This window comes from Lissotriton vulgaris, chromosome 8 (genome assembly GCF_964263255.1).
Source record: "Lissotriton vulgaris chromosome 8, aLisVul1.2, whole genome shotgun sequence".
In the NCBI taxonomy this organism is placed as follows: Eukaryota; Metazoa; Chordata; class Amphibia; order Caudata; family Salamandridae; genus Lissotriton; species Lissotriton vulgaris.
In genome coordinates, this window is record NC_141696.1 from 652,105,914 (window position 1) to 653,259,346 (window position 1,153,433).

At 44.6% G+C, this 1,153,433-nt stretch overlaps 1 protein-coding gene across 1 annotated transcript; it reads right to left on the reverse strand.

Moving 5' to 3' along the window:
• Positions 1-16,419: 16,419 nt before the first annotated feature.
• On the reverse strand, positions 16,420-758,332 carry GUCA1C (guanylate cyclase activator 1C). Its single transcript, XM_086933363.1, has 4 exons — positions 758,070-758,332; positions 466,906-467,055; positions 333,283-333,370; positions 16,420-17,080 (listed from the first exon to the last, which is right to left on the reverse strand). The coding sequence occupies exons 1-4, from the start codon at positions 758,262-758,264 to the stop codon at positions 16,950-16,952; spliced, it is 564 nt and encodes a 187-aa protein (XP_086789489.1). The 5' UTR covers positions 758,265-758,332; the 3' UTR covers positions 16,420-16,949.
• Between the last annotated feature and the right edge of the window lie 395,101 nt (positions 758,333-1,153,433).

Sequence of the window (1,153,433 nt, forward strand, 5' to 3'; positions counted from 1 at the left end):
AGTACCCGCGACATTTTTTGTGTTGCTAGCTTTCTGGTGGCTGCTGTACGGAATAATACCAAAAGATTAACTGCATATAATGTCCCTGTCTGACTTTTATCTGTTTTTAAAAATTGGATTTTTGGGTATATTGCATAATGATTGTAATTATTGATTCATTGTGTATATATGATATGAAATGTTTTTATACTGTCTTTTATGATTTTAAGTAATCGAAAAAAGTGTTTTGACTGACTGACTGACTGACTAGTGAGCTGTGGTGTATGCACTACCTACACTATTTGTTTACCTACTAAACCTCTATTGAGTTGTAGAAAGGGTGTGCTTAAGCCCTTGAAACACAACTCTAAGGGGCATATTACCAAGCCTGGAGATTTTAGATTATCGCCGCTTTACAGCAGTTTTCGGCCGCTAAGCGGCGATAATTATATCGCCCTATTAGCAAGCTGTCGCTAACTGATGTTAGCCACAGCTTTGAGGCGATAGCGAGCGATTTGGGGCCCGCTTTGCATGTCAGCGATATTTATTGCTAATGACATGCAAAGTGGGCGTACCAAACCTGTTAGCGACTAAAAACAGTCGCTAACATCGCTATCACCTATTATCAACGCAGGCGTAGCGATGGAAATATTTGTGCTATGCGCGAATATCACCAAAAGCTAACGCCTGCTCAGACCAGTTCTTAGCCATTATATCCAATGGGAGGTGGATATTATGGCTAAGACCCTATTGGCGTTAATGCGTGAAAATCGCTGTATTCTCAACGATATTAACGCATTTCGGCGCTATCGCCGGATATTTTATCACTTTAGAGATAAACGTTGCTAATAGCATGTTATCTGTACGATATTATCCGGCGATGCTTGGCGATAAAAAAAATATCGCTAGTTGTTGGTAAAATGCCCCCAAGTTCAGTAGAACTTACTGTATTTAAGCTTGGATTATATGTACCACTGGTACCTTTAGTGGTCTTCAAATGATCAAACACTTGAGATTATCTGATAAAACAATGGCAAGCTGGTATCCCACAAGCTGCACACCAATGTGAGTAGTTGGCCTGACATATGCTGTCCACTATTCTAGTGGGCACCTTGCACCAGTCCTAACGACCCTTATTTATGGTAGGTTTAAAGACAACCTATATAGAAAGCTATACTAGCGGTAGCTGTGGAAAGCAGCCTTCAGACTAAGTCTTGAAGGAATGTAAAGCAGCTTGTTTCACCAGTCCATAATCTCATAAATGACAAAATGAAAGGAGAACCACACCAGGTATTGTCTTGTGTATTGGTTTCACCTTTGCACTGTGTTAAGTTGGCATGTGCTAGTTAGAATTTTAAACACCATTTTTCCTTTCCTGCTGCCTCTGCACACAACACATTTTGTTATTAATGCTATTCGCCTAGTTAGGTATTTTGCTTTACACGAGAATAACATGTTTGCTTATAATATCAGTCTTGCTTGGTAAGCTATGTCTGTACAGTGAGTGCCGAGGCCTTCAAGGGTATCTCAACACAGCATTTATTGTTTGGATGGATCAGCGCACAGAGTAGACATAATATGTATGCAGCTGTGGCCAACTTTGGGTCTAGGCGCGAATGATACTGCACTGCGCAAAGCAGGAGACACACACTTGATGAATATCCGAATGCAGAGTGTTGGTGTAGGAGATGATATGATCCATTTCCACTGAACCTAAAGGTATGGGCCAGCCCTTCTAAACCCAAAGAGACCTTCTGTAGATATAATATAATATACTAGCTAGGGAGGGTAAACTGAGGTTCTATTTAGACCTGTTTCCTTTAGCATTTTAACATGCTTTCACCCTTTGTATTTTGTGGATTAGTAACTATGCTTTTATCCTTGATCTTTATAATATATTTGCTTGTATTAGCTAAGATACTGCGTTTGAGAACACTGCATTAGAAATAAACATTTCAAACTCGCACGTGTCCTCATTGACTCCTCGTTTTGGATTGATATGTTAGTATAACGAAAGAATGTTCATGTGTTCCACGTTTCCTGAGATGTTCTGAGTCCATGTTCTGGGTTGTCTAAATCATTGGGGTTTTGTAAGTACCAATGAGACACTGATTGCTAGTCTGGTAGGGAATTTTGGATATTAATGTGAGTTTTGGCACACCCTAATTTACTGAGGTTCTAAGTTTCTATGCACAGTTCTGTATAGGAGCAGAAATCCCTGCTACATGGCGCCCGATCGTTGGTGGTCTTATTACATGACACTTGACTAGTACTTATATCGGTCCTTAACACCCTTCGCTATTGTTTCCAGAAAACAGTGGTGTCGGACAAACCTACCTATATTAATATAGGTCCTTTCAAGCTTGATTCTATCTAAACGGTTTCCTTGAATTACTACCCAGTTGTGCTACGTACTTTTTGTTGTACCTTTCTCTTTCTGTGTCACTATGGCCGCGGTGGACATTCCGCAACATAGTCGCATTGCGGTGCGCAATCACTTGCAGAATTATCATGTCCCCATGGATGGCATGGGCGTGATTATGGTGGGTGAGTGCAGAGGTGGGTTACCCGTACAAGATTTTTTACTACTGGGTGACCTTCCCACTGAGAGCGCTAATAGCACTGTGTTCGGCACGTACACTCCCGCTGCTGTGCCGCAGGAATATGCTCCGTATAGGACACAGGAAGTTTCGATTGATGCTTGGCAGCACCGAGTTTGGTTTAATGGCGCCCTACCCCACTCCTTGACGGCACCGAGGTTAGGTCCTTTGTCCATTCCAGGTGCTACATGGCCTGTTTTGGCTGGATTTACACCGCATCCTCGACATGGAGCGGTTGCCGTTGCTGATTTGCGCAGTTACATACTGTCGCAATTAATGTAATTAGGTCGTTAGTGCAGTACATTACCCGCAATCTCCCGGGCGGGGCACCAGGAGGTGCGACGCTTCCTGCTGGACAGGACGAAATGAAACTTAGCCCTGTAATGGCCAACACAGTGGTGGGCAAGCGCCCCCAGGATAAGGATAAATTTCCTTTCTGGCTTGCCGAGAAGTTCGACCACCTAGAAGGAGTATTTCCTAACATTATTCCTGGTGAAAAATACAGGATTCTGATAATTAGCATGCCTAAGGACTTGACCCCAGAAATTGGTGACTGTGAGTCGTGGGGGAAGATCTTTGCGGCAGTTTATGTGAGGTGCTTTGGCACTCCGTCCATGACTGTCCTTCCGACGGTCATTAAGCGTGTTTAGGATAAGCACGGACCTGAGGCAGCGGTTGAATTGGGTATGCGCCTATGCAGCTCCTTCGACATAGTTTCCGATCTCATACTTGTGAATGTCAAGGGGGATAAGGTGAACTTTCAGGTGTCCAATGCATTGCAGGAGGTTCCTGATGCCGACAAACCCCGACAGTTACAGAGGATTATTGTGGCGGCTTATAAGACTGTGGGCCGCAATAGCGTGGTGTCAAGCATTTTTTCACTAAGGAGAAAAAGCAGCCCCAAGGGCCGAAGTCAGAGAATGACGATCAGCCCAAGACAAAAAACAGAATTTGCCAAAAAAACAAAAACATGGTAAACAACAACAACAGAAACAGGAGTCTCGTCCTGCATCACCAGTGCCTGCGCCTACGGAATGTATTTATGACTTGCACGATCGCGCGATGATAAAATAACCTGATAGTTTTCAGGTTTCTGAACAACGCTCTCCTCGTTCTTTTCAGGACTCATCGGCCTCATAGACCGGTGGTGGAGGTGGCGGCAGAGGTCGGGGTGGCCAGCAGGGACGCGACCAGCCCTGCCCGAAAGACGGTAAAGGCAAGCAGGACGATTCAACACCGAAGAGACCCCAGTTTCAGAAAAAGAAAGTTGCCGCTTTAACAGCGAGATATGCCACAGATAGTGAGAACGCAGCTTCAGAATCAGACATGGGCTCTGACCTTGCTGGACTGCGTGGCGGAAATGACCATAGTGCGAGAGGCCCTGCGTCCGCTACTGAAGGTGACAGCGACTGATCGATATGTTGTTGTGGAGACAGCTGATACTAGAGTAACTCCCCCAGAGACTTTATGAAATAGTCCTTTTAATTGAAGGTGACATACAACGTAAGATCAAAGGGGTATTTTTGGAGAATCTTACGACTACATATCACATTTTCTACAGAATTCTGAAGGCTTTTAATCAGTTGCGCTATGGGTGCACTGCCTGTTTATACGCACACCAGTAAGGAATAATATTTGAACAGGTGCAAAAACGGCAAGTGGAGAAACCTTAAACCACTCAATAGAGTAGACAGAAAGCTACCCCTACATGAACAAATTCGGTTGCCGATGCACTCAAGACGGTGTATACACTGTTAAGTAACAATACACAGAAAAAGACGATAGTGAACAAAATGACAGAAGTATCATAACAAAGGCTCTCATGAAGAGTAAATCTTGGAGTCTTTAATGTAGCAAACAGCCAGCCGACACGTGTTTCATCGCACTCGCGATTCCTCAGAGCTAGATGGCTGCGTTCCGATCAGGAAGGTCGCTCAGCTGGTGATAATTCCAACCCAGCCGGGCCCTTGACCGCCGATACTTCGTATAAGTCTGTATTGAGAAGTCAATTAATTGCCGGTTAGTTTTCAAAGTATCTGGCTGGAGATCAATCGTGTTTTTAATTCCCATATATTGTCCACGGCGAACAAGGTATTGTTCTATTGCTGCCGTAATCTTACTGACGCCGTGTATGGCTCAGCTGTAAGTGGGGCTTCAATCTGGATACAGCATAGACGCGGCGTGTAGCGCGTCCGACCCCAGGCAGTGTTCCTGTTTGGAATTATCACCAGCTGAGCGACCTTCCTGATCGGAACGCAGCCATCTAGCCCTGAGAGCCTTTGTTATGATACTTCTGTCATTTTGTTCACTATCGTCTTTTTCTGTATATTGTTACTTAACAGTGTATACACCGTCTTGAGTGCATCGGCAACCGAATTTGTACATATCACATTTTGTTAGCGGAGGCTGACTGGCCCCCGCCTTTTGTGCTCGCAGCTCCGAGAGGGGAGGAGGTGATCATCCCTAGTTTCGCGCACACTGTCTCGAAAGAGCATGCGCTGAATTTTGCAGAAGAGTTTGCTAAGGCTCTTGCGCCGGCTTTGTACCGTACACAGTGTGGTTGGGATACATTTTCCCACACCACGAGATTCCTTTATGGTCTATGCCACAGCATCAACCTCAATATCCCATCCGAAGTGAAGCTAAGGCTCCCGTCACGGAAATCCTTGAACAATTGGAATATCAAGGTGTGATTGAAACTTGTGTGTCACCGATGAATAACCCTCTTTTTACTGTGACCAAGCCTGACGATTCGTACCATTTGGTATTGGATTACCGGCATTTGAACTCGCATTGCCATACCTGTGCAGTACAGAATACTCATGGCTCTGCTCTTGTAGATGGTCTCGTGCGTAAACGTTTTAAAACTACACTTGACATCTCCAACGTTTTTTTTGCCCACTATTTGGATGGACTGAGTTTCCAGTGGACCAGTTTTACCTGTGGCAGCAAACAACGCCACTATACTCATTTACCTATGGGCTATAAGAATAGTCCAGGCGTGTTTGCTGCTGGTATTGTCTCTCTTTTAGAGAGGACAGACACTGATGCGTGTTCGTATGTGGATGACATATATCTCACAGACTATGAACTTTGGGCGCATCTTTGTCGCGTTGACCGCATAATTTGTAACTTTGCGGACTTCGGTTACAAATTTTACTTTACAAAGTCCCACAATAAAGAGTACACAGTGTTGTTCCTGGGCTATGAGCGCAGCAATGAAGGTCGAGGATTGGCCCCTCACTCCTTGGAGAAATGCGCACAACTGCGCACTCCTACAACTCTGAAAAAACTACAGTCCTTGCTGGGATTTTTGAATTTCGGGCGTACTTATATTCCCGAATATGCCCAGCGTATAAAGCCTTTGTATGCTTAGTTATACCAAATCTTGCTGGCTGCCGGAACATTCAGCTATTTTGCAATCTTTGCAAGCTGATCTTCTAGAATCTAAATTCTTACTGACTCGTGATAACCACACCAACCTGGTGATAAGAATCATCCCTGGGGTGGTGGGTTTCACGTACCTTACTTTTAACGAAGGAGACAAAGTACCTATTGCTTACAAGTCACACTTGTACACTTTGGCTGAAATGCGGTTTTCCTCTGTGGAAAAAGTTTTGACAGCAGTGCAAATGGCGATTCTCAAGGAATGTGCGATGTCACAGGGAGAACGCATGTTGGTTGTTACCCCATTTCCTGCGTTAGAAGCAGTGACGAAAGGCAGTGTATCAAATTCTTAAGCTTTGCACCCTCGGTGGATACAATGGGCAGCATCTTTGACATGTCTGGATGTCACGTTTATTTTTGATGCCTCCTTACAGTCGCAGGAGTTTTTGCAGTATGAATTTGTTCATCCTGCCCCTTTGGCTATGCAGCCCTTGGAGGACTTCCATTGCATCATATACACTGATGGTTCTGCGCAGGTTGCGCATGGGTCTAAACACGCATACGTTTCTGCTTGCGCTATTGTGGTAGGTGCCATGGTGAATGACGAGTTCAAGTCCAGAGTCGTGCACACGCAGACTCTAGGGGACTGCACCGCACAATTGGCAGAGCTTCGTGCTCTGATGCTTGCATTGGAGTACGCTGATCCTGGTGTGTCAACTCTTATTGTGAGTGATTCTTAATACTGTGTCCAGTCTTACAATGAAAACCTTTTCTTTTGGATTCAGAATGATTTTCGTGATTCCAAAGGTAGCACAAGAAAACATAAAATGATCTGGGTCCGAGTGGCTGAGCTTAAAGAGAAGTTGCCACTCGTGTTTGTGATTCATACTCTCGGTCATCAGCGCGTGGGAATCCACGCTGTTGGCAATTCGCTTGCGGATGAGGCAGCAAAATCAGCGGTATCGACATATTTGGTTGCAGCAGTTACACGTTCCAGAAGTAAGATTCATGATGATATCTTGGCAGCAGTTGCTACAACTGAGAAGGGAGGTAAATATCCAAAAAGATTCCCTTCGAAGTATTCATACCACTTAAGTCCCGATACATTTCCTTATATGAAAATTCCTGACGTTGGTGAGAGATTGCTTCCCAACGTGGACAGCAGGCCTACTATGATTACAGCAGCCCATGAAGGTGTTGCGTCTGCGCATGCGGGCGCTTCGGCTACTGTAGCTCAGTTACAACAATGTTTCTGGTGGCGGGGACTGTACAAACAGACGCGTGATTATGTCCTTCAATGTGACATTTGCCAGCAGATTAAGCCTTCAACTGCTGCGCGTCCGCATCAGTCTCAGTTGTACATTTCTAATAAACCCCTTGGGTGTGTTTATTTAAATCACTGGGGTCCCTTTTTTTCTGATACTGCGTATAAGTACATCTTAGTAGCAGTTGATTCATGCACAAGCTATGTGTGGGTCTGGCCTCACCGCAGCACTGATTCACGGACTGTCATAGGAGACTTGCGTATCTTTGTAGGGATTTTTGCCTGTGGTACCTTCCATTCGGATCAGGGTCCGGCTTTCGCCTCTAAGGCGTATAAGGATGCCATGACTTTGTTGGGGGTCCTAGTCAAGTTTTCGTCTCCATACCGCCCTGAGGGTAATAGTGTTGTGGAACGAATGAACCGAGATTTAAAGCAGTCTTTGACGGCTCGAGTTATAGGCACTGGCAGGAACTGGCTGGCAAATCTCAATGGCGTGCAGCGTGCTCTTAATAATCTCCCTAGAAGGACTCTGGGTGGGCGGACCCCATACGAGATGCTCTTTGGTATCAAGATGTATGTACCGGACCTTGACGGTCTAGACTCGGTGGCTCAAGCCGCCTCCTTTGACGTAGATGAACATTGCAATGTTTTACAGGATCTATAAAGGACAAGAGACAGTCTTGCAAAGAAACATTTGCCCTCCACCTCGGATGATGCGTTGCAGATCCAGGTAGTTGGCTGTCTACTCCAAGTTGGAGAGCTAGTTTGTGAGAAGTTCAATAACAAGAAATAATTTGGTCCCTATTATCGAGGTCTAGTTCCAGTGCTTGGAGTGAAAGGCACAAGAAAAGTCATAGTACCACCACTTCCAGGTCGTAAGGAGAACACGTATATCTCTATTGACAATGTCTAGATACACAGAGTGGCCGATTCTTCTTAGTATGACACTGGCAGTCTTATGTCCTTCGATTTTGAGAAATTCTGTTTTGGTCCCGGTTACCAATCCGGTGTCTGATGTTGCTCTCGAGTTGCCTGCAATTTCCAGTCCTTTATTGAGTCTACTGCCTGGTACTCAAAATGATGAAACTGACTATACTTATCCTACTGACTTATCGATGCCTGATCTGCAAACTCGCTTGGCTACAGAATCCAGATTTTCATTTGACACTGTTTCCCACACACCTAAAAAGTCCTCGAAGATTTCTAATTCGGCTAGACTGTTTAAAAAACATTTTTTGATTCCCCCTTGGACCTATATTTGGATGGTGCTTTTTTCGATTTACCTTTTTTATGACAATTGGTTTTGTATTTTATTTTTTCCGTCTCTTCAATGGACATTATGTCGAGGAGAGAACTGACATTCGACATATCAATGGAACTTTGGCTCCCCATTCCTCATCGCACAGAGTGCAGAGAGATTTAGCTTTTGTTAACATCCCAGCTTGGCCTGTCCTAGATGGGATTGTATGGGATGCGGTTCGATTTCAAATTCATGGGCCCACTGAGGTTATAAATGTCCCCAATGTGCTTAGAGTGTTAATGGGGGATGTGGTTAAACAAAATATACGTTCTGATGATTGGGATGTTCAGGCCGTTGAATCATTGTTTTCTGATTTGAAATATTATGCTGCCTTTGATGCTGAAGATTTGTACTTGGAGTCTGCTAATTACGGTGATTTGTATTGTTATCAACATTTGGCAATCACTACCTGCATAAAGCTAATACCAGGAGACTCACTGTAAATTACACCCAGTGGGAACACTGTCCTGCTCCTATACAAGGCAGTTCTGGTACCTTTTTGAAACGGTTCACTTATTTTACGGATTTTAATCAATCTAATCCTAATGCCTTTTGTTTTAAAATGGGTGATAAATCCATATCCAAAGTTAGACTTACCAATACTAAATTATTGTATTCGAAGTCCTTTCTTGACCAGTTGGCTGTTGGGGGCTACGAGTTGTGGAAGGATACAATTGACCTTAAATCAGTTTGGGGTATTAAAAGCTGGCAAGGCACTGAGGCTTTGCACCGTGCATGCCTCATCCCGAACCATATGTTGTTTTTGAATTCTACTGTTTCACAAACAACATGCTTTGGATTGGCTACTCCTAAAAAATTGAATACTTCTTCCTTTCCTGATTTAGAGGAATATTCCGGATGGGGTAATTTTACTAAATATTCCAATGGAGAGTTGCAAACTTTATTATTGAATTCCTCCTTTAACATATCCAGTTTGGATCCCGAAGGCTGGTTGCTCCGGCACAGAAGTGCTGATTCATGCCAGCATTGTTTTCTGGGTTTAGGTCATGGCTTTACATATGTCAGGGTAGATTCCCGTTTCGAAAGTGGCCATTCTGTGACTACCTATTCTGTAGGAAAATTGTGTCAGAACTGGCTCAGCCATTCTACCTTGGCGTCAGTTAAACTGCATTTATCTAGACTGACTGATGATGTTGATCTGAATGAATTTATTAAATGCCCGGCTAAAGGTAGATCAATAAGATGGATATATGCTGTTTATACTGAAATCTGGAAAGCTTCCCAGATTGAGGCGGCTACCCGCCTTAGGGCTATAGATCAGGCTAATTTAGAAAAAGTGCTAGCAGTTGTAGATAACAGCATTAACATCCTCTCTTCTCGCATTTACACGTTAGATAATATTGTGTCATCTGTTGTAGATATTGTGCAAGATGAGGTGTCTGCCCTGTACCACAGTCAAAATCAGTTGCGTTCCATTATGCAGTTTGCATGGACATTGCAGACCCTTCAGGCCTCTTAAGTGCCATGGCATAACTTGAACATGTCTTCCTTGTTTGCCCCCTTTAATTTGACTGACAAGCAACACTTACTATCAATGAAGGATGCTTCTTTTTCCATGTTGCACATTGAGAAGTTAGAGCCTTTACCGTTTTCTGTGGCGGAAGCCAATGCTGCTACATGGCTTATTCATGGTTTGATTACTATTCCATTTCCTTTATTTGCATTTATGAATTGTGTGAAGTACTTTGCCATTGGCAGATACGAGCATCTAGGGAGTTCCCTATCTCCATGAAGCCTGGTCGCTTCCTTTTACATACAGATGTCTTAGGGAGGGAAGAGAAGTTTATTTAAATGGTGAAGAATGCACTGAAACACCGGATCATTCCTTAATGTGTCGACATATCCAATTACATGGCTCTTGCAACCAAAACGAGCCTAATTTAGCCTGTGTTTTGAAAGGTACACCCGTGCCTGCAATAGTTCCCACATTCACGTTGCTGGCTAACGGGAGTCATTTACTTTTGAACAATGAGGATTGTTGTGGGTTAATTAAAGGGATTGCTTATGTTGTTACAGTCAGTGAACGTGTAGTTTATAGCAAGAATTTAATGTATCCACCCCGCATGGGAAACTTGATGTTTCCATCTGGCCTACAATTCTGACCTTGAAAGCAGAGTTCAATAAGATGAGTCGCATAAGAGCTCTATTGTCCCAGAAAGAAGTTGCCCTCACATCTGCTCGTGAAACATTTGTCCTTCACGTGGCTAACACCCGCACAGAAGTACATGACTTGTTAAATACTGATTTGCCCTTACACTTCAGTGAATTAATTCATACAATCTTTAATGCAACCTCCACTTCGGGGCTGGCTCACTTTTTTAAAGTTGTAAGCAGTGACTCAGTGACTTCCTTCCAAAATATTTTCAGAGTGATTCCGGCATTCTTCCATTCTATTTTCTCCAGCCTGTTTGGTGGATTTCCCTTGCTACTGACTCTTGCTGCTGGCGTGCTATTGCTGTTCTGTCTATTCCAAAATGGATGCACATTGTGTGTTGCAAGACGGGCTGTCTCGGCTAGGGCTCCTTCACGCCCGGATGCTTGAGTACTAGGGTGCGCTGCCGCTTGCTACACTGAGTGCAGCATATGGATTATTGTTTCGATTTTCCTACTTTACATGCGTTCAGCCTGTTTTCCATTGCCTGAGTTGCGACTTCGAATGGGCCCTGGATTTGTGTCTCTGCAATACAGTATCTCCCGATGCGCATTATAATCAACTTATGAGTCCCTTAGTTGCTCATGAATTGCTTTGTTTTGATGGAGGGATTATGGCCTTTGCAGCGATGCATGGTATTCTGGGTTGTTGGAATGTGTTCGCAGCGGCGCAAGATTTCTTGGCTCGCAGTTTCCTCGAGAACCCACCGAGTTGTCCTCTGATGGTGCAAGAGGCTCCGGTAATCGAATTTCAAATGAAGACAGTGACTTCCTGTTGGAGGCTGTTGCTGCTTATTTTGCCTATTCATTATTAGGATGAACTTGGTTTGCAGTCTCAATTTTTTAAACCTACACATCTCGTTGGATTTGAAACATTTTTTGGACTCTCAAAAGTTTTTGGGAAGGATTGCCTATTGACTTTATCAATGTCCAAAGCTGAGTTTTTTTCACGACTATTGCATTTTTTTCTCCTTTCTTCGAATTTTACAGTGCTAAATTGGAGACTTGTGTTTGAGCTATCGAACTTGAACTCTGCGTTCCTAAATTGTCCCTTTATATTTGTCCTATCAGTGCTTGGATCAAAGGGAGGGTGTCTTGTGTATTGGTTTCACCTTTGCACTGTGTTAAGTTGGCATGTGCTAGTTAGAATTTAAATGCCATTTTCCTTTCCTGCTGCCTCTGCACACGACACATTTTGTTATTAATGCTTTTCGCCTAGTTAGGTATTTTGCTTTACACGAGAATAACATGTTTTCTTATAACATCAGTCTTGCTTGGTAAGCTATGTCTGTACAGTGAGTGCCGAGGCCTTCAAGCTTATCTCAACACAGCATTTATTGTTTGGATTGATCAGCGCACAGAGTAGAAATAATATGTATGCAGCTGTGGCCAACTTTGGGTTTAGGCACGAATGATACTGCACTGCGCAAAGCAGGAGACACACACTTGATGAATATCCGTATGCAGAGTGTTGGTGTAGGAGATGATGTGATCCATTTCCACTGAACCTAAAGGTATGGGCCCGCCATTCTAAACCCAAAGAGACCTTCTGTAGATATAATATAATATACTAGCTAGGGAGGGTAAACTGAGGTTCTATTTAGACCTGTTTCCTTTAGCATTTTAACATGCTTCACCCCTTGTATTTTATGGAATAGTAACTTTGGGCCAGATGTAGGTAAATGGCATTTACCGATTCGTAAATACCGAATTTTACCGATTTGTTATTTACAAATCGGTAAATGCCATGTAGGTAAATATTCGGTAACATTTATCGAATCGTTAAGATTCGATAATTACCGAATCGGTATTTACCGATTCGGTAATTGCCATTGATTCCTATGGGACTTGATACCGATTCGGTGAAATTACCGAATTGTCAAGGGGGACAGGGTGTCACTTTGACACCCTGTTGCACCCCTGATTCTGGCTTGTGTGCGATGTGACACACATACATGCCCTTAGGGCATGTATGTGTGCCACATGGCACAGGTCTACATGCACAGATGTGCATGTACACTGGAATTCATTATTTACCACAAAATAATATTTTGTGGTAAATAACGAATTCTTAAAGGCCTGTGGCACTGTTTTCAGTGCCACCTACATCTAGATTTACTGATTCGGTAAATTTACCGATTCGGTATTTTACACAATCGGTAAATTTACCAATTTACCGAATGGGTAAATCACCTACATCTGGCCTTATGCTTTTAACCTTGATCTTTATAATATGTTTGCTTGTATTAGCTAGGATACTGCGTCTGAGAACACTGCATCAGAAATAAACATTTCAAACTTGCACGTGTCCTCATTGACTCCTCGTTCTGGATTGATATGTTAGTATAACGAAAGAGTGTTCATGTGTTCCACATTTCCTGAGGTGTTCTAAGTCCATGTTCTGGGTTGTCTAAATCATTGGGGTTTTGTAAGTACCAATGAGACACTGATTGCTAGTCTGGTAGGGGATTTTGGATACTAATGTGAGTTTTGACACACCTTAATTCACTGAGGTTCTAAGTCTCTATGCACAGTTCTGTATAGGAGCATACATCCCTGCTACAGTATATATATAAAACATATGTATTTAATCTAAACACATCCCTCTAGCCTCTTTATGAGACTAGAGGCAAAAGTACATACAGTAAACTTATTTAGCACACAGTAAATTAGCACAGTACTCGTTTCACCCTAGGGGCATCACAAACCATATACTAAGAAAGTGGTATAAGTACCGCTACAGAGATAGAGACAAGGCCTAGAGTATGAGAACCGCTGGGGCAACCAGGACCCACCCAAGGTAGGGATGCGTGCAGTGTCTAAACACAGCCGTGAATCACCATTGACTTCTATCGAGAAAGTTGCGGTTAGATTTTTAAAGATTAGGGACACTTAGGAGTGGACTAGGAACAAACCCCTTCAGTACTGGACAGTTCGAGAGTCAAGACCCCCGGGAGCACTGAAGTACTCGCGTTACCTCACCCAGGGAAGCTGGGTATATAGGTGTCTTTTCGTGTCAGGTTTTGTCGTCATTTCCAATGGAGAGCTGCAAAGAAGTGCTGCAGGCGACCAGATGAAAAGTGTCCGGATAGATCCAAGGGTGTATTAAAGATCTGAAGAACCTGAAAGCAGAGGGGACAGAATCTGGGTCACCTGCCAGTGACCAGGGAGGCAATAAGAAGATTCCCACCGATGTCGGGTGATTTCAGGAGCAGAAAGTGAAGCTTGGCTCTTTAGTCACGAGGACCAGGAGGCGCTGACGACTACCAGGATCTGGGTTCAAGCTGTCCCATGTCAGATGTCGAGTGCTGCGGTGTCGGTATCCGGATTGGACCCAACAAGCCTTGGCAACAGCAACCATGCAGGATGCAAAGATTGGCTTCGGAGCAGATCAGAAAGGTCTGAGGGACTCACCTTTTGGAGGGGTGTCAGGGCACGTCTGGAGCAACCAGGGAAGTCCAAGAAACAAAAGAGTTACCTTTGTGGGGACCCACCAGTCGACGGACCAGGGTTCGCAAAGGGGCCTCAAGCAGAAATGCTAGAAGCGGGCCCACGGAACACTCCTAGAGTGTAGGTCTACAATTTTCGGTGCAGATGGTGCTCAGTGCTTTGACTACAAATAGCCTAATGCACAACTTCAGGAACACTCGGGAAGTAGGTGCACTTTCAAGCATGCACGTGTCCAGGAGTTCCGACCCCACATCTCTTGTGATGGCTGTTGTAAGCTGCTTTGCTGGGATCTTGTGTTGGCCTTGGAGATGTCTGGAAGTCCATGCTCTGTGTCATAAATCCCTCGGGATCTGGCGGGAGCCTTGGAATTGCAGACCGGCAAGATGCTTCTTTGGTGCCTGTTTGAACAGGGGAGTCACTCCTTGACCCTAAGGGAGATCCTTCCGTCTTCTAGTCGAAAAAGAATGTTGAAGTTCCAGGATATATGTTGCAGAGTTTCGTTCAGGGTAATCTAAAGTCTTAGGGAGTGGGTTCCTACACTTATACTAATTTTAGGGGTTGAACTAACTCTAAGGTCCCACCTATGGGAGGAACTGGGGAGGGGGTGGTTACACCCCTTCCCCTTTGTCCAATTTCACACCAGATCTGGGGCTGAGGGACCCATCAAATGGTTTGAACTGGGGTATGCACAGGGACACCAGGTGTGCCCCCAGCACTGTTTGAAAAGCATTTTATGAATGTTCCCACCCTGCCCCAATACACTAAAGCCTGTCTGGGGAAGTGGTCACACCTCCCTGTGACAGGAAACCTATTGTCCAGGCCTCCCGTGCCAGTGTTTTGTCCAGTAGCAGGAGGTCAGACTCGTGTCTGAGGCAGCAGCATCCATTTTGTGATGCGGGAGCTCTTTTAAACTATTACCGGTTGGGTAAGCGTGTACATGCCTTCTCCCTCTAGAAGGGTGGAATTCTACCTGCGCCACAAGGACTAGCGGGGGTAGGATTCCAAAGTATTTAACACCAAACACAACATGTTTTGATGCAGACATTCCAAAGTTAGCATTTACCACGAGGTTATAATGCACTTAAGAGTATATGGTATGACTGTATTACAGAACAGCTGCAGAGAAGTGATTCTGAAAGCTACAGAGAGGCTCAGCTCATGCTTGGGAACCCTCTCACACAAAACCAAGCACTCTGTCTTCAGGATTGTCAAGGCCTGCCATAGGAGTGACTTATATGTTTATATCTGTCTGTTTTTAAAGGTAGATATAGGTAACCTATATCTTAGTAAGGGGTGCTTATACCACCTTACCCAGGCTGCAGTAGCAGACCTGTGGTGCCATTTTGGAAGGCTTCTCAGGGGTGGCATAATACATGCTTCTGCCTCTGGTAGGCCTCTAGGGTATCTATGCCCTTGGTACCTAAGGTACCATATACTTGGGACTCACAAGGGTAACCCAGTAACCAATCTAGAGTGTACCTAATGTACATGCAATCAATTTAGAGAGGAATGCAGATAGGCTGGGACCTGGGTTAGCAGGATCTCAGCCAAACTAAGTAAAAAAACATCAAAACACCAGGAAAAAAAGTGGGGGTAACCATACAGTCAGATTCCACCTTCCTGCACCTAGCACAAATGCAGGCAGCCTTGCACCAACACAGGTACCCTTGCAACATGGTGCAAGGGTGCCTGCGTTGTAAGCAGGATGGTTTTTGTGCAAGAAGGGTCACCTTACCTTGGGAGTTGTAGCATTTTGACACATTCCCAGTTCTAACAGTAATTGTAAATCTCTGAATGAGCGAACATCCATGGGTGGAGGCATGATAACACCCACGCTCCAGTGGAGCTAGGGCGCGCCAACTTTTTAGTAAATACGACTCTAATATTTTAGGAACCAAAATTCAGTTTTTTCTTGGTGTATTTGCATGTGAGTGAGAGTTGTAATGCAAAGGCCTCACTCCACAATGTAAACTTAAGCTAGTTCTGGTAACCTAGAATTTTTGTTAATTTCAAGTGCTGGGACAAGTAGAGATAAAAATGTACAAGTAGTGCACAATTACTTCAAAGGCATATTCACATACAGCCAAATGGAGTCACATTTGATCATGAATTTTTATTTTTTTGTTGTTGCAAGAATTATAATATCTGTTTGTTACTATGAACGGATAATTGGTATTTACGTATTGAAGTGTGTGCATGTTTGTGCTACTTGAAAGAATATTCTGCTGTGCTCAGTGTTTTTGTCCCTTGTAATACCAATTTGTCAATAGAATAAAATCAAATCATTGTTTAATTTAATTTCATATGAATATATTTTATTAGTAAAAGACATTTCTCTGTTAGGCTATCCATAATGTTTAGTTACTATTGCAGATTTCTCAGATTTAAACATAAATTGCCATATAAAGTCCATGCATTGTCATTCAAATAATTCTTTTAATAGCATCATACGTCCTGAAAACCTAGAACCCTACGATACAATTGATGTGTGCTTAATTGGCAGTGATGTCGCATTGCAAAACACAACTAAAATATTCTTATATTATGTTAAATATTAAATTCTATGTTATTTTTGAAAACGTGACAGTAAAAAAATAATGTTATAATACAACAACAGTGTGCTTTCTCTGCATTGCTGAATGTTTGATTGTTACTCAAGGCCACATGTATTGTACGTTAGTTCTGTAACATGACAGGAAACATCTTCCCCTGAAGGAAATATTTCTGTTGAAGTTTCTTCTTGGAAATTATGATGTCAGACAAATGTTCATTTCCTCAGGGGAAACCGTTGAAAATCTCAAACGCTTCGCCTCCTACCATTTTGTATTATTTTGAGTACATTGGAAAGGTCAAAACTTTGTGAAATGACTTCAAAAAGGCTGGAATCGTTTTCTATGCCAGTCACAAATTCATCCAAAGTTAGTTCACCTAAAAAGTAAAAAAGGATTGTTGAGTCAAAATAAAAATCCATTCCTTTTTCTACATTTTTTTTACAATTTAAGTAAATTAACAATAAAACATGCCATCACAACATACTTTTAACTGAAATGATTGCTTTACTTTCCTTCCTAAACATTTTAAAAGCAACTGCTATAGTCATTAATCAAATATTTTTTCTTTGCTACTGAATCAGGATTTGTGGCCCAGTTAATAAGAAAGTCGCCCTAAATAATTTCTTGCATGGTGATCATCAAAACGTGCACAATCTGTTGTCTCCATAATGAAAGATGTTGTGCTGGAACGGGATTTAAAGTGGCTGCCCCTTTGTGGCTCACATTTCCGCCCTCTCCAACAATTAGCCAAACACTCTCATCCCAGTCTCCCAGCAGTGCATTAACTGGACACTGATTCAAAGAAGACAGAAAGCAGGTTGAGATTGAAAGGGCAGGTATAGATTCACTCTATATTACAGACCATTTATTTTGGCCAATGGAAGGGTAGCACCAATCAGGATAAAACTGTAAATGTGTAGTACTCGTTCAGAATTGTAAACAATTTTACATTCTTGATGACTAAACCATTAGGAAAAAACATCAGGCAAAGCAGGCAGTTTGGAATATAGAGCCCATGTGCCACTCAACCCGCCCCACCCATATGTTACCTGTAGTAACATGCCAAAAGCAGCAACGGATACAGCCCGGGTGAATATATGCTCTTGGAATAGCTGGCACAAGTAAAATACCACCATAGGTTGACCAGCAAGTCACAGATCATTCAACTGGTCACTAGGCAGATGCCCTAATAACTAATGATCAGGATCATCCTCTATGGAAGGGGTAGTCATAGCTCGCCCTACGTGTATATAGTACTATTTCTTCAGAGCTCGATTGTCTTGTATTGCTGCGAAAAAAACACCTCTCCTCTCCCCTTCTAAGTAAAATAGAAACAGCTGGGTATGTAATAAATAAATATGTATAGATCCGTAAAGCACTGGTGGTTGCAGATCCGCAAACCTGATCACCTGGGTTGCCGTAGTCTGGCGTCTCCACTCCGATGCCTCTGAATCCAAGGAGCTCCACAATGTAAAGTAAAGATTGGAACCAACACTCAGGGCCCGATTCTGATGTCCGACGGACCTGAGTCCGTCCGACATTGGTCAGTAACTGTAACCGACTGACCTCCTGTCGTTGGCTACAGAACTGCAAGTAGGATGCAACCTAACCTTGTTTCATTGCAATCCTATACTTAACAATGGGAACATGTATTCCAAATGGAATGCATGCTCGCATTGTTAACTGCATATGTGCAGTTCATCCCTGCACCCTGTGACAGGCCCCTCACACCCATGGGGGCCCTACTGGGAGTCCCCAAAAACAGTTTCCCACTGCCTTTTTGTGCCGGTTAGACCGGCAAAAAAAGGCAGTTGAAACTGCCATCATACTCCCTTGGCCAGAAAGAGGCAGCCGGGGGAGAACTGAAGGGTTTCTGGATAGCCGATGGCTCTCCGAGACCGTAGAAAGCCATCCGGAAAACCGAGTTGGATTCCTTTCTGACCGAGCCCATCAGCAGGGCTCGGTCGGAAAGGAATCTGAACGACACGTTCCGGTGCAAGCAGGAAGGCTTCTACAGATGGTTGTATCCCTTCCTGCCCGCAACGGAATTGGGCCCTCAGTGTCGGTGAAGTTTTTTTACAACAAACAGCAAGAGTCTCAAATCTATGTGTTTTGGATGGCAACCAGCCTTGAACATGATGTCAGATACCATCTTGTGTCAACAATTATAATCATTTGAAATGTGCAAAAACGAAAAATATAGAAGACATATTATAATAGTCACCATGTTGTACAATAGCAAACCAATATATTGTGGCAACATTTTCTGAGAAAAATCAGTTCTACCCTTGGGGAAGCAAATCACCAATAAATCTTCAGAGAGTTTATCTGCAATCTTTAAGTATTAATTTCTTCATAATTTTGACGCAGGAGTTTCAAAAATGTCATGTACATCATTGTACAGTAACAACTCCAAATGTCATTCTATTATTATAAAAGAAACAACATTTCCACCCAGAAAAGGCTCCACAGCATTACATTTACACTGTGCATAAATTGACCCCCTCCCACAATACAACTCAAGCATTTAATAACAATAAAAAAAAATTGTTTCTAAAACACAAACAATTTCAAGAGAGGACACAATATAAGACATATTGAACTGCACATAGACCTATTTTAGTGGTGCTGGACCACCATGATCAAAACACACACAAACATATATATATATATATATTACCTACTGGCGGTCGCCAGTAGGTATATATAGTTAGGATTTTTTCTCTATGGGATTTTTGAAAATTCTATGTCTAATAACTTTGGCGTTTGTGGACGGAATTGGCTGAAATTTTCAGGAAAATGGAACATTTTGTTTCTGAGCAGCCCCTGACAATTTGGGGAGGTTTCATCAAGGTGGGGCCGAGAAAAAAGGCGGTCCCAAAACGCGTTTTTCCCATGTTAATTTCCATAGGGCGGTTGGCCTCACTTTTAGCTCGAACGGCTGAATGGATTTGCACGAAACTTGGCAAAATTGTAGGGACTGTTAGCCCGATGTGCCTTTGCTAGGTCTCAATATATGTGCTCCAGTGGATTTTGAGTAATTTAGGTTCAAAAAAAGATATATATCTGGGTGGAGCCTAACCACACATCTGATCTGATTGGCTGTCAGCACTTCATCCAAGAAGTGTTGGCAGCCATCTTGGGACCAAAATACATGATAGCACCTCATTAAAAAGCATTGTAGTTAATAGAGGGTTTTAGGACTTTAGTTACATTATAAATCATTTGTTGATGGTACCATACTCGTTTTAGGAATTGTGGTGGGTTCTAAGGTGATTTTACCATGTGAAAAAACCTTCTGCTGTGATATCATGAATATTGTTTGAAAGGAAACTAATATCTCATGATTTTCCCACAGTGGTTTGGAAGGGGATCTATAAGCTAAACTGAAAACATATTTTCGGTAAATTCACATTATCTTTCTCAGTCATGTGAAAATGAAGTCTGACATTCTCAGTAAAACATGTACATCCAACAAGGACAGAGACTGTCAGTTGATTCCTTTGTGTTCTACTGCAGCCTCCTAGAGTGTTCTAAAGAACAACTAGAGCGCTAACAGTCCTACTTATTACAAAGGTATGGCACACCTGAAGCCATCTTGATTGGAATAAAGTGGTAACTCTTAAAACATTTAATTTAAAAAGAAACAACATGAGGGGGTATATTTTGCCATAGAAAGTATGATTAGTGCTGCAGAATGAAAAATTAGGGCACATTTTGAGTGACTTCTCAAATCCTTTTCTATTTCATTAAAACATTCTGACATGCAGTCTCCCAAAATGGCCACCAGAGACAAAAGAGCCCAAATGTAGCCCAAATATCACCCAGATGTAGCCCAAGTATAGCCCAATGACAGAATGTCCCAGAGTGTTCTAAAGAACAACTAGAGCGCTAACAGTCCTACTTATTACAAAGGTATGGCACACCTGAAGCCATCTTGATTGGAATAAAGTGGTAACTCTTAAAACATTTAATTTAAAAAGAAACAACATGAGGGGGTATATTTTGCCATAGAAAGTATGATTAGTGCTGCAGAATTAAAAATTAGGGCACATTTTGAGTGACTTCTCAAATCCTTTTCTATTTCATTAAAACATTCTGACATGCAGTCTCCCAAAATGGCCACCAGAGACAAAAGAGCCCAAATGTAGCCCAAATATCACCCAGATGTAGCCCAAGTACAGCCCAATGACAGAATGTCCCAGAGTGTTCTAAAGAACAACTAGAGCGCTAACAGTCCTACTTATTACAAAGGTATAGAACACCTGGAGCCATCGTGATGGGAATAAAGTGGTAACTCTTAAAACATTTAATTTAAAAAGGAACAAAATGAGGGGGTATATTATGCAATAGAAGGTATTATTAGTGCTGCAGAAAGAAAAATTAGGGCACATTTTGAGTGACTTTTCAAATCCTCTTCTATTTCATTAAAAAATTCTGACATGCAGTCTCCCAAAATGGCCACCAGAGACAAAAGAGCCCAAATGTAGCCCAAATATCACCCAGATGTAGCCCAAGTATAGCCCAATGACAGAATGTCCCAGAGTGTTCTAAAGAACAACTAGAGCGCTAACAGTCCTACTTATGACAAAAGTATGGCACACCAGAAGCCATCTTGATTGGAATGAAGTGGTAAGTCTGAAAACACTCAATTTAAAAAGGAACAACATGAGGGGGTTAATTTTGCCATAGAAAGTATGATTAGTGCTTCAGAAAGAAAAATTAGGGATCATTTTGAGTGACTTCTCAAATCCTCTTCTATTTCATTAAAAAAATTCTGACATGCAGACTGAAACATGCACTTTGAATACCAGCAGCAGACGTCCCTGGTGAGCAGTAGCTTTACTACAGTGATCTAATGTGCAACTAGAGTGCTAACATTCAGAATTTATGGCAAATGTGTGACACATCCGAATGCCTTCTTGATGGAACCAAAGTAAACAAGCATTGAAAATGCAATAGATCTCACACTCGTTTAAGTTAAAGCCATTCTGTTTGTAATGAGGTGGCTTTTTAGCTTTGCTTTTATTAGTGTTTTTTCAACTTTCATGTAAATAACATGCATCTGTATGCATATAAGTATATGTATGCATGCATTTATGTTTGTATTTATATAGATATACAGATGATATATGTTTATATATGTATGTATATATATATATATTTACTGAAAAAACCATAGGTTATAGACCATATATAGTTAGGAATTGGCATTTACAAAACCTTGAAAATTCACTGAAAAAACCATAGGTTATAGACCATATATAGTTAGGAATTAGCATTTACAAAACCTTGAAAATTCACTGAAAAAACTATAGGTTATAGACCATATATAGTTAGGAATTCGCATTTACAAAACCTTATTTTACTCACACAAAACCATTGAAATTCCATATATAGTTAGTTGCACTAACTATATATCGCGCACCCGCAATCCACTGCTGATGATGTCACATATTACATCATTCATGACATGGTCAGTGACATCACTGATGACATCACTGATGACATCTCAAATGACATAACTGATGACATCACTGATGACAACATCCAGTGACTGTATGTTTCTGTAAAGTTAAAATATGTCTTACATATTGAAGAATGAGTGGATGTATAAGTGTCTGGATGAAGGATTTAGTAGGTGCATGACTGACTGTATGAGTGAGTGATTAAATGTGTCTCACTGAGTGCATGGGTTAGTGACTAAACTGTCTTAATTTGTGCATCATTATGTCTGTTGTTCTGTAAACTGTTGCATGTGTTGATAAGTAGCTATATGAGTAACTATATGGGTTATTGATTGGTTGCCCAAGTATTTGTATGGGAGACTGAGTGTGTGTGTGGGTGGCTGGGAGGTGTATGACTCTGTGCATAGATGTGTGAGCAGTTGATTCACTAGATGTATGGTTTCAAAAGTGCATGTGGAAACATCTGTATGGGCGGTTGACTGTGTGCATGAGTGTATTGGTGAGTGAATGGATATCTCAGTGCTACATGTCAAAGTAAGTACATATGTAAAACACAGTACATGTGAGAGTTGACATATATAAATAACTGTGCATAAGAGCCAGTGAATGTGTGAGAGGCTGTATGGATCATTGTGAACTTGTATCAGGGATTGTATAAGAGAGTAAATATGTGTTAGTATATGTTTGAATAAGTAACGTTTGTATAACTGTATAGTTGAGGAAATGGAGGTGTGATTGATTCTTTGCATGACTGACTAGGTGTGTGAGTAACTCCATGGATGAGTGACAGTCTCTGAGTGTCTGTTTACACTGATTGTATCTAAGGTTATATTAGAGTCTGAAGAGGTTCATCGTATTATCACATGAATGATATCATCAGTGATGTGATCAGTAATGTCAAATGAGATGTCATCAGTGATGTCATCAGTGATGTCATTTGAAATGTCACCAGTGATGTCATTTGAGATGTCATCAGTGATGTCATCAGTGATGTCACTGACCATGTCATGAATGATGTAATATGTGACATCATCAGCAGTGGATTGCGGGTGCGCGATATATAGTTAGTGCAACTAACTATATATGGAATTTCAATGGTTTTGTGTGAGTAAAATAAGGTTTTGTAAATGCGAATTCCTAACTATATATGGTCTATAACCTATGGTTTTTTCAGTGAATATATATATATATATTCACTGAAAAAACCATAGGTTATAGACCATATATAGTTAGGAATTAGCATTTACAAAACCTTGAAAATTCACTGAAAAAAACATTGGTTATAGACCATATATAGTTAGGGATTAGCATTTACAAAACCTTAATTTACTCGCACAAAACCATTGAAATTCGCATATATAGTTAGTTGCAATAACTATATATCGCGCACCCGCAATCCACTGCTGATGATGTCACATATTACATCATTCATGACATGGTCAGTGACATCACTGATGACATCATTGATGACAACATCCAGTGACTGTATGTTTCTGTAGAGTTAAAATATGTCTTACATATTGAAGAATGAGTGGATGTATAAGTGTCTGGATGAAGGATTTAGTAGGTGCATGACTGACTGTATGAGAGAGTGATTAAATGTGTCTCACTGAGTGCATGGGTTAGTGACTAAACTGTCTTAATTTGTGCATTATTATGTCTGTTGTTCTGTAAACTGCTGCATGTGTTAATCAGTAGCTATATGAGTAACTATATGGGTTATTGATTGGTTGACCAAGTATTTGTATGGGAGACTGAGTATGTTTGTGGGTGGCTGGGAGGTGTATGACTCTGTGCATTGATGTGTGAGCAGTTGATTCACTAGATGTATGGGTTCAAAAGTGCATGTGGAAACAGCTGCATGAGCAGTTGACTGTGTGCATGAGTGTATTGGTGAGTGAATGGATATCTCAGTGCTACATGTCAAAGTAAGTACATATGTAAAACACAGTACATGTGAGAGTTGAATATATAAATAACCGTGCATAAGAGCCAGTGAATGTGTGAGTGGCTGTATGGATCATTGTGAAATTGTATTAGGGATCGTATAGGAAATTAAATATGTGTTAGAATATGTTTGAATTAGTAAGGTGTGTATAACTGTATAGTTGAGGAAATGGAGGAGTGATTGATTCTTTTCATGACTGACTAGATGTATGAGTAACTCCATGGATGAGTGACAATCTGTGAGTGTCTGTTTACACTGATTGTATCTAAGGTTATATTAGAGTCTGAAGAGGTTCATCGTATTATCACATGAATGATATTATCAGTGATGTGATCAGTAATATCAAATGAGATGTCATCAGTGATGTCATCAGTGATGTCATTTGAGATGTCATCAGTGATGTCATCAGTGATGTCATTTGAGATGTCATCAGTGATGTCATTTGAGATGTCATCAGTGATGTCATCAGTGATGTCACTGACCATGTCATGAATGATGTAATATGTGACATCATCAGCAGTGGATTGCGGGTGCGCGATATATAGTTATTGCAACTAACTATATATGCGAATTTCAATGGTTTTGTGCGAGTAAATTAAGGTTTTGTAAATGCTAATCCCTAGCTATATATGGTCTATAACCAATGGTTTTTTCAGTGAATTTTCAAGGTTTTGTAAATGCTAATTCCTAACTATATATGGTCTATAACCTATGTTTTTTTCAGTGAATTTCAATGGTTTTTTAATAGCAAATATGAAAAGCTTTAAAATGTCAAGTATGTGATAGATAAAAACATTTTGTGTTTATGCACGCTGATGTGCTTTGAACACTGCCCCCCCCTCCTCTTTTCTTTAAGGAGTATTCTCTCTTTGCAGATAGTGAAGGGTAGGTAACGCAGGCCTTTGCCCCCGTTGTAATCCGTCGTGCCTGCTTCTCTCTCCATTTCATTGACTATTATCCAAGCATTTACTGTTTTAGAATTGGTTCTCTTTGTTCATTCTCTATTTACAAATAAGCACAGAGTCGCAATACTCTGTTTAGTCTTTGCAGATAGTGAAAAATCGTTTAAAAAAACAAAAGGAATCAAGCAAAATCAGTAGGCAACTAATGGGATCTCTTTTTGACCTCGCTAAAATAGAAACATTAGGAACAACCCCTCATGAGAAATACGAAACTAGTGACATGAACTGACCTCGACACCATGATGGCTGCAAGACAGCTCGGCTCCGCCACCCACCCCGCCCAAAATAACGACAAACCCTATGCAAATATTATAAATATATACAACACACCAGCAAAGTAACAGGGTAAAACGTTTTATTAAATAATTATTTACATGGCAGCCTGCTGCAACATCCATCACTATTCCTGTCGAGGTAGCATAGCTGGCGGCCTAGGGGTGGAGAACCGTTGTGCAAATTGCCCGGGGACGACACCATGAGCCAAGACTCGTCCCCAGTACATCCAGAGCTGATGTCCGACAAGTTGTGTGTGAGGATGCCTTGCTGATGCCGCCACCCCCACCACCACCTTTTTGTTGCCTGATCCGGCTAGCTCAATCGATCGAGCATGAGACTCATGCACTCTGATCTCCTTGGCCTCAGTCAAGCATCAATAGTAACATTTTCATAGGTGAGTGTAGGTTCATGGTTTTCCATCCACAGACTAAAAGCCTGGAGTGGGAGTGAAAGAACCATAACTAGGTAACAAGGAAGGCAGACGCTGTGGGAAGGACTCTGGATATGGTATGTTCCTTGGTCCCTGAGTTACTTCGATGTCACTGCCTTGCACAAATGGCATAAGTCCTGGATGTTGGGTGCCATAGTTGAGGGTTCCGAGCAGCGCTTGTAACACTGTCTGAAGTTTATTTGCACCTGCTGCAGCTTCACTATTCTCAAAGTAAGTGGGGGCTGTTTGTGGACCTGACTGCATTGGAAAACAATGTGATGCGGTGCCTTTCTGAACCGCTTGACGGAGGTCCCCGAGGGGCGGTGTGATGGCGCCGACCCCCTCCCCAAGTCTTGTTGCCCTGGTGTGGCCTGAGATCGCCCCCGACATAGGCGGCCGGCTCCCGGGGTCAAGCAGAACTTTTTGCCTTTTGGTGACTCTTCTATTCTGAACATTGTCCCACAATCCGTTTGACCTGAAGACACGTCCTGCGGTGCCCTAGTCTGACCATCACATATTCCTGCGCCAGGAGACGGCGTAGGATGCACTACAAGGGAGAGGCGGCGCGAACGAGCCTCCCCCACCTCCCCAGGTGGAGGTTTCTCAGGTACACCCCAGCGCTTCACGCAACCAGCTGAGTTGCGCCCGCTCTTGCGGCTGCAGCGTCTCGCCCACCATCCACTTGAATTGCGCCCACTCTTGCGGTGCAGCGATAGGCGGCTGCAACAGGACTCTCAAAATGGTGGCCGGCTCTTCGGATTTAGGCCTGGTCCACTAAAATGGCCCTGAGACACCTTGGAACTCGGACGCTTGACTGCTAGGGCATGGACCCCATTCCTAAAAGCGTCCCCTCAGCCTTGAAGATTTTACAAAAGTCACCGGGGCCCCCCACTCCCGCAGACTTCCGGTGGCGAGCGACTGCCATGATTGCTTGCGGAATGGCCACGACGTAGCCACGGGGTGCTTTCATGCTGACGCCAGCTTCAATCTGAAACATCCAGAAACACTGTATACTACCAATTCGATCAGTTCCGGTGGAGCCCCAACGTGACCCGGTAGAGAAGAACTTGCCCTCCCGTCTTTGACTGATTGTTCTTGTTGCCTGTCCCTTCTTTTGTCATTTAACAGAACTTTTTGGACTGCTGAAAGGGGTTGTGTGCCGACCGCTGGTTGGTGGAGACATTTTGACTATATTCTGGACCTGCGTTGTCGCGTAATGCGTCATATGACGCGCCGTGTTAGCGCACCCGGAAGTGCTCCGGTGCGCAAGGCGCAGCTTCCCGGAAACGATCCAGAGCGCGGCACGAAGCGCGTAACGTAAGCATAACAGGTCATGTGACTTGTTAATAAAACTTTTCATTGGTTCATTTTACTTTTGTTATTCTAATGATGAAAGGCTTGGTCATATGACCTAAAAATAACGCTTTTCATTGCTTTCGAACATTTTTTTTTTCCCAAATGATGAAAGCCCCACCTTTTTTTTTCTCACTCTGACTTGTAAAGCAAAGGACCCAGATGCATTTACAGTTTATCACTAACAATGTTCCAGGCTAATGTATTTTCCCGGGAAATTTACAACTGTCCTGCAAGTAAAATATTCCTTTTTCGAGAAAAAGGGCGTTTCTTCGTCCCATGAGGGAGCCGTTGAGCAAAAGAGGCTCGGCCTGCTGTCTTAGTCGCTGATAGGCATGAATATCAGATTCTTATCGATCACTTTATGTTGAAGGAGTAGAAAACACAACAGCCCTTGACCATTTATCTTTACTGCGTTCCTGCGTATTATACCTTTTAACAGTCATGTAATTGGACTGCTTTATTTCACTTGCCTTTTACTGATTCGAAAACAGTGGCTATTATTCAAAACTTTACCAATGTAGGTACTACTACCATGTTTTTTTTAAAAAACCTTTATTGTGAAAATGTCAGTATACAAATACGGGCCTATAACCACGTGGGCCGGCCACGGAGCAAACTGGAATCGTATATGATGAGGGAACATTTACACTGTAGAAGAACGTAACGGGCGACCCATTAGATTGCAAGAACTAAGGTGTCTAACAATAGCGGAATCGGTGGACGTACATTTTATAATTAAAGTATGACAGGGCCAGTTACAATAAAATTATCTAGATATACATTTGCGGGCAAGTACCATGGGTGACGTTAATTCGAACTTTCAATAGTACAGTAATCAATAACACATCAGAACTTAATATCAATAGGGATGTCAAAATGTTCAATCAATTCTCGTCCCCGCCCGCCATGTGCTTCAAAACTGCATACGTATCTCGTGATATCAAGGTTGGGCAACCAGTACACAACAAGGAGTTACGAGTCCCATTTATACCGGCGCCATTTTGGGCGAGGCCGGGCAGGTCCAGGATATAGTCAAAATGTCTCCACCAACCAGCGGTCGGACCAGAACCATTTTCGGCAGTCCAAAAATGTTCCGTTAAATGACAACAGAAGAAATAGGCAACAAGAACAATCAGTCAAAAGAGGGGACGCTTTCATGAATGGGGCCCATGCCCTAGCAGGCAAGCGTCCGAGTTCCAAGGTGTCCCAGAGCCATTTTAGTGGACCAGGCCCAAATCCAAAGAGCTGGCCGCCATTTTGAGAGTCTTGTTGCAGCCGGCTATCGCTGCACCACAAGAATAGCCGCAATTCAGCTAGATGGCGGGTGAGTCACTGTACCGCAAAAGCGGGCGGAACTCAGCTGAAAGGCGAGTGAAACGCTAAGAGGCACCCCACTGCAACTGAGGTGCCTCCACCTGGGGAGGAGGGAGAGGCCCGTTTGCGCTGCCTCCCCCTCCCCCCCCCCGGCACCCCATGCCGTCTTTCGGCGCAGCATTGTAGGATGGCCACACCAGTGAAACTTGCTGGACACCACCTCGGTGCCATCCGGATCTCGGCGCGTTCGGGTCACTGTACCGCAAGAGCGGGAGAAACTCAGCTGGACACGCCGTCTTTCGGCGCAGCATTGTAGGATGGCCACACCAGTGCGGCAACTTGCTGGACACCACCTCGGTGCCATCCGGATCTCGGCGCGTTGTGCTGCCTTCGGCGAACTGTAGCAGCAAGAGTGACTGCAACTCAGCTGGACACGCCGTCTTTCGGCGCAGCATTGTAGGATGGCCACACCAGTGCGGCAACTTGCTGGACACCACCTCGGTGCCATCCGGATCTCGGCGCGTTCGAGTCACTGTACCGCAAGAGCGGGAGAAACTCAGCTGGACACGCCGTCTTTCGGCGCAGCATTGTAGGATGGCCACACCAGTGCGGCAACTTGCTGGACACCACCTCGGTGCCATCCGGATCTTGGCGCGTTGTGCTGCCTTCGGCGTACTGTAGCAGCAAGAGTGACCGCAACTCAGCTGGACACGCCGTCTTTCGGCGCAGCATTGTAGGATGGCCACACCAGTGCAGCAACTTGCTGGACACCACCTCGGTGCCATCCGGATCTCGGCGCGTTCGAGTCACTGTACCGCAAGAGCGGGAGAAACTCAGCTGGACACGCCGTCTTTCGGCGCAGCATTGTAGGATGGCCACACCAGTGCGGCAACTTGCTGGACACCACCTCGGTGCCATCCGGATCTTGGCGCGTTGTGCTGCCTTCGGCGTACTGTAGCAGCAAGAGTGACCGCAACTCAGCTGGACACGCCGTCTTTCGGCGCAGCATTGTAGGATGGCCACACCAGTGCGGCAACTTGCTGGACACCACCTCGGTGCCATCCGGATCTCGGCGCGTTATGCTGCCTTCGGCCTATTCGCACATCGGTCCGCTACTGACGCCGCCTCACAGGCCAACTGATTTTGTAGGCTTTTTATAGCCCAAAGCCGCATAACAGGTCATGTGACTTGTTTATAAAACTTTTCATTGGTTCATTTTACTTTTGGTTTCCTAATGATGAAATGCTTGATCATATGACCTAAAAATAACACTTTTCATTGGATTAAAACATTTTTTTTTCCCAAACGATGAAAGCCCCACCTTTTTTTTTCTCACTCGGCAATCCAAAAAGGTTCCATTAGATGACAACAGAGGGGACAGGCAACAAGAACCATCACTCAAAAAAGGGGAGGGCAAGTTCTTCCCTACCGGGTCATGTTGGGGCTCCACTGGAACTCATCGAATTGACAGTCTACAGTGTTTCTGGATGTTTCAGACTGAAGCTGGCATCAGCATGAGAGCACCACCATCTTGTAGCTCCGTCGTGGCCATTCCGCAAGCAATCATGGCAGCCGCTCCCCACCGGAAGCCTGCGGGAGTCGGGGGCCCCCAAGACTTTTGTAGAATCTTCAAGGCTGAGGGGACGCTTTAGAGAATGGGGCCCAAGCCCTAGCAGACAAGCGTCCGAGTTCCAAGGTGTCCCAGGGCCATTTTAGTGGACCAGGCCCAAATCCGAAGAGCCGGCCGCCATTTTAAGAGTCCTGTGGCAGCCGCCTATCGCTGCACCGCAAGAGTGGGCGCAACTCAACTAGATGGTGAGCGAGACGCTGTAGCCGCAAGAGCGGGCGGTAAACAGCTGAATGGCGGATGAGGCACAGTGTAGCAAAAGCGGGCGGAAAGGCAACAGAAACGGCAAAGTGGCGCCCCACTACAGCAGACGAGCCTCCACCTGGGGAGGCCCGTTCACACCGCCTCCCCCCCCCCCCCGGGGTGCCCCACGCTGTTTTTCGGAGCAGCATTGTAGGATGCCAAAACCAGTGCGGCAAGTAAAGAACATCACCTGGGTGCCGTCCAGATCTCAGCGCGTTCTGCTGCCTTGGGACTATTCGCACAACAGACCGCTACTGACGAGGCACAGTGCAGCAAAAGCGGGCGGAAAACCGCTGAATGGCAAGTGAAAAGCTAAAGGGGCGCCCCACTACAGCAGACGAGCCTCCACCTGGGGAGGCCCGTTCACGCCGCCTCCCCCCCCCCCCCCCGGGGCGCCCCACGCCATTTTTCGGAGCAGCATTGTAGGATACCAAAACCAGTGCGGCACTCAGGTGACATCACCTGGGTGCCGTCCAGAACTCAGCACTTTGTGCTGCCTTCGGACTATTCGCACAACAGACCGCTATTGACCATTGTTGCTTCTGCTTAAATAAAAAAAATTTAACGTGTTTACTGTTTTTGTTGCGTTGTATATATTTATACGTTATTAAAGTGTTATAATCCTACTACTTTGTTGGAGTGCTATATATTTTTAATGTGACACATAATTAATGCATGAGAGAGAGAGCGGGGGTGACCAGTGCGTGGGGGAGATGCTTGCGAGAGTGAGGAGCCATGCTGAGGATCGGCGGCGTGCAGAGAGTGGGTCTGGTCAAGGCATCTAAAATGGCTGCCGTGCACGACAAAAGTGTGGCATTGGAAAAAAAGCAAGATGGCGCAGACAATGTTTATCAATACGAATTAATTTATAACAATTATTTTTAACAATATATTTACTCGCAGTGTCAAAATGGCGGTCAACACTTCCTGATTTCCTTTGAATCGAACGTTAACAGACGTGACGATCGCCGGCGTGCAGAGAGTGGGTCTGGTCAAGGCATCTAAAATGGCTGCCGTGCACGACAAAAGGGTGCCATTGGAAAAAAAGCAAGATGGCGCAGACAATGTTTATCAATACGGATTAATTTATAACAATTATTTTTAACAATATATTTACTCGCAGTGTCAAAACGGCGGTCAACACTTCCTGATCTCCTTTGAATCGAACGTTAACAGACGTCACGCAGCAAAAAAAAAAACGCTCACACGTATGTATTGATAAACATTGTCTGCGCCATCTTGCTTTTTTTCCAATGGCACACTTTTGTCGTGCACGGCAGCCATTTTAGATGCCTTGACCAGACCCACTCTCTGCACGCCGCCGATCGTGACGTCTGTTAACGTTCGATTCGAAGGAAATCAGGAAGTGTTGACCGCCATTTTGACACTGCGAGTAAATATATTGTTAAAAATAATTGTTATAAATTAATTCGTATTGATAAACATTGTCTGCGCCATCTTGCTTTTTTCCAATGCCACACTTTTGTCGTGCACGGCAGCCATTTTAGATGCCTTGACCAGACCCACTCTCTGCACGCCGCCGATCCTCAGCATGGCTCCCCACCCTCGCAAGCATCTCCCCCACACACTGGTCACCCCGCTCTCTGTCTTATGCATGGGCCATAAACCTCCCCCCATCTGCGCTGCTCTTCCCTGAGAATCACACCCTGTGCCCGCCCGACACCACCCTTTCACCCTATTCACTACCGCACCCTCTGACATTCCTCTTCCTCTGTGTCCGATTGTCCAGGCCGGTCCCAGGCTATCACCTAGCCCTGCGGATGTAGTTTATGGCCTCAACTGTAAAGAATCACCCCTCTTCAAAGGAGTTACAGTAGATCAAGGCCCCCACCCGATGAGATCCGTCACACCACACGTGTCCCTACTATCTGATAACCATCCTGTATTGTGATTGGGGAGGGGATTCTCACTGTGAGGGTGTGTGGGACCGAGCCTGAAGCGGAAGATTCCAGGGATGCGTTTTTGTACATCAAAGCCTTCACAATTATGTGTCACATTAAAAATATATAGCACTCCAACAAAGTAGTAGGATTATAACACTTTAATAACTTATAAATATATACAACGCAACAAAAACAGTAAACACGTTAAAAAATAATTTTTAAAACAGAAGCAACAATGGTCAGTAGCTGTCTTTTGTGCGAATAGTCCCAAGGCAGCACAACGTGCTGAGTTCTGGACGGCACCCAGGTGATGTCACCTGGGTCCCGCACTGGTTTTGGTATCCTACAATGCTGCTCCGAAAAACGGCGTGGGGCTCCCCGGGGGGGGGGGGGGGGGGAGGCGGCGTGAACGGGCCTCCCCAGGTGGAGGCTCGTCTGATGTAGTGGGCCCCTCTTTAGCGTTTCACTTGCCATTCAGCGGTTTTCCGCCCGCTTTTGCTGCACTGTGCCTCGTCAGTAGCGGTCTGTTGTGCGAATAGTCCCAAGGCAGCAGAACGCGCCGAGATCTGGACGGCACCCAGGTGATGTCCAGTAAGTTGCCGCACTGGTTTTGGCATCCTACAATGCTGCTCCGAAAAACGGTGTGGGGCGCCCTGGGGGGGGGGGGGGGGGAGGCGGCGTGAACGGGCCTCCCCAGGTGGAGGCTTGTCTGCTGTAGTGGGGCGCCCCTTTACCGTTTCAGTTGCCATTCCGCCCGCTTTTGCTACACTGTGCCTCATCCGCCATTCAGCTGTTTACCGCCCGCTCTTGTGGCTACAGCGTCTCGCTCACCATGTAGTTGAGTTGCGCCCACTCTTGCGGTGCAGCGATAGGCGGCTGCCACAGGACTCTTAAAATGGCGGCAGGCTCTTTGGATTTGGGCCTGGTCCACTAAAATGGCCCTGGGACACCTTGGAACTCGGACGCTTGTCTGCTAGGGCTTGGGCCCCATTCACGAAAGCGTCCCCTCTTTTGACTGATTGTTCTTGTTGCCTATTTCTTCTGTTGTCATTTAACGGAACATTTTTGGACTGCCGAAAATGGTTCTGGTTCGACCGCTGGTTGGTGGAGACTTTTTTTTTTTTTTTTTTAATTTTTTAAAACCTTTATTATATACAAGCACACAGCTATTCAGCCTTACACCCCGGAGGCAAGGCAGCATAGTATCAGGAGGACGAATGTGTGAAACAAATTACAGCAGGACCTTGCAGGTTGTTTTTATTATTTTATAAAGATAACCAAACCAGGAAAGAAACGCCAAAGGGCGCATTAGAAAGGCAATGGAGTAAAGAGACGTGTATGAGTCAGTCGGGGGCATCGGAGGTCAGGTAGTAGTACAGAAAGAACGGATAGTAGGATGTAGGGGGGGGGGAAGGAAAACAGGAGAATTACAATAAGTATGAAGCAGCTGGTGTCTACGGTCATGGTGACAGATGTTGGTGGAGACTTTTTGACTATATCCTGGACCTGCCCGGCCTCGCTCAAAATAGCGCCGGTATAAATGGGACTCGTAACTCCTTGTTGTGTACTGGTTGCCCAACCTTGATATCACGAGATACGTATGCAGTTTTGAAGCACATGGCGGGCGGGGACGAGAATTGATTGAACTTTTTGACATCCTTATTGATATTAAGTTCTGATGTGTTATTGATTACTGTACTATTGAAAGTTCGAATTAACGTCACCCATGGTACTTGCCCGCAAATGTATATCTAGATAATTTTATTGTAACTGGCCCTGTCGTACTTTAATTATAAAATGTACGTCCACCGATTCCGCAAATGTTAGACACCTTAGTTCTTGCAATCTAATGGGTCGCCCGTTACGTTCTTTTACAGTGTAAATGTGCCCTCATCATATACGATTCCAGTTTGCTCCGTGGCCGGCCCACGTGGTTATAGGCCCGTATTTGTATACTAACATTTTCACAATAAAGGTTTTTTTAAAAAAACATGGTAGTAGTACCTACATTGGTAAAGTTTTGAATAATAGCCACTGTTTTCGAATCAGTAAAAGGCAAGTGAAATAAAGCAGTCCAATTACATGACTGTTAAAAGGTATAATACGCAGGAACGCAGTAAAGATAAATGGTCAAGGGCTGTTGTGTTTTCTACTCCTGCAACATAAAGTGATCGATAAGAATCTGATATTCATGCCTATCAGCGACTAAGACAGCAGGCCGAGCCTCTTTTACTCAACGGCTCCCTCATGGGACGAAGAAACGCCCTTTTTCTCGAAAAAGGAATATTTTACTTGCAGGACAGTTGTAAATTTCCCGGGAAAATACATTAGCCTGCAACATTGTTAGTGATAAACTGTAAATGCATCTGGGTCCTTTGCTTTACAAGTCAGAGTGAGAAAAAAAAAGGTGGGGCTTTCATCATTTGGGAAAAAAAAAAATGTTCGAAAGCAATGAAAAGCGTTATTCTTAGGTCAGATGACCAAGCCTTTCATCATTAGAATAACAAAAGTAAAATGAACCAATGAAAAGTTTTATTAACAAGTCACATGACCTGTTATGCTTACGTAACATGCTGCGCGCCGCGCTCTGGATCGTTTCCGGGAAGCTGCGCCTAGCGCACCGGAGCACTTCCGGGTGCGCTAACCCGGCGCGTCATATGACGCATTACGCGACAACGCAGGTCCAGAATATAGTCAAAATGTCTCCACCAACCAGCGGTCGGAATACAACCCCTTTCAGCAGTCCAACAAGTTCTGTTAAATGACAAGAGAAGGGACAGGCAACAAGAACAATCAGTCAAAGAGGGGAGGGCAAGTTCTTCTCTACCGGCTGCCATGTAAATAGTTATTTAATAAAACGTTTTACCCTGTTACTTTGCTGGTGTGTTGTATATATTTATAATATTTGCATAGGCTTAGTCGTTATTTGAGGCGGGGTGGCCGGCGGAGCCGAGCTGTCTTGCAGCCATCATGGTGTTGAGCTCAGTTCATCTCACTAGTTTCGTATTTCTCATGAGGGGTTGTTCCTAATGTTTCTATTTTAGCGAGGTCAAAAAGAGATCCCATTAGTGGCCTACTGATTTTGCTCGATTCCTTTTGTTTTTTTAAATGATTTTTCACTATCTGCAAAGACTAAACAGAGTATTGCGACTCTGTGCTTGTTTGTAAATAGAGAATGAACCAAAGAGAACCAATTCTAAAACAGTAAATGCTTGGATAACAATCAATCAAATGGAGAGGGAAGCAGGCACGACGGGTTACAACGGGGGCAAAGGCTTACGTTACCTACCCTTCACTATCTGCAAAGAGAGAATACTCCTAAAAGAAAAGAGGAGGGGGGGTAGCGTTCAAAGCACATCAGCGTGCATAAATACGAAAATGTTTTTACCTACCACGTACTTGACATTTTACAGCTTTTGATATTTGCTATTAAAAAACCATTGAAATTCACTGAAAAAACCATAGGTTATAGACCATATATAGTTAGGAATTAGCATTTAAAAAACCTTGAAAATTCACTGAAAAAAACCATAGGTTATAGACCATATATAGTTAGGGATTAGCATTTACAAAACCTTAATTTACTCGCACAAAACCATAGAAATTCGCATATATAGTTAGTTGCAATACCTATATATCGCGCACCCACAATCCACTGCTGATGATGTCACATATTACATCATTCATGACATGGTCAGTGACATCACTGATGACATCACTGATGACATCTCAAATGACATCACTGATGACATCTCAAATGACATCACTGATGACATCACTGATGACATCTCAAATTACATCACTGATGACATCACTGATGACATCTCATTTGACATTACTGATCACATCACTGATAATATCATTCATGTGATAATACGATGAACCTCTTCAGACTCTAATATAACCTTAGATACAATCAGTGTAAACAGACACTCACAGATTGTCACTCATCCATGGAGTTACTCATACATCTAGTCAGTCATGAAAAGAATCAATCACTCCTCCATTTCCTCAACTATACAGTTATACACACCTTACAAATTCAAACATATTCTAACACATATTTACTCTCTTATACAATCCCTGATACAAGTTCACAATGATCCATACAGCCACTTACACATTCACTGGCTCTTATGCACAGTTATTTATATATTCAACTCTCACATGTACTGTGTTTTACATATGTACTTAGTTTGACATGTAGCACTGAGATATCCATTCACTCACCAATACACTCATGCACACAGTCAACTGCCCATGCAGCTGTTTCCACATGCACTTTTGAACCCATACATCTAGTGAATCAACTGCTCACACATCTATGCACAGAGTCACACACCTCCCAGCCACCCACACACATACTCAGTCTCCCATACAAATACTTGGGCAACCAATCAATAACCCATATAGTTACTCATATAGCTACTGATTAACACATGCAGCAGTTTACAGAACAAAAGACATAATAATGCACAAATTAAGACAGTTTAGTCACTAACCCATGCACTCAGTGAGACACATTTAATCACTCACTCATACAGTCAGTCATGCACCTACTAAATCCTTCATCCAGACACTTATACATCCACTCATTCTTCAATATGTAAGACATATTTTAACTTTACAGAAACATACAGTCACTGGGTGTTGTCATCAGTGATGTCATTTGAGATGTCATCAGTGATGTCATCAGTGATGTCACTGACCATGTCATGAATGATGTAATATGTGACATCATCAGCAGTGGATTGCGGGTGTGCGATATATAGTTATTGCAACTAACTATATATGCGAATTTCTATGGTTTTGTGCGAGTAAATTAAGGTTTTGTAAATGCTAATCCCTAACTATATATGGTCTATAACCTATGTTTTTTTCAGTGAATATATATATATATATATATATATATATATTACCTACTGGCGGTCGCCAGTAGGTATATATAGTTAGGATTTTTTCCCTATGGGATTTCTGAAAATTCTATGCCTAATAACTTTTGCGTTTGTGGACGGAATTGGCTGAAATTTTCAGGAAAATGGCACATTTTGTTTCTGAGCAGCCCTTGAAAATTTGGGGGGGTTTTGTGGAGGGGGGGCCGAGAAAAAAGGGGGGTCCCAAAACGCCTTTTTCCCATGTTAATTTCCATAGGGCGGTTGGACTCACTTTTAGCCCGAACGGCTGAATGGATTTTCACGAAACTTGGCAAAATTGTAGGGACTGTTAGCCCGATGTGCCTTTGCTAGGTCTCAATATATGTGCTTCAGTGGATTTTGAGAAATTAACGTTTAAATCAAGATATATATCTGTAACAGCGCTCCGGGCAGCGATCCGGTTAGCGAACCTTTCGCGTATCGGAACTTTGCGATGCGAAGCTGATTGGCCCTCCGGTGTCTGTCAACATTCTAAACAGTCCGGAGCGGCCGCCATCTTGTCTCTCGGTAGGATCGAGAGACAAGAGGAGGCCAAAACAAAGGGGGAAATTACCATAAGGGGGCATAGTAGATCCTCGTTGACCCCCTAGGTTAGATGTGGAGGATTTAAAAGGGCCTAGGAGGGTCCAAAAAAAAAAAAAAAATTTTTTTTTTGCGTGGTAAGCGCCAAGTTCGCGAACCGGAAAGCGTTCTGGGCAGCGAACTTTATGGATAAAAGAATGAAAGACTTTTCTAATACTGTATGTTAATTGTTTGTTGTTTTTCTTGTTTTTTTTTGTTTTCTTTTTTTTAAAGTGTTTTTTTTATTTTGATTCTTTTTCATAATTTATTAAACTTTCTAACATTTCAGTGTCTGAAATGTCATTATTTTCTTGAAATATTGTTTGCAATCTGTGAGGTTGCAAAATGTCCTCATTTGCAAGGAGGACATCTACTGCTTGGACACATTGCAGCAGTTCATTATCCAAGCTTTCATCCATAAATTCCATGTCAATTTGTTCAATTAATTCCTGGCTGCTCTCTTGCAGGTCCATCTCAAAAGAAACTTGCTGCTCGCCTTCCATTTTGCCTGAAATTTGGATTAAAAAAATATATATTAGTAGAGATAGGGCACTGTTGGGATTAATTTTAGATAGGCAGTTTTTATCAGTGAATTTATCTTTTGGCAGTGTATAGTATGAGAGTGGAAATAGGACTATAAAAAAGTGTATGTGATTTAACCAAGACAAGCCTTACTCCATTCATAACTATAACAGAGAAGTCTATCTAAATACATTACTACTACAGAGGGATAGTGTATATCTAGCAGAAAAAGTCTACTATATTAAGTTATAGTGCACAATATATTAAATTATAACTTACCTTCACAAAGAAGTTGAAGTTTTTTGAAGCTATTGAAATAGGAGGTACAACAAGAAGTAGTAGTCAAAATGGCTGTGTTTCCTTCTCTCCCTTTATATATATACAGATATATAACCAATCAAATGTCAGGTAATAAAAGTAGAAAATGAAAGTAACATTTTCATTGGTTGTCAATTCCAACAATTCAGATGTGTTTTGTGAAGTAATTTACCTCACGGTACTTGGAGAGGTCTACAGGCTAAATGGCTAAATGAAATTTCAATGAAATTTGTGAGAATGGAAGGGATTGTTATGTAGTATGAGCTAATCTATATTTGGTGAGAGTGTCTCTAGTCGTTTTTCTGTAAATTACTTTCCCACCTTTTTTTAGGACCGCTTTCCGGAAAGCGGCCCGGTTAGCGAACCTTAAGCGTCACGGGAGTCCACCATTTTGTGTTTCGGTCGCATTAAGATACAAGATGGAGGGCAAATAATGTTTAGAATGGGTAGAAGGGGTCATGGTAGACTTATCTTGACCCCCTAGGTTTTCTGAGCGTGGCTGAGGAGGCTTATATGTGCGGAAAAAAAACATTTTTTTAAAAAATCCGCGAGGTTAGCTTTCGGTTAGCGAACCGGGTAGCGCTCCGGGGAGCGAATTTTGTGGAAATTAGTGAAAAAAGTTAGAGAAAAATAATAATTGTGAGTGATCAGATGTAGGGTAGCTCTGAGAAGAGCTTTTGGGTTTATGGTACATTTAGGTACTTATAAGTAGGTACCAATGCACAGTCTTAAATTCAGAATGAAAATTCTGTTGCCCTCATCTGAGAAGTGAACTCCATCTCCTCTGTAGATATCTTGCATGTAGTAACGCAAGTTATTGTTGTACAGAGAGCCCATTCCATGGTCTCTCATGTAAGCTGAAACAGATTTGTTTACATGCTTCCTCGCTTTCTCAATTTGTGGAGAAAATTGGTTGGACCACCTCCATTTCTGTCTTTGGCATATATTGGAATATACCAAGGCAGTTTGAGGAAAAAGTGCCATTAATTGCTCAAAGGTGTCCTTTAAAAGCATTTCCAGACCTACCCCTGTCAAAGTGCCCAAATCATTACCTCCACAGTGCACTATTAACAGGTCAGGTTTTGGCAAATGCATAAAGGTTTTCACCAATGGTATCAATTGGTGACATTTTAATCATCTTTGGCCCAACCACTTAATTTCCACATCTTGTAAATTGAGGTTAGGTAAATTTCTGTTCTCAGCATACCTTTGAGCCCAGTGGATGTAACTATGTCCAACAATCCAGACCTTAAACATGGTGGGAGAAGGTTGTTCTGCAGTCAGATGAAGTGTGGTAATGAAAGGGCAGTTGAAACAGTAGGAGTTTCTAAAGAAAAAAAACTGTGGATTTACAATGCTAATGATTCATTAGCAGTGATTGGTGCATTTCCATTTCTGAAAACAGAAAGTTAGGGTGCATGGATGTGTTCTTTGAAACATGTAATTTGAATGGTCAAGGAAGAAACATTTAATGAAAGATTGCTCTGGATACGCAGGTGCACTGAGAGTTCAGAGTTCAATTGAAACATTGTTGTGTGAATTTGCAAACATGAGAGGTCTTCCAGGAGGTGGTTGCTATGGAAACAAGGCAGAGAGGGCAGAGGGGGGAAGGGTTTTGATTTGAAAAAAGTGAGGGAAGAGGTATGATTGGCTAATATGAGAGATATGTGAAATGAATATCTGTATTTCTGTGCTTTCAATAGCTGCAGCCTTTGGAGTGCATCCTTTTTCTTCTGCTGAAGACAATTTGGTGTATTTCTGAGACTGTTTTCAAAACTCAAAAAATATTTGCTAAGGTGAGAAAAGATTTATTTAATTTAGATAGAGAATAGTATGATTTAAGGAGAAAATGATGAAGAAAGCTGTGTTTTTAAAATGTGGTTTTGTCTCTAGTGATATACTAATAGAATTAGTTTCATAGAGAAATTGTAATTGCATATTTGGTGTAACATTCTGGCATGCAGTAACACAAGTTATTGTGGTACATGGAGCCCATTCCATGGTCTGTTATGTAAGCTGAAACAGATATGTTGTTTTTAAAAACGATTTAAGAAATCAATTACATTTCTGGATATGTACTGCTAGAGCTTCATAGGTTGTTTTGAGCCATATTTATAAGGTATTTGAGTGTCTAAGATGTTATGTTTTCCTTTTAAAATGTAAAGTGTTCCTCATGGGGCCCTGAGCAGTTCTTAGCCATGTTATTTAATAGGAAGTGGATAACATGGCTAAGAGCATTTGCTGGAAAATGCATGAATATCGCTGACTTTTCTGCGATATTCATGCATTGCGGCCGTTTTTTTTCGCATTTGCGAGCAGTTCTTAGCCATGTTATCCAATGGGAGGTGGATAACATGGCTAAGAGCATTTGCTGGATAATGCATGAATATCGTTGACTTTTCAGCGATATTCATGCATTGCGGCTGTTTTTAATCGCATTTGTGATAAACAATTACATTTCTTGATATGTACTTTTAGAGCTTCATAGGTTGTTTGGGGTCATATTTAGAAGGCATTTTAGTGTCTTTGATGTTATTTTTCCCTTTTTAAATGGAAAGCGTTCCTCATGGGGCCCTGAGCAGTTCTTAGCCATGTTATTTAATAGGAAGTGGATAACATGGCTAAGAGCATTTGCTGGAAAATGCATGAATATCGCTGATTTTTCAGCGATATTCATGCATTGCGGCCGTTTTTTTTCACATTTGCAAGCACTTCTTAGCCATGTTATCCAATGGGAGGTGGATAACATGGCTAAGAGCATTTGCTTCAAAGGTTGTTTGGGGTTATACACCATTTTTGGGAAATTATTAACATGCCTATCTAACTCCCATAATCAAAATCTAAATTTGCCAACCGCAGGTGGGAGCGTATTTACAATAAATTTGCACCATGAAGAACGTAAAATAGCATACTAGACACTCAAATGCCTTATAAATATGACCCAAAACATCTTATGAAGCACTAGTAGTGCATATTTCCAGAAATGTATTGGTTTTCATTTAATGATTTACTTCATTGGTAGGCCTTCACATGTTTTTTTACCTTGGTTTTTTTCAGTGAAAATGTTATCTGCAACCATGTGTTGGCCTCACCTCAAATAAACAAAACAGGTGATGGACTGAATGTGGATCAATGACACACATTCACCCCAGTCTAAAGATCTGGGCCTAAACAAATCTTTCGATAGGCTACATCTTATCGTCATCCTGAATTAATGATTTAAAATATTAGGGAGTGATTTATGAGTGTTGTATGCCTGTTTTGTACCATTGAGTGTCATTTTTGTGATGCAGTGCTGGTGGAAAACATTTGCTATGTTAAATAATTAGTACGGCATTAAGTTTTAGATGACTGTTATTTATTTACTGTTTGGTAATAGTGGTTAATAACATTTTATATTATATTTTTCCACAGATTCAACTGCAGATTCTTTCATAGTTTGGAAAATGCCTACAAAAAGTAGAATAAGAAAGGCTAGAAAACGTCAAAGACAGCAGGATGATGTTTTATTGCAGCAGTCCTCTTCTCCAAATACTTGTCAAAACAGCAAGAAAGGTCCGGGTAAGAGCACGAAATCATTCTTAAGAAATATTTGTAGTAAAAAAAGTTTTGCTCAAAAAAATGTTTCAGTTCACAAAAAGAAAAGTAATTTAAATGGAAAGGAGAGACCCATCACAAATGTTACTGGTAGAGGAAGAGATAACTCTGTGCATGATAGTAGAAGGAAACAACAGTTTAGGGACATTCGAAATCGAATGTTCCGTAATAGGATATTAGTTAATTTATTGAAAAATATTAAAAAGAAAGGCCAACAGAAAGCGGCATTTTATAAGAAGAAGAAAAATGTAGAGAAAATTATTGATCATGCTTTTGAAATTAAGCGAAAGTTGTTTATTTTGGTAATCAATAGAATTAGGAAACTAAGCAAGGTAATTTCTGATTTCAAAACAAAAAGTAGATGGAAGAGAGTAGTAAATCGTACTAACTTTTGTGAAGTTTTTTCCGGAGAATGGATGCATAGTTCAAGTTCTGAGGCATTTTTTAATGAGGAGACTTATTTTCAGGATAATGATTTGGTGCATGCAGTTGACATCAGTGGTCGAGCTTATGAAGTGAAGGATGGTTGTCCAGTTGAAAAAGAACAACTTGTGACAACAGAGACAGAAGAGGCGCTAAGTGATGAGGTTTTAGGAAGACGTCCTAAGGGTCCTGTGTACATTTGGAAGTGTAGTTCTATTTGCAGTGTGCGACAGGTTTCCATCAATTTGCTTTGTGATTTTATACGGACATTTAATAAGAAAAGTTTGAAGCAGAAAATGAAGTTGTTGCAAGATTTAGATCCTTGCAGAGTGAGACAAATGACAGGTTTGCGTGGTCATTCACTGGCTTGTCTTTCCAGGAGAGTATGCCAGAGTGTTTTTCATCATTTCAGGATGCTAGCAGTGCATCATAATAAAGTGAGAAAATTAGTGAGAATGTTGTATTATGCTAAGAGTCCAGCAATTATGCTTAAACAATTATGTGCTGCTCTTTTGCATGGTTCTGAAATAGATGTGAAGAATATTTGTGAAGAAATTGAGTTTTGTTACTTTGGTAGTAAAGATGAGAATGTTCAAATTGACCCTGAAGTAGAGGGTAATGTGGAAGATAATGTACAGGTTTCCAGTACAGATAATTTTCAGAAGGAAATTGCCACGTTTCAGATGAAATCAAGTGAGAGGCCTAATTTCACTTGTGTATGTTGTCGACGCACTTATTATAAGAATCAGACTAAGGTAGTGGATTTATATGCAAAAAGTGAAAGGGAAAATAATAGTGAATGGAAGGATTTTGCCACATACTTGATGGTAGAAAATTATTTTGATTTGGGATCGGATCAACGTGTGTGTACTTATTGTTGTAATAAATTAAACCAAAACCAGATGCCTGCTAGGGCAGTTCATAATAATCTGGAATTGGTTGAGATTCCTTCTGAATTGAAGGATTTAAATACTTATGAATCTATTTTGATTCAAAGTATCCATCCCTTTCAGGCTATTGTAAGAATGGAGCCAAAGACAGGGAAGTTGCCTCCAGCAGATTTACAGAGAGGATTAAAGGGAAGAGTTGTTTATTTGCCTCTAGATTTGAACAAAAACATTAACACAATTGGAATAGAAAAAGTGGAAGAGGAACCTCTGGTTATCTTGGTTAATGGGGTTCCGACAAAGAATAAGAAAATATGGCAAGATTTAGTGGCTGTTAGGAAAGTCAAAAAGGCAACAGTGTATTTGAAGAAAAATAATAAGTACTATAAGAATGTATATGTTGCAGAAGAGGAAGTAAGTGATGAAGAGGATAGCGATTTGTGTGCTGGCCAAATTGAGAAAGTAGAGGCCTCTAAAAGTGAAGAAATATATGAACATTATAGTGTTCATCCTTTGCATTCCAAGGAAGTCATGGGGAATGCTATTGAGTTGTTTCAAATGAAACAAGCCAAAGGGAGTCCCATTAGTGTTTGGGAGGAAAGTTTGGAAGCTCGGTGTTTCCCACAGCTATTTCCCACAGGTCAAGGAGGAAGATATGATGAGCGACCTCATCAAATTCCTGCGTCTGAATACCGGACTTTACGATTGTATGCAGAAGATCCTAGGTTTCGGCAATGCATTCCCTATTTGTTTCATCTCCTGTTTGAAAGCGATCTGTCTGGACTGTCATATGCAGTGAACCACATCTTAAAAAGTGGTATACAGATGCGAAACATCTCGGCAAGTGAGTTTTTGCATAAAGTCAATGTCCAAGACAGTATTTTGGATTCTCACTTAATTAATCTCATGGCGTGTCAGCGTGGTACTAATGAGTACTGGTACCGTCGTCATGGTGATTTAAAATGTATGCTGAGGAACTTAGGAACTCCAACATGGTTCCTCACTCTGAGCTGTGCCGAGTATGGCTGGGAAGACTTACTTGAATTTCTACGAGAGGCAAATGGAAATATTGAAAACATTGAATTCAAGACACCTGGAGAACTGTGTTCTTTGGATCCAGTGAATGTATGCAGGTACTTCAATCATAGATTTGAAGCTATGATGTCTTTCATCACAAATAAAAAGAATCCACCTCTTGGAGAGGTGTTGGATTTCTTCTGGAGAAAGGAGTACCAAGCAAGAGGTGCCCCTCATATACATATGTTGTTGTGGATCAAGGATGCACCTAAATTTGGAACAGATCCGGATGACTTAGTGATGAATTTCATCGAACAGTATTCTACGTGTGCTGTTCCAAATGCAACGGAGAAGAAAAGTCTAAGAGAACAAGTTCTACGTTTCCAAAGCCATCGTTGTGGAAAGTACTGTCGTCGTAAATTCAGAAACAAGGACAAGTTCTACACCAAATGTCGTTTCAACTTTCCACGACCGGTGATTTCTAAAGGAAGAGTGAACAGTTCGATGTCTTCGCTGCGACATAATGTGACGAGGAAATCACCCAAGAATACATACCATTTGAAAAGGAACGAAGAGTCCAAGTACATCAATGACTACAACCCAGTGATTTTGTCCATGTGGAATGCTAACATGGATATACAGTTTGTGGCTGACAACTGTATGGCTGTGGCTCGGTATGTGACATCTTACATCACCAAAAAAGAAAAGACCGAACTGAAGGATATGTGGGAGGACATTTCCCATGAAAAGAGCCTCAGCAAGAAGTTGTACAGTTTCAGTCTGAAGATGTTGTCGCATCGAGAAATCGGAGCTTACGAATGTTCTGATCGATTGTCTTCAGCAAGTCTCTATGCCAAATCCAGGAGTCTCGTTTGGGCGAGTCTTGGTCTTGCTGCAACGCGAAATCGAGTTCTAAAACCTGTCCGGGAAATTGAGTATTTGGCAGAAAAGGAACCAAACAGTACCGACATTTTGAAGACCAACATGTTGGATACATATTATCCAAATCGAAGCAGTCACCTTGAGAATGTTTGTCTATATGAGGTTCTCCAAAATTATATATTCAAGAGGAACATCAAAGAAGATATTGAGAAAGGAGTGTATGCTGTAATTGGAAGTGAGGGATGCCTGGTCAAGCAAAGAAAATGCCAATTAGTAAACCATCGAAAATTGAGTGGTGAATCTCCAGAAAAAAAGGAGTTTTTTTATTTAGCACTTTTGCAACTTTTCAAGCCTTGGCGTGCAGAAGAGGAACTGCTTGGAGATTTCCTCTGTTACGAAGACTCTTTCAATGCAGCCAAGGAGTCCATAGAATGTCCTGCTTTTTCTAAATATCAAGAAATGCTAACTTTGGAAATTGAGCAGGAAGCAACGATTGCAGCCGAGATTGCCAGAGACAGTTCTCAGGACAGTCAGAGTTCTGTTTCATTGAGTCAAGATCCACTTGGAGGACCTATTATCGAAAATGAAGCTGCCACTGCTATGAATGAAGTAGAAAGAGCCATGGCACATGCTCAGGAGGATTCAGTTAACTTAGAAGACTTGGAAAAACAACTCAACGTTGAGCAGAGGAAAATATATGATGAAGTTACCAAGGAAATTGAGCACGGATTAAGTCATGAGAAGAACAAGTGCTCATGTACATCGTTGAAGCCTGTCCGACTGTACGTGAGTGGAGAAGCGGGAACTGGAAAAAGTTTCCTCATTAAAGCAATCTCTTGTTATTTGCAGGAAAGGAGTGAGTCATCGCTGTCTTGTGTTGTCACCGCTCCTACTGGACTGGCAGCACATAACATTAAAGGTATTACTTTGCATCGTCTACTGATGCTGCCGGTGGAGCATGACAACAAATTACAATACAACAAGTTATCTGGAGATGCTTGCTGTGAAGTTTCAAGAGTCTTGAGGAAAATGAAACTACTTATCATTGACGAAGTAAGCATGGTTTCCAATGTCATGCTTGCCTTTGTGCATTTGAGAATGCAAGAAGTACTTAAAACTGAATATGATGTGTTATTTGGTGGGAAACACATCATTGTTTTCGGAAATCTTCTGCAGCTGACACCAGTAAAAGGTCAACCTGTGTTCAAAATACTCACGCATGAAGATACCAGGAAGTGCCTAGGGAGCATTGGCAACGTCAATATATGGTTAAACTTCAATTATGCAGAACTGCATCAAAATATGCGTCAGGCAAAGGATGAAGATTACAAGAATATTCTACAAGATATTAGAATTGGAAAAGTGACTGAGCATGGGAAAGAAGCTTTAAATGCACGATTACTGTCAAATTTATATCCCAAACAAGAGATTGTGCCTGAGAATATTTTTCAGAAAATTACTGAGAAGAAATCCGGGATATGTCTCATGCCAACTCTTGCAGAATGTGCCATCTTCAACAACAAAATGTTGAATTTAGAAAAGTAAGAGATTGTGAAACTTGAAGCTATCGACAAATTAGAGCATATGGGATCAACAATTATTTTGTCAGACAATTTGAAATCAAAATTGGATTCATTAGAGAAGACTATATCTAAAACAGCGGGTTTTGAAAAGACTTTGAATGTGTGTTTAAATTGCCGAATCATTTTGAGAAGGAATTTACATGTAGAAAGAGGTCTGGTAAATGGATCAATGGGTAATGTTGTTGATTTTGAGAAATACAGAAATAGAGATGGAATAGAATTTTTAAGAATTAAATTTGATGGCATTGAGGAAGTACAGCAAATTGGTCGTTGTTCTGCTAGGTTTTTGCTTGTTAAAGACTTATATGTTCGCCGTAAACAGTTTCCTGTTTGCTTGGCATATGCGGTGACAATCCATAAATCGCAAGGTTTAAGTGTAGACTGTGCATTGGTGAATATTGGCAGTTCTGTGTTCAAGGAGGGTATGGCATATGTGGCATTGTCACGAGTTAGAACTTTATCGGGATTGTACTTAATTGACTGTGATGTCACAAACATTTGTGCGGATCTAGATTGTGTTAAGGAATACAATAGGTTAAGAAGAGAGTATGCGCCACATTTGCCTCAATATCCTTTGTTTGAGAAACGTGTGGTAGGCCGCAAACGTAGAAATAGCAGTAATAGTAGGGAGGTTGTTGCAAAAAGACTAAAAGTCAATGAACCAAAAATTGTTAGCAGAAAGAAAGTGGATTCTGTTGAAGATGTTGTCGGTTTTCAATTTGAAAACAGTTCTGGTGTCAACTGCTATGCAAATGTAGTGGTTAATGTTCTCTTTTCACTAGAGAGTTTAAAAGAACAGATTCTGTTGAATTCAGAACAAATTTTATGCTGTTTGTTGAATTCTGTTTTCGAGAAATGTAGCACTGATCGAACAAAAGTAGAAAGTGTGTCTGAAGTTCGTTATCTGTTAGATGAATGTTCAGGTCAAACAGACTTCTCTGAAAATAATCAGCAAGATTGTCAGGAGTTTTTAATGTATATGCTTGATATATTGCAAGATGAGGGTGTAGATGTAGATCAACTGTTTGGGCTTTCTTATCAATGGCAGCATGACTGCGAGAATTGTAGGGTATCAAGTACTACTAGTGTAGACTCAGAAAGATTTATATATTTAACTTTGCCAGACAGTAAATCAGTCTCCTTTAATAAGCTAGTAAATGCAGCGGATCACAACATGGAGTGTAGCCAATGTAAATCTGAAATGATGTCAACATTACTTATACGTAGATATGGACAGTATGTCATTTTAATGATGCAAAGATGTAGGCCTGATGGATCAAAATTGTCAACTTTAATAAAAAATTTTGTGGCTTCTCAGCTTTCAATATCAGGAAGGACTCTTGTAACTGTAGCAATTATCTATCACGATGGTCCTTCAACAACTTCAGGACATTATACAGCTTATTTAAAGTCTCGAAACGGCTGGTCATTCTGCAATGATTCCGTTGTAAGTTTCAAAAAAAAATTGCCGTTTGACCTTAAAAATTCTTACCTGGTGTTTTTAAAACCAAAATTTTAAAGAAAGAATCTCGAGATTTCCTGTGAAGAATTGGAAAAGGTTCATCAAGTTGAGGGAATGTAAGTCTGCAATGCTGTCTAGATTATTGGTCCAAAACTTTTAATTATAATGTTATTTTGTCAAATCCGACTATATAAACCTGATGCAAGTAAGTCTGCTTCATAGTAAGCAGTATCAGTGTCATAGGAAAAGGAGAACATGAGTGACAAAGAAGGGTAAGATATTAGTAGTCCAGGATTGTGAAAATTATCTTAAATGTTTTCTTTTTTTGAAAGTTGCGAATATAGAAAATGACGGGATTTGATTGGAAGAATTACAAGACTTGTGAATAGCTGCAACATGATTTGGCCAAGTGGAAACATGTGGTAGAATGTGAGAAGTCTTTTCTTGTATGTAGCATATTTTTCGAATCGTTGGAGGTTTTCTTTCAGAAAGTGGCGGGCTGACAATATTTATAGCACAACACAGTGGACGCTGTTCATAGGACATCCTTCGACGTCATTGAAAGTAAGTTAATTTTAAGGAGTTTTGAATTCAGATTTCTTATGTTGAATGGGTTTTTTAAACACAATCATTTTGATTGTGTTTTTTTTTCCCCGCTGTTACATGATGAATACCTTCAAGTCACTGATTTAAGTGAAATTTGATACATTCTGAGAACAGCAAAAATAAACCATTTAACATGTATAATTAATGTTTTGCTTTTTGTACTTATGATATACATTTAGAAATGTGAAGTAGATATGGAGAAACTGAGTCTTCTGTAAGTGTCAATTTTAATGCTTACAGTGCTGTACTTCTGGGTACTGTTTTAAAAAAAAAAAATGAATAGGCCTCACCTCAAAGAAAGCTCTTGAAAGCACACATCTTATTTGCATCCTGAAACAATCATTTAAAATGTTAGACACAATTTTATGATGGCTTTACATCTTTTTTGCGCTGCAATTGCATCACTATTGTGAGACATTAGCAGTGCAAAAAAAGCACCATGTTCCAAAATAGGCCTCAGTTCATCAACATCAAGATACAGTTTCTTTAAAATATATATCTTTAGGATTGTGTAGGGGACGTAGAGAAGCAGAGACTTCTGTAAATGTCAAAGTTGTTGAAAAACTGTTTGTTCTTGAACCTTTTCCCTTGTCTTTTCTAATTTTTAAATACATGTTTTAATATTTTTGGAAATGTTTGTTCTCTGTTTTACAGATTGAAAGTATGAAAAAATATTTTAAAAAGGTAACAAGAATTATAAGGTAAATGTTTTCTACTCTTTTTACCCGCAATGCACTGCTGATGATGTCACTGACACTATCTCTCATTTACTCTCTATAGCTGTCTTTCTTTTTACATTATTCTCTGTTTACTTCCCTTATACTAACTCTTCTTTTTTTTAAAAAAATATTTTTTTTGGTTCGCTTCTAGTTCGCGAACCGGTCAGCGAACTTGAAGCGAACCAAAAGAAATAGAGCTTGCCAGAGTGATAAACATTCTAGCAATTTTATTTGAAAGGGGAGGTAGTTCTGAAAATAACTTTTTTTTTTTGTTTTTGTTGTTTTTTTTTTTTTTTTTTTTTTCTGAACATTTTTTGATTTTTTTGTATTTTTAGAACAGTTTTATGTTTTTTTTGTGTTTTTTATGGAGGGGAAACAACAAAAAAACAGGCATTGAAAAGGGCTCAACAGGAGCAAAAAAAAAATTACTGCTTGGGTGCATTAGGGCACTTATGGTTTTCGAACACCATATTAATCAAGTTGACGCTCATGTTCCCATACGACAGCATAGCACCACAATATATACAGGTAAACCTCATATGTTTAAAATTTGGCTGAATGTTTGGCACAGTTTCCTGTGCCTCTCTTCCTGTCAAAGACATTGTTGAGGTAGATCTGGCCACAGGAGTTGTCGGGGGATTGTCTTGTAGGTCCCTTAACTCAGCCCGGCTGTAGTTTAAGGGATGCCACCTGGTCATATGTCGATGCATAGTATAGTTGCCCATACTATATTTTTTCTCTGTGCCTCTAGACAATCTGTAATCACAGATGAGGCAGGTGGCATATTTAGCATTCACCTTCTTCTCCCCTGGAGGGATGGAAAAAAACTGCCAGATGAAACTTGTTTTTCTCTTAGAAACACGGGGCAACTCCGGGATAAATTCTGGTTGATCTCTATCCTCTTCTTCTTCTTCCTCCTCTTCCTCCTCTCTGTTGGAGGTAAATTGACTTGGTGGTCCTCTCTTCTTATGAGGAGGTGGAGGTGGTGGTGGGGGTGCACCAGCTGCAGCAAGTATGGAAGCCATTGCTGAACTCCAGGAAAATGGTCTTTCTCTCACCAAGATGAAAGTCAGAGTGAGGAAAGAAGGAGGGGTTTACATGATTTGGGAAAAGCAAAAGTTCTGAACCAATGAAAAGTGTTATTTTTAGGTCACATGACCTAGTCATACATCATTTGGAAACCAAAAGTGAAATGAACCAATGAAAAGTTTGATAAACAAGTCACATGACCTGTTCCGCTTACGTTACGCGGTGCGCGCCGCGTCCCGGATCGTTGCCGGTTCGCGGTCCGGAGCACTTCCGGGAGCGCTAACGCAGCGCGTCATTAGACGCATTACGCGACAACGTGATACGTCGCGCTTCCGCGACGCGTCACAGTTCCGCTAACGTAACGTTGACCGGTTCGCGGACTAGGTCGCGGCATCAAGATGAGCTAACGGAAAGCTTCCCGGTTCGCGAACTAGAAGCGAAGAAAAAAAATATTAAAAAAAAAATTATTAATAAACATCTAAAATATATTTTAAGATTTAAAGAAGAATACATTTTACAGCTACAGATGTTAGCTTTTAAAAAACCAATGAAATTCACAGAAAAAAACCATAGGTTATAGACCATATATAGTTAGGAATTTGCATTTACAAAACCTTGAAAATTCACTGAAAAAACCATAGGTTATAGACCATATATAGTTAGGGATTTGCATTTACAAAACCTTATTTTACTCGCATAAAACCATTGAAATTCCATATATAGTTAGTTGCGCTAACTATATATCGCGCACCCGCAATCCACTGCTGATGATGTCACATATTACATCATTCATGACATGGTCAGTGACATCACTGATGACATCACTGATGACATCTCAAATGACATCACTGATGACATCTCAAATGACATCACTGATGACATCACTGATGACATCTCATTTGACATTACTGATCACATCACTGATGATATCATTCATGTGATAATACGATGAACCTCTTCAGACTCTAATATAACCTTAGATACAATCAGTGTAAACAGACACTCACAGACTGTCACTCATCCATGCAGTTACTCACACACCTAGTCAGTCATGCAAAGAATCAATCACACCTCCATTTCCTCAACTATACAGTTATACAAACTTTACTTATTCAAACATATACTAACACATATTTACTCTCTTATACAATCCCTGATACAAGTTCACAATGATCCATACAGCCACTCACACATTCACTGGCTCTTATGCACAGTTATTTATATATGTCAACTCTCACATGTACTGTGTTTTACATATGTACTTACTTTGACATGTAGCACTGAGATATCCATTCACTCACCAATACACTCATGCACACAGTCAACCGCCCATACAGCTGTTTCCACATGCACTTTTGAAACCATACATCTAGTGAATGAACTGCTCACACATCTATGCATAGAGTCATACACCTCCCGGCCACCCACACACACACTCAGTCTCCCATACAACCAATCAATAACCCATATAGTTATTCATATAGCTACTGATCAACACATGCAGCAGTTTACAGAACAACAAACATAATGATGCACAAATTAAAACAGTTTAGTCACTAACCCATGCACTCACTCATACAGTCAGTCATGCACCTACTAAATCCTTCATCCAGACACTTATACATCCACTCATTCTTCAATATGTAAGACATATTTTAACTTTACAGAAACATACAGTCACTGGATGTTGTCATCAGTGATGTCATCAGTGATGTCACTGACCATGTCATGAATGATGTAATATGTGACATCATCAGCAGTGGATTGCGGGTGCGCGATATATAGTTAGCGCAACTAACTATATATGGAATTTCAATGGTTTTATGCGAGTAAAATGAGGTTTTGTAAATGCAAATCCCTAACTATATATGGTCTATAACCTATGGTTTTTTCAGTGAATATATATATATATATATATATATATATATATATATATATATATATATATATATATATATATATATATATATATATATATATATATATATATATATATATATATATATATATATTCACTGAAAAAAACATAGGTTTCAGGCCTTATATAGTTAGGAATTAGCTTTTAAAAAGCCTTGAAATTCACTCAAAAAACTATAAGTTTTAGGGGTGTTATAGTTGGCTGGACATTTCACTCATACAAAACCATTGAAATTGCTCCTATATAGTTAGTTGTACTAACTATATTTCATGCACCCGCAATCCAATGCTGATGATGTCACATATTGTCTGAACTGGGGTGGCAGAGTGGGCTAAAGAACAGTGATGGATTAAACCCAGATCTTTTGACTGGGTGTGAGTGTTTGATTGATTCAGATACTCCGTCCATACTAGTCTCTACCTCTCTACCTCTACCTCTCTACCTCTACCTCTCTACCTCTCTCTACACGCACACATATACACATATATATATGCATATGCATTTATATATATGTATGTGTATATTACCTACTGGCGGTCGCCAGTAGGTATATATAGTTAGGATTTTTTCTCTATGGGACTTTTGAAAATTCTATGTCTCATAACTTTGGCGTTTGTGGACGGAATTGGCTGAAATTTTCAGGAAAATGGCACATTTTGTTTCTGGGCAGCCCCTGAAAATTTGGGGGGGTTTCGTCAAGGGGGGCTGAGAAAAAAGGGGGGTCCCAAAACGCGTTTTTCCCATTCATTTTTCCATAGGGCGTTTGGCCTCACTTTTAGCTCGAACGGCTGAATGGATTTGCACGAAACTTGGCAAAATTGTAGGGACTGTTAGCCCGATGTGCCTTTGCTAGGTCTCAATATATGTGCTCCAGTGGATTTTGAGAAATTAACGTTTTAAAAAACAGATATATCTGTGACAGCGTCCCGGGTAGCGCTCCGGTTCGCGTACTTTTCGCGTAACGGAACTTTGCGAAGCGAAGCTGATTGCCTCTCCGGTGTCTGTCAACATTCAAAACAGTCCGGAGCGGCCGCCATCTTGTCTCTCGGTAGGATCGAGAGACAAGAGGAGGCCAAAACGAAGGGGGAAATGACCATAAGGGGGCATAGTAGATCCTCCCTGACCCCCTAGGTTTGATGTGGAGGCTTTAAAAGGGCCCCGCGGGAAAAAAAAAAAATATTCTTTTTTTGCGTGGGGTGCGCCCGGTACGCCCACCGGAAAGCAGTCCGGTGAGCGTACTATGAGGAAACAAGAATGATAGACTTTTTAAATATTGTATGTTTATTGATTGTTCGTTTTGTTGGTTTTTTTTTTGTTTTTTTTATTTACGTAGCAACATGTAGGTACCAATGCAGAGTCTAAAAATAAATAAACGCCGTCTCCTTTGTAGATATCTTGCAAGTTGTTTCAGAAGTTATTGTGGTATATGGAATTCATACAATAGTCTGTCTGGAAAGCAGAAACAATATGGAGTCAGGAGATGATAAAGAGATATTAAATACACATTGGAGATAATATAGTTGGAGAAAGGAAGTAACTATGTGCAAACTTACTATGTAACACAAAAAAGTTGTACAGTATATTTTAAGTCTCACTTTATATTATATCTATTTTGGTACTATTTCATAATTTACATATAAAAAAGAATAATGTCTCAAACTATTTTTAATTTTAAAATTTTAATTTATTGTTCGGATTTTTCAAAATCTAAAAGAATTTGTAACATCAATTCATCAGGTATGTCCTCCTTTTCATTCCATGATTCATATTCTTCTACACATTCAATTAATTCTTCGTCTAATGTGTCATCCAAAAAGTCATTTTCATCCTTTTCTTCATTTGGATTGTTTTCAATATTTATTTGAAAGGAAATATTATTTTCTTTCTGTTGTGCTTCCATTTTCTTGCTGTAAATTGCATAAAAAATAAAAATATCAGTAGAGATAGGTTACTGTTGGGTTAAAGTTCAGGCAGGTACTTGTGAGTTTTTAACAGTGAAGTTATCTTGGGCACTGTATGGATTCAGGCAGGAAGTAGAACTATTAAAAAGTGCCTGTGATGAAGACTAAGTAAATTCATAATTATACCAGAGAAGCCTAACTCAATCCATAATTATAACAGAGAAGCCTATCTCAATCTCTAACTCTTACAGCGGGACAGTATATAACTATCTGAAAAGGTTTTCACAAATTACCATAACATAGTTCTCATTTCAAATTTTTAAAATAACTTCTTACCTTTCAAAAACAAGTTTAAGTTGTCAATGAAAATGTTCTTGCAATGTACTTCAGGAAGTAGTAGTCAAAATGGCTGTGTTTTTCTCTCTTTCTTTATATATATATATATTCAGGTAATAATCAATCAAATGTTAGGTTAAAAAAGTAGAAAATGAAAGTAACATTTTAATTGGTTGTCAATTCCAACACTTCCGATGTGTTTTGTGAAGTAATTTACCTCAGGGAATTTAGAGATGTCTACATGCTAAATGGCTAAATGGAATTCCAACCAAATTTGTGAAAATGGTAGGGATTGGTATGTAGTATGAGCTAATGTATATTTGGTGAAAGTGTCTCCAGTGGTTTTTCTGTAAATTACTTTCCCACCTTTTTTAAGCGAGTGTTTGTCAGTGCGTGTCCCGGTACGCGAACCTGCAGCGTTACGGGAGTCCTCCATTTTGTGTTTCGGTAGAATTGAGATACAAGATGGAGGGTAAATAATGTTCAGAATGGGTAGAAGGGGGCACGGTAGACGTATTCTGACCCCCTAGGTTTTCTGAGGGTGGCTGAGGAGGCTCATATATGTCGGGAAAAAAAAATTGAATTTTTTGCGCGGTTAGCTGCCGGTACGCGAACCGGGTAGCGAACCGGGAAGCGAACATAAGTGAAAATTAGTGAAAAAAGGTACATTCGAAATTTTTAAAGAGTAATTAAACTTAAGGTAGCTCTGAAAAGAGCTGTTGGGTTCTCTGTAAGTTCTAGGATAAGTAGGTACCACTACACAGTCTTAAATTTTGTATGAAAACTCTGTTCCCCTCATCTGAGAAGTGCACGCCATCTCCTCTGTAGATATCTTGCATGTAGTAATGCAAGTTATTGTTGTAGATGCAGCCCATTCCATGGTCTCTCATGTAAGCTGAAACAGACTTATTTACATGCTTCCTCGATTTTTCAATTTGTGGACAAAATTGATACGACCACCTCCATTTTTGTCTTTGACATATATTGGAATATACCAAGGCAGTTTGAGGAAAAAGTGCCATCAATTGCTCAAAGGTGTCCTTTAAGAGCATTTCCAGACCTACCCCAGTCAAAGTGCCCAAATCATTTCCTCCACAGTGCACTATTATGAGGTCAGGGTTTGGCAAATGCAAAAAAAATTTCGCCAATGGTATCAATTGGTGACATCTCAATCCTCTTTGCCCAATCCATTTGATTTCCACATTTTGTAAAATTGAGGTTGTGTAAATTTCTGTTATCAGTATACCTGTGAGCCCAGTGGATGTAGCTATGTCCTAGAATCCAGACAGAAAACATGGCGAGAGGAGCTTCTGCTGCAGTCAGATGAAGTGTGGGAATGAAATGGCAGTTGAAATAGTGGAGTTTGTAAAGAAAAATACTGTGGAGTTTGAGTGCTAATGATTCATTAGCAGTGATTGGTGAATTTTCATTGCTGAAAACAGAAAGTTAGGGTGCATGGATGTGTTCTTTGAAAGATGTAATTTGAATGGTTAATAAAAAATTATTTTATGAAAGATTGCAGTGGATTAGCAGGTGTACTGAGAGTTCAGAGTTCATTTGAAACATTGTTGTGTGAACTTGTAAACATGAGAGGTCTGGCAGGAGGCAGTTGCTATGGAAAAATGGCAGAAAGGGCAGAGGGGGGAAGGGTGTTGATTTGAAAAAAGTGAGGGAAGAGTTTTGATTGGCTGACATGAGAGTTATGTGTGATGAATATCAGCATTTATGTGCCTTTCTTGGTTGCAGCCTCCGGAGTGCATACCTTTTGTTCTGCTAAAGAAAAATTGGTGTGTTTCTGAGACTGTTTTGAAATTCAAAAAGCATTTGTTAAGGTGAGATATCGTTTCTTTATTTTAGATAGAGACTAGTATGTTTTTTTGAGAAAATAAGAAAGCCAGCTGTGCATTTAAAATGATGTTTTGAGTCAAGTGTTTGCATTATGTTTTCAAAGAAGATTTTGCATTCTTTTACAAATTGTAATTGCAGATAATGTAAAGTATTAGTACTGACAAGGTGTGGTTGTACATAGGAGCTGTGCTGTGTTTTCAAATTATGATTAGAAAATCGTTTTTAAGGAAAAGGAATGCTTTAAAAATTTATGAGAATTTATTTACTTGCGATGTGACTCCTGCAATGCGTCGCTTTTGCGGAACAGATGCATGATGCATCTGTGTTGTTTTTGCCCCATGGTGCTCCACAGTGTACATGTTAAAAGTGATGCATAAGTGGTGCAAGGGCCTTGTAAATACCCCCCTATGTGTGCTTGGTCATTTTAAGTCACTTCCCCCTGGTGCAAGGTCCTTGTAAATACGTCCCCATGTGTGCTTGGCCATTTCAAGTCACTTCCCCCTGGTGCAAGGTCCTTGTAAATACGTCCCCATGTGTGCTTGGCCATTTCAAGTCACTTCCCCCTGGTTCAAGGGCCTTGTAAATACGTCCCCATGTGTGTTTGGTCATTTGTAGTCACTTTCCCCGTGGTGCAAGGTCCTTGTAAATACGCCCCCATGTGTGCTTGGCAAATTTTGATTTTGATTGTTTGAGTTACATAGCCATGTTAAAAGTGATGGAAAAAAAGGTGCAAGTGCCTTAAAAACGTTTTCATGTGTATTAGGGCATTTTAAGTCAGTTCCCCATGAATGTAGGTATATAATTGTTTTGCATAAAAGGTTTAAAAACGTTTTTTTAAATCAATTAGGTTTCTTGATATGTACTGCTAGTGTTTCATAGGTTGTTTGGGGCATATTTACAAGGCCTTTGAGTCCCTTTGATGTAATTTTTCCCATTTTAATTTAAGACATTTCCCCTGGAGCAAGGTCCTTGTAAATACGCTCCCATGTGTGCTTGGGTAATTTAAGTATTGATAGGGTGTGCTTCTAAATAGGACGTAGACTACATCTGCACAATGAGATAACTAAGCTGAAGAAATACAGGTGATGTGATTGTTAAATGTGCAAAAATATTTGCACAATTTTCAATTATATCACTTGTGTTTCCTAACATTACGAATCATATTGTGCAGATGAGGTTTAGTCGTGTTCAGGGAGATAGAGGAGGTCTGACCTTTGTTCAAGAGTGCAGTGGACATGATTCACTTCATTGGTAGGCTTGTACATGTATTATCACCTCTGTACTCTTCAACAAGCCTAAATTTCATCTGCAACCCTGGGTAGGCCTCACCTCAAACAAACTTCTAGATAGTCCACACCTTATCGTCATCCTGAATCAATCATTTAAAGTGTTAGGGGCAGATTTATGATGGCTGTGCGCCTCTTTTGTGCTGCTGTTGCGTCACTTTTATAATGCAGCAGTGATTTACAAGATGTACCATGTTGCAAGATAGCAGCCGCGGGTCGTGGAGGGAGTTACGGTGGGGCAGGGAGGCGGGAACGGGGAGGGGCAGGGTGGAGGGACCTAAACACTGGCATATGGATTATTGCAGGTAAGTACACAATTTAATGTGCGTCAAGTTTCATGTGGGCTTTTTGTTGCAGGGTGGGCAGTCATTTGCATGAAAGCCCTGTAAAACTATCACAGTAAAATTAAGAAGATTTCACTGAATCATCTTTATGGCATTGCTGAATCAAATCCTTACTGTTATTGATTTACTGTTTGGTAATAGTGGTTAATAAAATGTTTTATTATATTTTACCACAGATTCAACTGCAGATTATTTAGAAATTAGACAATGCCGTCTAAGGATAGAATCCGAAAGGCTACGAAACGTCAAAGACAGCAGATTACTAAATGCTTGCAGCAGTCCTCTACATTAAAATCTCGTTAACGCACGAAGAAAGCTCCGGTTAAGAGAACGAAATCATTCCTTAGAAACATTTGTAGAAACAAAAGTATAACTATAGAACAAGTTTTAGTCCTGAAAAAGAGAGCCAATTTAAATGGAAAGGAAAGGCCCGTCAAAAAAGTTTCTGCTAGAGCAGGAGATAACTCTGTGCATGGCAGTAGAAGGGAAAATACATTCAGGGACATTCGTAGGCGAATGTTCCGCAACAGGATAATTGTCAATTTGCTAAAACAATTTAAGAAAGGCCAACAGAAAGTGGCATTTTATAAGAAAAAGAAAAATGTAGAGAAAATTATTGATCAGGCTTTCGAAATTAAGCGAAAGTTATTTATTTTGGTAATTAATAGAATTAGGAAACTAAACAAGGTAATTTATGTTTTCAAATCAAATAGTAGATGGAAGAGAGTAGTTAATCAAAGTAATTTTTGTGAAGTTTTCTCAGGAGAATGGATGCATAGTTCAAGTTGTGAGGCATTTTTTAATGAGGAGAGTTATTTTCAGGACAATGATTTGGTGCCTGCAGTTGACAGCAGTGGTCGAGCATATGAGGTAAAAGATGGTCATCCGGTTGAAAAAGAAAAACTTGTGTCTGCAGATGCAGAAGAGGTGTTAAGTGATGAGGTTTTAGGGAGACGTCCTAAGGGACCAGTGTACACCTGGAAGTGTAGTTCTATTTGCAGCCTGCGACAGGATTCCATCAATTTGCTTTGTGATTTTGTACGGACATTTAATAAGAAAAGTTTAAAACAAAAAATAAAGTTGTTGCAAGAATTAGATCCTTGCAGAGTGAGACAAGTGACAGGTTTGCATGGTCATTCACTGGCTTGTCTTTCCAGGAGAGTTTGCCAGAGTGTTTTTCATCATTTCAGGATGCTAGCAGTGCATCATAATAAAGTGAGGAAATTAGTTAGAATGTTGTATTATGCTAAGAGTCCAGCAATTATGCTTAAACAATTAAGCAGTGCTCTTTTGCATGGTTCTGAAGTAGATGTGAAGAATATTTGTCAAGAAATTGAGTTCTGTTACTTTGCTGGTAAAGAGAACAATGTTGAAATTGACCCACTAGAAGAAGGTAATGTGGAAGAGAGTGTACAGATTTTCAGTACAGATAAGTTTCACAAGGAAATTTCCACGTTTATGGTGAAATCAAGTGAGAGGCCTAATTTCACTTGTGTGTGTTGTCGACAGACTTATTATAAGAATCAGACTAAGTTAGTGGATTTATATGCGAAAAATTAATATGGAAAACAATAGTGAATGGAAGGATTTTGCCACATACTCGATGGTAGAAAATTGTTTTGATTTGGGAGCGGACCAACGTATGTGTACTTATTGTTTTAACAAATTAAACCAAAACCAGATGCCTGCTAGAGCGGTTTATAATAATCTGGAATTGGTTGACATTCCTTCTGAATTGAAGGATTTAAATACTTATGAATCTATTTTGATTCAAAGTGTCCATCCCTTCCAGGCTATTGTACGAATGGAGCCAAAGACAGGGAAATTGCCTCCATCAGATTTACAGAGAGGATTAAAGGGAAGAGTTGTTTATTTGCCTTTAGATTTGAAGAAAAACATTAATACAATTGGAGTAGAGAAAGTGGAAGAGGAACCTCTGGTTATCATAGTTAATGGGGTTCCGACAACGAGTAAGAAAATCTGGCAAGATTTAGTGGATGTTAGGAAAGTCAAAAAGGCAACATTGTATTTGATAAAAAACAATGAGTACTACAAGAATGTATGTGTTGCAGAAGAGGAAGTAAGTGAAGAAGAGGACAGCGATTTGTGTGCTGGACAAATTGAGAAAGTAGAAGCCTCTAAAAATGAAGAAATATATGAACATTATAGTGTTCATCCTTTGCATTCCAAGGAAGTTATGGGGAATGCTATTGAGTTGTTTCAAATGAAACAAGCCAAAGGGAGTCCCATTAGTGTTTGGGAGGAAAGTTTGGAAGCTCGATGTTTCCCACAGTTATTTCCCACAGGTCAAGGAGGAAGATATGATGAGCGACCTGTTCAAATTCCTGCTTCAGAATACCGGACTTTACGATTGTATGCAGAAGATCCTAGGTTTCGTCAATGCATTCCCTATTTGTTTCATCTACTGTTTGAAAGTGATCTCTCTGGATTGTCTTATGCAGTGAACCACATCTTGAAAAGTGGTGTACAACTGCGAAATATCTCGGCAAGGGACTTTATGGATAAAGTCAATGTGCAAGACAGTATTTTGGATTCTCACCTGATTAATCTCATGGCTTGTCAGCGTGGTACTAATGAGTATTGGTACCGCCGTCATGGTGACTTAAAATGTATGCTGAGGAACTTAGGAACTCCCACATGGTTCCTCACTCTCAGCTGTGCTGAGTATGGCTGGGAAGACTTACTTGAATTTCTACGAGAGGCAAATGGAAGCATTGAAAATATCGAATTTAAGACACCCGGAGAACTGTGCTCTTTGGATCCAGTAAATGTATGCAGATACTTCAATCATAGATTTGAAGCTATGATGTCTTTCATCACGAACAAGAAAAATCCACCTCTTGGAGAGGTGTTGGATTTCTTCTGGAGAAAGGAGTATCAAGCAAGAGGTGCTCCTCATATACATATGCTGCTATGGATCAAAGATGCACCCAAATTTGGAACAGATCCGGATGACTTAGTGATGAGTTTCATAGAACAGTATTTTACATGTGCTGTTCCAAAGACAAAGGAAGATAAAAGTCTAAGAGAACAAGTTTTACGGTTTCAAAGCCATCGTTGTGGAAAGTACTGTCGTCGTAAATTCAGAAACAAGGACAAGTACTACACCAAATGTCGTTTTGCATTTCCACGATCGGTGATATCTAAAGGAAGAGTGAACAATTTGATGTCTTCGCTGTGACATAATGTGACGAGGAAATCACCCAAAAACAGATACAATTTGAAAAGAAACGAAGAGTCCAAGTACATTAACGACTACAACCCAGTGATTTTGTCCATGTGGAATGCTAACATGGATATACAGTTTGTGGCTGACAACTGTATGGCTGTGGCTCGGTATGTGACGTCTTACATCACCAAAAAAGAAAAGACAGAACTGAAGGATATGTGGGAGGATATTTCCCATGAAAAGAGCCTCAGTAAGAAGTTGTACAGTTTCAGTCTGAAGATGTTGTCGCATCGAGAAATCGGAGCTTACGAATGTTCTGACCGGTTATCTTCAGCAAGTCTCTATGCCAAATCTAGGAGTATCATTTGGGCGAGTCTTGGTCTTGCTGCAACGCGTAATCGAGTTCTGAAACCTGTACGGGAAATTGAGTATTTGGCAGAGAAGGAGCCAAGCAGTACAGATATTTTGAAGACCAACATGTTGGATACATATTATCCAAATAGAAGCAGTCACCTGGAGAATGTTTGTCTGTATGAGGTTCTACAAAATTACATTTTCAAGAGGAACATCAAAGAAGATATTGATAAAGGAGTGTATGCTGTAATTGGAAGTGAGGGATGTCTGGTCAAGCAAAGAAAATGTCATTTGGTAAATCATCGAAAATTGAATTGCGAATCTCCAGAAAGAAAATAGTTTTTCTATTTAGCTCTTTTGCAACTTTTCAAGCCTTGGCGTGCAGAAGAGGAACTGCTTGGAGACTTTCTCTGTTAGGAAGACTCTTTTAATGCAGCCAAGGAGTCCATAGAATGTCCTGTTTTTCCAAAATATCTAGAAATGTTGAATGCAGAAATCGAGCAGGAAGCAACAACTGCAGCTGAGATTGCTAGAGACAGTTCTCAGGGCAGTCAGAGTTCTGTTTCATTGAGTCAGGATCCACTAGGAGAACCAGTTATCGAAAATGAAGCTGCCACTGCTATGATTGAAGTGGAAAGAGCCATGGTACATGCTCAGAAGGATGCGGTTAACTTAGAAGATTTGGAAAGACAACTCAACGTTGAGCAGAGGAAAATATATGACGAAGTTACCAACCAAATTGATCATGGATTAAGTCATGAGAAGAAAGAGTGCTCATGTACGTCGTTGAAGCCTGTCCGACGGTACGTGAGTGGAGAAGCAGGAACTGGAAAAAGTTTCCTCATGAAAGCAATTTCATGTTATCTGCAGAAAAGAACTGAGTCATCGCTGTCTTGTGTTGTCACCGCTCCAACTGGACTGGCAGCACATAACATTAAAGGTATTACTTTGCATCGGCTACTGATGCTGCCAGTGGAGCATGATAACAAGTTACAATACCACAAGTTATCTGGGGATGCTTGTTGTGAAGTATCTAGAGTCCTGAAGAAGATGAAACTTCTTATCATTGACGAAGTAAGCATGGTTTCCAATGTCATGCTTGCCTTTGTGCATTTGAGAATGCAGGAAGTTCTTAAAACAGAGTATGATGTGTTATTCGGTGGCAAACACATCATTGTTTTCGGTGATCTTCTGCAGCTGACACCAGTGAAAGGACAACCAGTGTTTAAACTGCTTACGCATGAAGATACCAGGAAGTGCCTAGGGAGCATTGGCAACGTTAACATATGGTTAAACTTCAATTATGCTGAGCTGCTTGAAAATATGCATCAGGCGAAGGACGCAGATTACACGAATATTCTACAAGATATTAGAATCGGGAAAGTGACTGAGCGTGGGAAAGAAGCTTTACATGCACGATTACTGTCAAATTTGTATCCAGAAGAAGACGTTCTGCCAGAGGATATTTTTCAGAAAATTACTGAGAAGAAATCGGGAATATGTTTGATGCCAACTCTTGCAGAATGTTCCATCTTCAACAACAAAATGTTGAATTTAGAAAACCAAGAGATTGTGAAACTGGAAGCTATTGACAGAATAGAGCATATGGGAGCAACAATTATTTTGTCTGAGAATTTGAAATCTAAATTGGATTCATTAGAGAAGACTATATCTAAAACTGCGGGTTTTGAAAAGTCTCTGAATGTGTGCTTAAATTGCCGTATTATTTTGAGAAGGAATTTACATGTTGAAAGAGGTCTGGTAAATGGATCAATGGGTAATTTTGTTGATTTTGAGAAATACAGAAGTAGAGATGGAATTGAATTTTTAAAAATGTAATTTGATGGTATTGAGGAAGTACAGCTAATTGGTCATTGCACAGCTAGGTTTTTGCTTGTAAAAGACTTATTTGTTCGCCGTAAGCAGTTTCCTGTTTGCTTGGAATATGCGGTGACAATTCATAAATCGCAAGGTTTAAGTGTAGACACTGCTTTAGTGAATATTGGCAGTTCTGTGTTCAAAGAGGGTATGGCTTATGTAGCATTGTCACGAGTCAGAACTTTATCGGGATTGTACTTGATTGACTGTGATGTCAAAAACATTTGTGCAGATCTAGATTGTGTTAAGGAATACAATAGGTTAAGAAGAGAGTATGCGCCACATTTGGCTCAATATCCTTTGTTTGAGAAACGTGTGGTAGGCCGGAAACGAAGAAATATCAGTAATAGTAGGGAGGTTGTAGCAAAAAGACCAAAAGTCGATGAACCGAAAATTGTAAGCAGAAATAAAATGAATTCTGTTGAAGATGTTGTTGGTTTTCAATTTGAAAATAGTTCTGGTGTCAACTGCTATGCTAATGTAGTGGTTAATGTTGTCTTTTCACTAGAGACTTTAAAAGAACAGATTGTGATCAATTCGGAACAAAGTTTATGCTGTTTGTTGAATTCTGTGTTAGAGAAATGTAGCGCTGATAGAACAAGAGTAGAAAGTGTGTCTGAAATTCGTTATCTGTTAGACGAATGTTCAGGTCAAACACAATTCTCTCAAAATATTCAGCAGGATTGTCAGGAGTTTTTAATGTATATGCTTGATGTATTGCAAGATGAAGGTGTAGATGTAGATTATCTGTTTGGCCTTTCTTATCAATGGCAGAATGATTGCGAGAACTGTAGGCTATCAAGTACTACTAGTGTAGACTCAGAAAGATTTATATATTTAACTTTGCCTGACAGTAAATCAGTATCCTTCAATAAGCTAGTAAAGGCAGCCGATCAAAACATGGAGTGTAGCCAATGTAAGTCTGCAAAGCTGTCCACGTTAATTATACGAAGTTATGGCCAGTATGTCATTTTAATGTTCCAACGATGTAGGCCTGATGGAACTAAATTGACAACTTTAATTAATAATTTTGTGGCTTCGCAGTTGTCAATATCAGGAAGGACTTTTGTAACTACAGCAATTCTATATCATGACGGTCCTTCAACTACTTCAGGACATTACACAGCTTATTTAAAATCTGGAAACGGCTGGTCATTCTGCAATGATTCTGTTTTAACTTTCAAAAAAAGATTGCCTTTCCACCTTCAAAATTCTTACCTGGTGTTCTTACAACCAAAATTTTAGGAAAGGAATCTTGGGATTTGTTCTGAGGAATTTCAAGAGGTTCTAATGGCTCCTACTCTATCTGGCCTTGTGGATAAGTGTAGTACAGAGCGAAAACTGTTTGTGTTTATAAGCTAATTCAAGCAGCAGATCAAAACAAGGAGTAGAGGAAATGTAAGTCTGCAATGCTGTCCATATTATTTATGGAAACTTATGGGTGAAATGTCATTTTACAATTTCAACTACATAAACTGGATGAAAAAAAGTTGTTAAGTCTAATTAAAAATGTTTTGGCTACACAGTCATCGATTTCAGGAAGAACATTTGCAACTGCAGCTATTATATATTAAGATGGTCCTTTGACAACATCCGGATATTACACAGCTTATTTGAAATATAAAAAAGGCTAGTCTTTCAGCAAACATTACTAATTGAGTATGAAGCAATGTTGCCTTTTGACTTGTTTTCTGAAATGAGAATTTAGGGTAGGTAACTGGACTATAATGATTGTAGGTGTTGCTGTAATTAGGGTGCTGTTTTAAATTGCTTTGTATGTCTCATTTTTCTTAAAACGATGGAGTTTATCTTTCAGAAAGTGGCAGGCAGAAAATAGTAACAGCACAACAGAGTATAAGCTGTTCATAGGACATCCTTTGACGTCATAGAAAGTAAGTTACTTTTGAGGAGTTCTTATTTCTGATTGATTATATTTTAAGGGTTTTTTAAACACAATCATTTTGATTGTGTTTTTTTTTCCCCGCTGTTATATGATGAATACCTTCAACTCACTGTTTTCAGTGAAATTTGATATATTCTGAGAACAGCAAAAATAAACCATTAAATATGTATAATTAATTTTGTACTTTGAATTGTGATTTATAATATGTATTCATCTTGTCTCATGCTGACTCTTTTTTTACTACCTTCTATTAATTTAAATTTTTTTGTTCTTTCTTACACAGATTAAAAGTATAAAAATTACAATTGACTAATTAACGACAATTATAAGGTAAGTGTTTAGTACTCTTTACGTTACATCTCTATCAAATTTAACTTTTATTAGTTCCACTGCTTCATTTCTTTAACCTTCAGTTTCCTGCCTTTGCTACTTCCCTCATTTCTTTTTCTATTACTTACTTATACTACTCTTTCCACTCCTTTTCTCAGTCCCTCTTTCAACAGTAACTGTGTGTTACTCCCTCTATTTGTCTTTCTATTAACATTACTCTCTGTTTACTTACTCTTCTTTTTTTTTTAAAAAAAAATTTTTTTAGTTCGCTTCCGGTTCGCGTACCAGAGCGCGAACCGGGAAGCGAATCAAAAGAAATAGAGGTTGCTAGAGTGCTAAACATTCTAGCAATTTTTATAAAAGGAAGGTAGTTCTGAAAAGAACTTTTTTTATTATTTTTGTTGTTTTATATTTTTTTTGTTTTTTTGGGGGGGGGGAACAAAAATGATTCATTAGAAAGGGCTCAACAGGAGCAACAAAAAAAAAAGAAAATTTATTTTCCGGGACGTTTTGTACATTGATGATGTTCAAAAGCTCTATTGATTAGAGTTACACTCCTCTCTCCACAGGAAATTAATTTGCCGCAAGTTAAACAGGTTAATTTCATTTGGCCAAAGTTCATCTGTAGATTTGGGACCGTCTCACTTGCCTCTGATCCCGTCACTGCCTCTTCATTGGTGGATGTACTGGCAGGTCGGGGTTATCCACCAGATCACGTATTTGGGCAGCACTGTAATTTATCGGGTGCCACCTCTCCATATAGCGATGCATGGTATAATTACCATAACTGTATTTTTTTTCTGTTCCTCTGGACAGTTCATTGTGGCAGATCAGGCAGGTAACGTACCGGGCATTTACCTTTTTTTGATGTGGGGTAAATGAAAAAAATTGCCAAATAAAATTTTCTTTTATATGGGATCTCCTTGGCTGTTCCTTTAAAAACCTCCTTGTGCCTTGCTCCTCTTCCTCTTCTTCCTCCTCTTGTTGGAGGATGACCTGAGGAGATGGTCCTCGCTTCCTAGGAGGTTGTGGTGGTGGTGGGGGTCCACTAGCTGCAGCAATCATTGAAGCCATTTGTAAGGTCGTCAATGTAGGTCTTTCTCTCATAAAAATGAAAGTCAGAGTGAGGAAAAAAGGTGGGACTTTCATCATTTGGGAAAAAAAAATGTTCTAAACCAATGAAAAGTGTTAATTTTAAGTCATATGACCAAGCCTTCCATCATTAGGAAACTAAAAAGTAAAATGAACCAATGAAAAGTTTTATAAACAAGTCACATGACCTGTTATGCTTACGTTACGTGTTCTGCGCTGCGCCTCGGATCGCTTCCGGGGCGCTGCGTTTCGCGCCTTGGTTCGCGTTCCGGAGCGCTTCCGGGTGCGCTAACGCGGCGCGTCATAAGACGCAATACGCAGTAACGCGATACGTCGCGCTTACGCGACGCGTCACGATGTTGCTTTCTAACGCGGTACTTGCGCTAACGGAACGTTTACCGGTTTGCGGACCGGGTCTCGGAACAAATTGAAGCTAACGGGAAGCTGCCTGGTTCGCGGACCGGCAGCGAAACAAAAAAAAATAATTAAATAAATATTTAAATTAAAAAAATATAATACAAAAATATAAAAAATATATTTTTGAATTAGAATAAGAATACATTTTACAGCTTTTGATATTTGCTATTAAAAAAACATTGAAATTCACTGAAAAAACCATAGGTTATAGACCATATATAGTTAGGAATTAGCATTTACAAAACCTTGAAAATTCACTGAAAAAACCATAGGTTATAGACCATATATAGTTAGGGATTAGCATTTACTAAACCTTATTTTACTCACACAAAACCATTGAAATTCGCATATATAGTTAGTTGCACTAACTATATATCGCGCACCCGCAATCCACTGCTGATGATGTCACATATTACATCATTCATGACATGGTCAGTGACATCACTGATGACATCACTGATGACATCTCAAATGGCATCACTGATGACATCACTGGTGACACCTCAAATGACATCACTGATGACATCACTGATGACATCTCAAATGACATCACTGATGACATCACTAATAACATCTCATTTGACATTACTGATCACATCACTGATGACATCTCAAATGACATCACTGATGACATCTCATTTGACATTACTCATCACATCACTGATGATATCATTCATGTGATAATACGATGAACCTCTTCAGATTCTAATATAACCTTAGATACAATCAGTGTAAACAGACACTCACAGATTGTCACTCATCCATGGAGTTACTCACACACCTAGTCACTCATGCAGAAAATCAATCACACCTCCATTTCCTCAACTATACAGTTATACACACCTTACTTAATCAAACATATACTAACACATATTTACTCTCTTATACAATCCCTGATACAAGTTTACAATGATCCGTACAGCCACTCACACATTCACTGGCTCATATGCCTAGTAATTTATATATGACAACTCTCACATGTACTGTGTTTTACATATGTACTTACTTTGACATGTAGCACTGAGATATACATTCACTCACCAATACACCCATGCACACAGTCAACAACCTATACAGTTGTTTCCACATGCAGTTTTGAATCCATACATCTAGTGAATCAACTGTTGACACATCTATGCACAAAGTCACACACCTCCAAGCCACCCCCACACACACACACTCTCCCATACAAATACTTGGGCAACCAATCAATAACCCATATAGTTACTCATATAGCTACTGATCAACACATGCAGCAGTTTACAGAACAACAGATATAATGATGCACAAATTAAGACAGCTTAGTCACTAACCCATGCACTCAGTGAGACTCATTTAATCACTCTCTCATACAGTCAGTCATGCACCTACTAAATCCTTCATCCAGACACTTATACATCCACTCATTCTTCAATATGTAAGACATATTTTAACTTTACAGAAACATACAGTCACTGGATGTTGTCATCAGTGATGTCATCGGTGATGTCATTTGAGATGTCATCAGTGATGTCATCAGTGATGTCACTGACCATGTCATGAATGATGTAATATGTGACATCATCAGCAGTGGATTGCGGGTGCGCGATATATAGTTAGTGCAACTAACTATATATGCGAATTTCAATGGTTTTGTGTGAGTAAAATAAGGTTTAGTAAATGCTAATCCCTAACTATATATGGTCTATAACCTATGGTTTTTTCAGTGAACATATATATATATATATATACATACATATATACATATATAATCTGCATATCTATATAAATACAAATATAAATGCATGCATACATATACATATATGCATACATATGCATGTTATTTACATGAAAGTTTGAAAAACACTAATAAAAGCAAAGCTAAAAAGCCACTTCATTACAAACAGAATGGCTTTATCTTAAACGAGGGCGAGATCTATTGCATTTTCAATGCTTGTTTACTTTGGTTCCATCAAGAAGGCATTCAGATGTGTCACACATTTGCCATAAATTCTGAATGTTAGCACTCTAGTTGCTCATTAGATCACTGTAGTAAAGCTACTACTCACCAGGGAAGTCTGCTGCTGGTATTCAAAGTGCATGTTTCAGTCTGCATGTCAGAATTTTTTTAATGAAATAGAAGAGGATTTGAGAAGTCACTCAAAATGTGCCTTATTTTTTCTTTCTGAAGCACTAATCATACTTTCTATGGCAAAATGAACCCCCTCATTTTGTTCCTTTTTAAATTAAATGTTTTCAGACTTACCACTTCATTCCAATCAAGATGGCTTCTGGTGTGCCATACTTTTGTCATAAGTAAGACTGTTAGCGCTGTAGTTGTTCTTTAGAACACTCTGGGACATTCTGTCATTGGGCTATACTTGGGCTACATCTGGGTGATATTTGGGCTACATTTGGGCTCTTTTGTCTCTGGTGGCCATCTTGGGAGACTGCATGTCAGAATTTTTTAATTAAATAGAAGAGGATTTGAGAAGTCACTCAAAATGTCCCCTAATTTTTCTTTCTGCAGCACTAATCATACTTTCTATGGCAAAATATACCCCCTCATTTTGTTCCTTTTTAAATTAAATGTTTTAAGAGTTACCACTTTATTCCAATCAAGATGGCTTCAGGTGTGCCATACCTTTGTAATAAGTAGGACTGTTAGCGCTCTAGTTGTTCTTTAGAACACTCTAGGAGGCTGCAGTAGAACACAAAGGAATCAACTGACAGTCACTGTCCTTGTTGGATGTAGACTTCATTCTCACATGACTGAGAAAGATAATGTGAATTTACAGAAAATATGCTTTCAGCTTAGCTTATAGATCCCCTTCCAAACCACTGCGGGAAAAGCATGAGATAATAGTTTTCTTTCAGACATGATTCATGATATCCCAGCAGAAGGCTTTTTCACATGGTAAAATCACCTTAAAACACACCACAATTCCTAAAATGAGTATGGTACCATCAACAAATGATTTAAAATGTAACTAAAGTCTTAAAACCTTCTATTAACTGCACTGCTTTTTAATGAGGTGCTAGCATGTATATTGGTCCCAAGATGGCTGCCAACACTTCTTGGATGAAGTGCTGAGAGCCAATCAGATCTCACGATGAGATGTGTGGTTAGGCTCCGCCCAGATATATATATGTTTTTCCTTTTGATTTTCTCAGGAACTACTGGAGGGATGTACACCATTTAAACAAAAGGCACTACTGCGTACCAGTCCCTACCATTTTGCCAGGTTTGGTGTAATTCCATTCAGCGGTTCGGGCTGTAGCCGTGTCTGAACGTCCTATGGAAATTAACATGGGGAAAACACGTTTTCGGACCCCCTTTTTTTGTCGCCCCCCCTTGACGAATCCCCCGACACTTTCAGGGAAGGAGCGGAGCTGGCCTAAATTTTGGAAAATTACACGCAAATTCCTCAACCGGCACCAAAGTTATTCCCAATAGAATGTTGCGGATTTCCTATGGAAACTGAGTACCTTATACCGACATCGCGGTCACGTTGCTGGCGTCTCTGACCTGTTGTGAGGTTTGAGCAGGAGACCCTGTTTCATCATATAGCGGATTTGAGCGGCTTTGCTGCGGCTTGTTGCAGACCAGTCCCCAGACGGATGCTGCAACTTCGGCTGATTGAGAGCCGAGTGCGGATCTTGCTTCACTTCGTTCGATTACCACGTCTGACCCCTGAGGCTACGAGGGGCTGGTCGGCGATTAGCTCGTTTGGCCTGAAGGTTTATCGGCGGTTTTCCCCATCGACAACGGCAGCAGGTCACTTTGAGATGGCGCTGAAACCTCAAGCGCGAAACACCCGGACTACGGCTACAACTGTGAAGCAAACGCCGACGCTGTTAATGACCGGCACTCCTATCGACCCGGCTCCTGTGGGGAAGGCTGCCAGCACCACATCGGAGTCGGTTTGGACACAAACAAACAACTCACGGGTAGGCAAGAGAAACTGGGGGAAAGAGTGGGCGGCTCTAAGACTAACGCTGATGATACTCTGTTACAGAATATGGGAGCTCATTCAATACTGCCCGAGACTGTGGGCAACATTGTAAATGTAGATAAAGGAGAGAACCAGAGCATTGCTGCAGTTACAGGGGATAAAGTGGCCCATGATAAAATTAATGATAAAATTAATGCTGAGATTACATTACAAAGCGTTCCCTCTTCAAATGTAAATGAAATTGAACCTGATGTCAATATCGGTTCAGTTACAGGTTCTCTTGCCCCGATTACCCAAGCAGCAATATCAGTAATTAATCTCAGTATAAGCCCTATCCAATCTGAGACTCTTCTTGCGGAGAATACATCAACTAATCAAGTGCTAACTGTTATCCCAGACGAAAGCTCAGCTGAAGTGGGAGTGGTAGGGGCTGAGGGATTGGATAATGTTGATGGTGCCGAGACGGATGAGGAGTACTGTGACCTTTATGATCTGGGTAATAATACACCATCAGCATTAATCAAAGACAAAGATAAAGCTATCAGCATCAAAAACCTAAAAGGCAAATCTAAGAATAAAGCTAAGAATACTATAAGCAAACCTAAGCCTAGTACTATGAAAGCAAAAGCAGAAAATAGCCCTATCAGACAATGGGTGCAAGCCAAGGGAGGCGTTAAATCAATGGCTATGAGACTCTCAGGAAATAGTCCTACTAAACTGAACTGGGCGTTCTAGCGGGCGATGCAAGTGCTTCTAATGCTGTGATACATACATCTGGATCAGCGGGGCCCAACCAACGGCCATTTGAAGTACTCATTGTAGCTCAGAATGCAGAATCTACTTTGGCTTTAATGGAAGGACAAGATTTATCTGGCTCTGGTATGGAATCTTTAGTGGAAGCCTCCTCTTCTTCATTAACAACTCTGCAACCATCTACTCAAGTACCAACAACATCTATTGGTGATTCCCCTACACTCTCTTCTAATATTACTACTACGTTACAAAGTACAGTCAGTATTGTAAAATTAGCAATGGGTGGCACCGAGACAGTATCAAACGCAGGGCCAACAAAAGAAATTGCTTCAGAGGGGCTGGAGAATTCCTCTCTCTTATCAGCGGATTGGACCCTTCAAGGTGAGGTGTCTGCATAATTTCAGACGCTATTACAGCTATTAAATGAACAGAAACAAGAATCCAAGCTTCATTGTCAGCAGATGAGGGAAGACAGTAGTAAGACTCAAGCTTCTCTGCAAGAGCTGTCGTGCAAACTGGCGGCTGTCTCCCAAGATATGGAGGAATTACAGCAAAGAGTGGTTTTAACAGAGGAAAAGTCACATCGCTCTGAAATTGCTGTGAATAAACATGCTGCTCAACTACTTCAGATGCAAGCTAAACTTGAAGACTTAGAAAACAGACAACAGAGACAGAATCTACGCTTTTTTGGCATTGCGGAGGGAGCAGAGGGAGCTGACCCTAGGGCATTTATTGCCCAATTGTTTCAAAAAGCTTTTCCTGACTTATCAGATTGGGATTGGGACTCGCAGATACAACGTGCCCATCGGCTACCCCTATTTCAAAGAAATAAGGGTGGTAAATATCCCCGTCAAATCTTGATATGTATAGGTATCTATCTGCTCCCCCAAGCTATTTCAATAAAAGCACTGCCAAATACTCCAGTTACCATTGATTCAGTTATATTTTTCGTTAGATCTGACCTAAGTAAACTTTCTCTGGAACGACGCTGGAAATTGAAGCAATTTATTGGTATGTAACACTTACAATGCAACTTTTACGTCGTAATGCTGTTACAACGCAGCTATTACAACGCAGGATCCATTACATCGGATGCCATTACAACGCATGGCATTACATAGCAGATGGTATTACAACGCATACCATTACATCGTAAGTATTGGTAAGTATATAATTTTTTTTATTTTATTTAATATTATATAATTGATTTAATTATTATTAATTATAAATAAAAATATTTATTTATGTTTTTAAATATTATAAATTTAAGTAATTTTTTAAATAAGTATGAGTACAGGGGTATTTTTAGGTTTTAGGGCAGGGTTTGGGTTTTGGGGTACAGGGGTGTTTTTAGGTTTTAGGGCAGAGTTTGGGTTTTGGGGTACAGGGGTGTTTTTAGGTTTTAGGGCAGGGTTTGGGTTTTAGGGTACAGGGGTGTTTTTAGGTTTTAGGGCAGTGTTTGGGTTTTGGGGTACAGGGGTGTTTTTAGGTTTTAGGGTAGGGTCTGGGTTTTGGGGTACAGGGGTGTTTTTAGGTTTTAGGGTAGGGTTTGGGTTTTGGGGTACAGGGGTGTTTTTAGGTTTTAGGGTAGGGTTTGGGTTTTGGGGTACAGGGGTGTTTTTAGGTTTTAGGGCAGGGTTTGGGTTTTGGGGTACAGGGGTGTTTTTAGGTTTTAGGGCAGGGTTTGGGTTTTGGGGTACAGGGGTGTTTTTAGGTTTTAGGGCAGGGTTTGGGTTTTGGGGTACAGGGGTGTTTTTAGGTTTTAGGGTAGGGTTTGGGTTTTGGGGTACAGGGGTGTTTTTAGGTTTTAGGGCAGGGTTTGTGTTTTGGGGTATAGGGGTGTTTTTAGGTTTTAGGGTAGGGTTTGGGTTTTGGGGTACAGGGGTGTTTTTAGGTTTTAGGGCAGGGTTTGGGTTTTGGGGTACAGGGGTGTTTTTAGGTTTTAGGGCAGGGTTTGGGTTTTGGGGTACAGGGGTGTTTTTAGGTTTTAGGGCAGGGTTTGGGTTTTGGGGTACAGGGGTGTTTTTAGGTTTTAGGGCAGTGTTTGGGTTTTGGGGTACAGGGGTGTTTTTAGGTTTTAGGGTAGGGTTTGGGTTTTGGGGTACAGGGGTGTTTTTAGGTTTTAGGGCAGGGTTTGGGTTTTGGGGTACAGGGGTGTTTTTAGGTTTTAGGGCAGGGTTTGGGTTTTGGGGTACAGGGGTATTGTAGGGTTCAGGGGTAGGTTTGTGTTTTGGGATAATTAAATTATATTTACCATTTTTAAATTAATTAAAATATATTTAATAAATTAAATTAATTTTATTACATTAATTACATTTTTAAATCAAATTAATTAAATTAACTAAATTATTTCAATTAATTTAATTTCAATTTTAAAAATATGTACATTAAATTATTTTCATTATTTTAATTAAATTAAATTATTTCCTTTTTTTATTAAAATTACATTCATTAAATAGATATTATTTTATTAAAATAAATTAATGGCTATTTTAAAATGTATTTTAATTAAATTAATTAAATTAAATTAATTAAATTAACTTAATAACATTTTTTTAAAAAAGGTATACTTACCTATACTTACGATGTAATGGTATGCGTTGTAATACCATCTGCTATGTAATGCCATGCAATTTTGGATTTGGCAGCTATTCATTTCCTTAAAGGTGCCTGGAGATGTCTATACCCTAAATTGGCCGGCTATACATATTATTTTGCTGCACATAAACTATGCTCACGCATAGACATGGTTTGGGTCTCAGACCTTATTCTTGGAACTTGCTCAATGGCTATATGCCCAAGGGTAACCTCGGACCACAACCCGATCTCCTTAACTTTTGAGGTTACAACTGAAGAGTCTTCTCCTCGCCCTTTCTCATTTCCAAGATATTTGTTCACCGACCTCGGGTTTGTGAATCAACTTAAAGAACACATAAAGGAATTCATTGACATAAATATACACTCTACGCAATCTTTGATAGTTTGGGATGCTTGCAAAGCTAGCATACGTGGATTCACACATCAATATATTTGGCGACAAAATAAAGAACGTCGATGTTTAAATGAGAAAAGGCTTGGTGAAATTCTTGATATTGAACATCAAATGTCAGAAGCTCTTTCTAGTGGGGTAACAAACTTGGATGTATTAAGCTTCAAACTAATTGAACTCAAAGCTGCATTAAAAGATCTTCTTAGGGCTAAGAGCATTAGTAAATTAAAGAAATATCAACTTGATCAATATGAAAGTGGTGATAAGATCGGTAAACTTCTGGCCTATAAAGTTGCTGAAGATCGATCTCAGAATATGGTTAAAGAAATTAAAGGGGATAACAACCAATTATTCTGTGACTCTAAATCAATTTTACAACAATTTGCATCATTTTATCAAGCTCTCTATACACCAGAAACTGCAGCCTCAGATAACAATATTAAAAATTATATAGAGTTAAATATGGTCAAAACTTTAGAGCCGGAACAATCTGTACAATTAGCGGTAGACATTACAGCGACAGAAATTAGGGGTGCCATCAACTCCTTAGCAACGGGTAAAGCTGTAGGGGAGGATTCTATTCCTTTGGAATTATTTAAATGCTGCACAGAGGAATTGATACCATTATTAACTGATGTGATCCGCGCTATAGGCAATGGGCAACAAGCACCCAAATCCTGGAATCCAACCCAAATTATTTTCTTTTTAAAAAAGGGTAAAATACCTCAAGAGAGAGGTTTGTACAGACCAATTTAACTTATCAATAGCGATGCCAAAATTTTTGCCAAAATATCGGCTACTAGGCTTGCGCCAGTAATGTCTCAGCTCGTTTCTTCCCAGCACCAGAGATTTATTCCAAAGCGAGACACCACAGCGCATATTAATATGGCTATCTCTGCTTTTGATACTGCTCGGACTCAGTCCGCCCCACTCGGTATGATCTTATTAGATGCAGAAAAGGCATTTGACTGAGTGGCGTGGGGCTTTTTATGGGCGGCATTACAGGCATTTGACATTAAAGGTCAGCTCTTGAGATGGATTCAATCGCTTTATGATAACCCTATGGGCAAGGTATCTTATATGGGAAAAAGCTCTCCTATGTTCCCAATTAATAGAGGGACAAGGCAGGGGTGTCCTTTACCACCCCTGCTTTTGGCTTTAGGTATGGAACCTTTCTTAGTTGCACTTCAACGTCAGGCTTTAATTAGTCCTTTTTTTAATGGCTCAAATAAACTTGATACCACTGTGTATGCAGATGACGTTGCAGTTTTCTCTTCTGATGTGCCCCAAGCCCTGAAGGGTATTCTAATAGAAGCAGGTATATATGGCTCAGTTTCTGGCTATAGATTTAGACTTAACAACACTAAAACTCAAATTGTTATGAATTATCAATCGCCTGCTCCCGTTCCAGGCATTTGTTGTGTTGCAACTTATTTGGGGGTTAAAATCTCTTCGGATATTGATTTAATTGTGGCATTAAATTATGAATCATTACTAAAAGAGACTGCTATGCAATTTAAGAAATGGCATAAATTGCCGCTTAGTAATATTGGCTGAATGAACTTAGTTAAGTTAAGATGAAATATTTATATCTATTTCGAGCAATTCCCCAACTGGTAAATAATTCTTACTTTCTCAGATTAGAGGGAAATATTAGTAGCTTTATATGGGGATATAAAAAAGCCCGGCGGGCTGTCTCCTCACTCAAACTTCCTTTCAATCAAGGCAGACTGGCCCTCCCGGATTTTAAACTCTATTATTGGTCGGCTTTTTTGACTCGTTTTCGTAGCCTAATGGTCTCCGATAAATGTTTGTACTTCCATAGATTCTTACTTGGACAGGATGCTAATATGTTCCTTTACAGGCTAAACGACCCTAACTATTTTAAAAGGGTTAAATTTAAGACTGTACGAGATACAGTTATTATCTGGCGTACCATTATGGCTAAGTGTAATGTTTCTCTTCTACATTATAAAACACCTTTGTGGTTCAGTATTGGGTTAGTTCTTTGGGGGTGTCTGTTTGCTGTTAGAAGCGCTATTGTGTTTAGACCTCCCAGAGTGTCCTTTTCCACCTCTAACCAAACTGGTTTTTAGGTTTGGGTGTCATCTAGCCAGGAGATTCCTTGCCTTGGTAGGCAGGCTGTTTGGTAGGTTTTGAAATTCGCTAGGTTGAGTCCTCCAAGGTCTTTCGTTAGTCTCAGTTTCTGTAGGTTGATTCTTGGTTTTTTGTTTTTCCATATGAAGATGTTCATGAGTTTATCTAGTTTTTTGTGGAAAGCATCTGTCATCGGGAGTGGCAGCATGCTTAGCGTGTAGTTGATCGCTGGCGTTATCATCTTCTTGATAGTTTCTATCCTGCCCCACCAGCTTATGTCTTTTGGAAACCATAGTTCTAGTCTTTCCTTTATTTTTTTCAGGGTTGAGTCTTCGTTATGTTGTAACGTGGATGTGAGGTCTTTCCCAAACAGCAGACCTAGGTACTTGAGTGGTTTTGTCTGCCATGTCAGTCCAGAGTCACCGAGAACCTCTCTTGTGATGTGGATGTTCATTGGTTTACACTCCGATTTGTCTCTGTTGAGCTTGTATCCTGAGGCTTCCGCATATTCTCCTATTGTGTCCATGAGTGCTGCTATTGACGTTGATGGGTTTGTGGTCGTGATGAGGATGTCATCTGCGTACGCTGCAAGTTTGATCATCTTCTCTTTGACTTTGACGCCCGTTATTTCAGCATTGTCTCTAATTCTGGCTAGTAGTGGTTCCAGTGCCAGCAGGAAAAGGCTTGGTGAGAGGGGGCATCCTTGCCTGGTGCCTCTGCCCAGTGTGAGCATTTCCGATGTGCTACCATTCATCACCACTTTCGCTTTCGGCCTGTTATATAGGGCCATCACCATGGATCTGTATTTGACCCCTAGCCCAAATCTGCTCATACAGTTGCTTAGGAAGGGCCAGGAGACTCTATCGAAAGCCTTCTCTGCATCTAGTGCTATCATGACTGCCTGCTCATTGCTCTGTGTCGTGTGGTTGATTAGATGGCACAATAAGCGTGTATTGTCTTGCGATAGCCTGTTCTTGATGTACCCTACTTGTGAGCTATGGATGATATTTGGCAGGACCTTGTTCAGTCTGTTGGCCAATATCTTCGCGTAGATCTTACAGTCAACATTTATGAGCGAGATTGGTCTGTAGTTATGCGGGTGTTGTGGGTCTTTCCCTTCCTTGGGGATTATTGTGATGTTTGCTTCGCTCATGGACTCTGTCATCTTGCCTCTCTGTATGCAGTGAGTGTATGTCTCCGCCAGCAGCGTTTTTATTTGCAGGCAGAAGGTCTTGTAGAACATCGCCGTGTATCCGTCTGGGCCTGGCGCTTTGTTCTGTTTTAGCTGGCTGATTGCTGCTTCAATTTCTGTGTCTGTTATGTCAGCTTCCAGCGAATCTCTTTCGTCTCCGTTTAGTACTGAAACACCCCAGGGAGGCTCTGATGAAAATAGACAGGCGTATGGCACAGAAACTGAAAGGCACGACCTGGGAATCGATCTGGTTCAACACAAAGATAACCTATCAAGGGGCAACAATGCACAATGATACATGGATCGAGAAAGGAATTAGCCTTCCAAACCAGCTAGAAACTAAACAACTACCACTAACTTTCCAAAACCTGCAGCAACTACACAAACTCCCCATCCGAGAACTCTACAATTTCCTAAAAATAAAGACAGCCATAACCAAAGCAAACCTACGCAGGGAAGAACCCACCATTATCAAGTATATGCAAACGCTCAACTCAGCCGGCCACCAAACAGCAAAGATATACAGGTTCCTCAGCCCCTCCACATCGTCACTGAACAAGAAAACAACAAATACATGGGAACAACTCCTAGGCAGGCAGTTAAATGACAAAGAACACTGCAAAATGTGGTGCTCAGCAACAACAAACAAAATAACCCCACAACTAGCGCAGACAAAATTCTGGCACCTCCACAGGGCCTACTGGACTCCATCAAGGCTTCACAAAATCGGCATCACAGAGTCTGGCAACTGCTGGAACTGCCAGACAGAGGAGGGGACTCTGGAGCACCTCATCTTCAAATGCGCGAAGGTCAAGAAGTTTTGGATGCAGATCAACACATTCCTGAACGACACTTTTAACGCAGACCTAACAATCAGCTTTGTAAGCCTGGCAACAGAGCACGTGACAGCAAGCCTAAACAGCACAGAAGAGAGAGACCTACTAGACCTTCTTCTCACAGCTGCCCTAAAAATAATCCTGACGAACTGGAAAAACACCACCAAAGAAAACTTTAAAACATGGATGAACTGGGTCACCTTCCTAAGAGGGGCAGACAACATCACAGGAAAATCCTCAAAGGAGCACAACTCAAAAGAAGGCATGTGGGAGCCACTGGATGCACCGCTGAAGAGAGCCCAGTAAAAAGACTCGGGACCAAAGCGCCCCCCCCCCCACCTTCTTTCTTCTCTCTCTCTCTCTTTCTCTTCCTCCCTTGGGAAAGATAAAGGCGAAGCGTATAACACACTATACTGTATATAAGAGTTGCCAAATGTATAATCCACTTCTTTTATATTTTTTAATAAAAACTTTAAAAAAAAAAAATAAAAAAAAATAAAACACCTTTGTGGGGTAATCCGGGCTTTCCTGTAATTTTTCATGATTCAGCTTGCCGCTTACTTTTAGATCCGGTATTAGATTTTTGGGTGATTTATATTGAGGAAATATAAATTTTATGGTCAAGTGATGTTCCCTAGCGTGTACCCCACCGTCTCCATGTACCAGCTTAAAGTGCATGTAACTTCCCTCCTGTGCCAGCTATGAAGACGCAAATACATTTGCGTCCAACGTTAACATGTCCTCTTTCAGATCCACCCTGAATGGGTTGAATATTCCGTTTCTAAGTATGCTATGCCAACGTCTTTTTGTAGTGTACTTTACACGTTTTTCAGCTCTGGCGAAGTAGGCCCTGAATTCTGCCATCAAGCCTTTTTCCTGGCTTCTGACTCTGAAAGCCTCAGCCCAGGCTGTCTCTGTACCCGTGACTTCTGCCTTACTCCCTGTGCGGCTCATGGCGCTTAGCTCAGCCTGCTGCCTGCCAAGACTGACTTCAACCTTCGAATTATCTGTTCCGCTCCTCGAAAATGCATTCCTGCCTACTAGTTTAAGTAAACATTCCCCCAGCTGCAGAGCAAAGGGCCCGGCCTCACTGTCTCCATGCAAGTGATTCATAGCCTCTGTTACCATGGTAGGCCCATGCCCCTCGCATTCTCATGTAGACACTTAGGCTCTTATACACGCACTCACAGTCAGTATAGAATAGCTTCTGCCCCAGAGACCTTTTCCGTTTAGATAATATGGTTCCCAAACATCAGATATCAGATATGATAGAAGTACGAGTTGATCTGACATGCCAGACTTCTGTCTCTTTCCGCCAGTGTAAATGTCAAGTCCCCTGCACCCTCCAGTTTCCACGTCAATCACATGTCATGCAGCTGCGCGCGCATCCAGGCCTCAGCTTTCTGCTGACATTACAAGATTCTGCTTTGTTGCCACCCACTTGTGACACCTATCTGTGACGTTTCTAGCACACACCTCTATGTTCACGCCTAGTTCACGCCTAGTTCACGCCTTCTAATTACGTTTCACTTCCACGTGGATGCTGTTATCTTGTTTCTCTCAGCTGTTACGCCTACTGTATTGGTTTCTATAATATGAATTAAGTATATAAGTTATGTATTGTCAATAAAATATTGCTCTATCCCTTCCTGAACCCCTGTGGTTGCAGGAACATGATATCCAGTTCTAGAACCATTCCTTTTTAAGGAATAAAACCCCAAAGAACTCTAACACCACGGACTCTGCCTTTTTCTTTCCGATTGAGTTATTATTGATTAAGTACTTACCTGCATAGAAATTAGGACGGTAAATCAAATATTTACCACAATATTTTGGCGCCCGAATAGGGACCCCTCCCCCACCCCACGCGCCGGTTGGTGCGTTGCAAGCTCTGTCCCCTGCCATCAGTTAGACGGAAACTACGCGTACTGGCAGGATTTCCTGTATCTCCCTCTGGCCCACGGAGGTGACGAAGACTGCGATCAGCACCCAGATGAGGCGGTGAGGAGTGCGGAGGATCCCGACCAGAGCCTAGCCGAAAGAAGCAAGGTCCGAGGTGTCAAGAGGCCCACCAGTTTCCGAAATATCCACGTGTCGAGTCGAAGTCGAGTCCAGTCCGGTCCAGTCGAGTTTTTCCGAGGCCTTCTGTTTCCGTGCTTCCCGGTGAGTACCATTGCTGGGACGTATCAAGACGGGTTTGGGTACACAAATTCGGTCTGCACTGTTTTAGACAGTGTATCTGTACTGTTTAGCAGTATATCAGTTATTTCAAGTTCTTGCACTGTTTTAGACAGTGTATCTGTACTGTTTAGCAGTATATCCAGTATAGGGGGGTAGTCATATATGTCTCAAATGTCTTTCATGTGATTAATGTCGTGGTATGAGTGTGACTGTTTTTAATGTGCATTATTGTGTTCTTGTGTAACTAGCTGTATTCAGTATTAAGTAGCAAGGATTGAGCATTCAGTACTAAGTAAACAAGATGCCGTTTTTCAACAAGTTAAAGCAGATAGGAACTAGGAAAGGGATACTAGAGGAAGAAATTCCTATCCCCCCTAGGGACACTCCTGGAAATTTTATGTATCACAAGCATGGCTTAGATGCCATATTGTATCTAGATTTATGGGCCGATTATACTAAGCATCTAGACGAAAGACATAGATGGCCTGTCACCGGAACATGGGATGCCGAGTGCATCATGAAGGTAGAGGAAGCACTATGGAAAAAGAAAGCCAGACAATCTCAGAAAGACGCCATAGAGTTTTGGCGTAAGGAATCACATAAGCGTGCTGAAAAAGCACTCCGTAGAGAAGACAGACTTAAAGAATCAGATAAAGCCCAAGAAAACGAATTAGTTACTGAAGGGATCCGAGTAAAATCAGAGCAAATAGACCGCGCACGAAACAATCTCGTAAATGGCATGTATCTCGTGGCCGAGGGTTCGCCTGAGGCCACTTCAGAAATACCGAAAAATCTGCCGCCACCATTGGTTCCAACTAAAGTAACTCACAGGACCACTAAAGACATATTTCTGAATTCCTATCTAGAGGATGTAGCACCCGCTTACACTAATCTGCCTGTCCGCGTCCCACCTACTGACGGTGACGGGGGTGGCAACCCGCCTCCAGACCATATCCCGCCATTACCGCAACCAGGTTTCCCCATTCGACAGCCCATCGTTCCTCCACCTCCACCACTTCCCGCACCTAAAATTGATATACCAAAACCGCTTCTACCTGATCCTACTAAAAGACAAGTTCAAGTACAGATACAGACTCCACAGAGAGATAATGTCCAAGCTTCCGCCTCAGGAGGTGCGACCGGGGGTTACCGGACCCCGCCACCAACACACAGATTACACCTTAGGGATATGCAGAACCCTTTTACGCTCCAATCACCCCGTCTCGACATGCTCAAAGAACCGCTTTCAGTTTGCAGATATGATCCAGTACCCGGCAAAGACGATTGAATGATGATAGCATCACTACGCTTACGACATGCTACAGATTATCTACTGTTTTTCTCAGGAATGAAAGAGCACCTAGATAGAATATATCATTTTGTCCAGACTGGGGAAGACCCCGAAAGTATTAAGGATGCCATGGCGCATCAGAAAGTTGACACTCAAGCATATATACTACGCTTTTTTATAAATTGCCTAATAAGAGAACGAGACAGGCCTGAGACAGAACAGGATGAAATGGAGGCACTAAACAAGTGGGGCCAAAATATATCCGAAGGAAAACATGATAAAGGGGGTTGCATAGCCAGTATGTACAAGAGAATAAGAAAAGCAGTGATAGAAATACACGAAAAAGAGAAAGAAAAAGCTTCCTCCGAGGAGGAGGAAGAACCTGAAGAACAAGAAAATACTACAGACACGATAGCGTATGTAGGTAAGGGAACTTACCTTAGGAAAGGCATTCGTCCAGAAAGCAAGAGAGTTTTTCTCTCTGGCATAACAAAACCGAATTCTCCTGAACATCAGTTCCAAGAGACTGATAAAAGGCTTCGAGAACGAATGGGGTACCATGTACTCAATTCTATGGATGAACAAGAACTAGCCCGGTCAGCAGTAATATGGGCTGACAATCCGAACATATACAATGATGACACAGTAGCGCAGACATTTCTGAACCTTTCCCCAGACGAGCAGAAATTAGCAGGTGTATACATGATTCAGCACCTCCTCACGTTATACAGAAACCAACATTCTGATCCAGGTCCCTTACACGATACATTAGAAGCACTACTCATGGATAGATGGAAAGGTCTAAGTACCAAGTTAATACAAATAATTCTAGAACAACGACATAGATACAACACTTTCTTAAGTGCCGAATATGTACCCGCTCCGCCCCCAGAAAGAAAAATGTATCATATGGAGCGTCTGCATGGCATTGAAAGTCAGAACCCCTTACGAGAAGTGCATCCAGTTATGGGTACCGATCATAACTTGAAACGTGTGTATGTACACACGCCTCTGACCAAGTTAGAACTGTTAGAAATGAAGAAACTAGTACCGTGTCATGATAAAGACCCTGCAGGTTTTCACAGAGAACTTAAAGACATGTTACTGATGGGGGATTACACATATGAAGATATCATGAAAATGTTAAAGGTACTGCTGCCCACGGGCATCTACGAGAAACTCAAAGAAAAAGAATGGGAGGTGGGAGACAAAAAGGTTGTATGGGCAGAAATAGAAGACGAGGAGGAAAAACGTACCCCAGGGCTAGGCCTTGGGGAGAAAACTAAAGCATTACCAGGTTTGATAGTACAGGTTCTGCCAAGATTACTGACAACTAGAAAGGAAGATTGGGACGCAATTTCGGCCTGTAAACAGAAGCAAGATGAAGATACTAGTGACTTCTATTCAAGATTCGAGAAATGTTTTATTATTAATAGTGGTCTTAAACCAAGTAGCGAGTCGTACCCGCATCTTTTTGTATCGAAGTTAGTGGAGAATTCCCTGTTAGCAGTTAAAAACCGTGTATACAAGGTTGAGAGTACATGGCAAGCAAATACGCCATCACAGATGTTACAGATGTTACAATACCATCAGAACAGAATTAGAGAAGAACAGGATCATGAACAGAAACGCATGAAAGACACGAAAATGAAAATGTTAGTGGCCCAATCAGTTCCAGCCGACAGCCAGAGAAAGGGTACGACCCAGACAGGTCACGCCGCAGCTCCCGTTAAAGGGACATGCAACTATTGCAAGCAGCCAGGTCACTACGTACATGAATGTCCAGTTCTGAAACATAACATAGCAACAGGTAAAACTAAAGAAAGACCGCATCCACCAAGACAAGACCAGGCCCAGCAACAGACTTCACAGAATGTACAGCCCATGCAGAATACGCAGCCTATGCATGCTTCATCTCATACAGCACAGACGGTAGCGGTACCACAGCCACAGCCCATTGCCGCGACTCAGCAAGTTTCACAACAGATGTACCAGTATGCCCAATCTGCTTACCCCGATTACCCACGATACACATGAAACAGCCTAGAGAGGGAGTTGGGCTTGCCTCTTATTGAAATTCCTGTAGATCAAGAGGGTCCTTATGTACACAGTCAAGTATTGGGAAAAGACAGAAAGTTTTTGATTGACACAGGGGCAAGCCGCACAACAATCAGCCATGACGAAGTCCCAGGGGCACCCCTCTCAGGCTCACAGAATGTTTCCCTTGGTTTTTCAGGACAGTCTATTGTAAATGAGGTATCAGAACCAGTCCCCCTGGCTGTGGGCCCATTATCACGAGTTACAGACCTGTTACTGACGAAATCATGTCCAGAAAATCTGTTAGGAATAAAGACATTGAAGGCTCTAGGAGCCGTAATATGTTGTTCTCCGGAGGGAGTTAGACTCTTTCTGCGAGATTTCAAGGGTCACTATGTATTACGAGAGTTTGATGTCAGATTGAAAAATGTACCAGATCACTTGTGGGCACAAGGCCAAACTGATGTAGGCTGTATGCATATCACACCATACCGTGTTACACTCAAGCCAGGAGTTGTTTTACCCCGAATCAGACAATACAAGTTACCACCCGATGCTGTAGTGGCTTTACTGGAAATCATTGAAGAGCTCATTGCCCAAGGAGTGGTCGTAGAGACCGACTCCAATATCTGTAATTCCCCTATCATTCCGATTCTTAAACGTACTGATCCCAATGCACCGCCAGTATATCGGCTGGTGATTGACTTACGAGAACTGAATAAATGCATTGTACCACAGTACCCTGTGGTCCCCGATATCTCTTCCCTATTGACTGCTATTGATTCTGAAGCAACGTTCTTTACCGTAATTGACCTCAAGAACGCCTTCTTTAGTGTACCCATTGATCCAGAGAGCCAATACCTCTTCGGATTCAGTTTAAATGGACGAAGTTTCAAATTTTCCCGCGCACCTCAAGGATTCACAGAAAGCCCCAGCATCTATAGTCAAGCATTGAAAAGACAAGTAGATTGTATCCAAATGCCAGTTAATACCGCCTTACTGCAATACGTCGATGATCTGCTGATCACCGCACGAAGTGAGCCCGAATGTGAACAAGCATCACTGACAGTGTTACATTTTCTGGCCGACAAGGGACACAAGGTGTCTCCTTCGAAGCTACAATTCTGTGTTCAGCAAGTTGTGTACTTGGGTCACTTGCTGTCCAAAGTGGGGAGACAGCTCACTCCTGATCGCATTCAGTTAATTGTAAATATGTCACAACCCAAGACACAAAAGGAAGTGCGGGCCTTTATAGGCCTCACCTCGTACTGCAGACAATGGATCCCTCAGTATGCATTTCTAGCTAAACCACTCATTCAGTTGACAACACAGGAGGCAGCGACTTCGACTGTCCTCCCTTGGACTCAGGAACACACACAAGCCTTTGAAGAATTAAAGAAAGCCTTATGCCAAGCACCAGTTTTAGCGACACCATGTTACAGCGAACCTTTTACACTTTTTGTTACAGAACGGGATGGTACAGCATTGTCTGTCCTCACTCAAGACCAAGCAGGTTCACATAAGCCTTGCGTTTATTTTTCAAGTACATTGGATTCTGTAGCCCAGGCACTCCCTGCATGCTTAAAGTCAGTAGCAGCAACAGCCTTAGCAATCAGACAGAGCGATTCAATTGTATTAGGACATCAATTAACAGTACAAGTTCCACATTCTGTAAAGGTTCTTTTAAACCGAACTCAGACTCAACACTTGACTATAGCACGACTGACAGGTTATGAATTAACACTATTCCAGCCACACATAGAAATCAGACGCTGCAGCATTCTAAACCCCGCAACATTGTTACCTTCAATTATGACAGATCCAGCTCCGCATGATTGTATAGAGATCATTAATGCAGTAACAAAGCCCCGACGAGACTTAACTGATGTTCCATTGACAAATCCAGACCTGACACTTTACGTGGATGGTTCATGTATGAGAACAAGTACAGGAGAATTAGTGGCCGCGTATGCAGTGACCACTGAAACCGAAGTTAAAGAAACACATCGTATTGACACACTGTCCGCTCAAGCGGCAGAGCTTATTGCTCTGACCCGAGCCTGTATACTGGCCAAGAACAGAAATGTTAACATATACACTGATTCCCGTTATGCGTTCGGAGTTGTACACGACTTCGGAATGTTATGGCAAGAACGAGGTTTCTTGACCTCTCACGGTGCCAAGATCCAACACGGTCCCCTCATTCAAGCACTGCTAGAAGCAATACATCTGCCTTCAGGCATATCCGTCATGAAGTGTAAAGCACATACTAAAGTTACAGATTCTGTTTCCCAGGGTAACGACCTGGCAGACCAGACAGCAAAACATACAGCACTGACTCACACCCAGACAACTGACGTGACAAAGACAATAGTACCGACACATTGTATGACAGTCAGGGATCCCACACTAGATGTAATCGATATTCAGACACATGCTACTCCAGATGAAATAAAGAAATGGACTGAACTAGGAGGGATCCAGACAGATCAAGGTTGGATGACGAAGGGAAAATCTACATGGTTTCTCCCTGACTCTATGGTTCAAGTCATAATCAATACAGCACATAGTCCAGCACATCTAGGAGAGAAAGCGATGTTAGACAGTTTACAGAATCTCTGGTGCAATAAACACTTACGAGCAGCAGCAAAACAGAAAGTGCGTACTTGCATGATCTGTTGTCAGTTCAATCCAGGTAAAAGCGTCCCTGTAGAGCAAGGTGGATTCCATTCTCCCGATCACCCTTTTGAAGTCCTCCAGATGGATTATATCCAGATGGACCGTTGTCGAGGATTCAAATATGTCCTCGTAATTGTTTGTGCACTTTCCCGTTGGACCGAAGCATATCCAGTCCCAGACTACACTGCTCCGACCACTGCCAGACAGCTGGTTCGAGAATTCTTCCCACGATACGGCTTGCCTCGTGTCGTGTACTCAGATAACGGACAGCCATTCTCATCCGAATTAATGAAACAAGTTTCCTTGCTGCTAGGATATCAGTGGAAATTCCATTGTGTCCGACATCCCGAAGCCGCTGGCCTTGTAGAGAGGCATAATCAGACACTAAAGACCCGCCTTGCTAAAATATGTAAAGAGAAAGGGGTCGACTGGATAGTCGCCCTGCCAGTTGCATTGTTCTATATGAGGATGGTCGCCCACTCGAGATCAGGACTATCCCCGTATGAAGTGGTCTTTGGCAGACCACCGAATATGTGGGGGACGCCCATACCTAAGAAAATTACCGATGTTGATTGTAATATGCTGACAGATTACCTTGCCTCCTTGATGTCTGCACTCCAATCATGTCGTTCACAGGTTGCCGCAGCCTTCCCTGACAACACTGATGTAAAGCCGCATGATGTCCGTCCCGGAGATCTGGTCCTAATTAGGAACTTCGACAGGAAAAGTCCGCTGGAGCCCCGCTGGAAAGAGCCGAAGACCGTCCTTCTTACAACGAGGACCGCTATCAAAATAGAAGGCAGAAAGGGGTGGATCCATACAAGCCATATAAAGAAGTGTAACGAACTGATGCCAGAAAAGGACTCGTCCACCCCTTCCAAAGACTGTATCGAACCTAGTGACTTTAAAGTTCCGAAACAAGAGAAAACTCCCCAAGAAGAATACCGCATGAAACTCCGATCTAGCAAGTCAGACAGTTTAATTGTTTAAGTCCTCCCCTAGGTGAATCGGTTAAATAGTTTCTGACATGTATCCCCTAGATCGAGATAGAGAGAGAGAGAGACAACTCAAGAAACGTACATATTGCAAATCACTCCGAAGTCACTGTATAGTGACATTATTGATTATGTTTTTTCTGAGTCTTCTGATTATTGTTGCTAGTATATTGCTTCCCATATACTACCCTATTTTCAAGCGTGAACAATCTGCTTACAATGTTTCTGCTGAACATTCTTTTAGTGAATTACCTCCCCACAAACTTTCTTACAGACTTGCGCTGCGCAACAACACATTCATTAGTATGTTACATCATTCCCATCAGACTAACAATGCTACAAACTGCTGGATATGTGGCCGACTCCCTCCCTACCAGAAATACAAGGGAGTTCTGCCCCTCTTTCCGTACCCGTTCACTCACAATGGCTCCTGTGGTGCATGGTTTAGAATAATTAATTCCTTAGATCCTGATATCGCTGTTTTCAAAGGGAGCTGGGTTTGGGGAAACTTGAACTTAGTTCTGCTTAATGTCTGTTACCCTGACAAGAAGGGACTCCCCACTAGAATAGGAACTGATCTAGAAAATGAAGTATATGGATTAGGTAATTATACAATTAACCTTATGATTCTTACTGTCGAATCCGAAGCTGCACCAGTTCTCCCCGCTATGTCAGTATTACCAGTCACTGGTGATTTATGTGTTAGTAAGAAAGGTTCAGTACACTTAGGTCATAGTAAATGTACTACTGTGGTCGAATTCAGTGACCAAGGCAAATCTTCCTTTAGAGCTACCCGTCATTCCTACTTTGTTTGCGGCCATACCGCATACATACGCTTGCCTCCAGATTGGGATGGTACCTGTTATATTGCATTCCTTCTGCCCCCTGTTTTTCTAGCTCCTCCTGATTATCACAGAAATACAAATCTAGTAAAGAATAGACTCCGAAGAGATCTCCCGATTGTCGACTACACAGAAACGGCATGGGAGCAATACACAGATTTTAATAAAGGATTCTTTTTCTTCACAGGCCCCGTCCAAAATAGTAAACTAATACGCAGATTAACTAGAACACTTGAAGCAGTAGTGAATGAAACTGCCTCCGCCTTAGGTAACTTAACAGAGGAGCAGTCTGCTATGCGGATTGTTGTCCTTCAAAATCGTCTTGTTATTGACGTCATCTTGGCAGATAGAGGTGGAGCCTGTAAGGTCATCGGGTCAAGTTGCTGTGTTTTCATTCCAGAAAACGCGCCAACCGTATACAAAGCTATTACACGTCTTCATAAGATTGCAAGTTTGATACATCAGAATCCAGGCACCTGGACTTGGTCCGGTTGGTTCTGGACAACGTTAACCGCTTGGGGATGGAAGATCCTATCCTTCCTAGGCATTGCCCTTGTCATAGTATTCAGTTGCTGCCTGTGCCTACAGTGTGGGCCAGCGATTTGTGGACTGTGTGCCACATCGTGCATTGAACATTCCAGTTTTCTCTCAAAACGTCAAAGAAAGAAAGAAGAACAAATGATGTTACAAGAACAGACTGATCGATTTATGAGGATCGATATATCATGAAGGGTCCGTAGGGAACAAGGAGGGAATGAGGAAATATAAATTTTATGGTCAAGTGATGTTCCCTAGCGTGTACCCCACCGTCTCCATGTACCAGCTTAAAGTGCATGTAACTTCCCTCCTGTGCCAGCTATGAAGACGCAAATACATTTGCGTCCAACGTTAACATGTCCTCTTTCAGATCCACCCTGAATGGGTTGAATATTCCGTTTCTAAGTATGCTATGCCAACCTCTTTTTGTAGTGTACTTTACACGTTTTTCAGCTCTGGCGAAGTAGGCCCTGAATTCTGCCATCGAGCCTTTTTCCTGGCTTCTGACTCTGAAAGCCTCAGCCCAGGCTGTCTCTGTACCCGTGACTTCTGCCTTACTCCCTGTGCGGCTCATGGCGCTTAGCTCAGCCTGCTGCCTGCCAAGACTGACTTCAACCTTCGAATTATCTGTTCCGCTCCTCGAAAATGCATTCCTGCCTACTAGTTTAAGTAAACATTCCCCCAGCTGCAGAGCAAAGGGCCCGGCCTCACTGTCTCCATGCAAGTGATTCATAGCCTCTGTTACCATGGTAGGCCCATGCCCCTCGCATTCTCATGTAGACACTTAGGCGCTTATACACGCACTCACAGTCAGTATAGAATAGCTTCTGCCCCAGAGACCTTTTCCGTTTAGATAATATGGTTCCCAAACATCAGATATCAGATATGATAGAAGTACGAGTTGATCTGACATGCCAGACTTCTGTCTCTTTCCGCCAGTGTAAATGTCAAGTCCCCTGCACCCTCCAGTTTCCACGTCAATCACACGTCATGCAGCTGCGCGCGCATCCAGGCCTCAGATTTCTGCTGACATTACAAGATTCTGCTTTGTTGCCACCCACTTGTGACACCTATCTGTGACGTTTCTAGCACACACCTCTATGTTCACGCCTAGTTCACGCCTAGTTCACGCCTTCTAATTACGTTTCACTACCACGTGGATGCTGTTATCTTGTTTCTCTCAGCTGTTACGCCTACTGTATTGGTTTCTATAATATGAATTAAGTATATAAGTTATGTATTGTCAATAAAATATTGCTCTATCCCTTCCTGAACCCCTGTGGTTGCAGGAACATAATATCCAGTTCTAGAACCATTCCTTTTTAAGGAATAAAACCCCAAAGAACTCTAACACCACGGACTCTGCCTTTTTCTTTCCGATTGAGTTATTATTGATTAAGTACTTACCTGCATAGAAATTAGGACGGTAAATCAAATATTTACCACAATATGATCACAAGGGATTTATGGCATATGAACAGCTGAAGTTGTGCTATAATTTACCTGAATTGGCTAGGTTCAAATGCTATCAGGTCAAAGATTATCTAATGAAGAAATTAGACCTTACCACGGTATTAGATTCTGAGGTCTGGGATTGCATCTATAGAGAAGCAGATAAAGCCATGATTAGCACAGGATATAAGATCTTTTCTGGCTTTAATACTAGCGATATTACAAAATTGACTGAGAAATGGAATAGAAAACTGGCATTGAATGTACCATCTGATTTAATCACTCTATCTCTTAAAAGCCTAAATGTATCAGTTCAATCTTCTAATCTTAAATTGCAAATGTTTAAAACTGTATGTCAATTATATCATACCCCGAGAGAATTCTTAAATGGGCAACGAATAATAATTTTAGTGAGCGCACGAAATGCACGAAATGCCCAAAATGCGATCTAAGTGGTGCTGATATTGTCCACATGTTTTTTTTTGCCCTCATCTTAGTGAATTATGGGATGGAATAACTAAGGTGGTTTCTGATAGACTTGCTCATCCTATTTCATTTTCATCAATTGATGTGCTGGTGGGTATATGCGGGGGTACTAGTGTATTTAGTGATTTGTTGAATATTTTAGTTACTTGTGCAAGACTTGTTATTGCTAGAGCTTAGATTTAAAAAAATCCACCAACGGTTATGGAATGGTGGAGCCTGGTTAAGGAAACATACAATATGGAGCTTGCCCTTGCTGCTACAAGGGGCCTGCAGGCTAAACGAAAAATTGACAGAATCTGGGGGTTAATCATGTCTCAATAACAGTATACTTTCCTTTCTTGCTTTTTTTTTCTGTATGATCTCTACATTGCTTATGATTTACGGAATTTACAATGTTAATTTACTGCTCTTGCTGAAACTTCTGCAGACAAATCTTGTTTATTATGGTTTTCTCTTGTTTGCCCTCCTTGATGCAAATAAAAAAAATGTTAAAATAAAATATATTATATATTACCTACTGGCGGTCGCCAGTAGGTAGTTATAGTTAGGACCTAGTTTCCATAGGAAATCCGCAACATTCTATTTGTATTAACTTTGGCGCCGGTGGACACATCTTTGCGAATTTCTCAAAGAAGATGGCTCGATCCGCTGCTCTCCTTCCCTGAAAGTTTTGGGGGGATTCGTCAAGTGGGGGCTGAGATAAAAGGGGGGTCCCAAAACGTGTTTTCCCCATGTCATTTTCCATAGGACGTTTAGACATGGCTACAGCTCGAACGGCCAAATGGATTTATTAGATATATGGTAAAAAGGTAGAGTCCGGCTCGCAGATTACGCTTTTGTTTGAATGGTGTAAATCCGTTTAGTAGTTGCTGAGAAAATTAAAGTTGAAATCAATTATATATCTATAAGCGCGCACGGGTGCGCGCACTAGTGCGGCTGTGCGCGAGCGGAATTCTGATTTGTTGTTTGACGTCTGTCAACATTCGATTCAGAGGAAATCAGGAAGTGTTGACCGCCATTTTGTTAGTGCGAGTGAATGTATTGTACAGAACAAAGGGTTAGAACATGGAAAGGGGTGTAAAAAAGCAGTGGAAAGTGGAAAGGGTGAAAAAATTAGTGATTGTAAAATTAGGTGAGCTGGGTAGAAATCAAGAATTTATTAGTGTCTCCCAGTCCCTAAGGTTAAAAACAAGTGTAAATGCGGGTTAGAAATAATATCCGCAGTCAGTAGTGGTCACTCATTTTTTCACCCTTTCCACTTTCCACTGCTTTTTTTCAGTCGCCACTAAATCATGTGAAACTCTCCTCTCACATTTCCATTTCGGTCACGGTAACATCTGACCGGCCGTCTTGTTTTGTCTCCTGGGCAAGGAGATCCCAAATGATGCAAAAGAGGGCAGTACAGTGTGGCTTCTGATGGGAATTTTTCCAAACGTCCTTGAGCCCTTACTTGGCCAATTTCACATTTAAAACGTGCATGGTGTGTTCCCACGGGTGTTATTTGTATTGTACTTGCGTTGTGATTCCAGGTGATTAACTCACTTTCTTGACTACTAGGTACCATTTGGTGTTTAAATATTGAGTTTGGGGCATGTACCTGTGTAGTCGTTAAACTTGCCCTTGGGCCCTCTTCTAAAATGTTGTTGTGTATATATTGGAATACACCAAGACAGTTCGAGAAAAAAGTGTAATCAATTGCCGAAAGGTGTCCTTTAGAAGCATTTCCAGACCTACCCCAGTCAATGTGCCTAGATCATTTCCACCACAGTGCACAATTATAAAGTCAGGTTCTGGGAGATGCATAAAAGTTTTCACCAATGGTATCAATTGGTGACATCTCAATCCTCTCTGGCCAATCCACGTAATGTCCACATTTGGTAAATCAAGGTTGGAAATTTGTCTGTTTGCTGCATATTTTTCACTCCAGTGAATATAGCTGTGTCCTAAAAGCCAAACCTTCATTTTCAAGGCAGATGCAGTAGTACTCCGATGGGTTCTGGAAGTGGAATGGCAGTTAGCAGCTGAAAGTTAGGATAAAAAAGTGGATGAGGTTTGGTGTGCTTGAAAAACTAAAAATGATTGGTTGATTCTTATACCTCAAGATTGAAGACTAGGTTGCATGTTAATGTTTTTTTTAAAATGGAAAATGCTATTGGTTGTGAAAAAAAATGAAATGTAACAAAGCAGTGGATAAGCAGGTGTGTTTGGAGGGAAATCAGCCTTGTTACTTTGATTTGGAACATTGAGATATGAACTTTTGACCTGAGCCTTCAGCCAGGTGCAGAATGAGGTGTTACCATGGTAACAGCCAGAGAAGGCAGAGGGTGAAGGGTGACCTTTATGTGACTTTGAAAATATTGAAAGCGACAACCAACTGAAATGTTAATTTGATTTTAAAATTGTGCGGGAACAAATATGATTGGTTGAACAGACATATATGAGTCTATATTGAGAGGAAATCTGTGCCATTAATCTTTGGTTCAGTGATAGAAGCATTATTGAGAGTTCCTTCAAACGAATATCTGTTTTGTGACTGTCACTGTTCTACATCTTATAAAGCATTGGTAAAGGTGAGTCTCTAACTGTTTCTATTGTGATTCACCGTAAAATGTGGTTTAGTCACTATAATTGTTTGTTTCCCTCACAGTCTCTGACTAACCTCATTTTTGACTTTGGCACTGTTTTCTATTTTTTCAACTACTCTTCCATTTCGTTTCATCACTCTTTATATACATTATGTGTTCACAATTACTAGTTTTAAATATCGATTAATAAATTTGATTAAGCTCAGTGATCTTCAGTCATGTTCTTATGTAATCCCTTACTGTTAGTTCTTTTTATTCACTGTCAGTCAGTGACGGAACTGGAGCGAAATTTCAGGGGGGGGCTAACAAAATTCTTTTGTTAGGGGGCCTGAACGTTTAATCAGTAGGCAGAGTGAAGCTTCAGGGGCTCTTAGAAGGGGTGAAACAACTGCAAGGCCTAATTAACATTCAAATGGTTCTTTACAGACATGTGAAACGTTCAGGTGCGGCTCTGTGTGTACCTGGGATCTATCTTATCTCGGGCTGCCACACCCGACGGGAGGGGCTGAAGTCGTGTGAATTTAATGGGGGTTGCGCACCTGCTGTCAGTTCATTTTCCTTAATCTCTTTCTTCAGTTTGTTTCTTTCAACTGTCAATTATAGTTTTGCAACTATTTTTGGTATACTGAATAAATGGTATATAAAATGTGTTTAAAACAGACAGTAATTATTTGAGTTATTTGGAAGCGTTTCTATGTAATCTGTAAAGTTGGTTTGGAGATCGAGAAATGGTATTAGCAGAGACACAGATAATGCAGGTAGAGAGAGAAATGGTAGATTACATGTGATACCGTCGTCATTTGTCTACAATTATATAGTGAATTAAGTTTATTTTTCAATGAATGTGGATGAAAAATTATGTCAGTTGATGTGTTACGAAGTCATTTTTTCAATTAAGTTACTCTTCTAGAAATGTACTGGTACAGAATGCTAGGTAGCATGTCTGTTAGGTCTGTTACTTGCGAAAAAGAGGAAGGGTGTGGTGTTGAAATGAGAAAGGAATGTTTTTTCTTGCATACATATATATGGTGCATTTTTTGCTAGTAAAGGTACTGAGAGGGTATGAGTAGAGATACATATAGTGTAGATACACAGAGACATGGTAGATTGCATGTAACATGGTCATGTGTGTTAGATGAAACTGTGAGTGACGTTTCATTTTAAATGAATCTGGGTGAATAGTTTGCTTAGTTGATGTGTTAAAAAAACAATTGTTGAAGTTAGTTAGGCAAGATGGTATGCACTGATTCAGAATCTTAGGCAGGATGTTTCTTAGGCCTCGTCGTTGTGAAAAGATACATGGTAATTCTTTTAAGCAAGTAAGAGGTCTAACAGACTGTCGCAGGGATTCCGTGCTTAGACAGAACTGTGCATAGAGGTATGGAACCTCAGTGAATTACGATGTCGCAAAACTCACCTTAGTACCCAAAAATCCTCTACCAGTCTAGCATTCAGTCACTTATTGGTCATCATAAACTGCCAATGCTTACGGTATTCATAAACTTTCTGTCGGAGGATAACATTACAGTGTGGTTTGTGGCCGAGGGCTGCACTGGTGGGGGTGGGGTGAGAGGGGGAGGGGGCAGAGTAAAGTAAAATGAAAACTTGTGACCATGAGGTTGTAGACAGGTCCGTGGAGTAGATGTCTTCATACATTGAGGTAGCAGACCGAGTTTATATAGATCTCTCTCCCTCCTGCCGTCTGTCTCCATCTTTATCTCCCTCCTGCTTTCCGTCTCCGTCCCCCTGTGTTATCTTAGTGTGTGTGTGTCTGTCTGTGTCTGCCTTCAGTCCGGGATGAGACAGTTTGGTCTGCAGGCACACACAGATAGTCGCATCAAAGTACTTGGCAGGTGTTCAAAAGACCATTTATATAATTGAGATGCTTTGTTGAAGCGCCAGTGAATCTCCACTTTCACAATTACCACTCGCTCGGCTCCACAGAGCAGAGGGTTTGTCGTATTTCACTTCTTAGTGCCTCTGCTTTTCCACTCTGTTCTGTGGTGGCTGGGGGAGAAGTGATTGTTAGAGTGCAGATGAAAGAGCGATAAGAAGTGAAATACGACAAAGCCTCTGCTCTGTAGAAGCGGGGGAGCAGTGATTATCAGTCTGCTTGAAGCGCAACTGCGGCCGCGCTTGGTATCACTAATAAATTATTTTTTAGCAGAGGTACGATTGTTTGCATGGTCCGCGAGCCGCCAAGAAAGGCTTGACGGGCCGTCACAGGCCCGCGGGTTGTAGTATGAGTAACTCAGGTCGACAAAGTACAACATGAACTTAGTACAGCTGAGGTTACGTGGAAGACAAGAATACTCTTTCAGTATACAATAATTTCAGTTCAGAATATGGATTAAAAGAGGGAACGTGTATATTTGAAATGTTTATTCACTAATGCAGTGCTTTCAAGCGAAGTATCTCATCTAATACGAGTAAACATATTATAAGAAACAAAGTAATCGGCATAGTTACTAGTCCATAGAACACAAACGGTGCAAGCATAGTATGATGCCAAATGAATAGGGTTTAACAAAACTTATTCCACACCCTCCCAAGCAAGTATATTATATTATATTATATCTAAGAAGGTGTCTTTTGACTTTAAGTAGAGCAACCATATATGAAAATTCTAGTGGTTAGAGATCACATCATTAACAATCAGCTCTCTGCATGCGAAGCACCATCAAGTTTGTGTTATGCTCTTGTGTAAGGTAATAAAAAACGTGCCAAAAGCGAGAACTTGGCTACAGCTGCATGTACGTTATCTGTAGGGACGTTCGAAAATCAGTGTTGAAAACAACTACTGTATTGAGATATCTTTTGAAGGTTTCAGTAGTCGCTGTACAGATACAGCTCGACAAGCATGGCTAATATCAGTGTAACAACATATTATTCTCGTATGAATCGAAAACATTTCACTAGGCAGAAAAGTAAAGCAGCAGATGTGTGTCAGGCGCAAAAAAGCAGCAGAAAGGAAAAATGGCGTTTAAACTTATAAAAAACTCATGCTAACTTTACACATTAATCAGGGCACATTTAACCATATATTACCCTGCCTTGCTCCGAGTATGTATCAAATAAGATAAGATAAGATAAGCAACTGAATTGTTGAAATCAGAGTTCAATGAAATGTTTAGTTCGAAATCGAGTAGGTGAAGTAAAAAAATGTAGTCCACATAAAAAACTAAAATCTCACCAGCACGAAATTGTAATGTCCACTGTTAGTAAAGCCAATAGGTCTGTTTATATAAAAAAAGAAGTTCAAAAAAGGTCAGAAAGATAGGGAGAGAAAAAAAAATTAAGACGTCAATGGCTTCCATAAGAGTCATCCTAAAACTGAGTAGGCGACATAAGCAGCAACCGCTTCTAAAAGGAAGTCACTGCTATCATCCAAAAACAACTCACCCATCCAATTGAAAAGAGGAAAAGAACATACATGCTCTTCAAATATCGGAGCCTCTAGTACCATCAGAGGACAACTCGGTGGGTTTTTAATGTAGCTGTGTGCCAAGAAATCTTGCGCCGCTGCGAATATATTCCAATGACCCAGAACTCCATGTATCGCTGCAAAGGCCATAATCCCTCCGTCGGAACAAAGCTGTTCATGATCAATTAACGGATTCATGAGATGATTGTAATTCACTTCAGGAGATACCAAGTTGCAGAGGCATAAGTCCAGGGCCCACATGAAATCACAGCTCAGGCAATGAAATACAGGCTGCACACAGGTGAAATAGGAAAATCGAAATGATAATCCATATGATGCACTCAAAGTCGCGAGTGGCAGGATGCCATAGTACTCAAGCATCCCGTGGCGAAACAGTCCTAAGTGCTCCGGCTCCTTTGCGAAGACAGGACGGACATCCATTTTGTAATAAACAAAATAGGAACACCAAACCAGCAGCCACGGGTAGTAGAACAGGAAGTCCACAAAATAGACCGGAGAATATGGAGTGAAGAGTAGCAGGAATGACTTCAAATATTTTTGGCAAAGAAGTCACTAAATCTTTGCTCAGTACTTATAAAAAAAATGGGCCAGCCCTGAAGTGGAGGATGCGTTAAAGATTATGGGAGTCACCTCAGCAAATTGTAAAGGAAGGTCACTATTTAATAAGGCATGCACTTCTCTGCAAGTGTTAGCTAAGTGAAGGAGAAATGTTTGCGAACAGATGCTAGGGTAACTTGTTTTTGTGACAATAAGGCTCTTGTTCATCTCATGTGATTGAACTTTGAATTCAAGACCAGAATTCGTGGCCAGATGGAAATATCAAGGTTCCCATGCGGGGGTGGATAAAGTACATTCTTACAGGGAAGCATATTACAACGTAAGCTGTGTCATTTAATAACTCATAGCAATTCTCATTGCTTGAAAATAAATAACCCCCGTTGACCAATAAGGTAAAAGTCGGCATTATAGCAGGCACCGGTGTACCTTTGAAAACACATGCTACATTACAGCGGTTCTGGTTACATAACTCATGCAATTGGAAGTGCCTAGACATCAATGACTGATCCCGTGTTTCTGTACACTCATCTCTATACAGATATACTTTTTTGCCGTCTCTAAGGCATTTATAAGTGAAAGGGAGCGACTTGGGTTCATGCCAGTAGGAGGTACTGAGCCGCTCGTATCTACTTATGTGAAAATAATTTATGGAATTTGAAAACTGAAAAAATGCGAAAGTAATTAATCCGTGGATTAGCCACGTTGCAGCTGCGGCTTCTGATACTAAAAAGGGCAAAGTCTCTAGGCGTTGAATGTGGAACATCGAAAAAGAAGTGTGTGTCATGGAAAGCAAACGTGGTTTGAAAGTCAAATTTAAGGGTGCAAAGAGAGAGGAGACATTAACATAGTTTCAGGGCTTTAAGTTGGCCGGGTCTCTTCGGGTCTGAGCACCGGCAGTTTTTTAAAGGCAAGCTCGAAATTGGTGTCTATCGGGCTCTACTTTTGAACCCTGGCATAGGCAGACTGTTTTTTTTGGCGGCCTGTAGTGACAGCCTGCTGTTGCAGCAGTTCAAGAAAAAGTGCGAGGGCAAAAAACAGAGCCCGATACAGACACGTTCAGAAACTGCAGGTAGATTATGTGCGCTATTGATGCTGCTGACACTGCCTACTTGAGACTAGTGGAGAAGTGACGGCATAAGGTCATGCTAGGTGAGCGTAGTAAAGGAAGGGAAATTCTTTAAAGAGAGTCATTTTCTGTGTGGATTTCCCTTCTTTTTCTGAAACTCAGGTACAGCAATATTGTTGTGGCGTCACCAGGACTGTAAGTGGAAGTTTTCTGAAAATTATTGAGAGGCCAAAACTTCTGTTTATTTAACTTGTGCAGCTATGAATCTGTGTCAAAGGCAATACTCCTCAGTTGCTGTAGGTATGATGTTACCTGTTGTATCATAATTAAATGCGATGATATGGGGGCAAAATTTACAGTGTGGTTTGTGGCCGAGGGCTGCGTGGTGGGTGAGGGGTCAGAGAGGAAAGGGGTAGGGCTAAAGGGAAACAAAGAGTTGTGACTATGAGGTTATACAGAAGTCCCTGCAGCAGATGCCTTCATGCACTGAGTTAGTAGACTCAGCATACATACATCTGTGTTCCTCCTTCCCTTTCTCAACATCTCTGTCTTTGTGCTGCTCCCTTCATATATTTCTGTCTCTCCGGCTCGCCCTCTGTATCTCTGTCTATTGTGCAGTTCCTCTCCATGTTGCCTACCCTCTGCTTTCTACCCTTCCTGTCCCTCATGCATTTTCTCTCTATCCTGTTCTTGTTCTCCCTCACTCTTTGTCCTACTCTTTCTGTTTCTCCTGCTCTCCCTCTCCCTGTTGTCCTTTTTTCTACTCTTTTTTTCCCTTCTGTTCTTCTTCTCCTTTCTGGCCTGTCTCATCCTCTTGCCCTCCCTCTCCCTTGTGATCTCTCTCTCCTTCCCGCGTTCGTTTTGTATCTCTCTCTGCCTCCTGCTCTCAGTCTTTCTCCTGCAGTGTCTCCATGGTGGTCTATCTCTCTCTCCCTCCTATTCCCCCTCCTTCTCTCCATCTCTCTCTCCCTTCTGCTCTGCTTGTACATCTCTGCGTCCCTTCTGCTCTCCCTCTGCTCTCTCTCTCCCTGTTGTCCTGTTTGCCTGCTGTCCTCTGTCTCCCTGTGTCTCCTGTCGTTTGTCTCCCTCCTGCCCTGTCTGTTCCTCCTACTCTGTGACTCCCTTTCCATGTTCATCTTTCTCTTTTTTGTGCCTTCCCTCTCTCTCTTGACCTCTCTCTGCCTCCCGTCATTTTCCTCTCTCTCCATTTGTGTCTTTCAATGCTGCTCTCTCTCTGCATCTTCCTCTCCCTCCTACCCTCTCTCTCTCCTGCGGCCTGTGTCTCTTTCCTACTCTCGGTCTCCCTCCATCTCTGTCATTAGTTTTGTGCAACTAGTGATTGTCAAAATGTAGGAAAGAAAACAAATCACTATAATTAGCAGAATCTAAAATAAATCTAGTAAGCAAATTATTCACCCAAAATCATGTAAAAAGAAGCTTAAATCACAGTGTGATCTTGGTGTTCCATGGTGATTTCTTTTGGCAAGTAAGATGGGTAACAGATATGCTACGTAAGATTCTCTAGCAGTATATATCATAAAGATTGCATGTAGTATCCTGGAAATGTGTGGAGATTACACTGTAAATGAAGTTTGATTTTAAATAAATCTGGGTGAAAAATTTGGTTATCTGATGTGTTTAAAAAACATTTCTTGAAATTAGTTAGGCTTTAGGATATCTAATGGTAGAGAATCTTAGGGAATATATCTGTTAGGCTTGTTATTTGCCACAAAGGGTGTATGTTGTGTAATAAATATGCGTGTAATATGTTAATAAAATTTGAGTATTTTTCTTTTTTATAGTGTTTGCTGCTGAAAAGCAAGAATCTGCATTGTACTCAATAGAGTTTTCAACGTTCAAAACCATTTTTAAAGGTGAGTTGGTATTTTTTAAAGGGAATTTATTTTTGTGCAGATTAAAATAATAAGCAACATTTTTCAGAATATTTGCACTGTTTCTCTTCTGCTGGAGGATTTTATCTTCTATTTTTACCATGTCTGTATCTGCTTGCACTACATATGTATTTTGACATTCTTTTTTACTGTCTGTTGGCTCTATCTTTTTATGGGCCTGGTCTATGTGTTCTTTTCTTTGCAGTTCTGCTTCATCTATCCTTTGACTGTAACAGTTTACTGTCTGTGTGCATTAATTCTTGCTAAGTCTTCATTATCTCTCTAACTCATGCTGTACCATCTGTGTGCACTCGTTCTTCTGCATTTACAGAGGTGTATTATGATATGGCTGTTGGTGTGTTGGGCATCTTCTCTGCATATCTGTGGCAGTACCATCTGTCTGCACCCTTTTATATGCATTTGCAGAGGTCTATTATGATATAGTTGCTCATGGTTAGCATGAAATTTTGTAGATGCTGTGAAATTCAGATGCTGAGTATGCTGTTGAAAGGTAGAAAACAACTGTCTCTGTGGCAAGTATTAATCTGTTTAGTGAATTTTTGGATGTGTACATTGTGGCCCCCTCCTTCAGACTGTATACAGTTTGAATAGCAGTTTATAGTGGTGAACTCAGAAAATAGATCCCTAAAAATAAATTATAACGTCTTTCAACAGTTCTACAGTCCAGAAAACCTAAAAACAAATTTCACAGTAAGGTTTCTTTTCACTGCAGTAATTATTTAAAAAAAATTAAAAGGGATAGTGTTAATGTCTAGGATCACAGTGTCAGTTTGTTTTCAAAGAAGAGGAAGGTGCTATCTTAATCTATGTAGTTAATGTGTTACAAAGTATGATAATGTATGTACTTTAAAAATTAGTAAAGGTACTTTTTAGTTATCTATTCATGAAAAAGATATAATTTTGTCTTTATGTTTTTTTAAAAGGATAAAGAGGAAACAAAAAGATTCCTAAAATGGAAAATTATTCAGACGGCATTGATTTGCATTTTGAAATTGCCAATGACTTGATAGAGGAATTAATAGATGGATTTTTTCAAGAGGATATTGACTCTGAAAATGAGGATTTTATGGACAACACTTTGGACAGTGCATATTTAGAAATGGTGAAAGAATTGGAAGGGGAAAAAGAGATTTTGGAAGATCAGAATTTTGATTATGTAGAAGAAGTACCTGATGAAATTATGTTACAAGTATTACTAGAATATGAATTTTTAAATGAATACAATTATTTTTGATATAAAAACATTCTTGAAGTCAGTTTTCTTCTACTATTCATTGTTGATCTGCTTTATGAGAATGAGAATAAATGTTTTCATGAAGTGTGTTCAGACATTATAGTCAAACATATTAATTGCACTATGATCACCTACAGTGCTTGAAAATCAGTGTACTGTTCTTATGCCTGAAAAATTATTATCAGAAAATACGTCTATAATGTTGACACAGCTATGGACTGTCATAAACTTAGAAACAACATTCACTACATGATTTCCTACTCTGTTCAGAGACTGTTGGTTTGTCTTTATTCTACTTCTAAAGTAAACCAGTGGTTATAATTTCTATTTTATATGCTAGTAGAGGTCTATAACATTTTTTTACTTTTTTCTTAACAGATTGTCATTTTTATCACAAACATAAATCAGTATGCCGACCAGAAATGAAAAAAGAAAGCTGTATAAACGGACACACCATTTGAAGAGAAGAGAATTAGAAGAATTACCTAATCAACAAAGGACGGATAAAAACAAGATTGCTACTGGTAAGAGAAGCAAGGATTTTATAAAAAAGTTGTCTCAAAGGAAAAATAATTTGGATAATGTTCAAAAGGAAAAACAGTTGTCAGTATCTACAAGGAGAAATCAGAGAAAAAAGAAAAATGTTTCTCAACTCTGCGGTGAGGAAAATATGTACAGTAAAAGACGTACTAATCAGTTTGCGGAAATCAGGAAGCGCATGTTTTATAACAGAGTAGTTTCGAATTTATTAAAAAAGGAAAAACTTTCTAAAAGGAAATCAGCTTTTTATAAGAAAAAAATATATATAGAGGATGTTGTTGAGCGCGCGTTTGAGACAATTTTTTTAAAATTTATTTTAGTAATTAATAGAATAAATACACTGAATAAGGCAATCAGAGTTTTAAAAGCTAAGAGTAAATGGAAGAGACACATAAATAGAAGTAATTTTTGTAAAGTTTTTTCTGGGAAATGGATGCATACTTCAAGTTCTGAGCCATTTTTTAATGAAGAGAGTTACATTCAAAGTAACGATTTGTTGCATGCAGTTGACACCAGTGGTCGAGCATATGAGGTGAAGGATGGTTGTCCTATTGAGAAAGAGAAAATTGGGCTTAGAAATGCAGAAGAGGTGATAGCTGAAGTAGTTTTAGAGGCACGTCCTAACGTTCCTGTTTACAGTTGGAATTGTAGTAGTATTTGCAGTGTACGACAGGATTCAATTGATTTCTTTCACAATTTCCTACGTAAGTATACTAAGGAAAGTCTAAAAAAAAAGATTGTAATGTTGCAAGAATTACACCGTTGCAGAGTGAGAGAAAAAACAGGTCTGCAAGGCCATTCTTTGGCTTGTCTTTCTAAAAAAATATGCCTGAGTGTTTTTCATCACTTCAGGATGTTAGCAGTGCATCATAACAAAATTAGAAAATTTGTGAGAAAGTTGTATTATGCAAAAAGTCCAGCACCTAAACTTAAACAGTTAAATAGTGCTCTTTTGCATGGATGTGAATTAGATGTTAAGAAGATTTGTGCAGAAATTGAGGTTAGTTACTTTGGTCCAGAAGAAGACAATGCAGAAACTGATACAGTTATAGAAGGAAATGTGTTAAAAAATGTCGGAAATTTTAATACTGAAGATTTTGAACAGGAAATAACAAAGTTTAAGGTCAATGCAGGTGAAAAACCAAATTTTCCTTGCATTCATTACAAAAGTCAAACTAGGTTAGTTGATTTATATTTAAAAAGTGAAGATGGAAATAATAGTCAGTGGAAAGATTTTGCGACTTATTTGTTGGTAGAAAACTGTTTTGATTTGGGTTTTGAGCAACGTATTTGTAAATATTGTTATAATAAATTAAATGAAAATAGAATGCCTGCTAAAGCTGTACATAATAATCTTGAGTTGATAAATATTCCATCGGAACTGAAGGATTTAAATACTTATGAGACTATTCTGATTCAATGTGTACATCCTTTTCAGGTTATTGTTCGTATGGAGCCTAAGACTGGGAAATTAAATCCTTCAGATTTACAAAGAGGATTAAAGGGTAGAGTTGTATATTTGCCACTTGATTTAAAAAAAAATATTGAGACAATTGGTGTTGAAAATGTAGAAGAGGAACCTCTAGTTATTCTAGTTAATGGTGTACCTACAAAGAGTAAGAAAATCTGGCAAGATTTAGTGGATGTTAGAAAAGTCAAAATGGCAACGTTGTATTTAGTCAAAAACAATAAATACTATAAAAATGTATACGTAGAAGAAGAGGAAGTAAGTGAAGAAGAGGATAACGATTTGTCTATTGGACAAATTGAAAAAGTCGACCTGTCCAGAAGCGAAGAAATGTATGAACATTAAGGTGTTCATCCACTGCATTCCAAAGAAGCAATGGGGAATGCTATTGAATTATTTCAGATGAAAAAAGCAAAAGGAAGTCCTATTAGTGTATGGGAAGAAAGTTTGGACGGTCATTGTTTCCCACAGTTATTTCCAACAGGTCAAGGTGCACGATATGATGATCGACCTATGCAGATTCCTGCATCTGAGTACCGGACAACAAGATTAAATGCAGAAGATCCGAGATTTCGTCAATGTATTCCATATTTGTTTCATCTTCTGTTTGAGAGTGACTTATCTGGACTTTCTTATGCAGTAAACCATATCTTAAAAAGTGGAGTGCATCTGCAAAATGTTTCAGCAAAGGAATTTATGGATAAAGTGCAACAGAAAAACAGTGTTTTGGATTCTCACCTAATTAATTTAATGGCATGTCAGCGTGGTACTATTGAGTACTGGTAAAATCGTCATGGAGAATTGAAATGCATGTTAAGAAACTTAGGAGCACCTACATGGTTTTTAACTCTAAGTTGTGCTGAGTATGCTTGGGAAGGTTTACTTGAATTTCTTCAGGAGGCAAATGCAAATATAAAAAATATAAACTACAAGACACCTGGAGAACTATGTTCGTTTGATCCGGTTAATGTTTGCAGATATTTTAATCATAGATTTGAAGCTATGATCTCTTTTATTACAAACAAGAAAAATCCACCTCTTGGCGAAGTTCTGGATTTCTTTTGGAGAAAAGAGTATCAAGCGAGAGGTGCTCCTCATACTCATATGCTATTATCGATCAAGGATGCTCCCAAATTTGGAACAGACTCAGATGACACTGTACTGTCTTTCATTGAAGAATATGCAACTTGTGAGATACCTAAAAGTACAACTGATATGGACTTAAGAGGAAAAGTGTTACGATTTCAAAGCCTGGGTTGTGGAAAATATTGTCAGGGAAAATTCAAATCAAAGGATAAATTCTATACCAAATGTCGTTTTGGATTTCCACGACCGGTACTTTCAAAAGGAAGAGTCAACAATTTTATGTCATCTTTGCGACATAATATCACAAGAAGATCACCCAAAAATACCTACAATTTAAGAAGAGGTGAAGAGTCCAAATATGTAAATGACTATAACCCAGTCATTTTGTCCATGTGGAATGCTAACATGGATATTCAATATGTTGCAGATAACTCTATTGCTGTGGCTCGATATGTAACGTCTTACATCACCAAATCTGAAAAGACGGAACTGAAGGAGATGTGGGAAGACATTTCTCATGAAAAGAGCCTAAGCAAGAAATTGCATACGTACAGTTTGAAGATGTTATCTCATCGAGAAATTGGAGCATATGAATGTTGTGATCGATTATCATCAGCAAGTCTTTATGCAAAATCTAGAACTATCCTGTGGGTGAGTTTAGGTCTTGCAGGAACACGAAACCGTGTTTTGAAACCTGTTCAAGAAATTGAATATTTAGCATAGAAAGAAACAAACAGTACAGACATTCTGAAGACAAATATGTTGGATACATACTATCCAAATAGAAGTACTCTGCTTGAAAACATTTGTCTGTATGAAATACTTCATAACTACACTTTTAAAAGGAATATTACCGAGAATATTGATAAAGGTGTATACGCTGTGATTGGACATGAAGGATGTCTGGTCAAACAAAGAAAAGGACACTTGATTAATCACCGAAAACTGAGTTGCGAAACTCCTGACAAAAGAGAATTTTACTATTTAGCTCTTTTGCAACTCTTTAAACCATGGCGTACAGAAGAGGAACTACTTGGTGAGTTTGATAGTTATGAAGATTCATTCAACGCATCTAAAAATAGTATCAAATGTCCTGTTTTTAGTAATTATCTCCAAATGTTGAACAACGAAATAGAGCAAGAAGCAACAATTGCAGCGGAGATGGCTAGAGACAGTTCTCAAGATAGTCAAAGTTCTGCTTCGTTGAGTCAAGATCCACTGGGACAACCAATTATCCAAAATGAAGCAGCCAATGCCATGGAGGAGGTGGAAAGAGCAATGGAGCAAGCTCAAGAGGATGTAATAAACTTAGAAGAATTGGAGAAGCAACTTAATCTTGAGCAAAAATAGATATATGATGAAGTGACAGAGCAGATTGAGCATGGTTTTCGTCATGAGAAAAAAGAATGCTCATGTATGTCATTTGAACCTGTACGTCTATATGTAAGTGGAGAAGCTGGAACTGGTAAAAGTTTTCTAATTAAAGGAATTACTACATATCTACAGCAAAGAACTCAGTCAACACTGTCTTGTGTTGTTACTGCTCCAACTGGATTGGCAGCACATAATATTAAAGGTATTACTTTACATCGTTTATTGATGCTGCCAGTTGAACATGAAAATAAATTACAATATCACAAGCTATCTGGAGAAGCTTGTTGTGAAGTTTCTAGAGTCCTTAAAAAAATGAACCTTCTCATTATTGATGAGGTAAGCATGGTATCAAATTTAATGCTTGCTTTTGTGCATTTAAGAATGCAACAGATTCTTACAACAGAGTATGATGTGTTATTTGGAGGCAAACATGTCATAGTTTTTGGAGATCTACTGCAGCTAACTCCTGTAAAAGGGCAACCTGTATTTGAAACTGTTACACATGAAGACACCAGAAAGTGCCTGTTCAGTATTGGAAATTGTAATATATGGTCACATTTCAAATATACTGAACTCATTCAAAATATGCGACAGGCAAAGGATACTAAATATGGAAATGTTCTTCAAGATATAAGAATTGGAAAACAAACTGAAGATGCGAAAGAAACTTTACAAACACGATTACTTTACAAGTTGTTTCCCAATGAAGATAATGTAGCTGAGAAAATATATACTAAAGAGGTAGAAGATAAGTCCGTTTAACACGAAAGAAAGGCTAATGGGGTCTCTGCAAAAGACTGATCTCAAAAAGTAGAAGAGAAGGATGCATAAGAGCTAGAAAAGAGTGTGCGGAACAATGGAAATGAATCCCATCAGCCCACCCATGTGGCGGAGCCTCATCATCTGGGATTAGTTGTGGGGTCCCGGTTCAGATAAGGAGACACACCTGATAAATAGTGTGTTTCAATCATCCAGGACCACCCAGGCGGATCCGACCTCCAATGTGCAGTGGGTAAGATGGTGTGAGGGCTCAAACAAAAATAATTTGCAGTGTACCAAAAGATATGAGAAAAATAGTGAAGTAAAATTGACTACCATGTTCTAAGGAAACTTTATTGGGGAATGAACCATGGGGTCAAGATTAAAACTAAAGTGTAAGACAGTGCAATGAAATAACTGCCCTAAGAAGATGATAAAGTGGTCGACATGTTTCTGCTGTAATCAAGGGCAACTCCCCTGCTTAGCTTTCATCAGGACCAGATCTTAGTATTACACTACTGCAAAATGAAAAAGTGATTCAAACTTGAAACATCATCTATTAGGTACTAAGTGTTACCCAGTATTTAACCTGGCAAGAGTTCTGCAGGCAAAAATTACTTACAGTCCAATTGTGCCAAATATTCTCAAGGGATTCTTTCCCCAGTAATCTAAGGAGTAAGCCTCACCTCTCCTGGCACCGGCTCAGGGATGGGAGGCCCCGCTCTGTCCGTCGGTACCTCTGGCCTCGTCCTGAGGCTAGGGCGAGGCCAGAGGTACCGACGGACAGAGCGGGGCCTCCCATCCCTGAGCCGGTGCCAGGAGAGGTGAGGCTTACTCCCTAGATTACTGGGGAAAGAATCCCATGAGAATATTTGATGTTTCAAGTTTGAATCACTTTTTCATTTTGCAGTAGTGTAATACTAAGATCTGGTCCTGATGAAAGCTAAGCAGGGGAGTTGCCCCTGATTACAGCAGAAACATGTCGACCACTTTATCATCTTCTTAGGGCAGTTATTTCATTGCACTGTCTTACACTTTAGTTTTAATCTTGACCCCATGGTTCATTCCCCAATAAAGTTTCCTTAGAACATGGTAGTCAATTTTACTTCACTATTTTTCTTCTCATATCTTTTGGTACACTGCAAATTATTTTTCTTTGAGCCCTCACACCATCTTACCCACTGCACATTGGAGGTCGGATCCGCCTGGGTGGTCCTGGATGATTGAAACACACTATTTATCAGGTGTGTCTCCTTATCTGAACCGGGACCCCACAACTAATCCCAGATGATGAGGCTCCGCCACATGGGTGGGCTGATGGGATTCATTTCCATTGTTCCGCACACTCTTTTCTAGCTCTTATGCATCCTTCTCTTCTACTTTTTGAGATCAGTCTTTTGCAGAGACCCCATTAGCCTTTCTTTCGTGTTAAACTGTCTAGACTGGGGGTTTAGGCTATGAGTGGTCTTTAAATATTCTCACCCCTTGGACCCTTCCCCAACCTTTTGTATTATATGTAGAAGATAAGTCAGTCATATGCTTGATGCCAACTCTACAAGAATGTTCAGTGTTCAATGAAAAAATGTTGAAGTTAGAAAATCAACAAATTAAGAAACTGGAAGCTAAAGATAGAATAGAGCATGAAGGAAGTACTATTGGTTTGTCCCAAAGGTTGAAGTTAAAATTGGATTCTCTACAGAAATCTATATTTAAAACTGCTGGCTTAGAAAAGAATCTGTATGTATGTTTAAATTGTCAGATTATTTTACGGAGAAATTTACATGTAGAAAGAGGTTTGGTGAATGGAGCAATGGGTAATGTTGTTGGTTTTGTGAATTACCCAAATAGAGATGAGATTGAATTTTTAAGAATCAAATTTGATGGAATTGAGGAAGTTCAACAATTCAGTCGTTGTTCAACTCGTTTTTTGCTTGTGAAAGACTTATATGTCCGTCGGAATCAATTTCCTATTTGTTTGGCATTTGCAGTGACTATTCACAAATCTCAAGGTTTAAGTGTAGATTGTGCATTGGTAAATATTGGAAGCACTGTATTCAAAGAGGGTATGGCCTATGTTGCTTTATCTCGAGTTAGAACTTTATCTGGACTTTATCTAATTGATTTTGATGAGACAAAGATTAGTGCAGATCTAAATTGTGTGAAGGAGTATAATAGGTTAAGAAGAAAATATGCTCCAAGTTTACCTCAATATCCTTTAATTCAAAAGTGTATGGTAGGACAAAAAAGGAGATATGAGGAAAAATGTAGTGAAGTAGTAGAAAAACTAAGCAAAAAAGATGAAGCTGTCCTTGGTAGCAGAAAGAAAAAGGTTACTATTGAAGAGATTGTTAGATTTAAATTTGAAAACAGTTCTGGTGTCAACTGCTATGCAAATGTAGTGGTTAATGTTGTTTTTTTTCTTAAAACTTTACAGAAACAGATTGTACAAAATCGGGAGCAAACATTTTGTTGGTATTTAAATTCTGTCTTTGAAAAATGTAGCAGTGATAATAGTGAAGTAGCAAGTGTTTCAGAACTACGGAATGCTTTAGACATATGTGCTGGACTAAATCAATTTTCTCAGAATATTCAGCAAGATTGTCAGGAATTTATTATGTATATGCTTACAGTTTTGGAAGATGAAGGTGTAGATATTGATAGTCTTTTTGGCCTTTCTTATAAATGGGAACATAATTGCGATAATTGTTCATTTTCAAGTAGTACTGACATACACACAGAAAGATTTATATGTTTAACATTACCAGACTGTAAAGCAGTGTCCTTTTATAAACTAGTTAAAGATGTGCATCAAAACATGGTCTGCTCTCAATGTAACTCAGAAATGTTATCAACATTATTTATCCACAGATATGGACAGTATGTAATTTTAATGTTTCAACGATGCAGAGCTGATGGAAGTAAATTGTCAACTTTAATTAAAATTTTTGTGGCTTCTCAAATATCTATTACTAGAAGAACATTTGTAACTGTAGCAATTATCTTTCATGAAGGTCCTTCAACATCATCAGGACATTTCACAGCTTATTTGAAGTCTCCAACAGGCTGGACGCTCTGCAATGATAGTCAATTGACTTTTAAGAAACGTTTGCCTTTTGACTTTACAAATTCTTATCTGCTATTTTTGCAACCCAAATTTCAGTAAAATTACTTGGTGTAGGAAGATTAATACTGTAAAGATAAGAAACTCTGTTGTTTAGAAATATCGTGTGACTGAGGGTGTGCAAATTTAGAAATGTTAACTTGTATTTGGCATAGTGATAGTATCAGGTACGGGTTTACTTAATTTTTGATGGTACAGAACACGTTGGAATTTTCACTCGAAAGGTCGAGAAAAGAATGGATAAGAGTACAATTAAGTAATTTGGGAAAATAAGGAGTTAACTCATGCTATTTGGCCACGCGGAAAAGTATGAGACAACAAAATGTGTACTTGAGATAAATGTTTTTAGAACATACTTGCACGGAAGTTTGTTGAGAGGTATTTAAAAGTAAGTGTAACTGTGGAAGATGTAGTGTCCTTACTCAAGAAATTGCAAATTAGAGAAAAACATTTAAGACATGTTTTTTTCAGGTAATTACATTATGTATAGAGATGTTGTACGGGTCTTTTAAACACAATCATTTTGATTGTGTTTTTTTTTTGCCCGCTGTCATATGATGAGTACTATTGAAATCACTGCTTATAGTGAAAATCAATATATTCTGAGGACAGCAAAAAAAAACATGTAATATGTTGTCTAAGTTATTTTGTTAGATTGGATTTAGAAATATTTATTATAACAGATTTGTTTATTGTCTTCCACAGATATTACATTTATAAGGTAAGTACGACTAATAAGAAAAAAAAATTCATTAGTTTCTTATTTATATTTCTCCCTATAGTTTTCTCTCTGCCTCTCTCTTATCCTTACTCCTTTCATCCCCTTCCTTTGTCAGTGCCGTTCTCTCACGCGCACTCCCTTTAACTCATCCACATTTTGGGTTGTTTAATTTTCTTTCCTGCTTCTCTTACATCTTTTCTGTCACTATTTCCTTCACTCTGTCTATCTCTTCAGTTTGTTACTCCCGTTGTCTCATGGTGACTCACCTTTATCGACTCTCTACCACCTTTGTTTCCTGAATCCTAATTCCTTTGTCTTACCGTACCTTAATATTTGTTCCCTTACTCTACTTTCACCACTTATGCTCATTTCCCAAACTTAAATCTATACTTCAGTTCCCTTACCCTACTTCATTTCTATTTATCTGTATCTTACAGTCCTTGTCTGTTTCTGCCCCGTTCATCTTCTGTTACTCACCCTTTTTCACTCTGTTTCTCTTAGTTTTCTTCCTTTATTTTATCTATCTCCTTAAGATATTCCCGTACTCTTAGTCTGTTTCTTTTAGAGACTGTTTGTTTCGTGTACTATCACTCATCATACTCTCATTTTCTCTCTCACTATACCTTCCTTTACACAGTCATTCCTTCAGTGCCATTATCTCTTTCAATTAATTATCTTAGTCATTGATTTATATACTTCACATTCTGTCTCTGTCTCTCTCTCTCCCTCACTCTTCCTTTCTTTCACGTTCTGTTTCATTCACTCCTACTTTGTTTTGTTTTATGAAATGTACATTATACCCTTATTTTTACTTTTCTTCCACAGATACTATGTTTTTTAAAGAACTTTACTATTACTTTGTTACTATTTCTTAGGTAAGTATAAAAATAAAAATACTTTTCCATCACTGTCTTACTTCTTTTTCTATCCTGGTCAAACCAGTGTCATGTTTTATGTGAGCACTTCCACGCAGGACTGGCTGTTCTGTCACAAGAAGCCCCTTAAAAAGTGATTTTATGAAATCACCAACATTTTACTGAGTCAGTTCACCAACGCTGATGTGTGAAAACATTGGAGCTATTGACGTAACTGTAAAGGTTGATGTACCACGTTACAGATAGAACAAGTTTGAAAAGTGCTGGAGTTGCGTCGTACATGGAACACAATTTAAACACTGTATCAACTTTCAGCTCTCGATCTGATACGCATCTGTTTATTCCTCCGACATGATAAAACTGATTTGGAAATGCGGTCCATCATGACTGGTGCAAAGATTAATTTGTATGTCGCGTTTTTACTAGCGTATCTATGCTATTTTTCATAGATGTGTTGGGTAATATAAATCTGTGTCTCTGTTGTATTCCGTCTCTACGGTTTACAAAGTCCCTTCATTCCATTAATCAATTTTTAAATTAGTTATTTCCACCTCTTCACTTTCACTTACCTCCTTTTTATTATCCTCAAATCTCCTTCCTTCAACATCTTTCTATGTGTTTTACTTTCATTACCCTAACCCTACTCTATATATCTCTCTTTCTACCTTAGTTTTCTTCCATATGTGCATACTCAGTCCCCTTTTCTGACTACTTCACTTTTCCTTTCTTTTCAATACTGATTTTTCCTAATTCTTAATTTCCCTTAATTCACTACTCTATCTTTAGACATCTTGGGGCACATTTAAAAGTCCTTTATGTCTCTTTTGCGCCGCTATTGCGTCACTTTTGTGATGCAGCAACGGTGCAAAAGATGCATCATGGTGTGGAATATATACAACTTGATATATCTGTGAGATGTGTTATGTTGTAAAGAACTGTGCCTTAAGATGGCATTCTGGTACAGGGGGGGACGTTCCTGCGCCGGAACGTCTGCTAAGAGTGGGTGAGTGAAATCTACAAGATTTTACTCAATCACTTTTAAACCAATGCTATGTGGAAACTCTGCACGTGCTTGAAGCAGGCGAAAGGCTTGAAGCAGTATTAGTTGAATGGGCCCGCCAGGAGCATTGCTGATGCTACATTGCTCATGTGATGCAACTCCAACAATGTAACACCTTTACGGCACAGATGCGTCACACATGTGTTCTGTTTTTCCCCATGGTGTGCCACATTTTAAATGAGATGCATCAATGGTGGTGCACGTTTTTTTTTTTTTTCCGTAGGTCAATGGTGCATCCTTGATGATTTGCAGAGATGTGCCATGTAACATACATTAGCCCCCTTGCTTTAGTCACTCTTTTATTTCACTTTCTTCAATCACTACACTTCTTTTACCTTACTCATTTCGTCAGTCCCTTAGTGTATTTTTTCTCATTAATTTCATTTAGTTATTTAAACACTACACATTCATTGATTAGAAAGATGACACAGGGGTATATTATCAAGATGTGTGTTAAAGAACGAACATCACACATTTGACTATCGCCGGCTATCGCCAGATTTTTTCGCAGTGTTAGTGCGTTATTATCAATGCGAACACATATGCGATAGTAAATCCTGTAACAGCCGGCGGCAGTTAATATTACCGTGCGAAAACAAGCGTTGCTTTCACGCGCTAATGTGTGCTTTCTAATAAGGGGAGGGAGGTGGAATCAGTTTTATGACCCATGTTAACGATGCCGAACCCTTGATCAGAGCAGGCCTTGGCAGACCTACGATAAATAATTTTATTCCAGCTCTTTTTCTCTCAACGCCTGTCTTCGTGATAGGGTCTTTTCACCTCCAACCACATTTTGCATGTGGTTGGACATATGCCCACTTTGCATGTCATTACCTATCTGTGCGAAAATTGCAAAAAACACAGTTGATGGACAGAATGTAGAACAATGTCATACATTTACCCCAGTACAAGGATCTGGGCCTAAATCCATTGTTTTTTTGCACTACACAGCACCCTGGGTTAGACACTGGCTATATGCAAATCAGCTCTGACCCAATGCCTCATGGGAACAGTCCAGTCCAAACTACCAAGCCATGTTTTTCCCAGACCGGAATCAAGCATCCAAGGACCGGTTTCTGGCTATCTGCCTTCATCAGCCTGGATAGCTTGACTCCAGTGGTGTGGAGAGCCTGGGACTCACGTCTGAGTATACCCAGCAAACTCGGGGTGAAAATTGCAAAAAACACAGTTGATGGACAGAATGTAGAACAATGTCATATATTCGTCCCAGTACAAGGATCTGGGCCTAAATCCATCACTTTTTTGCACTCCACACCACCCTGGGTTAGACACTGGCTATATGCAAATCAGCTCTGACCCTGTGCCTCATGGGAACAGTCCAGTCCGAACTACCAAGCCGTGTCTTTCCCAGACCGGAATCAAGCATCCAAGGACCGGTTTCTGGCTATCAGCCTTCATCAGCCTGGATAGCTTGACTCCAGTGGTGTGGAGAGCCTGGGACTCACGTCTGAGTATACCCAGCACACTCTGGGTGAAAATTGCAAAAAACACAGTTGATGCACAGGGTCAGAGCTGATTTGCATATAGCCAGTGTCTAACCCAGGGTAATGTGGAGTGCAAAAAAAACGATGGATTTAGGGCCAACCCCTTGTACTGGGTTGAATGTATGACATTGTTCTACATTCTTTCCATCAACTGTGTTTTTTGCAATTTTCACCCCGAGTGTGCTGGGTATACTCAGACGTGAGTCCCAGGCTCTCCACACCACTGGAGTCAAGCTATCCAAGCTGATGAAGGCTGATAGCCAGAAACCGGTCCTTGGATGCTTGATTCCGGTCTGGGAAAGACATGGCTTGGTAGTTCGGACTGGACTGTTCCCATGAGGCACAGGGTCAGAGCTGATTTGCATATAGCCAGTGTCTAACCCAGGGTGGTGTGGAGTGCAAACAAACTATGGATTTAGGCCCAGATCCTTGTACTGGGTTGAATGTATGACATTGTTCTACATTCTGTCCATCAACTGTGTTTTTTGCAATTTTCACCCGAGTGTGCTGGGTATACTCAGATGTAAGTCCCAGGCTCTCCACACCACTGGAGTCAAGCTATCCAGGCTGATGAAGGCTGATAGCCAGAAACCGGTCCTTGGATGCTTGATTCCGGTCTGGGAAAGACATGGCTTGGTACTTCGGACTGGACTGTTCCCATGAGGCACAGGGTCAGAGCTGATTTGCATATAGCCAGTGTCTAACCCAGGGTGGTGTGGAGTGCAAAAAAACGATGGATTTAGGCCCAGATCCTTGTACTGGGTTGAATGAATGACATTGTTCTACATTCTGTCCATCAACTGTGTTTTTTGCAATTTTCACCCCGAGTGTGCTGGGTATACTCAGACGTGAGTCCCAGGCTCTCCACACCACTGGAGTCAAGCTATCCAGGCTGATGAAGGCTGATAGCCAGAAACCGGTCCTTGGATGCTTGATTCCGGTCTGGGAAAGACATGGCTTGGTAGTTCGGACTGGACTGTTCCCATGAGGCACAGGGTCAGAGCTGATTTGCATATAGCCAGTGTATACCCCAGGGTAGTGTGGAGTGCAAAAAAACGATGGATTTAGTCCCAGAAACTTGTACTGGGTTGAATGTATGACATTGTTCTACATTCTGTCCATCAACTGTGTTTTTTGCAATTTTCACCCCGAGTGTGCTGGGTATACTCAGACTTGAGTCCCAGGCTCTCCACACCACTGGAGTCAAGCTAGCCAGGCTGATGAAGGCTGATAGCCAGAAACCGGTCCTTGGATGCTTGATTCAGGTCTGGGAAAGACATGGCTTGGTAGTTCGGACTGGACTGTTCCCATGAGGCACAGGATCAGAGCTGATTTGCATATAGCCAGTGTCTAACCCTGGGTGGTGTGGAGTGCAAAAAAACGATGGATTTAGGCCCAGATCCTTGTACTGGGTTGAATGTATGACATTGTTCTACATTCTGTCCATCGACTGTGTTTTTTGCAATTTTCACCCCGAGTGTGCTGGGTATACACAGACGTGAGTCCCAGGCTCTCCACACCACTGGAGTCAATCTATCCAGGCTGATGAAGGCTGATAGCCAGAAACCGGTCCTTGGATGCTTGATTCCGGTCTGGGAAAGACATGGCTTGGTAGTTCGGACTGGACTGTTCCCATGAGGCACAGGGTCAGAGCTGATTTGCATATAGCCAGTGTCTAACCCAGGGTGGTGTGGAGTGCAAAACTTCGATGGATTTAGGCCCAGATCCTTGTACTGGGTTGAATGTATGACATTGTTCTACATTCTGTCCATCAACTGTGTTTTTTGCAATTTTCACCCCCGAGTGTGCTGGGTATACACAGACGTGAGTCCCAGGCTCCCCACACCACTGGAGTCAATCTATCCAGGCTGATGAAGGCTGATAGCCAGAAACCGGTCCTTGGATGCTTGATTCCGGTCTGGGAAAGACATGGCTTGGTAGTTCTGACTGGACTGTTCCCATGAGGCACAGGGTCAGAGCTGATTTGCATATAGCCAGTGTCTAACCCACGGTGGTGTGGAGTGCAAAAAAACGATTGATTTAGGCCCAGATCCTTGTACTGGGTTGAATGTATGACATTGTTCTACATTCTGTCCATTAACTGTGTTTTTTGCAATTTTCACCCCAAGTGTGCTGGGTATACACAGACGTGAGTCCCAGGCTCTCCACACCACTGGAGTCAATCTATCCAGGCTGATGAAGGCTGATAGCCAGAAACCGGTCCTTGGATGCTTGATTCCGGTCTGGGAAAGACATGGCTTGGTAGTTCGGACTGGACTGTTCCCATGAGGCACAGGATCAGAGCTGATTTGCATATAGCCAGTGTCTAACCCTGGGTGGTGTGGAGTGCAAAAAAACGATGGATTTAGGCCCAGATCCTTGTACTGGGTTGAATGTATGACATTGTTCTACATTCTGTCCATCGACTGTGTTTTTTGCAATTTTCACCCCGAGTGTGCTGGGTATACACAGACGTGAGTCCCAGGCTCTCCACACCACTGGAGTCAATCTATCCAGGCTGATGAAGGCTGATAGCCAGAAACCGGTCCTTGGATGCTTGATTCCGGTCTGGGAAAGACATGGCTTGGTAGTTCGGACTGGACTGTTCCCATGAGGCACAGGGTCAGAGCTGATTTGCATATAGCCAGTGTCTAACCCAGGGTGGTGTGGAGTGCAAAACTTCGATGGATTTAGGCCCAGATCCTTGTACTGGGTTGAATGTATGACATTGTTCTACATTCTGTCCATCAACTGTGTTTTTTGCAATTTTCACCCCGAGTGTGCTGGGTATACACAGACGTGAGTCCCAGGCTCCCCACACCACTGGAGTCAATCTATCCAGGCTGATGAAGGCTGATAGCCAGAAACCGGTCCTTGGATGCTTGATTCCGGTCTGGGAAAGACATGGCTTGGTAGTTCTGACTGGACTGTTCCCATGAGGCACAGGGTCAGAGCTGATTTGCATATAGCCAGTGTCTAACCCACGGTGGTGTGGAGTGCAAAAAAACGATTGATTTAGGCCCAGATCCTTGTACTGGGTTGAATGTATGACATTGTTCTACATTCTGTCCATTAACTGTGTTTTTTGCAATTTTCACCCCAAGTGTGCTGGGCATACTCAGACGTGAGTCCCAGGCTCTCCACACCACTGGAGTCAAGCTATCCAGGCTGATGACGGCTGATAGCCAGAAACTGGGCCTTGGATGCTTGATTCCGGTCTGGGAAAGACATGGCTTGGTAGTTCGGACTGGACTGTTCCCATGAGGCACAGGGTCAGAGCTGATTTGCATATAGCCAGTGTCTAACCCAGGGTAGTGTGGAGTGCAAAAAAACGATGGATTTAGGCCCAGATCCTTGTACTGGGTTGAATGTATGACATTGTTCTACATTCTGTCCATCAACTGTGTTTTTTGCAATATTCACCCCGAGTGTGCTGGGTATACTCAGACGAGAGTCCCAGGCTCTCCACACCACTGGAGTCAAGCTATCCAGGCTGATGAAGGCTGATAGCCAGAAACCGGTCCTTGGATGCTTGATTCCAGTCTGGGAAAGACATGGCTTGGTAGTTCGGACTGGACTGTTCCCATGAGGCACAGGGTCAGAGCTGATTTGCATATAGCCAGTGTCTAACCCAGGGTGGTGTGGAGTGCAAACAAACTATGGATTTAGGCCCAGATCCTTGTACTGGGTTGAATGTATGACATTGTTCTACATTCTGTCCATCAACTGTGTTTTTTGCAATTTTCACCCGAGTGTGCTGGGTATACTCAGATGTAAGTCCCAGGCTCTCCACACCACTGGAGTCAAGCTATCCAGGCTGATGAAGGCTGATAGCCAGAAACCGGTCCTTGGATGCTTGATTCCGGTCTGGGAAAGACATGGCTTGGTACTTCGGACTGGACTGTTCCCATGAGGCACAGGGTCAGAGCTGATTTGCATATAGCCAGTGTCTAACCCAGGGTGGTGTGGAGTGCAAAAAAACGATGGATTTAGGCCCAGATCCTTGTACTGGGTTGAATGTATGACATTGTTCTACATTCTGTCCATCAACTGTGTTTTTTGCAATTTTCACCCCGAGTGTGCTGGGTATACACAGACGTGAGTCCCAGGCTCTCCACACCACTGGAGTCAATCTATCCAGGCTGATGAAGGCTGATAGCCAGAAACCGGTCCTTGGATGCTTGATTCCGGTCTGGGAAAGACATGGCTTGGTAGTTCGGACTGGACTGTTCCCATGAGGCACAGGGTCAGAGCTGATTTGCATATAGCCAGTGTCTAACCCAGGGTGGTGTGGAGTGCAAAACTTCGATGGATTTAGGCCCAGATCCTTGTACTGGGTTGAATGTATGACATTGTTCTACATTCTGTCCATCAACTGTGTTTTTTGCAATTTTCACCCCGAGTGTGCTGGGTATACACAGACGTGAGTCCCAGGCTCCCCACACCACTGGAGTCAATCTATCCAGGCTGATGAAGGCTGATAGCCAGAAACGGGTCCTTGGATGCTTGATTCCGGTCTGGGAAAGACATGGCTTGGTAGTTCTGACTGGACTGTTCCCATGAGGCACAGGGTCAGAGATGATTTGCATATAGCCAGTGTCTAACCCACGGTGGTGTGGAGTGCAAACAAACGATTGATTTAGGCCCAGATCCTTGTACTGGGTTGAATGTATGACATTGTTCTACATTCTGTCCATTAACTGTGTTTTTTTAAATTTTCACCCCATGTGTGCTGGGCATACTCAGACGTGAGTCCCAGGCTCTCCACACCACTGGAGTCAAGCTATCCAGGCTGATGACGGCTGATAGCCAGAAACTGGGCCTTGGATGCTTGATTCCGGTCTGGGAAAGACATGGCTTGGTAGTTCGGACTGGACTGTTCCCATGAGGCACAGGGTCAGAGCTGATTTGCATATAGCCAGTGTCTAACCCAGGGTAGTGTGGAGTGCAAAAAAACGATGGATTTAGGCCCAGATCCTTGTACTGGGTTGAATGTATGACATTGTTCTACATTCTGTCCATCAACTGTGTTTTTTGCAATATTCACCCCGAGTGTGCTGGGTATACTCAGACGAGAGTCCCAGGCTATCCACACCACTGGAGTCAAGCTATCCAGGCTGATGAAGGCTGATAGCCAGAAACCGGTCCTTGGATGCTTGATTCCAGTCTGGGAAAGACATGGCTTGGTAGTTCGGACTGGACTGTTCCCATGAGGCACAGGGTTAGAGCTGATTTGCATATAGCCAGTGTCTAACCCACGGTGGTGTGGAGTGCAAAAAAACGATGGATTTAGGCCCAGATCCTTGTACTGGGTTGAATGTATGACATTGTTCTACATTCTGTCCATCAACTGTGTTTTTTGCAATTTTCACCCAGAGTGTGCTGGGTATACTCAGACATGAGTCCCAGGCTCTCCACACCACTGGAGTCAAGCTATCCAGGCTGATGAAGGCTGATAGCCAGAAACCGGTCCTTGGATGCTTGATTCCGGTCTGGGAAAGACATGGCTTGGTAGTTCGGACTGGACTGTTCCCATGAGGCACAGGGTCAGAGCTGATTTGCATATAGCCAGTGTCTAACCCAGGGTAGTGTGGAGTGCAAACAAACGATGGATTTAGGCCCAGATCCTTGTACTGGGTTGAATGTATGACATTGTTCAACATTCTGTCCATCAACTGTGTTTTTGGCAATTTTCACCCCGAGTGTGCTGGGTATACTCAGACGTGAGTCCCAGGCTCTCCACACAACTGGAGTCAAGCTATCCAGGCTGATGAAGGCTGATAGCCAGAAACCGGTCCTTGGATGCTTGATTCCGGTCTGGGAAAGACATGGCTTGGTAGTTCGGACTGGACTGTTCCCATGAGTCACAGGGTCAGAGCTTATTTGCATATAGCCAGTGTCTAACCCAGGGTGGTGTGGAGTGCAAAAAAACGATGGATTTAGGCCCAGATCCTTGTACTGGGTTGAATGTATGACATTTTTCTACATTCTGTCCATCAACTGTGATTTTTTGCAATATTCACCCCAAGTGTGCTGGGTATACTCAGACGTGAGTCCCAGGCTCTCCACACCACTGGAGTCAAGCTATCCAGGCTGATGAAGGCTGATAGCCAGAAACCGGTCCTTGGATGCTTGATTCCGGTCTGGGAAAGACATGGCTTGGTAGTTCGGACTGGACTGTTCCCATGAGGCACAGGATCAGAGCTGATTTGCATACAGCCAGTGTCTAACCCAGGGTGGTGTGGAGTGCAAAAAAACGATGGATTTAGGCCCAGATCCTTGTACTGGGTTGAATGTATGACATTGTTCTACATTCTGTCCATCAACTGTGTTTTTTGCAATTTTCAACCCGAGTGTGCTGGGAATACTCAGACGTGAGTCCCAGGCTCACCACACCACTGGAGTCAAGCTATCCAGGCTGATGAAGGCTGATAGCCAGAAACCGGTCCTTGGATGCTTGATTCCGGTCTGGGAAAGACATGGCTTGGTAGTTCGGACTGGACTGTTCCCATGAGGCACAGGATCAGAGCTGATTTGCATACAGCCAGTGTCTAACCCAGGGTGGTGTGGAGTGCAAAAAAACGATGGATTTAGGCCCAGATCCTTGTACTGGGTTGAATGTATGACATTGTTCTACATTCTGTCCATCAACTGTGTTTTTTGCAATTTTCAACCCGAGTGTGCTGGGAATACTCAGACGTGAGTCCCAGGCTCACCACACCACTGGAGTCAAGCTATCCAGGCTGATGAAGGCTGATAGCCAGAAACCGGTCCTTGGATGCTTGATTCCGGTCTGGGAAAGACATGGCTTGGTAGTTCGGACTGGACTGTTCCCATGAGGCACAGGGTCAGAGCTGATTTGCATATAGCCAGTGTCTAACCCAGGGTGGTGTGGAGTGCAAAACAACGATGGATTTAGGCCCAGATCCTTGTACTGGGTTGAATGTATGACATTCTTCTACATTCTGTCCATCAACTGTGTTTTTTGCAATTTTCACCCCGAGTGTGCTGGGTATACACAGACGTGAGTCCCAGGCTCTCCACACCACTGGAGTCAAGCTATCCAGGCTGATGAAGGCTGATAGCCAGAAACCGGTCCTTGGATGCTTGATTCCGGTCTGGGAAAGACATGGCTTGGTAGTTCGGACTGGACTGTTCCCATGAGGCACAGGGTCAGAGCTGATTTGCATATAGCCAGTGTCTAACCCAGGGTAGTGTGGAGTGCAAACAAACGATGGATTTAGGCCCAGATCCTTGTACTGGGTTGAATGTATGACATTGTTCAACATTCTGTCCATCAACTGTGTTTTTGGCAATTTTCACCCCGAGTGTGCTGGGTATACTCAGACGTGAGTCCCAGGCTCTCCACACAACTGGAGTCAAGCTATCCAGGCTTATGAAGGCTGATAGCCAGAAACCAGTCCTTGGATGCTTGATTCCGGTCTGGGAAAGACATGGCTTGGTAGTTCGGACTGGACTGTTCCCATGAGTCACAGGGTCAGAGCTTATTTGCATATAGCCAGTGTCTAACCCAGGGTGGTGTGGAGTGCAAAAAAACGATGGATTTAGGCCCAGATCCTTGTACTGGGTTGAATGTATGACATTTTTCTACATTCTGTCCATCAACTGTGATTTTTTGCAATATTCACCCCAAGTGTGCTGGGTATACTCAGACGTGAGTCCCAGGCTCTCCACACCACTGGAGTCAAGCTATCCAGGCTGATGAAGGCTGATAGCCAGAAACCGGTCCTTGGATGCTTGATTCCGGTCTGGGAAAGACATGGCTTGGTAGTTCGGACTGGACTGTTCCCATGAGGCACAGGATCAGAGCTGATTTGCATACAGCCAGTGTCTAACCCAGGGTGGTGTGGAGTGCAAAAAAACGATGGATTTAGGCCCAGATCCTTGTACTGGGTTGAATGTATGACATTGTTCTACATTCTGTCCATCAACTGTGTTTTTTGCAATTTTCAACCCGAGTGTGCTGGGAATACTCAGACGTGAGTCCCAGGCTCACCACACCACTGGAGTCAAGCTATCCAGGCTGATGAAGGCTGATAGCCAGAAACCGGTCCTTGGATGCTTGATTCCGGTCTGGGAAAGACATGGCTTGGTAGTTCGGACTGGACTGTTCCCATGAGGCACAGGGTCAGAGCTGATTTGCATATAGCCAGTGTCTAACCCAGGGTGGTGTGGAGTGCAAAACAACGATGGATTGAGGCCCAGATCCTTGTACTGGGTTGAATGTATGACATTCTTCTACATTCTGTCCATCAACTGTGTTTTTTGCAATTTTCACCCCGAGTGTGCTGGGTATACACAGACGTGAGTCCCAGGCTCTCCACACCTCTGGAGTCAATCTATCCAGGCTGATGAAGGCTGATAGCCAGACACTGGTCCTTGGATGCTTGATTCCGGTCTGGAAAAAGACATGGCTTGGTAGTTCGGACTGGACTGTTCCCAAGAGGCACAGGGTCAGATCTGATTTGCATATAGCCAGTGTCTAACCCAGGGTGGTGTGGAGTGCAAAACAACGATGGATTTAGGCCCAGATCCTTGTACTGGGTTGAATGTATGACATTCTTCTACATTCTGTCAATCAACTGTGTTTTTTGCAATTTTCACCGCGAGTGTGCTGGGTATACTCAGACGTGAGTCCCAGGCTCTCCACACCACTGGAGTCAAGCTATCCAGGCTGATGAAGGCTGATAGCCAGAAACCGGTCCTTGGATGCTTGATTCGGGTCTGGGAAAGACATGGCTTGGTAGTTCGGACTGGACTGTTCCCATGAGGCACAGGGTCAGAGCTGATTTGCATATAGCCAGTGTCTAACCCAGGGTGGTGTGGAGTGCAAAACTTCGATGGATTTAGGCCCAGATCCTTGTACTGGGTTGAATGTATGACATTGTTCTACATTCTGTCCATCAACTGTGTTTTTTGCAATTTTCACCCCGAGTGTGCTGGGTATACACAGACGTGAGTCCCAGGCTCCCCACACCACTGGAGTCAATCTATCCAGGCTGATGAAGGCTGATAGCCAGAAACCGGTCCTTGGATGCTTGATTCCGGTCTGGGAAAGACATGGCTTGGTAGTTCTGACTGGACTGTTCCCATGAGGCACAGGGTCAGAGCTGATTTGCATATAGCCAGTGTCTAACCCACGGTGGTGTGGAGTGCAAAAAAACGATTGATTTAGGCCCAGATCCTTGTACTGGGTTGAATGTATGACATTGTTCTACATTCTGTCCATTAACTGTGTTTTTTGCAATTTTCACCCCAAGTGTGCTGGGCATACTCAGACGTGAGTCCCAGGCTCTCCACACCACTGGAGTCAAGCTATCCAGGCTGATGACGGCTGATAGCCAGAAACTGGGCCTTGGATGCTTGATTCCGGTCTGGGAAAGACATGGCTTGGTAGTTCGGACTGGACTGTTCCCATGAGGCACAGGGTCAGAGCTGATTTGCATATAGCCAGTGTCTAACCCAGGGTAGTGTGGAGTGCAAAAAAACGATGGATTTAGGCCCAGATCCTTGTACTGGGTTGAATGTATGACATTGTTCTACATTCTGTCCATCAACTGTGTTTTTTGCAATATTCACCCCGAGTGTGCTGGGTATACTCAGACGAGAGTCCCAGGCTCTCCACACCACTGGAGTCAAGCTATCCAGGCTGATGAAGGCTGATAGCCAGAAACCGGTCCTTGGATGCTTGATTCCAGTCTGGGAAAGACATGGCTTGGTAGTTCGGACTGGACTGTTCCCATGAGGCACAGGGTCAGAGCTGATTTGCATATAGCCAGTGTCTAACCCAGGGTGGTGTGGAGTGCAAACAAACTATGGATTTAGGCCCAGATCCTTGTACTGGGTTGAATGTATGACATTGTTCTACATTCTGTCCATCAACTGTGTTTTTTGCAATTTTCACCCGAGTGTGCTGGGTATACTCAGATGTAAGTCCCAGGCTCTCCACACCACTGGAGTCAAGCTATCCAGGCTGATGAAGGCTGATAGCCAGAAACCGGTCCTTGGATGCTTGATTCCGGTCTGGGAAAGACATGGCTTGGTACTTCGGACTGGACTGTTCCCATGAGGCACAGGGTCAGAGCTGATTTGCATATAGCCAGTGTCTAACCCAGGGTGGTGTGGAGTGCAAAAAAACGATGGATTTAGGCCCAGATCCTTGTACTGGGTTGAATGTATGACATTGTTCTACATTCTGTCCATCAACTGTGTTTTTTGCAATTTTCACCCCGAGTGTGCTGGGTATACACAGACGTGAGTCCCAGGCTCTCCACACCACTGGAGTCAATCTATCCAGGCTGATGAAGGCTGATAGCCAGAAACCGGTCCTTGGATGCTTGATTCCGGTCTGGGAAAGACATGGCTTGGTAGTTCTGACTGGACTGTTCCCATGAGGCACAGGGTCAGAGCTGATTTGCATATAGCCAGTGTCTAACCCACGGTGGTGTGGAGTGCAAAAAAACGATTGATTTAGGCCCAGATCCTTGTACTGGGTTGAATGTATGACATTGTTCTACATTCTGTCCATTAACTGTGTTTTTTGCAATTTTCACCCCAAGTGTGCTGGGCATACTCAGACGTGAGTCCCAGGCTCTCCACACCACTGGAGTCAAGCTATCCAGGCTGATGACGGCTGATAGCCAGAAACTGGGCCTTGGATGCTTGATTCCGGTCTGGGAAAGACATGGCTTGGTAGTTCGGACTGGACTGTTCCCATGAGGCACAGGGTCAGAGCTGATTTGCATATAGCCAGTGTCTAACCCAGGGTAGTGTGGAGTGCAAAAAAACGATGGATTTAGGCCCAGATCCTTGTACTGGGTTGAATGTATGACATTGTTCTACATTCTGTCCATCAACTGTGTTTTTTGCAATATTCACCCCGAGTGTGCTGGGTATACTCAGACGAGAGTCCCAGGCTCTCCACACCACTGGAGTCAAGCTATCCAGGCTGATGAAGGCTGATAGCCAGAAACCGGTCCTTGGATGCTTGATTCCAGTCTGGGAAAGACATGGCTTGGTAGTTCGGACTGGACTGTTCCCATGAGGCACAGGGTCAGAGCTGATTTGCATATAGCCAGTGTCTAACCCAGGGTGGTGTGGAGTGCAAACAAACTATGGATTTAGGCCCAGATCCTTGTACTGGGTTGAATGTATGACATTGTTCTACATTCTGTCCATCAACTGTGTTTTTTGCAATTTTCACCCGAGTGTGCTGGGTATACTCAGATGTAAGTCCCAGGCTCTCCACACCACTGGAGTCAAGCTATCCAGGCTGATGAAGGCTGATAGCCAGAAACCGGTCCTTGGATGCTTGATTCCGGTCTGGGAAAGACATGGCTTGGTACTTCGGACTGGACTGTTCCCATGAGGCACAGGGTCAGAGCTGATTTGCATATAGCCAGTGTCTAACCCAGGGTGGTGTGGAGTGCAAAAAAACGATGGATTTAGGCCCAGATCCTTGTACTGGGTTGAATGTATGACATTGTTCTACATTCTGTCCATCAACTGTGTTTTTTGCAATTTTCACCCCGAGTGTGCTGGGTATACACAGACGTGAGTCCCAGGCTCTCCACACCACTGGAGTCAATCTATCCAGGCTGATGAAGGCTGATAGCCAGAAACCGGTCCTTGGATGCTTGATTCCGGTCTGGGAAAGACATGGCTTGGTAGTTCGGACTGGACTGTTCCCATGAGGCACAGGGTCAGAGCTGATTTGCATATAGCCAGTGTCTAACCCAGGGTGGTGTGGAGTGCAAAAAAACGATGGATTTAGGCCCAGATCCTTGTACTGGGTTGAATGTATGACATTTTTCTACATTCTGTCCATCAACTGTGATTTTTTGCAATATTCACCCCAAGTGTGCTGGGTATACTCAGACGTGAGTCCCAGGCTCTCCACACCACTGGAGTCAAGCTATCCAGGCTGATGAAGGCTGATAGCCAGAAACCGGTCCTTGGATGCTTGATTCCGGTCTGGGAAAGACATGGCTTGGTAGTTCGGACTGGACTGTTCCCATGAGGCACAGGATCAGAGCTGATTTGCATACAGCCAGTGTCTAACCCAGGGTGGTGTGGAGTGCAAAAAAACGATGGATTTAGGCCCAGATCCTTGTACTGGGTTGAATGTATGACATTGTTCTACATTCTGTCCATCAACTGTGTTTTTTGCAATTTTCAACCCGAGTGTGCTGGGAATACTCAGACGTGAGTCCCAGGCTCACCACACCACTGGAGTCAAGCTATCCAGGCTGATGAAGGCTGATAGCCAGAAACCGGTCCTTGGATGCTTGATTCCGGTCTGGGAAAGACATGGCTTGGTAGTTCGGACTGGACTGTTCCCATGAGGCACAGGATCAGAGCTGATTTGCATACAGCCAGTGTCTAACCCAGGGTGGTGTGGAGTACAAAAAAACGATGGATTTAGGCCCAGATCCTTGTACTGGGTTGAATGTATGACATTGTTCTACATTCTGTCCATCAACTGTGTTTTTTGCAATTTTCAACCCGAGTGTGCTGGGAATACTCAGACGTGAGTCCCAGGCTCACCACACCACTGGAGTCAAGCTATCCAGGCTGATGAAGGCTGATAGCCAGAAACCGGTCCTTGGATGCTTGATTCCGGTCTGGGAAAGACATGGCTTGGTAGTTCGGACTGGACTGTTCCCATGAGGCACAGGGTCAGAGCTGATTTGCATATAGCCAGTGTCTAACCCAGGGTGGTGTGGAGTGCAAAACAACGATGGATTTAGGCCCAGATCCTTGTACTGGGTTGAATGTATGACATTCTTCTACATTCTGTCCATCAACTGTGTTTTTTGCAATTTTCACCCCGAGTGTGCTGGGTATACACAGACGTGAGTCCCAGGCTCTCCACACCACTGGAGTCAAGCTATCCAGGCTGATGAAGGCTGATAGCCAGAAACCGGTCCTTGGATGCTTGATTCCGGTCTGGGAAAGACATGGCTTGGTAGTTCGGACTGGACTGTTCCCATGAGGCACAGGGTCAGAGCTGATTTGCATATAGCCAGTGTCTAACCCAGGGTAGTGTGGAGTGCAAACAAACGATGGATTTAGGCCCAGATCCTTGTACTGGGTTGAATGTATGACATTGTTCAACATTCTGTCCATCAACTGTGTTTTTGGCAATTTTCACCCCGAGTGTGCTGGGTATACTCAGACGTGAGTCCCAGGCTCTCCACACAACTGGAGTCAAGCTATCCAGGCTTATGAAGGCTGATAGCCAGAAACCAGTCCTTGGATGCTTGATTCCGGTCTGGGAAAGACATGGCTTGGTAGTTCGGACTGGACTGTTCCCATGAGTCACAGGGTCAGAGCTTATTTGCATATAGCCAGTGTCTAACCCAGGGTGGTGTGGAGTGCAAAAAAACGATGGATTTAGGCCCAGATCCTTGTACTGGGTTGAATGTATGACATTTTTCTACATTCTGTCCATCAACTGTGATTTTTTGCAATATTCACCCCAAGTGTGCTGGGTATACTCAGACGTGAGTCCCAGGCTCTCCACACCACTGGAGTCAAGCTATCCAGGCTGATGAAGGCTGATAGCCAGAAACCGGTCCTTGGATGCTTGATTCCGGTCTGGGAAAGACATGGCTTGGTAGTTCGGACTGGACTGTTCCCATGAGGCACAGGATCAGAGCTGATTTGCATACAGCCAGTGTCTAACCCAGGGTGGTGTGGAGTGCAAAAAAACGATGGATTTAGGCCCAGATCCTTGTACTGGGTTGAATGTATGACATTGTTCTACATTCTGTCCATCAACTGTGTTTTTTGCAATTTTCAACCCGAGTGTGCTGGGAATACTCAGACGTGAGTCCCAGGCTCACCACACCACTGGAGTCAAGCTATCCAGGCTGATGAAGGCTGATAGCCAGAAACCGGTCCTTGGATGCTTGATTCCGGTCTGGGAAAGACATGGCTTGGTAGTTCGGACTGGACTGTTCCCATGAGGCACAGGGTCAGAGCTGATTTGCATATAGCCAGTGTCTAACCCAGGGTGGTGTGGAGTGCAAAACAACGATGGATTGAGGCCCAGATCCTTGTACTGGGTTGAATGTATGACATTCTTCTACATTCTGTCCATCAACTGTGTTTTTTGCAATTTTCACCCCGAGTGTGCTGGGTATACACAGACGTGAGTCCCAGGCTCTCCACACCTCTGGAGTCAATCTATCCAGGCTGATGAAGGCTGATAGCCAGACACTGGTCCTTGGATGCTTGATTCCGGTCTGGAAAAAGACATGGCTTGGTAGTTCGGACTGGACTGTTCCCAAGAGGCACAGGGTCAGATCTGATTTGCATATAGCCAGTGTCTAACCCAGGGTGGTGTGGAGTGCAAAACAACGATGGATTTAGGCCCAGATCCTTGTACTGGGTTGAATGTATGACATTCTTCTACATTCTGTCAATCAACTGTGTTTTTTGCAATTTTCACCGCGAGTGTGCTGGGTATACTCAGACGTGAGTCCCAGGCTCTCCACACCACTGGAGTCAAGCTATCCAGGCTGATGAAGGCTGATAGCCAGAAACCGGTCCTTGGATGCTTGATTCGGGTCTGGGAAAGACATGGCTTGGTAGTTCGGACTGGACTGTTCCCATGAGGCACAGGGTCAGAGCTGATTTGCATATAGCCAGTGTCTAACCCAGGGTGGTGTGGAGTGCAAAACTTCGATGGATTTAGGCCCAGATCCTTGTACTGGGTTGAATGTATGACATTGTTCTACATTCTGTCCATCAACTGTGTTTTTTGCAATTTTCACCCCGAGTGTGCTGGGTATACACAGACGTGAGTCCCAGGCTCCCCACACCACTGGAGTCAATCTATCCAGGCTGATGAAGGCTGATAGCCAGAAACCGGTCCTTGGATGCTTGATTCCGGTCTGGGAAAGACATGGCTTGGTAGTTCTGACTGGACTGTTCCCATGAGGCACAGGGTCAGAGCTGATTTGCATATAGCCAGTGTCTAACCCACGGTGGTGTGGAGTGCAAAAAAACGATTGATTTAGGCCCAGATCCTTGTACTGGGTTGAATGTATGACATTGTTCTACATTCTGTCCATTAACTGTGTTTTTTGCAATTTTCACCCCAAGTGTGCTGGGCATACTCAGACGTGAGTCCCAGGCTCTCCACACCACTGGAGTCAAGCTATCCAGGCTGATGACGGCTGATAGCCAGAAACTGGGCCTTGGATGCTTGATTCCGGTCTGGGAAAGACATGGCTTGGTAGTTCGGACTGGACTGTTCCCATGAGGCACAGGGTCAGAGCTGATTTGCATATAGCCAGTGTCTAACCCAGGGTAGTGTGGAGTGCAAAAAAACGATGGATTTAGGCCCAGATCCTTGTACTGGGTTGAATGTATGACATTGTTCTACATTCTGTCCATCAACTGTGTTTTTTGCAATATTCACCCCGAGTGTGCTGGGTATACTCAGACGAGAGTCCCAGGCTCTCCACACCACTGGAGTCAAGCTATCCAGGCTGATGAAGGCTGATAGCCAGAAACCGGTCCTTGGATGCTTGATTCCAGTCTGGGAAAGACATGGCTTGGTAGTTCGGACTGGACTGTTCCCATGAGGCACAGGGTCAGAGCTGATTTGCATATAGCCAGTGTCTAACCCAGGGTGGTGTGGAGTGCAAACAAACTATGGATTTAGGCCCAGATCCTTGTACTGGGTTGAATGTATGACATTGTTCTACATTCTGTCCATCAACTGTGTTTTTTGCAATTTTCACCCGAGTGTGCTGGGTATACTCAGATGTAAGTCCCAGGCTCTCCACACCACTGGAGTCAAGCTATCCAGGCTGATGAAGGCTGATAGCCAGAAACCGGTCCTTGGATGCTTGATTCCGGTCTGGGAAAGACATGGCTTGGTACTTCGGACTGGACTGTTCCCATGAGGCACAGGGTCAGAGCTGATTTGCATATAGCCAGTGTCTAACCCAGGGTGGTGTGGAGTGCAAAAAAACGATGGATTTAGGCCCAGATCCTTGTACTGGGTTGAATGTATGACATTGTTCTACATTCTGTCCATCAACTGTGTTTTTTGCAATTTTCACCCCGAGTGTGCTGGGTATACACAGACGTGAGTCCCAGGCTCTCCACACCACTGGAGTCAATCTATCCAGGCTGATGAAGGCTGATAGCCAGAAACCGGTCCTTGGATGCTTGATTCCGGTCTGGGAAAGACATGGCTTGGTAGTTCGGACTGGACTGTTCCCATGAGGCACAGGGTCAGAGCTGATTTGCATATAGCCAGTGTCTAACCCAGGGTGGTGTGGAGTGCAAAACTTCGATGGATTTAGGCCCAGATCCTTGTACTGGGTTGAATGTATGACATTGTTCTACATTCTGTCCATCAACTGTGTTTTTTGCAATTTTCACCCCGAGTGTGCTGGGTATACACAGACGTGAGTCCCAGGCTCCCCACACCACTGGAGTCAATCTATCCAGGCTGATGAAGGCTGATAGCCAGAAACCGGTCCTTGGATGCTTGATTCCGGTCTGGGAAAGACATGGCTTGGTAGTTCTGACTGGACTGTTCCCATGAGGCACAGGGTCAGAGATGATTTGCATATAGCCAGTGTCTAACCCACGGTGGTGTGGAGTGCAAACAAACGATTGATTTCGGCCCAGATCCTTGTACTGGGTTGAATGTATGACATTGTTCTACATTCTGTCCATTAACTGTGTTTTTTGAAATTTTCACCCCATGTGTGCTGGGCATACTCAGACGTGAGTCCCAGGCTCTCCACACCACTGGAGTCAAGCTATCCAGGCTGATGACGGCTGATAGCCAGAAACTGGGCCTTGGATGCTTGATTCCGGTCTGGGAAAGACATGGCTTGGTAGTTCGGACTGGACTGTTCCCATGAGGCACAGGGTCAGAGCTGATTTGCATATAGCCGGTGTCTAACCCAGGGTAGTGTGGAGTGCAAAAAAACGATGGATTTAGGCCCAGATCCTTGTACTGGGTTGAATGTATGACATTGTTCTACATTCTGTCCATCAACTGTGTTTTTTGCAATATTCACCCCGAGTGTGCTGGGTATACTCAGACGAGAGTCCCAGGCTATCCACACCACTGGAGTCAAGCTATCCAGGCTGATGAAGGCTGATAGCCAGAAACCGGTCCTTGGATGCTTGATTCCAGTCTGGGAAAGACATGGCTTGGTAGTTCGGACTGGACTGTTCCCATGAGGCACAGGGTTAGAGCTGATTTGCATATAGCCAGTGTCTAACCCACGGTGGTGTGGAGTGCAAAAAAACGATGGATTTAGGCCCAGATCCTTGTACTGGGTTGAATGTATGACATTGTTCTACATTCTGTCCATCAACTGTGTTTTTTGCAATTTTCACCCAGAGTGTGCTGGGTATACTCAGACATGAGTCCCAGGCTCTCCACACCACTGGAGTCAAGCTATCCAGGCTGATGAAGGCTGATAGCCAGAAACCGGTCCTTGGATGCTTGATTCCGGTCTGGGAAAGACATGGCTTGGTAGTTCGGACTGGACTGTTCCCATGAGGCACAGGGTCAGAGCTGATTTGCATATAGCCAGTGTCTAACCCAGGGTAGTGTGGAGTGCAAACAAACGATGGATTTAGGCCCAGATCCTTGTACTGGGTTGAATGTATGACATTGTTCAACATTCTGTCCATCAACTGTGTTTTTGGCAATTTTCACCCCGAGTGTGCTGGGTATACTCAGACGTGAGTCCCAGGCTCTCCACACAACTGGAGTCAAGCTATCCAGGCTGATGAAGGCTGATAGCCAGAAACCGGTCCTTGGATGCTTGATTCCGGTCTGGGAAAGACATGGCTTGGTAGTTCGGACTGGACTGTTCCCATGAGTCACAGGGTCAGAGCTTATTTGCATATAGCCAGTGTCTAACCCAGGGTGGTGTGGAGTGCAAAAAAACGATGGATTTAGGCCCAGATCCTTGTACTGGGTTGAATGTATGACATTTTTCTACATTCTGTCCATCAACTGTGATTTTTTGCAATATTCACCCCAAGTGTGCTGGGTATACTCAGACGTGAGTCCCAGGCTCTCCACACCACTGGAGTCAAGCTATCCAGGCTGATGAAGGCTGATAGCCAGAAACCGGTCCTTGGATGCTTGATTCCGGTCTGGGAAAGACATGGCTTGGTAGTTCGGACTGGACTGTTCCCATGAGGCACAGGATCAGAGCTGATTTGCATACAGCCAGTGTCTAACCCAGGGTGGTGTGGAGTGCAAAAAAACGATGGATTTAGGCCCAGATCCTTGTACTGGGTTGAATGTATGACATTGTTCTACATTCTGTCCATCAACTGTGTTTTTTGCAATTTTCAACCCGAGTGTGCTGGGAATACTCAGACGTGAGTCCCAGGCTCACCACACCACTGGAGTCAAGCTATCCAGGCTGATGAAGGCTGATAGCCAGAAACCGGTCCTTGGATGCTTGATTCCGGTCTGGGAAAGACATGGCTTGGTAGTTCGGACTGGACTGTTCCCATGAGGCACAGGATCAGAGCTGATTTGCATACAGCCAGTGTCTAACCCAGGGTGGTGTGGAGTGCAAAAAAACGATGGATTTAGGCCCAGATCCTTGTACTGGGTTGAATGTATGACATTGTTCTACATTCTGTCCATCAACTGTGTTTTTTGCAATTTTCAACCCGAGTGTGCTGGGAATACTCAGACGTGAGTCCCAGGCTCACCACACCACTGGAGTCAAGCTATCCAGGCTGATGAAGGCTGATAGCCAGAAACCGGTCCTTGGATGCTTGATTCCGGTCTGGGAAAGACATGGCTTGGTAGTTCGGACTGGACTGTTCCCATGAGGCACAGGGTCAGAGCTGATTTGCATATAGCCAGTGTCTAACCCAGGGTGGTGTGGAGTGCAAAACAACGATGGATTTAGGCCCAGATCCTTGTACTGGGTTGAATGTATGACATTCTTCTACATTCTGTCCATCAACTGTGTTTTTTGCAATTTTCACCCCGAGTGTGCTGGGTATACACAGACGTGAGTCCCAGGCTCTCCACACCACTGGAGTCAAGCTATCCAGGCTGATGAAGGCTGATAGCCAGAAACCGGTCCTTGGATGCTTGATTCCGGTCTGGGAAAGACATGGCTTGGTAGTTCGGACTGGACTGTTCCCATGAGGCACAGGGTCAGAGCTGATTTGCATATAGCCAGTGTCTAACCCAGGGTAGTGTGGAGTGCAAACAAACGATGGATTTAGGCCCAGATCCTTGTACTGGGTTGAATGTATGACATTGTTCAACATTCTGTCCATCAACTGTGTTTTTGGCAATTTTCACCCCGAGTGTGCTGGGTATACTCAGACGTGAGTCCCAGGCTCTCCACACAACTGGAGTCAAGCTATCCAGGCTGATGAAGGCTGATAGCCAGAAACCAGTCCTTGGATGCTTGATTCCGGTCTGGGAAAGACATGGCTTGGTAGTTCGGACTGGACTGTTCCCATGAGTCACAGGGTCAGAGCTTATTTGCATATAGCCAGTGTCTAACCCAGGGTGGTGTGGAGTGCAAAAAAACGATGGATTTAGGCCCAGATCCTTGTACTGGGTTGAATGTATGACATTTTTCTACATTCTGTCCATCAACTGTGATTTTTTGCAATATTCACCCCAAGTGTGCTGGGTATACTCAGACGTGAGTCCCAGGCTCTCCACACCACTGGAGTCAAGCTATCCAGGCTGATGAAGGCTGATAGCCAGAAACCGGTCCTTGGATGCTTGATTCCGGTCTGGGAAAGACATGGCTTGGTAGTTCGGACTGGACTGTTCCCATGAGGCACAGGATCAGAGCTGATTTGCATACAGCCAGTGTCTAACCCAGGGTGGTGTGGAGTGCAAAAAAACGATGGATTTAGGCCCAGATCCTTGTACTGGGTTGAATGTATGACATTGTTCTACATTCTGTCCATCAACTGTGTTTTTTGCAATTTTCAACCCGAGTGTGCTGGGAATACTCAGACGTGAGTCCCAGGCTCACCACACCACTGGAGTCAAGCTATCCAGGCTGATGAAGGCTGATAGCCAGAAACCGGTCCTTGGATGCTTGATTCCGGTCTGGGAAAGACATGGCTTGGTAGTTCGGACTGGACTGTTCCCATGAGGCACAGGGTCAGAGCTGATTTGCATATAGCCAGTGTCTAACCCAGGGTGGTGTGGAGTGCAAAACAACGATGGATTGAGGCCCAGATCCTTGTACTGGGTTGAATGTATGACATTCTTCTACATTCTGTCCATCAACTGTGTTTTTTGCAATTTTCACCCCGAGTGTGCTGGGTATACACAGACGTGAGTCCCAGGCTCTCCACACCTCTGGAGTCAATCTATCCAGGCTGATGAAGGCTGATAGCCAGACACTGGTCCTTGGATGCTTGATTCCGGTCTGGAAAAAGACATGGCTTGGTAGTTCGGACTGGACTGTTCCCAAGAGGCACAGGGTCAGATCTGATTTGCATATAGCCAGTGTCTAACCCAGGGTGGTGTGGAGTGCAAAACAACGATGGATTTAGGCCCAGATCCTTGTACTGGGTTGAATGTATGACATTCTTCTACATTCTGTCAATCAACTGTGTTTTTTGCAATTTTCACCGCGAGTGTGCTGGGTATACTCAGACGTGAGTCCCAGGCTCTCCACACCACTGGAGTCAAGCTATCCAGGCTGATGAAGGCTGATAGCCAGAAACCGGTCCTTGGATGCTTGATTCGGGTCTGGGAAAGACATGGCTTGGTAGTTCGGACTGGACTGTTCCCATGAGGCACAGGGTCAGAGCTGATTTGCATATAGCCAGTGTCTAACCAAGGGTGGTGTGGAGTGCAAACAAACGATGGATTTAGGCCCGGATCCTTGTACTGGGTTGAATGAATGACATTGTTCTACATTCTGTCCATCAACTGTGTTTTTTGCAATTTTCACCCCGAGTGTGCTGGGTATACTCAGACGTGAGTCCCAGGCTCTCCACACCACTGGAGTCAAGCTATCCAGGCTGATGAAGGCTGATAGCCAGAAACCGGTCCTTGGATGCTTGATTCCGGTCTGGGAAAGACATGGCTTGGTAGTTCGGACTGGACTGTTCCCATGAGGCACAGGGTCAGAGCTGATTTGCATATAGCCAGTGTATACCCCAGGGTAGTGTGGAGTGCAAAAAAACGATGGATTTAGTCCCAGAAACTTGTACTGGGTTGAATGTATGACATTGTTCTACATTCTGACCATCAACTGTGTTTTTTGCAATTTTCACCCCGAGTGTGCTGGGTATACTCAGACGTGAGTCCCAGGCTCTCCACACCACTGGAGTCAAGCTATCCAGGCTGATGAAGGCTGATAGCCAGAAACCGGTCCTTGGATGCTTGATTCCGGTCTGGGAAAGACATGGCTTGGTAGTTCGGACTGGACTGTTCCCATGAGGCACAGGATCAGAGCTGATTTGCATATAGCCAGTGTCTAACTCTGGGTGGTGTGGAGTGCAAAAAAACGATGGATTTAGGCCCAGATCCTTGTACTGGGTTGAATGTATGACATTGTTCTACATTCTGTCCATCAACTGTGTTTTTTGCAATTTTCACCCCGAGTGTGCTGGGTATACACAGACGTGAGTCCCAGGCTCTCCACACCACTGGAGTCAATCTATCCAGGCTGATGAAGGCTGATAGCCAGAAACCGGTCCTTGGATGCTTGATTCCGGTCTGGGAAAGACATGGCTTGGTAGTTCGGACTGGACTGTTCCCATGAGGCACAGGGTCAGAGCTGATTTGCATATAGCCAGTGTCTAACCCAGGGTGGTGTTGAGTGCAAAACTTCGATGGATTTAGGCCCAGATCCTTGTACTGGGTTGAATGTATGACATTGTTCTACATTCTGTCCATCAAATGTGTTTTTTGCAATTTTCACCCCGAGTGTGCTGGGTATACACAGACGTGAGTCCCAGGCTCCCCACACCACTGGAGTCAATCTATCCAGGCTGATGAAGGCTGATAGCCAGAAACCGGTCCTTGGATGCTTGATTCCGGTCTGGGAAAGACATGGCTTGGTAGTTCTGACTGGACTGTTCCCATGAGGCACAGGGTCAGAGCTGATTTGCATATAGCCAGTGTCTAACCCACGGTGGTGTGGAGTGCAAAAAAACGATTGATTTAGGCCCAGATCCTTGTACTGGGTTGAATGTATGACATTGTTCTACATTCTGTCCATTAACTGTGTTTTTTGCAATTTTCACCCCAAGTGTGCTGGGCATACTCAGACGTGAGTCCCAGGCTCTCCACACCACTGGAGTCAAGCTATCCAGGCTGATGACGGCTGATAGCCAGAAACTGGGCCTTGGATGCTTGATTCCGGTCTGGGAAAGACATGGCTTGGTAGTTCGGACTGGACTGTTCCCATGAGGCACAGGGTCAGAGCTGATTTACATATAGCCAGTGTCTAACCCAGGGTAGTGTGGAGTGCAAAAAAACGATGGATTTAGGCCCAGATCCTTGTACTGGGTTGAATGTATGACATTGTTCTACATTCTGTCCATCAACTGTGTTTTTTGCAATTTTCACCCCGAGTGTGCTGGGTACACTCAGACGTGAGTCCCAGGCTCTCCACACCACTGGAGTCAAGCTATCCAGGCTGATGAAGGCTGATAGCCAGAAACCGGTCCTTGGATGCTTGATTCCGGTCTGGGAAAGACAATGCTTGGTAGTTCGGACTGGACTGTTCCCATGAGGCACAGGGTCAGAGCTGATTTGCATATAGTCAGTGTCTAACCCAGGATGGTGTGGAGTGCAAAAAAACTATGGATTTAGGCCCAGATCCTTTTACTTGGTTGAATGTATGACATTGTTCTACATTTTGTCCATCAACTGTGTTTTTTGCAATTTTCACCCCGAGTGTGCTGGGTATACTCAGACGTGAGTCCCAGGCTCTCCACACCACTGGAGTCAAGCTATCCAGGCTGATGAAGGCTGATAGCCAGAAACCGGTCCTTGGATGCTTGATTCCGGTCTAGGAAAGACATGGCTTGGTAGTTCGGACTGGACTGTTCCCATGAGGCACAGGGTCAGAGCTGATTTGCATATAGCCAGTGTCTAACTCAGGGAGGTGTGGAGAGCAAAAAAACGATAAATTAAGGTCCAGATCATTGTACTGGGTTGAATGTATGACATTGTTCTACATTCTGTCCATCAACTGTGTTTTTTGCAATTTTCACCCGAGTGTGCTAGGTATACTCAGACGTGAGTCCCAGGCTCTCCACACCACTGGAGTCAAGCTATCCAGGCTGATGAAGGCTGATAGCCAGAAACCGGTCCTTGGATGCTTGATTCCGGTCTGGAAAAGACATGGCTTGGTAGTTCGGACTGGACTGTTCCCATGAGGCACAGGGTCAGAGCTGATTTGCATATAGCCAGTGTCTAACCCAGGGTGGTGTGGAGTGCAAAAAACGATGGATTTAGGCCCAGATCCTTGTACTGGGTTGAATGTATGACATTGTTCTACATTCTGTCCATCAACTGTGTTTTTTGCAATATTCACCCCGAGTGTGCTGGGTATACTCAGACGTGAGTCCCAGGCTCTCCACACCACTGGAGTCAAGCAATCCAGGCTGATGAAGGCTGATAGCCAGAAACCGGTCCTTGGATACTTGATTCTGGTCTGGGAAAGACATGGCTTGGTAGTTCGGACTGGACTGTTCCCATGAGGCACAGGATCAGAGCTGATTTGCATATAGCCAGTGTCTAACCCAGGGTGGTGTGGAGTGCAAAAAAACAATGGATTTAGGCCCAGATCCTTGTACTGGGTTGAATGTATGACATTGTTCTACATTCTGTCCATCAACTGTGTTTTTTGCAATTTTCACCCCGAGTGTGCTGGGTATACTCAGACGTGAGTCCCAGGCTCACCACACCACTGGAGTCAAGCTATCCAGGCTGATGAAGGCTGATAGCCAGAAACCGGTCCTTGGATGCTTGATTCCGGTCTGGGAAAGACATGGCTTGGTAGTTCGGACTGGACTGTTCCCATGAGGCACAGGGTCAGAGCTGATTTGCATATAGCCAGTGTCTAACCCAGGGTGGTGTGGAGTGCAAAAAAACGATGGATTTAGGCCCAGATCCTTGTACTGGGTTGAATGTATGACATTGTTCTACATTCTGTCCATCAACTGTGTTTTTTGCAATTTTTTCCCCGAGTGTGCTGGGTATACTCAGACGTGAGTCACAGGCTCTCCAAACCACTGGAGTCAAGCTATTCGGGCTGATGAAGGCTGATAGCCAGAAACCGGTCCTTGGATGTTTGATTCCGGTCTGGGAAAGACATGGCTTGGTAGTTCGGACTGGACTGTTCCCATGAGGCACAGGGTCAGAGCTGATTTGCATATAGCCAGTGTCGAACCCAGGGTGGTGTGGAGTGCAAAAAAACGATGGATTTAGGCCCAGATCCTTGTACTAGGTTGAATGTATGACATTGTTCTACATTCTGTCCATCAACTGTGTTTTTTGCAATTTTCCCCCCGAGTGTGCTGGGTATACTCAGACGTGAGTCTCAGGCTCTCCACACCACTGGAGTCAAGCTATCCAGGCTGATGAAGGCTGATAGCCAGAAACCGGTCCTTGGATGCTTGATTCCGGTCTGGGAAAGACATGGCTTGGTAGTTCGGACTGGACTGTTCCCATGAGGCACAGGGTCAGAGCTGATTTGCATATAGCCAGTGTCTAACCCAGGGTGGTGTGGAGTGCAAAACAACGATGGATTTAGGCCCAGATCCTTGTACTGGGTTGAATGTATGACATTGTTCTACATTCTGTCCATCAACTGTGTTTTTTCCAATTTTCACCCCGAGTGTGCTGGGTATACACAGACGTGAGTCCCAGGCTCTCCACACCACTGGAGTTAATCTATCCAGGCTGATGAAGGCTGATAGCCAGAAACCGGTCCTTGGATGCTTGATTCAGGTCTGGGAAAGACATGGCTTGGTAGTTCTGACTGGACTGTTCCCATGAGGCACAGGGTCAGAGCTGATTTGCATACAGCCAGTGTCTAACCCAGGGTGGTGTGGAGTGCAAACAAACGATGGATTTAGGCCCAGATCCTTGTAATGGGTTGAATGTATGACATTGTTCAACATTCTGTCCATCAACTGTGTTTTTTGCAATTTTCACCCCGAGTGTGCTGGGTATACTCAGACGTGAGTCCCAGGCTCTCCACACAACTGGAGTCAAGCTATCCAGGCTGATGAAGGCTGATAGCCAGAAACCGGTCCTTGGATGCTTGATTCCGGTCTGGGAAAGACATGGCTTGGTAGTTCAGACTGGACTGTTCCCATGAGTCACAGGGTCAGAGCTTATTTGCATATAGCCAGTGTCTAACCCAGGGTGGTGTGGAGCGCAAAAAAATGATGGATTTAGGCCCAGATCCTTGTACTGGGTTGAATGTATGAAATTTTTCTACATTCTGTCCATCAACTGTGATTTTTTGCAATATTCACCCCGAGTGTGCTGGGTATACTCGGACGTGAGTCCCAGGCTCTCCACACCACTGGAGTCAAGCTATCCAGGCTGATGAAGGCTGATAGCCAGAAACCGGTCCTTGGATGCTTGATTCCGGTCTGGGAGAGACATGGCTTGGTAGTTCGGACGGGACTGTTCCCATGAGGCACAGGATCAGAGCTGATTTGCATACAGCCAGTGTCTTACCCAGGGTGGTGTGGAGTGCAAGAAAACGATGGATTTAGGCCCAGATCCTTGTACTGGGTTGAATGTATGACATTGTTCTACATTCTGTCCATCAACTGTGTTTTTTGCAATTTTCAACCCGAGTGTGCTGGGAATACTCAGACGTGAGTCCCAGGCTCACCACACCACTGGAGTCAAGCTATCCAGGCTGATGAAGGCTGATAGCCAGAAACCGGTCCTTGGATGCTTGATTCCAGTCTGGGAAAGACATGGCTTGGTAGTTCGGACTGGACTGTTCCCATGAGGCACAGGGTCAGAGCTGATTTGCATATAGCCAGTGTCTAACCCAGGGTGGTGTGGAGTGCAAAACAACGATGGATTTAGGCCCAGATCCTTGTACTGGGTTGAATGTATGACATTGTTCTACATTCTGTCCATCAACTGTGTTTTTTGCAATTTTTTCCCCGAGTGTGCTGGGTATACTCAGACGTGAGTCCCAGGCTCTCCACACCACTGGAGTCAAGCTATTCGGGCTGATGAAGGCTGATAGCCAGAAACCGGTCCTTGGATGTTTGATTCCGGTCTGGGAAAGACATGGCTTGGTAGTTCGGACTGGACTGTTCCCATGAGGCACAGGGTCAGAGCTGATTTGCATATAGCCAGTGTCGAACCCAGGGTGGTGTGGAGTGCAAAAAAACGATGGATTTAGGCCCAGATCCTTGTACTAGGTTGAATGTATGACATTGTTCTACATTCTGTCCATCAACTGTGTTTTTTGCAATTTTCCCCCCGAGTGTGCTGGGTATACTCAGACGTGAGTCTCAGGCTCTCCACACCACTGGAGTCAAGCTATCCAGGCTGATGAAGGCTGATAGCCAGAAACCGGTCCTTGGATGCTTGATTCCGGTCTGGGAAAGACATGGCTTGGTAGTTCGGACTGGACTGTTCCCATGAGGCACAGGGTCAGAGCTGATTTGCATATAGCCAGTGTCTAACCCAGGGTGGTGTGGAGTGCAAAACAATGATGGATTTAGGCCCAGATCCTTGTACTGGGTTGAATGTATGACATTGTTCTACATTCTGTCCATCAACTGTGTTTTTTCCAATTTTCACCCGAGTGTGCTGGGTATACACAGATGTGAGTCCCAGGCTCTCCACACCACTGGAGTCAATCTATCCAGGCTGATGAAGGCTGATAGCCAGAAACCGGTCCTTGGATGCTTGATTCCGGTCTGGGAAAGACATGGCTTGGTAGTTCTGACTGGACTGTTCCCATGAGGCACAGGGTCAGAGCTGATTTGCATACAGCCAGTGTCTAACCCAGGGTGGTGTGGAGTGCAAACAAACGATGGATTTAGGCCCAGATCCTTGTACTGGGTTGAATGTATGACATTGTTCAACATTCTGTCCATCAACTGTGTTTTTTGCAATTTTCACCCCGAGTGTGCTGGGTATACTCAGACGTGAGTCCCAGGCTCTCCACACAACTGGAGTCAAGCTATCCAGGCTGATGAAGGCTGATAGCCAGAAACCGGTCCTTGGATGCTTGATTCCGGTCTGGGAAAGACATGGCTTGGTAGTTCGGACTGGACTGTTCCCATGAGTCACAGGGTCAGAGCTTATTTGCATATAGCCAGTTTCTAACCCAGGGTGGTGTGGAGTGCAAAAAAATGATGGATTTAGGCCCAGATCCTTGTACTGGGTTGAATGTATGAAATTTTTCTACATTCTGTCCATCAACTGTGATTTTTTGCAATATTCACCCCGAGTGTGCTGGGTATACTCAGACGTGAGTCCCAGGCTCTCCACACCACTGGAGTCAAGCTATCCAGGCTGATGAAGGCTGATAGCCAGAAACCGGTCCTTGGATGCTTGATTCCGGTCTGGGAGAGACATGGCTTGGTAGTTCGGACGGGACTGTTCCCATGAGGCACAGGATCAGAGCTGATTTGCATACAGCCAGTGTCTTACCCAGGGTGGTGTGGAGTGCAAGAAAACGATGGATTTAGGCCCAGATCCTTGTACTGGGTTGAATGTATGACATTGTTCTACATTCTGTCCATCAACTGTGTTTTTTGCAATTTTCAACCCGAGTGTGCTGGGAATACTCAGACCTGAGTCCCAGGCTCACCACACCACTGGAGTCAAGCTATCCAGGCTGATGAAGGCTGATAGCCAGAAACCGGTCCTTGGATGCTTGATTCCGGTCTGGGAAAGACATGGCTTGGTAGTTCGGACTGGACTGTTCCCATGAGGCACAGGGTCAGAGCTGATTTGCATATAGCCAGTGTCTAACCCAGGGTGGTGTGGAGTGCAAAACAACGATGGATTTAGGCCCAGATCCTTGTACTGGGTTGAATGTATGACATTGTTCTACATTCTGTCCATCAACTGTGTTTTTTGCAATTTTCACCCCGAGTGTGCTGGGTATACACAGGCGTGAGTCCCAGGCTCTCCACACCACTGGAGTCAATCTATCCAGGCTGATGAAGGCTGATAGCCAGACACCGGTCCTTGGATGCTTGATTCCGGTCTGGGAAAGACATGGCTTGGTAGTTCGGACTGGACTGTTCCCATGAGGCACAGGGTCAGAGCTGATTTGCATATAGCCAGTGTCTAACCCAGGGTGGTGTGGAGTGCAAAACAACGATGGATTTAGGCCCAGATCCTTGTACTGGGTTGAATGTATGACATTGTTCTACATTCTGTCCATCAACTGTGTTTTTTCCAATTTTCACCCCGAGTGTGCTGGGTATACACAGACGTGAGTCCCAGGCTCTCCACACCACTGGAGTTAATCTATCCAGGCTGATGAAGGCTGATAGCCAGAAACCGGTCCTTGGATGCTTGATTCAGGTCTGGGAAAGACATGGCTTGGTAGTTCTGACTGGACTGTTCCCATGAGGCACAGGGTCAGAGCTGATTTGCATACAGCCAGTGTCTAACCCAGGGTGGTGTGGAGTGCAAACAAACGATGGATTTAGGCCCAGATCCTTGTAATGGGTTGAATGTATGACATTGTTCAACATTCTGTCCATCAACTGTGTTTTTTGCAATTTTCACCCCGAGTGTGCTGGGTATACTCAGACGTGAGTCCCAGGCTCTCCACACAACTGGAGTCAAGCTATCCAGGCTGATGAAGGCTGATAGCCAGAAACCGGTCCTTGGATGCTTGATTCCGGTCTGGGAAAGACATGGCTTGGTAGTTCAGACTGGACTGTTCCCATGAGTCACAGGGTCAGAGCTTATTTGCATATAGCCAGTGTCTAACCCAGGGTGGTGTGGAGCGCAAAAAAATGATGGATTTAGGCCCAGATCCTTGTACTGGGTTGAATGTATGAAATTTTTCTACATTCTGTCCATCAACTGTGATTTTTTGCAATATTCACCCCGAGTGTGCTGGGTATACTCGGACGTGAGTCCCAGGCTCTCCACACCACTGGAGTCAAGCTATCCAGGCTGATGAAGGCTGATAGCCAGAAACCGGTCCTTGGATGCTTGAATCCGGTCTGGGAGAGACATGGCTTGGTAGTTCGGACGGGACTGTTCCCATGAGGCACAGGATCAGAGCTGATTTGCATACAGCCAGTGTCTTACCCAGGGTGGTGTGGAGTGCAAGAAAACGATGGATTTAGGCCCAGATCCTTGTACTGGGTTGAATGTATGACATTGTTCTACATTCTGTCCATCAACTGTGTTTTTTGCAATTTTCAACCCGAGTGTGCTGGGAATACTCAGACGTGAGTCCCAGGCTCACCACACCACTGGAGTCAAGCTATCCAGGCTGATGAAGGCTGATAGCCAGAAACCGGTCCTTGGATGCTTGATTCCAGTCTGGGAAAGACATGGCTTGGTAGTTCGGACTGGACTGTTCCCATGAGGCACATGGTCAGAGCTGATTTGCATATAGCCAGTGTCTAACCCAGGGTGGTGTGGAGTGCAAAACAACAATGGATTTAGGCCCAGATCCTTGTACTGGGTTGAATGTATGACATTGTTCTACATTCTGTCCATCAACTGTGTTTTTTGCAATTTTTTCCCCGAGTGTGCTGGGTATACTCAGACGTGAGTCCCAGGCTCTCCACACCACTGGAGTCAAGCTATTCGGGCTGATGAAGGCTGATAGCCAGAAACCGGTCCTTGGATGTTTGATTCCGGTCTGGGAAAGACATGGCTTGGTAGTTCGGACTGGACTGTTCCCATGAGGCACAGGGTCAGAGCTGATTTGCATATAGCCAGTGTCGAACCCAGGGTGGTGTGGAGTGCAAAAAAACGATGGATTTAGGCCCAGATCCTTGTACTAGGTTGAATGTATGACATTGTTCTACATTCTGTCCATCAACTGTGTTTTTTGCAATTTTCCCCCCGAGTGTGCTGGGTATACTCAGACGTGAGTCTCAGGCTCTCCACACCACTGGAGTCAAGCTATCCAGGCTGATGAAGGCTGATAGCCAGAAACCGGTCCTTGGATGCTTGATTCCGGTCTGGGAAAGACATGGCTTGGTAGTTCGGACTGGACTGTTCCCATGAGGCACAGGGTCAGAGCTGATTTGCATATAGCCAGTGTCTAACCCAGGGTGGTGTGGAGTGCAAAACAATGATGGATTTAGGCCCAGATCCTTGTACTGGGTTGAATGTATGACATTGTTCTACATTCTGTCCATCAACTGTGTTTTTTGCAATATTCACCGCGAGTGTGCTGGGTATACTCAGACGTGAGTCCCAGGCTCTCCACACCACTGGAGTCAATCTATCCAGGCTGATGAAGGCTGATAGCCAGACACCGGTCCTTGGATGCTTGATTCCGGTCTGGAAAAAGACATGGCTTGGTAGTTCGGACTGGACTGTTCCCATGAGGCACAGGGTCAGAGCTGATTTGCATATAGCCAGTGTCTAACTCAGGGTGGTGTGGAGTGCAAAAAAACGATGGATTTAGGCCCAGATCCTTGTACTGGGTTGAATGTATGACATTGTTCTACATTCTGTCCATCAACTGTGTTTTTTGCAATATTCACCGCGAGTGTGCTGGGTATACTCAGACGTGAGTCCCAGGCTCACCACACCACTGGAGGCAAGCTATCCAGGCTGATGAAGGCTGATAGCCAGAAACCGGTCCTTGGATGCTTGATTCCGGTCTGGGAAAGACATGGCTTGGTAGTTCGGACTGGACTGTTCCCATGAGGCACAGGGTCAGAGCTGATTTGCATATAGCCAGTGTCTAACCCAGGGTGGTGTGGAGTGCAAAAAAACAATGGATTCAGGCCCAGATCCTTGTACTGGGTTGAATGTATGACATTGTTCTACATTCTGTCCATCAACTGTGTTTTTTGCAATTTTCACCCCGAGTGTGCTGGGTATACTCAGACGTGAGTCCCAGGCTCACCACACCACTGGAGGCAAGCTATCCAGGCTGATGAAGGCTGATAGCCAGAAACCGGTCCTTGGATGCTTGATTCCGGTCTGGGAAAGACATGGCTTGGTAGTTCGGACTGGACTGTTCCCATGAGGCACAGGGTCAGAGCTGATTTGCATATAGCCAGTGTCTAACCCAGGGTGGTGTGGAGTGCAAAAAAACGATGGATTTAGGCCCAGATCCTTGTACTGGGTTGAATGTATGACATTGTTCTACATTCTGTCCATCAACTGTGTTTTTTGCAATTTTCACCCCGAGTGTGCTGGGTATACTCAGACGTGAGTCCCAGGCTCTCCACACCACTGGAGTCAAGCTATCCAGGCTGATGAAGGCTGATAGCCAGAAACCGGTCCTTGGATGCTTGATTCCGGTCTGGGAAAGACATGGCTTGGTAGTTCGGACTGGACTGTTCCCATGAGGCACAGGGTCAGAGCTGATTTGCATACAGCCAGTGTCTAACCCTGGGTGGTGTGGAGTGCAAAAAAACGATGGATTGAGGCCCAGATCCTTGTACTGGGTAGAATGTATGACATTGTTCTACATTCTGTCCATCAACTGTGTTTTTTGCAATTTTCACCCCGAGTGTGCTGGGTATACTCAGACGTGAGTCCCAGGCTCTCCACACCACTGGAGTCAAGCTATCCAGGCTGATGAAGGCTGATAGCCAGAAACCGGTCCTTGGATGCTTGATTCCGGCCTGGGAAAGACATGGCTTGGTAGTTCGGACTGGACTGTTCCCATGAGGCACAGGATCAGAGCTGATTTGCATATAGCCAGTGTCTAACCCAGGGTGGTGTGGAGTGCAAAAAAACGATGGATTTAGGCCCAGATCCTTGTACTGGGTTGAATGTATGACATTGTTCTACATTCTGTCCATCAACTGTGTTTTTTGCAATTTTCACCCCGAGTGTGCTGGGTATACACAGAAGTGAGTCCCAGGCTCTCCACACCACTGGAGTCAATCTATCCAGGCTGATGAAGGCTGATAGCCAGAAACCGGTCCTTGGATGCTTGATTCCGGTCTGGGAAAGACATGGCTTGGTAGTTCGGACTGGACTGTTCCCATGAGGCACAGGGTCAGAGCTGATTTGCATATAGCCAGTGTCTAACCCAGGGTGGTGTGGAGTGCAAAACTTCGATGGATTTAGGCCCAGATCCTTGTACTGGGTTAAATGTATGACATTGTTCTACATTCTGTCCATCAACTGTGTTTTTAGCAATTTTCACCCCGTGTGTGCTGGGTATACACAGACGTGAGTCCCAGGCTCCCCACACCACTGGAGTCAATCTATCCAGGCTGATGAAGGCTGATAGCCAGAAACCGGTCCTTGGATGCTTGATTCCGGTCTGGGAAAGACATGGCTTGGTAGTTCTGACTGGACTGTTCCCATGAGGCACAGGGTCAGAGCTGATTTGCATATAGCCAGTGTCTAACCCACGGTGGTGTGGAGTGCAAAAAAACGATTGATTTAGGCCCAGATCCTTGTACTGGGTTGAATGTATGACATTGTTCTACATTCTGTCCATTAACTGTGTTTTTTGCAATTTTCACCCCAAGTGTGCTGGACATACTCAGACGTGAGTCCCAGGCTCTCCACACCACTGGAGTCAAGCTATCCAGGCTGATGACGGCTGATAGCCAGAAACTGGGCCTTGGATGCTTGATTCCGGTCTGGGAAAGACATGGCTTGGTAGTTCGGACTGGACTGTTCCCATGAGGCACAGGGTCAGAGCTGATTTGCATATAGCCAGTGTCTAACCCAGGGTAGTGTGGAGTGCAAAAAAACGATGGATTTAGGCCCAGATCCTTGTACTGGGTTGAATGTATGACATTGTTCTACATTCTGTCCATCAACTGTGTTTTTTGCAATATTCACCCCGAGTGTGCTGGGTATACTCAGACGAGAGTCCCAGGCTCTCCACAACACTGGAGTCAAGCTATCCAGGCTGATGAAGGCTGATAGCCAGAAACCGGTCCTTGGATGCTTGATTCCAGTCTGGGAAAGACATGGCTTGGTAGTTCGGACTGGACTGTTCCCATGAGGCACAGGGTTAGAGCTGATTTGCATATAGCCAGTGTCTAACCCACGGTGGTGTGGAGTGCAAAAAAACGATGGATTTAGGCCCAGATCCTTGTACTGGGTTGAATGTATGACATTGTTCTACATTCTGTCCATCAACTGTGTTTTTTGCAATTTTCACCCAGAGTGTGCTGGGTATACTCAGACATGAGTCCCAGGCTCTCCACACCACTGGAGTCAAGCTATCCAGGCTGATGAAGGCTGATAGCCAGAAACCGGTCCTGGATGCTTGATTCCGGTCTGGGAAAGACATGGCTTGGTAGTTCGGACTGGACTGTTCCCATGAGGCACAGGGTCAGAGCTGATTTGCATATAGCCAGTGTCTAACCCAGGGTAGTGTGGAGTGCAAACAAACGATGGATTTAGGCCCAGATCCTTGTACTGGGTTGAATGTATGACATTGTTCAACATTCTGTCCATCAACTGTGTTTTTGGCAATTTTCACCCCGAGTGTGCTGGGTATACTCAGACGTGAGTCCCAGGCTCTCCACACAACTGGAGTCAAGCTATCCAGGCTGATGAAGGCTGATAGCCAGAAACCGGTCCTTGGATGCTTGATTCCGGTCTGGGAAAGACATGGCTTGGTAGTTCGGACTGGACTGTTCCCATGAGTCACAGGGTCAGAGCTTATTTGCATATAGCCAGTGTCTAACCCAGGGTGGTTTGGAGTGCAAAAAAACAATGGATTTAGGCCCAGATCCTTGTACTGGGTTGAATGTATGACATTTTTCTACATTCTGTCCATCAACTGTGATTTTTTGCAATATTCACCCCAAATGTGCTGGGTATACTCAGACGTGAGTCCCAGGCTCTCCACACCACTGGAGTCAAGCTATCCAGGCTGATGAAGGCTGATAGCCAGAAACCGGTCCTTGGATGCTTGATTCCGGTCTGGGAAAGACATGGCTTGGTAGTTCAGACTGGACTGTTCCCATGAGGCACAGGATCAGAGCTGATTTGCATACAGCCAGTGTCTAACCCAGGGTGGTGTGGAGTGCAAAAAACGATGGATTTAGGCCCAGATCCTTGTACTGGGTTGAATGTATGACATTGTTCTACATTCTGTCCATCAACTGTGTTTTTTGCAATTTTCAACCCGAGTGTGCTGGGAATACTCAGACGTGAGACCCAGGCTCACCACACCACTGGAGTCAAGCTATCCAGGCTGAAGAAGGCTGATAGCCAGAAACCGGTCCTTGGATGCTTGATTCCGGTCTGGGAAAGACATGGCTTGGTAGTTCGGACTGGACTGTTCCCATGAGGCACAGGGTCAGAGCTGATTTGCATATAGCCAGTGTCTAACCCAGGGTGGTGTGGAGTGCAAAACAACGATGGATTTAGGCCCAGATCCTTGTACTGGGTTGAATGTATGACATTGTTCTAAATTCTGTCCATCAACTGTGTTTTTTGCAATTTTCACCCCGAGTGTGCTGGGTATACACAGACGTGAGTCCCAGGCTCTCCACACCACTGGAGTCAATCTATCCAGGCTGATGAAGGCTGATAGCCAGACACCGGTCCTTGGATGCTTGATTCCGGTCTGGAAAAAGACATGGCTTGGTAGTTCGGACTGGACTGTTCCCATGAGGCACAGGGTCAGAGCTGATTTGCATATAGCCAGTGTCTAACCCAGGGTGGTGTGGAGTGCAAAAAAACAATGGATTTAGGCCCAGATCCTTGAACTGGGTTGCATGTATGACATTGTTCTACATTCTGTCCATCAACTGTGTTTTTTGCAATTTTCACCCCGAGTGTGCTGGGTACACTCAGACGTGAGTCCCAGGCTCTCCACACCACTGGAGTCAAGCTATCCAGGCTGATGAAGGCTGATAGCCAGAAACCGGTCCTTGGATGCTTGATTCCGAGCTGGGAAAGACAATGCTTGGTAGTTCGGACTGGACTGTTCCCATGAGGCACAGGGTCAGAGCTGATTTGCATATAGCCAGTGTCTAACCCAGGATGGTGTGGAGTGCAAAAAAACGATGGATTTAGGCCCAGATCCTTGTACTTGGTTGAATGTATGACATTGTTCTACATTTTGTCCATCAACTGTGTTTCTTGCAATTTTCACCCCGAGTGTGCTGGGTATACTCAGACGTGAGTCCCAGGCTCTCCACACCACTGGAGTCAAGCTATCCAGGCTGATGAAGGCTGATAGCCAGAAACCGGTCCTTGGATGCTTGATTCCAGTCTAGGAAAGACATGGCTTGGTAGTTCGGACTGGACTGTTCCCATGAGGCACAGGGTCAGAGCTGATTTGCATATAGCCAGTGTCTAACCCAGGGAGGTGTGGAGAGCAAAAAAACGATGGATTAAGGTCCAGATCATTGTACTGGGTTGAATGTATGACATTGTTCTACATTCTGTCCATCAACTCTGTTTTTTGCAATTTTCACCCCGAGTGTGCTAGGTATACTCAGACGTGAGTCCCAGGCTCTCCACACCACTGGAGTCAAGCTATCCAGGCTGATGAAGGCTGATAGCCAGAAACCGGTCCTTGGATGCTTGATTCCGGTCTGGGAAAGACATGGCTTGGTAGTTCGGACTGGACTGTTCCCATGAGGCACAGGATCAGAGCTGATTTGCATATAGCCAGTGTCTAACCCAGGGTGGTGTGGAGTGCAAAAAAACAATGGATTTAGGCCCAGATCCTTGTACTGGGTTGAATGTATGACATTGTTCTACATTCTGTCCATCAACTGTGTTTTTTGCAATTTTCACCCCGAGTGTGCTGGGTATACTCAGACGTGAGTCCCAGGCTCACCACACCACTGGAGTCAAGCTATCCAGGCTGATGAAGGCTGATAGCCAGAAACCGGTCCTTGGATGCTTGATTCCGGTCTGGGAAAGACATGGCTTGGTAGTTCGGACTGGACTGTTCCCATGAGGCACAGGGTCAGAGCTGATTTGCATATAGCCAGTGTCTAACCCAGGGTGGTGTGGAGTGCAAAAAAACGATGGATTTAGGCCCAGATCCATGTACTGGGTTGAATATATGACATTGTTCTACATTCTGTCCATCAACTGTGTTTTTTGCAATTTTTACCCCGAGTGTGCTGGGTATACTCAGACGTGAGTCCCAGGCTCTCCACACCACTGGAGTCAAGCTATTCGGGCTGATGAAGGCTGATAGCCAGAAACCGGTCCTTGGATGTTTGATTCCGGTCTGGGAAAGACATGGCTTGGTAGTTCGGACTGGACTGTTCCCATGAGGCACAGGGTCAGAGCTGATTTGCATATAGCCAGTGTCTAACCCAGGGCGGTGTGGAGTGCAAAAAAACGATGGATTTAGGCCCAGATCCTTGTACTAGGTTGAATGTATGACATTGTTCTACATTCTGTCCATCAACTGTGTTTTTTGCAATTTTCCCCCCGAGTGTGCTGGGTATACTCAGACGTGAGTCTCAGGCTCTCCACACCACTGGAGTCAAGCTATCCAGGCTGATGAAGGCTGATAGCCAGAAACCGGTCCTTGGATGCTTGATTCCGGTCTGGGAAAGACATGGCTTGGTAGTTCGGACTGGACTGTTCCCATGAGGCACAGGGTCAGAGCTGATTTGCGTATAGCCAGTGTCTAACCCAGGGTGGTGTGGAGTGCAAAACAACAAAGGATTTAGGCCCAGATCCTTGTACTGGGTTGAATGTATGACATTGTTCTACATTCTGTCCATCAACTGTGTTTTTTCCAATTTTCACCCCGAGTGTGCTGGGTATACACAGACGTGAGTCCCAGGCTCTCCACACCACTGGAGTCAATCTATCCAGGCTGATGAAGGCTGATAGCCAGAAACTGGTCCTTGGATGCTTGATTCCGGTCTGGGAAAGACATGGCTTGGTAGTTCTGACTGGACTGTTCCCATGAGGCACAGGGTCAGAGCTGATTTGCATACAGCCAGTGTCTAACCCAGGGTGGTGTGGAGTGCAAACAAACGATGGATTTAGGCCCAGATCCTTGTACTGGGTTGAATGTATGACATTGTTCAACATTCTGTCCATCAACTGTGTTTTTTGCAATTTTCACCCCGAGTGTGCTGGGTATACTCAGACGTGAGTCCCAGGCTCTCCACACAACTGGAGTCAAGCTATCCAGGCTGATGAAGGCTGATAGCCAGAAACCGGTCCTTGGATGCTTGATTCCGGTCTGGGAAAGACATGGCTTGGTAGTTCGGACTGGACTGTTCCCATGAGTCACAGGGTCAGAGCTTATTTGCATATAGCCAGTGTCTAACCCAGGGTGGTGTGGAGTGCAAAAAAACGATGGATTTAGGCCCAGATCCTTGTACTGGGTTTAATGTATGAAATTTTTCTACATTCTGTCCATCAACTGTGATTTTTTGCAATTTTCACCGCGAGTGTGCTGGGTATACTCAGACGTGAGTCCCAGGCTCACCACACCACTGGAGTCAAGCTATCCAGGCTGATGAAGGCTGATAGCCAGAAACCGGTCCTTGGATGCTTGATTCCGGTCTGGGAAAGACATGGCTTGGTAGTTCGGACTGGACTGTTCCCATGAGGCACAGGGTCAGAGCTGATTTGCATATAGCCAGTGTCTAACCCAGGGTGGTGTGGAGTGCAAAACAACGATGGATTTAGGCCCAGATCCTTGTACTGGGTTGAATGTATGACATTGTTCTACATTCTGTCCATCAACTGTGTTTTTTGCAATTTTCACCTCGAGTGTGCTGGGTATACACAGACGTGAGTCCCAGGCTCTCCACACCACTGGAATCAATCTATCCTAGCTGATGAAGGCTGATAGCCAGACACCGGTCCTTGGATGCTTGATTCCGGTCTGGAAAAAGACATGGCTTGGTAGTTCGGACTGGACTGTTCCCATGAGGCACAGGGTTAGAGCTGATTTGCATATAGCCAGTGTCTAACCCAGGGTGGTGTGGAGTGCAAAAAAACGATTGATTTAGGCCCAGATCCTTGTACTGGGTTGAATGTATGACATTGTTCTACATTCTGTCCATCAACTGTGTTTTTTGCAATATTCACCGCGAGTGTGCTGGGTATACTCAGACGTGAGTCCCAGGCTCTCCACACCACTGGAGTCAAGCTATCCAGGCTGATGAAGGCTGATAGCCAGAAACCGGTCCTTGGATGCTTGATTCCGGTCTGGGAAAGACATGGCTTGGTAGTTCGGACTGGACAGTTCCCATGAGGCACAGGGTCAGAGCTGATTTGCATATAGCCAGTGTCTAACCAAGGGTGGTGTGGAGTGCAAACAAACGATGGATTTAGGCCCGGATCCTTGTACTGGGTTGAATGTATGACATTGTTCAACATTCTGTCCATCAACTGTGTTTTTTGCAATTTTCACCCCGAGTGTGCTGGGTATACTCAGACGTGAGTCCCAGGCTCTCCACACAACTGGAGTCAAGCTATCCAGGCTGATGAAGGCTGATAGCCAGAAAACGGTCCTTGGATGTTTGATTCCTGTCTGGGAAAGACATGGCTTGGTAGTTCAGACTGGACTGTTCCCATGAGGCACAGGGTCAGAGCTGATTTGCATATAGCCAGTGTCTAACCCAAGGTGGTGTGGAGTGCAAAAAAACGATGGATTTAGGCCCAGATCCTTGTACTGGGTTGAATGTATGACATTGTTCTACATTCTGTCCATCAACTGTGCTTTTTGCAATTTTCACCCCGAGTGTGCTGGGTACACTCAGACGTGAGTCCCAGGCTCTCCACACCACTGGAGTCAAGCTATCCAGGCTGATGAAGGCTGATAGCCAGAAACCGGTCCTTGGATGCTTGATTCCCGTCTGGGAAAGACAATGCTTGGTAGTTCGGACTGGACTGTTCCCATGAGGCACAGGGTCAGAGCTGATTTGCATATAGCCAGTGTCTAACCCAGGATGGTGTGGAGTGCAAAAAAACGATGGATTTAGGCCCAGATCCTTGTACTGGGTTGAATGTATGACATTGTTCTATTTTTTGTCCATCAACTGTGTTTTTTGCAATTTTCACCCCGAGTGTGCTGGGTATACTCAGACGTGAGTCCCAGGCTCTCCACACCACTGGAGTCAAGCTATCCAGGCTGATGATGGCTGATAGCCAGAAACCGGTCCTTGGATGCTTGATTCCGGTCTAGGAAAGACATGGCTTGGTAGTTCGGACTGGACTGTTCCCATGAGGCACAGGGTCAGAGCTGATTTGCATATAGCCAGTGTCTAACCCAGGGAGGTGTGGAGAGCAAAAAAACGATGGATTAAGGTCCAGATCATTGTACTGGGTTGAATGTATGACATTGTTCTACATTCTGTCCATCAACTGTGTTTTTTGCAATTTTCACCCCGAGTGTGCTAGGTATACTCAGACGTGAGTCCCAGGCTCTCCACACCACTGGAGTCAAGCTATCCAGGCTGATGAAGGCTGATAGCCAGAAACCGGTCCTTGGATGCTTGATTCCGGTCTGGAAAAGACATGGCTTGGTAGTTCGGACTGGACTGTTCCCATGAGGCACAGGGTCAGAGCTGATTTGCATATAGCCAGTGTCTAACCCAGGGTGGTGTGGAGTGCAAAAAACGATGGATTTAGGCCCAGATCCTTGTACTGGGTTGAATGTATGACATTGTTCTACATTCTGTCCATCAACTGTGTTTTTTTGCAATATTCACCCCGAGTGTGCTGGGTATACTCAGACGTGAGTCCCAGGCTCTCCACTCCACTGGAGTCAAGCTATCCAGGCTGATGAAGGCTGATAGCCAGAAACCGGTCCTTGGATGCTTGATTCCGGTCTGGGAAAGACATGGCTTGGTAGTTCGGACTGGACTGTTCCCATGAGGCACAGGATCAGAGCTGATTTGCATGTAGCCAGTGTCTAAGCCAGGGTGGTGTGGAGTGCAAAAAAACAATGGATTTAGGCCCAGATCCTTGTACTGGGTTGAATGTATGACATTGTTCTACATTCTGTCCATCAACTGTGTTTTTTGCAATTTTCACCCGAGTGTGCTGGGTATACTCAGACGTGAGTCCCAGGCTCACCACACCACTGGAGTCAAGCTATCCAGGCTGATGAAGGCTGATAGCCAGAAACCAGTCCTTGGATGCTTGATTCCGGTCTGGGAAAGACATGGCTTGGTAGTTCGGACTGGACTGTTCCCATGAGGCACAGGGACAGAGCTGATTTGCATATAGCCAGTGTCTAACCCACGGTGGTGTGGAGTGCAAAAAAACGATGGATTTAGGCCCAGATCCTTGTACTGGGTTGAATGTATGACATTGTTCTACATTCTGTCCATCAACTGTGTTTTTTGCAATTTTTACCCCGAGTGTGCTGGGTATACTCAGACGTGAGTCCCAGGCTCTCCACACCACTGGAGTCAAGCTATTCGGGCTGATGAAGGCTGATAGCCAGAAACCGGTCCTTGGATGTTTGATTCCGGTCTGGGAAAGACATGGCTTGGTAGTTCGGACTGGACTGTTCCCATGAGGCACAGGGTCAGAGCTGATTTGCATATAGCCAGTGTCTAACCCAGGGTGGTGTGGAGTGCAAAAAAACGATGGATTTAGGCCCAGATCCTTGTACTAGGTTGAATGTATGACATTGTTCTACATTCTGTCCATCAACTGTGTTTTTTGCAATTTTCCCCCCCGAGTGTGCTGGGTATACTCAGACGTGAGTCTCAGGCTCTCCACACCACTGGAGTCAAGCTATCCAGGCTGATGAAGGCTGATAGCCAGAAACCGGTCCTTGGATGCTTGATTCCGGTCTGGGAAAGACATGGCTTGGTAGTTCGGACTGGACTGTTTCCATGAGGCACAGGGTCAGAGCTGATTTGCATATAGCCAGTGTCTAACCCAGGGTGGTGTGGAGTGCAAAACAACAATGGATTTAGGCCCAGATCCTTGTACTGGGTTGAATGTATGACATTGTTCTACATTCTGTCCATCAACTGTGTTTTTTCCAATTTTCACCCCGAGTGTGCTGGGTATACACAGACGTGAGTCCCAGGCTCTCCACACCACTGGAGTCAATCTATCCAGGCTGATGAAGGCTGATAGCCAGAAACAGGTCCTTGGATGCTTGATTCCGGTCTGGGAAAGACATGGCTTGGTAGTTCTGACTGGACTGTTCCCATGAGGCACAGGGTCAGAGCTGATTTGCATACAGCCAGTGTCTAACCCAGGGTGGTGTGGAGTGCAAACAAACGATGGATTTAGGCCCAGATCCTTGTACTGGGTTGAATGTATGACATTGTTCAACATTCTGTCCATCAACTGTGTTTTTTGCAATTTTCACCCCGAGTGTGCTGGGTATACTCAGACGTGAGTCCCAGGCTCTCCACACAACTGGAGTCAAGCTATCCAGGCTGATGAAGGCTGATAGCCAGAAAGCGGTCCTTGGATGCTTGATTCCGGTCTGGGAAAGACATGGCTTGGTAGTTCGGACTGGACTGTTCCCATGAGTCACAGGGTCAGAGCTTATTTGCATATAGCCATTGTCTAACCCAGGGTGGTGTGGAGTGCAAAAAAACGATGGATTTAGGCCCAGATCCTTGTACTGGGTTGAATGTATGACATTTTTCGACATTCTGTCCATCAACTGTGATTTTTTGCAATATTCACCCCGAGTGTGCTGGGTATACTCAGACGTGAGTCCCAGGCTCTCCACACCACTGGAGTCAAGCTATCCAGGCTGATGAAGGCTGATAGCCAGAAACCGGTCCTTGGATGCTTGATTCCGGTCTGGGAGAGACATGGCTTGGTAGTTCGGACGGGACTGTTCCCATGAGGCACAGGATCAGAGCTGATTTGCATACAGCCAGTGTCTTACCCAGGGTGGTGTGGAGTGCAAAAAAACGATGGATTTAGGCCCAGATCCTTGTACTGGGTTGAATGTATGACATTGTTCTACATTCTGTCCATCAACTGTGTTTTTTGCAATTTTCAACCCGAGTGTGCTGGGAATACTCAGACGTGAGTCCCAGGCTCACCACACCACTGGAGTCAAGCTATCCAGGCTGATGAAGGCTGATAGCCAGAAACCGGTCCTTGGATGCTTGATTCCGGTCTGGGAAAGACATGGCTTGGTAGTTCGGACTGGACTGTTCCCATGAGGCACAGGGTCAGAGCTGATTTGCATATAGCCAGTGTCTAACCCAGGGTGGTGTGGAGTGCAAAACAACGATGGATTTAGGCCCAGATCCTTGTACTGGGTTGAATGTATGACATTGTTCTACATTCTGTCCATCAACTGTGTTTTTTGCAATTTTCACCCCGAGTGTGCTGGGTATACACAGACGTGAGTCCCAGGCTCTCCACACCACTGGAATCAATCTATCCTAGCTGATGAAGGCTGATAGCCAGACACCGGTCCTTGGATGCTTGATTCCGGTCTGGAAAAAGACATGGCTTGGTAGTTCGGACTGGACTGTTCCCATGAGGCACAGGGTTAGAGCTGATTTGCATATAGCCAGTGTCTAACCCAGGGTGGTGTGGAGTGCAAAAAAACGATTGATTTAGGCCCAGATCCTTGTACTGGGTTGAATGTATGACATTGTTCTACATTCTGTCCATCAACTGTGTTTTTTGCAATATTCACCGCGAGTGTGCTGGGTATACTCAGACGTGAGTCCCAGGCTCTCCACACCACTGGAGTCAAGCTATCCAGGCTGATGAAGGCTGATAGCCAGAAACCGGTCCTTGGATGCTTGATTCCGGTCTGGGAAAGACATGGCTTGGTAGTTCGGACTGGACTGTTCCCATGAGGCACAGGGTCAGAGCTGATTTGCATATAGCCAGTGTCTAACCAAGGGTGGTGTGGAGTGCAAACAAACGATGGATTTAGGCCCGGATCCTTGTACTGGGTTGAATGTATGACATTGTTCAACATTCTGTCCATCAACTGTGTTTTTTGCAATTTTCACCCCGAGTGTGCTGGGTATACTCAGACGTGAGTCCCAGGCTCTCCACACAACTGGAGTCAAGCTATCCAGGCGGATGAAGGCTGATAGCCAGAAAACGGTCCTTGGATGTTTGATTCCTGTCTGGGAAAGACATGGCTTGGTAGTTCAGACTGGACTGTTCCCATGAGGCACAGGGTCAGAGCTGATTTGCATATAGCCAGTGTCTAACCCAAGGTGGTGTGGAGTGCAAAAAAACGATGGATTTAGGCCCAGATCCTTGTACTGGGTTGAATGTATGACATTGTTCTACATTCTGTCCATCAACTGTGTTTTTTGCAATTTTCACCCCGAGTGTGCTGGGTACACTCAGACGTGAGTCCCAGGCTCTCCACACCACTGGAGTCAAGCTATCCAGGCTGATGAAGGCTGATAGCCAGAAACCGGTCCTTGGATGCTTGATTCCGGTCTGGGAAAGACAATGCTTGGTAGTTCGGACTGGACTGTTCCCATGAGGCACAGGGTCAGAGCTGATTTGCATATAGCCAGTGTCTAACCCAGGATGGTGTGGAGTGCAAAAAAACGATGGATTTAGGCCCAGATCCTTGTACTGGGTTGAATGTATGACATTGTTCTATATTTTGTCCATCAACTGTGTTTTTTGCAATTTTCACCCCGAGTGTGCTGGGTATACTCAGACGTGAGTCCCAGGCTCTCCACACCACTGGAGTCAAGCTATCCAGGCTGATGATGGCTGATAGCCAGAAACCGGTCCTTGGATGCTTGATTCCGGTCTAGGAAAGACATGGCTTGGTAGTTCGGACTGGACTGTTCCCATGAGGCACAGGGTCAGAGCTGATTTGCATATAGCCAATGTCTAACCCAGGGAGGTGTGGAGAGCAAAAAAACGATGGATTAAGGTCCAGATCATTGTACTGGGTTGAATGTATGACATTGTTCTACATTCTGTCCATCAACTGTGTTTTTTGCAATTTTCACCCCGAGTGTGCTAGGTATACTCAGACGTGAGTCCCAGGCTCTCCACACCACTGGAGTCAAGCTATCCAGGCTGATGAAGGCTGATAGCCAGAAACCGGTCCTTGGATGCTTGATTCCGGTCTGGAAAAGACATGGCTTGGTAGTTCGGACTGGACTGTTCCCATGAGGCACAGGGTCAGAGCTGATTTGCATATAGCCAGTGTCTAACCCAGGGTGGTGTGGAGTGCAAAAAACGATGGATTTAGGCCCAGATCCTTGTACTGGGTTGAATGTATGACATTGTTCTACATTCTGTCCATCAACTGTGTTTTTTGCAATATTCACCCCGAGTGTGCTGGGTATACTCAGACGTGAGTCCCAGGCTCTCCACTCCACTGGAGTCAAGCTATCCAGGCTGATGAAGGCTGATAGCCAGAAACCGGTCCTTGGATGCTTGATTCCGGTCTGGGAAAGACATGGCTTGGTAGTTCGGACTGGACTGTTCCCATGAGGAACAGGGACAGAGCTGATTTGCATATAGCCAGTGTCTAACCCACGGTGGTGTGGAGTGCAAAAAAACGATGGATTTAGGCCCAGATCCTTGTACTGGGTTGAATGTATGACATTGTTCTACATTCTGTCCATCAACTGTGTTTTTTGCAATTTTTACCCCGAGTGTGCTGGGTATACTCAGACGTGAGTCCCAGGCTCTCCACACCACTGGAGTCAAGCTATTCGGGCTGATGAAGGCTGATAGCCAGAAACCGGTCCTTGGATGTTTGATTCCGGTCTGGGAAAGACATGGCTTGGTAGTTCGGACTGGACTGTTCCCATGAGGCACAGGGTCAGAGCTGATTTGCATATAGCCAGTGTCTAACCCAGGGTGGTGTGGAGTGCAAAAAAACAATGGATTTAGGCCCAGATCCTTGTACTAGGTTGAATGTATGACATTGTTCTACATTCTGTCCATCAACTGTGTTTTTTGCAATTTTCCCCCCCGAGTGTGCTGGGTATACTCAGACGTGAGTCTCAGGCTCTCCACACCACTGGAGTCAAGCTATCCAGGCTGATGAAGGCTGATAGCCAGAAACCGGTCCTTGGATGCTTGATTCCGGTCTGGGAAAGACATGGCTTGGTAGTTCGGACTGGACTGTTTCCATGAGGCACAGGGTCAGAGCTGATTTGCATATAGCCAGTGTCTAACCCAGGGTGGTGTGGAGTGCAAAACAACGATGGATTTAGGCCCAGATCCTTGTACTGGGTTGAATGTATGACATTGTTCTACATTCTGTCCATCAACTGTGTTTTTTCCAATTTTCACCCCGAGTGTGCTGGGTATACACAGACGTGAGTCCCAGGCTCTCCACACCACTGGAGTCAATCTATCCAGGCTGATGAAGGCTGATAGCCAGAAACCGGTCCTTGGATGCTTGATTCCGGTCTGGGAAAGACATGGCTTGGTAGTTCTGACTGGACTGTTCCCATGAGGCACAGGGTCAGAGCTGATTTGCATACAGCCAGTGTCTAACCCAGGGTGGTGTGGAGTGCAAACAAATGATGGATTTAGGCCCAGATCCTTGTACTGGGTTGAATGTATGACATTGTTCAACATTCTGTCCATCAACTGTGTTTTTTGCAATTTTCACCCCGAGTGTGCTGGGTATACTCAGACGTGAGTCCCAGGCTCTCCACACAACTGGAGTCAAGCTATCCAGGCTGATGAAGGCTGATAGCCAGAAAGCGGTCCTTGGATGCTTGATTCCGGTCTGGGAAAGACATGGCTTGGTAGTTCGGACTGGACTGTTCCCATGAGTCACAGGGTCAGAGCTTATTTGCATATAGCCATTGTCTAACCCAGGGTGGTGTGGAGTGCAAAAAAACGATGGATTTAGGCCCAGATCCTTGTACTGGGTTGAATGTATGACATTTTTCGACATTCTGTCCATCAACTGTGATTTTTTGCAATATTCACCCCGAGTGTGCTGGGTATACTCAGACGTGAGTCCCAGGCTCTCCACACCACTGGAGTCAAGCTATCCAGGCTGATGAAGGCTGATAGCCAGAAACCGGTCCTTGGATGCTTGATTCCGGTCTGGGAAAGACATGGCTTGGTAGTTCGGACTGGACTGTTCCCATGAGGCACAGGATCAGAGCTGATTTGCATACAGCCAGTGTCTTACCCAGGGTGGTGTGGAGTGCAAAAAAACGATGGATTTAGGCCCAGATCCTTGTACTGGAAGGAATGTATGACATTGTTCTACATTCTGTCCATCAACTGTGTTTTTTGCAATTTTCAACCCGAGTGTGCTGGGAATACTCAGACGTGAGTCCCAGGCTCACCACACCACTTGAGTCAAGCTATCCAGGCTGATGAAGGCTGATAGCCAGAAACTGGTCCTTGGATGCTTGATTCCGGTCTGGGAAAGACATGGCTTGGTAGTTCGGACTGGACTGTTCCCATGAGGCACAGGGTCAGAGCTGATTTGCATATAACCAGTGTCTAACCCAGGGTGGTGTGGAGTGCAAAACAACGATGGATTTAGGCCCAGATCCTTGTACTGGGTTGAATGTATGACATTGTTCTACATTCTGTCCATCAACTGTGTTTTTTGCAATTTTCACCCCGAGTGTGCTGGGTATACACAGACGTGAGTCCCAGGCTCTCCACACCACTGGAGTCAATCTATCCAGGCTGATGAAGGCTGATAGCCAAACACCGGTCCTTGGATGCTTGATTCCGGTCTGGAAAAAGACATGGCTTGGTAGTTCGGACTGGACTGTTCCCATGAGGCACAGGGTCAGAGCTGATTTGCATATAGCCAGTGTCTAACCCAGGGTGGTGTGGAGTGCAAAAAAACGATGGATTTAGGCCCAGATCCTTGTACTGGGTTGAATGTATGACATTGTTCTACATTCTGTCCATCAACTGTGTTTTTTGCAATATTCACCGCGAGTGTGCTGGGTATACTCAGACGTGAGTCCCAGGCTGTCCACACCACTGGAGTCAAGCTATCCAGGCTGATGAAGGCTGATAGCCAGAAACCGGTCCTTGGATGCTTGATTCCGGTCTGGGAAAGACATGGCTTGGTAGTTCGGACTGGACTGTTCCCATGAGGCACAGGGTCAGAGCTGATTTGCATATAGCCAGTGTCTAACCAAGGGTGGTGTGGAGTGCAAACAAACAATGGATTTAGGCCCGGGTCCTTGTACTGGGTTGAAAGTATGACATTGTTCAACATTCTGTCCATCAACTGTGTTTTTTGCAATTTTCACCCGAGTGTGCTGGGTATACTCAGACGTGAGTCCCAGGCTCTCCACACAACTGGAGTCAAGCTATCCAGGCTGATGAAGGCTGATAGCCAGAAACCGGTCCTTGGATGTTTGATTCCTGTCTGGGAAAGACATGGCTTGGTAGTTCAGACTGGACTGTTCCCATGAGGCACAGGGTCAGAGCTGATTTGCATATAGCCAGTGTCTAACCCAAGGTGGTGTGGAGTGCAAAAAAACGATGGATTTAGGCCCAGATCCTTGTACTGGGTTGAATGTGTGACATTGTTCTACATTCTGTCCATCAACTGTGTTTTTTGCAATTTTCACCCCGAGTGTGCTGGGTACACTCAGACGTGAGTCCCAGGCTCTCCACACCACTGGAGTCAAGCTATCCAGGCTGATGAAGGCTGATAGCCAGAAACCGGTCCTTGGATGCTTGATTCCGGTCTGGGAAAGACAATGCTTGGTAGTTCGGACTGGACTGTTCCCATGAGGCACAGGGTCAGAGCTGATTTGCATATAGCCAGTGTCTAACCCAGGATGGTGTGGAGTGCAAAAAAACGATGGATTTAGGCCCAGATCCTTGTACTGGGTTGAATGTATGACATTGTTCTACATTTTGTCCATCAACTGTGTTTTTTGCAATTTTCACCCCGAGTGTGCTGGGTATACTCAGACGTGAGTCCCAGGCTCTCCACACCACTGGAGTCAAGCTATCCAGGCTGATGAAGGCTGATAGCCAGAAACCGGTCCTTGGATGCTTGATTCCGGTCTAGGAAAGACATGGCTTGGTAGTTCGGACTGGACTGTTCCCATGAGGCACAGGGTCAGAGCTGATTTGCATATAGCCAGTGTCTAACCCAGGGAGGTGTGCAGTGCAAAAAAACGATGGATTTAGGTCCAGATCATTGTACTGGGTTGAATGTATGACATTGTTCTACATTCTGTCCATCAACTGTGGTTTTTGCAATTTTCACCCCGAGTGTGCTGGGTATACTCAGACGTGAGTCCCAGGCTCTCCACACCACTGGAGTCAAGCTATCCAGGCTGATGAAGGCTGATAGCCAGAAACCGGTCCTTGGATGCTTGATTCTGGTCTGGACAAGACATGGCTTGGTAGTTCGGACTGGACTGTTCCCGTGAGGCACAGGGTCAGAGCTGATTTGCATATAGCCAGTGTCTAACCCAGGGTGGTGTGGAGTGCAAAAAACGATGGATTTAGGCCCAGATCCTTGTACTGGGTTGAATGTATGACATTGTTCTACATTCTGTCCATCAACTGTGTTTTTTGCAATATTCACACCGAGTGTGCTGGTATACTCAGACGTGAGTCCCAGGCTCTCCACACCACTGGAGTCAAGCTATCCAGGCTGATGAAGGCTGATAGCCAGAAACCGGTCCTTGGATGCTTGATTCCGGTCTGGGAAAGACATGGCTTGGTAGTTCGGACTGGACTGTTCCCATGAGGCACAGGATCAGAGCTGATTTGCATATAGCCAGTGTCTAACCCAGGGTGGTGTGGAGTGCAAAAAAACAATGGATTTAGGCCCAGATCCTTGTACTGGGTTGAATGTATGACATTGTTCTACATTCTGTCCATCAACTGTGTTTTTTGCAATTTTCACCCCGAGTGTGCTGGGTATACTCAGACGTGAGTCCCAGGCTCTCCACACCACTGGAGTCAAGCTATTCGGGCTGATGAAGGCTGATAGCCAGAAACCGGTCCTTGGATGTTTGATTCCGGTCTGGGAAAGACATGGCTTGGTAGTTCGGACTGGACTGTTCCCATGAGGCACAGGGTCAGAGCTGATTTGCATATAGCCAGTGTCTAACCCACGGTGGTGTGGAGTGCAAAAAAACGATGGATTTAGGCCCAGATCCTTGTACTAGGTTGAATGTATGACATTGTTCTACATTCTGTCCATCAACTGTGTTTTTTGCAATTTTCCCCCCGAGTGTGCTGGGTATACTCAGACGTGAGTCTCAGGCTCTCCACACCACTGGAGTCAAGCTATCCAGGCTGATGAAGGCTGATAGCCAGAAACCGGTCCTTGGATGCTTGATTCCGGTCTGGGAAAGACATGGCTTGGTAGTTCGGACTGGACTGTTCCCATGAGGCACAGGGTCAGAGCTGATTTGCATATAGCCAGTGTCTAACCCAGGGTGGTGTGGAGTGCAAAACAACGATGGATTTAGGCCCAGATCCTTGTACTGGGTTGAATGTATGACATTGTTCTACATTCTGTCCATCAACTGTGTTTTTTCCAATTTTCACCCCGAGTGTGCTGGGTATACACAGACGTGAGTCCCAGGCTCTCCACACCACTGGAGTCAATCTATCCAGGCTGATGAAGGCTGATAGCCAGAAACCGGTCCTTGGATGCTTGATTCCGGTCTGGGAAAGACATGGCTTGGTAGTTCTGACTGGACTGTTCCCATGAGGCACAGGGTCAGAGCTGATTTGCATACAGCCAGTGTCTAACCCAGGGTGGTGTGGAGTGCAAACAAATGATGGATTTAGGCCCAGATCCTTGTACTGGGTTGAATGTATGACATTGTTCAACATTCTGTCCATCAACTGTGTTTTTTGCAATTTTCACCCCGAGTGTGCTGGGTATACTCAGACGTGAGTCCCAGGCTCTCCACACAACTGGAGTCAAGCTATCCAGGCTGATGAAGGCTGATAGCCAGAAACCGGTCCTTGGATGCTTGATTCCGGTCTGGGAAAGACATGGCTTGGTAGTTCGGACTGGACTGTTCCCATGAGGCACAGGATCAGAGCTGATTTGCATACAGCCAGTGTCTTACCCAGGGTGGTGTGGAGTGCAAAAAAATGATGGATTTAGGCCCAGATCCTTGTATTTGGTTGAATGTATGACATTGTTCTACATTCTGTCCATCAACTGTGTTTTTTGCAATTTTCAACCTGAGTGTGCTGGGAATACTCAGACGTGAGTCCCAGGCTCACCACACCACTTGAGTCAAGCTATCCAGGCTGATGAAGGCTGATAGCCAGAAACCGGTCCTTGGATGCTTGATTCCGGTCTGGGAAAGACATGGCTTGGTAGTTCGGACTGGACTGTTCCCATGAGGCACAGGGTCAGAGCTGATTTGCATATAGCCAGTGTCTAACCCAGGGTGGTGTGGAGTGCAAAACAACGATGGATTTAGGCCCAGATCCTTGTACCGGGTTGAATGTATGACATTGTTCTACATTCTGTCCATCAACTGTGTTTTTTGCAATTTTCACCCCGAGTGTGCTGGGTATACACAGACGTGAGTCCCAGGCTCTCCACACCACTGGAGTCAATCTATCCAGGCTGATGAAGGCTGATAGCCAAACACCGGTCCTTGGATGCTTGATTCCGGTCTGGAAAAAGACATGGCTTGGTAGTTCGGACTGGACTGTTCCCATGAGGCACAGGGTCAGAGCTGATTTGCATATAGCCAGTGTCTAACCCAGGGTGGTGTGGAGTGCAAAAAAACGATGGATTTAGGCCCAGATCCTTGTACTGGGTTGAATGTATGACATTGTTCTACATTCTGTCTGGGCCGCTCGTAGCTTTACCTTGTTCAGTGACATTGGAGAATTTACTGCTTCCCTGCTTGTTTGCCAACTTAAAAGGAGATTGGAAGCGCGTGTGAGGCTGGTCGAAAGCAAGGGCTGGGACTGCGAGACCCAGGCTGCAGCGCAGGACCAACAGAGCGCACCTGGAGTCTCTTCCCGCCCCTGCTCCTCACTGATTGGCTGTTTGCTCCAGAGCGGCCTGTGATTGGCTGCCGAAATCGCCAACTGCTCGCGGCCCCCGCTTCGCGGGAGCCGCTCGTAGCTTTACCTTGTTCAGTGACATTGGAGAATTTACTGCTTCCCTGCTTGTTTGCCAACTTAAAAGGAGATTGGAAGCGCGTGTGAGGCTGGTCGAAAGCAAGGGCTGGGACTGCGAGACCCAGGCTGCAGCGCAGGACCAACAGAGCGCACCTGGAGTCTCTTCCCGCCCCTGCTCCTCACTGATTGGCTGTTTGCTTCAGAGCGGCCTGTGATTGGCTGCCGAAATCGTCAACTGCTCGCGGCCCCCGCTTCGCGGGTGCCGCTCGTAGCTTTACCTTGTTCAGTGACATTGGAGAATTTACTGCTTCCCTGCTTGTTTGCCAACTTAAAAGGAGATTGGAAGCGCGTGTGAGGCTGGTCGAAAGCAAGGGCTGGGACTGCGAGACCCAGGCTGCAGCGCAGGACCAACAGAGCGCACCTGGAGTCTCTTCCCGCCCCTTGCTCCTCCTATAAATACATCCACCTGACGCACAGCGGGACGCGTGCGGGACGCCGGGCTAAGCCCGGGCAAAGGGCGGGCCGTCTGTGGCCGTCCGGGGACGACCGAGGACGGGACGGGCCACCCCACTAACGTTCACCACATGAGGAAACCATTCAACTAAACTTTTGATTCCAACGTGTTAAAACCCCTCATTTTTTACTGATCAACTGAGATTGTGTGATTAAGATAAAGTCATTACAAATACTTAAAACCTGTTGTGACTATTATAATCTATAAAACATATTTCCATCCCCAAGCATGAGGGCGCTAAAAAAACTACGCTCACGGACAATCTACATGAGGCGAATGGGGACAGACGCAGCCGTAAGAAAATCAGTGGACAAGTCACTAAAACCAGGACAAATATCAAGCACTCCTGCTATAAGTGAATACTTCTCTACCCTCTCCAAGAAAAAGTTTCTTTCTCCATATTCTACTGATGATCAAAATAAGTTGGTTGAACCTGATTCGTTACATTTTTCTGACCAGAAATCCAACAAACAAGGTCAAATAACAATAGAAAGTAATTTGGCACATTACTCTCTCTCGGAAGAATGTCAAAAATCTCATCTAGTTGTGTCTCAAATAACATCTATAACACCTATAAAAAATCAGGACAATGACTTATTCTTCGATGTATCCGTAAATCATAACACAAAGACCGAAGAAGAAAAAAAAGAAATATTGCTAAGTCAAAAACATCCCCAAACCAGTTCACCAGAAAAATCACCTAACCTTTTTTCTAATCTGGCCAATCTATCATACCCGAATTTTATAAACCTAAACTCTGGAAATACTGCCTCTCCCCTATCAAAAGCATTATTTTCACTGCAAGAAATTCTGGATTCAGTACTAACACATCTCGGTCAAATTTTAGCTAACTCAGACGATACTTTAGACGTACAAATAGGAATACTTAAATTCCTGGTTGAAGAAAAAAAGAAAAAAGATCTAACTAAAGTCTCATCAAAACAACCTGGAGAAGTCGAATCACAACAAACAGATGAATTTTATAAAAAGGGAAGTGTGACCCCAAAACAACAGGAAGCAAGCACGCAAACGAACGACGTACTAATAATTAACAATAAAACTAATGGATTAAAAAACAAGGAAAAACCTCTTATCACATACTCACTTAAAAAACTGTTCAAAGAAGAATTGGAAACCAACACTGAAATCAATACCAAACACTATCCGATCTTTTCGAATAAAGTATCCGATAACAATCGCGATCAGATTATCGGAGAAAATAAAACTGAGTTATCGGGAGATACTGCTGAACAGGATTTCAACCAAAGAGGACAGTCTGAAAAAAGTAATACTAGGGAAAAAGTAAGGGGGAAGAAGAAGAGAAAACCCATGAGGAGAATACAGAGGAAAAAAGGGAATAGGCTCAAATTCCAAAAATGTAATCCCGTAAACCTGGAGAACACTCCAGTAATTCAAAAAACATCATCAGAAAAACCCTTAAATCCAAAAGCAGACGAATTTTGTCCTTCGATAGAAAATAGATCAACAACGCAAAATAACATGGATATAAAAGAACCATATGATAATAATTTCCAATCATGGGAAGTAATTCCATCCAAACACATAACTATTGAAGAGCTATTTCCTTCAGATAAGGAGCCGTTTAATCGCGGTAAAATCATCAATCTATTACAAGAAATCCCATCCTTGAAATCTCTGACAAGTAAAGAAATCGACCTAGTTCTGTTTCCAATAAAAGAAAATAACAAACTAGTACAGGTATCCTTTTATTCACCAGTCTTGCCTGGAATAATAATCAGAGAGAAGGAAATTCTTCATAAAAATGGCTATGATGTAATCTCGGTGGAAGATCTTAAAACCAACAACCTAAATAATGGTATATTAGGACAAATTAACAGAAGAAAAGAAAACAACAGTTCTAATTGGGGAGACTTAGCATCAAATACTATGAGGAAAGATTCACTTAAAATACAAGTAATTCAAGGAGAGAGGTCAGTATGGTCTCGGAATCTCACCTCTAGCAACACTGAGAACTCAACAAAATCATGGGCATGGTTATCAGAAACCCTAAACAGCAAAAAAATGGTAAATTCACAACAACATCAAGTTTAGCAAAGGTCTGACGTTATTGTCCTGGAACTTGGCAGGGAAAACTGATATAAAAATGAAACATGCAATCAAAAATTCCCCTGATATCATCGCCCTCCAGGAAACATGGTTAATCAATACCTTTACCCAAAAAGGATACTATGTATACGAAACATTGGCAAAAAGATCTAGAAGGGGACACGCCAAGGGTGGTCTGGCAATATTATTAAAAGAAGATTACTCTTGGTCACAGGAAATAATCAACACAAACACAGACAATCTACAATGTTTAAAAGTATCCCTTAGAACCCAAGCGTCAGCCAAAATAGAAAAAATATTACTTTTCAATATCTATGCACCTCCCAGTAACAATAATGATTTGCTGTTCGACCGCCTAATGGAAATTATCACTCATATTATTGAAGATCAATCTCACTTGCCATACCTCATAATGGGGGATTTGAATGCTAAAATTTCAAACTGCGAGATAAAGAAATGGGTTCGTCTCTTCAAAGAGGAATCTCTGGAAACATCACTCCCTGAATTCCCAAAAGGAACTAAATCGGATAAGAGGGGACGCGCACTACTATCTTTTCTCTTTAGCATTAATGGGATTATATTAAACGGTAACATCAACGGTGACATACCAGCAACATACACACGGCAAGGAAATGGATCTCCCTCTACCATTGACTACTTTATATGCGGGATCGAAGGAAAAGAACAAATGAGTCAACTTTCGATAATATTCAGTGCAGAAAGTGATCACGCTCTTCTAAACCTTTCAACCCATTGGATTGCACCGTCCTCTTTTTATAACCAGCCAATATTTCTTACAGTAAAAACTGAAGTAAACATAACAAGGCGTCGCATTTACTGGGGGACAGAAAATCTGGACTATCTGCGGCAACTAATTTCCGAAACCAATATATTGACCAACATATATTCAGATGACCCTGTAAAGAACTTTGAACAACTAACGAATAATCTCAAACAAGCTCTGCAAAGTAAGTTAGAACACAACAGACCAGTAAAAAGTAAATGGAAAAATAAGAATAAAAACTGGAATCAACCAGTCGTAAAACAAATCAATAGACTGATACGCGCCCAGTATCTGGAATTCTCGTCAGTAAACAAAAAGGAAATCAATAGATTAAAGAATCAAATACGACGAGAAAAAACTAAACAGAAAAAACTGAAGCAGGACTTCAACTGGACTGAAATCCAGCTAGCAGCTAAACAAAACAATCAACGTAAATATTGGACACTGATCGCAACAATGACAGGATCCAAAAAAAAGCTGGAGGCTACACCTGTTTCAGAAGAAAACTGGGATATTTACTTACGTGAGCTATACAAACAGAATTAATATATTAAAAATGAAGAGGTGGGAGAACAAAATGTGGAAACTAAAGTTATTAAGATCAATAAAACGTCGGCAGTGTCAGTCTCTATGAATATCAGGAAGGCAAGGAGCACGGGTGCATCTGGCCCCGATCAGATACCTGTCAAGGTCTACCAAACTGACCATAAAGAGTGGGGATTGGTGCTCTCGCCGCTATTTAACTATGTATTCGACAGTGGTCAAATGCCAAACTCCTGGAAAGGAAGTATCATAATCCCGATTTACAAAAAAGGAAAAAGAAACATACCGGGAAATTATAGGCAAATTGCCCTTATGGACGCTGCTGGGAAGATTTTTGCAGCAGAAATCCTGGATAGGCTGAAAAATTGGGCCTTCTCATTAGGTCTAATTCCTAAGTTTCAGTCCGGATTTCGCTCACACCATTCTGTCACTGATAATGTAGCAATCTTCCAAACAATATTAGATAAGTACGCAACAGGGAAAAAACAAACTATTTACGCAGCATTCATCGATTACTCGACAGCCTTCGATCGAGTGGATAGACCGACCCTGTGGTCAAAGTTGAGAAGAATGGGGATTCCGGAGCAGCTATTACATCTGATAGTGAATCTACACAGTGACACCTGGTGCCGCGTCCAAATGGGAAGTGACAAGGGCCTATCGAAGATAATACGAACATCAAATGGCCTGAAACAAGGGTGCCTCTTGGCTCCAATTTTATTCTCACTGTATTTAAGTGACCTACCTTCCCAACTGCAGCAAGGGATATGTACTCCTCCTAAGATAGCCACTGAATATATTCATTCCCTGTTGTACGCAGACGATATAGTCATGTTTGATCTAACACCTTTCGGACTACAAAATCTTTTAGATATTTTATATAAGTATTCAAGAAAAAACGACCTAATCCCAAATACGAATAAAACCAAAGTGGTTGCTTTTTCAAACCAGAAGAAAAGGGTACGGTACGAATGGAAGTTGGGAGGTGAGAAACTAGAACAAGTAAAGGAATATACATATTTGGGTAGAATTTTCTCACAAAACATGAGCAACATCAACCAAATCAACCACCTGAAAAGGAAAAGTGATCTGCATGCTGGGGCCTTGTCCCGCTTATACTCGGCTACTGGACATAGACATTTCTCTGCACTGATTCAAGTCTATCGAGCCAAAATCACACCGGTCCTGTCCTATGCCTCGGAATATATTCCTTTTAAACAATGGACCTATATGGACTTAGCAGAGGGTAGAATATTGAAAAAACTACTGAAGATTTCTACATCTACCCCAGTACAGGCATTGAGACTGGAATGTACCATCACGAGTGCATATGCTACAGCTATAGCGAGCATTATAAGGTGGGCCCATAACCTTCTTCATTCAAAAGAAGGTACTCTAAGAAGATTACTAAAAATAGAGACATTCGAGATTAGTTCTACTCATATTACCTTTACAAAAAATATGCGAGAGGCTCTACAGCTTGCAAAAGTCAATGTGGAAATTTTGTCTACATGGTCACCAGCTCAACTCAAACTTTTTCTAAAAGACTTCACTCCCAAATTGAGCTATGAGATCGATCACTCACATTGTAATAGACTATCGTCATATAAACTCTATGTAGCCTCGCAGGAATACAAACAACGTCAGCCTTACTTAGAGTATACTCTTCAACACGGTGCAAGGCGTGCAATTATGATGTTGCGCCTTGGAACACTTCCTGTACAAACCTTTACTTCCTCTTGGAGGCCCGACAGCTTTGCCCTTTGTACCCTTTGTCAAGGGGGCAACCAGAATTTGGAACACTTATTTTTTATATGTCCAAATGCAGAAATTGTAAACGCAAGGTCAACATGTCTTAAGCCCATCTATCGGTCCTGTAGGATCTCTAGCTCACAAGACTTTTTATCATTATGTAAAAGCCCCCCTAATGAATTCGTCTGTTACAGAATTTTTAAGTTCTTGAAAATCTCATTGAAAATGTATTAAATGGAATGTATAAATGTATATTTTATTTTGTGGTCCTCGTAAGAGTACCGTAACAAAAATAAAAACTTTTGACTTTGACTTCTACATTCTGTCCATCAACTGTGTTTTTTGCAATATTCACCGCGAGTGTGCTGGGTATACTCAGACGTGAGTCCCAGGCTCTCCACACCACTGGAGTCAAGCTATCCAGGCTGATGAAGGCTGATAGCCAGAAACCGGTCCTTGGATGCTTGATTCCGGTCTGGGAAAGACATGGCTTGGTAGTTCGGACTGGACTGTTCCCATGAGGCACAGGGTCAGAGCTGATTTGCATATAGCCAGTGTCTAACCAAGGGTGGTGTGGAGTGCAAACAAACAATGGATTTAGGCCCGGGTCCTTGTACTGGGTTGAAAGTATGACATTGTTCAACATTCTGTCCATCAACTGTGTTTTTTGCAATTTTCACCCGAGTGTGCTGGGTATACTCAGACGTGAGTCCCAGGCTCTCCACACAACTGGAGTCAAGCTATCCAGGCTGATGAAGGCTGATAGCCAGAAACCGGTCCTTGGATGTTTGATTCCTGTCTGGGAAAGACATGGCTTGGTAGTTCAGACTGGACTGTTCCCATGAGGCACAGGGTCAGAGCTGATTTGCATATAGCCAGTGTCTAACCCAAGGTGGTGTGGAGTGCAAAAAAACGATGGATTTAGGCCCAGATCCTTGTACTGGGTTGAATGTGTGACATTGTTCTACATTCTGTCCATCAACTGTGTTTTTTGCAATTTTCACCCCGAGTGTGCTGGGTACACTCAGACGTGAGTCCCAGGCTCTCCACACCACTGGAGTCAAGCTATCCAGGCTGATGAAGGCTGATAGCCAGAAACCGGTCCTTGGATGCTTGATTCCGGTCTGGAAAAGACAATGCTTGGTAGTTCGGACTGGACTGTTCCCATGAGGCACAGGGTCAGAGCTGATTTGCATATAGCCAGTGTCTAACCCAGGATGGTGTGGAGTGCAAAAAAGCGATGGATTTAGGCCCAGATCCTTGTACTGGGTTGAATGTATGACATTGTTCCACATTTTGTCCATCAACTGTGTTTTTTGCAATTTTCACCCCGAGTGTGCTGGGTATACTCAGACGTGAGTCCCAGGCTCTCCACACCACTGGAGTCAAGCTATCCAGGCTGATGAAGGCTGATAGCCAGAAACCGGTCCTTGGATGCTTGATTCCGGTCTAGGAAAGACATGGCTTGGTAGTTCGGACTGGACTGTTCCCATGAGGCACAGGGTCAGAGCTGATTTGCATATAGCCAGTGTCTAACCCAGGGAGGTGTGGAGTGCAAAAAAATGATGGATTTAGGTCCAGATCATTGTACTGGGTTGAATGTATGACATTGTTCTACATTCTGTCCATCAACTGTGGTTTTTGCAATTTTCACCCCGAGTGTGCTGGGTATACTCAGACGTGAGTCCCAGGCTCTCCACACCACTGGAGTCAAGCTATCCAGGCTGATGAAGGCTGATAGCCAGAAACCGGTCCTTGGATGCTTGATTCTGGTCTGGACAAGACATGGCTTGGTAGTTCGGACTGGACTGTTCCCATGAGGCAGAGGGTCAGAGCTGATTTGCATATAGCCAGTGTCTAATCCAGGGTGGTGTGGAGTGCAAAAAACGATGGATTTAGGCCCAGATCCTTGTACTGGGTTGAATGTATGACATTGTTCTACATTCTGTCCATCAACTGTGTTTTTTGCAATATTCACACCGAGTGTGCTGGGTATACTCAGACGTGAGTCCCAGGCTCTCCACACCACTGGAGTCAAGCTATCCAGGCTGATGAAGGCTGATAGCCAGAAACCGGTCCTTGGATGCTTGATTCCGGTCTGGGAAAGACATGGCTTGGTAGTTCGGACTGGACTGTTCCCATGAGGCACAGGATCAGAGCTGATTTGCATATAGCCAGTGTCTAACCCAGGGTGGTGTGGAGTGCAAAAAAACAATGGATTTAGGCCCAGATCCTTGTACTGGGTTGAATGTATGACATTGTTCTACATTCTGTCCATCAACTGTGTTTTTTGCAATTTTCACCCGAGTGTGCTGGGTATACTCAGACGTGAGTCCCAGGCTCACCACACCACTGGAGGCAAGCTATCCAGGCTGATGAAGGCTGATAGCCAGAAACCGGTCCTTGGATGCTTGATTCCGGTCTGGGAAAGACATGGCTTGGTAGTTCGGACTGGACTGTTCCCATGAGGCACAGGATCAGAGCTGATTTGCATATAGCCAGTGTCTAACCCAGGGTGGTGTGGAGTGCAAAAAAACAATGGATTTAGGCCCAGATCCTTGTACTGGGTTGAATGTATGACATTGTTCTACATTCTGTCCATCAACTGTGTTTTTTGCAATTTTTACCCCGAGTGTGCTGGGTATACTCAGACAAGAGTCCCAGGCTCTCCACACCACTGGAGTCAAGCTATTCGGGCTGATGAAGGCTGATAGCCAGAAACCGGTCCTTGGATGTTTGATTCCGGTCTGGGAAAGACATGGCTTGGTAGTTCGGACTGGACTGTTCCCATGAGGCACAGGGTCAGAGCTGATTTGCATATAGCCAGTGTCTAACCCAGGGTGGTGTGGAGTGCAAGAAAACGATAGATTTAGGCCCAGATCCTTGTACTGGGTTGAATGTATGACATTGTTCTACATTCTGTCCATCAACTGTGTTTTTTGCAATTTTCCCCCCGAGTGTGCTGGGTATACTCAGACGTGAGTCTGAGGCTCTCCACACCACTGGAGTCAAGCTATCCAGGCTGATGAAGGCTGATAGCCAGAAACCGGTCCTTGGATGCTTGATTCCGGTCTGGGAAAGACATGGCTTGGTAGTTCGGACTAGACTGTTCCCATGAGGCACAGGGTCAGAGCTGATTTGCATATAGCCAGTGTCTAACCCAGGGTGGTGTGGAGTGCAAAAAAACGATGATTTAGGCCCAGATCCTTGTACTGGGTTGAATGTATGACATTGTTCTACAATCTGTCCATCAACTGTGTTTTTTGCAATTAACTATCTGTGCGGCAGACATGCAAAGTGGTCTTATGGCAGGTGTTGTAATGCCTTTTTTAATAAGGTGCTGGGGCATATTACCAAGGATAGGCAATACATTATCGCCGCTTTTATCGGCAGGAAACTGCCAAAATAGCGGCGATAACAGCCTTGATAATATGCTCTATGAATTGCAATCGAACCTAATGATAGATGTAAAGACATCTAACATAGGTTTCGATTGGAATTCATAGAACATATTATGAAGGCCATTATCGTCGCTTTATCGTCAGTGTCCTGCCGATAAAGAGACGATAACGTATCACGTCTCCTTCATAATATGCCCCAAGTATCGCCACTTTCTTGAATAATTGTGCTGAGAAAGCGACGATACTTCAGCTTGTGAATAGAGCTCTTTTTGGTACAATGAGTTAGTTCTGAAAATAACTTTTTTTTCTTTTGTTGTTTTCTTTTTTTTTATTTTTTTTACACGTTTTATATTGTTTTTGATTTTTTCAACTGGAACCGAAATTTTCAACTGTTAAACTTTTAAACAGGAACAAAATAAATCGAAACTTTGAAAAAAATCATCTTCTCTCGGAGCATTGATGTTCATTAATACTTTTCTCAATCAGAGTGAGGCTCTGCTCCCCGTACACAATAATTTGAGAACACAAGGTGCATTTCATATGCACTCTTGACAAGAATGGTCTAAGTCCAACTGTGCAGTGGATGGAGATGCAGGTCGTTCTCCAGATGAGGTGCTGGCCACAGCTGGTGGTAGTTGTGTTGCCAGAGCTCTTGTAGATGCCTGTGCAAAATGCACAGGGTGCACTTATCAGACATGCCTCATCATCGTATGTATCGAAAAGGAATACTTTTTTGAAGGATTTCCTCTTGAAAGAACAGCGTTACATAATGTGCAAGTGACTTTCGGGGCATTCACTTTTTTTTGATCCTTAGGATAAGTAAAAAATTTCCAGATGAAAGATTCCTTCCTTTTTGTTAGAGGCAGCCGATCATTTTCCTCAGATTCAGAAGATGAATTCTGTGCGGCAGCCATTTCACAAAAGCCTTCAGAAAGATGTAAAAGGTTCTTCTCCCTTGAGAGTAAAAAAGATAGTGAGGGAAGTGGGTGGGGTTGTGGAAAATTCCAGAACAGAAACTACTATGAACCAATAGAAAGTGTTGATTTAGAGTCACGTGACTTGACATGCGCGCATTAGGACGTCTACGCGGTGAGATTACCCGGTCACGTACGTCGATTGGAAATGGCGTATCGCTCTAATTAACAGAAGTTTCAAAACGTGAAAAGGAGGCAAGGTAGACACTCCCTGATCCCGTACACCTTCTCACGGGGGTCCAAGAAGAATATTGATAAACGATAAAACCTTTTTTATTCTTAAAAATATACCGGGGTGCGCGCACCCGGTCGCGCACGGCAGTTTAAATAAATGTTCTGCTCAATTTACCTAAAAATTTCAAAACGTTAAAAAGAAGGCAAGGTAACACTCCTTGACCTATTACAGCTTCTCAGGGGGTCTAAGAAGAATCTGGATGGGTCGAAAAACCCAATTTTTAAAAAAAAAATATAGCGGGGTGCGCGCACCCGGTCGCGCGCGGCAGTTTAAAAAGGCGTTCTGCTCCATTTACTTAAAAGTTTCAAAACGTTAAAAAGAAGGCAAGGTAGACACTCCTTGACCTATTACAGCTTCTCAGGGGGTCTAAGAAGAATCTCGATGGGTCGAAAAACCCAATTTTTTTTTTAAACAATATAGCGTGGTGTGCGCACCGGGTCGCGCACTCCGGGTTAAAATGGCGTTTTGCTCTAATAACATAAATGTTTTAAAACATAAAAAGGAAGCAAGGTAGACACTCCCTGATCCCCTAGAGCTTTTCAGGGAGTCCCTAAACAGCTCCGCCAGTCAAGAAAACTTTTTTTCTGATGAAAACATTTGCCGAAATTCATTGATAAAAACTATAGGTTGCAGTCACAATATAGTTAAGAATTAGCATTTAAAAAACCTTTGAAATTCATTGAAAAAACCATAGGTTTTATACACGGTATAGTTAGGAAGTAGCATTTAAAAAACCTTTGAAATTCACTGAAATAACCATAGGTTTTACACACTTTATAGTTAGGAAATAGCATTTAAAAAACCTTAGAAATTCACTGAAAAAAACATAGGTTTGACACATGTTATAGTAAGCTGGACATTTCACTCATATAAAACCATTGAAATTCCCCCGTTATAGTTACTTCAGCTAACCATAACTCGCGCGCCCGCAATACACTGCTGATGACTTCACATATTACATCACTCATGACATGGTCAGTGACATCACTCTTGACATCACTGATAACATCTAAAATGACATCACGGATGACATCATCCTTGTGGAAGAGTGGCAGACCTTCACTCACCCTAATATAACCTTTATTACACACACTCAAAAATAGAAAATAACATTTTCAATACAATAGCCATACCAATGCCACTTAGAACACACCTATTTAGTAATTTGGAAATCTATGTACACAACCACTTATTCATCAACAGACATATACAGTCACTCATATATTATATACAGTCACTCATATATGTATTCAGTCATCATATGTTCTTATACACTGATACATCCTAATCATCCTGTTACACACCGACACTCAACCATAGAGTTACTCACACATAACTTATATGTACTAGTTTAAAACATATGTACTTACTCAGAAATGCACTATTAAAACAGTTATTCATTCACTTAGAAAGTCATATATACACTCATACAGAAAAAAAATAATAACCTATATACCTACTACCCACACACACTCATTCACCCATACAGTCCAGCACATATGCTGCCTACAACACATAGAAACAGTAAGTCGCTCTTTCATACATCTATGCATTATGTTAGATCTCCCAATGTAGCATATTAACACTTAGACACTCAGACACTCTAACTAATAATCAAACAACCAATAACCTATATAGACATTATGTATCACTCATATAGCTACTCACCAACACATGCAGCCACCTACACAGAAACTGAGAGACTGATACAGATATGTATATATTTAAACATTACTCACTAACCCATGTACTCAAAAAAGCAGCCATTTATACACTTATATACTCAATTCTTCTTCCACAAACCTTCAGATATACATATATAAAACATATTTAATTTTCAGAACCAACCCATTCACTGGATGATGTCATCAGTGATGTCATGAGTGATGTCACTGACCATGTCATGAGTGATGTAATATGTGAAGTCATCAGCAGTGCATTGCGGGCGCGCAAGTTATAGTTAGCTGAAGTAACTATAACGGGGGAATTTCAATGGTTTTATATGAGTGAAATGTCCAGCTAACTATAACATGTGTCAAACCTATGTTTTTTTCAGTGAATTTTTTAAAGGTTTTTTAAATGCTATTTCCTAACTATAACGTGTGTAAAACCTATGGTTTTTTCAGTGAATATATATATATATATATATATTCACTGAAAAAAATATAGGTTTTACAGACATTATAGTTAGGAATTAGCATTTAAAAAACCTTAGAAATTCACTGAAAAAACATAGGTTTCAGGGACGTTATAGTTAGTTAGTGATTTCACTCATACAAAACAATAGCAATTCCCCTGAGCTAACTGTAACTCACGCCCCCGCAATGCACTGCTGATGATGTCACATATTACATCATTCATTACATGGCCAGTGACATCACTGATGACATCTCAAATCACATCACTGATGACATCACTGATGACATCATCCAGTGACTGTGTGTTTCTATAAAATGTAAATACGTTTTATATGTATGTGCCAAGGTGTATTGAACAATGAATGGGTGTATAAGACTTAGGATGCATTATTAAGTAGGTGTGCATCTGAATGTATAAGTGAGTGATTAATTATGTCCTCTTTAATACATGTGTTACCAATTGATACAGACATTCACACAGTTTAGGTTGTCAGTTGGTGTGCAAGCGCTTGCATGGTTTGGTTAGCAGCTAAATGAGGATCTATATTAGCTATTGCTTGCTTGTCTGAGTATCTGCATGGGTACCTGAGTATTTGTATGGGTGGGTGAGGGGTATGACTCTGTGCATAGATAACTGAGTGGATAATTCACTGTGTATATGTGTCCAAATCTGTATCTCTGAAGGGCTATGGCTGGGTGAGTGTGTGTATGAGTGTCTTGGTGAGTGAATGGATGCCTCAGCAGTATTTGTGAGTAACTGTATATGTAAAAGGCAGTATATATCAGTATTGGAGTATATAAATGAGTATATCTAAGACTGAGTTATTGTGAGAGTGCCTGCATGGATTAGTGGGTGCTTGTATCAGTTATTGTATTAGACGGTAAGTATGTGTTAGTATATATTTAAATAATTATGGTAGTATGTGTATAACTGTACTGGTGAGTAAATGAAAGTGTGATTGATTATTTCCATGACTGACAAGGTGTGTGATTAACTCTAACAATGAGAGATGGTGTGTGAGTGTCTGTATAGATATGTGACTGGATATGATAATGCTGTATTGATGGCTGACTATATGTATGAGTGACTGTATGGGTGAATGTGTGGATGTGTGTGTAGACCTGCAAATTAGTGAGTGGATATGTACTAACTGTTATTGGTGTGCTAATGGTTTAGAAAATTATAGTCTGTATTTTACAGTGGGGGTATCAAGTGTTATATTAGGGTCTGATAAGGTGCATCAGATTTTCATGTGGATGATGTCATCAGTGATGTCATCAGTGATGTCACTAACCATGTCATGAATGATATAATAGGTGACGTCATCAGCAGTGTATTGCAGGGGCGCGAGTTATAGTTAGCTCAGCTAACTACAACAGGGGAATTTCTATTGTTTTGTTTGAGTGAAATCTCCAACTAACTATAACATCCTGAAATCTATTTTTTTTCATTGAATTTCATTGGTTTTTAAAATGCTAATTTCTAATTATAATGTTCATTAAACATATCTTTTTTCTGTGTTTTTTAATTCTCAATTTGGTGAAAACTGCAAATCTCACCACTCTTCCATCAATACCTTCCGCCAATAAAATCGCCACAAACCAGAGCCACAACTAACGCTAATGATATACAAACTAGGAGTTTGCGTGCAAAAAAAACAAAAACACCACTTCTCCATATTTTCAACAACCAAGCAAATCTCCAATGTGATCTAAAAACAGGCGATAGGCCGACTTACCAGTAACAAATTAACAACAACCTTTAACTGATGTAAGGAGTTCAACTATCTACTGCGTGAATTACACCCAACTCACAGCCACATCTAAAGAGCAACACGTGATAGAGGTACTGATCATCCAGCTCCAACACCCAATAAGGCCAAAACACACAGCACCACTATCACCAGAAACTCCCCCAGACCACCCCGCTACTACTACAGAGGCAGCTCAAAACAGGACAACGGACCTTCCCAAAATACCATATCCCCTCAATCGCACAATAGCTCAATGTTGGGAGATGTGGCAACCAAGTATGTGTGAAGGAGGCAAGTCGTCCATCAATAATAATGCACACAATCCCAAGTGTAATGCTGATGTGCTGCACAGACCTCACTATGCAAAGCACAAACCTCTCCATGTGGAGATATACTATTGATACTTGTAGTGTAGTGCACAGTGGACGCAACCATGTTACCTCAGGCAGTGGGGAAGATCTCAGTCATGTAGCTGTGTTGTTGTCCTCCTGGAAGCGGAAGCGGAGTGGGCTGGTCCAACGTACGCCACTCCAGCATAGGAGTATGAATAAATAGGCCAGGCCCTTGGTGTGGTTCACTTGTCCAAAGACCAACGAGTCTGCAGAGCGGCGGCTCTCACCCTGGCACGTGGCTGCTGCCATGACCACAGGCCTCCTCCACACAAGCCCCCTGAAAACCCAGCGCCACAGCACCGCAGACTTATGTCTGTGCCGACTACTGCCTTCGATCTACACTGCGGACAGCAGGGTTCACAAATTGAATTCAGCCATGATTTAATAATTACACAGAGAACTGTTCTCTATGTCCTTGGATTTTGTCAAGAAGAAGTGACAAAAAGCATTCCTCAATGTCTATGCTAACTACTGCCTTCGATCTACACTGCAGACAGCAGGGTTCACAACTTGATTTCAGCCTTGAATTAATAATTGCACAGAGAACTGTACTCTATGTCCTCAGATTTTGTCAAGAAGAAGTGACAAAAAGAATTCCTTGATGTCTATGCTAACTACTTCCTTTCGATCGACACTGCGGACAGCATTGAATTCAGCCTTGATTTATTAATTGCAGAGAGAATTGTACTCTATGTCCTCGGATTTTGTCAAGAAGAAGTGACAAAAAGCATTCCTCAATGTCTATGCTAACTACTGCCTTCGATCTACACTGCGGACAGCAGGGTTCACAACTTGAATTCAGCCTTGATTTATTAATTGCACAGAGAACTGTACTCTATGTCCTCGGATTTTGTCAAAAAGTGACAAAAAGCATTCCCCAATGTCTACGCAACTACTGCCTTCGATCTACACTGCGGTCAGCAGGGTTCACAACTTGAAACCCAGCCTTAATTTATTAACTGCACAGAGAACTGTACTCTATGTCCTCGGATTTTGTCAAGAAGAAGTGAAAAAAAGAATTTCTCGATGTCTATGCTAACTACTTCCTTTCGATCTACACTGCGGACAGCATTGAATTCAGCCTAGATTTTTTTAATTGCAGAGAGAATTGTCCTCTATGTCCTCAGATTTTGTCAAGAAGAAGTGACAAAAAGCATTCCTCGATGTCTATGCTAACTACTGCCTTCGATCTACACTGCAGACAGTAGGGCTCACAATTCAGATGCAGTGGCGATTGCAGATGACGCAGTCCAGTTTGCAAGACATGTTGCTCCTAGTGCAGCCCGCTGGCACTGTGTACTGTGTCGCTGTGTGCTTCAGGTGCTATTAATTCACTGCACCATAAATCATCACCACGTGACCTTATCAAAGCAAGACATTGCTCCCAGTGCGGCCCGCCGGGACCACGTATCATCGCAGAGTATGCACACGCCGAGCACTCCAGGTGCCACTAACTGTGCAGCTCAACGCCACGTGGCTCTGCACCCCTCCTGACCGCTGCCTGCGCCCTACACTGGGCTTACATAGTTCACAATTCAAGATTAGTAGCTACGTAAATTATGTAAGAGACTATAATGGGTTAAGAAGACCAATCTGTGCAGCTCAAGTCAGCATCACCTGCCTGTAGGCCTTTGATGACCGCTGCCTCCGGCCTACACTGTGGAAGACTGGCAACACGTAATGCCAACTAACCCTGTTCAACACAAGCCGATCCCACATGTGTTACTGTGTCCTGATTCCTGAATGGCAGCGACCGCAACTTCGTGGCAGTGACCACAGCACCAGACACTCTTTGATCAGTGAAGGATATTTGCATATGGAAAGCCAGTGACACGTAGTGCCAGTAAACCTGTACTACGCAGGCGGTGGGGCCACCAACGTAGGCACGTGGCTGTGGTTCCTTGCTCACCGCTACCTCTGACCTACACTGTGGAAGACCGTCGACACATGGAGCCACTAACCGTCTTCAACACAGGCGTACATGTGTAACTGTGTCCTGAGTCCTAAATAGCAGTGACCCAAAGTCTGTGAGTCAACCACAGCACCAGACTCCCTTCAATCAGTGAGACATATTGCCATATGGAAGGCTGGCGACACGTGCTGCCACTAACTCTGTTCAACACAAGCCGATCCCACATGTGTAACTGTGTCCTAAGTCCTGAATGGCAGCGACCCCAACTTCTTTGCTGCGACCACAGCACCAGACTCCCTTCGATCAGTGAGGGATACTTGCATATGCAACGGCAGTGACACATGGTGCCACTAACTCTCCTTAACCCAACCCGATCCCACATGTGTAACTGTCCTGAATCCTGAATTGCACTGACTCCAAGTCCGTGGCAGCGACCACAGCACCACACTCCCTTCAATCAGTGAGGCATATTTTGATAAGCAAGGCCGGCAACACGTAGTCCCACTTACCCTCTTTAACACCAGCCGATCCCACATGTGTAACTGAGTCCTGAATGTCAGTGACCCCAACTTCATGGCCGCGACCACAGCACCTCACTCCGTTCAATTAGTGAGGAGTATTTACAGATTGAAGTCTGTCAACAAGTAGTGCCACTGAACCTGCACTACGCAGGCCGGTGGGGCCACCAACGTATGCACAAGGCTGTAGGCCCTTCCTCATCGCTACCTCTGACCTACACTACGGTCAGCAGACCTCACAATTCAGATACAGTCCAGATTCCACATGACGCAGTCCAGTAGGCAAGACACATTGCTCCCAGTGCGACCCCTCCACATCAATTATCATCACAGGCTCCTACACTCTCAATGCTTCAGGTACCAGTAACCCTATTTAACACAAACAAATCCCACATGTGTAACTGTCCTAAGTCCTGAACAGCAGTGACCCCAACATCGTGGCAGCGACCACAGCACCAGACTCCATTCAGTCTTATGTGTTGTTGTTTTCTTTAAATACTTTTTTAATACATAAATCTATACATGAGTAAGATTCTTTTTTGTCCAACCGCACAGGGATACTTCTGGGCCCAAGACGGATGTTGCAAGTATGTTGGTAATGTTGGAAGAGGGTACGTTACCTGCTAATGTGGGGAGAGGGAGCCTGAAAAGGGGTATCACTCATAGTAAGAACTCCGATATGTTTTCACAAATGCCTCGAACAGATGCCAGCTGACTTAATCACAAAATGTTTTTTCAATACTTATGTAGCGTGAGTTATGAACAGTTCACACCCAGGCTCACAGAGGGACAGCTGCAGCCTGTCTGCTCGACTCCCAGTTGCAGTACAATGAACCGTCCACGTCATTGTGTCTATCCTTGCCCTGTTCCGTCGTATGCCACACCACTCCGATTACGTTCCAACGTTGGCCCCACATAGCCACCTGTCGCAGGCGTACTCGCTGTTGGTGTCCAGGTCAGTGGTCTAGTTCTCAACATCTCACTGCCACTCCCTGAGGGCAAGCTTGCACACACACCACACTCATCTGTCACATGCGGCACAGGGCATGTGACCACGCAAATATAATAGATCGACAATGTCACATCCTTTATTGTCGGTGATGACTAGCTGGCGAATGCTTCACTGTTCCCAACTATAAAAAATTCACAAAAAGTTGCACATAAGGTTAGTCGCACCCTCAGCTATATGGCCGTCAAAGGCCTACCATTTCCTTGGCACATTATACGCATAAGGTTAGTGCCACCCCAAACTCATGTGGCCATCAGGATCCTACTACCACATGCCACAAACTTGAGTTCCACAGGCTTAGCGACACCAAACCCTGAGGTGCTCTCCCCCATAGACAACTCAGGACTCAGCAACATGTGTGAGATATGCCAAGCCGCGGAGAAGCTCAAGTGGTCTCCACCATTCAGGACTCAGCAACATCTGTCAGATCCGCGAAGAAGCTGATGTGGTCTCCACCATTCACGACTCAGCGACATCTGTAAGATCCGCAAACAATGTGATGTGGTCTCTTCCATTCAAGACTCAGGACTCAGCAACACATCTGGGATCGGTGGGGTTTTGACGGGCACATGCGGTCCGCCCACTGCTACACACTCCGATGGCACCAGATAATTTGATAATCGATGCGCAGAGATGATAGTCTGTCTCTCTCTCTCTCTCTGTCTCTCTCTCTCTCTGTCTCTCTCTCTCTCTCTCACTTCCCTCTCTTCTCTCTCTCTCTCACTCTCTTCATTCCTTTCCTTCTATCTCTCCCTTCTACTTTTCGCCTCGAGTCTCTACCTTTGGAAAGTAACGTTCCGCTCCCCGATGGTGATGGTGCCTCTCAGCGTGGCCGGGCCGCGGCCAAAAGTATGATTCAACAAGAATGCCCTGAGCATTCTGAGAACACACAACAGCGCTTCTGCTATCCAGCATCACATGTCATCTTGCCTTCATGCTCCACATAAATTTAAATTGCCAACGCATTTTCAGGGACACCATGTCCTTTCTTCTTGGGCTGCACAAACTGCAAAGGATGCACGCACTGTTTCATTTCGGGTTTTTATTCATAAGTACAAGCCCCTCAGTGGGCGTTAACTGAGTGTAATTCCCCTGAAGAATTATGGGGTTTGCAGTCCTTAGTGCATGTGACTTTCTCCACTTTTAGTAAGCTCCGATGTCAGTTTGTTGTTTTTGCTTTCCATTAAACCTTAAGTAGGCTGCTTTGCATTCTTGCGGGATGTATTAAAGTATGAAGCGCTGCACTCCTGAGTCTTTCAAAGTTGGAGACTCGGGTCTCTACCTTCGGAAAGTAACGTTCCGCTCCCCGATGGTGATGGTGCCTCTCAGCGCGGCCGGGCCGCGGCGAAAAGTATGATTCAACAAGAATGCCCTGAGCATTCTGAGAGCACACAACAGCGCTTCTGCTATCCAGCATCACATGTCATCTTGCCTTCATGCTCCACATAAATTTAAATTGTCGACGCCTTTCAGGGCCACCATGCCCCTTCTTCTTGGGCTGCCCAAACTGCATAGGATGCACGCACTGTTTCATTTCCGGTTTCAATTCACAAATACAAGCCCCTCAGTGGGCGTTAACTGAGTGTAATTCCCCTGAAGAATTAAGGGGTTTGCAGTCCTTAGTGCATGTGACTTTCTCCACTTTTAGTAAGCTCCGATGTCAGTTTGTTGTTTTTGCTTTCCATTAAACCTTAAGTAGGCTGCTTTGCATTCTTGCGCGATGTATTGAAATATGAAGCGCTGCACTCCTGAGTCTTTCAAAGTTGGAGACTCGAGTCTCTACCTTCGGAAAGTGACGTTCCGCTCCCCAATGGTGATGGTGCTGGTCAGCGAGGCCGTGCCGCCGCGAAAAGTATGATTCAACAAGAATCCCCTGAGCATTTTGAGAGCACACGACAGCGCTTCTGCTATCCAGCATCACATGTCATCTTGCCTTCATGCTCCACATAAATTTTAATTACTGACGCGTTTCAGGGCCACCATGCCCCTTTTTCCTGGGCTGCACAAAGTGCAAAGGATGCATGCACTGTTTCATTTCCGGTTTTTATTAATAAGTACAAGCCCCTCAGTGGGCGTTAACTGAGTGTAATTCCCCTGAAGAATTATGGGGTTTGCAGTCCTTAGTTCACGTGACTTTCTCCACTTTTAGTAAGCTCCAATGTCAGTTTGTTGTTTTTGCTTTCCATTAAACCTTAAGTAGGCTGCTGTGCATTCTTGCGCGATGTTTTGAAATATGAAGCGCTGCACTCGTGAGTCTTTCAAAGTTGGAGACTCGAGTCTCTACCTTCGGAAAGTAACGTTCCGCTCCCCGATGGTGATGGTGCTTCTCAGCGCTGCAGGCCCTCCGCGAAAAGTATGATTCAACAAGAATGCCCTGAGCACCCTGAGAGCACACAACAGCGCTTCTGCTATCCAGCATCACATGTCATCTTGCCTTCATGCTCCACATAAATGTAAATTGCCGACGCATTTCAGGTCCACCATGCCACTTCTTCTTGGACTGCACAAACTGCAAAGGATGCAGGCCCGGTTTCATTTCCGTTTTTTATCCATAAGTACAAGCCCCTCAGTGGTCGTTAACTGAGTTTAATTCCCCTGAAGAATTATGGGGTTTGCAGTCCTTAGTGCATGTGACTTTCTCCACTTTCAGTAAGCTCCGATGTCAGTTTGTTGTTTTTGCTTTCCATTAAACCTTAAGTAGGCTGCTTTGCATTCTTGCGCGATGTATTGAAATATGAAGCGCTGCACTCCTGAGTCTTTCAAAGTTGGAGACTCGAGTCTCTACCTTCGGAAAGTAACGTTCCGCTCCCCGATGGTGATGGTGCCTCTCAGCGCGGCCGGGCCGCAGCCAAAAGTATGATTCAACAAGAATGCCCTGAGCATTCTGAGAGCACACAACAGCGCTTCTGCTATCCAGCATCACATGTTATCTTGCCTTCATGCTCCACATAAATTTAAATTGCCGACACGTTTCAGGGCCTGCATGCCCTTTCTTCTTGGGCTGCACAAACTGCAAAGGATGCACGCAATGTTTCATTTCCTGTTTTTATTCATAAGTACAAGCCCGTCAGTGGGCGTTAACTGAGTGTAATTCCCCTGAAGAATTATGGGGTTTGCAGTCCTTAGTGCATGTGACTTACTCCACTTTTAGTAAGCTCTGATGTCAGTTTGTTGTTTTTGCTTTCCATTAAACCTTAAGTAGGCTGCTTTGCATTCTTGCGCAATGTATATATATATTCACTGAAAAAAACATAAGTTTCACACATGTTATAGTTAGCTGGACATTTCACTCATACAAAACCATTGAAATTTCCCCGTTATAGTTAGTTCAGCTAACTATAACTCGCTCACCCGCAATGCATTGCTGATGACGTCACATATTACATCACTCATGACATGGTCAGTGACATCACTCATGACATCACTAATGACATCTCAAATGACATCACTGATGACATCATCCAGTGAAAGTGTGTCTTTCTGAAAAATAAATATTTTTAATATATGTATATCTGAAGGTCGACGGAAGAATAAATGAGTAAATAAGTGTCTAAATAGATGGTTTTTTTTAAAATTGATTGTATAACTGACTTATTAAGTGTATCTTAGTGTATGTATGTATTAGTGAGTAATGTTTAAATATTTAAATATCTGTATTAGTGTCTCACTTTGTATATAAGTGGCTGCATGGGTTGGTGAGTAACCTACATGAGTGCGTATATGAGTTATTAGTTGGTTTTTTGAGTATCAGTATGAGTGTCTGTATGGTTCGGTGGGGGATATTACTTAGCTCATAGATGCATGAATGAGTGACTCACTGTTTGTATGTTTTTTGAAGACAGCATGTGTGCAGGACTGTATGGGTGGATGAGTGTGTGTATGGGTGTGTTAATGAGTGAATGACTGTCTCAATGGTGTCTTCATGAGTAAGTACATATGATTTGAACTAGTATATGTGAGTATTGATGTATATAAGTGAGTATATGTGAGAGTGAGAGATTAGAAGAGTTCATGTATAAATAAGTATGTGTTTCTATAAGTGATTGTTTAAGAGAGTAAGTATGTGTATGTTTCTGTAGAAGTAAGTGTAGTGGTGTGTGTATAGCTGTATATGCAAGTAAATGGATGTTTTTATTTGCATGTGTGAGTATGTGTGTGAGTAACTCTATGGATGACTTTCGGTGTGTAACAGGATGTATAGGTGTATGGGTACATATCATGAGTGAGTACATGTATGAGTGATGTATGTAGATTTTGGAATTACTGAATAGGTTGTTGTAACTGGTATTGGTATCTCCATTCTTTTGAAAATTGTAGTTTCTATTTTTGAATGTGTGTATCAAAGGTTATATTAGGGTGAGAGGAGGTCTGCCACTCTTTCACAAGGATGATGTCATCAGTGATGTCATCCGTGATGTCATTTGAGATGGCATCAGTGATGTCATGAGTGATGTCACTGACCATGTCATGAATGATGTTATATGTGACGTCATCAGCAGTGCATTGAGGCGTGCGAGTTATAGTTAGCTGAACTAACTATAACGGATGAATTTCAATGGTTTTGTATAAGTGAAATGTCCAGCTAACTATAACATGTGTGAAACCTATGTTTTTTCAGTGAATTTCTAACATTTTTTAATGCTGATTACTAACTGTAACGTGACTGAAACCTATGTTTTTTTCAGTGAATTTCAAAGGTTTTGTAAATGATAATTTTTAAATGTATTAATTATTATATTTATTTCTTTTTATAGTAATTTCCCACGTTTTTATAATAAATATTTTAGTTATTTATTTTTTAAGTTACATTAAACCTTTTTAATATAAAATAATAAAAAACAAAATTCTAATCTTTTTTTCAATACATTAAAATTAAATTCTATATGTTTTCTTTTTGTATTTTTTTCAGTACTCGTACGGTACACGTACTGTGATCACACAATCCTTTGTACGGGTAATCGTACTGTGCGCTCAACGGCGCATACGTTACGAATACGTTTTCATGTTCCGCGTTGCATCAACGCTTCCGCATGACGTCATGTACATTTGTATGGCGCACTGTACGCATACCGCGAAAGTTTCTTAATGTTTAAAAAAATTTATCTATGTATTTAATGACATTATCTAGGATAATTATTAAAATAATATTTATTAACTTTTAGTGAGCGTATGTTACTTTTAAAAGCAATTACGCAAATGGCGGCGTATGTCGTCCAACCGCACACCGTAAGTGTACCCTACGCATACGCCATGTAACTTTAAAACAAGAGATTTGATTGGGTCACAACACTTCCTATTCTAACTGTTGAAAGACCCTACCCATTTTAATCAGTCTTCTTTGACTTTCTCAGAAGAACCATCTCTTGTCTGGAGCTCCTGTCATTTGGCAAAACAACTTTAATATGGCTGCATTTCTGGAATCCGCTTCAGAACATTCTTCAGAGGAGGAATGTATAGCTAAGGAGTCACAGGGAAAAAGAAAAGAGGCACTAATCTGGAAATGTTTCAACTTTCCATAAGGACAGAAAAAGGTGAATGCTGCAAAGGTCACCTTCAAAATCTGTGACACCACACTGTCAAGAGGAGATGCGAGCAAGAAGTACTCATTTGAGACAGCAAGCATGGTTCGCCATGTGAAACACTACCATCCTCGCAATTATGCGGGAGCTTGCTCTGATAGGCTGCAGGACAATCTATCACCTGCTATTCCCAGCACTTCAAGCACACCAACCACACAGCCATGCACTCCGCATCCAAATATCGAACCCGATTTTGCTGACTTAATCATCCATTGCAAATTTTGCAATGAGATGCTCTGCTACGGGGAGCAGTCAATTAATTTAATTAAACGGCGCAAACAGGAGCACCGTTGCTCACGGCACTAATTATTTTTTGTTTATTTGTTCCTGTTGGACACTGTTTTGTTTCCAGTTTTATTTTTTATGTTAAAATTTTCAGAACTAACTTCACTGGTCAAAAAAGAGCTATATTTCTATGATAGTGTGTAAAACTTTGTTTGAATGAATGTGTAGTGCATAAATAAATGAATGAATACATTAGTAGTGTGTGGTGAATGTGAAAGTGCAGAACTATAAGGATGTGCTACAGCATAAATCTATAAGGTGTTTACTTACAGTATACTGTAGGACTTCCAAAGCACTTGAATGTAACATATGTGCATAAATATGTTACAAGTCTATGCATCCTTTTGCAGTGCTTGTGAAACTGCCTGGATTTACAACCCCCTTGTGCCTCTTTTACACCACCGTTGCGTTACTTTTGTGATGCAGCGGTTGTCCAAAAGACGCACCATAGTGTGTGGTATTTACAATGGGACGCACCTGACAGGTGCATCACATTGTAAATCCCTGTACCAAAAGTAGGCATTCCTGCACAGAGGGGGAAGGGGGTGGGGGTTGTTCCGGGCCAGGAACACCTCCTAAAAGTGGCTGACTAAAATCTACAAGATTCCACTTTGTGACTTTTGGGCTCATGCTGCATCAAAAATCTGCATCCGCTTGAAGCAGCTGTAAAGATTGACATAGCATTCTGAGCATAGATCCGCCAGAGCATTGCTGAAAATGCGTTGCACTTGCAACACAAGTCAAGTAATGCGCCTCCTTTACAGCACAGATCCATCACATATCTGTGACGTTTTTGCCCCATGGTGCACCACATTGTAAATACGGTGCATCCATGGTGGTGGTGTCATGGTGCTCAATAACGGGCATATCCCTGGGGATGTGCCAGTTATTGTATATCTGTCCCTTACTGTTTTAATACAGTCAATAGATTATTACACACTGATGAATGGCTGACTAAAATACTAAAACAGCAGTGTCAGAGTGTTTGGTCAAAGTGTAAAGATAGAGACAAGGGAATTAAACTTATGAAACACAAGTGTGCAGGTGCATAGAAGACTCCATGCATAGTCTATAGGGATTTGAAGCAGACCATGCCCTAAACCGTACTTTGGTGCATAACTACTCAGGTAATCAGTGGATGATTATAGTACTGCGAAGAGTTTGCCACATTGAATTTATAACAGCTTCAGACATACTGCTGAATGTCTCAGTACAATACTGAAACAGCAGTGATAGAGTGTTTGTTGAAAGTGTAAGTATGCAGACTAGGGAATTAAAGGTATAAAAGACAAGTTAGCAAGAACATAGAACACTGCATGCATAGTCTACAGGGGTTTGAAGCAGCCCATGGCCTAAGGCTTAATTTGCTCCATGACTACTTGAGTACTGACTAGATGATTACAGTTCTACAAGGAGATTGCCTGATTGAATTTATAACAGCTTCAGTTTTAGGACAGTGCATAGATAAGCACATACTGCTGAATGACTCACTACAATACTGAAACAGCAGCATTAGAATGTTTAGTAAAAGTGTAGGGATACAGATAGGGGAATTGAAGGTATAAAAGAGAACTTTGTAGGTAGGTCCAAGACTTCATGTGTAGTGCATAGAGATTTGAAGCAGTCCATGCCTTGAGACCTATTTTGCATACTTTAAATTAATAGAATATTGTAAAGAGTGTGGAAGTGAATCTATAAGTGCTTGACCTTTAGTACAGTTAATGCATTAGGCACTGTCCGCATGCATGTTTTTTTAGAAAAGGCAGTCCATTAATCTAATATTCTGTTTGACCAATCACAGCTCTGAAACCCTCATACGTATTGCTTAAGCAATGACTGTCATCCAAAGTTATAACTAACCTCCCATCCTTGTACATGTAAACGTTTAAGTAACCTCGCATCCTTCTAGACAAGGTTGCCAGATTGCGCTATTTCTCGCACAATTGGGTGACTTTTTTCCCAGTTGTGCGGAAAAAACCCATACCGAGCAGGGGGCTAGTTTTTGGGCTACATTGGAGTGTTTGAGCGCAACTTACTGGCCTGGGCGGGTGCCCACAAGAGGATACCGTGGCATGATGCCATCACACACTCTCAGGGTCAAATCAGAGCACAGCGCACGCTACGAGAGTTGTTACAAGTGGTTACTCATTGGAGGTCCAATTCTGGCCTGCCTCTGCGCACATGATAACCCCGCCCCGTCTCTCTCTGTTGTTAATTGCTGGTGCACACACTCAAACTTGCACATGTGTGCTGTATGCCTGCTCACATTCCCCAGAGGTCACCACCTAGCTTTGTTGCTATTACTAAGCCTGGAAGCTAATAAATTAGCGAATGGGAGGTCCCCCAGGGCCGTCATTCTTGTAGCGCACAAAAACACTACCAATGACGGCTCTGGGCATCGTTTGGTCAGCCCCGGCAGTTCCTATATAATGCGTGGACTGACGTGAGCATGCTCTCTTTCCCCTGCCTGGGCTGGGGTGACAGACAGACCACCATAGGCACGGTGGCGGCAGCGCCCGCGCCCAGCCCAGCCCCAGCCCAAGCCCCAGCCCCAGCCTTTGAAGACAAGACAAGAGACGACAGAAGCATAGGTAGGCGAAGCCGTAACACCATCAGCCTCCGCTCCAGGCCCAGCAGCCACGCTAGGCCCAGCCACACCAAACCCAGCCCCCAGCCTTAAGCAGAGCCAGCTTCAGCCCAGGCCCAGCCACCCCAGGCCCAGCACCCTAGCTATTTATTTTTTTCTGTCTCACGTGGCTCCTCCCAGGCCTCTATTCTTATACATTGTGCGTGTATGATTGTAATATTTCCTTCTGCATCACAGGGCCCTCCCGAGCCTCTTTCCTTATAAATTGTGCATGCATTAATTTGCGTATCATATTTTTGTCATGTACCACGTGCTTTGGCCTCTATTCTTATAAATTATGCATACATAATGGTAATATATTTTTCTGCGTCACAAGGCCCTCTCAGCCCTCAATTGTTTTAAATTGTGCGTGTATGATCGTAATATTTCTTTCTGCCTCAGGGGCCCTTCCAGGCCTCTATTCTTATAAACTGTGAATGCATTAAGTTGTGTATCGTATTTTTGTCATGTATCACGTGCTTTAGCCTCTATTCTTATAAATTATGCGTACATATTGGTAATATTTTTTTCTGCATCACGAGGCCCTCCCAGCCCTCAATTCTTTTAAATTGTGCATGCATATTGGTAAAATTTATTTCTGCGTCACGGTGCCTTCCTAGGCCTCTTTTCTTATAAATTGTGCATGCATGATGGTAATAATTTTTAATGAGTCACGAGGCACTCCCATCCCTCAATTGTTTTAAATTATGCTTATATGATAGTAATATTTCTTTCGGCATCTCGGGACCCTCCCAGGACTCTTTTCTTATAAATTGTGCATGCATTAATTTCTATGTCGCATTTTTATAGTGTACCACGTGCTTTGGCCTCTACTCTTATAAATTGTGCATGCATAATGGTAATATTTCTTTCTGCGTCACAAGGCCCTCCCAGGCCTCTTTTCTTATAAATTGTGCATGCATAAATATCTATGTTGCATTTTTATGGTGTACCACATGCTTTGGCCTCTACTCTTATGTAAATGTGTTTCGATTTATATAGCGCACTATAACCCAGGGGTCTATAGGCGCTTGCTTAGGGAACCCGTCCTGGTATTCCCCTGTGAGATACCCCGGCCGGGTATCCACAAGGTGAAAGCCAGGCATCCCGCCGCGAGGGGCCGTAGTGGAGATTAAGCAAGCTATTGCCCAGAGTCGCAGAGTGTGACCCCGTGAGTCGAGTAGGCACCAGAGTGAGAATTGTCGACTCCGTGGAATTTTTGAGCCCGAGACCCGCCGAGGCGGAGAATCGAACCCTGGTCCACGGCCAATCTCAGCTTCCGGGTCTGCCGCCTCTAACCACTGAGCCACACTTCTCCACGAATAAATTGTGCGTGCATTATGGTAATATTTGTTTATGCGTCACGAGGCCCTCCCAGCCCTCAATTGTTTTAAATTGTGCATGTATGATAGTAATATTTCTTTCCGCCTCCGGGGCACTTCCAGGCCTCTTTTCTTATAAATTGTGAATGCATTAATTTGTGTATTGTATTTTTGTCATGTACCACGTCCTTTGGCCTCTATTCTTATAAATTATGGCTACATAATGGTAATATTTTTTTCTGTGTCACAAGGTCTTCCCAGCCCTCAATTCTTTTAAAATGTGCGTGCATAATGGTAATATTTCTTTCTGCGTCACGGTGCCCACCCAGGTCTCTTTTCTTATAAATTGTGTGTGCATGAATTTCTATGTTGCATTTTTATGGTGTACCACGTTCTTTGGCCTCTATTCTTATACATTGTGCGTGCATGATGGTAAAAAAAATGCTGCAACACGAGGCCCTCTCAGCCCTAAATTCTTTTAAATTGTGCGTGCATAATAGTAATATTTATTTCTGCATCACAGGGCCCTCCCAGGCCACTTTTCTTATAAATTGTGCTTGCATGAATTTCTATGTCACATTTTTATGGTGTACCACGTGCTTTGGCTTCTACTCTTATAAATTGTACGTGCATGATGGTAATATTTTTTTATGCGTCACGAAGCCCTCCCAGCCCTATCTTATTTTAAAATGTTCATGTATGATAGTAATATTTCTTTCTGCCTCAGGGGCCCTTCCAGACCTCTTTTCTTATAAATTGTGCATGCATTAATTTGTGTATCGTATTTTTCTCATGTACCACGTGCTTTGGCCTCTATTCTTATAAATTATGCGTAGATAATGGTAATATTTTTTTTCTGCATCAAGAGGTCCTCCCAGCCCTCAATTCTTTAAAATTTTGCGTGCATATTGGTGAAAGAAAAATCTGTGTCACGGTGCCCTCCCAGGCCTCTTTTCTTATAAATTGTGCGTGCATGAATTTCTATGTCGCATTTTTATAGTGTACCACGTGCTTTGGCCTCCATTCTTATAAATTGTGTGTGCATGATGGAAATATTTTTTTCTGTGTCACGAGGCCCTCCCAGCCCTCAATTCTTTTAAATTGTGCATGTATAATGGTAATATTTCTTTCTGTGTCACGGGCCCTCCCAGGCCTCTTCTCTTATAAATTATGCAGGCATGAATTTCTTTGTCTCATTTTTATGGTGTACCGCATGCTTTGGCCTCTACTATTATAATTTGTTTGTGCATGATGGTAATATTTTTTCCTGCTTCACAAGGCCCTCCCAGCCCTCAATTCTTTTAAATTGTGCGGGCATAATGGTAATGTTTCATTCTGCCTCACGGTGCCCTCCCAGGCCTCTTTTCTACTAAATTGTGAGTGCATGAATTTCTATGTCGCATTTCTATGGTGTACCACGTGCTTTGGCCTCTATTCTTATAAATTGTGCGTGCATGATGGTAATATTTTTTTGTGCATCACAAGGCCCTCCCAGCCCTCAATTCTTTTAAATTGTGTGTGCATAATGATAGTATTTCTTTCTGCATCACGGGGCCCTCCGAAGCCTCTTTTCTTATAAATTAGGCGTGCATGAATTTCTATGTCGCATTTTTATGAGGTACCACGTACTTTGGCCTCCACTCTTATAAATATAATATATTTCCTATTTTGCTTAGATATCTTTTTTTTTAAAGGTTAATTCAGACTTATCTAAGCTTTTACAAATAGAACGTTCTGTAAGTGCAGCCTATCACCTACAGACAAATGGTTTAGATAAGCGTACTCATGCTAGCATTAAAAGCTAATCCTACTCTTTCTTAGTTATAAGTTTGTAGCTTCAATGAAGGGTTGTTTTCATGGCGTTATTTCATCTGACAGTTGCTTTGATGTAGTTTGACGGTCATCGGTTGCTGTTGTCCAATTGTAATTGCAAAGAAATGTAATTAATGTACCGCCATCAACAGTCATGCCATATGTTAATCTTTTCTAATTTGACAGCACGTTGTCTAAGTACGTGAATGAGCATCAGAAGGACTAGGATCTATATTTGAACCATGCATTGTCACATTACGATCTAAGCCACATACCACATACTTTTTAACTTGCTAAAAACCTTACATCTATTTTTTGCTGTGCTAATTTTCATTTTGTTGTCATAAAATGTATTCTTAAAAATTTTCATTATTTTAATTTGAATGTTTAAACATTTTTTGATTGGTAAATATCAGTGATTGAGTTTTATGTTTCCTTTATTAGCTTTAGTTCGTACTACCAACAGAAAGTGAATATGCAGAGATTATCGCAGAAAAGAACATTAGAAAAGCAGAACCAGGCAAAACACATAATTGAGGTTACCCAGGAAAAATAAAAATAAAAATATTCAAAGAGTTTTGATGAAATATAAGCCATGCACCTTCAACTAAGGCGATTTAGTGCTTTTAAAAAATTGCAGGCGAACAACGAGGTAAGGATGGATTTTGGAGCACAACTTTACTGGACCCTACCATATTTCCAAAATGAAAGGAAAGTGTGCAAAGTTAGTCATTGGTAGCAACATGCCTTTACGTAAAACTAATAATGTCGACATGTTGAGGCCTTATAAATCGAGCGTCAAAGGTAATCTGTTAAAGGGTACTTTCTTTATGTAATGCCACATCATTTGGATGTGTATAGTAATGATGTTCTATTAGCTGGTGCAAATAAATCATTTATAGGTGAGAAGTTAGTAGGTTAAGGAAGAGTACGTGCTTTTCTCTTTCTGCACATGACATGTTTTGCAAACGACATTAATTTAAGAAAAGAATTTCTGATTAACGATTTTTGATTGAGAAAGGTTTGCGGTACGTTTTTTGAGTAATTTGTTGTTCTTTAAGAAATGTTACCTTTTCTAAACATTTCAAAATTAATTTGCAGGAAACATGACGAGTGATAATTCTCCAGCATCTGTTCCATCTTCAACACCTGTTGCATCTGCAGCACCTGTTGCATCTTTAACACCTGATGCATCTTCAGCACCTGTTGCTTCTTCAGCACCTGTTCCATCTTCAGCACCTGTTCCATCTTTAACACCTGTACAATCATCAGCACCTGTACCATCTTCAGCACCTCCTACCATCTAGAGCCCGTTCTACATCTCCAGCATCTCGTCCATCTATATCCCTGAACATTTTTAAATGTATGGAAGAAACCAGTAAAGATCGTTTGGAAGGAACAGTGTCCAGCTTTAAATTATATGATAGTTCGTTTTGGTCACTTAAAACGGACCAATGGATAGTTGATGAGGTTAGTTTCTGCTACATGTAAATGGTGTATTGTATGCCTAATGGCGAAGGATGTACATGTTGGTTCCTCTTTAGAAGCTCATATGTTTTTTTATATTTTTACAGATAATCGATGCCTACCTCTCAAAAATAGGTTTGTCAAGACCAAATGCATGTATATTTTCATTCATAATACAGTTACCTATCTTTAAATATTAATTTGCCATCAATGTATGTACTGAAATCCTTTAAGTTTAACCTTAGTGTTTACCAATATCAGCAACAGTATTGTCCTGTAGCTTCCTCGGCAAATATCACTCTTCTACAGTTCAGGTAAAGATTCATATCTGTTATGTCACTGTTCAGTGTTACTGGTGCAAAGCAATATTGAAAGTTAGTGATTGTTTGAATTATTGTTTGATAGTGAAATTAAGTAACATTTTGAGGAGAGGCAAATGTAAGATGGTTTTCAACAGAAGTTTGTCGATTTTCAATATATATTGCGTTGACATTCACGTTTTCGAATTGTTGTAAGTCTAAACATATGTATTTGGTATGTTTTTAATAAATATATTTTTTATTTTCAAAATTAAACACACTTTATAAATTATACATTATTCATCATTGATTAGATTACCATTACTACATGTATGACAGCGATATACAGATATACATAAATATATTGTTCATTACATCCACTACATTTCATCATTTTCATTCAAAGTTTTGTAAAGCAATATAAAACAGAATACCCACTCAACCTATTCCCTCCTTCCATCTCGTTATAGGATCCCATATTCTCAAACCCATCAATCTCCCTCTCTTCCCTCTTCGAGCATACACATTCTTCTCTATATTATAAGATGCTAGTAGGTTAGCCAGCCAACAATGTACTGTCAGCGGATTCTTGTCCAGCCAGGCCCTAGCTATCATTAACCTATAAACCGCCATTGCCACAAATATAAACTCCTGCTGCACCCCATCATTATACCTGCCAACCCCTATTAAAATCCCAGACGGAGTAAGCTTTATTCGAACCCCTAATGTGCTGACCAAAAACCTCTCAATATCTCTAAGCAGCGTATGGAGTTGCGGACAGATGGCAAATATGTGTATATTGTCAGCCTCAGCAGCATTGCATCTCACACAAGTAGTTCCCTCAGTGCCTCCCCATTGCGCTATCCTGGCTGGAGTAATATATAATGAATATATAGTTTCGTAATGTTGAGATTGTAGGGAGGATGCTCACAATATCGATCGGCCTAAATCTAGTGACTCCTGGAACCAGCCTATTTCTCCCCTTATTTTCTCTGCCCATTTATTACTATATTTTTCTAGATCGTCAGTTTTCTCTTTTGCCAGACTAGCATATATTGAACGTATCGAGCGATCTCCTGCTGTTCTTATTTTCTCTAAAATTTCTTTCTTGCTAAATCCTCCTGGTCCTCCTTGTTTACTACCTAGATAACTCCTAATCTGGAGATACTTAAAAAAGTCCCTGTTGCTCAAATCGTATTTGTTTTTGAGATCTATAAACTGTACCAATCCCTCCGGTTTCAATATATCTCCAATTTGTACAATCCCTCTTTCCACCCAGTTCATCATAGTTTGATCTCCAAATATTTCCATAGGAAATGACTTATTTTTATACAGCATTATGTATCTATTAAATCTCCCCAATTTACACTTTTTTTAAAAATGCATTCCATATTTTAACAGCGGCCAATAATGTTTTAAATCTCGTTCTTTTAAAGTATCCATAATCTATACAGTTTAGAAAACAATTTCTCGCTTCCACCCCTACTACCGCTGAATATATTTTTGTGGAAATACTATCAATCCTCGGATCACCATCATTTCCACCTATTAATCCTTGCATGTATTGCAGGGCTGCTGCCATATATTACAGTCTGAAATCCGGAGCACCCCATCCTCCCCTCTCTCTCGGTAGGGTCATAAACCTATAGGCTCTACGCGTTTTACCCTGTGCCCAAATAAACCTGTTACAAATTGCCTCCAGTGTGTTAAACCAACTAACTCAAAATATAAAGGAATTGATCTAAAAAAGTAAAGAAACTTGGGTAGAATTATCATTTTTATAAAATTGGTACATCCCACCAATGACAAATGTAAATTATTCATTCTCTCAAGATCCCCTTTTACTTGTGATATTAAAGGAGTCATATCAATTACCCACCACCAAATCTAAATTTGCCGCTATTGCAACCCCTAAGTATATTGCTGAGTTAACAACTCTATCATCATTACAGTTCACATGACTATTCTCAACAATCTGCGTTTTACTTCTGTTAGGACTATATCCGGAAACCTGTCCGAAACGATGAGCCTCCTCCTCTATCACCCTAATTGCATCTCTGGGATCGGGTGTTAATATGGCTACGTCATCCGTGTACGCCAGTGTTTTTATTCTACAGCCATTTATATTCATTGCCGGTATATCTGGATTACTCTCCAATCTACGTAGGTAAGGGTCAAGATATAGCGCAAAAAACAGGGGAGATGAAGGGCAACCCTGCCTTGTCCCTCTTCCTATTCTAACAGCTTCCGAGTGTCCTCTGTTAACTCTTATCCTAGCTGTTGGATTTATATACAGAGTTTGTATAGCTTTTATAAACCTTACTCCTATTCCACTCCATCTCATGACTGACCACAAAAACCCCCAGGAGACCCTATCAAACGCCTTTTCAGCGTCCAGAAATAGAGCTGCCATAGGGTCTCCTAGGGTATTTGCTGCATCAAACATTGTTATAACCTGTCTTATGTGTTGTGTTGTTCCTTTCCCCGGGATGAAACCATGTTGGGAGGGACGGACAAAGCTTTCTACCACACTTGATAATCTTGTAGCCAGCATCTTTGAATAAATCTTGACATCTGAATTCATCAATGTAATTGGCCGGTATGAACGTGGGATAGTCATTGGTTTCCCTTTCTTTGCAATTACTATAATGTCTGCTCCTCCCCATGATTCCGGTATTGACTCCCCCTTCTGCGCCAGCAGCATTATATTAAACATATCCCCCAGTAAGATTTTTTGGAATGTTTTGTAGAACTCCAATGGTATCTGGTCCGGGCCTGCAGCCTTCCCTGCCAGTAGATCTCCTACTGCTGCCTCAAACTCCTCTAACTGAAATGTTGCTTCTACATGCTCCTTATCCTCCATTGATAAATTTGAGGGGGGTATTTCACTCAGATAGCTTTCTACATCCTCCATTCCTGCTGCGTCATCTGCATCATAAAGGCCTAGATAGTATTGCCTAAATACCTCCCTTATCTGTTCTGAATCTTGTACCATATTCCCTTGTGCATCTGTGATCTCCCTAATGTCTGCTGCTACTCTGCTCTGTCTAGTCCGAACGGCTAAAATATGGCCCACCCGCTCACTAAGCTCATAAACACCCTCCTTCCTTGGCAAATATTTTTCTATTGTTCTTTGGCAATCCCTTCTGCTGCCTCTGCCCTAAGTGCTATACCTTTCAGCAGTATCTGATCTATTGGGAGGTTTTGTCTAATAGCCCATTCTAGCTCCTCTTCAACTCTCAAGATGTTTTTATTCATTTCCTCTACCTTCAGTTTTTCCTTCTTTTGTCTCGAAAAGACATAGCTCATTGTATCCCCTCTCACCCCAGCCTTAAATGTGTCCCAAACTACTCCTGGGGATGCTTTGTCTCTATTTATATCCCAGTAACTCGTCATCCAATCTATCATAGTTTTCCTATATTCCTGATCCTGCAGCAGAGCCCTTTCAAAGGTCCATTGTGTCTCTTTTCTTTGGGTTTGACCTAGTTTAACTATTAATACTAACGGGCTGTGATCTGATATAATACGTGGGTATTTTTCTACTTCTGAACCTATTACCAGACTATTCAAATTTAAAAAATAATCCAGCCTAACTAAAACTTGATGTGGGGCTGAATAAAAGGTGCTACCGTCCAAATTCGGGTGCCATTTTATCCATGGGTCTATCAAGGCATTATTTAACACCAGTTCTGACAGGGCTCTATGTGTTTTTTTCTTTCTGCCTCGGTATTGGATCCCTGGTTGTGCAAATGAACTATCTGGGTCATGTAGATTAAAATCACCACAACATATTATTGGTTCCGGCCACTGTGCCAACTCCACATCCAGATATTGAAAAATATCTGGATCATCATCAGTAGACCCATAAACTGATACCAACGTAATTGTCTCACTTTTAAATACTAATTCTAATATCCCCCATCTTCCCTATTGATCTTCTTTTTTCCTCTTTACCTCTGTGTCTCTCTTTCTACCCATCACAACCACCCCTCTAGTTTTTGTACCTTGATTTGTTTTTGCTAAAACCGCAAATCCCAACTATTCCATCAGGTATGCCTTATTACCTTCTATGTGTGTCTCTTGCAGACAAATCAGATCTAGTTTCAGAGTATTTAATAACGCAGCAACTCTATGTCTTTTATTTAAGTCATTCAATCCACAGACATTTATTGAGGCTATTCTACATGACATTGGAGTTAGTTCTATTACCAATGATTGCACCAACTACTTTATTTAATCGTGGGTATGTTACATATATTATGTGTACCTGTATATCTTGTATATCCTGCATGTATGTCATCCTTTTTCCTACCCCAGTGTGCTGTGCCAGTGTTAAATCACCAGACCTTCGTGACTTTTTTCTTCCCCCCCTTTGCCCTCCCCAACCCTTCCTGCCCTCCCTCCCTCCCGCTTTATCTCCCCCCCACCCCCCACCTCCCACCTCCTTACAGGCAAATAGGTCGTGCGACCTATGTGTGGCTGCGTCAAGTTATGCTTGTCGCTTCCCCCTCCTGCTTTATCCCTGCTGTCCTTGTGCTGTGTTTCTTAATTTTGGATTTACCCCGAGTGATCCCAAAAAGAATAAGAGGGTCCAAAGATAATATCCATGAGCCCTCAGCTCATACAATGAGTATTCGGCTTTCTTCATCCCCTTCCCTGATCTGCTTTCTGCTCCTTCAGCTGTTCTAAGAAGTGCTGGGCTTTAATCTCTGAGGCAAACATCCAAGTTTTCCCTTTTATGACTACTTTAAGTCTAGAGGGATAGAGATGGTACGCTTCTGCCCGAGAGCCTGAAAGGGTGCTATCATTTGCCGTAGTTTCCATCTCCGCTCTACCGCCATGTGGCAGAAATCAGGTCTCGTCAAAAATGTGATGTCTTTGAATGAACGTTTACTGTTGGGTCTTGCTTTGTCTATAAGCTCCTGTCTTAACAAATAATTTCCTATGTTGACAAGAATTGCCCTCGGTAGCGCCCCTCTGCCTTCCTTAGCCTGACCTTTCTTTAACACAAAGGGGAACCGGTGCGCCCTCTGCACCTCCTCCCTTTCCCATTGCCACTGAGATTCTGGAAAGGCCCCTTTTAGTAGTTCTACAACAAAATGTCTTATATCCTGCCCTTCTGACCCTTCTGCCACACCCAAAATTCTGATGTTATTCCGTCTTCGTCTGTTCTCAAAGTCCTCCATCTTCCAGCGCAGGTCTTCTGCCATCTTCTCATGTTCAATTTTAAAGGATTGCCAGCTCCCAACATCATCCTCCAATTTTCCAGTACGTTCTTCTACCTCTGTCACTCTATCTACTACTTCTTTATACAGTTAGTTGATTTTCCTAAGGGATCCTTGAATTTTCTTTGTGTCCTGTCTCGCTCTACGGCTAGCTGCTCTTGCTTCACCTTGCATTTGCTTTAGAGTAGTGAATAGAATTTCAAAAGAGTCACTGCGAGCAGAACCCCCCTATGCACCAGCTTCATTAGTGTCCTGGTATTCCTGTGAGGTAGTCGAGTAATCCCATTCTAAACGCCTTTCAGTCAGAAAAGGAGAACCTGTAGCTTGTTTCCTTGATCTAGGGATTTTTTTCCTTTGCGTAGATTCTTTTCCAGAGGTGTCTGACCCAGAGTCTGAGCCCTCCTCATCCCCCTCATCCTCCTCCTCCTCATCAGGGCTCTCTGAGACTAGAGACTCTGACTCTGTACCTTCATTCACAGAAAAGAAACACTCTCCCTCTAATGAAGCACCTTCACCCCATTCTTTTGCATTTCTGTCACGGGCTCTTTCCTGATCATTTTTATCATTCAGACTGTCTCTGCTGCACCATGCATTCTTCATCTGTTTTGTTGGTTTCTCAGAGTTCATCTCGGCTTCCACTAACAATAAAGCCTCCAGCATATCAGTATTCCCTTGGTCTGTGCACCCTGGCGTCTTGATGTTATTATCTTCCCTCCTTACACCCCCTTTAGTTGTTAGACCTGCTGTACGTACCTCTTGTTCCTCTGGCGGTGCTTCTGGTGTCTCCTCTGGTGCTGCCACCTTCCGCTGGCCATTCCCTTCATTGAGCAGCTGTCCCAGTGTCTGCTCCGTCTCGGCATTCTGCTCGCTTTGCTCACCGTTCTCGGGATCCGAGTGTTGCCTAGCAACTTGGCTTCCGGCGTTCAGCCGCGCCGTCTCTGTAGCGTCCTCGAGGACGTTCACGCTGGTCTCCTGCTGTAACTGTGCTCCTTCGGTCTGCCCGGGGATTTTCGAGGAGAAAACCTCACTTACGGTAGGTTGCCGCATTGCCAAATCTTTTCCCTTCTGTGGATCTGCTCTCTTGTTCGACCTGTCCGCTCTATTCCCTTTCGGGTTTCGCAGCTCTGCGGTGCTCGTAGATGCGCTCCCTGCTGCCTCTCCAGTCTTGTCCCGTAGCTCCGTCTTCCCCTTAACCACAAGGGCTGGGGCAGCTGCGTTCTTCCGTATCGCCCCCAGAGACTTCCCGGGCTTGTCGATGCCAGGATCAGCACTTGGTGTGCTAACGATGGCAGGTTTCTTCACTGCTGGTAACTCCGGCATTTCTTTTCTCTTGTCCGGCTTAGCACTCCGCAGGGGCATCTTGAAAATCGTCCTTTGATCTCCTCCGTTCTCCACTCTGCTAGCCCAGCGTAGCCACTTCAATTTCAGCCAGTGCCAGGTTGGTTCGCCCCCAGTTAATTGCTTTATCAGTTGTAGATACTCCTCCAGACCTCTCTGCCACCAGCGGTTACCGGCCATCTAGCCATCAGAAACCTCAGTGTTTCAAAACTTCATAGACCAGCATTTGCAGGAGAGGGAGAAAGTGCGACCTCTCAGCACGACTCCTCGGCGGCCATCTTGCCTCGATCCAATGAGATCCCATATGTATTTGGTATGTAATGTAATAAAGTTTTTCATCATTGCCTTTTTAACTCTTCAGGTACCTTTTGACAAAATGGACATTGTTCTTTGCCGAACAAGTACTGGCAATGACATTTCTCAACACCTACCGACCACGTCTATAGTGCCCATCGGAAGCATATAGCTATTCACATATGATTTTGTCTAACCACTCGTCTTATCCTAACGCAGTTGCTTTGAAACCTATGATTACTTTTCAACCCCAAGCCTTTTGAGATTAATTGTTTTTATGTAAATTAAAATTCAGGTTGGACTTTTGCTCAACATATACATTTGCTATTATGTTTTCACTTTGCAGAATATTACATAACTCAGCAGCCAGTTACCCGGATTTTTATTAATGAAATATTTCTGAGAATTATCGACTTAAAATTGCAATGGACCTAATGGAGAAATCAGCTTTGACTTTAACATTTCAATGATAAATAAGGTGTCATACTCTAGTGTTGTCATTCAGATTGGGTTATTCGTTATTTTGTTTTGTCATAGAAGGTTTTCTATAGATAAAGAAATATCTTTAACTTTTAACATTGTATAATAAGATATTGTCATTACGTTTGTGAATTTTCAATTATGTTTGTTGTGTAGAAATATGAATTTGTTTAAATACTTGTGACTGTCTCTATTCCTAGATTTAAAACACCTACAATCAAGCAGGATATATTTCAAAATTACTTTTGTATTGTTAGCTTTGCTCTTATGATGCGCTAATGTACATATTTTTTACATTTAGAGACTGTTGAAAGGTATTGTGGTATCTGCAACCAAGATGCTTCATCAATTTATCTGCAAAACTTAATGGTAAGTACCCTCAATGACTCTAGACGGTGAAGATCAAAAGTAACTGATCTAAGTACTTTGGGTGTTTTGGTGGCCATAAGTCTTGTCTGATGCAGGGTGTAGGTTAGTATGACACAGATAACTGAGGGATTTCCAAGGGTCTTTTCGGAGTTGTGTCCGCCATTTTCGTTAGCTGGCTATGCACCCTTCCTAGTTATGGACACATTACCACTTTCCCACTGAGTGTGCACAGGTCACTATGTTTACTATGTAAATACATTTAAGATATCATAACAAAAAGCTGTTGACCTTTAAATAATGCAATGTTAATAACAACTTATTTTTCACAATCTTCGCAACAGGCCTAATGTTTAGAATGCTGCAGATGGGTCCATCTTGAATGTATCAAAACAAATGTAACATCCTAGTTACCTTTTACTAGTTACAAATGTGCCAATATATGTATTAAAAAGTAAAGTGATTGTATGCATGCAAGATATCGAATTAGATGTTTTGCATACTCCTGTCATCTAGTGTTGTGTCCGGATTATCATAAGAAGTAATATTGAGGGTATGTGTAGGGGCAAGGGTATGTGTAGGGGCAAGATGGCGGACGCAGCAGCGTCCGACTGAGCAGCTCTGAAAACGGGGCTCTCGTTTGGCTCACTTCTAGTTTATGAAACGCCGCTCGAAATTGAACCTAAACCAGGCTATTTTACTGAAATAGGAAGCGGAGAGAAACTCTCTCTTAACTTACTGGAATGAGGCTAGAATGAGGCTTGATCTCTAGTGGAGTTATCGGTGGACACTTCGGCTGGTGTGGCGGTGTCCGAGTCTACCTTCACCTTCACCTCACACACCTGGTGCGAACCAACTGGTTCTGCAGGCGGGTCACCGAGAACGGCGAGAGCAGTAAGAGCAGCGAGAGCAGCTAGAGCAGCAGGGGGAGATACCAGAACCCAATTCTGCGACTCTGGATAGACGGCTCCCTTCTCGACTACGCCGGAGACGGAGGGGAAATTGCTCTGAAGCGATGGCTCCGAAAAATCCGACTACCGGAGCGGCTTCTAAACCGCAAAAACCGAAGACGAGAGCGGTCACCGCTGCAGCACAAGACTCAGGTCAGATAAGAGGTGTTGTGATTAATAATTCGAATTCTCATATCGATGAAGTAGAGATCACCCCTCCAGAACCCCTTACAGTTTCTGCAATCGCTAGCTGTTCATCCTCCGAACATATAGTTTTGATGGATTCTGAGACATGTAGGCTTGGCGCTATCCCCAAGATCCCTGGGATGTTTACCAAGAAGACTCCTGTTCTTGACAAAGGATTGCCACCAACATCTAAGAATACAAATATTCAGGGGGATACGCAGGCCAAACAGTCGCAGATAGCTATGAGTTCTAATAATGAATTAACTACCATCTCAGTAAAAGCCATAACTGACATAAACCCTACAAAATATACATGGCGCCATAATCAGCTGAGTCACAGAATCCTGTGGAGGACGTAGAGTCTATCGATTCTGCTGGTAACTTTTACTCAATGACAGACCTATCTCAAGCCTTAGACTCAGATAGAATAGATGGGGAGAGGGACCTGAGCGATACTGGAAAGTCTCTATCCGGCTCCGCGCAAGATCTAAGGAACTTTGTTGCTGATGAGGAGGTTGATGATTCTGAGCTCGAAGACTTACCAGGTAGACCAGAATGGGGGGGGGGCGAGGAGAACTCAGTGCTCACTATCCAAGGTGGTAATGGCCGCCCTTCTCCATCTATATTTATTGCCTGGAGCATCGAAAGCCACTCTAGACGGGACAGAGACACCTGAAATTACATTAAATGTCTTATACCAGGTTTTGCTCCATCACAGAGAAGAAACAAGAACAGAGAATCTTCGCACACAGGGGCAGTGCGAAAGGTACAAAATAATTTAAGGAAAGTGGTCAAGGCATCTATGAAACCATTGCTAGAGCAACAGAGACAGAAGGCAGGATCTCAGTAATTGATGACTCTATGGCTCAACAAAAGACTCAAATATTGGCGATGGAAGGGCTAAAAGAAGAAATCAATTGTAAGCTTGTAGACTTAGAGAATAGGTCACGCCGGAACAATCTGCAAATCTTAGGCATACCAGAGGGGATTGAGGAGGAGAACGTTCGACAATTTGAGATTGACTTATTCTCAGAGGCCTTTCCGGAACTAAGTCAGTGGAGATGGGAAACTGAACTTCAGAGGGCCCATAGATTCCCTTTCCAAAAAAACGCTCGACAAGACTCAAATTTCAAACCACGTGCGATTTTGATTTCTCTAAATCATTTCTTGGCTAGGGAGGACCTCTACGATTTAGCCAGGCCTAACAGGAAGCGTAAGGGGAAAGGCTTGGATTTTTTTGTACGCCCAGATTATTGCCACACCACTGTTCAACAGTGCTGGCAGTTTCGCCAGCTTATATCTCCATTCCAAGCTAATGGCACCCAAGCCTTTCTCCTTAATCCCGCTAAACTCAAAGTAATCTATAAAGAGCGTTCCTATTTTTTAACTTCTGAGGGGGCGGCAAAGGAATTACTAGCTTCTTTTTGATTACTGAATGTAAGAAGTTGGCCTGGTATATGATGCTCACTAGTTCTAGTGATCACCTTGTACCATGCCAAGCAACCCTTATGATGATTGGTTGTAAGTCAACCTTATAGATCAGCTATCCTAGAGGTAGCGTGGACAAAGCAGTCTTAGGCTAAACTCTGTAAATGCATGTCAAGCAAGCTGTTTTACCATACACAATCCCCTTGAATACCAAATGAAAGGACACCACACAGATATATATTGAAAATATATATATATTTATTTACTACAAATATCTCCTATACTCTTTATGAGCACAGAAGCAAATGCGATAAAACAAAACACAGTTTAAATATACAAAAGTTGCACAATATGGATGAGCCCTAGGGGCCACCATAACCATATACTAAAATAGTGGTATAAGAGTCACTAATTGGAAAGGAAGTAGGGCTAGGGCCTGGGGAATCGCTGGAGCTGTTCGGGACTAACAGTGAAGAAGTCGGGAAAGGCCCGCGGGACTCGGGTGCAGCGCTTAAAGCACACGCATGCACCAATGCAATGTCAATGGTGCGTAAAAGTTATAAAGTTACTGTTTAAGGAACCTTCCGAGTGACCTAGAAGGACAAAACTTTAGACCTAGACACTAGAGGTGTGTAACAGTGTAGGAACACCGGCGTTGCTGAGTTACCTCACCCATAGAAAGCGGGTGCACAGGTGCGAAGTAGTGTCGGGTTTCGTCACGCAGGTCGATGGTGCCTGAAGATGAAGATGCTGCAGGCGGGTCGACGAGGAGAGTTTCGATGGATCCAAGGGTGGATCTGAAGTGGTGAAGACCTGAAAGCAGAGGGGACAATGTTCAAAGTCACAAGCCAGTGACTACCGTGGAACCAGGATGGAACCAGGCAATGTCGGGTGCAAACAGGCGATGAGATGTAGCTTCTCTCCTCTGCCACGTAGACACGAAGAGGTCGAGGATGTCCAGGAGTCGATAATGAGCTGTCCCACAAACGCTCTAGCTGATGGTGGTGTGGGCAACTTGATTGGAGCAAACAGGCCTTGGCTAATGCAAGCCACGCTGGAAGTGAAGGGAGCTTATCACTCGGAACAACAAGGTCAGAGCGGGTGCTCCTTTTTACAGGAGCGAGGGCAAGTCTGGAGCAACCAGACCCGCAGTGTAGATTGTAGGTTTCGTTGCCAAGATGGCGGCGAGCCACGTGGCTAGTGCCGGGATGGCACGTCGAGTGGCAAAGTGCAAAAGGGCCCAACGCAGATTGTGGAGATGCTGGGGGGGCTGATCTTCTGTGAAAATGCTGCTCGGTTGTGGGGCTTCTCAAACCCCAAAGCACAGCGTCGAGGGTGCCTCGGGTGCTGCGCAGTCAGCTTCTCAGTGGTCTTTCAAGATGTCCGGTGCCACGTCTCTCGGTGCCTCCAAGGGTCCCTTCTTTGCAGGGACTGTGGATCGGGCTGTGAGAAGTCTGGGAGTCTGGGTCTTGTTGGGCTCTGGGCTCGGGCTCTGGCAGGAGGTGGCGGCAAAGCAGACATTGAGTTGCTGGATGGTGCCTGTGTTCACAGGGTGGCCACTCCTTGGCCACAAGGGAGATGCTCTTCAGTCTTCTGTGCAGCAGAATGTCGAAGTCCAGTCGTCTTCTTAGTTTCAAGTTGATTTCAGGATGATCTGAGGTGCTATGGCACTGCTCCCACTCTTTTTCCCAATCTGAGGGGTGGATCACCTGCTAGGTCCCTCCTCTGGGTGGGACCAGGAAGGGGGGCGGTTACACCCCCTTTCCTTTGTCCAGCTCCGCGCCAGGACTGGGGCTAGAAAGCCCCAGCACCGGTTTGGATTGGCTTATATACGAGGACACCTTGTGTGATTGATTCTATTCAGCCCTGTCCTACCCAATACACAAAATCCTGTCTGGGGTGGTGCTCGCACATCCCAAGGCAGGAAACCCTTTGTCCAAGCCTCCCTCACTGGAAGGACTACCAGCAGCAGGAGGTCAGACTTGTGTCTGTGGTGGCAGCATCCATTTTGTGATGCTGAGGCTCGGGTTAACTTTAACCGGGGTTCAGGTTATGTACATGTTGTGTCCCTCTAGAAGGGTGGAATGCTATCCTCGTCGACAGGACTGTCGAGGGGATAGTATTCCAAATCGTATGACACCTTACTCGACATGTTTTGATAAAGCCAAACCAAAGTCCCCCTCACAAATCAGAACAGCCTGTGTAGGGGTTCTGGCTAGGCCAGAATCTCCCTCAGTTCGAAAAAGTGATACCCACTACCCCCTTGGTTTGTGGACTAGCACTGCTAGCTGTACTAATGGGTGCAGGTGCCTTAGGGGCCGCAGTGCTGGGGGCTCCACCCTTTTTACACTCACTTGTCCAGTGAGAGGTGTTTTTACATGTACTACACCAGAGTTTTCTTTGACCTTCTTTCTTCTTCTTCTTGGAAGTTTGGGACCCACCCTCAGTATTAGTTTGGGGCCCTGTTGAAGACTTCTGGTCTTTAGCTTTCTGCTCCCCACCCTTCTGGTCTGTTTTCTTCTGGTCACCACCCTGGTTCTGGTTCTGGTTCTGGTTCTTTTTCTTAACCCTGGTTCTAACCCATTTGTCTGCCTTCTTTCCCAATTCTTGGGGAGAGGTCAGATCTGAGTCAATCAGGTGTTGATCCAACTGCTGGTTCTGACAATTATTTAAGATTTGTTCTCTCATAATTAAACTATACAATCCTGTATAGTCTGTAACCTTACTTCCCAGCAACCATCCCTCCAGAGCCTTAGTGGCACTTTCAACAAATTCAGACCAGTCCTGAGTCTGTGTCTTCTGGGTCTCTCTGAACATTAACCTGTACTGTTCAGTGGTTAAGCCTAACCCATCAATCAGAGCACTCTTCGGGACCAGGTAGTTTCTAGAATCCCCATCACTAACTGTGAGGAGTCTGTCTCGGCCTCTACCTTCAAAGGAGAGCCACAAGATTGCTGCCCACTGCTCCTGAGGGATCTGCTGTACTCTGCAGGCTCTCTCAAGTGCAGTCATCCATTTGTGGATATTATCCCCAGCTTTGTAGGGGGCACAATCTTACTCAGGTTTCTACTATCATAGGACCTGTCTTTATCCTTAGGGATAATGCTGCCACCAGTGGGTACTAACCCACTCTCTCTAGGCTGTCTTGCTCTAGCAAGTTTCTCTTGGGCCAGGGCAACCTCTAGCTCCCTCTTCTGAATCCTAAGCTCAGCCTCTCTCATGTTGGCCTCATGTTCCCTTCTCTGAGGGCTAGTCATCCCCCTTCTGGAGTGACCATGAGAGCCTCTAGAAGCTTGGGAGGTATTGGATTCACCTGAAAGATTCCTCCTCCTCCTGGGCTCCTGGTTAAGTCCACTTGGGGGTATGAGTGGGTTTACCCCTGACTCAGTCCTAAATAGGCTTAAGTTAGCCATGCTAAGCCCTTTGGCTGGCACCTGACTAAGTCTACCATCATCAGAATCACTACTCTCCCCTTCTGTCTCCTCTTCTTCCTCCTCCTCATCAGGCTGAGTATCTCCAGTGACTTGGTCATCCTCATCTATCTGGACTACAGGGACAGGGGTGTCAGTACTATCATCTTCAGTGGGAGAGCCTCCATCAGCATTCCCTGTGGGGTCTGCTTTAGAGGTCTTTAGAGCTTCAGACTGGTCTAAAAGCTCTCTAAGGTGGTCTGTAGTAGGGGTTGGACCCGTCTTAAGACCTCTTAAGGCACAAAGCTGCCTTAATTCCTTAAAGTTAAGCATAGCAAATTTGGATGGTGCCTTTGGAAGGTCACTCTCAACAGGGGTAGGTCCAGTGGACCCCTCTGCTCCAGACATTGCTCTAGTGTGGGTGGATATGTTGCAATCTACCTACACTGGTGTTTACCTACTAAACCTATCTAGTAGTTGTAGTCAGGGTGTGCTACTCCCTATCCTCTACAACAACTAAGTTCAGTAGAACTTAAGTATAATAGTCTTGTTTTATATGTACCTAGCAGGTACCTGTATGATCTTTCAAATGATGCTCTCAAAGATAGTAATGGTAAAACAACAGCAAGCTCAAATCACGACGGCTGCTCACCAATGTGAGAAGTTGGCCTGGTATATGATGCTCACTAGTTCTAGTGATCACCTTGTACCATGCCAAGCAACCCTTATGATGATTGGTTGTAAGCCAACCTTATTGACCAGCTATCCTAGAGGTAGCGTGGACAAAGCAGTCCTAGGCTAAACTCTGTAAAGGCATGTGAAGCAAGCTGTTTTACCATACACAATCCCCTTGAATACCAAATGAAAGGACACCACACAGATATATATTAAATATATATATATATATATATATTTATTTACTACAAATATCCCCTATACTCTTGATGAGCACAGAAGCAAATGTGATAAAACAAAACATAGTTTAAATATACAAAAGTTGCACAATATGGATGAGCCCTGGGGGCCACCTACACCATATACTAAAAAAGTGGTATAAGAGTCACTAATTGGAAAGGAAGTAGGGCTAGGGCCTGGGGAATCGCTGGAGCTGTTTGGGACTTACAGTGAAGAAGTCGGGAAAGGCCCGCGGGACTCGGGTGCAGCGCTTAAAGCACACACATGCACCAATGCAATGTCAATGGTGCGTAAAAGTTTTAAAGTTACTGTTTAAGGAACCTTCCGAGTGACCTAGAAGGACACAACTTTAGACCTAGACACTAGAGGTGTTTACCAGTGTAGGAACACCGGCGTTGCTGAGTTACCTCACCCACAGGAAGCGGGTGCACAGGTGCGAAGTAGTGTCGGGTTTCGTCGCGCAGGTCGATGGCGCCTGAAGATGAAGATGCTGCAGGCGGGTCGACGAGGAGAGTTCCAGTGGATCCAAGGGTGGATCTGAAGTGGTGAAGACCTGAAAGCAGAGGGGACAATGTTCAAAGTCACTAACTAGTGACTACCGTGGAACCAGGATGGAACCAGGCAATGTCGGGTGCAAACAGGCGATGAGGTGTAGCTTGTCTCCTCAGCCACGTGGACATGAAGAGGTCGAGGATGTCCAGGAGTCGATCACGAGCTGTCCCACAAAGGCTCTAGCTGATGGCGGTGTCGGCAACTTGATTGGAGCAAACAGGCCTTGGCTAATGCAAGCCACGCAGGAAGTGAAGGAAGCTTATCACTCGGACCAGCAATGTAAGAGTGGGTGTTCCTTTTTACAGGAGCGAGGGCAAGTCTGGAGCAACCAGACCCGCAGTGTAGACTGTAGGTTTCGCTGCCAAGATGGCCAAGAGCCACGTGGCAAGTGGCCGGGATGGCACATCGAGTGGCAAAGTGCAAAAGGGCCCCATGCAGATCATGGAGATGCTGGGGGGATGATCTTCAGTGCAAATGCTGCTCGGTTGTGGGGCTTCTCAAACCCCAAAGCACATCATCGAGGGTGACTCAGGTGCTGCGCAGTCAGCTTCTTTGGGGTCTTTTGAGATGTCAGGTCCCACGTCTCTCGGTGCCTCCACGGGTCCCTTCTTTGCAGGGACTGTGGATCTGGCTGTGAGAAGTCTGGGAGTCTGGGTCTCGTCGGGCTCTGGGCTCCGGCTCCAGCAGGAGGCGGTGGCAAAGCAGATGTTGAGTTGCTGGATGGTGCCTGTGTTTATAGGGTGGCCACTCCTTGGCCACAAGGGAGATGCTCTTCAGTCTTCTGTGCAGCAGAATGTCGAAGTCCAGTTGTCTTCTTAGTTTCAAGTTGATTTCAGGATGATCTGAGGTGCCATGGCACTGCTCCCACTCTTATTCCCAATCTGTGGGGTGGATCACCTGCTAGGTCCCTTCTCTGGGTGGGACCAGGAAGGGGGGGCGGTTAAACCCCCTTTCCTTTGTCCAGCTCCGTGCCAGGACTGGTCCAGCACCGGTTTGGACTGGCTTATGCACGAGGACACCTTGTGTGCCCCAGGCATGTCTGATTCTATTCAGCTCTGTCCTACCCAATACACAAAATCCTGTCTGGGGTGGTGCTAGCACCTCCCAAGGCAGGAAACCCTTTGTCCAAGCCTCCCTCGCTGGAAGGACTCCCAGCGGCATGAGGTCAGACTTGTGTCTGTGGTGGCAGCATCCATTTTGTGATGCTGAGGCTCGGGTTAACTTTAACCGGGGTTCAGGTTATGTACATGTCGTGTCCCTCTAAAAGAGTGGAATGCTATCCCCGTCGACAGGATAGTATTCCAAATCATATGACACCTTACTCGACATATTTTGCTAAAGCCAAACCACAGTTAGCATATAACCGCGAGGATTATAATGCACTTAAGAGTATATGGTATGATAATATCCTGGAACAGCTAAGGGAGTTGTTCCTGACAGCTGCAGACGGGCTCAGCTCGCGCCAGAGCACCATCTCACAAGAAACCAAGCACTCTGCCTCCAGGATTGCTGAGGTCTTCCATAGGAGTGGCTTATAGGTGAACATGTGTCCAGTTAAGGTTAGATATAAGGATACTATATCTAAGTAAGAGGTGATTACACCAACTTACCCCAGCTGAGTTATCAGCCAGTTGTGTCAAATATGGAGGCCAGTCCAGGAGTGGCACAATACATGCTGCAGCCCCTGGTAGGCCTTGGCTACACCTATGCCCTGGGTACCTATGGTACACTGTTACAGGGGCCTATAAGGTGAACCAGTTCCAATTCGTAATGCACCTAGAGTGCATTGGCATTAATTTAGAGAGAGAACAGCAGGCTGTGGGTCTGATTAGCAGGCCCACAGCCACATTAAGTCATAAACCAGTGAAGCAAAAAGCAAAAATTTGGGGTGACCATAGGATAGCAGACCCTACTCTCCTACACTGAATATGCGATTACTGAAGCGGTTTAAAGAGTGTTGATAGCATATTCTTTTCTCTTTTTTTTTGAACATGGATAACATGATATTAGCGTTATTATATCACTAAGGTGTGATTTCATTATTACTAGTTTTTTTTCTCCTGTTATTAGACTAACCAGTGTCTGTATTTGGTTTGATGAATTATATGCATTTTTCTTTACTAATGTACTGGTTTGTATACATATGGTTACTAGCTGAAGAAGTGAGCCGCGAGACGCGAGCCACTCAATGCTTCTCATGTCATCAACTCTAGGGACTAGAAAGTCCCTTTGCCCCGATTGGGTTGGGGTGAAGGGGGGGGGGGGGACGGCTTGGGCCGAGCCTGGGGTGGTTTGGGGAGGGAAGGGGAGGTGCAAACAAAGTCAGAAAATGCAATACTCTGTTTATTACACGTCAAGGGACAACTACAAAAGGGGTGGCAATTCTAATAAGGAGAGGGCTAGAAAGTTCTAAACGCTGTAAGGCGGATCAATATCGTAGATGGGTAATTACCGAGATTAGTATTAATAACAAATTATGGACTATATGTTCAATATACGCTCCGAACTCGGAAGATTCAGGCATCCTTAACTTTTTAAATATAGAATTAGCTGATTGGCCACCCTCTTTAATAGTATGTGGAGATCTAAACCTTCATATAGAAGATGGTGTGGATATACGTTGTAATATAGCTTATCAAGGTGTTAAAAAAAAATCATATAGAGTAATTCGGTGCATGGTACTGGATTATGGATTATGTGATGTGGCATATGCAAAAAATCCTCTTGCACCAGGGTTTACATTCTTTTCTTCTCCACATAAGAAATTTGTATGCCTAGATATTTTTTTTATTCATTCTGAACTAATTAATGATACTACATTTGAGTTATATCCACGACTAATTTCTGATCACAATCTAATAATGATTGAAGATAAAACTGATACGGCTTACACATTCCAAGTCAGAACTTGGACATTCGATCGGAAATTATTGGCAGATGCTGAATACCTAGAATATATGGCAAAATGGATAAAGTAATTTTTTGAGATTAATAGGGGAACGGCTTCCGCTCAGAATGTCTGGGATGCTTTTAAAGCAGGGATACGTGGGGAATCGTTATCCTATGTTATCAAGAAACAAAAAATTATTCGGCAGAAAATGGATGCAAATTATAAGGATGTATTGGATTGGGAGAAGAAGCTAGCAACAGCAATTGCCGTCTCACAGGAGACAAGGGATATCAAAACTAACGTAGCTATTTATAAAGCACGGCTTTACGAAATATTTGCGTCTAAATTAGCGGAACAGCTGGCAACTTTTCGTTCTCAGATATATGAAATGGGTGAGAATTCAGGAAGGATATTGGCCAAAAAAATCAGACAGAGAGAGGTTTTTAACACCATAGACTCATTACAGGACGAAGCCGGTCAGATACATAACAAACCTGAGTTAATTTTAGAAGCTTTCCGGCAGTTTTATCTTAAACTTTATTAGCATGACACTATACCCTATTCCTCAGACCTTTTTATGAATTTTGGGGTGATAAACCACTCTTCTCGTCTCTCTAATGTTCAAATGCTGGCTTTGGAATCAGATATTACATGGGAGGAAATTGAGATAGCTCTACTGTCACTAGCCATAGGAAAAGCTATGGGACCCGACGGTATTCAGGAATGTTTTAAAACAAGATATTCTGACCACTTTTCTGGAGGCACGGAGAGGGGCACCACCATCCTCCTGGGGTCAATCGATAATTATGGCATTCCTTAAAAAAGATAAACACCCATTAAACCCTGCATCATATAGGCCGATTTCATTAATTAATGCCGATAGCAAGGTATATTAAAAAATGTTTGCCTCTCGACTATCACAAACCATATCTACAATTGTATCTTGATGGCAGCATGGATTTATTCCGAATAGAGATACGTCAGATCATATTTGGAGAATCATTGCTCTGATGGATTGGGAGGAAGGCACTAAGACATCTATTGGGGTCACCCTATTGGATGCCGAAAAGGCATTCGATATGGTGGCCTGGCCCTATCTTTGGGATCTACTTAATTTGAAGGGATTCGGCCCAGCTATAATAACAGCCTTGAAGGCCCTTTATCAAAATCCAACATTTTGTGTCAAATTTGGGGCTAATAAATCCTCTTCATTTTCCATCCAACGAGGAACCAGACAAGGGTGCCCGTCCTCTCCACTCCTCTTCGCCATCTATATTGATACTTTTCTCAATGAATTAAATCAAGATGAGGATATAACTCCAGTAGAGCTTGCAGGAGTTAGTTATAGAGCACTGGCGTATGCAGATGATGTCGCGGTGGTAACAAAAGATATTGATAAAGCTCTTTCTAAGATTGAGGAGTTGGCAGCCACCTTTGGGTCCTTTTCAGGATATAAATTAAATTTATCCAAGACACAAACACTTTTTGTTGGCCAAAACCCCCCACCCGACTCAATATAGACTCTGAAGCAACATATCTGGGAATTAAGTTAACAACCTGTAGGACCTGACATCATTGGCCTGAGTCTCTCCTCCATTTTTTCTGTTTGCCTCCTCTGTTTACGATGTTTTTGCTGGTGTATCGCTTTGGGCACTGTGCCACTGCTGATCAGTGCCACAGTGCAAGTGCTCCCTATGTGAAATTGCTGTATTGATTGAATTCCATGTTTGGCTTATTTGGTTTACTGTCAGTCCCTAGTAGAGTGCACCAGGAGTGCCAGGGCTTGTAAATACAAATGCTGCTCATGGGCTTGCAGCACATTTTGTGCCACCCACAGGAGCGCCCTAGTAAAAGTATCTCTCAAGGTCTGCCATTGCTAGACCTACGTGCAGTCTGGTACTGTCACGCAGACTGCGCAAGTACACCTACTTGCCAGTCCCTAAACCTTCCCTTAACTTCATGTTAGTCACCCCTATGGTAGGCCCAAGGGCAGGGTGCATTGTAAGCGTAAGGTAGGACAAGCCTGACTAAGTTGGCATGTCCTAATAGTGAATTACAGCCACTTTTGTTTTTCACTATTGTAAGGTTACCTGCTCTCCATCAATTAGCATGGGCTGCCAGGATTATTAATGCTATAATCCTAGCTGGATCGGGGAGCATGGTACAATGTCAAGTTTGGTATCCCTGAACTCGGAGTTTAATCACGCATCCGTTTGGGTGGATGGTTTTTGGACTCTGGGTTGGAAAATAGCACTTTTAGAAAGTGGCTATTTTCTTGTCTAACTATTACCGGTTTCTGCTGGTTTGGTGTGTGTGTGACAGGAGCTGGGTGGCTCCAGAGGTCTGAATGAGTCAGTGTGGGATGAGTGGGATGTTTGCATTGAGAGTAGGGGAAGAGTAGCTCCTGATAGCCTGCCCTGCCTGGCACAATGCTGGCTCCACCTCCTGCCAGGCGACTGATGGCTCTGTGCCTGCCAGGGACGATACTGGCCCCACCTCCTACCAGGAGACCGATGGACCTGCCCCTGCCAGTAACAATGCTGGCTCCACCTCCTGCTGGGCGTCTGAGGACCCAGCCCTGCACAGTGAATAGGCCAGGTGCCTCTGCCGGGCTACACCCACAACAAACCCAGGATGAGGGGAATTCCCCTGCATGGACAAAGGGATCAAAGCCAAAAAGGGGTATAAGAGAAGGATCCCTGAACCAAGACTTTAGATAACTTCTGACAGGAACCCTGAACCAAGGACAAGAAGCCTGCTGATCCAAGGACTTGCCTACCCCTTCTGCCAGTGTGCTGTTTGCTGGGGGGAATCCTGCAGTCACTTCTTTATTTTTGCCAAGGAACCAGGAGAGAGGAACTGAGTGTGTACTCTCAAGCTTTGCTAAAGAAAATCTCCAAGGGCTGGAAGAGTGCCAGCCTCCTGTTGAAGTCACAGGGTTAAAGGACTTCATCATTTGCTAAAAGTGCTTGTTGCTAGAACCTGAAAATCCAGCACCTCTGAAGAATCCAGCAATCTTGACACCAACGGACGCCACTGAATCCAGCTCGACATCGTGAGTAACGGCTTCAGTGTCCCGCTTCCTCGACGCCGGCCGCCGGGCCCGATCGACGCCAGTAGCGACGCCAGTGAGTAGCGAGTTTGGCTCCAGCTCCAAGTGACCCCATGTCTGCGCTGCCGCTGATCGCATTGACTCCGAGCCCTCTCGACGCCGTGAGGGCTGCTCACTCTTGCAACATCATCATCGACATCGACGACGACGCCGTATCCTGCTTCGCCTCGGGAGCGCTGCTCCTGCCTGACATCTATCGACGCTGCTGCAGATCGCCCCGACTCCGAGGCCCGATCAACGCCGAAGACGTGACGCCGGACATCTCGACGCCGCTGATCATTGTGTGCTTCGCTTTTCCAAGGTACTGTGTTGTGGGGGTCTGTGAGACTCCGGGCTCGACGTAGCGCTCCTCGCGGTCGACGCCGAACCTTTGGATTAACTTTGCCTCGACGTCGTGTGACTCCTGTGGGGGTTATTTTGTTGCCAAGAACTGTGATTTAAAGAAGAAGAGTTGCTTTTGTTACTAAAGACTTTGTGCTAAGAAAAAACTACACTTGAACTATTATTTTTCCTTCCAAGAGTATGTATAAGATTGTGGTATATTTTTTTTGTTATTTGGTCTTGTGCTAAACCTTATATAAACATCCTTATTTTTATAATACTACGGTGTCGTGTCCATTTGTAGTGTATTCACTTTATTACTGTATGTGGTCATAAATGCTTAACGCACTGCCTCTGAGATAAGCCTGTCTGCTTTGCCAAGCTACCAAGGGGGTGAGCAGGGGTTATCTAAGTGTGTGATCCCCTTGCCCTGACTAGAGGAGGTGAGTCCCTATTTGTCAGAAGTGTATACCTCTGCCAACTAGAGACAGCCAAGTCTAACATTGGTGGGTCAGCGGTGGGATTTGAACTTTGCATTTATGACCCATGTGCAGTGATTAGTGTGCGCTACATAGTGAAAGCAGACCATAGCGCAGCCACAATCTATTTTGGTAGGATTCTATTTTTGTTCTCTGCTTTTCTGAAGCTTGATTTATTGAACACTGCCAGTTTTGACCATGAGTGATGCCGGAGTCACTACCCCTGTTGTTGTTGTGGAGGAATCTGATAGAGCAAAGATAAATGACTACAAGTTGCAGGACCTGAAATCCTTTTGCAAGCAGTTTAAAGTTCCTACAACAGGCCTCAAGGTTAAGGAAAACTATCTCAAAGCATTGCAGGCCTGGTTAGAGGCCAGGGATCCCGCTGATCCAGTGTTTTTACCGCCAGTGGAAGGGGATGAGGAGGTGCCAGTGAATGTGGCCGTGTCCTCTCCCGGTAGCAGTGTGTCCTCTAAAGGTCTTTCTCCCGAAGAAAGAGAAGAAAGGGCGAAGGAGCGAGAATACAACATGGAAATGGAAAAACTTAAGATAAATGGGCAGTTGGAGTTAGAAAATGCAAAAGGTAGGAGAGAAGCTGATATGGAGATCAAAAGGTTGGAGTTTGAAAGGGAAAAGTTAGCTTTTGAGGGTGAGAAAATGGTGAGGGAAATGGAGCTCCAAGCTAAGAGTTTAGAATTGAATCCCTCCGGTGGCAGCATCCCATCTGTGCCTGCAGAAAGTAGGTTTTATTTTCCTAAAGATGTGATCAAAGATTTTCAGAAAAATGAGGATATTGGTTAATGGTTTAAAGCATATGAGTTAGCATTGTTGGCCCACCGGGTCCCTGAGAAGGATTGGGGAGCGGGGTTGTGGGGTCGCTTTGTGAATGAGGAGAGCATACCTGTTGAGGATACCTGTTGAGGATAGGATGTCTTATACTCATATGAAAGATGCTTTAATGTTAAGGTATGACCTAACCCCCAGAAAAGTACAGACAAACCTTTAGAGAATGTAAGAAGTTTCCTGGTACTATGTGGGTTGAATATGTGTCATTTTTTTGCAGAGCCAAGGATGGTTGGTTAAAGGGCAGCAAAGTGGAAAGTTATGAAGCTCTTTATGATTTGTTTGCTTGGGAGCACTTGTCTAATAACTGTTTTCCAGAGCTGCGCCAGCACCTTATTGATAGCAAGATATCTAACCCTAGAAAACTTGCTGAGGAGGCGGACCGCTGGGTCAGTACCAGGGTCCACAAGGGTCCAGTGGGAGACTCAGCCAAAGGTGAGCAGGGTCCCCAGCAGAAGAGTGGGGGGGACAAGGGTAAACAGAGGGAGTTCCAGAAAGGGTCCCAAAGTAATCCCCAAGGGAACCAAGGGAAAGGTACCTAGCCTCCCCCTGTGAAGAAGCCCGGGGCCCGACAGGTAAACCTGTTCATAGGGGCCCAATGACCTGCTATTTTTGTAACAGGTGGGACACCGTTATTATGATCCCCAGTGTCCCATGAGGGACTCTAATGCACCACCACGTGCACCCCCCGTCAGTTGGCAAGTGTAGCCCTGGGAGGGGAGGAGATGGTTGCCCCTGGTGGGAGGGGTCCCGCAGAGATGTCCCTGGTCTCTTTAGGAGACATGGAAATGGTCTCTCCACCCCTCTGCCTAGTAACACTAATAAATATAGGCAGTGGGTGACCATTAATGGCCATAGAGTGGAAGCTCTCAGAGACACCGGAGCGAGTGTGACAGCTGTCAAGTGTCACTTGGTGTCCAGAGAACAGGTGGTTCCCCACGCATTCTACCCCGTGATAGCTGCTGACAACTCCCAGAAAGAGTGTGAGGTAGCTCAGGTTCCCTTTGAATGGGGGGAGTTTCAGGTACTCTTCAAGTTGCTGTAAGGCCCGCCATGCCTGTTGATTGTCTCCTGGGCAATGATTTGGAAGACTCCCCTTGGGCTAAGGTGGAGCGTGAGACACATTTGAAAATTTTGGGTGTGCCAGAGTGGGTGTGTGCAACCACTTGATCGTTGACAGCAAGTAAGGGTGTTGATGGGGTCCCGGAGCCTGAATGTATGGCCCAGGACCCAGCTGTGAAGAGAAGAGGCAGGAGGCGCGGGAAACCGGCCCCCATAGTTCCCGTGGTCCAGGAGGAGGCAGACCTTGAGGGGAATGCCCTGGAGCCCACAGGGGAATAAGTTGTGGAACTGGGAGACCTGCCCGAGCTGACCCACTGGCAGCAGGATGGTGGTCCCTCCAGGGAAGAATTTTTGTGAAGAACAGAAAGTGTGCCCTTCTCTTGTGGGTATGAGGCAGCAGGCCTCAGCCCAAGCCACAGGTTATCAGTCAGGATTACATTTTGTCTACTGGGAGAACGACCTCCTGTATAGCGAGCCTAAGGCTGCTGAGCCTGGGTCAGCCAGTGTGCTGGTGGTACCCCAGCGCTCAGAGCCTTCCTACTGGGTTTGGCTCATGACGTTCCGTTAGCTGGACATCTGGGGCAGGACAAGACCTATGACAGGCTTGTCACCCATTTTTATTGGCCTCAGATGAGAAGGGATACAGATATCCATTGCAAAACCTGTCAAACTTGCCAGGCAAGTGGGAAAAAGCGGAAGGAAGCAGAAGGCTACCCTCCAACCTTTTCCCGTCATCAGTACCCCCTTTGACTGGGTAGGGATTGACATTGTTGGGCCCCTGGACCCCAAGACAACCCTGGGCAACAGGTTCATCCTGGTCTTGGTGGACCATGCCGCACGGTACCCGGAAGCCATCCCTCTCAGGACAGTGACGGCCCCCGTGGTGAGACGGGCACTGATGGGTGTTTTCTCCCGCATGGGGTTCCCCAGAGAGGTGGTGTCAGACCGGGGCAGCAACTTCATTTCCAATTATATGAAGTCTCTGTGGAAGGAGTGTGGGGTAACCTACAAGTTCACCACTCCTTACCACCCTCAAGGTAATGGGCTGGTTGAGAGATTCAACCTGACCCTTAAAGGCATGATAATGGGTCTTGAAGAACCAATGAGGCGTAAATGGGACGTCCTCTTGCCATGCCTGCTGTTTGCTTACCGTGAGGTGCCACAGAAGTCTCTAGGGTTCAGCCCCTTTGAGCTTTTGTATGGACACCCGGTAAGAGGACCTTTGAGTCTGGTCAAAGAAGGCTGGGAGCAATCTCCCAGGAAACCTCCCCAGGATGTATACAGTTACATGCTGGCCTTTAGGAACCAGACTAGGCGCTTCAGAGATCTTGCTCAGGCAAATCTGGAGGCCAGCCAGGAAGAGATGAAGCAGTGGTACGACCGGAATGCCACTCTGGTGGAGCTTCAACCTGGTCAGAAAGTTTGGCTCATGTCCCCTGTGGAACCTTGTGCGCTCAAGGACAGGTGGACTGGACCATATGAGGTTGTGGAGAAGAAGAGCAATGTCACCTACTTGGTGGACTTGAAATCTCCCAGGAACCCCTTGAGGGTCCTGCATGTCAACCGGTTAAAGCCCCACTTAGAAAGGTCCAAAGTGGGCATGCTCCTAGCTACAGATGCTGGAATGGAGGAGGAGAGCGAGCCTCTTACTGACCTCCTGTATGCAAAAGAGCAAGATGGGTCAGTGGATGGTGTTGTCCTCTCTGACACACTGACCCTTGAGCAGCAGCAAGATTGTCGCCAACTGTTGGGACAATTCCCTGATCTGTTCTCCTTGATTCCTGGTGTCACACAGTGGTGTGTCCATGATGTGGACACCGGGGACAGCACTCCTGTGAAGCACAAGGCTTACAGGGTGACTGACAAGGTCAGAGCATACATCAAGGAGGAAGTCTCCAAAATGTTTGCCTTAGGGGTGGTTGAGTCCTCTAGCAGTCCTTGGGCCAGCCCAGTGGTCTTGGTCCCGAAGGCTGCAGCGCCTGGTGCTTCACCAGAACTTCGGTTCTATGTGGATTACCGAGGACTCAATTCAGTCACCAAGACTGACGCACACCCCATCCCCAGAGCTGATGAGCTCATAGATCGGTTAGGGGTTGCTTGGTACCTTAGTACGTTTGATCTAACGTCTGGGTACTGGCAGATCGCCTTAACTGATGGGGCAAAAGAGAGGTCAGCATTCTCCACACCAGATGGGCTCTACCAGTTCCGGGTTATGCCCTTTGGGATGAAGAATGCCCCTGCCACCTTCCAGAGGTTGGTCAACCAGGTATTGGCTGGACTGGAGGACTTCAGTGCCGCCTACCTGGACGACATCGCAGTGTTCAGCGCCAGCTGGGAGGAACACTTGCGCCACCTCCAGAAAGTATTGTTGGCCCTGCGCAGAGCAGGCCTCACAATCAAAGCCAGTAAGTGCCAGATTGGGCAGGGTTCCGTGCTGTACTTGGGGCACCAAGTGGGGAGCGGCAAGGTGGCCCCCCTGCAACCCAAGATAGATACCATCCTGGCACCGCCCAAAACCCAAACTCAGGTGAGAGCCTTCTTAGGTCTCACGGGTTACTACAGGAGGTTTGTCAAGGATTATGGTAACATTGTGCACCCCTTGACTTCGCTGACTTCCAGGAAGCAGCCACGAAATGTGATCTGGGCTGACGCCTGTCAGACGGCCTTTGCCACCCTGAAAACTGCAATGTGCACAGCACCCATACTCCAGGCACCCGACTTTTCTAAAGAATGTGTTGTCCAGACGGATGCTTCAGAGCATGGCGTGGGGGCTGTTCTAGCTCAGGTGAATGAAGAGACTTACCTGTAGCCTTCATCAGTAGGAGGTTACTTCCCAGGGAACAGAGGTGGAGTGCTATAGAGCGAGAAGCATTTGCTGTGGTCTGGGCGCTGAAGAAGCTAAGACTCTACCTGTTTGGGACTCACTTCCGGGTTCAGACAGACCACAGGCCCCTCAGATGGTTGATGCAGATGAGGGGTGAGAATCCAAAACTGTTGATGTGGCCCATATCCCTACAGGGGATGGACTTCACGGTGGAACACCGCCCTGGCACAGATCACGCCAATGCTGATGGTCTGTCCAGATTTTTCCGCCGTAGTGATGAGGACTCCCTAGATCAAGGGTAGTTCTCCCCACATTTCAGCTGGAGGGGACACGTGTTAGACCTGACATCATTGGCCTGAGTCTCTCCTCCATTTTTTCTGTTTGCCTCCTCTGTTTACAATGTTTTTGCTGGTGTATCGCTTTGGGCACTGTGCCACTGCTGATCAGTGCCACAGTGCAAGTGCTCCCTATGTGAAATTGCTGTATTGATTGAATTCCATGTTTGGCTTATTTGGTTTACTGTCAGTCCCTAGTAGAGTGCACCAGGAGTACCAGGGCTTGTAAATACAAATGCTGCTCGTGGGCTTGCAGCACATGTTGTGCCACCCACAAGAGCGGCCTTGTAAAAGTATCTCTCAAGGTCTGCCATTGCTAGACCTACGTGCAGTCTGGTACTGTCACGCAGACTGCGCAAGTACACCTACTTGCCAGTCCCTAAACCTTCCCATAACTTCATGTTAGTCACCCCTATGGTAGGCCCAAGGGCAGGTTGCATTATAAGCGTAAGGTAGGATAAGCCTGACTAAGTTGGCATGTCCTAATAGTGAATTACAGCCACTTCCGTTTTTCACTATTGTAAGGTTACCTGCTCTCCATCAGTTAGCATGGGCTGCCAGGATTATTAATGCTATAATCCTAGCTGGCTCGGGGAGCATGGTACAATGTCGAGTTTGGTATCCCTGAACTCGGAGTTTAATCACGCATCCGTTTGGGTGGATGGTTTTTGGAATCTGAGTTTGAAAATAGCACTTTTAGAAAGTGGCTATTTTCTTGTCTAACTATTACCGGTTTCTGATGGTTTGGTGTGTGTGTGAGGAGCTGGGTGGCTCCAGAGGTCTGAATGAGTCAGTGTGGGATGAGTGGGACGTTTGCATGGAGAGTAGGGGAAGAGTAGCTCCTGATAGCCTGCCCTGCCTGACACAATGCTGGCTCCACCTCCTGCCAGGCAACTGATGGCTCTGTGCCTGCCAGGGACGATCCTGGCTCCACCTCCTACCAGGAGACCGATGGCCCTGCCAGTAACAAAATGGCTCCACCTCCTGCTGGGCGTCTGAGGACCCAGCCCTGCACAGTGAATAGGCCAGGTGCCTCTGCCGGCCTACACCCACAACAAACCCAGGATGAGGGAAACTCCCCTGCATGGACAAAGGGATCAAAGCCAAAAAGGGGTATAAGAGAAGGACCCCTGAACCAAGACTTTAGATCACTTCTGACAAGGAACCCAAAACCAAGGACAAGAAGCCTGCTGATCAAAGGACTTGCCTACCCCTTCTGCCAGTGTGCTGTTTGCTGGGGGAAATCCTGCAGTCACTTCTTTATTTTTGCCAAGGTACCAGGAGAGAGGAACTGAGTGTGTACTCTCATGCTTTGCTAAAGAAAATCTCCAAGGGCTGGAAGAGTGCCAGCCTCCTGTTGAAGTCACAGGGCTAAAGGACTTCATCATTTGCTAAAAGTACTTGTTGCTGGAACCTGAAAAATCCAGCACCTCTGAAGAATCCAGCAATCTCAATGCCGACAGACGCCGCCGAATCCAGCTCGACATCATGAGTAACGGCTCCATTGTCCCGCTTCCTCGATACCGGCCGCTGGGCCCAATCGACGCCAGTAGCGACGCCAGTGAGTAGCGAGTTCGGCTCCAGCTCCAAGTGACCCCATGTCTGCGCCGCCGCTGATCGCATCGACTCCGAGCCCTCTCGACGCCGTGAGCGCTGCTCACTCTTGCAGCATCATCATCGACATCGACGACGACGCCGTATCCTGCTTCGCCTCGGGAGCGCTGCTCCTGCCTGACATCTGTCGACGCCGCTGCAGGTCGCCCCGACTCCGAGGCCCGATCGACGCCGAAGACGCGACGCCGGGCATCTCGACGCCGCTGATCATCGTGTGCTTCGCTTTTCCAAGGTACTGTGTTGTGGGGGTCTGTGCGACTCCGGGCTCGACGTAGCGCTCCTCGCGTCGACGCTGAACCTTTGGATTAACTTTGCCTCGATGTCGTGTGACTCCTGTGGGGGTTACATTGTTGCCAAGAGCTGTGATTTAAAGAAGAAGAGTTGCTTTTGTTACTAAAGACTTTGTGCTAAGAAGAAACTACTCTTGAACTATTATTTTTCCTTCCAAGAGTATTTATAAGATTGTGGTATATTTTTGTCGTTATTTGGTCTTGTGCTAAACCTTATATAAACATCCTTATTTTTATAATACTACGGTGTCGTGTCCATTTGTAGTGTATTCACTTTATTACTGTATGTGGTCATAAATGCTTAACGCACTGCCTCTGAGATAAGCCTGTCTACTTTGCCAAGCTACCAAGGGGGTGAGCAGGGGTTATCTAAGTGTGTGATCCCCTTGCCCTGACTAGAGGAGGTGAGTCCCTATTTGTCAGAAGTGTATGCCTCTGCCAACTAGAGAAAGACAAGTCTAACACAACCCCAATCTCTAACATTCCTAAACTTAAATACATCCCAATTTTGAAGAAGGCTAACTCCACTCTTGAATGAATTGATCATTTACATTTATCTTTATACTGGAGGGATAATGTATTAAAAATGTTAATTTTGCCCAAATTTCTATACTTATTCAGAACAGTGCCGCTTGACTTCCCCTTAGATCTCTTTAAACAAATGGAGAAGATGGCAGGGACATTCTTACGGGGCTAGAGGGGCAATCGGAGAGCTTACAAAAAAATTATTCTACCAAAGTCTAGAGGAGGGTGGGTTATCCCACATTTTTTGTTTTATTATTTGGCAGCCGTATTACAATTTATGTCCCCCATAATAATAGGTGTCAAAGCTCCGATATCACCAGCACATATCCCATCTATCTATGAATTTGCACTAGGTACCGAAGCTTGTGGCTATTTGCTAAAAATTGTAGAGCCGAGTTACTACAATAAAACAAAATTTAAGATTTTAACTGCAGCATACAGGGCATGGAAGATTATTAGGAGGTTTGCTGGGATTCCAAAACTGTTGAGCTACACTCCTTTAACCTCACCATATTTTTTCCCCTCTATTCAGAGATCATACTATGAAAAGATGGAAGAATAATGGCATTACTTCTCTTGGTGATTTATGGAAGGATAATTATATAGTTACATTTTCAGAACTTCAATCTAAGTTTAATCTCACGAGTCGGGATTATTTAAAATATCTTCAGTTATATAGCTTTCTAAGTTCAATATCGTCTCGTGAGCGACAGGGGCTTCAAAAATTTTTATTGATAGATAGTCTTTACTCTAAAAGGAAGATAGGGTACTTTTATAATTTACTCATTTCTCTGCTCCCAGATGACTTATCTGTGACTCAAAAGAAATGGTCCGAGAAATTGGGGGTGGATAATGTTTTGATTGAGGAATCAATTGGGCAAGCTAATTCTATCTTATTTTCTGAGCGATCACGCACACAGCACTATATGGTACTGTTTGATCTTTATTATACACCAGCTAAAGTCATGAAATGGGGAGCTATTGCAGGTATACGTTGTAATCGCTGTACTTTGATAGGAGCAGATGCAATACATATGTTCTCTCTCTGCTCTAAGCTGACTGTTTTACTCTTAGAAATTCAGAACTTTCTCTTTGTTATATTAGGAACTACAGTAAATTTAACTCCAGAGATGATTTTAATAGGGTTATCGTCAAACTCTCTTGAAAATGAACAACGGTCTTTGATATTTATTATGATGTCTGTGCTAAGTGCATGTATCACCCAAGAATGGATTAGCCCCGACCCACCTTCCTTTTCCATGTGGAGGGCTCGCCTGTTAGCTAAGTTTAATTTTGAATTGGCTATTTATGCAACAAAAGGACTAAAAAAACAATTGGGGAGGAACATTTGGGCACCGCTTCAACAATGGATTCAAGGGGAAACGAGTGGGTAGTATATTCTATGTTATCTCTGTTAAATTTCATTTTATTATTTCTATTGCTGGATTTTTCTTTGCTCTATTTGCTGATCGGAATTATCATGGTTATGCTATAAAAAATGCTATGCTATGCTTTATACTGTAAATTTTATGCATCTCACAGCTAAGAAAAGACTCTGTTAATTTAACTTGTTTGCAATAGAAATAAAAAGTTATAACAAATAAAATAAAAAAAAGAAGTAATATTGAGACACACCTCCTCAACGGTCACAACTTGCACAATCCTTTTAGAGGTGGGCCAGACTTCCTTTAACATTCCTACTTGATTCTCTGTTTGAAATTGAGCAACTATTTGGCTAATGTGTGGAAACATAAATTTAATTCTTCCTCCTCTTTGAAGGTCAACTACCAATAACGCACATCCACACGTTATTCTTCAATGGTAGTCTAAGAATTAGAGATAATTACGCTATCCACTATCACACATCTGATAGTAGCATCTATAATATAGTTACAACACTATGGCATGATCATAATCCAAAAGGTGTGTTTAGACTGAACAACCATACACATTTTATACTCGAATGTATTCCTTCTACACTCCCTTTCACTTCTTTCTTCCATACATTCAAAAAAGTTTTCATGGTTTTAGATGCATGGTCTTTCAGGTCTGTATATCTGTAATGTAAAACAAGCACACTCTCACTTGTTTTCTTTTATCACTGACATATAAACTCATCAGTCATTCGTATGGCAACCCTTTAAAATCCTAAACCCTGACTGCTGGGTTTTGAGTGACAAAGTGCCCATGGATAAACATGCTAAGCTTTCTTTGGCTGCATGCAAACATGTAGTCTAAGCTGTCAAACACTTTGGAATGCTACCCACCAGTCCAAAAGGCGGAGGTAGAATTCAACTATTCCACAAAAAATAGAATTGGATGTCACTAAGTAGAAGGTGTTTTTGTATTATGAAAGCCCTAATTTGTCCCTTGAAGATTTCAGTGAAGTCCAGAAACATGTTTTTGTTTATGTTTTCTGATGTGTTCACCCAGAGTGAATAAACATATTCCACATTTTTTAGTACTGCATTTTACTATAACAGTCTGAGTCTTTTTCTATTGTCAAAAGGAGTGAATGGTTTTACATTTTAAGAAAACTTAAACAGATTATCTTTATGAGTAATTATATTTATATAACCTTATAATCTACTAAAATTCTACTGTTGGAATGTTATTAGACAATGGTATGAACTTAATATTTTTTTGGGGCCAACATAGTTGATAAAGCTACTTTTGTATTATCTGTTAAGAAAAGTGATAAAGTCAAGTGTTTATGATTTTGTGCAAGAACCTACAACATAAAACATTAGTTATGGAAAGAGAGTAGAATAATACCGAAGATACTTTGTAAATGAGCAATACTTCCATTGAAGAACAAAATCTACCTCTAACAGGCAGCAAGACTGAAGTACAGTGCATCAGTACTGCAGATATCACCTGTGACTTTCAAGATGAAAGATTTGATGCTAATTCTGCTGCCTTTGTTATTTTTTACTTTCTTCAGCTTGCACTTAATAAACGAGATCAGGGTAAAAGCAGAAGCAAAAATCCCTGACCATCGCATGGGCACGGCATTCCCTCGTAACCACTGTTGAGGGTATCTACTGGCACAATACCAGCATTTTTTGTTTTGCTTTTTTTGCAAGCAAATCCAATATTGGTTAGCCCCAAGCCTCGAAAACTTGAACGTCTAATTTCCACTCATGGCAGTCTGACAGGGTCCTGCTGAGCTTGTCCGCTAGTGTATTCTGAAGGCGTCTGACATATTGTGCCTTGAGAGTTATGTTATGAACACATTCCCAGGACGGTTATCAATTATTCTTCAATTTCATATTGGAATTCAAAGTGCAGGTCCTTTATAGAGCCTTTTTTTGTAACTACTACCCGGGCTGAAGGCAGTGGGTAATTTGTGCACTTGCTGCCTTTCTTGGCTGCGGTTATCAATTATTCTTATATTTCATATTCTAATTCAAAGTGCAGGCCCTTCATAGAGCTTTTTTTGTAACTACTACCCCAGCTGAAGGCAGTGGGTAATTTGCCTACCTACTGCCTTTCTTGGCTGGGGTTATCAATCACTCTTCTATTTCATATTCTAATTCGAAGGGCAGGCCCTTTATAGAGCCTTTTTTGTAACTACTACCCCGGCTGAAGGCAGTGGGTAATTTGCGCACTTGCTGCCTATCTTATTTTTCACCTTATTCATCTTGCACACAATACACACCTCATCCACACATACACACACCTACCTGCTGTCTTTCTGGGCAGGGGTTATCAATTATTCTTCTATTTCACATTCTAATTCAAAGTGAAGGCCCTTTATAAAGTCTTTTTTGTAACTACTACCCCGACTGAAGGCAGTGGGTAATTTGCCTACCTCCTGCCTTTCTTGGCTGGGGTTATCAATTATTCTTCAATTTCATATTCTAATTCAAAGTACAGACCCTTTATACAGCCTATACACACCTACATTTAAAAGGATGTACATTTATTTAAAAAGGCAGCATATTTTACAATTCCTTTTTACCTTATTTAGCATTCATGTAGAATGCAAAGTTCAACGAAATGTTACCATTATTAAGTAAGAACCAGTATAAAAAGCAACTTTAATTCTTAATGTGATATTGCAGAAATCGATTGCCGAAGCTATCCACCTAGAGATTGTGGTTTTTGTGACTGCTGCACCCAGCGTGGTTTGACCCTAAGCTACATATAATTGAACAGATTTCCTGAACATTTCTGTCCTTTGTAAATAGAATTTTAATTATCGTTTGATATCCAAACAATGTAGTGTTCTTTCCGCCGGTGTAGTAGGAGTTGAAAAGAAAGCTTTCAGCTTCATTGGTTAATTTAAATGGTAGTCAGAAAAAATAGCATCGAAAAATGATAGTGGAGACATCTGAACATTTCATCATCTTCAGGGGGACGTGCGATTGTCCCGAGTTTATCCAAAGTATGTACTTCGTATGTACTATGTATGTATGCCTTCAACACCAAGTGTCGAGCTGACAATGGCGGGGAACTTTCACTACTCAACACCAATCGACCGCTACGTCCCATATTTGACACATCTGTATAATGGACAGGAAAGCCAAACATCATACATGAAACCAAATTGTATTCACCTTATTCATCATCCACACAATTAAACACTTCTACCTGCTCCCTTACTTGGCTGCAATTGCCAATCATTTTTCTATTTCTAATGAAAGATCCTAGAAAGGGGTCGATATTATTTTTCATCCCTCCTGCCCACATTCGGGAGTGTGTACTTTGTGCACTTGCTTGCTTCCTTAGAAGTGGTAGCCATTTCTCAGGCTCCCACTGCGGAATCCGACTCCCACTCTGTGTAATGTGCAGGAAATCCAAAGACCCACTTCCCTGGCAAGGTAGTGGTTAGTTTGCGCGTCTGCTGCCTTTGGTATTTTTCACCTTCTTCAGCATCCACGTTCAGGCTGTGTTTCCAATTCTTCTTCTTCTTCTAATTGTAATTCAAAGTACAGCCCGTTTATAGAGACTTTTTGGTAACTACTACACCTAACTGCTGCCTTTCTTGGCTACGGTTATCAATTATTCTTCTATTTCATAATCTAATTCAAATTGGAGGCTCTTTATAGAGCCTTATTGGTAACTACTACCCCGCCTGAAGGCAATGGGTAATTTGCCTACCTGCTGCCTTTTTTGAGTGAGGTTATCAATTATTCTTCTATTTCATATTCTAATTCAAACTGCACGCCCTTTATAGAGCCTTTTTTGTAACTACTACCCCGGCTGAAGGCAGTGAGTAATTTGCGCACTTGCTGCCTTTCTTCGCTGGGGTTATCAATTATTCTTCAATTTCATATTCTAATTCAAAGTACAGTCCCTTTATATAGCCTTTTTTTGTAACTACCATCCCAGCTCAAAATTGTAACTGAGGAGCCACAGGAAAAAAGAAAAGTGTCAGTAATCTTGAAGTTTTTCACCATTCCAGAAGCACAGAAAAAAGTCAATGCACCAACCTTCACCTGCAAAATCTGTGACACTACACTCTCCAGAAGTGATCCAAGTAAGAAGTATTCATTTGGAACATCAAGCAAGGTGTGACATGTAAAAAAACTCCATCCTTGCAATTATGCGAGAGCTTGGCTTGGCTGCTTGGTTTGCTACAACCTCCGGAGACTACAGAGGGAGGAGCTACGCGATAAAAAAACGCTGCTGCCGCTGCTACTGACCGGCGTCCCCGGGAGCTGTTGTTGGAGCCGTTGCTGGAACCGATAGAGCTGTTTGGAAACTGCTGCGGCCGCAGGAAACCGCTGAGGAAACCGCTGAGGGGGCACTGCGGGGGTCAGAGCGCTCGGACTGCTCGGATCGCTCTGATCACCTTGTATGACACTAAGAGCCCTAACGCCTTCACACGATCTGCAGGCTGCGAGCGCTGGGGCGCTGGGGCGCTGGAGTGCTGGAGCCCACAGCAAGGCGCCACAGAAAAGCTGTTGGAAGCCAGGAACAACGGAGGGCGCTACTGTGAAAACCAAGGTGCAGGTACAGCTGTGAGCCACTGAGAGCTACTGGGAGACAGGAACCACGGGGGGCACAGCAGTGAGAGCCCTGCATACGCCTGAGTTCTCTGGCGTCTGGCTTCTGATACTTGAACTCATGAGCGCTTGAAGCGCTTGAAGTCTGCTTGAAGTTTGCAACCCGGGTTGGGTTGGGTCGAGTTGAGTGTTTCCCGCGATTAAAGTTCCTACCTGTGAGTACCAGAGGGAGCACTCATCTTTCCTGCACTTTCTGCTTTGTTATTGGGCTGATATTTTGCCGCAACCTCCCTGCCGCCGCCGCAGTCTGCTCCATCCCCTGCGGCCGCTGAGTGCGTGGGAGGGCACTTGCCACCGGGACTGCAAGGACTACAGGTCCCAGCCTGCAGTGCGGCCGGAAGCCGCCACCTGAGGAATCGTGCCAGGAGGCGTTGTAAATTGGACTCCACCTCCTCGTGGCGGGAGCGCCCGGGCAAAGGGGAGGCCGGGCAGAGCCACCCCACTGACGTGTACTCCACGACGAGGATTGTGTATAAAATATCTCCTAGACCTTTGCGGTTATTATAACCACTACTGTCCCAGTTGCCAGACGGGGGTCGGCGTGTGGCTCAGACTAGGTCACTGTTGAATCGCCCAGGCCTCGGCCAGAGTGGTACGTGATTCACTGCATGGAATTTGTGGAGTTTGTGTCTTAACATTTATTTATACACACTGTCAGTCCCCCCCTACTTCGTGTCATTCATAGTGGGGTGGTTAACAATCTTAGGTCGTGATAAATTGCAACTATAATGGTAATGTCTGTAAGGCAACTACGCTCACAGTCAAAAGCAAAAACCGCAGAATCTTTAGTATCCACCAGTCAGTCTGTCACGAGCAGTCTGAGTCCCCTAAAACCTCAAAAAACTATCAGACGCCGTAGACCCGGCGCTCATCTTTCTTTATTGAAATCCTACCCATCGGTAAAGTCAATTTTTACCAGTAAGGGAAGGAGCTTTAAGTGTGGAATGGGGCAAAAAAGTGGTGAAGAGTTGGAGGGGAACTTAATGGAGGGGTCAATGGACTCTGAAATGATAACAGAGAACAGATTGGATGGATACGCGTCAAGTCGGGAGGGACTTTACCCTGTTGTGACTATACTAAAGGTGAATGGGGGAGATTGTAAAGTAGTACCCCCTCCATTAGATAGCAGGATAGATGTACAGCAAGCAGTGAACGAGGAAAATAAATCTGATATGGAGGTGGAAGTGGTCCATCAGAGGCCAGAGGTAATAGAATATGTTAAGAGGAATGGAAGCGAAACTAAGGAAATTGTGCCAAACTCTTCCCTAGCAGACCTAATCACTCCTATTGAAAATGTAGAAGATAAAGTAAATGTCTCACAAAGCAGCTTGATGGACTGTTCATTAACAGAAGAAAATGCTGTTTCTCGAAAAATAGAACAACAGAAAGAACAGAATTTGCTAAATGGGCAGGCTAAAGCCGAGGACATTCCTCTCCCGGACTTAGCCTTCCCACTAGAAAAGAATGCTGAACGAGTAATGCATCTAGCGAAACTGCACTTGCAGGGAGGGGACTCAGAATGTCATTCGATTAAACTACTATTGTCCTCCCATATAGGGACACAAACACATATGCCTATCATGTATAGTAAATAGAGTGAGCAACCCAGTAAACCTTTGGGGGCTTGGGTAAAAACGTAATAAAGAGGGGTAAAGTAGCCTCCAAAGGAGTTGATTTAGTTATGTTAGTTATTTTGAAGTAATATGCAGGTGACTTAATCGTCCTGAATGAAGTTAATCCTAGGTGGTTCAGTAAACATAAATACACTTAACATTAACCAAATATGACAATACTTCACATAGACACAATATAATCAACGTAATAAACAATGGACATGTGTATAGGCAAAAAAATGATTTTATCAAATTTCAGTTGTGAAGGGAAAATACAATACAAGAAAATATGTACAACAGGAAAACAGGATAAAAATTAGACACTTAATCAAAGATCACTGTAAAGCCTGTGCAATGCCTATCCAAAAAATATATAGATGTAGATAATTCTCTTTTGGATAAGGCCGGGAGTCGACGTTTCGGTCTTTATGGATAGCTCGTTAAGACCATCATCAGGACGGAGAAAAGTTAATATTGTAACTCCCTTAGGACGAAAAGTGCTCTATCCCTTTGTTGAGAAGAGTTGTAATTGATAGATAAACCAAGCGAGGAGATTCAATCTCCTTGATAGCGGGGAACTGGCCACCTATATTAGCACTTGTTTATTGGCTCAAGTTTGCCGTTCTGCTTAGGAATTGTAGAACTTCGTCATGTAGTAATAATCTCCAAGGATTCAGAAGTAGAACCGGCTAGTGCTCTCAGGATTTTTGAACGGAAGCAGCAGACGAAGGAGGAAGCACAAGCGTGCAAGGGGCTCATTGGGACCCCATTATACCCTTCTGTCAAAAGCTGGCTCATGAGGCATTGATTCCTCCATTGATAAGCATACTACATTATCAGTGTGGTAGCATAAAAGTGTTGTAATTATTAATTATATTTACACACATAGCCTTTTTTTCACTTTTTTGTATATACACTTTTTCTACCTTTGTGGAGAAAACACTAGTGAGTGACAGGGGGATCTCCCCCAAGGTCCTGACGAAGAGGCCCTGCGCCTCGAAACATGTTGACCCACATAGGAGAGAGAGCCCATTAATCAGCTCCATCTCTCCGCTTCACTTTTCTTTTAACAATACCAGCCAGTGTTTAATAAAATTTCCTTTTTCCACTAGGCCAGGTATTTTTTAACAATTCACTAATATATCACTCCTGACCCCACTGACACTCACTCCCAACACATAGCACTTCCATTTAAAGGTGCTCCGGCGTATCCGCTTGTCGCAGCACTGCCCCGCCCCGCAGCGGGACGGGAAGACCCCGATGATGAAGCATGACACCAAGGGCCCTTTTGGTGTGTGAGGGGTATTTTAACAAAGAAGGTGTATTCCAATGACATCCGGATATACACCCACCCAATGTGAGGTGGCCCTTGTTTGATTGACTTGAATCCCTGTTAAGAGGAGGACGTGCCCACCTCGGTGCCCATCGGCACTACCTCTTCACTCCCCCTTTTGATTTCCTTGTACATATTTTCTTGTATTGTATTTTCCCTTCACAACTGAAATTTGATAAAATCATTTTTTTGCCTATACACATGTCCATTGTTTATTACGTTGATTATATTGTGTCTATGTGAAGTATTGTCATATTTGGTTAATGTTAAGTGTATTTATGTTTACTGAACCACCTAGGATTAACTTCATTCAGGACGATTAAGTCACCTGCATATTACTTCAAAATAACTAACATAACTAAATCAACTCCTTTGGAGGCTACTTTACCCCTCTTTATCATGTATAGTAGCACCCCTACAGATTTGTCTATGATTCCGGACTTACATGATTTATCAGGCGTGGAACTTTCAATGACACCTAACAATGTGGTGGGGATTCCTTTGTACCCCTCGCCGATAAATGAGATTGTAGGGGCAGATGGGTTAATGAGCACATTCTCTAAATTAGAAAAAATACTTTCCGCAATTCTGTCCCTGATGGAGAAAAGTACTTTAAACTCCGACCATATTCTGAAAGTCCTCACGCCAATCTTAGGAGGGGTCTTGGATCTTAAAAATCATAGACCGGTTTGTGTGAACTGTGCTACTTCTACTTCTAGTAAAGCATGTCAAACGCTTAACGTATCTCTTAATGCTGATAAAGTCTCAGGGGTAGGGGGACCAAAAGAACTGCAGGCAGATTTTGTAAACTTACCGTCTGTAGGAAAATTAAATTCAAGTCTGTCTAAAGCTAGCTTTAATGCTCCTGTAAAAGCCCTCTCCCTGAGGGAAGAGTTATCGGAAAATGCTTCCCCTAAACTAGATGCTGTGCGAGTTTTCCCAATTTTTAATATGAGTAAGCCAAATAAAACCATATTACAACAATTAGATGAAGCAAAAAACATCTTAGAGAGCTCAGCTGTAGGAGAAGACTCGGGGACCCTACGGGTAAGTAGTGCGCTATATAAATGCCTATACACATACATACACACTAGACACAATCTTAAATATGAGTAAGCAGAAGAAAACTATACCACGACAACTAGATGAAGCAAATGATATTGCAGAGAGTCCAGCTGAAGGGGAAGATTTACTAGTAAGAAAAGGGTCCATTAAAAATGGTTGTAGGAGGAGGAAAAAAATGATGAAATACCGCAGGTTCCCAAAACACAAACATAGAAAGTTGCGTTTTGAACATGTAAGTCAAAAGGAGAATTCTTACATAGCCCCTGTTGACAAAAAGAACAAAACGCCCTTGGGTCGTCTGTAATTAAACATGAGTTCTAACCACGAGCAAGCTCTTGGTTCTCAGATGGACAGCATATCCGGTAGGCAGAATGTCTTTCTGGACAATGTTGGGGGGGTCGAAGGTAGTATAGGAGGTGGTAGTAACTTGCTTAGTAGTACTGGAAATAAAGTGGCCACGGAAAATAGCTCTGAAATTTGCCCGAGAGTAGATTTAATTGGCGCTGCACTTGACTTGGCTGTGCAAACTCCGCTGACAATGAATCTTGATATAAGTAAAGATGGGGGAGTTAGCCGGAGAATGATTCTAACTACTAATAAAAATAAAGAGGGGAATTTACATGATGACTCCCATAGAAGTGTGCAGGTTGCTAATCAGGCTAAGATTCCAGTGACATGCGCTGGGCAAGCGAATAGGGCTATTATTTTTATTCCTCTCTTTGATGCTGAGTTAATAACTCTAAATAGAAGTGCTCTCCTAAAAACATTTCAGAAATAGATGATCTAAAGCTAATCTCTAGTAAAGATATTGAATTAGTCCATTTAGATTGGAGGTATAAGCCATATGTAACTAAAGCTGCTTTTACATCAGGGGTAGTTGCTTCACTTATCTTAGCTAATGCGGATGGCCTTAGGAAAAGAGGAATTGATGTCCTTATTAGTTCAGGTTCATCTGATGCCTCGTTTAAAAACATCAAGGTACCTAGCCATCGGCAAGGGAGTGAATCTTTGGAACATATGGGAGAGAGTACATGTATACAATATGAGGACATAGAAATAACAGTAGGAAGGGCATCAGGTGTAAGATCAATTAAGATTTTGGCACCGGAGGTCCAAGAGGTCCATAGTACAGACAGAGAAGATGATGCAACAAAATGGAGTTGGATTGCAAGCGTTCTGAATGGGGCAAAAACAACTTCTATAAAAACAATAGCGCGTGGGGTAGCCTGCCGTGTAAAATTGTCTCATGGAATATGGCAGGGCTAGGAAAAGAAAACCAGAAGCTTAAATCATTGGCCTCCCTAGACCCAAAGATAATTTGCCTCCAGGAGACGTGGGCTAGGGATGAGTTCCAGTTGGAGAATTACTATGTGCACTGTGCTGCGGCAAAGAAATCTATGAGGGGACGTGCAAGGGGCGGATTAGCCATTCTGCTGATTTGTGATTTAGCATGGGATGCAGTGATAGATATACACCCCTCAAAATGTTGTATGTGTGCTAAGTTGAAGATGGAAATGAATCATAAGGGTTACAGTGGGTCTCTGTTCTTGGTAAATGTGTATATTCCTCCGGGGAAGGCGTCCACCCCATTGATTGACTCCATTTGTTCTTACATGCATAATTTATGTAGGAGCGAAGACAGAGTGTGTATATTAATGGTCGGTGACTTTAACGCTAAAATAAGTAATAGTTCTATTTTGGCTTTTTCTAATGAGGATTTGGAGGAGGTTTGGTGTATACCAGATTCTGTATTCCCGCCCAATTTAAAAGCCGATAAACGGGGCCTCTCACTTTTGCAAAATCTCAGGGAGCTTGACCTCATTTTATTAAATGGTAGATTCGCAGAAGATCTACCAGCAGCACTTACTTTCAATGGGGCTTTTGGCCACTCCCTACTTGATTACATGGCTGTGTCTTTTCAATTCTTTGGGGCATGCTCACAATTTAAAGTGGTTCCAACGAAGTTGAGTGACCATGACATTTTGGCAGTAAATCTAGCTATATGTATCGAGAAGCCTGAACTCTGGAATCAGAGGAATGATAATATATCCTATTCTCGAAATAATGGTCGCACTTTTTGGTCATACAAGAACCTTCCGAATTTTCAGTGGGTTTTTAAAAATATTGTACCTGGTCTTGCTCGGGAGAACTTGATTGTGGGATATGAAAAACTTATGATTGCAATAAAAGCGCTGGGAAAAAAGCAGCATAGCGGAAGAGGCACCCCCTTAGCAACTCTGCCGAGTGACATTAAAATATTAAATAGAAAGATAAATGAGCTGATTAGAGCCCAATTTAAAGACCCTATAGCACTAAGACAAAAAGAGATATATAGATTAAAACAGGTCCGGAAAAGGAAAGCAGCAGCAGATTGTAGGGCTGCTGAAGATGAAAAATGGGTTAAACTCCGGGAAGTGGCGCTTTCAGGGGACAGCAGGAAATATTGGGCGTTAATAGCCAAATATTGCGATAGTGTAGTAAAATCCCAACCCATGTTAATTCCAGAAGTAGAATGGTCTACTTATATATCTCTATTGTATGCCACAAATACAGGGGCTGAAGATGATGACGGGTTTAGTAAAATCTCTCAACTGGTAGGTGATGTCGAAGCCCCATCAACTAAGGAAATTGAAGGATATATTAAGGGGGCAAGATATTCTGGGGCAATGGGGCCAGATGATGTCCCCCTGGCCATCATAAAGAATGATTGTGGCGATTGGGCAAAATTATTACAACCACTGTTTGCTCATTGTTACAATCTCGGGGTCATCCCTTACTCTTGGAAGGGAAGCATTATAGTTCCGCTATATAAAAAGGGCCCAAAAAACTCTCCGGCAATTTTCAGGCAAATTTCACTTCTAGATGCAACTGGAAAACTATTTGCAAAAAGCATCTTGGTACACCTACAAGAGTGGGTTTTTTGGAAATAATTTAATTCCTCTTGAACAATCAGGGTTCCGGAAGAACAGTGGTACGTTAGACAATATATCTGTCCTGCAGACCCTGATCAATAAATATCCTGTGGGTCAGAGGTCCCCATTGTATACTGCATTTATTGATTTCTCCACAGCGTTCGATAGGGTGGACCGAGGGACGCTGTGGAGGAAATTGCTTGCTATGGGAATACCCGGGAACTTGTTAAGAGTAATAATAGCACTCCACTCATCAACATGGACTCAAGTCTTGTTAGGAGGGACTCAGGACCTTTCAAAGAAAATTCCCACTAATAATGGCCTGAAGCAAGGGTGCCTATTAGCCCCATTGCTTTTTTCAATTTATATAAATGATCTACTAAGCCGGTGAGGGGAATGTAAGGGGGATCCTCCACAAGTGGGTGATCTAAAAATAAGCTGTCTGCTATATGCGGACGATGCAAAATTAATGGATCTAACCCCAATTGGACTCCAGAGGCGATTAACGGAATTGGTCAGGTATACTAAGGATTATTTTTTAAAGATAAACATTTCGAAGAGCAAAGTGATGATTTTTAGTCATGGTGGCTGTAAGGTTAGACCAAACTTGAAATGGTTTTTAGGAGATGAAAGAATGGAAATAGTAAAATGTTATCAGTACTTAGGAATTTTTTTTACAAATAGGTGCTCTGCTAAGAGACATTTGGACCATTGCAAAAGTAAAGCCATCTCGCAAGCATCTGGTATTAATCGCCTTTACTTGCAATGTGGAAAAAGACATTTTTCTCACACTATTGCAGTATATAAAATAAAGATTCATCCGACTCTAAACTATGCAATTGAAACAATAGATGAAGGTGAGTGGGCAATGTTTGAGAAGGTGGAAGGAAAAATCTGGCGTCAAATATGTAATCTAAATTATTCCGCGCCCATTGCAGCTCTTAGACTTGAATTTGGCCTTCTTTCTACATATGTGCTTTCGATGGCAGCGTGTTTGCGGTGGTGTAAGGCTCTGCTGAATGGGCAGGAGAATCTATTAAGGGCTGCATTGTATAAGGAAATTTTTGTTAATCTGCTAAAGAAAAGTGTAATTTTTAGAAATTATTTAAAATCTTTAAGTATTTTTGATCTTGATTTTGAAGAAGTACTCCGTTTAGATAAATCAGCTCTAAAGCTTATTATTAAAAAATCTATATATATGATCTCAAGTAGAAGAGATCAGCAAACATGTAATGCGAATGGAAGGCTAGATTGCATTATGGGGAGATTTATTGTCAAAAAACCTCAGCCATATGTACTTTGGAACCTGTATCATGGAGCACGCCGAGTGCTCTTATTACTGAGATTGAACATGCTTCCTTTGAGGATTGTGACAGGTGCTTGGGAGGGTATCCCCAAAAATGAAAGACGCTGTAATCTATGCAACGGCGGTGTACAAGACCTTAATCATGTCCTGATAGTGTGTCCAGCACTCCATCTAATTCGCCGTAAATATTTAAGGCATGGTTTTTTACAGCATAACATTGCAACGGCAGGACAGGCCCGCAATTTTCTTATGTTTCTCCCATCCGAACTGATGTGTTTTAAAATGTTCTGCTTTTTTAAAGAATTTTTAAATGTTTATTAAAAGAAAAATGAATGGGTATGGGTGAATTGTAGATATTTAAAAAAATATTGTGTGCAATCATTTTTTGTATCAGTATTTTATTGAAGCACTATTGGCACTTTGATAGACCGTTAAAAATAATAATACCATTCAACCCTTACTGCTTCAGATCATATTTGTAGGAATGTTAATTTACTATGTATGTTGCATTACAAAGTACTAGTAAAGCATTTGCACTTTAATTAATGCATTAGCACTTTAGTTAGTACTGTTGAAAATAATTGCTGCTATTTTCGATTTTCTTCTTGACAAGATCATCTCCTAACAAAAAACAAAAAACAAAAAACAAAAAAAACTTTTTTAACACCCTTTGTCTTTCGAAATGTTTGTCTTGGCTGATAACCAATGATTTTTAGACTAAAAGCCGATTGATATGATACTTTTGCCCTGCAATGCGACGTATTAGATTACTTACCCTCGCAGTTGAAATTTAGTGAAAATGAGTTATTAATTTTTGTATTTTAACAACTGATGTTTTTAGTAAACCATATTTACGAGGCTAACTATATTATATCGATAGGTGTAATTGTGAAATTGTTTTTTATCTCCTTGATTTGTATGAAAAAGCTGTTTTTATTCTGTATTTTATGTGGAATTCCACGGAATTCCAAATCATAATAAAAATAAATTGAATAAATTATTGCGAGAGCTTACTCTGATAGGCTGCCTTTCTTGGCTGCAGTTATTAATTATACTTCTATTTCATATTCTAATTCAAAGTGCAGGTCACTTATAGAGCCTTTTTTTGTAACTACTACCCCAGCTGAAGGCAGTGGGTAATTTGCCTACCTGCTGTCTTTCTTGGCTGCAGTTATTAATTATTCTTCTATTTCATATTCTAATTCAAAGTGCAGGCCCTTTATAGAGTCTTTTTTTGTAACTTCTACCCCGGCTAAAGGCAGTGGGTAATTTGCCTACCTGCTGCCTTTCTTGGCTGGGGTTAACAATTATTCTTCTATTTCATATTTTAATTCAAAGTGCAGGCCCTTTAAAGAGTCTTTTTTGTAACTACTACCCTGGCTGAAGGCAGTGGGTAATTTGCCTACCTGCTGCCTTTCTTGGCTGGGGTTATCAATTATTCTTCTATTTCACATTCTAATTCAAATTGCAGGCCCTTTATAGAGCCTTTTTTGTAACTACTACCCCGGCTGAAGGCAGTGGGTAATTTGCCTACCTGCTGCCTTTCTTGGCTGCAGTTATTAATTATTCTTCTATTTCATATTCTAATTCAAAGTGCAGGCCCTTTATAGAGTCTTTTTTTGTAACTTCTACCCCGGCTAAAGGCAGTGGGTAATTTGCCTACCTGCTGCCTTTCTTGGCTGGGGTTAACAATTATTCTTCTATTTCATATTTTAATTCAAAGTGCAGGCCCTTTAAAGAGTCTTTTTTGTAACTACTACCCTGGCTGAAGGCAGTGGGTAATTTGCCTACCTGCTGCCTTTCTTGGCTGGGGTTATCAATTATTCTTCTATTTCACATTCTAATTCAAATTGCAGGCCCTTTATAGAGCCTTTTTTGTAACTACTACCCCGGCTGAAGGCAGTGGGTAATTTGCCTACCTGCTGCCTTTCTTAGCTGCAGTTATTAATTATTCTTCTATTTCATATTCTAATTCAAAGTGCAGGCCCTTTATAGAGTCTTTTTTTGTAACTTCTACCCCGGCTGAAGGCAGTGGGTAATTTGCCTACCTGCTGCCTTTCTTGGCTGGGGTTAACAATTATTCTTCTATTTCATATTTTAATTCAAAGTGCAGGCCCTTTAAAGAGCCTTTTTTGTAACTACTACCCCGGCTGAAGGCAGTGGGTAATTTGCCTACCTGCTGCCTTTCTTGGCTGGGGTTATCAATTATTCTTCTATTTCACATTCTAATTCAAACTGCAGGCCCTTTATAGAGCCTTTTTTGTAACTACTACCCCGGCTGAAGGCAGTGGGTAAATTGTGTGTTCGTTGCCGCGCGGACCCTAACCTGCTGGCGCTATAATTTTTTAAGTTAAATTGCACTTGTAATTGTGTTTTTAAAATCTCACGGAATCGCAAACTGTTTGCATCTTAGGATTGAAACGCCTCTCCCTGATGCTCATCCAGCTCCCCCAGGCCTTAACCAATCGGCTGGTAGGAGGAGGAGCTTGGAGGCGGGCCGGGCCTTAAATGTACTCCCACAAGCAGAAGCACGCAGCGGGCGCGCCAAAGGCAAACCCGTCCACGCCGACCTGGCCCAGGGGCCACCCTCCCTGGTCAAATTATTACTTATTCATCCTCGGAACTCAGAGCACTGGCGCAACGTCATACCCAGTTGCCTTATGCAGTAGTAAACCGCATCCAGATTAATGAAATCAGAAAAATCATAGCAGGCCCTTCCGTATCTTCCTGCCTGGATCACTATTCTTCCACCACCAGCTGCCCTATTCCAGCTAATTCCATCAGTCTTTGTTGTCTATATCTTAACACACGGTCCTTGGTTAAGCATCAGCTGGCCATCTTGCTGTTGCTCTCTACAGAAAAACCGGATGCAATGTTGATCACTGAAACCTGGCTGAACCCTCGGATTCCACACCTGATATATTAGCAGCCCTCCCCTCATATTACTAAAACCTGAATGGATGTGGGAAAAAAATGCCCAGAACCGAATTTTAAACTGCTTTTAAAATAAAAACTAAATCCACTGCCAAAGTACTTTTTGTGTGAATAATGAAAGGATAATACACCTTATTACCAGCATGAAATGAACAGTAACGTCCATGTTATGTCCGTTTTAAAATACATGTCATTTTATATTCTTGTTTTATATATTCTGCTTTTGTATTGCATTGGTTTTAATTAACTGTGCTAATAAATATTTACTTACTCACATCCTGAATGCTAACCGGCACCCAGGAAAATCGGGAGGGGGCGTCGCTGCTATCATACACAAGAAATTTTACTTCACTGGTATGACCTCATTGGAACTGCCTGACGTAGAGAATTTGGTCATTTCACTGGATTCAACAGCGGGATCTTTTGCAATGGTGTTGATTTACCGCCCAACTCAGACTATGCCCCCTTTCCCGCTCTTGTTAAGTGAACAAATGGCCAATCTTGTGATGAATTACTACAGGGTTTTACTTATAGGGGATTAGAATTATTGGGTCAATGATGATCATGGTGGACCACAGGCAACAGAATTATCTGAACTGCTTTCCAACTTGAACTTGAGTCAGCTCCTATCGGCCCTACTCATATAAAAGGTCATACATTGGACCAAATCTGGTCCCACAACTTAAATATACCTACACTCCTGATCTCTCCCTGCATTTGGTCGGACCACCATCTGATTGAATTTTCATTTAGTCTCACTGGTAGGCAGAAGCTACCCAAGGTAGGGGGAGGACTAAAAAGAAAATGGAGAACTCTTGATAAACAGGAATTTATCCACACTCTGGCCGGCTCTCTTCCCACCTTTAATTCAAACATCGACACTATGGAAGCCACAATTACAGACTGGTTAAAGTCGGCTAGTGACAGACATGCCCCCTGACTACATTTTCTTGCACTAGATATCATGATGCCCATAAACGGTTTTCCTCCGATTTGAAAACACAAAAGTTAAAACTGTGACAACTAGAAAGGAAATGGAGGCATAGCTACAATCTGGAAGATAGACACAAGTTTTTGCGGGCCCGCACAGATTATAAAAAGGCTATATTGACTGCCAAAGCGGCTCACTTCTCTACAAGAATACTCAATGCGAACAATAAAACCAAGGGCATTGTTTAAATTGTTAGTGAGATTAGTATTGATAAGAGAATACTACCTAACCAGGCCCCCACTCAAGTGATGTGCAATGTTTTAAATAATTACTTTTGGGAATAAATTGTCACTATAAAGTACAGCATTTCTCCTCCGTCCAACACAGAATGCCAGGACGACATTTTAAAAAATGCTGTCATTATAAACAATCTTTCAGTACTGTCCTAAAATTCTGTCTGATCTCTTACCCCCGAGTCAAGTCGGGCTCTCCCAATGAATGCTGTCCAATCTCCATCCTTAAAGTCATTTTTACAGCACTACCTCATAGCCTTCTCCCTTTCTTGAATGAATCCCTTACCAAAGGTGTGGTGCCTATAGCCTTTAAGGTTGCCACAATAGTCCCCCTTCTGAAAAAGCCTGGGGCGGATCCTTCAACTTCTTCTAACTATCGCCCCATATCCCTCCTCCCATGTCTGTCTAAGATTTTGGAGGCTCATGTGGCCAGATGTCTATCAAATTTTATTGAGAAAACTGAATATCTGGAGCCAAACCAAGCAGGCTTTCGGCCAGCCCACTCAGCGGAGGCAGTAGTCCTCGCAGTCTTGGACACTTTAAGAGCCAACTCAGATAGGGGAACACCTCAGGCACTGGTGCTTCTGGATTTGTCAGCAGCGTTCAACACGGTCGACCATACCATCCTGTTGAACCGTGTCGAACAAGCAGGTATCCAAGGCTCTGCCTATAATTGGCTTAAGTCATTTCTCACCGGCAGAAAGCAAGCAGTCCGACTGGGTACTTTCATCGCCCCCACAGTGCCTACCTCTTGTGGTGTTCTGCAGGGCTCGTCCCAGTCACCATTACTGTTTAATCTTTACTTGAGGCCTCTGCTCTACTAACTAAAAAACTGGAAGGTAACAATTTTAATTATGCAGATGACCTCCAGCTGATCTTTCCCCTAGATTCCCCTAATGCTGCCGTAGAATTTCAAACAACCATGCTCCACATTCAGCATTGGATGGATAGGAACCATCTTAAACCCAACCCAGGTAAGACGCAATTGGTGTTACCTGGGAAGAGCAAGGACTGCTGGGGTCCACACTTCTGGCCTAGTGAATTGGGCTACCCCCCTACCGTTTCCTTGTCAGTAAAAATGTTGGGGTAGTAATCAATGCCGACCTCTCACTTAGATGGCAGGCGGACGCAGTGATTTCCACCAGTCTCTACCAACTCCGGAAAATTAGGAAGATTGCCCACCTGCTGACCCACTCAGCCCTAATCCAACTGGTGATAGTGCTGGTCCTCTCACGCCTGGATTTTTCAAACTCCCTCTATATTGGTCTACCTCAGCATCTATTAAAACGGCTGCAAATAGTACAGAATCAGGCAGCCAGACTAATCTACAAACAGCCAAAATGACACTCCGCCAGGTCTCTGTTGATCAAGCTCCACTGGCTTCCCGTGGAGCAACGTGCGGCATTTAAGACTGGGTGCTTAGCGTTTAAAGCACTACATGGCAACTTCCCAAAATGTATCTTGTCCATGATCAACAAACACGTCCCTCGGCGTAATCTATGCTCATCTTACCTGCACCTTCTATCTGTCCCGACTATAATACTAAAACATGTCGGAGGTTGCGGATTCTCCTATCTGGCACCCACCTTCTGGAATTCCCTCCCGTTAACTAGGAGAACCAGTAATAACTTACTTGGCTTCAGAAAGGCACTTAAAACCTGGCTGTTTGGGTTGGCCTATTAACGGGGTCTTATACGACAACTTAAAACATAATTAGCGCCATGAAACCGCTGGTGACCGTGTGCTTTATAAGTAACTGTTAACTTTAACATTAACATTAACATTTGCCCACCTGCTGCCTTTCTTAGCTGGGGTTATCAATTATTCTTCTATATCATATTATAATTCAAAGTGCAGGCCCTTAATAGAGCCTTTTTTGTAACTACTACCCCAGATGAAGGCAGTAGGTAATTTGCGCACTTGCTGCCTTTCTTATTTTACACCTTATTCAACTTTCACACAATCCACACATCATCCACACATACACACACCTACCTGCTGCCTTTCTTGGCTGTGCTTATTAATTAGTCTACCATTTCATATTCTAATTCAAAGTTTAGGCCCTGTAAAGAGGCTTATTAGTAACTACTACCCCGACTGAAGACAGTGGATAATTTGCACACTTGCTGCCTTTCTTGGTTGTGGTTATCAATTATTCATAATCTAAATCAAAGTGCACGCCCTTTATAGAGCCTTTTTTGTAACTACTACCCCGGCTGAAGGCAGTGTGTAATTTTCCTATGTGCTGCCTTTCTAGACTGGGGTTATCAATTATTCTTCTATTTCATATTCTAATTCAAAGTGCAGGACCTTTATAAAAACTTTTCTGTAACTACTACCCCGGCTGAAGGCAGTGGGTAATGTGTGCACTTGCTGCCCTATTTTTGACCTTATTCATCTTACACACAATCCACACATCATCCACACATACACACACCTAGCTGCTGCCTTCCTTGGCTACGGTTATCAATTATTCTTCTATTTCATATTCTAATTCAAAGTGCAGGCTCTTTATAGAGCCTTATTTTTGCAACTACTACTCAGACTGAAGGCATTGGGTAATTTGCGCACTTGCTGCCTTTCTTGGCTGGGGTTATCAATTATTCATCTATTTCATATTCTAATTCAAAATGCAGGCCCTTTATAGAGCCTTTTTTTCGAACTACTATCCCGGCTAAAGGCAGTGGGTAATTTGCGCACTTGCTGCCTTTTTTTTCAACCTTATTTATCTTTCACACATCATCCACACATACACACACCTACCTGCTGCCTTTCTTGGCTGGGGTTATCAATTATACTTCTATTTCATATTGTAATTCAAAGTACAGGCCCTTTAAAGACCCTTTCTTGTAACTACTACCCCAGCTGAAGGGAGTGGGTAACTTGCGTACTTGCTGCCTTTCTTGGCTGGGGTTTTCAATTATTCTTCTCTTTCATATTCTAATTCAAAATGCAGGCCGTTTAAACAGCCTTTTTTGTAACTACTACCCCAGCTGAAGGCAGTGGGTGATTTGCGCACTTGCTGCCTTTCTTGGCTGTGGTTATCAATTATTCTTCTATTTCATATTCTAATTCAAAATGCAGGCCCTTTATAGAGCCTTTCTTGTAACTACTACCCCATCTGAAGGCAGTGGGTTACCTGCATACTTGCTGCCTTTCTTGGCTTGGGTTATCAACTATTCTTCTATTTCATATTCTAATTCAAAATGCAGGCACTTGATAGAGCCGTTTTTTGTAACTACTATGCCGGCTAAAGGCAGTGGGTAATTTGCGTACTTACTGCCTTATTTTTCAACCTTATTCATCTTCCACACATCATCCACACATACACACACCTACCTGCCGCTTTTCTTGGCTATGGTTATCAATTATTCTTCTAGTTCATATTCTAATTCAAAGTGCAGGCCCATTATAGAGCCTTTTCTGTAACTACTACCCCGGCTGAAGGCAGTGGGTAATTTGCGCACTTGGTGCCTTATTTTTGAACTAATTCATCTTACACACAATTCACACATCATCCACACATACACACACCTACCTGCTGCCTTTCTTGGCTACGGTTAGCAATTATTCTTCTATTTCATATTCTAATTCAAAGTGCAGACCCTTTATAGAGCCTTATTTTGTAACTACTACCCCAGGCTGAAGGCAGTGGGTAATTTGCATACTTGCTGCCTTTCTTGGCTGGGGTTATCAATTATTCTTCTACTTCATATTCTAATTCAAAATGCAGGCCCTTTATACAGCCTCTTTTTTGTAACTACTAACTACTACCCTGGCTGAAGGCAGTGGGTATTTGCGCACTTGCTGCCTTTCTTGACTGTGGTTATCAATTATTCTCCTATTTCACATTCTAATTCAAAATGCAGACCCTTTATAGAGCCGTTTTTTGTAACTACTACCCCGGCTGAAGGCAGTGGGTAATGTGCGCACTTGCTGGCTTTCTTGCCTGTTATTATCAATTATTCTCCCATTTCACATTCTTATTCAAAATGCAGACCCTTTATAGAGCCTTTTTTTGTAACTACTACCCCGGCTGAAGGCAGTGGGTAATTTGCCTACCTACTGCCTTTCTTGGCTGGGGATATCAATTATTCTTCTAATCCATATTCAAATTCAAAGTGCAGGCCCTTTATAGAATATTTTTTGTAACTACTACCCCGGCTGAAGGCAGTGGGTAATTTGCGCACTTGCTGCCTTATTTGTGACCTTATTCATCTTACACACAATCCACACATACACAAACCTACCTGCTGCCTTTCTTTGCTATGGTTATCAATTATTCTTCTATTTCATATTATAATTCAAAGTGCAGTCCTTTATAATTCAAAGTATAGAGCCTTTTTTTGTAACTACTACCCTGGCTGAAGGCAGTGGGCTATTTGCACACTTGCTGCCTTTCATGGCTGGGGTTATCAATTATTCTTCTATTTCACATTCCAATTCAAAGTGCAGGCCCTTTATAGAGCCTTTTTTGTAATTACTACCCCGGCTGAAGGCAGTGGGTAATTTGCCCACCTACTACCTTTCTTGGCTGGGGTTATCAATTATTCCTCTGTTTCATATTCAAATTCAAACTGCAGGCCCTTTATAGAGCCTTTTTTGTAACTACTACCACGGCTGAAGGCAGTGAGTAATTTTCGCACTTGCTGCCTTTCTTAGCTGTGGTTATCAATTATTCTTCTATTTCCTATTCTAATTCAAAGTGCAGGCCATTTATAGAGCCTTATTTTTGTAACTACTTTGACGGCTGAAGGCAGTGGGTAATTTGCGCACTTGCTGCCTTTCTTGGCTGTGCTTATCAATTATTCTTCTATTTCATATTCTAATTCAAAGTGCAGACCCTTTATAGAGCCTTTTTTTAAACTACTATCCCGACTGAAGGCAATGGGTAATTTGCGCACTTGCTGCCTTTCTTGGCTGGGGTTATCAATTATTCTTCTATTTCATATTCTAATTCAAAATGCAAGCCCTTTCTAGAGTTTTTTTTTGTAACTAGTATCCCGGCTAAAGACAGTAGGTAATTTCCTCACTTGCTGCCTTTCTTGGCTGTGATTATCAATTATACTTCTATTTGTTACTCTAATTTAAAGTGCAGGCCCTATATATAACCTTTTTGGTAACTACTACCCCTTCAAGGCAGTGGGTAATTTGTGCACCTGCTGCCTTTCGAGCTGTGTTTGCCTATTATTCTCCTTCTTCTAAGTGTAATTCAAGGTAAAGGCCTTTTATAGAGCCTTTTCGGTAAGTACTACCCCATCAAGACAGTGGCTAATTTGCTCATCTGCTGCCTTCGCCGGATGTGGTAGACTGTATTTCTTAGTGCAAGTTGCTCAAATCTTATTTCAAATATTCTTTCTCCACCGGTGTAGTAGAATTTAGAAGCAATGCTTTGAACTTCACTGGCTTATTAAAATGGTAGTCACAGAAAGTAGCATCGAAAGTTGATAGTGGAGACATCTGAACGTTTCATCATTTTCAGGGGGACGTGCGATTGTCCCAAGATTATCTAAACAATGTACTTTCTATGTACTTTCTATGTATGCCTTCAAGTGTGGAGCTAACGACGACGGAGCACTTCTACTCCTTAACGCCGATTGACCGCTACTTCCCATGGTTGACACATCTGTGTAATAGGCTGGAAAGGCAAACATCATATAGGAATCCACATTTTTTTCTTATTCCAAGTTGTCAAGTTTCTCAAATCTTCTTTCATATTTGCATTTTAACACACACCTACATTTAAAAGATGTAATTTTATTTAAAAAAGCAACATACTTTACAATTCCTTTTTACCTTATTTAAAATTTGTGTAGAAGGAAAAGTTTAACGAAAAATTACCAATATTAAGTAACAGCCATAGAAGTCATAATGGAGAACTTAAATGTATATCAAGGAACTCCTACATGATTCCTTACTCTAAGCTGTCCTGAATAAGCTTGGGATAATTTACTTCAATTTCTTCGAGAACCAAATCCAAATATAGTAAATATTGAATACAAGACACCTGAAGAATTGTACTCTTTGGATCCAGTTAATGTATGCAGATAGTTCAATCATAGATTTGAAGCTATAATGTCTTTTAACACCAATAAAAAAAAATCCTCCTCTTGGAGAGGTTGTGGATTTCTTTTTCAGAAAGGAGTATCAAGCAAGAGGTGCTCCTCACATACATATGCTAATATAGATCAAGGATGCTCAAGATGCTGCCAACACTTCCTGGTTTGGAGTGTTGACATGCCAGTTTCAGCCAATTAGCATGCACCTCGTGCTCGTAATCGTACCTGTAAAGGCCTCGGATAGTACGCCGAGGCAGGGGGTCCGTCACGGACCCCCTATTTTGAATAATATTTCCCCGGGGAAGTGGCGGTCCCCTGGGGGTATGTGGGGGCTTGAGCCTTGAGCTCCCCATTTTTTAATTTTTTTTTAAACCAACCCCGGGGCATCGCGGTCCCCGAGGATGCAGAGGGGCTGTGAGCCCCCCCCACGTATGTAACATTTAAGCCCCAGGGGTGGCGATCCCCAGAGCTGGGGTACCCCTCTAGGCCCCTCATTGTATATAAATATATTGTTCCGGGGATTTGGCCCCCCCAGGGACTAATTAACAATAAAGCGGGCTTCCATTTTTTTTTCACGCCATACGCGTACCTTACGCGTATCGTGCAATTTTTAGAACAACATTTTTTGGGGCCTTCGGGGTCCTTGTGGGACCCCCTGAGCAAGCCTAGGGGGTCCGAATGTTTCTACTCTGCCCCCTTTCCGTCATTTGCACACTTGTTTATCACTTTTCTTGTGCCTCGGTTCCACCGAGGCACAAGATGGCTGCCAACACTTCCTGATTTGGAGTGTTGACAGACAGTTTTCAGCCAATTAGCATGCAGCTCGTGCTCGTAATGGTACGCGTAAATACCTCGCACAGAATGCGTACGGTACAACTTCAAATATATATCTATGATTTTCTCAGGAACTATTGCACGGATTTACACCATTTAAAAAAAAAGCGTGATCTGCCAACCCAACTCTACCTCTCTGCCAAATTTGGTGTAATTCCATTCAGCAGTTCGGGCTGTAGCCCGTCTTAAAGGTCCCTATGGAAAATTGCATGGGAAAACATGTTTTGGGACCCCCCTTTTTTCTCGGCCCCCGCTTCACGAATCACCCTGAAACTCTTGGAAGGAGGAGCGGAGCCCCATGTTCTTGGAGAATTTCATGAACATTTGTCGTCCGGCGCCAAAGTTATTCCAAATATCAATCAATCAATCAATCATAGGCATTTATAGAGCGCTCTACTTACCCGGAGGGTCTCAAGGCGCTGGGGGGGGGGGGGGGGGTGCTGCTGCTACCCGAACAGCCAGGTCTTGAGCTTCACCTGAAGGCGAGGTGGTCTTGGGTCAGGCGTAGGTCGGTCGGGAGGGAGTTCCAGGTCTTGGCGGCCAGGTAGGAGAAGGACCTTCCTCCTGTTGTCGTTCTTCGGATGTGGGGGACAGCGGCGAGGGCGTGACTGGCTGATCGGAGGTGTCGTTTGGGAGCGTAGAAGTTGATGCGGTTGTTGAGGTAGCTCGGGCCTTGGTCGTGAAGAGCTTTGTGTGCGTGGGTAAGGAGACGGAAGGTGATTCTCTTGTTGACCGGGAGCCAGTGCAGGTCTTTTAGGTGTCCGGAGATGTGGCTGTGTCGTGGGATGTCGAGGATGAGTCTGGCTGAGGCGTTCTGGATCCGTTGGAGTCTCTTCTGGAGCTTGGCGGTGGTTCCGGCGTAGAGGGCGTTGCCGTAGTCCAGTCGGCTGGTGACAAGTGCCTGGGTGACAGTCTTCCTGGTCTCGGTGGGGATCCACCGAAAGATCTTCCGTAGCATGCGCAGGGTGTTGAAGCATGACGAGGAGACGGCGTTGACTTGCTTGGTCATGGAGAGGGAGGAGTCCAGGATGAAGCCCAGGTTGCGTGCGTGGTCTGTCGGTTTGGGTGCGGTGCCCAGGGCGGGGGGCCACCAGGAGTCGTCCCAGGCGGAGGATCCCAGGATGAGGACTTCCGTCTTGTCCGAGTTCAGCTTCAGGCGGCTGGTCGACATCCACTCGGCTACCTTTTTCATTCCTTCATGAAGGTTGGCTCTGGCGGCGGCGGGGTTGTTGGTCAGGGAGAGGATCAGCTGGGTATCGTCAGTGTAGGAGATGATGTTGAGGTTGTGTTGGCGTGCGATGGCCGCGAGGGGGCTCATGTAGACGTTGAAGAGGGTTGGGCTCAGCGAGGATCCTTGAGGGACGCCGCAGATGACTTCGGTGGCCTCTGACTTGTAATACTTGTACATAGAATGTTGCGGATTTCCTATGGAAACTAGGTCATAACTATAACGACTTACTGGCGACCGCCAGTAGGTAATATATATATTCCTCAAATGCCCAAGGATGCAATCGACATTTACCACGAGAGAATTTTTACTTTCGTCTTAACCATAATTGAGACAAAAAAGCTACAATGAAGTGGAATGCATGAAATTCATGGAGAAACTCAGTAAATACAATGAGGTCATTGTGAAACCCTCCGACAAAGGAGTAAATATAGTCCTTTGGCCACGTGAGGACTACAACAAAGATGCCCATAGACAACTTCTTGATGAAGCATGTTACAAAAAATCTAACATTAAAGAGTATGCTGATGCCACAGAAAAACTTAGGAAACATCTAACTCAATTTAAACAGGATGGCATGATCTCTAAAGAGGAATTCCAATTTCTATGGAGGGAGCATCCAATCATTCCCTCCATTTACTCTATACTGAAAACCCACAAAAGTACTAGTCCCACTCCAGGCCAACCAATCATTTCTGCTATTAAGAGTATCGGCGAACATTTGTCACAATACGTTGATTACTACTTAGAAGATTTGGTAAAAAACTTGCCAATGTATGTAAAAGATACAGGGGATTACCTAAATAAGATCAAAGAAATTGAGCGGGAAGCCAACATGAGACTTATAACTATAGACATTGAATCATTATATACATCTATTGACCATGAAGTGGGGCTCAATGCTATCAAACATTTTCTTGAAAGTAGACCAGTAGAATGTTATGAACACAATAAGGTCATACTAAAATATATTGAATGGTGTCTTAATAAATACTTCTTCATGTTTGGCTCACAAATGTACAAACAATTACGTGGGGTGGCAATGGGATCTTGCTTATCCCCTAGTTATGCCTGTTTAACGGTAGGCTGGTGGGAGGAGCAAATCCTCAAACAGGTACATCGGAACAATATGAAGAACATGTCAGGTACTGGCTTAGGTTTATTGATTATGTTTTTATCATATGGTACGGTACGGCCAAATTAAAATTTACTTCAAACATCAGTGACAGAGAGGTGGACTTTTAGATGTGAAAATCTATATAGAAGCGGGAAAAATGAATACCACGCTACACAGAAAAGCCACGGCAGGCAACTCTACGCTTCATGTGTCAAGTGCCCATCCTCAGTATCTAATCAAAAGCATACCTTACGGGGAACTATTAAGAATAAAAAGAATATGTAGCATCCCAAACTAACAAGAGGCATGAACACGAGAGGCACTTATGAGATGCAGACAAAGGGGTTACAATACATCTACCCTTAACCATGCCCTTGCCAAAATCACTAGTAAGCCCAGAGAAACACACTTAACACCTACCAGTACAACTGATAACAACATCGAAGAAACCAACACTCCTAGGCTCATCCTTACATTCAATAAACAACATCGCCAAATCCGGTCTATCATTAATCGGAATTGACCGATTATATTGACGGATGCAGTTCTAGCTCCAGAGTTACCAAGTACACCTACCATAACATTCCGTAGAAGGATATCAATGAGATACCAAATTGTGCGCAGCAATCCAGAAACCGTTAAATGTAAAAAAAAACTACCTGGCTACAAGCCAGACAAGATTTCTATAAATGCTCATCCTGTAGAGCTTGTAGATTTGGTATTTCCACCACCAAATACAAAACCTCCTTCAGTCCCAATGAGATCACAATTCAAGGTAATTTTAATTGCAAAACTGAGTGCGCTGTGTACGTTCTGACATGCACCTGTGGCCTCAGATATGTGGGCAGCACAAAGCTACAGGCGCATGTCAGAATCCTACAACATCTTAGGGCAATCGTGAATAACGATACAGCGTACCCAGTCGCCAGGCACTTTAAAGCAGTGCATGGCAATGATCTCAAATGCCTTCAGTACTTTGTAATTGCTGCTATTCCTGTAAATTCCTGAGGGTGTAACAGGGAAAAGGCCCTTAGACAACTTGAGTCCAAATTCATCCTAGAACTAGATAGTAAGTTCCCGAAGGGGCTCAATGATAGGGAGGACCTCCACGACTTTCTATAAATCCATTTCACCAGTAAAAAAATTTTAAAAATGCAAAACTTTTTTCTTAAGAAATTTGAGCTATAGAGATATGATCCTATAGTTACTGTAATAAATATCTTCTTTTGTGGCCCCTCCCCCTTTTTTATACCGTTTTTAATATGTATATTGACTTTTTAATGTACATATCTTTTAATAATTTCTTATATATGATAAATATCTTTTCATTTTTATAGAGTATTTGCACAATGTGCACTAATGACAATATTTGCACTACAAATGCACTGTTGTTTGCTGGGCCAATACTTGATAAGTATTGGATTATCCAATTATCTGCACAAAGCGAAGTTTTGCACATTCTGAATTTATTCAGGTATTAAATAATCCCAGTACTATTGTGACTTTTTAAGAATATTTGTATTATTTGCTAAAATCTCATTTAAAAAAAAATGTGGTATTTATGTATGTATTTATTGACATGCAACATTTGTATACCAATTCAAATATTTTATGAAGAAATGTATTATTTTATTACATACTCTGTTTCTTAAAAATTTATGAAGCTGTGGGACAACTAATTCATTCAAGTTGATTTCATATGACAAAATTATGTTATTGTATTTCACGCCCAGAAAACAAAATGTTCTGGTAGTATATTTTCTATGTTCATGGTGTCACAGAGGTGTATGCATCACAAAAAAATGGCATAAAAATAGTAAGCGAACTGCGTTTCCGCCAGTGATCAAGGATACACCATTATCCGAAACGCGTCTGACGAGGCTGTGAATAAATCAAGACCTGCCAAACACGTTAAATGGTGTCCGTTTCCATTTCTTCAGAAAAAATGCCTGCTGGCGTGTAAGGAACGATTTGGAAATGCAACGCTTGAATATATATATACATATATATATATATATATTACCTACTGGCGGTCGCCAGTAGGTAGTTATAGTTAGGATTTCTTTCAATGTTAAATCTCAAAATTCTATTTGGAATAACTTTGGCGCCGGTTGACGAATCTGCCTCAAAATTTCCTCAAAATGGCCTCGCGGCGTTCCGGTCCTTCCCTTAAAGTTTGGGGGGGATTCGTCAAGCGGGGGCCGAGATAAAAGGGGGGTCCCAAAACGCGTTTTCCCCATGTTAATTTCCATAGGGCGGTCGATTTCACTTTTAGCCCGAACGGCTGAATGGATTTCCATCAAACTTGGCAAAATTGTAGGGACTGGTAGCCCGATGTGCCTTTGCTAGGTCTCAATATATGTGCTCCAGTGGATTTTGAGTAATTTAGGTTCAAAAAAAGATATATATCTGGGCGGAGCCTAACCACACATCTGATCTGATTGGCTGTCAGCACTTCATCCAAGAAGTGTTGGCAGCCATCTTGGGACCAATATACATGATAGCACCTCATTAAAAAGCATTGTAGTTAATAGAGGGTTTTAGGACTTTAGTTACATTATAAATCATTTGTTGATGGTACCATACTCGTTTTAGGAATTGTGGTGGGTTCTAAGGTGATTTTACCATGTGAAAAAACCTTCTGCTGTGATATCATGAATATTGTTTGAAAGAAAACTAATATCTCATGGTTTTCCCACAGTGGTTTGGAAGGGGATCTATAAGCTAAACTGAAAGCATATTTTCTATAAATTCACATTATCTTTCTCAGTCATGTGAAAATGAAGTCTGACATTCTCAGTAAAACATGTACATCCAACAAGGACAGAGACTGTCAGTTGATTCCTTTGTGTTCTACTGCAGCCTCCTAGGGTGTTCTAAAGAACAACTAGAGCGCTAACAGTCCTACTTATTACAAAGGTATGGCACACCTGAAGCCATCTTGATTGGAATAAAGTGGTAACTCTTAAAACATTTAATTTAAAAAGAAACAACATGAGGGGGTATATTTTGCCATAGAAAGTATGATTAGTGCTGCAGAATGAAAAATTAGGGCACATTTTGAGTGACTTCTCAAATCCTTTTCTATTTCATTAAAACATTCTGACATGCAGTCTCCCAAAATGGCCACCAGAGACAAAAGAGCCCAAATGTAGCCCAAATATCACCCAGATGTAGCCCAAGTATAGCCCAATGACAGAATGTCCCAGAGTGTTCTAAAGAACAACTAGAGCGCTAACAGTCCTACTTGTTACAAAGGTATGGCACACCTGAAGCCATCTTGATTGGAATAAAGTGGTAACTCTTAAAACATTTAATTTAAAAAGAAACAACATGAGGGGGTATATTTTGCCATAGAAAGTATGATTAGTGCTGCAGAATGAAAAATTAGGGCACATTTTGAGTGACTTCTCAAATCCTTTTCTATTTCATTAAAACATTCTGACATGCAGTCTCCCAAAATGGCCACCAGAGACAAAAGAGCCCAAATGTAGCCCAAATATCACCCAGATGTAGCCCAAGTATAGCCCAATGACAGAATGTCCCAGAGTGTTCTAAAGAACAACTAGAGCGCTAACAGTCCTACTTATTACAAAGGTATAGCACACCTGGAGCCGTTGTGATGGGAATAAAGTGGTAACTCTTAAAACATTTAATTTAAAAAGGAACAAATGAGGGGGTATATTATGCAATAGAAGGTATTATTAGTGCTGCAGAAAGAAAAATGAGGGCACATTTTGAGTGACTTTTCAAATCCTCTTCTATTTCATTAAAAAATTCTGACATGCAGTCTCCCAAAATGGCCACCAGAAACAAAAGAGCCCAAATGTAGCCCAAATATCACCCAGATGTAGCCCAAGTATAGCCCAATGACAGAATGTCCCAGAGTGTTCTAAAGAACAACTAGAGCGCTAACAGTCCTACTTATTACAAAGGTATGGTACACCTGAAGCCATCTTGATTGGAATAAAGTGGTAACTCTTAAAACATTTAATTTAAAAAGGAACAAAATGAGGGGGTATATTTTGCCATATGAATTAGGATTAGTGCTGCAGAAAGAAAAATTAGGGCACATTTTGAGTGACTTCTCAAACCCTCTTCAATTTCATTAAAAAATTCTGACATACAGTCTCCCAAGATGGCCACCAGAAACAAAAGAGCCTAAATGTAGCCCAAATATCACCCAGATGTACCCCAAGTATAGCCCAATGACAGAATGTCCCAGAGTGTTCTAAAGAACAACTAGAGCGCTAACAGTCTTACTTATGACAAAAGTATGGCACACCAGAAGCCATCTTGATTGGAATGAAGTGGTAAGTCTGAAAACACTCAATTTAAAAAGGAACAACATGAGGGGGTTAATTTTGCCATAGAAAGTATGATTAGTGCTTCAGAAAGAAAAATTAGGGATCATTTTGAGTGACTTCTCAAATCCTCTTCTATTTCATTAAAAAAATTCTGACATGCAGACTGAAACATGCACTTTGAATACCAGCAGCAGACGTCCCTGGTGAGCAGTAGCTTTACTACAGTGATCTAATGTGCAACTAGAGTGCTAACATTCAGAATTTATGGCAAATGTGTGACACATCTGAATGCCTTCTTGATGGAACCAAAGTAAACAAGCATTGAAAATGCAATAGATCTCGCCCTCGTTTAAGTTAAAGCCATTCTGTTTGTAATGAGGTGGCTTTTTAGCTTTGCTTTTATTAGTGTTTTTTCAACTTTCATGTAAATAACATGCATCTGTATGCATATAAGTATATGTATGCATGCATTTATGTTTGTATTTATATAGATATACAGATGATATATGTTTATATATGTATGTATATATATATATTCACTGAAAAAACCATAGGCTATAGACCATATATAGTTAGGAATTAGCATTTACAAAACCTTGAAAATTCACTGAAAAAACCATAGGTTATAGACCATATATAGTTAGGAATTCGCATTTACAAAACCTTATTTTACTCACACAAAACCATTGAAATTCCATATATAGTTAGTTGCACTAACTATATATCGCGCACCCGCAATCCACTGCTGATGATGTCACATATTACATCATTCATGACATGGTCAGTGACATCACTGATGACATCACTGATGACATCTCAAATGACATCACTGATGACATCACTGATGACAACATCCAGTGACTGTATGTTTCTGTAAAGTTAAAATATGTCTTACATATTGAAGAATGAGTGGATGTATAAGTGTCTGGATGAAGGATTTAGTAGGTGCATGACTGACTGTATGAGTGAGTGATTAAATGTGTCTCACTGAGTGCATGGGTTAGTGACTAAACTGTCTTAATTTGTGCATCATTATGTCTGTTGTTCTGTAAACTGTTGCATGTGTTGATAAGTAGCTATATGAGTAACTATATGGGTTATTGATTGGTTGCCCAAGTATTTGTATGGGAGACTGAGTGTGTGTGTGGGTGGCTGGGAGGTGTATGACTCTGTGCATAGATGTGTGAGCAGTTAATTCACTAGATGTATGGTTTCAAAAGTGCATGTGGAAACAGCTGTATGGGCGGTTGACTGTGTGCATGAGTGTATTGGTGAGTGAATGGATATCTCAGTGCTACATGTCAAAGTAAGTACATATGTAAAACACAGTACATGTGAGAGTTGACATATATAAATAACTGTGCATAAGAGCCAGTGAATGTGTGAGTGGCTGTATGGATCATTGTGAACTTGTATCAGGGATTGTATAAGAGAGTAAATATGTGTTAGTATATGTTTGAATAAGTAAAGTTTGTATAACTGTATAGTTGAGGAAATGGAGGTGTGATTGATTCTTTGCATGACTGACTAGGTGTGTGAGTAACTCCATGGATGAGTGACAGTCTGTGAGTGTCTGTTTACACTGATTGTATCTAAGGTTATATTAGAGTCTGAAGAGGTTCATCGTATTATCACATGAATGATATCATCAGTGATGTGATCAGTAATGTCAAACGAGATGTCATCAGTGATGTCATCAGTGATGTCATTTGAGATGTCATCAGTGATGTCATTTGAGATGTCATCAGTGATGTCATCAGTGATGTCACTGACCATGTCATGAATGATGTAATATGTGACATCATCAGCAGTGGATTGCGGGTGCGCGATATATAGTTAGTGCAACTAACTATATATGGAATTTCAATGGTTTTGTGTGAGTAAAATAAGGTTTTGTAAATGCGAATTCCTAACTATATATGGTCTATAACCTATGGTTTTTTCAGTGAATATATATATATATATATATATATATATATACATATATATATATATATATATATATATATATATATATATATTACCTACTGGCGGTCGCCAGTAGGTATATATAGTTAGGATTTTTTCCCTATGGGATTTTTGAAAATTCTATGTCTAATAACGTTGGCGTTTGTGGATGGAATTGGCTGAAATTTTCAGGAAAATGGCACATTTTGTTTCTGAGCAGCCCCTGAGAATTTGGGGGGTGTTCGTCAAGGGGGAGCCGAGAAAAAAGGGGGGCCCCTAAACGCGTTTTTCCCATGTTAATTTCCATAGGGCGGTTGGCCTCACTTTTAGCTCGAACGGCTGAATGGATTTGAATGAAACTTGGCAAAATTGTAGGGACTGTTAGCCCGATGTGCCTTTGCTAGGTCTCAATATATGTGCTCCAGTGGATTTTGAGAAATTAACGTTCAAAAAAATATATATATCTGTGACAGCGCTCCGGGTAGCGCTCCGGTTCGCGTACTTTTCGCGTAACGGAACTTTGCGAAGCGAAGCTGATTGGCTCTTTGGTGTCTGTCAACATTCTAAACAGTCCGGAGCGGCCGCCATCTTGTCTCTCGGTAGGATCGAGAGACAAGAGGAGGCCAAAACGAAGGGGGAAATGACCATAAGGGGGCATAGTAGATCCTCCCTGACCCCCTAGGTTTGATGTGGAGGCTTTAAAAGGGCCCCGCGGGGCCCAACATTTTTTTTTTGCGTGGGAAGCTCCCGGTTCGCGAACCGGGAAGCGGCCTGGGGATCGTTTTATGAGGAAAAAAGAATGATAGACTTTTAAAATATTGTATGTTAATTGATTGTTTGTTTTGTTGATTTTTTTTTATTTACTATGTAACACAAAAAAGTTGCACAGTATATTTTAAGTCTTGTTTTATATAATATCTTTTGGGTACTTTTTCAGCATTTTCAAATAAAAAAGAATAATGTCTGAAACAATTTTAACTTATAAAATTTAAATTTATTGCTCCGATTTCTCAAAATCTAAAAGTATTTGCAACATTATTTCATCTGGTATGTCGTCCTTTTCATTCCATTCTTCAATTTCATCAACACATTTAATTAATTCTTGGTCCACAGTTTCATCCAAAAAGTCTATTTCATCTTTTTCTTCCTTAGGATTGTTATCCATATTTATTTCAAATGAAATATTATTTTCCTTTGGTTGGGCTTCCATTTTCTTGCTGTAAATTGCATAAAAAATAATTATATCAGTAGAGATAGGGCACTGTTGGGTTTAAGTTTAGAGAGGTACTTGTGAGTATATAACAGAGAAGTTATCTTTGGGCAGTGTATGGTTTCAGGCGTGAAGTAGTACTATTAAAAAGAGCCTGTGAAGAAGCCTAAGTAAATTCATAATTATACAAGCCTTTCTCAATGTTTAACTGTTACAGAGGGACAGTATATAACTATCTGAAAATGTTTTTCCAAATTAATTTAAAGTGCATAACATACTTCTCCTTTCAAATTCATAAAATAACATCTTACCTTTAAAAAGAAGTTGAAGTTATTAGTGAAAATCCTATTGAAATGTACACCAGGAAGTAGTAGTCAAAATGGCTGTGTTTCCTTCTCTTCCTTTATATATATTCAGGTACATAACCAATCAAATGTCAGGTAAAAAAAAATGAAAATTAAAGTAACATTTTCATTGGTTGTCAATTCCAACACTTCATATGTGTTTTGTGAAGTAATTTACCTTGCACAGTCTTAAATTCAAAATGAAAATTCTGTTGCCCTCATCTGAGAAGTGAACTCCATCTCCTCTGTAGATATCTTGCATGCAAAAACGCAAGTTATTGTTGTACATGGAGCCCATTCCATGGTCTCTCATATAAGCTGAAACAGATTTGTTTACATGCTTCCTCGACTTCTCAATTTGTGGACAAAATTGGTTCGACCATCTCCATTTCTGTCTTTGGCATATATTTGAATATACCAAGGCAGTTTGAGGAAAAAGTGCCATTAATTTGTCAAAGGTGTCCTTTAAAAGCATTTCCAGACCTACCCCAGTCAAAGTGCCCAAATCATTACCTCCACAGTGCACAATTAACAGGTCAGGTTTTGGCAAATGCATAAAGGTTTTCACCAATTGTATCAATTGGTGACATTTTAATCCTCTGTGGCCAAACCACTTAATTTCCACATCTTGTAAATTGAGGTTAGGTAAATTTCTGTTCTCAGCATACCTTTGAGCCCAGTAGATGTAACTATGTCCAACAATCCAGACAGTAAACATGGTGAGAGAAGTTTCTGCTGCAGTCAGATGAAGTGTGGTAATGAAATGGCAGATGAAACAGTAGGAGTTTGTAAAGAAAACAAACTGTGGAGTTTCAGTGCTAATGATTCACTAGCAGTGATTGGTGGATTTCCATTTCTGAAAACAGAAAGTTAGGGTGCATGGATGTGTTCTTTGAAAGATGTAATTTGAATGGTCAAGAAAAAATCATTTAATGAAAGATTGCACTGGATACGCAGGTGCACTGAGAGTTCAGAGTTCAATTGAAACATTGTTGTGTGAACTTGCAAACATCAGAGGTCTTTCAGGAGGTGGTTGCTATGCAAAAAAAGCAGAGAGGGCAGAGGGGAGAAGGGTTTTGATTTGAAAAAAGTGAGGAAAGAGTTTTGATTGGCTAACATGAGAGATATGTGTAATGAATATCAGCATTTCTGTGCTTTCTATAGCTGCAGCCTCTGGAGTGCATACTCTTTGTTCTGCTGAAGACAATTTGGTGTACTTCTGAGACTGTTTTGAAACTTATAAAGAATTTGCTGAGGTGAGAAAAGATTTATTTAATTTAGATAGACTATAGTATGCTTTAAGGACAAAATTATGAAGAAAGCTGTGTTTTTAAAATGTTGCTTTGTCTAAAGTGTTTTACAAATAGATTTTGTTTCTTTGAGAAATTGTAATTGAAAATAATGTGAAGTATTAGCACTGTCAGGGTGTTTTTGTACATAGGAGCTGTGCAGTGTTTTCAAATTATTACTTGAAAATCGTTTTTGAGGAAAAGGAATGCTTTTAAAATTTATCACAAGGAAAAAATGGTGTCTGTTTCTTTATAAGGCATTTGAGTATCTCTGATGTTATTTTTCCCATTTTAATTTAAGAGCTTTTGCCGTGGTGCTTGTTCCTTGTAAATATGCTCCCACCTATGCATGGCAAATTTAGATTTTGATTCTCTGAGTTACATAGCCATGTTAAAAGTGTCCCAAAAAATGGTGCAAGGGCAATCAAAAACCTCTTTCATGTGTCTTAAGGACATTTTAAGTCATTTCCTCTTGAATGTAGGTATACAATTGATTTATATGTTGTGTTTAAAAATGTTTTTTTTTTAAATCAATTACATTTCTGGATATGTACTGCTAGAGCTTCATAGGTTGTTTGGGGCATATTTATAAGGCATTTAAGTGTCTCTGATGTTATTTTTCCCATTTTAATTTAAGACCTTTCCCCGTGGTGCATGTTCCTTGTAAATATGCTTCCATCTGTGCTTGGCAAATTTAGATTTTGATTATTTGACTTACATAGCCATGTTAAAAGTGATCCAAAAATGGTGCAAAGGCTTTAAAAATACACTTTCATGTGTCTTAGGGCATTTTAAGTCACTGAGGAAACACAGGTGATGTGATTGTGCAATGAGGAAAAGAAACTCCACATTTTTCAATTACATCACCTGTGTTTCCTAAGTTTATGAATAACATTGTGCAGATGAAGTTTAGGTCTGTCCACGGACACAAAAGAGGTCTGGCCTTTGTTCAAGAGTGAAGTGGACATGACTTACTTCATTGGTAGGCCTTCACATGTATTATCTCCTCTGTACTCTGCAGCGGTGGTGCACAAGATTTGCTATGTGGCGACATATTTCCAACTTGATGCATCTAGACAGATGTGTCATGCTGTAAAGTCCTGTGCCACATGAAACTTGCGTCAGGTTTCATATAGGTGTTTTGTTGCAGGGTGGGCATTCATTTGCATGAAAGCCCTGTAAAAGTAACACAGTGAAATTTAGAAGATTTCACTGAGTCAGCTTTATAGCATTCCTGAATCAAATCCTTATGGCTGTTTGAAACAGGCATAAGGAGTGAAGCACCATACAATGTGTGGCTTCCTCCTGTGCATTGCAGTAGACATGTCGTGTTTACGACGTGACTTGTGCAATGTGTTGCTTTTGCGGCACCGATGCATGATGCATCTGTGCTGTTTTTATTCAATGGTGTTCCACAATGTAAATGTGCCACACCATGAGTAGCAGAGCAGTGGTGCACATTAACTGGTGCATTCCTGGGGATGTGCCAGTTAATATAAATCTGTCCCTATACATTTAAGTATGTGTAGGGGACACAGAGTCGGTGAGGCTTATCCTAGGTTAAGAAGAGATGAGTCCTGTTTACTGAAGACTTAGACATAGGCCTCACCTCTTCAGCATCGCTGGACATGGCTAGATAATAGCTGCAATATGATTCTCTTGTTAAACAATTTTACTATTCTAGCCTCTGAGATTTGTGTCTTAGTCTCCAACATCTCATTGTTGTTCTCTTTTTTTAAAGATAACGACAACATCAAGCATGAGTGATAATGAGCAATCAGTTGATCTCGATCTTATCATTGAACTTGTCATTGAAACGTCAGTGGAAGTAGATCCTTTAGATCATTTAAATCCTGAGGATGATGAAAAATATGATGAGAATGCTGATTTGTCAGAATTGTATGATATAGGGTGGGAAGCTGATCTGCTTGAGCCTATGTAGTAAAAATGTAAACCATTTCATTTAAAATTAAACAAAAGTTCAAAAATAGTATGTGTTTAGTGTCTTTATTAAAATAATCAAATATGCTCGTAAAATTAGTTCAGATTCACATATAAAACAACACAGGTAAAACAATTAGCAATTGCTACTATTTGTGATTTCTAAATTTGCCAATGCACTAAAAATTATTCTATGTTAAAATAACAAGTAGGGTGTTAAGTTTTTGATGACTGTTATTGATTTACTGTTTGGTAATAGTGATTAAAAACATTTTTTATTATATTTTAGCACAGATTCAACTGCAGATTATTTCAAAATTTGAAAATGCCAACTAAGAATCGAATTAGAAAGGCTACAAGACGTCAAAGACAGCAGGTCCATCAATTACTGCAGCAGTCCTCTACAAAAAAAACTTGTCAAGTCACCAAGAAAGCACCGGGTAAGACCACGAAAACATTCATAAGAAAAATTTGTAGTAAAAAAAGTATTTCTACAGAAAATGTTTCAGTCCAGAAAAAGAGAAGCAATTTAAACGGAAAGGAAGGGCCAATCAAAAATGTTACTGCTAGAGCAAGAGATAACTCTGTGCATGATAGCAGAAGGAAAGAACAGTTTAGGGACATTCGTAAACGAATGTTCCGCAACAGGATAATTGGCAATTTGTTAAAAAATATTAACAAAGGTCAACAGAAAGTGGTTTATTATAAGAGAAAAAAAAGTTGAGAAAGTTATTGATCAATCATTTGAAATTAAACGAAAGTTATTTATTTTGATAGTCAACAGAATTAGGAAGGTAAACAAGGTAATTTATGATTTCAAAACAAATAGTAGATGGAAGAGAATAATTAATCGTAATAATTTTTGTGATGTTTTCTCAGGAGACTGGATGCATAGTTCAAGTTCTGAGGCATTTTTTAATGAGGAGAGTTATTTCCAGGATAATGATTTGGTGCATGCAGTTGACACCAGTGGTCGAGCTTATGAAGTGAAAGATGGATGTCCAGTTGAAAAAGAAAAACTTGTAACAACAGAGACAGAAGAGGTGTTAGGTAATGAGGTTTTAGGAAGACGTCCTAAGGGTCCTGTGTACACCTGGAAGTGTAGTAGTATTTGCAGTGTGCAACAGGATTCAATCGATTTGCTTTGTGATTTTGTACGGACATTTAATAAGAAAAGTTTGAAGCAGAAAATGAAGTTGTTGCAAGAATTAGATCCTTGCAGAGTGAGAGAAGTGACAGGTTTGCATGGTCATTCACTGGCTTGTCTTTCCAGGAGAGTATGCCAGAGTGTTTTTCATCATTTTAGGATGCTAGCAGTGCATCATAATAAAGTGAGGAAATTAATTAGAATGTTGTATTATGCTAAGAGTCCAGCAATTATGCTTAAACAATTATGTGCTGCTCTTTTCCATGGTTCTGAAATAGATGTGAAGAATATTTGTGAAGAAATTGAGTTTTGTTACTTTGGAAGTAAAGAGGAGAATGTTCAAATTGACCCAGAAGAAGAGGGTAATGTTGAAGATAATGTACAGGTTTCCAGTACAGATAATTTTCAGAAGGAAATTGCCACGTTTCAGGTGAAATCAAGTGAGAGGCCTAATTTCACTTGTGTGTGTTGTCGACGCACTTATTATAAGAATCAGACTAAGTTAGTGGATTTATATGCAAAAAGTGAAAGGGAAAATAATAGTGAATGGAAGGATTTCGCAACATACTTGATGGTAGAAAATTGTTTTGATTTGGGATTGGATCAACGTGTGTGTACTTATTGTTGTAACAAATTAAACCAAAACCAGATGCCAGCTAGGGCGGTTCATAATAATCTGGAATTGGTAGAGATTCCTTCTGAATTGAAGGATTTAAATACTTATGAATCTATTTTGATTCAAAGTATCCATCCCTTTCAGGCTATTGTAAGAATGGAGCCAAAGACAGGGAAGTTGCCTCCATCAGATTTACAGAGAGGATTAAAGGGAAGAGTTGTTTATTTGCCTCTAGATTTGAACAAAAACATTAACACAATTGGAGTAGAGAAAGTGGAAGAGGAACCTCTAGTTCTCATAGTTAATGGTGTTCCGACAAAGAGTAAGAAAATATGGCTAGATTTAGTGGATGTTAGGAAAGTCAAAAAGGCAACATTGTATTTAAAAAAAAAAATAAGTACTATAAGAATGTATTTGTTGCAGAAGAGGAAGTAAGTGAGGAAGAGGATAGCGATTTGTGTCCTGGTCAAATTGAAAAAGTAGAAGCCTCTAAAAAGGAAGAAATTTATGAACATTATAGTGTTCATCCTTTGCATTCCAAGGAAGCTATGGGGAATGCTATTGAGTTGTTTCAAATGAAACAAGCCAAAGGGAGTCCCATTAGTGTTTGGGAGGAAAGTTTGGAAGCTCGGTGTTTCCCACAGCTATTTCCCACAGGTCGAGGAGGACAATATGATGAGCGACCTGTTCAAATTCCTGCTTCAGAATACCGGACTTTACGATTGTATGCAGAAGATGCTAGGTTTCGACAATGCATTCCCTATTTGTTTCATCTCCTGTTTGAAAGCGATCTGTCAGGACTGTCATATGCAGTGAACCACATCTTGAAAAGTGGTATACAGATGCAAAACATCTTGGCAATGGACTTTATGGATAAAGTCAATGTCCAAGACAGTATTTTGGATTCTCACTTAATTAATCTCATTGCGTGTCAGCGTGGTACTAATGAGTACTGGTACCGTGTTCATGGTGATTTAAAATGTATGCTGAGGAACTTAGGAACTCCGACATGGTTCCTCACTCTGAGCTGTGCCGAGTATAGCTGGGAAGACTTACTTGAATTTCTACGAGAGACAAATGGAAACATTGAAAATATTGAATTCAAGACACCCGGAGAACTGTGCTCTTTGGATCCAGTCAATGTATGCAGGTACTTCAATCATAGATTTGAAGCTATGATGTCTTTCATCATGAATAAGAAGAATCCACCTCTTGGAGAGGTGTTGGATTTCTTCTGGAGAAAGGAGTACCAAGCAAGAGGTGCTCCTCATATACATATGCTGCTGTGGATCAAGGATGCACCTAAATTTGGAACAGATCCGGATGACTTAGTGATAAGTTTCATAGAACAGTATTCTACGTGTGCTGTTCCAAACGCAAAGGAGAAGAAAAGCCTAAGAGAACAAGTTCTACGTTTCCAAAGCCATCGTTGTGGAAAGTACTGTCGTCGTAAATTCAGAAACAAGGACAAGTTCTACACCATATGTCGTTTCAACTTTCCACGACCGGTGATTTCTAAAGGAAGAGTAAACAGTTTGATGTCTTCGCTGCGACATAATGTGACGAGGAAATCACCCAAAAACACATACAATTTGAAAAGAAACGAAGAGTCCAAATACATCAACGACTACAACCCTGTGATTTTGTCCATGTGGAATGCTAACATGGATATACAGTTTGTGGCTGACAACTGTATGGCTGTGGCTCGGTATGTGACATCTTACATCACCAAAAAAGAAAAGACAGAATTGAAGGATATGTGGGAGGATATTTCCCATGAAAAGAGCCTCAGTAAGAAGTTGTACAGTTTCAGTTTGAAGATGTTGTCCCATCGAGAAATCGGAGCTTACGAATGTTCTGACCGGTTGTCTTCAGCAAGTCTCTATGCCAAATCCAGGAGTATTGTTTGGGCGAGTCTTGGTCTTGCTGCAACGCGAAATCGAGTTCTAAAACCTGTCCGGGAAATTGAGTATTTGGCGGAAAAGGAGCCAAACAGTACTGACATTTTGAAGACCAACATGTTGGATACATATTATCCAAATCGAAGCAGTCACCTTGAGAATGTTTGTCTATATGAGGTTCTACAAAATTACATATTCAAGAGGAACATCAAAGAAGATATTGAGAAAGGAGTGTATGCTGTAATTAGAAGTGAGGGATGTCTGGTCAAGCAAAGAAAATGCCACTTGGTAAACCATCGAAAATTGAGTGGCGAATCTCCAGAAAAAAAAGAGTTTTTCTATTTAGCACTCTTGCAACTTTTCAAGCCTTGGCGTGCAGAAGAAGAGCTGCTTGGAGATTTTCTTTGTTACGAAGACTCTTTCAATGCCGCCAAGGAGACCATAGAATGTTCTGCTTTTCCCAAATATCTAGAAATGTTGACTTTGGAAATCGAGCAGGAAGCAACGATTGCAGCCGAGATTGCTAGAGACAGTTCTCAGGACAGTCAGAGTTCTGTTTCAATGAGTCAGGATCCACTAGGAGGACCTGTTATCGAAAATGAAGCCGCCACTGCTATGAATGAAGTAGAAAGAGCCATGGCACATGCTCAGAAGAAAATATTACGAAGTTACCAAGCAAATTGAGCATGGATTAAGTCATGAGAAGAAAGAGTGCTCATGTAAGCCCGTCTGCGCCCGTCCGCGACCGGATTGCGCCCAGCGCCAGGACCCTTGGCCCACGAAGACCCCGACCGACCCGCCTGACGTACTCCGCCGCCACCCTCATCGCACTCAACACCGGCCGACTCCCAGGATGCCACCAAGCCACACCACGACGCACCCACGGACCCTTCAGCTGCCACGCCTGCAAATTCTCCTGCATCCGGACCTGCCTCGCACCAGCACCCACCAAGTCGAACACCAGCAGCACCCACCTCAAGTGCATCCTGCTCAACACCCGCTCTGTCCACAGACACGCCATCGAACTCTGGAACCTCCTAGACGCCACAGCCCCTGACGTTGCCTTCCTCACAGAGACCTGGATGAACGCCTCTTCAACTCCCGACATCGCCATCGCTATCCCAGAGGGCTACAAGATCGTCCGGAGGGACCGCACCGCCAACCAGATGGGAGGAGGCATCGCCATCATCCACAGGAACACCATCCGCCTCACGACCAGCACCGACAACACCCTGACCACCGCCGAACACCTGCATTTCCAGATCCACACCGACCCGAACACCACCCTCAGAGGCACCCTGATCTACCGACCTCCGGGACCACGCACCCAATTCAGCAAGGACATCGCCGACTTCGTCAGCCCGCATGCCCTCCCCTCCACTGACTACATCCTCCTGGGGGACCTCAACTTCCACCTGGAGAACAACAACGACCGCAACACCAGCACCCTGCTCGACAACCTCGCCAATCTTGGACTCAAGCAGCTGGTGTCCACCCCCACCCACCTCGCCGGACACACACTCGACGCAGTCTTCTCTTCCTGCACAGACATCGTCTTCAGCCACGCCTCAGAGCTTCAATGGACGGACCACAGCTGCGTCCACTTCACCTTCAAGAGAACGACGACCCACCACCACCAGCAACAGGCCACCCGCAGAAGCTGGAACAAGATCACAGCAGACCAGCTCGCCACCTCCCTGAGCCAGCACCCTCCTGCCAGCTCAGCAAACCCCAGCCAGGCCGCCGACAACCTCACGAAGTGGATCAGCATCTGCGCGGACGAGCTCGCCCCGCTGAGGACCCCGCCCAGCAGACCCGGCAGCAAGAAAGCCCCGTGGTTCACCGACGAACTCAAGAGCTCCAAGAAGAACTGCCGAGCCCTCGAGAAAGTCTGGAGAAGGGAACCTACACCGGACAACAGGACCACCTTCAAGCTGGCCACCCGGAAGCACCACCAGCTGATCCGCGCCGCCAAGAAAACCGCATTCAAGGACCGGCTGGACAACAACGCACACAACTGCAAGGAACTCTTCAACATCGTGAAAGAGCTATCCAACCCCAGCGCAGGAAACAACGACATCACCCCATCGCAAGACCTCTGCAACTCCCTCGCTTCATACTTCCACAACAAGATCGCGGACATACACAACAGCTTCAACAACCAACCAACGCACACCAAGACCGAACAACCACCCCCCACCACCACCCTCCACGCCTGGACCCCGATCAGCACCGAAGACACCATCCGCACGATGAACTCCATCCACTCCGGATCACCGACCGACCCCTGCCCTCACCACGTCTTCAACAAGGCCGACGCTGTCATCGCACCCCACCTGCGAGACATCATCAACACATCCTTCGACACCGCCACCTTCCCTGAGAGCTGGAAGCACGCCGAACTCAGCGCTCTACTCAGGAAACCCACAGCGGACCCTACCGATCTCAAGAATTACCGCCCCATCTCGCTCCTCCCGTTTCCAGCCAAAGTCATCGAGAAGACCGTCAACAAGCAGATGGCCGCCTTCCTCGAGACGAATGGATCCCTCGACTCCTCACAGTCCGGCTTCTGAGCCAATCACAGCACCGAGACCGCCCTCATCGCCGCCACCGATGACATCCGAGCCCTGATGGACAACGGAGAAACAGCGGCCCTCATCCTCCTAGACCTCTCCGCGGCATTCGACACTGTCTGCCACCGCACCCTAGTACAGCGCCTCAGCAACGTTGGAATCCTGGACAAGGCGCTGGAATGGATCATCTCCTTCCTCGACAGAAGAACACAGAGAGTCCGCCTACCACCGTACAAGTCAGAGGCCACCGAAGTCATCTGCGGCGTCCCTCAAGGATCCTCACTGAGCCCCACCCTCTTCAACGTCTACATGAGCCCCCTCGCGGCCATCGCACGCCAGCACAACCTCAACATAATCTCCTACACCGACGACACCCAGCTGATCCTCTCCCTGACCAACGACCCCGCCGCCACCAGAGCTAACCTGCACGAAGGGATGAAAGAGGTAGCCGAGTGGATGACGACCAGCCGCCTGAAACTGAACTCGGACAAGACGGAGGTTCTCATCCTGGGCTCTTCACCCTCCGCCTGGGACGACTCCTGGTGGCCTCCCGCCCTGGGCACCGCACCCAAACCGACAGACCATGCACGCAACCTGGGCTTCATCCTGGACTCCTCCCTCTCCATGACCAGGCAAGTCAACAACGTCTCCTCGGCGTGCTTCAACATCCTACGCATGCTACGGAAGATCTTCTGGTGGATCCCCACCGAGACCAGGAAGACCGTCACCCAGGCCCTCGTCACTAGCCGACTGGACTACGGCAACGCCCTCTACGCCGGTACCACCGCCAAGCTCCAGAAGAGACTCCAGCGGATCCAGAACGCCTCAGCCAGACTCATCCTCGACATCCCACGAACCAGCCACATCTCCGGACATCTGAGAGACCTTCACTGGCTCCCCGTCAACAAAAGAATCACCTTCCGCCTCCTCACCCACGCACACAAAGCCCTACACGACCAAGGCCCGAGCTACCTCAACAGCCGAATCAACTTCTACGCTCCCAAACGCCACCTCCGATCAGCCAACCACGCCCTCGCCGCCGTCCCCCGCATCCGAAGAGCGACTACAGGAGGAAGGTCCTTCTCCTACCTGGCCGCCAAGACCTGGAACTCCCTCCCGACCGACCTGCGCCTGACCCAAGACCACCTCTCCTTCAGGAAGAAGCTGAAGACCTGGCTGTTCGAGCAGTAGCGGCACCCCCCCTACCCCCAGCGCCTTGAGACCCTACGGGTATGTAGTGCGCTCTATAAATGTCATTGATTGATGTACGTCGTTGAAGCCTGTCCGATTGTACGTGGGTGGAGAAGCGGGAACTGGAAAAAGTTTCCTCATTAAAGCAATTTCTTGTTATTTGCAGGAAAGGACTGAGTCGTCGCTGTCTTGTGTTGTCACCGCTCCAACTGGATTGGCAGCACATAACATTAAAGGAATTACTTTGCATCGTCTACTGATGTTGCCAGTGGAGCAAGACAACAAATTACAATACCACAAGTTATCTGGAGATGCTTGTTGTGAAGTATCAAGAGTCTTGAGGAAAATGAAACTTCTTATCATTGACGAAGTAAGCATGGTTTCCAATGTCATGCTTGCCTTTGTGCATTTGAGAATGCAAGAAGTACTTAAAACAGAGTATGATGTGTTATTTGGTGGCAAACACATCATTGTTTTCGGAGATCTTCTGCAGCTAACACCAGTGAAAGGACAACCTGTGTTCAAAATACTCATGCATGAAGATACCAGGAAGTGCCTAGGGAGCATTGGCAATGTCAATATATGGTTAAACTTCAATTATGCTGAACTGCATGAAAATATGCGTCAGGCGAAGGATGAAGATTACAAGAATATTTTACAAGATGTTAGAATTGGAAAAGTGACCGAGCATGCGAAAGAAGCTTTACATGCACGATTACTGTCAAATTTATATCCAGAACAAGACATTGTGCCTGAGAATATTTTTAAGAAGATTACTGAGAAGAAATCTGGAATATGTTTGATGCCAACTCTTGCAGAATGTGCCATCTTCAACAACAAAATGTTGAATTTAGAAAAACAAGAGATTGTGAAACTTGAAGCTATTGACAAAATAGAGCATATGGGAGCAACAATTATTTTGTCTGAGAATTTGAAATCTAAATTGGATTCATTAGAGAAGACTATATCTAAAACTGCGGGTTTTGAAAAGACTTTGAATGTGTGCTTAAATTGCCGAATCATTTTGAGAAGGAATTTACATGTTGAAAGAGGTCTGGTAAATGGATCAATGGGTAATGTTGTTGATTTTGAAAAATACAGAAATAGAGATGGTATTGAATTTTTAAAAATTAAATTTGATGGCATTGAGGAAGTACAGCTAATTGGTCGTTCTTCTGCTCGATTCTTGCTTGTAAAAGACTTATATGTGCGCCGTAAGCAGTTTCCTGTTTGCTTGGCATATGCAGTGACAATCCATAAATCGCAAGGTTTAAGTGTAGATAGTGCTTTAGTGAATATTGGCAGTTCTGTGGTCAAGGAGGGTATGGCATATGTGGCATTGTCACGAGTTAGAACTTTATCGGGATTGTACTTGATTGACTGTGATGTCACAAACATTTGTGCAGATCTAGATTGTGTTAAGGAATGCAATAGGTTAAGAAGAGAGTATGCGCCACATTTGCCTCAATATCCTTTGTTTGAGAAACGTGTGGTAGGCCGAAAACGAAGAAATGTGACCAATAGTAGGGAGGTTATAGCAAAAAGACGAAAAGTTGATGAACCTGGAATTATAAGCAGAAAGAAAATGGATTCTGTTGAAGATGTTGTTGGTTTTCAATTTGAAAATAGTTCTGGTGTCAACTGATATGCTAATGTAGTGGTTAATGTTCTCTTTTCACTAGAGACTTTCAAAGAACAGATTGTGATCAATTCGGAACAAAGTTTATGCTGTTTGTTGAATTCTGTGTTAGAGAAATGTAGTGCTGATAAAACGAGAGTAGAAAGTGTGTCTGAAATTCGTTTTCTGTTAGACGAATGTTCAGGTCAAACAGAATTCTCTGAAAATATTCAGCAGGATTGTCAGGAGTTTTTAATGTATATGCTTGATGTATTGCAAGATGAGGGTGTAGATGTAGATTGTCTATTTGGCCTTTCTTATCAATGGCAGCATGACTGCGAGAATTGTAGGCTATCAAGTACTACTAGTGTAGATTCTGAAAGATTTATATATTTAACTTTGCCAGACAGTAAATCAGTGTCCTTTCATAAGCTAGTAAAAGCAGCTGATCACAACATGGAGTGTAGCCAATGTAAATCTGAAATGATGTCAACATTATTTTTACGAAGATATGGCCTGTATGTCATTTTAATGTTCCAACGATGTAGGATTGATGGAACAAAATTGACAACTTTAATAAAAAAAATTGTTGCTTCGCAGTTGTCAATATCAGGAAGGACTTTTGTAACTGCAGCAATTATATTTCATGACGGTCCTACAACAACATCAGGACATTACACAACTTATTTAAAGTCCAGAAACGGCTGGTCATTCTGCAACGATTCTGCTTTAACTTTCAAAAAGAAATTGCCTTTTGACCTTAAAAATTCTTACCTGGTGTTTTTAAAACCAAAATTTTAGGGACAGAATCTCGGGATTTGTTCTGAGCAATTTCTAGAGGTTCATGGAGTAGAGGGAATGTAAGTCTGCAATGCTATCTAGATTATTTATCCAAACTTTGGATCATAATGTCATTTTAAAAATTCAAAAATATAAACCTAATGCAAGTAACTCTGCTTTATAGTAAGCAGTATCAGTGTCATAGGAAATGTAGAACATGAGTTAGCAACAAGGGTAAGATATTAATAGTCCAGGATTGTGTAAGTAATCTTAAACGTTTTCTTTCTGAAAGTTGCGAAAATAGAAAATGACGGGATTTGCTTACAAGAATTCCAAGAGTTGTAAATGGCTCTTACATGATTTGGCCTTGTGGAAACATGTGGTAGAAAGCGAGAAGTCTTTTATCGTATGTAACATATTTTTCAAAACGATGGAGGTTTTCTTTCAGAAAGTAGCGGACTGAAAATATTAACAGCACAACAGAGTGTAAGCTGTTCATAGGACATCCTTCGACGTCATGGAAAGAAAGTTAATTTTAAGGAGATTTGATTTGATTTGAATTCTGATTTTTTATGTTGTATGGGTTTTTTAAACACAATCATTTTGATTGTGTTTTTTTTTCCCCGCTGTTACATGATGAATACCTTCAAGTCACTGATTTAAGTGAAATTTGATACATTCTGAGAACAGCAAAAATAAACCATTTAGCATGTATAATTAATTCTCTACTTCTTGTACTTATGATATACATTTAGAAATGTGAGGTAGACATGGAGAAGCTGAGGCTTCTGTAAGTGTCAAAGTTAATGCATACAGTGCTGCACTTCTGGGTACTGTTTTATTTTGAAACCTGAGTAGGCCTCACCTCAAACAAACCTCTGGATAGGATACATCTTATTTGCATCCTGAAACAATCATTTAAAATGTTAGGGACAATTTTATGATGGCTTTACATCTCTTTTGCACTGCCATTGCATCACTGTTGTGAGACATTAGCAGTGCAAAAGATGCACCATGTTCCAAAATAGGCCTCACTTCATCAGTATCAAGATACTGTTAGTTTAAAATATGTATATTTAGGACTGTGTAGGAGGCCTGGAGAAGCAGAGGCTTCTCTAAATGTCAAAGTTGTTGAAAAACTGTTTGTCCTTCCACCTTTTCCCTTGTCTTTTCTAATTTTTAAATACATGTTTTAATATTTTTCAAATGTTTGTTCTCTCTTTCACAGATTGAAAGTATGAAAAAAAAGTGAATAAATTAACAACAATTATAAGGTAAATGTTTTTTACTCTTTTCGTTACATTTCTATCACATTCACCTACTATAGGGCTTCAGACTAAAGAGCTTTAAACAAAGTTTAACTAAATGTGACAATTTGGAGCTGTGCCCGTGGCTTTTATGTCAATGCGCAAGAGCATTGACCTAAAATGCGTGTGCACATTACCAAATCGCCGTCTGTTCCCTCAGCCGCACTCCTCCCACACCTTTGAAGTGAAGATTAGCTTCACTTCAAAGGCCCCGGCTGCTTTACACCCTCATTCTGCTCTACCCGCTCTGTCCCCTCCCCTGTCTGCCGTGTGCATTTCTCGTCCCCCCCCTCCCCACAGTAACGCCACTCACACACGCAACGCCACTCACACACGCAACGCCACTCACACACGCAATGCCACTCACACATGCAACGCCACTCACACACACAATGCCACTCACACACACAACACCACTCACACACGCAACTCATTCATGCAACGCCACCAATCCACGCAACGCCACTCATCCACGCAATGCCAATCATCCACGCAACGCCACTCATCCACGCAACGCCACTCATCCATTTGCAAAACCAAAAGGACAAACTCTTCTATTGTGAGACCTATTGCATTTTCAATGCTTGATTCTTTCACTTCCTTATCTATTTTGTTTTCCACAATTATATTGTCTTCCATCTTTTCTTCGGTAAATAAATCTATTAAACAGCATCTCTGGTTTAGTCCCTATAGCTGTCTTTCTTTTAACATTACTCTCTGTTTACTTCCTTTGTACTTACTCCTTTTTTAAAAAAAATAAAAATTTGCGGTTAGCTCCCGGTTCGCGTACCGGCGAGCGAACTGGAAAGCGAACTAAAAAAAAACAGCTTGCCAGAGTGTTACACTTTCTAGCAATTTTTGTATAAAGGGGAGGTAGTTCTGAAAAGAACTTTTTTTTAATGTTTTTGTTGTTTTATATATTTTTTTTCTTTTTTGAACATTATTTTTTTGTTGTTGTATTTTTTGAACAATTTTATGTTTTTTTTTGTTTTTTTGAAAGGGAAAGAACAAAAAACAGGCATTGAAAAGGGCTCAACAGGAGCAAAAAAAAAAATTATTTCTTGGCGCGTTTAGGGCATTGGTGTTTTTCAAATGCTAAATTAATTAACTTAATACTCATGTTGGCACATGAAAATAAGGCGCTGCAATATAAGCAAACGATCTTCATATGCACAAAATTTTTCTGGATGCTTGGCAGTGTTTCTTGTGCCTCTGGAACCGACAGAGATATATCTGCTGATGTGCTGGCCACAGAAGTTGGAGGGTTGTCTTGTAGATCACGCATCTCTGCCCGGCTATAATTTAAAGGATGCCAGCTCTGCATGTGACGGTGCATAGTATGATTCCCATAACTATACTTCTTTTCTGTGCCTCTGGATAACTTCTGCTTGCATATTAAGCACGTCACATAGCGTGCATTAACTTTTTTCTCTCCTGGTGGAAATGAAAAAAACTGCCAAATAAAACTATTTTTATAATGAGATACCCGGGGCAACTCTTCTATAAATTGTGAAGCCTGTTCTTCTTCTTCATCTTCTTCATCCTCTTCTTCCTCCGGGTTTGCAAGGAACTGTGGAGGTGGTCCTCTCTTCCTATGAGGAGGTGGTGGTGGTGGGGGGGGGTGGTCCACTAGCTGAAGCTACTACTGAAGCCATTTCCCTCTGTGCAAAATAGGTCTTCCTTTCTCGAAGTTGAAAGTCAGAGTGAGAAAAAAGGTGGGGGCTTTCATCATTTGAGAAAAAAAATAGTTCTAAACCAATGAAAAGTGTTATTGTAAGGTCACCTGACCTAGACTTACATCATTAGGAAACCAATAGTGAAATGAACCAATAAAAAGTTTTATTTACAAGTCACATGACCAGTTACGCTTATGTTACGCACTGCGCGCCACGCTCCGGATCGCTTCCGGGAAGCTGCGTTTCGCGCCTCAGTTCGCGGTCCGGAGCACTTCCGGGTGCGCTAACGCGGCGCGTCATAAGACGCATTATGCGGCAACGTGATATGTCGCGTTTCCGCGACTCGTCACGATGTTCATTTCTAACGCGGCAGTTGCGCAAACGGAACGTTTACCGGTTAGAGGACCGGGTCGCGGCATCAAATTGAGCTAACGGAAAGCTTCCCGGTTCGCGAACCGGGAGCGAAAAAAAAAATATTTAAAAAAAATTAAACATAAACATATAAAATATATTTTGGGATTTTAAGAAAAATACATTTTACAGCTACAGATATTAGCTTTTAAAAAACCAATGAAATTCACTGAAAAAACCATAGGTTATAGACCATATATAGTTAGGAATTAGCATTTACAAAACCTTATTTTACTCACACAAAACCATTGAAATTTCATATATAGTTAGATGCACTAACTATATATCGCGCACCCGCAATCTACTGCTGATCATGTCACATATTACATCATTCATGACATGGTCAGTAACATCACTGATGACATCACTGATGACATCACTGATGACATCTCAAATGACATCACTGATGACATCACTGTAGACATCACTGATGACATCTAAAATGACATCACTGATGATATCACTGTAGACATCACTGATGACATCTAAAATGACATCACTGATGACATCACTGATGACATCTCATTTGACATTACTGATCACATCACTGATGACATCATTCATGTGATAATACGATCAACCTCTTCAGACTCTAAAATAATCTTAGATACATAGTAAAGAGACACTCACAGACTGTCACTCATCCATGGAGTTACTCACACACCTAGTCAGTCATGCAAAGAATCAATCACACTTCCATTTCCTCAACTATACAGTTATACACACCTTACTTATTCAAACATATACTAACACATATTTCCTCTCTTATACAATCCCTGATACAAGTTCACAATGATCCATACAGCCACTCACACATTCACTGGCTCATATGCACAGTAATTTATATATGTCAACTCTCACATGTACTGTGTTTTACATATGTACTTACTTTGACATGTAGCACTGACATATCCATTCACTCACTAATACACTAATGCACACAGTCCACCGCCCATACAGCTGTTTCCACATGCACTTTTGAACTCATACATCTAGTGAATCAACTGCTCACACATCTATGCACATAGTCACACACCTCACAGCCACCCACACACAGACACTCACTCTCCCATACAAATACCTGGGCAACCAATCAATAACCCATATAGTAAATCATAAAGCTACTGATCAACACATGCAGCAGTTTACAGAACAACAGATATAATGATGCACAAATTAAGACAGTTTAGTCACTAACCCATGCACTCAGTGAGACACATTTAATCACTCACTCATACAGTCAGTCATGCACCTACTAAATCCTTCATCTAGACACTTATACATCCACTCATTCTTCAATATGTAAGACATATTTTGACTTTACAGAAACATACAGTCACTTGATGATGTCATCAGTGATGTCATCAGTGATGTCATTTGAGATGTCATCAGTGATGTCATTAGTGATGTCATCAGTGATGTTACTGACCATGTCATGAATGATGTAATATGTGACATGATCAGCAGTAGATTGCGGGTGCGCGATATATAGTTAGTGCATCTAACTATATATGACATTTCAATGGTTTTGTGTGAGTAAAATAAGGTTTTGTAAATGCTAATTCCTAACTATATATGGTCTATAACCTATGGTTTTTTCAGTGAATATATATATATATATATATATATATATATATATATTCACTGAAAAAAACATAGGTTTCATACCAGTTATAGTTAGGAATTAGCATTTAAAAAACCTATTAAATTCACTGAAGAAACCATAGGTTTCACACCAGTTATAGGACCCTTACACTCCAGATATGCCCCCGCCGCCCAACTACCCTAGACATGCAAGATCCCCACATTTGAAATCACCAGAGATTCAGGTGGGGTTAAAAAGGCCATGTTTATCCACCACAATGTATAAACATGACAAGCAATAACATGCATATCTAAAATCACAAGTTATAACATAACTACATTTATGAGCATATCATGCTCCATCACCTTCCCAACCCTAAGGGAGGAACACCATCTGGTTCGCATCTCGCAACTGGGTATCCTACGCCAAGTGCCGTGCACCTGACCCTTAGAGTGGTGGGTCCCGCCCTTCTATCCTTGTCCGCCATTACCGGGGCCCACCTCTCGACCACCAGGCTGCCCAGGGTCGCCCGGGAGGCTTGAAATCTGTCGCCCTAGCCTCCCCAGCCGGTGGTCACTTCCTCCCAGTGGAGAGCTTGCCATATCCCCCCTCAGATCTGGCCTATGGAGCCCGGCAAGCGGGCACCCATTCATCTTGTTTAGCCACTATTTACTGATCGCAGGTCTCTTCTCCGCCACAAGGGTGGCCAAGGCCCACAGGTCTGACACCCTCCCCACCTGCGTTCAGAATAAATGACCAAAAGTATCAGTTCCATAGTCCGACAAATGCACCCCATCCTGGTGGTGCATTGCTTCTCTGGAAATCATCCGGTGCTGGAGGTAGCGCAAGCGACCCTTCACTGAGCACAACCTTGCTAGTTCGCCGTTCAATCGCCTCACTGAGACGTTCAAAGATCTAGGACGCACTCCTGGGCCCCATGCCCTGCGTGATATAATGCCAGACCAGACTATTTTTGTCGATGGGAACTCATGCCCCAGCCAGGCAAACTCTGCTAGTATGGCTTCCTTGACAGCCAAGCGCCCTCTGTCGACCATGTCTTTGCCACCCAAATGTAGAATAATCCAATCCGGCGATTTGTGCTCTCGTGCCCTGAGCTCCTCGACGATCCGCCTCAAGTGTCGGATACGCATCCCTCCAACGCTGTGCCATACGAATTCGGTCTCGCCCAATGCGGCCGGTTTCACCACCTCTCTTCGCTGCAAGCACACCCCCGCGTGACGCACGAAAGAGTGCCCGAGTACCCATACCACGGAAGCGGGCATACTAATCAGAAAGGAGAGAGATGAAGCCGTTAGACACTGCACACATATGTTTTTACAACAGTTCAGGCCTCACATATCGCTTACAGCAGTCAGAGGTCCAGCGACCTACACCTTTCACTACGTTGGGGGCGAGACCAGCCCCTGCCGCCAAAGTTGCGGCGCCAATCCTAAAGGAATGAGAAGAATAGCCCACCGCTCCCAGACCCAGTTTCCCCAAGGCCAACCCAAATACTGCTTTAAATTGGTATTGAGACAGGCAATCCCCGTTTTTGTGGATGAAGAGAGCCGACCCCCCCCCCTGCTGGGTGTCGGGCCAAGTACGCCTGCATACGGCAAACGGATGGTGACCCCCCTTACTGTTTGGTCTGTCTTGGAATGTCCCAACCGCAGTACTAGGCCCCCAAGGAAAGGGAGATATCCCTGAACTGCAACCCTCCCCCATGGTCTACCTTGGAGGCCCCAACTATCTCACCCAGGTGAAAGGCCCCGTAAAAGGCTAGGCAGAATGCCGCCCCCAGCATGATTCCTTCGAACGGTGACTGGCAAATAACAGGCAGTACCCCCAAAATATCAATCAAGGTCGGGAGATCCAGAGGCCTACGACAGTCCCGCTGTGGCCCGTCCAATCGAGCCCACCCCGCTAAGGCCTTCCTGATCAAGAATGAAGCCCCAGGATCCCGCTCCCCCGCCAGTTTAGCGAAGAAGCCTATCGCTGCCAAGGAGGCCCTAGCATCGGACACTGATTTGCCCTGATCCCGCAGAACCTGTAAGAAGGCATACATTGTTTCAATGGAGAAGATGCTAGCCTCTCCGGCTTGTTTACACAAATGATCTGTAAACATTAAACTGTGACCGATAGGCACGTTTGGTGCAGTCACACAGAGCGGCACCTACCAGCCCCGCTAAAGCAGGGCTCCAATTTTCCACAGTGACGTAGGGAACGTCGTCATGCGCTCTTCCGCCTGCGAGTGGAACCTCCGGAAGTCCTGCAACTTGGAATGAGACAAAGCGTCAGCAGCATGGTTATCAACACCAGGTATATGCGCAGCCTTAAAGGTCAAATTCAATTTCAAGCATGCAAACACCAACAACTTCAGCAACCTCAGCACATGTGGGCAAGTCGCCCCTTGCCGATTGATAACCTGAACCACTGCCATGTTATCCGACCAGAAGGTCACGACCCTGTCCCTGAAGCACTCCGCCCAAACCGTAACTGCCACCCAGATGGGAAAAAGCTCTAGAAAGGCTAAATTCCTAGTCAAGCCTGCTAAGTGCCACTCCGCTGGCCAAACCGCCCCACACCAGGCAGGGCCCAAGATTGCCCCAAAACCAACACTTCCAGCTGAATCGGTGTATAATCCTAGCTCCACACTGGACACGGGCGGCGCAGGCCATACTACCCGCCCGTTGAAATCTGCCAGGAAGTCCCGCCACACCTTGAGGTCCTCCTTAACCCCTGCTTTTAACCTCACCCGGTGATGCTTCTGGGTAAGACCCACCATCGCTCTGGGTATAGACCTCGAGAAAGGGCGTCCCATGGGAATGATACGCAAAGCAAAGTTTAGCTGACCCACAAGAACTTGTAACTGATGCAACGTCACCTTTGGACATGCCAAGGCTACCTCAATGGCTAGGGAAAAGGCCTTCACTTTATCCATTGGCAATCTACATACCCCCGCTACTGTGTCAATTTCGATGCCCAGGAAGGACATGCATGTGTCGGGGCCAACTGTCTTGCTCGGTGCCAGCGGCACCCCAAAATCCTTTAGCATAGCCACCAGCTGACTTAGGGCCAAAGCGCAGGCATCCGGCAATGCAGGACCCATCACTATGAAATCATCTAAGTAATACACCATGTCTGTACATCCTGACTTTTGCGAAAACACCCATTGCAGCATGGAGCTAAAGGTCTCAAAGTACTTGCAGGAGACCGCACAACCCATAGGCATACATCTGTCATAATAAAATTGCTGTTGGACCTGAAAGACTAGCAAATGGTAGTCCTCAGGGTGTACCAGTAACAAGCGGAATGCTGACTCAATGTCGGTTTTCGCTAACAATGCCCCGCGGTCTAGGTCCCTCACTTTCTGAACCGCGGCATCGAAGGACGCGTACGTCACTGAACACACTGCCGGGTCGATGGCATTGTTTACAGATGCACCCTTCGGTGCAGATAAGTTATGGATCATTCTGAATTGTCCCGATTCCTTCTTGGGCACTACTCCCAGAGAGGAGCACACATAGTTCTCCCAGGGAGGAGCCGGGAACGGGCCTGCTACTCGGCCTAAGGCCCGCTCTTTTTCCACCTTTGTGGCCACTACTGAGGGATGGGTTCTTGCTGAAACTTGGTTCCTACACTGAGTAATAGGGGGGACATGTGATGCTGGGATACGGAAACCACTGGAAAAACCCTCGAACAACATCCTAGCAGCTGTTCTATCTGGATACCTGTCCAACCAAAAGATCAGCTTCTCAATATCAACAGGAGTAGGCAGTTTAAACTTGGGGAGGCTTGATATCCTTAGAGGCATTACCCCCCCGTTCTTTGGATTTCTTGTTGCACTTTGGTTCGGGATGGGACGGGTGACCGCAGTAGGCGCATGCGTGCTTAAACTTGCACTGCCCCGGGGGGCCATGTGCACCCTTTGCCATTGAATGCCCAGCATGTACCTTTCTTCTCGCCCGGCCCTCCCTGGGAAGTCCGAAAGGGCTGCCTAGCCGGGTGTTCCCTAGTGCTCACGCTCTCCAACCAGGCATTGACCTCAACCTGATCCCAACAAATGGAGGGGTTCTCCTCCTTTGCCCAGCGAAACTCCCTATCATATGTCAACTAGGCTGAGCCACTATGCGTGGAGTGGGCCTTCACGATCTTATTGGTATAAAACACCAGCGGAATCGCCAACTCTGGCCTTCTTTCCAACAACACTGTCATATAAACGTGAAAGCCGCACAACCAATTGGTAATCGTCTCCCCAATCCTAGGTCTCCGATCTCGGAAGGAGTGCTCTTTCCCCTCCCTGTCTTTGTAATCTTCCTCTCTTCTCTTTGGCCTGATAAGGGAGAATATGTCTACGTAGGCACCCTTCCAAATCTTCTCTCGCATTTCCACACTCACATGCATAGCTAACATCCCTGACTGGGACAATACGTACCCCTGACTAACCCCCACTTCGCTGCTCCTTGCTTTCCCATCACCAGGCTTACCTCCTGTAGGTGTTACAGCTAACGCTGTCGCGGGGGAATGGGCTCCAATCGCTACACTAGGCAACGCCTTGCGCGACTCAACTAAGAGGGCCAACTGCCTCTGAATGTCCTGCAACGCGCCCTGTTCTGTGGCCGGAGGGGGCTCCCATGGTGCCGCCGCTCCAGCGCTCACTCTCTGTAATACTTTCTCCGGAGCTGATAGTTGGCCCACTAATGTGGAAACTGACGCCTAACGATCTAACGGATCGCCCACGGCTGCCACTGCGGCCACCGGCTGCGGTGGGAGTGGGGCCGAGGGGACCGTGACAACTGGTGCCGGGCATCCCGGGGCCAATGCCGTCAGCGCCTCCCTAATCTCGGACAACACTGAACCCACTGGGTCTACTGGCGCGGGTACATTCGGAATGGGGACAGAAGGGTACACCTGCTCTGCATCTAACGGAGGCGTGGGGATGGGACCTACTGATCCCTCGTCCTGTTTCCCCCTGACAGGGCTAGGCCTACCCTTCCCCTGCCTGGCTCCCCCTTTCTTTTTAGGCTGTGCATTGGGTTTCTTCTTTAATGGAGGATCAGCGACCTTTGGTGGTACCCCCCTGCGCAGCCGCTCTACGACCTCGGGCTGATCCCCCTGAGAAGAGTCGCTCTCATTCCCGCTATCGGGAGCCTCCTTGCTCAACTTCTTCAGCAATAATTTCATAATCTGTGCCAATTCAGGCTCAGAATCCTTCCGCTTTTGTCCTCCCTTTTTGGGGGCCATGCTAACTATATCGCACTTTGCGCTACCTTGCTATAACACCTAGCACGCCCCGCGTTCCCTGCTCCCGCACCCCTAAGCACCGTTCACGCCGCCCGGCAGGAGCCCGCACCCCGAGGAACCACGCACACAGCCGTAAGCCCCGTAAGGTAGCGACACTCCTATCTCTTCGCAGCACCCACCGTGACTCACGGCTGCCCACGAGGCCCTCCGAGGCACTCGACCCCTTACCTGGCTACACGAACGATGCTCGAGCCTTCTGCTTCTATAGTTTCGGAAAGCCGGCCCGGATCACGAGAATGGCCAGGTGCCGGCGTGAGCAGTCAGGTATCCAGGAGTGATAGCGGGAACAGAGACCCCAGTCACAGGGAGTTGACCCTAAATAGGCCCAGAGTCTCCACCCCCTAACCCTCGGGTCACGTCATATTGCCGGACCGGAAATGGGTCGGCTGGACGCCGATTGGGCCGTCCGCCCGACCAACCACCAGAGACCAGGAGTGGGTGGGGTCCGGAGAGGCCGGGTCCTAAGTGCGCGCGTCGCGATTCTCCGCGCTTGTCATAGTTAGCTGGAAATTTTACAGACATAAAACCAATGAAATTCTCACATTATAGTTAGTTGGACTCACTATAACTTGCGCGTGTAATGCACTGCTGATTAAATCACATATTACATCACTCATGACATGGTCAGTGACATCACTCATGACATCACTGATGACACCATCCTTGTGACAGAGTGACTGACCTCCTTTCACTGTAAAGTAACCCTTGAAACACATATTCAAAAATAGAAACTAACATTTACAAAAAAGTGGAGATACCTATACCAGTTACAACAACTAATTCAGTAATTCCACCATTTATATACACATCCACTCATTCACCAACAGTTCTATATTGTCATTCAATACATATATTCACTTATCATATGTAGTGAGACACCTTTACATCCATTAACACACCGACAGTCTTCCAAAAGTTGCTCACACACATACTCACACATGCAAATAAACTATTGAACATCCATTTTTTTGCATATACAGCTTTACACACACTACCACCTTACTTCTAAGGAAACTTACACATACTTACTCTCTTAAACAATCACTTATAGAAACAAATACTTATTAAAACAAGAACTCTTTCAATCTCTCACTCTCACATACACTCACTTATATACATCAATACTCAAATATACTAGATTAAAACATATGTAGTTACTGATAAAGACACTAGTGAGACAGTCATTCACTTACTAACACATACATATACACACGCATTCACCCATACAGTCCGGCACATATGCTGTCTTCAAAACACATACAAACAGTGAGTCAGTCATTGATGCATCTATGTGCTAAGTAACGCCCCCACCAAATCAAACAGACAATTATAAAGATACTAAAAAAACATCTAATAACCCATATACACACACATGTAGCTACTCACCAACCCATGCAGCCACTTATACACAAAGTGAAACACTGATACAAACATTTAAATATTTGAACAATACTCGCTAATATATGTATTCACTATGATTCACTTAATAAGCCAGTAAACCAATCAATTTTTTTTAAAAACAACATCCATTAAGACACTTATTGAAACATTTATTCTTCCATCGACCTTTACATAAACATATATAAAACATGTTTATTTTTCAGAAAGACACACATTCACTGGATGGTGTCATCAGTGATGTCATGAGTGATGTCACTGACCATGTCATGAGTGATGTAATATGTGATGTCATCAGCAGTGCATTACACGCGCAAGTTATAGTGAGTCCAACTAACTATAACGTGGGAATTTCATTGGTTTTATGTCAGTAAAATTTCCAGCTAACTATAACTGGTGTGAAACCTATGGTTTTTTCAGTGAATATATATATATATTCATGTCATCAGCAGTGCATTACACACGCAAGTTATAGTGAGTCCAACTAACTATAACGTGGGAATTTCATTGGTTTTATGTCAGTAAAATTTCCAGCTAACTATAACTGGTGTGAAACCTATGGTTTTTTCAGTGAATATATATATATATTCACTGAAAAAAACATAGGTTACACACCAGTTATAGTTAGCTGGAAATTTTACTGACATAAAACCAATGAAATTCCACGTTATAGTTAGTTGGACTCACTATAACTTGCGCGTGTAATGCACTGCTGATGACATCACATATTACATCACTCATGACATGGTCAGTGACATCACTGATGACATCACTGATGACACCATCCAGTGAATGTGTGTCTTTCTGAAAAATAAATATGTTTTATATATGTATTTGTAAAAGACGATGGAAGAATAAATGGTTAAATAAGTGTGTAAATGGATGTTTGTTTTTAAAAGAATTGATTGGTTAACTGCCTTATTAGGTGTATCTTAGTGAATACATATATTAGTGAATAATGTTTAAATATTTAAATATATGTATCAGTGTTTCACTTTGTGTATAAGTGGCTGCATGGTTTGGTGAGTAGCTACATGTGTGTGTTAATGGGTTATTAGATGTTTTTTTAGTATCAGTATGAGTGTCTGTATGGTTTGGTGGGGATGTTACTTTGCAGATAGATGCATCAATGGCTGACTCACTGTTTGTATGTTTTTTGAAGACAGCATATGTGCAGGACTGTATGGGTGGATGAGTGTGTATATGTGTGTGTTAGTGAGTGAATACCTGCCTCACTAGTGTCTTTATCAGTAACGACATATGTTTTAATGTAGTATATGTGAGTATTGATATATATAAGTCAGTATATGTGAGAGTGAGAGATTGAAAGAGTTCCTGTTTAAATAAGTATGTGTTTCTATAAGTGATTGTTTAAGAGAGTAAGTATGTGTAAGTTTCCTTAGAAGTAAGGTGGTAGTGCGTGTATATCTGTATATGTAAATAAATGGATGTTTATTAGTTTATTTGCATGTGTGAGTATGTGTGTGAGTAACCTTTTGATGACTGTTGGTGTGTAACAGGATGTATAGGTGTATCACTACATATGATGAGTGAGTATATGTATGAGTGACTATATAGAACTGTTGGTGAATGAGTGGATGTGTATATAGATGGTGGAATTACTGAATTGGTTGTTGTAACTGGTATGGGTATATCCACTTTTTTGAAAATGTTTGTTTCTATTTTTGAATATGTGTTTCAAGGGTTACTTTACAGTGAAAGGAGGTCGGTCACTTTGTCACAAGGATAGTGTCATCAGTGATGTCATGAGTGATGTCACTGACCATGTCATGAGTGATGTAATATGTGATGTCATCATCAGTGCATTACACACGCAAGTTATAGTGAGTCCAACTAACTATAACGTGGAATTTCATTGGTTTTATGTCAGTAAAATTTCCAGCTAACTATAACTGGTGTGAAACCTATGGTTTTTTCAGTGAATTTTTTAGGTTTTTTTTAATGCTAATTCCTAACTATAACGGGTGTGAAACCTATGGTTTTTTCAGTGAATTTCACAGGTTTTTTAAATGCTAATTCCTAACTATAAGTCTCAGTTTATAAGTAAGACTGTTAGTGCTCTAGTTGTTCTTTAGAACACTCTGGGACATTCTGTCATTGGGCTATAGTTGGGCTACATCTGGCTGATATTTGGGCTACATTTGTTTTTTTTTGTCTCTGGTGGCCATCTTTGGGCTACATTGGGCTACATTTGGGCTCTAACATATATATAGCCCAATGTAGCCCAATATATATTTTTTCAAAGTAAATTTTCGTAAAAACCACTGGAGCATATATCTTGAGACAGAGCAAAGGCACATCAGGCTACCAGTTTCTACAATTTAGCCCATTTTTTTGTTTGTATATATATATATTTTTTTTTTCTCGGAGCGCTCCCGGTGCGCGCCCCGGTGAGCGCCCCAGAAAGCGTAGTATTAGGAAGCGCCCCAGGGCGCGTACCGGGGAGCGTCCCGTTAGCGCCCATATCGCGAATGAAAACGTGATCGTGACGTTTGCGTAGCCGCGTCCGCGTGACACGCATGGCGTAAGCGCACCCGGAAGTATTCGAGCAAATACGATCGTGCAACGTAAACATCCGACGTGCTTACGCGACGCAACCCGAGGCGCGCCCCCGGGCACCCCCGGGCGCCCCCGGGGGCGAGTAGCGTAAGCGCGTCGGGTCATGTGACCTGAAAATAACACTTTTCATTGGTTCATAACAGTTTTGGTTTCATAATGATGAAGCCCCTGATCTTGTGACCTGAAAATAACACTTCTCATTGGTTCAGGACAGGTTTTGTTTCCAAATGATGAAAGACCCCACCTTTTTTCCTTATTCTGACTTTGTCCTTTGACTTAGGAAGACCTGTTTGTACCTCTCTGTACCTTTTTGATCTTTATAATGGCTTCAGTAGCAGCAGCAGCTGGTGCATCTGCCCCACCACCACAACCACCAAGAGGACCAGCTCAAGATTACATTGGTGGTCAACAAGAGGAGGAGGAGGAAGAGGAAGAGGAGGATGGTGGAAGATGGCTGCCTGAACAAAATACCCCATACAAGCCCAAGTCACACATTGTATGGGAGTTTTTTTCACTCCCAGAGGGTAAGAAAAAAGTGAATGCGGCCAAGGTAACTTGCCTAATCTGTAAGGAAGAACTCTCAAGGGGCAACCCAAACAAAAATATTCCTTTGGTAACAATACCATGATTCGACATATGACCCGTAAGCACCCTAACAACTATTCTCGTGCAGAGCTCAGGGAACTGGCCAGTAACCTCCCCCAGTCTTCAAGGACCACCTCCCAAAGAAACGAACCCACTTCATCGGGACCAGAAACATCAGAGATGATGCCTTGTATTCAGCCACGATTTGCTGATTTTAAAATCACTTGTACTGCATGTGGCAAGCTTATCGCCTATGGTGAAAAGAGCGTAAAGCTCATCGTCCTTGCAGGTGACAATCACAAGTGCCCCAAAAAGAAGTAATTTTTGGGGTTTTTTGTTTTTTTGCTCCAGTTGAGCCAGTCTCCCTTTTTTTTGTTTCTCCCCCTAAAAAAATACAAAAAAAATATAAAACTGTTTTGAAAAGCCAAAAAAAGTACAAAATGTTCAAAAAACACAAAAAAATATATAAAACAACAAAAAGAAGAAAAAAAAAGTTCCTTTTAGAACTACCTCCAATTTCTAAAAAAAAGGCTTAATTTTTTAAAAACTCTGTCATTCTTTTTTCCTCATAGTACGCTCCCTGGTCCGCTCCCCGGTGCGCGTACCAGGCGCTCCCCCCGCGCAAAACGGAAAAAAAAAATATTTTAAATGCCCCGCGGGGCCCTTTTATAGCCCCCATATCAAACCTAGGGGGTCAGAGGGGGTCTATCCCTGACGCCTTATGGTCATTTCCCCCTTTGTTTTAGCCACCTCTTGTGTCTCGATTTTACCGAGACACAAGATGGCGGCCGCTCCGGACTGTTTCGAATGTTTACAGACACCCGAGAGCCAATCAGCTTTCCGTGTGCACCTCACGTGGCGCGCCCGGAGCGCTCCCCGGGGCGCGTACCGGGGCGCTGCCATAGATATATATATTTTTTTTAACCTAAATTACTCAAAGACCACTGGAGCACACATCATGAGACATAGCAAAGGCACATCGGGCTACCAGTCCCTACAATTTTGCCAAGTTTGGTGGAAATCCATTCAGCCGTTCAAGCTAAAAGTGAAATCGACCGCCCTATGGAAATTAACATGGGGAAAACGCGTTTTGGGACCCCCCTTTTATCTCGGCCCCCGCTTGACGAATCCCCCCAAACTTTCAGGGAAGGACCGGAACGCCGCGAGGCCATTTTGAGAAACTTTTCAGTCAGATTTGTCAACCGGCGCCAAAGTTATTCCAAATAGAACTTTGAGATTTAACATTGAAAAAAATCCTAACTATAACTACCTACTGGCGACCGCCAGTAGGTAATATATATATATATATATATATATATATATATTACCTACTGGCGGTCGCCAGTAGGTAGTTATAGTTAGGATTTTTTTCAATGTTAAATCTCAAAATTCTATTTGGAATAACTTTGGCACCGGTTGACGAATCTGCCTGAAAATTTCAGGAAAATGGCCTCGTCGAGCTCCGGTCCTTCCCTGAAAGTTTGGGGGGGATACAATAAGCGGGGGCCGAGATAAAAGGGGGGTCCCAAAACGCGTTTTCCCCATGTTAATTTCCATAGGGCGGTCGATTTCACTTTTAGCCCGAACGGCTGAATGGATTTACACCAAACTTGGCAAAATTGTAGGGACTGGTAGCCCGATGTGCCTTTGCTATGTCTCAAGATATGTGCTCCAGTGGATTTTGAGTAATTTAGGTCCAAAAAAATATATATATCTATAGCAGCGCACAGGTGCGCGCACCGGAGTGCGCTCCAGGCGCGACACGCGAGGTGCGCATGGAAAGCTGATTGGCTCTCGGGTGTCTGTAAACATTCCAAACAGTCCAGAGCGGTCGCCATCTTGTGTCTCGGTAAAATCGAGACATAAGAGGTGGCTAAAACAAAGTGGGAACTGACCATAAGGCGTCAGGGATAGACCCCTTTGACCCCCTAGGTTTGATGTGGGGGCTATAAAAGGGCCCCGCGGGGCATTTAAAATATATTTTTTTTTTTCGTTTTGCGCGGGGGAAGCGCTCGGTGCGCGCACCAGGTAGCGCACCGGGGAGCGTAAAATGAGGGAAAAAGATGACAGAGTTTTAAAAAAATGAAGTTTTCATTTAGAAATTGGAGGTAGTTCTTAAAAGAACTTTTTTTTTCTTCTTTTTGTTGTTTTATATTTTTTTGTGTTTTTGGAACTTTTTAAACTTTTTTTGGCTTTTCAAAACAGTTTTATATTTTTTTTGTATTTTTTAGGGGGAGAAACAAAAAAAGGGAATTGAAACTGGCTCAACTGGAGCAAAAAAACAAAAAACCCAAAAAATTATTTCTTTTTGGGGCACTTGTGATTATCACCTGCAAGGACGATGAGCTTAATACTTTGTTCCCCATAGGAGATAAGCTTGCCACAAGCAGTGCAAGTAATTTTAAAATCAGCAAATCTCGGCTGAATGCAATGCATCACCTCAGATGTTTCTGGTTGCGAGGAAGAGGGTTGTTTTCTTTGGGAGGGGGTCCTTGATGACTGGGGGAGGTTACTGGCCAGTTCCCGGAACTCTGCGCGAGAGTAGTTGTTTGGATGCTTTCTTGTCATGTGCCGAATCATGGTATAGTTACCAAAAGAATATTTCTTATTTGGGTTGCCCCGTGAAAGTTCATCATTGCAGATGAGGCAAGTGACTTTGGGCGCATTCACCTTTTTTTTCCCCTCTGGAATTGAAAAAAACTGCCAAATGAAGTGTGGTTTGGGTTTATAAGGTGTGTTTTCTTCAGGCAGCCATCTTCTTCTCCCCTCCTCCTCTTCCTCTTCCTCCTCCTCCTGTTCTTGACCACCAATATAATTTGGAGCTGGTCTTCTTGGTGGTGGTGGTGGTGGTGGTGGCTGAGATGCTCCTGCTGCTGCTGCTACTGAAGCCATTTTAAAGTACAAAAAGGTACAGAGAGTTCCAAACAGATCTTCCTCAGTCAAAGGACAAAGTCAGAATAAGGAAAAAAGGTGGGGGCTTTCATCATTTGGAAAATAAAACTGTCCTGAACCAATGAGAAGTGTTATTTTCAGGTCACAAGACCAGGGGCTTCATCATTATGAAACTAAAACTGTTATGAACCAATGAAAAGTGTTATTTTCTGCTCACATGACCCGACGCGCTTACGCTACGCGCACGGGGGCGCGCAGCGTAAGCGCGTCGGAAGTTTACGTTTTGCGATCGTATTCGTTCGAGTACTTCCGGGTGCGCTTACGCCGTGCGTATCACGCGGTCGCGGCTACGCGATACGTCACGATCATGTTTTCGTTTGCGATATTGGCGCTCACGAGACGCTCCCCGGAGCGCGCCCGGGGGCGCTTTTCAGAAATACGCTTTTCGGGGCGCACTCCGGGGCGCGCTCTGGGAGCGCTCCCCCCAAAAATTAAAAAAAAAAAAATGGGATAATTGTAGAGACAGGTAGCCCTATTCTGAAGTGGTTTGTAAAAAAATTAACTTTATAAAAATATGTATTGTGCTACATTGGGCTTAATATATGTTAGAGCCAAAATGTAGCCCAAATGTAGCCCAAAGTAGCCCAATGAAGCCCAAAGATGGCCACCAGAGATCAAAAATTGTAAATGTAGCCCAAAATTCAACTAGATGTAGCACAACTGTAGCCCAATGACAGAATGTACCAGAGTGTTAAAAAGAACAACTAGAGTGCTAACAGTCTTATTTATAAAGTGAAACTTATAGTAAGGAATTAGCATTTAAAAAACCTATGAAATTCACTGAAAAAAACCATAGGTTTCACACCAGTTATAGATAGGAATTAGCATTTAAAAAACCTATTAAATTCACTGAAAAAACCATAGGTTTCACACCAGTTATAGTTAGCTGGAAATTTTACTGATATAAAACCATTGAAATTCCCACGTTATAGTTAGTCGGACTCACTATAACTTGCGCGTGCAATGCACTGCTGATGACATCACATATTACATCACTCATGACATGGTCAGTGACATCACTCATGACATCACTGATGACACCATCCTTGTGACACAGTGACAGACCTCCTTTCAGTGTAATGTAACCCATGAAACACATATTCAAAAATAGAAACTAATATTTTCAAAAAAGTGGATATACCCATACCAGTTACAACAACCAATTCAGTAATACCACCATCTAATACACATCCACTCATGTGTATGTATATGGGTTATTAGATATTTTTATTAGTATCAGTATGAGTGTCTATATGGTTTGGTGGGGGTATTACTTAGCACATAGATGCATGAGTGACTGACTCTTTGTTTGTATGTGTTTTGAAGACAACATATGTACAGGACTGTATGGGTGGATGAGTGTCTATATGTGTTTGTTAGTGAGTGAATGACTGTCTCACTAGTGTCTTTATCAGTAACTACATATGTTTTAATCTAGTATATGTGAATATTGATGTATATAAGTGAGTATATGTGAGAGTAAGAGATTGTAAGAGTTCCTGTTTAAATAAGTATGTGTTTCTATAAGTGATTGTTTAAGAGAATAAATATGTGTAATTTTAAATAGAAGTAAGGTGGAAGTGTGTGTATAACTCTATATTCAAATAAATGGATGTCCAATAGTTTATTTGCACGTGTGAATATGTGTGTGAGTAACTTTTGGATGAATGTCGGTGTGTAACAGGATGTATAGGTGTATCACTTCATATGATGAGTGAGTATATGTATGAGTGACTATATAGAACTGTTGGTGAATGAGTGGATGTGTATATAGATAGTGGAATTACTGAATTGCTTGTTGTAACTGATATAGGTATCTCCATTTTTTTAAAAATTTCAGTTTCTATTTTTGAATATGTGTCTCAAGGGTTACATTATAGTGAAAGGAGGTCTGTCACTATGTCACAAGGATGGTGTCATGAGTGATGTCACTGACCATGTCATGAGTGATGTAATATGTGATGTCATCAGCAGTGCATTGCACGCGCAAGTTATAGTGAGTCCGACTAACTATAACGTGGGAATTTCAATGGTTTTATATCAGTAAAATTTCCAGCTAACTATAACTGGTGTGAAACCTATGGTTTTTTCAGTGAATTTAATAGGTTTTTTAAATGCTAATTCCTAACTATAACTGGTGTGAAACCTATGGTTTTTTTCAGTGAATATATATATATATATATATATATATATATATATATATATATATATATATATATATATATATATTACCTACTGGCGGTCGCCAGTAGGTATATATAGTTAGGATTTTTTTGAATAGGGATTTCTGAAAATTCCATGTTGAATAACTTTGGCGTTGATCGACGGAATTGGCTGACATTTGCAGGAAAATGGCACATTTTGTTTCTGAGCGTCCCCTAAAAGTTTGGGGGGGTTTCGTGAAGCGGGGGCCGAGAAAAAAGGGGGGTCCCAAAACGTGTTTTTAACATTGAGTTTTCCATAGGGCGGTTGGACTCACTTTTAGCTCGAATGGTTGAATGGATTTCTATGAAACTTGGCAAAATTGTAGAGACTGTTTGCCCGATGTGCCTTTGCTAGGTCTCAAGATATGTGCTCCAGTGGATTTTGAGAAATTAACGTTCAAAAAAATATATATATCTGTGACAGCGTCCCGGTTAGCGCCCCGGTTCGCGTACCAGACGCGTAACGGAACTTCGCGAGGAGAAGCGGATTGGCTCTCCGGTGACTGTCAACATTCTAAACAGTCCGGAGCGGCCGCCACCTTGTCTCTCGGTAGGATCGAGAGACAAGAGGTGGAAATAAACGAAGGGGGAAATGAATGAAAGGGGGCAAGGTAGGCCCCTCCTGACCCCCTAGGATTGATGTGGGGGCTATTAAAGGGCTGTATGTTTCTGTAAAGTTAAAATATGTCTTACATATTGAAGAATGAGTGGATGTATAAGTGTCTGGATGAAGGATTTAGTAGGTGCATGACTGGCTGTATGAGTGAGTGATTAAATGTGTCTCACTGAGTGCATGGGTTGGTGACTAAACTGTCTTAATTTGTGCATCATTATATCTGTTGTTCTGTAAACTGCTGCATGTGTTGATCAGTAGCTATATGAGTAACTATATGGGTTATTGATTGGTTGCCCAAGTATTTGTATGGGAGACTGAGTGTGTGTGTGGGTGGCTGGGAGGTGTATGACTCTGTGCATAGATGTGTGAGCAGTTGATTCACTGGATGTATGGGTTCAAAAGTGCATGTGAAAACAGCTGTATGGGTGGTTGACTGTGTGCATGAGTGTATTGGTGAGTGAATGGATATCTCAGTGCTACATGTCAAAGTAAGTACATATGTAAAACACAGTACATGTGAGAGTTGACATACATAAATAACTGTGCATAAGAGCCAGTGAATGTGTGAGTGGCTGTATGGATCATTGTGAACTTGTATCAGGGATTGTATAAGAGAGTAAATATGTGTTAGTATATGTTTGAATAAGTAAGGTGTGTATAACTGTATAGTTGAGGAAATGGAGGTGTGATTGATTGTTTGCATGACTGACTAGGTGTGTGAGTAACTCCATGGATGAGTGACAGTCTGTGAGTGTCTGTTTACACTGAGTGTATCTAAGGTTATATTAGAGTCTGAAGAGGTTCATCGTATAATCACATGAATGATGTCATCAGTGATGTGATCAGTAATGTCAAATGAGATGTCATCAGTGATGTCATCAGTGATGTCATTTGAGATGTCATCAGTGATGTCATCAGTGATGTCATTTGAGATGTCATCATGATGTCATCAGTGATGTCATTTGAGATGTCATCAGTGATGTCATCAGTGATGTCACTGACCATGTCATGAATGATGTAATATGTGACATGATCAGCAGTGGATTGCGGGTGCGCGATATATAGTTAGTGCAACTAAATATATATGCGAATATATATATATATATATCAAACCCACTGCCAGTCACCGGCAGGAAGTTATAATTAGGACTGAGTTTCTATCTAGAAGGCAATTTTCAGCACCACTTGATGAATCTCCATGAATTTTCCTCCAAAATTTGCCCAGTACTGCAGGTGTTCAGAAGATTTCTGGAAAGTTTTGAAGTAAACCGTCAAGCAGGGGCCAAGAAAAATGAGTGGTTCATAAATCATGTCATCCCAATGTTAATTCTCTTAAGACCTTTAAACAAGCCTACAGCCTGAACGGCTGTATGGAATTACACCGAATTTGGTAGGAAGCTAGATGTTGATATGAAAATTATGCTTTTTGTGATTCGGTGTAAGTCTGTTCAGTAGTTTGAAAAACATTAACTGGAAAACACATTTGTATATCTGGGAAGTGGATTACCGGTGAACCCAGCAGTCCCAATGCAGTAATCTGATTGTCTGCCAGCACTTCAAACCAGGACATGTTGGCAGCCATCTTTGAACTCAGCTCGAGCCCCTGAAAAAACATTTAAATAAAAGAAAAGGGGGAAGGGTAGTAATTGGGGGGTGAATCCCACAGGGACCTCGCAGGGCCAAAATTGATAAAAAAAATTAATTGGCGAATACTGCAGGTTACTACAATTTCTTTTTTTTAATTAGTCACAAGAATTATTAAATATAAGAGGAATCATAAATTAGAAAAAAAAATAATTATCAAAATAATATGGGCTTCTAAGTGGATATAACAATCAATGCTCTCAGTGAAAGTTTTTCAAAAGTGAAATAAGAGCGCCAGTGTTCAGAAAAACACACTGGCTCCACAAAATTGTCTTTGCTACATAGCCAGATAAGAAGGAGGCATGGTGAACAAAAACAAAATTGCTGCCTATGATACAACACATGAGGCACAGGGTCAGGACTGATTTGCATATAGCCATGTCTGAACTTGGGTGGCTTGGTGAGCAAAATAACAATGGATTAAACCCAGATCCTTGACTGGGGGGTGAATGTTTTGCCATTGTGCAACATTCTGTCCATCATCTTATGTGTTTTGCTGTTCACCCTATGTGGGAAGGGTATGCCTAGACGTAGGTCCCTTGCTCACTACGCCACTGGATTCAAGCTATCCTGGCTGAAGAAGGCTGATAGCCAGAAACCGGTCCTAGGATGCTTGATTCCGGTCCAGGGAAGACATTGCTTGGCAGTTCGGTCTGGACTGTTCCCATGAGGCACAGGGTCAGGACTGATTTGCATATGGCCATGTCTGAACTGGGGTGGCTTGGTGAGCAAAATGACGATGGATTAAACCCAGATCTGTGACTGGGGGTGAATGTTTTGCTATTGTACAACATTCCGTCCATCATTTTGTGTGTTTTGCTGTTCACCCTATGTGGGAAGGGTTTGCCTAGACGTAGGTCCCTTGCTCACTACGCCACTGGATTCAAGCTATCCTGGCTGAAGAAGGCTGATAGCCAGAAACCGGGCCTAGGCTGCTTGATTCCGGTCCATGGAAGACATTGCTTGGCAGTTCGGTCTGGACTGTTCCCATGAGGCACAGGGTCAGGACTGATTTGCATATGGCCATATCTGAACTGGAGTGGCTTGGTGAGCAAAATAACGATGGATTCAATCAATCAATCAATCAGTGACACTTATAAAGCGCGCTACATACCCGTGGGGTCTCAAGGCGCTGGGGGGGGGGGAGCCGCTACTGCTCGAACAGCCAGGTCTTCAGCTTCTTCCTGAAGGAGAGGTGGTCTTGGGTCAGGCGCAGGTCGGTCGGGAGGGAGTTCCAGGTCTTGGCGGCCAGGTGGGAGAAGGACCTTCCTCCTGTAGTCGCTCTTCGGATGCGGGGGACGGCGGCGAGGGCGTGGTTGGCTGATCGGAGGTGACGTTTGGGAGCGTAGAAGTTGACTCGGCTGTTGAGGTAGCTCGGGCCTTGGTCGTGTAGGGCTTTGTGTGCGTGGGTGAGGAGGCGGAAGGTGATTCTTTTGTTGACGGGGAGCCAGTGAAGGTCTCGCAGATGTCCGGAGATGTGGCTGGTTCGTGGGATGTCGAGGATGAGTCTGGCTGAGGCGTTCTGGATCCGCTGGAGTCTCTTCTGGAGCTTGGCGGTGGTCCCGGCGTAGAGGGCGTTGCCGTAGTCCAGTCGGCTGGTGACGAGGGCCTGGGTGACGGTCTTCCTGGTCTCGGTGGGGATCCACCAGAAGATCTTCCGTAGCATGCGTAGGATGTTGAAGCATGCCGAGGAGACGTTGTTGACTTGCCTGGTCATGGAGAGGGAGGAGTCCAGGATAAACCCAGATCTGTGACTGGGGGTGAATGTTTTGCCATTGTGCAACATTCCGTCCATCATCTTGTGTGTTTTGCTATGATACAACACACTCACTAACTCCACAAAATGACGGTTGTCCACATTGCCAGCAAGAAGGAGGCATTGAAAACAAAAAGAACATGGCTACCGTACCCTTGCCCGAGTCCCTTACTCCTCCTCCGTAATTAAAAACATGCATCATTGCAGGGAAATGATTGCACAAATAGATACCCAAAATGTGATTGGGCCCATCTGTCGTCACTGATACACTACCAGTGAAGCAGCCAGAATTATGTAGAAAAAATCAAACACAATATAAAGTGTAATAGCACCACAGCAACATGAAAACAGGGAGGAAATATTCACTTTAACTTTAAAAATTCCCCAAGCCCGCAAAGACAAATAGCCCTAGTCAACAACTACCCTAGCCAAAGACCCCTAAATGTTGTAGAAAAGCAAATTATGCATCTCCATACAACCTTTATATGCAGACAATAATAGGCAAGACATGGGGAAGAGAAGGGCTAAGAACAATAGAAAATGTATGGCTACATGGGCCTAGACTCTTGGGCCTACCTGAACTTAGCCACAAAGCGGAATACAGTGCATACAACAAGAAAACATACACGTGTCATGAATACAAGGCCACAAGAAAGCCCTAAAATAATAAAAAAAAGTATACCTCCATATTAATTTGTTGGTCTCTGAAGTGAAGGGCGGCAGCCTGACCCTTTGGGTTCTTCCCTTGAGGAAGTAACAGATCCATTTGAGAGTAGATCCTTGTATGCCAATCTCATACACTCAGTAACTCAGCTGGTAACACATTTTAATTACCTCTCAAAAAGAATATATATTTGCCACCGTGAAATCTCAAATGACTCCGTCAATTAAAGCCTCAAACTGACTATCAAGCAACCTTTACATTTACGGTGAACCCGTTGCACACCTTTAATTTTCTTTCAGACATTAGGCACCCCGGAAAAAAGGTTTGTTTAGCTGCCTGTCCCTCTGTTGCTTCACAGCACAGGACAATCCCTCTCTTTCATTTAAGCAGAGGTACCACAACTGTCAAAATTAGCTGTTCCGGTATGTTTGTTTTTAAACAAAAAGTAGGGGAACTGTTTAGAGAAATCAAAAAGTATTTGCACATTTTTCAACATAGATCCTGCCCTCTTAGACTTCTGGTGCTTTATTACTCCAACAAGGCTACATTGTTAGTGTTAGAAACGGGTAGCGTGGTGCAGAGCGGGCAGGCCAAACTCCGGAGGAAATGTGTAAAGCATCCACGCAGCACACACAGGCGACACACAAGGCACACTACAAAAAGAGACTCCACTCCAGATTAGGTGAAAAACAGTATGTGTATTGTAAAATAAAGACATCAGAAGGGAATCACAGGTGCAGACAAACTGTGCCAGACGGCACCGGGGAATAATTCACAGGGAGACTATATACAGGGCATCGCCATTCGGGCCGCTGCCAGAACCATCACAAGTCCAAGGATAACTGAAAGTCCATAAGCAATAACGTCTCACCGGCTGTACCTACTGGTGAGTAGACCTGCACTTGGCATAAATCACTTTAGGCATTTGTCAAGGTAGGCCTAAACATGAAACCAGCCATGTAGGCATTAGGGAAAAACAGTAGCATAAAGGCATTAATCATGAAAACACATTATGCATTACTTAAGGCATAAATCATCTTTGCCGCAGCCTAGAATGGGAACCTCAGGTTAGGCATAGCATGCAGAACACCAGCATTGCAGCCTTAGGGGAAAAGAAACCATTAGCACTAGGCATAAAACACACAATGAACACCTTAGGCTTACCGTCACAGTGGACCTGAAAACACAAATACATTAGGCATAACGGGTGAGCATATTCTTCATATCATTAGGCACACCATACTCAGCTGGGGCCTCAACCATGGGAGCATTAAATCACCTTAGATTAGGCACTTTACGCAGGGCCCCCACAAGGTAGCATTAGGGTAAAAGCTTTGCCAGCATTAGTGCATTAGGCATACAAACAGTATGAATAACATATTAGGCGGGAAAAGCATTAGGCGTCAACCTGTGGGCATAAACATAGTAGGCATGAAGCATTCTCATTACTGTAAAAACGCTAGGCAACATCACCTTAGGCATTAGCAGATGCATAAGACACGGTCTGCGTTACATGGGGCCTAATCATATTAGAATGGGGCATAGACATGAGGCATTTTATCATTTCGTCCAGTTGGACAGAACATTAGCATAATGGTGCATCCCTAGTAACCCCCAAACATACTGTGAGCATTAGGGGGAAAGAAACCATTAGTGATATAACCACATGCATTAGGCATAAGCAACATTAACAGTACACTTTATGTAAATACACCTGGAATAGCTGCCCCAAAGTTGCAGATCCGCTTCTGGTGCTAGTGCCCCTGGGGAGCCCCTACTCGGGGGCTCTCAAATTACCAATGGCCCACAATCAGCACTGCAAACCGGAGGGAAAAGCATTAGGTATCATCCTAGGTGCAAATGCATTATGGAACAATATTATGCAAGAAATCATATGGGGCAATAGGCCTCACCAGCATAAACAAAGCTCGCCATAATTGGGGGCACAAAACTCTGAAACTGGCACCAGGCCAACTGGCCTCGCTCTCCGGGGCTCAAATGGCCTATGTCCCGCAAAGTCAGGGTTGACTGCAAAAACAGCAAAAGCAAAGTGTGCAAAGCGCTGGGGCAAGGCAGGAATGTCTCTCACTCCTCTCTCTCTTCTCCTGAGGAGTACAATGCCCCCCAATACATTGCAGCTGCCCACTGTCAACCAAGCAGCCAGGGGGAATCCCACACACCGGGATACCCTCGTAGCGCTTTAGAATCCTGGCGCTGCAGACGTCAGCTCCTCTTCTCCTGGGCACAGTTGTAACGCCTTGGCATCAAGCAGAGCACAGTCAATGCGAATAAGGTACTCTGGCAGCACCAAAATGCAGCACACACGCGGGGGAATTGAAATATAACACTTTACCAGCACAGCGCTGCAGGCATCAGCTCTCTCTTCCCCTGGCACCTTGAATATAGTGCTTGCGAGGCACTAGGCCCACTAGATGCTTCAGGGACAGAAGATCGCGTACCTCTTCTGGTGTTCAGGACAGCAGTGCCCACCAGGCGCTAGAGTGCAGACAGAGCAGCACAGTCCCTTCAAACATGGCACTCACCAGGCGCTAGGTGACTCACAGTTCCAGGGTCCCACCCGTCGGAGTAGCGCCCACGCTCCTCTCCTCCTCGGAGTGCAGGCAGTCAAAGTATAGCGCTCACGAGGCGCTACGGCAGCAGAGCAGGCAGGCAAGTCTGGGCAATATCAGCAGACAGTGGGCCCTCATCCGTACAGGACAGCAGCTCTTAGAAGCAGTCATCTCCCATAAAGTGGCACTTCTCCTGACATAGCAGTCTTCACTCCAGCAAAGGCTCTCACTGGCCCTGTGGACAGCAGAGGGGTACAGATGGACTTAGGGGCCAGCACACAGGCCCTTGTGGTGGTACCTCCTGGCAAAGTGTCCCCTCTCAATTCAGTCCAACTTCAGTCTGAGCACATGGCATCTCTACTGCTCTACATATACACCCCTTCTCCCACCTACCAGAAAGGACTGGAAGCGTCTAGAAGGTCCCTGGTAGTTCCAGCCTCAACTGTCACTGTGGGGGGAGTGTAGAGCACCTTGTCACTTCAAACACTAGACCGCCAACCCACCTCAGGCAGGCGGCACAAGCAGGCAGAAAGTTTGAAAGTAACCCTTCTGTAAAGGTGAAAATAACTCTGCGGACGCCATTGCGCAGCATGTATCAATGCATCTCGCACCACACATGGTGTATACATTTCTCTACCATGGGGAGATATCCTCTAATGGGGGGGGAACGAAAAATTCAAGGAAAATGGGCCAAGTCCAACAGTTACGTTGAAAAAAACATGTCTACTTGATAAACAAATTAGACTGCCTACATTATACTTAATATACAGCTAGAATCCATTAAAAGGTAGATAAAATAAACTGCCCACTGGCTCACTCTCCAGGACCTTGCAATTGGGCAGATACTGACTGGCTGAAAAAAGTATGGATGCTGAGATAAGAAATGCTCGAAAAGACATAACATAGATATTTGGGAAGTATTCAGTGTAAGTACTGAATTTTGATTGCACAATCTCTAGATCATGGATTATCCAAGCAAAATTATAGAGGACCAATGCAGGCACCCTTGTGCAGCCTAGTGCCAATGCAGACACCCTTGTGCCATTGCGCAAGGGTGCTTGTGTTACAGGCAGGATTGTTTCTTTGCATGAAAGGTCACCCTTCTGCACAACAAAAAACACAGGGGCATTTTCCTTTTTCTATTTGTGATGCAGAATGCAGCACTTATAGAAAGAGGAAAAAATTAGCAGAAATAAATATATTTCTTCTTGTTGGAAAGGTGTAGCATTTTGATGCATTCCTAGGTTAATAGGTCTTTGTAAATCAGGGAATGAACCAAAATTGTTGGGAACACCCACACTCCACCCATGGAATTCCTTCCCAACAAACCACTTTGTTTTTTGCCTTGGTCTTTCATGACTAGATGCCAAGGGTGGCTCTTTCATCATATATGTAAGAAGCAACATTGTCTCAACCGGTGAAGCTTCAAGGCACTTTCATTGAGTGCAAAATAAATTGTGATAGAACGAAACAAGGAGACCACAGCAATCTTTGAGAAAAAAAGGTTTTGTTCAAATATATTAAAAACCGCAGATACAATAAGCATTTGTTATATCAGCACTATTACATTGTATGCAGATGGAATCCCAGAACAAGTGTACACTTTAGTGCTCTTGTGCCAGTAAATGGTGCAAGTAAACACATGACAAAGTAAAAATAACAGCGAAAAAGGTGGAACATAGATAAAAATGGTTAGAGAACATGGGCAACATGAACACAATTTAATAGAGGACATGTTAAGAACTAGAAAAACGCCACAGAATACGCTGACTGGTCGACTGCGTTTCGACCTATTCAAACTTAGGTCATCATCAGGAGTGGATTGCAAATAACTAATAAGGTGCAGGATTTAAACAAATTGGACTTGAACATTTTCTCTAACCGTAGGAGCTCTACCCTGGACTTTAAACTTTGAGGAAGCCCTTCATGCCGAACAAATTTTCATGGTATTAGTCTTGACCTACCTATACCCCAGATTAATAGCAGACCTCACCCTGCATTCTTGTTTCATTCGATTCCATTCAGGCTACCACTTTATTCTATTTGTTGGTACAGGTGCACTGGATTATCTTGAATGTCCTTCCTTGAATCCATTTACTGAGATTTCTACCTTGCTGCCACATAGTGATTTTCCTCAGCGCAGTGCCTTTTACCTCATTGATGTTCTCAGCCAACAAGCCCAATTTGTTTAAATCCAGGTTTTACTCGTTAAGTATCTAATTTAAAGTAAATTTCTTTTAGTAATATAAAACAAATGGTTGGTCAATCAGTTATGGTGCTGATGGGTAATTATTGAGTTCTGAGCATGTGCACTCCCACACTACCTCTCTGAGAAGCCGGTCACTTCTACCACCACTACCACTGAAAGTCTAGTGATAAAGTGGCTATACTTGACACAGTTTTACAGAGCCATAGAACGACAAACCATGGGACCTCAGAGGCAAAACAACCCCAGACCCATAGCTAAAGTCCAATATCCCCTGCTTGGCACAGGGCTTCCCAAACAGGGTCTTACTTAGTATTTCAAATTTTGTTCCTGGGTTAGTGAGGGAGGGAGTGTCCCTGTAATATTGAAGGGTGACTTTTTATTGTAGCTTTGGCTAGCATTTGGTTTGGCTATTGATGTGTTAGGGGATTAATGGATGGTAAAGGCAGATTGGCATTAGGGATGGCATAAGAAGATACTTAGACAGAAGGAATGGGAAAAATGTTTCATGTGATGGTATGGGAGATGGTAGGTATGGGTGGCTCTGGGCATCAAATCTTTTCTACCAATACTATGAAATAGCAGAGAGGCAGACACAGATACGCAGTAATATGGCTAACTTAAACACTGTTGGGAGTGGACTAGGCTTATGGACAAAGAATGAATGATAATAAATTGCATCAGTTGTTGTAAGGAAAGGCTCTTTAGGAGGGCAGACTTGAGCACAGACAAGCATGGCCCAATCCTGATAGAGCTCTTTGGCACATCTGGACCAAATCTGTCTGGCACAGCCCGTTTCACAATCCACTGCAGCATATCAGCGTACATGAAAAAGGTGGCATATCACTGTGGAAGTCTTTCTAAGGACAGATTGAAGCAGGACCATCTGCTTTTGCATCATTATTGGTGGCAGCTCTGCAGTAGGCCTTACAATGCAGCATGGCTCAGGTGTGCATTCAGAGGCTGATCCCTAAATTTATGAATTTTACTGGCACTCCAGAATGGGGCTTATGCATGTCTGCCCCCACAACTGGCCCACTGCTGTTTTCTTCAACCACAGATTATGTCAAGGCAATTGCAGTTGTGAAGAAAACTCCCTTTCCTCCCTTCATCCCCCGGCTTACCATTCATCCAGATCTCGACCCTCTGCTTTGAAGGTAGAAGAAGCTGCTTAACACACTGTAACTGTCAAGGGTACACCTAATCCCCTTTGCTGTTACTCTGGGAGATGTGCCCCTTTCCTGCGTCATATTGTCAACCTCTCTGGTGTGATGTAATGTAATGTATGTATTCTTGTAAAGCGCACTGCTGCCCTGAGGCGTCGTGGCGCTGTAGACCGCTGGGGAACCCGTCCTGGCTATCCCTGTGAGATGGTCCCTACTGGGTATCTCCAAGGTGAAACCAGGCATCCCCGGCGAATGTGGGGGGCCGTTGTAGAGATGAGGCAAGCTAATGCCCAGAGTTGCCGAGTGTGATCCCTGGTTAGAGTAGGCACCGAGGCGAGAATTATCGAGTCCGCTGACCCTGGTCCACGACCCTGCCGCGTCGGGTATTGAACCCTGGTCCCGGGCCGTTCTCTGCTTTCGGGTCTGCCGCCTCTAACCAGTGAGCCACACCACTCCACTGATGCTTCCCCTTCATGTTGGTGTGCCCACCTTACCCAGTGGACAGGCTAGAGAGGGCACATTAGAGACATCCTTGCACTGTGGTTTCCCAACTGCCTCACTCAGTTCAGACATCTCACTCTATGCTCAATGTCAAAAAAAGGTGATCTGCTGACTACTCTCCTTTGAGGCAGATGCTAATTTAAAATCCACAGCTCCCTGAACATCAGACACTGTGCATGTCTTAATGTGTATCTTACTATGGGAATTGTCCAACATCAAATCCTCTATCAATGAAGTTAACACCACAGTGAAGAACAAAATGGCTGAAGTCAATTTTCTAAGGACTGACATTGCTACTTTCCATAACCAACTAGATGCCGCAGATTCCATGCTTCAGGATGTGGAAGCTTGGCTACATTGAATGCAAGACAATGATTCAACCATTTGACATATCAAACAAAAATGTATGGATTTGGAGAAGAGATAACACATGCATAACAGGAATTCTGGAAAAGCTATAGGAGGCAACGTCTCAGCTTTTCTTGGTCAGTTTTCCACAAACTCCTGATGCCATCCTTTGAACTGCCTCTATAAACTTCAAAGGGCCCACAGAGTAAAAACTCCTTCCTCACAGAATTCGGATGTACCTCACCCAATTTTGACCAGCTTCCTACTCCACCAACAGGCCTATCAAGCACTGACCATATCTGTGTGAAGGACGCAGAATCAATATACCGGAGGAATTCTCTCATGATACTTGCATCCAAAGCAAAAACTTGTTCACTTTAAAATCCTGCCTGGATCAAATAGTAATCCGCTATGGTCTTCTGGAACCTGTTACAATGCTCATCACCCTCAATCATCACACAACTGAGTAAGATGATCCTGATGTTCTAGAAAATTGGTAGTACAAGTCGGAAGCCTTGCCCATAAACACTGGAGAGGCTCTGGAATCGATATCACAGCATAAACCTGGACGAGCAAACTCACATAGAAGTGCTAAGAACAACAACTTCTTGAAAGACTGTCTTAGATATGGGTGGATGTTGGCAGCAATATCTCTCAGATTCAATTACAACGAAGGAGCAAATCCTGATCCCGATAAAAACTGGAACTACTGGCTTGACTGGGGCTTTGATTCACCCAGTTCCGCATGAGGGCCCCTTTCTGAAATGGGACTGCCTTTCCTGCCTCCTATTTGAATGAATGAATAAATGAATTTTTATTGCACAGTTACTTAAAACCATTTGCAATATGACTTATATACAATTAAAAAAGAAAATTAGAATCACAATTGTTTAAAAATATTCGTACAAAATGAGTTTACGTACAGCATTATCAAAACCGAATTAAAAAGATATGTTATATACATTAATAAAATGGCGAGAGAATGCCTGTTCAACCTTATTGTAAATTTGATACAGGTACTACGGTTGGTTTTTAAAACAGCGTCATCATGAACTGATTACTGGAGAATGGTTGTTTAACAAACCAGATTGATTTTTGTATTGCCTGTCCCCTCTTCTTCCATAAGCCTAAGACGGAGCTCGGCCATGTATCTCCCAACTCTGGCCAAGTCTGACGGTATTGTGCAGGAAAAGAGAACCGAGGCTGCTTGTTTTACTGTCCGGACCCTGTTACGTAGCCATATTTGTTTTAAAAGGTTCTGACAGGTCTGTAACATGATGGAACAACAACAAACCAAGTGTAGCAAAGATTTAGATTTAAAGTTGCAAATTCTACATCTGATTCAGTGTTCGAGGGACTTCCACCCTGGGTTTAATTCTTTAATTGGGAGGGGCAGAAATCTGGCCCATAAAATGTTTTTTAGTGCTTTCCTTCCCAGTGCTTGGCTAAGATGGGGCTGGATTTTATGCCCTGCATATGATGTTATCAGCCCTGGTGGACCTCTTTCTGTTACATAGTCTGCTAGGTAGTTTTTATGTGACAGTTTGTAGCATTGTTTATTAATTGAATTTTTAATGGCCAGATAGTTTATCGTTCCTTGATCCCAATTTTCAATTGCTAAACCCAACTTTTCCACTGCTTCCTCCATGTAACATTGCCACAGGTTAATTGACCCTCCGTAGATTGGCTTCTGCATGCTCTTTAAGCTTCCGGCTGGGGCTGTAAGTACTTGATAGTAGTATTTTGCATGCATTCCAAAACATTCTTTATTTTGTGGCTTCAGTCCTAATTCCAAATGAATTAGGCTGTCACAGGTGTATTTAGGCAATTTGAAAATGATAGGTCTGGCATTATGCTTTGTCTAACATTGATTCCATTTTACCTGGGAATGCCTGCTGTGCATACCCTGCAGTTGCCCTGATTTTAGCTTGTAATACTTTTCTGATAGGAGCTGTCATGGAACTTTGCATTAGCTCATGTAATTTACATAAGGCATAGGTTGTTGACTGTGGTTTGGCCTTCATTTTATGCAGATGTAGCATTGCTTTACCCATTTCACTTAGCCAGCACCCAAGGTAATTGTAGGATTTTGCAGTAGAGATGATTTATTTGTCTACATGCCATTTCAATAGTGCTTTTTTTGAGAAATGACCAAAATTTACTACTTTCGTTTTTTGAGCATTTATTATGAGTTCAATTCTTTAGTTGTAATTATTGAGGACATCTAGGCCTCTTTGTAGCACGATTTTCATGTGGTCCATTACCACTAAATCATCTGCGTAGTGTAATATTTGAAGTTTGTTGGTTCCAATTTTCGGAGTTACAAGACTGGCATTGTAAAGCTTCTATCCCAGATCAGCGGTGTATAAGTTAAACAATGTGTGGGCAAGTACACATCCCTGTTTTAATCCACGATGTGGTGTTGTCTACTAGCTTTGACTTTGAGAAGACCTGCTGGGATATGCCAGTTACTCAATTTGGCCCAAAGCTTGTGTCGAGGCACCCCATCAAAGGCAGCTGAGTAGTTTACGCATGCAAAGACTGGTTTATTATTTTTACCGTTTGCTTGCTGGCTTAGATACGACATGGCCACGATGCTGTCAATTGTGGAGCAGCCTTTATGAAATCCAGTCTGGTGAGGGGGAGGATTTTGTTCTCTTTAATGCATCTATTTAATTCATTCAATAAGGTGCTGGCTTAGGCTTTTCCTTCAATGTCCAAGAGGGCGATTAGTCTATAATTTTTGGCTCTGTGTTGTCTCCTCTCCTAAAAATTGTGTGTAAAAATGACTCTCGCCATGAATCGGGCACCTTTGCATAAATTTTACTAAGACCTCCCTGTCTATATTTGCGCTAGCCAAGGGTAGAATCCCGGAGCTTTCAAGGTCAATGCAGCCTTCCTTTTCAATATAAATTGTAGAGAAGTCAGCCATGCATCCCCATGTACGGAGTTATTCCTGTCTACTTTACCTGTCCCCAGGCTGGCCATAAATTGCCAAAGCTGATGTTGTTTGTGAGGTTTTGAGAGCTTGTATATCATTATCCAGTCTTTCTCTATTTTATTTTGTTTAAGAGAACATAGCAGATGTCTGAGCTTTTTAGATAGATCTTTACACTTTTCCCTTGTTTCTTGGGTTCCTGCAATCCTATGTGCACTTTTAGCCCTCTTAAGGTTACATATTATTGTGCTTAGTTTTATGTTGTTATGTCTAAGTTGTGAGGTGTGCATCGTCGTTCCATGTGGGCTGAATTTGTAGTTGTTGATAAGTGTAGTTTTTAGATCACAAATCCACCTCCTTGACGCCCACTGGGCATAGTAGCGCGTAGACAAATCTCATTTCATTCATTCAGCCCTCACTTGATCTTTTCAAGAAAGCTTTGAAAACTTGGTGTTTTACCAAAGCCTATCAGTGAGCTCGTGTCTCTGTTTGCCTGCAGCTAATTTTTGAGTTAGGCGCCTTGACGCCCACTGGGCATAGTAGCGCGTAGACAAATCTAATTTCATTCATTCACCTCGTTCAGTTATCCACAATAGGTTGGTTTCCCGGATGCTTGCCTTTACACTCTTGTTTTTCTTTCCATGCGTTAAATAACGTGGCCTGATGCTTGTTCAATTTTAACCTTCTAACTAATGTGTGTTCTTCAATCCCTGTTGAATGGGATACTACAGTCGCTTGTTCCCTCTGTATGATGCTAGTATTTAGTTCAACCTGCAGCAATTTGTGATCTCTAGTTTCGTGTGATTTAACTTACTTCAAAATTAACTATTTTCTGAGTAAGAAGGCTGCATAAAAATATGTAGACAATTGTGGAACAGTCTTTGAATGTGGCCTCCTATTTGTCTCTAATTATATTTATAGTAGTGGGGCCTCCTACCTCCTGAGGCACAGTTCATTGATTCTTCGTAAATGTGTATGTTGCAGAAAAAGGCATGTTGCGTCACTTTGTTGTTTTACTTGCTGAGTGCTTTTTTGAAGGCCTCCTTTATTACAGTTTTGCATTTACATGAGAGGGTGGTATTCTTAATTGATGTTTTCTTTCCTTCATCACATTTTTCCTCCTACTGGCCACCCCATTCTCACAAGATGTGACGGCCGGTATGATAAACAAGTATAGACTCACATGCTGCTATGCTTGTTTGTAATTTCCTTTCATTGCATTTTTTCTGACCTTATGTACTACACACAAGGCCAAGTTCATCACACATGTATTCTGAGGGTCGGACCCAGGGTTAGTGGTTAGTGCACCTAACTCATCTCTTTACCAGTTGTGTTACTGTTTGCACGCACACTTCCTCCAATCCCGTACTCAAATACCAACCCTGGGCTATATCACTCCCCAACACTCCACCCATACTCCATTGGGACAGAGTAATACCCTTTTAACTGATTTTCACATTTGTGATCGCTCTTTTGAAGATTCTAGTCAAGCACTCCTCTACTTTCAGATTCCATAGAATTGTGTCCCTTTACTTTAATGGCCTGACTCACTTCATAAAGAAGAACAAAGTGTTCTTTTCCTAATCACCCATTTCTGACATCCTTCCTCTATGAGACTCATCTGATTGCTGCAGAACATGAGAAACTGAAAAGGGCCTGGGTGGGTACCATGCTCCATGCCAATAGGGTACAATGTACTACTATGTAAACAGACACTCCCATGCCCAACAGAAAATGAGGAGTATTCATTTTACTTCATAAAACTCTTGTTGTGCAAAACATTTGAACTTGGAGAGATGACAGAGGCAGGTATGTTTTTGGAAAACTCAAAACTCAATATGAAATGTTGATTATAGGGTCCATCTACACACCTGTTGCCAGAATCATGGAAAAGTACTGCAGAAAGCCATGTGGGCAATGTCTACCCTGAATGCAACTAATAACTTATGTTATAACTTAGTGAGGGGGAGAGACATTTTAGTACTTCACAGGGAGCAGACCAATGCTTTAGCTCTGTGCGGTTTTATGCTACATGACCCATGCTTGGAGTGCCTTTCATGCAAGACTCGGACAGTTGATGCCTTTCTCTTATATTTCCAAATCTCTGACGCTTTTAGTGGAGGTGGTCCAGTTAAGGTAGCATAGGGAAAGATAGGACTAACTAATGCTTACTTTTGAAAATCAACTGATGCAATTAAATTCCTAGTTATTTTTCATTATTGCTTAGACGAATATAATTGAACCAGTCATGCTCTTTCTGTTGTAAAGGGTAAATTGCAGGAGGAGATTTTTACATGTTTTATTTGTTCCTATTTTCTATACCATTATGCTAGGACAGGTTTATGTAAATCTATGTTTGCACTTATAATTACATATTACTAATCTCATATTCAGTTGTGAACTGGATTATTGAGTGACAAAATTGGTGAATCTGTATTGAAAATATTAATTGTGATTGAGTTCTCTGTCTTACCTCTCATGCAGCAACAAAGACCACCTGGTTGAGGATAAATGTTAAAGTGGGCCCAATCTTGCTCAGTTGGTAGAATAGCAAAGTCGGCTGGTTTACTGGTGAAGTAGAGGGAGACATAACCAAACCTAGAATAGTCTAGAGTCTAGACCATATCTAAGTTGCCCTAGTTCAGTTCCGGAGTCAAGAAGTAGAGGATAGACAGTTTTCCAGTGGTGTATGTCGAAGCGGCAGAGGAATGAGGATTTGTGAGGTGTGTGAGGATTACGTTTAGCTGCAGTGAAGTATCGATTGTATGATGTCTGGCGGAGATGTTGTGAGGGTTGTGTGAATGTGGTATTGAGTTGTTGAAGTGTTTATTAGGTCCAACAAGAGCTAAGACATAAGTCATAAAAAGTTGCAGAAAACACTGTGTTGCATTTGTCTGTTAAGGTTTAGTGGTGTTTGTCATGAGACATTGTTGATGGCCCAAATTGAGATAGGGATCTTTGTGCGCAAGATAGAATTGTAGTTAGTGTAGTGGACCTTTTTGTGCAAAATTGTATTGATTTAAGTGATTCCACACACTGGTACAGGTTTCATTTGTGAGTGTGTGTTCTTTTCGGAGATTGAATTCTATTGATTTTTTAGCAGAGCAAACATTTGTTATTTGTTGTTGTTTTTGTGGATTCAAAGTGAGAGAGAGAGAGTGTGGGGAACATTGTGAAGGGGAGTGAATTGCTGCAAGGAGTGAGAGTGATGCCAGAGTGTGTTACACTGGGATAGGTCTGTTGATGTAAAGCAGCACTGGAATTGGTTGTATTGGTCCATTGGTGTTGTACTGTTATTGTCCAGTACATTCCCCAATGTGTCTAGTTTTGTAAAATGCAAATGTTTCCTAGGTTTCCCTAGGGCCAGCTCAGCTAGGACCCAAATTCCAAAGCTATGCACAAAGCAAAAAAAGGATCAGTTTTCAGTGCAAAACTGTGATGTGTTCATGTTGCGTTTCCTGTCGCGGACACTAGGCCTCCCCACACTAGTGAAGTAGCATTATTATTGGGTAGATTTGGGGAGAATGTTGTATGGAAGGAAGTTTGTGTTGCCCTGTAGATTCCTGAACTTTCCACCCCAGAAATGGGAGGAAAATGTGTCTTTTTATTTAAAGTTTGAGGTTTGCAAGGGATAGCTTGTGAGAGCCCTGCGAGTCACCCCATCCTGGATTCTTCGGGCTGTCTAGTTTTGAAAAATATACAAGTTTGCAAGGTCTTCCTTAATGCCAGAAGAGCTGAGGCCCAAAACCCACTGCTAAGCACATTACAAAAAAATGCAATATTCTGTGGAACAAACTGATATGTGCATGTTGCGTTTTGGGCCATTTACTGTAAGGGGCACTAGCCTTATGCATACAAATTAGGTACCATTTGTGTCAGGAGCCTTGGGTAAATGCTGTGTGAAAGATATGTGTGTCTCCCTGCATATTCCAGAACTTTCCAACACAGAAATATGAGGAAAATGTGATTTTTTTTAAATCAAGTTTGAGGGTTGCAATGTATTCTTGGTGACACAACCTGGTGAGAGCCACACAAGTTATCCCATCCCGAATTCCTCTAGGTGTCTAATTTAAAAAAATTGAGAAGTTCGTTACGTTCTCCCTAAGTGCTGGCTAAACTAGGGTCCAAAATCTACAGCTAGGCACATTGCAAAAAAGGGTCCGTTTTCAGTGGAAAATGTGATGTGGATGTGTCCATGTTGCATTTTGGGCTGCTTGCATTTACGGACAGCAGGTCCACCCACACAAGTGAGGTACCAATTATATCATGGAGACTTGGGGGAGTGCTGGTTGGAAAGAAATGTGTGGGTCCCCACAAATTCCAGAACTTTCCACCACATAAACGTGAGGAAAATTTGTTTTTTGCCACAGTTTGAGGTTTGCAAGGGTTTACGGAAAACACACCTGATAAAAGCCATGTAAGTCACCCCATTATGTATTCCCCTAGGTGTCTAGTTATCAAACATTCACATGTTTACTAGGTTTCTATAGGTTTCAGATAAGCTAGGGTATAAAATCCACAGCTAGGCGCATTGTAAAAAAAAGGTCAGTTTTCAATGGAAAAAGTGATGTATCCATGTTATGTTTTGGGCTGTTTCTTGCCCAGGGATTGAGGCCTACCCACACAAGTGAGGTATCATTTGTATTGGAAGACTTGGGGGAATGCTGGGTGGAAGGAATTTTGTAGCTCCCCTCAGATACCAGAACATTCCAACACAGAAATCTGAGGAAAATGTATCTTTTTAGTCAAAGTTTGAGGGTTGCAAACAATTTTGAGCAACACAACCAGATGAGTGCCATACAAGTCATTCCTTCCTGGATTCAACCTAGTGTCTAGTTTAAAAAAATTTACAGGTTGGCTATGTTTCCCTTGGTGCCACCTGAGCTAGGGCCAAAAATCCAAAGCTAGGCACACTGCAAAAAAACGGGTCAGTTCTCAATTTAAACATGTGATATGTCCATGTTGCATTTTGGGCCATTTCCTGTTGTGGACACTATGCCTATCCACACAACTGAGGTACCATTTTTATTGGGAGACTTGAAGAAATGCTGGGTGGAAGGAAGCGTTTGGTTTCCCACAGACTCCAGGACTTTCAACCACAGAAAACTGAGGAAAATTGCTTTTTTTTAGTTAAAGGTTGCAAGGGATTCTGGGTAACAAAGCCTGGTGCAAGCTATGCATATCGCCCCATCCTGGATTCCCCTAGGTGTCTTTTTTTTTAACTGTCCTGGATTGCTAGGTTTCCCTAGGGCCGACTAAGCTAGGGCTCAAAATCCACAGCTAGCTACATTTAATAAAAGGGTCCATTTTCAGTGGAAAAATGTAATGTGTAGATGTGATGTTTTGGGCCATTTACTGTGACGGGCACTAGGCCTACCCATACAAGTGAGGTATCATTTTTATCAGGAGATTTGGGAACATATATAATTTGGCAAGAGCAGAAAAAAGCACCTGACAATGTGACTGTTTTTAACTGCATGTGGTACAGAAATAAATGCATAAGAATGTGCTCCTAGACCGTAAACATCATCCCTCACATGTGCATCCTAGGCAGAGCCTGCACCCCCGAGGTAAACCCATACAATGTGCCAGGGTCCAGAAAAAATTGCAAAGCTGGGTCACAACAGCCCTTAAATTATTTTCAAAATCCTCTGATTGTCTCTCATGTAAGCTCTGAGCAAGACGTTTCCTTATAACATTGTGGCACTTAGTTAATTGACCTTACTCATACTGCTGTTTTTCTCAACTTCAATATTACATTCTGTGACGTCATCAGGGACAATTATGCAATCAGATTCAAATGTCAAGTGCGGTTGCTTTTTGTGATATTTTTCAGGACTTATAGTGCACAATATGTTATGTTTCCCACTACTGGCAACTCGTTAGGGTCTTGTAATAAAAGAACACTGAAACTTTGTTGGTTCATACTGCACACCCTAGGACTGTAACATAAGTGTTAAGGTGATGAGTTGAAGGCAGGCTTAGAATATAGAGTTCTGACTTGCTGGCAGCAGAATAAAGACATGTAAAATAACTCTCTGTGTGTGGCGTAGTTATTGGGAAGCGCGTAGGCTGTCAAGACTCTACAACTGACGGCATGATAGGGGATCCGAAGCCTGAACACAGAAAGTGCTCTTCCAGAGAGTTTGCCATGTTCTAGCACACTGCTCACGTGTGCTGCAATCGAAGTGCAGAATCAATGCTGGCACAAGTGTAGTCTCAGTGCAACACAAGTCTGCATAAAACACTTGAAGATAAAGAAATCTATAGTGAAAGCCTACATGTCTGTGGCCAGTAACTGAATGAAATGGCCACACATAAAAAGTACTGCGCCATTACGCAAATTAATACCATACGCTAAATGGAGTAAGAATGATAAAGACGGATGAAATCAGGTAACAAAAGCAGCACAAAGCAATACTTCAGTACAAATCAAAATTGAAATTCATGTGCTACGAAGCAGAGATTAACCATGTGGCTGTGAAGAAACATTTAAGTACAAAGCTCACTAAAAATCATTACATTATTTGCTTTATTTTGTTGCAGGGATTCTGCACCTACTCAGAACTATGCGCAGGAAAAACAGGACCTCGTGTATAGGGGTTACCAGCCTATCACCTTAGTATTCACAATCCCAAAACCGACTAGCTATAGTGTCTCATTTGTTCTCCTCCAAAAATCACGAAGCTACAAATGATTAGACAACCCAGAACACAACACGCCCAACTCTCTCAGGAATCGCGATAGCAAGACACACCCTTTCGCTCACTCGCTCACTCGTACTTTTCCACAATAAGAATTGGCAGTGTCATTGCAATAGTTCAAAATGTTTATTTTAACTATCATTCTCTACAATACAGTATACAAGCCATCACGAGCAGCAAAATGCATAAACTCATAACAATTAGCATTGTTATAATTCCATAGAGTACAAAGGGGGAAGTCATTATATAAAGACAGTGGGAAAAGGACTATAAGGCCTAATCACCCTCCCCTTGCCTGGAAGAAGTTTGTTTATATAAAAGAAGATCTCTAGGCTTTGACAGCAGACTCCAAATCCATAAGCCTGGATGTAAGGTTTACATCATAGGAACAGCATAGCTCTTCTCCATGGAAAGGCTCTCTCCAAGTGTCTGTTAAAACAACATGCATCCCCGTAATATCAAAGCACGAATCTCCAGCATTGCAGCTGTGTTTAGCATGTTATGTCCAGGTGTTAGGGACTGACCAGAAAAGAACAACAAGTAGCATTGTTTATTGACCTTGCACAACATGTTCAGACAAAACTCCAGGAACTCAGCAGAGAAGGTGAAAAACAGAGAGTTCTTATGTGAATGGCATAAACAGAGTCTTGCAAAAATAAAGTCATGTAGTAACGTGGGCAAATGCAGCATCATGGCAGCAAAGCTCATGCTAACTTAGCAATGTCGACAATATCCCTAAGGGCCATATAACACATGAACTAATAGAATACAAGGTGATATTCTTACTAATACCAGTAATGAATTTTCCTGCCACAATGTGCTGAGAAGTGGCCCGAGAAGGAGGGTCAGGGTTTGTGCATGCTGAGTTATCCCCAGATAAATCAAAGCTGCCACAAAATAGAACTATACGATTCTTCATCATCCAGGGAAAGATCAGAATCCAGCTAATTATTTTTGAAGTGTGCCATTACAATGTAATGTTACCCCATCTAAGACGTAGGAGGACTACATCAATTTTATTGTGAAATAGTGCACACCAGATGCCATGTCTTCAGAAAAAATTGTCACTGCCACAAGCCACGATAATGGCATGTTAACATTAAAAGACATTATTGCTCATCAATCGTGGAATCAGCACTCCAGACCTTTCACTCATGCCAGTGAGTATTTGAAGTTCAAAATGTAAGGGATGAACTTTCAGCGACTCAAGAAGGCTCCATTCTATGAGGTACTCAAATTGAGGGACATCAAGGAATAGTTGATACCAGAAGAGCTCTCTGACCGAGCCTGGTTTCTGTATCTCAATGAAAGTGTAGAAAAAAATCAAAGACTCGTCATATATGCAACTGTATTTCATCTCAAGTTAATCAACACCCTTTGAACTTGTCAAAATTGCAACATCGGGGGCGTGGCTAAGATGGCGGCTTAGGCAGACGTGTTCTTCGGAGGCTCCCCGCCCCCGTCCTCCGTGCGGTGCCTAATTAGCTGACTCACCCACTGCCGAGCTACGGTGTCAGTGGCCGGAGGAGGGGAACACCCGTGGAGCGATTGGAGACGCCCGGCAAGTCCAGAGGCGGAAAACCGAATAGTGAAGCGGGAGAGTCGGCTGGGCCGCACAAGAGCGAAAGAGCGGCAACCCGGCTCCCGCCTTGAGGAGCGGTGCGGGGGGCCTGCGACACTACTGCCGGACCGGGAGGCGTCACCGGAGCCGCCCACGATGACTTCGGAGGTTCTGGTGCGGCGAGTGCCGGGATCTGCCCCGGGGTCCCGGACGGGCGGCCTGCGGAAGGAGGCGCCGGGTGGCCCGGTAAGGGGAAGCAGGAAAGGCCCCGGCTGCTGCCTAGCCGGAGGAGGAGGCGATTTGGCCTCAGCTGGCGAGCACAAGTAAGGGCAGCGCCGGTTGATTGGGAGCACATCTACCCCAGAGTGAACGTGCTCAAGCTTGCATCGACCGGGTGGCCAGGAACTGTAACATGTGGGCCCCGGTCTTTGTGGAGGAGGAGGGTCCGGCGAGGAGAAACAAGTGAGGCCCCGGCTGGGGCCTAGCTGACAGGGACGCCTCAGCCTCGGCGCCCAAGCCCAGTGAGAGCATCGGCGGCGGTCTAGGAGCGCACTGCCCCCGGGAAGAGAGCGCTCGAGCCGGCACCACCAGGGAAGCCTGACATTGGGAAGCGAAGGCCCCGATATCTGGAGTCGGGTTGTCGGTGCCGGCGCCGGGGGTTATACAACCACCGAACATTGTGACATTGGTACCGGGGGCCGGGACGAGCAGGCCCAGACAGGACACAGGAGATCGGGGGGCACGAATCGGGCCCCCGGCCATGACTGCAGTCCACGTCTCATCGCTGCTGTCCGCGACCCGACCCTAAGGCAAGGAATAGGGCTGACGGTGGTCGGTGAAGGGGCAGGGGCCGAATCGCCCGAGGGGCCCCTCAGAAGAACCACCGGACAGGGGAACTGCCCTGGAGGAGGTGGGCGTTTTGCCGGTGCGGCGCGGTGCAGGAGCCCTAGTCCCGATGAAAGAACCAAGCTCCTGATGCCGTAACAGGACTGGTGGCTCCAGGGGACCACGGGTAATACCAGCAGATCACGGAAGCAGGTGCGTGCACCATTGCTGATGGGCTACGCGACCCAGGCGCTCCATGTTCCTCGCCCCCCTGCTGGCCCAAGCCATCTGACTGAGACCTCGGCGGGCGGGCAAAGAGGCCGGGTAACGGAGGGGCCGACTAGAAGGGAGAAGATGGCCTCCTCCAGCCGCAAGGGAAATCGCACCATCACTGACATGCTGTCAAAAGGGACCTCCAAAGCTGAAAAACGTCCGGACAAACCGGCTCAAGGACCCCCCCTAAGGGGACGGACCGCGAAGGAGGAGAATCCCCGGCAACCAAGGCTTTCATGGAGACCCTCTTCACCTCCCTTAAGGAGGACATCCAATCGCTCCGACAGGAAATGGCGGGGTATTATAAAGAGCTACACCGGGATGTCGACGAACTTGGGGTGCGAGTGGCCGCAAATGAACTCTCAGGACAAGCCAGGAGCGAAGAAGTGGAGTTCCTAAGACAAGAAATCGTTCGGCTTAATGAGCAGCAGACTGATCTCCAGTCCCACACGGAGGACCTCGAAAATCGCTCAAGGCGAAACAACATTCGTGTTCGAAATGTGCCTTCTAGAGCGGAGGGGGAAGATATCACAAACTATATACAAGGTCTTTTCCGGACAATACTTGACGAAAGTGATGACTTTGAGATCCGTATTGATAGAGCGCATCGGGTGGGTTCTGCCCGTAGGTCTCAGGGTCCCCCCCGACATCCTGGCCTTTCTGCCCCACTACCCTCTCAAGGAGCGCATACTGAATTCGACGCGTCTCAAACAGCCTATTCAGTATCAAGGCCAAGCTCTGAAACTGTTCCAGGATCTTTCAGCAATCACTTTACAAAAGAGGAGATCCTTCAAAATAGCTACCACCTTCCTCCGCAACGAGGGGGTCCCGTACTCCTGGGGGCACCCCTTTCGACTAATCTTACGGTGGAATGGAGCCCTCCACCAACTGCGTTCCTTGAGAGACACTTGCTCCCTACTGGGTATCCCGTACGAAGAGGACCGACCGGGAGACGAAGAAGGGGGAGGCTCCTCTGGAACCCCGCTCAAATCTTCACAAGCGACAAGCGACGGCTGGCAGAGGGTTCGACGCGGTCGATCTTCAAAGAAAAACCTCAAGCCGGATCTAAAGACAATGGAACAGGAAAAGGCAGCAGCAATTCAGGAGGTCTCCAAGAACACTGGAGCTGGCTCCTGAGAACTGATGGGAGGTCATGATTAGATAAGTATGGCAACGGGGTAGGGGGACGGGGCGGAGGGTCTCGAGCCGTCGAGCCGCCACTGCCACTTGTCCCTTGCAAGTACTTGTAGATTGCAGGTCCGGACTGGTATTACTGGGGCCTGGGTCGCAATCCAAAAACTGAGTTTCATGATGGGGAATGTTGTTACATTGTCCGGTTGGGAAGGGTTGGGGTGGGGGGGGGGGCTAGTGCACACCGTAAGTCCTCTGCAAGATATGTCGCGGGCGGCTGGAGCGGGGCACTGGCGGGGGAGCTATGATGTGGAGTGGGGTTGGAGAGACCTTGGCTACGTAGAAGAGGGATTTCGTTACTACGGGCTGGGGACGATGGAGGAGGGAATGTTCCAAGATCGGAGGGCAGGGCGGCGGATGGCTTCCATAGAGGAAGCTCCAGGATTAACTTAGAATGCCTATTACTATAGGAACCTGGAACGTTAAGGGACTCAACTCCCCGCAGAAGCGCCAGAAGGTCTGTAAATATATAATAGATCAGCACTTAGATATCGTAGCACTGCAGGAAACACATCTACTGAAAGCTGAAGACCACCGACTTAAACATAAGAAATACTCCCTTATCGATAAAGCCTCTGCAACCACTAAACAAAAGGGGTAGCTCTTCTCTTCAGCTCGACTGCCCAGTTCCAACCTATGTGCACTCAGGGCGACAAAGAGGGGAGATGGCTGATGGTCAAGGGACGGATGAGGGGAAAGATATGCACTTTTGTGTCGGTTTATGCTCCCAATACTGGCCAAAAGAATTTCTTGCTTACACTATTGGGGAAAGTGATTGATTTTGCAGAGGGCCCTTTATTCCTCATGGGGGATTTCAACCTGGTCTGGCACTCTACACTGGATAGTACGCACACAAGACGCTCGGACCTGGGCACTTTCCCAGACACTATTCAGACACTCATTGGGGACATGGGGCGCATCCACTCACTCTTTTTATTCGCACGTGCACCAGACCTACTCACGACTAGATTACATCTTTCTCAGTCAATCCCTGCAGGGCAATTTGCAAGATGCAAAGATACTCCCCATCTCTGTATCCGACCATGGGATGTACACAGTCTGTCTGACCTGGCTTGGTAGCGCCCCGAAACCTGCCCGTTGGTACTTCCCAGAAGCCCTGACGAGGGATAAGGAATCGACTGCGCCATTGAGGGAGACTATTAGAGAATTCTTCTCCTTTAACGACCCAGATGAGACCTCTGAATACAATACCTGGGACACGTTCAAAGCGGTTCTGAGAGGTAAATGCATAGCGCTTAACTCAGCCCTGAATAGACAGCGCACAAAAGTAAGGGAAGAACTAGAAAAGGAACTAACAAATGCTGAGCAGGCCCACAAGCGGACACCTACTAGGCAGACGCTTGGCACACTCACAGCAAGCTGAGGACCATCTATAATAATAGGGCAGAGTTCACCCTCCTCAAGCTGCGCAACCTATCTTATACCCAGGGTAACAAAGTAGGGAAGCACCTGGCCAGACAACTGAAGGACAAAAGAGAAAGAGAATATATAGGGAGTTTACAAGACGGGTCAGGGACTCTACTCCATAGGGATGAGGACAAGGAGGGCCTTTTCGGGTCATTCTACGAATCCTTATATACGGCTGATTCGCTTGACATTGAACACCAGCGCGCTTTCCTGAGGGACTTGCCTGTCCCACAGGTCTCACCAGTATGGAATGAAACTCTCACTGCACCCATCACCCTAGAGGAGGTCCAATTAGCTATCAAATCGCTGAAACCCCACAAGGCGCCGGGAACGGATGGGTATACTGCAGTCTTTTACAAGACTTTTGCGTCTGAGATCGGGCTACACCTGGTCTGGCTTTTCAACCGTATGGCCACGGATGGCATCACTGCGGACTCCATGGCCGAGGCGGTGATCTCCGTGATCCCCAAACCGGGCAAGGACCCTACCCACTGTGCCTCCTACAGGCCCATTGCTCTCCTAAACATAGATGCAAAGCTGTATTCCTCCATACTGGCCAAAAGAATGTATGACCTCATGCCACTTATCATTCATCCCGATCAGTCAGGATTCATTAAGGGAAGGCAGACACATGACAACACCCGGCGCATAGTCCACCTAATAGAGAAGGCCAACAAGTTTAAAATCCCTGCAGTGTTAGTCGGCCTTGATGCCGAAAAAGCATTTGACCGCGTAGATTGGAGTTTCCTGTGGTCCACACTGACGAGATTTGGCTTCTCTCCCCAATTTATTACAATGCTTCAGGCCAACTATAGACACCCACACTCTAAAGTCTCAGTCAATGGCGTGCAATCAATCTCCTTTAGCCACTCCAGGGGGACTAGGCAGGGTTGCCCCCTGTCCCCCCTACTCTTCGCCCTTAGTATAGAACCCCTAGCTATAGCCGTGAGGGAACATCAGGGGATAGAGGGTCTCCCATTTTCCGGAGAAACCCATAAAATCTCACTTTTTGTGGATGATGTCCTCTTCTCATTATCGAATCCGTTGGGTTCACTCCGGTACTTGCAGGAGGTGCTTAGCTCCTTTGAAAAAGCGGCAGGCTTCAGGGTCAACCTGGACAAATCCTACATTCTTAATATAACCCTCTCACATGCGGAAGCTTCACGTCTCCGATCGCTCACGCCTTTGAACTGGGCGTCTTCTTCCATACAGTCAGTCAAAAATTCTTTATTCAATAAAATTAATATCATAAAAGACATGGTAAAAACATTTTAAATAACAAGAAAAAGACACTTACAGAAATGACCAATAAGGTTAAAACAATTCATTATCATTATTAAAAATACAATACATTTTAAAAAAAATTGTATCACCATAAAATTGGTACTTTTAAAATCCTTTAAAACTACAAACCTTAGTACGCAAGTAAATTACATAATTTTACAAAATATATTACTCAAAGCAACTTTGAATCTGCGGTAAGCTGGTATTGTTTTTACTTACACGAATGGCTGCCGTCAAAAAACTGGCTACAGAAAACATAATGTATGGGCTACCCATTTGCATTAAGTATATTAAGGCTGGTCTAACCTGAACAAAGCCCGCCTTCTTCAGGACTGGTAACAAATATTTCCTTCTACACTGTTCATAATATGTACAGAACATTACAAAATGTAGGGTGTTTTGTGATGAAAATCAATCACAAGAACAAGGGTTTGCTTTATCCGGAGTACACCAAGTACGGAAAGAGCCCAGGGTGTAATGCATCAAATTTAGGCGAAATTTCTTCCATACAATATCTAGGGGTTCAATTGACACCCAAGGTTGAGCAACTGTATGCAGCCAATTTTCCCGCAATCCTCACCCGCATCCAAAAGGAACTGGTAAGATGGAAGCCGCTTTTTCTCTCCTGGCTGGGACGCATCCATGCTATAAAGATGACCCTCCTGCCCAAACTGCTTTATTTGGTTCAGAAGCTCCCAATAGAATTGGAGGAAGACTTCTTTAAATGACTAAAGTCGATGATCCTGAAGTTTGTGTGGCAGGGAGGGCGGGCACGTTTCTCCTTTTTCATGCTCCGACGACCGCAGAGGGAAGGGGGAGCTGGACTCCCTGATCTTCGCCTCTATTATAAAGCTGCCCAACTGCGCATTCTGGTCGAGTGGGCATAAATGGAATTGGAGCAACACTGGCTCCACATGGACTGCAGCATAGCGGGCAGGACAATCTGGGACTTGATCTGGCGCGACAGAAAGGACAGACCTCGAAATGCTTACATCAGCACTCCAACACGCACCACCCTCAAAGTGTGGGACTCTGTGGCGGGAAGGGAGGGCTGGACATCTTTCCTGTCACCACTCACTCCAATTCACTTCACCTCTTTATTTCCCCCAGCGCTCCGGGAGGGACCGTTTGATGCCTGGAGGAAGGGTGGATGTCTTGCACTGACACACTTGTTCCACAACTATGACCCCCTTACATTTGAAAATTGCAAAAGGGACTATGGGGTGGGGGATCAGGAGCGATACCATCACGCGCAGCTGCTACACTGGGCTCTTACTCCACGGATTAGGGAGGGTGCCACCAGACCCCTCACCGGGTTCGAACTGTTCCTCCTCAGGGCTAAATCCATGAAAGGGGCTATCTCAGCGGTATATAAATTCCTACTCTCCACGGAGACCGCCCCGCGGCCACGATATATGTCTTGGTGGGAGGGGATGGCCTTGCGTCACTTCACTGAGGGAGAGTGGACCCGCCTGTGGACAGATATCTTCCGGTTCAATCAATCCACAGCGCTGAGAGAGGCACATTTAAAGGTAATGACGGACTGGTACCTATACCCATCTAAGCTCGCTAAAATCTTTCCAGGTACATCAGACAGGTGTTGGAGGGGGTGTGGCCTTTTGGGAAACTTCCAACACATTTGGTGGGATTGCCCCTCGATTAGGCCATTCTGGGAGGAGATCCTGGCTCAGATAAAATCCATCCTGGGATACCCTGTCCCGACCACGATGGCAGAAGCCCTGCTTGGCATTAGGGACTCCTTGCTAGAGCACCAAACCAGGGCCGATAAAAGAATTATGTGGCTATGTCTGGGAGCTGCATAACTGGCGGTGGGGAATGCATGGAAGAAGAGAGAGGCGCCGGCGATGTCCCTATGGCACTCCCGCCTAGGGCAGCTGCTCAGCTTGGAGCACATGTCTGACATATCCCGAGAGGACTTTAAGAACTTTGAGTACCGATGGGGACCACTGGTTTCATTCCTCTCGAAGGGCTTGCCGTCGGCAGTGTGCCCCTCCACTATCAGGGCCATGCATCTGTTCCAGATTTAAAGATCTCATACGGTTGACATTCTAATGTATAGCAACTCCACCACTGGGGGGAAGGGTGGGAGAGGGAGTTTTGAGGGGAAGGGGGAGGGAAAAGTTGAGGGATTCAGGTTGGTTAATATATGATTCAAGATATAATGTCCACTTTTGGGTCTCATTGAGTTCTGGAGAAACAATGCTAATCAAGCGGGCTCGTTGACAACCGGTTGGGCTGGGAAGCTTGGAGAGCGCACTCAATACAAAGACACTCATGAAGCACCACTGCTCTCGGCAAATATCCCTTACGGGTTAAGCTGAGACTCTACCTCGTCCGCCCAGAGGCTGAACTCTACGAACTTATGGCGGACGGACCTGAGGTACATTAAGACCATGGGAAGCTCCGACCCTCCCACTTGCCTATATTGTGAATGATGAGCTCTGTATTTCGAAGGGCCCCTGCGTGGGCTTACTGGCGGATTGTGCCTGAGTCTTTTGATGTGGAAAACAATAAAATCTGTTTGACAAAATTGCAATATCGTGTTTGGGAGATAATTGCTATTGATTTCTTTGGTCTTCCTAAAAATGGACATCATCTTCTAGTCATTGTTGATGAATACTCCCATTTTTCAATGGTGGAAGACCTTTCATCTACTACATAAAAAAGGTTGTTGAAAACCCAGATGGCATCTTTGTGACATTGGGTGAACCTTCAGTATTAAAGTCTGACAATGGTCCACCTTATAATAGTCGAGAATTTGAAGACTTTCTAAATAACCTCAATAAAGAGCATAAAAATACACTCCTCTTTGGCCCTAGGCTAATGGCCTAGTAGACTAGTTCATGAGCACTCTGAAGGTGTTCAACCTGTTGCATTGGATAATTTATAGCTCAAATCTGTTTTAAACACTACTCTTCAAGCTTACTATTTCGACCCCGGCTCAATGACAGGGGAAAACCCTGAAACTCACATGTTTGGAAGAGCCATGACAATCAAGTTCCCCAATGGACCAACATCAGATCTACGAATGAGGAAGAAATTCACACTACAGACTTTGGTCGCAAACAATGGATGAAAAAATATGCTGACCGATAATGTCATGCAAAGGACATTACTTTTACCACAGGAGATCGTGTGCTTGTTAGACAATACAGGAAAAGGAAATCTGATACTCCTTTTAAGGTTGAACCTTTGTTTTTATTTATTTTTTCATTTATGGAGTTTTATATGGTGCGAACTTGACCCGAAGGTATCGGGTATCAGAGCGCTATACATAGCACCAGTTGTGTTACATGAGGACACAATAATTTTTTGTTAGGCATTGCGAGATTAAGTGATTCGCCCAGAAACACAGAATGTTTAGCGTCATTGCCAAGACTTAAACCCGGTTCCCAATATTTGAGGTAGACTGCCCTAGCCGTTAGGCCAACTCCTCTCGCTTTTACTATCATTATTACGAGAGAGGACACATGGTGACTGCCCAGCGTCCTGGGAAGCCCCTTATGAGAAAACCTCTCATTTTCCACATGTGGTTCATCACTCACCAAACAAAGATATCAATTAGGGCTGGGCGTAGTTTGCATCGTGCCACTACGCACACTACGCAGAATTTTGGAAAAAATGTGTGGAAAACGAGGGCACGTCCTGAGGGTCCATGTGCCCGGGCCAGGGGTCCCTCGTGCCTGGGGGGCTCCCCGATCTCCCTGGCCTGGCTGGTTTGGAAAGCAGGGACCGGGCCAGGGGCCTGGGTTTGGGAGCCCCCGTCCTGCCAAGAGACCATCTGCCCCCGGGCGGCTGGGCCTCAGGAGCGCTTGCGAGCCTCCCCATACCAGAGACCCAGCATGGGGTTTCAGAGCCCCCCGGAGCCCTGCAGCCCCGGAGTCCTGCAGCCCGAGCCCTGCAAGGGCAGGCAGGAGACCTCCCACAAAGGCTCGGGGCAGGCAGATTGGGGCTATTTCGGTCCCGGCCATCTGGTTGCACCTTTACCCACGCAGTCATTTCCAAAGGAGCCACCGGATGGCCGGGCTTCCCTGGAAGTCCCGATGAGGGGCTATTCGCCTCCCCAATCCCAGCAAGGGCTCCAGGAGGTTGGGCCCCTGCAGGCCCTGGGTCCCCTCCGTCACTAGGTACGCTCAGGTTCCCAGAAAGAGGGGTAGCCTTCCTCCAGATTACTAGGGGCAGGGTATGCTGGGACACCCCTCATGGGCTGGCGGTTCTCTGCCGGTGACCAGATGAGCTATGCTGGGACAACACCTCTCCTCTGTCTGGGGGCTCCAGCCCATGGTGTGGCAAAGTGCCCAGGATGGGCTCCATGGGTCCTGGGCAGTACCCCCAGGCGCCCGGGCCTGAGAGCTCCAGTGGTCCTCCCCGTGCCATAGGCTCAGCATGGGATTTCAGAGCCCCCCTGAGCCCTGCAGCCCCGGAGCCCTGCAGCCCGGTGTCCTGCAGCCCCGGTGCCCTGCAGCCCTGGAGCCCTGCAGCCCCTGGGCCCTGTCCCCCAGCCTGCGCACTGCCAAAGGTCCAGGACAGGGTTCTGTTGTGCCCAGGGAGCCTACCCTTGCTTGGCTGGGCTCAGGAGCTCCATCCGGGGCCCCTGAGGGCCCCAGGGAGGGTGGGTGGCCTCCCTACCCCGGGCTCTGACCTTGGTCCTGCTGCGTGGCAGGGTGCCCGGAATGGTGTCCGGCAGTCCCTGGGAGGCTTCCGCAGTGCCTCTGGGCCTGGGAGCCCCGGCTGGGTCCAGGTGCCCCACCGGGCCCTGGTTTGGGTGCTCCGGTCCTGGGCCCTGACCCCCAGCCTGCCGCTCTGCCAAAGGCCTGGGACGATGTTCCGTTGTGCCCGGGGAGCCTCACCTTGCTTGGCTGAGTTCAGGAGCTCCGGCCCTTGCACCTGAGGGCCCCGGGGAGGGTGGCCTCCCCATCCGGTCTCTGTCCTCAGTCCTGCCGCGTGACAGGGTACCCAGGATGGTGTCCGATGGCGCGTGCCTCTGGGCCTGGGAGTCCCGGCTGGGTCCAGAGGCCCGGCCATGTCCCGGGTTGGGTGCTCCGGCCCTGGGCCCTATCCCTCAGCCTGCCACACTGCCAATGGCCCAGGACTGGGTTCTGTTGTGCCCGAGGAGACTCCCCTTGATTGGCTAGGTTCAGGAGCTCCATCCTGGGGCCCCAGAGGGCCCCAGGGAGAGTGGCCTCCCCACTCCGGGCTTCGTCCTTGGTCCTGTTGTGTGGCAGGGTGCCTGGGATGGTGTCTGGCAGGCCAGGGGAGGCTTCCCCTGCACCTCTGGGCCTGGGAGCCCGGACTTGGTCCAGGGGCCCTGCCAGGCCCCGGTTTGGGTGCTCCGGCCCTGGGCCCATCCCCCAGCCTGCCGCTCTGCCAAAGGCCTGGGACAGGGTTCCGTTGTGCCTGAGGAGCCTCTCCTTGCTTGGCTGAGTTCAGGAACTCCGGCAGGGTCCCCTGAGGGCCCCGGGGAGGGTGGCCTCCCCATCCCGGGCTCTGCCCCTGGTCCTGCTGCATGGCAAGGCGCCTGGGATGGTGTCCGGCGGGCTTGGGGAGGCTTCTCCTGCGCCTCTGGGCCTGGGAGCCCCGGCTGTGTCCAAGGGCCCCACCGGGCCCGGGTCGGGTGCTCCGGGCCTGGGCCAAGTCCCCTGGGCTGATGCTTCACCAAGAGTTCAGGACAGGGGTCCGTCGGTCCCGTAGAGGCCTCCCCTTCTTGTTAAGGTGCCGGCGGACCCCTGTTGAATGGACCATCGGGTCCCCCTTGCAGCCTCCATGGCTGGGGCCCAGCTGGGGCCCTGGGCCTCCGGTCCCCCATGGCCCGGCGCATGATCCTTCTTTCGTTGGGGCACAGAGTGACCAGATGGCTTCCCTTTCATACCCGGCCAGCTGGTCGCTAAGATCCCCTCTGCCATCTGGTCACTCAGATCCCCTCGGCCATCTGGTCACTCAGATCCCCTCAGCCAACTGGTTGCCCAGTTCCCCTTGGCCATCTGGTCGCTCAGATCCCCTCGGCCATCTGGTCACCCGCAATGCTTTCCTATTGGGTGACCAGATGGCCGAGCTTACCTGGAAGTCCAGATGAGGGGCCATTCACCTTCCCAATCCCAGCGAGGGCTTCAGGAGGTTGGGTGCCTCTGCGCCCTGGGTCCCCTCCATCACTCGGTAAGCGCAGGTTCCCAGAAAGAGGGGTAGCCTTCTCCTGGATTACTAGGGGCAGGGTATGCCAGGACACCCCTACCGGGCTGGTCGGTTCTCTATGGGTCCTGGCACTGGGTATGGGGGTCCACTGGGTAGTGGGGAGGCTCTCCCCGGCCTGGCTAGGGTTCGGAAACTGGGAACCGGCCCGGGGCTTTAGCTCCATCTGGTGGGCCCCGGGGTGCATGAGCCCCCGTCCTGCAGGCCATCAGAGGGTCCGGGCGCTGGGGACGGGGGTGCACTGTGTCCCGGGGAGGCTCTCCATGGCCTGGCTAGGGTTCGGAAGCTGGGACAGGGCCAGGGGCTTGAGCTCCATATGGCAGGCACCGGGGAGCGTGAGTCCCATCCTGCAAGCCATCGCGGTTCCGGGTGCTGGAGATGGGGGTCCACCGGGTCCTGGGGAGGCTCTGCCCGGCCTGGCTAGTGTTCGGAAGCTGGTATCGGGCCTGGGGTTTCAGCTCTGTCCAGCGGGCCCCAGGGTGCATAAGCCTCCCGTCCTGCAAGCCATCAGAGTGTCGGGCACTGGGGACGGGGGTCTCCGGGTCCTGGGGAGGCTCTCCCCGGCCTGGCTTTGGTTTGGAAGCTGGAACCAGGCCCAGGGCTTGAGCTCTGTCCGGCGGGCCCCGGGGTGTGTGAGCCCCCGTTCTGCAAGCCATCAGAGGGTCGGGTGCAGTGGACGGGGTCACCGGGTCCCGGGGAGGCTCCCCCCAGCCTGGGTATGTTTTGGAAGCTGGGACCGGGCCCGGGGCTTGAGCTCCGTCTGGCGGGCCCCGGGGTGCGTGAGCCCCTCGTCCTGCAAGCCATCAGAGGTCCAGGCGCTGGGGACAGGATCCACCAGGTCCTGGGGAGGCTCTCCCCGGCCTGGCTAGGGTTCAGAAGCTGGGACCAGGCCCGGGGCTTGAGTTATGTCCGGCAGGCCCCGGGGTGCATGAGCCTCCCGTCCTGTAAGCCATCAGAGTGTATGGGCACTGGGGACGGGGGTCCACTGGGTCCCGGGGAGGTTCTCCCGGTCCTGGCTAGGGTTCAGAAGTTGGGATCGGGCCTGGGGATTGAGCTCCATCTGGCGGGCCCTGGGGTGCATGAGCCCCCCTTCCTGCAAGCCATCAGAGGGTCCGGACGCTGGGGACGGGGGTCCACCGGGGCCCGGGGAGGCTCTCCCCTGCCTGGCTAGGGTTCTGAAGCTGAGCCCGGGGCTCTTGCTGCATCCCAGGGTCCCTGGCTGAAGGAGCCCCCCGTCCTGGAAGCCAGCCGAGGGTCAGAGCCCTGGTAAAGGGGGTCTGCCGGGGCCCGGGTAGGCTCTCCTCAGCTTGGCTAGGGTTTGGAAGCCGGGACGGGGCCTGGGGCTCGTGCTGCATCCGGTGGGCCCCGGGGTGCGGGAGCCCCCGTCCTGAAAGTCAGCCAAGAGTCTGGGTGCTGGCGACGGGGGTCCACTGGGGCCCTGGGAGGTTCTCCCCAGCCTGGCTGCTTTCAGAAGTAGGGACTGGGCTGGGGAGTAGGGGTGGCTGACTTTATCCACTACGCTGTACAAAAGGGGGTGGTGATGGACGGAGCATCTGAACCAATCAAACGATCACACCCAGTCTACAGATCTGGGTTTAATCCATCACCGTTCTTTAGCACACTCTGCCACCCCAGTTCAGACATGGCCATATGCAAATCAGTCTGACCCTGTGCCTCATGAGAACAGTCCAGCCCGAACTGCCAAGCCATGCTTTCCCTGGACCGGAAACAAGCTTCCTAGGACCGGTTTCTGGCATTACAGCCGTCTTCAGTCAGGCTTGCTTGAATCCAGTGGAACCGCATTGTTCGCCATAAGTTGGCAGAGTATGCGCAGACGTGAGTCCCTTGCTCACTTTGCCACTGGATTCAAGCAAGCCTGGCTGAAGACGGCTGTAATGCCAGAAACGGGTCCTAGGAAGCTTGTTTCCGGTCCAGGGAAGGCATGGCTCGGCAGTTCGGGCTGGACTGTTCCCATGATGCACAGGGTCAGACTGATTTACATATGGCCATGTCTAAACTGGGGTGGCAGAGTGGGTTAAAGAACGGTGATGGATTAAACCCAGATCCGTTGACTGGGGGTGAGTGTTTGATTGGTTCAGATGCTCAGTCCATCACAACCCTCCACACCATCACCACCCCCTTTCGTACCACTTTATCTACTACGCTGGCAGAGCGGAGGTTACTGCCAACCCCTAATATCAATGTAGAGACTGGGTCTAGACAGACTGTTGATGAGTCTGGGTCTGCTGATAATTCCACCTCACCTGTGCAGATCACTGACACTTCGACTGCCAGTACCTGGTTTCTAGTGACCAGATCGGGACGTGTGATTCAGGTGCCACAGCTCTTAAATGAAGAACTGTACTTGCTTGTGTAGCTATATATTTAGTCATGTATTTATTCATATTCTTTTTAATTTATTTCTTTATAAATCTAGTTTTAGAAAGTTATCATTTTTATTTAACAAAACAGGAGATCTAGTGTCATATAATATAAGAATGTTGGAACCTTTTTGGTTCCCACTTTTACACCATAGGCCTGTGACCTAAGAGTTGGAGGGATGAGTTGAAGGGAGGCTTAGAATGTAGATTTCAGACTTAAACGCAGTGGAATAAAGGCATGTAAAATTACTCTCAATTTGTGGCGCAGTTATTGGAGAGTGCCTAGGCTGGCAGGATGCTTCAATGGAGACTAAGGGGCAGATTTATCATTGAGTTGTGTCTGTATTCTGCAGCACACATAAAAGAGGAAAATGTCTCAGAGGATTGTTTTTGTAAGGGAAGGTGTCCTTCCCTGCACAAAACAATCCTGTTCGCGGAGCTGGCACCCTTGCACCATGTTGTCTTTGACCATGATTCGAAAATGAGCCAGTCTCTGGGGGAAATGTAGCTCGAGAAGGTTCCCAACCAAGGGATCCTATGCGCATAAAGCACCATGAGCACAAATGCTCAATGCAGGCCAAAAAGTAAATTGTGACTTCTGTCTTACGCAGAGCCTATAAAACAGCAATCCACCACTAGCTGTGGGCATTGAGGAGTGACATACTTAATAAATACAGCTCTTAAGGTAAATAATGTAAATATGTTTTATACACATTTTTGAGCATGTCATTGCTAAAACTACTTTCACTTGCTAATCTGGCGATTGAGTGACAAACATGTTATAGAACAAAAGCAGAATAAATCATGATGCAATATCACACATATTCTGCCTGGGCATATTCTGTGTCTCATACACTATTACCACAGGCACATGATTGTAATTCAACAAAATAATGCTTACAGGACTACTGTTCAAATTTGAAGAACTGGATTGATTCACATGTTCTGGCTAGAAGTCCTTACGAGAAATCTAGCTATTTGCAGTGAGTAGACCGTACACTCTGTTACACATAAAACTACGGCAAAGCACTTTATTATTAAAAAAAATAAATGCTGATTTAGGCTGCTCTTACATATATTTTTTAAAGTTATTTGTAACATGGAAAATGAATAAAAGTGATGAGACTACATTCCAATTGCAACATAAAAATATAGCCCAGAAACTCAACTTCATAGTTTTAAATTAAAACCCTATGAAGGGGATTCATCACCTCCTGTACTTCGGTATTTGTTCAATACCTCCCGTTGTGTAATGGAAATTAGGTTTAAACTGGATAAATGCACCATTTTCCAAAATCAGCGGGCCAAAAAATACACACGTATTAGAGAGGAAAATAATGAATGTCGAAAAGGTTACCGTCATTATTCACATCTATCTTCTGAAACACCATGTCAGTGAACTCTTCTGGACTCATACCTTGATGCCCGTTTAAAGCCTGAACTGCCTGTAAAATAAAACGTTAAATCATAATTACTCCATGTTAAAATACATATGCTTTGCCCAGCAGAAGGGAAGGGTCCCCTGTAGGAAAACAATGTTGGCAAATTGCTTAGGAGCATTACGCAATCTTACTTTTATTGTACATGTTAATGCATATTTTTGATAACTGGTCACATTTTTGATAACTGAATCCCGACCCATATTTTGATCCTTATAATGACACCAAAACAACAAAAATCAAATGTGGGGAACCAGAGATATGATTTTTTTGTAAAGCATAAACACTTTCTAGTGTTCAGAAAACCATAGCGCCACTCTAGGACATCTGGTCACTCTTGACTGGGACAAAGTCAAACTTTCAGGATGACAGCGATGGAGCCCTGTGAAAATACACTGAGCTGTAGGCCCGGTCAAAAGTTTACCTCCTAACTTAGAAACATTTCTAGAGCTTTTTCTGCTGGTGTTCCTCAATGTTCTTCACCAGTCTGGATTCGGTGAGGGGTGGTCGGCATTACTTTTAGGGGCCTCCCGGTCAATCTGTAGAAGTCAGACCCCCGGAACTCTTCAGCGGAATTAATCAGGAGTCAGGGCTCGGTCATGGTTAAAGGGGGTCGGCCAAGGTCTTGCAGTTAACTCCATCACCTTATGGAGCTGTTTTGCAAAGTTGCTCCAAATTTTTCAAAACTTCTTTTCTGAACTTCCTCTTGAGGGTCCATAGGGTCCAAAACATAATTTTAGGGTCTGGAAGCTCCAAGATGGCCCTTGAAAGTTTGGAACCACAATTTTCACAATGCACCTGATGAAAACCCTAAAAGTCCACTTGACGCACTCCAGGCAGTGGACTCTTGGTAGTGATGATGCAGGAGACTTCTATTAATACGTAGCTTGCAGGAAGTCCACTCTTTAGTCTTTTATAAGCAAGGTACATCTTCAGGGCTGTAGTTTCCAGATAGTGCAGCAGGCACTGTCAGTCAGAATGCAGGTCCTAGTGGTTGAAATCAGGCTTCCAGCATGGTAATCCTTCGCCTTCTCTTAGTTTCAAGCAGCAGCTTCTGAGAGGGTCAGCATCTATCAAATTGTTATTCAGCGTTTGCTGGGGTCAAGGAGGAGGCAACTCCGTCCAATGAGGTGCAAGGCAACATCCAAGAGTATGACCACTTCCTCCAAAGAGGGGCATAATGTTCTCCCAAAAAGCACTATTGCTCCAAAATGTATCATGGTTGAAATCTCAGCAGGGCATGAAGAGCTAAATAAACCAACTCTCAGTAAGGCTCATTTCCATAGCTCTCCACCCCTAACATCTGCAGATTGATTCCCTAAGTCTCCCATCTGGCTGGATCAGAGGGGATGAGGGTAAGGCAGACCTGACATTCCCTGCCTGTCCTCTTTCACCTTTGAAGCCTCATGCCTAATGTCCCTTCCCCCTTGCACTGGCATTCCTATGTAGCAGAGCTCTCTCCAGCAGATAGCCTCTCCCCTAGGGAGCCACTTATCACTTCATCAAAGCAGCTTGGCAAATCCTGTTAACTCTTACCAATCAGAGAAGACTGCAGGAAGGCTGAATATCGGCTTACAGACAAGAAAGACTTATAACTTCTTTTCTGCACAATTTAGGATGAATTCAACAATAGCATATTGTTGGATTTATGGATACTATTCTTATCAGTCTTTGAATTATATTTATTCAATTCCCAGCAATATTTAAGGGTTCATAAACTATTGCAATATTATCCTATGGGGCTAGACATATACAAGGGGAAACTGAAATGTGCAATTTCTCCATCACCAGGATCTATAAAACATATTTTATAAATGCTCTGCTTATAGTTATATGACCCCCACCCCTGGAACAGCAAGGAAGACCAAAGGGTTTCTGAATATGCAGAAATAGTGTGGATCCCCACTCCTCAGTGCTCATTGCACCAAAGTCAATTTTGGGAGGCTCTAAACTACAATAGGGGAAGTGAAATGTGCAAGTTCTCTATCTCCAGGGCATATATTCATATTCTATAAGGATCCTGCTTAAAGTTATATGATCCCCCACCCCAGGGACATCTAGGGGAGACCCTGGGGCTACCTAATATGTAAGAATAATGTTGATTATCTCTTTTTAGGTGCCCACCAACAAAGTTGAGTTTACAGTTAATTTACTTTTAAAAACAGTGCTGCAATGCAGGGCTGCATTTATAAAATGACCGCAGTCACTCAGCAATGCACACATGCAAGTGCAGAAAGGGCTGCTGGCCTCTACACTGACATACCAATTATATACTAGGGGCGTATAGGTAGTTTTAATCCCCAGGCTCTATTGAAAAGTAGGGACTAATAGGGTAGGTCATTCTAATGCATCTGTTGTGTTTTCACTGTGTTTTCAACATAGCACTGGCCCAGGGCCTGGCCAGACAGCCCAGGGACAGTCAGAGTCAGTTACCACCAGTACCAGTAATCACAAAATGGAGGTGCACAGGGCACGCAGGATGACTGCAACACACCTCTGTTGCAGGGATCAGCCCTGATGCACAAACCTTTGGAACAACCACTTCACAAGTTCTCTGCATCTCCTTTGATGACATACTCAACAACAAATCTCTGCATTGTGGCTCATCAGGGCTGATGCCTTGTCCCTAATGCACTGATCAGTACCGGAGCATCACCCCCACTACATGCAATGACACCAACACATTACTTTGGCCGCAGCCCGGATATTCAATGTTGACACTGCCAGAATCAAGGACTTTTGTTCAGCTGGCCTCACTGTGTTTCTGTATCTAGTCCATGCTCCATCGTCATCAGCCTGAACTTTTTACTTTGCCTCGGTCCGTTGTGACCAGAAGTCTCATGTATGCACTTGTTGCTTCTTAGCACAATTTTACAGTTTATTTTTAAAAAATTCATATCTCAAGTTCTATTATTGGATTTTCATCATTTTGGTCTTGTTTTATTTATTAAATGAAGTTCTATTTGTCTAATCTGGTGTGGAATGCTTGTATGTGGTATTTGCACTGTTTTACTGTTTGAGGTGTTGCACAAATACTTTACACATTACCTCTAGGTTAAGCCTGACTGCTCTGTGCCAAGCTACCAGAGGGTGAGCCCTAGTTAATTTAGGGTTTGCCTGCTTCTTACCCTGACTACGATTGTGGTTGCTACCTGACTTGGGCTCATACCCTAGTCAACCAACAATCCAATTTCTAACATTTGTTCTATTTCCAATATGTGGAGATATCAGCACAAATAACTTTTTAGTAAATGTTGGAGGATAAGGGCAGTGTTTGGGAAATAGATATTTACTTCTAAATGGATGAGGCTATGGGAAATGTTATGAGGGGTTTCGGGAGGCACATGCAAATTGTAAAACACACTCATAAAAGACTAAGGCAAAAGAGTAAGAAAGTCACTAATCCCAGAAGGTGTGTTTACATTGACAACATTAGTACTAACAAAAACAAAGCTGCTTAACTGATGCCTTGGACTAAGACAATCATATGTAGCAAATCTTTAGTATTGTAATGTACATCCATAGAAAATCAGCACAGGCAGGATAGAACTGTAACACCACAAACTGAAAATAGCAAGAAAAATTGAAAATCTCGTTGAAAGTCTAAATGTTTATTTCATTCTTTTTGTATTCATTAAAAAAATTAAATATACATAGAAGATTACATTTATTACAAGACAGGGTGCTCTTATCATGCAATCTCTTTTCCTGCTGTTAAGTACACAGTTTGACATGTACTTAACTCAAGCAGCAAGAGAAGAGAATGCTGACTATTATCTACCCAATTTGATAGCATTGAGTGTATTACCTCATGGTTGTTACTTGTTGCCCAGGGGAACATGATCATGGGCTATGTAGTGTATTTTGAATTTGGTGCGTATAAATTACCTAGAAAGAGACTACATAATATTCACCTCATTTGTCTTTAATTAAATCAGGAATCTCCTTCACCAACTGGCTGGGAGAATATTCAATTTCAGCATCAAGTCACATAATGCAGATATTCCAACATGCCTTGCCAATTACATCACATGCCAGACCACTGCTATAATTCTGACCCAATGCCTCCTCCTTCCCCCTCTTTTTCCTCCCTCCCCCTGAGTCTGTTACTTACCTGCATTATAGATGCTCTACTAGTTCGATCTTTTCTCCTGCAATGATAATGAATGCCTAGCCGCCCTAGTGTGTTAGTTGTGTGCTCTTTTGTTGTTTACGTCGACCTACCATTCTCTCCCCTTTTGTAACTATGCACACGCACATGCCTGTGCTGCTCATGTTTCCCCTGGTTATGGCACATGCATATCCTGTACATTGTTAAATCACTGCTGGTACTATAACAAGTGCATGACTTGTATTGTTGCTCTGTCAACTATGCAGATATTCCAACAAGACTTCAAACATATGCAACAGGCCTACTAGTGTAAGAGAGAACGGGGGGTGAATGAACAGCCAGGACTCCCCAGGCAGATTAACCAATGATACTCACTACTGCATCAAACAAACATACACCGGCTTTCCCACATAAGAAAGCAAGATAAGGCAAACAATTATATCAGTGAATATCTTTGTCGACTTTCCACTCATTGTCAGAAACAATTATTCACGCAGGACAGAAAGTATATACAGGCATTAGGATCAAAACCCTATGCAAGTCCAGAGTAGCAGTTCTTGTGAGACACTAGTTCGCAGCTATGAACCTTGAATGTTTACAGACTCGAGCAGGAGCTCAGTTCAATGCCAGTCTGCTCTCAGGCAACATTTGTACATGTCAGAAAACTACTGCACTCACTAAGTTGTCAATGGAGACAAACTGCCCATCTCAAAGGCAAGCTACTCATGAAGCCAATGTCATGTATTCAGATACATCTACAGCCAAGTGCATCTGTTTATCGCCCTGCCACAGAAGGAAACACTCCTTTTCCAGCTGTTGCTAACTAAGCACAGGCATGGAGACAGTTTGTCATAATGAGAACAGTTTAACAGTTTGCTTTCTGGAAAGTAGAGTGGTAGATGAAGTGGATAGGGACCATTTGAGTGATGGCTGTCTACTTTTATTGGAGTCCATATGGCAGTGAATCAATATTGTGGTGGCAGTAAAATCCTTTAATTTGTCAAATGCACAATGGTGTAGTAATTCATTTGAAAAAGAGGTTACAATAGAAATGTTAATTACAATATTTAAGTTTAACCGTGTATCATTGAACAGCTATTTATATAGAGTGTATAAGAATGAGAACAGAGTCTGATTTTTCGTAGCCCAATTGGGAATACTATTGTCTATATTTCTACACAGATATAGCATGAGAGAGTTTTTGTTTATTTGTATGGCCCTCTACTTACAGTCAATTTAATCTCAAGAAAAAGTTATAAAGTTTTAGTTATACCTTACATTTCTAATTTACGCACCACTAATTATAAGTTACATTTATAATTTACGCAGCACCATCCAATTACTATATGTCACACATTCTTCTCACATCAAACCTCATTCAACATTAATTATAACTCGCCCTTCTTCCATGCACTGGTTATACCCTGACATATTATATAACTTATAGCACGTGAAATGATAGCAATTAAATACTTATGAGATCTGAATTTACATAATTTCTCAGAACACAACATGGCAGAGTTACACTTTATAGTTAATGTAGTACAACTTAGCTTTACCTTCTTTTTTTTCATTACATTTAAATGGTCTTCATTTTTTAATAAAAATGTATTTCAGATTATAGTGTCAATGCCAATTTAATTGAGTTTTGTTAAGTGTAGTTTCATAGAGTATAGTAAAAGACACTGCTGTACAGTGAAGTGCCAGTCTAGTGTTGTGTAGTAAAAAACAGTAAAGTGGAGTGAGTGGAGTGGTGTTGTGTATAGTGAAGTAAAGTGTTATATGGTTTAGTGGTGTGGTGTGTCGTATACTAGAGTGGAGTACTGTTGAGTGTGGTAACATGGTGTGGAGTGGCGTGTCATGCACTGCAGGTACAGTACAGTAGAGTATAGTTGACTGTAGCATTATGGAGTTTAGCGGCATGGAGTGGAGAGTTGGTGAGTGGCATTGAAATGAGTAGCGTGTTGTAGAATGGCATAGAGTGGAGTACAGTGTTTTACAGTATAGTGTAGATGAATACAGTGTAGTATGGTGTCTCACAGTGCCATAGAGTTCTAGAGAGCAGTTTTATAAAGTACAGCAGAGTTTTACAGAGTTCAGCGGCATACACTGGAGTGTTGTACAGTGGCATACAGTGGGCTAAACTGTTGCACAGTGTAGTAGAGTGGTGTAATATAGAGTGGACAAACGTGTTATATGCTGGGGTAGCATCTTGTAAAGTACAGTGTCATGGAATGTAGTACACTGCAGTGGTATAGGATACAGTGGAGTAAAGAGCTATAGAGTGAAGTGGTGTGTTATACAGAGGAGTGGCTTGCTGTGTTGTAGAGTGTGTGAAGCTGTCGTAGAGTGGAGTACATTGTAGTAGTGGCATAGAGTGGTGTACAGTGTTATACAGTGGAGGGAGGTGGAGAAGACTACAATATTGTACAGTACAGTGTGCTACAGTGGACTGGAATATAGTGTTGTATAGTGTATTGGCATAGACTGCCGTTTAGTGGAGTACCATACAGTGGAATAGTGTAGAGTGGAGTGTCATAGAGCGACGTTGCATTCAACTGAAGAGTATACAGTGGAATGGTGTGCAGTGGAGTGGCATAATGTGGAGTAGCATACAATGAGTTTGTGTAAAGTAGAGTGTGATTGACTGTATTGGAATACAGTGAAGTTTGGTAATGTGAAATAATATACAGTGGATTGGGGTACAGTGGAAAAGCATAAGGTGATTGCGGTACAGTGGACTAGCATACAGTTGAGTGCAATAAAATGGAATAGCTTATAGTGGAGTGGCATAGAGTTAAGTGGCAGACAGTGGAATAGCATAGATTGGAGTACCATACATTGCTCTGCTGTTGAGCGGCAGAGCATATAGTAGGGTTTAATAAAGTTGAGTGATATAGACTGTAGTGGCATGCATGGGAGTGGGATATAGTAGAGTAGGGCAGAGTGAAATAGCATAGACTGGAGCGGCACAGAGTGAATTTGCATGCAGTGTCATAGACCGGAGCAGCGTTCAGTGGAGCAGAATACAGAAGAGAGGGGTGGAGTGGAGTACAGTGGAATAGCATACAGTGGAGTGGTGTACACAGGAGTATCATAGAGTGGAGTAGATATAGTGGAATAACGTACTATAGAGTAGCATATACTGAAATAGCGTACAGTGGAGTAGCATATAGTAGAGTGGTATAAAGAGGAGTGGCATAAACTGACATTGGTATAGTATACAATGGAGTGTCCCAGAACAGTGGCAGACAGTGGAGAGACAGAGTGAAGTGGGTAGATTGGAGTGTTTTAGAGTCAAGAAATGTAGAGTTGAGTGGCGTAAGGAGTAGTTGCATACAGTGGAATACTATATAGTGGAGTGGTGCAGAGTGGGGTATGGTGGAGTGTCATAGAGGGGATTAGCAGATAGAGTAGAGGTGTTGAGTGGAATAGCACACATTGGAGTGTGTAATGGCATATAATGAAGTGGCGTACTGTAGAATAGCATACAGTGGAGTGGCAAAGAGTGAGTGGCGTAGAATGAAGTGTTAAATAATGTAATGGCATACAATGGAGTTACATACAGTGGAGTGAGATACAGTGAAGAGGCAAACTGTAAAATAGCATAGAGTGTAGTAGCACAGAGTGGAATAGCGCACAGTAGATTGGCATACACTGCAGTGGAGTGACGTAGACTGGTGTGGCATATAGTGGAATAGCGTACTGTAGCGTACCATACACTGAAAAAGCATACAGTGGAGTAGTCCAGAGTTGATTGGCATACAGTGGCATGGTGTACACTGTAGTGATGTACACCGAAGCAGCATAGATTGCAATAGCATACAGTAGATTGGTTGTAGAGTGCAGTGGCGTATAGTGGAGTGGTTTACAGTGGAGTAGAGTAGAGTACAATGCAGTACCGTACAGTGGAATAGCATTCAGTAGAGTAGCATACAGTAGAGTGGGATAGCGGTGAATAGCGTAGAGTTGATAGCTGTAGAGTATAGTTTTGTAGTGCAGAATAGTGTGTAGTGGAGTTGTGCAGAGTGGAGTGGGGAACAGTGGAGTGACATACAGTGGAATGGTGTAGACTGGAATAATGTGCAGTGGAGTTTTATAGATTACAATTAGGGCTCTCAGTTTTCCGTTTAAACGGATATTTACACATAAATACAGACGGAAAACTATTTTTCCTTTGTCTGTATTTATATGTAGATGCGGTTAAATACTAGTAAATTGTGCATGCTGCTGTGCTCCAGCCGTGGTGACTTGCCACGTCCCTCAGCTGCAGACAGGCCCCACCTCGTGTTTGGTTGCCTGAGCTGAGTCAGCTTCCCGGGCACAGCCGCATCTGAGTACTTCACAGGTCTTTAAAAGACCTCTAACTTGTTAACGAGGCTTTGTTTTCACCACTTCAAGAGCCTCTGTATCCCCAATCTAACTATTGCTGGGAGAGTCAGCTCCCTCCCCCAAAAATGTTTTCCCAGCCCCCCACCCCCCAATAAATTTGGCTCTAGTTGCGCCGCTGGCTGCAGGGCTTGTGATTTGCTGGAGATTCCTTCTAATAATGGTATTTTTTGACCTGCTGCCGTGCCCCTGAGCCAAACGTGGTTGGGGCTGGAATCTTTATGTGTTTGTGGCCGAGTTGCTCTTGCAGTGCAGTGTACTGTGTACTGTCACGTAATCTCCCTGTGACTGGCAAAAATGAATGTGCCCTAATATGAAATGTGTGCGGAAAGGTAAAGCGCTCAAATACCACCATGCCAAGTTTGTGCTATTTAAATCTGCAACATGTGGCTGCAAGAACAACCCACCTGAGTGCACAAGAGCAGCAGCTTATCTATTTTACTGCAAATAATCACTGTGACACCTGCCCATCTTTCATAGGTGAGGTCTGTTTTAAATAAATGTCTGTCGCTTTTCACACATCACCCATATTAAAGAGAAATGAAAGGGAAATGGTGTACATTGTACATTTAAATGTGGAAAAATACTAGCTGCAGCGCTGCCTTTTGATTGCTGCAAAAATAAAGGTGGATAAATACAGGTAAAATGCCCCAAAAATAAATATGGATAAATACAGACAGAAATGGCAAAAAAATAAAAATCATAAAACCGGAAGCCCTAATAAGGCTCCCGGTTTTCCGTTTAAATGGATTTTTACACATAAATACAGACGGAAAAATATTTTTCTTCTGTCTGTATTTATAAATAGAAATGGAAAAATACGACCAAACCGGAATCAGAGAATTGTTGCGCAAACTGTGCTCCAGCCAAGTGGTTGCCTCGCAGCTCTTCTTGATTTCAGTGTGTGCCTCCCCACATTAACACCTGCTGGGCCATTAATCTTTGATTACCCACAGGAAATTTGTTCCTATGAGGGTCTTGTATTGACCTCTGGCCTGCCCTCCATAGTCCTTTTGTTTTAGTGTTTGCTCTTTATGGAGGCTGGTGACGGCGCTAACAAGTAGATTACAGGATAGCTTGTGAGGATCGGCAGGGTAACAAAGCATTCTAAAACTCTTCTAATCTTTTCTTTTACCTGCGGCTTTAGTTATTTTCTTTTTTTTTTACTGCTTATTGGAAGTGTGGCAATAATAAGTAATTAACCAAATGATCCCCGAGTTTTGAAATCTTATTTATTAACCACTTCCATGCTCATGACGAGCTCAGGTCGTCATGAGGCACAGTGGAGCTGTGCTCATGATGAGCTGAGCTCGTCATGAACAATGGGATTCAAGAAAGTGCAGCCTCCGGGATGAATTGCCTCAGCATTCAAGATGTTAAAAGCAATACACAGTTCACACCTATAAAGAATATTTACACGAAAGATGGTAAATTAAATTATGTTCATATTCATATAAACAATATTTACACGAAAGATGGTAAATTAAATTATGTTCATATTTATAGCATTGTTCTGTAGGTCTGTGGCTTCCCAAACCCTAAAATAAACAATGTTTATGCTTGAGCCCATACAATAAAGTAACTGATACGTAAGGATTTGTTCAAGTTGACAGAGTGGAAGCCTGTGAACAAAACATTTATTTGGCATGGCATTAGTTCTTAAAGATTCTGAAACTGTAATTTTTAAAATGAATTTCATATTCTACCAATCCCCCTCAGTAAAGTTTTTTCAATGGCTGCTCCTTAAAAGAACAAAAAATACTTTCTGCACACCGAGTTCTTCTGCTAAAGTAACAATCATAAGTACTTCCATTCTCCTGTTGAAGCTGCTTGTGTAGTCTTGCGACCCTTTTATCTTTAGACATGTTTGGATTTTCACGGATACATCTGTGTTTTTCTAAATGTTTCGTTGGTAATAGTTGATTAAGTCTTGCTCCGTTGCAACCATTTACATTACGGCACGGTATGGGCCTGTAAAATCCAATTTCTTTCCCCTAAAATGTGTCTCATTGCCATTTGGATCCTTACAAGTAATATTAGGAGCTGGATAACATGGAGTATATGCTGTATAATTTGTGCATTTCACTGGTTCTTGTGTTGTGTAACTTATTTCCGGATCTTTGCAAATATATTGTCCAAGCCAGAGCTCCTCGCACTTAAAGGACTCTGTGGCTCCAACGAGCGCTAGAATGAAACTGAAAAAGCATTGGAGTTTTAACACTGGAAACATCCAGGCGATCGCCATGATGTACTGTGCTAGGTATGCAAGCACCACCAATCTCCTTTCAACTTCTGGTCGGTCAGCCACAACGTGCCATTATAAAGACACCTTCCGACGCAAAAGCTTCTGAAGTGGGTGCAGTCCGTGTGCTGAGCCACTGTACGCGGGAGTGGAGGGGAAGAAATAAATAGATGAAGCCTTAGATGTACTCTAGTTTCAACAAGAACAGATTTTGCAGGATGGGGAATAATATTGGAGTACCCAATGCCGATAAAGTATCCATTTCCTTTATTAAACAGTATGGCTCCCCAATCAATAAATACAACGGGGAAAACGTCCTCCATTTTAATGGGAGCAAGAAGCAAAACAATCATGCAACATACAATAAAGGAACCCGCGCTTAACAGTGCAAAAACAGGACAACTGAACCATGGGTCGAAAGAAGATCAGGATTGGTCTTGTATAGCACAAGTCCTAAATTCCCATTGTTCCTGATGGAAGCAACTCAGTACAAAACAAACAAGCGCGAAACATCGAGGTATGTGAGGAACCAGAGAGGAAAATAAAAATGTGCTCTTGGAACGTTCATGGTTTCAAAGAAATGGCACAAGACCAAGAGACAATAGCCTTTCTGAGTAAATTCGAAATAATACTACTCCAAGAAACATGGAATGTTATACCCAGACAAATCGTGGGATATGAGGAACACCACGTAATGGCGGAGAAAATTGCAAAGCATGGGCACCCTAAGGGAGGATTATCAACTTTCATAACAAACGATCTTGATTGGAAAACAGAATCACTTGACCCAGGGGTAAACTGGATACAAGTCACCAAGCTAGAAAATAAAGAACGTAAAGACGGAGTAGGGTGGAAGTTATTGAATTTAAATATATACATCCATCCTGAGAAGGCCACAAAAATCAAAAAACTGTTAACATTACTAAATCTGATAAAAACCTTACAAAAAAAGAGTCACGGGGAACAGAAGTAATACCCAAAAAATATGGAACGAGCTGGAATCGTTGGGTTTAATGATCCTAAATGGAAATATGAAGGGCGATCAACCCGCAAGAATCACCTTCTCGAGTGGAAAGAAAATTCTACAATAGATTTCACATTAATCAGTAAAGACCTTATACAGATGGTCAATCACTTCGCAATCATAACCCGACCAGAAAGCGACCATTTCCCGCAAGAAACCATACTAAGCATAAACATCAAAGAAAAAATGAGAACAGCATCACTAGCAACAATCCCAGAAATATACAATCTGAGGAAACTCAAATGGAGAGATCCCATAATTAACGAAATAATGGACACAGTGTTTAAGTATGCAAAAAACACTGAGGTCCTTGAAAATCAATCACTCGAAAATAGATGGGAGAACTTACACATGCTTGTGTTAGGAAAATTCCCGGCAAAAACAGTCGTAAAATATGGTCAAGATTCTTACAAAGATCCATGGTACACTGCAAAGTTAAGAAACAAAAAAAAGGGAAATCGCAAAAAAATTAAGAATAAAGGCCGCAGATAACAGGTTGGGAAAAGATGTACATAATAATGAGATACTGAAAATGAGAAAAGAATATAAAGAGGAATGTAGAAAAGCGAAAAGGCTGCACTCTGGGAAAATCTGGGAAGATCTGCTACGGACAAGCAAACTACCTAACAGTAGTGAATTCTGGGGCATAATAAATAAATTATCAAAAGGAATGGGAGGGCAGCAAAACATCGGAATAAGTAAAACTACATGGCTATATTATATCGATAGCCTGTATAATACACATATGTATCAACTCCCGCCTGAAGAATTGAATAAAGACACAGTAAAAGGAACAGAGTTGGGATACGCAGTAATCGGACATGGAAAAGACGACCAGTACGAAGATCCGCTTAGTGGCGAACTGTCCTTGCTGACAACAGTAAAGCAAACAACCACTCTGATAAAAAGACTGAAAGCCGAAGGAGCCGCAGGCCCCAATGGGCTCCCAAATGCCTTATTCAAACATGACCCCTACTTTTGGGCAAAGTACCTCACTCCACTCTTTAATCAACTGTTTACGGAAAATAAGATACCCCGTTCCTGGCATGGCAACATCTTCCATCCAATATACAAAAATGGGTGCAGACTGGAACCCGGGAACTATCGGCTGATAGCCCTTTTTGATGTAGAGGCAGAGCTTTTTGCATCCTGCATACTGATTCATCTACAGGAATGGATAAATAAAAATAAAATAGTACCAAAATTTCAAACAGGATTCAGGGAAGGCATGGGCTGCACAACAAATCTCTCAGTACTGGCGTTGTTAATTGAAAGAGCAGGAAAAAAGAAGGCAGGATTATTGGCATGTTATATCGATTTAAAATCCTCCTTCGACCGAGTTCCAAGAGACCGTTTGTGGAAAAAACTTGAATCATGGGGTCCTCCTCAGAAACTAATTGACATTATAATAGCTCTATACAGCGATACATGGGCAAAAGTAAAGCTTGGAGACGGGAGAAGGATATCCTCAGAAATAAAAACAAGAAACGGCCTAAAACAGGGCTGTGTGCTCTCTCCAAGCCTATTCAATGTATACTTAGCCGACCTAGAAAGTCATCTGCAGAATGTGATCGGACATCCTCCAAAACTGGCCAACGAACCGATCCAGTTCTTACAATATGCCGATGATATCGTGGTCTTAAGTCAGACCCCGATAGGCCTGCAAAGGGTCATAACCAAATTAACTGAGTACTTTGACTCAGTAGGCCTGGAATTGAACACCAAAAAAACAAAGGTTGTGAGTCTGGCGGGCCCAAGCAGAGGATCATTTAAATGGTATACAAAAAACAAGCAAATTGAGGAGATAACCTCATATAAATACTTAGGGCTTACATTAAGCAAAAATATGTCCCTACTGAATCAAAAACGGGATATTACAGCTAAAGCTCAATCACTTACCTTTGTCTATAAAATACTTCAAAAGAAACTTCAATGCCCTTCATACGATCATGTTTTAAAAGTAATGGCAGCCCAAGTATTACCATCCCTGTCCTATGGGCTAGAAATATGGCATGGGAAAGAATTGGATATCTTAAACAAATTACAGACAAAAATATATAAATCTGTGTTTAATCTTTATAAAGGATCATCCCCAGCGCAAATACGTCTGGAATTTGGCCTGCAAAACCAAATATACCAAAGGAAAGCTGTCTTTGCAAAATGGTGCAGGAAACTCAGATTTGCAGAAACAGGATCACTAAACAATATATGTTGGCTGGAAATTAAGAAACAATATGAACAACAGGAACCAAACTCCTGGGGTGAGGATTTACGAACAGCCTTAGAAACCCTCAACATCGAGAAGATCTGGAACAGCCAACTGGAACAAGCATCATTTAATAAAATCTGTAAACTGAATGCAAAGGCCTTATCCCTGGTAGAAGACAAAAGGACTCTGGCCAAACGTCGACACGCATGGACCGTAATAAATTCATATAAAAGATTAAAACTGCAACCTTATCTTGGAGCACACTTTCGGCTATTTTTAAAAATGAAATTTATGGCATTTAGATTGGGCGACCACTGCTCCAAAGATTTGATTCCATTGTGGAAAAATAACCAACAAGAAACAGCATGCCGATTATGTGGGTACCATACAGAATCCCTATGCCATCTAATGTGTACATGCGAGTCAATAAAAGAAGAGAGAAGAACTTTCCTAAAACCAATTCTAAATGCCCTACAAATTCGCACCTGCAGGCAGGCGGTCACTAGCTGGACGGGTGCTGTTTCAAACATTTTAATATGCCGCGGTGTAAAATTCATGATGCAAGTAGAGACCCTTATTTCAAAAGTCGAATGAGTTAAGACTGGGGCCTGGAAAGTAAATGTCTCTTTTTAGAATTATAAATATTTTAAGAATATGAATTTTAACTATTTTTAAACTAAACCGTTATTTGTATATGCATACTTTATGGTTGTGATATACCAAATAAAGTTAAGTTTGACATACTCTAGTTGTTGTCGGAAACAATTGATACTACAATCTCGCTTCAGGGCAGAGTCGAGGTCTGGTGTCGGAGAGGCAGGGTTGGTGCAGAGCTTTTGATTACCTCTCGGCACTCCTATGGAAGACTGGGAAGTGCTACAGATAATTCCTGACCAGTGGCCCTGAATCACGTTGAGAAACAAAAATAAATCTTTTGAATGTGACTCGAAACGGGTTAAAAGAACGGTAGCATAAACACAGTAGGGGAATTTGGTCAGATTAACATACAGATCTTTGCAGGCCATAAAATGAAACTTTCCACCCTGACTTTGGTTGGCCTGAAGAAACACAGCAAGAAAACAATAGCAGAATGTAAACAGGCCTGTGAGGCACATCTTGCCAGAGAAAGCCAGAGCATATCTGTAAACTCTTTTCAAAGTTAAATTGTGTTTTGTCCACCATGGCTGCAGTTAAACTGCGTGATCTAGCGCACTAATTCACCGAAAACGTCTTCAACAAACAGAACTTTGTCTTCTATATTCAGTAAAAGGTTCAATGCAACTAGGCAGTAAAAGGTAAAATAATGCAAATGATATACGTCCACTGCCCAGACTCTTCAATGCAGAGACTGTCTCTCCCTTCTGATAAATGTATTTTGCATTAGCGAAGAAATTAGTTGAAAAAAAGTAATTCAAAAGCTACCAGCTCATGTGGGTGTTGTTCATTATTTCAGGCTTCAGAAGTGTGATGGAAATAGAACCCGGCAGAACTAATGCAGGGCCTTTAATTTCTGAGGAGTGCAACTTTATTCCCACACCAGGCAGATGATTTATTCTCAAGACTGCCCTATCCACATGGGAGATCGTGGCGAAAGGCGGATATGAGACAAAGGTGTTGGCATGACACTTGAAAGATCCTTGGTGGTCAGAAATAAGAGTCCGCTGCCTCAAACGAGGTTGTTTGCTTGCTCAGCAACTTGCACCAAAGAGCATGCTGCAGAGAGAAGCATGGAACTGGCAATAAGAGCAAGGAGGCACCCAAAATATCTAAAGTATCATGAAAGCTGTCAGCTCTTTCATGCCCTCTTTGGCCAGGTCACTGACAGTGCACAGGTGCACTCGTAGAAATCCTAAACGTGTTTACATCTAATAGCTAGTGACATAGTGTTTTCAATATTGTAACACAGCAGCAGCTCACAAATGTATTATATTCACTTAATTTGGCGTATATATAAATATAGCTAAACCTATAACAACCATGTGCACTGTCTATTTAAATAAACATGGATAAATACTAGCTCCAGAGTTTTATCTTGCTTGCGCCAAAAATAAATGCAGATATATGCAGATAAAATGACGAAAAAATAAATATGGATAAATACAGACGAAATGGTAAAAAAAAATACTATAAAACCGAGAGCCCTAATCATAAATATCCTTTCTACTCAAACAGAGAATCCTGCATATATTTTCCAAGCAGACGGGATTTCCAGAAATGAATTGGAAACTGACTGCTCAGTTGCTAACCCTTTATATGAGATTTTCAAACAAACTACCAAACACTCACTAACTGTTATGCCCCGGTAACAAAAGTCACAATAAAAAACATTTCCACAGCTAATCAGATTTTCTATTTACCAACTGCAATTATATCCACAAATGACTATAAAATAGTAATCATTTGACTGTTTTCTTTAAACCATTCACTCCAATTGACCCACAAACTCCTAAATCTGTCTTTGCCTTTTTTGCACTATGTGTGAGTACAAAGTCTATGAGAAATGTATTGGAACCCAAATGCGTTTTGGGATCCCCCCTTTTTTCTTTGCACCCTGTTGCATTCTCCACAAAAGTTGAAAGAGGAATTGGTCTGCAAAGCTTTATGGATGTTCTTTAGACGGAGCAAAGTTATCAATGGTGATAAATCTGAGGAATTCCTATCTCTGACAAGTCTAACAATAACTGCATAGTGGCTACCATTTAGTGGGGTACAGTGAAGTATATTATAGTGGTGGTCGCCTCTGGGAAGTTCGAGTTAGGACAACATTTCAAAAGGAAAATAATTTATTTTATTTTTCTAATAATTTTGGCACTTTGACAAATTTTCACAAAAGTTTTTATAAAAAGACTTTCTACCTCTGCTCCCTCCTGGAAAATTTCAGTGTGATCCATCAGGTGGGGGCTGAGAAAAATGGGGAGTCTCAAAATGCATTTCCCCCTTTCATTTTTCCATTGGAACTTTAGAAACGGGGAAGGCAAGATGGCCGCTAGTGGACTGTAGAGGACAGTTGCATTACACTCCCTCTCCTGATGCTTGTGATGTAACTTAGGAATGTTGCTGACCTACGACTACATACAGATTCAAGTGGAGAACCTCACACGCTTTGTGCATCGGCGAAACCAAGGAGGATTTTCTGTGCTCCTAACAGCAAAAACCTGGTGGGAAAGACTTTGCTATGGCTTTTTCACAGCTCACGGGGCAATGCCGCACTGCTTGAGACAGGAGAAGATGAAAGAGAAACCCCCACCGTCAGCTAGCGCGATGAAGGCGCAGGACCAACATGACGGCTTACTACCTGGGAGTAACACGAGGAACCTAACCAGCAGCAAGCGGGGAGCACCAGTGACCAGCGCTGCAGCAAGAGCGCAAATGAAGAAAATAGAAAAGGCAAAAAAGTTGGAGCCGATACATAATGCAGGCGAAGGAGCGTCGGCTACCCCAAAACTACTAAAACAGGATAAAGAAACCCCCTTGGCCAAACAGGTCACAAGTAAACAAGCGTTCAATGCCACTGGCCCTAAAGGAACTACTCTCAGGCAACCTACTCTTACAGAGGCATTCTCTCCGAAATCGGCGGCCGGCGTTGATCTGGAACATCCAGCACACAAAGACAAAGACGCCGGAATAGCGGAAGCCGTCCTCGAGGACGCAAGCGTTGTGGTCTCTCAGCAACCGCATGGAGAAGAGACGCCTCCACATCCCACGCCTTCGGCGGAAAACCACCAGGCAACAACGCATACAGTCAACATACAGGAGGTGAGCGGGAGAGCACTGGAGGGGGCAGAAGAGGCAGAGGCAGAGGCAGAGGCAGTGCCCCACATGGGGGAGAACTCTAATAATGTACAGATGCCGGATGCCATATTGCAAGGTCAGAGGTGGGGGCTCCCCCGAGCTGGACAAATTCTTTTCAGTGAATGAAGAAACTGACTATATAACATCAAGCGAGGGAGGAAGCTACACGGGAGAGAGTTCTGACTCGGCTCGGATTTAAGCTATACAGGCTCGGGGAAAAGGCACGCAGAAAAGAAGGAAGCCGGCGGCAAGACAGGCAGGGGGTGATTCCCACACTAGCCCAAGTAAAAAACTGCTGTGGGATTACTCAGCTACTTCAAAGGTGTATCAAGAGAGCGCCACCATGGAAAAGGTAGCCACAGAGAATACGAGGAGTCCATTCCCACAACACGCTACACTAGACTTACTATTTGGCACCTTGAAACAAATGCAGGGGGAAGCTAGGCAGAAAGCCGGAGAGCAAGGCAAGCAACAAAAAAGATTTAAGGCACACTAAGGAAGATGAGCAGGAGGTATGTAGAAGTTGAAGAAAGAGTGACCCAAGTGGAGGAGAGAACTGGCAGGTTGGAGGATGACGCGACGGATTGGCAGACTTTTAAAGTAGATCAGGAGAAACGAGTGGAGGATCTTCAATGGAAGATGGAGGATTTTGAAAACCGCCAGAGACGGACTAACATTAGACTTCTAGGTTTGGCAGAAGGGGTGGAAGGGCAGGATCCCAGAGGAGAAGCTACTTGAAGGAGCATTCCCTGATTCACATTGGCAGTGGGAGACCGAGGTTCAGCGAGCACACAGATTTCCGCTCACACTTAAGAAGAGAAGGGATGGTAATCAGGACAATCTACCCAGGGCAATGCTAGTCTTTTTGGGAAACTTCTTAGCTAGACAGGAGATTATGGACAAAGCCAGACCAGATGCTAAGAAAACGATTGAGGGGGTCACCTTTTTCTCGAGACCGGATTTCTGCAGCATCACAGTTGAGAGGAGGTGGCGCCTTAGGCAGTTAATTGCACCCTTTCAAGCTCAAGGCTCAGAGGCTTATCTTCTATATCCATCAAGACTAAAAGGTATAACTGGAGGGGAGGTTAAGATGTTTCAGTCAGAAATAAAAGCCAGCCAATTTCTAGCGGAACTTACAGAAAGTCGAAAGGGGCAGGGTAACGTAGGGAAGAAGCAACACAAAAAAAAGTTGAAGTTAGCTTCTATATTGGCAAAAGGAAGGAGAGGGAGGCGACACTACAGACTACAGCAGCTACATATAGGTCATGAATGACCTATTTGCCTGTAGTAGGGGGGGTTTCAAACAGGGTGGGGGGTCAGGGGTGGGAGGTGGGGGGGATGGTGGTGGGGGTGGTGGCTTTGTCAGAATTGTTACAGCACAAGGACGGAGACTGCAAGTACTTGGGGATGAATGTATATTGTAGGCTCAGAGGGAAGCTGGTAGCAAGAAAGGAAAAACATAACAACCAAATATGGCGCTGAGGATCGCCACTATAAATGTTTGTGGCCTGAATGACCGAGGCAAAAGGCTGAAGGTGGCTGCTATGCTTAAAGTATTAAAATTAGATGTGATCTGCATACAGGAGACTCATGTAGAGGGTAAGAAGAACAAATTTATGCTGGATCAGATAGGCTTTGAGGTATTGGTCTACACAGGACAATGTACCAAGACAAGAGGGGTGGCTATATTAGCTAAGAAAGGTGGGGTCAGGGTTATCAGGAAAAGTGAAGATCAATGGGGTAGATGGGTGATGGTGGAGGGTGAAACGGATGCGGGGAAATGTACTATAGTCTCTGTTTATGGATCCACAGATGACGAACCAGATATATTTGAATTTTTAGATGCAGAACTGTCACTCTGGCCAGAACCAGTCATTTGTTGTGGGGACTTTAATATTAATGGTATTGATGGGCTAGGTATGCCGGGTGGGGGTGCATATAGGGGAAGAAAGAAGAAGAGCTGTCAGGCGTTTGGGAATTCGGCACGCAACAATGCACTTGTGGACTTATGGGCACAGAACAACCCACCTGGTACAGGGAGTACGTATTATTCAGCGTCCCATAGGATGGTAGCCTGGTTAGATTATTTCTTTATTTCAAGCTCCCTGGTAAGCTGTAGTCAGATGGTCAGGACACCAAGAATACTGTCAGATCACAACCCACTCATTCTAACAATAGCCCTCAGCAAGAAAACGAGGAAGGACCAAAGTGGACCTTTGAGAGAGGACTTCTTAAGGAAGAAGGTTATATTAAGCATATGCAGGAATGGATTGTACTCTTTTGGGAAATAAACAGAGGAACAGCTTCGGCGGGTACAACTTGGGACGCGTTTAAGGCCGCAGCAAGGGGGGAGACGCTGAGCTACACTTCACATAGGGATAGGATGGAAAGGGAAAAGATAGTCGAAAGGATTTAAAAAGTGGCGGAGTTGGAGGAATTACTTATTGAGGCTATAGTCAAACAGGATCCTTTAGAGGACATCTTATTAATGATTGAGACATCTAGGGCAGAAGCAAGTGAAAGTATAGCAGGGAAGGCTGTGGGAAACTATCTCTCTAAGAAAGAAAAATGTTACGAATATAGTGAGAGGATTGGCCATTTGCTAGCAATTAGAGCAAGGCAAAGCTCGGCACGGGGGGAAATAAAAGAATTAAAGGATGGGCTAGGAGGAGTCGTAAATAAGGTGGAATAAGTTAGAGAGGTCTTTAGGATCTTCTAGGAAAATTATATGATCAGGGCCCGTCGACAATAATAAAGAGACTCAGGAATACCTATCAGATCTGCCACACCCAGAATTGTCAGAGGAGGGAAGAGATGAGCTAGATCAGGAGTTAACTATGCAAGAAATCCATGATGCCTTGAAGAGACTTCCCTGTGGAAAAGCCTCGGGTCCGGATCAAATCCCAGGAGAATTTTATAGAACATTCTGGAACATTCTGGGGAAGGATATGCATGAGACCTTTAGGCAGGCACAAGGAGGGCTATCTGTGCCACACTACTTGGCAGCGGCAGATATAATAGTCATTTTAAAAAAAGATAAGCCACAACTAGACTCAGGAAGCTATAGGCCAATCACGCTCATGAACGCAGATGCCAAGATTTATTCAAAATCATTGTCCCAAAGAATAGGTAGAATGATAAAGAACCTGGTCACTAGTTCACTGCATGGGTTTATCCCAGGGAAGGGGACCACCCAACACACAAGACAGATGATAGCCTTACTCGATGCCACTGGGGTTGCAGGAGATCCTGTCGCGGTCATTTTTCTCAATGCGGAGAAGGCCTTCGACAGGGTCTCCTGGAACTACCTCTGGAGGGTGATGGCCTGGTTCGGCATTGGACAGGGATATATTAAAGCAATCCAGGCCCTATATATAAACCCAACAGCCAGGGTTAGGATCAACAAAGGATTTACCGAAATAGTATGAATAAGGCGTGGGACGCAACAGGGTTGCCCGCATCCCCACTTCTTTTCGCTTTATACCTGGACCCTCTACTACGTAGGCTGGCAGGTAACATTTCTATCCCCCGTTAAACTGCACAATATGGAATTTAAGGTATTCGCCTCCGCGGATGATGTGGCCATTATTACACCAGAGCCAGGGAGGGCTATGATCGAAATTGAGCAGGAGGCATTACACTTTGGGGCAATCTCAGGATATTCTATTAACAAAGGGAAGACACAGATAGTACAAAATAACAACACATTACATCAGGATGTTAGGGTGGTTCCTGAGGCAACCTACTTAGGGATAAGGGTGACTGCGGATTTAGAAAGGATGGTGGAAATAAATATGGAGCCTCTAATAGCCAAAGTGAAGGCAAATACCGAGAGAGTTCACAATTTGCATTTAACTTTAATGGGTCGCATACATTTTATTAAAATGGTTACCTTCCCTAAATTCCTATATATTTTTAGAGCCATTCCCCTTTTCTTTGATCACCTATGGTTTTCCAAAATAGAGTCAATCCTCAATAGACTTATATGGGCACAAGGGAAAACAAGGAGAGCATATCGACACATCACACTGCCAAGAGGGAAAGGGGGATGGGGTGCCCCAGATCTTAGACTTTACTACTGGGCGGCGGCCCTACACTATTTTCAGGGGAGGTGGGGGAGAGCATGAGGGCAACGGTCCTAGGTTTATAAGTGTATATAGTGCACTGATGGGGGGTGATGCGGCGAATTGTTTGTTAAACACAATTGACTTTAGTTATTTCAAGCATACAAGGTTTAAGACGTTGAGGGCGGCATATAAAGTATGGATGGTAGTTGCAAAAAAACTAGGGCTGGGAAGGTATAACAGATATACTCGTTTATACACTAATCAGTCACTCCCTGCGGATATTTTTAGGGATTCAGTCATGAGAGATTGGGAGGAAAAGGGTATTAAGAAAATAGGAGATCTGCATGACCAGGAAGGTATCCTCCAGTTTCAGGAGCTACAAACAAAATATAAGTTATCCGGTGGGAGCTTTTTCAAATATTTGCAGCTGAGAAGCTACTTTATGAACCAAAAGGGAGGCTCATTAGGGTTTGGGCAATCCCAGATAATGGAACACATAGAGCATAATCATCACTGTACGATTCGGTATTTGTACGTAGAATTACATTCACTTAAAAAAGATGATAGGGAAAAATTTGCTACGAAATGGAGAGAGAAAATAGGCTCCTCTATGGAGATTTTTCAAGATTCTTTAGGTTTAGGTTGCACTGTGTTATGCTCAGCAACGCTACAGGCACAGCACATCAAGACACTGTTCTCCCTATATCATACCCCGGCCAGAATAGCACAATGGGGAGGCACCTCGGGAATAACTTGCCCACGCTGCAACTCAATGAACGCCGACATAGTTCATATGTTCGCGGAATGCCCACAATTACATTCATTAAAATTGGCAATTAATGCCTTTTTACAAGGATCATTACGGATTGAAGCAGTAATGACACCAGAACTAATACTGTTGGGGCTCTCGGGGGAGGGCGAAACCCAGTTTACAGAATTTTTATTTGTTGCTATGGCAGTCCATCGAATATATGCATTGCTAAGGCTTGGTTGGATAAGGCTCCTCCAACGTTTCAAACTTGAATTGCTAGGTTACTTGCTATATATAATTTAGAGAAGGCAATATATGATAAGAAGGGGCAGAGAGCTAGAGCACTGGGGGAGAAGATTTGGAACCCTATGGAGCGATGGAAGAGGGGATTGGCGTACTGATTTAGCCAAGGTTGTCAGACGCTTATAATGTCTAGTAACTTTTGCTAGCGTGGACGTAGTAAGGTCTCTAAAGGTATATGAATATGTTTACACTTATAATTATTTTTTGTTATAAGAAATAGAAAGTGCATGTATAAAAAAGTTGATTATAGAATATGTAATACAGGAATAAGAAGTGTCATGATAAAACCCATATAAATGTGCTGTAACAATGAGCGATACATGTTGAAAACTTATAAAAACTTTTAAATAAAAAGAAAAAAGGAACTTTAGAAACTGCTATACCACTGACTGGATTTACACAAAATTTTACAAAAAAGTTGGTCTTGGTCCAGTAAGAGTGTTTTTGTGAGATTTGTTGTAAATACGCTCATGGTGAGATTTGATTGACTTACATCACATCAACAATGTTGTGGTGGCAGCCTTTTTAGGACTTAAGACTCAGTCCCAAGTCCTGGAGAAAAAGTGTTTAAAAAACATAAGGGAGCAGAGTTGGGATACCCTGACACCATTGACCTTCTGGAGAGGCCCCTATTGGGGCAAAAACATTTGTTAAATATTGTGCTGTAAATTTGCAGAGGATCTGCAAATCACCAGCATTTTGTTTTAAAGTGTGGTTCCCATTTTGTTAAGACCCCCAAGGTGGGTTAGAGCCTGGGGCAGCACAAAATCTTCTTTTTTAGGATGGGGGCACATGGTCCCCTACCCGAACATCGATGACGCCCCGGGGTCGCTATCTCCTGGGGCTGTTCTTAAAAATAAGGAGAGGGAGTGCACGGCCAATCTCTAAAAACCTTATTAGGCCCCGATGTACCCATTCTTCCAGGCGGAATTCTATACTTTTTGCACCCCAAGCTTCAATAGGCTACAGGGACCCCATTCCCAAGGGCTTAAATCTATAAAAAGGGGAGGGGGCCTCTCCTGGTGCAGGCTCACACACTGTACAGCGGGAAGCCCACCTCTTGAACACAGTAGTTTTCCTGCCCAAAGAAGTGGAGGCAGGGAAGTCTGCTCCCACCCTGCAGGAGTTCTGTTTTTCTGCTCCTGCAGGGAAACTCAAATTGCTCCTGCTCTCTCTGGGCCGGAATGACCCCGGCTCATGATGCAAGAAGGATGGGTAAATGCAGGTATCCGGCAGGGCCGGGGTGGGCCAGAGACCCCTCCATGGCCCCCAACTATTGGGTTGTGGGTATCACAGATGGGCACTGGGGCATCTACTCGAGGCCCAGGGCATGAGTAATTGGGAGTGTAAAGGCTTAGGGAGGAAGGATGCATCACACCTCCCCTTAATGGAAAAGAAAGGCCATGAGAGATAGGGTCCCTGGGACCCAAGGAGGAGTATGAAGGGATCCCTTGTCCACTCCCTTATTATAAAAATAAAGGTCCTGCTGGATGGGACCCCATGTCCTAAGGAGACCTGGAGAGGGGTACTGTGTGTCCAACCCCCCTTATTGATAGTTAAAGGCCCCCAGGGATGGTGTCCACAGGGCCCAAGGAGGCTAGGACATGGGGCCTTGCACCCTTCCCTATATTTAACAATAAAGGCCCCAATGGATTGGATCCAGGGCCCAAGGTGGATCGGGCAGGGTGAACAGACACCCTCCCCCTTTATTAAATAGAAAGGCTTCAGGGGATGAGTGCCTGGGGCCATAAAGATTCAGAAAGGGGGTCTGCGTGCCCCCTCCCCAATAATTATTTTAAAAATCGGATGTCCCAGCATCAGGACACCAAAGTGAATAATACATTAAAAATAGGAGGTGTTCATTTCTTATTGACTGCTCCACCATGGAGCACCTTATAATGCTCTTGCAGGACTTTATGGTTATTAATTGTTTTAGCTTAGTGGTGCCCCTAGAATATGGGTGGGCACCACCAAGCATTTTTTGCAGAGGGCTGCAGAATGTGAAGCAGTCCCTTAGCCAAACAAAGTAATTCCTCTGGATCATTAAAACCATGACCTTAGGAGAGCTTACAATATTTATTTAAACCACCACTAACTGGAGCTTCTTATTCTTTAGCTGGAGTGCAAGGCCCTCATGTGGTTGTTTTTCTGATTGCTTTTTGTGGGTTAAACATCGCTAAAAGTAAGACTTAGAGACATGTTGCTTTTATATATAAAAAAAAGTTAAGTCTTTCCTTTTTACATGTTTTAGCCCAAAAATTGCAATTATAAAACTATATTCAAAGAAATGCTCAAAAAGATATTTAATATCGTTTTTTTTTAAATTATTATGATAATCACTGTTTTTATTGTTATTGTTAACAATTGCGATATGTAAATTACTGAAATGGATACTAGTTTAAGAAAATGCCCTATTGACTGTATGTATGGTCACCACTAGTTTTTTTTCGACTGGTGTTGCTTGTTTTTTTACTCTGAGAGTGCACTGAGGCCTTCTAACTCTACCTCAGAGTGAGTGCCCTGAACGCAAAATGTGTAATATACATTGGCTATACCAAGTTGGGATGTTATGTTTGTTATGTTATGTTATTTAATCCTGTAAGGCACACAGATACTCCAAGGAGTGTCCCGGGGCGAGCCCAAGGAGGAAAGGAAAGGATACAGAGAAGTGATGCTAACGTTAGTCAAACAGGAAGGTCTTCCGTTTTTTTTTAGAAAAAGATCAAATTTCTGAATGCTGCAGAGAGCTAAAGGAAGTGAGTTCCAGATCGTAGCTGCTCTGCTCTCACAACAAGTGAGTTGCCCCCATTTTTGTAAGCCGAAAGCAAGGAGAATATGCCAGGCACTAAGATGATGATCGCAGGTATCTGGCAGGAGTGTAAAACAGGAACCTCTTCTGAAGATACACAGGACTCAGGGCATGCAGAGTGCGATGGGCTAAAGTCAATGCTTTAAACTTGACATGACTGGCCACCGTCAGCCAGTGTAATTGACGCAGATACTGCCGAACACTGCTTCTCATAGGGATGTTAAACACAAGTCTGGCAGCAGCTTTTTGGACAGTCTGCAGTTTCCGAAGAAGGTAGCCGGGAAAGCCAGGATATAGAGGATGCGCATAGTAAAGTCCACAAAGTATCAAGGTCTGAAGCACTGTTTCCTTAGCTGTTCTAGGAAGAAGCGGGAGAAATTTCTTAAGAGTTTTAAGTAGCCCAAAACAGGACCCTGTCAGCTTCTTTATCTGGAGAGTGAAGGAGATATTTTCCTCAAACTAAACACCAGGATTTAGTGCAGGCTGCCCCAAAGAGTCAGGCATGGGAAACTCCTCTGGCCATAGAGATTCTTGGAACTGGGTGGAGGAAGGTCCCATACAGGAGAATTTCCAACGTATCCTCATTGCATTTAAGCTGTGCTGAGGAGAGCCATTGGAAAACTGCTGCATAAAATGTTTTAGCCAAGGACATGTTGTGTTCTATCTAGGACCCCGTTCAATATTGTGACCTTATGCCCCTATACGGCTATAATCAATTCATGGCATAAACGATCAGAGCCATATTTCAGTAACTCGTCTCTGCAGCTCATTACAGTACATGACACAGCAGAAGCCACTATCTTAGATTCCTAGATAACACACTGAGTTCTTTCAACAGATAAAACCCCCAGCAACCTGGGAAAGCCCCACTTGCTTTGTATTGATTAGTAATAGAACTCTTGCAAGCACTGTAAGAACGACCAGTTCTTAGTGACATCTTTATTGACGTCTTATGTCCAAAAACCTACGTCAAACAAGGCACCTTTCAGGTATAAATAATACCAACGTTGCCTAAGCAAATGCAATGGTGGTGGTGAATACAGGAGCAGAACAGCTGTCCCTTGCAGAGCCCAGCAGATGCGAGAAGCCCATGGACGCTGCCCCTCCTCCTCCTTGACGCACTGAGAAAGACGCTGTCTTTTCTCCTGCCGAGAAAATCCAGCTCAAGCGTTTCCAGCCTACCCTCACGGGTAACTGGAATATCGAGTCCTGAGAGGAGATACCAGACCTCCAACATTCTATTCCAGAGGTACGGTGTTGACTAAACCCTTAGAGAGAATTCTTGAAGCAAACCCTTGGCAAAACCAACTTAACTTAAACTGCTACTCACTTACTCCCTCCCAGGTATTAGGCTTAGGTGAGGTACACCGGGGTAGGCGTAGTTAGAAGCACCAGTTGAGGACGTTAGCCAAATGTATATATGAATGTATATATTTTATTCATTTTAACTATTGTATGGCTAAGAAACCATATCATTGCTTTTACAGTATTATTTCGCAATACTCCTTTTACTGTACGCACTTTTTATAATAACAAGTCTTGCAATTGTGGCAATTCATTTCTCTTGCATGAGAAGAAAGACTGTTCAATAAATAATACCTTTTATTGAAAACGCCCGTCTCTCCATTCTCTGCATACTGGTGAAAGTAATTCTGCACAACTGACTGAATGAAATAGCTGTCTATTGTTTCTCCCGACTCTAGAGATTGACTCTTATTCTGAGGAGCAAAGTTGTCATGTTAATGCGGTTGTTGGAAAACTGAATCCCTTCTTGCCTGAGCCAGGGAAGCTGATCACTTCCTATTCAGTCAAGAAAGTTTCCAGTGACCTCTGAGCTAGCTGGTACAAACCCAATTAAGTCTAACATAGTCAGTAGAGACCTAGAAGACCGCACTCCTACGTCTACACTGCTGTTTATGTTATTCCAATGCGCAGGGCCTATAGGGAAAATAGGAACTACACTACAGACATAGAGCACTCGCATTTGCCCCAAGTGAGCAGCAACTGGGTATTATACGCACATGCCATAATTTTAGCCCCCAGTTCTTCAGCCAGGTAGATCAAAAAGTAGGGGACTCAAAGAGGATCCCTGTGAAACCCCAGTGGTCACCTCTGCGGCCTAGACTAGAATGGGGGGATCCAAACCTACTGTGTGTGACTCTCCAAGAAAGACTTCAACCAGCTCAAGACGGCCCTGAGATCCCAACTTTTTCCAGGCAGAGAAGCAGCAGCGAATGGGGGACGGTATCAAATGCTTCCGAGAGGTCCAGCAAAACAAGAGCAGTCCTCCCGCCAGCATCCAGACACTCCGAATGGCTTCCGAGACTTCTACCAAGTACAATGGGAGGCTCTAAATCCGGATTGAGCTGGGTGAAGTAGGCCAGTCAACTCCACAAAATCTGTAAGTTGTCTAATCACCACCTTTTCACAAGCCTTAACCTTGATAGGTAAAAGTGAAATAGGGCGGTAGTTAGCTGGGATCAGCGTCTCCAGTGGGGGTTTCTTTAGGAGGGGCAGAATCTTGGCCTGCTTCCTTAGTCAAGGGACATAAACCTCCTGAAGGGAGAAGTTAATAAGTTTGTTGACTTCTGGATTCACACTCTCTGCGACAGAAGCAAGAATCCTGGCAGCAGAAGCACCAGATGGGGAGCCTGACTTTAGGGCTTTGAGGATCTTCAATGACTCAGGGTGACCAATAGGGAGGAAATCCATTGGGGAAGGGGACTCAACAGGCAGTGACACCAAGGGTGGGGGCCTCACCAATGGAACATCCCCTGGCGTAAAAGATGCCTTGATAGAGCAAACTTGGTCTATAAAAAAGTTTGACAGTTCCTCACACTAGGCATTGGACGCAGGCAGAATAATGGATTCCGCTTTAGGGACCATAAAACTCTGTACAATAGAGAAGATCTCCTTAGAATTATTGCTCACCAGATCACTCCGATCCCCATAATAAAGACTTTTAGCCAGAGCTATGGAGGAATAATAAAGCTAGTAAGCCTTTCTAAGGTTCATTTTGAACAGTGGACAATAGTTCAGCCACCATAGACGTTCTAACTGTTTACAATGTTGTTTCTGCCGTCTTAGCATGTCTGAAAACCACTGCTGAGATGGAGAATCTCTCACCAGCTTGCGGCAGATTGTAGGATGGAACCTGGCCACTGTCCTCGTAATCCACCCGGATAAGCTATCTAGGGCCTCCTCCAGATTATCAGAGGAGGTTGGTCGAGAATCAGCTAAAGCTCCACTAAAGAACATCAGATCAATTTTGGCAAAAGTCGGCGCTTGGCCAGCCCTACTAAGGGGAATGGTACCATCCGGCACCCAGGAAAAGCATGTTAAAAAGTGATCAGACAATGACACCGGAAGTGGATCCTCTATCCTTAAGCAGAAATTAGAACAAATGGGATCAAGAAAGTGACCCCCTCAATAGGTTGGTAATTTGACCTATTGAGTTAACTGTCCCAGGTTAAGACAATCCAGAAATTCCTTGCTATCTCCAATACATCTTTATCTAAGTGAATATTGAGATCCCCTAAAAAAAGAGATAGTGTAAAAACCACATAGCACTGGGTAGAATAAAATGCACCAAATTTTATAAAACATGCCCTGCAGGCACAGGCGGCCTATAAACCAACATTCCACCAGCTAGACATGAGGTGAGATAGTGATGCTAAAATCAAAAGCTTCAACCTCTCCTAACTGTGAGGATTCCCCACAACGTAAGGCCCATTTGTCCCTAATAATCACTGCAGAACTCTTACCTCGTCCTCTCCCCACTTTACGATCAACCTAGAAGATCTTAAATCCATTGTGTATTGCTAACTCAAGGACAGGATGCAAAGTCTCACTGAGCCAGGTTCGGTAAGAAATAAAAGATTGACCTGATTTTCAAACAGGAGGTCAGAAATATCCTGGTGGGTCTGCATAACGAACGTTTATTAATTAGGGCTGCCTTAAGCAAGGGGTCATTGCCATTACCACTGGATGAAGATTCAGGGTGCTGATGAACATCCTTGCCCGTTTGAAAAGCAAAGTTACAGATCTTACACAAAGACAAGGCGAGATCTGATATATCCTACCTGTTAGACTGACAATGCAACCAAGGTTGGAGTTGAAGAAGTTTGTGACGGTTATAAGACCAACCGCAGTGTAATTCACTGCAAAACGAGCAGCGTGGCTGGCGCTGGCCACTTCCAGGATGCTGACGGGCATGGAGGGGCTTGTCTTAAGCATTCCTTTGGTGTGTCCGTGCAGCCTGCATATTTATTGGTAGGCCAGCACAACAGCTAGAGCATGCACTGACCAAAAATGGCGTCTTTATTTGTCTGCCTCGTGTAGCAGCAGGAAGGGAAAATGGCAGTTAAGATCCCACGAAGGAGCAGAGTGCCGGTAAGAGCAAGCAGCAGATGTGCAAAGTAGTGCGATTCAAATTCATAAACAGTTAACAGTTTTTAAAATGAGGGCAGTAAATCATTAAAAGCAACCAAAATAAAAGCGCTGAGCAAGCGAGGAGCGCAATAAATCACTACGTGATCCTTAGTCCGCCAAAGGTACTGGTGTCAACGCAGCGCGCATTTTTATGAGCTAGACAGCAGAACAACTAGAGCACTCACTGACCAAAAATGGCGTCTCTAGTTGTCTGCCCAGTGTAGCAGCAGGAAAGGAAAATGGAAGTCAAGACTCCACAAAGGTGCAGAGTGCCGGTAAGAGCAAAAGGCAGTTGTGCAAAGTAGTGCAAATCAAATTCATAAACAGTTAACTGTTTTTAAAAAGAGTGAGAAAAGCTCTGAGAGAGCAAGGAGGGCAATAAATCACTAAGTGATCCTCAGTCCCCCAAAGGCACTGGCACCTGCGCAGCATGCATGTTTATGGTCTGGACAGCAGAACAACTAGAGCACTCACTGACCAAAAATGGCGTCTCTAGTTGTCTGCCCAGTGTAGCAGCAGGAAAGGAAAATGGCGGTCAAGACCCCACAAAGGTGCAGAGTGCTGGTAAGAACAAGCGGAAGTTGTGCAAAATAGTGCAATTCAATTCATAAACAGTTAACAGTTTTTAAAATGAGGGCAGTAAAACATGAAAAGCAACCAAAAATAAAGCGCTGAGAAAGCGAGGAGTGCAATAAATCACTACATGATCCTAAGTCCCCCAAAGGTACTCACTGGCGTCTGCGCAGCATGCATGTTAATGAGCTGGCCAGCAGAACAACTAGAGCATGCACTGACCAAAAAACTGACCAAAAAATGTCGTCTCTAGTTATCTGCCCCGTGTAGCAGCAGGAAGGGAAAATGGCAGTCAAGACCCCACAAAGGTGCAGAGTGCCGGTAAGAGCAAGCGGCAGTTGTGCAAAGTAGTGCAATTCAAATTCATAAACAGTTAACAGTTTTTGAAAAGAGTAAGAGCAAGCAGCAGTTCTGCAAAGTAGTGCAATTCAAATTCATAAAAAGTTAACAGTTTTTAAAATGAGGTCAGTAAAACATTTAAAGCAACCAAAATAAAAGCGTTGAGAGAGCGAGGAGTGCAATAAATAACTACATGATCCTCAGTCCCCCAAAGGCACTGGCGTCCACGCAGCGTCCATGTTCATGGGCCAGCCAGCAGAACAACTCGAGCACGCACTGACAAAAAATGGCATCTCTAGTTGTCTGCCCGTGTAGCAGCAGGAAGGGAAAATGTCAGTCAAGACCCCACAAATGTGCAGAGTGCCAGTAGGAGCAAGCGATATGCTAACTAACCTACAAACCCCTAGCATATGGTACACATGGCACCAAGGACATGTAAGTTAGAGAGAGTCCCACCAGGGATTGCAGCACTGGTTGTGCCACCCTGTGTGTGACAAGAGCCATTGCTGACTGGAAGGGTTGTTTCAAACTGTTACCTTGAATGTGCCATTTAAAAACTTGGGCAAATTCCAGTGTCCCCCCCGAAACCTGTATAAGTCAACCTTATGGCAGGCCTACTGAGACCTAAGGTAGGGGGGCTAATATTGAATGGGCAGAACATGTAATCTACGTGTTATGACAATAAAAACAAGAAATTGATGTTTTTATTGTGGAAGGATTGTGTTGTGCCATTGATGAATGCAGGGTTAAATGCTCAGCCCTGAGCTGCACTAACTCATAAACGGTGCTACCAAAAATGGTACTCCAAGGTGTCAAACAACTCATTACATTGATCTCAACTTGGTTCTCAAGACAAAGTTAATGTAACCAGTTACAGTGTACATATTTTTACAAAGTTTCCACTTAGTTGCCTTCAATCGCCAGTGCCCTTAATGTTTGAACATGAAACTTGATCCCGAAAAAAGCTTTCTGCCCTTCTAGGAAAGATATGCTAAAGACTTCCAAGAAAGGACAAAATAGGGGCCTGCACTGGAGAGAGATGTTACCTCCCTCCTGCAGGAAGCTAAACTGTTTTTTGCCCAAAACATGAGCTTGAAAGCTCAAAGTGCCTTTGAAGGGCAAATGGGGAACCCTTTGGAGAGAAGCAGAGGAGTTGGTACCCAGGAAGGAGTGTAGAAACCTTTTTTTCCAGGGACGTGTAGCCCTTTGGTAGTCACATCCCTGGGTTGTGATAGGGACCTCTGGATGCCAAGAGATCGATTCTGCCATCTTGGGAGTGGACAGAATGATGCATCCTGGGATAACTAGATGCCACACTTCCTAGTAAGTGGTCATAAGAAAGGAGGGAGCCGGGTAGCCATTTGGCTACCAACTGCATCCTATACTGAGGGTATTTTCTGTACATTAAAAGAGCACCCCTATCACCCAGAACTTAGATCTTGACTTGACTGGAAGAAGGACCGAAAAAGGACTGCCCTTCTGCACCCAATTTCCCATGTAAAGAGGCTGCACCAACATGGACTGCACATGCTGCATTTGGTGACTAAGAAAAGAGAGGTATTGTGCCTGCTGTTTTCTACTCAAGGGGAAGTCATCTCCAGGGCCTAATTAAATCAAGAGACTTCAAGAGTCAGTTAACGGACCTCCAGTTTGCATCACAAGATTATAGCAGCTTAAGAGGTCTGCTAAGGGCAAGTGGTAGCCCACATCTTCAGATTGCTGCTTTCCATCATCGTGGGGCACCAGGGACTGGGACCTGACACTCAGAAGTTGCACCTGAACCTGATGGACCCAGAAGGGTTGTCAGAGTGCAACTTGGTCCTCCTTAAGCAAGCTGTAGTCTTGAGAAAGATTGGGCTGTGACCGCAACACCAGATGCCTTTTAGCCCAGTGGTGACTGGACTTTGGCCAGACTGGAGAGGAATTAGTGGGATGTAGAACTCTGGTTCCATGACCCCCTCATCACATTGTTGGAGTGGTAAGTCCCTACCAGATGACCTCCATGGACTGTGTTGCATGCAAGGCATCCTTGAACATCCTTTGACATCCTGGATACTCAGCATCAGGGCCAACCCATAGGAATCCATTAGACTGAGAAAACATTGAGGTTGGTCTGTGTATTACACAGTGAGGTCACACAACCGCATCATATATTACAACCCATTTCCTGGCAGCTAGATTTGAAATATAGATGATTCTTAAAAAGAAATATGATTATGGTGTCAATATTTTGCTGTTGTGATTATTTTGCAAAATCAGTAAGATATCTGAGTGCAGAGAGGACCTGCACATGTATTTGTGTGTGTGTGTGTATATGTGTGTGTGTGTGTTCACTGAAAAAAAACAAATGTACTTCTTATGACCTCACAAATTACATCACACATGACATCACGCAGTGAATGTGAGTGTTTTCTAAAAGTTAATAAGTGTTAAACATATGTACTAAGGTTCTACAAAAGTTAAGCTAGTATACTACTAACAAGTGATACTATTTCTATCACATATCATCTGAGTGACTGTATGACTGTGTGTATATTTGTGTGAGTGGCTGTAAGTGTATGTGAGTGGGTATGTGAGTTGCAGGATGGGTAAATAAGTGGGTGTATGAGTAGCTTTATTGGTGAATATGTGAGTGTGTGAATAGCTGTATGGGCGAGTGAGTGGCTGTATTGGTGAGTGAGTGGGTATGTGAGTGGCTATATGGGCGACTGAGTGGCTGTATGGGTGAATGACTGGGTGTGTAAGTGGCTGGTTGCGTGAGTGAGTAGCTATTTGAGCAGGCATTTGGTTAACTAAGTAGATATGTGAGTAGCTGTAATGGCAAGTTAGTGAACATGTGAGTGTGTATATGCATGTGTGAATAGCTATGTAAGTTGTTGTGTGTGTGAGTGGTGGTATGGGTGATTGAGTGGCTCTGTTGATAGGCTGTATGAGTGAATGAGTGGGTGTGTGAGTAGATGTATGGATTAATAATTGGGTATGTTAGGAACGGCATATGTGAGTGAGTTGCTGTATGAGTAGGTATATGAGTAAGTGAGTAGCTATGTGTGTGGCTATATGGGTGAGTGAGTGGGTATATGAGAATCTCTATGGATGAGAGAATGGAAGTGGGAGTGAATGTATCTGTGTGTGTGAGCAAGTGTATGAGTAGTAGTATGGATATATGAATGGATATGTGAGAGGTTCTGTGGACAATATCATCAGTGATGTCATTTGAGCTGTTGCTGATCATGTCATAAGGGATGTTGTGTGTGAAGTCATAAGCAGTGTATTAAGGGAGCATACGTTATAGTTAGGTCAGGTAATTATAACTTCCAAATGTCTGTGGTTTTGTGTGTGCATAATCTGAGCCTAATTTTAAGGTCCATGTAACTTTCAGCTTTCTCATTGAATTTCTAAGGGTTTTTCAATTCTATTTCCAAACTATAACGTCCCTGTAACCTTTGTTTCTTTCCATGAATTTCAAAGCTTTTTCAAATTCTTTTTTCAAAGTATTATGTCCCTTTAATGTTTAGTTTTTTTTGTTAGTTTCTAGGGTTTATTTTTTAATACTACGTATAATACAATTTAGTTTGCTTTTTCATTTAGTAATTATTTGTATACAGTAGAATTTTTGTTTAATAGATATACTTTCTATACTTATAAAAGCTAAAAATCATGTAAAATATCTCTATGACAGGGCCTTCAGGCTAGTGAAAAGTGTTACTGTGGAGCTTGGCCAGACCGCCAGTGGTCTAGGCCAACCTGAGGCTTGACTTGTCTATTTGTGGCCCCCAGTCCATTTTTTTTTGTTAGGGTAAGACTTAAGTACTCAAAAACAGATACCCGCTCCTGTTAGATTCCATTCATGTGCGAGTTGGGGCGGGTAGAACTAGCGGGGTTGAAGACCATGTATTTTTCATTTGGTGTTTGTCTCAGTGTAGAAGTGACTCTATTGATGTGTTAGTGGGTGTTTTATTGGGTGAATGAGTGTGTGCCTGGGTGTGTCAGTGTCAGTGACAATGTGCGTTTGTGTGTGTTAGTTTCTAAATTAGTTGAAGGTTGGGTGTGTCAGTGGCGGTATCAATATGTGTATGGGTATGTTATTGGCTGTATGAGTATGTGCCTGGATGTGTCACATTCTTTGTATTGGAGTGTGGCTGGGTGGGTCAGTAATTGTATTGGTGTGTATCTGAATGTGTTTGTGTTTGTCTCAGTGTATAAGAGGCTCTATTGATGTGTGAGTGGGTGTGGTATTGGGTGAATGAGTGTTGGCCTGGGTGACTCAGTGTCTGTAACAATGTGTGTCTGTGTGTGTTAGTGTCTAAATTAGTTGAAGGCTGGGTGTGTCAGTGGCAGTATCAATATGTGTATGGGTATGTTATTGGCTGTATGAGTATGTGCCAGGGTGTGTCATATTCTTTGTATTGAAGTGTGGCTAGAAGTGTCAGTAGTTGTAAAAATATGTGTCTTGGTGGTGTGTAATTGACTAACAATGTGTAATTGAGTGTGTCAGACACTGTATCAGTGTGTGTCTGGGTGTGTCAGTGTCTGTGGCAATGTGTGTCTGTGTGTTAGTGTCTGTATTAATATGTGACTGGGTGTGTCTGTGGCTGCATCAGTATGTGGATGGTTGTTTGAGAGGCTGTATCAGTGTTTGGCTCTTTGTGTAAGTCCAATCCAATCCAATATTTCTTTATTTCATTCCATAGACAATACAAGAACATTCCGGCCCTAGTTAATAATGTTCTTCCAGAAGCTTGGGTGGCACACTATCGACCCCAATTCTCTTAATCTGAAGATAGTACTGGGTATTTGCCCCCGTGTAGAGACGGATTTAGTCTTAACCTTTACCTTGGCGGAAATTGAGAGAGATCTCGATTGTGTAGCAGTGGGCAGGGCACCGGGGCCGGACTGTATCCCAGCGGATGTATTTAAGTCAGATTGGGAGAACTGGTTGAACTACATCCTTATCCTTGTTAATGGTTTGGCAAGAAGGACTGGAATCATGGCATGGGGGTGAAATCATTCCCATTTATAAAAAGGGGGATCGTGCACGTTCAACTACTTACTGGCCCATAAGCCTTATATACACTATACAAAACATTGTGGCTAGGGTAGTGCTAAGCAGGGTAAACAGTTGCATAGAGGATAATGAAATCCTATCTACTTATCACGCAGGGTTTCATTCCCACATTAGCACTATCAACCAAGTTTTCAGATTCATGTTGATATATTGGAATACTGTGATTTTAGCAGGGGGGACACTTTATGCTGCATTTGTAGACCTCGAATCTGCATTTGATCTAGTCCCCCGTCGTAAGTTGTGGGACACACTTAGGGAAGCAGGGATGCCTGCTGAGATCCTATTTTTTATTGTAAAATTACATGAGTCAACATATGCCCAAATACGTTGGGGTCAGCAGGGTGAGTTAACAGATTGTTTTCCGGTGAGCAAGGGATTACGTCAGGGGTGTGTTTTGGCCCCAACCCTTTTCTCTTTGTTCATAAACAATGTTATCTCTTATTATACTGATTATCCAACGGACGCCCCTACTCTTGCTGGAGCTAGGGTGCCGCTATTAATGTTTGCAGACAGCACCTTAATTTTGTCTAAGAGGGAATCCAGTCTGCAGCAAGCCCTTGACCGATTTACTCTTTTTTGCAGTGACAATGGTCTAGTGGTCAATGTTGAAAAGACAAAGTATATGGTCTTGCATAGGTATAAAACAGTGAAGGCCAGAGTAGAAATGTATAATACGTCCTTGGAACAAACTGACTCCTTCACATATCTGGGTGTAACTATGGGCAAACGTATGAACTGGAAGACTCAGTTAGATCTATTAGTCTTAAGGCACAACCAATTAGCAGGGGCCCTTTTAAAAGAATTCCGGTTATCACAGACCAAACCAGTTGGACCGGCCCTTGCCATATACCAAGGAAAGGTTAGAGCGTCAATAATTTATGGGGCGGAACTATGGGGCTTCGAAAATTTAGCTCCATTAGTCCTAGCTCAAAATAAGTTCCTGAGGTCACAGACCAGCCTCCCTCAATCTACTCCTCTTAGGCCCCTACTTTTAGATTTAGGGTGCATTTCTTTTGAGGAAGCTGTGGGTTTTTGACCACAGGCTTATTGGCGTCGACTTTGGACAACCCCAGAGTTAGCACCCTACGCAAAAGCTGCTAAGTTTATTAGAGAAGCTAACAAATCTAACAAAATTACCTGGCTACGAAAGATTAAGGCTATCTTATCAGACATGGGCCTCATTCATTTATGGGAAGACCCTGAAGGGAATTCTTTCCCATCTAAACAAGATTTTAAAGCCTTATATAGGATCATGGTTAATCAAAAGTCTCTGTCCTTGGTCTCTGGTACATCCCTTACCGGCCTCTTCCGTGCTATTAAAAGTGAATACAGGTTGGAGGCCTATTGGGATATTATAACGCGTCCCGGAGACAGAAAACTATTTCATCAATTTAGAGTGGGCACTCTTCCACTAAAACCATTTATGAAAAAGTGGGGGGAAGACCTAGACACAAAATGTCATACTTGTGTAACCCAGGATGAGACTATAGCACACGTCCTCTTTGTGTGCCCTGCATATAAGGGCCCTCAACAGAAGTGGCTTAAACCGGTCTGTAAAATGATCGGAACAAAATCTTGCCATATGGCTCTACTTATCCTAAAAACAGATACCACTGAAGTCATAGTTATCGCTATGGCTAAATTCTTGAGCTGGACTTGGGCACTTAGAAGGAATAATTTGCAAGGCACTATATAACCTGCTGTATTGTGCAAGAGTATTCTCTAATTTACTTATGAGCTGAATTATTTATTTAAAAAAATCTTTTTTTGAAGAAGAACCAAACTATGCCTCGGCTCAGAATGGATATAAAATGCTTCTTATCTTGAATTTTTATATTTTTACGATATAATTGTTCTTTAATCACTGACATCTTCTTTTTTAATCTCTAATGGAATTCTAATATGTTATTCCTCTTAACAAAATGTTTATGCCATTATGTGTTTTTATATACTTACTGTATTGTTTAAATGTGTCTTTAATGATTGAATAAGATTGAATAAAAATGTAAATTGAATTGAAAAGAACATTCACAAATATATGCAATATATGAAAACAGGTAAAAGAGCTACAACTCAGGTAAAACAAGATTGGGTTGTACATAACAGTTACAAATCTGTCAGTCTTATATTCATTACTGGATCCTAAAAAGACCTTTCACGCCCACAACATAGAGCTTAAAAAATGGGATACAGCATAAACAATTGGTATTTGTGTATCATATCTTAGGAGCCTAAATGCCTCTTCACAGTGTTGTGTACCTAGGTTTCTGCACAAATGAACCAACTATCTGTGTCTGAATTTTTTGATACCCAGGACAGAAAAATAATACATGGAGCTCGGTCCCCTCTACCCTACTACAGCCTGGGCACCTCAAAGCAGAGCTGCCGAACCATTTATGAGTAAATGCACGCAGGGGGAGAGAGCTCATATTAACGGCTGCCATTTGTCAACTGTTGATAACAACTCTCTCACTGCTCCATATACCTAATCACAAACCTACAACGTTTTACGTGTTGTGCTTTAATATCCTTTTCTTGTAACCTACAACCCACACAGTACGTAGGGAAATTCCTTGTGTGATACTTGCCGGGTATTGATGAAGTAAAATGAGAAACCTGACTGGGTGAGTTCATATTTCCCTCTGCAAACATGGTGCAAACATGGTGGTTTTCCGCCAAAAGTGCCTGTGTAGTTTTCGTGATAAAAGGTCTGTGAGAGTCACCCACAAAGCACCTCACATAGTGTATGTTTTTAGCTATCACCACTGTGTGCTATGAGCTTGTCACTCAGGGAACATTAGGGTTTTGTTTATAGTAAAGTCTCTGATCTTAATATTTGTTTTTATTCCTTCACCAGGTTGGTCATATTCTATCAGGTAGTACACATAGTATGTGTTAGGCTGGTTTAAAGAGGTAGATTACACCATATAACCACCCGTTTGTAGATAGATTTAATTTTAGAAGATCCCTATGAATCGCCACCATATTGATTGACTACCAGGTGAGAAACATGTTGACCACACAAAAGAGCACCCTACCTGAGACATAACCTCAGACATGTGCCTTTGTTTCTTTTAATCAGGTTGGGAGACCTATTGATTGAAATTGTTTTTCGTTGATTTTTGTTGGTACTTCCAAACCTGTTTTAAAATTCCTTCAGGTTATACACCTCCACTCACTTATCTACACTGGATAGACCCTCCCCCACACGGCACCAAACAGCAATTTGGAATAAAAGTTAACTGCCATAGAGCCCCTCATAGGGAGCCCATTAGGTATTGGAGCGCCAACCTGACAAGGAGCAGTCCTATGATGAAGCATGACACCCAGCCTGGTGAGTGAGGGCCCCAGATTCCAAGAGCAGGAATCCCTGTCCTCCTACTTCTCATGATCATGCAAAACAGTTCCCCTAGTTTTCCCTTGACTGTAATTTGGAATAGCATACTTTCTGTATCTTTACTGTGTGCCTGGGTGTGTCAGTGACTATATTGGTATTTGCCTGGGTTTATCAGTAGCTATAACAATGTTTGTCTGTGTGTGTTAGTGTCTAAATTAGTTGAATGCTGGGTGTGTCAGTGGCGGTATCAATATGTGTATGGGTATATTATTGGCTGTATGAGTATATGCCTGACTGTGTCACATTCTTTGTATTGGAGTGTGGCTGTAAGTTTCAGTAGTTGTATTAATGTGTGCCTGGGTGTGCCATTGTCTAACAATGTGTAGCTGAGTGTGTCAGACGATGTATCAGTATGTGCCTGGGTGCATCAGTGTTTGGATGGTTGTCTAAGTCATTCTATTGTTATGTGCCTGGGTGTGTCAGTGGCAGTATTGGTGTGTGCATGAATGTATCAACTTCTGTATCAGAGTGTGGCTGGGTGTGTCTTTAGCTGTATCAATATATACCTGGGTGTGTCAGTGTCTAACAATGTGTATCAGGGTGTGTCAGACTCTGTATCAGTGTGCGGCTCAATGTGTCAGTGGATGTATGTGTTTATGTATGGGTGTTTGAGAGTCTGTATTGGTGTTTGGCTGGGTTTGTGATTGGCTGTATCAATATGTTCCTGGGTTTGTCAGAGGTAGTATTGATGTGTGCATGAATGTGTGTCTCTGTATTGGAGTGTGGCTGGCAGTGTCAGCAGCTGTATCAGTGTGTGCCTGAGTGTGTCAGTGTCTAACAATGTGTATCTGGATGTGTTACACACTGTATCAGCGTGTGGCTAGGTGTCGGTGATTGTATTTTGTGCATGAGTGACTATTTGAAAGGCAGTGTCAGTGTTTTGCTGGGTGCATCAGTAGCTGTATTGATGTATAGATTGGTGTGTAATTGCCTGTATTTGGGTGTCCCTGGTTATGTGAGTGGCTGTATTAGTGTTGACCTGGGTGTGTACCCTGAGAATGTAATATTATGAAACACTGATAAAAATGTAAATAGTAAAATACATTACTCCAATAGATGATACCATATAGAGGATACCATGCATCTCTATGAAAAGAAAAAAACACAGATATGAGTTAGTATTACAATTTATAAAATGACACAGTATAGTTAAAATTTTAATATTGCATAACTTCATAATAACAAACCACTTAATACTTATTTATTATGCTGTAATGCTATGTTATATTACAAAGAAGCATTTGATTTCCCCTTTTTTACTGTTCTAATCTTCTATACTCATAAACCATAAAATATTTAACATTGAAAGAATCATCACTGAACAGTGGGGAAAAAACAATCATAAAAATTGTAGAAAAAACAATACTGTACACTATTTCATTGCATTTGAGGAACAGTGTGCATTCCACTCAGTGCAATTTAAAAAAATATGTTTTGTACTTAACTTACACTACTAATTTCAGAAATATTATGGGTGAAAATAAAACCCTTATTGACAGAACTACTCATAGATAAAGAAGGCACACCAGCATATGGTTAGCCTTATAAAGATATCACTGCTGGTAGGCCGAAGGATGTCATAAATACTGATAACAGATCTAGAACAAATAATGTATACCTCTTTCACAACTCTAATCCTCCTTAAAACTTTAGTTCCAAAATCAAAAGATAGGAACTTAGTAGCTTTGAAATTTGTAATCTCTCTTTCCATTTTACTTACACCTCTTCTCCGTCATTACAGCATTAAAATAAGATATTTCCTACTTCTTCGCACACATAATGTTGACAGGAGATCTGATCAAACATTTGGGCAGGTATTGTTTTGTGAAGCGTGTTTGAAAAATAAATCAAAAGACAAATTTGCAATCTGGTAGTTTTAAATCAAGAAATCACTCCTACACTTGATGTGAATGTGCAATCTTCAAACTCATGGTTCTATGAGTAAGTAAGTCCAAATAGCTCCCAATAAATATTTTTTCTTTCTCTAATACTCCAAATATCACCATTATAAACTCTTTGGCATCCTGTTGAGTGTATGGAGTAATCTGTACAGATCCATTACATAGATCTACAAGTTCCCGAGTGCATAAAGCACATGTTATAGTTCTGTCAGTAAGTAAACTGTGCAACAACTAACCCTGGGCGTAGTATGCGTAGTGGGGCTACGCGAAGCTACGCAAAGTGGGCGAGAAACTACGCCCACTTACGCACTTTGCGTAGCCCCACTACGCGCCACCTGCCCCCTCCCCTCCATACCTAATTTTTGAAAATATTGAAAGAAAAGTAAATTAAATAGGCACTTATCTTGTGCGCTGCGTCCCGGGGCTCCCTCTGCTCGTTCGCGCCGCCATCGCCGCCATCTTGAATATCAATGCGCATGCACGGCTGCCCGCGCATGCGCATTTCTCACGAGAAATGCGCATGCGCATTGGTATCGGCGACGGCGGCGCGAACAAGCAGAGGGAGCCCCGGGACGCAGCGCACAAATGAAGCGCCTTTTTATTTACTTTTGTTTCAATATTTTCAAAAATACGTATGGAGGGGAGGGAGGCGGGTGACAGGTAACTTTGCTACGCCCACGGGGTGGGGGTAGTGTTGCCTGCTACACCTACTTTGCAAAGGGCGAAGTAGGCAACACTACGCCCACTCCGTGGGCGTAGCGAAGTCCTTCGCCCAGGGTTAGCAACAACGCACACAGCATTGAACACAGTCTTTTCTGTGATTTCTGTTCAAGTGCATATACAAGATGAGGACATTGAATGAGTATATTTAGAACAACATTTGCATAGCAGTTGACAACAGAGGGGTTTGACAACTAGTAACCAGGAATATTTCACTCATTGTCAATGTTTTTTTTCTTAATAACTTCTTTCTTCTCCATTATTTCTGTCTTTGCACTGACATCACTAGAGTCCTTTGGAAACTTTCACTTTGGATAGATGATGCTGAAATAAATGCTGAGCAAAAACACTTCTTAATCAATATTACTCTTTTACACATCTTGGATCAGCACTTACAATGCTGTCATCAAATGCAATCAAATAAAAATCAGACAATGTTCTAACTCAAGATAAGGCTACATATGCCATTACTTCCTTAAACACTGTACTCCCCACCATAACCAATGCTGAATCTACACTTAAGCCTTGAGATTTATAAATACTTAGAGCATATGCCAGAGAAGCTGGAAACTGTTTTCTTTGCACATATATGTCTTTCACAAGCAAAAACATACAATGCCCTCACAATCTGCTTTTTGCTATCAACCTGATCAAATTTAATTGGTAGGTACTCTAGGAAAGGTAAAAAATCTATAATTTTACCCATAGCGCCATTCACTAATCCTTCCTTAACACTGAAATGTTGACACAAACTCTACAGATCTTGCAAACACTTAAACATTTCTGTAATTGAGCAGTATTTGAAACAGATTTTTCCAATGTATCCAATTTAGTTTGCAATCTTTCATTTCGTAATACTGAGAATCCCTGGTTTTCTATTTTATCTATGGTCACCAGTTCCAAAATTTCTTCTTCCTCCAATTGCAGCAATTCATTGTTGAGAGAGGCGCTCTCTGCTCGTGTAGGCATTAGACACACAATTGGTTTTCCTTCTTTAATGAAAGTGAACTCTATCTCTGCTGCTGTCTTGTTGTTGGAAACATTTTTTTAGAAGATAACTTTCTAGCTGAGAGTTTCCCTCTTTAAAAAGGACACCTACTCTTAGTATCCTTTAAAATATTCCTGTATTCAATGCCAGATGCTTACCAAAAATTCCTAAGTAATTATTTATGTTTTTAAACAGGTTTTATTAATCAAATGACACATATAACGCAGGGCTCTGTACCCCAGAGACCTCTGTACAATCAATAGACAACATCATGACTTTGACTTTTTTAAGGAAAAGAAAATGAAGCAAGGATGTAGAAGTGCAATACAGATGAAAAATACCTTTTAGAAACCCCCCTAACTACCCCCCACATCCCCCAGTTGCACTAACAACCTTTTAGTCCCATTTGGAACATGGCATTGCCCCACACCTTCCGCACCCACACACTTATATATGCAATTGAATACCATTGGCACCCACGGCCAACATCAAACTGGAAGAGGGGGACCCCCCTCAGCAACCAGCTCCAGTATCAGCCCCTGATAATCTGCCAACCACTTCCAAATTGTACTATGTTTCCGTGGGCAACCTCTGGCTGTGAAGATAGGGAGTTCTAAGCCCATATAAAAGTCCAGGCCATCTTCCATATGGACACAAATGGTGGTGCCAACGCCTTCCAAGCCCTGGCGATACCCCCCAATCCCCTCCATGACATGCAGCAATACCAGCTACGGTGACCGGGGCAGGTCCCAGCCCAACACCTCCGAAAGGCAGGACATAACCCCTCTCCAGAACCGCACCAAGGAAGGGCAATGCCAGACCATATGTATCAGGGTCCCTTCCTCCTGTTCACATCTAAGGCATACTGGGGAAGCCACCATGCCCGCTCTCCACAACCGGACCCTTGTGAAGTAAACCCGGTGGAGATATTTGAATTGGATAAGATGTAGACGTACCGCATTGGCCACCCCGCGGGGGCCAGAGCCTCCGTCCAGTCCTTCTCATCTAAAGAACCCAGATTCTGCTTCCACATCTCTCTAAGTTTTTGCAGGGTGGGGGAGCTGTGTGTCACTGATGTCTGATAAATCTTAGAAATGTTGTGGTCCTGAAGATCCCCCATAAATGCTTTGGCTTCCACCGGGCTGAATTCGGCAAGTGACTCTAGGCCCACCAGTCTTGGAGAAAGGGCATGATGAAATTGGAGGTATTTATATAAAATTGGGACTTAGGCATCTGAAAGTCGCTTTGTAGGTCTTGGAAGGATTTCAGGGTTTATTTTTTTATTTATTTGCGAGGTTATATAGCGCTGGAATCGACTCCAACTGGAGTATCTCTGCGCTTTTGGGCCGGTAGACATACACAGAGGAAATGAGTAATGCTGGAGCTAGATCTAGTTTTTAAACAACAGGGTTTTAAGGTGTTTTCTGAATTTCAGATGTTCTGTGCATAGTCTGAGAGTCAGAGGGAGTCTGTTCCACAGTGTGGGTCCTACTACTGATAGGGCTTTGCCTCCGTGCCTAGCTTTCTTGGCGCGAGGTACTACCAGAAGATGGCTTTTACTGGATCTGAGTGATCTGGTGGGGATGTAGGGAAGGAATTTCTGTTCCAGGTAGGTAGGGCCTTGTCCATTTATGCTCTTGTGAATAAGACAGCATATTTTGAATTTTGTTCTTTGTTGAATGGAAAGCCAATGCAGTTTGTTTAGGAGTGGCTTAGATGCTGTTCTTGGAGGGGCATTGAGGACTAGGCGAGCAGCCGTGTTTTGGATTACCTGGAGTCTAGCCCACACTCCCTCATTAGCGGAAAGAAGCAATCCGTTGCAGTAGTCGATTCGACTCAAGATAAGGGCCTGCACTAGAGTTTTCCTGAATGAGTCGGGCAGCAAGGGAAAGATTTTGTGCAGCATGCTAATGATGTAAAAGCATGAGCCTGCAATGTAGTTGCTGTGTTGTTTGAGCGATAATTCCTGATCAAGGCGGATCCCTAGGTTTTTGACAACCTGTTTGGGTTCTGGGACCGTACCAAGATCAGGTGGCCACCAATCCAGGGTCCATAATATTTTGACCTCTCCGAACAGCATAACTTCAGTCTTGCTGACGTTGCACTGTAGATAGTTGGTGGACATCCACTGTGCTACAGCCTTCATGCCTGCTGAGAAGGAGTTTCTTAATTCAGCGGTGAGTGTTTTGAAGGGAAATAGGAGCTGCGTGTCATCCGCATATGACACGGGGATGAAACCAAATTTGCGCATCACTCTTGCCAGGGGTGCCACGTAGATGTTAAAGAGTGTTGGGCTCAAACAAGAGCCCTGTGGCACCCCTTTTGAAACCTCTACCTCTGCTGATCGATATGCACCCATGGTGACAGTCTGGGTGCGATCAAATAAGAAGCTTCTTAGCCAGGCAAGGGCTTTGTTCTTAATTCCCACGTTCGACAACCGGTCAATAAGGATGTTATGTGACACGGTATCGAACGCTGCGGACAAGTCCAGTAACACTAGGATCACAGAGTAACCTTTGTCCTGGAACATGTGCAAATCGTCAGTAACAGACAGGAGGGTGGACTCTGTGCTGTGTTTCGGCCTGAAACCAGATTGGGAGTAGTCCAGGCCGCCAGCTATTTCAATGTAGCTGGATAAGTGTCAGTTGACATATTTTTCTGTGAGTTTTCCCAAAAATGTTAGCAGGGAGATGGGCCTGAGATTGGCTAGTTCGGTCCATGGTGTGGCAGTGTTTTTCCTGATAGGCCTCACTATTACCTGCTTCCATTGTCTGGGAACAGAGCCTGTACTAAGTGACAGATTGACAAGTTTTTCAATCGTAGGACATAAGATTTCCAGTAAGGTGGGCATTAGTCTGGCTGGAATAATATCATCAGGGCTGCCGCTTTTGATGTGCGTGGTGAGTACTGATAACTCCTTTGGAGTGATAGGGGGAAAAATGTCTAGGGTGTGTATGGTTTGATTGTATTCTGTGTCGTGAAAGGCGAGAGCTGCGTCGGTAGTCATTGTATTGTTGGAGTTGACTATTTTCTGATAGATGGTATCTATTTTATTAGAAAAAAATTGAGATATTTCGTCACAGAGCTTTTGTGATGAAATCTCGGGGCTTTCACATGCTGCTGGTTTGACGAAGGATTGTAGTACTCGATAGAGGAGCCTAGGGGAATTGCCTGCGGCCGTGATTTGGGATGCTATGTGGGTTTTTCGCGCAGTACGGATGGCTTTATGATAGGTATATAATGAGTCCCAGTATAGGCTCCTGTCAGTCGCCAGGTGGGAAGTTCTCCATTTCTTCTCTAGCTTCCTAGCTGCTTGTTTTAGTGCCCTGAGGTCGTCAGAGAACCATATTTCTTGCTTGTTGGCTGGCCGGGGTCTAAATTGTTTTAAGGGAGCTACGGTGTCTATGGCAGTCTTAGTTGCTCTTTAGAATTTTTCGAGGGGGCTTTCAATATTCTCAGAAGTGGTAATGGAGGATTTGCTGAATTTATCTGAAAATGCACTTTCGTTGACTTTGTGCCATTGACGTTGTTCGCTTGGGAGGGAAATCGGCCCATGGAGGGCAGGTTTGGGGTGAGGGGTGTAAAATTCAATAATAAAATGGTCAGTCCAGCTGACTTGGGTGGGAGGTAGACAGGTGACTGTGGGGAAATTGACTAGTATTAGATCTAGGGTGTGCCCTGCCTGGTGTGTTGGGCCCATGTTTCGTTGTGTTAATCCCAGTAGGGATAGGTCATTTAGGACAGATTTGCCTCCTTGCAGTCTTTCTGTTCGCTGTGTATGTTAAAATCTCCTACTAATAAGAAGTCCCTGTCGTTGTTAACATAAGGGGCAAGGTTCTCAAGTAGCGTGTTAGAAAAGTTCATGCAGGGTCCTGGTGGGCGTAACACTAGGGCACCCATTCTGGTATGTTTGGGGGAGAAGGCAGATTTGAAGATCAATAATTCAATGTCAGGAGTGCTTCGTTCTGCTACTATGGTGCAGTTGATTTCTTGCTTGTGAATAATCGCGATCCCTCCTCCTATTTTCGTGGGGCTGTCTAGCCTGATTATTTTGTAGCCGATTGGAATTGCTAAAGCAATGGAGGGGGTCGAGTGGGGTTTAAGCCAAGTTTCAGTGATGAAACACAGATCTGGCTCGTTGGTAGAAATTAGGTCCCATACTTCAGATGTGTGCTTAGGTAGTGACCTTATATTGCAAAGAAGATTTTTCCTTCCAGTGAGAGTGAGAGTATTGGTGATATTTTCCCTGACATTGGGAGAGGGAGTATAGGCTGTTACATGCCCCTTAGTGCAAGTTTCCTGGAACTCTGTGGTAAACTGGGCTCTACAGTGGAGACAGGCGAAAGGACCCTCCACAGAGAGGTTTTCTTCCTTACCACAATCTTGTGTTTGTTTCACATGTAGATTCCGAAGTACCTGGGCTGAGTAGGTTATCCTGGAGGAAGGGGGAATTTGCAGATCGTATGTAGTTACCCCCATGCCCCTTGCCCCGTCCTGTTGCGGACGGGCGCAGACGGGCTGGTCTTAGGCTAGTCTTTGGCTCTGTCGAAGGCGCCCCTCTGCGCGCAACCGGTGCGCGCTTGGGCCGACGACTGGATAAATAGTCCTTCTCAAGTAGTGCTAGAGCGCTAACCGCTCAACTGCCTCTGAGTTGCTGGGCATGTCTGTCTCTCACCTGCCCCACCCTCCGCTCAACGGTATTGGATACTGAGTCGGACCAGGGCGGGCAGGCTTGAACACTGAGCGCAGACCGGGAAATCAGCCCCTGGTGCCCCTTACAGTTCTGGGGAGTATCGTTCGTGCACAGAGGGTGAGTGTGTAAAATTAGTTCTCAATTTCAGACACAGCGTGCAATTTAAAAATATTTGTCAAATGACATGCGGCGCAAGTGAGTTATTTTAAAATTCGCACTCAATCTTAAAAAAGTCCACCAGCTTTTTACGAGTGTTCCGCTCTGAAGAAGTAATTACCTGGGAGACACTGCCACTGTCCTCCCCTTACCCCCTCATGACATCTCCAAGGTTAGAAATGCTGATATTGTCCCAGCGCTGAAACCCAGATAATGCAGCTAACTGTGGCAGGTGACCATTGTTCCTCAGGGGGGTCCCCCGGGTCAGCGTGCTCCACCACTCTATCTGCCTCAATGCCTGCCGCCAAACCTGGAAGACCACCCAAGTCATAGATGGCAGAGCCCTGCATGCCGGTGCAGAGTATAGGATCTTGTGAAGAGAGATCCCCCCATGAGGTGCCGCTCAGCAGCGTAAGCGGGGTCATCCCGACTCCCATACCACCACTCATTTAGGATGAGTAACTGTGAGGCCATATAATAGGACATGATATCTGAAGTCACCAAGCTACCGCAGTACGTGGCTAGGAAACATGTCCGCAAAGTGACTCTCACCGAACCTCCTGCCCATAGGAACTGCCCCAATGCCGAATTCACCTGTCTAAACCATTGGGGTTCGGGTAGGGACAATTCTGCAATTAGTACAGTAAGCGAGGAAGCACGACCATCTTAAATATTGCCGACCGGCCATTGATTGACAACGGTATGCATGACCAGACCTTCAAATCCTCCTGGAGGCACCGCGGAAGAGTCCGATAGGAATACCCCAAGGTACTTCATACCATCAGTAACCACCCGGACCGACTCACCCCAAGTGCCCACGCTCGACGTGTTCCCGAGAAGCCATAACATGGATTTGCTTGGATTAAGATAGAGGCCAGACGATTCTCCGAAGATCTGCATAATGCGAAGCAGTTGCGGACCTTTTCTCTTCACATTTGTAAGAAAGAATAATACGTTGTTGGCATATAAGGCAATGCGGTCTGACAACCCATGATCCCACTCGAAGCCCGTCACTTGCACATCCATACGTACCCAGGCAGCCAATGGTTAAACCGCTAAGGCAAACAGATAGAAGACAGCGGGCAACCCTGCAGGGTGCCGTGCCCCAGGGAAAAGGGGGAGGAAACAGCGCCAGCTACCCGTACCGATGCAGTAAGATCAGTGTAGAGCAGAGACAGGTAGGACATGAAGCGCGGGCCTAAATTCAGGTGACGTAGCAGAGCGAAGAGGTACACCCAGCTAAGGGATTCAAATACCCGGTCCATGTCCGCCAGTAATAGCACCGCCTGGTCACACCGCCCCTGAACGGCCGCAATAGCCACCTGAGTGCGGCATATATTATGTTGAGTCACTCTCTGGGGCATGAACCCGGATTGATCTGGGTGGACAAGTGTGATGATATGGGTCTGCCGGGGGTTAGCAAATGCCTTGTCCAAGATTTTGGCTTCTACATTGAGTAGAGAAACGGGGTGATAGGAAGCATGCCTATCCAGGGGTCTGCCTGGTTTATGAAATACCACAACTGTAGCATGCCATCAGGAGGAAGGCAACCCCCCTCACGAGACTCCTCCACCACCTTAAGGTAGTGAGGTCCTAGCTACAAAAAGAACTTCTTAAAAAACTTGCAGGGGAACCCATTGGGCCATGGTGTCTTGACCGAATTGAGGTCTCCTAGGGCTGCGCCCAATTCCTCCTTCGTAAGCGGGAGATCGAGCTCCGCGCTCACATCATCAAGCAGAGCCCGGGGGTGAGGTCCTCCAAAAACCCGCCAATCATGTCCTCATGGAGGCATTCTTTGGGGGCGTACAGCTCTGTGAAGTATGTAGAAAAGCTTTTGGCTCTCCCTAGGGAATCCGTAAGAGGCCTTTCATCTGGGCCCACTATCCTAGGAAGAGGCTGAGAGTGAAACAACCCCTGACAAAGTCTATGATTTATACTAGAAGTGTAACCAAATATTGCAATTGCTAATACTTCCCACAGAATTCTGAATTTAATCGGGGTGCAGTGTTTCCTTCAACTAGGACATCATAGTCTGTTTTTAGAATATATTACGTTCTAAAATGTACAATGGCAAGCATTACGTTGGGGACCATGCTCACCTCATTGATGATTACAAGCTTTAACATTTTAAGCACTCGTGACACTTCATGGAAAGCTCCACAGGATGACTTTAGTACTTTACTTTGTTAACATGCTGCATAGTCAGCATAAAAAGTCAATGTACACAAATTCCTTTGATATTTTGTGCCGCCAATCTAGTGGGTGCTGTTACTACACATGACAAATTACACTCTTTAGTCTTCTGTAGGAAAGCAGTTAGAATTTGAATTAAAACGCTTTTACATGTGCCAGCTTGACAGTTGACACACAGTAGAATAGGCTAAAATGTTGTTTGCACACACACTCTTACTTGTCATGGAAGAATCCATGCTCAACTTTTTCTTTCACCACCACATACATTTCCTTTTGCTTGTCATTTAGTTGTGAAACTAACTCCTCCCAATCAATAGTTTCCTCTCTTGCTAGTTGTATTGAAGTTGCCCCCTAATGTATTGCAATGTCAGCTTCATTTGCAGTAACTGGCTTTCCAGGAAGATGTTGTCTAAGAGGTCTCAACTTTGGCTGAATTGGGAACTTTCCTTAGCTATCTCCACAGCAATTTCTTCCTGCTCAATTTCATCATGTAATATTTTCAAAGAGTTAGGAAATACTGAACACCAAATGGTATCCTTTGCTGCATTGAAAGCATTTTCAAACTGAAGCTGTATAGTTTCTTTGTTAAAAACCTTTCAGCAGAAATCCTTCCCACATATCCTCCATCTTTTCAGATTTCATTATGTATGAAGCAAAATGACAAGCAATAGCTATGGAGTTTTCTGCCACAAACTGAATACCTATATTTGTATTCCATATTTTGAGAATGACAGGATTGGAGTCATTGATATCATTTAAAGCCTAATGTCTCCACTGGTTGTTGGTGTGTTTTAGAAAGTGTATGTCTGACTGAAGACAAAAAAATATTCACTCTTCCTTTGGAAATAACAATTCTTGGAAATCAAAGACTACATTTAGTGTTAAATTTTCCTTTTGTTCTGTTCTTCCTCTGACAGTACTTCCCACATCAATGTGATTGAAAATTCAGAGCTTGCTGTTATAGGTCTTTTCCTTTACTGCCTTTTGTGATGGCACATGTAACATAGTGCTATATTAAAGATAGTACAGACTCATCTGTGTCTGTCATAAATGTTAGTGCATCTTTAATCCACAACAACATAAGAATACGCCAAAATAAATCTGTGACTTCTCCAAGAGGTGGATGCTTTTGTTGTTGTATATGAAGGCAAGCATGGTTTTAAATCTGTGGTTAAAATACCTACAAACATTTGCAGATTCCAAAGAAAAAAGTTCTCCTGGTGTCTTCAGATTGATTTCCTTTACATTTTAGTTTGCTTCTCTGTAAAAGTAATGTAAGTCGTCCCATGAGTATTGTGAACAACTGAGGGTCACAAACCAAGTGAGTGCACCTATATTTTGTAACATGCATTTTAGTTCACCATGCTGACAATACCAATATTCATTGGTGCCACATTGGTATGCTAATACATTTACCAAATTGTATTCTAACTTTTCATCTTTTCCATGATTTTTGTCAAAAACGTTTCTTGCAGGCAAATTTTGTAGATTAACTCCCATCTTCAGAATATGGTTATCAGGGTATGATAGTCCAGACAAATCAATTTCAAAGAACAGATGGAATATATATGAAATTCTTTGGCAAAATCTCGGGTCCTCTAAAGATAATCTGGTTGATCTATACTCAGCTGCAGGTATTTGCAATAGGCGGTCATCATATGGTCCATCTACTCCAGCTGAAAATAGCTGTGGAAAATAGCAAACTTCTAAACTTTTTTCCAAGACACTAAATGGAGCTCCTTTAGATGGCTTCATCTGGTACAGTTCAAAGACATCCCCATAACTTATTTTGAATGCATTGGATGGAAACTGCAATACTCATAGATTTCTTCAGATTTAGTTCCATCCACTCTTTCAAACTGTGGACTTGAAAGTAAAATGGCTTCCTCCATGCAACTTCTATTTGTGAGAGTTTCTACATCTTGTATACACATGCTTCTGTTTCGAATAGAATGTAGCATTCTTCACTTTATTCACATACACTAATTCTCAACATATTTTTTAGTTTTTTTTGTAGGCACACCATTCACTAGAATAATGAGAGGTTCATCTATATCTCTCTTTACACCCACAGTTTCGACATAACAATTCATATCTAAAGGTAATTACTCAACCCTACCTTTAAGGCCAATCTGTAGCTCAGTTGGTGGTAGTTCATCTCTGTCTTTGATTCCATACAAACTATCACTAGAAATGGGTCTAAAGATTGTATCAATATTGTTTCATAAACATGTAGATTTTGAAGTTCCTCTGAAATTTCAACCAACTCTAAATCAATATGCATTGCTCTCACAGGCATTTTGTTGTCCTCTAATGTGTCATAGCAATATTTACACATGATCTGGTGTTTTGACAATTTGAACTGTTCTTCTACAAATAAATGCCACTTTTCTATGTTGTCCTGCTCACTTCTTGAGAACACATCAACATTTTGTTTTTGTGTTTGGCCTTTGTATTGAGTGCGCCAACAACATATAAAAAATAGGTTGGTTTCTCTGTAGAAACTGTATTGAAATGTACTATATCTTGTGCAAAGTTACCAGTACTAACATCTCTGCTCTCTTCCTCTTCTACACCCGGACATTCCAACTCCTCATTTTCATGGACTCTACTTCAGGACCAAAGAAACAGGATGGTGTATAATCACAAACGTTTTCAATCTCTGATACTGTACCCTTACAAAAGTGCTGTATTTGTTTCTCCAAAACACAATGCTGGACTTATTACAAAGAAAAAGTCTTCTAAGTAAATTTTGCATTTTTGTATGATAAACAGCCAACATACGGAATTGACGAAAGGTGCTGGTGCACACTTTCTTAGACAGACACGCCAATTAATGTCCTTATAAATTAGTATATTTCCTTACTTTGCATGGATCTAATCCTTGTAACATTGCATTTTTCTGCTTCAAGCTTTTACCTGGAAAATGACATTGATTATATTTTAATATATTGATTGATTCCTGGAGAACACTAAAAACACTACAAATGCTGCTAAACAGGGGCTTCCATGTACCTCTTTAGCTATTTCTTCTTCTACATTTCCATGAACCATCTCTTATTGTGCCATAGGAGTACTATCTTTTACCTCATAGCATCAGCCAATAGTGTCAACTGCATGCACTAATGTGTTCTCTTCCAAGTAGGTTTTTTCATTAAAGAAAGAAGTAAACAAATGCTTCCCTTTTCCACCGAAGGTGTAATTTTTTTATTGATTAAGTCTTTTTATCTGTCTTTTTCTCTTCATAGACAACACTATTTTGTTCAGAGTTTGCATTCTCTTCAGTATCATAAGTAATAGTTTCTGCTTCATAACAAATGCTTTATCAACTACACTCTAATTATGTTGGGCCAGATTCACAGAATGTACTTAAGGCTAAATCCTAAACTTACTACTATTTGGTATTCACAGAATGCACTTACTACTTTTGGCATTCACATAATGAACTTACTACTTTCGGTATTCACAGAATAGACTTACGACTACTAACTTTATGTCCGCACACGGGCCGTAATTTCTGCCACTGGGCCAGAATTTACGGCTCTGCGGCAGAATTTACACTTCCGGCCCACAATTTCCGGCATTGCTTCGTAATTTCCGATTTTGGGCTGTAATTTCCGATTTCCGACCGGAAGATACGAATTTTGGCAGTTGGTCATGTTAGCCAAGGGTAAACACCTGTCCAAGTGCCTACCATCCCCCACCATGGATCAGCTGACACACTGCAGCCAATCCCAGCCCTGCAACATGTATAAATGCAGAGCAGACACAAACAAACCCTTTCAGGATTTCACTGAATATGTTTGTAGCACGGCCCCTTGCCATGTGGCAAAACTACTTGAGGAGGAGGAGGAGAGCAGAGAGGATCTTCAGACAGAGGATCAACCTATTTGGAATGACCAGCCAAGATGTAAGGGCCATGTATCGTTTCCCTCCAGAAGTCATCTTGGATATGGTATGTGAGTGGGAGCAGGAACTTGACTCTGTGACCTGCTGCTCACAAGCAATACCAGCATATTTCAAGATCCTTTCTGCTCTCCACTTCTTTGCCACTGGGTCTTTCCAAAGGGTCTCCAGTGACCATGTGGGCATTTTCCAGGTGAGCCAGTCACAGTGCCTGCATCAGGTACTGAGATGCATCACTGCTAGAGCCCCCAACCACATACAAATGCCACATACACTGGCCATGAGACAAAGGGCAGCAAGAGATTGTTATCTCCTTGCACAATTCCCACGTGTGCTGGGTGCAATTGTTTGCACCCATGTGGCCCTTCAGCCACCCCGCCACATTGCACACATCTTCTGCAACAGACACAGATGGTATTCCATCAATGTCGAAGCTGCCTTTGATGCCAGTGGGAGGTTCATCAATGTGCGTGCAGTGTTCCCAGGCAGTACCCATGACAGCTTCATATTCGGCATGTCACCTCTTGCCCGGCGTATGGCTGCTCGAGAATTTGGCAACATGTGGCTAATGGGTAAGTACCAAGCACTAGAAATGAGTGATATGTGTCATTGAAATGTCTGAATTCCCCCCCAATATTAACCATTGTACAATAAGAATCATGACCCAACAGACACTGCATGTACGAAATGTTAAAAACTGCCCTTTCTTCCCTCCTCAGGCGACGCTGGGTATGCACTCTCCCCACATCTCCTCACCCCTTACAGGCGTGCAAACACTGTACCTCAGCGTAGGTACAATAGGGCACACATATGGACTCGAGCCATCATAGAGTGCACTTTTGGTCTGTTGAAGTCGCAATTCAGATGTCTCGACCGTACAGGGGGTATGCTGCTGTACTCCCCAGAAGTCGTGTGCAAGATTATATTAGCCTGTTGTGTTTTGCACAACATTGCTTTAATGCTTGGCTTACACATGCCTCTGGAACCTCGGCTAGCTCAGAATCTGGGAAACTGGGTCATCGCACATGACTGACGGAAGGGCGTGCAAGTCCGTGATCAGCTTGTTGCCACGTTTTTCACATGAGCAACCTGTAGTGTCATGGACAAAATGTGGTTTGCTGTCTGTTGTCAATGATGAAACTTGGATAGACATAACTGAGCCTATAAATCCGAGCCTGAGACGACTTTGCAAGCCACACTAACTGCATGTAAATCACAGTCGCTGACAGTAGTCAAAAGGTGGAGTGTGCCTCAGGTAATGTGCCCATGTCAGCGATCAGTGTAGTGGACGTCCCTAAAAACAACTATTCACTCTGCTGACAAACAATACATGTCCTGAGAGACATGCCTGGACCTCATGAGGATGGGACACCTAATCACAAAAGGCTATAACCCTTGCATACTCAGGCCTGTGACCTCAACAGATTTGACTCGCCACAAATGATGGGCCCAGAATGTGAGTGATGGTGTCATGGGAGATTCAGGCACCAGGGGGCAGATTTACAATAACTGGTGCATCCCTGCATATCAGCAGGGATGCCCCAGGTATTGTGCGGCACAGCAGACACCCCTTGCGTCATCATGGATGCGCCGCATTTACAATGCCGCGCACCATGGGGCAAGAATAGACAGATGTGTGACACATCTGCTGCTATAAAGGTGAAGCACTGCTAGAGTTGAGTCGCACATATTTTGTGAGTCATATACTATGCACATAATAGCGTGTTGCTATGATGGGTTACACTTGTAACAGCTTCTCACACACACACACATGCCTACATTGTTAGACAGGACATGATACACAACAGGATATTAGTTTTGTAGATCTTTATTTTCACTATACACCTAAGGACCCCAAGACAAATTGACCATGTGAATGTCACTGGCAATCGCGTTTGCGTCTCTGCAGTTTTAGGGGTGATGATCTCTGTGAGGGGTCAGGTTGAACTTGTCGCCTTCGTGTATGTGGGTGTTGTACAGGGTGATCTACAGGTGCAGGTGCAGATGGTGTCTGCACATTTGGTGTCTCTGCCTGGACAAGAGCTGGTTGTGCAGATTGTGGGGGTGGCTTTGCAGAGGTTGGTGGTGGTTGTGCAGATAGTGGGAGTGACAGTACAGGGGTTGGTGGTGGTTGTGCAGTTGGTGGGGTGGTGGGAGTGACTTTACAGGGGTTGGTGGTGGTTGTGCAGGTGGTGGGGTGGTGGGAGTGACTGTACAGGGGTTGGTGGTGGTTGTGCAGGTGGTGGGGGTTGTGGGGGTGGTGGGGTTGCCTGTTCAGGGTGCTGGTGTGTTTGTGTACCTTTGCTGTGGTGCTGTGCAGTTGGTGTTACAGGTGTGTGGATGTGCTGTCCTGCAGGCCAATATGATTGTTCCCCTCCCTGTGTTGGCCGTGAAGGGAGACTTTGGATCATTCTCACCATACCCTCCATCATATTCATGGCCAAGGCTTGGTGTCTTGCACTCTCTTCCCTTTGGATGGATATCAGGTCTGTTATATTCCTGGACATGTCCTGCCAAGTTCTATCCATCCTATCCAAAGCTTGGCTCACCTTGTCCACCACCTGAGGGAATTGGCCCATGTCCTGCAGGGACCCAACATGTCTGACAGGGTAGCCCCTATGGCACAAATTTCCTGCCTCACATCTGCCTGCTGTTGGAAGAAGTCCTGCTCCCACTGGCCACCATCGCCAGGTGCAGGCCCCCTCTGCAAGTGTCTGCCAGGGATGAGATGAGCAGGTCCAACACCAGGGGGGTGGCATATGGAAGACTTTTGGCAGGAGAAGGGTACCCAGGGGATACCTGCACCACAACAGGGCTGGTACTTCCCACAGATGGTGTAGAGAATGGCAGGGATACACTGCGTAGGGAAGAGCGGGTAGGGGGACCATCATGTCGGTCCAGGACATGAGGGCTGTGAGGGAGTGATGTCTGTGATTGGATTTGTAGGAGTCGTGGCTGGTTTGATCTATGCTGAGGACATGGTATTGTTTGTTTGGGAGGAGGATGACGAACGTTGCTTGATGAAGAATGTGATGGCGTGACATCAAAATCGTCATCCACAGAGTCGATGGATATGTGGTCATCATCATCCTCAAAGTCAAAGTCCTCATGATCTTCTTCCTCCTCTTCAGCATGACTTGCTGCTGACATTACTGCCTGGAGGATCAGGGGATTCTCCTCTCTGATTCACCGTTGGCCAGCATTGGTAGTCGGTCTGTCATCTTCTCCCTCAGCATCATCTGAAACACAGAGGTTGCAACCGTGTTAGTGATTGACCTGGTATTACATGTGGTGCAACACCAGGATTGTATTAACTGTACTTTGCATCAGCAGATGAGGAACATGTGATCTGGTTAGGGTACCACCACAAATGACCACTCACTCCATAGCACTGAGGTGTTACACGGAGATGTATATAATACTAGCAAACTCACCAGCTCCAGCCACAACTCTCTGTCCCTTCGCGTTCCCCCCTGGTGTATCTTTCTGAACCTGTCTCCTCATAGATGTTGTAGACATGGCTGTAGAGGGTAGAGACAATATTCTCAATGATCTGCATCACCAATTTACAGACAGGCACATGTGGCACTCCTGATTTGTATTACACTTTGTACACAACAACTGTTGATTCCATGCGGAAGGGGATCTCGATCTCTGTCATGGCTTAGTAATCTAAGCTAGTGACACACCTCATGTCCGAATTACCTGAAGAACAGGTGCATGAGGGTTTCACTGCAGCAGCCAGGATGTCATGCATCTCCCGGGATGGTGTCCGCTGCAGTGGTCTCATCCTGTCAGCACCTGTGATGAGACATACATGTCCATATTTTAGTACAACACATTGTAGCTATGAGCCAACATGTCATTCTCATTAACCACTTGCGGATAATCAAGGACGATGTGCAGCATGTTTACCTCATTGACTTTACATGTGGGCACCTGCTCACATGCGGCATCTGCCAGCTGTTATATCCATGCAGCACTGACCTCAATAAGATGACACATCAACTGACAAACTTGTATGAAAAGGTTACTGATATTTCAAGGAAGGGGATAAATGACCCGGACTCATCCGCAACACACTGATTTCACCTTTGCCATTGAGACTAACATTTTTCATGGGTGTAATTTTGTCTGTTAACAAGTCAGAAAGGAGTTCATGTGTGAGATGTGCAGTTGTCAGGGACATGATGTTGCTCATTTGTGTTTCCCTACCCATGATGTCACACAGCTCATTTTGTAATGAGAGAATACAGATTTCTAATGTCCATCCTTTGAGTGTCCTCTGTTCCCATACTCCATTACCAACATCATGGTACTACTTAGCTGACAACAGATGGTGTCTTGTGCAGCAGACATCCAAACCTCATATGTCAAACACTCACCTGTACATGTAAATACGATATAAGGGAGCCAAGCAGAAAACAAAATTTGGTTATGATGACACATTTCAGATGATGTGAGAAGCTTTGAGGCTTCCCGCCTGCACTGGATTATCGTGTTGTTCCTCAGCCAATTCATTTTGCAGGTGTAACTGGATGAAGAGTCACCTTAGCAGCCCCTACACTCATCTCAAAGGTACACCACTGGCACCAGTGTGTGCCTAAGCCATACCAATTTCATTTAGATTTCACCATGTATATTTTGCTAGGGATTTATCCTATCATTGAATTGCAAGCCTGTTGTGTTTTGGTCAGTTCATATGACGCATTGTTCTATTGTATGTCCATTCTGCACACACTTGGCATACATTTTGTGTCAGCCTCTCATTTGCCACCAGGGTCTGATCTGCCATGTAATGCCATATGTGAGCATATTGTGATGCAGGACAACAGTGTTGTACAACACATACGGTGGAAGTGAAGGGCACAACTAATGAGCATTCAGCCAGGTTGACTTACCTTGGCCCAGCACAGGAGCAGTGTGTGGTCCCTAAACAGATGTCCCGTCCAACCTTGTAGCAGAAGTCAGTGTGTTTCTTTGATTCTGGGAGGACCGCATTGTACCTACAATGATAAGTGTGTTTTGCAACTTTACATTTCTGCTGCCACATGTGATGCACTCAATTTCTGGCACAGAGGACGAGCACAAGCAGTTCTGGGCACCACCGTTGCAGAAGTGTGTCATACATATTTTAATGAGTGATCCCACATATAACTTAGAATGGGCCCACTACCTAGATGCTACCTATATCACAATTACATGCTTATGAATCAAGAGGTGAGGTCCACTATTGTGTTATGTTGATGCCCAGAAAATATTCCATCCAATGTAAGCAGTACATGACCAGCTGTGTGGACTGTGCAATGTAATGTGTATTGGAAAGATTTGAAGTTGGACAGTGGATGCATTGTCAACACTACTGAGACTGGTTTCTCACTGCTTGTTCATCATTTCCATATCTGTGCAAATAGGATTTCTTGATTAGGTCTACAAACACTATTACAATATGGTGGGCACACCCTTTTGACTAGTTGGGGCACTCGATTACAGGATTGGTTTCCCCGGTCTGGGACTGTTGATGAAATACATGTTGTGTACCACAATTACAAAGGTATAATGAGCCAAGTCATTTTATATTTTGTCCTTCACTGTTCACAAATGTCATATGGTAAAGGTGAATGTCCATTGACAACTCCAATTGTAATGAAGCAAATTTTGCATCTTTGGTTGACTTACATAGGTGGGCACTATTTATCCCTCTGTCGTCTCCTGACAATGTATGCATTTTGACCATCTCATGGCCAGTTTGACTTACCAGTTAGGTGTGTATCACTTACAACGCAACTTTTACGTCGTAATGCTGTTACAACGCAGCTATTACAACGCAGGATTCATTACATCGGATGCCATTACAACGCATGGCATTACATAGCAGATGGTATTACAACGCATACCATTACATCGTAAGTATTGGTAAGTATATAATTGTTTTAAATTTTATTTAATATTATATAATTGATTTAATTATTAATAATTATAAATAAAAATAAATAAAAATATTTATTTATGTTTTTAAATATTATAAATTAAATTTATTAATTTAAGTAATTTTTTTAATAAGTATGAGTATAGGAGTATATGTTTTGGGGTACTGAGGTATATGTTTTGGGGTGTTTGGGTATTTTTAGGTTTTAGGGCAGGGTTTGGGTTTTGGGGTACAGGGGTGTTTTTAGGTTTTAGGGCAGGGTTTGGGTTTTGGGGTACAGGGGTGTTTTTAGGTTTTAGGGCAGGGTTTGGGTTTTGGGGTACAGGGGTGTTTTTAGGTTTTAGGGCAAGGTTTGGGTTTTGGGGTACAGGGGTGTTTTTAGGTTTTAGGGCAGGGTTTGGGTTTTGGGGTACAGGGGTGTTTTTAGGTTTTAGGGCAGGGTTTGGGTTTTGGGGTACAGTGGTGTTTTTAGGTTTTAGGGCAGGGTTTGGGTTTTGGGGTACAGGGGTGTTTTTAGGTTTTAGGGCAAGGTTTGGGTTTTGGGGTACAGGGGTGTTTTTAGGTTTTAGGGCAAGGTTTGGGTTTTGGGGTACAGGGGTGTTTTTAGGTTTTAGGGCAGGGTTTGGGTTTTGGGGTACAGGGGTGTTTTAGGTTTTAGGGCAGGGTTTGGGTTTTGGGGTACAGGGGTGTTTTTAGGTTTTAGGGCAGGGTTTGGGTTTTGGGGTACAGGGGTGTTTTTAGGTTTTAGGGCAGGGTTTGGGTTTTGGGGTACAGGAGTGTTTTTAGGTTTTAGGGCAAGGTTTGGGTTTTGGGGTACAGGGGTGTTTTTAGGTTTTAGGGCAGGGTTTGGGTTTTGGGGTACAGGGGTGTTTTTAGGTTTTAGGGCAGGGTTTGGGTTTTGGGGTACGGGGTGTTTTTAGGTTTTAGGGCAGGGTTTGGGTTTTGGGGTACAGGGGTTTGTGTTTTGGGTTAATTAAATTATATTTACCATTTTTAAATTAATTAAAATATATTTAATAAATTAAATTAATTTTATTTCATTAATTACATTTTTAAATTAAATTAATTAAATTAAATAAATTATTTCAATTAATTTTATTTAATATCAATTATAAAAATATGTACATTAAGTTAATTTTATTATTTTAATTAAATTAAATTATTTCCATTTTTTATTAAAATTACATTTATTAAATAGATATTATTTTATTAAATTAAATTAATGGCTATTTTAAAATGTATTTTTTTTAAATTAATTAAATTAAATTAATTAAATTAACTTAATAACATTTTTAAAAAAAGGTATACTTACCTATACTTACGATGTAATGCCATGCGTTGTAATACCATCTGCTATGTAATGCCATGCGTTGTAATGGCATCCGATGTAATGGATCCTGCGTTGTAAAAATTCCGTTGTAACGGAATGCGATGTAATAATCCGCGTTGTACTGACACCAATCCACCAGTTAGTGTGGTTTTCATGCCTTCCTTTGTACGTTGCCGATTCCTCCCAGTAGATGCTGTGACCTCTGCTACTTCAGTAGTCTGTGCTCTGGCTGGATGTGTCAATGGGTGAGAAGAGAGAAAAGTAACCAAATGGGAAATGTGATTGTGGAACTTTTCAGGGATTTTCCCATATCTTCTGCATGCTAACAGTGTTGTGAAGTACTGCTGCAGACGGGGCAGGTAGGAGCAGTGGTGTGTTGGGGATGTAATGGCATAGCTGAGTGGAAAACGGACAACAGAATATGTGTATGACATATTTTGATATGATGATACTCTCACCTTCTGCTTTGTGATTTAAGCTGGCACAGGGTGATGTACTTCTTGGAGAATTTGTGGCAGGTTTACAAGCCCCTTGAATAAGATTTACACTGCTGTTGCATCACTTCTGTGACACAGCGGTGGTGTTCAACAGACAACACATTTAGAATTATTCGCAACGTGACGCATCTATGGTGAAGCGTCACGTTGTGAGGCCCTGCGCAACATTGAACCTGCGTCAGCTTTGATGTAGGCAGGGTGGGCATTCCTTTGGGATATGCCGCGTACAAGTGATTCAGTGAAATCTACAAGATTTCACAGAGTCACTTATTTCAGAGGCCGCTGCAGCGCAACTTTACGCCTGCTTGAAGCAGACGTAAGGAGTGGCGCAGCACGTTAGGTATGGGCAGTCAATGGACATTATTGGAGTTGCATCGCTCTTGCGACACAACTCCAGCAAAGCCCCCCTACACACCATCAGCTTCAACACACATCTGTCTATCCCTGCGCCACAGTGCACCGCCATGTAAATGCGACGCATCAGTGCTTGCACAAGGGTTGAATTGCATGTCACATTGGTACTGGCGCTTCCCTGCTCATATTTGTCAATTGCTACTTTTTTTATGTCTTTTTTTTTAACTTCATTTAGCATTTCCATATATCATTGCACATTTTCAGTCAATATGAAAAGTTATTAAATTAGCAGGGTTGTGTATGTACTGCAGCAGTTCTGTGCCCATGTTTCCAAAAGGGGGGAGGGATTAGCCTTTTCTGATGCAAAGGATTCTGGGACTTGTGGTGCTACATAGAGGGTGACACATGAGTCTCTGACTGACTATATTTTTATATAAACTTTGGACAAGTTCCTTAATCACAATGACAGTGTGACACGGACAATCTTTTCATGCACTTTTTCTTTTCATTCCCTTTACCTGGTACCACGTAGCGGACGTCACTGACAGGCAGCCCATGGAACAAGTGGGGGTGTATTGTTGAGAGGACATCCTCCTCCAGTGCGGTGAGATGGATGCGGGGTCCAGGGTATGCAGCAGGGAGGATCCTGCTTAATTCGATCCTGGAGTATTTCTCCTTCACCCTCTGCCTTTCATCCTGCCACTTTTTTTTTATGTCCTGTACTGTGCGCCTCTCCTTCCCTAATGCTGAGAGAGCAGTGGCTAACGGCTGCCATAGGGCTGCCTTCTGTGTCCCACTGGTGCAGTAGGGTGGGAGTACATATAGGCATTTGTGGTACCTGACTATGAACTCCGCAAGCATGGTGGTCTGCTCTGCAGTAAAGTTCCTCATTTTCATTTTCTGTGGCACTGTGAGCGTTGTGGACACAACTCTCTGTGGCCAAACCTGTTCCTTCATTGTGTGCTGCTTTTATGTGTTTTGTGGTGCTGGTCAATTAGTGTTAATTGGCTTCAGCTGAAGCGTGGTGGGGGATGGTAAGCACTAGCAACATTCATCATGGCAAAATAGAGCTGTTGGCTGGGATTGGCTGTAGTGTGTCAGCTGTTCCATGGAGGGGGATGGTAGGTACTTGGACAGGTGTTTACCCTTGGCTAACATGACCAACTGCCAAAAATCGTATCTTCCGGCCTGGAATCGGAAATTACGACGCAATGCCGGAAATTGCGGGCCGGAATCGTAAATCCCGCCGCAGAGCCTTAAATTCCGGCTCAGTGGTGGAATTTACAGCCCGCGTGCAGATGTAAAGTTAGTAGTCGTAAGTCTATTTTCTGAATACCGAAAGTTGTAAGTTCATTCTGTGAATACCGAAAGTAGTAAGTTCATTCAGTGAATGCCAAAAGAAGTGAGTGCATTCTGTGAATACCAAATAGTAGTAAGTTTAGGATTTAGTCTTAAGTTCATTCTGTGAATCGGGCCCGTTGTTTTTGCTTCAGTGTTTTCCTTCTCCTGTTAAACTGATTCATGTTTTGTACCAAATTCTGTATTACCCTACAACGAAACCTTCTCACTTTTATTTTAATTAAATTGTTCCTGTCTTCTTGTTGAACTAGTTGTCTACTTATAAGATGTCTCGTTTTGAATTTCACTTAATCCTTTTAATTTCTCAGCTGATTTTAAACATTGCTTTTTATTAGCATGTTTTTTTACACTTTCAATTTTTCAACGTAGTGGGACTCATGTACTACAAAATGACGCACTACGGTGCTGCAAGCCATTTTTCTGCACTTAGTTGCGTTATTGTAAAAGCACAGTGATGCATCCTATTAACAACAATAGAATGCATCTGTGTACTTTCCTCTGTGCTGGCACAGAATTGGCTGCCATGCACCAGCCACGGCACCCTTGTGTCATGTTGTGCGAGAGCATGCATTGCGGGGATGATTGTTTTTGCAGAGGAAGGGACACCTCCCTGCAAAAAAACTGACATTGAAGGCATTTTCCTCTTACTATGCATGCTAGAAAAAACAATGAGAAATACAAGTATTTCTTCTCGTTGTGCAACTCCTAGACCTCCTCTGGGAAGTGATAGAATTCTGACGCATTCCCTGCTTTACAAAAAGTTGCAAATCTGGAAATGTGTCAGGTTCCGTGGATGTTGGGTCTTTCAAGCAGAGTAATGCATGAAAGGGCTCAATATTTACGTGGCCTTACAAATATGGGCAATCCCATTGAGCCACTGGTGCATTAAAAAAAGTGGCAACTATATGGTATTGTAAATAAAGCCTTCTTTGTTCTCTTACCAGCGGCTCATTTCTCTTTAACCACATCCTTCGCATTATGTTATCTTTCACTGTCAGTTGTGAGCAGATATTACTGTATCCTCTGCTTTTGTTCTTGTTTCTGTCTCTTTCGACATTGTTAATTTTCCTTTGCAAATACAAATAGATGTCAGAATAGCAAATAAACAATACATTTACTTTTACATTAAATATTATTAAATTACATATTATAAGCAAATAAATAGCTACATAAGTAGTTATATCAGTGTGTAACAGGCAGTGTAAGTCTGCCACTTTGGAAGTATAAGTGCATTTAATGAGTTAGTGCATGGCTGAGTGACTGGCTGGCTGTGTTAGTGGGTGATGGGGTTTGTAACTGTGTGTGCAACTGGCTTAGTTACTGCTGGATACATACATGCTATGTGTGTGAGTGTGTGTCTGACTAGTTGCATGATTGGCTCTATGCATTTCTACTTAGGTATGTGAATCACAGTGTTGGTGGGAGACTGGATGTAAAATCTGACTTATGGCTCTGTAAGTGCGCTTGTAACTCACGAAAAATTAAAAGTATGTCTTACCTTTTAAACACATAGCACCCTTCTGTATGGGATATCTACAAAAAGAACAATTGATGGACAGAATGCAGAACAATGTCATACATTCACCCCAGTACAGAGATCCATCTTTTTTTGCTCACCATACCATTCCAGTTTGGACCCAGCCATATGCAAATCAGTCTTGACCCTGTGCCCCATGGGAACAGTCAAGCCCGAACTGCCAAGCCAAGTCCTCCCTGGACTGGAAATAAGTATCCTAGGACCAGTTTTGGGCTTTCAGCATGGGCTATCTACAGCCTACCTTAGAGGTGACTTATTTGGAGAAAATGAGAGTTAGTTGGTTGGCAAGGGGTTTTAAATGCCAAGTCAGCCTGGCAATAAAACTGTACACACAAACTCTGCACTAGCACACCTGAATCATATTTAAAGGGCTACTGGTCTGGATGGGTGACTTGGTAGTGTCAGTTCTTGAGTACCTATCTGAATGAGAATATAAATCCGCCTGTGTATGTGAGATTGGATATGTAAGTAACTATTTCAGCAGATGACTGGCTCACTTAGTAACTCTATGGGTCTTTAAGTGTGTATGTAAGTGACTGTATGGAATGCTTACTGGCTATGTTAATGAGTATTGGGGTATGTAACTGTGTGAGTAAATGCGGAAGTGTCTCTGCCTCTGTTTGACTGGGTGTGTGAATGACTATGATATTGTAAATAGGTATATGAGTAGCTGTGTGGGGGACAACTCCATTCATAACTTGGTGTATAGCTCTGTACATCTCTCTCTAACTGAGTGAGTGTTGGGTACATAAAAAGCTGTATGTGTTCTGAGAGAGTATGACATTGCCTGCATACTTCTGAGAGAAAATGAGTATGTAGGTAATTGTGTAGATGAATACATGGTTATGTCAATGATTTTAGTGATGTCCCTCTCAGTGTGTCAGTGTCTATATTAATGGTGCATACATAAGTAACTTATTGGCACTGTTACTAAGTGTATGAGTGCCTACCTCACTATCTGTGTGAGTGCAAATTATTTACTATTACATTACATAGTGTAAAAAATCACCCATATCTACTTCCAAACATATTCATTCTTTGGAGCCTAATAAAATAACTATATGACGTTTTTATCCCTCCTTTGCTGCTCACTATGGTTATCCTTAATATCATCATCTACCCTCCCTTTTATTTTCCCCTTTTAGCCTACATATTTTATTTAACATTATGCACATGCATAACTTTTTACATACTTATACTTTTTAAAAGTACACCCTAATTGATATGTCGGTTGAAATTTCTTTGCTGATCTCCAATTTGTATGTCAGTATCACTTATTATCTCTTGGCAGTGAAAATCCAAAGTCAAAAGTACAGAAATTGTATACCATTCTAAGTACAAAGGCACCATTACTGGCAACCCTTCCTACTCTACTTTAAGTGATACTGGTGTTGTAATCAGATCATAACTTTCTTTTCATATTTTACTTTGTTATTCAACTGCTTAATGGGCACTGTTTATAACCCTTTGTAAGACTCCTGTTAAGATTCCCAATTAGGTAGTGGCTGTGAGCAGAATTGCACATCCAACGCGGTGCACAGCACAACCGTCCCCGATGAACATTGTTGGAACTTCACAAATTCACAAGGGACTCTGTAAACCCACTTAATAAATCTGCTTTTGAATCATGGCATTTATACTTTGTAAAAAGTAGAAACATTATAACCCAAACACTCCCTAATGAGCAATATTTCCATACCACTTTGCTTCCCAGAATTTCAATCTACTCTTTTTTGTTCCCTTCCCCCTAGCGCTTTTGACTCCATTTCCATAGTAACCAAGGGCCTCATTGCAATGTTAATGGGGACACCACTGGCAGGTCGTCGGTCGCAGTCCCCCTGACATTTATGCCATTGGCAGGTCCAGGTGCCTCCAAAAATGGTGGAAAGGCAGATCTGACACTGTGGAGTACCTGTACCTCTTCTTGCTTTGGTGTTGCATTGTGGTTGTCAGTGAGCAGCAAGTAAACAAACTGGACTTCATTGGATCACTGCCTGCAGAGTGCAGGAGAGTGATACCTTCGCTCCAAGAGAGCTTTTTGGTGATATCACAAAGGTTTTAGGTGCTCCAGGGTTCTTGGAGTTGGTGCTGGTTCAGCATGATACAGCAGACAGCGATTGTAGAGCCCTTAGAGCAGCTGGCAGGGGTTGGCACTTTTTTCTTCTACAGCAGGGCTTCAGTTCTCATGCAGCGTGTCATTTTTGTCCCGGTCTTCTTTGGTCCTATTTCGGGTCTTGTAGACTGAGGTAATTGGGTGTGGCGCACAGCGTAGATATTTGAAAAGTTGGTTGAAAAGGTAGTAAAGTGATCAATTTAAGGTGTTCCTACAGGTGACGTTACTGTTCACTGGTACGTCCTAAAGGATTAAGGGGTTGAGTGCGCTACTGGGGTGTAGGCGCATCCCTGTGGTGGGCACACTTGTGTGGGGCTGTGTGTGGCAAGACAACACAGTGATTCCCAAAAGTAGTTGAAATAAAGTTCCAATAGTAGAAGTTTTCAAAGTTTTAATTAAAGTTTTTCATTGATATGTTTCATATTGCTTTCATATGAGTTAGCAGACCATCAATTTAATCCATCAGAAACTGGAAGTAGCTCCAATGCATTTCGGACAAAAGTGTCCTTTCTCAAGGAGCACTGCAACAAAGAGAATACAAAAAATCCAAATCAATACACGCAGTATAAAGATGATTAAGACACAATACTGGTTACATATGTGTCTCGGCGAGTGAACCTCATACGCCCTTTAGCGAGATACGAGAAATATGAAAGAAGAAAAGTCTCACCGAAAGAATGTGCGCGTGAAAGTTTGTTTAGTAAGGGTAAGGAAGACTACAAAGACGGTTAAGGCAAAGGTCAGTGACGAAAGTGATAAAAGTGAGGAAATCTAAGGCGTGACGGGATGAGACGAAGCAAGTGATTAAGGGAAATGGGCAGTTTAACAGTGAATGCAATGGCTCGAGCGAGGCTTACGTAAACAGCTTGCAGGATTCTCAGCGATCCTAAAAGAAAGATGGGATCGCCGGTTTTAATAAAACGAAAGGTGAAAGCAAAACCAAGCGCAGTGGAAACGCGGGGAAAGCGTGGAAGACTTACTGGGTCTGGCGATTAGGCATAGCCATGATACGGGTTCCTGGGTGGTGAAACTCCGCGTAGTGAATGCGGAGTTTTGGTGAAGGGTGGGAAGGTGATGGAGATGAAAAAAGGACTAAGGAGGGAGGTGAACAAGGAAGTGGCCATCTTGGAAGGGAGGGTAAACGTGAAAAAGCGGGGAAAGTCAAGTGAAGAAGTCCAGTGAAAAGGGCAACAGTTAAATGCAAACAGCAAAACAGAGTTATAATGCATCATTAAATGCCCACTGTCGGCATTATAAATAACAGCTCAATTCAGTCCGGTCGTTAAGACCAAAGGGTTTCTGTGATTGTAACCTATAAATCCAAGCAGTTTCTCGTTGCAACAAAGTCTTGTTGTTGTCTCTTCCTTCAGCTTTAGGGACAATCTCAAGAACCATGTATTTAAGCTGGGCCACACTGTGGTTGGCCTCATTAAAGTGGATGGCAATGTTAGATTTGATGTTTTTTGTCCTTATGTTAGACTTATGTTCGTTCAACCTCGTCTTTATTTTCCTGCTTGTTTTGCCCACGTAGGTTTTCCCGCATGGGCACTTTAGGAGATAGATCAGATTGGAAGAGTCATATGTGGCGTCCACATTAAGTTTGATGTTAAATCCTCTCATAGGGTGGCTGACAGTATTTCCTTTAATTACGTTATTGCAGTTGCTGCAATGATGGCACGGTCGTGTGCCAGTATGATTAGTTGAGGTACCCTCAGTTGTTTGCTTGGATAGAATTTCTTTGAAATTCATAGGTCTGGTGTAGGCGAAGATAGGGGGATCCTTGAAGAAGTCCCCGAAATCTGGTTCGGATGAAAGGATACGCCAGTGTTTCAATATTATCTTCTTGTAGTTGTTGCTTGAGGTGGAATATGTAAATGTAAATGTATAGGCATTTATATAGCGCACTACTTACCCGTAGGGTCCCAAGGCGCTTCGACCGCTGCGAAACCCTTCCTGGCTTCCCTGAGAGATGGTCCCTTAATGGGTATCTCCAGGGTGAGACCAGGCATCCCCGGCGGTCTGGTGGGGCCGTTAGTGAAGATGAGGCAAGCTAATGCCCAGAGTTGCCGAGTGTGATCGCTGATCAGAGTGGGCACCGAGGCGAGAGAATTATCGAGTCCGCTGACCCTGGTCCAGAAACCTGCCGCGAATCGAACCCTGGTCCCGGGCCGTCCTCTGCTCTCGGGTCTGCCGCCTCTAACCAGTGAGCCACACTACTTCGCTATATCTAGAGACTAGTACCATTCTCTGACTGTCAGTTTTAGGCTTATTCATTAGAGCTTCTGTCCGAGAGGTTGCGGAAGTGCGATCCATAGCTTCCTTAAGTATTGTCTCTGGGTAACCTCTGCAACGAAATCTAGATGCCATACATGCAATTTGGTTCGTCCTGGTGTCTGGATCGGAAACAATACGGGTTACTCTCAACATCTGGCTGTAAGGCAAATGTCTTTTTAAGGAGTTTTGGTGGAAACTACTGAAAAGTAGAGCGTTGTTGCGGTCAGTGGTCTTTCGGAAAAGATCTGTCTGTATGCTTTGTGGGGTTATTTTAATGAGGACGTCCAAGAAAGCTATCTCTTGATGATTGATGTGCCAAGTGAAATCTATACGATCATCTTTGGTATTGAGATCCGTTAGAGCGAGTTCTAAGCTCTCTTGAGAGTCCTTCCAAATGAAGAACAGATCGTCAATATAGCGCACATAGAGTTTGAGGTTGTCCATCCAGGTTTTGTTCTTGTAAATATGGTTAAGTTCGAAATTACCCATGTATAGATTTGCGTAGGTGGGCGCCGCACAATTGCCCATAGCCATTCCGGACATTTGTAGGTACCAGGTTTCGTTGTGTTTAAAGTAACTGTGATACAGAGTATATATCATCAGTTCAAGAATGAATGGTTTCAAGGGGTCACTGATTCCAGATGAAAGTAAGGCCTGTTCCACTGCATTGATCCCCCCTTCATGGGGAATAGAAGTTTATAGACTTCTCACGTCGGCTGTACAAAGAATTAATTTCTCGTTTTCAAGGAATTGTACTGTAGATAGTTTGTTCAACAGCTGTGTAGTATCTTTAATGTAGCTGGGTAGACTTAGGACCATGGGTTGCAGGTAACGGTCAATGAATTTACCAGTAGGTTCGTGTATCGAACCTCTGGTCGACACGATTGGGCGAAACGGGGGATCTCTCAAGTTTTTATGTATCTTAGGTAGCATTGTAATAGATGGGCTCCGAGGATGTTCTGTGATCAGATATCTCTTAGTTCTGTCATCAATGACTCCATCAGCTGTGGCTTTATCAACAATGGACAGTAGTTCCGTCTTATACTCATTGGTGGGATTACCATCTAGGGGTAGGTAAACGTTAGAATCCGTGACGTGTTCTGTAGTTCTCTGGTTGTACAGTTCCGTGTTGAGGATGACGAGGGCGCCTCCTTTGTTTGCTTTCAAGCATTTAATTGAAGGATTCCGTGCGATGTTTTTAAGAGTATCTATGTCTTTATTAGTGATGTTCTTCCGAGTCTTTTTGTGGAAATTGATCTTAGAGATGTCCTGTTTCACAAGAGTCTCAAACGTGTCGATGCTTTTGTGGCTAACCGGTGGTACAAAGGTACTAGAAGGCCATAAACCCAAAAGTTGGTCGGGTTTAGGATCAATGGTAGGATCTAGGATTTTCTCAAAGAAGTGTTTGAGTCTTAATTTCCTTGTAAGTTTGAACGTACTCACGTCTAGTTCGAGTAAATTGGTATCACTGGTAGGAACAAATGACATGCCTTTTTGAAGAATCCTAGTTTCATGATCAGTGAGGTGGACATTCGAAATGTTAATTACTAGCGATGTTTCCTGGTTTTCTTGTTGGACTTCAGGGGTTGTTGAGTCTCTCCGTTGTTTTTTGCCTGCCCTTTTGCCCCGTCTGGGTCTGCGGTTTTGTCTGGGCCTTCCTCTAAAAAAGACTCGGCGGTGGTCAGATCAATGTTTTGAGTTGGAGGTGCTTCACTGGATGGATGAGTAGATGTTGATGCTCCAGTAGGGGTTCTCTTTGGTGGTCGGTTAGTGTTATCACTCCCTGAGGATGAGGTGTCTGTGTTGGGGTTGTAGGGTTTGTTCCTGCGACGTTGGGCATAAACATCTGCCCACGTATATACCTCTCCTAGTTTGTAATCCAAGGTGTCCCGACGAAATTTACGTAGTTTACGCTCATTTATTTCTTTTGTATGCTTATCCAGTTGTACATTGATTTCTTCGAGTGTAGCTGTCAATTCTTCAGGGGTACTCAGTTCTTTTAACTCGCTTTCAATGGTGGTTATTTCATGAGTGATTTCAGTTAAGATGCCAGACAGTTCCTCCACAATTAATAAGATTAGATCCAGGCTGCACTTATTGAGGATGGCATTCCATCTTTCAATAAATGTTTTGGAGTTTTTACAGAGAGACGGTTTTAGAGCAATCCGTAGGCCACGGGGAATGCGGAGTACCTTGTGGTACTTGATCAAGGTGTTAGCATGTAATTTTTGGTTAATGCGGCGTCTCGATAGGTATAAGAGTTGCTTGATGCACTGTTCCTTTGTTCTGCTGGTTGCGGTTTGGGTTAGATCTTCATTGATCAGAGCATATATCCTCTCTGTGGCATCAGTGTCAAAAGCTAGGGTTTCAGCTCGAGCTTCTGTCGATTTAGAGATTTCTTCGTACTGCATGTTTTAACGTGCGTGCTGCCAGCCCCGAGAACAGTGGGGGTAAATGTAGACTGAGGTAATTGGGTGTGGCGCACAGCGTAGATATTTGAAAAGTTGGTTGAAAAGGTAGTAAAGTGATCAATTTAAGGTGCTCCTACAGGTGACGTAACTGTTCACTGGTACGTCCTAAAGGATTAAGGGGTTGAGTGCGCTACTGGGGTGTAGGCGCATCCCTGTGGTGGGCACACTTGTGTGGGGCTGTGTGTGGCAAGACAACACAGTGATTCCCAAAAGTAGTTGAAATAAAGTTCCAATAGTAGAAGTTTTCAAAGTTTTAATTAAAGTTTTTCATTGATATGTTTCATATTGCTTTCATATGAGTTAGCAGACCATCAATTTAATCCATCAGAAACTGGAAGTAGCTCCAATGCATTTCGGACAAAAGTGTCCTTTCTCAAGGAGCACTGCAACAAAGAGAATACAAAAAATCCAAATCAATACACGCAGTATAAAGATGATTAAGACACAATACTGGTTACATATGTGTCTCGGTGAGTGAACCTCATGCGCCCTTTAGCGAGATACGAGAAATATGAAAGAAGAAAAGTCTCACCGAAAGAATGTGCGCGTGAAAGTTTGTTTAGTAAGGGTAAGGAAGACTACAAAGACGGTTAAGGCAAAGGTCAGTGACGAAAGTGATAAAAGTGAGGAAATCTAAGGCGTGACGGGATGAGACGAAGCAAGTGATTAAGGGAAATGGGCAGTTTAACAGTGAATGCAACGGCTCGGGCGAGCACCGAGCGAGGCTTACGTAAACAGCTTGCAGGATTCTCAGCGATCCTAAAAGAAAGATGGGATCGCCGGTTTTAATAAAACGAAAGGTGAAAGCAAAACCAAGCGCTGTGGAAACGCGGGGAAAGCATGGAAGACTTACTGGGTCTGGCGATTAGGCATAGCCGTGATACGGGTTCCTGGGTGGTGAAACTCCGCGTAGTGAATGCGGAGTTTTGGTGAAGGGTGGGAAGGTGATGGAGATGAAAAAAGGACTAAGGAGGGAGGTGAGCAAGGAAGTGGCCATCTTGGAAGGGAGGGTAAACGTGAAAAAGCGGGGAAAGTCAAGTGAAGAAGTTCAGTGAAAAGGGCAACAGTTAAATGCAAACAGCAAAACAGAGTTATAATGCATCATTAAATGCCCACTGTCGGCATTATAAATAACAGCTCAATTCAGTCCGGTCGTTAAGACCAAAGGGTTTCTGTGATTGTAACCTATAAATCCAAGCAGTTTCTCGTTGCAACAAAGTCTTGTTGTTGTCTCTTCCTTCAGCTTTAGGGACAATCTCAAGAACCATGTATTTAAGCTGGGCCACACTGTGGTTGGCCTCATTAAAGTGGATGGCAATGTTAGATTTGATGTTTTTTGTCCTTATGTTAGACTTGTGTTCGTTCAACCTCGTCTTTATTTTCCTGCTTGTTTTGCCCACGTAGGTTTTCCCGCATGGGCACTTTAGGAGATAGATCAGATTGGAAGAGTCACATGTGGCGTCCACATTAAGTTTGATGTTAAATCCTCTCATAGGGTGGCTGACAGTATTTCCTTTAATTACGTTATTGCAGTTGCTGCAATGATGGCACGGTCGTGTGCCAGTATGATTAGTTGAGGTACCCTCAGTTGTTTGCTTGGATAGATTTTCTTTGAAATTCATAGGTCTGGTGTAGGCGAAGATAGGGGGATCCTTGAAGAGGTCCCCAAAATCTGGTTCGGATGAAAGGATACGCCAGTATTTCAATATTATCTTCTTGTAGTTGTTGCTTGAGGTGGAATATCTAGAGACTAGTACCATTCTCTGACTGTCAGTTTTAGGCTAACTACTTAGAGCTTCTGTCCGAGAGGTTGCGGAAGTGCGATCCATAGCTTCCTTAAGTATTGTCTCTGGGTAACCTCTGCAACGAAATCTAGATGCCATACATGCAATTTGGTTCGTCCTGGTGTCTGGATCGGAAACAATACGGGTTACTCTCAACATCTGGCTGTAAGGCAAATGTCTTTTTAAGGAGTTTTGGTGGAAACTACTGAAAAGTAGAGCGTTGTTGCGGTCAGTGGTCTTTCGGAAAAGATCTGTCTGTATGCCTTGTGGGGTTATTTTAATGAGGACGTCCAAGAAAGCTATCTCTTGATGATTGATGTGCCAAGTGAAATCTATACGATCATCTTTGGTATTGAGATCCGTTAGAGCGAGTTCTAAGCTCTCCTGAGAGTCCTTCCAAATGAAGAACAGATCGTCAATATAGCGCACATAGAGTTTGAGGTTGTCCATCCAGGTTTTGATCTTGTAAATATGGTTAAGTTCGAAATTGCCCATGTATAGATTTGCGTAGGTGGGCGCCGCACAATTGCCCATAGCCATTCCGGGCATTTGTAGGTACCAGGTTTCGTTGTGTTTAAAGTAACTGTGATACAGAGTATATATCATCAGTTCAAGAATGAATGGTTTCAAGGGGTCACTGATTCCAGATGAAAATAAGGCCTGTTCCACCGCATTGATCCCCCCTTTATGGGGAATAGAAGTATATAGACTTCTCACGTCGGCTGTACAAAGAATTAATTTCTCGTTTTCAAGGAATTGTACTGTAGATAGTTTGTTCGACAGCTGTGTAGTATCTTTAATGTAGCTGGGTAGACTTAGGACCATGGGTTGCAGGTAACGGTCAATGAATTTACCAGTAGGTTCGTGTATCGAACCTCTGGTTGACACGATTGGGCAAAACGGGGTATCCATCAAGTTTTTATGTATCTTAGGTAGCATTGTAATAGATGGGCTCCGAGGATGTTCTGTGATCAGATATCTCTTAGTTCTGTCATCAATGACTCCATCAGCTGTGGCTTTATCAACAATGGACAGTAGTTCCATCTTATACTCATTGGTGGGATTACCATCTAGGAGTAGGTAAACGTTAGAATCCGTGACGTGTTCTGTAGTTCTCTGGTTGTACAGTTCCGTGTTGAGGATGACGAGGGCGCCTCCTTTGTCTGCTTTCAAGCATTTAATTGAAGGATTCCGTGCGATGTTTTTAAGAGTATCTATGTCTTTATTAGTGATGTTCTTCCGAGTCTTTTTGTGGAAATTAATCTTAGAGATGTCCTGTTTCACAAGAGTCTCAAACGTGTCGATGCTTTTGTGGCTAACCGGTGGTACAAAGGTACTAGAAGGCCGTAAACCCAAAAGTTGGTTGGGTTTAGGATCGATGGTAGGATCTAGGATTTTCTCAAAGAAGTGTTTGAGTCCTAATTTCCTTGTAAGTTTGAACGTACTCACGTCTAGTTCGAGTAAATTGGTATCGCTGGTAGGAACAAATGACATGCCTTTTTGAAGAATCCTAGTTTCATGATCAGTGAGGTGGACATTCGAAATGTTAATTACTAGCGATGTTTCCTGGTTTTCTTGTTGGACTTCAGGGGTTGTTGAGTCTCTCCGTTGTTTTTTGCCTGCCCTTTTGCCCCGTCTGGGTCTGCGGTTTTGTCTGGGCCTTCCTCTAAAAAAGACTCGGCGGTGGTCAGATCAATGTTTTGAGTTGGAGGTGCTTCACTGGATGGATGAGTAGATGTTGATGCTCCAGTAGGGGTTCTCTTTGGTGGTCGGTTAGTGTTATCACTCCCTGAGGATGAGGTGTCTGTGTTGGGGTTGTAGGGTTTGTTCCTGCGACGTTGGGCATAAACATCTGCCCACGTATATACCTCTCCTAGTTTGTAATCCAAGGTGTCCCGACGAAATTTACGTAGTTTACGCTCATTTATTTCTTTTGTATGCTTATCCAGTTGTACATTGATTTCTTCGAGTGTAGCTGTCAATTCTTCAGGGGTACTCAGTTCTTTTAACTCGCTTTCAATGGTGGTTATTTCATGAGTGAGTTCAGTTAAGATGCCAGACAGTTCCTCCACAATTAATAAGATTAGACCCAGGCTGCACTTATTTAGGATGGCATTCCATCTTTCAATAAATGTTTTGGAGTTTGTACAGAGAGACGGTTTTAGAGCAATCCGTAGGCCACGGGGAATGCGGAGTACCTTGTGGTACTTGATCAAGGTGTTAGCATGTAATTTTTGGTTAATGCGGCGTCTCGATAGGTATAAGAGTTGCTTGATGCACTGTTCCTTTGTTCTGCTGGTTGCGGTTTGGGTTAGATCTTCATTGATCAGAGCATATATCCTCTCTGTGGCATCAGTGTCAAAAGCTAGGGTTTCAGCTCGAGCTTCTGTCGATTTAGAGATTTCTTCGTACTGCATGTTTTAACGTGCGTGCTGCCAGCCCCGAGAACAGTGGGGGTAAATGTAGACTGAGGTAATTGGGTGTGGCGCACAGCGTAGATATTTGAAAAGTTGGTTGAAAAGGTAGTAAAGTGATCAATTTAAGGTGCTCCTACAGGTGACGTAACTGTTCACTGGTACGTCCTAAAGGATTAAGGGGTTGAGTGCGCTACTGGGGTGTAGGCGCATCCCTGTGGTGGGCACACTTGTGTGGGGCTGTGTGTGGCAAGACAACACAGTGATTCCCAAAAGTAGTTGAAATAAAGTTCCAATAGTAGAAGTTTTCAAAGTTTTAATTAAAGTTTTTCATTGATATGTTTCATATTGCTTTCATATGAGTTAGCAGACCATCAATTTAATCCATCAGAAACTGGAAGTAGCTCCAATGCATTTCGGACAAAAGTGTCCTTTCTCAAGGAGCACTGCAACAAAGAGAATACAAAAAATCCAAATCAATACACGCAGTATAAAGATGATTAAGACACAATACTGGTTACATATGTGTCTCGGTGAGTGAACCTCATGCGCCCTTTAGCGAGATACGAGAAATATGAAAGAAGAAAAGTCTCACCGAAAGAATGTGCGCGTGAAAGTTTGTTTAGTAAGGGTAAGGAAGACTACAAAGACGGTTAAGGCAAAGGTCAGTGACGAAAGTGATAAAAGTGAGGAAATCTAAGGCGTGACGGGATGAGACGAAGCAAGTGATTAAGGGAAATGGTAAGTTTAACAGTGAATGCAACGGCTCGGGCGAGCACCGAGCGAGGCTTACGTAAACAGCTTGCAGGATTCTCAGCGATCCTAAAAGAAAGATGGGATCGCCGGTTTTAATAAAACGAAAGGTGAAAGCAAAACCAAGCGCTGTGGAAACGCGGGGAAAGCATGGAAGACTTACTGGGTCTGGCGATTAGGCATAGCCGTGATACGGGTTCCTGGGTGGTGAAACTCCGCGTAGTGAATGCGGAGTTTTGGTGAAGGGTGGGAAGGTGATGGAGATGAAAAAAGGACTAAGGAGGGAGGTGAGCAAGGAAGTGGCCATCTTGGAAGGGAGGGTAAACGTGAAAAAGCGGGGAAAGTCAAGTGAAGAAGTTCAGTGAAAAGGGCAACAGTTAAATGCAAACAGCAAAACAGAGTTATAATGCATCATTAAATGCCCACTGTCGGCATTATAAATAACAGCTCAATTCAGTCCGGTCGTTAAGACCAAAGGGTTTCTGTGATTGTAACCTATAAATCCAAGCAGTTTCTCGTTGCAACAAAGTCTTGTTGTTGTCTCTTCCTTCAGCTTTAGGGACAATCTCAAGAACCATGTATTTAAGCTGGGCCACACTGTGGTTGGCCTCATTAAAGTGGATGGCAATGTTAGATTTGATGTTTTTTGTCCTTATGTTAGACTTGTGTTCGTTCAACCTAGTCTTTATTTTCCTGCTTGTTTTGCCCACGTAGGTTTTCCCGCATGGGCACTTTAGGAGATAGATCAGATTGGAAGAGTCACATGTGGCGTCCACATTAAGTTTGATGTTAAATCCTCTCATAGGGTGGCTGACAGTATTTCCTTTAATTACGTTATTGCAGTTGCTGCAATGATGGCACGGTCGTGTGCCAGTATGATTAGTTGAGGTACCCTCAGTTGTTTGCTTGGATAGATTTTCTTTGAAATTCATAGGTCTGGTGTAGGCGAAGATAGGGGGATCCTTGAAGAGGTCCCCAAAATCTGGTTCGGATGAAAGGATCCGCCAGTGTTTCAATATTATCTTCTTGTAGTTGTTGCTTGAGGTGGAATATCTAGAGACTAGTACCATTCTCTGACTGTCAGTTTTAGGCTAACTACTTAGAGCTTCTGTCCGAGAGGTTGCGGAAGTGCGATCCATAGCTTCCTTAAGTATTGTCTCTGGGTAACCTCTGCAACGAAATCTAGATGCCATACATGCAATTTGGTTCGTCCTGGTGTCTGGATCGGAAACAATACGGGTTACTCTCAACATCTGGCTGTAAGGCAAATGTCTTTTTAAGGAGTTTTGGTGGAAACTACTGAAAAGTAGAGCGTTGTTGCGGTCAGTGGTCTTTCGGAAAAGATCTGTCTGTATGCCTTGTGGGGTTATTTTAATGAGGACGTCCAAGAAAGCTATCTCTTGATGATTGATGTGCCAAGTGAAATCTATACGATCATCTTTGGTATTGAGATCCGTTAGAGCGAGTTCTAAGCTCTCCTGAGAGTCCTTCCAAATGAAGAACAGATCGTCAATATAGCGCACATAGAGTTTGAGGTTGTCCATCCAGGTTTTGATCTTGTAAATATGGTTAAGTTCGAAATTGCCCATGTATAGATTTGCGTAGGTGGGCGCCGCACAATTGCCCATAGCCATTCCGGGCATTTGTAGGTACCAGGTTTCGTTGTGTTTAAAGTAACTGTGATACAGAGTATATATCATCAGTTCAAGAATGAATGGTTTCAAGGGGTCACTGATTCCAGATGAAAATAAGGCCTGTTCCACCGCATTGATCCCCCCTTTATGGGGAATAGAAGTATATAGACTTCTCACGTCGGCTGTACAAAGAATTAATTTCTCGTTTTCAAGGAATTGTACTGTAGATAGTTTGTTCGACAGCTGTGTAGTATCTTTAATGTAGCTGGGTAGACTTAGGACCATGGGTTGCAGGTAACGGTCAATGAATTTACCAGTAGGTTCGTGTATCGAACCTCTGGTTGACACGATTGGGCAAAACGGGGTATCCATCAAGTTTTTATGTATCTTAGGTAGCATTGTAATAGATGGGCTCCGAGGATGTTCTGTGATCAGATATCTCTTAGTTCTGTCATCAATGACTCCATCAGCTGTGGCTTTATCAACAATGGACAGTAGTTCCATCTTATACTCATTGGTGGGATTACCATCTAGGGGTAGGTAAACGTTAGAATCCGTGACGTGTTCTGTAGTTCTCTGGTTGTACAGTTCCGTGTTGAGGATGACGAGGGCGCCTCCTTTGTCTGCTTTCAAGCATTTAATTGAAGGATTCCGTGCGATGTTTTTAAGAGTATCTATGTCTTTATTAGTGATGTTCTTCCGAGTCTTTTTGTGGAAATTAATCTTAGAGATGTCCTGTTTCACAAGAGTCTCAAACGTGTCGATGCTTTTGTGGCTAACCGGTGGTACAAAGGTACTAGAAGGCCGTAATCCCAAAAGTTGGTTGGGTTTAGGATCGATGGTAGGATCTAGGATTTTCTCAAAGAAGTGTTTGAGTCCTAATTTCCTTGTAAGTTTGAACGTACTCACGTCTAGTTCGAGTAAATTGGTATCGCTGGTAGGAACAAATGACATGCCTTTTTGAAGAATCCTAGTTTCATGATCAGTGAGGTGGACATTCGAAATGTTAATTACTAGCGATGTTTCCTGGTTTTCTTGTTGGACTTCAGGGGTTGTTGGGTCTCTCCGTTGTTTTTTGCCTGCCCTTTTGCCCCGTCTGGGTCTGCGGTTTTGTCTGGGCCTTCCTCTAAAAAAGACTCGGCGGTGGTCAGATCAATGTTTTGAGTTGGAGGTGCTTCACTGGATGGATGAGTAGATGTTGATGCTCCAGTAGGGGTTCTCTTTGGTGGTCGGTTAGTGTTATCACTCCCTGAGGATGAGGTGTCTGTGTTGGGGTTGTAGGGTTTGTTCCTGCGACGTTGGGCATAAACATCTGCCCACGTATATACCTCTCCTAGTTTGTAATCCAAGGTGTCCCGACGAAATTTACGTAGTTTACGCTCATTTATTTCTTTTGTATGCTTATCCAGTTGTACATTGATTTCTTCGAGTGTAGCTGTCAATTCTTCAGGGGTACTCAGTTCTTTTAACTCGCTTTCAATGGTGGTTATTTCATGAGTGAGTTCAGTTAAGATGCCAGACAGTTCCTCCACAATTAATAAGATTAGACCCAGGCTGCACTTATTTAGGATGGCATTCCATCTTTCAATAAATGTTTTGGAGTTTGTACAGAGAGACGGTTTTAGAGCAATCCGTAGGCCACGGGGAATGCGGAGTACCTTGTGGTACTTGATCAAGGTGTTAGCATGTAATTTTTGGTTAATGCGGCGTCTCGATAGGTATAAGAGTTGCTTGATGCACTGTTCCTTTGTTCTGCTGGATGCGCCTACACCCCAGTAGCGCACTCAACCCCTTAATCCTATTTCGGGTCTTCTCACCATCTCAAGATTGCAGAATATCATGAGACGGTTTCACATCACCTGCACCACCCTAGAGGTGCTGCAATTTAAGAGGGGCCCTCCTCCACATCTAACTAGTTTTCCTACTTTTCCTCCTGCCAAAAGTGGAGCAGGAAAGGGGGCTTGACCTCCCCCACTATCTGTGAGTTCCAGGTTTGGTATTGCTGCTCTATTGCAGCATATTTTTCTGTCTGGCTAGATCATCCATTTTATTTTGGCCGATATAGCCTACTGGTAGATTGAAGCCCCTTAGAAGCCTGGGATTTTGTGCATTATGTTTAGGGAGAGCGATCCCTTGGGAAAGGGTTACTCCCCTTTTGGGGAATTGCTAATGTGGCCATTTCTGCCCCAGGCCTTATAATTATAGGACCATTTGCCCCATGTGGGTCAGAAGCCCCTAGACCACCAGGGATTTTTTTATATGATACAAAATGTTTGGGAGTGTCGCTTAGGCAAGGGTTTCTCCCCTTTTCTAGCATGATAATTTGGCGATTTCTGCTCTCTTGTGGGGGCATAGCAGCCCTATGTCAGGCTCATTTGCCCCCAAGTAGGACAGAAGCCACTAGACCACCAGGAAAAGTTTATGTGTGAAATGTAATTTGGCTGATGAGTGCTTTGGCATTTAGCTGGCTCTGTGTGGACTGGCGCTTGAATTGGGAAACAGCCTTACTAACGAAGTTTTGAAAACGACTGACCTGAACAATGAATCCCAAACAACAACATATCTATTAACCAGGACATCCTTAACTACGACTTACACGAACAACGACTTTCCTAAACCACGAAAAAAACGACCTCGTAACTGGCTAATATATGGCACTATTGTAATAAAAATGACAAGCCGTGGTTTGAGAGTGTTTAACTTTTAACTGAGAGATCTTAACTTTTAATTTTGAGACTTAAATGTAACATGGCATCAATGATTATTCCTAAATGATTCATGGTTTCTGACGGTTTGGGAGGTGTCTCTTGAACAAGGTTGCACCAATTCTGTGACCAAGGCAAGAATTTAGGTGGACCAAGTTACCTTTCATCAACTTGGCACTGGCCAGTAGATAGTTCTTAAAACAGAGTTGGGTGGAGTAGTTTTCCCCATATGCTGTATTGCAATTTGTATGTCAGTACACAGGTTAGAATAAAAGAAACAATAGTGGCCACATATAATTTAATGAGGTTTGGCTTAAAGTGTAATCTTAGGACCTCCTGCAAGTAAGTGTTTTTATAGGCGACCTAAGAGGTGAGATGGAAGACACTTTCAGATCAATGACCGGCAGAGGAATGCATCCAGTTCAGCAATATGATGTGCACTGCAAGACCATTCAGGCGGTCAAGTTGGGTGGAATGAGAAACAGTGCAGAGGCAATATCAAAACTCACAAAGAGATAAAATAGGATGAAGGAGGGGGAGGAATAGATCATGTTTGGATGAGACAATGATAGCTGGTGTTAAATCCAGAATTTGAAGTTTTGATGGATAGGGAGAGAGCCTGACCATGAAATACCTGGCCAAAGTGTAAAATATGCTGGTGTAGCTGGCAAAATGTAATGCATTTCACATTATTGTTGCTATGTGTAATTAGGATAAGGTATTTTTCTGACTTCAGTTACACCTGACATACTATTAATGTTCTCCTATCAAATCAAGTCCCAGTGACCTTTGTGGTTTTTTTATCATCATACAGAAGGCGGATCATATTAATAACTGCTCACTTATTGTTCCAACGTTGCTTGGTACTCATTCTACACATAGGCCTCAGGCTTGATAAAGCCGGAAAAGATGAAAATGTGTTGGTTGCTCTGATTGACCTATGCAACCAGCTGTTCATCTTTAACAACTGCACAGTCGTGACTACTCTTGAAGAAAATTTGTAAATCATTTAAAGTGTTCTCCATTAATTTTTGCACAAGTGATAGAGCAAATGTTGTGAAAATGATCTAGTTAAATATTTTTTGTGGTTTAGGAAGTCGTGGTTAAAAATTTAGTGGTTTGGCATTGCTCGTGGTTTAGCATTCGTGTTTAAAGAATTTGTTGTTTAAGCAATAGATTTTTAATCATATATCCGCTTGAATGGTTGTATGTGTGGCGGAACTTTGGATGGTGATGGACAGACTTCATAGTGTTGATAATGTTAACTGTTATTTTTTGTCATTGTTGGTAATTATAATGTTTTTTTTCTTTTGTATACGAATTCAAAGCTTTTGTTTTCCTCGTGTTTGCTGTTTCGGCACTGGAAGATCTGGTAGATCTGCAGTTTGTGTAGTTGCAAGTGTTTGGTAAGAAAACACTTGTTATACTGTTTACTCCAAATTAGTATCAATGACCTGCATGAAAGTGTTTTTGGAAATGCTGTAACAATAGCAGCCTATTTATCTTCTGTTTGAATGTGTGTGAAATTTTCTTTGTATTTGTGCACAATGTGTATTGTGTTTCCTTGTGTTTCATTTTCTTTTGTTTTTCTTTTCTAGTGAGATTTTGTTGGTGCTTCCTATGCTTGTGCAGAGTAGGTGCTGGTGAGAATAGCTGTCTTTAGTAAGTGAGATGTATTGTTATATAGTATATATGTCTGCCTCCACATAATTGTTTGAGAAATAAGTGGTGAGACTAAAATTAGAAGTGTGTGCTGGCAAACTCTGTTAAGCAGAGGAAGGCAGGATGTTGTCGATCTCTGAGCTCCAAGCAAAGCACAGTGTGGGGAAATCCCTTTGAACTCGGCCTGCAAAGTGCAGCTTACTACACACTCCTAGTTCCTGGTTGAGCAGTACAACCTGTGTGAGCCATTGGCATATAGCCAGAGAAGCTGCTTCACCTTTAAAGTCAGACAGTATCAGTGTGGAGACTACATGAAACTTTCCCATTAGTTTAATCCCTAAATCAGGGTCAGCAGCTGCCCTATCATCATTCTGTATGTCTTTTAACACCTCCAGCAAAACTCAGAGAGATGAACTACCATGTGTTATAGTATACACAGCAGCAAATTGTGTGCCCCAAGTGGCACAGTCACGTGTTATGGGAACCATCCCATGGGGTAAGCACAGAGTCAATATTCTGTGCTTGTCTTGCGGTCTCTTAAAGGGAAACACAGCTTCAATATGATTGATTTTTTTGGGCGATCTTAAATGGAATTTCTTCATGATTTGTGGGAATTTTGCCCATAATTGACTGAACAATTACAGAACTTTTGCTTGTCTCTGCAGGCAACTGAGCTTGCCCGGCCAGGATGGCTCTTGCTGCTACAGCCAGCACAGTGCGCAAAACATACTGAGTTAAGCATCAACATAGTCTAACAAGGTCATTGTACAATTATTGTAGCTCATTAATATTGACTGTTTCCTGAAAGCATTGCAGGGACAGAGCGATCCGCCGCCGGTTCTCAGCATTTCTTTCGCACATCTGGGCACACAGAGAAGCCGACTGTAATGTGAAACAAGCCGCAGTAACAGGCTTCCACTGATCTGCAAGCAACTCTGCAGAACCATTAACTCTCGCGGCTCCGCAGAGAGCCGGGAAACGGATTCAGATAAAGATAAACAATCAGAGCTGCAAGTAACCCTGTAGGACCTGTCACTCTCGTGGCTATAAGCCGATACCACAGAGAGAATTCGACAATGCGGTACACTCTCCATAAGTGAGCCCGGCTGGGCTAGCTAGGAGGCCGTTTCCATCCCCACCCACCCCCACCAGTCCTGAAGAAGACCCGCATAGACGCCCCAAGTGTGCTAACATAGGGTTGAAACCTCGACAACATTTCAGTGGACCAAATTTCTAAAGATTCTGTATCAGATACTGACATTTGCAGTATACAGAATACATTAGTCACTGTATATACATTGGTCACAATTCCTTCTCCTTTTCCCTTCCCCCAAATCACTACCGTTGGAAACCATCAATGTATATATTGTAGATTGCACTTTCCCAAATTTCACTAAGCACCAAATGTCACTTATTTCACGAATTGTGTAACATTGTACAGCTTTTTCTTTATGTATGTTTACAAACAAATGAATATATAAATGAATATCTTGCAAAATCATGGATGTTTTAGATTCCCATCTTTAATTTTGACCTGATTTCTTCAGTTTACGATGAAAGATTATTATTGTGTGTAAATAAGAGATAACGTAAAAGAAATATAGTTCACCCGAATGAACCAATTGTTTAATCTAATTTCATTAATATTGAGACCTTGTAGATTAGTGTATGGTATATAACCAGCTAATGCTGGCCAGGTGGCCCCTTTGTTACTAAGGGGGCCATGCATACTGGTGCCAGTACATGTTTATGGGCGCCTCAAAACTAATATCGATGTTTTGACAGCAAATATGCTGTGTATTTTTGTGGTGGGTTATAAAATGTGCTGGAATTAGCATACGCATCTGCATAACTGACCCAAGAGTAAAAGACTTCTAAGCAATAGCTGTGATGCATTTTGATCATGAAGATAAAGTCACCGTCTGCAGCACCAAGGCCATGCAAACTTATATGTGCAAATACTACACGTCTGCAATTGTCAGCAAACGGTATTGGCTGTGGCTGTGCCACCTTAAAACTGAAATGGAAACGTAGTACAATCAAAAATATGGGCAATCCTTTTGCAGGTTCAGGCTAGAAAAACCAACGGAAAAAATTAGGTGCTTCCTAAAAATACTATGGAGGATTTAACCCAAACACCATGGACATGTCCAGTGGTAGGTGTGAGGGAACTATGGGGATGCACAATCACCTCTCAGGAGATCTGTTGAATTAGTAAAGGATCATCATTGTTGGCAACATGTTGCAGGGGTTCTGCTCAGAAACAGGACCATGTCAGTACCTGTAGGGTCAAGTCTGAATAGCTCGCAATGCCTCAACTGAACCCCAAACCTTTCCAGAGTGATAGGCGATTTCAGCAAACCTAGAACATGAACCTCTAGACCCCAAGGGAACCATGGAAACAGGTCATAACCTTTCATTCATACTCATGTATGTCCATAGTAAACAGGCGAAAGACAAAAAAAAGGAAGTTTACAATATGTTTATTGAAACTATCATAGTCTATTTTGAAGCAGGTGTTCTGTGATTAGTAAACAGATACATCTAAGCAACATAATCAACATTACTAGCAAGATTCTAAACAATGAACAACACAAACATGGCAACAACTTATATATATCTCCTTCTAGGCCTATGCTCACTATGTGAGCACAGGGATATATTAGTGATCTCTGGGATTAGCAACCGACCCTATATCTGGTATGTGTAGTTAGGTGATCCACATCATAGGTGTAAACTCAGTTTGCATAAGGCTGCTGCCTCTGTTCCAAAACCGGTCTCTCTGCTGGAATTCTCATCTCTGCTCTCCAAGGGTATGTGACATGGTTTATATGATCAGAAGCTTTGTGTTATGAAACTGCAGCCGCACTACCATGTTGTGTCTAAAAACGTTTGGAGATGTTGTTGACCGGGCACAAGAAAACAGTACACCATGTTGTTCAGCCTTGTATGAAATGTTCAGACTGAATTCCAAGAGATTTACTGAATAACATATGTGTGCAGTGAGTTTGATTGAGCACATTGAATGAACTTAACACACATGAATAACATGTCTTCCTGAGCCACATGTGGACTTAGGAGCCGTTAGTAAAGGTTCATTTGGTGCATGTATGGGAGCACACAGAACATCAAGTGAGGCAGATACTTGAAAGGTATTAAAACCTAGTCAAAGTTTTATTTTCATTGGTGAACCTTGTTGATGCACCAACCAACAACATGTCTGGCAATATGTATGTAAAACATTGCATGTGGTGTGTTTCTATGCAAGTTGGTTGGGGTCTGGGTGAGATGTGGTTTGATTAGTGATCCTGTCCTGTGTCGTATCAATGTGATGGAACCTTGAATGGCAATGGTATGTTGATGTGAGTATTCTGCTAAGTTGGATTGGGCCAGTTGCTGGCAGTGTGACAATCTTGTGTGTGGTACATGTATGAAGTGTGAATGGTTCATAAAGTGATTGGTGCTTTGTCATGGCTTTAAGAAACACCATCAGTCATCTTGGGTTCAGCATTTTAATACTGTGATTGCCAAAACCAACTTGTGTAAGTGGTTGTTTCACTTCAAAGATACAGTAACAACCCCTCCACTTTTTTAGAATGGAACACTCAAAGTTGTCCAGGGTGATGTGTCTTGCATTGATTCCACTCACTTTCCCACAATGCCTTGAAAAACTTGAAAGTTTGCATAAATGTGCACATTACACACCAGCGCAAGGAAAGTACAGGAATAAGCCATATAATGTTAATTATTGTGCATTTTTCCCTTTCGTGCAGCACAGCAAGGTGTTTTGCTGCATTGCCTTGTGTGAAAGTTTGATCAATCCAGGCCTAGACATCCAGGGCACTCGAAGGTAGCATGCCTTGTATGCATACTATGATGTTTTCTTACTTACAGTTTTCAAATATGTCTGTAACTGGTAGGTTTCTTTTGGTGGCGACTGAGCACTGCCACAAACACCTCAGCTACTTTATCGTTGATCTTGCCATATAACAATTTAGAGCCTTTTGGGAGGCAGGGTCTTTGCCCGTACTGTTGTTATCAGGAGACACATGGAAAACATTGACTTGATTCACAAAGGATCTTTGCACTCATGGAGGGGGCCCAACAGTCATGGCAGGGACCCACACTCATGGATGGAGCCCCACACTCATTGCGTGACCTCCAATCTTCAGTTACTCATTGTGCAGGTTCCACCATGAGTGTGGGGCCCCTGCCATGAGTGCAGAATCCACCACTACAAGTGTGGACCTCCGCTATGAGTGCTGAGGCCCTTTGTGAATCGGCCCCTCTAAGTGGTAGGAAAGGTTTGCAGCCCTGCAGATTCTGGAACTTTAGTGCACAGAAATGTGAGGAAAATGTGTGTTTTTAGCCAAAGGTTGAGGTATGTAATAGCTTCTGAATAAAATAACATTTTCATGAGCCATGCAGTAATGCCACCCTAACTCTAGCGGGTGTCAATTTTTAGGTCTCGCTAGCAATGCAGCGCAAATGCGCTGCCATCGCTTTGCTAGCCATGCAGTATACACTACAGTGTGGAAGCTTCGTGGAAGCTCCCCCCACTCTCTGGCCCATCTTCTTCAATGGCTTAGGTTATAAATACTGCCTTTTAATTGGTTTTGAGCTTGTTAGTCCTTCCCCATGACAGCCATGTCAGTCATTTGTATCCTTCCATGGCTACTGGCCCCTGCACTGCACAGACTACTTTGTTCCCATGCCCCCTCCCCCCTCCCGCAGTCTGATGTCTTCTTGCAGCCCCCACCCCTCCCTCATGTCTAGTCGCTCGGGAACTAGCAGCCACGCCCACCCAATGCCTGCCTTTCAATTTCGAGGCAGTGCGTGCCTTTGGCATTGCTGTGTTATAGCATGCACTTTACTGTGCCCTGGGGGCACAAGCAGGGACCAACTACAGTGCTCCTGTACTAGCACACAGTCTACGTTCTCCCGGGGTACAAGCAGGCATCTACTTCTGCGTGCCTTTCTTGTTAAAACTGTAGTGGTATGCAAAGTGTATTGGTTATTGGCAGGTCAGGAGCGTTGCGCCGACCTGGTGGCTCATTGCTGCACTGGCTGCAGCAATGAGCATTCATTATTAGCCCAGATTCTGTGGCCGGCCAGGAAACCCACTGCATTCACGTGGCATGGGAAGGTCACGTGATTGACACAAATTCTCTATCCATAACTCTCCCTGAGTGCGCGCCACACCGCAATCATTGTTTTGGTTCGCCCCCGGCCGCACACTGCCGTTCACTGGTTGCACAATAATTCACGATCCACAACTTCGTTTTTAGCAAAAAAGGCCACTTTATTAAGACAGGTACATAATACATTTCTCAAAACATCTTACATATAAATAATAAATCAATCCCCAAACTCATCTTGACATATTTTCATAACATAACCCCCAAAAATGTGTTGACCCAAGTAAACCCAGAAAGACTGACTCCTGTTGAGAGATACCCCTCATTTCCTTATCCTTTCCCCTTGAACTGTATAACCCACCTCCCCCCTTGGAGGACGGACAAATCCGCTCAAGACTGCCCACCCCCACAGAAAATTCTGCATACCACTTCTACCTAAATAACCGGAACCTGTCTTATCGTGGCAGAAAAATGTGGACTACCCTGTTGTTAACTGAAGACTGTTAAAGGGAAAACCTAAAAAACTGAAAATAGTAAAGGGGGAGGGTGGGTGGGCCAAAAAAGAAATGCCCTTTCCTCCCATCACCCTCAGGCACAATGAAATTCACGCCCCCGTCGGTCCTCCATAAATAAACTACTCCTCTTGCCCATTGACTACCTAATTAGCCTAAAGCACCTGGAGGCCGTTCTAACCATGCGAACGAACCCAGGGGGAGACCGGCTCGCGCTCAGCTCCCCCTGGGTCCCCCCTCGCACAATAATTCACGATCCACAACTTCTTTATTAGCAAAAAAGGCCACTTTATTAAGACAGGTGCATAATATATTTCTCAAAACATCTTACAGATAAATAATAAATGAATCTCCAAACTCATCTTGACATATTTTCAAAACATAACCCCCAAAAATGTGTTGACCCAAGCAAACCCAGGAGAACTGACTCCTGTTGAGAGATCCCCCTCATTTCCTTATCCTTTCCCCTTGAACTATATACCCCACCTCCCCCCTTGGAGGATGGACAAATCCGCTCAAGACTGCCCACCACCCCAAAAAACTCCGCCATCCAGGAAAACCGCCCCCAAAAAGAAAAACTTGTTGTATGACTGTTTGCCGGAACACCATATTTCTTTCTTCCATATTAGAGCAAGTAAATCCCGTAACTCCAGTAAGTAAAATGCTTGGCCCCTCTGAGACTAGCGCACCCCATCCTCACGAAAAAAGATGCCCCTGAGTATTTTTGATGTTATTGCGAGATAGAACTGTTATTACCATGTCCCCACAAAAGACTCGCATGGCTCTACTAAGTTTGCAACACGCCTTGTCCAATGCTGCTTGGCATCTTGCTCCTCTCCAATGCCGTCGTATTATGCATACTTGTCCAAATCACTGTGTTGCCCTCCCAGATCCTTTTGATAACTACCCGATCCAGTTTCATTAATTTTATTAGAGACAAACCATATAAGACCACCAGGTCATTTTCCCCTAGGTGAAGAACAAATGAATCCGGGGTGCCCCCCCTGGAACACATCAGTGACAACGTGGGAGACAACCCCCCCAACGCATTCCCCTTTTCCTTTCCATACCACCTCATGCCTAAAACTGGTCAGACCAAGCTATCTCCCGCAAATCTGTTGCTCAGCGTACACGGCAGCCCATTTCACAAAGGAGTGTCCTACTATCCAGGATGCCTTTTCCAAACTTACCAACCCCTGAAGAAGACCTAGATGGAAAAAAAGCATTAACAATATAACGAATGTTGCACTGACAATTACTTCTTAACATATGTACCACAACACTTGTACTTCCCTCTCCCAATCCTCCGTATGTCTAACCAGGACCAACCCAACCTCGCAACCTCTGTTGCTGCCCCAATACGGAGGAAGTGTGTGCCAAAACGCGAATGATTCTCAACGAAAAGCAATAAGCACCTATCTCATTACTGCTAACCGCCAGGCAATAGAGGTCGGACGTCCCTGTGCGTGACAAAATATGGTCCTGAAGTAAAAAGACTAGAGCTTGGAAAAAACTCCCATTCCCCCACAGGACAGCAACCCCCCCAGTCCTGTTTAAGAAAACCCACATTCCCCTGCCCAATTGATCCGTCTTGAAAGCCTGTAACCAAACTCTCAACCTATGTTGTTCAATAACCCTGTCATCATTACGCATGCCTTCCCTGATACGTAGCCGAAGGAACTCAGATGCTCTAAAGGCCCCAAAGAACAACCACAGAAACATAATCTAAATATGCAACACTCAAAGTCATCATAACAGGAGGAAGACAACTGCAACAATATCCTCTGTAATAAGTGAAAATGTCACTGGCTGACGCAACTGCTTGTTACTATCTTGTTCCCTACGTAAACCTCTAAGAACCTGTGGAACTAGAACACCTCCCACCCAATCCCTCCCCCACCTTAACTGCCCAGAAAAGAAATTCCTGCCAATTTGTCAGCAATAGTAGTGCGAGAAAAACCTCTATCAAGTGGAGCACCAAACTTAATAAAAAGTGTTCATCACTGACCATCCTCCCCTGGGAGTCCCCACGAGTCACCATAACTGAAGAACTCGTTCCATGCTTGGTGGTAACTACGTCACGTAGAGGCTGCCACTGATTACCCAGCCAGGCTGACAATTCTCATTCCCCCCCTTACCAGACACACTGTGTGAGCTGAGTAACTTCAAAACTCTCAAATCCTAGGCCTTTTGATTAATGATCAATGCTACCAAAGCTAAATTGCCTACGTTGAAAAAGACTGTTCTGGAATTATTCACCCCATACATGCAATGCCACCGGTAGAGGAAAGAGCTCTAAAAAGCTGATACTTGTCCCTGTTGGAAACAATGTACTGACCATCTCTCTGCACACCACCGCCCCTCCCAGAATATTCCAAAACCTTATGCCCAGACCCCTCCGAATAAATCTGAACCGGACAAAGCCTGATGTTTTTGCGCCGTAAATGCTAGCATAAATAAGAAAAGCCGAAGTCCAGTTACAATCGATTTTGGGACCCTAGGTCTCCTGTCTGACTCCCACTCCTCGGCCTTGGAGCCTCCTTTGGGCAGAATATCACGATGCAAGATCTGAAAAACATCTACAAAGTCATGTCTCCAAATTCCACTTTGGTCTTATCAGATAAATGGGAACCTAAGCTGCCCAGCCCTAGGAAGAGCCTTACCCAAAACCATTTCCCCTCAACTCCATTGGATCCTGCCTATTGATTGTGGTAGACCCCCTTGCTGCCAGACAACCACCAGTCCTCCTTTCCTCTTAGCAACTGAGATGAGCGCTGAATAAATTCCGGCTGGTCGTCCTGATGATCATGGACCTGTGTTGGTCCGTGTACAATTGCTCGGTCCGCACTTGACTTCTGCAAAAGACTAAAAACACTGGTGTGCCCCAAAACACCCCACTTTTCCCCAATTAAAGCCAAACTTTTCACCCCACTGTCCCCTCAGTCCCCTCCTCTCAGTTCCCTTCCTCAAAGTCCTCACTGTTTCCATCAAAGACCAATGGGTCGACACATCGCCCAACAAATGCCCCGCTTTCCCCCAGAATTTCCCCATCACAAACACCTCCATCAAAAAATTTCCACTGAATCTTATTCATAGCGGTTGCTTTGTTAGCCTGGGAAGGACAATCTGCTCCAGATCTCCCCCATCCAAAATCCCCCTGATGGAGCCGCGGCGTGCTCAGTCATCCTTGAGGTCATCACTGTCTCCATCAAAGACCAATGGGTCATCACTTCCCCCAAAAAATGCCCCGCTTTCTCCCGGAAGTACCCCATCACCAACCCCTCCATCATAAAATCTCCAATTAATCTTATTCGAAGCCGTTGCTTTGGTAGCCTGGGGAGGACAATCCGCTCCAGATCTCCCCCCCATCCATTATTCCCCTTGATGGAGCCGCTGCGTGCTCAGACTGCAAGAAACGCTTGCCAGCCGTTTTCCCCTTGGAGGAAACTGGCACCTCACCTGTCAAGCCGCTCCGACCTGGCTGTTCCTTAGTGCCAGATTCGTTACCCTGCACCTCCACAGCATGGCCGCCACTCACCACTCACCACCCACCCCCACTGACCGCCCCCTAAATCCCTGGGAACCTGATGCTTGACCCTGCTAGGCAAAAAGCCTTGTTGCCCCGCTTTCACTTGCCGAGCCATCCAGCTGCCCGATCTTCTGACGTGTGGTAAATCCCCCCGAGGAAACCGGGGCCCTGCACCCTCTCCGCGCCAAGACCAAATCACCAGCTGCACTGCCTCTGCCCCCTCCCTAAAAAACCAGGCTGCCGCAATAAAATACACCCATTGAAGACCGACAGGACCACCAAACTCCTGGAGCCAGACAAACCCCACCCTGCTGCAGGCCCCCATTGGACCCTCACTAAATGCCTCCTGAGGCAAAGCTGGAGGGTAGATATATGATAGAGAAGGAGCCGAATTCTATACAGCAGTCTGACCCTGCACACTAACTACAAAAGAGCACCTCAGGGAATATCGTGCCAGAATGCAGTGTTACAAAGAGGCAGCAGGGTCCCGCAGCTGGCAGTGAACAACATTCACCACACCAGCGCTCTGGGCCCTCCGGCCTCTAAAACTGAACACTTGCTCTTGTGTATGAGTGTCTGCCATTTATTGCAGTGTTATACCTCTACTTGTGCTTTGTATGCTTTGTAACTTGCACACGTCACTTTTTCCTCCTGTAAGCTACCTCTTATGTATTGCTCACAATTGTCACTTCTGCCTCATGTATCTCAACGTTTGTATTTTGTAATTGTATTGTGTGAGAAGTTGGCCTGATATATGATGTCTCCAATTCTGGGGGCACCTTGTATCAGTCCAAACAATCCCTTATGGTGATGGTTGTAAGTCAACCTTATAGACAAGCTATCCTAAGGGTAGCATGGACTAAGCAGCCTTAAAGGCTTAACTCAAGAGGTCGTGCTAAGCAAGTTGTTTTACCAACCACAATCCTGTAATATCAAATGAAAGGACACCACACAAGTTATATATTATAAAAATATATGTATTTATTACTAGAATAATCCTCTGTAATCTTTATGAGTGCAGAGGCACAAGCGTTTAAACAAAAGCACAGTTAAACATATAAAAGTTGCACAATTATGGATGAGGCCCTGGGTCCACGCAAACCATATATTAAAAAAGTGGTATAAGTATCACTAATCAAACAGTGGTTAGGCCTAGGGCCTAGGGAATCGCTGGGAGCAGTCGGGACTAGCAATGCTGAAGTTGGGGAAAGCCTGTGGTATTCGGGTGCAGCGCTTAAATTGTTAATATCGTCTGACCTAAATGATCTCCTCTCAAACTGGAGACAATAATCTTTTGAGTATTGGCAATCAGGATCATAACCACGGCCTTTTCTTTGGGAGAAGCCTTGGAACCTGACCTCCATACTCCGCTTTTGCTAAGACAGAACAGTCACTTTTATTTTGGTTCATACCATACTGGTTAAACTTTCCTCTGTATTATAAAATATCGGTGAGTTTGAGCTCGACCATAGGTTTGGTCTTACTCACATTCCATGTTCTGAAGCCGTTTTGGCCCAGACCCCATGGCAATTGGTTACCAATGAATGTAATGGTCAAAATGTCTAGTAAGATGACGACATTATATATACTATTCTGATTCTTGTTTTTAAATTTTACAGATAGAATTGCCCCTCCCCACTCCTCCCCGTCCTGCACACGTCCTGATGAAGACCCCATATAAGGATTTAATGTAGCCTACGGCTAGGGGTCGAAACGTCGACGCCTTTTTCTCCTCAGACCTCCGGCACATGCCCTGAACATTTGGAATTGTGTATGTGTCCGTCGAATGTCTGCCATTTAACAGTTTCCTAAAGGATGCCTTTAAAAATGTAGGCTTTTTGTATCAGATTTGTTTTGACTTTGAATTGCAGACTGTTATAACTCATAATTCTTTATGACTGTGTGTACTTTTTTTCTGACTTGACACCGCCCTGAGCACACCCTTCCCTCCCCTCCCTTCCTTTTCCTATTGGGGTTATTGATTAGAAATGAAATTTTCTATATTGAGTGTAACTCGGTATTGTTAAATAAAGGACAATACTTGTCATTCATCTGATTCATATCCCTTGATTAATGGTTGTGTTATTCAGTGTTAGTGTATGTTGTACATAACACGCTCTCCTTGCGGGGGCCCTTCTTTACACATACCAATTAGCGCCCAGGTCCCCGCGACTGCATGGGTAAAACCCCCCTTTTGTAACGCGCTTAAAGCACAGGCATGCACCAATGTAAAGTCAATGGTGCGTAAAAGTTGTAAAGTTACTGTAAAAGAAGACTTCCCCTTAACCTAGAAGGATGAAACTTTAGACACATACACTAGAGGTGTGTACCAGTACAGGAGCACCAGCGTTGCTGAGTTACCTCACCCACAGGAAGCGGGTGCATAGGTGCGAAGTAGTGTCGGGTTTCGTCACGCAGGTTGATGGTGCCTGAAGATGAAGATGCTGCAGGCGTCGTGAAGAGAAGTGTCCGGTGTGATCCAAGGGTGGATCGAAGATATAGATGATCTGAAAGCAGAGGGGACAGAGTCTGGGTCACTCAGCAGTGACCAGGGTGGACCAGGAAGGAACCAGGCAATGTCGGGCGCAATCAGGTCGATGACGGGAAGCTTGTCTCCGCTGCCACGTGGACTCTGGGGCACCGATGGCATCCAGGAGTAAAACACGAGCTGTCACACGCAGGCTCTCGCTGTCGGCGGTGTCGGCTTCCGGATTGGAGCAAACAACCCTTGGCAAGCACAACCCACGCAGGATTCAAAGATCGCTTAATACTCCGACCAGGAGGGTCAGAGCGGGTGCTCCTTTTCAGAGGAGCGAAGGCAAGTCTGGAGCAACCAGACTCACAAGTTAGATTTCAAAGTTCGTCAGTACAGGGGCCACAAGCCGACAGGCAAGCGACCGGACCCACGCATTGAGCCAAAAGATGCAGAAGGGCCCCACGCAGCACTCGGTGAGTGTAGAGGGGTGAGCTTCAGTGCAAGAGAGGCTCAGGGCTGGAGCTTCTTAAACCCCAATGCACAGCTTCGAGGGTCACTCGGGGGCTGCACAGTCAGCGTCTCGTGGTCTTTCCAAGATGGCGGGCCCCAGGCTTCAGGTCACCTCCACGGGTCTCAGCTCTGCAGGGACTGTGGATCGAGCTGTTAGAAGGCAGGCACGCTGGGTCTTGTTGAACTCTGTTGCTCGAGTTCTGGCAGGAACTGCAACAAAGCAAACGTCAAGGTGCTGGATGGTGCCTGTTTGCACGGGGTGGTCACTCCTTGACCACAAGGGAGATTCTTCAGTCTTCTACATCGAGTAGGATGTCGAGGTCCAGAGTTTCGTTTCATAAGTTTCAGTCAGGATAATCTGAGTGCTTTGGCACTGCTCCCACTCTTATACCAATCTAGTGGGTTGGATCTCCTGCTAGGTCCCTCCTATGGGTGGGACCCAGGAAGGGGGTGGTTACACCCCTTTCCCTTTGTCCAGGGTCACGCTGGGACTGGGGCTGGTGTGCCCCAGAACCGGTTTGACCGGATTATGCAAGGGGAAGCCTTGTGCGCCCCAGGCACTGTCTAGTTTCTTTCAGCCCTCCCTGCCCCAATACACTATCTCCTGTCTGGGGAGGTGTAGCACCTCCCTGCGATAGGAAACCCTTTTTCCAGGCCTCCTCTGCCAAGTTTTGGTCAGCAGCAGGAGGTCAGACTTGTGTCGGTGGCAGCAGCATCCATTTTGTGATGCTCAGGCTCTGGTTAGGATTAACCGCGTTTTAGTAAAGTAACATGTCTTCTCCCTCTAGAAGGGTGGAATGCTATCCCCTTCGACAGGACTGTCGAGGGGATAGTATTCCAAATCGTATGACACCTTACACGACATGTTTTGATAAAGCCAAACCAAAGTTAGCACATAACCGCGATGGATTATAATGCACTTAAGAGTATATGGTATGGCATTATCCTGGAACAGCTAAGGGAGTTGTTCCCGACAGCTGCAGACAGGCTCAGATCATGCTAGAGCACCATCTCACATAAAACCAAGCACTCTGCCTCCAGGATTGTTAAGGCCTGCCATAGGAGTGACTTATAGGTATATATGTGTCCAGTTTTAAGTGTAGATATAGATATACTATATCTAAGCAAGGGGTGATTACACCACCTTGCCCCAGCTGAGTGATCAGCCAGTTGTGTCAATTTAAGAACCAGCCAGGGGTGGCAAAAGCTATGCTGCAGCCCCTGGTAGGCCTTGGATGCACCTTTGCCCTTGGCACCTATAGTGCACTATATAGGGGCTGAAAAGGTGTCCAGTACCAATTTGGTTATGCACCTAGGGTGCATGGAGTCCATTTTAAGGAGTGAGCAGATAGCCTGGGGCCCTGATTAGCAGGAAACCAGGCCAACTAAGTCGAAAACCAGCTAAACACAAGGCAAAAAATCTGGGGTAACCATAGTCAGGTGTCCACCTTCCTACATATTGTAATTGCATTTATATAGCGCTGAAACATGCAAGTACATTTTTAGTGGTGGATAGGTTAGTCAGTTATTTGGATTTGGAATGATAGCAGGATAGAGGAGGAAAAAAGGTTTCTATTTATATAGCGCTTGTTACCCCTGGTGTTTGGTATAGTAAAAAGAGAGATAGATGCAAGAAGTATTTCTTCTGTGGCCCTTTTAAAGCGAGATGAACTAGTCCCCTTTCAGTGGCACAGTAAATGACTGTGGGCAAGGTAATTCCAGAGGGCAGGCAGCTTGTGGGCCCACTGCACTGGCCGCATTATTCTGGTGCTTGGTCTGCAGTGATCGGGACGGAGCAAAGGGTGGCGAGATGGTAATGGCGAAGCAGGGAAGAACAGCTCCATGTGCGGTGTCTGGTATGAAAATGCACCCCAGGCTCAAGTTTGCAAGGCACGGTGAAATGCCAGATAGTTTCCAGCCTGGGAGTGGGGTGGGGGCAGGAGAAGCCGTCACTCTCCAGCGCGGTGTCAAGGCAGGCGTCTGTAAGGGTTCTGTGGAGAGATTTCACCCGAAAACGACTTGCTACAAATATGAACAGGGTTGGGGTCAGGGGGAGAACACATTCTGAACCTCAAGCACGTTGATTAAAGCACCACTGAAGAATAAGCTAATAGAAATCTGGGTATTTAATGGAAATGGAGGGAGTGCTATTTGATACGGCAGTGGGATAAATATAACATTTTCTGCTAGGTAGCTGGCTACCAATTACAGTTTGCAACTATACATACAATGGTCCATTAACCTTTCCTGCTGTTTACCCAGCTGGCTGTCAAGTATCACATTTTCACACCTGTCCGACACAATGACACCAAAAATAAGGCACTTTCTGCTATTGGTCTTGCTGGCTGCTGCACACAAGAGTTCGTTTTATATTTATCTCGCAGCCCCACTAACAATACGTTTTTTTTTGTCGTCTACGTACCTAACACGCCAAAACCAAAACATTTTAGATGTTTTTACAGTTTATCCACCTGTTGAAGAAGTTTAAGATGTTGGTGAAAAACGATGCGCCCCCGCCTGCCTTGCAACACACGTTTAATCGTGTGGTTCGTCCTTAAAAAATCTCGCAAAAACTTTTCTTCACATGTAACGGAGACAGCTGAACATGCTGCGGTAGTAGCGCGCACCTTAACTTTACCACTGCCTTTAACAAAGAGAGCCACCACTGTACCACTCGATATAACACCCCCTGTGCAAATACTGGTGACAATTGGTTTTATTCGACTATTAAAACAAAAACGTTTGAACATTGCAGAAAGTGGATGAAAGCCAAGGGGGAACTGTGAAAGGCCTCATGCATACACACAGGCAGGGAGAGGGGGGTGGTCCGGCTGCTTTCCAGGAACCAGAGGGAGAGAGTTAGGGAAGAGCAAGACAGCTTCAAAGAAATGTTTGACAGGAGGGATGAAGAAGGGAAGGAGAGCCCGTGGGTCGGGATTGTTTGGGAAGCATTGCGCCCTTATCGCCTGTACTCAATGCGAGAGAAAACACAACACGAGAAAGAGGAAAGGTGGGATTAGCCTCTCCGTGTTTCTAACAAGGGTGGGCGGTGATGGGATTACAACGATACAAACAAGCGCCCCCCTCCCCATTCCTCCGTCCCTTATTATTAACGAATTTTGTACCGCGCACGGTTACCCAGGGGCATCCCAGCGCTTATAGGGACCTAGAGCAGGCTACTAGTAAAGAACGGAAAGAGCTACAATTATTCTGGAAAAAGATATGTTTTCAGATGTTTCCGGAACCTGAAAAGATTTGGTTCAGAACGTAGTGAGAATGGGAGGGAGTTCCAGGCGCGCGCTGTATGGATAGAAAAACTCCTGCCACCTGAACGGGCTCTCCTAATTCTCTTTATCTGAAGGAGGTGTTTGTTGTCAGAGCGTAGAGCTCTTGTGGGCTTATAGGGCCGAATCATGTCCTTCAGAATGGCTGGTCTTTTCCCCTGTATGCTCTTATGGGCGATACAGAGGGCCTTAAAGGTCACTCTCTCTCTGACAGCCCTTCCCCTACCTGCATGCCCGCATGCATCCGTTCACCTGCAATTTCCATCCCATGTACCATTACCGCTCCCACTGCAAAGCCCTCCAACACCCTCGGGCAAAGTCAAAAAAGAAATGCCCTTTCTGCCCGTCACCCTCAGGCACAATGAAATTCCCACCCCGCCGGGCCTCTATAAATAAACTACTCCTCGCGCCCACTGACTACCTAATTAGCCTAAAGCACCTGGTGGCCGTTCTAACCCTGCGAACCAACCCAGGGGGAGACCGGCTCGCGCTCAGCTCCCCCTGGGTCCCCCCTCGGATCTGTCACAAGAGGCAAAAGGAGCAGATGATTAATAGAAAAGATCTGGGGCAGCTGAGGTGTTCCGCTCGCACCACATGTGCTCAAATATATGCTGATATTATGAGAATGAATGGTGGTTTTTGTTGTTGTACAAACTAAGAAAGAAAGCTAACCGTGAAACCAGTTGGGAACGTAAACTGATTACACACAGTATAAAGTAATTACTGATGTTTTATTCATGTGTGGAACATTGGCATGACCGTGCACATTGGGACATGGTTTTATCCTGCGTATTAGGGTTCAACCAACTCAGGTAGGGCTGCTGCCTGCAACTGTGAGAACATGTACCTGCCTGCCTCAAATTGAAGTAAGTGAAACATTAAACTTCACTTATAACCTCTGAAGTCATAAAACTATCAGTGCTCTTAATAAAAATGTTGTCCCTTTGCTCATTTGATTGGCCAGATTACCATCCACTCAACCATTAACACCGTGCCGCTTCAAGTGCCTGCCTGGCTCTCGTGATCTCATAGGAGAGTCAGGCAGCCAGATACCTTCCAAATTGTGCTGCCACATCGCATTAACTTTTTTAGGGCTCGCATAGCGTTGCAGCACAACACGCTGTTCGCTTTGCAAGACATGCAGTATACACTATTGTGGAGGAAGCTCCACCCACTTACTGGCCATATTTTTGATTAGGTTGACTCATAACTGCTGCCTTTTGATTTGTTTTCAACTTCTTAGTCCCACCTCCTGACGGCCATCTTCTCATTTATATCCTTCCCTGGCAATTGACCCTTTTACTTCCAAACTATTTTTGCCCTGTGTTCCCCCCCACCCCCTCCCGCAGTCCGTGACTTTTCGGCCCCCCCTTCACCTCCCCCACTCCCGTTGGTACCTTCCTGGACCCCAACCCCCCATTTCCAATGCAATAGGACTCCCGTAAATATGAGTCCTATTGCATTAAGAAATGCTTGTTTGTTGTGGAATTGGCTGGCTGGATGCACTCTTTTTGTATGTCCCGCTGCTGATAGCTTTGTTTTGCCTGACTCTACAACACATGCGCAATACACGCAGGAAGGAGGGTGACGCACATTGGTGCACGCACATAGACACAACCGCATCTACCTCTACAGGGGAAAGGGAGCAGCTGCTACCCACCAAGAAGAAGACAACCAGCTATAACCAGCTATATCCTTTTCAAAACCCTGTAATCCATGCCGATTCATAATAACAAATAATAGTCACTAACTGAACTAAGTGTGCCAACACTATGCAAAGACACAAGGGCAAGAGCGCTACATCTTCCCAGCAGACAGAGACTTGGGGGGAGAGAGCGGGAGGACCTTTGCTGTCACACACCCACAATTCCACAGGCGGAGGGTGGGGGGGAGGGAGGGAGGGGGAGGATGAGGGAGAAGGGGGGGACATGTAGACCGGAAGGCGAATGGTACAGTACGTAAATGTGTAACTAGATTATCTTTTTCTTCTTATATCTTCTTCCCACCTATCACCCCACACCCAACACGCCAGTCCTCGGGGGGAGGCTCCTAGGAAGATCCAAGGAAGACAGACAAAACACTCAGTCATGCACCTAGTGAAGAACATAGAAGACAGCAATAACACCAGACCACCATCAATAACGCACCAAAAACCAAACTAAGCACAAACCTCAAGGTGGTGTCCATGAACGTTAAAGACCTCAACCACCCAGTCAAACAAAGGAAAATTCTAGACCACCTAGCCAAACTGAAAGGCGACATCTACACACTGCAAGAATTCAAGCTCACAGAAGAAGAAGCAAAGCTGTTGAAAGCGAGGTGGATAGGGGAAGTCTTCTGCTCGCCGGCAAATGGGAAGAAACGAGGTGTAATCACCATACTGAGCAAGAAGGCTAACCTGACCCTAAAAAACTCAAGCGCAGACGAGGAAGGGCGAGTACTAATAACAAGCCTACTGAGAGGAGAAGAACAAATACATATAGCCAACATTTACGGGCCAAACTCCGAGGATAAGGAATTCTGGCAGGAGGTGGACACGATGCTTTCCAACATTCCGCAAGAAGACCTCATGCTGGTAGCAGGTGACATGAACAGGGCAATGGACCAGGCTACAGACAGACACCCACATAGAATAAGCCACGAATCTCAAAACACCAACACCCTGAAAGACCTGTGCACCAAACTACACCTTGCCAACCCGTGGAGGCTACAAAATCCAAATGCACATGAATACACCTTCTACTCGCATCCACATAACTTCTACAGCAGGATAGATTACATACTGATGTCTAATACCCACACACATCTAATCGACCACACAGAAATCGCGCCAATAACCATCTCTGACCATGCGCACATCACACTATCACTAAATGGAAGACACAACGAGAGGCCAACGAGAAGATGGCGACTAAATCCTGCAGAACAAAGACAACATGAAGGAAATCGAAGACGCAATAAACGAGTACCAAGAACACAATGACAACGATGAAGTAGGGAAAGGTACCATCTGGGACGCCCTCAAAGCTACGCTAAGAGGGAAACTGATCAACATCAAAGCAAGAATGAACCGTGGCAGGAACAAAAAGATCAGTGAACTGGAAGAGGAAATAACACAGCTAGAGAGAGGGCACTGCGCTAACATAACGGACAAGAATACCCTCACCACACTAACGAAGAAGAAATATGAGCTGAACAAGATTCTAAGCAAAAGAGCTGGCACGTGGCTGAATAAATTCAAATCCATAAACTTATGTGCCGCCAACAAGGCTGGAAAACAACTGGCATCATACCTAAAAGCAAGACAGAGGCAACACACAATCGCAGCCATAACAGACAAGACGAATAGGTCCCAAACGACAAACAAAGGTATACTCGAGGTATTCAGGCAGTTCTACCAGGAACTATACACCGAGGACAAGAATCTAAAAGCAGACGGTGGCGCAGCCATGCTCAACAATTCCACCCTGCCAGAACTCACTGCAGACGAAAGAACATCACTGTAAGTGGACATAGCAGACACAGAAATCGAAACAGCCATGAACCAGCTCAAACCAAACAAGGCACCAGGTCCAGACGGGTACACGGCAAAGTTCTACAAGATCTTCAGCCAACAACTAAAACCACTAATGGCGGAAACATACACTCACTGCATACAGAGAGGCAAGATGACTGAGTCCATGGGCGAAGCGAACATCACAATAATCCCCAAGGAGGGGAAGGACCCACAATACCCGCAGAACTACAGACCGATCTCGCTCATAAATGTTGACTGTAAGATATACGCGAAGATACTGGCCAACAGACTAAACAAGGTCCTGCCAAACCTGATCCACAACTCGCAAGTAGGATACATCAAAAACAGACTATCGCAAGACAACACACGACTACTGTGCCATCTCATCAACCACACTACACACAGCAGCAAACAGGCGGTGATGATAGCACTAGACGCGGGAAAGGCGTTTGACAGAGTCTCCTGGCCATTCCTAAACAACTGTATGAGCAGGTTCGGGCTAGGGACCAAATACAGATCTATGGTGATGGCCCTGTACAACGAACCAAAAGCAAAAGTGGCAGTAAATGGAAGCACATCGGAAACACTCACACTGGGTAGAGGCACCAGGCAAGGCTGCTCCCTCTCACCAGGCCTTTTCCTTCTAGCACTAGAACCACTACTAGCCAGAATAAGAGACAATAACGAATTAGCAGGCGTCAAAATCAAAGAAAAAACCGTCAAACTGGCAGCAAACGCGGATGACATCCTCATCTCAACCACCAATCCGTTGACGTCAATAAAAGCACTCATGGACACAATAGGAGAATACGCTGAAGCCTCGGGATACAAGCTCAATAAAGACAAATCAGAATGTAAGCCAATGAACATCCACACCAGCAGAGAGGTGCTCGGTGACTCAGGACTGACATGGCAGACAAAACCACTCAAATACCTAGGCCTGCTTTTCGGGAGAGACCTAACATCCACACTAGAACACAACGAGGAGTCAACCCTGAAGAAGATAAAGGAAAGACTAGACCTATGGTCACCCAAATACATAAGCTGGTGGGGCAGGATCGAAACAATAAAGATGATGGTAACGCCAGCCATCAACTATACGCTCAGCATGCTACTGCTCCCGATGACGGACACTTTCCACAAAAAACTGGACAAACTCATAAACAACTTCCTATGGAGAAACAAGAAACCTAGAATCAACATACAGAAGCTGAGATTAACGAAAGACCTGGGAGGACTCAACTTAGCGAATTTTAAAAACTTCCAAACAGCCTGCCTAGCGAGGCAAGGAATCTTCTGGCTAGACAACACCCTAAACTACGAACCTGTTTGGTTAGAGGTGGAAAGGAACATTCTGGGGGGGCTAAACCCCGTAGCGCTTCTAACTTTGAACAGGCACCCCCAAAGAATGAACACGATACTGAGACACACAAAGGAGGCACTGATGAAAATAGACAAACGCATGGCACGGAAACTGAAGGGCACGACATGGGAATCGATCTGGTTCAACACAAAGATAACTTACCAAGGAGCAACACAGCACAATGATACATGGATAGAGTAAGGAATAAACCTCCCAAGCCAGCTAGAAACTAAACGGTCACCATTAACATTCCAAAACCTGCAACAACTACACGAGCTCCCGAACCGGGAACTTTACACCTTCCTGAAGATCAAAACAGCCATAACGAAAGCAAACCTAAGCAAGGAAGAACTGACCATCATCAAATACTTGCAAACCCTAAACTCGGCAGGCCACCAAACGGCAAAGTTATACAAGCTCTTCAACCCATCAACATCGTCACTGAACAAGAAAACAACGAGCACATGGGAACAACTCCTGGGAAGGCAGCTAAACGACAGCGAAAAATGCAAACTGTGGCGCGCGGCATCGACAAACAAGATAACCCCACAACTAGCCCAGACAAAATTCTGGTTCCTCCACAGAGCCTACTGGACACCGTCAAGACTCCACAAAATTGGCATTACAGAATCAGGCAACTGCTGGAACTGCGGGAAAGAGGAAGGAACTCTAGAACACCTGATATTCAACTGCACTAATTTCAGGAAGTTCTGGATGAAAGTGAACAGCTTCCTGAACGAGGTATTCAACAAAGACTTAACAATCAGCTTTGTAAGCCTGGCCACAGAACACATGACAGCAGACCCGAACAGCAAAAAAGAAAGAGACCTACTAGACTTACTGCTCACAGCGGCCCTAAAAATAATCCTGACGAACTGGAAAAACACGGCCAAAGCTAACTTTAAAACGTAGATGAACTGGGTCACCTTTCTCAGAGGAGCAGACAACATAACGGGGAAATTCTCAAAGGAACACAACTCAAAAGAAGAGATGTGGGAGCTCCTAGACGCACAGCTGACGAGAGCCCAACCAAGGACATACAACTAGGCACCCCCCTCTATCTTCTTTTTATTTTTATTTTTTTCTCCTCTCTTTCTCGGAGAACACGAAGGCGAAGCGTACCACATTTTGTACTGTATACAAGAATGCCAAATGTATATTCTACTTTTTTATATTTTAATAAAAAGTTTTAAATAAAATTAAAAAAAAAGAAAAAGAAACTGGAGCGCAAAAAATGTGAGCTCGGCAGACGTGGACACCAGTAAGGTTTACTAGAATAGGTTAAGCACTCCATTTGAGCGCTTGTGTTTACAGATATCTGCCTCATGAATTTCTCTCACCTCCGCTGTGTGTAGCTCTGTCGCCTTTGCGCTTCTCCCTGTCCCCCTCCATGTTGCTCTCTGCCTCGTGTGCTCCCCCTGTTGCATTCTTCCGTCTGCTCAACATTACTTTCTCTTTTTCCTGTCTGTGCTCCACTTTGTACTTTCTCGCTCTGTTGTCTGCTTCCCCCACCTGCGACCACATGTTGCCTCCTGCACCGGACTCCGTGTTTCTTCCCCCTCATTGGTTTATATTGAAGAGGTTCTACTGGCTTGGAAGGCCGCCCTAGTTGTACCCATGCCTTTCCATTGTTTTCACTGTGAGTAGGCTAAGCGGGGCTGACCTAGCGCCCTGGCCTCCAGTCCAGGGGGCGAGGTCTCAAATATCACTCTCCTATGACGCGCAGCAGCGTTATATTTTCAAGCAGCCCCGGCCGTGCAGGGCCTCAGACCTGTATTTCGTGGGGCTGCCTGTCAATCACTGCAAAGGCCAACAACACCCTTTTCCAAGTCGTCACAAGGTGACGAGTAGGGAAAGGGTGGGATTACTACCTGCTGCCTGTGAGTGATTGAGGGCATGTGACCTGATGTCACAGAATCGGGGCACATTCATCGTGGAAAAAGATGCTCTGCTCATGCTTCAGCACATGCAGAATATCCGTTCACAGCATAGATAGCTTCTCATCGTTTTGCACAGAGCCAAACTAGGATGGGGAGCTGAGCCTACCACTTCTGTCAGGTAAACTGGGCCTGATGCCTTGTCTGATGTCTGCCAGCCTGTGTAGGGACAATCGGAGAAGGGAGTGTTGGTGGCAGGGAATATCATTGTGGCCACAAACTCTGTCTTTGAGGCTGTGGGCTCAGCATCCTATGGTTCAGCTTGGGCCCTGGACAAATCACTTAATCTCTTCCTGCCAAATCATGCTTGTGACCTTGTGTAATGTAACTGGCGCTAAGGCACGGAACGGTATACAGGGAAGTAGGCCATTAGGATGATGGAACTTTTAAAAGAGTGGCGTCAGGAGAGAAGGAGGATATGAAAGAGAAGGGTACAGGGAAAAAAACTACAAAATGGAATGGGAAAAGACAGGGTGAATTGTGTATGTTGTTCTGGGGATCCAAGGTGCAAAAGCACAGATCCATTATTCATCCGCCCGGAGCCAGGCCGCTAAGATGCTGGTTATTGAAATAAAATGGTGTATATTGATGTTAATTGACATTTGTAGCTAGCAAGTATAGCTTCCTTTATTTCTGTTGGACATGTGTGGTACAGTACTATCCAAACCCCCAGCTGCAGGCAGCACGCACGTATTCTAATTGGAGCCAGTCCGCCTGTCGGCCAACCACGCTTAGTGTAATGAGAAAGCCACACGGCACGTCCACGCACGCACGCACATACATCCCAAGGGCGGGCTCGCCCGAGGGTATAAATAAAAGGGGCGCAAGAGAGCACAAGGTCTTTGGCCCAGAACTGGATAGCATGTCTGTGTGGCTCATTACTGTGCTGATAAAGAAGGTGCATGGAAGCATTCTAAAAACACGGAGGAAAGTACCCAGAGCCCCGGGAAGGGACAGCACTCATGTGTGGCAGAGGTAGCAGACCAAGGCTCGACTGGCCGCACCAGAAGCCCCTCAGTAAGCTAACCCAGATCATGCCCACTGCAGAGCGAGACAGCGCGCCAGCGCGCTTACACACCCAGAGGCCTTCACCATACCACGCCGCCAGCCACGCCTCGTGACAATGAGCGTCCAAGCCGCCTCTGGTGGGGCCGCTCAACAAAACGCGCCAGTTCCGCAACAAGCTGCCGCACAGGCTCAAACCCCTGCCCAGGCAGCTCAGCAAATTCCCGCCCCTCCAGGACACAGTATTACTGCCCCACTACCGCCGTTCAGCGAACTCTGGGACCCATCCACCGCAGCGACAAGATGGCGTTCTTGGATTGGTCGCCTTGATCATTATTTCGTCGGTGTCAGAGAGATAGACGGTAAGGTGAAGAGGTCGCTCCTCATGTTCTGCGGTGGAGCGGAACTTTATGACTTGTTTGAGATGCTGTCAGACAGGGGTAACGATGATGACTACGTCCGGGCAGTGGCCACACTGAATCAACACTTTGATCAAATCAACCCGGACTACGAGTGGTTTGAACTGCGACAGGCGCGACAAGGTGACACGGAGACTGTCGATGCCTACTACGCTCGCTTAAGGATCTGGCCACCTCTTGTGAACTGCCGGATCTAAGACTAGAAATTCACGCACAGCTCATTCAAGGCTGCAGGTCCATTCAACTCCAGCGCCTCATCCTCAGACAGCCTCACATTTCCCTTGATGACATACTCGTGCTCGCAAGGTCGTATGAACTCTCCAGCTAGCGAGCTGACGAAATGGAGGCGGCCTGAATCGTCCTGTGGCGGCGACTTGCACACCTGTGATCAAGGAGGAAAGGGTCAATGTGATCCGCAGGAGTCCTCAACAACTCAGGGGAAATGAAACGACTGCACTGACCTCTGTGTGCGGCAACTGCGTCATGGACCATCCCACAGGAGGAAGATGCTCTGCAAAGGGAAAAACATCCTCACAGTCCGGAAAACTAAACCACTTCGCGAAAGTGTGCCACAGCAGTGGGGGCGGTGCAACGCTCCTGGCACACATGGGCCCACGCAGGGAGTGCGCCAACTGACACTTAAGGACCCTGGACCCTGCAGTGACCTGGCTAGATCAGCTTTCAATCTTGAAGATGACGATGATGATGTATTCTTTGTATCGTTTGTCGGCAGGGAAGGCTCACGAAGACGTCCACCACCAATGTGCGATATCACCGTAGCAGGTTCTCCGGTACATGCCCTGATAGATACTGGGGCCTCCGTCAATGTAATGGACAGTGTTCAGTACAGCAAGCTGTCGCCTCGGCCTCCCCTTTGACCGTCCCGAGCCAAGATATACACTTAGGACAGTGACGAACCACTCCCTTTGCTTGGGGTCATGGAGGTGGAAATTGCCAGCAATAGCCAGGCCATCAAGACAAGATTCCACATCACAGAAGGACGGAGAGGGACCCTCCTCAGCTGTCACACAGCGGAGGACTTGCAGTTAGTATTCTTTGCAACCCAGATACATGAACTACATGGGGAGGAAATGCTAAAGGATTTCCCCATGCTTTTCCAAGGACTAGGCTGCCTCAAGGGAAAAACGTTCAAGCTACATGTGGACCACACAGTCAGACCCACCGATTTGAGACATAGAAGAGTGCCGTTCCACCTGCGGCCGCAGGTAGAGGAGGAACTCCGAAAGCTGGAAGAACTGGGAGTAATCGAAAAGGTGTCTGGCCCCACACCATGGGTTTCGCCCCTCGTGGTCACCCCGAAACCGAAACAGCCAGGAGCCATTCGACTATGTGTTGACATGCGCTTACCCAACAAGGCCGTGAAGCGTGAGCGTGAGCGCCATCTCACTCCCACGATGGATGACATAGTCGCAGACCTAAATTTAGCCAGTGGTTCACCAAATTAGATCTCAACGCAGGGTACCACCAACTGGAGCTCCACCCTGACAGCCGCAATATCACCATGTTTTTCGCCCATGTCGGTCTGCGCCGATACAAAAGGCTCAGTTTCGGGGTCTCCTCTGCAGCGGAAGTTTTCCAGAACGCGATAAGAGAGACACTCTCTGGGCTGTCAGGCGTAATCAATTTAAGCGACGATATCCTGGTCTTCTCTAAGACCCTTGAGGAACACCACATCCATCTCAGGGCCACTCTGCAGCGCCTGGCCGATCATGGGCTCACCCTGCACCGCGCCAAATGCTCCTTTTACCTGGAGTCAGTGGACTTCTTCTGCTATATATTCTCAAGGGAAGGCCTCCATGTAGACCCAAGGAAAGCAGAAGCCTTCTGCTCAGCACCAAGACCGACAACAGCGATGGAGGTCAGAAGCTTCCTGGGGATGGCCACATACTGTGGCCGGTTCATCCCCAACCTCACGTCCCTTTTGGAACCTCTGCGGGCCCTGACCAATGCTGGGCAAATATGGGCTTGGTCAGCGAAGGAAGATGCGGCATTCCAAGCGGTCAAAAGTTCCCTCATTGACGACAGGGTGATGGCGTACTTTCGCCCGAAAAGACGCACAGAGGTTTGTCGTCGACGCAAGCCCCGTCGGACTCGGAGCTGTTCTTATGCAAGAGACTGAGTCAAGAGAATGGGTACCAACTGCATATGCCAGAAGGGCACTGACCACCACCGAAATGCGCTATGCCCAGATCGAACGCGAGGCACTTGCAATAAAATGGGCCTTCCAACACTTTCACCTATACCTGTATGGGCATGAGTTCCGAGTAATCACAGACCACAAGCCACTCATACCGCTGTTTGCTGGGACTGCGAGGCTTGCCCCTCCCCGGATAGAAAGATGGGCAGTGCAGTTGCAGACATATCGCTTTGTGGTACATTTCAGGCCTGGAGCAGACAATCCCGCTGACTTCCTGTCGCGCCATCCGAGCGCGGCCCCTTTTACTCCCATGTCAGACGAGGCCGAAGAGGTTGAAGGGTTCGTACAGATGATCTCACAGGAGGCCTGCCCCAATGCCCTCATGTTGGAAGACATAGGTAAAGCCACAGAGGTGGATGAATGTCTCATGAAGGTGAAGAACACGCTGGCCAATCAAAGCTGGAAACACTTTCTCGAAGGTGTCAGTACATTGACAGCAATGGAACAGGCTTTTAGACAACAAGTCTGGAGGGCTCAAAGCGAGCTCAGCGAAGTCCCCCATGGAGTCGTACTACGAGGCACGTCGCTGGTGATCCCAACGAGCCTGCAAAAGGAAGTCATATGACTGGCACATCAAGGCCATCAAGGAGCGTCCAAGATCAAGGCCAGGCTAAGGAATAAAGTATGGTTTCCAGAGTTGGATGCCATGGTAGAGGAGGAAGTGCGTAACTGTCACTTGTGCGCCATCACAAGCAACGACCCAGTGCCACACCCCGTGATCACGGAAGAACCCTGCCAGGAGCCGTGGTCTAAATTGAGTATTGACTTTGGATCATTCCCGGACGGCCGTAGCACCCTCGTGCTGATAGACTCGTACTCACATTTCCCCATAGTGGAGGTGGTACCCTCCACAGCATTCACGCATGTCAAAACAATACTTGATTGAACATTCACAATGATGGGGTTGCCGGAGGAGATTCGGTCAGACAATGGACCACCATTCCAGGGCAAAGACTTTCAGGCTTATCTAGCATCCCGGGGCGTCAAGTATCGAAAAATCACCCCACAGTGGCCACAGGCCAACAGAGAAGTTGAGCGCTTCATGAGAACCCTGAACCGTGCTCTTCGAATCGGGGTAGAGAAAGGGGAAGATGCAGAAGAATGTCTCTCTCAGTTCCTCAGCGCATACCGCCAGACACCCCATTTTACCACCCGGTGTGCCCCTGCACACCTGCTATTCTGAAAAGCCCCCAGAGACTGTGTTCCGGCTGGGCTATCCTGGTGTCCCCCGAACTTGACCAGAATGTCACCCAGAATAGGAGGAGACAGGTAAACGACAAAGCAAGCAAAGCTCTAAGAGCCCGACCCATGTCCCTTGTGGTTGGGGACAAAGTAATACTGAAGGATCGACACCCAAACTGGAAATACCACACAGCGTATGAATCCAAGGTGTGAGAAGTCATCAACGTCCATGGAACCATGGCGTCGGTGACGCGAGGCACCCGAGTGGACACGCGGAACACGTCGTGGTTCAAGAGAGTCCCTAGAGAGCAGAGAATGGCCGAACACCAACCAGCAGACGCCAAGCTTGGAGAAGGAACAGTCTTGGTGGAGACCTCTCAATGTCAGGGTGAAGAAATGCCCACAACACCAAGAACCGCGCTCGAGACACCTGCCAACCAGAGCAGCATCACGGAATGTCAAAATGTCCCTGTGCAGGGCCCTGAAGGGCTGGAGGCGAGTGGAAATCCCCGGAGTCAATGGTATAGTCTACGGCCGAGCCCGACTCAGAGTCAGAGACTGAAGGACTATGTCTGGAGCCTGGACAAGGCCTAGAGCCTACCCCATTTAGGACTATATGTCCGAAAGATTGGAGGGATGTAATGACGGAGCCACCCGGCCCGTCCACACACGCACACACGCACACAGACCCCGAGTTGCTCATTAGAAACAAGTTAGGCCCTAATCAGAGGCTTAGGTCATTCACTGCCCCCAGGTAACCCACGCTACCACACTTAGCATTCTGTTATTTATTGGCCCATGTTGATGCGATATTGGAAACCAGATGATCAGGAGACAAGGGTTTGCCCGTAATTTAGTAATGGTGTCAAGATAAAGGAGAGAAGGGTTGGAGGGATATGCAGAGGATAGACAGTCCACTCCGATGGGTGGGTGCTGACACACTCCCGAAAATACATGATTCATGCTGCATGTGCCTGCTAGCCAGCAATGCTCGTTTATTGAGGGACATACAGGCTCAAAATGTTTGGAGTGGTAACGTGTTTGATTTAAAGAATGGCACCCTCACGGGTGAGGGGTTTAAAGGAGGCAACATTTTCTGTGCTTCCTACGATTTACATTAGTCAAATGGGGGGAGAGGGGATCAAGATTTCGAAATGTTACATGAATTTCAAATATCGACAAGTGGTGAATGATAAGCGGCCATTGAGCCTGAGTCACGCATGGAAAAGTAGGCAAATGCGTATTATAATGCAGTTTTCTAAGCACTTCCAAAATATGCAGATAAGGGCACTAAGTGATGGAGCTGGGATTCCATCAAAACAAAGCTGTCCCTGATATATACAGGCTATGTAAGGATTTATTTGTATAGCTTCTCGCAATGTTGATTAGTTAAGCTGCAGGCACAGTTAAATAATATTCAGCCATATTCATGAAGGTGAATTGCGCTCGCAAAGGGCCAGATTCTCAGAATCTGGCCCTTTGTGAGCGCAATTTTTGCATTTGGGATTCATCATCCCAAATGCAAAACTCGGTAATAGCGAATTCGCAAATTTGCGAGGAATTACATTTAAGGAATCTCTATTTGAGATTCCTTAAATGCAATTCATCATCCATTTTCAAATTGCGAAATCGCCATTTCGGGCCGCTATTTACCGCGAGGTCAAACCTCGTGGTAAATAGCGAAAACTCAGAAAAATGCTTTTAAAAGCATTTTTCTAAGTTGCATGTTGCACACACACATGTCCTTTGCACATGTGTGTGCGCAACACCTGTTTAAATTAGCATTTAAGGAGTGCTACAGGGTGTCCTCTGGACAACCCTGGCACCCTTTAAATCACTATCTTATTTGCGATTAGCTAATTGCCTTTTGGCCCATAGGAATGAATGGGGAGTTATTCCTTATTTGCGATTAGCAATTTGCTAATCGCAAATAAGGAATGTGTAGGAATCGCATTTTATTTTGCGATTCCTACATGAATCCCGTTTTGCGAGTCTGTAATAGCGATTCCTTATGAATCGCTATTAAAGACTCGCAAAACGGGTCTTTGATGAATCAGGCTGATTGTGTCTTGTGCAAATAAAGCACACGAGCAGAGCATTATCGAGTAATAGTGTCCCTGCCTGATTAGATAGACATTTGGTAACCTTGCACATGCTGCAGACCAGTTTCTGAAGTTTTTTTCATTGCGAGAGCCAGATACAAAATAATATTTTGGGGGAAGGAATTTCACTGTTGAAAGCTGAGCTTTGATCATATTTACAGAAGTTGCATTTTAGTTGCAACACTGCCAGGCATGTCTGGTTTTTAACCATATAACAAAACGGGGTGAAAAGGTCTCAGGGAAGTTTAAAGACTCAATCAGACTATGTCCCCTCCTAACTAAGATGAAATACTGTAAAAAACCCGAGAGTCTATAAGAGAACTAAATGTGTTCTCACAAGTGAAACAACCAATGTCCAATCCTAGGTAGCAGAGGAAGAATCCCTGTAAGCTATTCAAGCAAGAGTGCATATGTCAACGCACATAGTCACCAGCAACAGTAGGTGTATCCCCATAAAAATGGATTCCCATCAAAGTGTTGTAATGATCTATTTTATCATTTGGTCATCCAAGGTAGGGATGGTAAGTCTCTAGATCATTGAGACGTAATCCAAACCTTCCATGAGGGATAACCCTCCAGTGTTGCTCGAAGACCATATGTTTGATCAGAAAAGGGGAACTAGTGCAGTGCTGAAACAAGAAGTGGGTGAGATTAAAATGAATAGAAAAAGGCAACGAAACAACTTTAATAGCTGCCAGTATCTTTCAGATTAAAACCAAGAACAGTGCAATAATAGCAGTTTCAACAAATAGCTGCAGAGGGGCCGACATGTTTCAGCCAAACGGGTGTAAACTCCTAAGGCTTTCTTCAGGGCCTCTGTTCTAAATAAGTCTTGCGACTGCAGAATGTGATATATAAAAGTATACAAACACAACTAATAAATGAAAGAAAGTGAAAAACCATAAAGGATATACACAGCTATTCCTCCATGTTACTTGGTGTATAGTTCATCTACAAGAATAAATGGTGACATCAGTGCATAGAACATAGCAACTTGAACAATTTCTTAGAAAAAGTAATATTGTAATTAACTCACCTAAATTAACAGGGGATAGGACCTCACCTCACCTGGAGCAGGCTCAGGATAGAGGAGGTATACAGTATATACGGAAGTAGCTCCGTATATATCGTTGTAATCCAACTAGCAGAACAATTATGTATACCAAAAAATGTCTACCCCAAAAATGATGACAGAACCCTGACTCCCTACCTCTCCGTCGTTGCCTCGAATCTGGGTCCGAGTCTGGGGGAGGCAACGAAGGAAAGCAGGGGCAGGGATTTATAGCAAAGGCGCGCTCGCCTTTTGGCCAATCGGAGAGTCTCCGGAGCTACTTCCGAGTGAGGGGTGGTTGAGTTTTTTGCAGTTAGCTTTCACGGGACATGGGAAGTTTGGCAAAGGATTAGGCAGCATAGTATGACGTGCAACTAGGAAGGCCTCTTTTTCTTCTTGTTGTTAGATCAAGCTCCCTTTTTCCTTGCCTTTTTACAGCGTGGCCTCCTCTATCCTGAGCCTGGTCCAGGTGAGGTGAGGTCCTATCCCCTGTTAATTTAGGTGAGTTAATTACAATATTACTTTTTCTAAGAAATTTTTCAAGTTGCTATGTTCTATGCACTGATGTCACCATTTATTCTTGTAGGTGAACTACACACCAAGTAACATGGAGGAATAGCTGTGTATATCCTTTATGGTTTTTCACTTTCTTTCATTTATTAGTTGTGTTTGTATACTTTTATATATCACATTCTGCAGTCGCAAGACTTATTTAGAACAGAGGCCCTGAAGAAAGCCTTAGGAGTTTACACCCGTTTGGCTGAAACATGTCGGCCCCTCTGCAGCTATTTGTTGAAACTGCTATTATTGCGCTGTTCTTGGTTTTAATCTGAAAGATACTGGCAGCTATTAAAGTTGTTTCGTTGCCTTTTTCTATTCATTTTAATCTCACCCACTTCTTGTTTCTGCACTGCACTAGTTCCCCTTTTCTGATCAAACATATGGTCTTCGAGCAACACTGGAGGGTTATCCCTCATGGAAGGTTTGGATTACGTCTCAATGATCTAGAGACTTACCATCCCTACCTTGGATGACCAAATGATAAAATAGATCATTACAACACTTTGATAGGAATCCATTTTTATGGGGATACACCTACTGTTGCTGGTGACTATGTGCGTTGACATATGCACTCTTGCTTGAATAGCTTACAGGGATTCTTCCTCTGCTACCTAGGATTGGACATTGGTTGTTTCACTTGTGAGAACACATTTAGTTCTCTTATAGACTCTCGGGTTTTTTACAGTATTTCATGTCTGGTTTTTAAGTCAGTGGTACTTTGCATTCTGTGAATTTTGGGTTAATGTTTGCGGTGTTGAAACGGCTGTCTGTAGGTGTTACACGTCACGGGGCCACTTAGGACCTGTGCATGATGAGCTCACACAGGGTCAGCAGCAACTGGATCAGCACGGTTAACGTTTTATCTTGTGGTCCGGGTAAGCATGAAAAGAACGTTTGCTAATGGACCATGTTGGGGAATTAATTGTTTTTCTGAAAGATATCATAAATCATTTGTAAAATGAGCTAACCATGATGCTCTTTCATCTCATACATTTGAACAACACTGCAATTTTCTGGGGCTGCGATGTTTTGATATTTAAACACAAAAGATGTCCCTTATTTTGCATGTTGTTTAATACTTGCATAATTAATTCATTCTTGTGAACTCTGGTCCTTGACTTTACACTTATCCTTAAGTGTATGAAGGCAGCTATTCTATTGTTTCTACTGGGAATTTATATTTAATGTAACTTTTACCCATTCCGGTGTTTATGGCCTGGCAAATGATTTGCATTGTACTGCCTGCATTTGGCAGCTTTTGGTAAAACACAGTTTTATCCAGGTTGCAAGATTGCAGGACATAAACAATGGGGATAGGCAGTAAACTTCAGGGAAGGAAACCCTGTCTTGTCTTTGATGTGCTCGCTGCTCTTGTGATCGCGGAATTAGCAGATGTGCAGCTTCCATTCTGAGCCTCATGTTGCTGATGGAAAGTTCAGCAGGTACAGCCAGCACCATGAAGCCCAGAATGGAAGTGCATCGGCCTATCGTTCCGCTCTGCTATGGAAGCTGCAGTGGTGCTGGGACAATTTACAGAGTGAGAGTGTTGCCGTCAATGTTACATAACTAAAATGAAAAGGATTGTGAAAAAAGGATAGCACAAAAAACAAGTCTCACAAATGCCTTTTAAACCTTCTTTCTGAAATTTGCTTTAAAACGCACTATTTGCCATGTCACCATGCCAGTTATGGTCGATTACTTGTAATTAACACTTGTCCCCAACTTTTAAGCCTTACCACTTCCAAATGTCACCAGCCACCACTGGCACGCACTCTGCAGAACTAGCCCCAGAGGCAAATGCTCCGCATGTAAGGAATATAACTCAATGTACAGTGCTACTTCATGAGGTCTGGGGCCATGTCAGGTTTAAGGACAACCACTGAATATAAGAATGGTTCCAATATAGATGGTTTACATGCACTCCAAATTCAAGTGGATATCATGAAAATCTGGTATAGCTCCGACCCTCTTCAATCAATTTTGGACACCCATTCACAATTAGTTTAGGTACTGAACTGCCAGCATTTGAAGAACCAGTTGTGCATTCGTTTCCTTTACAGCATCAGCCATATGTGTACAATTTCCATAGCATAATAAAAATGCATGCATACTGTGCACGTACCTTGTCCACAAGTAGCCTATATTTACCCAGTGTACATATCTGCATAAACGCATTGCAAAATTGTTTTGCTGCTTATAGAGTATTTTGCCTTTGTTTAATAAGTCTGGAGTTGGCCAAGACCTTTTTGATTTTACTAAATTACATATATATAATATTCTCTTATAGATGCTCTCAGCATGCCTTCTCATTCTGTCTACGCTCCTACACTCACTCACCTCCTCTCCCCATTCCAGCTTTAATTCTCCCTTACCCCATTTCACTTTCACTGCACTGCCCCCTCTTCACTCTTCTGCTACTTTCTCTCCTCTCCTCTTCCTCCCCTCACTTGCCTTTCTTTCCTCGCTTGCACCCCTTTTCCTACTTCCTCTAACTGTGAACTCTGAACTCTCTGCATCTCTTCCCTGACTGTGCCGACTCTTTTGGGACATTCCAAATCTCTTGGCAGCTGGACCATCCTTTTCGTGGCCTGAAGCCCGGAATCTTGTTCAGGAGATGTACAATGGGTGGGGTGATGCGGTTGACGCACAGGGTTTTTTATTATATTTGCTATTCCGAAGGGCTTCGGTGTGAGTGGTAAGAAAGAACACGCTTGAAGAGGTGTGATGGTGGTGGTATGGACGCAGAGGCGCAACTAGAGCCAAATTTCGGGGGGGGCTAAGAAAAAAATTCGGGGGGGCTGAAACTTTAATCAGTAGGTAGAGTGGAGCTGCAGGGCCTCCAACAATGGGTGAAACAACAGCAACGCCTAATTAACATTCAAATGGTCTTTTAAAGACCTGTGAAACGTTTGGGTGCGGCTGTGTGTGTGCGCCCGGGATCTGTCTCATTCCGGGCTGCCACACATGACGGGGGGGGGGTCTGAAGCCCGGTGAGTCCAATGGGTGTTGCGCGCCTGTATGGAAGGGGTTTGTGGTAGGGTGACCAGACATCCCTGATTTTCCAGGACAGGAAGGTTATGAAGCTTTTTTTTCATTTTAAGTACGTCTCATGTTTTTAGAACAATGATCAAATCGTCCTGCAAACCAAAGCACTGTTGGAAGTTGTGTTCATGTTTCCAGAGTTTTTAAAGGCATGTCTAATGTTGGAAATAATGTATCTGCCTCTTTCAAGCAGTGCAGGTGAGGGCCGCCCGCATGCTCAGAGGAGTCAGAGTGGGAAAGAGGGCAGGGGGCTCAGGGCTCAGGGTGCTGAGGGTTTCGATCCAGCCAGAGGCGCACATTTACATAGATAATCTAGCAAATGTGTGTGTATATATATATATATATATATATATATGTATATATGTATATATATATATATATATATATATATATATATATATATATACACACATACAGGGCTTTAGGTAGGATGGAAAAACTGGGGGGTCTCAGAAAAGGGCATGGCCGATGTAATTAAGGGTGTGGCTTAAAAGCACCTAAACTGAAAATCTATTCTTAGCTTAGGCAACAGCACCTCTGCACTTTATTTACTCTCCCCATGAGTGTACAATTTTACTTTATATTAGCCACTAAACTACTGCATGGTATAGAATTTTAGAGGGGGCTGCATCTCATTATTTGTCAGAGCGCTTACACAGTGATACATTTATAGCCATGGAGATCTACATTACACTAATGTGCGATAATCTGCTGCATCACTAAATACTTATAAGGGCCCAAATGCGAGACCAAAGGCATTGCAAATGCATGTTTAGAAATGTTCAGGTTTGGTAGGTTTTTCTAGGTGCCAGCAGAGCTAGGGCCCAAAATGTTCAGCTAACTGAATGGCAAACAAAGTTTAGCTTTCAGTGGAAAATGTTGATGTGTCTATGTTGTGTTCTGGGCACTTTCTTGTTGCAGGGGCTAGGCCCAGCCACATAAGTGAAGTACTATTTTTATTGGGGACTTGGGGACATGCTTGGTGATAGGAAATTGGTAGCTCCCACAAATTCCAGTACTTTTTATGACAGAAATATGAGGAAAATGTGTGCTTTTAGCAAAAGTTTGAGGTTTGCAAGGGCGATGGGGTAAAATAAGCCAATGAAAGCTAGGCAAGTTAGACCTCCCTGTAATCTCCCAGGTATCTTGTTTTCAGAAATATTCAGGTTTAGGAGGTTTCCCTGGGTGCCGGCTGAGTTTGGGCCCAAAATTCCTTGTTAACCAAATTGCAAATCTATATAAATAAAAATGTAAATGTTCGTTTGTTCAAAATCGTAAATCTCCGAAAGTTCTTCACCGATTGCTTTGAAGTTTTGACACAATGTTGGATTCGAATACGCACGTCTTTTCATATACATAACGTTAGATTCTAATACGCGCATGTTGAATACGCGTGTGTTGTTAATCGAAAGCCCAAACAGACAAATAAAAATGTCAATGTTCGTTTGTTCAAAATCTTAAATCGCTGAAAGTTCTTCACCGATTGCTTTGAAATTTTGACACAACGTTGGATTAGATTAAGCGCATGTTTATATATACACAACGTTGGATTTGAATACGTGCATGTCCAATAGGCACGTGTGACAGGCACGTGTTTTTAATTGAAAGGCCGAACTGACCCTATCGATTTGGTTGCTGCGCAACAACTACAAGGGGCGCATAGAGACAATAGTCTACATATATTAGGATGGACAGTTGGTGTCAGGATGGCAGACTGGGAAGTGGGTTGAGGGAGGGGGGAGGGGGGAGGAGTCGGTTCACTTTGCAACATTAAGAAGGGATGCATAGAGAAAATAGTCTACAAATATTAGGATGGACAGTTGGTGTCAGGATGGCAGACCTGGAAGTGGGTGGAGGGAGGGGGAAGGAATTGGTTCACTTTGCAACATTAGGGCGTGTTTATCTATACACAACGTTGGATTCGAATACTCGCATGCCCAATACGCATGTGTTTTTAATCAAAAGGCCAAACAGACCCTATCGATTTGGTTGCTGCGCAACTACTACAAGGGACTCATAGAGACAATAGTCTACATATATTAGGATGGACAGTTGGTGTCACAATGGGAGACTGGGAAGTGGGTGAAGGGAAGGGGGAGGAGTTGGTTCACTTTGCAACATTAAGAAGGGACGCATAGAGACAATAGTCTACATATATTAGGATGGACAGTTGGTGTCAGGATGGCAGACCGGGAAGTGGGTGGAAGGAGGGGGGAGGAGTTGGGTCACTTTGCAACATTAGCGCATGTTTATATATACACACAATGTTAGATTTGAACATGCGCATGTCCAAATACGCGCGTGTTTTTAATCGAAAAGGCCGAACAAACCCTATCGATTTGGTTGACTCTTTTCTTTCTCTACCATTTAACCTGACTGAGCCACAGCAATGCGTGGCTGGGTACAGCTAGTTGCAAATAAAAAGATTGGTTTTCTGTGGAAAAAGTTTGCGCCCATGTTGTGTTTTGGGACATTTCGTGTTGCGGGGACCAGGCCCACCCACACAAGGGAGGTGCCTTTTTTATCGGGACGCTTAGGGGATTGCTGAGTAGTATAATATTGGGGCTCCCCACATATTCCAGTACTTTCCATCACACAAATTTCAGGAAAATTTATGTTTTAAGCTAAAGCTTGAGGTAAGCAAAGGCTTCTGATTTAAATAACTTTGTAAGCACCACAAAAGTTACGCTACCTTCAACTCACCTGGGTGTCGATTTGTGTATGTTTGGTATCTTTTCTCTAGCTATCGACTGAGATAGAATTCAAAATCCACACCTACACAAATTATTAAAAAAAGAACTAGTTTTATGTCAAAAAAGTTAATGCCTCTATGTTGCGTGTTGGGCCCTTTCCTGTAAACCAGGCCTACCCACCCAAGTGCAGCACTAATATTATTATCGGGGAGACTTGGGGTACTGCTGAGTGGTAGGTAATTTGTGGCTCCCCTCAGATTCCAGAACTTTTCATCAATGAAACGTGAAAACCATTTGTGCAAACCACACCATCCTGGACTCTTCTGAGTGAATAGTTATCAGAACTTTGTATGTTCGGTAGGTTTTCCTAGATGCTGGCTGAGTTTGAAACCAAATTCTTTAGCTAACCAAATAAAAAAAAGAGACAGGTTTTAAGCAGAAAAAGTTGATGTGTCTATCACTGTTCCCTCGAAGCTGCGCGGCTGTGCACGTGGGCACCTCAGTGCCCCCGAGCGCGCAGTGCTGTGTGTGTGGCGCGCACACACATACCAAGAGGATTCACGCCACCGCTGCAGCGCGAAAAACAGGCATTTCGAACTTGCCGAGGAAGAGGCAAATTTCTTTTGTTTTCTAGAGTGAGGCTCTGGGGCTCATTGTGGGCTTTTGTTTAAAGCATTTGTGTTAATTGCAGAGATTGATGAGCTGCGATTAACATGAATGCTTTTTAAAAAAAACACACAATCTGCCCTGCAACCACACTGTAGAAAACACAAGAAATGCAGCACCAAACACAGCGTGTGCTTTTAGAATCACCTAAATGCACATGCTGTGTTTGTAGACCTGCTGCATTTCTTCTCCTAATAGTGCTGTGCGTGCTGCTGGGTGATTGTGTGCCTTTTTGTAAAGTTTTCACGTTAATTGCAGGTCATGAATGGCGCTGCCATTAACATGAAAATGTTAAGAAAGGCGCACAATCACCCTGCAGGTGTGCTCTAGTAAGGGAAGAAATACAGCAAGCTTACAAACGCGGTATTTGCTTCCAGGGACCAGGTGACATATTTGCGGACCAACGGCGCGGACAATGAACAGAAATAAAGTGATTATTGTGAAACGTGTTAGGAGGAGGGTGACTTTGCAACTCATGTTTTCCTGACCACCTCTTTCGCCTCTTTAATGGACGTGTAACCAAGATCCACAATGTTACTTTATTAGTATATGGATGTTTGCGCTGTTGTCATTGAGAATGTTTTCAGCCTGTTCCACTATTTGAAAAAATTTACATAACCTTTAAAAAATATTTTAGGTTGAATGAGGCGGAGGGCTTGGGATTGGGAAGGGAGGAAGCGGCACTCTTCGCAGCAATAAAAGTTGAAAATTACAGAGGCTCTGGATATTGTTTGACTCCTGCCCAGCACTGTTTCCAAGGAATCAATACAGGGGTAGGTATTCACCCATGTAGACATTTATACTGAGGAAGAACTGTGCCCATCGGCAAGGAGCATAACGGGGGAGGAATGTGCACACCATCAAGAACTCAATTCAAGAGAAAATGTGCACCGCTCTAAAATGCTAACACTGGGGAGAAAGGCACACCTCTAAATATTACATACTGAGATAGACGATTATGAATACGAAAGCAATACTGCCCGAGAAATGGGCAGTTCTCAAAGACAGTACTAATGGGGAGAAATGCATATCTGTAGAACAGTAATAATGAGAGAAAATGTGCACCGCTGTCAAACAAATGCTGAGAAACATAGCAACATCTGTAAAACTAGACATACTGGGAGAGAAAAGGGCTCACTGGAAAGACAGATACTGTAGGACATATGCAGATCTGTAAAACATTGGTATTATGGGCGAAATGTGCATAGATGTGTAAAGCTAATGATTGCACACATTTGTGCACAACTATCATACACAAACAAGTAAGTGAAGTGATATGCCCTGGATAGTTAAAGTCTTGCTTTTACTTCCTCCCCTTATCTCCAACGGCTCAGGATCCTGCAGTGTCAGAAGGGAAGGGAGGCACCCGGAGGGCAGAACACGTACATTCTCTACCCTCAACTTGCACTTCTGAGGGGTAGCCATTAGCATGGACTCCCAAACTCCTGCAGTCCGACTGTTCCTCTGAGTGCCTACATAACAACACCCCTTCCCAACACACCACAGGCATTGCACTTGACTGGAGTGGAGCTGCAACCTTGGGGCCTCTGTGTGTGTGCAGGGTGAATAAAGAGTACTGTGACTGTATGAATGCAGGGTAAGTGAAATGCCCGTGTGACTGCAAAGTAAGATATGAGACTGTACGAGTGCAGGGTGATTGGTGTGCCTTTGTGCCTGCAGAGTGAAATATGCAAGTCCACTGTGTGAGCGCAACCCAAAGGATGTGCCTGTGTGAGTGCGTGTGTGGAGGTTCATTAGTTTGCCTCCGTGAGAACTGGGGTGAGTGCTGGGGGTGCATGGTGAGCAATGTGTCTGTGTGAGCGTACAGTGAGTTGTGTGAATATGAGTATACTGGATGAGGGGTGTGAATGCACTCAGTGAGTGGTGTGCACTAGTGAGAGCAGGGTGAAAGGTATGCTTATGTGAGTGCAGGCTGAGCAAAGCGGTGTGCGGTATGTAACTGTTACAACGCGATTTTTACCACGCATACTGTTACCACGCATACCATTACAACGCAGGACCCTTTACAACTCATACCTTTACAACGCATGACATTACATCGGAGATACTATTACAACGCATGCCATTACAACGTAAGTATAGGTAAGTATATCATTTTATTTTACCTTTTTTTTAATTACCAAAATATTAAAAATAAATTAATTTAATTAATTAAAGTAATTTTATATATAGTTTGGGTTTTGGGGTACAGGGGTATTTTTAGGGTTCAGGGCTGGGTTTGGGGGTACAGGGGTAATTTTAGGGTTCAGGGCTGGGTTTGGGTTTTGGGGTACAGGGGTATTTTTGGGGTTCAGGGCTGGGTTTGGGTTTTGGGGTACAGGGGTATTTTTAGGGTTCAGGGCTGGGTTTGGATTATGGGGTACAGGGGTAATTTTAGGGTTCAGGGCTGGGTTTGGGTTTTGGGGTACAGGGGTATTTTTAGGGTTCAGGGCTGGGTTTGGGTTTTGGGGTACAGGGGTATTTTTAGGGTTCAGGGCTGGGTTTGGGTTTTGGGGTACAGGGGTATTTTAAGGGTTCAGTTTTATAAAAAACCTTACATTAAATAAAATACATTTATTTTAGTAATTTTAATATTTATTAAAAAAAGTATATATATATATATAATTTTAAAATCACAATGACATTAACAAAAAATTTATTTAATACATGAAAATAATTAAATATTTATGAATTACATTTAAAAAAAAAATAGTATATTAATATTTAAAATTAATATACTTACCTATACTTACGTTGTAATGGCATGCGTTGTAATAGTATCTGCGATGTAATGTCATGCGTTGTAAAAGTATGCGTTGTAAAGGGTCCTGCGTAGTAAATATTGCGTTGTAATGGTATGCGTGGTAAAAGTATGCATTTTAACGTCATACATCCAGCGGTGTGCATCTGTGAACACAGGATAAGAGGAGCAAGGTGTTTGCATGAGTATAGGGAGAGTGGTGAGTCTTTGTGAGGTCATTTGCATATTTTCAATGAATTGCTGCAAGGTTTCTTGAAATGTATGATGAAAATGCACCGGTTGCACCCATTTTTTCTAAATTTTTAATTAGTCTCGTAGTAACCCCGTCTCCGCGGTTGATTCAAGCTCAATTGCTACGCTCTCTCGCGCTTTCTCGCACTTTTAATTCAACTCAAAGTGTTCTGCCTAACGACTTTTTAAAAGCACCAGCCACCACTGCCTAAGCTTAAAAGTGGAAGCACAAATCATTTGTCTCCGAGCCATGGGTTTTCTGTCAGCAGCACTTGTCCTCCGTTTTTCAACAAGAGCAGTTCAAGCATGAATGGCAAAATATGCTAGTTTGCAAATGTTTCTATATAATTCTGGTTCTTTAAATAATTACAGCATAATGCATCAACTGCTGCATAATTTGACAATTGTAACTAGAAAATTGTTTGTATCTCAAACGGACTAAATGTTACTAAAAAATTGTGAATAGTGTTTCTGCGAAGTCGACGGCCCTTTGCAAAGGTGGACTGATCACGTTGTCACTGCTGGATTAGTATGTCACCGGTGTAGCTACCACCCACTGGTGTGTCCAATTTTTGCAGCATGTGTGTGCTTCTGGTCACCAAAAGGGTGGTGTGTTTGTGGGAAAACAGCAGGCAAGATCCGCTCCATGGATCACCCATGTGATGGCTGGTACCCCCAGAGTTGACTCACATGAAGGCTGATTGGTGCATGGCTAATTGATCTGTTAAATTCTGGCCTGCCTGCTCAGCACTGTTCATGAATATTCTATCTCTGACGCATAGCGTTTTAAATTTGATGGCGCAGTTGCATGCTCATATATGTTAGACAATTTTAGTGTGCTGGTGCTGCCTCATTGGCAATGTGCCTCAATTGCAGTATTGTCAGAGTGGAGCTAAAATACGTGACAAATGCATTTTAATGCTGTGATGCGGACACTAGCATTAAAATGCGTTAGTCAAAAGCCGGATGCGGCCCTATCCTAACCCTGCCCTGAACCTGCAAAAAGTAAAATTATAATAACAGCGTTATTATAACTTTATTTTTCCCGTTCAACGAGAGCATTTGTTAAAGTTTTTGTTAATCGCAGCACCCATCATGAGCTGAAATGAACATGAAAACTTGAACAAATGCACGCAATCATCCCGTGGTCCAGCTCTATTAAGAAAAGAAATGCAGCAACATAGCTGCCAAGGTTTCAAATTGATATGCAGGATGTTTTCAAACCTGCCTTAACACCATTCACGTGCATCTGTATGTGAGTAAATGCACTGTCGTTTCACTTTTTTAAGCAAAGGTTTGGAGTGATATTTGGCGCTGCACCCACACGCGCGTCTGGTTACTGGTGCACATAGCCTTGGTTGCAGTGCACATAGACCTTACACTGCCGCACACAGACGAAAGAAATTAGAAGGAACATTGGTGTCTATGTTGCATTTTGGGCTCTTTCCTGATGCAGAGGCTAAGCCTATCCACACAAGTAAATAGGCCTTTTTTATCCAAAGTCTTGGAGAATGTTGGGTTGTAGGAAATTGATGGCACCTCACATATTCGAGAACTTGATATCACAGAAATGTGAGGAAAATATGTGCTTTTAGAAAATGTTTGATGTTTGCAAGGGCTTCTGGGTAAAATGAATGGTGAGAGCCACACAAGTCTCCCCATGGACTCTCCTCGCTGTCTAGTATTTAGAAATGTGCAGATATGATAGTTTTCCCTAGATTTGGGCTTATCTATGGGCCAAAATATACAGCTAACTGAATTACAGTTTAATAATATTTTTCAGTTGAAAAAGTTGATGTTTTCATTGTGATTTATGTGCTCTTTCCTGTTGCGGGTCATAAGCCCACCCACAAAAAGTGATGTACCATTTTTTATGGAGACTTGGGAAATGCTGGGTTGAGGGAAATTTGTGGCTTCCTAAAGATTCCAGGATGTCACAGAATTGTGAGGAAAATGTGTGTTGTTAGACAAAGTGTGAGGTTTGTGAGGCATTCTGGGCAAAATAACTTGGTGAGATCAACACAAGTCATGCCAGCCTGGACACTCTCAGGTGCCTAGTTTCAGAAATGTGCAGTTTTTGTACGTTTCCCTAGGTGCTAGCAGAAGCTAGGGCCCAACATCTACAGATAGCCAAATTGCAAAAAAAGGGTTTGCTTTCAGTGTAAAAAAAGCTGATGTGTCCATGTTGCATTTTGGGCCCCTTCTGTCGTGGAGCTATTCCCCAATACACAAGTGATGTACCATTTTATTGGGGCACTTGGGAAAACACAGTGTGATGGGCAATTGGTAGCTCCCGCACATTACCAAACTTTCCATCAAGAAATGAGAGTAACATTTATTTTTGTCTAAAGTTTGAGGTTTGCAAGGGTTTCTGCGTAAGTATAAATTGTGACAGCCATGCAAGACACATCAATGTGGAATCTCCTGGGTATCTACCTTTTAAAAATATTCCTATTTGTTAGCTTTCCCTGGGTGTCGGCTGAGTTAGGTCCCAAACTCAAAAGCTAACCAAATTGCAAAAAAAAATTATTGGTTTTCAATGGAAAAAGATTATATGTTCATGTTGGGTTTTGGGACCTTTCCTGTCACATGGGCTAGGCCTACCCACACATGTGAGGTGTCATTTGATTGTGAGGCTTAACGGAATGCTGGGGGGTAGGACATTTGGGACTCCCCACAGATTCCAGTATGTCACATGAATGTGAGGACATTTTTTGTTTTTAGCTTACTTTTGAGATTAGAAAGGACCTCTGATTTAAATAGCTTTGTTAGATATGTCAGTCTTAGTGTGGTCTTCCTCCAAACCTTTTGCCTTCCTCCTGCATTTTATTGCTGAGCCTCTTTTGCTGGCCCTAGGACTCTGAACACTTTACCACTGTTAGCCAGTGCTAAATTGAAAGTGCTCCCTCCATAAAACATTGTAATATTAGCTCATCTCCAATTGGCATACTTTACTTAATTTACTTGTAAGTCCCTAGAAAACATACACCCAGGGCCTGTTAATGGAACACTACTAGTGGGGCTGCAGCACCAACTGAGCTACCCACTTAAGTAACCCTTTAAACATGTCTCAGGTCTGCCATTGCAGCCTGTGTGTGCAGTTTTAAATGCCAGTTGAAAATGGCAAAATAAACCTTTTGCCAGGCCTAAACCTTCCCTTTTTATGCATATAAGTTACCATTAGGATAGACCCTGGACAGACCTCCTCATTTTTATATGTCCTGGACTTCAAAAGTGAAACCTCTAGAAGCTTCTCTCCAGTTCAAAAGCACAACTGGGTGCAAATACTAGACCTCAGATACCACCTCTTCAGTACACTTAAGACCGACGGATACACTTCCAGGAAGGAGGACTGCTATACCCTGAAGGAAATGCTGTCCTGCTGTGCTGATCTGATGCCCTCTTGCCTGGGTGAGAACTAGCCCTGCAACTTCACTCTTGAACCCAGGATACCAGGGTGTCTACAAGGGCTAGTCTGCTGACCTCCTGCTCTGAGCCTCAGTGACATTAAAGCCTCCCCAACATACTGTGCAAGCCCCTGGGCCCAGTTGCAGTGAGTTTCAGACCCCCAAGAGGGGTCCCAAATTTTCTTGACCCTAGTTGTGGCATTGAGAGCTGTCAATTGAAGTTTTTGGACTCTTTGCAACCATGAACATGCCCATTCACACCAAGACCTCACCACTCACACTGCAATTTCAGATCAAAGCTCTGGCAGCTGTCTTTTCGCACTACATCATTGACCACTCCGTGAACCTGCAGCATGCTGAGTCCCAAAAACTTGGCATGGTGCAGTTTCACGGACTTTAAGGAATATTGTAGTTACCAATTACGCAAGTTACTGACCGCGATGCAATACACTGGCTTCAGTAATTGTCAGTTGCCGTGTGGGAGTCACCAGATGAACCAGCTATAGATACTGGTTTTCTTTGTTTGTTTTCTTGCCAATCATTATTGCTATTACGGACTTCTTTGATCTCCTACTTCAGAGCTTTTGAATTACGATTACAGATATTGGCCGATTACAGCCGCACCAACGTATGCCTTATAGTTTTGAGGTTGTCTATTCTGTGGCGGCGGGAACCTGAAAGAAGCGCCTCATGGATTGCTGATCCGACTACCAATGGATTTACTTCTTTTACTCGATTACGGATTGAAGTGGATGTCCTTTATCTCTTATCAGGAAACTATGTGAAATTTACAAGCTGTTTGGACACAGCGTCGAGCATACTGCGGAACAATGAGCGCTGGTATATTAACTATAAATACGATGTGACTAGGATTTCGCCATTCCATAATAATTTTTTCACCCTGAGGAAGCTCCCCGAGTGGGAGCAAAACGCGTTGGCTGACAACTTGAATGGAATGTTTTTAAAGTGAATTGTTTTCCAATAAAGAAGTGACTTTTGGCATCTACTCTGGCCTACTGGACTCTGTGAGCTGCGCTCCCCCATTTGGTTTAATCAACTCAATTTCTTATGCAGATAAGTCATGAAATTCTTGATTCTCCTTGGTGTCTATTTTTGCATGCTTGGTACATTTCACTAGGTGCCCGCTGAGGAAAAAAACTAAATTCACACATTCACAAAGTGAAAACAAAGTTTGGTTTTTAGTACAAAAAATTGATGTGTCCATGCTGCGTGTAGGGCCCTTTCCTGTCACAGAAGCTAGGCCTACCTACACAAGTGAGGCACCATTTTTATTAGGAATACTTGGAGTGATGCTGGATGGTAGGAAACGTGTGGCTCCCCACAGATTCCAGCACATTCCAACACACAAACATGAGAAACATGTGTGCTATTATTCAACATTTGAGGTTTGCAAGGGCTTCTTGGTAAAATAAACTAGCGAGAGCCACAGAAATAAAAACCTACTGAACTCTCTTGAGTGTCTTGATTTTAGAAATGTGCTGTTTTGTAGGTTTCCTAAGTGCTAGCAGAGTTTGGTTCCAAAATCATTAGCAAACCCAAACTAAAAAAAGGTGCAGGTTTTGAGTGGAAAATGTTTATGTGTCCATGATATTTCTGGTTGCAGGGGATAGGCCCACCCACAAGTGATGTACCATTGTTTTTATCTGGAATCTGGGAGGAACGCCGGGTGTTAGGAAATTACTGGCACCTCATATAGATTGGTAGCAAATGTATGGCTCTCCACAGATTCAGATATTCCATCAAAAGTGAGAACAATTTGTATTTTTAGCCAAAGTTTGAGGTTTGCAAGGTATTCTGGGTAAGACAAACTGGTGAGATCCATGCAAGTCATGCCACCCTAGGCTCTTCCAGGTGTCTAGCTTGCAGGTTTGGTAAGTTTCCTTGGGTGCCAGCTGAGCTAGAGCCCAAAATCCACAGCTACACAAAATGCAAAAAAGAGGCTGGTTTTCAGTGGAAAAAGCTGATGTATCAAAGTTGCTTGTCCAGCCCTGTTCTGTCACAAGAGCTATGCTCACCAACACCATTGATGCAAAAAGAACAATTGATGGACAGAATGCAGAACAATGTCATACAGTCGCCCCAGTACAGGGATCTGAGCCTAAATGCATTGTTTTTTTGCTCCTCATGCGATTCCAGTTTAAACCCAGCCATATGCACATCCGTATTGACACTGCACCCAATGGAAACAGTCCAACCCAAACTGCCAGACAAGGTCAGTTCCTCCCGGGACTGGAAACAAGCATCCTAGGACCGGTTTCGGGGTTTCACACCTCATCAGCCAGAATAGCTGGACACCAGTGGCATGGAGAGCACGGGATCCACGTCTCTGCATGCCCGTCCCACTCGGGGTGACAAGCGCAAAAAGAACAATTGAATGACAGAATTCAGACCAATGTCATAAATTCACCCCGGTACAGAGATCTGGGCCTTAATCCATCTTTTTTTGCTCCCCATGCCATTCCAGTTTGAACTCAGCCATAGCCATTGAGACTTGAACCTGCACCCAATCTGAACAGTCCAGCCCCAACTGCCAGGCCAGGGCCTTCCTGGACTGGAAACAAGTATCCTAGGACCGGTTTTGGGGTTTCTCCCCTCATCAACTGGAATAGCTTGACACTAGAGGTATGGAGAGCACGGGACCCACATCTGGGCATACTCATCCATCTCGGGGTGAAAAACGGCAAAAGAGCATTTATGGAGAGAATGCAGAACAATCTCATACATTCACCCCAGTAGAGAGATCTTGGCCTAAATCCATCGTTTTTTTGCTCCCCATGCCATTCCAGTTTGAACCCAGCCATAGCCATTGAGACATGAACCTACACCCAATGGGAACAGTCCAGCCCCAACGGCCAGGCAAGGTCCTCCCTGGACTGGAAACAAGTATCCTAGGACAGGTTTAGGGGTTTCTCCCCTCATCAACCGGAATAGCTTGACACCAGAGGTATGGAGAGCATGGGACCCACATCTGGGCATACTTATCCACCTCAGGGTGACAAATGCAAAAAGAACATGTATGGTGAGAATGCAGAACAATCTCATACATACACCCCAGTAGAGAGATCTTGGGCTAAATCCATCGTTTTTTTGCTCCCCATGCCATTCCAGTTTGAACCAAGCCATATTCAAATCAGTCATGACCCTGCACCTAAAGGAAACAGTCCAGCTCAAACTGCCATGCCAGGCAAAGTCCTCCCTGGACTGCAAAACAAGCATCCTAGGACCGGTTTCGGGGTTTTTGTCCACTTTTTATCTCCAATAGACTGTATTCCTATAAAACCGCCTTTTATTTTATGTGTAATTTGGAACGTGTCTCAACATGCAAAGTGGTTATTGTCTTCACCCAATTGGCCAGCAAGCGAAGGAAGGAACTCTCAGATTTGGAATCATTGAATTATGAAACAGAATAGGTTGTATATTTTCTGAAAAACTCATTGGATGCTTTATTGATTTCATGTGCTGCTATGTAAAATTAATCGATTGACATGGTGTATCTATATCAACGTTGACAATGTGTTTTAAATAATTTTATTAGGGTGAAATTGTTTGACTTTGACTTTGCGGAACATTCATAGTTTAAAATTTGCAAGGGTTTCTGGGTAAAAGAACCTGATGAAAGCCATGCAAGTCTCACCATCATCTGTGCAGATTTGGTAGGTTTCTCTAGATTTTGGGTGAGCTAGGGCCCAAAGTCATCAGCTAACCAAATTGCCACATAAGTTTGCTTTTCAGAGGAAAAATTTGAAATGTCCATGTTGAGCTTTGAGCCCATTCCTGTAGCGGGTGCTAAGCACACCCACACAAGTGATGTACCATTTTTATCCGGAGACTGGGGGGGGAACACTGAGTGGTAGGAAATTGTTGGCTACTGACATATTCCGAAGCTTTCCATCACAGAAATGTTAGGAAAATACGTGCTTTAAGCCAAGGTTTGAGGTTTGCAAGTTGTCCTGGGTAAAATAACCCAGTGGAAGCTATGTCGGTCACGCCACCCTGCACTTTCCTGTGTTTCTAGATTTCAGAAATGTGCAGATTTGGGGAATCCCTAGGTACCGGCTGAGCAAGGGCCCACAAACCTCAGCTAGCCAGGTAGCAAAAAAGTGTTGGTTTTCAATGGAGAATGTAAAGTACAAATGTAATGTTTTGGGATGTTTTCCCGTTGCACAGCTAGGCCTCTACATACAAGTGAGTCACCATTGGTATTGGGAGATTTTGGGGAACACTTTGTGTGTGAAATTCTTTGCTTCCTTTGAGATTTCAGAACTTTCCATACCACAAAAATTAGGAAAATATGTAATTTTTTGCCAATTTTTTTATGTTTGCAAATGCTTCTGGGTGAAACAAAATCAGGTGAGATCCATTAAAGTCATGCCACCACTGACTCCCATGGTTGACACGTTCTCAGAAAAGTTCTGGTTTGATAGGTTCCCTGGGCGGCAGCTGAGCTAGGGCACAAATTCCACATCCTCCAACATTGCAGGCTAGGATAGGTTTTTGGGTGGAAGAATTTGATGTGTCCATGTGACTTTTTTACCTTTTCCTAACATGGTCAAAAGGCCCACTCACACAGGTAAGGCTCCATTTTTATCACGAGATGTGGAAGAATGTTGGGTGGTGGAAAATATTTGGATTCCTGCAGATTCCAGAACTTTCCTCACAGTAATGTGAAGAAAATGGGTGTTTTTAGGCACTGCCTGAGGTTTGCAAGGCCTTCTGGTTACAAACGCCTCACTAGAATCACAGAAGTGACACCACCTTGGACAGCCCCCCGGAGTCTAATTTTCAGAAATGTCTGAGCATGTTAGGCTTTCCTTGGTGGTGGCTGAGCTCTGGGCTAAAAACAGATACCCACATGGTAAAAGCAGTATGTATTCTGCTGGGTAAAATAAGATGCCTCCAGGTTGTGTTTTGGCGTGTAATATGTTGCACGTACAAGTGGGGTACCAGGTGTATCAACAGGTATGTGAGAACACAGAATAGTAGAACATTTGTTAGTGTCAACTGGATGTCTTTGCATTTGTGCCATTCCAATATAAGCCAGTGTGTGAGAAAGAAGGCTTTTTGCAAAATGCCATCTTATTCACATGCTAGTATGGGTACCCACAAAATCAGAAATGCACAAATAGCCAATGCTCCTAGTCTCAGCATCTGGCATACATTTCAGAAAAGCACACGCTTCCTTCATACGCATTTTCACATTTTTATTTTATCATATGAATTGCTCTTCACAAAGTACACAATTAAAACCATTGTAGTATGCAGCTCAGTTGTTGGTTCTGGGTACTTTGGCTTCTTGGAGAACCTAGAAATAATTTTTCATCATCATTTTTCATATTCTTTAATTCAACAGTCATTTACTTTAGTAAAACCTTGTGGGGTCTAAAAAATGCCCCTTTGCTCTATTTAGAATTGTGTCTACTTTTCAGGAATGTATAGCATTTGTAGGTTAAAAGCACAAAAATTAGGGAAAATGGTCTACCACTAAGACAAATGCCTAAACTGTGGTAAACAAATTGCTGTTTTTTATACCCCTCTTTATCTAGCATCTGAAAAAAATTTGGAAACCTGCTTCCAACTCAGCAATGGATTATATTAATTTTTTACTGACTGCATTACCTGTATACATTTGCACTGACTAGGTATGCAGACAATTTAACTCAAAACAGGAAAGGCCTTGCGGTCAAACACAAATTCTTACTGGAAACAAGCAAACTTAAATCCATATACATCTTACATGTCACTTCCCATTCTGCAATCCAGGAATGTTTCACTTCTTCTTCACCTCCCAATGTCAGATCAATAACTTAATAAATGTAATTTCTGACCTCCTCTTGACCTCTCCTATTAAACACCCTATACTACAATCCTTGGAGACTTTAACCTCCCTAACAACAGAGGCCCAACAATAAGACACCCTTCTCAGCATCATCACTTGAGGCATCATGATACAACCAGGGAAAGGGTTTAACCAATACCAAGGTCACCTCCTCAACTTTTTTATCACACCCTTATCAACCATATACTATAGTCTGTCTATGCCTCTGAACTGACAATAATACCATCCCTATCATACTGCACCTATCATACTACACCATGTCACACCAACACGTGCTTCATGCTGGTAATATACTTATTTAGGTGAAGTCCACCATATGTTTAAAGCCACTATTTAAAATGAAGGACACACAAGCAATAATAGCTGTAATTAGTTACCAAGGATCCTTGTTGTTACTTCAGCAGCAAAGTACTTTTATCTTCTACTGTCAAAATTAACTGCATCAGTTTGTAGTGACAATTAAGGACCTAGTTTAGACTTTGGTGAGTACTTTCTTTGAAGTAACAGAGGATATAATGGACTTATAATAAGGCAGACTGAATGTTCGTCACATTCGTGACAGAGAAACCCATCTGTCAAACTCGATTTCAGGATCTAACTAGGCATGCAGATATCCCTACAGAAAAGAAGGAGACCACTTCCGATCTAGCTAATAACATCTCCTGTGGATCATCTCACACCCAAAGCAAAGACAGCAGACAGCCAAACTGTAGAGAAAAAGAAAAAAGGAAAACAAGGAAGCAGCCTTTCACCATCTTCACCACCAGGGTCGGAAAAATATCCCTGTAACAATCAGAAATGCATCAACCAATCTCCAATTCAAAAAAGAGCTGAAAAACAACCTCTTCATACAACACTACCTCTTAAAACATGAACGTCCCTCATTAATTATTACCTACTGCAGCACTCTCTTTGCTGGCATTCTTTTTATCATACTTTTGACCTCTATATACAGTGCTTGTTTCCCACAAGTGGGTTCACGCTCTAAAATTGCCCACATGCTCACATACATGAAAGCCGTGAACTATTCTTACAAAATGAACATTCACATTCACATTTGTTGAATTCGTTGTGTGCCAGTTACTGTCCATTTCTGTTCTGTTTGTTTTAACATTCGTATAGCTACTCGAAAGTAAATTACTCCTGAAACAGACTACAATAAATACATGGTTCTCTTTAACTGTGAATAACGTTGTTCTACTTACTGTAATTATACTCAGAAGCTCTTGTTTGTCAATTGTTCCATTCCCATCTGCATCATACAGCTTAAAATACCACTTTAGTTTCTGGTCTATTTTTCCACGGAGAAACAAATTTATGGCTGCGATAAATTCCAAAAAGTCAATAAATCCATCCTACAATGAAAAATAGCAGAAACAATTTAGATATTGCTATATTAGGGTTTACTTGTTTTATGTTATCTTTGTACATTGATGCGGGCATATTCGAACAATGTTGAACCAAAATAAAAGATAACAATGCGTTCATGTAATCATAATGTAATTAGAATAATTGTCATGTTATGTATGTCACACAATGTGCAGAGACTGCAAACAAGTATTGTATGCATGACTTGAGTGGCTACATGAAATGGGAAATATATCTATCTGAAATCATGATATATCATAGCAGAAAGAGGGGCAGTGGCGCTCAATGTGCGATATGAAAAATAAGCACCATCAGGCACATGCATCAAAAGTAAAACTGGTCGCAAACGGGCAGATTCTCAAAATCTGCCCCTTTGCGACCAGTATTTTTGCATTTGGGATGCATCATCCCAAATGCAAAATCTCAATTTAAGTAATCTCTAAATTGTGATTACTTAAATTGTGATTGCATTTAAGAAACCGCAAATTGAGATTCCTTAAATGCAATGCATTAAAGTAAAAAAATTAACGATTTTGCTAATATGGGTAGCAAATTACCATCAATTTGTACTTGATGGTAGTTTGCAAAAACTTTGAAAAGTGCACTAAAGTGCATTTTTCAAAGTTCCATTTTACACACACACATGCCCTGAATTGTGCATGTGTGCCACCTGCCACTTTAAAAATAGCAAAAAAGTGCTTTTTTAAAAGGAAATCGCAATTACCACCAACTTGAAGTTGGTGATAATTTGCGATTCCTTAAGGCAATATCGCAATTTGTGATGCCTTCTTCCATAGCATTTAGAGAATCACAAATTGCAATTCTCTAAATGCTTGCTCAAAATATGGAATCGCAATTTTTGCGATTCCCTATTTTACGAGTAGGTTTAAACTTACCTACATAGCACAAAGCTAGATTGCGATCGCAAACGCTGAAATTCTGCAAATTTCAGCATTTGCGATCGCAATTTGGCTTGCACATCTGGCCCAAAGTTGCTTAAAAGGAAATTGCTTATGGCTATGTAACCCTGTTACATTTTCTACACGTCCAGGCGAGTGGTGAGGAAATCTTCACAGGAACATAAACTCCTCACCCTCAAAGTGTGCCTTGCTTCATCCTAGGGATCTCTAGTCTCACAAGAATGTTCCGTTAGAGAAGATTAGGGTATGTTTTTTGTTTATTTTGTCCCCTGGTTCAGTCAAGTCCCTAAATATCATTTTAAGCCCCAAAACTGAGTTCTTGATGTCAAAACTGTGTCTTTTTAAAGTGGAGCCAGAGTTCACATATGATTAAAATGCATAAAGATGGACAGACATTTTAATGATGTATGCTAGTAGTATAATTACAACTAAATAAAGCACAGAGAATCCTATGTGAATTTTTTTGAGTCGAAGTAGACAACCTTCTTCACTAAAATAGTGCCTCCTATGGTATTGAATATTCATCATAACTATTTCAGTGCATCGTCCCCAGGTATAGACTCTGGGAAGGTAACAAACCCGCTGTAGTGCTTCCGTTTTAATGGAGAGCAGTTACAGGTTTCTCAGGGAGGTAGTGTGGCAGTGCTTGAGCTCAGAGCTCAACCATCACACAACAGCACAATAAATGAATGTCTAAAACAGTAGTTACCATTAAAAGTAAGTACTTTAATGCACACAATGTCAGGGAAAAGACAATCCTATCTCTGACTCCCTACTTTCATTAGAATATTTATTGTCATCCATCCTACAACTTTTGGAAAAATTTGTGGGGGGATCCGATTGTGTCTTGGACACAGTGACCAAGATTCTAAAGGTCCTATTGGCCACTCAGAAAGAGAAGGATATAGTCCAAGTGCAGTCCTCTTCTCCTCCAGCACTAAATGGGGAAGATATAAAAGATCAGCAGTCCAAAAGCAATAAAACTGTGATTGAAGTAATTGAAGAAGGAAATCTAAGTGTCAACGTTATAGAAGTACATCCCTCTGAAAATCCCCCCCCAAAACTAGGGACCGACCTTTTTACAATCTTTAAGAAGCAATTGGGTGAGGGAGATATAGAAGTGGGGGAGGCTTCAGAAGAAAACGGCAACAAAGGGAAGTTACGGGATTTAAAGAAGAAGGGAAAAAACAAAAGAAAATTGCTGAGACGGATAGAAAAAAATAGGCGGAGGAAAATCCTCTTTAGAAAACACCTTAATTCATCCTCAAATAATGGGGTTCCCTACATTCAGGCGGTAGCTGAAAAGGAGAATAATACTGAACCCAAGAATAACATGGGAAATTTCGCACCCCTATCTGTGATCATGCCCGCAATATCCCTGAGTCCCGCTCCCCCCCTCTTATTAAAAGTAGACCCAAATATAACCTCCCAACAAGCTTTCGTTGCTAGGGACATAATAGGGTCCAACACTCCCACATTTTTGGGTCAAGATCATAAACCCTCGAGCAAAGCGGGCGCAACACTCAATCCCTTGGCGCCATCTTTCTCGGGAATAGTAGCAAAAGGAATTACACCAGCTGAGTCTAAAGAAAAAGGTATAGATACTCTATGGGTGGAATTCTGTCCCCTGTTCGATACCGAATGTATTTTGAACAGATCCCTCTTACTCAAATACTTTCAAGAATCGGCCAACTTGAAATTGATACAATCGGCTGACTTAGATAGAGTACAAATATTACAATCAGAAGTGGGGATGACAACTAGGGTGAGGTTCTACTCTAAGTTAGTAGCCAACCTTATTCTACAACGTTCAGAAGATTTACAGAGCAGAGGGATAGACGTCATTCCGGTTTTGGGTCATTCAGGTCAAAATAAGGTTTCTTCCAAACCCTCCCAGAAACCCCCATTCTCCCTGTTGCATGCAGCCACAGGGCGTATAAATAAACCTGGGGAACTAACAGAGCTAAAAATATGTAAGTCTAAGGACTGCATGGTCTTTTAGGATTGGTTCAAGACCTACACGACAACACATGGTGTAGAGTATTATTGGGGGGGGGAAAAGGCCTATCCCAGCTCATACCATCCGCAAATGGCCTCAAACAGGGTTGCCTCCTTGCCCCCCTGTTATTTTCCCTATATGTAAGTGACCTTCCCCGTATATTATCTGCAGGTGACGGTATTGCCCCTCGCTTAGGAGACTCATACATCTCTTGCCTAATGTATGCGGATGACATATTGATCTTAGACCTCACCCCAAAGGGACTTAACAATCGTCTCCAATTATTACATGCATTTTCCGAAGAGCATTACCTGAAAATAAACATCTCTAAAAGTAAGGTAATGTGTATGGAGGGGAGGAAAAAACTAAGATTAGAAAACATCAGCTGGGAATTGGGAGGAAAGAAATTAGAAAGAGTAGTATCCTACGTATTCTTGGGCAAGGTTGTGAACAGCAATCTAAGCAATAAATCACATATTGAAAATAGCACCCACAAGGCAAAAACACAGGGAAATGGCTTAAGAGCACTATATAAGTCGACTGGTAAAAGGCACTTTGATTACCTATTGGAGGCATTCCGGGCAAAAATCCCCCCAACTTTGCTTTATGGTATAGAGTTTATTGAATTAGCTGAATGGGGCTTCTTAGATACAGTTGAGGGATCCCTCTTGAGAAGCTTAATATCAGCTAATAATAGCTGTAGCACTGCAGCTCTTCGTCTGGAACTCGGGCTAAGAAGCAGCTGGGCACAGGCTCTGGCAGGAGTCATTCGCTGGGTAATATGTCTGATCAAGGGAAAGCCGGCATCATTAAGATCCCTAATTAAAAAAGAGTTGATGGGCCCATTAAAAGAGTACTCTTCGCTTATAAGGAATTATAGGAAGGCCCTCAAACTCTTGAATCTGGAGGAAGTTTCCCTCCTAGCCCTTTCTACTCAACAACTAAAGCTCACATTAAAGCATGCCACCTGGAAGTTGAGCTATGAAAGGGATCGTACCCTGACCTTACAAAAAAGGGGGACAAACCAAGCTGTTGATTCTTGTATGGTAAAACAATTACAACCCTACGTCACTTGGAATATGCCCCATGGCTTGCGCCGCTTCTGGCTACTCCTTAGGCATGATATACTTCCATTGAATAAGCTGCTAGCTAAATGGTACGGCACTACCAATATATGTAACTTTTGTAACAGCTCAGTCCAAGACTCCCTACATGTCTTGATAGTTTGCCCAGCTCTAATGACGCAGCGTCGGCAGTGGGTAAAGCCTGTATGTATCCAATTTGGTATTTTAAATGCTAAATCTTTGATTAATGCAATCATCTGTCCCCCGAATGAAATTTTCTGTAACAGAATTTTTAACTTTTTTAAATGTTTCTTAGAATTGTATTAGACGAATGGCATATCACTGTTAAATAGGTTGATAACATGTGGTGTTATTTTATTATGTTTAATTTGTATTATTGTAATATGTGGATCTCCACGGAGTTCCAAAATCATATTCAAATAAAATTGAATTGCACACTAAAATGTAATATTACACACTAATACAACCAAATACAAAAAAGTGAGGCTCTCATGCAGTACTGTATCTCTATCTGATATCACCCCCGATTCCCCCTCAGATCTCAGGTGGTCCCTCCCCTCAGGCTAAGAGTTAATAAAAAGATTAGAGCTCAGATTTAGTTCTCACTACTTGACGGTCTAGCACTGAGGGGTATATTTATGAAACTGTAATGCAACGCACAGCAAATCACTTTGATGCGCTGCATTACAGGGAAATGGCAGGAATGTGCTGCATTTATTACAATACAGTGCATTCCCGTCCTTTCCCCGGCTCTTCATGATTCCTTCAGGACTAGCCTTGAGTAAACTTCCCGGGCCGAAGACATTGATTCCTTCATAATGGGCTAGGTTTGATTAATCAAGTCCAGAACTGACCTAAATCAGACATGCCCCTTTTGATTTGTTCGAAAGTTGTACCTTTGGCCTCAGGAACAAGGTTTCCCGTGTGTCTAGGCCATACTTTCAAAGTACTTTCTGTGGTTCCATTATCTCCTCCCTTGTGACCAGGAGTGCTGGCCCAACATTTAAAGATTCTGTTCCATCAGTCTCTCCAACATGCATTGGATTCCTTTCAAGCAGCAATCTTCTTTTTTTTAAGTTTCAAAAAATACGTTTATTGTAAATATAACAAGATATAACATCGTGTAACAAAACATCGCAATCCAATATGAAATGTATCAATAATAGCATATAGGCAAATATTCTTACAAGAAAAGAAATAATTATGGCTGGAAAAAAAATTAAAAAAAGAGAATATAAAAAGAGCGAGAACTCAAATAGTGCATTACTAGAGTAAAATTAGAATGAGACAAATATATAGCATAATGGTCAGAAAAAATCAATGGGGTTGAGCAACCTCTTGAGCACTTGGTAATGGAACATGAGATTGTTTAGCATTAGTATCAAGAAATTGTGTAATCGGAGACCACAAAAGTAATCTTTTATGTTTGAGAGATAAAGGATATACAAATGTCGTGTCAAGTCTGTGGTTGTGACAAACAGAATACCACCAAGCTAAGTACGAGAGTTTAGAAGTATCCTTCCAGTTTTTTGTAATTTGCTGAAAGGCAACTATTTTCGTTTGTGAGTGTATTGTGTTCCAATTAGTCGAGAGGCTACCTAGAAATATGTTTGCAAAAGATAAAGGAAAGTTAGTACCAAAAATAGTGTTATTTTGGTACTCTACCGATTTCCAAAATTTCATAACATGTGTACATGAAAAAAGTAAGTGAGGGAGATCAGCTTGTGGAGATGAGCAAGACCAACATTTGTTAGGAATATCAGAATGTATTCTATGTAAGGAGACTGGGGTTGATAGTAGTCTATTATAGATAAAGAAAAGTGTTTATATAGTGCTAGCTGCTCTGGAGGACTTTCTAAGCTTCACCCAAATCTTATCCCAGACCAAAATGGGCCAGTGTGCGTCTAAATCAGTTTCCCAAGAAAGCTAAATTTTTGTTTTGGCTCTTGTTGCAAATGGAATTAATAAACAGGTGTATAGGGTGGGCGCCTTATGTGAATTACACAGGATGCGCGACCAAGGGTGGTCTGGTAGGGGAAAAGAGGCAGGCAAGGAGGTAAAATGTGAGTAAGAGCCTAATATAGCTGAGCGTAAAAGTAAACATTTATGTACAAATGAGGTAGGCAGGTGAAAAAGGGAGGATGCCTTAGCAAAGGTGAGGAAAGTGTCATTCTCAAAAAATGATGTACCCAATGTATACCTCTATCTCTCCAAGTTTTCCAATAAACAGGTTTGTTCTTAATGCATATGAAATTATTGTGCCATATGGTGGAGTTGAAGGCAGCAATCTTCTTGCCTATGTTCTCTTGTCTAGATGATGACCTCAAGTAATGAAGGTCGAAACTCCGTCAACTTGTATCAGCTGAATTGGGAATACTAATTATGCCATGATACGTTCACCACTTGTATCATAAAGTAAATGTTCATGCATAATATTTGTACCAAATAATTCCCAAAGGCAGCGCTCATTTTCGTTTTCTACGTGTTTCACTTGCTCCTTTTTAAAACACCTATTCCCGAGCACAATGTGTCAACTTTGCATCTAGTACACTACTTAAAACGTGGTTGATGCTTCTCCTTACTCTTTGTAAAATATACACTTCATATTCTTTTGGTTAATACAAATACCTGAATCCTAAAAAAAGACTATGTGTTTCTGTGAAATGAATTTACTAAAAATGTCTTTCATTATTGACTCCCATTGAGACATTGTTGTATATATTGTACTCACCCATGTCTCAACTGGGGTTACAGGTTTCTCCTGTTGTTTGTTAACATATTCCCCAGTGCTGGACCACAATGGGCTACCTAGGAAAAAGCAGGCACCCTTGCGCCATGGTGCAAGGGTGCATGCTTTGCATGCAGGATTGTTTTTGTGCAGGAAGGGGCATATTCCTGCACAAAACGATTCCTGAGAGCTATAGTCCTCTTGCTAAATGTGCTGAAGAATGCAGCACACATATGAAGAGAAAGTAGGAAGGAGAAATAAAGATATTTCTTCTCATTATGCCTCTCCTGAGAAGGCATATCTTTTTGACACATTCCCAGGTCTACCAGTGATGGTAAATCTGGAAAATGCATAAAAGTTTATGAGAATTGTGTGGGAACAACCATACAATACCCATGGAACAGCTTTCCAGGGAAAAGTAATTCAAAGCAGCGATTAGTGCAGCATTTGGTTACTCTAGATTTATGAAGTGGCTACATAAATCGCATTTTGAGCTTGGGTCACCCTTCCACCATGTTACATGGTGCAAAAGCGACACAACTTCTTTTTGTAAATATGCCTTTAAGTGTCTTATGGCTCAGTTTTGATTTCCTCAAGGCACTGTCCGGCTTTTTCCAAAGCATGCTTCCTCCCTTCTATCTTCTGGGAGGTGGTGTGCCAGCTGATAGTTATGTTATGCTCTGCTCTGCAGCAGCTTCTAGGCCACATGCCTGTCATGTGCAGAGTCAGCAGTCCCAATTCATCTCTGACAGTCGAGACACTATATGGGGTGGACATTAATGTCCGGGACGGGCTAGTTCTTCTGTTTATGATAAACCCATGCACAGGTCAAGTTTTTGACAATATTGTGGCACTCACAGGCCAATACGCTGATGTCGAAGCTTCCATGCACAGGATGATGTGCTGGTGAAAAATGCAGAAACACGCATGCCGATGTATTGGTGATCATGCAGCCACACACAGGCCAATACTTAGGTGATGAAGTGCTTCCCATAACCCCATGCTTTGGACATGGTGCAAAAAATCAACCATTAAGGGCAGAGCCTTATAACCAGAATGGAACCTGGGTCAATTCATTGGACAAACACATTGGTCCTGTGGGCAACACCTCAGACCAAAATCTATTACATTCATAATACAAATTCCACAGTAGATATGATTATATGTCAAATCAGTTAAATGAAGACCGCAAGGGCTTAACATATTCCTTCAAGGTGATACGTAATATCAAAGCATTTATATAACCACATATTCCAATCAGCATGCTTGAATGGTTTGTGTGGAACATTTTGTCTGAATGTTAATGTGAGGATGGAGGACTTTGGTGTTGGTTGTTATAGTGATCTTATTATATTCATCCTCAGTATGGCTGGAATATATAGAATTCCATTGTGTGATAGTGATGTTTTTATATTCATCATCAGTGTGGCTGGAATATATGGAATTCCATTGTGCCCCCCCCATATAGGCCTGGCTGCGAGCACTTAACATATATTCGTATGAGTGCCCTTCTAAGCGCTGCAAATATCATGATTGGGTATTGTACATATGTGACAGTCAGGGTTACACCGTGTACATATTCAGCCCACTGGTGGTTTTCTGCTCCTAAAAGACATCTGAGCAATCTATGTTCCTAGATGGACAGTTGTATTGTTTCCACATGTTCACTTAGGAGGCTAGGGGGCAGCCTTTTTTGTTCAAGGTATGAATTTAATTCTAGATGTTTCGCACATGTAGAACATGATTACTGTATTAAGGGCCCAATTTTTTGTTTGTAGGTCATTTATTGAATGGTGCTGTCCTGAAGCGACCCATGGATTGGTTCCTTTGTGGTCGAAACATCAACATCATCATGGGGTTTCTTTCGAGACATTGTCATTTTGTGTGGATTTATCCACTGTCGATCTAACATATTATGTGGATATACCGTGTGACTAGGATGTGTTTTTATGTATACATGTCAATACATTTTTTGGGTTTCGCATCCAGAACCTGTTGCACCATTTGTTGTTTATATTGATTGTCGTACGTGGTTATGTAAATGCTGTTATGTTACATATCACATTGAAAGACTATTTTGGGCCTTTGTTGTCTTCATTTGATTAATTTGACACACTATTTTATCAACCGTGTTTTTGTATAGTGAGCATCGTAGATTTTGGTCTGAAGTGTTACCCACTGAACCATTGAGTTTGTTCAGTGAATTGACCAAGATTCTGTTCTGGTTTAAAGGGTCTGTCCTTCTTTGTTGATAATTTGACTTTGAGCATCCCCTGGGCTTGCAAGTACTTACATTGGAATTGTAGATTACCTTGAAAAGAGTTTTCTTCAATGGTCACTTTGGGATGGCCAAGGAGACGTTAGCATTCACAGAAGAATGCATCAATAGGACTATGAATGACTACCATTGTTGGGTATCACGTAGACTATTGTGCATAACACTGCTAAATCTGATTTAGATCATTTAGAGAAAATGAATAAACAGGCAGTAAGGAATGAACTTCATGGCAAACTGTAACAGCATATTTTATAAAACTGACATTACCCCGCTGGGATTACACGTCAAAAATATTTCCATTATTTTCACTCACAACTCAAAACTTAGAAACAACTTTTGCATTATTGCTATTAAATATTCCTGGTACTGGGATGTGCTGGGGTTTGATAAAGCACTTGCAGGATTAGAGATTATTAAATAACAGATTAAAGAATTGGAAAATAAGATTAGGGAAATGGACACTGTAGAATATACTAAACCCTTTACATTTACATTTATTCTTTATTTCGGCTAAACATAACCATAAAAGATTACACAGAACAGTCCAATTATTTCCACAATACATCTTATGGGGAGTACAATACAATGCTACATGATTCATTATAAAGCGAACCTGTATCTAACCAACCAATTTAGCGATGTTCCAGCAGTATAACAAGTTTCATAAATATTAAATAATTAAAAAGATACCGATAAAAGACAGATTTGAGGAACATCTCTTTCAGGACATTTTAAAAAGATTACCTATATAAACAAATTAATTCCAATAAAAAATTTTTTTAAAGAGACATTCTCGTAAAATGGACTTTTTGCATAATATATGAAAAAGTATATATTTCAGTTTGTTCTAGTAAAGTGCACGTGCCAAGTTCATGATAACTTTCCATTAATTTTCTCTGCCAAGAGTTTCAGACCTTCCCTTTTCCTTATCAAGCTTATACCAAACAAATATCGACTGACACTAAAAACCACAGTCTGCCTGGTATCAGAATGTAATAGTCTTTCTGCTTCAAGGCAGGATCTAGTACCAAGCAAACAGCAAAAAGGTTTTATTAATTTATTCCTACAGCGGGCATAGGCCGAACAGAAGAACAACAGATGTGTCTCATTCTCCATTACACCTAAATCACACAAAACACATCTGTCCCCCTCGTCCTTGCCCAGCGACCATTTTACTGTATTTGACTTTATTTGTAGGGTACCATAGCGATATTTAAGGTATAAAGACTTAGCTAATTGTGGCTGTATTTCAACTATTAAGGGTTACAAATTCCAAGCTATTTTCATTTGGGAGATTTTTGTGGTCAATGACCCAACCCTAGAAAAATGGGACATGGAGTCATGTACAAAAGACCAATCAGTTTCCTTTAAAACTGTTTTGAGGCCAATGTCAAATCGGGCGGCTCATCCCAGTAATGCCTTAATCCCAATTTAAAAAACCAATTGTGAATGTGCTTTAACCAAGGCAAGCCCACACCTTCATTTAATCCGAGGATTTATTCAAGACCCTCCCTGTACAGGATAAGCTCTTCTCTACTCCATAAGCGTACCCAAAACAACAATGGTCTAAGGTTAACCTGGTCATCCACATGATAAAAATTTAAATCCATCAATACAGGAGTAAATTGTGTCCGTGTGGAGCAAACTTTGTATTTTTCGGAGAAACTTATTTTCACCTAACTTGAATATTTCATTTACCCCGGGACCCCCCAGCTCTGCCCCATACAGTGAAGCCGACGGTGCTTTATATTTGTACACTTCAAGAGCGGGTGAAATTGCTTTGGATATACTACTTTTGATTTTCCTTATTAGTGGGAATGTGTTCTGGAGAAGTGTAGTTCTGCTTTTTTCTAGCTGGGGCCTCCAGGTAAGTTTTGAATCCAAGGTAATACCCAAATAATTAAAATCATGCACAAACTCGATTATCTGATTATCCGCAGTTAAATTTTTCTTGAAGGTTTTGTATGGGTTAATTGACATATAGTTTGTTTTACTGGGATTTATTTCCAACCCCTTGGCTTTACAATATTTCCCAAACGAGTTTATTTTCTAAACCTTTTGGTGTTTGGGAAAATAAAATCCTATCATCAGCAAAGAGGAGTGCCAGTACAGGCATCCCTCCTAGCCTAGGGGAATCATGATCACATCCCAAGAGATGATCAGGGATGTCGTTGACATATAAAGAAAATAAAGTCGGAGCTAAAATGCGCCCCTGTCTTACCCCCCTCTTAACCCTAATTGGTTCATTTAATTCGCCTTGTGGACCCCATCTGACCTTTGCCCAATTGTCTTCATGTAATCTTATTATCTGTAAAAGAATTTTCCCCGGGACCCTTCCTTTAAGGACTTCCACAGGAGATTTCTGGAGACAAGGTTGAATGCTACTTTTAGATCCACAAAGGCGATGTACAAATGTCCCTTTCTAAAAATGTTATATTTTCAAGCTATACAAAGGAATCTACAAACCTGGTTAACCGTACCAGTCTTCCTCTAAAAACTGCCTGATACTTTGATAAAATATTGTATTCCTCAATCCATTCAATCAAGCTATTTAAAATTTGCCTAGCATATACCTTTTGCAAAACATCGATAAGACTAATTGGTCGGTAGTTTGATGTGTTATGCCGATCACCCTTCTTATAATTAGTCGTGATCTCTGCCCCTTTCCAAGTTTCAGGCAATGATGCACCTGGTGCAAGAGAATTGCACAACAAATTAATATAGGGGCCCTACATACCTTTACCATGCTTCCATAGATCTCTAGGCATTTTATCAGGACCAGGCACGTTTCCTGGCTTTAGTGCATCTATGGCTCTGAGGGTTTCCTTTAAACTAAAGGATAAGGGTGTGGCATTTAGTATGATTTCATAACTCATCGGGCAATAATCAATATCATTTGGGTAAAAAGAGTATAGGCTTGAAAGATGATTTATCCAAGTATCAGCATCTAAAAAACGGACCCTACTGCATCTACCTTTTTTGTTGCCCTTTGAGATTAGCCTCCAAAAGCAAACTTGATATTTTGCTTTCGCTGCTGATAATAGTTAGTCCCAGATGTTCGCTTCCCATTCTTTTTTAGCGGAGGTTAACAATTGCTTGTACTCTGCCCTTTTTTTCCCTTAAAGCCACTGTGTTTTTAGCTTTAGAAGCCATACAGAGCTCATTTTTTACAGTACAGCATGCTTTATTATACCATGTTTTTTTTAGCTCAGCCGCCACTGTAATCACATTGTTAGCTTCCTTCGGGATTTTATTTGGTATAGATTCCAAATCCTTAACTAGGTTGTAGTGGATATCCATTATTGGAATTTCTAGTACAGGGAAATCTACATACATGGAGTCCCTATCTACAAAAGTTTCATAGATCTGTTTGATAGCCACTATGTTGTTCTCTATTGATGGCCGTTTTAAAGCTTTCCTGTTATTACTTACAAGTGGCTCTATGATTTTACTGCCAATTTCGCCTATTCTTAAGATGGCAGGATTGAAAAGGTGAGCTGACAGTGTCAAACATAATAGATAATGGTCACTCTCTACTCTCTACTCTCGTTTCGACTTTTAAATCAAGGGTCCTTGGCCAAAGCTCAATTGAGATCATTATATAATCTAGATGGCTTTTTGTATTCTTCCTAGTGAATGTGTGGGCTGCTGGGCTATCGGATGGTAGATGGCCATTGCAAGCCCTCAGGCAGTGTCTCGAGACAAGTCTTAGTAGCTGAGCGACCGCTGCTGTACAAGGCACTACTAACTGGTTGTCCAGGAGCGGAATGTTATTGGCCAAATCTTCTTCCAGAAAAATGTTTTCCAGCCCTACCACAGGTTCATATTTGCAAATAAAATCGCCTCCCACTATTATAAATGCCCTTACCTCAATCGTGCTTAAAAAACTATCTACTGCTTAAGTCAAGTCAAAACCACTTTATTCGATTAATTAAAATATTAAAAGGTACATATAAAAACACACAATTCATAATATTCAATTGATACAGTTAAAAATGTAGTTCTTAAAAATCTCAGCCCTAATTAAAAGGGAAAGGAGTAATCATACGTTTCAATCCATAACATTTTCACAATTGTTTGTCGGGACTATCTACTGCTCAATTACCATCGATTGTTTACTTGTTAAATATTGTCTAGAGTATATGTTTATTATATAGACTTCCTTTTTGTCGAGTGTTTGTAATTTTACTCTCAGGATGTCCGCTGAGCATATATCAACTGGTTTAACATCTAGACCAAGTTTAAGCTTTACCCAAATACAAAGGCCTCCCAAAGGCCGTCCTCTAGCAGAGGGAATAGCAAAATTATTGAAAGTTTTGTAGCCTACTTTATGTAGAGGTTCTGAGGCCCAAGTTTCTTGCAGAACAATAATGTATTTATAGTTGATGTAATCCTGCCTTACAACATCTTCTAAATTCCTTCTAAGGCCTGTAAAATTCCAGGAGATCAATTCTATCTCCCTTAGGCTTCCTGCCTCACTTTCTTTCACATGCCCTTTTGCTGTGCTTAATAGACAATCCGATCTAATATTATTTTTACGACAAATAACTTTGTTAACACAAACGATATTTAGATTGGTAGCAGTAACCATGGCAAACCCCTCATCCTGAAGTTGCAGATGGGCTGCAGTAGATTCTACAAATGGCGCTAATAATTATCAGTCTTGGGCATCCAGGTCTGACAATGCATAGTATTTGTTTGTCAGTGGGAGTGTATATTGCCTAGATGTTAGATTCCCTAACAGTGGTCTATAAAAAAAAACAATGGTAGTGTAAAGATATTAGTATCCTTCAAGCTGGTTTCCTCATTTCTATTCAAAATGTGGCGTACCAACTGTGGGCGATGAAAATTTACCACTATGCAATCCCCTTCAATATTTTTAGAAGAGTGACCTAACCTGCCTACCCTGCGGACCATTATTATTTCCTTTGTGTCCCTTAGTTAAAAATCCCTATGTTTAGCTAGCCAATCTATGGTTTTATTTCGGAGGTCTTTTCAGCTGTCTTTCTCACTTCCTCTAAGGGCAGGGATGCCAGCTAGTATTATCGTATATGGGCATGAAGGAGGAGGCAGATTTAAAATGTGCGTATTGGCAGTTCTACTCGAATTCTGTGCATCATGTATCCTATCCACTTTAGTAAGTGCTGTACAGTTCCTCGGTGTCACTGATCCAGGACCCATTAGTGACGCCTGGGGTCTATCACCTTTGCTAGTCTGCATAATCCGGGTAGTGTTACCCCCACTTTCTTCCGTAGTTTGATGTGCATTTCTTTGTATAATTTTATCCACCCTTTCGATATATCCCCCAGTATGATCATTAATCAATCTAGCCTTTCTATTGTTCCCTAGATTTTTTACTGCTATATTTAAACTATTCAGTTTATCCCATAACTGTGTGAGGCTCTTTTTAACACCATCAATGCTGAAAGTATTCCCCTCCTGTGCTGAACATTATTTATTCCCATTGTTCATGACGAGCTCAGTTCGTCATGAGTGTACGAGAGGTGTACCTCATGACGAGCTAAGCTCGTCATGAGCATCGAAGGGGTTAAGTAAACCCTGCGTCTCAGTAACCATTGCTTCTATCATTCTGGCAATACTGTTGGCATCAATACCTGTTGCAGCTTCCTTAACATTATTTGTGCCTAAATCGAAGATCACAGGGTCTGTCTGTGAGCCAACAGAAGTGGTAAAGATTTGAGATCTATTTGGGACATGTTTCATGTCAGAACTATACATTACCTCTGAGCCCACCCCAGGTTTAGATTTTCTTACAGGTGCCACCCGCTTCCCTTTTACAGGGACTGCAGCTTTTCCCTTAGCAGCAACATTTTTTTTGTACCTTACGTCTAGTAGCTCTAGTAAGTCTACAGACCGCCGCTTCCGGCGTCAATTCCTGGGTACAAACAGTAGAAGGGTAGCATAGCTAAGACAAAGGAATAGTAGGGGAATTAATAAGCAAACCATCATTTACACTCAAACCCGTACCCGCTACTTGATTTTCTCTTAGTGTTAAGGGGACCATAGATAATAAGCGCTCTGTTAATTCGATCTCGTGATTCAATAATGACTCAGCCCTGACCAAAAAAGCGTCCAGTGTCCCTGCTGCACCCTTACATTTCTCCATCTCCTAAAAGTACTCAATTATTTGTCTATACAGCTCAGTCAACTAAAGAGCAGAACGACAATGGAAGGGATTTCGTATATCACAGTACCTTCTTGCAGCAGCGTACAACCGATGATTTCCAAGAGGCAGGATGTTAATGGGGTGGCCCAGTACAGCCTCTTCCGGGCTATGACGGGCAAGGATGGCAAGGTAAACAGCAGTGGCAAGAGTTAAAGGGACCCGTAGAGCGGGAGCCCTTTTCCGCTTATGAAGCGCCTTCTGGTGCTTCCTGGTGACGTGGTTTGTGGGTGCTGCAGGAGGGATGCCAGGAAATGTAGTCCTCTGCCCCGGCGTGGTTGGAAGCTGTATGGCGGGAGCAGCGGGAGACCTGGAGCAGTCGTTGCGGTCCCATCCGACCGTTTTCAGCAAGGCAAACAGCAGTCGCAAGAGTCAAAGGGACCATAGAACCATTGAGTTTGTTCAGTGAATTGACCAAGATTCTGTTCTGGGTACAAGGGTCTGTCCTTCTTTGTCGATAATTTTACTTTGCTCATCCCCTGGGCTTGAAAGTACTTACATTGGAATTGTAGATTACCTTGAAAAGAGTTTTCTTCGATAGTCACTTTGGGATGACCAAGGAGATGTTATCATGCACAGAATAATACATCATTAGGTCTATGGAAGACTACCAATGTTGGGTATCACGTGGACTATTGTGTATAACACTGCTAAATCTGATTTAGATCATTTAGAGAAAATGAAGAAAAAGGCATTAAGGAATGAACTTCATGGCAAACTGTAACAGCATATTTGATAAAACGGACATTATCCCATTGGGATTGCACGTCAAAAATATTCCCATTATTTTCACTCACAACTCAAAACTTAGAAACAACTTTTACATTATTGCTATTAATTATTCCTGGTACTGGGATGTGCTGGGGTTTGATACAGCACTTGCAGGATTAGAGATTATTAAATAACAGATTAAAGAATTGGAAAATAGGATTAGGGAAAGGAACACTGTAGAATATACTAATGCTTTTTAGGCTCCTTACAGAAAACCATGGAGGTGTTTCATTCAAATCAATTTTAGTAAGACGATAGAAAAATTGAGACAGGAAGGTGCCAAATTCAATAAAATCTGTATACCACTACCTTATAGCAGATTTTTACCAACCATATAGTGGTAATAGAGACATGAATAAAACAAGAATTGCTCAGAAAGAGGCAACATTTTCTGAGTCCTCAATAAGCTCAGACAGCACTGAGGAACCGAGTACAAGCCACTCTAGCCCAGGCCACATTTGCATTACACAACAACCTTTTTTAGGGTACAATCCACAACCGACAAGGGTCTCCTGAGTGGCAAGGCAGGGGATAAGGATGGTGGTGTGGCCAATATGAACCAGGGTAGAGATAAGCGAGAAATCAGACATGCAGTGAACACTGACCATACCCAGACTACAGTATAAACAAGCAAAGGCTTGGGTCCTTAACTGACTGAACTGGACCACTATACTATTTGAAAAGAAACAAGGTGACCAGGAAGACTATTCCACAAGTATTCAAAAGGGAACCTTAGACCACAAACTCTAGAGTTCTCTAGCTTTATTCAGCTTAGTTGAAATATTCTCATGCGCAAGACAGTTGAACTCAATTATACATGTCTTTGAAATGGAGAACACATATTTGAAATACACAATATTATACAAAACTCATTTTCCACTGTGTCATACAAAACTTGTATTGACATAAAACACAGCACATTTGTGAACAAACAATAACAAAGGAAATTTGTGTGCAAAATTACTACGACAAAAGTGCACATACAACCATACAAAAATTTCACCAGTCCTAAATTTCCAATTGAACACTGGGCAAACACTATCTCATTAACAGGCTCATGCCTACTATTCTGCCTGTGATAGAGGTTACAGACTATCAGGGTGTTGCCTGAAAAGGGGAAGCACAGATTAACTAATTCCTCGTGACACACCCCATCAAGGATACCCCATACTCAAACGTCACTGCGTTTCGAAACCCTAGTCATTATGGGGTTCTCATCATGACTCGAACCTGGTTGTGGACTCTACAGAAAACAACAAATAAGAACAATGTGATATGATGGCTGACCCAACCTTGTTTGAAACTACGTCAAAGATGCAGGGCTAATTGATATTTTTATATACATGAAAAGCAGAGTAGAATGAGTCAGGTAGTTATGAAGAATGGTAATTGCTAATCCTCTCAATGTGGAAGGCTACAGTGCATCAAAGAAATTAAGAACAATCCGCCAGACTATGACTAGTGTCAAGGCACTGGCATCAACTGACTGGATGCAAAGGAGGCATTTTCCTACCTTATGAACTCACGTGCAAACAGGGTCATTGTGCGTTAATAGTGAATGTAAATCCTCTGATTCTTCCAATTCTAGAAACACAGATGGAACCAATTGAAATATGAGCGCTCTGGCGTGTGTAGTTATACATTCTAAATGCGGAGATGTATAAACTACGGGGCAGATTTATGTTAACTGGCGCATCCCGAGGGATGCGCCAGTTAACATGCGCCACAGTGCGCCACAGCTACGCCACCCATGGTGCGCCGCATTTATGATGCGGCGCACCATGGGGCAAAAACGGCACAGATGCGTGACGCATCTGTGCCGGAAATGTGGCGCATTGCTGGAGTTGCGTCGCAAGCGCGACGCAGCTCCAGCAATGCTCTGGGGGGGCCTATTCTTTCAATGCTGCCTCAAGCCTTACGCCTGCTTCAAGCAGGCGCAGGGTTTTGACGCAGCATTGCCCTGAAAGTGACTGAGTGAAATCTCATAGATTACACTCAGCCACTTTCAAGAGGCGTTCCTGCGCAGGAACGCCCCCCCTGCGCAGGAACGCCTCTTCATGGCGCAGTGCTGTACAACGTGACGCATCTCATAGATACGTCACGTTGTAAATAGGGCGCAGGGATGCGCCACGTTTCCGCGCCGTTGCGTCACGCAACGGCGGCGTAAACGTGGCGCAAGCCCTTCATAAATCTGCCCCATAGTGCATGATTCGTCAGGCTATAACTGCTATCAGGGCCACTGGAATTGACTGACTGGATGCAAAGGTAACGTTTTCTGACCTTACAAACTCTTGTGTACACAGGATCTTTGTCAGTAACTGGTAAAAATAAATCCTACGTTGCTTCTGATTCTAGAAACACAAATGGAGGTGATTGAAATATAAACGCTTTATTGTATGCAGCTCTACATTCTCAATTTGGAAATGCATAGTGTGCACGTAGCAAGGTTGGGGGTCCCCAAATATCTGAAAAAAAGCTGCATGTTACCTCAAAGCTGTCACTGAATTCCGTGGAAACGGCCTAGACGACCTCAGTGTGGCAGAATAATTAATCCTCCCTGTGGACAATATAAAAGGGTACTACGACACCAAATCTTTCACCAGACCCGTAATTTAAGATGGTGGGAATCAGCAAATGCAGACAGAATGTGACTTGCCTAAATATTAATCCCGGGAGCAAGACAAAGCCTGTTGATTCATCACGCTGAAACTCTTTACACCAAGCAGCAAGGGGTGGTCTTCGAACAGCTGACTAAATAACCTGGTAGGAAAATTCTAGGGTCACAAGTCCTAATGCATTATGAACCTTGTAGTTATAAAAACTGTAATGGAGTTCCTTTCGCTAGAGTTTTGCAATCTCAGAGAGCTCATTAAGGGCCCGATGTAGGTAGGGCTTTACCGATCGGTATCGGCCGAAAATACCGATTTTTGGCCCTTACCGATCGGTAAACAGCCATCGAGATGTAGGGGACCAAAAACAGAACGAATCGGACAGAAAACCGAATCGGAATGTGTACCGAATGTGAAAGAATCCGATACGTACATACCGAAAATCGGATATGTAACGAATCGGAAAAACACCGATTCGGTTACAAAGACCGAATCGGTCCATGTACCGAATCGTTAGTGACACCGAATCGGAAAATCACCGATTCGGTCCCACTACCGATTCGTTAGCGACACCGAATCGGAAAATCACCGATTCGGTCCCACTACCGAATCGTTAGTGACACCGAATCGGAAAATCACCGATTCGGTCCCACTACCGATTCGTTAGCGACACCGAATCGGAAAATCACCGATTCGGTCCATGTACCGATTCGGAAAAAATACCGATTCGGACATGATCCGATTCGGAAAACATGCCGATTCGTATAAATCTCCGATCGGGAAATTCCCCGATTCCGACAGTTGGGGAGATGTAGGGAGGCACAGAAACACCGAAATCGGCTCAAAATCGGTAGAATTCACTCGGTATTTACCATGGATTGCAATCAGGTGGTAACCAACTCCAACCCATATAAACAGTCCCAAAATGCATTGCAACTTGCAGGATGGCAGCTTTCTATGTCATTGCGAGGCGGCTACGGCTACAGCAGGAAGGACTGAGGGAATGGCTAAGAAATGAACAGGTCTACAGACAGAGGATAACCCTGTTCATGCTCACTGAGGCTGAGATCCTACAGAGATACAGGCTGGACTCTGACACCATACTTGAGCTCATCAGGGACCTTAAGCCATACTTGGACCACCACACCCCAAGGGCACACGCCATCCCTGCGCACGTCCAGGTGCTATGCAGCCTACACCTGGTAGCGTCTGGCAGCTATCAAAGTGGAGTAGCAGCAGCAGGAGGGGTGAGCCAGAGCAGCCTGTCAAGGTTCTTCCACATATTCCTTGACGCCATGATAGACAGGATGGACCAATACATCTCATTCCCTGCAACCCACGCAGAACTGCTACAAACCAAAGCGGACTTCTACCAGATGGCACACTTTCCCCAAGTCATCGGTTGCATAGATGGCACGCATATTCCGATTTGCCCACCAGCGGACACCGAATACATATACCGCAATCGGAAATCGACACACACCATCAACGTGCAGGTGATCTGCAATGCCAAGTGCACCATCACAGACCTGGTAGCAAAATTTCCAGGGAGTACCCATGACTCCTATATATTCCAACAGAGCGGCATATATGCACGGCTGATGGCTGGCGATTTTGGAGAAGGATACCTCCTAGGTGAGCCACATCATCAGACCCCCATAACACATAGTAGGTAGGTGTAATACATGTATGCATGTGTCTAATGTGACCCCTTTCTCTTCCAGGCGACAGTGCATATGCCCTCCGCTCATTCATACTCACCCCCTACCTCAACCCCTCCACACCCAGCCAAAGGAGGTATAACCGGGCCCACATACGCACAAGGAATGTTGTTGAACGGACCTTTGGCATCTGGAAAAGTAGATTCAGATGCCTGCACAAGAGTGGAGGTGCAAGGCAGTATACCCCCATCACCTGCTGCAAGATCATAGCTGTATGTGCAATGTTACACAACCTTGCGGTCAAGAAGGGCACTGAGGTGGAGTTGTCTGACTACGAGGACTATGACGACGACGAAGCTGTGCCACTGACACAGCCAGCTGGGGTGTGTACGCCATGTGATGGCAGATACAGACGTGAGGAGATCACTGAGAACTATTTCTGACTGAGTACAGATGCAAAGACAGCTAAATGTTGCTTGGAAAATAAACTTTTTAATAGTGATGCACCACAGTTACATCACTGAAGTGCATAGAAAAATGGAGTCTGTCAAAACAAATAAAGTCCAGGGTTCTGGTATGATCATCCCCCCTTGCCAGCCTATTTTTTGGCCCGCTTTCCAGACCCACTGGGGTGTCCCTCGGCCCCCTCCGAATGGCCAGCAGCATCAGCGGAGCGCCTGGTGCTCCTCCTTGGCTCTGATGCAGCGCTGGCCGGGCTGCTGCGGCTGCTGCTGTCACCAGCATCACCCAGGTCCAGGGCAGGATTGGAGGCGGCGTTTGAAATTAACATGGCCTCCATGGCCGTGGTGATCCTGGCCATCCCCCTGGTCAGCTCAGCAGTATGCTGACTCTGCACCGACTCCTGATTTGCGCTACGATGGCACAGCTGTGCAGTCGCCGCTGCAAGGCGGGCCATGGCCCGGTTGAGCACCCGGGCATCCCTCCTGCGCGCAACCTCATGCTCCTCCTGCCTGGCAGAGGAGTGGGTGATGGCAGTGGTCAGCCTGCCCAACCCTGCTGCCACCTCCTTGTTGCTGTCCACAACAGCCTGGAACCCCTTCACCAACTCCCCCATCTGCAGGTTGTGCAGCAGGAGCTGGCGTTGGCAGGCCATGGTGGATCTGGCCTGTTGGCGCTGGATCTTGACCATCTGGCCCTCCAGGCCCAGGAACACACTGCCCTCCCGTGCTGGTGCAGCAGTGGTGGTGGTGGTGGTGGTGGTGGCACGGCGTCTGGCACTGCTGCCTCCGGCCTGCTGAGTGGGCTGGGGTGCCACTGGTGGTGGTGTGGTGCTGGCCGGTCCCGGAGCCCCTGCTCCCAGGACAGGTAGGACGGGTGGCAAGGCCACGGTTGTGGCAGGAGATGTTGTCGGCGGAATGGTCTGCCTTGTTGGGGAGTTGTATGGGGAAAATTGCAAGGGGGGTGAGCTGGGCAGTACTGGGGAGTGCACTGCCTGGAAATCAATCACCAGGACTCCCTCCATTCCAAGCCCTGGGGTGTCTCCTTCCTCATCCTCTTCCTCCTCCTCCTGGCCAGGCTGGCTGGTGCTCGGCCCTGCCACTGCAGTATGTGAAGTCGAAGCTCCCTCTGCTGCCACAGTGGTGCCGCCTGATGGTGCCCCTAGGTACAAAGAAGCATTTGTAAACTGAGTGCCGATGTATTACAGTCAGTACAATTATGGCATTCCACATGTCCTTGCATCTCCTTACACCGTGTCACACTGTTTCCTGTCTTGTGATTCTGCACTGACATATTTGGCTAACTCCTGCTGACTACATGTACCATGATGCTTGTCTCTTGTATGTTGGTGACAGTACAGTGCTGGTGTTTGCCTATGCATTGTGTATAATGGGGAGGTGTCTGGTAGGGTGTGTCATGATGCGCATGCTTCTTACCTGTAGCTGTGGCCATCGCAGTGCTGTCCAGGGTCCCGATCCCTACAATGCTCTCCCTCTCGATGGTGCTGGAGACAATTTCCTCCAGCTCGGTGAGGGGTGGCGCCGGGTTCTTGCCTCCTCCGGTGAGTCCTGCCTGCCTTTGGAGGTCGGCCAGCTTCCTCTTGGTGAGGCTGCGGAGGTCATAGAACCTTTTCTTAAGTTCCTCAATGGACCTGGGGGTGACTCCAGCAGCATTTACCTTCTGGGCGATGTCTGCCCACAATCGCCTCTTGGTGCTGTCTGGCACGTTGAGGGACAGCTTGCCAAAGAGCTGGCGGTGCACCCTCACCACCTCCTCAACCAGCACCTGTAGTTCTGTGGTGGTGAATTTGGGCTTCCTCTTTTGGGAGGACTTCTGGCTTCCTGCCTGATCTGCCATATTCTCTTGCTCCTGCTCAGTCTGCAACCTCCTTCTCCCACTGCTGCTAACTGTGTGTTGGGCTCAGGCAGGCTTTCCAGAAACTTCTAGAAACTTCTTAATTGGCTGCACCTGCCAGGGTTGCCACTCCCTGTTTGGGTGGGGGAGGGGGAGCCACCTCATTGGCTGAATCGCCTATTGCCGAGTCTGGTTTTACCGATTCGGTAAAATCCGAATCGGTAAAATCCGAATCGGTAAAATCCGATTCGGTAAAATCCGATTCGGTATTATCCGATTCGGTAAAAGCCGAATCGGGTCATGCAATGCATTCCTATGGGCTTTTTCGCCATGGGTCTATGATTGCCGAATCGGTTTTTACCGAATCGGCTTTTACCGATTCGGTATTCGCCGAATCGGAAATATCCGAATCGGTGGTAGCCGATTCGGTATTATCCGATTCGTTGTTGGCCGATTCGGTAATTTCCGATTCGGACCGAGCTGAATCGGAACGTACCGAATCTCATTACCGATGCCGACCGAATCGGTCTTCAGTCGGTATTTTTTTCCTACATCTCGTTTTCCGATTTCAGAATACCGATTCGGCCCGCCTCGGTATTTTGAAATCGGAAAATCCCGTTTACCTACATCGGGCCCTAAGTCCTTGCAGGTACGTGTTACATTTCAAGATAATGAATGCCTCTCTCTGGGCCAACAGAACTTCAGGGTCACCTCCTCTTTGGTTATTTTTCCTTATGAGGGACAAACCAGTCCAGGTAAAATCATTGTGTGTATGTTTTGAAGAGACAACATGTTCCACCCAAGGAGCAGCCAAAATGTTGTTCTTGAGGCGAGAGCGATGTTGCACAATGCGCCGGCGCACTTCTTGGCTGGTTTTTCCAAAGTAGGTATTTTTACATGGACATGTAACGGCGTATACCACATTTTAGGATTTACTGTTTGCGAACTCATTGTGGCGCCAATGTCTTTTCCCATCAGTAAAGAGTGTGCCTTCCTCAGTGGAAATGCAGACCGAGCACGTCCCAAACTTATGATGGCCTTGTATGGGCTGAAGGTTTAGCATTGTACGTAGTGTAGCTGTTTTTTTGGGAATTCCCGCTGAGCTGGTAATTTGTTGCCTGACATTCCAATTCTTTTTTAGTGCAAACAATGGGAGCCCTATGTCTGGTATGGTACCCTAAATTAAGTAAAAATATGTGGATACCGCTGCAGTCTCTGGATAGTCAAATTTAGAAATGGTCAGAAAAAGATTGTTAATTCAATTTTGGGCGCTCAGGATAATCACCTCCAAGTCCATGAGGTGCAATAGAGGAATACTAAATTAGAAGCCTTACTTCGTGTAAAGACAAGCACTGAGCACACTCGTGGCAACTTGGCGCGTAATAGCAGTAATCAAATCAATAAACTGTTCAAAGAATTAATGCTTTATTTTTGGAGCATATTTCTGTCAACTGTTCTTCATATTCCATCATATGATCAGTGAATCTTAAGCAATTTACATCAATTAGATGAGTTCCAACATCGTTGAATATTTGCAAAAAAGCGTAAACTTTATCCCCAAAGCGTAAACTTTATCCCCTATGCATTTCATGCATAGCACTTCATCAGGGGGAGTCTGTAAACAAATAGCAAAGAAAGCATATGTCAACGCTGATCTGCAAAAGGAGGAAATGCTTAGCCAGTCAGTTGATTCCACTAGATATATTCTGACAGGTTGTTCCTAAATTCTTTGATGCAGTGTAGCCTTCCACATTGAGAGGATTAAGAATTATCATTATTCATAACCAGGGGACTCATTCTACGATGCTTTTCAGGTGTATAAATGAGTTCAACTGTCTAAGGTTCCCTTTTGAATACTTGTGGAATAGTCTTCCTGGACACCTTTTTTGTTTTTAAACAGTATAGTGGTCCAGTCCAGGCAGTTAAGGACCCAAGCCTTGCTTGTTTACACATTCAGACTCCCCTAGTCGGCACCTACAAGGCCATCTGGGTCAATTGATATGTCAGAGGCCATCGAGGTCAATTGAAATGTCAGAGAAGGACCCAACCTTGTTTTCGACAGTTACACTTAGTATTTCTGCTAAGTAGCAGAACGTTTCCGACACATTGATTAGGATACAGAAAAAACATGTCCGTACAGAACTTCATGGCCACTTCTTGGTTGTACATTTAAAAGCTGGAACCATCTCAAGGGGACTCCAGTTTAGAATGTTCCCGTAATCTTTACTGAGTTCCCAGAATACAAAAAGGTTTTCAGTTATATCAGCACCAAGTGCAGCCGTGACTTGATGGTGCATCCCATTGAGAAGGCACAGAGAATCTGAAAAAAAGAGGCAGAGGAAATCGAAGAACAGCTACAGGCGATTAAAGACAATCATACCCCAGCAGATGCGAAAACTCTGATTGAGAAAATTGAAAAGGAGATTGCAGCCTTGAAGGACCACACGATCAATTTTAAGGTGAATAAATTTGAGAAGGACAAAAAAGCCTTCATGATTGAAGTTGTCTATCCATACTTGAAGGACAATTTATATTCAAAATCGAACTCACAAAGATTTCTACCAGAATACCAGGGTAGGTCTAAATGTAGGTTCCTGACATTTTCGTACACATCGTCTTCGGAATCGACAGGTGACTCCGATCCAGGTGAGGGGTCCTCCAATCGCAGCCAACAGAAGAAGCCTTTTTTAGGGGACGGTCAAGAGAAGCCACCCGGGAGGTACAAACAACAACCATGGGAGATGAGAACACGGAGACAATATTACAAGTCATAAAGACTTCTTCGATCATTAACTTTGCTAACATGACCTTCACCAAGGAACAAACATAAGTTTTGAAAATGGGGCTCACCTTTGTCCCCGGGGTTACCATGGATTTTACAAAGGTCAAGATGGAAATTTTGGACCTTTTCCGTAAGATCCGCTGAAGAGCATTTTCATAGGCAAGTAGGACACAATGAGACCTGAAGCCTCTGGGCTACATAATAAATCCACGTTTTGCCCCAACATAAAGTGTTCCAAAAAACATCATAGCATTTGAACATGCTGTATTGTCCTCTCTCAATGTACTTGAAAAAAAATGGGTGTACATCAAGGGAAATCTCTCACAGGACCACCCGAAAGCCATTGTGGCTTTGAAGTACCAACAAGTCGCAGTCATTAAGCCAGCCGATAAAGGCGTGCAGTGGTCATCTGGTCCCAGCAGGCTTACCTAGTAGAGGGAAAAAGTCACGTTCGCAATCCATTATGGTGCCAATGTATTCCACAGGACCCGACCAATGATATTACGCATGAAATATTGATTGCCGTTACTGATGGCACTAACCAGGGTATTTTAGGACCCAAGGAATCAGAGGATTTGATAAAGAAGCACCAAAGGACTCCAATACTATATTTCCTCCCCAAAGTGCATAAGGATGCAATTATTCTGCCGACCGCTCCATTGTGTCCGGGTGCGATTCCATTTTGGTACCATTGTCCAAAAACGTAGAAGATTTTTAAAAACCATTTCTCCAGGAGGTTCCATCATACCTACGTGACACCATGGATTTTATAAACAAAATTGAAACGTTTCCATTTGACCAGCATGTAAACATTTTGGTCACTATGGATATATCATCCCTTTGTACTCAGATCCCCCAACAGCACATGCTTAATGCATTCTTGGAATCCAGACCCAGACCACACAGGTGCCCACAGAGTTCATCTTGAAACGGGCATCAATATCACTAGGGCGGAAATTCTACAAATTTGATGATGAATTCTTTGCTCAAATCAAATTGACGGCTATGGGCTGCCCCTTTGCACCAGAAAGGGCAGTGCTGTATATGGGCAAATATGAACAACTGTTTGTATACCAGAATAATCCCTACATCACCCATATCAAACAATGATATAGGTATATCGAGAACGTGTGGTGCCTTTGGGAGGGGTCTGGAACAACCTTAAAAAGAATTTCATGTATGGCTTATCAAGCGCAGCCCGGATATAAAATTCAGTATGTCGCCTAGTAATAAGAGTCTCCCATTTATGGATGTCAATGTTAAAACATTTCCAAACGGGCTGATTACTACACTGCACACAAAACCTACAGATAAAAACAATGCTCTCCATTATCAAAGTTATCATCTGTTGAACCCTAAAAACAACTTGCCCTACGGGCAATTTTTATGCTTTAGGCGTAATTGCTCTAGACGGGCTTTGAGCTACATGAGGTACTAGTCAACAAACTCAGGGACAGAGGCTATCCCTAAAATTGTTGAAACACTCTTTAAAAAGAGCATGGTTTACACCTTGGGAACACATGTTGACAAAGAAAACCAAGAGGCCAACTGATCGTATTGTCTGTGTGTCCACGTTGGGACCCCACACACATCTTGTGAAAAAGTTCATACGCAGTAACTGGCACTTAATTGAGAGTACCATTCCCGACATAGGGATCCCACTGTTTGCCTTAAAAAAGAATCATAATATCGGGCAACAAATTACCAGCTCAGCAGGAATTCCCCCCAAAACAGCTACACTATGCACAATGCTAAACCTTCAGCCCATACAAGGCCATAAAAAGTGTGGGACGAGCTTGGTCTGCAATTCCATTAGGAAGGACTCTGTTTACTGATGGGCAAAGATAATGGCGCCACAATGAGTTCACAAACTTTAAATCCAAAAATGTGCTGTACATGTCGATTTAAAAAATCCTACATTGGAAAAACCACCCAAGAAGTGTGCCAGCGCATTGTGCAACATAGCTCTCGCCTCAAGAACAACATTTTGACTCCTCCTATGCTGGAAAATTTTGTCTCTTCAAAACATACACACAATGATTTTACCTGGACTATTTTGTACCTCATAAAGAAAAACAACCAAAGAGGAGGTGACCATGAAGTTTGTTGGCCCAGAGAGAGGCATTCCTTAGCATGAAATTTAACACAGTGAAGATTACCATTTCAGGGGTGCAACAGGGTATCCTTTGGACACCCTGGCACCCTTGAAATTGCGGCACATTTGCGATTAGCTAATTGCTAATCGCAAATAAGGAATGACTCACCATTCATTCCTATGGGCCTTTAGGCCCATAGGAATGAATGGGAAAGCCATTCCTTCTTTGCGATTAGCAATTAGCTAATCGCAAATTAGGAATCAGTAGGAATCGCAAATAATATTGCGATTCCTGCATGCATCCCGTTTTGCGAGTCTTTAATAACGAATCCTTAAAATTCGCTATTAAGGACTCGCAAACATGACTTTGATGAATCTGGGGGTTAGTGTCCCACATAAGTTATATGAAGTAACACTCCGGATGGAGGGGGATATAACAAGAAAAATAAGAGCAATCTTTTGGGAGCGACTTTCTAAGGGTTATGACATTCTTCTATCTGAACAAGACTGGCCACCTATCTGAACAAGACTGGCCACCTGAATTTGTCAGGGAATGCCCACATGGCGAAGAAATCATTATGCCAGCTTTCTCCAATCACATTCCAATTCATTTAAAATATACTTATGCCAGGAAATGGGCAGTGGGTCAGGCTCCTGCATTATATAAAAATCTTGTAGAATGGGATGAGGATTCTCCTCACCATAAAATCCAGTTGTAAAATCAACCAACTGCACAACGGCAGTATCCAGTTAAGCAAGATGCTAACAAACAGGTCAGGGAGATATTAGATCAACTTGATTACCAAGGGGTGATTGAAACATGCACCTCGTCAATGAACAATCCTTTGTTTCCTGTCTCCAAACCAGACAATACATATTGTCTAGTTTTGGATTACAGACTTCCAAACTCTTATTGCGAATCCTTTGCAGTACAAAATGCACACAGTGCAGCACTAATGAATAACATTGTGCGTAAAAAATATAAAACCACATTGGATATTTCTAACGGTTTCTTCTGTCAAAACATTGCACATGAAAGTGGGTATTTGACCGCTTTCTAAATTATGGGGACACAGCGTCACTTCTGTTGTCTCCCACAGGGATTTAAGAACAGTCCTGGGTTATTTTCAGCTAGAGTAACAGAGTTACTACAAACCTATGATGATGAGGCATTATCTTATGTCGATGACATCTATCTAACAGACGATGACTTGGATAGGCACTTGAACAGGGTGAACACCATCATACTTGGATTCGCCTCAGAAGGGTATAAATTCAATTTTAAGAAATCAAGAATTGTCCATTTAACCGTCCTTTTTCTAGGATATGAATTATCAAGTGAAGGCAAAAGCCTGGCAGCAAACTTTCTAGAGAAATGTGCACTGCTCCAACCTCCAAAAACGCTGAAAAACTTACAGTTGATTCTAGGTTTCCTGAATTTTGGAAAAACTTACATTTTAAACTACGCAGAAAGGGTTAAACCTCTATACGTATTAAGTAAACCTGATTTCAAGACAGTTAATTGGACACAAAAACTCACAGAAAATTTGTGTTCATTGCAAACAGATATGTTAGCAACAAAACATTTACAAACATGCATAAACGTACGTAACTTAGTGATCGGAATCATTCCACAGCAATGCGGATTCATGTACTTAATCTTTAACGAAGGCAAAAAAGTACCAATACCTTACAAATCACACTTGTACACACAAGCTGAAATGAAATTCACTTCCACCGAATAAATTCTGACAGCGGTTTAAACTGCAGTAGCAAAAGAGAGAGCCCTCGCACAGGTTAAACTCATAATGGTCATTACGCCTGTACCTGCCTTAGAGGCAGTGACAAAAGCGAGCATTCCAAATGGTAAAGCTTTACATCCAAAATGGATACAATGGGTTAATTCTCTTGCTGGAACAGACGTTGAATACGTTTTTGACTCTTACTTGAAAACAGAAGCATTTTTACAATATGAACAAGAATGTCCTCTGCCTACTGAAATTCTGCCTCTAGAGAAGTATGAATATATAATTTATACTGTCAGATCAGCCCAGCCCGCTACGGGGGGTAAACAAGATTATAGTGCTGCGTGCGTGATCGTTGAAGGTCGCCGGCGAGATGGCAAATTCCGACCTTTGGTCACTAAAACACAATCTCTAGGAGATTGTAAAGCTCAGCAAGCTGAACTACAAACATTGAAGATGGCGCTTGAAAATACTGATCGCGAATTCCCCACACTCATAGTGTGCGACTCTTATTATTGTGTTCAATCTTAAAATGAATACTTGCAAAACTGTATTCAAAACAGTTACAAAGATGCGAAAGGTGGCACAATAAAGCATAAGTTGCTTTGGGAACAAGTAATTCATTTACGACAAGAACTACAAAAGGCTCACGTGATGCATATACTGAGTCATCAATGTGATGGCATTCACTTTGCAGGGAATTCATTGGCTGATGAAGCCGCGACGGCAGCTGTGCAAACAGCCTCCGTAGCTGCAATCACTTGTTCAAAACTAAAATAGGCAGAGATGTTATGCAAGCTGTCAATGCTTCAAGCAAAGACAGTGGTAAAACTTTACCAAAGGCTTTCCACTCAAATACTCATACATAACTGATGCGAATAATGTTCCTTTTTCTCGAATCCCCGGAGTGGGGGACAGAGCAATTCCAAACGTGGAGCATAGATTAGGACTAATCTTACCAGCACATGAAGGGCTCGCCTCTACACACGCAGGTGTTTCTGCCACAGTGTCATTATTGAAACAGAGATACTGGTGGCGCGCATGAGGAAACAAACTAGAAACTATGTTTTGAAAGTGAAATCTGCCAGAAAATGAAAGTGTCTACAGTGAAACATCCTGCGCAGATACCCCTGTTAATCTCAGATAAACCATTAGCTTGCATTTACCTGGATCACTGCAGTCCTTTACAGAGGGATGGTAACTATAAATATATTATGGTTGCAGTGAATTTGTGTTCAAGATTAATTTGGATGTGGCCTCAGCGCTAGTCTGACGCTCGAACTGTTATAGCATATTTGCGAGTCTTTATCGGCACATACGCAGTCGGCACGCTACATTCTGACCAGGGTCCTGCGTTTAGCTCTCGAGCCTACAAGAAGGCCATAGCCAAAATGGGCGGTGCAATGTGGTACTCTAGTCCATTCCATCCTGAGGGAAGTTCGGTAGTGGAGAGAAAAAAAGGGGATATAAAGCAATCTATAACAGCTAGGGTATTAGGCACGGGTGACGGGTGGGTCAAACATCTAATAAGTGTCCAACGTAGTCTTAAAAATCTGCCAAGAAGTTCTCTAGGGGGTATCACTCCATAAGAAGTCCTTTTTGGAACCAGAATGATCATTTTGGATCTCTATTGTCAGACTTCAGTGGTAGACCAAAACCCCTTTGATATCAAAGATCGTTTGGCTGTTTTACAGGACTTAAATGAAATAAGGAAAAGACAAAGGGCCAGATGTAGGTAGCCCTTTACCGATCGGAATCGGCCAAAAATACAGATTTTCGGCCGTTTCCGATCGGTAAAGGGCTATGGAGATGTAGGGGCAAATAATCGGTAATTTTACAGAATCGTTAATATTACCGAATCAGTAAATTTACCGTTTCGGTAATATTTACCGATTCGGTAAAATTACCGAAAATGCAATGTGGGTAGCCAATTTTCCATTGGCACATGCCTTTCAGAATCAGTATTTTACCATGGAATACAAATCCATGGTAAAATACCGATTCCTGTGTACATGCACATCTGTGCATGTACACATGTGCAATGTGACAGACAGACGTGCCCTTAGGGCATGTCTGTGTGCCACATTGCACACATGCCCGTTTTGGGGGTGCTAGAGGGTGTCAAAGTGACACCCCCTGCACCCTTGACAAATTCGGTATTTACTGATTCGGTAAATACCGAATCGGTATTTGAATTGAATCCTACGGGCTTTAAGGCCCATAGGATTCAATAGCAAATTCCGATTCGGTATTTACCGAATCGGTAAATACCGAATTTCAAGGTATCGGTAAAAAATCCAGATGTTGGTACCTACATCCCATTTACCGATTTTGAAATACCGAATCGGTAAAATTCGGTATTTCAAAATCGGTAAATGGGATTTACCTACATCTGGCCCAAAGTAACATGTTCCTGAAGCCAACAACCACTGAAGAGAAACCGACCATTCCAGCAAAGCCTGTCTGGATTCCAAAGATTGGAGATCTCTTCAGAGAAAAGATCGTGGACAAGAAGGAATTTTGGCCTTCTTACAGACAACCAGTACCTGTCCTAGCTATACACGTATCAAGAACAGTATTACTTCCGCCCGTTGCTGGTAAAAAGGAGAACATGTTTGTGTCCATCGACCTGGTCAAACCACATCATGTGGCCGATCCTAAGCATTAGGCCAAGAGGACTTCAAAGATGTAGCAGACTCCCTAATCTGGCTACTATCCAAAAGGTTCAAACTGAGAGACTCATCACCTTTGAAGAATCTGCAGTGGGAAAAGAAGGACTATGCAATTAAGCCATGGAACTTGTACCTCTTGAAACCCAAATAATAGTTCATCAAGAAACACCTGTCTACAATGAAATACCATCTGATTATACAAATGTAACACGGGATCGAGTGGTCCCAGCGATTCCAGATGCAATCCCTCCAATTGTAAATGTGGGTGTACTTGTAAAGCGCACTGCGACTCCATGGAGTATCCTGGCGCTGAAGACCGCTGGGGAACCCGTCCTGGTTTTCCCTGTGAGATGGTCCCTTTCTGGGTAACTCCAAGGTGAAACCAGGTATCCCCGGCGTCTGTGGGGGGCAGTTGTAGAGATGAGGCAAGCTTAATGCCCAGAGTTGCCGTGTGTGTTCCCTGGTTAGAGTAGGCACCAAGGCAAGAATTATCGAGTCCGTTTTGACCCTGGTCCACGACCCTGTCGCGACGGGAATTGAACCCTGGTCCCGGGCCATTCTCTGCTTACGGGTCTGCCGCCTCTAACCAGTGAGCCACAACACTCCACTTGACAGAACTGCCTCTGGCTAATTCATTAACTTTGATACGTTTTCCGATGATCCCAGCGAACCTGAAACTACGCCAGCTAAAAAAACTTTAAAAGAACACACAACAGAACGTTTTCATCACCTCGAAAAGACTTATCTGGTTTCACCATGGATTTAACTTTGGATTGTGCTAGGTTTACTTTTTCTCCTACTTTGGTTGATTCTGGTGATAACTTTGGCAATGCTGATAAATGGAAGATATGTTAAAAAGGACACAGCAAGTAAGAACATCAACTTTACCACTCAAGCCACAGAAATCCTCTCAACGTAAACAAAGAGACTTGTCATCAGTGAACATCACAGCCGTTCCTATACCTGGTGGTATAGCTTGGGACAGAACTGAATATGACATTTTTGGTCCGGCGGAGCTGTTGAAACTCCCACACCAGTTCAAGATTTCCTTGAATGACTTTGCTTCATCTAGTACCTTTTCTGATGATCGGGACTTTGAGACTGTTAATATGATGTCAGACTTAGAAATGTCTGCAAAATTTACAAACCATTTTTTATTTTATTTTATTTAAGAAGTTTTCTATAGCGTTGGCCAGACCCGGAGGTATCGGAGTGCTTTACAGCAAGAGGGAGAGAAATCACATACAGTTTAAGAATATAATAAACGTATTCATAAGTGTTCAAAAGTTACAATTGTGTTGAGCGTCCTAGGTGTGCCATTAAGGTAGAGAGGTCTAGGGGTCCGAGGTACGCCGTTGAGGTAGAGAGGTTTAGAGGTAATCTCGATACATGGACAAAGTTTAAGGCTGAGAGATTTCTCCGAGCGACAATGGAACAAGGCGATGGGTTGGGGAGAGGGAATGAGGTAGGCAGTGGATGCTCATTACCAGATGACTGTCGTCTGGAGGCTTGAGAGTCATGGATTTCGATGATTCATAAACTTTATTCGACAGTTCAGACATAAAAGTACAATACAAAAACACACTTTTTTCCCTTAAAACCAATTATATAAATATTTAAAATACAATTAAATCCTGTGATAACTATCGAATACATTTTTAAAAGTGGTTACTCTATCTCAATAAAAATATGTAAAAAAAATCAGAAATTCATTATACAATTAGAATATAACTCCCAAAGAAGAGACTCAACACATTAGTCAATTTGACAGAGCGATACTAACACAGAAACATCAAATTGCCTAGCAAGTCATGGGCAGTCAATCACTAGCTATTTGGGACAACATTCTTGACTGAATTGACCATGCCCAGGTCAGAAACTTCGCCACAGCAATAGCTACGGGAGGGGCAGGGGCAGAACACAAAATCCGTAGGGCTACAGCATATCTTCTGGTGACCATCAACTCACAGATAGGCTTTATCCACATGCTCCTCGGTGCGGCATATAGTGGGCAAATAAACAGAATGTGACCTACTGTTTCACGTTGGTCCAAACACTTGCCACATCTATCATTGATAATCCCCCCATTTTGAGATAAATTGGCGGGTTGGGAGAGCACCCACTCAGAATTGAAAGTACAGTTTGCGATCATATGGTTTCTCAATCAGATCCCAATATTTCTCAAACTGTGGGCAGGACTTGTATTCAAGAAAGCGACCAGTCAGGGGGGTGGAGAGATCTTGTTGAATCGCTGATGTAAATACCAGTTCCCAATACCTGTCTTTCCCAAAGTTTGGACATCCCCAGCTTCACTAACAGGGAACGGATATCCTTCAGCCATTTGATTTTGTGAAAGGAATCAGTTTTTATAACATCCATAAGGCCCTTGGTGTAGTGTGAGAGTTCCTCAGTACACCATAGCCTACGCCAGTACAATAGAGGGCAAAGATTTTCTAGGTATACCACAGGTTTTTTTCTGAGGTCCAAGAATAAAGGCCCTAGGGGGGTACTTTGGGGGAGACTAGTAACTTTGCGTAAGAACGCATTCTCCAACAGAGTCAAGCATTTTAGATTTTCAAGCCCCCAGAGCTCCGTTCCATATAGGGCCGAGCTCAGCACCTTCATTCCATAAATATCTAACACTGGGCTAATTGGTTTAGTTAAAGAGGTTTTGAATTTTGCTAGAAGGATACCCGCTTGCTGCTTATGCGTCAAAACTTCCCGATCAAGTTGGCTTTTTCAACGCATATCCTTCTGTAAAGTAACAACCAGATATGTGAAAGATTCTACGTGTTCCAGGGGTGAGTTGTTCATGAATGATTTATGATTTATGATTCATGAATGATGAATGATTTATGTTCATTAAAGGTCATGAACTATGTCTTGGCAGTGTTTATTTCTAGGCCGCGCAGATGGCAAATTTCCTCGAATCGCTGTAGGGCCTTCTGGAGGCCACTAGGAGTCTTTGAGATAATCAAAGTATCGTCCGCAAACATGAGGATTGGAATTCTGGTGCCTGCCAACACTGGGGCATCCGTGAAGGCCAGGGAGGGATAGTCAGCCGCCCCATTGACGAAGAGTGAGAACAGGGTTGGCGCCATAACGCATCCCTCCCGCACACCCTTGTCAACGGGAAAGGCTTCCGTAACCTCACCCTGTTCCACCTACTGGACCCGGGCAAAATTATCCTCACAAAGCCGGATGATAAGAGGCAAGAGCTCCGGGGCCATCCCCATCTCTCCCAAGACCAGCCATAATTTTCTACGCGGTACTAGATCAAAGCTGCCCTCAAATCGACGAAGACAGCATACAAAGACCCCTTTCCCAGTAACACTGTCCTCCAGTACAGAGTGATAAAACGAAAAACTTGGTCAACCGTGCTAGTTAGGTGGCGGAAGCCAGCCTGCATTGGACTCAAGATATCGTTTTCATCAATCCAGGCCTGCACCTTACACAAAACCAGTCTGCCTATAATCTTCAGTACCGAGTCAATTAGGCTAATTGGCCTATAATTGCCTGCTACGGACTTATCTCCCTTATTAAACACTGGGATAATTTCTGCCCCCTTCCATGATGGGGGGAACATCGGCTCCCTGGGCAATTGCATTTGCAATATGGGTAATATATAGTCGCCAGGTTTGCCTACCATTTACAAAAAGAGCAGCTCTACCCCCAGCTACCGCATCTAGTGCCTTGTCGACATCTTCCGGAGTAAAGACTACTCCATCATAGTAGGTATATTCAAATGAACCATGGGACTCTTCATCACTACCCATGGCATACTGCGGTTTAAAATAATCAACCCAAGCATTCTGGGCCACATTATTTTGGGGGCGATCCGGACAACCTCCCCTATCCCATTTGAATATATCCCAGAACTGTTTGGGGTTCTTAACCACACAGGCATCTTTAAGTTCCTGCCACTTATCATCCTCCCAGGACTTTTTTGCCTCCGCCTGAATCTTCCTGTAGCAACCCAGAGCTGCCCTTACTTTGGATGTGTCCCCTATTCTTAAAGCCATACCGAGACTAACCCGAGCTTATCGGCAGGTCTCATTATACCATCCCGCAGGTTTTTTGCACTTTTTAATCTTTCCTGTACTAGGCTTACAAAAGAAAAATTTTAAGCAATCAAAAAGTTTTTTGTGGACATCAGACACAAAGGAACGGGAATTCACTCCAGCATCACTGGACTCCAGTTCGTTTAATACATTAATTACATCCTTTTTAATTGTAGCTAAAGTTTCGGGATTGTCAACCATTTTACTCCACTTTAGGTGGCGCATGTCGTTGGCTAACACAAGATCTGATACTATAGCCTCCTGTTGGGCTGATACACCCTCAACTAGTGACAAATTAAAAATAGATGTAAGTGGGTTGTGGTCACTTTCTATCCTGTCAGTTACCACCATATCCCTAAGATAATGCCACAGTCTTAGATGAACAAGCAAATTGTCTTTGCGACTAGTCCTGTGGCCATTATCATAGGTATTATTTTCCAGCTTGTCTGATAACGTACGACCATTAGCAGCCCTCAAGTGGTTACCCAAGCACAAGCCTTTCAGTTGAATTGCCGCCTCAGTCCATTTTTTATAGGTGTCAATTCCAGATCGGGTATATTCCACCTAGAATCTTCCTCCTCTGTGCGACGCTGGTCATCATGCCCTAAAGGCTCAAAAGTAGTATTAAAATCCCCTGCTATAAGAGGCAAGGTGCTAGAGGGCATGATCACCAGCAACTCTTCTAGGACGGTTAACACCTCAGATTTTTTTCCCCCAGGGTTGCCTCGAGCATAGACATAAAACATGTCTAGACTAATACCTAAGGGAGTACTAAGTCTCACTACGAGGATATCATTACTACATGCTGGGCGTTGTTGGATATTACAGTTCAGGTCCTGCCTGACCCATATAACTAGCCCACCAGCTAGGCGACCCCTCTCTTTCTTGAGCGCTGGGACATAAAAATTAAGATAGCCCAAGCGGAAAACTGGGTCTACTGACCATGTCTCCTGAAAGAGACAGATGTATAATTTTTCGATAAATTCAGAGCACTCAGGTGATGCTAGTTTAGGACCCAGCCCGCTAGATTCCAGGATATCATCGAAATACTCTCATTCATGTGAGACAAACCACCACCAGAGGCCGGGCTACCCAAAAAGTCACATTGACTGTTTGCATTGCCAGGTCCGGAGGGTGGAGTCACAATTGTTGTTTCCCCTGTGCGTGTATATGGTGCTTTTATTACACACATATGGTCCTGATTGGTATTCCCACTTTCTAGTTCAATTCCACTGGGGTGAGGGGCTACTCTATCAGCATGGCCATTAGCACTGCCTGCAGGAAGGTCTAATCCCATACTTAATCTTCCCTGACTGGGCTCCATGTGGACTATCACATCCCTAAACAAAGGGGACTGTCAATCGCAATCCTCCAACCCAGACAACCTTTCAAATCCATTGGACAACCTTATACCCCCTTCATTGTCCCTATACTCTGTCTCTCTAACAGGTAGCATGATTCCAAAGGGCTTATACAATGCTCGATAAAAATAGGTAAGGGGTAGGGGGCGTATTGTCATAGCTGTGCTTACCCCAGGCCAGTGACAAATGTGTTCCGCAGCCCTTCTGTCCCTAAAGTTGACAATTATGCAGTCTCCCTCTATTTACTTTTTCTGTGGACCCACCCAGTCTACACGCCTTGCAAAAAGAATTTCTGCCAATACATTCACAGGCAATGGGCGATTAAAATTTAGCCAGTGAATACACTTGTTCTTTAGATCCCTATACTCCTCCCTTTTTTCCTGACTTAGGGGAGGAACCCCCGCAAGCACCACCACGTAAGGGGTGGATTCTAGATTTGCTTGGGAGGTGTGTGGTATCACTCCGTTGGCTCCCCCTGTCACAACACCATCACTTATCACAGGTTGACTAGATACATCTTGGTTTCCCAAGGACGGGGTCGGCAGAATATGTAGTGGGACAACAGGATCAGCAAGATCAACAGATTTACTCATAGCCAACTGGCCCTTAGAGTGGCCAGTCCCATTTGAATCGTCGGACAAAATTGGTTGGGTAGCAGTAAGTCCTTTGGCCCGGGGTATAGTCCGTGCCTGTGACGAGGCAAATGACAGTTCAAGGCATACTAGTCTATTTTCAATGATGTCAAGCCTATCATAAATAGGAAGGCACGTTTTAAAAAAAATAGATTCCAGTTTAGTCCAGAAATCCAACCCCAGCTCGGCAGGTAGTTCGTCTCCAGGTGTTGAGGACAGGGTTGTCGCTTCGCTAGGAAGTAGGCCTGGATCCGGGCTATGGGGCACTGATAATCCATCATCCTTATAGACTGTATTAATTTTCCGGTTTTTTACATTCTTTCCCTTAGCATTTACGCCCCCACGTTTATTTTTAAGAGTTTGACTTATAATGGATTTCAGTTCGGGAAGGCACGGTTGAGGTAGAGGACTTTTAGGAGGCTTTTGAATTTTGCAATGGAGGGGGTAGTTCTGATGGCAACTGAGATGGAGTTCCAAATGTTGGGTTTGTTTCCTGCAAAGGAGCAGGCTTAGGTTTTTTGTTTGTGCATTTTCAGGGGGATGAGTAAGAGGGAGTTGGAACTCCTGAGGCTTCTAGACCGGCCAGCTTTCTTAAGTTTAGAGGCTAGGTATTCTGGTTTCCCTGTGTGCAGGGCTTTGTGCTTGAGGCATGCAGTTCTGAAGCTGGCACGCAATTCCACTGGGAGCCATTTTAGTTCTCTGAGTGCGGGAGAAATGTGGTTGTATTTTTTGACTCCGGTGACTATTTTGGCAGCTGCATTGAGGGTTGTTTTGAGTGGCACTAGGTGGGAGAGAGCTGTCCCGGAGAGGACTGCGTTCCCATAGTCGAGTCTGGACAACAAAAGTGATTGGGTGGCTTGTTTGAGGTCCCTGGGTGGAATGTGAGGTTTTGATTTTATTGAGAAGCTTCAGGTTGAGGAAGGCACTTTTTTGCGGAGTTCTTGATGTGGTTGGTCATGGTTAACTTGTGATCAAGGGTGTTTCAAGTGATTTTACAGAGTTTGCCAGGGTGAGGAGCATCGATTGCTTTCAGCCATTCAACGATTTGCGGGTTATCTTCCTTGTTGGAGATGAGGAGGAATTCGGTTTTCCCCTGATTAAGGTTTAAGGTAGTTGGCTGATAACCATTCTCTGAGAGAATTGTTGAGTCTTACAATGTCATTGAAGGAGGAGGTTTCCAAGTAGATCTGAGTGTCATCTGCATATAGATGGAAGGGGATGTTGGCTTTTTTCAGAATGGTGGTGAGGGGTTCCATATAAATGTTAAACAATTGAGGGGGGCGAACAGATCCTTTGGGGACACCTCTGTTAACGGGTAGAAGGTCAGACAGAAAGGATTTGATTTTTACCCTTTGGGTGCAATTTTAAAAGAAGGAGGAGAACCATTGAAGGACCACCTCATCTGCACCTACATAGTCCTTGAGAGCCTTGATGAGAAGACTGTGATCCACCGTGTCAAAGGCCTCTGATAGGTCCAGGAGAATGAGGAGGTGATGGAGCGAGGTGGCAAAGCAACATTTTGTATACCCCTTGTGAAGTCAATGATTCATAACGTTAACATTTATTAATGATGTGTTGTGGTGAAATAATCAACCATAGTATAAGATGCACACAAATATACACATGGGAATGCTAATTTTGCCTGCATGAAGTAATATAACTAACTAATTTGTATTGTTATTGTGATGTGAACTAATGCACATCTTAAATACAAACAAACGCAGCATGGATGTGCTTATTGTACATGTTTTTGTGCTAGAAAATGGTCGGATATGTAAGTATGAAACACATTTATGTGGGTTATTTGCTAGGTAATAACTAATGGGGAAACCTTAGTATGGTGGGAGGTAAACAGAAGGGCTTTAGTTCCATATTTAACATTAATTTGTGTTTGTTTCTATGATAGTTCCAAAAGGGGCCTCTGAGGCCAAGTAAAAACATGGATGTTCTGGTAAACTGCGAGCAAATGCTGGACTGCGCAGGCGCGCCCAAAGCGTGCAAGTGAGAGTGAACTGCTTGTGCTTGGACGGGAAGTTCAAGGCTACAATGCCCTGGAAGTCAGGATGATTGCCAAAACATGGACATTCGAGTGTTCTGAACGTGAGAAAGAATGATGAAGTAACAAGTCGAGGATGTGACTAGGCCAGAGACTGTTTAAACAAAGCTTCTTTATTAATTTGCTGATTCACCATGAACATGATGCTGTAATGATGAGGAAATGCTCATCTACCCCAAATGTGTCCAATCAGAAACCGAGTTGGCGAAGTTAGATTCTTTTTAGATAGATTAAGTTAGGAAATTCTTGTATAAAAACCCCTGATTTTGCTTGGAGGTAGTCGCTCCTTTCGATGGCATCTTGAAGTACTGTTGGATTACAGATCGATTCCTGGATGTAAGAATCTTTGATTTATTTCTTGTTTTCTTTGCTGGACTAAGGATTACATGAGGGCGTTAGTTAGGAATGTTAGGAGAGAATGAATTTGGAACTATCTGTCCTTTGCTAAACTTTTACTTAATTTTGAAATAATTGTTTATTTTCCGAGCTATAAAATAAAATGCTCATTCTGAAATAAAGTTTAAGATTTTTACTGAATAAAGAATTAATTAATGCCTAAATGTCAGACATACTAAAAGTTTGCTGTTAATAAAAATTAGGAAAATGGAAAGTTAAAAGATGGTCTTGTAATTTTTCCTAGGCCTATTTTTCTTTCTAGTAGATCCATTGCCACTATGGTGGTGTGTCTGAATAAAATTCATGTTTGTTAAAATCATGGTAAATTGTTTAAAACTATAGGTGTAAATAAATGATTAGTTAAATATGGTTAGACACTCCGCCAATGTTACAGCATTACTCCTTTGAATTTCACCAATCCCTGAAGTCGAATTAAATGAGCAGAGAAAGTGTGCAGTGTTATGGGCCCCAGTGGTGAGTGAATGTGTGTCCGGAGGTTTCAGGAAAATGGCGATGCTGATTTAGAATTTATTTTTAGAGTCCGGCTGTAGCAGAGGCAGCAATGGTCCAAGTCAAGGGAGTTGAGGATGTCATCCACGATGTTGAGGATTGCAGTTTTGGTGCTGCAGCCTTTTCTAAAGCCTGATTGATGTTGGTCTAGCAGATTAATATTGTCGATATGTTGGTTCAGTTGTCGGAGAATGCATTTTTCGAGGATTTTGGCTAGGAAGGGAGGATTGTAGACAGGTCTGAAGTTGTTCAAGTCATTAGTGTCTAGGCCTGGTTTCTTCAGAAGTGGTGTGACTTGGCCAACTTTGAGGCAATCTGGTATGATGCAGGTTTTTAGGGAGCTGTTTATTATTTCGCACCGGAAGTGGTGCAAGGGAGAGTTTTAGTGTTTTTTGGCCATATGCAAGGGTAAAGGATCTAGGATGTGGAATGAGGGGTTGGAGGAGGAGATTAAATTAAGAATCTTAGCTTCAGGTATGGGGTCGAAGTAACACCAGGTACTTTTGGATCGTCTGCTAGAGATGGTTTCGATTGCTGGGGACCAGTTTTTGCCGGCAGGATGGAGGTTGATGTCAAATGAGAGTTTGATCTTGGTGATTTTTTCATTAAAGAAGTTGGCGAAGCTGTCACATGAGTCTTTGGAGGCCTGGGCGTGGGTAGTGGAATGCTTGAATGTTTGTTTTTTGATGATGTTAAAGAGCTGTCTTGGTCTGTTTTTCGCTTTGTCCAGCGCGTTGGAGAAAACGTTGTTTTTTTCATTATTGATATGTTTTTTGGATGTTTTAAGTTCTTTGCAGAGGCTGGAGCAGGGGTTCTTTCTTCAGAGACGTTCTGTGGCTCTGAGTTGCCTCCTTTCATCCTTGAGGTCCTTGTTGAACCAGGATCTGGAGGGGATGTTCCTGGGTTTTTTCAGTTACGTTGGAGCTAGTTGGTTTAAGATGGAGCACATAGTTATGTTGTAGTGGGATGTGAGTTCTGTAGTTGAGAGGCCATCCGGGGAGATGGGCAGGAAGGTGTTTATTTTTTCTTGCTGATCTGCGTTAGGTTTCTAGACCATGTCGGGGGTCTTTGATGGAGGTTGACACATGATCGGTTGTGAGATGTGGAATAGGATTAGGTGGAGATCTGACCAGTCGACCGGAAGGATTTAGTCTAAAGTAATTGCGCCATGTTGGGAGATGATGGCATCCAGGACTGCCCCTTTGTTATGAGTTTCTTTTGAGCAGTGCTGGTTAAGGTTGTTAGTGTGTAATAGCTCTTTCAGGGTTTGTACTGGAGCGATGTTTAGCATTCCAGTGGAGGTTGAGGTCTCCCAGAATTAGGTTGTTGCTGTCTCGGAGAGAGCAGTGGGCGATCAGGTCTGATAGGAGTTCCGTGAACGTGGTGGTGTTGCCTGGGGGTTGGTACAGGAGGTGACAGTGTAATAGATTGTTGTTAGTGGTTTTGATGTTGGCGGTTAGGCATTCGAAGGAGTTGTAGTTGAAGGTATCAACTTCGGACACTGACGGGGTGTTGTTGTGAATAATTGCCAGGCCTCAACCTTTTTGGTCTTTTCTATTTTTGTTGATGATAGAGAAGTCCGGGGGTACGAGCATATCCATGATAGGAGGAGAGGAGCCGTTGAGCCAAGTCTCGGTGATGAAGGCTATATCTATGTCGTGGTTAAGGATGGATTCTGCAAGCTCTGTGGCATGTTTCGTGGCAGATCTGCAGTTTATGAGCATGCAGTTAGTACGGGGGTCTCTTTTTTGGTTCTGTTGATAGGGAAGCAGTCGGGATGTTGATGAGGGAAGCTGGGGGCCTGGGGGGTATGGGAATGAGTGCTCACTTCTGAATCCGGAGAGGACATGGCTTTCGTAGTTCTATTCGATCTCAGGGCAGGGATCGAGAAAGGGCAGGAGGGCTGGCAGGGGAGCGGGTCTTTGGGAAGGCTGGGGTGTGTGGGGAAGGGGCAGATGGGAGTAGAGTGAGAGCTTAAAGGGGGATTATGGAGCATCACGAGATTGGTTAGGATGAGATCCAGGCCCTGAATTATAATAGCGACTTGGCTTTGAATACAGGAGAGACGGCAACCCGTCTCTTTTTGAGGGGAGGTGGGTTGGTTCTGGGTAGAGTCTCCTTGGTGCGGGAAGGAATTGGGAGTAGTTGTGTTGCCGATTTGGGTTATGGGAAAAGGCGTGAGATGAGGGAGGACGTGTTGTGATAGTTTTTTATTGCAGGTGTATGTAGGCTGGTGATTGGGAGATATGGTATGTGTATTGAGGTCGCCTGGTAATGTTTGGGGGGGTTCTGCACAGAGGGTTGTTCCAGAGGATGGACTAGTGCAGGAGGAGGTGCCGTATACTTGGAGGTGGAGGGATTGGTGAGGGTTATAGTTGAAGCGTAGTTGCTTGTGATAGTGGGAGTCGGATGTTCTGTCGGGGGACTGGTTGCCCTGGTGGGCGGGGAGGGTTGGGAGGGGGGCTGTGCTTGGGTGCTGTTAGTCAGTAGGGAAGGGAAGAGGAGATCAAACGCCTCAAGGTTGTTTTTGTTGGCTTGGATTAGGACTGTGCCATTGGAGTAGATGGTCACAGAAGTGTTCCCAAGGTGTGGCAGGCGGTTGGGGGTAGAGAATGATAGCTTGCAGCTATGGGGAGTCTTGGTGGTTTTGGTTATGTGTAGTTGTGCACTCAGTTCAATTTGCCGGGCCTTTCTTTGTGGAAGATTAGGTCCATTTTTACTTGCCCATTGGTGGAACAGTGATATATGTCGGCGAAAAGGGATACAGGGAATTTGAGTTTTTTGTTTGCCTTGGGTGAGAGATTAGTGGGGAGGGTGATCGAGAAGGAGTTCGGGCCTTGCCGCTTTATGTAGGGTGAGGAGAGGGGATTGAGGGAGGTTGTCGAGGTAGAAGGCATTATAACTAAGATGTCCGTAGGGCTAGTTCCTTTTGGGCTAGGTTTGATCTAGTAGCAATGGATGGGGAGGTTAGTGGCTACGACGGGACTGTAGAAATGTCAGATTGCTCTATATGTAAAGGGAAGAATGGCTGCTGAAACGTGCTCTTAGGGGGCAGGGAGAGATTGGGAGCAGGGGAGCTGGGGAGCTTGCCAGAGTCTGAGGGGTGAGCCCGCTGGTGGTCGGACCTAGCGGATAGAATGGGATGCAGGCTGAGGAAGTGGCGGACTAGCATTGCAGCAGTACTGCTATAACGTTAGCGAATGAATGAGTGTGGCCTCGGGACGGTGGCCTGTCAGTGGGGTAGCAGGGAGTAGTGGGGCTACGATATCTACAAGGACAGAGTAGTAACTAGGTAAGGGGTCCAAGTTGTATTTAAGAGAGGGGGGATCCCAGGAACGAGGTGAATGGGAGGCAGACAGGGTGAGGGGGCTCAGCGGCACAATCTGGAAGATGCGCGGATCCAGAAAGGATAGTAGCAAGTTTTTCAGGTTACCTTTGAGTGAACTTGTATATCTTTGGTGGTTATGGCGGTCTAGGCTCTCTTAAGCCAAGATCCAATGGTTCCCCAATGACAATGAGGCAGCCATTTTTAGGTCAGGCACTGCAGGACATTGTTCTCAGTTCAGTCTGGATGTCTGTGGGCTCATATTGAAGCAGATTGAGGTGGGTTGTGGGACAGGTGGGGTCACAACAGGATGGCATAGAATTGGCTGCATCCCTAACGATGTGAGATTTCCTTATCGAGGCTGTCCTGTTTACGTGGCCATTTTTGGGTCAGGCAGAGAGGAGCCTGAGAGCAGCTCCCCATGGTGTCCGGGCAAGGGAGGCGGTTCAAAGATGTCGGGGGGCTCTTGTTTGTCCGCTACACGGCGGCAGCAATTTGCCTGAGCTCCCGTGTTAGATTTTCATTTCCTTCTTTGGCCCCGATCTGAGAGAGCGGCCATATTTGGGTCAGATGAGTAAAGAGGAGAAGGACAGTTTGGGCTCTGATTGTGGTAGGTAAGTATGGGCAAATTTTGCAGATCTGTGGTCTGCGAATTCATGAGAAATCGCAAAAAAGGTAGCAAATTTGCGGATTTCCGCGCGAAATCACGTTTTTTTTTGCGATTTCCATCTACTCAACTGGAGTACTTTCTACTGGCTAAACAGCAAGTGCTACCTTGTTGGGTAAATTTATAGTGCTTTTCCTACACTGCAGCTGCGTAAAGGGCCAAAAGATTTGCCTCCAGTCACCGTGTGTGCCTGTAACTTTGCCACCGTGGCAAAAGGCGCCGAGGTCCCCTGAGTGAGCTGTCCATCATAGTTGAGAAAAGGCGGGAAGACGTTTGATACCGCTAGTGTGTGGTGCGGAGCTTCTATGCGTATCAACATGCCTCTTGTGTATAACGGGTCAGAGAGCGAGCAGGGCAGCAGGTGAGGAGAAAGCAGCCTCCTGGTCACAGGTTCTACACGGGGATTGCGCTCGAGAAACTCAGGGATGCAAAGACCTCCCTCGGGTATTACAGCTAATTTTCGACTGCAGATATGGGGTTAAAGCACACTTGCCCAGCCTCGACCGTGCTCACTAATGCTTTTGGTCTGATTAAAACGTTACTGAATTTGAGCTTTAACTCGGGCAGCTGCTTTATTTGTAGCTGTAAGTGCTTCCTGTTGAGGTTTAATTTTTGTGACAGGAGCCTCATGCCAGAATGAATCCTACCTTGCATAGTTACCCACGAAGATGCCATCGTTTTGTGCAATACCTCTACTCAACTGGAGTACTTTCTACTGGCTAATCCAGTAAGTGCTACCTCGTTGGGTAAATGTGCAACGCTTTTCCTACACTGCAGCTGCGTAAAGGGCCAGAAGACTTGTCTCCACTGACCATGAGTGCCTGTAACTTTGCCACCGCGCCAAAAGGCGCCGAGGTCCCTTAAGTGAGCTGTCCATCAGAAAGGGCGGGAAGACGTTTGATACCGCTAGTATGTGGTGTGGGGCCAAACGGGTGGGGCTTCTATGTGTGTTCACATGCCTCTTGTGTATAAGGGGTCAGAGATCGAGCAGGGCAGCAGGTGAGAAGAAAGCAGCCTCCTGGTCACAGGAACGGGGATTGAGCTCGAGAAACTCAGAATGCAAAGACCTCCCTCGGGTATGACAGCTAATTTTTGACTGCAGATATGGGGTTAAAGCACACTTGCCCAGCCTCGACAGTGCTAACTAATGTTTTGGGCTGAATAAAACGTTACTGAATTTGAGCTTCAACTCGGGCACCTGCTTTATTTATATCTGTACGTGCTTCCTGTTGAGGTTTAATTTTTGTGACAGGAGCGTCGTGCCAGAATGAATCCGGCCCTGCATAGTTATCCACGAAGATCCCACCGTTTTGTGCAATACCTCTACTCAACTGGAGTACTTTCTACTGGCTAATCCAGTAAGTGCTACCTCATTGGGTGAATGATAGAGCTTTTCCTACACTGCAGCTGTGTAGGGCCAGAAGATTTGTCTCTACTGACCATGTGTGCCTGTAACTTTGCCACCGCGCCAAAAGGCGCTGAGGTCCCTTGAGTGAGCTGTCCATTATAGTTGGGAAAGGGCGGGAAGACGTTTAATACCGCTAGTGTGTGGTGCTGGGCTTCTATGCGTGTCAACATGACTCGTGTATAAAGGGTCAGAGAGTGAGCAGGGCAGCAGGTGAGGAGAAAGCAGCCTCCTGGTCACAGGAACGGGGATTGCGCTCGAGAAACTCAGTGATGCAAAGACCTCCCTCGGGTATTACAGATAATTTTCGACGGCAGATATGGGGTTAAAGCACACTTGCCCAGCCTCGACCGTGCTCATTAATGTTTTGGGCTGATTAAAGCGTTGCTGAATTTGAGCTTCAACTCGGGCACCTGCTTTATATATATCTGTAAGTGATTCCTGTTGAGGTTTAATTTTTGGCCCACAGGAAGCACTTACAGAGTTAAGGCAGGTGACCGAGTTGAAGCTAACTTTGTAACCATTTTATAATGGTGCCAGCAAGCACTCTTGGTTACAAAGTGAGCTTCAACTCGAGCACCTGCCTTAACTGTGCTTCCTGTGGGCCCCCCAAAAAAATCCACCGCTTGCGAATTTTTCAGCAATTTCGCGAGATTCGCGGATCGCAAAATTGCGGAACATTTGCAAATTTCACGAGTGGAGCAGATTTTGCACCCATACTTAGTGGTAGGAGGAATTTTAAGGTGAGCAGGTGTGGGAGTCTGCCCCCTGGGCTTGGGGGAGGTTGGGAGTTTCTTGTGCCCACTTCCGGTGTCTCTGTTTGGTTGGTATCGAGAGGTTTTATTGGAAAGTGTCCTGGCTAGACCTCCATTTTGGGGTCAGGCGTTACGGAGCGAGTTGGAAGCTCGTGCTCCTGTCGTGTTCATATCTAGGACCCTAATTCTATATTCCCGATTTATGCCCTTGTGAGGTTATAATCAATAGTATCCTGATAATGGCATAAGAATCATATTCATATTCAGTAATAGCCATGCAATCCAAAGCACAGCACGGCTACTCCCATCGACTCCTAGAAAGCACAACGCATTCTTTAAATAAACCACGGGAAAACCCCCCTGCTTTTGTTTTGATTTGAACAAGAACTCCTGAAGTCCAGAAAGAACTGTTAGTTCTTAGTGACGTCTTATGTCCAACCTTACATCAAACCCGGCACCTTCCAGGTATAAAATACCAGCAGTTGCCTTAAGCAAACACATAGTGGTTTGGAGCGGAGCGGCCATCTACTTGCCCGAGAGTCCAGCTGATGCGAGTGCCCACCGAAGCCGCCCCTCCTGTTTGACGCACTGAGAGAGACGCTGTCTTTTTCTCCAGCCGAGAAAATCCAGCTCCGGTGTTTCCAGCCTACCCTTGCGGGCTGCTGGAATATCGAGTCCTGAGGAAAGAGATACCAGACCTCCCACATTCTATTACCAAGGTACGGAGCTGACTAAACCCTTAAGAGAATTCTTGATGCAGATTCTTGGCAAAATTATCTTAACCAACTTAACTTAAAACTGCTACTTACTCATCCCTTCCCACGTATTAGGCTTAGGTCAGGTACACCGGGGTAGGCTTAGTTAGAAGCACCAGTTGAGTAAGTTAGTCAATGTATTTATGTATGTATATATTTTATCCATTTTAAAGTATCATATGGCTAAGAAACCATATCAATGCTTTTACAGTATTATTTCATAATACTACTTTTACAATACGCACTTTACTTTACTTTAAGTATTGCAATTGTGGCAATTCAATTCTCTTGCATGAGAAAGAAGACTGCTCAATAAATAACACCTTTTTATTGAAAACACCTGTCTCTCTATTTCTCTGCACTCTGGTGAAACTAAGTATGCACTGCTGACTGAGTAAAATAGCTGTCTATTGTTTTCACACGACTCTAGAGATACACTCCTATTCTGAGGGAGCAAAGTTGTCATGTTTATGCGGTTGTCGGAAACTGAATCCCTTCTTGTCTGAGCCAGGGGAGCTTGTCCCTCCCTATTCATTCTAGAAAGTTTCCAGTGACCTCTGAGCTAGCTGGCGCAAACCTAAATTAAGTTTAACATAGTCAGTAGAGACCTAGATGACCTCAGTCCTACGTCTACACTGCTGTTTATGCTATTCCAATACGCAGAGCCTATTGGGAAAATAGGAACTACACTACATGGCGCCCAACGTTTGGTAAGGCGATAATCTAACGCAAGACACTAGAGTAACTCAGTCGTGCTTTTTCACACAGAACCCTTTCCCCGCAAAAACTCCAATATACGTCTGAAGTGGGTGAAAGGTTAGTATCCGCCAGAACTTAGTAGGATGAGAATCCTATGTATTAGTTTTTGGTTTGATCAACGTTGAAGGATACAGTGTTCCAAAATATTGTGCACCTAATCTTTGTTTCCTTGAAACTCGATCTGCAACAGACAACTTTCAGTCAGTTAAATGGCAGAAAGTGATGAAGAAAGGGAGCGAGCAAGAATAGCGGCTCGACTCTTAGAGGAAGACGCAAGTCTCCATGAAACCGACCCGGATGCTATAATCATTCCGGTTAATGTAAGAAGAACTATAACTCTAAAACTTATAGAAAATGGACTGACAGCACGAGGTGGTACAGTCATATTTGTGATAGAGGCACATGAATATCGGCAGACAGAGGTATTCTATTCATGGATACATTTTCCAGCAGCACACGCTACGACAAAAGACTTCCACTATTACAAAATAGATGAACCTTCGTATGAATACACTCCTTTCGAGGAGATTAAAATCCCACTACAATACGAAGAGCACCTGCTCTGGTTTAAAGGCGCCCTAAAACATAATGATCAGATCACCAGGCTCGGTCCACTAGGTAGACCAGGAGCAACGTGGCCGGTTCTAGCCAGCTACACACCACATCCAGACATTGATAAAATGTCAGTTCCTGAACTTTTAGCTCAGCTAAAACTCTTAATTAAAATACATAGACAATTAGTCCAATATGTCATGCGGACTTCAATAGTCCAACGACATTTAACATTTCACAGCAGACCCCTAACCAGGGGAACATAAACAAAATCACACCACAGAACATACAATCATCTCTTGGTAAAGTACCCATAAAACGGGAACAAACTCCATTCTGGTTAGCACAGAAAATTACTCAAATAGAGGCAGTATTTCCAGATACTACTCCTACTGAGAAACACAGAATTCTGACTATCTGCCTCCCGATGGGGATCGCACCACATCTGGAGGACTGTGACACTTGGGGCGCAGTCTTTGCTTCCATCTACACAAAAACACATGGTGTCCCGTCTATGGCGGTAATACCAGATGTACTAAGACAGATTCAAAATGAATACAGGCCAGAACCTGCTTTAACTCTGGGTATGAAATTACTGAAAGACTTCAAGCTGGTCTCGGCTATATTATTAGCCAACATAAAAGGTGAAGCAGCATCTGTGGCAATCCGCCAAAAATTGAAGGAAACAGATATAGCAGAACAACCATTTGAACTCGCCAGAATCATAGAAAAATCCTATGAAGAGCTAGGATGAGATAGTTTGGGTGGAAAACCGGTAAAACCCCAACTAACTGAAAATCCCGAAAAAACATTTATTAAAAACTAGCACCCTGTCCCGACCTTGTCCGGGAGCAATCAGGCTTCAGGGCCCCCGCCTGCCTCGGCCCCAGCCCGCCCCGACATTGTCCGTGGGTCCCACGGAGTAGCAGCCCGTTCTGACCTTAGCTTCAGGACCCCCGCCTGCCCCGACTTTGTCCATGGGTCCCCATGAGCCTTACCTCATGCGCCGCACCTCCCCGCGCTCCTGAGTTCACCGGTCCGCCGCTCCTTGCCGCTCCTCCCCACCGGTCTGCCGCTCCTCTCCACTCCTCCCAGCCTGTCCGCCGCTCCTCACCGCTCCTCCTGCCTGCCCCGACATTGTCCAGTGGTCCCCCGGAGCCTTACCTCATCCGCCGCACCTCCCCGCGCTCCTGAGTTCACCGGTCCGCTGCTCCTCGCCGCTCCTCCCTGCCTGTCCGCCGCTCCTCCCAGCCTGTCCGCCGCTCCTCATTGCTCCTCCCCGCCTGTCCGCCGCTCCTCCCCGCGCTCATGTCCGCGGCTCCTCCTCGTGCTCCTGGACGCCGCTCCTTCCCGCACTCCTGATGTCAGCACGCACGTCGCGGCCGGCGCTACTTCAATGGGACTACTTTTTTTTTCTCGTAAATTTTTTTAATAACTTATGTTTTTTAAATTTATATAGCCTATGTCCATCTGCACACCCTGACAATTACAACGATGTATCGGATGTGTGGATTGGCGCTGTGGTTCCCGAGTTTACCCGCCTCAAAGGTTCAAAGTTCTTTCTTTATATTAGTAGTATAGATAATTTAAAAACTCCAAAAAAGAGTAGGGAAGGTAATAAACAAACCATTCCCAAGGAAAAACGTTTCCAGTCCAGAGGAAGGTCTCCTCAGTGAAGAGAGAGATCTCCAGGCCAAGAATACAAGTCTCCCAAGGGAACCCTCTGAAAAAAGATACAACCTTAGAGATAGGGATAAAATAAGAAAACCAGGCAGATATCAAGATGTTGATACACGTCCCTCTCGATCCTTCTCACTGAATCTTTCTCGATCTTCCTCACAGAAATCGTAAAGAAGAGGACGGTCAGAACACAGAGAAGAGCACGTCAAGTCCAAAGACAAGGAACCTGCTCATCAAAGTAAAACATTACAATATCCCAGAAAGATGGTAGCAAGTATTAAGATTAAACATGCCGATAATTCTGAGGACACACCTGAAAAACGGAGAGTGGGCACAGACAATGCTAGACATCGCAGCAGAAGTGAGCATAGCTCGCAAGATGCTGATGAATCTTCTGGAGACAGTGGACACGAATGAGTACATTCAGGTAGAGACTGCAAACACACAAGTTAGTGTGCCCCATAAACTATATGAAATAACATTACGTATAGAGGGAGATAAAACTAGAATAATAAAAGGTCTCTTTTGGGAAAAACTCTCAAAGGGCTATGACATTCTGTTAGCTGAGAAAGACTGGCCACCGGAGTTTGTCAGGGAATGCCCTCATGGCGAAGAAATGATTATGCCTGCCTTCTCGAATCACATCCCGATTCATAAAAAATATACATTGGCAAGAAAATGGGCAGTAGCTTAAGCTCCTGCTTTGTACAAAAATCATGTAGGATGGGATGAGGACTCACCTCACCCCAAGATCCAGTTAAAAAACTCAGCCCACTGCACAAAGGCAGTATCCAGTTAAGCAAGAAGCTAAATAACAAGTCAGGGAGATCTTAGATCAACTTGAATACCAAGGGGTGATCGAAACATGCACCTCTCAAATGAACAATCCTTTGTTTCCTGTCTCCAAGCCAGACGATTCATATCGTCTAGTTTTGGACTACAGACACCTTAACTCCTGTTGTAAAACATTTGCAGTACAAAACTCACATAGTGCAGCACTAATGACCAAAAAGAAGGGAAGATACTGAGGAAAATGCTGAAGGTATCACAATCCACTCCGGTGCAAGCTCTTCGCCTCGAAATCTCAATCACAAGTTCCTATTCAAGAGCCATCGCAAACGTCATCAGGTGGGCATATAACCTGCTGCACGCAAAGGATGGAACTCTCCGTTCTCTACTTAAAGCCGAGACCTTCGACTGTGATGCTTCGAAACAAGTATTCTTCAGTAACATGTCCACTGCATTTAAACTGGCTGAGATCAATGCTAACCTGTTGCTTACGTGGACCCCATCACAACTGAAAGTCTTTTTAAAATGTTTTACTCCCAGACTCAGTTATGATCTTGATTTTTCACACTGCGCCAAACTGACTCTGTATAAAAGCTTCGCGGAAACAGTTGCACCTAAGCAAGTGCAACAATACAAAGACTTTAATCTCTTGCATGGCGCTAAGAGATCAATCATCCTGTTACGGCTCGGCATTTTACCAGTGCTAACCATAACATCAAGATGGCACCCAAATGGAACTTCATCATGTAACCTCTGCTATGGAGGGGAGCAGGATGTAGAACATCTTTTATTCACATGCCCTAATCCAAAAGTAGTGGCAGCCAGGACAAAACATCTGTATCCTATATACATTAATTGCTGTATCACTACCGTAAAGGACTTGATCACTGTATGTAAATTTCCCCCCAATGAATTAGTTTGTTATAACTTTTATAAATTTTTAAAACCTTTTTTAGCTTTGTATTAACATGAAATATTCTAAAAGTATTTGTAACTGAATTTTACCGTACAATATTTGTGGTCCTCAGTAGAGTACCAAAACAAATAAAATAAAACTTGAACTTGAAAAACATTGTGCGCAAAAAATATAAAACGACATTAGACATCTCTAATGGAGTCTTCTGTCAAAACATTGCACCTGAAAGTAGGTATTTGACCACTTTCTCAATATTTGGATCGCAAAATCAATTTTGCCGACTCCCACAGGGATTCAAGAATAGCCCAGGATTATTCTCAGCAAGGGCAACAGAGTTACTACAAATATATGATGATGAAGCATTATCATATGTCGATGACATCTATCTCACAGATGATGACCTGGAGACTCACTTAAAAAGGGTGAACACCATAATAATTGGACTCACTTCAGAGGGTTACAAATTCAACTTTAAAAAGTCACGAATTGCCCACCTAACTGTCCTATTTTTAGGATATGAATTATCAAAATAAGGCAAAAGCCTGGCAGACAATTTCTTGAAGAAATGTGCTGTACTCCAAGCACCAAAACGCTGAAGAATTTACAATCACTACTGGGTTTTCTGAATTTCGGAAGAACATATATTTTAAATTATGCTCAGAGGGTTAAACCTCTCTATGAATTAATAAGACCAGATTTCAAACATACCAATTGGACTCAGAAACTCGCAGAGATTTTGAGATCTTTGCAAACAGACATGTTAGCTAAAACAAAATTACAAACTCGCGAAAATATACGCAATCTTGTAATCCGAGTCATCCCAGGAAAATACGGATTGACATACCTGACCTCTAATGATGGAGAAACGGTACCTATAGCTTACAAATCACATTTGTACACTTTAGCTGAAATGAAATTCAGCTCCACAGAAAAAATCCCAAGGCAGAAGAATATCTGTTTTTTCAGCAGAATCAGCCCTTGCGGCATTAACAAGTCCACGTAATCTGATCAAAGTGGCCTTAGATCCAAAATGGATAGAATGGGAAAAAAAATTTGCTACAGAAGACGTGAAATACTATTTTGACCCAAAACTGAAAAAACTAGATGACCTAGTATATGAACGCGAATATCTTCTGCCAGCTGAAATTCTGCTTCTAGAAAAATATACCTGCGTAATCTATATGGACAGATTCGCACAACACTATGATGTAGAAAATAAATCCTATGATGCAGCGTGCGCGATTGTTAAAGGTCGCTGGAGCTCTGGTAAATTCAAACCAATCATTACCAAAACGGAATCACTCAGGAAATGTTCAGCTCAGCGAGCTGAAATAAGAACTTTAAAGATCGCGAATTCCCCACACTAATAGTGTGCGATTCGTATTTCTGCGTCAAATCCTATAAAAGTGACATGCAGACATGGATCAAAAATGGTTACAAAGATGCCACAGGTGCTACAATAAAGCATAAAAGGCTTTGGGAACAGGTAGTTCTTTTGCAGAAAGAACTACGAAGGACTCACTTGATACACGCATTGAGTCATCAACGTGATGGCATTCACGTTGCAGGGAATTCATTGGCTGAAACAGCCACAGCGGAAGCGGTTTAACCGGCTTCCATAGCCACTGAAAACCGTTCAGAAAAACACATAGATGGGGAAACCATGCTAGCGGTAATAGCCTCATTAAAAGACGATTATGCAGCATTACCTCTCAACTATCCACTCAGTAATACATACATATTTGATGCAAACTCCGTTCCGTTTGCTCGAATCCCTGGAGTGGGGGATAGGGTAATTCCAAACACGAACCGTAGAATCTTCTTACTACAAGAAGCACATATGGGGTTGGGTCTGAGGCACCAAGAGATCCTGAAATCTCTGCTGGAACTACAATCGGAGTACTGGTGGCCGGGAATGAGCGTAGATATCTACTATTTTGCAAAAAATTGCAAGGACTGCAACAGAGATCGCAGTTGTGAACCGGTCCAGCCTGTAGCCCAGTTACCACTATTAGATAGCATCAGGCTATCTATAACGCTGAAATCCAGTCGGAGAAATGCATCCCCATAATAATTAAGACTGAATTCACTTAAAAATGTAGACCACTGCACTCGGCTGATGCCAGAAATGTTATAAAAAAGATTTGTGAGTCTTTATCGGCACATACGCAATTGGCATGCTACATTCTGATTAGGGTCCTGCGTTTAGCTCTCGAGCTTACAAAGAGGCCATGAACAGTATGGGCATCGCATTGCGGTACTCTTCTCCCTTCCATCCTGACGGAAATGCGGTTGTGGAAAGAAAAAACCGAGACATACAGCAATCTATAATGGCGAGGGTATTAGGTTCGGGTGATGGATGGGTCAAACATTTAACAAGTGTCCAAAGTAGTCTTAACAATCTGCCAAGAAACTCTCTAAAAGGTCTCACTCCATACGAACTATTGTTCGGAACTAGAATGCATATTCAGGACCTTGATAGTCACACTTCAGTGGTAGAAGAAAAAACCTTTGTTATCAAAGATCGTTTGGCTGTTTTACAGTATTTAAATGAAAAAAAGAAAAAACCTGAGTAACATAAAGTTGAAACAACAGTCGACAGCCACTGAAGAAAAACCACCTGTCCCAGCAAGACCTGTCTGGATTCCAAAGATTGGGGCTCTGGTCAGAGAAAAGATCACGGTAAAGAAGGAATTTGGGCCTTCTTACAGAAAAGCAGTACCTGTCTTAGCTATCAACGGAACAAGATCAGTAGTACTACCGCCACTTGCTGGTAAAAAGGAGAACCGAGTTGTATCCATCGACCTGGTAAAACCCCAATCATGTGGCCGATAATAAGTAGTAGGCCCAGTGGACTCCCAAGAAATAGCAGAATACCAAAATTTGCAACTATCCAAGAGGTTCAAACTGAGAGACTAATCACATTTGATAAACCTACAGTGCATAAAAAAGGACTATGCAACAAAGCCATGGAACTTGTGCCTCTTGAAACACAAATATCACCAGTTCGTCAAGAAACACCTGTCTACCACGATGTAGCCTCGGACTATGCAAATGAACCAAATAAAAATGCAAATACAAATGAAAATCCGGAAGCAATTCCAACAATTGACAGAACTGCATCAGGCTACTTCATCAATTTCGACAATTTCTCTGAAGATCCAAGTGAGCATGAAGAAACGCCTCCAACAAAAAGTTTTAAAAACAAAGTAATTGAACTTTTTCACCAACTGAAAGAGACATATCTCATTTCACCATGGATTGAATTTTGGATTGTGTTAGGTGTACTTTTCCTCCTGCTTTGGCTCATCATGGTTCTATGTTTGGGAAAATTAATTGAGGGGAAATATAGTACAATGGACAGAGCAAGTCAGAACATCAACTTGGTCCTAAAGCCACACACATCCTCTCACATCGAGAAAAGAGAACTGTCATCAGTGAACATCACAGCCATTCCAATACCCGGTGGGGTAGCATGGGACAGAACTGATTATGACATTTTTGGCCGGGTCGAGCTCTTGAAGGATCCTCACCAGCTCAAGATTTCATTAAGTGATTTTGTGACACCTAGTACCTTCTCTGGTGAATGGGACTTTGAAAACATTAATAATATGATGTCAGATTTAGTAATGTCAGCCAAATTTACAGAACATGATTACTTGCAGGGTTCATCCAATTATGAAGAGCTATACTGCTACAACCATTATGGTGATCACTATTTGCATAAAACTGCTCAGCCTAGAAATGTTTTATCTTTTAACCAGTGGGAACACTGTCCAACTCCACCAAAAGGCAGTTCGAAAACATTTTTTGCGAAATTCCAATACTTCTCAGGGTTTAATAACAGTGATCCAGGAACGTTTTATTTTAAAATGTTAAATAGAACAGGAATGAAAACAATGTTGACAAATACTAAATTGATTTATTCAGAAAAATTTTATGACAAAATGTCTACATTAGGTTTCGAATTTTGGAAAAACACCATTGAAACAAAAACAATCTGGGGTTCCAAAGACTGGCAAGTACAAGGCCTAGAAGCACTGTTTAGGGCCTGCATGATCCCAGAACAAATGATATTCTTGAATGACACAATTCAACAAACTACTTGTCTTGGCCTAGCTCAGATAAAAGACTTGAATACACCGTCTATTCCGAAACCCATACCTGATAGTGACAGCACTACTGATGTGGAGATAGACGTTTCTAATATTTTACACCAAAACAGAACACATACTGATTGGAAAAAGTGGTTGATCTGGCCAACAGACACAAATAACTGTCAAGATAGATTCCTGAACAAAACACAGGGGTTCAAAATGACCGTGCCTGACCCTAGATACTCCCAGAGACAACATCCAGGGATAGTTACAACATACAGTGTAGGGAAACTATGCCTTGAGTGGCTACAGAAATCCACACTGGCTGAAATTAGGCAACACTTGACTTTACTTAAAGACGGTGCTGATTTGCGTGATTTCATAATGGGACCACGCAAACAGTGTCAAAAACGTTTCATAGCGGCCGGTATATACGCTGTATACAACGAAGCATGGAAAGTAATGCAAATTGAGACAGCAGAAAAAATACGAGAAATTGATCGTATACATTTGGAAAAATCACTTACTGTTGTGGACAATGGGTTAACGACTCTGTCTTCCAGAATATATTCACTGGACAGCATTGTATCATCTGCCTTTGATATAATAGAGCAGGACTTACTAATGTTACAACATGGTTAGTCTCAAGTACGTTCTATTGTACAGCTTGGCTGGACGTTGCAAAATCTGCGTTCAGGCTACGTACCATGGTGTTTAATCAACACAACGTCATTATTCGGTATCTTTAACCTTACTGATAAACAAATCAGTTTGGCACAAAAAGGAGCAGACTATGGGATTCTGAGCATTGAAAAACTCGAGAGATTACCATTGACAATGTCAGTGAGACCTGTCATAGAATGGATAATACATGGAACGATTACAATTCCGATAACAACTTTCCAGTTTAAATACTGTCAAGAGTACATACCAGCAGGCCAGTATTAAAGGTTGGGTAAAGAATACATCAAATCAACCTGGGATTTACCTTATACACACAGATGTTATCGTGAAGGAAACAAGGAGGTATTTCTTAGTGGTAAAAATTGTAGAAAATCACTAAGCGGTACACTTCTGTGTCAAGGAATTAATTTGCATGGAGCCTGCGAAGGGTCTTCAAACAACCTTTCATGTCACCTGCATGGCACGCCTGCAAAACAGATAGAGCCATTTTTAGACCACTTTCTAACGGTAGTTACATTTTAATAAGTGACCACAGCTGTTGTGGCATGCTGCCAGGAAAAGCCTATTTGACAACAGTAACTTCTAGGGCCATTTGCTGTATGCTAGTATTGTATCCACACAGCAATCCAGATATGGGGGCTGCGTTATGGCCTCGGTTGAATATCTCTTCTATTCGAATTGATACTTTAAGCAGAATGAAGTCTATTCTTTTACAAACAACTGTGCCTTTAACGTCATCAAAAGAAACATATGATCTGCAAGTTGCAAGGACAGCAGCAGAGATGCATACCCTTTTATCAAAAAATTACCCCGTACATTTAATAGAAGTGTTAAGCCAAATCTTAAACATGTCTGATACCAGTGGCATCGCACATGTATTTAAGACAATTTTTTCGGGACAGTTAGCACCCTTTGAAACAGTTCTGGGCATCTTCCCGAATTTTGTCCATTCTGTCTTCGGCGGGCTACCCTTAATCTTGGGACTCGTGGCAGGAGTTTTATTTTTGCTCCTTCTGCTCCGATATGGCAAGCCAATCCACAGGCAAGACTCTAGCAATGATGGAAGAAACAATCCTAGCAATACGATGCCGAGACCGTATCACTAAGGTCCTCGGATTGGTCTGGCTAAGAGATCTAAGTACAACCTGGTTTCTTTCATTCAGACCGATCTGGCAAGATTGCATCATACCTGTGCTTCGATGTCTGCTATGCGTAGAAGAATGCGTGTTGGACGTCTGTCTTACACTACAATCAGCAGTACCAATGGAAATCGATACTTTGCTAGGTCCGGTAACGACTCATGCATCGTGTTGTCCCCAGCCACTACCGATTCTGATGACGGCATTCGTTGAGACTTCACCACTACGAGTAGGTAGCGGTGAGGTACGAGAGGAAAGCAGCACCGAACAGGTACAGCTTTCTGTGAGCATTGCTAATCCAACCATCGATGATAGCCCTCACACAGAGAACTGCGCAGTAGCAATATTTTCAAACTTAGCCAAACTTTCACCTGATGTGGTAGACCGACTTTTTGCAGGTCTGTCTGAAATAATGTTCTCTCCAGTCAACAAGAATAACTCTTAATAAAAACAATGAGCACACAGCGTTCCTTGAACTCTGAATTCAGCCTTCAATTTTTGATAAACAAAGCTACAGAAAATATTTGGAACTTTTTCCCCTGAAAGCGAAATTATTTTGCCCATTTTTCAAAATATTTACCTTTTATTTTGGCACATGGTACTCTGCTTAAAGTAGAACTATTCTTAGAGAACAGATCTTCTATTTTAAATTCTAGAGACAATATTTTACCTCAGCCTCTAGCACAGCAATTTGTATAAATATGTGATGAAATGGTCTCGACCTTCTTTTCTGTATTTAGAGCCATTTCATGTGTAATTTTCGCAATTCATTCAGCTGATATATATATGCATTTATCTGAATGATGACACTGCTTGAAAAGCGTACAGTACAAAAACCTATTTTTCGTGTATTTACCTTATACCATTTCAAATGCGAAATATGTATTTTGGGGTGGGTCGGAAAAAACACATGCATCATTGAATGTTTACTATTGCTTCGTTTTTTTGTAATGATGGACATCAATCCGTGGACTGGGTGTCGTGTTCATATCTAGGACCCTAATTCTATATTTCCGATTTATGCCCTTGTGAGGTTATAATCAATAATATCCTGATAAAGGCATAAGAATCAGATTCATATTCAGTAATAGCCCATGCAATCCAAAGCACAGCACGGCTACTCTCATCGACTTCTAGAAAGCACAACGCGTTCTTTAAACAAACCAAGCCACCAGCAGCCTGGGAAAGCCCTGCTGCTTTTGTTTTGATTTGTACAAGAGCTCCTGAAGTCCAGAAAGAACTGTTAGTTCTTAGTGACGTCTTATGTCCAACCTTACGTCAAACCCGGCACCTTCCAGGTATAACATACCAGCAGTTGCCTTAAGCAAACACACAGTGGTTTGGAGCAGAGCGGCCATCTACTTGCCCAAGAGCCCAGCTGATGCGAGTGCCCACGGAAGCCGCCCCTCCTGTTTGACACGGTGAGAGAGACGCTGTCTTTTTCTCCAGCCGAGAAAATCCAGCTCCGGTGTTTCCAGCCTACCCTTGCGGGTTGCTGGAATATCGAGTCCTGAGGAAAGAGATACCAGACCTCCCACATTCTATTACCAAGGTACTGAGCTGACTAAACCCTTAAGAGAATTCTTGATGCAGATTCTTGGCAAAATTATCTTAACCAACTTAACTTAAAACTGCTACTTACTCATCCCTTCCCACGTATTAGGCTTAGGTCAGGTACACCGGGGTAGGCTTAGCTAGAAGCACCAGTTGAGTACGTTAGTCAATGTATTTATGTATGTATATATTTTATCCATTTTAAAGTATCATATGACTAAGAAACCATATCAATGCTTTTACAATATTATTTCATAATACTACTTTTACTGTACGCACTTTACTTTACTTTAAGTATTGCAAATGTGGCAATTCACTTCTCTTGCATGAGAAAGAAGACTGCTCAATAAATAACACCTTTTTATTGAAAACGCCCGCCTCTCTATTTCTCTGCACTCTGGTGAAACTAAGTATGCACTGCTGACTGAGTGAAATAGCTGTCTATTGTTTTCACACGACTCTAGCGATACACTCTTATTCTGAGGGAGCAAAGTTGTCATGTTTATGCGGTTGTTGGAAACTGTATCCCTTCTTGTCTGAGCCAGGGGAGATTGTCCCTCCCTATTCATTCTAGAAAGTTTCCAGTGACCTCTGAGCTAGCTGGCGCAAACCTAAATTAAGTTTAACATAGTCAGTAGAGACCTAGATGACCTCAGTCCTACATCTACACTGCTGTTTATGGTATTCCAATGCGCAGAGCCTATTGGGAAAATAGGAACTACACTACACTCCTATTTCCAGCCTGGATTACAGATGCCCCTGTGGGGGAGCGGGAGAGGGAGGCAGTCCACGGACAACACGGGGGGCATTTGAGTGATACTATGAGATGGCAGAGCAATTCGATTGCAACTGTTTGCTTCAGGCCTGATTAAGAGGTCATTTTGCGGACAGCAGATTGCAGAGCAATGGGAATTTGGCACTCCGATTTGGCCTGTTGAATAGTTGAGTGGTCAGGGGCATGAAGGCGAAACTACGGGGCTTGCGGCGGGATGAGACTCACCTGTGCCTACTTCAGGATGTCCCCAGAGTGGATGTGAACGAGCGTTACCTTGTGGGCAGTCCTTGCAGAGCCTCCATTTTATGGTCAGGCAATGTGCAGCGACAGACCAGCTTGCCCTCCCTCTTCACAGCCCATTCTTCTGATGGCCAGGAGTGAGGAATGGTCCGTGTCCAGGGCCATCAGTGCTCTTGTCGGTACTCCTGCGGTTCTGAAAAGGTGTGTCCTGGGGTTGAGTAAGGACTGGGAGCCGCCGTTTACCAATTGAGGCAACAGTTGTCATCCAGAAGGTGTTGAGATGGCAAACCTTGTCTACTCAGACTCCATTCAGGCTTATCCAGGTCGGGGGTTGCTGCGGTAAGTGCTCGATCTTCGTTTTAGGGGATGGTGGGGGGAGGCAATAAGGGTTATTCCTTCATTGATATTGATCGTTTCCCGGAGCTCGAGTTTGGTGCTCTCTCCCTGTGGCCATCTTGTGTCCAAACCATGAATATTTAGAAGGTTCATCAGACTATGAACAAATGTATTGTTATAATCACTATGGTCATCATTTCTTGCACAGATCTGCAAACCCTACGCCACCAAAGGGTAGCTCAAAAATATTTTTGGGTAAATTTCCATACTTCTCAGGTTTTAATGTTTCAATTCCAGAATCATTTTACTTTAAAAATGTTAATAAGACAGGAATGAAAAGTATGTTGACAAATACCAAGCAAATTTATTTTGCGGCATTTATGCTCAGCTGTCTTAGTTAGGGTTCGACTTTTGGAAAGGTAACAAGGAGACAAAAACTGTCTGGGGCACAAAAGACTGGCAAGTGTAAGGATGGGAAGCCTTATTTAGAGCCTGCATCATCCCAGAGCAAATAATGTTTTTGAATGACGCTGTCCAACAGACGTCTTGTCTTGGGTTAGCCAAGATAAAAGACTTGAACAAACCGCCCATACCTACACCTACACCTGATAGTAATAACGCTTCAGAGGGGGAGGTCAAAGTACATACTATTTTGCATCACAACAGAACAGATCCAGATTGTGTAAAAAGGTTAATTTGGCCCACAGACACAAACACCTGTCAAGATAGATTCCTGAATAAAACACAAGGGTTCACATTCACTAGGCCAGATCCAAGATATGTGTAGGGACAGCACCCAGGAATAGTAACAACATACAGTGTAGGGAAACTGTGCCTTGAATGGGTACACAAATCTACACTAAAGGATGTAAAACAACATTTATCTTTATTTAAAGATGGCGCTGATCTAAGGGACTTCTTGCAAGGACAAACTAAACCGCGTCATAAACGTTTTATATATGCCAGTATCTATCATTGTATAATGAAGCATGGAAGATTACGCAAGCAGAGACTGCAGAACAAATACAAGAAATTGATCATATTAATTTAGAGAAATCTCACTCTGTAGTTGACAATGGGTTAACGACTCTGTCGTCCAGGATATATTCTTTGGACAGTATAGTATCCTCTGCCATAGACATAATGGAACAGGTCTTGGTCATGTTGCAACATGGTCAGTCGCAATTACGTTCTATCATGCTATTAGGCTGGATGTTACAAATCCTATGTTAAGGCTATGTGCCTTGGTGTTTAATCAACACCACGTCACTGTTTTCAGAATTCAATCTCACTGATAAACAGATAAAAATAGCACAGAGGGGAGCAGACTATACGGTGCTGAGCTTTGAAAAACTGGAAAGATTGCCATTTACAGTCGCTGAAAAGCCAGCCACTGAATGGATAATACACGGAACAATCACTCTGCCTGTTATAATTTTCCATTCTCAGTATTGCTTAAAACATATACCAGCAGGCACATATGAAAGGTTGGGTAAAGAATACATCAAGACATCCTGGGAATTACTATACACACACAGATGTTGGAGTGGGGGAAAATAAGTGTTTCTTAGTGGTAAAAATTGTGAAAACGCACTAAGCGGTTCTCTCTTTTGTTAGGGTATTAATTTACATTGGGCCTGTAATGGTTCCTCTAACAACTTATCCTGCCACCTGCAAGGTTCACCAGCTGCAGTGATTGATCCAATTTTTGGACAACTTTCTAATGGAAGTTACCTAATGTTGAACGATCACAGTTGCTGTGGCATGTTGCCAGGATTGCCCAATCTCGTAAGTGTGTCAGCCAGGGTCACTTGCTGTATGCAAGTATTGTTTTCAAAAACCAAGACAGACTGGGAGTCGCCAATATGACCTTCACTGAACATATCTTCTATACAAATTCATACTTTAAGGAGAATGAAAGCCATTCTTTTACAGAAAACTGTGCCACTGACCTCTGCCAAAGAGACCTATGATCTGCAAGTCGCAAGGACTTCTGCAGAGATACATGCCCTCTTAACTACAAATTTCCCTATTCATTTCTCGGAAATGTTAAGTCATATCTTAAACATGTCTGATGCGATTGGTATTGTAAATTAATTTAAGACAGTTTTTTCAGGCTGTTAGCACCCTTTGAAGCAGTCCTAGGAATATTTCCAAACTTTGTGCACTCTGTCTTTGGTAGATTGCCTCTCATTTTGGGACTGACAACAGGGATACTATTTTTGCTCCTACTGCTTCAATATGGCAAGCCAAGTCATCAGCGATACCCAGTTCACCGAGGAGAACACTCGACTGGCGATGAAATGTCATGAGCGCATAGTCCAAATTTTGGGATTAACTTGTTTAAGAGAATTGAATACCACATGGTTTCTATCATTCAGACCAATTTGGCAAGATTGCATCTTACCTGTTCTACGATGCCTGCTAAGCGGAGCAGAATGCATGTTAGACACCTGTCTCACACGCCCATCAGTCATTCCAACAGCTGTTGATACTTTGCTGGACCCGGTAAAGGTCCATGTGCTGTGTTGTCCCCAACGGCTACCAATTCTAATGACGGCAATCATTGAGATCTCACAGACGCAAAATGCTACTGCTGAGGTATGAGAGAAAACAGGCACACAGGTACTGTGGTACTGAAAATTCTGGACTTGTGTCATAAACATCGTCGTATCATGACGATCTTGGTACTAGCAGACCGGTAATGACTTAAATACTATGCATAAGCATTTTTGTCATGCTCGAGTGACGAAATCACCCTGAAATCGAAGTTTTCGTCCTGAACCCTCGGGTTCCATTTTGTGAGCGGCAGCCATTTTGTGATTGCCCTCACATAGCCAAATACCTAAGGCCGAATTCGATCTGAAGGACACGTACACCTTTGCTGACTCCTCTGTGACCTGGGCGAGCTGACTCCACTGCCCGAAGCCAAACCTGTTCGGTCAGTTCCTTTCCCAGTGGCCGAATGAGATTAACATCAAGGCACAACACGTCATAAACCGTTCATCGCACACAAACCATGTTTAATCTTACACACACACCTGTCCCTGTTTCTTCTTTATGACCTGCTTTACGAGGAGGAGGTGCCCGTTTTTATTGGGGGTCCGTCGATATCTGATGAAAGTTCTGGGCCTTGCCGGGTAATTTATTATGGACTGGACAAACTGAAATGTGGGCTTGTCATCATGACTCTGCTTTTTCTTTGTAGTGAAAATATGTATATGGTCAACTATAAAATAAGGAATGTTTGCCTGAAGCATATTATTTTGTATAAAAAGAGAAGGCTGGCTTTGTAAATTTGAGCAGTCTCCTGAGAACATACATGCTGTTGTACTTTTAGGATACCTGTTACTGGCTGCAGCCAATAAATACGATCTTTGACTTCACCTAGAAGACTCTGTGTTTCTGTAGTCTGAAACAGGAAGGACTCAAAGTCTTTGGGTGTTCTCCCTGGCACCGCTGGGTTCTTAAAAACCCGGTACTTCAGTTGGCGCCCCCCGTGGGGCTGTATCAGCGGTACCGGTCCAAGCCAGAGGTTCGTGAGGAGCTTCGTGTGAAAATTCTGGAGGAAGGCCGCCACTTCATCGACCCCTGTATGTCAACGTGGTCCAAAAGTCTTCCTTCAGCTTCCTGGCTGCCAAGTTATGGAATAGTCTGCCCGAAGCTATCCGTAGGATTCAGGATCTATTAGCCTTCAGAAAGGCTGTCAAAACTCATCTCTTTCAATAACTGTTCCATTTTCTGCGCCTCTATTTCTCTGTAAACTGTCTGTTCGCAGCGCCGGGACGCCCCTTGGCTGGGGCAGCCGTGCGCTATACAAATCACCATAACATTAACATTTGCTGCGAGGTTCCCCGCATCCCGACGGCTACGAAGGACTGCTGCCCTGACTTTCGCCCTGTTTTGGACCCTTGATGATTGTTAGAGTGAAACGATAGACGAGTCTTCTGGTGACGTCATCGATACCTCAGTTAACTATAAGTGGAACGTCTCCCAGTCCTTAGTTTGGTTCTTAGTTTGGTATCCCCTTGGGATCTCTTTGTTTGAAACTTGCAAGTGCCAAAGCCGAAGGACTCGTGTATTCACGAGACTATCATATTCAATAATCCTTTGAAGTTTGAAGCTAGACTAGAGAGCGAAGATGCCTGGTCTTAGCAGACTTGGAAATTTGTTTTGCCTTGGTTGTAATAGGGATTCCCGGTTGGAGGACTCGTGTCCGGTTCCTCCGATTGGAACTCCGACCTATGAATTATATGTGAAGCATGGCGTAGGCCCTATCACATATAACAAAGTATGGATCCGATACACCAGAAAGGATGGTGTTTTAAAATGGCCCCAATATGGTAGTTTTGGCACAGAGATTTTGGATAATTTAGAGGTTAAACTTTTTAAGAAGAAAACCCGTCCGCCGATGTTTGACTCTTTTTGCCTATGGCGCAAAGAAGCCAAATAGAGAGAAATGAAATTAGCGAAGAAACATAAACGAGAACGAGGTATGTCAATAGTACAAGCTGCTGTTGCATTTAGGGATAACGAAGAAGAGCAAGAAAGCGAACAGATGAAACGAGTAAAGAAGTTAGCGGTAGATAGATGCTACCCAGTTCTGCCAACTAAAGAACAGGAAGCAAGGAACGATCTTGAAAAAGATCCTTTAATGTCACATCTCTTGAGCTCGCCACCCCCTTATGCACAAAATGCTACGGCACCTCCACCACTAGTTGTGGCCGTACAACCTCCGATTGTTGTGCCACCTGTGATTCCTCCACAACCAGCTCCTTTTCCGTTGGTTACCGTTCCTTTGGTACAGCCTCCTCAGGGGCCGCAAACTTTGCCTTTGCCTGCTACTTCTACGTATGTCCTTAATGCTCCTCCTGCTCCGACTCTGGATTCTTCCCTTATTCTTTCTTCTTCTCCTTCTACCAGACAGCGAATGACTGCTGCCTTTTCTGGTTTCTTTTCTCCTTGGTTGGGACAATTGGGTATGTCCCCTGCTACAGAGCGTAGACAGTCACACAGTCAGTTGCCTGATTCTAGAGAGAAAGAGATATTGGATCGTTTGGCACATAAATGGGTTACAGACCCGATACGATATGACTTAGAATCTATTATGGATGTCTTCCATCAGTGGGAAGCATCGAAACAGAGATACGTTTTTGAGAAAATGTGTGTTTTCCTTTGCGAGGAATTGGAGGAAAATAATTTGGAACCCAATATGTCTGATTTGTACCGTGTACGGTTCGAGTTTGCAAAAGGCACAATTGTAGGTTCTGATGTTAAGAAAGCAGTTGCAACATTGTTGTCGTTTAGGAGTGAGAGTGTTTCTCAGTCGTTGTTTGAGTCCGAGGTTAAGCAGAAGGCAAGACAATATCCCATGAGAGAGGTTCCCCCAGTTTGGAGGGAAGGGCACGCTAATGCTAATCCCGCCATTCCGCCACATTTTCAGCGTGTGTGGGTACATGTTCCATGGAAGTGAGCTGAAGTCCTGGCTCTTAAACAGACATTGCCTGATCCTCGTAAAAATCCTGCAGGATATTACAAAGAATTATCACAAACTGCAGGCTCCTGCATCATGAATTTAGCCGATATAGACATGTTGTTTGGAAATGTTGTTCCACAGCCTTTATGGGGAAAGATTTGTCATGCGGATCATGATCAAGAGTTAGGCGACACATGGGTTAATATTGCTGCTGCTGATGGCAGACAAGTTGGTGGTGCTAAGCCTGAGCCTTTAGTAGCAGAACTTCCTGGTAGGATTATTACGTATATGAAGACTTTAATGCCCGAATTGCGTGTTAATTGGGACAAGTTGTCTGCGTGCAAACAGAAGAAAGATGAGACTATGTCTGACTTTTTTACGCGGTTTGAAGAGACTTTCGTAGATCATAGTGGTCAGGATATGGCTACTGAGGGTGGTCAGAGATTGTTTGTTGACAAAGTTGTACATAATTTGCTTCCTGAACTGTGTAATAAGTTGAAGGACTCTCAGAGTGCTTGGGCTGTTTCCACGTCAGCACAGATTTTAGCTACGGCCCAGTACTATGAAAATAGGCGCAAAGATGAGTTAGAGAAAGCGGATAAAAAGACTAAGGAACTGAAGACTAAAGTTCTTCTACAGCAAGCTTATCCACCACGTACTAGTAATCAGCACGATTATCAGCAATCTCAGCAATATTCGAGGAACTCGCAAAGAAACGAGTCTTCTCAACAACGTTTACCGTATGGACCGAATCAGTGTGCGTATTGTAAAGAAGAGGGTCATTTCAAGAGTAGTTGTCCGGTTTTGTTACAGCGTACGAATGGTGCTTCTGGTGCAAGAGGTCGAGGTGTTCAACAAGCTCCTAGAGGTAGGGGACGTGGAAATGTCCCCCAGAACGCTTGTTCCTTCCCGCCTCAGAATTCGATGAATAGTTTCGACAAGCAGCATAACACGTATGGTAGGACGGCACAGTACTATGCTGATGACTACTATGCAGAAAATGAAAATATGGAAGGTGATGATTGCTAGGACAGCCATGGACAAAGAGAGGGAGTTGTTTCAGTTCCAGTAGATCAGAGTGGACCTTATGTTGAGGTGATTACATCAGGTGTGTCAGAGCCTTTTCTGTTGGATACTGGTGCTACAAAGAGTTCTATTATGCACTCAAAACTCCCTGGCGCACCTTTGTCTGGCGAAATGAACGTTTCAGTAGGTTTTTCTGGCGCCCCGGTTAGGAACCCGATTTCTAGTCCCATGTCCCTTTCTGTTGGACCTTGTGAATTCGAAGCACCCCTTATTCTTACAACAGGTTGTGGTGAAAATTTGTTGGGATTGGATCTGTTGAAAAGATTATATGCGACTTTGTACTGTTCTCCTTCGGGAGTACAACTTACACTGGGTAAGAAAATGGTTTCTCCAATGTATTTGTCGAAGGATAAACTTCCGACAGAATTGTCTTCTCTTCCGGATATTCTTTGGGCTACTGGACCTAATGATGTGGGTCTCTTGGAAATAGCGCCATATGTTGTAACATTGAAAGCCAATGTTCAAATGCCACGTATTCCCCAATACAAGATCTCTAGCGAAGGTGAAAAGGCATTGTTAGCGATCATTTATGATCTGATTGAGAAAGATGTGATTAAAGAGACCAGAGGCAACTTTTGTTATAGTCCTGTTTTGCCGGTTTTGAAGCGTACTGATCCTTCCCAGCCACCTGTTTACAGGTTTGCGATTGATCTTAGGGAGGTAAATAAAATAGTTGTGCCACAGTTTCCAGTTGTCCCTGATATCACTGCCCTATTGACTATGATTCCAGCTTTAGCCACTTGGTTCTCAGTGATTGACTTGAAGAATGCTTTCTTCAGCATCCCGATTGCCGAGGAGAGCAGGGATATTTTTGGCTTCAGTTTAGGAGGCCGAAGTTTCCGCTTCAAACGCGCTCCTCAGGGCTACTGTGAAAGTCCATCAATATACAGTCAGGCTTTAAAAACACAGCTTGATACAATTGTTTTACCTGACGGCGCTACCCTTATTCAGTACGTCGACGATTTGCTAATTGCTGCAGATACTGAGGAGATTTGTAAAGAAGCCGCATTGTCGTTGTTGCGTCATTTGTGTGATCTGCATCACAAAGTCTCTCTTTCAAAATTGCAATATTGTCGACAAGAAGTGACCTACTTAGGTCACCTCTTATCGAAGGAGGCAAGGAAACTGACCCCAGAAAGAATTCAAGCAATTGCAAAATTGAGTGTCCCAAGGACACAGAGAGAAGTGCGTGCTTTCTTGGGTATTACATCCTATTGCAGACAATGGATACCGAATTTTTCCTTATTGGCCAAACCTTTGGGGGCATTAACTTGTAAAGATACGCGGAATCCCATTCCGTGGTCTGAAGAGTGTCAGAAAAGTTTTTCCGAATTGCGTGATGCATTGTGTTCGGCTCCTGTGTTGGGTACCCCCGACTATAGTAAGCCCTTTACATTGTATGTCCATGAGAAAAAAGGTTGTGCATTGCCAGTGTTGACACAATAGTTTGGAGACAAACAGCATCCATGCGCGTATTTTTCGTCGACTTTAGATCCGGTAGCTAAGCGTTGCCGAGTTGCTTGAGAGCCTCTGCGGCAGCAGCTGTTTCTATTCGACAGTCTGCTGGGTTAGTGATGAATAACATGTTAATTGTGATGGTCCCGCATGCAGTGGATACTCTGTTAAATAGAACAAAGACACAGCACTTAACTAGTGCTCGATTGTCAGGTTATGAGCTGACACTGTTAGCGAGTCATGTACACATAAAGAGGTGCAATACGTTAAACTCAGCCACATTGTTGCCGATTTCAGTTGAGACAGATGATGAGAGTGAAGAACAGCATGACTGTTTTCTGAGAACCGAAGAAGAGACGAAAGGGAGAGTAGACCTTAGGGACACTCCTCTTCCTGAATGTGATGGTACTTTGTGGGTTGATGGTTCGTGTTTCAAGTTGCCGAATGGTGATACGACTGCAGCATATGCTGTGACGACTTTGCATACGATTGTTGAAGCTGCACGTATCCCACACAATTCAGCGCAAGCAGCAGAGTTGATTGCACTTACAAGAGCGTGTGTGTTGGCGAAAGGAAAATGAGTGAATGTGTACACGGACAGCCAGTATGCATTTGGTGTGGCTCACAGTTTTGGACGATTGTGGAAAGAAAGTGGGTTCCTGACTTCGCATGGTGCTAAGATCCAGCATGGTCAGTTGGTGAATAAGCTTCTTGAGTCACTGACCTTGCCGTTACAAGTTGCAATTGTGAAATGCAGTGCACACAAAAAGGTTACGGATGATGTTGGTCGTGGAAATGCGTTTGCGGATGAAGTTGCGAAAGAAACTGCAAGGAATGTAATGAGTCGAATGTATGTTGCAGGCCCCGCAAGATGGGTTGGTGACGTTGGTATGTGTGAAGATACGATTGAGAGCGTGAAATCCATTCAAGCTGAAGCTACAGAGAAAGAGTTGAATGTCTGGAGAGAAAGTACGGGTAAACTGGATGCAAAAGGTTGCTGGACTGATTTGCCAGAGCATCAGCGATGGTTGTTACCCGATGCGTATATGCTTGCAGTGGTGACAATGGCTCATGGAATGGCACATATTAGCGTGAAAGGGATTTGCAAGTTGTTGGCTTCAGTGTGGCAAAATTCTGGAATTCCTAAGTGTGCAGAGAATGTGGTCAAGAATTGTATGGTATGTCTGAAATACAACCCTGGTAGGGGAACCCCAACTCCAGCTGGTCATTTTGCGCCTCCAACGTATCCGTTCGAGGTTTTGCAGCTAGATTTCATCCACATGGAAAGGTGCAACAATTTGAAATACATACTCGTTGTTGTTTGTGCCTTTTCAAGATGGGTCGAAGCATACCCCTTAAAGGACAATACTGCCTTATCCACAGCTAAAGCCCTTGTCAAAGAATTCTTCCCCAGATTTGGAATGCCGAGAATGGTTTGGAGTGATAACGGGAGTGAATTTGTGGGTCGAGTGATGAATAAAGTGTGTGAAGGGCTAGGCATTTAACAAAAATTCCACGCTGCAAATCACCCACAATCAACTGGACTAGAAGAGTGCTATAATAGCTCGCTAAAACTGAAACTGGCCAAGATTCAAGCGAGTACTGGTCTTAAATGGCCTGACGCTCTGCCCTTGGCACTCCTATCAATGAGAATGACTGTTCACTCGCGAATGGGACGTAGTCCCTTATGAAATTGTGTTTGGCCGCCCGGCCAACATATGGGGAGTGCCAAGGCCCACCAGGTTTAGCGACATAGAATACCCTGTACTGCTTGATTATTTGTATGAATAGACGGCTAAATTGCGTGTTTTACACCAACAGGTCCACGACACTCTACCTCAGGCCTCTGAAGCTCCAGGACATCCTATCGATCCCGGATCCTGGGTACTGATTAAAAATTTTCAGCGAACAAAGAATGACCAGCCCCGGTGGACCTGCCCTCATCTAGTCCTTCTCTCAACAAGATCAGCTGTTCGAGTGGAAGGGAAGAAACACTGGATCCACGGCATTCATTGTAAGAGGGTCCCACTGCCTCTTCAGTACGACCGCGTGGTCCAGGAGGGGATCGCTGACTCTGAAACTGAGACTGTGCCTGGTTTTCTAACTTTTAGCGATGCACGTGTAAAAGGAACAATTTCTGAACAGGAAAGCGACAACATTTTGCAAGAAGCTGTGCCCCCGTCAATTCGATTGAACACTACAGAGCCTGAACTTTTATTCCAAGAGCAGACAGCACCTGGAAGAAACCGTTACAATTTGAGGCCAAGAACTATGACTATGGACAAATAAAATATTTCTTTTTACTTTTTGATTGTGCAGCTCTCTCATCTGAGAAATTTGCCCATTTTTGTTTTTCGAATCGCCATCCCGTTCTGCTGCTAGGGTCGCGGTTGCCCAAGTCTTTGGAGTGCAGCTGAAGACGTTAGGTCGACAGTTCTGGTTGGTTTAAGGGAGTTGCCCTGGACTGACAGAAGCATTCTTTAGCAGAAACACCCTACCACCGCGGGCAGCAAATTAGAGAGGATGGAGTTTTTCAAGATGGAGAGACCTGCCTAACAAATGAACTTTAAAGACGAAATGTGTATATTGATGACGAAGAAAAGATCTTTGATATTTTGTATTTTCATGTTGCTTGGTGTAATGACGTTTTTAATAGGATATGTTTTATTCACTTTTCAGGTGACATTTGCACCCACTACACAGCCCATACCCCCTCCTACTGTTTCCTTGCACTATTTTCACCTTCTGCCTGAACATGAATCCTCTATAAGACTAGAGTTTATTAATTACTCTTTCATTCACCTTTTACACCAACACCAATTAGTAGTAAACACAACTAACTGCTGGGTGTGTGGTCTTATGCCGCATACGACAGACAAGGGTATCCCATACTTGGTCCTACCATTTAGCTACAATGGTTCTTTGTGGGTGTTTCAGACGATGTTCATATTTGCCATCGAACCATATCCCCCACGTTCCACGAAAAGTAACTCAAGCAACAAAGCATTAGTAGTAGGATTTGCAAATATGAGCAGAACAATTGACTCGTACAGAACGATTCCTAAAGATGAGTTGCAAGCTTACGTTAGATGGAATATAACAAAATATGGAATTGCTTTGAGTGAGAACCAGCGAGCAAAGAGAGCCTCCTCGATTTGGATTGTACCCCTTCAGGGTCACCTATATCTGCAAGGTAATTGCAAAAATCCTAGAGTTCAGTTGGGGAAGAGCGTCTGCACTGAAACATATGTTTTTGCATCTCGAAATTCCCCTTCGTTCCTAGCAGCTAGGGGAACTTATTTCATCTGCCATGATAGAGCCTATACATGGTTGCTCCCTGACTTCTTGGGCACATGTTTTGTCTCGTTCCTGTTGCCTCCCACCTACACGGCCACTGCAGATTACCATAGGACAAGGATAGTTAGAGGTGTCATCAGTAAAGAAGACACTGCAGGACAAGAATTCGGAGATTTTGTAAAGGGTTTTCTGCCGTTTTGGGGGCCTATGGTGAACAGCAGGAACATAAGGCAATTGACAAGGGTGGTTGAATCCACTATAGTTGAAACTGCCGGTGCCCTTAGTAATTTGACTGCTGAGCTCCAGTCGGATCGCCTTATGACTCTTCAGAACAGGGTCGCGTTAGATGTCATACTAGCAGACCGAGGGGGGGTATGTAAAGTGATCCAATCAAGTTGCTGCATTTTCATCCCAGACAACGCTCCGACAGTATACCAAGCCATCTCCAAACTGCATAAGATCTCTGAATCCATTCACGTGGATGAAGGGGACTGGTCCTTGATGAGGTGGTTCTGGGAACTGATATCTGCCTGGGGATGGAAGATTCTGATAGTCATTAGGATGATCTTAGCCATTCTTTTGCTGTTCTGTCTTTGTATACAGTGTGCTCCTGCAATATGTGGCCTCTGTGCTACATCGTGTGTAAGGAAACCTGTATCAAGAAACAAACTAAGTAATAGGATGATGCTACAGCAACATCTCAATGACTTTATGAATATAGACCTGGACTCAGATTAGCATGAGTATAGGTTATTGCCTATGTAAGGGCAAAAGGAGGGTCTATGGTACTGAAAATTCTGGACTCGTGTCATAAACATCGTCGTATCATGACGATCTTGGTACTAGCAGACCGATAATGACTTAAATACTATACATAAGCATTTTCGTCATGCTCGAGTGACGAAATCACCCTGAAATCGAAGTTTTCGTCCTGAACCCTTGGGTTCCATTTTGTGAGTGGCAGCCATTTTGTGATTGCCCTCACATAGCCAAATAACTAAGGCCGAATTCGATCTGAAGGACACGTACACCTTTGCTGACTCCTCTGTGACCTGGGCGAGCTGACTCCACTGCCCGAAGCCAAACCTGTTTGGTCAGTTCCTTTCCTAGTGGCCGAATGAGATTAACATCAAGGCACAACATGTCATAAACCATTCATCGCACACAAACCATGTTTACTCTTACACAAACACCTGTCCCTGTTTCTTCTTTATGACCTGCTTTACGAAGAGGAGGTGCCCGTTTTTATTGGGGGTCCGTCGATATCTGATGAAAGTTCTGGGCCTTGCCGGGTAATTTATTATGGACTGGACAAACTGAAATGTGGGCTTGTCATCATGACTCTGCTTTTTCTTTGTAGTGAAAATATGTATATGGTCAACTGTAAAATAAGGAATGTTTGCCTGAAGCATATTATTTTGTATAAAAAGAGAAGGCTGGCTTTGTAAATTTGAGCAGTCTCCAGAGAACATACATGCTGTTGTACTTCTAGGATACCTGTTACTGGCTGCAGCCAATAAATACAATCTTTGACTTCACCTAGAAGACTCTGTGTTTCTGTAGTCTGAAACAGGAAGTACTCGAAGTCTTTGGGTGTTCTCCCTGGCACCGCTGGGTTCTTAAAAACCCGGTACTTCAGTACCATCTAATTTGAACATTGCTAATGCTACCAACGCTGGTGATGATGCTTCATATCTATGTGCGGTTGATCTTCTTAGCAAGGTAATCCAACGTTCATCTACAATGGTAGACAAATTCTTTACAGACTTAGAAGATTTGATGTTTTCTCCAAACAATAACACTGACTTTTGATTTGCAACAGTGTTCTGAGAGACTCTGAATTCGACCTTCATTTTTTCGAAACAAACTTCAACTTTGGAACTCTGTTTTTCTATGATTCAACTTTTGTTTTTCCAAATTTATATTTTTCATTTTTTTGGCACAAAATAATGTGCTTAAAGTAGAACTATTTATAGAGAACTAGTATTCTTTGAAAACCTCCAGAGACAATATTTGACCTTGTCCTAAGAACAAACAGTTATTATATAATCTGTCATGAAATGGTTTATTTATTTATTTATTTATTTTATGATTTCTAGAGCGCCTGGTGACCCGTAGGCATCCCCGCGCTATAAATCTGTGCAGACCAAAAAGGGGAAAGGAGGGGAAGGATTATTTGGGAAACAGAAGGGTCTTGAGTTTCTTACGAAACAGGGTGTGCGAGGGTTCCAGACGGAGGCCGTGGGGGAGTGCATTCCAGCCTTTGGAAGCTTTGACCGCAAAGCGACGGCCGCCGGTTCTAGCCTTCCTGAATTTTGGTACAGTGGCCAGATGTTCGGCGTCAGAGCGGAGGGGTCTGGAAGCTTTATATGGTATAACCATGTGTCTTAGTGCGGCTGGGCCAACTCCATTGATAAGCTTATGGGTGGTACACAGGGCTTTAAATTCTACTCTCTGGCGGACAGGAAGCCAGTGTAGGGCTTTGAGGGCAGGCTTGGCTGACACTCTGGGGGGAAGGTTCATAATTAGCCTAGCCGCCGCATTTTGGGTGCGTTGGAGTTTGGCCAGGGTGTTTTCCGGAGCCCCGAGATAGATGGCGTTGCTGTAATCGAGCCGGGCTAAGACAAGTCCCTGGATCAGTAATTTCCTAGATAGCGGGGGGAGAAGGGGAAGAATCTTACGCACAGATCGCAAGAGACCAATGCACGTACCAGCAGTCTTGGTCGCCTGCGTCTTCATGGTTAGGTCGGGTTCCAACCACACTCCTAGAGTTTTGATCTCCTTTTTAGGTGCGGGGATTTCGCCAAAGGAGTCAGGCCAAACTGAAGGTGGGATGGATGTCCATTTGTTTCCCAGAAGCATGATCTCGGTCTTTGCACCGTTCAGCTTCAAGGCCGAGTCACACATCCAGGTGTGGATGTCCTGAAGACAGTTCAGCAGGCTGTCAGGATGGTTATCCAGGTGAGACAGGGAGACGACTAGTTGAGTGTCGTCTGCGTAGTTTATTATTTTAATCCCATAAGGGGCCACTACGTCTTCCAGGGGGGCCATATAGACATTAAACAGAGTGGGGCTGAGCGACGACCCCTGGGGAACTCCGTTCTTGAGAGGAAGAGGTTCTGACCGAGAGTTACCGTCCCACATTCCTGCCTTGGCTAGGCGATGTAATAAGACACGGTGGTCCACCGTATCAAAGGCGGCGCTAAGGTCCAGGAGGATCACTGCCACTGATCCTCCTGAGTCAAGAATGCCCCTTGCCTCCTCGATGACAGAGAGGAGGCCGGTGTCCGTACCATGGCCGGGTCGGAACCCGGTTTGGGATTGGCGCAAGAGATGGTTGGTCTCAAGGAATTGGGACAGTTGCGAATTGACTAGCTTTTCCGCCATCTTACTGATACAGGGGAGCAGCGAGATAGGGCGGTAGTTAGCCATGTCGTCCGGGTTAAGTTGGGTTTTTTTTAACAGGGCCTTAACGACGGCATTCTTCCAGTTGGGGGGCACCGTGCCTTCCGACAAGGAAGTGTTGATAAGGTCCTTGATGATAGGGGCTATAATGTGAGCACCTTTTTCTTTTCTGTATTTATGAGCAATTTTATAAATGTATTTTCATGATTCATTCAGATAGCCCTTTTATAAAGTCAAAATATATGCATTGAATGAAACATTGCTTTAAATGTGTACAGCACAAATGCTCTTTTCATGTACAACCAGTACCAATGCATATTTTATGTATGTTGGGTGTGTTTTTCACACATCATGTTTAGATATGTTTTAACATATTTAGAACTTAGTAATGTCATACATAAGAAAGTGGAGTGGGTGTTGTGTGGCGTTTTAGGCTCTGATTGCATTTTCCTGATTCATGCCCTTATATAGGTACAATTCACGTTGCCCTTATATAGGCATAGAAATCCAACCCTTATTTAGGCATAGCCCATGCTAACCAAATACAGGCATGGCTACTTCCATCCGTTCACCAAACGTCACAAAGATTTCTTGGAAAACCAGCTTAAGCAGCAAGGGACTTCCCCTTGCTTGAATATTGATTTCTCCAAGAACTCAGATACTTTACAAATGAACAACTATTCCCCAGGGGTTAATTCCTTCTCTAGCAATATACAGTGGTTTGGAGCAATTGGAAGACCTACTTGCCCGACTAAGCTCACTACAGCAAGTGCCGAAGGAAGCCGACTCTCCAGCTGACGCACTGATCAGGAAGCTGCCTTTCTCCTGCCGAGAATTCAGCTCCAGTGTTTCTGGCTCCCCTTGCGGGGTGTTGGGAAATCGAGTCCTGAGACCTCCTTCATTCTAACAAGGTATGGAGCTGATAAGAACCTAGAGAAAACTTTGGTAGATTCTTGGCAAAACTAAACCTATGCTAAACAACACTTACGTCTTCCCTTGTACTATACTCAGGTTAGGTACATTGGGGTAGACGTATTTTAGAAGCAGCAGTTGAGTATTTTAGTCTATGTTATTTATGAATGTATTTTTATATGGCTTTAAACCATACAATGCTCTTACAGTATTATTTCATATTAGTGTTTACGCTGTACGCATTATACTTTGCAGTCGGTCTAATGATTGTAGCAGTTCACTTCTATTGCATGAGAAAGAAGACTGTTCAATAAACCTTTTTATTGAAAAAGCCTGTCTCACTATTTCTCTGCAACTCTGTAGAAACGAAGCATGCACAATTGCCTGAATGAAATGCTTATCTATTGTTTCCATGACTCTGAGAGATATATTCTTATTCTTGGGAAACAAAGTTGTCATGTTTATGCGGTTGTCAGAAACTAATCCCTTCTTGTGTATTCAAGAAAGTTTCCAGTTACCTCTTAGTTAGCTGGCACACACACATTTAAATTCAGTATATTCGACAGAGACCTAGTTGACCTCAGACCTACGCCTAATCTATAGGATATATTACTCCAATGCCCAGAGACTATTGGGAATATAGAAACTACACTACATGGCGCCCAACGTTTGGTAAGGCACTAATTTAACGCTAGATACTAAAGTAACTCAGTCGTACTTTTCTCAGAGACCCCTTTTTCCGTAAATACTCCAATAGACGTCTGGAGTAGGTAAAAGGATAATATCCACCATAGCTTAGTAGGACGAAAACTCCTATGTATTAGCTTTTTGGTTTGTTCAACTTTGAAGGATACAGTGTTCCAAAATGTTGTGCACCTTATCTTTGTTTCCTTGAAACTTGCTTTGCAAACTTTCAGTCAACAAAATGTCCCTTGATAATAATACCGAGGCCGGTGGAGCAACAGACGACAACGCCGTACAAACTTTAACTTTACATTCTGAAAATTTAAGGAAAGCCATCACTATAAAATTCATACAAAATGGCCTATCAGCAAGAGGTGGTAGGGTAGTTTTTGTAATAGAGGCACATGAATATCATCAGACAGAGGTATTCTATTCATGGATACTCTTCCCGGAAGCAGATCCAAGACCAAAAGTGTTTCACTTCTACAAAGAAGATGAACCACCAGAGGAATACATTCCTTTCGAGGATATTAAAATTTCACTAACATACCAAGAGCATGAACTCTGCTTTAAAGGTGCCCTAAAACATATAAATCACATTACCAGGCTCGGTCCACTAGGTAGACCAGGAGCAACATGGCTAGCTTTAGCCAATTACAGACCTGACCCAGACTTTGAATCTATGTCAGATGAACAATTACTTAGTAATATACCAAATTTAATAGAATAACACAGTTAAAGGTCTTTATTAAAAACACTCCTACTACTTCTAAAAAGAAGTGGACGTGTGAAGTCCAAAGACGATCAACACATAAAAAAAAGAAACCTCAATTCACCAAAAAGAAGGTAGCAGGTCTAAAATTCAGACATGCAGAAGATCTTGAGGACACAACACAAGAAGGGAGAATGGGCTCAAACGATGTTGGACAGCGCAGCAGAAGTCACCATAGCTCGCAAGAACTTGAAGAATCATCTGGAGACAGTGGACTTGAATGAGTTCATCCAAGTTGAAACTGCAGATACCAGGGTAAGTGTCCCACATAAGTTATATGAAGTAACACTCCAGATGAAGGGGGGCATAACAAGAAAAATAGGAGCACTCTTTTGGGAACGACTTTCTAAGGGTTATGACATTCTTCTAGCTGAACAAGACTTGCCACCTGAATTTGTCAGGGAATGCCCAGATGGCGAAGAAATCCCTATACCAGCTTTCTCCAACTACATTCCAATTCATTTAAAATATACTTATGCCAGGAAATGGGCAGTGGCTCAGGCTCCTGCATTATATAAAAATCATGTAGGATGGGATGAGGATTCTCCTCACCATAAAATCCCGTTGAAAAATCAACCAACTGCACAACGGAAATATCCAGTTAAGCAAGAAGCTAAAAAACAAGTCAGGGAGATATTAGATCAACTTGAATACCAAGGGATGATTAAAACATGCACCTCGTCAATGAACAATCCTTTGTTTCCTGCCTCCAAAACAGACAATACATATCGTATAGTTTTGGATTACAGACATCTAAACTCTTGTTGCAAAACCTTTGCAGTACAAAATGCACACAGTGCAGCACTAATGCAGCACTAATGAATAACATTGTGCGTAAAAAATATAAAACCACATTAGATATTTCTAACTGTTTCTTCTGTCAAAACATTGCACATGAAAGTAAGTATTTGACCGCTTTCTCAATTATGGGGACACAGCATCACTTCTGTCGTCTCCCACAGGAATTCAAGAACAGTCCTGGGTTATTTTCTGCTAGAGTAACAGAGTTACTACAAACCTATGATGATGAGGCATTATCTTATGTCGATGACATCTATCTAACAGACGATGACTTGGATAGGCACTTGAACAGGGTGAACACCATCATACTTGGATTCGCCTCAGAAGGGTATGAATTCAATTTTAAGAAATTGAGAATTGCCCATTTAAACGTCCTTTTTCTAGGATATGAATTATCAAGTGAAGGCAAAAGCCTGGCAGAAAACTTTCCTAAAGAAATGTGCGCTGCTCCAACCTCCAAAAACACTGAAAACTTACAGTCGATTCTAGGTTTCCTGAATTTCGGAAGAACTTACATTCTAAACTACGCAGAAAGGGTTAAACCTCTCTAAGAATTAATCAAACCTGATTTCAGAACACTAAATTGGACACAAAAACACACAGAAATGTTGCTTTCATTGCAAACAGACATGTTAGCAACAAAACATTTACAAACATGCGTAAACGTATGCAACTTAGTGATCCGAATCATTCCAGGACAATGCGGATTCACATACTTAACCTTTAACGAAGGAGAAAAAGTTCCAATAGCTTACAAATCACACTTGTACACACAAGCTGAAATGAAATTCACTACTACCGAAAAAATTCTGACAGCGGTTCAAACTGCAGTAGCAAAAGAGAGAGCCCTCGCACAGGTTAAACACATTATGGTCATTACTCCTGTACCTGCCTTAGAGGCAGTGATGAAAGCAAGCATTCCAAATGCTAAATCTTTACGTTGGAGATGGATACAATGGGTTAATTCTCTTGCTGCAACAGACGTTGAATACGTTTTTGACACTTACTTGAAAACACAAGCATTTCTACAATACGAACAAGAATGTCCCCTGCCTACTGAAATTCTGCCTCTAGAGAAGTATGAGAACATAATTTATACTGACAGATCTGCCCAGCCCGCTACAGGGGGTAAACAAGCTTATAGTGCTGCGTGCACGATCGTAAAAGGTCGCTGGCGAGATGGCAAATTCCGACCTATGGTCACTAAAACACAATCTCTAGGAGATTGTACAGCTCAGCGAGCTGAACTACAAACATTCAAGATGGCGCTTGAAAATACTGATCACGAATTCCCCACACTCATAGTGTGTGATTCGTATTATTGTGTTCAATCTTACAATGAATACTTGCACAATTGGATTAAAAACCGTTACAAAGATGCAAAAGGTGGCACAATCAAGCATAAGCTGCCTTTGAACAAGTGATTCAGTTATGACAAGAACGGATACCCAACTGAAGTGTGAAGGAGACTGTGACCATTTGCTTACCGCTATCTGGAGGAGACTTCCCCAACCAGCTTGGGGGCCCCGTCCATTGGGGACTGTTGAGCGGGTTCTTTCTTTGCGTGTCTCGTTTCTTGCCCCGCGGACTTGCGCTGCCCAGGACTTCATCTCCCAGCGGGGAGCTCAGTCTCGCGAGAGGCTTGAGACCCGCCCCCCGACACCGACCCTACAAACACTGCCACAGCACACCGCGGCGCGGGACACCCAACTGAAGAGTGGAGGAGACTGTGACCTTTTGCTTACCGCTATCTGGAGGAGACTTCCCCGACCAGATTGGGGGCCCGTCCATTGGGGACTGTTGAGCCGGTTCTTTCTTCGCATGTCTCGTTTCTTGCCCCGCGTACTTGCGCTGCCCAGGACTTCATTTCCCAGCGGGCAGCGCAGTCTCGCGAGAGGCTAGAGACAAGCCCCCTGACACCGGCCCTCCAAACACTGCCACAGCAAACCGCATCGCGGGACGCCCAACTGAAGTGTGGAGGAGACTGTGACCATTTGCTTACCGCTATCATGAGGAGACTTCCCCGACCAGCTTGGGGGCCCGTCCATTGGGGACTGTTGAGTGGATTCTTTCTTTGCGTGTCTCGTTACTTGCCCCGCAGACTTGCGCTGCCCAGGACTTCATCTCCCAGCGGGCAGCGCAGTTTCAAGAGAGGCTAGAGACTCACCCCCCGACCCCAGCCCTACAAACACTGCCACAGCACACCGTGGCGCGGGACACGCGCGGGCGAAGGGCGGGCCCGTCCTAGCCCGTCAGAGCCCAGAGGAGACCGGACCAGGCCACAGCTCTAACCCCTCCTGATAACCAGTGAACATTGCAAAAACGGTAAGACGCTTATTTACGTTGCTTGCCATTTTTAATTTGGAATTATTTTGGCTAATTTGTCTATTGGTTTTTGTTAGTGGCAATTAATGTTCAAATGAGTAAAAGGAAGGCTGGGGACGGGGGTGGGGACCCTAGATGAATATTTCATTAGGGCTGATACCGTACTAAATCAGAAGATCTTAGCTGTGGAACATAGGCTTTCTCTGGAACCAAACTCCTCTTTGCCATGTGCTCAGCCGCTTGCCACCCAGGCTATTCTAGAATGTAACTCCTCAGGAGCTCTCCCATCCCCTGCCTCTGTGCAACTTCCCCCAAGATCGGAAGCTACGGATAACTCTTCAATTTCTAGTAGTCCCGAAATCCTGGTTAGGGTAACCACCAGGGGAAGTAAAGCAAATGAGGGTAAAGCCCGAGAACCCCCGAATAAGAAAAGGAAAGGGCGGGGCCCCAACAAGTTAACTACTCTTATGAAGGCAACTGGCCACACAGTGGCACAAGTACACAGGAAATCCTCCGACACCACTAGTAATAGGGCACAGCAAATTGACCTCCATCATAATACTAAGCCATCAAGTACAGCTATTGGTGACCAGTTAATTGCCATCATTAACCCTGTCATGGTCAAACTTGATTTAGTGGTGGAGAGACTCAACCGTATTGAAGAATTTCTTAATACTAAATTTTTTGTTTCTATTTCCCCATCCCTTAAAGTTAGGGATCCTGCTACCAACCCTATAACTAAGGGGGTAAACACCACCAGTAATTTTAATTCTCAACGAGCTACTACCTTGATTCCCCTAAGCCCTACAGTAACCAGGCATCCCCAAGCGTTGGTGGTGTCATCTGCCAGTTCTGGTAATAGGGTTTTGGAACAGAAGCGGCCACAGGGTAAAGAGTTGAGAGACAACGGGGTAGAAGTAGGAAGCTGCGACATGCTACCATGTTTACACCTCCCCCCTGAAGATACTCCCTACACTGTTATTCTAGTTAATGTACCACCTCTACCGGTTGGAGTTAGTGAACACTGGTCCAAACTTAAAAACAAGGCGCTGCACTGTTTGGGGAAAAGACTTGGGAAGAGCCAAGTACTTTTTGAAGAATTTAAAATGGTTAGGCGGGTCAATTGGATAGGTTATTCACATAAATCACTGGTGGGGGATTGCCTAATATTGAGATTTAGGTCACCACTATTAGTAGATCATATCTTAGACGTGGCCGCTCATTCTGTCACCTCTGCTAATGTTATTATGATCCTGCCATTGGGATATTTTTACAAACCAGGGTTGGTTAGGTTCGCCAGGGAAGGTTGGGTCTCACAGAGACAGAGACTCCATACACCAGGGTTACAGCCCACTCTGACTTCTAATAGATACGCACCTTTGTTCACTCTCGAGGACAATGATTGACTGGGGGTTGACAGTGTCCCCCCTCGGCCTGCGATGGAACTTACCATGGATTCAGTTAGGAGGGAGTCGCTTGAACCATGGGCTTTATCTCAGCAAAAGGCAGAAGAACAACCAATAGTGCTCCCTACTCTAGAAAGTGCGAGTTTCGCAACCCTTGTTAAGCCAACCAACCCGACCGAGATTGTAGCAGATCCTCCGATTGCTTCCCACCACACAACGATTTCTTGTTGGAATATAGCTGGTAAGCATGGGCGAATTATGCGAATCTGGCGTTCGCAAATTTGCGTATTCGCGAATTCGCAATCTGCAAAATCTGTGAACTCTCGCGAATTTGCGGATTTCTTTTTTTTTGTGTTAGCAAGGGTTTCTGCCAGTTCGCGAGGGTTTTGTACCAGTTCGCAATTGCGAACTTACTTGTCGGCTCGCAACGGTCGCGACTATGTTGTGGAGAAGTGTGGGTCACTGGTTAGAGGAGGCAGACCTGGAAGCAGAGATCAGCCCGGGACCAGGGTTCAATTCCCGGACCGGCGGGGTCTTGAGTCCTACAATGTCCATGGACTCGACAATTCTCGCTCCGGTGCCTACTCGATTTATGGGTTCACACTCTGCGACTCTGGGCAATAGCTTGCTTAATCTCCACAACGGCCCCTCGCGGCGGGATGCCTTGCTTTCACCTTGCGGATACCCTGCCGGGAATATCTCACAGGGGAATACCAGGACGGGTTCCCTAAGCAAGCCCTTAGAAACTGCTCGGTGATTTGCGCTATATAAATTCCTGTACATTTACATTTGCATTCGACGTCTGGTTCATCATCACAGGTTCACATCACCCTCTGTTTCACCACTGCCACCCTCTGGTTCACCCATGCCACCGTCTGGTACATCACTGCCACCCTCTGGTTCATCACTGTAGATTATGGGGGGGAAAGCAAGCACACCTGCCCTGCTTAAACTGACATGAATTAATTTGGGGTTGATTTATTAATGTGTCACTGAATTTAAACTTCCAGTCTGGCACCTGCTTCCTTATCTGTAATTTGCTTTCTGTTGCCGTGCAATTTTTTTCCCAGGTCCTTTGCGGCCTACTTGTAGCTATTCTATGAGCATGCTGCGAGGGTCAGAGCAGGGTCATAGAATAGTTGCAAGTAGGTAACTGAGCTCTGGAGGGGCCCCTCAGGAAGCACTACAGGGAATGGTTACTAATGATGAATTTGAACTTTTGCACCTGCTGAGTGCTTTCAGTTTTGCAAAACTCGTTTTTCTGCAATTTCGCAGGATTCGCGGGGCACGAATTTGCGCGAGATCAAATTCGGAAGCTGCGAATTTGTGCGAATATGCGATTTGTTTTTTTGCGGCGTGTTAGTTCGCAAGGTTTTGTGCGTTTTAGCGAGCCGCTTGTAGCGCAACGGCGCAAAGTTACCCTCACGGTCGTTCACGTGCGCGGCCATCTTGTTTGCATGACGTATTTCCATTCCCGGGCGCGATGTGTGATCTCGCAAAGTGTGCGGCTCGCTAGTACAATTTCGCGAGTGATCGCGAGGAAAACCTCCCGCGAACTTCCCGCAGCAAGATCCAAAATGGCGCAGCACTCGCAAAATATCGAGAAAAACAACTTGGTAAACGCTGAATGACAGTAAGTGAACGCCGCGCACAGCAATATTGTATCACCAAGCAAAAAAATCCGCCGCGTGCGAATTTGCAGTTTTTCGGCAAATTCGCGACAGTTCGCGGATTGCGAATTTACCGAAAATCCGCGAAATCCGCGAGCTGAATGGATTTTACGCCCATTCTTAATAGCTGGGTTGGAATCAAGGTTCTGCTCGCCTGATTGGGTGGACTTTATAGAACTGGGGGGCATTTGGTCCTTCCAGGAAACCTGGGCGGTGGTGCCCTTATTCCGCACTAGTTACTTAAATTTCTTTAAACCAGCGGTTAAGGGCCACAGGGGTAGACCCGTGGGTGGCCTGATTATCTGGATTTGTCAGCGCGAAGGCATCACAGGGGTTGAGATCCCAATTGACAGCCCTGACATCTTGGTTGTTAGGATTTGCTCCACTAAGGGTTTTAATGTCTTCCTTGTGAATATCTATGTAAGGGATATCCTGGGTGGGAAGTCATCCCCCACAGTTTTACTTTTGGAGAATTTCCTTAATATGGAACAGCATATGGGCCACAATGTGGTGGCCGGTGACCTTAATATGTGTTTTGAGCCTCTGGATGGGGATGATGGGAAGCTATCCAAGGTGTCGGGAATACCACAGTTGGTACTCAAACCCATAAGAAAGTGAACACAAGCTGCTATGTATCTTAAGGGGCTTTGCCTTAATATGGGCTTGAGGGCTGTCACTGGCAGAGTAAAGTCAGATAGGGTAGGCAAGATGACGTTTGACAATGGTAGACATGGTAGTCGAATTGACTATATCTTGGTCAATTTGGAGTTATGGCCTGTGATTGCCGATATGGAGGAAAAAACCAGACCCGAAAGCGATCACAATCCATTGATGTTGACCCTATTCGATGATAGCTCTACTGGGTTGCCTTCCGATGAATCAAATTTAGTACAGACACTAGTAACCTTAAAATATGACCTTAGAAGGGTACAGTGGCCTAAGTTAGCTACAGATGACACAGCTAGGATTACAATTAGGACCCTAGTTACCCAAACCATGGAGAAGTTAAATAGTTGCGATTCCCAAGAATTGATTAAGACTAGAATCCCGAGTGCCCACAGTGAGTTATTCCTGATTCTCAAAAAACTATTTACCAAAAGTATTTCAAACAGGGGTAAAATGGAAACACAGAGGAAAGCCTCCTGGTTTGATCATAGTTGTAGTCAGGCTCACAAAAACTTGCTTGCTGCAATTAAATCCAGAGCTCCGGGCCGCATTAGGACCTGTAGGGTGACCTATAAACTAGCCCAAAAAAATGCAAAAAAAAAACTGGGATGAGGATCGCTGGAGGGTCCTAACAGAAGTATGTGATGGTAGGAACATGACACAGTTTTGGTATCTCCTCAAATGGGGCAACTGTCCTGAGGAGTGGTCCCACACTGCCCATGTTGAGCCACAACAGTGGGTAAGCTTCTTTGAAAATCAGTTTAAGACTAATGCTAGGCCAGAAGTGATATTACCCACCTTAAACCATGATGATTCCTTAATATTCACACACTCGGAGGTTAAGTCTGCTATGAAATCTATCCTGAGTGGTAAACCCCCGGCCCCTGACTGCATCCCTGCAGACCTGTTTATACAGGAACAAGATCTGTGGGTCCCCTATCTAACTATCTTAGCTAACGTCATTGCTAATGGTGCACTGGTCCCCGACTCTTGGTTCGGGGCTGAGATATTGCTGATCTAGAAGAAAGGTGACCGCTCAGCCCCGGCACTCTATCAGCCGATCAGCCTTGTAGATGCAGTACAAAAAATAATAGCCGGCCTAGTCTTAGGACGCATCCAGAATTGGATATTTAATTTTGACATCTTAACCCCACTACATGCGGGTTTTCAGACCCATATTGAGACCTTAGACCAGGCCTTTAGGTTTGTGATGTTATACTGGAAGGAAGTTTTCCTTGGGGGTGGTACGATTTACGCTGCCTTTGTGGACTTAAGGTCTGCATTTGACCTTGTGCCAAGGGCAAAGTTATGGGAGTGCCTACTAAAGCTGGGAATGCCAGTGGAACTGGTGAGGTTTCTGGTTAATTTACATGCTCGTACGTATGCCCAGGTCCGCTGGGGTAAGCCAGGGGAGGTGACTGACAGATTTGAGGTCTCTAAGGGTGTCAGACAAGGGTATGTATTGGCCCCTATGCTTTTTTCCCTGTTTATTAATGGGGTCATAAACTACTTTTTTAACCACCCTACTGATGCTCCATCCCTCGCTGGCATGAAAATCCCCCTACTCATGTTTGCGAACGACAAGCTTTTATTATCCAAAACGAGGCAGAGGCTTTAGTCAGTTGTTCTGCCGTGAACATGAGTTAGATGTAAATGTGGGGGAGACTAACTTTATGGTCCTTCGTGGGAGCAGACCAATCAAAGCAAGTGTTACTATGGGAGGTTCTACCCTCGAGCAGACATCGGTTTTTACTTATCTTGGCGTCACCTTCAGTGATAATCTAAGCTGGAAACCTCAGTCAAATCTATTAACCCTAAAGCATGCTCAATTAGGAGGAGCTCTTCTAAAAGAGCATAGGTGCTCCTTAACCAAACCTATGACCCCCCTCATTAAGATCTATGGCTCCAAAATTTTGCCAGCTGTATCGTATGGTGCTGAGCACTGGGATTTTAGTAAGGTGGCCCAAAGCAAATTCCTCAGGGCAGCTGCGGGCCTACCGCAGTCAACTCCACGTATTCCCCTTTTATATGACTTAGGTTGTCAGCCTGTTGAGGACATCGTACAATATAGACCACTGGCGTTTTGGCGTTGCCCGTGGACCACGCCCGAACTGTCCCTATATGCTAAAGCCCTGTTAGAAGTTAAAGGCCTTAGGGGCTCCCACAGGATTGCCTGGCTGTCAGACCTTAGAATAATTCTGATCGGTATGGGGATGGGGGAGCTATGGTCCAACCAGGATACAGCCATATTTCCCTAGAAAAGGCTTTTGAGAGATTTATACTGGGAATGGGCTGTATCTAAAAGACATGCCTCACTGACAGGTGGCTCGCTTACGGCAACTTTTGTGTCAGTTAAGGATGACTGTCTCCTCGAAGATTATTGGGACACACTTACTAGGCCACTGGATCGTAAGATTTTCCACCAGTTTAGGGTTGGCACGTTACCACTACGGGGCTTAACGAAGTCTTGGGTCAATGGCGGCAGTGGTTACTGCCCCTTTTGTACGGAGCTGGTAGAAACAGTTGACCATTTTCTTTTTGTTTGCCCCGTGTATTCTGCCCCTAGACAGAAGTGGTTACGTCCAGTTTGTAGGGTACTGGGAACACGCTCTGCGCTGATAGCAAGTAGAATTTTGAAGTCCGACACCTCTATATTGGTGGTAACCGGGGTTGCTAAATATATTAGTTGGGCCTGGAACTTACGGTCTAGGAAGATTAGTTCCCAATAAAAGGCTCCCCAGCTTGATGGAGGCTTCTTTTCTTATGAACTGGAATGGGTACAGGCCAGATGATATAGGGGAGTGTCCCATAGTTTTATGTGTTTTTACTGCTTTTATTATATGCCAAGTCTTTGTATATTGCTATTTAATACTCTTTTTAACTTGATCTTAGTGTACACTTATTTATTGTTTTAATTATGGTACATACTAGTATATTTCAATTGCGAATTGCACAGCAAGGATATTCGAATTAGTGTCCATTATTTCCACTTTTACGGGATATGGGAATTACTGTATATGTATGATGAATTGTGTAGTATGTCTTTTATGATGAAATATCAAAATAAAGACTTTTTTGACTGACTGACAAGAACTACAAAAGGCTCACGTGAAACATACACTGAGTCATCAAGGTGATGGCATTCATGTTGCAGGGAATTAATTGGTTGATGAAGCTGTGAAGGTAGCTGTGCAAATAGCTTCAGTAGCTGCAATCACTCGTTCAAAAACAAAAAAAGACAGCGATATTATGCAAGCTGTCAATGCTTTAAGCAAAGACAGTGGTAAAAAATTACCGAAAGGCTTTCCACTCAAATACTCAGACATAACTGATGCGAATAATGTTCCTTTTGCTTGAATCCCTGGAGTGGGGGACAGAGTTATTCTAATCTAGACTAATTTTAGCAGCACATGAAGGGCTCGCCTCTGCACACGCAGGTGTTTCCCACCACTGTGTAATTATTAAAACAGAGATACTGGTGGCCGCGCATGAGGAAACAAATTGAAACTATGTTTTGGAATGTGAAATCTGCCAGAAGATGAAAGTGTCTACAGTGAAAAGTCCTGCGCAGACGCCCCTGTTAATCTCAGATAAACCATTAGCTTGCGTTTACCTGGATCACTGCGGTCGCTTACAGAGGGATGGTAACTATAAATATATCATGGTCGTAGTGGATTCTTGTTCAAGGTTCATTTGGATGTGGCCTCAGCGCTCAGCTGACACTCCAACTGTGATAAAAGATTTGCAAGTCTTTATCGGCACATACTCAGTCAGCATGCTACATTCTGACCAGGGTCCTGCGTTTAGCTCTCGAGTTTACAAGGTGGCCATGGCCAAATTGGGCATTGCATTGCGGTACTCTAGTCCATTCCATCCTGAGGGAAATTCGGTAGTGGAGAAAAAAAAACGGAACATAAAGCATTCTAGAACAGCTAGGGTAATAGGCACGGGTGACGGGTGGGTCAAACATCTAATAAGTGTCCAACAAAGTCTTAACAATCTGCCAAGAAGTTCTCTAGGGGGTATCACTCCATATGAAGTCCTTTTTGGAACCAGAATGATAATTTCGGATCTCGATTGTCAGACTTCAGTGGTAGACCAAAAACCCTTTGATATCAAAGATCATATGGCTGTTTTACAGGACTTAAATGAAATAAGGAAAATAAAAAGTAACGTGTTTCTGAAGCCAACAGCCTCTGAAGAGATTCCGACCATCCCAGCAAGGCCTGTCTGGATTTCAAAGATTGGGGATCTAGTGAGAGAAAAGATTACGGACAAGAAGAAATTTAGGCCTTTTTACAGACAACCAGTACCTGCCCTAGTTATCCACGGATCAAGAACAGTATTACTGCCACCCCTTGCTGGTAAAAAGGAGAACAGGTTTGTGTCCATTGACCTGGTAAAACCACATCATGTGGCCGATCATAAGCAGTAGGCCAAGTGGACTCCAAAGATGTAGCAGACGCCCTAATCTGGCTTCTATCCAAGAGGTTCAAACTGAGAGACTCATCACCTTTGAAGAATCAGCAGTGCGGAAAGAAGGACTATGCAATAAAGGCATGGCACTTGTACCTCTTGATACCCAAATAACAGTTCGTCAAGAAACACCTGTCTACAATGAGAACATACTTGTGGCTGGAGATTTCAACCTCAACCTCTTTGGAGATAAAACCATGGACGAAATGACAAAGGAAATGAACACCATCTGGAAAATCCCAAGCCAATCTATCCCCTCTCGAAACAAACATACCAAAACCTCAACCCAGTTAGTAAAAGAACTTGAGCAACTAAACCTAAGAATGCTCAACGGATGATTCACAGAGGATATCCCTTCAGTACCAACATATTTCTCATCAAGAACCTCTTCACACCTTGACTTCATGCTTGTGTCACTTCCACTGTACAAGAAAATAAGCTTGTTTAAGATAGGGGAAAGCACCCAAAGCGATCATCTGCCGCTAGAAACCAATCTTGGACTGACCTGCGTGAACGAAGCACTCGTAAGAAGATACATCGCCACAGAACACACTACCAACTACTGAAAAATAAGATGCAAACCCACCGAGCCTGAGAAACTTTCAAATAGCGCTAAAATAATTATACACCAGACATCCAGCTCAAACAAAAACCCACTTGACACGTGGGTAGACTTCGTAACGGAATTAGGAGCCAAACACGCAACAGAGATAAAAATTCATAAAGGCAATAACACCACCAGGATTACATATGGAAAAATAACAACTGCAGAGATAAAAAATATAAAACGAGAAATAAAAAAGACTCTTAAACAACTCCGAAAATACCCTAACACCGAGGACACCCAAAAGAATCTCTGCATTTTAAAAGCACTGCTAAAAAAGAAGATTTGGGAAAGAAAAAGGCAACTGAACGAGGATCTCTGGGTAAAAATCCTTCACAACTCCAAACAGAAGAACAGCTCCGGCTTCTGGAAGATCATTCATAGCCTCCAACATCCAGGTGAGAAAAGCATCAACTCCAACATATCCGAATCTGACTGGGCCACCTATCTATCAGCTCACTTCAATTCAGCTGACCCAGCAACGGTCGAGTCAACAGGGGGAGACAGGTCAGATGAAGCGTGCCAGAGCTTCGACAATTTTGGTACACTTAACCTCAAAGAGAACCAAGTCTGCAGGTGGAAACCAACCCAGGACCAAACCTCAACCGAGGCTAAATGCCTATTACCAATACTCGACCAATCCGATATTCAAGAAGAAAATTTATTCCTGGACGCACCAGATAGGCTAAGAAAACTAATCCAAAAGGGCAAACTTGAGGGGGCCCCTGGTCCCAACGGGATCCCGCCGATACTATTCAAGCAAGACCCTGCCTTCTGGAGCAACATCCTGACACCAGTATTCCACTCAATAAGGGAAACAGTAAATACACCAACATCTTTGAGAGGCTCGATAATAAGCCCGATTTACAAAAAGGGAGCCAGGAATGACCCAAGTAGCTACCGCCTTATAGCCTTAATTGATACAGAGGCAAAATACTATGCGGGCCTCATTTTGGAGGAATTAACATCTTGGGCAACAGTAAATAACATCATTCCAGCAACCCAAACCGGATTCCGTAGGGGCCAGGGCACCTCGACAAATATCATGGCGCTAACCCTTTTGTCCGACGCAGCAAAAGCTTCCAAGAGTTCTCTCTTTATGTGCTTCATTGACTACAGCGCTGCGTTCGACCACGTAGATCGGCACAAACTCTGGCAGAAGTTTGACAGATGGGGATTTCCAGGCCCACTCTTACAGCAGCTGGTAATGCTACACACCGACACCTGGGTCAGGATTAAACTGGGACCTGGCACGCACCTCTCGAGACAAATCAAGACCAGCAAAGGTCTGAAACAGGGCGGCGTCCTAGCCCCCATGTTGTTCAACCTCTTTCTCGCAGACCTCCCCGGCGAACTGGAAACAGCCAAATCTCATGCCCCAAGACTAGGCAACATCACGCTCTTAAACCTCCTCCACGCAGATGATCTAGTTCTCATCAGCCGGTCGCCCGTCGGACTCCAACACCTTTTTGACAAAACCAAAGCATTTTCAAAAACCAATTCATTAACAATTAACTTAAACAAAACAAAAGTAATGACAACAAACTACCACAAAAAACGGAAACCCGCTTGGTTCCTGGACGGACGGAGGGTAGACCAGGTAGCCTCCTATAAATATCTAGGCGTCACAATAGACGGCAATGGCTCCTTCAAACAACAACTAGAGGCCATACGTCGAAAGGGCACGACATTCCACCTATCGATAAAGCCTCTGCGGAAAGCACTCCCCGACCGGTCACTGGGCCCTCTTCTACAGGTATTAAGAGCTCGCTTACAGCCCATGCTTACCTACGGTAGCGAGTCCATGCAAGGCAAAGACGCTACAAAACTAGACAAAACCATCAGCCGAGCATACAGGGCAATATTTCATCTCCCCACCAACTCATCACCCGCACAAATCCGCCTCGAATTCGGCCTGCAGAAACAAGTGGTGGAGAGAAGAGGCGCATATTTAAAAAGCTGGCGGAAAATCAGAGATGCCGACCACGTATCCCCAAACTCTCACCTCTGGACCGAACTAACCATCAGAGATAACTCACCTGCAAGGACCTATTTAATGGAATCACTGAAGATCTTAAGACTAGCAGACCTATGGGAGTCGGCAACTGACCAAGGCACCTTCAAAAAAGTGGTGTCGAAAGTCACCAAGATGGTCTCATTAATTGAGGATAAAGCCACCATAGCCAAGAGAGCGCACGGATGGGTCGTGCTGTAAGGTTACAGCACTCTAAAACCAAAAGAGTACCTAACGACGGGCCTCACACAGAAGACAAAAAATAAGTTCCTTAACATGCGCATGGGCAATATTCCTATAGCCCCACACCTGGCACCATGGTCAAGAGAAAATCCTACAAACCAATGCCGCCTCTGTCTTTCTGGGAAAGAGGATCTTATTCACATTATCTGCATCTGCACAAATCTCCGGGACATAAGGCGCTCTTTGTTTCGAGCTCTATGGAACCAGAAGGGCATAACGAGCTGCAGACAGGCCGTTATGCTCTGTTTTAATCCTGAAGAAACTCAGCTAAATTGCAGAACAACAAAATACTTTGATATAGTGGCTATAAGACTAAATGAAAAATCCAGAGGGTTTACTCAAGCATCAAACCAATAACAAAGTAAACACCCCTGGCTTCCACTGTTCTCGAAATTTGGAAGCAACAAGACCACGCAAACCCCATTGACTCTTATGCAACCCAAGCTGAGACTTTAACACTCTTAAATACTTGAGCCACTGCTCTTTATTTGTTTTAAAGAAGTAACTGACTTTTAACATTTGTACATTTTAAAATTGTGAGTTTTTATTAACTATACAATAAACAAACCTAAACCTAAACCTGTCTACAATGAAATAGCATCTGACTATACAAATGTAACAAGTGATCGAGTAGTTCCAGCGATTTCAACGAATTCTCATGCAATACCTACAATTGACAGAAGTGCCTCTGGCTAGTTCATTAACTTTGATACGTTTTCCGAGGATCCCAGCGAACCTGAAACAACGCCAGCCAAAAACTTTGAAAGAACAAGCAACAGAACTTTTTCATCACCTGGAAAAGACTTATCTGGTTTCACCATGGATTGAACTTTGGATTGTGATAGGTGTACTTTTTCTTCAACTTTGGTTGAGTCTCGTGATAACTTTGGGAATGCTGATAAATTGAAGATATGTTAAAAATAATACAGCAAGTAAGAACATCAACTTACTACTCAAGCCACACAAATCATCTCATCGTGAACAAAGAGACTTGTCATCAGTGAACATCACAGACGTTCCTATACCTGGTGGTATAACTTGGGACAGAACTGAATATCTCATTTTTGGTGCGGCGGAACTGTTGAAGATTCCACACCAGTTCAAGATTTCCTTGAATGACATTGTTTCATCTAGTACCTTTTCTGATGATTGGGACTTTGAGATTGTTAATAATATGCTGTTTGACTTTGAAATGTCTGCAAAATTCACAAACCATGAATATTTAGAAGGTTCATCAGACTATGAACAAATGTATTGTTATAATCACTATGGTCATCATTTCTTGCACAGATCTGCAAACCCTAGAAATAAACTGATGTATAATCAATGGGAACGTTGTCCTACGCCACCAAAGGGTAGCTCAAAAAAAATGTTGGGCCAATTTCCATACTTCTCAGGTTTTAATGTTTCATATCCAGAATCGTTTTAGTTCAAAAATGTTAAAAAGACAGGGATGAAAAGTATGTTGACAATTAGCAAGCAAATTTATTCTGCGGCCTTTTATGCTCTGCTGTCCTCATTAGGTTTCGACTTTTGGAAAGACAACATTGAGACAAAAACTGTCTGGGGCACAAAAGACTGGCAAGTGCAGGGATGGGAAGCCTTATTTTGAGCCTGCATCATTCCAGAGCAAATAATGTTTTTGAATGGCACGGTCCAACAGACGTCTTGTCTTGGGTTAGCCAAGATAAAAGACTTGAGCAAACCTTCCATACCTACACCTACACCTGATAGTAATAACACTTCAGAGGGAGAGGTATACGTACATACTATTTTGCATCACAATAGAACAGATCCAGATTGAACAAATTGTTAATCTTTCCCACAGACACAAACACCTGTCAAGATAGATTCCTGAATAAAACACAAGGGTTCACTTTCACTAGGCCAGATCTAAGATATGTGCAGAGACAGCATCCAGGAATAGTAACACCATACAGTGTAGGGAAACTGTGTCTTGAATGGCTACACAAATCTACACTAAAGGATGTAAAACAACATTTATCTTTATTTAAAGATGGCGCTGATCTAAGGGACTTCTTGCAAGGGCCAACTAAACCGCGTCATAAACGTTTTATATAAGCCGGTATCTATGCATTGTATAATGAAGTATGGAAGATTACGCAAGCAGAGACTGCAGAACGAATACAAGAAATGTATCGTATTAATTTAGAGAAATCTCACTTTGTAGTTGACAATGGGTTAAGAACTCTGTCGTCCAGGATATAATCTTTGGACAGCATAGTACCCTCTGCCATAGACATAATGGAACAGGACTTGGTCATGTTGAAACATGATCAGTCGCAATTACATTCTATCATGCTATTAGGCTGGACGTTACAAAACCTACGTTCAGGCTATGTGCCTTGGCGTTTAATCAACACCAAATCACGGTTTCAGAATTCGATCTCACTGATAAACAGATCAAAATGGCATAGAGGGGAGCAGACTATACGGTGCTGAGCATTCAAAAACTGGAAAGATTGCCATTTACAGTCGATGAAAAGCAGCCACTGAATGGATAATACACAGAACAATCACTCTGCCTGTTACAATTTTACTTGGGTAGACAGATGTTTTACCAACACTGCAGCCAGACTTTGGAACACCCTTCCGCTGGTGATTAGATCAACACCTTCACTGTTTCAATTCAGAAAACTGTTGAAGACCTGGTTGTTCGACCAGTAGTTTTTCTCTTTACCTCACTACTTTTTAGAATCGGACACTGTTCCTACTGAGACAATAAGTTGAGCTATAGCGCCAAGACACCTACGGGCATACGTCACGCTTTACAAATCTTAAAAATAAATAAATAAATAAATAAATTTCCAGTGTCAGTATTGCTTAAAACATATACCAGCAGGCACATCTGAAAGGTTAGGTAAACAATACATCAAGACATCCTGGGAATTACCATACACACACAGATATTGGAGTGGGGGAAAATAAGTGTTTCTTAGTGGTAAAAATTGTGAAAACGCACTAAGCTGTTCTCTCCTTTGTCAGGGTATTAATTTACACGGGGCCTGCAATGGTTCCTCTAACAACTTATCCTGCCACCTGCAAGGTTCACCAGCTGCAGTGATTGATCCAATTTTTGGACAACTTTCTAATGGAAGTTACCTCATGTTGAACAATCACAACTGCTGTGGCATGTTGCCAGGTTTGCCCCATCTCGTAACTGTCAGGGTCACTTGCTGTATGCAAGTATTGTTTCCAAAAACCAAGGCAGACCGGGAGTCGCCATTATGGCCTTCACTGAATATCTCTTCTATACAAATTGATACTTTGAGCAGAATGAAAGCCATTTTTTTACAGAAAACTGTGCCACTGACCTCGACCAAAGAGACCCATGATCTACAAGTCGCAATGACTTCTGCAGAGATACGTACCCTCTTAACTACAAATTGCCCTATACATTTCTCGGAAATGTTAAGTCGTATCTTAAACATGTCTGATACGAGCAGTATTTTACATGAATTTAAGACAGTTTTTTTCAAGACTGTTAGCACCCTTTGTAGCAGTCCTAGGAATATTTCCAAACTTCGTGAGCTCTGTGTTTGGCGGATTGCCTCTCATTTAGGGACTCGCAGCAGGGATACTATTTTTGCTCCTACTGCTTCGATATGGCAAGCCAAGTCACCAGCGATACCCAGTTCACCGTGGAGAACATTCTACTGGTGATGAAGTGTCGTGAGTGCGTAGTCCAAATTTTGGGATTAACTTGTTTAATAGAATTGAATACCACATTGTTTCTATCATTCAGACCAATTTGGCAAGATTGCATCTTACCTGTTCTACGATGCCTGCTATGCGGAGAAGAATGAGTGTTAGACACCTGCCTCACTCTCCCATGAGTCATTCCAATGGATGTTGATGCTTTGCTGGACCCGGTAAAGGCCCATGCACAGTGTTGTCCCAAACGGCTACCAATTCTGATGACGGCATTCATTGAGATCTCACAGACGCAAAATTCTACTGCTGAGGTACGAGAGGAAACAGGCACACAGGTACCTTCCAATTCGAACATTGCTAATGCGACCAACGCTGATGGCGACGCTTCACATCTATGTGCGGTTGATCTTCTTAATGAGGTAATCCAACTTTCACTTACAATGGTAGACACATTTTTTACAGACTTAGAAGATTTGATGTTTTCTCCAAACAATAACACTGACTTTTGATTTGGCACACAGTGCTCTGACATTATCTGAATTCGACCTTCATTTTTCCAAAACAAAGTTCTAACTTTACAACTCTTTTTTTCTATGATTCAATTTTTGTTTTTCCAAATTTATATTTTTCATTTTTTTTTCGGCACAAAGTAATCTGCTTAAAGGAGAACTATTCATATAGAACTAGAATTCTTTGAAAACTTTCAGAGACAATATTTGACCTTGTCCTAAGAACAAACAATTATTATATAATCTGCCATGAAATGGTTTCGGCACCTTTTTCTTTTCTGTATTTACAAGCCATTTCATAAATTTATTTTCGTGATTCATTCAGATAGCATTTTTATAAAGTCAAAATATATGATTTGAATGAAACATTGCTTTAAATGCATACAGCACAAATGCTCTTTTCGTGTACAACCAGTACCAAAGCATTTTTTATGTTTTTTGGGTGGGTTTTCAACACATCATGTTTAGATATATTTTAACATGTTTAGAACTTAGTAATGTCATACATAAGAAAGTGGAGTGGGTGTTGTGTGGCGTTTTAGGTTCCCATTGCATTTTCCTGATTCATGCCCTGATATAGGTACAATTCACGTTGCCCTTATATAGGCATAGAAATCCAACCCTTATTTAGGCATAGCCCATGCTAACCAAATACAGGCATGGCTACTTCCATCCGTTCACCAAACGTCACAAAGATTTCTTAGATAACCAGCTTAAGCAGTAAGGGACTTCCCCTTGCTTGAATATTGATTTCTCCAAGAACACAGTTACTTTACAAATGAACAACTATTCCCCAGGTGAGGTAATATGAATTTTTATGGTCAATTGTGTCCCCTAACGTGGACCCCAACGGCTCCATGTACGTGCTTCAAGTACATGTATGTTCCCTCCACAACCAGCTATGAAGACGCAAATACATTTGCATCCAACGTTAACATGTCCTCTTTCAGATCCACCATGAATGGGTCGAATATTCAGTTCCTAAGTATGCCGTGCCACCGTCTTTACATGGTGCACTTTCACGTTTTCCTGGCTCTGGCGAGCTAGGCCCTGATTTCTGCCATCGAGCCCTTTCTGCCTTCTGCCTCTGAAAGCTGCAGCCTGGATCTGCATCCATGACCCTTACCCTACTCCCTGTGCGGCGAGCGGTGCCCGGCTCGGCCTGCTTGCCTGCCAAGACTGTATTTTGCCTTTAAGTTATCTGCTCCGCTCCTCGAAAATACATTCCTGTCTAGTGATTTAGGAAAACATCTCCCCAGCTGCAGAGCAAAGGGCCCGGCCTTTCTGTCTCCGTGCAAGTAATTCATTGCTCCCGTTACCATGGTAGGCCCATGGCCCTCGCATTACACGTAGACACGTAGTCACATATGCATGCACTAGCAGTCAGTATAGAATAGCCTCTGCCCGAGAGACCTTTCCTTCTAAATAATACAGTTCCTTAAACACAAGATATTAGATATGATTTGGGTTTAGGTTGTTCTGACACGCCAGACTTCTGTCTCCACGTATAGTGCTAAATGTCAAGTCCCCTTCACCCTCCAGTTCCACGTCAATCACACGTCATGCTGCTGCGCGCGCATCTCTGCCATATATTTCTGCTGACTCTGCAGGATTCCTCTATGGATCCACCCACCTGTGACACTCTCATGTGACGTTTCTAGCACACACCTCCGTGTACGCCCTCGTGCACGCCTTCTGTTACGTACATGTGTTCTTATCTCTTTTCTCTCAGCTGTTACGCCTTCTGTATCCATCACCATTGTATGCATTTACTATATATATTGTACTCTGTTAATAAAGCATTGTCTATCCCTTCCTGAACCTTCGTGGTGATGGAACATGATACCTGGTTCGAACCAATTCCATTTTATGGAATAAAACCCTTATAAACTCAGATGCCACGGACTCTGCCTCTCATTTTTTGATTGAGTTATTCTTATTGTACTTTACCGCATAGAAATTCCGCATAGGTAAATCTTTATTTACCACATAATTTGGCGCCCGAATAGGAACCCCTCCCCCACCTTACGCACCGGCGGTGCGTTGCAGGCCTAGCCCCCTGCCACAGCCGTGACGGACAACTACGCGTACCCGCAGGATTTCCTGTATCTCCCTCAGGCCAACGGAGGTGACTGAGGCTGCGATCGACACCCAGACGAGGCGGTGAGGAGTGCGGAGGATCCCGACCAGAGCCCAGCCGAGAGAGCAAGGTCCGAGGTGTTCAGAGGCCCACCAGTTCCGAAGTTCCGAAGTACCTACGTCACGAGTCGAGTCGAGTCCAGTCCGGTCCAGTCCAGTGTCGAGTTTCCGAGGCCTTCCGTTCCGTGCTTCCCGGTGAGTACCGTTGCTAGGGACGCATCTAGACGAGTGCATTAATTTGTGTCCGGTCAAGACGGGTTTGGGTACACAGACCCGGTCTGCACTGTTTTAGCAGTGTATCTGTACTGTTTAGCAGTATATCAAGTATCCAGTTATCAAGTTATTGTCCGTTTCTGAAATGTTTTAATGTGTTTTAATGTCGTGGTATGAGTGATTGTTTGATTTTCATTACTGTGTTTATTGTAATTGTTGTGTCCAAGTCCGAGTAAGTATCAAGTATCAAGTATCAAGGTTCAGAATGCCACTGTTTTCTAAACTGAGACAGATAGGAACTAGAAAAGGGATACTCGAGGAAGCTGTTCCCATCCCACCCAGGGACACCCCCGGCTATTTTATGTACCACAAGCACGGCTTAGATGCCGTATTATATCTCGACTTGTGGGTGGATTACACTAAGGATTTAGCAGAAAATCAGAGATGGCCCGCTACAGGAACATGGGATGCCGAGTGCATCATGAGAGTAGAGGAAGCATTATGGAAAAAGAAAGCTAGACAGTCACAGAAAGATGCAATTGAATTATGGCGTAAAGAATCACACAGACGGACAGAGAAAGCACTTAGAAAAGCAGAGAAAAGTAGAGAGGATTCTGAAAAAGTCAAAGAAAAAGAACTACTAGAAGAAGGAGAACGAGTTAGAATGGAACAACACGATAGACGGAATAATGCCATTATGACAGGATTGTATCCAGTCCTGGCCGAGGGCCTGCCTAAAGCGACCCCGGAAATACCGAAAGATCTGCCCCCTCCATTGGTTCCGACTAAATTACGTCACAAGACCGCAGCAGATATTTTTCTTTCTTCCTATTTAGACGATGTAGCTCCCGCATATGCTAATGTACCTACCCGTGTACCACTTGCTGACGGTAACCCGCCCCCTGATCATCAGCCCCCAGGTCCGCAACCGCAGACCCCTCCTGCACCACTTCATGCACCCCCTATTAATCCGCTTAATCCTTTTGGGCCTGGCGTGGTTCAGGCCCCAACCCAGTTACAGCAGGTACAGACCCTACAGCCAGTTCATGCTCACACCTCCACTACAGGAGGTGCTACAGGAGGTTACCGTACCCCGCCACCAGTACAGCGATTAACTGTCAGAGAACTAGCAATGCAACGTACTCCGAAACCAGCCACAATTGAAAAGCTTAAAGAATATCTTACAGACTGTAGATATGATCCAATACCAGGCCAAGACGGTTGCATGATATTAGCCTCAATACGTATAAGACGTGCTGCAAACTTTTTAGTTCTATTTCCAGGAATGGCAGATTATCTAGACAGGATATATCATTTTGTTCAGACTGGGGAGGGTCAGGAGTGTATTCACGAGGCCATGGCACACCAGAAAGTAGACACTCAAGGTTTAATATTAAGATTCCTCATAAACTGTTTCATAAGAGAACGAGACCAGCCTGGTGTAAATAAAGACGAGATGGAGGTACTAACTACATGGGGTCAGAATATTGCAGACGGAAAACATGATAGACAGAAATGTATAGAGGCCATGTACAGAAAAATCCGTAAAGAAATAACAGTATTTCATGAAGATAATGACAAGAATGAATCCTTAGAGGAGGAGGAGCCAGAACATACAGAAACAATAGCATATGTAGGAAAGGGTAGACCCTTTAATAAAACGTTACGCCCGGAAAGCAAGAGACTTTTTCACTCTGCTATGTCAAATCCGAAGACTCCTGAACATCTATTTCAGGCTACCGATAAAGTACTTCAAGAACGAATGGGGTACCATGTACTCAATTCCATGGACGAACAAGAATTAGCCAGGTCAGCAGTACAATGGGCTGACAATTCCGATAAATATAATGATGCAGTAGCGCAAACCTTTTTGGATCTTTCCCCAGACGAACAGCGACTAGCTGGTATGTACATGATACAACACCTCCTTACGTTGTATAAGAGCCAACATTCTGATCCAGGTCCCCTACCTGATGTACTAGTAGAGTTACTCATGAATAAATGGAGAGGCCTGGGTACCGATTTAATTAAAGTAATTTTAGAACATCGACACAGATATAGTGCCTTCCTGAATCCACAGTTTGTTTCAGCTCCACCCCCAGAAAGGAAAATGTTTTACATAAACAGACAAAATCCCTTGCGAGAAGTACATCCAGTCAGGAATAATGATAACACCCTTACACGTGTGTATGTATACACGCCTATAGCTAAAATGGAATTGTTAGAAATGAAGAAAATAGTGCCCAGTCATGATAAAGACCCTGCAGGTTTCCACCGTGAAATAAAAGACATGTTACTAATGGGAGATTATACCTATCCCGACATTATGAAAATATTGAAAGTATTATTGCCTGCCGGTATTTACGAGAAACTCAAAGAAAAAGAATGGGAGGTGGGAGACCAAAAGATAGATTTGGCTGCATTAGAAACTGAAGAAGCGACCCGAACCCCAGGGTTGGGTCTTGGGGACAAAACTAAAGCATTACCAGGATTGTTAGTACAGGTCCTGCCACGATTATTAGCAACTAAAAAGGAGGACTGGGATGCAATCTCAGCCTGCAAACAGAAACCTGATGAAGACACTAGTGATTTTTATTCCCGATTTGAGAAATGTTTTATTATTAATAGTGGCCTGAAAACAAGTAGCGAGTCATACCCACACCTTTTTGTATCCAAATTAGTCGAGAATTCTCTGCCCCAAGTTAAGAACCGTGTATTGAAAGTCGAGAGCACATGGCAAGCAAACACGCCTTCTCAAATGTTACAAATGTTACAGTACCACCAGAACAGAATTAGAGAAGAACATGATCACGAACAAAGACGTATGAAGGACACGAAAATGAAAATGCTCGTTGCTCAGTCAGTTCCAGCTGACGGTCAGAAAAAGGGCCTGACACAGTCCAATAATTCAGCAGCTCCTGTTAAAGGGACATGCAACTATTGTAAACAGCCAGGTCACTATGTAAACGATTGTGCAGTTTTGAAACACAATATATCTACAGGTAAAACTAAAGAAAGACCGCATCCTCCTAGACAGGACCAGGCCCAACAACACGTTACACAGAATGTACAGCCTATGCATGCTCCACAACAGACAGTACAGACAGTAGCGGTACCACAGCCACAACCGATTGCCGCAACACAACATACAACACAGCAGATGTACCAATATGCTCAAACTGATTTTCCCGATTACCAGCGATACACATGAGACAGCCTAGAGAGGGAGGTTGGCTTGCCTCTTATTGAGGTTCCTGTAGATCAAGAGGGTCCTTATGTACATAGTCAGGTATTAGGAAAGGATAGAAAGTTTTTGATTGACACAGGGGCAAGCAGGACAACAATCAGTCACGACGAGGTTCCAGGGGCACCCCTCTCAGGCTCACAGAATGTTTCCCTTGGATTTTCAGGAAAGCCTATTGTAAATGAAGTATCAAAACCAGTTCCCCTTTCAGTTGGTCCGTTGTCTCGCACTACAGATTTATTGCTCACGAAATCATGTCCAGAAAGCTTATTAGGTATCAAGACACTGAAAGCTCTAGGAGCTGTAATTTGTTGTTCTCCGGAAGGAGTGAGATTGTTTTTGCGTGACTTTAAGGGTCACTATGTGTTGAGAGATATTGATCCCAGATTACAGAATGTTCCTGCACATTTATGGGCACAAGGCCCCACTGATGTAGGTTGTATGCACATCACTCCATATCGTGTCACACTCAAGCCAGGAGTAGTACTACCACGAATCCGACAATACAAGTTACCCCCAGATGCTGTAGTGGCTTTACTGAAAATCATTGACGAGCTCATTGCACAAGGAGTGGTTGTAGAAACCGACTCGAATCTATGTAATTCCCCTACCATTCCGATTCTTAAACGCACTGATCCAAATGCACCTCCAGTTTATCGATTAGTGATCGATTTACGAGAATTGAATAAATGCATTGTACCGCAGTACCCTGTGGTTCCAGACATCTCTTCCTTACTGACAGCTATTGATTCAGAGGCAACGTTCTTTACTGTAATTGATCTGAAGAACGCCTTCTTTAGTGTACCTATTGATCCGGAAAGCCAATATCTTTTCGGATTCTGTTTAAATGGCCGAAGCTTCAAATTTGCACGCGCACCTCAAGGATTCACAGAAAGCCCCAGCATCTATAGCCTAGGCATGGGCGGAAAATCCGTTCCGCTCGCGGATTTTGCGGATTTTCGGGAAATCCGCAATCCGCGAGATTTGCGAATCTCCCGCAAAATCCGCAAATCCGCGAGCAGCGGATTTTGCTCGCACTGCTCGCACTGTTCGCGTGAGTTCGCGTGAGTTCGCGCCCCGCGAATAAGTGCAAAATTGCAGAAATACGATCTTAGCAAAACTGAAAGTAACTGCTTACCAGGTTCAAAAGTTCAGGCTCATCATTAGTAGCCATTTCCTGTAGTGCTTCCTGAGGGGCCCCTCCAGAGTTCAGTTGCCAGTTGCAACTATTATGTGACCCTGCTCTGAACCTCAGAATAGTTACACATATGCCACAAAGGTCCTGAATTACAGCTAAGGGAGACAAGCAGGAGCCAGGCTGGAAGTTAAAATCCATTAATCAGCCCCTAATTCATTATTGTCAGTTGGGGCAGGGCAGGTGTTGTAACTAATTTTGCAACAATGAAAGCACTTAGCAAGTGCAAAAGATCACTAATCAGGGCGCACTAAGGAAGCAGGTGCCAGCTAAAAAAATATTCTGTGACACATTAATCAGCCCCAAATTAATTCAGGTCACTTGAGGCAGGGAAGGTGTGCTTTGCTTTGCCGAAAATAATGTACACTGGACAACCAGAGGGTGTGGTGATGAAACAGAGGGTGGCATGGGTGGGCCAGAGGGTGGCATGAGTAGTCAGAGAGTGGCAGTGGTGACAGAGAGTGGCAGTGATGAAGAAGAGTGTCCCAAACAGGCTGGACACGTAGAAACAACAAGTTCGCGAAACTTGCGACCCGACAGGTAAGTTCGCAATTTGCGAAAGTGTACAAAACCCTCGCGAACTGGCAGAAACACGGGCGAACACAAAAAAAAAAAATCCGCAAATTCGCGGGAATTCGCGGATTTTGCGGATTGCGAATCCGCAAATCCGCAAAATTCGCGAACGCGAGATCCGCAAAATTCGCTCATGCTTACTATAGCCAAGCATTGAAAAGACAACTTGACAGTATTCACATGCCTGACAACACTGCTCTACTTCAGTACGTCGATGATCTATTGATCACCGCCCGTAGTGAACCAGAATGTGAACAAGCATCACTGACGGTTTTGTATTTCCTGGCTGACAAGGGACACAAGGTGTCACCTTCGAAGCTGCAATTCTGTGTTCAGCAAGTGGTATACCTTGGGCACTTGCTGTCCAAAGGGGGAGACAGCTAACACCTGACCGTATTCAGTTAATTGTAAACATGTCACAACCCAAGACACAAAAGGAGGTACGGGCCTTTATAGGCCTCACTTCTTACTGTAGACAATGGATCCCTCAGTATGCATTTCTAGCCAAGCCACTCATACAGTTGACAACCCAGGAGGCAGCGACATCGACTGTCCTCCCTTGAACTCAGGAACATACACATGCTTTTGACGATCTGAAGAAAGCCCTATGTCAAGCACCTGTTTTAGCGACACCATGTTACAGTAAACCTTTTACACTTTTTGTTACAGAACGCGAAGGTACTGCATTGTCAGTACTCACCCAGGATCAAGCAGGTTCACACAAACCGTGTGCTTATTTTTCTAGTACATTAGATCCAGTAGCCCAGGCTCTGCCTGCGTGCTTGAAATCAGTAGCAGCAACAGCTCTAGCGATCAGACAAAGTGATTCCATAGTGTTAGGACACCAATTGACAGTACAAGTTCCACATTCCGTGGAAGTTCTTTTAAACAGGACACAGACTCAGCACTTGACTATAGCACGACTGACAGGTTATGAATTGACATTGTTTCAGCCACACATAGAAATCAGACGTTGCAATACATTGAATCCAGCTACACTTTGGCCACTAAGTGAGACAGACCCTTTGGCACATGATTGTGTTGAAGTCATTACCATTACGACGAAACCCAGACAAGACTTGACAGACACTGTATTACCAGATCCAGACCTGACACTTTATGTGGATGGTTCATGTATGAGAAACAGTACAGGAGAGTTAGTGGCCGCATATGCAGTAACGACAGAAACTGAAGTCATAGAAACGAATCGTATTGACACCCTGTCAGCCCAAGCAGCAGAGCTCATCGCTCTGACTCAAGCATGTATTCGAGCCAAGAATAAGAAAGTTAACATATACACGGATTCCCGTTATGCGTTCGGAGTCGTACACGACTTCGGTGTACTCTGGTGAGAGAGAGGTTTCTTGACCTCTCACGGAGCCAAGATCCAGCACGGTCCCCTCATTCAAGCTCTGTTAGACGCAATACATTTGCCTACAGCGATATCCATCATGAAGTGCAAGGCACATACGAAAGTTACAGATACCATTTCCCAGGGTAACGACCTGGCAGATCGAACAGCCAAGCATACAGCTCAGACTCAGACTCACGCAACTGACCCGACAAAGACAATAGTTCCGACACCGACACATTGCATGACAGTTAGGGATCCCGCCCTAGATGTAATTGACATACAGACACATGCTACACCAGACGAAATAAAGAAATGGATTGAACTAGGAGGGATCCAAACAGAACAGGGATTGATGACGAAGGGGAAAGCCACATGGTTTCTCCCCGACTCTATGGTTCAAGTTATCATTAACACAGTACATAGCCCTGCACATTTAGGAGAAAAAGCCATGTTAGACAGTATTCAAAACCTTTGGTTCAATAAGCATTTACGAGCAGCAGCAAAACAGAAAGTGCGTACTTGCATGATCTGTTGTCAGTTCAACCCAGGTAAAGGCATTCCCGTAGAGCAAGGTGGATTTCATTCTCCCGATCACCCTTTTGAAGTCCTCCAGATGGATTATATCCAGATGGAACGTTGTCGAGGATTCAAATATGTCCTCGTAGTTGTATGTGCACTTTCCCGTTGGACAGAAGCATATCCAGTCCCAGATTATACTGCTCCGACCACTGCCAAGCAGCTGGTACGTGAATTTTTCCCCAGGTATGGTTTGCCCCGTATCGTGTACTCAGATAATGGTCAGCCATTTTCGTCCGAGCTTATGAAGCAGGTATCACTCCTGCTAGGTTATCAGTGGAAGTTCCACTGTGTCCGACATCCCGAAGCAGCAGGTCTCGTAGAGAGACATAATCAGACCCTGAAAACACGTCTTGCCAAGATATGTAGAGAGAAAGGCGTTGACTGGATAGTAGCTTTACCAGTTGCACTCTTTTACATGAGAATGATAGCACATTCAAAAACAGGGCTATCCCCGTATGAGGTGGTCTTTGGTAGGCCACCGAATATGTGGGGGACGCCTCTGCCTCGTAAGATCACAGATGTTGACTGTAATATGCTGACAGATTACCTTGCCTCCTTGATGTCTGCACTACAATCATGTCGTTCACAGGTAGCTGCAGCCTTTCCCGACAACACCGAGGTGAAGCCACACGAGATCGTCCCTGGAGAATACGTTTTTATCCGGAATTTCGACAGGAGGAGTCCGCTGGAGCCCCGTTGGCAGGAGCCAAAGCTTGTGTTATTAACAACAAGGACAGCAGTGAAGTGGAGGGCCGCAAGGGCTGGCTCCACTCGAGTCATGTAAAAAGACACTATGGACTGCCGCCAAAAACCAGACTCCCAGCCCTGCCCCCTTCCAGAGACTGATACTAAACTCCCCCTGGTAGAGAAAACTCCTTCCCAAGAATTTCGTATGAAGTTGAGGTCTAGCAAGTCAGACAGTTTAATTGTTTAAGTCCTCCCCTAGGTGAATCGGTTAGACAAGTTCCTGACATGTACCAGTTAGACCCCAATAGAGAGAGAGATAGACAGAAACAGATCAAGAAACATGAATATTGTATATCTCTCCGCAGTCACTGCATTGTGACATTATTGATTATGTTCTTTCTGAGTCTTATGATTATTGCTGCAAGCATATTATTACACATGTACTTTTCTATTTTCACACGTGCACATTCTTCTTCAAATAACACTGCCGAGCATACTTTCAGTGAATTGCCCCCGCACGAGTTATCTTATCGACTTGCGCTGCGCAACAATACATTCATCAGTATGTTACATCATTCCCATCAGACCAGCAATGCTACCAATTGTTGGATATGTGGCCGGCTCCCTCCCTATCAGAAGTACAAGGGAGTTCTGCCCCTTTTTCCGTACCCGTTCACACATATTGGTTCCTGTGGTGCATGGTTTAGTTTAATAAATTCTTTAAATTCTGATTCCGTAGTTTACCAGGGCAATTGGGTATGGGGAAATCTGAACACAGTTTTGCATAAAGTATGTTTCCCTGACAAGGAGCGTCTTCCCCAAAGGACAGGAACCGATCTAGAAAACGAAGTATATGGATTAGGTAATTTTACACTCAACCTCATGATTTTGAATGTCCAGTCCGAAGCCGAACCAGTCTTGCCCGCTATGTCAGTATTACCAGTCAAAGGTGAATTATGTGTCAGAAAGAATGGTTCAGTACACCTAGGTCATAGTAAATGTACTACTGTGATCGAATTCAGTGATAAAGGCAAGTCTACATTCAAAGCTTCCCGTCATTCCTATTTCGTTTGTGGTCATACAGCATATATACGCTTACCTCTAGATTGGGATGGTACTTGTTACATTGCATTTCTTCTGCCACCTGTTTTCCTAGCCCCTCCTGATTATCACAGGGACTCCCATCTAGTACACAATAGACCCAAGAGAGATCTCCCGATTGTCGACTATACTGAAACAGCATGGGAGCAGTATACAGACTTCAATAAAGGTTTCTTTCCCTATTTAGGTGCTGTCTTTAATAGTAAACTGATACGTAAATTAACCAGAACCCTCGAAGCAGTAGTGAATGAAACTACTTCCGCCCTAGGTAACTTAACAGAGGAGCAGTCTGCTATGCGGATTGTTGTCCTTCAGAATCGTCTTGTTCTTGACGTCATCCTGGCCGATAGGGGCGGAGCTTGTAGAGTCATCGGATCGAGTTGCTGTGTTTTCATTCCAGAAAACGCACCATCAGTATATAGAGCCATAACCCGTCTCCACAAGATTGCAAGTCAGATACACCAGAATCCAGGCACCTGGACTTGGTCCGGTTGGTTCTGGAGCGTGTTATCAGCCTGGGGATGGAAAGTCCTATCCTTCCTCGGAATAGCCCTTCTCATAGTATTCAGTTGTTGCCTATGTTTGCAGTGTGGGCCAGCGATTTGCGGCTTGTGCGCCACATCATGTATTCCCCATTCAAGTCCACGTTCTAAATCCCGCCTGAAAAAGGAAGAGCAAATGATGTTATATGAACAAATTGATGGACTGATGAAGATCGATATATCATGAAGGGTCCGTAGGGGACAAGGAGGGAATGAGGTAATATGAATTTTTATGGTCAATTGTGTCCCCTAACGTAGACCCCAACGGCTCCATGTACGTGCTTCAAGTACATGTATGTTCCCTCCACAACCAGCTATGAAGACGCAAATACATTTGCGTCCAACGTTAACATGTCCTCTTTCAGATCCACCATGAATGGGTCGAATATTCAGTTCCTAAGTATGCCGTGCCACCGTCTTTACATGGTGCACTTTCACGTTTTCCTGGCTCTGGCGAGCTAGGCCCTGATTTCTGCCATCGAGCCCTTTCTGCCTTCTGCCTCTGAAAGCTGCAGCCTGGATCTGCATCCATGACCCTTACCCTACTCCCTGTGCGGCGAGCGGTGCCCGGCTCGGCCTGCTTGCCTGCCAAGACTGTATTTTGCCTTTAAGTTATCTGCTCCGCTCCTCGAAAATACATTCCTGTCTAGTGATTTAGGAAAACATCTCCCCAGCTGCAGAGCAAAGGGCCCGGCCTTTCTGTCTCCGTGCAAGTAATTCATTGCTCCCTTTACCATGGTAGGCCCATGGCCCTCGCATTACACGTAGACACGTAGTCACATATGCATGCACTAGCAGTCAGTATAGAATAGCCTCTGCCCGAGAGACCTTTCCTTCTAGATAATACAGTTCCTTAAACACAAGATATTAGATATGATTTGGGTTTAGGTTGTTCTGACACGCCAGACTTCTGTCTCCACGTATAGTGCTAAATGTCAAGTCCCCTTCACCCTCCAGTTCCACGTCAATCACACGTCATGCTGCTGCGCGCGCATCTCTGCCATATATTTCTGCTGACTCTGCAGGATTCCTCTATGGATCCACCCACCTGTGACACTCTCATGTGACGTTTCTAGCACACACCTCCGTGTACGCCCTTGTGCACGCCTTCTGTTACGTACATGTGTTCTTATCTCTTTTCTCTCAGCTGTTACGCCTTCTGTATCCATCACCATTGTATGCATTTACTATATATATTGTACTCTGTTAATAAAGCATTGTCTATCCCTTCCTGAACCTTCGTGGTGATGGAACATGATACCTGGTTCGAACCAATTCCATTTTATGGAATAAAACCCTTATAAACTCAGATGCCACGGACTCTGCCTCTCATTTTTTGATTGAGTTATTCTTATTGTACTTTACCGCATAGAAATTCCGCATAGGTAAATCTTTATTTACCACACAGGGGGTCATTCCTGACGTTCATATGCCCGACTTTACATCAAACTATGGCATTCCTAAACATCTTCAAGGTATAAATATACCTTCACTTGCTCTAGCAAGATACGGTGGTTCGGAACAGTTCGATGACCTACTTGCCCGACGCAGCTCGCTACAGCAAATGCCGAAGTAAGCCAACTCTCCAGCTGACGCACTGATCAGGAAGTTGCCTTTCTCCTGCGGAGAATCCAGCTCCAGTGTTTCCGGCTCCCCTTGGGGGGTGTTGGGAAATCGAGATACCAGACCTCCTTCATTCTTACAAGGTATGGAGCTGATAAGAACCTGGTAAAACCTTTCGTAGATTCTTGGCAAAACTGAACCTATGCTAAACAATACTTACTTCTTCCCTTGTACTAGACTTAGGTTAGGTGCATGGTGTAGGCATATTTTAGAAGCACCCTTTGAGTATTTTAGTCTATGTTATTCATGTATGTATTTTCATATGGCTTAGAAACCATGCAATGCTCTTACAGTATTATTTCATATTACTGTTCATGCTGTACACATTATACTTTGCAGCCTGCCTAACAATTGTAGCAGTTTACTTCTCTTGCATGAGAAAGAAGACTGTTTAATAAACCTTTTTATTGAAAACGACCGTCTCACTATTTCTCTGCAACTTTGTAGAAACGAAGCATGCACGATTGACTGACTGAAATACTTATATATTGTTTCCACGACTCTGAGAGATATATTCTTATTCTTGGGAAACAAAGTTGTCATGTTTATGCGGTTGTCAGAAACTAATACCTTCTTGTGTATTCGAGAACTTTTCTAGTGACCTCTGAGTTAACTGGCACACACACAATTAAGTTTAGTATATTCGATAGAGACCTAGTTGACCTCAGTCCTACATCTAATCTATAGGATATATTATTCCAATGCGCAGAGCCTATTAGGAATCACGCGTTTCTCTGTGAGTTAGTAGGAGGGCAAGTGAGACACTTTAGCTAGTCAAAGCTATTTAATCAATCAATTCCTTTATTCGGTTTTCATAAAGTATAGAAAAACCATAAAAGTCCAATAAAAATACAGTTTACATTTCAGAGAATACACTTCATTAGCTATGTACAATAAATAATTTAAAAAGTCTACTCATTCAGGAATTGACATTGTTTTCGACAGGTAAAAGGAGATATAGTCAAAGACTAATAGCAGCTGGTTTAAAAAGACTTAATTCGCATTAATAATAAACGAAGTAGATTTCTATTCAAGATTTTTCCTATGCTTAATGCAGATTTTCAAGAATTGTGCAATATTTTTCGCGAAACACTCTGTTTCCAGACATTGTAAGGCAATAAATGCTGGGCGACATAATGTCAAACCAAAAATTCTTAAAATTGGTTTTATCCATTTTTCCCTCCACTCCTTATAAAACTTACAAAACAAGACCACATGCATTGTTGACTGAGCTGATACATCGTCGCAAGGGCAGAATGACAGAGCCTTCATCCAGTCATTTACTTTCGGAAAGGATGTCAAATGATGGAATGTGTACAGCCTAAACCGTATTAACATAAACCTCTCATGCCCATTCAATCTGAATGTCAGGTACGGTTGTATAGTTACAGTGAGTTGGATCATTAGATTATACTGTACCAAACACTTGTTTGCTTCAATAAGCAATCTAAGCCCCTCCAGATGCCCCATGTACTGCTTTTTTAACAATTTCCTTGGGATCTGGACTATCAGGCAAGGATTTTAGTAGTACACTGAAAGGCCCAGATCAAATAAAAACTTTTTCACATACATGAGCCACCCAATCTTGTCAACATTATCAAGGGCGAGGCAATCCTTCAGTATCTCCCGGTTGAATTGTGTTTTTGGAGATGACCATACACGGTGCCATAGTAAAATTGGTTGTGCTTTTATTGTGTAAGGTGTTCCTAATTCCACATGGCAGTTGTACGTTGATGTGCCTCGCGGAACTGCCAGCAGATACCTCAAAAAAGCATTTTCCACTTTCTGTATAGCATATAGCCCACAGAAGCCCCAGATTCCAGCCCCATATATTGCCGTACTAATGCATTTAGCTTGGTATATCTGGAGCATTTCTGCCGAAGGCCTCTTGCCTAACCTCAGTGCAAAATTAACCAATGAGTTGGTAGCCCGCATAAAAAGGAGTTTCCTGGCATTCATAGCTTGTCTCCAGGAACCCTTGTTATCAATTAAAAAGCCTAAATAGGGGTATGTAGCGGTTGAGTCTAGTTTCGTATATTCTACAAAGATGTCCGTCTGTTTTTTTTGCTCAGCCCCACAGCTCATTTCAAATGTCTTTTTTATATTATTTTTTAATTCTAGGTCAGCCATAAATACATGATACTTATTAAGGGTGCGTTGTAATTCTAGGGAAGTTCGTGCTAAAATCACAACGTCATCCGTGTAAATTAGGGCTGTAATTGGACACTTCATTAGCAGAGGCAGTTCCCGGCTCCTCTCCAGCATGGCTTTTGCAAGACCATTAGTATAGAGTGTGAAGAGGAAAGGAGCCAGGACACAACCCTGTCTAACCCCCCTCTCTACTTTAAGCGGTGCAGTGAGCTCCCCACCTGCACCAAACCGCACCCTAGCTGTAGCATTTGTATAGGAGTCTCTGATAAAATTAACTATGGAGATATCCACGCCCATCTCTGCAAGGTATTCCAAAGTTTGGCGTGACTACACAGTCAAAAGCGGCAGTCAAATCTACATATGCCATATGAAGCTTTCCTGCTTTTGCTTTCACGTATTTTCCCATCAGGAATGACAGACTGAGGCCTTGCTCCGTGGTGCCCAATCAATCCCTACACCCAAATTGGAGATCAGACAATACATTGTTATCCTCTGCCCATTGCTGTAGGCGTTCGAGAAGAATACGGCCTGCCACCTTACCGAAGGAATCCAATAAGGATATGAGACAATAACAGGCCGGATTCTGTCGATCTCCCTTTTTAAAGATTGGGACTAGGATTGAATTTGACCAAGAGTCGATGAGCCCTTCAGAACAGGTAGCTTGTAGAACTCTTGTCAGTATTGGTGACCATAAGTCCAAATTGCATTTGAAGAAATCCACTGCAACCCCATCAGGGCCCGGGGTCTTTCCTCCTTTACTGGCCAATACAGCATTTTCAACATCCAATAGAATATTGTCAAGGTCTATGGGGAAAGATACAGGACTAGGAGGGCAGCGTGACGTAGAATTATTGTCAGTCACAAAATTTACATCCTTATTTAAGCTAAAATTATTAGAAAAATGTTCTATCCAGTGATTTTCGCCAATTGCAATTTCGACTGTCGGCCCTTGACCCCCTTCAATAAAAAAAGGGGTTTTAGGAACTTTCCAAAATGCGGCACTGTCCTTGTTTCTGCAGCTTTTATGTAGTTCGTCCCAGAGTTCTTTTTTCAGCTCAGCTTTTCGTGATTTTATTGCCTGGTTACAGGTTCTTCTCAGCTGAGTAATAATAATTCTGTCCCTCTCCACAGCATGTAGGGTGGTTTTTAGCACGCGATATGCCTTAGCACAGGTCTTATTAAACCATCCTTTGCTCTTCTCATTACTGTTTTTTTGTTTTATCGACAATACTTTATTTATCTCCTTGGTAATTACCAAGAAGTTACTTAGTACATCGTGGTGTGAAATATGCATTACACTAATTTCAGACATTAAACACACACAAACACAATTGGGACAGGCCAGATATTCCATGATCATTGGCACCCTTCAGTCCTACTTCTGTGTCTGGCCTGTCACGGTTTTCGCTTCTCAAAATCTGTTCACGCTACCCTTGGTTGTGGTGCTAAAGGTGTCCAGGCGGCCCTTTTAAAAAGCAGAGGACTTGCTATTTTGAACCTTAAACTTTATAAATGCATAACTCTGGTTCTACTTATTGGATTTTGATTGTTTTGGTGTCAAATAATTAATTATGATGTACTCTATTTTCCTAAATTGGTTTATGATTTTTATTGTGTTGTGTGCTTATTGGATTGCTGTTTGTGTGCTGCACAAATACTTGACACCTTGCCTTTAAGTTAATCCTGACGGCTCTTTTTGTGCATGGCTACCCAGGGTCAAGCACTCAAATAAGGGGGAACCCCTAACTAGAAAATGGTAGAGCAAAAGGGGAATATAAACAGTCAAAATAAAAAATATCAACAGATAGCTCTACCTAATGTGTACAAATATTGCAATTAAGTCTTGAGATGAGTTTCTCACTCCAGAAGAATCAAGCACAGGTTACTTTATTGTCTTTTGGGGTTCAGCCTGTAAGGGGTTGTGGTTGTTGCTTGACCAGGGCTCCTACCCCAGTCAACAAAGTACCCCAATGTCTCAAAACCCTTTTATGTATGGGCATTTAAACCCTTTTCTTAAGCACATCCGGGCCTGGTGCTGATACATTGATGATTTGTTCATGGTAATGCTGGGTTCTTTTATAGAAATGGAAGCATTTGCAGATTTATTTGAAAAGTCTTTGCTTCATTTCAGAGCACCCACCTGAGGTTCACAAAGAGTCATAGTACCACTGAGATCCACTATTTGCATTTATTGATGAAGTATAGCAATGACAATATATTAAACACGCAATATTGCAAATCCAGACGGAAACTCCTTACTTTTATACAGTAGCCAACACCCTAGGTCCCTTCTGGACTATCTGCATTTCAGCCAATTCCTACACATTCATAGGAGTCACACAAATTATTAAGACTACTATAGGGAATCCTCCATATTAAAGGAAAGATCAGTGGATAGAGGCTACCTCCAGAGCACTGTTTGTCAAGCCTTCAAAAGAGTATGGTTTTGCCCCAAACAAGATCTTTTAGAAAACAAGGAAAAATAGGTTACAGTAGGATGTTTGATCATGGTCGCAATATTTGGCATAGTTAGCCACCAGGTACAGAAGATTATCAGAAAATTATGAGGATAACTTGAAGACATCAACACAAATAACACAATGTTTGTATTCAAACATTGTATGAATATCCAAGACTAGTTTTTACAAGCATAAAGGGAACTACTACAGAAGGGCAGTATTACCCAATGTTGGCCCCTGTTGTGGTTCATTTCAGATTTGGGAGTAGTGTGAATTGTAAGTTCACAAAGAACACAAACATTTTTGATAACAGTGGTAAATGCTACACGTTGAAAGATTACTTGCACTGTAATGCTAGGAATGTGATGTATACCATCAAGTGCTCATGCAACAAATTGTATATTGGTCAGACAAGTCAAATAGTCAAACTACAGATCAGTCAACCCTGCAGTAGAATACAGTGTGAAACTGAGGGGCACCTCTGGTCAGACATTATACTGAACCAGTAAATGATGCTGACTAAAACAAATAAAACATTTTTTAAAAAACAAAGGGGATGATGGACGGAGCACTGACAATACAAACACTCACCCCCAGTCAACCGATCTGGATTTATTCCATCACCGTTCTTTAGCTCACTCCGCCACCCCAGTTCAGACATGGCCATATGCAAATCAGTCTGACCCTGTGCCTCATGGGAACAGTCCAGCCCGAACTGCCAAGCCATGTCTTCCCTGGACCGGAATCAAGCTTCCCAGGACCGGCTTCTGACATTACAGCGGTCTTCAGCCGGGCTTGCTTGAATCCAGTGGCAAAGTGAGCAAGGGACTCACGCCCTGTGGTGGAAAATAATTTCATAAAAAGGGTTTTATCAGTCCCCAAAGGTTGCTCAAATATTTTTTGCCACAAAGAAATGGGAATGGTCAGTGTTTCTGATACGATTCGTTTGTCCCCTTTATTGTTATGGGGCAAAATATGGCGATCTGAAGACTTGCAACTTACTAAAGATATCATCAAGGATTGCATGGCCTTAGAAAATTCAAAACAGATCCCTTGGCTGTCCTATGTTTGCAATATGTTAAATAAGATTGGCTTGGGTTCCTTTTATGACAATCCAGAAAAAATAGAGGGAAACCAAAAGGCGGAAATAAAGACAATGTACTGGAAATCACTGAATCCTCTACCTTTAGACAATGTCAATTTTCATGTCCGTAAGCCCCAACCTCAGTTCTATTTAACATTTACCCCCAATGTGCAATGGAGATTCTTATTAACAAGGTTTAGATTGGATATTCTGCATTTTTTACTTGCTTTCCCAAAACAAGGGGGTTGGTGTGAGAGGCTGCCCCCTTGTCCATGTAATAACAGGGTCAGCCAAAGCACCATACATGTGGTCCTCTTTTGCTCCTTATACCAAGAGACAAGAATTCGGTTTATTAAACCAATTCTGAAGGGGCGGCAACCTTGTACCTATAAGGAAGGGTATGATTACCTCTCATCACTATCCTCTGTTGAAATCTGCTGTGCCATGTTAAATTTTATCAGAGTTTCGCTAAAGATTAGGAAGGGCAATGGCTAGTACCAATATGTATATAATGTTTTCTGTCCAAAAATTGTGCATTCATCTTTTTATAATGGTCCTTTATTATGTCTTTATACATTATGGAAAATCGTGTACTTAAAATGCTCTTTCCTTTTTATGATGTACGATGGTTTGTATGTTCAGTACTTTTATGATCCATTTTATGAATCGAATAAAGTTTTGAAATGAAAAAATGAATGAAATGACTCACGCCTGAGCATACCCTGCCAACTTAGGGCGAACAAAGAAAAACCAAAGGGGATGATGGACGGAGCGTTGACAATACAAACACTCACCCCTAGTCAACTGATCTGGGCTTAATCCATCACCGTTCTTTAGCTCACTCCGCCACCCCAGTTCAGACATGGCCATATGCAAATCAGTCTGACCCTGTACCTCATGGGAACAGTCCAGCACGAACTGCCAAGCCATGTCTTCCCTGGACCAGATTCAAGCTTCCCAGGACTGGTTTCTGACATTACAGCTGTCTTCAGCTGGGCTTGCTTGAATCCACTGGCAAAGTGAGCAAGGGACTCATGCCTGAGCATACCCTGCCAACTTAGGGCGAACAAAGAAAAACCAAAGGGGATGATGGACGGAGCGTTGACAATACAAACACTCACCCCCAGTCAACTGATTTGGGCTTAATCCATCACCGTTCTTTAGCTCACTCTGCCACCCCAGTTCAGACATGGCCATATGCAAATCAGTCTGACCCTGTACCTCATGGGAACAGTCCAGCCCGAACTGCCAAGCCATGTCTTCCCTGGACCAGAATCAAGCTTCCCAGGACCGGTTTCTGACATTACAGCCGTCTTCAGCTGGGCTTGCTTGAATCCACTTGCAAAGTGAGCAAGGTACTCACGTCTGAGCATACCCTGCCAACTTAGGACGCACAAAGAAAAACCAAAGGGGATGACGGACGGAGCGTTGACAATACAAACACTCACCCCCGTCAACTGATCTGGGTTTAATCCATCACCGTTCTTTAGCTCACTCCGCCACCCCAGTTCAGACATGGCCATATGCAAATCAGTCTGACCATGTGCCTCATGGGACCAGTCCAGCCTGAACTGCCAAGCCATGTCTTCCCTGGACCAAAATCAAGCTTCTCAGGACCGGTTTCTGGCATTACAGCCGTCTTCAGCCGGGCTTGCTTGAATCCAGTGGCAAAGTGAGCAAGGGACTCACGTCTGAGCATATCCTGCCAACTTAGGGCGAACAAAGAAAAACCAAAGGGGATGATGGACGGAGCGCTGACAATACAAACGCTCACCCCCAGTCAACTGATCTGGGTTTAATCCATCACTGTTCTTTAGCTCACTCCGCCACCCCAGTTCAGACCTGGCCATATGCAAATCAGTCTGACCCTGTGCCTCATGGGAACTATATATAATAAAGAGCCCCAGCAAGGCCCAGAGGTCAGTTGTGCCAGGGCCCATTTGTTCTATTCCCAGCTGTGTCGCACCAGCGCAGGCAGCTGCATTGTTTCTACCTATCTATTCAAAGGACAGATTGAGCGCCCAGGTCTTTCCCTCGTTTACAGCTGTGCAGCAATTAGTGCCAGCTGCACCGTTAGGCCATTTAATCCTTGAGGGCACGTTTGTTTTAAGGGCCACTGAGAGCCCATGCCGCATTTTAATATTTCCAGCTGCCCAGCAAGTAGTGGGCAGCTGGACCGTTTAGGTTATTGTTTATTGGGGGACATATCTTCTAATCTAGGAGTGAGATACACTCCTTTACCCCTGACATTCACAGCTGCACAGCACTTAGTGCCAGCTGCTACATTTAGGCCTGTGCAAATTGTGCACCCCTGGCTCCTGCTGCATTGGCAGCGTGTCCTGATTTTCGGACCTAGAGCATTTGAGCCCCTTAGAGATGGCCAGTTGGCCCCGGGAACTATTAGGTTTGTAGGGCGCGAGGCCATAATGTGATTTGTATAGCTGCTAGGAAATGTAATTCACATAGTATGTTTTTTGCACCCTGATTTATGCCTCTAGATGTGCTTTTACGATTAAGAGGTTTTACCTACTGTGTTATGTTTTATTTTATTCTCTACTGTGGTTTACGTATGATTTATTCCCTACTGCGGTTTATATTAGCAAGAGTATTTCCTAATGCGAGTTATGTTCAGGAGATTATGGTCTACTATGTTTAGGCTTATGAGGTTGGTGCAGAATATATTTCTCACCTGATGTGATACTGTGCGTTATATGATTTATGTTACAGGATGATGCTGACGGTTCAATGTTTAAATATCGATAACAAAAATATAGTTAACAAAAATATAGATATAAAAATATCGATTACAAAAATATCGAATCCCTATACTTAAACAGGTAAGTACAACAATATCGACTCAAAAATATAGATATAAAAATATAGATGTAAAAAATATCGACTTTAAAAAATAATATAACTTAAATTAAATAATATTAATATTATTACCAAAATAAATTAAATTACATTTATATTTTAACTAATTATAACAAATAAACTTAATTTAATGAATATAAACACAATAAATGTGTACATATACATATATTTTCTTAATTACATTTTCTTATTATCTTTATTTAATTTATGAACTTTAATAATTATATAAAAATAAAATAAACACATACATAAAACATTTTGAATAAAAAATAATATTCTATATTTAATTAACACATTAAAGTATTACAAAATAATAATACATACATTTAATAAGAAAATACAAACATTAGTAGTGAAAACATTTGATAGCAAAGGGGTAAAAGTTACTATTCGCACTCCAGTGAGTGCAACAGTAGGGAAAGTGTTGGATAGCGTAGGAGTAAAAATTACTATTCCCACTCCAGAGAGTGCAACAGTAGGGAAAGCGTTGGATAGCGTAGGGGTAAAAATTACTATTCCCACTCCAGAGGGTGCAACAGTAAAGAAAGCGTTGGATAGCGTAGGGGTAAAAATGACTATTCCCACTCCAAAGGGTGCAACAGTAGGTAAAGCGTTGGATAGCGTAGGGGTAAAAACTTACTATTCCAACTCCAGTGAGTGCACCAATAGGGAAAGCGTTGGATAGCGTAGGAGTAAAAATTACTATTCCCACTCCAGAGAGTGCAACAGTAGGGAAAACGTTGGATAGCATAGGGGTAAAAATTACTATTCCCACTCCAGTGAGTGCAACAGTAGGGAAAGTGTTGGATAGCGTAGGAGTAAAAATTACTATTCCCACTACAGAGAGTGCAACAGTAGGGAAAGCGTTGGATAGCGTAGGAGTAAAAATTACTATTACCACTCCAGAGAGTGCAACAGTAGGGAAAGCTTTGGATAGCGTAGGGGTAAAAATTACTATTCCCACTCCAGAGGGTGCAACAGTAAAGAAAGCGTTGGATAGCGTAGGGGTAAAAATTACTATTCCCACTCCAAAGGGTGCAACAGTAGGGAAAGCGTTGGATAACGTAGGGGTAAAAACTTACTATTCCCACTCCAGTGAGTGCACCAATAGGGAAAGCGTTGGATAGCGTAGGAGTAAAAATTACTATTCCCACTCCAGAGAGTGCAACAGTAGGGAAAACGTTGGATAGCGTATGGGTAAAAAGTACTATTCCCACTCCAGAGGGTGCAACAGTAGGGAAAGCGTTGGATAGCGTAGGGGTAACAATTACTATTCCCACTCCAAAGGGTGCAACAGTAGGGAAAGCACTGGATAGCGTAGGGGTAAAAATTACTATTCCCACTCCAGACAGTGCAACAGTAGGAAAAGCGCTGGATAGCATAGGGGTAAAAATTACTATTCCTACTCCAGAAAGTGCAACAGTAGGGAAAGCGTTGGATAGCGTAGGGGTGAAAATTACTATTCCCACTCCAGAGAGTGCAACAGTAGGGAAAGCGTTGGATAGCGTAGGGGTAAAAATTACTATTCCCACTCCAGTGAGTGCAACAGTAGGGAAAGCGTTGGATAGCGTAGGAGTGAAAATTACTATTCCCACTCCAGAGAGTGCAACAGTAGGGAAAGCGTTGGCTAGCGTAGGAGTAAAAATTATTATTCCCACTCCAGAGAGTGCAACAGTAGGGAAAGCATTGGATAGCGTCGGGGTAAAAATTACTATTCCTACTCCAGAGGGTGCAACAGTAGAGAAAGCGTTGGATAGCGTAGGGGTAAAAATTACTATTCCCACTCCAAAGGGTGCAACCGTAGGGAAAGCGTTGGATAGCGTAGGGGTAAAAATTACTATTCCCACTCCAGTGAGTGCACCAATAGGGAAAGCGTTGGATAGCGTAGGAGTAAAAATCACTATTCCCACTCCAGAGAGTGCAACAGTAGGGAAAACGTTGGATAGCATAGGGGTAAAAATTACTATTCCCACTCCAGAGATTGCAACAGTAGGGAAAGCGTTGGACAGCGTATGGGTAAAAAGTACTATTCCCACTCCAGAGGGTGCAACAGTAGGGAAAGCGTTGGATAGCGTAGGGGTGAAAATTACTATTCCCACTCAAAAGGGCGCAACAGTAGGGAAAGCACTGGATAGCGTAGGGGTAAAAATTACCATTCCCACTCCAGACAGTGCAACAGTAGGAAAAGCGCTGGATAGCGTAGGGGTAAAAATTACTATTCCCACTCCAGAAAGTGCAACAGTAGGGAAAGCGTTGGATAGCATAGGGGTGAAAATTACTATTCCCACTCCAGTGAGTACAATAGTAAGGAAAGCGCTGGAACACAAAACAATAAAAAAACTAACTATCAAAATGTATTTTTAATTTAATTTTCAATATAAACATAATTAATATATACATTTAAATATATTATTATTAACAAAGATAATAAAAATTAATTAATTACACATTATTTAAAACTATAACATCCACCACACACACTTAAAATTAATTACATAATTACATTTAATATTTACTAATTAATAATGAAAATTAATGTATTTTTTTATATTAATTAAATAATAATTACCAGCTTTCACACCATATACACTTAAAAACACCACAACATACACCTACATTTAATAACACATTTACAATTAATAATTACTAATTAATTAATGGTAATTAATTAAAAAAATATTTATTAATTAATCAATAATACATTAATTAATCACCACCCTTCACACCATTTACACGTATGAACTCCCCAACACACACCTAAAATTAATTAAACAATTAACATTATTAATTACACTATTATTAAATAATTAACACATTAATCAATTATTTTATATAATTAAATTACTTCCCACCTTATTCCCCTATAAACCCACAACCCGCTACGGAAATAATAACACAAAGTTAAACATAAAAAACATTAATAACTAATACAATTCCATAACATATAATAACAAAACAAACAATTCTCATTTAAAACACTAAAATACATAACATTAATAATAAATCGATATTTTTGTAAACTATGTTTTTGTAAACGATATTTATTACAACTATATTATTGTTATCGATATTACTTTCCTTTCAGTCGATATTCTGGTCAAACTATATTTTTGTTGTCGATATTTGTTCCACTCGATATTTCTGCGGAGATATTAATGTCAGACGATATTTCTACGTCGATATTACTACTCTGCACCGATGCTGACTATAGTGTCTTCCAGTAATTACTGGTTGTGGGCCATGTTTATGATATATTCTTACTTTTACTATTTTTACAAAGTGATGATTCTGACAGTGGCCCATGTGGCCCTGTCATGTGTAAATAATCCCCTATAAATATTGCCCAGTGCCTGTTGGCACAGTGTATATTGTGTGATTACCATCTAATGTGTTTTATGATAATACAAAGGCTATTTTTACATATAACCTTGTGTGCAGTTCCTTTTGTGTTGTGCCTAGTATGTTGTTGCTGTGTGTGTTGCGCAAATGCTTTACACATCGCCACCGGGATAAGCCTGACTGCTCGTGCCAAGCTACCAAGGGGGTGAGCAGGGGTTATCTTTGGTGTGTAACTCCCAAGCCCTGACTAGAGTGGTGGTCTCTGTCTGGCTTGGGCGCAAGCCTTAGCCAACCAGAGATCCCATTTCTAACACTAATAGTGCCCTTCTACTCGCTGTATACATTCTGATTGGGTGTTGTACAGATTAGACAGTTTGGGTTACACCATGCACATATTTAGCCCACTGGCAGTTCTACTCCTAAAAGACATCTGCACATTCTATGTTCCTAGGTGGACCAGTAGGATAGTTCCCACATGTTCATGCAGGAGGTTAGGGGTCAGTCTTTTTTGTTCAAGATATTTATTTAATTGTAGATGTGATTTCCCACACTTGTAGAATATAATTATTTTTTATTAAGTGCATAGTTTTTGTCTATAGGTAATTTATTGGATGGTTCTGTCCTGAAGAGACATGTGGAATTGTTCATTTAGGGGTGAAACATCAACATTATCATGGGGTTTCTTTTAGGACATTGGGTTATACATATATCTATCCATTACTGATCTAATATATGATGTGGATACTTTATGGCTACAGGATATAGATAAATATATAAAATAGTTTTTTTTCGGGTTCGCATTGAGCACCTTTTGCACCATATCCTGTTTACATTGATTGTCATACATTGTTTTGTAAATGCTGTGATATCCCACATCAAATTGAAGGAATATTTAGGTTGCTTGTTTTCCTCATTTCATGAATTATACACACTTTCATATCTAATGAGGAATTTGTATTATGTGTATGGTAGATGTTGTTGCTATGTACACAAAGCAAAGCGGGACAGGGAGTACATGAAGGTCCAGCACATGTACTCCAAAATCATGAACCTTAGTTCAAAAGAGGATGTTGTTCCTGTATAACAGGTGGAAAAGGAGCACGTTGTGATAAAAAGTATACCCGGGAACTCTTAGGATAAAAAAGGTGCCATCACACACTCAAATGGGTGTCATGCTTCATCATAAGGTGAGCTCCTCATTAAGCCTGTGCTGCAATACTCGACGGGACACGCGAGATGGATTGTTACGGAGGCGTTTCTTACCCTGTAACTGATATCTAAGTGCTAATAAGTTCTTATAGAAATTTTGCTATGATGAGAAAATAATACTTGATGGAATCACATAACAGTTAAAACCCCACAAAAAAGAAATAGAGGATGGGGTTTTGACAATTGAGTCCTTGAGTTCACACGAAGGAGGTACATATCTGCCCTATCTCCTTCTACCATTTGGTGTAAGAAACACAGGGTTTGGAGAGAATTCAACAAATACAATAGGGGTGACTTATTGAGAGTGAGGTTTATCAACTCCTCTAAACGTGATTGCAGGGGATACTTTACAGATGCCTTGGATTCAGAACAGATTCTTTTTGTGCTATGGGAGATATCGTCCTTTGTCCTGAAGAAGGTGGTGTTTAAGCAGGTGGTGTTTAAGCAGTAATACCCACTGAAATGGGTCAACGCCTACTGTTAACAGGCTTACTGTGGACTGTGAACAACATTTGCTATTATTGTTATAATTACTGCACTAAAATCAAATGTCATAACAATGAATTTGGTCTGATGTATTGGCCTGTCTAGATGATTAGAATTTTTTTTTCTTGCAGGTTCTCCCATTACTGTATTATTTTGTGTGGTTTTTAAATTTTGTTTGCGACATTTGCTAAACAGTGTTTTTTGATAATCCAATTTTTACTAATTTTGAGAGACCAACAAGAGAGAACAATACCAGCATTGTATACAATTATAATTGCAGAGCAAAAATGTAGCAATAGAGCACCAACATACATGAGTTGATAAGCAAGGAGACGACATTGCTGCACCCACCCCAACCCTTGGTTGTAGTGTGAAAGTATCAGTCCTCTATCACCCGACCCATTTGCGGCAAATTAAAAAAATACATTTTCGGGTGTCCCCTAGCCTTGCACAGGGTCATTCTTGTGCCACGCACCAGTTCACCCCCTGCGCCAAGGCGCAATGGCTGGTGCAGCCGAGTTCACCCAGTTGACAGCAATGTCTCTTTTAGCCACCATCAATCCTCATGTTCAGAAAGATTTTTTCAGCCCAGGAACCATCCAACCCCTCGGTGATACCCAGGAGCAGATTAAAAGGGAACCTCCCATCCCAGACGCTTAATAAGCTCTCCCGTCCCTGACTCCCAGTATCATGCAATTATGGAGCAGAGCCATACCATGTGATAGAAATCGGCTTGTGGGTTGTTACAGCGGGGACAGGATGCATCGGGCCGAAGCCCAGCTCAGTGGAGGCGCAGTGGCGTGAGATAAGAAGCGTGGAGTTAATATACCTGGACTAGGCAGAGCCGTGCAGAGCCTGTGACTGTTTTGGGAGCCATTATTGCGTTGCGCCAGTCAGCATCGTCCAAGGACTAAGCCACCCCTCCCATTTGTCCCTGAGCTGGAATAATGTGTTGGGGGTATTGTTAGTAAGGGAACGATAAATATGGGTGATTCCTCCTTCCCCAAATTACTGGTCATGACCTGTGCTTCGGGCGGGCTATATTCTGACAGGGAGCTGCTTTCTGAGACATGAAAATTGAGGGTGCGGCCTAACTGTAGGTACCGATAAAACTGGGAGGTCTGAAGGGAGTGTCGGTTCTGGAAATCCTGGAAGGTGCATATGTGGTTCCCACGTTATATATCCCCCAGTTGTAAAATCCCAATGAGATCCCATGCTCAAAAACCAGAGAGGCTGGTGACCTCTCGGAGCCAAGTGCCCCTCCACAATGGGGTATATTGGGTCAGTTTACCCGACCAGTGGGTATGGCGAAGAGAAGCCTGCCAGGCCAAAAACACCCCACATGTAACCTCAGGCATGATTTGGGAAATAGTGTTCCTGTACAGCATCCCCTGAATGCTGTGCCAACCCAGGGTGTGCAGTTCCAGGTGGTATGCCGGGTCTGACCAGCCCCCATTAAACCAGTCATGTAAAGTGAGAAACCGTGTAGCAAGGTAGTAGAGGTATAGATTTGTCATCCCCAGTCCGCCACCGAAGGGTGGAATCCAGCACTGGGCGAGAGCCAGCCGAGGCCTTCAACCTCCCCATAAGAACTTGATAGCCAAGCTGTCCATCTTGCAGAACCATGTGCATGAGAAGGAGAGGTCTGAACTCTGGAGCATGTACAAGGAATCTGGGCAGGACCATCATTTTGAATAGAGCTATTCTGCCCATGGAGTTTAATGTCAGTGTCTGCCATTTGAGGGGGTCAGCACAAACCTTTTTCACCAGGGAGGTGACATTGAGTGACCATGTGAGGTCAGGGAGGAGGGCGACCCAGATCCCCAGGTATTTAAAGGACTGTCGCCGAAGAGGTATCAACAACTGCCAATCAAAGCACTCCCTCGAGAGGTGAAGGGGGACCAGGACGGATTTACTCAAATTCAATCAAAGACGGGAGCTTTGTTCAAGAAGGCTCAGGGCCCGTAGACACCAGGGTCCCAACTGGGCTGAGGCTGCTAAAAAAAGCAGAACATCATCTGAGTAAAGGGCGATCTTGTCCTCCTCTAAGCGCGGCCACCACCATCCCATGATGAGTTAGTCAGCTCTAACAAGGCTGGCACAGGGTTTCATTGCCAACGCAAAGAGGAAGGGCGAGAGGTGGCATCACTGCCTCGTGCCTCTTCTGACAGGAAAGGGGCGGGACTGGGTAATGTGTTGACCAGGCTGCGAAAGGGCGCACCAAACCCCATTTCGGTCAACACAGTCTCTAGATATCACCAGTCCACCAAATCAAATGATTTCTCAAAATCCACGAGAAGAAGGGATAAATATGGGGTCCACGTTGTCAATTTGCTAAAGCCAGGTGGAGTCATCTAAGGCAGTGTCTGGTTCCCCGGAGGTGCATGAATCTGCATTGGTCAGGGTGGACCAGGTTGGCCAGGTATGGTCTCATACGGTTAGCCAGGACAGAAGCAAATATTTTGAGCACTGAATTTATAAGAGAAATGGGGCGGTAGTCAAGACAATGATTCGAAGGAGGCTGATACTTGGGGTTCACCATGATGGTGGCCGTGTCCGTCTCAGGGCGGAATGAGCCAAATTTAACCACCTCCTAATATACTTCTAAGAGGTGGAGAACCAGAGTGGCTCAGTAGGACACGTAGAACTCCTGTTGGAGTCCATCCGGCACTGGCATCTTACCGGCAGTCATGCATGATATGGCATCGCTGATCTCCTCTGGAGTGACTAGGGTGTCCAGCACCTCTGCCTTAGATTCGCTGAGTCACAGAAGAGGGAGCTGTTTGCGATTAAGGAGTTCCGGGAGTGAGAGACTGGGAGGCTGTGCAGAGTAAAGATTGGCGTAGTATGTGGCAAACCACTGGGCCACTGCTGCTGGGGTTCGATTGGCCATGGGATATGTGGCCAGACTGTGGTGGAGTTTCCCATTTGTATCTCCCCAGCTATACACTTACGCCACAGAGGACCTCCACAACAACTTAGCGGCCGTCAGGGAGGCTTGCTTAATCTCATCCCTTAGCAATGCTAGCCTCCTATCTTGGGCTGCAGTTCTCTCTGCCGGAGGGTGGACTTCAAGTAGGACAGCCTGGGCCTCCAAGAGCGTGAGTTGGGAGTCCTGCTTTGTACGCTGGAGTTTGAACTGGCCCTTGGCGAAGCCCCAGAAGATATCCTTACCAGCCTCCCATAGGGTGCCAGGAGAAAGAACCCAGCCCTGATTGGTGGTGAAGTACTGGCAAAGCTCGTCGCCCACTTGGTCTCTAAATGCCTAGTCCTGGAGAAACCAGGTGTTTAACCACCAAATCGGGTGTGAAGATTCAGGGGGGTTACCCAGCTTGATCACCACTGGAGAGTGGTCCGATAAACCCCTGGGGAGGATGGCGATGTCTCGAATTGCTCGACAGTCCAGAGCTGCCATGAAAACATAGTCTATTCATTCATGCGTGTGATGGGATGCCGATGTGTGGCTGTACAATCGAGTCATCGGGTCTCATTGTCTCCAAGCATCGCCGAGGCCTTAAGCGGCGGCCCAGTTCAACAGGAGATTAGAGTGCATGATTCTATAGGTTGCGGGGGCCTTAAGCAGTGTCAAGGTCAAGGTCCATAACAGCATTGAAGTCTCCCCCAATGATGGTCATAGCAGTAAGCAGGGTGGCAAGACATTGAAGTATGGAGGTCAGCAGGGAGGGGGGAGAGTATAAAGTGAGCAGATTTAGAGGTCGGTACCCAACCTCCCCTCCAAGATGACAAAGCAGCCCTGAAGATCATGAGTCACCCCACGCACCACTTATGGACGGGCACGGTGCATCATGACGGCCACCCCTCTCGCACCTCGAGTATAACCAGAGTGCCAGACTCCGCCATAACCGCATCGCACCAGCAAAGAACAGTGATTGCCTACCAGGTGAGTTTCTTGGAGCAACAGGATGTCTATGGTGTGGCCCTGGGCATATCGACGGACCGTTGTACGCTTGATCTTATCTAGCAGGCCATTAACATTCCAGGACATTATGTGAAGCAATACACCCCGACATTTTAGTCAGACAAAGGGAAAGCCGGCAAACAATCAGTCCACCAGTGCGGGTGGTAGGTGTGGGTGAAGCGGTACTCGTAGCTGGCCGCCATCTTGGGTGAGGAGGGTGACTAGGTGAGCGGTCCAGCGCTCGGCCCCTCACGCCTTCAGCCCTATAAAAATCATTGTCATTCAGTCCTTCAATTGATTGGATGCTCGTGGCTCGCCCGAGCTGCTTTGTGGGATTTTAGCCACTCGCCTGACTTGTTCTGCGCATCCCGCGCATTTTATTAATATTTTATTTCTTGTGTTTGGAAATAACTTTTTTGTTGTGCAGGTAGTGTCCTCAATGCGCGCTGGGCATTATTAGCGCCGCATCTGCTCTCCTTTCACCACTACTCGTCCCCTGCAGGAGATTAAATTCCTGCTGGGACTCGTAGCTGGCCGCCATCTTGGGTGAGGAGGGTGACTGGGTGAGCGGTCCAGTGCTCGGCCCCTCACGCCCTCAGCCCTATAAAATGGCGCCCCTTCACAGGGAGCGCAGCGGACGGGCGCAGCGGGCACGCCGTCAGCGCGCCGAAGTCGCGCCAAAGTCCAGCCCGTCTGCGCCCGTCCGCGGCCAGACGGGCCCAGGGCCCTGGGATGCTGCCCCTACCATCACTTACTCTTCTGCCACACTAAGAGGTTTGCAGCACTCTCCTTGCGCCCTTCTGTCCACAACCTGGGATCGTCTTGTGTCCCTTGGCATTTCGGCTGATCTGCCTTCTCCCAGACTTACCTGGTTTTCCCCGTCAGCCCCCACCCCGCCCGAGACCTGTATTCGTATACTCTATCTCAACACACGGTCCCTCCCCCAACACCACGTCGATATTTTTCTCTTGCTGCCTTATGTTATTTTATTTATTTATAAGATTTCTATAGCGCACAAATACCTTCCGGTGTCTCGGCGCTGGAGTTCACAGATTGCAGGGGGATCCTATTTAGGATTTACTGATTAAAAAGCCAGGTTTTAAGATTTTTTCGGAATATTAGTAGAGATGGGCAAAATTTTATATGGAAAGGAAGCTGGTTCCATAATTTCGAAGCAGCAACCACAAAGCGTTTGTCTCCCCATGTTGCTTTCTTTGTACGTGGGATTTGGAGCAGTTGGGATGCAGATGAGCGTAGAGGTCAATTAGGTTTGTAGACACTGATGGATTTTAAAAAAAAATCTGGTCCAGTATTGTTCAATGCCTTATATATAATGCACAAGGCCTTAAACTTTGTGCGGCTTCTAACCGGCAACCAATGTAGTTGACGAATGATGGGAGAAATGGATGAGTATTTAGGTGTGCCGGTTAGGATCCTTGCAGCAGCATTTTGAACAAGCTGTAATTTGTTCAAAACTTGCTCCTGCGCGTTCAACAATAGGCCGTTGCAATAGTCCACCTTAGATAATACCAAGGTGGACATTAAGGTTTTGCCTGCATTTGGGGGAAGAAAAGGGAGTAGTTTCTTTACCATTCTTAGGGTAAAGAAGGACGCTGAGACCACTGCATTGGCATGGCTGACAAAAGCTAGCCTGTTATCAAATAGAACTCCCAGATTTCGGACTTTTGATACTGGTGAGGGTGGAACTTCTAGCTCTGAAGGCCACCATACTGGGGACCAAGACAGGGTCAGCTCACCAAATACCATAACCTCCGTCTTGTCAGAATTTAGCTTTAAACAATTCTGATCCATCCAGGTACTGATGGCTCTCATGCCCTCCTGGAAGTTAGCGGCCACTGCTGCTCCATTTTTGTGGATCGCCAGGACTAGCTGGGTGTCATCGGCATATGAGGTTAATCCAATACCAAATGACTTGATCACACTCGCCAAGTCCGACACATAGATGTTGAAGAGTGTCGGACTTAGCGAGGAGCCCTGAGGAACTCCACAAGGCAAGGTGAAATCAGGAGAGTAGTAACTCCCCATTTTCACAGACTGCTCTCTGTCAGCTAAAAAGGATGCCAGGAGTGCCTTGGCTTTTCCCTGAATGCCAATTGCAGCGACACTGTCGATCAAGATGTTATGATTGACCGTGTCGAAAGCTGCTGACAAATCCAAGAGTATTAAGACCGCTGCACCACCTTGGTCCATAATTATCCTGACCTCCTCTGCTGCCTTTATCAGAGTAGTCTCGGTCCCGTGGCCCTTTCTGAACCCAAACTGGGTATCAACCAGCAGCTCATTTTGGTCAATATAGCTCGACAGTTGTAGGTTCATTGCCTTTTCAAAGATTTTTGATGGATAGGGGAGCGAGGCAATAGGGCGATAACTTTTGGGCTCTAACAGGTTTAATGTGGATTTTTTCAAACTGAGAACCCTGATGTCCTGTTGCTCACTGAGACCTGGCTGTCTGATCTCTCCCTCCCCGACATCCTGGCTGCTTTACCTCCTAATTACTACATGCTGAACGCCAACCGGCCTACTGCTCGCCGTGGCGGTGGGGTGGCGGCAGTCATACGTAAAGATCTGACATTTATCACCTCTTCCTCGCTATGCCTCCCTGAGGCTGAGAATCTTGTCATCAGCCTGGCAACGGAAGCTGGTGCCTTGACCCTCATTGTCCTATATATGGAGGTCAGCAGGGAGGGGGGAGAGTATAAAGTGAGCAGATTTAGAGGTCGGTACCCAACCTCCCCTCCAAGATGACAAAGCAGCCCTGAAGATCATGAGTCACCCCACGCACCACTTATGGACGGGCACGGTGCATCATGACGGCCACCCCTCTCGCACCTCAAGTATAACCAGAGAGCCAGACTCCGCCATAACCGCATCGCACCAGCAAAGGACAGTGATTGCCTACCAGGTGAGTTTCTTGGAGCAACAGGATGTCTATGGTGTGGCCCTGGGCATATCGACGGACCGTTGTACGCTTGATCTTATCTAGCAGGCCATTAACATTCCAGGACATTATGTGAAGCAATACACCCCGACATTTTAGTCAGACAAAGGGAAAGCCGGCAAACAATCAGTCCACCAGTGCGGGTGGTAGGTGTGGGTGAAGCGGTACTCGTAGCTGGCCGCCAATTATCTAGGTTCCTGATCGATACTGTGACCTTATGCCCCTATTCGGCTATAAATCCATTTATTCCCTATATTGGCATAACCGTTCAAGTGCGATTTTCTGAAAAGTCATCTCTGGCCTCACACGAACAGAGCCACATTCCAGCATGACTCTCTGCTACTTCCTTTGCGACCAATTAGTGCAATGACAGAGCAGCAGTCACTATCTGATATTCCTAGATAACACTCCGAGTTCTTCAACAAGATAAAAACTTAGCAAACCTGGAAATCCCCGCTTGCTATGTTTTGATTAGTAATGGAACTCTAATGAGCAACTGATAACTGTCACTTCCTAGTGACATCTTTAATTGACGTCTTATGTCCAGCAAACTTGCGTCAAACCCGGCACCTGTCAGGTATAAATATTACCAACGTTGCCTTAAGCAATGAGAGAAAGATACGAGCTGCGAGTTCGTTCCCTGTTGCTGATGCCAGCTGCCTGCATGACCCTGTGTTGGTAAAAACTAGCACTCTGTCGCTGCAGCCTGCTATCCTGTGGTGGTGAAGCTGCTGATTACCATTATCGCCGCTACAGCGCGAACTATGGTGCAGTACGCTTGAGGAGCCGAGCAGCCGTCCTCTGCGAAGACATCCAGCCCAGCTGCCCGCGGACGCTGTCACCCCTCCTTCCTCGACGCGCTGAGAGAAGCAGCTGCATTTCTCGTGCAGAGAAATCCAGTCCCGGCGCTTCCGGTTTACCCTCGCGGGTGACTGGGATATCGAGAGAGACCCCTGAAGGAGATACCAATCCTCCATCATTCTATTCAGAGGTATGGTGTTGACTAAACCCTTAGACGAGAATTCTTGAAACAAACCTTGGCAAAACCAACTTAACTTAAGCTACTTACTTACTCCCCCTTCTCACGTGTTAGGCTTAGGTCAGGCACACTGGGGTAGGCTTAGTTAGAAGCACCAGTTGAGTATGTTAGCCTAATGTATATATGACTGTATATATGTTTTATTACTTTTAAACCATTGTATGGCTAAGAAACCATATCAATGCTTTTACAGTTCTATTTCGCAATACTTATCTTACTGTACGTACTTTTTATAATAACAGTTATTGCAATTGTGGCAATACATTTCTCTTGTACGAGAAGAAAGACTGTTCAATAAATGTTAACCCTTTATTGATAAACGCCCGTCTCTCTATTCTCTACATACTGTGAAAGTAAACTGCACTAGACTGACTGAGTGAAATCTGTGTCTATTGTTTCACACGACCCTAGAGATTGACTCTTGATCTGAGGAGCAAAGTTGTCATGTTGCACGGTTGTTGGAAAACTGAATCCCTTCTTGTCTGTGCCAAGGAAGCTGATCACTTCCTATGCAGAGAAGAAAGTTTCCAGTGACCTCTGAGCTAGTTGGTAACACAACCCAATTAAGTTTAGCATAGTCAGTGGAGGCCTGGAATATCCGCAGTTCCACGTCGATACTACTGTTTATGTTATTCCAATGCGCAGGGCCTAGTGGGAAACTAGGAACTACACTACATGGCGCCCTAACGTTTGGTAAGGCGATAAACTAACGCAAGACTTATAGAGTAACTCAGTCGTGCATATTTCACACCCCTTTCTCCCGTAAATACTCCAATAGACGTCTGGAGTGGGTGAAAGGTTAAAATCCGCCCGACCTTAGTAGGAAGAGATTCCTATGTAAAGCTCTGGTTTATTCAACGTTGAAGGATACAGTGTTCCAAAATATTGTGCATCTAATCTTTGTCTCCTTGGAGACCTACTCTGCAAAACCTGCATTTACACAATGTCAGTAGAAAATAACGGAACCACTGGGGGCGCAGCAGATGCGACTCAGCAAGGTCCCGAAGACACAGACCCGGATGCTATTATCATCCCGGTCCACTTAAGAAGATCTATAACGTTAAAACTTATAGAAAACGGACTGACACCTCTAGGTGGTACAGTAATTTTCGTGATAGAGGCTCACGAATATCGGCAGACAGAGGTATTCTATTCATGGATAAACTTTCCAGCGGTAAACGCTATAACACAAGAGTTTCACTATTACAAAATAGAGAAACCTCCGGAAGAGTACGCTCCTTTCGAGGAGATTGAAATTCCACTTAAATTTCAAGAGCACCTGCTCTGGTTTAATGGCGCCCTAAAACACACTGATCAAATAACTAGGCTCGGTCCACTAGGTAGACCAGGAGCAACGTGGCCGGTTCTAGCCAGCTACACACCACATCCTGACATTGCAAAAATGTCTAAGGAAGAGCTGTTAGCACAGCTCAAAACACTAATAAAAATACATAGGCAATTAGTCCAATATGTAATGCGGACTGCAACAGTCCAGCCAGCTGTTAATTCACACCAGCTGACCCCTCATCAGGGGAACACAAATAAAATTACACCACAGAACATACAGTCATGTCTTGGTAAAACACCCGTAAAACGGGAACAAATTCCTTTCTGGTTAGCCCAGAAAATCACTCAAATAGAGGCAGTATTTCCTGATACTACCCCTATTGAGAAACACAGAATCTTGACCATCTGCCTTCCTATGGGAATCGCACCACACGTGGAGGACTGTGACACTTGGGGTACAGTCTTTGCTTCCATTTACACAAAAACACACGGTGTTCCGTCTATGGCGGTAATACCAGAAGTGCTAAAACAGATTCAAAATGAATTCGGTCCAGAGCCCGCTTTAAATCTAGGTATGAAATTACTGAAAGATTTCAAGCAGGTCACGGCTATATTATTAGCCAACATAAAGGGAGAAGCAGCATCTGTGGCGATTCGCCAGAAGTTGAGGGAAACAGATATAAAAGATCCTGTTGAGCTTGCAAAAATCATAGAAAAATGCTATGAAGAATTAGGTAGAGACAGCTTGGGTGGGAAACCAGTTAAGCCCCAACTGCTCGAAAATCCTGAAAAATTATTTATTAAAAATAATGTAAACACTCCTAAAAAGAGCTGGGATGGAAATAAACAATCCACTCCCAAGGAAAAACTTTTCCAGTCCAGAGGAAGGTCTCCTCGACGGAGGGAAAGAACTCCGACTCGAGAACGCCAGTCTCCCCAGAGGGAGCCCTCTGAGAAAAGATATAACCTTAGAAATAGGGATAATATAAAAAAACCTGATAGATATCAAAGTATTGATACACGTCCCTCTCGATCTTTTCCACAGAATTCGGAAAGAAGAGGACGGTCAGACCCAGGAGAGCACACCAAGTCCAAAGACAAGGAACCTGCTCAAAATAAGAAATCTCAATTTCAGAAAAAGAAGGTAGCCAGTATTAGAGTAATCAACCATGCCGAGAATACTGAGGACACAGTTGAAAAACGGGGAGTGGGCATTGACAATGTTGGACAGTGCAGCAGAAATCAGTATAGCGCGCAAGATCTTGATGAGTCATCTGGAGACAGTGGACACGAATGAATACATTCAGGTTGAAACTGCCGACGCCAGGCTTAGCGAGCCCCATAAAATATACGAAATAACATTGCGTATAGAGGGTGATAAGACTAGGAAAATTAAGGGTCTATTTTGGGATAAGCTCTCAAAAGGCTATGATATTCTGTTAGCTGAAAAAGATTGGCCCCCGGAGTTTGTCAGGGAGTGCCCTCGTGGCGAAGAAGTGATTATGCCTGCCTTCTCGAATCACATTCCGATTCACAAAAAATACACATATGCAAGGAAATGGGCAGTGGCCCAGGCACCTGCATTGTATAAAAATCATGTAGGATGGGATGAGGATTCACCGCCTCACAAAATACAATTAAAAAGTGAACCAACTGCCCAACGGCAGTATCCCATAAAGCAAGAAGCTAAAAAACAAGTCAGGGAGATCTTAGATCAACTTGAGTACCAGGGGGTGATTGAAACATGCACCTCTCAAATGAACAATCCTTTGTTTCCTGTCTCCAAGCCAGACAATGCATATCGTCTAGTTTTGGACTACAGACACCTTAATACATGTTGCAAAACTTTTGCAGTACAAAACTCGCATAGTGCAGCCCTAATGAATAACATAGTTAGGAAAAAATATAAAACGACATTAGACATTTCTAATGGCTTCTTTTGTCAAAACATTGCACCGGAAAGCAGATATTTGACCGCTTTCTCCGCATTTGGGTCACAGAAAAAATTCTGTCGACTCCCACAGGGGTTCAAGAACAGCCCAGGACTATTCTCAGCTAGGGTAACAGAGTTACTACAAATCTATGATGATGAAGCATTGTCTTACGTAGATGATATTTATCTCACAGACGACGACTTGGATACTCACTTGAAAAGAGTGAACACCATTATACTTGGGTTCGCAGCAGAGGGTTACAAATTCAACTTTAAAAAGTCCCGAATTGCCCATCTGACAGTACTATTCTTAGGGTACGAATTATCAAGTGAAGGGAAAAGCCTAGCGGACAACTTCTTAGAGAAGTGCGCTGTACTCCAAGCTCCAAAAACGCTGAAGAATTTACAATCAATACTAGGTTTTCTGAATTTCGGAAGAACTTACATTCTAAATTACGCAGAAAGGGTTAAACCTCTCCACGAACTAATAAAACCTGATTTAAAACAAATCAATTGGACTCAAAAACACACAGAAATTTTGAGATCACTGCAAACAGACATGTTAGCAAAAACAAAATTAGATACACGTGACAACACACGTGATCTTGTAATCCGAGTCATCCCAGGAAGATGCGGATTCACATTCCTAACCTCTAATGAGGGAGAAAAGGTACCAATTTCAATTAAATCCCACTTGTACACACAAGCAGAAAAAGCATTCAGTCACACAGAAAGAACTGTGAACGCAGTGCAAATCGCATTAGCAAATGAAAGAGAACTAGCACACGGCAAACGGATTAATATCCTTACAGCGGAATCCGCCTTCGAGGCGCTATTCAGCCCAGTAAACATGCCTACAGTGTCACTGGACCCGAAATGGATACAGTGTATAGATTCTCTAGGAGCGGAAGACGTGAAATACTATTTCGCCCCGCAATTTGAAGAACTGAATGATTTAGAATATGAAGAAGAATATCCTCTGCCAATCGAAATCCTGCCTCTCCCACAATATGCCTGTATAATCTATACAGATAGCTTTGTACAGCATTTCAACGTAGAGAGAAAATCCTACGATGCAGCATGTGCGATCATTAAAGGTCGTTGGCTGTGCGGTAAATTCAGACCGAAAGTAACAAAAACTGAATCTGTAAGAAACTGTTCGGTTCAGAGAAATCAGATCTTTAAAGATGGCGCTCGAAAATGCAGAACGTGAATTCTCCACACTTATAGTGTGCGATTCTCATTTTTGCGTCAATTCTTACAACAATAAACTGCAGAGTTGGATCGAAAACGACTACAAAGATGACACAGGTGCCACAATAAAGCATAAATTGCTCTGGAACGAGGTAGCTCTTTTAAGTAAAGAACTACAAAAGACTCACGTGATTCACGCACAGAGTCTTCAACGTGATGGCGTTCACGTTGCAGGGAATTCATTGGCTAATACAGCCACCGCGGAAGCAACTAAACCGGCTTCCGTAGCCACAAAAAAGCGTACAGATAAGTACATAGACGGGGAAACCATGCTGGCAGTAAAAACGACCGTAAAAGGCGACTGTGCAGCACTACCCGTAAACTATCCACTCAATTATGCATACATAATCGGTGCAAACTCCGTTCCTTTTGCTCGAATCCCTGGAGTGGGGGACAGAGTAATTCCAAACAGGAGCAGGAGGGGCTTCCTCTTACTGGAAGCACACATGGGATTGGGTCTGAGACACCAAACAATCAAAGCCTCTCTGAAAGAATTACAATCAGAGTACTGGTGGCCGGACATGAGTGAAGGAATTAATGACTTCGCAAAAAACTGTCCAGACTGCAACAGAAATCGCAGTGATGAACCGGCAAGTATAGTTTCAGAAATCCTGATAGACTGCATAACGCGGTCTATCTGCGCAAACAAAGAAGAGTAGCGCGTCCCAGTGTACACCGTTAAGACGAAAAGCACTTAAAAAATGAGGTCCCCAGCGCTCGGCTGACGCTAGAACGGTTATAAAAGATTTGCGAGTCTTTATCGGCACATACGCAATTACCACGTTCCATTCTGACCAAGGTCCTGCTTTCAGCTCTCGAGCCTATAAGGAGGCCATGGACAGCATGGGAATTGGGTTGCGGTATTCTTGTCCGTCGCACCCCGAAGGGAATAGTGTGGTAGAAAGAAAAAACCGGGACATAAAGCAATCTATAACAGCGAAGGTATTAGGTTCAGGCGCTGGGTGGGTCAAACATTTAATAAGTGTCCAGACTAGTCTTAACAACATGCCAAGAAATTCTCTAAAAGGTTTCAGCCCATACAAACTATTGTTCGGAATTAGAATGAACGTTCAGGACCTCGATAGTCAGATGTCAGTGGTACAAGAAGAAAAAACGCACTTTGATGTAAAAGACTATTTGGCTGTTTTACAGGAACTGAATGAAACAAGAAAATCATTAAGCAACATAAAGTTAAAGCAACAACCAAGTACCACTGACGAGGCACCACCCGCAACAGCCCCAGCAAGGCCTGTCTGGATTCCAAAGATTGGGGATCTAGTCAGAGAAAAGATCGCGGTTAAGAAGGAATTTGGGCCTTCTTACAGAAAAGCAGTACCTGTCTTAGCAGTCACCGGAACAAGATCAGTTGTGCTACCGCCCCTTGCTGGTAAAAAGGAGAACAGAGTCGTGTCCATCGATCTGGTAAAACCACAAGCATGTGGCCTATAATCAACAGTAGGCCCAGTGGACTCCCAAGAAACAACAGAATACCCAAACTTGCAACAATCCAAGAGGTTCAAACTGAAAGACTAATCACATTCGATCAGCCTGCAGTGCACAATGAAGGACTATGCAATAATGCCATGGAACTCGTGCCTCTTGAAACACAGATTGAAACAGTTCGTCAAGAAACAACACCAGTCTACAATGATGTGGCATCAGAAAGTGCTACCGAGAGACAGATTGAAAGAACAATCCCATCAATTGACAGAACTGCCTCTGGTTATTTCATCAACTTCGACAACTTCTCTGAAGATTTAAATGACCCCGAAGTGATGCCAGAAACTAAAAAGACTTTTAAAGAAAAAGCAATGGAACTCTTTCATCAACTGAAGGAAATCTACCTCATTTCCCCTTGGCTAGAGTTCTGGTTCGGTCTAGGTGTATTTTTCCTCCTGCTTTGGCTCATCATGGTACTGTGTTTGGGAAAATTCATTGAAGGAAAATATATTACAATGGACACAGCAAGTCAGAACATCAACCTAGTCCTGAAACCACACAGATCATCCCACGTGAAGAAAAGAGAACTGTCAACAGTAAATGTCACAGCAATTCCAATACCTGGTGGGTAGTATGGGAGAAAACAGACTATGAGATCTATGGTCCGGTCGAAATCCTGAAGTATCCTCATCAACTAAAGGTTTCCTTAAGTGACTTTTTGACACCAAGTACATTCTCTGATGATTGGGACTTTAACAGTATTAATGACATGATGTCTGATTTAGTAATGTCAGCTAGATTCACAGATCATGATTATTTACAAGGTTCATCTAGTTATGAGCAGTTATTCTGTTACACCCATTATGGGGATCATTACTTGCATAAATCTGCACAGCCTAGAAATGTTTTTATGTATAATCAATGGGAACATTGTGCTACACCACCTAAAAGCAGTTCTAAAGCATTTTTTGAGAAATTCAAATACTTCTCAGGGTTTAACACAAGTGATGCAGAAACGTTTTATTATAAACTGTTAGATAAAACAGGAATGAAAACAATGCTGACAAATTCTAAATTGATATATTCAGAAGCATTTTATGACAAAATGATGACATTTGGTTTTGATTATTGGAAAAATAATATTGAAACGAAAACAATTTGGGGTACAAAAGATTGGCAGGTGCAAGGCATAGAAGCACTGTTTAGAACCTGCATGATACCAGAACAAATGTTATTTTTCAATGACACAATACACCAAACATCTTGTCTTGGCCTAGCTAAGAACAAAGACCTTAAAGCACCGTCTATACCAAAGCCAATACCTGAAAATGCAACAGCTGATATTGAGTTAGACGTGTCACAAATTTTACATTTCAACAGAACACATCCTGATTGGAAAAAGTGGTTAATCTGGCCTACAGACACAAATAGCTGTCAAGATAGGTTCCTGAATAAAACACAGGGGTTAAAAATGACCAGATTAGACCCTAGATACTCCCAGAGACAACATCCAGGGATTATAACAACATACAGTGTAGGGAAACTCTGCCTTGAATGGCTAACCTCATCCACACTGGCTGAAATTAAGCAACACTTGTCTTTATTAAAAGATGGTGCTGATTTGCGCGATTTCATTCTTGGACCACGCAAACAGCGTCAAAAGCGTTTCATAGCGACCAGCATCTATGCTGCTTACAACGAGGCTTGGAAAGTAAAGCAAATTGAAACTGCTGAAAAAATACGAGAAATTGATCGTATTAATTTGGAGAAATCACTTTCTGTGGTAGACAATGGGTTAATGACTCTGTCTTCCAGAATATATTCTTTGGACAATATTGTATCCTCTGCCTTTGATGTGATAGACAGAGATTTGCTAATGTTACAACATGGCCAGTCTCAATTACGCTCTATTATAGAATTAGGCTGGACGCTGCAAAATCTTCGTTCAGGCTATGTGCCTTGGCGTTTAATCAACACAACGTCATTATTTTCCATTTTTAACCTTACTGATAAACAGATCAGTTTGGCACAGAAAGGAGCAGACTATACAATCCTGAGCATCGAGAAACTCGAGAGATTACCATTGACAATGTCAGAGAGTCCTGTCATTGAATGGATAATACACGGAATTATCACAATTCCGATAACAACTTTCCGATTTCATAAATGCCTTGAGTACATACCTGCTGGCCAATATGAACAATTGGGTAAGGGATATGTAAAATCCGAATGGAAATTACCATACACTCATTCTTGCTATAGTGACAGTGACAAAAATGTATTTCTTAGTGGTGACAACTGTAAACACTCACTAAGTGGTATACTTTTGTGTCAGGGTATTAATTTACACGGAGCATGTGATGGAAATTCAAACAACCTTTCATGCCACCAGCTAGTCACACCTGCAACTTAGATAGAGCCCTTCTTTATGCAACTCGCAAACGGGAGTTACATTCTTAGAACGGATCACAGGTGTTGTGGCCTCGCGCCCGGAAAAAGTTATCTAGTACAAGTAACGTCCATGGTCAAATGTTGTATGCAAGCATTGTTTCCGAGCGGGCCTCCAGACATAGTGACTCCTCTCTGGCCTCGTCTGAATCTCTATTCTATACGAATTGATACATTAAGCAAAATGAAATCTGTGCTTTTACAGACAACAGTGCCTATAACGTCATCTAAAGAGACGTATGATCTTCTAGTCGCAAGGACGGCTACTGAAGTCCATGACCTTTTATCAACAAATTGCCCCGTGCATTTCGTAGAAATGTTCAGCCAACTCCTTAACATGTCTAGTGCAACAAGCATCCCAGGCATATTTAAGACAGTCTTTACGGGACTGCTAACACCCTTCCAGGCAATTTTGGGAATCTTTCCTAATTTTGTGCACTCCATTTTTGGCGGCATACCACTATTTTTGGGACTCTTTGCAGGGATTCTATTTTTGACCCTCCTGCTACGTTATGGCAAGCCTCGGCTCAGACATAGCTCCCATGGGAATGGAAGAGACAATCCTAGCAATGCGCTACAGGGACAGGATAACTAACGTCCTCGGATTGGCCAGGCTGAGAGATCTAAACATGACCTGGTTCCTTTCATTCAGACCGATATGGCAAAATTGCATTTTACCTGTGCTACGGTGTATGCTTTGCGGCGATGAATGCGTGTTGGACATCTGTCTTTCACTTCCATCAGCAGTACCAATAGACGTCGATACTTTGCTCAGTCCAATAACGGCTCACGCATTGTGTTGTCCCCAGCGGCTACCAATCCTGATGACGGCATTTGTGGAGACTCCTGTACTACAGCCAAGTGGTAACAGTGGAGCGAGTGACAAAAGCAACATCATCCAGGTACAACGTTCTGTGAGCATTGCTGGTCCTGCCTTCGATGACAGCAATCATTCTCACACCTGCCAAGTTACAGCGCTATCTAATTTGGTTGAACTATCACCTGATTTTGTAGACCAATTCTTTGCGAGCCTGTCTGATACGATGTTCTCACCCACAGAGAAACAATAACTTTTTGAGAAGCTTTCCGACACACAGCGTTCCCATGAACTCTGAATTCGGCCTTCAGTTTTGATCAACAAAAACTGCCAAGAGCTTTGGAAATCTATTTTTCCCCTTTCAAGCAATAGCTTTTTGATTTGGACAATTTTTTTAAATATTGACCTTTTTTGGCACGAACAATTCTTTGCTTAACGTAAAAACTATTCTTAGAGAACAGAAGCTTCACACTTCTATTTTCTAGACACATCTAGAGACATAACAACATAACACCAGCCTCTAGCACACATGTTATTACAATGCATTTTTATGTGATGATTTATCTCGCATTTCTTCTGTCAGAGATACTTCATGTGTAATTCCTTTTGCATAATCGTTCATTGACTTCATATGCAATAATTTTTTGAATGATTAATATGCTTTAAAAAACGTACAGTACCTAAATTCCATGTATTACAAGTACGCCTATTTCGAATGCATTTATGTATTTTGGGGTGGGCAATGTTACACATGCATCTTATTGCTTAGTTTTAGTAATTTTGATGGACATGAAAACGTGGAGTGGGTGTTGCGTGCTTATCTAGGTTCCTGATCGATACTGTGACCTTATGCCCCTATTCGGCTATAAATCCATTTATTCCCTATATTGGCATAACCGTTCAAGTGCGATTTTCTGAAAAGTCATCTCTGGCCTCACACGAACAGAGCCACATTCCAGCATAACTCTCTGCTACTTCCTTTGCGACCAATTAGTGCAATGACAGAGCAGCAGTCACTATCTGATATTCCTAGATAACACTCCGAGTTCTTCAACAAGATAAAAACTTAGCAAACCTGGAAATCCCCGCTTGCTATGTTTTGATTAGTAATGGAACTCTAATGAGCAACTGATAACTGTCACTTCCTAGTGACATCTTTAATTGACGTCTTATGTCCAGCAAACTTGCGTCAAACCCGGCACCTGTCAGGTATAAATATTACCAACTTTGCCTTAAGCAATGAGAGAAAGATACGAGCTGCGAGTTCGTTCCCTGTTGCTGATGCCAGCTGCCTGCATGACCCTGTGTTGGTAAAAACTAGAACTCTGTCGCTGCAGCCTGCTATCCTGTGGTGGTGAAGCTGCTGATTACCATTATCGCCGCTACAGCGCGAACTATGGTGCAGTACGCTTGAGGAGCCGAGCAGCCGTCCTCTGCGAAGTCATCCAGCCCAGCTGCCCGCGGACGCTGTCACCCCTCCTTCCTCGACGCGCTGAGAGAAGCCGCTGCATTTCTCGTGCAGAGAAATCCAGTCCCGGCGCTTCCGGTTTACCCTTGCGGGTGACTGGGATATCGAGAGAGACCCCTGAAGGAGATACCAATCCTCCATCATTCTATTCAGAGGTATGGTGTTGACTAAACCCTTAGACGAGAATTCTTGAAACAAACCTTGGCAAAACCAACTTAACTTAAGCTACTTACTTACTCCCCCTTCTCACGTGTTAGGCTTAGGTCAGGCACACTGGGGTAGGCTTAGTTAGAAGCACCAGTTGAGTATGTTAGCCTAATGTATATATGACTGTATATATGTTTTATTACTTTTAAACCATTGTATGGCTAAGAAACCATATCAATGCTTTTACAGTTCTATTTCGCAATACTTATCTTACTGTACGTACTTTTTATAATAACAGTTATTGCAATTGTGGCAATACATTTCTCTTGTACGAGAAGAAAGACTGTTCAATAAATGTTAACCCTTTATTGATAAACGCCCGTCTCTCTATTCTCTACATACTGTGAAAGTAAACTGCACTAGACTGACTGAGTGAAATCTGTGTCTATTGTTTCACACGACCCTAGAGATTGACTCTTGATCTGAGGAGCAAAGTTGTCATGTTGCACGGTTGTTGGAAAACTGAATCCCTTCTTGTCTGTGCCAAGGAAGCTGATCACTTCCTATGCAGAGAAGAAAGTTTCCAGTGACCTCTGAGCTAGTTGGTAACACAACCCAATTAAGTTTAGCATAGTCAGTGGAGGCCTGGAATATCCGCAGTTCCACGTCGATACTACTGTTTATGTTATTCCAATGCGCAGGGCCTAGTGGGAAACTAGGAACTACACTACACCCAGCCCTGATTGGTGGTGAAGTACTGGCAAAGCTCGTCGCCCACTTGGTCTCTAAATGCCTAGTCCTGGAGAAACCAGGTGTTTAACCACCAAATCGGGTGTGAAGATTCAGGGAGGTTACCCAGCTTGATCACCACTGGAGAGTGGTCCGATAAACCCCTGGGGAGGAGGGCGATGTCTCGAATTGCTCGACAGTCCAGAGCTGCCATGAAAACATAGTCTATTCATTCATGCGTGTGATGGGATGCCGATGTGTGGCTGTACAATCGAGTCATCGGGTCTCATTGTCTCCAAGCATCGCCGAGGCCTTAAGCGGCGGCCCAGTTCAACAGGAGATTAGAGTGCATGATTCTATAGGTTGCGGGGGCCTTAAGCAGTGTCAAGGTCAAGGTCCATAACAGCATTGAAGTCTCCCCCAATGATGGTCATAGCATTAAGCAGGGTGGCAAGACATTGAAGTATGGAGGTCAGCAGGGAGGGGGGAGAGTATAAAGTGAGCAGATTTAGAGGTCGGTACCCAACCTCCCCTCCAAGATGACAAAGCAGCCCTGAAGATCATGAGTCACCCCACGCACCACTTATGGACGGGCACGGTGCATCATGACGGCCACCCCTCTCGCACCTCGAGTATAACCAGAGTGCCAGACTCCGCCATAACCGCATCGCAACAGCAAAGGACAGTGATTTCCTACCAGGTGAGTTTCTTGGAGCAACAGGATGTCTATGGTGTGGCCCTGGGCATATCGACGGACCGTTGTACGCTTGATCTTATCTAGCAGGCCATTAACATTCCAGGACATTATGTGAAGCAATACACCCCGACATTTTAGTCAGACAAAGGGAAAGCCGGCAAACAATCAGTCCACCAGTGCGGGTGGTAGGTGTGGGTGAAGCGGTACTCGTAGCTGGCCGCCATCTTGGGTGAGGAGGGTGACTAGGTGAGCGGTCCAGCGCTCGGCCCCTCACGCCTTCAGCCCTATAAAAATCATTGTCATTCAGTCCTTCAATTGATTGGATGCTCGTGGCTCGCCCGAGCTGCTTTGTGGGATTTTAGCCACTCGCCTGACTTGTTCTGCGCATCCCGCGCATTTTATTAATATTTTATTTCTTGTGTTTGGAAATAACTTTTTTGTTGTGCAGGTAGTGTCCTCAATGCGCGCTGGGCATTATTAGCGCCGCATCTGCTCTCCTTTCACCACTACTCGTCCCCTGCAGGAGATTAAATTCCTGCTGGGACTCGTAGCTGGCCGCCATCTTGGGTGAGGAGGGTGACTGGGTGAGCGGTCCAGTGCTCGGCCCCTCACACCCTCAGCCCTATAAAATGGCGCCCCTTCACAGGGAGCGCAGCGGACGGTCGCAGCAGGCACGCCGTCAGCACGCCGAAGTCGCGCCAAAGTCCAGCCCGTCTGCGCCCGTCCGCGGCCAGACGGGCCCAGGGCCCTGGGATGCTGCCCCTACCATCACTTACTCTTCTGCCACACTAAGAGGTTTGCAGCACTCTCCTTGCGCCCTTCTGTCCACAACCTGGGATCGTCTTGTGTCCCTTGGCATTTCGGCTGATCTGCCTTCTCCCAGACTTACCTGGTTTTCCCCGTCAGCCCCCACCCCGCTCGAGACCTGTATTCGTATACTCTATCTCAACACACGGTCCCTCCCCCAACACCACGTCGATATTTTTCTCTTGCTGCCTTATGTTATTTTATTTATTTATAAGATTTCTATAGCGCACAAATACCTTCCGGTGTCTCGGCGCTGGAGTTCACAGATTGCAGGGGGATCCTATTTAGGATTTACTGATTAAAAAGCCAGGTTTTAAGATTTTTTCGGAATATTAGTAGAGATGGGCAAAATTTTATATGGAAAGGAAGCTGGTTCCATAATTTCGAAGCAGCAACCACAAAGCGTTTGTCTCCCCATGTTGCTTTCTTTGTACGTGGGATTTGGAGCAGTTGGGATGCAGATGAGCGTAGAGGTCAATTAGGTTTGTAGACACTGATGGATTTAAAAAATAAATCTGGTCCAGTATTGTTCAATGCCTTATATATAATGCACAAGGCCTTAAACTTTGTGCGGCTTCTAACCGGCAACCAATGTAGTTGACGAATGATGGGAGAAATGGATGAGTATTTAGGTGTGCCGGTTAGGATCCTTGCAGCAGCATTTTGAACAAGCTGTAATTTGTTCAAAACTTGCTCCTGCGCGTTCAACAATAGGCCGTTGCAATAGTCCACCTTAGATAATACCAAGGTGGACATTACGGTTTTGCCTGCATTTGGGGGAAGAAAAGGGAGTAGTTTCTTTACCATTCTTAGGGTAAAGAAGGACGCTGAGACCACTGCATTGGCATGGCTGACAAAAGCTAGCCTGTTATCAAATAGAACTCCCAGATTTTGGACTTTTGATACTGGTGAGGGTGGAACTTCTAGCTCTGAAGGCCACCATACTGGGGACCAAGACAGGGTCAGCTCACCAAATACCATAACCTCCGTCTTGTCAGAATTTAGCTTTAAACAATTCTGATCCATCCAGGTACTGATGGCTCTCATGCCCTCCTGGAAGTTAGCGGCCACTGCTGCTCCATTTTTGTGGATCGCCAGGACTAGCTGGGTGTCATCGGCATATGAGGTTAATCCAATACCAAATGACTTGATCACACTCGCCAAGTCCGACACGTAGATGTTGAAGAATGTCGGACTTAGCAAGGAGCCCTGAGGAACTCCACAAGGCAAGGTGAAATCAGGAGAGTAGTAACTCCCCATTTTCACTGACTGCTCTCTGTCAGCTAAAAAGGATGCCAGGAGTGCCTTGGCTTTTCCCTGAATGCCAATTGCAGCGACACTGTCGATCAAGATGTTATGATTGACCGTGTCGAAAGCTGCTGACAAATCCAAGAGTATTAAGACCGCTGCACCACCTTGGTCCATAATTATCCTGACCTCCTCTGCTGCCTTTATCAGAGTAGTCTCGGTCCCGTGGCCCTTTCTGAACCCAAACTGGGTATCAACCAGCAGCTCATTTTGGTCAATATAGCTCGACAGTTGTAGGTTCATTGCCTTTTCAAAGATTTTTGATGGATAGGGGAGCGAGGCAATAGGGCGATAACTTTTGGGCTCTAACGGGTTTAATGTGGATTTTTTCAAACTGAGAACCCTGATGTCCTGTTGCTCACTGAGACCTGGCTGTCTGATCTCTCCCTCCCCGACATCCTGGCTGCTTTACCTCCTAATTACTACATGCTGAACGCCAACCGGCCTACTGCTCGCCGTGGCGGTGGGGTGGCGGCAGTCATACGTAAAGATCTGACATTTATCACCTCTTCCTCGCTATGCCTCCCTGAGGCTGAGAATCTTGTCATCAGCCTGGCAACGGAAGCTGGTGCCTTGACCCTCATTGTCCTATACCGCCCCCCCACCACTATGCCCCTGTTTCCTGCTGCCCTTAGCGAACAGCTCGCCGCCCTGATGACCTCTTCTGCCCGTATTGCCATGTTTGACGATTTTAATTATTGGTTTAATCATGCCGATGCTGGCCCTCACGCCACCAAACTGTTTGAGGCACTCCTCAGTCTAAATCTGACCCAGCACGTCACCTCCCCTACTCACATCGGGGGTCACATTCTGGATCACATCTGGACGCAGGGGGTATCGCTCTCTCGCTCGATCATCTCCCTTTGCGTCTGGTCCGACCACTCGCTGATTGAGTCCTCCATCTCTGTAAAGGGCCTGGTCAGGCTCCCCCCTCTGGAGGGCGGGATCGCTCGGAAATGGAATGCTCTTGACTCCTCTGCCTTCCTCTCCTCTCTTGCGGAGACCCAGCCTCCATCTAGTAACACTCCAGACGTCAACACTGTGGACGCAAATATCACTCACTGGCTCACGACGGCTAGCGACCAATTTGCCCCCCTGTCCCGTTTCCCTCGCTCACGCCATAGCAAATCCCATAAATGGTTCAACTCAGCTCTGAAACAACAACACCTCGAGCTGCGTCAACTGGAGCGCAGGTGGAGGCGTAATTATCTTAGCACTGACAGGGAAGCGTACGTGACCGCACGTAAAGAATATAAAAAAGCTATTACTACAACTAAGTCTGCTTTTGTCTCCGAAAGAATATTATCAGCCCCTAACAAATCTAAAGAGATATTTAAGGTCCACGGCGAATTAACATCGGACGCCAGGACACTCCCGAACCTGCCCCCCTCCGCAGAGTCATGTAATGCCTTAAACTCCTTCTTCATCGATAAGATCTTGGCAATTAAAAATTCCATCCCCCATTCCCCTTCCTCAGCTACAGCTGCAGCCCCCCCTACTAACACTTCCACCCTGACCCGCTTCCCCATACTTGATCCCGACTCCCTTGCCAAGTTGGCTACCCGAGTGAAATCCGGTTCCCCCAAGGACTGTTGCCCTCCTTCAGTGCTTCGCGACATCTGCCACACTTATCCGCACTGTATTCTACCCTTACTTAATACCTCCCTCAACTCTGGCACAGTCCCTAGATCATTTAAGAAGCCCGTACTGGTGCCTTTGCTAAAAAAAAAGCGGCGCGGATCCAGCGGTCCTCGCCAACTACCGGCCCATCTCCCTCTTGCCTTTCCTGTCTAAAATCTTGGAGGCACACGTTAGTACTTGCCTCTCGCAATTCATTGAGGAGTCTAACTTCCTGGAAATAAACCAGGCCGGCTTTAGACCAGCCCATTCTACCGAGGCTGTGATTCTTGCCGTGTTGGACAACCTCAGAAGCAACGCCGACAGAGGACTCCCCCAGGCATTAGTCCTACTGGATCTATCGGCGGCATTCGACACGGTGGATCACAACATCTTACTCCACCGTGTCAAGTCCATGGGCCTGCCTTGTCCTGGGTCAAATCATTTCTAGAGGGTAGATCTCAAGCAGTTAGCTTGGGTCCCTTTAGCGCCACCAGTGCTCATTCATCCTGCGGGGTCCCTCAGGGATCTTCTTTGTCCCCCCTTCTTTTTAATTTGTACCTCCAGCCTCTTATTCACTCCCTAGGTAGATGGGACATCACCGTGTTCAACTATGCGGACGATTTACAAATTATTTTCCCCCTCACTTCCCCTGACGCCGTCACTAACTTTCAGGCGGTCATGACACACATCCAGCACTGGATGAACCAAAATCAATTAAAGCTCAATCCTGGGAAAACTGAGTTCCTCCTTCCTGGGAGAAGTTCCCCCCACTGGGGCCCCCAGTACTGGCCAACTGAGCTTGGTTCACCTCCTTCTCCTGCTGGCAGTGTAAAGAGCCTCTGGGTCATTATTGACTCTGAGCTCACTCTCAAGGCCCAGGTGAGTGCTGTACCATCTTCCTGTATGTTCCAGCTACACAGGATACGGAAAGTTGCCCACCTCTTGACTCCCGAAGCCCTGCTACAAGTTCTAATAGCACTGGTGATGTCCCGCCTGGACTTCTCTAACTGCTTGTACCATGGCCTTCCCAAATCCCTGCTGTCTAGGCTACAGATCATCCAAAACCAGGCTGCCAGACTGGCATTCAAAATCCCTAGATGGCAGTCGGCCAAACCTTTATTACATCAACTACATTGGCTACCAGTCAGCGAAAGAATAGCCTTCAAGGTCTGCTGCCTGGTCTTCAAAGCCTTAACTGGTCCCTCCCCCGCTTTCCTGAAGTCCCTGATCACCCCCTACTGTCCTCCCCGCACCCTGAGGTCCACCCATCTTCAGCTTCTAGTCATCCCCCGTTTCAAACTCACTAAATTAGGCGGCCGCAGCTTATCTCACTTGGCTCCCAAGCTATGGAATCCTCTTCCACTTTCACTCAAGACCTCATGTTCCCTCCTATCATTTAGGAAATCTTTAAAAACTCTGCTCTTCTCACATCCCCACTAAACTCCTCTCGCTCAGCCTCAGTGTCCTATCAGCGCCAGGAAACTCATGGTGACAGTGCGCTCAATAAATTTCCCTTAACAATAACATTAACATTAACATTTGTACGAGGTAGTGGGTGCAACTCTACAGTGCTGGATTTCAGCCCGCTTGCTCTGCTGCTGGAAAGGAATGCTAGTGCATTAAACAGATGAAACAACAGAAAAACCGGGACAACTGTCCCTCCCCCCAATCCCACTCCCTCCCTCCTACCTATACTTCAGGAACGGAAGCATTTATCACCCTAACTAGGAAACACGAAGAAGACCAACCTAATACGCTTGGGAATGAAGAAACGTCGAGGACCCCTCCTCATAGCAGGATGTTCAGTGGCAATGTCCATCTGGAAGCAGAGCACTATAAGTTGATGTTCGGCCTCAAAATTGCAGAACTGGCTGCAGCAGAAAGTCATGGTAGGCTCAAGAAGGCCCCGTGGAGAGAATCAGGCTACGGGGGAGGTCTGTGTCTACCAGATCCAACAGCGATGGGCGGGGCAAGACGTTCCCGGGATCCGAGTGGCCGGAAGAGCCAGGGCTCCACTCAGCACGGGGATTCCCCAGGGTGCTCCGGATGTTGGGCAACGAGAGGGACCCAAAGGTGAGTATGAATGGGCCTATCTCTGGCCCTGTCTACAGTGAGATCAGTGAAGCTGTGGTTTAGAGGCAGGCATGATGTAGTGGGAACCTCTGGCATCACCAGGGGGGCAATGGACTCCGAGTGTTGAGCCGTGTGGGGAAGAGGAGCCTATATTGGAGGTTGAGGGCACGCATCTTTTGCTTAGCATCACCAAATGAGCGACGCTAGCCCTGAACCTCTCGAGTGTAGTCCAGGAAGACCATGATAGTTTGACCCTCATATTGGAGGCATCGCTGATTGCGGGCTTTGGCCAGAATGGAGTCCCGGTCCATGGGTGTACCCAGTGGTGGCTTGGGCGCAAGAGAACGATGTGTGCGCTCCACCGCAAACTAGTACGAGAGGGTACCCTCATTCATCCATGAGCTCAACCAACGCTCGGTGAAGTCAGCCGCCCGGCCCTGTTCCGCGCCCTCCGGAAACCCCACCAGGCGGAGGTTGTTTCCCGGGACCTGTTTTCTGCATCTTTGGCCCGTCGATGGAGCTCTTGGGTATGCATCTGGAGGCGAACAACTTGGTCCTTGAGTTGGTGGACATCATTCGCTATGGTGGATAAGCGGGATTCTGCCTCCTTAATCCGGGACGTAGCATTGCGGAGGTCTTGCCGGATAAGGGTCATATCAACCCGACTTCTGCAATCTACCGAGGATTGCGAGGTGTGTATGGCTTGAAGGATAGTGGTCAAGTCCTTAGCGGTGAAGGACTGGGTTATTTAAGACCCAGCGGTGCCAGGGGACAACACCTGAAACCTTCGTGGGTAACCTGTTCCGGCGTACAAATGACAGAGACACGGGACACTTCCTTCGGCGTCAAAGATTCGAGGTTTATTTACTGCAGGGAACACAGAAGTCACGTGAAGTACACAGTCGGTATATTCGCGGGATCTGATTCAATTTGCTACAGTGGATCGCTCCTTTTTATACAGTATTTTCCCATACGTTAACATGGTACACAAAGGTTTACAACTTGGTTCCCATCATCATCCCCAAGAGGGGTCGCTTTGATGTATTCAAGGTCCGGAACATAAGTACAGAAACATTTGGTGGTTCCCAACTGTAAAAACCCATCTTCCCACCATTAGTACATTCCAATCGGCAGTAAACAGATCGAAGAAGGAACAGAGACAGGTGCAGAGGAAGGCAGAAACAGTGGGGAGATCGGAAAGGGTGTAAAAGGGGTGGTGTCGGGAAACACGAGCTGCAGGCATCAAAGGGACGTGCCTAATGAGATGCACGGCTGAGACAATAGACCGGCACGGCAAGATGTGCCTCGAGCGGGGACATCTGCCTTACAGTATCATCCCCCTCATCATAAAGACACTTTCAAAGGAAATGTGTCTTCCGCAAGAGTCTTGGGAATCCCAGGGTCGCGAAGCAGACAGCGTCCGTTCGCTGGCTACTTGAGGGCAAGAGACAAAATGGATGCCGTATCTACGATGGAACCCGTGGGTACAGATAGAAACCCACGAAACAAACGAACGGTTCAGGTTAGCACAGCGAAACTGCGCACACCCACTAAACTCGTCATTTGCGGTTCATAGATACCAGACTCGACCATATTCGTGCGAGTCGAAAAACACCACTTACGATCGTCACGGAACCTCAGCGGAGGGCCAGTCTTTATCCGCGGTTCCTCCGGTCGCCCCAGGGTCTGTAGTTGTGAACCTGTCCATTTTGGTCTGCTTGGCTAGGCTGTTGGGGCCTGATCTCCACCCATGGCCCTCACGCAGTCAGGCCGGGAGAGAGAAGGATAAAAGGAGGATGCAGAGAGAGGGAAGGGGGGAGAGCGACTACCCGCTCCCCCGCCACCCGATCGATGCCGAGACTCACCCCAGCAGAATCCTTCAGGCCCTATTGTGAGAATCCAAGCATGGAGACCCCCTCATTCGGGCCGCGGTGGTGACAGGTTAGGTAACCTGCGGGGAGTCACCTGTGTATCAATAACGCGGCGTGAAGATAACCCCCTGCTGTGTCAGCCCATGCAGCGCGGTAATAAACGCCTCTTGTATTTGGCCCCAGCAAATAGCTGAGTGTGCCTCAACGGCGACTGCTGTGAGTATACATAATATTAATAATATTTTTATCTTTTTTCACACAAATATACTCTCGGTTGGATGCACCTTAGCGCGTGCAGACCGCCGGAGGATCACACTACTGGTCCTGAAGAATACTGAGCGACTCGGGCTCTTTAAGCAGAAACATGTTGACCAAATTCGATTAAATTCATTGAGGACTAGGGCTCTCCATTTAATAAGACTTAACCTATTAGTCCACTCATCACCTGTTTTTAACTAGTGCTGGTTGGACTTTTAATAAAAAGGTTAACAGTCACAACTTAGCATTTTTTATCTTTCCCCCCTTTTTTTGCACTCATTTAGCACAATTGGGTTATTTCACCACTCCAACACACAAAAGACCCAGCTCCGCTGTAACCAGCTGTTGTAGCACACTGGGAGGACGCTAGGTCCTTCCAGTGGGAACCCAATGATGAAGCATGTCACCACTAGGTTGGTGAGTGAGGGTTCTTTTTAACTTTAATACTGTTGCTCTGTGTGGTCTTGCTACACCATTTCCTTTTAGTCTGTCCCTCATACGACTCTTCTGAGGATTTTTGCTCTTTTGTCGTTTCACTCTTTTGTTGTTTATCAACGCTCCCTGAATCAAGCCAGAGCAGGGTGAGGGGCAACGTTGGTGGGCAAGGGAGAGGCAGGGCCCCACACACTCTGCCGTCCACTGTGATGGTTGAATCCCTCTAGGAGGCACCTGTCTGTCACAGACCGCGATCGCACACCCTCAAATCCACAGCTGGCGCAGGGGAGGCGGTGAATCACAAGCCCTCACCGCCGTCCAAGTTAACCGTCCTTAGGGGCCGGGCCCTCAGACTCCATGCCAGTCAAGGGATGTAGCAACTCCCAATCCCGTCTCCAGCGGCCCCCCACCAGCAATAGCGGCAAAGGAGCCAGGTCTCTGAGGGCAACAGCAGGGCCCATTGAATGGAGGGCCAGTGATCTGCCATCGGGAGCCACAGGAGCCAGGCAGAGATGCGGGGGTGTGTGGAGGGGGCCCTCTCCCAGGACACCACGCCGCTCGTGGTTCGCGGCCTGTTCAACTCCCTCTTCAGGCAATCCCTGCTCCACAGGGGGGTCCGAGGCCCTCAGGTCAATGGCGTGTGCTCAGTTATGGGGCCCGGTAGGGACCAAATCAGCACTGCGGGCCAGGGCAGGTTAGTGGGAGTGGTGGCAGGGGCCCGGAACCCCACACTGCATGACCCAGCAGCCGAATCCACCCTCCCAGCGAGCAGGCAGCCCAGAGCACCCGGGGGAACCTTCCAGCACAGTCCCAGCCTCCCTGTCGCTAGTGCACTCACCAGGGCTCCAGTCCTTTGCACATCTGGTGTCAGACAGCCTCCCTCGGAAGATGTGGGAACCACAGATCACCAGTTGCAGCCAGATCCTGGCTGACAGCAAACATCAACCCTGCTGCCCTAAATGGTGGCCGACACCACCACTTGTTGCACGGGAGCCAACGGACCAGACTTGGCCATCTCAGGCCACCGTCACTCGCACTCCCAGGAGAGGGAGCTTCAGGAGGGCATCAGGTGGTGGCCGGGCACCAGCTCAAGCAAAGGAGGACCCTGGTGCGCCTGGGATGGGTGCTTCATCGTAGCTGTACAGGCCACCCCTGCAATCCCGGCCACGATGTTATGGATCTGGGCTGCAACCTCCGGTGAGTTTGTGTGTCACGATTCAAGGCACAGAGGCCACCATCTTGTAGGCAAGGGCACCCCGCCGGCATCTATCTCGGAATCGCAGGGCCACGGGGAGCTCTGCGACTGGAAGTCATTGTCCGCCGATGCGAGGAGGAGATGGCAGCACGCTGTGAGGCTGGATGAGTGCAAGGATGGGTGGATCTTGGGCAGATGACAGAGGGGTCCAGGAGCACTTTTAGAGTGCGACTGCCATCTTGAGGCACCAAGCCACGCCCCCTTGCTAAACAGTGTTATTAACTTTTTTATAGGTTTTATTATATCTAATAAAATACTTGGAAGTATTTCCATCACTTGGCCTTTGATGGTGGTGAAGTTATGTTCTGGTGATATAATTATGTGTATGAATGTTTATGTGTTTTGGTGAACTAGGTTGCCTAAAGAGGAATTCTGTTTGACTGAGGTCTATTTGGTGCCATACTCCTTTGTTAGTAAAGGAGCCCCCTCATTTATTTTGAAATATCAACACTGATTTTCTGACTTTGCTTAACTCTTTAAATCCTTACCTGAGGTTCACCACTGCTATCTCAGACAAAGAGCTACCTTCCTGGAAATTCTTATGTCCATCAATGAAGAAGCCTATCTACTACCACCTACAGAAAACCTACTGACAATCACAGTTTATTGTTGTACAACAGTCACCACCTCAAGGATCTGCGTGACTGTTGGAAAGTGAGTTGTTGGTAGCTGTAAATATGCACCTACCACTAGTAACATGGTATAGGGTCCAGTAATGTCTCAGCAAATTATCCCCTTGCTCAACCCATGGTAGCGGACAATGAGCAGTCAGGCCTAACTTACTAGACAGGAATGTAAAGCATCTAAAAACACCAACACAATAAATAATTAAGACACAACACACACAAAAAACACACCAATTTATAAAATAGGAAATATTTTAATGAACCGATAGACACCAAAGAGCCAAAAATCCAATGCACGGAAACAGAGATATGATTTTCTAAAGATTAACCACTTAATTGTGCTTAAAAACATATAGACTGCTCTGGGGCATCTAGTCGTGCTTGACCGGGACAATGGCAATGTTTGAGGCTGACTGTGTGGAGTACTGGTCAGCTAGACGAAGCAGATTTTACCTTCACACGTAGAAACGTTTCCAGAGCTTTTTCGTCCAACATCGCTTGACCCTCAACAGCTGGTCAGATTCTGAGAGGGTTTGCCTGCATGATTTGCCACTGTGAGGCCCTAGTAAAATCCTAGAAGTCTGGTGCTATGGATCTTTCAGCAGAGAAACCTAAAATCTTGGCTGGGTCGCAGTTGAATGTAGTTGCCTCGACTCTTGATGTCGGGTCAGTTACCTCATGGAGCATTTTCACAAAGGTACTCCAAAGTTCTCTAAACTTCAGGAGGTGCTTCGTGAAGGCCCCCTTGTAGGTTCAAAGTGCCCAAGTTACCAAACCAAAGGTATGGAATCGCCTATATGGTCTCTGGGATATCTGGACTACAATCCCCACAATGCACCTGTCCAAATCCTTAAAAGTCCACTGGACGCACTCCAGGAAGGGGACTCTTGGAGGAGATGATGCAGTTGGTCTCGGTTAACCTTTAGTTTGCCAGGATTTTACTCCTTAATCCATATTTGAAGCAAGGTACACTCCCCAGGGCTGTAGTACCAGATTGAGCAGTAGGAACAGCCAGTCAGAGCGCAGGCCTTTGGGTGAAAATCCTGATTCCAGCACAGCAGTTTTTCTTCTCCTTCTGGTTTCAAGCAGCAGACCTGAGAGACTATGCATTTCTCACATATTTATTCAGTGTTCTAGAGATGACAAGCAGGGGGGTGCCTCTGTCCAATGAGATGCTGAGTGCTACCCAAAACAATGACAACTTCTTCCAAAGTGTGCCATCTTCTTGTTCCACAAAGCACTGCACTTCCAAAATCCAACATGGGGGATTTCTCCTGTAAAGGAGTAAGAGCTGGCTAAACCACCCCCACAGTATGGCTCATTACCATTAGCTTTCCTCCCGCTGACCTTTGAAAATTTCTGCCCTGAGCTTGTCATCTGACTGGGGGCACAGGATGAGGGGTTAGGTTTGCCTGGCATTCCTTACTGATCTGCTCTCTGTTTGATCTCAGTTTCGTATGTCCAGCCCCCTCTTTATGACCTATCCTCCACAGCTTCAACAGTGGCAAATTGTTGGGTTTAGCAATATCAATCCTTTAAGCCTTTGAATTACATTTCTTGTTTCCTAGCAATGGTTATACTGAAATAAAATATTGGGGGATGCAAAGTTTCCACCTCACCAGGAAATTTGAGCATATTTTATAAGGACCCTGCGTATGGTTTCATGGCCCTCTACCCCTGGGACACCTAGGGGAGACCTTGAGGGTGCATAATATGTACAAATAGGATAGATAATCAATTTTAAAATGCCAGTATCACCAAAGATGAATTTGCATACAATTTGCCTTTAAAGATATCTGCAAAGGGGGCTTGGTCTGGCCACTGCTGAAGATGGCCGCCTAATCTGTGATCTCCGTCAAGAGAGCGGCTTCAAAAGGAGTTGGCGCCCAATAAATGTGAGACTTTTGACATAATTTCAGCATTAGGAAGGTCATGAAGTCAACTAGGAACAGGTGTGCTGGTTTTCTTCAGTGTGGGTGACTCTGTTCTTGAGGAATGGAAACCTCGCATTCTTGACACCGTAGCTCCGTGATGAGAGGAAGCCCTAATGTCACTGGCAGCCTTCCTTTTCATTTATTGAAACTTACTTCTATCAACAACACAGCTTAAATAACTGTGCTCTCCAAGGTGAGAATTACAGGACACTGCATACAACCCTTCAGAGGACATGTGGCTGTTTTACTTTCGGCGCCAATATTTCAGCCTCTGACAGGAACCTGCTGCCCCTGCTCGTGCCCTGTGAAATACAATTCTGAAGGAAGATAAGCTGAATGGATTCGTGCCTCTTGAAATACAGAGACTGAGAGAGAAAAGCATCAGAGCCTTTCATTATGACTCATGACTTCAGCTGACTTCAGTCAAGGTCTGTAAAGTTCATTTGGAGTTCATATGCTTGCTCTTTGAAATAATTACCTCAAGCACTTCAAGCTTCAGCTGTAATCACTCGTATGAAGTCTGCCTTCTTCTGAGGAATTAAATGTGGCTGTTTTGTGGTGCTGAATTACCTAAATTATAATAAACAAAGGCTTTACCCTTTTGTGAGGAAAATCTGAGTATTCTGCGCACAGCCTGCAACATTGTATACAAAGACTTGCATTTTTACACTGTGAAGTGCCTGGTATGTCCACAGAGGTTCTTTGGTGGAAGAGATGGGGATGAACAATCCCAGCTGAAATATAATTGACATTGAAGCAGTTCATGTGCTATTTTTGGAAAATATCCTCTTCAGCCTTAACTAAATTACAACAAGGTTTTGTGAATTTTATGTGTTGCTGGGACGGCTGCCCTATGAAATTAAGCTGTAGTGTTGTTCAGCACACAGTTTAACTGAACAAATGCCCAGACTGCCTCTGAGATTATTTGGTGGATATATATGCAGTACTTAACTTTCTCTAATACATCTTGCTTGTTAACTTATATGCTGAGAGACTCTGGTCCTGCCAGCCTGCCTACAAACTTGAGCCTGGAGTTCCACAGCTTCCCACTTGCAAAGTGCCACTTGTCACATCTGAGCTTCCTGTTTTTTTTCTCATGCGCCTCAGTCTGCTCACCACACACACTTATTTGCTGACTGCTGTGAGGTGCTTCAAGAACACACTTTAATCCGACATTTTGAAAAATATATATAATAGCTTTACAGTGTTGATACTTCTGAGGGATTCTGAGAGACTAAGCAGAAACAAACATTTCTACTGCCAAACATGGAAATAAACCCTCTAAGCAGCCTCTTTTCTTGAATGTACTTAAGCAGTAACAAAATACAACTGCCAACAGCTCTTCCTCTACAATAGACAATTCTATACAAACTAACCTCACCATGCAAGGGCAAACCATGGATCGCATCCTACTAGAAATATCAGCGGTCAGTCGCAGACTTGAAGGCATGGATTCAAATATTTCCTCATTAACAGCAGAGACTAAAACAATACGAGCAGACATTGCAGGATTTCAAGCCAAGACAGAGGAGCTTGATCACAAGCTAATAAATGTAGAAACTCTTCTAAACTCAATACAAAACAGAGATCAGGAGCTTTTATTTTTAAGAAGTAAGTTAATAGATTTGGAAGACCGAAGCAGGAGGGATAATGTTCGCTTTTTTGGTTTTCTGGAAAAGATTGAAGTTCAAATGCTAGAACATTTCTACAAAATATCCTTCCAAAAATGATGGACATTGCTTTTGACCCTCCACTGGAGATACAACGCGCACATCGAATTGGTCCATTACGTAAAGAATCTGCAACAAACTCACGTCCCCTCATCGCTTGTTTTTTAAGGCATGAACAGACCAGGCAAATATTAATATCAGCACGTACTCATGGTCCATTCTCATAAAATGGGTATGAAATTCGTATTGCAGCTGATTTTTCCAGAGACACTAACGAGAGACGCAAGGCCTTCCTTTCTTTTAGACCTCAATTACGTCAGCTAGACATTAAATATGGTCTATTTGATCCTGCTGGTCTCCGAATTTCTAAGGATGGAATATCTAAAGACTTCTATGACCCTGAGGACCTCCGTATATTTTTAGACAATTGGAAACCGCAAAAAACTGGAAACTCAGCAGTCCACTCCAGATCTGTCACATCAAGGTTCTTTTCCTCGAGGATTGAGCACTCCACGACGTAATGTCAGCAGTCCTCGACAGAGAGGCAGAGATTTTGAAAGGACTATTCGTGGTCATGAGGACAAGAATGCTGCTCTTCAAACTGTATCTGTCTTCACTAAGGAACAGCATAGGGATAAATCCCAATCTCCACTAAAATCCATTTTGAATGCAGAATATGGATGACTCAATACTTCTCTATAATTTTTATCAAATTAACCTATGCTCACACTTGTATCTTTAAATGACTAACCACTCTTAATAAACTCATAACATACAAGAACTGAAGCTGTTATCTTACCTGCAGACAGATGAGTATTAAAATCTAATTTGAATCAGAATGTGGATGATTTAATGTTTTAATATACTTTTGTTCAGATTTAACTCTGTCTTCACACCCATTTTCTTCTAGGAGTTAGATCAAACTTAATGAACTCATGATATAAATGGGGAGGAGAAGATATATCGTCAGTTTGCTGAGTAATATAGTTATTGTACTGTTCTTTCTTGCTCCTCCTTTCTTTTCTCTCTTTTTTCTTTTCTTTTTGTTTCATCACATCTATTTTATTAGGTATATTGTCTTCAAACACTGGGTCTATCCCTCTCACTGTTTTAACACATATCTGATTGATATTCTTGGTATTTATTTATTCACTCTAGGATTGTGGTTATTACAACTCTTCATGCTGATACTCCCAATCTTTTAATTCTTCAGTTATTATTTAATTATCTACAGGGTTACAACTCCCTCTCTCCTTCTCTTTATTCTATTCTTTATTTTCAATTTAATACTCTAATGGTTTAACAATGTGTTTCGCAATTATATCATAAAGATATGTTCTTTATTATTACTACAATACGTATTCATATGAATTATAATAATTCTCCTGCTTCTCCATCTATCATTCAATGCAAGAGCCTTATGATTACTGATAGGTATATACTAATTCATTTTTTTTCCTTTTATTGATTACGTAATGTTAGTAATACTATTTTTTACTACCAAATTTACTGTTTATCTTCCCCCATTCATATGGTAAATATTCTCTGTATAGATCAGACATAGGTTTCAATGTTACAGTATTACAATTTATTGTTCAAGTCAAGTCAATAGCACTTTATTTCGATTAATAAAAATCATAAAAGCGATCACACAATTATATTACACACAGTAATGATAAAAAATACATAAAAAGATGTAATCATACATAGTATACAGTATTATACATGATAAAAGACATAAAATCAAGTGTTGGTGATGCGGTCATCCACAGGTAAAAAATCTCACAATTCATTAGCAGAGGGATATAATCTGTACATTGAAAAAAGGGGTGTAATCAGATCTCCATTTGCATAAGGGCATACCTCCTATTCTTATTACGGACAGCAGCCACCAGGAAGCTGGCAACCCCAAACATCACCCTCGGTGTACTTAACATTTGTAAGAACATCAGTGCTGGTTTAACCTGGGTGAATCCCGCTTCTCTAAGTATAGGCAGTAGATGTCGCTTCCTGATATCCGAAAAGTGCTGGCAAAACATGATAAAGTGCAAGAGGCTTTGGGGGGAGACACTATCACAGCTACAAGGAGGTGTGAGGTCTGGTTTCCCCCACACACATGAGATACCCAAAGTATATTGAACAATGCTCAGTCTAAATCTGATCAGGAGATGTCTATGCTGTGGGATGGAAACAATTCTGAGGTATGGTTCTATTTGTGAAGTAGTTTTCAGAACATAATTTGCTCTCACAAGGGGTTTACACATTTCCAACTGTTCTCGTTCTTGCTCTACCATCCTCAAAAAGTTTGTCTTCACCCACTTCAAATCATTTTTATGCAACAAGTACGGGGAATGAAAAAGCTCTGGTCGTCCCAGTTTGGCAAAGACATCTCTTTTATAGCATAGCCAGGGTATTTTATTTGCTTTATCAAGTCCCATTACGTCTTTTAGGATGGCATGGTTCAGTGAGATCTCCTTGTTGGTCCAAGTCTTAACCCAACACGCTATAGGGGCTAAGTGAATAAGGTCGGAGATGAAGCTCAGTCCCAACTCGGTATGAATAGTATAGACAGGCGTTGATTGGGGAACTGCTAAGAGATTCCTTAAAAACGTATTCTCTATTTTTTGCAGTTTTTCCTGTTGCAAATATCCCCATAATGAAGCCCCATACAGTGCAATAGATATACATTTTGATTTATAGATGGATAAGAGTGCCTCCATAGGCCTGGATCCTAACCGCTTAACAAAGTCCATTAAAGCAGATGACGATCTGGCAACTGCAAGGCATTTAGCATTAATTTGGGGGGCCCAACTTCCCTTTAGATCAAAAATTACACCAAGGTACGTAAATACAGGGTCAATTGACAAGGCAACACCATTACAAGAGAAATACTGTATTCTATATGTTTTTGGGCGCTTTCCTACCACCATGATGTGGGACTTTTTGCTGTTCACACTCAGATCTAGCGATTCCATAAAGCCACCAAAGGAGTCTAAGAGTTTCTGCAGCCCCAGTCCTGTACGTGCCAACAATACCGCGTCATCGGCATAGAGCAGGACCGGGACTGCAGAGTTTCCCACAAGCGGAATGTCCTGAGTGGCTTTTATCAAATGTTTATCAATGGAATTTATATAAAGTGTGAAAAGTAGAGGGGCCAAGATGCACCCTTGCCTTACACCCCGCTTAGAGTCAAAATAGCGGGTGCATCCTCCTTCCCTGTTAACACGAATGTTGGCCTTCAGTCCTTGGTGGAGAGTATCCAAAAAATTCACTAAACAAGGGTCAATTCCCAAGTTTTTCAGAATTTCCCACAGTTTCCCCCTATTAACCAGATCTAAGGCTGATGATAAGTCCATAAACCCCATGTAGAGCATGCCTTCTTTCGCCTCGGTATACTTGCTAATGAGCATTTGCAAGTTGAGGCATTGATCTAATGTACCTCTTTTAGCACGGAAACCATATTGAAGGTTAGAGAGAACCCCTCCGTCTTTCAGACAATCCTACAGTTTTGAAAGAATCACTCTGCCCAAGATTTTGACGGCAGAGTCGATTAAGGAGATTGGTCTGTAGCAGGAGGGGTCACATCTCGAGCCTTTTTTAAACACCGGTATTATGGTTGATGTAGACCATGAAGGGGGAAAACCGTTGGTACTAGCTGAGTTAAAAACATTAGTGAGCACCTTAGCCCATAAGGTTGGTTCTGTCATGTAAAGGTCAGCTGACACCCCATCTGGGCCTGGGGCTTTGTTTTTGGATGTATCCACAATTGCCTTTTCAACATCAGCCACTTCAAAGTGTAACATTCGGGGACTATTAATAGATGTAAATTCAGTGGGCGAGAGTGTATCCGTAGCCTCATTGTCATAGATCTTACTGAAGTGTGCAACCCACAAATCATCTGCGATCACACAGTCTAATACAGCATTCTCTGTACAGGAAAAATACGGGTGGTTAATTATGCCCCAGAATTTACTACTATCCTTCAGTGTATCTGTTGAACTAAGGTCATGCCAAGCTGTGGTTTTAATGTCCTTCTTTCTAGAAGCTATGGCTTGCTTATAGGCGCTCCTCAGACTAACTACTGCCTCCCTGTTCCTCGGTTTCTGTTTCAGGGCATGCGGTAAAGCCTTATGAGCTTTAGAGCAATTACCATCAAACCATCGTGGGTGGTTGGATGCTAAGGATTTAGTTTTAGTTTTTAGGCCCTCACTGATCTTATTACAAATAGATACGAAAGAATCAATAATGTTGGTACCATCGGCCGCTTCATCAAGGCAGACTGTAAAGTCTGTCTCTGCTTTGGAGAATAAATCCAGCATAAATGAGTCAGGGACTACTTTCGCCCAGTTAAGTCTTCTGGATTGATCTTTGAGTTTCAGGGTGTCTTTAGTTATGCCACCGGCATTGCGTCTAATAGTTATATCTCCTAGATCTATCGCCATGACAAGGGGGTTATGATCACTATACACAGAATCCTCAACTGTATATGAAGTAGCTACAGGGATCAGACCAGCTGAGACAAATATATAGTCTATGACTGTGCCGGATTCCCTCGTTTTAAATGTTACTGTTCTCTCTTCGCCCCTAAACCCATCTACCTCAAATAGGTTAAGACTCGCTAATAGAGCCTCTAGGGCTTCCCCCTGTGGGGTATGTTCAAAATGTACAGCAATGGATCCAGCAGGGCCCATCTGCTGGTCCGCCAGGCAATCCCATCTACATGGGTGAATATTAAAATCTCCCATCACCACAATTTCGATAGAAGTGCTATGTGAACTTTTATATTCATTTAAAAAACGTTCTAAGGCCATAAAATTAGAGTTGCATACTTCTTTCTCTATGACATTATAAAAGTTGATCAGCAGGATGGTGGTGTGGGTTAGACCCCCCATTCTACAATCAATATATTATCAGATGCAAACTCCAGTCTATTAAAAGATCCTACCAGGTCCAAAGAGACCAGGAGTAACAAGCCTCCCTTTGGTCGGCCTCTCCGGCCTGGAACTGCCTTCACGCAGAAGGAAGAGAAGCCATCTAAACAGAAGTCATTATCTGGGTCCCATGTTTCCTGGAAGGCTATTATATCATGGCATTGAATATAATGAATCCATGATGGGTAATTTCGTTTATTATGCAAACCTGCAATATTCCAACTTAAAAATTTTCGTGAAGTTTTATTATCTAGTAATTGTCTATTATCCCCGTTACTTGAAGCGTGATTATTTAGTCAGTCATTTGATTCCATATCGGTCAGTGGTGAAAATCTATTTTCTGTAGTGGTAGGTGTAAGAAAATCATTGACTGGGGGCGGGTTTTTACTATGTTGCACTGTATTCCAACCACCCTGTCTAAGCTCAGTCTGCCTTGCCTGATAGGAATAGTTGGATGTGTAAGGCTTCCCTGTAGGACACGTAAGTGGTAGGGTCAGCCTATTCAAGTGATTAACTGGATAGGTGTCAGGTGGATAGAAATAACCCAGTGGTAAGGGTCTAATACAAGTACCTTTAAGTTCAGAACCGTCCCAAAACAGTCTGTTTGCAACATTGGGGAGGTTAAAGTTGATAACCACACAATCCCCAGATAGGCCTTTACGCCGTCTACCTACCCATTCTGCCCGCCTTGCAGAAATGATGTTCTTAGAAATATCATTTCCGCCACTACAGAATTGTGAGCACCAGTTTTGAGTCCTAGCCAATAGATCGTGATCAGTTTCTATCATACCAGGTCTCAAAGGTGGAATTCCAATTAAGACAGCTACTAGAGGGGCCGCATCAGGAGGAAGGTGCAAAAAGCAGTTCCTATTCCGGGGAGGTTTGCTAGGGGGAAACGGTGGTGAGCTTGTCTTCATGTCACCTACTTGTGGTAGTACTTTGTCGGGCATACCCTGCTGACCCCCAGGGATTATCTGAGACTCTCTAGACCCCACAGCGTCATCACAAATCTGACTCACAGCTGTTTCATTAGCTACACACGGCCCAGAAAGAATGTTGGGTCTGGTCCCCAAATCCTTCTGGACCATTGTCCTATTAGTTTGTGCTTTATACTCGAAAGGTTTTTACATTTGTCCAGAAGTCTGTGTACACAGGAGTTAAGAGTATCCACAATATCTTTAGCAATAGCAACAAGGGCCTGCTCTAGGCGGGACTCAAACATCCCCTCCACTAAGTCTGCCATGTAGTTCATAGCCCTTGCATCAAATGGAACGACTGTATCGGCCAGGTCCGGGTCCAAAGTAGACTTGTTGTTATTAATGTGACCTTTCTTTGCAAGCCTGCGTTTTCCCTTTACCCCCGTACGTTTATGTTCTTGTGGGGGTACCGGTCCACAGTCATGTTCTTGAGCCGTAAGGGATGATACTTCTGATGGTATGGGGGCCTGAGGTGGTTGAACAATAGCAATGACAGGCTCAAGGGGGACAGGGGGCGCACTGATTAGAAGTGGGGCGTGTTGTGAGACAGTAACGGAAGAATCCCTGGAATCAAGGCCAAGCTCCTTTTCAGCGATGGCAATTTCCTCATTTAAGGCTCCCACAGCAGAAGTAAGATAAGAGATTATGGTGTCTTGTTTCTTAGCCACCTTAGGTTTCTTACCGTCCTTGTCGTTATCCTGTCTCATTAGCTTACGTTTCCCATGACGGCAGCCAAAGGATATGGCCTGTCCTGTCCTCTGTCGTCCCCTGACGGCCACAGATGGCCCGCCCTCTGCCCGGGCTCCGCCCGGCGCCGTCCGCGCGCGTCCGCGACGTGGAGGAAGCTGTTCCCTTTTGTGCGCCTCCTGGCGCTTTCCACAGGAAGAGGAAGCGGTGTGGTTGCAGAGCAGGCTGGGAGCTGTAGTCCAATCACAGCGTCAGGAACCCAGCGGCGCTGCGTGGTTTTGCCTGTCAGGTCAGTGCAGCGTGCAGCAAGCGGTAAAGCGCTGTGACCCCTACTGGAGCCGGTGTGCGCTCAGCGATGACCCCCGCTCCTCTGTGGGAGCTGTTCCCTTTGGTACGCCTCCTGGCGCTTTCCACAGGAAGAGGAAGCGGTGTGGTTGCAGAGCAGGCTGGGAGCTGTAGTCCAATCACAGCGTCAGGAACCCAGCGGCGCTGCGTGGTTTTGTTATATTTCTTATTAATAGTAAGAATACCTGTTATTATAAAAATTTTAAAAACATCTTTGTATTTATATTTGTCAACCACTGCTTCACACTCCTGGTGGGGCCCCTCCTCGTGGCGGAGGTCCATTAGTGTTTAGACTCGTGGTTAAAAGTCCTGAGATCCCTTGTGCCATTTTATACTTGCCACTCTTTCCTCCCTACCTTTCCCTTTGTCATTTATACTACATATTACTCCATCTGTTGCATACACATCTACCTATCTCCACACATATATTCTTCCATCATCCAATAGCAATACCATTTGATCCATTTATTATTTACCTGCTCTTTGTTACGGTCCAAGGTCCCTTATTATCCTCTTTATCATCTTAATTGCATTTAGTGATTTATTTATGGTTTTTTTTCCTTTCTCTCCTTTCTTTCCTATTCTTATCTGACATGGCCACTTCACACAACCTTCGAGTAATAACTTGGAATGTTCAGGGATTGACACATTGTATTAAAAGAAAAAAGACACTCTCTTATTTCCAGTCTAAGCAGGTAGACATAGCTCTCCTCCAAGAAATCGACCTTGACGCTAAAGAGTCTGAAAAATTACGTAGAGACTGGGTAGGTTGGGTTATACACAGCAGCATGCAGAAGAGAACGGACCCAGATGCAACACCAACCCGCAAATGTGGAGTTGCGATTCTTATCCGTAAATCCTTACCAGTGACAGTCTTGAACTCCTGGATAGATCTGGATGGCTGATATGTCTTTGCCAAACTTCGCATCGGTGATACACACATATGCGTGGGCTCCATTTACGCTCCCACTGGAGCAAAACGATCATTCCTCCTTCAACTAAACCGCCTTTTAACTGAAATAGGTGCTTCCAGTTTCTTATCGGTGGAGATTGGAACCTAGTGCGTGTTCCTGGCATAGACAAAGCAGGCCCTCTAGATAAGGCAAATGCAGCAGATAGTGCTCTAATGGATGAAGTGGTGGCAGATAATGGTTTGGTAGACCATTGGCGACTTTTTCACCTGATGGATAAGGACTACACCTTCACTTCCCTTATGCATGGCACACTCTCTCATTTGGACTATGTTTTTTATCTCCCAAAATGTAGTTCAAATAACACAGGACTCTCAGATACTGGAGGCAGCGATCTCTGATCATTCTCCAGTTCTACTTTCCTTACAAACTGGTTTATCTAAGCCAGGTCGCAAACCCTGGCGTTTAAACATTCAACGTTACAGGGCACCCAAAAACAACATTTTATTAACAATCCCATTTTCAAGACTTTATGTCAGTCAATCAAGGGTCCGTTGACGCCAACAGAACTCTCTGGGAGACGGCAAAAGCCACTATCTGTGGGCAGCTTATGAGAGATGCAGCTCAATTTAATAAACAAAATGCTAAAAAGCAAAAAGAATTGGAGCAAGATACACTCACTTATACACACTTAATCCAACAATATCACATCGTAAATCATTGGAAAAAGCTTGTATGGCTCTAAAAAACCTTTTTACCTCCAAGGAAGAATACGCCCTACATAGAATGAAAGGGAGACATTATGAGCAGGGGGAAAAAGAGGGAAGATTATTAGCAGCCCAACTACGTCAGCAGCAAGCAGCTATGGCTACACCTGCCATTAAGTCAATGAATGGTGTTACCCTAACTAAACTCCAAGATATTGTTAATGAATTTGCCCAGTATTATGAGTCTCTTTACACTGCAGAAACTCAATTTGACGCTGACAAATTGGATTCTCTCCTTACAAACATAACCTTACCCTGTTGGTCAGATGAAGGTAGAAACTTATTGGAAGGTGAAATTACCAGAGACGAAATATTGCGTGCAGTTGCTGGCCTGCCATACCATAAGGCCCCAGGAGAAGATGGCTTTCCTGCAGAGTTTTATCGTTGGGCAGGAGTTGATGTGCTTGACTCTCTTTTACTTGCATTCCAAGAGGCAGAGCGTGAGGCCTCCTTGGGTCTCATATCTAATAAAGCTAATATTACTGTGTTACCTAAACCTGGTAAAGATCCTCTATTATGTAGCAGCTATCGACCCATATCTTTATTGAATTGCGACATCAAAATTCTGGCTAGCATTCTGGCCTCTCGCTTGCGTAAGGTTATCCCATCTCTCATACACTGTACCCAAGTAGGATTTGTTCCGGGGCGTTCCTCTAGCTACCATCTTCGCACTCTTGCCCACACACTATGGTATGCCAAGAATCTTCCTGATGACTCTTTGGCCTTGTCGCTGTATGCGGGGAAAGGCGTTTGATCGGATTGAATGGGACTGTCTTTTTAGGGTTTTACAAAAATTCGGCCTGGGAGACCAATTCATAAACAAAATACGCTTGTTGTACAAAAATCCCTAGGCACAGGTAAATTGTTGGGGCTTTATCTCAGATCCATTCCCTATCAATCGAGGTACACCTCAGGGTTGCCCCCTCTCCCCGTTACTCTTTCTTCTAGCCATGGAACTGTTAGCTGCCTCCTTAAGACAATCTACTTATATTAAGGGCATTTCTCTTCCGACAGGTGAATCCAAAATGTATCTCTATGCAGATGATATTCTTCTTACACTCACAGATTTCTCCACCTCTTTATCATCTGTGTTAAAAATAATAGATGACTTCTCCTCCCTTTCTGGGTACAAAATTAATTGGAACAAAAGCGAAGTGCTACCCATCTCGAACGGGACCACAATAGCAGCCATTCAAGGTTTTCCATTTCAATGAAAATCTTCTCATCTCAAATATTTGGGCATACTGGTGAACAAAGGTCTAGAGGGCATGGTTACGGATAATCTCAATCCCCTCATTGCTCAAATGCAGTGTGATTTTGAAAAGTGGAAAATATTAGGTCTCTCACTGTGGGGCAGGGTTCAAGCTGTGAAAATGGTTACTCTTTCTTGTTTTCTTTATGTCCTCGGCATGCTCCCTATTCAGGTCCCTTTAACTACGCTACTTTCAATTGATTCTAAGATAAAATCCTTTATATGGACCTCTGCCAAACCCCGTCTCTCAGCTTCAAAACTAAAGGCTCATCGATCCGATGGAGGAATAGGTCTACCTTCAGTGGAACATTATGCTTTAGCATTACAACTTTCTCAAATGTCCTATATGCTTCCACATCCCTCGGATGCGACACAGTGGGTACATCTTAAACACTACCTTTCATTAACAAAAGCAGGTCTTTCTGTTTTATATGGCTCTGAATCTCGTCCCCGAGACTCCAATAATCCTATTTTGACGGCTATGCGCGCCGCTTGGCAAAGGTCACACTACTCACTGGGCTCACATCCTCGTCTCCATAGGAAAGCACCCTTATGGAATAATTCTGCAATTCATATTAATAGAAAATCAATTTTTTGGCATATTTGGGAATCAGCAAGTGTTTCCACCCTAGATCAACTTTTTTCAAATGGTGATATTAAATCATTTGTCCACTGCAGGAAGAATTGAATCTGCCGGATATTCAACTTTCAAAATATAACCAGTTACGGCAATCCTTACGAAGAAGCCTAGGACTCCCACCATGGCTCTTGCCTGACTCACCAATTGTGACATATCTCCACACTTGGGGTAAGTTGAAAGGAGCTACATCTGGTTTCTACCAAACTCTTACTTCGCATCTTTTTTCTCAACCCTTATCGCAAACTCTACGTACTAAATGGCAAACCTTATTATCGGTCTCTTATACCGATGATGAATGGTCTGACATTCTTAACAATCTCAATAAGGGTGCTCGTTAAGCACAATTGAAATTTTGCTTATTCAAAATTTTACATGATTGGCACTGGTCACCAACAAAACTGCATAAAGCTGGCTTGCTTCCCCATTCTAACTGCTGGAGATGTGATAGTACGTCTTGTATCATTTTGTGTATCATCTGTGGATGTCCTGTGATCCAACCCTTTTGAAAATAATGTAGGTAAAACCTTGCGTTCCACGATGCCTCTACAAATTCCACTTTTGCATGCTACCATTCTTCTGCATGATACATATCAATCCCAATCACTTTCTAAGCCACAAGCCCGACTTTTACACACAGCCTTAGCTACAGCCAAAATTTGTATATTACGGCAATGGAAATCGCCTCAACCACTATCACAAGAAACATGGATGGTGGCCATGATCCAAACAGCTTCCTACAAACGTATGATATACAACATACAGGATCAAGCTGATCTCTTTCTTCGAATATGGTCACCCTTTCTAGCTTCAAATACTGATGCTAACGTTAATGGCCCTTCTACGCAGTAAGTTACCTTCTATTTCCTCTTATTCTCATTCATTATTCATTATTGGTGGTTATAAATCTCAACACATATTGAATTTATGCCGTCCTGAGCACAGAAGAGGTTTTGTACTATTTGTTGTTGTTTTTAATAGCTATTCACAAGAACTTTTACATGTAATTCTATATCTTTTAATATGCATATTTATACATGTGTGTCTCTGCTCACACTTACATTCTCCACGATATGCCTATTGTTTTCATTTATTGTTCGTACATTTCTCCATATTATCCATTTCACTCTCTATTTCCCATCTTCATCTCGTATTTTATTTTTTTACCTCATCTCCCTTGGTTCCGTAACAAAATATTCATATACCTGTAATATACACAAGTCCACTTCCTCCGTTTCACCGGGACCTGTGACTGCGGTGCAAACCAGGGGCAGAGGTCGCCCTGTAAACAATGTCTTTCACCAAGCACAGCAGCCGCTGTGCGAATGCACTTCCAATCCAGTTTTTTCACAAAATTTCCAACGAGATAGCGTGTGTGCTCAAATGAAATTTATTTCTTCATTTTGGTTCCAGCATATGATCTACGGAAAACATGGAACAAAAAACCCAACGCGTTTCGGCGATTTGACTCTCGCCTTGCTCACGGGTAACTTTTGTAACGAAAATGAAGCTTTTAAATAAAGTTGTTACAAAGGTGCACATGTGATCAGTGAATAGTAAGAATAGGCAAAGGACGTGGACCTTGTAACTTTGGCGGCCATCTTATCATAGTATTACTCACAGGCTGGTCAATACAGAATTATACATTCCCAGTGGAATTGTCAGCTGTTTCCAATTGTAAGTGTTGTGATTGAATATTAAATGTCATATTCATGTCACCTTAGTTTTAACGGTTGGTGGGTACGTCCCAACAAGATTATAATGAACTGTAACCAATTACAAAGCCAAGTGACTATAGATGTGGACCTGGTAACTATGGCGGCCATCTTATCATAGTATAGAAAACAGGCTGGTCAATTCATTGTACATTTCCAGTGGAATATTCAAAACATATTCCTCTCACCTAAATGTATTATAAATGGGTAGGTCCAGACAAATTACATAATAAACTATAGCTGATTCCAAGCCAAGTGACTGTAGACCATATTTAGATAAAGTATCCATGCACCGAAGTGCAGATCACATAAATACCAAGTGGATTATGTGAGGCCCATGCATCCCAAAGTTCTCCCATTGTTTGGAACTGTTTCTATGCTCATCAAAGGTAATCATTTCTTCCCAGTGGGATGTGTAAGGCTAGTTTCCAGGTAGTCACGTGAATCTCACAACAGGGAATTCAACAATTATTGTCTTCAGATGACATATCTTCTTGATCCTGTACATCAGCAGGAGAAAACAAAGAGAGAAGGATACAGCCTGTCAGATTTTGCAAATTCATGCAACATGTCAAAATAAACTAAGTCCAAAGCAGTTTCAATATACATCCTCTAGCACTGTGGTACCAATGTGTTTTAAAAAAACGTTAAAATGCAGTAGTTTTGCAAGGGCGTAGGACATGCAATGTGAGTCATCACTATTGGTCAATATCAGCATACTCAGGACAATGTTGAAAACTCAAAGAAATGAAATTCTACAAAATAGGGACAGAACATGATAATATAGCCTTTACTCTCCCAGGTGCCACACCATTTCTTCCTCGGAGTTAAGGCCTCTCGGAATCAGGGTATCGAGATTTATAATGTACCTGTTCTATAGCTGTCGTAGCTTTCGAATCTTGTCCCCCCCTCTTTTCATTTGTGGTAATTTATCCACCACAAAGAATTTTAGAAGGTTGCGATTCCCTCCATGTAGTTCCTCGAAATGTCGAGCCACAGGTGAGTTTTGTTCTTTGTTTTGGATTGCCCTCATATGTTGTAAAATCCGGGTCTTGGCAGGGAACATGGTGCTACCCACGTACTTTTTGGGACAGGGACATGTCAGTACATATACACAGTACTCCGACAGGCACGTGAGGTGTTTTTCAATGGCTTTCTCTCTGTCTTCTACCGGAAAGTGTACTTTCTTAACATTGGTGCTATACTTGCAAGCTTTGCACTTCATGCAAGTATAAAAGCCCTGAATTTTGGAGGTAGTAGATTTGGTCATGCTAACCTCATTTTGGCTTACCTTGCTCCTGAGTGTGTCTGCTCTGCGATAGGTAATACATGGCCTCTCCTTGAGGATGTCATCAAGGGTAGGTTCTGTCCTAAGGACTTTCCAATGTTTGTACAAACTTTTTTGTACTTTCCATGACTTAGAGTGAAATGTGGAAATGAATCTGATAGTTTCATTTTCCTCGCTTCCACTTTTCTTTTCTGATGTTAGTAAGGACAGATGACTTATCTTGCTTGCTTTGTCGAATGCACAGTCTATGACACTTTGTTTATAGCCTCTCTCCCTTAAACGTTCTTTCATGCATTCCCCCTATTTGGCATAATCTGAGTCCCTGCTGCAATTCCTCCGGGCCCGGAGGAATTCGCCAAAAGGAATACTTTCAATCAGAGCTCTTGGATAACTGCTTTCTGCATGGAGCAGGGTATTCCCAGCAGTTTTCTTGCGAAATAATTTCATCGCAAGTTTGCCTGCTGAGGCCTCTACAGATAGATCTAGGAAAACTGCCTTGGATTCACTGATCTTGCCTTCTAGGGTTAGGTTGAGCTCATTTCTGTTGAGTTCTTTGATAAATTGTTCTGCCTGACATTGGCGATAGGACGTAGTCCTCTATTGTTATAAGACAATCTGACAAGGGGGGCAATGTGGTTGTTATGGATGTAAAAGATTATGTTGCTGAAGGTATGCGACAATTGAACTGTGCAGACTGCTATGAAGTGTCTTCATTTGAAAATATTGAGAAAACGAACAACACATATTTTGAAATGTTAAAATGTTGGAAAGATCAGGGGTTGATTGAATGGAATGAATATTCGTTCCTTCTGAATCGCAATCCTAAAATAGCAGTTTTATATCTCTTACCAAAACTGCACAAGAATGCAAAGAACCCTCCGGAAGACCGATAGTCTCCTCGATCGGTTCTTTGCTGGAGAACACATCCAGATATATCGATTACTTCCTGCGCCCTTTTGTAGAGGAAACCCCATCTTATCTGAAAGACAGTAGGGACTTTATCAACAAACTCAAAAACTTTGTATGGAATGACAATTATCTGTTTATCACGCTAGACGTATGCAGTTTGTACACGTCCATAAGACACAGAAATGGTGTTGAGGCATGCTGCATGTTCCTGAAGAGAAGATCCATCTCTTATTTGGAGCATACGGAAATGATCATCAAAATGATGCAGTTCTGTCTTGAGCACAATTATTTTGTGTTCAATGACACGTACTATCGCCAATGTCAAGGGACAGCGATGGGAACTTGTTTTGCTCCCAGTTTTGCCAACCTATTCATGGCAAGCTGGGAGCAACAAGTAGCAAGGGCCAATACTCTGTATCGCAGCCATGTGAAAATATGGCTGCGATACATAGACGACCTGTTTATCATCTGGGAGGGTCCCGATAACAAGGCAGAACTATTTATCAAAGAACTCAACAGAAATGAGCTCAACCTAACCCTAGAAGGCAAGATCAGTGAATCCAAGGCAGTTTTCCTAGATCTATCTGTAGAGGCCTCAGCAGGCAAACTTGTTTAAAATTATTTCGCAAGAAAACTGCTGGGAATACCCTGCTCCATGCAGAAAGCAGTCATCCAAGAGCTCTGATTGAAAGTATTCCTTTTGGCGAATTCCTCCGGGCCTGGAGGAATTGCAGCAGGGACTCAGATTATGCCAAAGAGGGGGAATGCATGAAAGAACGTTTCAGGGAGAGAGGCTATAAACAAAGTGTCATAGACTGTGCATTCGACAAAGCAAGCAAGATTAGTCATCTGTCCTTACTAACCTCAGAAAAGAAAAGTGGAAGCGAGGAAAATGAAACTATCAGATTCATTTCCACATTTCACTCTAAGTCATGGAAAGTACAAAAAAGTTTGTACAAATATTGGAAAGTCCTTAGGACAGAACCTACCCTTGATGACATCCTCAAGGAGAGGCCATGTATTACCTATCGCAGAGCAGACACACTCAGGAGCAAGGTAAGCCAAAATGAGGTTAGCATGACCAAATCTACTACCTCCAAAATTCAGGGCTTTTATACTTGCATGAAGTGCAAAGCTTGCAAGTATAGCACCAATGTTAAGAAAGTACACTTTCCGGTAGAAGACAGAGAGAAAGCCATTGAAAAACACCTCACGTGCCTGTCGGAGTACTGTGTATATGTACTGACATGTCCCTGTCCCAAAAAGTACGTGGGTAGCACCATGTTCTGAGGAAATATAAATGTTATGGTCGAGAAATGTTCCCTAACGTGTACCCCACCGTCTCCATGTACCAGCTTAAAGTGCATGTAACTTCCCTCCTGTGCCAGCTATGAAGACGCAAATACATTTGCGTCCAACGTTAACATGTCCTCTTTCAGATACACCCTGAATGGGTTGAATATTCTGTTCCTAAGTATGCCATGCCAACGTCTTTTTGTGGTGTACTTTACACGTTTTTCAGCTCTGGCGAAGTAGGCCCTGAATTCTGCCATTGAGCCTTTTCCTGCCTTCTGATTCTGAACGCCTCAGCCTGGGCTGCCTCTGTACCCGTGACCTCTGCCTTACTCCCTGTGCGGCTAACGGCGCTTAGCTCAGCCTGCTGCCTGCCAACACTGTATTCAACCTTCGAATTATCTGTTCCGCTCCTCAAACGTACATTCCTGCCTACTAGTTCAAGTAAACATCTTCCAGCTGCAGAGCAAAGGGCCCGGCCTCACTGTCTCCGTGCAAGTAATTCATAGCCTCTGTTGCCATGGTAGGCCCATGCCCCCTCACATCTCATGCAGACACTTAGACGCTTATACACGCACTCACAGTCAGTATAGAATAGCTTCTGCCCCGGAGACCTTTTCCTTCTAGATAATATGGTTCCTAAACATCAGATACCAGATATGATAGAGGTACGAGTTGATCTGACATGCCAGACTTCTGTCTCTTTCCGCTAGTGTAAATGTCAAGTCCCCTGCACCCTCCAGTTCCACGTCATTCACGCGTCATGCAGCTGCGCGCGCATCCAGGCCTCAGATTTCTGCTGACATTGCCAAATTCTGCTAAGTACCCACCTACTTGTGACACTTACATATGACGTTTCTAGCACATGCCTCTATGTTCACGCCTAGTTCACGCCTTCTAATTACGTATCACTACCACGTGTATGCTGTTATCTTGTTTCTCTCAGCTGTTACGCCTCCTGTATTGGTTTCTATTGTATGATTTAAGTATATAAGCTATGTATTATCAATAAAATATTGCTCTATCCCTTCCTGCACCCCAGTGGTGGCAGGAACAAGATATCCGATCTGGTACCATGACCATTCCTTTTTAAGGAATAAACCCCTAAGAACTCTAACACCACGGACTCTGCCTCTTTCTTTCCGATTGAGTTATTTTTGTTAAGTACTTACCTGCATAGAAATTAGGACGGTAAATCAAATATTTACCACATTATTTTGGCGTCCGAACAGGGACCCCTCCCCCACCCCACGCGCCGGTTGGTGCGTTGCAAGCTCTGTCCCCTGCCATCAGTTAGACGGAACTACGCGTACTGGCAGGATTTCCTGTATCTCCCTCTGGCCCACGGAGGTGACGAAGACTGCGATCAGCACCCAGACGAGGCGGTGAGGAGTGCGGAGGATCCCGACCAGAGCCTAGCCGAAAGAAGCAAGGTCCGAGGTGTCAAGAGGCCCACCAGTTTCCGAAGTATCCACGTGTCGAGTCGAGTTGAGTCCAGTCCGGTCCAGTCCAGTCGAGTTTTCCGAGGCCTTCCGATTCCGTGCTTCCCGGTGAGTACCATTGCTGGGACGTATCTAGACGGGTGCATTATTATGTATCCGGTAAAGACGGGTTTGGGTACACAAACGCGGTCTGCACTGTTGTAGACAGTGTATCTGTACTGTTTAGCAGTATATCCATTATTCAAGTTCTTGCACTGTCTTCAACAGTGTATCTGTGCTGTTTAGCAGTACATCCAGTATCTAGGGTAGAGATATATGTTCAAAATGTTTTTCATGTGATTAATGTCGTGGTATGAGTGATTGTTTAATGTGCATTATTGTGTTTTTGTGTAATTAGCTGTGTTCAGAATAAGTAACCAGTACCAAGTATCCAGTACTAAGTAATAAGATGCCGTTCTTCAATAAACTAAGACAGATAGGAACTAGGAAAGGGATACTAGAGGAAGAAATTCCTATCCCCCCTAGGGACACGCCTGGAAACTTTATGTAGCATAAACATGGCATAGACGCCATATTGTATCTAGATTTATGGGCCGATTATACAAAGCACCTAGAAGAAAAACACAGATGGCCCGTTACAGGAACGTGGGATGCTGAGTGCATCCTGAAAGTAGAAGAAGCACTATGGAAAAAGAAAGCCAGACAATCTCAGAAGGACGCCATAGAATTTTGGCGTAAAGAATCACATAAACGTGCTGAAAAAGCACTCCGTAGAGAAGATAGACATAGAGAAGAGTCAGATAAAGCCCGAGAGAACGAATTAGTTAATGAAGGAATCCGAGTAAAAGCAGAACAAGTAGACCGCGCACGAAACAATCTTGTAAATGGCATGTATCTTGTGGCCGAGGGTTCGCCTGAAACCACTTCAGAAATACCGAAAAATCTGCCCCCACCATTGGTTCCAACTAAAGTAAATCACAGAACTACTAAAGACATATTTCTGAATTCCTATCTAGACGATGTAGCACCCGCTTACACCAACTCATACGCCCCGCCTACTGACGGTGACGGGGACGGAGGTGGCAACCCGCCTACAGACCATATCCCGCCATTACCGCAACAAAGTTCCCCCGTCCGACAGCCTGTCGTTCCTCCACCTCCACCACTTCCCTCACCTAAGGTTAAGATTCCAAATCCGTTTTTGCCTGATCCTGTTAGGAGACAAGTTCAAGTACACATACAGACTCCACAGAGGGATAATGCCCAAGCCTCCGCCTCAGGAGGTGCAACCGGGGGTTACCAGACCCGGCCAGCAACACACAGATTACACCTTAGAGACATGCAGAAGCACCCTACACTCCAGTCACCCCGTCTCGACATACTCAAAGAACCACTTCCAGTTTGCAGATACGATCCAGTACCAGGCAAAGACGATAGAATGTTGATAGCATCACTACGTTTGCGACAAGCAACAGATTACCTAGTGTTATTCTCAGGGATGACTGATCACCTAGATAGAATATATCATTTTGTCCAGACTGGGGAAAATCCTGAAAGTATTAAGGAGGCCCTGGCACATCAGAAAGTTGACACTCAAGCATATATATTACGTTTTTTCATAAATTGCTTAATAAGAGAACGAGACAGGCCTGGGACAGACCAGGATGAAATAGACGCACTAAACAAGTGGGGTCAAAATATAGCCGACGGAAAGCATGATAAAATGACTTGTATATCGAGCATGTACAAGAAAATAAGAAAAGCAGTAATAGAAATACACGAAAAAGAAAAAGAGAATGCTTCCTCCGAAGAGGAGGAAGGACCTGAAGAACAAGAAATAACTACCGATACGATAGCGTATGTAGGTAAGGGAACTTACCTTAGGAAAGGCATTCGTCCAGAAAGCAAGAGAGTTTTTCTCTCTGGCATATCAAAACCGAATTCTCCTGAACATCAGTTCCAAGACACTGATAAAATGCTTCGAGAACGAATGGGGTACCATGTACTCAATTCTATGGATGAACAAGAACTAGCCCGGTCAGCAGTACTATGGGCTGACAATCCTAACATATACAATGATGACACAGTAGCGCAGACATTTCTGAACCTATCACCAGACGAGCAGAAATTAGCAGGTACATATATGATTCAGCACCTCCTCAGGTTATACAGAAATCAACATTCTGATCCAGGTCCCTTACACGATACATTAGAAGCACTACTCATGGATAGATGGAGAGGTCTAAGTACCAAGTTAATACAAATAATTCTAGAACAACGGCATAGATTCAACACTTTCTTAGGCCCACAATATGTTCCCACTCCGCCCCCAGAAAGAAAAATGTATCATATGGAACGTTTAGAAAGACAGAACCCTTTACGAGAAGTACATCCAGTTATGGGTACCGATAATACCTTGAAACGTGTGTATGTACACACACCTCTGACCAAGTTAGAACTATTGGAGATGAAGAAACTAGTACCCTGTCACGATAAAGACCCTGCAGGTTTTCACAGAGAACTTAAAGACATGTTACTGATGGGAGATTACACATATGCAGATATCATGAAAATGTTAAAGGTACTGCTGCCCACCGGCATCTACGAGAAACTCAAGGAAAGAGAGTGGGAGGTGGGAGACAAAAAGATTATATGGACAGAAATAGAAGACGAGGAGAAACTTCGTACTCCAGGGCTAGGCCTTGGGGAGAAAGCTAAAGCATTACCAGGTTTAATAGTACAGGTTCTGCCAAGATTACTGACCACCAAAAAGGAAGACTGGGACGCAATCTCAGCCTGTAAACAGAAACACGATGAAGATACCAGTGACTTCTATTCAAGATTCGAGAAATGTTTCATTATTAATAGTGGCCTAAAACCAGGTAGCGAGTCGTACCCACATCTTTTTGTATCAAAGTTAGTCGAGAATTCCTTGACAGCAGTCAAAAACCGTGTATATAAAGTCGAAAGTACATGGCAAGCAAATACGCCATCCCAGATGTTACAAATGTTACAATACCATCAGAACAGAATTAGAGAAGAACAGGATCACGAACAAAGACGCATGAAAGACACGAAAATGAAAATGTTAGTGGCCCAGTCGGTTCCAGCCGACGGCCAGAGAAAGGGTACGACCCAGACAGGTAATGCCGCAGCTCCCGTTAAAGGGACATGCAATTACTGCAAGCAGCCAGGTCACTACGTACATGAATGCCCAGTCCTGAAACACAATATAGCAACAGGTAAAACTAAAGAAAGACCGCATCCGCCTAGACAAGATCAGGGTCAGCAACAGACTTCACAGAATTCACAATCTATGCATGCTCCACCACATACAGCACAGACAGCAGCGGTATCACAGCCACAGTCACAGCCCATAGCCGCAACGCAGCAAGTTTCACGGCAGATGTGCCAGTATGCCCAATCTGACTATCCCGATTATCAACGATACACATGAAACAGCCTAGAGAGGGAGGTTGGCTTGCCTCTTATTGAGATTCCTGTAGATCAAGAGGGTCCTTACGTACACAGTCGAGTATTGGGAAAAGATAGAAAGTTTTTAATTGACACGGGGGCAAGCCGCACAACAATCAGCCATAATGAAGTCCCAGGGGCACCCCTCTCAGGCTCACAGAATGTTTCCCTTGGTTTTTCAGGACAACCTATTGTAAATGAGGTATCAAAACCAGTCCCCCTGGCTGTGGGTCCATTATCACGTGTTACAGACTTGTTACTTACGAAATCATGTCCAGAAAATCTGTTAGGTATCAAAACATTGAAGGCTCTAGGAGCTGTGATATGTTGTTCTCCGGAAGGAGTTAGACTCTTTTTGCGTGACTTTAAGGGTCACTATGTATTACGAGAGTTTGATGTCAGATTGAAAAATGTACCGAAGCACCTGTGGGCACAAGGCCCGACCGATGTAGGTTGCATGCACATTACACCATACCGTGTTACACTCAAACAAGGAGTTGTTTTACCAAGAATCAGACAATACAAGTTACCACCCGATGCTGTAGTGGCTTTACTGGAAATAATTGAAGAGCTCATTGCCCAAGGAGTGGTCGTAGAGACCGACTCCAATATCTGTAATTCCCCTATCATTCCGATTCTTAAACGTACTGATCCCAATGCACCACCAGTATATCGGTTGGTGATTGATTTACGAGAACTGAATAAATGCATCGTTCCACAGTACCCTGTGGTTCCCGACATCTCTTCCCTATTGACTGCTATTGATTCAGAAGCAACGTTTTTTACTGTAATTGATCTCAAGAACGCCTTCTTCAGTGTGCCCATTGATCCAGAGAGCCAATACCTCTTCGGATTCAGTTTAAATGGACGAAGTTTCAAATTTTCACGCGCACCTCAAGGATTCACAGAAAGCCCCAGCATCTATAGTCAAGCACTGAAAAGACAACTCGATTGTATTCAAATGCCAGTTAACACCGCTTTACTACAATACGTCGATGATCTGCTGATCACCGCACGAAGTGAGCCCGAATGTGAACAAGCATCACTGACAGTTTTACATTTTCTGGCCGACAAGGGACACAAGGTGTCTCTTTCGAAGCTACAATTCTGTGTTCAGCAAGTTGTGTACTTGGGTCACTTGCTGTCCAAAGTGGGGAGACAGCTCACTCCTGACCGCATCCAGTTAATTGTAAACATGCCACAACCCCAGACACAAAAGGAAGTGCGGGCCTTTATAGGCCTCACCTCGTACTGCAGACAATGGATTCCTCAGTATGCATTTCTAGCTAAACCACTCATTCAGTTGACAACACAGGAGGCAGCGACTTCGACTGCCCTCCCTTGGACTCAGGAACATACACAGGCCTTTGAGGAATTAAAGAAAGCTTTATGTCAAGCACCAGTTTTAGCAACACCATGTTACAGCAAACCCTTTACACTTTTTGTTACAGAACGTGATGGTACAGCGTTGTCTGTCCTCACTCAAGATCAAGCAGGTTCACATAAGCCTTGCGCTTATTTTTCAAGTACATTGGATTCAGTAGCCCAGGCGCTCCCTGCGTGCTTAAAGTCAGTAGCAGCAACAGCTCTAGCAATTAGACAGAGCGACTCAATTGTTTTAGGACATCAATTAACAGTACAAGTTCCACATTCTGTAGAGGTTCTTCTAAACCGAACTCAGACTCAACACTTGACTATAGCACGACTGACAGGTTATGAACTGACACTATTCCAGCCACACATAGAAATCAGACGCTGTAACATCCTGAATCCCGCAACATTGTTACCTTCGATTATGACTAATTCAGCCCTGCATGATTGTATAGAGATCATTAATGCAGTAACAAAGCCCCGACGAGACTTAACAGATGTTCCACTGACAAATCCAGACCTGACACTTTATGTGGATGGTTCATGTATGAGAACAAACACAGGAGAATTAGTGGCCGCCTATGCAGTGACCACTGAAACTGAAGTTAAAGAAACATATCGTATTGATACACTGTCCGCTCAAGCAGCAGAGCTCATCGCTCTGACCCGAGCCTGTATACTAGCCAAGAACAGAAATGTTAACATATACACAGATTCACGTTATGCTTTCGGAGTTGTACATGACTTCGGAGTGTTATGGCAAGAACGAGGTTTCCTGACCTCTCACGGTGCCAAGATCCAACACGGTCCCCTCATTCAAGGACTATTAGAGGCAATACATCTGCCTTCAGGCATATCCATCATGAAGTGCAAAGCACATACTAAAGTTACAGATTCCATTTCCCAGGGTAACAACCTGGCAGATCAAACAGCAAAACATCCAGCATTGACTCACACCCAGACAACTGATATGACAAAGACAATAGTACCGACACATTGTATGACAGTTAGGGATCCCACACTAGATGTAATCGATATTCAGACACATGCTACTCCAGATGAAATTAAGAAATGGACTGAACTAGGAGGGATCCAGACAGATCAAGGTTGGATGACGAAGGGAAACTCTACATGGTTTCTCCCCGACTCTATGGTTCAAGTCATAATAAATACAGCACATAGTCCAGCACATCTAGGAGAAAAAGCTATGTTAGACAGTTTACAGAATCTCTGGTACAACAAACACTTACGAGCAGCACCAAAACAGAAAGTGCGTACTTGCATGATCTGTTGTCAGTTCAATCCAGGTAAAAGCGTCCCTGTAGAGCAAGGTGGATTCCATCCTCCTGATCACCCTTTTGAAGTCCTCCAGATGGATTATATCCAGATGGACCGTTGTCGAGGATTTAAGTACGTCCTCGTAGTTGTTTGTGCACTTTCCCGTTGGACCGAAGCATATCCAGTCCCAGATTACACTGCTCCGACCACTGCCAGGCAGCTGGTTCGAGAATTCTTCCCACGGTACGGCTTGCCTCGTGTCGTGTACTCAGATAACGGACAGCCATTCTCATCCGAGCTCATGAAACAGGTTTCCCTTCTGCTGGGATATCAGTGGAAATTCCACTGCGTCCGACATCCCGAAGCCGCTGGCCTTGTAGAGAGGCATAACCAGACACTGAAAACACGCCTTGCAAAAATCTGTAAAGAGAAAGGGGTCGACTGGATAGTCGCCCTGCCAGTTGCACTGTTCTATATGAGAATGGTCCCCCATTCGAGATCAGGACTATCCCCGTATGAAGTGGTCTTTGGCAGACCACCGAATATGTGGGGGACGCCCATGCCTAAGAAAATAACCGATGTTGATTGTAACATGCTGACAGATTACCTTGCCTCCTTGATGTCTGCACTCCAATCATGTCGTTCACAGGTTGCTGCAGCCTTCCGCGACAACACTGATGTAAAGCCACACGATGTCCGTCCCGGGGATACAGTCCTAATTCGTAACTTCGACAGGAAAAGCCCGCTGGAGCCCCGCTGGAAGGAGCCGAAGATCGTCCTTCTTACCACGAGGACCGCAATCAAGGTGGAAGGCCGAAAGGGGTGGATCCACACGAGTCATATTAAAAAATGTAATGAACTGTTGCCAGAAACTGACTCGTCCACCCCCTCCAAGGACTGCCTCGATACTAAAGACTTCAAAGTTCCAAAAAGAGAGAAAACTCCCCAAGAGGAGTATCGAACTAAACTTCGATCTAGCAAGTCAGACAGTTTAATTGTTTAAGTCCTCCCCTAGGTGAATCGGTTAAATAGTTTCTGACATGTATCCCCTAGATCGAGATAGAGAGAGAGAGAGACAACTCAAGAAACATGCATATTGTAAATCACTCCGTAGTCACTGTATAGTGACATTATTGATTATGTTTTTTCTAAGTCTTCTGATTATCGTTGCGAGTATATTGCTTCCCATATACTACCCTATCTTCAAGCGTGAACAATCTGTTTACAATGTCACTGCCGAACATTCTTTTAGCGAGTTACCCCCACATGAACTATCTTGCAGACTTGCGCTGCGCAACAACACCTTCATTAGTATGTTACATCACTCCCATCAGACTAATAATGCTACAAATTGTTGGATATGTGGCCGACTCCCTCCCTATCAGAAATACAAGGGAGTTCTGCCCCTCTTCCCGTACCCGTTCACACACAATGGCTCTTGTGGAGCATGGTTTAGAATAATTAATTCCTTAGATCCTGATATTGCTGTTTTCGAAGGAAACTGGGTTTGGGGAAACTTGAACTTAGTTCTACTTAACGCCTGTTATCCTGACAAAAAGGGACTTCCCACTAGAATAGGAACTGATCTAGAAAATGAAGTATATGGATTAGGTAATTATACAATTAACCTTATGATTCTTACTGTCGAATCCGAAGCTGCACCAGTTCTCCCTGCTATGTCAGTATTACCAGTCAAAGGTGATTTATGTGTCAGAAAGAAGGGTTCAGTACACTTAGGTCATAGCAAATGTACTACTGTGGTCGAATTCAGGGATCAAGGCAAATCTTCTTTTAGAGCTACTCGTCATTCCTATTTTGTTTGTGGCCATACTGCATACATACGCTTACCTCTAGATTGGGATGGTACCTGTTACATTGCATTCCTTCTGCCACCTGTTTTCTAGCCCCTCCTGATGATCACAGAAATACGAATCTAGTGAAGAATAGACTCAGAAGAGATCTCCCGATTGTCGACTATACTGAAACGGCATGGGAGCAATACACAGATTTCAATAAAGGATTCTTTTTCTTCACAGGCCCCGTCCAAAATAGTAAACTAATACGCAGATTAACTAGAACACTCGAAGCAGTAGTGAATGAAACGGCCTCCGCCCTAGGTAACTTAACAGAGAAGCAGTCCGCCATGCGGGTTGTTGTTCTTCAGAATCGTCTTGTTATTGACGTCATCCTAGCAGATAGGGGCGGAGCTTGTAAGGTCATCGGGTCAAGTTGCTGTGTTTTCATTCCAGAAAATGCGCCTATAGTATACAAAGCTATTACACGTCTTCATAAGATTGCAAGTTTGATACATCAGAATCCAGGCACCTGGACTTGGTCCGGTTGGTTCTGGACAACGTTGACCGCTTGGGGATGGAAGATCCTATCCTTCCTAGGCATTGCCCTTGTCATAGTATTCAGTTGCTGCCTGTGCCTACAGTGTGGGCCAGCGATTTGTGGTCTGTGCGCCACTTCATGTATTGCACATTCCAGTTTTCACTTAAAACGCGAAAAGAAGAAAGAAGAGCAAATAATGTTACAAGAACAGACTGATCGGTTCATGAGAATCGATATATCATGAAGGGTCCGTAGGGAACAAGGAGGGAATGAGGAAATATAAATTTTATGGTCGAGAAATGTTCCCTAACGTGTACCCCACCGTCTCCATGTACCAGCTTAAAGTGTATGTAACTTCCCTCCTGTGCCAGCTATGAAGACGCAAATACATTTGCGTCCAACGTTAACATGTCCTCTTTCAGATACACCCTGAATGGGTTGAATATTCTGTTCCTTAGTATGCCATGCCAACGTCTTTTTGTGGTGTACTTTACACGTTTTTCAGCTCTGGCGAAGTAGGCCCTGAATTCTGCCATCGAGCCTTTTCCTGCCTTCTGATTCTGAACGCCTCAGCCTGGGCTGCCTCTGTACCCGTGACCTCTGCCTTACTCCCTGTGCGGCTAACGGCGCTTAGCTCAGCCTGCTGCCTGCCAACACTGTATTCAACCTTCGAATTATCTGTTCCGCTCCTCAAACGTACATTCCTGCCTACTAGTTCAAGTAAACATCTTCCAGCTGCAGAGCAAAGGGCCCGGCCTCACTGTCTCCGTGCAAGTAATTCATAGCCTCTGTTGCCATGGTAGGCCCATGCCCCCTCACATCTCATGCAGACACTTAGACGCTTATACACGCACTCACAGTCAGTATAGAATAGCTTCTGCCCCGGAGACCTTTTCCTTCTAGATAATATGGTTCCTAAACATCAGATACCAGATATGATAGAGGTACGAGTTGATCTGACATGCCAGACTTCTGTCTCTTTCCGCTAGTGTAAATGTCAAGTCCCCTGCACCCTCCAGTTCCACGTCATTCACGCGTCATGCAGCTGCGCGCGCATCCAGGCCTCAGATTTCTGCTGACATTGCCAAATTCTGCTAAGTACCCACCTACTTGTGACACTTACATATGACGTTTCTAGCACATGCCTCTATGTTCACGCCTAGTTCACGCCTTCTAATTACGTATCACTACCACATGTATGCTGTTATCTTGTTTCTCTCAGCTGTTACGCCTCCTGTATTGGTTTCTATTGTATGATTTAAGTATATAAGCTATGTATTATCAATAAAATATTGCTCTATCCCTTCCTGCACCCCAGTGGTGGCAGGAACAAGATATCCGATCTGGTACCATGACCATTCCTTTTTAAGGAATAAACCCCTAAGAACTCTAACACCACGGACTCTGCCTCTTTCTTTCCGATTGAGTTATTTTTGTTAAGTACTTACCTGCATAGAAATTAGGACGGTAAATCAAATATTTACCACAGTTCCCTGCCAAGACCCGGATTTTACAACATATGAGGGCAATTCAAAACAAAGAACAAAACTCACCTGTGGCTCGACATTTCGAGGAACTACATGGAGGGAATCGCAACCTTCTAAAATTCTTTGTGGTGGATAAATTACCACAAATGAAAAGAGGGGGGGACAAGATTCGAAAGCTACGATAGCTAGAGAACAGGTACATTATAAATCTCGATACCCTGATTCCGAGAGGCCTTAACTCCGAGGAAGAAATGGTGTGGCACCTGGGAGAGTAAAGGCTATATTATCATGTTCTGTCCCTATTTTGTAGAATTTCATTTCTTTGAGTTTTCAACATTGTCCTGAGAATGCTGATATTGACCAATAGTGATGACTTACATTGCATGTCCTACGCCCTTGCAAAACTACTGCATTTTAACGTTTTTTTACAACACATTGGTACCACAGTGACAGAGGATGTATATTGAAACTGCTTTGGACTTAGTTTATTTTGACATGTTGCATGAATTTGCTAAATCTGACAGGCTGTATCCTTCTCTCTTTGTTTTCTCCTGCTGATGTACAGGATCAAGAAGATATGTCATCTGAAGACAATAATTGTTGAATTCCCTGTTGTGAGATTCACGTGACTACCTGGAAACTAGCCTTACACATCCCACTGGGAAGAAATGATTACCTTTGATGAGCATAGAAACAGTTCCAAACAATGGGAGAACTTTGGGATGCATGGGCCTCACATAATCCACTTGGTATTTATGTGATCTGCACTTCGGTGCATGGATACTTTATCTAAATATGGTCTACAGTCACTTGGCTTGGAATGAGCTATAGTTTATTATGTAATTTGTCTGGACCTACCCATTTATAATACATTTAGGTGAGAGGAATATGTTTTGAATATTCCACTGGAAATGTACAATGAATTGACCAGCCTGTTTTCTATACTATGATAAGATGGCCGCCATAGTTACCAGGTCCACATCTATAGTCACTTGGCTTTGTAATTGGTTACGGTTCATTATAATCTTGTTGGGACCTACCCACCAACCGTTAAAACTAAGGTGACATGAATATGACATTTATTATTCAATCACAACTCTTACAAATGGAAACAGCTGACAATTCCACTGGGAATGTATAATTCTGTATTGACCAGCCTGTGAGTAAGATGGCCGCCAAAGTTACAAGGTCCACGTCCTTTGTCTATTCTTACTATTCACTGATCACATGTGCACCTTTGTAACAACTTTATTTAAAAGCTTCATTTTAGTTACAAAAGTTACCCCTGAGCAAGGCGAGAGTCAAATTGCCGAAACGCGTTGGGTTTTTTGTTCCATGTTTTCCGTAGATCATATGCTGGAACCAAAATGAAGAAATAAATTTCATTTGAGCACACACGCTATCTCGTTGGAAATTTTGTGAAAAAGCTGGATTGGAAGTGCATTCGCACAGCGGCTGCTGTGCTTGGTGAAAGACATTGTTTACAGGACGACCTCTGCCCCTGGTTTGCACCGCAGTCACAGATCCCGGTGAAACGGAGGAAGTGGACTTGTTTATTTAAACAGACACCGGTTGACCGCGCTGGAAAATAAACTACGAAAGACGAACTTTTTGGGATTACTACCAGATTGTATTCTTGGACCGCTCAGAAGAGAACGCTTTGTTCGGAATACCGAGGATTCTGTTGGACCCGTTGGCGCCTTCTCAGGGTGAGTCCGTCTAAATTATCTTTTCTGGTAATGCGTATATTATCATATGGTCCTCATATAAGAAAAACTTTCTCTTTTGATGGACTTGGCCGTTATGTGAAACTCTGGACTGTGTTCACGAAAGCCGTATATATAATTCCCAAGGAAATCGTCCGTTTGTTTTGAAATTTCCACAGCATTACAGCTGACCCGCCCATCGTCCCCCTTCTTATGACGCCCCCGGAGCGACCGCGCAGCGGACACGCGCAGCGGGAGCACCGACTGAGCGCCGAAGGTGCGCCAAAGGTAAGCCCGTCTGCGCCCGTCCGCGCCTGGACCGCGCCCAGCGCCAGGACCCCTGGCCCCCACCGACGGAAGACAACCCGACTGTCCTACAACGCCACCGAACTCATCGCACTCAACACCGGCGGGATCCCTGGATGCTACAGAGCCACCCCGAGGCGCACCCACGGACCCTTCAGCTGCCACGCCTGCAAGTTCACCTGCATCCGGACCTGCCCCACACCAGCACCCGCCAAGCCGAACACCAGCAGCAACCACCTCAAGTGCATCCTGCTCAACACCCGCTCCGTCCACAGGCACGCCATGGAACTCTGGAACCTCCTCGACACCACAGATCCTGACGTCGCCTTCCTCACAGAAACCTGGATGAACGACTCCTCAGCGCCCGACATCGCCATCGCCATCCCAGAGAGCTACAAGATCACCCAAAGAGACCGCGTCAAACAGACTGGAGGAGGCATCGCCATCATCCAAAGGGACACCATCCACATCACGACCAACACCGACGACACCCTGAAAACCGCCGAACACCTACACTTCCAGATCCGCACCGACCCGAAGACCACCCTCAGAGGCACCCTGATCTACCGACCCCTGGGACCACGCACACAATTCAGCGAAGACATCGCCGACTTCGTCAGCCCACATGCCCTCCCCTCCGCTGACTACATCCTCCTGGGGGACCTCAACTTTCACCTGGAGAACAACAACGACCGCAACACCACCACCCTGCTCGACAACCTCGACAACCTCGGACTCAAGCAGCTGGTATCCACCCCCACCCACCTCGCCGGACACACACTCGACGCCATCTTCTCATCCAGCAAAGACATCGCCTTCAGCCACGCCACTGGACTCCACTGGACGGACCACAGCTGCGTCCACTTCACCTTCAGAAGAACGACGATCCACCACCACCAGCAACCGGTTGCTCGAAGAAGCTGGAACAAGATCACAGCCGACCAGCTCGCCGCTTCCCTGAGCCAACACCCCCCCGCCAGCTCAGCGAACCCCAGCCAGGCCGCCGACAACCTCATGAAGTGGATCAACAACTGCGCGGACGAACTCGCCCCACTGAGGACCCCGCCTAGCAGACCCGGCAGCAAGAAGGCCCCATTGTTCACCGACGAACTCAAGAGCTCCAAGAAGAACTGCCGAGCCCTCGAGAAAGCCTGGAGTAGGGAACCAACACCGGACAACATGACCGCCCTCAAGCTTGCCACCCGGAAGCACCACCAACTGATCCGCGCCACTAAGAAAACTGCATTCAAGGACCGGCTAGACAACAACGAACACAATTGCAAGGAACTCTTCAACATCGTCAAAGAGCTCTCCAACCCCAACGCCGGAAACAACGACATCACCCCATCGCAAGATCTCTGCAACTCCCTCGCCTCCTACTTCCACAACAAGATCGCGGACATACACAACAGCTTCAGCACTCAACCGACGCACGCCACAACCGAACCTCCGCCCCCCACCACCACCCTCCGCGCCTGGACTCCGATCAGCACCGAAGACACCATCCGCTTGATGAACTCCATCCACTCCGGATCTCCGACCGACTCCTGCCCTCACCACGTCTTCAACAAGGCCGACGTGGTCATCGCACCCCACCTGCGGGACATCATCAACACCTCCTTCGACACCGCCACCTTCCCGGAGAGCTGGAAGCACACCGAACTCAGCGCCCTACTCAAGAAACCTACAGCGGACCCCACCAAACTCAAGAATTACCGCCCCATCTCGCTTCACCCGTTCCCAGCCAAAGTCATCGAGAAGACCGTCAACAAGCAGCTGGCTGCCTTCCTCGAGACGAATGGATCCCTCGACCCCTCACAGTCTGGCTTCCGAGCCAACCACAGCACCGAGACCGCCCTCATCGCTGCCACCGATGACATCCGAGCCCTGATGGACAACGGAGAAACAGCGGCCCTCATCCTCCTAGACCTCTCCGCTGCATTCGACACTGTCTGCCACTGCACCCTAGTGCAGCGCCTCAGCAACGTCGGAATCCAGGAGAAGGCACTGGAATGGATCATCTCCTTCCTCGACGGAAGAACACAGAGAGTCCGTCTACCACCGTACAAGTCAGAGGCCACCGAAGTCATCTGCGGCGTCCCTCAAGGATCCTCGCTGAGCCCCACCCTCTTCAACATCTACATGAGCCCCCTCGCGGCCATCGCACGCCAACACAACCTCAACATCATCTCCTACGCTGACGACACCCAGCTGATCCTCTCGCTGACCAACGACCCCGCCGCCGCCAGAGCCAACCTTCACGAAGGGATGAAAGACGTAGCCGAGTGGATGACGACCAGCCGCCTGAAACTGAACTCAGACAAGACGGAAGTCCTCATCCTGGGTTCCTCGCCCTCCCCCTGGGACGACTCCTGGTGGCCCCCCGCCCTGGGCAGCGCACCCAAACCGACAGACCACGCACGCAACCTGGGCTTCATCTTGGACTCCTCCCTCACCATGACCAGACAAGTCAATGCCGTCTCCTCGTCATGCTTCAACATCCTTCGCATGCTACGGAAGATCTTCCAGTGGATCCCCACCGAGACCAGGAAGACGGTCACCCAGGCCCTCGTCACCAGCCGACTGGACTACGGCAACGCCCTCTACGCCGGAACCACCGCCAAGCTCCAGAAGAGACTCCAGCGGATCCAGAACGCCTCAGCCAGACTCATCCTCGACATCCCACGACACAGCCACATCTCCGGACATCTGAGAGACCTGCATTGGCTCCCCGTCAACAAAAGAATCACCTTCCGCCTCCTCACCCATGCACACAAAGCCCTACACGATCAAGGCCCTAGCTACCTCAACAACCGCATCAACTTCTACGCTCCCAAACGACATCTCCGATCAGCCAGCCACGCCCTCGCCGCCGTCCCCCGCATCCGAAGAACGACAACAGGAGGAAGGTCCTTCTCCTACCTGGCCGCCAAGACCTGGAACTCCCTACCGACCGACCTGCGCCTGACCCAAGACCACCTCTCCTTCAGGAAGAAGCTCAAGACCTGGCTATTCGAGCAGTAGCAGCACTCCCCCCCCCTAGCGCCTTGAGACCCTCCGGGTAAGTAGTGCGCTATATAAATGCCTGTGATTGATTGATTGATTCTGTGTTCAACCGGCAGCATAAAATAAGTCTGCTGGTAGGCGACACGGGCGTCCAGTATAAAAACAATTTTTCTCATACAAAACAGTGTGTGTGCATAACGAAAAGGTATCCAGAATACCAGCATATGTAGGGGCATTTAACCCATTACAATACGGAAACATGGATGAAGATACAGAGTCTCGCAGGAGGCTAAGGGCACAGACAATGTTCGTACAAACATCTACAGGCCAGCCCAATAAAGAACCACAATCTGCAACTATGAACTTACAAAATAAATATAACAAACTAGAAAAACTTATCCGTAAAGAAGTTTCAAAATGGTGGGAAGCCATCACTTTGGAAAAATATCAAGAAGAAAAAAGAATCCCCAGAGGATTGAGAATCTTGATAGCACCCTCATATGAGGAACCGGATATGGAACTTGCAGAGGAATGGGCAGAGAACCTGATGGAATGTTCTAATAGGATGTTGTCTATCCTAATAAAACACGCATGGAAGGACAGACTCATACTGCTCAAGACAATAGCAGAACTCAAGGAAGAAATCTGCAAAGAAGAAACAACAGAGGCCTTTTCTAACAAGATGGAGGAAATCAACAAAAGAATTAGCAAACACGAAGATGAAATAGTTGCTAAAAAGGAACGCGCATTCCTAAGGGATCAAATCGATTACAGCTCTGGCAGAGTGTTCACATTCAGCAAAAAATATGATTATGTGACACGTAAAGGAGTACAAGCCAACATCGACAAAACCCAGATGGAAGCGGAATCAGGAGAAGAAGTGGTAGAGAGTGATGTTTCTGTGGAGGAACAGACATCAGGAACCACAGAAAATGCAACAAAAAATCCAACCAAGTCGACAAATTTTTGGGAGGAATTCAAACGCATGAACCAAACGCAACAACAGCGGAATTGGCAAATAGACCGAGGCCGAGGAAGGGGGCGAGGATTCAGAGGAAAAGGCAAAGGCAGAGGAAATCAAGGAGAAGACGCCACCAAGTCCAGTCACAAGACAGGCGGGGCGGAAGCTGCAAGAGGAAACACAACCTCCATGGGAGTGGAAACACGGGGCCAAAAAAGAAGAGGAAAATGAATCAACAAAATGTGATTAACCTGTCATCCCGCTCTCTATCCAAAAGTGAGCATGAGGTACTTCAATTTGGTCTTTCCTTTTGCCCTACCACTAACTTTTGCTATTCACAGGAACGCATAGACCTTTTTAAATTTACCAGAAAATTGAGGTTTCATAAATGGAACAAACTTAAGGTAAAAAACACCACACCTATTCCATCTAGCACCAAGCCAGCTAGTGAAAGCATTATTGAAGTGGAATCCCTGATTACGCTGAAATGCCTAGAATTGGGGACCCCTACGAAAGAATCGATTAACGCCAAAACTTTAGGCTTTACTACTAACTTAAACTGTCCCAATTCCTTTAAGACTAAATCAACATTCAACCCTTCTTTACCGACTTGTGGCATTGATACTTTTGAATCCCTTATGATTGCTGATTTTAAAACTTTGGCAAAACAGAAACATTGGTCAGGAGACAATCTCACTAAATGCGAACGGATTGCCATAAAATCATTACGAGATGATTCCTCTATTGTTATTAGACAATCTGACAAGGGGGGCAATGTGGTTGTTATGGATGTAAAAGATTATGTTGCTGAAGGTATGCGACAATTGAATTGTGCAGACTGCTATGAAGTGTCTTCATTTGAAAATATTGAGAAAACGAACAACACATATTTTGAAATGTTAAAATGTTGGAAAGATCAGGGGTTGATTGAATGGAATGAATATTCGTTCCTTCTGAATCGCAACCCTAAAATAGCAGTTTTATATCTCTTACCAAAACTGCACAAGAATGCAAAGAACCCTCCAGGAAGACCGATAGTCTCCTCGATCGGTTCTTTGCTGGAGAACACATCCAGATATATCGATTACTTCCTGCGCCCTTTTGTAGAGGAAACCCCATCTTATCTGAAAGACAGTAGGGACTTTATCAACAAACTCAAAAACTTTGTATGGAATGACAATTATCTGTTTATCACGCTAGACGTATGCAGTTTGTACACGTCCATAAGACACAGCAATGGTGTTGAGGCATGCCGCATGTTCCTGAAGAGAAGATCCATCTCTTATTTGGAGCATACGGAAATGATCATCAAAATGATGCAGTTCTGTCTTGAGCACAATTATTTTGTGTTCAATGACACGTACTATCGCCAATGTCAAGGGACAGCGATGGGAACTTGTTTTGCTCCCAGTTTTGCCAACCTATTCATGGCAAGCTGGGAGCAACAAGTAGCAAGGACCAATACTCTGTATCGCAGCCATGTGAAAATATGGCTGCGATACATAGACGACCTGTTTATCATCTGGGAGGGTCCCAATAACAAGGCAGAACTATTTATCAAAGAACTCAACAGAAATGAGCTCAACCTAACCCTAGAAGGCAAGATCAGTGAATCCAAGGCAGTTTTCCTAGATCTAGCTGTAGAGGCCTCAGCAGGCAAACTTGCGATGAAATTATTTCGCAAGAAAACTGCTGGGAATACCCTTCTCCATGCAGAAAGCAGTCATCCAAGAGCTCTGATTGAAAGTATTCCTTTTGGCGAATTCCTCCGGGCCCGGAGGAATTGCAGCAGGGACTCAGATTATGCCAAAGAGGGGGAATGCATGAAAGAACGTTTCAGGGAGAGAGGCTATACACAAAGTGTCATAGACTGTGCATTCGACAAAGCAAGCAAGATTAGTCATCTGTCCTTACTAACCTCAGAAAAGAAAAGTGAAAGCGAGGAAAATGAAACTATGAGATTCATTTCCACATTTCACACTAAGTCATGGAAAGTACAAAAAAGTTTGTACAAACATTGGAAAGTCCTTAGGACAGAACCTACCCTTGATGACATCCTCAAGGAGAGGCCATGTATTACCTATCGCAGAGCAGACACACTCAGGAGCAAGGTAAGCCAAAATGAGGTTAGCATGACCAAATCTACTACCTCCAAAATTCAGGGCTTTTATACTTGCATGAAGTGCAAAGCTTGCAAGTATAGCACCAATGTTAAGAAAGTACACTTTCCGGTAGAAGACAGAGAGAAAGCCATTGAAAAACACCTCACGTGCCTGTCGGAGTACTGTGTATATGTACTGACATGTCCCTGTCCCATAAAGTACGTGGGTAGCACCATGTTCCCTGCCAAGACCCGGATTTTACAACATATGAGGGCAATCCAAAACAAAGAACAAAACTCACCTGTGGCTCGACATTTCGAGGAACTACATGGAGGGAATCGCAACCTTCTAAAATTCTTTGTGGTGGATAAATTACCACAAATGAAAAGAGGGGGGGACAAGATTCGAAAGCTACGACAGCTAGAGAACAGGTACATTATAAATCTCGATACCCTGATTCCGAGAGGCCTTAACTCCGAGGAAGAAATGGTGTGGCACCTGGGAGAGTAAAGGCTATATCATCATGTTCTGTCCCTATTTTGTAGAATTTCATTTCTTTGAGTTTTCAACATTGTCCTGAGTATGCTGATATTGACCAATAGTGATGACTCACATTGCATGTCCTACGCCCTTGCAAAACTACTGCATTTTAACATTTTTTTAAAACACATTGGTACCACAGTGACAGAGGATGTATATTGAAACTGCTTTGGACTTAGTTTATTTTGACATGTTGCATGAATTTGCTACATCTGACAGGCTGTATCCTTCTCTCTTTGTTTTCTCCTGCTGATGTACAGGATCAGGAAGATATGTCATCTGAAGACAATAATTGTTGAATTCCCTGTTGTGAGATTCACGTGACTACCTGGAAACTAGCCTTACACATCCCACTGGGAAGAAATGATTACCTTTGATGAGCGTAAAAACAGTTCCAAAAAATGGGAGAACTTTGGGATGCATGGGCCTCACATAATCCACTTGGTATTTATGTGATCTGCACTTCGGTGCATGGATACTTTATCTAAATATGGTCTACAGTCACTTGGCTTGGAATGAGCTATAGTTTATTATGTAATTTGTCTGGACCTACCCATTTATAATATATTTAGGTGAGAGGAATATGTTTTGAATATTCCACTGGAAATGTACAATGAATTGACCAGCCTGTTTTCTATACTATGATAAGATGGCCGCCATAGTTACCAGGTCCACATCTATAGTCACTTGGCTTTGTAATTGGTTACGGTTCATTATAATCTTGTTGGGACCTACCCACCAACCGTTAAAACTAAGGTGACATGAATATGACATTTAATATTCAATCACAACACTTACAATTGGAAACAGCTGACAATTCTACTGGGAATGTATAATTCTGTATTGACCAGCCTGTGAGTAATACTATGATAAGATGGCCGCCAAAGTTACAAGGTCCACGTCCTTTGTCTATTCTTACTATTCACTGATCACATGTGCACCTTTGTAACAACTTTATTTAAAAGCTTCATTTTCGTTACAAAAGTTACCCGTGAGCAAGGCGAGAGTCAAATCGCCGAAACTCGTTGGGTTTTTTGTTCCATGTTTTCCGTAGATCATATGCTGGAACCAAAATGAAGAAATAAATTTCATTTGAGCACACACGCTATCTCATTGGAAATTTTGTGAAAAAACAGGATTGGAAGTGAATTCGTACAGCGGCTGCTGTGCTTGGTGAAAGACATACCTGTAATATAATGTAATTTATTTAATTTTGTTTAAGTCACAGAATATTACTATATATTTTTTTCTCTTTCTTTGAATCAGCATAATTAATCTATGCTATGGTAAGTATTTATCATATCGCCTTTTATCTTACTTTATCTTATCTTATCTATTTTTTAGAATGTCCTCTCATACATTTATATTTATATACCTTAAATGAAATTACTTAACATGGATATTCACCTTTTACCTATTCGCATTGCTTTTCTAGGGTGTCTTTTTCTCCTTAGAACATACTCATACAGTATTATGCTTCATATTTGTACATTTTTCACATACCGATTTCTTTTATGATCCCTCTTTTCCTTACCTTTCTCTTCCCCCTTCCATTAATTCCTTTTTTTTATGGCCTCAATATAAATCCAAATATTGGTCCTTGCACTTATATGTTTATGTATTTATTACATTATATAATATGATTAAGTATACAACAAGTTTTACTATATGCTTATATATAACAATGTTCTTATATATTTATTGTTTGATACTACATACAGTTATCATAATATATGTATTTTTTCTATTTATAAATTTCAATAAAAAATTTAAACACAAAAAAAAAAGATATCTGCAAAACAAGGCTGCCTTTCAAATGACAGCAGGCGCTCAGCAGTGCACACATGCAAGTGCAGGAAATCAGTTAGGCCTCTAAACTTCCATGCCCTATTATATTCTAGGGACTTATAGGAAGTTTGAACCCCCTAACCCTAATATATGCTAGGGAATTATAAGGTCCATACATGCCATTCTAAGGACGTATAGGAAGGTTGACCCCATATCCCTAAAATATGCTAGGGAATTATACGGTCCGTCCATGCCATTTGTGGAAATTTATGTTTAAAACAGGCTGCAAGACAGTGCTGCGTTTAGAAGGACAGCAAGCACACAGCAGAACACACATGAAGGTACAGAAAATCTGCTGGCCTTCTAAACCTCCATGTCCTATTATATACTAGGGACTTATAGGGAGCTTAGCCCACCTGGCCTTATTCTCGACTAGGGACTTATAGGGTCTATCATTCAAATTTTAAGTGTACCCTATTATGTGTACCTTTTCAAACATAGCACTGGCCCTGGGCCTGGATAGCAGAGCACAGGGTACAGTCAAAGTCCGTTACCATCAGATTCATTCAGCAAAAAATGGTGTAAACAGGGCAAAATAATGAATTTCTAAAAGGAACAACCTCCCTTAAGCCCAATTTCTCCACATTCTGTGAAATTGCAGTACCTTGAAGGACTATGACAGTCAGGCAACCTGTTTCAGTACAATTCCGTGCTCACAATGCTATCCTTTGACGATTCTTGACCAGGCCCGTAAAAGAGCAAAAAATAACCATCATGAAGAAGTGTTAGAGCCTTGAGTTTGATTCATTGAAGATACCCTCACATGTGTGACCACATTTAACAGCAACAGTAGCCGGCGGTTTTATGGACACAGATTGGGTCCAACAGGTATGACGCTGTGAAGCTTTCGACCTACCCTGCCGCCAACACCGGGATAGTGACGCCGGCTACTGTTGCAAATAATTTTTGCACACAGTTTAGGTCTACAATGAGAGTACTGGGTATGTAGATTCAACTTACCTTGTAGTGTAGATAGTGTGACCTTTGATCCTGAAGAAGTGTCCCAATCATATTGACATTTGAGACACAAAACATGTCGATCACTTGAGAGCTGGGCATACACCACTAGACACATTACGACTAATTCTTGGCCCCTCTCCACCTTTTAATTAAGCAGTTTGCCTTCAGAATAAATATTAGGACTAACTGACCTACTTTAACTCACATTTACCGTTCATCTACACACACTAGGCCCCTCACCCCCACTGCACCCATCGGCAGGAACAAAAGATCCCCGATAAAGAGCCCAGGTTCCGGGTGCCCGTCAGGTATTGCAGCGCTGACGTGACAAGTGGCAGGCTCAAATGATGAAGCATGACACCTTGCTTACTGGGTTTGTGAGAGCCCTAGTTCCAACAAGGAAAATTCCCTCTCCTTTGCTCACACAATAGTGGTCCTCCTGGACCCTATTACCTTTCCATGCTCCAACTGTCCTAACTTATTATCACAGAGGAACTTTGTACCCTCCTTGTATACAGCCTTCTGGGGCATGTACGCTGGACCTCTTTAAACTAGCCCCTAGTCCCACTTTTTGTCTAATATGTTCCTCCATCACACCCTCACAAAAAATATGTTTGGGTACAAATACACATCATGCTGGCCCCTGCTACATAGCACTGCAGTGCTATCTTTTGGATGAATTTTATCCAACTATTAGATGACTTCTTAGTTTAATACAAACCCCGAAACTGTCATGCACGGCCTCCTTATTTATTTATTTTATTCCAGTGTCCATTAACCATTTTGCATGTTACACATATGAGCGTGCTATCCATATTCTTTAGTTCTCTTTTTCTGTTATCTACATTCAAGATGGTGCTACACTTTATTCATTCTGGGCGAGACTGGTAGAGTTGCACCAACGCCGTCTTTTGTCCTCCTTCAGTTCTTACCAGAGCAGGAGCGCCGCTCTCTATGGGCTCACACTCACATGACTAGCAAGTTTAGACCATCCATGCGCTCATACCTTCAGCTGACACACCACCTTCACAATCGGTCTGACCCTCTAAAGCCCAGCCCGCTCTAAGGCAACATGGCCCTCCCCCTGTGGGGGATGAACTTCCTGCAACATGGCAGTTTGTGTGCTCCTTACATTTTGAGCACACCAGATCTTGGTAGAGTTCCATGCACATAATCCCTTGGCTCCATCCCTGGTTATTTCCGGGCAAAGAGAGTCGGGGTAGGTCACGGGTGCTCGTCGTGCTGGACCATGTGAGTACTACCCTTTTTTCAGCATCACCAAGAATGCAGGTCAAGGCTGTGAGGCCCCAATACTATTTTTTTGTCAACTTCCTTTAACTACTATCTTACAGCTTCTCTGCAGCAGTGCACATGACTTTGGCTTTGATGTAAGCAGTTTAACAATTCAATCCTATAGGGTAAGATTACTAGCCTCGTCTTCTCACATATGTATGTTATCATTCTGTGTGGTCACCTGCTTGGAGTACTGTGCGCATCAACACTTACCACTAGCTAGCTTTGCACACTTTTAGCATGTTGTAATATTCATGAACATTTTATTACGCATCTTTTGAGGAAGAGCTAACTCTGACACTGTTCATTTGTTTCTTTTTTTCCTTTAGGTTGGGATATACTTCAGAGAGGTATTCATTTGTTAGTGAACTGAATTTACAATTTCACTTCCCATTAAGCATGAGCGAATTTTGCGGATCTCGCGTTCGCGAATTTTGCGGATTTGCGGATTCGCAATCCGCAAAATCCGCGAATTCCCGCGAATTTGCGGATTTTTTTTTTTTGTGTTCGCCCGTGTTTCTGCCAGTTCGCGAGGGTTTTGTACACTTTCGCAAATTGCGAACTTATCTGTCGGGTCGCAAGTTTCGCGAACTTGTTGTTTCTACGTGTCCAGCCTGTTTGGGACACTCTTCTTCATCACTGCCACTCTCTGTCACCACTGCCACTCTCTGACTACTCATGCCACCCTCTGGCCCACCCATGCCACCCTCTGTTTCATCACCACACCCTCTGGTTGTCCAGTGTACATTATTTTCGGCAAAGCAAAGCACACCTTCCCTGCCTCAAGTGACCTGAATTAATTTGGGGCTGATTAATGTGTCACAGAATATTTTTTTAGCTGGCACCTGCTTCCTTAGTGCGCCCTGATTAGTGATCTTTTGCACTTGCTAAGTGCTTTCATTGTTGCAAAATTAGTTACAACACCTGCCCTGCCCCAACTGACAATAATGAATTAGGGGCTGATTAATGGATTTTAACTTCCAGCCTGGCTCCTGCTTGTCTCCCTTAGCTGTAATTCAGGACCTTTGTGGCATATGTGTAACTATTCTGAGGTTCAGAGCAGGGTCACATAATAGTTTCAACTGGCAACTGAACTCTGGAGGGGCCCCTCAGGAAGCACTACAGGAAATGGCTACTAATGATGAGCCTGAACTTTTGAACCTGGTAAGTAGTTACTTTCAGTTTTGCTAAAATCGTATTTCTGCAATTTTGCACTTATTCGCGGGGCGCGAACTCACGCGAACTCACGCGAACAGTGCGAGCAGTGCGAGCAAAATCCGCTGCTCGCGGATTTTGCTGGAGATTCGCAAATCTCGCGGATTGCGGATTTCCCGAAAATCCGCAAAATCCGCGAGCGGAACGGATTTTCCGCCCATGCCTACTTCCCATCCGGGTGTAGTATATGAATTATCGTGACCCTGAAGAAATGCCACGGATATCCGGAGCGACCTCTAGGCATGAAACATGTTGACCCCAGATAACACAAGATACATGCAGGATATCCATGCACCATAGGCCCTTGAGTCCTTGAGATACCACTTCTATTTTCCTGTCTAGGGAACCCTTTAATTAAAACTGATCCTGTGTCCCTGAGATAGTTTTAATTTACTTTTTTCATTGCCACTTATCCCATCCTACACATTTCAACCCCTTGCATACACACCTATCATTAGAGCTGATAACTGAACTGATCTCTGAGAAAGATCCTTCTTGGAAGAGCCATCTGGCATTGCAGCTCCAGCCCAACAAAGAACGTGCCCTATCATGAATCATGACACCCATTTGGGTATGTGAGGGCACCTTTATTTGATCCTTAAGTATCCTGCCATACTTTTCCTCCTGACATGTTACTGTTCCTCCTGTTCTATAAGAACAGTACCCTCTTTTGACTTATAGCAGATTTTGGCCTGAAGTGTTACAACCTGGATCATTGCGTTTGTTAACTGGACATCATGCAAGCTCACAAAAGCTGGTACTCTAAATTCACAATCACAGCCGGACATACACTTGTCAACCAACGTCTTAATATTTGGGGTGCTCCACAGATAGCAGGGCCATGCCGAACCTCACTCTTCTTATACATTAACTTCTTCCTTTTTACAGCAGGTAGCCAGGTTTAGCAGGCTCCTTCCCTTTCTTGATGGGCAGTGAGGAAATAGAAATTTTATGTGGCCAATGTGCCCCCTACATGCACCCTATATATGTACATGTACCCTATGTATGTCCATGTCACCATGCATTTCCCTTCTTATGCCTGTAATAATAATGCCTCTGCATTTCCGTCCAATGTTAGCATGTCAGTTACCAAGCCCTCCATGAAAGAAACGCTAATTCTGCACTGAGGCCTATGTTGCCAATGCATTTACATGGTGCACGTTTAAAAGTCGGAATGAACCCGTTTTGTGGCTCAGCCGAGCCAGGACTCGAATTCAGGCTCCATGACTCCTGACACTCTGAAAACTGCAGTTTAGTTATGTATCCCTGACCTCTCACATACTTCCTGCTCAGCCGAGAGGTGCCCAACTCGGCCTGCCAAGACAGTATTTTGCCTACAGTTATCTGCTATGCTCCACAGAAACACATTCCTGCTTAATGAAAAGGATAAACATATTCCGCCTGCAGAAGATAGGGCCTATCCTTTCTGTCTCCATTCAAGTGATTTACAGAACCCGTATCCATAGAAGGCCCATGGCCCCACACAATGCACAAAGAAATATATGCACACACTAGCATTCAGTGATGAGCAGCCTTTGCTCGAGCGACCTTTAAGTCAGATAATACATCCTCCAAACTCAAGATATCAGATAATATCAGAGGTGCAGGTCGTCCTGACATCCAAGACTCCTCTACTAGCACGAAAGTCAGCTCCCCCCAGCTTCCCCCAGTTACACGTCAATTCCACGTCATGACCAAGTTGGCGCGCACAAGTAGGGTAAAGGTACCTGCTGACCATGCAGACCCCCTCCATGTATCCACCCACCTATGACACATCTATGACTCATCAAGTGAACACCCACGTGTACGCCTTCTTACACGCCCTTTTCTCGCCCATGTGTTCTTATCTCTCTCTTTCGCTTGCTCCGCCTTCTCTATGCAAGTTAATGTATGTTTTAACTATAAATAATGCACTCTGTGAATAAAGTTCAGATGACGATCCTTCCCGATTCCTAGTGGTGATGGAACCCGATTCTTCCTTAACTCGAGTTACTGAATTAAAGCCCTTTTGAATCGGATACCACGGACTCTGCCTCTCATTATATGCATGATCCTTGTTAATGTATAGAAATTCCGACAGGGTAATTAATTTATTTACCACATAATCTGGCGCCCGAATAGGGGCCAGTCCCCTTCCCCACGCGCCGGCGATGTAGGTCCAGCCCCCTGCCCCCTTCTACAGCCGTGACGGACTTCAAGTGTACACGACAGCGGGACTTCCTGCCTACTCCCTCAGGCCCACGGAGGAGACGGAGACTGCGACCAGGCATCCACATGAGGCGGTGAGGATTGCGGACCATCCCAACCAGAGCCCAAGCCGAGAGAGCAAGGTCCGAGGTATCCCGAGGCCCACCTGTTCCGAGGCGCATGCGCATGAGCAGCAGCAGTAGCAGTCACGCAGTATCGAGTTTCCGAGGCCTTCAAGTTCTGCTTCCCGGTGAGTACCGTTATTGGGAACGCATAGAGACGGGTTCATTTATTTGAGCCCGGTAAAGACGTGTCTGGGTACACAGACACGGTAAAGACGTGTCCCATTCAGTGGGCACGGTAAAGACGTGTCTCTTTACGAGACCGGTATGGTTGTACTGTTTTGCAGTACATAAAGTAAACAGGATCATGTTATTTTCTATGTACTAGTTAGGATGTATCTGTTTTTAATGTTTTAATGTTGTAGTGTGAATGGTTGTTTTCAGTTTATTCTTGTGTATATTGTGTTTTCCTTAAAGTTAAACATGCCGCTGTTTTCGAAATTACGTCAGATAGGGACCAGGAAAGGGATACTCGAAGAGTCAGTTCCCGTCCCGCCTAGAGACACTCCTGGTCATTTTATGTATCAGAAACATGGGCTAGATGCCATACTGTTTTTAGACTTATGGGTAGATTACACGAAGGATCCAGAAGAAAAGTATAGATGGCCTGCCTCAGGAACATGGGATGCTGAATGCATTATGAGAGTAGAGGAAGCACTATGGAAAAAGAAAGTTAGACCGTCCCAGAAAGATGCCATTGAGTTATGGCGTGAAGAAGCGCATAGGAGAACAGAGAAAGAATTCCACAAAGCAGAGAGAAGTAAAGAAGCAGCAGAAAAAGCCAGAGAAAAAGAGCTAAAGGAAGAGGGGGAACGGGTCAAGGCAGAACAAGCAGATCGAGAAAGAAATGCCCTCATCACGGGCATGTATCTGTCCTCACAGAAGGACTAGCTAAAGTGACCCCCTCAGAAGTACCGAGTAGTTTGCCGCCACCACTGATACCGACTAAAGTACGTAGGCATAGACAGACAGAAGCTGAGGCTTTTATTTCCTCCTATCTAGCGGAGCCTGCTCCGGATTATGTTAACGCAGACTTCCCTCCTCCTGTCCCATCCGTCAACAATCCTTTTCTCCCTCCGCCCCCACCACAGGATCAGCTTGCACAACTGCTTCTGCCACCGACCGTGAAAGACGACTTAGGACAAGGGGCAGTGGCAGGGGGGCCACCAGCATCACCACTAACACCGCCAGCAATGCGAACACTGCAAGAGTTAGGACTACAACGAACGCCACAAATGACAGCATCACCCTATAAGCATAATGTAACGATTTCACATTGTATATACGATCCAGTACCAGGTATGGGTGCAATGCTCGTGTACTCACTACGACTGAGACGCGCTGTAGAGTATCTGATCACATTACCAGGCATGAAGGACAATTTAGACAAAATATACCATTTCATTAGAACGGGGGAGGGACCCGAGAGTATAGAAGAGGCCATGGAACAAAGAAAGGTGGAGGTTCAACGCACAATTTTACGTTTTTTGATTAACTGTCTGATCAGGGAACAAGACCAGCCAGATAAAGGAGTACCTAAAGGTATGACTGATTGGAGTGACAACATAGCTGCCGGTAAACATGATACAGTGGGAAAGACAGAATGCATGTACCAGAAAAATACGAAAAGAGATTCTAAACTTACACAGGAAAGAGTCTGACGAGAAAGAGGATTCAGCATCAGAAGATACTGAGCATGAAACAGAGGAAATGGGTAAAATAAATTATGTAGGCAGAGCTCGACAGTTTGACAGGCCTAAGTGCCTCGACTACCGCAAACAGGGACCTCCTATAAAAGAAAGATATTCCCTCGAACATCTATTCCAAACTACTGAAAAGGCACTGAAAAGACGAGTAGAGTGCGATAGACCCCACACCCTACATGAGCAGGAATTAGCACGGTCAGCAGTTCAATGGGTGTCTAATTCTAACATATATAACAGTGACGTAGTGGCTCAGACCTTTTTGAGCCTTCCTCCGAACGAACAGCGTTTGGCTGGTATTTACATGGTTCAACATTTGATAACGTTGTACGAGAGTCAACATGCTGATCCCGGTCCCTTGTATACATTACTGGACGATATACTTCTAGAGAGATGGATAGGCCTAGGTACCGAATTAATTAATGTCATTCTGGACCAACGACATAAGTACTTGACTTTTCTGACCACATGCATGATTCCTGCCCCACACCACGACAGAAAGGGTTTAGACATAGACAGACAGAACCCCGTACGAGAGGTTCATCCCGTTAAAAATACAGCGGGTGAGTTTCAGCGAGTATACGTTTACACACCCTTGACAAAAATAGAAATACTGGAAATGAAAAGGATGCTGCCCTGCCATGATAAAGACCCGGGGGAGTTCCATCGTGAATTAAAAGACATTCTCCGCATAGGGGATTACACGTACGCTGACATCATTAAATTATCAAAAGTACTGTTACCAGCAGGTATTTACGAAAAGCTTAAAGAGAAAGACTGGGAGGTGGGAGAGAAAAAGATAAGTTGGACAGAATTGGAAAATGAGGATAAAGGACGGCTCCCTGGTGTTGGTCTTGGGGAAAAAGCTAAAGCACTACCTGAACTCTTGATACAGGTCTTGCCAAGATTATTGGTTACTAAAAAGGAAGATTGGGATGCTATTTCAGCCTGTAAACAGAAACAAGACGAGGCCACCAGTGATTTTTATTCTAGATTCGAGAAATGTTTTTCTATTAATAGTTGCCTTAAGCCAAGTAGTGAATCATACCCACATCTTTTTGTGAGCAAATTAGTAGAGAATTCCTTAACCCCGATCAAGAATAGAGTACTGAAGGTTGAGAGTACCTGGCAAGCAAATAGCCCTTCCCAAATGTTGCAAATGTTACAATATCACCAGAACAGAATTAGAGAGGAACAGGAACATGAAAAGAGACGCATGAAAGATACGAAAATTAAAGTGCTGGTTGCACAATCAGTACCAGCTAATGGGAATAAAAAGGGCCCGACACCAGTTAAAGGGAACTGTAATTATTGCAAGCAACCAGGTCACTATGTAAATGAATGTGCTGTCCTGAAACACAATATAGCTACAGGCAAAACTAAAGAAAGGCCACATCCTCCGAGACAGAATAGCACCCCACATAACACCCAACAGAACACGCAACAAACAGTAGTTCTACCCCAACCAATAGCTGCCACACAACAAGTTACGCAACAAATGTACCAGTACGCACAGTCAGACTATCCAGAATATCAACAGTACTCATGAAACAGCCTAGAGAGGGAGGTTGGCTTGCCCCTTATCGAAGTTCCTGTAGATCAAGAAGGTCCCTATGTACATAGTCGTGTATTGGGAAAAGACAGAAAATTTCTGATTGACACAGGGGCGAGCAGAACTACCATCAGTCATGACGAGGTTCCAGGGGCACCCCTCTCAGGCTCACAGAATATTTCCCTGGGATTTTCAGGAAAGCCTATTGTTAACGAAGTGTCAAAGCCAGTTTCCCTAGGAGTCGGTCCATTGTCCCGTACTACAGACTTGTTACTTACTAAGTCATGTCCAGAAAATTTGCTTGGTATAAAGACATTGAAAGAACTAGGAGCAGTTATTTGTTGTTCTCCGGAAGGAGTGCGATTGTTTTTACGTGATTTTAAAGGACATTATGTGTTGAAAGATTTTGATCCCAGACTCCAGAATGTACCACAGCATTTATGGGCACAAGGTCCGACTGACGTAGGTTACATGCACATTATGCCATACCGTGTCACTCTCAAACCAGGAGTAGTACTGCCACGCATCCGACAATACAAGTTACCAACTGATGCCGTAGTAGCATTACTGAAAATTGTTGACGAACTCATTGCACAAGGAGTGGTAGTAGAAACTAACTCAAATGTATGTAATTCACCTGTCATCCCTATTCTTAAATGAACTGACTCTAATGCACCACCAGTCTACAGACTAGTGATTGACCTTCGAGAACTGAACAAATGTATAATACCCCAATACCCAGTGGTCCCAGACATTTCTTCATTACTGACTGCAATTGATTCCGAGGCAACGTTCTTCACTGTAATTGACCTAAAGAACGCCTTCTTCAGTGTCCCAATACATCCAGAGAGCCAATACCTCTTCGGATTCTGTTTAAATGGACGCAGTTTTAAATTTACGAGAGCTCCTCAAGGTTTTACAGAAAGTCCTAGTATTTACAGTCAAGCATTGAAAAGACAACTAGACAATATTCACATGCCTGCCAACACCGCACTGCTCCAGTATGTAGACGATATCCTGATCACAGCACGAACAGAACCAGACTGCGAACGTGCATCGCTGACAGTCTTATACTTTCTGGCAGACAAGGGGCATAAAGTGTCCCCTTCTAAGTTACAATTCTGTGCACAGCAAGTGGTGTACCTTGGACACTTGCTGTCCAAGAGGGGTAGACAGCTAACACAAGACCGTATTCAGTTAATTGCCAATCTTTCACAGCCCAAGACACAAAAGGAAGTACGGGCCTTCATTGGACTCACTTCTTACTGCAGACAATGGATTCCCCAGTATGCATATCTAGCCAAACCACTCATACAGCTAACAACACAGGAGGCAGCGTCTTCGACTGTCCTCCCTTGGACACAAGAACATACACTTGCATTTGAAGAATTGAAAAAAGCTCTATGTCAAGCACCAGTTTTAGCGACTCCTTGTTACAGCAAGCCTTTTACGCTTTTTGTCACTGAACGAGAGGGTACAGCATTATCTGTCCTTACACAAGATCAAGCAGGAAAACACAAGCCTTGTGCTTATTTTTCTAGTACATTGGATCCAGTGGCCCAGGCTCTGCCTGTGTGCCTGAAATCAGTTGCAGCAACTGCCCTAGCAATAAGACAGAGTGATTCCATAGTGTTAGGACACCCTCTGACAGTACAGGTTCCACACTCAGTGGAAGTTCTCTTGAACAGGACTCAGACACAACATCTGACTGTAGTGAGACTGACAGGATATGAACTGACATTATTTCAGCCACACATAGAGATCAGACGATGCAATATTCTCAACCCTGCTACACTCTTACCCTCAAGCACAGCAGACACTGCACCACATGACTGTGTGGAAGTATTTAATACAGTGACGAAGCCAAGACAAGACCTGACAGACATTGCACTGCCAGACCCTGACCTGACACTTTATGTGGATGGTTCATGCATGAGAACAAGCACAGGAGAGTTAGTGGCCGCATATGCAGTGACCACTGATACTGAAGTCATAGAGACACAACGAATAGATACACTGTCAGCACAAGCAGCAGAGCGCATCGCTCTGACACAAGCCTGCATACGAGCCAAGAACTTGAAAGTAAACATATATACAGATTCACAGTACGCTTTCGGGGTCGTTCATGACTTCGGAGTGTTATGGAAGGAGAGAGGTTTCTTGACCTCTCATGGGGCCAAAATTCAGCATGGTCCCCTTATTCAGGCTCTGTTAGAAGCTATACACTTGCCTACAGCCATAGCCATTACGAAATGCAAAGCACATAGGAAAGCCACAGATACCATTTCCCAGGGTAACGACCTGGCAGATCGAACAGCTAAACTTACAGCCCAGACTCCAACAGACACTCCAATAGACATGACAAAGACAAAAGTGCGAATACTGACAAACTGCATGACAGTCAGGGATCCCACACAAGATGTACTCGACATACAGACACATGCCACTCCAGACGAAATAAAGAAATGGACTGAACAAGGAGGGGTCCAGACTGACCAGGGTTGGATGACAAAAGGCAAAGCTACATGGTTTCTTCCTGATTCTATGGTACAATTCATCATAAACACAGCACATAGTCCAGCACACTTAGGAGAAAAGGCTATGCTAGACAGTTTACAGAATATTTGGTTCAACAAGCACCTGCGTGCAGCAGCGAAACAGAAAGTACGCACCTGCATGATCTGTTGCCAGTTCAATCCAGGCAAAGGCATTCCAGTGGAACAAGGTGGATTTCATCCTCCTGACCACCCTTTTGAAGTCCTCCAGATGGATTATATCCAGATGGACAGATGTCGAGGATACAAATATGTCCTAGTAGTTGTATGTGCACTATCTAGATGGACAGAAGCGTACCCAGTCCCAGATTACACTGCTGTAACCACCGTCAGGCAATTGGTTCGTGATTTCTTTCCGCGGTACGGATTGCCCCGTGTCGTGTACTCAGATAACGGTCAGCCATTCTCCTCTGAATTAATGAAACAAGTATCTCTTCTGTTAGGGTACCAGTGGAAGTTCCATTGTGTACGACACCCAGAGGCAGCCGGACTTGTAGAGCGACACAATCAGACACTTAAGACAAAATTAGCGAAAGTCTGTGTAGAAAAAGGCGTGGTTTGGATGGTAGCCTTGCCGGTTGCCCTCTTTTACATGCGTATGGTAGCTCATTCCAGAACAGGGCTGTCCCCTTACGAGGTGGTTTTTGGTAGACCACCGAATATGTGGGGTACGCCTATGCCAAAGAGAATTACCGATGTTGACAGTAATATGCTGACAGATTACCTGGCTTCCTTGATGTCTGCACTCCTCTCTTGTCGTTCACAGGTTGCAGCCGCCTTCCCCGACAACACCCAAGTTAAAGAGCACACCATCGTTCCAGGAGACGTAGTTCTGGTGCGGAATTTTGATCGTTCAAGTCCTCTCGAGCCCCGCTGGCGAACACCGAAGTTAGTACTGCTTACCACGAGGACTGCCGTCAAGGTCGAGGGAAGAAAAGGCTGGATCCATGCCCAACACATCAAGAAATTCCATGGACATATCGGAACTGTAATCAAAACTAAAGACTGCCCTGAAACTAGTGACTCAAAGCCCCCTTTGCTAGAAAAGACTCCGCAACAGGAGTATAGGTCCAAATTACGGTCTAGTAAGTCAGACAGCGTTTAATTGTTTAAGTCCACCCTGTGGTGAATCGGTTAGACAGGTTCCTGACATGTATAAGATCGTAGACCAGAATAGCAGACAGAGAGATAAGAAAGAGAAATACTGCAAGACCTTACGCAGTATATGTATAGTAACCCTGATTATTATGTTTCTTCTAAGTATATCGATTATATGTATCAGCTTGACGCTACATGTTTTCTTTCCTCCTATTGCTTCACATATACACTCTTCCTTCAACGACACTGTAGAGCACACATTCAGTGATCTGCCACCCCATGAACTCTCATATCGACTAGCACTGCGCAACAATACTTTTATTCGAATGTTGCACCATTCTCATCAAACCAGCAATGTAACGAATTGTTGGGTATGTGGCCGACTCCCACCTTATCAGAAAACGAAGGGAGTGCTGCCCCTTTTTCCTTTCCCGTTCTCGCACAATGGTTCGTGCGGAGCATGGTTTGCTTTAATGTCATCACAAGACAGAAAGTTCACAGATTCCCAGAGTGAATGGATCTGGGGAGATTTAAATAAGGTAATGAATAAAGCATGTTTTCCAGGCGAAGACGGTCTTCCCCAAAGGAAAGGGACCGATCTAGAAAATGAAGTGTACAAACAAGGAAATGCTTCCCTTAACTTTATGATTTTGAATGTCCAGTCCGAGAAAAATACAGGTCCACCGTTCATAACAGTCTTGCCAGTAAAAGGTGAATTATGTGTTAGAAAGAAAGGATCCGTGCATTTAGGACACAGTGATTGTAATACTGTAGTCAAGTTCAATGATAAAGGGAAGTCTACTTTCACAGCTTCCCGCCATTCCTATTTTATCTGCGGTCAGACAGCCTATGTACGTCTGCCCTTAGACTGGGGTGGGACGTGTTATATAGCGTTCCTACTGCCACCTGTTTTTCTAGCCCCATCCCATTATCATCGAGATTCCCGACTAGTGCATGTTAGAAATAAAAGGGAGACTGATTCCCCAGTGATTGATCAGACTGAGACAGCTTTGGAGCAATATACAGATTTCAATAAAGGATTCATATTCTTCATAGGTCCCGTCCAAAACAGTAAGTTAATACGCAGGTTAACAAGAACTCTTGAAGCAGTAGTGAATGAGACTACTTCTGCTCTAGCTAACTTGACCGAGGAGCAGTCTGCTTTGAGACTTGTTGTTCTTCAGAATTGCCTTGTTCTTGACGTCATCCTGGCAGATAGGGGCAGGGCTTGTAGAGTGATCGGCTCCAGTTGTTGCGTGTTTATTCCTAATAACGCGCCATCCGTATATGCAGCAATAACAAGACTCCACAAAATAGCTCACGAGATACATCAGAACCCAGGCACATGGACTTGGTCCGGTTGCCTCTGGAGTGTAATATCAGCTTGGGGATGGAAAGTATTGTCGTTCCTAGGAGTGATACTATTAGTTATATTCAGTTGCTGTCTCTGTCTGCAATGTGGCCCAGCGATTTGCGGCTTGTGTGCCACTGCCTGTATTCCCCATCCACGTATACAAAAGAAAAAAGACGAACAAATGATGCTGTATGATCAGATATATGGTATCATGAATATAGATGTGTCCTGAAGGGCACAGTAGGGGACAAGGAGGGAATGAGGAAATAGAAATTTTATGTGGCCAATGTGCCCCCTACATGCACCCTATATATGTACATGTACCCTATGTATGTCCATGTCACCATGCATTTCCCTTCTCATGCCTGTAATAATAATGCCTCTGCATTTCCGTCTAATGTTAGCATATCAGTTACCAAGCCCTCCATGAAAGAAACGCTAATTCTGCACTGAGGCCTATGTTGCCAATGCATTTACATGGTGCACGTTTAAAAGTCGAGATGAACCCGTTTTGTGGCTCAGCCGAGCCAGGACTCGAATTCAGGCTCCATGACTCCTGACACTCTGAAAACTGCAGTTTAGTTATGTATCCCTGACCTCTCACATACTTCCTGCTCAGCCGAGAGGTGCCCAACTCGGCCTGCCAAGACAGTATTTTGCCTACAGTTATCTGCTATGCTCCACAGAAACACATTCCTGCTTAATGAAAAGGATAAACATATTCCGCCTGCAGAAGATAGGGCCAAGCCTTTCTGTCTCCATTCAAGTGATTTACAGAACCCGTATCCATAGAAGGCCCATGGCCCCACACAATGCACGAAGAAATATATGCACACACTAGCATTCAGTGATGAGCAGCCTTTGCTCGAGCGACCTTTAAGTCAGATAATACATCCTCCAAACTCAAGATATCAGATAATATCAGAGGTGCAGGTCGTCCTGACATCCAAGACTCCTCTACTAGCACAAAAGTCAGCTCCCCCCAGCTTCCCCAGTTACACGTTAATTCCACGTCATGACCAAGTTGGCGCGCACAAGTAGGGTAAAGGTACCTGCTGACCATGCAGACCCCCTCCATGTATCCACCCACCTATGACACATCTATGACTCATCAAGTGAACACCCACGTGTACGCCTTCTTACACGCCCTTTTCTCGCCCATGTGTTCTTATCTCTCTCTTTCGCTTGCTCCGCCTTCTCTATGCAAGTTAATGTATGTTTTAACTATAAATAATGCACTCTGTGAATAAAGTTCAGATGACGATCCTTCCTGATCCCTAGTGGTGATGGAACCCGATTCTCCCTTAACTCGAGTTACTGAATTAAAGCCCTTTTGAATCGGATACCACGGACTCTGCCTCTCATTATATGCATGATCCTTGTTAATGTATAGAAATTCCGACAGGGTAATTAATTTATTTACCACAGCAGGCAGGCTTCTCTGAGCTTCAGGCTAGGTGAACATCTCTTCCTGCAATGGGTAGTTTTAGATGACATCCATTCATCTATGGCAAGTTAGCTGACAGGCGGTAGGCAGACAAAATATCGATTTTAAAATATCGACACAATAATATTGATGTTTAAATATCGAAGGAACAGAATATAGAAGATAAGTAATATCGATATTTTTAATATCGATGGGACAGAATTTCGAAGGTAAGTAATATAGATTTTGTTAATATTGATGTTAGTAATATCGATGTTACTAATATCGATGTTAGTAATATCGATGTTACTAATATCAATTTTTATATGATTTTTATGTATATTACTATGTTTTTAATATGTATTTTTTTTAAATGCAATTTAAGTAAATTTTGTATTTTAGTACCGTAGCAGGTTGTGGGTTTATATGGGAATAGGGTGGGAAGTAATTTAATTATACTAAAGTAATTATAAATTTTTAGGATTCATAAATTAATTGTAAATAATTGGTAATACATTTCTAGTAATTGGTAATTAATTTTAGTTAATTGATTAATTGATAAATATGTTCTGTAGTGGGTTATGGGTTTATCGGGGAATAAGGTGAGAAGCAATTTAATTATACTAAATTAATTATACATTTTTAGCCATTATAAATTAATTTTTATTACTTGGTAATTATTTTTTATTAATTGATTAATTAATAATTATGTTCTCTCGCGGGTTGTGGCTCTATAGGGGAATAGGGTGGGAAGTAATTTAATTATACTAAATTAATTATCAATTTTTAGGAATTATAAATTAATGTTTATTATTGGTAAATAATTTGTATTAATTGATTAATTGATAATTATGTTCTGTAGCGGGTTATGGGTTTATAGGGGAATAGGGTGGGATGTAATTTAAATGTAATTAAGTAATAATTTATTTTAATTAATTGTTTTTGTTAATTATATTATTGTTAATTAATTATTAATTTGTAATTCATTATTATTAATTGGTATTCATTATTAACTAGCTGTACCCGGCCACGCGTTGCTGTGGCTCAGTCTGGTTAAATGGAAGAGAAAGAAAAGTGTCAACTAAATCAATAGGGTCTGTTCGGCCTTTCGATTGGGCACGCGCGTATTCGAATCTAACGTTGTGCATATATAAACACGCAATAATTTTGCAAAGTGAACCAACTCCTCCCCCCTCACTCCACCCACTTCCCAGTCTGCCATCCTGACAGCAACTGCCCATCCTAATATATGTAGACTATTGTCTCTATGCGTCCCTTCTTAATGTTGCAAAGTGTACCAACTCCCCCCTTCCCTCCACCCACTTCCCGGTCTGCCATCGTGACACCAACTGTCCATCCTAATATATGTAGACTATTATCTCTATGCGTCCCTTGTAGTTGTTGCGTAGCAACCAAATCGATAGGGTCTGTTCAGCCTTTCAATTAACAACACGCGTATATTGGACATGCGCGTATACGAATCCAACATTGTGTATACATAAACACTCGCTAATGTTGCAAAGTGAACTAACTACTCCCCCCTCCACCCACTTCCCAGTCTGCCATCCTGACACCAACTGTCCATCCTAATATATGTAGACTATTGTCTCTATGCGTCCCTTTTAGTTGTTGCACAGCAACCAAATCAATAGAGTCTGTTCAGCATTTCGATTGAAAACACGCACGTATTGGACACGCGCGTATTCAAATCCAAAGTTGTGTATATATAAACATGCGCTTAATCAATTACAACATTGTGTCAAAATTTCAAAGCAATTGGTGAAGAACTTTTGGAGATTTAAGATTTTGACCAAACAAACATTGACATTTTTGTGTGTCTGTTCGGGCTTTGGATTAACAACATGGGAGTATTTGACACGCGGGTATTCTAATCCAACGTTGTGTATATATAAACACACGCGTATTCGATTCCAATGTTGTGTCAAAATTTCAAAGCAATTGGTGAAGAACTTTCAGAGATTTACAATTTTGAACAAACAAACATTTAAATTTTTATTTCTTTGGATTTATTTTTACTTAATTACCTACCCCCAACCCTTCCCCCCGATCCCAACACACACAGTTCTTACCCTCACCCTCCCACTAGCCAATCCACTTCAGAGATCCCTAAACCCCAGATCGTCCGATGCCCACCGCCGCCCCCCTCACAATCCCACCCCCAACCAGTAACCACTGACCATACCCCACTAGATTCGACTCCCTGCACACTCCCTCCATCCACTCGCATGAGAACGCCAACTTCACAGCGCAACTCATTGCCTCCCTCTCCCATGGCCACCCACAGTGGTAGCAGGGACACCACTGGCACCATAAAAAAGCCGAACTCGGACAAGCTCTACCCCTACCAGGACCTCCCCACCCATTCCCCCCTAGTAAACCTACTCAGCATCTCGCTTTGCTAGAAAGCCAACTAGAAACTGTAATCCTGGGCCTCCAAGATATCCTACTAAACCTTAACACACTTAGAGAGCACAACTCGTGCTCTCTCCCACCCCAGACTCTCTCCAGCTTTAATCATCAAAGATCCGCTAAAGTGCAGGGGTGCAATCTGTCCCCAACCCCTCTCTCCAACCAGACTCAGAGACCCAAAAGATCTAGTCCGGCAATGTCCACGAGTGAAGCAATGGAGCTTGCCTCCTCGTATGACACTGCCTCCTCTCTCTCCCCCAAAGCCAAGATCCAAGTCATCACAGGATTTAGAAGAGCCCACTCCCCTTCCAGAGACCCAAGACCCCCATCCTTCCTCACGATCATCCCCAGGGCCCCCTTAATGAAGGATATCTATAATGGGCCGTCTTTGACCAGATGCTGATCAGAGGATACCATATGATTCACACAACATTTGCTTCACATTTCTCTCCCTAAACTCCTGACCCAATAATTGTATAATATCACTTTCAAATTCTATATCTGCTTCCAAGAAAGCCCAATACCAAAATTACATTTCTTTTTTTCACTGGTCAGTTCCAAACCCCTGGCTAAATTTGGTCTCCTCTTCCTCCACCCAGTCTAATGTCGCCCACCAAGAGCTCAGTTGGTAGTATTTAAACCTTGTTAGCCGTCCATTGGACAGATTATTCAAAGCCTCCCAACTTATCATATTAATGCCCTCCTTGTGATCCGCCCAATAAAGAGCACCCCCTGATGTCAGGGCAGGCTAAGTTGATCGCTCAGGCACTCTGGGGTGCCTGCAGAATCCCATATGAGAGAATAAGATGAAAAGTATGGAACTCTCAATGTTTTCCTCAAGTACATCCAAGTATTCAGTGCAGCCTTCAGGACCTTCAATCTGACTTTCTTAAAAAACTGTAGGGTCTTCGAATTTAAAAAGAAAGTGCAATTGACCTTGCGGGATGTCTTCCAGCATGGCCTCGAAAAGTGAGCCGATAGACGACTTATTTATCTTATTTGACAACATTCGTACATTTTAAAAATGAAATGCATAGCAATATGCAAGCAGATCTGGAAGTGACAAACCTCCCACTCCAGTCTTCTCCTCAATTTCTTCCAGGATATCCTGGGTCCTTTAGATGACCACATAAAACTCCCTATCTTCCCCTGAACTTTAGCTATGTGTTCTTTCTTAAATGTTAATGGAATAGAGTTATAAAGGAAAGTGACTTTCTGAAGAATAGTCATTTTTTATAAAATGTTCCCTACCGTAAATGTTTAGGGGGAGGTTCGCCCACTTTACCATTAATCCTATCACATCCTGACGAGTTTTCTTCCAGTTAGTTTTTATGATGTCTTCTAACTTCTGTGTGATTAAAACTCCTAGATATCTTATTTGAGTTTATACCCCCTACCTCTGTGGGTCCTGATTCCACTCCATTATCTCAGTTTTATCGACATTTACTTTATACTCAGAAATCTGGCCAAATATTTCTGCCTTTCTGATAAAATTTTGGATTGCTTCCAAAGGGTTACTTGTGTATAACATCATGTCATTGGAGTATAAAGCTAATTTAAATTTGAAAGCATTAGATCTAAAAGGGAGGAAAGTGGTGTATGCTCTTATCAGGTTCGCCAATGGCTCTATGTATATAGTAAAAAGAAGTGGGGAAAGAGGACAGCCCTGTCTTGTTCCCCTAAACATTTTGAACCAATCAGACAACTCCCCATTCACCAACACCCTGGCCCTTGGGCCATAATACAAGTTCTGCACCGTTGTGACCATATTCTGAGAAAATCCGAAACTACGTAAGGACTCCCATAAATACTTCCAATGTACCTGGTCCAAAGCTTTGGCCGCATCGACCGCCGCTATAGTGAAAGGGATGTTCCGAGTCACAGCAATATCTACCACCCCTATAAACTGAAATGTTAATTAGTTGAGTTGCCTCCCAGGTAAAAAACTTCTTTGATTGGGGTGGATAATCTTTTTTATTAGCGTAGCTATCCGAGCTGCGATAATTCCGGAGATCTTGTAGTCTGTGTTTAATAGGGTGATCGGTCAGTAATAATCAACTCTCCGTGGTTCTTTGTTGGGTTTTAAAATCAAATTGACTGTAGCCTCTGACCGGGACCTCAGAGCATGTTCCCCCTCATATAGATTTCATTAAACAAAGCTTTTAGGGCTGGGATGAAGACATCAATAAGACATAAATAGACCTCCACAGGGAGACCATTGGGCCCTGCAGCTTTCCCCTTTACCATTTTCTTAAACTGCATTCTAATCTCACTGTCCCCTATCTCTCCTTCTAAAACTTTCTGTTGTTCATTGGTTAGCCGTGGGAGAGTTTTTAAACCTAACCACTCAGTGATAGCTTCCTTCTCTGGATGGATATTTTCCATGTATAGGTCTCTCATAAAACTACAGGCCTCTCGACATATGTCGACATTAATATGTAATGCTTCCCCAGTGGTCCTACTGGTTAGTTCTTGAATTGCATTTCTAGTTCTGTCAGCCTTGGCCTTCCAGGTTAATAATGCGCTACACTGCTCTCCATTGCTGAAATGTTGGAGCTTACTAATTTTCCATCTATCCAGTACTTTATTATCAATCCACCCTTGAAAGGCTGCCTGCAACCCTTAAAACTCCTTACTCAAGACCTGCACTGTATCTTCCATTGAGGCCCTGTAGAGTTCCCTTTCCTTTACCTTGATCTCTTCAATTTTATCCTTGTCCTCTCGTTTTTCCACCCGTACCTCTGTTGCTTCTTTCTGTACACCTACTGCCTCTTTCTACACTCGTCTTTCCTCTTTATGCACCACTCTTCCCTCATTCTGTACCTCTCAAGCCTGTCTGCATTCCCGTTCCCTCTTTCTGCACTTTCTATGCCTATTTCTGCAACTCTATCACCTCTTTATTTACCATGTTGCGAATTTCTGCTATTCTCTTGCTTCTTCTGAATGTCTCTTGCTTATTTCTAATCCCCTCTTGCCTCTTTCTGCAACCCTCATCCCTCTTTCTGCACCTCTGTTGCTGCTTTCAGCACTTTTCTTGCCTCTTTCTGAACCCCTCTAACCGCTTTCTGCACCCCCTTTGCCTCATTCTGCACCCTTCTTCACTTTTTCTGCGCCTCTCTTCCCTCTTCCAGCACCCCTCTTGCCTCCTACTGCACCCCTGCTCCCTCTTTATGCACCTTCTATGCCTGTTTTTGCAACTCTATCACCTCTTTATTCACCCCTGTTGCTTATTTCTGCTTTTCTCTTGCTTCTTTCTGAATGTATCTTGCTTCATTCTGAACCCCTCTTGCCTCTTTCTGCAACCTTCTTCCCCCTTTCTGCACATCTTTTGCTGCTTTCTGCACTACTCTTGCCTCCTTCTGAACCCCTCTAACCTCTTTCTGTACCCCCTTTACCTTATTCTGAAACCGTTTTTCCCTTTTTCCGAGCCTATCTTGCCTCTTTCTGCACCTCTCTTGTCTTTTTGTGTACCTCTCTTGCCTCCTTCGGCACTTCTGTTTCCTCTTTCTGCACGTCTGTTGCTTCTGTATGCACTTCCCTTTCCTCATTCTACATTTCTGTTGCTTCTTTCTGCACCTCCTTTGCCTCTTTCTGTGAATCTTGCCTGTTTCTGCACCCTTCTTTCCTCTTTCTGTACCTGTATTGCCTCTTTCTGCACCCCAGTTGCCTCTTTTTGAACTCGTTTTCCTTCTTTCTGCACCACCTTTGCCTCTTTCTGCATTTCTGCCTCTTTATGCAGCTCTATTGCCTCTTTCTGCACCTCTGTTGCTTTCTTATGCACCCCTCTTGCCTCTTCCTGCACCCCTCTAGCCTCTTTCTGCACCACTTTTCCCTCTCTCTGTACCTTTCTTGACTCTTTCTGCACCCCTGTTCTGTCTTTCTAAACCTCTCTTGCCTGTTTCTACACTTCTCTCCCCTTTTTCTGCACCTCTTTTGACTCTTTCTGCGCTCCTGTTCCCGCTTACTGCACATCTTTTGCCGCTTTCTACAACTCTCTTGCCTCTTTCTACAGTTCTTTTGCCTCCTTCTGTACCTCTCTTGCTTCTTTCGTACACCCTTGCTTTTTTCTGCACCCCTCTTGACTATTTCTGTACCCTTTGTCCCTCTCTCTCTCCACCTCTCTTGCCTTGTTCTCTACTTCTCTTCCCTCTTTCTGTTCCTCTTGTGTCTCTTTCTGCACCTCTCTTATCTTTTTATTTAACTCTCTTGCTTTTTTCTGCACCCCTGTTGCCTCTTTTTGTACTCATTTTCACTCTAGACCTCTTTCTCCTCTTTTTGCACTTCTCTTGCCTCTACTGTCTCTTGCAGCACTCCTCTTGCCTCCTACTGCACCTCTGTTGCTTCTTTCTGCACTTCTCTTGCTTCTTTCTGCACTGCTCTTGCTTCTTTGTGTACCCCTATTGCCACTTGCAGCACTCATCTCCCATCTTTCTGTGCTACTCTTCCCTCTTTCTGTACCTCTCTTGCCTCCTTCTGCACTTCTGTTTCCTCTTTCTGCACATCTGTTGCTTCTGTATGCAGTACCCTTGCCTCATTCTACATTTCTGTTGCTTATTTCTGCACCTCCTTTGCCTCTTTCTGTGAATATTGCCGGTTTCTGCACGCTTCTTTCCTCTTTCTGTACCTCTATTGCCTCTTTCTGCACCCCTGTTGCCTCTTTTTGAACTCGTTTTCCTTCTTTCTGCACCACCTTTGCCTCTTTCTGCACTTCTCCGGCCTCTTTATGCAGCTCTATTGCCTCTTTCTGCACCTCTGTTGCTTTTTTTCTGTACCCCTCTTGCCTCTTCCTCCACCCCTCTAGCCTCTTTCTGCACCACCTTTCCCTCTCTCTGGACCTGTCTTGACTCTTTCTGCACCCTGTTCTATCTTTCTGCACCTCTCTTGCCTGTTTCTACACTTCTCTTCCCTCTTTATGCACCTCTCTTGACTCTTTCTGCACTCCTGTTCAATCTTTCTGCACCTCTTTTGCCTGTTTCTGCAACTCTCTTGCCTCTTTCTACAGTTCTTTTGCCTCCTTCTGTACCTCTGTCGCTTTTGTCTGCCCTTCTCTTTCCTCTTTCTGTACCAATATAACCTCTTTCTGCACACCTGTTGCTTATCTCTGCATTTCTCTTGCTTCTTTATGTACGCCCTTGCTTTTTTCTGCACCCCCTTGACTCTTTCTGTATCATTTGTCTCTCTCACTCCACCTCTCTTGCCTTGTTCTGTACTTCTCTTACCTCTTTCTATACCTCTGTTGCTTCTTTCTGTACTTCTCTTACTTCTTTCTGCCCCTCTTTTGCTTCTTTATGCACCCCATTGACTATTTCTGCACTTGTATTCCCTCTTTCTGCTCCTCTTGTGTCTCTTTCTGCACCTCCCTTATCTTTTTCATTAACTATCTTTCCTTTTTCTGCACCCCTGTTGCATCTTTTTGTACTCATTTTCACTCTACACCTCTTTCTCCTCTTTCTGCACTTCTCTTGCCTCTTGTTGTACCCCTCGTCCCTCTTTCTCTACCTCTATTGCCTCTTGCAGCACCCCTCTTGCCACAAGCCGCACCGCTGTTGCTTCTTTCTGAACTTTGCTTGCCTCTTTCTGCACCTCTCTTGCTTCCTTATGTACCCCATTGCCACTTTCAGCACTCATCTCCCATTTTTCTGCACTACTCACTCTTCCCTCTTTCTGTACCTCTCATGCCTCTGTCTGCACCCCTGTTCCCTCTTTCTGCACCTTCTATGCCAGTTTCTTCAAATCTATCACCTCTTTATTCACTAAGCATGGGCGGAAAATCCGTTCCGCTCGCGGATTTTGTGGATTTTCGGTAAGTTCGCAATCCGCGAACGCTCGCAATTTACCGAAAAACCGCAAATTCGCACGCAGCGGATTTTTTTTTCTTGGTGATACAATTTTGCGGCGTGCAGTGTAAGTTCGCAATTGCGAATATGTAGGTGTGGCGGGCAGCAACAATCTCGCACTCGCGAAATTACAAAATTTGCAATTCTGCACAAGAAATCCACTAGCAAGCAGCATAGACCTTCTGAAAATGATGATTTTTATCAGAATAACTCCCCAGGTTGACATTTGCCTGCCCTTTTTTGGATTTGAGGCCTTTTGACTTTCTTTGGATCACTTTTGGATTAGAAATAAACTTTCACAAGTAAGTTTGTTGGCATTACATTTGCTGTTCTGCAGAAAAATGAGTTTTGCTAAACTGAAAGCACTCAGCAGCAGGTGCAAAAGTTCAAATTCATCATTAGTAACCATTCCCTGTAGTGCTTCCTGACTGGGGCCCCTCCAGAGTTCAGTTGCTAGTTGCAACAATTGTTTGACCCTGCTCTGACCCTCACAGCCAGATCACAGAATAGCTACAAGTAGGCCACAAGGTCCTGGGAAAAAAATTGCACTGCAACAGAAAGCAAATTACAGATAAGGAAGCAGGTGCAGACTGGAATTTTAAAACAGTGACACATTAATAAATCAACCCCAAATTAATTCATGTCAGTTGAAGCAGGGCAGGTGTGCTTGCTTTTTCCCCCCATAATCTACAGTGATGATGATGAACCAGAGGGTAGCATTGATATACCAGAGGGTGGCATGGGTGAAACAGAGGGTGGCAGTGTTGAAACAGAGGGTGCTGTGAACCTGTGATGATGAACAAGACGTAGAAACAACATAGTCACGACCGTTGCGTGCCGACAAGTAAGTTCGCAATCGTGAACTGGTACAAAATCCTCACGAACTGGCAGAAACCCTTGCAAACACAAAAATAAATCTGCAAATTCATGAGAATTCGCGAATTTTGCGGATTGCGAGTTCGCAAATTCGCAAAATTCGCGAACGCCAGATTCGCAAAATTCGCCCATGCTTATTATTCACCCTTGTTGCTTGTTTCTGCTTGCCGCTTGCTTCTTTCTGAATGTCTCTTGTTTCTTTCTGATCCCCTCTTGCCTCTTACTCTAACCCTCATCCCTCTTGCGGCACCTCTGTTAATGCTTTGTGCACTTCTCTTGCCTCTTTTTTCTTTTTGAACCCCTCTAACCTCTTTCAGGACCCTCCTTTGCCTCAATCTGCACCCTTCTTCCCTTTTTCTGTACCTCTCTTGCCTCTTTCTGCTCCTCTCTTGCTTTTTTCTGCACTTCTCTTGACTCTTTCTGCACTCCTGTTCAATCTTTCTGCACCTCTTTTGCCTGTTTCTGCAACTCTCTTGCCTCTTTCTACAGTTCTTTTGCCTCCTTCTGTACCTCTGTCGCTTTTGTCTGCCCTTCTCTTTTCTCTTTCTGTACCAATATAACCTCTTTCTGCACACCTGTTGCTTATCTCTGCATTTCTCTTGCTTCTTTATGTACGCCCTTGCTTTTTTCTGCACCCCCCTTGACTCTTTCTGTATCATTTGTCTCTCTCGCTCTACCTCTCTTGCCTTGTTCTGTACTTCTCTTACCTCTTTCTATACCTCTGTTGCTTCTTTCAGTACTTCTCTTACTTCTTTCTGCCCCTCTTTTGCTTCTTTATGCACCCCATTGACTATTTCTGCACTTGTATTCCCTCTTTCTGCTCCTCTTGTGTCTCTTTCTGCACCTCCCTTATCTTTTTCTTTAACTATCTTTCCTTTTTCTGCACCCCTGTTGCATCTTTTTGTACTCATTTTCACTCTACACCTCTTTCTCCTCTTTCTGCACTTCTCTTGCCTCTTGTTGTACCCCTCGTCCCTCTTTCTCTACCTCTATTGCCTCTTGCAGCACCCCTCTTGCCACCTGCCGCACCGCTGTTGCTTCTTTCTGAACTTTGCTTGCCTCTTTCTGCACCTCTCTTGCTTCCTTATGTACCCCATTGCCACTTTCAGCACTCATCTCCCATTTTTCTGCACTACTCACTCTTCCCTCTTTCTGTACCTCTCATGCCTCTGTCTGCACCCCTGTTCCCTCTTTCTGCACCTTCTATGCCAGTTTCTTCAAATCTATCACCTCTTTATTCACTAAGCATGGGCGGAAAATCCGTTCCGCTCGCGGATTTTGCGGATTTTCGGTAAGTTCGCAATCCGCAAACGCTCGCAATTTACCGAAAATCCGCAAATTCGCACGCAGCGGATTTTTTTTTCTTGGTGATACAATTTTGCGGCGTGCAGTGTAAGTTCGCAATTGCGAACATGTAGGTGTGGCGGGCAGCAACAATCTCGCATTCGCGAAATTACAAAATTTGCAATTCTGCACAAGAAATCCACTAGCAAGCAGCATAGACCTTCTGAAAATGATGATTTTTATCAGAATAACTCCCCAGGTTGACATTTGCCTGCCCTTTTTTGGATTTGAGGCCTTTTGACTTTCTTTGGATCACTTTTGGATTAGAAATAAACTTTCACAAGTAAGTTTGTTGGCATTACATTTGCTGTTCTGCAGAAAAATGAGTTTTGCTAAACTGAAAGCACTCAGCAGCAGGTGCAAAAGTTCAAATTCATCATTAGTAACCATTTCCTGTAGTGCTTCCTGACTGGGGCCCCTCCAGAGTTCAGTTGCTAGTTGCAACAATTGTTTGACCCTGCTCTGACCCTCACAGCCAGATCACAGAATAGCTACAAGTAGGCCACAAAGGTCCTGGAAAAAAAATTGCACTGCAACAGAAAGCAAATTACAGATAAGGAAGCAGGTGCAGACTGGAATTTTAAAACAGTGACACATTAATAAATCAACCCCAAATTAATTCATGTCAGTTGAAGCAGGGCAGGTGTGCTTGCTTTTTCCCCCCATAATCTACAGTGATGATGATGAACCAGAGGGTAGCATTGATATACCAGAGGGTGGCATGGGTGAAACAGAGGGTGGCAGTGTTGAAACAGAGGGTGCTGTGAACCTGTGATGATGAACAAGACGTAGAAACAACATAGTCGCGACCGTTGCGTGCCGACAAGTAAGTTCGCAATCGCGAACTGGTACAAAATCCTCGCGAACTGGCAGAAACCCTTGCAAACACAAAAAATATCCGCAAATTCGCGAGAATTCGGGAATTTTGCGGATTGCGAGTTCGCAAATTCGCAAAATTCGCGAACGCCAGATTCGCAAAATTCGCCCATGCTTATTATTCACCCTTGTTGCTTGTTTCTGCTTGCCGCTTGCTTCTTTCTGAATGTCTCTTGTTTCTTTCTGATCCCCTCTTGCCTCTTACTCTAACCCTCATCCGTCTTGCGGCACCTCTGTTAATGCTTTGTGCACTTCTCTTGCCTCTTTTTTCTTTTTGAACCCCTCTAACCTCTTTCAGGACCCTCCTTTGCCTCAATCTGCACCCTTCTTCCCTTTTTCTGTACCTCTCTTGCCTCTTTCTGCTCCTCTCTTGCTTTTTTCTGCACCTCTCTTGACTCTTTATGCACCTCTTTTTTTCTTTCTGCACTACTGTTGCCCCTTTTTATACCTCTCTTGCCAATTTCTTTACCCCTTGCCTCTTTTTGCATATCACCTCTTTCTTCCTGCACTTCTGCCTCTGTGTGCATCTCTGTTCCCGCTTTCTGAACCTTATTCATCTGTTTCTACAACTCTCTTACTTCTTTATAACCCTGGGTGAAGTGGGCGTAGTGGGGCTTTGCAAAGCTACGCGAAGTGGGCGAGACACTATGTCCAACTACGCACTTCGCGTAGCCCCACTGCGCGCCACCCACCTCCCTCCCGCCCTCCCTAAATACTTAAATAATATTTTAGAAATTATTTAAAACCACTTACCTTGTCCGCCCCGTCCCAGGGGCTCCCTCTCGGCATTGCGCGATTCGCGCCGCCGTCTTGGATAGTAATGCGCATGCGCGGCCGCCCGCACATGTGCATTACTATCCAAGACGGTGGCGCGAACTGTGCAATGCCGAGAGGGAGCCCCGGGGAATGCGGCGGACAAGGTAAGTGGTTTTAAATCATTTCTAAAATGTTATTTAAGTATTTAGGGAGGGCGGGAGGGAGGCGGGTGGCGGGCAACTGGCAGGCAACTTCGCTACGCCCACGGGGTGGGCGTAGTGTTGCCTGCTACGCCTACTTCGCAAATGGCGAAGTAGGCAACACTACGTCCACTCCGTGGGCGTAGCGAAGTGCTACGCCCAGGGTTACTTCTTTCTACAGTTCTCATGCCCCCTTATGCACCTCAATTGCTGCTTTCTACAATCCTCTTAGCTCGTCTTCCTTCTTCCTGTACCTCTCTTGTCTCTTTGGTCACCTCTTGTGTCTCTTTCTGCATCTCTCATGCCTCTTTCGGCACTTCTATTGTTTCTTTCTGCACCTCTGTTGCTTCTTTCTGCAATTATCTTTCTCTTTCTCACTCCTCTTTCTGCAACTCTTTTGCCTCTTTCTGTATCCCTGTTCCCATTTTCTACACCTCTCTTGCCTCTTTCTGCGCTTATCTTGCCTCTTTCTGCAACTCTGTTGCTTCCTTCTGTACTTCTCTTGCTTCTTTCTGCACCTCTCTTGCCTCTTTATGCAATTGTATCACCTCTTTCTGCACCCCTTTACTCTTTCTGTGCAACTCTTGCTTCTTTCAGCACCCCTGTTTACTCTTTCTGCACCCCTCGTCCCTATTTCTGCACCACTCTTGCCTCTTTCTTTTCATCTCTTGCCTTGTTCTAGACCTCTGTTGTGTCCTTATTCAAACTCTTGCTTTCTTTCTGCATCTCTCTTGTTACTCTCTGCACCTTGAGTACAAGTCCTGTGCACACGTATCACAATCTTGAGTTCTTATGTAAGAAGCAAATGAGTTAGGCAAAGGGTTCAAATAAATATGGTCAAAGTCCAAAGTAGTTTGAATCGTTATTTTATCGCGCAATCTTGATCAGTACAAACAAAGATACAACCAGCCAACACGTGTTTCGTCACACCGTGTGAAGGATGTGACTCTTCAGGGCTGTAAGTATTCTCATTAGAGAAGCTGGTGTGCAGGTCTGGTGAAATATTACATAAGAACTCAAGATTGCGTGTGCACAGGACTTGTACTCATTTGTTTGGTATGGGACATGTCCCTTACCTATACAGGGGATGCTTTCTGTCTGGGTTTGTTCCCCTGACCTGCTTGCACCGTTGTATCTTAGCGAACATACCTGACTATCGTACATGCTAGAGCGCCACTGCTTCCTGTTCTTTACCCAAACCCTATTCTCTCTCACTACTTTCTGCACCTTGTTGCCTCTTTCTGCACTCATCTTCCCTCTTTTTGCACCTCTCTTGTCTCTTTTTGCACTTCTCTATTCTCTTTGTGCACCTCTCTCACCTCTTTCTACACATATGTTTCCTCTTTCTGCACCTCTCTTGCTTTATTGTGCACTTTCCTTGCCTCTTTCTGCACCCCTCTAGCCTCTTTCTGCACCCCTGTTGCTTATTTCTGCATTGCTCTTAATTCTTTCTGTATGCCCCTTGCATTATTCTGCAACCCTCTTGCCTCTTTCTGCACCCCTTGTCCCTCTTTCTCCACCTCACCTGCCTTTTATTATACTTCTTTTATATCTTTCTGCACCTCTCTTGCTTCTTTCTGCGCCTCTCTTGCTGATTTCTGCATGCCTATTTCCTCTTTCTGCAATTGTATCACCTCTTTCTGCACCCCTTTACTCTTTCTGTGCAACTCTTGCTTCTTTCAGCACCCCTGTTTACTCTTTCTGCACCCCTTGTCCCTATTTCTGCACCACTCTTGCCTCTTTATTTGCTTCTGCTGCCTTGTTCTAGACCTCTGTGTATCCTTATTCAATCTCATGCTTCTTTCTGAATCTCTCTTGATACTTTCTGAACCTTGTTGCCTCTTTCTGCATTCATCTTTCCTCTTTTTGTACCTCTCTTGTCTCTTTGTGCACTTCTCTATTCTCTTTGTGCACCTCTCTTACCTCTTTCTACTCATATGTTGCCTCTTTCTGCACCTCTGTTGCTTTATTCTGCACTTTTCTAGCCTCTTTCTGCACCCATCTAGCCACTTTCTGCACCCCTTTTGCTTATTTCTCCATTGCTCTTGCTTCTTACTGTATGCTCCTTGCACTATTGGGGAAGTGTGGCTCAATGGTTAGAGCGGCAGACCCTGATGCAGAGGTCTAGCCCGGGACCAGGGTTCAATTCCCCGCCTCGGCGGGTCTTGGGCTCAAAATTCCACAGACCTGATAATTCTCGCCTCAGTGCCTATTCCAATCATGGAGTCCCACTCTGCAACTCTGGGCAATAGCTTGCTTAATCTCCACAACAGCCCCCACAACGCTAAGGATGCCTAGCCTCCACCTTTGGGGTGCCCAGGAGTGGACGCCTCACAGGGAAAGCCAGGATAGGTTCCACAGCGGTATTCGTACAAGCGCCTTGAGACCCTTGCGGGTGAGCAGTGCGCTATACAAGTATCAATATACATTTACATTACATTTACAATTTACATTTACATTACATTACCATTCTGCAGCCCTCTTGCCTCTTTATGCACCCCTTGTCCCTCTTTCTCCACCTCTCTCTCCTTTTAATATACTTCTCTTATATCTTTCTGCACCTCTGTTGATTCTTTCTGCACCTCTCTTGCTTCTTTCTGCATCCCTATTCCCCCTTTCTGCACCTTCTATGCCTGTTTCTGCAACTCTATCACCTCTATATTCACTGATGTTGCTTATTTCTGCTTTTCTCTTGCTTTATTCTGTATGTCTTTTGTCTCTTTCTGCACCCCTCATCCTTCTTTTTGCACCCCTGTTGCTGCTTTCTGCACCCTTCTTCCCCTTTTCATCTCCTTATCTTGCCTCTTTCTGTACCTCTCTTGCCTCTTTCTGCACTTCTCTTGCCTCTTTCTGCACCTCTTTTTCTTCTTTCTGCACTAGTCTTGCCTCTTTCTGCAAACTTCTATTCTATTCCTGCAGCTCTGGTATTCTGTCTGGACTGCTCTTGCGTCTTTCTGCACCACTCTTGCAAATTTCTTTACTCCTCTTTTCTCTTTTTGCACATCTCTTCCCTCTTCCTGCACCTCTTCTGCCTCTGTGTGCACATCTGTTCCTTCTTTTTGCACCTCTTTTACCTGTTTCTACAACTCGCTTGCCTCTTTCTGCAGTTCTCTTGCCTCCTTCTGCACCTCTCTTGCTTCTTTCTGTAATCCTCTTGACTCATTTTCTCTCTTTCTGTGCATCTCTTGTCTCTTTGGTCACCTCTTGTGTCTCTTTATGTATCTCTTGTGCCTCTTCCTGCACTTCTCTTGTTTCTTTCTGTACTTCTGTTGCTTCTTTCTGCAATCTTCTTGGCTCTTTATGCTCTGCTATTTCTGCACCTCTTCTGCATCTTTCTGTACCCCTGTTCCCTTTTTTGACACCTCTCTTGCCTTTTTCTGCACTACTCTTGCCTCTTTCTGTACCTCTGTTGCTTATTTACGTACTTTTCTTGCTTTCTTCTGCACCTCTCTTGCTTCTTTCTGCACCCCTATTGCTCCTTCTGCACTTGCCTTGCCTCTTTCTTCACCCCTCTACCCTCTTTCTGTGCGTCTTTTGATTCTTTCTCCACCCCTGTTTCCTCTTTCTGCATTTCTTGTCCCTATTTTTGCACCACTCTTACCTGTTTCTGTGCTTCTCTTGGCTTGTCCTTTTCCTCTGTTGAATCCTTCTTCATTCTCTTGCCTATTTCTGCATCTCACTTGCTTCTTTCTGTACCATGTTGCCTCTTTCTGCATTAGTCTTCCATATTTCTTCACATCTCTTGTCTCTTTGTGCACTTCTCTTTTCTCTTTGTGCACCTCTCTTACCTATTTCTACACATCTGTTTCTTCTTTCTGCACCTCTGTTACTTTTTTCTGCACCTTTCATGCCTCTTTCTACACCCCTCCTGCCTCTTTCTGCACCCCGGTTGCTTATTTCTGTAGTTCTCTTCCTTCTTTCTGTATGCCCCTTGCTTTATTATGCACACCTCTTGCTTCTTTCTGCACCCCTCTTCTCTCTTTCTCCACCTCTCTTGCCTCTTAATGTACGTCTCTTATATATTTCTGTACCTCTGTTGCTTCATTCCATATTTCTATTGCTTCTTTCTGCACCTCTCTTGTTTCTTTCTGCACCCCTATTGCCTATATCTGTACTTGTCTTCCCTCTTTCAGCATCACTCTTCTGTCTTTCTGTACCTCTCATGCCTCTATTTATACCCTTTTTCCGCCTTTCTGCACATTTTATGCCTGTTACTGGAACTCTATTACCTCTTTATTCACCCCTTTTGCTTACTTCTGCATTTCTCTCACTTCTGCAACCTTTTTCCTCTTTGTGCACCTCTCTTACCTCTTTCTACATATCTGTTTCTTCTTTCTGCACCTCTGTTACTTTTTTCTGCACCTTTCTTTCCTCTTTCTACACTCCTACAGCTTCTTTCTGCACCCCTGTTGCTTATTTCTGTATTTCTCTTCCTTCTTTCTGTATGCTCCTTGCTTTATTATGCACACATCTTGCTTCTTTCTGCACCCCTCGTCCCTCTTCCTCCACCTCTCTTGCCTCTTAATGTACTTCTCTTATATATTTCTGTACCTCTGTTGCTTCATTTCATATTTCTATTGCTTCTTTCTGCACCTCTCTTGCTTCTTTCTGTACCCCTATTGCCTATTTCGGTACTTGTCTTCCCTCTTTCTGCATCACTCTTCTGTCTTTCTGTACCTCTCATGCCTCTATCTGTACCCTTGTTCCCCTTTTTGCACGTTGTATGCCTGTTTCTGGAACTCTATCACCTCTTTATTCACCCCTGTTGCTTACTTCTGCTTTGCTCTTACTTCTGCACCCCTTTTCCTCTTTATGCCCCCCTCTTGACTCTTTCTGTACCCCTCATGCTTTTTTCCGTACCTCTGTTGGTGCTTTCTGTACCCTTCTCCCCTATTTCTGCACCTCCCTTGCCTCTTTCTCTACCTCTCTTGCCTCTTTCTACACGATTTACAAAAAGGGGGGTGGTGATGAACAGAGTGTCTGAGTTAAACAGACCACTCTTACCCAGTCCAAAGAACAGGGCTTGATCCATCACCGTTATTTATCTCACTGCCCCATCCCAGCTCAGAACCTGGCTATATGCAAATCAGTCTGTCCCTGGCCCAGTGCATCATGGGAACAGGGCAGACTAAACTACCAAGCCAATTCTTCACCAGAAAGGAGACAAGCTACCGGGGACCGGTTTCTGGCATTTCAGCCTTCTTCGGCCCGGCTTGCTTGAATCCTGATGGAGCAGTGAGAAAGGGACTCATGTCTGAGTATACCCTGCCACACCTATAGTGGCCAAAAACGATTTACAAAAAGGGGGGTGGTGATGAACAGAGTGTCTGAGTTAAACAGACCACTCTTACCCAGTCCAAAGATCAGGGCTTGATCCATCACTGTTATTTATCTCACTGCCCCATCCCAGCTCAGAACCTGGCTATATGCAAATCAGTCTGTCCCTGGCCCAGTGCATCATGGGAACAGGGCAGACTAAACTACCAAGCCAATTCTTCACCAGAAAGGAGACAAGCTACCGGGGACCGGTTTCTGGCATTTCAGCCTTCTTCGGCCCGGCTTGCTTGAATCCTGATGGAGCAGTGAGAAAGGGACTCATGTCTGAGTATACCCTGCCACACCTATAGTGGCCAAAAAATATTTACAAAAAGGGGGGTGGTGATGAACAGAGTGTCTGAGTTAAACAGACCACTCTTACCCAGTCCAAAGATCAGGGCTTGATCCATCACCGTTATTTATCTCACTGCCCCATCCCAGCTCAGAACCTGGCTATATGCAAATCAGTCTGTCCCTGGCCCAGTGCATCATGGGAACAGGGCAGACTAAACTACCAAGCCAATTCTTCACCAGAAAGGAGACAAGCTACCGGGGACCGGTTTCTGGCATTTCAGCCTTCTTCGGCCCGGCTTGCTTGAATCCTGATGGAGCAGTGAGAAAGGGACTCATGTCTGAGTATACCCTGCCACACCTATAGTGGCCAAAAACGATTTACAAAAAGGGGGGTGGTGATGAACAGAGTGTCGGAGTTAAACAGACCACTCTTACCCAGTCCAAAGATCAGGGCTTGATCCATCACCGTTATTTATCTCACTGCCCCATCCCAGCTCAGAACCTGGCTATATGCAAATCAGTCTGTCCCTGGCCCAGTGCATCATGGGAACAGGGCAGACTAAACTACCAAGCCAATTCTTCACCAGAAAGGAGACAAGCTACCGGGGACCGGTTTCTGGCATTTCAGCCTTCTTCGGCCCGGCTTGCTTGAATCCTGATGGAGCAGTGAGAAAGGGACTCATGTCTGAGTATACCCTGCCACACCTATAGTGGCCAAAAACGATTTACAAAAAGGGGGGTGGTGATGAACAGAGTGTCTGAGTTAAACAGACCACTCTTACCCAGTCCAAAGATCAGGGCTTGATCCATCACCGTTATTTATCTCACTGCCCCATCCCAGCTCAGAACCTGGCTATATGCAAATCAGTCTGTCCCTGGCCCAGTGCATCATGGGAACAGGGCAGACTAAACTACCAAGCCAATTCTTCACCAGAAAGGAGACAAGCTACCGGGGGCCGGTTTCTGGCATTTCAGCCTTCTTCGGCCCGGCTTGCTTGAATCCTGATGGAGCAGTGAGAAAGGGACTCATGTCTGAGTATACCCTGCCACACCTATAGTGGCCAAAAACGATTTACAAAAAGGGGGGTGGTGATGAACAGAGTGTCTGAGTTAAACAGACCACTCTTACCCAGTCCAAAGATCAGGGCTTGATCCATCACCGTTATTTATCTCACTGCCCCATCCCAGCTCAGAACCTGGCTATATGCAAATCAGTCTGTCCCTGGCCCAGTGCATCATGGGAACAGGGCAGACTAAACTACAGAGCCAATTCTTCACCAGAAAGGAGACAAGCTACCGGGGGCCGGTTTCTGGCATTTCAGCCTTCTTCGGCCCGGCTTGCTTGAATCCTGATGGAGCAGTGAGAAAGGGACTCATGTCTGAGTATACCCTGCCACACCTATAGTGGCCAAAAACGATTTACAAAAAGGGGGGTGGTGATGAACAGAGTGTCTGAGTTAAACAGACCACTCTTACCCAGTCCAAAGATCAGGGCTTGATCCATCACCGTTATTTATCTCACTGCCCCATCCCAGCTCAGAACCTGGCTATATGCAAATCAGTCTGTCCCTGGCCCAGTGCATCATGGGAACAGGGCAGACTAAACTACCAAGCCAATTCTTCACCAGAAAGGAGACAAGCTACCGGGGGCCGGTTTCTGGCATTTCAGCCTTCTTCGGCCCGGCTTGCTTGAATCCTGATGGAGCAGTGAGAAAGGGACTCATGTCTGAGTATACCCTGCCACACCTATAGTGGCCAAAAACGATTTACAAAAAGGGGGGTGGTGATGAACAGAGTGTCTGAGTTAAACAGACCACTCTTACCCAGTCCAAAGATCAGGGCTTGATCCATCACCGTTATTTATCTCACTGCCCCATCCTAGCTCAGAACCTGGCTATATGCAAATCAGTCTGTCCCTGGCCCAGTGCATCATGGGAACAGGGCAGACTAAACTACCAAGCCAATTCTTCACCAGAAAGGAGACAAGCTACCGGGGACCGGTTTCTGGCATTTCAGCCTTCTTCGGCCCGGCTTGCTTGAATCCTGATGGAGCAGTGAGAAAGGGACTCATGTCTGAGTATACCCTGCCACACCTATAGTGGCCAAAAACGATTTACAAAAAGGGGGGTGGTGATGAACAGAGTGTCTGAGTTAAACAGACCACTCTTACCCAGTCCAAAGATCAGGGCTTGATCCATCACCGTTATTTATCTCACTGCCCCATCCCAGCTCAGAACCTGGCTATATGCAAATCAGTCTGTCCCTGGCCCAGTGCATCATGGGAACAGGGCAGACTAAACTACCAAGCCAATTCTTCACCAGAAAGGAGACAAGCTACCGGGGACCGGTTTCTGGCATTTCAGCCTTCTTCGGCCCGGCTTGCTTGAATCCTGATGGAGCAGTGAGAAAGGGACTCATGTCTGAGTATACCCTGCCACACCTATAGTGGCCAAAAACGATTTGCAAAAAGGGGGGTGGTGATGAACAGAGTGTCTGAGTTAAACAGACCACTCTTACCCAGTCCAAAGATCAGGGCTTGATCCATCACCGTTATTTATCTCACTGCCCCATCCCAGCTCAGAACCTGGCTATATGCAAATCAGTCTGTCCCTGGCCCAGTGCATCATGGGAACAGGGCAGACTAAACTACCAAGCCAATTCTTCACCAGAAAGGAGACAAGCTACCGGGGACCGGTTTCTGGCATTTCAGCCTTCTTCGGCCCGGCTTGCTTGAATCCTGATGGAGCAGTGAGAAAGGGACTCATGTCTGAGTATACCCTGCCACACCTATAGTGGCCAAAAACGATTCACAAAAAGGGGGGTGGTGATGAACAGAGTGTCTGAGTTAAACAGACCACTCTTACCCAGTCCAAAGATCAGGGCTTGATCCATCACCGTTATTTATCTCACTGCCCCATCCCAGCTCAGAACCTGGCTATATGCAAATCAGTCTGTCCCTGGCCCAGTGCATCATGGGAACAGGGCAGACTAAACTACCAAGCCAATTCTTCACCAGAAAGGAGACAAGCTACACTTCTCTTGTCTCCCTGTGCACCTCTTTTTCTTCTTTCTTTCTTACTCTAGCCTCTTTTCGCAAACCTCTTGCATATTTCTGCAGCTCTGTTAGTCTTTCCGCACTACTCTATCTTCTTTCTACACCTCTCTTGCAAGTTTCCTTATCCCTCTTTTCTCTTTTTGCACATCTCTACCCTCTTCCTACACCTCTTCTGCGTCTGTGTGCACCTCTGTTCCTTCTTTCTGCACCTCTTTTACCTGTTTCTACAACATTATGGCCTCTTTCTGCAGCTCTCTTGCCTCCTTCTGTACCAGTCTTGCTTCTTTCTGCAATCCTCTTGGCTTGTCTTCCTTCTTTCTGTACCTCTCTTGTCTCTTTGTTTACCTCTCTTGTCTCTTTGCGCATCTCTCTTGCCTCTTTCGGTACTTCTCTGGTTTCTTTCAGTACCTCTCTTGCCTCTTTCTGCACCTCTGTTGGTTCTCTCTGTACTTCTCTTGCTTGTTTTTTCACCTCTCTTGCTTCTTTCTGCACCCCTATTACCTATTTTTGCACTCAGCTTGCCTCTTTCTGCACCCCTCTACCCTCTTTCTATACATCACTTGCTTTTTTCTGCACCCCTGTTTCCTCTTTCTGCACAGCACTTGCCTCTTTTTGTACTTTTCTTGCCTTGTTCTGTACCTCTGTTGAATCCTTCTGTCCTTCTCTTGCTCCTTTCTCCATCTCTCTTGCTTCTTACTGCACCATATAGCCAATTTCTGCTCTCATCTTCTCTCTTGCTGCAGCTCTCTTGTCTCTTTGTGCACTTCTCTTTACTTTTTGTGCACCTCACTTGCCTCTTTCTGCACGTCTATTGACTCTTACTGTACCTCTGTTGCATTTTGCTGTACTCTCTTGCCTCTTTCTGTCCCACTCTTGCCTTTTTATGCACCTCAGTTGCTTCTTTCGGCACTTCTCTTGCTTCGTTCTGTACCCTTCTTCCTTTTTTCTGTACCGCTCTTCCCTCTTTCTACACATCTCATGCCTCTGTATGCACCCTTGTTCTCTCTTTCTGCACCTCCTATGCCTGTATCTGCAACGCTTGAATCACCCCTGTTGCTTATTTCTGCTTTTCTCTTGCTTCTTTCTGTATGCCACTTGCTTCTGTTTGCACCCCTCTTGCCTCTTTCCGCACCCTTAGTCCCTCTTTCTACACCTTTGTTGCTCCTTTCTGCACTTCTCATGCCTCTTTCTGAACCCTTCTAACCTCTTTCTGCACCCATCTTCCCTCATTCTGCAACCTTCCTCCCTTTTATCTGTGCCTCTCTTGCCTCTTTCTGCACCTCTTTTTCTTCTTTCTGTACTAATATTGCCTCTTTCTGCAACCCTATTGCCTCTTTCTGCAGCTCCGTTAGACTTTCTGCACTGCTCGTGCTTCTTTCTGCCCCTCTCTTGCAAATTTCTTTACCCCTCTTACCTGTTTTTGGTCATCTCCTCCATCTTTCTGCACCCCTTTTGCCTCTGATGCACCTCTGTTCCCAATTTCTGCACCTCTTTTACCTGTTTCTACAACTCTTTTGCCTATTTCTGCAGGTATCTTGCCTCCTTCTACACATCTCCTGCTTCTTTGTGCAATCCTCCTGACTCGTTTTCCCTATTTCTCTACCTATCTTGTCTCTTTGTTCACCTCTCTTGTCTCTCTGTGCATCTCTATTCCCTCTTTTGGCACTTGTTTCTCTCTGCACCTCTCTTGCTTCTTTCTGTAATACTCTTTTCTCTTTTTGCACCCCTCTTTCCTCTATCTGCACAGCTTCTGCCTCTTTCTGTAACCCTGTTCCCTTTTACTACACCTCGATATTCTCTTTCTGCACCTCTGTTGCTTCTTTCTGTACTTCTCTTGCTTCTTTCTGCACCCATCTTGCTTCTATCTGCACCCCTATGTATTCTTTCTTTACTCATCTTGCATCTTTCTGTACTCCTCTACTCTGTTTTTGTACATCTTTTACCTCTTTCTGCACCTCTCTTGTCTCTTTCTGCACCTCTCTTTTCTCTTTCTGCCCCTCTCTTGCCTCTTTCTGCACTGATGTTGTCTTTCTACACCTTGTTTGCCTCTTTCTGCACTTCTCTTGGCTCTTTATGTAGCTCTTTTTCTTCTTTCTGCACTACTCTTGCCTCTTTTTGCACCTCTCTTGCAATTTCTTTACCCCCCTTGCCTCTTTTTGCATATCACTTACTTCTTCTTACACCTCTTCTGCCTCTGTGTGCAACCCTTGCCCCTCTTTCTCCACCTCTCTTGCCTCTTAATATACTTCTCTGATATCTTTCTGCACCTCTCTTGCTTCTTTCTGCACATCTCTTACTTCTTTCTGCACCTCTATTGCTTCTTTCTGCACCACACCTTCATCTTCCTGCACCTCTCAGGACTCTGTCTGAACCCCTGTTCCCCCTTTTGCACCTTCTATGCCTGTTCCTGAAACTCTATCACCTCTTTATTCACTGACGTTGCTTATTTCTGCTTTTCTCTTCATTCTGTATGTCTCTTGCCTCTTTCTGCACCTCTCTTGCCTCTTTCTGCACCCCTCATCCTTCTTTTCTGTACTTCTGTTGCTGCTTTCTGCACCTTTCTTCTCTTTTTCTTCCCCTTCCCTTGCCTCTTTCCGACCCTCTCATGCCTCTTTCTGCACTTCTCTTGCCTCTTTCTGCACCTCTTTTTATTCTTTCTGCACCACTCTTGCCTCTTGCTGCAAACCTCTATCCTCTTTCTGCAGCTCTGTTAGTCTGTTTTCACTGTTCTTGCTTCTTTCTGCACCTCTCTTGCAAATTTATTTACCCCTCTCTTCCTCTTTTTGCATATTACTTCCCTTTTCCTGCACCTCTTCTTCCTCTGTGTGCACATCTGTTCCCTCTTTCTGCACCTCTTTTACCTGTTTCTTCAACTCTCTTGCCTCTTTATACAGTCTCATGCCTCCTTCTGCACCTCTCTTGCTTCTTTCTGCAATCCGTTTGGATCGTCTTACCTCTTTCTGTACCTCTCTTGTCTCTTTGGTCACCTCTTGTGTCTCTTTCTGCATCTCTTGTACCTCTTGGCACTTCTCTTGTTTCTTTCTGCATCTCTTTCGCTTCTTTCTGCAATCCTCTTGGATCTTTCTGAACTCCTCATCATTCTACACCTCTTTTGCCTTTCTCTGTACCCCTGTTCCCTTGTTCTACACCTCTCTTGCCTTTTTCTGCACCTTTGATGGCTAGGCCGGGTGGGGGCTTTTTAGATGAGCATCCTCCCGAAATTATTATATATTTTCCAGACTCTACCTGCAGAACCACCCCGGGCATACTGAGGCAGCTCCAGACCGAATTCACTACCTTTATCTGGGCAGACAAGAGACTGCAAATACATAGGGATATCAGCTTTAGACCCCATGGGGAGGGAGGGGAGGGATCCCCTTCCTTGATCTCTACTACAAGGCGACGCAGCTACAATCACTGCTGGAATAGGCCCAGCCGGAGTATGAGAAGTACTGGCGGGCCGGTCCCTTTGGAAGGTCCCCTTCCTGGGCAAAGCCTCTAGACCTCCTGGACTCTATGGTTCACCCTCTTACCGGGTTGTGAAGTGGAAAGATACGCTGTTCGGCTATCATTTGAACACGAAGAAATTCGAATAAACGTTTAAGCGTCTTCGCACTCACCGTTCGTTTTAAAAAAAAGGAGAAATTACATATAGAAGAAACCATGACTGTGGAGATAATCAACTTGTCCTAATAGATAAAGAGAATATCATGATAATGACCCGGTTAAAAGAGTCTGAATGACCTGTCAGTATCTCTTGTAGGGAAAGAAATATTGCAAGATATATAATTTGGGAAACCCGGAATTAATACAGGAAATGACCATAGAAACTCTTTTTGCATTATAATATACAATATTTTAATATCCCCTGGATTTTTGAGTTGTTTATCTGGAAGAGGTCCTGAAGAAGGTGGCCTTGAGCCGCCGAAACGCGCGTCGACCAAGTGCGGGGTCTCATATCAAATCCTGAGATCTGTATATTGGCAGGGCATCTCTGCCATATATGATTCAGTCTCCTTGTTTCAGATGGTGTGGTGATGTATGAGGTTCGAGTGTGAATGTGTAAGTATATTGAGAGAGATTGCTTTTTTACCAGGGGCATCATAAACTGTTTGCACTGTATAAGAAAATATATTTGTATATAGAATTATGTATTGTATATTTCATGTTTATTTTCTTTTTTTGTTTTTTGCTTGAATTATAAAATGTGTATGTCTAAAAAAAATTCTGTTTATATAAAAAATTAATTTTCTACTTGTGATATAATAAGAGAAGAGACTTCTAAAAAAAAAATTGATAATTTAAAGAAAATGAAATAAACCTTATACTTGTCTAAGGAAACGAAGCACACTGTTGTGTATTTGTCATCAATGTTTCACCATAAAATAGGGATGTATTGACATTAGATTTGTGTGGCCATTGAGGGAAATCTGTTCTGTGTAGTGTCACCCATAGTGCGGGCCACCCTAAAGGCTAGGGATGCCACAGACGAATGCAATGGACTGATTACATTTCTATCTCTCATTACCCCTAATACAGATATTATTGATTTTACCCCGGGCTTGGATCAGAAGGCATTTGTCATTGGGACAAGTACGACCACAGGTCTATAGGGCATCTATTCAATAGAGATGGCCCTCTGCCCTTTGAGGCTTTTAGATCAGATGTCACCATTCCTGAAACTGAGCTGTTTCACTACCAGCAAATACGGCACTGGGTTATGCAGCCGCAGGTTCGCCAGGGAGCAGAGAGGCAGCTTACTCAGTATGAGAGGTGGCTGCTTTCTAAACAATCTACTAAGAAACTTACTATTGAACTGTACCACATCCTACGCCCACCAGAACACGCAGCTAAGTCTGCGGGCCAGAGGCGGTGGGAGGTAGAGCTAGGGCAGACATTGGTTGGGGGGTTGGTTATTGTTCCTCCTTTTTCTTTTGGACATTGGTTCGCCTTTGCAGCACTGCCAGTTCAGAAGAGGGCTCCCTACACCAGCTGGGCTCTAGATGTGTCAATATTTTCCCATGCCAATTTCTCATGCACTGAATGTCTTTAGACTCATGGGAAGTTGTACTGTCTGTATATGCGCTTATTTGTTAATAAACAGATTTAATACTAAAGAATGGAGGACATCCATTTTAGAGCCTGAGACTCAGCACAGAATATCTCAAGCATAGAAACTGCCATTAAGATAATACTATACTGGTATCTCACATACTCTGACTACAGAAAAGCAACTCTGACCATTCTCCGACTTGCTGGAGGGGTTGTGGGGCAGATGGGACACTCTTACATTTGCTATGGGAATGTCCTACTCTTACAACTTACTTAGAAGCAAATCTTGGACGAGATAGACCACCATTTCGACATCAAGCTCATACGCTTTCCTGAATATGTAATCTTGGGGTAATCTGATAGGGTCACATTTCCCCTCACATCCAGTAAAGGCAGACAGATGGGAATAGCCCTGGGGGAAGCACTACAAAACATACTATCTCACTGGGGCACCAAAAGAATCCTTACAGTACAGGGATGGCTCCATCGACTGTGGTACGTGCTTGGCATGGAGCGCATTTCCTTCTCGCTCCAGGAATATGGGGCCTCTTTTGCCGACATGTGGCGCCCCTTTCTTGATTTGCTATGCTCTGAGTTTTGTGAGCTTTCCTGCCCCAAGTATCTGCAGCTATTGCACATCTCTGCGTTAGTCCAACACCTTACCCAACCGCTACCATGCTGATTAGCTCTGCACCAGGTTAGACTTCCCTCCTTTACTTTTTTCGATTGTGGCAATTGGGATGGGGGTCAGGGGTGGGTTAAAGGGAGGGGGAACGTGTTTATCTTGTTTATCTCTGATGCTCTGTGCAGCACTATGATAGCTTTTAGCCCACAATCTGGGCCCTATTGCCTGATGCATCTTGTTTTGTTTTGTGAATCAATAAAAAGATTTCAACCTAAAATATACTCATATTCAGCTTTATTAGATTATGTGATGAAACCTATCACATTGCCCATTGCTCCATTAACTAAAACCTCCTAGAGGTAGAGATTTATTTGCAAAAAAATTCTGCACTTTTTACAGTGGGTTAGATTCTTTCCTAAACCAGCAGTTAGTGTAACTGTGTTCTCAATTGATTTAGTTTTCTTACATCTGATTGGCATGGTGGTAACTTTAAACCTTGGAGCACCATTCTGTCTATACTACTAAGATTTACAATCTCTTCTTTTCACAGATAAAGCATTTCTTATGTAAACTGAGAACTGTCGTTCAACGTTGGCATTAGAAACACAAATTGTTCACCACTTTTGAAATGTTGGAGCATCACAGAAGCAGGATAATCATTGTGTGGGAACAGAGTGCTCGCCATGCAAATAGCAAAAGCTTTATTTGCTTCTTTTTTGCAGCCTGTCTCATATTTTTGGGGAACTCCTTGCACTGGAAGTTCCACCATATATTCATATTTCCAATACTTTCTAAGGACTATGTGTTTCTTCGCGTATCAGGTTGTCCTTTGGCAGGACTCAACCGTAGAAGGTCACCAAAAACTATGATGTGCTTACCACCAAAGAGAACATCACAGTCAATTCTTAGCAACCTCTTGCATTCTCATATGAATGAAAGCTAGCATTATGAAAGATACCATAATAATGTCATCAATAATTAGACCTTCAATTTTTTCAGAACCTTTGAGACTTCATGAAAAACAGCACCAGATAACTTCTAGTACTCCAGTTTGTTTTCCTGTTCTACGGGCATCATAACTAGTTTATGCAATGTGATTTCTTTAATATTGTGAGCAGCTAATCTAGTAGGAGCTGTTACAATACATGAAAGATAACATCTAGCCTTTATGTGAACAATATATAGCCAGCACTTTGATCAGAAAGCTTCTGCCTGTACCTGCCTGACCATTAACATAGAGAAGTGTAGGCTTGAACGTTGTAGCTGAATATTCAGACATATCATGCAAAATTCCATGTTCCACTGATTTTTGTTACTTGTTACAAAATAACTAACTGTTATTTATCAAGTTGAGCTGTCAAATTTTACAAATCAATAGCCTTAGTCCTCAGTTGGCCCATAGCATTTTCCACCTCATTCATAGCAATGGCTCCCGCCTCATTTTCAATGATAGGCTGCCCTAGGGTATCTTGACTGCCAGTGCCTGAGCACTGGCTGCCTTGTGAACTGTTAATGGCACCTCTGCTTCTATTGTTTCTTCTAGTTGAATATAATCATTCACCTTTTTCAGATAAGTGGGGACCCACTGCACGGTAAATATTATATTTAACTGAATTGACATTATCTAAACAGCAGTTATGTTCACCTAATATTTAATTCTCAGAATGCCTTGTTTAAAAAGTTGCAAAAGAGCAGAGTAAAATAACTATCTTTTTTCAACAGTTTGGAAGCTTAGTTTACAATAATTAATAAAACTTGGCTTTCAGTCCCTCAATAAACATCCATTACTGCCAGTCACTGCAAGTTTCCTTTGTTCAATGTTTTGATCCACGTAATATCTGTATGTAGATCACTGCAGGACTTCAAGCAAACAGAAAGTTTTCCAAGTAGACACTCTGATTAGGGATATAAATGCCCATAACATTGATTTTAAGTATGCCAGTACTCTCTGGATCAAACTGATCAAAATTCTCAATTTCAGGAAATGATTTCAACAAGTGTTTTTATGCTGATGCTGGGCCTAAACTCACGCACATTATGGATTTCGACTTGTCATATAAGCTAGCAGAACTCAACCAATGACAAGCTTCATAAGATCCAATTTTCCTGTGTGTGAAAGCAGCTTAAAACTGAAACTGTAAAGCTTTTTAGTTAAAGACATGTCAGCTGATATCTCTCCCCATATGTCCTTAGGGGCAGATTTACAAGCTCTATGCGCCAATTTTGTGTCACTTTTAACGTGGGAAAAGTCACGCAAAAGTGGCACAAGGGGCTTGTAATCCGCCCCTCAATGTCTTTTTTTTCAGACTTCGTTATCTCTGAAATCACAGATTGAGAAACGGTACAAAAGGGGTGGCGATGGACAGAGCATTTGAACCAGTTAAACACTCCATCACCGTTCTTTAGCCCACTCTGCCACCCCAGTTCAGATATGACCACTGCCAAGCCATGCCTTCCTTGGACCGGAAACAAGGGGGTGGTGATGGACAGAGCATCTGAACCAATCAAACGCTCACACCCAGTCAACAGATCTTGGCAGTTCGGGCTGGACTGTTCCCATGAGGCACAGGGTTAGACTGATTTGCATATGGCCATGTCTGAACTGGGGTGGTAGAATGGGCTAAAGAACGGTGATGGATTAAACCCAGTTCTGTTGACTGTGTGTGAGTGTTTGATTGGTTCAGATGCTCCGTCCATCACCACCGCCTTTTATACCGCTTTGTTCGCCATATGTTGGCAGGGTATGCTCAGACGTGAGTCCCTTGCTCACTTTGCCACTGGATTCAAGCAAGCCTGGCTGAAGACGGCTGTAATGCCAGAAACCGGTCCTAGGAAGTTTGTTTCCGGTCCAGGGAAGGCATGGCTTGGCATTTCGGGCTGGACTGTTCCCATCAGGCACAGGGTCAGACTTATTTGCACATGGCCATGTCTGAACTGGGGTGGCAGAGTGGGCTAAAGAACGGCGATGGATTAAACCCAGATCTGTTGACTGGGTGTGAGTGTTTGATTGGTTCAGATGCTCCGTCCATCACCACCCCCTTTTGTACATATTGAGAAACGGCAATAGAATTGTCTGCTACAAACTGAATTTCCATGTTGACATTCCACATAGACAGGATTACAGGATTGTAATCGCTGATGAGTTTTGAAGCCTCAAATCTCTTTTGGTTGTATGTGTTATTAAACAATTTCACCTGAAACAGTATGTCTTAATGCAGACATAATCCTGTTCTCTTTTCCTCTTAAGATTCAGGCCAAGGGACCCAAAACAACACTTAATGTAGCATTTCCCCTTTGCTCTGTATCCTTGTAGGCAATATTTCTGGGACTTGAATCATAAGACTTGTTGCCTAAGAGTCCTGCTCTGAGATTTGTTTAGAATCTCACGTTACATAACGTTACATACTGCTGAATGGATGATAACTCCAAATCATCAGTATCTTGTCAAAACTTTGTGAATCTTTCACCCACAATAGCATAAGCTTTGTGGTGCGCCTCTACCTTGATATTCTTTTCTCCAGAAAAAATTGAAAATGTCACCTAGTGGTGGAATCTTTTTGTTACACATGAAGTACAGTACAGCTTCAAGTCTAAACTAAAGTACCTACAAACATTTACATGATCAATTCAACACAATTCTCCACGACTCCTAAAAGTAATGCCTGTAATGTTTGCTTTAGCTAGCCTGAGAAAGTGATGAAGATCACCCCAAGCATACTCTGCACAGTTCAAACTGACAAACTAGGTGGATAACCTAGATTGCATTAAATACATTTTATCTCACCATGGCGATGGAACCAGTATTTACGCCCTGGGCCATCACATTTTAACAAGGTTCACAGTCTTCATACTTTACTTTGCTACAGCACTAGCTCCTTTTTAGGTCTCGCCTAGGCAGCGCTTGCGCTATCTCATTGACAACTGCAGTATATTTTATAGTTGGGAAGCTTTGTTTAAGCTCCGCCCACTCTCCGCCCATCTTTTGGACTGGCTTACATGCTAAATGCTGAATTCTGATAGGTGTTTGGCTTGTTAGTCCCTCCCCATGATTGCCATGTCGTCATTTGTGTTCTTCCATGGCTATCAGCCCCTTTACTGCACAGACTACTTTCTTACATTTTCTCATGTTTTGAAAACGGCCATCTTTGAATAGGGCAAAATCAAGTTGTGCTTCAGAAAAGAAATTACAACCACAGAAGACATTTGAATTATGGAACAGGTCGGATTGTATGGAGTAGAAGTGTCATGGAAGTGTCATGAATGGACAGACGCATGTGTGCTTTCCATTTTAGAACGGGAATGCTACTCCTACAATGAAATGAGAGGAGCACAACCAGATGTAGACGTGGCAGACTCTCTTTTTTGTTTTGACTGCCCTTCTCCTTACCTTTTCAATCTGCATGTATAGGGACGTCCACCTGGTGACATCATTCAAGTAGTTGTCATCTCTCCGTATTTACATTTTGTTTTTGGGTGATGCACAAAGCGGGCGACTTGTTAATGAAATACGTCTGCGGGCGCTATTGTTCCCCCTCCCTCCACCATCCCTCCTCCATTGATGCCCTTTGTGTGCCTTTGTTTCTTTGCAAGGGATGCAGTGTCCGCTTTACAGTGTTCGTGTTTAAAAAAAAGAATAATCAATAGTGGGGCAGCCCTCTTAATCTCAGCCTCTGCTCTGCAGCACACACGGCTCTAGGTAAACATCGGCTGCAGGCAGTGCTCTTGCCCACACCCCCGCCTTCATCACTTACAGGCTCGCAGCCAGCCATGGACGAGGGTGTCGAGGAATGATCCGTAAACCTCCCCGGGGTCCAGGTAAGGTAAACTATCCTTATATGATACCTTTGAATGGGAGGGGAAAGGTGTGTCTTTGTTTAATTAGTAGTAGTTTGTAATATAGAACAACTCTTCATGTATGTTACTCTTCATTAGCATGCCGACTGACTTCCGCATGTCTTATCTTTATAATGTAATTACTCTGCAACACGTGGGCAGTGTTTCAGTGCCTTTCTTTTGATCTCTGTGAGCCGTGGATGCTGAGAGTTCGCCATGCACGTTCCATGCACGCGCCCACATGTTAAATTTTATTACTAAGCGTGACTGGTGCCCTAGTGTCTTTCTTTAGTTCGCGGCTGTGGGGCTGGTTTAATTTTTAACTTAACTTTTTAACTTAATTAACTTGGAGAGGTGAGCAACATTCTGTTTTAATTTCTCTTAATAGACTCTGCATCGAGTGCAAATGATCAGCTTTCCGACCACTGCACAGTGTGCTTTTGAAGTGCTAAAACATCTCTTCAGCACAGCATTCATGTGCATCTTGTTTGTTTCTGTCTATTTTAAGCTCTGGGCGGTGCAAAGCAGCCAACCCGGGACAGTTTCAGGTAAGTGCAACTGGATGACATTATTGAAAATACGCTTTGTAAATACTTGGTGTGGTGCCTTTGATTTTAAGTACACGTTTCTTGAGTATTCCCTTGTTTAGGCAAGGGGGGACCCAGGGAGAGATGTGCTTGAGCCGGTCTCTCCTGGGTAGGTCCACGCGAGGGCTGGCTACAGGTGCAGGTGGGATTAGTTAGGGGTAGTGGCAGGGCGGAAGGCATAAATAGAGGCAGAAAGGGCGGGAAGGAAACTGTGCCTGTGGGAGACGGGTGGTGAAGTTGATTTTTTGCCCCACCCACCCTTTCCTCTCTTTCTCTTTTTCCAGGTCCTGTTAGGTCTTAGGTGCTTTGGGTACTGCCAAAGCTGTTTTTTAGTCTTGCCACGCTAAGACAGGCCTAGGTTCCATTTTTCTTTTAGTCGGTAGGCGGGTTTTTATGGGGTGGGCAGCCTGGAGCGGGTTGGTTCATCCTCAAAGGGCAGTTAAAGGAAAGGAGGGGGTATCAACAAGAGTCAGTTGCTTCTGGGTTTGTTTGGGTTAACTTGGTGGGGGATTCATCTTTCATAAGGATGCTAAGATAAGTTGATGGAATTTTTGGTTTATTAAATAACGAATTGCAAGATGTTTGATCAGAAGTTAATTTGCACCTGTCTTAATAAAGTGGCCTTTCTTGCTAACCAAGAAGTTGTGGACAGTGAGTTATTGTGCGAATTAAACTTTAATCTTTAATGCAAAGTTTTTACTTGGCGAGGTGGGCGATGTTCTGCACTTTTCTGTTTTGAGTATTTTATTTATTAACACATGCCAAGGCTTTCTTACGTGCATTGGCTGCCAAAAAACATAAGAAATTGTTCAAATCTAGGAGACAGTAAAACAACAAGGCGTGGGTGGGAGAAATGGGATTTTCTTTGTGACAAAGTGGTTCATGCACTCCAATAAAAAAAAAAATCTGTTCTTCAACCCATACCCAGCATAGTCAATTGCCCTGGCAATGAGCATGTCAGAGATGGCTATAAGAACAGCATTTTGACCCTCTGTGCTTTAATTATGATCTACACAGCAAAGAAATTAATGTACAGGATATCGGATGAAGGGTGAAAGTAATTCACTTTTTGTGGGGGCAAAAGTAGCCCACTCTGTTGCTCAGTGACTACGATGCTGCACTGAAGTGAGTGCTGAAGCACTCACTTTGCATTTGTAGCATTATTTTAAAGGTGTATAGAGTTCATATGCGACAGCTGAGGTACAGCTGTCAACCCCCGATAAAGAAAATGGTAGTTGCTATTTTGCTATATTTTGCATTTAGCAGGATAGATTCCTCAGTTTACCAGTAAGCTTAGGGATAGGGTGTACGCGAGGTTGGGGGCACAGGGGTCGGTGGAGGGCAATCCTCTCTGCATGCAGGCTGCCTTCTAGCGAAAAGGGCTCTGGCACAATACATTTTCTGCCTTGGCTTTAAATACCACAAAGCTTGAGCCAGCAGCGCAAACTGGAACATCTGCACATTGTGCTCTCTGCTTTTTAGGCAACACGGAGTGTGGAGCCGTGAAGTCCCGAAGACAATGTGAGATAGGGAGCCGAAGAACAGACAAGTCATGCAGAGCTTGACAACGGTTTACTTACTGCCACACTAACACTGTCACACGCTCTCCAATCTGGGAAAATAATTTCTAACAGGGATAACCGTCATGAATTGCAGGTGCTCTGCCCCTAATGAAAGAAGTACACAAAGCTCACATTGTGCACACTTTTACGCAGGTCCATTTTCTATGTTAACAGCTAAGGCCAGATGAGCAGTCTCGTGCTCTCTGTCCAGGGTAACCAATTTTGGCTCCTTTCCCCACCCATAGCACCAGAGCCAGCCCCCTTCACCATGGAGGAGTTTCAAATGTTCCGGCTCGGTATGGTGGGGAATGGGGTCCACAAGGAAAGCCCTGCTGACGCTTTCCTGGCTCAGCAGAAGAGCATGATTGTAGGTATCAACAACAACAAGGGCTTCAGTATCTTGGAGTGATGTTTAACTCCTGGACATTCCATCTTCACACCCTTGCTCCATATCCTGAGACCCTAAGATCCCTTCGATTTCCATAACTAATAAACCTTCCTTGTACTACCTACCAGTCCCTTCTCACCTATATCCACTGACTTCACATTTTGACTCTCCCCTTTTAAATAACCTCCTGACCCACTGGTCCACCCTAACCACTGATTCCTACACTCCACTCACCTGCTCCCACATTCCAGAACTCCTCCACTAAGATACCCAGGCTCATTATGCAACTCCCCCTGGTCTTTCATTTCGGCCTCGCTCTACCCAAGAACACACCTGGCCACCAGCATATAATGCAGTATTTCTTTCACAGATATTTTGATTTCTTCTGCTTCCTATACAAGTTCTTTCCGAATTGTCAAAGGGTGTCTCCTTGAACTGGAATGCCACTACATCTGTCTCCCACAAAATCTGACCCAAGCCAGCATGCCTCAAACTCAATAAAAGACATTGTAATCTGCAATGCCAATAGCTTAAATTCAAGCAAATGTGAGACTAATTTGCATTGCAAATGCTTGTTTGACAACTGTATTCAGGGTAATTCCTTGACTTAACCTGACAAGTATACCTATCTCTCTTTCTATAGAGTGAAGACTGAGTTTCAAACACTTTATTGAGATACTGATCTCTTTGCAAGCACATTTTCTCCGTATAAAGAGGAGGAATGATTGGGTTCTCGAACAGATAAACGGGCTGTGTGGAAGGTTTCAGAGATACACTGAGTCCTGCCATTTCACATTTTAACAGGGTGCAGATTCTGTATGGTAGCATTTGATGAAATACTGGCTCCTGGTCCTACAACTCTATGCAGGGTGAATGCTTGGGTTTTATGACAACATGGACTCTCTGTTGAGGCCTCTCTGCAAGGTGAAAGCTGATTGTGAAAGGCTTTACTGAGGAACTCTAAAAAGGCACTTTCAGTGTGTCAATAGGCTGTGTGAATTAATTATCAGCCTCTGTAGTGACAACTCTCTGCACAGTAAAGGCTCTGTGTGGAAGGTTTTAGAGCAACACTAGCCCCTTTGTTAAGCCATTATAACAGTTTGCAGATTCTGAATGGTAGAGTTTGATGAACGACTCACTCATTTGCTTGCATTTCTATACACAATGATTGGTTTAGTGTTATGACAATATGTCCTCTCTGCTGACACCTCTCTAGAGGGTAAAGGTTAGGCGTAAATGCATTTAGTGAGATATTAACCCCTCTGCTAACACCCTTTTTTCTGTGTCAACAGATACATATTTGTGTTTACTGAGAGCAACCTCTCTAGTAATATCTTTGAACAAAGTAAAAGGTGTGTGCAGAAAATTTCAGGAAAACAATTGGCCCCATTCTATCATATTTCAACAGGGTGCAGTTTCCGTATGGTAGAGTATTATGAAAGAGTAGCACCTTCTTTTCCTAACTTTTACAGGGTTAATGCTTGGGTTTTAGAGCAAAATGGCCTCTCTACTGAGACCTCTCTAAAGATTGAAAGATGGGAGTGAGAGGCTTTACTTGAGGAATTTGGCACTTTCCAAAGACCTTTCCTGTGTGTCAATAGGGTGTATGGCTGGGTTTTGTAAGAGCAGTCTCTGTATTGACAACAATTCTGTACACAGTAAAGCCTCTTTGTATGAGGTTTTAGATAAACACTAGCCCCTGTGTTATGCCATTATACCAGGGTTAAGGTTTTGTGTTATACAGTTTGATGAAATACTGGCTCCTTTTCCTACAACTCTGTAAAGGGTGAATGCTTCAGTTTTCTGAAAATATGCCCTCTCTGCTGAGACCTCTCTACAAGGTAAATGTTTGGTGTGAAAGCCTTTAGAGCGGGACTGACCCCTCTGCAAACACCTTTTTCCGTTTGAACAGGAAGTATGATTGGATTTACTAAGAGCAGCCTGTCCAACGACACCCCTTAACTAAGGGTCTGTGTTCAATGTTTCAGATACACTAGGCCCTGCACAAGCATATTTTAAGAAGGTGATAATTCTCCTTGCTTCACTTCTCTACAACACTCACTCCTTTTCTGACAACTTAATACTGGGCAATTTCTTGACTTTTATGATAACATACTCGCTCTTGAAATATGTCTACAGGATGAAGGCTGGGTATCAAATACTTTAGTGAGGTAGTGACCCCTGGTAAAACAGCTTTTCACTGGGTGAACAACGTATATGTTTCTATTTGCTAAAAGCAGCCCCTCTGGCGACACCCCAACACAGAGTAAATGTTCTGTGTACAAGGGCTTAGAGACATATTAGGTCCCTTGGTATGACATTTTAACAGAATGCAGACTCTCTATGATACACTTTGATGTAATAATGGCTCCTTTTCTTAGAACTCTATGCAGGATGAATGCTTCAGTTTTCTTACAAAATAGCCTCTCTGCTAAGACCATTGTACTGGATAAAGCCTGTGTGTCATTTAGTGATGAACGCATTTCCCTACAAACACCTTTTCTATGGGTGAACAAGGTTCATAATCACATTTGCCAAGACCACCTTCCAAATTCATTTCTATAATCTACAATACTGCCACAATACGTCAACAGCTACTGAAAGACACCTACAGCTTAAACTGAAATCAACCAATAACAACCTATAAATTCAACAACATACTACACATAACATCAGCTAAGAATGAATAGCAAAGACTCTCAATTTGTATATGGCACTTAAATTGCTATAATTTTGAAATATCAACTACATCGAACATAGTGAAATAAATACACATTACAAATTGAAAACTTCAATTTCCTGCTGTTCACAAATATGTCTCTAATATTTGCAATATACATTTTTACACATTAATGTTATATTTGTAATTTTTGAAATTTCTGTCAATTATATTTAAAATGTGATAAATTATCATCACTTCCTTAATAAGCGGAGCATTTTAGAAATGTGCTTAAAACATTATTATTTGATTTAAATCTTAAGTCACAGGCTTAAATAAACTATATTTTCAAGTACCTGCAAAAGAAACTGTATCTTTTAGCATTTGAGAACATCAACTTGTTTTACTCTCAATTCAAATCACCTGTGCTGAGTACAAGCCATTACGCCTGCTTCACCTCCACACCACCAAGGGCAATCTCGACCAGCTACAGTTATGCTAGAGATATAAGTATGTAAACCTTCAAGCCTTTCAGAGAATTGCATTGTAGCTTTTTTAAATCCTGTAGTGGAAATATTAACTATTAGTAAACCATAATATTGCCTCCGTTTTGTACTCATGACACACCAAATATATCTCCTCCACAGTACCAGTACCATAAACCCATGTAATGAGCTTCGTAAGCTTTTAATTTAACATAACTCTCAACAGGGAAAACCTGTCCCTTATTTCATTTGTTTTGTGGTTGTTTTATATTTGTTATGACACTCATGCTGTCATGTTTCATACTTTTTTAGAAGTTCTCTTCAAACGATTTTGAGGGACTCTCACAGGATCATGAAAAGAACTCATGCCAGGGTCACTGGGTAAATTTCCATGCGACTTCAGCGAAAGCCCCACTGGATCATATGGAACCCAGACAGCAAGCTTTACTTTGCATAAGCTTGCAACAAATTCTGGCTAGGCTTTTGCAGGATCTTAGTAGAATTTGAAAACAATACAGTTTAATTAACAATATTAATTTGCACCTTTTTTCCTCTTTACCTACACTTCACAATGCATATTCTGTGTGTGGATTTTAAAAACACTTTCAATACAAGTGCAGCACACTACATTGAATTTCCACAGTTTTATTCACCTTGCTTAAACCGTATCTATTCTTTTTAAAAAAATACCCTAGACAAACATACTACTAACACTGAGTATACTCTTCTCCCTCTTACAGTCGTGCAGTACACCTTCTTAAGCAACCAATGTGTAAGAGGTTGCTAACTTAGACCCATGTCAAAAGTTCATAAACCATAAGTTAGTTTGCACTAACCAACAAAACTGTCCTCTGAAAATACCCACATGCATTTGAAAACTCCACTAAATAGGAGGCTCCTTTAAAAACCCCACACGCTTTAGCCAGTAAGTACATATCATACAGACAACAGTTACTCACAGCCTAACCTACTTTTTAGACTGATAATATAGTATCAGTCAGGCAAGCCACTTTTATTTTATTATTTAAGATCACAAAAAGTACAATACACATTATGAAATTAGCAAAATCATCATCCTGAATCAAATATACAACATTATGGATGTTTAAAAAATAAAGACAACAATTTTAAGTAGATATTACATTAAGATTAAAAACAGTCAAGTAGATATAAAATTCATTCAATGTAAAAATAGATTATTTCAAACAGGATTTAACAAAGAAAATCTTTTTTTTAAGTTGTACTGCTGCAACAAGAACACTAGCGATATTAAAAATGTCCCAGGTATTGCTAAGCATTTGCAAATAGAGGAGAGCTGGCCTGATCTGTAAAAAACCCTTGCCCCTCAAAAGAGGAGCTAGAAACCTCCTTCGTATTTCTGTGCAAAAATCGTGAAACATCATAAAGCGCAATGTATCCTGCTGTGAAAAATTATCACACTGACAAGGACCTAAATTCTCTGGTTTACTCCAGCCCGGGATACTACCCAGGGAAAAATGAATTAAATTAAAATGGAATCTAGTCAGGAGCCACCGATGGAAGGGCTAGTGGCTAATCTCAAGTAAGGCTCAATTGATGGAGAAGATATTATCAGATAATGAGCTCTAACAAGAGGTTTCTGAAGCTCCCGTTCCAACATCAATATATTCAAAAGTTGTGATTTAGTCCATTTCACATCTTCCTTTCTGATGCCTTCCGGGAGGTCAAAAAGATCAGGACGACCTAGTTTAAAAAACATGTCCTTAACAGAGACCAACCATGGGATACTACTGGTATTATCCAGGGACACGCAATCCCGCAGGATACAATGGTTCAGGGTTAAGTCTAGATAGAGCCAGGTTTTGAGCCAACAAACAATGGGGCAATTCTCATTAAATCAGATACATAGCCCATTCCAAATTCCTGATGGATGGTAAAAGTAGAGATAGATTGAGGGATGGACAAGAGGGTTCTCAAAAATTTATTTTCCACCTTCTGTACCTCTTCCTGCTGTTTATAGCCCCAGATCATTGAGCCATAAGTGGCAATAGCCAACCACTTGGATCTATAAATATCAAGCATGGCTTCAACAGGTCTAGCACCTAAACTTTGAGCAAACCCTAAGAGGGCTGTTGTTGACCTGATTACAGCATTCTATTTTGAATTCTGTTGGGGGACCCAGGAACCTCTTTTATCAAATAGCACTCCAAATAAGTAAAAGAGGGCACCCTAGATACCTCTGCTCCATTACTATAAAATTATTTAATTTTCCTATTTCTTTTACCTGTTATCATAACATGGGGTTTCTTGATATTAACTATCAGATCCAAAGATTTCATGAAATTACAAAAGGCATTCAAGAGCCACTGAAGGCCTATAGCAGTACAAGCTAATAGTACTGCATCATCTGCGTATAGGAGAACCGGAATAATCAGTTCTCCTACACGTGGAATATCCAAACAAGCCTCCGCCAAAGATTTTTCTAAAGCATTAATATAAAGGGTAAAAAGAGGTGGGGCCAAGATACATCCCTGTTGGACGCCCTCCCTGACTTAAAATGCCTTGTACATTTGCCATCCTGTGTAACCCTGACTGTTGCAGAGAGATCCCGATGCAGATGAGCCAGGAAATAAACTAGAGGGAGATCAATGCCCATATCTAGCAAAATAATCCACAGCTTCGACCTGTTAACCCGGTCGAACGCTGAAGAGAGGTCCATAAAACCCATATATAAAGAACCTTCTTTAGCTATCGTATATTTGCTTATTATGAGATGTAGATTCATACACTGGTGCAAAGTACTTCTTCCCTGTCTAATCCATATTGGAGGTTAAAGAGGACCTCGCTATCAGTCAGCCAGTCTGTGATTTTGGCCAAAACAACTTTGCCCAATATTTTAACAGCAGAATCAATTAAGGATATAGGGGCATATTATCAAGCCTGTGCGCTAAAATTATCGCCGCTTTATCGGCCGAAAACGGCCGATAAAGCGGCGATAATGGGCTTGATAATATGCTCTGTGGAATTCCAATCGAAGCCCATGTTAGATGTCTTCACATCTAACATGTGCTTCGATTGGAATTCCATAGAGCATATTATCAAGCCCATTATCGCCGCTTTATCGGCCGTTTTCGGCCGATAAAGCGGCGATAATTTTAGCGCACAGGCTTGATAATATGCCCCATAGGTCTTTAACACCGAGGATCCCCTCTCTGGCCCTTTTTAAAAACTGGGTTGATTGTGGATAGGGCCCTTGATGCAGGGAACCCGTGGGTATCCGAGACATTATAGACATTAGTTAATATCCTTGCCCAGAATTTGGGATCACATTTATACAGATCGGCCGGGACACAATCAGGGCCAGGTGCTTTATTATTAAAAGTCTCTATGATTGCCTTTTCTATATCCGCCTCCACAAATATCAGTGGGAGTGAGGCCGGTAAGTTGCCAAACTCAGAGGGGGATCACCATCCACATTGAGCCATAAATTGCCTCAAAATGCATGAGCCACTGCTCCTCAGTGATATCGCTCTCCATGGGATAATTCTCTACACTGGAAAAAAAGGTGTGTTAACAATGGCCCAGAATCTCGCACTATCCTTTAAAACCTCTCCTGAAAAAAGTGCATTCCAGGCTTCTTCTTTAATCTCCTGTTTACGCGAATGAATCACCAGCTTATACGATTTCCTCAGGCTTGCTCTGTGTTCCCTATCTCTTAAAGTATTTTTCAAAGCTTGGAGTAGATTTCGATGGGCTCGTGAGCAGTTACTGTGAAACCACCTTTCAACCACCTGACGTCTTAATTTAGCTTTAACAGTCAAATGAGAAGCTATCTGTCTACAAATTTACTCAAAGGCTCTCACAATCTCTGCCTTTGAAGAAGTATGGTCCGCACATTTTGTAATGTTATCTTTTGCCTTTTCACAGATATCAGCATGGAAGGAATCAGGAATAATTTTGGACCATTTTAGCCTCCTCCCCTGGTCACTTGGTGCCACTGGGATATTTCCCGCCTTTCCTGCTGTTCCCAACAGGCCACAGTCTTTATCAACCACTAGGATAACAGGATTATGGTCGCTAAAGGGGGACAGACAAGCATTATAAGATACTACCTTAGCTAGTAACGTAGTTGAAAAAAATATATAGTCAACTAGCAGCCCGTCCCGACGTTGTCCGGGAATGAATTGCTGCCGGCCAGTAGTATATTGTTTTGTAGGATTTCGTTTTGATAGCATTTCTTATCTGTGACAGGCCTGTGAAACGCTCCGATTCACAGCTGATGCACTTAAGAGTGCGCGTTCAGTAGAGTGTGAACTCGAGATTCCCTACTTTATTTTTCCTTGCAATATTATATAGCGCGAACTCGACAACATGGCATGAGCACAATTTACATTACAGAAGAACACATTCATTTGTGGTAGGCACGGGGAGACAAAGCGATTTGCCTGGAATCACAGGATGTTGAGCTGATGCCGAGATTCAAACGTAGCTCCCCGTTTGCAATTCAAGAACTTGTGGCGGGAGGTGTGTCTAAAAGTGTATGTCGGTGCTGGCCATCAATGAGAGAGACCTGTGCATTTTTCAAATGGGTGGTGAAAAAATATGAGTATGTTGCTGGAGATGTGGGCCGCCATGCCACCAATGTTCTTACGGGGGGAGGGTAAACATCCATTATTCGGCAACTTTCTTTCCGCATACCATCACTCTTAATACTTTCATTACGAAAGGACCATGACTCCGCAATGCCATTATAACGCATGGCATTATATTTTATTTGCTTTTACCAAGCATACATTTACAACGAAATTCGTTGTAAATGCATGAATGGTAAAAGCATGTTTTTTATTTAATGTTTGGATAAGGTAAGTATGGGTATAGGGGTATATGTTTTGGGGTACTGAGGTATATGTTTTTGAGTGTTTGGTTATTTTAAGGGTTCAGGTATAGTTTTGGGTTATGCGGTACAGGGGTAGTTTTAGGGTTTAGGGATAGGTATGGGTTTTGGGGTTCAGGGGTATTTTTAGGGTTCAGGGCTAGGTTAGGGTTTTGGGGTATAGGGGTATTTTTAGGGTTCAGGGGTAGGTTTGGGTTTTGGGATACAGGGGTATTTTTAGGGTTCAGGGCTAGGTTTGGGTTTTGGGGTACAGGGGTATTTTTAGGGTTCAGGGCTAGGTTTGGGTTTTGGGGTACAGGGGTATTTATAGGGTTCTGGGCTAGGTTTGGGTTTTGGGGTACAGGGGTATTTTTAGGGTTTAGGGATAGGTTTGGGTTTTGGGGAACAGAGTACAGGTATATTTATAGGGTTAAGATGGGTTGGTGTTTAACCCTTTCGATGCTGATGACGAGCTCAGCTCGTCATCAGCCACGGGTGGCGTGTGCTGATGACGAGCTGAGCATGTCATGTAAAGCGGGATAATGAAAAATGCAGCATAGCGCAAAAATCGCCGCAGCAGCGATGCGGTTAAGGGTGTTTTAAGGAGTATGGGTGGGTTATGATTATGGGGTGCAGGGGTATTTAAAGGGAGCAGGATGGGATTAGCACACAATATGAGACATGGCATGAAGGGCGGAATGTACCAGCGTTTGTCACGCCCCCAGCACACGCCCACAGTACAACGCTGACACGCCCACAAGGGACTACTTTGCTGGCACGGTTCTTTTACCTTTTAAATGTATATGGTGGGCGTCTGCATAGCCTATGTCCTTCTGCTGCAACTGCCCTTTCCAACGCTGTATTGGGTGTTGTGATAGGTGCTGTGGTTCCTGAGATTACCCTCCTCAAAGGTTTGGGCTCTCTCTTTATTTTATTAGTATGGATAATGGTGTCCCTATCCTTAGCTTTAAACGTAGAAGCCCAGTCAGTTCGAGCATTAAATCCAGGTTCAAAGAGGTTAGCTCCGGCTAGGAGATCCTCCAAAGCCTCCCCTGTTGCGAGTGCTCAAAATGAGGTGTCACTGAGTGAGCTGATCCCAGGTGGTCATCTATACAGCAATCCCTATCACGCAAATGAATATTAAAAGTGAAATACTTTGACCTATAATTTTCTAAAAAACTTTCCAAATGTAATAAATGTTGGTTCACCACATCACATTCCCCAGAATTATAAAAATTAACAAATAAAACTTTAGGGTAATTGGTGGTGGATAATTCTGCTATCAGAAAATTATAAGATCCTGACTCCAACATCCTTGATGTCTCTTTAAACTTTAGTGAAAAAAGAAGCACCAGACCTGGCTGGACGTGCAGGTAAACAGTAACATTCAAAAACATCCAGCAAAAAATTATTCGCCCTATCCCACGTTTCCTGCAAGGCAATTATATCATATTGTTTTATGAAGGACAACCACAGCGTGTCGTCCCTTTTAGATCTAATGGCAGCAATATTCCAGCTAACAATTTTACAATTTTGAACAAATTCAGCTTCTAAAGCTCATTCATTTAAGCATGGGCCGGGAGAACAAGCCAGTGGGACCTCTAGTCAGTCATTCATGTCAAGGTGAGACAGAGGGAGGAATCTATTTGATGAAACTAAATCTCCATTTTTGTTGCCTGGCCTTGGAGATTGTGATTGAGAATCTGTTTCTACACACCAAAGAGGCCGTTCTAGAGAGGGATCAGACATCCTATTTTGGGTAAAGCAAGGAGTCTGATAGAACCTCTTCTGATCTGTCCCAGTACCAGTGACAGCATTACCGTTCAATCGTCTTACAGGGGAGTAGAAAAAACCCAGAGGCAGGGCCCTAATGCCTCCCTTGGCTATCTCAGAGGCATCCTAAAAAAAGCCTGTCAGATATAACGCATTTATTAAAGTTGACAATGATGCAATCACCATTAATTTGTTTAGGGCCATTACCAATCCATCCTACCGACTAGCCATTATTATATTGGATGAGATATCGGCGTTACCACAACAGTGTTGATTGCACCAGCTTTTAGTTTTCTGTAATAGTGCCTGAGTGGATTCACTGCCCTGAGCATCAAGAGGGGGGACTCCTACAAGAACAGCCACCAAAGGGGTAGCTTCGGGGGGAGATCAAATCTACACAAATTAGGGCTTGGGCAATTCCCATGTCTAACCGAGGGCCCATCAAAATCATCAGTCATACCACTGGGTAAAAAATGTAAAAGGTTCTGGACAAACGCAAGGGTTAATCTTCCTTCTACCTGAGACCTCCTAACAGGCACAGAGCTAGCCAGATGACTAGATTTGAGCTTAGCCTGCGCATGTAATAAGGTTTGACTAACAGGATGGGAGTCTTCCTCTTGGGGCACAATCTCCTGGCAGGCCTCAGATAACACAATAGGATCCACTGTGCTGTGCAAGGTTCTAAGGTCCCTGATGTAGGAATGAATTCGCTCACATTCATTTAAAATACCCGCAACATGAGGTGTTCAAAGTGTCAATTATATCTTTGGCAATGCCAGTGAGAATAGGCTCCAGAAGGAAGCTAAAAATGTCCTTCACCACACTGCACAATGTTTGTTGACTGATTACATTCACAGCAGACCCTTGCCTAGGGGTGCTCTTCTTTAAACATTTGTCCCGTTTGTTAAGTTTCTTTGTGACTCTCCTTTTCTCTATACAGCCCGGGGACAACACTTTTGGGACTTTTTTTGAGGCCATTGAGTGTTCCTTAATAACAACAACTGCCTCCCATAAAGGAGCACAATCATTATTTAGAGCTTCTTTCCCTTCTTGGGGGTCTTTTATCAATACTATAGGTTCCAGTGGTACCGGGTTCTTATTCACTATTTCAGTCACCACAGGCCAACCTCCAAGGGTTAGAGGCGTACCTAGGCCCAGTTCCTTTTCTGCGTTGGCAATTTACTTGCTCAATACTCCCACCGCCGAGGTCAGGTAAGAAATTATAGATTCAGACTTTCTTGGCATTTTAGATTTTAGTCCCTCCTGATCCAGACTACAAAGATGTTTGTGCTTACCCATATTTGATGCAAGGGGGGGTGGCCCGGTCCAGCCTCCTCCGGGCGGGCCCGCCCTTGGCCCGGTCACGGCCTCGTGCATACCGTGCTGCGGGAGGCCTGTTCGCAATTTGAACCCCCTCCTGGCAGCGAGGTGACGCAAACTACAAGCATCAACCGGCGCCAGCTGGGAATTCTAGTCCTTATTCCTTAGGAGCCGTTCCCCTCATGGTGTGGTGTGACTCGGTGGAGTCATTCCCCTCACAGCTGAGATGGGGCCATAAGTGGCAGAAAATGGAGAAGCCATTCACCACACAACCAAGGCTGCAAGCTGATAAGCGCGTAACATAGGAGAGCAACAGACTGGCGAGAAGAACAATCACTCTGCACTGTGTCTGGTTGGGGTGACACTGAGACAACAGCTTCCAACATGTTTTCGGTGATTATTGAACTTACTAAAAATGATTTAAGCAGCTTAGCTAATGGCTTGTGTAGCTCCCTGCTGAACCGCCTGTAAAAAGCTGCTGTGAACCCATCTGGTCTGCGAGCTTTGTTGACAGCCATATTTGTTATGACACTTATACTGTCATGTTTCATACTTTTTAGAAGTTCTCTTCAAACGATCTTGAGGGACTCTCACAGGATCATGAAAAGAACTCATGGCAGGGTCACTGGGTAAATTTCCATGCAATTTCAGTGAGAGCCTCACTGGATCATATGGACCCAGACAGCAAGCTTTACTTTGCATAAGCTTGCAACCAACTCTGGCTAGGCTCTTGGGGGATCATAATAGAATTTGAAAACAATACAGTTTAATTAACAATATTAATTTGCACCTTTTTTCCTCTTTACCTACACTTCACAATGCATATTCAGTGTGTGGATTTTTAAAACACTTTCAATCCAAGTGCAGCACGCTACATTGAATTTCCACAGTTTTATTCACCTTACTTAAACCATGTCTATTCTTTTTAAAAATATACCCTAGACAAACATACTACTAACACTGAGTATACTCTTATTCCTCTTACAGTCCTGCAGTACACTTTCTTAAGCAACCCATATGTAAGAGGTTGCTGACTTGGACCAATGTCAAAAGTTCATAAACCATAAGCTAGTTTGCACAAACCAACAAAACTGTCCTCTGCAAATACCCAAATGCATTTGAAAACTCCACCAAATAGGAGACTCCTGTAAAAATCATTGTGACGGTTGTGCACAGTAGAGTGTTAGGAGAGACCGGCCTGTGCACTGGAACCTCTTTCTTGGATGAGAAGTGTGTGTAGTAGGGTGTGTGGAGAGGTTGGTCTCAGTGCTGGCACTTCTCTCTTGGATGAGAGCTATGCACATTAAGGTGTTGGGAGAGAGGCGCCTCTCAACTGAGACCTCTCACCAGAGCAACCAGTATGCATAGTAGGATGATGAGAGGTACTTGCCTCGGTTGATACCTATCCCATGGATAATAGATGGACATAGTGAGGTATGGGAAGAGATCGCCCTCTCCACTGAGACCTATCCCCAGACTGACGGGTTTGTATAGTACTGTGGCAGGACACTGGCCTCTCCACTGATACTCCTCCCCATGGTGACAGGGGTATATTGTAGGGTGTGACGAGCGTCTAGCCTCTCAACTCAGACACTTCCCCAGGGTTTTAGGTGGACATAGTAGGGTTTACGAACACACTGGACTCTCCACTGAGACTACTCCTCAGAGTGATGGGTATGCATAGAAGAATTTGGCAAGAGACTGACCTTCCCACAGAGTCTCCTCTCCAGGATGTTGGGTGTGTGTATAGGGTGTGAGGTAGAACTGACCTCTCACTGTGACCTCTCTCTATGATCACAGGTGGGCATAATTGGAAACAAGGAGGGACTGACCTTTTTTCCTGACACCTCTCCTCAAACTAACAGGTGTGGGGAGGTACTGCTCTCTTGGCAGGGACATCTACCATAAAGCATGAGTCTATGCCGGAAGCGCAGCAGACGAGCGCACCGGGCGCGACGATGGCGCGCCGAAGGCGCGCTTAATGCAAGCTCGTCTGCGCTCGTCCGCGACGAGGACGCGACTAGTGCAGACAACTCTGCTCAGATTTTCACGCGGCCCCAGCGTTATACCTGTGAAATCTTGCTCAATCTGAGAGAGTACGCACATGAAGGTCAGCCCATCTTTGCTGACACCGCCTTTCCACTGCATGACTTCGCAAGTAAGGGTCTGCTCCTGGGAGGCCTTCTGAATGTCAGATCATTACCAAAACACGCTAACGAAATTCATTTACTTATTGACACTCATCACTTAGATGTCCTCTTTCTAACCGAAACATAGACCCACGCAGATTGCAACATCGAACTAGACTGGGCATGTTCTCAGGACTTTAAAATTCTGCACCTTCCTAGACCCAAAGGCCGCGGTGGTGGAGTAGGTATTATCTACAGAGCCTCCTGGCACATTAACACCATAGACATGGACTCAGTTGCCGGGACCGAGATCCTCGGCCTCTCCATAAACTGCCATACTGGAGAAACTTTTACGGCAATCATCTGTTACCGCCCCCCAGGGACCTTCACCTCCCAACAACAACAATCGCTACTCACCACCTTCACGAACATGGCAACCTCCCATAATAAATTAATCATCTTAGGGGATTTCAACCTCTGGCCAAACTGTAGTCTAGACACTGGTCTACAAAATCGTTTGCTCTCTTGCAAAAGCATGGGACTTTACCAACTGGTTAAGGAACCTACTCACTCAGCAGGTCATCGACTTGACCTCATCTTCTCCACTCCTCAGCTAGTACATCTGAACGACATCCTGCCTATGGGCTGGACCGGTCATGCTCTTCTCAAATTTTACATTTCCAGCACAGAAGCTAGAACGCCGAAACACAGCGCCCTACCAGAATTCATGTACAGAGACTGGAAAGCTCTGGAAAAACTGAGTTCTACTAGTGCCGTGTTTAACGTGGAAGATAGCTTCTCCCCTGCTAACTCGGTTGAAGACAATTACAAGGCCTTCTGCACGAGGATATCATCTACTACGGACTCCCTAGTTCCATTAAAAAGATGCAAACCTAAGGGCAGAGCATCAGCCCCATGGTTCAACGACTCCCTGAAAATCCTCAAATTAGCCTGTAAACAGGCTGAGAGGAAATGGAGACAAGGCTATTGCGACACAAACAAAATACTCTGGAAAAATAAGCTCCTGGAATATAAATCTGCCATTGCTAAGAGCAAATCCACCTACTACTGCTCCACCATAGTCAATGCCGCTAATAGCTCCAAAAGCATCTTCCAGATTCTTAACAATCTTATTCACCCCGACTGTACCAAAAAAACTATCCCTCCTACACAAACACTCTGCGATAATCTCGCACTGTTTTTTTAAGGATAAAATTGAGACTATCATCCACAACCTCAATACCTCCCCCTCACTAGATAATCTCAACACCCCCGGGGCTGCCACCACCAACCTCGATCCAATGAGCCCAGGACACCCACCCAGGGAATGTTTACAGGTTTTTCCCCCTATCTTGGAAGCCGACTTCGAGAGAATGGCACACGGAATCACCTCTGGTTCCCCCCTCGACCTTCTGCCCCAAAAAACCTGGAAAGCGTGTGGAACAGAACTCTTCCGCACCCTCTGCAGGATCTGCAACCAATCCCTGTGTTGTGGATTTGTCCCAACTCCCTGGAAGCAAGCACTCATCACCCAGCTGCTGAAGAAACCCTCACTGAACCCTGAGTGTTTATCAAACTTTCGGCCTATATCTCTCCTACCTTTCCCGGCGAAAGTTGTTGAACGCTGGGTTAGCTCCTGTCTATCAACACATCTGGAGCAGAATCACATTCTGGACAACTTTCAATTTGGTTTTCGTCCAGCCCATGGCACCGAAACAGCTGTGCTTACAGCCATGGAGGAACTTCGTTTGCGCGCAGACAGGGGCCATGCAGTGGCCTTGATCTTATTGGACCTGTCTGCCGCATTCGATACGGTCAACCATGTGATTCTGCTAAAGAGACTCAGAGAAGCAGGCGTCGATGGCACCGCCCTGCTTTGGTTCCACTCATACCTGCGAGATAGGAAACAGGCTGTGTCCCTCCCCCCTTTTCAATCCGCCTTCTCCCCAGTACCTCACGGGGTGCCCCAGGGCTCGTCCATCAGCCCGATCCTTTTTAATGTTTATCTCAAACCATTAGTCACTCTGACCAAATCCCATAGGCTAAAAGCTATTAACTACGCCGATGACACCCAGCTTATCCTCTCTTGGGAGGGAGAAGACTCAATCCCCATGGAATCGTTCCACGACTGCCTGAGAGACACAGCTGGCTGGCTGTACAAAAATTCCCTGCAATTCAACTCCTCTAAAACCGAGGTTCTGTTCTGTGCTGGAAGTCGGATTCCTCGCCTATTTCCCGCAGAATTCTGGCCCCCGGAAGCCCCAGAAAAACCTCAGCTGGTCACCACTGTCTGCAACCTAGGTGTCATGATAGACAACAAGCTCAGCATGGAAACGCAGGTCACAAAAACAGTCTCCACCTGCTCGGCCCTACTGCGTTCTTTACGCAAGATCATGCCACTTCTTCCCGCACAGACACGAGCACTAATAGTCAGGTGTACTATCCTTAGTCGCCTTGACTATTGCAATGCATTTCTGCTCGAGTCCCCAGTTGCTCTGCTGGACAGACTCCAAAGAGTCCAGACGGCCGCCGCCAAACTAGCCCTCGGCTGGACCAGGAGATCCTCGGCCACAGCAGCATTAGCCGAGTTACACTGGCTCCCTTTGAAGCAATGCGTAGCTTTTAAAGCACTCTGCCTTGTTTTCAAAGCACTGCACGGAGCTGGCCCCAGACCCCTACAAAAAATGTTTACCTGGTACACCCCTACCAGAACTCTCCGATCCGCCTCAGCCTGCCTTGTCATGGTACCTAGATTCAACAAGGTCAGGACGGGGGGAAGATCCTTCAGAGTGGCAGCCGCTAAACTCTGGAACAGTTTGCATGTCGACATTCGCCAAACATCGCAACTCCTCCCATTCAGAAAGCGGAACAAAACTTGGCTTTTTCCTTAAATCCCCCTCCGACAACCCGCTCCCAGTCTCCCGATACTTACCATCTTAGGAGTAATCTCTCAGCACCAGGATACCTGCTAGGTGACAGCTGCGCTATACAAATGTTTTAAATAAATAAATAAATTCTTCTTGGGTATTGAATGTGCGTTTAGGGTATGGGACAGACTGGCCTGTACAGTGAGACTTCACCCCAGACTGACAGTTGCATGTAGTAGTAACGTGCATGGAGGAACTGGCGTCTGAGCTGAAATTAATCCACAGGGTAACAACTGTGCATAGTAAGGTATAGGGAGGGACTGGCTCCTCTACTGAGATCTCACCCTAGACTGATGGGTGTGTGTAGTAGGGTGGGAGTGAAACTGTCCTCTCCAATAAGACTTCTCCACAGGCTGACGGATGTATGTAGTAGGGTGTGAGCAGGAACTGACCTCTCATCTGATACTCCTCCCCGGGATGACAAGTGTGCATAGTAGGGTGTGGGGAAATACCAGCCTCTCTATCAGAGACTCCTCTCCAGTGTAACGAGTGTGTGTAGTCAAGTGAGAGGGACTGAACTCTCCACTGACACTACTCCCCAGCATGATAGTTGTGCATAGTAGAGTGTGGGAGGGACTAACCTCCCACAGACACTGCTCCCCAGTGGGACAGATATGCATAGAAGTGTGAGAGGAAGGACTCGTCTCTGTGCTGACACTTCTCTTTTGGATGACAGGTATTCATCGTAGGGCCTGGGGAGAGACTAGCCTCTCAGACGAACCCTCTCCTCTGGCCAACAAGTATGCATAGTAGGATGTGGGGAGGGACTGGCCTCTGATGAGACCTCTCCCCAGGGTAATGGTTGTGCATAGTAAGGTATGTGGAGGAATCATTGTCTCCACTGAGACCTCTCCCCAGATTGGCGGGTTTGTGTAGTAGGGTGGGGGGGGTAACACTGGCCTCTCCAATAAGACTCCTCCCCAGAGTGACAGGGGTGCATATTACGGTGCGAGGAGGGATTTACCTCTCCATTTAAACTCTTCCCCAGGGTGACAGGTATGTGTAGTCGGGTATGAGGGACTACCCTCTCTACTCAGACACTTACCCAGGGTGGCAGGTTTATATATAGGTGTGTGGATACACTGGTCTCTCCATTAAGATTCCTCTCCAGAGTGATGGTATGCATAGTAGAGTTTGGGGAGGGATTGACATCCACAGAGAGACTCCACTCCAAGATGACCGGTATGGGTGTAGGGTGTGAAGAAGGACTGGCCTCTCACTGTGACCTTTCTCTAGGATGACAGGTGTGCATATTTGTTATTGGAGAGGGATTGGCCTTTTAGCTGGCACCTCTCCTCAGACTAATGGGTGTGAGGAGGGACTGCCCTCTCCACTGAAACTTCTCTCTTGGATGAAGAATGTGCTCTGTAGGGTCTGGGGATACACCGGCATCTCTACTGGGATCTCTCTCTTGGACACTGGCTGTGCTTTATAGTGTGATAGGTGTACATAGTGAAATGTGAGAAGAGACGAGCCACTCTCCTAAAACCTCTCTCTAGGATGACAGGTGTGCCTAGTAGGGTGTGGGGAGGGACTGGCCTCTCAATTGAGACCTCTCTCCTTGATGACAGTTATGCATAGCAGGATGTGGAGTGGGCATACATCTATACCTGGGGGCAACAGGTATGCATAGTAGGGAATAGGAAGGAAGTGGCTGCTCAGCTGAGGTCTCTCCCCAGGCCGATGGGTATGTGTAGTAGGATCTGAGAAGACACTAGCCTTTCTACTGACACTCCTCCCCAAGGTGACAGAGTGCATAGAAAGGTGTGGAGAGAGGCTGGTCTCTTTGCTGAGAAGTCTCTCTTGGAACATGGGTGTACGTAGTTGAACTAGAACTAAATCCAAGTAGGTGAAAAAAGAGGCTCTAATTATTAGACAAGTCAGACCTCAAAAGTGAGCAATGTCTTTCCCTTAGCAGTTGCAAGTAAATATTCTGAGGACTGTGGTCTGCAGACAAAGTGGTTGTACAAAATAATTTGGGAACTGTATAAAATTGATAGTTCAGGGTTGTGGAATCAGTAGGGGCTCCGTAGTTGAATTTTTATTAGAAAAGGAATAATAGCGGCACCATATTCATTAAAATCTTTTATTATTAATTTGAAATTAGATAGAAATATGGCCTACACGTATCATATCATCAAAGTTGCTTCATCAGGGCCAATAAATTATCTTTCACAACATATATTAATGTCAGTAATACCACGTGACATAAACAGACAGTGATCATAACCAGATACAAGAAAAGTAAAAAATAATAAATGAATGAACATACAAAAAATCATAACATCAGAATCAGTGGTAAATACCTTCTTGGTAAATTTCAATTGCAAAATTAAAGATCAAAAGCTGTGTCTCCATTAGCAAAGATGTGTACAATATAGACCCGTGCATGACCATCAAGTGAAACTCATACAGTGGCATGCAAGCTATGATAATCTGTGACAAATTAATTTTCCAATAGAAAAGGTTCCTATGTCCTCTGGACCTTATGAAGGTTAGTACCATGGTCATTTGGCCATGTAGAAAGATGAAACATTAATTGCAAAACAACAATATGAAAGGAAAAGGTGAGCAGTTATACAAATATGGACTGCCATGTGAAACATTGAAAACCAATGCACAACATCCGAATGAAAAATGAAATATAAATGAGCAGATACACCTGAACTTGTCCAAACTGGTGAAAATCTATAGTGTAAAGTTTCAAAAAGTGCACAAGGCAAAAATGTAAATCCAATACCCATTGCTAGTTTACAGCAAAATTCCAGAGCTCTAACAATTCATTAGTTATATTCTCATCGAACAGATAAACATTAACAGTCACAATATACTCATTGAGCAAACAGAATTTAAAGTAACGAGGCTTCAGAGTGAAATGAACAATTAAAAAAAATAATTGAAGATCCTAAACGTGATGATCTCACCACAAAAAAACTATGAAATTCTTTTAAAAAAAAATTTAATTGTATTTTTTATGCAAGGAACAAACATACTACACATGTATTAGACATTAGGAGGTGGAGACACAGTCCACAAAATTCAACAGGGAAAAAGAAACATTATTGAATTAATAACCACAAAAACATAAGAAATGAATTCAATAAACAAGTACATTAGGTAAACTCAAACAAAAGGATATAACAATAAGTGGACAAAAGATAGCAATGCAGGCCTAAACAAAAACAGTCAATACTTAAATTCACAAATTCTTAAATTCATTCCGCTACAGGGGCCCATATTTTTAGCCCTCTTGCTCTCTTCCGACTCTTCTTGGTCTTATAAATTGCAGATTCAAGATTATACATTGCCAAGAACTGAGCCCTCCAAGAGGAAAATAGCGGAGGATCTGGAGAGATCCAGTCCTTAGTGATAAAAGCACGCAGAATAGCCAAACAAATTAAAAGAAAAGAGATCGTTGATTTAGATCTGGTTTGCACTTCAGATTCGACTCCTATCAATACCAACTCCCCTGTAATACTAACTGGTGATCCCAATATTGCTACAAGAAAGTGTTGAATTGAAGATAGCAAATCTATCAATTTGGAGCAGGAGTAAAACATATGCACGGCATCTGCAGCAAAAGTACCGCATCTATTACATTTAGTTCCAGCTCCTGTGCTCCATTTGGAAATTTTACACTGAGTATAATATAGATCATAGATGGCCATGTAATGTTGTGCCCGCATCCTACCAGTCATCAAGATTTCATTTGACAGGGTAATAGAAGCATTTAAATCAGTTCCCTATATATTTAGATTTCTTGTCCACTTTTCTTGACATTGCTCTATGTCATCAGGTAGTAGCTTTATTAAACTAAAATATAAAAAGCCTGTAGGCATCCCTTTCCCAATCCCCTCTATTAAAGGAAGTTTCCTAAACTGAGTGACGTTGGGGCCTAGCGTGTTATAGAAGCTGCAAATTTGCAAATACTTTCAAAAATCCTGCTTGGGTATACCATATTTAAGTTGTAGCTCTGTAAAGGACGGAAATTGCGAATCTAACCACAGATCCCCCAAACAGCGAATCCCTTTCTGCTGCCACTTAACAGTAGTTTGATTTCAGAAAATAATAGGCAGAATTCCAGCGGCTTCAAAAGGGGTATAACACATTATATTCAGTAGGCCTAAATGCCGCTTAACCAGTCTCCAAATCGAAGAAGCAGCCTTAAGAATTTTAAACTTGTTTTTTTTTGTAATAGCTCCATTCCACAACTTTTAAAAGACAGCTATTGGCCTCCTCACCCATCCCAAATTTGTATATTGAAGGGCTATGGCATGGCAATGACCTAGCTTTCTCTCCGACCAATAGGGGGGATATAAATTGCAACACTGCCGCCCAAAAGGAAAATAAAAAATACGGGACCCTCCAACCCCCGCTAGATCTATGGAGTACCATCTTTTTATCGGTGCTTCTGTGCCTTTTATAGCCCCATAAAAATCTAGAGCTAATATTCTCCATTCTTTTGAAACAGGTTGATGGAAATTCCAGTGGGATGGTTCTGAATGAATAAAGAAGCTTGGGCAGTACCATCATCTTTAAAACGTTCGATCTTCCATAGAGCGAGAGATGGAGATGGTTACGTCGCTCTAAAGTAGAATTCACTCTATCTAAGACTGGATTCATATTAATTTTGGGAATCTTATTAGTTGGTGAGCTGAGCTTAATTCCCAGGTAAGTTGCTTACGGAACAGTAGAAATACCCTCGGGAGGATTGCCCCCTACATAGAGAATCTGTGTTTTAGTTAAATTTAACTTATAGCCAGAAAAAAGACCAAACTAAAATGCAAGACCTTCGGTTGTTGAGAGGGCCGAGGGGAGATCAGTAGTAACAACAACAATATCATCTGCATAGGCCAGAACTCTATATTTGACATTACATACTTTAACTGATTTAAGATCAATGGACTGGTTCAATTTAGATAAGAAAAAAATCAATATATAAAGCAAATAATAAGGGTGCGCTAGGACAGCCTTGTCTCGTTCCACGAGTGATTTCTAAAAAGCTCTGATTCTCTACCCGCTAGGAGTATCGACGCCATGGGAGATTGATATAGGAATTTTATTGCTTGCAGAATTCCAGGTCAGAATCCCTTCAAGCGTATGACCTCCCACAAATAGGGCCAGGCCACCATGTCAAATGTCTTCTCGGCATCCAACATGGTGATGCCAATCGAAGTCTTTGTAGCTTCTGCCCAATCCATCAGGGCTATAACACGCCGAACGTGATCGGTCGTGTCACGGCCGGGTATGAACCCATGCTGTAATGGTGACAATAGAGTTGCAATGATCCTAGAGAGACGGGTGGCTGAGATTTTAAAATAGATCTTACTATCGGCGTTGATTAATGATATTGGTCTGTAAGAGGAGGGTAAGAGGGGAGGTTTGTCTTTTTTTAGAAACACCGTTATTATTGACTTCCACCAGGAAAGAGGAGCTAATCCGCTTTGTGCAGTCAGGCACATCACCAACATGTGCTCCTTTAGGGCCGAAAGAAAAGTTCAAAAAAATTCCTGCCGAATCCCATCTGAACCGACTGCCTTGCCTACCGCAAGTGATAATATTGCTACCTCAAGTTCCTCATAAGTGGTATCGGCCTCTAATTCTTCCCTTTGTTCAGGAGTTAGCTTAAAAAACTCCTGATCCCCCAAGAACTCTGCAAGCTTCTCTTCTATTTCAGTGGAGTCTTCATTTAGATAAAGATGACTGTAAAACTTATTAAAAGTCTCCAGTATTTTCACAGGATCTGTGTGTGTTTGCCCCTGCTCATCTTGGATAGCTTCCACCCTCCTAGTTACCTCTTTCTTTCTGCCATAGCCTTTTGGCAAATAACCGTCCAGAATTCTCTCCCACCTCATACAAGTCAGAGCCATATACTGCTATCTGGGCTGGCTAACTTAGTGGCAAATAAATTGGTATACTTTCATTTTTTGGATGGCCAAATCTGTTGCCTTTTGTTCGTATTCTTGACTACTACTACCTACTTGCATAAACCCAATCTCTAAAGCTCGCAATTTATTCAGCTCAACATTCTGTTCTGCCCTCATCCTACGTTGTTTGTTAATAGAGAAGCTAAGGGTCTCTCCATGCACTCCGGCATTAAACGCGTCCCATACTGTACCCACTGGGGCAGAACCAGAATTAAACTCAAAGAACTCCGCTATCCATTTAACCATTTGTTCTTGATAAGCAGGGTCAACTAATAGCTGGCGCTCAAATGTCCATGATTTTTTGGTGGGTCTATACAACCTTTCTATTTCTAGTTCCAGACTGATCTTAGCATTTGTTAACAGTTCTAAGGAGGTAAAGAAATAGTCAAGTCGAACATGTTTTTGGTGAGGGGCAGAATAAAATGTATATCCTGGGTGCCCTGTATTTTTTTAGCCACCAAGCATCAACTAGACCGAACTCATTAAGAAGACCCTTGGTAGCTTTAAAACCCTTATTTGTTTTACCTTCATAATGGAGATTATTACGAATGTCAACATCTCCTCGCGTATGTAGATTGAAATCCCCGCAGAGGATTACGGGGGATGGCCAAGATGCGAGTCCAATGCTAATGTTGTTCAGCATATCAGGATCATCAGAATTAGGACCATACAGTGAACATATCGTGACTAAGAGGCTATCAAGCCTGAGCTCAATAATCCCCCATCGACCCTGTTGATCTGCCTTCACGCGTTTACACTCGTCCCATCCATATTTCTGTAGAATAGCAACCCCTCCTGTGGTCGACCCTTGTCATGTACAGCCCACAAGTTCATACCCTAAATCTCTCCGCCAGGCCCTATTATTCCAAACAATATGTGTCTTTTGAACACAAACCAGCTCTATACCCATTGTTTTGAGAATGTGAGCCATTATTCTTCTTTTCTTTCTATTATTTAGCCCACACACGTTCCAAGAGCAAATGGCGAATATACCCATCTTTAAACACAAATCGTTTTATCATAACTGAAAAAAAGATCCACAGTTTCTGCCCCCACATGTTGACATTTATGATGCTTACTACAACTAATAATTCCAAAAAACAGTCTGCAACTGCAACATAATTATTAGACCCTGGATCAGTTTCACATGCTTCCACCTCATTACTGTATTCCTTTTGTTCCTTGCCAGGGAAACCCACCCTACTCCCCCCACCCTACTCGGTCTCCCATTCCCCCAAACCCCCTATCTTCCCCTGAACCCACCCATATGAGGCAAAGGGACTGAATAGTCCCTATAGGTGATGGCGAAAAAAACCCACCCCCTGCCCCCCTTACTTAAACAGAAAAAGAGAAGAAAAAAAGAAAAGCACTAAGATATCAAAAAGAAAGCTGACATTATCAGCGCAGGAGCACTATTCTTTACAGTGTCTCCAAGAATTCCTTTGGCGCTATCTCAGATGTAAAAAATAGGGTTTTATCCTTGGAGATAACCTTGAGCTTAGAAGGATTAAAAAAAAGGCTTGTGCCCCTTTTGCCTGGAATGGTGAGATGAGTTGGCACAAATGCCACCTTAGTTGAACAGTGGCCTGACAGTAGTCAGGGCGCACAAAAGACTCGCAGCCCTTAGCCTTACGCCTACGGTCAGGCCGTGCCAAATCATATAAATGCTCGCGAAGTAGGAAATTGTTAAGGCAAATAAGTATTGCCCTTGGTTTAGCCTCGGTACCTCTCAAACCCCCCCAAACCTGAAAGGGGAATCTGTACATCCTTTGGAGCTCAAGCTCCCATTTCCATTCCTTTAACTCAGGAAAAGCTTCAGTACAGAGATCAATTACGAATTGACGAATGTCTTTTCCTTCTGAACCTTCAGGGATTCCAAGTATATGGAGATTATTTCTCCTTGATTTATTTTCCATGTCAATTATTTCCAATTTATATCATCCCGGATTGAGTGAAGGAGGGAGACATCAGCCTTATATTAAGCAAAGTCATCATCTATTGAAGAAATTCTTCCTTCAGCTTCTCCTATTCTTACCGACAATTCAGTACATGATTTGGCCTTACGGTGCACCGTGTTCTGTAATTTACGCACAGCCCCAAGAATATGCAGGCTCTCTGCCTTCGTCTCCTCCCGATGCGACATAATAGCCTGGTATATTGTGGAAAGGGTGATGCCGCTGTCGGATGGAACCTTGGATCTCTCTATTTTCAGTTGTCTCTATAGCTTGTGCTGTTGAGGGGGGGTCCAATAGTGGTGAACCATCATTGTTAGCTACATGCCCTGGCCTTGTGCCGTATTTTCTCTGCTTGGCAGTGGTGAGTAATTCTCCTCTTCTTCCAGGTGCGCAGAACTAACTAGGCTTCTATTATCTGCCCAGTCAAGATCCACACTTTCACCCTCCGACACAATGGAGACATCCGACATTGAATACAATTTCTCCCCTGAACCACAAGAGTCCACATCAGTCACCATTTCTGGTAGAGGGTTCTGATTTTCAGTCACAGCTTCGTCTTCAAGAGTAGGATGCACAAGTGCAGACACAGCGGCAGAGTCTGACACCTGGGAGCCACAAACATTATTAACCTGCTGGCTGCCATTATTTTCGGAGAGCGTGTTCAGGATTTCACTAAGGGGTAGAGTAGAAGAACAAATCTCCACAGCGTTAATTGTCATTAATTGATCACCAGGGATCAGGGCATGATCAAGTTTGGATTTCGAAACGAAATTTTTTTTTTTAATCAAAAATCGGTGGAATTGTTACCTTAGATCTTTGTGGACACGCTTGTTCAGTGTTTAAGAGTACATTGCCAGTAGAGTCCCATGTTCCCGAAGGTCCTGACGCTAGTACCACAGTGTTCCCACTCCCACTGTTCCCACTCTGGGCCTTAGACGCATTCTCAAAGAATTATTACAAGGCTGTACCTGCAAAGTCTGTACCAATGTAGTGGGGGTATTTACAGCAGCCGCTGCACGTGTCTTTGGCCCCTTAGAAATCACAGCAGAGCTGGCTTTTTTGGGTCCCATCCTAACTGACCCGGTGATCCACTCCAAGTACTCCAGGCAGCTCTGAAGCTGCTGCTTGGTTACCACAGCCCCTTTCCTCTCCTCCTCAGGTGACCAGAGCCGATCCAACCTCCACAGCCTGAATCCATCACTTCCGCTGACACCGCCACCGGGAGAGGAGCCGGAATGAGAGCCCCAGTTTTCCGCAGCAGGTATGTAGAAAAATCGCCGTTTCTGGTGCAATGTGGAGAGAAACAGCAGCAGAGTCAGCATGCCAAAATTCCCACTGAGCTCCGCTTTTCAGAAATCGGACGCCACACTTTTAAAAAAAATCCTCTTAGCGTCTCGGCACTATTTGGATACAATGTAGCTTGACGCGAAAAGATAACCGCAGCAGCGTCCACAAAGGCTCAGTTTTTTCATGAAATAATCATAACGCCTTCGAATACGCTCAGCTTCCTCTGCGATATCGGAATACAGGGGTCTGCAGGGGGGAAGTCGAGGATAGCACCCGCGGCCTGGCTCACTCGGACACAGCTGTGTCCACCATATTGCCTCGCCTGGATCTGTCACACTGGCCCTATGAAATTCTAGACAATATTATGGATACATTTTGTGGACATGAGGAATAAAACTCAGTCCAACCTAGAACATGATATTCATGATCACAGTATAGGACGTATTTATTTGTACATTACAAATATGATGCAGTATTTAAGAACACAGAACTAAACTTAGCAAAATGTAGAAGTACTTAAGATACTTCTTTGAGTAGTGCAGCGAGCACCACAACAGACAGTAAACCATCTACTAGTTCCTCTCTCTTTCTATTTCTAATGCTCCTTTTTGGATGAGCTATGAAGGATACAAAAGACAAAAGGGACTGCTCTAACAACTACAAAAAAAGATTTTGTCAAGAAGGCCATATCCAGAGGCTACAAGAAAGGCAGAGGAAGAATTAAACGTGAGAGGGATGAAAACAGGACTTCCAGTGCGACAATAAACTAACAAGAAATTAACTTGGGGCCTGATTCACAAAAGGCCTCCTCCCTCACGGCAGAGGCCCAGTAGTCATGGCTCAAAATACGCACTGCAGTTTCTCATTGCAAATGAGGGGCCACTGCCACAACTGCAGGCCCCCTGCCACAACTGTTGTGGCCTTTGCATCCCTGTGCGAATTGGGTCATTAGTGTTTAACCAATGTAAATGTTTGTTGACTTATGAATCAATGTCGGTTCTCAATAAAGGTCTATATTTTGTTCCATCATAGCTCGTTAACTTTTTTTGCGTTTAAAGTTAATGTATTGTGTTTTTTTAGGGAATATAAATTGAAGAATTTCTTTGAATTATTTCCACCATAAAAATCACCTGATTGTATTTTTCATCACCTGCTAATCATTCGATCAATGATCTGAGAAATATTCAAACTTTAATGTCTCTATCAGATTCCACTCCAGTTGAGTGAGAGATGATAGTGAAAGATCTTGACATTTTGAGGCAGATTTACAAGCCGCTTGCGCCACTTTTGCGTCACTTTTAACATTGGAAAGTGATGCAAAAGTGGTGTAAGGGGCTTGTAAAACTGCCCCTGTGAATGACCAACCTATAGGTAGTGGTCTAAAACCTAAGTCAAAGTTTTTTCCTCAATTAACCAACGAAGACAGCATTGATATGTTTGCAAAAATGTGTTTTGAGAGATATTGCCAATTTAAAATTAAAACATAATCCTTTTAATATGAGTAAGAATGAAAGGGGAGCTCTAGAATTTATGCAGAACATTAAGGATATAATTATTTGCAAAGCCGATAAATGAGGCTCTGTTGTGATACTTGATTATGTTGATTATAATGAGGAATTTAGGAGACAATTGCCCGACATTCTGTGTCATGAAAGAACCACTGTTCCACAGCTAAAACAGCAGAAAAAGATTTAACTTCGCTTCTGCATAGATGGAGATGGCTTGGAATTATATCAGATGAAGAATACAGTTATCTTAACATCCCTATAAGTCACTGTCAAGTGTATGGAATGTTAACGATTGGAATCGTCTTCTGTTAGAAAACAGTTAACAAACATGTAAAAGATCACTCTGAAATTACTTTTAAACATGGCAGATCACTAAAGGATATTTTATGTCTGAGTGACACCATCGCTTTTTCTAAGAAAGAGAAATGACAGGACATCGGCTGTCAGAAGGTAAGATAGCCCGCAGCACTCAACACTACCCCAGACCCAAAATCAGAAACTGTGAGACAAACAAACATTCAATTCCAAAAGTAAAAATGAAGGCTTGTGGAGCAATTAAAAGTTTAATTTAAATAAAGACAAACCCAGAAGGAAAAGAAAAAGTAGAACAAAGCATCAATCAGTAGAGGATCTGGATGACCTAAAAAAATTCTCAAATACAGCAATTCATGCACAGATCGACTATTGCCCATGATCCCCCTTTTATTTTTGCCACTGCTGGAGAATGTCCTCAACTTCCTTTTCAGTAAAAGAGATCCTTGTCCTCCTATCTCATTGAATTTGAAGACATGCAGGTTTCTGCAAGAATGCCTGCTAATTGCTTTAAAAGGGTCAATCATTTGCTTCACCCTCCATCTTCGGTCCATGGTTAGTTTTAAGCGTGAGCGAAAAATCAGTTCCGCTCGCGGATTTCGCGGATTTTCGGTAAATCCGCAATCCGCGAACTCCCGCGAAGTTACCGAAAATCCGCCAATCCGCGAGCGGCGGATTTGGGGGGCAAAAGTTCAAGCCTTCAAGCTTGAAGTTGTAACTATTTTAGGATGGCGCTGGCAAGCTGCCAGCGCCATCCTAAAATAGTTACTAAATTAGCTTCAACAGGAAGCACTAATAGATAAAATAAAGCAGGTGCACGAGCACCTGCTTTATTTTATCTATTAGTGCTTCCTGATGAAGCTAATTTAGTAAATATTTTAGGATGGCCCTGGCAGCTTGCCGGCGCCATCCTAAAATAGTTACAGGATGATGGGGCGATTGCTGTGATGCTGGAGAGAGGCCTTTGTATCCTTGACTTTCACGAGCGCAATCCTCGTGCTGTTCCTGTGACCAGGAGCTTCTTTCTCTTGATCTGCTGCTCTGATCGGTCTCTGACCTTTTATACACACAAGAGGCATGATTGTGAACTCGCATGGAAGCCCCGCACGTTTGGTCCCGCTCACACACTCGCGGTGTGCACCGTTTTCCCGCCATTTACCCACTATGATGGACAGCTCAGCTCACTCAAGGGATCCCTGCGCCCTTCGGGGCGATTGCATAGTAACACACACATGGTCGCTGGAACTAGTTGAAGCTCAAATTCAGTGACCCTTTCATCAGCCCAAAAACAATTGTGAGCGTCGTCGAGGCTGGGCAGGTGTGCCTTCTTCCCAAATCTACCGTCGAAAATCAGCTGTGATGCTGGATAGAGGCCTTTGTATCCTTGACTTTCACGAGCGCAATCTCGTGCTGTTCCTGTGACCAGGAGCTTCTTTCTCTTGATCTGCTGCTCTGATCGGTCTCTGACCTTTTATACACACAAGAGGCATGATTGTGAACTCGCATGGAAGCCCCGCACATTTGGTCCCACTCACACACTCGCGGTGTGCACCGTCTTCCCGCCATTTACCCACTATGATGGACAGCTCAGCTCACTCAAGGGATCCCTGCGCCCTTCGGGGCAATTGCATAGTAACACACACATGGTCGCTGGAACTAGTTGAAGCTCAAATTCAGTGACTCTTTCATCAGCCCAAAAACAATTGTGAGCGTCGTGGAGGCTGGGCAGGTGTGCCTTCTTCCCAAATCTACCGTCGAAAATCAGATGTGATGCTGGATAGAGGACTTTGTATCCTTGACTTTCACGAGCGCAATCCTCATGCTGTTCCTGTGACCAGGAGCTTCTTTCTCTTGATCTGCTGCTCTGATCGGTCTCTGACCTTTTATACACACAAGAGGCATGATTGTGAACTCGCATGGAAGCCCCGCACGTTTGGTCCCGCTCACACACTCGCGGTGTGCACCGTCTTCCCACCATTTACCCACTATGATGGACAGCTCAGCTCACTCAAGGGACCACTGCGCCCTTCGGGGCAATTGCATAGTAACACACACATGGTCGCTGGAACTAGTTGAAGCTCAAATTCAGTGACTCATTCATCAGCCCAAAAACAATCATGAGCGTCGTCGAGGCTGGGCCAGTGTGCCTGCCTTCTTCCCAAATCTACCGTCGAAAATCAGCTGTGATGTTGGATAGAGGATTTTGTATCCTTGACTTTCACGAGCGCAATCCAAATCCGCAAAATCCACAAATTCGCAAATTTTGCGGATCCGCGAATACGCAAATCCGCAAATTCGTGGATCGTGGATCCGCGAAATCCGCCCATGCTTAGTTAGTTTACAAAAGTCTGAACGGACAAAAAACGAGACAGAGTCTATTGTTACAGGAGTGTATGGGCAGACTTTTAGATGAATAGCCTGGTGAAGAAGAAAATTCCCCAAGCACATTTGAATAGGGTGTAGTCTGATCGCAGAGCCAGTAGACTTGCTCCAATGTGAAAAGGAGCTTATGTGTGATGGAGCGTAAATGTTAAAAAACTTTGCTTCAATCAATTCTCCTTATCAAATGAAATTTACAACAATTATTTGTTTAAAAAACATTTAAACAGGTTGAGTTGAAAAACGTGATATTTCATATTGCATCGGAAAAGCATCCAGAAGTGTTTGAAACATGGAAATGTGAAAATGTAAACAAAGAGAGAGAAACAATTATATTTACTTTTGAATGTAATCATGTGTTTTGAGAAAATAAACTTAGTTAACAGAGAAAATGTAGTGTGATTAACTTCTAAAATGAAATAATGCCTGCATATTAAAGCACCTGAAATGATTAAAATGCTTAACTCAGAAATAATCGATAGCATGTAAACCTATAGCTTGATCTGTTATGTGATAAAAAAGATGCACTCCAGAATTACAGATAAATATTTATTTTAAAAATGATTAATATGCAAATGATTTTTTTAATACTGCCAAATATTGACATATACCCCTCAAAGAAGAATACTGATTGAGGTAATTAAGGAAGTCATACATACAATTAATAATATGTGTATTATATTAATCACAAAATTGAGTGATTCAGCAAAATTTCATATAGACCTTCGATGCTTTTCTCTTTTTCCTGCTCGACAGGCAAAATCTAGCTGAGGTAGTTACTTTAGATGCTGTGAGAACTTTTCCTAAAATGTATTTTCTGTATTTCACAACAATGCACTCACTTTGGATTTAGCAACACATTTGACAGAAATGTATCAGTACTATTGCTAACCCAGAGAGAGTGCCAGGGAATAGACACACTGTGAGTAAAATTAACTTTCCTTACTTCAGAGGAAAAGATGGAAAGACAATGTAATTGGAACCTAATGAATTTTCAAAAGGATTACTTAATGCTTCCTGATTTCTTAGTGAAAATGAAGTGACATTTTTAACGCGCAACTTAGCCCAAGGACATCAAGGCGCCTGACAAAACAGAGATAGAAATCACAGGTCTCAAACAGCCAGGTACATGATTTAGGAATAAGCCTCTCGGAAGAGCCAAGTTTTTAGTTCTTTACGAAAAAGTGTCAGTGAGGGTTGACCAACCAGATCGGGCGGAAGGGCATTCCAAAGCTTCGGAGCCAGAGCGGAGAAGGCCTTCCGCCCCCCATCTGGCCTTGGCAAATCTTGGCACTTGAAGGTGATTTTTAGTGGAGGACCTAAGAGCTCTACTGGGGAGATAGGGAACAAGAAGAGACCTAATGCCCTCTGACCCCGAGCCATAAATGGCCCCATGGCAGAGAAGCCTAAACGAAATCCTGGCCTGAATAGGCAACCAGTGCAGATCTTTCCTGGCCAAGGAAGCTGAGGAGAGTCTGGGAAGATTGAGCACCAACCTGGCCGCCGCATTCTGGACCATCTGTAGTCGATGGACAGCGCTCTTATTCATGCCCACGTATAACGCATTACAGTAGTTCAGTATCGATAAGACCAGTGCTACTGTCGCCTGCTTCCTCGCCTCAAAGGAGAGATAGGAACCTATCTTTTTGAGGATCCTAATGATCCCACAGCAAGTGGACCCTGTCCTACTAACCAGGAGATCAAATGAAAGGGAAGTATCAATCAGCACCCCCAGATTTCTTGCCAAATGGGAGGGAAGCGGACAGTCCCCGAGGGAGTCCGGCCACCAATCCTTGGACCAAATATCCTGGCCGCCCCCAAAAACCAAAACTTCGGTCTTTTCACTGTTAAGTTTTAGGAAGTTTTGTACCATCCAGCGGGAAACTGCCTCCATACAGGTTTTAAAATTGAGGGCAGAGTCTTTTACCGACTGGGTGAGGGAGACCACAATTTGGGTGTCATCGGCATAAGATAGAACCTCGAACCCGTAGGATCTCACCACCCTGGCAAGTGGGGCCACATAGATATTAAAAAGGGTCGGGCTTAGAGAAGACCCTTGGGGGACCCCACACTGCACAGGGGTGGGAGGCGACTGGAAATCACCCAGTTTAACTCTCTGCTCCCTTTGATGGAGAAAGGAGGCAAAAAGTTTGAGGGCAGTACCCCCGACACCCATCTCCCCAAGCCTGGAAACCAGGATTGAGGGGGAAAGGGTGTCGAAGGCCGTCGTCAGATCTAGTAACACCAGCAGGGTGATCTGGCCCATGTCTACCTTCCCACGGATGTTGTTAACAACCACAGTCAAGGCTGATTCGGTACTGTGGGCTCTTCGGAAACCGTGCTGTGAGATATCCAAAAGGTTCGAGTCGTCCAGAAAGGTGGTAAGATGTTGATTAAGGTGGACTTCCAGAATTTTAGCAGGGGCCGGAAGCAAGGAAATGGGTCGGAGGTTTTTCAAAATCCCAGGGTCCAGTGAGGCTTTCTTCATAAGCGGCTTAACCACTGCCATCTTCCAGGGTAGAGGGAAAACCCCTTCAGTAATGGCAAGGTTGAGCACCTCTAGAAGAGGGGGCAAGATCACATCCCTGCAGCTTTTTAGAATTTTCAGCAGGCAGGGGGTCCAAAGGAGAACTCGATTTGATCCTGTCAAGGAGATGATTTGACTCATCAAGGGTAAGGAGAGGAAAAGTGAGCAGACTCGGGCTGGGAGCAACACGGTCCGACACTGCATTAACCGGTACCAAAGGGAAAGAGGAATCTGACCCCTGAGTGAGTCCTTGATTGAGGAGCTCCAGGGAGCTGTGGATATCCGCGATTTTCATGTTGAAAAAAGTAGAGATCTTGTTACAGAGCTCCTGAGATTCTACTATAGAGTCCACCTTCGAGGAGTCGAGAGGGAATCAATGATCTTGAAAAGCTCCCTGGAGGAACACAAAGAAGTGGTCAAGTTAAGAAAATAGGACTTTTTTTCTTCGATGATAGCCAATTTATATTCTTTCAGAAGGAGTTTATGATGACATTTATTCTCAGCAGAGCTCAGATTGGCGCGCCAGAGCCTCTCCTGCTTTCTGCAATCCTGTCTCAGTCCTCTAAGTCTGTCGGAGTACCAAGGTGCAGAGGGACTCTTCCTGGCAGAATAGTGAAGCTTGACGGGGGCTACGATGTCTACAGCCCCCAAAATGATGTTGAAAAGGCCTGCAGCAGCAGAGTCAGTGTCCTTGTTAATAAGGGGGCTGAAGCTGTTCAAAAGCGGCGCAAGCGCTTTGTTGTTAATGTGTTTAAAGCTCCTTCTGAGTTCTTTGAGTCAGAGGAAGGGAAAGAATTAATGTAACACTCAAGAGGAACTGCCAGGTGATCTGACCACGCTAAAGGGAATGGAGTACCGACCATTAGTCTATGATCGTTAGAAAAAACCCCATCCAGTGTATGACCGGCCAGGTGAGTTGGACCCTCCGCAAGTTGTATAAGACCACAAGCCTGCAGGGACTCAATCAGGGACAGAGTGTCCCTAGAAGTCGAATTCTCTAAGTCAAAACTAAAATCTCCCAGGATGGTGAGGTTGGGTCTGTCAATAAGGGGTTGTGAGGTATTAATCACACCATGAGCAAGCTCACTGTGAACAACCAATGGAAATCATAAGGGCCGATGGAAAAGATATTTTGTGGGTGTAACCCGTGAACTTTTGGAAGTATAATTGCCTCTTGGATGAGGAGTCGGGATGGCCGTTAATTTCCATTTTCCCTGCCGTTCATGCTGATGGACTGGCCTTTGATTTCTCTAATGCCAAACCTTTGAACTGAACTTTCCTGACTGTATTGAGACCTGCACTTTGCCAGCTTGTAAAGTTAAGCAGGAAATAACCTTTCAGCTGCATATCTAATGGAAGATGGACGATGCCTCAAGTCTAGATTTTTCCCATGTTTCTCCCTCTTTTTCTTTTTTCAAGGCAAACAGCAAATGTACTTATTGAATCATGAATTGTAGTCTGTGACTAATTTTCATAATTAACAACTATTAAAACTGATTATGAAATGCAATTTCATGTTGTTCTGATCATTCTAATTGAGGCTTCAGATAAATGTTTCCTATGAGTAATCAATATTGTATGTATGTCATTTTTTTGGTAAACTTTTGTGTCTAAATATATGTGTATTTAATGGTAACTGTGTATTGGTGAAGAAATAGGCATGTATTTGGTATCTTTATTTAAGGTCCTCATAAGGTAAATGCCTCATAATCTTTAATTATCCAGAACTCTGTTAGCTCAACAAAAAGATCCATTGGAGGACCAAGGTTTGATAATTATGATGGTAAATACTTTAAAAGAATAGAAAGGTGGTATGTTTATGGGCCTGTTGGTGATGGCAATTTGAAATGTTTTAGTGAGATGAAAATTTGCAAAGTCTTTGCGCTGTAACAGTTTTCTGGTAGGTTGTCATATGGTTAGTTGAACTTTACAGTCCCGGTTCCAGCTTGCCAAGTCAGGGAAGGCCTTTTGGAACAGCTGAACCACAAATTGCTGAGCGTCGTTGCCTTCTATTCCCTCCGGCACCCCATGATACTAAGATTCCACTTTTGTTGTTGAATTTTAATCTCCTCTAATTTGGAATGAATAGACATAATCTGGGGGACATGCTCCCTGGATAACATGGATGTATATACTGTAGTATCCTCTGCCTCAGCCATCCTCTGCTGGAGGTCTTGCAACTTAGAAGCCAACACAGTCACTGTTGCAGCTATATGATGATCATATGTTGTAGTCATGAATTATTAGCTCTGACCTCAGCATAGTGGTTAGAAGTTTCAGCATGATGAGTCTGAATGAGTTAAAACATGGACACAAATGAAGGTTCAGTGGAGTCCAAAGTGAGGTTGCACAGGCATTTGTTCTCTTTCTTTCTCACATGTGCAAGCATTGTAGTAGGGACGTTTATTTGTTTTGGGATAACATGTTTGAGACCAAGCTCTCTGCCAGTGCTTTCATGCTGTTTGCTCTGTGTGCGCGGTGTGTGCACATGTGTTGCACTGACAGTTCCACTAAGACCACCACCTACCCTAACACAATCAGGCTTTGGATTATCACAGGACACCTTCAGAGCCCGATTCCCAGAAAATGTCTTCAAGTTTTTCTTATGGGGTTTGACCAACCACTGTTGGAGCATAGTTCCCTTTGGTTTGACATTAACATTATCTGTGCCTCCAAACACTACTAGGTTCAGGATCATTGAGCGAAACCTACCAACAGCAGCTGTAGTAAAAACACCTACTGCTTCAGACTGCCCTGTCCTGCCACTCACCCATTTTTCACCTCCTGCAAAAGTCACATTGGGCCCGATTCACAGAATGAACTTAAGACTCAATCCTAAACTTACTACTATTTTGGTATTCACAGAAGGCACTTACTACTTTTGGCATTCACAGAATGAACTTACAACTTTTGGTATTCATAGAAGTTAGGATTTTGTCTTAAGTTTGTCTTGATCCTGATGTATTTAACTGTTTAAATGTAAGGACACGTAAGTAAAAGGAATGCTGCGGCAAAAAGGCTTGTGCATTTTATTGTGAAGGTGGTGACACCCGGCTGTGGGTCACTGCCACTTCAGCTCTTATGTATTGACATGCTGCTTACACCTTAACCAAGAGCCAATCTAGTGTATACAAAACATACCAAAGTAGGTTCATTCTTTCCCCAGACAGCGTTGTACCTCCAGACTGCTGCGTATTCTGACCTGCGACCTGTACAGCCCGGTTAGTGCTTTGACTGCAGTGCTGTTCTTTCTTGTGAGGGCTTAAGATGAGGATTCTATTGATCTTGCACAAAGTTCCCGTTCGTGCAAGACACCCACATTGGAAGTGCAGCACTTGTGCCTCAGTGGCTGTGAGTTACAAAATGTCATTTGAGCTAGACGCCAGCATTGCATATTGTGTCCCTTTAAAGAGGCAGCAATGGCACCAATCCACCGATAGATGTCCCTTGTGAAAGCTGCAAAGGAGGCACTTTGCCACTAGGTGTCCCTTCTTGATGAAGTACAACACACTGGAATACCAATGCACAAAAGAACTGAAAAGAAAATAAACCAATATATACTATTGATGTCTTTTTATGGCAGTACAGAACACATGCGAGCGACTTCAAAATATAGAAAGAACACAGGAAAAAGCAAAAGCAGGCAGAGGGAACAAGAGCTTGTAATCAATGCAGCATGCTCGCTAGTGACAGGCACTTGTAGCACTGACTCCACTCTAGCTATTAATTTGTCTGGTCACCCACCTTTAGTTCCTGGAGCCAGGTGCCAGCACTGACTGCACTGAGTTGCAGTGCCACACGCCATCACTAGAGGTCCACAGCACTGTACACTATCACTGACTGCACTACATTAGGTCGTCACTAAAGGTCTCACTGCCAGACACCAGCATTGGCTGCAATAGATTGTAAGACAGCTGGCCGCTCCTAGAGGTCCCTAAAGCCAGTCACCCGCATTGCGTGGGCAGTGCCCGAGCTTTAAACATCCTAAGCTAAAGCGCGGGTGCCGCAATTGCTTCAAAAGTAAAGAAATAGAAAAAAATGCTTTTCTATTTCTTTACTTTTGCAGTAATGCCGCCATTGTTATCAAAGAACGTAAGCAGAAATAAACAGCGATCGCGGACGGGGGTGGGGAGAGACAAATAAAAAAAGTGGGAGGTATGCAGCGCTGTTTTTCCAGCAACAGCCGGTTTCGATATTAATACCCGCTCTCAGGCAGCAGCAGGAAAAACAAGGAGCGAGGGGCGGGTGGTGGTGGGGGGGTGAAAACACAGAGGAAAGCGGCTGTGCATATTAAACGTATATGTGGACCCGACGCCTTTGCAAAAAAACAACAAAGTAGTCCCTACATTAAAATATAACGCCCTGCAGCATAAGTTAACGTAGTTGGTCGATGCTGCTTCCTCCAGACATGGAATAAAACGGAATTGACGTATGGGACCACTAGCCAACAATGAATGAGATAAGAAGAGCAATGCCATATTTCACCAATGGCAAGCAACAAAACAAAGAGAAACGCAATGGGTGGAGTTTCACTAGTAATAATGATTACTTAATGCCCTGGGGGGCAGCGTATATGCTGCCTATGCGAGACCTAAAAAAGAATTATGTTCGAGGCACTGACAGAGGCACATTCCGCTTTCTATAAGACTGGGCCCAAATTCCTTTCCAAAAGGATTGTTGAACACTGTACAAACAGAACTCTCCATTTACAGTCAGTCTGCCCGGTTGCTAGCTATCTCCTTTACCAGATGGAAGAAATGAGGTGGCATGACCAGTTCGGTTCTGTTAGTCAAGTACTGGAACTCTTTGTGCAAGTAACTGAAACACATCTGTTCAAACTGTAGGGTGATAGATACCCTCGATCGGATGTGTGCCCAAGTGCCAGGACACTCTTGCAGTAGCTGTTTAATTAAGAAAAACAGTCATTCATTCATTACTTTATCACTGGAATGAGAGGATTCTGTTGTAGATGCGGTCATAGCACTCGTCCTGATCACAGAAGCAGGGCAGTTAGTCAGGAATTTGAGAACTGGTCTTCAATCTTTGGAGGAATGTCACTGCAGCTGCTGTGGAATACCGAATATCAGCCTGAATCTCTACAGCTCTAAAGTCTGCAATCCACTGTGTAGCCGCCACCAGCAGTTTCTATTGCTCAGAGTGTATTCATGACTACATTCTTGAGAAAATGTTGCAAAATGTTTCAAAAGTAACAGTCCAACAATGATGAATTGCTGATGATACATATTTGCAGCTGAACAGTCCTTCCTTGAGCAGCTCTTAACGGGAAGAAAACAATGCCTGCAAAGCAGGTGGAGAGGGGAGCAAGAGTGTACCACCATCTTGTTTCCCTCCATTATCTGCCCCCTCTGCTCTGCACACTTGCATACTTTGTACAAACTATTGAAGACCAACACTACATTCTAAAACGTTTTGATCTATCTGCAGCTTTTAGTACCATCCACCACAAACCAAACTTCTCCCACACACTTTATTCAACAGGAGAGCAATGAGGTCATGGTTCAAATGCATATATGTCTAACAGAAGGCAATACATTAAAATCGGGGATTATCTATCCACTCTCACAACTGTTCACAAACCATAACTTCTATCCTAGCCTCCACTTCAACTTTTACCTTACAATTAGTAACAACAGTGATGACATTGGCACTCTATCCCAATGACTATTCACCATAAACTCATGGATGTCCCCATTGAAACTTAAATTAGGCCTTGAAAGACTGGATTCTTTCTATTATCAGTTTGGTCCTCCCTAATAAATGAATCACTAAACTACAGGCCCTAAACATCGTCCCCACATTTGTGAAAACAGTTGCATCCCTGGTGTCATGCTGGATAGCACATTCAATCTTGACGTCCATATCAAAGGAAGCACTAACAGCCTTATTCATCAAGGCCAAATCGGCTCGCCAAGGGCCAGATTCTGAGAATCTGGCCCTTTGGGAGTGAGATTTTTGCATTTGGGATTCATCATCCCAAATGCAAAAATCGGTAATTGCGTTTTCGCAAATTTGCGATGGATTACATTTAAGGAATCTCTATTTGAGATTCCTTAAATGTAATTCATCATCCACATTTCTTTTGCGAATTTGCAATTTCTGGCCGCAATTTACCGCGAGGTCAAACCTCGCAGTAAATTGCGAAAACTCAGAAAAATGCATTTAAATGCATTTTTCTGAGTTGCATGTTACACACACATATGTCCTTTGGACATGTGTGTGTGCAACACCTGTGTCAAATGTAATTTGAGGGGTGCTACAGGGTGTCTTTTGGACACCCCTGGCACCCTTCAAATCGCAATCTTATTTGCGATTAGCAAATTGCTAATCGCAAATAAGGAATACTCCCCATTCATTCCTATGGGCCTTTTGGCCCATAGGAATTAATGGGGAGTTTTTCCTTATTTGCGATTAGCAATTTGCTAATCGCAAATAAGGAATCAGTAGGAATCGCAAAGAATTTTGCTAAGCCTACATGAATCCCGTTTTGCGAGTCCTTAATAGCGATTCGCTATGATTCGCTATTAGGGCCTCGCAAAACGGGAGATTGATGAATCAGGCTGGAAGTGTTCTGGATTTCAACCAAAGATACTTCATAAGGTAAGACCCTTCATCCCCAAATACGACTTCAAAGCGGCTGTACAGGTATTTGTGATAATTCGTACAGAATACAGGAACTCTCTAATAGTTAAACTACCTAAATCCTGCCTAAATCCCTCTCAAAGCTACAATGTAACAGAATGACTCCAGTTCTAAAACCTCCTAAATTGGTTACCCCTTGAATCTTGCTACATTTATAAAACAGCTTGTATTAACATACAAAGCAGTACATACAAAGCAGTACATCTTAATCCCCTCAACCCTAAACCACACACAAAAACTGAAAGTGTCCATTAAAACTGCTACATAAGAAGCAAATATATTCACCTTGCATAAACAAGCCTTCATCAAGCACACTTTTTCAGAGAATGCACACAGGATATGAAATGTCATTCCAGCCCATGTAAGGCATGCACCCTTGTAGCAGATCTTCAGAGCCAAACTAAAGGATTAGATGTTAAACCTGCCCTGATTTTGCTTTTTTTATTCATGTGTTCATACCAAAAATGTACCCTTCTGAAGATAGAGGCTTCCCACTGTTCAACTGACGTTGCACTGCTGTAACTAGTTCTGGGCCAAATTCTAATTATGACAATCAGAGATATTTCAGTAATTTTGCATTGCTCTTTTGACATGAAATTTACCAAAAACTATGTGACTATTCACATTTTGATAAAAAAAATGTAAACAAAGTTTTATTAGCAGTTTTTTCAAATTGCACAATACAATACAATTACTATTCATCGCAGACATATAGGACACCATTTCAATAATTAGGAGTAATTTAGCACAAACTCCTACCAGAGTAGCAGAAGAACATCACACTTAGCAAGTGCGGTTTCCGGTTGCTGCTGTGAGTGTTTTGTTGCATTCAGTGCTATTGTCATAGCTAAAAACGCATCATTAGGTCCATAGCACTAAATGCCGGGGTACACTTCATTGTGTAAATTTCATAAACTCACATACTTTTACTGTAATTTTGTGTAATTATGATACAGCAAATTATACAAGTTACATCCACCTCTACTGCTAACCTCCAAAGTATAAACCTTGTCAATTAAATCTCTACTAGAAACAGTATATTAAATTTGTATCACCAACAGAGGTTAATATAGCTTCATATCCTCTTCATGTGTTAACTACTCACTCACCCATCCTCTTTTCCATAACTGCTGAGTATTACAAATGTATATATCACATTATTTTCCTAGTACTATTTGTTGTAGAGTACTGTCACTCCAGCGTCTAGCACCGCAAAAAGTTATAAATAAAGATATAGGGCACAAGCTGTTGCAGTAAAAAAATCTTTTTTCTAAACCCAACCATGGTTAGATGTAGATATTCAAAAAATCTGAGGGTACAAATTATAATTCTTTCAAGCAAATCGAGTATTTCTGCTTAGATCTCGCATAGCGTTGCAGCACAAAGCGTTGCTCGCTTTGCGAGGCATGCAGCATACACTATAGCGGGGAAAACTCCGCTGACCTTTCGGCCATATTTGTGATTGGCTTGAATCATAAATTCTGCATGTTTAGCTTGTTAGTCCCACCTCCTGACGGCTACGTCGTCATTTTTGTTCCTTCCGAGGCTATCTGCCCCTTTACTTCAAAAGAAAGTTTTGTTCCCCTGCCTCTCCCCGTTCCTTCCCACAGTCCGTGACTTCTTGGACGACCACCATCCCCCACCCCTTCCTATTTGTGCCTTTTTTCACGTTCGCACTTCCATTGAAAATGCAATAGGTCTCGCGTAAATACGAGTACTATTGCATTTTCAATGCTTGTTTGTTATTTCATTTGTGGGTGAATTCGCACTCTTTGTCTCGGCGGAAGGCAGAGACAGCACAAGCAGCAAACAGACACAGATCCCCACGGACGGGCCGGACCACCACACGGCGCCTCTGCCCCTGGCCGCCAGGCTACGGTGATCCTAGAGCGAGGTAAGGCTGGTGTGTGCGGGTACTACTGCCCTCTATGGGACCCGACGGGTGAAGGGTGCTAACCCAGGACACTGTGAATAAATGCCTCAGCAGAACTTAAGGGAAAAGGGGAGGTGAAGGTAGCGGGCAGTGGGCACAGGTTGTGTCCCGAGGAAGCAGATGCCTGAAGTAGGCAAGTGTGGAAGGAGCCCGTGTACCAGTGGTGTCGCAGGCAGGGTGCTATGTACGGGCCTAAGACGCAGAATGTATGCACCTTGGGGAGGCGCAGTCGCTCGTGGTCGGAGCCGCAGAAAACTGGGGAAGACATCCGACAGTGGTGGGACAACTGTGATTTAGGCATGAGTGGTCAGAGAGGCAGGGGGAGGGTGCGGTTTGACAGAGCAGTCACTGGTGGTAAGTGGCAGGGAACTAGTGCTAGGCAGCAAAGGAGAGAGAGTTTATCATCAAAGGGGTGGGGGCAACAATTCTTGGCAGTCAGTGGCGTGGAGGAGGCAGCAGTGTTTGTTTATGATCGCAAAGCAGGCACTGGTTGGAAGGCACTTGTGTTCATGACAGTGCAGCAGGCACTTTGGTTAGGAGGCAGTAAACAGCACTATTGTTTATGATAGTGTAGCTGGTACTACCGGCCAGGAGAAATTATTTGAGGGTAGGGTGGCATCACAGGTAAACCAGCTGACCGTCGCATGAAATCACTGTGGTGTATAAAAAACCTTGTGAACTATGTGCAAACACTGCGTGTGCACCAGAGAAGGGTGTGAATGGGGTGGGTGTTGTTAGGGAGCTGCTAGCGGGCACTGGTGGTTGGGAGGGCAATTCAGTCCCTATGGTGGGTACGACGGGCAGTGTGTGTGCTGTATGGGCACTGGAGGTCACGGGGTCTTAGCAGGTACTGGGGGTGTTCTTAATGAGATGCAGAGGACAGTCAAAGTTTAGCTAAGCACTAGGTGTACCGGGCATGGGCAGCAGTGCCCTTGGGGTGTCACTAACTACTGCCACCGGGCACACGCCATTGCATTCAGGCATGGTGCCTCCGCCGGGCAGCACCAGCCCTCGAAGAGCTGGAAAAAAGCACAGCAAGAGGGCCTGTTGAATTGTTCTTTTACAGAGGGCAGACTTCACCCAGCAAGCTTTCAAGGTGCTGCCCATGAGTAAGTGTGAAAACACCAGCCAAAGGTCCACCATAGAGCCGTAATAAAGCGAATATTACTTACAAATGCACTCGGTCTTTACAGAACACACCACTAGGTCAGATTTGTTTTGGAGTATTATTTGGGAAGGCGAGCACAGGAAAATGTCTATAATGCCTCACACACTTGTGATGAAAACATTGCCCTCCCTCTCCCCCTTGCCTTTTCAAACGCCCCTTCATTAAGTTCCAGGCCCACGTTAAGAACCCTGTTTGCTGTGCCTCATCATCAGGCTCTGGCTGGCTCTCTCGCAGGCCTTCCATTAAAACAAGCATTGAAAATGCAATAGGTCTCACCTTTCATTAAGTTAAAGCCATTTGCTTTGCTAATGGCATTGTATAGCAAAGCAAATGGCTTTAACTTAATGAAAGGCGATACCTATTGCATTTATAATGCTTGTTATCTTATGCTATAAGCAACAGTCGCACTACAGTGTAAGTGTAGCGATTAAACAAACAGCCTGGCTGGTCAAAATTAAAGCATAGAAACTTCACATCATTCCACACACGCACAACCAGTATTCTTACGTTGGGTTTTATGGTTTGCACACACCGCACAGAAACAACTTAGGGTTAGAAAAGGATGATGGGCAAAAAAGTCTGCTTTGCGTTCTAGAAAAAGAATACATAAAGCGGAAAGTGTTTTTGATTTACGTCCGTTCAGGTTACTAGCTCAAATTCAGTTAGGAGGATGGAGTCAAACTTGAGAATTATCCAGGTGGGCACCTATTTACACAAAGTGGACTTGTTCAGTCCAGAGTACACAATGCTGTAATGTGTACGATTGCCCCCTTTAAATGGAGTTCTTTTCTTCCGTGATTTGCGTAGTCTTGCTCAAACAATCAGTTCTGGTTTTTTTTACTGTGACATTCATTTAACTTGAAAACAAATAAATAGAAACGTTTGCTTGTCTTCAATCGTTCTTTCAGTATTTAAGAACAACCACGGCCAATCAGCTTGTACAGCTGTGTTTTTCACATTTTTTGGAACCTAGAGCTTAAAACCTTCTCAAAGGATGGGTCATATTTTAGTCAGTGGTGGTACTGATCCTTAGAGTTCTACTTTTCCTCAGCCTCGAAGTGATTTAAGGATAAATCATAGCTGATGCTCTAGGGGACGGGATGTTCAGGGTGGGTGTACAGCCCACTTGGATCTCGCACAACAAATTAAAATGCACCTCGCAGGTCAGTAGAGACTTGTCTAGCAAGGTAAGACAAACGAAATGCGTGTAGGCCGTCTCCAGCAGAAATAAATTACAATGTTTTTTGGTTATGTAGAACGTACCAGCTTGTCCAGTCCAGTTCCAAATATACATGATCTTCTCAAAAGTGTGTGTGTTGTGGTTGGCAAATTGCAGATAGCGATTTGGTGACGATCATACGTTTATTTCCACTTTGCAGCCAGGGATTAGAAGACTGATCTCCCGAATCCAGTTGGCAGTATGACCCGTGGACCAGTGCTCTTTTCCGTTTAGGTATAATAACAGTTGATCTATGAAGTTGCGCCTGTCCCCTGCAATAAATCTTTGGTTGATAAATGAGCCGATTGAGGCAATGGAGGCTGTGAAGCATCGCCGTGCTGATAAAAGGCATGCCGCTACACATGCACCCAACAAAGTGCCCCACGTAAATAACAAGCACATTAATAAACTACATTTGCAGTCGCCAAAAAAAAACAGTATTGCTCGATGTTTTTTTTGTTTTATATAGTGCAAACTCCACTCGAAGGTAGCAGTGCTTTAAATGAGCACCAGTTGCATTCCCCACAGAAAGTCAGTTTAAGATACAGAAAGATTAAGTGCCAGATGGTCGTTTAGTGGCACACAGATGCCGGAGCTAGGAATATGGTGAGCCGAGTTAGCACTGCACGCCATGGCCAGCAGCTTTGACTGCTGGTGAGGGCAGGAAAGCTGGCAGTTGTGGAATTGCGAGCAGCAAAGAAAACAAGTTGTCCCTAACTAAAAAGATAACAGTCTTCAGTGTAACTAAACTGTAGTTGGTCAGTGCTGCTTCCTGCTAAAACGGAAGTGATGTTTCAGATCTTCAGCCAACAATAAGACGGATAAGAAGAGCAATGCCACACTTAACCAATGGCAAGTGGTAAGACAAATTACCCTCCATATTCTGTTTACTATAGTTCTTGCGACAGCGCAAGCGCTGTCTACGCGAGACCTAAAAAGCAGCACGAGAAAGGTTGTTAAAAATGGAGCGGGCTTCCCTTGAGCTGGCAGCCTGTCTATTCCCCTCAGCAGCCTGCAGCCAGTCCCCAAATTGCTAGCCTCTGCATTTAAACGTCATTGGTTTGCATGTTGTGCTCTTGAAGTTAGCATCTGTCCTGTGATGGCAGTTGGGGTATTTTTGGCTCCTACCTTACTGCCAGGCCCTTCCTGACAGTGGGTTACAACCACCTATAAGCAGGGGTTTATTGCCATCTTTAGTCCGGCCCGGCCCATTCACGCTCCCTGTGCAGGGACCGCCCGTGCTAGCCAGTGTAGGTAGAAAGATTGCCATGTAAAAAAGTATTAAAAGTATTCACTTTTACTTCGGTGCCAGTTTAGTGAAATGCGCCTGTTTGTTTCAGAACAGCGGCAGAGATCTTAAAATGTGTCAAATCAAGGGAACAGCTCTCTCAAAGCCATCCACAAGCCTCTGAGATGTCGGACACATTGTTTGGTTTGCATTTATGGGGTGTGGGAGACAAAACTACATGTACCAGAATGTAACAGGGGCACTAAAAACGACACCCTTAACACGAGAGAGAATGTGGGTTCTCATTCCTTTTGCACTCTTTATGATGTGACTACCTTGGTTTATTAGAAAGGCGATCTTTTGTTTTTTATTGACAGAATCAGTGTTTGGGTTAGAGGTGCCCGAGTTTTAGATGAGAGAAGGGTGAATCAGACCCGAAGAGGAGACCGCCTTCTCGGAATTTATTCTAAGGGGCCGCCCCTCAGCTGACCTCGAATGCATACTTAGCCGTGTTAGGTGCACATTGGCACATTTTTTTGTTTTACCTTTAGAATGCAAGTTTAGAGCCAGAATGGAAAGAAGTTTAGACCCTAGGTGAGCTACTCACACCTGACATGGGCAGAAAAGGTCTCCTTAGAACCTCACATGGTAAATGCTTCCGGGTGAAACCTCCTCCATGTGCCCACATACACTTAACTGTGGCGAGACGGCCCGGCTTTTTTCCATTTCAGCTCCCGCTGTCCCGTCCCCGCTCACTTTTCGCCATCTTCAAAGGGCCAACTGGCCGCCTCTGACTGCGGATCAAGGGCAGATTATCCGGCTTGGAGTGTAGTGCTCCAGAGAGGCATCACGCCCCAGTGAGTGCTGCAACCACAACAGGAAGGGATTAGCTGCTGTGGAACCGGCTCCGCCGGTCTGCAGCCTGCCCACATGCCCTGGAACAGTTGATTTAATAAATTTCAGAATTGCAAGAGCACTTTTGAAGTGTGCAAATGAAATCGCAGTGAACATAAGTTAAAAAATTCCATACCGGAGTTTGCTTTTGGCATCATGCTACATGGCAATGGACTTTAACTAAAAAGTGAGTGCAGGTGGTCCTGTGGATAATATGGTGCATAGCTAAATACTTATAAGGCCCCAAAGGCGAGACTGATTGCATTGCAAATGCTTGTTTTTACTTGCATTGGTGCACCATATGCAGCCTAGCATCCAGTCAGGCATCCTTTGCACCAGAGTGCAAAGGTGCCGACTTTACAAGCAGGATTGTTCCTATGCAGGAAGGGACCCCATCACAAACAAACAATCCTTAGAGGCAATTTTCTTCTTCACACATGGAAAGAGGTATTAACAAATAAAGGTATTTCTTCATGTTACGCCTCTGTCAGGTAGGTGCAAAATTTTGGGGCAAATCCAAGTTTACAAGTCTTTTGTTAATCTGGGCTTGCTTTAAAATACATGGGTAGATGCATGTGAACACCCATGCCCCACCTACGTAACGTAATGCAAGGCAGCACTATTTGCATTTACATAAACCATGCAAAGCAATTCAATGTTGCTTTGAGTGGGTTAGTAAATCCCAGTTGAGGACTTGCGTTGCCTTGCAGCGAATTCCGCTATCAAGAACTATGCAAGCCTTTAGTAAATCTGCCCCTGAATATGTTGGCTTTAGTTCTGGGCAGTACATTGCCACTTGGCAGCGGCCCACCACTACTTTTATTACAGGTAACTTTACAGTTTCCTAGATAAACTATGTTAAAGTAATATGTTATGTAGCAGTTCTACAATTAGTATTTCGGATAACTGATTAGGTAACTTAATACCCATAAAAACAAAATACATTTACCAAAAAATACTTATAAATTTTCAGCAAAAGCAAACCAATGTGTGACCCAATTTCTACAGGAGTAAATTTAAATACGGTTTTAATTTGACTATTATCCCATATCAATACCATATTTATCACAAAAGGGTGCAAATATTCGTTATGCTCACTGAAGTATTTCTGACAACTTAAAACATAATGTATTAGATCAATATTTGCATTACTCTGAAGTAAAAGAAATGCGTCATAAAATGTCTTACCTTGTTCATATCAAACGTATTAAAAACCTGGTCGGTGTACTTATTTGCTTCTAGGTTCATACCTTGTAGTCCGAGCAGAGTCTTAAACTCATGCAAACTAAGTTGTCCAGATGGGCACTCCTTCATGAACTTTTTGTACCAGAGATGTATCTCCATTGCAGTGCCATCGTCCGCTGATGAATTTCTAGCTCCCATTCTGAAGAGTGTCTGTCCCTTACCCAGCCATAGATCAACCTGATCTGCGCAGTTTTGTGAGTCCACACTATGTTCACATTATGGTACTGTTCACATCCTAAGGAAGAGAGCTTTTGTAAACCTCTTAAAGGAGCGACTGATATAGACGAAGAGTAAAAATAGAAACATAGTGAGATTAACGTAATTGCCCGGTTTTAACGAGGTCATGTGTCTCTTGACCTGCTTAAAGGTGAAGGAAGAAGCATTATTGTACTATTTTGAAACCGCGGATGTGTTTTTTGACAGTAAACATGCATTGTCTAAGGTGAAAATTAAATAATTACGTTACAGTAGGAGATCAATATTGAGTAATCGGACGAAAAGCTTTGCTTACACCTTAAATGAGTGTTGTTGCAGTATGATAGTATTTTGAGCCTACGGTTTAACAAACCAATTTGGAGGGATGGGCTTCGAGTTGTTAATTGACAGCAGGATAAACTCACTGATTAGTGTGGGAGGTTGGAGTCAGAACATCCACAAGCCCATGTTTACTTTTACGGAAATACAAAGTGTAAAAATGTATAAACAATGTTGCATCCTCACGCGTCACCCTCAGTGGCGGACCCCACAGATGTCAGAAAAGTAATCAGGAGGATTTCCCTGCGAACCTCATTTGACACGAGAACATTTGACTTTATGTATTTCCTTTTAGGCAGACAGTATCGCCTGGCATCACTAACTCTTCGTGGATTTTCCAAAATAGACACGCGGAAATATATTGAATGCTGAAGTTAACATACGCTGTGTACGATAATGCTTTTCTTATTTCGAAATATTTCATGATAACAAGCTTTACTACGGATGCCTATTCAATCACACCTTTTCTTTCTTGAAATCAGCCCTGGCAAAGAGTAAGCATATCGCTGTCAGCAACCCACAACTTTGATCGAATCAAAATGTAATAAAAAATGCACACTTGCCACCTCAGTATCAACACACAACTGATAAGTGGTTGAAGTGCACCTAGGGACACTTTCATACAGCAGTTACAATAACACCGTTTCTTTAAAAGTCTAGTTTGTTTTGTAATCCCCTTAAATTCCTGGGTTCGGTTTACTGCTCACAGAATGTAAGTAAACGGGTTGATTTAAGGGTATTATCACTGTACAGAACATTAACCTAGAGGTGTCTTCATTTCCTATATGTACGTTGTTTTCTGCTCCTAATTTTGAGGGGGTCATCATATTGCTCACAGAGCCGAAACTAGTGTGCCCTTAATCCATGCTCCTCCCTGGGTGCCCTCTAAATTCAATGTGATATGTACCATGGCATAATTTTGCTTTTGTGTTACTGCACTTTCTGTGGTACTGCTAATAGCGGTTAACCAAGTACCTTGTGTGTTGGCTGTGTTTTGTTGGTTTGTGCGACAGTGCCGTGTTGCAAACTATTATGGGACACATTCACACTGTGAACATTTGGAACAAACGGAAGTCCAACTGCCATGTGCCATACAATGTTACTAATATCGAGTTCCAAATTACTCAGACATTGCTGATGGAGCAAGAATGTCACACTTTCTGTGAAGCTCAAGAAGGTACGCCTCTTGTACAGGATCCCTCTCGCACTAGATCCTGCTGTCACCCATCACCTTAAATCTGATATCAAGATAACAGTCTATGCATCCCTGAGACCTTTCCCTCTGTCCCCTCAATAGAGTTGTAAGGTTACTCATTTTCAGGTTTCTTGTGTTTTGACTGGGGACCTTGTACAACCTTAGAAATGAGCTCTCAATAGAGTTGTAAGGTTACTCATTTTCAGGTTTCTTGTGTTGTGGCTGGGGACCTTGTACAACCTTAGAAATGAGCTCTCAATAGAGTTGTAATTTTACTCATTTTCAGGTTTCTTGTGTTTTGGCTGGGAACCTTGTACAACCTTAGAAATGAGCTCTCAATAGAGTTGTAAGGTTACTCATTTTCAGGTTTCTTGTGTTTTGGCTGGGGACCTTGTACAACCTTAGAAATGAGCTCTCAATAGAGTTGTAATTTTACTCATTTTCAGGTTTCTTGTGTTTTGGCTGGGGACCTTGTACAACCTTAGAAATGAGCTCTCAATAGAGTTGTAAGGTTACTCATTTTCAGGTTTCTTGTGTTTTGGCTGGGGACCTTGTACAACCTTAGAAATGAGCTCTCAATAGAGTTGTAATTTTACTCATTTTCAGGTTTCTTGTGTTTTGGCTGGGGACCTTGTACAAACTTAGAAATGAGCTCTCAATAGAGTTGTAATTTTACTCATTTTCAGGTTTCTTGTGTTTTGGCTGGGGACCTTGTGCAACCTTAGAAATGAGCTCAAACAAAACTCGTTAGGCTCTCTGTAGTCTGTTTTGTTTTTGGGCTACAGGTCCACTGGATTGTGCTTTTAACCCTTTGTTGTGTATTTACTGTGCTTTTAAAAAAATGACTTGCCACCTTCCCACGTGTGTTTTCCCGTGTAGCGGATCCTAGCGCTCACGAGGGAATCTTCCTCACTTGCCGCCATTCAGAGGGGAAGACTGCGGCCACCCCCACCGTCCTCAGGCCACGCCCCCTAAACCCAGCTCTTAAAGCGCGCTGAACTATGAGCGCGAGCAGAGAGAGTACTGCTAGCTCCTGAGGCGAAAAGCCGGGAGATATTGGCAAGGTTTAAACCCTTTGTTGTGTATTTACTGTGCTTTTTAAAAACGTACTTGTCACCTTCCCAAGTATGTTTTCCCGTGTAGCGGATCCTAGCGCTCACGAGGGTATCTTCCTCACTTGCCGCCATTCAGAGGGGAAGACTGCGGCCACGCCCACCGTCCTCAGGCCACGCCCCCTAAACCCAGCTCATAAAGCGCGCTGAACTACGAGCGCGAGCAGAGAGAGTACTGCTAGCTCCTGAGGCAAAAAGCCGGGAGAAATTGGCAGGGTTTTAACCCTTTGTTGTGTATTTACTGTGCTTTTTAAAAACTTACTTGTCACCTTCCCACGTGTGTTTTCCCGTGTAGCGGATTCTAGCGCTCACGAGGGTATCTTCCTCACTTGCCGCCATTCAGAGGAGAAGACTGCGGCCACGCCCACCATCCTCAGGCCACGCCCCCTAAACCCAGCTCTTAAAGCGCGCTGAACTACGAGCGCGAGCAGAGAGAGTACTGCTAGCTCCTGAGGCGAAAAGCCGGGAGAAATTGGCAGGGTTTTAACCCTTTGTTGTGTATTTACTGTGCTTTTTAAATCTTACTTGTCACCTTTCCACATGTGTTTTCCCGTGTAGCGGATTCTAGCGCTCACGAGGGTATCTTGCTCACTTGCCACCATTCAGAGGGGAAGACTGCAGCCACGCCCACCGTCTTCAGGCCACGCCCCCTAAACCCAGCTCTTAAAGCGCACTGAACTACGAGCGCGAGCAGAGAGAGTACTGCTAGCTCCTGAGGCGCAAAGCCGGGAGAAATTGGGAAGGTTTTAACCCTTTGTTCTGTATTTACTGTGCTTTTTAAAAACTTACTTGTCACCTTCCCACGTGTGTTTTCCCGTGTAGCGGATCCTAGCGCTCACGAGGGAATCTTCCTCACTTGCCGCCATTCAGAGGGGAAGACTGTGGCCACGCCCACCGTCCTCAGGCCATGCCCCCTAAACCCAGCTCTTAAAGCGCGCTGAACTACGAGCGCGAGCAGAGAGAGTACTGCTAGCTCCTGAGGCGAAAAGCCGGGAGAAGTTGACAAGGTTTTAACCCTTTGGTGTGTATTTACTGTGCTTTTTAAAAACGTACTTGTCACCTTCCCACTTGTGTTTTCCCGTGTACCGGATCCTAGCGCTCACGGGGGTATCTTCCTCACTTGCCGCCCTTCAGAGGGGAAGACTGCGGCCACGCCCACCGTCCTCAGACCACGCCCCCTAAACCCAGCTCTTAAAGCGCGCTGAACTACGAACATGAGCAGAGAGAGTACTGCTAGCTCCTGAGGCGACAAGCCGGGAGAAATTGGCAAGGTTTTAACCCTTTGTTGTGTATTTACTGTGCTTTTTTAAAACCTACTTGTCACCTTCCCACATGTGTTTTCCCGTGTAGCGGATCCTAGCGCTCACGAGGGAATCTTCCTCACTTGCCGCCATTCAGAGGGGAAGACTGCAGCCACGCCCACCGTCCTCAGGCCACGCCCCAATATACAATATAAATATGTGCGTCCCCCGGAAGCGCAGCGGACGAGCGCAGCGGGCGCACCTAAGGCAAGCCCGTCTGCGCCCGTCCGCGACCGAACCACGCCCAGCGCCAGCCATGCTACCAGTAATTGGCTGCATACAAAAAGGATTGTCTGGTCTAGCGCAGAACTATTGGCGCTGAACGTAGCCACTCCATGTCAGGCGCCTAGGCTCGATCTCACGCAACTTGATCTACCTCCTTCATGCCCGCTTTGCTGCAAATTACTTTGTGCTGATTCACCTCAAATTAAAGCATATTCCAAAACAGTAAGCCGACCGACAGTTAACATCCCAACCACTCTCTTTAGGGCTGGATTACTGAATTGTAGATCCCTCTCCAAGCATGCTGATGATATCTGTCTGCTAATAGAGGACTCTGAGTGGGATGCCTTATTTCTCACAGAGACATGGCTTAATGAAGACAATATGGCGTCTATCTCCTTAGCTGTCCCGCTGGGCTTTAAAATAAGCTTTTCAAATAGAAAAGAGGACAGAAGGGGCGGCGGAGTAGCCATTATCTATAAAGATAAATACACACTGGCGTCCTCTACACCTACTAACATTCCCGGTATAGAGGGGCTACACTTCTGCCTGCAAATTAATCCCCAACTGTCTCTAACAGGCCTAATCATCTACAGACCCCCGGACTGTCCATCGACTCACACATGTGAACTTATGGACTTTATAGTCCAAAGCTCTCTAGCCCACCCTTCCTATATTGTAGTTGGTGATTTTAATATCCATGCCGATAAGCCCGATTGCCTCCAGGCCACTCATGTTATCACAATGCTACAAGCTGCCAATCTAACTCAAGTCATTTCTGGTCCAACGCACCAGGCAGGTCATATGCTGGACCTAATTTTTTCCAACATATTGGATACTACAGCTAAACTCCCGTTGCCGTTGCTATGGACGGATCACTTTTTAATTTCTTTCTCAATTTCATTCCCATCCCATTGTCAGATAATAGGGAAACGCTCCTATGTGAGGAGAAATTGGGACAACATATCAGCTGACACCCTCTGTCCTGCTCTTGCAGTTGACCCCCCACTACAGACTTCAGATGTAAACTATGACGCAGTGCTGTTGAAATACTGGATATGCAATTCAGTGGAATCCATTGCTACTGCAAAAACCGCCACGTCTCGCAGAGAATCCCCTTCCGCTCCCTGGTTCTCCCCGAGCTGATGACCAAAAAAAGCAAATGCAAAAGGCTGGAGCGCCTCTGGCGGGTCAACTACTGTGAATCAGCAAAAACCCGCTACAAACAAGCCCGCGGCGGTCTTCACCTATCCATGAAAAAAGCTAAAAAAGCATTCTTTGCGACCTCCATCCAGCAGGCGGAGCAATCTAGTAAAGAAGTTTTTAAGATTGTTCAATCTTTTTTTAAACCAAGGGATATCGAGACTGAAATTATCCCGTCAGCGAGACTCTGTGAAAACATCTCAGATTTTTTTGATACAAAAATAATGAAAGTCTATGACACCTTCACGGACCCCGAGCCCACAGTTATGGCGGACTTCGAAAATAGTGAGCTACCCTCCTCGTCCTTAAATCAATTTCATCCTGTCACCCTCGCTGAGGCACTGAGAGAAATACAAAAATGTAAATCAGGGGCCCCTGATGACCCCTGTCCACCTAAGCTCTGGAAGATGATGTCGGACGCAATTGTAGCTCCGCTACTACATATATGGAACACGTCCATCGAAACCGGCACGTTCCCGGATTGCTGGAAACATGCCACACTTCTCCCTTTGAAAAAAAAGCCCAATGGTGCCTCGGACGATTTGAGCAATCTCCGCCCCATTTCCCTACTAGCAGCCCCAGGAAAAATGCTCGAAAAGCTGATTCAACGTCAGCTGAACAGCTTCATCGAGGAAAAAGGAGCTTTACATGAAACACAGTCTGGTTTCAGGACCGGTTTTAGTACCGTGACGGCCCTCATTGAGGTTGCTGAGTCGATCAGGTGGTCCGTAGATTCAGGAGCATCAGCTATGCTGGTGCTGCTGGATCTATCAGCCACATTTGATACGGTGGATCACGACAGACTGCTGCTAGGGTTGAAGGACATAGGTCTGGTAGACAAGGCACTGAGCTGGCTTCACTCCTATCTCACAGATCGGTCCCTGAAAGTGGCGCTGGGCACCTTCTCCTCTAAGCCAAAACGCCTCTGGTGTGGTGTCCCTCAGGGGTCGGCGCTCAGCCCGCTGCTTTTCAATGTCTATCTAGCCCCACTTTTCGCCTTGATTGCCAAATGGGGGGTCAAGGCGATTTCGTATGCAGATGATACGCAATTAGTCTTCCCCTATGCAGAGGTATCGGAGGCAGCTTTTAGTAAAATAGGAGGCTGCCTTCGAGATGTGGCTAGCTGGATGAATACCAACAAAGTAAAACGGAGGTGCTATTTTTCGGAAAAAATACACATCCCTCCCCCGATCTGTGGTGGCTCCTGAAATGGGTCCAGCACCATCCCCCGGCACCCATGCAAAGAATTTAGGAGTAAGATGGGACGAGAATCTCTCCTCCTCTCACATACAGCAGGTTAACACCTGCTTTCTTCAGAAACTCAGAAACCTCCGAAAATTTCTTTCTTTTCTTCCAGTTGAGTGTCGTAAAACGGTAGTCCATGCGACAGTCACATCTAGACTAGACTACTCAAATGGCCTCTACCTTGGTCTGCCTAAATATCTGGTGCAACGACTGCAGATCGTGCAGAATGCGGCTGCGAGACTGATAAAGCATATTCCCTTTAGACATCATGTCTCTCCGCATCTGCACGAACTTCATTGGCTCCCAGTGGCGAACAGAATAAAATTCAAAGTTCTCACCCTGGCGTTCAGAGCACTAAAAGGGACCTGCACTAACTACTTAAAACTTAGACTTCCCCGCTACCACCAGGAGCGACACCTGCGCTCTAACTCCTTGCTTCAGTTAATCATCCCACGAGCTAAAAAAGCCAGACTTGGGGGCAGGTCCTTCTCTGCTGGCGCGGCAAAACTTTGGAACATCTGTCATCCAATCTGCTACAACAGAAGCTAGCTTTAAGAAGCTCCTAAAGACCTGGCTCTTTATGCAGAAAACCTAGAATTTCTCTATGATTCCAGCCTACTGCTGAAGCACTCTTTCAGCGCCGGGACAACTACTTGTGAGGTAGCTGTTCGGGCTATACAAGCATCAGTATTATTATTATTATTATTATTATTATTATTATTTTGTATTAGTTGGAGATAGCAAGTGATTGCTAAAGTAGTAATTGGTTTGCTTTCACTGCCATTACAACCATCTCACCAAATAACTAAATTGCAAAAAACTAGACTATTTAACTATGGGAGTTGGGTACCAACACAGTCAAACATTCTAGCACCTAAAAGTAAAAGCATCTTTTTATGAGGAATCCTAAGTTTACTTTTGAAAGATTTGTACAATCAGCACAGCCTTCCTCAGAGAAACGTGCAACATATAACTGCTAAACAAAACACAAACACAACATTACAGTTAAGTAAACTGTCTTTAAAAGAAGAAGCCAAGAAAAATGTCTTATTTCCCTCATCCATCTACACAGGGAGTGAAATCACTGGATTTCCCATCATCCATCTGCACAGAAAGTGATGTTGCTGGATTTTCCATCATCCATCTGCACAGGAATTGACATAGAGGTTTTCCATCAAAACTACCTTTAAAAGAAGAAGACAAGCAAGAGAATCCATTGCAATTATCCATCGGTATAAGAAGTGGCATCACTGGATTTCCCATCATCCATCTGCACAGAAAATAACATCACTCCTCTCCCTTCCCAGGACCTACTTAATGGCTGCCACAATGTTAACACACAAGGCACGAGACAAAGGAGTGACAAAGTCAAGCCCATTTGTGCCTGTCCATGCCAATAACGCCCAGCGCCAGGAACTCAGATCCTCCATCTTCCTGCTGTACCACGTTGTTAGCCTCCGCGCCCTCAACCCAGGCCTCCGCTCCACATGCTGCTGCCTCACCACACCACACAATACAGAGGGAGAATTCTCCTGCACTTCTGGTATGTTTTTATGCACTTACTCACACTCAATACGCACCTCACTGACAGCACCCAACACCCCTATCTCTCACACTCACAGAGTCCTGCAGCTACCCACACAACACTCCATACTCTCATGCATGCTCCTCAACACCCGCTCACTCACCAAATACGCCACAGAGATATGGGGCTTGCTGAACAACAATGCCCCTGACCTACTTTTCCTCACGGAAGCTTAGCTGAATACCTGCTAGGTACTTGACTTTGCCACAGCAGCCCCCTCCCAACCCCCAGCTACAAGATTGCTAGGAAACTCAGACCTCACAAGACTTGTGGTGGAATCACATCATCCACAAGAACACCATCAGCTTCACCACATCCATTGACATATCATCTTCTAACATGGAACACTTGTTGTTCAAGATTTATGACACAGACCTGACCATAAACAGCTTACTCATCTGTAGACTACAGGAACAACATGCCATTTTCACTGATACCATAACAAACTTCATCTCAGCACTGGCCCTCGATGCTAGCAATTACATCCTACTTGGAGACCTGAATTTCCACATGGACAACTCCACCAACCCCAAGTCAAGAGGGCTTATTAAAGACCTTGGGAGCATGGGCCTCATCCAATGAGTAAAGATGCCTACGCTTGTCACGGGGCACTTCCAGGACCCTATTTTCACTAACTTTGACAAAATCTGAGTTGACAAGCCCACACCAGTTCCCTGGACAAACCATGACCTCATCAGGTTCAGCATCTCTGTCCCGGTCCTACGCACATGCAAAACCGACAGACCAGCCCATCGAAACTGCAACAGCATCACTGACAAGGACTAGAACACCTCTGTAAATACCTGCTGTCCTGAACAAGGCAACTGCCTCCACAATACAACAGGACTTTCAACAATTAGATCATCTCCTGTGCTGACTTCCTGACCCTCGTCAAACACAGTTATACAACAAGATCCAGACCCTAGACCAGTTTGTATACGGAGAAACTCAAACTAATGAAACACCACAGCAAACAACTGGAGCATAAATGGAGAATGAGCCAGGACAATGCAGACAGGAGCATGCTGTAGGAAGGTGGAATCTGATTATATGGTTACCCACATTTTTCTTCTGGTGTTTTGCTGGTTTTCAACTTAGTTGGACTGGGGCCCTGCTATTCAGGGCCCCAGTCTATCTGCTTTCTCTATAAAAATGGACACCATGTACTTTAAGTACATACCAGATTGGTTACTGGGTCACCTTTGTGAGCCCCTGTATAGTGTACCACAGGTACCCAGGGCATAGGTGCATCCAAGGTCTAGCTATAGTATATCTATATCTATATATACATATATATACACAGAGGAACCTATCAGCCACTCCTAAGGCAGGCCTCGACAATCCTGGAGGCAGAGTGCTTGGTTTTGTGTGAATGGGTGCACTAGCATGAGCTGAGCCCCTCTGCAGCTTTCGGAACCATCTCCTTATAGATGTTCTATGATATAGCCATGCCATATACTCTTAAGTGCATTATAATCCTCGCGGTTAATGCTAACTTTGGTTTGGCTTCATCACAACATGTCGTGTAAGATGTCAAACACTTTGGAATACTACCCTCCCACCAGTCCTGGCGGCGGGGGCAGATCTCCACCCTTCTATAGGGAGAAGACATGTAGTTACTGTTAAACCCTGTTAAAGTTAAACAGAGCCCAGCATAACAAAATGGATGCTGCTGCCACAGACAGAAGTCTGCCCTCCTGCTGCTGGACGAAACTCTGTCAGGGGAGGCTTGGACAATAGGTGTCCTGTCGAGGGAGGTACCAGCACCTCCCCAGACAGGCTTTAGTGTTTTGGGGCAGGGAGGGTTGCATTCAGTGAATGCTTTTCAGACACTGCCTAGGGCACACAAGGTGCTCCAAGCATATCCTAGTTCAAACAGGACACTCAGCTCCAGCTCTGGCGCACAACTGGACAAAGGGGAAGGGGTGTGACAACCCCCTCCCCAGGTCCACCCATAGGAGGGGCCTTAGAGTTAGTCTATCTCCTATCTTTCCTATAAAGATAGAACCCCAGTCCCTAGGACTTTAGATTACCCTGGACGAAACTCTGAAACATATATTCTGGACCATCAACATTCCATTTCGACTGAAAGATGGAAGACATCTCCCTTGTGGTCAAGGAGTTACCACCCTGTTCAAAAAGGCACCAACAGCAACTTTGCTGGTCTGAATTTTTTAGGCTCCCGCCGGATCCTGAAAAATCTGTGACACAGGACATGGACTTCCAGACATCTCTGACCCCGACCTTCATTCACAGTAAAGCTGAGACCCGTGGCGGACACGAGAAAGATGGGACCAGAACTCCTCGACATCCTGCATTTTGCTACCTGCACCTACTTCCCGAGGTATCCCGAAATTGTGCATTGGGGTGTTTGAAGCCCCTGCCCCGAGCACCATTTGCACTGAAGCTCAGAGGCCCACACTCCACGAGTGTCCTGTGGACCCACTTTGTGCATTTTCAGCCTGACGAGTCTTCGCGGTTCCTGGCCCATTGGCTAATTGAGCCCCCAAGAAGACCAATCTTAAAACAAGCTTGCTTACCTAGTTCCTCCAGGCGTGCTCCAGCTTCCCTGCAAAAGAGAAGTGCCCCAGACCTTGCTGGTTTGCAACAAAGCCAATCTCGATATCCTGCATGGGTTGCATTTGCCAAAGCTTGTTGGGTCCAATCTGGATACCAACACCGCAGTCAACGAGATCCTTTGTGGGGCAGTGCGAATACAGTTCCTGGTCATCGTCGATGCCTCCTGGACCTCGTGACTGTAGAGACAAACTTCACCTTTTGACCTGAAATCACCTGACATTTTCTGGCAGCATTCCATCGCCATCCTGGTCACTGGCAAGTGACCCAGACTCTTTCCCTTCTGCTTTCAGGTTATTCAGATCTTCGATCAACTCTTGGATCCACCGGGACACTTTTCCTCTGGTCTCATGCAGCACTTCTTTGCAGCTCTCCATTGAAAACGACGACGAAACCCGACACCAAAAGGAATCTATGCGCCCGCTTCCCTGGGTGAGGTAACACGAGTACTCCAGTGCTCCCGCGGGTCTTGATTCTCGAAGTGTCCTAGTTTAAAAGGGTTCCATTGTAGTCCATACGGAAGTGTCCTTAAATTGTAAATTTGTAACTTGTTTGTTTCCCATAGAAAGTCAATGGTAAGCCGCGGCTGTGTTTAGACACTGCCAGCGTCTCCCATGGGCCTCCTACTTCCTAACCATTGGTTGTTCCTAGAACCCCCAACGATTCCACAGGCCCTAGGCCTGCTTTCTATCTCAGATGTAGTTCTTATACCACTATTTTAGTTTATGGTTTGTGAGGCCCCTAGGGCATAATGTATACTGTGCAACTTATCATATGCTAAATAAGTTCCTTGTAATGTACTTTGACGTCTGACCCCATAAAGAGTGCGGATGGGTTGTGTTTAGAATAAATACATATATATTTGATATATACCTTGTGTGGTGTACTTTCATTTGGTACTCAAGAGATTATAATTGGTAAAACAACTAGCTTAATTTGCTCTCTGAAGTCTTAGCCTGAAGAATGCTCGCCATTGCTACCCCTAGCATAGCTTTCTATAAGGTTGACTTTACAAGCACCATCAATTAGGGTCGATTGGACTGGTCTGGTGCAAGGTGTCTCACTAGAATAGTGGACATCATATACCAAGGCAACTTCTCACCTTGGTGTGCAGCGGATGGGATAAGAGCTTGCATTGTTTTACCAAATATTCTTGAGAATATCATTTGAAAAATCACATCAAGGTACGCACTTCTTCTTGTTCCAGCCCAGCCAAATCCTGCAAGGGGTGGAATCCGCCCTGACTGCCCGCTGTGAGGGGAACAGACAGCAAACTACATCTCCCAGCAGCCCCAGCCTAGACTCCTGCTACTAGCATTATCAGGCTGCGCCAGGGCTGCATTTAAGCACAGCCGGTGCCCCGCAGCGCGGGACGCACTTCTTCTTGTTCCAGCCCCGCCAAATCCTGCAAGGGGTGGAATCTGCCCTGACTGCCCGCCATGAGGTGAACAGCCAGTGAACTACATCTCCCAGCAGCTCCAGCCTAGACACCTGCTACTAGCGTCATCAGGCTGCGCCAGGGCTGCATTCAAGCACAGCCGGTGCCCTGTAGCGCAGGAAGCAAGCGGGCAGCGCCCAGCCAAAGCCCGTGCCTAGGGCGGGCCCGTCCTTGCCCGTCAGTGGCCGGAAGAGCCTGGGCTGGGACACCCCCCCTGCAATCCAGACTTTGTATCCGGCAGGTACTGTGCGCATTGGGAAATCTGCGATAAGTGACTTCTCTGAGGACCTGCGGTCCCCTCTTACAGACAGTGGGTGAGTACAGAGTGCTGGGAAATTGCTTGGCCTGGAGTCTAATCATGGGGAAAAGAAAGGCTGTGGATGGTGTGGGAGGGGCTTTAGACTTAGGGGTGGGGGCCCGAAAGGGGAAGAAGGCGAGAAAAGTAACCAAGATTCCCCTAAATAACTGTGTCATGGATAGAATTGACAATATTATTGCTGAGTGTGGAGGAATTATTTCACCCGATGAATCTACCTTGGCAACTGTTGTTAAATCTCCTGCAACCAAGAATAGAGGCCTAGTTCATACTCCATTATTACCCCAAATGTTCTGGAGACTTCCTAATTCATAGGCCTTGGGTTCTGTGTCTCCTGCAGACCCTGTTCAGCTGGGTGAAAGGGGCATAAGGGTGAGGAGTTCTGTTGATATTTCCCAGGGGGCGGAAGTGAGTCATCTGGAGCCTTCAGTGGTTGTGTGTTCAAACCGCTTCGCCACCCTTGCTGAGCTTACAGATACACCAAGCGGGGCTGCGGAACATCTTCACTCTGGAGGCCCACGTACCGCCCCTGAGGTCATTGAGATTTCAGCAGAACCATGTGATATTGCTCCTATGACCCTTAGAGATGTGGTACAGGTGGTAGGTTCTCTTCGTTTAGAAATTGCGGACAAGACGAGCCAGCACTTTGCCGCCACCGCCAAGGGTCACCGGATGCACAGACTCGCGCCGCCGCCCCGGGACTACAACTCCCGGCAGGCACAGTGGCGGCGCGCCCTGCAGACATCCCAGCAGCGCCAGGAGGCGCTTTAACAGCGCGCAACCCGGCAGGAGTGGGGAACCACTTACCTGCATTGCCTAAGCAGGACAGGACTAGCCAGCACTTTGCCGCCACCGCCAAGGGTCACCGGACACACAGACTCGCGCCACCGCCCCGGGACTACAACTCCCCGCAGGCTCAACCGCGGCGCACCCTGCAGACATCCCAGCAGCGCCAGGAGGCGCTTTTAAACAGCGTGCAGCCCCGTGTCGGGGACGCGCGCGGGACGAGCCGGGCGAAGCCTGGGCCAAGGGCGGGCCCGTTTAATCCCGTTAAAGACCGGGTAAGACTGGGCCACCCCTTTTACATCTGTATTTTGTCATTATTTACACTGTACTCTGCTGGTCATACATTATCCTCTGCCTTTCCTGTATTGTTATAACATTGATACCAGCTACTTAACAATCATGTCTTCTAGAGGTAGCAGGAGCAAAACAGCACTGGGAAATGCACTCATAACTGGCCCTATTGACCAATATATAACCAGGGCTAACGAGGCGATTGACCAGGGCATAATCCTACTCGAACGCAGGGTATCGATGGATTTGGCCCTGGCCAAGCGATCCTCGCTGGGTTCCCTGGCTACCGCTAACACACCTACACAGCATCAGGAAGTTGGGCCTTTATTGGAAGTGCACGCTGAATTTCACGCAGATGCACACACTGTGCCAAGTATGGTTGATCTGTCTGCCTCCCTCGAGTTATCGGACTCTCAAACATCTTTGATGTTAGAAAAAACCCCCGTCCTCTTTGCAAGCCCGACCCGGGAGGACCCTATTTTGGCTCCCAGTAGGGGTTTGAGGGAGGGTGCTATCCCCAAACAAAAAATTAAAAGGAAAGCGTATAAAGCTAAACATCCTAAGAAACATCTGAAACACAAAGATCTACCTACAATTCACTCAGTAGGACAAGTTAGTCCAACATTGAGAGAGTTAAGTACCACACCTATTGAAACTATTAATCTCTCCCTGAATACTGCAAATCTTAGCGCAAATTGCAACACGGATGGAGGGTGCAAAGTGTGTGAGATAAATAACCAACTCTTAATCAGATTAGGTGCCTTAGTTAAAAATTACCTGCAACCTATCGAACTGTCCCTCATTAAGCTAGAAAAGCAGATGCTAGAAAAGCAGACGCCCTGACCAAAACTCCAAATTCCAATAAGGGGGAGGGATCGGCTCAATCAGGGGGACTACCAGTGTGTACTAAAACTTCCAAGGTAGGGGTGCAAGCCACAAAAACCCCTGCTGGTGTACCAATTGCAAAATCAAAGCCCCCAACAGTAGGGGTGAAGAAAACTCAAATGACAACAAAAACCCCAGTGAGAACAAAAACCCCTGTGACAACAAAAACCCCAGTGACAACAAAAATTTCCGAGTTATCTAAAACTCCCCCCCCCCCCATCACTTTAAAACATAACCAAACCAAGTCTTCAGGAGTAAAAAACACTAACGTCAGATCGATGGGGAGGGGTGGGTACCCAGTACACTTGCCCCCAGAAGCAAGTTCCTCCGTGGTTATTATGATCGGGGTTCCCGAGCTAAGTGCCAATGCGGAGGAACCAGAATGGTCTCTAAAAAATAAGGTGTTACATTGGCTATCCACTAACAGACCTTTACCACCGTACTCTACAAGTAGAGTTTCAACAGTCCGCAGGGTCCCGTGGATAGGCAATGAGCCGAAAAGAATCCCCGGCGACTGCGTCATAGTCAACTTTGACAATCCTCTCACAGTTGAGCACATTTGCTCCTGAGGTACGCAAGCCGACAATGACGGGGTCGACACAAAAAGACTTGCCTACTTTTACCCCCCAACACCTCGCTACAATGACAGCTTATCCTGGAACTGGTCCAACGTAGGAAACTGGGATAGGCAAAGAGAGTGGGTTAACTGGTCAGGATATGGTGGTAGAGATATAGCCCCTTCTATAAGTTGGAGAGGACTACCAGTCGCCAATTGATTTGATTGCCTAGAATTGATTGACTGACCACTATTGGCTACTGATCAGAGATATAAGGGCCTTCTGGCCATAAAATACAAATCCCCATCCCCACCTATAAAATCTGTAAGAGCCTCTCGTTCAAGCATAGCCTCGAGTCGACAAAGGATTTACACCTACCTACTCTACAAATAACACTTGATCCTCAACAGTCCCACGCTAATATAAATGCATTAAATGAGCCGCCTGGTAATGCGGGGAAGATAGTCTTTGCAAGTGTAGTAGAAGTAGGTCTACCTTGTGCGACTCCATCTACACTTAATGATCCAGCTAATATGCTACCTACAGTTTCACGGCACGATCTGCTTCCCCCGCTGGGCACAAGATCCTGTAATGTTTCCCCCAAAATCATCGCTCTGACAAACTTATCACCGACCCTGTCAGTTTTGTTTTGGAACGTTGCTGGTCTTCGTTCCAAGACAAAACTTAAATCTTGGTCGGATGTAGTTAATGTACACCAAATAGTATGCTTTCAGGAAACCTGGGCTATTGAACCAATACACATCTTAGGATACAAAACTTATCATGTCCCAGCTAGCTTTAAATCTCTGGGCAGACCCAAAGGTGGTCTTGCAATATATATTTCCAACAACCTTCCCGAAATGGATATAACCGCCCTATTGTCTGGTGATAACTTTCAGATTTTAAAGGTTCTATTTAATCAATGTATGTTGTTTTTCCTGGTTAATGTTTATAATAATCTCCACCCCAATGATTGTGTTAATACTTTAACTGAGATTACATCGTACTTAATGGAACAGAGGAATAGGTTTAACACTCCTTCCTCGTATGTGATCTGGGGGGGAGATTTTAATGCACCGTTATGTAACAACTATAAGAATGGTACATGTGGCCTCCAGGACGACAACGGTTGCCCTATGACTCACTTTACCCATACGAAACTAGGAAATTGTCTAAACAACTGCCTGTTTTCTTTGGAACTAGAATATGCAAACGACCTTGTGGACCCACCCGTTGACTTTACACCAACTTTTCATGGCAGGGGTCTATCAAGTGTCATCGATTATATTCTATGTTCATAGGTAATAAAGGGTCAACTTAAAAACTTTAATACAGGCTCTGATATTTCAAGTGATCATTTTCCCGTCAGTATCAGTGTAATACTTAAAAATCCTCTTCTTCATACATCACGGGATAGTCTATTGAATCAACAGTCTTTGTCTATGGATAGAGTAAATGGCTTCTCTGTAAAGTGGTCTAAAATTGACCCAGAAGCAATAACTAGAAAAGTGGTAAACAGAGCTCTACCATGGATGAACAATTGTTTAGCACTTGACTCTTCTCCCCAGCTGATTTTAAGCAGCTTTCTGGAAATTATTAAAATTATACGAGACAAGCTGTTTCGTAAACAAAAGTCCAGAAACCCAGAAATTAAAGGCTGGTTTGACTCTACCTGCCGTATAGCCCTAACTAACTTAAAAAAAGCGGTCCATAACCATGTTAGAGATCGCGCTGAAATTACTAAACTTAGAAAGGTTTACAACCAAGCTCTAAATAATCGCAGAAAAGAAATTAAAAAGAACTTGTGGGCCCAACTACACGAGAGCTGCCTTCACAAAGACAGCTCATTGTTCTGGCGTACAGTAAAATCTCCCTTTCTGTTAGATGCCTCATCTCCTCAGCACCTAGACGTGGCAGTGACAGCAGATGAATGGGTGGCTCACTTTTCAAAGATTTTTAGTGGTCCCCTAGAGGTTATCAGTGATGAGACTTGTTTAACGGGTAACCCCTCCGTGGAACCAATATTCCCTATCGATCTCCTTTTTGATCACAACAAGGTCATTACCGCGTTGTCATCTTAAAACTGGCAAAGCTCCTGGACCGGACGAGGTTCCGCTGGATACCTTTGCACATAATCCAGAACTCTGGTATCCCCGTATCACACAGGTCATGTCAGCAACTACAAAAACTGGTGTAATAGATTCATGGTCCACCTCTATTCTCCTCCCTATATTTAAGAAGGGTGATCAGAACAACCCCGCTTGCTACAGGTCCATCTCCCTCCTGGATTCCTTGGGGAAAGTCGCGGGCCGGCTGGTCCTGGAAAGCCTCCAGAATTGGGGATCCTCTAATAACATCCTGACCGATCTCCAGTACGGTTTTCAGGAGGGCCTTGGGACTGTAGAGCAAGCGTTAAATTTGGCTCTCCTAATTGGTAAATATGTGGGGGCTAAAAAAGGCAACCTTTACCTAGTTTATGTTGACCTTAGTTCAGCATTTGACTGCGTTATTCATTACAGGTTGTGGTCCATTCTTGGTAATTTGGGGGTAGATCCCCCTCTCATTCAATTTCTCTGCGAACTCTACTCTGACACTACTGCGTGCGTCAGATATGGGATCGGCGGTGAATTAACATCATCATTTTCTGTTGTTAAAGGAGTTAGACAGGGCTGTGTCCTGGCCCCCTTCCTTTTTAATTTATACACTAATGGCCTGGAAGCTGCCATGCTTGAAGGCTGCCAGGACCTTCCATCTATTAAACAATGCCCCATTCCCGCTTTGCTATACGCGGATGATTCAGTAATCCTAGCCAGAACATTAAACCAGCTACAGAAACAGCTAAATAAGTATTGCCACTTTATGCTCTCCCTAGGCCTAAAAGTAAATAAAAACAAAACTTTCGTCATGCATCTTGGACCCAAGGCGAAGAACCCTAAGCCAGTTTTTATAGACCAAGTCAGGTTGGAACGCACCAGAGAATACCCCTATTTAGGAATTTTAGTTGACGACAAACTTTCTTGGAAATAAGCCACGTCCAGTAAAAAGCTACTCTTCCAAAGAGCTACCTCCGCCCTAGTTTCCTTTTCTAGGAAACTGGGTAAACCATCTCCAGGAGAGTTGCTAAAAATTTACCATGCCAAATGTTACAGCGTAGCAACCTATGGAGCAGGGGTATGGGGTTACGCTGCTACAGCCACTCTCCAGACGGTCCAGAATGGGTTTTTAAAATATCTTTTGGCTCTACCACAAAGTGCCCCAACATACAGTTGCCATGTCGAGCTAGGTATTGATTACCTGACAGATAACATCAAATGACGAGCCGATCCTGTTATGGCACTGTATTTGGTGTAAAGAGCAATGTCATCTTACCCGTTCTATGATAACTGACTGTTTGTCTTTGGCAAACTGGAATAAAATCCCCTGGCTTTTATATGTCTCTAACTTCCTTAAAGACTTGAATCGTACATCTTATTTCTCAGACCCCTGCTCACTGGTAGATATTACCAGGAAAGATCTGAAAAATCTGTGTTTAAGCCATTTGATAGATTTACGCCTTACACAGGAAGTCATGAAAACTTCAAATGTATGTCCAGACTGTTTTGGGAATTCAGCCATATCTATCTTATCACCTATCTAACCACGAAAAGTAAGTTTTGACTAGGTTTCGCTTTCTTTTTCTGCCTAGTTACTTTTCCAACAGCAAAGGACTGGTCGCATACCCTCATGAAATGCCCTTGCGATGGTATATCATCTCAATCATCAATTCATGTAATACTGTTTTGCAGATATTACGTGATTCCTCACAAGCGCTGGATCATTCCTATACTTCTGAAAATGGGATTGAGAACTTGTCGGCCTGCTTATTTAGCTTTGCAGTTTCTGGACACTCACTATTCTGCCAAATGCGTAGCTTGCTTCTTAAAATCATGTCTAAAAATTCGCTGTAATCATTGAAGTATTTTCTTTTAATTGTTTTGTAACCCAATGAACTGTTTTTAATTATGGTTTTTAATGTATTCTTACTGTTTTTAATGTAACATGCATTGATTTTTAACATGTACTACAATATTCTATTCTTGTACTTTTTATGGTTACATGATTTGTTACCGAATAAAAGTTTACAAAACGAAACTATATAGAGGTTGTAATAAAAAAAAACAGTGCCTAGTACCCCTTACAACAAACCAGAGGTTCCTTTACCAGCTTTAAGTGTAGGTGGCCAATCGGTTTCCTGTACTAAAAGCAAATATGCACAAGAAGGTAGTCCCTTGTTTTATCAGGGGCTGGTCTAAATACCAGCAAAACCCCCTACTTTTTTGGGCCTTCACCCAACAGCCAAAAATTTCCAAATAGAGCCACTGATGCATCACCCTTCAAAAAATCAGGCTCAAGGGCGTATCGACCCAGGGCCTGGCTTGACAAACAGCTCTCCTGCATGTAAAACCGTCTCGGCAGGAGTGCCCACAAGCTCTTCCATTAGGAACAAACTCAATACACAAAGTCTAGGGGCTACTATTAGGAATGAAGCAATAACTCTTCACCTTCCACCAGAATGCTCACCGTATGTGGTGATTCTTAAAAATGTTCCATCTTTAGATAATCATCGAAAAGAGTCATACCCTGAGCTCAAGAATAAGGTATGCCATTGGCTTTCTAAATCTATAAATTTCTCTCCTAGTTATATCGGGGATATTTTGTTCGTGAGAAGAGTTCAGTGGGTTGGTCCCTCTGTGAAACAGGTGGGAGGCGATTGTGTTGTAGTCAACTATAGATCCTACTTACTTGCAAAATGGCTGATAGAGGAAGGAAGATTCTGGAATAACCAGTGTGGGACAGGTGGGATTAGTATTCTACAACTTGGTGATTTCATCAAGCATTTAAATATAAATCATGAAAGTATCAATAGAGGTGGGACTTGGAACCGGAGGTCTGCTACTTGGGGAGTTGAATCATCGTTAGCAGGGGCTGGCAGCGCTTACTCGCTATCAGGCCTGGACGCCCAGGATTGACTTTCATCTGACCTGGTATAATCTTAGACCCACCTTGGGGCATCAAATGGTGTGGTTCTACTTGGGGGTGCAGTGCCACCTGTCGATTTTTCCTTGTTTTTAACTGACACTATTTCTCCAGATGAATATCAGGCAGTTCATGCTAGCGACAGAGAGGATCCAAAGGTGAGGGATATTATTAAGGAGGTGGTAAGTCCTATGCAAACTTTGGAAATTCTCTCATAGAATGTGGCAGGTATCCAATCCAAGCTTAAAGATTTGGACTGGAGTACCTTCATGGAGAAATTTAATGTATGCATTCTACAGGAAACTTGGGCGGTGGAAAAAGTTCATAGAGTTGGCTATACTACTTATAGCATGGAGGCAAAAAAGGGAGAGTTATGACGAGCTGCTGGTGGCCTTTTGATTTGGGTTAAGAACTCCATGGTTGGCAGATTTCAGGTTCTTAACCTTATATCTGATGAATTATTAGGCCTGGAAGTTCGTTTCCCTAATGGGAAAACTCCACTGAAGATTTTTAACATTTATAATCGTTTTAGCAGCCCACATAGACTCTCAAATACAATAGATCATTTAGATGCTTCCACAGGGGATTATTATTTGATGGTCGCCGGTGATTTTAATGAATCTCTAAAAAAATTTTGACGGAAAAAATATCGACCTAAAAAACATCGATGTTGGAATATCGAAGGCAAGTATTTTGACACCCTATCTACAACATGGTAAGTACAAAAATATCGAAAACAAAATATCGATGCTAAAAATATCGTAATTAAAAATATTGGTTTTTTTTCTGTAAAAAAAAAAGAAGTAAAATAAAGTAAATAATGCTTATAAATAAAATAAACATATTTAAACATATACAATAATGTTTAAAAGTAATAAATAATACATATTTAATAATAAAAATGTGATTAAAATTAAACATAAAATATATAATATATACTTACGTAATAATAATTTGTATTAATTATTTTAATTACTTATAAATTATTACAAAATACTATAAATTACAAATACATCTACACACATAAAATAATAACATAAATAAGTATATTTAATAAATAAAAAAATATATATACTTTCAATATTTTTAAAGTTAATTAGATACATTATCTAAAATAATACAAAAAAGTTTAAATACATAAATAAATAAAACTACTATTTAAAGTTAAAAAAAATACTACAGTAATGAAAACATTGGATAGCGTAGAAGGTAAAATTACTATTCCCACTAAAGAAAATTACACAGTAGGGAAAGCGTTAAATAGCGTAGGGGTAAAAATTACTATTCCCACTCCAGAGAGTGCAATAGTAGGAAAAAAGTTGGATAGCGTAGGGGAAAAAATTACTATTCCCACTCCAGAGAGTGCAACGGTAGGGAAAGCGTTGGATAGCGTAAAGGTAAAAAATACTATTCCCACTTCAGAGAGTGCAACAAGTAGGGAAAGCGTTGGATAGCGTAGGGGTGAAAATGACTATTCCCACTCCAGAGAGCACAACAGTATGGAAAGCGTTGGATAGTGGGTGGGTAAAAATTACTATTCTCACTCCAGTGAGTGCAACAGTAGGGAAAGCGTTGGATAGCGTAGGGGTAAAAAATTCTATTCCCACTCCAGTGAGTGCAACAGTAGGGAAAGCGTTGGATAGCGTAGGGGTAAAAATTTCTATTCCCACTCCAGTGAGTGCAACAGTAGGGAAAGCGTTGGATAGCGTAGGGGTAAAAATTTCTATTCCCACTCCAGTGAGCGCAACAGTAGGGAAAGCGTTGGATAGCGAGTGGGTAAAAATGACTATTCTAACTCCAGAGGGTGAAACAGCAGGGAAAACATTGGATAGCGTAGTGCTAAAAATTACTATTCCCACTAAAGAAAATTACACAGTAGGGAAAGCGTTAAATAGCGTAGGGGTAAAAATTACTATTCCCACTCCAGAGAGTGCAATAGTAGGAAAAAAGTTGGATAGCGTAGGGGAAAAAATTACTATTCCCACTCCAGAGAGTGCAACAGTAGGGAAAGCGTTGGATAGTGGGTGGGTAAAAATGTCTATTCCCACTCCAGTGAGCGCAACAGTAGGGAAAGCGTTAGATAGCGTAGGGGTAAAAATTTCTATTCCCACTCCAGTGAGTGCAACAGTAGGGAAAGCGTTGGATAGCGTAGGGGTAAAAATTTCTATTCCCACTCCAGTGAGCGCAACAGTAGGGAAAGCGTTGGATAGCGATTGAGTAAAAATGACTATTCTAACTCCAGAGGGTGAAACAGCAGGGAAATACGTTGGATAGCGTAGTGCTAAAAATTTCTATTGCCACTCCAGAGAGTGCAACAGTATGGAAAGCGTTGGATAGCGGGTGGGTAAAAATGACTATTCCCACTCCAGTGGGTGCAACAGTAGGGAAAGCGTTGGATCGTGTAGGGGTAAAAATTATTATTTCCACTCTAGTGAGTGCAACAGTAGGGAAAGCATTGGATAGCGTAGGGGTAAAAATTACTATTACCACACCAGTGAGCGCAACAGTAGAGAAAGCATTGGATAGCGGGTGGGTACAAATTACTATTGCAACTCCAGAGAGTGAAACAGTAGGGAAAGTGTTGGATAGCGTAGGGGTGAACATTACTATTCCCACTCCAGAGAGTGCAACAGTAGGGAAAGCGTTGGATAGCATAGGGTAAAAATTACTATTTCCACTCCAGAGGGTGCAACAGTAGAGAAAGCATTGGATAGCGTAGGGATAAAAATTACTATTCCAACTCCAGAGATTGTAACAGTAGGGAAAGCGTTGGATAGCGTAGGGGTAAAAATTACTATTCCAACTCCAGTGAGCGCAACAGTAGGGAAAGCGTTGGATAGCGAGTGGGTAAAAATGACTATTCTAACTCCAGAGGGTGAAACAGCAGGAAAAATGTTGGATAGCGTAGTGCTAAAAATTACTATTGCCACTCCAGAGAGTGCAACAGTATGGAAAGCGTTGGATAGCGGGTGGGTAAAAATGACTATTCCCACTCCAGTGGGTGCAACAGTAGGGAAAGCGTTGGATCGCGTAGGGGTAAACATTTCTATACCCACTCCAGTGAGTGCAACAGTAGGGAAAGCGTTGGATAGCGTAGGGGTAAAAATTTCTATTCCCACTCCAGTGAGTGCAACAGTAGGGAAAGCGTTGGATAGCGTAGGGGTAAACATTTCTATTCCCACTCCAGTGAGCGCAACAGTAGGGAAAGCGTTGGATAGCGAGTGGGTAAAAATGACTATTCTAACTCCAAAGGGTGAAACAGCAGGGAAAACATTGGATAGCGTAGTGCTAAAAATTACTATTGCCACTCCAGAGAGTGCAACAGTATGGAAAGCATTGGCTAGCGGGTGGGTAAAAATGACTATTCCCACTCCAGTGGGTGTAACAGTAGGGAAAGCGTTGGATCGCGTAGGGGTAAAAATTATTATTCCCACTCTAGTGAGTGCAACAGTAGGGAAAGCATTGGATAGCGTCGGGGTAAAAATTACTATTACCACACCAGTGAGCGCAACAGTAGGGAAAGCATTGGATAGCGGGTGGGTACAAATTACTATTCCAACTCCAGAGAGTGAAACAGTAGGGAAAGTGTTGGATAGCGTAGGGGTGAACATTACTATTCCCACTCCAGAGAGTGCAACAGTAGGGAAAGCGTTGGATAGCATAGGGTAAAAATTACTATTTCCACTCCAGAGGGTGCAACAGTAGAGAAAGCATTGGATAGCGTAGGGATAAAAATTACTATTCCAACTCCAGAGATTGTAACAGTAGGGAAAGCGTTGGATAGCGTAGGGGTAAAAATTACTATTCCAACTCTAGAGGGTGTAACAGTAGGGAAAGCACTGGATAGCGTAGGGATAAAAATTACTATTCCAACTCCAGAGTGTGTAACAGTAAGGAAAGCGTTGGGTAGCGTAGGGGTAAACATTACTAATCCAACTCCAGAGGGTGCAACAGTAGGGAAAGCGTTGGATAGCGTAGGGGTAAAAATTACTATTCCAACTCCAGAGGGTGCAACAGTAGGGAAAGTGTTGGATACCGTAGGGGTAAAAATTACTATGCCAACTCCAGAGGGTGCAACAGTAGGGAAAGCGTTGGATAGCGTAGAATTTAAATATAACATACTTATAAATAATTTTTATATTTAAAACAATGTATAGTTAATTTTTTTTTATAAATCTACATCATTTACAAACAATTAATGATTATAAAAAGCAATTACATTTGAATAATTAATTAACAATAAATTAACAACAAATACAAATAAATATTAATTAATAAATATTACTCACCAAATAATAAATATTACACAATAAAATATTTTTCAGTACAAAAAAATATTATTTAAAATTAATTCACAATTAAAAATTATTAAACAATAAAAAGTATTTTTATACCAAATAATACTTTTTATAAAACATTGATTACCAAAAATTACAAATATTTTCCAATTAATAGGAAATAATTACCAATTAAAAATATTAATTGCCAATTAACAAAATTATTTACCAATTCAAAAATTAATTACCAATTAAAAAAATAATTTCCCAATTACAAACATTAATTACCAATTGAAAAAATTTGTTAACAATTAAAAACATTAATTACCAATTAAAAAAATAATGATCAATTAAAAGAATTAATTGCCAAATAATAAATATTTATATATAAACTATTTATCCATACCAAAAAAATTATAAATCATTAATTAATTACAATTAAATTACTTCTCACCCTATTCCCCTATAAACCCACAACCGGCTGCAGAAATAAAAACAAAAATTAATTAAAATTCATTTATGATTCCTAAAAATTTATAATTAATTTAGTATATTTAAATTTCTTCCCACCCTATTCCCCTATAAACCCACAACCCGCTCCGGTACTAAAACATAAAATTTACTTAAAAATAACATTATTAATATATAAAAATAGTACACATATAATTTGAAAAAATTGGAAAACTTAACAAAAACATATTACACATGCATAATAAAATACATAAAAATAATACAAATATCGATATTAGTAACATCGAAATTAGTTACATCGATATATATGCTATCGAGATTACTAACTTCGATAATACTTACATCAATATAAATAAATTCGATGTTACTTACCTTAGGGTCGATATTCTGTCCAACGATATTCTTGACATCGAAATTCTGTACCTTCGATATTTCCAACTCGATATTTGTGTAGGTCGACAATTAGGAATCGATATTTAGACTGTGCACCGATTTTAATATCCCCGTTGAACCTGTAAATTATATACAGGATTTGACAGCATCTGAAGATGAAGCAAGAGGGATTGCGAGATTAAATATTCCCTGTCTATAAAAAAGCTCTAAGGTTGTAGAACAGATTTCATCATTTACCATTAATTATGGGTTGCATGCATGCAACTGTAGAACAGAATCAGATAGAGGAGCATCCCATACCTTTAAGAGAGGGCTATTTAAATCAAGACTAGATTATATTATGGTAGACCTAGATCTCTGGACAAACGTTAAAGATATGAAGGTCCTCGAAAGAAGTGATAGTGACCATAACGCACTAGCTCTTTCTATGTGCGACGTTATCGATTGGTTTGGCCCCTCTAAGTATAAATGCCCCCCATAATAGTCAGCGAGGATGGAAGAAGAGTTAAGTAGGCAAATATTTTGACTGAACAGAATGTGTTAGCCCAGATCTATGCAAAGGTGTCAGATGTTATCATTAATCAAGTCCCAAAAAAAGGGTAATAAAAATGACCCTTTAAGGATCTTTGAGAACCTGAAAAATGATAGTAAGGGATAGTTTTTGTAAACCTCTTAGTAATTCCCAACTGAATAGATTTACAGCCCCATGGTTCAATAATACCTGCAAAATGGCCAGGGCAACCCTGATCACAGCAGTTGTAGGGAAGCTCTTCCTTAATCATAAAAGAGTGTAGGAAAAGCTATCAAAAAATTCAAAAGGAGGCCAAGAAATATTGGGAGATTGAAAACTGGAGGCTCCTGGTAGGGGCCTTCCACCAAAAGAACAGTAAATCTTTCTGGCACCTTTTAGCTAGAGGTGCTTCCAGGGAGGTGGCTCAGTCTGACTCCCACCTACAGCCCCAGGTATGGGAAGACTGTTATGGGCAGCTTTTTGCAAATTCTGAGGGAACAGTAGCCCCCGTTTTATGCCCAACGACCTCAGATGATCCTGAAAAGGATTTTTATGAGATAAATGTTGGTGAAACTATTATGGTTTTAAAAACCTTAAAGAAGGGGAAGGCCCCTGGCCTTGAGAGACTCCCAGGAGACCTTTTTAGATCAAAGCCTGTTGTATGGGGCCCTGTTCTGACTGAAGTCTTCAATGCTATCCTTAAAGGAGGCACGCTGCCGCCCATATGGTTGGGCGCAGAAATTATTCCCATCCATAAGAAGGGGGACAAAGGGCTACCAGAGAACTATAGGCCGATTAGCTTAATAGATGTCCCACAAATATTTTCGGCAAAGTAATCTAAAACCGAATCCAAGACTGGATGGATGACACAAACATTCTGTCTGACCTCCAAGTAGGTTTTAGGGAATCCAGGAGCAAAGCAGGCCAGGTCCTCAGGTTTATGATGGTGATCTGGAAAGAGGTCACCATCAACAGGTGCCACTTGTATGGTGTGTTCGTGGACCGGAAGACCGCTTTTGATTCTATAAATCAGGAACAGGTGTGGGCCACCCTGAGAGAGTCAACAGATCTGGGTTTAATCCATCACCATTCTTTAGCTCACTCCACCACCCCAGTTCAGACATGGCCATGTGCAAATAAGTCTGACCCTGTTCCTCGTGGGAACAGTCCAGCCCGATCTGCCAAGCCATGACTTCCTTGGACCGGAAACAAGCATCCTGGGACCGGTTTGGGGTTTCTAACCCTCATCAGACAGGCTAGCTTGAATCCAGTGGCAAAGAGAGCAAAGGACCCACGTCTGGGCATACCCTGCCAACTTAGGGCGAACAAAGCGATACCAAAGGGGATGATGGACAGAGCGTTTGAGCAAATCAAACACTCACTCCCAGTCAACAGATCTGGGTTTAATCCATATCCATTCTTTAGCTCACTCTGCCACCCCAGTTCAGACAAGGCCATAAGCAAATCAGTCTGACCATGTGCCTCATGGGAACAGTCAAACCCGAACTGACCGGAAACAAGCATCCTGGGACCGGTGTCGGGTTCATAACCCTCATCAGACAGGCTATCCTGAATCCAGTGGCAAAGTGAGCAAGGGACCCACGTCTGGGCATACCCTGCCAACTTAGGGCGAACAAAGGGATACCAAAGGGGATGATGGATGGAGCATGTGAGAAAATGAAATATTCTCCCCCATCAACTGATCTGGGTTTAATTCATCACCATTTTAGCTCACTCCACCACAGCAGTTCAGACATAGCCATATGCAAATCATTCTGACCCTGTGCCTCATGGGAACAGTCCAGCCTGAACTACCAAGCCATGCCTTCCCTGGACCAGAAACAAGTAACCTGGGACTGGTTTCGGGTTCATAACCTTCATCAGCTAGGCTATCTTGAATTTAGTGGCAAAGTGAAGAAGGGACCCACTCCTGGACATACCCTTCCAACTTAGGGCGAACAAAGCGATACCAAAGGGGTTGATGGACAGCGCGTTTGAGCAAATCAAACACTCACTCCTAGTCAACTGATCTCGGTTTAATCCATCACCATTTTTTATCTCACTCCACAACCCCAGTTCAGACATGGCCATATGCAAATAAGTCTGACCCTGTGCCTCATGGGAACAGTCCAGCCCGATCTGCCAAGCCATGTCTTCCCTGGACCGGAAACAAGCCTCATAGGACCGGTTTCGGGTTCATAACCCTCGTCAGCCAGGCTATCCTGAGTCCAGTGGCAAAGTGAGCAAGGGACCCACCTCTGCCCATACCCTGCCAACTTAGGGCGAACAAAGCGATACCAAAGGGGATGATGGACGTAGCGTTTGAGCAAATCAAACACTCACCACCAGTAAACTGATCTGGGTTTAAACCATCACCATTCTTTAGCTCACTCCACCACCCCAGTTTAGGCATGGCCATATGCAAATCAGTCTGACCCTGTGCCTCATGGGAAGAGTCCAGCCCGAACTGCCAAGCTATGTCTTCCTTAGACCGGAAACAAGCATCCTGGGACCAGTTTGGGGTTCATAACCCTCATCAGCCAGGCTATCTTGAATCCAGTGGTAAAGTGAGCAAAGGACCCACGTCTGGGCATACCCTGCCAACTTAGGGCAAACAAAGCGATACCAAAGGGGATGATGGACGGAGCGTTTGAGCAAATCAAACACTCACCCTTAGTCAACTGATCTGGGTTTAATCCATCATACATTCGTTAGCTCACTCCACCACCCCAGTTCAGACATGGCAATATGCAAATCAGTCTGACCCTGTGCCTCATGGGAACAGTCCATCCCAAACTGCCAAGCCATGTCTTCCCTGTACCGTAAACAAGCATCCTGGGACGGGTTTCTGGTTCATAACCATCATCAGCCAGGCTATCTTGAATCCATTTTCAAAGTGAGCAAGGGACCCACGTCTGGGCATACCCTGCCAACTTAGGTGGAGAAAGCGATACCAAAGGGGAGGATGGACGCAGCCTTTGAGCAATTCAAACGCTCACACCCAGTCAACTGATGTGGGTTTAATCCATCACCATTCTTTAGCTCACTCCACCACCCCAGTTAAGACATGGCCATATGCATATCAGTCTGACCCTGTGCCTCATGGGAACAGTCCAGCCCGAACTGCCAAGCCATGTCTTCCCTGGACCAGAATCAAGCATCCTGGGACCGGGTTCCGGTTCATAACCCTCATCAGCCAGGCTATCTTGAATCCAGTGGCAAAGTGAACAAGTGACTCACGTCTGGGCATACTCTGCCAACTTAGGGTGAACAAAGCGATACCGAAGGGGTTGATGGACGGAGCGTTTGAGCAAATCACACACTCACCACCAGTCAACTGATCTGGGTTTAATCCATCACCATTCTTTAGCTCACTCCACCACCCCAGTTACGACATTTTGATATGCAAATCCGTCTGACCCTGTGCCTCAGGGGAACAGTCAAGCCTGAACTGCCAAGCCATGTCTTCCCTGGACCGGAAACAAGCATCCTTGGAGCGGTTTCGAGTTCATAACCCTCATCAGCCAGGCTATCTTGAATCCAGTGGCAAAGTGAGAAAAGGACCCATTTCTGAGCATACCCTGCCAACTTAGAGCGAACAAAAAAATACCAAAGGCGATGAGGGACAGAGCATTTGAGCGAATGAAACACTCACCCTCAGTCAATTGATCTGGGTTTAATCCATCACCATTCTTTTGTTCACTCCGCCACTCGAGTTCAGACATGGCCGTGTGCAAATCAGTCTGACCCTGTGCCTCATGGGAACAGTCCTGCCTGAAATTCCAAGCCATGTCTTCCCTGGACCGGAAACAAGCTTCCTGGGAGCGGTTTCGCGTTCATAACCCTCATCAGCTAGGCTATCTTGAATCCAGGGGCAAAGTGAGCAAGGGACCCATTTCTGGGCATACCCTGCCAACTTAGGGCGAACAAAGCAATACCAAAAGGGGAAGATGGACGAAGCTTTTCAGCAAATCAAAAACTCAACCGCAGTAAACTGATCTGGGTTTAATCCATCATCATTATTTAGCTCACTCCACCACCCCAGTTCAGACATGACCATATGCAAATCAGTCTGACCCTGTGCCTCATGGGAACAGTCCAGCCCGAACTGCCAAGCCATGTCTTCCCTGAACCTGAAATAAGCATCCTGGGACCGGTTTTGGGTTCATAACCCTCATCAGCCAGGCTATCTTCAATCCAGTTGCAAAGTAAACAAGGGAACCCAATCCTGGGCATACCCTGCCTACTTAGGGCGAACAAAGCGATACCAAAGGGGATGATTGACATAGCGTTTGAGCAAATCAAACACTCACCACCGGTCAACTGATCTGGGTTTAATCCATCACCATTCTTTAGCTCACTCTACCACCCCAGTTCAGATATGGCCATGTGCATATCAGTCTGACCCTGTGCCTCATGGGGACAGTCCAGCCTGAACTGCCACGCCATGTCTTCCCTGGACCAGAAACAAGCCTCCTAGAACCGGTTTCGGGTTCATAAACCTCATCAGCCCGGCTATCCTGAGTCCAGTGGCAAAGTGAGCAAGGGACCCACCTCTGGCCATACCCTACCAACTTAGGGCGAACAAAGCGGTACCAAAGAGGTGTTGGATTCCGACCAGCCCAAGCACTGCAGGAACGTAGCATGCACCAGTCCCCTTTACCTGCCCACTGGACACTCACAGGACAACCTCTATGAGTGCACCAATGGACCCGAAAAGAGGGTGGTAATGTTGAGGAGACACCAAGTCTTCCACCCTTAGTAACGATAGGACACAGCTCACTCCTTCCTTTACGCTTCTGCACCTATGTACAATAGGGAAAAAACAAACCCTTCATGTATCTCTGTTTACAGTATTAAATCCCAACCCCCAATGACCATGCCTTGCAAAACATACAGAACCCCTCTTACCAGTGTGAAGCGCAGGCTCAGCTTCGTAAAGGTATGGAGTAAAAAACAAAACGTGGCAGTCTGGTATCTGCAGCAAAGACTCTATAGCAGGGAAGTGGAGGGAGCCTTGTATCAATGCCCAGAAGAAAAATACAGCGAGGGGAAAAAGGTCTTACAATGGAACCTGCCACTGCCTGAAAAAACCCCTTTGTTTTCGTAGGTTTGACCGATGGGGCAGGGACGGAGGGAAACCTTTTGGAAACACCAAACAACCCCAGCGTCCTACAACGAAGCCTTCGCGGAGTGACCCAAAACGTCACTTCCGCACAAAACGAGGCAGAGCGGAGTCCTAGCGAAGACGCGCTAAAACACAACAAAGCTTCGTGTACACTCAACGTTGCCTCTTTGCCCTTCACGAGAGGAATACCTCCCGACAACGCTAAGAGTGAACGGGAGCCTCCGAACACCCAGAATCAAGGAAAAAAATGCATGGACAAGAAAAACTGAACTAATAAGGGAAGGGAAACCCGGGGACCCAAGACTGTCTAACTAAAAGGAAAAAACGGGGAATAGGAAAAAGGTCCAACCAACAGGAGATAAATCAAACCCTTCTCACGAGCCCGTGAGAAAAGGTAAAGCAAAAAAGGTATCGAATTTGCAGGAAGGTATCTGCACAGCAACAAACAGCAGCCAACAACCAGGATACAGGAATCCGAACACTGGGAATATCAAGCATCGAACTAAAGGTAGGACCAACTTTTATCCTCCCAGCCACTGTCATGTGATCACTAAAAAGGGACTACCCCAAACCCTAACAGACCTCCCCCTAATGATCCTCCCCACAGGACGGGGCTTAGAGGGATGTTGTCTATGGAATAACCAAACCAACCGCGGGGCATGTACCCCCCCAGCTGGTTCCCACGTCCTGTCTTCCTTTGTGTACCCTTTCCAATCCACCAAGTACAAAAGGCGACCCCTGACCCGCTTCGAATCTAGGATAGCCTGAACTTCAAATTCCTCCTGCCCATCAATCAGAACGGGAGGAGGAGGTGGTAGCTCCTGGCCTGATGGTATATAGGGTTTAAGCAACGATGTATGAAAAACGGGGTGCACCCCATATTCCTGTGGTAACCTGAGCTTCATCGCTATGGGGTTAATGACCTGTAGTATGGTAAATGGACCCACAAACCGGGGCTGCAATTTGCGAGATCCTTGCAATCTCAGATTGCGTGAAGCCAGCCATACTAAATCCCCAATCTTATATGCAGGAGCAGGGACTCGATGTTTATCCGCCTGTGCTTTCATAGCCTCCTTTGCCTCCAGTAAGCTGTCCCTGGCCAAGCCCCATATGTCTCTCAACCGCCCACACACGTCATCGATGGCTGGCACGCGACCCGTGGGTTGGATAGCTACCGCTCTAGGATGGTAACCAAGCGAACAGTAAAAAGGAGTCATACCCAATGCGGAATGCAAACTGTTGTTATAAGCGAACTCCGCAATGGGCAGAGCGGTTACCCAATCACAGGACAAAGATGCTATCAGACACCTCAGGTATTGCTCCATCGTCTGATTAGTGCGCTCGGTCTGACCATCGGACTGAGGATGGTAAGCCGAGGATAACCGTATCTCGGTCTTGAGTACCCGACACAGCTCAGTCCAAAAATGTGAGACGAACTGTGCCCCCCTGTCCGATATTATCACTGCAGGCAACCCATGTAACCGCACGACCGAAGACATGAATACCATCGCCATCTCCTTTGCCGTAGGGATTTTAGGAAGAGGAATGAAATGCGCCATCTTGGTGAATAAATCCACCACCACCAATATGGCGGTGCAGCCAGAGACAGAGGGTAAATCCGTTACAAAATCCATACTTAAAGTATGCCACGGACCAGGCGGTACCTCCAAAGGCTGTAAGAGTCCCGAGGGTTTACTATGCGAGGGCTTGCTGATCGCACAAACAGGACAAGCACTCACATAACCTAGAATATCCTTAGTCATGGACTCCCACCAGAACCACCTCATGCACAATTCCTTGGTCTTCCTTATTCCCGGATGTGCTGCCAAGGCAGAGGAATGACACCACTCCAATACCTCGTCCCTCAGCACAGGGGGAACAAACAACCTGTCCTCATGATACAAAAGCCCATCTTTCTCTGTTACCTGGGACATGGACAACCAAGGAGCCAGATCTAATTGGCTCAATTGTTCTTTCACTAGAGCAGGAAAGTCTTCCACAACCAAAGCCCCTATGATCCTTTCTTCTGCAATCATAGCCCTGCTCACACTCAAGGAACCTTCTTCCTTTAGATCAACATGTATCCGGGAAAGAGCATTGGATTTCACCTGTTGGGCTGCAGGTCTATATGTTATGATGAAGTCATACTCATTAAAGAATAAAACCCATCTCATCTGGCGAGGAGTTAATGCCCTAGCAGAACGAAAGAACTCTAAATTTTTGTGGTCGGTGTAGATGGTAATTACATGTCTGGCACCCCATAGATAATGGCGCCATTCCTCAAATGCCAATTTGACCGCCAGCAGCTCGCGTTCTGCCACAGTATAATTACGTTCCGCTGGCAACAAGGTTTTAGAAAAGAACGCAATTGGGTGCATATGGCCAGTGGCTTCATCCCGCTGCGACAACACCCCACCTACGGCACATAAGGAGGCATCAGTTTCTACAAAGTACGGCAGGGCAGGGTCAGGGTGCACCAATACTGGTGCAGACATGAACTGTCTTAGCAGCAAACGAAAAGCATCCTGAGTCTCACTTGTCCAATCAAAAGGGACGCCCTTTCTCATCCATGCTAGTCCGGGCAGTGCTATTATATCGTGGGCTTGATATTCTGTTGGATTCCGACCAGCCCAAGCACTGCAGGAACGTAGCATGCACCAGTCCCCTTTTCCTGCCCACTGGACACTCACAGGACAACCTCTATGAGTGCACCAATGGACCCGAAAAGAGGGTGGTAATGTTGAGGAGACACCAAGTCTTCCACCCTTAGTAACGATAGGACACAGCTCCCTCCTTCCTTTACGCTTCTGCACCTATGTACAATAGGGAAAAAACAAACCCTTCATGTATCTCTGTTTACAGTATTAAATCCCAACCCCCAATGACCATGCCTTGCAAAACATACAGAACCCCTCTTACCAGTGTGAAGGGCAGGCTCAGCTTCGTAAAGGTATGGAGTAAAAAACAAAACGTGGCACTCTGGTATCTGCAGCAAAGACTTTATAGCAGGGAAGTGGAGGGAGCCTTGTATCAATGCCCAAAAGAAAAATACAGCGAGGGGAAAAAGGTCTTACAATGGAACCTGCCACTGCCTGAAAAAACCCCTTTGTTTTCGTAGGTTCGACCGATGAGGGAGGGACGGGAGGAAACCTTTTGGAAACACCAAACAACCCCAGCGTCCTACAACGAAGCCTTCGCGGAGTGACCCAAAACGTCACTTCTGCACAAAACGAGGCAGAGCGGAGTCCTAGCGAAGACGCGCTAAAACACAACAAAGCTTCGTGTACACTCAGCGTTGCCTCTTTGCCCTTCACGAGAGGAATACCTCCCGACAACGCTAAGAGTGAACGGGAGCCCCCGAACAACCAGAATCAAGGAAAAAAATGCAGGGACAAGAAAAACGGAACTAATAAGGGAAGGGAAACCCGGGGACCCAAGACTGTCTAACTAAAAGGAAAAAAAGGGGAATAGGGAAAAGGTCAAACCAACAGGAGATACATCAAACCCTTCTCACGAGCCCGTGAGAAAGGGTAAAGCAAAAAAGGTATCGAATTTGCAGGAAGGTATCTGCACAGCAGCAAACAGCAGCCAACAACCAGGATACAGGAATCTGAACACTGGCAATATCAAGCATCGAACTAAAGGTAGGACCAACTTTCATCCTCCCTGCCACTGTCATGTGATGTCAAGGCATGGTCACTAAAAAGGGACTACCCCAAACCCTAACAAGGGGATGATGGACGGAACGTTTGAGCAAATCAAACACTCACCACCAGTAAACTGATCAGGGTTTAATCCATCACCATTCTTTAGCTCACTCCACCACCCCAGTTGAGACATGGCAATATGCAAATCAGTCTGACCCTGTGCCTCATGGGAACAGTCCATCCCGAACTGCCAAGCCATGTCGTCCCTGGACCGGAAACAAGCCTCCTAGGACCGGTTTCGGGTTCATAACCCTCGTTATGTTGAGATATAAAATTAAATATATTCATATTTGGCCCACTATGTACCATATAACTGTATATGCATATAAATAACCACATAGTATCATATAAATATATATATGCTTTGCGAAAGATTCATGTAGGCCCGTTTAGACCTATTGATATAACTAGGGCCACCTTGTTTCGTTTCCCCGTGTTCATGAACTGTTTCCCAGAAGTCATGTAGGTTAGTTCTTTGTACAAAAACTATGTTGAATCATTCAGTATGCTTTTCTGATCCTTTGTGCATAGCTCAGGGAAACCCAAGGTCGCACCTGCCCCTCTGGTGGGATGCGTGCATTCTAGCAGAGCTCGTTCCTGTACTCCCCGGGCTCCAAATAGACAAGGGGGCATCTCACTGACCTGCCCCTGGAATAGCTTCAGCGTAGCTACTAGCAATCAGTGGTGCCTTAGAAGGGTTTTCCTGCTGGCTCACTGACAACTTGTATTCTTCCTTGTAGGGTGTTAACCTGAATGTGTGAAAACGTATATATGATTTGTATCACTTGCATTTCATCAGTCTCCTCTGCGCACCTCCATGGGTCGTGTAGACCGAGGCTTCCCTGCCAGGGCTTGTATTTGATTGAATAAACGATTCGACCTTCTCCATTGCCGACTGCCTTATTATTCCTTTATGTTATATATATGGGCTATTGGTAAGTATAGTCCTGACTTGTAAAATTTTGATTCCTTCAGTTGGCGACTCCGCCGGGACTCCACGATTGGGTCGTCCCCTCCTGTAAACAGGAGCAGAAGGGACAGGGAGGAGTTCTGGCTGAGTGGGTGGACAAGCAGTATTTTTATCCGAAACACCCGCTTGTGGTAAGATAATCAGAGATTCCGCCCTCGAGCCCAGTATCCCTCCAAGCTGCTGAGACCCTACGCCGGAGTCCTACGGGCTTAACCTGAGAGAAGAACAGGCTGTGTCGGTCCGTTTAGAAATCGTCAGTGGAGAAGTCGGGATTGGCCTGAGTGCACCAGGTGAGTGAGCTTTTCGCTTGTATTAGGAAACGGACGCTTGAAAGAAGTGTTCATTTGGTAATAGCAGTCTGCTTTTTGTTGGTGGTCGGGGAAGCCGGTCCACAAGGGAATCAGAGGGGTCTGACGTTGCGGCGCAGGGGCTGCACGGGTAGACACCTCACGGATTTGTTTGGTAAATATTGGAGAAAATACTTGGTGCCTCGTGGAGCACGAAGTGCTTGCTCGGCCAAACTCACTCCGGGGAAGCCCTGGGAGCAAATGGGTAAGCTAGGATTTTGGAGCCTCGTGCCCCGAAGTCCAGCCCAACCAGAAAGTGACCAGTGGATAACCAGGGAGTGGGTTTGTGGTTTTTCCTACCAAGTGGCTTCAGTTCATTTGTGGTTGAATTTTGGATTGGTCTGGAATTCTTTTTGAATTGATTTCCCGGACGAGAGACGACGGGCTCTGTTCGTTTCAGAAGACATGTCATTTGCATTGAATTTGTATTGAGCTCATTGTTACCCTGACGCGTTTTACAGCACTTTACATTGTAGAAAATAGGAGGAGTATGAGAGAGTGAATGGTGAAGAGGGCGCGCCCGCATGAAAGAGATGATTGACATTTGTGAATAAGAATTGTGATATTATTTTTGTCATGCCTTGTTTCAGCAAAATATGTTTCGGGTGCTTCTGTTGGAGAGGCGCTCGGCTGGAAGAAAGACAGCCTGCCCCTCCCGTAGGAAGCCCCAGTTTTGATATGTATGTTAAACATGGTCTTACACCAATTTTGTTCAACACATTATGGCATAAATACACGAACGATAATACTGACTTGCAATGGCCCCTGACAGGGTCATTTGATGAGAAAAAGATTAATTACCTCCAAAATAAAATGTTTATGAAGAAAAGCCGCCAGTCGATGTTTGACTCCTTGAACCTATGGTTAAAAGAGGCTAAACGGTGACGGATAAGGGAGGAGAAATTGGGAAAGATTAAATCTGGGCAGACTGTAACACAGAAAGCTATTACTTATGATAAAGGAAAGGTAGAGGAAAATATTGCCCAAATGGATAGATAGTTTCGTTTGGAAACTGATAAAAGTTACGTGGCCCGACCCGATACCGGAGATGAGTTGGAGGACTTATTAAAAGCTCGCCCGCCTCATCCTTATGCTCCACAGGGTTTATATCCAGCAGTGCCTCTGGCTAGAATAGATCACCCCGGGCCGCGTTGGTTATTAAGGACCCTACGGGAACGGTGGCTACGGCCCCGTCTGATGGGTCTGTACGGAGTGCACTACTCCCCCCTCCCTCACTCCGACTAACTACCTCACCCTTGATTTCGTTACAACAGAACACAGTTGTTTCTTCCCCTTTACATCTGGTGTTTCTCTCTCCCCCGGCTCGAAGCGCTATAGGTCCTCGAGCGTTGGCTACTTTAGATACTACGCCTAAGCGTCTTGGGTCTGATTTGAGTGAAAAACTGATTTTTACTAGATCCTCGCTAGGTATGGAGGAAAGAAAGACTATAGTGAATCAAGCGTCCCAATGGATGCAGAATGCCATTTATACCATGGAAGATATTTGGAGCACCATGAAAGATTTTTAACCCGTTGCTCAGCAACTGGCTTTTAGAAAATATGGCGATCCGGTAAATTTCACTATGGGAACAGTGTTATGAGGAAGGGTTCGCTCCTCAAATACTGAGAGATATAAGAGATTGAGCCCATAAGTTCCTCTTACAGTCGGATGAAGTATATCAGAATGTAGCGACTCTCTTACAGTATCGAGAGCGAATGCATCGGAAATGTGCCGATTGGGGAGCCCAGCACCCTATGAGAGAGGTGCATCCTCTTTTCTTTCCAGAATTACCTGAAATAAAGGACGCGGGGGCAATATTACCAGAGCAAGGGTAGACGCAAGGCTTCAGGAACAATGGGTTTATACCCCTTGGAAACGAAGCGAGGTTCTTACATTAAAAGCCCAGCTCCCTGATCCCCGTAAGAATCCTACAGCTTACTATAAGGAATTGGCCGAGGCTGCCAATTCTGCTATTATGACTATAGCTGACATTGAGTTATTTTTTGGCCTTTTGATCCCGGTTGATATCTGGAGACAGATACATGATATGGATCATGTTCCCGAGCTAGGGGGACCATGGGATCAATTAAAAACTTGGGATAAGGAACGAAAACCAGGAGAGAAACCCCCGAGATGATATTCTAGCAGTACCAGATAACATTTTTACATTCAAGCAGACCCTCTTCCCTCCTAAGAAAGTAGATTGGGATAAATTAACGGCTTGTAAACAGAAGAAAGATGAGAGTGTGTCGGATTTCTTTACCAGGTTTGAGAAAACATTCATAGATTTTAGTGGGCAGGATCTATCCACAGATGGGGGGATACGACTGTTTGTAAATAGGTTTGTGACAAATTTGCTGCCGGAGATTATGTCTCGCTTCCAGGCAGCCGAGAGTACGTGGAATACGGCCACCCCGTCCGTGATCCTCAGTATGGTTCAATATTACGAGCATTGAGAAAATGAAAGCAAGGAAAAAAACTGAAAAGAAGACAAAAGATTTAAATACCAGAGTCTTGTTGCAGCAAGTTAGTAGAGGACAGAATGCAGGACGAGGTGGGCGTGGTTCCTCTCAAAGGGATGTAGCCGTTGGTAGAGGAAGAGGAGGTCCCCCGAATATCGGTATTAATCAGTGCGCCTATTGTAAACAGGAGGGGCACTGGAGAGCGGACTGTCCTTTGTTGTTGACAAGAAACGGCCCCAGCAGGGGGACGAGGGCGGGGCCGGGGAAATATGGATTGAAATAGTATGCGAAGAGAGGAGGAGGATTCTCGAAAAAACTATTTTGATAGCCCACAAAACAGACAGTACTATAATGAGAATTATAGGGAGGATGGGTACGACGGGCACGAATATGCATGAGACAGCCAAGGACAGAGAGGGGGCCACATTACAGTACCAGTTGACCAAGAAGGACCTTATGTACAAGGGGAACTGTTGGGAGCATCAGGAAAATTCCTATTGGATACTGGAGCAATAAATAGTTCAGTTGCTCATACAATGGTCCCAGGGGCTGCTCTGTCTGGCCAGAATAACGCATCAGTAGGTTTCTCTGGAATACCTGTGGTAAGCCCCGTTTCTAAACCATTACCTTTTTACTGTAGGTCCTGTTTTTATACAATCACCTTTTCTGTTGACATCAAATTGTGGTGAGAATCTTTGGGGTTTGGATATTTTGAAGAAATTACATGCCCGAATTTATTGTTCCTCGGATGGTGTATATTTGAAAATGCAGAAACCTTCCTTGACGGACGCTCAATATTTTGCAAAAAGTGAACGTCTACCCCCTGAATTCTCTACAATTCCTCAGACACTGTGGGCTACAGAAGACACTGATGTTGGTCTGTTAAAGGTAGCCCCCGTGTCCATTAGTCTGAAACCTAATGCGCAGCTGCCTCGCATTCTACAGTATAAAATCTCACCAGAAGGAAAACGGGCTATGTTACACATTATTCGCGACCTTATTAAAGAGGGGGTAGTGGAAGAAACGGCGGCCAATACTTGTAATAGCCCGATTTTACCGATTTTGAAGAAAGCCCCAGTTGATGGTGCCTCAGATTATAAGGATACATATCGTTTTGTGATCGACCTTCGAGAGGTCAACAAAAAAGTGGTTCCATAGTATCCAGTGGTACCCGATATATATAACTGCTATCTTGACTATGATTCCTCCCACAGCTCAGTACTTCTCTGTAATAGATCTAAAGAATGCCTTCTTTAGCATCCCGATACATCCTGATAGCAGGCATATCTTCGGATTCTAATTGGCTGGCCGAAGTTTTAGATTTACACGCACCCCCCAAGGCTATACTGAAAGTCCTAGCATTTATAGCCAAGCCTTAAAAGCAGTTCTTGATGAGTTAATTTTGCCAGCCGGGAATGCAATAATTCAGTACGTGGATGATATATTGGTGGCCTTGGATACTCAGGAAGGATGCAAAGAGGCTACGGTGAAATTGTTACAACATTTGGCTAAGAAAGGAAATAAAGTGTCCCTTTCTAAATTCCAATATTGTCGACAGGAAGTGACCTACTTAGGCCATTTCCTGTCGAAAGCAGGGAGGCGATTAACTCCTGAACGAATATCTGTTATAACTAACATGTCTGTACCTCGTACTCAACGTGATGTTCGTGCTTTTCTTGGAATAACCTCTAATTGTCGTCAATAAATTCCTAAATATTCAACTTCTCCCTAAACCCTTGTTGCATTTGACAACCAAAAATGTGCATGAACCCCTGCCCTGGACGGATGAATGTCAAGAAGCCTTTGAATCTTTAAAGTCTGCTCTATGTTCTGCACCTGTGTTGGGAACTCCCGATTACCGAAAACCTTTTTCACTTTATGTGCATGAGGTGGACGGTTGTTCATTATCAGTATCAACACAGACTTTTGGTGGAAAACAGAGACCTTGTGCATTTTTCTCTTCAGTTTTAGATACTGTTGCTCGAGCCCTCTCAAGCTGTCTGAGGGCTACTGCTGCAGTGGCACTGGCCATCCGACAATCAGAGGGAATAGTCCTGAACACTGACCTCACAGTCATGGTACTGCATGCTGTGGATATCCTTTTAAATAGAACTAAGACCCAACACCTGACAAGTGCCAGATTGACCGGATATGAATTGACATTATTTGCCCCTCACATTACGATTAAAAGATGTACTACCTTGAACCCCGCCACACTATTGCCTCTCCCGGAGAAAGATGAAAGAGTTGATGTCCATGATTGTGTATTTAGAACCGAAGAAGAAACAAAGGGGCGTGTAGATTTAACTGACACCCCTTTACTTGAACCAGAAGGGGAATTGTATGTGGATGGCTCATGTTTTAAGCTACCAGATGGCACTGCAATAGCTGCATATGCCATTACGACTTTGAAGACAGTAGTGGAAACCGCACGGATTTCACACCACTCAGCCCAAGCAGCTGAACTAATAGCTTTGTTAAGGGCTTGCGAATTGAGTGAAGGTCTGAGGGTGAATATTTTCACAGACAGCCAGTACGCCTTTGGCGTTGCCCATAGTTTTGGGAGGCTGTGGAGAGAGAGGGGTTTCTTTACTACACATGGCCAGAAAATTCAACATGGTCCCCTGATAGATCGATTACTATTTCCTTTGAAATTACCAAAGGAGTTGGGTATTATTAAATTCAGTGCTCACAAGAAAATCATAGATTCTATTGGAAAAGGGAACGCCTTTGCCGATTCAGTAGCTAAGGAAACGGCACAGGCTAAAGGAAGTCCCATGTTTCCTAGTACCTCTGGCCGATGGACCACCGAAACATCCCTTTTTGACAATACCATTGAAAGTGTGAAAGAGTTACAGAAGGAAGCGACTATGGAAGAGATGCAGAGGTGGGAACAAGAGATTGGGAAACTAGACAAGAATAAATGTTGGGTAGACCGGTCTGAGAAACAGCGATGGTTGCTCCCTAATGCATTGGTATATGCAGTAGTCACCATGGCACATGGTCCGGCTCACATAAGTGCAAAGGGAATTAGCGCAGTATTAGATCCAGTATGGAATAATCCAAACATTGCCAAAACAGCAGCCCACCTTGTTAAATATTGCCCGGTGTGTTTACGGCATAATCCTGGAGGTAGAGAATCTGTCTTGAGTGGCAATTTTGCTCCACCATCCTTGCCTTTTGAAGTGATACAGATTGATTGCATACAAATGGAACGTGTGAATAATTTGAAGCATGTATTGGTGGTGGTATGTGCTTTTAGTAAATGGGTCGAGGCCTACCCCACCAAAGATGCCACTGCAATTGCCACTGCTAAAATCCTAGTCAGGGAATATTTCCCTAGGTATTGTTTGCCCAGAATTATCTGGTCGGACAATGGGCCCCACTTTAATGCCTTACTTGTACAAAGTGTTTGTGATGGATTAAAAATAAGACAAAAATTCCATGCTGCTAGACATCCACAATCAGCGGGTTTGATGGAGAAATATAATGGTATCCTGAAGCTCAAAACGGCCATAATTTGTGCAGACACCGGATTAAAATGGCCTGATGCCCTCCCATTGGCCCTATTGTCCCTTAGAACGACTCCTCATACTAGAACTGGCCTGTCCTCGTATGAGGTGATATTTGGCCATCCTGCAAATGTGTGGGGAGTCCCCAGGCCCAGATCTTTTAGGGATATTGATTATCCATTGATGACAGATTACCTTTATGCGTTGACTAAAGATCTGCGTTCTATTCATCAACAGGTATCGGACACATTGCAGCCACTACTGGAGGGTCCTGGACATCGTTTGGAGCCTGGCCAGTAGATACTGGTGAAGAATTATCAACGGACATCGAGTCTGGAGCCCAGGTGGTCCGAGCCCTACGAGATCATCTTGGTTACGAGTACGGCGGTGAAGGTGCATGGCCGCAAGCACTGGATACATGCAAGCCACGTGAAGCGCCTGCCGCTGCCCCTGCCCTCTGATCGGCAGAACAAAGACGGAGTGCCGAGTCAGGAAGGAGAGTGGATCAAAAGCTTTGTGCCCTTTTCGGATGCTCAAGAAAAAGGGCAATCGAGTGAAGTGTTGCCTGAAGCGGAAGGTGTGGCAGCTCAGTCAGAAGCAGCCACCAGTCCCGAGGTGCCACAAGGGGTGACCGAGTCTGTTACCCATGCTACCGAATTGTTTTCTGACCAGGAGCAACCTTGCCATTGTCGATACGATCTGCGGCCCCGAAAACAGCGCGGTACCCCACTCTCTGATGGAAGAAATTAGACCAAGACCTTTTGTTGAAAAACCTTGAATAGAGTGATTGGGGTACTGAGCGAAACACTGGACTGAACTCGCAGAGAGCTTGGAACATTGTGTTATTTAGGCTCTGATCAGAAAGAATGACTGAGTTAAGGGCCGCAATCGTACCTTTGGAATTTGAAAGTCTGCTTTTCCTTGGATGAGCGATAAGGGTCTGCCTGTGAGGCTCTAGAAAAAAAACGGACACAGGGAGAAGATCCCTTGGTGGGAAGAAGAAACCCTCTGGTGGTGTGCGTGCTTTGTGAATACAGAGATTAGTTTTGGACTTTTAGCAAGGGACCGAGATAGAATTGGACTTTTAGAGAGTATGTTCCCTTTTGATCAATTTATAATGGAGGATGAACGACCACTAGCCCCTCACGTCAAATTCATAATATGCAACTGTTTTCCGGATGGCCCACCAGAGTGAAGGTGGCATTCGTTTCTTTATTGTTATATTTACTGTAATGATGATGTGTGTGCTTGTATACTTGGAATTTCAGCATCCCGTTCAGAAATTGTTGAAAATTACTCCTGCCCCAGAAGAACATCTCTTTTATTCTTTACCTCCGCATAAGGCTAGGCATAGGGAAACTTATTCGAAGAATGTTTTTATTGAAATGTTGCATCAGACACACAGTACCACAAACAAAACGAACTGTTGGGTCTGTGGTTTGTTACCATCAGTCATGCATCAGCATGAGTTATTTATTTCTCTCCCTTTGTCCTATTTAGCTAGTTGTGAAGCATGGGCAACTGTTATCGTTAATGTATTCACACTATGTTGCAAATCCCAAAATATATTCTAAAAGGGATTATGAAGCCATTTTGAAGTACATAGAGCGACACCATGGATTTGATGCTGAAGGGGATGAAGGTCAGGGTTCCTTAGATCCAAATGCTTGTATGAATGTATATACTGATTCGAAGAATGATACCTGGTTGCAGGAAGAGATGCAGGATTTTGAACTTTTTAATTCTACTCTGTATTTCCAGCATTTTAAGGAACGTAATGTTACCAATGATAAAGCCCTGCCGATCCCTATAATTAATACCACCTCCCTATTCTGTATTAGGGGACGAGGTCACGTTAAGGTAGGGAGTAGCACCTGTAATTACACTTATACATTGCAAACCGATAGTACTCCTCCCATGATCACGCCCCCAAATGTATACTTTGTATGCAGAGAAAATGCTTATACTTGGCTCCATCGAGGATGGGCAGGACGGTGTTATCTGTCTTTTCTTTATCCCCCTGTGTATATTGCCCCTTCTGATTACCATAGGACTCATCGGTTAGTAAAAAGAGGAGTGGAATCTAATCGGACTATTAGAAGCTATGATACCGATAGTACTGATCAGACAGATACCTCCCTGCAGCAGTTTGAAGATATTTCATAGGGTCTAGTTCCATTCTGGGGTCCGATCTTTAATAGCCGAAACATAAGACGCTTGGCTAGAATAGTGGAAAATGTAGTTCAAACTACAACAGAGATATTAACAAACATTACCGTTGAACTTCAGGCTACGAGGCTTGTTTCTCTCCAAAATCGGATGGTGTTAGATGTCATCCTGGCAGATAGGGGTGGAGCCTGCCGCGTGATCGGCAGCTCTTGTTGCGTATTTATTCCTGATTCGGCCCCTACCATACATCTCGCGATCAAGAAATTACATCGACTACCTAGCGAGATTCATGAAGAGAACAGCACTTGGTCCCTCAGTGGATGGTTCTGGAGCCTCTTGGCTACTTGGGGATGGAAAATATTCATGATCCTAGCAGGAGTATTTGGGGTTATCTTCACGTGTTGTCTATGCCTCCAATGCGGCCCAGCGTGTTGTACTTTTTGTGCAAATAGGATAACGTCGGCTCTGACCCTTTCCAACCAGAAAAGAATAGAGAAACAAATGATTCAGAAGGAGGTAATAGACCTCATGCAGATCGATAAAGGGGTATTCGTGGAGTAAAGTAGTTATATTGGCCAAAAGGGCCGTCTGTTGAGATATAAAATTAAATATATTCATGATTGGCCCACTATGTACCATATAACTGTATATGCATATAAATAACCATATAGTATCATATAAATATATATATGCTTTGCGAAAGATTCATGTAGGCCCGTTTAGACCTATTGATATAACTAGGGCCACCTTGTTTCGTTTCCCCGTGTTCATAAACTGTTTCCCAGAAGTCACGTGGGTTAGTTCTTGGTACAAAAACTATGTTGAATCACTCAGTATACTTTTCTGATCCTTTGTGCATAGTTCAGGGAAACCCAAGGTTGCACCTGCCCCTCTGGTGGGATGCGTGCATTCTAGCAGAGCTCGTTCCTGTACTCCCCGGGCTCCAGATAGACAAGAGGGCATCTCACTGACCTGCCCCCGGAATAGCTTCAGCGTAGCTACTAGCAATCAATGGTGCCTTATATGGGTTTTCCTGCTGGCTCACTGACAACTTGTATTCTTCCTTGTAGGGTGTTAACCTGGATGTGTGAAAACGTATATATGTTTTGTATCACTTGCATTTCGTCAGTCTCCTTTGCGCACCTCCATGGGTCGTGTAGACCGAGGCTCCCCTGCCAGGGCTTGTATTTGATTGAATAAACGATTCGACCTTCTCCATTGCCGACTGCCTTATTATTCCTTTATGTTATATATATGGGCTATTGGTAAGTATAGTCCGGACTTGTAAAATTTTGATTCCTTCAGTTAGCCAGGCTATCCTAAGTCCAGGCGCAAAGTGAGAAAAGGACCCACCTCTGCCATACCCTGTCAACTTAGGGCGAACAAAGCAATACCAAAGGGGATGATGGACGGAGCGTTTGAGCAAATCAAACACTCACCACCAGTAAACTGATCTGGGTTTAAACCATCACCATTCTTTAGCTCACTCCACCACCCCAGTTCAGACATTGCCATATGCAAATAAGTCTGACCCTGTGACTCATGGGAACAGTCAAGACCGTACTGCCAAGCTATGTCTTCCTTAGACCAGAAACAAGCATCCTGGTACCGGTTTCAGGTTCATAACCCTCATCAGCCAGGCTATCTTGAATCCAGTGGTAAAGTGAGCAAAGGACCCACGTCTGGGCATACCCTGCCAACTTAGGGCAAAAACAAGCGATATCAAAGGGGATGATTGACTGAGCTTTTGAGCAAATCAAACACTCACCCCTAGTCAACTGATCTGGGTTTAATCCATCACACATTCTTTAGCTCACTCCACCACCCCAGTTCAGACATGGCAATATGCAAATCAGTCTGACCCTGTGCCTCATGGGAACAGTCCATCCCAAACTGCCAAGCCATATCTTCCCTGTACCATAAACAAGCATCCTGGGATGGGATTCTGGTTCATAACCCTCATCAGCCAGGCTATCTTGAATCCATTTCCAAACTGAACAAGGGACCCACGTCTGGGCATACCCTGCCAACTTAGGGCAAACAAAGCAATACCAAAGGGGATGATGGACGGAGCGTTTCAGCAAATCAAACACTCACCCGCAGTCAACTGATCTGGGTTTAATCCATCACCATTCTTTATCTCACTCCACCACTGCAGTTACGACATGGCCATATGCAAATCAGTCTGACCCTGTGCCTCATGGAAACACTCCAGCCCGAACTGCCAAGCCATGTCTTCCCTGGACCGGAAACAAGCATCCTGGGACCGGTTTCGGGTTCATAACCCTCATCAGCCAGGCTATCTTGAATCCAGTGGCTAAGTGAACAAGGGACCCAATCCTGGGCATACCCTGCCAACTTAGGGCGAATAAAGCGATACCAAAGGGGATGATGGACGGAGCGTTTGAGCAAATCAAACACTCACACCCAGTCAACTGATCTGAGTTTAATCCATCACCATTCTTTAGCTCACTCCACCATCCCAGTTAAGACATGGCCATCTGGATCTCAGTCTGACTCTGTGCCTCATGGGAACAGTCCAGCCCGAACTACCAAGCTATGTCTTCCCTGGACCGGAATCAAGCATCCTGGGACCGGTTTCGGGTTCATAGCACACATCAGCTAGGTTATCTTGAATCCAGTGGCAAAGTGAGCAAGGGACCCACGTTGGGGTATACCCTGCCAACTTAAGGCGAACAAAGCGATACCAAAAGTGATGATGGACGGAGCATTTGAGCAAATCACACACTCACCACCAGTCAACTGATCTGGGTTTAATCTATCACCATTCTATAGCTCACTCCACCACCCCAGTTACAACATTTCCATATGCAAATCAGTCTGACCCTGTGCCTCAGGGGAACAGTCCAGCCTGAACTGCCAAGCCATTTCTTCCCTGGATCGGAAACAAGCATCCTGGGACCGGTTTTGGGTTCATAACCCATATCAGCCTGGCTGTCTTGAATCCAGTGGCAAAGTGAGCAAAGGACCCATTTCTGGGCATACCCTGCCAACTTAGGGCGAACAAAGAAATACCAAAGGCGATGAGGGACAGAGCGTTTGAGAAAATCAAACACTAACCCGCAGTCAACTGATCTGGGTTTAATCCATCACCATTCTTTAGCTCACTCCACCACCGCAGTTACGACATGACCATATGCAAATCAGTCTGACCCTGTGGCTCAAGGGAACACTCCAGCCCGAACTGCCAAGCCATGTCTTCCCTGGACCGGAAACAGGCATCCTGGGACCGGTTTCGGGTTCATAACCCTCATCAGCCAGGCTATCTTGAATCCAGTGGCAAAGTGAGCAAGGGACCCACGTCTGGGCATACCCTGACAACGTAGGGCGACAAAAGCAATACCAAAGAGGATGATGGACGGAACTTTTAGCAAATCAAACACTCACCCCTAGTCAACTGATCTGGGTTTAATCCATCACCATTCTTTAGCTCACTCCACCACCCCAGTTCAGACATTGCAATATGCAAATCAGTCTGACCCTGTGCCTCATGGGAACAGTCCATCCCAAACTGCCAAGCCATGTCTTCCCTGTACCGTAAACAAGCATCCTGGGACGGGTTTCTGGTTCATAACCCTCATCAGCCAGGCTATCTGGAATCCATTTTCAAAGTGAACAAGGGACCCACGTCTGGACATACTCTGCCAACTTAGGGCGAACTACGCGATACCAAAGGGGATGATGGATGGAGCGTTTGAGCAAATCACACACTTACTCTCAGTCAACTGATCTGGGTTTAATCCATCACCATTCTTTAGCTCACTCCACCTCCCCAGTTCAGACATGGCCATATGCAAATCAGTCTGACCCTGTGCCTGATGGGAACAGTCCAGCCCGAATTGCCAAGCCATGTCTTCCTTGGACCGGAAACAAACATCCTGGGACCGGTTTCAGGTTCATAACCCTCATCAGTCATGGTATCTTGAATCCAGTGGCAAAGTGAGCAAGGGTCCCACGTCTGAGCAACCCCTACCAACTTAGGGTGAACAAATTGATACCAAAGGGGATGATAAACAGAGCGTTTGAGCAAATCACACACTCACCCCCAGTCAACTGATCTGGGTTTAATCCATCACCATTCTTTATCTCACTCCACCACCCCAGTTACGACATGGCCATATGCCATATGCAATTCAGTTTGACCTTGTGCCTCAGGGGAACAGTCCAGCCTAAACTGCCAAGCCATGTCTTCCCTGGACCGCAAACAAGCAACCTGGGACTGGTTTCGGGTTCATAACCCTCATCAGCCAGGCTATCTTGAATCCAGTGGCAAAGTGAGCAAAGGACCCATTTCTGGGCATATCCTGCCAACTTAGGGAGAACAAAGAAATACTAAAGGCAATGAGGGGCAGAGCGTTTGAGCAAATCAAACACTCACCCTCAGTCAATTGATCTGGGTTTAATCCATCACCATTCTTTAGTTTACTCCACCACCCGAGTTCAGACATGGCCATGTGCAAATCAGTCTGACCCTGTGCCTCATGGGAACAGTCCTGACCGTAATGCCAAGCCATGTCTTCCCTGGACCGTAAACAAGCTTCCTGGGAGCGGTTTCGCGTTCATTACCCTCATCAGCCAGGCTATCTTGAATCCATTTTCAAAGTGAGCAAGGGACCCACGTCTGGGCATACCCTGCCAACTTAGGGCGAACAAAGCAATACCAAAGGGGATGATGGACGGAGCGTTTCAGCAAATCAAACACTCAGCCGCAGTCAACTGATCTAGGTTTAATCCATCACAATTCTTTAGCTCACTCCACCACCGCAGTTACGACATGGCCATATGCAAATCAGTCTGACCCTGTGCCTCATGGGAACACTCCAGCCCGAACTGCCAAGCCATGTCTTCCCTGGACCGAAAACAAGCATCCTGGGACCGGTTTCGGGTTCATAATCCTTCTCAGCCAGGCTATCTTGAATCCATTTTCAAACTGAACAAGGGACCCACGTCTGGGCATACCCTGCCAACTTAGGGGAAACAAAGCAATACCAAAGGGGATGATGGACGGAGCGTTTCAGCAAATCAAACACTCACCCGCAGTCAACTGATCTGGGCTTAATCCATCACCATTCTTTATCTCACTCCACCACTGCAGTTACAACATGGCCATATGCAAATCAGTCTGACCCTGTGCCTCATGGGAACACTCCATCCCGAACTGCCAAGCCATGTCTTCCCTGGACCGGAAACAAGCATCCTGGGACCGGTTTTGGGTTCATAACCCTCATCAGCCAGGCTATCTTGAATCCAGTGGCTAAGTGAACAAGGGACCCAATCCTGGGCATACCCTGCCAACTTAGGGCGAATAAAGCGATACCAAAGGGGATGATGGACGGAGCGTTTGAGCAAATCAAACACTCACACCCAGTCAACTGATCTGAGTTTAATCCATCACCATTCTTTAGCTCACTCCACCACCCCAGTTAAGACTTGGCCATATGGATCTCAGTCTGACCCTGTGCCTCATGGGAACAGTCCAGCCCGAACTACCAAGCTATGTCTTCCCTGGACCGGAATCAAGCATTCTGGAACCGGTTTCGGGTTCATAGCACACATCAGCCAGGTTATCTTGAATCCAGTGGCAAAGTGAGCAAGGGACCCACGTCTGGGTATACCCTGCCAACTTAGGGCGAACAAAGCGATACCAAAAGGGATGATGGACGGAGCATTTGAGCAAATCACACACTCACCACCAGTCAACTGATCTGGGTTTAATCTATCACCATTCTATAGCTCACTCCACCACCCCAGTTACAACATTTCCATATGCAAAGCAGTCTGACCCTGTGCCTCATGGGAACACTCCAGCCCGAACTGCCAAGCCATGTCTTCCCTGGACCGGAAACAGGCATCCTGGGACCGGTTTCGGGTTCATAACCCTCATCAGCCAGGCTATCTTGAATCCAGTGGCAAAGTGAGCAAGGGACCCACGTCTGGGCATACCCTGACAACGTAGGGCGACAAAAGCAATACCAAAGAGGATGATGGACGGAACGTTTTAGCAAATCAAACACTCACCCCTAGTCAACTGATCTGGGTTTAATCCATCACCATTCTTTAGCTCACTCCACCACCCCAGTTCAGACATTGCAATATGCAAATCAGTCTGACCCTGTGCCTCATGGGAACAGTCCATTCCAAACTGCCAAGCCATGTCTTCCCTGTACCGTAAACAAGCATCCTGGGATGGATTTCTGGTTCATAACTCTCATCAGCCAGGCTATCTGGAATCCATTTTCAAAGTGAACAAGGGACCCACGTCTGGTCATAGCCTGCCAATTTAGAACGAACATAAGCGATACCAAAGGGGATGATGGACGGAGCCTTTGAGCAAATCAAACACTCACACACAGTCAACTGATCTGAGTTTAATCCATCACCATTCTTTAGCTCACTCCACCACCCCAGTTAAGACATGGCCATATGCATATCAGTCTGACCCTGTGACTCATGGGATCAGTCCAGCCCGAACTGCCAAGCTATGTCTTCTCTGGACCGGAAACAAGCATCCTGTGATGGGTTTCAGGTTCATAGCACGCATCAGCCAGGTTATCTTGTATCCAGTGGCAAAGTGAGCAAGTGACTCACGTCTGGACATACTCTGCCAACTTAGGGCGAACAACGCGATACCAAAGGGGATGATGGATGGAGCGTTTGAGCAAATCACACACTTACTCCCTGTCAACTGATCTGGGTTTATTCCATCACCATTCTTTAGCTCACTGCACCTCCCCAGTTCAGACATGGCCATATGCAAATCAGTCTGACCCTGTGCCTCATGGGAACAGTCCAGCCCGAATTGCCAAGCCATGTCTTCCTTGGACCGGAAACAAGCATCCTGGGACCGGTTTCATGTTCATAACCCTCATCAGCCATGGTATCTTGAATCCAGTGGCAAAGTGAGCAAGGGACCCACGTCTGGGCAACCCCTACCAACTTAGGGTGAACAAATTGATACCAAAGGGGATGATAAACGAAGCGTTTGAGAAAATCATACACTCACCCTTAGTCAACTGATCTGGGTTTAATCCATCACCATTCTTTATCTCACTCCACCACCCCACTTAGGACATGGCCATATGCAATTCAGTCTGACCTTGTGCCTCAGGGGAACAGTCCAGCCTGAACTGCCAAGCCATGTCTTCCCTGGACCGCAAACAAGCAACCTGGGACTGGTTTCGGGTTCATAACCCTCATCAGTCAGGCTATCTTGAATCCAGTGGCAAAGTGAGCAAAGGACCCATTTCTGGGCATACCCTGCCAACTTAGGGCGAACATATAAATACCAAAGGCGATGAGGGACAGAGCGTTTGAGCATATCTAACACTCACCCTCAGTCAATTGATCTGGGTTTAATCCATCACCATTCTTTAGCTCGTCCCACCACCTCAGTTCAGACATGGCCATAAGCAAATCAGTCTGACCCTGTGCCTCATTGGAACAGTCCAGCCCGAACTGCCAAGCCATGTCTTCCCTGGACCGTAAACAAGCCTCCTAGGACCGGTTTGGGTTCATAACCCTCATCAGCAAGGCTATCTTGAATCTAGTGGCAAAGTGAGCAAGGGACCCACATCTGGGCACGCCCTGCCAACTTAGGGTGAAAAAAGCTATACCATAGGGGATGATGGACGGAGCATTTGAGCAAATCAAACACTCACCCCCAGTCAACTGATCTGGGTTTAATCCATCACCATTCTTTAGCTCACTGCACCACCTCAGTTCAGACATGGCCATAAGCAAATCAGTCTGACCCTGTGCCTCATGGGAAAAATCCAGCCTGATCTGCCAAGCCATGTCTTCCCTGGACCGGAAACAAGCCTCCTAGGAACAGTTTCGGGTTCATAACCCTCATGAACCAGGCTATCCTGAGTCCAGTGGCAAAGTGAGCAAGGGACCCACCTCTGGGCATACCCTGCCAACTTAGGACGAACAAAGCGATACGAAAGGGGATGATGGAAGGAGCGTTTGAGCAAATCAAACACTTACCACCAGTAAACTGATCTGGGTGTAATTCATCACCATTCTTTAGCTCACTCCATCATCCCAGTTCAGATATGGCCATATGCAAATAAGTCTGACCCTATGCCTCATGGGAACATTCCAGCCCGAACTGCCAAGCCATGCCTTCCGTGGACCGGAAACAAGCATTCTGGGACCGGTTTTAGGATTGTAACCCTCATCAGACAGGCTATCTTGAATCCAGTGGCAAAGTGAGCAAAGGACCCACGTCTGGGCATACCCTGCCAACTTAGGGCAAACAAAACATTACCAAAGACGATGATGGACAGAGCATTTGAGCAAATCAAACACTCACCCTCATTCAATTGATCTGGGTTTAATCCATCACCATTCTTTTGCTCACTCCACCACCCTAGTTCAGACATGACGATATGCAAATCAGTCTGACCCTCTGCCTCATGGGAACATTCGAGCCCGAACTGCCAAGCCATGTCTTCCCTGGACCGGAAACAAGCATCCTGGGACCGGTTTCGGGTTCATAACCCTCATCAGCCAGGCTATCTTGAATCCAGTGGCTAAGTGAACAAGGGACCCAATCCTGGGCATACCCTGCCAACTTAGGGCGAATAAAGCGATACCAAAGGGGATGATGGACGGAGCGTTTGAGCAAATCAAACACTCACACCCAGTCAACTGATCTGAGTTTAATCCATCACCATTCTTTAGCTCACTCCACCACCCCAGTTAAGACATGGCCGTATGGATCTCAGTCTGACCCTGTGCCTCATGGGAACAGTCCAACCCGAACTACCAAGCTATGTCTTCCCTGGACCGGAATCAAGCATCCTGGAACCGGTTTCGGGTTCATAGCACACATCAGCCAGGTTATCTTGAATCCAGTGGCAAAGTGAGCAAGGGACCCACGTCTGGGTATACCCTGCCAACTTAGGGCGAACAAGGCGATACCAAAAGGGATGATGGACGGAGCATTTGAGCAAATCACACACTCACCACCAGTCAACTGATCTGGGTTTAATCTATCACCATTCTATAGCTCACTCCACCACCCCAGTTACAACATTTCCATATGCAAATCAGTCTGACCCTGTGGCTCAGGGGAACAGTCCAGCCTGAACTGCCAAGCCATTTCTTCCCTGGACCGGAAACAAGCATCCTGGGACCGGTTTCGGGTTCATAACCCTCATCAGCCTGGCTATCTTGAATCCAGTGGCAAAGTGAGCAAAGGACCCATTTCTGGGCATACCCTGCCAACTTAGGGCGAACATATAAATACCAAAGGCGATGAGGGACAGAGCGTTTGAGCAAATCTAACACTCACCCTCAGTCAATTGATCTGGGTTTAATCCATCACCATTCTTTAGCTCACTCCACCACCTGAGTTCAGACACGGCCATTTGCAAATCAGTCTGACTCTGTGCCTCATGGGAATAGTCCTGCCTGAAATGCCAAGCCATGTCTTACTTGGACCGGAAACAAGCATCCTGGGACCGGCTTTGAGTTCATAACCCTCATCAGCCAGGCTATTTTGAATCTAGTGGCAAAGTGAGCAAGGGACCCACGTCTGGGCACCCACTGCCAACTTAGGGCGAAAAAAATGATACTATAGGGGATGAAGGACGGAGCGTTTGAGCAAATCAAACACTCACCCCCAGTCAACTGATCTGAGTTCAATCCATCACCATTCTTTAGCTCACCCCACCACCTCAGTTCAGACATGGCCATAAGCAAATCAGTCTGACCCTGTGCCTCATGGGAACAGTCCAGCCCAAACTGCCAAGCCATGTCTTCCCTGGACCGGAAACAAGCCTCCTAGGATTAGTTTTGAGTTCATAACCCTCATCAGCCAGGCTATCTTGAATCCAGTGGCAAAGTGAGCAAAGGACCCATTTCTGGGCATACCCTGCCAACTTAGAGAGAACAAAGAAATACTAAAGGCGATGAGGGGCAGAGCGTTTGAGCAAATCAAACACTCACCCTCAGTCAATTGATCTGGGTTTAATCCATCACCATTCTTTAGTTTACTCCACCACCCGAGTTCAGACATGGCCATATGCAAATCAGTCTGACCCTGTGCCTCATGGGAACACTCCAGCCCGAACTGCCAAGCCATGTCTTCCCTGGACCGGAAACAAGCATCCTGGGACCGGTTTCGGGTTCATAATCCTTCTCAGCCAGGCTATCTTGAATCCATTTTCAAACTGAACAAGGGACCCACGTCTGGGCATACCCTGCCAACTTAGGGGAAACAAAGCAATACCAAAGGGGATGATGGACGGAGCGTTTCAGCAAATCAAACACTCACCCGCAGTCAACTGATCTGCGTTTAATCCATCTCCATTCTTCATCTCACTCCACCACTGCAGTTACAACATGGCCATATGCAAATCAGTCTGACCCTGTGCCTCATGGGAACACTCCAGCCCGAACTGCCAAGCTTTGTCTTCCCTGGACCGGAAACAGGCATCCTGGGACCGGTTTCGGGTTCATAACCCTCATCAGCCAGGCTATCTTGAATCCAGTGGCAAAGTGAGCAAGGGACCCACGTCTGGGCATACCCTGACAACGTAGGGCGACAAAAGCAATACCAAAGAGGATGATGGACGGAACGTTTTAGCAAATCAAACACTCACCCCTAGTCAACTGATCTGGGTTTAATCCATCACCATTCTTTAGCTCACTCCACCACCCCAGTTCAGACATTGCAATATGCAAATCAGTCTGACCCTGTGCCTCATGGGAACAGTCCATTCCAAACTGCCAAGCCATGTCTTCCCTGTACCGTAAACAAGCATCCTGGGACGGATTTCTGGTTCATAACCCTCATCAGCCAGGCTATCTGGAATCCATTTTCAAAGTGAACAAGGGACCCACGTCTGGTCATACCCTGCCAATTTAGAACGAACATAAGCGATACCAAAGGGAATGATGGACGGAGCCTTTGAGCAAATCAAACACTCACACACAGTCAACTGATCTGAGTTTAATCCATCACCATTCTTTAGCTCACTCCACCACCCCAGTTAAGACATGGCCATATGCATATCAGTCTGACCCTGTGCCTCATGGGATCAATCCAGCCCGAACTGCCAAGCTATGTCTTCTCTGGACCGGAAACAAGCATCCTTTGATGGGTTTCAGGTTCATAGCACGCATCAGCCAGGTTATCTTGTATCCAGTGGCAAAGTGAGCAAGTGACTCACGTCTGGACATACTCTGCCAACTTAGGGCGAACAACGCGATACCAAAGGGGATGATGGATGGAGCGTTTGAGCAAATCACACACTTACTCCCTGTCAACTGATCTGGGTTTATTCCATCACCATTCTTTAGCTCACTACACCTCCCCAGTTCAGACATGGCCATATGCAAATCAGTCTGACCCTGTGCCTCATGGGAACAGTCCAGCCCGAATTGCCAAGCCATGTCTTCCTTGGACCGGAAACAAGCATCCTGGGACCGGTTTCATGTTCATAACCCTCATCAGCCATGGTATCTTGAATCCAGTGGCAAAGTGAGCAAGGGACCCACGTCTGGGCAACCCCTACCAACTTAGGGTGAACAAATTGATACCAAAGGGGATAATAAACGAAGCGTTTGAGCAAATCATACACTCACCCTTAGTCAACTGATCTGGATTTAATCCATCACCATTCTTTATCTCACTCCACCACCCCACTTAGGACATGGCCATATGCAATTCAGTCTGACCTTGTGCCTCAGGGGAACAGTCCAGCCTGAACTGCCAAGCCATGTCTTCCCTGGACCGCAAACAAGCAACCTGGGACTGGTTTCGGGTTCATAACCCTCATCAGTCAGGCTATCTTGAATCCAGTGGCAAAGTGAGCAAAGGAACCATTTCTGGGCATACCCTGCCAACTTAGGGCGAACATATAAATACCAAAGGCGATGAGGGACAGAGCGTTTGAGCATATCTAACACTCACCCTCAGTCAATTGATCTGGGTTTAATCCATCACCATTCTTTAGCTCGTCCCACCACCTCAGTTCAGACATGGCCATAAGCAAATCAGTCTGACCCTGTGCCTCATTGGAACAGTCCAGCCCGAACTGCCAAGCCATGTCTTCCCTGGACCGTAAACAAGCCTCCTAGGACCGGTTTGGGTTCATAACCCTCATCAGCAAGGCTATCTTGAATCTAGTGGCAAAGTGAGCAAGGGACCCACATCTGGGCACGCCCTGCCAACTTAGGGTGAAAAAAGCTATACCATAGGGGATGATGGACGGAGCATTTGAGCAAATCAAACACTCACCCCCAGTCAACTGATCTGGGTTTAATCCATCACCATTCTTTAGCTCACTGCACCACCTCAGTTCAGACATGGCCCTAAGCAAATCAGTCTGACCCTGTGCCTCATGGGAAAAGTCCAGCCCGATCTGCCAAGCCATGTCTTCCCTGGACCGGAAACAAGCCTCCTAGGAACAGTTTCGGGTTCATAACCCTCATGAACCAGGTTATCCTGAGTCCAGTGGCAAAGTCAGCAAGGGACCCACCTCTGGGCATACCCTGCCAACTTAGGACGAACAAAGCGATACGAAAGGGGATGATGGAAGGAGCGTTTGAGCAAATCAAACACTTACCACCAGTAAACTGATCTGGGTGTAATTCATCACCATTCTTTAGCTCACTCCATCATCCCAGTTAAGACATGGCCATATGGATCTCAGTCTGACCCTGTGCCTCATGGGAACAGTCCAGCCCGAACTACCAAGCTATGTCTTCCCTGGACCGGAATCAAGCATCCTGGAACCGGTTTCGGGTTCATAGCACACATCAGCCAGGTTATCTTGAATCCATTGGCAAAGTGAGCAAGGGACCCACGTCTGGGTATACCCTGCCAACTTAGGGCGAACAAGGCGATACCAAAAGGGATGATGGACGGAGCATTTGAGCAAATCACACACTCACCACCAGTCAACTGATCTGGGTTTAATCTATCACCATTCTATAGCTCACTCCACCACCCCAGTTACAACATTTCCATATGCAAATCAGTCTGACCCTGTGGCTCTGGGGAACAGTCCAGCCTGAACTGCCAAGCCATTTCTTCCCTGGACCGGAAACAAGCATCCTGGGACCGGTTTCGGGTTCATAACCCTCATCAGCCTGGCTATCTTGAATCCAGTGGCAAAGTGAGCAAAGGACCCATTTCTGGGCATACCCTGCCAACTTAGGGCGAACATATAAATACCAAAGGCGATGAGGGACAGAGCGTTTGAGCAAATCTAACACTCACCCTCAGTCAATTGATCTGGGTTTAATCCATCACCATTCTTTAGCTCACTCCACCACCTGAGTTCAGACACGGCCATTTGCAAATCAGTCTGACCCTGTACCTCATGGGAATAGTCCTGCCTGAAATGCCAAGCCATGTCTTACTTGGACCGGAAACAAGCATCCTGGGACCGGCTTTGAGTTCATAACCCTCATCAGCCAGGCTATTTTGAATCTAGTGGCAAAGTGAGCAAGGGACCCACGTCTGGGCACCCCCTGCCAACTTAGGGCGAAAAAAATGATACTATAGGGGATGAAGGACGGAGCGTTTGAGCAAATCAAACACTCACCCCCAGTCAACTGATCTGAGTTCAATCCATCACCATTCTTTAGCTCACCCCACCACCTCAGTTCAGACATGGCCATAAGCAAATCAGTCTGACCCTGTGCCTCATGGGAACAGTCCAGCCCAAACTGCCAAGCCATGTCTTCCCTGGACCGGAAACAAGCCTCCTAGGATTAGTTTTGAGTTCATAACCCTCATCAGCCAGGCTATCTTGAATCCAGTGGCAAAGTGAGCAAAGGACCCATTTCTGGGCATACCCTGCCAACTTAGAGAGAACAAAGAAATACTAAAGGCGATGAGGGGCAGAGCGTTTGAGCAAATCAAACACTCACCCTCAGTCAATTGATCTGGGTTTAATCCATCACCATTCTTTAGTTTACTCCACAGCCCAAGTTCAGACATGGCCATATGCAAATCAGTCTGACCCTGTGCCTCATGGGAACACTCCAGCCCGAACTGCCAAGCCATGTCTTCCCTGGACCGGAAACAAGCATCCTGGGACCGGTTTCGGGTTCATAATCCTTCTCAGCCAGGCTATCTTGAATCCATTTTCAAACTGAACAAGGGACCCACGTCTGGGCATACCCTGCCAACTTAGGGGAAACAAAGCAATACCAAAGAGGATGATGGACGGAGCGTTTCAGCAAATCAAACACTCACCCGCAGTCAACTGATCTGGGTTTAATCCATCACCATTCTTTATCTCACTCCACCACTGCAGTTACAACATGGCCATATGCAAATCAGTCTGACCCTGTGCCTCATGGGAACACTCCATCCCGAACTGCCAAGCCATGTCTTCCCTGGACCGGAAACAAGCATCCTGGGACCGGTTTCGGGTTCATAACCCTCATCAGCCAGGCTATCTTGAATCCAGTGGCAAAGTGAGCAAAGGACCCATTTCTGGGCATTCCCTGCCAACTTAGGGCGAACATATAAATACCAAAGGCGATGAGGGACAGAGCGTTTGAGCATATCTAACACTCACCCTCAGTCAATTGATCTGGGTTTAATCCATCACCATTCTTTAGCTCGTCCCACCACCTCAGTTCAGACATGGCCATAAGCAAATCAGTCTGACCCTGTGCCTCATTGGAACAGTCCAGCCCGAACTGCCAAGCCATGTCTTCCCTGGACCGTAAACAAGCCTCCTAGGACCGGTTTGCGTTCATAACCCTCATCAGCAAGGCTATCTTGAATCTAGTGGCAAAGTGAGCAAGGGACCCACATCTGGGCACGCCCTGCCAACTTAGGGTGAAAAAAGCTATACCATAGGGGATGATGGACGGAGCATTTGAGCAAATCAAACACTCACCCCCATTCTTTAGCTCACTGCACCACCTCAGTTCAGGCATGGCCCTAAGCAAATCAGTCTGACCCTGTGCCTCATGGGAAAAGTCCAGCCCGATCTGCCAAGCCATGTCTTCCCTGGACCGGAAACAAGCCTCCTAGGAACAGTTTCGGGTTCATAACCCTCATGAACCAGGCTATCCTGAGTCCAGTGGCAAAGTGAGCAAGGGACCCACCTCTGGGCATACCCTGCCAACTTAGGACGAACAAAGCGATACGAAAGGGGATGATGGAAGGAGCGTTTAAGCAAATCAAACACTTACCACCAGTAAACTGATCTGGGTGTAATTCATCACCATTCTTTAGCTCACTCAATCATCCCAGTTCAGACATGGCCATATGCAAATAAGTCTGACCCTATGCCTCATGGGAACATTCCAGCCCGAACTGCCAAGCCATGCCTTCCTTGGACCGGAAACAAGCATTCTGGGACCGGTTTTGGGATTGTAACCCTCATCAGACAGGCTATCTTGAATCCAGTGGCAAAGTGAGCAAAGGACCCACGTCTGGGCATACCCTGCCAACTTAGGGCAAACAAAACATTACCAAAGACGATGATGGACAGAGCATTTGAGCAAATCAAACACTCACCCTCATTCAATTGATCTGGGTTTAATCCATCACCATTCTTTTGCTCACTCCACCACCCCAGTTCAGACATGACGATATGCAAATCAGTCTGACCCTCTGCCTCATGGGAACATTCGAGCCCGAACTGCCAAGCCATGTCTTCCCTGGACCGGAAACAAGCATCCTGGGACCGGTTTCGGGTTCATAACCCTCATCAGCCAGGCTATCTTGAATCCAGTGGCTAAGTGAACAAGGGACCCAATCCTGGGCATACCCTGCCAACTTAGGGCGAATAAAGCGATACCAAAGGGGATGATGGACGGAGCGTTTGAGCAAATCAAACACTCACACCCAGTCAACTGATCTGAGTTTAATCCATCACCATTCTTTAGCTCACTCCACCACCCCAGTTAAGACATGGCCATATGGATCTCAGTCTGACCCTGTGCCTCATGGGAACAGTCCAGCCCGAACTACCAAGCTATGTCTTCCCTGGACCGGAATCAAGCATCCTGGAACCGGTTTCGGGTTCATAGCACACATCAGCCAGGTTATCTTGAATCCAGTGGCAAAGTGAGCAAGGGACCCACGTCTGGGTATACCCTGCCAACTTGAGGCGAACAAGGCGATACCAAAAGGGATGATGGACGGAGCATTTGAGCAAATCACACACTCACCACCAGTCAACTGATCTGGGTTTAATCTATCACCATTCTATAGCTCACTCCACCACCCCAGTTACAACATTTCCATATGCAAATCAGTCTGACCCTGTGGCTCTGGGGAACAGTCCAGCCTGAACTGCCAAGCCATTTCTTCCCTGGACCGGAAACAAGCATCCTGGGACCGGTTTCGGGTTCATAACCCTCATCAGCCTGGCTATCTTGAATCCAGTGGCAAAGTGAGCAAAGGACCCATTTCTGGGCATACCCTGCCAACTTAGGGCGAACATATAAATACCAAAGGCGATGAGGGACAGAGCGTTTGAGCAAATCTAACACTCACCCTCAGTCAATTGATCTGGGTTTAATCCATCACCATTCTTTAGCTCACTCCACCACCTGAGTTCAGACACGGCCATTTGCAAATCAGTCTGACCCTGTGCCTCATGGGAATAGTCCTGCCTGAAATGCCAAGCCATGTCTTACTTGGACCGGAAACAAGCATCCTGGGACCGGCTTTGAGTTCATAACCCTCATCAGCCAGGCTATTTTGAATCTAGTGGCAAAGTGAGCAAGGGACCCACGTCTGGGCACCCCCTGCCAACTTAGGGCGAAAAAAATGATACTATAGGGGATGAAGGACGGAGAGTTTGAGCAAATCAAACACTCACCCCCAGTCAACTGATCTGAGTTCAATCCATCACCATTCTTTAGCTCACCCCACCACCTCAGTTCAGACATGGCCGTAAGCAAATCAGTCTGACCCTGTGCCTCATGGGAACAGTCCAGCCCAAACTGCCAAGCCATGTCTTCCCTGGACCCGAAACAAGCCTCCTAGGATTAGTTTTGAGTTCATAACCCTCATCAGCCAGGCTATCTTGAATCCAGTGGCAAAGTGAGCAAAGGACCCATTTCTGGGCATACCCTGCCAACTTAGAGAGAACAAAGAAATACTAAAGGCGATGAGGGGCAGAGCGTTTGAGCAAATCAAACACTCACCCTCAGTCAATTGATCTGGGTTTAATCCATCACCATTCTTTAGTTTACTCCACCACCCGAGTTCAGACATGGCCATATGCAAATCAGTCTGACCCTGTGCCTCATGGGAACACTCCAGCCCGAACTGCCAAGCCATGTCTTCCCTGGACCGGAAACAAGCATCCTGGGACCGGTTTCGGGTTCATAATCCTTCTCAGCCAGGCTATCTTGAATCCATTTTCAAACTGAACAAGGGACCCACGTCTGGGCATACCCTGCCAACTTAGGGGAAACAAAGCAATACCAAAGAGGATGATGGACGGAGCGTTTCAGCAAATCAAACACTCACCCGCAGTCAACTGATCTGGGTTTAATCCATCACCATTCTTTATCTCACTCCACCACTGCAGTTACAACATGGCCATATGCAAATCAGTCTGACCCTGTGCCTCATGGGAACACTCCATCCCGAACTGCCAAGCCATGTCTTCCCTGGACCGGAAACAAGCATCCTGGGACCGGTTTCGGGTTCATAACCCTCATCAGCCAGGCTATCTTGAATCCAGTGGCTAAGTGAACAAGGGACCCAATCCTGGGCATACCCTGCCAACTTAGGGCGAATAAAGCGATACCAAAGGGGATGATGGACGGAGCGTTTGAGCAAATCAAACACTCACACCCAGTCAACTGATCTGAGTTTAATCCATCACCATTCTTTAGCTCACTCCACCACCCCAGTTAAGACATGGCCATATGGATCTCAGTCTGACCCTGTGCCTCATGGGAACAGTCCAGCCCGAACTACCAAGCTATGTCTTCCCTGGACCGGAATCAAGCATCCTGGAACCGGTTTCGGGTTCATAGCACACATCAGCCAGGTTATCTTGAATCCAGTGGCAAAGTGAGCAAGGGACCCACGTCTGGGTATACCCTGCCAACTTAGGGCGAACAAAGCGATACCAAAAGGGATGATGGACGGAGCATTTGAGCATATCACACACTCACCACCAGTCAACTGATCTGGGTTTAATCTATCACCATTCTATAGCTCACTCCACCACCCCAGTTACAACATTTCCATATGCAAATCAGTCTGACCCTGTGGCTCAGGGGAACAGTCCAGCCTGAACTGCCAAGCCATTTCTTCCCTGGACCGGAAACAAGCATCCTGGGACCGGTTTCGGGTTCATAACCCCCATCAGCCTGGCTATCTTGAATCCAGTGGCAAAGTGAGCAAAGGACCCATTTCTGGGCATACCCTGCCAACTTAGGGCGAACAAAGAAATACCAAAGGCGATGAGGGACAGAGCGTTTGAGCAAATCAAACACTCACCCGCAGTCAACTGATCTGGGTTTATTCCATCACCATTCTTTAGCTCACTCCACCACCGCAGTTACGACATGACCATATGCAAATCAGTCTGACCCTGTGCCTCATGGGAACACTCCAGCCCGAACTGCCAAGCTTTGTCTTCCCTGGACCGGAAACAGGCATCCTGGGACCGGTTTCGGGTTCATAACCCTCATCAGCCAGGCTATCTTGAATCCATTTTCAAACTGAACAAGGGACCCACGTCTGGGCATACCCTGCCAACTTAGGGGAAACAAAGCAATACCAAAGAGGATGATGGACGGAGCGTTTCAGCAAATCAAACACTCACCCGCAGTCAACTGATCTGGGTTTAATCCATCACCATTCTTTATCTCACTCCACCACTGCAGTTACAACATGGCCATATGCAAATCAGTCTGACCCTGTGCCTCATGGGAACACTCCATCCCGAACTGCCAAGCCGTGTCTTCCCTGGACCGGAAACAAGCATCCTGGGACCGGTTTCGGGTTCATAACCCTCATCAGCCAGGCTATCTTGAATCCAGTGGCTAAGTGAACAAGGGACCCAATCCTGGGCATACCCTGCCAACTTAGGGCGAATAAAGCGATACCAAAGGGGATGATGGACGGAGCGTTTGAGCAAATCAAACACTCACACCCAGTCAACTGATCTGAGTTTAATCCATCACCATTCTTTAGCTCACTCCACCACCCCAGTTAAGACATGGCCATATGGATCTCAGTCTGACCCTGTGCCTCATGGGAACAGTCCAGCCCGAACTACCAAGCTATGTCTTCCCTGGACCGGAATCAAGCATCCTGGAACCGGTTTCGGGTTTATAGCACACATCAGCCAGGTTATCTTGAATCCAGTGGCAAAGTGAGCAAGGGACCCACGTCTGGGTATACCCTGCCAACTTAGGGCGAACAAAGCGATACCAAAAGGGATGATGGACGGAGCATTTGAGCATATCACACACTCACCACCAGTCAACTGATCTGGGTTTAATCTATCACCATTCTATAGCTCACTCCACCACCCCAGTTACAACATTTCCATATGCAAATCAGTCTGACCCTGTGGCTCAGGGGAACAGTCCAGCCTGAACTGCCAAGCCATTTCTTCCCTGGACCGGAAACAAGCATCCTGGGACCGGTTTCGGGTTCATAACCCCCATCAGCCTGGCTATCTTGAATCCAGTGGCAAAGTGAGCAAAGGACCCATTTCTGGGCATACCCTGCCAACTTAGGGCGAACAAAGAAATACCAAAGGCGATGAGGGACAGAGCGTTTGAGCAAATCAAACACTCACCCGCAGTTAACTGATCTGGGTTTATTCCATCACCATTCTTTAGCTCACTCCACCACCGCAGTTACGACATGACCATATGCAAATCAGTCTGACCCTGTGCCTCATGGGAACACTCCAGCCCGAACTGCCAAGCTTTGTCTTCCCTGGACCGGAAACAGGCATCCTGGGACCGGTTTCGGGTTCATAACCCTCATCAGCCAGGCTATCTTGAATCCAGTGGCAAAGAGAGCAAGGGACCCACGTCTGGGCATGCCCTGACAACGTAGGGCGACAAAAGCAATACCAAAGAGGATGATGGACGGAACGTTTTAGCAAATCAAACACTCACCCCTAGTCAACTGATCTGGGTTTAATCCATCACCATTCTTTAGCTCACTCCACCACCCCAGTTCAGACATTGCAATATGCAAATCAGTCTGACCCTGTGCCTCATGGGAACAGTCCATTCCAAACTGCCAAGCCATGTCTTCCCTGTACCGTAAACAAGCATCCTGGGACGGATTTCTGGTTCATAACCCTCATCAGCCAGGCTATCTGGAATCCATTTTCAAAGTGAACAAGGGACCCACGTCTGGTCATACCCTGCCAATTTAGAACGAACATAAGCGATACCAAAGGGGATGATGGACGGAGCCTTTGAGCAAATCAAACACTCACACACAGTCAACTGATCTGAGTTTAATCCATCACCATTCTTTAGCTCACTCCACCACCCCAGTTAAGACATGGCCATATGCATATCAGTCTGACCCTGTGCCTCATGGGATCAGTCCAGCCCGAACTGCCAAGCTATGTCTTCTCTGGACCGGAAACAAGCATCCTGTGATGGGTTTCAGGTTCATAGCACGCATCAGCCAGGTTATCTTGTATCCAGTGGCAAAGTGAGCAAGTGACTCACGTCTGGACATACTCTGCCAACTTAGGGCGAACAACGCGATACCAAAGGGGATGATGGATGGAGCGTTTGAGCAAATCACACACTTACTCCCTGTCAACTGATCTGGGTTTATTCCATCACCATTCTTTAGCTCACTGCACCTCCCCAGTTCAGACATGGCCATATGCAAATCAGTCTGACCCTGTGCCTCATGGGAACAGTCCAGCCCGAATTGCCAAGCCATGTCTTCCTTGGACCGGAAACAAGCATCCTGGGACCGGTTTCATGTTCATAACCCTCATCAGCCATGGTATCTTGAATCCAGTGGCAAAGTGAGCAAGGGACCCACGTCTGGGCAACCCCTACCAACTTAGGGTGAACAAATTGATACCAAAGGAGATGATAAACGAAGCGTTTGAGCAAATCATACACTCACCCTTAGTCAACTGATCTGGGTTTAATCCATCACCATTCTTTATCTCACTCCACCACCTCACTTAGGACATTGCCATATGCAATTCAGTCTGACCTTGTGCCTCAGGGGAACAGTCCAGCCTGAACTGCCAAGCCATGTCTTTCCTGGACCGCAAACAAGCAACCTGGGACTGGTTTCGGGTTCATAACCCTCATCAGTCAGGCTATCTTGAATCCAGTGGCAAAGTGAGCAAAGGACCCATTTCTGGGCATTCCCTGCCAACTTAGGGCGAACATATAAATACCAAAGGCGATGAGGGACAGAGCGTTTGAGCATATCTAACACTCACCCTCAGTCAATTGATCTGGGTTTAATCCATCACCATTCTTTAGCTCGTCCCACCACCTCAGTTCAGACATGGTGTAGGAGAGTAGGGTCTGCTATCCTATGGTCACCCCAAATTTTTGCTTTTTGCTTCACTGGTTTCTGACTTAATGTGGCTGTGGGCCTGCTAATCAGACCCACAGCCTGCTGTTCTCTCTCTAAATTGATGCCAATGCACTTTAGGTGCATTACGAATTGGAACTGGTGCACCTTATGAGCCCCTGTAATAGTGCACCCTAGGTGCCCAGGGCATAGGTGTATCCAAGGCCTACCAGGGGCTGCAGCACGTATTGTGCCACCCCTGGCCTGGCCTCCATCTTTGACACAACTGGCTGATCACTCAGCTGGGGTAAGTCGGTGTAACCACCTCTTACTTAGGTACAGTATGTCTGTGCCTAACCCTAAACTGGACACATATGTTCCTATCAGCCACTCCTATGGAAGGCCTCATCAATCCTGGAGGCAGAGTGCTTGGAAATATGTGAGATGGTGCTCTGGCATGAGCTGAGCCTGTCTGCAGCTGTCGGGAACAACTCCCTAAGCTGTTCCGGGATATTGCCATACCATATACTCTTAAGTGCATTATAATCCTCGCGGTTAAATGCTATCTTTGGTTTGGCTTTATCAAAACATGTCGAGTAAGGTGTCATACGAATTGGAATACTATCCCCTCGCCAATTCTGGCGACGGGGATAGCATTCCACCCTTCTAGAGGGACACGACATGTGTGTAGCCTTAACCCCGGTTAAAGTTAAACAGAGCCTCAGCTTCACAAAATGGACGCTGCCACCACAGACACAAGTCTGGCCTCCTGCTGCTGACCGAAACTCGGCAGATGGTGGCCTGGACAAAGGGTTTCCTGCCTTGGGAGGTGCGAGCACCCCCCCAGACAGGATTTTGTGTATTAGGTAGGACAGGGCTGAAAAGAATCAGACATGCCCGGGGCACACAAGGTGTCCCCGTGCATAGGCCAGTCCAAACCGGTTCTGGGGCCTTCCAGCCCCAGTCCTGGCGCGGAGCTGGACAAAGGAAAGGGGGTGTAACCGCCCCCCTTCCTGGTTCCTCCCAGAGGAGGGACCTAGTAGGTGATCCACCCCCAGTTTGGGAATAAGAGGGGGAGCAGTGCCATTGCACAGCAGATCATCCCGAAATCAACTTAAAACTAAGAAGAAGACTGGACTTCGACATTCTGCTGCACAGAAGACTGAAGAAGAATCTCCCTTGTGGCCAAGGAGTGACCACCCTGTGAAAACAGGTACCAACCAGCAACTCGACGTCTGCTTTGCCGCCGCCTCCCGCCGGAGACCGAGCCCAGAGCCCGACAAGAACCAGACTCCCAGACCTCTCAGAGCCCGATCCACAGTCCCTGCGAAGAAGGGACCCGTGGAGGCACCGAGTGACGTGGGACCGGACCTCTTGGAAGACACTCGAAAAGCTGACTGCGCAGCTTCTGAGGCATCCTCGACGTTGTGCTTTGGGGATTGAGAACCCCCACCACCGAGCAGCCCTTGCACCGAAGATCAGCCCCCCAGCATCTCCACGATCTGCGTGGGGCCCTTTTGCACTGTGCCACTCGACGCGCCATCCCGGCCACTAGCCACGTGGTCAGCGGCCATCTTGGCGACGAACCCGAAGATTTAAACAGCAGGTCTGGTTGCTCCAGACCTACCCAAGCTCCTGTGAAAAGGAGCACCCGCTCTGACCTTGCTGGTCCGAGTGAACAGCATCTTTCAACTTCTGCGTGGCTTGCATTTGCCAAGGCCTGTTTGCTCCGATCAGGTCGCCGACACCGCCAACAGCGAGAAGCCTACGTGGGACAGCTCGTGACCGACTCCTGGACGTCCTCGACCCCGGGTATCCACGTGGCTGCAGAAAGAAGCTACCCGACAACGCCTGTTTGCACCCGACATCGCCTGGTTCCAACCTGGTTCCACGGTAGTCACTGGCTAGTGACTTTGAACACTGTCCCCTCTGCTTTCAGGTCTTCAACTCTTCAGATCCACCCTTGGATCCACCGGAACTCTTCTCATCGAGCCGCCTGCAGCATCTTCAGCTCCAAGCACCATCGACCAGCGTGACGAAACCCGACACATCTTCGACCCTGTGCACCCGCTTCCTGTGGGTGAGGTAACTCAGCTCCGCCGGTGCTCCTGCACTGGTACACATCCCAAGGGCCTGTGTTTTAAGTTTCAGCTCCGTAGGTCACTCGGAAGGTTCCTAACTTTCTAACTTTGTGCTTTTTACGCACCATAGACTTTGTATTGAGAAGTGCGTGCACTTTGAACACTGCACCCGAGTCCCGTGGGCCTTTCCCGACTTAGTTAACTCCAGTCTCGAATAGCTCCAGCGATTCCCAAGGCCCTAGTTCTCTTCACTTTCCTCTAGGTATCTCTTATACCACTTTCTTAGTATATGGTTTAGGTGGCCCCTAGGGCTCATCCATATTGTGCATTTTTTGTGTATTTTAAACTGTCTTGTGATTTTACGCTTGTGCTTCTGTGCTCATAAAGAGTCCAGGGGATTTTATAGTTAATAAATCAATATATATTTTCAATATATATCTGTGTGGTGTCCCTTTCATTTGGTATTCGGGGGGGTTGTGTATGGTATAACAGCTGGCTTCACATGCCTTTCAGAGTTTAGCCTAAGACTGCTTTGTCCACGTTACCACTAGGATAACTGGTCTACAAGGTTGAATTACAACCATCTTCATAAGGGTTGCTTGGCATGGTACAAAGTGATCACTAGAATTAGTGAGCATTATATACCAGGCCAACTTCTCACATTGGTGAGCAGCGGATTGGGATCTGAGCTTGCTGTTGTTTTACCATTACAATCTTTGAGATTATCATTTGAAAGATCATACAGGTACCTGCTAGGTACATATAAAACAAGACTAGTATACTTAAGTTCTACTGAACTTAGTTGTTGTAGAGTAAAGGGAGTAGCACACCCTAGCTACAACTACTAGATAGGTTTAGTAGGTAAACACCAGTGTAGGTAGATTGCAACACATCCACCCACACTAGAGCAATGTCTGGAACAGAGGGGTCCAGTGGACTTACTCCTGTTGAGAGTGACCCTCCAAGGGCACCATCCAAATTTGCTATTTTTTCCTTTAAGGAATTAAGACAGCTTTGTGTCTTAAGGGGTCTGAAGACAGGGCCTTCCCCTACTACAGACCACCTAAGAGAGCTCTTGGACCAGTCTGAGACTCTAAAGCCCTCTAAGGCAAACCCCACAGGGGATGCTGAAGGAGGCCATCCTTCAGAGGATGACACTGTAGACACCCCTACCCCTATCATCCTAGTAGATGAGGAAGCCTCCACCACTGGAGCTCCTCAAGTAGATGTAGAGGAAGAGGAAGAAGAAGAGGAGGAGGAGGTGGAAAGCAGTGAGTCAGATGATGACAGAGATAGTCAGGTGCTGGTCAGTAGACTGAACCAGGCTAACTTAAGTCAACTTGGGAATGAATCAGGTAACAACCCATTCAGACCCCCAGGTGGACTTAACCAGGGCCATAGGAGGAGAAGGCATCACTCAGGTGAATCCAATACCTCCCATGTCTCTAGAGGCTCTCATGGTCACTCCAGAAAGGAGATGACTAGCCCTCAGAGAAGGGAACATGAGGCCAAGATGAGAGAGGCTGAGCTTAGGATCCAGAGGCAAGAGTTAGAGGTTGCCCTGGCTAAGGAGAAACTTGCTAGAGCAAGACAGCCTAGAGAGAGTGGGGTAATAGAACCCACTGGTGGCAGCAATATCCACAAGGATAAAGACAGGTCTTTTGATAATAGAAACCTGAGTAAGATTGTGCCCCCCTACAAAGCTGGGGATGATATCCATAAATGGATTACTGCAATGGAGAGAGCCTGCAGAGTACAGCAGATCCCTCAGGAGCAGTGGGCAGCAATCTTGTGGCTCTCCTTTGAAGGTAGAGGCCGAGACAGACTCCTCACAGTTAGTGATGGGGATTCTAGAAACTACCTGGTCCTGAAGAGTGCTCTGATTGATGGGTTAGGCTTAACCACTGAACAGTACAGGTTAATGTTCAGAGATACCCAGAAGACACAGACTCAGGACTGGTCTGAATTTGTTGAGTGTGCCACTAAGGCTCTGGAGGGATGGTTGCTGGGAAGCAAGGTTACAGACTATGAAGGATTGTACAATTTGCTGATGAGAGAACAAATTTTAAATAATTGTCAGAACCAGCAGTTGCATCAACATTTGGTTGACTCAGATTTGACCTCTCCCCAAGAATTGGGAAAGAGGGCAGATAAATGGGTAAGAACCAGAGTTAAGCAAAAGAACCAGAACCAGAACCAGGGTGGTGACCAGAAGAAAACAGACCAGAAGGGTGGGGAGCAGAAAGCTAAAGACCAGAAGTCTTCAACAGGGCCCCAAACTGAGACAGAGGGTGGGTCCCAAACTTCCAAGAAGAAGAAGAAAGAAGGTCAGAAGAAACCCTGGTGTAAAACTTGTAAGAACACCTCTCACTGGACAAGTGAGTGTAAAAAGGGTGGAGCCCCCAGCACTGCAGCCCCTAAGGCACCTGCACCCACTAGTACAGTTAGCAGTGTTGGTCCTCAAGCCAAGGGTTTAGTGGGAATCACTTTGGGAACTGAAGGAGATTCTGACCTAGTCAGAACCCTTACACAGGCTGTTCTGGTTTGTGAAGGGGACATAGATTTGACCCCTGACATAAGTCCCAGTAACCTGGGCAAATACAGACAGACACCTTTAATTAACAACAAAGTGGCTCAAGCTTACAGGGACACATGTGCCAGTGTCACTATGGTGACACCTAACTTTGTGGACCCTGGACAATACATGCCAGGCGATGATTACCTGGTGACCAATGCCAGCAATGTCACTACTACACATAGTGTGGCACTTGTTAACTTTTCCTGGGGAGGGGTAACTGGCCTAAAGAAAGTTGTGGTTAGTGCTGATCTCCCAGTAGAATGTTTGTTGGGCAATGACCTGGAGAACTCTCTATGGTCAGAAGTTGAGTACAGGACTCATGTAGAGATGTTAGGGATATCATCACATGTCCTTGCTGTGACCAGGTCACAGGCCAAAAAGTGCCTCTCTGAACCTCAGGTCTTGGATCCTGGAACAATGGACCAAGTACCTCCCAAGAAGAAGAACAGGAGGGTTAAGGCTGCGCCTTCCCAACTGCCTACAAGTGAGGATCAGGCTTCACAGGAAACTGATCTTGAGACCCCTGAAGGAACTGTCCCTGAAGAACTTGAACCTGATCAGGTTGAGTTTCTGGGGACAGGGGGACCTTCTAGGGCAGACTTGGGGCAGGCTCAGTTAACCTGTCCTTCTCTTGAACCCCTCAGACAGCAGGCTGCTGCTGAGGCTGCTGGGAATGCTCAAGGTGCCCATAAAGTATATTGGGACGATGGACTCCTTTATTCAGAGGCTAGAGACCCCAAGCCTGGTGCTACCAGGAGGTTGGTTATACCTCTACAATTTAGGGGCTTCCTACTCACCTTGGCCCATGATATTCCTTTAGCAGGACACCTAGGCCAGAACAAGACGTGGGACAGGCTTGTCCCTCACTTTCACTGGCCTCACATGTCTGAAGACACCAAGGAGTTTTGTCGCTCCTGTGAAACCTGCCAAGCCATTGGTAAAGCAGGTGGAACAACAAAGGCCCCCCTGATACCACTACCTGTGGTGGGGGTTCCCTTTGAGAGAGTGGGGATTGATATTGTTGGTCCAATGGATCCCCCTACAGCATCTGGGCACAGATTCATACTGGTGGTAGTGGATCATGCCACCAGGTACCCAGAGGCAATTCCCCTTAGGACCACAACAGCTCCTGTTGTGGCCAGGGCCTTACTTGGAGTTTTCTCCAGAGTGGGGTTTCCTAAGGAGGTAATATCAGATAGAGCTACCAACTTCATGTCTGGATATTTGACAGCTATGTGGAAGGAGTGTGGTGTAAACTACAAGTTCACCACTCCTTATCACCCACAATGCAATGGGCTTGTTGAGAGATTTAACAAGACCCTAAAGGGCATGATTAAAGGATTACCTGAAAAGCTCAGGCGAAGATGGGACATCCTTCTGCCCTGCCTTTTGTTCGCTTACAGAGAGGTCCCTCAAAAGGGGGTTGGCTTCAGCCCCTTTGAATTGTTGTTTGGGCACCCTGTAAGAGGACCCCTGTGTCTTGTGAAGGAAGGATGGGAGTTACCTCTCAAAAAGCCTAAACAGGACATAGTGGACTATGTACTTGGTCTCCGCTCCAGGATGGCAGAGTACATGGAAAAGGCATCCAAAAACCTTGAGGCTAGCCAAGAATTACAGAAAGCTTGGCATGACCAAAAGGCTGTCCTTGTTGAGTTTCAGCCTGGACAGAAGGTATGGGTGTTGGAGCCAGTGGCCCCAGCAGCACTCCAAGACAAATGGTCTGGACCCCATACAATTCTGGAAAAGAAGGGAGAGGTTACCTACTTGGTGGACCTAGGAACTCCCAGGAGCCCCCACAGGGTGCTCCATGTGAACAGATTGAAGGCATATGTCAGCAGGGCAGACATGGGCTTGCTCATGGCTACAGATGAGGGACAGGAGGAAGAGAGTGACCCTCTCCCAGACCTGCTCACTCAGAACCCTGAGGATGGCTCAGTTGATGGTGTGGCCTTAGGTGGCAGCCTCACTGAACATCAGCAACATGACTGCAGACAAGTTCTACAGGCATACAGGCATATGTTCTCATTGACACCCAGTCAGACTAACTGGTGTACACATGTGGTGGACACTGGTGACAGTCTTCCTGTAAAGAGCAAAATTTACAGGCAACCTGACCACGTCAGGGACTGTATAAAGACTGAGGTGCAAAAGATGCTGGAATTAGGTGTCATTGAGCCTTCAGAGAGCCCCTGGGCTAGCCCAGTGGTTCTGGTCCCCAAACCTCACACCAAAGATGGCAAGAGAGAGATGAGGTTCTGTGTGGATTACAGAGGACTCAATGCTGTCACCAGGACAGATGCACACCCTATTCCAAGGGCAGATGAGCTCATTGACAAGTTGGCTTCTGCCAAATATTTGAGCACATTTGACTTGACAGCTGGCTACTGGCAAATCAGGTTAGCTGAGGAGTCTAAAGCCAAGACAGCATTTTCTACCCCTAGTGGGCATTATCAGTTTGTGGTGATGCCCTTTGGTTTGAAAAATGCACCTGCCACCTTCCAAAGGTTGGTGAACCAAGTCCTCACTGGGTTGGATGACTTTTGTGCAGCTTATCTGGACGATATTGCTGTCTTTAGCTCCACCTGGGAGGATCACCTGATCCACCTGAAGGAAGTGCTTGAGGCTCTGCAGAAGGCAGGCCTCACTATCAAGGCAACAAAATGCCAGATAGGGCAGAGCAAGGTTGTATACCTGGGCCACCTTGTAGGTGGAGGCCAAGTTCAACCACTGGAGAGTAAGATCCAGACCATCAAGGACTGGTCCCCTCCAACTACCCAGACTCAGGTCAGAGCTTTCTTGGGCCTGACTGGGTACTACAGGAAGTTTGTTAAGAACTATGGGTCCATTGTGACTCCTCTTAATGATCTGACATCCAAGAAGATGCCCAAAAAGGTTCAGTGGACAGAAATCTGTCAAAAGGCATTTGATGACCTGAAGAAGGCCATGTGCTCTGCACCTATCCTGAAGAGTCCTGACTACTCAAGAGAGTTCATTGTCCAAACAGATGCTTCTGAGTTGGGAGTGGGAGCAGTGCTTTCACAGCTTAATGTAGATGGCCAGGACCAGCCCATTGCTTTCATTAGCAGAAGGCTGACCCCCAGAGAGAAACGTTGGTCAGCTATAGAGAGGGAGGCCTTTGCTGTGGTGTGGGCCCTGAAGAAGTTGAGACCATACTTATTTGGCACTCACTTCAAGATTCAGACCGACCATAAGCCCCTCCTATGGCTTAATCAGATGAAGGGTGAAAACCCCAAACTACTCAGGTGGTCCATTTCCCTACAGGGGATGGACTTTACAGTGGAGCACCGCCCAGGGACTGACCATGGCAACGCAGATGGTCTCTCCAGGTACTTCCACTTAGAACATGAAGACACAACTGGTCAAGGTTAGTCTAATGTCCCTGCGTTTGGGGGGGGGTTATGTAGGAGAGTAGGGTCTGCTATCCTATGGTCACCCCAAATTTTTGCTTTTTGCTTCACTGGTTTCTGACTTAATGTGGCTGTGGGCCTGCTAATCAGACCCACAGCCTGCTGTTCTCTCTCTAAATTGATGCCAATGCACTTTAGGTGCATTACGAATTGGAACTGGTGCACCTTATGAGCCCCTGTAATAGTGCACCCTAGGTGCCCAGGGCATAGGTGTATCCAAGGCCTACCAGGGGCTGCAGCACGTATTGTGCCACCCCTGGCCTGGCCTCCATCTTTGACACAACTGGCTGATCACTCAGCTGGGGTAAGTCGGTGTAACCACCTCTTACTTAGGTACAGTATGTCTGTGCCTAACCCTAAACTGGACACATATGTTCCTATCAGCCACTCCTATGGAAGGCCTCATCAATCCTGGAGGCAGAGTGCTTGGAAATATGTGAGATGGTGCTCTGGCATGAGCTGAGCCTGTCTGCAGCTGTCGGGAACAACTCCCTAAGCTGTTCCGGGATATTGCCATACCATATACTCTTAAGTGCATTATAATCCTCGCGGTTAAATGCTATCTTTGGTTTGGCTTTATCAAAACATGTCGAGTAAGGTGTCATACGAATTGGAATACTATCCCCTCGCCAATTCTGGCGACGGGGATAGCATTCCACCCTTCTAGAGGGACACGACATGTGTGTAGCCTTAACCCCGGTTAAAGTTAAACAGAGCCTCAGCTTCACAAAATGGACGCTGCCACCACAGACACAAGTCTGGCCTCCTGCTGCTGACCGAAACTCGGCAGATGGTGGCCTGGACAAAGGGTTTCCTGCCTTGGGAGGTGCGAGCACCCCCCCAGACAGGATTTTGTGTATTAGGTAGGACAGGGCTGAAAAGAATCAGACATGCCCGGGGCACACAAGGTGTCCCCGTGCATAGGCCAGTCCAAACCGGTTCTGGGGCCTTCCAGCCCCAGTCCTGGCGCGGAGCTGGACAAAGGAAAGGGGGTGTAACCGCCCCCCTTCCTGGTTCCTCCCAGAGGAGGGACCTAGTAGGTGATCCACCCCCAGTTTGGGAATAAGAGGGGGAGCAGTGCCATTGCACAGCAGATCATCCCGAAATCAACTTAAAACTAAGAAGAAGACTGGACTTCGACATTCTGCTGCACAGAAGACTGAAGAAGAATCTCCCTTGTGGCCAAGGAGTGACCACCCTGTGAAAACAGGTACCAACCAGCAACTCGACGTCTGCTTTGCCGCCGCCTCCCGCCGGAGACCGAGCCCAGAGCCCGACAAGAACCAGACTCCCAGACCTCTCAGAGCCCGATCCACAGTCCCTGCGAAGAAGGGACCCGTGGAGGCACCGAGTGACGTGGGACCGGACCTCTTGGAAGACACTCGAAAAGCTGACTGCGCAGCTTCTGAGGCATCCTCGACGTTGTGCTTTGGGGATTGAGAACCCCCACCACCGAGCAGCCCTTGCACCGAAGATCAGCCCCCCAGCATCTCCACGATCTGCGTGGGGCCCTTTTGCACTGTGCCACTTGACGCGCCATCCCGGCCACTAGCCACGTGGTCAGCGGCCATCTTGGCGACGAACCCGAAGATTTAAACAGCAGGTCTGGTTGCTCCAGACCTACCCAAGCTCCTGTGAAAAGGAGCACCCGCTCTGACCTTGCTGGTCCGAGCGAACAGCATCTTTCAACTTCTGCGTGGCTTGCATTTGCCAAGGCCTGTTTGCTCCGATCAGGTCGCCGACACCGCCAACAGCGAGAAGCCTACGTGGGACAGCTCGTGACCGACTCCTGGACGTCCTCGACCCCGGGTATCCACGTGGCTGCAGAAAGAAGCTACCCGACAACGCCTGTTTGCACCCGACATCGCCTGGTTCCAACCTGGTTCCACGGTAGTCACTGGCTAGTGACTTTGAACACTGTCCCCTCTGCTTTCAGGTCTTCAACTCTTCAGATCCACCCTTGGATCCACCGGAACTCTTCTCATCGAGCCGCCTGCAGCATCTTCAGCTCCAAGCACCATCGACCAGCGTGACGAAACCCGACACATCTTCGACCCTGTGCACCCGCTTCCTGTGGGTGAGGTAACTCAGCTCCGCCGGTGCTCCTGCACTGGTACACATTCCAAGGGCCTGTGTTTTAAGTTTCAGCTCCGTAGGTCACTCGGAAGGTTCCTAACTTTCTAACTTTGTGCTTTTTACGCACCATAGACTTTGTATTGAGAAGTGCGTGCACTTTGAACACTGCACCCGAGTCCCGTGGGCCTTTCCCGACTTAGTTAACTCCAGTCTCGAATAGCTCCAGCGATTCCCAAGGCCCTAGGCCTCTTCACTTTCCTCTAGGTATCTCTTATACCACTTTCTTAGTATATGGTTTAGGTGGCCCCTAGGGCTCATCCATATTGTGCAACTTTTGTGTATTTTAAACTGTCTTGTGATTTTACGCTTGTGCTTCTGTGCTCATAAAGAGTCCAGGGGATTTTATAGTTAATAAATCAATATATATTTTCAATATATATCTGTGTGGTGTCCCTTTCATTTGGTATTCGGGGGGGTTGTGTATGGTATAACAGCTGGCTTCACATGCCTTTCAGAGTTTAGCCTAAGACTGCTTTGTCCACGTTACCACTAGGATAACTGGTCTACAAGGTTGAATTACAACCATCATCATAAGGGTTGCTTGGCATGGTACAAAGTGATCACTAGAATTAGTGAGCATTATATACCAGGCCAACTTCTCACACATGGCCATAAGCAAATCAGTCTGACCCTGTGCCTCATTGGAACAGTCCAGCCCGAACTGCCAAGCCATGTCTTCCCTGGACCGTAAACAAGCCTCCTAGGACCGGTTTGGGTTCATAACCCTCATCAGCAAGGCTATCTTGAATCTAGTGGCAAAGTGAGCAAGGGACCCACATCTGGGCACGCCCTGCCAACTTAGGGTGAAAAAAGCTATACCATAGGGGATGATGGACGGAGCATTTGAGCAAATCAAACACTCACCCCCAGTCAACTGATCTGGGTTTAATCCATCACCATTCTTTAGCTCACTGCACCACCTCAGTTCAGACATGGCCCTAAGCAAATCAGTCTGACCCTGTGCCTCATGGGAAAAGTCCAGCCCGATCTGCCAAGCCATGTCTTCCCTGGACCGGAAACAAGCCTCCTAGGAACAGTTTCGGGTTCATAACCCTCATGAACCAGGCTATCCTAAGTCCAGTGGCAAAGTGAGCAAGGGACCCACCTCTGGGCATACCCTGCCAACTTAGGACGAGCAAAGCGATACGAAAGGGGATGATGGAAGGAGCGTTTGAGCAAATCAAACACTTACCACCAGTAAACTGATCTGGGTGTAATTCATCACCATTCTTTAGCTCACTCCATCATCCCAGTTCAGACATGGCCATATGCAAATAAGTCTGACCCTATGCCTCATGGGAACATTCCAGCCCGAACTGCCAAGCCATGCCTTCCTTGGACCGGAAACAAGCATTCTGGGACCGGTTTTGGGATTGTAACCCTCATCAGACAGGCTATCTTGAATCCAGTGGCAAAGTGAGCAAAGGACCCACGTCTGGGCATACCCTGCCAACTTAGGGCAAACAAAACATTACCAAAGACGATGATGGACAGAGCATTTGAGCAAATCAAACACTCACCCTCATTCAATTGATCTGGGTTTAATCCATCACCATTCTTTTGCTCACTCCACCACCCCAGTTCAGACATGACGATATGCAAATCAGTCTGACCCTCTGCCTCATGGGAACATTCGAGCCCGAACTGCCAAGCCATGTCTTCCCTGGACCGGAAACAAGCATCCTGGGACCGGTTTCGGGTTCATAACCCTCATCAGCCAGGCTATCTTGAATCCAGTGGCTAAGTGAACAAGGGACCCAATCCTGGGCATACCCTGCCAACTTAGGGCGAATAAAGCGATACCAAAGGGGATGATGGACGGAGCATTTGAGCAAATCAAACACTCACACCCAGTCAACTGATCTGAGTTTAATCCATCACCATTCTTTAGCTCACTCCACCACCCCAGTTAAGACATGGCCATATGGATCTCAGTCTGACCCTGTGCCTCATGGGAACAGTCCAGCCCGAACTACCAAGCTATGTCTTCCCTGGACCGGAATCAAGCATCCTGGAACCGGTTTCGGGTTCATAGCACACATCAGCCAGGCTATCTTGAATCAGTGGCAAAGTGAGCAAGGGACCCACGTCTGGGTATACCCTGCCAACTTAGGGCGAACAAGGCGATACCAAAAGGGATGATGGACGGAGCATTTGAGCAAATCACACACTCACCACCAGTCAACTGATCTGGGTTTAATCTATCACCATTCTATAGCTCACTCCACCACCCCAGTTACAACATTTCCATATGCAAATCAGTCTGACCCTGTGGCTCTGGGGAACAGTCCAGCCTGAACTGCCAAGCCATTTCTTCCCTGGACCGGAAACAAGCATCCTGGGACCGGTTTCGGGTTCATAACCCTCATCAGCCTGGCTATCTTGAATCCAGTGGCAAAGTGAGCAAAGGACCCATTTCTGGGCATACCCTGCCAACTTAGGGCGAACATATAAATACCAAAGGCGATGAGGGACAGAGCGTTTGAGCAAATCTAACACTCACCCTCAGTCAATTGATCTGGGTTTAATCCATCACCATTCTTTAGCTCACTCCACCACCTGAGTTCAGACACGGCCATTTGCAAATCAGTCTGACCCTGTGCCTCATGGGAATAGTCCTGCCTGAAATGCCAAGCCATGTCTTACTTGGACCGGAAACAAGCATCCTGGGACCGGCTTTGAGTTCATAACCCTCATCAGCCAGGCTATTTTGAATCTAGTGGCAAAGTGAGCAAGGGACCCACGTCTGGGCACCCCCTGCCAACTTAGGGCGAAAAAAATGATACTATAGGGGATGAAGGACGGAGCGTTTGAGCAAATCAAACACTCACCCCCAGTCAACTGATCTGAGTTCAATCCATCACCATTCTTTAGCTCACCCCACCACCTCAGTTCAGACATGGCCATAAGCAAATCAGTCTGACCCTGTGCCTCATGGGAACAGTCCAGCCCAAACTGCCAAGCCATGTCTTCCCTGGACCGGAAACAAGCCTCCTAGGATTAGTTTTGAGTTCATAACCCTCATCAGCCAGGCTATCTTGAATCCAGTGGCAAAGTGAGCAAAGGACCCATTTCTGGGCATACCCTGCCAACTTAGAGAGAACAAAGAAATACTAAAGGCGATGAGGGGCAGAGCGTTTGAGCAAATCAAACACTCACCCTCAGTCAATTGATCTGGGTTTAATCCATCACCATTCTTTAGTTTACTCCACCACCCGAGTTCAGACATGGCCATATGCAAATCAGTCTGACCCTGTGCCTCATGGGAACACTCCAGCCCGAACTGCCAAGCCATGTCTTCCCTGGACCGGAAACAAGCATCCTGGGACCGGTTTCGGGTTCATAATCCTTCTCAGCCAGGCTATCTTGAATCCATTTTCAAACTGAACAAGGGACCCACGTCTGGGCATACCCTGCCAACTTAGGGGAAACAAAGCAATACCAAAGGGGATGATGGACGGAGCGTTTCAGCAAATCAAACACTCACCCGCAGTCAACTGATCTGCGTTTAATCCATCTCCATTCTTCATCTCACTCCACCACTGCAGTTACAACATGGCCATATGCAAATCAGTCTGACCCTGTGCCTCATGGGAACACTCCATCCCGAACTGCCAAGCCATGTCTTCCCTGGACCGTAAACAAGCATCCTGGGACCGGTTTCGGGTTCATAACCCTCATCAGCCAGGCTATCTTGAATCCAGTGGCTAAGTGAACAAGGGACCCAATCCTGGGCATACCCTGCCAACTTAGGGCGAATAAAGCGATACCAAAGGGGATGATGGACGGAGCGTTTGAGCAAATCAAACACTCACACCCAGTCAACTGATCTGAGTTTAATCCATCACCATTCTTTAGCTCACTCCACCACCCCAGTTAAGACATGGCCATATGGATCTCAGTCTGACCCTGTGCCTCATGGGAACAGTCCAGCCCGAACTACCAAGCTATGTCTTCCCTGGACCGGAATCAAGCATCCTGGAACCGGTTTCGGGTTCATAGCACACATCAGACAGGTTATCTTGAATCCAGTGGCAAAGTGAGCAAGGGACCCACGTCTGGGTATACCCTGCCAACTTAGGGCGAACAAAGCGATACCAAAAGGGATGATGGATGGAGCATTTGAGCATATCACACACTCACCACCAGTCAACTGATCTGGGTTTAATCTATCACCATTCTATAGCTCACTCCACCACCCCAGTTACAACATTTCCATATGCAAATCAGTCTGACCCTGTGGCTCATGGGAACAGTCCAGCCTGAACTGCCAAGCCATTTCTTCCCTGGACCGGAAACAAGCATCCTGGGACCGGTTTCGGTTCATAACCCTCATCAGCCTGGCTATCTTGAATCCAGTGGCAAAGTGAGCAAAGGACCCATTTCTGGGCATACCCTGCCAACTTAGGGCGAACAAAGAAATACCAAAGGCGATGAGGGACAGAGCGTTTGAGCAAATCAAACACTCACCCGCAGTCAACTGATCTGGGTTTATTCCATCACCATTCTTTAGCTCACTCCACCACCGCAGTTACGACATGACCATATGCAAATCAGTCTGACCCTGTGCCTCATGGGAACACTCCAGCCCGAACTGCCAAGCTTTGTCTTCCCTGGACCGGAAACAGGCATCCTGGGACCGGTTTCGGGTTCATAACCCTCATCAGCCAGGCTATCTTGAATCCAGTGGCAAAGTGAGCAAGGGACCCACGTCTGGGCATACCCTGACAACGTAGGGCGACAAAAGCAATACCAAAGAGGATGATGGACGGAACGTTTTAGCAAATCAAACACTCACCCCTAGTCAACTGATCTGGGTTTAATCCATCACCATTCTTTAGCTCACTCCACCACCCCAGTTCAGACATTGCAATATGCAAATCAGTCTGACCCTGTGCCTCATGGGAACAGTCCATTCCAAACTGCCAAGCCATGTCTTCCCTGTACCGTAAACAAGCATCCTGGGACGGATTTCTGGTTCATAACCCTCATCAGCCAGGCTATCTGGAATCCATTTTCAAAGTGAACAAGGGACCCACGTCTGGTCATACCCTGCCAATTTAGAACGAACATAAGCGATACCAAAGGGAATGATGGACGGAGCCTTTGAGCAAATCAAACACTCACACACAGTCAACTGATCTGAGTTTAATCCATCACCATTCTTTAGCTCACTCCACCACCCCAGTTGAGACATGGCCATATGCATATCAGTCTGACCCTGTGCCTCATGGGATCAATCCAGCCCGAACTGCCAAGCTATGTCTTCTCTGGACCGGAAACAAGCATCCTTTGATGGGTTTCAGGTTCATAGCACGCATCAGCCAGGTTATCTTGTATCCAGTGGCAAAGTGAGCAAGTGACTCACGTCTGGACATACTCTGCCAACTTAGGGCGAACAACGCGATACCAAAGGGGATGATGGATGGAGCGTTTGAGCAAATCACACACTTACTCCCTGTCAACTGATCTGGGTTTATTCCATCACCATTCTTTAGCTCACTGCACCTCCCCAGTTCAGACATGGCCATATGCAAATCAGTCTGACCCTGTGCCTCATGGGAACAGTCCAGCCCGAATTGCCAAGCCATGTCTTCCTTGGACCGGAAACAAGCATCCTGGGACCGGTTTCATGTTCATAACCCTCATCAGCCATGGTATCTTGAATCCAGTGGCAAAGTGAGCAAGGGACCCACGTCTGGGCAACCCCTACCAACTTAGGGTGAACAAATTGATACCAAAGGGGATAATAAACGAAGCGTTTGAGCAAATCATACACTCACCCTTAGTCAACTGATCTGGATTTAATCCATCACCATTCTTTATCTCACTCCACCACCCCACTTAGGACATGGCCATATGCAATTCAGTCTGACCTTGTGCCTCAGGGGAACAGTCCAGCCTGAACTGCCAAGCCATGTCTTCCCTGGACCGCAAACAAGCAACCTGGGACTGGTTTCGGGTTCATAACCCTCATCAGTCAGGCTATCTTGAATCCAGTGGCAAAGTGAGCAAAGGAACCATTTCTGGGCATACCCTGCCAACTTAGGGCGAACATATAAATACCAAAGGCGATGAGGGACAGAGCGTTTGAGCATATCTAACACTCACCCTCAGTCAATTGATCTGGGTTTAATCCATCACCATTCTTTAGCTCGTCCCACCACCTCAGTTCAGACATGGCCATAAGCAAATCAGTCTGACCCTGTGCCTCATTGGAACAGTCCAGCCCGAACTGCCAAGCCATGTCTTCCCTGGACCGTAAACAAGCCTCCTAGGACCGGTTTGGGTTCATAACCCTCATCAGCAAGGCTATCTTGAATCTAGTGGCAAAGTGAGCAAGGGACCCACATCTGGGCACGCCCTGCCAACTTAGGGTGAAAAAAGCTATACCATAGGGGATGATGGACGGAGCATTTGAGCAAATCAAACACTCACCCCCAGTCAACTGATCTGGGTTTAATCCATCACCATTCTTTAGCTCACTGCACCACCTCAGTTCAGACATGGCCCTAAGCAAATCAGTCTGACCCTGTGCCTCATGGGAAAAGTCCAGCCCGATCTGCCAAGCCATGTCTTCCCTGGACCGGAAACAAGCCTCCTAGGAACAGTTTCGGGTTCATAACCCTCATGAACCAGGTTATCCTGAGTCCAGTGGCAAAGTCAGCAAGGGACCCACCTCTGGGCATACCCTGCCAACTTAGGACGAACAAAGCGATACGAAAGGGGATGATGGAAGGAGCGTTTGAGCAAATCAAACACTTACCACCAGTAAACTGATCTGGGTGTAATTCATCACCATTCTTTAGCTCACTCCATCATCCCAGTTAAGACATGGCCATATGGATCTCAGTCTGACCCTGTGCCTCATGGGAACAGTCCAGCCCGAACTACCAAGCTATGTCTTCCCTGGACCGGAATCAAGCATCCTGGAACCGGTTTCGGGTTCATAGCACACATCAGCCAGGTTATCTTGAATCCAGTGGCAAAGTGAGCAAGGGACCCACGTCTGGGTATACCCTGCCAACTTGAGGCGAACAAGGCGATACCAAAAGGGATGATGGACGGAGCATTTGAGCAAATCACACACTCACCACCAGTCAACTGATCTGGGTTTAATCTATCACCATTCTATAGCTCACTCCACCACCCCAGTTACAACATTTCCATATGCAAATCAGTCTGACCCTGTGGCTCTGGGGAACAGTCCAGCCTGAACTGCCAAGCCATTTCTTCCCTGGACCGGAAACAAGCATCCTGGGACCGGTTTCGGGTTCATAACCCTCATCAGCCTGGCTATCTTGAATCCAGTGGCAAAGTGAGCAAAGGACCCATTTCTGGGCATACCCTGCCAACTTAGGGCGAACATATAAATACCAAAGGCGATGAGGGACAGAGCGTTTGAGCAAATCTAACACTCACCCTCAGTCAATTGATCTGGGTTTAATCCATCACCATTCTTTAGCTCACTCCACCACCTGAGTTCAGACACGGCCATTTGCAAATCAGTCTGACCCTGTGCCTCATGGGAATAGTCCTGCCTGAAATGCCAAGCCATGTCTTACTTGGACCGGAAACAAGCATCCTGGGACCGGCTTTGAGTTCATAACCCTCATCAGCCAGGCTATTTTGAATCTAGTGGCAAAGTGAGCAAGGGACCCACGTCTGGGCACCCCCTGCCAACTTAGGGCGAAAAAAATGATACTATAGGGGATGAAGGACGGAGCGTTTGAGCAAATCAAACACTCACCCCCAGTCAACTGATCTGAGTTCAATCCATCACCATTCTTTAGCTCACCCCACCACCTCAGTTCAGACATGGCCATAAGCAAATCAGTCTGACCCTGTGCCTCATGGGAACAGTCCATCCCAAACTGCCAAGCCATGTCTTCCCTGGACCGGAAACAAGCCTCCTAGGATTAGTTTTGAGTTCATAACCCTCATCAGCCAGGCTATCTTGAATCCAGTGGCAAAGTGAGCAAAGGACCCATTTCTGGGCATACCCTGCCAACTTAGAGAGAACAAAGAAATACTAAAGGCGATGAGGGGCAGAGCGTTTGAGCAAATCAAACACTCACCCTCAGTCAATTGATCTGGGTTTAATCCATCACCATTCTTTAGTTTACTCCACCACCCGAGTTCAGACATGGCCATATGCAAATCAGTCTGACCCTGTGCCTCATGGGAACACTCCAGCCCGAACTGCCAAGCCATGTCTTCCCTGGACCGGAAACAAGCATCCTGGGACCGGTTTCGGGTTCATAATCCTTCTCAGCCAGGCTATCTTGAATCCATTTTCAAACTGAACAAGGGACCCACGTCTGGGCATACCCTGCCAACTTAGGGGAAACAAAGCAATACCAAAGAGGATGATGGACGGAGCGTTTCAGCAAATCAAACACTCACCCGCAGTCAACTGATCTGGGTTTAATCCATCACCATTCTTTATCTCACTCCACCACTGCAGTTACAACATGGCCATATGCAAATCAGTCTGACCCTGTGCCTCATGGGAACACTCCATCCCGAACTGCCAAGCCATGTCTTCCCTGGACCGGAAACAAGCATCCTGGGACCGGTTTCGGGTTCATAACCCTCATCAGCCAGGCTATCTTGAATCCAGTGGCAAAGTGAGCAAAGGACCCATTTCTGGGCATTCCCTGCCAACTTAGGGCGAACATATAAATACCAAAGGCGATGAGGGACAGAGCGTTTGAGCATATCTAACACTCACCCTCAGTCAATTGATCTGGGTTTAATCCATCACCATTCTTTAGCTCGTCCCACCACCTCAGTTCAGACATGGCCATAAGCAAATCAGTCTGACCCTGTGCCTCATTGGAACAGTCCAGCCCGAACTGCCAAGCCATGTCTTCCCTGGACCGTAAACAAGCCTCCTAGGACCGGTTTGCGTTCATAACCCTCATCAGCAAGGCTATCTTGAATCTAGTGGCAAAGTGAGCAAGGGACCCACATCTGGGCACGCCCTGCCAACTTAGGGTGAAAAAAGCTATACCATAGGGGATGATGGACGGAGCATTTGAGCAAATCAAACACTCACCCCCATTCTTTAGCTCACTGCACCACCTCAGTTCAGGCATGGCCCTAAGCAAATCAGTCTGACCCTGTGCCTCATGGGAAAAGTCCAGCCCGATCTGCCAAGCCATGTCTTCCCTGGACCGGAAACAAGCCTCCTAGGAACAGTTTCGGGTTCATAACCCTCATGAACCAGGCTATCCTGAGTCCAGTGGCAAAGTGAGCAAGGGACCCACCTCTGGGCATACCCTGCCAACTTAGGACGAACAAAGCGATACGAAAGGGGATGATGGAAGGAGCGTTTAAGCAAATCAAACACTTACCACCAGTAAACTGATCTGGGTGTAATTCATCACCATTCTTTAGCTCACTCCATCATCCCAGTTCAGACATGGCCATATGCAAATAAGTCTGACCCTATGCCTCATGGGAACATTCCAGCCCGAACTGCCAAGCCATGCCTTCCTTGGACCGGAAACAAGCATTCTGGGACCGGTTTTGGGATTGTAACCCTCATCAGACAGGCTATCTTGAATCCAGTGGCAAAGTGAGCAAAGGACCCACGTCTGGGCATACCCTGCCAACTTAGGGCAAACAAAACATTACCAAAGACGATGATGGACAGAGCATTTGAGCAAATCAAACACTCACCCTCATTCAATTGATCTGGGTTTAATCCATCACCATTCTTTTGCTCACTCCACCACCCCAGTTCAGACATGACGATATGCAAATCAGTCTGACCCTCTGCCTCATGGGAACATTCGAGCCCGAACTGCCAAGCCATGTCTTCCCTGGACCGGAAACAAGCATCCTGGGACCGGTTTCGGGTTCATAACCCTCATCAGCCAGGCTATCTTGAATCCAGTGGCTAAGTGAACAAGGGACCCAATCCTGGGCATACCCTGCCAACTTAGGGCGAATAAAGCGATACCAAAGGGGATGATGGACGGAGCGTTTGAGCAAATCAAACACTCACACCCAGTCAACTGATCTGAGTTTAATCCATCACCATTCTTTAGCTCACTCCACCACCCCAGTTAAGACATGGCCATATGGATCTCAGTCTGACCCTGTGCCTCATGGGAACAGTCCAGCCCGAACTACCAAGCTATGTCTTCCCTGGACCGGAATCAAGCATCCTGGAACCGGTTTCGGGTTCATAGCACACATCAGCCAGGTTATCTTGAATCCAGTGGCAAAGTGAGCAAGGGACCCACGTCTGGGTATACCCTGCCAACTTAGGGCGAACAAGGCGATACCAAAAGGGATGATGGACGGAGCATTTGAGCAAATCACACACTCACCACCAGTCAACTGATCTGGGTTTAATCTATCACCATTCTATAGCTCACTCCACCACCCCAGTTACAACATTTCCATATGCAAATCAGTCTGACCCTGTGGCTCTGGGGAACAGTCCAGCCTGAACTGCCAAGCCATTTCTTCCCTGGACCGGAAACAAGCATCCTGGGACCGGTTTCGGGTTCATAACCCTCATCAGCCTGGCTATCTTGAATCCAGTGGCAAAGTGAGCAAAGGACCCATTTCTGGGCATACCCTGCCAACTTAGGGCGAACATATAAATACCAAAGGCGATGAGGGACAGAGCGTTTGAGCAAATCTAACACTCACCCTCAGTCAATTGATCTGGGTTTAATCCATCACCATTCTTTAGCTCACTCCACCACCTGAGTTCAGACACGGCCATTTGCAAATCAGTCTGACCCTGTGCCTCATGGGAATAGTCCTGCCTGAAATGCCAAGCCATGTCTTACTTGGACCGGAAACAAGCATCCTGGGACCGGCTTTGAGTTCATAACCCTCATCAGCCAGGCTATTTTGAATCTAGTGGCAAAGTGAGCAAGGGACCCACGTCTGGGCACCCCCTGCCAACTTAGGGCGAAAAAAATGATACTATAGGGGATGAAGGACGGAGAGTTTGAGCAAATCAAACACTCACCCCCAGTCAACTGATCTGAGTTCAATCCATCACCATTCTTTAGCTCACCCCACCACCTCAGTTCAGACATGGCCATAAGCAAATCAGTCTGACCCTGTGCCTCATGGGAACAGTCCAGCCCAAACTGCCAAGCCATGTCTTCCCTGGACCGGAAACAAGCCTCCTAGGATTAGTTTTGAGTTCATAACCCTCATCAGCCAGGCTATCTTGAATCCAGTGGCAAAGTGAGCAAAGGACCCATTTCTGGGCATACCCTGCCAACTTAGAGAGAACAAAGAAATACTAAAGGCGATGAGGGGCAGAGCGTTTGAGCAAATCAAACACTCACCCTCAGTCAATTGATCTGGGTTTAATCCATCACCATTCTTTAGTTTACTCCACCACCCGAGTTCAGACATGGCCATATGCAAATCAGTCTGACCCTGTGCCTCATGGGAACACTCCAGCCCGAACTGCCAAGCCATGTCTTCCCTGGACCGGAAACAAGCATCCTGGGACCGGTTTCGGGTTCATAATCCTTCTCAGCCAGGCTATCTTGAATCCATTTTCAAACTGAACAAGGGACCCACGTCTGGGCATACCCTGCCAACTTAGGGGAAACAAAGCAATACCAAAGAGGATGATGGACGGAGCGTTTCAGCAAATCAAACACTCACCCGCAGTCAACTGATCTGGGTTTAATCCATCACCATTCTTTATCTCACTCCACCACTGCAGTTACAACATGGCCATATGCAAATCAGTCTGACCCTGTGCCTCATGGGAACACTCCATCCCGAACTGCCAAGCCATGTCTTCCCTGGACCGGAAACAAGCATCCTGGGACCGGTTTCGGGTTCATAACCCTCATCAGCCAGGCTATCTTGAATCCAGTGGCTAAGTGAACAAGGGACCCAATCCTGGGCATACCCTGCCAACTTAGGGCGAATAAAGCGATACCAAAGGGGATGATGGACGGAGCGTTTGAGCAAATCAAACACTCACACCCAGTCAACTGATCTGAGTTTAATCCATCATCATTCTTTAGCTCACTCCACCACCCCAGTTAAGACATGGCCATATGGATCTCAGTCTGACCCTGTGCCTCATGGGAACAGTCCAGCCCGAACTACCAAGCTATGTCTTCCCTGGACCGGAATCAAGCATCCTGGAACCGGTTTCGGGTTCATAGCACACATCAGCCAGGTTATCTTGAATCCAGTGGCAAAGTGATCAAGGGACCCACGTCTGGGTATACCCTGCCAACTTAGGGCGAACAAAGCGATACCAAAAGGGATGATGGACGGAGCATTTGAGCATATCACACACTCACCACCAGTCAACTGATCTGGGTTTAATCTATCACCATTCTATAGCTCACTCCACCACCCCAGTTACAACATTTCCATATGCAAATCAGTCTGACCCTGTGGCTCAGGGGAACAGTCCAGCCTGAACTGCCAAGCCATTTCTTCCCTGGACCGGAAACAAGCATCCTGGGACCGGTTTCTGGTTCATAACCCCCATCAGCCTGGCTATCTTGAATCCAGTGGCAAAGTGAGCAAAGGACCCATTTCTGGGCATACCCTGCCAACTTAGGGCGAACAAAGAAATACCAAAGGCGATGAGGGACAGAGCGTTTGAGCAAATCAAACACTCACCCGCAGTCAACTGATCTGGGTTTATTCCATCACCATTCTTTAGCTCACTCCACCACCGCAGTTACGACATGACCATATGCAAATCAGTCTGACCCTGTGCCTCATGGGAACACTCCAGCCCGAACTGCCAAGCTTTGTCTTCCCTGGACCGGAAACAGGCATCCTGGGACCGGTTTCGGGTTCATAACCCTCATCAGCCAGGCTATCTTGAATCCATTTTCAAACTGAACAAGGGACCCACGTCTGGGCATACCCTGCCAACTTAGGGGAAACAAAGCAATACCAAAGAGGATGATGGACGGAGCGTTTCAGCAAATCAAACACTCACCCGCAGTCAACTGATCTGGGTTTAATCCATCACCATTCTTTATCTCACTCCACCACTGCAGTTACAACATGGCCATATGCAAATCAGTCTGACCCTGTGCCTCATGGGAACACTCCATCCCGAACTGCCAAGCCATGTCTTCCCTGGACCGGAAACAAGCATCCTGGGACCGGTTTCGGGTTCATAACCCTCATCAGCCAGGCTATCTTGAATCCAGTGGCTAAGTGAACAAGGGACCCAATCCTGGGCATACCCTGCCAACTTAGGGCGAATAAAGCGATACCAAAGGGGATGATGGACGGAGCGTTTGAGCAAATCAAACACTCACACCCAGTCAACTGATCTGAGTTTAATCCATCACCATTCTTTAGCTCACTCCACCACCCCAGTTAAGACATGGCCATATGGATCTCAGTCTGACCCTGTGCCTCATGGGAACAGTCCAGCCCGAACTACCAAGCTATGTCTTCCCTGGACCGGAATCAAGCATCCTGGAACCGGTTTCGGGTTTATAGCACACATCAGCCAGGTTATCTTGAATCCAGTGGCAAAGTGAGCAAGGGACCCACGTCTGGGTATACCCTGCCAACTTAGGGCGAACAAAGCGATACCAAAAGGGATGATGGACGGAGCATTTGAGCATATCACACACTCACCACCAGTCAACTGATCTGGGTTTAATCTATCACCATTCTATAGCTCACTCCACCACCCCAGTTACAACATTTCCATATGCAAATCAGTCTGACCCTGTGGCTCAGGGGAACAGTCCAGCCTGAACTGCCAAGCCATTTCTTCCCTGGACCGGAAACAAGCATCCTGGGACCGGTTTCGGGTTCATAACCCCCATCAGCCTGGCTATCTTGAATCCAGTGGCAAAGTGAGCAAAGGACCCATTTCTGGGCATACCCTGCCAACTTAGGGCGAACAAAGAAATACCAAAGGCGATGAGGGACAGAGCGTTTGAGCAAATCAAACACTCACCCGCAGTTAACTGATCTGGGTTTATTCCATCACCATTCTTTAGCTCACTCCACCACCGCAGTTACGACATGACCATATGCAAATCAGTCTGACCCTGTGCCTCATGGGAACACTCCAGCCCGAACTGCCAAGCTTTGTCTTCCCTGGACCGGAAACAGGCATCCTGGGACCGGTTTCGGGTTCATAACCCTCATCAGCCAGGCTATCTTGAATCCAGTGGCAAAGAGAGCAAGGGACCCACGTCTGGGCATGCCCTGACAACGTAGGGCGACAAAAGCAATACCAAAGAGGATGATGGACGGAACGTTTTAGCAAATCAAACACTCACCCCTAGTCAACTGATCTGGGTTTAATCCATCACCATTCTTTAGCTCACTCCACCACCCCAGTTCAGACATTGCAATATGCAAATCAGTCTGACCCTGTGCCTCATGGGAACAGTCCATTCCAAACTGCCAAGCCATGTCTTCCCTGTACCATAAACAAGCATCCTGGGACGGATTTCTGGTTCATAACCCTCATCAGCCAGGCTATCTGGAATCCATTTTCAAAGTGAACAAGGGACCCACGTCTGGTCATACCCTGCCAATTTAGAACGAACATAAGCGATACCAAAGGGGATGATGGACGGAGCCTTTGAGCAAATCAAACACTCACACACAGTCAACTGATCTGAGTTTAATCCATCACCATTCTTTAGCTCACTCCACCACCCCAGTTAAGACATGGCCATATGCATATCAGTCTGACCCTGTGCCTCATGGGATCAGTCCAGCCCGAACTACCAAGCTATGTCTTCTCTGGACCGGAAACAAGCATCCTGTGATGGGTTTCAGGTTCATAGCACGCATCAGCCAGGTTATCTTGTATCCAGTGGCAAAGTGAGCAAGTGACTCACGTCTGGACATACTCTGCCAACTTAGGGCGAACAACGCGATACCAAAGGGGATGATGGATGGAGCGTTTGAGCAAATCACACACTTACTCCCTGTCAACTGATCTGGGTTTATTCCATCACCATTCTTTAGCTCACTGCACCTCCCCAGTTCAGACATGGCCATATGCAAATCAGTCTGACCCTGTGCCTCATGGGAACAGTCCAGCCCGAATTGCCAAGCCATGTCTTCCTTGGACCGGACACAAGCATCCTGGGACCGGTTTCATGTTCATAACCCTCATCAGCCATGGTATCTTGAATCCAGTGGCAAAGTGAGCAAGGGACCCACGTCTGGGCAACCCCTACCAACTTAGGGTGAACAAATTGATACCAAAGGAGATGATAAACGAAGCGTTTGAGCAAATCATACACTCACCCTTAGTCAACTGATCTGGGTTTAATCCATCACCATTCTTTATCTCACTCCACCACCTCACTTAGGACATGGCCATATGCAATTCAGTCTGACCTTGTGCCTCAGGGGAACAGTCCAGCCTGAACTGCCAAGCCATGTCTTCCCTGGACCGCAAACAAGCAACCTGGGACTGGTTTCGGGTTCATAACCCTCATCAGTCAGGCTATCTTGAATCCAGTGGCAAAGTGAGCAAAGGACCCATTTCTGGGCATTCCCTGCCAACTTAGGGCGAACATATAAATACCAAAGGCGATGAGGGACAGAGCGTTTGAGCATATCTAACACTCACCCTCAGTCAATTGATCTGGGTTTAATCCATCACCATTCTTTAGCTCGTCCCACCACCTCAGTTCAGACATGGCCATAAGCAAATCAGTCTGACCCTGTGCCTCATTGGAACAGTCCAGCCCGAACTGCCAAGCCATGTCTTCCCTGGACCGTAAACAAGCCTCCTAGGACCGGTTTGGGTTCATAACCCTCATCAGCAAGGCTATCTTGAATCTAGTGGCAAAGTGAGCAAGGGACCCACATCTGGGCACGCCCTGCCAACTTAGGGTGAAAAAAGCTATACCATAGGGGATGATGGACGGAGCATTTGAGCAAATCAAACACTCACCCCCAGTCAACTGATCTGGGTTTAATCCATCACCATTCTTTAGCTCACTGCACCACCTCAGTTCAGACATGGCCCTAAGCAAATCAGTCTGACCCTGTGCCTCATGGGAAAAGTCCAGCCCGATCTGCCAAGCCATGTCTTCCCTGGACCGGAAACAAGCCTCCTAGGAACAGTTTCGGGTTCATAACCCTCATGAACCAGGCTATCCTAAGTCCAGTGGCAAAGTGAGCAAGGGACCCACCTCTGGGCATACCCTGCCAACTTAGGACGAGCAAAGCGATACGAAAGGGGATGATGGAAGGAGCGTTTGAGCAAATCAAACACTTACCACCAGTAAACTGATCTGGGTGTAATTCATCACCATTCTTTAGCTCACTCCATCATCCCAGTTCAGACATGGCCATATGCAAATAAGTCTGACCCTATGCCTCATGGGAACATTCCAGCCCGAACTGCCAAGCCATGCCTTCCTTGGACCGGAAACAAGCATTCTGGGACCGGTTTTGGGATTGTAACCCTCATCAGACAGGCTATCTTGAATCCAGTGGCAAAGTGAGCAAAGGACCCACGTCTGGGCATACCCTGCCAACTTAGGGCAAACAAAACATTACCAAAGACGATGATGGACAGAGCATTTGAGCAAATCAAACACTCACCCTCATTCAATTGATCTGGGTTTAATCCATCACCATTCTTTTGCTCACTCCACCACCCCAGTTCAGACATGACGATATGCAAATCAGTCTGACCCTCTGCCTCATGGGAACATTCGAGCCCGAACTGCCAAGCCATGTCTTCCCTGGACCGGAAACAAGCATCCTGGGACCGGTTTCGGGTTCATAACCCTCATCAGCCAGGCTATCTTGAATCCAGTGGCTAAGTGAACAAGGGACCCAATCCTGGGCATACCCTGCCAACTTAGGGCGAATAAAGCGATACCAAAGGGGATGATGGACGGAGCATTTGAGCAAATCAAACACTCACACCCAGTCAACTGATCTGAGTTTAATCCATCACCATTCTTTAGCTCACTCCACCACCCCAGTTAAGACATGGCCATATGGATCTCAGTCTGACCCTGTGCCTCATGGGAACAGTCCAGCCCGAACTACCAAGCTATGTCTTCCCTGGACCGGAATCAAGCATCCTGGAACCGGTTTCGGGTTCATAGCACACATCAGCCAGGCTATCTTGAATCAGTGGCAAAGTGAGCAAGGGACCCACGTCTGGGTATACCCTGCCAACTTAGGGCGAACAAGGAGATACCAAAAGGGATGATGGACGGAGCATTTGAGCAAATCACACACTCACCACCAGTCAACTGATCTGGGTTTAATCTATCACCATTCTATAGCTCACTCCACCACCCCAGTTACAACATTTCCATATGCAAATCAGTCTGACCCTGTGGCTCTGGGGAACAGTCCAGCCTGAACTGCCAAGCCATTTCTTCCCTGGACCGGAAACAAGCATCCTGGGACCGGTTTCGGGTTCATAACCCTCATCAGCCTGGCTATCTTGAATCCAGTGGCAAAGTGAGCAAAGGACCCATTTCTGGGCATACCCTGCCAACTTAGGGCGAACATATAAATACCAAAGGCGATGAGGGACAGAGCGTTTGAGCAAATCTAACACTCACCCTCAGTCAATTGATCTGGGTTTAATCCATCACCATTCTTTAGCTCACTCCACCACCTGAGTTCAGACACGGCCATTTGCAAATCAGTCTGACCCTGTGCCTCATGGGAATAGTCCTGCCTGAAATGCCAAGCCATGTCTTACTTGGACCGGAAACAAGCATCCTGGGACCGGCTTTGAGTTCATAACCCTCATCAGCCAGGCTATTTTGAATCTAGTGGCAAAGTGAGCAAGGGACCCACGTCTGGGCACCCCCTACCAACTTAGGGCGAAAAAAATGATACTATAGGGGATGAAGGACGGAGCGTTTGAGCAAATCAAACACTCACCCCCAGTCAACTGATCTGAGTTCAATCCATCACCATTCTTTAGCTCACCCCACCACCTCAGTTCAGACATGGCCATAAGCAAATCAGTCTGACCCTGTGCCTCATGGGAACAGTCCAGCCCAAACTGCCAAGCCATGTCTTCCCTGGACCGGAAACAAGCCTCCTAGGATTAGTTTTGAGTTCATAACCCTCATCAGCCAGGCTATCTTGAATCCAGTGGCAAAGTGAGCAAAGGACCCATTTCTGGGCATACCCTGCCAACTTAGAGAGAACAAAGAAATACTAAAGGCGATGAGGGGCAGAGCGTTTGAGCAAATCAAACACTCACCCTCAGTCAATTGATCTGGGTTTAATCCATCACCATTCTTTAGTTTACTCCACCACCCGAGTTCAGACATGGCCATATGCAAATCAGTCTGACCCTGTGCCTCATGGGAACACTCCAGCCCGAACTGCCAAGCCATGTCTTCCCTGGACCGGAAACAAGCATCCTGGGACCGGTTTCGGGTTCATAATCCTTCTCAGCCAGGCTATCTTGAATCCATTTTCAAACTGAACAAGGGACCCACGTCTGGGCATACCCTGCCAACTTAGGGGAAACAAAGCAATACCAAAGGGGATGATGGACGGAGCGTTTCAGCAAATCAAACACTCACCCGCAGTCAACTGATCTGGGTTTAATCCATCACCATTCTTTATCTCACTCCACCACTGCAGTTACAACATGGCCATATGCAAATCAGTCTGACCCTGTGCCTCATGGGAACACTCCATCCCGAACTGCCAAGCCATGTCTTCCCTGGACCGGAAACAAGCATCCTGGGACCGGTTTCGGGTTCATAACCCTCATCAGCCAGGCTATCTTGAATCCAGTGGCTAAGTGAACAAGGGACCCAATCCTGGGCATACCCTGCCAACTTAGGGCGAATAAAGCGATACCAAAGGGGATGATGGACGGAGCGTTTGAGCAAATCAAACACTCACACCCAGTCAACTGATCTGAGTTTAATCCATCACCATTCTTTAGCTCACTCCACCACCCCAGTTAAGACATGGCCATATGGATCTCAGTCTGACCCTGTGCCTCATGGGAACAGTCCAGCCCGAACTACCAAGCTATGTCTTCCCTGGACCGGAATCAAGCATCCTGGAACTGGTTTCGGGTTCATAGCACACATCAGCCAGGTTATCTTGAATCCAGTGGCAAAGTGAGCAAGGGACCCACGTCTGGGTATACCCTGCCAACTTAGGGCGAACAAAGCGATACCAAAAGGGATGATGGACGGAGCATTTGAGCATATCACACCCTCACCACCAGTCAACTGATCTGGGTTTAATCTATCACCATTCTATAGCTCACTCCACCACCCCAGTTACAACATTTCCATATGCAAATCAGTCTGACCCTGTGGCTCAGGGGAACAGTCCAGCCTGAACTGCCAAGCCATTTCTTCCCTGGACCGGAAACAAGCATCCTGGGACCGGTTTCGGGTTCATAACCCTCATCAGCCTGGCTATCTTGAATCCAGTGGCAAAGTGAGCAAAGGACCCATTTCTGGGAATACCCTGCCAACTTAGGGCGAACAAAGAAATACCAAAGGCGATGAGGGACAGAGCGTTTGAGCAAATCAAACACTCACCCGCAGTCAACTGATCTGGGTTTATTCCATCACCATTCTTTAGGTCACTCCACCACCGCAGTTACGACATGACCATATGCAAATCAGTCTGACCCTGTGCCTCATGGGAACACTCCAGCCCGAACTGCCAAGCTTTGTCTTCCCTGGACCGGAAACAGGCATCCTGGGACCGGTTTCGGGTTCATAACCCTCATCAGCCAGGCTATCTTGAATCCAGTGGCAAAGTGAGCAAGGGACCCATGTCTGGGCATACCCTGACAACGTAGGGAGACAAAAGCAATACCAAAGAGGATGATGGACGGAACGTTTTAGCAAATCAAACACTCACCCCTAGTCAACTGATCTGGGTTTAATCCATCACCATTCTTTAGCTCACTCCACCACCCCAGTTCAGACATTGCAATATGCAAATCAGTCTGACCCTGTGCCTCATGGGAACAGTCCATTCCAAACTGCCAAGCCATGTCTTCCCTGTACCGTAAACAAGCATCCTGGGACGGATTTCTGGTTCATAACCCTCATCAGCCAGGCTACCTGGAATCCATTTTCAAAGTGAACAAGGGACCCACGTCTGGTCATAGCCTGCCAATTTAGAACGAACATAAGCGATACCAAAGGGGATGATGGACGGAGCCTTTGAGCAAATCAAACACTCACACACAGTCAACTGATCTGAGTTTAATCCATCACCATTCTTTAGCTCCCTCCACCACCCCAGTTAAGACATGGCCATATGCATATCAGTCTGACCCTGTGACTCATGGGATCAGTCCAGCCCGAACTGCCAAGCTATGTCTTCTCTGGACCGGAAACAAGCATCCTGTGATGGGTTTCAGGTTAATAGCACGCATCAGCCAGGTTATCTTGTATCCAGTGGCAAAGTGAGCAAGTGACTCACGTCTGGACATACTCTGCCAACTTAGGGCGAACAACGCGATACCAAAGGGGATGATGGATGGAGCGTTTGAGCAAATCACACACTTACTCCCTGTCAACTGATCTGGGTTTATTCCATCACCATTCTTTAGCTCACTGCACCTCCCCAGTTCAGACATGGCCATATGCAAATCAGTCTGACCCTGTGCCTCATGGGAACAGTCCAGCCCGAATTGCCAAGCCATGTCTTCCTTGGACCGGAAACAAGCATCCTGGGACCGGTTTCATGTTCATAACCCTCATCAGCCATGGTATCTTGAATCCAGTGGCAAAGTGAGCAAGGGACCCACGTCTGGGCAACCCCTACCAACTTAGGGTGAACAAATTGATACCAAAGGGGATGATAAACGAAGCGTTTGAGCAAATCATACACTCACCCTTAGTCAACTGATCTGGGTTTAATCCATCACCATTCTTTATCTCACTCCACCACCCCACTTAGGACATGGCCATATGCAATTCAGTCTGACCTTGTGCCTCAGGGGAACAGTCCAGCCTGAACTGCCAAGCCATGTCTTCCCTGGACCGCAAACAAGCAACCTGGGACTGGTTTCGGGTTCATAACCCTCATCAGTCAGGCTATCTTGAATCCAGTGGCAAAGTGAGCAAAGGACCCATTTCTGGGCATACCCTGCCAACTTAGGGCGAACATATAAATACCAAAGGCGATGAGGGACAGAGCGTTTGAGCATATCTAACACTCACCCTCAGTCAATTGATCTGGGTTTAATCCATCACCATTCTTTAGCTCGTCCCACCACCTCAGTTCAGACATGGCCATAAGCAAATCAGTCTGACCCTGTGCCTCATTGGAACAGTCCAGCCCGAACTGCAAAGCCATGTCTTCCCTGGACCGTAAACAAGCCTCCTAGGACCGGTTTGGGTTCATAACCCTCATCAGCAAGGCTATCTTGAATCTAGTGGCAAAGTGAGCAAGGGACCCACATCTGGGCACGCCCTGCCAACTTAGGGTGAAAAAAGCTATACCATAGGGGATGATGGACGGAGCATTTGAGCAAATCAAACACTCACCCCCAGTCAACTGATCTGGGTTTAATCCATCACCATTCTTTAGCTCACTGCACCACCTCAGTTCAGACATGGCCATAAGCAAATCAGTCTGACCCTGTGCCTCATGGGAAAAGTCCAGCCCGATCTGCCAAGCCATGTCTTCCCTGGACCGGAAACAAGCCTCCTAGGAACAGTTTCGGGTTCATAACCCTCATGAACCAGCTATCCTGAGTCCAGTGGCAAAGTGAGCAAGGGACCCACCTCTGGGCATACCCTGCCAACTTAGGACGAACAAAGCGATACGAAAGGGGATGATGGAAGGAGCGTTTGAGCAAATCAAACACTTACCACCAGTAAACTGATCTGGGTGTAATTCATCACCATTCTTTAGCTCACTCCATCATCCCAGTTCAGACATGGCCATATGCAAATAAGTCTGACCCTATGCCTCATGGGAACATTCCAGCCCGAACTGCCAAGCCATGCCTTCCTTGGACCGGAAACAAGCATTCTGGGACCGGTTTTGGGATTGTAACCCTCATCAGACAGGCTATCTTGAATCCAGTGGCAAAGTGAGCAAAGGACCCACGTCTGGGCATACCCTGCCAACTTAGGGCAAACAAAACATTACCAAAGACGATGATGGACAGAGCATTTGAGCAAATCAAACACTCACCCTCATTCAATTGATCTGGGTTTAATCCATCACCATTCTTTTGCTCACTCCACCACCCCAGTTCAGACATGACGATATGCAAATCAGTCTGACCCTCTGCCTCATGGGAACATTCGAGCCCGAACTGCCAAGCCATGTCTTCCTTGGACCGGAAACAAGCATCCTGAGACCGGTTTTGGGTTCATAACCCTCATCAGCCAGGCTATCCTGAGTCCAGTGGCAAAGTGAGCAAGGGACCCACCTCTGGGCATACCCTGCCAACTTACGATGAAACAAAGCGATATCAAAGGGGATGATGGACTGAGCGTTTGAGGAAATCAAACACTCACCACCAGTAAACTGATCTGGGTTTAATCCATCACCATTCTTTAGCTCACTCCACCACCCCAGTTCAGACATGGCCATATGCAAATCAGTCTGACCCTGTGCCTCATGGGAACAGTCAAGCCCGAACTGCCAAGCAATCTCTTCCCTGGAACGGAAACAAGCATCCTGGGACCAGTTTCGGGTTCATAACCAGAATCAGCCATGCTATCTTGACTCCAGTGGCAACGTGAGCAAAGGACCCACGTCTGGGCATACCCTGCCAAATTAGGGCGAACAAATTGATACCAAAGGTGATGATGGATGGAGCGTTTGAGCAAATCACAAACTCACCCCCAGTCAACTGATCTGGGTTTAATCCATCACCATTCTTTAGCTCACTCTTCCACCCCAGTTACGACACGGCCATATGCAATTCAGTCTCACTCTTTGCCTCAGGGGAACAGTCCAGCCTGAACGGCCAAGCAGTGTCTTCCTGGACCGGAAACAAGCATCCTGGGAACGGTTTTGGGTTCATAACCCTCATCAGCCAGGCTATCTTGAATCTAGTGGCAAAGTGAGCAAGGGACCCACGTCTGGGCACACCCTGCCAACTTAGGGCGAGAAAAGCAATACCATAGGGGCTGATGGACGGAACGTTTGAGCAAATCACCCCCAGTCAACTGATCTGGGTTTAATCCATCACCATTCTTTAGCTCACTCCAAAACCTCAGTTCAGATATGGCCATAAGAAAATCAGTCTGACACTGTGCCTCATGGGAACAGTCCAGCCCGAACTGACAAGCCATGTCTTCCCTGGACCGGAAACAAGCCTCCTAGGACCGGTTTCGGGTTCATAACCCTCATCAGCCAGGCTATCCTGAGTCCTGTGGCAAATTGAGCAAAGGACCCACGTCTGGGCATACCCTGCAAACTTAGGGCGAACAAAGCAATACCAAAGGGGATGATGGACGGAGCGCTTCAGCAAATATAACACACCCCCAGTCAACTGATCTGGGTTTAATCCATCACCATTCTTTAGCTCACTCCACCACCCCTGTTCAGACATGACCATATGCAAATCAGTCTGACCCTGTGCCTCATGGGAACTGTCCAACCCGAACTGCAAAGCCATGTCTTCCCTGTGCTGGAAACAAGCCTCCTGGGATGGGTTTTGGGTTCATAACCTTCATCAGCAAGGCTATCTTGAATCCAGTGGCAAAGTGAGCAAGGGAGCCACGTCTGGGCATACCCTGCCAACTTCGGGCGAAAGAAGCGATACCAAAGGGGAGGATGGACGGCGCGTTTGAGCAAATCAAAAAGTCACCCCCAGTCAACTGATCTGGGTTTAATCCATCACCATTCTTTAGCTCATTCTAAAACCCCAGTTCAGACATGGCAATATGGAAATCAGTCTGACCCTGTGCCTCATGGGAACAGTCCAGCCCGAACTGCCAAGCCATGTCTTCCCTGGACCGGAAACAAGCCTCCTAGGACCGGTTTCGGGTTCATAACCCTCATCAGCCAGGCTATCCTGAGTCCAGTGGCAAAGTGAGCAAGGGACCCACGTCAGGCCATACCCTGCCAACTTAGGGCGAACATAGCGATACGAAAGAGGATGATGGACGGAGCTTTTGAGCAAATCAAACACTCACTGCCAGTAAACTGATCTGGGTTTAATCCATCACCATTCTTTAGCTCACTCCACCACCCCAGTTCAGACATGGCCATATGCAAATAAGTCTGACCCTCTGCCTCATAGGAGCATTCCAGCCGGAACTGCCAAGCCATGTCTTCCTTGGACCGGAAACAAGCATCCTGTGACCGGTTTTGAGTTCATAATTCTCATCAGCCAGGCTATCTTGAATCCAGTGGCAAAGTGAGCAAGGGAAGACTAGAAAAAATGGTTAGGGGTTCTGCCCACCTCACCCTCCCGTACCTGAGCAGGAGACATCCAAGGATGAAAAAGTAGAGAGAAAAGGTACTGAAGGGATCAATCCACTTTTAATTCTCAAACAAGAGACAATTAATTATCTTGTGATTAACAAATTAAATCAAGGAAGAATATCTATAAGTTCATATATACATACATGGGCGGACAGCCAGAGAGGCACAACAGAAAACAATTTATATACAACACATCCCATCTACATTCTATACAACTATACAACATATATAATATCAAAAACACTTCTATGTACCCTCAAGACAAAACATATGTACAAATATATATATACACACCAATTTACATATGTATCACCTCTTAGAGTATAGTGGAGTATACAACTGAAAGGTAGTCCATAACGACAAGCACCAGGGGGTTATCACATATACCCAGCCTATATTTGTGTAGGTGCATCAATGAACAAATCAAATCTTTCTTGAATTAAACTAAGGGACTCCATTCAAAGCCAAAGGTGTCGACGCAGTCGCGGTCGCGTTTCAGCCAGATGATATAGGCTTCATCAGGACATGGGTACTTTCAACTGCTGCATCGGAGAAATCAGCTGGGAGTCGCCGGAGCTCTCAGTTTTCAGTCAGGATTATCGTCAAATATCAGTTTCTTACTCGGAAGTTGCAGAGAGATTCAGAAGAGATTTAGAGTGGAATTCCAGCGTTAGAAACGATCGTCGAGAAAATTCAGGTACTATTAATCCATTCCCCATTTGTCTTTGCACACTAATCTTTAAGACCCTCAGGACTCTGCTCCATCCCGATCCGGGCCGCTCTTGAACTTCTCCTGCTTGAACTTTGAACCTGATGCTGACATCAACCCCGTCCGGAAAACTATTAGACTCGACCGTAAAGTTTGAGTGGCCACAATAGTGACCCCATTAAGTGTATTTACACTCTCCCCTGTTGTGGAGGTCACTTTCCCCGTGCCGACTCTGAGTATAAAATGCCGAAAGCTTACATGCCCGACGAGCAAGGGAGCCACGTCTGGGCATGCCCTGCCAACTTTGGGCAAAAAAAGCGATACCAAAGGGGAGGATGGACAGAGCGTTTGAGCAAATCAAACACTCACCCCCAGTCAACTGATCAGGGTTTAATCCATCACCATTCTTTAGCTCTCTCCAACACCCCAGTTCAGACATGGCCATATGCAAATCAGTCTGACCCTGTGCCTCATGGGAACAGTCCAGCCTGAACTGACCGCAAACAAGTATCCTGGGACAGTTTTCAGGTTAAAAACCCTCATCAGGCAGGCTACCTCTAATCCAGTGGGAAAGTGAGCAAGGGACCCAAGTCTGGGCATACCCTGCCAATTTAGGGCGCAAAAAGGGATACTGTAGGAGAGTAGGGTCTGCTATCCGATGGTCACCCCAATTTTTGCTTTTTGCTTCACTGGTTTTCGACTTACTGAGGCTGTGGGACTGCTAATCAGACCCCCAGCCTGCTGTTCTCTCTCTAATTTAACATACATGTACTATAGGTACATAACCCAATTGGAAATGGACTCCTTGTCAGCCCCTGTACCATGTACTATAGGTGCTCAGGGCATAGGTGCCACCAAGGCCTACCAGGGGCTGCAGCATAGCTTTTGCCACCCCTGGCTGGTTCTTAAATTGACACAACTGGCTGATCACTCAGCTGGGGCAAGTTGGTGTAATCACCCCTTGCTTAGATATAGTATACCTACATCTAAACCTATATCTGGACACATATAAACCTGTGAGCCACTCCTATGGAAGGCCTTATCAATCCTGAAGGCAGAGTGCATGGTTTAATGTGAGATTGAGCTCTAGCAAGAGCGGAGCCTGTCTGCAGCTGTCGGGAACAACTCCCTAAGCTGTTCCGGGATAATGCCAAACCATATACTGTTAAGTGCATTATAATCCTCGCGGTTATATAGCAACTTTGGTTTGGCTTTATCAAAACATGTCGTGTAAGGTGTCATACGATTTGGAATACTATCCCCTCGACAGTTCTGTCGACGGGGATAGCATTCCACCCCTCTAGAGGGAGAAGACATGTTACTTTACTGAAACGCGGTTGATTTTTAAAAGAGCCTCAGATCCACAAAATGGATGCTTCTGCCACAGACACAAGTCTGACCTCCTGCTGCTGACCGAAACTCAGCAGAGGAGGCCTGGACAAAGGCTTTCCTGTCGCAGGGAAGTGTTACACCACCCTAGACAGGAGATAGTGGATTGTAGCAGGGAGCTTTGAAAGAAACCAGACACTGCCTGGGGAGCACAAGGCTGCCCCTTGCATAATCCGGCCAAACCCATTCTGGGGCACACCAGCCCCTGTCCCAGCGCGGCCTGGATCAAAGGAAAGGGGTGTATCCACCCCCTTCCTGGGTCCCATCCATAGGAGGGGACCTAGCAGGTAATCCAGCCCCCTAGATTGGTATAAGAATGGGAGCAGTGCCAACGCACTCAGATTATTCTGATGAAACATTTGAAATCTCCCTTGTGGTCATGGAGTGACCTCCCTGTACAAACAGGCACCATCTAGCACCTCGATGTCTTCTTTGTTGCAGTTCCCGCTAGAACTCGAGCAACAGAGATCAACGAGATCAAGCTGGCCTGCCTTCTTACAGCCCGATCCACAGTCCCTGCAGAGCTGAGACCCGTGGAGGCGACCGGAAGCATGGGGCAAGCCATCTTGAAAAGACCACGAGATGCTGACTGTGCAGCCCACGAGTGACCCTCGAAGCTGTACACCAGGGTTTGAGAAGCCCCAACCCTGAGCCACTTTTGCACCGAAGCTCACCCCTCTACACTCGACAAGTGCTGCGTGGGGCCCTTCTGCTTTATTTGGCTTGACACGTTGGCCCGGTCACTTGCCCGCTGGCTTGTGGCCCTTGTGCCAGCGAAAACCTAAATACGATTTGTGATTCTGGTTGCTCCAGACTTGCACCAGCTCCTCTGAAAAGGCGTACCTGCTTTGACCCTCCTGGTCCGAGTGAGAAGCAATCTTCCAGTTCCGCGTGGATTGCTTTTGCCAAGTGTTGTTTGTTCCAATCTTGAAGCCAACAGCACCGACTGTGAGAGCCTGCGTGGGACAGCTTGTGACCCACTCCTGGACGTCGCAGATGCCCCAGAGCCCACCTGATTGCGCCCGACATTGCCTGGTTCCGTCCTGGTTCCACCCTGGTCACTGCTGAGTGACCCAGACTCTGTCCCCTCTGCTTTCAGGTACTTTTTGACTCTTATCCACCCTTGGATCACACCGGACACTTCTCCTTCACATCGCCTGCAGCATCTTCAGCTTCAAGCACCAACAACCTGCGTGACTTAACCCGATGCCACTTCCACCCTATGCACCCGCTTCCTCTGGGTGAGGTAACTCAGCAACGCCGGTGTTCTTACACTGGTACACACCTCTAGGGTCTGTGTCTAAAGTTTTGTCCATCTAGGTTCAGCGGAAGTATCCTTAAACTCTATTTGTGTAACTTTTATGCACCATTGACTTTGCATTGGTGCATGCGTGTGCTTTAAGCGCTGCACCCGAATCCCGCGGGCTTTTCCCGACTTCAGCATTGCTTGTCCCGACTGCTCCCAGCGATTCCCTAGGCCCTAGGCCTAACCACTGTTCGATTGGTATCTCTTATACCACTTTCTTAATATATGGTTTGAGTGGCCACCCGCCCTCATCCATAATTGTGCAACTTTCATATGTTATACTGTGCTTTTGATTTAACGCTTGTGCCCCTTTGCACATAAAGAGTACTGGGGATTATTTTAGAAATAAACACATATATTTTTATAATATATACTTGTGTGGTGTCCTTTCATTTGATATTACAGGATTGTGATTGGTAAAACAGCTCGCTTAACACAACCTCTTGAGTTTAGCCTTTCAGGCTGCTTAGTCCATGCTACCCCTAGGATAGCTTGTCTATAAGGTTGACTTACAACCAGACACCATAAGGGATTGTTTGGACTGATACAAGGTGGTTCCAGAATTGGAAACATCATATATCAGGCCAACTTCTCACATTGGTGTGCAGCGGTGCGGATTTGAGCTTGCTGTTGTTTTACCATTGCAATCTTTTTATCAAATTGAAAGATCACATCAAGTACCTTAGGTACATATAAATCAAAAGCTTAGCATATTTAAGTTCTACTGAACTTAGTAGTTGTAGATTAAAGGGATTAGCAGTAGTAGTAGCTTTATTTCGATATAATTGATATCATAAAAAGCAATACATGTACATTAAAAACAGTAAAAACAATACATTAATAGTGACATATACTTTAAGCAACAATTTACATAGAAACTGGAAATATATAGTCTAAAATACTCTCAAGCAAGGAGGGAAAGTCTGTTAAATCTAATACGCCATGCCCAGCCTAAAAATGTAGCCAGTCCACTAGCAAACAGGGGCCGAGGATCCGTTTTTAGGATTCTTAGCGCCACCTTGTGGAATCTAGTCCTGAATTCTCTACAGAGTGGCTTCAGCCATCTTCTACGAGGGACTACGTAGGCCGGGCATTCAAACAGTAAGTGTGGAACTGTCTCTAATCTATCCAAACAACAGGGACAAAAAGGGTTGTCTGCACCAGGACCTTCCAGCTAGCAGTCATGGTTCCTACTGGAAGAACGCCTACCCTAAATTTAAAATAAAGGGCTCTGTCCCAGGGAGCTAGGATAAAATCCAGATACGGCTCACAAAAATGCACCTCCTTTACCAGGAGAAATTCTGCCGTTGACCTACACAAATTGGCATTCCTCTTTCTGCCCTCAATCACCCATGCCCAGAATAGTTTTTTCAAAATTGACTTGGGCGGGGCAGATCTAGTGATCCAGGCGTCCTCGAAGCCCAGATCTAATAAAAGGCACTTAACTTCTCTTAGCCACTGAATCTTAGCCCAGCCAGGCATTAGGAGGATCTCTTTTAGACCATCTGCGTAGCTGGACAATTTGGGAACTCTCCAGATACGAGCCCATAGCAGATGTGGGCGCAGCCTCGCCTGGTCACTGATAGGGCGGGTACCCATATCAAGAAGAAGAGGGAGAGTTGGAGTGCTGTGAGGGAGGGCCATTAAATCTTTATGGAATTTATTTTCGGAACGGGTCAATTGCTCCACGTTCTGCACACCCCATAGTTCTGCCCCGTAGAGAGCTGCGCTAACACCACGTGCCCTATAGATATCAAGAACCGGAGCAATTGGTTTAAGAGAAGAAGGCTGTTGTTCCTTAAGAAGGGCCCCCGTCACCCTCTTATGAGTCAACAGCATCTTTTGGTGATGGGATTTCCAACTCATGGAGTCACAGAGACGAATGCCAAGATAATCAAACTCCTTGACCCTCTCGAGTCGGACTAAATCAAGGGAAGTGGTTTGACTGATTTCTTCGGGGGGTTTAAAACCTGGAACTTCGTCTTCCCGGTGTTGATGACTAGTCCCCTTGTGTCGCAGAAAGTCTTAAAGCTGTTTATGAGACTCTGTAGGCCCACTGGTGACTTAGAGCTCAGGAGGGTATTGTCTGCAAATAGAAGGGTAGGTATTCTCTTGCCCGCCAGGGACGGTGCGTCTGCTGGATGTTGTAGCAGGTGCTCCACCACTCCATTGACATATAATGAAAACAGAGTAGGAGCTAAAACACAACACTGGCGGACACCTCTATTTACTGGTATTCCTGATGTTTTTTGTCCCTGATTACCCCACCTGATCTGTGCAAAGTTGTTTGCGTGGAATCTTATCAGCATGTCCAGTAGATATGGAGGAATGCCTAACACATCGAGAACACTCCAGAGGTGATTGCGTGGGACCAGGTCAAAGGCAGTCCTTAGGTCTATAAATGCAAGGTACAGACTGCCTTTGCCCTGTACAACCACTTTCCAAAAAAGCATCATCAACCGGAATGCTTGCTCGATCGTCCCCATGCCAGATCTAAAGCCGGCTTGGAGGTCTGATAGAATATGGTTCTCTTCAACCCACTGCAAAATCCTTCCTAGAACCACTTTGCCAGCCACCTTCTGTGAAGAATCCAGGAGGCTTATAGGACGGTAATTGGCAGGGTCGTCCCGACTCCCTTTCTTAAAGATAGGGACGACCTCTGTGCCTCTCCATGAATTTGGTAGGGCCGCACCAGCCAAGCCAGCATTCATTACGGAGGCAATAAGTCTCCCCCACTCAACTAGATTTCCAAGAAGCAAATCCCCCGGTAGGCCATCAGGGCCCGCTGCCTTGTTGGGAACCAGGCACTCAATCGCCCCTTCTACTTCTTTGCAAGTGAATAGAAATTCCTCGCTGTGCTCAAAGTTGCCCGAGGGATACTGTCCCACCTCAGTAATCTCGGGGACCACGGCCACTGTATAAAGTTTAGTGAAATGATCGAACCATGCTCCCTCGGTTATGTTGCATGTTATGAGGGAGTCCGTGGGTTTGTCCCTTTTTTCTTATTGCGTCCCAAAAACCCTTGGAGTCTTTCCTTGAGCTAGCCACCAATAAATCTTGCCAAAACTGGTTCTCATGCTCGGCCCTCGCCTTTGCTAGGGTCTTTCTATAGTTGCGCCTAGCGAAGCTGATCAGGGCCCCATCCTTAGCTTTCACCGCCCTGACCAGCTCCCTCTTGGCAACACTGCAGGCCTGGGAGAACCAACCTGTGTTACGCATGCGTCTACCATTAGGATTACCCCTAGGACCTGAGGAGCGAGCCACGAACAGTTCACCTAACGCTTTTGTTGTTTCAGAGAACAAGTTGGAAACCTCAGGATTGATGGCTCCCAGGGAGTCTAACCGCGTCGTGGTATTAGACATTATAGATTTACACCTCGGATCTTGACTTCATTTACCGCAAAGGTATTCCATTTTAAGCGTCTACCGCAATTAGTAGGAATTACTTCATGCGTTGATTTCCAGACATGTGGGGTTTGGGCTGAGGAAGCATCCGTCCAGAGGGAGGACAGAGACAAGAATAAAGGATTGGGATCACTAACAGAAGTCTGAAGGACCTCCATGTCTATTAGGTGGGCTCAAAGGCTATAGTTCAATAGAATGAAGTCAATACGCGAAGAATGACCTACTCTATTGAACGTATGTGCTCCTGCCGGATCTGAAACCGATATACCATTGGTGGCCCTAAGGCCATGTTCCAAACAGAGGGCATTAAGATCGATGGCAGTTTGGGACCAGCTTCTGATAGGGGCCGGTGAAAGAGAGGGAATACCTCTCCTGGCGTCATCCTCCCTGATGCCCAGTATATCCTCCCTAGCCAGGGGTTCAAATGTGCAATTGAAGTCCCCGGATAGTATGACAAGGGAGTCGGACGCACAAGAACTAAGGCCCTCCTCAATGCCCGTAAGAGAAAGTGTGGAGGACCCGCCCCTTGATCCTCTAATATAGATGTTAAAAATTTCGAGCCTCCTCCCCCCACGTGGCCCTCTAACTGAGATTCTTTGTAGGTCAGGCGATTTGGTAGCAATAGGCCTAATAGAGAGACCCAGTGAAATACTGGCCCAAATTAGTAGGCCGCGAGAAGGACGGCCTTTCCCTCCGGGTGATTGTATCGCAGGAACAAAGTAGGTGGTAAAACCCGCCTTGTGGTATGGTTCCAAGCACCAGTTTTCCTGGAATAGACACAACCCGAAGGATTCAACAAATGAGTTCCAATCAGGTATGTCTACATTCCGTGCAAGGCCAGCTATGTTCCAGCTAAGCACCTTCAGTCCTCCACCACCAACTCCCTCTGAACCCCACACACGGTCATTGGTAGGAGGGGCAGAGACAATATTAGAGGCCTCAGCCGGGGTCAGGGATAGGAGTTCCCTCCCAGAAACCGCCACGGGGGACCAGGCAAACTCCCCCCCCCCCCATAGGCAACGGTGGCAGTGAGATATGGCTGCTAGCCGGAGGTCCCTCACCTCGGATGGCTTTTTCAGATGAAGGTAACTCTGGGAAGGTCAATCCTTCTATCGGCAACATACGTGTTCCAAACGACTCCCTAGAAGGGGAATATCCCTTAGCGTTGTGATCAACTGGAATTACATGACCCAATTTATTATTTAAGGGCTCAGGGACTATTTCAACAACTCCACCCTCTGTGTACAAAGTCCTATTTACCGATTAGTTACAATTTTCGTGGATGCATGGGGATAGCACAGGGACAGGGCGGAATAAGGGGGAAGATGGATCATCAAAACAAGATGTGCAAAGTGCCGTACGGGTAAGTCAATCAACTTCCTCGAGACAGCCAAACCTATTATAGGTGGGTGCCCCATTCCACCTGGCTTGAGTATCCTGCCAACAATCACCCCATACACGATTTCTAGCCGAGGTCCAATACCAGTTCCCCCCATTATTGGGGCATGAAAGCGGGGGGTAGAAATAGGTTAGAGGTCTAGGTACTATGGGCGAGTTCCCCCCATAATTGTTCCATGAGAATATATAATGTGCTGTATTGGGGTCTTCAAAGGAGACAATAATACAATCGCCTGAGATAGATTTGTGCGAGGTACCTATCCAAGGTACCCGTCGCACCATAAGAATTTTGCTTCTCAGGTGATTGGGTAACGACCTGTTTTCATTAAGCCAATGTGTTACCTTGTTTCTCAGTGACCCGAAATTTTCCTGCTGGTGATATGCAATTTCCGGAACTCCTGTAAGCACAACTACGTAGAGCCTTACATCCGGGGGGAGATCAATGTAGCCCCTATGCTGTTTTTCATTAGATTTTACCCTCTGCGGGATGGGGAGATGGATCTTATGTTCTTTGACCCTCGGGACTGCCGTGACTTTCGGGGCTGGGACAGGTTGAACAGGCAATTGATTTGGAACCTCCACTACTGCATTGATGGTATTGCTAGAGACAGCCTTAGACCGTGGTTTGGGAATGGGTTTGGTTACAGAAATTATGGATGGAATATCTGCAGGTGCTGGAAAAGTATGAATTGCGTCAAGTGTACTATTCAGCTTATTTTCAGCTATACTAAGGGTTGCTAAGTTTAGGATACTCTTTTCTGTCTCAAGCAACTGATTTTCTATGCGTGATAGTCTGACTTCCAGAGGGGTTAGAAGTTTTTTTAACGTTTCCCAGACAATCGTCAAAAATTCCACATCTCTTCCCCCTATTACACAGATTGGTACCCCACCATTCTCGCCCTCTATTACTAAATCATGTTCCACCGCCGATGTTACCGGGCTAGTTTCTGCTGCAATGGGGCTATTAACTTCAGTAGGTGGGGGTACATGAGGGGGTAAATGAAGGGGTATGACACCCACCCCCTCATCAGTAGGCTTTACCCCCGTGAAAAACTGGGCCTTTGCTACCTTCGCCTTCTTCCTAGAGAAGGCAGATGTGTTGTTACGCTTTCGTTTTTGGATAGCACCCTTTTGGATGGTAAGAGGAGTCCTCCCACACGCCCCCTTAGCATTGGGGGATATCTCCGTTGGGGCCCCCTCAACCGCAACCACCCCTTCCAAGGATGGACTAAAGTTGAAAGAGGATGAAAGGGTTAGCCCCACCATAGGGGCTAGGGCTGGGAGGAGGGAGTCCGATGTCTGATGGACGACTGCCTGCGCCAAGATTGAGACAGGACCTGGCCGACGCTCGGGGGTTTTGGCAGCGGCAAGATGACCTAGGGATGATTTTTTGTGCCATAGTCAGCTCCTGGGATAACCTTCTAGCTGCATCAAGTTCCATGGAGACTCTCTGCTGCATTTTGTTAATCTCCATGTCTATGGCAGTGTTAGTCCTAGTGATAAAATCATCGAGGGTCCCATTTGGCAGCTTCCCTTTAGCTGCCCTGCTTCTGCATTCGCGCATAGACATTGTTCCTTGGGATCGACCACGGGCTAATAGGAACGGGACACGGATAAAGATAGCAAAATTAGAGCCAAGGGCAGTAGCCCGGTCCGGTCTCTTCCGTTCTCTGACGGCCTCAAACGGCCCGCCCTTTGCCCGGGCTTAGCCCGGCGCACGCCCGCGCGTGTCCCGCGGGCCGGCAACAGTAGTCCAACTATATAGTATCCTGGGGAGAGGACACGCCCCCCGATTTCAAGGCACAGGGAGGAGGTGTCGGGAAGAGGACCAGCTGTGGCAGATTAGCGCACTGCCCGCTGGACTTCGCAGTCCCGTCACGAGCCTTGGAGGTGTGTGGCTCGAGTCCTTTGAGCACTTGAGTCAGTGGGATCCAACAAAACGAGCGGCGCTCACGGAGCGGGTGCCGCGAGGCGTGGGTCCGGGTCACAAAGAAGTGAAGATGAGGTTGCGTTGCAGGTAGCGCACAGTCCTTCAGCAAATCAGCCCGCCCTTGCTTGGAAGCACACACAAAGCCAGAGTCCAGCCCCCGATTTCAAGGCACAGGGAGGAGGCGTCGGGAAGAGGACCGGCTGTGGCAGATTAGCGCACTGCCCGCTGGACCTCGCAGTCCCGTCACGAGCCTTGGAGGTGTGTGGCTCGAGTCCTTTGAGCACTTGAGTCAGGGGGATCCAACAAAACGAGCGGCGCCCGTGGAGCGGGTGCCGCGAGGCGTGGGTCCGGGTCACAAAGAAGTGAAGATGAGGCTGCGTTGCAGGTAGCGCACAGTCCTTCAGAAAATCAGCCCGCCCTTGCTTGGAAGCACACACAAAGCCAGAGTCCAGCCCCCGATTTCAAGGCACAGGGAGGAGGCGGCGGGAAGAGGACCAACTGTGGCAGATTAGCGCACTGCCCGCTGGACCTCGCAGTCCCGTCACGAGCCTTGGAGGTGTGTGGCTCGAGTCCTTTGAGCACTTGAGTCAGGGGGATCCAACAAAACGAGCGGCGCCCGGGGAGCGGGTGCCGCGAGGCGTGGGTCCGGGTCACAAAGAAGTGAAGATGAGGCTGCGTTGCAGGTAGCGCACAGTCCTTCAGCAAATCAGCCCGCCCTTGCTTGGAAGCTTGGAAGGGATTAGCATACCCTGACTACAACTCACTAGCAAGGTACAGTAGGAAAACACTTAGTGTAGGTAAGTGCACCACTTGCACCTCATTAGCAGTCATGTCTGACACAGGAAGAGCTTCAGGCTCTGCCCCTGTGACAGTTGACCTTACCAGGGCAACATCCAGCTATGACAAACTTAGCCACAAAGACGTGGATGCCTTGTGCATTGCAAGGGGGCTAAAAAGGGGTAGAAACCCCACCATTCCTTCCCTGATAGCCATCCTGGAAAAGGATGGCCTAGATAAGGCGAGTGCAGCTCCCTTAGATTTAGGAGATGGAGTGAACACCCCTGAGAATGAGAAAACTCCAGAGTAGGAAGAGGAAGAAGAGGAGGAAGAGGAGGAAGATGGCTCAGTAGTAGATGAGCCTGATGATCAGGATCAGAGAGGTAACCAGGTTGCAGGCTTAATAAGGCCAACTTAGACCTACATGGGAATGGAGAGGGCCAGCACCTCCCCAGATCCCATAACATAATTCTCCCAGGCAACAGAAGGGTGAGATCTCCATCAGGGGACTCTCATATTTCTAGTGTCTCAAGAGAATCTCAAAGGGGAATGACTTCCCCCCAGAGGAAAGAGCATAGGGCCATGATGAGGGCTGTCCAACTCCAAATAGAGAGGGGAGAGATAGCCTTGGCTCAAGCTAAACTTGCTTTAGCAAGAGAACAAAAGTTGTGTGGCTTAGATGCCACTGGTGGCAGCAATATTCCTGGAGAGAAAGACAGGAGCTATGACAATAGAAACCTGACAAAAATGGTGCCCCCCTACAAGGAAGGGGATGACATCCTCAAATGGATGACTGCTCTTGAGAGAGCCTGCACGGTACAGCAGGTTCCTCAGGATCAGTGGGCTGCAGTTTTATGGTACTCCTATTCTGAGAAAGGGAGGGATAGGCTCCTCACAGTTAGACCTGAGGATGCCAAAAACTACTCTGTCCTGAAGAGTGCTCTTATTGAAGGGTTTGGCCTAACCACTGAGCAATCCAGGTTGTTGTTCAGAGACACCCAAAAAGCACAGACTCAGGACTGGACTGATTTTGTTGATTGTGCCACTAAGGCTCTGGAGGGTTGGCTGCAGGGAAGTAAAGTCTCAGACTATACAGGATTGTACAATCTTATAACGAGAGAGCAGATCCATAATAACTGTCAGAACCAGTTGTTGCATCAATACCTTATTGACTCTGATCTGACATCTCCCCAAGAATTGGGAAAGAAGGCAGACAAATGGGTCAGAACAAGGATTAAGCAGAAACCTCAGAACCATGGTGGTGACCAGAAGAAAACAGACCAGAAGGGTGGGAATCAGAAAGATAAAGAAAAGGACCAGAAGTTTTCAGGCCCCCAAACTTGTAAAAAGGAGGGTGGTTCCCAAAATGGCAACAAGAAAAAGAAGAATGATGGCCCAAAGAAACCTTGGTGTAATACCTGCAAATCAGTTTCACACTGGGGCAGTGAATGCACCAAGAAAAATCCAGTCCCCACCACTGCAGCTCCTAAAGCACCTGCACCCCCTAGTACAGTTAGCAGTGGTGGTACACAGCCAAAGGGTATAGTAGGGTTAACCCTGGGTACTGAGGTGGAATCTGGCCTAATCAGAGTTCCTACTCAGGCTGTTCTCCTATATGATGTGGACTTATCTTTGTCCACTACTGTGAGTCCCAGTAACCTGGGCAAGTATAGGCAGACGCCTTTGATAAATGATAAACAGGCTCAGGCCTACAGGGACACTTGTTCCAGTGTCACTATGGTGACACCTGACTTTGCGGACCCTGGTCAGATTTTACTAGGTGAGAATTACCTAGTGACCAATGCAAGCAACTCCACTACTACACATAGTGTGGCTGTTGTGAACTTCTCCTGGGGAGGGGTAAATGGCCTAAAGAAAGTTGTGGTAAGTGCAGACCTCCCAGTAGACTGTCTGTTAGGCAATGATCTTGAAAGCTCAGTTTGGTCAGAAGTGGAGTACAGGACACATGCAGAAATGCTAGGGATTTCAGCTCATGTCCTTGCAGTGACAAGGTCTCAGGCTAAGAAGTGCCTTCCTGAATCAGTGGTGGTTCTTGAAACATTAGACCAACCACAACCCAAGAGAAGGAGCAAGAGGGTTAAGGCTGTGCCTTCCCACTTGCCCCAGGTTGAGGATCAGACTTCACATGAAGCTGATTCTGCCGTCCAAGAGGAGACTGTCTCTGAGGAACTTGAGCCTGACCAGGTTGTGTTTCTGGGGACAGGGGGACCCTCAATAGCAGACCTGGGGCAGGCCCAATTAGATTGCCCTTAACTTGATCCCATCAGACAGCAAGCTGCTGCTGAGGCTGCAGGGAATGCTCAAGGTGCCCATAAAGTATATTGGGATGATGGACTCCTTTACTCAGAGGCTAGAGACCCCAAGCCTGGTACCACCAGGAGGTTGGTCATACCTTTGAAGTTTAGGGGCTTCCTTCTTACCTTGGCCCATGATATTCCCCTTGCAGGACACCTAGGCCAGAACAAGACTTGGGACAGGCTTGTCCCTCACTTTCACTGGCCTCATATGTCAGAAAATGTCAAGGAGTTTTGTCGCTCCTGTGTCACTTGCCAAGCCAGTGGTAAGTCAGGTGGCACAACAAAGGCCCCCCTGATACCACTACCTGTGGTGGGGGTACCCTTTGAAAGAGTTGGAATAGATATTGTGGGTCCCATGGATCCTCAAACAGCATCTGGGCACAGATTTATACTGGTGGTAGTGGATTATGCCACCAGGTACCCAGAGGCAATTCCCCTGAGGACCACAACAGCTCCTGTTGTGGCAAAAGCCCTCATTGCAGTTTTCTCAAGAGTGGGCTTTCCAAAGGAGGTTCTTTCAGACAGAGGTACCAACTTCATGTCTGGATACTTAAAGGCAATGTGGAAGGAGTGTGGAGTAAACTACAAGTTTACCACACCCTATCACCCACAGTGCAATGGGCTTGTGGAGAGATTCAACAAGACCCTCAAGGGAATGATAAAAGGGTTACCAGAGAAGCTTAGGCGGAAATGGGACACCCTTTTACCCTGCTAGCTCTTTGCTTACAGAGAGGTACCACAGAAGGGGGTTGGCTACAGCCCTTTTGAACTTTTGTTTGGCCACCCTATGAGGGGTCCACTATGTTTGGTGAAGGAAGGATGGGAGTTACCTCTCAAAAAGCCTAAGCTAAATATTGTGGACTATGTACTTGTTCTCCGCTCCAGGATGGCTGAGTATATGGAAAGAGCATCCAAAAACCTGGAGGCCAGTCAAGAATTACAGAAAGCTTGGCATGACCAAAAGGCTGTTCTGGTTGAGTTCCAGCCAGGGCAGAAGGTGTGGGTGTTGAAGCCAGTGGCCCCAGCAGCACTCCAGGACAAATGGACTGGACCCTACCCTGTTGTTGAGAAAAAGGCAGAAGTCACCTATGTGGTTGACTTTGGAACCCCTAGGAGCCCCTACAGGGTGCTCCATGTGAATCGTTTGAAAGCATTTCTGGACAGGGAGGAAATGAGCTTGCTCATGGCCACAGATGGGGATCAGGAGGAAGAGAGTGACCCTCTCCCAGACCTGCTTTCCCAGAACCCTGATGATGGTTCAGTTGATGGAGTAGCCTTGGCAGGCAGCCTCAGTGAGCAGCAACAGGTGGACTGCAGACAGGTGTTGCAGGCCCACAAACATATGTTTTCACTCACACCCAGTCAAACTAACTGGTGCACCCATGAGGTGGACACTGGTGACAGTCTGCCTGTGAAGAATAAGATCTACAGGCAACCTGACCATGTTAGGGATTGTATAAAGGCTGAGGTGCAAAAGATGTTGGAGCTTGGAGTGATTGAGCCATCAGAGAGCCCTTGGGCTAGCCCAGTTGTCCTTGTGCCAAAACCTCATACCAAAGATGGAAAGAGAGAAATGAGGTTTTGTGTGGACTACAGAGGTCTCAATGCTGTTACTAGGACAGATGCTCATACCATTCCAAGAGCAGATGAGCTCATTGATAAATTGGCTTCTGCCAAGTTTCTGAGCAAATTTGATTTGACAGCTGGCTACTGGCAGATAAGACTAGCTGAAGAGTCAAAAGCCAAGACAGCATTCTCTACCCCTAGTGGACATTATCAGTTTGTGGTAATGCCCTTTGGTTTGAAGAATGCACCTGCCACCTTCCAAAGGTTGGTGAATCAAGCCCTTGCTGGGTTGGATGACTTTTGTGCAGCATATCTAGATGATATTGCTGTCTTTAGCTCCACCTGGGTGGATCACCTGATTCACCTGAAGAAGGTTCTGGAGGCCCTGCAAAAGACAGGCCTGACTATCAAGGCTATCAAGTGCCAGATAGGTTGTGTACCTGGGCCAGGTGGGGGTCAGGTTCAACCATTGGAGAGCAAGATCCAGACCATACAGGACTGGGCTCTTCCAACTACCCAGACACGAGTCAGAGCCTTCTTGGGCCTGAATGGATATTACAGAACATTTGTAAAGAACTATGGGTCCATTGTGACACCATTGAATGACTTGACATCCAAGAAGATGCCCAAAAAGGTTCAGTGGACAGTTAGCTGTCAAAAGGCATTTGTTGACCTGAAGAAGGCCATGTGCTCTGCACCTATCCTGAAGAGTCCTGACTACTCCAAACAGTTAATTGTACAGACAGATGCTTCTGAGTTGGGGTTGGGAGCTGTGCTTTCACAACTGAATACAGATGGTCAAGACCAGCCCATTGCTTTTATTAGCAGAAGGCTGACCCCCAGGGAGAAACGTTGGTCAGCTATTGAGAGGGAGGCCTTTGCTGTGGTTTGGGCCCTGAAGAAGTTGAGGCCATACTTGTTTGGAACTCACTTCAAGATTCAGACAGACCATAAGCCCCTTTTGTGGCTAAATCAGATGAAGGGTGAAAATCCCAAACTGCTCAGATGGTCCATTTCCCTACAGGGGATGGAGTTTACAGTGGAGCAACGCCCAGGGACTGACCATGGTAATGCAGATGGTCTCTCCAGGTACTTCCACTTAGAACATGAAGACTTATCTGGTCAAGGTTAAGTTTAATGTCCCTGTGTTTGGGGGGGGGGGGGGGGTTGTGTAGGAGAGTAGGGTCTGCTATCCTATGGTCACAATTTTTGCTTTTTGCTTCACTGGTTTTCGACTTACTGAGGCTGTGGGCCTGCTAATCAGACCCCCAGCCTGCTTTTCTCTCTCTAAATTCACATACATGTACTATAGGTACATAACCCAATTGGAAATGGACTCCTTGTCAGCCCCTGTACCATGCACTATAGGTGCACTGGGCAGAGGTGCCACCAAGGCCTACCAGGGGCTGCAGCATAGCTTTTGCCACCCCTGGCTGGTTCTTAAATTGACACAACTGGCTGATCACTCAGCTGGGGCAAGTTGGTGTAATCACCCCTTGCTTAGATATAGTATACCTATATCTAAACCTATATCTGGACACATATAAACCTGTGAGCCACTCCTATGGAAGGCCTTATCAATCCTGAAGGCAGAGTGCATGGTTTAATGTGAGATGGAGCTCTAGCATGAGCTGAGCCTGTCTGCAGCTGTCGGGAACAACTCCCTAAGCTGTTCCGGGATAATGCCAAACCATATACTATTAGGTGCACTATAATCCTCGCGGTTATATAGCAACTTTGGTTTGGCTTTATCAAAACATGTCGTGTAAGGTGTCATACGATTTGGACTACTATCCCGTCAACAGTTCTGTCGACGGGGATAGCATTCCACCCCTCTAGGGGGAGAAGACATGTTACTTTACTGAAACGCAGTTGATTTTTAAAAGAGCTTCAGATCCACAAAATGGATGCTTCTGCCACAGACACAAGTCTGACCTCCTGCTGCTGACCAAAGCTCAGCAGAGGAGGCCAGGACAAAGGCTTTCCTGTCGCAGGGAGGTGTTACACCACCCCAGACAGGAGATAGTGGATTGTAGCAGGGAGGTTTGAAAGAAACCAGACACTGCCTGGGGAGCACAAGGCTGCCCCTTGCATAATCCGGCCAAACCGGTTCTGGGGCACACCAGCCCCTGTCCCAGCGTGGCCTGGATCAAAGGAAAGGGGTGTATCCACCCCCTTCCTGGGTCCCACCCATAGGAGGGGACCTAGCAGGTAATCCAGCCCCCTAGATTGGTATAAGAATGGGAGCAGTGCCAACGCACTCAGATTATCCTGATGAAACATTTGAAATGAAACTCTGGACCCTTCGACATCCTACTCAACGTAGAAGACTGAAGAATCTCCCTTGTGGTCAAGGAGTGACCACCCTGTGCAAACAGGCACCATCCAGCACCTCGACGTCTGCTTTGTTGCAGTTCCCGCCAGAACTCGAGCAACAGAGATCAACGAGATCAAGCTTGCCTGCCTTCTTACAGCTCGATCCACAGTCCCTGCAGAGCTGAGACCCGTGGAGGCGACCGGAAGCGTGGGGCACGCCATCTTGAAAAGACCACGAGATGCTGACCGTGCAGCCCACGAGTGACCCTCGAAGCTGTACACCGGGGATTGAGAAGTACCATCCCTGAGCCACTTTTGCCCTGAAGCTCACCCCTCTACACTTGACGAGTGCTGCGTGGGGCTCTTCTGCTTTATTTGGCTCGACGCGTTGGCCTGGTCATTTGCCAGCTGGCTTGTGGCCCTTGTGCCGGCAAAAACCTAAATACGACTTGTGATTCCGGTTGCTCCAGACTTGCACCAGCTCCTCTGAAAAGGAGCACCTGCTCTGACCCTCCTGGTCCGAGTGAGAAGCAATCTTCCAGTCCTGCGTGGATTGCTTTTGCCAAGTGTTGTTTGCTCCGATCTTGAAGCCGACAGCACCGACGGTTGGAGCCTGCGTGGGACAGCTCGTGACCCACTCCTGGACGTTGCAGATGACCCAGAGCCCACGTGGCAGCGGAGAGAAGCTCTTAACAACAAAAACATGATTGCGCCCGACAATGCCTGGTTCCGTCCTGGTTCCACCCTGGTTCCACCCTGGTCACTACTGAGTGACCCAGACTCTGTCCCCTCTGCTTTCAGGTACTTTTCGACTCTGATCCACCCTTGGATCACACTGGACACTTCTCCTTCACATCGCCTGCAGCATCTTCAGCTTCAAGCACCAACATCCTGCTTGACGAAACCCGACGCCACTTCGATCCTATGCACCCGCTTCCTGTGGGTGAGGTAACTCAGCAACGCCGGTGTTTCCACACGATGGACGGAGCATTTGAGCAAATCAAACACTCACCGCCAGTAAACTGATCTAGGTTTAATCCATCACCATTCTTTAGCTCACTCTACCACTCCAGTTCAGACATGGCCATATGCAAATAAGTCTGACCCTCTGCCTCATGGGAACAGTCCATCCCAAACTGCCAAGCCATGTCTTCCCTGTCCCATAAACAAGCATCCTGGTGCGGGTTTCTTGTCCATGACCCTCATCAGCCAGGCTATCTTGAATCCATTTTCAAAATGAGCAAGGGACCCACGTCCTGGCATACCCTGCCAACATAGGGCGGTCAAAGCGATACCAAAGGGGATGATGGACGGAGCCTTTGAGCAAATCAAGCACTCAAACCCAGTCAACTGATCTGGGTTTAATTCATCACCATTCTTTAGCTCACTCCTTCACCCCAGTTAAGACATGGCCATATGCATATCAGTCTGACCCTGTGCCTCATGGGAACAGTCCAGCCTGAACTGCCAAGCCATGTCTTCCCTGGACCGGAATCAAGCATCCTGGGACCAGTTTCGGGTTCATAACCCTCATCAGCCAGGTTATCTTGAATCCAGTGGCAAAGTGAGCAAGTGACTCACGTCTGGGCATACTCTGCTAACTAAGGGCGAACAAAGCGATACCAAAGGGGATGATGGATGGAGCGTTTGAGCAAATCACACACTTACTCCCAGTCAATGAATCTGGGTTTAATCCATCACCAATCTTTAGCTCCCTCCACCACCCCAGTTCAGACAGGGCCATATGCAAATCAGTCTGACCCTGTGCCTCATGGGAACAGTCCAGCCCGAACTGCCAAGCCATCAAATCCCTGGACCGGAAACAAGCATCCTGGGACCTGTTTCAGGTTCATAATCCGAATCAGCCATGCTATCTTGAATCCAGTGGCAAAGTGAACAAGGGACCAACGTCTGGGCACACCCTGCCAACTTAGGGCGAACAAATTGATACCAAAGGGGATGATGGATGGAGCGTTTGAATAAATCACAAACTCATCCCCAGTCAACTGATCTGGGTTTAATCCTTCACCATTCTTTAGCTCAATCCGCCACCCCAGTTACGACATGGCCATATGCAATCCAGTCTGACCCAGTGCCTCATGGGAACAGTCCATCCCACACTGCCAAGCCATGTCTTCCCTGTACCGTAAACAAGCATCCTGGGACGGGTTTCTGGTCCATAACCCTCATCAGCCAGGCTATCTTGAATCTATTTTCAAAATGAGCAAGGGACTCACGTCTGGGCATACTCTGCTAACTTAGGGCGAACAAAGCGATACCAAAGGGGATGATGGATGGAGCGTTTGAGCAAATCACACACTTACTCCCAGTCAACTGATCTGGGTTTAATCCATCACCAATCTTTTGCTCACTCCACCACCCCAGTTCAGACAGGGCCATATGCAAATCAGTCTGACCCTGTGCCTCATGGGAACAGTCCAGCCCGAACTGCCAAGCCATCGCTTCCCTGGACCGGAAACAACCATCCTGGGACCTGTTTCGGGTTCATAACCCGAATCAGCCATGCTATCTTGAATCCAGTGGCAAAGTGAGCAAGGGACCAACGTCTGGGCATACCCTGCCAACTTAGGGCGCACAAATTGATACCAAAGGGGATGATGGATGGAGCGTTTGAGCAAATCACAAACTCATCCCCAGTCAACTGATCTGGGATTAATCCATCACCATTGTTTAGCTCACTCCACCACCCCAGTTACGACATGGTCATATGCAATTCAGTCTGACCCTGTGCCTCAGGGGAACAGTCCAGCCTGAACGGCGAAGCCATGTTTTCCCTGGACCGGAAACAAGCATCCTGGGAACGGTTTTGGGTTCATAACCCTCATCAGCCAGGCTATCTTGAATTTAGTGGGAAAGTGAGCAAGGGACCCACGTCTGGGCACACCCTGCCAACTTAGGCCGAAAAAAGCGATACCATAGGGGATGATGGACGGAGCGTTATAGCAAATCAAACACTCACCCCTAGTCAACTAATATGGGTTTAATCCATCACCATTCTTTAGCTCACCACACCACCCCAGTTCAGACATTGCAATATGCAAATCAGTCTGACCCAGTGCCTCATGGGAACAGTCCATCCCAAACTGCCAAGCCATGTCTTCCCTGTACCGTAAACAAGCATCCTGGGATGGGTTTCTGGTCCATAACCCTCATCAGCCAGGCTATATTGAATCCATTTTCAAAATGAGCAAGGGACCCACGTCTGGGCATACCCTGCCAACTTAGAGCGAACAAAGCGATATCAAAGGGGATGATGGACGGAGCCTTTGAGCAAATCAAACACTCACGCCCAGTCAACTGATCTGAGCTTAATCCATCACCATTCTTTAGCTCAATCCGCCACCCCAGTTACGACATGGCCATATGCAATTCAGTCTGACCCAGTGCCTCATGCAAACAGTCCATCCCACACTGCCAAGCCATGTCTTCCCTGTACCGTAAACAAGCATCCTGGGACGGGTTTCTGGTCCATAACCCTCATCAGTTAGGCTATCTTGAATCTATTTTCAAAATGAGCAAGGGACTCACGTCTGGGCATACTCTGCTAACTTAGGGCGAACAAAGCGATACCAAAGGGGATGATGGATGGAGCGTTTGAGCAAATCACACACTTACTCCCAGTCAACTGATCTGGGTTTAATCCATCACCAATCTTTTGCTCACTCCACCACCCCAGTTCAGACAGGGCCATGTGCAAATCAGTCTGACCCTGTGCCTCATGGGAACAGTCCAGCCCGAACTGCCAAGCCATCGCTTCCCTGGACCGGAAACAAGCATCCTGGGACCTGTTTCGGGTTCATAACCCTCATCAGCCAGGCTATCTTGAATCTATTTTCAAAATGAGCAAGGGACTCACGTCTGGGCATACTCTGCTAATTTAGGGCGAACAAAGCGATACCAAAGGGGATGATGGATGGAGCGTTTGAGCAAATCACACACTTACTCCGAGTCAACTGATCTGGGTTTAATCCATCACCATTCTTTAGCTCAATCCGCCACCCCAGTTACGACATGGCCATATGCAATTCAGTCTGACCCAGTGCCTCATGGGAACAGTCCATCCCACACTGCCAAGCCATGTCTTCCCTGTACCGTAAACAAGCATCCTGGGACGGGTTTCTGGTCCATAACCCTCATCAGCCAGGCTATATTGAATCCATTTTCAAAATGAGCAAGGGACCCACGTCTGGGCATACCCTGCCAACTTAGGGCGAACAAATTGATACCAAAGGGGATGATGGATGGAGCGTTTGAGCAAATCACAAACTCACCCCCAGTCAACTGATCTGGGTTTAATCCATCACCATTCTTTAGCTTACTCCGCCACCCCACTTACGACCTGGCCATATGCAATTCAGTCTGACCTTGTGCCTCTGGGGAACAGTCCAGCCTGAATTGCCAAGCCATGTCTTCCCTGGACCGCAAACAAGCATCCTGGGACAGGTTTCGGGTTCATTAACCCTCATCAGCCAGGCTATCTTGAATCCAGTGGCAAAGTGAGCAAGTGACTCACGTCTGGGCATACTCTGCCAACTTAGGGCGAACAAAGTGATACCAAAGGGGATGATGGACGGAGCGTTTGAGCAAATCACACACTCACCCCAAGTCAACTGATCTAGGTTCAAACCATCACCATTCTTTAGCTTGCTCCACCACCCCAGTTCAGACATGGCCATATGAAAATAAGTCTGACCCTATGCCTCATGGGAACAGTCCAGCCCGAACTGCCAAGCCATGTCTTCCTTGGACCGGAAACAAGCAACCTGGGACCTGTTTTGGGTTCATAACCCTCATCAGCTAGGCTATCTTGAATCCAGTGGCAAAGTGAGCAAAGGACCCATTTCTGGGCATACCCTGCCAACTTAGGGCGAAAAAAGCAATACCATAGGGGATGATGGACGGAGCGTTTGGGCAAATAAAACACTCACCCCCAGTCAACTGATCTGGGTTTAATCCATCACCATTCTTTAGCTCACTCCACCACCTCAGTTCAGACATGGCCATGAGCAAATCAGTCTGACCCTGTACCTCATGGGAACAATCCAGCCCGAACTGCCAAGCCATGTGTTCCCTGGACCGGAAACAAGCCTCCTAGGACCGGTTTCGGGTTCATAACCCTCATGAGCCAGGCTATTCTGATTCCTGTGGCAAAGTGAGCAAGGGACCCATGTCTTTGCCATACCCTGCCAACTTAGGGCGAACAAAGCGATACGAAAGGGGATGATGGACGGAGCGTTTGAGCAAATCAAACACTCACCACCAGTAAACTGATCTGGGTGTAATTCATCACCATTCTTTAGCTCACTCCATCACCCCAGTTCAGACATGGCCATATGCAAATAAGTCTGCCCCTCTGCCTCATGGGAACATTTCAGCCTGAACTGCCAAGCCATGTCTTCCTTGGACGGGAAACAAGCATCCTGGGACCGGTTTCGGGTTCATAACCCTCATCAGCCAGGGTATGTTGAATCCAGTGGCAAAGTGAGCAAAGGACCCACGTCTGGGCATACCCTGCAAACTCAGGGTGAACAAAGCAATACAGAAGGGATGATGGAGGGAGCTTTTCAGCAAATAAAACACATCCGCAGTCAACTGATCTGGGTTTAATCCATCACCATTCTTTAGCTCACTCCACCACCCCAGTTCAGACATGACGATATGCAAATCAGTCTGACCCTGTGCCTCATGGGAACTGTCCAGCCCGAACTGCAAAGCCATGTCTTCCCTGGACCGGAAACAAGCCTCCTGGGATGGGTTTTGGGTTCATAACCCTCATCAGCCAGGCTATCTTGAATCAAGTGGCAAAGTGAGCAAGGGAGCCACGTCTGGGCATACCCTGCCAACTTCGGTCGAAAGAAGCGATACCAAATGGGAGGATGGACGGAGCATTTGAGCAAATCAAACACTCACCCCCAGTCAACTGATCTGGGTTTAATCCATCACCATTCTTTAGCTCATTCTACCAGCCCAGTTCAGACATGGAAATATGCAAATCAGTCTGACCCTGTGCCTCATGGGAACAGTCCAGCCCGAACTGCCAAGCCATGTCTTCCCTGGACCGTAAACAAGCCTCCTAAGACCGGTTTCGGGTTTATAACCCTCATCAGCCAGGCTATCCTGAGTCCAGTGGCAAAGTGAACAAGGGACCCACGTCTGGCCATACCCTGCCAACTTAGGGCGGACAAAGCGATACGAAAGGGGATGATGGACGGAGCATTTGAGCAAATCAAACAATCACCGCCAGTAAACTGATCTAGGTTTAATCCATCACCATTCTTTAGCTCACTCCACCACTCCAGTTCAGACATGGCCATATGCAAATAAGTCTGACCCTCTGCCTCATGGGAACATTCCAGCCTGAACTGCCAAGTCATGTCTTCCCTAGACCGGAAACAAGCATCCTGGGACCGGTTTCAGGTTCAGAACCCTCATCAGCCAGGCTACCTTAAATCCAGTGGCAAAGTGAGCAAAGGACCCACGTCTTGGCATACCCTGCCAACTTAGGGCGAACAAAGCGACACCAAAGGGGATGATTGACAGAGCGTTTGAGAAAATCAAACAGTCAGCCCCGGTCAACTGATCTGGGTTTAATCCATCACCATTCTTTAGGTCACTCCACCACCCCAGTGCACATATGGCCATATGCATATCAGTCTGACCCTGTGCCTCATGAGAACAGTTCAGCCCGAACTGCCAAGCCATGTCTTCCCTGGACAGGAAATAAGCCTCCTAGGACCGGTTTCGGGTTCATAACCCTCATCAGCCAGGCTATCCTGAGTCCAGTGGCAAAGTGAGCAAGGGACCCACCTCTGGCCATACCCTACCAACATAGGACGAACAAAGCGATATCAAAGGGGATGATGGACTGAGCGTTTGAGTAAATCAAACACTCACCACCAGTAAACATATCTGGGTTTAATCCATCACCATTCTTTAGCTCACTCCACCACCCCAGTTCAGACATGGCCATATGCAAATCAGTCTGACCCTTTGCCTCATGGGAACAGTCCAGCCCGAACTGCCTTGCCATGTCTTCCCTGGACCGGAAACAAGCATCCTGGGACCGGTTTCGGGTTCATAACCCTCATGTAAATGTATAGGCATTTATATAGTGCACTACTTACCCGTAGGGTCCCAAGGCGCTTCGACCGCTGTGAAACCCTTCCTGGCTTCCCTGAGAGATGGTCCCTTAATGGGTATCTCCAGGGTGAGACCAGGCATCCCCGGCAGTCTGGTGGGGCCGTTAGTGAAGATGAGGCAAGCTAATGCCCAGAGTTGCCGAGTGTGATCGCTGATCAGAGTGGGCACCGAGGCGAGAGAATTATCGAGTCCGCTGACCCTGGTCCAGAAACCTGCCGCGCCGGGAATCGAACCCTGGTCCCGGGCCGTCCTCTGCTCTCGGGTCTGCCGCCTCTAACCAGTGAGCCACACTACTTCACTCATCAGCCAGGCTACCTTGAATCCAGTGGCAAAGTGAGGACGGGACCCACGTCTGGGCATACCCTGCCAACTTAGGGCAAACAAAGGGATAACAAAGGGATGGTGGACGGAGAATTTGAGCAAATCAAACACTCACCCCCAGTCAACTGATCTGGGTTTAATCCATCACCATTCTTTAGCTCACTCCACCACCTAAGTTTAGACATTACCATATGCAAATCAGTCTGACCCGGTGCCTCATGGGAATAGTCCATCCCAAACTGCCAAGCCATGTCTTCCCTGTCCCGTAAACAAGCATCCTGGGGCAGGTTTCTTGTCCATAACCCTCATCAGCCAGGCTATCTTGAATCCATTTTCAAAATGAGCAAGGGACCCACGTCCTGGTATACCCTGCCAACATAGGGCGAACAAAGCGATACCAAAGGGGAGGATGGACGGAGCCTTTGATCAAATCAAACACTCAAACCCAGTCAACTGATCTGGGTTTAATCCATCACCATTCTTTAGCTCACTCCACCACCCCAGTTAAGACATGGCCATATGCGTATCAGTCTGACCCTGTGCCTCATGGGAACAGTCCAGCCTGAACTGCCAAGCCATGTCTTCCCTTGACCGGAATAAAGCATCCTGGGACCGGTTTCGGGTTCATAACCCTCATCAGCCAGGTTATCTTGAATCCAGTGGCAAAGTGAGCAAGTGACTCACGTCTGGGCATACTCTGCCAACTTAGGGCGAACAAAGCGATACCAAAGGGGATGATGGACGGAGCGTTTGAGCAAATCACACACTCACCCCAGTCAACTGATCTGGGTTCAAACCATCACCATTCTTTAGCTCAATCCGCCACCGCAGTTCAGACATGGCCATATGAAAATAAGTCTGACCCTATGCCTCATGGGAACAGTCCAGCCCGAACTGCCAAGCCATGTCTTCCTTGGACCGGAAACAAGCAACCTGGGACCTGTTTCAGGTTCATAACCCTCATAAGCTAGGCTATCTTGAATCCAGTGGCAAAGTGAGCAAAGGACCCATTTCTGGGCATACCCTGCCAACTTAGGGAGAAAAAAGCGATACCATAGGGGATGATGGACGGAGCGTTTGAGCAAATCAAACACTCACCCTCAGTCAACTGATCTGGGTTTAATCCATCACCATTCTTTAGCTCACTCCACCACCTCAGTTCAGACATGGCCATAAGCAAATCAGTCTGACCCTGTGCCTCATGGGAACAATCCAGCCCTAACTGCCAAGCCATGTCTTCCCTGGACCGGAAACAAGCCTCCTAGGACCGGTTTCGGGTTCATAACCCTCATGAGCCAGGCTATTCTGATTCCAGTGGCAAAGTGAGCAAGGGACCCACGTCTTTGCCATAACCTGCCAACTTAGGGCGAACATAGTGATACGAAAGGGGATGATGGACGGAGCGTTTGAGCAAATCAAACACTCACCACCAGTAAACTGATCTGGGTGTAATTCATCACCATTCTTTAGCTCACTCCATCACCCCAGTTCAGACATGGCCGCTAGCACTCCGGGGAGCTACCAGTCTACTTGCATTTAGAAAAGGCCTTAAAACCTGGCTGTTTACCCTTTAGGTAAGCATGGGCGAATTTTGCGAATCTCGCGTTCGCGAATTTTGCGGATTTGCGAACTCGCAATCCGCAAAATCCGCGAATTCTCGCGAATTTGCAGATTTTTTTTTTGTGTGTTCGCGCAGGTTTCTGCCAGTTCGCGAGGGTTTTGTACAATTTCGCAAAACGCGAACTTACCTGTCGGGTCGCAAGTTTCGCAAACTTGTTGTTTCTACGTGTCCAGCCTGTTTGGGACACTCTTCTTCATCACTGCCACTCTCTGTCACCACTGCCACTCTCTGACTACTCATGCCACCCTCTGGCCCACCCATGCCACCCTCTGTTTCATCACAGCACCCTCTGGTTGTCCAGTCAGGGTACATTATTGTGGCAACGCAAGCACACCTTCCCTGCCTCAAGTGACCTGAATTAATTTGGGGCTGATTAATGTGTCACAGAATATTTTTTTAGCTGGCACCTGCTTCCTTAGTGCTTCCTGATTAGTGATCTTTTGCACTTGCTAAGTGCTTTCATTGTTGCAAAATTAGTTACAACACCTGCCCTGCCCCAACTGACAATAATGAATTAGGGGCTGATTAATGGATTTGAACTTCCAGCCTGGCTCCTGCTTGTCTCCCTTAGCTGTAATTCAGGACCTTTGTGGCATATGTGTAACTATTCTGAGGTTCAGAGCTGGGTCACATAATAGTTGCAACTGGCAACTGAACTCTGGAGGGGCCCCTCAGGAAGCACTACAGGAAATGGCTACTAATGATGAGCCTGAACTTTTGAACCTGGTAAGTAGTTTCAGTTTTGCTAAGATCGTATTTCTGAAATTTTGCGCTTATTCGCGGGGCGCGAAGTTGTACTGGGAAGCCGCGAACTCACGCGAACAGTGCGAGCAAAATCCGCTGCTCGCGGATTTGCGGATTTTGCGGGAGATTCGCGAATCTCGCGGATTGCGAATTTACCGAAAATCCGCAAAATCCGCGAGCGAAACGGATTTTCCGCCCATGCTTACCTTTAGGCTGTTCTGCTGTCTTCTCGTTTTTTTTTCTGTATTTCCCTTTGCTTTTTATTACTGTTGTTGTGTTATGTTGCTGTAGGTCTCCTTATTCAAAAGCGCCGTGACACTCTTTTTGAGTAGCCGTGCGCTATACAAATACGAATATAACATAACATAACATAACATATGCAAATAAGTCTGCCCCTCTGCCTCAAGGGAACATTCCAGCCCGAACTGCCAAGCCATGTCTTCCGTGGACCGGAAACAAGCATCCTGGGACCGGTTTCGGGTTCATAACCCTCATCAGCCAGGGTATGTTGAATCCAGTGGCAAAGTGAGCAAAGGACCCACGTCTGGGCATACCCTGCGAACTCAGGGTGAGCAAAGCAATACAGAAGGGATGATGGACGGAGCACTTCAGCAAATAAAACACACCCACAGTCAACTGATCTGGGTTTAATCCATCACCATTCTTTAGCTCACTCCACCACCCCAGTTCAGACATGATGATATGCAAATCAGTCTGACCCTGTGCCTCATGGGAACTGTCCAGCCCGAACTGCAAAGCCATGTCTTCCCTGGACCGGAAACAAGCTTCCTGGGATGGGTTTTGGGTTCATAACCCTCACCAGCCAGGCTATCTTGAATCCAGTGGCAAAGTGAGCAAGGGAGCCACGTCTGGGCATACCCTGCCAACTTCGGGCGAAAGAAGCGATACCATAGGGGATGATGGACGGAGTGTTTGAGCAAATCAAACACTCACCCCCAGTCAACAGTTCTGGGCTTAATCCATCACCATTCTTTAGCTCACTCCACCACCTCAGTTCAGACATGGCCATAAGCAAATCAGTCTGACCCTGTGCCTCATTGGAACAGTCCAGCCCGAACTGCCAAGCCATGTCTTCCCTGGACCGGAAACAAGCCTCCGAGGACCGGTTTCGGGTTCATAACCCTCATGAGCCAGGCTATCCTGAGTCCAGTGGCAAGGTGAGCAAGGGACCCAAGTCTGGCGATACCATGCCAACTTAGGGCGAACAAAGCGATACGAAAGGGGATGATGGACGGAGCGTTTGAGCAAATCAACCACTCACCACCAGTAAACTGATCTGCGTGTAATTCATCACCATTCTTTAGCTCACTCCATCACCCCAGTTCAGACATGGCCATATGCAAATAAGTCTAACCCTGTGCCTCATGGCAACATTCCAGCCCGAACTGCCAATCCATGTCTTCCTTGGACCGGAAACAAGCATCCTGGGACCGTTTTTGGGTTCATAACCCTCATCAGCCAGGGTATGTTGAATCCAGTGGCAAAGTGAGCAAAAGACCCACATCTGGGCATACCCTGCGAACTCAGGGCGAACAAAGCAATACCGAAGGGGGTGATGGACGGAGCGTTTCAGTAAATAAAACACACCGCAGTCAACTGATCAGGATTTAATCCATCACCATTCTTTAGCTCACTCCACCAACCCAGTTTAGATATGACGATATGCAAATCAGTCTGACCCTGTGCCTCATGGGAACTGTCCAGCCCGAACTGCAAAGCCATGTCTTCCCTGGACCGGAAACAAGTCTCCTGGGATGGGTTTTGGGTTCATAACCCTCATCAGCCAGGCTATCTTGAATCCAGTGGCAAAGTGAGCAAGGGAGCCGCGTCTGGGCATACCCTGCCAACTTCAGGCAAAAGAAGCGATACCAAAGGGGAGGATGGACGGAGCGTTTGAGGAAATCAAACACTCACCCCCAGGCAACTGATCTGGGTTTAATCCATCACCATTCTTTAGCTCTTTCTACCAGCCCAGTTCAGACATGGCAATATGCAAATAAGTCTAACCCTGTGCCTCATGGGAACAGTCCAGCCCGAACTGCCAAGCCATGTCTTCCCTTGACCGTAAACAAGCCTCCTAGGACCGGTTTCGGGTTCATAACCCTCATCAGCCAGGCTATCCTGAGTCCAGTGGCAAAGTGAGCAAGGGGCCCATGTCTGGCCATACCCTGCCAACTTAGGGCGAACAAAGCGATACGAAAGGGGATGATGGACGGAGCATTTGAGCAAATCAAACACTCACCGCCGGTAAACTGATCTGGGTTTAATCCATCACCATTCTTTATCTCACTCCACCACCCCAGTTCAGACATGGCCATATGCAAATAAGTCCGACCCTCTGCCTCATGGGAACATTCCAGCCCGAACTGCCAAGCCATGTCTTCCCTGGACTGGAAACAAGCATCCTGGGACCTGTTTCAGGTTCATAACCCTCATGAGGCAGGCTACCTTGAATCCAGTGGCAAAGTGAGCAAAGGTTCCACGACTGGGCATACCCTGCCAACTTAGGGCGAACAAAGCGATACCAAAGGGGATGATTGACAGAGCGTTTGAGCAAATCAAACAGTCAGCCCCTGTCAACTGATCTGGGTTTAATCCATCACCATTCTTTAGCTCACTCCACCACCCCAGTTCAGATATGGCCATATGCATATCAGTCTGACCCTGTGCCTCATGAGAACAGTTCAGCGCAAACCCGCCGAGCCATGTCTTCCCTCGACTGGAAACAAGCCTCCTAGGACCGGTTTTGGGTTCATAACCCTCATCAGCCAGGCTATCCTGAGTCCAGTGGCAAAGTGAGCAAGGGACCCACCTCTGGCCATACCCTGCCAACTTAGGACGAACAAAGCGATATCAAAGGGGATGATAGATTGAGCGTTTGAGCAAATCAAACACTAACCACCAGTAAACTGATCTGCCTTTAATCCATCACCATTCTTTAGCTCACTCCACCACCCCAGTTCAGACATGGCCATATGCAAATCAGTCTGACCCTGTGCCTCATGGGAACAGTCCAGCCCGAACTGCCTAGCCATGTCTTCCCTGGACCGGAAACAAGAATCCTGGGACCGGTTTTGGGTTTATAACCCTCATCAGCCAGGCTACTTTAAATCTAGTGGCAAAGTGAGCAAGGGACCCACGTCTGGGCACACCCTGCCAACTTAGGGCGAAAAAAGCAATACCATAGGGGATGATGGACGGAGCGTTTGAGCAAATCAAACACTAACCACCAGTAAACTGATCTGGGTTTAATCCATCACCATTCTTTAGCTCACTCCACCACATAAGTTTAGACATTACCATATGCAAAAGAGTCTGACCCTGTGCCTCAGGGGAACAGTCCAGCCTGAACGGCGAAGCTATGTCTTCCCTGGACCGGAAACAAGCATCCTGGGAATGGTTTTGGGTTCATAACCCTCATAAGCCAGGCTATCTTGAATCTAGTGGGAAAGTGAGCAAGGGACCCACGTCTGGGCACACCCTGCCAACTTAGGGCGAAAAAAGCAATACCATAGGGGATGATGGACGGAGCGTTTGAGCAAATCAAACACTAACCACCAGTAAACTGATCTGGGTTTAATCCATCACCATTCTTTAGCTCACTCCACCACCCCAGTTAAGACATGGCCATATGCATATCAGTCTGACCCTGTGACTCATGGGATCAGTCCAGCCCGAACTGCCAAGCCATGTCTTCCCTGGACCGGAAACAAGCATCCTGGGACCGGTTTCAGGTTCATAACCCTCATGAGCTAGGCTACCTTAAATCCAGTGGCAAAGTGAGCAAAGGTTCCATGTCTGGGCATACCCTGCCAACTTAGGGCGAACAAAGCGATACCAAAGGGGATGATTGACAGAGCGTTTGAGCAAATCAAACAGTCAGCCCCTGTCAACTGATCTGGGTTTAATCCATCACCATTCTTTAGCTCACTCCACCACCCCAGTTAAGACACTGCCATACGCATATCAGTCTGACCCTGTGCCTCATGGGAACAGTCCAGCCTGAACTGCCAAGCCATGTCTTCCCTGGACCGGAATCAAGCATCCTAGGACCGGTTTCGGGTTCATAACCCTCATCAGCCATGTTATCTTGAATCCAGTGGCAAAGTGAGCAAGTGACGCACGTCTGGGCATACTCTGCCAACTTAGGGCGAACAAAACGATACCAAAGGGGATGATGGCTGGAGTGTTTGAGCAAATCACACACTTACTCCCAGTCAACTGATCTGAGTTTAATCCATCACCATTCTTTAGCTCACTCCACCACCCCAGTTCAGACATGGCCATATGCAAATCAGTCTGACCCTGTGCCTCATGGGAACACTCCAGCCCGAACTGCCAAGCCATCTATTCCGTTGACCGGAAACAAGCATCCTGGGACCGGTTTCGGGTTCATAGCCCCCATCAGCAGGCTATCTTGAATCCAGTTGCAAAGTGAGCAAGGGACCCACGTCTGGGCATACCCTGCCAACGTAGGGCGAACAAATTGATACCATAGGGGATGATGGATGGAGCGTTTGAGCAAATCACAAACTCACCCCCATTCAACTGATCTGGGTTTAATCCATCACCATTCTTTAGCTCACTCCGCCACCCCAGTTACGACATGGCCATATGCAATTCAGTCTGACCCTGTGCCTCAGGGGAACAGTCCAGCCTGAACTGCCAAGCCATGTCTTCCCTGGACCGGAAACAAGCATCCTGGGAATGGTTTTGGGTTCATAACCCTCATCAGCCATGCTATCTTGAATCCAGTTGCAAAGTGAGCAAGGGACCCACGTCTGGGCATACCCTGCCAACTTAGGGCGAACAAATTGATACCAAAGGGGATGATGGATGGAGCGTTTGAGCAAATCACAAACTCACCCCCAGTCAACTGATCTGGGTTTAATCCATCAACATTCTTTAGCTCACTCCACCACCTCAGTTCAGACTTAGCCATAGGCAAATCAGTCTGACCCTGTGCCTCATGGGAACATTCCAGCCCAAACTTTCAAGCCATGCCTTCCTTGGACTGGAAACAAGCATCCTGGGACCGGTTTCGGGTTCATAACCCTCATCAGCGAAGCTATGTTGAATCCAATGGCAAAGTGAGCAAAGGACCCATGTCTGGGCTTACCCTTCGTACTTAGGGCGAACAAAGCAATACCAAAGGGGATGATGGACGGAGGGTTTGAGCAAATAAAACACACCCCCAGTCAACTGATCTGGGTTTAATCCATCACCATTCTTTAGCTCACTCCACCACCCCCGTTCAGACATGACCATATACAAATCAGTCTGACCCTGTGCCTCATGGGAACTGTCCAGCCCGAACTGCAAAGCCATGTCTTCCCTGGACCGGAGACAAGCCTCCTGGGATGGGTTTTGGGTTCATAACCCTCATCAGCCAGGCTATCTTGAATCCAGTGGCAAAGTGAGCAAGGGAGCCACGTCTGGGCATACCCTGCCAACTTCGGGCTAAAGAAGCGATACCAAAGGGGAGGATGGACAGAGCGCTTGAGCAAATCAAACACTCACCCCCAGTCAACTGATCTGGGTTTAATCCATCACCATTCTTTAGCTCATTCTACCACCCCAGTTCAGACATGGCAATATGCAAATCAGTCTGTCCCTGTGCCTCATGGAAACAGTCCAGCCCGAACTGCTAAGCCATGTCTTCCCTGGACCGGAAACAAGCCTCCTTGGACCGGTTTCGGGTTCATAACCCTCATCAGCCAGGCTATCCTGAGTCCAGTGGCAAAGTAAGCAAGGGACCCACGTCTTTCCATACCCTGCCAACTTAGGGCGAACAAAGCGATACGAAAGGGGATGATGGACGGAGCGTTTGAGCAAATCAAACACTCACCACCAGTAAACTGATCTGGGTGTAATTTATCACCATTCTTTAGCTCACTCCATCACCCCAGTTCAGACATGGCCATATGCAAATAAATCTGACCCTCTGCCTCATGGGAACATCCCAGCCCGAACTGCCAAGCCATGTCTTCCCTGGACCGGAAACAAGCATCCTAGGATTTGTTTCTTGATTTCAGCCATCATCAGTCAGGATAGCTAGACTCCAGTGGCGTGGAGAGCACGGACTTACATCTGACCATACCCGTCCCACTCAGGGTTACGAATTCAAAAATAACAGTGGATGGACAGAATGTAGAACATTGTCATACATTAAACCCAGTACAGATACTTCGGCCTAAATCCATCAGTTTTTTGCTCACCACACCACCCCAGTTCAGACATGGCCTGCCCATATGTAAATCAGAATTGACCCTGTGCCTCAAGGGAACAGTCTAGCCCGAACTGCCAAGCCATGTCTGCGATGGACCGGAATCAAGCATCCTAGGACTGGTTTCTGGCTATCAGCCGCCATCAGCCAGGATAGTTTGACTGCAGTGGCGTGGAGATCAAGGGACTCACGTCTTAGCATACCCATCCCACTCGGGGTAACAAATGCAAAAACAACAGTTGATGGACAGAATGTAGAACAATGTCATACATTCACCCCAGTACATAGATCGGGCCCTAAATCCATTGTTTTTTTGCTCACCACACCACCCGAGATCAGACATGGCATATGCAAATCAGCCTTGACCCTGTGCCTCATGGGAACAGTCCAGCCCAAACTGCCAAGCCATGTCTTCCCTGAACCGGAATCAAGCATCCTAGGACCTGTTTCTTGATTTCAGTCATCATCAGTCAGGATAGCTTGACACCAGTGGCGTGGAGAGCACGGGACTCACGTCTGAGCATACCCGTCCTACTCGGGGTTACGAATGCAAAAACAACAGTTGATGGAAAGAATGTAGAACAATGTCATACATTACCCAGTACAGAGACCTGGGACTACATCCATCATTTTTTTTGCTCACCACACCACCCCAGGTTAGACATGGCCAGCCCATATGCAAATCAGCCTTGACCCTGTGCCTCCTGGGAACAGTCCAGCCCGAACTGCCAAGCCATGTTTGCCCTGGACCGGAATCAAGCATTCGTGTACTGGTTTCTAGCTATCAGCCATCATCAGCCAGGATAGCTTGACTCCAGTGGCGTGGAGAGCACGGGACAAATGTCTGAGCATACCTGTCCCACTCGGGGTAACAAATGCAAAAACAACAGTTGATGGACAGAATGTAGAACAATTTATTACATTCACCTCAGTTCAGAGATCTGGGCCTAAATCCATCTTTTTTTGGTCACCACACCGCCCCAGTTCAGATATGGCCATATGCAAATCCGCCTTGACCCTGTGCCTCATTGGAACAGTCCAGCTCAAACTGCCAAGCCAAGTCTTCCCTGGAAGGGAATCAAGCATCCTAGGACCTGTTTTTGGCTTGCAGCCATCATCAGTCAGGATGGCTTGACTCCAGTGGCGTGGAGAGCAGGGACTTCTCTCTGAGCATACCTGTCCCACTCTGGGTGACAAATGCAAAAACAACAGTTGATGGACAAAATGTAGAACAATGTCATACATTCACCCCACTACAGAGATCTGGGCCTAAATCCATTGTTTTTTTGCTCACCACACCACTCCAGTTCAGACATGGGCATATGCAAATCAGTCTTGACCCTGTGCCTCATGGGAACAGTCCAGTCGAACTGCCAAGCCATTTCTTCCCTGGAACGAAATCAAGCATCTTAGGACCGGTTGTGAGAAGTTGGCCTGGTATATAATGCTCACTAACTCTTAGTGATCCCTTTGTACCATGCCAAGCAACCCTTATGATGATGGTTGTAATTCAACCTTGTAGACCAGTTATCCTAGTGGTAACGTGGACAAAGCAGTCTTAGGCTAAACTCTGAAAGGCATGTGAAGCCAGCTGTTATACCATACACAACCCCCTTGAATACCAAATGAAAGGGACACCACACAGATATATATTGAAAATATATATTGATTTATTAACTATTAAAATCCCCTGGACTCTTTATGAGCACAGAAGCACAAGCGTTAAATCACAAGACAGTTTAAAATACACAAAAGTTGCACAATATGGATGAGCCCTAGGGGCCACCTAAACCATATACTAAGAAAGTGGTATAAGAGATACCAGGAGGAAAGTGAAGAGGCCTAGGGCCTTGGGAATCGCTGGAGCTATTCGAGACTGGCAATGACTAAGTCGGGAAAGGCCCACGGGACTCGGGTGCAGTGTTCAAAGTGCACGCACTTTTCAATACAAAGTCTATGGTGCGTAAAAAGCACAAAGTTAGAAAGTTAGGAACCTTCCGAGTGACCTACGGAGCTGAAACTTAAAACACAGGCCCTTGGGATGTGTACCAGTGCAGGAGCACCGGCGGAGCTGAGTTACCTCACACACAGGAAGCGGGTGCACAGGGTCGAAGTTGTGTCGGGTTTCGTCACGCTGGTCGATGGTGCTTGGAGCTGAAGATGCTGCAGGCGGCTCGATGAGAAGAGTTCCGGTGGATCCAAGGGTGGATCTGAAGATGTGAAGACCTGAAAGCAGAGGGGACAATGTTCAAAGTCACTAGCCAGTGACTACCGTGGAACCAGATTGGAACCAGGCGATGTCGGGTGCAAACAGGCGTTGTCGGGTAGCTTCTTTCTGCAGCCACGTGGATACCCGGGGTCGAGGACGTCCAGGAGTCGGTCACGAGCTGTCCCACGTAGGCTTCTCGCTGTTGGCGGTGTCGGCGACCTGATCGGAGCAAACAGGCCTTAGCAAATGCAAGCCACGCAGAAGTTGAAAGATGCTGTTCACTCGGACCAGCAAGGTCAGAGCGGGGGCTCCTTTTCACAGGAGCTTGGGTAGGTCTGGAGCAACCAGACCTGCTGTGTAAATCTTCGGGTTCGTCGCCAAGATGGCCGCTGACCACGTGGCTAGTGGCCGGGATGGCGCGTCGAGTGGCACAATGCAAAAGGGCCCCACGCAGATCGTGGAGATGCTGGGGGGCTGATCTTCGGTGCAAGGGCTGCTCGGTGGTGGGGGTTCTCAATCCCCAAAGCACAACGTCGAGGATGCCTCAGAAGCTGCGCAGTCAGCTTTTCGAGTGTCTTTCAAGAGGTCCGGTCCCACGTCACTCGGTGCCTCCACGGGTCCCTTCTTCGCAGGGACTGTGGATCGGGCTCTGAGAGGTCTGGGAGTCTGGTTCTTGTCGGGCTCTGGGCTCGGTCTCCGGCGGGAGGCGGCGGCAAAGCAGACGTCGAGGTGCTGGTTGGTACCTGTGTTCACAGGGTGGCCACTCCTAGGCCACAAGGGCGATTCTCTTCAGTCTTCTGTGCAGCAGAATGTCGAAGTCCAGTCTTCTTCTTGTTTAAAGTTGATTTCAGGATGATCTGCTGTGCAATGGCACTGCTCCCCCTCTTATTCCCAATCTAGGGGGTGGATCACCTACTAGGTCCCTCCTCTGGGAGGAACCAGGAAGGGGGGCGGTTACACCCCCTTTCCTTTGTCCAGCTCCGCGCCAGGACTGGGGCTGGAAGGCCCCAGAACCGGTTTGGACTGGCCTATGCACGGGGACACCTTGTGTGCCCCGGGCATGTCTGATTCTATTCAGCCCTGTCCTACCCAATACACAAAATCCTGTCTGGGGTGGTGCTCGCACCTCCCAAGGCAGGAAACCCTTTGTCCAGGCCACCATCTGCCGAGTTTCGGTCAGCAGCAGGAGGCCAGACTTGTGTCTGTGGTGGCAGCGTCCATTTTGTGACGCTGAGGCTCTGTTTAACTTTAACCGGGGTTAAGGCTACACACATGTCGTGTCCCTCTAGAAGGGTGGAATGCTATCCCCGTCGCCAGAATTGGCGAGGGGATAGTATTCCAATTCGTATGACACCTTACTCGACATGTTTTGATAAAGCCAAGCCAAAGATAGCATTTAACCGCGAGGATTATAATGCACTTAAGAGTATATGGTATGGCAATATCCCGGAACAGCTTAGGGAGTTGTTCCCGACAGCTGCAGACAGGCTCAGCTCATGCTAGAGCACCATCTCACATATTTCCAAGCACTCTGCCTCCAGGATTGATGAGGCCTTCCATAGGAGTGGCTGATAGGAACATATGTGTCCAGTTTAGGGTTAGGCACAGACATACTGTACCTAAGTAAGAGGTGGTTACGCCGACTTACCCCAGCTGAGTGATCAGCCAGTTGTGTCAAATATGGAGGCCAGGCCAGGGGTGGCACAATACGTGCTGCAGCCCCTGGTAGGCCTTGGATACACCTATGCCCTGGGCACCTAGGGTGCACTATTACAGGGGCTCATAAGGTGAACCAGTTCCAATTCGTAATGCACCTAAAGTGCATTGGCATCAATTTAGAGAGAGAACAGCAGGCTGTGGGTCTGATTAGCAGGCCCACAGCCACATTAAGTCAGAAACCAGTGAAGCAAAAAGCAAAAATTTGGGGTGACCATAGGATAGCAGACCCTACTCTTCTACATAACCCCCCCCCAAACGCAGGGACATTAGACTAACCTTGACCAGTTGTGTCTTCATGTTCTAAGTGGAAGTACCTGGAGAGACCATCTGCGTTGCCATGGTCAGTCCCTGGGTGGTGCTCCACTGTAAAGTCCATCCCCTGTAGGGAAATGGACCACCTGAGTAGTTTGGGGTTTTCACCCTTCATCTGATTAAGCCATAGGAGGGGCTTATGGTCGGTCTGAATCTTGAAGTGAGTGCCAAATAAGTATGGTCTCAACTTCTTCAGGGCCCACACCACAGCAAAGGCCTCCCTCTCTATAGCTGACCAACGTTTCTCTCTGGGGGTCAGCCTTCTGCTAATGAAAGCAATGGGCTGGTCCTGGCCATCTACATTAAGCTGTGAAAGCACTGCTCCCACTCCCAACTCAGAAGCATCTGTTTGGACAATGAACTCTCTTGAGTAGTCAGGACTCTTCAGGATAGGTGCAGAGCACATGGCCTTCTTCAGGTCATCAAATGCCTTTTGACTGATTTCTGTCCACTGAACCTTTTTGGGCATCTTCTTGGATGTCAGATCATTAAGAGGAGTCACAATGGACCCATAGTTCTTAACAAACTTCCTGTAGTACCCAGTCAGGCCCAAGAAAGCTCTGACCTGAGTCTGGGTAGTTGGAGGGGACCAGTCCTTGATGGTCTGGATCTTACTCTCCAGTGGTTGAACTTGGCCTCCACCTACAAGGTGGCCCAGGTATACAACCTTGCTCTGCCCTATCTGGCACTTTGTTGCCTTGATAGTGAGGCCTGCCTTCTGCAGAGCCTCAAGCACTTCCTTCAGGTGGACCAGGTGATCCTCCCAGGTGGAGCTAAAGACAGCAATATCGTCCAGATAAGCTGCACAAAAGTCATCCAACCCAGTGAGGACTTGATTCACCAACCTTTGGAAGGTGGCAGGTGCATTTTTCAAACCAAAGGGCATCACCACAAACTGATAATGCCCACTAGGGGTAGAAAATGCTGTCTTGGCTTTAGACTCCTCAGATAACCTGATTTGCCAGTAGCCAGCTGTCAAGTCAAATGTGCTCAAATATTTGGCAGAAGCCAACTTGTCAATGAGCTCATCTGCCCTTGGAATAGGGTGTGCATCTGTCCTGGTGACAGCATTGAGTCCTCTGTAATCCACACAGAACCTCATCTCTCTCTTGCCATCTTTGGTGTGAGGTTTGGGGACCAGAACCACTGGGCTAGCCCAGGGGCTCTCTGAAGGCTCAATGACACCTAATTCCAGCATCTTTTGCACCTCAGTCTTTATACAGTCCCTGACGTGGTCAGGTTGCCTGTAAATTTTGCTCTTTACAGGAAGACTGTCACCAGTGTCCACCACATGTGTACACCAGTTAGTCTGACTGGGTGTCAATGAGAACATATGCCTGTATGCCTGTAGAACTTGTCTGCAGTCATGTTGCTGATGTTCAGTGAGGCTGCCACCTAAGGCCACACCATCAACTGAGCCATCCTCAGGGTTCTGAGTGAGCAGGTCTGGGAGAGGGTCACTCTCTTCCTCCTGTCCCTCATCTGTAGCCATGAGCAAGCCCATGTCTGCCCTGCTGACATATGCCTTCAATCTGTTTACATGGAGCACCCTGTGGGGGCTCCTGGGAGTTCCTAGGTCCACCAAGTAGGTAACCTCTCCCTTCTTTTCCAGAATTGTATGGGGTCCAGACCATTTGTCTTGGAGTGCTGCTGGGGCCACTGGCTCCAACACCCATACCTTCTGTCCAGGCTGAAATTCAACAAGGACAGCCTTTTGGTCATGCCAAGCTTTTTGTAATTCTTGGCTAGCCTCAAGGTTTTTGGATGCCTTTTCCATGTACTCTGCCATCCTGGAGCGGAGACCAAGTACATAGTCCACTATGTCTTGCTTAGGCTTTTTGAGAGGTAACTCCCATCCTTGCTTCACTAGACACAGGGGTCCTCTTACAGGGTGCCCAAACAACAATTCAAAGGGGCTGAAGCCAACCCCCTTTTGTGGGACCTCTCTGTAAGCGAACAAAAGGCAGGGCAGAAGGATGTCCCATCTTCGCCTGAGCTTTTCAGGTAATCCTTTAATCATGCCCTTTAGGGTCTTGTTAAATCTCTCAACAAGCCCATTGCATTGTGGGTGATAAGGAGTGGTGAACTTGTAGTTTACACCACATTCCTTCCACATAGCTGTCAAATATCCAGACATGAAGTTGGCACCTCTATCTGATATTACCTCCTTAGGAAACCCCACTCTGGAGAAAACTCCAAGTAAGGCCCTGGCCACAACAGGAGCTGTTGTGGTCCTAAGGGGAATTGCCTCTGGGTACCTGGTGGCATGATCCACTACCACCAGTATGAATCTGTGCCCAGATGCTGTAGGGGGATCCATTGGACCAACAATATCAATCCCCACTCTCTCAAAGGGAACCCCCACCACAGGTAGTGGTATCAGGGGGGCCTTTGTTGTTCCACCTGCTTTACCACTGGCTTGGCAGGTTTCACAGGAGCGACAAAACTCCTTGGTGTCTTCAGACATGTGAGGCCAGTGAAAGTGAGGGACAAGCCTGTCCCAAGTCTTGTTCTGGCCTAGGTGTCCTGCTAAAGGAATATCATGGGCCAAGGTGAGTAGGAAGCCCCTAAATTGCAGAGGTATAACCAACCTCCTGGTAGCACCAGGCTTGGGGTCTCTAGCCTCTGAATAAAGGAGTCCATCGTCCCAATATACTTTATGGGCACCTTGAGCATTCCCATCAGCCTCAGCAGCAGCCTGCTGTCTGAGGGGTTCAAGAGAAGGACAGGTTAACTGAGCCTGCCCCAAGTCTGCCCTAGAAGGTCCCCCTGTCCCCAGAAACTCAACCTGATCAGGCTCAAGTTCTTCAGGGACAGTTCCTTCAGGGGTCTCAAGATCAGTTTCCTGTTAAGCCTGATCCTCACTTGTAGGCAGTTGGGAAGGCGCAGTCTTAACCCTCCTGTTCTTCTTCTTGGGAGGTACTTGGTCCATTGTTCCAGGATCCAAGACCTGAGGTTCAGAGAGGCACTTTTTGGCCTGTGACCTGGTCACAGCAAGGACATGTGATGATATCCCTAACATCTCTGCATGAGTCCTGTACTCAACTTCTGACCATAGAGAGTTCTCCAGGTCATTGCCCAACAAACATTCTACTGGGAGATCAGCACTAACCACAACTTTCTTTAGGCCAGTTACCCCTCCCCAGGAAAAGTTAACAAGTGCCACACTATGTGTAGTAGTGACATTGCTGGCATTGGTCACCAGGTAATCATCGCCTGGCATGTATTGTCCAGGGTCCACAAAGTTAGGTGTCACCATAGTGACACTGGCACATGTGTCCCTGTAAGCTTGAGCCACTTTGTTGTTAATCAAAGGGGTCTGTCTGTATTTGCCCAGGTTACTGGGACTTATGTCAGGGGTCAAATCTATGTCCCCTTCACAAACCAGAACAGCCTGTGTAAGAGTTCTGACTAGGTCAGAATCTCCTTCAGTTCCCAAAGTGATTCCCACTAATCCCTTGGCTTGAGGACCAGCACTGCTAACTGTACTAGTGGGTGCAGGTGCATTAGGGGCTGCAGTGCTGGGGGCTCCACCCTTTTTACACTCACTTGTCCAGTGAGAGGTGTTCTTACAAGTTTTACACCAGGGTTTCTTCTGACCTTCTTTCTTCTTCTTCTTGGAAGTTTGGGACCCACCCTCTGTCTCAGTTTGGGGCCCTGTTGAAGACTTCTGGTCTTTAGCTTTCTGCTCCCCACCCTTCTGGTCTGTTTTCTTCTGGTCACCACCCTGGTTCTGGTTCTGGTTCTTTTGCTTAACTCTGGTTCTTACCCATTTATCTGCCCTCTTTCCCAATTCTTGGGGAGAGGTCAAATCTGAGTCAACCAAATGTTGATGCAACTGCTGGTTCTGACAATTATTTAAAATTTGTTCTCTCATCAGCAAATTATACAATCCTTCATAGTCTGTAACCTTGCTTCCCAGCAACCATCCCACCAGAGCCTTAGTGGCACACTCAACAAATTCAGACCAGTCCTGAGTCTGTGTCTTCTGGGTATCTCTGAACATTAACCTGTACTGTTCAGTGGTTAAGCCTAACCCATCAATCAGAGCACTCTTCAGGACCAGGTAGTTTCTAGAATCCCCATCACTAACTGTGAGGAGTCTGTCTCGGCCTCTACCTTCAAAGGAGAGCCACAAGATTGCTGCCCACTGCTCCTGAGGGATCTGCTGTACTCTGCAGGCTCTCTCCATTGCAGTAAACCATTTATGGATATCATCCCCAGCTTTGTAGGGGGGCACAATCTTACTCAGGTTTCTATTATCAAAAGACCTGTCTTTATCCTTGTGGATATTGCTGCCACCAGTGGGTTCTATTACCCCACTCTCTCTAGGCTGTCTTGCTCTAGCAAGTTTCTCCTTAGCCAGGGCAACCTCTAACTCTTGCCTCTGGATTCTAAGCTCAGCCTCTCTCATCTTGGCCTCATGTTCCCTTCTCTGAGGGCTAGTCATCTCCTTTCTGGAGTGACCATGAGAGCCTCTAGAGACATGGGAGGTATTGGATTCACCTGAGTGATGCCTCCTCCTCCTATGCCCCTGGTTAAGTCCACCTGGGGGTCTGAATGGGTTGTTACCTGATTCATTCCCAAGTTGACTTAAGTTAGCCTGGTTCAGTCTACTGGCCAGCACCTGACTATCTCTGTCATCATCTGACTCACTGCTTTCCACCTCCTCCTCCTCTTCTTCTTCTTCCTCTACATCTACCTGAGGAGCTCCAGTGGTGGGGGCTTCCTCATCTACCAGGATGATAGGGGCAGGGGTGTCTACAGTGTCATCCTCTGAAGGATGGCCTCCTTCAGCATCCCCTGTGGGGTTTGCTTTAGAGGTCTTTAGAGCCTCAGACTGATCCAAGAGCTCTCTTAGGTGGTCTGTAGTAGGGGAAGGCCCTGTCTTCAGACCCCTTAAGACACAAAGCTGTCTTAATTCCTTAAAGGGAAAAATAGCAAACTGGGATGGTGCCCTTGGAGGGTCACTCTCAACAGGAGTAAGTCCACTGGACCCCTCTGTTCCAGACATTGCTCTAGTGTGGGTGGATGTGTTGCAATCTACCTACACTGGTGTTTACCTACTAAACCTATCTAGTAGTTGTAGCTAGGGTGTGCTACTCCCTTTGCTCTACAACAACTAAGTTCAGTAGAACTTATGTATACTAGTCTTGTTTTATATGTACCTAGCAGGTACCTGTATGATCTTTCAAATGATAATCTCAAAGATTGTAATGGTAAAACAACAGCAAGCTCAGATCCCAATCCGCTGCTCACCAATGTGAGAAGTTGGCCTGGTATATAATGCTCACTAACTCTTAGTGATCACTTTGTACCATGCCAAGCAACCCTTATGATGATGGTTGTAATTCAACCTTGTAGACCAGTTATCCTAGTGGTAACGTGGACAAAGCAGTCTTAGGCTAAACTCTGAAAGGCATGTGAAGCCAGCTGTTATACCATACACAACCCCCTTGAATACCAAATGAAAGGGACACCACACAGATATATATTGAAAATATATATTGATTTATTAACTATTAAAATCCCCTGGACTCTTTATGAGCACAGAAGCACAAGCGTTAAATCACAAGACAGTTTAAAATACACAAAAAATGCACAATATGGATGAGCCCTAGGGGCCACCTAAACCATATACTAAGAAAGTGGTATAAGAGATACCAGGAGGAAAGTGAAGAGGCCTAGGGCCTTGGGAATCGCTGGAGCTATTCGAGACTGGCAATGACTAAGTCGGGAAAGGCCCACGGGACTCGGGTGCAGTGTTCAAAGTGCACGCACTTTTCAATACAAAGTCTATGGTGCGTAAAAAGCACAAAGTTAGAAAGTTAGGAACCTTCCGAGTGACCTACGGAGCTGAAACTTAAAACACAGGCCCTTGGGATGTGTACCAGTGCAGGAGCACCGGCGGAGCTGAGTTACCTCACCCACAGGAAGCGGGTGCACAGGGTCGAAGTTGTGTCGGGTTTCGTCACGCTGGTCGATGGTGCTTGGAGCTGAAGATGCTGCAGGCGGCTCGATGAGAAGAGTTCCGGTGGATCCAAGGGTGGATCTGAAGATGTGAAGACCTGAAAGCAGAGGGGACAATGTTCAAAGTCACTAGCCAGTGACTACCGTGGAACCAGATTGGAACCAGGCGATGTCGGGTGAAAACAGGCGTTGTTGGGTAGCTTCTTTCTGCAGCCACGTGGATACCCGGGGACGAGGACGTCCAGGAGTCGGTCACGAGCTGTCCCACGTAGGCTTCTTGCTGTTGGCGGTGTCGGCGACCTGATCGGAGCAAACAGGCCTTAGCAAATGCAAGCCACGCAGAAGTTGAAAGATGCTGTTCACTCGGACCAGCAAGGTCAGAGCGGGGGCTCCTTTTCACAGGAGCTTGGGTAGGTCTGGAGCAACCAGACCTGCTGTGTAAATCTTCGGGTTCGTCGCCAAGATGGCCGCTGACCACGTGGCTAGTGGCCGCGATGGCGCGTCGAGTGGCACAATGCAAAAGGGCCCCACGCAGATCGTGGAGATGCTGGGGGGCTGATCTTCGGTGCAAGGGCTGCTCGGTGGTGGGGGTTCTCAATCCCCAAAGCACAACGTCGAGGATGCCTCAGAAGCTGCGCAGTCAGCTTTTCGAGTGTCTTTCAAGAGGTCCGGTCCCACGTCACTCGGTGCCTCCACGGGTCCCTTCTTCGCAGGGACTGTGGATCGGGCTCTGAGATGTCTGGGAGTCTGGTTCTTGTTGGGCTCTGGGCTCGGTCTCCGGCGGGAGGCGGCGGCAAAGCAGACGTTGAGGTGCTGGTTGGTACCTGTGTTCACAGGGTGGCCACTCCTAGGCCACCAGGGAGATTCTCTTCAGTCTTCTGTGCAGCAGAATGTCGAAGTCCAGTCTTCTTCTTGTTTAAAGTTGATTTCAGGATGATCTGCTGTGCAATGGCACTGCTCCCCCTCTTATTCCCAATCTAGGGGGTGGATCACCTACTAGGTCCCTCCTCTGGGAGGAACCAGGAAGGGGGGCGGTTACACCCCCTTTCCTTTGTCCAGCTCCGCGCCAGGACTGGGGCTGGAAGGCCCCAGAACCGGTTTGGACTGGCCTATGCACGGGGACACCTTGTGTGCCCCGGGCATGTCTGATTCTATTCAGCCCTGTCCTACCCAATACACAAAATCCTGTCTGGGGTGGTGCTCGCACCTCCCAAGGCAGGAAACCCTTTGTCCAGGCCACCATCTGCCGAGTTTCGGTCAGCAGGAGGAGGCCAGACTTGTGTCTGTGGTGGCAGCGTCCATTTTGTGACGCTGAGCTCTGTTTAACTTTAACCGGGGTTAAGGCTACACACATGTCGTGTCCCTCTAGAAGGGTGGAATGCTATCCCCGTCGCCAGAATTGGCGAGGGGATAGTATTCCAATTCGTATGACACCTTACTCGACATGTTTTGATAAAGCCAAGCCAAAGATAGCATTTAACCGCGAGGATTATAATGCACTTAAGAGTATATGGTATGGCAATATCCCGGAACAGCTTAGGGAGTTGTTCCCGACAGCTGCAAACAGGCTCAGCTCATGCTAGAGCACCATCTCACATATTTCCAAGCACTCTGCCTCCAGGATTGATGAGGCCTTCCATAGGAGTGGCTGATAGGAACATATGTGTCCAGTTTAGGGTTAGGCACAGACATACTGTACCTAAGTAAGAGGTGGTTACACCGACTTACCCCAGCTGAGTGATCAGCCAGTTGTGTCAAATATGGAGGCCAGGCCAGGGGTGGCACAATACGTGCTGCAGCCCCTGGTAGGCCTTGGATACACCTATGCCCTGGGCACCTAGGGTGCACTATTACAGGGGCTCATAAGGTGAACCAGTTCCAATTTGTAATGCACCTAAAGTGCATTGGCATCAATTTAGAGAGAGAACAGCAGGCTGTGGGTCTGATTAGCAGGCCCACAGCCACATTAAGTCAGAAACCAGTGAAGCAAAAAGCAAAAATTTGGGGTGACCATAGGATAGCAGACCCTACTCTCCTACACCGGTTTCTTTCTATCAGCCATCATCAGCCAGGATAGCTTAACTCCAGTGGCGTGGAGAGCACGGGACTCACGTCTGAGCATACCCGTCCCTCACAGGTTGACAAATGCAAAAACAACAGTTGATGGACAGAATGTAGAACAATGTCATACATTCACCCCAGTACAGAGATCTGGGTCTAAATCCATCGCTTTTTTGCTCACCACACCACACCAGTTCAGACATGGCCATATGCAAATCAGCCTTGACCATGTCCCTCATCTGAACAGTCTAGCCCAAACTGAAAAGCCATGTCTTCTCTGGACCGGAATCAAGCATCCTAGGAACGGTTTCCGGCTATCAGCCCTCATCAGCCAGGATAGCTTGACTCGACTGGTGTGGAGAGCACAGGACTCATGTGTGAGCATACCCGTCTCACTCGGGGTGACAAATGCAAAAACAACAGTTGATGGACAGAATGTAGAACAATGTCATTCATTCCCCCAATACAGAGAACTGGGCCTAAATCCATCGTTTTTTTTGCTTACATCGCCAGCCCAGTTCAGACATGGCCATATGCAAATCAGCCTTGTCCCTGTGCCTCACGGGAATAGTCCAGCCAGGACTGCCAAGCCATGTCTGCTCTGGACCGGAATCAAGCATCCTAGGACTGATTTCTGGCTATCAGCCGTCATTAGCCAGGATAGCTTGACTCCAGTGCAGTGGAGAGCACGGTACTCATGTCTGAGCATACTCGTCCCAGTCGGGGTGACGAATGCAAAAACAGCAGTTGATGGACAGAATGTAGAACAATGTCATATATTCACCCCAGTTCAGAGATCTGGGCCTAAAAACATATTTTTTTGCTCACCACACCACCCCAGTTCAGATATGGCTATATGCAATTCCGCCTTGACTCTGTGCCTCATGGGAACAATCCAGCCCGAACTGCCAAGCCATGTCTTCCCTGAACCGGAATCAAGCATCCTAGGATCTGTTTCTTGATTTCAGCCATCATCAGTCAGGAAAGCTTGACTCCAGTGGCGTGGAGAGCACGGGACTCACGTCTGAGCATACCCGTCCCACTCGGGGTGACGAATGCAAAAACAACAGTTGAGGGACAGAATGTAGAACAATGTCATACATTAAACCCAGTACAGAGACCTTGGACTAAATCCATCATTTTTTTGCTCGCCACACCACCCCAGGTAAGACATGGCTAGCCCATATGCAAATCAGCCTTGACCATGTGCCTCATGGGAACAGTCCAGCCCGAACTGCCAAGCCATGTCTGCCCTGGACCGGAATCAAACATCCTAGGACTAGTTTCTGGCTATCAGCCGTCATCAGAGAGGATAGCTTGACTCCAGTGGCGTGTAGAGCACGGGACTCAAGTCTGAGCAAGAAACGCCCCACTCGGAGTGACAAATGCAAGAACCACAGTTGATGGACAGAATGTAGAGCAATGTCATACATTCACCCCAGTACAGAGATCTGGGCATAAATCCATTGTTTTTTTGCTCACCACAAAACCCCAGTTCAGACATGGCCATATGCAAATCAGCCTTGACCCTGTGCCTCAGGGGAAAAGTCCAGCCCGAACTGCTAAGCCATATTTTCCCTGGACTGGAATCAAGCATCCTAGGACTGGTTTCTGGCTATCAGCCGTCATCAGCCAGGATAGCTTGACTCCAGTGGTGTGGAGAGCACAGGACTCACGTCTGATCATACCGGTCCTACTCGGGGTGACAAATGCAAAAACAACAGTTTATGGACAGAATGTAGAACAATGTCATACATTCACCCCAGTACAGAGATCTGGGCCTAAAGCAATCATTTTTTTGCTCACCTCACAACCCCAGTTCAGATATGGCCAAATGCAAATCAGCCTTGATCCTGTGCCTCATGGGAACAGTCCAGCCGAATTGCCAAGCCCTGTCTTCCCTGGACCGGAATTCATGCATCCTAGGACTGGTTTCTGTCTATCAGCCGTCATCAGCCAGGATAGCTTGACTCCAGTGGCGTGGAGAGCACGGGACTCAAGTCTGAGCATACCCGTCCCACTCGGGGTGATGAATGCAAACACAACAGTTGATCGACAAAATGTAGAACAATTTCATACATTCGCCCCAGTACAGAGATCTTGGCCTAAATCCATCATTTTTTTGCTCACCAATACACCCCAGTTCAGACGTGACCATATGCAAATGAGCCTTGACCTGTGACTCATGGGAACAGTCCAGCCCGAACTGCCAAGACATGTCTTCCCTGGACCGGAATCAAGCATCCTAGGACTGGTTTCTGTCTATCACCCGTCATCAGCTAGGATACCTTGACTCCAGTGGCGTGGAGAGCACGGGACTCACGTCTGAGCATCCCCGTCCCGCTCGGAGTGACAAATGCAAAAACAACAGTTGATGGACAGAATGTAGAACAATATGATACATTCACCCCAGTACAGAGATCTGGGCCTAAAACCATCGTTTTTATGCTCACCACACCACCCCAGTTCAGACATGGCCATATGCAAATCAGCCTTGACCCTGTGCCTCATGGGAACAGTCCAGCCCGAACTGCCAAGCCATGTCTTCCCTGGACTGGAATCAAGCATCCTAGGAACGGTTTCTGGCTATCAGCCGTCATCAGCCTGGATAGCTTGAATCCAGTGGCGTGGAGAGCACGGGACTCAGGTATGAGCATACCCGTCCCACTCGCTGTGACAAATGCAAAAACAATAGTTGATGGACAGAATGTAGAACAATGTCATAAATTCACCCCAATACAGATATCTGGGCCTAAATCCAAAGTTTTTTGCTCACCACACCCCCCCCAGTACAGACATGGCCATATGCAAATCAGTCTTGATCCTGTGTCTTATGGGAACAGTCCAGCCGAACTGCCAAGCCATGTCTTCCCTGGACCAAAATCAAGCATCCTAGGACCGGTTTCTGGCTATCAGCCGTCATCAGCCAGGATAGCTCGACTCCAGTGGCATGGAGAGCACAGAACTCACGTCTGAGCATACCCGTCCCACTCGGGGTGATGCATGCAAAAACGACAGTTGATGGACAAAATGTAGAACAATTTCATACATTCACCCCAGTACAGCGATCTTGGCCTAAATCCATCTTTTTTTTGCTCACCAATCAAACATCCTAGGACCAGTTCAGACAAGACCATATGCAAATCATCCTTGACCCTGTGCCTCATGGGAACAGTGCAGCTCGAACTGCCAAGCCATGTCTTCCCTGGACTGGAATCAAGCATCCTCGGACTGGTTTCTCTCTATCAGCCGTCATCAGCAAGGATAGCTTGACTCCAGTGGCGTGGAGAGCACGGACTCACGTCTGAGCATAGCCGTCCCGCTCGCTGTGACAAATGCAAAAACAACAGTTGATGGACAGAATATAGAACAATGTCATTCATTCACCCAGTACAGAGATGTGGGCCTAAATCCATTGTTTTTTTGCTTACCACACCAGCCCAGTTCAGACATGGCCATATGCAAATCAGCCTTGACCCTGTGCCTCATGGGAACAGTCCAGCCCGAACTGCCATGCCATATCTGCCCTGGAGTGGAATCAAACATCCTTGTACTGGTTTCTGGCTATCAGCCATCATCAGCCAGGATAGCTTGACTCCAGTGGCGTGGAGAGCACGGGACAAACGTCTGAGCATACCCGTCCAACTCGGGGTAACAAATGCAAAAACAACAGTTGCTGGACAGAATGTAGAACAATGTCATACATTCACCCCAGTTCAGACATGGGCATATGCAAATCAGCCTTGACCCTGTGCCTCATGGGAACAGTCCAGTCGAACTGAAAAGCCATGTCTTCTCTGGACCGGAATCAAGCATCCTAGGAATGGTTTCTGGCTATCAGCCGTCATCAGCCAAGATAGCTTGACTCCAGTGGTGTGGAGAGCACGGAACTCATGTGTGAGCATACCCGTCTTACTCGGGGTGACAAATGCAAAAACAACAGTTGATGGACATAATGTAGAACAATGTCATACATTCACCCAGTACAGAGATCTGGGCCTAAATCCATTGTTTTTTTGCTTACAACACTGGCCCAGTTCAGACATGGCCATATGCAAATCACCCTTGACCCTGTGCCTCACGGGAACTGTCCAGCCGGAATTGCCAAGCCATGTCTGCCCTGGACCAGAATCAAGCATCCTAGGACTGGTTTCTGGCTATCAGCTGTCATCAGCCAGGATAGCGTGACTCCAGTGGCGTGGAGAGCACGGGCCTCACGTCTGAGTATACTCGTCCCACTCGGGGTAACAAATGCAAAAACAATAGTTGATGGACAGAATGTAGAACAATGCCATACATTCACCCCAGTACAGAGATCAGGCCCTAAATCTATCGTTTCTTTGCTCACCACACCAGCTCAGTTCATACATGGCCATATGCAATCAGCCTTGACCCTGTGCCTCATGAGAACAGTCCAGCCCGAACTGCCAAGCCATGTCTTCCCGGGACCGGAATCAAGCATCCTAGGACCTGTTTCTTGATTTCAGCCACCATCAGTCAGGATAGCTAGACTCCACTGGCGTGGAGAGCACAGACTCACGTCTGAGCATACGCGTCCCACTCAGGGTTACGAATGCAAAAACAACAGTTGATGGACAGAATGTAGAACAATGTCATACATTAAACCCAGTACAGATACTTGGGCCTAAACCCATCATTTTTTTGCTCACCACACCACCCCAGTTCAGATATGGCCTGCCCATATGCAAATCAGCCTTGACCCTGTGCCTCATGGAAACAGTCTAGCCCGAACTGCCAAGCCATGCCTGCCCTGGACCGGAATCAAACATCCTAGGACTGGTTTCTGGCTATCAGCCGTCATCAGCCAGGATAGTTTGACTCCAGTGGCGTGGAGATCAAGGGACTCACGTCTGAGCATTCCCGTCCCACTCGGGGTAACAAATGCAAAAACAAAAGTTGACGGACAGAAAGTAGAACAATGTCATACATTCACCCCAGTACAGAGACTGGGCCCAAAATCCATTGTTTTTTTGCTCACCACACCACCCCAGATCAGACATGGCCATATGCAAATCAGCCTTGACCATGTCCCTCATCTGAACAGTCTAGCCCAAACTGAAAAGCCATGTCTTCTCTGGACCGGAATCAAGCATCCTAGGAATGGTTTCTGGCTATCAGCCGTCATCAGCCAAGATAGCTTGACTCCAGTGGTGTGGAGAGCACGGAACTCATGTGTGAGCATACCCGTCTTACTCGGGGTGACAAATGCAAAAACAACAGTTGATGGACATAATGTAGAACAATGTCATACATTCACCCAGTACAGAGATCTGGGCCTAAATCCATTGTTTTTTTGCTTACAACACTGGCCCAGTTCAGACATGGCCATATGCAAATCACCCTTGACCCTGTGCCTCACGGGAACTGTCCAGCCGGAATTGCCAAGCCATGTCTGCCCTGGACCAGAATCAAGCATCCTAGGACTGGTTTCTGGCTATCAGCTGTCATCAGCCAGGATAGCGTGACTCCAGTGGCGTGGAGAGCACGGGCCTCACGTCTGAGTATACTCGTCCCACTCGGGGTAACAAATGCAAAAACAATAGTTGATGGACAGAATGTAGAACAATGCCATACATTCACCCCAGTACAGAGATCAGGCCCTAAATCTATCGTTTCTTTGCTCACCACACCAGCTCAGTTCATACATGGCCATATGCAATCAGCCTTGACCCTGTGCCTCATGAGAACAGTCCAGCCCGAACTGCCAAGCCATGTCTTCCCGGGACCGGAATCAAGCATCCTAGGACCTGTTTCTTGATTTCAGCCACCATCAGTCAGGATAGCTAGACTCCACTGGCGTGGAGAGCACAGACTCACGTCTGAGCATACGCGTCCCACTCAGGGTTACGAATGCAAAAACAACAGTTGATGGACAGAATGTAGAACAATGTCATACATTAAACCCAGTACAGATACTTGGGCCTAAACCCATCATTTTTTTGCTCACCACACCACCCCAGTTCAGATATGGCCTGCCCATATGCAAATCAGCCTTGACCCTGTGCCTCATGGAAACAGTCTAGCCCGAACTGCCAAGCCATGTCTGCCCTGGACTGGAATCAAACATCCTAGGACTGGTTTCTGGCTATCAGCCGTCATCAGCCAGGATAGTTTGACTCCAGTGGCGTGGAGATCAAGGGACTCACGTCTGAGCATTCCCGTCCCACTCGGGGTAACAAATGCAAAAACAAAAGTTGACGGACAGAAAGTAGAACAATGTCATACATTCACCCCAGTACAGAGACTGGGCCCAAAATCCATTGTTTTTTTGCTCACCACACCACCCCAGATCAGACATGGCCATATGCAAATCAGCCTTGACCCTGTGCCTCATGGCAACAGTCCAGCCCGAACTGCCAAGCCATGTCTTCCCTGGAGTGGAATCAAGCATCCTAGCACTGGTTTCTGTCTATCAGTCGTCATCAGCCAGGATAGCTTGACTCCAGTGGCGTGGAGAGCACGGGACTCACGTCTGAGCATTCCTGTCCTGCTCGCTGTGACAAATGCAAAAATAACAGTTGATGGACATAATGTAGAAGAATGTCATTCATCACCCAGTACAGAGATGTGGGCCTAAATCCATTGTTTTTTGCTTACCACACCAGCCCAGTTCAGACATGGCCATATGCAAATCAGCCTTGACCCTGTGCCTCATGGGAACAGTCCAGCCCGAACTGCCAAGCCATGTGTGCCCTGGACCGGAATCAAGCATCCTTGTGCAGGTTTCTGGCTATCAGCCTTCATCAGCCAGGATAGCTTGACTCCAGTGGCGTGGAGAGCACGGTACAAACTTCTGAGCATACCCGTCCCACTCGGGGTAACAAAGGCAAAAACAACAGTTGATGGACAGAATGTAGAACAATTTCATACATTCACCCCAGTACAGAGATCTTGGCCTAAATCCATCATTTTTTTGCTCACCAATCAAGCATCCTAGGACCAGTTCAGACATGACCATATGCAAATCAGCCTTGACCCTGTGCCTCATGGGAACAGTCCAGCCCAAACTGCCAAGCCATGTCTTCCCTGGACTGGAATCAAGCATCCTAGGACTGGTTTCTGTCTATGAGCCGTCAACAGCCAGGATAGCTTGACTCCAGTGGCGTGGAGAGCACAGGACTCACGTCTGAGCATTCCCGTCCTGCTCGCTGTGACAAATGCAAAAACAACAGTTGATGGACAGAATGTAGAACAATGTCATTCATTCACCCAGTACAGAGATGTGGGACTAAATCCATTGTTTTTTTGCTTACCACACCAGCCCAGTTCAGACATGGCCATATGCAAATCAGTCTTGACCCTGTGCCTCATGGGAACAGTCCAGCCTGAACTGCCAAGCCATGTCTGCCCTGGACCGGAATCAAGCATCCTTGTACTGGTTTCTGGCTATCAGCCATCATTAGCCAGGATAGCATGACTCCAGTGGCGTGGAGAGCACGGGACAAACTTTTGAGCATACCCGTCCCACTCGGGGTAACGAAGGCAAAAACAACAGTTGATGGACAGAAAGTAGAGCAATCTCATACATTCACCCCAGTTCAGAGATCTGGGCCTAAATCCATCTTTTTTTGGTCACCACACTACCCCAGTTCAGATATGGCCATATGCAAATTCGCCTTGACCCTGTGTCTCATGGGAACAGTCTAGCTCGAACTGTCAAGCTAAGTCTTCCCTGGACCGGAATCAAGCATCCTAGGACCTGTTTTTGGCTTGCAGCCGTCATCAGTCAGGATAGCTTGACTCCAGTGGTGTGGAGAGCACGGGACTCACCTCTGAGGATACCTGTCCCACTCGGGGTGACAAATGCAAAAACAACAGTTGATGGACAGAATGTAGAGCAATGTCATACATTCACTCCAGTTCAGAGATCTGGGCCTAAATCCATTGTTCTTTTGCTCACCACACCACCCCAGTTCAGACATGGGCATATGCAAATCAGTCTTGACCCTGTGCCTCATGGGAACAGTCCAGTCGCACTGAAAAGCGATGTCTTCTCTGGACCGGAATCAAGCATCCTAGCAACGGTTTATGGCTATCAGCCCTCATCAGCCAGGATAGCTTGACTCCAGTGGTGTGGAGAGCACGGGACTCATGTGTGAGCATACCTGTCTCACTCGGGGTGACAAATGCAAAAACAACAGTTGATTGTCAGAATGTAGAACAATGTCATACATTCATCCAGTACAGAGATCTGGGCCTAAATCCATCGGTTTTTTGCTTACAACACCAGCCCAGTTCAGACATGGCCATATGCAAATCAGCCTTGTCCCTGTGCCTCATGGGAACAGTCCAGCCGGAACTGAAAAGCCATGACTTCTCTGGACCGAAATCAAGCATCCTAGGAACCATTTCTGGCTATCAGCCCTCATCATCCAGGATAGCTTGACTCCAGTGGTGTGGAGAGCACGGGACTCACGTCTGAGCATACCCGTCCCTCACGGGTTGACAAATGCAAAAACAACAGTTGATGGACAAAATGTAGAACAATTTCATACATTCACCCCAGTACAGAGATCTGGGTCTAAATCCATCGTTTTTTTGCTCACCACACCACCCCAGTTCAGACATGGGCATATGCAAATCAACCTTGATCCTGTGCCTCATGGGAACAGTCCAGCCCGAACTGCCAAGCCATGTCTTCCCTGGACTGGAATCAAGCATCCTAGGACTGGTTTCTGTCTATCAGTCGTCATCAGCCAGGATAGCTTGACTCCAGTGGCGTGGAGAGCACGGGACTCACGTCTGAGCATTCCCATCCTGCTCGCTGTGACAAATGCAAAAACAACAGTTGATGGACAGAATGTAGAAGAATGTCATTCATCACCCAGTACAGAGATGTGGGCCTAAATCCATTGTTTTTTTGCTTACCACACCAGCCCAGTTCAGACATGGCCATATGCAAATCAGCCTTGACCCTGTGCCTCATGGGAACAGTCCAGCCCGAACTGCCAAGCCATGTGTGCCCTGGACCGGAATCAAGCATCCTTGTGCTGGTTTCTGGCTATCAGCCTTCATCAGCCAGGATAGCTTGACTCCAGTGGCGTGGAGAGCACGGTACAAACTTCTGAGCATACCCGTCCCACTCGAGTAACAAAGGCAAAAACAACAGTTGATGGACAGAATGTAGAACAATCCCATACATTCACCCTAGTTCAGAGATCTGGGCCTAAATCCATCTTTTTTTGGTCACCACATTACCCCAGTTCAGATATGGCCATATGCAAATCCGCCTTGACCCTGTGCCTCATGGGAACAGTCCAGACCGAGCTCTCAAGCTAAGTCTTCCCTGGACCGGAATCAAGCATCCTAGGACCTGTTTTTGGCTTGTAGCCGTCATCAGTCAGGATAGCTTGACTCCAGTGGCGTGGAGAGCACGGGACTAACCTCTGAGCATACCCGTCCCACTCGGGGTGACGAATGCAAAAACAACAGTTGATGGACAGACTGTAGAATAATGTCATACATTAAACCCAGTACAGAGACCTGGGACTACATCCATCATTTTTTTGCTCACCACACCACCCCAGGTTAGACATGGCCAGCCCATATGCAAATCAGCCTTGACCCTTTGCCTCATGGGAACAGTCCAGCCCGAACTGCCAAGCCATGTCTGCCCTGGACCGGAATCAAACATCCTAGGACTAGTTTCTGGCTATCAGCCTTCATCAGCGAAGATGGCTTGACTCCAGTGGCGTGTAGAGCACGGGACTCAAGTCTGAGCAAAAAACGCCCCACTCGGAGTGACAAATGCAAGAACAACAGTTGATGGACAGAATGTAGAACAATGTCATACATTCACCCCAGTACAAAGATCTGGGCCTAAATCCATCGTTTTTTGCTCACCACAAAACCCCAGTTCAGACATGGCCATATGCAAATCAGCCTTGACCCTGTGCCTCAGGGGAAAAGTCCAGCCCGAACTGCTAAGCCATGTTTTCCCTGGACTGGAATCAAGCATCCTAGGACCGGTTTCTGGATATCAGCCGTCATCAGCCAGGATAGCTTGACTCCAGTGGTGTGGAGAGCACAGGACTCACGTCTGAGCATACCCGTCCTACTCGGGGTGACAAATGCAAAAACAACAGTTTATGGACAGAATGTAGAACAATGTCATACATTCACCCCAGTACAGAGATCTGGGCCTAAAACAATCATTTTTTTGCTCACCACACAACCCCAGTTCAGACATGGCCAAATGCAAATCAGCCTTGATCCTGTTCCTCATGGGAACAGTCCAGCCGAATTGCCAAGCCATGGCTTCCCTGGACCGGAATCATGCATCCTAGAACTGGTTTCTGTCTATCAGCCATCATCAGCCAGGATAGCTTGACTCCAGTGGCGTGGAGAGCACGGGACTCAAGTCTGAGCATACCCGTCCCACTCGGAGTGATGAATGCAAAAACAACAGTTGATGGACAGAATGTAGAACAATATCATACATTCACCCTAGTACATAGATCTGGGCCTAAATCCATCGTTTTTTGCTCACCACACCACCCCAGTTCAGACATGGCCATATGCAAATCAGCATTGACCTTGTGCCTCATAGGAACAGTCCAGCCCGAACTGCCAAGCTATGTCTTCCCTGGACCGGAATCACGCATCCTAGGAACGGTTTCTGGCTATTAGCCGTCATCAGCCTGGATACCTTGAATCTAGTGGCGTGGAGAGCACGGGACTCAGGTCTGAGCATACCCTTCCCACTCGCAGTGACAAATGCAAAAACAACAGTTGATGGACAGAATGTAGAACAATGTCATACATTCCCCCAGTATAGAGATGTGGTCCTAAATCCATTGTTTTTTTGCTTACCACACATGCCCAGTTCAGACATGGCCATATGCAAATCAGCCTTGACACTGTGCCTCATGGCAACAGTCCAGCCCGAACTGCCAAGCCATGTCTACCCTGGACCGGAATCAAGCATCCTTGTACTGGTTTCTGGCTATCAGCCATCATCAGCCAGGATAGCTTGACTCCAGTGGCGTGGAGAGCACGGGGCAAACTTCTGAGCATACCCGTCCCACTCGGGGTAACAAAGGCAAAAACAACAGTTGATGGACAGAATGTAGAACAATCTCATACATTCACCCCAGTTCATAGATCTGGGCCTAAATCCATCTTTTTTTGGTCACCACACTACCCCAGTTCAGATATGGCCATATGCAAATCCGCCTTGACCCTGTGCCTCATGGGAACAGTCCAGCCAGAACTCTCAAGCTAAGTCTTCCCTGGACCGGAATCAAGCATCCTAGGACCTGTTTTTGGCTTGTAGCCGTCATCAGTCAGGATAGCTTGACTCCAGTGGCGTGGAGAGCACGGGACTCACCTCTGAGCATACGAGTGTGAGAAGTTGGCCTGGTATATAATGCTCACTAATTCTTAGTGATCACTTTGTACCATGCCAAGCAACCCTTATGATGTTTGGTTGTAATTCAACCTTGTAGACCAGTTATCCTAGTGGTAACGTGGACAAAGCAGTCTTAGGCTAAACTCTGAAAGGCATGTGAAGCCAGCTGTTATACCATACACAACCCCCTTGAATACCAAATGAAAGGGACACCACACAGATATATATTGAAAATATATATTGATTTATTAACTATTAAAATCCCCTGGACTCTTTATGAGCACAGAAGCACAAGCGTTAAATCACAAGACAGTTTAAAATACACAAAAGTTGCACAATATGGATGAGCCCTAGGGGCCACCTAAACCATATACTAAGAAAGTGGTATAAGAGATACCTATAGGAAAGTGAAGAGGCCTAGGGCCTTGGGAATCGCTGGAGCTATTCAAGACTGGCAATGACTAAGTCGGGAAAGGCCCACGGGACTCGGGTGCAGCGTTCAAAGTGCACGCACTTCTCAATACAAAGTCTATGGTGCGTAAAAAGCACAAAGTTAGAAAGTTAGGAACCTTCCGAGTGACCTACGGAGCTGAAACTTAAAACACAGGCCCTTGGGATGTGTACCAGTGCAGGAGCACCGGCGGAGCTGAGTTACCTCACCCACAGGAAGCGGGTGCACAGGGTCGAAGTTGTGTCGGGTTTCGTCACGCTGGTCGATGGTGCTTGGAGCTGAAGATGCTGCAGGCGGCTCGATGCGAAGAGTTCCGGTGGATCCAAGGGTGGATCTGAAGATGTGAAGACCTGAAAGCAGAGGGGACAATGTTCAAAGTCACTAGCCAGTGACTACCGTGGAACCAGATTGGAACCAGGCGATGTCGGGTGCAAACAGGCGTTGTTGGGTAGCTTCTTTCTGCAGCCACGTGGATACCCGGGGTCGAGGACGTCCAGTAGTCGGTCACGAGCTGTCCCACGTAGGCTTCTCGCTGTTGGCGGTGTCGGCGACCTGATCGGAGCAAATAGGCCTTGGCAAATGCAAGCCACGCAGAAGTTGAAAGATGCTGTACACTCGGACCAGCAAGGTCAGAGCGGGTGCTCCTTTTCACAGGAGCTTGGGTAGGTCTGGAGCAACCAGACCTGCTGTGTAAATCTTCGGGTTCGTCGCCAAGATGGCCGCTGACCACGTGGCTAGTGGCCGGGATGGCGCGTCGAGTGGCACAATGCAAAAGGGCCCCACGCAGATCGTGGAGATGCTGGAGGGCTGATCTTCGGTGCAAGGGCTGCTCGGTGGTGGGGGTTCTCAATCCCCAAAGCACAACGTCGAGGATGCCTCAGAAGCTGCGCAGTCAGCTTTTCGAGTGTCTTTCAAGAGGTCCGGTCCCACGTCACTCGGTGCCTCCACGGGTTCCTTCTTTGCAGGGACTGTGGATCGAGCTCTGAGAGGTCTGGGAGTCTGGTTCTTGTCGGGCTCTGGGCTCGGTCTCCGGCGGGAGGCGGCGGCAAAGCAGACGTCGAGGTGCTGGTTGGTACCTGTGTTCACAGGGTGGCCACTCCTAGGCCACAAGGGAGATTCTCTTCAGTCTTCTGTGCAGCAGAATGTCGAAGTCCAGTCTTCTTCTTGTTTAAAGTTGACTTCAGGATGATCTGCTGTGCAATGGCACTGCTCCCTCTCTTATTCCCATCTGAGGGGTGGATCTCCTGCTAGGTCCCTCTCCTATGGGTGGGACCAGGAAGGGGGGTGGTTACATCCCCTCTCCTTTGTCCAGCTCCTCGCCAGGACTGGGGCTGGAAAGCCCCAGAACCGGTTTGGGCTGGCTTATGCACAGGGACACCTTGTGTGCCCCAGGCATGTCTCAATCTATTCAGCCCTGTCCTACCCAATACACAAAACCCTGTCTGGGGTGGTGCTCGCACCTCCCCAGGCAGGAAACCCTTTGTCCAGGCCCTCCTGGAAGGACTCCCAGCAGCAGGAGGTCAGACATGTGTCTGTGGTGGCAGCATCCATTTTGTGATGCTGAGGCTCTGTTTAACTTTAACCAGGGTTAAGGCTACACACATGTCGTGTCCCTCTAGAAGGGTGGAATGCTATCCCCGTCGCCAGAACTGGCGAGGGGATAGTATTCCAATTCGTATGACACCTTACTCTACATGTTTTGATAAAGCCAAACCAAAGATAGCATTTAACCGCGAGGATTATAATGCACTTAAGAGTATATGGTATGGCAATATCCCGGAACAGCTTAGGGAGTGGTTCCCGACAGCTGCAGACAGGCTCAGCTCATGCTAGAGCACCATCTCACATATTTCCAAGCACTCTGCCTCCAGGATTGATGAGGCCTTCCATAGGAGTGGCTGATAGGAACATATGTGTCCAGTTTAGGGTTAGGCACAGACATACTGTACCTAAGTAAGAGGTGATTACACCAACTTACCCCAGCTGAGTGATCAGCCAGTTGTGTCAAATATGGAGGCCAGGCCAGGGGTGGCACAATACATGCTGCAGCCCCTGGCAGGCCTTGGCTACACCTATGCCCTGGGTACCTATGGTACACTGTTACAGGGGCCTATAAGGTGAACCAATTCCAATTGTGTTATGCACCTAAGGTACATGGAGTCCATTTTAAGGAGAGAGCAATCAGCCTGGGGCCCTGAATAGCAGGATCCCAGGCCAACTAAGTCAAAAACCAGCTAAACACCAGGCTAAAAGTTTGGGGGTAACCATAGTCAGATATCCACCTTCCTACATAACCCCCCCCCAAACGAAAGGAGATAAGGCTATCCTTGACCACGTAAGCCTATATTGCCTAAGTGGACATATAAGGAAGTACCAGCTCTGGCTTGGTAACCCCCTGTCTCATGGTCCACTAAGCAATCCCTCACCCTAAGGGTATCTGAGGGTCTCCACCATAGGGAATCTCTACCTGTGGTGTGTCTTTGCAAAGTCAAAGGCTGGTGTTGAGATGGAGTACTGAAGTGAGTTTCCTCTGTAGGGCTCAGCTTCCTCCAATCACTCTCCACCATGTGTGCCTTTCTTTCTCTGACTGAGTTGCACTGTGCTCTCAGGGTCAACCTCTGGCTACCTAAAGCTGTTTGGCTTACTGGAGGGACAGGTCAGGTTTGGGCCCTTAGGGTCCCAGGTTTGGCTGTGCCCAACAATATCCATCTGGGGGAGGTCCCTAACTACTTTTAAGGGGGATCCCTCAGGAGTTTTTAAAGCTTGCACCTCACTAGGGCTACTAGTTTCGGTGCCCCTAATCTGCTGATGGGGGTGCTTTATTTGACAGGGGGCCCTTTGGGTCTCACTGTCCTTCTTGTCCTCTGCAGCCCTGGGCTGAGTAAGGCAAGGTAGAGAGGGGCAGGTTACCTGCTCCAGACTGGGTCCCTCCTGAGAAGGGTCCACTGCCATCAGAGGCTCTGTCAGGCCAGGCCTAACAACCTCTGGGACAGTTCCTTCATCAGGGGTAAGATCAGTTCCCTGAGGAGGCTGATCCTTTCCTAAAGTCTGGTGGGAGGGAGATTTCTCTTCCTCCTCAATGCTCTCTGTTTGGGTGGAGTGATCCATCATTTCAGGCTTCACTACCCAGGTATCGGTTTGAGTTTGGGCTGTGGCCATCACAGCCCCACCAACCTTTTTAGGAGGAGACTCAGTTTGGGTATGGGCTGTTACTAGTACAGCCCTGCTACTCTTTCTAGGAGGGAAGTTATCTAAAGATGGGGCTGAGGTTTGCTCAGCCCTCCCAACCTTTTCAGGAAGGACATCTTGAATTGGGGCTGTAGCCATTACAGCCCCACTAACCTTTCCATGGAGATTTACCATTCTAGAATGGGTTTGCTGTTCAACCTCAGCCCAGGCTGAGATTTCCAAATCATTACCCAGTAGGCAATCTACAGGCAAGTTTGCTGACACTGCCACTCTCTTTGGGCCAGTGACACCTCCCCAGCTAAGATTGACTACTGCCATGGGATGATTGGTTTCTATGCCATCAATGTTTGTCACCTGATATCTGGCATCAGGTAAAAGTTGCCTTGAGGGGACTAGACATTCAGCCACCATGGTGATGCTAGCCCCTGTGTCTCTGAAGGCCTCAACTTTCAAACCATTGATGAGGGGCTCCTGTCTATACTTGCTCAAAGTGTTTGGGCAAGCTGTGAAATTGGCAAACCCCATGCCAGTCTCATAGACAAGAGTATCTGAGTTAGGGGACCTGGATAGGCCGGAGTCCACCTGTCCTCCAAAAGTAAACCCACCCAAATTCTTGGGGGTGCTCCCACCACCTGGGGGACCACTGCTAACAGTGACAGGAGGTGTTGGAGCCTTACCTGGAGGTATATTCTCCTTATTGCCATTCTTGGGACAACAGCTATCTGTTTTGTAATGCCCCACCTGTTTACAGGTATGACAATAAGGCTTTTTCTGGGATGTAGAAGTGTCTTGGGACCCACCCCCATTCTTGGAGTTTTGGGGCCCTGGGGAAGTCTTTTCCTTACTTTTATCCCCACCCTTCTCTTGAGGCTTGGTAGTCTCTTTCTTTTGGTCACCACCCTGGTTCTTAGGCCTGATCCTGGTTCTGACCCATTTGTCTGCCCTCCTACCCAATTCTTGTGGGGAGGTCAGATCAGAGTCAACCAGGTGCTGATGTAGAAGCTGATTTTGACAATTACTTAAGATTTGCTCTCTCATAATTAAATTATACAATCCTGTATAGTCAGTAACCTTACTTCCCAGCAACCAGCCCTCCAGAGCCTTAGTGGCACACTCAACAAATTCAGACCAGTCCTGAGTCTGTGTCTTCTGGGTATCTCTGAACATTAACCTGTACTGTTCAGTGGTTAAGCCTAACCCATCAATCAGAGCACTCTTCAGGACCATGTAGTTTCTAGAATCCCCATCACTAACTGTGAGGAGTCTGTCTCTGCCTCTACCTTCAAAGGAGAGCCACAAGATTGCTGCCCACTGCTCCTGAGGGATCTGCTGTACCATGCAGGCTCTCTCAAGTGCAGTCATCCATTTGTGGATATCATCCCCAGCTTTGTAGGGGGGCACAATCTTACTCAGGTTTCTTGTATCAAAATACCTGTCTTTATCCTTGTGGATATTGCTGCCACCAGTGGATCCTAATCCACTCTCTCTAGGCTGTCTTGCTCTAGCAAGTTTCTCTTGGGCCAGGGCAATCTCTAACTCTTGTCTCTGGACTCTCAATTCAGCCTCTCTAATTTGAGATTCTCTCAATTTGGTCTCATGTTCCCTTCTCTGAGGGCTAGTCATCCTCCTTCTGGAGTGACCATGAGAACCTCTAGAAGCATGGGAGTTGTCAGAGTCACCTGAGTGAATCCTTCTCCTCCTAGGCTCCTGGTTAAGTCCACCTGGGGGTCTGAATGGGTTGTTACCTGATTCATTCCCAAGTAAGCTTAAGTTAGCCTGGTTCAGTCTACTGACCAGTACCTGACTATCTCTGTCATCATCTGACTCACTGCTTTCCACCTCCTCCTCTTCCTCCTCTTCCTCTACATCTACCTGAGGAGCTCCAGTGGTGGAGGCTTCCTCATCTACCAGGATGATAGGGGCAGGGGTGTCTACAGTGTCATCCTCTGAAGGATGGCCTCCTTCAGTATCCCCTGTGGGGTTTACCTTAGAGGGCTTTAGAGTCTCAGACTGGTCTAAGAGCTCTCTTAGGTGGTCTGTAGTAGGGGAAGGCCCTGTCTTCAGACCCCTTAAGACACAAAGCTGTCTTAGTTCCTTAAAGGAAAAAATAGCAAATTTGGATGGTGCCCTTGGAGGGTCACTCTCAACAGGAGTAAGTCCACTGGACCCCTCTGCTCCAGACATTGCTCTAGTGTGGGTGGATGTGTTGCAATCTACCTACACTGGTGTTTACCTACTAAACCTATCTAGTAGTTGTAGCTAGGGTGTGCTACTCCCTTTGCTCTACAACAACTAAGTTCAGTAGAACTTAAGTATACTAGTCTTGTTTTATATGTACCTAGCAGGTACCTGTATGATCTTTCAAATGATAATCTCAAAGATTGTAATGGTAAAACAACAGCAAGCTCAGACCCCAATCCGCTGCTCACCAATGTGAGAAGTTGGCCTGGTATATAATGCTCACTAATTCTTAGTGATCACTTTGTACCATGCCAAGCAACCCTTATGATGTTTGGTTGTAATTCAACCTTGTAGACCAGTTATCCTAGTGGTAACGTGGACAAAGCAGTCTTAGGCTAAACTCTGAAAGGCATGTGAAGCCAGCTGTTATACCATACACAACCCCCTTGAATACCAAATGAAAGGGACACCACACAGATATATATTGAAAATATATATTGATTTATTAACTATTAAAATCCCCTGGACTCTTTATGAGCACAGAAGCACAAGCGTTAAATCACAAGACAGTTTAAAATACACAAAAGTTGCACAATATGGATGAGCCCTAGGGGCCACCTAAACCATATACTAAGAAAGTGGTATAAGAGATACCTATAGGAAAGTGAAGAGGCCTAGGGCCTTGGGAATCGCTGGAGCTATTCGAGACTGGCAATGACTAAGTCGGGAAAGGCCCACGGGACTCGGGTGCAGCGTTCAAAGTGCACGCACTTCTCAATACAAAGTCTATGGTGCGTAAAAAGCACAAAGTTAGAAAGTTAGGAACCTTCCGAGTGACCTACGGAGCTGAAACTTAAAACACAGGCCCTTGGGATGTGTACCAGTGCAGGAGCACCGGCGGAGCTGAGTTACCTCACCCACAGGAAGCGGGTGCACAGGGTCGAAGTTGTGTCGGGTTTCGTCACGCTGGTCGATGGTGCTTGGAGCTGAAGATGCTGCAGGCGGCTCGATGCGAAGAGTTCCGGTGGATCCAAGGGTGGATCTGAAGATGTGAAGACCTGAAAGCAGAGGGGACAATGTTCAAAGTCACTAGCCAGTGACTACCGTGGAACCAGATTGGAACCAGGCGATGTCGGGTGCAAACAGGCGTTGTCGGGTAGCTTCTTTCTGCAGCCACGTGGATACCCGGGGTCGAGGACGTCCAGGAGTCGGTCACCAGCTGTCCCACGTAGGCTTCTCGCTGTTGGCGGTGTCGGCGACCTGATCGGAGCAAACAGGCCTTGGCAAATGCAAGCCACGCAGAAGTTGAAAGATGCTGTACACTCGGACCAGCAAGGTCAGAGCGGGTGCTCCTTTTCACAGGAGCTTGGGTAGGTCTGGAGCAACCAGACCTGCTGTGTAAATCTTCGGGTTTGTCGCCAAGATGGCCGCTGACCACGTGGCTAGTGGCCGGGATGGCGCGTCGAGTGGCACAATGCAAAAGGGCCCCACGCAGATCGTGGAGATGCTGGAGGGCTGATCTTCGATGCAAGGGCTGCTCGGTGGTGGGGGTTCTCAATCCCCAAAGCACAACATCGAGGATGCCTCAGAAGCTGCGCAGTCAGCTTTTCGAGTGTCTTCCAAGAGGTCCGGTCCCACGTCACTCGGTGCCTCCACGGGTCCCTTCTTTGCAGGGACTGTGGATCGGGCTCTGAGAGGTCTGGGAGTCTGGTTCTTGTCGGGCTCTGGGCTTGGTCTCCGGCGGGAGGCGGCGGCAAAGCAGACGTCGAGGTGCTGGTTGGTACCTGTGTTCACAGGGTGGCCACTCCTAGGCCACAAGGGAGATTCTCTTCAGTCTTCTGTGCAGCAGAATGTCGAAGTCCAGTCTTCTTCTTGTTTAAAGTTGATTTCAGGATGATCTGCTGTGCAATGGCACTGCTCCCTCTCTTATTCCCATCTGAGGGGTGGATCTCCTGCTAGGTCCCTCCCCTATGGGTGGGACCAGGAAGGGGGGTGGTTACACCCCCTCTCCTTTGTCCAGCTCCTCGCCAGGACTGGGGCTGGAAAGCCCCAGAACCGGTTTGGGCTGGCTTATGCACAGGGACACCTTGTGTGCCCCAGGCATGTCTCAATCTATTCAGCCCTGTCCTACCCAATACACAAAACCCTGTCTGGGGTGGTGCTCGCACCTCCCCAGGCAGGAAACCCTTTGTCCAGGCCCTCCTCGCTGGAAGGACTCCCAGCAGCAGGAGGTCAGACATGTGTCTGTGGTGGCAGCATCCATTTTGTGATGCTGAGGCTCTGTTTAACTTTAACCAGGGTTAAGGCTACACACATGTCGTGTCCCTCTAGAAGGGTGGAATGCTATCCCCGTCGCCAGAACTGGCAAGGGGATAGTATTCCAATTCGTATGACACCTTACTCGACATGTTTTGATAAAGCCAAACCAAAGATAGCATTTAACCGCGAGGATTATAATGCACTTAAGAGTATATGGTATGGCAATATCCCGGAACAGCTTAGGGAGTGGTTCCCGACAGCTGCAGACAGGCTCAGCTCATGCTAGAGCACCATCTCACATATTTCCAAGCACTCTGCCTCCAGGATTGATGAGGCCTTCCATAGGAGTGGCTGATAGGAACATATGTGTCCAGTTTAGGGTTAGGCACAGACATACTGTACCTAAGTAAGAGGTGATTACACCAACTTACCCCAGCTGAGTGATCAGCCAGTTGTGTCAAATATGGAGGCCAGGCCAGGGTGGCACAATACATGCTGCAGCCCCTGGCAGGCCTTGGCTACACCTATGCCCTGGGTACCTATGGTACACTGTTACAGGGGCCTATAAGGTGAACCAATTCCAATTGTGTTATGCACCTAAGGTACATTTTAAGGAGAGAGCAATCAGCCTGGGCCCTGAATAGCAGGATCCCAGGCCAACTAAGTCAAAAACCAGCTAAACACCAGGCAAAAAGTTTGGGGGTAACCATAGTCAGATATCCACCTTCCTACAACGAGTCCCACTCGGGGTGACAAATGCAAAAACAACAGCTGATGGACAGAATGTAGAACAATGTCATACATTCACCCCAGCACAGAGATCTGGGCCTAAATCCATTGTTCTTTTGATCACCACACCACCCCAGTTCAGACATGGGCATATGCAAATCAGCCTTGACCCTGTGCCTCATGGGAACAGTCCAGTCGAACTGAAAAGCCATGTCTTCTCTGGACTGGAATCAAGCATCCTGTGGTTCCGTGGTTTACGAACTGGGTTCGATGATTCTGAACCCGTTCAATAAAGATCGTCGGAAATGGACGATTTTGGTGTCAGCAGACCGCAAATGGCGAGTGTAGCGTGTCTGAGTGTTTTCGTATGAATCGATATAGGAGAACACTCCGTATTCAAGGATTTAGTTTGAACCTCCGGGTTCCATTTTGTATACGGCAGCCATTTTGTGTGGTTGCCCTAACATAGGCCCGATGATTGTGGCCGAGCGAGTCCTTGAGACACGTACGCCTTACCTGACTTCTGAGTGACCTGGCCGAACTGACTCCTAGCCCGAGGCTGACCTCCCTGAGCCAGTTCCTTGTTCAGCAGCTGGCCTGATAATGATCAAAGAGCAGGACATGCCCGAGTTAATGGTACACTGCTTCCACCTTTCTATCTCCTCTCCAATCTGTTTCTGCCTTTCCTTTACGACATAATCATTGATTTGGGTCGAAGGGTTTATGATGGGTTTGTCCGGCATGATCGAACAGGAAACCGGGAATTTGCTTGGTCATTTCTGGTGGGCTGGACAACGGAAAATGGGATTGTCTTTGACTGTCGTCATTCGCTACTTTAGAAATGTTACACTGTCATTGGTCAGTTTTTGATGCACCGAATGTAAATTGGAATGTTGCCTGATGCTTGATTTTTGGCATAAAAGACCATGCTCCGCTTATTGAATTTGTGCAGTCTCTGACGAACTACCCGAGTGTACTTCGTAGATCTCTGTTCCTGGTTGCAGCCAATAAATGTTGGTCTTTGACGTCATCAAGAAGTATCCCGTGTCTCTGTTTGCCAAGACAGGGGAACTCGAAGGTATCAGGCGTTCTCCCTGGCGCCACTGGGTTCTAAAACCCGGTCCTTAAGTTGGCGCCCAACGTGGGGCGACTTCAGCGGTACCGGTCCAAGCCAGAGGTTCGTGAGAAGCTTCGTGTGAAAATTCTGGAGGAAGGCCAGCCACTTCATCGACCCCTGTATGTCGTCGTTGTCCGAAAGTCTTTGCTGCGAGGTTTCCCGCTTTCCGATAGCTACGAAGGACTGCTGCCCTGACTGTCGCCCTGTTTTGGAGCCTTAGATGTTTGAAGAGCGAGACGATTGACGGGTCTTCTGGTGACGTCATCGACATTTCAGTTAAGTATAAGCGGAGCGTCTCCCAGTCCTTAGTTTGTTTTGTATCCTTCAGTGGATAGCTTTGATTTGGTACCTGCAGGCCCCAAAGCCAAGGGATTCGTGTATTCACGAAATTATCGTTTCTAGATTCCCCTTGTTGTTTGAAGCTAGACTAGTGAGCAAGATGCCTGGTTTTAGCAGTTTTAGAAACTTGTTTAGATGTGGTGCATTGAAGGACTCCCGGTTAGAGGATTTGTGTCCGGTTCCTCCGATCGGAACTCCTACATACGAATTGTATGTGAAGCATGGTGTGGGTCCTATTAGCTATAATGAGATAATGAGATCTGGGTAAAATATACGAAGAGTGACGGTGTCCTACAGTGGCCCCGTTACGGTAGTTTTGAGACTGAAATTCTAGATAACCTCGAAGTGAAGTTGTTCAAGAAGAAAGCCCGGCCGGCGATGTTTGACTCTTTCCGCATATGGCGCAAAGAAGCCAAACAGAAAGAAATAAAATTAGCGAAAAAGAATAAGAGGGGTATGTCAATGGTGCAAGCTGCCATTGCATACGGAGATAATGAAGAAGAGCAAGAAAATGAACAGATGCTTACAGTGAGGAAGTTAGCGGTAGATAGATGCTATCCTGTCTTGCCGTCTAAAGAGCAGAAAGACGAGAAAGATCTTACGAAAGATCCTTTAATGTCGCATCTGTTAAATTCACCGCCACCTTATGTGCAGAATGCTACGGCACCACCGCCACCAGCCGTGGCTGTGCAACTGCCGGTTGTTTTGCCTCCTGTGATTCCTCTACAGCCAGCTCCTTCATTGACTACTGTTCCTTTGGCGCAGCCTCCTCAGGGGCCGCCAACTTTGCCCTTTTCTACGACTGTTGCTTCTATGCCTGTCCCTACTGCTTCTGTGTCTGTTCCGACTTTGGATTCTTCTACTACTGTTTCGTCTCCCCTTGTTCTTCCGACTGCTCCTTCTCCTAGACAGCGGATGACTGCTGCTTTTTCTGGTTTTCTGACTCCTTGGCTGGGACAATTAGGTATGTCTCCTGTGAGTGAGCGTAGACAGCTGCATAGTCAACTGCCTGATACAGATGAATGAGTGGTTTTAGATCACATGGCGCGTAGATGGGTTACGTATGCGTCTCAGTACGATCTTGAGGGGATTATGGATGTTTTCCGCCAATGGGAAGCACCAAAGCAACGTTATGTTTTTGAGATCATGTGTGCGTTCCTCCATGAACAATGGACGGCCGAAGTGGGTAAAGCTCCTGAAGAGCTGTTCCGATTGCGTTCCGAATTTTCAAAAGGAACGATCGTGAGTTTCCTCGACATTGAGAGAGCGGTGTCAACGTTATTGTCATTTCGAAGTAATGTTCCTTCTGAACGGCTTTTCGAGCCTGATTCGTCAGTTAGGAGACAAGCGCGTCAGTATCCGATGCGTGAGGTTCCTCCAGTTTGGAGACCTGCTGATGCGACTGCTAATCCACCTGTTATTGCGCACTTTCAGAGAGTGTGGGTACATGTTCCATGGAAACGTGCTGAAGTTTTAGCGCTTAAGCAGACTTTGCCTGATCCGCGGAAAAATCCAGCGGGATATTATAAAGAACTTACGCAAACAGTGAGTTCGTGTGTCATGAATTTAGCGGACATAGATATGTTGTTTGGGAATGTTGTTCGACAGCCCATCTGGAATGTCATTCGACATACGGATCATGATAATGAATTGGGTGATTCGTGGGTGAACCTTGTCGCTGCTAATGATAGACAAGTTGGAGGTGCTAAGCCTGAAAATATCATTACTGAACTTCCTGGTAGGATTATTACCTTTATGAAGACTTTGATGCCTGAAGTACGTGTGAACTGGGACAAGTTGTCTGCATGTAAGCAGAAGAAAGATGAGACTGTGTCGGATTTTTTCTCGCGTTTTGAAGAAATGTTTGTCGATCATAGTGGTCAGGATATGGCTACCGAGGGTGGCCAGAGGTTGTTTGTCGACAAGTTCGTACACAATCTTCTTCCTGAGTTATGCACCAAGTTGAAGGATTCTGAGAGTGCTTGGCCTGTTTCTACATTGGCGCAGATTTTAGCTACGGCTCAATACTATGAGAATAGACGTAAGGATGAGTTAGAGAAAGCGGACAAGAAGACTAAGGAATTGAAGACTAAAGTTCTTCTACAACAAGCTTATCCACCCCGTATTAATAATCAGCGTGATTACCAGCAACCACAATAGTATTCGAGGAACTCGCAAAGAGATGAGACTCCTCAACAGCGTTTTCCGTATGGCCCTAATCAGTGTGCGTATTGTAAGGAAGAAGGTCATTACAAGAATAGTTGTCCGGTTTTGCTACAACGAGGGAATAGTGCACCTGGTGTGAGAGGTAGAGGTGGTCAGCAAGCACTTAGAGGTAGAGGTCATGGGCAGAATGCACGCCCTTTGCCTCCACAGAATTCGATGAATAGTTTTGACCAACAGCAGAATTCGTCTGGTAGGACAGCACAGTCTATGTGGACGATTACTATGTTGAGGGTGATGAAGCACATGGTAATGATTGTTAGGACAGCCATGGACAAAGAGAGGGAGTTGTTTCAGTTCCAGTAGATCAGAACGGACCTTACGTTGAGGTGATTGCATCAGGTGTGTCAGAGCCTTTTCTGCTAGACACTGGTGCTACGAAGAGTTCGATTATGCATTCTAAGCTCCCTGGCCCACCTTTGTCTGGCTTTAATAATGTTTCTGTAGGTTTTTCTGGCGCCCCCGTTACGAATCCGATTTCTGCTCCATTGCCCCTTTCTGTTGGTCCTCGTAGGTTTGAAGCACCCCTTCTTTTGACTACCGGTTGTAATGAGAATTTGCTGGGTTTAGACTTGTTAAAGAGATTGTATGCGACTTTGTACTGTTCTCCGTCAGGAGTACATCTTACTTTGGGTGAGAGTGTGATTTCTCCAATGTATATATCGAAAGATTGTCTTCCGTTGGAATTGTCTTCGTTACCAGATTCACTGTGGGCTACGGGTCCGAATGATGTGGGCCTGTTAGATATTCCCCCATATGTTGTCACATTGAAGGGGAATGCTAAGTTACCACGCATTCCGCAGTATCGCATTTCGAGTGATGGTGAGCGTGCACTTTTAGCGATCATTTATGATCTGATTGACAAGGGTGTCATTGAAGTGACGCGAGGCAACGTGTGTAATAGTCCTGTTTTGCCGGTTCTAAAGAGAACAGATCCTTCACAGCCTCCTGTATATAGATTTGTCATCGATCTTCGTGAAGTGAACACGATTGTTGTTCCACAATTTCCTGTCGTGCCTGACATTACTGCATTATTGACTCTGATTCCGGCTTCTGCCACCTGGTTTTCGGTGATTGACTTGAAGAATGCTTTCTTCAGCATCCTGATTGCCATGGAGAGCAGGGATATTTTCGGATTCTCTTTAGGAGGACGAAGTTTCCGCTTCAAGCGCGCTCCTCAAGGCTATTGCGAGAGTCCATCTATTTACAGTCAAGCTTTGAAGACACAACTTGATTTGTTGGTTTTGCCTGAAGGTGCAGCCCTTATCCAGTATGTTGACGATTTGCTAGTTGCCGCTGATACTGAAGAGATTTGTAAGGATGCCACTTTGTCTTTATTGCGACACTTATCTGATTGCCACCATAAAGTTTCTCTCTCGAAATTGCAATTCTGTCCACAAGATGTTACCTACCTAGGTCACCTCTTATCGAAGGAGGGAAGGAATCTGACCCCAGAAAGAATTCAAGCTATTGCAAAAATGAGTGTTCCTTCGACACAGAGAGAAGTGCGTGCGTTTTTGGGTATTACGTCGTACTGTAGACAGTGGATTCCCAATTTTTCTCTGCTAGCGAAGCCTTTGATAGCTCTTACTGTTAAGGATACTCCAAATCCTATTCCTTGGACTGACGAATGTCAGACGAGCTTTTCTGAACTACGCAATGCGCTGTGTTTGGCTCCTGTGTTGGGTACTCCCGACTACAGTAAGCCTTTCACATTATATGTTCACGAGAGAGAGGGATGTGCATTGTCGGTTTTGACTCAGCAGTTTGGTGATAAGCAACGCCCATGTGCGTACTTTTCGTCGACTTTGGATCCTGTAGCTACAGCGTTGCCGAGTTGCTTGAGAGCTACGGCAGCAGCGGCTGTTTCAATTCGACAATCTGCTGGTTTGGTTATGGATAGCACGTTAGTGGTCATGGTTCCACATGCAGTGGATACCTTGTTGAATCATACGAAGACACAGCACTTAACTAGTGCTCGGTTGTCAGGGTATGAGCTGACATTGTTAGCGAGTCATGTGCACATAAAAAGGTGTAATTCCTTAAACCCAGCTACATTTTTGCCGATTTCGCTTGAGACAGATGACGATAGTGAAGAACAGCATGATTGTTTTCTAAGAACCGAAGAAGAGACGAAAGGGAGAGTGGACCTTAGGGACACTCCTCTTCCTGATTGTGATGATGCTTTGTGGGTTGATGGTTCGTGTTTTTAGTTGCCGAATGGTGATACGACTGCAGCCTATGCTGTGACGACTTTGCATACGGTTGTTGAAGTTGCACGTATCCCACACAACTCCGCACAAGCGACTGAATTAATTGCTCTTACAAGAGCATGTGTGTTGGCGAAAGGAAAACGAGTGAATGTGTACACGGATAGTCAGTATGCGTTTGGTGTGGCTCATAGCTTTGGGCGTTTGTGGCGTGAACGTCGATTTTTGACATTGCATGGGACAAAGATACAACATGGACAACTGGTGAATGAACTTCTTGAATCTCTTACGTTACCACTGCAAGTAGTGATTGTGAAATGTAGTGCCCATAAAAAGGTTACGGATGATGTTGGTCGTGGTAATGCATTTGCGGATGAAGTTGCGAAAGAGACTGCTAGAAATGTGATGAGTCGAATGTATGTTGCGGGTCCGGCGAGATGGGTTTCAGAGAAGAGTATGTGTGAAGATACTATTGAGAGCGTGAAATCTATTCAGAGTAAGGCCACAGAGAAAGAGTTGGATGAATGGAGAGAAAGTAAGGGTAGATTGGATTCGAATGGTTGTTGGACTGATATGTCAGAACATCAGAGATGGTTGTTGCCTAACGCGTATGTGCTTCCGGTTGTTACAATGGCTCATGGAATGGCACATATTAGTGTGAAAGGGATTTGCAAGTTGTTGGCTCCGGTTTGGCAGAATGTGGGGATTCCCAAATGTGCAGAGAATTTGGTCAGAAACTGTATGGTGTGTTTGATGCATAATCCTGGTAAGGGAACTCCAACACCAGCTGGTCATTTTGCTCCTCCTACGTACCCGTTCGAGGCTTTGCAGCTAGATTTTATCCATATGGAGAGATGCAACAACTTGAAATATGTGTTAGTGGTTGTTTGCTCTTTTTCTAGATGGGTAGAAGCTTACCCCCTTAAGGACAACACTGCTTTGTCCACAGCGAAGGCCTTGATAAAAGAGTTTTTCATGAGATTCGGAATGCCGAGAATTATCTGGAGTGATAATGGGAGTGAATTTGTGGGTCAAGCTATGAAGAGAGTGTGTGAGGGTCTCGGGATTAGGCAGAAGTTCCACGCTGCAAACCACCCCCAATCAGCTGGTTTAGTCGAGTGCTATAATGGCACTCTTAAGTTGAAATTGGCCAAAATCCAAGAGAGCACTGGTTTACAATGGCCAGATGCCTTGCCATTAGCACTTTTGTCTACAAGAATGACTGTGCATTCGCGAATGGGTTTGAGTCCGTACGAGGTTGTGTTTGGTCGCCCAGCGAACATTTGGGGCGTACCAAGACCAACGAGATTCAGAGATCTCGAGTATCCTGTACTGCTTGATTATTTGCGTGAACTGACAACTAAAATGAGTGTTTTATGCCAACAGGTGCATGACAGTCTTCCGCAAGCTTCAGAGGATCCAGGGCACTCCATTGACCCTGGGTCTTGGGTCTTTGTTCGTAACTTCCAGTGGACCAAGAACGAACAGCCCCGCTGGACTGGGCCCTACCAAGTACTCCTGTCAAGAAGATCTGCGGTACGAGTGCAGGGTAAACGTAACTGGATCCACGGATTGCACACCAAAAGGGCACCTCTGCCCTTGCCTTACGATAAGTGGGTCCGGGAGGGACTTGCAGACTCCGAAACAGAAGTTGTCCCACGGTTTATACCGTTCAGCAAATGCTAGATTGATTGGAATGAACTCAAAGAAAGAAAGCGACAGAATTCTACAAGCATCAGTACCTCCTGCAGATCGATTGGACACTACCGAGCCTCATCTTCTGTTTGCTGACCAAGAATTAGCTGGAAGAAATCGCTATAATTTGAGATCGAGAGTTACGGACAAATAATAAAGACTAATAAAGATTGATGATTTTTTTCTGTTTGCAGGTTAACTCTCCACCAAGGATCAACTCATTTTTGTTTTTCTTGAACCGCCATCCGGTTCTTGCTGCTAGGGTCGCGGTTGCTACCAGTCTTGGGAGTGCAAGCCTGAGACACTAGGTCGAGGGTTCTGTTGGCACGAGGCAGCCTTCCTGAGTTCAGCAGAGGCACTCCTGAGCAGAATCAACCAACCACCGCGGGCAGCACATTTAGTTTAGGATGGATTTCTTTGAGTTGGAGAGACCTGTACAGACACTGACTTTTAGAAAACAAATATGCAAAATAATATCGAAGAAATGTTTTTTGATATCATGTTTATTTTTACTATTGAGCTTCATAATATTTATAGCTGGTTATGTAACATTTGTTTTTAAAATGACGGTTAATCCCACTGTGCAACCTACACCTTCACCCACTATTTCTTCTCATTCTTTTCATCCTTTGCCTGAACATGAGGTAGTCAGACGATTGGAATTTGCTAACAATTCCTCCATTCAACTTCTGCACCAACACCAGTTAGTGATGAATTCGACAAACTGTTGGATTTGTGGTTTGATGCCCCATACAACCTATAAGGGTATTCCCTATTTAGTCTTGCCCTTTAGTTTAAATGGTTCGAGTCGGGCTTACAGAACAATGTTTATTTATGCCCATAGTGTCTACACCCTACGTTCACCGAAAGACAATCCGAAGAATAGTGCTTTAGCTAGAGGCATAGTCGACATGGTTAAAGGGACTAATGCAGTTGAGAGTATTACGAAAGATGAGAGACAACCATATAGTGGTTGGAACGTTACTGGATATGGAGTTAGTCTGAGTGTTAACCAGCGAGCGAAAAGTTCTCCACCGATTTGGATAGTGCCCCATCGGGGCCACTATTGTCTGCAGGGCAACGGTAAGAATCCTAAGGCTCAGTTAGGGAAAAGTGTTTGTGCTGAGACTTACGTATTTGCGTCTCAGTCTTCCCCAGCGTTCTTAGCTGCTAAGGGTACCTACTTTGTTTGCTATGACAAAGCATATACATGGTTGCCCCCCAACTTCTCGGGCACATGTTTTGTTTCCTTTCTGTTACCTCCCATCTTTTCAGCTGCGGCAGATTACCATAAGATGAGAGTTGCTAGAGGTGTTTTTAGTCAAGAAGACACTGCAGGGCAAGAGTTGGGAGATTTCTTTAAGGGTTTTCTGCCGTTCTGGGGACCTATGGCTAACAGTAGGAATATTCGCCAGTTGACGAGAGTGTTTCAGTTTTTCAGTTTAATGTTTATTGCTTTATTAATTAAAATCATCACAATCCCCCCCACTACATAAAATAAGTGAGCTGACGAGAGTGGTTGAGTCCACCATAGTAGAAACTGCAGGTGCCCTTGGTAACCTGACTGCTGAGCTCCAGTCGGATAGACTTATGACACTTCAGAATAGAGTTGCCCTTGACGTTATCCTAGCAGATCCAGGTGGAGTTTGTAAACTGATTCAATCGAGCTGCTGCGTTTTCATTCCAGACAACGCTCCATCAGTTTTCCAGGCCATTTCTAAATTGCACAAAATCTCCGATTCTGTCCATTTGGACAAAGGGGATTGGTCTTTGATGGGATGGTTATGGGGATTGATATCCACTTGGGGTTGGAAGATTTTGATGGTTATTGGGATGGTCTTAGCAATCCTCTTTATGTTCTGTCTCTGCGTGCAGTGTGCTCCTGCTATTTGTGGCCTTTGTGCCACTTCGTGTGCACGGAAACCTGTCCAGAGAGAGATACTCAGTAACAGGATGATGCTATAGCGACATATCGATGACCTGATGAATATAGATCCAGATTCAGATTAACATGGGTTTGGGTTTGTTGCCTATGATAGGGCAAAAGGAGGGTCTGTGGTTCCGTGGTTTACGAACTGGGTTCGATGGTTCCGAACCCGTTCAATAAAGATCGTCGGAAATGGACAATTTTGGTGTCAGCAGACCGCAAATGGCGAGTGTAGCATGTCTGAGTGTTTTCGTATGAATCGATATAGGAGAACACTCCGTATTCAAGGATTTAGTTTGAACCTCCGGGTTCCATTTTGTATACGGCAGCCATTTTGTGTGGTTGCCCTAACATAGGCCCGATGATTGTGGCCGAGCGAGTCCTTGAGACACGTACGCCTTAGCTGACTTCTGGGTGACCTGGCCGAACTGACTCCTAGCCCGAGGCTGACCTCACTGAGCCAGTTCCTTGTTCAGCAGGTGGCCTGATAAAGATCAAAGAGCAGGAAATGCCCGAGTTTATGGTGCACTGCTCCCACCTTTCTATCTCCTCTCCAATCTGTTTCTGCCTTTCCTTTACGACATAATCATTGATTTGGGTCGAAGGGTTTATGATGGGTTTGTCCGGCCTGATCGAACAGGAAACCGGGAATTTGCTTGGTCATTTCTGGTGGGCTGGACAACGGAAAATGGGATTGTCTTTGACTGTCGTCATTCGCTACTTTTGAAATGTTACACTGTCATTGGTCATTTTTTGATGCACCAAATGTAAATTGGAATGTTGCCTGAGGCTTGATTTTTGGCATAAAAGACCATGCTCCGCTTATTGAATTTGTGCAGTCTCTGACGAACTACCCGAGTGTACTTCGTAGATCTCTGTTCCTGGTTGCAGTGAATAAATTTTGGTCTTTGACGTCATCAAGAAGTATCCTGTGTCTCTGTTTGCCAATACAGGGGTACTCGAAGGTATCAGGCGTTCTCCCTGGCGCCACTGGGTTCTAAAACCCGGTCCTTCAATCCAAGCAACGGTTTCTGGCTATCAGCCCTCATCAGCCAGGATAGCTTGACTCCAGTGGTGTGGAGAGCACGGGACTCATGTGTGAGCATTCCCGTCTCGTTCGGGGTGACAAATGCAAAAACAACAGTTGATGGTCAGAATGTAGAACAATGTCATACGTTCACCCAGTACAGAGATCGGGCCCTAAATCCATTGTTTTTTTGCTCACCACACCGCCCCAGATCAGACATGGCCATATGCAAATCAGCCTTGACCCTGTGCCTCATGGGAACAGTCCAGCCCGAACTGCCAAGCCATGTCTTCCCTGGACCGGAGTCAAGCATCCTAGGACTGGTTTATGTCTATCAGCCGTCATCAACCAGGATAGCTTGACTCCAGTGGCGTGGAGAGCACAGGACTCACGTCTGAGCATTCCCGTCCTGCTCGCTGTGACAAATGCAAAAACAACAGTTGATGGACAGAATGTAAAACAATGTCATTCATTCACCCAGTACAGAGATGTGGGCCTAAATCCATTGTTTTTTTGCTTACCACACCAGCCCAGTTCAGACATGGCCATATGCAAATTAGCCTTGACCCTGTGCCTCATGGGAACAGTCCAGCCCGAACTGCCAAGCCATGTCTGCCCTGGACCGGAATCAAGCATCCTTGTACTGGTTTCTTGCTATCAGCCATCATCAGCCAGGATAGCTTGACTCCAGTGGCGTGGAGAGCACGGGACAAACTTCTGAGCATACCCGTCCCACTCGGGGTAACAAAGGCAAAAACAACAGTTGATGGACAGAAAGTAGAACAATCTCATACATTCACCCCAGTTCAGAGATCTGGGCCTAAATCCATCTTTTTTTGATCACCACACTACCCCAGTTCAGATATGGCCATATGCAAATCCGCCTTGACCCTGTGCCTCATGGGAACAGTCCAGACCGAACTCTCAAGCTAAGTCTTCCCTGGACCGGAATCAAGCATCCTAGGACCTGTTTTTGGCTTGTAGCCGTCATCAGTTAGGATAGCTTGACTACAGTGGCGTGGAGAGCACAGGACTCACCTCTGATCATACCTGTCCCACTCGGGGTGACGAATGCAAAAACAACATTTGATGGACAGAATGTAGAACAATGTCATACATTAAACCCAGTACAGAGACCTGGGACTACATCCATCATTTTTTTGCTCACCACACTACCCCAGGTTAGACATGGCCAGCCCATATGCAAATCAGCCTTGACCCTGTGCCTCATGGGAACAGTCCAGCCCGAACTGCCAAGCCATGGCTTCCCTGGACCGGAATCATGCATCCTAGGACTGGTTTCTGTCTATCAGCCGTCATCAGCCAGGATAGCTTGACTCCAGTGGCGTGGAGAGCACGGGACTCAAGTCTGAGCATACCCGTCCCACTCGGGGTGATGAATGCAAAAACAACAGTTGATGGACAGAATGTAGAACAATATCATACATTCACCCCAGTACAGAGATGGAACAGTCCAGCCCGAACTGCCAAGCCATATATTCCCTGGACCGGAATCAAGCATCCTTGTACTGGTTTCTGGCTATCAGCCATCATTAGCCAGGATAGCATGACTCCAGTGGCGTGGAGAGCACAGGGCAAACTTCTGAGCATACCCGTCCCACTCGGGGTAACAAAGGCAAAAACAACAGTTGATGGACAGAAATAAGAACAATCTCATACATTCACCCCAGTTCAGAGATCTGGGCCTAAATCCATCTTTTTTTGGTCACCACACTACCCCAGTTCAGATATGGCCATATGCAAATCCGCCTTGACCCTGTGCCTCATCCGAACAGTCCAGCCCGAACTCTCAAGCTAAGTCTTCCCTGGACAGGAATCAAGCATCCTAGGACCTGTTTTTGGCTTGTAGCCGTCATCAGTCAGGATAGCTTGACTCCAGTGGCGTGGAGAGCACGGGACTCACCTCTTAGCATACCAGTCCCACCCGGGGTGACAAATGCAAAAAAACAGTTGATGGACAGAATGTAAAACAGTGTCATACATTCACCCCAGCACAGAGATCTGGGCCTAAATCCATCGTTCTTTTGCTCACCACACCACCCCAGTTAAGACATGGGCATATGCAAATCAGCCTTGACCCTGTGTCTTATGGGAACAGTCCAGTCGAACTGAAAAGCCATGTCTTCTCTGGACCGGAATCAAGCATCCTAGGAACGGTTTCTGGCTATCAGCCCTCATCAGCCAGGATAGCTTGACTCCAGTGGTGTGGAGAGCACGGGACTCACGTCTGAGCATAACCGTCCCTCACGGGTTGACAAATGCAAAAACAACAGTTGATGGAAAGAATGTAGAACAATATCATACATTCACCTCAGTACAGAGATCTGGGCCTAAATCCATCGTTTTTTGCTCACCACACCACCCCAGTTCAGACATGGCCATATGCAACTCAGCCTTGACCCTGTGCCTCATGGGAACAGTCCAGCCCGAACTGCCAAGCCATGTCTGCCCTGGACTGGAATCAAGCATCCTTGTACTGGTTTCTGGCTATCAGCCATCATCAGCCAGGATAGCTTGACTCCAGTGGCGTGGAAAGCACTGGACAAACTTCTGAGCATACCCGTCTCACTAGGAGTAACAAAGGCAAAAACAACAGTTGATGGACAGAATGTAGAACAATCTCATACATTCACCCCAATTCAGAGATCTGGGCCTAAATCTATATTTTTTTGGTCACCACACTACCCCAGTTCAGATATGGCCATATGCAAATCCGCCTTGACCCTGTGCCTCATGGGAACAGTCCAGCCCGAACTCTCAAGCTAAGTCTTCCCTGGACCGGAATCAAGCCTCCAGTGGAGTGGAGAGCACGGGACTCACCTCTGAGCATACCTGTCCAACTCGGGGTGACAAATGCAAAAACAACAGTTGATGGACAGAATGTAGAACAATGTCATACATTCACCCCAGCGCAGAGATCTGGGCCTAAATCAATTGTTCTTTTGCTCACAACACCACCCCAGTTCAGACATGGGCATATGCAAATCAGCCTTGACCCTGTGCCTCATGGGAACAGTCCAGTCGAACTGAAAAGCCATGTCTTCTCTGGACCGGAATCAAGCATACTAGCAACGGTTTCTGGCTATCAGCACTCATCAGCCTGGATAGCTTGACTCCAGTGGTGTGGAGAGCACGGGAATCATGTGTCAGCATACCCGTCTCACTCGGGGTTGACAAATGCAAAAGTAACAGTTGATGGACAGATTGTAGAACAATGTCATACATTCACCCAGTACAGAGATCTAGGCCTAAATCCATCGTTTTTTGCTTACAACACCAGCCCAGTTCAGACATGGCCATATGCAAATCAGCCTTGACCCTGTGCCTCACGGGAACAGTCCAGCCGGAACTGCCAAGCCATGTCTGCCCTGGACCGGAATCAAGCATCCTAGGACCGGTTTCTGGCTATCAGCCGTCATCAGCCAGGATAGCTTGACTCCAGTGCCGTGGAGAGCACAGGACTCATGTCTGAGCATACCCGTCCCACTCGGGGTGATGAATACAAAAACAGCAGTTGATGGGCAGAATGTAGAACAATGTCATACATTAACCCCAGTTCAGAGATCTGGGCCTAAATCCATCTTTTTTTGCTCACCACACCACCCCAGTTCAGATATGGCCATATGCAAATCCGCCTTGACCCTGTGTCTCATGGGAACAGTCCAGCCCGAACTGCCAAGCCAAGTCTTCCCTGGACTGGAATGAAGCATCCTAGTGTAGGAGAGTAGGGTCTGCAATCCTATGATCACCCAGATTTTTTGCTTTTGTTTCACTGGTTTACGACTTTCTCTGGCTGTGGGCCTGCCAATCAGACCCACAGCCTGGCTGTTCTCTCTCTAAATTACAACATGTACCCTAGGTGCATTTACCAATTGGTACTGGGCCACCTTATCAGACCCTGTAACTCAGGGCATAGGTGTACCCAGGGCTGCCAGGGGCTGCAGCATGTATTATGCCACCCCTGGCTGGCCTCCTAAATTTGACACAACTGGCTGCATGACAGCTGGGGCAAAGTCGTGTAATCACCCTTTGCTGTAGGTGTAGTATACCTATACCTAACCCTAAAATGGACACACAGATTCCTATCAGTCACTCCTATGGCAGGCCTTGACAATCCTGAAGGCAGAGTGCTTGGAATCGTGTGAGATGGTGCTCTGGCATGAGCTGAGCCTGTCTGCAGCTTGCGGAATCAAGTCCTACTAGCTGTTCCATGATATCGCATACCATATACTCTTACGTGCATTATAATCCTCGCGGTTAAATGCTATCTTTGGTATAGCTTTATCAAAACATGTCGAGTAAGGTGTCATACGAATTGGAATACTAACCCCTCGCCAATTCTGGCGACGGGGTTAGCATTCCACCCTTCTAGAGGGACACGACGTGTATGTAACTGTGAACCCCGGTTAAAGTTAAACGAAGCCTCAGCTCCACAAAATGGATGCTGCCACCACAGACACAAGTCTGACCCCCTGCAGCTGGGAGTCCTTCCAGCAAGGGGAGCCTGGACAAAGGGTTTCCTGTCAGGGGCGGTGCTAGCACCGTTCCAGACATGGTTTTGTGTATCCTGGGTAGGCAGGGCTTTACAGGAAGGTGACTGCTGAGTGGCACCCCGGTGCTCACTACGCATAGGCCAGTCTGAACCAGTTCCAGGGGCACACCAGCCCCTGGCCTGGGGAAGTCCGGCATGGGAGAGGGGTGTAACCACCCCCCTCCAAGTCCCACCCATAGGCAGGACCTAGTCACCGGGTCAGCCCCCTTTTTTAGTATAAAGATGGGAGCGGGCCCCCTGTTCAAATTAGATCATCTTTGGAATCAAGACACGACTTTCTGCGAAAGACATCAAGATTTCCTTCTTCAAGATTCTCCCTTGTGGCGAAGGAGTAGTCACCCTGCATCCGCAGGCACCATCCTAAGAACACTGCGGTCTGCTGCAAGTCCTTCTTCACGAATCCGACGACCCAGCTCGACGAGACCCGGCTTCCCTGGCACCTCTGACCTCTACTCACCTCTACAGCAAAGCTGAGAACCGTGAGTGCGACGAGACCTCGAGGGACCAACGATCGCTAAGACTACACGACTTCTTTGCAACAAGCCCACCGTGTGTTCCACTGGTGAGTGCTTTGGGGTCCGAGAAGCCCCAACCCTGAGCAGCTCCAGCACCGAAGATCAGTCCTCCAGCATCTCCACGATCTGCGTGGGGCCCTTCTGCTTTTGCGTGCTCACCGCGCTGTGTGGCTACTAGCCGGCTGGCTTGTGGCCTTCTTCACGACGCCCGATGACATCACTGCTGCTGGTCTGGTTGCTCCAGACTGGCCCTTGCTTCCTTCTTCAAGAGAGGCACCCCGGACCCTCCTGGTCCACTCCAGACGCCATTTTGAGTCCACCGCGTGGGCTTGAATTTGCCAAGGCTTTGTCGCCCAATCCTGGGTCCAGCAACGCCGACAGCTTCATCCATCGTGGGACAGCTCGCTCCTCCATCCTGGTCGCCGACAACGCCTCCTGGTCCGTGAGATCTGCGAACACAGCGTCACCCACTCACCTAGTCGAGGTGGCTACCATCCGGTGCCCTCCTGGTGCCCACTGACTACTGGCTAGTAGTCTCGAACTTGGTCCCCTCTGCTTTCAGGTGTCATCTTCCTTCGATCCAGGCTTGGATCCATCGAACTTTCTTCACTGGTCGCCTGCCAGCAACTTCTTTCTTCCAGGCTCCTGGTCCGTCTACGAGGATTCCCGACGTCTTTTGAGACATATACAGCTGCAGCCCCTGGGCTAGGTAACTTCGGCATTTCGGTGCCCCAGCATAGCCTCCCTATCCAAGGGTCAGAATCCACTTTCGTTTTCCTCCTACCAGCTCGGGTTCGCCCGAGAACACTAACTTTGTCATTACTAGCTACCATAGACTTTGTCCCGCATCACGCGTGAGAGTGCACACTCTGCACCCGAGTCCCCTGGGTCTCCTAGAAGTAATCTAACTATTCTATAGTCAAGTCCTAGCGATTCCAAAGGCTATTAGTACTGTACTTACCTGCTAGTAATTTCGCATTCCACTTTCAGAGTATATGGTTTTCCGTGCCCTTCGGGCATTTGTATATACTGTGCTAACTTAAGTATTTTCGTAAGAGTTTTGTTTTGTGCTTAATACCCTGTCCTCATAAAGAGTACAGGGCTGTTGTGATTCTTAATAAATATCTTGTTTATTTTCATAACACTTGTGTGGTGTCCTTTCACTGGGTATTCAAGGGGTATATGTGTGGTAAACAGCTGGCTTAACACGCCCTCTCGAGTCTTTAGCCTTAGACTGCTCGTATCCACGCTACTAGGATAGCTGGTCTATAAGGTTGACTTACAACCAATCATCAATAAGGGTTGCTGGACTGATACATAGTGTTCACTAGAATAGTGAGCACTGCATATCAGGCCACCTTCTCACATTGGTGAGCAGCGGTTGGGATTTGAGCTTGCTGTTGTTTTACCACACGTATCCTAAGAATATCTTGTTGAAAGATCACATAAGTACTGTTAGGTACATATAACTAAGCTTAGAATACTCTGAGTTCTACTGAACCAGCTGTTGCAGCTCCTCAAGGCTTAGCACACCTTGGCTGCAACTCTTAGCAAGGGATCAGTAGGCAAACACATAGTGTAGGTAGGTGCATCACTTACACCACACTAGAAACAGTATGTCAGACAAAGGAGGAAACTCTGAGTCTCCCCTTGTGTCAGTGGACCCTCCACAGGTCCTCCCTTCCAGATATACTGTGCTTAGCTTCCATGAGTTACGACAAGTGTGTACCTCTAGGAAGATTAAGCAGGGGTCTAACCCCACAACTTCCTTTCTGATTGGTCTCTTAGAGACTTATGATGCCAGAAAAGCTGAGAAACCTCTTAGCTCTTCTAATCCAGATGGAGGTATGCCTCCCCTTGAGGGAACCAGAGGAGACCCTGACCTAATCCACCTCTCAGCTGAGACTGAAGAGGGGGAGGAGGATGAGGATCCCTCTGGGGATGAGGCAGACAAGGGACAGGTAGAAGTCAGCAGACTAACCAGGTCCAACTTAAGCAAACATGAGATGGGTACTGGGGGACCCCTGGGACCACTCTCAGGTCAGCTTAACATTGGGAATGGACGAGCCAGATCTCTATCAAGAGGCTCTGGCAGATCCCTTCAAACCAATGGCTCTCACAACTCTTCTCAAAGAGGGATGACTTCCCCTCAGAGGAGAGTGTATGAAGCTAAAGAAAGGGCAGCCAATCTGAGGATTGAAAGGGAAGAACTTGCCCTGGCCAAAGAGAGGCTTGCCTTTGCTAGAGAGCAACAGTTAAGTGGGGTAGTCCCCACTGGTGGCAGCATTGTACCTAGCAATAGGGAAAGGAGTTTTGATACAAAACACCTGGGTAAGATAGTGCCCCCCTTTAAACAAGGGGATGACATCCACAAATGGATTACTGCTTTGGAGAGGGCCTGCACTGTGCAGGGTGTTCCCCAGAGTCAGTGGGCAGCTATCTTGTGGCTCTCCTTTGAAGGAAAAGGTAGAGACAAGCTCCTCACTACTAGAGTGGAGGATGCTAACAATTACCAAATCTTGAAAAATACACTGATTGATGGGTTTGGCCTAACCACTGAGCAGTACAGGTTGCTGTTCAGGGATACCCAGAAAACTCAGTCTCAAGATTGGTCTGACTTTGTAGATTGTGCCACTAAGGCTTTGGAGGGCTGGTTGCTGGGCAGTAAGGTTACTGATTATACAGGATTGTACGATTTGATCATGAGAGAACAAATTTTAAACAATTGTCAGAACCAGTTGTTGCATCAGCATCTTGTTGACTCAGATCTGACCTCTCCCCAAGAATTGGGAAAGAAGGCAGACAGATGGGTCAGAACAAGAGTTAAACAGAACCAGGGCCAGAATCAAGGTGGTCAGAAGAAAGCAGACCAGAAGGGTAAAGATTCTAAGGGGGAACAAAATGACCAGAAGTCTTCGACAGGTCCCCAACAACCCAAAGAGGGTGGGGGTCAGGCTCCCCAAAAGAAGAAAAACCAAGAAGGCCAATCTAAAAGGTGGTGCCAATACTGCAAAAGTAAAACTCACTGGTTTAGTGAGTGCACCAAGAAAGGAGGAGGGCAGACTCCTGCCACTGCAGCCCCTAAGGCACCTGTGCCCCCTAGTACAGTCAGCAGTGGTAGTGCACCATCCCAAGGGTTTAGTAGGGTTAACCCTGGGTTCTGAGGGGTGTGACAACTTAGTTGGTACACTCACTCAGGCTGTCCTTGTTTGTACAGGGGATGTGGATATGTCCCCTGATATAAGTCCCAATACTTTGGGCAAATACAGACAGACACCTTTCATTAATGGAAAAATGGCTCAGGCCTATAGGGACACTTGTGCCAGTGTCACAATGGTGACACCTAACTTTGTGGACCCTGGACAGATCATGCCAGGTACAGAATTCCTGGTGACCAATGCAAGCAATGTCACTACCAATCACAGTATGGCAATTGTAGCTTTCTCCTGGGGAGGGGTAACTGGCCAAAAGAAGGTTGTAGTTAGTTCAGACCTCCCAGTGGATTGTTTGTTGGGCAATGATTTGGAGTCATCACAATGGTCAGAAGTGGAGCAGAGGACTCACATGGAAATGTTAGGCTTGCCAGCACATGTGTTTGCTGTGACCAGGTCACAGGTCAGGAAATGCCCCACTGAACAGGTGCTGGATCCTGGAACAATGGACCAGACACCTCCCAAGAAAAAGAGCAGTAGGGTTAAGGCTGTGCCTTCCCCCTTGCCCCAGGTTGTGGATCAAGTCTCAGAGGAGGCTGACCTACAGGAATTGAGGGAAACTGAGCCTAGAGAGTTTGAACTTGATCAAGTTGAATTCTTGGGTTCAGGGGGACCCTCAAGGGAAGACCTGGGGAAGGACCAGTTAGACTGCCCTTCTCTTGAACCCCTCAGACAGCAGGCTGCTGCTGAGGCTGCTGGGAACGCCACAGGTACCCACAAGGTATACTGGGAAGATGGACTCCTGTACACTGAAGCAAGAGACCCCAAGCCTGGCATGACCAGGAGGCTGGTTATACCCTTGTCTCAGAGAGGTTTCCTCCTTACCTTGGCCCATGAGATTCCCTTAGCAGGTCACTTAGGCCAGACAAAGACTTGGGACAGGCTTGTCTCACACTTTCACTGGCCTCACATGAATGAGGATACCAAGGAGTTTTGTCGCTCCTGTGTCACTTGCCAAGCCAGTGGTAAGTCAGGTGGCACAACAAAGGCCCCCCTTATACCAATGCCTGTGGTGGGGGTGCCCTTTGAAAGAGTGGGGATTGACATTGTTGGTCCAATGGAACCCCAGACAGCATCAGGGCACAAGTTTATACTGGTGGTAGTGGATCATGCCACCAGGTATCCTGAAGCTATTCCACTTAGGACCACTACAGCACCTGTAGTGGCAAGGGCCCTAGTTGGAGTGTTCTCCAGAGTGGGCTTCCCTAAGGAGGTTGTCTCTGACAGAGGTGCAAACTTCATGTCAAGCTACTTAGCTGCTATGTGGAAGGAGTGTGGTGTCAACTACAAATTCACTACACCCTATCATCCACAATGCAATGGGCTTGTTGAAAGGTTCAACAGGACCCTAAAAGGGATGATTCATGGACTACCTGAAAAGCTCAGGCGTAGATGGGATGTCCTGATTCCCTGCCTTCTGTTTGCTTACAGAGAGGTCCCACAAAAGGGGGTTGGCTAAAGCCCTTTTGAACTTTTGTATGGGCATCCTGTGAGAGGCCCCCTGTGTTTGGTAAAGGAAGGATGGGAGAGACCTCTCAAAAAGCCTGCAACCAACATAGTGGACTATGTACTTGGTCTCCGCTCCAGGATGGCTGAGTATATGGAGAAGGCATCTGAAAACCTTAAGGCCAGTCAAGAACTTCAAAAAGCTTGGCATGACCAAAAGGCTGTCCTGACTGTTTACCAGCCTGGACAGAAGGTGTGGGTGTTGGAGCCAGTGGCCCCAGCAGCACTCAAAGACAAATGGTCTGGGCCCCACACAATTCTTGAGCAAAAGGGAGAGGTCACCTACCTGGTGGACCTTGGAACTCCCAGGAGTCCCCACAGGGTACTCCATGTCAACAGGCTCAAAGCATATGTCGACAGGAAGGACATGAGCTTGCTCATGGCCATAGATGAGGGACAGGAGGAAGAGAGTGACCCTCTCCCAGACCTGCTCACTCAGAATCCTGATGATGGGTCATTAGATGGTGTTGTCTTTTGTGGCAGCCTCTCTGAACATCAACAGAAAGACTGTAAACAGGTTCTTCAGTCTTTCAGACATATGTTTTCTCTGACACCCAGTCAGACCAATCGGTGTACCCATGAGGTTGACACTGGTGACAGCCTGCCAGTTAAGAGTAAAATCTACAGGCAGCCTGATCATGTTAGAGACTGCATAAAAACTGAAGTGCAGAAAATGTTGGAGTTGGGAGTCATTGAACCCTGAGATAGCCCTTGGGCTAGTCCAGTAGTTCTAGTGCCAAAACCTCACACCCAGGGTGGTAAGAAAGAGATGAGGTTCTGCGTAGACTACAGGGGTCTCAATGCAGTCACCAAGACTGATGCCCACCCAATACCAAGGGCAGATGAGCTTATAGATAGATTGGCTTCTGCCAATTACTTAAGCACATTTGACCTGACAGCTGGGTATTGGCAAATCAGGTTAGCTGAGGATGCCAAGCCCAAGACAGCATTTTCAACCCCTGGTGGGCATTATCAATTTGTGGTAATGCCCTTTGGTCTGAAAAATGCCCCTGCCACCTTCCAAAGGTTGGTGAATCATGTTCTCACTGGGCTGGATGACTTCTGTGCAGCATATCTAGATGATATTGCTGTCTTTAGCTCCACCTGGGAGGATCACCTGGTCCACCTAAGGAAAGTGTTAGAGGCTCTGCAAGCAGCAGGCCTCACTATCAAGGCCACCAAGTGCCAGATAGGGCACACACAGGTTGTATACCTGGGCCACCTTGTAGGTGGAGGCCAGGTTCAGCCACTGGAGAGCAAAATACAGTCAATCAGGGACTGGGCTCCTCCAACCACCCAGACTCAGGTTCGAGCTTTCTTGGGCCTGACTGGTTACTACAGAAAGTTTGTCAGGAACTATGGATCAATTGTGACTCCATTAAATGAACTGACAAGTAAGAAAATGCCAAAAAAGGTTCAGTGGACAGCAGGCTGTCAAAAAGCATTTGATGACCTAAAGCAGGCCATGTGCACAGCACCTATCCTTAAGAGTCCAGACTACTCCAAACCATTCATTGTCCAAACAGATGCTTCTGAGTTGGGTGTGGGAGCTGTTCTATCTCAACTGAATTTTGATGGTCAAGACCAGCCCATTGCTTTTATAAGCAGAAGGCTGACCCCTAGAGAGAAGAATTGGTCAGCTATTGGGAGGGAGGCCTTTGCTGTGGTTTGGGCCCTGAAGAAGCTGAGGCCATACTTGTTTGCCACTCACTTCAAGATTCAGACCGACCATAAGCCCCTCTTGTGGCTAAATCAGATGAAGGGTGAAAACCCCAAACTGCTTAGGTGGTCCATTTCCCTACAGGGGATGGACTTTACAGTGGAACATAGACCTGGTACTGATCATGGCAATGCCGATGGGCTCTCCAGATATTTCCACTTAGAACAAGAAGACTCACCTGGTCAAGGTTAGCTTATTGTCCCAAAGTTTGGGGGGGGGGGGGTCATGTAGGAGAGTAGGGTCTGCAGTCCTATGATCACCCAGATTTTTTGCTTTTGTTTCACTGGTTTACAACTTTCTCTGGCTGTGGGCCTGCCAATCAGACCCACAGCCTGGCTGTTCTCTCTCTAAATTACAACATGTACCCTAGGTGCATTTACCAATTGGTACTGGGCCACCTTATCAGACCCTGTAACTCAGGGCATAGGTGTACCCAGGGCTGCCAGAGGCTGCAGCATGTATTATGCCACCCCTGGCTGGCCTCCTAAATTTGACACAACTGGCTGCATGACAGCTGGGGCAAAGTCGTGTAATCACCCTTTGCTGTAGGTGTAGTATACATATACCTAACCCTAAAATGGACACACAGATTCCTATCAGTCACTCCTATGGCAGGCCTTGACAATCCTGAAGGCAGAGTGCTTGGAATCGTGTGAGATGGTGCTCTGGCATGAGCTGAGCCTGTCTGCAGCTTGCGGAATCAAGTCCTACTAGCTGTTCCATGATATCGCATACCATATACTATTAAGTGCATTATAATCCTCGCGGTTAAATGCTATCTTTGGTATTGCTTTATCAAAACCTGTCGAGTAAGGTGTCATACGAATTGGAATACTAACCCCTCGCCAATTCTGGCGACGGGGTTAGCATTCCACCCTTCTAGAGGGACACGACATGTATGTAACTGTGAACCCCGGTTAAAGTTAAACGAAGCCTCAGCTCCACAAAATGGATGCTGCCACCACAGACACAAGTCTGACCCCTGCAGCTGGGAGTCCTTCCATCGAGGGGAGCCTGGACAAAGGGTTTCCTGTCAGGGGCGGTGCTAGCACCGTCCCAGACATGGTTTTGTGTATCCTGGGTAGGCAGGGCTTTACAGGAAGGTGACTGCTGAGTGGCACCCCTGTGCTCACTACGCATAGGCCAGTCTGAACCAGTTCCAGGGGCACACCAGCCCCTGGCCTGGGGAAGTCCGGCATGGGATAGGGGTGTAACCACCCCCCTCCAAGTCCCACCCATAGGCAGGACCTAGTCACCGGGTCAGCCCCCTTTTTTAGTATAAAGATGGGAGCGGGCCCCCTGTTCAAATTAGATCATCTTTGGAATCAAGACACGACTTTCTGCGAAAGACATCAAGATTTCCTTCTTCAAGATTCTCCCTTGTGGCTAAGGAGTAGTCACCCTGCATCCGCAGGCACCATCCTAAGAACACTGCGGTCTGCTGCAAGTCCTTCTTCACGAATCCGATGACCCAGCTCGACGAGACCCGGCTTCCCTGGCACCTCTGACCTCTACTCACCTCTACAGCAAAGCTGAGAACCGTGAGTGCGACGAGACCTCGAGGGACCGACGATCGCCAAGACTGCACGACTGCTTTGCAACAAGCCCACAGTGTGCTCCACTGGTGAGTGCTTTGGGGTCCGAGAAGCCCCAACCCTGAGCAGCTCCAGCACCGAAGATCAGCCCTCCAGCATCTCCACGATCTGCGTGGGGCCCTTCTGCTTTTACGTGCACACCGCGCTGTGTGGCTACTAGCCGGCTGGCTTGTGGCCTTCTTTACGACGCCCGACGACATCACTGCTGCTGGTCTGGTTGCTCCAGACTGGCCCTTGCTTCCTTCTTCAAGAGAGGCACCCCGGACCCTCCTGGTCCACTCCAGACGCCATTTTGAGTCCACCGCGTGGGCTTGAATTTGCCAAGGCTTTGTTGCCCAATCCTGGGTCCAGCGACGCCGACAGCTTCATCCATCGTGGGACAGCTCGCTCCTCCATCCTGGTCACCGACAACGCCTCCTGGTCCGTGAGATCTGCGAACACAGCGTCACCCACTCACCTAGTCGAGGTGGCTACCATCCGGTGCCCTCCTGTTGCCCACTGACTACTGGCTAGTAGTCTCGAACTTGGTCCCCTCTGCTTTCAGGTGTCATCTTCCTTCGATCCAGGCTTGGATCCATCGAACTTTCTTCACTGGTCGCCTGCCAGCAACTTCTTTCTTCCAGGCTCCTGGTCCGTCTACGAGGATTCCCAACGTCTTTTGAGACATATGCAGCTGCAGCCCCTGGGCTAGGTAACTTCGGCATTTCGGTGCCCCAGCATAGCCTCCCTATCCAAGGGTCAGAATCCACTTTCGTTTTCCTCCTACCAGGTCGGGTTCGCCCGAGAACACTAACTTTGTCATTACTAGCTACCATAGACTTTGTCCCGCATCACGCGTGAGAGTGCACCCTCTGCACCCGAGTCCCCTGGGTCTCCTAGAAGTAATCTAACGATTCTATAGTCAAGTCCTAGCGATTCCAAAGGCTATTAGTACTGTACTTACCTGCTAGTAATTTCGCATTCCACTTTCAGAGTATATGGTTTTCCGTGCCCCTCGGGCATTTGTATATACTGTGCTAACTTAAGTATTTTCGTAAGAGTTTTGTTTTGTGCTTAGTACCCTGTCCTCATAAAGAGTACAGGGCTGTTGTGATTCTTAATAAATATCTTGTTTATTTTCATAACACTTGTGTGGTGTCCTTTCACTGGGTATTCAAGGGGTATATGTGTGGTAAACAGCTGGCTTAACACGCCCTCTCGAGTCTTTAGCCTTAGACTGCTCGTATCCACGCTACTAGGATAGCTGGTCTATAAGGTTGACTTACAACCAATCATCAATAAGGGTTGCTGGACTGATACATAGTGTTCACTAGAATAGTGAGCACTGCATATCAGGCCACCTTCTCACACCTAGGACCTGTTTTTGGCTTGCAGTCGTCATCAGTCAGGATAGCTTGGGGACGTGGCTTGGACGCCGGAGGGAATGGCGGTGTGAGCTCGGAGCTCCGCGCCTGATCCCCTAATAATCCCGAGAAACGGTGCGGCGACTCCCGCGACTACGCTCATCTGCATGCCCGAGGCGAGGGGAAACATAGCGGCACCCCTGAGAGCACACACAGAGCCAACCGAGAGTGCGCCGCTCGAGAAGGAAGGACACAGAATTTGTACATGGCGGTCATCGCTGATGCCAGAGAAAACTGACGGGCGATCTCGGGAGAGGGGTTCGCTCCCTGGAGAGGTGCACTCTGGAGAGCACAGCGAACCACCTGGTGTTCACGGACATTGGCACAGCGAGCCCCAAAGCCCCGTGCCGTAGTTTCGGCCTGCTCATGGGACAGACCGAGCTGGAGATGGCTCCGCAAGATGGCGGCGTAAACCGATACCTTTGATTTGCGGTACCCCTACCGAGGCCGATACCCTGCGGAGACACTGACCGTTTAAGAGGAGGACCGGCACTCGGGACACCACCTGGCACAGCGAAGTGGGGTCTGACCGGGCTATTTCCGCAACTAAGGGAAAGGTGGAGCGCTGTGAAGTCGGACCGGCGCAGCAGTGGGGAAGGTCGAGCTTCTCACCCCTACGGAGGGAACTGCGACTGCAACATGGCGGCGTGAGCTGAGACTCAGAGCGAGCTGGGGGAGTGCCGCTAGACATTTAGTGGAGGGATATAACGTCTCAGCAGTGGCCGGATCCCCGGAAAGCGCCTAGGCCCGGGAGCGGCCTCGGATCAAACTGAGAGCTGCGGAGGCGCACGGGGGCAGCAGTGGGTGAGGCTGGCGAGCTGGGGCACCAACGAGACTGACCAGCGGATGGAACCCGGCAAAGGGAAGGGACCCAACTTTGCGTGGGGCCTGAGGAGGGAGTTGGACCTCACGACCCTTCAGTATTGCCGGCAAGCGCTGCGGGAACGTCCCAAACCTATGGACAGGAGCTCTAAGCTGAGAAAGGTTGCACAGGAGCTGAGGAGGCCGAAGCAGACGCCCCGTAGCTGCATCGGCGTGAGGGTGTGTGGGGGAAGGCGGCAAGCCGGTGGTTGATGATGCTGGTAACCACCTGTTGGCGGAGCACTAACAAGTTTGAGCCCCGCAGGCAGCCCATGTTCGTGTACCGGCAGAAGAGTCCGACTAGGATTGGGAGTGCCCAGGGCTGACCGGACCATTCACACCGTACGGACCCGACCCCAAAGTACCACAAGAAGCACGAAACCTGACTGTGCTTGAGATCTACCAGCAGCGAAGCACCACGGGGACCCGGGTGTACCTGGCAGGTGAACCCCGGGGGAGTGCGGGAGAACTCTACCTACTAGAGGTGAAGGCCATACTCGACCAGGACGGCTCCATGTGCCTGGAAGTCAACTGACACCGACACTGCCCTAGAGCATACAGTTGGAGAGCAGCAGAACCGACGGGGATTGCTATTACAGGCCCACACACGAGAGAAGGCCACGGAGGCATCCCTAGGGCTGCGGAGATCATTGAGAGCATCTGCACAAAGGGCAACTTGAAATCATGGTGAAGAACAAGGGGAAGACGGAGGGAGCTATGGCCTCCGAAATGCCAGAGGGGGTTCCCACGGGGCCTTCAGACCTGCAACAACCTCAAGACTGCATACTGGAGGCTTTTGCGGCGACAAGAGACACTTTGCAACAAGATATTGTGCAAGTGGTGTCGGGTTTGGGCCTCCTCCGTGCAGACCACAACAAACTTAAAGACAGAGTCAAGGATACGGAAGATACCCTGCGTGAGTTGGCTCCTGCCCACAAAACTATGGAGGGGAAGCTAGCGGACGCCCTAGACCGAATACAAACACTTGAGAGGAGGGCTGAGGACGCCGAAAACAGGAGTCGACGCAGTAACGTCCGAATAGTGGGCCTTCCCGAAAAAACAGAATGGAGCAATATGGTTGAGTACCTGTACAACTGGCTTAAAACAACGGTGGCGCCAGGCCTCTCTCCATTTTTCACACTGGAACGCGCCCATCGCGTCCCGGCTAGACCGCCCAGACCGGGTCAACCACCTAGGCCGATTATAGCCAAACTGCTGCACTATAAGGACAGGAACTTGCTGCTCCAGAGAGCCCGAGATGCGGGGCCATTCTAGATAGCGAATCGCAAGGTGACACTATTCCCTGATTACACCTTTGAAACACAGCAGATGCGAGCCTCCTTCTTGTCCATCAAACGGGAGCTCAGAACTGAAGGCATACCGTACTCTCTGCTCTTCCCGGCTAAGCTTCGGGTGGTGCTGGACGACAAGGCACTCTTCTTCCTTACGTCAGCAGGCGCATGGGCATGGTGGGAAACGTACAAGGCGGGCACGGACGGTGCCAAATGCCGAGAGGAAAGAGAGCGCATGACAACACAGGTGCGGAAATCACAGAGACCCCGTAGAAGGCGACAAGGTCCTTGAAAACCTACCGCGTCTAAATGGATGAGTAGAGAAGGCGGTGGAGACACTCTCGAGATCTGATCCTTCCCTTTCAAAGCAGGGCACAATCGGAGGGCCACGCCTCGGGCTCGGAGACAGACCAGTCGGAAGTACACAGCGCTAAAGGCCCGTTGGTAACGCTGCAGACGTCTGAAGAGATCTTGAGCATCTGACACAGAGGCGACAGGCAGCGGACACTACCGATGATTGGGGGTATTTAAGAACTGAAAGGTAATGCAGATGAGAGTCATACACCGGGATGTAACACCGCTGCTAACCATGGGGGGTCAGAGGGTGCGGGGGGGGCTTGCGTAGCTGCCTTCCGGTCAGAGCCACACTCCACTAGCCCTTAAGGCACCCACGGTTACGACTGTGGTATAGGTGGGAGGTTGAGAAGACTAACTGAGTTTGGATGGGAACTGATAGCTTGATATTGGGGCCTGTTCTGGGGGGGTGGGAGAGGGAACTGTTGGGGTTTTTCTTCATTGGCAACTGTTTGATTCTGAGCTCTGAGCAGGAGGGGGACGAGACATGTGAGGATCTGGAGACATGTTGGGGGGGCACCACCACTTAAGCAGGGACAAGGTCCTGTTTGATACTACCATGAGAGTTAACAACCAAGGCACTTAAACCAAAAACCTTTTTTTTGGGATTCGATTAAATAAGTATATAAGAAGAAGTAATATAAGTAGGTCTAAATTCGATTTTTATTGCTGACCATATTAAAAAAAAAAAATCACAAAAAGTACATAATTCAGATCATAAAATTAAAAAAAGGAGGTATTTTTCATTGAATTAATGAATAATAAATCTACAAGAAACAATCAATACACAATAAAAATATAATCACAATTTAAAAAGTGGCATAAAAGACTAATTCTCTACGTGCGTTTCGGCGACCAGCGCCTTCTTCTGGAGTAGCCACATGTATCCTAAACATTAGGAAAGAAGAAAAGAAAAACACTACGTCAGTTACTATGGGACAATGGCTAATATGGGTACATTGAGATGTATAACCTGGAATGTGCGGGTACTACACACAATGGCAAGAAGACATAAGGTCCACGCCTATCTGGTCCGCAGGGGGGTACATATCGCACTGCTGCAAGAAACACATCTGACAAAACAGGAAAGTATTGCTCTGCAGAGGAGGTGGAGGGGTTAAGTATTTAACACTACCTACTCTGCATTTGCTCTGGCGCATTGATTTGGATCAGGGCGGGCACCCCTTTCCAGGTGACAAGACACACAATAGACCCTGAGGGCAGGTATGTTGCAGTAGAGGGCAAACTTAAGGGCAGGGACATAGTTTTATGTAGCATATATGCACCGAACACTGAACAGCTGGCCTTCTTGACGAGACTTTCTGGGACACTTGCAAACTATTTAGCGGGCCCTATTTTGATTGGAGGAGACTTCAACTCGGTGGCGGATGTAACTTTAGATAGATCCCACCTGCCGCTGAGGGACTCCCCTGTACACCGCCTCACAAAGGAAAGAATGGACTGGCAAAGGGGGTGGGAACTGATAGATGCCTGGCGTACACAACACCAGATTGAACGGGACTACTCATATTTCTCTAGCCTGCATGACCTCCATGTTCGGATCGATGCAATACTGTGCTCCCCGCTCGTGATGCGAGCTGTAGCATGAACTGAGTACCTTACCAGGACAATCTCAGATCATAACCCTATGTTGGTCACGCTGGATTGGGCGGCTGAGGTCTCGCGCGTTCCTACTTGGAAGCTGCGACCTGAGACATTGGACGACCCGCTGTTTCGCGCGACACTGGAGGAGGGGATAACTCAATACTTCGCCGAAAATGATGGATCCACTACCTCTAGAGTGATGGAATGGAACGCCTTCAAGGTGGTAGTTAGGGGCCAGTGAATAGGGAAGCATGCAGGCATGCGTAAGGTATTACTAGATGATCTGAACAAGGCAGAGAACAAATTGCGAGAAGCAGAAATTGCGCGACCGGGCCACCCTGAGCTCCAAGAAGAGGTTAGCTTGGCTAGAGAAGCAGTAGCAGTAGAAGTTTAGCGCCTCCGTAGCTTTGATTACAGAGCCTACATGTTGAGGGCTCACGATGAGGGGGATAAAGCTGGGACGCTGCTGGCATGGTTGGCTAACCCCACCAAACAAAGCTCCCCGATTCTGGCCCTGGAAGGGGAAGGGGGCCGCATAAACTATACTCAGACGGAGATACTGAACAGCTTTCAGTGCTATTATGAGGTCCTCTATAAGAGCGCATTGGAGGGGCGAGGGTGTGACATTGACGCTTTCCTTGAGGGATTACAATTACCACAATTGGACCAAGAACAGGCGGATGACCTGAGCAGAGACATACAACTAGGAGAGATCAGGGGGGCTATAAAACGGATGGCCCGCAACAAAACGCCGGGATTAGATGGGTTGCCCATAGAATTCTAGAGCAAATACTTAGTCCTGCTGGCACCGCGTCTCCAAACGGTATATAACGAGGCCAAAACTGCTGGCTGCCTGCCCCAATCTATGCGCGAGGCGCTTGTGATCCCCTTGCTGAAGCCTGGGAGGGAGAGCAGCAGTCTGGCTTCCTATAGGCCACTTTCAATGCTGACTACGGACTACAAAATCTTAAGTGCTGTACTGGCAGCCAGACTTCTGCAGCACATGCCTGACTTGGTCCATACAGACCAGTCCGGATTTATTCCTGCGCGCAACACGACCATAAATATTAGAAGGCTCATACGACTGTTGGAGGACACAAATACAGGAGCCCAGACGCCCCTGGTCCTATCGATAGGCATTGAGAAAGCGTTCGATAGTTTGGAGTGGGAGTATTTATACAAAGTCATGGAACGCTTTGGCCTCGGGGAAGGCTATATCAGATGGACGAGAGTCTTATACACAGCGGCAGTGGCAAAAGTGCGGGTAGGATCCCTCATTTCGAACCAATACCCGGTGGAACGCCGTACCCGGCAGGGCTGCTCCCTATCCCCCCTGTTATTCGCCCAGGCGATTGAACCCCTCGCGGCAGAGGCCCGGACGGGGAAACATTATAAGGGTATAGACAGTAGAGGGGGACAACAGTTCATCTCCTTGTACGCAGACGACCCATTGATATTCCTAGAGGACGCGACAGAAGCGTTGGAGGGGGCGGAGAGACTGCTCACGCAGTTTGGAGAGCTTTCGGGCCTGAAAGTTAATTGGTCTAAGACATGCTTATTCCCTCTGCGACAGGGTATAGCATGGCCCGCCCACCGGCCCTTACTCAACTGGGAGCCCACCTGCCTGAAATACTTAGGAGTATACGTGTATCACACAGCGGCAGATATGCAGGAAGGCAATGTGGGCCGATGTCTGCGGGCGTTGAAGGGAAGCCTGGCCTTTTGGGCCACGCTTTCGCTCTCGGTATCCGGCCGCATCTCTTTACTGAAAAGGATTGCCCTGCAGCGACTCCTTTATTATTTTTGCACGCTGCCTTTCTGGGTACCTAGCTCCATTTTTCGTCAATTGAAGTCGCAGCTGACCTCGTTCCTCTGGGGCTCGGGAAGATGTAGAGTAGCATTAACAACGCTCACTCGCCCGAAAGACGAGGGAGGCCTAGCAGTCCCAGACTTCGAGCTTTACTATATTGCAGCTCAATTGCAGCTCTTCACACAGGAAGTGGCAAGAGTATTCCGAGGTCCAGAACACTCCATGGCATGTCCTGGCTTATATAACCTTGCAACAGAGGCTCGGCCTTCGAGATCTAACACTTGAAGAGCAAACGTTTAGGCTCTGCTGGAACCAATCCCAGCGCCGTGCGGGCGTACGACATCCATATGCTCCAGAGATACCTCTTGGAATGGTAACGGCGCTCCCCCATGGGGAGATTGGTCGCAGTTGCAGGTCTGGGAGGATGCGGGAATACAGGTGATTGGCGACCTCTACGAGGATGGTGCACTTATCCCGTATCAAGATCTGCAGGAGCGGTTTGACCTCCCGCGAGGAGGATATCTACTACATGCCGTGGTGACTGGGGCCATACAGGCGCATTGGAAGGGGGGACTCTTGGAACCAACGACGACCATGGCCTGTCTGTACACCATGATGGCAGCCAGGACTTACAAGGCGGTAACATGCTTATACTCCAGAATGCTCCGGGAGAACCTGCTGCCTCTAACGGCGCTAAAAGCCAAGTGGGAATCAGACCTAAATAGGGAGATCCCTGATACGACTTGGGCCCGGATAGTGCGGCGAGCACGGAAGAGCACGAGAAATGCGCGTTTCCAACAAATTCACTTTTACGTCCTCCATAGAGCCTATTTGACACCTGGTAAAATCAGGAAATATTTCGGGGTGGCTGAGGCGGTGTGCCCAAGATGCACTACAGAAGGGGCGGAGTTGGACCATATGCTATGGTCCTGCCCTGACCTGCGGGAGTACTGGCGAGCGATTGGTGATACGCAAAACGAGGTTACAGAAAGGAATCTGCAGTTTGACATGGCGGTCTGTATTTTGCATTGGTTCCCACACACACCCAAAAACAAGACCACAAGCAAATTTATAGATATGGGCCTGCTTCTGGCCAAAAGGGAAATTACAAGACTTTGGAAGGCGAGAGCGGGTCCCACGCACAGGCGATGGCTCAATGAGTTCCTGAAATGGGCTGCTTGTGAAAGTACACTTCGATACCAAACGGCTCGCCGGAAACCAGACGATAGGGCACTGGACACAGCGGCAGCGTGGGCAGCGTTAGTGCAAACCTTGAGAGATGGCACACTGCAAGAGGACGAGGAGGCCCCTGACCCAGACTGAGACATCTCAAAAGACACGCCGGGCACATCACAGACCTAGATAATTATTAACTCCTGAGAACACCCATAGATCTAGGCTTAACGAGTCCTCATGCGTAGGTGGTGGGATCTGGGGGGGGTAGGGCGTTGGGGAAAGTTAAATGAATCCAGGGGGAGGATGCGGGAGGAAACTAAAAAGCAGACATGTACACTCCTAGTGAAAGGGTTGTAATTGCTATTATATTCAAGACTCGAACACTTCCCTGCTTGACGCCGCCCGACCTCCGGGTTGTGGGCCTAAAGGCTGTGTAAGGAGCTGAACAGAGAACAGTGAACTGAGGAGTCAGAGATGTAATGTATGTATGGAAATATTCTACGTCCTATAAGTCTGCAATAAAAACTACTTTAAAAAAAAAAATCTGTCAGGATAGCTTGACTCCAGTGGCGTGGAGAGCACGGGACTCACGTCTTAGCATACCTGTCCCACTCGGGATGACAAATGCAAAAACAACAGTTGATGGACAGAATGTAGAACAATGTCATACATTCACCCCAGAAACAGAGATCTCGGCCTAAATCCATTGTTTTTTTGCTCACCACACCACCCCAGTTCAGACATGGGCATATGCAAATCAGCCTTGACCCTGTGCCTCATGGGAACAGTCCAGTCGAACTGCCAAGCCATGTCTTCCCTGGACCGAAATCAAGCATCCTAGGACCGGTTTCTGGCTATCAGCCATCATCAGCCAGGATAGCTTGACTCCAGTGGAGTTAAGAGCACAGGACTCACGTCTGAGCATAACCATCCCTAACGGGTTGAAAAATACAAAAACAACAGTTGAAGGACAGAATGTAGAAAAATGTCATACATTCACCCCAGTACAGAGATCTAGGTCTAAATCCATCGTTTTTTTGCTCACCACACCACACCAGTTCAGACATGGCCATATGCAAATACGCCTTGACCCTGTGCCTCATGGGAACAGTCCAGCCCGAACTGAAAAGCCATGTCTTCTCTGGACCGGAATCAAGCATCCTAGGAACGTTTTCTGGCTATCAGCCCTCATCAGCCAGGATAGCTTGACTCCAGTGGTGTGGAGAGCACGGGACTCATGTGCGAGCATACCAGTCTCACTCAGGGTGACAAATGCAAAAACAACAGTTGATGGACAGAATGTAGAACAATGTCATACATTCACCCAGTACAGAGATCTGGCCTAAATCCATACTTTTTTGCTTACAACACCAGCCCAGTTCAGACATGGCCATATGCAAATCAGCCTTGACCCTGTGCCTCACAGGAACAGTCCAGCCGGAACTGCCAAGCCATGTCTGCCCTGGACCGGAATCAGTACAAAAGGGGGTGGTGATGAACGGAGCATCTGAATCAATCAAACACTCACACCCAGTCAAAAGATCTGGGTTTAATCTATCACCGTTCTTTAGCCCACTCTGCCACCCCAGTTCAGACATGGCTATATGCAAATCAGTCTGACCCTGTGCCTCATGGGAACAGTCCAGCCCGAACTGCCAAGCCATGTTTTCCCTGGACCGGAAACAAGCTTCCGAGGACCGGGTTCTGGTATTCCAGCCGTCCTCAGCCCGGCGTGCTTGAATCCAGTGGCAAAGTGAGCAAGGGACTCACGTCTGAGCATACCCTGCCACATTTATGGCGGCCAAAAGCGGTACAAAAGGGGGTGGTGATGGACGGAGCATCTGCATCAATCAAACACTCACACCCAGTCAAAAGATCTGGGTTTAATCCATCACCGTTCTTTAGCCCACTCTGCCACTCCAGTTCAGACATGGCTATATGCAAATCAGTCTGACCCTGTGCCTCATGGGAACAGTCCAGCCCGAACTGCCAAGCCATGTCTTCCCTGGACCGGAAACAAGCTTCGGAGGACCGGTTTCTGGCATTCCAGCCGTCCTCAGCCCGGCTTGCTTGAATCCAGTGGCAAAGTGAGCAAGGGACTCATGTCTGAGCATACCCTGCCACACTTATGGCGGCCAAAAGCGGTACAAAAGGGGGTGGTGATGGACGGAGCATCTGAATCAATCAAACACTCACACCCAGTCAAAAGATCTGGGTTTAATCCATCACCGTTCTTTAGCCCACTCTGCCACCCCAGTTCAGACATGGCTATATGCAAATCAGTCTGACCCTGTGCCTCATGGGAACAGTCCAGCCTGACCTGCAAAGCCATGTCTTCCCTGGACCGGAAACAAGCTTCCGAGGACCGGTTTCTGGCATTCCAGCCGTCCTCAGGCCGGCCCTAAATCCATTGTTTTTTTGCTCACCACACCAGCCCAGTTCAGACATGGCCATATGCAAATCAGCCTTGACCCTGTGCCTCATGAGAACAGTCCAGCCTGAACTGCCAAGCCATGTCTTCCCTGGACCGTAATCAAGCATCCTAGGACCTGTTTCTTGATTTCAGCCATCATCAGTCAGGATAGCTTGACTCCAGTGGCGTGGAGAGCACGGGACCCACATCTGAGCATACCCGTCCCACTCGAGGTTACGAATGCAAAAACAACATTTGATGGACATAACGTAGAACAATGTCATACATTAAACCCAGTACAGATACCTGTGCCTAAATCCATCATTTTTTTGCTCACAACACCACCCCGGTTCAGACATGGCAAGCCCATATGCAAATCAGCCTTGACCCTGTGCCTCATGGGAACAGTCTAGCCCGAACTGCCAAGCCATGTCTGCCATGGACCAGAATCAAGCATCCTAGGACTAGTTTCTGGCTATCAGCAGTCATCAGCGAGGATAGCTTGACTCCAGTGCCGTGGAGAGCACGGGACTCATGTCTGAGCAAAAAACGCGCCACTCGGAATATCAAATGCAAGAGCAACAGTTGATGGACAGAATGTAGAACAATGTCATACATTCACCCCAGTACAGGGATCTGGGCCTAAATCCTCTTTTTTTGCTCACCACAAAACCCAGTTCAGACATGGCCATATGCAAATCAGCCTTGACCCTGTGCCAAAGGGGAAAAGTCCAGCCCGAACTGCTAAGCCATGTTTTCCCTGGACCGGAATCAAGCATCCTAGGACCGGTTTCTGGCTATCAGCCGTCATCAGCCAGGATAGCTTGACTCCAGTGCCGTGGAGAGCACGGGACTCATGTCTGAGCATACCCGTTCCACTCGGGGTGACGAATGCAAAAACAGCAGTTGATGGACAGAATGTAGAACAATGTCATACATTCACCCCAGTTCAGAGATCTGGGCCTAAATCCATCTTTTTTTGCTCACCACACCACCCCAGTTCAGATATGGCCATATGCAAATCCGCCTTGACCCTGTGCCTCATGAGAACAGTCCAGCCCGAACTGCCAAGCCATGTCTTCCCTGGACCGTAATCAAGCATCCTAGGACCTGTTTCTTGATTTCAGCCATCATCAGTCAGGATAGCTTGACTCCAGTGGCGTGGAGAGCACGGGGCCCACATCTGAGCATACCCGTCCCACTCGGGGTTACGAATGCAAAAACAACAGTTGATGGACAGAATGTAGAACAATGTCATACATTAAACCCAGTACTGATACCTGTGCCTAAATCCATCATTTTTTTGCTCACAACACCACCCGGGTTCAGACATGGCCCGCCCATATGCAAATCAGCCTTGACCCAGTGCCTCATGGGAACAGTCTAGCCCGAACTGCCAAGCCATGTCTGCCCTGGACCAGAATCAAGCATCCTAGGACTAGTTTCTGGCTATCAGCCGTCATCAGCGAGTATAGCTTGACTCCAGTGCCGTGGAGAGCACGGGACTCATGTCTGAACAAAAAACGCGCCACTCGGAATATCAAATGCAAGAGCAACAGTTGATGGACAGAATGTAGAACAATGTCATACATTCACCCCAGTACAGGGATCTGGGCCTAAATCCTCTTTTTTTGCTCACCACAAAACCCCAGTTTCAGACATGGCCATATGCAAATCAGCCTTGACCCTCTGCCAAAGGGAAAAAGTCCAGCCCGAACTGCTAAGCCATGTTTTCCCTGGACCGGAATCAAGCATCCTAGGACCAGTTTCTGGCTATCAGCCGTCATCAGCCAGGATAGCTTGACTCCAGTGCCGTGGAGAGCACGGGACTCATGTCTGAGCATACCCGTCCCACTCGGGGTGACGAATGCAAAAACAGCAGTTGATGGACAGAATGTAGAACAATGTCAAACATTCACCCCAGTTCAGAGATCTGGGCCTAAATCCATCTTTTTTTGCGCACCACACCACCCCAGTTCAGATATGGCCATATGCAAATCCGACTTGACCCTGTGCCTTATGGGAACAGTCCAGCCCGAACTGCCAAGCCAAGTCTTCCCTGGACCGGAAACAAGCTTCTGAGGACCGGTTTCTGGCATTCCAGCCGTGAGCACGGGACTCACGTCTGACAACAACAGTTGATGGACAGAATGTAGAACAATGTCATACATTGTTGTGTTTTATCTAGGACCCCGATCAATATTGTGACCTCATGCCCCTATACGGCTATAATCAATACATATCCTTATAATGGCATAGCGATCAGAGCCATATTTCAGTAACTCGTCTCTGCAGTTCATGACAGTCCATGACACAGCAGAAGCCACTTCCTTAGATTCCTAGATAGCACACCGAGTTCTTTAGACATACCAAACCCCCAGCAACCTGGGAAAGCCCCGCTTGCTTTGTTTTGATTAGTAATAGAACTCCTGCGAGCACTGTAATAACGACCAGTTCTTAGTGACATCTTTATTGACGTCTTATGTCCAAAAACTTACGTCAAACTCGGCACCTTTCAGGTATAAATATATCAACGTTGCCTTAAGCAAACACACGGTGGTGGTGAATACAGGAGCAGATCGGCTGTCCCCTTGCAGAGCCCAGCAGATGCGAGAAGCCCACGGACGCCGCCCCTCCTCCTTGACGCGCTGAGAAAGACGCTGTCTTTTCTCCTGCAGAGAAAATCCAGCTCCGGCGTTTCCAGCCTACCCTTGCGGGTGACTGGGATATCGGGTCCTAAAGAGGAGATACCCGACCTCCTGCATTCTATTCCAGAGGTACGGTGCTGACTAAACCCTTTGAGAGAATTCTTGAAACAAACTCTTGGCAAAACCACCTTAACTTAAACTGCTACTTACTCCCTCCCTTGTATTAGGCTTAGGTCATGTACACTGGGGTAGGCATAGTTAGAAGCACCAGTTGAGGTTGTAAGCCAATGTGTATATGAATGTATATATTTTATTCATTTTAACTATCTTATGGCTAAGAAACCATATCAATGCTTTTACAGTATTATTACGTAATACTCCTTTTACTGTACGCACTTTTCATAATAACAAGTCTTGCAATTGTGGCAATTCATTTCTCTTCCATGAGAAGGAAGACTGCTCAATAAATAATATCTTTTATTGAAAACGCCCGTCTCTCTATTCTCTGCATTCTGGTGAAAGTAAATCTGCACTACTGACTGAGTGAAATAGCTGTCTATTGTTTCACACGACTCTAGAGATTGACTCTTATTCTGAGGAGCAAAGTTGTCATGTTTATGCGGTTGTCGGAAGCTGAATCCCTTCTTGTCTGAGCCAGGGAAGCTGATCACTTCCTATTCAGTCAAGAAAGTTTCCAGTGACCTCTGAGCTAGGTGGCGCAAACCTAAATGAAGTCTAACACAGTCAGTAGAGACCTAGAAGACCGCAGTCCTACGTCTAAACTGCTGTTTATGTTATTCCAATGCGCACGGCCTATAGGGAAAATAGGAACTACACTACATGGCGCCCAACGTTTGGTAAGGCGATAAAACTAACGCAAGACGTTAGAGTAACTCAGTCGTGCTTTTTCACACAGACCCTTTTCTCCCGTAAATACTCCAATAGACGTCTGGAATGGGTGAAAGGTTAAAATCCGCCGGAACTTAGTAGGAAGAGATTCCTATGTAAAGTTTCTGGTTTAGTCAACGTTGAAGGATACAGTGTTCCAAAATATTGTGCACCTAATCTTTGTTTCCTTGGAAACCTGCTCTGCAAGCCGTCATTAATACAATGCCAGAAAATGGCAATAACAACGGAACCAATGAAGTCGCAGTTGACGCGAATCAACAGGGTCCCGATGTTACAGGGATTAATGAACCGGGTGCGCTTATCATCTTGGCAAACATAAGAAAATCTATAACTTCAAAACTTATAGAAAACGGACTGACATCACGAGGTGGTACAGTCATTTTCGTTATAGAGGCACACGAATATCGGCAGACAGAGGTATTCTATTCTTGGATAAACTTTCCAGCGGCAAACGCTACAACACACGAGTTCCACAATTACAAAATAGAGGAACCACCGGAAGAGTACCCTCCTTTCGAGGAGATTGAAATCCCATTAAAATACCAAGAGCACCTGCTCTGGTTTAAAGGCGCCCTAAAACATAATGATCACATCACCAGGCTCGGTCCACTAGGTAGACCAGGAGCAACGTGGCCGGTTCTAGCCAGCTACACACCACATCCAGACATTGGAAAAATGTCAAGGGAAGAACTTTTAGCACAGCTAAAATTACTGATTAAAATACATAGACAGTTAGTCCAATATGTAATGCGGACTGCAACAGTCCAAACAGCAGTTAATGTTCCACAGCTGACCCCTCATCAGGGGAACACAAATAAAATTATACCACAGAACATACAATCATGTCTTGGAAAAACTCCCGCAAAACGGGAACAAATTCCTTTCTGGTTAGCACAGAAAATTACTCAAATAGAGGCAGTATTCCCAAATACTACCCCTATTGAGAAACACAGAATTCTGACTATCTGCCTTCCAATGGGGGTCGCACCACATGTGGAGGACTGTGACAGTTGGGGTACAGTCTTTGCTTCGATTTACACAAAAACACATGGTGTTCCGTCCATGGCTGTAATACCAGATGTGCTAAAACAAATTCAGAATGAATACGGTCCAGAACCTGCTTTAACTCTTGGTATGAAATTACTGAAAGACTTCAAGCAGGTCTCGGCTATATTACTAGCCAACTTAAAAGGAGAAGCAGCATCAGTGGCGATCCGCCAGAAATTGAAAGAAACAGATATAACAGATCAACCAATTGAGCTTTCGAGAATTATAGAAAAATGCTATGAAGAATTAGGTAGAGATGGTTTGGGTGGGAAACCAGTAAAACCCCAACTACAAGAAAATCCTGAAAAATTATTTATTAAAAATAATCTAAACACTCCTAAAAAGAGCTGGGAAGGAAATAAACAATCCACTCCCAAAGAAAAAGTTTACCAGTCCAGAGGAAGGTCTCCTCGACGAAGGGAAAGAACTCCGAATCGAGAACACCAGTCTCCCCAGAGGGAACACTCTGAGAAAAGATATAACCTTAGAAGTAGGGATAACTTGAAAAAGCCTGATAGATATCAAAGTATTGATACACGTCCCTCTCGATCTTTTTTACAGAAATCGGAAAGAAGAGGACGGTCAGATCCAAGGGAAGAGCACACCAAGTCCAAAGACAAGGAACCTGCTCAAAGTAAAAAATTACAATTCCCAAGGAAGAAGGTAGCCAGTATTAGAGTAATCGAACATGCCGAGAATACTGAGGACACAGCTGAAAAACGGAGAGTGGGCACAGACAATGCTAGACAGTGCAGCAGAAATCAGCATAGCTCGCAAGATCCTGATGAGTCATCTGGAGACAATGGACACGAATGAATACATTCAGGTAGAAACTGCAGACCCCAGAGTTAGCGAACCTCATAAGATATACGAAATAACACTGCGTATAGAGGGAGATATGACTAGAAAAATAAGGGGTCTATTTTGGGATAACCTCTCAAAAGGCTATGACATCCTGTTAGCCGAGAAAGATTGGCCCCCAGAGTTTGTCAGGGAGTGCCCTCATGGTGAAGAAATGATTATGCCTGCCTTCTCAAATCACATTCCAATTCACAATAAATATATACATGCAAGGAAATGGGCAGTAGCCCAGGCACCAGCATTATATAAGAATCATATAGGATGGGATGAGGACTCTCCTCCTCACAAAATCCAGTTAAAAAGTCAACCAACTGCACAAAGGCAGTACCCAATTAAGCAAGAAGCTAAAAAACAGGTCAGGGAGATTTTAGATCAACTTGAATACCAAGGGGTAATTGAAACATGCACCTCTCAAGTGAACAATCCTTTGTTTCCTGTCTCCAAACCGGACGATTCGTATCGTCTAATCTTGGACTACAGACACCTTAACTCATGTTGCAAAACATTTGCGGTACAAAATTCGCATAGTGCGGCACTAATGAATAACATAGTTCGCAAAAAATACAAAACGACATTAGACATATCTAATGGGTTCTTTTGCCAAAATATTGCACCGGAAAGCAGGTACTTGACCGCTTTCTCAATAATGGGGTCGCAGAAAAATTTCTGTAGGCTCCTACAGGGATTCAAGAACAGCCCAGGACTATTCTCAGCAAGAGTAACGGAGTTACTACAAAAATATGATGATGAGGCATTATCTTATGTCGATGACATCTATCTCACAGACGACGACTTGGATACTCACTTGAAAAGAGTGAACACCATAATACTTGGGTTCGCAGCAGAGGGTTACAAATTCAACTTTAAAAAGTCTCAGAATTGCCCATTTAACAGTCTTATTCTTAGGATACGAATTATAAAGTGAAGGAAAAAGCCTAGCGGACAACTTCTTAGAGAAGTGCGCTGTACTCCAAGCACCGAAGACGCTGAAGAACTTACAATCAATTCTAGGTTTCCTGAATTTCGGAAGAACTTACATTCTAAACTACGCAGAGAGGATTAAACCTCTCTACCAATTAATCAAACCTGATTTTAAACCAATCAACTGGACTCAAAAACACACAGAAATTTTGAGATCACTGCAAACAGACATGTTAGCAAAAACAAAATTAGAAACACGTGACAATACACGCAACCTTGTAATCCGGGTCATCCCAGGAAGATGCGGATTCACGTACCTGACCTCTAATGAGGGAGAAACGGTACCAATAGCTTACAAATCACATTTGTACACACAAGCAGAAAAAACATTCAGTCTCACAGAAAATACTGTGAAGGCAGTGCAAACTGCTATAGCGAAAGAACGAGCACTAGCACAAGGCAAAAGGATCACTGTTCTCACAGCAGAATCCGCCTTCAAGGCACTATTCAGCCCAGTAAACCTGCCTACAGTGTCACTAGATCTGAAATGGATACAGTGGGAAAATTCTCTTGCTGCAGAAGACGTGAAATACTATTTCGCCCCGTACATGAAAAAACTGAATGATTTAAAATATGAAAAAGAATATCCTCTGCCAATTGAAATTCTCCCTCTAGAACAGTTCTCCTGTATAATCTATATAGACAGATTTGTACAGCATTACAATGTAGAAGATAAATCCTACGATGCAGCCTGCGCGATTGTTAAAGGTCGCTGGCTCTGTGGTAAATTCAGACCGAAAATAACAAAAACTGAATCACTGAGAAAATGTTCGGCTCAGCGAGCTGAAATCAGATCTTTAAAGATGGCGCTTGAAAATGCCGAACGTGAATTCCCGACACTAATCGTGTGCGATTTGCATTTTTGCGTCAATTCTTGCGATATTGATTTGCAGAGCTGGGTTTAAAATGATTACAAGGATGACACAGGTGCCACAATCAAGCATAAAATGCTTTGGAAACAAGTAGTTCTTTTACAAAAAGAACTACAAAAGACTCACGTGATACACACTCTGAGTCATCGACGTGATGGCGTTCACGTTGCAGGGAATTCATTGGCTAATACAGCCACAGTAGAAGCAAGTAAACCAGCTTCCGTAGCCACAAAAAAGCGTTCAGAAAAATACATAGACGGGGAAACCATGCTGGCAGTAAAAACGTCTTCAAAAGGCAACTGTGCAGCATTACCTGTGAACTATCCACTCAATTATATATACGTAATTGATGCAAACTCCATTCCTTTTGCTCGAATCCCTGGAGTGGGGGATAGGGTAATTCCAAACACAAATCGGAGAAAGTTATTAATAGCAGACGCACACATGGGTGAAGGTCCAAGGCACAAACAGATGAAGGAATCTCTGACCGAATTACAATCAGTATACTGGTGGCCGGGGATGACCCTGCACCATTATAAATTTGTAAAGAACTGTCCAGATTGCGACAGAGACCGCAGTAACGAGTCAAGCGGAGTGATGCCATGGCCATGTATGATGGTAGCATAGAGCTATCTACACATGCAATGCAGCGTCCTATTGTTTGTTCAGGATTACATTCACTATGAAAATGTGGCCCCAGCGCTCGGCTGACGCCAGAACTGTTATAAAAGATTTGTGAGTCTTCATCGGCACATACGCAATTGCCATGCTTCATTCTGACCAGGGTCTTGCTTTTAGCTCTCGAGCTTATAAGGAGGCCATGACCAGCATGGGCATTGGATTGCGATTCTCTTGTCCCTTCCATCCTGAGGGAAACAGCGTAGTGGAAAGAAAAAAACGAGACATAAAGCAATCTATAACAGAAAAGGTATTAGGTTCAGGCGATGGGTGGGTCAAACATTTAATAAGTGTCCAACGTAGTCTTAACAACTTGCCAAGAAATTCTCTAAAAGGTTTCAGCCCGTACGAACTATTGTTCGGAACTAGAATGCATGTTCAGGACTTAGATAGTCTTGCTTCAGTGGTAGAAGATAAGAATAAAAACTTTGACATCAAAGATCGTTTGGCTGTTTTACAGGACTTAAATGAAACAAGAAAAGCCCTGAGCAACATAAAGTTAAAACAACAGCCAATCACCACTGAAGACACACCACCTGTCCCAGCAAGACCTGTCTGGATTCCAAAGATTAGGGATCTGGTCAGAGAGAAAATAGCGGTGAAGAAGGAATTTGGGCCTTCTTACAGAAAAGCAGTACCTGTCTTGGCGATCAACGGAACAAGATCAGTAGTACTACCGCCCCTTGCTGGTAAAAAGGAGAACAGAGTTGTATCAATCGACCTGGTAAAACCACAATCATGTGGCCTATAATCAATGGCAGGCCCAGTGGACTCCCAAGAAGTAACAGAATACCCAAATTTGCAAGTATGCAAGAGGTTCAAACTGAAAGACTAATCACATTTGATAAACCTGCAGTGAATAAAAAAGGACTATGCAGAAATGCCATGGAACTTGTGCCTCTTGAAACACAAATTGAAACAGTTCGTCATGAAACACCAGTCTACAATGATGTGGCATCAGAATGTGCTAATGAAAGCCAAATGGGAAAAACAATTCCAACAATCGACAGAACTGCATCAGGCTACTTCATCAACTTCGACAACTTTTCTGAAGATCAAAGCGACCCTGAAGTGATGCCAGAAACAAAGACTTTTAAAGAAAAAGCAACAGAACTCTTTAATCAACTCAAAGAAACCTATCTTATTCCTCCATGGTTAGAATTTTGGATTGGGCGAGGTGTATTTTTCCTCCTGCTTTGGCTCATCATGGTACTTTGTTTGGGAAAATTCATTGAGGGAAAATACAGTTCAATGGACACAGCAAGTCAGAACATCAACTTAGTTCTGAAACCTCACAAATCATCTCACGTCGTGAAAAGAGAACTATCATCAGTAAATGTCATAGCCATTCCAATACCCGGTGGAGTAGTTTGGGACAAGACAGACTATGAAATATATGGCCCGGTCGAGATCTTGAAATATCCTCACCAGTTTAAGGTTTCATTAAGTGACTTTGTAAAACCAAGTTCCATCTCTGATGAATGGGACTTTAAAAGTATAAATGATATGACATCGGATTTGGTGTTGTCAGCAAAATTTACAGAACATGATTATTTACAAGGTTCATCTAATTATGAACAGATGTACTGTTTTTCACATTACGCAGACCACTACTTACATAAATCTGCTCAACCTAGAAATGTTTTAAATATAACCAATGGGAACATTGTGCTACTCCACCTAAAAGCAGTTCAAAAACATTCTATGAGAAATTCCAATACTTCTCAGGGTTTAACACGAGTAATGCAGAAACATTTTATTACAAACTGTGGATAAAACAGGGACGAAAACCATGCTGACAAATACTAAATTGATATATTCAGAAGCATTTTATGAAAAAATGATTACATTTGGTTTTGATTTCTGGAAAAGTAACATTGAAACAAAAACCATCTGGGGTACAAAGGATTGGCAGGTACAAGGCCTAGAAGCATTATTTCGAGCCTGCATGATCCCAGAACAAATAATATTCTTGAATGACACAATTCAACAAACAACCTGTCTTGGTCTAGCCAAGATTAAAGACCTTAACAAACCGTCTATTCCGAAGCCAATACCTGATAATGCAACCACAGATAATGAATTAGATGTATCCAAAATTTTACATGAAAACAGAACATATCCTGATTGGAAAAAGTGGTTAATCTGGCCTACAGACACGAATAACTGTCAAGATAGAATCCTGAACAAAATACAGGGGTTAAAAATGTCCAGACCAGACCCTAGATACTCCCAGAGACAACATCCAGGGATAGTAACAGCATACAGTGTAGGGAAACTCTGCCTTGAATGGCTACAAACATCCACACTGGCACAAATTAAGCAACACTTGTCTTTACTTAAAGATGGTGCTGACTTGCGCGATTTCAATATGGGACCACGCAAACAGCGTCAAAAACGTTTCATAGTGGCCAGCATATATTCGACATACAACGAGGCTTGGAAAGAAACTCAAATTGAAACAGCCGAGAAAATACGAGAAATTGATCGTATTAATTTGGAAAAATCACTTTCTGTTGTGGACAATGGGTTAATGACTCTGTCCTCCAGAATATATTCACTGGACAGTATTGTATCATCTGCTATTGATATAATAGACCATGACTTGCTAATGTTACAACATGGCCAGTCCCAATTACGTTCTATTGTACAGCTAGGCTGGACGTTGCAAAATCTCCGTTCGGGCTATGTGCCATGGAGTTTAATCAACACAACGTCATTGTTTTCCATCTTTAACCTTACTGATAAACAAATCAGTTTGGCACAGAAAGGAGCAGACTATACAATCCTGAGCATCGAAAAACTTGAGAGATTGGCTTTGACAATGTCAGAAAGACCTGTCATTGAATGGATAATTCACGGGATTATCACAATTCCGATAACAACTTTCCAATTTAAAAATTGCCTTGAGTATATACCGGCAGACCAGTATGAAAAGTTGGTTAAAGGATACATTAAGTCATCATGGAAATTACCTTATACACACACATGTTATAGTGACAACAACAAAAATGTATTTCTTAGTGGTAATGAGTGTAAACATTCACTAAGCAGTATACTTTTGTGCCAAGGTATTAACTTACATGGGGCCTGTGAGGGTAATTCAAACAACCTTTCATGCCACCAGCATGGCACACCTGCAGCACAAATAGAGCCATTCTTTAGGCAACTTTCTAACGGGAGTTACGTTCTAATAACGGATCACAGCTGTTGTGACTTGGTGCCAGGGAAAGCATATCTCTTAAGCGTGAGCTCCATTGTCACTTGCTGTATGCAAGCATTGTATCCTAACAGCCCTGGAGACTCAGTGGCTCCGATTTGGCCTAATTTGAATATCTCTTCTATACGAATTGATACTTTAAGCAGAATGAAGTCTGTACTTTTGCAGACAACTGTGCCCATCTCGTCATCAAAAGAGACGTATGATCTCCAAGTTGCAAGGACGGCAACAGAGATACATACACTTTTATCAACAAATTGGCCGGTGCATTTCACAGAAATGCTCAGCCAAATCCTAAATATGTCGAATGCCGGTGGTATCTCGAGTGTATTTAAGACAATTTTTACGGGACTGTTAACATCATTTGAAGCAGTCCTGGGTATCTTTCCAAATTTTGTACATTCGATTTTTGGCGGCGTACCACTACTTTTGGGACTCATAGCAGGTATTTTATTTTTGACTCTCCTGCTCCCATATGGCAACCCAAAATGCAGACATGACTCCAGCACGGATGGAAGAAACAATCCTCGCAATACGCTACCAGGACCGCAAAACTAAAGTCCTTGGGATAGCCCGGCTACGAGATCTAAACATGACCTGGTTTCTTTCATGCAGACCTATATGGCAGACCTGCATCTTACCTGTGCTTGGATGTATGCTATGCCGAGAGGAATGCGTGTTAGACACCTGTCTTGCACTACCATCAGCAATACCAATGGACGTCGATACTTTGCTAAGTCCAGTAACGGCTCACGCATCGTGTTGTCCCGAGCAGTTACCTATCCTGATGACGGCATTCGTTGAGACTCCTGCACTACGACTAGGTGGTGGCAGTGAAGCAAGAAATGAAAGCAACATCACCCAGGTACGACCTTCTGTGAGCATTGCTGATCCTGAAATCGATGATAGCAATCATTCTCACAACTGCCAAGTTACAGCATTATCGAACTTGGTTGAACTGTCACCTGAATATGTAGACCAGTTTCTTGCGAGCCTGTCTGAAATGATGTTCTCCCCTGAACAGAAACAATAACTTTTTAGAAAAACATTCCGGCACACAGCGTTCCCATGAACTCTGAATTCGGCCTTCAGCTTTTATAAACAAAAGCTACTGAAAAACGTTTTGAACAATTTTTTCCCCGCTCACCATGAAATAATTTTTTTCAAAAATTTCCAAAATATTTACCTTTTTATGGCACACGTCCTTTGCTTAAAGTAGAACTATTCATAAAGAACAGAGCTTCTATTTTTAGTAGATCTAGAGACAAAATTTTACCTTAGCCTCTAGCACGTTTTACAGCAGTTGTATTTATATGTGATGAAATAGTCTTGCCCTTCTTTTCTGTATTTAGAGACTTTTTCATGTGTAATTCTTCGCAGAATCGTTCAAATAATTACATATGCAATGTTTTTGAATGATTACTATGCTTGATAACGTACAGTACCAATTCATTTCCATGTATTTCAAGTACACCATTTCAAATGCAAAATGTATTTTGGGGGGGGTAGGAAAACACGTGCTTCTTATTGCTTTAGTTTTTAGTAATTTGATGGACATAAATTCGTGGAGTGGGTGTTGTGTTTTATCTAGGACCCCGATCAATATTGTGACCTCATGCCCCTATATGGCTATAATCAATACATATCCTTATAATGGCATAGCGATCAGAGCCATATTTCATTAACTCGTCTCTGCAGTTCATGACAGTCCATGACACAGCAGAAGCCACTTCCTTAGATTCCTAGATAGCACACCGAGTTCTTTCGACATACCAAACCCCCAGCAACCTGGGAAAGCCCTGCTTGCTTTGTTTTGATTAGTAATAGAACTCCTGCGAGCACTGTAAGAATGACCAGTTCTTAGTGACATCTTTATTGACGTCTTATGTCCAAAAACTTACGTCAAACTCAGCACCTTTCAGGTATAAATATCCCAACATTGCCTTAAGCAAGCACACAGTGGTGGTGAATACAGGAGCAGATCGGCTGTCCCCTTGCAGAGCCCAGCAGATGCGAGAAGCCCACCGACGCCGCCCCTCCTCCTTGACACGCTGAGAAAGACGCTGTCTTTTCTCCTGCCGAGAAAATCCAGCTCCGGCGTTTCCAGCCTACCCTTGCGGGTGACTGGGATATCGGGTCCTAAAGAGGAGATACCAGACCTCCTGCATTCTATTCCAGAGGTACGGTGCTGACTAAACCCTTAGAGAGAATTCTTGAAACAAACTCTTGGCAAAACCAACTTAACTTAAACTGCTACTTACTCCCTCCCTTGTATTAGGCTTAGGTCAGGTACACTGGGGTAGGCATAGTTAGAAGCACCAGTTGAGGTGGTTAGCCAATGTATATATCAATGTATATATTTTATTAATTTTAACTATCTTATGGCTAAGAAACCATATCAATGCTTTTACAGTATTATTTCGTAATACTCCTTTTACTGTAAACACTTTTCATAATAATAAGTCTTGCAATTGTGGCAATTCATTTCTCTTGCATGAGAAGGAAGACTGGTCAATAAATAATATCATTTATTGAAAACGCCTGTTTCTCTATTCTCTGCATTCTGGTGAAAGTAAATCTGCACTACTGACTGAGTGAAATAGCTGTCTGTTGTTTCACACGACTCTAGAGATTGACTCTTATTCTGAGGAGCAAAGTTGTCACGTTTATGCGGTTGTCAGAAGCTGAATCCCTTCTTGTCTGAGCCAGGGAAGCTGATCACTTCCTATTCAGTCAAGAAAGTTTTCAGTGACCTCTGAGCTAGCTGGCGCAAACCTAAGTCTAACATAGTCAGTAGAGACCTAGAAGACCGCAGTCCTACGTCTACACTGCTGTTTATGTTATTCCAATGCGCAGGGCCTATAGGGAAAATAGGAACTACACTACAACATTCACCCCAGTACAGAGATCTGGGCCTAAATCCATCGTTTTTTTGCTCACCACACCACCCCAGTTCAGACATGGGCATTTGCAAATCAGCCTTGATTCTTTGCCTCATGGGAACAGTCCAGTTGAACTGCCAAGCCATGTCTTCCCTGGACCGAAATCAAGCATCCTAGTACTGGTTTCTGGCTATCAGCCATCATCAGCCAGGATAGCTTGACTCCAGTGGCGTGGAGAGCACGGGACTCACGTCTGACCATACCCGTCCCTTACGGGTTGACAAATGCAAAAACAACAGTTGATGGACAGAATGTAGAACAATGTCATACATTCACCCCAGTACAGAGATCTGGATCTAAATCCATTGTTTTTTTGCTCACCACACCACACCAGTTCAGACATGGCCATATGCAAATCAGCCTTCACCCTGTGCCTCATGTGAACAATCCAGCCCGAACTGCCAAGCCATGTCTTCCCTGGACCGGAATCAAGCATCCTAGGAACGGTTTCTGGCTATCAGCCGTCATCAGCCAGGATAGCTTGACTCCAGTGGTGTGGAGAGCACGGGACTCATGTGTGAGCATACCCGTCTCACTCGGGGTGACAAATGCAAAAACAACAGTTGATGGACAGAATGTAGAACAATGTCATGCATTCACCCAGTACAGAGATCTGGGCCTAAATCCATTGTTTTTTTGCTTACAACACCAGCCCAGTTCAGACATGGCCATATGCAAATCACCCTTAACCCTGTGCCTCACGGGAACAGGCCAGCCGGGACTAGCAAGCCATGTCTGCCCTGGACCGGAATCAAGCATCCTAGTACTGGTTTCTGGCTATCAGCCGTCATCAGCCAGGATAGCTTGACTCCAGTGGCGTGGAGAGCACGGGAATCACGTCTGAGCATACCCGTCCCTCACGGGTTGACAAATGCAAAAACAACAGATAAAGGACAGAATATAAAACAATGTCATACATTCAACCCAGTACAGAGATCTGGGTCTAAATCCATCGTTTTTTTGCTCACCACACCACACCAGTTCAGACATGGCCATATGCAAATCAGCCTTGACCCTGTGCCTCATGGGAACAGTCCAGCCCGAATTGAAAAGCCATGTCTTCTCTTGACCGGAATCAAGCATCCTAGGAATGGTTTCTGGTTATCAGCCCTCATCAGCCAGTATCACTTGACTCCAGTGGCGTGCGGAGCACGGGACTCACGTCTGAGCATACCTGTCCCACTCGGGGTGACAAATGCAAAAACAACAGTTTATGGACGAAATGTAGAACAATGTCATACATTCACTCCAGTACAGAGATCGGGCCCTAAATCCATTGTTTTTTTGCTCACCACACCAGCCCAGTTCAGACATGGCCATATGCAAATCAGCCTTGACCCTGTGCCTCATGAGAACAGTCCAGCCCGAACTGCCAAGCCATGTCTTCCCTGGACCGGAATCAAGCATCATAGGACCTGTTTCTTGATTTCAGCCATCATCAGTCAGGATAGCTTGACTCCAGTGGCGTGGAGAGCACGGGACTCACATCTGAGCATACCCGTCCCACTCGGGGTTACGAATGCAAAAACAACAGTTGATGGACAGAATGTAGAACAATGTCATACATTAAACCCAGTACAGATACATGTGCCTAAATCCATCATTTTTTTCTCACAACACCACCCCAGTTCAGACATGGCCCGCCCATATGCAAATCAGCCTTGGCCCTGTGCCTCATGGGAACAGTCTAGCCCTAACTGCCAAGCCATGTCTGCCCTGGACCGGAATCTAGCATCCTAGGACTGGTTTCTGGCTATCAGCCGTCATCAGCCAGGATTGCTTGACTCCAGTGGCGTGGAGAGCACGGGACTCACGTCTGAGCATACCCGTCCCACTCGGGGTAACAAATGCAAAAATAACAGTTGATGGACAGAATGTAGACCAATGTCATACATTCACCCCAGTACAGAGATCGGGCCCTAAATCCATTGTTTTTTTGCTCACCACACCACCCCAGATCAGACATGGCCATATGCAAATCAGCCTTGATTCTGTGCCTCATGGGAACAGTCCAGTCCGAACTGCCAAGCCATGTCTTCCCTGGACCGGAATCAAGCATCCTAGGACCTGTTTCTTGATTTCAGCCATCATCAGTCAGGATAGCTTGACTCCAGTAGCGTGGAGAGCACGGGACTCACGTCTGAGCATACCCGTCCCACTCGGGGTAACAAATGCAAAAACAACAGTTGATGGACAGAATGTAGACCAATGTAATACATTCACACCAGTACAGAGATCGGGCCCTAAATCCATTGTTTTTTTGCTCACCACACCACCCCAGTTCAGACATGGCCAGCCCATATGCAAATCAGCCTTGACCCTGTGCCTCATGGGAACAGTCCAGCCCGAGCTGCTAAGCCATATCTGCCCTGGACCGGAATCGAACATCCTAGGACTAGTTTCTGGCTATCAGCTGTCATCAGCGAGGATAGCTTGACTCCAGTGGCGTGGAGAGCACAGGACTCACGTCTGAGCAAAAAACTTTCCACTCGGAGTATCAAATGCAAGAACAACAGTTGATGGACAGAATGTAGAACAATGTCATACATTCACCCCAGTGCAGGGATCTGGGCCTAAATCCATCTTTTTTTGCTCACCACAAAACCCCAGTTCAGACATGGCCATATGCAAATCAGCCTTGACCCTCTGCCAAAGGGGAAAAGTCCAGCCGAACTGCTAAGCCATGTTTTCCCTGGACCGGAATCAAGCTTCCTAAGACCGGTTTCTGGCTATCAGCCGTCATCAGCCAGGATAGCTTGACTCCAGTGGTGTGGAGAGCACAGCACTCACGTCTGAGCATACCTGTCCTACTTGGGGTGACAAATGCAAAAACAACAGTTGATGGACAGAATGTAAAACAATGTCATGAGGTTCTTTGGTTTCCGACTTCGTCCTGTATTCTCCCGCCATTTTGTGTCTCGTCGCCATTTTGTGTTGCCCTCACTCAGGCAGCACGGCGAACGGAGTGTTTTTGCTTTTCCCAACTGCTACGTGTCTCTTCGGTTAAAGAGTAACTCCCTGCCCTTGTTTATGAAACTGATGTCAGGGTCTGGCCGAGTTCGCTAATCCATGTCTGGGTTGGTTGATCCCTGTCTCGACTGACTATTTGGCTTCTCCTATTCTTTCCTTATGTTATCTTATCCGACTGGCCTTCGCTATTCTCTCCTTGTATTCTCTTGTTACACAACTATCCTTTGAGGCACACAAATACGTTCTGCCACCTGCAAATTGGATTGTTGGTACTAGCACTGATTAATTTGTTGGGAGGGGTAACACACGGGGTCTGAGAGAGGGGCGAATTTGGGATACCTGATAGCTTGTTTTCCAACTTTTCCTATTGGCTTGCTTTGTATGTATTGGGAGTAAATGTCGTAAATATGTGTGCTATAAAAGATTGTGCGCCACGGACTTAAGTGGCAGTCTCCTCAGAATCTACACGCTGTATGTACTTCTGGGACAACTGTGCTTAGCTGCACCTAATAAACCTGGTTTTCTACGCCCAACAGAGTGTCTCGTGTCTCTGTTCGACAAGGCAGGTGAACTCGGGGATTTAAGGCGTGCCCTGCGCCACCAGGCCCATAAGGCCCGGTTCTCCAGCTGGCGCCCAACGTGGGGCGGCTTCAGAGGTAGAGGTTCAGCCAGAAGGTCGTGAGAAGCCTCGCAAGAAAATTCCGGAGGATTCGCGAACCACGCTAAGCGACCCCTGTATGTCGAAGTGGACCGAAGTTCTTTTTCAGCATGGCTATCCTTTCCGATGGCTGCTGACGACTGCTGCCCTGACTGCCGCCCTGCCTTGGACCCTCTGGCGATGACTGGTATCGCGAGACATTAGACGGACCTCTGTTGGCGTGAGAAACCACTTACTTAAGTATTTGTGGGTAGCGCCCACTTCTTTGTTTTATTTTTGAGTTTTGTTATTCGACCATTGCAATAGCCGAAGCCAAGGGGTGAGTACATTTGTGCTGTGTTATTTGCTTTAACCCCTTGAAGTTGGTAAACGGACCAGTGTATTTAAGATGCCTGGTCTTAGGAAATTTAGGAAGTTTTGTTGTTTTGGTTGTAATAGGGATTCCCGGCTCGAGGACTCTTGTCCGATTCCTCCGGTTGGAACTCCCACATATGAGCTCTATTATAAACATGGTGTTGGCCCCATTGCCTTTAATCAGGCATGGATCCGATACACGAATAAAGATGGTGTTTTGCAGTGGCCACAAAATGATAGCTTTGAGCCTGATATATTAGACAATTTGGAAGCAATATTGTTCAAAAGAAAAGCCCGGCCGGCAATGTTTGATTCTTTCCGCCTTTGGCGATAAGAAGCCAAACAGAGAAATTAAGCAGGCAAAAAGAGATAGAAAAGCGAGGGATAAGACGATCATACACGCTGCCCAGCAGTTCAAGAACAATGAGACTGATCGAGCGATTGAAGTCTCAGACAGACAACATCGTATGGCAATAGATAAATGCTACCCTGTGTTGCCTACTTCTCCACAGAATAAGGATCTTGACGAAGATCCCTTAATGTCCCATTTGTTGAGATTACCTCCGCCTTATGTACCAGGAGCTAATGCACCCTTATTGTTGCCACCTGTCCAGCAACCTGTTGTTCAGCCAGTTGGTCCGGCTCTTCCCCAATTACCTCTTCCTGCATTGCCACCCCCGCCTCCTTTGTCGCTAACTTCTGTACCTCAGTTTTCTTCATCTTCGGTTCCTCTTGTCGCGACTAGTCCTTCTCTTCCTTTGCTTAATACCGTGTCTCCAGTTCTACTGTCTGCTTTTTCCCCAACTCGCAATCGGTTGGTTGATACTGTTTCTGGTCTTTTCTCCCCCCTCTTTGGGCCTTTTAATCGGACTCCTGTTTTTTCACGAAGACAATCTTGTAGTCAAATCCCAGATTCTGACGAACGAGTTGCGTTGGACTCTCTTGCTCACAAATAGATCATGAGTGGTCCACAGTATAGTGTGCCCGACATTTTGAGTACCTTTCTCCAGTGGAATGCGCCCACGCAGAGATATGTTTTTCATGTCATGTGTGATATTCTTGACAAAGGATGGGAGAGTATGGAGTTGGATTTAACTCCTCAGGGTCTGTTAGATATACAGGATAAGTCTGATAAAGAACTTATTGTGGGTTCAGAAGTTAAGGACGCTGTAAGGACACTTGTCACTTTCAGGTCTTTATTTTCTTCTCAAACTATTCTTGAACCTGATCCTGCAGTTCGGCAGAAAATGAAACATTATCCTATGAGGGAAGTTCCTCCAGTATAGAGGGAAGCGTTCCGCAGGCAGGCGCTGTCTCGGCTGTCCCTGCTCCTTTCCAGCGTATATGGGTACATGTCCCCTGGAAACTATCTGAAGTTTTGGCGCTGAAACAGTCTTTACCGGACCCTTGTAAAAATCATGCTGGATATTATATAGAGCTGTCTCAGACTGGTGATGCGTGTATTATGAATTTGGCCGATATTGATATGCTGATGGGGAATGTAGTTCCACAAGCGTTGTGGGCTCGGATTCGTAGGGAAGACCATGACCAAGCTTTAGGTGGTAATTGGGCCGCTATAAGTGCCGCAGATGCAGCGCAAGTGGGTGGTGCTAAGCCAGATGATTTGATTACACAATTGCCTGGTAGAATCATCACTTTAATGAAGACGATGATGCCTGCCTTACGTGTTAACTGGGATAAGTTGGCTGCATGTAAGCAGAAGAAAGATGAGAGTGTTTCTGATTTCTTTACTCTATTTTTGAGGAGACATTTATCGACCACAGTGGTCAAGATATGAGTACTGAAGGTGGACAGCGATTATTTGTGGATACATTTGTATTTAATTCACTTCCAGAATTATCGCATAAGCTGAAAGACTCAGAAAGTTTGTGGGTTGTTTCTTCCTCTGCACAGATATTAGCCACTGCTCAGTATTATGAGAATAGGGATAAAGAAGAGAAAGATAAGATCAAGAAGAAGACTAACAAATTAAAAACAAAGGTTCTTTTGCAACAGGTTTATCCCCCTCGTTCTGCCCAGCATCAATTTCAACAGCCTCCCCAGCCTCAGAGGTTGTTGCAAAAACCTGAACCTTTTGTTCCGCGACTTTTGCTAGGTCCTAATCAATGTGTCTATTGTAAAGAGGAAGGTCATTTTAAGAATAGCTGTCCGGTTTAAATTGCAGCGTAATGGTGGATTTCCAGGGCCGCGAGGCCGTGGTGGTTTTCAATCAGCACCTAGAGGTAGAGGGCGAGGTGCGTTGCCTCAAGGACAGCGTTCCTTTCCCCCTCAGAATTCTATGAATTATTTTGATCAGCAGAATACTCAGTCTGCGCAATATTATAATGATGATTATTGTGTTGAGGGTGAGGCTCAGTATTTTCATTCTAGTTAGGACAGCCATGGACAAAGTAAGGGAGTCGTATCAGTTCCAGTGGATCAGAATGGGCCTTATGTTGAAGTTGTTGCATTGGGTGTTGCAGAGCCATTTCTTTTGGATACTGGTGCAATGAGAAGTTCTATCATTCACTCCAAACTCCCTGGGGCACCTTTGTCTGGCTTAACTAATGTTTCTGTAGTATTTTCTGGCGCCCCAGTTAGTAACCCGGTTTCTTGTCCTTTGCCTCTTTCGATTCGTCCTTACAATCTGGAAGCTCCGCTTATTTTAACGACTGGTTGCGGAGAGAATTTTTGGGGTTTGGACTTGTTGAAACGTCTTCATGCAACAATGTATTGTTCCCCCTCTGGTGTGCATCTTACCTTAGGTGAGAAATTGGCTTCTCCTATGTATTTATATAAAGACCAATTCCCACCTGAATTACAGTCTCTTCCTGTTACGCTTTGGGCTACAGGTCCGAATGATGTTGGTCTGCTCCAGATTCCGCCTTAGGTTGGTTACTATTAAGCCTAATGTTAAACTACCACGCATTCCTCAGTATAAGATTTCCAATGATGGTGAACAAGCTTTGTTGGCTATTATCTATGATCTGGTTCAGAAGGGTGTGGTCGAAGAGACGAGAGGTAATGTTTGTAACAGTCCTGTTCTACCTGTCCTTAAACACACTGATCCTTCTCAGCCTCTTGTATATCGCTTTGTGATTGATCTTCGGGAGGTCAACAAGATTGTTGTCCCCCAGTTTCCTGTTGTCCCAGATATCACTGCCTTGCTTACTATGATACCCGCTTCGGCGGCATGGTTCTCGGTTATTGATCTCAAAAATGCTTTCTTCAGTATTCCTATTGCAGAGGAGAGTAGGGATATTTTTGGCTTCTCTCTCGGAGGCCGAAGTTTCTGATTTAAACGTGCACCTCAGGGCTATTGTGAGAGTCCCTCCATTTACAGTCAGGCTTTGAAATCTCAGCTCGATGCTTTCACTTTTCCGCCCCAGGTGCCACTCTGATTCAGTATGTGGACGATTTGTTAGTAGCTGCTGATTCAGAGGATATTTGTAAGGATGTTACTGTTTCACTGTTGCGTCATTTGTCTGACCTGCATCACAAGGTGTCACCCTCTAAGTTGCAATATTGCTACCAAGAGGTTACCTATTTAGGTCATCTCTTGTCGAAGGAGACGATTGACCCCAGAACAAATTCAAGCAATCTCACAAATGTCTGTACCATCCACACAAAGGGAGGTGCGTGCCTTCCTGGGCATTACCTCTTATTGTAGAGAGTGGATTCCAAATTTTTCTTTGTTGGCTAAACCTTTGCTGGCACTTACTTTGAAAGATACACCCGACCTCTTCCTTGGACTGATGAATGTCAGAAGAGTTTTTCTGACTTACGTATTGCCTTGTGTTCTGCCCCTGTGTTAAGTACTCCAGATTACAGTAAGCCTTTCACACTTTACTTTACGTTCAAGAAAGAGAAGGTTGCGCGTTGTCAGTTTTAATGCAACAATTTGGAGACAAACAACGGCCATGTGCCTATTTTTCGGCTACGTTGGATCCAGTAGCCAAGACATTGCCTAGTTGTCTCAGAGCTACAGCAGCGGCAGCGATCTCCATTCGTCAATCTGCTGGATTGGTACTAGATAACACTCTTGTTGTTATGGTACCACATGCAGTGGATACTCTTTTGAACAGAACGAAAACACAACAGCTCACGACTGCCCGCTTGTCTGGATATGAGCTGACGCTCTTGGCTAGCCATATACACATCAAGCGGTGTAATTCTTTAAATCCAGCAACATTGTTGCCCATTCCGGAAGAGAAAGACACTCAAGAACAGCATGATTGTTTTCTCCAAACAGAGGAGGAAACGAAAGGCAGAATAGACTTAAAAGACACAACACTTGTGGACCCGGATGGGATCCTATAGATGGATGGGTCTTGTTTCAAGCTTCCAAATGGTGAGACGACTGCAGCTTATGCTGTTACCATCTTGTATACGGTAGTGGAGACAGCACTCATTACACAGAATTCAGCCCAAGCAGCTGAACTAATTGCCCTGACGAGAACGTGTGTGTTGGCTAAGGGAAAGAGAGTGAATGTTTACACTGATAGCCAATATGCCTTTGGCGTGGCTCATAGCTTCGGTCGTTTGTAGAAGGAAAGAGGATTCTTAACTTCCCATGGGACTAAGATACAGCATGGTCAGTTGGTGACTGACCTTCTCGAATCACTTGCTGTGCCTACCCAAATAGCAATAGTAAAGTGTAGTGCACATAAAAGAATCACTGATGATGTGGGTCGCGGGAGTGCTTTTGCAGACGAGGTAGCAAAAGAAACAGCGTGAGATGCTACGAGTCGCATGTGTGTTGCAGGCCCTGCAAGATGGGTCAGAGAGGGGAGAATGTGTGAGGACACAATAGAAAGTGTGAGAACGATTCAAGAAGAGGCTACTGAGAAGGAATTGAGTAAGTGGAGTACGGGAATGTTGGACGCGACAGGGTGTTGGACGGAATTGTCAGAACATCAGCATTGGCTGTTACCAGATGCCTACATACTACCTGTAGTTACTATGGCGCATGGTCCAGCCCACATCTGTGCAAAAGGGATATGTAAACTTCTGGCTCCAGTAATGCAGAATGAAGGAATTCCTAAATGTGCAGAGAATGTGTTGAAACATTGTATTGTTTGTTTAATGCATGATCCAGGAAAGGGAACCCCAACTCCAGCAGGTCATTTTGCTCCCCCTACGTACCCTTTTGAGGTATTACAAATTGATTACATTCATATGGAGTGTTGTAACAATCTAAAGTATGTTCTGGTGGTGGTGTGTGCCTTTTCCAGATGGATAGAGGCCTACCCCCTAAAGGACAATACTGCTTTATCTACTGCCAAAGTCCTTTTGAAGGAATTTTTCCCGAGGTTTGGTTTGCCGCGAATTGTCTGGAGTGACAATGGAAGTAAATTTGTAGGCCAAATTATGCAGAAAGTGTGTGCGGGTCTTGATATTAGGCAGAAATTCCATGCGGCAAACCACACTCAGTCAGCAGGTTTGGTAGAGTGCTATAACGGTACTCTCAAGCTTAAATTGGCGAAGTTTAAGGCCAGTACGAGTCTTGCTTGGCCTGACGTGCTACCTTTGGCACTTTTATCCACGAGAACTACTGTACATTCTCGTTTAGGACTCAAGCCCATATGAGGTCATTTTTGGGCGCCCAGCCAACGTCTGGGGAGCCCCTCAACCTAAAAAGTATTCTGACATCCCATACCCAATGTTGATTGACTTCTTGCATGACCTCACCACTAAATTGCGTGTTCTTCACCAACAGGTCCAAAACGCTTTGCCGGAGGCCTCTGCAGTTCCAGGTCACTCCATCCAACCCGGTGACTGGGTCTGCCTGAAGAATTTCCAGCGGAAAAAGAATCTGGAACCTCGTTGGGGCCGGCCTCGGCAAGTTTTGTTAGCAACATGTACAGCAGTAAAGGTCTTCGGGAAGAAGAACTGGGTCCATGGCGTGCACTGTAAAAGGGTACCTTTGCCTTTACCTTTTGATCAGTGGGTTCGCAAGGGTATAAGTGACAGTGAAGGCGAAAGGGTCCCTCGATTTGTACCTTTCAGTAGTGCACGCCTGGACCGAACGAACTCTGAGAAAGAAGACGGCGACGTGTTGCAAGAAGCTGTACCATCACATCTGCGACTGAACACAGTAAATCCAGGGACTTTGTTTCAAGAACAAACGATCCCTAATAAAACTCAGTACAACTTAAGATCCAGATCAACGAAAGGCAATTGAACTTTCTTTTTCCTTTTTCTGATTACGTTTTTTTGTTTTTGAGAGACATTTCTCTTTTCCACTATCCATCTATCCATCAAGTACCAGGGTCATGGTAGGAGTCTTAAGCTGTGACCTGAGTAGTGACAGTAGGTCGGCAGGACTTGCAGTGTCATAGGACGGCTAATAATCACAGCTAAGTGATCTATGAAGATTGCCGTGAGCAACGCTTTAGAGTATGGATACTAAAGTGGAAATCAGTGATAAGAACGAACAAATGAAAAGTAAATGTAAAAGATTATTGGTTAGTCCATGTGGCATAACGATATGTTTTTTTAACATGTTCATGTATTTTATTGGCTTGTGTAAGTTGGGTTGTTTACACTATGCAGCAAGCACCTGTTCCAACTTCTGTTTCCTTGCCTTTTTCTACCACTGCCTCCCCTCATCAGTTTCATACACTCCCAGAACATGAGCAAATTAGGAGAACAGAATACTTCAATACATAATTTATTCAGTTATTGCATCAGCATCAACTGGTAGTCAATACCACTGACTGTTGGGTTTGTGGACTCATGCCCCATAACACAGAAAGAGGGATGCCATATTTAGTCCTTCCATTTTCTTACGAAGGCTCCGCTTGGGCCTATGAGCCATGTTTTCTAATGTTTATCAGAACCAACTTTGATACCCTCCTGGTAGTCCATATGGTGGTAAAGCAGATTTTAGTCAAAGTTCTTTGATAAAGGGAATATTGGCCATGGCTAGAATTGCTGAGATTAGTAAGATTCCCGTTGATGAGAAACAAGCATATGATGGCTGGAACGTGACTCGTTATGTTACTAGCCTTACAGATAAGGCTAGACGAAGGAAATCCCCACCAATTTGGACAGTACCTCATTGAGGTCATTTCTGTCTACAGATTAATGGCCAAAATGTTAAAAATCAACAGGAGAAGAGTGTCTGTTCCCATACGTATATCTATTCACCTCAGATTTCTTCACCGTTAGTGCCATCACAAGGCACATATTTTGTCTGTCATGATAGAGCTTATACGTGGCTTCCTACCTATTTTCCGGGCACTTGCTATGTGGCTTTTCTTCTTCCCCCAACATATACCGCTCCTTCAGGTCATCATAGGAAAAGACATGGCAGAGGGGTTATTGATTCTAAGGACACAGCAGGACAAGAAGGAGGTGACTCTATCAAAGGGTTGCTTCCTTTCTGGGGCCAATGGTCAACAGCAGAAACATCAGGCAGTTAGTTCATGTTGTTGAGGCTACCATAAATGTAACTACTGGAGCCTTGAGTAATCTGACAGCCGAACTTCAGGCGAATCGCCTTATGACTTTGCAGAACGGATGGTTTTAGACATTGTCCTTGCAGATTGTGGAAGAGTCTGTAAATTGATCGGGTCTAGTTGCTGCATTTATATTCCTCATAATGCCCCTACGGAATACCAAGCCAGCTCTAAGTTACATATAATTTCCGAGTCTATACATCAGGACACCTTAGATTGGTCTGTGATGGGATGGTTTTGGGGACTACTGTCCACTTGGGGATGGAAGATATTAACGTTCCTTGGAATGGTTTTGGCCATCATTTTCTCTTGTTGTCTCTGTATACAGTGTGGCCCTGTCATCTACGGTCTTTGTGCCACTATGTGTGTCCCAAAGCCTGTGTCACAGAAAACAGAGAATATTAAAATTATGTTGCAGCAACAACTAGATGACCTCATGACCATTGACATCGACTCAGATTAACTTGAGTCTTTTGTGTTTTGCCTGAGTAATGGCAAAAGGAGGGTCTGAGGTTCTTTGGTTTCCGACTTCGTCCCGTATTCAGCCGCCATTTTGTGTCTCGTCGTCATTTTGTGTTGCCCTCACTCAGGCAGCACGGCGAACGGAGTGTTTTTGCTTTTCCCCGCAGCTACGTGTCTCTTCGGTTAAAGAGTAACTCCCTGCCCTTGTTTACGAAACCGATGTCAGGGTCTGAATTGAATTGAATTAAAAAGCAATTTGTATTGCGCTACTAAAACCCGAAGGTGTCAAGGCGCCTACCAAAACAGATCAAAAAAGGACAAGGCACAACTATAGGTATGTCCGCACAAAGAGATGGGTTTTCAAAGCATTCCTAAAAAGCTGAAGGGTGGGAAGGGACCTTAGTTCCAGGGGGAGGGCATTCCACCACTTGGGTGCCAGATTAGAAAAAGCTTTACCACCCCATCTGGTTTTCCGAATATGGGAGACTGAAAGAAGGAGTCTGTTCGAGGAGCGCAAGTCCCTGCCGGGGCTATAGCGGGACAGAATGGAACCTATTCCAGTGGGGCTGCTTTTTGCTAAGGCCCTGTAGATCATGCACATGGTCTTGAACACTATTCGGTCCTCTATAGGAAGCCAGTGAAGTGATTTTCTGGCAGAGGTAGCCGAGGTGCGCCGGGGTAGATCAAGGACAAACCTAGCCGCTGCATTCTGGAACACCTGCAAGCGCTGCAGCAGGCTTTTATTCAGACCCGCATACAGCGCATTGCAGTAGTCCAGACGTGAACCAACAAGGGCAACAGCAAGTTGTTTCCTTGCCTGCTGTGAGAGGTAGTGCCTGATCTTCCTCAGTATGTGAATGATACCCCAACAGGTAGAAACAGTTCTGTTAACCTGTTGGCACATATTGAGGGTGGGATCTATAACGGCCCCAAGGTTTTTAGCGGAAGAGGCAGGAACAGGGCAGGCACCCAATGAGGTTGGCCACCAATCGGCTGACCATATCTCCTCCTTTCCTCCGAACACCATCACCTCAGTCTTCTCCCCATTCAGTTTCAACGAATTGTATATCATCCATTGCCCGACTGCCTCCATGCAAGATCTAAAGTTGGAGGCAGTCGAGGTAACTGACTGGGAGAGAGAGACGAGGATCTGCGTGTCATCCGCGTATGAGACTACCTCCATCCCGAAAGATCTAATTAGTCTGGCAAGGGGGGTCACATAAATGTTAAAGAGGGTCGGACTTAGCGCCGACCCCTGAGGGACCCCATATTGCACAGACAGGGATGGAGATAGAAATGTACCCAGCATCACTCTTTGCTCTCTTTGATCGAGGAAAGAGGTGAGTAACCTAAGGGCAGCCCCCTGAACCCCGATCTCCCCCAGACGAGATGTTAAGACTGAGGGAGAAAGGGTGTCGAAGGCCGCCGTAAGGTCTAAAAGGATCAGGAGGGAGGTCTTACTCTTATCCACACGTGTGCGGATATTGTCCAGCACTATGGTCAGGGCAGACTCAGTACTGTGCTCCCTCCTGAAACCGTGCTGGGAGAGATCCAGACAACCCGAGCTTTCCACGAAGGCAGCGAGATGTTTATTTAGATGAGTTTCTAACATCTTCGCAGGAGCCGGGAGCAGTGAGATGGGGCGAAAGTTCTTTAATATCCCAGGATCAAGAGAGGGTTTCTTGAGTAAAGGTTTTACTACCGCATTTTTCCACTGTTGAGGAAAAATGCCATCCCTCATGGCCCTGTTCATGATGTCAACAAGGGGGGGCAGGAGGGATTCTCTACACTGCTTCAGGATCTTGAGTGGACACGCATCTAGGGGGGAGCCGGACTTGGTTTTATTAAGGAGAGTTTCTAGATCCTGTAAAGAGAGAGGAGGGAAAAATTCCAAGCTTCCCGACGAGAGTTTCTCCGAGAGAGCAGGGACCAAGTCAACGGGGGCAGGAGGCTCGGTGGTAAAAGATCTCTGCAATTCCAAGGCGGTGTAAATGTCCGAGATTTTTGTCTGGAAGAAAGAAGCTATACTGTCACAAAGCTCCTGTGATGCAATAACCGGGTCCGGGGTCTGGAGGGTGGTGAGGGAGTCCACTATCCTAAATAGTTTTTTTGGAGAAGAGAGAGAGGTAGTGAGAGCTGTAAAATATTTGTGTTTTGTTCTTATTACTTCCAGCTTGTACTTCCTTATCAGGATCTTATGGGCTTCCTTGTCCCTTAGATCCCAGCTGGAGTGCCAGAGACGCTCCCGTCTTCTAGCTTCCTGTCTGAGGAGTCATAAGTGCTCCGAGAACCATGGGGCAAATGGTCTTTTCCTGGCTGAGTAACACTGGCGGATGGGGGCCCGTTCTTCCAGAGCCTCGGTAACGGTCTTTTCGTATTGTAAGACCACCGACTGGATATTGTCCTCCTGGGATATGGACAGACTTGATATCCAGGGAGCAAAGGAACTTTCCGTGATGTTCTTAAAATTCCTACGTGATTCCATTTTGCTCGGATGTTTACTAGTTCTCTCCGAGATCGGACAGGACACATTAAAAGGAACGGCTAGATGATCTGACCATGAAAGGAAAAAGGGGTCTTTCACCATCAGCCTTTGATCATTAGAGAAAATCCCGTCAAGCGTATGTCCCGCTTGATGGGTGGCCCCTTTCACCAGTTGGGTGAGTCCACAGGCAGACATAGCATCTTGCAGGGAGAGAGTGTCATGGGTCTCCAACAGCTCCAGATAAAAATTAAAATCTCCCAAAATAGTAAGGTTGTCACGACCAAAATAGGCCGAGTTCGCTAATCCATGTCTGGGTTGATTGATCCATGTCTCGTCTGACTATTTGGCTTCTCCTATTCTTTCCTTACATTATCTTATCCGACTGGCCTTCGCTATTCTCTCATTGTATTCTCTTGTTACACAACTATCCTTTGAGGCACACAAATACGTCCTGCCACCTGCAAATCGGATTGCCGGTACTAGCACTGATTAATTTGTTGGGGGGGGAAACACACGGGGTCTGAGAGAGGGGCGTATTTGGGATACCTGATAGCTTGTTTTCCAACTTTTCCTATTGGCTTGCTTTGTATGTATTGGGAGTAAATGTCGTAAACATGTCTGCTATAAAAGATTGTGCGCCACGGACTAAAGTGACAGTCTCCTCAGAATCTACATGCTGTATGTACTTCTGGGACAACTGTGCTTAGCTGCAGCTAATAAACCTGGTTTTCTACGCCCAACAGAGTGTATTGTGTCTCTGTTCGACAAGGCAGGTGAACTCGGGGATTTAAGGCGTGCCCTGCGCCGCCAGGCCCATAAGGCCCGGTTCTCCAGTCATACATTCACCCCAGTACAGCGATCTGCGCCTAAATCTAACATTCTTTTGCTCACCACACCACCCCAGTTTAGACATGGCCATATGCAAATCAGCCATGACCCTGTGCTTCATGGGAACAGTCCAGCCCGAACTGCCAAACCGTGTAGGTTGCTTGATTCCCTGGACGGGAATCAAGCAACCTAGGACCGGTTTCTGGCTATCAGCCGTAATCTGCCAGGAGAGCACGGGACTCACATCTGAGCATACCCGTCCCACTCGGGGGGGACAAATGCAAGAACAACAGTTGATGGACAGAATGTAGAACAATGTCATACATTCACCCCAGTACAGAGATCTGGGCCTAAATCCAACGTTCTTTTGCCCACCACCCCAGTTTTGACATGGTCATATGCAAATCAGCCTTGACCCTGTGCCTCATGGGAACAGTCCAGCCCGAACTGCCAAACCATGTCTTCCCTGGACGGGAATCAAGCAACCTAGGACCGGTATCTGGCTATCAGACATAATCTGTCAGGATAGCTTGACTCCAGTGGCGTGGAGAGCACAGGACTCACATCTGAGCATACCCGACCCACTCGGGGGGACAAATGCAAGAATAACAGTTGATGGACAGAATGTAGAACAATGTCATACATTCACCCCAGTACAGAGATCTGGGCCTAAATCCATCTTTTTTTGCTCTCCACAAAACCCCAGTTCAGACATGGCCATATGCAAATCAGCCTTGACCCTGTGCCTCAGGGGAAAGTCCAGCCGGAACTGCCAAGCCATGTCTTCCCTGGACCGGAATCAAGCATCCGTAGGACCGGTTTCTGGCTATCAGCCATCATCAGCCAGGAAAGCTTGACTCCAGTGGCGTGGAACACACGGGACTCACGTCTGAGCATACCCATCCCACTCGGGCTGACAAATGCAAAAACAACAGTTGATGGACAGAATTTAGAACAATGTCATACATTCACCCAAGTACAGAGATCTGGGCCTAAATCCAACGTTCTTTTGCCCACCACACCACCCCAGTTTAGACATAGCCATATGCAAATCAGCCTTGACCCTGTGCCTCATTGGAACAGTCCAGCCCGAACTGCCAAACCATGTCTTCCCTGGACGGGAATCAAGCAACCTAGGACCGGTTTCTGGTTATGAGACGTAATCTGTCAGGATAGCCTGACTCCAGTGGCGTGGAGAGCACGGGACTCACATCTGAGCATACCCGTCCCACTCGGGGGGACAAATGCTAGAACAACAGTTGATGGACAGAATGTAGAACAATGTCATACATTCACCCCAGTACAGAGATCTGGGCCTAAATCCATCATTTTTTTGCTCATCACAAAACCCCAGTTCAGACATGGCCATATGCAAATCAGCCTTGACCCTGTGCCTCAGGGGAAAAGTCCAGCCCGAACTGCCAAGCCATGTTTTCCCTGGACCGGAATCAAGCATCCTAGGACCGATTTCTGGCTATCAGCCATCATCAGCCAGAATAGCTTGACTCCAGTGGCGTGGGGAGCACAGGACGTGCGTCTGAGCATAGGCGTCCTACTCGGGGGGACAAATGCAAGAACAACAGTTGATGGACAGAATGTAGAACAATGTCATACATTCACCCCAGTACAGAGATCTGGGCCTAAATCCATAATTTTTTTGCTCACCACAGCACCCCAGTTCAGACATGGCCATATGCAAATCAGCCTTGACCCTGTGCCTCAAGGGAACAGTCCAGCCGGAACTGCCAAGCCATGTCTTCCCTGGACCGGAATCAAGCATCCGTAGGACCGGTTTCTGGCTATCAGCCATCATCAGCCAGGAAAGCTTGACTCTAGTGGCGTGGAACACACAGGACTCACGTCTGAGCATTCCCCTCACACTCGGGGTCACAAATGCAAAAACAACAGTTGTTGGACAGAATGTAGAACAATGTCATACATTCACCCCAGTACAGAGATTAGGGCCTAAATCCAACGTTCTTTTGCTCACCACACCACCCCAGTTTAGACATGGCCATATGCAAATCAGCCTTAACCCTGTGCCTCATGGGAACAGTCCACCCTGAACTGCAAAACCATGTCTTCCCTGGACGGGAATCAAGCAACCTAGGGCCGGATTCTGGCTATCAGCCTTAATCTGCCAGGATAGCTTGACTCCAGTGGCGTGGAGAGCATGGGACTCACGTCTGAGCAAAAAACGACCCACTCGGAGTGACAAATGCAAGAGAAACAAATGATGGACAAAATGTAGAACAATGTCATACATTCACCCCAGTACAGAGATCTGGGCCTAAATCCATCCTTTTTTTGCTCACCACACAACCCCAGTTCAGACATGGCCATATGCTAATCAGCCTTGATCCTGTGCCTCATGGGAACAGTCCAGCCAAATTGCCAAGCCATGTCTTCCCTGGAACGGAGTCAAGCATCCTAGGACTGGTTTCTGTGTATCAGCCATCATCAACCAGGATAGCTTGACTCCAGTGGCATGGAGAGCACGGGACTCACGTCTGAGCATACCCGTCCCACTCGGGGTGATGAATGCAAAAACAACAGTTGATGGACAAAATGTAGAACTATTTCATACATTCACCCCAGTACAGAGATCTTGGCCTAAATCCATCATTTTTTTGCTCACCACACCACCCCAGTTCAGACATGGGCATATGCAAATCAGCCTTGATCCTGTGCCTCATGGGAACAGTCCAGTCGAACTGACAAGCCATTTCTTCCCTGGACCGGAATCAAGCATCCTAGGACTGGTTTCTGGCTATCAGCCCTCATCAGCCAGGATAGCTTGACTCCAGTGGCGTGGAGAGCACGGGACTCACATCTGAGCATACCCGTCCTACTCGGGGTGACAAATGCAAAAACAACAGTTGATGGACAGAATGTAAAACAATGTCATACATTCACCCCAGTACAGAGATCTGGGCCTAAATCCATATTTTTTTTGCTCACCACATCACCCCAGTGCAGACATGGCCATATGCAAATCAGCCTTGACCCTGTGCCTCATGGGAACAGTCCAGCCCGAACTGCCAAGCCATGTCTTCCCTGGACCGGAATCAAGCATCCATAGGACCGGTTTCTGACTATCAGCCATCATCAGCCAGGATAGCTTGACTCCAGTGGCGTGGACTACACGGGACTCAGTTCAGTTTATAACTTTATTCGAGTGTTTTAAAAAAACATCATAAAAGTATACAGTTAAAACATTACATATACATAATACACAAAATGATGAACAGGGATAACCTTGTCACTTGGTGTGGGAGTTGCTGCACATAAATTTACGGGAAAACCATACTAAGTCTAGCTCTAATGGATTTCAGAATAAAAGTAGCGGTAAAAAAACATATATCAGGGCTTGAAAGTGAGAAAAGAAGCCTCATGGCGTTACCTGTGGTATACATGGAGTATTTAAGGAACATAGGCTTGAGGTAACAAATACGCTGCGCTTTATACAAAGGACAGAGTAGTAAAAAGTGCGGTGCGCTTTGTTTGGTAAAACCGTCACATGGACAAGGAGTAACTGGGTGAGATTTCATTGTTGGGAAGGCAACCAGGTTATGTACTATACCTAATCTCAATCTTGAGAGGACAAACTGATGAGACTGTCTGTGGATAACATTAAGGTACATGGGAATACCACGACTATCATCTTTCAGTGAAAAGTGAAAAGTATGTGTGGAATATTCTCTGGTAACATAACTTCGCACATCCGATTTCGCCCTAAAATAGACGTTTTTTAGTTCCTGTTTGCTTAAAGAATTCAAACAGGTGGGGTCATTACATATGTCTATGTCAAACAAGTCCTTAACAGTTGAGATTACATATTTTAACCATGGGATACTTAAAGCTTTATCCAAGAGTAAGCAGTCCTTGATGATGTCTTTGGTAAAGGCAGTTTCCGTCTTGGTAAAAATGGATCTCCATACCAGCAATGGCCTTAGTCTGGTAAGATCTGACAGGTAATCCATATCTAGCTCCAAGTGAGCTAAAACAGTAGATGCCGAGGAGGGAAGACAAAGCAGCCGTTTGCTGAACTTGTTTTCTTCAATTTGCAGGACCCTGGCATTGCAGTGTCCCCACACCCCCGAACCATACAATGCTATCGAGGTACATCTGTGTTTGTATATGGTCAGCATATCAACAATACGGCGGCTTCCAACTTTAGAGGCAAAGCGGAAGACGCCTGAGGATGCTTTCCCCATTCTGGCTTTGACATTAATCTCCTCTGGAGCCTATGATCCTCTGTCATTAAAAGTAACACCCAAATAACAAAAATTGGTAACAGTTTCAATATGGTTTTCCTTAAAACAGAAGGGTTTAAAAAGTGTCAGCTTTTTCCCACACACCATGACAAACGTTTTGGAATTATTGATTTTAAGTTTCCTTCTCTGTATAAAATCATAAAACCCGTCCATCAATTTTTGGAGGCCTATAGGGGTCCTGGAAAGTAGGACCGTATCATCGGCATAGAGTAATACCGGTATGGAGGTGCCTCCTACTTGGGGGGCATCGGCATGGATTTGCTTTAATTCTTGCTCAACCGAGTTAATGAAGAGCGAGAAAAGCAACGGGGCCAATACACATCCCTGTCGGATGCCAGATCTTACACTAATCTTTCGTGTGCACTCCCCCTCTGGGCCATAGCGGATTTGGGCAGATAAATTTGAGTAAAGTGTGGCTAAAAAATGAATAATATCAGGGGGGGCTCCCATACCCAGTAAAGTTGTCCATAACAAGGCATGGTCAACCAGATCCTATGCACTAGAAAGATCCACGAAACACAAAAATAGTGATCCCGGCTTGGCCTTGGTATACTTCCCTATTAAAAGGTTCAGGTTGATACATTGTTCAATCGTGCCAAGGCCCTTTCTAAAGCCATATTGGGATGGGGCAAGAATATGGTTATCTAAGGCCCAATCTTCCAAACGTGCTAACAGGACCCTACTCAAGATCTTTAGTGAGGAATCCAGAAGGGAGATAGGGCGGTAGTTCTTAGCCTCTCCTCTATCCCCCTTCTTATAGATTGGAATAATAATGGATTCACCCCAGGTAGAGGGATACCTGTTATCCATGGCAGCGTTAAAGGCTATGGTCAATAATGGACTCCAGAGGGCTGGGTCGAATTTGTATAGGTCGATTGGTACCCCATCTGGGCCCGGAGCCTTTCCCCCTTTACTATTCATTATTGCCATATCCACCTCATGAATCGTGATTCTCGGGGTTTCAACTGGGGTAATGCAGCTAGGATTAAAATTATCATTTGGATCTCCAGTTGGATCAAAGATCCCTGAGAAGTGGGACACCCAGCCATCTTCACTGACTTGGGCAGTGAGAACAGGGAATTCCTCATTTTGCAGGAATGGGCTATTGATGGTACTCCAGAACAGTTTGCTGTCCCGGAGAGCTGCAGCTTTGCTCAGATCTTCCCAGGCTATTTCTCTTAGTTCTTGTTTCCTGATTTTGAGCTCATTTTTGTAATTGGCCCTCAGGGATGTGACCACTTCCCTGTCTCTTGGGGTAAAGGAGAGGGCAAGTTTAAGGGCTTTTAGTGCCCTTGTACATGCTTGGTTAAACCAACCCTGTGTATCCCGTTTATTTTTAGCCTTCTTCCTGGTGAGGGTTTGCTTGATTATGGCACCCAGTTTCTCAAAGTTATTTACAGATTGTTCTGGGGGGGCTTCCGTATCTAGGCAACTAAGTATCGTATTTAGGCCTGCTTTCACCACCCTACAGTGTAAATTCTCTGATTTTTCCCCACACCACTTGATGCGAGTCCCATTTGGTCTACATGGGATAATGTCATCGACAACCCTACCGGAAAATACATTCTTATGGAGCTCGCAGTATGTGATCATAGTAAGAGCATTGTGGTCACTCAGACCAAGGTCTAAGATCTGTGGGACCGAACAATGGGGAGCTACCCAGTTGGAAATGAGCAGAAAATCAATGATTGAGGTAGTATTTCTCCCCGTGAAAGTGGGCGCCAGGTTACCCTCATGATCAGGGGCATGTTGGTGAATGGATACATCAGATTTTAACATCAGGTTGTTAAGGGAAGTGCCGTATGGAGAGTGTAAAAAGTGTAGTAGATTCTCCCCATTTTCTCCATCATATCCACATGTAGTTGAATATGAGAGGGGGCAAGTTCTGATGTTAAAATCTCCCCCCCAAACAATATCATAGGATACAGTCGATTTGCAGAGAATGGAGTCCAAAACAGATTCAAGTTTGTCTACTACAGTAGTACTGGAAGGGTCAAAGATGTTATTGTAGTGGTTGATCAACAATAGATTTCTGTCCCTGCCTACTAATATTTCCAAAATTTGCGAATGGGACCCCACTATGTGACTTTTCCTTACATGTATAGGGAGGTGTACAGATAATAAAATCAGTAATCCCCCTTTGGCCCTCCCCATTGCAGATTCGACCGCATTACAGTTGTATGAGACAAAACCATCATAGAAAATATCATCCACTGACCACGTTTCTTGCAGACATAAAATGTCAAAGTCCACAATGTGTTCCCTCCAACCCAGGGCTGAAGCTTTTTGCCGCCACCCAGCAATGTTCCAGCTCGCCAATGAATATCCCTTTAGCCTCGGGTTCTGTACTGTATTGGTGTGGGTAGTTGGGATAGAAGGTGTAGTATGGGTCATATCGGGAGGAATCAGGTCCAGGTCAGTGGGGGTAGCTGGGGTAGGAATGATGGGAATGGTTTCCGAGCATTGTGTAATAGGGAACATGACGGGTGAAATCTGGGCCGGTTTGGTGGGGATAGCTGGGATAGAAAGGGTTTCCAGACATTGAGTTGGTAAATGAACCGTAGGTAAGGCATCAGAGTTAGCTGGGACATAGATCGGCTCCAAAGAGGAAGAGACGGGGTGTAGTCAGTCGACTCCCTCTAGGCCGTCTAAGCAACCAAAGCGGTTATAATCCGTGAAGGGGTGGAATTGGGGTGCGTATTGGGGTTGTCTAGGTGGTCTGGCATCGTACGCTCGTTGCCTGCCCCTCCGTTCCACAACGGTCCAGTCCCCTCTTCTCGGCTGGTAGCGAGTGTTAGTTGGTGGAAAGAAATAAGAAACAGGAAGGGTCTGGATGGTTGAATCAAAGGATCTATTGAAACCTGCACATATGTGAGATACTGTACGGGGGTCTCTGAAACTAATGGTTAGGCAGTCCCCATTGATGTTTTTAGGGGTCTTGCCTATCCAAGGAACCCTCCTGACCATGATAATTTCGTTGTGTAAGTGGCCCGGGAGGGGTCTGTTCCAGTTGAGCCATTTGATTAGCTTGTTTTTCAGGGAGCTAAAGGTTTCTGATTCCCCTGTTTCTAGTGGTGGTACTCCGGCTAGGATGACAGTAAACCGGTTAGCCTCCGGTGGTAGATCAGGCCGTCTAGGTCTAGGGGTATTGTGTACCTCATTCGGTGCTCCCTGGTTACCCTCAACCGTATGGGCTGGTGGATTAGATTGACTTAGTTGTTGACTCGCCACATTATCGGCTGTTGGATTACTGGGTAGAGAGGGGGTTGGTATGCAAATATTCGGGGGGGGATATTTAGTTGGTTCGGATGCGGGTTGGGAGGAGCAGGGATCAAAGGGGTTATAGTAGTCGGAGGGATATATTGACTCTGGAGGTTACCAAGGGTGGCTAAAATGGAGGCAGATGTTTTCTCTACATTGGATATTCTGGAGCATAGCCTATCCAGTTTAGCCTCTAATGGGGATATGATTGATTTAAGTAAGGCCACAGCCCATTCCATGGATATTTCTCTACTCGAGAGGGAGACATCAAGGGGGTTAGTGGTGGTCTGGGGTGGCACCTCCCGCACTTTGGCAGTTTTTACAGCCCTTCCCGTTTTAGTTTCTTTCTTGTTATACACTCTTTTCCGTTTCCTAACTGCACCCTCTCTTTCCCCTTGGCTCTTGTTCTCAGTAATGCTCACATCAAGGTGGGATGAGAGGGAGACATTATTGCTTACGGGGACACAGTTAATGTCGGCCACAATGTCAGTTGTGGTAGCCAGGGTAGTCAGGGTGCCAGGATCTTCTCTAGGCGGGGATATTATCTCCGTAATAACAGACTGATCGCTATTTCTATTGGGCGTTTTAGCGTTGGCAAGGGGTCCTATGGATGAGCGTTTAAGAGAGATGAGTTCGGTTGACAAACGCTTTTCCAGTATGACTATCTCCTTGTCTATAATATTATTAGCCCTTATGAGGAATTTCTCCATACCTCCGGCGGTTGACAGGCTACCAGTTAAGGAGGATTTGATCCTGTTGTCTCTGCCAGCCATAGTCCTTAAAATAAAAAAAAGGAAATAAAGAGACTCACACAGGTTAGAGGGGTGGCCCGGTCCGGTCACTCCGGGTCACGAACGGCCACAAACGGTCCCGCCCTTGTCCCGGGCTTCTCCCGGCGCCCTCCCGCGCGCTCCCGCTAGCGGGTACTGACTATCCCTTATATTGGTGGACCGTTGGTCTGCAGGCGGGGCATGGTGGACAGGGAGAGCGGCCAGGTGTTGGTGGGCGGGCGCGGTATGCAGAGGCTTCTGGTCCTAGAAGTCCTGCTCCGCGCGCTCGCAGCCCTGGTCCAGTCCACGCGTCACAATCCTGCACACCTGCTGTCACTGGAGCGCAGCGGGACCCGCGAAGCGGGTTCCGCAAGAAGTAGAGCAAAAGCAAGGGTCCAGGGAAGCCCTCTAACCACGGTTGTAGCAGGTTCAGCTTACAGGCGTCCCACGGCGATCTCTCCTCTCCGCCCTTAACAAGGTCTGCAGGCGGGGCGTGGTGGACAGGGAGAGCGGCCAGGTGTTGGTGGGCGGGCGCGGTATGCAGAGGCTTCTGGTCCTAGAAGTCCTGCTCCGCGCGCTCGCAGCCCTGGTCCAGTCCACGCGTCACAATCCTGCACACCTGCTGTCACTGGAGCGCAGCGGGACCCGCGAAGCAGGTTCCGCAAGAAGTAGAGCAAAAGCAAGGGTCCAGGGAAGCCCTCTCACCACGGTTGTAGCAGGTTCAGCTTACAGGCGTCCCACGGCGATCTCTCCTCTCCGCCCTTAACAAGGTCTGCAGGCGGGGCGTGGTGGACAGGGAGAGCGGCCAGGTGTTGGTGGGCGGGCGCGGTATGCAGAGGCTTCTGGTCCTAGAAGTCCTGCTCTGCACGCTCGCAGCCCTGGTCCAGTCCACGCGTCACAATCCTGCACACCTGCTGTCACTGGAGCGCAGCGGGACCCGCGAAGCGGGTTCCGCAAGAAGTAGAGCAAAAGCAAGGGTCCAGGGAAGCCCTCTCACCACGGTTGTAGCAGGTTCAGCTTACAGGCGTCTACACGGGACTCACGTCTGAGCATACCCATCTCTCTCGGGGTGACAAATGCAAAAACAACAGTTGATGGACAGAATGTAGAACAGTGTCTTACATTCAACCCAGTACAGAGATCTGGGCCTAAATCCAACGTTCTTTTGCTCACCACAGCATCCCAGTTCAGACATGGCCATATGCCATATGCAAATCAGCCTTGACCCTGTGCCTCATGGGAACAGTCCAGCCCGAACTACCAAACCATGTCTTCTCTGGACTGGAATCAAGCATCCTAGGACCGGTTTCTGGCTATCAGCCATCATCTGCCAGGATAAATTGACTCCAGTGGCGTGGAGAACACAGGACTCACATCTGAGCATACCCGTCCCACTCGGGGGGAAAATTCAAAAACAACAGTTGATGGACAGAATGTACAACAATGTCATACATTCACCCAAGTACAGACATCTGGGCCTAAATCCATCGTTTTTTTGGTTTGGTCACCACACCACCCCAGTTCAGACATGGCCATATGCAAATCAGCCTTGATCCTCTGCCTCATGGGAACAGTCCAGCCCGAACTGCCAAGCCATTTCTTCCCTGGAACGAAATCAAGCATCCTAGGACCGGTTTCTGGCTATCAGCCGTCATCAGCCAGGATAGCTTGACTCCAGTGGCGTGGAAAGAACGGGATTCAGGTCTGAGCATACCCGTCCCACTCGGGGTGATAAATGCAAAAACAACAGTTGATGGACAGAATGTAGAACTGTTATGTTTCTATCTAGGACCCTAATTCGATATTCCCGATTCTTGCCCTTATGTGGTTATAATCAATAATATCCTGATAAAGGCATAAGAATCATATCCATATTCAGTAATAGCCCATACAGTTCAAAGCACAGCACGGCTACTCCCATCGACTCCTTGAAAGCACAACGCGTTCTTTAAACAAACCAAGCCTCCAGCAGCCCGGGAACTTCCCCCTGCTTTTGTTTTGATTTGAACAAGAACTTCTGGAGTCCTGAAAGAACTGTTAGTTCTTAGTGACGTCTTATGTCCAACCTTACGTCAAACTCGGCACCTTTCAGGTATAAATATACCAACAGTTGCCTTAAGCAAACACACGGTGGTTTGGAGCAGAGTGGCTATCCACTTGCCCGAGAGCCCAGCTGATGCGAGAGCCCACAGAAGCCGCCCCTCCCGTTTTGACGCACTGAGAGATACGCTGTCCTTTTCTCCAGCCGAGAAAATCCAGCTCCGGTGTTTCCAGCCTACCCTTGCAGGTTGCTGGGAGATCGAGTCCTGAGGAAAGAGATACCAGACCACCCACATTCTATTACCAAGGTACGGAGCTGACTAAACCCTTAAGAGAATTCTTGAAGCAGATTCTTGGCAAAACAATGTTTACCAACTTAACTTAAACTGCTACTTACTTACTCCTTCCCAAGTATTAGGCTTAGGTCAGGTACACCGGGGTAGGCTTAGTTAGAAGCACCAGTTGAGTACGTTAGTCAATGTTTTTATGTATGTATATATTTTATCCATTTTAAAGTATCATATGGCTAAGAAACCATATCAATGCTTTTACAGTATTATTTCATAATACTACTTTTACTGTACGCACTTTACTTTTTGGTCTCTCTATTTCTCTGTACTCTGGTGAAACTAAGTATGCAGAGTTGACTGAGTGAAATAGCTGCCTATTGTTTTCACACAACTCTAGAGATACACTCTTATTCTGAGGGAGCAAAGTTGTCATGTTTATGCGGTTGTCAGAAACTGAATCCCTTCTCATCTAAATCAGGGAAGTTCAGCCCTCCCTATTCATTCAAGAAAGTTTCTAGTGACCTCTGAGCTAGCTTACGCAAACCTAAATTAAGTTTAACATAGTCAGTAGAGACCTAGATGACCTCAGTCCTACGTCTACACTGCTGTTTATGTTATTCCAATGCGCGGAGCCTATTGGGAAAATAGGAACTATACTACATTGCGCCCAACGTTTGGTAAGACGATAATCTAACGCAAGACACTAGAGTAACTCAGTCGTGCTTTTTCACACAGAACCCTTTCCCCGTAAAAACTCCAAAAGACGTCTGGAGTGGGTGAAAGGTTAATATCCGCCGGAACTTAGTAGGATGACAATCCTTGAAACTCGATCTGCAACAAAAAAAACCAAAAAAAACTTTCAGTCAGTAAAATGTCAGAAAGTGATGGCGAAAGAGAAAGAGAAGCCTTAGCAGCTCGACTCTTAGAGGAAGACACAAGTCTCCGAGAAGCTGACCCGAATGCTATAATCATTCGGGTCAATATAAGGAGAACTATAACTCTCAAACTTATAGAAAATGGACTGACACCACAAGGTGGTACAGTCATATTCGTGATAGGGGCACATGAATATCACCAGACAGAGGTATTCAATTCATGGATACATTTTCCAGCAGCACATGCTGTGACAAAAGACTTCCACTATTACAAAATAGAGGAACCTCCGGGAGAATACACTCCTTTCGAGGACATCGAAATCCCACTAAATTACCAAGAGCACCTGCTCTGGTTTAATGGCGCCCTAAAACATAATAATCACATCACCAGGCTCGGTCCACTAAGTAGACCAGGAGCAACGTGGCCGGTTCTAGCCAGCTACACACCACATCCAGACATTGTTAAAATGTCAGACCGGGAACTTTTAGCTCAGCTAAAAATCGTAATTAAAATACATAGACAATCGGTCAAATATGTCATGCGGACTTCAATAGTCCAACCTACAGTTAATATTCCACAGCTGACCCCTCATCAGGGGAACTCAAACAAAATCACACCACAGAACATACAATCATGTCTTGGTAAAGTACCAATAAAACGGGAACAAATTCCATTCTGGTCAGCACAAAAAATTACTCAAATAGAGGCAGTATTTCCAGATACTAGTCCTACAGAGAAACACAGAATTCTGACTATCTGCCTTCCATTGGGGATCGCACCACATGTGAAGGACTGTGACACTTGGGGCACAGTCTTTGCTTCCATCTACACAAAAACACATGGTGTCCCGTCTATGGCGGTCATACCAGATGTATTAAGACAGATTCAAAATGAATACGGTCCAGAACCTGCTTTAACTCTGGGTATGAAATTACTGGAGGACTGTGACAGTTGGGGTACAGTCTTTGCTTCGATTTACACAAAAACACATGGTGTTCCGTCCATGGCTGTAATACCAGATGTGCTAAAACAAATTCAGAATGAATACGGTCCAGAACCTGCTTTAACTCTTGGTATGAAATTACTGAAAGACTTCAAGCAGGTCTCGGCTATATTATTAGCCAACATAAAAGGTGAAGCATCATCTGTGGCGATCCGCCAGAAATTGAAGGAAACAGATTTAGCAGAACAACCATTTGAACTCGCCAGAATCATAGAAAAATCCTATGAAGAACTAGGAAGAGATAGTTTGGGTGGGAAACCGATAAAACCCCAACTAACTGAAAATCCTGAAAAAACATTTATTAAAAATAATTTAAAAACTCCAAAAAAGAGTTGGAATGGTAATAAACAATCCACTCCCAGGGAAAGACGTTTCTAGTCCAGAGGAAGGTCTCCTCAGCGGAGAGAAAGATCTCCAGGCCGAGAAGACAAGTCTCCCCAAAGGGAGCCTTCTGAAAAAAGATACAACCTTAGAAATAGGGATAATTTGAAAAAACCTGATAGATATCAAGATGTTGATACACGTCCCACTCGATCATTCTCACTCAATCTTTCTCGATCTTCCTCACAGAAATCGGAAAGAAGAGGACGGTCAGAACACAGAGAAGAGCACGTCAAGTCCAAAGACAAGGAACCTGCTCATCAAAGTAAAAAATTACAATTTCCCAGAAAGAAGGTAGCAAGTATTAAAATTAAACATGCCGAGGATTCTGAGGACACAACTGAAAAACGGAGAGTGGGCACAGACAATGCTAGACAGCGCAGCAGAAGTGTCAATAGCTCGCAAGATCCTGATGAATCTTCTGGAGACAGTGGACACGAATGAATACATTCAGGTGGAAACTGCAGACACACGAGTTAGTGTGCCCCACAAACTATATGAAATACCATTACGTATAGAGGGAGATAGAAGTAGGAAAATAAAAGGTCTGTTTTGGGAAAAACTTTCTAATGGCTATGACATCCTGTTAGCTGAAAAAGATTGGCCACCAGAGTTTGTCAGGGAATGCCCTCATGGCGAAGAAATAATTATGCCTGCCTTCTCAAATCATATTCCGATTCATAAAAAACACACATTATATAAAAATCATGTAGGATGGGATGAGGTTTCTCCTCACCACAAAATCCAGTTAAAAAATCAACCTACTGCACAAAGACAGTACCCAGTTAAACAAGAAGCTAAAAAGCAAGTCAGGGAGATCTTAGATCAACTTGAATATCAAGGGGTGATCGAAACATGCACCTCTCAAATGAACAATCCTTTGTTTCCTGTCACCAAGCCAGACGATTCATATCGTCTAGTTTTGGACTACAGACACCTTAACTCCTATTGTAAAACATTTGCAGTACAAAACTCACATAGTGCAGCACTAATGAATACCATTGTGCGCAAAAAATATAAAACGACATTAGATATCCCTTATGGATTCTTATGTCAAAACATTGCACCTGAAAGCAGGTATTTGACCACTTTCTCAATAATGGGATCGCAAAAACAATTTTGCCGACTCCCACAGGGATTCAAGAATAGCTCAGGATTATTCTCAGCAAGAGTAACAGAGTTTCTACAAATACATGATGATGAGGCATTATCCTATGTCGATGACATCTATCTCACAGATGATGACCTGGAGACTCACTTAAAAAGAGTGAACACCATTATACTTGGGTTCACATCAGAGGGTTACAAATTCAACTTTAAAAAGTCACGAATTGCCCATCTAACTGTCCTATTTTTAGGATATGAATTATCAAGTGAAGGCAAAAGCCTGGCAGACAATTTATTAGAGAAATGTGCTGTACTCCAAGCACCAAAACCGCTGAAAATTTACAATCAATACTAGGTTTCCTGAATTTCAGAAGAACATACATTCTAAATTATACAGAGAGGGTTAAACCTCTCTATGAATTAATAAGACCAGATTTTAAACAAATCAATTGGACTCAGAAACACACAGAGATTTTGAGATCATTGCAAACAGACATGGTAGCTAAAACAAAATTACAAACTCGCGAAGACATACGCAATCTTGTAATCCGAGTCATCCCAGGAAGATGCAGATTCACATACCGGACCTCTAATGAGGGAGAAACGGTACCTATAGCTTACAAATCACATTTGTACACTCAAGCTGAAATGAAATTCAGCTCTACAGAAAAATTCTGACTGTGGTTCAAACTGCTGTAGCAAAAGGAAGAACCCTAGCAATAGGTAAACATAAACCTCAATCTTACCCTGATAATGGGAAAATATATACAGGCCAACTCAACTAAGATCTATATGGTCTTTGTCGACTTAGCCGCAGCGTTTGACTGCGTTTCGCATGCAAAGCTGTGGACAGTCCTAGCCCAAATGGGAGTAGAGCTCCCTCTTTTGGACTTTCTAAGAGAGCTCTATACCGGTGCATCGGCCAGAGTGCGTTTTGGCCTAAATGGAGAGTTGACATCCCCGTTTAGCGTAGGGCGTGGAGTCAGGCAGGGATGCGTCCTGGCCCCCTTCCTCTTCTCACTCTACACAAATGGTCTGGAGGGGGAGATGTTGAGGGGGGCTCAGGACCTCCCACGCATAAATCGGCACCTGATTCCTGCCCTGCTCTACGCGGATGACGCCGTTATCCTCGCACGAACTCCCCGTGAGCTCCAGCAGTCATTGAACAGGTACACAACCTTTATGGGCAACCTTGATTTGAGGGTGAACGTGAAGAAAACGTTTGTTATGACGGCAGGCAGGGGGCAAAAAAGAATTAAACCCATTCACCTCGATAATCAAAAGCTTGAGGTCACCCCTCAATACCCATATTTGGGTGTCATGATAGATGATCAACTGACCTGGAAGCCAGCAGTTAACACAAGGGCTCACCTATTCAAGAGATCAATAGCCGCTCTAACGAGCTTTTCTCAGAGACTAGGAAAAAGGCCCCCAGTGGAGTTACTAAAAATTTACAATGCCAAATGCCAGGCTATCGCCTTATACGGTGCGGGAGTCTGGGGTTACACTGATACTAGCTCCATTCAGAAGGCGGAAAACGTCTTTTTGAGATTTTTACTAGCTACTCCGAAAGGCACTTCAACATATGCAATGCATCTTGAATTAGGAACACCCTACATAGAGGATCTAATCAAAATAGAACCAGTGATGTTGTGGCGCCGTATCTGGTCATCCGACAAAAACACGCTGACACAGTCCATTATTGCTGATTCAATGAATCTTGAAAAATCATCGAAAATAAAGTGGCTTCTTTATGTAAGACATTTTCTTAAAGATCTAGGGCTTGAGAACTATTATTTGGAACCAGAATCTATAACAGACATTTCAAAAAGAGATCTTAAACAATCAGCACTAAGACATTTGGAATCTCTAAGACTTGCATCTAATTCAACAAAAATGGCAGTAGTACATGCTAACATGATCCAAATAGCCTATGGCATTCATCTGTACCTGACACTACAAATACCAAGTTACGAAAGAATGTTAATAACAAGATTTAGGCTAAATACTTTTTTTTAGATTGGTCACATTTCCATTGAAAAACTGTTGGAAAGCTACCCTTCCGCCTTGCCCGTGTGATGGTTTATCAACACAATCCAACTTGCATGTGATCATGCTCTGCAAATTCCATCAAGCCTACAGAAAGACTTGGTTACTACCAATATTAAGGACTTGGGGTTTGAGACAATGCAGACCCGCTCTCTTAAGACTCCAAATGCTGGAAACTGAAAATGTCTGTTATTTTGTCAGCAATTTTTTAAAATGCATTATGAAACACAGGAAAAACCTGCAAAACGCCCTCATTAAGGTCACTTTGAGCGGATTCCTATATTTTAACTAATTCTTTTTTAACCTACCAGTTTTTCCCATATGAAATGTCATGAAATGCGTGTTCTTTTTAATTATGCAAAAATGCAATGTATGGTATTAACTGTCTCTTTTATGGTTTTTCCATTGTGAATAAGCCGAATAAAGATCTTTATTATTATAATGGGTAAACGAATAATAATCGTTACACGATAGAAACAGTAACAAAAGCAAGCATTCCAAATGCTAAAGCATTACATCCGAGATGGATACAATGGGTTAATTCTCTTGCTGCACCAGATGTAGTATACGAATTTGATCCTAATTTAAAAACACAAGAAATTCTCCAATATGAATATGAATGTCCTCTGCCGACTGAAATCCTGCCTCTGGAACATTACGGTTGTATAATATATACAGACGGATCAGCACAACCCGCATTTGGGGGTAAACAGGCATATAGTGCTGCATGCGCGATATTTAAAGGTCGTTGGCACGAAGGGAAATTTAGACCAATGGTCACTAAAACTCAATCCCTAGGAGATTGTACAGCTCAGCGAGCTCAACTACTAGCATTTAAGATGGCACTTGAAAATATCGATTGTGCATTCCACACACTAATAGTGTGCGATTCATATTACTGCGTTCAGTCTTATAATGAATACTTGCAGAACTGGTTTCAAAATGGCTTCAAAGATGCAAAAGGTGGCACAATCAAGCATTAAACTCTTTGGGAACAAATAGTTCTTTTACAGAAAGAACTACAAAAGACTCACGTGATACATACACTGAGTCATCAACATGATGGCGTTCACGTTGCAGGGAATTCATTGGCTGATGAAGCAGCGAAGGCAGCTGTGCAAACGGCTTCCGTAGCTGCTATCACCCGGTCAAAAACAAAAATAGACAGCGATATAGTGCAAGCTGTCAGTGCTTCAGTAAAAGATGACAGAAAAACACTCCCGAAAGGCTTTCCAGTAAAGTACTCATACATAACTGATGCGAACAATGTTCCATTTGCTCGAATCCCTGGAGTGGGGGATAGAGCAATTCCAAACATGGAACACAGATTAGGACTCATTTCAGCGGCACACGAAGGGCTAGCTTCTGCACATGCTGGTATTTCCACCACAACATCATTATTAAAACAGAGATATTGGTGGCCGGGCATGAAAAAGCAAACTAAGAACTATGTTCTAGAATGCGAAAGATGCCAAAGAATTAAAGTATCAACAGTAAAACGACCAGCACGGACGCCCCTTCTAATCTCAGATAAATCATTAGCATGTGTTTACCTGGACCACTGTGCTCCCTTACAAAGGGATGGCAACTATAAATATATCATGGTCACAGTGGATTCCTGTACGAGATTCATTTGGAAGTGGCCCCAGCACTCGGCTGATGCCAGAACTGTTATAAAAGATTTGCAAGTCTTTATCGGCACATACGCAATTGGCATGCTACATTCTGATCAGGGTCCTGCGTTTAGCTCTCGAGCTTACAAAGAGGCCATGAACAGTGTGAGAAGTTGGCCTGGTATATAATGCTCACTAATTCTAGTGATCACTTTGTACCATGCCAAGCAACCCTTATGATGATTGGTTGTAATTCAACCTTGTAGACCAGTTATCCTAGTGGTAACGTGGACAAAGCAGTCTTAGGCTAAACTCTGAAAGACATGTGAAGCCAGCTGTAATACCATACACAACCCCCTTGAATACCAAATGAAAGGGACACCACACAGATATATATTAAAAATATATATTGATTTATTAACTATAAAATCCCCTGGACTCTTTATGAGCACATAAGCACAAGCGTTAAATCACAAGACAGTTTAAAATACACAAAAGTTGCACAATATGGATGAGCCCTAGGGGCCACCTAAACCATATACTAAGAAAGTGGTATAAGAGATACCAATCAGAAAGGGAACAGGCCTAGGGCCTTGGGAATCGCTGGAGCTATTCGAGACTAGCAGTGACTAAGTCGGGAAAGGCCCGCGGGACTCGGGTGCAGTGTTCAAAGTGCACGCACTTTCCAATGTAAAGTCTATGGTGCGTAAAAAGTACAAAGTTAGATAGTTAGGAACCTTCCGAGTGACCTAGAACGCTGAAACTTAAGACACAGGCCCTTGACATGTGTACCAGTCTAGGAACACCGGCGGAGCTGAGTTACCTCACCCACAGGAAGCGGGTGCACAGGGTCGAAGTAGTGTCGGGTTTCGTCACGCTGGTCGATGGTGCTTGGAGCTGAAGATGCTGCAGGCGGCTCGATGTGAAGAGTTCCGGTGGATCCAAGGGTGGATCTGAAGTTGTGAAGACCTGAAAGCAGAGGGGACAATGTTCAAAGTCACTAGCCAGTGACTACCGTGAAACCAGATTGGAACCAGGCGATGTCGGGTGCAAACAGGCATTGTCAGGTAGCTTCTCTCTGCAGCCACGTGGACACCGGGGGTTGAGGACGTCCAGGAGTCGGTCACGAGCTGTCCCACGCAGGCTTCTCACTGTTGGCGGTGTCGGCGACCTGATCGGAGCAAACAGGCCTTGGCTAATGCAAGCCACGCAGGAATTGAAAGATGCTTAACACTCAGACCAGCAAGGTCAGAGCGAGTGCTCCTTTTCACAGGAGCTTGGGCAAGTCTGGAGCAACCAGAGCCGCAGTGTAGTTTGTCGGTTTCGTCACCAAGATGGCCGCTGACCACGTGGCTAGTGGCCAGGATGGCGCGTCGAGTGGCACAATGCAAAAGGGCCCCACGCAGATCGTGGAGATGCTGGAGGGCTCTTCTTTGGTGCAAAGGCTGCTCGGTGGTGGGGGTTCTCAGTCCTCAAAGCACAACATCGAGGATGCCTCAGATGCTGCGCAGTCAGCTTTTCGAGTGTCTTCCAAGATGTCCGGTCCCACATCACTCGGTGCCTCCACGGGTCCCTTCTTTGCAGAGACTGTGGATCGGGCTCTGAGAAGTCTGGGAGTCTGGGTCTTGTCAGGCTCTGGGCTCGGGCTCCGGCGGGAGGCGGCGGCAAAGCAGACGTCGAGTTGCTGGTTGGTGCCTGTGTTCACAGGGTGGCCACTCCTAGGCCACAAGGGAGATTCTCTTCAGTCTTCTGAGCAGCAGAATGTCGAAGTCCAGTCTTCTTCTTTGTTTAAAGTTGATTCAGGATGATCTGCTGTGCAATGGCACTGCTCCCACTCTTATTCCCAATCTGAGGGGTGGATCACCTACTAGGTCCCTCCTCTGGGAGGAACCAGGAAGGGGGGCGGTTACACCCCCTTTCCTTTGTCCAGCTCCTCGCCAGGCCTGGGTCTGGAAAGTCCCAGGACCGGTTTGGACTGGCCTATGCACGGGGACACCTTGTGTGCCCCGGGCATGTCTGATTCTATTCAGCCCTGTCCTACCCAATACACCAATGCTCGCACTTCCCAAGGCAGGAAACCCTTTGTCCAGGCCACCATCTGCCGAGTTTCGGTCAGCAGCAGGAGGCCAGACTCGTGTCTGTGGTGGCAGCATCCATTTTGTGATGCTGAGGCTCGGGTTAACTTTAACCGGGGTTAAGGCTACACACATGTCGTGTCCCTCTAGAAGGGTGGAATGCTATCCCCGTCGACAGAACTGTCGAGGGGATAGTATTCCAATTTGTATGACACCTTACTCGACATGTTTTGATAAAGCCAAACCAAAGATAGCATTTAACCGCGAGGATTATAATGCACTTAAGAGTATATGGTATGGCAATATCCCGGAACAGCTTAGGGAGTGGTTCCCGACAGCTGCAGATGGGCTCAGCTCATGCTAGAGCACCATCTCACATATTTTCAAGCACTCTGCCTCCAGGATTGATGAGGCCTTCCATAGGAGTGGCTGATAGGAACATATGTGTCCAGTTTAGTGTTAGATATAGGGATACTATATCTAAGTAAGAGGTGATTACACCAACTTACCCCAGCTGAGTGATCAGCCAGTTGTGTCAAATATGGAGGCCCGGCCAGGGGTGGCACAATACATGCTGCAGCCCCTGGTAGGCCTTGGAAGCACCTATGCCCTGGGTACCTAAGGTACACTGTTACAGGGGTCAATAAGGTGAACCAGTTCCAATTGTGTATGCACCTAAGGTACATGGAGTCCATTTTAAGGAGAGAGCAATTAGCCTTGGGCCCTGAATAGCAGGATCCCAGGTCAACTATGTCAAAAACCAGCTAAACACCAGGCAAAAAGTTTGGGGGTAACCATAGTCAGATATCCACCTTCCTACATAACCCCCCTAATTCTAGTGAGCATTATATACCAGGCCAACTTCTCACAAACAGCTTGGGCATTGCATTGCGGTACTCTTCTCCCATCCATCCTGAGGGAAATGCGGTAGTGGAAAGAAAAAAACGGGACATAAAGCAATCTATAACAGCGAGGGTATTAGGTTTGGGTGATGGGTGGGTCAAACATTTAACAAGTGTCCAACGTAGTCTTAATAATCTGCCAAGAAATTCTCTAAAAGGTCTAACTCCATACGAACTATTGTTCGGCACTAGAATGCACATTCAGGATCTTGATTGTCACACTTCAGTGGTAGAAGAAAAATCCTTTGATATCAAAGACCGTTTGGCTGTTTTACAGGATTTAAATGAAACAAGAAAAAACCTGAATAACATAAAGTTGAAACAACAGCCGACAGCCACTGAAGAAAAACAACCTGTCCCAGCAAGACCTGTCTGGATTCCAAAGATTGGGGATCTGGTCAGAGAGAAGATCGTGGTGAAGATGGAATTTGGGCCTTCTTACAGAAAAGCAGTGCTAGCTATCAGCAGAACAAGATCAGTGATACTACCGCCCCTTGCTGGTAAAAAGGAGAACAGAGTTGTATCCATCGACATGGTAAAACCACAATCATGTGGCCAATAACAAGTAGTAGGCCCAGTGGACTCCCAAGAAATAGAAGAATACCGAAATTTGCAACAATCAAAGAGGCACTAAACACATCTAGGTTAGTGTTTTGTTGCTTCGTCGACTTCAAAGCAGCATTTGATAGAGTCCCTAGGGAGGCTCTATGGGTAAAATTAAGAAAGTGGGGGATTCCAGAGAATCTATTACAGGCAATTATCGAACTCCACTCGCGTACATGGGTTCGAGTGAAGCTCGGGTCCGGCACACATCTCTCGCGGAAAATAATGACAACTAGGGGCGTGAAGCAGGGATGTGTGTTGGCCCCCCTTCTCTTTAACCTGTTTATAGCAGATCTGTCGGTGACCCTGGACGATACCAACAGCCATTCTCCAAAAGTCGGTGGCTTGGGTCTAAGCAACCTTTTGTACGCCGATGACCTTGTCCTTTTTAGCCTCACCAGGGTTGGCCTACAAAGGCTCCTTGATAAACTGCATGACTATACGACTATTAATCAATTAGAGGTCAACTTAAAAAAAACGCAAGTCGTTCCTTTTGGTAAGAAACGACACACAGGTGGTGGTTGGTCATTCAACAACATAAGCCTCGTAACAGGCCAGTCATATAAATATCTAGGCGTCCACCTGGATTCTAAATACAATTTTAGAAAGCAGCGTAACGAGATTGCAGTCAAAGCAATAACCCTTGCGGTATCACTAGGCAAGCTTGCAAAAAATCTCTCAGGCCCAACCCTATCGCCTCTTTTGGAGGTGATGAGAGCAAAAATTGGTCCTACTCTATCGTATGGCATAGAGTTATTTGGGGGGAAAATGAATACAGCCTTGAACCAGCACACAACCAAAATTTATAAAAATGTTCTCCAGCTGCCAAAATCCGCATCTGCTGCACAGATAAGACTTGAGATGGGACTGATAAACTATGATGCCTCCAACATCGGGGCATATTTTAATCTCTGTCACAAACTAAGACAAGCGGACCCCAATACATTAGAATCCCTAGTCTGGGAAGAAATAACCCAGAAAAATCCAGGTAGAACATACGGCCGTCTCTTTAAAGACGCCATTCAGCAAATGTCAGCAAGTGATTTGTGGGCCCTGAATCCTAGTCAGACAGCATTCAAAATAGGGATCAAAAAGGGTGTGAGAATGAGATCAAGTATCATCGATAAAGCACTCTTTTTGAAACGCAGTCACGCCTGGGCTCTTGTAAACTCTTATAGACGGCTAGCCCCCGCCTCCTATCTGGCCTGTACATATTCACTCCATCTAAAGCGCAGCCTTATCCCCATTAGAATGGGCGACTGGCGATTCCTGAAAGATTTACCCTCCTGGCGACGCACCGCTGAAGATTTAACTTGTAGAGGGTGTGGCAAAACAGCTGAAACTATGTCGCATGTGATCTGCCTCTGCCCAGCTTTTAATTCAGAACGCAGGTGGAGACTAAAACCAGAATGGAATAGGCTGGGTGCCAGGACTTGCAGGCAAGCTATCATGGTAGCTTTAAATCCGGAAAACACATCCCTAAACATAAGACTCATAAACTTCATTCTGCAAGCATACCGTAATTTCAATCAAAAGAGGCCCTGCTAAAGTGCCCCTCCCACTTTCCAACTCTTAGGGAGGTTAAAATAAAACGACCAGTAACCTCAGGAATGTCGGCTGCTTCCTAAAAGTAGGATACCATTGATGCCGAGTATAATATAAAAGGGAGGAAGAGACAACTTTTTTCCCTATACATCATGCTTCAAGCTACTCTATTTTATTTAAAGAGGCTTAAGAGAAGACAATTTCCATTTTTATAATGACTGTCAACTGACCATGTTTTTATTCTTCAAGATTTTTTAATCTTATTTATTGATACACAATGTGAATTTTGTAACCTTCTTTTAAAGATATATGTGTTATATCTAAATAAAGATAACTGATTTGATTTGATTCAAAGAGGCTCATACTGAGAGACTAATCACATTTGATAAACCTGCAGTGAATAAAAAAGGACTATGCAATAATGCCATGGAACTTGTGGCTCTTGAAACCCAAATTGCAACAGTTCCTCAAGAAACACCAGTCTACAATGATGTAGCCTCTGACTATGCTAATGAAACAAAGAAAAATGCAAAAGCAAATGAAAATCCGGAAATAATTCCAACAATTAACAGAAATGCATCTGGCTACTTCATAAACTTCGATGACTTCTCTGAAGATCCAAGCTAGCATGAAGAAACGCCTCCAAAAAAAACTTTCAAAGACAAAGTAATTGAACTTTTTCACCAACTAAAAGAAACATATCTGATTTCACCATGGATTGAATTTTGGATTGTGTTTGGTGTACTTACTCTCCTGCTTTGGCTCATCATGATTCTATGTTTGGGAAAATTCATAGATGGGAAATATATTACAATGGACACAGCAAGTCAGAACATCAACTTGGTCCTATAGCCTCACACATTCTCCCACATCGAGAAAAGAGAACTGTCATCAGTCAACATCTCAGCCAATCTAATACCCGGTAGGGTAGCATGGGACAGAACTTATTATGACATTTTTGGCCCGGTTGAGCTCTTGAAATATCCACACCAGTTTATGGTTTCATTAAGTGACTTTGTGACACCAAGTACCTTCTCTGATGATTGGGACTTTGAAAACAGTAATAATATGATGTCAGACTTAGTAATGTCAGCCGAATTGACAGAACATGATCATTTAAAGGTTTCATCGAATTATGAAGAGTTATACTGTTATAATCATTATGGTGATCACTATTTGCATAAAACTGCTCAGCCTAGAAATGTTTTATCTTATAACCAATGGGAACACTGTCCAACTCCACCAAAAGGCAGTTCGAAAACATTTTATGAGAAATTCCAGTACTTCTCAGGGTTTAATAACAGTGATCCAGAAACTTTTTATTTTAAAATGTCATTTAAGACAGGAATGAAAACAATGTTGACAAATACTAAATTGATTTATTCTGAAAAATTTTATGACAAAATGTCTATATTTGGTTTCGTATTTTGGAAAAACACCATTGAAACAAATACGATCTGGGGTTCCAAAGATTGACAAGTACAAGGCCTAGAAGCATTATTTAGGGCCTGCATGATCCCAGAACAAATGATATTCTTTAATGACACAATTCAACAAACTACTTGTCTTGGCCTAGCTAAGATAAAAGACTTAAATACACTGCCTATTCTGAAACCCGTAACTGATAGTAAAAGCACTACAGATTAGGAGATAGACGTATCCCATATTTTACACCAAAACAGAACACATCCTGATTGGAAAAAGTGGTTGATCTGGCCAACAGACACGAATAACTGTCAAGATAGATTCCCGAACAAAAAACAGGTGTTCAATATGACCAGGCCAGACCCAAGATACTCCCAGAGACAACATCCAGGGATAGTTACAACATACAGTGTAGGGAAACTATGCCTTGAGTGGCTAGAGAAATCCACACTGGCTGAAATTAAGCAACACTTGACTTTACTTAGAGACGGTGCTGACTTGCGTGATTTCATATTGGGACCATGCAAACAGCGTCAAAAACGTTTCATAGCGGCCGGTATATACGCTGCGTACAACAAAGCTTGGAAAGTAATGCAAATTGAAACATCAGAAAAAATACGAGAAATTGATCGTATAAATTTGGAAAAATCACTTTCTGTAGTGGGAAATGGGTTAACGACTCTGTCCTCCAAAATATATTCACTGGACAGCATTGTATCATCTGCTTTTGATATAATAGAGCAGGACTTACTAATGTTACAACATGGTCAGTCTCAATTACGTTCTATTGTACAGCTTGCAAAATCTGTGTTCAGGCTATGTACCATTGCGTTTAATCAACACAACGTCATTATTCGGTATCTTTAACCTTACTGATAAACAAATCAGTTTGGCACAAAAAGGAGCAGACTATACGATTCTGAGCATTGAAAAACTTGGGAAATTACCATTGACAATGTCAGAGAGACCTGTCATTGAATGGATAATACATGGAACGATTACAATTCCGATAACAACTTTCCAGTTTAAATACTGCCAAGAGTATATACCTGCAGGCCAGTATGAAAGTTTGGGTAAAGAATACATCAAATCAACCTGGGATTTACCTTATACACACAGATGTTTTAGTGAAGGAAACAAGGAGGCATTCCTTAGTGGTAACAATTGCAAAAAATCACTAAGCGGTACACTTCTGTGTCAAGGTATTAACTTGCATGGAGCCTGCGAAGGGTCTTCGAATAACCTTTCATGTCACCTGCATGGCACGCCTGCAAAACAGATAGAGCCATTTTTAGACCACTTTTTAACAGCAGTTATGTTTTAATAAGTGACCACAGCTGTTGTGGAATGCTGCCAGGAAAAGCCTATCTGACGACCGTAACTTCCAGGGCCGTTTGCTGTATGCAAGTATTGTATCCACACAGCAATCCAGATATGGGGGCTGCGTTATGGCCTTCGTTGAATATCTATTCTATTCGAATTGATACTTTAAGCAGAATGAAGTCCATTCTTTTACAGACAACTGTGCCTTTGACGTCATCCAAAGAAATGTATGATCTGCAAGTGGCAAGGACATCGGCAGAGACACATTCCCTTTTATCGACAAATTGCCCTGTGCATTTCGTAGAAATGTTAAGCCAAATCTTAAACATGTCTGATACCAGTGGCATCGCACATATATTTAAGTCCGTTTTTTCGGGACTGTCAGCACCCTTTGTAACAGTTCTGGGCATCTTCCCGAATTTTGTCCATTCTGTCTTTGGCGGCCTACCCTTAATCCTGGGACTCGTGGCAGGAATTTTGTTTTTGCTCCTTCTGCACCGATATGGCAAGCCAACCCACAGACAAGACTCAAGCAATGATGGAAGAAACGATCCTAGCAATACGATACCGAGACGTATCACTAAGGTCCTCGGATTGGCCCGGCTAAGAGATCTGAGTACAACCTGGTTTCTTTCATTTAGACTGATCTGGCAAGATTGCATCTTACCTGTGATTCGATGTCTGCTATGCGGAGAAGAATGCATGTTGGACGTCTGTCTTACACTACCATCAACAGTACCAATGGATATCAATACTTTGCTAGGTCATGCATCGTGTTGTCCCCAGCAGCTACCGATTCTGATGACAGCATTCGTTGAGACTTCACCACTACTTGTAGGTGGCGGTGAGGTACGAGAGGAAAGCAGCACCAAACAGGTACAACCTTCTGTGAGCATTGCTGATCCTAACATCAATGATAGCAATCACGCAGAGAACTGCACAGTTGCAGCATTTTCAAACTTGGTCATACTTTCACCTGATGTTGTAGACCAATTTTTTGCAGGTCTGTCTGAAATAATGTTCTCTCCACTCAATGAGAATAACTCTTAAAAAAAACAATGAGCACAAAGCATTCCCTGAACTCTGAATTCGGCCTTCAGTTTTGATGAAGAAAGCTACAGAAAATATTTGGAACTATTTTTTCCCTGAAAGTGAAATTATTTTTGTCCATTTTCCAAAATATTTATCCTTTTTTTGGCACATGGTACTCTGCTTAAAGTAGAACTATTCTTAGAGAACAGAGCTTCTATTTTTGGGATACTAGAGACAATATTTTACCTCAGCCTCTAGCACATATACAGCATTTTGTATTAACATATGATGGAATGGTCTCGACCTTCTTTTCTGTATTCAGAGCCATTTCATGTGTCATTTTCGCAATTCATTCAGCTGATATATATATGCATTTATCTGAATGATGACACTGCTTGAAAAACGTACAGTACCAATACTCATTTTCGTGTATTTACCATATACCATTTCAAATGCGAAATATGTATTTTGGGGTGGGATGAAAAAAACTCATGCATTATTAAATGTTTACTATTGCTTAGTTTTTAGTAATGATAGACATTTATCTGTGGGGTGGGTGTTGTGTTTCTATCTAGGACCCTAATTCGATATTCCCGATTCATGCCCTTATGTGGTTATAATCAATAATATCCTGATAAAGGCATAAGAATCATATCCATATTCAGTAACAGCCCATGCAGTCTAAAGCACAGCACGGCTACTTCCATCGACTCCTAGAATGCACAACGCGTTCTTTAAACAAACCAAGCCTACAGCAGCCCGGGAAATCCCCCCTGCTTTTGTTTTGATTTGAACAAGAACTCCTGGAGTCCAGAAAGAACTGTTAGTTCTTAGGGACATCTTATGTCCAACCTTACGTCAAACTCAGCACCTTTCAGGTACAAATATACCAACAGTTGCCGTAAGCAAACACACGGTGGTTTGGAGCAGAGTGGCTATCTACTTGCCTGAGAGCCCAGCTGATGCGAGAGCCCACGGAAGCCGCCCCTCCCGTTTTGACGCACTGAGAGAGACGCTGTCCTTTTCTCCAGCCGAGAAAATCCAGCTCCTGTGTTTCCAGTCTACCCTTGCGGGTTGCTGGGAGATCGAGTCCTGAGGAAAGAGATACCAGACCTCCCACATTCTATTACCAAGGTACGGAGCTGACTAAACCCTTAAGAGAATTCTTGATGCAGATTCTTGGCAAAACAATCTTTACCAACTTAACTTAAACTGCTACTTACTTACTCCTTCCCAAGTAGTAGGCTTAGGTCAGGTACACCGGGGTAGGCGTAGTTAGAAGCACCAGTTGAGGACGTTAGTCTATGTTTTTATGTATGTATATATTTTATCCATTTTAAAGTATCATATGGCTAAGAAACCATATCAATGCTTTTACAGTATTATTTCATAATACTACTTTTACTGTACGCACTTTACTTTATGATAAATATTGCAATTGTGGCAATTCATTTCTCTTGCATGAGAAAGAAGACTGCTCAATAAATAACACCTTTTATTGAAAACGCCTGTCTCTCTATTTCTCTGCACTCTGGTGAAACTAAGTATGCACGGTTGACTGAGTGAAATAGCTGCCTATTGTTTTCACACGACTCTAGAGATACACTCTTATTCTGAGGGAGCAAAGTTGTCATGTTTATGCGGTTGTCAGAAACTGAATCCCTTCTCGTCTGAACCAGGGAAGTTCAGCCCTCCCTATTCATTCAAGAAAGTTTCTAGTGACCTCTGAGCTAGCTGGAGCAAACCTAAATTTAGTTTAACATAGTCAGTAGAGATCTAGATGACCTCAGTCCTACGTCTACACTGCTGTTTATGTTATTCCAATGCGCAGAGCCTATTGGGAAAATAGGAACTACACTACAGAACAATGTCATACATTCACCCAAGTACAGAGATCTGGGCCTAAATCCATCGTTTTTTGGTTTGGTCACCACACCACCCCGGTTCAGACATTGCCATATGCAAATCAGCCTTGACCCAGTGCCTCATGGGAACAGTCCAGCCCGAACTGCCAAGCCTTGTCTGCCCTGTACCGGAATCAAACATCCTAGGACTAGTTTCTGGCTATCAGCCATCATCAGCCAGGATAGCTTGACTCCAGTGGCGTGGAGAGCATGGAACTCACGTCTGAGCAAAAAACTCCCCACTCGGAGTGACAAATGCAAGAACAACAGTTGATGGAGAGAATGTAGAACAATGTCATACATTCCCCCCAGTACGGAGATCTGGGCCAAAATCCATCTTTTTTTGCTTACCACAAAACCCCAGTTCAGACATGGCCATATGCAAATCAGTCTTGACCCTGTGCCCCATGGGAAAAGTCCAGCCCGTACTGCCACGACATGTTTTCCCTGGACCGGAATCAAGCATCCTAGGACCGGTTTCTGGCTATCAGCCATCATCAGCCAGGATAGCTTGACTCCAGTGGCGTGGGGAGCACGGGACTCACGTCTGAGCATACCCGTCCTACTCGGGGTGACAAATGCAAAAACAACAGTTGATGGACAAAATGTAAAACATTGTCATACATTCACCTCAGTACAGAGATCTGGGCTAATATCCGTAAGTTTTGTGCTCACCACATCACCCCAATTCAGACATGGCCATATGCAAATCAACCTTGACCCTGTGCCTCACAGTAACAGTCCAGCCCGAGCTGCCAAGCCATGTTTTCCCTGGACCGGAATCAAGCATCCTAGGACCGGTTTCTGGCTATCAGCCGTCATCAGCCAGTATAGCTTGACTCCAGTGGCGTGGAGAGCACGGGACTCATGTCTGAGCATACCTGTCCCACTCGGGGTGACAAATGCAAAAACAACAGTTGATGGACAGAATGTAGAACAATGTCATACATTCACCCAAGTACATAGATCTGGGCCTAAATCCATAATTTTTTTGCTCAACATATCACACCAGTTCAGACATGGCCATATGCAAATCAGCCTTGACCCTGTGCCTCATGGGAGCAGTCCAGCCCGAACTGCCAAGCCATGTCTTCCCTGGACCGGAATCAAGCATCTTAGGACCAGTTTCTGGCTATCAGCCATCATCAGCCAGTATAGCTTGACTCCAGTGGCTTGGAGAGCACGGGACTCACGTCTGAGCATACCCGTCCCACACGGGGTGAGAAATGCAAAAACAACAGTTGATAGACAGAATGTAGAACAATGTCATACATTCACCCAAGTACAGAGATCTGAGCCTATATCCATCGTTTTTCTGCTCACCACTCCACTCCAGTTCAGCCATGGCCATATGCAAATCAGCCTTGACCCTGTGTCTCTTGGGAACAGTCCAGCCCAAACTGCCAAGCCATGTCTTCCCTGGACCGGAATCAAGCATCCATAAGACTGGTTTCTGGCTATCAGCCATCAACAGCCAGGACAGCTTGACTCCAGTGGCGTGGAATACATGGGACTCACGTCTGAGCATACCCGTCTCTCTCGGGGTGACAAAAGCTAAAACAACAGTTGATGGACAGAATGTACAACAGTGTCATACATTGACCCCAGTACAGAGATCTGGGCCTAAATCCATCATTGTTTTGCTCACCAATACACGCCGGTTCAGACATGGCCATATGCAAATCATCCTTGACCCTGTGCCTCATAGGAACAGTCCAGCCCGAACTGCCAAGCCATGTCATCCCTGGACCGGAATCAAGTATCCTAGGACCGGTTTCTGTCTATCAGCCATCATCAGCCAGGATAGCTTGGCTCCAGTGGCTTGGAGATCACGGGACTCACGTCTGAGAATATTCGTCCCAATCGGGGTGACAAACGCAAAAACAAAAGTTGATGGACAGAATGTAGAACAATGTCATACATTCACCCCAGTACAGAGATCTGGGCCTTAATCCATTGTTTTTTTGCTCACCAAAGCACCCCAGTTCAGACAAGGATATATGCAAATCAGCCTTGACCCTGTGCCTCATGGGAACAGTCCAGCCCAAACTGCCAAGCCATGTCTTCCCTGGACCGGAATCAAGCATCCTAGGAATGGTTTCTGGCTATCAGCCATCATCAACCAGGATAGCTTGACTACAGTAGCTTGTAGAGCAGGGGGCTCACGTCTGAGCATTCCCGTTCCACTCGGGGTGACAAATGCAAAATTAATAGTTGATGGACAGAATGTAGAACAATGCCATACATTCAGGCCAGTACAGAGATCTGGGCCTAAATCCATCGTTTTTTTGCTCACCAATCCATTGTTTTTTTGCTCACCAAACCACCTTAGTTCAGACAAGGATATATGCAAATCAGCCTTCACCCTGTGCCTCATGGGAAACGTCCAGCCTGAGCTGCCAAGCCATGTCTTCCCTGGACCCGAATCAAGCATCCTAGGACCGGTTTCTGGCTATCAGCCGTCATCAGCCAGGATAGCTTGACTCCAGTGGAGTGGAGAGCACAGGACTCACGTCTGAGCATACCCGTCTCACTCGGGGTGACAACTGCAAAAACAACAGTTGATGGACAGAATGTAGAACAATGTCATACATTCAGATTAAATCTATCTGACAGATGATGACCTGAACAGGCACTTGAACATTGTGAACACCATTATACTGGGCTTCGCCTCTGAAGGATCTAAATTCAATTTAGAAAATAAAGAATTGCCCTACTCAACATCCTTTTTCTAGGATATGAACTATCAAGTGAAGGAAAAAGCCTGGCAGCCAACTTTTTAGAATAGTGTGCCCTGCTCCAACCTACAAAAACGCTGAAAAACGTACAGTCAATTCTAGGTTTCCTGAGTTTTGGAAGAACTTACATTCTAAACTATGCAGAAAGGGTTAAACCTCTCTATGAATTAAGTAAACAAAAAACACTGACAGTGGAACCTCCTGGCTAATAGCACCTAACCCGATTTTTCTACTCTATTAATGAATTACCCACTGTATTGAGTGGGAGCTGTGTGCACACTGTTTGGTACCCTCCGTCACAGTACTAGTTCCCATCCAGGACTTTAACAATTTAAGAAAGCAAAGGGGCACCACCCAAAGTCACTCTATCAGCACAAACAAGTCAATTGTCCAGCTCCAGAAAACAGAGAAGTCTTCAATGTTTCTCCTTTTTTCTTTCTCTACTTTTATTTTATTCCGGGAAAAACACAGCGTTCAAAACAACGAATAGCTGACGTGTTTCGTCCTTATGCAGGACTTCTTCAGGGCAATAGATTAGGATGGGGTCAGTGCAGTCCACAAAATAGGGGGATTCCTTTCTGCGACTAGTTCCACGTCCAAAGAGGTATTGTGATAAGAGCGTTGCACTGTAAATATCTAGGCAACAACTGACAATAGCAACTAGACCACGTCCAAATGCGATGACTTCTTATTCAGCCAGATCCAATCGGGGTTCAATAAAAGAACAGCAGCGAAAGATATCTTTCAAACCAGTTCAAATTGCATCCCGTAGCGCTCTTTATTACATCCCTACATACAGAATGTAAGCCTACCAATATGAGTACCGTGTTGCACCTAAAACCAATACTTACAGGGTGGGCATCCCCTTTCTGTTCAACTTGATAGCTGTTAATCCAAATGGCATATCAATACCAGCCAGGGTGCAAACATCGCAGTACGGCGGGCGCTGCTGGATGAGTCAGCATATCGGCAGTCCTCTCTACGAATTAATCAAACCTGATTTTAAAACAATAAATTGGACAAAAGAACACACAGCAATATCACATTTGCTACAAACAGACATGTTAGCAACAAAACATTTACAAACATGCGTAAACATACGCAAATTAGTGATCCGAATACTTCTGGTTCAATGCGGATTCACCTACTTAACCACTTGGACGCTAAGGGTGCTCAGCACATATAATGGGATTTCCATTGAAATGAATGGGCAGTGCATGACGAGTTACCCTTGTCATTAGCATTGAAGAGGTTAACTTTTAATGAAGGTGAAAAAATACCAATTGCATACAAATCACATTTATACACACAAGCAGAAATGAGATTCACTTCTACAGAAATAATTCTGACAGCAGTTCAAACAGCTGTCACAAAAGAAAGAGCCCCAGCACAGGGGAAACGAATTATGGTAGTAACTCCTGTACCAGCCTTAGAGGCAGTTACAAAAGCTAGCATTCCGAATGCAAAAGCTTTACATACGAGATGGATACAATGGGTTAATTCTCTTGCTGCAACTGATGTTGAGTACGTTTTTGATCCTTATTTGAAAACACAAGCAATCCTGCAATAAGAACACAAATGTCCTTGGCCTGATGAAGTTCTACTGCTAGACCAGAATTAATGTATAATTTATTCTGACGGATCAGCACAACCCGCTACGGTGGGGTAAACAAGCTTATAGTGATGCATGCGCAATCATTAAAGGTCGTATGCGTGATGGCAAATTTAGACCTATGTTCACGAAAACGCAATCTCTAGAAGATTGTACAGCTCAGTGAGCTGAAGTACAAACATTCATAATGGCACTTGAAAATAGGGATCGCGAATTCCCCACACTCATAGTGTGCAATTCCTTTTACTGTGTTCAATCTTACAAGGAATATTTACAGAATTGGCTTCAAAATGGTTTCAAAGATGCAAAAGGTGGCACAATTAAGGATAAAACGCTTTGGGAACAAGTAGTTCAGTTGCGAAATGGACTACAAAACACTCACGTATTACACACTCTGAGTCATCAACGTGATGGCGTTCACGTTGAAGGAGATTCATTGGCTGATGAAGCTATGAAAGGGGCTGTGCAAACGGCTTCCGTAGCTGCAAACACTCATTCAAAAACGAAAATAGACAGTGAAATAATACTGGCTGTTAATACTTCAAGCAAAGGCAGCGGTGCAGCGTTACCTTAAACGTTTCCACTCAAATACTTACATATAATTGATGCGAACAGCTTTCCGTTTGCTCGAATCCCTTGAGTGGGGATAGGGTAATTCCAAACATGGAACGTAGGACAGCTTTTATTTATGAAGCACATCTGGGAGAGGGTCTGATACATCAGGGTATTTCTAGAACAATATTAGCATTAAAAAAGATGTACTGGTTGCCAGGGATGAATGCACATATTCACATCTTCATGATTAACAGCATGAACTGCAATAGAGATCGCAGCAATGAACGCCACCAGATACTTGACTATTGCATAACCAGCCCAGTATAGACTCCATTGTTATACAGCATTAGACTATCTACTTGCAGGCATCCTTATTGAAGAATGCAGTCCCACAAACACTAAATCAAGGTTCCATTGGATGTGGCCTCAGCACTTGGTATGTGTAAAGTCGAGAGGTACCCCTTGAGAAGACCAAGGGAAATGGGGTTAACCAACCAAAGTATATAAATTCCCTTGAAGCAGAACTAAACACAGGTTCCTATACCAAACCTTACAATATCACAATTACAGACAACAAAACATATTGAAAGTTAAAAATTCATTTATTATGAGTAAACTTAAAAAACACACAGTTATAGGGTTGACTAATCTAAATCCCTAGTCTTAAAACACAATTAAAACAATACAACCATTTGCGACCTGCACAATTGAAAAATGACAGAACAGGTACAACATGTAATTGTTGAGTACAAATTGTATATTCTGGCTCCGTTTTGATTGCACCGGTATTGTATCGCTGTCACATCAGCAAATCAACTTTGGTGTTGGAGACTTGAATTACACCAGTTATTGCGTCGACGCGTTTTGGTGGGTTCTCCTTATAATAACCACCTTTGTCAAGACAAAAAATTATCTGTCACAACCAGGGGGTATGTTAAATTGCCCCTAGATTCCTGATGGGGATCACTTCTTATAGTTAAAATAACTTCATGATCCAAACGTGGACTTCAACTGGGGACTTGATAATCCTGTTTTGCTTGGTCCGACCTTGGCTATCCCCCTTCATAAGAGTATTCCAAATTAAATTGGTAAATGTGAAACCTCTTTTTGTTAGTTAGTTTCTAGACCAAGGATGACGTCAGTGGTATCCTTGCAGTCCCTGTTTTTTTGCAATAGTTTAGGGAGTTAGTTGCTTGTAGTAGTTGCCTCTTTCTCGGCTTAAGATAGCGGCTGGTTCCTGCTGTCGGTATGAGCTTCTTTATTTGTCTTTTAGCTGACTACCTGATTAGTAGTACGTAGGTGCGCTGTCTGTGGGGGTCCGCGTCATACGCAATAGGCACACTACACTCTGACCAGGGCCCTGCATTTAGCCTTCAAGCTTATAAAGAAGCCATGGCCAGTTTGGGCGTTGGATTGCTGTATTCTTCTCCATTCCATCCTGAGGGAAATTCTGTTGTGTAAAGAAAAAAACGGGGCATAAAGCAGCCTATAACAGCTAGAGTATTAGGTTCAGGTGATGGGTGGGTCAAACATCTTTATGGGGTCCAACGTAGTCTTAACAATTTGCCAAAAAGTTCTCTAGGGAGTGTCACTCCATGTGAGGTCCTATTTAGGACAAGAATGTTGGTACAGGACCTTGATTGTCATGGAGCAGTGGTGGAAAATAAGAAATTTGATATCAAAGATCGTTTGGCCGCGTTACAGGACTTAAATGAACTAAGAGCGAAACAAAGCAACGTGTTCCTGAAGCCAACCACCACTGGGGAAAAAAACAACCGTCCCAGCAAGGCCTGCCTGGATCTCATAGCTTGGTGATCTAGTCAGAGAAAAGATTGTGGGTGTCAGACATCAGATCATGATCAGATCATGATGTCAGATCTAGAAATGTCTGCAGTATTAACTAATCACGAATATTTAGAGGGTTCATCAGACTATGAACAAATGTATTGTTATAACCATTATGTTTATCATTTCTTGCACAAATCTGCAATACCTAGAAATGTATATATGTATAACCAATGGGAACATTGTCCTACACCTCCAAAGGGTAGCTCAAAAACCTTTAAAGTGCTGTGCCCGGGAGTTTATTCCTATTGGGAAAGAGTGTTTGAGGAGTTGGGCAGAGTGGTTGAAATTAGCCTTACACCGGACCCATTGATGGCACTCCTGGGATATACGAAGGCGCTACCTAGAGCAGTGCGTAGACTGGTTGATATGGGGCTGTTCATAGCCAAGAGACAAGTGGCTTTGTGCTGCATGAGGGGGCCAGCCCCGACACTGAGACACTGGTCACGAGATATGATGTATTGTTCCACACAGTCAGAAACATAAAGCAAGCTGCTGCCCCCCAGAAGTAGACCCAAAAACTTTTGGAGTTTATATATATCGTATATGCAGCGTGATGAATGAAATGCAGAGGAAGAAACAGATGATGTATGTGCTGGGATGTTGATGAGCCTGCTGCCTGGTGGACCCAGTATAAGTATTAGGTAGTGTAAGTTGACCGGCAGGAGCATTCAGTGTGGAGACTATAGCAATAGGGTATGCGAGGATAGAGGACGTTACGGGCTGGTTACCAACGGGTAGTTTTGCGAGCTGCAACCTAGAGGGCTAAGCTGTTTTCACGGAACCGGGTGCTAGTAATAGTTCTTTAAATTGTACTGGTTTTTTTTCCTACCTTACTGTTCTATGCCGCCTGACCTACTCAGGATGTTGGCTAAATGTCTGTGTATAATCATTCAGTGAGTCAACTAATTGTATTCTGCTCAGATGGACCGAGTTTACAATGACGTGCTGTGTAAATGTCAATTATTGTAATAAAATGTTTTTTTTTTAAACTGTCTAGACAGGGTTTCGACTTTTTGAAAGACAACATTGAAACAAAAACTGTCTGGGGTACAATAGATTGGCAAGTGCAGGGGTAGAAGCTATGTTTAGAGCCTGTATCATCCCTGGGCAAATTATGTCTTTGAATGACACTGTCCAACAAATGTCTTGCCTTGGATTAGCCAAAATCAAGGACATAAACACAACGACTATACCTGTACCTACAAGTAATAGCACTACACAGGGGAGGTCCACATACATACTATTTTGCATCACAACAGATAATATCCAGAATGGAAAAAATGGTTGCTCCGGCCCACAAACTCAAACAACTGTCAAGATCGATTCCTGAACAAAACACAGGGTTTCACTATCAATAGGCCAGAGCCAATATATGTTCAAGACAGCATCCTGGGATAGTAACAACATACAGTGTAGGGACGCTATGCCTTAATTGGCTCCAGATATCTACACTTGAGGATGTAAAACAACACTTATATTTACTTAAAGATGGCGCAAACCTTAGGGAATTCTTGCTAGGACCAAGAAAACTGTGTCAAAAATGTTTCATATATGCCGGTGTATATGCTGCTTATAATGAAATTTGGAAAATTACCCAAGCAGAGACTGCAGAACGAATACAAGAAATTGATTGTATTCATTTAGAGAAATCTCTCTCTGTAGTAGACAATGGGATAACGATTCTGTCATCCAGGATATATTCAATGGACAGCATTGTGTCTTCTGCCATAGACATCATGGAACAAGACTTGGTCAAGTTGCAACATGGTCAGTCTCAGTTACGTTCTATCATGCTATTAAGCAAGACGCTACAGAACTTGCCGGCAGGCTATGTGCCTTGGCGTTTAATCAATACTACGTCACAGTTTTCAGAATTCAATCTCACTGATAAACAGATCGAACTGGTGCAGAGGGGAGCAGACTATACGGTGCTGAGCACTGAAAAACTGGAAAGATTACCATAAACAGTGGCAGAAAAGCCAGCTACTGAGTGGATCATACATGGTAAAATCACCCTGCCTGTTACAATTTTCCATTTTCAGTATTGCCTAAAACACATACCAGCAGGCAAATATGAAAGTCTGGGTAAAGAATACATCAAGACATGCTGGAATTTATCATTCACACACAGATGTTGGAGTGGGGGACGTGAAGTGTTTCTTAGCAGTTCTAACTGTGAAAACGCACTAAGAGGTTCTCTCCTTAGTCAGGGTATTAATTTATACTCGGCCTGTGATGTTTCCACTACAAACTTATCCTGTCACCTGCAAGGCTCACCAGCTGCAGTGATTGATCTAATTTTTGGACAACTTTCAAATGGAATTTACCTCATGTTGAACGATCACAGCTGCTGTGGCATGTTGCCTGGTATTCCATGTCTAGTGACTGTTTCATCCAGGTCACTTGCTGTATGGAAGTATTATTTCCACAAACCAAAACAGCCAGGGAGTTGCCTCTATGGTGTTCACTGAACATCTCTTCTATATGAATTGATACTCTAAGCAGAATGAAAGCCATTCTTTTACAAAAAACTGTGCCACTGACCTCGGCCAAAGAAACCAATGATCTACAAGTCGCAAGGACTTCTGCCGAGACACATGCCCTTTTTCATACATACTGCCCTATACATTTCTCAGAAATGTTGGAACATATCATAAACATGTCTGATACGAGCAGTATTGAACATCTATTTAAGAACGTGTGTTCAGGACTGTTAGCACCTTTCAAGCAGTCCTTGGAATACTTCCCAACTTCGTGCACTCTGTGTTTGGCAGACTGCCACTGCTTTTTGGACTTGTTGCAGGGATCCTAGTTTTGCTCCTACTGCTACGATATGGCAAGCCAAATCACCAACGCCACTCCAAGCACAATAGAGAGAGCTCTATTGGAGATGAAGTGTCGTGAGCGCATCGTTCAAATTTTAGGTTTACCTCGTCTACGAGAATTAAATACCACATGGTTTCAGTCATTCAGAGCAATCTGAGAAGATTGAATCTTACCTGTTCTACGCTGCCTCCTTTGTGGTCAAGAATGCGTGATAGACATATGTCTAGCACTCCCATCAGTCATGCCAACGGATATCAATACTCTACTGGACCCGGTAATGGCCCATGCTCTGTGTTGTCCACAGGGGCTACCAATCCTGATGATGGCATTCATTGAGATATCACAGACACAAAATGCAGCTACTGAGGTACAAGACCATACAACAGGCGTGCAGGTAACATCTGATATGAATATTGCTGATACAACCAATGCTGAAGGCGATGCTTCTCATCTATTTTTTTTTTGCAGAGTTTTATAGAGCGTGAACTAGACCCAAACTGAATCGGGTATCAGAGCGCTTTACATAGCACCAGTTATGTTACATGAGGACACACATTAATTTTTGTTAGGCACAGGGAGATTAAGTGATTTGCCCAGAATCACAGGATGTTTGGCGTCGTTACCAAGACTCGAACCCAGATCCCCAGGTCCGAGGTCGAGCGCCCTAGCCATTAGGCCAACTCCTCTCCCCAATCTATGTGTGGTTAATTTTCTAAACGAGGTAATCCAACTTTCACCTACAATGGTAGACGACTTTTTGTCTACAGACATACAAGATTTCATGTTTTCTCCAAGCCCTAACACTGACTTTTGATTTCGGCACACAGTGTTCTGAGAGACTTTGAATTTGACCTTCATTTTTCAAAAGCAAGGGACTAACTTTGGAACTTTTTCCTATGATTAATATTTTTCCTCCAAATTAGTATTTTTCATTTTTTGGCACAAGTAATCTGCTTATAGTAAAACTATTCATAGAGAACAAGAATTCGTTGAATACTTCCAGAGACAATGTATGACCTTGTCAACAACCAAATGATTATGTAATCTGCAATGAAATGGTTTCAGCCTTTTTAGGTCTCACCTACGCAGTGCACATGCGCTGCATAGGCAAAAAGACCTTTTGCAATCGCTTTGGCTTGTCAGCCAAAAATGTGCACGCGTTCCATTGCCTTCAATGGCAACGCGAGCACGTGTGGCGATTCACTTGCGGGACCATGCAGCGCCATATGGTAGCAATTAACGCTCCTGGCGCAGCTCCCTCTCGCAAGTGAAACGCTTTCATTCGCCCCTCCCCCTGCTGCCTCCTTTTAGCACGAGGAACGCGCTTGTTTCTTTCGGTCTCTGCCAATCACGCTTTCATGCCTCTAGGTTAATTTTTTGCCTTCTCCTTGGCTGCCCCTTCTCACCTTCTCAAGCCTGTCCCCTGTCACTCCAGCATCTTATTTTTCCTCCTACCGGTCCATCTTTTTCCTCCTCTTAACTCACTCTCGTCCTCTTTTTCCTCGTGCATATCTTCTCCTGCCCAACACCCCACTCTCCTGCTCCCTCACTTCCCCTCATATTCATTTCTCTTCCCCTGCTCTCTCCTCCTTTTGTCTATCTCTCTTCTCCTGCCTGACCCTCACTTTCTCCTCTTCTCCATCTCTCTTCTCTTGCCTGACCCTCACGCTCTCCTTCACCCCGTGCTCACATCTCCTCTCTTGCCTGCCCCCTTTCTTTTTCTCATCTTGTTGGTTCATGTCACTCCTCCCCTTGCACTCGGTAGCCCACTCAGCCCGGTGCAGAAGCTGATGCCTGTCTCACAGCCCTACCTGTTGGCTGACAGCACTCTCCTTCCCAGAGAGAAAGAAAGGTTTCTTTAAAAGGCTCCAGGAGCCGCAGTGAGGCAGTGACAGCAGACAAGGAGAGAGCTTTGAGGTCACCTGGCAGCGGGAGCCAGGACCCTGGACACCCCTACCCCTGGCACCCTACCCCACTCCAGGAGCTGTGCAGGACCCCTGTAGAGCTGTCCAAGCCCATCATCCAGGTCCGATGGCCCTTCAAGGGAAAATGTGAACCCCTGGACCACTGTCGCTGGGATAGACCCCGGATGAGCTCTAGGACAGTGGGGACTTCCCAGAAGGGACATTAAAAGAGGGCAGGAGAGATATCCACAGAGGGGCCTGAGGGAATGCCTACGAGAGACGTACAAAGAAGTTGCACCTCATACCTGCCGAATCTTACCTCTGCGACTATCAAATAAGTTTGGACGGTGGAGGCGCCTCAAGTCGAAGCCTGACAAAGTTGAGGAGCATCAACAGCGCACTCAGAGGACTGTGATTTAACAAGTGAGCAGACGAGGTATATATATGGGGACTGGGGAGGGGGGATTGTAGGTTATTCTAGAGGCAGGGATTTCTTGGGGATTTCTTGGGGGCAAACCTACCCTCAGGGTTCCTTATCTTCGCTCGCCTAACCGTAAGTCTTTTAATTGGCTTTTTTATTAGTAACTTTAGCGCTCGCATGCTTTCTAGATGGCCTCTCAGCGCTACAGACCTACAAATCGCTGCCAAAGGACAACAGAAGCAGCGTTTTTGCTAATTTAGGTTGAATTTCTAAAAAATTCACGCCTCCTCCCACTCTAGATTATAGTCATGAGGACCAAAGGGATAGTGCGGCAATCTTGCAACAAATTATACGGAATGGAAAAACAAATTATGTAGCATGTAATGCGATTAAAGGCAAATTATACAACATTGCCTGGGGCAATGTTCTGAAGCTATGTACTTTTTTTCTCACACAGCTACAAAAGAGATCTCCGTGCCGCTCCCCCAAAAAAAACAGCTGCTGATTTCTTTAGAAAGAAATGTACACATTATTCAAAATATCGCTCACACCTACATTTAACTTTGTCTTGCATGGAAGGGAAGGGCATAAATTCATTAACAGCCCCGCAGCACAGTACTGTATGTCAAATATTTGTTATGTATGGGCCTGATTTAGAGTTCGACGAATGGGTAACTTCTTCATAAAGTGACGGTTATCCCGTCCACCGTATTACAAGTGCATTGTGTTATGTAGTACTTGTAATACGACGTACAGGATAAATGTCACGTTTGTGACCCCGGAGTAACCCGTATGCTGAATCTAGCACCGGTGTGTTTTACTAGGAGGCCCTTTATGATTCAAGACATTGAACTTTAAAAGAGATTAAAAACATCTTTTTTAAAGGCTTGCTGCTTTGAGAACATCCTTTAATATGTAACAAATTAATTTGCATGAGTACTGAAACAAAGCATTTTCATGACAAAAATTAAATCATCTTTTTTCTGCTACTACACAGTTTGCGTAGTGTTACGCAAAGTTTGCATAGTGCGAAGTGCACTTCACATAGCTACGCGTAGCGCTACTTCGCAAACTACGGCCACCCCTACAATATACTGAAGTTTCTTAAAAAAATTACTGTACTCTTAATTAACCTTAAATACCCAAAGTGACTGTATATACCCTCTTAATATCATCTCAGTGATGCAATCCCTGTTTATATTTCACGTTTTATTACATCCTGCATTCCCTGTTTTTGAAGATTCAGTGTTTCTGCATTTTTTTCTTGCAACTTATGTTCCGTATAGTGCATATTTTGAAATGAGCAGCCGCCAGGTGTCTGAGTGAGTCCAGATTGAGGGCAGCTCTTTATGAAGGCGAACAATTGAGAGCTTTGAAGTTGAGGCTAAAGGCTGTGCAAGTATCTCCCAGTGCCCCTCAGTGCAGTATAAAGGAGTGCACATCCAATCCTGGGCCTCTCTGTGGAGCTCACAGTGTGATAGTTGCATATATGCCATTGGAAATTGTGTTAAAGAGTGGGATAGTCAAATGGAGGGTTTCAGAAAGATATAGAGTGAAAAAGGACATAAGTGTCTAACAGAGAGACTGTAGAGAAAAGTGGCTCGAAAGGAGAGTGCAAGTGTCTGCAACCTTCTGAAGGCCACTCCCCTTCCATGGACCTTAGTAATGTTTAAGTTTTTATTCATTTATCCCACACAGCTAACAAGCAGTAACAAAGCCAATAGGGCTGGCTTGTTTTAGGTATATATATTTATTGTTGTGTGACATGTCTGTGTCTAATAACAGAAAACGCACGGAGAGGCACCATAATACCGTTCAGCCAGTACGCTCTGTGAAGCACAGGATGTTGTGTACCTTGCCCCTCAATACATTGGCCATTCACTTTTTTGGCGACACCCCTTTTCGAGATCCCCTCTCCCCACAGTTTTCTCATCCCACTTAAAGTACTGGCTAACCTAAGCAGTAAATGTGCCCCTCGAGCATTTGATTCTCAGGGTAGCAAAGTCAAGCAGTCCAAGGCTTACTCAGGCGGGTGGTGTGGGGCTAGAGACTCCGAACTCAACAAGTCAACTAAATCAAGTTAATGACTGAAAGCCCAGCCAGGCCTTAGTCTTTTGAAAAGAAAAAGCAATTTACTTTAAGCTTGCACACATTGTAATACTGTGCATAAATATTTCAGGAACAATAAATTACAGGAGGCTTACTCAGGCTTTCATACTACCATCCAGTGTTCACGTGGGTGGTCGCCTAAGCTACTCCTATGGTTCAACCTCATAGGGAACTATTTGTGCTATAATTTCCCCCCTTGTAGTCAGTGGGTTCCCTGGGTGTGCCTTTGAGACTTATAGAACAAGCATTGGCATAGCCAATAGGACTAGCCTTTGGGACCGTATAAGTGTTTAGCCATGCAACACTTGATGTTGTTGCCCCAAGAATATTGTGCTGGATAACTAAACACTAATAAGGTCCCAAAGGCAAGACCTATTGGCTATGCCAATGCCTATTTCTTCTGTTACGAGCCATTTCATAAACGTATATTTTCTTGGTTCATTCATTTTGCACTTCAAAGATCAACATATGCTTAGAATGAAACATTGTTCAATGCGTACAGCAACACTTTTAAATGCATTTTTTGGAAAATTTGTTTTTTGACATGATTTAGCAAATCATGCGAAACTATATTTTAGATGTGTTAAACATGTTTAGGATTTAGTAACGTCATACATACGAAAGTGGAGTGGGTGTTGTGTGTCAGTTTAGATTCCATATGAAATTCCAGATTCATGCCCTTATATAGGTACAATTCACAATGCCCTTATTTAGGCATATAAATCCAGCCCTTATTTAGGCATTGTCCATGCTAACCAATTACAAGCAAGGCTACTTACATCCGTTCATCTACGTCACAACGAGTTCTTGGAAAACCAGACTCTTAAGCCTTTAAGACTTCCCCTTGCTTGGATATTTATTTCTCCAGAAACTCATTTATCATGCATAAACATCTATTCCTTAGGGGTTTATTCATGATGTTCTTATGCCCGACTTTTACGTCAATACTGGCATTCCTAAACACCTTCAAGGTATAAATATACCATCACTTGCTATGGCAAGGCACAGTGCAGTTCGGCTACCTACTTGCACGAAGCGGCTCGCTACAGCAAGTCCCGAAAGAAGTCAAGTCCTCAACTGACGGACTGACCAGAAGCTGCCATCCTCCTCGCAGAGAATCCAGTTCAAATGTTTCTGACTCCCCTTGCATTGTGTTAGAGATCGAGTCTCGGGAAAGAGATACTAACCTCTCTCATTCTAAGGAATGGAGCTGATTAGAAGCTAGAGAAACTTTTGGCAACTCTTGGCAGAACGAAAACAGACTAAAACAGCACCTACTTCTTCCCACGTACTAGACTTAGGTTAGGGACACTGGGGTAGGATATTTTTAGAAGCACCAGAGGAGTATTTTAGCCTGTGTTTTTTATATATGTATTTTTATAAATATATGTCATAGCTACAAGATATGCCATTTCAGTTTTATTTCATCTTACTGCTAGCGCTGTACATTTTATGCTCCGCATTCTGTCTTACGATTGTAGCAGTTCATATCTGTGGTATGAGAAATAAGACTGTTTAATAAACACTTTTTATTGAAATGCCTATCTCCCTATTTCTGTGCAAAACTCTGTAGAAATGAAGCATGAACGATTGACTGAGTGAAACAGTCATCTATTGTTTCCAAGATTCTAAGATTATTCCGACTCTAAGAGAAACAAAGTTGTCATGTTTATGTGGTTGTTAGAAACTGATCCCTTCTTGTTAATTCGAGAAAGTTTCAAGTGACCGCTGAGTTAGCTGGCACACACAAGTAATTAAGTTTAAGTACCCAATAGAGACATACTGACCTCAGTCCTCTGTCAAAACTGTAGTGTATATTATTCCAATGTGCAGAGCCTATCAGGGATATAGGAACTACAGTACAGGAGAAAGGGTGTGCTAGACCCTTGACTTACTCAACCATAAGTTCAGTAGAACATACTATCTTAAGCTGTTATTATATGTTCCTAGATACTAGTTGTTTTTCAGTTAATCAATTCAAAATATTTTTTGGGTAAAACAATGCATGCTTGAATCCAAACCGCTGCACACCAAGGTGAGAAGTTGGCCTGGTTTATGCTGTCCACTAATTAAATCGGGCACCTTGTACCTGTCCAAACAACCCCTATGGTGATTAGGTCAAAGATAACCTTTGTTGAAAGCTATCCTAGTGGTAGCTATGGAGAGCAGTCTTCAGGCTAAATCTTGAAGGAATGTTAAGCACCTTATTTTACCGGAAAGTAACCTTATAGTATTGGTTAAAATAAAGGGAACTCATGCAGTAGTTGTACAAATATGTATTTATTATCTACAACACTCTCTAGTATCATCTACATGGGGATAGAACACAATTCAAATAATACAGTTGCAAAGAATCAAACGTAAGTAGCACAATACACAGTGGGCTCCCGGGGGAGAGCAAACCATATACTAAATAAGTGTTATAAGAACCACGACTCAGGACTAGTCTATTCCAGAAGGTGTAGAATCGCTGGGACCGCAAGGAACCACCCAAGCTGAGTGAGTAGGGACTACATGGAGGATGAGTGCAGAGTGAGATCACTACCACATGCTCCGTACAACTCAATGGGAAAGTTGTGGTTGGAAAATCAGAGATTAAGGACCCTTCCCATCAGATTATGAAGACAATGGTTGGTCTAGGTCCAATCTCTCCCCACAGCTCTGCTGTGCCGTCTCTTGCTTCCAGACCCAACCTCCTTGGGAGGTTCAAGACTGCTGCCTGCTCCTGCACCTGTTGCCTGCTCCAACTGGGACCAGACTGCCTGCAACCACCGTAACCTTTCTCAGACGTTTTCTTTCCTAATTTTTCCCTGTTGTGCCGCTGGTATTGTGCCCATATGTGTCTTGCTTTAATTACACCACTGTTTTTATTTTCTCGTGCCTGCCTGTTCCTTTTGCCTTTTGCCGCTGTTGCCCCTTCGGCCCCTCCCCCCAAAATTCCCCACAGATATCCCCCTGGAATTCTCCCGCTCCCACCTCCCAGCCTCTACTCCCTCCCACCTCCCCTACTTAATGGTGGCCGCTGCGGGGGAGCAGAAGTAAGACCTCCAACCCTCAGTCTAGGTCCACTCTCTCCCCGCAGCTCTGCTGTGCCGTATCTTGCCTCCAGACCCCAACCTTCTCCTTGTGAGGTTCGAGGACTCCATTGAAATCTGGAACCTACTCAACTCTCTCTCGCCTGACATCGGCTTCTTCACAGAGACCTGGACCAACACATCCTCCGCCCCGACATCAACAACGCAATCCCAGACAGATTCAAAATCCAGAGGAAAGAGTGCCCCAACCACCTAGGAGCGGCCCTCAACATCACCCACAAGAGCACCCTCCACCTCACCACCTCCAGAGAAACTTTCCCCTCTGCCGAACACCTGCGCTTCCAGATCCAGACCACCTCCAAAGTCACACTCCGAGGAACCCTCGTCTACAGACCCACCAGCCCCAGAACACCTTTCGTCACCACCATCACCAACTTCATCGCAGCCCACGCCATTGCCTCAACAAACTATATACTCATTGGAGACCTGAACTTCCATCTCGAGAATCCCAGGGACCCCAACTCCACTATCCTTTGAAACAACCTCACCAGCATCTGACCTAAACAACTCAACAACACACCGGCCCACAGGGCAGGACTATCGCTCAACCCCATCTTTGCGGCAGGAAACAGCATCCAATTCAGCCACACCACGCGACCCCCTTAGACCAACCACCACCGCCTACACTTCCTCGTTGACAAACCCAATGCACCCAAACCAGCCCTACACCCACCTCGAAGGAACGGGAGTAATGTCACCAACAAGCAACTCAACTCCACCATCAGTCGAGACAACCACACCGAGGCACCAACGCCAACCTCGCAGCCAGAGAGTTCCACACTTGGATCTGCAACTGTGCGGGCAAGCTTGCATCTCCATGCAATCCCGACAAACAGCGACCCAGGAAAGCCGCCATATTTACCAACGACCTCCAAGAAGCCAGGACACCATGACCGACTACCACCAACGAATCAGAACTACCATAAGTACCTTCATTCATTACAAAATCCTTGCCAACTCTAGGAACTCCAAGGAACTCTTCTCTGTCATCCAGGAATTCACCAATCCTCGCACCAATCCTCACCCCCTCCCAGAACCTCTGCAACAAGCTCAGATCCTACTTCCACCTGAAGATCAAAAACCTCTACAACCGATTCATCATCCATACGCCTGACTCTGCAGCTGGCCCTCCATCCAGCCACATCAGCCAGCCCACATTCTCCACCTGGTCACCGATCACAGCCGCAGAGACTGCCTCGACCATGAAAAGCATCCACTCAGGGGCCCCCACGGACCTCTGCCCACCGCACATCTACCACAGAGCCGTCACCCCCATTGTGCCCAAACTACAACGCACTGTTAACACCACCTTCAAAACTGGCACCTTCCCAGATGACTTGAAACTCACAAAAGTCAGGCCCCTGCTCAAGGAGCCATCAGCAGACTCCATGGACCTCAAAAACTACCGACCCATCTTGCTTCTCCCCTTTGCTGCTAAAGTCAAGGAGAAAACAGTCAACATGGAACTGATGAGATTCATCGAAAACAACGCCGTTCTCAACCTGACTTAATCCGTATTCTGAAGAAAGCACAGCACCAAGACCGTCGTACTTGCCGCCACAGACGACATCGGCTCCCTCCTCAACCAAGGCCACACCACAGCCTTGATCCTACTCGACCTATCAGTAGCATTCAACACCGTCTCCCATAGCACACTCGTGGCCAGACTACATGACGCCAGCATACAAGGAACCGCCCTCGACTGGATCAGATCATTCCTCACAGGCAGAAGCCAAAGGATCAGAATGCGCCCTTCCTGTCCGACCCCACGATAATCACCTGCGGGGTCCCACAGGGGTCATCACTCGCCGCTATCATCCGACAACACGGCCTCAGCATTGTATCCTATGCTGACGAGATCTCATCCTTTCGCTCACACAGGACCCCACCACCGCCAGACTCAACTTCCAGAAAGGAATGCAGGATGTCGTGGCCTGGATGACCAACAGCTGCCTAAAGCTCAACTCTGAGAAAACAGAAGTCCTCGTCCTCGGAACCAGCCCTTCAGCATGGGACGATACCTGGTGGACTACCGTCCTCGGCAACCCACCGAGCCCCACAGATCACACCATAAACCTCAGCATCCTACTCACCTCATCCTTTTCCATGATATGAAAGGTCAACGCCGTAGCTTCCAGTTGCTTCAACACCTTCCGCATCCTCCGTAAGACTTTCAAATGGATCCCCCCCAAGGCAAGGAAGACAGTCACACATGCACTCATCAGCAACAGGCTGGACTATGGAAACACACTCTACGCCGGCATAGACAAGTCTCTACTCTGCAAACTCCAGATGATATAAAACACCGCCATAACTCTCACCCACTAAAGAACAAAACAAATGCCACTACTGAGCTCAACTCCCAAAAATCCTTATCAATAGACTTTATGAATAAAACATAACAGTCAGCTTTTTTAAATTGCACCAATAAATGGTTTATTCCACTTTATTTGCATTAATTAATTATGCAAAAAACTTAATTTTTTGTGCATAGAAATTCATAGAAAACACTTGAAACAGACTATATACAATAAATACATTTCATTCAAACCTTCCCACTTTATACATACCAACACATCACACCTCTTCACAAATTTGGCCAAGACAGACAATCATCACTCATGCTCACACAACATTCATCCAAAAAACAACCCAGTATGGGTCAGACAATGCTCCCAATGTCAACAACAACAAAGAATAGAACAAAGTTCTAAATACAATAGTTTCCTTAGATTGTATATTTTACATAGTCATCATGATCTCAACAAATTAGAGCTCATCACAATATTTGGGAACATATTATATATATGGCATGGGACCAGGTTGACGCGTTTCGATGGCATGGGACCAGGTCGACGCGTTTCGAACCCAGTGGTTAATGGGGTTCTCCTCAGGACCAAAAGACTCTACAAAAAGAAATAAGACACACAGATTTAGACTATCTTGTCTGCCAAACAGTTGAATGAGTTCATCTTGTGCCACGTCAGCCTTTATTAGAATATAAATTAAAACCTGATTTAAAGAGGTTGGTTTGTGTAACACCGTTCTACTCTAATGGCCATCAATTGAAGAAAATGATCACTCAGAATTGGCAGTGACAGTGAATTCGCTGAACCGCCATTGTTTGCTTACAAAAAAGAAAAGAGCGTTTCAAACCATATTGTTCGGGTAGCCCTACCTAGTGAGCAAGGAGCTACCCTGAGAAGTATGTTAGGATTAACACCAGTGGTAGGACACCACAAATGTGGGACCTGCGCTTGTTGTGAACAGACAATTGAGGAATCAGTATTTGCATTTGAAGGGATTCACTGGAAACATGAAGAGTTTACCAACTGTAAAACGAGGAACGTCATCTATGGCATTTTTGGCCCATGCCCCAAATTTTACATTGGTAAGGCTAGCCAGGAAGTACGACAACGAATTACACAGCACGAATCAAGAATAAGGAGAACTGTGGCAAATGCCCCGCTGGTGAACCATTGGGCGTTAAAAAATCACAAAGAGGCAGATTTGAGGTGGACAGTCATCTCTAAGATTGAAAAAGACCCATGCGGAGGAGACCTGGATGCAAAACTAAGCCACGTGAGGCATTACTAATCATGAAATTTAATAAAGCTATCAATGGCCTCAATGAGGTCTCAGAAATATGCAAGGCAAATATGACTCAAACTGGGCTGTCAGCTGCAATGAAGTATAGGGGCCCGAATGACCTATTAACCACCACGGGATGCTGTTGCGCACTAAGAGTTTCAGAATATAGTAAAAGATCCTTTTTGTTAAATGTGGTATTCCTGTGTTAAACCAGATCTATGAGTGTTTCTGACCTCCTGACAGATGCCGCAAGTATCCACCCATAGACCTAGGGTGTTAGCATTTGACCATTTTTAATGTGCAAGGTCCCAATTGGGCCCAATGGTAAACGTCAAACCGATACCATGAGTGTATTATAACCATTCTATTTTAGCGGCACTTTTCAGGTTATGTATTTGTATAAGCATTTAAATAGCAAGGCTTCGATGTCGCCAGTCTTTGTGTGCTCGGCGCGGCGCGTTGTGCCCTAATATATTTTGACTGTATTATAACTATTCCTATTTCAGTGGTACATTTCAGGTTATGTATATGTATAAGCATTATTATGGCAAGGCTTCGATGTTGCCAGTCTTTGTGTACTCGGTACGGCACGTTGTGCCCTAATATATTTTTCACCATGACCCCTGCCCACGCTGGGCCAACTAAACTGAATAACTAGATTGGCATGGTGACTACGACACCGTTGTGGGCTCCGTGATGTTTGTTCTAGCGAAATCTGGGGCATTTGCGAAGTAACTAATAACGTTTTGCTTTTAAAACTACAATACCCAAGCACACTTGGTCCTTTACATCATCAGTCACTTCCGGACATGTGACACACTAGACCGTTGTGGATTGGTTAAAACTTTATGTGGATAACCATTCTGAAATGCTTGCGGAAGTAAAAAAACAGCATTGGTTGGTGCACGTTTGCCCGACAAGGTAAGCCCTTGATTGAGTGGTTTGTCCGAAATAAAGGTAGCGATTGAGTCTAGCTTCATATCATTGGTAATCGGGTTGTACTCACGCTCTCCTTCATTTATAGGAATTGAGCTCCCAAAACAGAGTAACATGCAGCGCCAGCTGCAGTCTTCAGAGGCAGCAGTATTTATTACGGTAAGCCGCTGACGTTCCCCACTATCATTTTGACTGCACAATGGAATTTTGGGACTTATACTCACGAGTGGTCTTCATTTCTACTGCTGCCAATTCAGGAGTGCCACATACAGCTAGGGGTAAGTCTTATGTTTAACCCCAGCACGTGGATAGTGACTCCCCATGACGTTTAGCAGTTTTGTCATTTTTTGCTTTTGTCCCTTTGTGTCTCCTTGTTGTGTGTGTGTATTTAGATTACTGACACACCAGATACATGAAAGAGGGTTTTATTCCCTGAAGATTGAAGGTAGGGAATGTGGTACCGGAGGATGCTGATTAGAGCGAGCTTTGTTTTGGCAGACAAGATAGTCTAAATCTGTGTGTCTTATTTCTTTTTGTAGAGTCTTTTGGTCCTGAGGAGAAGCCCATTAACCACCGGGTTCGAAACGCGTCGACCTGGTCCCATGCCATATATAATATGTTCCCAAATATTGTGATGAGCTCTAATTTGTTGAGATCATGATGACTATGTAAAATATACAATCTAAGGAAACTATTGCATTTAGAACTTTGTTCTATTCTTTTTTGTTGTTGACATTGGGACCATTGTCTGACTGGAGAACCGGGCCTTATGGTCCTGGCGGCGCAGGGCACGCCTTAAATCCCCGAGTTCACCTGCCTTGTTGAACAGAGACACGAGACACTCTGTTGAGCGTAGAAAGCCAGGTTTATTAGCTGCAGCCAAGCACAGTTATCCCAGAAGTTACATACAAGGTAGGTTCTGAGGAGACTGCCACTTCAATCCTTGGCGTACAATCTTTTATAGCAAACATATTTACAAAGTTTACTCCCTACACATACAAAACAAGCCAATAAGAAAAGTTGGAAAACAAGCTATCAGGTGTCTCAAATACGCCTCTCTTTCAGACCCCATGTGTTACCCCTCCCAACAAATTAATCAGTGCTAGTACCGACAATCCAATTTGCAGGTGGCAGGATGTATTTGTGTTCCTCAAAGGATAGTTGTGTAACAAGACAATACAAGGAGAGAATAGCGAAGGCCAATCTGATAAGATAATGTAAGGAAAGAATAGGAGAAGGCAAATAGTCAGTCGAGACAGGGATCAATCAACCCAGACATGGATTAGCAAACTCGACCAGACCCTGACATCGGTTTTGTTAACAAGGGCAGGGGGTTACTTTTTAACAGAAGAGACACGTAGCAGCTGAAAAAAACAAAAACACTCCGTTTGCTGTTCTGCCTGAGTGAGGGCAACACAAAATGGCGACAAGACACAAAATGGCGGCTAAATACGGGACGAAGTCAGAAACCGAAGAACCTCAGACCCTCCTTTTGCCATTATTCAGGCAAGACACAAAGGACTCAAGTTAGTCTGAGTCGATGTCAATGGTCATGAGGTCATCGAACCGTTGCTGTAACATCATTCTAATGTTGTCTGTTTTCTGTGACACAGGCCTTGGGACGTACATAGTGGCACAAAGACCACAGATGGCAGGGCCACACTGTACACAGAGACAAGAGAAAATGATGGCCAAGACCATTCCAAGGAAGGTTAGTATCTTCCATCCCCATGTGGACAGTAGTCCCCAAAACCATCCCATCACAGACCAATCTCCTGGGTCCTGGTGTATAGACTCGGAAATGGTATGCAACTTAGAGATGGCTTGGTATACCGTAGGGGCATTATCAGGAATGTAAATGCAGCAACTAGACCCAATCAATTTACAGACTCCTCCACGATCTGCAAGAACAATGTCTAGAATCATTCGGTTCTGCAAAGTCATGAGGCGATCCGCCTGAAGTTCGGCTGTCAGATTACTCAAGGCTCCAGAAGTTACATTTATGGTAGCCTCAACAACAGGAACTAGTTGTCTGATGTCTCTGCTGTTGTCCATTGGGCCCCAGAAAGGAAGTAACCCTTTAATAAAGTCACCTCCTTCTTGTCCTGCTGTGTCTTTTGAATCAATAACCCCTCTGCCATATCTGTTTCTATGATGACCTGAAGGGGCAGTATATGTTGGAGGAAGAAGAAAAGCCACATAGCAAGTTCCTGAAAAGTAGGTAGGACGCCACGTATAGGCTCTATCATGGCAGATAAAATATGTGCCTTGTGATGCCACTAACGGCGAAGAAATCTGAGGTAAATAGACATAAGTTTGGGAACAGACACTCTTCTCCTGTTGATTTTTAACATTCTGGCCATTGATCTGTAGACAGAAATTACCTCGATGAGGTACAGTCCAAATTGGTGGGGATCTCCTTCGCCTAGCCTTATCTGTAAGGCTAGTAACATAACAGGTTACATTCCAGCCATCATATGCTCTTTTCTCATCCACAGGAATCTTACTAATCTCAGCAATTCTAGCCATGGCCACTATTCCCTTTATCAAAGAACTGTGACTAAAATCTGCTCCACCACCATATGGACTACCAGGAGGATGTCAAAGTTGGTTCTGATATACATTAGAAAACATAGCCAAATAGGCCCAAGCGGAGCCTTCGTAGGAAAATGGAAGGACTAAATATGGCATCCCTATCTCTGTATTATGGGGCATAAGCCCACAGACCCAACAATCAGTGGTGTTGATTACCAGTTGATGCTGATGCAATAACTGAATAAATGAATTATTAAAGTATTCTGTTCTCCTAATCTGCTCATGTTCTGGGAGTGTATGAAACTGATGTGGGGAGGCAGTAGTAGGGAAAGACAAGGAAACAGAAGTTGGAACAGGTGCTTGCTGCATAGTGTAAACAACCCAACTTACACACGCCAATAAAATACATGAACATATTAAAATACATGGGGGCGCTAGAGGGCACCAGGCAAGATGGCCGCACGTATGTGAGGCTCCGCCGAATCGAGCTATAATCCTTTTAATATCCTGCACATCCTGCCTTTGTAACTCAACAGCGCTGTGGCAGTACTTGAAGACGGCAAGGCGGCACTGTTTGGCGATGTTACTGGCGGTGTAACTCTTCCCAGGAGCCGTGTGCTGCCATTTGGTCTACCGGCCGGGACCGGACATCATGGTGCTTCGGGACGGACCCGCGTCTGAAGCCTGCCTGTAGCGGAGGACCCCTGGGACGCATGGCATTGTGGACGAGGGCGGCTCGAGTGCCTGCGAGTACCATCTGGGCCAGCGAGGAGGCTCTACATAACAGCGAAGGCGAGCGGTCATCGCCAGGGCCAGTCCCGATCTCTGCTGGCTGTGGTGAGTGGGGCAGCGGCCTACGAAAGCCTGGGGCTGTGGAGGTAGCGCTAGGCCGCGCTGGGCCGCTCCGCGCGAACTGCGACTGGTGGGGGCGGGGTGTGCTCGGAGGTGACGGCGGGGACCGGGCGGCATGGCGGTGACTCTGAGGTGACGGGAGACTCGCCTGCCACCTGGGGCTGCGGACGAGCGTCCCACTGCACTGCGGGAGAGTGGCTTGGGCCTGGTAGACATGCCATTTGCTGTCTGGCGGCGGGCCTGAGGGGCGCCTGCAGCCTCTCCTTCGAAGATATCGGGGCTGGTTCTGTGCTACATCGGACCACGGATCCGATCTGTTCTGACTAATAAACTGCCGTATAGTCACGCACTGCTGCCAATGTCCTCTGGTGTGGCCTTCTGAACGATCTGTGGTGCTTGGGGCTGCATAAGCGACTACATTCTGAATTGGATGGTGGGTTTGAAGGAGGCCTGCGGGAGTGCGATCGGCGTCCTGGGGAGCGCGAACTGAGCCTAGTTGGACTGAGACTCCCTGCCGGGAGGCGCTGCCTGTTTGGATTCTGGTGCCACCTCTCCCCAGGTATTGGGACTGTTCTGCCCTGGTTGCTTGTGGACACTGGTCCGAACTGCTGATATTGCCCGCTGTCTGTGAATTTGGGTGTTGGGTGTGACGGCCTGCCGGCAGTATGGGCAGGCCTGAGAGAAATCAGCCCAAATTAAATTTTGACACTAGAAAGACTGCGATGTCGGCTTCGCAGGCGCCACACGGACACTGAGTCGTCTGGAGTGTCTGGAGGGACACCGAATTTAGAGGCCGTACTCGTGGCGATGCAAAAGACATTGCAATCCATTGAGGGCACCATGGAGGCTGTGAATCACAGACTTGATCATATGGCCACGCAATTTGATAGGCAGAATGAACGGATGGGAGAGGTGGAGCAGAGAGTGTCTGCCACTGAGGATGGTCTGGCTACTGTGAACACCAAGGTTTTTAACATGGAGCGGGTTTTGGCAGTCATCCAGGCTAAGAATGAGGAGTTGGAAGGGCGGTCCCGACGCAACAACATCCGCGTCACGGGGCTGCCGGAATCCACCAATGTGGGCCGAATGGAGGATTTCATGGAACGATTGTTGATAGACATTTTTGGAGCGGATCAGTTAACTCGAGTGTTCATTGTGGAGCGGGCGCATCGCTCATTAGTGAAAAGGCCAGTGCCCGGAGCACCGCCCCGTCCCGTCATTGCCTGCATACTTAATTATAAAGACAGAGATGTGATTCTGCGCCTTGCACAGGAGAAGGGCACCATAGACTATCAGGGCAGCAAACTTGAATTTTACGCTGACTTTACGGTAGCGGTGCAAAACAGCGAGGAAAGAATTTAATGTAGTAAAGCAACTTCTCAGGGCGGAGGATATTCCATATGCCATGCTATACCCGGCCCGCCTCCGGATTGGGGCACCGTCAGATAACAAAATCTTCACTTCTCCTAAGGCAGCCATGGACTATGCAAAGAAGCAGAAAAAGAGAAAGCGAGACTCAAATGCAGCGCAAGACAGGGAGGAGGAGTTGCATGATGAGGCTGCATGAGTCTAAGTACTTACAATCTTCAATCTCGCCCATACATGCTGGAATGTTGCTATGCGTTAACAATCCGCTCTTCTAAATTGGCGCTTTAGTCCTTTCTCACTACTGCTGGTGGGTGGTGGGCCGGTGCGACTTTGCAAACCCAGCAGGTGACACCGTTGCCCTGGCTAAGGATTCATGTTATAGCACTGTTTGATTTATTGTCTGTTAAGGTTCGGCTGCTAGGCTTTTGGGACTATTTATGTGGAGGGAAGAACCAGACATAAAGATGTGGCCTGGGGGCTGGCTATCTGCTGGGAATGTTTCTGCTGCACTGTTTAATTGACTGTCACTAGCTGCATGCTGGTGCAAGATGATAGATGACATATAGCCTCCTCCATTAGGTACTGCCGGAATGTTATGATATAGGTCGCAGCGCTGGGAGGATGGGGATGGACGTTCTGATGAATTGATCGGTCCTCTCCTGCTTAGTTCACTAGTGGGAGTTGGGCACCTCTATGCCCCCACACATGGGAGTTCCCCACAAACTGTTTGGAGCTAAGTTCGGGGTTGGGACATTGGGGGGTTAGGGAAGGCTTTGGCAGGATGGGGGTGCTGAAGTGGGCGGGGGGAGGATAACTGGATACCAGGGGTTTCAGATTTGGGAAGGGAGGTTGACTCATGGGGGAGAACATAAAGGGGTTGTGATACACTGTGCGGGGGACTGCTTCGGGTGGGACATGGGAGTGAATGCAACTATTACTGTTAACTGGCCGGAAAGTACATTAGAGACCAGATGGTTGGGTGTATGCATTAACTGTCATTCTGTCTAGGGAGGGTACACTGAATTGGATAACGTGGAATGTGCGGGGTCTTAATCGACCACAAAAGACCAGGCAGATGCTTGCATACTTGAATAGGCATGCAGTGCAGGTGGTCTTCTTGCAGGAGACGCATATTAGCGGGCAGGCAGCTAGCGCGGTTGCTAGCCGTTGGGCTGGTACCAGAGTGGCAACCTCGTACTCTTCCTATGCCAGGGGTGTTATGATACTCATTAAAAAAGATGTTCCATTTGTGAGTCTGCACGAGGAGGTCGATAAAGAAGGTCTCTACATCATTTTGCATGGAAAACTGTGTGGTACACTGATCACAATGGTTAATGTATATGGGCCTAACATCGATGACCCGGACTTCTATGTCGCGTTCTTGAATAAGATTTATTAGCTGCCTCCATCTGCGATTATTTGCGGGGGGATCTGAATGTGACACTGGATCAAGGGTTGGATAAGAAGGAGATACGCCAGACCTCTATGAAGCGTGCATGTGGTGCTGTCAGTGATGGGATGGAGATGCTGGGGCTGGTGGATATGTGGCGTCTGGGACATCCAGGAGTGAAAGAGGGCACCTGCTATACGTCCGCTCATGATACCTGGTCGCAATTAGATTACTGGCTGGTAACGAAAGATGTGAGTGGCTGGGTGGCGAAGACGGCACACTTGGCTTGCACATTATCTGATCATGCCCCTGTGCTGATGGAAGTTAGGCTCCCGACACATGCGCATGTCCCGTTTGCATGGCGATTGCCACCTGGGGTTTTGAAGGATCAGGTACTGCGGGAGAGCTTGCGTGAATCGATTGAATCGTTTTTCGATAAGAGTGTGGGATCAGTGTCAAGTGCGGGTGTGGTTTGGAAGGCGTTTAAGGTGACAATGCGGGGTGCATGTATTGGTATGCAGGCTGGGGTACTTAAATCGCTCAGGGACTCTATGGATCGGTTGGAGCATGAATTGCTGAGTTTGGAGCGACACTGTGAGCAACAGCCCTCTGATCGCCTGCTGGCTGACATACGCTTGAAGGTCTCTGAATATAATGAACTGGCGGATCAGGAAGTTCAATATCTATCTAAACACACTAGAGCACGGTACTATGGAGAGGGTGGCAGACCCAGGTGGGGACTGGCAGATAGGCTGAAGGACCCCTGGGCTAAACATTGTGCAGTGCAGGAGATTAGGGAGGGCGACAGGGCGGTGACCGATGCAGAAGGTATTTTAGTCCGTTTCACTCAGTACTATACCGCCATGTATGCATATAAAGACACGGCAGACGAGGGGGAAATTGCAAATATCTAGAAGATATCGCATTGGTCTGGCTCTCAAAGGGACAGCAAGACTTTCTTATGCACCATGTCACGGAGGGGGAACTGAGGGATGCGATTGCGGCGCTGTCTAATGGTAAGGCTGCTGGTACTGATGGCCGGCCACCTGAATTCTATAAAGACTATGTAGATTTACTATTGCCACATTTGGCGATGGTGCTGGATAGTCCTTTGAACAAGGACAACTACCTGCGACGATGAGGGAGGCTCTGCTGGTGGTACTCCCGAAACCGGGTAAACCTCTAGACAGGTGTGAGTCATATCGGCCCTTGTCCCTAATGAAAACTGATGTTAAGATTATTGCCAAGGTGCTAGCCACGCGATTTCAACTGCTATTACCGGTAATGGTATTGCCGGACCAATCTGGATTTGTACCGGCGCACTCCACCACGCATAACCTGAGGGCACTTTTTGCTGTCCTTCATTTGCTCAAACCCGACTTAGCTGCGGTGGCGGTCCTTCTGGACGCTGCCAAAGCGTTCAATTCTTTGGCCTGGAAATACATGATGGCCGTATTGCATCGCATGGTGTGCCGTTCTGTTTTACATCTCTGGTCGCTTTATTGTACACTAATCCCGTGGCTCGTGTGCGAGTAAATGGGCGGGTGTCGGAGCTGCTTGCAATACAAAGGGGCACGAGGCAAGGGTGTCCACTATCTCCCTTCCTGTTCGCTATAGTTTTAGAACCCCTAGCCTGTATTTTGCGACAAAGACACGCATCCTCAGCTCTGTGTTTTCATCTCCGCTCCCTGGCGGTATCCATGTACGCGGATGACATGGTGCTTTATGTTCGGGAGCCAGACAGATACCTAGATGGGGTGCTCAGGGAATACGTTAGGTTTGAACGTTTCTCCGGCCTGTCGATAAACTGGGGAAAGTCCATCGTGCTGCCATTGACCGATATTACGCGCCCATTTCCGTTAGAATTTCCTTTGGAATGGGCTGAGGAGCCTGTCCGATATTTGGGGATATGGATACACAGAGATACCCAGGAAATAATTCGGGCTAACTACGGTGTGGCCATTTCAAAAATTAGAAGACCAGGTAGCGCGCTGGATTCGACTGCCCCTGTCGTTCGCAGACCACGTGGCCCTGATTAAAATGGTAGTGCTCCCCAAATTTCTATATTATTTCGTAAATATTCCGCTTCACTTGAAGTCTAATTTTTTCACAACGTTGCAATCTCTGCTAATTACCTTGGCCTTGGGAGGAAAGAAACCACAAGTTAAATGGGATACCCTGACCAAACCATATGAGAGAGGTGGATTTGCGGTGCCTGGCATGAAATTATACTATTTATGTGCACAGGCGCATTTTGCCTCATACTGGATTTCGGTGCCGCCATATACGCCACATGTGGCGATTGAGGCGGCAGCGACACATCCATTGCCCTTTAAAGCGATGATTGTGAACTCACACTCTGTGTATGAGAGGGGCGAGGTGGACACGGTGCAGAGTACAGTGAAGGCGTGGCGGGAGTTAGGCAGGCGCACGGGTTCCCTGCCACTTTATGCGCCGGCCATGCCCTTGCTCTATCATGAGCATATATCAGTCTCGAGTGAGATAGGGGCCCTCCACCTGCTACAGGATGTTGGTATAAACACCATGGGGGATATCTTTCCGGTGGGCCGCTTTCTGGCTTTGCAAACGATATTGGACCAAAAGAACAATGGCACTATGGCTACCTTCACTTATGTCAGATTACGCGCCGCGGTGCGTGCTCACTTTCCGACCTTCCCGATGGAGCCGCCCGCGCTAGCTGCACTGCAGTTGATGTATACAGCGACCTCTCACGTCAAAATGGTTTCGAGGTTGTACAAAACTTCACAGGACGAGGAGTGTGGTATGGATGTGGATGCAAAGGCTAGGTGGGATGAATGTCTGCTGGAGCCACTTTTGGACGACGAATGGGGGGAGTGCTGTGCTATGACTGGGAAATTTGCTGCTAACCGGAATTTCAGGCTCTTGCACTATAAATTCTTGCAACAGTGGTATTATTCCCCGGAGCAACTTTTTTAATTTGGCCTGCGTGACACACCTGCGTGCGTTCGCTGCGGGGCTGTCGTGGCCAATTTTTTGCATCTGGCTTGGACGTGCCCACGTGTGACTAGGTTCTGGATAGATGTGACTGAGGCATTGTCTGCTATGACCTCGGTGACAATTGAGGCAACACCACGTGTATGTTTGCTGGGTATGGTGTCTGGTGTTCCGTTGAGTTTGAGGCGGTTAGTGGTGCTGGCACTGCAACTGGCCAAGCGTAGAGTGGCGACCTGCTGGGGGGGAAGGAGGGCACCGGATGTTAAGACTTGGCTGCAAGAAATGGCATACTGTCGAGATCAATTGACATGCTATTATGAGGAATTACCAGCAGGCTCACGCCCCTGCGATATTTGGGGCCCGTATACCACTTATTTGTTGGCACAACTATCTGATGATGACTAGCCTAGCCCATGTCTAAGAGTGCAAGGTGTCCTGACTGGGGGGTTGTCAGATCAGAGGAAGCATGCTGTCGGTCACTCCTGTACCCTTGCTTGATTCTGTGGGCTGCTGCCTTTTGGTAGATGCCGGTCGTCTGGCCGGTGTCGTGCCGTCGACTGCGTAGCTCCTGCCTGTGGCTGACCCCCAAAACCATTGCAGTTCCTGGTTGCTTCTAAATTATGCCTTGGCGATTGTCCCACAGTGCCTCTCTCGTGTGCAGTGAGGGATCCTCGCCTCGAGTCTGTTATCCTCTATGATATCCGTACAGCTGATGTATTACGGCCGGGCGGGATGGTTGGAGGGGGTTATGTTTGTTCCTAAACGTTGACTATTGTTTATGGAAAAAGCAAAAATAAGACCTCAAGTAGATTCGTCCTTGCTCCTCCAAGTTCGGTTCCACTTTCTGTACTGCTTGATGCTGCTTGATACGCTGCCGGGCCTATGGCTGTCGGTAATCTGGCTGTGTGCTGAGAAACATGTGTGCTTCTGAATCAACGATTGATGCCGGCCCGTTGGGTTGTAGGCCAGAGGCTGTGTATCTGCAATTGATGTAATAAAGGTCTTCCAAAAAAAATAAAAAACATATTAAAATACATAAGGTTATTCCACATTGACTAACCAATAATCTTTTACATTTACTTTTCATTTGTTCATTCTTATCACTGATTTCCACTTTAGTATCCATACTCTAAAGCGCTGATCACGGCAATCTTCCTAGATCACTTAGCTGTGATTATTAGCCGTCCTATGACACTGCAAGTCCTGCAGACCTACTGTCACTACTCAGGTCACAGCTTAAGACTCCTACCGTGACCCTGCAACTTGATGGATAGTGGAAAAAGAAATGTCTCTCTTAAAAAAACGTAATCAGAAAAAGGAAAAAGAAAGTTCAATTGTCTTCCGTTGATCTGGATCTTAAGCTGTACCGAGTTTTATTAGGGATCGTTTGTTCTTGAAATTAAGTCTCTGATTCACTGTGTTCAATCGCAGATGTGATGGTACAGCTTCTTGCAACACGTCATCGTCTTCTTTATCAGAGTTCGTTTGATCCAGGCGTGCACTACTGAAAAGTACCCACCGAGTGACCCTTTCGCCTTCACTGTCACTTATACCCTCGCGAACCCACTGATCAGAAGGTAGAGGCAAAGGTACCCTCTTACAGTGCACGCCATGGACCCAGTTTTTTTCCCCAACGACCTTTACTGCTGTACGTGTTGCTAACAAGACTTGCTGAGGCGGGCCCCAACGAGGTTCCAGATTCTTTTTCCGCTGGAAATTCTTCAGACAGACCCAGTCACCAGGTTGGATGGAGTGACCTGGATCAGCAGAGGCCTCCGGCAAAGCGTTTTGAACCTGTTGGTGAAGAACACGCAATTTAGTGGTGAGATCATGCAAATAATCAATCAACTTTGGGTATGGGATGTCAGAATACTTTTTAGGTCGAGGGACTCCCCAGACATTGGCTGGGCGCCCAAAAACGACCTCATATGGGCTGAGTCCTAAACAAGAATGTACAGTAGTTCTCGTGAAATAAAGGGCCAAAGGTAAAGCGTCAGGCCAAGCAAGACCTGTGCTGGCCTGAATCTTTGCCAATTTAAGCTTGAGAGTGCCGTTATAGCACTCTACCAAACCTGCTGACTGAGGGTGGTTTGCCACATGGAATTTCTGCCTAATACCAAGACCTGTACACACTTTCTGCATGAATTGGCCTACGAATTCACTCCCATTGTCACTCCAGACAATTCGCGGCAAACCAAACCTCGGGAAAAACTCCTTCAAAAGGACTTTGGCAGTAGACAAAGCAGTATTGTCCTTTAGGGGGTAGGCCTCTATCCATCTGGAAAAGGCAAACACCATCACCAGAACATACTTGAGGTTATTACAATGATCCATATGAATGTAATCAATTTTTAATACCTCAAAAGGATAAGTAGAGGGAGCAAAATGACCTGCTGGAGTTGGGGTTCCTTTTCCTGGATTATGCAATAAACAAACAATGCAATGCTTCACCACATTCTCCGCACATTTAAGAATTCCTTCATTCTGCCATACTGGAGCCGGAAGTTTACATATGCCTTTTGCACTAATGTGGGCTGGACCATGCGTCATAGTAACTACAGGTAGTATGTAGGCGTCTGGTAACAGCCAGCGCTGATGTTCTGACAATTCCGTCCAACACCCTGTTGCGTCCAACATTACTGTTCTTTCTCTCCACTTACTCAATTCCTTCTCAGTAGCGTCTTCTTGAATTGTTCTCACACTTTCTATTGTGTCCTCACACATTCCTCCCTCTCTGACCCATCTTGCAGGGCCTGCAACACACATGCGACTCGTAGCATCTTTCGCTGTTTCTTTCGATACCTCATCTGCAAAAGCATTCGGCCGACCCACATCATCAATAATCTTCTTATGAGCACTACACTTCACTATTGCTATTTGGGTAGGCAAAGCAAGTGATTCGAGAAGGTCAGTCACCAACTGACCATGCTGTATCTTAGTCCCATGGGAAGTAAAGAATCCTCGTTCCTTTCACAAACGACCGAAGCTATGAGCCACACCAAAGGCGTATTGGCTATCAGTGTAAACACTCACTCTCTTTCCCTTAGCCAACACATACGCTCTCGTCAGGGCAATTAATTCAGCTGCTTGGGCTGAATTCTGTGCAATGCGTGCTGTCTCCACTACCGTATACAAGGTGGTAACAGCATAAGCTGAAATCGTCTCGCCATTTGGAATTTTGAAACAAGGCCCATCCACCCAAAGGATCCCATCCGGGTCCACAAGTGGTGTGTCTTTTAAGTCTATTCTGCCTTTCGCCTCCTCCTCTGTTCGAAGAAAACAATCCTGCTGTTCTTGACGGCCTTTCTCGTCCGGGATAGGTAACAATGTTGCTGGATTCAAAGTATTACACCGCTTGATGTGTATATGGCTAGCCAAGAGTGTCAGCTCATATCCAGACAAGCGAGCACTTCTGAGGTGTTGTATTTTCGTTCTGTTTAAAAGAGTATCCACTGCATGTGGTACCATAACAACAAGAGTGTTATCTAATACCAATCCAGCATATTGACGAATAGAGATCGCTGCCGCTGCTGTAGCTCTGAGACAACTAGGCAATGCCTTGGCTACTGGATCCAACGTAGCCGAAAAATAGGCACATGGCCGTTGTGTGTCTCCAAATTGTTGCGTTAAAACTGACAATGCGCAACCTTCTCTTTCGTGAACGTAGAGTGTGAAAGGCTTACTGTAATCTGGAGTACCTAACACAGGGGCAGAACACAAGGCAGTACGTAAGTCAGAAAAACTCTTCTGACATTCATCAGTCCAAGGAAGAGGTTGGGGTGTATCTTTCAACGTGAGTGCCAACAGAGGTTTAGCCAACAAAGAAAAATTCGGATTCAACTGTCTAAAATAGGAGGTAATGCCCAGAAAGGGATGCACCTCCCTTTGTGTGGATGGTACAGACATTTGCGCATTTGCTTGAATTCGTTCTGGTGTCAATCGTCTTCCCTCCTTCGACAAGAGATGACCTAAGTAGGTAACCTCTTGGCGACAATATTGCAACTTAGAGGGGGACACCTTGTGTTGCAGGTCAGACAAATGACGTAACAGTGAAACAGTCACATCCTTACAAGCATCCTCCAAATCAGCAGCAACTAGCAAATCGTCTACATACTGAATAAGAGTGGCACCTGGGGGCAAAATGAAAGCGTCAAGCTGAGATTTAAAAGCCTGACTGTAAATGTAGGGACTCTCACAATAGCCTTGAGTTGCACGCTTGAACCGGAAACTTCGGCCTCTAAGAGAGAAGCCAAAAATATCCCTACTCTTCTCAGCAATAAGAATGCTAAAGAAAGCTTTTTTAAAATCAATAACCGAGAACCATGCCGCTGAAGCGGGTATCATTGTAAGCAAGGCAGTGATATCTGGGACAACAGGAAACTGGGGGACAACAATCTTGTTGACCTCCCGAAGATCGATCACAAAGCGATATACAGGAGGCTGAGAAGGATCAGTGCGTTTAAGAACAGGTAGAACAGGACTGTTGCAAACATTACCTCTCGTCTCTTCAACCACACCTTTCTGAACCAGATCACATATTATAGCCAACAAAACTCGTTCACCATCATTGGAAATCTTATACTGGGGAATGCGTGGTAATTTAACATTAGGCTTAATAGTAACCACGTAAGGTGGAATCTGGAGCAGACCAACATCATTGGGACCCGTAGCCCAAAGTGTAGCAGGAAGAGACTGCAATTCAGACGGGAATCAATCTTTAGATAAATACATAGGAGAAACCAATTTCTCACCCAAGGTAAGATGCACACCAGAAGGGGAACAATACAATGTTGCATGAAGACGTTTCAACAAGTCCAAACCCAACAAGTTCTCTCCGCAACCAGTTGTTAAAATAAGCGGAGCTTCCAAATCGTAAGGACCAATCAAAAGACGCAAAGGACAAGAAACCGGGTTAGCAACTGGGGCGCCAGAAAATCCTACAGAAACGTTTGTTAAGCCCGAAAAAGGTGCCCCAGGGCGTTTGGAATGAATGATAGAACTTCTCATTGCACCAGTATCCAAAAGAAATGGCTCTGCAACACCCAATGCAACAACTTCAACATAAGGCCCATTCTGATCCACTGGAACTGATACGACTCCCTTACTTTGTCCATGGCTGTCCTAACTAGAATGAAAATCCTGAACCTCACCCTCAACACAATAATCGTCATTATAATATTCTGCAGACTGAGTATTCTGCTGATCAAAATAATTTAAAGAATTCTGACGGGGAAAGTAACGCTGTCCTTGAGGCAACGCACCTCGCCCATTACCTCTAGGTGCTGATTGAAAACCACCACGGCCTCGCAGCCCTGGGAATCCACCATAACGCTGCAATAAAACCGGACAGCTATTCTTAAAATGACTTTCCTCTTTACAATAGGCACATTGATTAGGACCAAGCAAAGGTCGCGGAACAAAAGGTTCAGGTTTTTGTAACAACCTCTGAAGCTGGGGAGGCTGTTGAAACTGGCACTGAGCAGAACGAGGAGGATACGCCTGCTGCAAAAGAACCTTCATTTTTAATTCTTTAGTCTTTTTCTCAATCTTATCTTTCTCTTCTTTATCCCTATTCTCATAATACTGAGCAGTGGCTAATATCTGTGCAGACGAAGAAACAGCCCATGAACTTTCGGAGTCTTTCAATTTATGCAGTAATTCAGGAAGTAAATTAAAAACAAATTTATCCACAAATAATCGCTGTCCGCCTTCAGTTCTCGTATCCTGACCACTGTGATCGATAAACGTCTCCTCAAAACGAGTAAGGAAATCAGAGACACTCTCATCTTTCTTCTGCTTACACGCAGCTAACTTATCCCAGTTAACACATAAGGCAGGCATCATCGTCTTCATTAAAGCAATGATTCTACCAGGCAATTGTGTAATCAAATCATCTGGCTTAGCACTACCCACTTGTGTTGCATCTTCGGCAGCTATAGCTGCCCAATTACCACCTAAAGCTTGGTCATGGCCTTCCCTACGAATCCGAGCCCACAACGCTTGTGGAACTACATTCCCCATCAGCATGTCAATATCGGCCAAATTCATAATACACGCATCAACAGTCTGGGACAGCTCCTTATAATACCCAGCAGGATTTGTACGAGGGTCCAGTAGAGACTGTTTAAGTGCCAAAACTTCAGATCATTTCCAGGGGACATGTACCCAAATACACTGGAAATGAGCAGGGATACCCAGAATATTGCCTGCCTGTGGAACCGCTTCCCTCCATACTGGAGGAACTTCTCTCATAGGATAATGTTTCGTTTGCTGTCTAACTGCAGGATCAGGTTCAAGAATAGTCTGAGAAGAAAATAAAGACCTGAAAGTGACAAGTGTCTTTACAGCGTCCTCAACTTCGGAACCCACAATAAGTCCTTTATCAAACTTATCCTGTATATCTAACAGACCCTGAGGAGCTAAATCCAACTCCATACTCTCCCATCCTTTGACAAAAGCGTCACACATGACATTAAAAACATATCTCTGCGTGGGCGCATTCCACTGGAGAAAGGTACTCAGAATATCAGGTACACTATACTGTGGACCACTCATGATCCATTTATGAGCACGAGAGTCCAATGCAACTCGTTTGTCAGAATCTGAGATTTGACTACGGGATTGCCTTTGAGAAAAAGCAGGAGTCCGATTAAAAAGCCCAAAAGGGGGGAGAAAAGACCAGAAACAGTATTGACCAACCGATTACGAGTCGGGGAAGAAGCAGACAGTAAAACTGGAGACGCGGTATTCAGCAAAGGAAGAGAAGGAATAGCCGTCACAAGAGGGACCGAAAGTGAAGGGGACTGAGGTACAGAAGTTGGTGGCAAAGGAGGTGCAGGTGGCAATGCAGGAAGGGGCAATTGAAGAAGAGCCGGACCAACTGGCTGAACAACAGGTTGCTGGACAGGTGGCAACAATACAGGTGCATTAGCTCCTGGTACATAAGGCGGAGGCAATCTCAACAAATGGGACATTAAGGGATCTTCATCAAGATCCTTATTCCGTGGAGAAGTAGGCAACACAGGGTAGCATCTATCTATCGCCATACGATGCTGTCTGTCTGAGACTTCAATCGCTCGATCAGTCTAATTGTCCTTAAACTGTTGGGCAGCGTGTATGATCGTCATATCCCTCGCTTTTCTATCTATTTTTGCCTGCTTAATTTCTCTCTGTTTGGCTTCTTCACGTCAAAAGGCGAAAAGAGTCAAACATTGCCGGCCGGGCTTTTCTTGTGAACAAAAGTGCTTCCAAATTATCTAATATATCAGGCTCAAAGCTACCATTTTGTGGCCATCGTAAAACACCATCTTTCTTCGTGTAAAGGATCCATGCCTCATTAAAGGCAATGGGGCCAACACCATGTTTAGAATAGAGCTCATAAGTGGGAGTTCCAACCGGAGGAATCGGACATGAGTTCTCGAGCCGGGAATCCCTATTACAACCAAAACAACAAAACTTCCTAAATTTGCTAAAACCAGGCACCTTAAGTTCACTGGTCCGTTTACCAACTTCAAGGAGTGAAAGCAAAGAACACAGCACAAATGTACTCACCCCTTGGCTTCGGCTATAGCAATGGTCGAATAACAAAATTCAAAAACAAAACAAAGAAGTGGGCGCTATCCACGAATACTTAACTAAATGGTCTTCTCACGCCAACAGAGGTCCGTCTAATGTCTTGCAATACCAGTCGAGTTAGAAAAGGGGGTGGTGATGAACAGAGTGTCTGAGTTAAACAGACCACTCTTACCCAGTCCAAAGATCAGGGCTTGATCCATCACCGTTATTTATCTCACTGCCCCATCCCAGCTCAGAACCTGGCTATATGCAAATCAGTCTGTCCCTGGCCCAGTGCATCATGGGAACAGGGCAGACTAAACTACCAAGCCAATTCTTCACCAGAAAGGAGACAAGCTACCGGGGACCGGTTTCTGGCATTTCAGCCTTCTTCGGCCCAGCTTGCTTGAATCCTGATGGAGCAGTGAGAAAGGGACTCATGTCTGAGTATACCCTGCCACACCTATAGTGGCCAAAAACGAGTTAGAAAAGGGGGTGGTGATGAACAGAGTGTCTGAGTTAAACAGACCACTCTTACCCAGTCCAAAGATCAGGGCTTGATCCATCACCGTTATTTATCTCACTGCCCCATCCCAGCTCAGAACCTGGCTATATGCAAATCAGTCTGTCCCTGGCCCAGTGCATCATGGGAACAGGGCAGACTAAACTACCAAGCCAATTCTTCACCAGAAAGGAGACAAGCTACCGGGGACCGGTTTCTGGCATTTCAGCCTTCTTCGGCCCAGCTTGCTTGAATCCTGATGGATGGAGGGTCCAAGGCAGGGCAGCAGTCAGGGCAGCAGTCGTAAGCAGCCATCGGAAAGGAGTAGCCACGCTGCAACAGACCATTGGTCAACTTCGACATACAGGGGTCGCTTGACGTGGCTTGCGAATCCTCTGGAATTTTCTTGCGAGGCTTCTCACGACCCTCGGGCTGAACCGCTACCACTGAAGCTGCCCCACGATGGGTACCAGTTGGAGAACCGGGCTTTATGGGCCTGGCGGCGCAGGGCACGCCCTAAATTCCCGAGTTCACAGGCCTTGTCGAACAGAGACACAAGACACTCTGTTGAGCGTAGAAAGCCAGGTTTATTAGCTGCAGCCAAGCACAGTTATCCCAGAAGTTACATACAAGGTAGGTTCTGAGGAGACTGCCAATTCAATCCATGGCACACAATCTTTTATAGCCAACATATTTACAAAGTTTACTCCCTACACCTACAAAACAAGTCAAAAACAAAAGTTGGAAAACAAGCTATCAGGTGTCTCAAATACGCCCCTCTCTCAGACCCCGTGTGTTACCCCTCCCAACAAATTAATCAGTGCTAGTACCAACAATCCAATTTGCAGGTGGCAGGACGTATTTGTGTGCTTCAAATGATAGTTGTGTAACAAGAGAATACAAGGAGAGAACAGAGAAGGCCAATCGGATAAGATAATGTAAGGAAAGAATAGGAGAAGGCAAATAGTCAGTCGAGACAGGGATCAATCAACCCAGACATGGATTAGCAAACTCGACCAGACCTTGACATCGGTTTTGTAAACAAGGGCAGGGAGTTACTCTTTAACAGAAGAGACACGTAGCAGCTGAAAAAAGTAAATAACAATCCGTTCGCCGTGCTGCCTGAGTGATGGTAAAACAAAATGGCGACGAGACACAAAATGGCGGCTAAATACGGGACGAAGTCAGAAACCGAAGAACCTCATGACCCATACTGGGTTATTTTTTGGATGAATACTGTGTGAGCATGAGTGATGATTGTCTGTCTTGGCCAAATTTGTGAAGAGGTGCGATGTGTTGGTATGTATATAGTGGGAAGGTTTGAATGAAATGTATTTATTGTATATAGTCTGTTTCAAGTGTTTTCTATGAATTTCTATGCACAAAAAAATTATGTTTTCTGCAAAATTAATGAATGCAAAAAAAGTGAAATAAACCATTTATTAGTGCAATTTAAAAAAGCTGACTGTTATGTTTTATTCATAAAGTCTTTTGAGAAGGATTTTCGGGAGTTGAGCTCAGTACTGGCATTTGTTTTGTTCTTTAGTTACATTGACTCAGCCTTACTGAGTCCGAGTCAAGGCCCTTTGTTGTTTTCTTGATAAGACTCGTCCACGGCATCCTCGACAGAGGCACATCAGCCAACACCTATGGAAGCTCCACTGGCTCCCCATGGAGAAGAGAGTCACTTTCAAGATCCTCACCCAAGCCTACAGATGCCTACACAACATCGGACCCAAGTACCTCAATGACAGAGTCACCCTCCACCTACCCCAAAGAAATCTCTGATCTGCCAACTTTGTCCTCGCCAAAACCCCATGCATCCACAGAGCTAAAGCAGGTGGAAGATACATCGTGGCCAAGACCTGGAACCAGCTCCCGACAGACAGCAGATGTTCACCCTCCCTGAACACCTTCAGGAAGACCCTCAAGACCTGGCTCTTTGCCTGAACAGCACTGCTGACCCCGCCCCCAGCACCTTGAGATCCTCACGGGTGAGTAGTATGCTTACAAACCCCTGATTTATTGATTGGTTGATTGATTGATTGATAAAATCCACCTGTAGACAGCACCCCAATAATCTGAAGGGTAGAGGCACCCAATAAGGTTGCCTCACCCACCTCTTCTCTCACCGTTTACAAGAAGGCAATCAATAGGCACCTTGAGACCCTGGGTCACACCCATCATATTCTCTCAAGTTCAAATGAGTCATCTCTGCTCAGTCAGCTCAGCCTATTATTTGCTCCTGGGAGCAAGTTCAAACCTCAGTCACACCTATTCAAATTATAAGCAATGGCTTCTAGTGACTTCAGGCAGTGCAAAGGTAAAGTTTTAAAAGTCTTCTGTGCAAAATATTTATTACCAATCTGTTAGACCTGGCATCATTGGAATATATCTCCCTTCCCCTCTACTCTTCCTGTCTTGTATGTTGGCTGAATGTACACGTTTTGGGCGCTGTGCCATTGCTACTCAGTGCCACAGCTCAAATGCTCCCTGTATATAAAATGACTGTGTGAATAAGGATAACCCTGATGCCTACATCTGGGTAGCCTGTTCGCTAAGAATCACCCTATCTGGCCCTAGGAACCTTGAGTATGATATGCTTATGCTCAGGACATTGAGGGCCACCTTTAAATAAGGACCATTTATAGATCACATGTTTTGAAATGCCTTTCCTGAAAACGAAGTAGTTTCTTGCCTAAAGCTTTACTGCCGGCTGTTGCGAGTATGTGTATTGGTAGTCTGGTTTTGGAGCAGCAGAGCCAGCTGGGTTCGACCTGGCTGAAGAGAGAGATCAGTATTTAGAGCGTGGGGAGGGGTGACTCTTTGATCCGAGTAGGGCAGTGCCTGGCAAGGTGAATGATGGCTCCACCTCCCACTGGGTGTCTCATACCAGGCCCCCTCATTCCGAAAAGGCAGGATGTCGCCTCGTAAACCAAGTGCTCCCCGACGTCACCAAACTGGTTCTGACTGGAGACAGTGATTTGCGACCTTAGAGAACAAAGACTTTTTAGGCATAAAATGCTGCGCTGGAACTGTGGCCAAGTGTGTTCCTTCTGGAGGTCAAGACGAAACTCTGTCCGAGTGAACAGAGAAAAGGACTTTGAAACTTTTACCAAGCTTGCCTAAGAAATTACCCGAGGGCCTAAATTGAGAGGGCCTCCTGCTTAAGTCTCAGGGACATTAGACTTCACCCCGTCAGCCGTCGGAATTCCTGTGCGAGGAAATCTACTAACAGGTGAGGCCTTCGTCGAGTAATTCGGAGCCTCTAGTCGTGTTGTAAGAACCTCGGACTGGGAATCTTTGAACCTTTTACTAAACCTGTGTGGTCCGCTGCAGTTAAGAGAGAGTTGCCGCTGCTGAGAGCCCGCCTAATGCTGAACCTTCAAATCCTTTGCTAAATCTGTGTGGGCCGTTGCACCTAAGAGGGAGTTGCCGCCGCTGAGAGCCCGCCTAATGCTGAACCTTTGAATCCTTTGCAAAACCTGTGTGGGCTGCTGCAGCTAAGGGAGAGTTGCCGCCACTGAGAGCCTGCCTAACGCTGAATCTTTGAATCCTTTGCTAAACCTGTGTGAGTCGCTGCAGCTAAGAGTTGCCGCCGCTGAGAGCCCGCTGGAATCTGCACCTTTGAGTCCTTTGCTGAACCTGGGTGGACCGCTGCAACTAAGAGAGAGCTATAGCCGCTAAGTGTCCACCATTGTGCCAGCCGGGCCAAGACCATCCTCTGTCCCGTGGGCTGTCGCAGCCAAGAGAGAGCTGTAGTGGTTGAGTTCCCGCACCCTTTGCTACTTTGCATCATCGTGATTTGTCCCATGAGCCGTCCGAGCCAAGAGAGAGCTGTAGCCGTTGAGCACCCGCACCATTTGCTACTTTGCATCATCATGATTTGTCACGTAGGCCGCCGCAGCCAAGAAGCAGCTGTAGCCTTTGAGTGCCCGCACCCTTTGCTACTTTGCATCATTGTGATTTGCCCAGGGGGCCGCCGCAGTTAAGAGAGAGCTCTGGCCGCTGAGCAACCGCACCTGTTGCAAATTTGCATCCTTCCGATTTGTCCTATGGGCCACCGCAGCTAAAGGAGAGCTGCCGCCGCTGTGCGTCCGCAGATTGTCACCCTTGTTGAGGATTGTCACTATCGTTCCCTGTGCTGCGCAGCTAAGAGAGAGCTGCTGCCGCTGTGAGCCCACCACCGAGCTGCAGAACGAGAGTCCTCACCACCAACAGCCCGGGCCACCGCAGCTGCGTGCTGCTGCCGCTGAGCGTCCGCCTGTCCCGGAGTGCCCGAATCATTGTGGGTGCACGCTAGGGATCTCAGTCCCCAATACTTGTGGTCGCTGGGAGTCCGCATGTCACCGTCTCCGCTTTTTCGAGAAGCTGCGTGCTGTGTCTCCTCTCTACGACAGGTATATGGTGTGCAACGGGTCGCGTAGACCCCGGTCCTGAACACAGTCAGTGTCACGCTTTAGTGAATACGCTATTGTCTTTTTGAGTCCCTACGGGTTGACGTGAATTGTAATTGTTGAAACGCTTTAAGAGTGTTTGAGTTAAACTGTTAGATAATGATATTATTTTTCTCTACCCACCTGAGTTGTGTCCTTTTGTGGTGTCATTACTGCCTTATTGCACGTGGGCATAAACGCTTCACACACACTGCCTCTGAGATAGGCCTAATTGCTCGTGCTACGTTACCACAGGGTTGAGCAGGGGTTGTCAAAGGGGGTGGCCCACTTGCCCTGATTTAGGAAGAAGGATAGTGGTGCCAGCCATTGCCAACTAGAGACCCCATTTCTAACACAATCCAACTAAAACTGTATATTGGTATATTGTATATTGGTCATGCACTTAATATTTTAAAAAGTAAAAAAATAAGATTTGTGTCTGTTTCCTAGATAGATATAACTTTAGTAAACTTAATATTGTTCCCCAATGCTTTTATATGGAACAGCCAACCCAACTACATTGAAAATAGCTTTAAGAGCCTTTTCACATGTTCTACTTTTAAATACCATCAACCCTGCTAATGGGCAATAAGGCCTTCTTAGGTGGAACTTATTAATATTTAAATGAATGTTTAGTCCTGTAAAAATAGGTTATTTTGAAAGATCAATTTTAAATTTTATAACTGCACAGACAGGCTGCAAGGTAGACCTAGAGCCAGTTTTTACAGTGCTATTGCAGTGAGACAGTGATTGGCACAATGAGAGCTGCAGCCGACTGGTAGTATTTAATTTACAGGCCTGGGTACACTTGATAATATGCTGGAAACTACTAAGTAAATAAATATGCCATTCACAAGTATACCAATCTTACTATGTTGAAAGAAGTAGTACAAGCAACTTCCCAGTAGATAGCAAGGATAAAGCGCAAAGATTTATTTAGCCAACAAATATAGGGTTCAGCATAAATGTAAAACAAATTCAAGGTGATTCTGCTGAAAGGGAATATGTCAAACACATCCACCTTCCCTGCTTAGGTGATAGAATGTGGACAATTTGCCTCTTCTGCAGGGGCACTTGTCTAAGCTATGCCCCCTCAACCATGCTTTACTTCTCTGTTACCATCCTCCTGGGCCACCAGACTGGAGGATGGGGAACCTTTCTATTTTTCTCCGGGCCCATTCTCTGGGGCTTCTAACCTTAGCTTCTTCACAGATGCATTGTAGTACGGAGATTGCACCACCATGGGCAACACAGTGATACGGCCCATTGTGCCTGCTAAGTCATATTTCTGTGCTGCAACCTACAAAAATCCCTCCCCACAAGGACAGCAACTGACCTAGGCCACTGACTGCTGTTAGTTTCTCCTCAAGCTGTAAGGCTGGGAAGTAGTCCTTCCTTTGTTCCTAATGGTTCTGTGGCCATTTAGGTTTTTCAGGGTGAGAGGCTACACTCTCAGGTGGTAGACACTGTCCTTCCACTATCAATCCTTATGTCTTAGGGGTGGTATCCTGGGACGGGCTTTTCTGCCCAGGGTCTGCATCCTGAGACTGAACAGGTGCCTGGGGGTCCAGGACTTCCAAGAGGATCCACACCCCATTCAGAGGTGACACGCTCTGTTTGTGTCATGCAAAGCTCTGCTTGGGGCAAGCCTCCTGTCATCGGTCTCAGTAACAGCACAGATAGCATATCAGGTCAGAAGTGTCCTCACAAGGGTCAGTCATCGGTTTCTCTTCTCTCAGAGCAGGTAATCACTTACCATATACCATATAAGCTTTATTTCAACAAAGTATTCGTAAATTATAAAAATACTAACCCGATCTCAGTAGTAATGGTGAGCTATTTAAATATTTCAACAGCTAAAGTATACAAAACAATCTACATACCTATACCCTTTTGAACCCTCTCATTACAAGAGCTGGTAAAATAGTTATATTGTAAAAAAGTGGTGCTTGTGCATTACATCTGGAGAAATACAGATGAATGGAAATGCAAAAGACCCATGGACAGTTAATTCTGAAGGACCACCTACTGCCTATTGTGATTCTCTTGCTTGGGCCTTCCTCCTTATGCACCAAATGTTGCTTAAAAACTTGGCAATTGCACAGGGAAAAAGGGGTCTGGTGTCTGATTTTAGGATGTGCAGGACTTCCTGATGGTTCCGTGTGCCCAATTGCTGGCAAATTGGTCTTAACCATTTGTACCTGAGCTGCACATAGGACAGACATGCAAACAGCATGTAGGCAACAGACTCCACTGGTGCCTTGCATCCTGGGCAATTAATTGGGGTTGGGTCGTTAGAGTACCACTTAGCAATTACCTCTCCAACTGGGAGAGTGCCACACCTAAATTGAATATATAGCTTTCTATCTTAGGGAACCTGAATTGGATGTAAGTAAGATTCCAATAGACTGGCCTGTTTATGCAGATACAAATCTGTGGTGAGTTGCCCCATGTCAGGCTTAGTGGACTCTTGCTACTTGGTCCATTACCAGTAGAGTTCCTTTACTGGAGCAAGGAAGGGTCTGGCCTGGTGCATCTGCAGGTTCATGCAACAAAAATCTAACCACTCCGTTCATATACAGAGAGAATAAGGTGGGTGCCAGAACGCATCCTTGGCGAACTGCCCTACTAACTGGGAAGCGCTCTGAAAGTTGCCCCTGCAGCCCCCATCTATTCTGGGTGTAACTACCTTCATGTAATAAAACTACCAAGCTAAGGATAGATGACGGAATGCTCACACCTTTGAGCCAGTACCATAATTTATGCCTGAGGACTAAATTGAAGGCAGTCTTGAAATCAATAAAAGCTAAGCAAAGACTGCCCTGGCCAATCACTACACTTACCTACTGCTCCTCCCTCTGTGGACTCCTTCCATCTCCTACCTCTTACTTTCTATCTGGTTCTCTGTACAATCCATCTAGAGACAGCATGCCCTAGAAATCTGCAGGGTTGGGGTACCCGGCGAGATCACCCCAACCAGCACTTGTCTCACCATTGCCAAGGAGGCAGTCAATGGGCATCTGGGGACTCTGCACCATTGCTTCCTGCATTCCAGCGATTCAGGGGCTATAGGACAGAAAGGTCCTGCCTATGAACCTGGCTTACCCTACATATCTGTCCTGGCAGATATTGTTCTGGGTAACCAGCTTTTCCACCACCATGGTCTGTCTGGTACAGGTATCCCTCAGAGCAGTGACTGGGACTCCATTTACAGTGATCTGGTAAAAATGATGACTCAAACCCCTCATGGACCATCATTGTATCTGTTGAGTCCACCTCCCAGCTAAGGGACTCTAGGCCATGATTTACCTGCCTCTCCTGTGGAAAACCTCCCACCAATTCCACATTATCAACCCCTGTGGAGTGCCAACTTGAGGGTGGTTTCATGAGATAGCTAGAGAACCCGTTTTTGTGCAGTGACTGGTGATAGTCATAACATATTTGTGGGTAAAAGGGCGACCTTAGCTTCTGCCCTTCAGAAATTCCCTCACTGCACACAGAAGGGGTATGGGAATCCTTTCCCTCCAAACTCTTTTCTGACTATTTGGGAAGCTTCCCTGATCTGTTCTTGTCCTCCCCTCCCTCTGCTAGGGGAACCTAAACTCCCTTTCCTGTTGTCACTCCCATGTACTTTCTTAGACATGCTTGTGCTGTCCAGAGGTCTGCTTTCTTCATAGGGAACTTGAAATCGACAAGGTGTTTGCTTAATTCTGTAAAACAATTACTCAGAATGTCCTCCATCATCAAATTATAAAGCCTAACACTCATTTACTTTGCTGCCTTGCACCCAATCATCCAGTGCCTTCCTTGATGAATTTGAAAAGTCTGCTTATGTCTGTGCGACTGCTTATGGCTATTCCTGAAATGGAGGTGATACTTCCTAGGAGCCAGGCCAAACTTGGCGAGAAGGGCCTCCTTCATGGGGGCATATTGAATATGGCCAGCTACCTCCATTGCCAATTGCATATCCCTCTCAGCAATTGACATGTGTGACCAAAGGCTAGCCACTCGGTCCTCTTCTGGAACTCTATACATACGAAGACCCCCACATATGCTGCAAAAGGTATACAGTCAAAATATCGAGTTTTTAATATCGAGTTACATTAATATCGAGTAAAAAATATAGAATGGACACAATATCTAATGGACAGAATATAGACTACAAAAATATCGAATAGAATAGCATAAATATCGAATTAAAAAATATAGAATGGACAAAATATCGAATGGACAGAATATAGACAACAAAAATATAGAATTACAGAATATAGACAACAAAAATGACAGAATATAGACAACAAAAATATAGAATTTGAGGTAAGTAAGTTAATATTAATTTTTTAAAGTATTTTTTATGTTAGTATATGTGTGAAAAGTGTATATTTATTTTACAATTTATTTTAATTAATTAATTTTATAGTATTTATTGCGTAATATAATTCTGTAGCGGGTTGTGGGTTTATAGGGGAATAGGGTGGGAAGTAATTTAATTATAAATAATTAAATATGTTAATTTATTTATTGGTATTTATTTAGAATTAATTGTTACTTGATAATTAATTGGTATTTAATTAACATTTAATTGTTATTTATTTTAAATAATTTATTAATTGATATTTATGTTAATTTTTTTAATGTATTTTCTGTAGCGGGTTGTGGGTTTATAGGGGAATAGGGTGGGAAGTAATTTAAATATAATTATTTAAATGTTTAAATGTATTTATTTGTATTTATTTAGAATTAATTGTTAATTAATTAAAATGTAATTGGTGAATCATTTTAATTAATTGATTAATTGATAATTATGTAAATTGTATTAATGTATTTTATGTAGCGGGTTGTCGGTTTATAGGGGAATAGGGTGGGAAGTAATTTAAATATAATTATTTAAACGTTTAAATGTATTTATTGGTATTTATATTGAATTAATTGATATTTAAATTTGCAATTGTTAATTATTTAAAGTATAATTTGAAATTCATTTTAATTAATTGATTAATTGATAATTATGTAAATTGTATTATTGTATTTTCGGTAGCTGGTTGTGGGTTTATAGGGGAATAGGGTGGGAAGTAATTTAATTATAATTAATTAAACTATTAAATTTATTTTTTGGTATTTATTTGTAATTAATTGATATATAAATGTTTCATTGGTAATTAATTCAAATATAATTGGTAAAAATTTTTAATTAATAGTTTAATTGGTAATTATGTTAATGTTATTAATTTATTTTCTGAAGCGGGTAGTGGGTATATAGGGGAATAGGGTGGGAAGTAATTTAATTGTGAATGAATACATATTGTTATTTATTTATTGGTTTTGTTTTGTTGTAATTTTTAATACATATTTAATTGTTAAATAATTGTTTGTTAATTTTGTAAATAATTTGTATTAATAGGTAATGATTTGTAATAAATATTTTTTAGTATTTATTTTGATTAAATATTATATTATATAATTTTTTTTATTACTTTTAATTAATTTGTATTTGCTATTAATATTTATTTTATTTTTATTCATATATGAAGTATTTACTTTCTCTACTGTTGCACTCTTTGGAGTGGGAATAGTAATTTTTACCCCTAAATATCCAACGCTTTCCCTCCTGTTGCACTATCTGGAGTGGGAATAGTAATTTTTACTCCTCGCTATCCAACGTTTCCCTACTGTTGTACTCTCTGGAGTGGGAATAGTAATTTTAACCCTCCGGTTATCCAATGATTTCCCTACTGTTGCACTCTTTGGAGTGGGAATAGTAATTTTTACCCCGACGGTATCCAACGCTTTCCCTACTGTTGCACTCACTGGAGTGGGAATAGTAATTTTTACCCCTACGCTATCCAACGCTTTCCCTACTGTTACAATCTCTGGAGTGGTAATAGTAATTTTAACCCTCCCGCTATCCAACACTTTCCCTACTGTTGCACTTTCTGGAATGGGAATAGTAATTTTTACCCCTACGCTATCCAATGCTTTCTCTACTGTTGCACTCTTTGGAGTGGGAATAGTAATTTTTACCCCTACGCTATCCAACGCTTTCTCTACTGTTGCACTCTTTGGAGTGGGAATAGTAGTTTTTACCCATACACTATCCAACGCTTTCCCTCCTGTTGCACTCTCTGGAGTGGGAAAAGTATTTTTTAACCCTACGCCATCCAACGCTTTTCCTACTGTTGCACTCTCTGGAGTGGGATTATTATTTTTAACCCTCCCGCTATCCAATTCTTTCCCTACTGTTGCACTCTTTGGAGTGCGAACAGTAATTTTTACCCCTACGCTATCCAACGCTTTCCCTACTGTTGCACTCACTGGAGTGGGAATAGTAATTTTTACCCCTACGCTATCCAACGCTTTCCCTACTGTTGCACTCTCTGGAGTGGTAATAGTAATTTTAACCCTCCCGCTATCCAACACTTTCCCTACTGTTGCACTCTCTGGAGTGGGAATAGTAATTTTTACCCTTACGCTATCCAATGCTTTCTCTACTGTTGCACTCTTTGGAGTGGGAATAGTAATTTTTACCCCTACGCTATCCAGCGCTTTCCCTACTGTTGCACTCACTGGAGTGGGAATAGTAATTTTTACCCCTACGCTATCTAATGCTTTCCCTACTGTTGCACTTTCTGGAGTGGGAATAGTTATTTTAACTCTCCCGCTATCCAATGCTTTCCCTACTGTTGCACTCCCTGGAGTTGGAATAGTAATTTTTACCCCTAGGCTATTCAACGCTTTCCCTACTGTTGCACTCACTGGAGTGGGAATAGTAATTTTTACCCCTACGCTATCCAACGCTTTCCCTACTGTTGCACTCTCTGGAGTGGTAATAGTAATTTAACCCATTCGCTATCCAACACTTTCCCTACTGTTGCACTTTCTGGAGGGGAATAGTAAGTTTTACCCCTACGCTATCCAATGCTTTCTCTACTGTTGCACTATTTGGAGTGGGAATAGTAATTTTTACCCCTACGCTATCCAACGCTTTCCCTACAGTTGCACTCACTGGAGTGGAAATAGTCATTTTTACCCCTACGCTATCCAACGCTTTCCCTACTGTGGCAATTTCTGGAGCGGGAATAGTAATTTTTACCCTCCCGCTATCTAATGCTTTCCCTACTGTTGCACTCTTTGGAGTGGGGATAGTCATTTTTACCCCTACGCTATCCAACGCTTTCCCTACTGTTGCACTCACTGGAGTGGGAATAGTCATTTTTACCCCTACGCTATCCAACGATTTCCCTACTGTTGCACTTTCTGGAGTTGTAATAGTAATTTTAAACTTCCCGCTATCCAACACTTTCCCTACTGTTGCACTTTCTGGAGTGGGATTAGTAATTTTTACTCCGACGCTATCCAATGCTTTCTCTACTGTTGCACTCTTTGGAGTGCGAATAGTAATTTTTACCGATACGCTATCCAACGCTATCTCTACTGTTGCACTCACTGCAGTGGGAATAGTAATTTTTACCCCTACGCTATCCAACTCTTTCCCTACTGTTGCACTTTCTGGAGTGGGAATAGTAATTTGAATCCTCTTGCTATTCAACACTTTCCCTACTGTGGCACTTTCCGGAGCGGGAATAGTAATTTTTACCCCTACGCTATCCAATGCTTTCTCCACTGTTGCACTCTTTGGAGTGGAAATACTAATGTTTACCCCTATGCTACCCAATGCTTTCCCTACTGTTGTACTCACTGGAATGGGAATAGTAATTTTTACCCCTACGCTATCCAACGCTTTCACTACTGTTGCACTCTCTGGAGTGGGAATAGTATTTTTTACCCCTACACTATCGAATGCTTTCCCTACTGTTGCACTCCCTGGAGTTGGAATAGTAATTTTTTACCCCTACGCTATCCAACACTTTCCCTACTCTTGCACTTTCTGGAGTGGGAATAGTAATTTTTACCCCTACGCTATCCAATGCTTTCTCTACTGTTGCACTATTTGGAGTGGGAATAGTAATTTTTACCCTTACGCTATCCAACACTTTCCCTACATTTGCACTCACTGGATTGGGAATAGTAATTTTTACCCCTATGCTATCCAACACTTTCCCTACTTTTGCACTTTCTGGAGTGGGAATAGTAATTTTAACCCTCCCGCTATCTAATGCTTTCCCTACTGTTGCACTCTTTGGAGTGGTAATAGTAATTTTTACCACTACGCTATCCAACGCTTTCCCTACTGTTGCACTCACTGGAGTGGGAATAGTAATTTTTACCCCTACGCTATCAAACGATTTCACTACTGTTGCACTTTCTGCAGTGGTAATAGTAATTTTAACCTTCCCGCTATCCAACGCTTTCCCTACTGTTGCACTTTCTGGAGTGGGAATAGTAATTTTTACCCCTACGCTATCCAATGCTTTCTCTACTTTTGCACTCTTTGGAGTGGGAATAGTAATTTTTACCCCTACGCTATCCAATGCTTTCTCTACTGTTGCACTCACTGCAGTGGGAATAGTAATTTTTCCCCCTACGCTATCCAACTCTTTCCCTACTGTTGCACTTTCTGGAGTGGGAATAGTAATTTTAATCCTCTTGCTATCCAATGCTTTCCCTACTATAGCACTTTCTGGAGTGGGAATAGTAATTTTTACCCCTACGCTATCCAATGCTTTCTCTACTGTTGCACTCTTTGGAGTGGAAATAGTAAGTTTTACCCCTACGCTATCCAACGCTTTTCCTACTGTTGCACTCACTGGAGTGGGAAGAGTAATTTTTAGCCCTACGCTATCCAACGCTTTCCCTACTGTTGCACTCTCTGAAGTAAGAATAGTAATTTTTACCCCTACGCTATCCAACTCTTTCCCTACTGTTGCACTCTCTGGAGTGGGAATAGTAATTTTTACCCCTACGCTATCCAACGCTTTCCCTACTGTTGCACTCTCTGGAGTGGTAATAGTAATTTAACCCTCTCGCTATCCAACACTGTCCCTACTGTTGCACTTTCTGGAGTGGGAATAGTAATTTTTACCCCTACGCTATCCAATGCTTTCTCTACTGTTGCACTATTTGGAGTGGGAATAGTAATTTTTACCCCTACGCTTATCTAATGCTTTCCCTACAGTTGCACTCACTGGAGTGGGAATGGCAATTTTTACCCCTATGCTATCCAACGCTTTCCCTACTGTTGCAATTTCTGGAGTGTGAATAGTAATTTTTACCCTCCCGCTATCTAATGCTTTCCCTACTGTTGCACTCTTTGGAATGGAAATAGTCATTTTTACCCCTACGCTATCCAACGCTTTCCCTACTGTTGCACTCACTGGAGTGGGAATAGTAATTTTTTCCCCTACGCTATCCAACGATTTCCCTACTGTTGCACTTTCTGGAGTTGTAATAGTAATTTTAACCTTCTCGCTATCCAACACTTTCCCTACTGTTGCACTTTCCGGAGTGGGAATAGTAATTTTTACCCCTACGCTATCAAATGCTTTCTCTACTGTTGCACTCTTTGGAGAGGGAATAGTAATTTTTACCCTAACGCTATCCAACGCTTTCTCTACTGTTGCACTCACTGCAGTGGGAATAGTAATTTTTACCCCTACGCTATCCAACTCTTTCCCTACTGTTGCACTTTCTGGAGTCGGAATAGTAATTTTACTCCTCTTGCTATCCAACGCTTTCCCTACTAAAGCACTTTCTGGAGTGGGAATAGTAATTTTTACCCCTACGCTATCCAATGCTTTCTCTACTGTTGCACTCTTTGGAGTGGAAATAGTAATTTTTACCCCTACACTATCCAACCCTTTCCCTACTGTTGCACTCACTGGAATGGGAATAGTAATTTTTACCCCTACCCTATCCAACGCTTTCCCTACGGTTGCACTCTCTGGAGTGGGAATAGTATTTTTTACCCCTACACTATTGAATGCTTTCCCTACTGTTGCACTCCCTGGAGTTGGAATAGTAATTTTTACCCCTACGCTATCCAACGCTTTCCCTACTGTTGCACTCACTGGAGTGGGAATACTAATTTTTACCCCTACGCTATCCAACGCTTTCCCTACTGTTGCACTCTCTAGAGTGGTAGTAGTAATTTAACCCTCTCGCTATCCAACACTTTCCCTACTGTTGCACTTTCAGTGGGAATAGTAATTTTTACCCCTACACTATCCAATGCTTTCTCTACTGTTGCACTATTTGGAGTGGGAATAGTAATTTTTACCCCTACTCTATCCAACCCTTTCCCTACAGTTGCACTCACTGGAGTGGGAATAGTAATTTTTACCCCTACGCCATCCAACGCTTTCCCTACTGCTGCACTTTCTGGAGTGGGAATAGTAATTTTAACCCTCCCTCTATCTAATGCTTTCCCTACTTTTGCACTCTTTGGAGTGGTAATAGTAATTTTTACCCCTACGCTATACAACGCTTTCCCTACTGTTGCATTCACTGGAGTGGGAATAGTAATTTTTACCCCTACGCTATCAAACGATTTCACTACTGCTGCACTTTCTGGAGTGGGAATAGTAATTTTAATCCTCTTGCTATCCAACGCTTTCCCTACTGTAGCACTGTCTGGAGTGGGAAAAGTAATTTTCACCCCTACGCTATCCAATGCTTTCTCTACTGTTGCACTCTTTGGAGTGGAAATAGTAATTTTTACCCCTACGCTATCCAACGCTTTCCCTATTGTTGCACTCACTGGAATGGGAATAGTAATTTTTACCCCTACGCTATCCAACGCTTTCACTACTGTTGCACTCTCTGGAGTGGGAATAGTAATTTTTACCCCTACACTATCGAATGCTTTCCCTACTGTTGCACTCCCTGGAGTTGGAATAGTAATTTTTACCCCTACGCTATCCAACGCTTTCCCTACTGTTGCACTCACTGGAGTGGGAATGCTAATTTTTACCCCTACGCTATCCAACGCTTTCCCTACTGTTGCACTCTCTGGAGTGATAATAGTAATTTAACCCTCTCGCTATCCAACACTTTCCCTACTGTTGAACTTTCTGGAGTGGGAATATTAATTTTTACCCCTACGCTATCCAATGCTTTCTCTACTGTTGCACTATTTGGAGTGGGAATAGTGATTTTTACCCCTACGCTATCCAACACTTTCCCTACAGTTGCACTCACTGGATTGGGAATAGTAATTTTTACCCCTACGCTATCCAACGCTTTCCCTACTGTTGTACTTTCTGGAGTGGGAATAGTAATTTTAACCCTCCGGCTATCTAATGCTTTCCCTACTGTTGCACTCTTTGGAGTGGTGATGGTAATTTTTACCACTACGCTATCCAACGCTTTCCCTACTGTTGCACTCACTGGAGTGGGAATAGTAATTTTTACCCCTACGCTATCAAACGATTTCACTACTGTTGCACTTTCTGGAGTGGTAATAGTAATTTTAACCTTCCCGGTATCCAACACTTTCCCTACTGTTGCACTTTCTGGATTCGGAATAGTAATTTTTACCCCTACGCTATCCAATGCTTTCTCTACTTTTGCACTCTTTGGAGTGGGAATAGTAATTTTTACCCCTACGCTATCCAATGCTTTCTCTACTGTTGCACTCACTGCAGTGGGAATAGTAATGTTTCCCCCTACGCTATCCAACTCTTTCCCTACTATTGCACTTTCTGGAGTGGGAATAGTAATTGTAATCCTCTTGCTATTCAATGCTTTCCCTACTGTAGCACTTTCTGGAGTGGGAATAGTAATTTTTACCCCTACGCTATCCAATGCTTTCCCTACTGTAGCACTCACTGCAGTGGGAATAGTAATGTTTCCCCCTACGCTATCCAACTCTTCCCCTACTGTTGCACTTTCTGGAGTGGGAAGAGTAATTTTAATCCTCTTGCTATTCAATGCTTTCCCTACTGTAGCACTTTCTGGAGTGGGAATAGTAATTTTAATCCTCTTGCTATTCAATGCTTTCCCTACTGTAGCACTTTCTGGATTGGAAATAGTAAGTTTTACCCCTACGCTATGCAACGCTTTTCCTACTGTTGCACTCACTGGAGTGGGAATAGTAATTTTTACCGCTACGCTATCCAACGCTTTCCCTACTTTTGCACTCTCTGGAGTAAGAATAGTAATTTTTACCCCTACGCTATCGAATGCTTTCCCTACTATTGCACTCCCTGGAGTTGGAATAGTAATTTTTACCCCTACGCTATCCAACGCTTTCTCTACTGTTGCACTCACTGGAGTGGGAATAGTAATTTTTACCCGTACGCTATCCAACGCTTTCCCTACTGTTGCACTCTCTGGAGTGGTAATAGTAATTTAACCCTCTCGCTATCCAACACTTTCCCTACTGTTGCACTTTCTGGAGTGGGAATAGTAGTTTTTACCCCTACGCTATCCAATGCTTTCTCTACTGTTGCACTATTTGGAGTGGGAATAGTAATTTTTTCCCCTTACGCTTATCTAATGCTTTCCCTGCAGTTGCACTCACTGGAGTGGGAATAGTAATTTTTACCCCTACGCTATCCAACGCTTTCCCTACTGTTGCAATTTTTGGAGTGGGAATAGGAATTTTTACCCTCCCGCTATTTAATGCTTTTCCTACTGTTGCACTCTTTGGAATGGGAATAGTCATTTTTACCCCTATGCTATCCAACTCTTTCCCTACTGTTGCACTCACTGGAGTGGGAATAGTAATTTTTACACCTACGCTATCCAACGATTTCCCTACTATTGCACTTTCTGGAGTTGTAATAGTAATTTTAACCTTCCCGCTATCCAACACTTTTCCTACTGTTGCACTTTCTGGAGTGGGAATAGTAATTTTTACCCCTACGCTATCAAATGCTTTCTCCACTGTTGCACTCTTTGGAGTGGGAATAGTCATTTTTACCCCTACGCTATCCAACGCTTTCTCTACTGTTGCACTCACTGCAGTGGGAATAGTCATTTTTACCCCTACGCTATCCAACTCTTTCCCTACTGGTGCACTTTCTGGAGTCGGAATAGTAATTTTACTCCTCTTGCTATCCAACGCTTTCCTTACTGTAGCACTTTCTGGAGTGGGAATAGTAATTTTTACCCCTACGCTATCCAATGCTTTCTCTACTGTTGCACTCTTTGGACTGGAAATAGTAATTTTTACTCCTACACTATCCAACGCTTTCCTTACTGTTGCACTCACTGGAATGGGAATAGTAATTTTTACCCCTACGCTATCCAATGCTTTCCCTACAGTTGCACTCACTGGAGTGGAAATAGTAATTTTTACCCCTACGCTATCCAATGATTTCCCTACTGTTGCACTTTCTTGAGTTGTAATAGTAATTTTAACCTTCTCGCTATCCAACACTTTCCCTACTGTTGCACTTTCCGGAGTGGGAATAGTAATTTTTACCCCTACGCTATCAAATGCTTTCTCTACTGTTGCACTCTTTGGAGAGGGAATAGTAATTTTTACCCTTACGCTATCCAACGCTTTCTCTACTGTTGCACTCACTGCAGTGGGAATAGTAATTTTTACCCCTACGCTATCCAACTCTTTCCCTACTGTTGCACTTTCTGGAGTCGGAATAGTAATTTTACTCCTCTTGCTATCCAACTCTTTCCCTACTAAAGCACTTTCTGGAGTGGGAATAGTAATTTTTACCCCTACGCTATCCAATGCTTTCTCTACTGTTGCACTCTTTGGAGTGGAAATAGTAATTTTTACCCCTACGCTATCCAATGCTTTCTCTACTGTTGCACTCACTGCAGTGGGAATAGTAATTTTTCCCCCTACGCTATCCAACTCTTTCCCTACTGTTGCACTTTCTGGAGTGGGAATAGTAATTTTAATCCTCTTGCTATCCAATGCTTTCCCTACTATAGCACTTTCTGGAGTGGGAATAGTAATTTTTACCCCTACGCTATCCAATGCTTTCTCTACTGTTGCACTCTTTGGAGTGGAAATAGTAAGTTTTACCCCTACGCTATCCAACGCTTTTCCTACTGTTGCACTCACTGGAGTGGGAAGAGTAATTTTTAGCCCTACGCTATCCAACGCTTTCCCTACTGTTGCACTCTCTGGAGTAAGAATAGTAATTTTTACCCCTACGCTATCCAACGCTTTCCCTACTGTTGCACTCTCTGGAGTGGGAATAGTAATTTTTACCCCTACGCTATCCAACGCTTTCCCTACTGTTGCACTCTCTGGAGTGGTAATAGTAATTTAACCCTCTCGCTATCCAACACTGTCCCTACTGTTGCACTTTCTGGAGTGGGAATAGTAATTTTTACCCCTACGCTATCCAATGCTTTCTCTACTGTTGCACTATTTGGAGTGGGAATAGTAATTTTTACCCCTACGCTTATCTAATGCTTTCCCTACAGTTGCACTCACTGGAGTGGGAATGGCAATTTTTACCCCTATGCTATCCAACGCTTTCCCTACTGTTGCAATTTCTGGAGTGTGAATAGTAATTTTTACCCTCCCGCTATCTAATGCTTTCCCTACTGTTGCACTCTTTGGAATGGAAATAGTCATTTTTACCCCTACGCTATCCAACGCTTTCCCTACTGTTGCACTCACTGGAGTGGGAATAGTAATTTTTTCCCCTACGCTATCCAACGATTTCCCTACTGTTGCACTTTCTGGAGTTGTAATAGTAATTTTAACCTTCTCGCTATCCAACACTTTCCCTACTGTTGCACTTTCCGGAGTGGGAATAGTAATTTTTACCCCTACGCTATCAAATGCTTTCTCTACTGTTGCACTCTTTGGAGAGGGAATAGTAATTTTTACCCTAACGCTATCCAACGCTTTCTCTACTGTTGCACTCACTGCAGTGGGAATAGTAATTTTTACCCCTACGCTATCCAACTCTTTCCCTACTGTTGCACTTTCTGGAGTCGGAATAGTAATTTTACTCCTCTTGCTATCCAACGCTTTCCCTACTAAAGCACTTTCTGGAGTGGGAATAGTAATTTTTACCCCTACGCTATCCAATGCTTTCTCTACTGTTGCACTCTTTGGAGTGGAAATAGTAATTTTTACCCCTACACTATCCAACCCTTTCCCTACTGTTGCACTCACTGGAATGGGAATAGTAATTTTTACCCCTACCCTATCCAACGCTTTCCCTACGGTTGCACTCTCTGGAGTGGGAATAGTATTTTTTACCCCTACACTATTGAATGCTTTCCCTACTGTTGCACTCCCTGGAGTTGGAATAGTAATTTTTACCCCTACGCTATCCAACGCTTTCCCTACTGTTGCACTCACTGGAGTGGGAATACTAATTTTTACCCCTACGCTATCCAACGCTTTCCCTACTGTTGCACTCTCTAGAGTGGTAGTAGTAATTTAACCCTCTCGCTATCCAACACTTTCCCTACTGTTGCACTTTCAGTGGGAATAGTAATTTTTACCCCTACACTATCCAATGCTTTCTCTACTGTTGCACTATTTGGAGTGGGAATAGTAATTTTTACCCCTACTCTATCCAACCCTTTCCCTACAGTTGCACTCACTGGAGTGGGAATAGTAATTTTTACCCCTACGCCATCCAACGCTTTCCCTACTGCTGCACTTTCTGGAGTGGGAATAGTAATTTTAACCCTCCCGCTATCTAATGCTTTCCCTACTTTTGCACTCTTTGGAGTGGTAATAGTAATTTTTACCCCTACGCTATACAACGCTTTCCCTACTGTTGCATTCACTGGAGTGGGAATAGTAATTTTTACCCCTACGCTATCAAACGATTTCACTACTGCTGCACTTTCTGGAGTGGGAATAGTAATTTTAATCCTCTTGCTATCCAACGCTTTCCCTACTGTAGCACTGTCTGGAGTGGGAAAAGTAATTTTCACCCCTACGCTATCCAATGCTTTCTCTACTGTTGCACTCTTTGGAGTGGAAATAGTAATTTTTACCCCTACGCTATCCAACGCTTTCCCTATTGTTGCACTCACTGGAATGGGAATAGTAATTTTTACCCCTACGCTATCCAACGCTTTCACTACTGTTGCACTCTCTGGAGTGGGAATAGTAATTTTTACCCCTACACTATCGAATGCTTTCCCTACTGTTGCACTCACTGGAATGGGAATAGTAATTTTTACCCCTACCCTATCCAACGCTTTCCCTACTGTTGCACTCTCTGGAGTGGGAATAGTATTTTTTACCCCTACACTATTGAATGCTTTCCCTACTGTTGCACTCCCTGGAGTTGGAATAGTAATTTTTACCCCTACGCTATCCAACCCTTTCCCTACTGTTGCACTCACTGGAATGGGAATAGTAATTTTTACCCCTACCCTATCCAACGCTTTCCCTACTGTTGCACTCTCTGGAGTGGGAATAGTATTTTTTACCCCTACACTATCGAATGCTTTCCCTACTGTTGCACTCCCTGGAGTTGGAATAGTAATTTTTACCCCTACGCTATCCAACGCTTTCCCTACTGTTGCACTCACTGGAGTGGGAATACTAATTTTTACCCCTACGCTATCCAACGCTTTCCCTACTGTTGCACTCTCTAGAGTGGTAATAGTAATTTAACCCTCTCGCTATCCAACACTTTCCCTACTGTTGCACTTTCAGTGGGAATAGTAATTTTTACCCCTACACTATCCAATGCTTTCTCTACTGTTGCACTCTTTGGAGTGGTAATAGTAATTTTTACCACTACGCTATCCAACGCTTTCCCTACTGTTGCACTCACTGGAGTGGGAATAGTAATTTTTACCCCTACGCTATCAAACGATATCACTACTGTTGCACTTTCTGGAGTGGGAATAGTAATTTTAATTCTCTTGCTATCCAACGCTTTCCCTACTGTAGCACTGTCTGGAGTGGGAATAGTAATTTTCACCCCTACGCTATCCAATGCTTTCTCTACTGTTGCACTCTTTGGAGTGGAAATAGTAATTTTTACCCCTACGCTATCCAACGCTTTCCCTACTGTTGTACTCACTGGAATGGGAATAGTAATTTTTACCCCTACGCTATCCAACGCTTTCACTACTATTGCACTCTCTGGAGTGGGAATAGTAATTTTTTACCCCTACACTATCGAATGCTTTCCCTACTGTTGCACTCCCTGGAGTTGGAATAGTAATTTTTACCCCTACGCTATCCAACGCTTTCCCTACTGTTGCACTCACTGGAGTGGGAATGCTAATTTTTACCCCTACGCTATCCAACGCTTTCCCTACTGTTGCACTCTCTGGAGTGGTAATAGTAATTTACCCCTCTCGCTATTCAACACTTTCCCTACTGTTGCACTTTCTGGAGTGGAAATAGTAATTTTTACCCCTACGCTATCCAATGCTTTCTCTACTGTTGCACTATTTGGAGTGGGAATAGTAATTTTTACCCCTACGCTATCCAACACTTTCCCTACAGTTGCACTCACTGGATTGGGAATAGTAATTTTTACCCGTACGCTATCCAATGCTTTCCCTACTGTTGTACTTTCTGGAGTGGGAATAGTAATTTTAACCCTCCCGCTATCTAATGCTTTCCCTAATGTTGCACTCTTTGGAGTGGTAATGGTAATTTTTACCACTACGCTATCCAACGCTTTCCCTACTGTTGCACTCACTGGAGTGGGAATAGTAATTTTTACCCCTACGCTATCAAATGATTTCACTACTGTTGCACTTTCTGGAGTGGTAATAGTAATTTTAACCTTCCCGGTATCCAACACTTTCCCTACTGTTGCACTTTCTGGACTGGGAATAGTAATTTTTACCCCTACGCTATCCAATGCTTTCTCTACTTTTGCACTCTTTGGAGTGGGAATAGTAATTTTTACCCCTACGCTATCCAATGCTTTCTCTACTGTTGCACTCACTGCAGTGGGAATAGTAATGTTTCCCCCTACGCTATCCAACTCTTCCCCTACTGTTGCACTTTCTGGAGTGGGAATAGTAATTTTAATCCTCTTGCTATTCAATGCTTTCCCTACTGTAGCACTTTCTGGAGTGGGAATAGTAATTTTTACCCCTACGCTATCCAATGCTTTCTCTACTGTTGCACTCTTTGGATTGAAAATAGTAAGTTTTACCCCTACGCTATGCAACGCTTTTCCTACTGTTGCACTCACTGGAGTGGGAATAGTAATTTTTACCGCTACACTATCCAACGCTTTCCCTACTGTTGCACTCTCTGGAGTAAGAATAGTAATTTTTACCCCTACGCTATCGAATGCTTTCCCTACTATTGCACTCCCTGGAGTTGGAATAGTAATTTTTACCCCTACGCTATCCAACGCTTTCTCTACTGTTGCACTCACTGGAGTGGGAATAGTAATTTTTACCTGTACGCTATCCAACGCTTTCCATACTGTTGCACTCTCTGGAGTGGTAATAGTAATTTAACCCTCTCGCTATCCAACACTTTCCCTACTGTTGCACTTTCTGGAGTGGGAATAGTAGTTTTTACCCCTACGCTATCCAATGCTTTCTCTACTGTTGCACTATTTGGAGTGGGAATAGTAATTTTTTCCCCTTACGCTTATCTAATGCTTTCCCTGCAGTTGCACTCACTGGAGTGGGAATAGTAATATTTACCTCTACGCTATCCAACGCTTTCCCTACTGTTGCAATTTTTGGAGTGGGAATAGGAATTTTTACCCTCCCGCTATCTAATGCTTTCCCTACTGTTGCACTCTTTGGAATGGGAATAGTCATTTTTACCCCTATGCTATCCAACTCTTTCCCTACTGTTGCACTCACTAGAGTGGGAATAGTAATTTTTACCCCTACGCTATCCAACGATTTCCCTACTGTTGCACTTTCTGGAGTTGTAATAGTAATTTTAACCTTCCCGCTATACAACACTTTTCCTACTGTTGCACTTTCTGGAGTGGAAATAGTAATTTGTACCCCTACACTATCAAATGCTTTCTCTACTGTTGCACTCTTCGGAGTGGGAATAGTCATTTTTACCCCTACGCTATCCAACGCTTTCTCTACTGTTGCACTCACTGCAGTGGGAATAGTCATTTTTACCCCTACGCTATCAAACTCTTTCCCTACTGTTGCACTTTCTGGAGTCGGAATAGTAATTTTACTCCTCTTGCTATCCAACGCTTTCCCTACTGTAGCACTTTCTTGAGTGGCAATAGTAATTTTTACCCCTACGCTATCCAATGCTTTCTCTACTGTTGCACTCTTTGGACTGGAAATAGTCATTTTTACTCCTACGCTATCCAATGCTTTCCTTACTGTTGCACTCACTGGAATGGGAATAGTAATTTTTACCCCTACGCTATCCAACGCTTTCCCTACTGTTGCACTCTCTGGAGTGGGAATAGTATTTTTTACCCCTACACTATCGAATGCTTTCCCTACTGTTGCACTCCCTGGAGTTGGAATAGTAAATTTTTACCCCTACGCTATCCAACGCTTTCCCTACTGTTGCACTCACTGGAGTGGGAATACTAATTTTTACCCCTACGCTATCCAATGCTTTCCCTACTGTTACAATCTCTGGAGTGGTAATAGTAATTTTAACCCTCCCGCTATCCAACACTTTCCCTACTGTTGCACTTTCTGGAATGGAAATAGTAATTTTTACCCCTACGCTATCCAAGTATTTCTCTACTGTTGCACTCTTTGGAGTGGGAATAGTAATTTTTACCCCTACGCTATCCAACGCTTTCTCTACTGTTGCACTCTTTGGAGTGGGAATAGTAATTTTTACCCATACACTATCCAACGCTTTCCCTCCTGTTGCACTTTCTGGAGCGGGAATAGTAATTTTTACCGCTACGCTATCCAATGCTTTCCCTACTGTTGTACTCTCTGGAGTGGGAATAGTATTCTTTAACCCTAAGCCATCCAACGCTTTCCCTACTGTTGCACTCTCTGGAGTGGGATTATTATTTTTAACCCTCCTGCTATCCAATTCTTTCCCTACTGTTGCACTCTTTGGAGTGCAAATAGTAATTTTTACCCATACGCTATCCAACGCTTTCCCTACTGTTGCACTCACTGGACTGGGAATAGTAATTTTTACCCCTACGCTATCCAACGCTTTCCCTACTGTTGCACTCTCTGGAGTGGTAATAGTAATTTTAACCCTCCCGCTATCCAACACTTTCCCTACTGTTGCACTCACTGGAGTGGGAATAGTAATTTTTACCCCAACGCTATCCAATGCTTTCCCTACTGTTGCACTTTCTGGAGTGGGAATAGTAATTTTAACTCTCCCGCTATCCAATGCTTTCTCTACTGTTGCACTCCCTGGAGTTGGAATAGTAATTTTTACCCCTACGCTATCCAACGCTTTCCCTACTGTTGCACTCACTGGAGTGGGAATAGTAATTTTTACCCGTACGCTATCCAACACTTTCCCTACTGTTGCACTTTCTGGAGTTGGAATAGTAATTTTTACCCTTAAGCTATCCAATGCTTTCTCTACTGTTGCACTCTTTGGAGTGGGAATAGTAATTTTTACCCCTACGCTATCAAGCGCTTTCCCTACTGTTGCACTCACTGGAGTGGGAATAGTAATTTTTACCCCAACGCTATCCAATGCTTTCCCTACTGTTGCACTTTCTGGAGTGGGAATAGTAATTTTAACTCTCCCGCTATCCAATGCTTTCTCTACTGTTGCACTCCCTGGAGTTGGAATAGTAATTTTTACCCCTACGCTATCCAACGATTTCCCTACTGTTGCACTCACTGGAGTGGGAATAGTAATTTTTACCCGTACGCTATCCAACGCTTTCCCTACTGTTGCACTCTCTGGAGTGGTAATAGTAATTTAACCCTCTCGCTATTCAACACTTTCCCTACTGTTGTACTTTCTGGAGTGGGAATAGTCATTTTTACCCCTACGCTATCCAATGCTTTCTCTACTGTTGCACTATTTGGAGTGGGAATAGTAATTTTTACCCCTACGCTATCCAATGCTTTCCCTACAGTTGCACTCACTGGAGTGTAAATAGGAATTTTTACCCCTACGCTATCCAACGCTTTCCCTATTGTTGCAATTTCTGGAGTGGGAATAGTAATTTTTACCCTCCCGCTATCTAATGCTTTCCCTACTGTTGCACTCTTTGGAGTGGGGATAGTCATTTCTACCCCTACGCTATCCAACGCTTTCCCTACTGTTGCACTCACTGGAGTGGGAATAGTAATTTTTACCCCTACGCTATCCAACGATTTCCCTACTGTTGCACTTTCTGGAGATGTAATAGTAATTTTAACCTTCCTGCTATCCAACACTTTCCCTACTGTAGCACTTTCTGGAGTGGGAATAGTAATTTTTACCCCTACGCTATCCAATGCTTTCTCTACTGTTGCACTCTTTGGAGTGGAAATAGTAATTTTTACCCCTACGCTATCCAACGCTTTCTCTACTGTTGCACTCACTGGAATGGGAATAGTAATTATTACCCCTACGCTATCCAACGCTTTCACTACTGTTGCACTCTCTGGAGTGGGATTAGTATTTTTTACCCCTACACTATCGAATGCTTTCCCTACTGTTGCACTCCCTGGAGTTGGAATAGTAATTTTTACCCCTACGCTATCCAACGCTTTCCCTACTGTTGCACTCACTGGAGTGGGAATACTAATTTTTACCCCTACGCTATCCAACGCTTTCCCTACTGTTGCACTCTCTGGAGTGGTAATAGTAATTTAACCCTCTCGCTATCCAACACTTTCCCTACTGTTGCACTTTCTGGAGGGGGAATAGTAATTTTTACCCCTACGCTATCCAATGCTTTCTTTACTGTTGCACTATTTGGAGTGGGAATAGTAATTTTTACCCCTACGCTATCCAACACTTTCCCTACAGTTGCACTCACTGGATTGGGAATAGTCATTTTTACCCCTACGCTATCCAACTCTTTCCCTACTGTTGCACTTTCTGGAGTCGGAATAGTAATTTTACTCCTCTTGCTATCCAACGCTTTCCCTACTGTAGCACTTTCTGGAGTGGGAATAGTAATTTTTACCCCTACGCTATCCAATGCTTTCTCTACTGTTGCACTCTTTGGACTGGAAATAGTAATTTTTACTCCTACGCTATCCAACGCTTTCCTTACTGTTGCACTCACTGGAATGGGAATAGTAATTTTTACCCCTACGCTATCCAACGCTTTCCCTACTGTTGCACTCTCTGGAGTGGGAATAGTATTTTTTACCCCTACACTATCGAATGCTTTCCCTACTGTTGCACTCCCTGGAGTTGGAATAGTAAATTTTTACCCCTATGCTATCCAACGCTTTCCCTACTGTTGCACTCACTGGAGTGGGAATACTAATTTTTACCCCTACACTATCCAATGCTTTCCCTACTGTTACAATCTCTGGAGTGGTAATAGTAATTTTAACCCTCCCGCTATCCAACACTTTCCCTACTGTTGCACTTTCTGGAATGGGAATAGTAATTTTTACCCCTACGCTATCCAAGGATTTCTCTACTGTTGCACTCTTTGGAGTGGGAATAGTACATTTTACCCCTACGCTATCCAACGCTTTCTCTACTGTTGCACTCTTTGGAGTGGGAATAGTAATTTTTACCCATACACTATCCAACGCTTTCCCTCCTGTTGCACTTTCTGGAGCGGGAATAGTAATTTTTACCGCTACGCTATCCAATGCTTTCCCTACTGTTGTACTCTCTGGAGTGGGAATAGTATTCTTTAACCCTACGCCATTAAACGCTTTCCCTACTGTTGCACTCTCTGGAGTGGGATTATTATTTTTAACCCTCCTGCTATCCAATTCTTTCCCTACTGTTGCACTCTTTGGAGTGCGAATAGTAATTTTTACCCATACGCTATCCAACGCTTTCCCTACTGTTGCACTCACTGGACTGTGAATAGTAATTTTTACCCCTACGCTATCCAACGCTTTCCCTACTGTTGCACTCTCTGGAGTGGTAATAGTAATTTTAACCCTCCCGCTATCCAACACTTTCCCTACTGTTGCACTCACTGGAGTGGGAATAGTAATTTTTACCCCAACGCTATCCAATGCTTTCCCTACTGTTGCACTTTCTGGAGTGGGAATAGTAATTTTAACTCTCCCGCTATCCAATGCTTTCTCTACTGTTGCACTCCCTGGAGTTGGAATAGTAATTTTTACCCCTACGCTATCCAACGCTTTCCCTACTGTTGCACTCACTGGAGTGGGAATAGTAATTTTTACCTGTACGCTATCCAACGCTTTCCCTACTGTTGCACTTTCTGGAGTTGGAATAGTAATTTTTACCCTTAAGCTATCCAATGCTTTCTCTACTGTTGCACTCTTTGGAGTGGGAATAGTAATTTTTACCCCTACGCTATCAAGCGCTTTCCCTACTGTTGCACTCACTGGAGTGGGAATAGTAATTTTTACCCCAACGCTATCCAATGCTTTCCCTACTGTTGCACTTTCTGGAGTGGGAATAGTAATTTTAACTCTCCCGCTATCCAATGCTTTCTCTACTGTTGCACTCCCTGGAGTTGGAATAGTAATTTTTACCCCTACGCTATCCAACACTTTCCCTACTGTTGTACTTTCTGGAGTGGGAATAGTAATTTTTACCCCTACGCTATCCAATGCTTTCTCTACTGTTGCACTATTTGGAGTGGGAATAGTAATTTTTACCCCTACGCTATCCAATGCTTTCCCTACAGTTGCACTCACTGGAGTGTAAATAGTAATTTTTTCCCCTACGCTATCCAACGCTTTCCCTACTGTTGCAATTTCTGGAGTGGGAATATTAATTTTTACCCTCCCGCTATCTAATGCTTTCCCTACTGTTGCACTCTTTGGAGTGGGGATAGTCATTTCTACCCCTACGCTATCCAACGCTTTCCCTACTGTTGCACTCACTGGAGTGGGAATAGTAATTTTTACCCCTACGCTATCCAACGATTTCCCTACTGTTGCACTTTCTGGAGATGTAATAGTAATTTTAACCTTCCTGCTATCCAACACTTTCCCTACTGTAGCACTTTCTGGAGTGGGAATAGTAATTTTTACCCCTACGCTATCCAATGCTTTCTCTACTGTTGCACTCTTTGGAGTGGAAATAGTAATTTTTACCCCTACGCTATCCAACGCTTTCTCTACTGTTGCACTCCCTGGAGTTGGAATAGTAATTTTTACCCCTACGCTATCCAACGCTTTCCCTACTGTTGCACTCACTGGAGTGGGAATACTAATTTTTACCCCTACGCTATCCAACGCTTTCCCTACTGTTGCACTCTCTGGAGTGGTAATAGTAATTTAACCCTCTCGCTATCCAACACTTTTCCTACTGTTGCACTTTCTGGAGGGGGAATAGTAATTTTTACCCCTACGCTATCCAATGCTTTCTTTACTGTTGCACTATTTGGAGTGGGAATAGTAATTTTTACCCCTACGCTATCCAACACTTTCCCTACAGTTGCACTCACTGGATTGGGAATAGTAATTTTTACCCCTACGCTATCCAACGCTTTCCCTACTGTTGCACTTTCTGGAGTGGGAATAGTAATTTTAACACTCCCGCTATCTAATGCTTTCCCTACTGTTGCACTCTTTGGAGTGGAAATAGTAATTTTTACCACTACGCTATCCAACGCTTTCCCTACTGTTGCACTCACTGGAGTGGGAATAGTAATTTTTACCCCTACGCTATCAAACGATTTCACTACTGTTGCACTTTCTGGAGTGGTAATAGTAATTTTAACCTTCCCGCTATCCAACACTTTCCCTACTGTTGCACTTTCTGGAGTGGGAATATTAATTTTTACCCCTACGCTATCCAATGCTTTCTCTACTTTTGCACTCTTTGGAGTGGGAATAGTACGTTTTTACCCCTACGCTATCCAATGCTTTCTCTACTGTTGCACTCACTGCAGTGGGAATAGTAATTTCTCCCCCTACGCTATCCAACTCTTTCCCTACTGTTGCACTTTCTGGAGTGGGAATAGTAATTTTAATCCTCTTGCTATCCAATGCTTTCCCTACTGTAGCACTTTCTGGAGTGGGAATAGTAATTTTTACCCCTACGCTATCCAATGCTTTCTCTACTGTTGCACTCTTTGGAGTGGAAATAGTAAGTTTTACCCCTACGCTATCCAACGCTTTTCCTACTGTTGCACTCACTGGAGTGGGAATAGTAATTTTTACCCCTACGCTATCCAACGCTCTCCTTACTGTTGCACTCTCTGGAGTAAGAATAGTAATTTTTATCCCTACGCTATCGAATGCTTTCCCTACTATTGCACTCCCTGGAGTTGGAATAGTAATTTTTACCCCTACGCTATCCAACACTTTCCCTACTGTTGCACTTTCTGGAGTGGGAATAGTAATTTTTACTCCTCGCTATCCAACGTTTCCCTACTGTTGTACTCTCTGGAGTGGGAATAGTAATTTTTACCCCTACGCCATCCAATGCTTTCCGTACTGTTGCACTCTCTGGAGTGGGAATAGTAATTTTAACCCTCCGGTTATCCAATGATTTCCCTACTGTTGCACTCTTTGGAGTGGGAATAGTAATTTTTACCCCGACGGTATCCAACGCTTTCCCTACTGTTGCACTCACTGGAGTGGGAATAGTAATTTTTACCCCTACGCTATCCAACGCTTTCCCTACTGTTACAATCTCTGGAGTGGTAATAGTAATTTTAACCCTCCCGCTATCCAACACTTTCCCTACTGTTGCACTTTCTGGAATGGGAATAGTAATGTTTACCCCTACGCTATCCAATGCTTTCTCTACTGTTGCACTCTTTGGAGTGGGAATAGTAATTTTTACCCCTACGCTATCCAACGCTTTCTCTACTGTTGCACTCTTTGGAGTGGGAATAGTAGTTTTTACCCATACACTATCCAACGCTTTCCCTCCTGTTGCACTCTCTGGAGTGGGAATAGTATTTTTTAACCCTACGCCATCCAACGCTTTTCCTACTGTTGCACTCTCTGGAGTGGGATTATTATTTTTAACCCTCCCGCTATCCAATTCTTTCCCTACTGTTGCACTCTTTGGAGTGCGAATAGTAATTTTTACCCCTACGCTATCCAACGCTTTCCCTACTGTTGCACTCACTGGAGTGGGAATAGTAATTTTTACCCCTACGCTATCCAACGCTTTCCCTACTGTTGCACTCTCTGGAGTGGTAATAGTAATTTTAACCCTCCCGCTATCCAACACTTTCCCTACTGTTGCACTCTCTGGAGTGGGAATAGTAATTTTTACCCTTACGCTATCCAATGCTTTCTCTACTGTTGCACTCTTTGGAGTTGGAATAGTAATTTTTACCCCTACACTATCCAGCGCTTTCCCTACTGTTGCACTCACTGGAGTGGGAATAGTAATTTTTACCCCTACGCTATCCAATGCTTTCCCTACTGTTGCACTTTCTGGAGTGGGAATAGTTATTTTAACTCTCCCGCTATCCAATGCTTTCCCTACTGTTGCACTCCCTGGAGTTGGAATAGTAATTTTTACCCCTAGGCTATTCAACGCTTTCCCTACTGTTGCACTCACTGGAGTGGGAATAGTAAATTTTTACTCCTACGCTATCCAACGCTTTCCCTACTGTTGCACTCTCTGGAGTGGTAATAGTAATTTAACCCATTCGCTATCCAACACTTTCCCTACTGTTACACTTTCTGGAGGGGAATAGTAAGTTTTACCCCTACGCTATCCAATGCTTTCTCTACTGTTGCACTATTTGGAGTGGGAATAGTAATTTTTACCCCTACGCTATCCAACGCTTTCCCTACAGTTGCACTCACTGGAGTGGAAATAGTAATTTTTACCCCTACGCTATCCAACGCTTTCCCTACTGTTGCAATTTCTGGAGCGGGAATAGTAATTTTTACCCTCCCGCTATCTAATGCTTTCCCTACTGTTGCACTCTTTGGAGTGGGGATAGTCATTTTTACCCCTACGCTATCCAACGCTTTCCCTACTGTTGCACTCATTGGAGTGGGAATAGTCATTTTTACCCCTACGCTATCCAACGATTTCCCTACTGTTGCACTTTCTGGAGTTGTAATAGTAATTTTAAACTTCCCGCTATCCAACACTTTCCCTACTGTTGCACTTTCTGGAGTGGGATTAGTAATTTTTACTCCTACGCTATCCAATGCTTTCTCTACTGTTGCACTCTTTGGAGTGGGAATAGTAATTTTTACCCCTACGCTATCCAACGCTATCTCTACTGTTGCACTCACTGCAGTGGGAATAGTAATTTTTACCCCTACGCTATCCAACTCTTTCCCTACTGTTGCACTTTCTGGAGTGGGAATAGTAATTTGAATCCTCTTGCTATTCAACACTTTCCCTACTGTGGCACTTTCCGGAGCGGGAATAGTAATTTTTACCCCTACGCTATCCAATGCTTTCTCTACTGTTGCACTCTTTGGAGTGGAAATAGTAATGTTTACCCCTACGCTACCCAATGCTTTCCCTACTGTTGTACTCACTGGAATGGGAATAGTAATTTTTACCCCTACGCTATCCAACGCTTTCACTACTGTTGCACTCTCTGGAGTGGGAATAGTATTTTTTACCCCTACACTATCGAATGCTTTCCCTACTGTTGCACTCCCTGGAGTTGGAATAGTAATTTTTTACCCCTACGCTATCCAACACTTTCCCTACTCTTGCACTTTCTGGAGTGGGAATAGTAATTTTTACCCCTACGCTATCCAATGCTTTCTCTACTGTTGCACTATTTGGAGTGGGAATAGTAATTTTTACCCCTACGCTATCCAACACTTTCCCTACAGTTGCACTCACTGGATTGGGAATAGTAATTTTTACCCCTACGCTATCCAACACTTTCCCTACTTTTGCACTTTCTGGAGTGGGAATAGTAATTTTAACCCTCCCGCTATCTAATGCTTTCCCTACTGTTGCACTCTTTGGAGTGGTAATAGTAATTTTTACCACTACTTTATCCAACGCTTTCCCTACTGTTGCACTCACTGGAGTGGGAATAGTAATTTTTACCCCTACGCTATCAAACGATTTCACTACTGTTGCACTTTCTGCAGTGGTAATAGTAATTTTAACCTTCCCGCTATCCAACGCTTTCCCTACTGTTGCACTTTCTGGAGTGGGAATAGTAATTTTTACCCCTACGCTATCCAATGCTTTCTCTACTTTTGCACTCTTTGGAGTGTGAATAGTAATTTTTACCCCTACGCTATCCAATGCTTTCTCTACTGTTGCACTCACTGCAGTGGGAATAGTAATTTTTCCCCCTACGCTATCCAACTCTTTCCCTACTGTTGCACTTTCTGGAGTGGGAATAGTAATTTTAATCCTCTTGCTATCCAATGCTTTCCCTACTATAGCACTTTCTGGAGTGGGAATAGTAATTTTTACCCCTACGCTATCCAATGCTTTCTCTACTGTTGCACTCTTTGGAGTGGAAATAGTAAGTTTTACCCCTACGCTATCCAACGCTTTTCCTACTGTTGCACTCACTGGAGTGGGAAGAGTAATTTTTAGCCTTACGCTATCCAACGCTTTCCCTACTGTTGCACTCTCTAGAGTAAGAATAGTAATTTTTACCCCTACGCTATCCAACGCTTTCCCTACTGTTGCACTCTCTGGAGTGGGAATAGTAATTTTTACCCCTACGCTATCCAACGCTTTCCCTACTGTTGCACTCTCTGGAGTGGTAATAGTAATTTAACCCTCTCGCTATCCAACACTTTCCCTACTGTTGCACTTTCTGGAGTGGGAATAGTAATTTTTACCCCTACGCTATCCAATGCTTTCTCTACTGTTGCACTATTTGGAGTTGGAATAGTAATTTTTATCCCTACGCTTATCTCATGCTTTCCCTACAGTTGCACTCACTGGAGTGGGAATGGCAATTTTTACCCCTATGCTATCCAACGCTTTCCCTACTGTTGCAATTTCTGGAGTGTGAATAGTAATTTTTACCCTCCCGCTATCTAATGCTTTCCCTACTGTTGCACTCTTTGGAATGGAAATAGTCATTTTTACCCCTACGCTATCCAACGCTTTCCCTACTGTTGCACTCACTGGAGTGGGAATAGTAATTTTTTCCCCTACGCTATCCAACGATTTCCCTACTGTTGCACTTTCTGGAGTTGTAATAGTAATTTTAACCTTCTCGCTATCCAACACTTTCCCTACTGTTGCACTTTCCGGAGTGGGAATAGTAATTTTTACCCCTACGCTATCAAATGCTTTCTCTACTGTTGCACTCTTTGGAGAGGGAATAGTAATTTTTACCCTTACGCTATCCAACGCTTTTTCTACTGTTGCACTCACTGCAGTGGGAATAGTAATTTTTACCCCTATGCTATCCAACTCTTTCCCTACTGTTGCACTTTCTGGAGTCGGAATAGTAATTTAACTCCTCTTGCTATCCAACGCTTTCCCTACTAAAGCACTTTCTGGAGTGGGAATAGTAATTTTTACCCCTACGCTATCCAATGCTTTCTCTACTGTTGCACTCTTTGGAGTGGAAATAGTAATTTTTACCCCTACGCTATCCAACCCTTTCCCTACTGTTGCACTCACTGGAATGGGAATAGTAATTTTTACCCCTACCCTATTCAACGCTTTCCCTACTGTTGCACTCTCTGGAGTGGGAATAGTATTTTTTACCCCTACACTATTGAATGCTTTCCCTACTGTTGCACTCCCTGGAGTTGGAATAGTAATTTTTACCCCTACGCTATCCAACGCTTTCCCTACTGTTGCACCCACTGGAGTGGGAATACTAATTTTTACCCCTACGCTATCCAACGCTTTCCCTACTGTTGCACTCTCTAGAGTGGTAGTAGTAATTTAACCCTCTCGCTATCCAACACTTTCCCTACTGTTGCACTTTCAGTGGGAATAGTAATTTTTACCCCTACACTATCCAATGCTTTCTCTACTGTTGCACTATTTGGAGTGGGAATAGTAATTTTTACCCCTACTCTATCCAACCCTTTCCCTACAGTTGCACTCACTGGAGTGGGAATAGTAATTTTTACCCCTACGCCATCCAACGCTTTCCCTACTGCTGCACTTTCTGGAGTGGGAATAGTAATTTTAACCCTCCCGCTATCTAATGCTTTCCCTACTTTTGCACTCTTTGGAGTGGTAATAGTAATTTTTACCACTACGCTATCCAACGCTTTCCCTACTGTTGCACTCACTGGAGTGGGAATAGTAATTTTTACCCCTACGCTATCAAACGATTTCACTACTGCTGCACTTTCTGGAGTGGGAATAGTAATTTTAATCCTCTTGCTATCCAACGCTTTCCCTACTGTAGCACTGTCTGGAGTGGGAAAAGTAATTTTCACCCCTACGCTATCCAATGCTTTCTCTACTGTTGCACTCTTTGGAGTGGAAATAGTAATTTTTACCCCTACGCTATCCAACGCTTTCCCTACTGTTGCACTCACTGGAATGGGAATAGTAATTTTTACCCCTACACTATCGAATGCTTTCCCTACTGTTGCACTCCCTGGAGTTGGAATAGTAATTTTTACCCCTACGCTATCCAACGCTTTCCCTACTGTTGCACTCACTGGAGTGGGAATGCTAATTTTTTACCCCTACGCTATCCAACGCTTTCCCTACTGTTGCACTCTCTGGAGTGGTAATAGTAATTTAACCCTCTCGCTATCCAACACTTTCCCTACTGTTGAACTTTCTGGAGTGGGAATATTAATTTTTACCCCTACGCTATCCAATGCTTTCTCTACTGTTGCACTATTTGGAGTGGGAATAGTGATTTTTACCCCTACGCTATCCAACACTTTCCCTACAGTTGCACTCACTGGATTGGGAATAGTAATTTTTACCCCTACGCTATCCAACTCTTTCCCTACTGTTGCACTTTCTGGAGTCGGAATAGTAATTTAACTCCTCTTGCTATCCAACGCTTTCCCTACTAAAGCACTTTCTGGAGTGGGAATAGTAATTTTTACCCCTACGCTATCCAATGCTTTCTCTACTGTTGCACTCACTGGAGTGGGAATAGTAATTTTTTCCCCTACGCTATCCAACGATTTCCCTACTGTTGCACTTTCTGGAGTTGTAATAGTAATTTTAACCTTCTCGCTATCCAACACTTTCCCTACTGTTGCACTTTCCGGAGTGGGAATAGTAATTTTTACCCCTACGCTATCAAATGCTTTCTCTACTGTTGCACTCTTTGGAGAGGGAATAGTAATTTTTACCCTTACGCTATCCAACGCTTTTTCTACTGTTGCACTCACTGCAGTGGGAATAGTAATTTTTACCCCTATGCTATCCAACTCTTTCCCTACTGTTGCACTTTCTGGAGTCGGAATAGTAATTTAACTCCTCTTGCTATCCAACGCTTTCCCTACTAAAGCACTTTCTGGAGTGGGAATAGTAATTTTTACCCCTACGCTATCCAATGCTTTCTCTACTGTTGCACTCTTTGGAGTGGAAATAGTAATTTTTACCCCTACGCTATCCAACCCTTTCCCTACTGTTGCACTCACTGGAATGGGAATAGTAATTTTTACCCCTACCCTATTCAACGCTTTCCCTACTGTTGCACTCTCTGGAGTGGGAATAGTATTTTTTACCCCTACACTATTGAATGCTTTCCCTACTGTTGCACTCCCTGGAGTTGGAATAGTAATTTTTACCCCTACGCTATCCAACGCTTTCCCTACTGTTGCACCCACTGGAGTGGGAATACTAATTTTTACCCCTACGCTATCCAACGCTTTCCCTACTGTTGCACTCTCTAGAGTGGTAGTAGTAATTTAACCCTCTCGCTATCCAACACTTTCCCTACTGTTGCACTTTCAGTGGGAATAGTAATTTTTACCCCTACACTATCCAATGCTTTCTCTACTGTTGCACTATTTGGAGTGGGAATAGTAATTTTTACCCCTACTCTATCCAACCCTTTCCCTACAGTTGCACTCACTGGAGTGGGAATAGTAATTTTTACCCCTACGCCATCCAACGCTTTCCCTACTGCTGCACTTTCTGGAGTGGGAATAGTAATTTTAACCCTCCCGCTATCTAATGCTTTCCCTACTTTTGCACTCTTTGGAGTGGTAATAGTAATTTTTACCACTACGCTATCCAACGCTTTCCCTACTGTTGCACTCACTGGAGTGGGAATAGTAATTTTTACCCCTACGCTATCAAACGATTTCACTACTGCTGCACTTTCTGGAGTGGGAATAGTAATTTTAATCCTCTTGCTATCCAACGCTTTCCCTACTGTAGCACTGTCTGGAGTGGGAAAAGTAATTTTCACCCCTACGCTATCCAATGCTTTCTCTACTGTTGCACTCTTTGGAGTGGAAATAGTAATTTTTACCCCTACGCTATCCAACGCTTTCCCTACTGTTGCACTCACTGGAATGGGAATAGTAATTTTTACCCCTACACTATCGAATGCTTTCCCTACTGTTGCACTCCCTGGAGTTGGAATAGTAATTTTTACCCCTACGCTATCCAACGCTTTCCCTACTGTTGCACTCACTGGAGTGGGAATGCTAATTTTTTACCCCTACGCTATCCAACGCTTTCCCTACTGTTGCACTCTCTGGAGTGGTAATAGTAATTTAACCCTCTCGCTATCCAACACTTTCCCTACTGTTGAACTTTCTGGAGTGGGAATATTAATTTTTACCCCTACGCTATCCAATGCTTTCTCTACTGTTGCACTATTTGGAGTGGGAATAGTGATTTTTACCCCTACGCTATCCAACACTTTCCCTACAGTTGCACTCACTGGATTGGGAATAGTAATTTTTACCCCTACGCTATCCAACGCTTTCCCTACTGTTGTACTTTCTGGAGTGGGAATAGTAATTTTAACCCTCCCGCTATCTAATGCTTTCCCTACTGTTGCACTCTTTGGAGTTGTGATGGTAATTTTTACCACTACGCTATCCAACGCTTTCCCTACTGTTGCACTCACTGGAGTGGGAATAGTAATTTTTACCCCTACGCTATCAAACGATTTCACTACTGTTGCACTTTCTGGAGTGGTAATAGTAATTTTAACCTTCCCGGTATCCAACACTTTCCCTACTGTTGCACTTTCTGGATTCGGAATAGTAATTTTTACCCCTACGCTATCCAATGCTTTCTCTACTTTTGCACTCTTTGGAGTGGGAATAGAAATTTTTACACCTACGCTATCCAATGCTTTCTCTACTGTTGCACTCACTGCAGTGGGAATAGTAATGTTTCCCCCTACGCTATCCAACTCTTTCCCTACTGTTGCACTTTCTGGAGTGGGAATAGTAATTTTAATCCTCTTGCTATTCAATGCTTTCCCTACTGTAGCACTTTCTGGAGTGGGAATAGTAATTTTTACCCCTACGCTATCCAATGCTTTCTCTACTGTTGCACTCACTGCAGTGGGAATAGTAATGTTTCCCCCTACGCTATCCAACTCTTCCCCTACTGTTGCACTTTCTGGAGTGGGAATAGTAATTTTAATCCTCTTGCTACTCAATGCTTTCCCTACTGTAGCACTTTCTGGAGTGGGAATAGTAATTTTAATCCTCTTGCTATTCAATGCTTTCCCTACTGTAGCACTTTCTGGATTGGAAATAGTAAGTTTTACCCCTACGCTATGCAACGCTTTTCCTACTGTTGCACTCACTGGAGTGGGAATAGTAATTTTTACCGCTACGCTATCCAACGCTTTCCCTACTGTTGCACTCTCTGGAGTAAGAATAGTAATTTTTACCCCTACGCTATCGAATGCTTTCCCTACTATTGCACTCCCTGGAGTTGGAATAGTAATGTTTACCCCTACGCTATCCAACGCTTTCTCTACTGTTGCACTCACTGGAGTGGGAATAGTAATTTTTACCCGTACGCTATCCAACGCTTTCCCTACTGTTGCACTCTCTGGAGTGGTAATAGTAATTTAACCCTCTCGCTATCCAACACTTTCTCTACTGTTGCACTTTCTGGAGTGGGAATAGAAGTTTTTACCCCTACGCTATCCAATGCTTTCTCTACTGTTGCACTATTTGGAGTGGGAATAGTAATTTTTTCCCCTTACGCTTATCTAATGCTTTCCCTGCAGTTGCACTCACTGGAGTGGGAATAGTAATTTTTACCCCTACGCTATCCAACGCTTTCCCTACTGTTGCAATTTTTGGAGTGGGAATAGGAATTTTTACCCTCCCGCTATCTAATGCTTTTCCTACTGTTGCACTCTTTGGAATGGGAATAGTCATTTTTACCCCTATGCTATCCAACTCTTTCCCTACTGTTGCACTCACTGGAGTGGGAATAGTAATTTTTACCCCTACGCTATTCAACGATTTCCCTACTGTTGCACTTTCTGGAGTTGTAATAGTAATTTTAACCTTCCCGCTATCCAACACTTTTCCTACTGTTGCACTTTCTGGAGTGGGAATAGTAATTTTTACCCCTACGCTATCAAATGCTTTCTCCACTGTTGCACTCTTTGGAGTGGGAATAGTCATTTTTACCCCTACGCTATCCAACTCTTTCTCTACTGTTGCACTCACTGCAGTGGGAATAGTCATTTTTACCCCTACGCTATCCAACTCTTTCCCTACTGGTGCACTTTCTGGAGTCGGAATAGTAATTTTACTTCTCTTGCTATCCAACGCTTTCCTTACTGTAGCACTTTCTGGAGTGGGAATAGTAATTTTTACCCCTACGCTATCTAATGCTTTCTCTACTGTTGCACTCTTTGGACTGGAAATAGTAATTTTTACTCCTACGCTATCCAACGCTTTCCTTACTGTTGCACTCACTGGAATGGGAATAGTAATTTTTACCCCTACGCTATCCAATGCTTTCCCTACAGTTGCACTCACTGGAGTCGAAATAGTAATTTTTACCCCTACGCTATCCAATGATTTCCCTACTGTTGCACTTTCTGGAGTTGTAATAGTAATTTTAACCTTCTCGCTATCCAACACTTTTCCTACTGTTGCACTTTCTGGAGTGGGAATAGTAATTTTTACCCCTACGCTATCAAATGCTTTCTCCACTGTTGCACTCTTTGGAGTGGGAATAGTCATTTTTACCCCTACGCTATCCAACTCTTTCTCTACTGTTGCACTCACTGCAGTGGGAATAGTCATTTTTACCCCTACGCTATCCAACTCTTTCCCTACTGGTGCACTTTCTGGAGTCGGAATAGTAATTTTACTTCTCTTGCTATCCAACGCTTTCCTTACTGTAGCACTTTCTGGAGTGGGAATAGTAATTTTTACCCCTACGCTATCTAATGCTTTCTCTACTGTTGCACTCTTTGGACTGGAAATAGTAATTTTTACTCCTACGCTATCCAACGCTTTCCTTACTGTTGCACTCACTGGAATGGGAATAGTAATTTTTACCCCTACGCTATCCAATGCTTTCCCTACAGTTGCACTCACTGGAGTCGAAATAGTAATTTTTACCCCTACGCTATCCAATGATTTCCCTACTGTTGCACTTTCTGGAGTTGTAATAGTAATTTTAACCTTCTCGCTATCCAACACTTTCCCTACTGTTGCACTTTCCAGAGTGGGAATAGTAATTTTTACCCCTACGCTATCAAATGCTTTCTCTACTGTTGCACTCTTTGGAGAGGGAATAGTAATTTTTACCCTTATGCTATCCAACGCTTTCTCTACTGTTGCACTCACTGCAGTGGGAATAGTAATTTTTACCCCTACGCTATCCAACTCTTTCCCTACTGTTGCACTTTCTGGAGTCGGAATAGTAATTTTACTCCTCTTGCTATCCAACTCTTTCCCTACTAAAGCACTTTCTGGAGTGGGAATAGTAATTTTTACCCCTACGCTATCCAATGCTTTCTCTACTGTTGCACTCTTTGGAGTGGAAATAGTAATTTTTACCCCTACGCTATCCAACCCTTTCCCTACTGTTGCACTCACTGGAATGGGAATAGTAATTTTTACCCCTACCCTATCCAACGCTTTCCCTACTGTTGCACTCTCTGGAGTGGGAATAGTATTTTTTACCCCTACACTATCGAATGCTTTCCCTACTGTTGCACTCCCTGGAGTTGGAATAGTAATTTTTACCCCTACGCTATCCAACGCTTTCCCTACTGTTGCACTCACTGGAGTGGGAATACTAATTTTTACCCCTACGCTATCCAACGCTTTCCCTACTGTTGCACTCTCTAGAGTGGTAATAGTAATTTAACCCTCTCGCTATCCAACACTTTCCCTACTGTTGCACTTTCAGTGGGAATAGTAATTTTTACCCCTACACTATCCAATGCTTTCTCTACTGTTGCACTCTTTGGAGTGGTAATAGTAATTTTTACCACTACGCTATCCAACGCTTTCCCTACTGTTGCACTCACTGGAGTGGGAATAGTAATTTTTACCCCTACGCTATCAAACGATTTCACTACTGTTGCACTTTCTGGAGTGGGAATAGTAATTTTAATCCTCTTGCTATCCAACGCTTTCCCTACTGTAGCACTGTCTGGAGTGGGAATAGTAATTTTCACCCCTAAGCTATCCAATGCTTTCTCTACTGTTGCACTCTTTGGAGTGGAAATAGTAATTTTTACCCCTACGCTATCCAACGCTTTCCCTACTGTTGTACTCACTGGAATGGGAATAGTAATTTTTACCCCTACGCTATCCAACGCTTTCACTACTGTTGCACTCTCTGGAGTGGGAATAGTATTTTTTACCCCTACACTATCGAATGCTTTCCCTACTGTTGCACTCCCTGGAGTTGGAATAGTAATTTTCACCCCTACGCTATCCAATGCTTTCTCTACTGTTGCACTCTTTGGAGTGGAAATAGTAATTTTTACCCCTACGCTATCCAACGCTTCCCTACTGTTGTACTCACTGGAATGGGAATAGTAATTTTTACCCCTACGCTATCCAACGCTTTCACTACTGTTGCACTCTCTGGAGTGGGAATAGTATTTTTTACCCCTACACTATCGAATGCTTTCCCTACTGTTGCACTCCCTGGAGTTGGAATAGTAATTTTTACCCCTACGCTATCCAACGCTTTCCCTACTGTTGCACTCACTGGAGTGGGAATGCTAATTTTTACCTCTACGCTATGCAACGCTTTCCCTACTGTGGCACTCTCTGGAGTGGTAATAGTAATTTAACCCTCTCGCTATCCAACACTTTCCCTACTGTTGCACTTTCTGGAGTGGAAATAGTAATTTTTACCCCTACGCTATCCAATGCTTTCTCTACTGTTGCACTATTTGGAGTGGGAATAGTAATTTCTACCCCTACGCTATCCAACACTTTCCCTACAGTTGCACTCACTGGATTGGGAATAGTAATTTTTACCCGTACGCTATCCAATGCTTTCCCTACTGTTGTACTTTCTGGAGTGGGAATAGTAATTTTAACCCTCCCGCTATCTAATGCTTTCCCTACTGTTGCACTCTTTGGAGTGGTAATGGTAATTTTTACCACTACGCTATCCAACGCTTTCCCTACTGTTGCACTCACTGGAATGGGAATAGTAATTTTTACCCCTACACTATCGAATGCTTTCCCTACTGTTGCACTCCCTGGAGTTGGAATAGTAATTTTTACCCCTACGCTATCCAACGCTTTCCCTACTGTTGCACTCACTGGAGTGGGAATGCTAATTTTTTACCCCTACGCTATCCAACGCTTTCCCTACTGTTGCACTCTCTGGAGTGGTAATAGTAATTTAACCCTCTCGCTATCCAACACTTTCCCTACTGTTGAACTTTCTGGAGTGGGAATATTAATTTTTACCCCTACGCTATCCAATGCTTTCTCTACTGTTGCACTATTTGGAGTGGGAATAGTGATTTTTACCCCTACGCTATCCAACACTTTCCCTACAGTTGCACTCACTGGATTGGGAATAGTAATTTTTACCCCTACGCTATCCAACGCTTTCCCTACTGTTGTACTTTCTGGAGTGGGAATAGTAATTTTAACCCTCCCGCTATCTAATGCTTTCCCTACTGTTGCACTCTTTGGAGTTGTGATGGTAATTTTTACCACTACGCTATCCAACGCTTTCCCTACTGTTGCACTCACTGGAGTGGGAATAGTAATTTTTACCCCTACGCTATCAAACGATTTCACTACTGTTGCACTTTCTGGAGTGGTAATAGTAATTTTAACCTTCCCGGTATCCAACACTTTCCCTACTGTTGCACTTTCTGGATTCGGAATAGTAATTTTTACCCCTACGCTATCCAATGCTTTCTCTACTTTTGCACTCTTTGGAGTGGGAATAGAAATTTTTACACCTACGCTATCCAATGCTTTCTCTACTGTTGCACTCACTGCAGTGGGAATAGTAATGTTTCCCCCTACGCTATCCAACTCTTTCCCTACTGTTGCACTTTCTGGAGTGGGAATAGTAATTTTAATCCTCTTGCTATTCAATGCTTTCCCTACTGTAGCACTTTCTGGAGTGGGAATAGTAATTTTTACCCCTACGCTATCCAATGCTTTCTCTACTGTTGCACTCACTGCAGTGGGAATAGTAATGTTTCCCCCTACGCTATCCAACTCTTCCCCTACTGTTGCACTTTCTGGAGTGGGAATAGTAATTTTAATCCTCTTGCTACTCAATGCTTTCCCTACTGTAGCACTTTCTGGAGTGGGAATAGTAATTTTAATCCTCTTGCTATTCAATGCTTTCCCTACTGTAGCACTTTCTGGATTGGAAATAGTAAGTTTTACCCCTACGCTATGCAACGCTTTTCCTACTGTTGCACTCACTGGAGTGGGAATAGTAATTTTTACCGCTACGCTATCCAACGCTTTCCCTACTGTTGCACTCTCTGGAGTAAGAATAGTAATTTTTACCCCTACGCTATCGAATGCTTTCCCTACTATTGCACTCCCTGGAGTTGGAATAGTAATGTTTACCCCTACGCTATCCAACGCTTTCTCTACTGTTGCACTCACTGGAGTGGGAATAGTAATTTTTACCCGTACGCTATCCAACGCTTTCCCTACTGTTGCACTCTCTGGAGTGGTAATAGTAATTTAACCCTCTCGCTATCCAACACTTTCTCTACTGTTGCACTTTCTGGAGTGGGAATAGAAGTTTTTACCCCTACGCTATCCAATGCTTTCTCTACTGTTGCACTATTTGGAGTGGGAATAGTAATTTTTTCCCCTTACGCTTATCTAATGCTTTCCCTGCAGTTGCACTCACTGGAGTGGGAATAGTAATTTTTACCCCTACGCTATCCAACGCTTTCCCTACTGTTGCAATTTTTGGAGTGGGAATAGGAATTTTTACCCTCCCGCTATCTAATGCTTTTCCTACTGTTGCACTCTTTGGAATGGGAATAGTCATTTTTACCCCTATGCTATCCAACTCTTTCCCTACTGTTGCACTCACTGGAGTGGGAATAGTAATTTTTACCCCTACGCTATTCAACGATTTCCCTACTGTTGCACTTTCTGGAGTTGTAATAGTAATTTTAACCTTCCCGCTATCCAACACTTTTCCTACTGTTGCACTTTCTGGAGTGGGAATAGTAATTTTTACCCCTACGCTATCAAATGCTTTCTCCACTGTTGCACTCTTTGGAGTGGGAATAGTCATTTTTACCCCTACGCTATCCAACTCTTTCTCTACTGTTGCACTCACTGCAGTGGGAATAGTCATTTTTACCCCTACGCTATCCAACTCTTTCCCTACTGGTGCACTTTCTGGAGTCGGAATAGTAATTTTACTTCTCTTGCTATCCAACGCTTTCCTTACTGTAGCACTTTCTGGAGTGGGAATAGTAATTTTTACCCCTACGCTATCTAATGCTTTCTGTACTGTTGCACTCTTTGGACTGGAAATAGTAATTTTTACTCCTACGCTATCCAACGCTTTCCTTACTGTTGCACTCACTGGAATGGGAATAGTAATTTTTACCCCTACGCTATCCAATGCTTTCCCTACAGTTGCACTCACTGGAGTCGAAATAGTAATTTTTACCCCTACGCTATCCAATGATTTCCCTACTGTTGCACTTTCTGGAGTTGTAATAGTAATTTTAACCTTCTCGCTATCCAACACTTTCCCTACTGTTGCACTTTCCAGAGTGGGAATAGTAATTTTTACCCCTACGCTATCAAATGCTTTCTCTACTGTTGCACTCTTTGGAGAGGGAATAGTAATTTTTACCCTTACGCTATCCAACGCTTTCTCTACTGTTGCACTCACTGCAGTGGGAATAGTAATTTTTACCCCTACGCTATCCAACTCTTTCCCTACTGTTGCACTTTCTGGAGTCGGAATAGTAATTTTACTCCTCTTGCTATCCAACTCTTTCCCTACTAAAGCACTTTCTGGAGTGGGAATAGTAATTTTTACCCCTACGCTATCCAATGCTTTCTCTACTGTTGCACTCTTTGGAGTGGAAATAGTAATTTTTACCCCTACGCTATCCAACCCTTTCCCTACTGTTGCACTCACTGGAATGGGAATAGTAATTTTTACCCCTACCCTATCCAACGCTTTCCCTACTGTTGCACTCTCTGGAGTGGGAATAGTATTTTTTACCCCTACACTATCGAATGCTTTCCCTACTGTTGCACTCCCTGGAGTTGGAATAGTAATTTTTACCCCTACGCTATCCAACGCTTTCCCTACTGTTGCACTCACTGGAGTGGGAATACTAATTTTTACCCCTACGCTATCCAACGCTTTCCCTACTGTTGCACTCTCTAGAGTGGTAATAGTAATTTAACCCTCTCGCTATCCAACACTTTCCCTACTGTTGCACTTTCAGTGGGAATAGTAATTTTTACCCCTACACTATCCAATGCTTTCTCTACTGTTGCACTCTTTGGAGTGGTAATAGTAATTTTTACCACTACGCTATCCAACGCTTTCCCTACTGTTGCACTCACTGGAGTGGGAATAGTAATTTTTACCCCTACGCTATCAAACGATTTCACTACTGTTGCACTTTCTGGAGTGGGAATAGTAATTTTAATCCTCTTGCTATCCAACGCTTTCCCTACTGTAGCACTGTCTGGAGTGGGAATAGTAATTTTCACCCCTAAGCTATCCAATGCTTTCTCTACTGTTGCACTCTTTGGAGTGGAAATAGTAATTTTTACCCCTACGCTATCCAACGCTTTCCCTACTGTTGTACTCACTGGAATGGGAATAGTAATTTTTACCCCTACGCTATCCAACGCTTTCACTACTGTTGCACTCTCTGGAGTGGGAATAGTATTTTTTACCCCTACACTATCGAATGCTTTCCCTACTGTTGCACTCCCTGGAGTTGGAATAGTAATTTTCACCCCTACGCTATCCAATGCTTTCTCTACTGTTGCACTCTTTGGAGTGGAAATAGTAATTTTTACCCCTACGCTATCCAACGCTTCCCTACTGTTGTACTCACTGGAATGGGAATAGTAATTTTTACCCCTACGCTATCCAACGCTTTCACTACTGTTGCACTCTCTGGAGTGGGAATAGTATTTTTTACCCCTACACTATCGAATGCTTTCCCTACTGTTGCACTCCCTGGAGTTGGAATAGTAATTTTTACCCCTACGCTATCCAACGCTTTCCCTACTGTTGCACTCACTGGAGTGGGAATGCTAATTTTTACCTCTACGCTATGCAACGCTTTCCCTACTGTGGCACTCTCTGGAGTGGTAATAGTAATTTAACCCTCTCGCTATCCAACACTTTCCCTACTGTTGCACTTTCTGGAGTGGAAATAGTAATTTTTACCCCTACGCTATCCAATGCTTTCTCTACTGTTGCACTATTTGGAGTGGGAATAGTAATTTCTACCCCTACGCTATCCAACACTTTCCCTACAGTTGCACTCACTGGATTGGGAATAGTAATTTTTACCCGTACGCTATCCAATGCTTTCCCTACTGTTGTACTTTCTGGAGTGGGAATAGTAATTTTAACCCTCCCGCTATCTAATGCTTTCCCTACTGTTGCACTCTTTGGAGTGGTAATGGTAATTTTTACCACTACGCTATCCAACGCTTTCCCTACTGTTGCACTCACTGGAGTGGGAATAGTAATTTTTACCCCTACGCTATCAAACGATTTCACTACTGTTGCACTTTCTGGAGTGGTAATAGTAATTTTAACCTTCCCGGTATCCAACACTTTCCCTACTGTTGCACTTTCTGGACTGGGAATAGTAATTTTTACCCCTACGCTATCCAATGCTTTCTCTACTTTTGCACTCTTTGGAGTGGGAATAGTAATTTTTACCCCTACGCTATCCAATGCTTTCTCTACTGTTGCACTCACTGCAGTGGGAATAGTAATGTTTCCCCCTACGCTATCCAACTCTTCCCCTACTGTTGCACTTTCTGGAGTGGGAATAGTAATTTTAATCCTCTTGCTATTCAATGCTTTCCCTACTGTAGCACTTTCTGGAGAGGGAATAGTAATTTTTACCCCTACGCTATCCAATGCTTTCTCTACTGTTGCACTCTTTGGATTGGAAATAGTAAGTTTTACCCCTACGCTATCCAACGCTTTTCCTACTGTTGCACTCACTGGAGTGGGAATAGTAATTTTTACCGCTACACTATCCAACGCTTTCCCTACTGTTGCACTCTCTGGAGTAAGAATAGTAATTTTTACCCCTATGCTATCGAATGCTTTCCCTACTATTGCACTCCCTGGAGTTGGAATAGTAATTTTTACCCCTACGCTATTCAACGCTTTCTCTACTGTTGCACTCACTGGAGTGGGAATAGTAATTTTTACCCGTACGCTATCCAACGCTTTCCATACTGTTGCACTCTCTGGAGTGGTAATAGTAATTTAACCCTCTCGCTATCCAACACTTTCCCTACTGTTGCACTTTCTGGAGTGGGAATAGTAGTTTTTACCCCTACGCTATCCAATGCTTTCTCTACTGTTGCACTATTTGGAGTGGGAATAGTAACTTTTTTCCCCTTACGCTTATCTAATGCTTTCCCTGCAGTTGCACTCACTGGAGTGGGAATTGTAATTTTTACCTCTACGCTATCCAACGCTTTCCCTACTGTTGCAATTTTTGGAGTGGGAATAGGAATTTTTACCCTCCCGCTATCCAACTCTTTCCCTACTGTTGCACTCACTAGAGTGGGAATAGTAATTTTTACCCCTACGCTATCCAACGATTTCCCTACTGTTGCACTTTCTGGAGTTGTAATAGTAATTTTAACCTTCCCGCTATACAACACTTTTCCTACTGTTGCACTTTCTGGAGTGGAAATAGTAATTTGTACCCCTACGCTATCAAATGCTTTCTCTACTGTTGCACTCTTCGGAGTGGGAATTGTCATTTTTACCCCTACGCTATCCAACGCTTTCTCTACTGTTGCACTCACTGCAGTGGGAATAGTCATTTTTACCCCTACGCTATCAAACTCTTTCCCTACTGTTGCACTTTCTGGAGTCGGAATAGTAATTTTACTCCTCTTGCTATCCAACGCTTTCCCTACTGTAGCACTTTCTGGAGTGGCAATAGTAATTTTTACCCCTACGCTATCCAATGCTTTCTCTACTGTTGCACTCTTTGGACTGGAAATAGTAATTTTTACTCCTACGCTATCCAACGCTTTCCTTACTGTTGCACTCACTGGAATGGGAATAGTAATTTTTACCCCTACGCTATCCAACGCTTTCCCTACTGTTGCACTCTCTGGAGTGGGAATAGTATTTTTTACCCCTACACTATCGAATGCTTTCCCTACTGTTGCACTCCCTGGAGTTGGAATAGTAAATTTTTACCCCTACGCTATCCAACGCTTTCCCTACTGTTGCACTCACTGGAGTGGGAATACTAATTTTTACCCCTACGCTATCCAATGCTTTCCCTACTGTTACAATCTCTGGAGTGGTAATAGTAATTTTAACCCTCCCGCTATCCAACACTTTCCCTACTGTTGCACTTTCTGGAATGGGAATAGTAATTTTTACCCCTACGCTATCCAAGGATTTCTCTACTGTTGCACTCTTTGGAGTGGGAATAGTAATTTTTACCCCTACGCTATCCAACGCTTTCTCTACTGTTGCACTCTTTGGAGTGGGAATAGTAATTTTTACCCATACACTATCCAACGCTTTCCCTCCTGTTGCACTTTCTGGAGCGGGAATAGTCATTTTTACCGCTACGCTATCCAATGCTTTCCCTACTGTTGTACTCTCTGGAGTGGGAATAGTATTCTTTAACCCTACGCCATCCAATGCTTTCCCTACTGTTGCACTCTCTGGAGTGGGATTATTATTTTTAACCCTCCTGCTATCCAATTCTTTCCCTACTGTTGCACTCTTTGGAGTGCAAATAGTAATTTTTACCCCTACGCTATCCAAGGCTTTCCCTACTGTTGCACTCACTGGACTGGGAATAGTAATTTTTACCCCTACGCTATCCAACGCTTTCCCTACTGTTGCACTCTCTGGAGTGGTAATAGTAATTTTAACCCTCCCGCTATCCAACACTTTCCCTACTGTTGCACTCACTGGAGTGGGAATAGTAATTTTTACCCCAACGCTATCCAATGCTTTCTCTACTGTTGCACTTTCTGGAGAGGGAATAGTAATTTTAACTCTCCCGCTATCCAATGCTTTCTCTACTGTTGCACTCCCTGGAGTTGGAATAGTAATTTTTACCCCTACGCTATCCAACGCTTTCCCTACTGTTGCACTCACTGGAGTGGGAATAGTAATTTTTACCCGTACGCTATCCAACGCTTTCCCTACTGTTGCACTTTCTGGAGTTGGAATAGTAATTTTTACCCTTAAGCTATCCAATGCTTTCTCTACTGTTGCACTCTTTGGAGTGGGAATAGTAATTTTTACCCCTACGCTAGCAAGCGCTTTCCCTACTGTTGCACTCACTGGAGTGGGAATAGTAATTTTTACCCCAACGCTATCCAATGCTTTCCCTACTGTTGCAGTTTCTGGAGTGGGAATAGTAATTTTAACTCTCCCGCTATCCAATGCTTTCTCTACTGTTGCACTCCCTGGAGTTGGAATAGTAATTTTTACCCCTACGCTATCCAACGATTTCCCTACTGTTGCACTCACTGGAGTGGGAATAGTAATTTTTACCCGTACGCTATCCAACGCTTTCCCTACTGTTGCACTCTCTGGAGTGGTAATAGTAATTTAACCCTCTCGCTATCCAACACTTTCCGTACTGTTGTACTTTCTGGAGTGGGAATAGTCATTTTTACCCCTACGCTATCCAATGCTTTCTCTACTGTTGCACTATTTGGAGTGGGAATAGTAATTTTTACCCCTACGCTATCCAATGCTTTCCCTACAGTTGCACTCACTGGAGTGTAAATAGGAATTTTTACCCCTACGCTATCCAACGCTTTCCCTACTGTTGCAATTTCTGGAGTGGGAATAGTAATTTTTACCCTCCCGCTATCTAATGCTTTCCCTACTGTTGCACTCTTTGGAGTGGGGATAGTCATTTCTACCCCTACGCTATCCAACGCTTTCCCTACTGTTGCACTCACTGGAGTGGGAATAGTAATTTTTACCCCTACGCTATCCAACGATTTCCCTACTGTTGCACTTTCTGGAGATGTACTAGTAATTTTAACCTTCCTGCTATCCAACACTTTCCCTACTGTAGCACTTTCTGGAGTGGGAATAGTAATTTTTACCCCTACGCTATCCAATGCTTTCTCTACTGTTGCACTCTTTGGAGTGGAAATAGTAATTTTTACCCCTACGCTATCCAACGCTTTCTCTACTGTTGCACTCACTGGAATGGGAATAGTAATTATTACCCCTACGCTATCCAACGCTTTCACTACTGTTGCACTCTCTGGAGTGGGATTAGTATTTTTTACCCCTACACTATCGAATGCTTTCCCTACTGTTGCACTCCCTGGAGTTGGAATAGTAATTTTTACCCCTACGCTATCCAACGCTTTCCCTACTGTTGCACTCACTGGAGTGGGAATACTAATTTTTACCCCTACGCTATCCAACGCTTTCCCTACTGTTGCACTCTCTGGAGTGGTAATAGTAATTTAACCCTCTCGCTATCCAACACTTTCCCTACTGTTGCACTTTCTGGAGGGGGAATAGTAATTTTTACCCCTACGCTATCCAATGCTTTCTTTACTGTTGCACTATTTGGAGTGGGAATAGTAATTTTTACCCCTACGTTATCCAACACTTTCCCTACAGTTGCACTCACTGGATTGGGAATAGTCATTTTTACCCCTACGCTATCCAACTCTTTCCCTACTGTTGCACTTTCTGGAGTCGGAATAGTAATTTTACTCCTCTTGCTATCCAACGCTTTCCCTACTGTAGCACTTTCTGGAGTGGGAATAGTAATTTTTACCCCTACGCTATCCAATGCTTTCTCTACTGTTGCACTCTTTGGACTGGAAATAGTAATTTTTACTCCTACGCTATCCAACGCTTTCCTTACTGTTGCACTCACTGGAATGGGAATAGTAATTTTTACCCCTACGCTATCCAACGCTTTCCCTACTGTTGCACTCTCTGGAGTGGGAATAGTATTTTTTACCCCTACACTATCGAATGCTTTCCCTACTGTTGCACTCCCTGGAGATGGAATAGTAAATTTTTACCCCTACGCTATCCAACGCTTTCCCTACTGTTGCACTCACTGGAGTGGGAATACTAATTTTTACCCCTACGCTATCCAATGCTTTCCCTACTGTTACAATCTCTGGAGTGGTAATAGTAATTTTAACCATCCCGCTATCCAACACTTTCCCTACTGTTGCACTTTCTGGAATGGGAATAGTAATTTTTACCCCTACGCTATCCAAGGATTTCTCTACTGTTGCACTCTTTGGAGTGGGAATAGTAATTTTTACCCCTACGCTATCCAACGCTTTCTCTACTGTTGCACTCTTTGGAGTGGGAATAGTAATTTTTACCCATACACTATCCAACGCTTTCCCTCCTGTTGCACTTTCTGGAGCGGGAATAGTAATTTTTACCGCTACGCTATCCAATGCTTTCCCTACTGTTGTACTCTCTGGAGTGGGAATAGTATTCTTTAACCCTACGCCATCCAACGCTTTCCCTACTGTTGCACTCTCTGGAGTGGGATTATTATTTTTAACCCTCCTGCTATCCAATTCTTTCCCTACTGTTGCACTCTTTGGAGTGCGAATAGTAATTTTTACCCATACGCTATCCAACGCTTTCCCTACTGTTGCACTCACTGGACTGTGAATAGTAATTTTTACCCCTACGCTATCCAACGCTTTCCCTACTGTTGCACTCTCTGGAGTGGTAATAGTAATTTTAACCCTCCCGCTATCCAACACTTTCCCTACTGTTGCACTCACTGGAGTGGGAATAGTAATTTTTACCCCAACGCTATCCAATGCTTTCCCTACTGTTGCACTTTCTGGAGTGGGAATAGTAATTTTAACTCTCCCGCTATCCAATGCTTTCTCTACTGTTGCACTCTTTGGAGAGGGAATAGTAATTTTTACCCTTACGCTATCCAACGCTTTCTCTACTGTTGCACTCACTGCAGTGGGAATAGTAATTTTTACCCCTACGCTATCCAACTCTTTCCCTACTGTTGCACTTTCTGGAGTCGGAATAGTAATTTTACTCCTCTTGCTATCCAACTCTTTCCCTACTAAAGCACTTTCTGGAGTGGGAATAGTAATTTTTACACCTACGCTATCCAATGCTTTCTCTACTGTTGCACTCTTTGGAGTGGAAATAGTAATTTTTACCCCTACGCTATCCAATCCTTTCCCTACTGTTGCACTCACTGGAATGGGAATAGTAATTTTTACCCCTACCCTATCCAACGCTTTCCCTACTGTTGCACTCTCTGGAGTGGGAATAGTATTTTTTACCCCTACACTATCGAATGCTTTCCCTACTGTTGCACTCCCTGGAGTTGGAATAGTAATTTTTACCCCTACGCTATCCAACGCTTTCCCTACTGTTGCACTCACTGGAGTGGGAATACTAATTTTTACCCCTACGCTATCCAACGCTTTCCCTACTGTTGCACTCTCTAGAGTGGTAATAGTAATTTAACCCTCTCGCTATCCAACACTTTCCCTACTGTTGCACTTTCAGTGGGAATAGTAATTTTTACCCCTACACTATCCAATGCTTTCTCTACTGTTGCACTCTTTGGAGTGGTAATAGTAATTTTTACCACTACGCTATCCAACGCTTTCTCTACTGTTGCACTCACTGCAGTGGGAATAGTCATTTTTACCCCTACGCTATCAAACTCTTTCCCTACTGTTGCACTTTCTGGAGTCGGAATAGTAATTTTACTCCTCTTGCTATCCAACGCTTTCCCTACTGTAGCACTTTCTGGAGTGGCAATAGTAATTTTTACCCCTACGCTATCCAATGCTTTCTCTACTGTTGCACTCTTTGGACTGGAAATAGTAATTTTTACTCCTACGCTATCCAACGCTTTCCTTACTGTTGCACTCACTGGAATGGGAATAGTAATTTTTACCCCTACGCTATCCAACTCTTTCCCTACTGTTGCACTCTCTGGAGTGGGAATAGTATTTTTTACCCCTACACTATCGAATGCTTTCCCTACTGTTGCACTCCCTGGAGTTGGAATAGTAAATTTTTACCCCTACGCTATCCAACGCTTTCCCTACTGTTGCACTCACTGGAGTGGGAATACTAATTTTTACCCCTACGCTATCCAATGCTTTCCCTACTGTTACAATCTCTGGAGTGGTAATAGTAATTTTAACCCTCCCGCTATCCAACACTTTCCCTACTGTTGCACTTTCTGGAATGGGAATAGTAATTTTTACCCCTACGCTATCCAAGGATTTCTCTACTGTTGCACTCTTTGGAGTGGGAATAGTATTTTTTACCCCTACGCTATCCAACGCTTTCTCTACTGTTGCACTCTTTGGAGTGGGAATAGTAATTTTTACCCATACACTATCCAACGCTTTCCCTCCTGTTGCACTTTCTGGAGCGGGAATAGTAATTTTTACCGCTACGCTATCCAATGCTTTCCCTACTGTTGTACTCTCTGGAGTGGGAATAGTATTCTTTAACCCTACGCCATCCAACGCTTTCCCTACTGTTGCACTCTCTGGAGTGGGATTATTATTTTTAACCCTCCTGCTATCCAATTCTTTCCCTACTGTTGCACTCTTTGGAGTGCAAATAGTAATTTTTACCCATACGCTATCCAACGCTTTCCCTACTGTTGCACTCACTGGACTGGGAATAGTAATTTTTACCCCTACGCTATCCAACGCTTTCCCTACTGTTGCACTCTCTGGAGTGGTAATAGTAATTTTAACCCTCCCGCTATCCAACACTTTCCCTACTGTTGCACTCACTGGAGTGGGAATAGTAATTTTTACCCCAACGCTATCCAATGCTTTCCCTCATGTTGCACTTTCTGGAGAGGGAATAGTAATTTTAACTCTCCCGCTATCCAATGCTTTCTCTACTGTTGCACTCCCTGGAGTTGGAATAGTAATTTTCACCCCTACGCTATCCAACGCTTTCCCTACTGTTGCACTCACTGGAGTGGGAATAGTAATTTTTACCCGTACGCTATCCAACGCTTTCCCTACTGTTGCACTTTCTGGAGTTGGAATAGTAATTTTTACCCTTAAGCTATCCAATGCTTTCTCTACTGTTGCACTCTTTGGAGTGGGAATAGTAATTTTTACCCCTACGCTATCAAGCGCTTTCCCTACTGTTGCACTCACTGGAGTGGGAATAGTAATTTTTACCCCAACGCTATCCAATGCTTTCCCTACTGTTGCACTTTCTGGAGTGGGAATAGTAATTTTAACTCTCCCGCTATCCAATGCTTTCTCTACTGTTGCACTCCCTGGAGTTGGAATAGTAATTTTTACCCCTACGCTATCCAACGATTTCCCTACTGTTGCACTCACTGGAGTGGGAATAGTAATTTTTACCCGTACGCTATCCAACGCTTTCCCTACTGTTGCACTCTCTGGAGTGGTAATAGTAATTTAACCCTCTCGCTATCCAACACTTTCCGTACTGTTGTACTTTCTGGAGTGGGAATAGTCATTTTTACCCCTACGCTATCCAATGCTTTCTCTACTGTTGCACTATTTGGAGTGGGAATAGTAATTTTTACCCCTACGCTATCCAATGCTTTCCCTACAGTTGCACTCACTGGAGTGTAAATAGGAATTTTTACCCCTACGCTATCCAACGCTTTCCCTACTGTTGCACTCACTGGAGTGGGAATGCTAATTTTTTACCCCTACGCTATCCAACGCTTTCCCTACTGTTGCACTCTCTGGAGTGGTAATAGTAATTTAACCCTCTCGCTATCCAACACTTTCCCTACTGTTGAACTTTCTGGAGTGGGAATATTAATTTTTACCCCTACGCTATCCAATGCTTTCTCTACTGTTGCACTATTTGGAGTGGGAATAGTGATTTTTACCCCTACGCTATCCAACACTTTCCCTACAGTTGCACTCACTGGATTGGGAATAGTAATTTTTACCCCTACGCTATCCAACGCTTTCCCTACTGTTGTACTTTCTGGAGTGGGAATAGTCATTTTTACCCCTACGCTATCCAACGCTTTCTCTACTGTTGCACTCACTGGAATGGGAATAGTAATTATTACCCCTACGCTATCCAACGCTTTCACTACTGTTGCACTCTCTGGAGTGGGATTAGTATTTTTTACCCCTACACTATCGAATGCTTTCCCTACTGTTGCACTCCCTGGAGTTGGAATAGTAATTTTTACCCCTACGCTATCCAACGCTTTCCCTACTGTTGCACTCACTGGAGTGGGAATACTAATTTTTACCCCTACGCTATCCAACGCTTTCCCTACTGTTGCACTCTCTGGAGTGGTAATAGTAATTTAACCCTCTCGCTATCCAACACTTTCCCTACTGTTGCACTTTCTGGAGGGGGAATAGTAATTTTTACCCCTACGCTATCCAATGCTTTCTTTACTGTTGCACTATTTGGAGTGGGAATAGTAATTTTTACCCCTACGTTATCCAACACTTTCCCTACAGTTGCACTCACTGGATTGGGAATAGTCATTTTTACCCCTACGCTATCCAACTCTTTCCCTACTGTTGCACTTTCTGGAGTCGGAATAGTAATTTTACTCCTCTTGCTATCCAACGCTTTCCCTACTGTAGCACTTTCTGGAGTGGGAATAGTAATTTTTACCCCTACGCTATCCAATGCTTTCTCTACTGTTGCACTCTTTGGACTGGAAATAGTAATTTTTACTCCTACGCTATCCAACGCTTTCCTTACTGTTGCACTCACTGGAATGGGAATAGTAATTTTTACCCCTACGCTATCCAACGCTTTCCCTACTGTTGCACTCTCTGGAGTGGGAATAGTATTTTTTACCCCTACACTATCGAATGCTTTCCCTACTGTTGCACTCCCTGGAGATGGAATAGTAAATTTTTACCCCTACGCTATCCAACGCTTTCCCTACTGTTGCACTCACTGGAGTGGGAATACTAATTTTTACCCCTACGCTATCCAATGCTTTCCCTACTGTTACAATCTCCGGAGTGGTAATAGTAATTTTAACCATCCCGCTATCCAACACTTTCCCTACTGTTGCACTTTCTGGAATGGGAATAGTAATTTTTACCCCTACGCTATCCAAGGATTTCTCTACTGTTGCACTCTTTGGAGTGGGAATAGTAATTTTTACCCCTACGCTATCCAACGCTTTCTCTACTGTTGCACTCTTTGGAGTGGGAATAGTAATTTTTACCCATACACTATCCAACGCTTTCCCTCCTGTTGCACTTTCTGGAGCGGGAATAGTAATTTTTACCGCTACGCTATCCAATGCTTTCCCTACTGTTGTACTCTCTGGAGTGGGAATAGTATTCTTTAACCCTACGCCATCCAACGCTTTCCCTACTGTTGCACTCTCTGGAGTGGGATTATTATTTTTAACCCTCCTGCTATCCAATTCTTTCCCTACTGTTGCACTCTTTGGAGTGCGAATAGTAATTTTTACCCATACGCTATCCAACGCTTTCCCTACTGTTGCACTCACTGGACTGTGAATAGTAATTTTTACCCCTACGCTATCCAACGCTTTCCCTACTGTTGCACTCTCTGGAGTGGTAATAGTAATTTTAACCCTCCCGCTATCCAACACTTTCCCTACTGTTGCACTCACTGGAGTGGGAATAGTAATTTTTACCCCAACGCTATCCAATGCTTTCCCTACTGTTGCACTTTCTGGAGTGGGAATAGTAATTTTAACTCTCCCGCTATCCAATGCTTTCTCTACTGTTGCACTCTTTGGAGAGGGAATAGTAATTTTTACCCTTACGCTATCCAACGCTTTCTCTACTGTTGCACTCACTGCAGTGGGAATAGTAATTTTTACCCCTACGCTATCCAACTCTTTCCCTACTGTTGCACTTTCTGGAGTCAGAATAGTAATTTTACTCCTCTTGCTATCCAACTCTTTCCCTACTAAAGCACTTTCTGGAGTGGGAATAGTAATTTTTACCCCTACGCTATCCAATGCTTTCTCTACTGTTGCACTCTTTGGAGTGGAAATAGTAATTTTTCCCCTACGCTATCCAACCCTTTCCCTACTGTTGCACTCACTGGAGTGGGAATAGTATTTTTTACCCCTACACTATCGAATGCTTTCCCTACTGTTGCACTCCTTGGAGTTGGAATAGTAATTTTTACCCCTACGCTATCCAACGCTTTCCCTACTGTTGCACTCACTGGAGTGGGAATACTAATTTTTACCCCTACGCTATCCAACGCTTTCCCTACTGTTGCACTCTCTAGAGTGGTAATAGTAATTTAACCCTCTCGCTATCCAACACTTTCCCTACTGTTGCACTTTCAGTGGGAATAGTAATTTTTACCCCTACACTATCCAATGCTTTCTCTACTGTTGCACTCTTTGGAGTGGTAATAGTAATTTTTACCACTACGCTATCCAACGCTTTCCCTACTGTTGCACTCACTGGAGTGGGAATAGTAATTTTTACCCCTACGCTATCAAACGATTTCACTACTGTTGCACTTTCTGGAGTGGGAATAGTAATTTTAATCCTCTTGCTATCCAACGCTTTCCCTACTGTAGCACTGTCTGGAGTGGGAATAGTAATTTTCACCCCTAAGCTATCCAATGCTTTCTCTACTGTTGCACTCTTTGGAGTGGAAATAGTAATTTTTACCCCTACGCTATCCAACGCTTTCACTACTGTTGTACTCACTGGAATGGGAATAGTAATTTTTACCCCTACGCTATCCAACGCTTTCACTACTGTTGCACTCTCTGGAGTGGGAATAGTATTTTTTACCACTACACTATCGAATGCTTTCCCTACTGTTGCACTCCCTGGAGTTGGAATAGTAATTTTCACCCCTACGCTATCCAATGCTTTCTCTACTGTTGCACTCTTTGGAGTGGAAATAGTAATTTTTACCCCTACGCTATCCAACGCTTTCCCTACTGTTGTACTCACTGGAATGGGAATAGTAATTTTTACCCCTACGCTATCCAACGCTTTCACTACTGTTGCACTCTCTGGAGTGGGAATAGTATTTTTTACCCCTACACTATCAAATGCTTTCCCTACTGTTGCACTCCCTGGAGTTGGAATAGTAATTTTTACCCCTACGCTATCCAACGCTTTCCCTACTGTTGCACTCACTGGAGTGGGAATGCTAATTTTTACCCCTACGCTATCCAACGCTTTCCCTACTGTTGCACTCTCTGGAGTGGTAATAGTAATTTAACCCTCTCGCTATCCAACACTTTCCCTACTGTTGCACTTTCTGGAGTCGGAATAGTAATTTTACTCCTCTTGCTATCCAACTCTTTCCCTACTAAAGCACTTTCTGGAGTGGGAATAGTAATTTTTACCCCTACGCTATCCAATGCTTTCTCTACTGTTGCACTCTTTGGAGTGGAAATAGTAATTTTTACCCCTACGCTATCCAACCCTTTCCCTACTGTTGCACTCACTGGAATGGGAATAGTAATTTTTACCCCTACCCTATCCAACGCTTTCCCTACTGTTGCACTCTCTGGAGTGGGAATAGTATTTTTTACCCCTACACTATCGAATGCTTTCCCTACTGTTGCACTCCCTGGAGTTGGAATAGTAATTTTTACCCCTACGCTATCCAACGCTTTCCCTACTGTTGCACTCACTGGAGTGGGAATACGAATTTTTACCCCTACGCTATCCAACGCTTTCCCTACTTTTGCACTCTCTAGAGTGGTAATAGTAATTCAACCCTCTCGCTATCCAACACTTTCCCTACTGTTGCACTTTCAGTGGGAATAGTAATTTTTACCCCTACACTATCCAATGCTTTCTCTACTGTTGCAGTCTTTGGAGTGGTAATAGTAATTTTTACCACTACGCTATCCAACGCTTTCCCTACTGTTGCACTCACTGGAGTGGGAATAGTAATTTTTACCCCTACACTATCAAACGATTTCACTACTGTTGCACTTTCTGGAGTGGGAATAGTAATTTTAATCCTCTTGCTATCCAACGCTTTCCCTACTGTAGCACTGTCTGGAGTGGGAATAGTAATTTTCACCCCTAAGCTATCCAATGCTTTCTCTACTGTTGCACTCTTTGGAGTGGAAATAGTAATTTTTACCCCTACGCTATCCAACGCTTTCCCTACTGTTGTACTCACTGGAATGGGAATAGTAATTTTTACCCCTACGCTATCCAACGCTTTCACTACTGTTGCACTCTCTGGAGTGGGAATAGTATTTTTTACCACTACACTATCGAATGCTTTCCCTACTGTTGCACTCCCTGGAGTTGGAATAGTAATTTTCACCCCTACGCTATCCAATGCTTTCTCTACTGTTGCACTCTTTGGAGTGGAAATAGTAATTTTTACCCCTACGCTATCCAACGCTTTCCCTACTGTTGTACTCACTGGAATGGGAATAGTAATTTTTACCCCTACGCTATCCAACGCTTTCACTACTGTTGCACTCTCTGGAGTGGGAATAGTATTTTTTACCCCTACACTATCGAATGCTTTCCCTACTGTTGCACTCCCTGGAGTTGGAATAGTAATTTTTACCCCTACGCTATCCAACGCTTTCCCTACTGTTGCACTCACTGGAGTGGGAATACGAATTTTTACCCCTACGCTATCCAACGCTTTCCCTACTGTTGCACTCTCTAGAGTGGTAATAGTACTTCAACCCTCTCGCTATCCAACACTTTCCCTACTGTTGCACTTTCAGTGGGAATAGTAATTTTTACCCCTACACTATCCAATGCTTTCTCTACTGTTGCACTCTTTGGAGTGGTAATAGTAATTTTTACCACTACGCTATCCAACGCTTTCCCTACTGTTGCACTCACTGGAGTGGGAATAGTAATTTTTACCCCTACGCTATCAAACGATTTCACTACTGTTGCACTTTCTGGAGTGGGAATAGTAATTTTAATCCTCTTGCTATCCAACGCTTTCCCTACTGTAGCACTGTCTGGAGTGGGAATAGTAATTTTCACCCCTAAGCTATCCAATGCTTTCTCTACTGTTGCACTTTTTTGAGTGGAAATAGTAATTTTTACCCCTACGCTATCCAACGCTTTCCCTACTGTTGTACTCACTGGAATGGGAATAGTAATTTTTACCCCTACGCTATCCAACGCTTTCACTACTGTTGCACTCTCTGGAGTGGGAATAGTATTTTTTACCACTACACTATCGAATGCTTTCCCTACTGTTGCACTCCCTGGAGTTGGAATAGTAATTTTCACCCCTACGCTATCCAATGCTTTCTCTACTGTTGCACTCTTTGGAGTGGAAATAGTAATTTTTACCCCTACGCTATCCAACGCTTTCCCTACTGTTGTACTCACTGGAATGGGAATAGTAATTTTTACCCCTACGCTATCCAACGCTTTCACTACTGTTGCACTCTCTGGAGTGGGAATAGTATTTTTTACCCCTACACTATCGAATGCTTTCCCTACTGTTGCACTCCCTGGAGTTGGAATAGTAATTTTTACCCCTACGCTATCCAACGCTTTCCCTACTGTTGCACTCACTGGAGTGGGAATGCTAATTTTTACCCCTACGCTATCCAACGCTTTCCCTACTGTTGCACTCTCTGGAGTGGTAATAGTAATTTAACCCTCTCGCTATCCAACACTTTCCCTACTGTTGCACTTTCTGGAGTGGAAATAGTAATTTTTACCCCTACGCTATCCAATGCTTTCTCTACTGTTGCACTATTTGGAGTGGGAATAGTAATTTTTACCCTTACGCTATCCAACACTTTCCCTACAGTTGCACTCACTGGATTGGGAATAGTAATTTTTACCCGTACGCTATCCAATGCTTTCCCTACTGTTGTACTTTCTGGAGTGGGAATAGTAATTTTAACCCTCGCGCTATCTAATGCTTTCCCTACTGTTGCACTCTTTGGAGTGGTAATGGTAATTTTTACCACTACGCTATCCAACGCTTTCCCTACTGTTGCACTCACTGGAGTGGGAATAGTAATTTTTACCCCTACGCTATCAAACGATTTCACTACTGTTGCACTTTCTGGAGTGGTAATAGTAATTTTAACCTTCCCGGTATCCAACACTTTCCCTACTGTTGCACTTTCTGGACTGGGAATAGTAATTTTTACCCCTACGCTATCCAATGCTTTCTCTACTTTTGCACTCTTTGGAGTGGGAATAGTAATTTTTACCCCTACGCTATCCAATGCTTTCTCTACTGTTGCACTCACTGCAGTGGGAATAGTAATGTTTCCCCCTACGCTATCCAACTCTTCCCCTACTGTTGCACTTTCTGGAGTGGGAATAGTAATTTTAATCCTCTTGCTATTCAATGCTTTCCCTACTGTAGCACTTTCTGGAGAGGGAATAGTAATTTTTACCCCTACGCTATCCAATGCTTTCTCTACTGTTGCACTCTTTGGATTGGAAATAGTAAGTTTTACCCCTACGCTATCCAACGCTTTTCCTACTGTTGCACTCACTGGAGTGGGAATAGTAATTTTTACCGCTACACTATCCAACGCTTTCCCTACTGTTGCACTCTCTGGAGTAAGAATAGTAATTTTTACCCCTACGCTATCGAATGCTTTCCCTACTATTGCACTCCCTGGAGTTGGAATAGTAATTTTTACCCCTACGCTATCCAACGCTTTCTCTACTGTTGCACTCACTGGAGTGGGAATAGTAATTTTTACCCGTACGCTATCCAACGCTTTCCATACTGTTGCACTCTCTGGAGTGGTAATAGTAATTTAACCCTCTCGCTATCCAACACTTTCCCTACTGTTGCACTTTCTGGAGTGGGAATAGTAGTTTTTACCCCTACGCTATCCAATGCTTTCTCTACTGATGCACTATTTGGAGTGGGAATAGTAATTTTTTCCCCTTACGCTTATCTAATGCTTTCCCTGCAGTTGCACTCACTGGAGTGGGAATAGTAATTTTTACCTCTACGCTATCCAACGCTTTCCCTACTGTTGCAATTTTTGGAGTGGGAATAGGAATTTTTACCCTCCCGCTATCTAATGCTTTCCCTACTGTTGCACTCTTTGGAATGGGAATAGTCATTTTTACCCCTATGCTATCCAACTCTTTCCCTACTGTTGCACTCACTAGAGTGGGAATAGTAATTTTTACCCCTACGCTATCCAACGATTTCCCTACTGTTGCACTTTCTGGAGTTGTAATAGTAATTTTAACCTTCCCGCTATACAACACTTTTCCTACTGTTGCACTTTCTGGAGTGGAAATAGTAATTTGTACCCCTACGCTATCAAATGCTTTCTCTACTGTTGCACTCTTCGGAGTGGGAATTGTCATTTTTACCCCTACGCTATCCAACGCTTTCTCTACTGTTGCACTCACTGCAGTGGGAATAGTCATTTTTACCCCTACGCTATCAAACTCTTTCCCTACTGTTGCACTTTCTGGAGTCGGAATAGTAATTTTACTCCTCTTGCTATCCAACGCTTTCCCTACTGTAGCACTTTCTGGAGTGGCAATAGTAATTTTTACCCCTACGCTATCCAATGCTTTCTCTACTGTTGCACTCTTTGGACTGGAAATAGTAATTTTTACTCCTACGCTATCCAACGCTTTCCTTACTGTTGCACTCACTGGAATGGAAATAGTAATTTTTACCCCTACGCTATCCAACGCTTTCCCTACTGTTGCACTCTCTGGAGAGGGAATAGTATTTTTTACCCCTACACTATCGAATGCTTTCCCTACTGTTGCACTCCCTGGAGTTGGAATAGTACATTTTTACCCCTACGCTATCCAACGCTTTCCCTACTGTTGCACTCACTGGAGTGGGAATACTAATTTTTACCCCTACGCTATCCAATGCTTTCCCTACTGTTACAATCTCTGGAGTGGTAATAGTAATTTTAACCCTCCCGCTATCCAACACTTTCCCTACTGTTGCACTTTCTGGAATGGGAATAGTAATTTTTACGCCTACGCTATCCAAGGATTTCTCTACTGTTGCACTCTTTGGAGTGGGAATAGTAATTTTTACCCCTACGCTATCCAACGCTTTCTCTACTGTTGCACTCTTTGGAGTGGGAATAGTAATTTTTACCCATACACTATCCAACGCTTTCCCTCCTGTTGCACTTTCTGGAGCGGGAATAGTAATTTTTACCGCTACGCTATCCAATGCTTTCCCTACTGTTGTACTCTCTGGAGTGGGAATAGTATTCTTTAACCCTACGCCATCCAACGCTTTCCCTACTGTTGCACTCTCTGGAGTGGGATTATTATTTTTAACCCTCCTGCTATCCAATTCTTTCCCTACTGTTGCACTCTTTGGAGTGCAAATAGTAATTTTTACCCATACGCTATCCAACGCTTTCCCTACTGTTGCACTCACTGGACTGGGAATAGTAATTTTTACCCCTACGCTATCCAACGCTTTCCCTACTGTTGCACTCTCTGGAGTGGTAATAGTAATTTTAACCCTCCCGCTATCCAACACTTTCCCTACTGTTGCACTCACTGGAGTGGGAATAGTAATTTTTACCCCAACGCTATCCAATGCTTTCCCTACTGTTGCACTTTCTGGAGTGGGAATAGTAATTTTAACTCTCCCGCTATCCAATGCTTTCTCTACTGTTGCACTCCCTGGAGTTGGAATAGTAATTTTTACCCCTACGCTATCCAACGATTTCCCTACTGTTGCACTCACTGGAGTGGGAATAGTAATTTTTACCCGTACGCTATCCAACGCTTTCCCTACTGTTGCACTCTCTGGAGTGGTAATAGTAATTTAACCCTCTCGCTATCCAACACTTTCCGTACTGTTGTACTTTCTGGAGTGGGAATAGTCATTTTTACCCCTACGCTATCCAATGCTTTCTCTACTGTTGCACTATTTGGAGTGGGAATAGTAATTTTTACCCCTACGCTATCCAATGCTTTCCCTACAGTTGCACTCACTGGAGTGTAAATAGGAATTTTTACCCCTACGCTATCCAACGCTTTCCCTACTGTTGCAATTTCTGGAGTGGGAATAGTAATTTTTACCCTCCCGCTATCTAATGCTTTCCCTACAGTTGCACTCTTTGGAGTGGGGATAGTCATTTCTACCCCTACGCTATCCAACGCTTTCCCTACTGTTGCACTCACTGGAGTGGGAATAGTAATTTTTACCCCTACGCTATCCAACGATTTCCCTACTGTTGCACTTTCTGGAGATGTAATAGTAATTTTAACCTTCCTGCTATCCAACACTTTCCCTACTGTAGCACTTTCTGGAGTGGGAATAGTAATTTTTACCCCTACGCTATCCAATGCTTTCTCTACTGTTGCACTCTTTGGAGTGGAAATAGTAATTTTTACCCCTACGCTATCCAACGCTTTCTCTACTGTTGCACTCACTGGAATGGGAATAGTAATTATTACCCCTACGCTATCCAACGCTTTCACTACTGTTGCACTCTCTGGAGTGGGATTAGTATTTTTTACCCCTACACTATCGAATGCTTTCCCTACTGTTGCACTCCCTGGAGTTGGAATAGTAATTTTTACCCCTACGCTATCCAACGCTTTCCCTACTGTTGCACTCACTGGAGTGGGAATACTAATTTTTACCCCTACGCTATCCAACGCTTTCCCTACTGTTGCACTCTCTGGAGTGGTAATAGTAATTTAACCCTCTTGCTATCCAACACTTTCCCTACTGTTGCACTTTCTGGAGGGGGAATAGTAATTTTTACCCCTACGCTATCCAATGCTTTCTTTACTGTTGCACTATTTGGAGTGGGAATAGTAATTTTTACCCCTACGTTATCCAACACTTTCCCTACAGTTGCACTCACTGGATTGGGAATAGTCATTTTTACCCCTACGCTATCCAACTCTTTCCCTACTGTTGCACTTTCTGGAGTCGGAATAGTAATTTTACTCCTCTTGCTATCCAACGCTTTCCCTACTGTAGCACTTTCTGGAGTGGGAATAGTAATTTTTACCCCTACGCTATCCAATGCTTTCTCTACTGTTGCACTCTTTGGACTGGAAATAGTAATTTTTACTCCTACGCTATCCAACGCTTTCCTTACTGTTGCACTCACTGGAATGGGAATAGTAATTTTTACCCCTACGCTATCCAACGCTTTCCCTACTGTTGCACTCTCTGGAGTGGGAATAGTATTTTTTACCCCTACACTATCAAATGCTTTCCCTACTGTTGCACTCCCTGGAGTTGGAATAGTAAATTTTTACCCCTACGCTATCCAACGCTTTCCCTACTGTTGCACTCACTGGAGTGGGAATACTAATTTTTACCCCTACGCTATCCAATGCTTTCCCTACTGTTACAATCTCTGGAGTGGTAATAGTAATTTTAACCCTCCCGCTATCCAACACTTTCCCTACTGTTGCACTTTCTGGAATGGGAATAGTAATTTTTACCCCTACGCTATCCAAGGATTTCTCTACTGTTGCACTCTTTGGAGTGGGAATAGTAATTTTTACCCCTACGCTATCCAACGCTTTCTCTACTGTTGCACTCTTTGGAGTGGGAATAGTAATTTTTACCCATACACTATCCAACGCTTTCCCTCCTGTTGCACTTTCTGGAGCGGGAATAGTAATTTTTACCGCTTCGCTATCCAATGCTTTCCCTACTGTTGTACTCTCTGGAGTGGGAATAGTATTCTTTAACCCTACGCCATCCAACGCTTTCCCTACTGTTGCACTCTCTGGAGTGGGATTATTATTTTTAACCCTCCTGCTATCCAATTCTTTCCCTACTGTTGCACTCTTTGGAGTGCGAATAGTAATTTTTACCCATACGCTATCCAACGCTTTCCCTACTGTTGCACTAACTGGACTGTGAATAGTAATTTTTACCCCTACGCTATCCAACGCTTTCCCTACTGTTGCACTCTCTGGAGTGGTAATAGTAATTTTAACCCTCCCGCTATCCGACACTTTCCCTACTGTTGCACTCACTGGAGTGGGAATAGTAATTTTTACCCCAGCGCTATCCAATGCTTTCCCTACTGTTGCACTTTCTGGAGTGGGAATAGTAATTTTAACTCTCCCGCTATCCAATGCTTTCTCTACTGTTGCACTCTTTGGAGAGGGAATAGTAATTTTTACCCTTACGCTATCCAACGCTTTCTCTACTGTTGCACTCACTGCAGTGGGAATAGTAATTTTTACCCCTACGCTATCCAACTCTTTCCCTACTGTTGCACTTTCTGGAGTCGGAATAGTAATTTCACTCCTCTTGCTATCCAACTCTTTCCCTACTAAAGCACTTTCTGGAGTGGGAATAGTAATTTTTACCCCTACGCTATCCAATGCTTTCTCTACTGTTGCACTCTTTGGAGTGGAAATAGTAATTTTTACCCCTACGCTATCCAACCCTTTCCCTACTGTTGCACTCACTGGAATGGGAATAGTAATTTTTACCCCTACCCTATCCAACGCTTTCCCTACTGTTGCACTCTCTGGAGTGGGAATAGTATTTTTTACCCCTACACTATTGAATGCTTTCCCTACTGTTGCACTCCCTGGAGTTGGAATAGTAATTTTTACCCCTACGCTATCCAACGCTTTCCCTACTGTTGCACTCACTGGAGTGGGAATACTAATTTTTACCCCTACGCTATCCAACGCTTTCCCTACTGTTGCACTCTCTAGAGTGGTAATTGTAATTTAACCCTCTCGCTATCCAACACTTTCCCTACTGTTGCACTTTCAGTGGGAATAGTCATTTTTACCCCTACACTATCCAATGCTTTCTCTACTGTTGCACTCTTTGGAGTGGTAATAGTAATTTTTACCACTACGCTATCCAACGCTTTCCCTACTGTTGCACTCACTGGAGTGGGAATAGTAATTTTTACCCCTACGCTATCAAACGATTTCACTACTGTTGCACTTTCTGGAGTGGGAATAGTAATTTTAATCCTCTTGCTATCCAACGCTTTCCCTACTGTAGCACTGTCTGGAGTGGGAATAGTAATTTTCACCCCTAAGCTATCCAATGCTTTCTCTACTGTTGCACTCTTTGGAGTGGAAATAGTAATTTTTACCCCTACGCTATCCAACGCTTTCCCTACTGTTGTACTCACTGGAATGGGAATAGTAATTTTTACCCCTACGCTATCCAACGCTTTCACTACTGTTGCACTCTCTGGAGTGGGAATAGTATTTTTTACCCCTACACTATCGAATGCTTTCCCTACTGTTGCACTCCCTGGAGTTGGAATAGTAATTTTCACCCCTACGCTATCCAATGCTTTCTCTACTGTTGCACTCTTTGGAGTGGAAATAGTAATTTTTACCCCTACGCTATCCAACGCTTTCCCTACTGTTGTACTCACTGGAATGGGAATAGTAATTTTTACCCCTACGCTATCCAACGCTTTCACTACTGTTGCACTCTCTGGAGTGGGAATAGTATTTTTTACCCCTACACTATCGAATGCTTTCCCTACTGTTGCACTCCCTGGAGTTGGAATAGTAATTTTTACCCCTACGCTATCCAACGCTTTCCCTACTGTTGCACTCACTGGAGTGGGAATGCTAATTTTTACCCCTACGCTATCCAACGCTTTCCCTACTGTTGCACTCTCTGGAGTGGTAATAGTATTTTTAACCCTCTCGCTATCCAACACTTTCCCTACTGTTGCACTTTCTGGAGTGGAAATAGTAATTTTTACCCCTACGCTATCCAATGCTTTCTCTACTGTTGCACTATTTGGAGTGGGAATAGTAATTTTTACCCCTACGCTATACAACACTTTCCCTACAGTTGCACTCACTGGATTGGGAATAGTAATTTTTACCCGTACGCTATCCAATGCTTTCCCTACTGTTGTACTTTCTGGAGTGGGAATAGTAATTTTAACCCTCGCGCTATCTAATGCTTTCCCTACTGTTGCACTCTTTGGAGTGGTAATGGTAATTTTTACCACTACGCTATCCAACGCTTTCCCTACTGTTGCACTCACTGGAGTGGGAATAGTAATTTTTACCCCTACGCTATCAAACGATTTCACTACTGTTGCACTTTCTGGAGTGGTAATAGTAATTTTAACCTTCCCGGTATCCAACACTTTCCCTACTGTTGCACTTTCTGGACTGGGAATAGTAATTTTTACCCCTACGCTATCCAATGCTTTCTCTACTTTTGCACTCTTTGGAGTGGGAATAGTAATTTTTACCCCTACGCTATCCAATGCTTTCTCTACTGTTGCACTCACTGCAGTGGGAATAGTAATGTTTCCCCCTACGCTATCCAACTCTTCCCCTACTGTTGCACTTTCTGGAGTGGGAATAGTAATTTTAATCCTCTTGCTATTCAATGCTTTCCCTACTGTAGCACTTTCTGGAGAGGGAATAGTAATTTTTACCCCTACGCTATCCAATGCTTTCTCTACTGTTGCACTCTTTGGATTGGAAATAGTAAGTTTTACCCCTACGCTATCCAACGCTTTTCCTACTGTTGCACTCACTGGAGTGGGAATAGTAATTTTTACCGCTACACTATCCAACGCTTTCCCTACTGTTGCACTCTCTGGAGTAAGAATAGTAATTTTTACCCCTACGCTATCGAATGCTTTCCCTACTATTGCACTCCCTGGAGTTGGAATAGTAATTTTTACCCCTACGCTATCCAACGCTTTCTCTACTGTTGCACTCACTGGAGTGGGAATAGTAATTTTTACCCGTACGCTATCCAACGCTTTCCATACTGTTGCACTCTCTGGAGTGGTAATAGTAATTTAACCCTCTCGCTATCCAACACTTTCCCTACTGTTGCACTTTCTGTAGTGGGAATAGTAGTTTTTACCCCTACGCTATCCAATGCTTTCTCTACTGTTGCACTATTTGGAGTGGGAATAGTAATTGTTTCCCCTTACGCTTATCTAATGCTTTCCCTGCAGTTGCACTCACTGGAGTGGGAATAGTAATTTTTACCTCTACGCTATCCAACGCTTTCCCTACTGTTGCAATTTTTGGAGTGGGAATAGGAATTTTTACCCTCCCGCTATCTAATGCTTTCCCTACTGTTGCACTCTTTGGAATGGGAATAGTCATTTTTACCCCTATGCTATCCAACTCTTTCCCTACTGTTGCCATCACTAGAGTGGGAATAGTAATTTTTACCCCTACGCTATCCAACGATTTCCCTACTGTTGCACTTTCTGGAGTTGTAATAGTAATTTTAACCTTCCCGCTATACAACACTTTTCCTACTGTTGCACTTTCTGGAGTGGAAATAGTAATTTTTACCCCTACGCTATCCAATGCTTTCTCTACTGTTGCACTCACTGCAGTGGGAATAGTAATGTTTCCCCCTACGCTATCCAACTCTTCCCCTACTGTTGCACTTTCTGGAGTGGGAATAGTAATTTTAATCCTCTTGCTATTCAATGCTTTCCCTACTGTAGCACTTTCTGGAGAGGGAATAGTAATTTTTACCCCTACGCTATCCAATGCTTTCTCTACTGTTGCACTCTTTGGATTGGAAATAGTAAGTTTTACCCCTACGCTATCCAACGCTTTTCCTACTGTTGCACTCACTGGAGTGGGAATAGTAATTTTTACCCCTACGCTATCAAACGATTTCACTACTGTTGCACTTTCTGGAGTGGGAATAGTAATTTTAATCCTCTTGCTATCCAACGCTTTCCCTACTGTAGCACTGTCTGGAGTGGGAATAGTAATTTTCACCCCTAAGCTATCCAATGCTTTCTCTACTGTTGCACTCTTTGGAGTGGAAATAGTAATTTTTACCCCTACGCTATCCAACGCTTTCCCTACTGTTGTACTCACTGGAATGGGAATAGTAATTTTTACCCCTACGCTATCCAACGCTTTCACTACTGTTGCACTCTCTGGAGTGGGAATAGTATTTTTTACCCCTACACTATCGAATGCTTTCCCTACTGTTGCACTCCCTGGAGTTGGAATAGTAATTTTCACCCCTACGCTATCCAATGCTTTCTCTACTGTTGCACTCTTTGGAGTGGAAATAGTAATTTTTACCCCTACGCTATCCAACGCTTTCCCTACTGTTGTACTCACTGGAATGGGAATAGTAATTTTTACCCCTACGCTATCCAACGCTTTCACTACTGTTGCACTCTCTGGAGTGGGAATAGTATTTTTTACCCCTACACTATCGAATGCTTTCCCTACTGTTGCACTCCCTGGAGTTGGAATAGTAATTTTTACCCCTACGCTATCCAACGCTTTCCCTACTGTTGCACTCACTGGAGTGGGAATGCTAATTTTTACCCCTACGCTATCCAACGCTTTCCCTACTGTTGCACTCTCTGGAGTGGTAATAGTATTTTTAACCCTCTCGCTATCCAACACTTTCCCTACTGTTGCACTTTCTGGAGTGGAAATAGTAATTTTTACCCCTACGCTATCCAATGCTTTCTCTACTGTTGCACTATTTGGAGTGGGAATAGTAATTTTTACCCCTACGCTATACAACACTTTCCCTACAGTTGCACTCACTGGATTGGGAATAGTAATTTTTACCCGTACGCTATCCAATGCTTTCCCTACTGTTGTACTTTCTGGAGTGGGAATAGTAATTTTAACCCTCGCGCTATCTAATGCTTTCCCTACTGTTGCACTCTTTGGAGTGGTAATGGTAATTTTTACCACTACGCTATCCAACGCTTTCCCTACTGTTGCACTCACTGGAGTGGGAATAGTAATTTTTACCCCTACGCTATCAAACGATTTCACTACTGTTGCACTTTCTGGAGTGGTAATAGTAATTTTAACCTTCCCGGTATCCAACACTTTCCCTACTGTTGCACTTTCTGGACTGGGAATAGTAATTTTTACCCCTACGCTATCCAATGCTTTCTCTACTTTTGCACTCTTTGGAGTGGGAATAGTAATTTTTACCCCTACGCTATCCAATGCTTTCTCTACTGTTGCACTCACTGCAGTGGGAATAGTAATGTTTCCCCCTACGCTATCCAACTCTTCCCCTACTGTTGCACTTTCTGGAGTGGGAATAGTAATTTTAATCCTCTTGCTATTCAATGCTTTCCCTACTGTAGCACTTTCTGGAGAGGGAATAGTAATTTTTACCCCTACGCTATCCAATGCTTTCTCTACTGTTGCACTCTTTGGATTGGAAATAGTAAGTTTTACCCCTACGCTATCCAACGCTTTTCCTACTGTTGCACTCACTGGAGTGGGAATAGTAATTTTTACCGCTACACTATCCAACGCTTTCCCTACTGTTGCACTCTCTGGAGTAAGAATAGTAATTTTTACCCCTACGCTATCGAATGCTTTCCCTACTATTGCACTCCCTGGAGTTGGAATAGTAATTTTTACCCCTACGCTATCCAACGCTTTCTCTACTGTTGCACTCACTGGAGTGGGAATAGTAATTTTTACCCGTACGCTATCCAACGCTTTCCATACTGTTGCACTCTCTGGAGTGGTAATAGTAATTTAACCCTCTCGCTATCCAACACTTTCCCTACTGTTGCACTTTCTGTAGTGGGAATAGTAGTTTTTACCCCTACGCTATCCAATGCTTTCTCTACTGTTGCACTATTTGGAGTGGGAATAGTAATTGTTTCCCCTTACGCTTATCTAATGCTTTCCCTGCAGTTGCACTCACTGGAGTGGGAATAGTAATTTTTACCTCTACGCTATCCAACGCTTTCCCTACTGTTGCAATTTTTGGAGTGGGAATAGGAATTTTTACCCTCCCGCTATCTAATGCTTTCCCTACTGTTGCACTCTTTGGAATGGGAATAGTCATTTTTACCCCTATGCTATCCAACTCTTTCCCTACTGTTGCCATCACTAGAGTGGGAATAGTAATTTTTACCCCTACGCTATCCAACGATTTCCCTACTGTTGCACTTTCTGGAGTTGTAATAGTAATTTTAACCTTCCCGCTATACAACACTTTTCCTACTGTTGCACTTTCTGGAGTGGAAATAGTAATTTGTACCCCTACGCTATCAAATGCTTTCTGTACTGTTGCACTCTTCGGAGTGGGAATTGTCATTTTTACCCCTACGCTATCCAACGCTTTCTCTACTGTTGCACTCACTGCAGTGGGAATAGTCATTTTTACCCCTACGCTATCAAACTCTTTCCCTACTGTTGCACTTTCTGGAGTCGGAATAGTAATTTTACTCCTCTTGCTATCCAACGCTTTCCCTACTGTAGCACTTTCTGGAGTGGCAATAGTAATTTTTACCCCTACGCTATCCAATGCTTTCTCTACTGTTGCACTCTTTGGACTGGAAATAGTAATTTTTACTCCTACGCTATCCAACGCTTTCCTTACTGTTGCACTCACTGGAATGGGAATAGTAATTTTTACCCCTACGCTATCCAACGCTTTCCCTACTGTTGCACTCTCTGGAGTGGGAATAGTATTTTTTACCCCTACACTATCGAATGCTTTCCCTACTGTTGCACTCCCTGGAGTTGGAATAGTAAATTTTTACCCCTACGCTATCCAACGCTTTCCCTACTGTTGCACTCACTGGAGTGGGAATACTAATTTTTACCCCTACGCTATCCAATGCTTTCCCTACTGTTACAATCTCTGGAGTGGTAATAGTAATTTTAACCCTCCCGCTATCCAACACTTTCCCTACTGTTGCACTTTCTGGAATGGGAATAGTAATTTTTACCCCTACGCTATCCAAGGATTTCTCTACTGTTGCACTCTTTGGAGTGGGAATAGTAATTTTTACCCCTACGCTATCCAACGCTTTCTCTACTGTTGCACTCTTTGGAGTGGGAATAGTAATTTTTACCCATACACTATCCAACGCTTTCCCTCCTGTTGCACTTTCTGGAGCGGGAATAGTAATTTTTACCGCTACGCTATCCAATGCTTTCCCTACTGTTGTACTCTCTGGAGTGGGAATAGTATTCTTTAACCCTACGCCATCCAACGCTTTCCCTACTGTTGCACTCTCTGGAGTGGGATTATTATTTTTAACCCTCCTGCTATCCAATTCTTTCCCTACTGTTGCACTCTTTGGAGTGCAAATAGTAATTTTTACCCATACGCTATCCAACGCTTTCCCTACTGTTGCACTCACTGGACTGGGAATAGTAATTTTTACCCCTACGCTATCCAACGCTTTCCCTACTGTTGCACTCTCTGGAGTGGTAATAGTAATTTTAACCCTCCCGCTATCCAACACTTTCCCTACTGTTGCACTCACTGGAGTGGGAATAGTAATTTTTACCCCAACGCTATCCAATGCTTTCCCTACTGTTGCACTTTCTGGAGTGGGAATAGTAATTTTAACTCTCCCGCTATCCAATGCTTTCTCTACTGTTGCACTCCCTGGAGTTGGAATAGTAATTTTTACCCCTACGCTATCCAACGCTTTCCCTACTGTTGCACTCACTGGAGTGGGAATAGTAATTTTTACCCGTACGCTATCCAACGCTTTCCCTACTGTTGCACTTTCTGGAGTTGGAATAGTAATTTTTACCCTTAAGCTATCCAATGCTTTCTCTACTGTTGCACTCTTTGGAGTGGGAATAGTAATTTTTACCCCTACGCTATCAAGCGCTTTCCCTACTGTTGCACTCACTGGAGTGGGAATAGTAATTTTTACCCCAACGCTATCCAATGCTTTCCCTACTGTTGCACTTTCTGGAGTGGGATTAGTAATTTTAACTCTCCCGCTATCCAATGCTTTCTCTACTGTTGCACTCCCTGGAGTTGGAATAGTAATTTTTACCCCTACGCTATCCAACGATTTCCCTACTGTTGCACTCACTGGAGTGGGAATAGTAATTTTTACCCGTACGCTATCCAACGCTTTCCCTACTGTTGCACTCCCTGGAGTGGTAATAGTAATTTAACCCTCTCGCTATCCAACACTTTCCGTACTGTTGTACTTTCTGGAGTGGGAATAGTCATTTTTACCCCTACGCTATCCAATGCTTTCTCTACTGTTGCACTATTTGGAGTGGGAATAGTAATTTTTACCCCTACGCTATCCAATGCTTTCCCTACAGTTGCACTCACTGGAGTGTAAATAGGAATTTTTACCCCTACGCTATCCAACGCTTTCCCTACTGTTGCAATTTCTGGAGTGGGAATAGTAATTTTTACCCTCCCGCTATCTAATGCTTTCCCTACTGTTGCACTCTTTGGAGTGGGGATAGTCATTTCTACCCCTACGCTATCCAACGCTTTCCCTACTGTTGCACTCACTGGAGTGGGAATAGTAATTTTTACCCCTACGCTATCCAACGATTTCCCTACTGTTGCACTTTCTGGAGATGTAATAGTAATTTTAACCTTCCTGCTATCCAACACTTTCCCTACTGTAGCACTTTCTGGAGTGGGAATAGTAATTTTTACCCCTACGCTATCCAATGCTTTCTCTACTGTTGCACTCTTTGGAGTGGAAATAGTAATTTTTACCCCTACGCTATCCAACGCTTTCTCCACTGTTGCACTCACTGGAATGGGAATAGTAATTATTACCCCTACGCTATCCAACGCTTTCACTACTGTTGCACTCTCTGGAGTGGGATTAGTATTTTTTACCCCTACACTATCGAATGCTTTCCCTACTGTTGCACTCCCTGGAGTTGGAATAGTAATTTTTACCCCTACGCTATCCAACGCTTTCCCTACTGTTGCACTCACTGGAGTGGGAATACTAATTTTTACCCCTACGCTATCCAACGCTTTCCCTACTGTTGCACTCTCTGGAGTGGTAATAGTAATTTAACCCTCTCGCTATCCAACACTTTCCCTACTGTTGCACTTTCTGGAGGGGGAATAGTAATTTTTACCCCTACGCTATCCAATGCTTTCTTTACTGTTGCACTATTTGGAGTGGGAATAGTAATTTTTACCACTACGTTATCCAACACTTTCCCTACAGTTGCACTCACTGGATTGGGAATAGTCATTTTTACCCCTACGCTATCCAACTCTTTCCCTACTGTTGCACTTTCTGGAGTCGGAATAGTAATTTTACTCCTCTTGCTATCCAACGCTTTCCCTACTGTAGCACTTTCTGGAGTGGGAATAGTAATTTTTACACCTACGCTATCCAATGCTTTCTCTACTGTTGCACTCTTTGGACTGGAAATAGTAATTTTTACTCCTACGCTATCCAACGCTTTCCTTACTGTTGCACTCACTGGAGTGGGAATAGTATTTTTTACCCCTACACTATCGAATGCTTTCCCTACTGTTGCACTCCCTGGAGTTGGAATAGTATATTTTTACCCCTACGCTATCCAACGCTTTCCCTACTGTTGCACTCACTGGAGTGGGAATACTAATTTTTACCCCTACGCTATCCAATGCTTTCCCTACTGTTACAATCTCTGGAGTGGTAATAGTAATTTTAACCCTCCCGCTATCCAACACTTTCCCTACTGTTGCACTTTCTGGAATGGGAATAGTAATTTTTACCCCTACGCTATCCAAGGATTTCTCTACTGTTGCACTCTTTGGAGTGGGAATAGTAATTTTTACCCCTACGCTATCCAACGCTTTCTCTACTGTTGCACTCTTTGGAGTGGGAATAGTAATTTTTACCCATACACTATCCAACGCTTTCCCTCCTGTTGCACTTTCTGGAGCGGGAATAGTAATTTTTACCGCTACGCTATCCAATGCTTTCCCTACTGTTGTACTCTCTGGAGTGGGAATAGTATTCTTTAACCCTACGCCATCCAACGCTTTCCCTACTGTTGCACTCTCTGGAGTGGGATTATTATTTTTAACCCTCCTGCTATCCAATTCTTTCCCTACTGTTGCACTCTTTGGAGTGCGAATAGTAATTTTTACCCATACGCTATCCAACGCTTTCCCTACTGTTGCACTCACTGGACTGTGAATAGTAATTTTTACCCCTACGCTATCCAACGCTTTCCCTTCTGTTGCACTCTCTGGAGTGGTAATAGTAATTTTAACCCTCCCGCTATCCAACACTTTCCCTACTTTTGCACTCACTGGAGTGGGAATAGTAATTTTTACCCCAACGCTATCCAATGCTTTCCCTACTGTTGCACTTTCTGGAGTGGGAATAGTAATTTTAACTCTCCCGCTATCCAATGCTTTCTCTACTGTTGCACTCCCTGGAGTTGGAATAGTAATTTTTACCCCTACGCTATCCAACGCTTTCCCTACTGTTGCACTCACTGGAGTGGGAATAGTAATTTTTACCCGTACGCTATCCAACGCTTTCTCCACTGTTGCACTCACTGGAATGGGAATAGTAATTATTACCCTCCCGCTATCTAATGCTTTCCCTACTGTTGCACTCTTTGGAGTGGGGATAGTCATTTCTACCCCTACGCTATCCAACGCTTTCCCTACTGTTGCACTCACTGGAGTGGGAATAGTAATTTTTACCCCTACGCTATCCAACGATTTCCCTACTGTTGCACTTTCTGGAGATGTAATAGTAATTTTAACCTTCCTGCTATCCAACACTTTCCCTACTGTAGCACTTTCTGGAGTGGGAATAGTAATTTTTACCCCTACGCTATCCAATGCTTTCTCTACTGTTGCACTCTTTGGAGTGGAAATAGTAATTTTTACCCCTACGCTATCCAACGCTTTCTCCACTGTTGCACTCACTGGAATGGGAATAGTAATTATTACCCCTACGCTATCCAACGCTTTCACTACTGTTGCACTCTCTGGAGTGGGATTAGTATTTTTTACCCCTACACTATCGAATGCTTTCCCTACTGTTGCACTCCCTGGAGTTGGAATAGTAATTTTTACCCCTACGCTATCCAACGCTTTCCCTACTGTTGCACTCACTGGAGTGGGAATACTAATTTTTACCCCTACGCTATCCAACGCTTCCCCTACTGTTGCACTCTCTGGAGTGGTAATAGTAATTTAACCCTCTCGCTATCCAACACTTTCCCTACTGTTGCACTTTCTGGAGGGGGAATAGTAATTTTTACCCCTACGCTATCCAATGCTTTCTTTACTGTTGCACTATTTGGAGTGGGAATAGTAATTTTTACCACTACGTTATCCAACACTTTCCCTACAGTTGCACTCACTGGATTGGGAATAGTCATTTTTACCCCTACGCTATCCAACTCTTTCCCTACTGTTGCACTTTCTGGAGTCGGAATAGTAATTTTACTCCTCTTGCTATCCAACGCTTTCCCTACTGTAGCACTTTCTGGAGTGGGAATAGTAATTTTTACACCTACGCTATCCAATGCTTTCTCTACTGTTGCACTCTTTGGACTGGAAATAGTAATTTTTACTCCTACGCTATCCAACGCTTTCCTTACTGTTGCACTCACTGGAATGGGAATAGTAATTTTTACCCCTACGCTATCCAACGCTTTCCCTACTGTTGCACTCTCTGGAGTGGGAATAGTAATTTTTACCCCTACGCTATCCAACTCTTTCCCTACTGTTGCACTTTCTGGAGTCGGAATAGTAATTTCACTCCTCTTGCTATCCAACTCTTTCCCTACTAAAGCACTTTCTGGAGTGGGAATAGTAATTTTTACCCCTACGCTATCCAATGCTTTCTCTACTGTTGCACTCTTTGGAGTGGAAATAGTAATTTTTACCCCTACGCTATCCAACCCTTTCCCTACTGTTGCACTCACTGGAATGGGAATAGTAATTTTTACCCCTACCCTATCCAACGCTTTCCCTACTGTTGCACTCTCTGGAGTGGGAATAGTATTTTTTACCCCTACACTATTGAATGCTTTCCCTACTGTTGCACTCCCTGGAGTTGGAATAGTAATTTTTACCCCTACGCTATCCAACGCTTTCCCTACTGTTGCACTCACTGGAGTGGGAATACTAATTTTTACCCCTACGCTATCCAACGCTTTCCCTACTGTTGCACTCTCTAGAGTGGTAATTGTAATTTAACCCTCTCGCTATCCAACACTTTCCCTACTGTTGCACTTTCAGTGGGAATAGTCATTTTTACCCCTACACTATCCAATGCTTTCTCTACTGTTGCACTCTTTGGAGTGGTAATAGTAATTTTTACCACTACGCTATCCAACGCTTTCCCTACTGTTGCACTCACTGGAGTGGGAATAGTAATTTTTACCCCTACGCTATCAAACGATTTCACTACTGTTGCACTTTCTGGAGTGGGAATAGTAATTTTAATCCTCTTGCTATCCAACGCTTTCCCTACTGTAGCACTGTCTGGAGTGGGAATAGTAATTTTCACCCCTAAGCTATCCAATGCTTTCTCTACTGTTGCACTCTTTGGAGTGGAAATAGTAATTTTTACCCCTACGCTATCCAACGCTTTCCCTACTGTTGTACTCACTGGAATGGGAATAGTAATTTTTACCCCTACGCTATCCAACGCTTTCACTACTGTTGCACTCTCTGGAGTGGGAATAGTATTTTTTACCCCTACACTATCGAATGCTTTCCCTACTGTTGCACTCCCTGGAGTTGGAATAGTAATTTTCACCCCTACGCTATCCAATGCTTTCTCTACTGTTGCACTCTTTGGAGTGGAAATAGTAATTTTTACCCCTACGCTATCCAACGCTTTCCCTACTGTTGTACTCACTGGAATGGGAATAGTAATTTTTACCCCTACGCTATCCAACGCTTTCACTACTGTTGCACTCTCTGGAGTGGGAATAGTATTTTTTACCCCTACACTATCGAATGCTTTCCCTACTGTTGCACTCCCTGGAGTTGGAATAGTAATTTTTACCCCTACGCTATCCAACGCTTTCCCTACTGTTGCACTCACTGGAGTGGGAATGCTAATTTTTACCCCTACGCTATCCAACGCTTTCCCTACTGTTGCACTCTCTGGAGTGGTAATAGTATTTTTAACCCTCTCGCTATCCAACACTTTCCCTACTGTTGCACTTTCTGGAGTGGAAATAGTAATTTTTACCCCTACGCTATCCAATGCTTTCTCTACTGTTGCACTATTTGGAGTGGGAATAGTAATTTTTACCCCTACGCTATACAACACTTTCCCTACAGTTGCACTCACTGGATTGGGAATAGTAATTTTTACCCGTACGCTATCCAATGCTTTCCCTACTGTTGTACTTTCTGGAGTGGGAATAGTAATTTTAACCCTCGCGCTATCTAATGCTTTCCCTACTGTTGCACTCTTTGGAGTGGTAATGGTAATTTTTACCACTACGCTATCCAACGCTTTCCCTACTGTTGCACTCACTGGAGTGGGAATAGTAATTTTTACCCCTACGCTATCAAACGATTTCACTACTGTTGCACTTTCTGGAGTGGTAATAGTAATTTTAACCTTCCCGGTATCCAACACTTTCCCTACTGTTGCACTTTCTGGACTGGGAATAGTAATTTTTACCCCTACGCTATCCAATGCTTTCTCTACTTTTGCACTCTTTGGAGTGGGAATAGTAATTTTTACCCCTACGCTATCCAATGCTTTCTCTACTGTTGCACTCACTGCAGTGGGAATAGTAATGTTTCCCCCTACGCTATCCAACTCTTCCCCTACTGTTGCACTTTCTGGAGTGGGAATAGTAATTTTAATCCTCTTGCTATTCAATGCTTTCCCTACTGTAGCACTTTCTGGAGAGGGAATAGTAATTTTTACCCCTACGCTATCCAATGCTTTCTCTACTGTTGCACTCTTTGGATTGGAAATAGTAAGTTTTACCCCTACGCTATCCAACGCTTTTCCTACTGTTGCACTCACTGGAGTGGGAATAGTAATTTTTACCGCTACACTATCCAACGCTTTCCCTACTGTTGCACTCTCTGGAGTAAGAATAGTAATTTTTACCCCTACGCTATCGAATGCTTTCCCTACTATTGCACTCCCTGGAGTTGGAATAGTAATTTTTACCCCTACGCTATCCAACGCTTTCTCTACTGTTGCACTCACTGGAGTGGGAATAGTAATTTTTACCCGTACGCTATCCAACGCTTTCCATACTGTTGCACTCTCTGGAGTGGTAATAGTAATTTAACCCTCTCGCTATCCAACACTTTCCCTACTGTTGCACTTTCTGTAGTGGGAATAGTAGTTTTTACCCCTACGCTATCCAATGCTTTCTCTACTGTTGCACTATTTGGAGTGGGAATAGTAATTGTTTCCCCTTACGCTTATCTAATGCTTTCCCTGCAGTTGCACTCACTGGAGTGGGAATAGTAATTTTTACCTCTACGCTATCCAACGCTTTCCCTACTGTTGCAATTTTTGGAGTGGGAATAGGAATTTTTACCCTCCCGCTATCTAATGCTTTCCCTACTGTTGCACTCTTTGGAATGGGAATAGTCATTTTTACCCCTATGCTATCCAACTCTTTCCCTACTGTTGCCATCACTAGAGTGGGAATAGTAATTTTTACCCCTACGCTATCCAACGATTTCCCTACTGTTGCACTTTCTGGAGTTGTAATAGTAATTTTAACCTTCCCGCTATACAACACTTTTCCTACTGTTGCACTTTCTGGAGTGGAAATAGTAATTTGTACCCCTACGCTATCAAATGCTTTCTGTACTGTTGCACTCTTCGGAGTGGGAATTGTCATTTTTACCCCTACGCTATCCAACGCTTTCTCTACTGTTGCACTCACTGCAGTGGGAATAGTCATTTTTACCCCTACGCTATCAAACTCTTTCCCTACTGTTGCACTTTCTGGAGTCGGAATAGTAATTTTACTCCTCTTGCTATCCAACGCTTTCCCTACTGTAGCACTTTCTGGAGTGGCAATAGTAATTTTTACCCCTACGCTATCCAATGCTTTCTCTACTGTTGCACTCTTTGGACTGGAAATAGTAATTTTTACTCCTACGCTATCCAACGCTTTCCTTACTGTTGCACTCACTGGAATGGGAATAGTAATTTTTACCCCTACGCTATCCAACGCTTTCCCTACTGTTGCACTCTCTGGAGTGGGAATAGTATTTTTTACCCCTACACTATCGAATGCTTTCCCTACTGTTGCACTCCCTGGAGTTGGAATAGTAAATTTTTACCCCTACGCTATCCAACGCTTTCCCTACTGTTGCACTCACTGGAGTGGGAATACTAATTTTTACCCCTACGCTATCCAATGCTTTCCCTACTGTTACAATCTCTGGAGTGGTAATAGTAATTTTAACCCTCCCGCTATCCAACACTTTCCCTACTGTTGCACTTTCTGGAATGGGAATAGTAATTTTTACCCCTACGCTATCCAAGGATTTCTCTACTGTTGCACTCTTTGGAGTGGGAATAGTAATTTTTACCCCTACGCTATCCAACGCTTTCTCTACTGTTGCACTCTTTGGAGTGGGAATAGTAATTTTTACCCATACACTATCCAACGCTTTCCCTCCTGTTGCACTTTCTGGAGCGGGAATAGTAATTTTTACCGCTACGCTATCCAATGCTTTCCCTACTGTTGTACTCTCTGGAGTGGGAATAGTATTCTTTAACCCTACGCCATCCAACGCTTTCCCTACTGTTGCACTCTCTGGAGTGGGATTATTATTTTTAACCCTCCTGCTATCCAATTCTTTCCCTACTGTTGCACTCTTTGGAGTGCAAATAGTAATTTTTACCCATACGCTATCCAACGCTTTCCCTACTGTTGCACTCACTGGACTGGGAATAGTAATTTTTACCCCTACGCTATCCAACGCTTTCCCTACTGTTGCACTCTCTGGAGTGGTAATAGTAATTTTAACCCTCCCGCTATCCAACACTTTCCCTACTGTTGCACTCACTGGAGTGGGAATAGTAATTTTTACCCCAACGCTATCCAATGCTTTCCCTACTGTTGCACTTTCTGGAGTGGGAATAGTAATTTTAACTCTCCCGCTATCCAATGCTTTCTCTACTGTTGCACTCCCTGGAGTTGGAATAGTAATTTTTACCCCTACGCTATCCAACGCTTTCCCTACTGTTGCACTCACTGGAGTGGGAATAGTAATTTTTACCCGTACGCTATCCAACGCTTTCCCTACTGTTGCACTTTCTGGAGTTGGAATAGTAATTTTTACCCTTAAGCTATCCAATGCTTTCTCTACTGTTGCACTCTTTGGAGTGGGAATAGTAATTTTTACCCCTACGCTATCAAGCGCTTTCCCTACTGTTGCACTCACTGGAGTGGGAATAGTAATTTTTACCCCAACGCTATCCAATGCTTTCCCTACTGTTGCACTTTCTGGAGTGGGATTAGTAATTTTAACTCTCCCGCTATCCAATGCTTTCTCTACTGTTGCACTCCCTGGAGTTGGAATAGTAATTTTTACCCCTACGCTATCCAACGATTTCCCTACTGTTGCACTCACTGGAGTGGGAATAGTAATTTTTACCCGTACGCTATCCAACGCTTTCCCTACTGTTGCACTCCCTGGAGTGGTAATAGTAATTTAACCCTCTCGCTATCCAACACTTTCCGTACTGTTGTACTTTCTGGAGTGGGAATAGTCATTTTTACCCCTACGCTATCCAATGCTTTCTCTACTGTTGCACTATTTGGAGTGGGAATAGTAATTTTTACCCCTACGCTATCCAATGCTTTCCCTACAGTTGCACTCACTGGAGTGTAAATAGGAATTTTTACCCCTACGCTATCCAACGCTTTCCCTACTGTTGCAATTTCTGGAGTGGGAATAGTAATTTTTACCCTCCCGCTATCTAATGCTTTCCCTACTGTTGCACTCTTTGGAGTGGGGATAGTCATTTCTACCCCTACGCTATCCAACGCTTTCCCTACTGTTGCACTCACTGGAGTGGGAATAGTAATTTTTACCCCTACGCTATCCAACGATTTCCCTACTGTTGCACTTTCTGGAGATGTAATAGTAATTTTAACCTTCCTGCTATCCAACACTTTCCCTACTGTAGCACTTTCTGGAGTGGGAATAGTAATTTTTACCCCTACGCTATCCAATGCTTTCTCTACTGTTGCACTCTTTGGAGTGGAAATAGTAATTTTTACCCCTACGCTATCCAACGCTTTCTCCACTGTTGCACTCACTGGAATGGGAATAGTAATTATTACCCCTACGCTATCCAACGCTTTCACTACTGTTGCACTCTCTGGAGTGGGATTAGTATTTTTTACCCCTACACTATCGAATGCTTTCCCTACTGTTGCACTCCCTGGAGTTGGAATAGTAATTTTTACCCCTACGCTATCCAACGCTTTCCCTACTGTTGCACTCACTGGAGTGGGAATACTAATTTTTACCCCTACGCTATCCAACGCTTTCCCTACTGTTGCACTCTCTGGAGTGGTAATAGTAATTTAACCCTCTCGCTATCCAACACTTTCCCTACTGTTGCACTTTCTGGAGGGGGAATAGTAATTTTTACCCCTACGCTATCCAATGCTTTCTTTACTGTTGCACTATTTGGAGTGGGAATAGTAATTTTTACCACTACGTTATCCAACACTTTCCCTACAGTTGCACTCACTGGATTGGGAATAGTCATTTTTACCCCTACGCTATCCAACTCTTTCCCTACTGTTGCACTTTCTGGAGTCGGAATAGTAATTTTACTCCTCTTGCTATCCAACGCTTTCCCTACTGTAGCACTTTCTGGAGTGGGAATAGTAATTTTTACACCTACGCTATCCAATGCTTTCTCTACTGTTGCACTCTTTGGACTGGAAATAGTAATTTTTACTCCTACGCTATCCAACGCTTTCCTTACTGTTGCACTCACTGGAGTGGGAATAGTATTTTTTACCCCTACACTATCGAATGCTTTCCCTACTGTTGCACTCCCTGGAGTTGGAATAGTATATTTTTACCCCTACGCTATCCAACGCTTTCCCTACTGTTGCACTCACTGGAGTGGGAATACTAATTTTTACCCCTACGCTATCCAATGCTTTCCCTACTGTTACAATCTCTGGAGTGGTAATAGTAATTTTAACCCTCCCGCTATCCAACACTTTCCCTACTGTTGCACTTTCTGGAATGGGAATAGTAATTTTTACCCCTACGCTATCCAAGGATTTCTCTACTGTTGCACTCTTTGGAGTGGGAATAGTAATTTTTACCCCTACGCTATCCAACGCTTTCTCTACTGTTGCACTCTTTGGAGTGGGAATAGTAATTTTTACCCATACACTATCCAACGCTTTCCCTCCTGTTGCACTTTCTGGAGCGGGAATAGTAATTTTTACCGCTACGCTATCCAATGCTTTCCCTACTGTTGTACTCTCTGGAGTGGGAATAGTATTCTTTAACCCTACGCCATCCAACGCTTTCCCTACTGTTGCACTCTCTGGAGTGGGATTATTATTTTTAACCCTCCTGCTATCCAATTCTTTCCCTACTGTTGCACTCTTTGGAGTGCGAATAGTAATTTTTACCCATACGCTATCCAACGCTTTCCCTACTGTTGCACTCACTGGACTGTGAATAGTAATTTTTACCCCTACGCTATCCAACGCTTTCCCTTCTGTTGCACTCTCTGGAGTGGTAATAGTAATTTTAACCCTCCCGCTATCCAACACTTTCCCTACTTTTGCACTCACTGGAGTGGGAATAGTAATTTTTACCCCAACGCTATCCAATGCTTTCCCTACTGTTGCACTTTCTGGAGTGGGAATAGTAATTTTAACTCTCCCGCTATCCAATGCTTTCTCTACTGTTGCACTCCCTGGAGTTGGAATAGTAATTTTTACCCCTACGCTATCCAACGCTTTCCCTACTGTTGCACTCACTGGAGTGGGAATAGTAATTTTTACCCGTACGCTATCCAACGCTTTCTCCACTGTTGCACTCACTGGAATGGGAATAGTAATTATTACCCTCCCGCTATCTAATGCTTTCCCTACTGTTGCACTCTTTGGAGTGGGGATAGTCATTTCTACCCCTACGCTATCCAACGCTTTCCCTACTGTTGCACTCACTGGAGTGGGAATAGTAATTTTTACCCCTACGCTATCCAACGATTTCCCTACTGTTGCACTTTCTGGAGATGTAATAGTAATTTTAACCTTCCTGCTATCCAACACTTTCCCTACTGTAGCACTTTCTGGAGTGGGAATAGTAATTTTTACCCCTACGCTATCCAATGCTTTCTCTACTGTTGCACTCTTTGGAGTGGAAATAGTAATTTTTACCCCTACGCTATCCAACGCTTTCTCCACTGTTGCACTCACTGGAATGGGAATAGTAATTATTACCCCTACGCTATCCAACGCTTTCACTACTGTTGCACTCTCTGGAGTGGGATTAGTATTTTTTACCCCTACACTATCGAATGCTTTCCCTACTGTTGCACTCCCTGGAGTTGGAATAGTAATTTTTACCCCTACGCTATCCAACGCTTTCCCTACTGTTGCACTCACTGGAGTGGGAATACTAATTTTTACCCCTACGCTATCCAACGCTTCCCCTACTGTTGCACTCTCTGGAGTGGTAATAGTAATTTAACCCTCTCGCTATCCAACACTTTCCCTACTGTTGCACTTTCTGGAGGGGGAATAGTAATTTTTACCCCTACGCTATCCAATGCTTTCTTTACTGTTGCACTATTTGGAGTGGGAATAGTAATTTTTACCACTACGTTATCCAACACTTTCCCTACAGTTGCACTCACTGGATTGGGAATAGTCATTTTTACCCCTACGCTATCCAACTCTTTCCCTACTGTTGCACTTTCTGGAGTCGGAATAGTAATTTTACTCCTCTTGCTATCCAACGCTTTCCCTACTGTAGCACTTTCTGGAGTGGGAATAGTAATTTTTACACCTACGCTATCCAATGCTTTCTCTACTGTTGCACTCTTTGGACTGGAAATAGTAATTTTTACTCCTACGCTATCCAACGCTTTCCTTACTGTTGCACTCACTGGAATGGGAATAGTAATTTTTACCCCTACGCTATCCAACGCTTTCCCTACTGTTGCACTCTCTGGAGTGGGAATAGTATTTTTTACCCCTACACTATCGAATGCTTTCCCTACTGTTGCACTCCCTGGAGTTGGAATAGTATATTTTTACCCCTACGCTATCCAACGCTTTCCCTACTGTTGCACTCACTGGAGTGGGAATACTAATTTTTACCCCTACGCTATCCAATGCTTTCCCTACTGTTACAATCTCTGGAGTGGTAATAGTAATTTTAACCCTCCCGCTATCCAACACTTTCCCTACTGTTGCACTTTCTGGAATGGGAATAGTAATTTTTACCCCTACGCTATCCAAGGATTTCTCTACTGTTGCACTCTTTGGAGTGGGAATAGTAATTTTTACCCCTACGCTATCCAACGCTTTCTCTACTGTTGCACTCTTTGGAGTGGGAATAGTAATTTTTACCCATACACTATCCAACGCTTTCCCTCCTGTTGCACTTTCTGGAGCGGGAATAGTAATTTTTACCGCTACGCTATCCAATGCTTTCCCTACTGTTGTACTCTCTGGAGTGGGAATAGTATTCTTTAACCCTACGCCATCCAACGCTTTCCCTACTGTTGCACTCTCTGGAGTGGGATTATTATTTTTAACCCTCCTGCTATCCAATTCTTTCCCTACTGTTGCACTCTTTGGAGTGCGAATAGTAATTTTTACCCATACGCTATCCAACGCTTTCCCTACTGTTGCACTCACTGGACTGTGAATAGTAATTTTTACCCCTACGCTATCCAACGCTTTCCCTACTGTTGCACTCTCTGGAGTGGTAATAGTAATTTTAACCCTCCCGCTATCCAACACTTTCCCTACTTTTGCACTCACTGGAGTGGGAATAGTAATTTTTACCCCAACGCTATCCAATGCTTTCCCTACTGTTGCACTTTCTGGAGTGGGAATAGTAATTTTAACTCTCCCGCTATCCAATGCTTTCTCTACTGTTGCACTCCCTGGAGTTGGAATAGTAATTTTTACCCCTACGCTATCCAACGCTTTCCCTACTGTTGCACTCACTGGAGTGGGAATAGTAATTTTTACCCGTACGCTATCCAACGCTTTCTCCACTGTTGCACTCACTGGAATGGGAATAGTAATTATTACCCTCCCGCTATCTAATGCTTTCCCTACTGTTGCACTCTTTGGAGTGGGGATAGTCATTTCTACCCCTACGCTATCCAACGCTTTCCCTACTGTTGCACTCACTGGAGTGGGAATAGTAATTTTTACCCCTACGCTATCCAACGATTTCCCTACTGTTGCACTTTCTGGAGATGTAATAGTAATTTTAACCTTCCTGCTATCCAACACTTTCCCTACTGTAGCACTTTCTGGAGTGGGAATAGTAATTTTTACCCCTACGCTATCCAATGCTTTCTCTACTGTTGCACTCTTTGGAGTGGAAATAGTAATTTTTACCCCTACGCTATCCAACGCTTTCTCCACTGTTGCACTCACTGGAATGGGAATAGTAATTATTACCCCTACGCTATCCAACGCTTTCACTACTGTTGCACTCTCTGGAGTGGGATTAGTATTTTTTACCCCTACACTATCGAATGCTTTCCCTACTGTTGCACTCCCTGGAGTTGGAATAGTAATTTTTACCCCTACGCTATCCAACGCTTTCCCTACTGTTGCACTCACTGGAGTGGGAATACTAATTTTTACCCCTACGCTATCCAACGCTTCCCCTACTGTTGCACTCTCTGGAGTGGTAATAGTAATTTAACCCTCTCGCTATCCAACACTTTCCCTACTGTTGCACTTTCTGGAGGGGGAATAGTAATTTTTACCCCTACGCTATCCAATGCTTTCTTTACTGTTGCACTATTTGGAGTGGGAATAGTAATTTTTACCCCTACGTTATCCAACACTTTCCCTACAGTTGCACTCACTGGATTGGGAATAGTCATTTTTACCCCTACGCTATCCAACTCTTTCCCTACTGTTGCACTTTCTGGAGTCGGAATAGTAATTTTACTCCTCTTGCTATCCAACGCTTTCCCTACTGTAGCACCTTCTGGAGTGGGAATAGTAATTTTTACACCTACGCTATCCAATGCTTTCTCTACTGTTGCACTCTTTGGACTGGAAATAGTAATTTTTACTCCTACGCTATCCAACGCTTTCCTTACTGTTGCACTCACTGGAATGGGAATAGTAATTTTTACCCCTACGCTATCCAACGCTTTCCCTACTGTTGCACTCTCTGGAGTGGGAATAGTATTTTTTACCCCTACACTATCGAATGCTTTCCCTACTGTTGCACTCCCTGGAGTTGGAATAGTAAATTTTTACCCCTACGCTATCCAACGCTTTCCCTACTGTTGCACTCACTGGAGTGGGAATACTAATTTTTACCCCTACGCTATCCAATGCTTTCCCTACTGTTACAATCTCTGGAGTGGTAATAGTAATTTTAACCCTCCCGCTATCCAACACTTTCCCTACTGTTGCACTTTCTGGAATGGGAATAGTAATTTTTACCCCTACGCTATCCAAGGATTTCTCTACTGTTGCACTCTTTGGAGTGGGAATAGTAATTTTTACCCCTACGCTATCCAACGCTTTCTCTACTGTTGCACTCTTTGGAGTGGGAATAGTAATTTTTACCCATACACTATCCAACGCTTTCCCTCCTGTTGCACTTTCTGGAGCGGGAATAGTAATTTTTACCGCTACGCTATCCAATGCTTTCCCTACTGTTGTACTCTCTGGAGTGGGAATAGTATTCTTTAACCCTACGCCATCCAACGCTTTCCCTACTGTTGCACTCTCTGGAGTGGGATTATTATTTTTAACCCTCGTGCTATCCAATTCTTTCCCTACTGTTGCACTCTTTGGAGTGCGAATAGTAATTTTTACCCATACGCTATCCAACGCTTTCCCTACTGTTGCACTCACTGGACTGTGAATAGTAATTTTTACCCCTACGCTATCCAACGCTTTCCCTACTGTTGCACTCTCTGGAGTGGTAATAGTAATTTTAACCCTCCCGCTATCCAACACTTTCCCTACTGTTGCACTCACTGGAGTGGGAATAGTAATTTTTACCCCAACGCTATCCAATGCTTTCCCTACTGTTGCACTTTCTGGAGTGGGAATAGTAATTTTAACTCTCCCGCTATCCAATGCTTTCTCTACTGTTGCACTCCCTGGAGTTGGAATAGTAATTTTTACCCCTACGCTATCCAACGCTTTCCCTACTGTTGCACTCACTGGAGTGGGAATAGTAATTTTTACCCGTACGCTATCCAACGCTTTCTCCACTGTTGCACTCACTGGAATGGGAATAGTAATTATTACCCTCCCGCTATCTAATGCTTTCCCTACTGTTGCACTCTTTGGAGTGGGGATAGTCATTTCTACCCCTACGCTATCCAACGCTTTCCCTACTGTTGCACTCACTGGAGTGGGAATAGTAATTTTTACCCCTACGCTATCCAACGATTTCCCTACTGTTGCACTTTCTGGAGATGTAATAGTAATTTTAACCTTCCTGCTATCCAACACTTTCCCTACTGTAGCACTTTCTGGAGTGGGAATAGTAATTTTTACCCCTACGCTATCCAATGCTTTCTCTACTGTTGCACTCTTTGGAGTGGAAATAGTAATTTTTACCCCTACGCTATCCAACGCTTTCTCCACTGTTGCACTCACTGGAATGGGAATAGTAATTATTACCCCTACGCTATCCAACGCTTTCACTACTGTTGCACTCTCTGGAGTGGGATTAGTATTTTTTACCCCTACACTATCGAATGCTTTCCCTACTGTTGCACTCCCTGGAGTTGGAATAGTAATTTTTACCCCTACGCTATCCAACGCTTTCCCTACTGTTGCACTCACTGGAGTGGGAATACTAATTTTTACCCCTACGCTATCCAACGCTTCCCCTACTGTTGCACTCTCTGGAGTGGTAATAGTAATTTAACCCTCTCGCTATCCAACACTTTCCCTACTGTTGCACTTTCTGGAGGGGGAATAGTAATTTTTACCCCTACGCTATCCAATGCTTTCTTTACTGTTGCACTATTTGGAGTGGGAATAGTAATTTTTACCCCTACGTTATCCAACACTTTCCCTACAGTTGCACTCACTGGATTGGGAATAGTCATTTTTACCCCTACGCTATCCAACTCTTTCCCTACTGTTGCACTTTCTGGAGTCGGAATAGTAATTTTACTCCTCTTGCTATCCAACGCTTTCCCTACTGTAGCACTTTCTGGAGTGGGAATAGTAATTTTTACACCTACGCTATCCAATGCTTTCTCTACTGTTGCACTCTTTGGACTGGAAATAGTAATTTTTACTCCTACGCTATCCAACGCTTTCCTTACTGTTGCACTCACTGGAATGGGAATAGTAATTTTTACCCCTACGCTATCCAACGCTTTCCCTACTGTTGCACTCTCTGGAGTGGGAATAGTATTTTTTACCCCTACACTATCGAATGCTTTCCCTACTGTTGCACTCCCTGGAGTTGGAATAGTAAATTTTTACCCCTACGCTATCCAACGCTTTCCCTACTGTTGCACTCACTGGAGTGGGAATACTAATTTTTACCCCTACGCTATCCAATGCTTTCCCTACTGTTACAATCTCTGGAGTGGTAATAGTAATTTTAACCCTCCCGCTATCCAACACTTTCCCTACTGTTGCACTTTCTGGAATGGGAATAGTAATTTTTACCCCTACGCTATCCAAGGATTTCTCTACTGTTGCACTCTTTGGAGTGGGAATAGTAATTTTTACCCCTACGCTATCCAACGCTTTCTCTACTGTTGCACTCTTTGGAGTGGGAATAGTAATTTTTACCCATACACTATCCAACGCTTTCCCTCCTGTTGCACTTTCTGGAGCGGGAATAGTAATTTTTACCGCTACGCTATCCAATGCTTTCCCTACTGTTGTACTCTCTGGAGTGGGAATAGTATTCTTTAACCCTACGCCATCCAACGCTTTCCCTACTGTTGCACTCTCTGGAGTGGGATTATTATTTTTAACCCTCCTGCTATCCAATTCTTTCCCTACTGTTGCACTCTTTGGAGTGCGAATAGTAATTTTTACCCATACGCTATCCAACGCTTTCCCTACTGTTGCACTCACTGGACTGTGAATAGTAATTTTTACCCCTACGCTATCCAACGCTTTCCCTACTGTTGCACTCTCTGGAGTGGTAATAGTAATTTTAACCCTCCCGCTATCCAACACTTTCCCTACTGTTGCACTCACTGGAGTGGGAATAGTAATTTTTACCCCAACGCTATCCAATGCTTTCCCTACTGTTGCACTTTCTGGAGTGGGAATAGTAATTTTAACTCTCCCGCTATCCAATGCTTTCTCTACTGTTGCACTCCCTGGAGTTGGAATAGTAATTTTTACCCCTACGCTATCCAACGCTTTCCCTACTGTTGCACTCACTGGAGTGGGAATAGTAATTTTTACCCGTACGCTATCCAACGATTTCCCTACTGTTGCACTTTCTGGAGTTGGAATAGTAATTTTTACCCTTAAGCTATCCAATGCTTTCTCTACTGTTGCACTCTTTGGAGTGGGAATAGTAATTTTTACCCCTACGCTATCAAGCGCTTTCCCTACTGTTGCACTCACTGATGTGGGAATAGTAATTTTTACCCCAACGCTATCCAATGCTTTCCCTACTGTTGCACTTTCTGGAGTGGGATTAGTAATTTTAACTCTCCCGCTATCCAATGCTTTCTCTACTGTTGCACTCCCTGGAGTTGGAATAGTAATTTTTACCCCTACGCTATCCAACGATTTCCCTACTGTTGCACTCACTGGAGTGGGAATAGTAATTTTTACCCGTACGCTATCCAACGCTTTCCCTACTGTTGCACTCCCTGGAGTGGTAATAGTAATTTAACCCTCTCGCTATCCAACACTTTCCGTACTGTTGTACTTTCTGGAGTGGGAATAGTCATTTTTACCCCTACGCTATCCAATGCTTTCTCTACTGTTGCACTATTTGGAGTGGGAATAGTAATTTTTACCCCTACGCTATCCAATGCTTTCCCTACAGTTGCACTCACTGGAGTGTAAATAGGAATTTTTACCCCTACGCTATCCAACGCTTTCCCTACTGTTGCAATTTCTGGAGTGGGAATAGTAATTTTTACCCTCCCGCTATCTAATGCTTTCCCTACTGTTGCACTCTTTGGAGTGGGGATAGTCATTTCTACCCCTACGCTATCCAACGCTTTCCCTACTGTTGCACTCACTGGAGTGGGAATAGTAATTTTTACCCCTACGCTATCCAACGATTTCCCTACTGTTGCACTTTCTGGAGATGTAATAGTAATTTTAACCTTCCTGCTATCCAACACTTTCCCTACTGTAGCACTTTCTGGAGTGGGAATAGTAATTTTTACCCCTACGCTATCCAATGCTTTCTCTACTGTTGCACTCTTTGGAGTGGAAATAGTAATTTTTACCCCTACGCTATCCAACGCTTTCTCCACTGTTGCACTCACTGGAATGGGAATAGTAATTATTACCCCTACGCTATCCAACGCTTTCACTACTGTTGCACTCTCTGGAGTGGGATTAGTATTTTTTACCCCTACACTATCGAATGCTTTCCCTACTGTTGCACTCCCTGGAGTTGGAATAGTAATTTTTACCCCTACGCTATCCAACGCTTTCCCTACTGTTGCACTCACTGGAGTGGGAATACTAATTTTTACCCCTACGCTATCCAACGCTTTCCCTACTGTTGCACTCTCTGGAGTGGTAATAGTAATTTAACCCTCTCGCTATCCAACACTTTCCCTACTGTTGCACTTTCTGGAGGGGGAATAGTAATTTTTACCCCTACGCTATCCAATGCTTTCTTTACTGTTGCACTATTTGGAGTGGGAATAGTAATTTTTACCCCTACGTTATCCAACACTTTCCCTACAGTTGCACTCACTGGATTGGGAATAGTCATTTTTACCCCTACGCTATCCAACTCTTTCCCTACTGTTGCACTTTCTGGAGTCGGAATAGTAATTTTACTCCTCTTGCTATCCAACGCTTTCCCTACTGTAGCACTTTCTGGAGTGGGAATAGTAATTTTTACACCTACGCTATCCAATGCTTTCTCTACTGTTGCACTCTTTGGACTGGAAATAGTAATTTTTACTCCTACGCTATCCAACGCTTTCCTTACTGTTGCACTCACTGGAATGGGAATAGTAATTTTTACCCCTACGCTATCCAACGCTTTCCCTACTGTTGCACTCTCTGGAGTGGGAATAGTATTTTTTACCCCTACACTATCGAATGCTTTCCCTACTGTTGCACTCCCTGGAGTTGGAATAGTAAATTTTTACCCCTACGCTATCCAACGCTTTCCCTACTGTTGCACTCACTGGAGTGGGAATACTAATTTTTACCCCTACGCTATCCAATGCTTTCCCTACTGTTACAATCTCTGGAGTGGTAATAGTAATTTTAACCCTCCCGCTATCCAACACTTTCCCTACTGTTGCACTTTCTGGAATGGGAATAGTAATTTTTACCCCTCCGCTATCCAAGGATTTCTCTACTGTTGCACTCTTTGGAGTGGGAATAGTAATTTTTACCCCTACGCTATCCAACGCTTTCTCTACTGTTGCACTCTTTGGAGTGGGAATAGTAATTTTTACCCATACACTATCCAACGCTTTCCCTCCTGTTGCACTTTCTGGAGCGGGAATAGTAATTTTTACCGCTACGCTATCCAATGCTTTCCCTACTGTTGTACTCTCTGGAGTGGGAATAGTATTCTTTAACCCTACGCCATCCAACGCTTTCCCTACTGTTGCACTCTCTGGAGTGGGATTATTATTTTTAACCCTCCTGCTATCCAATTCTTTCCCTACTGTTGCACTCTTTGGAGTGCGAATAGTAATTTTTACCCATACGCTATCCAACGCTTTCCCTACTGTTGCACTCACTGGACTGTGAATAGTAATTTTTACCCCTACGCTATCCAACGCTTTCCCTACTGTTGCACTCTCTGGAGTGGTAATAGTAATTTTAACCCTCCCGCTATCCAACACTTTCCCTACTGTTGCACTCACTGGAGTGGGAATAGTAATTTTTACCCCAACGCTATCCAATGCTTTCCCTACTGTTGCACTTTCTGGAGTGGGAATAGTAATTTGAACTCTCCCGCTATCCAATGCTTTCTCTACTGTTGCACTCCCTGGAGTTGGAATAGTAATTTTTACCCCTACGCTATCCAACGCTTTCCCTACTGTTGCACTCACTGGAGTGGGAATAGTAATTTTTACCCGTACGCTATCCAACGCTTTCTCCACTGTTGCACTCACTGGAATGGGAATAGTAATTATTACCCTCCCGCTATCTAATGCTTTCCCTACTGTTGCACTCTTTGGAGTGGGGATAGTCATTTCTACCCCTACGCTATCCAACGCTTTCCCTACTGTTGCACTCACTGGAGTGGGAATAGTAATTTTTACCCCTACGCTATCCAACGATTTCCCTACTGTTGCACTTTCTGGAGATGTAATAGTAATTTTAACCTTCCTGCTATCCAACACTTTCCCTACTGTAGCACTTTCTGGAGTGGGAATAGTAATTTTTACCCCTACGCTATCCAATGCTTTCTCTACTGTTGCACTCTTTGGAGTGGAAATAGTAATTTTTACCCCTACGCTATCCAACGCTTTCTCCACTGTTGCACTCACTGGAATGGGAATAGTAATTATTACCCCTACGCTATCCAACGCTTTCACTACTGTTGCACTCTCTGGAGTGGGATTAGTATTTTTTACCCCTACACTATCGAATGCTTTCCCTACTGTTGCACTCCCTGGAGTTGGAATAGTAATTTTTACCCCTACGCTATCCAACGCTTTCCCTACTGTTGCACTCACTGGAGTGGGAATACTAATTTTTACCCCTACGCTATCCAACGCTTCCCCTACTGTTGCACTCTCTGGAGTGGTAATAGTAATTTAACCCTCTCGCTATCCAACACTTTCCCTACTGTTGCACTTTCTGGAGGGGGAATAGTAATTTTTACCCCTACGCTATCCAATGCTTTCTTTACTGTTGCACTATTTGGAGTGGGAATAGTAATTTTTACCCCTACGTTATCCAACACTTTCCCTACAGTTGCACTCACTGGATTGGGAATAGTCATTTTTACCCCTACGCTATCCAACTCTTTCCCTACTGTTGCACTTTCTGGAGTCGGAATAGTAATTTTACTCCTCTTGCTATCCAACGCTTTCCCTACTGTAGCACTTTCTGGAGTGGGAATAGTAATTTTTACACCTACGCTATCCAATGCTTTCTCTACTGTTGCACTCTTTGGACTGGAAATAGTAATTTTTACTCCTACGCTATCCAACGCTTTCCTTACTGTTGCACTCAGTGGAATGGGAATAGTAATTTTTACCCCTACGCTATCCAACGCTTTCCCTACTGTTGCACTCTCTGGAGTGGGAATAGTATTTTTTACCCCTACACTATCGAATGCTTTCCCTACTGTTGCACTCCCTGGAGTTGGAATAGTAAATTTTTACCCCTACGCTATCCAACGCTTTCCCTACTGTTGCACTCACTGGAGTGGGAATACTAATTTTTACCCCTACGCTATCCAATGCTTTCCCTACTGTTACAATCTCTGGAGTGGTAATAGTAATTTTAACCCTCCCGCTATCCAACACTTTCCCTACTGTTGCACTTTCTGGAATGGGAATAGTAATTTTTACCCCTACGCTATCCAAGGATTTCTCTACTGTTGCACTCTTTGGAGTGGGAATAGTAATTTTTACCCCTACGCTATCCAACGCTTTCTCTACTGTTGCACTCTTTGGAGTGGGAATAGTAATTTTTACCCATACACTATCCAACGCTTTCCCTCCTGTTGCACTTTCTGGAGCGGGAATAGTAATTTTTACCGCTACGCTATCCAATGCTTTCCCTACTGTTGTACTCTCTGGAGTGGGAATAGTATTCTTTAACCCTACGCCATCCAACGCTTTCCCTACTGTTGCACTCTCTGGAGTGGGATTATTATTTTTAACCCTCCTGCTATCCAATTCTTTCCCTACTGTTGCACTCTTTGGAGTACGAATAGTAATTTTTACCCATACGCTATCCAACGCTTTCCCTACTGTTGCACTCACTGGACTGTGAATAGTAATTTTTACCCCTACGCTAATCAACGCTTTCCCTACTGTTGCACTCTCTGGAGTGGTAATAGTAATTTTAACCCTCCCGCTATCCAACACTTTCCCTACTGTTGCACTCACTGGAGTGGGAATAGTAATTTTTACCCCAACGCTATCCAATGCTTTCCCTACTGTTGCACTTTCTGGAGTGGGAATAGTAATTTTAACTCTCCCGCTATCCAATGCTTTCTCTACTGTTGCACTCCCTGGAGTTGGAATAGTAATTTTTACCCCTACGCTATCCAACGCTTTCCCTACTGTTGCACTCACTGGAGTGGGAATAGTAATTTTTACCCGTACGCTATCCAACGCTTTCTCCACTGTTGCATTCACTGGAATGGGAATAGTAATTATTACCCTCCCGCTATCTAATGCTTTCCCTACTGTTGCACTCTTTGGAGTGGGGATAGTCATTTCTACCCCTACGCTATCCAACGCTTTCCCTACTGTTGCACTCACTGGAGTGGGAATAGTAATTTTTACCCCTACGCTATCCAACGATTTCCCTACTGTTGCACTTTCTGGAGATGTAATAGTAATTTTAACCTTCCTGCTATCCAACACTTTCCCTACTGTAGCACTTTCTGGAGTGGGAATAGTAATTTTTACCCCTACGCTATCCAATGCTTTCTCTACTGTTGCACTCTTTGGAGTGGAAATAGTAATTTTTACCCCTACGCTATCCAACGCTTTCTCCACTGTTGCACTCACTGGAATGGGAATAGTAATTATTACCCCTACGCTATCCAACGCTTTCACTACTGTTGCACTCTCTGGAGTGGGATTAGTATTTTTTACCCCTACACTATCGAATGCTTTCCCTACTGTTGCACTCCCTGGAGTTGGAATAGTAATTTTTACCCCTACGCTATCCAACGCTTTCCCTACTGTTGCACTCACTGGAGTGGGAATACTAATTTTTACCCCTACGCTATCCAACGCTTCCCCTACTGTTGCACTCTCTGGAGTGGTAATAGTAATTTAACCCTCTCGCTATCCAACACTTTCCCTACTGTTGCACTTTCTGGAGGGGGAATAGTAATTTTTACCCCTACGCTATCCAATGCTTTCTTTACTGTTGCACTATTTGGAGTGGGAATAGTAATTTTTACCCCTACGTTATCCAACACTTTCCCTACAGTTGCACTCACTGGATTGGGAATAGTCATTTTTACCCCTACGCTATCCAACTCTTTCCCTACTGTTGCACTTTCTGGAGTCGGAATAGTAATTTTACTCCTCTTGCTATCCAACGCTTTCCCTACTGTAGCACTTTCTGGAGTGGGAATAGTAATTTTTACACCTACGCTATCCAATGCTTTCTCTACTGTTGCACTCTTTGGACTGGAAATAGTAATTTTTACTCCTACGCTATCCAACGCTTTCCTTACTGTTGCACTCACTGGAATGGGAATAGTAATTTTTACCCCTACGCTATCCAACGCTTTCCCTACTGTTGCACTCTCTGGAGTGGGAATAGTATTTTTTACCCCTACACTATCGAATGCTTTCCCTACTGTTGCACTCCCTGGAGTTGGAATAGTAAATTTTTACCCCTACGCTATCCAACGCTTTCCCTACTGTTGCACTCACTGGAGTGGGAATACTAATTTTTACCCCCACGCTATCCAATGCTTTCCCTACTGTTACAATCTCTGGAGTGGTAATAGTAATTTTAACCCTCCCGCTATCCAACACTTTCCCTACTGTTGCACTTTCTGGAATGGGAATAGTAATTTTTACCCCTACGCTATCCAAGGATTTCTCTACTGTTGCACTCTTTGGAGTGGGAATAGTAATTTTTACCCCTACGCTATCCAACGCTTTCTCTACTGTTGCACTCTTTGGAGTGGGAATAGTAATTTTTACCCATACACTATCCAACGCTTTCCCTCCTGTTGCACTTTCTGGAGCGGGAATAGTAATTTTTACCGCTACGCTATCCAATGCTTTCCCTACTGTTGTACTCTCTGGAGTGGGAATAGTATTCTTTAACCCTCCGCCATCCAACGCTTTCCCTACTGTTGCACTCTCTGGAGTGGGATTATTATTTTTAACCCTCCTGCTATCCAATTCTTTCCCTACTGTTGCACTTTCTGGAGTGGGAATAGTAATTTTAACTCTCCCGCTATCCAATGCTTTCTCTACTGTTGCACTCCCTGGAGTTGGAATAGTAATTTTTACCCCTACGCTATCCAACGCTTTCCCTACTGTTGCACTCAC

Excerpts from the sequence above, each read along its gene's own strand:
- GUCA1C (XM_086933363.1), bottom strand. The coding sequence starts at position 758,264 with ATGGGAGCTAGAAATTCATCAGCGGACGATGGCACTGCAATGGAGATA. Across the intron at positions 333,371-466,905 it reads AGCTTCTGAGTATAATTACA|GCAGTTCAGGCTTTAAACGG; the intron begins GTAAGTAGAACA and ends TTTATTTTACAG. Across the intron at positions 17,081-333,282 it reads GATAGATGTGAATAATGACG|GTGAACTAACTTTGGATGAA; the intron begins GTAACCTTTTCG and ends TTTACTTTTTAG.